Source organism: Mesoplodon mirus (genome assembly GCF_964341445.2).
Source record: "Mesoplodon mirus genome assembly, chromosome: 19".
Classification (NCBI taxonomy): Eukaryota; Metazoa; Chordata; class Mammalia; order Artiodactyla; family Ziphiidae; genus Mesoplodon; species Mesoplodon mirus.
This window is the reverse complement of record NC_138995.1, coordinates 36,198,179-37,351,611: the sequence shown is the minus strand read 5'-3', so window position 1 is coordinate 37,351,611 and position 1,153,433 is coordinate 36,198,179. Positions and strand designations below refer to the sequence as shown.

At 39.5% G+C, this 1,153,433-nt stretch overlaps 10 protein-coding genes and 1 long non-coding RNA gene across 21 annotated transcripts; 3 read left to right on the top strand and 8 right to left on the bottom strand.

The window, feature by feature from the left end:
* Positions 1 to 97,630: 97,630 nt before the first annotated feature.
* Positions 97,631 to 135,672, bottom strand: SHCBP1 (SHC binding and spindle associated 1). The gene is made up of 13 exons (XM_082607027.1): positions 135,533 to 135,672; positions 132,289 to 132,456; positions 131,998 to 132,113; positions 130,037 to 130,245; positions 125,337 to 125,429; positions 121,467 to 121,700; positions 121,207 to 121,375; positions 120,773 to 120,893; positions 116,658 to 116,789; positions 115,866 to 115,984; positions 100,859 to 100,945; positions 100,350 to 100,491; positions 97,631 to 98,807 (listed from the first exon to the last, which is right to left on the bottom strand). The coding sequence occupies exons 1-13, from the start codon at positions 135,639 to 135,641 to the stop codon at positions 98,482 to 98,484; spliced, it is 2,025 nt and encodes a 674-aa protein (XP_082463153.1). The 5' UTR covers positions 135,642 to 135,672; the 3' UTR covers positions 97,631 to 98,481.
* Positions 135,673 to 143,269: 7,597 nt separating this feature from the next.
* On the bottom strand, positions 143,270 to 176,860 carry VPS35 (VPS35 retromer complex component). Of its 2 annotated transcripts, none has more exons than XM_082607750.1 (17): positions 176,781 to 176,860; positions 168,539 to 168,637; positions 167,108 to 167,204; positions 165,870 to 165,993; positions 165,195 to 165,377; positions 163,445 to 163,658; positions 162,143 to 162,226; positions 155,457 to 155,566; positions 153,151 to 153,247; positions 152,896 to 153,044; positions 151,255 to 151,462; positions 150,687 to 150,842; positions 148,690 to 148,812; positions 146,474 to 146,653; positions 145,727 to 145,966; positions 144,876 to 145,019; positions 143,270 to 144,236 (listed from the first exon to the last, which is right to left on the bottom strand). In XM_082607750.1, the coding sequence occupies exons 1-17, from the start codon at positions 176,781 to 176,783 to the stop codon at positions 144,057 to 144,059; spliced, it is 2,391 nt and encodes a 796-aa protein (XP_082463876.1). In that variant the 5' UTR covers positions 176,784 to 176,860; the 3' UTR covers positions 143,270 to 144,056. The 2 variants fall into 2 exon arrangements, with proteins under 2 accessions (XP_082463876.1, XP_082463875.1); XM_082607749.1 differs by lacking the exon at positions 176,781 to 176,860 and adding an exon at positions 173,120 to 173,191.
* A 266-nt stretch (positions 176,861 to 177,126) lies between these two features.
* Positions 177,127 to 184,504, top strand: ORC6 (origin recognition complex subunit 6). Its single transcript, XM_082607748.1, has 7 exons — positions 177,127 to 177,399; positions 179,264 to 179,393; positions 180,638 to 180,801; positions 181,014 to 181,103; positions 182,302 to 182,414; positions 182,853 to 182,921; positions 183,961 to 184,504. The coding sequence occupies exons 1-7, from the start codon at positions 177,335 to 177,337 to the stop codon at positions 184,086 to 184,088; spliced, it is 759 nt and encodes a 252-aa protein (XP_082463874.1). The 5' UTR covers positions 177,127 to 177,334; the 3' UTR covers positions 184,089 to 184,504.
* A 4,515-nt stretch (positions 184,505 to 189,019) lies between these two features.
* MYLK3 (myosin light chain kinase 3) lies at positions 189,020 to 236,901 on the bottom strand. Of its 2 annotated transcripts, XM_082607153.1 has the most exons (14): positions 236,309 to 236,901; positions 230,392 to 230,482; positions 229,201 to 229,585; positions 220,427 to 220,536; positions 220,079 to 220,351; positions 218,557 to 218,662; positions 217,794 to 217,887; positions 217,269 to 217,378; positions 216,200 to 216,341; positions 208,768 to 208,838; positions 195,320 to 195,448; positions 193,986 to 194,138; positions 192,885 to 193,017; positions 189,020 to 191,924 (listed from the first exon to the last, which is right to left on the bottom strand). In XM_082607153.1, the coding sequence occupies exons 1-14, from the start codon at positions 236,777 to 236,779 to the stop codon at positions 191,865 to 191,867; spliced, it is 2,328 nt and encodes a 775-aa protein (XP_082463279.1). In that variant the 5' UTR covers positions 236,780 to 236,901; the 3' UTR covers positions 189,020 to 191,864. The 2 variants fall into 2 exon arrangements, with proteins under 2 accessions (XP_082463279.1, XP_082463278.1); XM_082607152.1 differs by having other exon boundaries at positions 220,079 to 220,536.
* A 47,895-nt stretch (positions 236,902 to 284,796) lies between these two features.
* LOC309795245 (UPF0547 protein C16orf87 homolog) lies at positions 284,797 to 310,406 on the bottom strand. The gene is made up of 4 exons (XM_082607435.1): positions 310,179 to 310,406; positions 303,942 to 304,035; positions 293,146 to 293,328; positions 284,797 to 286,383 (listed from the first exon to the last, which is right to left on the bottom strand). The coding sequence occupies exons 1-4, from the start codon at positions 310,242 to 310,244 to the stop codon at positions 286,265 to 286,267; spliced, it is 462 nt and encodes a 153-aa protein (XP_082463561.1). The 5' UTR covers positions 310,245 to 310,406; the 3' UTR covers positions 284,797 to 286,264.
* Positions 310,407 to 328,185: 17,779 nt separating this feature from the next.
* Positions 328,186 to 358,992, bottom strand: LOC309794868. The gene is made up of 3 exons (XR_014292193.1): positions 358,415 to 358,992; positions 331,181 to 331,277; positions 328,186 to 328,514 (listed from the first exon to the last, which is right to left on the bottom strand). It is a non-coding gene; the product is annotated as an uncharacterized lncRNA (long non-coding RNA).
* A 44,054-nt stretch (positions 358,993 to 403,046) lies between these two features.
* On the top strand, positions 403,047 to 438,263 carry GPT2 (glutamic--pyruvic transaminase 2). 2 transcript variants are annotated; one of them, XM_082607425.1, is made up of 12 exons: positions 403,047 to 403,162; positions 403,397 to 403,658; positions 410,801 to 410,890; positions 412,960 to 413,068; positions 417,386 to 417,519; positions 419,642 to 419,885; positions 423,973 to 424,052; positions 426,736 to 426,872; positions 431,243 to 431,417; positions 432,944 to 433,099; positions 434,135 to 434,247; positions 435,805 to 438,263. In XM_082607425.1, the coding sequence occupies exons 2-12, from the start codon at positions 403,416 to 403,418 to the stop codon at positions 435,893 to 435,895; spliced, it is 1,572 nt and encodes a 523-aa protein (XP_082463551.1). In that variant the 5' UTR covers positions 403,047 to 403,162; positions 403,397 to 403,415; the 3' UTR covers positions 435,896 to 438,263. The 2 variants fall into 2 exon arrangements, with proteins under 2 accessions (XP_082463551.1, XP_082463552.1); XM_082607426.1 differs by having other exon boundaries at positions 403,057 to 403,152.
* A 26,983-nt stretch (positions 438,264 to 465,246) lies between these two features.
* DNAJA2 (DnaJ heat shock protein family (Hsp40) member A2) lies at positions 465,247 to 536,822 on the bottom strand (the record flags this gene model as incomplete). Its single annotated transcript, XM_082606649.1, has 15 exons — positions 465,247 to 467,071; positions 467,641 to 467,768; positions 467,899 to 468,043; positions 471,896 to 472,092; positions 473,662 to 473,795; positions 474,036 to 474,116; positions 476,348 to 476,571; positions 476,884 to 476,943; positions 478,572 to 478,862; positions 479,009 to 479,176; positions 519,532 to 519,793; positions 520,422 to 520,639; positions 533,413 to 533,553; positions 535,936 to 535,995; positions 536,658 to 536,822. 15 exons carry the CDS (start codon positions 536,820 to 536,822, stop codon positions 466,880 to 466,882), a joined length of 2,466 nt encoding a protein of 821 aa, XP_082462775.1. The 3' UTR covers positions 465,247 to 466,879.
* Positions 536,823 to 556,593: 19,771 nt separating this feature from the next.
* On the bottom strand, positions 556,594 to 629,764 carry NETO2 (neuropilin and tolloid like 2; the record flags this gene model as incomplete). Of its 2 annotated transcripts, none has more annotated exons than XM_082606758.1 (9): positions 556,594 to 557,174; positions 558,325 to 558,438; positions 585,494 to 585,722; positions 609,587 to 609,714; positions 609,798 to 609,842; positions 614,705 to 614,953; positions 615,615 to 615,755; positions 618,543 to 618,599; positions 629,731 to 629,764. In XM_082606758.1, the coding sequence occupies 9 exons, from the start codon at positions 629,762 to 629,764 to the stop codon at positions 556,594 to 556,596; spliced, it is 1,578 nt and encodes a 525-aa protein (XP_082462884.1). The 2 variants fall into 2 exon arrangements, with proteins under 2 accessions (XP_082462884.1, XP_082462885.1); XM_082606759.1 differs by having other exon boundaries at positions 609,819 to 609,842.
* Positions 629,765 to 641,745: 11,981 nt separating this feature from the next.
* ITFG1 (integrin alpha FG-GAP repeat containing 1) lies at positions 641,746 to 917,628 on the bottom strand. Of its 2 annotated transcripts, XM_082607434.1 has the most exons (18): positions 917,255 to 917,588; positions 915,479 to 915,551; positions 910,140 to 910,285; positions 908,892 to 908,949; positions 907,603 to 907,677; positions 889,893 to 889,987; positions 848,551 to 848,612; positions 840,936 to 841,017; positions 790,366 to 790,460; positions 787,951 to 788,123; positions 733,707 to 733,857; positions 732,047 to 732,155; positions 712,352 to 712,395; positions 685,408 to 685,486; positions 650,781 to 650,905; positions 650,135 to 650,217; positions 645,793 to 645,910; positions 641,746 to 643,161 (listed from the first exon to the last, which is right to left on the bottom strand). In XM_082607434.1, the coding sequence occupies exons 1-18, from the start codon at positions 917,460 to 917,462 to the stop codon at positions 643,102 to 643,104; spliced, it is 1,836 nt and encodes a 611-aa protein (XP_082463560.1). In that variant the 5' UTR covers positions 917,463 to 917,588; the 3' UTR covers positions 641,746 to 643,101. The 2 variants fall into 2 exon arrangements, with proteins under 2 accessions (XP_082463560.1, XP_082463559.1); XM_082607433.1 differs by lacking the exons at positions 641,746 to 643,161; positions 645,793 to 645,910; positions 650,135 to 650,217; positions 650,781 to 650,905 and adding an exon at positions 651,490 to 651,608 and having other exon boundaries at positions 917,255 to 917,628.
* Positions 917,629 to 917,653: 25 nt separating this feature from the next.
* Positions 917,654 to 1,120,216, top strand: PHKB (phosphorylase kinase regulatory subunit beta). Of its 6 annotated transcripts, XM_082607430.1 has the most exons (33): positions 917,741 to 917,837; positions 919,251 to 919,366; positions 920,060 to 920,154; positions 966,250 to 966,339; positions 968,242 to 968,380; positions 973,664 to 973,763; positions 978,698 to 978,805; positions 981,088 to 981,168; positions 989,863 to 989,978; positions 1,007,294 to 1,007,357; positions 1,018,665 to 1,018,760; positions 1,020,913 to 1,021,110; positions 1,023,564 to 1,023,621; positions 1,024,162 to 1,024,239; positions 1,033,517 to 1,033,675; positions 1,040,106 to 1,040,200; positions 1,070,378 to 1,070,433; positions 1,070,948 to 1,071,041; positions 1,075,924 to 1,076,007; positions 1,076,740 to 1,076,844; positions 1,077,987 to 1,078,069; positions 1,078,276 to 1,078,366; positions 1,085,085 to 1,085,146; positions 1,085,231 to 1,085,393; positions 1,086,504 to 1,086,585; positions 1,088,436 to 1,088,493; positions 1,090,676 to 1,090,766; positions 1,093,593 to 1,093,795; positions 1,105,888 to 1,106,022; positions 1,111,890 to 1,112,019; positions 1,116,544 to 1,116,651; positions 1,118,658 to 1,118,798; positions 1,119,451 to 1,120,216. In XM_082607430.1, exons 3-33 carry the CDS (start codon positions 920,100 to 920,102, stop codon positions 1,119,586 to 1,119,588), a joined length of 3,261 nt encoding a protein of 1,086 aa, XP_082463556.1. In that variant the 5' UTR covers positions 917,741 to 917,837; positions 919,251 to 919,366; positions 920,060 to 920,099; the 3' UTR covers positions 1,119,589 to 1,120,216. The 6 variants fall into 6 exon arrangements, with proteins under 6 accessions (XP_082463557.1, XP_082463558.1, XP_082463553.1 ...); XM_082607431.1 differs by lacking the exon at positions 919,251 to 919,366 and having other exon boundaries at positions 917,654 to 917,837; positions 920,140 to 920,154; XM_082607429.1 differs by lacking the exon at positions 919,251 to 919,366.
* The last annotated feature ends 33,217 nt before the right edge of the window (positions 1,120,217 to 1,153,433 follow it).

The following is a 1,153,433-nucleotide window of genomic DNA, read 5'->3' as shown; positions in this document are numbered from 1 at the left end:
TCAGTCTAACACTGCAGGGCTCTACCTGCTGGCTCCCTGCCTCCTCCTGCCTCCCATGGGGTCCTGGGAGCTGCAGTCCCAGTGTCCCATCATCTTCTCACCATGAGGATAGAGTGACTGGTCCCAGAGTGGACTTGAGACACAAGTACTGCCCTGGATTCATACAAAAACATCTGGGAAGAGCAGTCCCTTTCCCTGCAGGGTTGCCAAACTGGGAGGGTGTGAGCTGAGTGCTAAGAGCAGCTGTCTTTGATGACACACAGGGAAGCCAGTCTATATATGAAGCCAGCACAGGGGAGAGTGGAGGCAAGAGTCAGACAGGGAGGCAGAGTGAGCCAGAGGGCCCCGGAAGTGCTTGGCTCCAGCCCCCAGGAGGTTGCCCAGTTCTGTGAGGCTGCTAATCCCCTTCTTTTGCTTAAACCAGATTGAATTGGGGTTCTGGCTGGCTAACGACAGTATATCACCCTCCCTAGTCCCTTCCCCTGGGAGGAAACTTACTTCACTGGACTTAAATATATGAAGCACTTTCTCTTCCTTATCCCCCTCTCTGTGCAGAGCTGCCCTAAGATGGTGGGTCTCAATCCTGGCCACACATTAAAATCATCTTCTAAAAAGACCTTCTAAAAACTACCAATGCCCAACCCCCTTCCCAGACCAATTAAGTCATAATTGCTGGGGGTGGGACCCGGACATCAGTATTTTTTAAGTCCCCTAGGAGATTTTAATGGGCAGCCAAGTTGAGAGCTGCACAGCCTGAGGAGCAGACACCAGACAGAAGGACAGCCTCATCCCTTGGTCTCCAGTGATGGATGAAAAGAATGTGAAGTCACCATAAAGAGAAAATAAAGGAAGACTGGTGGGGAAACTCCAGGCAACATTGTCTATAAGGGGATTTCTTAGAATAGTCGCAGCAGACAAGCATGCACTAATATGGCAAGGCAATGCAGCATAGCCCCAAACCCTGGTTTTGGCAGCAGACAGACATAGGTCCAAGTTGAAGCTCTCCACTTAATAGAGAAATGACCTTGAGCAAGTCACTTCAGTTCCCTCCATTTCCCTATCTATCACCTGGGGGTAACAAAGTCAACCTCTCATATACCAACATCAGACTAGAGCCACTCCCGTGGTTTGGGGCTGGTGATGGGAGTCTGAACTCTAACTGAGCAAGCTGATGAGGAATCCACCACTTCAAACATTATAATGGTTTGCCCCATTTCTCACATCAATTGTAATGATTCCAGAATGGTCATGATTTCCTTCATCTCCTCCATTACAGGTTGTCTCCAGGCATCAGAAAAGCCCTGCCTCTATCTGCTGTCAGTCCCTCCATCCTCCCATCTTTTCTGAGGCTCTGAAGATCGCCCTGCACGGCCCACCCTAGTCAGACACAGGCCCGTTTTTTGCAGCCGCACCCTTTGCAGTTCAGAGGTTCATTTACAGGCATTACCTGGGAGCTTTCCCTTTAAATACCCATGCATTTCTCTTCTTCGATGCCTAGAGATTTCAGCTTTATGCAGCTTTGTGCTAAAAGCTTCCTTGAATGTAAATGAAGGAGACAGTTTCAGAGTTGGTTGAAAATAGTTTGTTCTAAAGGAGATTATATAAGCTGATATAATGTTTAGTTCTGGTGGTCTGGTAGAGAGATCTGTCTTGATAGTTATGGGAAAAAAAAGGTAGGTACTCAAGGATTTAGAACTTGGGAACAGAGTAGAGATAAATGAGCAACTTTGCTTTGGATAGACCCAAAGTTGACACACTCAACACACACACACACACACACATCCAAGTTATACTGAAGACCATAGATGAAGGCCTAAAACAAGCCTTTTCTAAAGAGGTGTATTAGTTGTATGTAAGTGCTGCAATGAATCTCAAGACTTCAACAATTTAACAAAATAAAAATGAGTATTTGTGCTCAGATAAAAGTTGAACATGCTCCTGGTCAGGCCCCTCTCCTGGCCGGCTTCTTCCACATGGTAACAAGCACCCAAGCTCCTTCCATCTTGAGGTTCCGCCCTGCTCTACGCCATCCAAGCCTAGACCAAGAGCCAGTGGAAGAAGAAAGAGAGGAAGCATGCAGCATGGTGGGAGGTTCCACATGCAGGGTCTGAAGAGGCCCACAGGCTGTTGACACCATGTACGTGCAGGAGGTTGGGCAACGAGCCTGTGCACCTGGACTTGTGACCATATCAGTCCCTGCCACCAGCGCCATCTGAGGTACCAACAATATTTCCTTTTTCATCTTATATCTGACTTTCACTATCATCTTCACAAACATGTTGCACATCTGCTCTGGGCCAGGCGCATTAGGCCAGGGAATCCAGAGAAGCAGGTGTGAAGGAAAGATGTCACAGTGGTTGGGGGCCTAGGCTCTGGAGTTGGAATCCACAGGTTCAAATTCTGCTCCATCCCTTTTTAGCCGAGTAGCACCTTGGGTGATCAGTTTAATCTCTCTGTGCTTCTGTGGTAAGACTCAAACAAGAGAATACAAATAGAACGTAGCCCCACCCAGAGCTCCACTGTTCCTCCTCCTTCTCCTCCAGGGCTAACAGACCTCCACAGGTCACTGAGGTCTTTGCATGTTTATTTCACCTTTAAAGAGGAGGAAGGGATGCTTCCTCCAAGATCCATGCCTAGAGGAAGCCAGGCCAGGTCATCCTAAGGCCAGTATGCAAAGGCCACAGTGGGGGATCTTGCCTGGACCACAAATCCAACCACTTACCTGAGACCAAATCCCAAATTCACAGGTGTAAGAGGCTGACACATCAGGAGTCTTATCACTGTTACCTCAAAAGTCAGACCCTACCCTCTTTCTTGTCACCTGGGTGCCATCCAAGCTGCCCTGCCCCTGCATTTTCTATAGCTTCTCTCCACAAGGCTGGAGTAAGCAGCCCAAGAGTGTTCAGACTCACCTTAGGCTACTTCTGCTCAGACGGTGCAGCCATTGGGCAGGCTTTCTCCTCGAGGACTGAGCCAGCCTGGGAAGACGGGGTTAGAACACTCTCTAGACTGTCAGGCACAGGAAACCCTATGGCAGGAATCTGTTTAGCAGACACAGCTCTCCCGTTTCCTTCCTCTGCTCATCAAGGATCCATGCTATTAACATAAGAAAAGGATACTATCGCCCAAAGTCACAACCACATGGCTGTAGAGTGCTTTATATTTTTCAAAACATGCACACCTGTCTGGTGTCTTCATTCCTTGCAGCGGGGTGCACAAGGCAGGGAGTTTATTCACCATGTGACCACATTTCAGTTTCCTCAACAGCAGGCAGTGACCTGCCCAAGGGCCCTGAGCAGAACTGCACATCAGGGCTGCTGACTCTTCCAACCAAGACCAGAATTAAGGTCAGAAAGGACATTTGTATTATATGTACTACATCTTCTTTATCCACTCTCTCACTCCTCTGTTGATGGACATTTAGGTTGCTTCCATGTCTTGTCTATTGTAAATAGTGCTACAATGAACACTGGGGTGCATGTACCATTTTGAATTATGGTTTTCTCCAGATATATGCCCAGGAGTGGGATTGTTGGATCGTATGGTAGTTCTATGTTTAGTTTTTAAAGGAAACTCTATACTGTTCTCTATAGTGGCTGTACAAATTTACATTCCCACCAACAGTGTAGGAGGGTTCTCTTTTCTCCACACCCTCTCTAGCATTTATTGTTTGTGGATTTATTTTTTTTATTGGAGTATGATTGCTCTTGTTTGTAGATTTTTTTTTTTTTTTTTTTTTTTTTTTTTTTTTTTTTTGCGGTATGCGGGCCTCTCACTGTTGTGGCCTCTCCCGTTGCGGAGCACAGGCTCCGGACGCACAGGCCCAGCGGCCATGGCTCACGGGCCCAGCCGCTCCACGGTATATGGGATCCTCCCAGACCGGGGCACGAACCCGTATCCCCTGCATCGGCAGGCGGACTCTCAACCACTGCGCCACCAGGGAGGCCCATTTGTAGATTTTTTGATGATGGCCATTCTGACCAGTGTGAGGTGATACCTCATTGTAGTTTTGATTTGCATTTCTCTAGTAATTAGTGATGATTCCAAAAAAAGAAGAAAGGACATTTGGACTCAACATGGGCTACTTCACTGACCAAATTCCTTCTAGCACTTATAACCTGTTCCGCTGTCAACATATCTGTCCTCTGGGATCATGTGCTTTTTGAAGGATGAGTGATGCAAGGGGTTACCAATGATGCCATTAGATACATGCAGAGAGGTCAGTGCCAGAAAGCAAAGGATGAGGCACTGGACTCAAAGAAAATCGGGCCAAGGGGGGATAGACATTGAACCTACCATCCTACCCTCTACCCTACCCCAACTGGACAATGAGAAAATTGAATTAAAAAGTCCCTGAGGTCCCAACTCCAGCCACACTTTGATCCTTTAACTGCACTTGGTGCCAGGGACACAGGACACAGAGGAACGGGGCAGGCCCCATTCCTGACCTCATGGGACTTGCAGTCTAACAATTATTTTGTGTTCCCTTTAAACCTCTATCATCAAATTTCCCACAAAATCAAAGTATCATAAGCTACAAGGTCTTAAGTGGAAATTTATTCCTAACAGAGCCTGGAAATTCGAATATTATCATCCAATCAGGCAGGAGCAAGGAGGCTATGAACAGATAAAGGTAAGGCTTGTGAGAGGTAAGCAAAGAGAGGACTTGGCACTTCTCTAGGAAAAAAAAAAAGTCAGGTACCAGGACACTTTTAGATACAAAAGAGAGAAAAATCTAACCGAAGATGGACATTGTTGCTTTACATAACTGAGAAATTGGCCTAATAGGGTCCTGACTACATTTCAGGACATGGGCTCCTGCCCCACACACCCACTTTCCTCCATGTTTGTTCTGCTCTCAGGCTGGCTCTCCTCTGTGCCAGCAGCAACCCCAGAGCACCCAACAGTTACTGTTCAAGGAAAGTTAGTTTTGTTGTTTTGTTTTGTTTTTCATTTTTTAAAAAAGATGTAAGATCACAAATAGGTCATTGTCACACACGTTTCAGAAATGAAAAAAAAAACATTTTCCCTTTATAGGGAAAAGATTCCTGTTTTAAAATCAATTCCCTCATCATTGAAAGGACTAGTACATTTAAAATTTTCCAGTCTCCTAAGGCACCATATTTATTTAAATCAGAATGCCAATATCACCTAATTTCATCACGCTGTAACAGGAATAAGAGGCAAGGTATTAGGAAAAACAGCAAATTTTATGGACAAAACCATTAGTCATTGAAGAAAAAGGAAAAAGAGTCTTTTTCCCAGAATTCCAGGCAAAAGCCTCTCAGCATCTCACGGTTGTGACTGTCATGTTCCCATTCCTGAACCAATCACAGCGGCCAGAGGAACAGTGTTGACATTGACTCAGGTCTACATCCCAATCACCAGCCTGCCGGAACATGAGGTGAGGGCACATGTTCCAAATGTGGGGAAATGCTGGTCCCCCAAGGCCCCCTGGAGGTGTCTGAGCAGAGGCCACATGTCAGATTTGCGGTGTTACACACAAGGGGCAGGATCTGGACCATTCTGATCTGTCATCCTCTGAATCCAGACACTCTCTAAAAGCCTTGACATGTACCCAAAACTTTCCAGGGATTGTTGTAAGGAATAAATTACACTTGCAGAGCACAAATTTCCAAAAGGGCATCCACGGGAGGTTGGCAGCATCTCCTTCTATTCATTTCCAGAGCAAGAACCTCATTTCACCTTCCATCGGAATTGAAGGGCTGCAGGCCACCACCTCCCCTCCTACAACTTTGTTTATCAAACACATAATAGAGCCATCTCTAAAAAGGTCACAAAAAACCCAATAAACATCCAAGAAAATAATAATTAGATATCCGAGCACTGGGCTGAGTCTAAATGACTTATGTGGGTCTCATTCGCATCTCACAAAATGAAGTTAACTGTCTCAAAGAAAAAAAAAAGAAAAAGAAGAAATGGTCTGAGGCATCTTTGTTCTTCTGGCAGCAGTAACATGATGCGCAAGTAATGAAATAATTTAATTCAAATCGCACCTGCTCTCAGAATTCCCTCTTCTTCTGTGCAAAAACAGATTACATTGACTTGTTTTTTTGGTAAATCAATGCACTGGCTGTAATTATGTTATGAAATAATTATTAATGCTGGTGATAGTTGGAAGCCTGACTTCCAGGCTTGGTGGAGTTGGGGAATTTCCTCCTATCAAGAAAGGCAGCTCCTTGCAAGGACCTCAAACCCACTGCAAGGATCCAAATAAATTGTTAAGAAAGCAGCAAAAGGGTGGATCTCACTAACTTCCTTTTCATTGGGGGAAGATTCTGGGGAGAGTTGTTAAAATAGATGAGATGAGCCCCACCCAGGAGACCCCCGACTGACAAACCTTAGTATGCAAGTTTCTTTGAAACTCAGAATAAGCAATCTCTCTCAATAATCCCTTAAGTTACATCTCTGCAAAGCCCTTCAGCAATATATAAAGTGATTTCTCCATTTGTTTTGAAAACTGGGTCCAGGCAAGATAAAACAATATTTTATCCAGACTCAGTGCCTTATAACACAAATGCCAGATCGAATGCCAAGTCAATTTATCCTAAAATGAATGGTTCCTTGATCTATTTCTTTTTATCACTATTTAAAATAATATTTGGAACCACCTTGATGAGTGAGGAAAAGGAGACGTAATAGGTACTAGGCTACCCCTCACAGGCACACGTTAGGTACATAGATGTTCAACCACTTTGCTGGGAGTACCATCTGGAACAACCTCTTTTGCAGGCTATTTGGCAAATACCAAAAATTTTAATGTATTTCTCTTTTGATCTGGTAGTTACATTTCAATAAAATTATATCCCAAATATTCTTGTACATATTCCAAAAAAATTCTGTACAAGGACATTTATTGTAACATCAATGCCTACAGTAGCAAAGGACTGGAAGCATCCTAAATACCTATTATTAGGGGATGTGTTAAATAAATCATGGTGCATCCAAACAATAACATATTTTGCAGTCCTTAAAAACAGTGAGCCTGGGCTTCCCTGGTGGCGCAGTGGTTGAGAGTCCGCCTGCCGATGCAGGGGACACGGGTTCGTGCCCCGGTCCGGGAGGATCCCACACGCCGAGGAGCGGCTGGGCCCGTGAGCCATGGCCGCTGAGCCTGCGCGTCTGGAGCCTGTGCTCCGCAAGGGAAGAGGCCACGACAGTGAGAGGCCCGTGTACCGCAAAAAAAAAAAAAAAAAAAAAAACCAGTGAGCCTGCTTTACATGCATGGATTTAGAACAAACTGCAAGATGTGCAATTAAATAAAAAGGCAAAGTAAAGAACTGTATGTAGGATGCTCTCATTTGTCAGGGAAGGGAAGGAAAGGAGGAGGGACTCATCTGTTTGTAAACAGATGAGACAACCGCTGGAAAGATTCACAACGAAACACTCCCACTGGCTCCCTTTGGAGACACTAGAGAGACTGGGGACTTCATGGAGGAAGACTTGCTTTTCACTATATACTCTAATCAAACAGGTAAAATAAACAGAAGAATTACTATCTATTGGTATTGACAAAATACCAATACAGGTTCTCTACAGAGAATTAATAAAATACAGATAAACAAAAGAAAAGAAAAACTTGGTCAAAGGTAATCCTTTCATATCCTTCCAGGAATTATTTCAACAATTCCAGCAATTGTTTCATAATCTTCCAGACCTATTTCTATACATATTTTAATAAAAAGTGGATTGTGTTAGTAATAACATATATCAAACAACTTTAAATATTAATAAATATTCATCTATAGCATCATTTTTAAACTAATAAACTTTACTTTTTAGAGAGGTTTAGGTTCACAGCAAAATTGTGAGGGAAGTACAAAGAATTCCCATATATCCCCTGTCCTCACACATACACGATCTCCCCCACTATTGACAGCTGCACCAGAGTGGAATATGTGTCCCAATTGCTGAACCTGAAATGACACATCATTATCAGTCAAAGACCATAGTGTACCTCAGTGTTCACTCTTGATGTTGTGCATTCTATGGGTTTGGACAAACGTATAGTGACATGTATCCACTATTATAGTACTATACAGAATAGTTTCACTGCCCTAAGATCCTGTGTGTCCTGCCTATTCATCTCTCTTTCCCCACTAACCCCAGGCAACCACTAATTTTTTTACTGACTCTATAGTTTTGCCTTTTCCTGAAAGTCATATAGTTGGAACCATAGAGTCTGTAGCCTTTTCAGACTGGCTTCTTTTACTTAGTCATATGCATGTGAGTTTCCTCCATGTCTTGTCATGGCTTGATAGCTCATTTCTTTTTAGGACTGAAAAATATTCTCTTGTCTGGATGTACTGGAGTTTATTTATCCATTCACCAACTGAAGGACATATTGATTGCTTCCAAGTTTTGGCAATTATAAATAAAGCTGCTACAAACATCCACATGCAAGTTTTTGTGTGGACATAAGTTTTCAGTGCCTTTAGAGTGCAATCATTGGATCACATGGCAAGTGTAGGCTTAGTTTTGTAAGGAACTGCCAAACTGTCTTCCAAAGTGACCGCAACTATTGCATTCCCACCAGCAGTGAATGAAATTTACTGTTATTTCACATCCTTGCCAGCAACTGGTGTTGTGTTGTCAGTGTTTTGGATTTTGGCCATTCTAATATGTCGGTTGTGGTATTTCATTGTTGTTTTAATTTGTAATTCCTTAATAATATATGGTGTTGAACATCTTTTCATATGATTGCTTACCATCTGAATATCTTCTCAGTGAGAAACCTATTCAGATCTTTGGCCCATTTTTTAATCAGGTTGTTCATTTTCTGATTTTAAGTAAAAGTCCTTTGCATATTTTGGGTAACAGTCCTTTATTAGATGTGCCTTTTGCAAATATTTTCTCCTGGTCTGTGGCTTGCCTTCTCATTCCCTTGACATTGTCTTTCACAGAATTTTTAATTTTAATGTCATCCAGGCTATCAATTATTTCTTTCATGAATCATTACTTTGGTGTTGTATCTAGAAAATTATTGCCATAAAAAATAAAATAAAATAAATAAAAATCATTGCCATACCCAGTCATCTAGATTTTCTCCTATGTTATCTTCTAGGAGTTTTACAGTTTTGCATTTTACCTTTAGATTCATTTTGAGTTAATTTTTATAAAGGGTGTAAGGTCTGTGTCTAGGTTCATTTTGTGTATGTGTGACTGTCCAGTTGTTCCAGCATCATTTGTTAAAAATACTATCTTTACTCCATTGTATTGCCTTTGCTCCTTTGTCAAAGACCACATTATGCTAAGTGAGATAAGTCAGACAGAGAAAGACAAGTACTGTATGATATCATTTACATGTGGAATCTAAAAAGCCTAATTCATAAAAATAGTAAAATCATTGTTACCAAGGAATGGAGGTTGAGGAGAGGGGACAGATGTTGTTTAAGGGTACAAACTTGCAAGTAGTAAACAAACCATAGAGTATATTTTACTGGTCTTTGACTGATTCACTATACATAATGCAATGTATAGTGAATATGATGAATATAATCATCAAATTTGCTAAGAGACTAGAACTTAATTCTTCCAAACACTAAAAAGACAGGATAATTATGTAATGTGATAAAGGTATTAATTATCACTACACTGACAATCATATTACAATATATAAACATTTCAAATTACCATGTTGTACACCTTAAATTTGCATAATATATGTCAAATATATTTCGGTTTTTAATAAATAAATAAATACATAGACAATGTAAGGGGGAAAATAGAATAAAATAAAGGTTTTAATTTTATCTTTACTTATTCATTCTCTGATTCTTTTCCTTGTTTATGCAGATCTAAGTTTCTGACCTCTATCATTTTCCTTCTCTGTGAGCAACGTCATTTAACATTTTTTGAAAGGCAGATTACTGGCAACAAATTCCCTCAATTTTTTTTTTTTTTTTGTCCAAGAAAGCCTTTATTTCTTTTTCACTTTTGAAGAATAATTTTGCAGGGTACAGAATTCTAGGTTGGTGAGATTTTTTTTTCTCTTAGTACTTTATTATACTCCACTCTTTAAAAAAAAAAAAAAAAATATATATATATATATATATATATACTTGTCTGCACTGGATCTTAGTTGAGGCATGCAGGATCTTTAGTTGTGGCATGCGGGATCTAGTTCCCTCACCAGGGATCGAACCCGGACTCCCTGCAGTAGGAACATGGAGTCTTAACTGCTGGACCACCAGGGAAGTTCCTCCACTCTCTTCTTGTTTGCATGGTTTCTGAGTAGAAGTCACATATAACTCTTATCTTTGCTCCTCTATAGGAGTGTTTTTTCCTCTGACTTCTTTCTATATTTTTTCTTTATCTTTGATTTGCTCAAGTTTGGATGTGATAAGCACAGGTGTAGTTGGTTCTTGTTTTTGTTTTTTTGGGGGAAGGGAGAGGTTGGCATTTATCCTGCTTGGTGATCTCCGAGTTCCCTGGATCTGTGGCTTGGGGTCTGACATTAAATTTCGGAAATTCTCAGGCATTACTGCTTCAAATTTGCTTCTGTTTCTTTCTGTCTTTCTTCTCTTTCTGTTATTCCCATTACACGTAGTTTTTGTTGTTGTCCCACAATTCTTGGATAGTCTATTCTGGTTGGTTTGTGTTTTATTCTGCAGTCTTTTTTCTCTTTGCCTTTCAGTTTTAGAAGTTTCTAGTGTAATACCCTAAAGATCAAATATGCTTTCCCCAGCCATGTCCAGTCTACTAATGAGCCCATCAGAGGCATTATTCATTTCTATTATGGTATTTTTTTATCTCTAGTATTTCTTTTTAATTCTTAGAATTTCCTTCTCTCTGCTTACATTATCCATCCGTTCTTCCATGTTGTCTGCTTTTCCAAGTAAAGCCTTTAGCATATTAATCACAGTTGTGGGCGTTTTTTAAAATTCCTGGTCAGATAATTCTAACATTCCTACCATATCCAACTCTGGTTCTGATGCTTGTTTAGTCTCTTCAAACTGTGTTTTTTTTTTTTGCCTTTGTAATTTTTTGTTGAAGGGTGGACACAGTGTACTGAATAAAAGGAGCAGTAAATAGGCCTTTAGTAATGCAGTGATGGGGTTTGGGCGGAGGGGAAGCATTCTATAGTCCTGTGATTAGGTCTCAGTCTTTCAGTGAGACTGCGCCCCTTAACTGCAAACTTCATCAGTGCTTCTCAGTGTTTTCTTCTGCCTTAGGTGGGACAGGATGGTTCAAGGGGCAGAGTTGGGTATTTCCCTTCCCCCAAGTAGGTTAGGCTCTGATAAAATAGTTTTTCCTGAGGGTAAGCCTTATTAAAAAGGAAAGAATGCTCTGGTATATTTTTTTAATGTTTCCTTTTCCCCTCCTCCTGCCAAAAGAGTGAGGGGATTTTTCTCTGATATTCACTGTAAGGACCTGGTGGAGCTCCCTGCAGGTAAAATTCACAAAAGGGTGAGTGAGGTCCCCCCATGACTGAATCTCCCTGGAGTTTTTAACTCTCAGAACTGTCCATAATGAGTCTCCAGCAATTTATCAAATTACAGTTTAGGATTTCCTAACTGGCCCTATATCCCATAGAAGCTTCTGTCATGGGTTTCTGCTCCAATATGTTGTGATTCTCTGTATCTGCCTGTCCATCTCCCCAATTTGGGGGGCAGCAGTTTGCACTGTGACCTCACTTCTCTGATGGATCTAAGAAGAGCTGTTGATTTTTCAGTTTGGTCAGCTTTTTACTTGTTGTAAACACCTACATGGAAACCAGAAGTCTGAAAAGCATCATTTTAAATTTATATATTATATTTTATCCACTTCTCTTGTACCAAATGGAATTCTCTTTTCATTTCAACAAATTCAAAGACCACCTAAAGATTCCAAGCCGACTTAGTTGAATTTGCCTCACTTACTTCTTATTTCCCCTTCTTGTTTCCTCAAGTACAATCTATTTAATTTTGACTCTGAAGACTGACTTTAGGACTGGAGACTCGATTTGGATGCTGGGCAAATAGGTTTCACCAAGGAGTTAGAAGATTTAACTAGCAGCCGTGGAAATCCAATAATCTTGCTTTTCTTAATTCTCATAAAATAGTTTAATGTTCCATTGATTGCCAACTCAACTGTTTTAACCAGTACCTGGGTTCTACTTGGCAGATAGCAAGTTTTGCAAGATATTATGTCATTAATTGCATGATAATATTATATTCATGATGGTAATATAAATGAGGTAGTAAAAAGCAGCTGATTAAATGTCAAGGACTAAGAAAATACATTGGAATGACACCCAAGCATGGTGTAAATTTGGAAAGACACTCTTCCATTTTGGAAATAGTCAGGCAGTGTATTTAATAAGCAACCTATATTCTTAAGTTCCACTGCTGGAACTGAACCTATTTTTTCCCTAAAGTTTCAACAGTTTTTAGATTTTGCTGAAACGCAGCTGGAGGAAGAATTTATTTTCAAAGCTTCCACTACCTAAGGTTTCACACTAAAAGAAAGTAAAAGTTTCTCTTCTCTTAAAGTTTGTAAGTTTTGTATAGAGGAACTTTCTTGCTTTTCTGTTTCTCTACTCTACTGATCACAGAATCCGTCCAGCCACCATGCATCCTTTGGCTTCTAGGCAGAGAAATTCTCAGGAAAGAAGCCTTCCAATCTCTCTCCTTCAGTCCTTCTTGTCAACAAAAGACAAACCCCCTTGGAGAACCATGGCAAAGACACGAGAGAAGCCACAGGAGGAGTGGCCGAGGTCTGTTCCTTTCAATTAGGAATGGAATCCTCAGACTATCTTGGCAGAGACTCCAACAAGAAAAATATCTCATCCGTTCATCCAATCAAGTGGATTTTGAGCACCTACTCGGTATAAGTCAAGAGCCAGCACAGGATTAGAAGTGGAAGTGCAAAGGTAGATAAAGCCCCTCTCTCCTTCCAGGTTAGCAGAGGGAGGAAAAGCAAGGACCTACGGAGAACTCTTATTGCCAGGATTCCTTTTTGTGCAGCCGAGCCCTGTTTTTGTTTGAGGGAATGCTTTGAAGAGCTGCTTGCAATGAAGGTAGGGATGAGGGTGGCCTCTGAGGATCATCTCAAGACAGACTTCCAGAGGGATCAGGGAGAGCAGGATGGGGGCGAAAGATCAGGCCAAGGGAATTGATCTCCACTATAGAAGAGAGAGGAGCCAACAAAGTTGGTACCTACTGGGAAAGGGAAGGGGGGAAACCAAACCGACTAACCCCAGGGAACATGGCCAAGCAGGAATTCAGAGCACAGACTCCCCCAGGTCACGGCTACAGTTGAAGGCTCTGGAGTGTGCGACCCTCCTTTTACTTCCCTACAAAAATGTCTTTGTATAAGTGTTTTCTTTAAAGGAACCATGAAGTAGGGAGAATCAGACATGGACCCAAATAACCAGAATACACAGAAAATTGTAAGATTCACAAGAAACAGGCAGATAAAGAGACAGGCTGTGAGAACTTAGGGAGCACAGTGGTAACTTCCAAATGGAAGTTAAGGGCAGAATTCATGGGGAAGGTGGTGTTGAAGAACAGGACTTTGAGGGTGGGGGGAAGGGGCGTGCAAGCCTGCAATGAGCTGTATACTGGCAAGGAGAGGGCGAGGACAAGGACAGTGAGGGACAGAGGTGGGGGGAAGCACAACACCAGTGTGAGGACCAGCTGTGGGCTCAGGCAGTCCTGCTCCAGCTCTCTCATGCCCTTCCCATGAAAAGATGATCTGTTTGCTTCGCACAGCTCCACAAATTCTGGTGTATTCAGAGATAGCAACTGGAAGGGATGTAATTAGAAGACAGAAGGGCACAGGGTAACTCTGTGCCTTTCTGAAGAGCTGCCCATCTTCCGCAAAGCCAAGGACTCATTTGTATTCCTTGTCTGCTCAGCTCCCAGCACTGTGAGTACTGGCTGTTAGGCAGAAGGCAGTCGTGCATGCCCGCCCAGCGCTGGCCAGCTTGCACCTGCTTATGAAGACTGAACTCACCCCCGTTTACCTCTTCTCGCACTTCACCGAGAAGTTTTCTTCAGTCTCTGCCATGCACACCACTGCTTTCAGGGCTCCATCTTGAGATGAACAAAAGGGGGTTCTCTCTAAGCCTCCACACTGTGATCATCTGCAGAAATTGTTGGAGAGAGGACGTGAGGGCTTCGCTGACGGAGCATCAGCAACGAATGCTCAGTGTGTATAGACACTGGGCGTGGTGTTAGCTCTTTATCAAATGAGACGAGATGCAGACTCCCTGACCTTTGACCTTACACTTCTCTCACTTCCTGAAGCCCACTTTCCCCTTTCCTATCACATGTGCTATGTCTCCCTCTGTACTGGCACCCACTCTATTTTATTTCTGCTTCTTTTTTTTTTTTTTTTGCAGTTCAGATTTTTTAAAATTTATTTTATTGATGCATAGTTGATTTACAATGTTGTGTTAATTTATGGTGTACAGCACAGTGATTCAGTTATACATATATATACATTCTTTTTCATATTCTTTTCCATTATAGTTTATCACAAGATATTGAACATAGTTCCCAGTGTCAGTTACTCCATATTATATAATATATGATCAGTAGCTCTTCTCTCAGTGCCACCTACAACATGGCCATTTATTTCCAGTTAAAGTTGTATCTGTACAGTTTCCTTAATTCATGCTTTCCTCAAATTTTCACCTTGTCTTTAATGCCTATCAAATATGAAGTTCATCTCTGCATCTAAGCTCTTTATTATTTTGTGCTCTGCCTATCCAGGCAACAGACACTTTCATTTTGTTTCATCTCAGGTTAACATCTATTCCATGAAATGGCCCTTACCTACTCCAGAGTTATTGCTCTTCATCAGTAGCCCGGAGAAGCAATATACTTGAGAATAAGGAACAGACCTAAAGAACTATGATGGGGTCCCTACTTTGTCTCTTCCTGTGTGACCTTGGGCAGAGCAGCCAACCTCTCTGAGCCTCCATGTGTTCATCTATAAAGTGCAAACTTGCCTTACAACAGGATTTCCCAACCATGACACTATTGCTATTTGGGACCAGGTAATTCTTCTCTTTGTGGGGCTGTCTTGTGCACTGTTTGTTTAGCAGCATTGTCAGCATCTACCCTCTGGATGCCAAGAGCATCCCCCAAGTTGTAACAACTCAAAATGCTGCCAGGCACTGCTAAATGTCCCCTAGGGAAAAAATCACCCCTAACTGAGAACAACTATCTTAGAGACACCTTGTGGGCTGGGTGGCATAGAGGGGGAAACAATGTCTAGGTTTGGTAGGATAGACATTTGGGGATCAGGGAGGAATGATCTGGAAGTGGTGACATCCTGCTCCAGAGGGCAAGGCAGAGGGTCCCCTTCTAATAAAAGCAGGCCCAGGAAAAAGAGAATGTGGGAGATAAGTGTTTTGACAAGTGTTAAGATTCTTCTTAGCAGAGAAGACAAAAGTTAATTTCTGAAATACCTCAGGGAAATCCTTCGCTATCATGAATATTAACCTTCTTCCAAACACTGTAGTCGAGTCTCACCAGAGAAACAGAAATTCCTTCTGTTAACCAGACTTTGGCCCTGCTTATTGCAAAACAACAACTGTAACACAAAAAAGAAAAAGAGAGTCTTGCCTCAGGTCATCTGCCCGTTAGGTATAAACTATTGAGGAATCAGTGTTTCCATGTAATACCATATTGTTGTGTTAGAATATAAACTTTAAAAAGATAAAATCTTGACTCTCATGCAAACATAAAATAAACATGTGTCAAAGATTTTATTCAACTCGTTAACAAGAGAAAGCCAGTAAAGGCTTCCCTGGTGGCACAGTGGTTAAGAATCTACCTGCCAATGCAGGGGACACAGGTTCGAGCCCTGGTCCAGGAAGATCCCACATGCCGCAGAACAACAAAGCCCTTGTGCCACAACTACCGAGCCTGTGCTCTAGAGCCCGTGAGCCACAACTACTGAGCCCGTGTGCCACAACTACTGAAGCCCACACGCCTAGAGCCTGTGCTCCGCAACAAGAGAAGCCACTACAATGAGAAGCCTGCGCACCACAACGGAGAGTAGCCCTTGCTTGCCGCAACTAGAGAAAGCCACACAGCAACAAAGACCCAATGCAGCCCCCCAAAAATAATTAATTAATTTTTAAAAAAGAGAAAGCCAGTAATCTTAAAACCATATCAAATGAGAATTTGATGACAAGGGTATTTTAGACAACTTAATAAAAGTGCACTAGGATATTAAGGGTTCTGCACCCAATTACAATGTGTGGGGCTTTTCACCCACATCCAAGCAATCCTCCAACACCAGCTGGGTGTCCTATAATTCAACTCAATCCTGACACCACCCACCTGGAGACAGCGTTAGAGCCCACAGGTTAAGGGCTTGCTGGGGCTCAGGGTGGACTGCCCCCAAAATATGCCCAAATGGCACATTCGTTAGCTTAAATTAAAGTTACATAAGATATAGCAGGTGCAAGAAGGACACTGTGACACTTCTCTGTCCTCCTAAAAGCAGGAAATAAATCTCCCATGTGAAAGGTGCCCTCCCTGTACCAGGAGGTAGAGGCAACATCCTTGTCACCAGAGAGGGGATTCAGGGCTGAGAAGGCTGTGCAAACAAATCTTGTTACTTCTTTACTAATTTACTACCCCTAGCCTAAACTTCTTTGTCTTGGTCAGTTCTTCATAAATTTATTGCTTCTTTGTCTACAAAGTGTAAAAACTGCCTGCTTTGATCATTTCTTTAGGTCCCATATCTTTGAGATCTCCATACATACAATTCAGTTTGATTTTCTCCTGTTAATCTGTCTTGTGCCAATTTAATTAGAGCAGCCAAAAGAACCCAGAAGGGTAGGGGGAGATTTTCCCCTCCCAGACAGGCTCAGTCTCACAAGACTATCCCCCATCCCCACACTTCAGATGCCAATCACAAGTCCAGGTTCAGACAAGACCTCTGCTTCTGACAGGCTATAGATTGGAGGTTCCAACAACCACTCCTTGGGTTCAATTATTTTGCTAGAGCTGCTCACAGAACTCAGAGAAACATTTGACTTACTAGATCACTGGTTTATTATAAAAGGATATAACTCAGGAACAGCCAGATGAAAGAGGCATGTAGCGCGAGGTATGGGGAAGGACAAGAAGCTTCCACACTCTCTGAGCACGCCAATCTCACCAAATCTGCACGTGTTCACCAACCCAGAGGCTCTCAGTACCCCATCATTTATGTTTTTATGGAGGCTTCATCACACAGGCATGTTTGACTAAATCATTGGCCATTGGTGATTTAAAAAAATTTTTTTTATTTAAGTATATTTGAATTACAATGTTGTGTTAATTACTGCTGTACAGCAAAGTGACTCAGTTATACATACATATATATTCTTTTTCATATTCTTTTTCATTATGCTATATAGTAGGACCTTCTTGTTTATCCATTCTACATATACCAGTTTGCATCTGCTAATCCCAAACTCCCACTCCTACCCTCTCCTAACCCCTTCCCCCTTGGCAACCACCAGTCTGTTCTCTATGTCCCTGATTTTGTTTCTGTTTCACAGGTAGGTTCTTGTGTCATATTTTAGATTCCACATATAAGTGATATCATATGGTATTTGTCTTTTTCTTTCTGACTTACTTCACTTAGTATGGTAATCTCTAGTTGCATCCATGTTGCTGCAAATGGCATTATTTTGTTCTTTTTTATGGCTGAGTAGTATTCCATTGTATGTATTACCACATCTTCTTTATCCACTCATCTGTCAATGGACATTTAGGTTGTTTCCATGTCTTGGCTATTGTGAATAGTCCTGCTATGAACATAGGAGTGCATGTATCTTTTTTTTTTTATACAGCAAGTTCTTTTTACTTATCTGTTTTATACATATTAGTGTATATATGTCAATTCCAATCTCCCAGTTCATCCCACTGCCACCCCTCCACCCCCGCTTTCCCCCCTTGGTGTCCATACATTTGTTCCCTACTTCTGTGTCTCTATTTCTGCCTTGCAAACCAGTTCATCTATACCATTTTCCTAGATTCCACATATGTATGTTAATATACGATATTTGTTTTTCTCTTTCTGACTTACTTCACTCTGTATGACAGTCTCTAGGTTCATCCAGGTCTCTACAAATGACCCAGTTTCGTTCCTTTTCATGGCTGAGTAATATTCCATTGTATATATGTACCACATCTTCTTTATCCATTCATCTGTCAACGGGTATCTGTCAATGGGTCATCTGTTTCCATAACCTGGTTATTGTAAATAGTGCTGCAATGGACATGGGAATGCATGTGTCTTTTTGAATTATGGGTTTCTCTGGGTATATGCCCAGTAGTGGGATTGCTGGGTCATATGGTAATTCTATTTTTAGTTTTTTAAGGAATCTCCATACTGTTCTCCATAGTGGCTGTATCAATTTACATTCCTACCAACAGTGCAAGAGTGTTCCCTTTTCTCCACACCCACTCCAGCATTTGTTATTTGTAGATTTTCTGACGATGCCCATTCTAACTGGTGTGAGGTGATACCTCATTGTAGTTTTGATTTCCATTTCCCTAATAATTAGTGATGTTGAGCAGCTTTTCATGTGCCTCTTGGCCATCTATATGTCTTCTTTGGAGAAATGTCTATTTAGGTCTTCTGCCCATTTTTTAATTGGGTTGTTGGTTTTTTTAATATTGAGCTGCATGAGCTGTTTATATATTTTGGAGATTAATCCTTTGTCCGTTGATTCATTTGAAAATATTCTCTCCCATTCTAAGGGTTGTCTTTTCATCTTGTTTGTAGTTTCCTTTGCTGTGCAAAAGCTTTTAAGTTTCATTAGGTCCCATTTGTTTATTTTTGTTTTTATTTCCATTACTCTAGGAGGTGGATCAAAAAAGATCTTGCTGTGATTTATGTCAAAGAGTGTTCTTCCTATGTTTTCCTCTAAGAGTTTTATAGTGTCCAGTCCTACATTTAGGTCTTTAACCCATTTTGAGTTTATTTTTGTGTATGGGGTTAGGGAATGTTTTAATTTCATTCTTTTACATGTACCTATCCAGTTTTCCCAGTGAGGGGTACATGTATCTTTTTGAATTATAGTTTTGTCTGGATATATGCCCAGGAGTGGGATTACTAGATCATATGGTAATTCTATTTTTAGTTTTCTGAAGAACCTCCATATTGTTTTCCAGAGTGGCTGCACCAACTTACATTCCCACCAACAGTATAGGAGGGTTCCCTTTTCTCCACACCCTCTCCAGCATTTGTTATCTGTAGACTTTTTAATGATGGCCATTCTGACTGGCATGAGGTGGTACCTCATTGTAATTTTGATTTGCATTTCTCTAATAATAAGTGATGTTGAGCATCTCTTCATGTGCTTTTTGGCCATCTATATTTCTTCTTTGGAGAAATGTCTCTTTAGGTCTTCTGCCCATTTTTTGGTTGGATTGTTTGGTTTTTTGCTGCCAAGTTGTATGAGCTGTTTGTATATTTTGGAAATTGAGCCCTTGTCAGTCTCATTTGCAAATATTTTCTCCCATTCTGTAGGTTGTCTTTTCATTTTGTTTATGGTTTCCTTTGCTGTGCAGAAGCTTGTAAGTTTGATTAGGTCCCATTTGTTTATTTTCATTTTTATTTCTATTGCCTTGGGAGACTGACCCAAGAAAATATTGGTATGATTTATGTCAGAGAATGTTTTGCCTATGTTCTCTTCTAGGAGTTTTATGGTGTCATGTTTTTTGTTTAAGTAAGCCTTTAAGCCATTTTGAGTTTTTTTTGTGTATGGTGAGAGGGCATGTTCTAAATTCATTGATTTACATGCAGCTGTCCAACTTTCCCAGAACCACTTGCTGAAGAGACTTTTTCCCATTTTGTATTCTTGCCTCCTTTGTCAAAGATGAATTGACCATAGGAGTGTGTGTTTATTTCTGGGCTCTCTATTCTGTTCCGTTGATTCATGTGTCTGTTTTTGTGCTAATATCATGCAGTTTGTTTGTTTTTTTAAAATAAATAAATAAATAAATAAATTTGTTTGTTTGTTTACTTATGGGTGCATTGGATCTTCGTTTCTGTGTGCAGGCTTTCTCTAGTTGCAGTGAGTGAGGGTTACTCTTCTTTGCAGTGTGCAGGCTTCTCATTTTGATTGCTTCTCTTTGTTGTGGAGCACGACCTCTAGGCACATGGGCTTCAGTAGTTGTGGCTTGTGGGCTCTAGAGTGCAGGCTCAGTAGTTGTGGCACACGGGCTTAGTTGCTCCATGGCATGTGGGATCTTCCCAGACCAGGGCTCTAACCCGTGGCCCCTGCATTGGCAGGTGGATTCTTAACCACTGTGCCACCAGGGAAGTCCCTACCATGCAGTTTTGATTACTGTAGCTTTGCAGTATTGTCTGAAGTCTGGGATGGTTATGCCTCCTGCTTTGTTCTTTTTCTTTAGGATTGCTTTGGCAATTCTGGGTCTCTTATGGTTCCATATGAATTTTAGGATACTTTGTTATAGTTCTCTGAAAAAGGTCATGGGTAATTTGATAGGGATCGCATTAAATCTGTAGATTGCTTTGGGTAGTATGGCCATTGGTGATTGAACTCACCTGCCAGGCCCTCTCCCCTCTCTGGGGCGTGGTGGGGGAGTGGTTTAAAGTTCCAGCCCTCTCATCACAAGATTGGCTCCACTGGCAACCAGCCTCCATCTTTAGGAGCTTTCCAACTCACTCCATTAACATAACAAAAGAGACCTTTATTACTCTGATTGCTTAGGAACTTCCAAGGGTTTGAGGAGCTCTGTGCCAGAAATGGGGACTAAGACCAAAGATACATTTATTATAAATCACAGTGTCATAGATATGATTACTAAGTTAGATACAAAACAATTTGCTGCCCTCAGGAGCAAAAACCATAACCTTTGGAGTTATCCTTTCCACTGATTAGAAATTATTTGCACCTCAGCCAGACCAAAATCTACAAGCTCACCTCTGACCAATGGGAACTGTAAAATAGCCCCTTCAGGAGATAGTCAAAGGTGCCAACCCAGCACTGCACTGAAAGAGCACTCAAAAATGTCTTGGACCTATTTCTAAGGCTTATTTTTCTAAGAGCTGAATGAATGAATGAATGCTGCCCTCCTAGGCCCTGGGCTGCAGCAATGAACCACCTCTGCCACTGCCTTCAAGGATTAAAGTCTAAGAAGGCAGCAGACACACAAAAGTTAATCACAATCAGGTTATAGGAGAAATAAATGTAAACTATCCCATCTGGAATTTTTACACATTGGTAGTGGGAGTCTACACTGGCACAACTCTTTTAGAGAACAAGGTGTGACACTTAATAGAGAGTAGGGCCCTGACCCTCATCTTATAGTGTGGAGTCAAACCCAAGTCTGTCAAAATTGATGCATCAAGAAATATAGAGATTTACTTATATAAAGGTAATCAAATATAAGAGTTAAACATAATAATATAAATATCAAACATTGAAAGGAGAAGAAAAGTAGTTAAAATGTCATTTTTTCACATTGGGGTAGCGATAGCTGTCTAAAATGAAATAATGATCATGAAATCGAGTATACTATCTTATATTTTGGCGAAGACCATCAGTAATCAAAATAGAAATGGCTAAACAAGGCTGTTTCCAGGGTGACCTTTAGGAAAAGGGGAAGGTGACCTGTGACACCGTGACAGTAGGGAGCACAAGAAAAGCACTCACAGCTGCCTGCATGAGTCTGGGAAGGCTCCAGGGAGCAAGCTGCATTGGAGATAAGGCTCAGTGACAAGTGGGGGATTGCTAATTTGTCAACTGGACAGTTGGGGAAAAGCATTCAAGATAGAAGGAACAGCATGGCAGCTTCTCAGAAGTAAGAAAGAACGGGGTGCATTTATTGGAGCAGGATGTTCAAGGCTGGGATACAAGGCCAGGCAGGCATGGGCTGCCCAGACAGCCCTGTGAGACAGACAACAACGTTTAAATTTAACGTGTAGACACTGAGGACCCAATACAAAACAGTTATTGCTGTCGTTTGTCTCAATCTGCAGGAATGGACCTGACGTCAGAACTACAAGACACAGTGTCATGGAGGAGACAGAACGTAAACATCTTATGAATGCACTCCTTTTCCTCGGTACTGATCACACCCTATGCTAGACTGGGATCAAAAGCTGAATAAAATATAGTCCTTGCTTTTCAGAGACTCACATTCTAGTAAAAAATAATTTTTAATGATAGATTTAATAGCAGTTCTGGACAATGATATAAAAACCTCCACAAGGCAACTCACAATGAGCAGCAGAGACACATGGCAGGTGCCCGAGCCATTGGACCTGAGACTCAGGGTAGGAGTGACACAGGGTGCCTGGATGCAGGGAGGGCTTCCTGGAAGAAGGAAGCCTTACAAGATGGTCAAACATGGCTGAGTTCAGACAGCACCGGTCTTCCTGGCAAAAGCCATGGTAGGAGCGAGGCACAGGTGCACAGGACAAGGATTCTGTCCTCCCTCCCCACTTCTCCTTCCACCTTCTGGATGTGGCTTTTATAAACAGGCACAATGGGGCCAAGTTCTGAGATTTAACCAAGGCTTCTTCCTCCCCGGCCCCCAGCTTCCTTGAACATTCTCTCTGAATCATTTCTACCCTGAGGACTGTACAAAGAATCTGTTCTTAGTTTCTGAGTTTCTAAAACACCTTTTGTGTCTCAATGACATAGGGAAAATCTTTGAGAGAAAGGGTTTCTTGAGACTCCAGGAGTAAGGTATTAGGGAATTCCCTGGCAGTCCAGTGGTTAGGACTCTGTGCTTTCACTGCCGAGGGCACTGTTTTGATCCCTGGTCAGGGAACTAAGATCCCGCGAGCTGCATGGCCAAAAAAAAAAGAAGTAAGTTATCAGAGCAACAATGGATTTGGAAGAACGTATGCCTTGCCAAATTCTCCTGCCACAGAGAAAGGAGATTAAAAATACATACATACATATGTACATACATACATACATACCTTCCTGAAGGCTGAAGAAGGGTAGATATTTTACCCAGAGTTAAAATAGAAGAGCTTTAGGATGAGTTGTCAGCGTGGGTCCCTGAGAATGAGCCAGCTCTCTTCTCCTTATTGAGTTCAAAATTCTGCGTAGATTTGATCTTGAAAAGGAGCAAGCATGGAGACCTCAGAGAAGTTTAGGGGACCTGAGAGCATAACAGACCTGAGCCACTTCTAGGGTAACAGGTGCCAGTGGGAGCAAGGCCCCCCCACCCTTGTAGAGGCTTGTCTTTGAAGTTGGCTGGGCAGGGTTGGGGGGATGTCTAAGCAGGTGTACCTGAGGGCCCCCCAGCTGAAACTTGCTCCCTCCAGCAGGCCCCAGGAGGACACAGAAAAGTGGCAAGCAGGTCAGGGGACCCAGAAAGAGGACACAGGGCCGGTGGACCCAGCAAACCGAGGCCATCGTCAGAGATGTCGCCCATGAGTACCAGAAGCCAGTCACCCCTCAGAGGTGCAGAGTGCCACACAGTCCTTCCCCACCTCACCCCCTCTACATCCCCAACCTGTGCCATGGTGATTCCCTGAAGGGAGGCAAAGAGTTCCAAAAGGAGGAAAGTTTAAACTTCAAGATTCCCTGAGTTCACCTTGAATGCGTACAATTAAATCTTAAGTGGAAATGCGAGGAGGGAAAGCTAATTTTAGTTATAGAGAAAAAGTTACATTTTTTGCACACCCAAGTTCTAAGCACATAGAATCCTCACCAGTTAGGCAAGCAGACATCTTAAATTGTGCCTTCACAGCTCAGCCTTGAGCCCAGGGACAGCAATCAGCTGCACATTCTGATCTCCTGGGTGCTTTTAAAAGATGGACTGATGCTAGGGCGACTCCAGACCAATTATGTCAGAATTTCTGGGAACATGGCTCAGGGAATCTGTACTTTTTTCTTAAAGCCCCCAAGTTGATTATAACGCACAACCAAAATTGAGAACCAGTCTCCCACCCAAATCCAAAACCAACACTCAGCGAAGTCCATAAACCAAGCAGGTCACTCTGTAGGCCCATGGCCTGGCGCCCTCCACTTGTGAGATTTATGGCTCCATCCTCAAGAAACCTTTGGGGCATAAGGTGGCTCTGGAGTTGCCGCTTTTCCACTTTATTTCCATCATTTCTCAGCTCGCTTCCCAGGTGTGCTGATAATTACAGCAGGGCCCTCCCAGCAGGCATCTTCCTCCACACCAATGGCTCTCTTGTGAAACTTTTCAAATTCGTGTACCTTCCTGACCCCCAATTTTACTGTCTATTGATTGCATAAGATTCATTACTTTCTATTGACTGCTCGTACTGCTGGTATTATATAGAAATGCTAATTCCTCAGTAATTTATACCATATGTGGATCAGCCAAGGCAAAAAAAAAAGCTCTTTCTCCCTTTTATAGATTTTGTTCATTTCCTTTTGGGGAACATCATGATCCACATGAAATCCCGAAAATGAATGTGTCAAATTATTTTGATTTGCAGCCAGGCTTACAGCGCGGCCTTGCCTCCCCTCGTTGAGGCTGCTTTCAGATGGTAACTATGGAAGGAAAATGGGGCCTTAGGGAGGTGAGCCAAGACATGGGGGTGCTGCCCTGGGTAGAGGGGTGTCAGGCAGGTTTTAGATAGCCCTCCACAGCTCCTCAAGGTCTGGCCTGAGTCTCCCACAGAGACCCCAGCCCTCTAGGCAGTCTTGCATTCTAGCCCCGCCAGCCCAGTTTTCTCTCTGCCAGAAATTAAAAGAGGAGTGAATCCAGAGAAGGTTCCTCTGCCCTAAGAAAAGATCTCCCTGCCTGTGCCCTCCTGCTTGGAATCCCATTCCACTGACCAAGCCTCAAGAACATATATCTTTTTAAATACAGAATTGAGGTTAGAGTGCAGGCTCTTAAAAAAGGCCTAGGGCTTCCCTGGTGGTGCAGTGGTTGGGAATCTGCCTGACAATGCAGGGGACTCAGGTTCGGGCCCTGCTCTGGGAGGATCCCACACGCCACAGAGCAACTAAGCCCATGTTCCACAACTACCAAGCCTGCATGCCACAACTACTGAAGCCCGTGCGCTTAGAGCCTGTGCTCCTCAACAAGAGAAGCCACCGCAATGAGAAGCCCATGCACCGCAATGAAGAGTGGCCCCCGCTCACCGCTACTAGAGAAAGCCTGTGTGCAGCAACGAAGACCCAATGCAGCTAAAAATAAAATTAAATAAATTTATTTTTAAAAAATTTTTTTAATAATTTTTTTTAAAGCCCTAAAAAAATGTCAGCCTGGGTTCAAATCCTGGCTCCTACGTGACAAGTTACTTGATCTTTCTGGCTCAGTGCCCCCAACTACCAATCAGGGATGATATACATGCAGAAAATGTCCTGCTGAGCACAGCTTGCCTAGGAGTCGGCCAACCTGAACTCTTTTCCTGCCACTTCAGTTGTTTAAGAATGAAGCAGCTGAGGACGCATCACCCCAAGCTATGCCACGTTGGTATACTGATTATTTTGAGCTGAAGGCACATGACAAACAGCATTTGCAGGAAGGAGTTTCTCTGAACTCCCCTTATCTGCCTAAAGACAGACCCTCTGAAAAGAACTCAATGGTCTTCAATCTCCTTTCCCCGAGTTTCATCAACCAGGGAGGTTGACTCATCTCTGCAGAGACTAGAAGTTGACACCACGCCCAAACAAACTTTGTCACAAACTGTCATTTCTCCCACCCATTCTTCTAAGGGCCCATTCATCTTTCCTAAAAATCATTTCCTCTCCTCTAAATAGCCTTTATTTCCCCCTGCCACTTCTCCTATTAAGATGGTATGTAAGCTCTCTAATCTCGCTGAGTTTTTTAGGTACTCTTTTTTTCCCTGTGATGCTGCACTGCACATAATACTAAAAAATAATTTTCTCCTGTTAATCTGCTTATTATCAGTTTATTTCATAGACCCAGTTATCAAACTTTGGAAGGTAGAGGGAAAATCTTTCCTCCCCTACACAGACCATGAACTTTGAGGGTTCAATAGTGCCAGACCTTGTACTGGACCTATCTGAAGTTTCCTTCCTGCATAATAAACATGGGTTTTGTTTAAACCAATCATGCTCAGACATATGGACTTGTTCCATCCTATCCAGAGCACTGGTTTTCAGTCCTTAATGAACATAACCTGTACAAACCATGTGCCCTCTTCTCCAGGCATTTCAAAACCCCTGGCTTTGGTGAATTTTTTCGTTGGTGTGCATTTCCTTCCTAACCCCCAGAGTTCATAAATCAGCTTTATTTTTAAATTTCTGATGGTTTTTGTTTTCATCTTTGACATTAAGTAGCAGTATTTTTGCACAGAGTGCTGAAAGGATTAAATAAAATAATATGTATGAAGCTCTTAGCACAGTGCCTCAAACAAGGTACGTCTTCATAAATGTTAGCAATGAGCCTGGCACAGAGTAGGATCTCAAAAAATATTTATTGAATAATTGAAGGTACCCTTTTTTTTTTTGCGGTACGCGGACCTCTCACTGTTGTGGCCTCTCCCGTTGCGGAGCACAGGCTCCGGATGCGCAGGCTCAGCGGCCGTGGCTCACGGGCCCAGCCGCTCCGCGGCATGTGGGATCTTCCCGGACCGGGGCACGAACCTGCGTCCAATGCATCAGCAGGCGGACTCTCAACCACTGCACCACCAGGGAAGCCCGAAAGTACTCTTTTATGCATTTCACATACATTACCTCATTGAGTCTCCCTCCAAAAATTAATAATATAAACAGGTTTAATAAATAAGAAAACCGAAGTTCAGAGAGCAAAGTGGCTTGCCCATGATTGCACATCTATTAGGGGCTAATCCAGGATTCAAACATACATCTCCAGGCTCCAGTTAATTTTAGAGGTCATCCCAAGAATCACAGTGGAGGAATGGGGAAGTGAGACGGGGAAGGGGGAAAACTACTGAGTGTGTGACAGTGCATGGTTACCACTGTGGTGAAAGGGACTCAGTCCTGCCCAAGGACCCTCTGAAGGGCTCCAAAGAACAAACCTCAGAATTATCCTACTAAGGGTCAAGGAATCTGGGGAATTCATCCTCCCCTTTCCTATCCCTGGATGACTGAAAATTGCTCTGTTAACGTCTCAGCCCTCTTGGCTTCCCTATCCATGGGCTGAGTCCCATGGCCTGAGAAAGTGCGCAGACAGAGTTAAGTGTTCCCAAAAGGAAGCTCTCTGTATGTATGGAAATTGCCCACCAACCTTGCAGATGCCTCTTTCGTGGGCCAAGGGGATATGGGTGGGGCACTGGCAGCATCTGGTAAAATGTGAGCTCCTGAGGGCAGGTCCTATATCCACTCCAGCATCAGCACAGATGTATCACCAAGTTCTGTGTGGATGTTTGGATGGATGGATAGAAGGAGTGTAGTAGAAAACTGGATGAGCAGCAGGTGTCTGGAGTGGAGGAAGTTTAAAATGGAGACTCAGCCCTAAACAGACAAATTTCACTTTCTTTATAATTCTGAGACAACTTTGCTACACACACACACACACACACACACACGCACACACGCACGCACACACACACACACATACATGTATATATACCTCCAAAGGTGAAGGGAAAACTAAGCCTCAAACGGATGACAAAAGCCCCATTGCCAACTCCCAAGGCCATATTTTGGTCAGAACATTTTGTGGAATTGCTTGAATAAATTGTATTAAATATATTCTTTGCTCAATGGCAGGTGTACGCCAGGGCGGCCAGCTGTGCCAAGACAACTGCTAAATTAGAATGGTCTTAAATCAGCCTCAGATGCCTACAGGTTTACAGCCCTGCAATCCTCCAGCCATACCTTTCCTTCCTCCTCCACCGGCCTGATCTTTATCCTGCTTTTCAAACCAGCTTTGGGGCATAGGGACTTTTTGGAATTCAGAGCACAGAGACAGAGGGCAAGGGTGTGCATATAGGGTGGCCGCATGTCCAAAATGAGTCAGGCCCCAGCCTGAGAAGGTGACAGGAAAATGAGCGAAAGGGTTCTTCTCATGGAGTAGACTCATGGAGTGTCACAGCAGCACGGGCCCCGGGGGACCATCCAGACCTGCAGTTTTCCAGTTTCTTCTCACCTCAGGGCCCTGAGTTCAAACACAACTTAGGCAGAACAGAAACAAATGCACCACCATGATGAAATGAAAAAGGTTGTGTTTGTTCTCAAAAGAAGCTGCCAGCCAGCTCTTCTCAGGCTAGGATGAGAGAACCATCTTTCTGTTTCTGAGAAGAGTCACTTGGGTGCCTCTTCTGCTGCATTTGCGGGAAGATGAGGCCCCTGAGGAGAGGGGTGACAGGACATTTGGTGACACATCACCTTCGGGTGAAGGGGGCTGGGGAGGGGGAGGGTAAATCTGCAAAGGGGCCACAGAGAGGAAAAGCAGGAAGACTGACCCTCCATACAGAGCTGGGACAGGCTGAGGACACCCGGGATGGGGGGCGTGGTGGTTAAGATGGCCCTAACTGAGCCTGTGGGTGAGAAAAGGCCCTTAGGACCCCATACAGGAATGTCCCACTAGGTCAGCTGAGTCCAGATTGGTGGCTGGGGAAAGAGGAGAAAGAGGCCAGGGTCAGCTCTGAGGCAGCGGGTAGTGAAGGGTCACCCAGCTCAGGTCTGCTCTGGAGGCAGGAGGCAGTGACCCCTGTCTCCCCAGCCCTTGGACTCCTGAGCCCTGGGCTCTACCTGAGTTAGAATGTAATCAAGCAGAAGAGGGGCGAAAGGGCTGCACCTGTACCTCGGGCTGGTGGGTGAGCTGATGAAACTGGTACAAGGCCGGGGGGTCCAGAAGCAGCAGACTTGCCCAGGTTAGAGTTAATGGTGGACTCCTTGGGTCTAAAGCTCAGTCAGTGGCCGCTCACTGGCACTGTTAGATCCCCCAAAAGTACAGACAGTTTGTAGGAAAAGGCTCTCCCTCTGGATGCCCTCCCCTACGCCCGTGGGGACCGTTCAATGGCTCGTACTTTTCTCCCTTGCCGTGTCTATCTCTGCACTTGGGCAGAAGGTAATTCCCCACCCGGACTCTCGGCCCTGTGACTTGTTTTAGCCAATGAGATGTTGGCAAACATGACCCACAGGAAAAGCACTTGCCAGACAGGGCTTCTCAGTCCTGGGCTTTTACCACCCACTGGGCCAGCCAGGGAGGAAGGAGAGACACGAGGAGGAAACTCTCCAGCCTGAGCACAGACCGGCAGCTAGAGCTACAGTAACAAATGGCTGTTGGTTTAAGCCACTGACTTTGGGGGTGCTTCATTATGTAGTATTTTCCTAGCAATAGTTGAGACAAAAATTCAAGCAAGGATCAGTCAGCGCTCCACAGAGAACCTGCCACCTCTCTCAGGCTGAAATAATGGACCAGCTTTCCAGCAGCTGACAACACAGGGACTAGGTTGAAGGTGCAACCGCTTCCTCAGGGACATCAGAGCGGGGAAAAAATGCAAAAGATCCTGCTCAAGAGTGTGATTCCCTTGATTGTGGGTGTGTTAGTAGTTTTCCTGAAGGCAGAGCTGAGGCAAGGACTGGGTATGGTGGGTTTCTCTAGGATTCGATCTCAAGAAGCTGGAGTGAGAGAGCAGAGAGTGAGGCAGGGAGAATAGCCACCTGTAGGGGTGTCAGGGTGGTTCCCACTTTGGGCAGCTGGGGCTGGATCCTGCTGGGGACTGTCTGGGGAGCTGTAGAGCATGCACCTCAGAGTCGCCCTCCAAAGGTTGGGGGCTGGGATTTATCCACACACCCCATCCCCACAGAGGGCAGGTGTCCCTGGTGCATTAACTCCCTCCCCCCACCCACTTCCACCCTGCAGGGCCCTCAAGGGTTGAGTGAGCCACAGTTCAGAGAAAGCCCTGAGGCAGAGCAGCTGAGACATTAGATGAGGTAAGAAACTTGCAACCTGCAGCAGAAGGCAGAGGCAGGGAAGGACACACAGCCTGGGCACCAACTGCATCTGCTATGCCAAGGCCCTACGAACCAGGTGGATCCTCACAGCAAACCTGAGAGGGGGCAGTGGTCATGAACCCTGGCTTACAGCCAAGCCAGGAAGCAAGTGGCAACTTCAGGATTCAGACTCCAGTTGGCCATATTCTGAATCCGTTGATCTTGCTCTGGTTCCAGAGCAACTTTCCCATTAAGTAGTTAATTCATTCAACAAGTATTTATTATGTCCCAGGCACAGTGGTAGGTGATGGACAGCATTGTCAAGTATAGTTGCAGTTTGTGCACTGTGCAAGAACACCATATCTAAGGGGACGCCAGTCACATCATAAATAGCATAGACTAGTAGATTTACTGTGATAGTTTTCCAGCAGATGGTAACAGTGTGCCTTGTCCTAACAAAATCAGTGCACTAAAACAATTTTCCAGTAGATACATCAAGCATCCTGAATAAAGGGTCCACTTTGCACCATCTGGGCTCCTGGCAGCCCTGGGCTCGGGGGAATAAAGTGAGGAGCAAAACAGACATAGTCTCTGCTCTCCTGGAACTTACAGGTAACCAGAGAGATTGGTGTTAAACAAACAAAGACACTACAATTTGTATCAATATTTATGCGTATATTTGTAAAAGCTGTGAATGAAAAGAGCGTACTGGCTGGCCTTGCTCAGAAAGGCTTTCCCAGAAGTCCGTCTCTGGATAGAAGGAGAATGAGAAGGAACTACCGGGGCACAAAGTGGGGGAAGAGTGTTCCTGGCAGAGGGAACAGCAAGGGCTCAGGCAGGACGGAACTCAGCAGGTCTAAGGGGTTTGGGAAGCAGCCAAGAGGGTAGCAAGTGTGAAGGGGGTTGACAAGAGGGGTGGAGGAGAAACCGCCAGGAGCGGCCGCCAGGAGCGGATCACCAAGGCTGGTGGACCAAGGGAAGTGAATTGGGTTTTATTCTAAGGGCCTGGAAAGCTGCTGGAGGATTACAGGCAGGCACGTGGCACTGGCATCAGTGCTTGCTTATTTTAAGCAGCTTGATTTGCTAATTCGCAGAACTGGGGGAGGCTGGAAAAGGCAAATTAATGAATATCAAGAGGCCCCCCGCCTTCCCTTGGGTGAGATAAGGCCCTGCCTCAGAGTTCCATGCCTTCCACCAGCTCTGCAGACAGAGTGAGCAGTGCTGGACAAAGCGGCAGGGGTCACAGATAAGCAGTCTGGGAGAAGTTTGGAATGAAGGCGTGGGTGGGCTTGGCTAACGTATGGGAGAAGAGACAGAGGAAGCTAACTAGGTGGTGGAAGAACTTGCCAACTGCAATTTCAGCAATTCCAGAGCACCCTGAAGGCTGCAAAGTCCCTGAATTATGACCACTCAACGAAGGGGACCCCAGGGCAGAGCTCACACCCTCAGGTACTAAATCTACTTCCAGCCCTGGATTTTTTAGGTTTTGAGAACCTCCGTATTCAGAGCTGAGTCTGGAAAGCTCACCTTGCAATGCTGAGATGCGCTGCACACCTACGTAATAATAGCAGCCACTCAGCCTTGCTCAATCATTATGGCCAATGCCTCGGCACCTCACCCCATAAAAGTTCAGAACAGAGGAGAGAACAGAGGCTTTGGGAGGTTGGGTAGCTTCTGTGCACCTCGTAGGCTCGGTCACGCAGGTAAACTCTCAGGTAAGCACTGAATTGCCTCCTGCCTCCCCCCAAGTTCAGGAACCGTCGTACCCCAGGCTCCCATCTCTGTGTTCTCTCTGTTGTAGCCTAAGTCCTTTCTAATGTCACCTATGATGGCTTTTTCATCTCATCACATGCACATAAAAATAGCCTCCCCCTCTTCTCGTGCAATTTGTTTTTTTGGCTGTGTCAGGTCTTAGTTGCAGCACGCAGGCTCTTCGTTGTGGCATGCAGGCTTCTCTCTAGTTGTGGCGTGCAGGCTCCATGGCATATAGGCTCTGTAGTTGTGGTGTGTGGGGTGCAGAGTGCATGGGCTCTATAGTTTGTGGCACGTGGGTTCTCTTGTTGAGGCACGCGAGCTCAGTAGTTGTGGCGCACGGGCTTAGTTGCCTGCGGTCATGTGGGATCTTAGTTCCCTGACCAGGGATCAAACCCGCATCCCCTGCATTGGAAGGCGAAATCTTTACCACTGGACCACCAGGGAAGTCCCGAGATTTCCCAGGTTAACAAGAGTAAAGACGCTGGAGCTAGACTGCCTGGGTTTGAACCCTGCTCCACCACAGATGAGCTGTGTGACCTTCAGGAATCACTCAACCTCTCTGTGCCTCAGTTTCCTCATCTCTTAAAATGAGAATAATAATCGTGCCTGCCTTATGGTCTTTATGAGGATTAAATAAGGTAATATATAAAGTACTTAAATAGTCATGAACATAGAAAACGTTCTGTACATGCTTCATGTGCCAATGCATTTCATTTCATTCTTACAACAACCTATGAGGTTGATATTCTTATTATTAGTCTCTCAGTTTCCTCATCTCCAGAATAGGAATAAGAAGGACTTTACAAGCAGTAGAGCTGGGATTTGAACCTAGGTCACATCACACCTGTCCCTAGAGCCAATGTTTGCTGGGCCTTATTGAATTGATAGATTTTTGGCTTGCTTTCCTAAAGTTGACCCTTCACCATCACAGTGTGTGTGTGTGTGTGTGTGCGTGTGTGCACGCTATTCACTTCACTTCCTTCAACAAACATTGGCTGAACACCTACTATTTGCCAACACTGTTCTAGGTGCTTGGGTTATACCAGCGAACAAACTAAACAAAGAATCCTGTCTTCGTGGTGTTTACACTATAGCAGGGGAAACATCAATAAGTATAATAAATTAGTAAGTTAGATAAGTATAGCGTCGGGGAATTGGCAGTGAGGCTCCCCTTCACAAGTTGCCACCTGTCAAGATCAAAGTGACCCCCAACAGTGTGTGCTGGACCTGGGGAGTTGTTTTAAGTCTGTCCATGACAGGGTGGGGAATGTCAACTGAGCCGGCCAAGGGTGACAGCAGATGGTGTATGGGGAGGCAGCTTGGTGACGTGGCAGAAAATCCCCCTTCCCATTCCCTCCCTGCCCTCGTTTCTAAATCAATGCCATTCTGACGCTCCATGAGGCGTTCATCGGGGAAGTACACATTACTCTTCCAGAAGAATAGCGGCTTCTATCTAAGTGCGTTCTGCGCGCAGATGCCGAGCTGAATGCTGTGTGGTGGTGCACACCGCCCTCACCTTAGACCCTAACCCAGTGTAGAAGATGCAATCCCACTGTCTTGTTTGATCTTGTCACCAAGAAACAAGTCTATCTTCAGAAATTAACATTCAGGGCCTTATTATTTAAACTGAATGGGGTAAATAAACCCCGCAAGGGTAAACAGCCATCTCCCGGCCCCCTTCGAGACACCTGACGCCTCACAAAGGGGAGTGGCCACATCTTGGCTTTCCTGGGTTCCTTCAGCACAGCCAGCAGAGGAAGCACCCCACAGTGCTGCGCTCACCAAGCGCCGCCTGCTCTACTGGGTGGGGTTTTAAGGGGTTTTTCAAGGCCAGTTTAACAACAGGCATCATGCCATTGTTTGCACTTCACACTGGATCAGGGTCCGCAAACACCCTCCTGTGCACCCAGGGCATGGCCCAGTGGTCGATCTGGAGAGCACAGCTCTGACCAGACAGGCCAACATGTTGTGCAGCAGGACACCTCTCCCCAGGCCGCACCCTCACGTGCACGTAGGCACACGTGCATGCACACACCTTCCTCAAGAGAAACCATTCTCAGCAGATCCCTACCACCTCCGGCCCTCACAACGAAGAGTTAAGGAATCCCAGCACAGTGTGGGGCGGGTGGCGGGAAAGTGTAGGAATTTAATATTATTGTGGCATGTAATTTAGAATGATCTTATGACTCATTAAGCCTTCAAAACTCAAAGAGATGTTTATTTTAAACCCCATCTAAAAATCAAGTAGGTAACACACCCGTCAACCACCCTTCTTCGTGGGCTGGATGGCACAGCTAATCAGTGCACTTAGCTCTCACCTCTGGGGTGAATTAAATCTGTCATCAGTCATAACAAACCTAAGCTTAATGGCTTCGATCTAGTCGTTGCAGGGAGGGATCTCTGGGGCTGGCCCCGAGCCCTCAGGTGGCCTTGATCTGGACGGGACAGCCACTCTTCCCGGCACCCAGGACGAGAATGTGCAGAAAAGCACAGAAATCAAAGACTCAGTCAAAATGAAACTCAAAAGTTTCAGATTCTGAATGTGAAGAATTTTGAGAAATATTTTAATCAACTTATTTTGCTTGTATTTTTCTATTTATGTGTGTGAAAAAGAATACAGGATGAAAAATAACTATGTCTAAATAAGTCACTTTTCAATAATGTAAGAACTCTTCCAAATACGTGCACAAGAAAACTTCCAAGTGATAGCAAAGCAGGTGTCACAGCTTAAATGTCTCCTTTCTTACACAAAATATTGGTGTCCTACAATCTCTGGGGCCATTTGAGGAGAGCTTTAGGTTCCCACACTCCTAAGCTGCTATGAGGGGAACCGCAGTGAGCACTGGCTCTTCTTCCCATCCCCCACTGCTTCTGGAGACAAAGGAAGCCCCTGAAGTATTTCCTGGAATAAAGCAATGACATTTAATTCCTCCGGGGAGAGGAAGAGGGGAGTTTGGGAGTGATACCTTTGCCAGAGTTTTTCCTTGGGCCTTCCTCCAGGGACAGACTGAGACCGTCTCAGAGAAGAAAAAAGTAAAAAAGTAGAAAATGCACCTGACCCTCTGCTACAGAAAGATCACTGGTGGAGGAGGACCCGTCTGCCCCGATTCTGACAGCCCATTGCTGGGGATGAGCTGGACTCGGCCTGCCATGGAGCCCCGCGCCACAGACGTGTTCAGATGTGTCTCTGGTAATTAGTGTCACAAGGAGGCAGGGATGTGAGCACCCCTGAGGAGGGGAGACTCTGGCGTGATCACACTTTTGTGCCACATGGAGGAGCAGCTGGACTCCAGCTCCAGCGAAATGAACCCAGTGCTCGCGTGTGGGAAGCACCACAGGCCAATTAGACTCGGGACTCTTCCAGCTGGAGAATGTCACCAATTCTGTACCCTAACTTCAGACAAGTAAGGTTCAGGGGGAGGCTTGCTGAGGGGCCTGCAGGGGCGGGGCCAAGATTCATACTCAAGTCTCCCCTGCCCTTTAAATAGCACTTCACCCCAAGCCTTCACCCCCCAGTGTTAGAAAAGCCCAGTGTTGGGAAAGGGGGCCCAGGGGAGACAGCATCCTGGAGCTGGAGCCCCACGTTCATGGGAGGCCACGGGCACATCTCAGGTAACCATACCACGCCCCCCCCACCCCCGCCAGGGAACACAGTTAACTCCATTGCCAGATAAACAGAAACCAGTGTCATTGGGGAGGTACAAGGGGGAAGAAACACCCACTTTCACTTGGGGTGGTCAGGGAAGGCTTCAAGGAGGAATTTCAACATGCAGAGAACAGGATGAAGAGAGAGGGTCTTCCCCGTGGAGCACTGGGCACAGCCAAAGCCCCCCAGTAGACTTGTTCCCAGCTGTTCCCACCACCCCTGTGCCATCTGGGGGATGTCTACAGGTGAGCTAGGTCTTTGGGGAAATGGCAAGATGGGTGACCAAATGGAGACCACTTGCTGGGCAGCTAAAGCCCATCCCAAAGCCTCTGCTGGGACACTGCCCATGACACTCATCAGCCTGCCAGGAAGTTCTCCCTCATGTCCATCAGCAAAAGTATTAAGCTTTGCCCTCAGAGCTTGTCAGGGACGTGCAGCCAACATCCTGTAATAAAAATTGAATAGATACAAAACATAGTGGTATAGTTGTTTATTTTATTTTAATCCTTTACATGAAGTGTTTTCAAAGACACGTAAATATCAAATGGTAAAATGAACCCCTGTGTACCTGTGACTTGGCTTCAAGAATTATCAACGTTCTGCCAACCTTATTTCACTCAGTCTTCCCACTGCACCACCTTGAGGTATATTTAAAATACTTACAGCCAACAAAGAGATTTTTTAGGACCAAAAAAGGTAATATGGCTGGTGCTCACAAGCTAATTACAAAATGTGTTAAAATGTGTACTAATTCACGGTCCGCCAGAGGCAGTACAACCTGAGAATGGGACACAAATTTGAATTGCTGGATAAACATCACACACACATTAGAGTGTGTGGAGCCACAGCTGGAGGGACGTTCACATCTGCATGGGAAGAGCTTCAGGGATGTGGCCCTTCTGGGGCTCAGGACGGCAGCCAGGGCAGCCTCCCAGGCCTGGGAAAGGGCAGCCAGCACAGGGCCAGGGCCCCAAGCACAGCCAGGACAACGCGGGGCAGGAAGGACAGTAATGTGCCCCGATGGCCATGGCAGCATCAGGGGCTGGAGGAGGACAGCGCTTGTCACAACAGGGTGGCGCCTCCTGCACTGGCACTGCAGAGCCTCTCCCCGGTGCCCACCCTCCCCAGCTGCACCGCGTCCCTTAGAAGATACAGCTTGGCTATGAGAATGACTTTTGCAATATATCAGCGGAGCCCTTTCATCCCAGGCCTGCGGACACTGGTGTGGCAACAAAAGGAAGGACTGTAACAACCTCAGTAGATTTGTCTTCCTTCTGTTTTGAAGGGAACTTTTTTCTAGCACTGTTTATTACCACCTTAGTGAAATAGCTTCTTTAATCATAAGATCTGAAAAGCTCCTGCAGGTGGGTATTTTCAACATTCTCTGTCTTTGGCTGGCTGGTTTCTTACCTTTTAAGTCTTGGCTGTCACCCTGTGATACTGTGATTTATAATAAGAAATATATATCTGGTCTTTGTCCCTGTTTCTGGCACAGAGTTCCTAAAACCTTTGGAATTTCCTAAGTGATGAAAGCCACAAAGATCTTCTGTATGTTACTTTTTGTATGAGGTGACTTTTGGAAAGTGCCTAAGGATGGGGGCAGGTTGCCAGGGGACCCAAGATGAGATTAGAGGATTGGAACTTTCAGTCCCACCCCCTGACCTCTGGGGAGGGGAGAGGGGCTGGAGGTTGAATCATTGTCAATGGCCAATGATGTAATCACTTGTGCCTACGTGACGAAGCCTCCACAAAAACCGAAAAGGATGGGTTCAGAGAGCTTCTGGGCTGGTGGACACATAGAGACTTGGGGAGAGTGACATGCTCAGAGAGAGCCTGGAAGCCCCACACTCTTTTCCCACACCTTGTCCTGTGCATCTCTTCTATCTGGCTGTTCCTGGGTCATATCGTCCTATAATAAACTGGTAATCTAATAAGTAAAATGTTTCTCTGAGTTCTGTGAGCCATTCTAGCAAATTAATCAAATCCAAAGAGGGATCCTGGGCACCTCCGAACTGTAGCCAGTCAGTCAGAAGCACAGTGACATCCTGGACTTGTGACTGGCATCTGAAATGAGGGGAGGGGGCAGTCTTGTGGGACTGAGCCCTTAACATGTGGGATCTGTTGCTGTCCCCAGGCAGGTAGCGTCAGAACTGAGTTAGACTGAAGGACATCCAGCTGGTATCAGAGAACAGCTTGGATGTGAGGACCCTCCCAACACACACACACACGTCGGAATTGGGTCCAGAGCATACAGCCCCTCGAGTAGGCCTCCTGCCACATAACCCAGATCCCCTCCCTCTTCCGTCCTGTCTCCCCCATGTTTTCTTCACAGCACTCACCCCCATCTCTGTTTCACCTGTCTGTTCACACCTGTTCTGTGTCTCCCCTGCTAGAAATGGAAGCTCCGTGAGAGAAGGGAGCCTGCCAATCTCATGGTCTGAGCCCCAGCACCTAACCGAGTGCCTGTCCAGAGAAGGCACTCGATGAATGTGTGTTGAGTGACTGAGTGAACGAGAAGAACTAACAGGCACCCACGTCCTGCCCGCTGCTGTGGCCAGCACCTCCCAGGCGCCCCGATTCCTCGTGTTTCTCTCAATACACTGTCCCTTTCGTTGTATCAGCAACCCCTCCAGCTCTAGCTTTAAAAGTTATGCGGTGTGACTCCATTTGTCCCTCCAGAGCTGCCACCCTGGGCCAGGCCCCTGGATGAAATTACGTCTCTCATCGACATAATTTCAACAGCGTCCAACCTGTCTCCGTGCAGCAATTACAGGGCAGCTTCTGGCACACAGAGGCGGTCAGGTCACTCCCTGCTCTCAACCACAGGCTTCCTTTCTCACTTACAAGGAAATCCAAACTCCTTAGCAAGGCCCAAAGGCGCTCTGTGACCTGTCCCCTGCCTGCTGCTTGGACTCACGTCCTCCTTGACTCCCTGGCTCTGCTCTAGCCACGCTAGGGGCCCCCTGCTCCCTCGTGTGCAGCACCTGCCGTTCCTTCTGCCCCTCACAGCCTTTTCCAAGATAGCCACATACCTCGATCCCTTCCTTCCAGCTTCTGCTGCCTTACATAAAAAGCAACCTCCCAAGTACCCATCCTCAGTCAACTCATTCTGCCTCATCTTGCACCATCTGACATATTCTACACTTACCTGTTTATTTGTAGCACCACCCCCAATAGAATGTGAGCTCTGTGAGAGCAGAGACTCTATCTTGGTCACCGCTGAATCCCCAGTGCCTAGACCAGTACACAGTAGGCACTCAATAAACGTGTTGATGACAAGGCCTATTTGCTTTGTATACCTTGATCGACTACAACCTCCACAAGGCCATCAGCTGACACCATCACAGCACACCTCCAGGCTGCCTAAGGGAAGACCCCACCCAGAGGTGCACCATCCTCTCCAGTACCATAGCAATTCTGTCCCCACCTATCCCCATAGGGGTCAGCAAGAGGGAAGACTTCTGGGGTAGTCTTTCTGGAGTCTGATCTATCTTTCTGATCCCCCCACCCCCAATTTATAATACTGTCATTAATTCTGGACATGATCAATTACTCCAGGCTTCCCAGCACTCACCATAATTTATGCCTAACACTGTGCCTTAAAGATCTCAAAGTTCTCCAATTTTACATATCAGGTAGGAGAGACACAGCTTTTCTTTCTTTTTTTTTTTTTTGTGGTACGCAGGCCTCTCACTGTTGTGGCCTCTCCCATTGCGGAGCACAGGCTCCAGATGCGCAGGCTCAGCGGCCGTGGCTCACGGGCCCAGCCGCTCCATGGCATGTGGGATCTTCCCGAACTGGGGCACGAACCCATGTCCCCTGCATCGGCAGGCGGACTCTCAACCACTGCGCCACCAGGGAAGCCCGAGACGCAGCTTTGAGGAAGAGACATAAACCGGCCATAAGCTGTTATCAATAAGAAAATGCTAGATGAGTAGACCAAGGATTTTCAAGCTGCGCTCTGCTCTGTGATAGAGTTCCATGGTCAGGCAAGACTGGGAAGGACTGATACAACAGGCAGACATCCCTAACGCAGGGGTGCTCTGGTACAGGACATGCATACCAGAAACCCACCCAACATGTGTTCATCTCACATCAGTGTCTCTCATGGGCAGGTGGCAGCACGGTGGGAATGGTGTTAACGTGCCCTCCTATTAGGCCTCGGTCTCTTCTTCTGCCATTACTTCATGATCTGATGAACAGATTTGACCCATAAGGGTTTTCAAAAGGCAAGCAGCTCATGGTTGCAAAAGTTGTCAAATACAAGTCTTATAGGCCTTTGGGGGCTTTCAGGAAGTGACCAGTTTAACAGGATAACAATCAGCAGGGACTAGGGACGTGCCAGTCCTTTCATTTCATGGAAGGTCTCAAAATGACACTGCACAGCTTGATAGGAAGGTCAGGACAGAGACTATGGCCAGATCATGTCTACCCTTCAGGGAATTTGGGAAGGAATTTAAAAAGGGAACAGGGCATGAGCCAAGCTCATCTCTTGAGGAACTGAAGTACAATGACCCTTGTAGTGGTTGATTCTTTAGAGTTCACCTTTCAGGGAATCCCTCACCATCTCTATCACCATCACCACCACTAACAGGGGCTCCCTCACATCCCAACTTGCAGATCCACCAAATCCAACCCTCTATCAGTTTCATAAATACAGTTGTACTGGACACAGCCATACACACTCCTTTATGTACCATCCATGGCTGCTTTCACACTACAACAGCAGAGTTGAGTAGCTGCAACAGAGACCATATGCTCCACAAAGCCTAAAATATTTACTATATGGCCCTTTATAGAAAAAATGTGCCAACTCCTATTCTAAAGCAATTAGCTGAGTCAGCAGAGGGATTCAGAATACCACTGTAAAAACACACAGGGCCAAGCAGGGTTCTCATCCTGTCAGGGCCTCCATAGTTGGCATATTGAGAAGAGGGAGAACAAAGGAGTCCCCCGTGGGTGTTGTCACAGATGTTGATGACACCTTAAGGCATCCCCTGGGCACCACCTCTAGATTCTAGAGCTGCATCTTGCAAATACCATGAACTCTGTACCTGAGGGATTTTTATGCCAAATAAGGCAAGCTGAGCACTGCATTCCAAGACAGATCTCAATCTTAGATAGATGGGGAATTAATGGATAAGCACCCCAGTTCCTTGAAGTCTCAGTTGGGCTAACTTGTAGGTACTTCCCCCCAAATCCTCCCTTTTTGTTTAAACTAACTCAAGTTGGGTTCTATTTCTTGCAATTAAGAATCCCAGCTGGGACTTCCCTGGTGGTGCAGTGGTTAAGAATCCGCCTGACAATGCAAGGGACACGGGTTCGAGCCCTGGTCTGGGAAGATCCCACATGCTGCGGAGCAACTAAACCCATGCTCCACAACTACTGAGCCTTCACTCTGGAGCCCAGAGGCCACAATTACTGAAGTCCACTCTCTTAGAGCCCGTGCTCCACAACAAGAGAAGCCACCACAATGAGAAGCCCGCGCACTGCAATGAAGAGCAGCACCCACTCGCTGCAACCAGAGAAAGCCCATGCGCAGCAACAAAGACCCAACACAGCCAAAATTTAATTAATTAATTAAAAATAAAATAAAATAAAAAATAAATTTAAAAAAAGTATCTTAAAAAAAAAGAATCAACTAATCCCAGTCAGCTGCTCCAAGGCATCCTCTCCAGGTAGGGACATGGGGACCACGATGGGCAGGTGCCCAACAGACACTCATGGGGGGCTCAAGGGCTCTGCTGGGACAGAGACCCCTGGAAGGCCCTTTGAGCACTCGGCAGTCAATATGCCATGGCTCAAGAGTAAGCAAAACTGACTTCCCCACTTCCACCACTCAACCAGAAGACTCACACCTGACCACATGTCTCCATGCCCTCTGGGAGCCACCTCATAAATGACTTCTCATGTCCCCCAGGGCCCCACACGAGGCCTCAGCCTCTCTTCAAGCTCGTCTCTTCCCCATCCTCCCACCTTATAACTGTCCGGCCACACTCTCCTTTGTTCATCTCCTTGACCAGCCAAGCTTTCTCACCTAGGGACCTCTGCAGTTGCTCTTCCCTCCTCCTGCAATGTTTCCCTGAGAGTTTTGCATGAGTGGCAGCTTCTGGCTTTTCAGCACTTAGCAAAAATGTTCCTTCCCCAGGAAGTTCTTCTCTGACTACTCCTTCTACAATGGGTCTCTCACTGCCACCCCTTCACATTTGATCACATCATCCTGTTTTATTTCTCACTTTACTTGCTACTATACAATTATCTGCTTGTATGTTTATTTATATTTTCAGTCTCTCTCTCTAACAGAGCTTATGCTCCAGAAGAGAAGGAACTTATCTATTATTTACTATTGTTTCCCCAACATCAAGAAAGCACACTGTAGTTGCTAAATAAATATTTGTTGGATAGATGAATGAATGGATAAATGGATACAAGGATGGAAGGAAGAAAGGGAAGGAAGGAGAAAGGAAATGCGGGGTTTAATTCCTCTCTAGAATTGCCAAGCTCTTGCAGCTTGAGGCTGGGTCACCACTTGAGCCAGATATGTTTTCCCATAGAATAGGTATCTGTTAGAAATATGTTAGGCTACAAAGTCCACTATAATAGCTAAAAGATAGGAGATTATTTTTCTTAATAATGAGAAACAGAAAAATAAGCAGTTGCTAGCACTAGTGACGGCATCAGAGACCCCAGATCCTTTCCACTTCATCATTTTTAGCATGGTGGCTCTTTCTTATGTGTGTCTTGCCTCATGGTCACAGGATGGCTGCTGTAGCACAAACATCACATTCACATCAAGGCAGGAAGGGAGAGAAGGAGTGATGCCACCTTACTGTCTTATTCCTTTCAGGTAAAGCTAAATCTTTTGTGAAACCTCCCCCAGCCACCCCCAGGATTTTCAATAGTATCTTATTAGACAGAACCAGATCACATGACCTAGCTGCTAGGGAGTCTGGGGAAATGACTATATATCCCTCCAGCCTCTGTAGCAGAGAAGCAGACGAGAAGAGATGGGAACAATTTCTAGTTTGGTCACTGAGCACATCCCTAGTAGCCATAACAACCAAAGGAGGGGGGCAGTATGCATCCAGTAGACCAAGAGCTGTTAACAAGGCCGCCAGAGAGAAAAGTTTCCTTCACCTGTTCCAGCCAAATCAACAATTCCCAATGCAATGAGAGTTTGCTTAATAACAGTAATTTGGGAAAACACATCCCAGGAGTACTGAAAGCAAGCTATTCTTATTTTAATAATTTGTGGGCTTTACACTTGAATTAAATGAGATGGAATGAGAATGGTGTGAAAATGTCACTTTAAAAAAGAAGGTTAACTCAGTACATTTAGTCATGAAGTTGTTACAAGCTGTTAAATTATTTTCAGAGTTGGTAAAGGAAACAAGCCTGGGAGATTTGTCTGGTGTGTTAACATGTATTATTTACCCCAAGGTGACATTTTAATAGCAGGGGAAACATGAACAGCCTCCCAGCCCTCGCATGTGTTTTGCCACATGCTGCGCTAAATGCATAAATCCCCGCTTTGTCAGCAGTAATGAGACCCAGAGAGCAGGCACCTGCTGGGGTCCTTAAACTTTTCCTGATAAAAATATACATAATTAAGGTATTGTGAGCACTCACCTCTGATTTATTATTAAAACAACACACCTTGGGCTGCATTTGCACCCTCACTCACTAGAGTGAAACAGACAAGTGACTTAATACCAGCTTTGCAGGGAGTTTCCCAACACGCTCTCCCCAGCTTTCCACATTCAGCCCACCTGTTCTCAGAGAAAAAAAGAAGAAATTGAGTAGCACACCAGTGCAGACAGGGAGTGGAAGCCCTGAGGCTGGGAGCCCTTTCAGCCTTCCACTGTGCCTGCTTTTATGAGTGAAAAGCTCATGGTTAATAGCTCTGCCCTGTGGTTGGCCAGACCTGGATTCAAATGCCATTTCTCGTGTCTAGTAGCTGTGTGCTCTTCTACTATCTGAGCCTCAGTTTCCTCACCTATAAAATGGTGGTTTCAGTGAGGATTAGGTAGAACCCTGGGCACAGTTTCCAGCACACAGTAATTGCTCATGGTCACAGGATAGCTGCCACAACTCAAACATCACATCCACATTCATGGCAGAAAGGGCAGGAAGAGGTGATGCCAGCCACGTCTGTCCTATTGAAACCTTTCCCCAACAGCAATGGAAACTATGATTAGCTTTTCTATATGCCCTGACACGCAGGTGGTTTCTTCTGCATAGTTTCTTCTGTATCCACCACTTTGAGGATTCTGTTCCTCAGCCTGCCGCTTTTGCAGGAAACCTTTCCCGACCAATGAGAACTCAGCACCACATCAACTTCAATGGGAGCCAGTAGAGAGCCTCTTCACGTTGCCACCTCTGTGGACAGAGAGTAGCTAGAAATGGTGAGCAGCACGTTATCCCCATGTGACCTCTTCCTTACATTTTTAAAAGGAAACTTGTTGAGATGATGCCTTTTAGACTTGAAAAGACGCTAGAGGAACAGTGTGAAAGCAAGCATGTGAATCAGGTGGAGAAGGTCATCAAGGAGGCTGCTCTCCATCAGGGAAGGAGGAGGCCCTATTCCTCCCCTGGGGGTGCAGCCAGCCTGCTCCTCTGCATGTGGGGCTGGAAACTGGGGGGCTGGAGAGCTTGGCCAACCATCAGGAAGGCTCTAGACGAGAGCACAGCTTCTGACGGGAACAGCTCCCAGGATACATATCGAGGTAAGGATTCTTGGTCAAGGGCTTCTTGGTCACCTACTAGGTGCTCAGGGGTAGTAAAGGACAAAGAAGAGCTCTGAGGGCTGGGGAAGCTAGGGAGGGCTGTTGGGAACAGGAGGGCCTTGAAGGGACAGCAATATTCCAAAAGGCAAAGGGGAGGGTTCATCACACTCTAATTCCTCAATTCTAAGACAACATTCATTTTTGGATGAGCTTTCTAAACTCATCCATATGTACATTAAGTGTACACAGCTGTAAAGCACATCCTAATCTCAGAAATGCCATGATGTGGGGGAATGTGGGGCATAGAATCATGAGCTGCCACCCTGCTTCAGGTACCTCTTGTCCCCATCACTGTGTGGATGTGCCTTCATTCTGCTTTCACAGACACCTTATGAAGAGGACACCATTGCCAGTTCTGTTCTACAGATGAGGAGGCTGGAGATCAGAGGCTGGCTGGGGTTCCTGGGGGGTCCAGGTGGGTAGAGAAGGAGGGGAGTCACCTGGCCCAGGCTCCCCTCATCGCCCACCTGTCTCTATCCTCTGCTCAGCAACCAGAGTAGTCTGCCTTCCCTTTGCCCTGGAATGAAATCTAAACTCCTTGCATGACCAACAAGGCCTTACCACATGTGATCTGGGCCACCCCTCCGGCCTCTGCTCCCCCCCTCCCCCTCCCTCTCCCCCAGCCACACTAGCCTTGGAACACTGAAACATCTAGCTCATCCTTGCCTGGGGCCTCATTCCCTGCTCTTTCTACTTGAAAAGGCTCTTCCTTCCCAGGTAGCCACATGACTCAGCCCCTCCGGAAGGCCTCTCACCTTCCAGTCATGGTAACACCAATCTGGTTTATTTCCTTCATAGACTCAGATTGTCTCATTTCATTTTTGTCTGCCTTTCATCTCCCTATTAGAAGGTGAGCTCCTCGATAGCAGGACATTAGTCTGTTTTGCTTGCTGTTGCATCACTTGTGTTTTTTGGGGCAAATGAATGAATTCAGAGGCATGCCCTGCCTCTGAGAAAGTTGACCAAAGCAGGGGTCCCAGTGGGACCTAAATGGGAAGCAGAAGGCTGAGTAGTGTCTCGGGGCTCTTCCCAGCCTGGGTGGGTTGCCCACCTCTAAGCCCCTCTTCCATCCAGAAGTGAGACACTGCTTCTAAGTTCTCCTCCCATCCTTAGCTGCGCTATCCTGGGCTTTCTCCTGTGATCCTGGGCTTCTGTGCTCTGGTCCTCTCTGTTCTTCAACTTCAGACCTTGTCATAGCTAATGCTTTTCTCATTCTTGTCTTGTTAAGGGTGAAGTTCAGGTGTGTCTCCATGTCCCTGTTTGTCTCACCTCTGAAGGCAGCTTCTGAACATGCTCAGCCTTCCAGGCACTATTTCTAACAGCAATACTTCCAGAAGCTATTTTTCAGTGGAAATTCATCGGAAGGACTAGACGCCTTTCAAGTCATCAATTAACATGCACTTGGAGAGGCCTGGCCCTGGCTCACAGTAGAGGATACAAGAGAAGACGTGGTCCTGCCCTCAGAGAACACACAGTCTCCTTAAGAAAACCAAGACTCGGGCTTCCCTGGTGGTGCAGTGGTTGAGAGTCCAGTCGATGCAGGGGACACGGGTTCGTGCCCCAGTCCAGGAAGATCCCACATGCCGCGGAGCAGCTGGGCCCGTGAGCCATGGCCACTGAGCCTGCGCGTCTGGAGCCTGTGCTCCACAACGGGAGAGGCCACAACAGTGAGAGGCCCGCGTACTGCAAAAAAAAAAAAAGAACCGAGACTCATGCTTGTGGAACCACCAGGGATTCACTCAGGATCATGTCACCTTCAGGGCTAAATTGTGAAATTTAAACAGCAAGTTGCTAAAGAGTGCAGAGGTCACTGTGGACTGGAATGTCAAGGAGGGCTTCCTAGGAGAGCACTGAGCCTCAGCCCTCACAGGCACAGTGGGATGAAAATGTAGGAGGGCAGGCTCTTCACAGAGCATAGCTGCAATCTTACTGATGTTGAGTTTTTCCAGCTTGCCCAAGGATTTTTTTTTTTTGCAACTTTTACACATGGACAGTATAACGATAAGAACTTACATTTCCCAAATAATTCCGCTAAAAACATGTACCTTTGACAGGGCTATCATGCTTCTATAAACACGTCCCAGCTTTAGAGTGTTGGGAGAGATTGGCAGGAACATACCCCACTTCCATGCCGCACCGGCCCCTAAAGATGGAAGGGTTTGTAAACCAACACTCCAGAGTAAGGAGGAGAAAGCAGTCCTTTCCAGGAGAAGGAAGTAAGATTCCATAGATGGAAATGCATTAGGAATTTACAAGAATCCTAGAGAAAATGCGTGGAAGCAGCAATTCATATCCATTAAGAAACAGGTCAGAGGTGTCAGACAATGGACCCCCACCAGTACAGCTGTATCATTGTACAGCTTCTTTCCTGCTCCTTCTGCACGCTCAGAAATTCCTCCCTAAGACTATTACTCAGCTAGTGTGATTATAGACAAAAACTCTAATATGCATATGATACTTGATACCCTGTATTTCACCAGATCTTCATAACAGCCCCACTCTAAGCTGAAGAAACTGAGGCTTAGAGAAATTAAATCAAATGGTTTGCCTGAGATCACACAGCCAGTGAAAGAAGCAGACTCCACTGGCATTCTTATCTCCCACCCATCTTGCTACTTTCCCTGTGGAGGCCTCATCCATCATTCCGACTTTAGTTATAATGAGTGTACACACTGAATTCAAGTATCAGACTGATAAAATAATCCTCTTATGTAGTGATTTCCCATTATGGAGTGATATTACCTTGCCTTTTCATATTCCATTTTCCCCCAAAGCTGTATCCAATAAAGTGTTTAACCTTTATAATGTTTTATTGATTCTCAAAGCTTTGGTTCCACCAGAAGATCTTGATTGCTACATTAACAACCTCACTGGTATTCTTTTAACAGCCCCTCTGCAATGTGAAGTGCAGTGTGGGAAAGATGGGGCTCCCAACGATCCATTAATCAATGAGCTAATCTTTCGTCCACCTTATGCACGTTGCAGGAAGATGGGTAATGAGAAACAAGGTCCACAGGCAGGACCCACTGGGGGCAGGGACATCCAAGCCCAGACAGCTGGGCTGCAGGGTGTGGAGCAAGGAGAATGTCAGTAGAAGAAGGAAAGATTTTGCTCCAGGCTGCTTCCTCTAACCCCTTGAGGCCAGCAGGATCCTTGTCAAGCCAAATTGGACTCTTAAGGGCAACGGTGCACCAATGGACAGCTTCAAGCGGAATTGAGACAGACAGTCCAATTCTTGAGTGAGGCATGGGGGCCTTCCTGGTCTGGCCTCTTTTCTGCATGCCAGGCTTATCCCTCACCACCTGCTCTTCTCAAAAATCAGTGCTCTAGCCTTGCCCAACTACCAGGACTAGGGTAAGTCAAGTGAGGCACTCGCCTCAGGGGAAAAATTGAAAGGGGCAGCAAAAATCTCAGTAAATAATATAAATAATATTCTAATGTAGTACATTTAAAAATAAAAATTAATGCAAAAAAAAATCCATGATAAACAAAGTATCAAAAGTTTAAATAAACACAGGATCTTCCCTATACTTGCATTACCCTGCTTTACTCACCTCCCCCTAATCCCAGACTCACCTTCTTCTTCTAGTTTTCCAAACACATTGTGCTCTTTCTGGCTTCCCGGCCTTTGCCTGTGTTATTTTCTCTACCCAGGAGACTCTTCCCTGTAAATCATCCTTCAGGTATCAGCTCTGATGTCACCTTTTCCAGGCAAGTCTTCTGTGACCTTTGCAATGACTGCACTACCCACTCACGCACACAAGCCTGGGACTGATGCCCTTGCTCCGTGCCCCAGGCATACCTCCTGTGGTATTTAGCATACGCTACCATAATTGCCCATCTGTCCCCTGAGAAGTTCATAAGCTCCATGAAGGTAGAGGCAGGCTCACCACTGTCCCCTTGGCTGGTGGCTGTGGTTGGGACTGTGGCTGTGGTTATTGCTCCCGTTTAGGCTGCCTGGAGCTGTGTACCACATCAAGCTGAGTCCATGTGAAGGCACGTGCTAGGAAATCCTGATGAAGCAGGAACTAACCCAGGCTGCTTGTTCCCTCCCTTGAAACCCCATCTGCAGATGCTGTGAGGTGGAGGTCAGTGATCAGAAACCCTGAAGGAGACATTGTGAGAAACACCCAGGAAAAGCAGGAGGAATTTGGGTCCCCATTTGAGAGGAAACAGCAGCCCAAAGGGGCAAGCATTATCTTCAGGGGACAGTTTGAAGAAACTTCTATTTCCACCCCAGAAGTTCCCTGGACAGTCGATGACTGCCCCTTTGATCTTGCTGGGATGTTTGTCTTGCAGTAGTAGTGACAAGGCAGGGACATCACCGGATCCTGGCTGGGTAGCTGGAGCTAAAACAAGATGCAGATGGACCCCCAGGCCTGTGCATTCCCCACTTCCCCAGCCCCCGCCCACTCCTCAGGTTTCAGTGGTTACAACCAAGGAAGACACTTCTAGGAACAGAGCAGGGCTCAGGGGAAAAGTACAGGGACTTTTCCCTGGGAAATGGGGTGAGGTTGGGGTCAGAGAGGGAAAGGGGCTGATGAGCTTGGTCTGTTACACCAGAACCTCATCCCCACAGCACTGCCCCTTCCCCCCACAAATCCCCTGCTCCTGGTCCCTTCCTTCCGTCACCACCCTCTTTCCTAAATATACCAGAAGGGACATGAGCTAGGGCTTGGGCTTTAGCCCAGTGTATACTCCATGGTATATATTTAGCAGCCAAAGTAGCTGCTCACCCCAAGAGAAGATGAGCTCTGAGTGGAAAAGTGATGAGACATTTGAGGAGGTGCCACACTGTAAAAGAACGTTACACCCAACAATCTATACTCTACAGAAAGAGAATTTATAACAAGCATAATAACTAAACTCAAAGATACATGAGGGCTTCCCTGGTGGCGCAGTGGTTGAGAGTCCGCCTGCCGATGCAAGGGACACGGGTTCGTGTCCCGGTCCGGGAAGATCCCACATGCCGCAGAGTGGCTGGGCCCGTGAGCCATGGCCGCTAAGCCTGCGCGTCCGGAGCCTGTGCTCCGCAACGGGAGAGGCCACAACAGTGAGAGGCCCGCGTACCGCAAAAAAAAAAAAAAAAAAAAAAAAAAAAGATATGTGAAAGGGTATTGACTAGGCAATTATAAAATCTAATTGAGACAGGAAGGAAGCGGGCAGGGGCACAACCGTTAAAAGAATGACACAGTTGTTGAGAAAAACAGGAATCGACAAAAACTGGTTAGAACCAACTAGGCCCAAGACTGTGGGAGATTCGACTTCCAGTGGACCTTGAGCCTCATTATATGCTCACTGTAACACGTCATCACATGCTAAACACCCACAGGCGCCACGACAGTTCCGAGGCAGACCATAAAAAGCCAAAAGTGGGTGATGGCCCAATTTCTGGAAATCCCCACCCCGGCCACAAAATAATTAGAACATTCCTCCCACTAATTAGCGTATGATATTATCCAGACCATAACAACTAACCACCCCCACAGCCAGGGCCACTCTCACTTTCTGAGATGGACCGCATTCTGCCTAGGGAATGTGTATAAATAAACTCACTTTCCTGTTACTATGGCTTGCTCTTGAATTCTTTCTTGTGAGAAACCAAGGACCCTCCCTTGGCAGCCCGTCCCAGGGACTCGCCTGAGACCTGGGCTGTGACCATTCTCTCACTTCCCCCTTCTCCTGCAACATAATTAAAAATACTGAGAGTGAAAATTATAATAATGGAAACAAGAACTAGAGGACAGACGTCTCAACAGCAACACGCAAATGCAATTCCAGTGTTTTCATGCATCCCAAGTAGTGAAGGACAACATTTTGAACTCAGGCCTCAAGAGGGTTTACCACACAGAAACCATCTTTGAAGCACTCTGTGTCAGTCCCTGGTGGTTGGAAGCACCGCCTGCAGGGAATGCCTGGGAGAGGCGGGAGGGGCTGGAGGAGCAGCCCAGTGCTGCTGCTGTTACTGACTTTATGGGAATGTTTCATATTTTGTTCATCGTGGATTTTTTTCCATTAATTTTGATGTTTTTAACAGCACATTAAAATATTATTTCTCATTGCTGAGTTTTTTGACACCTCTCTAAATTTCACCCCAGGCAGATGCCTCACTCACCTCACCTCACCCGCCCCACCCTACTTACTGCCAGCCCAGCTGCCCCAAACTCCAGGCCTCTAGAGATGGGGTATTTGCAAAACTGCTCATCCATGCGTCCAGCCCAGAGGCGATCCAGGGTCGTGGTGCTTCTCTGTGTGAAGATAAAAAAACCAGGCCTCCAACCACTCTGCAGCCCATCCCCAGCCGGCCAGCAGAGCACCAGAATGTGGGCTCACGTACTAACCACTCTGAAGATTGAAATTCAACTTGAAAACTTTGTGGTTGGAAATGGCTCCTGCTGCGAGAAGGGAATATGACAGATGGCATAAGATATTACAGTAATTTTACTGACAAAGCACTAAGCGTATCACAGAAGTTCAAAATCTATTCATCTGCTTCCCAGCAGAAGTGAGTCTAACAGGCAGTGAAGCATAATCTTGATAATGTGGTTGTTCCGATAGAAGAAGGAATTAACCGGGCTACAGTAAATGTGTCTGTATGACATTCTTTTCTGTTTCTTTTGCCCTGATAAGGACTTAAAATCCCATTTGTATGGAAATAAACCAAGCACCGAAGTTATCTTCTGTTCTGGGGCGTTACCTCAGGAGGTCTGCAGCAAACTCTTCTCCAGCTAAATGGGATCTTAGGCTCAGGCCCTGCAGAGTTGCAGCTTTCGTTGTTAAAGAATAAAACACACTATTATTCCAACCACCACAACGTGGTTGCTTTTTAGGGGCTGCATCCATTAAGGTTCTTTGATGGCAAACAAAGAAAACTGACTCTGAGCAACTCAATATCCTTCCAATATGTTCTTTTTCTATTTAAATTAACAGAAGAATCAACTAAGCAGGAGAACAAGGTTTAATTAGAATGGGGAGCACGCAGTGCATTGGATGGACAGGGAAGGGCTGGTATAGGTGGCAGGCAATAGCTGACAACTTTGTCAGAACTCATTCATTCCAACAACAGGCCCTTAACTGATGTTTTGCACTCTAGCAGTATTTTCCTGAAGATTCACAGTCCCAAGAAAACAAGTCCAATTGCCCGTGTTTGGGTCATGTGCCCACACTAGTTTGACAATCCCAAGAATGGCTTCAATGAGCCAGGAAAGGCTCCCGACAGAGATATGAAGGTGCTGTGACCAAGAGAAGGGGGAGTGGGCGCGGAGTGGGCAATCAGAGACTTCTCAGAAGCCAAGGCCACACTTGTAATCACACTGAAGTTCCGTTTTCCCTAACACATTCCAAAAAATATGAAAGGTTTGGAAAATGTACTTCACACAGTGCCTGATATATAATAGGCAAATCATTATCATTGCCTACATCATCATCGTTATCACCAACTAATGTTGACTATTTGGAATAACTGGCTAAACCTTCGTAAAAGTGGGATGTTTACTGTGGAACACAGAGGGCACCTTGAAATGACTTGGTTTTTTTTCAGTAGAAGAAATAAAGAGGTGGATTAACTGGGTTATTATCGGCACCTGCTTCTGAAGAGCCCTGGCCTCCTGCTACAGCCCCAACTGCCATTATCTTGGCCACACCAGAGACCACGTAGCCATTGGGCACAGCAAGCACAGTGCACAGGGCCCGCGACACTGTTTGAGGCACACAACAATGGTTTTAAAATCAGAAGAAAAAAATAAACTTTTAAGTTTAAGAAAATGTATAGTATTAAGTATTTGTCTTCATATCAATGCAGTTGTTCAATAAAACCATGAAAGTCATAGTGCAGCCCTGAGGGACACCCCACAACCAAGGAAATTTGTATACGCTCTGTGGAGGAGAGCAGGAACAACTTCCTTTCCATTCCTGACCAAGGATCTTCCTCCATCCTACACTAGACCTTGCTAAATCATTCCTAATACTTCAACCAGGATGGGGGCTGAAAATATTCACAAATCCCACATCCGAACATGAAATGTTTACTTAAAAAAGCATTCACTAAGTACTTCAAGCATGCCAGACACTCTGCAAACTTCTTGGGACACAGCCGTGGCAAGACAGTCTCTGTGCTTATGGGGATTAAGGTCTAATTGGAGAAACTTGTAGTCAATGTGCTTCTCTTAGGAGGCTATAATTACCTAGTTAATAAGGGAACATATTTCCATACCTAAGATTTTTCTGTGATGTTGGTGACGGCACATGTAACCTGTCCACCGAACTTCACATGCACACACACACACACACACACACACAGAATTCAGCCAAATATGTTGTCTTCTCTTCTGTATCTTTTTCCCAAATGCCCATCCTAATGCCCCATTAAGCCCTTTTATAAGAATCCTCATTCAAACAGAGAAACACATTATCTCTGTATCCCTAGAATACAGCCTTTCTCAAAGGGACTCCATAAGTATACAGGAAAAGATGGACGGATGGGTGGATGGATGGATGGTCAAATGTATGAATAATGGATAGATGAATAGAGAGAAGGGATAACATAGAGATGAGAGGAGAGATGGATGGATGGAAGAATGTCTGGATAAATAAATGGGCAAAAGAAAGAAGGAAGGCTAGAAAGTGAAAGGGGAAAATAATGGATGGATAGATGAATAGATAAATGTATGGAACTTTGACTGCAGGGATGAATAAATGGGTGGAGAGAGGGAGGAAAGATTGCACCAAAGGAAAGAGGATGTGTGGACAGATATGTTACTAAAGAATTATACAGAAATGTAGGAAAGAATGGATGCAGAGGGTTGACTAGGTGGATGGTGTAAGGATAGATGGATGGATGGATGGATATTGTGATTAGTGACATGCTAATAAATAAATGGATAGTTGAACGGAGGAATAGAATAATTGAGAAAAAGATGGAGGCAGGGAAGGTTGATAGACATTTGTAAGGGAAGATAGATAAATGAATAGATGGAGGAATGCAAGATGGATAAATTGATGATTTGGAGGGTAGATGAGCAGCCAAGTCAAGTCATGGCTAAAGTAATGGAGGTAGGGATGGATGAAGGTTCACTTGGTGAGAGGGAATGTTAGATTTGTGAGCACATGAACTTATGAGTGAATTGCATGAATATCTGGATGGATGGATAGATCAATGGGTAATGAATTGATGAATTAAAATTCAACTAATATATGGGTGAGTGCAAGCCTATATGAGAAGACACTGCATGTAACTTAATATGCGCAAGTGTGGCACACAAAGTGTCATGTTACAGCCTGGCCTGATACTGCCTCCTACTGTTTTGGGATGTTAGTCTCAGAAGGCATCTGAGGTAATGCTGTGCGAAACCTTGAAAGGAGATACCAGTTTGGACTGCAGTCACACACGAAGTCTTTATGGGGAGATTGGCACATTAACTGGAGTGAACGGAACATTGTGCTAAGGTGGGTGTCCCCTCTCTTCCTCCTCAGTGTAAGGAAGCCCCCCTTCCCCTCTGCTTCTCTGAGACAACTTGTCTCTGTCAGAAACTATCCATGATAAATTGTTCATTGGTGTTGTTAATTAAATAACAAAATGTGGGGTGGGAAGGCATTCTGCAAGTTCTCAGATACTCTTTTCAGCTCTGGCAATATTTGCAAATATTCATTCAATTAGATATGTGCTTAGAAGGGCCTGCTTTGTGCCAGGCCCTGGGCAAGCTCCATATGGAAGACAGAAAAGAATTAGACAGTCATTGTGCTGTATTGAGTCTCAGAGACTCTGCCATTCACCAACTGCATGAGCCTGGGCATATTCCTTAGCTCCTTTAATCCCCACAGCAATACAATGAAGTACTATTACTATCCCCATTTTAAAGATGAGGAAGGGATTTCCCTGGTGGCACAGTGGTTAAGAATCCGCCTGCCAATGCAGGGGACATAGGTTCAATCCCTGGTTCAGGAAGATCCCACATGCTGTGGAGCAACTAAGTCCGTGCGCCACAACTACTGAAGCCCAAACACCTAGAGCCCATGCTCCGCAACAAAGACAAGCAATGAGAAGCCTGCACACCACAATGAAGAGTAGTCCCCACTCGCCACAACTGGAGAAAGCCCATGCGCAGCAACAAAAACCCAACACAGCCAAAATTAAATAAATAAATAAATTTATTTATTTATTTAAAAATAAATAAATAAAGATGAGGAAACTGAGGCATGATGAAGTTAATATATATGTCAGGCACTGTGTTAACTGTTCAATAACATCATCCATTTGCAATTACCCTGCTGCGGTAAATTGCAAAAATGGCCACGGTCCTTTACCCCTCCCTGCCCCCGTGCCTTTGCAACGTCCCTTTGCAGCAATACCCATCAAAAGTTGGAGTCTATTCCTCACTTCTTGAAGCTGCGCTGGCTTGTGATTGGCTTCAGCCAGCAGAATGGAGCAGACATGATGCTGTGCCAGTTTCGACCCTAGGCCTCAGAGGACATTGCTGGTTTCCTGTCTTGGCTCCCATGTCAACAAACCTGAGCTAACCTGCTAGAGAATGAGGGGGGCACAGCCAACTTCCAGACATGGGAGTGAAGCCATTCTAGACCACTCAGTCCCTGAATGAACCCCAATTAACCACAGACACTTGAGCGAACCCAGTAGAGATCAGTTATGCTCAGCCCTGAACATCAGAGCTTCCCAGTTGACCCCTAGACTCATAAGCAAGGCTTGTGGTTCTGTTTTAAGCCACTGAGTTTGGGGTGGTTTGGGGGTATAGAAGAGACTCATAAAGGCCATAGATGTTTAAAAGAGACACATACTCAAAGAGGCCAAAATGTGAAGATAAGGCAGTACAAAGAAGAAAGGATTTCTCCTCAAAAGGGGGACCAGCAGGATCCCTGGAATGGGTGGTATTGGGGTCAGGTGTTGAGAATAGTAGAGTCAAGTTCCTGCCAGGCAGGGTGGTGTCTAAAGGGCATCCGGCCCCCAGGGGCACAGTAGCTGAAGCCTAAGCCCCAAAAGTCACCCAAGAGCCTCAGACACAGGGACGAGTCAGGCTGCCTCCCAGCCACCTGTACCAAGAAGACTCAGGAAGGCATCAAGCTGGTCAAGACAAGCAGCGCCACACCTCCACATGTGTGGCGTTGGGGACAGATTGCTGGATACCAAGCCACATACCAAAATGCCCAGCCAGGGGCCAGCTCCCTCCACCCCACTTGCCCCCCTGCACGTCCTACATGCCCCTCCTCCCCCTATACTCCATCAGCATTCCTTACAGCTCCTGTCTAGAGCCATTCAGCTCCAAACTTGGAGAAATGTTCAAAGCCATGTTCAACATCAAAATGAGACAGGAGAAACCATGGGGTTTTTGGTTTTTTTTTTTTCTTTTTTTTTTGCGGTACACAGGCCTCTCACTGTTGTGGCCTCTCCCGTTGTGGAGCACAGGCTCCAGAGGCGCAGGCTCAGCGGCCATGGCTCATGAGCCCAGCCGCTCCGCGGCACGTGAGATCTTCCCCGACCGGGGCACAAACCCGTGTCCCCTGCATCGGCAGGCGGACTCTCAACCACTGCACCACCAGGGAAGCCCGAGAAACCATGTTTAATTCAACAAGGAAGCAACTGGCTTTGGAGATGAGGTGCAGTAGGCAAGAAGACAGGGCTGCCTGTCCACAGCAGTGACTGCGATGAGCAGCTCTGAGCACGGGGCTGCCCACTTAGGGTGGGGGGAGAAGGCAACAACCCAACATCAGACTGGCAACTGCAGAGGGGCCAGGCATGATCTCCAAGCTGGTTTGGGTCAAAAAAGTACACATGCTCATAGTTCAGGAATCAAGTGATTTTACAAAACTTGCTGCAAAAACAGCAGCCCTCTGCCCCACCCACCCCCAAATCCCAGAGGCAACCACTTTCAACTCATTTTGATGATTTGTTTGTTAATACTTTGATATCTCTGAAATATCAAGAAAGGGGAGTTATAAGTGTACCGTTAGGCATTATCTATTTTCTTCCATAGTCAGAACAATCCTCTTTCAGAGCATCCCCACAACCACCCTACCACACTTCCCTGCCTGCCATTTTCCAAGTAGCTCTTCTTGAAGAAATCTCTCCCACGGCCTTTTGACTTACTCCAGGCTGGAGCCCTCATATCCAGTACACAGTTGTCACCACCAAGATTTCCTTTCACCCTCAACCTTAGATCTCCCTTCATAGCTCTCTTGAGTCAGAACCCTTGTTTCTTATATCCTACTATTTCCTCTCTCTCTCTCTCTCTCTCTATTTAAAACCTAGCTTTGGTGGAGCACATCTTCCAATTTGTGACAAGGAGCTCATGGGACTTAAATGTCTCCGAATGTTATTATTCAGCCCTTACACTTACCTGACAGTTTGGCTGGATATAGAATTCTAAACTGGGAATCATGTTCCTCCTAATCTTGATAGACACTGATCCATCATTGGCTTCTATCTTCCAGTATTGCTATTGAAAATTTCAAAGCCACTATGCTTCCTGATATGGTACTTTTTTTTTCCTTTCTGGAAGCTTCTGGGATCTTCTTTTTGTCCCCAGTGTAATAAAATTTTGTTTTTTAAAAAAGAAAGCTGCAAAAAAGAATATTCAGAGAACAAGAAATGTTCTTGAAAATTAAAAGTTGGAGAACATGAACAAACATTCCTATAGAAATGTTAGAAGACAAACATGAAAGAAATCTGCTATAAAATAGAACAATGAGAGGATATTTCTGGTTTTATTTACCTCTTTTATACTAGAGGCACTCCTCACATGTCTGTTGGTCCCCAAGCTCTCGCCTCTACTTAAGTTCAGAACACTCACATGCTGATTGGCAGCTTAATCACATGGAGGGACTTAACCGTGGGCTTTACTGGAAGACACTCATGGAGCCATTCCATTAAAGAATCGCCAATGTCGCTATCTCTGGAAAACTGGACAGGCTGACTGCAGAAGAAAGCTAGTATAGAAACAGTCAAAACAACACATTTTCAGTGCATCACCCCTGTTGGCTGCTGTGCCTATTATCCCCCAGGTCAGAGATCCTGTTGTATGTTCTCTGAGAAGAAACCTTCTCCCTCCTGCCCTGAGTGGGAAAGCCAATGACCACCAGCATGGAGTAGAAGAGAACTGGGGGTTCTAACTGCTTCTAAAAAAGATTTTCTGCTTTCTCAAGCCTTGCCTTTACCTCTACCTCCAGAGGTACCTGAAAGTGGCAATTCCTGAGCCTTTTAGTGGCTCTTCAGTGTAAATCAATCTGCTTCTCAGCAGAGCAGAGAGAGGTGACTCCTAAGCCAGCAGTGAGGAAAACCAAATCAGTTATCACTTGTCCATGAGATTTTCAACTTCCAAATTTTGTGTGTTTTTGTTTTATTTCCCTTTCTCTTTGTTTTCCTGAACTTATATCTTTTTAAAATCTTGTTACTTTTCTTTGGGAGGGGGGGAGATAAACTAAGAGTTTGGGATTAACTTATACACACTACTGTATATAAAGCAGATAAACAACAAAGACCTACTATATACCACAGGGAACTATATTCAATATGTTGTAATAACCTATAATAACTGAATCACTTTGCTGGACACCTGAAACTAACACAACATTGTAAATTAACTATAGGGACTTCCCTGGTGGCTCAGTAGTTAAGAATCCGCCTGCCAATGCAGGGGACATGAGTTCGAGCCCTGGTCCGGGAAGATTCCACATGCCTCAGAGCAACTAAGCCCATGCACCACAACTACTGAGCCTGAGCTCTAGAGCCTGCGAGCCACAACTACTGAGCCTGCGTGCCACAACTACTGAAGCCTGCGTGCCTAGAGCCCATGCTCTGCAACAAGAAAAGCCACCGCAATGAGAAGCCCGAGCACCGCAACGAAGAGTAGCCCCTGCTCACCTCAACTAGAGAAAGCCTGTGTGCAGCAACGAAGACCCGACGCAGCCAAAAATAAATAAATAAATAAATAAATTAATTAACTATAATTCACTTAAAAGAATGGTTCAAAAAAATCTTGTTACTTTTTGTTTACTCTCAAAATTCCACTAACATGCCAGTTAGTGTACATGTTCAGCCATCTCTATTGAGAACTTCAGCTGACTTTCAACCACTGAAGAAATCTCAGCCCTAAGTTAACAAGAAGCACAGAATACCCTACTCCCCTTTTAGTCTCCTGACACTGACTTAATATCCTCCCTGTGGAACTATGAAAGAGAGGAAAGTTCCCAGCCTCCCAATCCCTGCTGCAGTGAGTCATGTTAGCCATTGTTTGGGGCTGCACAGCCCCATCCTCTTTTGTGGGTGGACATACCACCCAGGCCTAACCTGTCACAGTATCACCCAGGGCAGTGATTGGCCCAGGAGTGCACATGTAATTCAACCAGGACCAATCAGAGTCCTTCCCTGGGGTTAATACAAAGTGCTGAGAAGAGAAACTGCAGTAGAAAGAGAACTTCTAAGATGGAAGGATGTTGACTTGGAGCTGCCAGGAGCTATCTTTTCTACCACATAGAAAACACCCGTCTGTAATAATAATAATAATAAAATAAAGCCAAGCAGAGATGTTTGGGAGAGAGGAAGAATGAACACAAGAAAGGTACTGAAAATGCTGATAGCATGCAAAGAGAGCAGAAGGAAAAAGAGAAGGGAATTTCTGGAATAAGATGGAAAGAATTGTGTAACATAGACATGCAGACTAGTAACCAATGTTCATAGGTGGGAAGCAGAGACATGCCAAGTGAGCTGAAGACAGTAGAGCCCCAGAGCCCCAAATACTTGGCGCACCAGGGTGCCAGCTGCCACAAGGGAAGGAGAAACAGGAGGCCCAAGAAGGGGTGGAGTTTTCAGAGGAGCCACAGAACCAAAGAAGAAAAATGAAAAGAAAACTCTGAGCCCCACAGTAGGTGTGTTTTATCCCAGCATCTTTGTCTCCATTACCAAACAACAACAACAAAACTGCCATGTGTCCATTTTGAGACTAATTCAATCTTTCTCAAAAAAAGATATGATCAAGGGATGGCAAATACCTGTACTGGGCTCGACTTTTCTCATGTGATCCCCTGAATAATGGTGACAGTCTCACCTCTTGACTTTTCTGACATTGTGCTGTCTATAAACTATCCCCTCCATGCAGCACCACCCTTCACACACACACAACACACACGCATACATGTGCACACACACACATACACAGAAATGAACTTTACCATGGAATAATACACTAATATTCAAAATTGCCAGCTTTGCCTGTTGCCATAGTAACCAGCAGCATTAAGTCCTGCTGCTAAAATGTCAAGAGCAGGTGACATGAAGTATTTATGTGTAATTGCATTATATAAGGAGAAAGAGCTTTTCTTTCATACAAAACATAAGTGTGTCTTGGATGAGATGGGTGTCTATATCAGGTGAATGTAGCAAGTCTCTCTGTCCCGCTCACTCTCCAGACCAGTGCATGTTACTTCCAGAAGAAACTGGAAAGCAAGGTGGCAAACGGGGGCTGGGGTCATTCCAAAGACCTTCAGGGGCTCAACTCTCTTTACTTCCCAACTTGAGCAGCGGGGGGCGTTACTTTTTATTTCTACTCTTTCAAGCTCATGCACATTAGTTATCATAGTGTGTCAGCATGGAGGGGACCACAGATGGGGTCAGAAATCTTCACTTCACAGGTAGAGACTGAGCAGGGTCATAATTGGATGTTTCAGGAGGAGAAGGGGTCTGGTCAGTGGAGGCTAAGCCACCCTTCTTTTGCCTCAAAATCCTGAGCTAGGTCAGGATTGGGCCACACCGATTTTTCCTCCCCCGGGGGGGCGGGGGGGCTTTCTGCAGAGAGTCTAAGGTCATTTTCACAGACCATCATCCTTCCAGAGCCAAGGCTGTGCAGTTCCATACCTGACAGTGACCCCAGCCTTCAAACACCAATTGCTTCTAACCACTATAGCACAGGGCACCAAGAGTCTTCAAAGAGCTTAGTGAACTCTTAAAAAAAAAAACCCTTCAGTTATTTGGCATTCAAATCTCACATTCAGGACCAGGAGAAAGAACCTTATTCCACAAACAAGAAAAGTTTCATGATTATTTCTTTAATCACATCTTTAACAAGCTTTCTGAGGAAGGTAAAGGTTTTAAATGAGAGTGTACTCATGTAAATAATTCTGAGCTCCTTGAGGGAAGAAATGAATTCAGAGTGTGGGGTAATGTTTTATTTAAGAGGTGGTCCCCATGCTGGGCACAGAGCCGCCTTGAAAGCAGCCCTCCTCCAGTGCTAGTGGGCTGTGGGGAAAATTGGCAGTGGATGGATGAAATCTTCCACCAGTAAAAACTACAGTGAATGAATGAATGAACGAAATAATGGTTTTAGAAAGGAAAGGACTGAGGGATAATCAGAGCTGGAAAGATCCTGAAGGAAACAGGCAGGCTTTGGTAGAGAGGTCTCAGGGTGCAGGGAAAAACCCAGATGGAGCCGGCCTGCCATCTGCGCCCCCGCCCCGCCTCTGCACGCCCTGCGGGAAATCCCTCCTGGGCCACCCGGTACCGCACCGTCTCTTCCTCCCTCCGCTGAGGGGCCTTGATTCAGCCGTGTCCCCTGTTAGAATGCCAGAAAGGACAAAGACAAATGGGAAATAACATCACTTCCGCTGCCTTTCAGTCTGTGAGCCTGAGCAAGGAAGTTACAGTCGCAGCTCGGTGACAAGGCCCTTCCCTGTGCACCTGCGGGGCCCACCTGCCAGGCCGCGCCCACTACGGGGCGTGGCCTCCACGCGGAGCACCCCCTGCCTCTCCCGGCTCAGACCCCACCCCTTCCAGCCCCGACCCCAGCCGTCCTTGCTGTAACCGCATCCTGTGGTTTGCGTGGCATCTGGTCCTCAAACGCTCCTAGGCCGTCTCCCTTCTCCCGCGCACCAGTGCCTTCACGCTCGGCTGGGTTTCTCTGAAGCTGCTCTCCATCCTGGTGACTAAATCATTTCTTACTTCCGCTGATAAGCAAGGCCACAGGGCTTGCTTTAAAGGGGGCAGAGCTGCTGCCTTCCCTTGATTAAAATGTTTGCCAGCTGTTTCCCGTTCTGGTCTCAAGCTGGCTTGAATCTTCAGCAAAGTCAGACACTTGACTCACTGGGTAATTATTTCTCCTTATTAAAAATCTTTTTTTCCCATGTGATCAATATGCAGTTCTCCTTCGTGGCGTGGAGCCAGTCCCACCTCTTCCGTCCATCTCCACTTCCATTTTGGTTTTAGGATCTGATCCCCCAAGCTGAGATGGAGCAACTTAACCCTCAGCCTTTGGAGCTTGAGCCCAACAGGCCTGCCCTGCAGGGTTCCCCCAGTGGCTGCGTGCTCTGGGGAAGGCAAGGCGGGCCTGTGTCAGGGCTCTCCCTCACCCCTTGTGAAGGTCCCTGTCCATGACGGCGGGCTGTGACAGCACTCACGGCACAAAACCCGAGGTCTCGACGCTTGAAGGGCATCGTCGCAGCCCACAGTCCGCCCTTGGAGAGTCTCCTCTTCAGAGATGAAGATCTTGCCATGACAACGCCACGCTCCCCTCCGCTGCTGTGCCCTCAGGTGTCTCCCGGGCGCTGCTGCCCAGGTCCATCCAAAGCCCGGCTTGCTGCTTCCCTGACCTCCCCTCCCCACCCTCTGCCTGGCCTACACAGGTTTTCTGAGATGCTGGGCTTGAGGGAAGATGGAGCAAGAAGGCCTCAGAAAGTCACACCCAGAGGGCAGAGCCCAGACATAAAATATTTAAAAGGAGAGGAAAATATCCATGATCTTGGACATTCCTTCCCACTCCTGTTTTGGAAAAGGACAAGTCCACTCATCCATGTTGGCTTTCCCCAATATATACTCTGCCCTGCTTCAGCCTAGGACATAGAAAGAAAGTCAACAAAGGCCAACGATCCATTTGAAGGGATGGGGTTTTATTCACTCTTTCAACAATTTATTGGTTGATTACTCTGTATCAGGCAAGGTTCTAGGTGCTGGGACTACAACCTCTATCTAACCTGAATTTATGTTTTCAATGGACAAGAGCAGAACTTCTGCTGACCGGGAAGCTCTGAGAAGACAAGTCAGGAGAAGTGTGGCCCAGAGTGACTGGGCAGAAGAGGTGATGGAGGCTCGTCCAGTTTGGGTACAGGCAAGGCTCTCCAGGAGGCTCCTCTCACCTGCCGGGTCTAGCTGCCTCCACCCCATCTCCCCTTGAATAACACTTCCAAGGTCAGAAAGGCTGGTTGTGAACCTTGACACCACTGCCAAAATCTAAGTAAAACCTCTAGTAAAGAGTTTAACACCCAATAAAGCAGATCCTCATTGCTAGCAAGCAAAAGGAAAACTTGTTTTGGTTAAATATCCAACTTTAAGTTGTTTTTATTGCTATGGTTGTGTTTTGTTGGTTTCTGTTGTGCCAGATAAAGGAGAGGAAGGCTACAGTCTCTTGAAGGACATATGAGCAGGAGTTTCCTGGATGACAAGCTCCTGGCATCTTCCTCTGAGGTCATCAGCCACACTGACTCACATACATATTCTGGGGGTGGGGGGTGGGGGGTTGTCAAATAGTTGTCCAGGTAATGTGATATGTATCCAAAGGCTTCAAAACATACCTTTACTTTGCGTATGTCCTTAATTGTTTCCTTAAAATAAATTCCTAAAAATGGAATTTAACCTCAGTGAGGTTCATCATGGCCCGGTTTGCAAAAGTGAGAGGCTGGCAACAACCCAACTGCCCAGTGATGGGAGCCAGGACACACCCACACTAGGGGCTGAGCACCGTCCCACGAGGGGCGGCATGACTTACAAGAAGTCCAGGCAGGGGCTTCCATGGTGGCACTGTGGTTAAGAATCCACCTGCCAATGCAGGAGACACGGGTTCGAGCGCTGGTCCAGGAAGATCCCACATGCCACGCCACAACTACTGAGCCTGTGCTCTAGAGCCCGTGAGCCACAACCACTGAGCCCGCATGCCACAGCTACTGAAGTTCGCATGCCTAGAGCCCATGCTCTGCAACAAGAGAAGCCACCGCAACAAGAAGCCCTTGCACTGCAACGAAGAGTGGCCCCTGCTCACAGCAACCAGAGAAAGCCCACGCACAGTGACGAAGACCCGACACAGCCAAAAATAAATAAATTAATTAAATAAATTAACTAAAAAAAAAAAAAAGAAATCCAAGCAGAACAACATGGACCAGTCTGCACCACTGTTACTGATTTCTAACTGTTCCTATAAGCACAAAGAAGTCCAGATAAATAGACCCAAAAATGTTCAGGGTGATTATCTTTGGAGGAGTGAGAGTGTGGGTAAGTTTTATTTTCTCAGTAGTGTATTGTTATTTTTTAAACAACACATATTTTTAGAAGCAAGACAAAATAGTTGCCCAAAATAACCTCTTTTACAAGCACCTCCCACTCCAAAGTGGTAGGTGGGTGGATGGTAACTGGCTTGCCTGGCAGTCAGTAGGTTATCCACACCATGTCTTGTCCTGCTTGTTGTCCTTTATTCAAGGGTCAGAGGTCACCTGTGGGTTAACTTGAGTCCTCATATCGCACTAAGGTCCTTGGAAGGAGGAGGAGCCATTTCTGGGTGCAGACACGCATGACCATGTGGTCACCATTGCTGGACTCAGGAAACTGGTCATTCCATTCTGCTCCCCCTTAGTTAGGGTCCATCCACACCCAAAGTGTTTGAGACCTCACCCTCCATCCATTCATCAGGAGCACCCTGACCACCCAAACAGCAGACTGTCCATAGCCTACGAGTGGGGAAGGGGTGCTCTCGAGGTCTGGTGGGCCTACTCCCATCCACACCCCATCCTTGGTGTGGGGGCTCCTCCCCGCTATCCCACTCCACCATCCTCCGCTCCCCATAGGAAGGATACTGGTCCCTCCATCCTTCCTCTGTCGGTGAATCACCCCTTCATGTCTTCCTAAGACTTGGCCTAGGGAAGGGGAAGGAAAATTGTTTTTGTTCAAGACTAGCCTAGATGACCAATAGGCACATGAAAAGCTGCTCAACATCACTAATTATTAGAGAAGTGCAAGTCAAAACTACAATGAGGTATCACCTCACACCCATCAGAATGGGCATCATCAAAACATCTACAAACAACAAATGCTGGAGGGTATGGAGAAAAGGGAACCCTCTTGCACTGTGGGTGGGAATGTCAATTGATACAGCCACTATGGAGAACAGTATGGAGGTTCCTTAAAAAACTAAAAAATAGAATTACCATATGACCCAGCAATCCCACTATTGGGCATATACCCAGAGAAAACCATAATTCAAAAAGACATATGCACCCCAATGTTTATTGCAGCACTATTTACAATAACCAGATCATGAAAGCAACCTAAATGCCCATCGACAGACAAATGGATAAAAAAGATGTGGTACATATATACAATGGAATATTACTCAGCCATAAAAAGGAATGAAATTGGGTCATTTGTAGAGATGTGGATGGACCTAGAGTCTGTCATACAGAGTGAAGTAAGTCAGAAAGAGAAAAACAAATATCGTATATTAACGCATATATGTGGAATCTAGAAAAATGGTACAGATGAACCATTCTGTTCTACTAGGCAGAAATAGAGACACAGATGTAGAGAACAATGTATGGACACCAAGGGGGTAAAGCGGGGTCGGGGGTGGTGGTGGGATGAATTGGGAGATTGGGATTGACATATATACACTAATATGTATAAAATAGATAACTAATAAGAACCTGCTGTATTAAAAAAACATAAAATAAAATAAAACAAAAAGAATTTAGTCTCAAAAAAAAAGACTAGTCTTTCACACTTCTGCCAATAGTGTACTTCTGAACAGAAAAACAAGCTTTACAAAATTCAGTATTTACCTACATATTTCCTGTGTGCTTCCCTCTCCCCCTGCCTCATGTCAGTGGCCCCTTGAGTCAACCACATTCACCCCATAGGCTTTTATCAGAATCCCTATTTCTCCCTCAAAAGTGCACAAATGCACACAATTTTATGGGTCAGGTGATATCTTAAAGGGGTCCATAACACATAAAGGTTTGGAATCACTGGCTTAAGGCATGCCTGTAAGAATGGACAAAGGACCTGAACTCTTCTGACTTAGAGAAAAAAGAAAACTGAAAGAAATAAAACTTTCACTAAGTTCAACTTGTGTCCCCATTTTTGGAATCAAGTGCAACCATAATTCAGTTCCCAATGATGAGGTCGCCCAAATGGACGTGTTGTGGGGTCCAGGAAGGGTGTTCCTGAGTTTTGTGAGCCTGGCGTCAGGACAGACACCATACTGTCCCTGAGCACAATGACAGGGGCTGGGCTCTGTCCCAGGGGCTTGATCAAATCTCTATGAAGCCTTTCATCATTGGCAAACATTATCTGTATTTAAGCTCTGATCTTATATTGTGTGTTTCCCTTCCCCTGGCTCTGGATTCCTTGAAAGCAAGGCCTATGTTTCTTCATCTCTATCCCCAGGGCCTGCTTCCAAATGGTGGACACTCCACTGTCTGTACTGGGTGTCTTGGCCCTCAGCATCCCTGGCACGCCACCTTGCACCAGCATCAGCAGCCCAGCTCCCCCCTCAACACTTGCATCTGCCATGGCATCCTGGGGCCCTGGGGCCCTGCACCTAGCAAGCCAGCTTGTGTGGCCCCATCCCCACCCATCTCCCGCCATGATATGGCTCTGAAGCCACCCCAGCCCTTCTTCCCAGTGCAGATTTTGGGGATCCAGGTTGCCATACCTTTCCTGGTATCCAGATGCCCTCCATCCTTCCCTGTAGCCATTTGATCATTTTTCCTGCTGCCTTTGCAGCTCACAGGCCAGCCCTGTGACTAAGGCCTTAATCTTCTCACCATGCCAATGTGGGCGTCAGAACCACAGAGCTCCGTGGCTTTCAGCATTCCATCCACAAATGGTGCTGCTGTACACAGCCACATCCCCTGCCGGAAGTACGTGGGAGGGCCCCTTTCTGTAATTCTCTTTCATCTCTAATTCTTTCATAAGTTTCATTCTTGCCCATGAGAACTTTCTTCTCATCCATGGACATCAAAAGCTGGTTAGAAAGTTCCACTCGGTGCTGCCTGCAATGTTGATGTTTCTAAACAGTCTCATCCTCATTCCTGTTGCTGTGAGACAAATGCCGGCTGTCCCCTGCCCACATTAACTGCTGTAATCTGCCTGGCCGTGCCTCAACCTCCCCCGACGCCAAGCGCCTGTCCTACACAATAATTTAAATGTACTGCATTGGGCTTCCCTGGTGGTGCAGTGGTTGAGAGTTCGCCTGCCGATGCAGGGGACACGGGTTCGTGCTCCGGTCCGGGAAGATCCCACATGCTACAGAGTGGCTAGGCCCGTGAGCCATGGCCGCTGAGCCTGTGCGTCCGGAGCTTGTGCTCCACAACGGGAGAGGCCACAACAGTGAGAGGCCCGTGTACCACACACACACACAAAAAATGTACTGCATTCTCAGCTTTGTCATCTGGACCATTCCATATGATAAGGAGCACACAACTCGGAATTGTTTTCCTTCTAAATTGCTGTAAAGTTGTGAATTATGTCAATTACAGTCAAACTTCAATTATTCTGATGCACTAGGGGAACATGACAACTTTGAATGAGTGAAAAGGCTTTACAAAAAGGCAGCCTGTGTCCAAGGAAAGTGGCTAAATTTCAGAGCATCCCATTTCTGTCACAGGACAATCAACCTTACACTGCAGCAGACAACAAGTAGACCACCTTGTAGAAAATCAGAAGCACGTTTATGGAGAAAGGTGGCAACACTCTGCAGGGTGATGGCCTCTCTGTCTCTGTCTCTCACGGTTATTGCCCATGTGATCTACTGAGTGGAAATGCCATCTGTCAGAGCAATGATTGTCCAGTAAGCAAATTTAAATTCATGTTATCATCTCTCATGTGAAAAAAACAAACTAAAAGTTAACTTTCACTAACCAAAAACTTGCCATATCTTGACCAGAGAATCCACCCTCTTTCTTGCTCAAATCTCTCCTACATTCTAGTCAAGGGTGATTTTAAAAGCTCGGCTAGAGACAAGAAGTGTTAGCATGCACCACGAGCCAACACAAGCCCAAGAAATTATATCCTTTCCAACATCTGTTTTCAGCATGTTTACAAGCCAGGTCCTCTAATTAGAATAAGGGTCTCTGTGGTGCAAGTAGGATGGATTGTGGCTACCAAGAGCCACAGAGCAGAGAGGAAACCAAAGGCCAGGTGACGTGTGACAGGTTACAGGTGAGCAGAGGCCAAGCCAATCCCATCTCTTTTAGTTCTTTAGGTGTTTATCACCTGCAAAAGCTGCTGCTGGCTGCCTCCACTCCCGGTGGTCTCCCTATTATCCCTAAAATAATCGTGACAAATTGGGAAAGGCACAGAGAACAGGCAAATGTGAAGTCAAGTGTTGAAGATGGCAACAGGAGGTGGCAGCCAACAGCCCGCAGGCACCAAGAGGGGCCAGGGTGTCCTTGGAGGCCTCCTCCCCCAGGAGACAAAGCCAGCCACCTGCATTCATCCCTACCAGGAAGTGGGTGAGCCACGGAGGGCTGCAGGAGCCAACCCAAGCTGGATCAGCTGGGACAGATCAGCCTCGCCTCATTTCTGCTTGAGGAAGAACAAAGGCCAAAGCCTGGAATCACAGTGAAAGGATTTCGGGTTAGACTGTGGCAGGGGCTTCACAGGGACAGTCAAGGAGAGGCGCCCTCCACGGCCAGCACAGTATGCTCACTGGTGGAGGTGCCTCTAGCATAAGCACCCACAGCCCAGCCTTCCGAAGCTGGCCACCAGCCCCCTGACGTTGGGCTGCAGATTCTTTCTGGCACCCAAATTCCAGAATCCTCTTTCATCTAATGAGTTCATAGGTTAAGGCAGAGTCTGGTTTATAATCCTGCATGAAATTATCCCCCAAAGTAAAGAAGACAGGCACACCAAGCACCTGGAACTCCCTGAAGCTCCAGCTGCGCAGGTCCTGAATACTTCATACATGCTTTTGTGATTTTATTCATTATTCTCTGAGTTTGCAGTGTTACTAATTCCAGTGTTACTAGAATTCCCCTCCTTACAACTCTTCACCCACGTAACTCCTGCTCATCCTCCATTTCTTCAGAGACCACCCTGCACACCGCCCTCCTCCCCCAATACAGCCGATGCCCCATTGTGCACTCTATTTTACCTACATGACATTTATTCCTTCTTTCAACAAATATTTATTGAGCATCTACTAGGAACAGGCACAAAGCTAGGCACTGAGGCTTCAGCCAGGATCAAGAAAAAAATAGCCCATGCCTTCCTGGAGTTTGTCATCTAGAGGGGGAGATAGCAGTAATTTTATATAACAAATATTTTCTTACAGTATTTGATATTTAAATGCTATGAAGGACAAGAATAGGCATGAAGAAACAATATGCAAAGAACCTGAGGTGAAGCGGCTGGAATTACAGCGCTACAAATAATGACACAAATGCTTCTTTCCCCAGCCCCACCTCCTCCTGACAGCAGACACGTTCATGTGTCAGACCCCGCACACACCCCACAGTGCGGGGCACAAGGCCATGGCGGTGGACCAGCAAGTGGAGGGGGCTCTGCAGCCGCCCACCATCCTTAACCGAGAAGGGGACTCTGGACCCTGCTTTTCTCTTCCCTTCCCCCAACCTGGTCCCACAATTCGTTTCTCATCATTAATCCATTTGTCAAGTGAGAAAACCATTTTCAAAGTAAACAAAATCAATCAAAATGGGCCTAACTTCTCTCACTAATGTCCTCCATCAATCACGGATGACTCGAGCTTTTAAACAGAAAGTTCGGGAACAGAGCAAAAAGCTTTAAACTTAACTGCTCTCCCAAGTCTGTAACATTAAGGTGTTGGAATTGATTTGTCATTAAAAAGGGAGTTACAAGTACTTTATATGCCTAGAAGGAGGGAAAAAGGATCAGTGTTAAACTACATAATTGGGAGAGAGGTGAGACAGTCGAAGGGGATAAATTCCTTACTGATTCAGGGAAAAAAAATGTAGTAAAAAAGAGTCAAACCTTTATTTCATGCCTCACTTAATGCAGTAGGGCAGGGTGACGACACAGGAAAGGTGTACACGGTGGGAGTATTAATTCATCAGATCCTGGGTAAGTGTGGGCAGGGGCCTGCAAGTGACTTCTCACCAGCCTCTAAGGCAGGAGCTGAATTGTTTGCTGCAAACCCAAAACTCACAAAGAGAAAGCGGGAAGTGGAGGAAATAGACAATAGCAAGTGAAGGTTCTCAGGGAAACAAATAAGGCAAAGCAGCCAGAACTTTCCAAATTCGGAGTCAAGTGCTTGCCTTCACATTATCTGTGAATAATGTGAATAAGTTTTACTATTAAGAGCAAATTAAAAGTAAAAGTGGGCTTCCTAGATTGATATAATAATAAAGACAGACAATAACAGGTGTTGGCAAAGATGTGGAGAAATTGGAACCCTCACACATTACTGGCGGGAATGTGAAATGCTGCAACCGCTTTGGAAAACAGTTTGACATTTCCTCAAAAAGCTAAAGAAAGGTTATAACCCAGTATATCCACTCCTAGGTATATATCCAAGGGATTGAAAATAAATGTTTATTTAAAAACTTGTACATGAATGTTCACAGGAACATTATTCATAAAAGCCTTAAAGTGAAAACAACTTAAATATCCATCAACTGATGAATAAATAAAATGTAGTATATCCATATAATGAAATACTATTCAGCCATAAAAATCACTGAAGTACTGACACATGCTGCAACATGGATGACCCTTGAAAACATAAGTGAAAGAAAGCAGATGCAAAAGACCACATATTGTATGATTCCATTTATATGAAAAGTCCAGAACAGGCAAATCCATAGACACAGAAAGATTAGTCATTGCCAGGGCTTGGGGAGGGGTTATGGAGAGTGACTGCTAAGGGGTACAGGTTTCTTTTGGGGATGATGAACATGGTCTGCAATTAAATAGTGCTGATGATTGCACAACTCTGAGAATAATAAAGATCACTGAACTATACACTTTAAACGAGTGAATTTTATAATATGTGAATTGCATCTCAATAAAGAGAAAAAAGGCAGAATATATATGGTAGGGGGGGTTAACCTACCCCTCGGATATATTTTCTCATCATCTCATATATAAACAATGCACTAATCGCAAATAAGATACCTATTTAATAAAGTAAGCCCGATTTAGCAACACTTTGAAGTAAATAGGTTAAAGTTAACAAAATGGACTTGGAAGTGATAAAGATGTATTAGTTTTGGAACATTCCGTAGTACCAACCTTTTATAAATTCTATCTGGCTTCCAATAACTGTCCACATTAGGAAGGCTGTGGGATGAATTGTCTTCCCCCGAATTTCTTATATTGAAGTCTTAACCCCCAGTACCTCGGAATGTGACTGTGTTGGGAGATAGGGTCTTTAATAAAGAGGTAATTAAGATACAATGAGGTCACATGTGTGGGCCCTAATCCAATGCAACTGGCATCCTTGCAAGAAGAGGAGATTAGGACACAGATAGGCAGAGAGGAAAGATCATGTGAAAACACAGAGAGAAGACAGCCATCTGCAAGCCAAAGAGAGAGGCCTCAGAAGAAATTAAGCCTGCCAACACTTTGATCTTGGACTTCTAGCCTGCAGAAATGTGAGAAGCTAAATTGTCTAAGCCACCCATTCTGTGGTACTTTACTATGGCAGCCCTAGCAAACTAATACAGAAGTTGTTAATGTATTAAATTCAGTATCTGACTCTCTCTAAATTATAATTATCAACAACCTGGTTAAAAAGTTAGCAGAAAATCTGAATAGACATTTCCCCAAAGAAGACATACAGATGGCCAAAAGACACATGAAAATATGTTCAACATCACTAATCATCAGGGAAATGCAAATGGAACCCACAATGACATATCACCTCACACCTGTCAGAATGGCTATCATCATAAAGACAACAAATACCAAGTGTTGGTGAGGATGCAGAGAAAAGGGAGCCCTTGTGTACTGTTAGTGGGAATGTAAATTGGTACAGCCACTATGGAGAACAGTATGGCAATTCCTCAAAAAATTAAAAATAGAACCAGCAATTTCACTTCTGGATGTTTTCTGAAGAAGACAAAAACACTAATCAGAAAAGATGTATGCACCCCTATACTTATTGCAGCATTATTGACAATAACCAAGATATGGACTCTACCTAAATGTCCATCAATAGATGAATGGATAGAGAAGATGTGAGATATATATACATATACATACATATATACACACACACACTCACACACACACACAATGGAATATTACTCAGCCATAAAAAATAAAATCAAGCCTTGCCATCTGCAACAACATGGGTGGATCTAGAGGGTATTACGCTAAGTGAAATAAGTCAAACAGAGAAAGAAAAATCTGTATGATCTCACTCATATGTGGGATCTAAAAAACAAAACAAACAAAACAAAACAAAAACAGGCTCATAGTTACAGAGAACAAACTGGTGGTTGCCAGAGGAGAGGAGTGTTGGGGTTTGGGCAAAATGAAGGGGATTAAGAGGAACAAACTTCCAGTTATAAAATAAATAAGCCATGGGAATATAATATACAGCATATGGCATATGGTCAATAATATTTTAATAACTTTGGATGGGGACATATGGTTACTAGATTTATGATGCTAATCATTTCATAATGTGTATAAATGTCAAATCACTATATAGTATACCTGAAACTAACATAATATTGTACATCAACTATATTTCAATTTAAAAAATTATAATTATCACATGATGAAGCATATGACAGTGAACTAGCAAAGAAAGAGCGAACTCACCACTACAAGGTCTTTATCCTATTTTCCTAAATCCTTAACACAGCATTTAACTCTAATAGGGATTTTTCCTCTGCAGCGGTAAAACTGAAGTTCTTTTTTTAAAAAATAAAATATTTTTTAAAAAGCATCTTGCAAATTTCACGGATGCATAAAAGGTAAATATTGGAAAGATGGCTGCCCAGAATTCTGCAAATGTGATGACCACAGGCTATTCTGTGTGGAGACTTTGAGGAAATGAACTTTGTGTAACTTCAAACACTGTGATAATTCATGGGAGGATCATCTGCTTCATGAGAGATGTTTAAAAGTCAAGAGGTACATAATCAATAGCTAATAACAAATCAAACTCAGAATACTTGCCCCCATGCAATCCTGGAGAATAAACCCCTTGGGGGCAGGGGCCGCGGGGGGCAGGGGGGTTGTAAATTAGTAAACAACTCTATGCTTCTTTTGAAAATCCCACCAGCCACCGCACTTAGCACAGGACCAAACAGAAAGTAGCCAGCACATATTTCCAGGTTCACTGATTGATGACAAACATCAAGATGGCTGCTGCTGTCCACATCAAGGAATCTGATTCTCCTTGAACATATTTGTTGGCCACTGGTACAAATAACATTATAACATCAAAGAAATTTAAAATGTCACAATGTTGTTTTTAATCTTTGTCAATCTGATAGGTGGAAATTTTAAAAACTTATACTCCTTATAGGAGCATGATTCATAATAGACAAAAGATGAAAGCAAACCAAATGTTCATCAACAGATAAATGGATAAACAAATTGTGATATATAAACACAATGTAATACTATTCAGCCATAAAAAGAAATAAAGTACTGAAACACACTACAACTTGGAAGAACCTCAAAAACATTATGCTAAATGAAAAAACTTGGACACAAAAGGTCACATATTACATGATTTCATTGATATGCTTTATCCAGAATAGGCAAGTCCAGAGACAGAAAGCAGATGGGGATGGGTGGGGTGGGGCGGGGAATAGGAGTGATTACTTAATGGGTATAGAGTGTTTTTCTGGGGCTAATGAAAAAGTTTGAAACTAGAGAAAACTGGGGTTTGCACACTGTTGTGAATACACTAAATGTCACTGAATTTAAAATGATAATTGTATGTTGTGAGGATTTCACCTCAACTTAAAAATAATTATACTTCAACCAGTGTAGGAGGACACCTACACCAAGAGGTATAATTTCCCACAGCCCTTAATTTGGGACGCATAAGCAAAACCTTAGAGCTGTTCATCCCCTTTGATCCAGAATTCTAGTTATTGGAATTTATTCTAAGGCAGTGGTTGGTTCTCAACCAAAGGCAATTTTCCCCAGGAACATTTGGCAATGTCTGGGGATATTTTGGGCTGTCACACTGGGGAGATGCTACCGGCATTTAGTGGGAAGAGGCCAGGGATGCTGCTAAGCATTCTACCATGCACAGGACAGCCCCCACAAGACGGAATTGTCCAGGCCAGAGTGTCAGTAGTACCAATGTTGAGAAACCCTGTCTTAAGGAAATAATCAGGCAAGTACACTGTGATAGTGAAAATTTGTAAACAGCCCAAAATGTCCATCAAAAAGTAGCTAAATAAACTAGGATTCATCCATCTATTGGAATATACTAAGCAACCATAAAAACAATGATGTAGATCCATGCAGTAAGTCCTTTAACACATTAGACTCCTACCTGTTGTTAATAAATATAATTGGTGACCAGTCAAAATGACAGTACTCACCTGTCAGTAGGGGCAAAGTTGACCTGCATTCTGTCCCAGCTTCGTCCACACATCTGAGCTCCCAGAGTCATGCTCGGCACACAGTAGGTGCTCAATAAGTCTTGGATGGGTGAATATCTATGAACATCCATTAAATTCCAAAAATTTTTAAATGTATTTATTTTGGCTGCACTAGGTCTTCGTTGTGGCACACGGGATCTTCGCTGTGGCAAGTAGGATCTTTTTTTTTTAGTTGCAGCATGCAGGCTCGTAGTTTCAGCATGCAGACTTCTTAGTTGCAGCATGTGGACTTCTTAGTTGTGGCATGCAGACTTTTTTGTTGCAGCATGTGAACTCTTAGTTGAGACATGTGGGATCTAGTTCCCTGACCAGGGATCAAACCTGGGCCCGCTGCATTGGGAGCGTGGAGTCTTACCCACTGGACCACCAGGGAGGTCCCAAATTTCAAGTTTTTTAGGAAAGTTCTGTACAATGAGACTACTTCCATTTTGAAACTTTTTTCATTATGTTCCTTATAATTCAATTCTGAAGAAGGCTAAGTGGACATGTTAGATGCTTTCACTGAACCACTTTAGTTGTTCTAAAGGTCTAAATTCACTTAGCTCTTTGACATAAAGGACTTAATCAAAGATATCCAAACCTAGTTAGGAAACTCAAACATTAGAGACGTTCAACCACAACTGCAGTATCGGTGAGCCACCACTGACCCAGTGATTGAGGGTCTGTCTGCATCTGGGCACAATAAACAAGGCTTTCCAGTATCTAACCAGTAATTCTCCTGCTACTGACATTAACTGGCTAAAGGCCCCGAGTGTGTGTCATTAGGGGAAGAAACAACCCAATCTGTCACTGACAACACGGTTAATGGAAGAACAATCCGCTAGCTTGCTATTCCCAAACTGCTGCTAAGGCACTATTCTCTTAAAGGGCTCTTAAAGACAATAGTAACAACAAAAATCATTTTCTTTGAGTCTCGCCTTGGGAACAAAAGAGTAAACCCCAAAACAATTTTCCATTTGACACGAAAAGAACATCTTGTATGTTGTTTTAGTTTCTCTGTGGCACTTCTGTTCTCCATGTCTCCTGCCTTGGGAATAATTAAACGAGGGATTTCCACCAGAGTTTAGTCCTGATGGGCCACACTTAAAATCTACCCGTCAGGACTCAGATGAGTAGGGAGGCTGTGAAGTGCAGTCTCAGCTCCAGTTCCTACAGGTAGCACATCTCACACCTGACCACCTCCTCAACCTGGAGATGGCGGGGTGAGAGGAACCCGCACCAGACCGAGGGACCCCTGCCTCTCAGCTCCCAACGTGCCAGACTGGGGCCCAGATGCCATGTCCTCCAGGTTTTTAGAAGAAAATGGAAGTTCTGATTTTTATGTAAACTCCTATGACCTTTTTTCTCTTGGTCCTCAATTAGATTTTTTTAAAAAACACTGCAGATCAAACGAAGCACATCTGTGGGCTACCAGTTTGCAGTCTCTGAGCGTCTTACCTTGAGTTTGATGCTGACTTCAATTCTTTCCACTCCTGGGAAGTCACCTGAACAGAAGAACAAATTGCTCTCCTAGGACCCTCTGGGCTAGAATTTGTTTTTATATTTATCTCATGAGTTTCTTAATACAATTCTGGGGAAGAGACCCTTCTTAAGACTAAATAGTTGTCTTCTCTCCAGATCACTTGTTTTTGGAAGTCACATTAATTAAACCCCTGAAATCAATTTTCCCCTCTAGTCAACTGGATAATAGAATTACAGGCCCTATTCCTAGAAAGGGGGCTAAGAAAAATATTACTAGATTATTATGATCTGGATTCCCTTGCCCCACGTTACCCTAGATTCCAACAGAGGAGGGCAGCCAGGGCAGATTTGAAACTAGGCTGGCCGGATCGGGAAATGAATGGCTTCCCCTCAGCAGCCCAAGAGCCTAGCAAAGAGGAAGGGTGTGCTGGTCTAACATCTACCAGCCAGCTGGTAGATGCTGGCTGTTACCCCACAGAAACTCTAGCATCCCTACCCTAAACACCCACCCACCCCTCAGCCTGTGGCCCCTTCCTTTCCCTGCATTCCTCTCTACCCACAAGCTTCCTGTGAAAAACACATAGAGAACATTTCCAGACTCCTTCTCCATCCAGGAGAGGCTTCCAGGGCACTAAGGAGCAAGCACAAACCTCCCTTTAAGCAGAATGGATCTGATATGATGGATACACAAAGCACAGAAGACGGTGGAGCAAGGTGAAAAAAAGACCCTCAACATCTGTCACAAAGAGACTGTTTCTACTTTCTAACTTGAGACATCCAACGATGAAGCTGAATGCTTTGTGAGATGGTGAGCTCCCCACCATAAAAAGTATTCAAGCGTTAACTGTCAGAAGTCCTGACTGAATGCCTGGGTGAGAGATTGGACCTCAGGGCCACCCAACCATTACTTTCAACAACAAAGCCTTACACCTGTACCGTGTTTGATGGGAATAAAGTCCCTGTGCACATGCCACCCTTCTTGTAATGCTCACAAAAACCCTGAGAGAGAAGCTTCACGCCCTTTTTACAGAGGAGGAGATGGAGGCTTAGAGAGGTTAATTTAATAGGAAAGAGAGAAGCCTTCTTAGAGAAGGTCAAGTTCCAGCCGAATCCAAAGTCCAGCACCAGGGCAGGAATGTGAGGGGCACTTTGGGAGAACAGTAAACTGACCCAAGCCTACATTTTCCAAAGCACTCCCATTATTTGATCCCACCAAGTCCCCCACACTCCAGCTGCATGGGTATACAGTAAGAGGCTTTGGGAACCTTCATCCCAGAGAATACATTCCTTATATAGCACCTCAACACTAGAGCAGGACACAAGGCATGATGAGCAGACCTGGACAGCCCTATGGCTAAAGACTGGAGACAGCAGCCTGAAAACTGGAAACAGCCCACAAAACCCTGTCTAAAGATAGCCAGTCAGCACCCCCGTTCCCACCAAGCCCTTTTACTTCACACACATGCATGACCTGCCTGGCCCCTGAAGGCTTTTTGAGTTTGTATGAATTTGCCTTAACAGTGCAGGGACCAGTTAACGGAAGGGTGCAACAGGCAAGAGCTAAAGGAAGCCTGAACCAAGGCAACAGCAGTGGGCCTGGATGGGAGGCCTGCACGAGGCAGCTCAGGACAGAATGGATGGGATTAGGACAGAGGGAGCCAGGAGATGGGAGGCTAGGACAGGAAGATAGGCTCTCAGGGCAGTGGGAATTTGGTTCTTTTGCTAATAACGTCACATCCCTGCAGAGCTATTCTTCCTGCTGTGCTAGGAGAAAGGTCAGAGCTGGAGACACGGCTCCAGGCTTTCTGAATAAAGCTTATATTTGAAGTTGTGTGCATAGATGTAACCAGCAAGAAAGAGGGTATCAAGAGAAAGTGCGCCAGTGACTACATGCAGCAGAAACAGGTTCTGAGTCTTTGGACCTCCTACCACATATCCTTCCAGGAAACTCCTTTCTGTTTGCTGGCTAAGACAGAGCTGTCTGAGGGAGAGAACCAGAGCAGCCCCAGAGATCCAGGAGCAGGGACCTGGATTAAGCACCACCCTTGGAATGAGCAAATTCCCACCATTTTCATTCTTCAGCCACTCTGCTCAGGAACCAAGATCTTGGGAGTTTGGCTGGGTGTGTGTAGCAATCTCTAGGAAGGGCTTCCCGAACTCACAGGAAATAGGCCAATGATATTCCCATTTTATAGAAAAAAGTTAAGTGGTTGGGCCCAGACAACTTGGCAGGACCAGGAATAACTCAAGGTCCCCTACCTCAGAAGCAGGTCGAGAAGTAATGCCGCCTTCCTGGCCTGACTTTGGGGACATTTCCACAGGCCAACAATGGACTCTGTTTTATAGGGCTGAGCCCTCCACAGAGGAAGCACTATGACTTTTTTCTGCATATGTACCTTTTCACACAGTAAAACACTCATTACTTTGCATCTTCATTTCTTTTGTTGCAATTTAATTTTTTGTTTCCGATGCCCTTGTATACGTCAATCTCAGACCACATTTGGTCCTAGAAGTCCAGACACTTTGAATTATGGCCACAACCCATGATCTCATCCAAATTAACAAAGTAAAATCCTTGACATGATTTGGAATGTAGCTACACATTTTGGAATATAGCTTATCTTTAACATGATAATAACAATGTTTGGAAAAACTGTCAGAAAAAAAGTCCAGGTTGTGTTTTATAACCTGAGCTTGCGTCACCAGTCTACCTCTTGGCCAGAAAAGAACAGGAAAGCAGCAATGACCATCCAAGGCCGCATCCAATGTGAGAGGGAGGGATATTTCCCCTTAGCAAAATCAGGGCATTTTACCATGTGATCTTAACACCCATGTGGAGACAACCATGCTGATTCTGGGGGAGGGTACTGCCCAGGAGCTCATGCGTGACCACTCATTCAAGAAAGCAGTCTCAGCAGGTGATGACACAGAGCACAGACTGTCTTCTCCTTCCCATCTTCTTCTCAAATCCACGCAGAGACGATGGGGAGATCAAATGTAGAGAAAACACTTAGAAGATGGGTTTGGAGCCATGCTCAAGGTTCAGTGCAATGTTCAAGCAACTCATTAGTGATGGCCAAGTAAACAAGCAAACAACCAACCTTGAACTCAAAAACACTCTTGGAGAATTTAAAAAACATCCCTTGGGAATGAGGGATTTCAAAAACTCTCTGGAGTCAGAACCCCGCCAGACCCGTGGCACCATAGCCACGGCCCACAGTAATAAAGAATGACCACCACCTCGAGATGGGCTGCCTAATGGGGCCTGGGAGAGTGGCTTTTCAGTCGAGGAGACCAAGACAGGGAGACTTAGTGAGTTAATGTTTTCAAAAGCTTTCTGAGCACTTTGATGGGAGCAGATGTACCAGTACAAAGCAGCCTTTCATCTTCCCAAATAGTCTCTCTCTACCCACTCCACCCTGCTAGTGCTAACCAACCCCACCAAGACCACTGCCTCCAAGAGGAGAGGATCTATGAGCCTCCCAAGGTCTCAGGTCCTTTCTTCCTTTGCCTAATGTACCTTGGCTAATTTTGCCCAAACAGCATCCTCAGCAGCACATGCAGCCCTCCTCTCATGCTCTGTGCCATCTGAGGAAGCAGAGAAGCATTTTCCTTCTGCTGGAAAATGAATGCGAGTAGATTCTAATCAACAGGAAGAGCTCAATTAGAGCCAAGTTCAGCACTCTTCAAAGGTGTTGTTATTTTCCCCCTGGCTTACCCCAAACAGCCCTTGTGAAGTGGGTCTCTGACCTTGGGTGGGGCTTGGCAACAAGAACTCTTCTAGGGAACTCCGTAGCTAGACCAGCAAACTTCCCACCCATCTTGGATGTCTTCTGCAAGCCAGAAAAGGGCTCCTTGTTACTAAAGATGGTTGAATTGAGAGCCATATTGATACCGACCAGGGTTCTTGGCCTTCCCAATCAATAGAAATTGATTAGAGGCCAGATAAGAAATTCAGGCAAGGCTTTATTGAGGCCCCTGCTGCAGCAGCAGGGAGCCAAAACAAATAACAGGTTTCTTTCCTTGCTCCTTGACAGGATGCGAGCTGGTTCCTTATATGGGGTGAGGGTAGGAGCGTGTCCAGGGGTCAGACCCAAGGGGCGGCTTAGGTGTTTTGCCCACCCCTTTGCTGGTGCTGTGTGCAGGGGGCATGCGCAGTACCCTGCTTTTGCTCCTGGCCCAGTTTTTGCTCCCGGCTCTTCAGAAGTGGCAGTTGGATTGGACTTTTTTGTTTTTTGGGTTTTTTTTTTTTTTTTTTGGTATTTTTGTATCTTGGCCAAAATTTGCCCCAACTGTGCATGCATGCATTATTTTTAGTCCTTTATACTTTCTTTGTACTTTTTTGCTCAAGGAGACATTTGTCCAGGGGCAAGCACTGCAGCTGCAGCAAAGGGTCCCAGATCCCAGCCTGTCTCAACATTTCCCCTCTTGCCAACCCACAGCAATGCCACCAGGGCTAGAGTAGAACAGGGCTCGGGCTCAGTGAAGACTTGTGTGTGGCTACTGGTCCCAAGGGCCCTCGGCTATAACATCCCCCCAGGGAATAATGACCACATGCAGAAAGTTAGCTGAAAGTCAGGCTGTAAGGAAGGGACTCTAGCCCAAGTGACCTCAGGAAATGAGGGTTTAGAGTCTGATAGCTGGGGACGTGAGGCACGGCCAAATGCCAGGCACTATTTTCTGAGTTCAGATCTTGGGACATCATCAGCTGTGTAATCTTGGGGAAATTTCTTAACAATCCTGCAGGTAGGTACCATTGTTACCTCTGGTTTGTAAGGAAACAATCCTCACATTATCTCAAAGGCTTAGGGAGAAAAGAGAGGAAAATGCTTAGCACAGTACCAGGCACATAGTAAGTGTTCAGTAAATGCTGGCCAGTGATTTCATGTTTTCTGCTGCTGTTAGTGACACTGATGTGCTGGAACGTGTTGACAGGAATTCTGAAAAAGAGCTAGTGGGAACGCTGCATACATCCTTCTCTGGGAGCTTTACAAGCACTTTTCTGTGGGACCTCTCAGAGTCATTAACATCTGAAAGGCACGTTTAAATTTACTTACCTATTTTTTGCTACAAAGAATACTTGTAAACAGCAAGATAGTGGAATACTATGAAGATCAAACTGAGAAATGCTGAACTAGCACATTCTCAGCTCCTCCTCCTCTCCCCCCATATAAAATACTACCTCACACATTCCCCCAGGCACAAGAGACCTCACACAGCAGGTGGCAGGAGGGGTGAGCCCAGCTCACAATTTGGACACTGACCTCTGTGGCTCACTTCTCCCTCCATCTAGGTGGGATCATTCCAGGCTGGAGGTCATTGTTCATTTATCTTCTATTTTGATTTTAGACTTAGTAAATTTAGGGCTTCAGTTTTGTTTTTGTTTTTGTGTTTTAATATCTAACCACATTTCTCCTCTCTCATTTTTTAATAAAAAACAAAAACTTGGACATCGGACTGAGACAATTGGGCTGTTCATTCCATCAATTTCATCTTTGCAACTTTTTTAAGAAATAAATTGGGTCAGTCTGTTCACTCTCCTAATATCTGCAGCCTCAACTGAGAGCTTTCCTTATTATTACAAAATCTAAATTAGGACGCAAGAGGGAGGGGATATGGGGATATATATATATATATATATATATATATATATATATATATATATACACACACACATATAGATGATTCACTTTGTTTACAGCAGAAACTAACAAAACAATGTAAAGCAATTATACTCCAATAAAGATGTTAAAAAAAAATTAGGAAAATGCTTCTCCCCAAGAAGGAATTTTTTAATATATGGGAGCAAGACAGAGTCACCCCAATACAAGGCCCTAACTGGCAGAGGTAAGCTCCAGGCCCCCTCTGGACTATCTCTTGTACTGTTTCTTGGGCAAAAAGAAGCCTTAGAGCTGCCAGCTGGACTCAGCAACTTCCAATTCTTGGTTCCATTTCTGTCCTTCTAAACCTCCTTGCCAGGTGCAGAGTCCTGCTCCACCTCACCAGGGATTGCAGGGTTTTCCAATGGTTTCAAAAACAGACCCCTAGAAACTTTTCCTAAAGGTGAAAAGCAGCAAAGCAGCATTTTCAGCCCACTATGCCTTGGTCTTCTGAGCTTTCACCCTTAGCAAAAAACTCAGACTTAGGCCGGCCCCATGTGACTTTCCTAAGAATAAGCTGGTGACATGACTTGGAACAGAGAATGGTGTGATAAACAGGAGTCCCAATTGCATAAATCGTAGCAATATTTTAGGGGGATCTGTCTCCTAAGGCAAAGGAAACAAAAGCAAAAATGAACAAATGGGACCTAATTAAACTTAAAAGCTTTTGCACAGCAAAGGAAACCATTAACAAGACAAAAAGACATCCTACTGAGTGGTAGAAAATATTTGCAAATGATGTGACTGATAAGGGATTAATATCGAAAATACATAAACAGCTCAAAAACAAACAACTCGATTAAACAATAGGCAGAAGACCTGAATAGACATTTTACCAAAGAAGACATACAGATGGCCAACGAGCACATGAAAAGATGCTCAACATCGCTAATCATCTGAGAAATGCAAATCAAAATCACAATGAGATGTCACCTCACACCTATCAGACTGGCCATCATCAAAAAGACCACAAATAACAAATGTTGGCGAGGATGTGGAGAAAAGGGAACACTCTTACACTGTTGGTGGGAATGTAAGTTGGTGCAGCCACTGTGGAAAATAGTATGGAGCTTCCTCAAAAAACTAAAAATAGAACTACCATATGATCCAGCAATCTCATGCCAGGGTATATATCTGAGGAAAACGAAAACATTAATTCAAAAAGATATATGTACCCCAATGTCCATAGCAGCACTATTTATAATACCCAAGGTATTGGGACAATGTAAGTGTCCATCAACAAATGAATGGATAAAGAAGATGTGGTATATATATATGCAATGGAAACTACTTAGCCATAAAAAAGAATGAAACCTTGCCATTTGCAAAAACATGGATGGACTTGGAGGATATTATGCTAAGTGAAATAAGTCAGACAGAGAAAGACAAATACTGTATGATATCACTTATATGTGGAATCTAAAAAAGAAAACAAATTAGTGAATATAACAAAAAGAAACAGACTCACAGATATGGAGAACAAATTAGTGGTTACCACTGGGGAGAGGGAAGGGGGAGGGGCAATTTAGGGGCAAGTAATTAGGAGGTTCAAACTATTATGTTTAAATAAAGCTATAAGAATATATTGTACAACACAGAGCATATAGCCAATACTTTATAATAATTATAAATGGAGCATAACCTTTAAAAATTGTGAATCACTATGTTGTACACCTGAAACTTATATAATGTTGTAAATCAACTATACCATAATTTTTTTAAAAAGGAAAAAAATAGAAAAAAAAAAAAACGAGGAGTCCCAATTGGCTTGTCCACTTGGCCCCTAGCGGGGGTATGGGGTCATTGCTTTAGCTCCTTCTCATACCCCAAGTTGCCTTCATACAGTCAGGTCTGGCACAATAAAGACAGTAAAAGGGTTATAAGTTCAGTCTCTGGAGTCAGCCTGCTTTGGGCTTGACTTTCACTTGTGTGACCCATGGCAGGCAGCCTAACATCCCCGAGATTCACTGGTCCAGACTCACAGATGAAGAAACTAACAATTGTCCCACAAGCCAACATGGTAGTTCTTCCCTCAGCTCCTAGAATGTAATTAATGCCAGCCAACATTTATTGAGGACTGGATACCATCATCATTAGTAACTAACTTACGGGCACTTAACTACCCAAAGGAAAAGAGGGAGAAAGAAAAGGTTTAGAATCAATCAAGAGGTTAACTGTAACATGGAAAAGGAGAGAGCCCTGGCACAGATGTTGCCTCATCTTATTCTAGTGAATGTGTAAAAGAGGCAGGACAGGAACCATTATTCCCATTTCACAGGTAGGAGAAACTGGGAAATGTGAAAAGATTTGCCCCAGGCCACATGGCCAGGAAGCAGAAAATCCAGGTCTGAGGTCCAGATCTTCTGCCCCCAAATCTTCCATTCCTCCCACCAGGCTAAATTGTTTCCCACTACAAACCATGAGTTCTAGTCTTCATAACCTCTCCAGAGGGCCAACTTTGTAACCCAGCAGCTCGGAAGGTGAGTTTGCTAATTAAGAGTCACCTCGGGAAAAGCCAAAGGAACCCTGCACAGGTGCCCTTCATCCTGGCCTCCAAACGCCCTTGCTCTTCAGTGTGGGCAATAAGGCAAGATTTGCCCCAAATCCTCCTGACACCTTTTCTATCTGCCCTACTACATTTAAAACCACCATCCCTGCCCAGGGGATGGGAGCTCTGCAGCAAGCTCATGGGCCCATTTCGTAAGAAAACTGGTGACTTTGAGAATAGGTTAAATGGTAATGAAAACAGTCAAGCATCAAAATAAAAAATCACCAACATAGTAACTTAAGATATAACAGGACCTGTGTGACTTTTGAAATTAAAAGTGAAACATTTCTTAGAGAGTGATTATTGACTTGATATCTTAGACTCTCCAGCTCAAATGCTATAGATTATGCCCTCACTACGATATAGTCTCCAGCTTGGGGCCTTTTTCACTCACCCCAAGACCACAGTGAAGCTTCCTAATTAAAGCCCTACCTCTCCCCTCCAAGTCATTGTGTCCATGATAAGTCTCAGAGTACTTTCAACGTCAGTGTCCTGTGTTCATCATCTTTTGCCTTGTGTTCAAAGCCCTCAATAGCCCACCCCCAAATTAACTGTTGGCTTTCTGTCTTACTGCTTCCCTGTATAGCCTAGCACTGCAGCCAGAAAACTGTCCCAGGAAGAGCCCTTGCTTAAATGGCAGAAGGAAAGGTTTCCAAAGCTCCTGTAACATTCTTCTCCTCGCCCCCAAAATATCTGTGATCAAGTAAGTCTGGGAAATTTTGCCTACTCTATCCCCTTCCCTTACTTCCACCGTTTGGGAATTCACAGTGCACACTGGCATACTAATCCTGCAGTAAAGGGATACATGGAACCCCTTTAAACACCCTCCAAACTTACTTCACCACAAGCTCTTTTTGCAGACAACAACTGCAGAACTGCTATTTCTTGAAACACCCTTTGAGAAATATTTTCTTAGTGGTTAAGAGAAATCCCCTTACCATTTCTGGGCCGAATGCTTAAAGGGCCAGTAGTCACACCAGGCAGGATTTCTGTGAGGATTATAATGCTTAACACACTGCAGGGCACATAGGCAGTGCTCAATAAATTGTACTATTAAAAAAATATTTTTCGGAGTTGGTTCAAGAAGGCGTAGTAGAAGGACGTTCACCCACTCCCTCTTGCGAGAGCACCGGAATCACAACTAACCGCTGAACAATCATCGACAGGAAGGCACTGGAACTCACCAAAAAAGATACCCCACATCCAGAGACAAAGGAGAAGCCTCAATGAGACAGTAGGAGGGGCACAATCACAATAAAATCAAATCCCATAACCGCTGGGTGGGTGACTCACAAACTGGAGAACAATTATACCACAGATGTCCACCTACTGGAGTGAAGGTTCTGAGCCCCACGTCAGGCTTCCCAACCTGGGGGTCCAGCAACAGGAGGAGGAATCCCAAGAGAATCAGACTTTGAAGACTCAAGGGATTTGATTGCAGGACTTCAACAGGACTGGGAGAAACAGAGACTCCACTCTTGGAGGGCACACACAAAGTCGTATGCACATCAGAACTCAGGGCGAAGGAGCAGCGATCCCAGAGGGGATTGAACCAGACCTACCTGCTAGTGTTGGAGGGTCTCCTGCAGAGGCAGGGGGCAGCTGTGGTTCACTGCGGGGACAAGGACACTGGCAGCAGAAATTCTAGGAAGTACTCCTTGGTGTGAGCCCTCCCGGAGTCTGCCATTAGCCCCAGCAAGGAGACTGTGGGCTCTGTGCTGGGTCACCGCAGGACAAACAACCAACAGGGAGGGAACTCAGCCCCACCCATCAGCAGACAAGCAGATTAAAGTTTTACAGAGCTCTGCCCACCACCAGTCCCTCCCATCAGGGAACTTGCACAAGCCTCTTCGATAGCCTCATCCACCAGAGGGCAGACAGCAGAAGCAAGAACTACAGTCCTGCAGCCTAGGGAGCAAAAACAACATTCACAGACAGACAAAATCAAAAGGCAGAGGCCTATGTACCAGATGAAGGAACAAGATAAAACCCCAGAAAAACAAATAAATGAAGTGGACATAGGCAACCTTACAGAGAAAGAATTCAGAATAATGAGAGTAAAGATGACCCAGGACCTCGGAAAAAGAATGGAGACAAAGATCGAGAAGATGCAAGAAATGTTTAACAAAGACCTAGAAGAATTAAAGAAAAACACCCAGAAAAATTAAAGAACAAACAAACAGAGATGAACAATACAATAATGCAAATGAAAAATACACTAGAAGGAATCAATAGCAGAATAACTGAGGCAGAACAACAGATAAGTGACCTGGAAGACAGAATGGTGGAATTCATGCTGCAAAAGAGAATAAAGAAAAAAGAATGAAAAGAAATGACAGCCTAAGAGACCTCTGGGACAACATTAAACACACCAACATTCACATTATAGGGGTCGTAGAAGGAGAAGAGAGAGAGAAAGGACCTGAGAAAATATTTGAAGATATTATAGTTGAAAACTTCCTTAACATGGGAAAGGAAATAGCCACCCAAGTTCAGGAAGTGCAGAGAGTCCCAGGCAGGATAAACCCAAGGAGAAACACGCCAAGACACATAGTAATCAAATTGACAAAAAGTGAAGACAAAGAAAAATTATTAAAAGCAACAAGGGAAAAATGACAAATAACATACAAGGGAACTCCCATAAGGTTAAGAGCTGATTTCTCAGCAGAAACTCTACAATCCAGAAGGGAGTGGGATGATATATTTAAAGTGATGAAAGGGAAGAACCTACAACCAAGATTACTCTACCCAGCAAGGATCTCATTCAGATTTGATGGAGAAATCAAAAGCTTTAAAGACAAACAAAAGCTAACAGAATTCAGCACCACCGAACCAGCTCTACAACAAATGCTAAAGGAACTTCTCTAAGTGGGAAACACAAGAGAAGAAAAAGACCTACAAAAACAAACCCAAAACAATTTAGAAAATGGTAATAGGAACATACATATCAATAATTACCTTAAATGTGAATGGATTAAATGCTGCAACCAAAAAGACACAGGCTCGCTGAATGGACACAAAAACAAGACCCATTTATATGCTGTCTAAAAGAGATCCACTTCAGACCTAGGGACACATACAGACTGAAAGTGAGGGGATCGAAAAAGATATTCCATGCAAATGGAAATCAAAAGAAAACTGGAGAAGCAATACTCATATCAGATAAAATAGACATTAAAATAAAGACTATTACAAGAGACAAAGAAGGACACTACATAATGATCAAGGGACCAATCCAAGAAGAAGATATAACAATTATAAATATACATGTACCCAACATAGGAGCACCACAATACATAAAGCAAATGCTAACACCTATAAAAGAGGAAATCTGGGGCTTCCCTGACGGTGCAGTGGTTCACAGTCCGCCTGCTGATGCAGGGGACGCAGGTTCGTGCTGTGGTCTGGGAAGATCCCACATGCCGCGGAGCGGCTGGGCCCGTGAGCCATGGCCGCTGAGCCTGTGCCCCACAACGGGAGAGGCCACAACAGTGAGAGGCCCGCGTACCACAAAAAAAAAAAAAAAAAAAAAAAAAGAGGAAATCAACAGTAGCACAATAATAGTGGGGGAATTTCACACCTGACTTACACCAATGGACAGATCAACCAGGCAGAAAATTAATAAGGAAACACAAGCTTTAAATGACACAATAGACCAGATAGATTTAATTGCTATTTATAGGACATTCCATTCAAAAACAGCAGATTACACTTTCTTCTCAAGTGCACATGGAACATTCTCCAGGAAAGATCACATCTTGGGTCATTAGTCAAGCCTCAGTAAATTTAAGAAAATTGAAATCATATCAAGCATCTTTTCCAACCACAACACTATGAGATTAGAAATCAATTACAGGGGAAAAAAATGTAAAAAAAAAAAAAAAAACACATGGAGGCTAAACAATACATTACTAAATAACCTAGAAAGCACAGGAGAAATCAAAGAGGAAATCAAAAAATACCTAGAGACAAATGACAATGAAAATATGACTACCCAAAACCTATGGGACATGGCAAAAGCAGTTCTAAGAGGGAAGGTTATAGCAATACAATCCTACCTCAAGAAACAAGAAAAATCTCAAATAAACAATTTAAACTTACACCTAAAGGAGCTAGAGAAAGAAGAACAAACAAAACCCAAAGTTAGTAGAAGGAAAGAAACCATAAAGATCAGAGCAGAAATAAATGAAATAGAAACAAAGAAAACAATAGCAAAGATCAATAAAACTAAAAGCTGGTTCTTTTGAGAAGATGAGTCTTCTCATCTTAGCCAGACTCATCAAGAAAAAGAGGGAGAGGACTCAAATCAATAAAATTAGAAATGAAAAAGAAGTTACAACGGACACCACAGAAATACAAAGCATCATAAGAGACTACTACAAGCAACTCTATGCCAATAAAATGGACAACCTGGAAGAAATGGACAAATTCTTAGAAACTTCTAAGACTGAACCAGGAAGAAATAGAAAATATGAACAGACCAATCACAAGTAATGAAATTGAAACTGTGGTTAAAAAACTCCCAACAAACAAAAGTCCAGGACCAGATGGCTTCACAGGTGAATTCTATCAAATATTTAGAGAAGAATTAACACCCATCCTTCTCAAACTCATGCAAAAAATTGCAGAGGAAGGAACACTCCCAAACTCATTCTATGAGGCCACCATCACCCTGATACCAAAACCAGACAAAGATACTACAAAAAAAGAAAATTACAGACCAATATCACTGATGAATATAGATGCAAAAATACTCAACAAAATGCTAGCAAACAGAATCCAGTAACACATTAAAAGGATCATACACCACAATCAAGTGGGATTTATCCCAGGGATGCAAGGATTCTTCAATATACATAAATCAATCAATGTGAAACACCATATTAACAAATTGAAGAATAAAAACCATACGATCATCTCAATAGATACAGAAAAAGCTTTCAACAAAATTCAACACCCATTTATGATAAAAACCCTCAGAAAGTGGGCATAGAGGGAACCTACCTCAACATAATAAAGGCCATATATGACAAACCCACAGCAAACATCATTCTCAAGGGTGAAAAACTGAAAGCATTTCCTCTAAAATCAAGGATGTCCACTCTCACCACTATTATACAACATAGTTTTGGAAGTCCTAGCCATGGCAGTCAGAGAAGAAAAAGAAATAAAAGGAATACAAATTGGAAAAGAAGTAAAACTGTCACTGTTTGCAGACAACATGATACTATACACAGATAATCCTAAAGATGCCACCAGAAAATTTTTTTAAAAAAAGATAATTTTAAAAAAAAGAAATGAGCTTGTCCCCCCTCAGGAGTGAGCAAGGAAACATGTTACTTGTTTTCACTACCCCCTGCTGCAGCAGGGACCCCAGTAAACCCTTGTCTGGTCCCTTATCAATTTCTATTGATTAAGGAAGCCCAAACACCCTGGTTGGTAACACTGCTATGAACCCATTTCTTGTGGTTCTATATATCTGGGGAAAAATTGCTGGATTGTAACAGTGGTGTATGTTGAATAAATTTTAAAAAAAAAAGAAAAAATTTTTTCGAGAAACCATACGTTCAGTAAAGTGCACAAATCCTAGATGAACAGTTTGAATGAACACACACACACACACACACACACACACACATATATCCAATGTAACCACTAACCAGATCAAGAGAAGCAACCTCTCCAGCATACCAGTTCTCCCTCAAATTCCCTTCTAAATAGCCCCCTACCAAAGGTAATCAGTTGCTCTTTCTTCTATCATATAAAATAGATTTGCCTTTTTTTAAGCTTCCTATAAATAGAATCATATAGATTCTGCTATTTTATATGTCTGGCTTCTTTCAGCCAACATTATATCTGAGAAATTCACCCATGTTGTATGTACTAGTCTGGGTTGTGAAAATAACACAATTACATATCCATTCTCCTGTTGGTAGACATTTGGGTTGTCTGCAATTTGGGGCTTAGTATGAGCCATGCTGCTGAAACAGGCTGGGACCTGGGACCCTTTGCTGCAGTGCTTGCACATGGACAAACATCTCCTTGAGCAACAGAATACAAAGAAATTATAAGGGACTAAAAGTAACAGCCTGCATGCCCAGTAGGGGCAAATTATGGACAATAAGATACAAAAAGACCAAAAACCCCAACCACCACTTCTGAAGAGCTAGGAGCAAAAGCAGGGTGCTGGGAGCAAAAGCAGGTTTTAGCATGCCCCTGCACACAACACGGCCAAAGGGGTGGGCAAACCACCTAAGCCATCCCTCTGGCCCACCCCTGGACCTGCCCCTACCCTCGACCCCATGTAAGAAATGAGCTTGCCCCACCTCAGGAGTGAGCAAGGAAACATGTTACTTGTTTTCACTACCCCCTGCTGCAGCAGGGACCCCAGTAAACCCTTGTCTGATCCCTTATCAATTTCTATTGATTAAGGAAGCTCAAGAACCCTGGTTGGTAACACTGCTATGAACCCATTTCTTGTGGTTCTATATAGCTGGGAAAAAATTGCTGGATTGTAACAGGGGTGTATGTTGAGAATTAGTAGAGAGGCAATTATTACTTTTACCACCACCTAAAATGCCCCTCCAAGACACACTCCAATCACTGCTAAGCCTTAAACACTGTAGGATGACAGCAGGCTTTCCCAAGACATGGAACTTACAGTTCCAGAACCAGGAAAGTCGCTGTTAAACCGGATGAGTTGGTCACCCTACCACCCAGTCTACAGCGCTCTCTCCTCTATATACCTTGATTGATCATTTGCCACAGTGCAAGATTCTATGGGACTTCTTTCTAGGTGTTTCCCCACCTACCCAAGTTCCTTGAGTGCAGGAGCTGGATCTTACACATCCTTCACTCTCCCACAATGCCCAGCAGGATGCCTTACATAGAGCACTCTCCAGATAAGTTAATGGATGAATACTCAAGACATTATCATATTAATACTTAGCTAAGAGACTTGGACGTTAAGGAACGTTTCTGAAATTAACTTAAACACGTCAGCAAAGCTGTATTATTCCCATTTCTCAAGTCAGAAAACGTTCAGGTGGGTTATTCACATGTTCAAGGTCACATGGGTAGTTGGTGGCAGAAGTCAAGAAAAAGGAATTTTCACATGACTCTAGACATTTAGAGTTCTGGGCTTTCTTGCATATATGACCACCAGGCAGTAATGTAACAGATGTTTTCCTTTAAATTATCTATGCCGGAACTGATTTAGACCAGTTATTTCAGAATCTTGAGAGGGTGGGGGTGCCTATGCATAAGGTGGTTTTTTTTGTTTGGTTGGTTGGTTTTTTTTGGCTGTGTTGGGTCTCCATTGCTGAACATGGGCTTTCTCTCGTTGCGGCGAGCAGGGTCTACTCTCCGATGCAGTGAGAGGTCTTCTCATTGCGGTGGCTTCTCTTACTGTGGAGCACCGGCTCTAGGCACGTGGGCTTCAGTGGTTGTGGCATGCAGTCTCAGTAGTTGGGGCTCACGGGCTTAGATGCACTGTGGCAGGTGGGATCTTCCTGGACCAGGGATCGAACCCGTGTCCCCTGCATTGGCAGGCAGATTCTTAACCACTGTGCCACCAGGGAAGTCCCCCATAAGCTTTTTTTTTTTTAAGTGCACTAAGTGACTCTAATGTGCAGCTAAGTGCTGAGAATCATCCTCTAGTACTCTAGCCTTGTTATCTTACAAAGCTGGCATGGAAAAAAAGACATAAAGGGGCTGAAATAATGACTCTACATGCTTGGTCTCTAGAAATGGCTGGGCAATACCGGAAGACTCAGACTCACATGCATTCACAACCAACATCATGAGTGCTGAACTTGAAATAATCTCACCTCCATGTCCTGTGGAAATTACCCTTAGACTCTCTAGAAGCAAAAGTGCTGGATAAATATGAGATATTCATACATTTCCATGATCTCTAAAATAGTATCTTCTGAGAGCCTCCTATACTCCTGCCATTTCCTACATCCTTAACATCTTCAAAAATTGGATGCAGAAAAGACCCAATCTCTTTCCTCAAGCACCTAGATGCCCTAACACATGTTACAGAAAAATACCTGTAGACCAACATTTCTGTCTTGGGAAAAATGACTTGGCTTTACTATTGTCAATATTTGCTTTAATATTCTCAGATCTTTCCATGTGACATTATGCAGTTGATTTCATAGTGTAAGCACTTATCTAACATTACTAGTGCATATCAGCCTCCCCTCCAGAAAAGCTTTTAGGTGGTAGTGTTCTGCAGAGCACATTTGCTCTCTCCCCTCATCCCAGCATAATGCCATCAGCAAATTAGGTATTACATTCCACAGAGCCAGAACCCTCCCTTATCAATTGCTGAATAGTCAATTACAGCCTAGACAAATGCGTTTTTCACTGATTAAAAAGAGAATTACAGCCATTGATTCTGCTTTTCAAATTAAGGGACAACATCTACGTAATACAGAATTACAGAGACTTGGCTTAACAAAATGGTTATTTAAAAGAACAGAAAATTGGGTTTAGAGGAAAACTCTGTGACCAAGACAATGTGACTTTCCAAAACCAAGGAGTATGAAATCTGTTAGCCTTTCTAAACCCATAAAATTGAAAGCCTCCAGGGAACTGTAAACTCTAACCTAATCGATAACTATGTTGAAAAGCCAAAATGTTAATTTCCTCTAGCACTGGAGAGGATTTGTCTCACTAGCAAATTTTAGATATAAACACCAAGTCAAAAATAATTCTCCAATGTCTCTGAGCATTTTACCAATGACAACAGATTTGAAATGCATTTTAGAAGCAATGAAAGGGAATTAGATAGATTTCTAGTGCTATAAAGCTTAATATTACTTTAGAAAGTGTTAAATTGTCTGCTCATCTTCCTTATGGCTCATTTGGTACCTTGTAAGCACTGAAGAAAAGCTAAGTGCAGGAGCATTTTATTAATGTACCAAAAGCCACATTAATGTTAATATGACTAACATCTTCAGAAAGTTTTTGAGCAATCTAAAATAAAACAGTATGTGAACTCCTAAAAGTCCTGATGGAAAATATCACCAGCTATCACCTAGGAGAGCTGCCTCTAGCTCAAGGACCAACTATAAATTAGGGATACTTGATTTTGCAAGAACATTCACAAGTAACTGCAATGCATTATGCTTCACATGAAAATAATGCAAAGATTCTAATTAGTTTTTAATTGCTTGCTAAATTGGTCCAATTTTATTCAAAATGGCCTTTAAAGAGCTATACACCAAGATCATTTCAGGGAGAAAGTTGTCAGCCCACCTGGCCTGAAGGCAGTAAAAGCTGAACTCCAAAAGCATGCATGCATGGTAAGCTCACACATGCTTCTTAATAAAACAGGATTTTATTTACCAACCAGCCTTGACCTCACCCACACAAATAAGTCTGAATGCAGAAAACTCCTAATTTTGGATGTGAGCAAACCAAATTAGGGTTGGCTAAGATTCTAGAATGTGAATGTGTTCAACCGAAAAAGTTAATGGCCTGTGACACCACCCCACCCACACTCCCCTTTATTTAAATGAGCCAAAAATGTTTTTATGGTCAAATACCAACCAGTCTAGTAAAGATTTCAACAGAAATAAGCTAGAGAAACTCAGAAATTTGACCTGGTTACCAACTGGTTCTAACATAAAGTCCCCCATTTCCTTTGGAAATGGTCCCAACCTGGAGGATTCAAGAAGAATTTCACTTCTAGTCAAGATTGAGTAACAAGTATCAGATTTACCCTCCTGCCTTAAATAACTAGAAAACTGGACAAAACATATGAGACAATGGTTTTCCTGACATCAGACAACAGGTAACACAGGACTGTGATACCTGAGAAGGGAAACAAAATTATAGCAGCTTACTGCCTGGAGGCAGTTTCCAGGCCTCAGTACAGGGAGGGGGAACAGAGCACAGTTGATTCACTAAGGTAAGGAAACAGAAATTAGAGTTTAGAGGCCAAGGCACCCAGAATTTGCAATGCAGAGTACTAGAGAAGGGAGATGCACAGAAAGAGAGCTTCAGAAACCTGCAGTGGGTCTCCTTGAGTACTGGTTGAGTACCAACATGCATATGTGTGAGAAGAAACTGTGCAAGACTGTGGAAAGGGTCACCAGAAAAGAATGAGCAGGAAAAACTTCACTCCTACCAGCCAGAGTGAAAAGACCTCATAATACATGGGGCACCAGATAGATTTCTAGAAAGGGGAAGGGAGGTGTAAATTAGCCCTAGACTATAGGCTGTTCAAACAGAGCTTGAGAGCAAACGTTGAAAGGATTCAACTGATTCCAAATAACTGCATTCGAGGAAAAAAAAAAAAAAAGCCAACACTTTAAAGGACTAAAACAAATTACAGCAATAACATAAAATTCATGATGACTAGCATCCAATCAGAAATAAGCAGTCAGCAAAGAAACAGGAAAATATGACGCATAACCAAGAGAAAAATCAATCAATAGAAACAGACACAGAAGCAACAGAGATGATAAAGCTATCAAATAAGGATACTACAACAGGTATTATAAATATGTCCTATATGATCAAGGAAGTAGAAGTAAATACAATCATGTTGAAGAGAGAAAGGAAAGATGTTATAAAGAGTCCCCCCAAAAAACCATCTTGGAATTTAAAAAATATAATATCTGAAATGAACAATTCATTGGGTGAGATTAATAGCAGTTTAAACTGTGTGGAAGAAAATTTTAGTAAACTTGAAGACATAGCAATAGAAACTATCCAAAGTGAAACACATAAAAAAAAAACCTGAAAAATGAATAATGCATCAGTGACCTTAGGGACAAAAAAACCCCAGAGTAACATGCATGTAATTAGAGCCAAGGAAAGAGAGATGAGAGAGAGTAGAACAGAAAAATCATCTGAAAAAATAAACTCACACAATGAAGAAGTACAATGAACTCCATGCAGAATAAACAAAGAAATCCACACAAATATACAGGATAATGAAATTGCTGATAACCAGAGATAAAATCTTAAAAACAGTCTGCTTGCCAGAAACCATGTAAGCAAAATGACAGTGGAACAACATCTTTAAATTCTGAGATACACCATCAATTTAGAATTCTCTAAGCAGCAAAAAGTCATCTTTCAAAATTGAAGACAAAATAAAGGCATTTTCAGACTAACGAAATCTAGAAGAATTCATTGTCAGCAGACCTATACCAAAAGAAATGATAAAGAAAGTTATTCAGGTGGAATATGATACCAAATAGAAACTTGGATCTATACAATGAAGAATGAAGAGTACCAGAAATGGTCCAAACGTTAATAAATATAAAAGATACGTTTTAAAATCTTTCTAAAGGCTAAGAGTTTAAGGCAAAAATGACGCAAAATATTGAGGGGCTTATAACATATGTAAGAGTAACATGTTTGACAACAATAACACAAAGGATAGAAGGGAAAATGGACCTTATATATAAGGTGATAAAATATTTGAAGGTAGTTTATGTCTATTGTAAACTCTAGAGCAGGGGTCAGCAAATTCAGGCCATAGGCCAAATCCATCTTGCTACTTATTTTTGTACAGTTCAGAAGCTAAGAATTTTTTTACATTTTGGAATGGGGTGGGTAGAAGGAAATATGAGACCATGTATGTCATAGAAAACATAAAATATTTACTCTCTGATTCTTTACAGAAAAAGTTGCCAAGCCCTGACCTGGAGCAGGAGCCAATCTTGGCACCATTGACATTTTTGGCCAAAATGTCATTCCAGATGTGAGGGTAGTCCTGTGCATTGTAAGATGTTTAGTGGCATCCCTGGCCTCTACCTAATACCATTAGCACCTCACTCCCAGTTGTGACAACCAAAAATGTCTCTAGACTTTGGCAAATGTCCTTTTGGGATGGGGGTAGGGGACCAAACTTGCTTCTGGTTGAGAACTACTGCCCTGAAGCAAAACTATAAAATATATAATATATATAATATATATTCTCTCTATATATGTATATATAATAAGCCAAGTGTAGAGGTAAAATGGATCCATTAAAAAAAAATTAAAAGCCTCAATCCAAAAGAAGGTAGGAAAAGAGAAAACAAGATTTTCAGATAAGTCATAAAAAGCACAAACCATTAAAAAAAATTGATAAACTGAACTTGATCAAAATTTAAACTTCTGCTGCTTAAATGGTACTGTTAAGAAATTAAAACCCAAGCCACAGGCAGAAAGGAAATATTTGCAAAACATATATTTGATTAAAAACTCGCACCCAGAATTTTAAAAAAAATAACACACAAACATTACAACTCAATACAACAACCTGATTTGGGGGGACTAAAATAGGCTAAAGATTTGAATAGACACTTCACCAAAGATATAGGAATGGCAAATAAGCACATGAAAAGATGCTAAACATCATTAATCATATGGGAAATGCAAATTAAAAACACAGTGAGCTATCACTGCACATCCATTAGAATACTTAAAATTTAAAAGAATGACAATATCAAGTGTTACCAAGGATGTAGAGCAACTAGAATTCTCATACACTGCTGGTAGGAAAGCAAAATGGGATAGCCACTTTGGAAAACAATTTGGAACTTTCTAATAAAGTAAAATGTGCACTTACTATACAGCTCAGCAATCCCACTCACAGGTATTTACCACCAGAGAAATAAAAACAGTATGTTCAGACAAAAACCTTTACCCAAATATTCTTAGCAACTTTATTCATAATAATCAAATACTATAAACAACCCATGTGGCCCATCAATGGGTGAATGAATACACAATACTCAATATCCACACAATGGAAAACTACTCAGCAATAAAAACAAACAAACTACTGACACAGGAAACAACATAGATGTATTTTAAGAGCATTATACTAAGCTTAAGAAGATGGACACAAAAGACTATATATAGAGTCATTCTTTTTATATGTAATTCTAGAAAAGGCAAAAACTATGGTGACTGAAAGCAGATCAGAGGTTGCCAGGGTCCAAGGTTGGGGAGGGGGAGATTGACTGCAAAGAAAATGAGAACTTTTAAAGATGACAGATATTTTCAATATTGTGTTGTGGTAGTAGTTACACAACTATATATATTTGTCAAGACTCAGAATTGTAGACTTAAAATTGATGATTTTTTATTATATCAAAAAAGCTGATAAATGCTAATAAAAAAAAAAAAAGCAGCTCAATAGCCAAGAAGGTTTTGAAAAATAAGAATGGAATGGAAGTGAGGCTACATTTTCCCCAAGTCACTAGGAGGAAAAACAACTTGCTACAATGCAGGATGGCTAGAAAACACTTTTTCTAGTCAAATGTGATTGAGTGCTAGTGAGCTGGATCCTAGTAACAGAATATACATTTAGCTGGAGATTATCAGACAGGAGTTTTTAAGCCAGAGGGTCAACTGTAGGCAAACATGGGAATTCAGCATGATTCCATTTAAGTGGGGAAAAAATGAACTATTCAATAGACAATATCAAGAGAACTTGCTAACCATTTAGACAAAAAGAGTTCTACACCATATCACACATAAAACCAAATTACAGATGGATTAGAAATGTGAATTTAAACAAGCCTACTTGTACTAGAAGATAATATAAAATATTTTTATAATCTTGTAATAGACAAGCCCTATGTAAACAAGTCACAGACCCAGAAGAGCAGATTTGACTATACGTTAATACTTAAAACTCAAGTAAATATTTTTTCCATGTCAGTGTTTTCACCTCAACTGTCAAATACACATCCCTCCAGGGCTCTCTCTATACTCCATGGATTAAGTCATCTGAGATGCTCAACTCTCCCCAATAAGCAAAAGTACTCTACGTGACTTAAATAAGAATACACTAGGCCTATTCACTAATAGTTTATAATCTGAATAAAAATTAATGTAAGATTAGATTTAAACTAAGATAGAAATGAAATCTGAAAAACCATCATCCTATAATAAGGAACAATAAGTAACTTACCTAGTTACTTGTCATTCTCTTGATACTCTAGCAAGTTATAAGAGAATATACAAAGTATAAACTCTAAGATAAAAAGGAAATTTAATTGGAAAACCAATTTGATTTTTTAAAGTTGAATAAATGGTTTTTAAATAAGTATTTGGCTCAAGTTGATGCAGAATTAATTAGCATTACTTTTGCAACAGGATTTCAAGAGTAAAAGAAAAATGCCTTTCAATGGTCAAACAAAAAAATCTAACATAAATCCTTCCACATTTAGTAACATCTGAAAAATAAAATTATAATTTATTCAAATTTAAGAAACGATTTGACTGAGGAAAAATTTTAATACTCTCTGAAGCACTAAAAAGGTATCAAAATATTGTATGTATTTCAAAGGATCACACATGCTACACAGGCACTATGGTCCATAATGCAATTGGAAAAATATACCAAGATTCAACTTATTATTTCATCATTATAAGTTTAATCAGTAGGAATTTCAATGTCACATATACTTTTTAAAAATATAAATACTTTTAAAAGCTGTATTTTACAATATGATATCAAGAACACAGAGCTGATACAGGTTGTATAGGTAATCATTTTGACTATGTAAGAAATTTGATCAGAATACTGTTGGTGAAAGAAAAGCACCTTCTTTTTAATCATTCATATTCAGCAGAAGTGAAAATGCTCTATGTATGCATTGGCTCTGAATAACACGTTTCATTTCTGTTTCAAACCTGCTATGCTATTACTGTTTTGATGATTACATAGTTCAACATAAAAAGGCATTCCCACTCAGATTCTCAATAATAAGCCTGATAAGGGAGATAACCTCCCAATCATAAAAGCTTTTAAGACAAGTATTATGCAAATAAAGCATGGATATCAGACTCACTATAATTGGGATTTAAAAGGCAACTATAAGAATACTGCACATTGATGCCTATTGTGTTTTTGTGTGCTCATCTTGCATTCCTTTTGTTCCTCCTCTTTGAAGTGCTAAAGTGTATTTATACTAGAAAGTTAATAATAGACTTAATATGAGAACTATGTGTTTGAAAAAGCAAGACTTTCTAGATAAAAAATCTCCAAATATTTTCTATTTTATGTTTTTATGACCTTCTTTATAAAGAGAGTGTTTTATGTGCAACACCTGCAGACAGAAATAAATCTATGTTTCACTCAAACCAAATCGAATATATCAGATACAAAATATAGACATGAAGCAAAGTTAGATAGCAGCAGTGATTCTTGGGTGCAGCATGTGCAAAATCCTATATTTTGCTATCTATTTACATCACAGTGGTCAGAAGAGAAATGTGCCAAAACTCCCTTTCCCATTCCATTTGAACTGGTTCCCCACAATTGAAACAAACATCTCCTGTGACATTAAGTTGTCATCAGCTTGTGTGATCCCCAGTTCACTCAACCTTTTCTTCTTCAACTGGCCTTTTTGTGTGGAGGCAGCAACTAGTTCATTTACAATTTCACAATTGCCTTCGACTTGCTCAGAAAGGTCAGCTCTCACGTAAAGCTCCATTTTACCAGTTGCACATTCAATCAGCTCTTCTAGATCCACTCTTTCAGCTACATCTGCCTCTCCACTTGTCTGAACTTTAAATGCTTTATTTTCTAAAGAAAAAAAACAAATTACAACAAATAGAGTTAAATATACAAACTAACCCAACTAAAACATGTATTTCTACAGTCTATCAGAGCTTTCAAGTTTTTCCTGTTAAGGATTCCAGCTGTCATCTGACTGGACTTCACAAACTCTCTGCCATAAGTATCTCAACAAGCAGGTGTCTTAGTCTTCAAGGTCTCCTGATCCTAATACAAGATTACCAATTTTGAATTTTCTTTTCTTATCCTAGATCTCATTTACTCAACAGACCCCTCTTGGATATTTACTAAGCCCTGTATTAGAAGCTATATGCAAAGATAAATAAAACTGCTATTTTCCCTAAAGGAACTCCCAATCTAGCAGCTTTATAAGTGACTGCCTGTGATGGCAGAATTCTAGATGGCCCCATGATGCAGGGCCATCTGCCACTTGGTGTTACTTTCATAAGATGAAAGATGTAATTAAGGTTACTAATCAGTCGATAACTCAGGTATATGTAACCTAATCATATGAACCCTTTAACAGCAATGTTTTCCCTGGCTGGATGAAGAAGAGAAAAGCATAAAGAGATTCAGAGAATGAAAAAAAATTTGAAGCATGAGAGATTTGCTTTGAGGGAGGTCTTCTGTTACTGAAATGGAGGGAGTTATGGGGCAAGGACCCAAGAGTGGTCCCTACGAGCTGAGAGCAATCCTCAGCCAACAGCCAGCAAAAAAAGTAGAGACCTCTGTCTTATGACCTCAAGGAAATTGATTCTGCCAACAACATAAAGGAACTTGGAAGCAGATTCTCACCCCAGAGCTTTCAGATAAGGGCCCCGCCCAGCTGATACCTCTTTCACCCTGTGAGACCCTAAGCAGATAACCCAGCCAAGCTCACCATAACTTCTGACCTACAGAACTGTGAGGAGAAAAAGAACTACCAGATAGCTGGAGTGGATCCTGAAGGAAGACAAGGACTACTTCATCATCCTTTAAACGTTCCTCACCTATGCCAATGCACAATCCTTCTCCATGACTGAGATTTCATAGTAATCTGGGTCATGGCTTGAAATTCATGAACTTCCCACTGTGTTAGATTAGCTTTGCTGCCAAGAAAGACAGTTGACAGGGAGGTATTTACTTTTACAAATAAAAACTAGAGGTGAACTCCATGATCCCCTCTAGTCAAATGCAGCCTTCAACCTGGCACATTCATTTTTCTGCCTCCATCCTTAACAAATGCCAGCAGGAGCCACCATTGCTATCATATGCCCAATCTTATTCTATAAATTTTTCGAAAGCCAAGCATGGTAAGAAGGGAAATGCAGGACCACAGAAACCACACATCAAAGGCTTTGACTAGCTGACTAGTTGACCTTGAAAGTTTCTTTCACTCCAAGATTCCATAATGTTATAGCTTTATCAAGCTTCTCTATCTCCATGCCTAAGCATATGCTAGTTAGTTTTTTAAAGGGGAGAAGAAGATTAAGCTCTTTAATCAGAGTTTAATGTTGAAATACAATAAATTAGGTCTGGTTTTTATTTTGAAAATTACTAAATACACCATACCTTCAGTTTCATCTTGGGCATTTTCTTGCAGGTCAGAGAAAATTGTAGGTTTCACCAAGACAACACCATAACCTTCATTATTATGTATGACATTATTCATCATGGTTATTTTGGGAATGTCATAATGTTCATCTAAGAAGTCCTGTGACATTGAAAACAAATATTTTAAGGAAGTGTCACATTCAACACTGCCTGCTTTAAAAATCTCATTTTTTTCGGGCTATTCTAAAAATAAAATAGAAAGCTATGCTTATTAATACGTGGTAGCACAATCTGAGCTCTGAGTGACACAGCATTCCTTTGTCATTTCTGCAGATCTATAGATAACAAAATATTCTCACAAGAGACTTTCAACCACCAACTATTGACATTATTAAAATTTACATACTGTTTATGCTTTTCAAAACCAGAAAACAACAGGAATAGCATGGGAATTTAATAAAACATAATTATTTCTTAGGTAAAACCATTCTAGCCTTTGGAAAGAGGATGTCTCAGCAGGTGCTCACCTTAATGAGGATCCCTTCCTTGCAGTGATGGATCCCATTGTCACTCAGGATGCACTTACTCCCGGGATATATTTCTATACCTGCACCCTACAAGTTACATTTTTAAGGTAATGACAATCAGTTTAAAATAGGCAAGACTATAAAAGAAGGTTTGTCACTTCTTAGACTTTAATGCAGTGCAAATACAAAGTATTTTATAGAAAGTTTTATTAGGTATTTCTAATCAACATTTCCATTTGCTTCATTTCCAGCAAGTTGTCTATCATTTATTACTTTCAAATACCACACACACACACACACACACACACACACACACACACACACACACAAAACAATTGCTAAGAGTTTCAACACTTGATTACTATTTCACTCTCTTTCATCTGGGACAAATCAGTTTTCTGATTCTGCCAAAAAAAAGTCAGTTAACAACTATGTTGAAAGATACACTTATTAAAAATGACCATTCTCTCAGAAATACTCAGTTAATTGGAGAACAGTGTTCAAATCTAGTAAAATATTGTTAAGCTGTACATAGAAATAAGGCCCTATATTTTTAAAAGCACACCAGTTTAAAAATATCCCAACCTAACTTGAAAATCACTTCCATGAATTAAAATAATTAATGGTCCCCACCACTACACACATGTTAAATTAGTAACCAAATCAAGTGTCCTGTTTATACCTACAGAGTAACCAGAACAATCCATGCATTGCCCAATGCTCTCACATTGTCCCTTGGTACCACATGGTACCAACAAAAAAAGTAACAATAATAGGAATGATTTCCTGATGCTATGCTAGGCACTTTAGTAAGTAAAAATGGTTTGGCTGAAACCTCTATGATTATTTAAAAATTCATTTTTGCAATAATTTTATACACAATATCCTAGATGAAGAAGAGTTGCTATTAACCATTTATGACACATCTATTGCATGTATGTTGAGTTGTTTTCCTAGGAATAGGAGTGTGCCATGAGAAAACATTTATTATTACTTTCCCCTTTAGGGATTACTAAAACATATATGTAGTGGGATGGTCACTACACACAAACCTAACTCTCTGTAGAGCGGTCAAAAGATCTGGGAAATGGGCCTTCAGCTAAGATTTTCAGTTTATAGCTATATACAAAAAAAGATTTAGGGGCAATAACATTAAAAATACATACACAACGAAATAGTTAAAATTAAATATCAAATTATCAGGAATCATGTAAAACTTAATGAGAAGAATAACTTAAGCCACAGTCACTTAGTAAATGGGACAATCATGTTCAAAATATGCTAGGAAGCTGAACAGATATTCAGTAACTAAAAAGAAACTGAAGAGGCTGCCACTTCTAAGATAATGGTACAAGTAAAAAGCCATGGACATCATATATAAAACAAACATAAGATGATTGAAAAGGTAGACCAGCTAGACACCTCAACACCTGAGGAATGACACCAACACATTGGTGCATTTCCTGGGTATTCTTTTTGCCTTATATTCCCAGACATGAAGCTAAAGAAGCTGGCAATCCATAAGTGCCAAACAGACCAGAAATGCCTCCCTAAAAGCCTGCTCTCCTTAGCCAAAGGACCAGGCAAGCCTACAAAACTTTGAAACAGTAACAGCTCTATTCTATCCAAACACCACAGGAAAAAAACTGGCCAACGCCCACCAATGCTGGCAAGTGCCAAGGGGAGCCTAGACTTCCACCCTCTTGAGGCTATGACTGGGCACCCCCACACCCACACTGGGATTTTCAGTTAAGGCCAAGGATTTTCATCCCCACCAGCTAGTAACAAGGCCCTCCCACTTGTGGAGACTACATAGGGGACCTGCACTTGTATCCCCAACTGATAATAACAAGATGCCACACCGCTTCCCTACTGGAGTGGTGTCAGAGCAGGCCCAGTGGAGGGTGTAAGACTTTCACCATTGCCAGTAGTAACAAGACCACTGCCATGTGCCAGAGCATCAGTGCAGACACGTTAGAAGCTGGAATTCTCACCCCCACCCAGAAGTAAGAAGGAGCTTCCCCACTCAACTTGGATGTCAATGGAGGCCAAATGGGGAACTTGGACTTCTACTTCCACCTGGCAGTAACAAGGGTAAGAGAAACCCAGCTAAAACAGAAGATGCAGATTCTCATAGTATAATATAAAACATCCAGGTTTCAGTGGAAAATCACTTCTCATACCAAGTGCCAAGAAGATGTCAAACTTAATAAGATAATCAGTAAAAACCAAAACCAAGATGTCAGAGATGATGGAATTTGCTAACAAGGATTTTAAAGCAGCCAATTGCTTTAATGAGCAATTATGAATATACTTAAATGAAAAATATCAATAGCAGGCTGAACAAGAAAATAGAAAGTCTCATCAAAGAAGTAGAAGATAAAAGAACCAAATGGAAATTTCAGAACTGAGAAATACCATAACTGAAATAAAAAGCTCAGTAGTGGGCACAACAGCAGAAAGGTAAGAACAGAGGAAAGAATCAGTGAAACAGAAGACAGAACAGTAGAAATTATCCAGTCTGAACAACAGAGAGAAAACAGTCTGAAAAAGAAAAGTGAACAGAACCTCAGGGACCTATGGGACAATAACAAAAGATCCAAAATTTGTGTCATCAGAGTCCTAGAAGAAGAGAGGATGTGTGAAGCTAAAAAAAATTCAAAGAAGAAATAGCTAAAAATTCCCAAATTTGGCAAGAGACATTAAGCCTACAGACTCAAGAAGCTGAGAAAACCCCAAATGGGATAAGCTCAAAGAAATCCATTTCAAGATACATCATAATTAAACATAACACTGTCTAATGTGGTCTAATGTGTCTAGAAGTTTGAAAAGGAAATATTGAAGATAATTATATTACAGACAGGGTATGGTAAAGAGACGTTAAGGGAGGTAAAGTTCCTAAACTTCACTCAAACTGGTGAGATAACATCAGTAAACTGTGGTAAGTTATGTACATATAATGCAATACCTAGAGCAATCACTTAAAAAACTATACAAAGAGATATACTCAAAAACAAATGGAATTCTAAAAAATGTTCAGGTAACCCACAGGATGGCAAAAAAATTAAAATGAAAAACAGAATAGAAAACAAAAAATAAAATGGCAGAATAAAGACTTAACATCAATAATTACACTAAATGTAAGTGGTCTAAATACACCAATTAAATGACAAAGACTGGCAAAGTGGATTAAAAAACAAGATCCAACTATATGCTATCTACAATTCACTTCAAACAGAACAATAAAGACAGGATGAAAATAAAAGTATGGAAAAAGATATACCATGCAGGGACTTTCCTGCTGGTCCAGTGGGTAAGACGTCACCTTCCAGTGGGTAAGACGTCACCTTCCAGTGCAGGGGGTGCGGGTTCAATCCCTGGCCAGGGAGATAAGATCCCACATGCCTCGCGGCCAAAAAACCAAAACATAAAATAGAAGCAATATTGTAACAAATTCAATAAAGACTTAAAAAATGATCCACGTCAAAAAAATCTTGAAAAAAAAAGAAAGATATACCATGCAAACTTTAATCAAAGGAAAGCAGGTGTGGCTCTGTTAATATTAGATAAAGTAGAATTCAAAGCAAAAAAAATTATCAAAGATAGACAGTAACATTATATAATGATAAATAGGTTGGTTCACAAAAAAAAAAAAAAAAAAAGCAATCCCAAATGGGTATGCACCAAATAACAGAACTACAAAATATGTGTAGCAAAAACTAATAGGACTGAAAGGAGAAAGACAAATCCTCAATTATAGTAAGAGACTTTAACAATCCATCTCTCAAAAATTGAAACAACTAGACAGAAAATCAGAAAGAATATAGAAGAATTCAAAAACATTATCAACCAACCTGATCTAGTTGACATTTATACTCAATAACAGCAAAATACACATTTCCTTTCAAGGGCCTATGGAACATATACCAAGACAGACCATATCCTGTGCCATCAAAACAAACCTCAAAAAAATTTAAAAAATTGAAGTCATACAGTGTGTTTTTTGACCACAATGGAATCAAACTAGAAATCAACAACAAAAGATAATAGTAAAACTCCAAATACTTGGAAACAAAATAGCACACTTCTAAATACTGCATGGGTCAAAAATGAAAATACAACCTATCAAAATTTGCTACATCAGTACCAAGAGGGAAATTTATAGCATTAAAAGCATACATCCAAAAAGAGAAAAGTCTCAAATCAACAATCTAAGCTCTCACCCAAAGAACCTAGAGAAAGAGCAAAATAAACCTAGTGTAAACAGAAGGAAGGAAATAATAAAAACAAGAACAAAAATAAATAAAATTGAAAACAGAATAGTGAAAATCAACGAAACAGAGTTGGCACTTTGAAAAAACTTCAATGAAATTGACAAACCTCCAGCAAGATTCACAAAGAAAAAAGGAAAAAAAAGAGAGAGAGAGACTACACAAACTACTAATATCAAGAATGAGGGGCTTCCCTGGTGGCGCAGTGGTTGAGAGTCCGCCTGCCGATGCAGGGGACACGGGTTCGTGCCCCGGTCCGGGAAGATCCCACATGCCGCAGAGCGGATGGGCCCTTGAGCCATGGCCGCTGGGCCTGCGCGTTCGGAGCCTGTGCTCCGCAACGGGAGAGGCCACAACAGTGAGAGGCCCGCATACCGAAAAACAAAAAAAACAAAAAAAAAAGAATGAAACAGGGGATATCACCACAGGCCCTGCAAACATCTAAAGAATCAGGGAACACCACAAACAACTCTATACATTTGACAACTTAGAAGAAATGGTCCACCTGAATCCCCAGGCTGGTGTGAGGCCTAACAGGATGGGGGGCGGGGTGTGCAAGCAACACCCCTGCATGCAACATGGTGCATGTAGCAGGTGTGCCAGGAGCCTGCTGCCATCACTGTCAAATAGGAAAGCCCTTCACCACCGACTGGGTCCTGGTCACAGGGGCTCTATACCCTATGAGTGCATCCATTAATTCACCCAACATGAAATAAGTCATTGAATAGCCCTATAATTATTAAGGAAATTTAATCCATAATTTTTAAACTCCCAAAAAAGAAATCTCCAGGCCCAGATGATTCCACTGGAGAAATCTACCAAACACTTAAAGAAGAATTAACACCAATTCTATACAATCACTTCCAGAAAACAGAAGAGGGAATACTTCCAAATTCATTTCATGAAGCTAGCATTACTCTGATAACAAAACCAGACAAAAACAGTACAAATAAGGAAAACTTCAGACCAATATCTCTCATGAATATAGACATAAATTCCTAAGAAAATATTAGCAAATACAATTCAGCAATATATAAAGAATTATATACCATGACCAAGTGTGGCTTATTCCAGGGATGCAAGGATGGTTCAAAATTTGAAAATCAATCACTTGTAAGCCACCAAAAATTGATGCAGGAAAAAAGCATCTGACAAAAGCCAAAACAAGTTTATTATAAAAATTCTCAGAAAACAGAAATAAAGGAGAACTTCCTTAATTTGATAAAGAATATTTACAAAAAACCTACAGTTAACCTTATACCAGTGGCAAATATGGCAAAGTAGGAAGACCCTGAGAATCTCCCCCAACAGGCACCCCAAAATTAAACTATTTACCAGAGTGACTATCAATGAGAACAACCTGATGACTAGCAGAAAATATTTCCCACAATTAAAGTTATAAAGAAGGAACTGCAATGAGACAGATAGGAGGGGCAGAGACCCAGTACAGTCAAGACCTACACCCCCAGGGTAGGCAACCCACAAACAGGAATTAGACAAAATGAGGTGACAGAGGATCATGTTCCAATAGAAGGAACAAGATAAAAACCCCACAAGAACTAAGTGAAGTGGAGATAGACAATCCACCTGATAAAGAGTTCAAGGTAATGCTCAAAAGATGATCAAAGAACTCTGGAGAAACCTGGATGAACATAAAGAGAAGTTTAACGAAGACTTAGAAAATATAAAGAAGAACCAAACAGAGATGAAATACAATAACTGAAATGAAAAATACACTAGAAGAAATCATTAGTAGATTAAATGATACAGAGGAACAAATCAGCTAGCTGGAAGACAGAGAGGTAGAAATCACTGAAGCTGAACATAGAAAAAGAATAAAAAGAAATGAGGACAGTTTAAGTGGCCTGTGGGAAAACGTTCACATTATAAGAATCCCAGAAGGAGAACACAGAGAGAAAGGCGTAGAGAACATACTTGAAGACATAAAAGCTGAAAACTTCCCTAACCTGGGAAACAGAAATCCAGGTCCAGGAAGCAGAGAGTCCCAAATAGGATCAAACCAAAGAGGGACCATATCAAGACACATTATAATTAAAATGGCAAAAATTAAAGATAAAGAGAATATTAAAAACAGCAAGGGAAAAGCATCAAGTTATGTACAAGGGAACTCCCATAAGGCTATCAGCTGACTTTTCAGCAGAAACTCTGAAAGCCAAAGGGTACAATATATTTAAAGTGATAAAAGGGAAAAACCTAAAATCAAGAATACGCCACCTGTGCAAAATAATCTGAAAAAATATACAGATATAAAACTGAATCATTTTGCTGTATAGCTGAAACTAGCAAGATATCATATATCAACTATACTTCAATAATCAAAAAATAAGAAATCCTGATATCAGACACCAGCTAATGAAAGGCCAGCATGCTTCATGGTCCACCCAAAAGAAGAGAAAGGCAACAGGGATGGCCAGGGACAGATTAAGACACTCCTGGACTGGAACGTGGTGGGAAGGAAGACACCCTGTAGGGACAGTGAGGATAGAGAGGGTCAAGGAGAAAGCTGGAGCCCAAAGGATGCTTCCCACCATCCTGGCTACATCATTCCCTTCTTACTGAGATACAACTCACATACCATGCAATTCACCCACTTAAGTTTAATGTACCATTCAATGGTTTTTAGTATATTCACAGAGTTGTGTAACCATTACCACAGTCAATGTTAAAACATTTTCATCACCTTAGAAAGAGACCCTGTATCCTTCAGTTATTACCCCAATCCCCTCTTCCCCACCTTACTCCCAGCCCTAGGCAATCACTACTCTACTTTCTATCCATATAGATGTGGCTGTCCTGGACATTTCACATAAAATGAATTATACAATATGTTGGGAAAAAAAAGAATACTTTATCTGGCAAGGCTTTCATTCAGATTTGATGGAGAGATCAAAAGTTTTATAGACAGCAAAAGCTAAAAGCATTCAGCACCACCAAGCCAGCTTTGCAAGAAATGACAAAGGGAATTCTCTAAGCAAAAAGAAAAGGCCACAACTAGAAACATGAAAATTATGAAAGGAAAAAGCTCATTGATAAAGGCAATTATACAGTAAAGGTAGTAAACCAACCATGTACAAAGCTAGTAGGAAGATTAAAAGAAAAAAGTAGTAAAATCATCTATATCTGCAATAAGTAGTTAAGGGATATACAAAACAAAAAGATGTAAAATATGATGTCAAAAAAACAGTAACTGTAGGGGGAGGGGAGTAAAACTGCAGGGTTGTTAAAATGTGCTTGAAATTCGGAGACCAGCAACTTAAAATAATCACATAGCATAAAGATTGCTATATGTAAATCTCATGATAACCACAATTCAAAAATCTATAATAGATACACACACAAAAAAGAGAAAGGAATCCAAACATAACACTAAAGATAGTCATCAAATCACAAGGGAAGAGAACAAAAGAAAAGAAAGGAACAATAAAGAACTGCAAAAACAACCCCCAAACAACTAACAAAATGACAATAAGTACATATCTATCAATAACTACTTTAAATGTAAATGGACTAAACATTCCAATTAAAAGACATAGAGTGGTTGAATGGATACAAAAACAAGACCCGTATATATACTGCCTATAAGAAACTCACTTCAGATCTAAAGACACACAGACTGAAAGTGAGGGAATGAAAAAAGGTACTCCATGTAAATGTAAATGAAAAGAAAGCTGGGATAGCAATACTTATATCAGACAAAATAGACTTTAAAACAAAAACTGTAACAAGAGACAACAAAGGACATTATATAAAGATAAAGGGATAGATCCAACAAGGAGATATTTCAATTGTAAATATGTATGCACTGACACATTTGGAGAATTTAAAGTAAGAAAATGACAGTAACACAATAATAGTAGGGTACTTAACACCCCATCAATGGATACATCATCCAGACAGAAAATCAATAAGGAAACACTGGTCAGATGGACTTAGTAGATACATAGAGAACATTCCATCCAAAAGCAGCAGAAAACACATTCTTTTCAACTGCACATGGACAATTCTACAGGCCACAAAACAAATCTCAAAAATTTAGAACACTGGGCTTCCCTGGTGGCGCAGTGGTTGGGAGTCCGCCTGCCGATGCGGGGGACGCGGGTTCGTGCCCCGGTTCGAGAAGATCCCACATGCCGTGGAGCGGCTGGGCCCGTGAGCCATGGCCGCTGGGCCTGCGCGTCCGGAGCCTGTGCTCCACAACAGGAGAGGCCACAACGGTGAGAGGCCCGCGTACCGCAAAAACAAAAAAAAAGAAAAAAAAATTTAGAAGACTGAAATCCTATCAAGCATCTTCTCTGATCACAATGGTATGAGACTAGAAATCAACTACAAGAAAAAAAATGCAAAAAACACAAACATGTAGAAGCTAAACGATATGCTACCAAACAAACAATGAGTCACTGAAGAAATCAAAGAAATAAAAAAATACCTGGAGACAGATGAAAATAGAAACACAATGATCCAAAGTCTATGGGATGCAGCAAAACAATTCCAAGAGGGAAGTTTATAGTGATACAAACCTACCTCAGAAAACAAGAAAAAAATCTCAAATAAACAATAACCTTAAACCTAAAGGAACTAGAAAAAGAACAAACAAAATTCAAAGTTAGGACAAGGAAATAAATAATAAAGATCAGAGCACAAATAACTGAAATAGAGACTAAAAAGCAATAGAAATAGAAATTAAGAGCTAGTTCATTGAAAAGATAAACAAAATTGATGAACCTTTAGCCAGACACAAAGAAAAAAGAAAGCCCAAATAAAATCAGAAATGAAAGAGGACAAGTTACAACTGACACCACAGAAATACAAAGGACCACATAAGACTACAAGGAACAATTATATGGCAATAAGATAGACAACCTAGAAGAAATGGATAAATCCCTAGAAATGTACAATCTCCCAAGACCAAAACAGGAATAAATAGAAAATACGAATAGATCAATTACCAGTAATGAAATTAAATCAGTAATAAAAGAGCTCCCAACAAACGAAAGTCCAGGACCAGACAGCTTCACAGGTGAATTCGACCAAACATTTAAAGAAGAGTTACACCTATCCTTCCTAAACTATCCCCCAAAATTGAAGAGGCACACTCAGAAACTCATTCTATGAGGCCAGCATCACCTTGATATGAGAATCAGAAAAAGACACCACAAAAAAACAAAAAAAAATTACAGGCCAATATTCTTGACAGTCATAGAGGCAAAAATCCTCAACAAAATATTAGTAAACAGAATCCAATGTTACATTAAAAGGATCATACACCATGATTAAGTGGGATTAATCTCAGGGATACAAGGATGGTTCAATATCCACAAATTAATCAATGTGATACAACACATTAACAAATGAAAGAATAAAAAATCATTTGATCATCTCAGTTGATGCAGAGAAAACTTTGGACAAAATTCAGTATCCATTTATGATAAAAACTCTCAACAAAGTGTCCATTGGTGGAATATACCTTAATATAATGAATGACATATATGGCAAGCCCACAGCTAACACCATACTCAGTGGTGAAAAGCTGAAGGCATTTTCTCTAAGATCAGGAAAACATGACAAGGATGCCCACTCTTGCCATTTTTATTCATCGTAGTATTGAAAGTCTTAGCCCCAGCAATCAGACAAGAAATAAAAGAAATCCAAATTGGAAAAGAAGTAAAACCATCACTGTTTTCAGATGACATGACACTATCCACAGAAAATCCTAAAGATGCCACCGAAAAACTACTAGAACTCATCAATGAATCTGGTAAAATTGCAGGATACAAAATTAACATACAGATATGTTACATTTCCATACATTAACAACTATCAGAAAGAGAAATTAAGAAAACTATCCCATTTACAATCACATCAAAAAGAATACCTAGGAATAAATCTAACTAAGGAGGTAAAAGACCTATATTTATGGGACTTCCCTGGTGGTCCAGTGGTCAAGACCCCATGCTTCCACTGCAGGGGGCATGGATTCAATCCCTGGTCAGGGAACTAAGATCCTGCATGATGCATGGTGCAGCCAAAAAAAAAAGACCTATACTTAGAAAACTTAAAAAACTGATAAAAGAAATTGAAGATGACACAAACAGATGGAAAGATATACTGCGCTCATGGATTGGAAGAATACTGTTAAAATGATCATACTACTCAAGGCACTCTACAGATTCAAAGCAATTCCTATCAAAATACCAATGGCGTTTTCCACAGAACTAGAATAATTCTAAAATTTGTATGGAAAAACAAAGGACCCCAAATAGCCAAAACAATCTTGAGAAAGAACAACAAAACAAGAGGTATCATGCTCCCTGATCTCAAACTACAGTAATCAAAACAGTATGGTACTGGCACAACAGACACATAGATCAATGGTACAAATAGAGAGACCATAAATGAACCCCACCATCTGGATAATTAATCCACAATAAAAAGAGGCAAGAATATACAATGGAGAAAAGACAGCCTATTTAACAGATGGTGTTGGGAAAATTGGACAGCTACACACAAAAGAATCAAACTAGACTACTTCTGGAAGAAAACAATGCCAGTGCCCTCTTTTACATTGGTCTGAGCAATATTTTTTAGATATGTCTCCTAAGGCAAGGGAAACAAAAGCAAAAATAAAGAAATGGGACTACATCAAACTAAAAAGCTTTTGCATAGCAAAGGAAATTATCAAGAAAACAAAAAGGCTGCCTACTGAATGGGAGAAGATATTTGGTAACAATATATCAGATAAGGGGTTAATATCCAAAATATACAAAGAACTCATACAGCTCAACATAAAAACAAAACAAAACAACCGGATTAAAATATGGATCCTAATAGACATTTTACTAAAGAAGACATAGAGGTGGTCAATATGCATATGAAAAGGTGCTCAGCATAACTAATCATCAGGGAAATGCAAATCAAAATCACAATGAGATATCACCTCACACTTGTTAGAAGGGCTATTATCAAAAAGACAATAAGCAGTAAGTGTTGCAAGGATGTGGAGAAAAGGAAATCGTAGTACACTGTTGGTAGGAATGTAAATTGGTACAGCCACTATGGAAAACAGTAAGGAGAGTCCTCTATAAATTAAAAACAGAACTACCATACGATCCAGCAATTCCACACCTGGGTATTTATATAAGAATACGAAAACACTCATTCAAAAAAATATACGTACCTCAAAAAGATGTATGTTCATTGCAGCATTATTTACAATAGCCAAGATATGGAAGCAACCTAAGTCCTTAACAACAGATGAATGGATAAAGAAGATGTAGTGTCACACACACACACACACGCACACACACACACAAATGGAATATTACTCGGCCATAAAAAAGAATGAAATCTTGCCATTTGCAACAACTAAGATGGACCTAGACAGTATTATGCGAAGTGAAATAAGCTGGACAGAGAAAGACAAATAGTGTATGATTTCACTTATATGTGGAATCTAAAAAACAAAACAAATGAACAAACAAAACAGAAACAAAGTCATATATGCAGAGAACAGGTGGTTGCCAGAGGGAAGAGTGGATGGGGAATTTAAAAAAACATAATAATGTGAGGTAATGAATGCCTGACTGTGATGATCATTTCATAATGTATATTTATATGAAAGCATCACATTGGACACCTTAAATATATAAAATTTCTGTCAATTACACCTCAATAAAGCTGAAAAATGATTTTTTTTAATTCTTCTTCTTTTTTTTTTTTTTTGCGGTACACCGGCCTCTCACTGTTGTGGCCTCTCCTGTTGCGGAGCACAGGCTCCAGACGCGCAGGCTCAGCGGCCATGGCTCACGGGCCCAGCCACTCCGCGGCATGTGGGATCTTCCTGGACCGGGGCACGAACCTGCGTCCCCTGCATTAGCAGGCGGACTCTCAACCACTGCGCCACCAGGGAAGCCCTTTTAGTTCTTAAAAAAGCAAAAAACACCTTATACTTAACAGTACAATACTGAATACAGTCCCCCAATTTCAAGACCAAGGTAAGGATATCTACTCTCACCACTCTTATTCAACAAAACGCTGGAAGTTCTAGTCAGTGCCATAAGGCAAGAAAAGGAAACCAAAGGCAAACAGACTGGAAAGGAAGAAATAAACTGTCTCTATTTGTAGATGACATGACTGTCTACATAGAAAAATCCCATGAAACCTATAAAAACACTCCTAGAACTAATAAGAAGGTTCAGCAAGGTCACGGGATATAAACAAACATACGAAAATCAATTGTATCTCAATAAACTAGCAATAAGCACAATAAATTAAAAATATAATATCACTTACAATGAAATGTTTAGGTACAAATCTATAAAAACATACAAGACTTGTATGTTGAAACTACACAATGCTGATGAAAGAAATCAAAGATCTAAATAAATGGAGAGACATACCATGTTCACAGATTGGAAGACTCAACGTAAAAAAAGATGTCCATTCTCCCCAAATTGATATATAGGTTTATAGAAAGTCCTATTAAAATCTTAGCAAGACCTTTTGTTGATACAAACAAGATTTTTCTAGAATTTATACTGAAAGGCAAAGGAACTAGAATAGCTGAAACAGTTAAAAAAAAAAGACAAGTGAGAGTGGGAGGAATTATTCTACCAGAGAACCCAGAAATTGGCCCACAAAAACATACCCAAATTATTTTTGATAAAAATACAAAACCGGGGCTTCCCTGGTGGCACAGTGGTTGAGAGTCCGCCTGCCAATGCAGGGGACACGGGTTCGTGCCCCGGTCTGGGAAGATCCCACATGCCGCGGAGCGGCTGGGCCCGTGAGCCATGGCCGCTGAGCCTGTGCGTCCGGAGCCTGTGCTCCGCAACGGTAGAGGCCACAACAGTGAGAGGCCCGCGTTCCGCAAAAAAAAAAAAAAAAACCAATTTATTTAAGGATAGACTTTTCAAGAAATGGTGCAGTTACCACTGGACATCCATAAGCAAATAAATGAACTTTGACCTAAAACTCACCTTATACCAAAATTAACTCAGAAATGGTTCATGACCTTAAATGTAAAATGTAAACTATAAAATTGAAAAAAAAAAAAAAAGGAGAAAATCTTTGCACCCTAGGGCTAGACAGAGTTCTTACACATGAAAGGAAAAATTGATAAATTGGGCTTCATCAAATTTTAAAATTTTGCTCTGTAAAAGCCCATGTGAAAATGATGAAAAAACAAGCTACAAACTAGCATAAGATATCTGTAAATGACATACCCAATTGGGGATTCACATCTAGAATTTATAAAGAACTCTTAAAACTCTATAGTAAAAAAGAACAAACAATCCAATTAGAAAATGGACAAAAGTTATGAATATACATTTCACTGAAGATAAGGATGGCAAATAAGCATATGAAAAATGTTCAACATCATTAACCACAAGGGAAATGCAAATTAAGACCACACACCTATCAGAATGGCTAAAATTAAAAAGTAGTGAAAATACCAAGTGCTGCTTAGGATATGGAGAAACTGGATCACTCAAACCTTGCTAGTGGGAATGTAAACTGGTGCAACTACTCTGGAAAAGTTTGGCAGTTTCTTAAAGAAAGTAAGCACGCAACTAACCACATGCCCTGCAACTGCACTCCTAGGCATTTACCCCAGAGAAATGAAAACAGTGTTTGCACAAAAACATGTACACCAATGTTTATAGCAGCTTTATTTACTAAAGCCAAAAACTGGAAACGACTCAGATGTCCTTCAACAAGTGAACAGTTAAACTGTGGAACAACCATATATGGAATACTACTTAGCAATAAAAAAGAACAACCTATTGGTACGTGCAACAACCTGGGTGAAGCTCCAGAGAACTGTGCTGAGTGAAAAAAGCCAATTCCAAAAGGTTGTATATTGTATGATTCTATTTATATAACATTCTTGAAATGATGAAATAACAGAAATGGAGAACAGATTAGCGTTTGCCTGTGATTAATGAGAAGGTCAGAAGGAGAGGCACCTAGATATGGCTTTAAAGGGCAACATGGAGGATCCTTGTAGTGATGGAAATATTCAACTTGACTGAATCAATCTTATCCTGGTTGTGATACTGTAATATAGTTTTGGAAGATGTTACAATTAGAGGAAACTGGTAAAGGATACACATACAGACTACCTCTGTATTACTTCTTACAACAGAATGTGAATCTACAATCTCAAAATAAAAATTTAATTAAAAAAAATCAACCCAGCCTCAGTTGCTACAACATAATTTACATACTTACAACTTAAAGGATCTAACCTCTCTTTTTTTTTTTTTTTTTTTTTTTTTTTGCGGTACATGGGCCTCTCACCGCTGTGGCCCCTCCCGCCGCGGAGCACAGGCTCCGGACGCGCAGGCCCAGCAGCCATGGCTCACGGGCCCAAACGCTCCGCGGCATGTGGGATCTTCCCAGACCAGGTCACAAACCCACATCCCCTGCATCGGCAGGCGGACTCTCAACCACTGCGCCACCAGGGAAGCCCTGGGTCTAACCTCTTTTAAAGCTATGACAGAGAAACTGTGAGATTTATTATTTTCTTCCTAATCTCTGTTTTGAAAATGCTAAATAAGAAGAACCTTATACAGTTGAGTCTGGCTGACTTAGTACATGGAAGTATCTGAACTTCTTTGAAGAAAGAGAACAGGAGTATGCATTTACATCTTGTCCCAGGACATTTTATGTACTTATTTAGAACTTAAACTACTTCCCATAAGAGATTATCATACCTTGGCCCCATATAAATCTGAGTTCTTCATTAAAAATTCTGCTGATGTTCGTACTGTGACTCCTGTAGTTTCACACTGCAATACGCAGTTTTCCAATGTAGTCTTGCCATGGTGAATAACTATGATGAAAACATGCAATCAAATACTTTAAGAAGTATGTGTCTTTTCCAATATTAGAAATGGCCTAGAGCTGATATTAGATACAATCTAAATATTTCTCATTTAAACTCTGTTACTGGAATTATGAATTCATAATTTATAAAACAATGACTATTTTGAGTTATTTTCTATTGATAAAATCTAAAAGCAGCATTCTTAAAAAAAAAAATGACTTGCCCTCAGAAAGGCAAAATCAAGTTAAAAAGCACTTCTCATTACAAAAAAAATATCAGAAAGTAACTTTCATGACTATCTTAGAAGAGAGAAGAAAAGGAGGCCCAATTCAAAATAAGGGATACAAATACCAGGAAATAAATACTATCACAATGTGAAGATAGCTGGTTTGAGTCCAGGGCTAAATCAAATACAAAGAACACAGACCACAATACTGGAATGTTTTAAAAGAAAAAAATGATCACACAGAAACAAATATTAAACTAACAACTTTTCAAGAATACATTGAACTATTTTTCACTTTAGAGTAAGCTTCCTCAGTTGTCAAGCTATGTACATAAATACTCAGCCTTGCGTACTACTCAAGAGTGGTATTTTATTAAATTCTATCTTCCAGGGAAAGTACAGTTTTCCTTCAAAGTCTGGAACAAATAATAAATGAAATATTCAGATATTTACTTAAGATTCCTTCCACAGCATCATGCTGAACAAATTTTATGCTTGAGATTTTAATATCTGCACCCGTACAATCCACAAAAGTGTCTCCTTTGCCTCTCTTTTCTATCACAATATCATCTGGTAGACCATATCCTAAGGAAGAGAGCAAGAACATTTAAGATAGGTGAGGGGAAATGTCTAAACACAAAATTTCTATGATAGATTCCTCTATATCAAATGACTCCAAATGATATCTGAGACCAGTTAACCCAGTTATATTTAAATAAAATCTAATTATCTCTCCACATATCTTGCTTAATTTTTACCAAGGTATACAATTTTTAATAATAACAACTCCTCAATTTGCCTGCATATCAGGAAGACTACCCCCTATCAACCATCTCATACCAGTTTCAGCACTAAAGTCACTTACAAAACTGCTATTTAAAAAAATAGTAACAGAATGGCCATCATCAAAAAATCTACAAACAATAAATGCTGGAGAGGGTGTGGAGAAAAGGGAACCCTCTTGCACTGCTGGTGGGAATGTAAGTTGACATAGCCACTATGGAGAACAGTATGGAAGTTCCTTAAAAAACCACAAATAGAACTACCATATGACCCAGCAATCCCACTACTGGGCATATACCCTGAGAAAACCATAATTCAAAAAGAGACATGTACCAAAATGTTCACTGCAGCTCTATTTACAATAGCCAGGACATGGAAGCAACCTAAGTGTTCATCGACAGATGAATGGATAAAGAAGATGTGGCACATATATATATAATGGACTATTACTCAGCCATAAAAAGAAACGAAATTGAGTTATTTGTAGTGAGGTGTATGAACCTAGAGTCTGTCATACAGAGTGAAGTAAGTCAGAAAGAGAAAAACAAATACGGATGCTAACGCATATATATGGAATCTAAAAAAAAAAGCTTCTGAAGAACCCAGGGGCAGGACAGGAATAAAGATGCAGACATAGAGGATGGACTTGAGGACATGGGGAGGGGGAAGGGTAAGCTGGGACAAAGTGAGAGAGTGGCATGGACATATATACACTACCAAATGTAAAATCGATAGCTAGTGGGAAGCAGCCGCATAGCACAGGGAGATCAGCTCGGTGCTTTGTGACCACCTAGAGGGGTGGGATAGGGAGGGTGGGAAGGAGGGAGACGCAAGAGGGAAGAGATATGGGAACATATGTATATGTATAACCGATTCACTTTGTTATAAAGCAGAAACTAACACACCATTGTAGAGCAATTATACTCCAATAAAGATGTTAAAAAATAATAATAAATAAGTTAAAAAAATAGTAATAATCTAAGTACTCATAGCTGGGTAGAGGGCTTTGAAGTGTTTAGCCCTACAAGTTTTTTATTTCCCAACTCTAAGATTCTATTATTCTATCGTAATTAGGTTTGAAAAAGCCTAGGCATTTCTCAAGATTTTCTAAATTTTATATTCTCTTAAATAGATTGACTTAAAATCTGACAAACTGACTTAGAACAGTTTTAGCTATTGGAAAAATAGGTCTATCTTGTTAACCAATAAAAAACATTGTTCTCTACAAATCTTAATCAAACTAATAATACAGGTCAGACCTCTGAATGGGCTTATGAAAAACTGGAGTATCAGAAAACTAGAAAACTTTGCCTGACTTTTATCATAAAACACAATCACATAGACAAAGCTTTAAGAAATAACTCTCACTGTCTAAAGTTGAGTCTTTGCTTGAGTAAATAAAAGCAGTGACAACATTAAATAGGCAAAGTCGCTAAAGTTTTCTACACTTGAAGAGTACAGACAAGCCTTTGGGGACACTAGAGAACGCAAGAGGACTCCACACGCAGGAATGCTACCAGTGGTGGATTCTGGATGATTAGATTGTAAGTAAATTTCTCTCCCGATTTTTTTTTTGGCTGCATTGGGTCTTCGTTGCTGCGCATGGGCCTTCTCTAGTTGCGGCAAGCGGGGTCTACTCTTCGTTGTGGCGCACGGGCTTCTCACTGCGGTGGCCTCTCTTGTTGCAGAGCATGGGCTCTAGGTGCGTGGGCTTCAGTAGTTGCAGCACATGGGCTCAGTAGCTGTGGCTCACAGGCCCTTGAGCGCAGGCTCAGTAGTTGTGGCACGTGGTCTTAGTTGCTCCATGGCATGTGGGATCTTCCCGGACCAGGGATCGAACCCATGTCCCCTGCACTGGCAGGCAGATTCTTAACCACTGCACCACCAGGAAAGTCCTTCCCTGATTCTTTTTATGTGTCTACCTGTACTTTGCACATTTTTATAATAGCTATGGTTTTCTATCATGTGAAAAATTAAAAATATAAAAAGGATGGCCATATTACATTATATAAACAAGTTATTACATAAACAAGTTACATAATCTTAGCAGTTTAAAACACAAAGCCCTCGCCTAACTGAATGGATTCTCTAAACAAGAAAGAAAAATCCTATTATAAGTACTGTTAATACCCTGCAAATAGCAGGTACTCAGTATATATCTCTTGTTGTAAGTGTCAGCTATAGATCAGAAAAGCTATCAGATAAGCTTTAATCTTACTCGTGAACAAGTACTCTATATATTCACACTAGAGATATCACCCGATTCCCCAAATTCTCAGAAATGCCCTCCGTTCATAAATTTACAGTCATTCTTACACTTAACTATCAGAATTCTATATGATTATTTATGACATGTTGGCAATTACATTATAATTTCCTCAACAATCTAGGAAGAAAGCTTATCCACCATACAATGTGTAACAGCAATGCTGTTTGCACTATGCCAAAAAAATAAAGTGTTTTTATTGCAGTGCTTTATCCTGCAGATGTGTTATTTAGAAACACACATCTATTATATGTCAAATATTGGAGAGGAAAAAGAACAAAAATTACACACGTAAAACAGAAAAGGGGATGAGGTGGTGTACTAGTGAACAGCAGGAAATTAAATTCCCAGCCTTGCTTCCATTAAGAACTCTAGACAAGATAAAACTAAAGAACATAGCTTAAGCAGTTTGTGAACAGCTGCACCAGTCCCAAAATGATATATGATTTTTTGCATGACAAGCTTTATTGCTAACTTGAAGCTCTTCTGGTAAATAGTTGAACAGGTGCATCTAAATTTGACACGCTATGCAAATACAAAGGACCAAGGTGAACTACTGTAAAGTAACCTAAATTTAGGAATCACTCTAAATGTACAATAAGATTTCAACTCCTAAAAAGTTATTTTTAGGACTTCCCTGGTGGTGCAGTGGTTAAGAATCCGCCTGCCAACGCAGGGGACATGGGTTTGATCCCTGGTCCGGGAAGATCCAACATGCCACGGAGCAATTAAGCCCGGGCGCCACAACTACTGAGGCTGTGCTCTGGAGTTCGCGAGCCACAACTACTGAGCCCACCTACCACAACTGTTGAAGCCCATACGCCTAGAGTCCATGCTGCACAAGAGAAGCCACTGCAATGAGAAGCCCTCGCACGGCAACGAAGAGTAGCCCCCGCTCACTGCAACTAGAGAAAGCCCGCGCACAACAACGAAGACCCAACACAGCCAAAAATTAAATAAATAAATAAAGTTATTTTTAAAAGACTCTTTCAGCATTGATGTTCTCAAAAGTACACTTTAGAATTTGCGACATTCAACAAGCTTTTAAAGAATTAAGATAAAGATTTTGCATCTAATTTCAAGTTGGACCTATACCTTTCAAAAAGTAAGCTAAATTAAAAAAAAAAAAAAAAGCACCAATATGTCCACAACATATATGAAATAAGAGGAAGCAACAAATTAAAAAATATTGCTTGGAATGTTTTTTTAATTCTAATAATGAATTTCCTTTTCACCAACCACCTATATAATCTGGAATTATACTTCTTCCTAATGGTCTTTTTTTCTCTATGTTTTTGTCTTCCCAACATTTATAATGCCACAAAGAATCACACTTCATGTGGCTCAAACACTGAGTCAATAACCTGTACACTCCAAAAACCCTTAATGTTTCAAGGCAACTCATTTGAAATCAAATGGGTTGAAATCAAATTCTCGGAGCTTCAACAAGATCAGTGATTTACTGTTATCTTAAGCGTATCATGCACGAGAGTTTGGTTGTATGATCTTCCATACTCACCTTCTAATTCAATGGAGTCAGCAATGGAGAATGTACCATGTACCACGTAATGGCCAGGACAAACAATAACAGTGTCGCCCTCATAGCAGGCATTTATAGCAGACAACGGATCACTGTGGAACTAGAAAACAACAACAACATATTGCAAATATATACCCCTCAAATGCAACCTGAGTATTACTCCAGGTGCCTTCATGTTTCATTTTGAAAAGGGAGCCAAAACTGCGTATGTAGGTATCTCCTTTGCTACTGCACTGAGCTCAGTGCATGGTTGATAAGTGACTAATACTGCAGAAAGGCAGTGCTCTCACTGCTTTCCATTTCACAGACAACCAGCTCTGGGAAACTCCTAAAAACTTTTTGTAGAATTCAGGAAAGGCTGGGGTGAATCTGAAGGAAAAAAAGCCACCTGGAGCAAGAAACTCTCCTTTTACCTGAATTTCTATTTCTTCCTTACAAGGATCTGGACAAAGCTTATCCCTGAGCAGGGACTGCAGCAGACCAGTCATTATGGTGGAGGAGACCACATGGGTGACCTTCTGGCCATTTAGACGGATGCCTTTTGCTTGTATATTAGAATTCTTCTGATAACCAAACACATATCTTAAAGAAACCAAACAGACCTGTCAGTTCTCAGTAAGACAGCTGGTTAGAAAAGATGTCAACTAGTTGGGAAGAACAAAGATACACATACCTCAACAAAGGATTCTCAATGAGTTTTAGCTTTTGTTTCAACTGTTCAATCTCTGAATACAATTTTAACCCTTCCACCATGGAGATGTTTTCCTGCTCAGAATCAGAGTTACAATTTGACAAACTGCTTCTCAGATTTAAAAATTTCCTGTAACTTTCCTCACACTGAGTCAACAGATTTTGATAGTCAGCAATAAGTCCTGAAGGAACTCGGTCTTCAAGAATGTCATAATGCCTGAAAGTTTAAAAGCAAATTGAAACCCACTGCCTTTCAGACACATTTTCCCATCATTAAGACACCGATTTAGTCCTCAAAGACCCCATAAGAAAAGTGTTTCATAGTATGTAACTCGGGAACATGTTAAGTCTTACTGAGTAGGTGAAAGCTATTGAAAGCTTTAAGGACCACTTCATTAAGGTCACTAACTTTTCTCTTTTGAGGAGTTGCTATTTTTTTTCCCCTTAGATCCAAGCATTTGTGTTTTTGAAACACTGAGAGTTCATGCTGCACAATTTGTAATCATTACTTAACAAGAAATTATTTTCTCATATATTAGATTCAAAATCTTAATAAGTGGGTGGCAGAGGGCAACCTGGAGGTAGGGGTGGTGAGGATAGTATCTCAAGTAGTTTCATAACAATGTTTAAGATTACCACATTTATAGGATCAAAAATTTTAAATGATTCAAATCATCTAGTCCTTCCCTATATTTATTTATTTATTTTTAATTTAGTTTAGTTTTTTTTTTAAATTTATTTGGCTGCATCAGGTCTTAGTTGAGGCACACGGGATCTTCATTGCGGTATGTGGGATCTTTCGTTGCAGTGCATGGGCCTTTTGTTGCGGTGCGCAGGCTTCTCTCTAGTTGTGGCGCAGGGGCTCTAGAGTGCACGGGCTCAGTAGTTGCAGCACATGGGCTCTCTAGTTGTGGCGCACGGGCTCCAGAGCGCGCGGGCTCAGTAGTTGTGGCACACGGGCTCTCCAGCTGTGGCGCATGGGCGTGGTAGTTGTGGCGCACTGGCTTCATTGTCCCACGGCATGTGGGATCTTAGTTCCCCGACCAGGGATTGAACCCACGTCCCCTGCATTGAAAGGCAGATTCTTAACCACTGGACTACCAGGGAAGTCCCCCTTCCCTGTATTTAAAGCACTATGGAGGGGACTTCCCTGGTGGTCCAGTGGCTAAGACTCCGCACTCCCAACGCAGGGGGCCCGGGTTTGATCCCTGGTCAGGGAACTAGACCCCACATGCCGCAACTAAGAGTTCGCATGCTGCAACTAAAGATCCCACGTGCCGCAACTAAGACCCAGTGCAGCCAAATAAATAAATAAAATATTAAATAAATAAATAAAGCACTACGGAGCAGAATTTGCTGAATATTCCCTCAGGAAGATTAGTAGAGTCTTTCAAAAACATAAGCCTTTGAGATGCTGAGAAAAAAATAAAGCTGTTATTACTAAACTAGAGAGTGATTAAAACAAAATAACCTTGTATTGGACAACTGTGTTGGCACTTAAAGTTTATTATTAATTTATAAACCTTCTCAAATATATAGACAGAACAAAAAGTACTTCTAGATATAATAATTTATGAATGTACAATCAAGTTAATGGATATGAAATTAATGGATTTGAAAGTAAACTGCAGTATTATTGTCATTACCTGTCGTTTTAAAATAATTGCTTTATTTCTCAGTTAAAAGCATACTGACTTAGGCCAGAGCTTCTTAACCTTGGCTGCTTATTAGAATCACTGGGGAACTTTAAAAAATACAGATGATCAGGTCCCCATCCAGACCAATTACATTAGTCTCTAAAAGTAGAGGGGTATTTTTTTAAAGTTCCCTGGGGATTCTAATGTGCAGCCAATGTTGAGTACGATTGCCTTAGATAATGTCTTCTTAACTTCGTCACGCTCTAAATAAGATACAGGTACAAAAAAACAGAACCATATCCTAAACAAATTTACATCAAGTTACAGTGAACATTTAAATAGTATTTAAGATGAATAGAAAATATTTTTTCCACTTTTCAAGTAAATGAATTAGGTGAAGCTTGAAAAGCAAGGATTTTGTCTGCTTTGGTTAATCCATACTCATTTAAAGGTATTCTAGAAATCCACTTTGCAAACAAGAAATTGGGGACCCAACCACTGACTGCTTGATCAGATCTACTAAGTTACAAAGATTAAGACTCAAATTTTAAAATTAGTTTCTTAGCATTTCCAATATCCATGCCAATCAGCTTATTTCTTCTCATTATAGTGATACTTCAGTCTGAAAGTAATGAACCAACATCTGTGTCTCAGGCCCAAAAGCTCTGAAGCAGAGTGTTTTGAATTAGAAAGGAAAAATATTTACTTCACAGTGCAAACTCAAGACAATATGGTTTGATTCCCTTTAACTCTTGCCTGTGAATAGCTCTACACCTGTCTTAGCCTAGGGACCTTTTAAAGAGTCTGCCTATATTTGATAACATTCCAGTTTCCCCATCAAGTACCATAGTTTCTTCTCCATAACGGAAAACAATTCCTCGCTTATGCTTTCCCATCTGCCAGTGATGTATAAGATATGTATGTAAATCCTGTCTTGTTGTTCCAACATGTAAGACTGTCAAATCGGAATACAGTTATTTTCCAAGTAAAGATCAAATTTGCCAGATACATGATATTCATGCACCATTACATTTCCCTTCAATCAAAACCAATCATTGCTCTTTAAAAGCAAGTATATCAAAACTAGAAAATATGCAAGCTTATTGAAATTCTGGCATTTTACTGAATACATTATGAGAAAACAAGAAATGCATAATGGAAAAATTGGAAAGGCTAAATAGAAATCACAGCCAATTTATGAAAAGCTGAAATCAGACATACATAATTCTAAACCAGGTAGAACCAACCTTAGCCAGACTTCTCACGTATTTTTTACTTATGATTTACTGTTTAAATGAAGAGAAACTTACTAAATCAAATTGGTTATACAGAAATGTAAAGGGTTACTGCCTTATCTTATGTAACCAAATCATCTTTCACACAGGGAAAAAAATTACCTTCTACAATTTTTTTTTCTTTTTTTTTTTTGGCCTGCAAGGTCTAATTTTATTCTTATTGCAGCACTGCGTATTAAATTACCATGCACAAGTACCAAAAAGTTACCTGGTCTTATAGCACCATCTAGTGGAAGCCACAGTTAACAAAGTTAGTGCAGGACAACAATTTGGGTTGCATGGTTAATTTGGGGTATTTTTATAATGGAAGGGTTTTTCCCTACCAAAATATGATAAGTCAGTAGAATGTATTTAGGTATTTTGGAAATTTTTATTCACCATCAATATTAAATATTTAGTATTTTCATCTATTTATCAAATAAGATTTAAGGAAAAGAACTTGACAAAACATCCTGAGGTAAGTCTGTTTAGCCTACTATGTTTTACTGTAAGAACTTAAGAGTAAAGCCATGTATTTAAAAGTACTCCAAAAAAAAAAAGTCTTCTATAATTCAGTTAATTTCACTGTTCTTCAATTGTTTTTATTGAGTTTAGTAATGGGTTGTTTCTTTTTAACATATTAGCTCAATTAAGTTTTATTTAAATTTACAAGAGTGAGCTGTTAATTAACATGTTCTTGAATTCTCTGCTTTTAGATTCTAAAAACACTACAAGTAGGTTTATAAACACTAAAAGTAGGTTTCTCTGCACCTGTACAATTTTTATTTAATAACTTGTCAGTGGGTTATACTATTTGTATATGAGTCTGTTTCTATCTGTAGGCCCCTGGAGTATATATACAGTATATACAAAACACAGGTGAAATTAAATCACAAATAGCTATTTTTTCCAACATGTACAAGGCCACTAATAAATACTTACAATCTCAATCGAGGTTCAACACATCTAACAAAATAATCATACTCATCCTCTTCTTCTTCATCCCAACTCCTCCAAATGTTCTGATAGAAAAACCTGAAAAGGAAATTAGTATCACTCAAATTCAATCACTGGCTTAAAATGTTAGGGTTTTGGAGGGATAAGAGTAAATCAAAACAAGTCTATCAAGTATGGTAGAGAAGATTGAATATTTGCTAGATTTGATAGTCATGAGTCACACATGAACTTCTTTGGATTGGCTAAAGAAGTTTTCTACAAAATTGATTCTATTAGGACCTTCTTTTTATCAGAAGAACTATTTATTGACCATCTGTAACTTGGTGGAAAGTAGTGCCATTTGTTAAGGTAGAAAAGGCTGGGAGAGAAACAAGTTTAGGGTTGAAAATAAAGAGTTCTGTTTTCACCATGTTCAGGTTGAGATGCCTATTTGAACTCCAAATGGATGATGTCAAGAGTGCAGATAAATATACCAGACCAGAGCTCAAGGAAAAGGTCAGGGCTAGAAACATAAATCTGGAAGTTTCAGCATATTGATGGCATTAGAGCAATAGATGAGATCATCCGGGGACATAAAATAAAGCAGTAGTTCTCAATCCTGGCTGCCCATTAGAGTCCCCTGGGAAGCTTTTAAAAATTGATTTTCAACCCTATTCCAGACCAATAAACCAGAATCTCTTGGGTGGGGGATGGGGGAGGGAGGGTGCAGGATCCATATTTTTTTAAAGCTCCCCAAAGTGATTTAACAAATTTTTCATCATGGAAAATTTCAAACATATACAAGAGCAAACATGAAAACATGAATACCATGTATCCATCACCAGCTTCAACAATTATCAACTCACAGGCAATCTTATTTCACCTCTAATCCACCCACTTACTTCTCTGCTCTCCTACCCCCACCATCCTGACACTGGATCATTTTAAAGCAAATTTCTGACATATCATATCACTCATAAATTTTTAGTAGGTGCCTCTAAAATAAATCTTTATACAAAACAAGTTTTAATTCCTTAATAACCAAGTATCCAGTCGGTGTTCAGTTCTCCCTAATTATCTCTTTTGTTGTTGCTGTTGTTGTTTTACAGTTGGCTTGCTCATCAGGGTCCAAACAAGGGTCAGTCATTGACTTCAATTAAATCACTTTTACTCTATAGATTATCCATCCCTCTTTTTCACCTTGCAATTTATTTAATAGTTTCCCACACCCTGAATTTTACTGATTGCATCCCCATGGGGTCATTTAAGATGTCCTTCTGTTTCCTTTATTTCTAGTAAACTGATAGTAAGGACTAGAGACTTGATCGTCTTTAGGAAAGACTTTTTGGCAAGAATACTTCAAGGGTGGTATAATGTAGCTTCATCACGAAGCACATGATACCTGGTCATCTCTTTTGATGATGAGCTTAAGAATGATCAATGGATTCAGATCTTGTCAGCCTGATTTATCTGCCACAAAGTTCCCCATCAGGTTTTCACCAATGGCTGTAGCAGCCATTGGTGATCATTGCCTGAAACCTCTATTTTATTATGGGTTGCAAAATACTGATATTCTCATCTTATCATTCCTTCTTCATGTAGTAGTTGGAATACTCCTATAAAGAAAATTTCCAGGAGATTCTAATGTGCTTTCAAAGCTGATTAGAAAGAGAGAAGTGTAGATAGCCTAGGCCTGAGCCCTGGGTAACTTCAACATTCTAAAGTTTGAGCATGAGAGGAAAGAGCTGGCCAAGATTACTAAGAAAGCAAGCCCGTGACACACTATCATAAAGTGGTGTCCCAGAAACTGGGAAGAGAGTAGAGTATGTTAAGAAGATGGGAATGATCAAATAATTAGAATGTGACCAAGAGGTCAAGGTAAGATGAGATCAGAGGAGTGACGACTGGATACGAGAATATGAGTGACCTTAAGCACAATTTCAATGGTACTGTAGGAGTAGAAGCATTAGTGGAATGCCAGGAAGTACAGACGATATAACTCAAAAAGTTGAAAAGGAAGGAGCAGTGAAAATGAAGCCATCTCTTGATTCTTATAGATTAGACTGTCATTCTCTTCACCCTCTAGAGTCCATCTCTTAAAAACAAACAAACAAAAAATAATAATAAAACAAACCTGAGCATGCCTTTACTCAACCAAAAAACTCTGCTGGCTCCTTGCTGTCCTCAGAACAAAGCCCAAATTCCTGAGCTTGGTGATATTACATGGACTCACAGTCCCCCTCCAGAGCACCTCTCTTGCCTCAGAGACCCTGTGTGCAAACTACCAATTTCACAAGCTCTTTCAAAACTGCTGTGACATGCTGGTCAGGCTGCCTTCCACCTTTTCCACCTGGTAAGCTTATATTTACACTTCATGACCCAGCTCAAATATCCTCACCAGTTCAGTACGGGGCATTCACATTTCATTCACATCTGCACCTCCTCCAGTGTTTATTCTCTCAAGACAGAAAATTGGGAGTTAGCCTTGACTTCTCCCATATCCACTCTACCACCAAGTCTTAGCCATCCTACTTTCTCCATAAGCCTAATCTGTACTCTCCATATCTGCACCCTAGTCCACTCTATCTCTTAACTGATCTCTCTACCCCTTCCCGCTCCATTTACTTTCTACACAGCAGCCAGAACAAACCTTTTAAAACACAAAGCTGATCATATTCATCCTTGACTGAAAACCCTTCATGGGTTTCCCACTGCTCTTAAAGACAAAAATCGTTCATTGGCTGACAAATCCCTGCATCTTCTGACCCTTGACAACCTCTAAGCTAGCTTCCTAAGTCTCTTCCATTACTGTCTATGTTCTAACCACATTGGCCCTCTGGCTCCTTAAAGTCACTGAGTTCCTGAACCTGTTCCCTCCCCTAAACTGCCACAACCACTTTCACCTAGCCAACCCTTCAGACCCAAGTTCAAATATCATTTCCTCAGGAAATAACCATATTACAGCAACCTGACCTAGTCTTAGAACACTCTGTAATCCCTCACAGCACTCACTGCAGTTTCCAGTCGTACACATAACTTTATGTGATTATTTCATCAAGGTTCATCTCCCACCTTTAGACTGACATCTCCCTGGTGATGGTGATTGTTTCTGTTTTGTGCACCAGTCAAATCTCACCCTCAACTCAGGACCTGGCACTGAAATACTTACTGAATAAAATGAACAAATGAAAACCCTCATAATTTGACCTTTTCTGGACACTGACCAGAATCTGAGCCCTCACCTCAAAATAAAGAATAATTTAGCCAGGCTCGCCTTCAAATAATACTATTACTAATTCCAGATACTTGTCTTTCTATCAACTTCTATACCCATAAGAGATTAGCTCCCTGATTCCTAATTTCCTAAACTCGTCAATTATCCCTTTACCTTCATATGCCTCAACTGACAGATTTTTTAAGTGAGAGAAACATAAGAGAGTTATTTTGGTTCTAGACATAAGCCAGTTCTTTAGATTTATATTGTTTGGCCTAATATTGAATACCTACAGTCCTCGCATCATATGCAAGTCCAATGTCCTTGCATACAATTAGAAATTTTCTATGAAATGTCAGAAGCAGGGCCCAAAACACCCTGCTTCTTTGTAAAGTATCAAATTAAGCTCAGCAAAACCAGGTTAACTCACTAACGGTATAGAAACTGGAAGATACTTTTTGAACTACAGAACACCAAGCAACATTATTCACATGACCTTTATATTATCCAGTCTTCCAGTTCATGGAGGAATATAAGTCCATTTTTTTTTTTTTTTTTTTTTGCGGTACACGGGCCTCTCACTGTTGTGGCCTCTCCCGTTGCGGAGCACAGGCTCCGGACGCGCAGGCTCAGCGGCCATGGCTCACGGGCCTAGCTGCTCAGCGGCATGTGGGATCCTCCCGGACCGGGGCACGAACCCGTGTCCCCTGCATCAGCAGGCGGACTCTCAACCACTGTGCCACCAGGGAAGCCCCTAAGTCCATTTTTAAATAGCCAAATATAAGCCTTCCTTAGTAAATATACTTATAAAAAGAAGATTCAAAAGAACTATCTGTATTAGGAACTATCCGACAAAAAAGTTATCTGAAAAACAAAAAAGAGCATACCTATTAATGCAGGTATGGGCTTTCCTTCTCACTTAAGGGACAAGGCATGCACCTGTGCAAGTGGAAACCGACTAAGCCAAAAAAGGTTGAAAGGCATGCACATACCCCCTAAGGATCCTGGAAGTGGCCTGACAAAACACCTTCTTTGGCCAGACATATCCTTGAAAACACTGTATGTCAGTCTTATCAGTGCACAAGCGATGGTATACCACCTTCTTTACCTTCTTTCCTTTCCTCTTATGTTCAAGTACATCAACTATAGCCTTAGCATCCAGAACTTTTAAGACAGTTTCTAAATATATACAAACCAAATTTAAAAATTCCATATCTTTTGTTAACATTTGGGGACACTGAGAGAAGGCTATACAGGAATCCCTAGTACTACTTTTCTCAACTTTTCTGTAAGTCTGAAATTACCTCAAAATGAAAATTTTAAACATTGAAAACATTTTTTTAATTTTAAAAAGTTTCCACTATCTTTGAATATTTTAAAATATTGCAGTGACCAAGTTTACAGTTTGAGTTTTAAATCTACAGACCAGAATTACTGCATTTCATCCAAAGTTTTTGGCCACAAGGTTACTTTTATCAACCTCTTTTCCTACCTGATATGCTCAATTGCAAGTGCTGTCTGGTCAAACACTCCAGAATCATCAAATACCACCCACAACTCCTGCAGGGGCAACTGGTGTTCCTTCAAATCAAGGAGCTCTTTCATACACTCCAAAGTAAAAGTGCTGACTTGAGATTCACAGAGGTACGGGTCAGCAAGCCTCACCACTGCCTTCAAGGCTACAAAGTCCACATCTGTGACCTGAAATTTAAAATAATGTGACTTAACATAAGCAAATCAAAATTAAGATACATCTAAAACACTACTTACAGCCTGATTTTTTTAAACCATGAAATGGGAGTGGGGGAGCCTTCTTCCATAACATAAAGGATAAACAAGACAGGCCTGGCTTGTACCCACATGGAGCTGACATCGTAATTGAGAGGACAAATAAACAAACAAGATGGCAACAAGTAAGTGACAGAGAATAAGTAGCAGGGGTGGTGGTCTGGTTTTACTGGGAGGGTAGGGGAAGTCACTTCTGAACTGCGATAAAAAGGATGAAAAGGAAGCAGCTGTGTGAAGAGCAGGAAAGATGCAAAAGGCCCTGGGGCAGAGACAAGCTTGGCAGCTGGCAGAGAAGCAGTGTTTCTTGCTGGAACCGCAGGAAGGAAATGAGGTACGGGCAGCAGGAGGTGAGGTGAGAGAGAGGCAAGAAGATCAGGACAGGAAGGGCATTGGAAGGAGCTTGGCTTTTACATGTTATCTAGCACAATGAGAAGCCATAAAGCCAACACGGGCCTTTGGTGAATGCAATGCATTAGAGGTTTGTAAGCAGAGGAATGGCGCATTTCTCTTTTAAAACAAGACACAGACCTACTAGAGAATGGACTTGAGGACATGGGGAGGGGGAAGGGTAAGCTGTGACAAAGTAAGAGAGCGGCATGGACATATATACACTACCAAACGTAAAATAGATAGCTAGTGGGAAGCAGCCACATAGCACAGGGAGATCAGCTCGGTGCTCTGTGACCACCTAGAGGGGTGGGATAGGGAGGGTGGGAGGGAGGGAGACGCAAGAGGGAAGAGACATGGGAACATACGTATATGTATAACTGATTCACTTTGTTATAAAGCAGAAACTAGCACACCATTGTAAAGCAGGTACACTCCAATAAAGATGAAAAAAAAAAAACAATGACTTTGACTGCTTTTAGAGAATTGAGGTGTTTTGGGGGAAGGGAGCTACTATCATAATCAAATTAATAGGCCTGAACTGCAACCAAAGACATTAGCATAACCCAAAATTTAAAAATCCACGAGGAACAGCTGCTTGCAAACCATTGCCTCATATATAGTCACTGCAGCATGTGATGTCATTTTTTAAAGGGGCTGCAGCCACAACTTGTATTCATTCACACTCCCTGGTTTACCATTTTAGTTTAACTGGGGTGGAGGTTTGTGGTCTGGTTAACACACACTAAGAAAAATTCACAGCTGTAATTAGAGTGCAAATTTAATGTAAAAGGCCCAGTCAGTTGAAAAATAAGATTGTTTTTACTTTCTGCAATGGAACATCAAGAGGTTAACCACATACCTACAAACTTGTCAGGCAAAAAATAGGCTAGTTTTAAAATGCCCGCTTGGTTTGAGCTACTTTAATGGGCTACAACTAAGAAGGTAAAAAATCAATTCAAACCCCACTGACTTTATAATTAGGCCTCTTTGTTTTTTAAACGGTCTCAAATACCTCCCTCACTTCATAGGTTTCTAATCCATTTCCCCTTTTTAAAGGACACTGAAGCTTAAACCACCTCTATTCCCTGGTAGCTCCTCCTCAGTTGCCTTTAAAATTTGTGGAACACTTCATACACCGTGGCAGTTAGATGTGAAAAACATGCTATTTTCAATCAGCTCATAAACCTTAATAAAAAATAAGCACTGTGCTACAACAGTCTGAGGGAAAGTGTTTTTAGCTAGAGATAAATGTCTTAACAACAGAATTAAATTTACCTCAACCAGCACCTTGAACACATTAGTGTGCCAGACTGCCCGCCATCCAGATGGTTCAAGGACCTTCTCTAAGAACTCAGCTGTGAATTCTTTTACCTCAGAGGCCTTACAGTCAGCTACAAACAAATTAAACGCAATAAGAATTGGGGCTGCATAAAGGGGAGAGAAGTTAATAAATCTACTCAAATCTACTTTCTCAGAACCAACAAACAGCAGTCTGAGGAACTGAGACCATCTACTGAATACATACAAATTAAAAGACAAAAGAAGCAAAAAAGAGGACCTACTCACCTAAAATGTAATCTTGATAAGCTCTGAATCGTTCATAGAACAAAAGGTGACTTGTCTGGAACATTTCTGGGAAATGAGTTTTTCCTTCTGGCACAAAACTTTGTAAACTAGTACCTGGTTTATCCTGATTGCTACAATCACTGCATGAATCTTCATCTTCAAACAAAACTAAGAGAACAAAAATAGGTAGGCTCAACTATCCCAGACACTTCCAGTGCTTATAAACTGCTTCTATTTTCATATACTTGCTTAGAAATTCCAAACAAATAAAAACAAGGATTTGGGTATAATGCTTTACTTACCTCTATCATTGTCAGAAAAACAACAGTTTTCTAAATTTAAAAAATCTCAAAATCCAAGTTCTACTTCAAAACAATAAGGACTTAAAATACTTCATGGGTTAGGTTTTTGTTGCTCTGCTGTGAAGAAGAGGGTTGTTTTTAATTAAGTGGGAATCACCCAAGTTCTCCTTCAGAGAACATGGCTATGATTATTACTAGAGCTAGCAAGTTATAATGGTCACATAGCTTACAGTCATTTTTTTCCAAAACAATTCCATAAAGCTGCATTAAATAGGGAGCTGATTTCCTATACCCCATCTCAAACAAATTGAAACCTCCCTCTAATTTCTACAATATCAGCTTGTCAATGCCCCCTCAATAAACAGGGATGAGAGATTCTTAATAATGCATAAGGTTTACTTCACCAAAGTTTCTAGGTTCCTCCTGACTAATTTCAATGCCTGTGTCTAAGGAAAGGATTAGAAAATGCTAATCGCATTAGGTTTGGGCTGTATGTAATCATGTTTCACAAGGCGTGATTGGGCCAGTGACATATCTAATTCTGTGCAATACGATGTTTTTAATAGACAAAACGACTACTAAATAAATGCTGAGGGTAGCATTTAGACTGGCAAAGTTCTTTCCTGTGGTTTCAGGAAGGGTATCTGAGACAACTACTAGCAGCAGTCTTTCTCTTCCCTTACCTCTTATATTCCTCCTTCCTTTTCTCCCTCCTTCCACTTCTCTGCCCCTGTTCAGGCCACCAGAATTATGTGACCCCACAGACTGTAATAGGGAAGAACAAATCTGACTCTATATTGGATCTGTTTCTTGTACTTTACCCTTTGTATCCTATTGCTTTTGATACAAGAATGTTGCCTATAGCCTGAAATACACAGGATAGCCCCTTCTCAAAGCTCTGACCTTTAAAGGTATAACACTTTTCCACTCATATAGAGATAAAAAGTTGCTAAACAGAGAATAACATTTGTCTTGTAGGTTTACAGGAATATCCTGACCTGACCTACCTGGACAGATGCAAGAACAAAGGATTCTGACACCAAGAAGTTTGCAACAACCAGCCACAACCTCTCCCCTTTTAGTATAAAGGAAGCCTGAATTCTAACTTTGGCAAGATGGTTCTTTGGGACTCTATTCCACCAACTTCTCAGTCAGCTGGCTTTCCAAATAGAGTCTCTATTCCTTGCCCCAACAACTCGTCTCTCAATTTATTGTCCTGTCTTGCAGCAAGCAGTACAAGTTTGGACATGGCAACAAGATGACCAAGGTGTACTGAAGGGCTTCCTGCTTACAGATTATCAATGCACCTGAGCCTCAGAGGACATCAATACCTCACCTGCTGTGTAACAATCTCTCTGTACCTAAAGGAAGATGAAAACAGTATGCCAACTTCAATTAAATTAAGAGAATAAACTATATGTTAATCACTTACAACAGTACCCACCACATAACATAGATATAAATGTTTGTTAAAGAAATAATACCGTCATCTCACACACATTAGGTGACTATTATCCAAAAAACAACAAGAAAAACTATCAAGAAAACAAGTGTTGGGCTTCCCTGGTAGCGCAGTGGTTGAGGGTCCGCCTGCCGATGCAGGAGACGCGGGTTCGTGCCCCGGTCCGGGAAGATCCCACATGCCGCGGAGCGGCTGGGGCCGTGAGCCATGGTCGCTGAGCCTGCGCGTCCAGAGCCTGTGCTCCGCAACGGATGAGGCCACAATAGTGAGAGGCCCACGTACCGCAAAAAAACAAAAAACAAAAAAAAACAAAAACAAAAAAAAAACGGAAGGAAATTACGACAAGTGTTGGATGAACATTATGCTGCGTGAAATAAGCCAGTCACAGAAAGACAAATACTGTGCAATTCCACTGATATGAGGTACTTAAGAGTAGTCAAAATCATATCATAAAGACAAAGTATAATGGTGGTTGCCAGGAGCTGGGGGGAGGGGTGATTGGGGGTTTATTATTCAATAGATATAGAGTTTCAGTTTACAAGATGAAAAGAACCGTGGTAACAGAGGGTGGTGATGGCTACACAACAATGTGAATGTGTTTAATACCACTGAACTGTACACTTAAAAATGGTTAAGATGGTAAATTTTGTTATGTGTGTCTTACAATTAAAAAGAATATACCTTACTTCAGCACAATTCTTTAGATCCAATTTGAAAGTATTTCTTTTCACACATTATTTCACTTCATCTTCACCACTCCGTAGCACCACTACCTGTTTTCCAGTTGGGCAAACTGAAGCCAAGTGACTGTTGCCAGTTCACAAGAGTGGCTGGTAGAGGAGTTAAGTCACACCTATGTTCTCTCACTTCTCCAGGACTCTTTCCACTACACAATACAACTGAAAATGTTAAAGTAAAACCACCTTAAAATATCAGGGGGAAAAAACGGAGTCTCCATGAAGAGGTAGAAAGGACTGAGAATTAGACCTGGGGTCTACTTTTAGACTCCGTCCCAAATTGGCTCCCCTACCTTTGGGCATGTCACCTGCCCTCAATGCTCAGTGCAGGCCTAGATGCAGCCAACTAGGCCAAGCGTTCAAGTTTCTTCTCTTTCAGGAAAGGGAAGTGTGGTACGAGATCTCCTTTGAGATGCAAATTTTTAAAATGCGCCCACTCTGGACTCACAAACGCGTGCACAAAGCCCGGGGGGCCCACCCAGACAGCAAAAGTAGGAATTCCCGGCCCGGCCCAGTTCCCTCCAGTCTCGAGGAAGCTGAGGCCAGATTGGGCGGGGGGAGTTGCCCTGGGTACCTCCTGACTTCGACGTCGGGGCATCGCCCAGCCACTGCCGCCACCCAGGCCAGCAAGGTCCGGAAGGCCTGCGCCCCAGGCGCCCTCGGAGAGTCCCGACGTCCCCCGCGCTGCCGACACGGTCTGTCGCAGGCGGCGGCTCCTCCGGCCCGTCACAACGGGTGCTCACCTTTCCCGAGGGGCGACGGCTCCTCTTCCGCAGCCCAGCCGGTGCGCTCGTGGTCCCGCGCCATTGCCTCCGACCCCAACCCACCACCAGCCAGCAACCCGTCAGCCATTTCAAATTTCCGCGGGCGGCCGCCCGGCCCAGTAACGCGATGAAGCAGCCGCTTCTGATTGGATAGTGGGCCGAGGCTCTTCGACCAATTAAAGGAAAGTTTGCGTGGCCGCCGTTTCCACACGAGCCCCGCCCCTTCAGCCTCCACCCACCCCGGTGGTAGTGCCTGGGCGCCATCTACTGGCCGGAAGGACTGATCTTCTCGTCCCAGCTCTTGCTCTTTTTGTTTACTGGGACGAACTTAGACAAAGTTGAATTTTAGGACATAATTTGGGATGAGTTCCGAAAAACTAACAAGCCATACCTGGAAGTGAGGTAGAGCGGAAAAGACACTGGCTTGAGAGTCAAAAAACATAGTATTTAGACTTGTTTCTTCCATTACCGCTGGTATTACCTTGGGCAAGTCACTTCACCTCTTAGAAGAGCATCTTCAGTTCTAATAGTATATTGGCTTAGATGGCTCCAAACTTTTCATCACTAAAAATCAGTTACTCTCTCGCTTTTTCTTTCTCTCCCCCTCTTTCATTCACTACATACACACAGAGGATATTTTCAAAGAATGTCAAATAATATTTAGAATGTAAAAGTATGTTTTACCTACATTTACTAATCAACAACTATAACCTCCAATGATAATAGCTAACATTTGTTGAGTACTGTGTGCAAGACACCCCTGCATATTTTATATGCAGTATCTTTTTTTTTTTTTTTTTAATTTTATTTATTTATTTATTTATTTTTGCTGTGTTGGGTCTTCGCTTCAGCGCGAGGGCCTTCTCTAGCTGCGGCAAGCGGGGGCCACTCTTCATCGCGGTGCGCAGGCCTCTCACTATCGCGGCCTCTCTTGTTGCGGAGCACAGGCTCCAGACACGCAGGCTCAGTAATTGTGGCTCACGGGCCTAGTTGCTCCACGGCATGTGGGATCCTCCCAGACCAGGGCTCGAACCCGTGTCCCCTGCATTGGCAGGCAGACTCTCAACCACTGTGCCACCAGGGAAGCCCTGCAGTATCTTATTCAATCTTCAAAAACCATCCTATGAGACAGGAAATATTATTGTTATTCCCATTTTACAGATGATGACATGGAGTCACCAAGAAATTAAGAAATGCCCAATTTAACCCAGCAGTGCCAGTATTAAAAACCAGCCAAATTTCTGAATCCACGCTTTAATGGCTCTGCCAGGCCATGACTAGTCAGACCTGAGATGGCCGGCAACAGCAGAGGTTACCAGAACACCAGGAAGATGAGTCCCACAGAAAGACAAGAGCCTGGTCATGACAGTGTTATCACAGGGAAGACATTTCCACTTACTGCCTTAAAGGAAAACCTTGGGCTAAAGTCTCTCAGATCCCTCACAGCTGAAATGATATTAAGGACAAATCACTTATTAAACTGGATACATTTCCAAACCTATGCTTGCATGGATTATATGGAAAGTTTTTAGAGTTTTCCCCTAAGTGGAGACCTTTTAGGAGCACACATTTCTTGGGAGTTTGCTTTTCCTGCCCCTCCCCCTTATCCTAAGGAAAGGGTTTTTTAATTCTTCCTTTCCAATCCCTCCATCTGCAGCCCATTGCAGCCTTCCACCTGCCTTAGGTGGGGTGGCACCCACTATTCCCAGCCTTTTTTCTATCTTCACTCTCTTTCTCACCACTAGGTCCTTATACTCTGTCTACACAGGGGCTCAAAACTTACTGCCCTCCCCTAAAAACTTCCCAGAGCCCAACTGCAATCTTGAGATACTGCCTCCGCACTTTCTGGATAGCACCAAATTGCTCTGGGGTAGTGCCTTTCCTCTCCTGCTTTCTCAACGGCCAGTAGCTTCCTCCAGAGGCCTGCCCTCCCTCACTCCCATCACCCTCCGCCCGCTGCAGCAGTGACAGCCCAGCATCCCCTTCCGTAGTCCTTCCTCCCCTGGCCTCCGGGACTTCTCTCTTCTGGTCCTTCACTCTTCTGGTTCTCCTTCCAGCCTTCATTCCTCTTCCTCCTTCTCAGATCCCCTAAACCTAGGGGACTCCCAAGGGCATTATCCTGAGTCCACCTTCCTCAGTAGGTAACAGAAGTGAGTGAAGAAGGCCAAGTGTGGACAGTGGCACTCACTGCGAGCACACAAGAAAGCAGATGTGCTAATTCACTTGAAAAATAATAAACATAGAGAGTATAGACTGTGTGCCAGACATTGTTCTAGGCTCAAGGGAAGCAGGGGCAAACAAGCAGACAAGGTCCTGCCCACATGGAATTCACAGCCTCGTGGAGATGCACAATGAACAAGTAAAAAATCAATTAACAAGCAAGATTCAATTATGAAAAATAATAAGATAAAATAAAATTCAGTGATGTGATAGAGAATGATGAGTGGTGAAGACAGATTCAGACTTTTATGTGAAAATGCCTGATTTTAAGCTGTTAGCAACTTTTTTTTTTAATGTAAATACTATGCAACCCAGAAAAACCTTATTTCCCAGGCCAAATTTGGCCCACAGCCCACTAGGATCGCAACCTCTGTTCTAAGCCCCAGCCGCTAAAAGTACAGTCCAGGGGCCAGGAGCTTGTTAGAAATGCAGAGTCCCTCCCCTACCCCCAGATCTGCTGGACTGGAATCTGCATTTCAACAAGATCCCCAGTCCTCAAGTAACATAATTCATGTTTGATACAAAGGTCTTCAGACCTGAGTTCTCTCCTGCTGCTATTTCAGTTTCATCTCCTGCTGGAAAACTTGACCTGGAGCTCTCATTCATGATTCACGTTCATGAATGCTGCAAAGCCAAGTGCAGCCCATCCTCCAGCTCATAAGGCTCTCATTTCATCCCACCCTCCCTGCCACAGCCCCTGTGGCCACCACCATCTCCCATGCAGGCTGTTGAGATGGCACCTGGGAAGTCACCGCACCTGAGAGGACTCACCCACTCTCTCACCTGCTTCCAGAATTAATTGCTCCCCTCTTGCTATTCCTAGCACAGGGGTCTCAATCAGTGCCCGGAATGGCCAGGTAGGTGACAGAAGGAGAGAAGTGGGCACTGGTGCCAGTCCCGTGAGAAGTGATGGGTATGGACCCCATGTTGCCATGTTGGTTTTCTAATGGAAGCCAGGAGTCTAGATTTTTATAAGAAATTTCCCATATTAAAAGATTGGCAACCGGGTCTTCTCTGGTGGTGCAGTGTTTAAGAATCCGCCTGCCAATGTAGGCACACAGGTTCGAGCCCTGGTCCAGGGGATCCCACATACTGCGGAGCAACTAAGCCTGTGCACCACAACTAGTGAGCCTGTGCTCTAAAGTCTGAGCCACAACTACTGAGCCCACGTGCCACAACTACTGAAGCCCACATGCTTAGAGCTCGTGCCCCGTAACAAGAGAAGCCACGGCAGTGAGAAGCCCACATGCAGCAACGAAAACCTAGTGCAGCCAAAAATAAATTAATTATTTTTTTAAAAAGTTAATTAAGAAAAAAAAAGATTGGCAACCAATTTTTAACAACTTAAACACTGTGCCAGCCAAATAAAACATACCTGTAGACCACCAGTTTGCAACTTCTGAGGCCTAGTCTACTTGTGACATTGCGTCAGAGGCTGTGGTTCTTTGAAGACAAGTACCATGTCATATTCATCTTTGTACTGCTGGTAACTACTACTAAACTTCACTTAGTAAAGGGACAAACTAAATTAACACTGCTCCTTTTATATATAGTGTAATATTATGATGCCATTAGCCAAAGGCTCAGGTTTAGAGTCAAATGGCCAGATCTGGGCAATTTCTGCTGCTGCTGCCCAGAGACCCCCTACCCAGAACCACAGATTCCACATTACTACCATTACCTAAGTCAGGGTCAGGGAACGCGGCCTGTATTGGGGGCCCTCTGCCCCCAAACCAGCCCACCAGCTCCCCAAGGACAGAAGCACTCTCTAAAGTGTGCAGCTCAGGACTTTGACCTGTGGGGGACAGAAGCCCAGCATGGCCCCCACTGCCCTGCTTTAGAATGTGTTCCCACATCCATATGAATGGGTTTCTGAGCACAGACAAGCACAAAGACAGACAGTGCAAATTCTGAACTTCAGAGAAGGGTGGGGAGAGCCCCCAGATCCTGGGAGGGGTCCCACTGGGAGAGGCCTGTCCTTCCATCCGCAGTTGTGGGGAGCCCCACGTGGGCCCAGGGTGGGCAGGTAGCCCACGATATCTACTCCACTGCAGGGAGAGAAGAGATGCTAGGTCTCTGCTTCTCTGGTCTGCGAGTCTGGGTCTCTCATTGACAAAAACAAAGAATAAAAGCTAGGCTCGAATTTTGGCTTGTATTTTCCACTAGAGGGAAGCTTAAACTTTCAAAATAAATCTTTAGCACTTGGTAAAGCATTGAGAAGTCCTTTCAGCCAGTTTCCTCTAGAGCCTCTGGGCCTTGTGCGAGGCTCCAGGGATTAGGAGGGAACAAATAAACCTAACTCTTACCTCACGGAGCTCATGGTCCAGCAGGGGAGAGGCATATTAAACAAGAGAATACCTAGTGAGTGTAGACAGACTTGGGATAAATGCCACCAATTAGAGGGAATCCTAGGCAGGGCCCTCTTTGCAGGGGTATTGGGCTAAAACCTTCAGGATAAGGCAGAACTGAAACATGGGCTCTTCCTTGATCTCAAGCCTGCTGGCCTTTGGGCTGAAACTATACCATCAGCTCTCCTGGTTCTCAGGCCTCTGGAATTGGACTGTGGAACTACCATGAGCTCTCCTAGATCTCCAGCTTGCTGACTCACCCTGCAGATCTTAGGACCTGTGTGTGTGTGTGTGTGTGTGTATATATATATATATATATATATATATATATATATATACACACACACACACATATATATACGTACATACATATATATGTATATATAGACATATGTATGTATATATAGACATACATATGTATGTGTATATATGTATATATATTTCAGTTAATAGAGAACTCTATTACAAGTGGCTATACCATTTTCCATTACTACCAGCAATAAATGAGGGTTCCAGTTGTTCCACAACCTCACCAACATGTTTTTTGTTTTTTGCTTTTTAATTTGGCCACTTTAGTAGGTATATAGTGCTATCTCATTATGCCTTAAATTTGCATTTCCTTGATAAGATCATGTCATCTGCAAATAGAAGTTGTTTTACTTCTTCTTTTTCATTCTGAATGTCTTTCATTTCTTTTTCTTGCCTAACTGCCCCGGCTAGAAGAACCTCCAGTACAATGTTGAATAGAAATGGCAAGAGCTAACATCTAGGTCTTGTTCCTGATCTTAGGGAGAAAGCATCCATTCTTCTACCATTAAGTATAATCTCACCTGTGGATTTTTTCTGACTTTATCAGCCTGAGGAAGTTGCCTTCTATTCCTGTTTTACTGAGTGCTTATCATGAAGGGGTGTTGAACTTTATCAAATGCTTTTCCTATGTCTCTTGAGATGATCATGTGGCTTTTGCCCTTTATTCTATTGAAGTGGTGTATTACATTAATGATTTTTAAATATTAAACCAATCTTGCATCCCTGGGATAAATCTCACTCGGCCATGGTGTTATGCGTGTTATGTATTGCTGGATTCAATTTGCTAGTATTTTGTTGAGGATCTTTGCATCCATATTTATAAGACATTTTCTGTAGGTTTCTTTTCTTGTGATGCCTTTGTCTGGTTTTGATATCAAAGTAATACTGACTTTAGAGTCTCCTGCATTTTTCCTATATAAGATTTATCACAATTTACACTTCTCTGTTATTCCTTTCTCCCTTTTAAACAGTAGTTCCATGAGGGCGAGAAACATGTTTGCTTTCTTATCACTAACTCCTAGTGCCTTGCTCAGTATCTGGCACATAATCAGTGCACAATAAATGTTTGTAGCATTCATCAATAAGCAAATCAGGACATGAGTATTGTGAAATAAAATTCATCTTATAGCGAGACAAGAAAAAATTTACACATAATTTTTCCCTGCCCTTTGGCCTCCTCACTCCCTCCTACTGCGCATTGTGTATCTGCATTATGCATTGACCAAACCTCCCCCCTTGGCAGAAATACCTGCTCAACCATAAAGAGCAACATTCTCCTAGAATCAACAAGACAACTCCTTAAAAGATAACATTCCAGGACTTGCCTGGTGACACAGTGGTTAAGAATCTGCCTGCCAATGCAGGGGACATGGGTTTGATCCCTGGTCTGGGAAAATCCCACATGGGTCCCCTACATTTTGCTCATGATCCTCTGAGCTGCCTGTCATGGGATTGATGTCCACTACTCTATGAGATATCCTTCTGGCTCCTCTAGCTGATTTCAGCTAACTCTATTCTGTACCGACTCGCTCTAACACTTGAGTTTCTGAAAAGCGGTCATCAAATTGCTGTGCCTTGGGAAAGCCTAGATCCACTGTCATATAGTACACATAACAGAAATGCCTCCTGTACTGGATTGCCTAAGCCCCTATACTCCACAAAGGATAGACAGTCACAAACACTTCTCTAGGCCACTGTCACCCCCTTCTTAGTGTTTGCCACAAGCAAACGTGAGAACCATCTAAGAAACAAGTGAAATAAGTTATTCCAAGTACTGTTATAATGTTGTCTATGGGGACTTCCCTGGTAGCATAGTGGTTGGGAATCCGCCTGCCAATGAAGGGGACATAGGTTCAATCCCTGGTCCGGGAAGATTCCCACATGCTGCGGAACAACTAAGCCCGTGTGCCACAACTGAGCCCAAGTGCCGCAAATACTGAGGCCTGTGCACCTGGAGCCCGTGCTCCGCAACAAAGGGAGGCCACCGCAATGAGAAGCCTGCGCACCGCAGCGAGAAACGGCCCCGCTCGCAGCAACTAGGGAGGGCCCATGCGAAGCAGCGAAGACCCAACACAGCCATAAATAAATAAATAAACAAACATATACATTTTATTTAAGAAAAAAATGTCTATGGAATTTCCATCTAGGGCGTTGTTATTCAGAGTGTGGTCCCTGGACTGGCAATATGGTGTGTGTGTGTGGGGGGGGTACCTGGGGGTTTATTTGAAATATACACTCTTGGGCCCCACCCCGGACCTGGTGAATTCCAGAATCTGCATCTTACCAAGATCCCCACGTGATTTGTATGTTTGATAAAGCTTGAAAATCATTGGTCCAGGGGATGTGTAGGAAGGTAAAAATAGTTGACAAAAAGGGTTTTGTGACACCCATCTCCTGTGGATGTATCCTATTTAAGGCTTAAAATCATTGCGGCTCAAGCTTATATAATTTTACCAAATTTGCACACACTATCCTATCAATCCATTTTATTCCCAGCTAAACTCCCAAATTGCTGATCCAGAAAACTGTGAGATAAATGACTGTTTTAAGACACTAAGTTTTGGGATAATTTGTCACACAATAGATAACTAATATGGGTGGAAGCCTTTTGGGAGTTTATGTGGAGGTATCATTACTCGGAAAGCAGAGTAAGGCTGAAGAAAGCAAATGAGTAAACATGACTAAAAGAGTAGATGGTGTCCTGCTCAATAAGTGTTTAAAACAAGTGAACAGTTGAACAAGTGAGTGTTGTGAACGTGAGAATATACAATAAACTCCATACACATTCTACTAGTTCCTTTTATGAATCAAGGGAGTATGAAAGGAAGAAGGACCAAAATTGTTAATAGCAACTTTTATTGTTTCACTGGTGAAAAAAAAATCATAATCGTATGATGCATTTCCCCCTAAATTTACAACAATGAAGGTTATACATAAATTATATAGATCACAAATTTTCTATTTTATACTATTTAGAACAAAATTATTTTGATAAATATGTCCAGAGGACAACCTAAGTTCTTAATGGATGGCTGAGTCCAAATATGCAAAATATAGCTTCTGGTTTGGACCATGGTGCTTTAAAATTCTCAAACATGCATTAATATACTCTAATTTTAGGGAAAATATTACACATGGCCTTATCTTGCATTTCAGAAGAAGCCCAAGCTGTATTTCACAAACAGTATTCCTTTCCTCTAAATTAATCTCAGAACAGAGAGACAGACACTTTCTGGTTAGTACTCCCAAGTAATGAAGGAAATTACACACTCAACAATGAAACAAAACAGAAAAAAAGGAAGGAGAGCTTCATTAGTTACAGAGATAAGTGGGGTTTTTTTGGCTTTTTTTGTTTGCTTTTTTTAAACAGATCGCAGGAATTTAAAATAGCAGATCAATCATGCTACTTAGGGTGATCAGACAGACCTGAACACTTATGAAGTGAATAATTTTATTAAGGTCTTGAAGGTGAGTGTCTGGAGGTACTGGGTAAAACACACCACAGGTAAGAAATGGGAAACCTACCTCAGCATTTCTGAAAGGCACAATCTATGGAAGGGAAGCCTAGTATAATAAAACCCTTACTGGATGTACATGGAAAGGAGGATGGTGAGCCTGGCTCCTTTCTAAAGGATGAGACCCTCATAAATTGGCCCCTCAGATTCCGGTGATTCCCGCCTCAAGCGCAAATGCTCCAGTGTGTTATGAAAATGTTTGTTAATCTGCTCTGTTTCTTCACTGGACTCAAGATTTGGGAGGTCTTCTCGAATCTTTTGGATAAGCTGATTCAAAACCTGAATCGTGACCTACAAAAGAACAATTTTACCATCAAGCATGTACCACACACACACACACACACAAAGTTATTTAATAAAAATGTTTTGAGGAGCTTGTGTTACTCTCAGCAGTTACCAGATTTTGAAAAACAAGAAAAAAAAAAAAAAAAGAGATGAGAACATGATTCCTGGTTTGAGCAACAACTACTGGCCATTCATCCAAAACGACAACCGAAAAAAAAAAAGCTTAATGAAAATACAGAAAATCATAAACCAGTAAAAGAACAAAAGCAAAATTTTATTTAACCTACAAACACTGATCCATCCTTTATTTGGGAATTATTCTACACTTGTATGGGATGACAATCAGCCTACTATTCAGCATTTGTAAATTATTTTTTATTTTTTAAACAGAGTGACTATTTTATAAAATATTCATAAACAAAAGAGATAAGAATTTTCTTGCACATAATGAGCTCTTCTGTAAGATGCATCTATATAGACAGAGAAGAATTTTGGAGAATGAAAGAGACCACTAGGTCGATTCTCCAAACTCTGACCCTTGTAAACAAAAAAGAAAAGTATCAGGATGATAAACTTTTGTATGTATCAAATCTAAGAGTAGGGCAGGAAAATAATTAGTTCACTAACAATTTATTATTCACTTACCGCATCATTTTCCTTTTCATAAAAATAGATATATCTGTTCAGAATTTCTATAAAAAGTTGCACTTGTAAAGAGGGGTCCATGCACTGATTTGCTATTTTTAGAGCTTTCTTTAGGCATTCCATTACCCTCTTGCCTCCGTGAAGCTAGAATAAAGGGAGTGAGAGGAGTATTAAAGAGATTAATGAATCACAAATGTCCCATTTCACACAAAGAAATACACACACTACAGTGGCTCTTTCATATTTTAAAAGGACAAAACCAATTTAAATCCTCTTCATTTTTTAAAGTACACAGCTATATTTTATTTTATTTTATTTATTTATTTTTTTTGGAGTACGCAGGCCTCTCACTGTTGTGGCCTCTCCGGTTGCGCAGCACAGGCTCCGGACGCACAGGCTCAGCGGCCACAGCTCACGGGCCCAGCCGCTCCGCGGCATGTGGGATCTTCCCGGACCGGGGCACGAACCCGCGTCCCCTGCATCAGCAGGCAGACTCTCAACCACTGCGCCACCACGGAAGCCCACACAGCTATATTTTAAAACAAATATATTATTTGTTTTATATATTTATATATAAATATATATATTTATATTTATGTATTTTGTGTATTTTTTAAAGATAGTGGTACAAACTTGCTATGTTACAAAATCCTCAAAGTGGAGGCTTCACCACAAGATGTAACTCTATATGTTACTGTCCATTTCGTTTAACAAAACAAAGCAATATTCTTTGTCAGGTTTCCAAGCACTGCACATGTTTCACCTCCAAGGCAAAAGGCCCCAGCAGCTGTGCCCTATCAATGATCCTCTCTCCTCTAACACTGTTGGTTAGGCATAACCTCCCACCTTACCTCCTCCCCATTTTTGTCTGTGTTTCTGCCAGACCAGAAGAGATGTGCACAGGTGCTCACAGCTCGGCCCTGATCAGGTTTCTTCAGAAGTTTGGATGCAGCAAGAGCACACTGAGTCCTCAAGGGTTCATGATTTTCTTCACTGAAGCACTTCATCCTCTCAAAAGTACCAATGATCAAGGTGATGGCCGCCAGCTGTGCTTTGGAATCGCTGATTTCATCTTCATACAGAGAAAATGCCTGGTACACACAAAGCAGAAGTGACCTTTAGGGACCAACCATCTACTAGAGCATTTTTCAAAGTATTGCCCATCAAAGCCCCATCCTGTGAGTCATTCAGATCAGAATATGGTTCAGATCAGAATATGCAGTGCCCTCGCTTGGAGAGGCACAAGACAAAGATGCTGACAAGTTGCAACAAGAAACTTGTTTTAACTTTTGTTTAATCCAGGGTTCCCAAAATGAATTAACAAAGGAATTTTTTTCCCCCATGAAACAGTTTTTACCATGACCCACTGGAAAATCTTCAATCTCATTAGCACCCAGTAACTGATCAATTTTCCTGCTCCAAACCAGTCAATAAAACTATAGTGTTAAAAAGCATAGTATTTCCCATCAAGATGGTGAGAAAGGGGTAGTTATAAATTCAGTGAAGAGTAAATCCATGTGCACCACCACCATTAACTACAGACAGGTGACTGAACAGAGCAAACGGATTAAACATCCCAGAAAGAGAGCAGATCACACCTGGGACATAAATTCATATGCTACTGTTTCATGATTTTCAAAACCAATTTCTCCAGCAGCTAGAGCGCCCTGAAGAAAAAGTCTTAAGGGTAATTCTGCCAGCTCTGCTTTGATCAAAGCACTGATAGTCTGGTGAGCAAATGAAAAAATCTTCTGGCATTTCTTTTCCCATTTGTCATCCTAGAACAAGAAAAAATAGTTTAAATTACCTTAAGTTCAAGATTAACTTGCTTCAGAATATTCATTTTATATAAAATGTCTATAGAACAAACAGGAAAAGTGTTAAAATTGAGTTCACAGTTTTCCTGCTATCTTCTATCTCATCTGTGGAGTACACAAGGAAATCAAGCAGGACGTCTTCTCAAAACATCCATTTGAGGTCACTGGCTTTGCAATTTTTATATACTTGGTATCTGTTTTTTTGCATCAGAAAAAGCAACATATTCCCAAATTGGACAAAATTAGGAAAATACACAAAAGAATTTTTAAAAACTTAAAACCATCCCTAAACCTACCACCCAGCAATAATCACTGATAACATTCTAATGTTAATGTCTTCCTTTCTTTTTTCTATGCAAATATAATGTAACTGGGATCCTTTGTGTATGGTTTTCTACTTTACTTACTGAAGAGTTAAATTGGGCTCATGCTGCATGTAATTTGTATTCAACTTCTTTTCTTTCACTTATTTTGTCATAATTTTCCTCATGATACTAAAGTTATTTAAAATCATTTTAATCACTAGAAGATGTTCCACAAACTGGATATAGCATAATTTACTTAACTACTTCCTTTTGGAAATAAATGTAATATAACAAATGGTCTGTAAACACAAAGCTTTATTGAATCCCTAATTTTTTCTTTAGTATAAATTCTTAGAAGTGGAAATACTGGATTTTTTAAGGCTCTAGTTACACACTGCCAGAGTTTTCTAGAAAGACTGTAGTAATTCACATTCCCACCATTACTAGATGAGAATGAATTCTCATCACACCACGGCCATTGCTGAACCTTATTTTTCTTTTTTCTTTACCAGTTTGATTTCTAAAAAGATTCACTGTTATAATTAGTAGTGAAGTTAAATATTTTATCCATGTTTGACCATCCAAATTTCTTATTAATGCAATTGATTCTTTTCACTTTTAAGAGAGGATAATAGTCACAGACTTTTACAAGGACTAAATGCAATAATCCCAGTTTATACTCCTTGGCACAATGTACGGCACATAGTAAGTAAATGCTCATTGCTTTTTTTATTGTTACATTCACAAACATCTATCCATAAAATACTGGGAAAAAGGAACTACATGAGAGGCTGGCCTCATAAAAACTGGCCAAAGGCATGCTATGTCATACTGGTAAGTCTAATGAATATACCTTGTTTCTCCATTATTAGAAAATTAAGTTTATGGTGTTTGTTCCTTAATATAAACCTGACTATCCAACTTTCAGGTACATTAGGTTAGGGGTTTTTTTTTTTGGCTGGGCCGTGAGGCTTGTGGGATTTTAGTTCCCCAATCAGGGATGCAACCTGGGCCCTCGGCAGTGAAAGCACAGAGCCCTAACCACTGGATAGCCAGGGAACTCCCAGATCAGGATATTTGCTACAAAAGTACACCACTGAAGACTTAGCCATAATCCTGTTTGTAAAAGGACTAAGCTCATTAAAAAATGTACACAACTCATAAAGTTATTCAATTACAGGCTTTTAGAGAGCAGCAATTATGCAATGCTGGGCCCTTTCATTAGGCAAAGCTAACGTGAATTAGATCTGATTTGTTATGTACTGCAACCTCTGAATAAGATTATTGTATCACTTCAGAATTAGTACTTCATAAAGACTCCCAAGAAAATAAAATCGTTCTTGAGAAACTAAAGCATTCTGAGCCATTTTGTAATAAATTTATAGATGTCTCACAAGTGATCTTTAGACACAGGAAAAACTTCTAACATAAATTTAAACTGTTTTAATCTTTCATTCTAAGTGTTTTTTATGTGATTCCTCAACTAGTATGTAATCTACCAACATCACTATTGTCAATAGTGATACTTAAGTGTAACACAGGATGAGTAATGAATTGAGAGTTATTGAAACTGGGATTTTATTACATCATTATCTATTTGTATATGTTTGAAATTTTCTATAATGATAAACTAAAACACATACACAGAGGAAAAAGGGAAAAAATTAGTGACATACTTAAAAGTAAACCCACCACTTTAGAATTCTCTTTGTAGCGAAAAGCCAGCTGGTAAGCTGCAAATACCAAAGGTGGCAGTGTGAAGCGAATCCGTTGATTTCCACCAGCTCCAAAATGTTTTCGTGCTGTGTTTAAAATCTGCCCAAAACAAACAAAAGCCATTAATCTTTTCTGTAATTATAGAAACTATTATTAATCATTTATAAAATTAAATGGGAGCTCTAATCATCGTGATTACTACCATTTTTTGAATATATATGATATACCAGACTTCATGGTATACTTTTACATTTCTTATCTTGCCGAGTCATCACAATCACCTTAGAGACAAATACTAACCCCATTTCACAAATGGGGAAGACTGAGGTTCAGAGAGGTTGTATAACTTGCCCAAAGTTACGTAGCTAGTCAGGGGCAGATATAAATACATGTTAATATACACATGTAAGAAGTATACTGTGTTGATAAACAGCACAGGCCCTGAAGACAGATACATTTAAAAGTAGATTCTAACACTTACTATCTATGTGACCCTGGGCACATTAATATTTACCTCCTCTTAGCTGTAAGTTTCATTTGAAAAATGGGGTAGTATATTTCTCTTAGGGTTGCTGGGAAGATCAAGTAACAGATGTAAAGTGTTACCAGTACTAACACAAGGCATGTACTCAAAATATTGGCTATTATTATGATACCAAAAAATATGCATATTGCTGGTATATCACACCTCCTACTTCAGAAAAATATTAAGACCATCTAAGTCAAGGGAAATGGTAATACACTTTTAAAAAGAGCCATTAGTAAACAAATGTCTGGTTGTTTCAGAAAAAACCCACAAGAATTCATGAAATAACTTAATATGTGTGTCACAGTGTGTGACATATTCAGGTTTTGTAAATTTCTCTGACAGTCATAGATGGATAGGAAGAGAATGCATTCCCCCTTGGGGAAGTCACAGCTAATGATCCTCACCCTAAAGGTGTTTCTGTACATGGCATAACCAACTGGCCACAGGTGGAAAGCATACTTCCTAACTACTACATTTGGTATACAACAAAAAATGAAAACACACATAGGCCATGTGACACAGAAACATAAGGGAATCAGTTAAAACATCTGAACAATGGAGCCAGCCACTAGGTATAGATCACACACAGTGCACAGATTATCTGACACTAAGCCAAGTCGAAGACTATCGCACTACCAACAGAAATCAGCTTCTTTTTCACAATGGCTATGAAGAAATACGAGAGTGTCAACTATGACAAAGTCAACACAGGAAGACAGGACTCATCCTCAAATAAAGGTGTTCTTCGTTACTAACACTTAGCCTCATGCATCCAACAGTGGTTAAACTACTTTGCCCAAATGATAATTAGGCAGCCATATGTGCTACCTTTCATAAACATAAATTATCCAGTATCAGTCACCAATACTCCTACTCAGGCAAAATGTTTTATTCATTTCACAAAGGTTTATTGAGGACTAAGGATAAAGAAAGGGAGAATCTCATCTGATTGTTTTTTGCCAGGAAAAGGGGGTTAAGAAAAAGGCAATTTTAATTTTAAAGTCTTCACACATTTTCCATGTGGCAAACACAAACAACTTCTATTTTCAAACCTTGGAAACATATACACAGTTGAATATAAGCATTTTACTCATACTTTAAAAGTTTATCATGAAAAACAAATGAACAATTCTAAAAGCAACACACAGTTCAAAAAGAAAATAAACATGGACTGATTATAGGACACCCAACTAAAGGAAGATAGGTTTTTCTACAATTCTTAAGAAGTCTTCAAAAGAAATGACAGCAACAAACTTGTTCTTCATAAGCTCCAGAAGTTTACAAACAATTATGCATTTAATCATAAAGTTCAGTTAATCTCTTATTCAGTTTCAATTCTTTCAAAACCTTTTAATACCACAAGCTGGATTAGACCATTTGAGACACATCTACACATGACTTCACTAGAAGTTGTTGAAGGGGTATAGTAAGAGTTAACTCATACCAAGTACTGCTGATCAGGGTCCTCAGACCGTAGAAGATGAATGAATCTGCCCACAAGGCTCTGCTCATCAGCAAAGTCCTCTGGGTCAGGGTCTTCTACAGGTTGATCTGGCTGATCCTGAATCAACGTGGATACCAAGTTCATTATGGAATCCACCTGTATCATGGGAGACAGAAACCCACTGGGGTGAAACAATCAGCATATAATGCCACTGACAAAAGCGTTTCTAGTTGTGTAAAGTAGTTACAAAATAGTATCAACAACATAATTCCTTCTTCCATATGAAAGTATATGCATGTTGGTACACATATAAACATCCAGAAAGAGACACACCAAATGTTAATCAATAGTTAATCAACGGACCTCTCTTCCTGGTGGGATTACAGTTATTTTATAATTTCTTCTTTATACATCCCCAATTTTCTCATTTATATAATGAATAAGCTACTAGTAACTTTTTTGAGTAGTGAATTACCCTCCCCGTCCATCTCATGTGTTTGTCTCAAGGTCTAAAACCATAACTACATTGTCTCTGTTTTCCTAATAAAGCATGTGGGTATTCTCTTACCTGGTCTTGAGAGACAATTTCTGTGTTATAATCCAGAACGTTACTAAGCACATAACAACTCATGCTTTTTCTGGACTCATAGTCAAAGTACTCAAAGAGTGGGTGAAAATGTTTTAATTTCAAGACTGTTAAAATATTGTTGTAAGTGTCAACAGGTATCTTCAAAAGTCTGGTGAGCTCCTTTGAAACTGCACTACTGGTAGCAATACTGCACAAAGAAAAACAGCAGCTCTTTAGTGAATGAAATTAACTTCTTGTATACACAAACACCACGTGGTGCCCAAAAATGTGACCCTGTTCATTTATAATAGTAAAGGAAATGGGTCAAGTGAATCACACCACCCCAAAACACCCCAATGACTTCCAAGAGAGGTCTATCAGATGTCTGTCTAAACACAGTTATTCATCTATTAATGTCCTATTGATACAGTAAGTTATGCTAGTCTCCAATTCATAAACAGGTTGTATACCTGGAGTTAAAATGCCTGTCTAGAATGTGGTATTTCTAAGGGAAGTATTTTAAGTGGTAGTTAGGTTTCTAGGGCAGCCAATAAGCACCGTATATTCAGGGTGACAAAGCCATGCAAATATAGCAATTCAACAAAATAGAAAAATACATAAAATTATTTCTTCTGCATCAGATGTTGATGATTAAGGAAAAGAAGGATGAAATTAGGAACATTCCGTGGGGGCTGAGGAATATCCAGGCATTTATAAGACCTTTAGAGGCTGCGATTTCTAATTTTTTATTTTGTCTAATTTTACTTTAAAACTCACTTAGTGGGGGAAGATATAGATACATCACTTATTCAAGATCTGGAATGTTTTTCAGTTCACAAAAAATGGGAGTGACAAAAAGAAAAAGGGGGAATAAAAAGAGGTAAAAGAAAAAGAAGAAATCTTCCAGATGTTAACTAAACCACTGGAGGAGAGATGGAAAGCGGAAAGATTACGTGAGTATATCTAGGGGCCTATATATACAGGGCAAGGAGGGGCCTAGATTGGGCAAGGAGGGGTATAGGGCAAGGAGGGGCCTAAATTGACTGCATGTTCAGAAGCAGTGAAGGATGGGACAGTAAGAGGACTGCTGGGAAAACATAACAGGATCAGAGCTGCCCACAGTGGCCACTAGAGGATGCAACAGGTTCAGGACAGCATAGTTGAAGAAGATGCAAGTAGACAACAGATTATACTATCCTTGATGGTATCAAAATCAAAGCTCAAAATAGAGAAAAATTTAAACCAATTAATTTCCACACCTTAAATACATACATGCCTCCCTAATTTTTTCACTACTTACTCATCTGTAGGAAACCACTTCTCATGGAAATACTGCTTGATATAAATAGCTTCCTTACCAGTTTAAAAACTAACTCACCCATATATACAAAGCGGTCTGAATTGGAGACACTGGTTCCTGAAGACTGCTATGGTCTATGAGTGCCACTACTTGATCAATGTACACAGCCAAGCAGTTGGTTGCCACTTTCTGCCCTGATTAGTACCAAGCATGTCGATCTAACAAATACTTAAAACAAGATGAACGCTAACATTTCAAAAAGGAATTGCGAAAGAAAAATAAATCTGGGACAAAAAAGTCCTTTACAAAGGTTTTTACAAAAATGTTTAACTTTGACTTACTGTTCGAGGTTGAGCTTATTAAATATCTCCACTGTTGTTTCTAGAACTTTATCAACATAGTCCACACGATCAGGATAACACTTCATAGCGAGATTAATGAGAGAGACTTGTAAAGATACAACGTCCTCCGAAGGCATGTCTTGTCTAGACTGGAATGTTCAGAAAACCATGGAATTTATTTTAAGCAATTAGAAAAGGAACTACCACCTGAGAAGTTTGAAAGTTTTGAGAACTTAGGAACAAAGCCATACAAACCTGTATTACTGTAGCCACCTGCTGTGAAAATATGTCAAAAAGTTTAATATCTGTTGGAATTCCAGGTCCATCTTCACGGTGAGCAAATAAAGCTAATCTAAAAGAGAAAATAATCTTTATTTAAAAGGATATAGGGATCTGGGTAGTGGGATCATAGATGACATTTTATTGTTTATGCTTTTCTGTATTTTCTCCAAGTGTATTTCCCCTAGAACCTTTCTCCTAAAAAGATTTTTAAAAAGGACATGGAACGTAGCTGACCATTCCCTCAATTCATTTTTAATGGAACAGTTTTACCAATGATGCCTTATTTCACTGCATTCTTACTTTATACCATACACAACAAATTTTCAACAGGCCAATTCTGCCAAATTATTAAGTAGATATGGATAGAAATGTATTAAATGTGACAAACGTATTCAACAGCCATGATTATAAAAAATAATCTTTAAAATATAAAAAGTACCTAGACTCTTTTAAGACACTGCATTTTTACTACTGAAAAGTTTAAAACACAACTAATTCTAAAAGTAGTAAAGTTAACTTCTATTTACCACATCTTAAACTATACAAAATAACATCTGTTCCATTATCACTAAGTGTTTATCATGGTTACAACTAGACGCACATTTTGTTATGCACAGAGGAACCACTACTGACAGAAACGGTTAAGTGACATTACACCCAACATAGGAAAATCCAGTTATTAGCTTCCATTAAGAGTATGCCCAAATAAAGGACTTTACTGGTGGTCCAGTGGTAAAGAATCCACCTACCAGTGCAGGGGACACGGGTGGGATCCCTGGTTGGGGAACTAAGATCCCAAATGCCGCGGGGGAATTAAGCCTCCAGGCCACAACTACTGAACTCGCACACCTCAACTAGAGAGCCTGTGTGCCGCAAACTACAGAGCCCATGAGCCTTGGAGCCCACATGCCACAACAAGAGAGAGAAAACCCGTGTACCACAACTAGAAAGAAGCCCGCGCGCCACAACTACAGAGAGAAAACCCGCATACCACAACTAGAAAGAAGCCCGCGTGCCACAACAAAAGATCCCGCATGCCTCAACGAAAATCCCACATGCCGCAACTAACACATAGTGCAGTCAAAAAATAAAATAATTAAAAAAGAGAAATGCTTTAAAAAAGAAAAAAAAAAAAAAAGAGCATGCCCAAGTAATTTATAATTCTTAATGTCCAGGACTGACAATTGGGAGAATTCTGCTATATAAATTCTCAGACTTTAAAACTAATAACTTAGATATTTAAAATATATTAAAAAGTATTTGCAGAAATAAATCTTCCCTTGGGTTTCTGGTTTCATAATGTCAATGAGTGTATGCTCACAAGCAGGACACATACTATGTACTAGCACCCAGCAGGCACTCATTAAAGCTAACATTGAAGGCCGAGTTTTATACTTTTAACAAAGACCAAGGGCTAAAGAAGTCAAACTTAAAGAGGATTTACTAACGTTTTTAATACTTGAAAATTATTCCTTAAAAACATGTGATGATGCAGTGATTACCTGAACATTCTTAATCATCTATATTTATGGCTACTTGATAAAGAAGACTCCAGATCAAACTGGTTCCCACTGAAAGATAACTTTCTTTTTTTTTTTTAATTAATTAATTTATTTTTGGCTGTGTTGGGTCTTCATAGCTGTGCGTGGGCTTTCTTTAGTTGCGGCGAGCGGGGGCTATTCTTCGTTGTGGTGAGCGGGCTTCTCACTGTGGTGGCTTCTCATTGCGGAGCACGGGCTCTAGGCACACGGGATTCAGTAGTTGTGGCACGTGGGCCCAGTAGTTGTGTCTCACAGGCTCTAGAGCACAGGCTCAGTAGTTGTGGCGCACAGGCTTAGCTGCTCCATGGCATGTGGGATCTTCCTGAACTAGTGATCAGATCTGTGTCCCCTGCATTGGCAGGCAGATTCTTAACCATTGTGCCACCAGGGAAGCCCAAGATACTTTCATCATCGTAAAAAACAAGTTTTGCTCTTCAGTGATCTTTGGATTTATAAAATTTGGATTTATAACATCTTAGGTCTGTATAATGTCTTTAAATGCCAATTAAATGCATAGATTAAAATATATTACCTCCATGACCCCTGTACAATTAAGAGCTAAACTTATTTCATGTGTAAGCTAGACAAGGACTTAGTAAGTACTCAGACTTACAGAACTAGTGTAACTACATCAAAAATATTAATAAAGATAGAAGAGAAAAAAAGAATTCACAAAAATGTTTTAAATTCATTATTCCCAAGTCAGAACATTTGCCCTCCAGTGTCGGAAATTCTTACCTATCAATTAAAGCAATGATTATGTTTTTCACATTTACATTTTGGTGTAACTCAGCACAGGCCCGAAGAAAAGGATTCAAAGTTTGAAGGTGGAATTCATCAGGGAAAACCTGAAAATCAAATAATACTCAATTATTATTAAAACCAAATAGTAAAAATCAATTAGAAAAAGCATTTCACACAATATTCTGGACTTAGTATTTAAAGTTCATATTTGTGGGAAAAAAATCATTTTAATCTTATAAAACCAAATTCAAATACATCACTTTTAAGCCTCTCTAAACATAACCCCAGAAAGAAATATTCTATTAACCAAAGTACATCTACAAGTTTTTTTCCAGGTTTATATATATTTATCTATTTAATGCTCCTGACAATTTTACAAGGATCTCTGTTAGTCCCATTTCACAGGTAAGAAAAATGAGACTCAGTAGTGCCAAAAAATGAAAAACCAAAATATCAAAATTTTAAGTTAAGGAAGATCAGTATTTTTCCTTTGCACCAGCTTCCAATATGGCCCATCTGGCAGTGTTAACAAATCTGTCTTTATTTTATTTCCCTTTTTTCTTTTTTTAATTGGGGTATAGTTGTTTTACAATGTTGTGTTAGTTTCTACTGTACAGCGAACTAGAGCTCCCTGTGCTATACAGCAGGTTCTTATTAGTTATCTATTTTATACACATTACTGTACATATGTCAATCCCAATCTCCCAATTCATCCCACCACCACAACCCCACACCCCCGCTTCCCCCACTTAGTGTCCATATGTTTGTTCTCTACATCTGTGTCTCTGTTTCTGCCTTGCAAACCAGTTCATCTGTACCGTTTTTCTAGATTACACATATATGCATTAATATACGATATTTGTTTTTCTCTGACTTACTTCATTCTGTATGACAGTCTCTAGGTCCATCCACGTCTCTACAAATGACCCAATTTCATTCCTTTTTACAGCTGAGTAATATTCCATTGTATATATGTACCACATCTTCTTTATCCATTCGTCTGTCGATGGGCATTTAGGTTGCTTCCATGACCTGGCTATTGTAAATAGTGTGCAATGAACATTTCGGTGCATGTGTCTTTTTGAATTATGGTTTTCTCTGGGTATATGCCCAGTAGTGGAATTGCTGGGTCACATGGTAATTCTATTTTTAGCTTTTTAAGGAACCTCCATACTGTTCTCCATAGTGGCTGTATCAATTTACATTCCCACCAACAGTGCAAGAGGGTTCCCTTTTCTCCACACCCTCTCCAGCATTTACTGTTTGTAGATTTTCTGATGATGGTCGTTCTAACCAGTGTGAGGTGATACCTCATTGTGGTTTTGATTTGCATTTCTCTAATAATTAGTAATGTTGAGCAGCTTTTCATGTGCCTCTTGGCCATCTGTATGTCTTCTTTGGAGAAATGTCTATTTAGGTCTTCCATCCATTTTTTGATTGGGTTGTGTTTTCGATATTGAGCTGCATGAGCTGTTTATGTATTTGGGAGATTAATCTTTGTTTGCTGATTTCTTTGCAAATATTTTCTCCCATTCTAAAGGCTGTCTTTTTGTCTTGTTTATAGTTTCCTTTGCTGTGCAAAAGCTGCTAAGTTTCATTAGGTCCCATTTGTTTGTTTTTATTTCCATTACTCTAGGAGGTGGGTCAAAAAGGATCTTGGCTGTGATTTATGTCAAAGAGTGTTCTTCTTGTGTTTTCCTCTAAGAGTTTTATAGTGTCCAGTCTTACATTTAGGTCTTTAATCCATTTTGAGTTTATTTTTGTGTATGGTGTTAGGAAGTGTTCTAATTTTATTCTTTTCCATGTAGCTGTCCAGTTTTCCCAGCACCACTTATTGAAGAGACTGTCTTTTCTCCATTGTGTATTTTTGCCTCCTTTATCAAAGATAACGTGACCATATGTGCATGGGTTTATCTCTGGGCTTTCTATCCTGTTCCATTGATATTTTTGTTTTTGTGCCGGTACCAAACTGTCTTGACTACTGTAGCTTTGTAGTATAGTCTGAAGTCAGGGAGTCTGATTCCTTCAGCTCCATTTTTTTTTTCTCAAAATTGTTTTGGCTATTTGGGGTCTTTTGTATATCCATACAAATTTTAAGACTTTTTGTTCTAGTTCTGTAAAAAATGCCATTGGTAATTTGATAGGGATTGCATTGAATCTGTAGATTGCTTTACATAGTACAGTCATTTTCACAATATTGATTCTTCCAATTCAAGAACATGGTATATCTCTCCATCTGTTTGTGTCACCTCTGATTTCTTTCATCAGTGTCTTATAGTCTTTTACCTCCTTAGGTAAGTTTTTCCTAGGTATTTTATTCTTTTCGTTGCAATGGTGAATGGGATTGTTTCCTTAATTTCTTTTTCTGATCTTTTGCTGTTAGTTTATAGGAATGCAAGAGATTTCTGTGTATTAATTTTGTGTCCGGCAACTTTACCAGATTCATTGATTAATTCTAGTAGTTTCCTGGTGGCATCTTTAGGATTTTCTACATACAGTATGTCACCTGCAGAGATGGTGTAACTTTTTCCTTTCCAATTTGTATTCCTTTTATTTATTTTTCTTCTTGGATTGCCATGGCTAGGACTTCCAAAACTATGTTGCATAACAGTGGTGAGAGTGGACATCCTTATCTTGTTCCTGATCTTAGAGGAAATGCTTTCAGTTTTTCACCATTGAGAATGACGTTTGCTGTGGGTTTGTCATATATGGCCTTTATTATGTTGAGATAGGTTCCCTCTATGCCCACTTTCTGGAGAGTTTTTATCATAAATGGGTGTTGACTTGTGTCAAAAGCTTTTGCGGCATCTATTGAGATAATCGTATTGTTTTTATCCTTCAATTTGTTAATATGGTGTGTCACACTGATTGATTTGCATATCTTGTAGAATCCTTGCATCCCAGTTGATCATGGTGTATGAGCCTTTTAATGTGTTACTGGATTCTGTTTGCTAGTATTTTGTTGTGGATTTTTGCATCTATATTCATCAGTGATATTGGTCTGTAATTTTCTTTTTTTGTAGTATCTTTGTCTGGTTTTGGTATCAGGGTGAGGATGGCCTCATAGAATGAGTTTGGAAGTGTCCCCTCCTCTGCAATATTAAGAGTTTGAGAAGACTGGGTGTTAGCTCTTCTCTTAATGTATGACAAAATTCACCTGTGAAGCCATATGGTCCTGGACTTCTGTTTGTTGGAAGATTTTAATCACAGTTTCAATTTCATTACTTGTGATTGGTCTGTTCATAATTTCTATTCCTTCCTGGTTCAGTCTTGGAAGGTTATATCTTTCTAAGAATTTGTCCATTTCTTCCAGGTTGTCTATTTTATTGGCATAGAGTTGCTTGTAGTAGTCTCTTACAATGCTTTGTATTTCTGTGGTGTCCATTGTTAACTTCTCCTTTTCACTTCTAATTCTATTGATTTGAGTCCTCTCCCTCTTTTTCTTGATGAGCCTGGCTAAAGGTTTATCAATTTTGTTTATCTTCTCAAAGAACCAGCTTTTAGTTTTATAGATCTTTGCTATTGTTTTCTTTGTTTCTATTTCATTTATTTCTGCTCTGATCTTTATGATTTCTTTCCTTCTACTAACTTTGGGTTTTGTTTGTTCTTCTTTTTCTAGTTGCTTTAGGTGTAAGATTAGATTGCTTATTTGAGAATTTTCTTGTTTCTTGAGGTGGGCTTGAATTGCTGTAAACTTCCCTCTTAGAACTCCTTTTGCTGTGTCCCATAGGTTTTGGATCATTGTGTTTTCATTGTCAGTTGTTTCTAGGTATTTTTAAATTTCTTCTTTGATTTCTTCAGTGATCTCTTGGTTATTTAGCAGTGCACTATTTAGCCTCCATGTGTTTGTGTGCTTTATAGTTTTTTTTTTCCTGTAATTGATTTTTAATCTCATAGTGTTGTGGTCAGTAAAGATGCTTGATACGATTTCAGTTTTCTTAAATTTTCCAAGGCTTGATTTTTGACCCAAGATGTGATCTATTCTGGAGAACGTTCCGTGTGCACTTGAGAAAAAAGTGTGTTCTTCTACTTTTGGGTAGAATGTCCTATAAAAATCAATTAAGTCTATCTGGTCTATTTTGTCATTTAAAGCTTGTGTTTATTATTTATTTTCTGTCTGGATGATCTCTCTATTGGTGTAAGTGGGCTGTTACAGTCTGCCAGTATTACTGTGTTACTGTTGATTTCCCCTTTTATCACTGTTAGCATTTGCCTTATGTATTGAGGTGCTCCTATGTTGGGTGCATAAATATTTATAATTGTTATGTTTTCTTCTTGGATTGATCCTTTGATCATTAATGTAGGGTCCTTCCTTATCTCTTGTAACAGTCTTTATTTTAAAATCTATCTTATCTGATATGAGTATTGCTACTCCAGCTTCTTTTGATTTCCATTTGCATGGAGTATCTTTTTCCATCCCCTCCTTTCAGTCTGTACGTGTCCCTAGGTCTGAAGTGGGTCTCTTGTAGACAGCATACATATGGTCTTGTTTATGTATCCATTCAGCCAGTCTGTATCTTTTGGTTGGAGCATTTAACCCATTCACATTTAAGGTAATTATCGATATATATGTTCCTATTACCATTTTCTTAAATGTTTGGGGTTTGTTTTTGTAGGTCCTTTTCTACTCTTGTGTTTCCCACTTAGAGAAGTTTCTTTAGCATTTGTTGTAGAGCTGGTTTGGTGGTGCTGAGTTCTCTTAGCTTTTGCTTGTCTGTAAAGCTTTTGATTTCTCCATCAAATCTGAATAAGATCCTTGCTGGGTAGAGTATTCTGTATTGTAGGCTCTTCCCTTTCATCACTTTTAATATATCATGCCACTCCCTTCTGGCTTGCAGAGTTTCTGCTGAGAAATCAGCTGTTAACTTTATGGGAGTTTCCTTGTATGTTGCCATTTTTCCCTTGTTCCTTTTAATAATTTTTCTTTGTCCTTATCTTTGTCAATTTGATTACTATGCGTCTCAGAGTGTTTCTCCTTGGGTTTATCCTATATGGGACTCTCTGCACTTTCTGGACTTGGATGGCTATTTCCTTTCCCATGTTAGGGAAGTTTTCGACTATAATCTCTTCAAATATTTTCTCAGGTCCTTTCTTTCTCTCTTCTCCTTCTGGGACCCCTATAATGCCAATGTTGGTGCGTTTAATGTTGTCCCAGAGGTCTCTTAGGCTGTCTTCATTTCTTTTCATTCTTTTTTCTTTATTCTCTTTCGCCGCAATGATTTCTACCATTGTCTTCAGGTCACTTACCCATTCTTCTCTGCCTCAGTTATTCTGCTATTGATTTCTTCTAATGTATTTTTCATTTCAGTTATTGTATTGTTCATCTGTTTGTTAGTTCGTTAATTCTTCTAGGTCTTTGTTAAACATTTCTTGCATCTTCTCAATCTTTGCCTCCACTCTTTTTCCGAGGTCTTGGATCATCTTCAGTATCATTATCCGGAATTCTTTTTCTGGAAGGTTGCCTATCTCCACTTCATTTAGTTGTTTTTCCAGGGTTTTATCTTGTTCCTTCATCTGGGACACAGTCCTCTGCCTTTTCATTTTGTCTATCTCTCTGTGATTGTAGTTTTCATTCGGCAAGCTGCAAGCCTGTAGTTCTTCTTTCTTCTGCTATCTGCCCTCTGGTGTATGAGGCTCTCTAAGAGGCTTGTGCAACCTCCCTGTTAGGAGGGACTGGTGGTGGGTAGAGCTGGGTGTTGCTCTGGTAGGCAGAGCTCAGGAAAAGTTTAATCTGCTTGTCTGCTAATGGGTGAGGCTGAGTTCCCTCCCTGTTGGTTGTTTTGCCTGAGGCAATCCAACACTGGAGCCTACAAGGCTCTTTGGTGGGGCTAATGATGGAATCTGGGAGGACTCATGCCAAGAAGTACTTCCCAGAACTTCTGCTGCCAGTGTCCTTGTCCCTGCAGTGAGCCACAGCCACCCACTGCCTCTGTAGGAGACCCTCCAACACTATCAGGTAGGTCTGGTTCAGTCTCCTGTGGTGTCACTGCTCCTTCCCCCTTGGTCCTGGTGCACACAGTACTTTGTGTGTGCCCTCTAAGAGTACAGTCTCTGTTCCCCCCATTCCTGTCAAAGTCCTGCAGTCAAACCCCACTGGCCTTCAAAGTCTGATTCTCTGGGGATTTCTCCTCACTTTGCCAGACCCCCAGGTTGGGAAGCCTGAGGTGGGGCTCAAAACCTTCACTCCAGTGGGTGGACTTTTGAGGTATAATTGTTCTCCAGTTTGTGAGTCACCCATCCAGTGGTTACAGGATTGATTTTATCATGATTGTGCCCCTCCTACTGTCTCATTGCGGCAGGAGTCTTTGGAATGTGGGGTATGCTTTTTGGTGAGTTCCGGTGGCTTCCTGTCAATGATCGTTCAGCAGTGAGTTGTGATTCTGGTGCTCTCGCAAAAGGGGGTGAGCGCAAGTACTTCTACTCCACCATCTTGAACCAATTCCAAAGTACACCTACAATTAAACTAAAACTAACGATACCTAGAAAACTTGGAGATTAATCTTTCCTACATTTTGGGGAGAAAAAGACATCAATACAAAGACCAAGTTGTTACATTAATAGGAGAAAGGGATTTATTCAGGAAAGTTTAATTTCTCTTCAATCAAGATTTTTTTCCAAAACAATGAAAATTAATGAAATATATAATGAGTTCTTTAATACCCTGAAATGTTCTCACCTACCTGAATAATACACTCCATGAGATATTCTTGAGCCAAAGCATCTCTGCAATTCACAACTTGCTCCAATATGCCAGTCAAAACAATCTGAAAAGAGAAAAAAAAAATTTTAGGAGTTAAAAAATTATTTTCAAAATCCTAAGTCACTCCTCTAATAACACATTTGAGCTAGTAGTTTAAAAATCATATTTTAGATTTTTCTGACCTATACTTTATCTCTAGACTAAACTTTGAAATTTTACAGAATTTTTAAATAAAAAATTCTGGGTTTCTATTTTATAAAAGCCAAAAGTCCATGTCATCAGTTTTTTTTCTTTTATGGTTTGTCCTTTTTGTGTCCTAGGAAAGCTTTATGTAATTCAAGGTTACAAATATTTCCTTCGTGTTTTCTTCTAAAAGTTTCATAGTTGCAAATTTCACACTTATGACTTTGATCAATTATTTTTAGCTTCTCTACATGAGAATGGGTTGCAGTTCAGAGGCTTTGTTTGCATACAGATGTCCAATTGTTGCAGAATCACTTGTTGAAAAGGTTGCCTTTGCACCCTTATCAACAATAGTTGATTATATATACATGTGGATCTATTCTGGATCATCTCTTCTAGGGGTCAGCAAATCTAGTTTAATGCCCATTTTTGTACATTGTTTCCACATTGTATTTCCCTGCTTTTGCACTACATTGGCAGAATTTAGTAGCTGCAAACTATATGGCTTGCAAAACCAAAAATATGTACTATCTGGTCCTTTATAGAAAAGGTTTGCTAATTCCTGATTTATTCTCCACTGATGTATGTGTTTATCCCTTTCACCAATACCACATTATCTTATTGTAGCTTTAGAGTAAATCTATAGTTAAAATAAACTAAATCTCAATTTAAAGAAAATTGGTATCTTGTTAACATTGAGTCTTCCAAACCACAAGCACAGACTCAAAATATATATCTTTTAGTTTATTTAAGTCTTCTTTGATTGTCAATGGTTTTCAGTGTAATATTATTTTTAAAAATATTTCAATTTTAGGGCTTCCCTGGTGGCGCAGTGGTTGAGAGTCCGCCTGCCGATGCAGGGGATGCAGGTTCGTGTCCTGGTCTGGGAAGATCCCACATACCACGGAGAGGCTAGGCCCGTGAGCCATGGCCGCTGAGCCTGCACATCCGGAGCCTGTGCTCCATGGCAGGAGAGGCCACAGCAGTGAGAGGCCCGTGTACCGCAAAAAAAAAAAAAAAAAAAAAAAAAAATTTAAAAATCAGACTTCAATTTACATCTCACAACATAAGAAAAGATGAGAAGTAAAAAGATATAAACCTGTTTGTAACGTTCCACATTTACACCTTCCAACTGACTGAGGCGCACCAAATTTGTTCCCACTAAAATTCTTAGTTCTTGTCTTTCTCGTTCTCTTTTTTCTCTATCTCGGCTATGTCCCTGATGTTGCATTCGAACCCAGAGCTTGTTCATTTCTGCAAAGTTGAGTAGTACAAAATCCATGGAATCACTGATATCACCAGTTGTTTCTTCACTGCAAAGAAATGGAAAAAATTATAGGAATTTAAATTATAGGAAAATTATGAAAGACACTTTCAAGCTCACTGGCTTAGTGCTCAATTTCAAAGGGAACAGACTCAAGAGAAAAAAATATTAGGGAGAGGACACAGTTCAAGTGTAAAGGGACAAAACGCTTCCCCCCGCCACTCCCTTTCCTGGGCCAACTAAACTTGTTCTTGGAATTGTATTCCATTAATTCAAAAGGCCTAAAAACATTGACACTTACAAGTGTCACTGTTATCTCATCATTTTATTGTTGAATATTTTATGTTTTCAATTGGAGTATAAGCTTTGTAAGCTCTGCAAGGGAAGATACCAAGTATTTCCTCCTTATTTTTACATCTCCTAAGATGGGGAACTTAGTAGTTTTCAAAATTTTTTGCTGATTGCCTAATTAAATGCTCAAAACTGAGTCAAATCATAATAAAGCAAATAACCTCACCATCTTCTCTACACCGTTAAATTTTTATCTTTTCTATACCATTTAAACTTTTTGTCTTGTGCATTAGTTAAATTTTTATTAAAGTTTTTCTTTTGAAAAGGAAATGATGCAGATATACTAAGAACCACTAAAATATACACATTAGAATTAAATGAATAAACTTTAGAAAAAGGGAATTAAGTTCCTCAATCAAGGGAATGTGTCTCATGAATAATACACCCAGTTGGATGAGACCACAGCAGGCTGACCATCTACCCTTTTTGTGGGATAAAAGCACAATGGACTCGGATGCTGGAATACTGCTCACATAAGAGATAGGGCTCTCTCTGAATGGCTTTTTGTTTTCTGTTTTGGAGTTAATATCTAATTTGTGTGCACAGATAATTAAAATCACTAATACTCTGGGGTAACTAGAAGTTGACAAATTATAAAAACTGACAGACATTCAAGAGACAATATGAAAACTGTCTAGCTCATAGAAAAAGTTAAGCATATTTCATTATTTTATCACAAATACCATTTTCAAAATGTAACTCATTTAAAAAGTCACATTTTCAAAGAATATCTGATGGAATGAAAAAATGCTCTCAATTATGTTGCATGAAAAAAGCAGGTATTAATAATCCACACATAATTTTCGTAACAGTACATTTTGTATCACACCACATATATTGAGGAGTTCTGTGTCTCAAAGGAAATCTATACACAAAATGCTACCAGTGGGGCTTCCCTGGTGGCACAGTGGTTGAGAGTCTGCCTGCCGATACAGGGGACACGGGTTCGTGCCCTGGTCCGGGAAGATCCCACATGCCGCGGAGCAGCTGGGCCCGTGAACCATGGCCGCTGAGCCTGCGCATCTGGAGCTTGTGCTACACAACGGGAGAGGCCACAACAGTGAGAGGCCCACGTACCGCAAAAAAAAAAAAAAAAAAAAAAAAATGCTACCAGTGGCTGACTCTGGGCAGGAGAATTATTGATATTTATTTTATTCTATATACTTTTCTATACTTTTTGTATGTTTTACAACAAAAAAATACTACAATTAAATCAAGAAAGAAAAGCACTTACTCTGTTGGCTCTCCTTCATCAGGTAAGATGTTTCTGGTACACTGAAGTAGATAATTTCGAAGAAATAGACCTCTCAAGGGGTGCTGCACACCTCGGCACATTTCTACCAAATCTTTCAAAATATCTTTCCTGGACTGAGGAAATGACTTGACATATACAACTCCAACTGTGATCAACAGATAACTAGAAGAATTATGAGGCAACATTAGATTAGAAATATAAAATACTCAAGTCAAGAATTTGATTATATTCAAACATAGCATATACAAACATTAAAAAAAAACAAGACAGGGAGCAGGTTTTCTCCTGCACAATGAAGAAAATATCATTTGATTTAAAATATAACTGTTTACTGACACCCCTCCATTTTTATATATAAATATCATCACCTTTAAACACATTAGGTCTCTTATAATTGTCATTATATTAATTTTTCTAGTAGTCAAGAAATTAAACAAAATATGTCCATTTTTTCTATTTCCAAAGTTCCTCAATAATCTATAAAAAGTAAAACTAATTATACTCTAAAACCTTAATCACTATCAAAATGTTAACCTCTATTCGTTAAGAAATTAAATAACCTTAAACTTGGTTTAAAAAAGCTGCTGATTTTAAAGGATATAACATAAAGTAGGAAATGTAGATATAAAAGCCCTCAGAGTCTTAATAACTTACAGCCTTGGGATAATGTTTCCAGCATACTGTACAAGTTCATAGAGATCTGCCACTTTTCTTCCTTTAGCAAACTCATCTGTCAGGTAAACTTCCAAGTAGTGTAGTTCATCAGAAATAGCCATATCTTTTAATTATCATTAAGGATTCAAAGCTAAGTCAACCTAAGCAATACTCTTCAACTTGTTGGAGTCATTAAATTATTGGGCAAATTTCTTTTTTTTTCTTTTTTTTCATATTGCCATTTCTTTTTTTATTTATTTTTTATTTTTTGGCCACACCACGCAGCTTGTGGGATCTTAGTTCCCCAACGAGGGACTGAACCTGGGCCACGGCAGTGAAAACCTAGAATCGTAATCACTAGGCCACCAGGGAACTACCATATTGGGCAAATTTCTTAAATGTTAGTCATGTATGAGAGCATTTTTAAATTAAGTAAAGACAGAATTTCTTCTGGGCTTTCCCTACTTTAAAATGAGGGTTTTAAAAGATGTCTGGTAAACCAAGGCAACAAAAACAAGATTGCCTGTCAGACTACTAAAGGGTTTTGAAATGGCAAAGCATTGATTTCCTTTCCATTTCGGAGTCCTGCATGACAAAATTTTAGCATTAAAGAACCAACTGCCTAGGGACTTCTCTGGTGGCGCAGTAGTTAAGAATCCACCTGCCAATGCAGGGGACACGGGTTCGAGCCCTGGTCCAGGAAGATCCCACGTGCCACGGAGGAACTAAGCCCGTGCGCCACAACTACTGAGCCTGTGCTCTGGAGCCTGTGAGCCACAACTACTGAGCCAGCGTGCTACAACTACTGAAGCCTGCAAGCCTAGAGCCTGTGCTCCACAACAAGAGAAGCCACTGCAATGAGAAGCCTGCGCACCGCGATGAAGAGTAGCCCCTGCTCGCCGAAAATAGAGAAAGTCCGTGCACAGCAACGAAGACCCAGCACAGCCCAAAACAAATTAAAAAAAAAAAAAAAGAACCAGTTGTCTAATACTTTCAATAACCTTCATGAGAGTCTGAAAATTGAGATGTAACAACAATCCACTTGAAATTAAGCATAGAAAAAGGGTTTCCGATACTAAGTTTTTCTTTTTCTCACTGAGCACATCTGCATGGAGAAGGAGTACTATTTGGTTAAGAAAATAACACAACTTCAGAAAAACTTAAGGAACAAACAAAATATGGCCTTATCGAGAAAAAAGTATGATCAAAATGTTCATTCTTCAACATTCAAAAGATACAAAGTTCATAGTAGCTCTTTGGTGATAACATAGAAGTCCGGAGTTCACCAAGCATATTAGAAGCATGTTTCAGAGCATCCATAAGCTTGTTTTTGTCCTACAGAAATACCAAGAGAATTGGTGAGAATGCTTAATTTAAATAAACATTTAACTTGGTTATATAAACTCTTTCACCAAGGATCTGTTACACAGTTTTATAAGTATACAGCACCTAAATTATTTTAATCACATAAAAATCAAGCTTAGTTTCACCCTGCCTTCTCTTTACTGTAAAGAATAAGATACATAATTCCTCACCAGGGCTGCAAAGCTTAGCAAATCTAATTTATCGAGGGCTGCAAGCTTCCTGGCAATAACTTGTCTTTACAACCCCTAGCAACTCTGAAACTATAACTCCACCAATTCATATTTTACCTGCAATCAACAAAACTGGCATACTGATTCTTTTGAAGCAAGATACTATTCTGACAATGGTTTGGTCATAGGTTAAATACTCTTCAGAGATGTCTGGAATGACTACTCCTTTAAGCATGCTTTCCTCCTTACAAATGTCCATGTGTCCCACTTAACACATAAATGCAGACAATTCCTTTAGATAGAGGAAACACTATTCATACACAGAAAAAGACAGAAGCAAGCAATAGCAAGCTCCACGCTCACCAATTTTCTCCATTCCAAGAGTTTTGTTTTTACAAATTGGTTTGCGAGAAAAGCAATACAATGATACAACTGGTTAAAAGAGCATATTACTAAGTTTTAGAAACTCTAAGACACTTTACAAAGGCAAGATATTATTATCATCATCAACACAGCAACTTACAACTTGAAGTACTAGCCTATTTGGTTCCATTTCTTAAATTTTAATCCAGAGAATTTATAGTTTCTACACAGATAATCTCCTACCCTTTCAGAGTATGAAAATATATAAATAGGTCTAATTTTTAAGGTAGTTCCTGCAAAAAATGTATCTATTCAGGACAAAAATAAAAGCCTTCAAGATAAGGGGGAAAAGCTGAATAATTCAAATGGAAAGCATTTAAATCCATTTGTTCAACCAATATTTATTAAGCAATGATTATATGTCAAATACTCCTCAGTTCTGAGGTACAGAACTAATGAGCCTAGTAATTCAGGTGAGATAGGGTATGGTGATAATATAGTGACGTGTAAATAGGAGTCAGGGTCTCTCGTCCTCATGGAGCTTACATTCTGGTAGGGAAGACAGACAATCTCAAAACATAAATATAATGGTAAGTCAATATTTCAACAGGGCTATCTGTTGAAACTGCTCCAAGCAGTGCTTGAGGGAAGTGGGACTGAAGATTAGATTTACCAGAAGCAGTAGTGCAGTATACACTTTAGAGTATACAACTTTAGAGAACACTGCATATGCGTTCTTAGGAATACACAGACTGCAACTGTCCTTCTTACCAGGCATCTCTTCATCTGGAATGACTGGACCTTCACAGCCTGTATGGCTTCATCCAAGAGCTTTTCCTGCTCATCCTGAGGTGACTGCTGTGTTGTAGGCTGAAAAAATTTTTTAAAAACCTCCCATTAATGTCTCATTAGCACTCTCTCCTAGTAAATCTGTTCTTTCTATATTTCCCACCATACTTTATATTTCCAAGGCTTTCATATAAGACTCATTCCAGTTCTACATCTCAAACTAATTTATCAACTTTTGACAACTGAACAGAGAGCTGTGCCATCACTGAAGTTAATAGCATAAGATTGCTGAAGGAGAAAAGTAATATGTACAGAGAACTTCTTCTCAGAAACTGACTCGACATTCCTGTAGCAGGTTGGCTTCAAAGAAATATAAGGTGGTAGTTTATGGCTGCCTATGTTCTGCTAATACACTCTGAATTCAACTGGAACATAACCAATCTGTGGTGGTAAGTATAGTCTAACCCAAATCTCTAAAAGCCTCTCATCTGCATCTTGGTCTATTCTTAGGCAGACCAAGGAACTAGTTTATGAGAACACTTATCCCCTTAGGTAATATACAACGAGGGACTAAACAGCTTAGAAATAAAATAGCTAAAATTATTGTCAGTGACCTGTAGTAGAACACCATAAAGAGTACTCTCCTCAAGAACCTACCTTATCATTTCAAATATAGAGATCTACAGTTATAATGAAGGAAATACATCTATATAGTCTTCTCTTTGCCATCAGAAAAATCTGCTTGCAAGATGAATTAGATCCACCTGTCAAGCAGTGTTAACCACTCCACCCCGTATGTTGTATAAACACTGTGTTACACCTCTACTACAGCAGGTATCACATTATAATTATAAATGATGGCCATTTTTACATCCTTGGGACCCAACACATTGCCTGACACATAATGGATGCTTAATAAATGTTCACTGTACGAATGAATAAGCTGGTTTTAGATTATGTTTTTAATAAAAAATGACTAAAGGATCAACAGATGAGTGGATAAACAAATTGTGTTATATACATATAAGGAATGTTACTCAATCATAAGGAGTGAAGTATTGATACATGCTACGTGAACTAACCTAGAAAACATTATGCTAAGTGAAAGAAACCAGACACGGAAGACCACATATTGTAAGACTCCACTGATATGAAATACAGGCATACCTCAGAGATATTGCACATTCAGTTCCAGACCACAGCAATAAAGCAAATATTGCAATAAAGTGAGTCACACAAACTTTTTGGTTTCACAGCGTGTACAAGTTATGTTTACACTGTACTGTAGTCTATTAAGTGTGCGATAGCATTATGTCTAAGTAAACAATGTATATACCTTAATTTAAAAATAACTTATTGCTAAAAACTGCTACCCATTATCTGAGCCTTCGGTCATTCTCTTTATGCTGGTGTAGGGTCTTACATTGATGTTGATGCTGCTGACTGATTAGGGTGAAGGCTAGGGTGGGTGGCGACTTCTTAAAATAAGACAACAATGAAGTCTGCCTCAGCGACTGGCTCTTCCTTTCATGAACGATTTCTCGGTAGCATGTAATGCTGTTTGACACCATTTTACCCATAGTAGAACTTCTTTCAAAATTGGAGTTAGTTCTCTCAAACCCTGCCCTGCTTTATCAACTAAGTTTATGTAATATTCTAAATCCTTTATTGTCATTTCAACAATCTTCACAGTATCTTCACCAGGAGTAGATTCCATCTCCAGAAACCACTTTCTTTATTCATCCATAAGAAGCAACTCCTCATCTGTTAGTTTGATCATGAGATTACAGCAATTCAGTCACATCTTCAGGCTCTACTTCTAATTCTAGTTCTCTTGCTATTTCCACATCTTCAGTTACTTCCTCCACTGAAGTCTTAAACCAATCAAGGTCATCCATGAGGATTAGAATCAGCTTCCTCCAAACTCCTGTGTATGTTGATATTTTGACCTCTTCCCATGAATCACAAATATTCTTAATGGCTTTACTTTATCCAGATCCACCAAAGGAATCACTAACTATGGCAGCTATAGCCTTATGAAATATATTTCTTAAATTAACAAGACTTGAAATTCAAAATAACTCCTTGATCTGTTGGCTACAGAATGGATGTTGTGTTAGCTGGCGTGAAAACAGTATTAATCTCACTGTACATCTTCATCAGAGCTCTTGGGTGACCAGGTGCATTGTCAATGAGCATTAATATTTTGGAAGGAATCCTTTTTTCCTGAGCACTAGGTCTCAACAGTGAGCTTAAAACATTAAGTAAATTATGTTGTAAACTGATGTGCTGTCATCCAAGCTTTGTTTTTCCATTTATGGGCACAGGCCCATAATTCACAAGGACCCTAGGATTTTAGGAATGGTAAATGAGTATCAGCTTCAACTTAAATCCATCAGCTGCATTAGCCCCTAACAAGAGGGTCAGCCTGTTCCTGAAGCCAGACGTTGACTTCTCCTCTCTAGCTGTGAGAGTTTTGTCTACATTGAAAATCTGTTGTTTAGTGTAGCCACCATCATTAATTGTCTTATCTAGACTTTCTGGATAACTTATTACAGCTTCTACATCACCACTTGCAGCTTCACCTTGCATTTTTATGGTATAGAAATGGCTTCTTTCCATAAACCTCATGAACCAACCTCTGCTAGCTTCAAACTTTTCTTCTGCAGCTTCCTTAACCTCTCTCAGCCTTCAAAGAACTGAAGAGAGAGCTTGCTATGGTTTAGGCTTTGGCTTAAGGAAATGTGGTGGCTGGTCTGATCATCTATCCAGACCACTAAAACTTTCTGCGTATCAACCATAAGGCTGTTGTGCCTTCTTATCATTCATGTGTTCACTGGAGTAGGACTTTTAATTTCCTTCAAGAACTTTTCCTTTCCATTCCCAGCTTGGCTAACTGGTGCAAGAGGCTGAGCTTTTGACATGCCTTCCTCACCGAGCTTAATCATTTCTAGCTTTTGATTTACAGTGAGAACGTGCAACCCTTCCTTTCACTTGAACACTTAGAGGCCATTGTAGGGCTATTAATTGGCCTAATTTCAATATTGTTGTATCTCAGGGAATAGGGAGGCTCAAGGAGAGGGAGAGTAACGGGGAACAGCCAGTCGGGGGGCAGTCAGAACACACACATTTATCAATTAAGTTTGCCCACTCATATAGGCACAGTTCGTGTCACCCCACAACAATTACAATTGTAATATCAAAGATCACTAATCACCAGAACAAATATAATAATGAAAAAGTTTGAAATATTGCAAGAATTACTAAAATGTGACACAAAGACACGAAGTAAGCAAATGCTGTTGGAAAAATGGCACCAAAAGACTTTCTAGCTGCAGGGTTCCCACAAACCTTCAATTTGTTAAAAAAAAAAAAATTTATTTAAATGCAGTAAAGCAAAAGCACAATAAAACGAAGTAAGCTTGCATCCAGAACAGGTAAATCATCCATAGAAACAAAAAGCAGACTGGTGGTTACCAGGAGGGAGACTGGATGAGTAACTGCTTAATGAGTACAGGGTTTCCTTTTCGGGTGATAAAAATGTTTTGAAACTAGACAGAGATGCTAGTCATACAGCATTGTTAATGTACGAAATGTCACTGAATTGTTCGCTTTAAAATGGTCAATTTTATGTGAATTCTACCTTAATAAAAAAGAAAAATGACTAGAGGGAGAATGCCTCTTACACAATGAACTAGGAAGATGGAAGAAGGCAAGCACTTACTTATAAACATGAAAGTTAAATCTGGTCTGCTCCATTATCAGAGACAATCAAAACAACACTTAATTTCGAGATTAACAAAAAGCACATAAAACCCACTTCTGAACTAGAATCATTTATAAAAACAGAATATTTTCTTGGTCTAATTTTGGAAAGAGGAAAAAATTAATTGAACAATAAGCAATGCCAAGCATCTCTCTATCTTTTCCTGTGGCAAACTCTAGTAAACTGAGTTTCCCTATGACCATACTTCTTCATAAGCATAAATAAATTTCAGAGAAAAAGTTGTGTATCTTTTAAACTGAACATCAATTTATGCAACAGAACTATTAGTGTAAAATGTTGGCAAGGAGAACATGAGCATTTAAGAATTCTGACTTCATGAAATTCACTGTTCATCACAGTCTAGCCATCTGAAAACTTCAGGGAGACCAAGCTATGGTTTGGGTTTTCTGGCTCTAAACTCTGGATGCAATAGATTTAACAATTATTAGAATCAATGGATTTCACTAGGTTCAGATGGCCAACTTAGAGATAAGTAGTGATACATCAGGAAATTTTTATAATTTTTAGTGTGGTAAAACACATATAACATAAAATTTGCCATTTTAACCATTTTTAAGTGTGCGGTTCGGTAGCATTAAGCACATTTACGTCGTTTTACAGCCATTGCCACCATCTATCTCCAGAACTTTTTCACCTTTCCAAAAGGAAATTCTGTGCCCATTAAGCAGTAACTCCCCATCCCCCGACTTGCACTCCAGGCAACCACCACTTTACTTTTTTTCTCTAGGAGTCTGACTTCTCTCTAGGAGTTTGACCTCATATAAGTGGAATCATACCATATTGCCCTTTTGTATCCAGCTTATTTCACTTGGCATAATATCTTCAAGGCTCATCCATGCTGTAGCATATGTCAAAATTTCCTTCTTTTTAAAGCTAAATAATACTTCATCATGTGTATATACCATTCTGTTTATCCGTTTGTCTGTTGATAGATATTTGGGTTGCTTCTACCTTTTGGCTATTGTGTATAATTATATAGCAAATAAAACTGTGGTTATAAAGAGATTACAAGCAATTCAAAAATACTTGTATAGAAATGACCAGATTCAGTAATCTGTAAACAAATTGGCAAAATTTTTCTATTTTGTATCAATGGGGTTTAAAATTAATAGAAACATATATATACACAATGTAGAAAATTACAGACTTATTATAGGCTACAAATGAAGAGATAAAGCTATATTAACGTATTTTTACATATTACTTGTAAGACAATGTAGTTATTATACAAATGGCTATTCTATTCTACTTATTTATTTATTTGGCTGCATTGGGTCTTCATTGCTGTGCGCGGGCTTTCTCTAGTTGTGACGAGCAGGGGCTACTCTTCGTTGCAGTGCGCGGGCTTCTCATTGCGGTGGTTTCTCTTGTTGCGGAGCACGGGCTCTACGTGCGCGGGTTTCAGTAGTTGTGGCACGTGGGCTCAGCAGTTGTGCCACACGGGCTTAGTTGCTCTGCGGCATGTGGGATCTTCCCGGACCAGGGCTTGAACCCGTGTCCCCTGCATTGGCAGGCGGATTCTTCACCACTGCACCACCAGGGAAGTCCCCAAATGGCTATTCTAAAGGAGCATCTAGATGCCCTTCCTGGGAAGTGTCACACTGAGAGTAGTGTCAGGTATAACGTGAACACGCTCTCATTAAACACAAGCCAGGTAACCAATGATTCCTCACTCATGAAAGTGGTTCTCCGTTTACAAATGACTCTGTACATAGCAGCTACATGCATCAGAGAAAAATGGAAACACTACAGAGTCAAGATCAAATTAACATTTGTGATCAGGCCCATTTGAGCTTGAGACTCAAGCCGAACAGCCCTCCCAAGTCTACACAGTTAAAAGGTGCAGAGAGGTGGCGCAGTGGTTAAGAAGCTGCCTGCCAATGCAGGGGACGGTTCGAGCCCTGGTCCAGGAAGATCCCACGTGCCGCGGAGCAACTAAGCCCATGCGCCACAACTACTGAAGCCCGCGCGCCTAGAGCCCATGCTCTGCAACAAGAGAAGCCACGTAATGAGAAGCCCGTGCACCACAACAAAGAGTAGACCCCGCTCGCCACAACTAGAAAAAGCCCGCTTGCAGCAATGAAGACCCAATGCAGCCAAAAATAAATAAATATATTTATTTTTTTTAAAAGGTGCAGAGAAAACAAAGGTCACTACGAACATATCACTTATAAAACTATGCTCCATTCAAACAATGTGCTTTCACTTCCTCTTGTAGCAAACAAGGTTAATAAGAGTACTTACATCACCGTTATGAGTAATAAGTGAAGTGACACAGATAAAGCTTGAAAAGTGCTTAGCACTTAGTAATAAGCACTTCACATAAGTGTTACCATTATTATTATATCCCCCTCAGATATCAGCAATTATCTCCAACGATCCTAGAAACTTATTTGTCAATCTCTCCACTCATGCTACAGATGTAATCTAAGAACGCGATGCAAAGCAACCGTAAAATGAAAATAACCAGTCTCACAAAGATACAGAATTTCATTATGTTAATGAAAGTACTATTTTAAAAATGATGATAAGGCACAAAATAAGCCATTGAAGTAGGGAGAACTAAGGATGATGAAGGGATGAGAACGTCCAAACATGTATTTTAATACCAAAGTGTCTCCACCTTAAGTTACCAATAAATTTCCCCAGGAATCCTATGATGGCACACACCATGAGCATTCACTTCTCCCAGCTTTATCTACTAGCAATACGCTTTCTTCTCCACCTGGGGAATTTCTGTTCACCTTCCTCAGAATCAAACTTAACATGTTACTTCCTGTAGTCTTTCCCAAGCTCCTCAGGCAGAACTGTCTCTCCCTCCAGGGCCCCACAACACTGAGTTGACAGTGCTAGCAAAGCGATCCTCAGACTGTATTCCATTAAGTGCCACAAGCACGTCTTCCCTGCTAGACCCTTAAGTTCTTTGAAAGCAAGGACTATGTTTCCAGTGCCCAGCACAGTCCATGACATAGCAGGCACACAAGATGCATGATGAATTGAACTGGATCCTAGAATTTTAGGATTGGGAAGGGCCAAAGAGGCAACATTTGCTTTCAGATGCAAAAAGGAGACTCAAAGAAGACTGAGTGACTTGCCAAAGTCACAGAGACAGTGGCTGTGACAAGACTGCTACTCAAGTTTTCTTTCCCAATAAAATTCCTGAGAACAGGACTGTGTGTCTGGCTCACTGCTCCAAACTGGTTCATCAAGCACAGAATCTGGATGTATAGTAGATCCTCAAGTAACTGCTTTGATTACAAAACACTATAAATGTCAATCCATAAATGTTGAGAAACAGAGAAATCCTAGTTTAATTTTTGCACCGTTCTTATATCAATTCTCAACTAAAAATTCTGAGAAATAAGCAAAATCACCTTGTATGGCATCATATTATATGAAAGTAATATATGTCAAACATTCTGCTTTCTGGCATTAACACATTTAAAGCGACCCCTGTTTCCAGGCTTACAGGTTTTCAGAAGCTTGTCTACGTAAAGTGAATAGTGAGATAAAACTGACATACTGTACACCAACAACCAAAAACATTATTCATACAGTGCAGACTATGTCAAACGCTAATAAAATGCAAGTGACAACTTGCCTTTGTGGAAACTAGACACAAGGATTCACATTTTGAGGAAGTTCAAGCTCACCAGCCAACAGCCACACCACGATTTGCTGCCAGCACGGAGAGGCGCTAAGGAGTATGCCTACTTCCAGGAAGTAAAACACTTGGATTTCATCAATGGGGAGGTCAGTAAGAGAGCCAGGACGCCCAACGAACAAGTGTTAAAGGAAACAAGCAGTCTCCTTTCCGTCTCTCAGAATTAGTAGATATCAGAGAGCATGAGTCCTTCCAGGAAATTCACGTAAGCGAGTCCCTAGAATTCTGACACACACTGCAATCGAAGGGGGCTATGAGGCCGAAGAAGGCCCGGACACCATTAAGGCCCCTCCGGAAGGTATTTCTTGCACAAGGAAGGGATAAGAAAGCACTACCAGGCACAAAGGTGGAACCGCCAGCAAGGGAGCAGCCTCTGGGCGGATCCCAACGCCACCTCTGAGCCTCAGGCCCTCCGCACGCTCCCGTTCCAGCCAGACGCCCAGAAGACCTGGCACTCGGGATCCCATCAAGGCGGGCGGTGGCCGACTCCACTCAGAGGGGCCGCAGGCCCTCACGGACCCCCAGAGCTAATGAGCGGAGACACCTCCTCAAAGAGTAACAGCCACGGCCAAGCACCCCCGCCCACCCGAGCCCGGATCGCCCCGCCTGCGGCCTTCCCCAGCCTGTCGCCCACCCCGCAGGCCAAGCCGGGCTGGTATTAGCCCCAACCCGGCTGCGGGGCCCCGACTCCTCCTGCAAGGCTCCAAGGCGGTGGGAGTGAGCAGGTGCTGGGAGAAGGGTCGGCCCGGAGCCCGCGGCCCCTCAGCACTCACCATGGCGACTCCCCTAAGCCTGCAGCAAGCAGCACCCACCCCGCGCGGAGCCTCCCGCGGTCAGGTGACTCTGCGGCCCCTCCAAGCCCCGCCCCCTCTAGCTCCGCCTTCGGACCCTGCAGGCAGCTCATAGATTGGCCCCCCAAGTCTCGCGTATTCATTGGTTCTTGTCACTTCACGCTGGACTGAGGAACCTAGGCGCCAGCCAATCTCTCCACAGTGCGTGGCGGGACAGTGCGGAGTAGGGGGAAATCTCTCGGCGGCAGGAAGGAGACAGCAGGAACCTAAGGCAGCATTTGAGTCTGCCTAAAAGGGAGGAATAAAAGGGATGGGAGCTGCCGGAGCACATTCACTTACTGCCTTGGCGCGTGTACTCGCAGCGCGCACGCTCAAGAGGAAGACCAGGATTGGTTTACGGGGCAGTCGCAACTTCTTGTCCCAACCAATCCAGATGCAGCGGGGGGGTGGGTCCCGGCCCTCACTGGCGGGCGCGACGTCCGCGCGCGGGTTTCGTCGCGTTGCAGCTGTTTGCGGGTGTAGTCTTTGTCCGCGCCATGGAGCCTGGTCTGATCCGGCGTTTAGCCCCGCGCCTGGGCATCGCCGAGCCGGAGGTGCTGAGGTGAGTCCGGTCGGGCGCACCCCAGCGGCCCTGCCCCCACAGAAGGGATTTAGGCCCTACCTTAAGAAAAACTTCCCGACAGTGGGCTTCGTGAGCAGGCCGGAGGGGCGAGTGTAGACGCCCCTGGGAACAGCTACCACTGTGGGATGCACGGTGGTGGGAAAGGGAGAGAGGCGGAGAGCTTGGGTCGTTTTCCTGAAACTTGTTGAGAGTTCGTTTACGGCGGAGGCAGACAGACGGGGTAGAGACCTCATGGAGGGCAGTGTCTGTGGTGGCAACGACTACGCAGGAAGCGGAATGGGGTGGTGTGCGGAGCCGCTGGGGATGGAGCGGAGCGCAGCCTCTCTGCAACCTTTAATTTAAAAAAAACTTGCGAGAAAGCCTCGGAGGGGGGGGGTGCCATTGGCACTGAGACCCGATTTATAGAAGGTGCCAGCCACGGGAAGATGTGCGAAGAGGGCCCAAGCAGGGACAGCAGCCTGTGCAAAAGCCCGGAGATGGGAAGGACTTTTGCATGATCCAGGGTTAGAAATAAAGTATTGGGGCTTCCTTGGTGGTGCAGTGGTGAAGAATCCGCCTGCCAATGCAGGGGACACAGGTCGAGCCCTGGTCCTGGAAGATCCCACATGCCGCGGAGCAGCTAAGCCTGTACACCGCAATTACTGAGCCTGCACTCTAGAGCCCGTGAGCCACAACTACAGAGCCCGCGTGCCACAACTACTGAAGCCCGTGTGCCTGGAGCCTGTGCTCCGCAACAAGAGAAGCCACCGCAATGAGAAGCCTGCGCACTGCAACGAAGAGTAGCCCCCGCTCGCCGCAAGTAGAGAAAGCCCGCGTGCAGCAACGAAGACCCAACACAGCCGATAAGTAAATAAATGAAAAAAGAAAGAAAGAAAGAAAGTATTGTAGTTAAACTGGGAGGTCAGGGCTAGCCTGGGTGCCTGGACTGTCAATTAGGTGAGTGAAGGGAAGGAAAGGAACACCTCCTGGACTCGTAATCATTTAGAACAGTGCTTCTCAAAGTGTGGTGCCTGGACCAGCAGTATCAGTATCTTCTTGGAACTTGGTAGAAATGCACATTTTTAGGCCCCACTATAGGCGTACTGATCAGAAACTCGGGCTGGGACCAGCAATCTTTTCACAAGCCCCAAGGTTACTGTCATGTACACTAAAGTTTGAGAACTACAGATTTATTTTTATTTATTTATATATGTACGTATGTATGTATGTACGTATGGCTGCGTTGGGTCTTCGTTGCTGTGCGCCGACTTTCTCTAGTTTCGGCGAGCGGGGGCTACTCTTAGTTGCGGTGCGCAGGCTTCTCATTGCAGTGGCTTCTCTTGTTGCAGAGCATGGCCTCTCGGCGCGTGGGCTCTGGAGCGCAGGCTCAGTAGCTGTGACGCAGGGGCTTAGTTACTCCGCGGCATGTGGGATATTCCTGGACCAGATATCGGACCCGTGTACCCTGCATTGGCAGGCGGATTCTTAATCACTGCTCTACCAGGGAAGTCCCGAGAACCACAGATTTAGAGGAAGGAGGAACCCTGGTCTCACTTGCCTGCCTCTGTCACAGTTCATGCTTGTTCCAGTAATGGAAGGCTGAAAGAAGGGTTGGCCTTTTGGGGAGGATTTCAGGAACTTAACGTTTGCTTGAAAGTACTTGAGCACAGTGATGTCTGGAGTCAGAGGGTTTGTTCTGTTTTGTAGAACCTGTCCTCCCCCAAAAGTTGTGAGTTTCATTCCCAGCCCCAAATAAACTTGCATAGGAATTAGGGTCGAAGTGAAGTCCGCCAGGCTGAATTCATTGTTTACCAAAGTATTGGGCAAACTTCTGGGAAAGAGTTTTAGTGAATGTGTTGCTCAGGAAAGCAGAGGAGTACTTGCGACTGTCCCACGTGAAGTGTGTTGGCCTGGCTGCACGAACCACAGAAACCAGCAATGCAGTCATGTGCCTGGACCTTGCAGCTTCCTGCATGAAGTGCCCCTTGGACAGGGTAAGTAGGTCCCACTGAATGTCTGAATAATCTGGTGCAACACTGAAGTTTAATCATGTTTTCATCTCTGGTTGGACTAGCCCCCATCAAAACTCCGTGTTTTAGAATTTTCCTGGCTGTTCTCCTATGTTATTCTAGATGAACTTTAGAATCATTTTGTAGAGTTTGAGAAAAAATATTTTTTGCAACATTCTCTTTATTCTTTACTACCTAGTTTTCTTGAGCACCTCTTTCTTTACACAAGGCTGTCTTCCACCCTGCCACTAGCATCATTCTCTTAAATCACATACTTTAAAACCCATGTATCATTTTTCGTCCAGTCTCACAGTGGTTGAGAGCCAAGCTATGGCAAGACTCACATGTTGAGACCACATCTCAACACCACCGGTTACTAACTCTGTGAGTCTCTAGTTTCCTCATCCATTAAATGGGGATAAAGGTATCCATTTCACTGGATAATTGTAAGGAGGAAACAATGTACTATATGTAACACTCTTAACACAGTGCCTGTCACATAATGGTACACTGATAAAAATGGTGGCATTAAAAACCCCATTGGCTCCCCATGGGTTCGCCCCCCATTACCATCAAACTCTCCAGCCCTTCTTGAACCCTACTAACCTCAAGCTACACTATTCACTTAACAGACCATGCACCTTAATGACTGACTTTGTAAATGCAAAGTCTTTTTTTTTTTAACCTGGAATGCTTTTCTAGCAAGCTCCTGTTTGTCTTGAAATGACCCTGCCTTGCTGTTACATCCTTTATTAAGCTTTCCTTTCCCAAGCAGAGTTGGTGTCCCTCAGTTGTTGATCCTCCTGTTTCTCTCCCAGTTTCCCTCTTATCTCCCTTTCACACACATTCACCCTCCCCACCTCACTCCCACTACTTCCCTCCTTTGTTTTTCCAGTGAATTGCACATTGGCACCTTTGTTAAAACAAATAACCATATATGCATCTCCTATGTTTTTTCATTCACAGCTTGGCTGTGGTAACACTATGTTGTATTTTAAATTATCTGCACACATGCATGACTGCCTTTCTATAGTATGAGCTTCTTGCCAGCGGTACTTAACTTGCCTGACATGATTACTGATTTTTGACTAAATGAAGCTAAACCTTTAGGTAGAGTGACTTGCCACAGAATTAATTAATCTTGAAAAGTTGACTTATTAAACAAGTGTTAAAGGCACTAATACACAGTACTTATGATTTTTATGATTCATCTGTTTTTCCTTTCAAAGGCTTATTTAATTAAACTTTCTGGTTTGAACAAGAAGATGTATCAGAGTTGTCTTAAATCTTTTGAGTGTTTACTGGGCCTGAACTCGAATATTGGAATAAGAGACCTAGCTGTACAGTTTAGCTGTACAGAAGCAGTGAACATGGCTTCAAAGATACTGCAAAGGTATGAGGCATATAATTGAAAATCGATACTGATACATAAAGCAGAAGTATCCAATGTCCTGGTAATTTTCTGTCTTAAAAAATAACTAATATGCTGAAGTGACAGAATGCATATCTTATACATTTAAATAGTTTGTAAGTTCGGATTTGCATTTTCAGTTTCTTTGAAATAATATTTTCTAACATAACTCTGCAAACACTGCTTTCACTTAGCTATGAGTCCAGTCTTCCACAAACACAGCAAGTGGATCTTGACTTATCCAGGCCGCTTTTCACCACTGCTGCACTACTTTCAGCATGCAAGTAAGTGTTCCTTTTAACATTCAGCAAAGTCTCTAATTTATAAATAAATTGCTCGTTGCCAAAGAATACTTCTAATTTAGTTGATTTCAACTCAGCATATTTTCCTAAATAACCTTAATAGTGGCCAAGTGACCCGATTCTCAGTTTATCCCATGATGGACCTGACAACGAGGAACTAGTGTTGCCCAAAGTCCACTTGCCAAGTGACAGCCACATATATGTATATGTATGCTAAGTCATGAAACCTAGCATTAAAACAGTGCTTAGTTGTGATTTTCCAGTCACATTTTTGTAAGAACTGATTGCAACTCTTTTTCAAGTAATTTATAAAACTTTTCAATGATAAATTCTTAATTTGAATCTTTGGGGTTATCTGTGTGTATACTGAAATTTTACCCTGGAAATATTAGTAATTGTTATCTTTGTCTAAAGTTGTCTTGTTTTATCTTGCTGGAAAACTCCTTGGAAAACAAATTGTAGCTGGTGCTTAAAGAATAGGTTTCTTACTATTTAACCACTAAATTTTGGTGTGTTTGGCTCCATTAGCTACTATTAGTGAATAGAAATAGTCCCTTTATTTCAACAAAGGTATATGTGTGTGGGGGGGAGTATGGCTGTTATAGTAGAAAGCAGTATTGACAACCTCACTTTTGAAAGCACAGTTCACTGAACAAAGAAAGGTTTGAATGGGTCTGTTATTTTAAATAAGAAGTTTGTTTTGTATTTTGCATTAGTGGTTGTTGTGAAGTGTTATTAGGGAGGGGGTTTTTGGAGGAGAGGGTGGTTTATATTCTTGTAGTCATATAAATATAAGCATCATAAGTGTTTAAGGTGAGTTAAACACTTTAAAATGCTGTAATTGTCATTTAGCAAGTTAGTTAACATCTGGGATGTATAAGAAAGAGTTCTATAAAGCATGAAGTATTATAGCAAATGTCTTTTATGTGCCCCATTTGTTATGTAACAGACCCTGTGTGCATTTTAACTCTCGCAGTACAATAAATAACTAAATAAATAGCTTTAAAAGGTAAGTTTGCATGGTTTTAGCTAATGATATATGTTTGAAATAAAGGGAAAATTAAACAGTTGGAGGCTCTTCATAAAGCCTGAGTGGAAAGGAAATAAGTTGATAACTGGTTGCCCAAAGAAGATAACAATACTGATCTTAAGAACAGTAAGTTATCAAATTCTTTTGTAGGATTCTAAAGCTACAGGTGGACAAAAATAAAATGGCAGCCACATCCGGTGTAAAAAAAGCCATGTTTGATCGACTCTGTAAACAGTTAGAGAAGATTGGGCAGCAGATCGACAGTGAGTATTCATTCCATGTTGCAAGAATGTGTCATTTGAAAATGTAAACCTGCTGGTAAAAGTTAAGTATTTTCAAACTTGCAAACTAGCTGCTCTCTGAATTATACATTCTTGTCTATCTGTAGACAAGATCGGTTTTTACTGAGAAAATTACTGTTCTTTTCTATTTTTCAAATAAAATAGCTTAATAACTAAAAAACAAAAAAAACCAACCCTGTGATTCCGTAAATTCATGCCTAGAAAATAGATTCTCTGTTCTGAAGTCTGACAGGAAAAGCCAAAGAAAAGAGAAGGGCAAGATCATTTGCCTTCTCCTTATCCTAGTATTTGGTCAATCAAGGTATCTGGTTTTTATTTGTGATCCAAAATAAGCCCCAAAACTAAAATTGAAAATAGGAGAAAAATTAACTCTGATAATACTTTTTTTTTCCCCTAAAGGAGAGCCTGGAGCTTCAGCTACTCCACCATGGAAGAAAAAGAAGACAGTGGTTGAACCTTCAGCAACAGGTGAACCATTATTAACACCGGATGAACATTGTAAAATTAGTACAATAGGATTAGTGTACAGTGGGTTTAATGCAGTGAACAGCCCTTTGCTGCTTTAGCAGCTTGCCTTGACAAGAGTCAGATTTTATATTTGCAGCAACATGGATGGATCTAGAGATTATCATACTAAGTGAAATAAGTCAGAAAGAGAAAGACAAATACCATATGATATCACTTGTATGTGGAATCTAAAATATGACACAAATGAACTTACGTACGAAACAGAAACAGACTCACAGACATAGAGAACAGACTTGTTGCCAAGGAGGAGGGTTCAATTGGGAGTTTGGGACTATCAGATACAAACTATTATATATACGAAGGATACACGACAAGGTCCTACTGTGTAGCACAGGGAACTATATTCAGTATCCTGTGATAAACCATAATGGAAAAGAATATGAAAAAGAATATATATATATGTATAACTGAATCGCTTTGCTGTACACCAGAAACACAACATTGTAAATCAACTATACTTCAATTTTAAAAAAAAAAGTCAGATTTTAACTAAATCCTGGAAGTTAATCATTTGATAAGACCAGTTTTCCAAACAGTAGTTTACAGAAGTATCATGTAATTAAGGATACATCTGAAGGCAAACTGCTTAGGTTCATATCCTGCTTTACCACCGGGTGGCTATGTGATTTTAGGAAAGTGACAATTTCTGTGAGCCTCCATTTCCTAATCTATAAAATGTGATTAATATTAGCACCCATTTCACATAATTGTGGTGAGGGTTGAATGAGATAATACAATTAAAAAGTGCTGGATTCAGGGCTTCATAAATGTTAGCTATCATCAAGATGTCTTGGAATGCTTGGAGTATAAGGGAGAGTGAAAAACTGATGTGTTAACTTGTTTCCACTTCACATTTTGGTATCTTATTCCCTATTACCTTAATTAAGATAGACATTTTAAAGTAAACAAGCCTACTTCTTTCTTACTCATTTGTAAACATAAGGATTTTGGAACATTAAAAAAATTTTTTCTCTCATAGAAACAGAGAATGTAGTAGAGATCCCACATAAACTGCAAAAAGATGAAGATCTGACACAGGATTATGAACAGTGGAAAAGGAAAATTTTGGAAAATGCTGCCAAAGCACAAAAGGCTACAACAGAGTGATTTCAGCTTCCAGAACACCTGTACTGCAAACCAGCAGTGCATCTGCCACCTCAAGGAAGATGTGAGGGCTTTGGAAATTTGTTTGAACTTTTATAACAAGGATCCTATCCTTAATAGCAAAGAAACCAGCATTGCGGCTGAGCAGGGTGGCTCTCACATGGGCAGCAAATTCGTTAGATTAGCCCCAGTGCCTGGTTGGCTCAGCCTTGGCTCCCCACAGTTCTGCTCTCTCCTACAAAATGTCATTGAAGCTGTTTTGTTTTAAGCAAAAGACAGTCTCCTGTCCTATCCAGAATATGAAATTCAAGCTGAATGGAGTCTAAAGATTGTACTTAAGTTTTTGTGTTAATCTCTTGGTTTGACTAAATATATAGTACAACCTACGTTAATAAATACTATTTTTATATGCATTCAAGGTGCAGTTATCAGTTTGGGAGAATCTGTGGTATGCAAAAAGCCGTCTACTCTAGCAGGAAAAAAGCCCAGGTTGCTGAACACTGAACCATACTGCTCCCCAGAGCACAAACTCTTGAATCAGACTTTCTGGGTTTAAAACACTGCTCAGCCATTTACCACCTGTGAAACCTTGAGCAAATTAATTAGCTTCTTTATGCCAAATCAATAAGTAGGAATAAAAATAATGTCTACCTCATAGAATAATTTGGAGGAGTATCTGAGCTAATACATGTAAAGCATTTAGTACAGCTCCTGGCATAAGTATTTAGTAAGTATTAAAATACAGAAAGAAACACATATAGAGGTCTCACATAATCATATATTAGCATCATATTAAAAAATTAAGAAACAGACTAAAGTGCAACAACATGGTAGACCTAGAGGGTATTATGCTAAGTGAAATAAGTCAGAAATACAAATACTGTATGATCTCACTTACATGTGGAGTCTAAAAACAAAACATGAATAGACAAAACAGAACAAATTGGTGGTTGCCAGAGGGGAGGTGGGTAGAGGGGATGAGTGAAATAGGTGAGGGAGATTAAGGAGTACAAACTACCAGTTATAAAATAAATGTCATGGGGATGTAATGTACAGCATAGGGAATATCGTCAATAATATGTAATCACTGTATGATGACAGGATAACTAGACTGGTGATCATAATGTGTAGAAATATCAAATCACTATATTGTACACCTGAAACTTATATAATATTGTAAGTCAATTATACTTTAAAAAAGAGACCAAGGTTTATTTTCTTTGATATCCACATACTGAAAAAGGTAACCTTAATAAATACTTACTTTAAAACTATGGAAAAGGGCCTGGAAAGATAAGTTGCTAGGGGCTCTGAGGCATCATGCCAGACATGATTTTAACCAAAATTAAGAATACATGATCTACAACGAAGCAAACTTCAAAACTCCAATAAAATATCAACATATCTAAGGAGAATAAAATGCATGGAGAGATTGCACGTTCATGGACAGAAAGGCTCAATATTGTCAAGATGTTAGTTCTTCCCAACTTGATCAATAGATTCAACACAATTCCAATCAAACTCCCAGCATTTTGTGGACATCAACAGACTAAAGTTTATATGAAAATTAAAAGACCCAGAACAACAATTCAATATTGAAGGAGAAGAACAGTGCTGGCGAGGATGTGGAACAACAGGAACTCTCATTGCTCGTGGGAAGGCATAATGTTACAGCTACTTGGAAGACAGTTTGGGAGCTTCTTACGAAACTAAACATACTCTTACCATGTAATCCAGTAATCATGCTCCTTGGTACTTGCTTAAATGAGTTGAAAACTTACGTCTGCAAAAGCCTACACATTGATATTTATTGCACCTTTATTCATAATTGCCAAAATTTAGAAGCAACCAAGATGTCTTTTGGTAGGAGAATGGATAAACTAGTACATCCAGACCATGGAATATTATTCAGCACCAAAAGGAAATGAGCTATCACATCATGAAAAGACATGGAGGACATTTAAATGCTTACTTCTAAGTGAACGAAGCCAATACGAAAAGGCCTTATGGCTCCAAGTATATGACATTATGAAAAAGGAAAAACCTATGGAGACAGTAAAAAGATCAGTGGTCTCCAGGGGTTGAGGTGGGGGCAGAGATGAATAGGCAGAGCATAAAGGATTTTTAGGGCAGTGAAACTGTTCTGTCTGATATTACAATGGTGGATATATATCATTATACATTCATCAAAACCCACAGAATGTGCAATACCAAGAGTGACCCCTAATGTTAGCAGTGGACTTTGGGTGATAACAATGAGTCATTGCAGGTTCATCAACTGTAGTAAATACACCCACTGTAGCAGGTGATGTCAGTAGTGGAGGAGGTTGTGGATGGGGCAGTACGGGCAGGTACAGAGGGCATAGCGGAAATCTCTGTCCTTCCTGCTCAATTTTGCTATGAACCTAAAAACTGCTCTAAAAAATAAAGTTTATTAACTTTCAAAAAAAAAGAATACATGATCTAATTAAATATATCCATGAAGAATGCAATAAAGTGATTGCATCCAAATTTTTTAAGCCTAATCAGAATGGTATCAATAATAGTGGTTGCCTTCTATCTGCTGTAAATAAGGGATAATACCTGCTGCATAGGACAGGAGTAACTAAGGGAGTGATTTTCTTTCCCTGCCCCTTTTAATTCTAGACACTTAGCAAGCTAAGGTTAGAGAAATGCTGTAATCAAATGATCCCACACAGGCATAATGTCCCACAGCCATGTGGGAGAGGGGAATGAACGTGAGCTTTAGAACCACATGCACTTGCATTTAAATTCTGACTCTGCCACTTATACCCTGAGAAAATATTACGACCTTAATGAGCTTCAGTTTCCTTGTTTTTAAAATGGAAATATTATCTACTTTGTGAGAATTAAAGGTAATATTTGTAAAATGTGTGACACTTAGAAGGCATTCAGTAAATAGTGCTTCTATTATTACTCTGATCTAAAATGGATGTGAGTCTTTTCCTCATTTATTTTAAGAAGGTATATAATTTGATTTTGGTACCAAGATTTAGATTCTAGCTTTGGGTCAAAAGCAATCTATTCATCACCAGGTAAAATTAAAGCACATTCACTTTTTAAAAAAAATTGTGGTAAATATAAAATTTACTATCTTAACAATTTTTAAGAATACAGTTCACTAGTGTTAAGTACATTCACATTGTTATGTGATCTCCAGAACTCTTCATCTCGCAAAGCTGACTCTACCCATGAAACCCATTAAACAACTCCCATTCCTCCCTCCCCCAGCCTCTGGCAACCACCATTCTACCTCTGTCTGAATTTTAACTATTCTAGCTAGATACTTCATCTAAGTGGAATCATATGGTATTTTTTTTTACTTTTTTTCACTTAGCATAATGTCCTTGAGGTTCATCTATATTGTGGCATGTGTCGGAATTTCTTTCCTTTTTAAGTCTGAATAATTTTCCATTGTGTGGATATACTACACTTTATCCATTCATCTGTCAATGAACACTTAGGTTGCTTTTACCTCTTGGCTGTTGTAAATAGTGCTGCTATAGATGTGTATAGTTACGTGTCTCTTGAAGATCCTGCTTTCTGTTCTTTTGGGCATTTACCTGGAAGTGACATTTGATAATTCTGTTTTTAAATTTTGAGGAACCACCATACTGTTTTGCATAATAACTGCATCATATTACATTCCCACCAACAGTGCACAAGGGTTCCAATCTCTCCACATCCTGGCCAACACTTATTTTCTGGTTTTTTTGTTAGTAGCCATCCTAAATGGGTGTGAGGTGGTATCTCATTGTGGTTTTGATTTGCATTCCTCTAATGACTAGTGAGCACTTTTTCATGTGCTTGTTGGCTATTTGGGAAAATGTCTGTTCAAGTCCTTCACCCATTTTTTAAATAGGTTTTCTGTTGTTGAGTTGTTCTTTATATAGTGTAAATATTAACCACCTATTAAAAAATTATTGCAAATATTTTCTCCCATTCTTAAGGTTGCCTTTTCACTGTTGATTTCGTGAGAATAAATATAAGTACTGTTTGTGGCTTTTTCTTCTATGCCCTGAAAGCAGGTGATGGTAATATATTTTGATTATCTGGAATGTAGTAGGTACTTCGTTATTTTTTAAACTAGTTGTGGGGTAGGGGAATTGCCTTAAAGCAATCTTGTCCAAATGCCCTCCTAGGGCAGGAATCCTTCACAATTTTCCAACACATTCATACCCCAGCAATGGAAGCTTACTACTTAGTGGGTCCATATATTTCAGTACTGTTGTAAAGACTTTTTGGAAGCTCATTTCTTTAACAGCTCCTCTTGGCTTATTTAACTGATTAAAAAATGTTTTACAATGAAAGTTTTCAAATGTGTACAACAAATATATACCTCTTTACTAGAGGACAATATTATGCTACCCCATACTGACTACCCAAACCCAACAGTTAAGATTTTGCCACACTTGCTTAACTGTATCTCCCTTTTTCCTGAAGTCATTTAACCCACATTATAGCCACATTACCATTATCATAGTCACAATATTAATAGAAATTCTATCATCAAATATGCAATTAAAAAAAATTTTTTTTTTTTTTTTTTTTTTTTTGGCTGCATCGGGTCTTCATTGCTGCGTGCGGTCTTTCTCTAGTTGAGGCGAGCCGGGGCTACTCGTCATTGCAGTGTGTGGGCTTCTCATTGCGGTGGCTTCTCTTGTTGCGGAGCACAGGCTCTAGGCATATGGACTTTCGTAGTTGTGGCGCACGGGCTTAGCTGCTCCGTGGCATGTGGGATCTTCCCAGACCAGGGCTCAAACCCGTGTCCCCTGCATTGGCAGGCAGATTCTTAACCACTGCACCACCAAGGAAGCCCAAATATGCAATTTAGAATTAAATTTCCCTGGATGTCTCTGAAATATATTTTTATCGTTTATTTGCTCAAATCAGGGTCAAGACAAGGTCCACACTTGACAGTGGGTTGCTAATTTTTAATTTTAAAAGCAATACATGCTCATTGTTAAAAAAAATTCAAATGGTTTAGAAAGTAATAAAGTGAAAAGTAGAATTCCCTCTCTCCCCATCACCCACTTTCTACACCACACTGTTAACTTTCTTGCATAACCTAGAAAATTTTAATGCACATATAAGCATGTCTCTCCATAAATGGGATAATACCATATATATGTTCTATAATTTTTTTCATAATAAAAATCAGTACATTAAGATCTATCTTTACTGGCTACAAGGTGACCTCCCATATGTATGTGGCAAAATTGAAACCCTTGCTGATAGGCACATATAGGTTGTTTTCAACCTATATGGGCCATTTTGCTACAGTAAAGGTCACTTTGCATACATCTCTGCCCGCTTGTTCAAGTATTGCTGAGGGATAAATTTCTAGAAATGGAATTGCCGGGTGAAAGTATAGGCATGACTTTTATTTGGATACATATTCATCAAAAGTGAAAAATTCCATTTTCCCCACACCCTCACCAAATCTGATAGGTGAAAAAAGTGGGTCCTGACTACCTTTCAGAGTTCCTCTGCCCAGCAGTTTTCTTTCATTTTTTTAAATTTAATTTTTATTTTATATTGGAGTATCATTGATTTCCCAGAAGTTTTCAATGACTGTTCATTCAAATTAAAAAGTCCCGTTTGAAATAGTTAATACTAGCAAAGTTACAATCTAAAAAATTTTCAAGTACACACCAGCAGAGAACTACAAATATCCAGAAAATTAAAGTTTCATAAAAGCTCCCTCGCCTTTCAAATAAGGGAGGCTAACTTCTGCAGTACCTCTCATTTGTGTGGGCCTGGCCTAAACAAATCCCTCAAAGGAACTTTGTTGAAAAGTTTCTCTAGGTAGAGAATAACAGCATATAGGGGGAAAAATTAAAATTTGATAGCTATCAGATTTTCTCTGGATCTGCCCTGTCTTATATAGAAGCCACTAACCATATGTGGCTATTAAGCACTTAAAATGTGGCTAATGCAACTGTATTTCTAATTTTATTTCATTTTAATTAAACGTAAAAATACTAGAAAATATTTAAGATGCTTGAACAACTTGAATATGTGACTATATTTTTCCACAGTAAATTTTATGAAATCTAAATACAAAGTGTATGTCTGATAAAAATCTAGAATCTGAACTGGCATGTATTTTAAGTGTAAAATACACACCAGATTTTGGAGACTTAGTATGAAAAAGAATCAATAATTTTTATATTGATTACATATTGCAATAGGTTTTGATATGTTAAATAAATTATTAAAACTAATTTTACCGGGGTCTTTTTAGAGAAGCTATCAGAAAATTTTAAATTATGTATATGGCTCATATTATATTTCTATGAGGGAGTGGTACTCTAGATCAGGATAACTAACTGTACATTTTTCTGGGGAGAAGATTCATAGCATTCCTCCAAGAATGTGAAGTCCCAAGGAAGGGAAGAATCACCATACTATAGATAGAACTATAGATATCCTCTATAGCTCCTTCTGGAGGCTGCCTTCAGAACCCTTAAAAATAAAGCATTTTACCAAATCACTGTTACTGGCCCATGAAAGGGAGGCTTCAGCAGCCATCTCTTCTGATATTCATCCACAAGCCGACAAGCTTGGAGCAGGCCTAGATGTGCTGATACTGAAAATCTTAGCTTCCCAACAGGGGTTAGTGTTCCAGGGGAAAGTTATAACTGAAGAAATGCAGCAGGAGGATTAATATCTCCATCTTCTGCCTCTCTCCCCACAATAAAAAAAGTCTTTATTATGGGACAAAAGTCCTGAAAGGCAGTGAAACTGTTGCATGGCTAATTAAAAATTAAAAGTAACTAAAAACTTCTGACCCAAGAAGGTCATGAGAATAGCACAAAAACTTCCTTACAACTAAGGAAATTTAAAGGATTGTTTCCTTTTGAATAATAAAGTACTCCTTGTTAATCATTTCTTGAAGTTAGTTAAGTGATGGGTATATACCTGATAAAACAGTAGGAGAGCAGTTTTCATTTGTTTTCTCTTGATGCATCATTTCTGTGTTTCTCTCAGAAAAGCTGAACATCATTACATTCTTATCTCTCTTTCACATATTACATACCAGTTCCCAGACTTACTAGACCATAGATTCATAACTGTGGAAGAGAGATCAGGAGGGAGACTGCCAATGTCAGGACAGGGCAGAATTAGGAGAGGGTAGAGGTATGTACAGATTTTAAAAGCATATTCAAAACTATCATTGCTCTGATATAACCATGACAGTCAGTACATTTTGAAATTTCAAAGAATATTAAAGGATGCATGTTTTGTTTCTCCAAAGGGAGCACAAGCTAAAACAAGTTTGAGGATCTCTGCCCTAAATCCACATTGCTTCACACTAGAGCAACAAATGTAGTACAAAATGTTAGCTCACACTTGAGCAAGTCAAAAAGCTAGGAATTCTTTGCACTGGAGGAGGTAACACTGACTAACATGCCCTGCGTGATAGTCCACTGGGTTCTTTAATCAGAGTAAGCTTAGACTTTAAATTTAACATATGCAAAGTAGAAGCTTTCCTACCTACCTAAAGCATGCCTACACTTATCACCAAAAGTAGGTACACTTGAAAAGTAATCACAGCATTTCAACTGATCTTATAAGGCAGAAAAAAGTTCTTAGGTCAGTCTCTCTACAGCCACTTTTCATCCACAAGGAAGGCAACAGCCATAACCTTTTTTTACAAAATAAGTAGAAGGCCAGATTATTAAAAATCTTCAGTCATGACTTCACCACCAGTCTCAGTAATTTCTGGGCCCATGGGAGAAGCAGAGTTGAGGATTAGGGACAAGGTGGAAATTTCCTTAACCTGTTGGCAGCAGTCACCACGTAGAAGTGTTTCTTAAGGTAAGGAGAGAAAAAAGGGAGGGAAAATGGCATATTTTTAGATCAATTACTTTAAGAAGAAACAATAAAAGGACTTGCTTAAGTTTAGCCACTTGGGTTTGTTTAAAATTGATAACTAAAGGGGAAAAGAAGATTCTAGCAAAATTATAGAAAAACAGTCACATGACTTTCAGGGGCATGTTTAGAGCAAGTTTGAAGTGAGAAAATATGTTATCTTACCCTTTTCGTGTGAAAAATGGAGCACCCTAGAATGGTATTTTTCAAATTGTAACTCACAACCCACCAGTGGGTCATGAAATCAAATTGGTGGGGCATGACTAACAACTTTTTTTAAATGAAACTAAATATCATAGAATAGAAAATATCAGAGTGCATCACACTCTGTGGAGCAAATGTCGCAGTATTTTTGTTTCACATGTGTGCGAGTATACGTGTACTTGTATACTGGCTCTCTGGGTAAAGCATTTTGGTTTGTTTTTTATTGAAGATCTAAGCCAATATCAAAATGTTGGAAAGTCACTTCCCTGGAGGACAATTGTTTTTAAGATACATTCTATGTCCATGGTTCCAAAGAGTTCTGTTGTAAACAAAATTATAAAGCTTTTAAAGCCTAATAGGGCTTTCTTAGGCCCTTTTTCTAAAATGTGGAGGAATCATCCTCAAGCTACAGGCAGTTAGTTCTGAGCACTGCACTGCGATGTTCATTGAGAACACATGCTCAAACTTCATTCTGTCACTTCAGGTGTTCACATAGTATGAATTAAATGCTATTTTTATGCCAGTCACTTTTAGTCTGTGGCATTTTTTAATCAAGGTAACAGGTTTTTGACATGAAACTCTTTTCCCCCTAAATAATCTATTTAGAAGCAAAACGTAAGTAAAAACTTAGTACACTTCTTTCAAAGGACATTTTAAGAAAACAAATGCTGCTTTTACTAAATGAAAAACAGATACCTTCCATTTCCTCTGAGCCATGTATTTCTGCAGCAATAGTTGGGATTTGAGACGAACTTTCGATTTAGAAGCTTTGGCAGGCAAGTTATTCAACCACTCATGTTTCAGGCACTGTGTGGCACTCATTCTGCAGCTGTGAAATCAAACAGCAGGTGAGATTTTTAGTTGGGGTTCCATTTTTCTGGCTATCCAAAATCTGTTTAATTGGTAGGAAGCTGAGTCAGTGGAACAGATTAATCATATAAGCAGATTCATGCCACGTACTAAAAAAAGACCTCCTACTACCTAAAATTCCCATCCTTAAAAGTGCAAGACTGTCGTTAGCAAAATGTTCCCTGCCCTCTATTGAGGAGATGTGTCCTAGTGATTAATCACCACCTCCCAGAGAGAGCTGGGGAATCAAGGCAGGACAGTAGGAGGGCCAGCTGTGCCTGGAATTGCTCTTAAGAAGTAAAGAGCATGAGCCTTGAAAGAAGCTCATCTTTCTTCACAGAGAATAATGTCAACTTGTTCATCTGAATTAGAAATATATTTCTTCTCACATAACTTTTCACAATAAGGAAGAAACAAAACAGTCAAGGCCAGGGAACGAGAGCTGTCTCAGAGCCCAGATCTTGGGCCCCATCACTTGTAGTTATTTCCATATGTCTGAGTATCGGAAAACTCAGTGTCCCAACCCATAACCTTGATATAGCTACTGAAAACGAAGTAGGTCTTCATCACCAAGAAATAAGGTTTTCTGTCTTTTATTCTGGGGAATAACAACTGCATATCTCAACTTTTTTTCAACATTAGCCTATGAAAAGCAATAACTTAGAAATAGGCCTAATTTGTAAATATGGTCCTTTTTAAAACTCTTGTCTAGATTTTATGCTCCTAGTTGCTTGTTTCTTAACTGACTTCCTTTGTCCCTTTCCCTGCTACCTTTTCTTTTTTTCCCCCAAAGAAGTAGCAGACTAAGAAATCCTGGACAGAATCGGTCTACAGGGAAAAAGGACCATTTGCTTCAGCAGCCCTGCCCAGCACCAGCCTGATTTCCACAGCACTCAAATGGATGGTCACCATCAGGATGGATCATGGGTGACAAGCAATAAAGGGTACCTCTTCTCTTTGATCAGCAACCGGGAGACAAAGTCCTTGGCCTCCTCTGACAGCCCTTCAAAGGTGTCAGCATCAAAATTCCAGCTACAGTTCACAATGAAATTCATGGTCTCTGCATCTGTTTCCCCTAGAAATGGGGACAAACCACTGAGCCTACAGAGGAGAGAAAGGACTGTCAGTATGTGGAAGCTATACCAACACACATCGACAAGATAGAGAAGCCTCTTACAAGGTCAAGCAGAACTAACCAGAACCAAGAGGGTTCAAAAGAAAAGCACCCCCATTGCCTCTCCACAGGAGAAGTCCAGTGCGCTCAATAAAGGAAGTGGAAGCACTGAAAAATTGACAGCAGGGAGAGTGGTGGAATAAGTCCCCTATCACGCTCACCACATTCCCCCTTACCCTGAAGTAAAGAGTAAATTGGGGTCCAACCCAATATGCCCATTTATCAGGTACATTTGACTGAACATTAAGATAGCTTGGCATGTCTCTGAGACTACCCAGGCCTCAGGGGCCAAAGGAAAACTGGCTTTATTAGACTCCTCTAGAGGAGGGCAGAGAGATGAGACAACTTCACTGGCTGGCCTTGGGCCACAATATTCCCCAACCTGGTGTAGCACACACACAAAGTGTGGGCAAACAGTTAAACTGTAATAATAAGACTGGGAGCAAAGCTTGATTTTGTTGAGCCTCTGAGGAAATAGCTGAGGAATGTCCACAGTTGGAGAGAGAGGAGGACATTTAGTCTGTGCACAGATCTCCTCTCAGCCCATCCTAACTCTGCTTCTTCAGCCCACAGAAAACAGGGAGTGCAGAGCAGAGGGACAAAGATAGAAGATGCAGGAGCTGTGCCCTGCCCTGCCCTCCCCTCTCCTTACCGCTTCAGTGCACTCCAGCCCCACTTGCACCACAGCTCCTGCATTCCTTTGCCAGAGGGCTTTCTCTCCAGTGGAAGCTGATTTATCCACCCAGAAGTTTCGGGGAATTAATAACTCTGGGACCAGCCCACTGGCAACAACTGATTAGAGTCAGTGTATTAATACCGCAACTCCCTCCCCCACTAGCTGGCCTAGCTCTGAGTGGGTGTCCCACAGTGGGCCCCAGTTCCCTGCAGGATTAAACTCCAGGTGCCCGCAGTGGTTACTGACTCCACAACACACACTTTACTGGCTGCCTTCCTTCCCCATTTCACTTCCCCACTTCTCTGTTGGCTTTTCTTAGGGATGCCTCCCCAATAAACTCCTTGCCCTCAAATTTTTGCTGCTTCTAAGGATACCCAAACTAAGACAAATGGCCCCCATTCCCATTGGGGCGTCAGGCCCCTGGGTACTCACAGCATGTAGGTGATGACTCCCACACTCCACATGTCCGTTGGGAACGAGACAAACTCGTAATTGACAACTTCCGGGGCCAGGAACTCCGGAGTGCCAAAGTTCACCTTCAGCTTCTCCCGAGGCTTGTACCTGGGGAGGAGGGGTGCAGAGGACAATGGGAGTGAGCCCTGAGAGATGTGGATGCCCGGCTAATTCCTGGGGGGGGGCGCTAAACACTCCCCAAACCTTGCTGTCAGCCATGTTTTCTGGACATCATATCCCACCACGCGTGGTTTACTGGGAAATCATCACACACCCAGGCCCTAAATGCAGACTTTCCTAAGTCACTGTGGAGAATAAGAAAACCACAGTCCTCCTCCTCCTCCAGGTATTTACAATCTGAAAAGAGGGAAGATCAATATATCTTAATCAAAAAAGGGAAGATCAATATATCTTATGTGACTGGCCTGCAGTCACATGGATGAACACAAACAACCTGTGCAGAAGCTGTGTGGGGAGGACTGCTCTATTGTGCATCATGGTTAAAGGGAAGACGATAGGAGTTATAGAAAGAGGCAAAATGCTCAACATCACTGATCATCAGGGAAATGCAAATCAAAACCACAATGAGATATTACCTCACACCATCAGAAAAAAATAGAAAATTGCAAATGATGGCTAGGATGTGAAGAAATTAGAACCTTGTCAGTAGGAATGTAAAAGGGAGCAGCTGCTATGGAAAACAGTATGGCAGTTCTTCAAAAAAATTTTTAAAGAACTACCATATGATGCAGGAATCCTACTTCTGGGTATATATCCAAAAGAATTAAAAGCAGAGTCTTGAAGAGATATTTATACACCCATGTTCATAGCAGCATTATTCAGAATAGCCAAAAGGAGGAGCAACCCAACTGTCCATCAGCAGATGAATGGATAAAAAAATGTGGTATATACATACAATATGATATTATTCAGCCTTAAAAAGAAAGGAAATTCTGACATATGTTGTAATATGGATGAACTTTGAAGACATTACAATAAGTGAAATAAGCCAGTCACAAAAAGGCAAATACTGTATGATTCCACTTATATGAGGTTCCCAGTGTAGTCAATTCAGAGACAGAAGGTAGGCTGCTGGTTTCCAGGGGCTGAAGGCAGGAGGAAAATGAGGGGTAGTTGTTTACTGGGTACAGAGTTTCAGTATTGCAAGGTAAAAAAAGCTCTGGAGATTGGTTGCACAACAATATGAACATATTTAAAGACTACTGTAACTAATCTTGAAAATTGCTAACATGGTAAATTTTATGTTATGTGTATTTTATACAATTACAAAAAGAAAAAGAACTAGAAAAAGTATTCTGAACATGAAGTTTAAGGAAGGCTAGGAAGAGAATTGATGGCTGTATGGGGAAGGGGTTGGAGAAAGTTGGTTTTTAGAATCAGTCTTGAAAAAGAAGAAAACCTCTAGCTGAAATTTAATGGGCAGCAAAAAAGATGTCCTTCAGTTGGAGAATGGATAATATAAAGTATGGTACATCTAGACAATGGAATAGTATTCAACACTTAAAAAAAATAAAAAAGAGATTCACAGAAAGATAGACAAGATGAAGAGGCAGAGGGCTATGTACCAGATGAAGGAACAAGATAAAACCCCAGAAAAACAACTAAATGAATTGGAGATAGGCAATCTTCCAGAAAAAGAATTCAGAATAATGATAGTGAAGACAATGCAGGACCTCGGAAAAACAATGGAGGCAGAGATTGAGAAGATGCAAGAAATGTTTAATAAAGATCTAGAAGAATTAAAGAACAAACAAACAGAGATGAACCATACAATAACTGAAATGAAAACTACACTAGAAGGAATCAATAGCAGAATAACTGAGGCAGAAGAACGGATAAGGGACCTGGAAGACAGAATGGTGGAATTCACTGCTGTAGAAGAGAATAAAGGAAAAAGAATGAAAAGAAATGAAGATAGCCTAAGAGACATCTGGAACAACATTAAATGCAACAAAAATCACATTATAGGGGTCCCAGAATGAGAAGAGAGAGAGAAAGGACCCTAGAAAACATTTGAAGAGATTATACTCAAAAACTTCCCTAACATGGGAAAGGAAATAGCCACCCAAGACCAGGAAGCTCAGAGAGTCCCATACAGGATAAACCCAAGGAGAAACATGCCAAGACACATAGTAATCAAATTGGCAAAAATTAAAGACAAAGAAAAATTATTGAAAGCAGCAAGGGAAAAACAATAAATAACATACAAGGGAACTGCCATAAGGTTAACAGGTGATTTCTCAGCAGAAACTCTACAAGCCAGAAGGGAGTGACGTGATATACTTAAAGTGATGAAAGGGAAGAACCTACAACCAAGATTACTCTACCCAGCAACAATCGCATTCAGATTTGATGGAGAAATCAAAAGATTTACAGACAAGCAAAAGTTAAGAGAATTCAGCACCACCAAACCAGCTCAACAACAAATGCTAAAGGAGCTTCTCTAAGTGGGAAACACAAGAGAAGAAAAAGACCTACAAAACCAAACCCAAAACAATCAGGAAAATGGTAATAGGAACATACATATCAATAATTACCTTAAACGTGAATGGATTAAATGTTCCAACCAAAAGACACAGGCTCTCTGAATGGATACAAAAACAACACCCATATATATGCTGTCTACAAGAGACCCACTTCAGACCTAGGGACACATACAGACTGAAAGTAAGGGAATGGAAAAAGATATTCCATGCAAATGGAAATCAAAAGAAAGCTGCAGTAGCAATACTCATCAGATAAAATAGACTTTAAAATAAAGAATGTTACAAGACACAAGGAAGGACACTACATAATGATCAAGGGATCAATCCAAGAAGAAGATATAACAATTATAAATATATATGCACCCAACACAGGAGCACCTCAATATATAAGGCAACTGCTAAGAGCTCTAAAAGAGGAAATCGACAGTAACACAATAATAGTGGGCGACTTTAACACCTCACTTACACCAATGGACAGATCATCCAAACAGAAAATTAATAGGAAACACAAGCTTTAAATGTCATAGATTTATTTGATATTTATAGGCCATTCCATCCAAAAACAGCAGATTACATTTTCTTCTCAAGTGTACACAGAACATTAACCAGGATAGATCACATCTTGGGTCACAAATCAAGCCTCAGTAAATTTAAGAAAATTGAAATCATATCAAGCATCTTTTCTGACCACAACACTATGAGATAAGAAATCAATAACAGGGAAAAGAATGTGAAAAACACAAACACATGGAGGCTAAACAATACGTTACTAAATAACGAAGAGATCACTGAAGAAATCAAAGAGGAAATAAAAAATACCTAGAGAAAAATGACAGTGAAAACACGATGATCCAAACCTATGGGATGCAGCAAAAGCAGTTCTAAGAGGGAAGTTTGTAGCTATACAAGCCTACCTCAAGAAACAAGAAATATCTCAAATAAACAATCTAATGTTACACCTAAATGTTACACCTAAACTAGAGAAAGAACAAACAAAACCCAAAGTTAGCAGAAGGAAAGAAATCATAAAGATCAGAGCAGAAATAAATGAAATAGAAACAAAGAAAACAATAGCAAAGATCTATAAAACTAAAAGCTGGTTCTTTGAGAAGATAAACAAAATTGATAAACCATTAGCCAGACTCATCAAGAAAAAGAGGGAGGGGACTCAAATCAATAAAATTAGAAATGAAAAAGGAGAAGTTACAACAGACACCGCCAAAATACAAAGCATCTTAAGAGACTACTACAAGCAACTCTATGCCAATAAAATGGATAACCTGGAAGAAATGGAAAAATTCTTAGAAAGGTATAACCTTCCAAGACTGAACCAGGAAGCAATAGAAAATATGAACAGACCAATCACAAGTAATGAAATTGAAACTGTGATTAAAAATCTTCCAACCAACAAAAGTCCAGGACCAGATGGCTTCACAGGTGAATTCTATCAAACATTTAGAGAAGAGCTAACACCCATCCTTCTCAAACTCTTCCAAAAAATTACAGTGGAAGGAACACTCCCAAACTTATTCTATGAGGCCACAATCACCCTGATACCAAAACCAGACAAAGATACTGCAAAAATAGAAAATTACAGACCAATATCAGTGATGAATATAGATGCAAAAATCCTCATCAAAATACTAGCAAACAGAATCCAACAACACATTAAAAGGATCATATACCATGATCAAGTGGGATTTATCCCAGGGATGCAAGGATTCTTCAATATATGCAAATCAATCAGTGTGATACACCATATCAACAAATTGAAGAATAAAAACCATATGATCATCTCAATAGATGCAGAAATAGCTTTTGACAATATTCAACACCGATTTATGATAAAAACTCTCCAGAAAGTGGGCATAGAGGGAACCTACTTCAACATAATAAAGGCCATATGAGACAAACCCACAGCAAACATCATTCTCAGTAGTGAAAAACTGAAAGCATTTCCTCTAAGATCAGGAACAAGACAAGCATGTCCACTCTCACCACTATTATTCTACATAGTTTTGGAAGTCCTGGGCACAGCAATCAGAGAAGAAAAAGAAATAAAATGACTACAGGGCTTCCCTGGTGGCGCAGTGGTTGAGAGTCCGCCTGCTGATGCAGGGGACATGGGTTCGTGCCCTGGTCTGGGAAGATCCCACATGCTGTGGAGCGGCTGGGCCCATGAGCCATGGCTGCTGAGCTGTGAGTCCGGAGCCTGTGCTCTGCAACGGGAGAGGCCACAACAGTGAGAGGCCCACATACCACACACACACAAAAAAAAGGACTACAGATTGGAAAAAAAGAAGTAAAACTGTCACTGTTTGCAGATGACATGATACTCTACATAGAGAATCCTAAAGATACTACCAGGAAACTACTAGAGCTAATCAGTAAATTTTGTAAAGTTGCCAGATAGAAATTTAATGCACAGAAATCTCTTGCATTCTTATACACTAATGATGAAAAATCTGAAAGAGAAATTAAGGAAACACTTCCATTTACCATTGCAACAAAAAGAATAGGATACCTAGGAATAAACCTACCGAGGGAGACAAAAGACCTGTATGCAGAAAACTATGACACTGATGAAAGAAATTAAAGATAATACTGACAGATGGAGAGATGTTCTTGGATTAGAAGAATCAATATTATGAAAATGACTATACTACCCAAAGCAATCTACAGATTCAATGCAATCCCTATCAACTTACCAATGGCATTTTAATACAGAACTAGAGCAAAAAAATCTTAAAATTTGTATGGAGACACAAAAGACCCCAAATAGCTAAAGCAGTCTTGAGGGAAAAAAACTGGAGCTGAAGAAATCAGGCTCCCTGCCTTCAGACTATACTACAAAGCTACAGTAATCAAGACAATATGCTACTGCCACAAAAACAGAAATATAGATCAATGGAACAAGATAGAAAGCCCAGAGATAAACCCATGCACCTATGGTCAACTAATCTATGACAAAGGAGGCAAGGATATATGATGGAGAAAAGAGAGTCTCTTCAATAACTGGTGCTGGGAAAACTGGACAGCTACATGTAGAAGAATGAAATTAGAACACTCCCTAACACCATACACAAAAATAAACTCAAATGGATTAGAGACCTAAATGTAAGACCGGACACTATAAAACTCTTAGAGGAAAACATAAGAAGAACACTCTGACATAAATCACAGCAAGATCTTTTTTGATCCACCTTCTAGATTAATGGAAATAAAAACAAAAATAAACAAATGGGACCTAATGAAACTTAAAAGCATTTGCACAGCAAAGGAAACCATAAACAAGACAAAAAGACAACCCTCAGAATGGGAGAAAATATTTGCAAATGAATCATCGGACAAAGGATTAATCTCCAAAATATTTAAACAGCTCATGCAGCTCAATATTAAAAAAACAAACAACCCAATCCAAAAATCAGAAGACCGAAATAGACATTTCTCCAAAGAAGACATACAGATGGCCAAGAAGCAAATGAAAAGCTGCTCAACATCACTAATCATTAGAGAAATGCAAATCAAAACTACAATGAGGTATCACCTCACACCAGTTAGAATGGGCATCATCAGAAAATCTACAAACAACAAATGCTGGAGAGGGTATGGAGAAAAGGGAATCCTCTTGCACTGTTGGTGGGAATGTAAATTGATACAGCCACTATGGAGAACAATGTGGAGGTTCCTTAAAAAACTAAAAATAGAGTTACCATATGACCCAGCAATCCCACTGCTAGGCATATACCCAGAGAAAACCATAATTCAAAAAGACACATGCACCCCAATGTTCATTGAAGCACTATTTACAATAGCCAGGTCATGGAAACAATCTAAATGCCCATTGACAGACGAATGGATAAAGAAGATGTGGTACATATATACAATGGAATATTACTCAGCCATAAAAAGTAACGAAAGTGGGTCATTTGTAGAGACGTGGATGCATCTAGAGACTGTCACACGGAGTGAAGTTAAGTCAGAAAGAGAAAAACAAATACCGTATATTAACACATATATGTGGAACCTAGAAAATGGTACAGATATACCGGGTTGCAGGGCAGAAATTGAGACACAGAAGTAGAGAACAAACATATGGACACCAAGGGGGGAAAGCGGCGGGGTGTGTGGGTTGTGGTGTGATGAATTGGGAGATTAAGATTGTCATGTATACACTGACGTGTATAAAATGGATGACTAATAAGAACCTGTTGTACAAAAAAATAAATAAAATAATTTTTTAAATAAATAAATAAATTTAGTGATAAAAAAAGAATCATCAATCCATGAAAAGACATGGAAGAACTTTTACAATCTACAAACAGTAAATGCTGGAGAGGGTGCAGGGAAAAGGGAACCCTCTTGCACTGTTGGTGAGAATGTAAATTGATACAGCCTCTATGGAGAACTGTATGGAGGTTCCTTAAAAAACTAAAACTAGAACTACCATTCGATGCAGCAATATCACTACTGGGCATATACCCTGAGAAAACCATAATTCAAAAAGACACATGTATCCCAATGTTCATTGCAGCACTATTTACAATAGCCAGGACATGGAAACAACCTAAATGTCCATCCACAGAGGAGTGGATAAAGAAGATGTGGAACATATATACAATGGAATATTACTCAGCCACAAAAAGAAATGAAATTGGGTCATTTGTAGAGATGTGGATGGACCTAGAGACTGTCATACAGAGTGAAGTAAGTCAGAAGGAGAAAAACAAGTATCGTATATTAATGCATATATGTGGAATGTAGAAAAATGGTACAGATGAGTCTATTTGCAGGGCAGGAATAGAAAGGCAGACGTAGAGAACGGATGTGTGGACACGGTGGGGAAGGGGAGGGTGGAATGAATTGGGAGATTAGGTTTGACATAAATACACTACCACGTGTAAAATAGATAGCTAGTGGGAACCTGCTGTATAGCATAGGCAGCTCAGCTTGGTACTCTGTGATGTTCTAGATGGGCGGGATGGGGTGGCGGGAGGGAGGTCCAAGAGGGAAGGGATATATGTATACATATAACTGATTCACTGCACTGTACAGCAGAAACTAACGCAGCATTGTAAAGCAATTATACTCCAATAAAAATAAATAAATAAAATGGATAACCAACAAGGACCTGCTGTATAGCACAGGAAACTCTGCCCAATATTATGTAACAACCTAAATGGGAAAAGAATTTGAAAAAGAATAGATACATGTATATGTATAACTGAATCAGTTTGCTGTACACCTAAAACTAACACAACATTGTTAATCAACTATACTCCAATATAAAATAAAAAGTTTAAAAGAAAAGCATATTGCTAAGTGAAAGAAGCCAGTCTGAAAAGGCTACATACTGTATGATTCCAAATATATGACATTCTGGAGAAGGCAAAACTGTGGAGACAGTAAAAAATCCGTGGTTGCCAGGGATTAGGGAGGAGAGAGAGATAAACAGGTGAAGCACAGAGGATTTTTAGAGCAGTGAAAATACTTTGTATGATACTATAATGATGAATACATGTCATCATACATTTGCCCAAACCCATAGAATGTACAACACCAAGAGTGAACCTAAATTTAAACTGTGGACTTTGGGTGATTATGATGTGTCAGTGTAGGCTTATCAATGGTGATGAGGGGAGGACTTGCATGTGTGGGGACAGGGGATAAATGGGAAATCCCTGTTCCTTCCCCCCAATTTTGATGTGTACCTAAAACTCCTCTAAAAAATGAAGTGTTAATTTAAAAAAATTAATGGGCACTTCCTATTCGCCAGATACAATGCTAAAAGTTTTACTTATATAAACTTTTCATCCTCACAACAACCCTATGAAGTAGGTAAGTTTATTGTCCCCATTTTACAGATGAGGCAATTGAGAAACAGAGAAGAATAAAATAAATATCCTGCCAATGTGGCCTGATTCCTTTAAATCAGGGATGTGAGTTTTCAAAATACAGTCTCTTCTCTTCCAAATTTTCTGAGAGTCAGGCAAATGCAGACCCTGAGCCAACACAGACCATACTCATCCAGTGAAAGAGCAACAAAGATCACCTTGGTGGCTGAGTTGTGGCGGAAAGCCAGGGAGGGGAGGAGAGCTAGAGCCTTCCTCTGGCAGCCTGTTCCTCCCCTGCACTGGCACCTGACTGGAGCCTCGGGGCCAAGGAGCCAAACTGAGAGGAACAGGCTTCCCCTTGAGGAGAGAAGGTCCAGGCTCTCAGCCCCTGGACGTCCCTTTCCCAGGATGCATCCTTGTTTCCACTGCTTCATCTGCCCCACAGCCACATCCTGTATTATGTGACTTTGTAGTTCCTTCCACTAGAGATGGCATATATTGCCCCATCCCATTGATGGTGAGCTTGGCCACATGAGCTGCTTTGGCCAGTGGAATGTGGGTGGACATGACGGTGGGCCAATTCCAAGCTAGGCTGTAGGAGCGTACCCTCTTGCTCCTCGGCCATCACCATGAGAAGAGAATGAGACACACCTGGAACAGACCTGTCCTCACTGACCTGCATCCAAGCCCAGTTCAACTCAGCCTAGATCACTGACTCCCAACCAGTGTGGTGTGTGGGTAAAAGTTTAACAACCAGCTATCTGATTTTCTTTTAAGTTTTGGTTTGTAGCATTTGTCAATCATGTAAATACTGATTTCACTGTGTCTGATTTAAAAGTACCATCACCATGTCACTGAATGAAGAGGTGGGAAGAGATCGGCAATAGCACACTATTCTATAGTCTTTCCACCGTATAGATAACAATCTGCGTAAATAAACTCATGAGCATAAATAATTGTGAAATGTAGTGAAATAATTAGGAAGTGTTAACTTTTTAAAATGTAATATCTTTGTTTTTAAATAATTTATTTAATTGTAAGCTTATACAATTTAATTTTTAAAAATGGCTATGTTTATCAACTGACTTACAAGGTTCCTTATCAGGAGCTAGTATAAGTTGGGTCCAGCATACTAATTCCCCAGCTGACTCGAAAATATGTGGAGGAAAATAAACAATTGGTGTCTTAAGTCACTGCATTTGGGGGTGATTTGTTATACATCAGTACTGTAGCAATAGTTAACTGATCCAACCACCCCAAAGCTGTGTCAAAATATCCACTAAGACCCCCCTCTCCAGATTCCCAGCGCGAGGCCCTCTGTGATCATAAGGTCACATATGAGGTTGCAGCCTCATAATGTTTGAGATTGGCACCTCCTCGCCCTGCCAAAGGATCTGATGAAATGGGCTTAGGTTCCAATCTGAGCACTGGACTGGGAGTCAGGAGGCTCATCCCTGCACCCAACATTCTGGAGACCAAGATAATTAAACAAGGTACTTCCCATTCTGTCTCCATTCTCGACCCCTTGACATGTCCCTACTTAGACCCACTGATGACTCTCACCACCCAGCCTGGTGTAAAACTGGTCCCTCTTGGGCTTCCCTGGTGGCACAATGGTTGAGAGTCCGCCTGCCGAGGCAGGGGACATGGGTTCGTGCCCCGGTCCGGGAAGATCCCACATGCCGCGGAGCGTCTGGGCCTGTGAGCCATGGCTGCTGAGCCTGAGCGTCCGGAGCCTGTGCTCCGCAACGGGAGGGGCCACAACAGTGAGAGGCCCGTGTACCGCAAAAAAAAAAAAATACCTGGTCCCTTTTGCTAGATGTCAGAGTCTCTGAAGATTTGTATGGCCCCACTCTACTGGAGGTCATACCTGCACTCACAATCTCAGCGCTTTCTCACAGCCCCACCCAGAAATACAACTGTACTTTCTATAGTTCGTGTTATGGGGAAAATTTGTCATTTCCTCCCTCTTTACAAACATTTAACTATTCTGGAGCATAAAGCATGCTCTCTCAAACTGCACATTCCCCCCACAGATCCCTCCTTTTAGAAGGACACACTTCCCAGGAAGCAGGCCAATTTGTCAAAAACCAATCTGCCATAGAATCTTTTTGCTGAATGACCAGTTTGCCAGACTATTGAGGATGTTTTTGATGTTTTCCTTTCATCTCACAGCCAGAACCTGTGAACCTGTCAGCCCAGTTCCACTAAGTGCAATTTCCTGAGTACCACGTTTTCTGACACCTGCACTTCTCCAGTGCCCAGCAGTTTTTCGTGGGTGGCTTTCTCTTAAATATGGCTCCCTGGGAGTTCCCTTGTGGTCCAGTAGGTAAGACTCCATGCTCCCAATGCAGGGGGTGCAGGTTCGATCCCTGGTCAGGGAACTAAGAGCCCACATGCCGTGCAGCCAAAAAATTAAAATTAAAATTAAAAATATGGCTCCCTGTGTTTATTTTCTTGAACTTGCCCTCTACCTCTGGTCCCACTGGCAAAATTATTGCCATTAATGCCCTTAACCAGATTTAAAAATTTGACTGACAGTTTGGAATACATTTTTTAAAATTTTTATTGAAATATAGATTTACGATGTTGTGTTTGTTTCAGGTGTAAAGCAAAGTGATTCAGTTATATATATATATATATATATATATATATATATATATTCCTTTTTAGATTCTTTTCCATTATAGGCTATTACAAAATATTGACTATAGTTCCCTGTGCTATACAGTTGGCCCTTGTTGGTTACCTATTTTATATATAGTAGTGTGTATTGGGGATAGATTTTGACTAATCGATTTTCGGTAAATTGGCCTACAACCCTTTTCACCCCCCACCATCTGAGACTCAGTAGCCTATTGGATACCATTCCAACCTCTGAGCCTCCCTACTCAGGATGCCTCATTAGTGCCCTCACCTTCTACTGTGTCTTCCTTCCCCAGTCCCACCCACAGCTCCTGCCTTCCCCCAGGCCAGCCTGCTCATGCGCAGTGCGCACCCTATTCTTGGTCCCTAACTGACACTATCCCTCCCGCCCCCCTCCACGCAGAGTCGTGCTGGAGCCGGTTCTCGCGGGTGCACGAGAACTAATGGTGCACGTCTCCTCCCAACTCTGCACTCAGTGACGTCATGTTGGTAGCTTGAAATCAGCCAAAGTTAGCAAAGGTTGCAAATCAACCCCACCTCCTCTCACGCCCCAGCCGTAGCGGGTTGTTAAACATTTACCAGCACACTACTGCCTACAGGTAACAAAACCCTGTCCATTCGTCTCTTCTGGCTGCTCAGAGACGTCCCAGACTCCAGGAACCTCAGGTGGTTACTTCTTGCTCTGAATTCACAGTGTGTCACTGTAAATCCTCATTTGGCAATTGGTCACCTGGCATTTGGTAGGGTCCTGCATACACTAGTGTGTGAGGTCTGGATGAAGAATATATTGCCCCACAGTGAGGGAACAGTGGTTCTTAGGGGGAGGGCAAAAAAATCTTAGCTATTACAACGTCCTGCAGCTCTCCAAAGGGCCACAGTACACAGCAGATACACAATACACCTGTGGCATTACATTTCATAAGGAAGAGACCGAGGGATTAGGAAAGAAATGGTTAAAAACGCTCTTTGTGGGGCAGGTGGAGACATGAAAAATAGGTTGAGAAACACGCCCTGGTGCATAAGGTGTGCAAGTGTATAGGATGCATCCCAATTTTATATAACATTATTTGGGAAAATATTAAGCAATTTTTTTACATTATGGATTGAGTGTGATTTTCAGGCATCTGGGTTGGGGGATTTGGGACTGTTCATGAAATGCAGTACGCTGTGTAGTGCAGACCCTGAAGGTACAGCGCTGTGACAAGAACTTCCCTCTGCTGTTGCTCCAATACCACACTTAGCCTCCCATCCATCATGTGGGGCCCTGAAAATGCACCTTTCACACCTGCAAAAAGGTGACATTACCTCTCCAACCACTGGGGAAGTGACCTAAGAAGACCACCATTGTGGGTTTGAATGCCCCCTCTGGGAGGCCGGTGCTGGACACCGAGGCTGAGCTCAGGCACGGTTCTACCACCATGGGGATGAAGTACTCCTTTCTCCCCTTGTGGATGGAGTGGTAGATGCTGCAAGGCTCAGAAAGTGACAAAAACAACTTCTGTGTGGAAAATGACCATTAGAGTAAGAGAAAGTTTCAAGATTTGAAGCCGTGGTGTGAAGACGTATCTAGAAAGTATGTGATTCTCAGAGAAATGTCATTCTTGGTGTAAATAGAATTCTGGAGGAAGCCTGGAGGATGAACGTACATTTATTGCCATCTTCACAGACTGTGGATGCCCTCCCCAATGCCAAGGGTCTGCTGGGTGTGCACGCCATGGGCAAGAGCCCTGCAGAGACACAGTGTTCATCAAGCATGAGACTGGACAGGACCCAACAGTAAAACTATACGTCACTAGGCTTTAGGCATTTTAAGGGACTTTAAGATGTTTTTTAAATTATATATGATGTTAACTTTATGCACTGAAACTTGAGAACCTAATCACCCTCATAGGATGGGTCTCCACTGCTGATGTATTATCTCATTTAAACTTCATAATTGCCCATATCAGCGGGCACTGCATTGTATCACCATTTTACCAAGATCTAACCCAATTCTGAGTGCCCAGAACCACTTACCCATGGCACCATCCTATTTGACCTAGTCATTTTCTGGAGGGCAGGGTTGGTGATGAATGCATCACACAGTCCAGTACATCTTAGCCCCAGGAGGCCTGGGGAATGAATAGAAGGAGCTGCCCAGCACCCCCATTCAGTGACCCCCCTTTATCACTCCCCTCTCTGTTCACACAGGTGGTTTGAAATACTGTTAATCCCACAGCCTTTTAAGGAGAAGCAGAGCCCGCAGCACAAAGCCGCCCCCTGCAGTAGTTACGAGGCCTCTCTATGCAGTCTTTATGAAGGCCGCCAGCCTCAGTGAAAGAGTTTCTCATATCAGTACCAAAACTCAAAAATTGGCTGAGTTGCGGGTAACCATGTCCAAAGAGAGCCACCAAGAGTTTCCAAGGAGTTCTGTCAAAGTACCGAAATAAAACTCCCTTACCTTCTGGCCAGCCCGAAGTCAATGATCTTAATTTGGTGTCCCGTCTGATTGACACACAGTATGTTCTCAGGCTGGGAAAGAAAGAGAAGTTAGCATAGCTTAATCAACAGCTAAGAAGGTCTGAGTTCCCACACTTATTTGTCAATAGGCCTCAGTTTCCCAGCCTGCAAGGGAAAGCCCTACAGGGCAGCCCTATAGGGATGGATAGATATTGAAAATAAATGATGTGGGCTAGTGTGAGACAATAAGCAGTGGTATGGACAGTGGGGAACTGGAGAACTCCTGCCCTGTGTAAAGGGGCAGCCACTGGTCAGCTCCAGCCACTGGCCACCACACAGGAATGCAGGGCCCAGTCGCCAGAGTTCCTCAGTCCTCAAGGGAAACCAGAAATCCAGGTTTAAGTGAAAATTCCGTGCTTTTAAATTGACAACTTAATCCAATTTAAACATGCATTCATCATGAATAGGAATCAAACACGACATGTCTGGGATGCGGATTTGGCCCACAAGCTGATTGTTTGTGACCATTGGCTTGGGGTGGCAGCTCCAAACCCTGGCTGCACGCTAGAATCATCAGGGAAGTCCTCAAAAGTCCCAACACCCAGGCCCCAACCCTGACCTGATTACATCAGAATCTCAGGGGTGGGACCAAATCTGCAGTAGTTTGGTCAAGGAGATCAGAGCTGCAAAATGTCAACCTGCCATTTTGTGGTGACAGCTGTGACCCACGGGATGGAGGTGCTGGACTTGACGTACTTCTCTTAAGTGTTTCAGATCAGCTTGGAGGCCCTGAGGGAGACTGGAACGATTCTCGTTGCTTGTGCCAGACAAATTTGGATAAGGGTAGGGGTGGAGGGCAGATGGAGGGCTTATGGTATAAAGGATCTAGAGACCTAAGGCCAGTGCCTGAGGTCCAGGAGTCCATTACCAGGGTCCCTAGCCCTAGGTGAGTACTTTCCCATTCCGGAAACTCAGTGTCTCCATCTGTAAAATGGGAATAATAACCTCTTCCTGCCTTCCTCCTGGGAGGGTGTGAAGATCAAATGACATAGTATCCATTAAAAACTTTCCAGCTTATGAAGCAAATGTCAGGTACTATTTCTCCTAACAGAAGTTTTTATTGTTATTTATGTTACAAAGCAGTTGTGACATTCCTCAGATAGGTTCAGGAAATTGATGATTAAAAATCTTCATGTCTTGGGACTTCCCTGGTGGTGCAGTGGTTAAGAATCCGCCTGCCAATGCAGGGGACACGGGCTCGAGCCCTGGTCAGGGAAGATCCCACATGCCGCAGAACAGCTGGGCCTGTGCGCCACAACTACTGAGCCTGTGCTCTAGAGCCTGTGAGCCACAACTACTGAGACCACCTGCCACAACTACTGAAGCCCATGCACCTAGAGCCCATGCTCCGCAGCAAGAGAAGCCACTGCAATGAGAAGCTTGCGCACCACAAGGAAGAGTAGCCCCCACTCGCCACAATCAGAGAAAGCCCGCATGCAGCAATGAAGACCCAATGCAGCCAAAAAAAAATTAATTAATTTAAAAATCCTAATAAATAAATAAAACTAAAAAAAAAACTTCATGTCTTCTTTGTAAGGTCTAGAACAACACTGTCCAATAGGAATATAACATGAGCTACATATATAATTCAAAATTTTCTAATAGCCACATTAAATAAGTAAAAAGAAATAGGTGAACTTAATTTTCCTAAAAGCATTATTGAAATATAAACATAAATAATAAATAAATAATAAAACATGAGATCATTAAAAAATTACCATTTTAAAGTGTACAATTCAATATGGTTTTCAGTAGGTAGTTCACCACTATCTAATTTTAGAACATTTTCATCACTTCAAAAAAAAAAAAACCCATATTCATCAGCAGTCACTCTCCATCCTCCTCACCCACAACTCCTGGCAATCACTAATGTACTTTCTGTCTCTGTAGATTTGCCTGTTCTGGTCATTTCATATAAATGGAATCATATGAATCATAAATATGTGACCTTTTGCATCTGATTTCTTTCAGTCAGCATAATATTTTCAAGGTTAATCCATGTACCAATACTTGATTCCTTTTCATGGCTGAATAATATTCATTGTAAGGACAGTACCTACCACATTTTATTTATCTATTCATCAGTTAGTAAACATTGGGGTTGTTTCTACTTTTTGGCTATTATGCATAATGCTGCTAAGGACATTTGTGTACAAGTTTTTGTGTTGACTTGTGTTTTCAATTCTTGAGTATATGCCTAGAAGTGCAATTGCTGGGTCATATGATAACTCTTTGTTTAACATTATAGGAACTGCCAAATTGTTTTCTAAAGTGGAGGCACAACTTTACAATCCCACCAGCAATGTACGAGAGTTCCAATTTCTCCAAATCCTAGTAACACTTCTTGTCTGCCATTTTTATTTTTTATTTTAGCTAATCCAATGGGTGTGAAATAGTATCTCATTGTAGTTTTGATTTTACATTTCTCTTTTGACTAATGGTGTTAAAAATCTTTTCATGTGCTTATTGGCCATTTTTATATCCTCATTGGATAAATGTCTATTCAAATCCTTTGCCCATTTTCAAATTTGTCTTTCTCAATGAGTTGTAAGAGTTCTTTATATACCCTAGATACAAGTCCTTTATCAGATATATGATTTGAAAATATTTTCTCCCATTCTGTGGGCTGTTATTTCATTTTCATTATGGTGTCCTTCGAAACGTAATGGTTTCTAATTTTGATGAAGTCTAATTTATCAACTTTGCTCTTCTAGCTTGAGCTTTTGATTCATATATAATATACTCCTATGCTTTCTTCTAAGAACTTTATAGTTTTAGCTCTTACATTTAGGTCTATATCCATTTTGAGTTAATTTTTGTATATATTACGAGGTAGGGGTTCAACTTTCATGTGGCTATCAAGCATGGTGTCCTAGCACCATTTGTTGAAAAGACTATTCTTTGCCTATTGAATTGTCATGGCACTTTTTTCAAAAATCTATTGATCACAAATATAAGGGTTTAATTCTGGACTCTCAATTGTATTCCATTGATCTGTCTGTCTGTCCTTACATCATAATACAGTTTTGATTTCTGTAGCTTAGTAGTAAGTTTTGAAGTCGGGAAATGTGAGTCCTCCAAATTTGTCCTTCTTTTTCAAGATTGTTTTTGCTATTCTGGGTCCCATAAATTTCCATCTGAATTTTAGGATTAGATCATTAATTTCTGCAAACAAGCCAGCTGTGATTTTGATAGAATTGCACTGAACATACAGATCATTTTGGAGAGTATTGCCATCTTAACAATATTAAGTTTTCTGATCTATGAATATGGGATGTCTTTCCATTTACTTATGCCATCCTTAATTTCTTTCAACAATGTTTCATAGTTTTCAGAATATAAGGCTTATACATCTTTGGTCAAATTCATTTCTAAGTATTTTATTCTTTCTGATGCTACTGTAAATGAAATAGTTTTCTTAATTTTATTTACAGAATGCCAACTGCTAATGTATGGAAATACAATTGATTTTTACATCTTACATCCTGCAACATTGCTGAACTCATTTATTAGTTCTAATAGTTTCCCTCCACCCTCCTTAGGATTTTCTATATACAAAATCATGTCATCTGTGAATAGAATTTTACATTTTCCTCTCCAGTCTGGATGTCTTTTATTTATTCTCTTGCCTAATTGCCCTGGTTAGAACCACAAGTACAATGTTTAATAGAAACGGCAAGAATATACACCCGTGTCTTGTTCCTGATGTTAAAAGGAAAACATTCAACATTTTACCATTAAGTTTAATATTAGCTGTGTGTTTTTCATAGATGGCCTTTATCAGGTTAAGGAGTTCTCTTCTATACTTAATTTGTTTAGTGTTTTCATCATGAAAAGTTGTTTGATTTTGTCAAGTGATTTTTCTGCAGCTACTAAAATGATCATGTGATGTTGCCCTTTATTCTTTTAATATGGCATATTACATTGATTGATTTTTCATATGTTAAACCAACCTTGCACTCTTGGGACAAATCCCACTTTGTGATGTGTATAATCCTTTTTTTTTTTTTGCGGTACGTAGGCCTATCACTGTTCTGGCCTCTCCCGTTGTGGAGCACAGGCTCCGGATGCGCAGGCTCAGCGGCCATGGCTCACGGGCCCAGCCGCTCTGCGGCATGTGGGATCTTCCCAGACCAGGGCACAAACCCGTGTCCCCTGCATCGGCAGGAGGACTCTCAACCACTGCGCCACCAGGGAAGCCCTGTATAATCCTTTTTAAATGTTGCTGTATTCAGTTTACTAATTTTTTATTGAGAATTTTTACATCTATGTTCACAAGGGATATTTGTCTGTAGTTTCATCACAAGAAGTGATGTCTGCCTGGTTTTGGAATCAGGATAAGTCTGGTCTCATAAAATGAGTGAGGAAGTGCTTTATTCTCTTCTAATTTTTGGAACAGTTTGTGAAGGATTGGTATTAATTCTTTAAACATTTGGTAGAATTCACCAGTGAAGCCATATGGGCCTAGGTTTTTCTTTGTGGGTAGTTTTTTACACCAATTTGATTGTTTTACTTGTTATAAGTATATTCAGATTTTCTATTCCTTTTGAGTGAGTTTTCAGAAGTTTGTGTCTTTTGGGGGAATTCATCCATTTTATCTACATTATCTAATTTACTGGCATACAGTTTTTCATAACATTCCCTTATAATCTTTTTTTATTTCTGTAAGGCTAGTAGTGATGTCCCCTCTTTCATTCCATTCATTTTAGTAATTTGAGTCTTCTCTCTAGTTCAATATAGCTAAAGATTTGTCAATTTATTGATCTTTTCAAAGAACCAACTTTTGGTTTCATTGATTTTCTCTACTGTTTCTCTGTTCTCTGTTTCAATTATTTCTGCTCTAACCTTTCTTATTTGTATCCTCTGCTTGCCTTGAGTTTAGCTTGCTCTTCTTTTTCTAGTTTCTTAAGATGGAATGTTAGATTATTGGTTTGAGATCTTCTTTTTAATATATAAGTGTTTGCAGCTACAAATTTCATTCCTAGTTTAGATGCACCCCCATAAGTCTTGGCATGTTGTGTTCTCATTTTCATTCATCTCAAAGTATTTTCTAAAACTTAATTTTAATAATAATTTTATCTGGCCTGATATATCAAAAACACTACCATTTCAATAGGTTACCAAAATAAAAAATATCGATGAAACATTTTCCATTATTTTTATCATATTGCCTTTGAAGTCCAGTGTGCATTTTACATTTATAGCACATCTCAAATCAGACACTAAATTTTCATCAGAAATACTTTAGATGTATTTCGATCTCATGAATTATTTGTATTTAGATTTGATGAAATTTATAGCTTTTGAAAAGCAAATTAGCATATTGAAATTGTTCCAAATATACTTAATGTTTTTCAATAATTTAATTGTGTCAGTCTTTAGATTTAAATTAATAAACTTTAAAATTCAGTTCCTTGCTCACACTAGTTATATTTCAAGTGCTTAATAGTCAAATGTGGGGCTTCCCTGGCAGTCCAGTGATCAAGACTCCACACTTCCACTTCAGGGGGCACGGGTTTGATTCCTGGTTGGGGAACAAAGATGCCACACGGCACAGTCAAAAAAAAAAAAAAAAGAAAGAAAGAAAAGAAAAGGAAAAAGAAGAAAAAAAGGCAAATGTGGCTAGTGTCTATTATATTGGACAGAGCAGCTCTGAGCTCTTTCTCCATATTTTAAATCAACCAATATTCCTAGGAGGTAGGTATTATCATTCCCCACTTTTCAACTGATGAGCTTATGCAAAATCAATCACTAAGATCAAGAAACTTATGCAAGATTTCATGGCCAGGAAGAGGCTGAAGTAACACAAGCCCTGCTTCTAGATGGGAAACAGACCTTGGCAATAATTGTCTCCTGCTGTAGTGTCACAGGCGTTGCCCCAAAGTCTGTTCATTGACCCTGAATCACAGAGCAGAATCCTAGCTTCTCCTAACTTCTCATCCCACAAGCAGCTGGTCCAGAGGCTCTGGAATTAGCTCTAGTAAGCAGGGAAGCTTGAGGCCAATTCCCCACCATCTCCACCATTTTTCATAGTACCACAACCTTATCAGGAAAGATGGTCAGAAGGAGCAACGTGTACACATGTAGGTCCAGACAACACACTTCCCATCTTCTGTGGAGAGCCACAGAAATTCCTGACAGGGGTAGTAGAGAAATATCTTCCTGTTCTGCCAGTGGAGTAGAAAAACCACAGCAATGGCCACCACGCAAATCAAAACCACAATGAGATATCACTTTAAACCTGTTAGAATGTATGTCATCAAAAAAACAAGAGATAACAAGTGTTGGTGAGGATGTAGAGAAAAGGGAAACATTGTGCACTGTTGGTGGGAATGTATTAATAAATTGGTGTAGCCATTATGGAAACAGTGTGGATGATCCTCAAAAAATTAAGGAATTATATATATATATATTATATATTATATATATAATATATATATATATATACACACACACACACACACATATATATACACATATATATATACATACACACACACACACAGTGGAATATTATTCAGCCATAAAAAAGAAGGAAATTCTGCCATTTGTGACAAGATGGAACTTGACGGCATTATGCAAAGTGAAGTAAGTCAGACAGAGAAAGACACTTACTGTATGATCTCAGTTATAAGTAGAATCTAAAAAATTGGAGGCATCACACTTCCTGATCTCAAACTATAACTAAGCTACACCAATCAAAATAGTATAATATCAGCATAAAAAGGCAGACATGTAGATCAATGGAGCAGAATAGACAACCCAGAAATAAACTCATGTACAAAAAAGAAAGAAAAGAATGGCTACCACGTGCTTACTTTTTGTCAAGTAGACAAAAGAAGCTGTAATGCATTCATTCAATGGACTATACCATGGCCTTTAAAGAGAATCTACAGTGTACTGTTAACTAAAAAGGGCAAGTTTAAAAACGAGATGTATAGTATGATCCCTTTTGTGTGTGTGTGTTTGTCATACCAAATTGCTAATACAGAAGACCTCTCAGCACAGAGACTGAGTGGGAAGAGCTTTCACTGTGCATTTCACACATTTCTATATTGTCTATATTTGTTACCACATGCATATGTTTCTATTTTAGTTTTTAAAAACTAATCTTAGATATTTTTTTATAGAAAAAAGTCACTGTATCATTTGATCTTCAAAGAACACTTAATGAGGTACCTATTTTCCACATGTCATAGATGGAGGAACTGAGGCTCAGAGACTTGGCCTGCCCTAGACTCCAGAAGTAGGCAATGGCAGAGCAAGGAATGGAAGCCAGGATTGGGTGCTGACAGAGCTCTCAGAGATGAGAGAGCAGCAGAGGTTCAGGAACCGGGGCACCCAACCGCCACATGCCCAGGGTGGAGCCTGACCTTGAGGTCCAAGTGCAGGACGTACTGCTGATGGAAGTATTGCACACCCTCGCAGATCTGCTTGGTGAACAACACCACATCCAGTTCGGTCAGGTGGTACTTCTCTTCTGTGATCCGGTCAAAGAGCTCACCCCCATCCACACTGCCAGGGCAAAGGAAGAGGCAGGCACTGACTGAGCAAGGCTCTCAGAAGACTGGTCTACTCGTCACCAGGTGAGCCCAAGGGTGCCACTGCCATCTGGGGTTTTACGGGGACCTTTGCTCTTGTCCATTCCCAGCTCAGAGTATGGGTGGTAAAAAGGAAGTGATAGGCCAAATGGGAGACTGGGGCTTATCTGCAGTGTTGGTCATCCAGGCTCACTCTGGATACTCACTCTTGATACTCTAGGCCAAGGTTGTAAACTCATTGGCCTACAGGGGCCAATTAGTACCTACATGGCAAGAAGCCTAAATCAGACCAGATGTAAGACAAAACTTTTCTTAGAACACATAGCCCTTCTTTTTCCACTTTTTATAGAGAACTGACAAGACAAATATTTCACTATCCTCAGTCCTACCAGAAGGAAAATAGCAACACAAGCACAATAATAAATGTCCCCTGAGCCCCTGGCCTCAACGTCATGGGTAGCTGGAAGTGATAGGGACTGTAGCAAATGGGAGTTTGATTGCCCCGTCTACAAAGGTCAGTTACTATGAGCTCCATCACACCATTTCCAACTGGAAATGTAGATCCAGCATTACTAGATCTTTTATATTTGCAAGAAAAGCTAGACATCTAGGTTTTAATGTGAAATTTCCCAATTTCCAACTAACAACTAAATTTTGTTAACAACTAAATCAAAATTACTAAAAATTGTGTAGGCCAAAACAATATCTGTAGGTCAAATCAGGTTCACTGGCTGCTGGTTTGTGACAAATGGCTTTGTCCTCTGTGCTCTATGTTGGAGGTCAGGCAGAGGAGGTGATGCCTTTCCCTGGGTGTCACTGAGAGGGGGAGGAAAGGGAGAGTTTTGCTGGAATCTCAGCTCCCAGCCCCAACCCGAGCCCTGGCCCCGCCTCCCATGCTCACTACTCCATGACAAGGGTAAAGCTGTTCTTGCTCTCAAAGGCATCGTAGAGCTGGATCAGGTTCACATGGCTGAGCTGGTTCATGATGTTGATCTCGTTCTTCACATCCTCCTTGTGGAGCCGAAGGGGACAGGAGTTTCCAAGAAATGGGTCAGGAAGAGAAGTCAGCTGCCCCTCCCAAGACACACACACCCCCACCCTGCACCCCATTTCCTGTTCTCACACCAGCTTTCCTCAACTCACCACCCACACCAGCTTCTTACAGCAGCAAGGGCCCACCCATTTCACAGATAGGAAACCTGAGGCCCAAAAAGGAACCCTGGAGGTCCAGGAGGACCTGTTGCCCAGGGTTCAAGGTGACCTGCTGACTGGAGTGTGGGAGTCATGGAAAAGAGGCAGGAAAGGTGGCTAGGTTTCCTGCTCAGAGTGGAGGGGCCTGGGGCAGTGTGGGGCCCAGGGTGGCCCAGGGGGAAGTGAAGGAATCCAGGGGCCCAGGACACCCACTGGCCTGGGGCAAAAACCTCACCCGGTCCTTGGCACTCTTCACTTTGATGATCTTGGCCGCCAGCGAGAGGCCCGTGGCCTTCTCCGTGCATCTGTGGACCTGGCCAAACCGGCCCCTGCAGAGATATGATGACAGAGCAGTCTCAGAGCCCCAGAAGCACAACCCACACGTGGTGGGCCAGCCCCATCCTGGACCCTGGGCTTTCTGGTCCTACCTCTTCTCCGCACACACCACAGGGATTACCCTGCACCCCAGAGTTATCAGTCACCTCCCCCACACTACACGGGCTCTGAACCTGGAAAAGAGCTTCTTCACCCATATGTGTGGGCCATTCTGCACCCCAGAGGGTGTCCCCCCAGCCCACAGAACCCAGGTCATCCTGCACCCCAGGTGGTGTCCCCGTCACCCACACCACCTAGGCCACCCTGCACCCCAGGGGGTGTTCTCTCCACCCACACCACCCAGGCCGTCCTGCACCCTAGAGGACATCCCTCTTACCCCACCCCATGTCGGCTCCCGTGCTACCTCCAGTACACGGGTCCCAGGCCCGCACTGTAGGCCCTCCTGCACCCTACACTTCATCTCACTCACACCATGCGGTCCCTCCTGCACTCCGCAGATATCTCCTCACCCACTCTTTGTGAGCTCTCCGTTCACTCTCATGCTGTGCGGGACATCCCACTCCTGGCGGTGGCTCCATCAATCAGTTCCCGAGAACCGTCAGCAGCACCCAGCTGTCCAGTTGCCCCACCCCTCCCCTCATCAAGGCAGAAAGCCAGCTTACCCTCCCAGGACTTCGTGCTGGCACACTGTGTAGCCCGCTGAGGTCGAGGTCTCCCTGACACTCACCACCCGATGCTCGAAGGGGGCTGGCGGGGCTGGACTGTCGTCTGTTCGGGAGACAGCAGCCTGTGAGCCTCCTTCGTGCCGTCCCCACCTCTCAGCTCCCCCCACCCCCAGTCCCAGACCCACTTGGTTCAACAACGGCTTCTGCCAGTTTGTTGGGGGCTTATTGAGGGAACACTCAGACTGTTCCAGGGACAACTCCATGACCTCCGCAACCCTGGACCCAGAGCAGGGGAAATACTTCTATTTTCTCTTAGTTTGTCTCACAAGCAACTTTCTGCTCCCCAAAGTAGAAGACTGAATTTGCTTTGAGAGCATATTGTGTATCTTTTTTGTGTCTGCAAAGGTGAGCCCAAGCCCTAGACTACAAGGGGGTAACATTTGCATGGTTGTGTTGTTTCCTGGGCCCCTGGAAAGCCTGGATTCTGGGTGTGTCGCAGAGAATCCACATCCAGAATTCCAGTCTGAAGCCTCCTTCGCTACAAAGTAACTGCCTTCTGTTCCGGAGCCCAACCGTCGGATCCTGGCTCTGTCAGCACTGACCTTGTGACCTTAAATGTGCTTCTCAACCCCTCCTGTGTTTCACGTGTCTCCACTCCACAGGCCTGTGAGGGTAAATGCCACCGCAAATGCCCAAGGCTAGGCTCACAGGGAGTCCTCAGCTAACATTGGCTTTATCACCATCTCAAGTCTCAGAAAAGACTCTAAAGTCACAGCCTGCTCTCAGCTGTGTTTCAGGGATTAAGGGAGGCCTATGTTCACATCTGGACCGGGTCATACAAGGGGAGAAGAAGCAGCCAGAGAAGTCAGAGCACAGCACTGGACAACCGTGGAGCCCGGAACTGGCAAGGGGCACCAGGATGACCTGCAGAAGGCTCAGCCCTTCCTCAGGGACCTCCAGAAATTCTGGGACAGGGAGTCAGCAAATGGTGGCCTTCCAGCAGCCATATGGGATGAGGGCTCAGACCAACAAGGGTGTGGCCCTAAGGGCTGGAGGACTTGAGGCCCTTTGGGTCACAGGAACACAAGGATGCCTCCCACCACCACTGGGACAGAAAGCAGGTCAGCAGTTCCTTCCCGATCCTGGATGAGAGTCAGCCCCCTGGGTGCAAATGGCTGATAGTGGGTTATATATACCAGTTAATGGATTTGCTTTTTAGCAGGAGCCTTCCCTGTCTCAATCCAGAATGATACCAATAGTATCGGGCAGGCAGGTGGCTTTGAGAAATCCGAGTTGAGCCCCATGGGTTCCCTCCTCTCCAATGGCTAGAGCCAACAAGAGCTCAGCCTGCTGCATCTCCGTGCCTTAGTCTCCAGCCCTGGGATGTGCTGGCAGGCTGTTCCCAGTCTTGGACTCCCCAACACCCACATTCTCTCTCCCTGGGAGCTTCAAGGAGGCCCCCCAGAGTAGGCCTTTCAAACGCACTCACCTCGGGGCACACAGCAATGCCCTCACTTACCCAGAAACAGGCTGCCCGCCTCAGCTCCCGGGGGTGTCCTCCTTCCTGCTTCGGCTCCGCTCGTGCCCCTGGCTGTGCAGTCTTTTCCAGGCTCGGGGTTCCCTGCTCCTGGGCCTGTGTCCTGCTGCGGGCCTGGGGTCCTGGCATCAGCTCCCTTGTCCCTCCAGGCCCTGCTTGGTGCCATGGTGGGCTCGGGCCCAGATCCCTGCTTCTCTTTGTCCTTTGCTCCACAGTCGCTGCTCCGCTTCCACGGTGGGGAAAACACCCCGGCTCCTTTTGGGATATGTTTTCCTGACTCAGTCCCAGGGGCCTGGGGGCAGCACCTGGGCCCAGATGAGTCCTGCTCACCTGGATGGGCAGCTGCTGGAGCCTCTGCAGGGGGCGTGGTTCTGAGGCTGCCGCCTCGTGTCACAAGTAGCTCCCCAGGGGTGTCTGTCTCCTGCACATGGATGGAGATCCTGGGGCAGAGAGAAATGTGGCCCTGAGGTTAAAAGCAAGAACTTGAGTCACAACAGACCTGGGTTCAAATGCCTGCTGCTGCCATTCACTGACCATGGCCTCTTAGCCTCAGTTTTCTCATCTGTTAAAAAGGGCCCTTTCGTGGGCTTCCCTGGTGGCGCAGCGGTTGAGAGTCCGCCTGCCGATGCAGGGGACACGGGTTCGTGACCCGGTCCGGGAAGATCCCACATGCTGCGGAGCGGCTGGGCCCATGAGCCATGGCCGCTGAGCCTGCGCGTCTGGAGCCTGTGCTCCGCAGCGGGAGAGGCCACAACAGTGAGAGGCCTGCGTACCGAAAAAAAAAAAAAAAAAGGGTCCTTTGGGTTGTTATAATAGTAAGAGTTAGCTTGCAGTTGAAACCAGCAGATTCCACTCCCTATCCTTCTCTGCCCAGACAGGACACCAGGGGAGAGGCTGGCTTCAGTGACATACGGTGCCACCAGCTCTCAGGATTCTACTGGATCAGCATCCAGGAAAGACTTGAAGCAACCTGTGTTGGATGGGGATTGGGAGGAGTGGGGAGGTGGGCACCAGCTCTCTCTGTGGCCCCTTGGAAATGTGCTTCTGCCCCAGGAGGAATGTGGCCGGGAGGCAGGAGATCTGGGCTCTTCCCTCCCTTCTTTGGGCCTCAGTTTCCCTTCCATTAAATGAAGAGAAGGGTGAACCAAGTCAAACATCACACTGAAGCTTCAGGTCAGACACACTTTAGTAAAATCAGGGAATTGCTCATAAGAGTCTGGACTTTCTGTTTCTCCTGAATAAAACAGTCCTGGCTGTGCTGGGCCTGCACACTTACACAGCTGAGGAAACTCTCTGCCTCCCTACAGGCCCCCCTGCACCACTGGGCCATGCCACTGAGCCCACTGCATCTATGTGTGCTACCCAGACCAAGCAGCACTGTGGTATGGGAAGACAGCTGGAGGTCAGAAAGGCCTTCTAAGCCCTGACATTCAGAGGGAAGACCCTGATCCTGGGAGCTTCATACCCTCCCTCTCAGAGTTGCCCCCTGATTGCCCTTCACAACCCCACTGCCGAGGTCTATGAGTGTTGGGGCAGGGGTGAGAGGGTGAGTGTCTGGGATGTACTGAGTCTCAGGAGGGAGCCAGGCAGCCTCCATCCTGGCCATAGTTCTGCCACAGGTTGCTGGACAGGGCTGGGTTTGGGCAAGTCTAGCCTCAGCAACCTCTTCTGTCAAACGGGGACAGTAACACCTCAGAGATGTACTGAGAGTTGACTAAGAAATGAAAGTACAAATGCAGGAGGTTCTAACAGTGAAGCCTAAAATGGTGCAACCACTGTGGAAATCAGTATGGCGGTTCCTAAAAAATGTAAAAATAGAACTACCATATGATCCAGCAATCCCACTTCTGGAAATATATCCAAAAGAATTGAAAGCAGAATCTCAAAGAGATTTTCACAGCCATGTTCACAGCAGCATTATTCACAACAGCCAAATGTGGAAGCAACCCAAGAGTCCAGTGATGGATGAATGGATTAAAAAATGTAGCATATACATGCAATGGAATATTATTCATCCTTAAAAAGGAAGGAAGTTCTGACCTGGATGAACCTTGAGGACTTTATGCTAAGTGAAATAAGCCAGTGACAGAAAGACTGATTCCACATATATGAATGAGTGAATTACATGAAGGACCTACAGTAGTCAAATTCATAGCAACAGAAAGTAGAAAGGTGGTTATCATGATCTGGGGTGGAGGTGTTTGATCGTAACAGAGTTTCAGATTTACAAGACAAAAAAGTTCTGGAGATCTGTGTCACAGCAATATGAATATACTTAACACTAGTACACTATACACTTGAAAATGGTTAAGATGGTAAATTTTATGTTATGAGTTTTTAACCATGTTTTTTTTTAAAAATTAAGGCTTTCCCTAGCAGCTGGAGGCCCAGGCCCCTTCTCTGAGCTGCTGCAGGTCCTCTGAGAGCAGTACCTACTTCTGAATGCACCTGGTTCGGCAGCCTGTTCACAGCTAAGCCTTGGGTGGGAGGCAGCAAAAGTCCCCCAACACTCCCTCAGGAGTGAGTACGGGTTGGTGATGACAGGGTAGGACGGGAAGGGTGGCATCCAAGCCCAGCTCAGCCCTTGTCTTAACCAAGGGACATGGGAAACTGCAGGAAGCCAGTTTCTGGAAGAATATCCAGGTAACCAGGTAGCCAGCTAAGAAGGCCAACAGTCATTGAGTTCCTCTTGGTCTTCATACCTGGGGGCATGGGATGACCCCAAGGTACTGCCATGCATTCCCATGCCACTCTGAGTGTCTAAGGCTTCCCCACTTCCTGCACAGCACACCCAGGGCAGGCATTGCTAATTGATTGCAGCACTCTGTTCCACCAAGTCCAGCAAGGGCCCAAGGATCCTCTACACAGGCAGCCACTGCCAATCACAGCCAATCCATTTTCCTCAAGATATACCCATGTGCTAGGTGAGGGAGGGTAGGCAGTGATCGTCCCACTTCCTGAGCCCAGTCTGGTGTCTGAAATTCAACTCAGGGTTGAAACTGACACACAGACCTTTCCCCCTCACCCAGAATACTTTTAGGGCCCCTAACAAGTTCATGGAAAGTTCATCCCCACCCTAGGTTCCACATTTAGAGCCTTGGCCAGGATCCAAGGATGCCTGCCAGGAATCCCTCCCTCCAGCTGTTTAGGTCTCCTGGGGACTCATATTTCCTTCCAAAACAAAGGCAGAAAAAGGACTGGGCTTCCCTGCCAGCCACCACAGCATACACAGACACCAGCTCCTCTCCCTGAGCCAGGCCTTGGGGGACTCAGTTATAGATCAGGACAGTCAAGGGCAGGTGCAGAAGGGCACCGGTCCCCTTAGAGAAAGGCCCAGGAAGCAGAGTGCCCTTCAGTGGGCTGCCTGGGGCCAGGATGCCCTGCCCCTGGAGAACACTGCTGGAAAACACAGGGCTAGGTAGGACCTGACAGTCAGCAGTTCTGGCTGTTCATTTTCCTGCACCATGTCTGCTGAGGGCAGCTCATGAGACTGAGTCTTGAGAGTTAGGACACAGCCCCACCTCCAGAGCTCCAAGCATAATCTTTCTGAAAGCCCCTGGATTGATTCAGCCCATACCAACCTCCCACCTCTGAACACCCATCATTCTCTCCCCATTATAGTATTTAGGACTTAACTAAATGCTGACCTGAAAAAACAGGATGGCGCAGTGGTTAGGGGCACAGATTCTGGAGTCCAAAAACCTAGATCCATCCTCTTAAATTTTTTGAGAATTTCTCTGTGGCCTAGCATGTGATCTATCCTGAAGAACATTCCATGTGTACTTGAAAAGAATGTGTATTTATTTATTTATCTATTTATTTATGGCTGTGTTGGGTCTTTGTTGCTGTGTGCAGGCTTTCTCTAGTTGCAGGGAGTGGGGACTACTCTTCATTGCAGCATGCAAGCTTCTCATTGCGGTGGCTTCTCTTATTGCGGTGGCTTCACTTGTTGCAGAGCACAGGCTCTAGGCACACGGGTTTCAATAGTTGTGGCTCATGGGCTCTAGAGCACAAGCTCAGTAGTTGTGGCACACGGGCTTAGTGGCACGTGGGATCTTCCCAGACCAGGGCTCAAACCCATGTCCCCTGCATAGGCAGGCAGATTCTTAAACATTGCACCACCAGAGAAGTCCTGAATGTGTATTCTTATATCAAGCATTTTTTCCAGCTACAGTGGTATGAAATCAGAAATCAATTACAGAAAGAAAAATGGAACAAGAACAGATATGTGGAGACTAAACGACGTGCTACTAAAAAACCAATGGGTCTGGGCTTCCCTGGTGGCGCAGTGGTTGAGAGTCCACCTGCCGATGCAGGGGACAAGGGTTCGTGCCGCAGTCCGGGAAGATCCCACATGCTGCGGAGCAGCTGGGCCCGTGAGCCATGGCCGCTGAGCCTGCGTGTCCAGAGCCTGTGCTCCGCAACAGGAGAGGCCACAACAGTGAGAGGCCCTCGTACCGCAAAAAAAAAAAAAAAAAAAAACAAAAACCCAATGGGTCAATGATGAAATCAAAGAGGAAATCAGAAAATACCTTGAGACAAATGAAAATGGAAACACAACACTCCAAAACCTGTGGGATGCAGTAAAAGCAGTTCTAAGAGGGAAGTTGATAGCAATACAGGCTTTCCTCAAGAAACAAGAAAAACATCAAGCAACCTAAACTACCACCTAAAGGAATTAGAAAAAGAAGAACAAAGAAGTCCCAAAGTCAGCAGAAGGAAAGAAAAAAATAAACATTAAAGAGAAAATAAATAAAATAGAGATCAAAACACAATAGAAAAGATCAATGAAACCAAGAACTGGTTTTTTGTAAAGACAAACAAAATTGATAAACTTTTAATCACACTAATCAAGAAGAAAGGAGAGAGGACCCAAATAAACAAAATAAGAAATGAAAGAGGACAAGGTCCTACTGTAGAGCACAGAGAACTATATTCACTATCCTATGATAAACCATAGTGGAAAAGAATATTTTTTAAAAGAATGTATATATATGTATAACTGAATCACTTTGCTGTATATATATGCATAACTGAATCACTTTGCTGTACAGCAGAAAGTAACACAACATTGTAAATCAACTATATTTCAATTAAAAAACAAACAAGAAAAGAAATGAAAGAGGGTAAATAACAACCAATACCACAGAACTACAAAAAATCATAAAAGAATACTATGAACAGTTATATGTGAACAAACTGGACAACCTAGAACAAATTTCTAGAAACATACAACCTGCCAAGACTGAATCAAGAACAAACAGACAATTTGAACAGACTGATCACTAGTAGTGAAACTGAATTTGTAATTAAAAAAAAAACTCCCAGCAAACATAAGTCCAGGGTTGGACAGCTTCACAGGGTAATTCTCTTTTGTGTTCTATAAAAAAGAACTAGTGCTTATTCTTTTCAAACTAGTCCAGAAACTTGAAGAGGATGGAACACTCTCAAATGAATTCTATGAGGCCACCATTACCCTGATACCAAAATCAGAAAAAGACACTACAACAAAAGCAAATTATAGGCCAGTATCTTTGATGAAAATAGATGCAAAAATCCTCAACAAAATATTAGCAAACTAAATCCAACAATATATAAAAAGGATTGTAAACAATGATCAAGTGGGATTTATTCCAGGGACCCAAGGATGGTTCAATATTCACAAATCAATCAATGTGATACATCATACTAACAAAGGGAAGGATAAAAATCACATGATCATCTCAATAGATGCCTAAAAAACATTTGACAAACTTCAACACCCACTCATTATAAAAAACTATCATCAAAGTGGGTATAGAGAGAACACATCTCAACATAATAAAGGCCATTTATGACAAACTCAGAGCTAACATCACACTCAGTGGTGAATAGCTAAAAGTCTTTCCTCTGAATTCAGGAACAAGACAAGGATCCCACTCTTTCCACTTGTATTTAACATAATATTGGAAGACCTAGCCACAGCAATCAGACAAGAAAAAGAAATAAAAGGCCCAGATTGGAAGGAAATCCTTCCCAGATTGGAAGGAAAGATGTAAAACTGTCGCTATTTGCAGATGACATGATACTTTAAATAGAAAACCCTAAAGTCTCCATCTGAAAACTATAAAACAAATAAACAAACAATAAAACATATAAAACTATAAAGCAAATAAACTATAAAAACTAATAAACAAATTAAATGAAATTGCCAGACACTAGATTAGTATACAGAAATCTGTTGCTTTTCTATACACTAATGTTGAACTATCAGAAAGAGAAAGTAAAAAACAATCCCTTTTAAAATCACATTTTTAAAATGCCTAGGAAGGAACTTAACAAAGAAGGTGAAAGACCTATATACTGAAAACTATAGAACATTGATGAAGGCAATTGAAGATGATACAAAGAAATGGAAAGATATCCCGTGCTCTTGGATTGGAAGAATTAATATTGTTAAAATGGCCATACTACTCAAAGCAATCTACAGATTTAATGCAATCTTTATAAAAATACCCATGACATTTTTTACAGAATGAGAACAAATAATCCTAAAGTTCATATGGAAACACAAAAGACCTAAAGTGCCAAAGCAATCTTGATAAAAAAGAACAAAGCTGGAGGTATCACCCTCCCAGACTTCAGGCTATATTACAAAGCTACAGTAATCAAAACATCATGGTACTGGCACAAAAACCAGACACATAGGTCAATGGAACAGAACAGAGAGTCCAGAAATAAACGCATGCACCTATGGTCAATTAATCTATGACAAAAGAGGCAAGAATATACAACGGGGAAAAGACAGCCTCTTTGATAAACACTGTTGGGAAAACTGAACAGCTACATGCAAAGAATCAAACTAGACTATTTTCTCACACCATATAATAAAAAAAAACCCAAAATGGATTAAAGACCTAAATATAAGACCCCCAAACCATAAAACTCCTGGAAAAGAATGTTCAGTCAGAACAGCCCATGATGTAAATCATAGTAACTGTTTTTTTTGTATCTGTCTTCTAAGTCAAAAGAAATAAAAGCAAACAAACAGGGCCTAATTAAACTTAAAAGCTTTTTCACAGCAAAAGAAAAATGAAAAAATGAAAAGACATTGAAAAAATAAAAAGACAACCTACTGAATGGGAGAAAATATTTGCAGATGACATGACCAACAAAGGGTTAATATCCAAAATATATAAACAGCCCATATAGTTCAATATGAAAAAAACAAACAAGCCAATGAAAAAATGGGCAGAAGACCTGAACAGACACTTCTCCAAAGAAGACATACAGATGGCCAAAAAGCACATGAAAAGATGCTCAACATTGCTAATTATTAGAGAAATGCAAATCAAAACAGCAATGAGATATCACCTCACACCTGTCAGAACAGCTATCATCAAAAAGACTACAAATAGGGACTTCCCCAGTGGCACAGTGGTTAAGAATCCACCTGCCAATGCCAGGGACACGGGTTCGATCCCTGGTCCGGGAAGATCCCACATGCTGTGGAGCAACTAAGCCTGTGCACCACAACTACTGAGCCTGCACTCTAGAGCCCGCGAGCCACAACTACTGAGCCCATGAGCCGCAACTACCGAAGCCCACACACTCTAGGGCCCGCATGCCGCAACTACTGAGTCCCCATGCTGCAACTACTGAAGCCCACAAGCCTAGCGCCCGTGCTCCACAACAAGAGAAGCCACCACAATGAGAAGCCTGCACACTGCAACAAAGAGTAGCCCTTGCTTGCCACAACTAGAGAAAGCCTGCATGCAGCAACGAAGACCCAACACAGCCAAAAAAAAAGACTACAAATAACAAATGTTGGCAAGGATGTGGAGAAAAAGGAACCTTTGTACACTGTTGGTGGGAATGTAAATTGGTGCAGTGTCTATGAAAAACAGTATTGAGGTGCCTCAAAAAGCTAAAAACAGAACTACCATATGACTCAGCAATTCTAATCTTGGGTATATATCCAGAAAAAAACAAAATCATTTATTTAAAAAGATATATGTGCCCCAATGTTCATGGCAGCACTATTTACAATAGCCAAGATATGGAAGCAAACCAAGTGTCCATCAACAGATGAATGGATAAAGTAGACATGGTATATACAGATAATGGAATATTACTCAGCCATAAAAAAGAATGAAATTCTGCCATTCGCAGCAACATGGATACAACTAGAGAATATTATGCTTAGTGAAATAAGTCAGACAGAGAAAGAATTACTGTATGATATCACTTATATGTGAAATCTAAAAAATAATACAAATGAAGGTATATAGCAAAACAGAAACAGACTCATAGATACAGAGAACAAACTACTGGTTACCAGTGGGGAGAGTGAAGTGGGGAGTTGCTCATTAGGGTACACCTACCATGTATAAACTAGATCAACAACAAGGATATATTGTATAACCCAGGGAATTATAGTCATTATCTTATAATAACTTTTAATGGAGTATAAACTATACAACTTCTGATCCCTATGCTGTATACCTGAAACTAATAAAATATTGTAGATCAACTATACTTCTGTAATAAACGAACAAACACCTGGATTCAGATTCCAGCTCTATGAATCCCTAGCTGTGTGGCCCTGGGCAACCTGACCCTGTGTCATCATGAGTAAACCAGGGACACCAACCACACTTGCCTCCTGGGGAGGTTGTGAGAATAAAACGACATGATGTCTGTGAAATGCTCAGCCAATGACTGGCACCTGGGATGTGTTCAGTGAACACTTTTAAGTATTATTATAGCTACTACTATTACTCTCAGTCTTGTTCCACATGGGACTCACCTGGGGAGCTTTAAAAACAAACAAATAAACAAAAAAACAATGCTTGAGCCTCACTCCAGACTGAATAAATCAAAACCTCTGGGCATTCGTATCTAAAAAATTCCTTCCAGTAATTCTAATGGGTGCCAGGTAAGAACCAGTGCTCTAAGCTCCCGAAAGCAGGGCCTCGGCCTTCTCCTGTCTTCTCGTCTCGAGGCTAGCCAGAGCTGCACACACCGTGGACACTCAAACAGGAGCAGCTGGCCCCTTAGCAGGCCCCAGCCCAGGAGCTGCAGTTAATTCCTTCCCTTGCCCAGCTTGGAGGCACATCCCTTACCTTGGAGGTGTTTCTCCACCACCGTGAGCTGACTTGGCCTGGGCTGGCAGCGCTGGAGTCAGCCTCATGCCCTCCTCCGAGGGCCGAGGGTCAGGCCTACTGGATGATGTTCCTCGTCCTGCACCCGATGCAGTCTCCTGGCCGGTGGGAGCCTCACTGACCCTTTCAGACACCACAGACAATTCCAGGCCCGTTCTGGGGTTCTCGCTGGATGCTACAGGAGCTTTGGCTTCCACCTCTGAGCGTACCTGGGCTGGGCCAGGAACTCCGTCTCCCTGCCCTGGTGAGGCCTCTGCCTGGGTAAGGAGGTCAGCTCCTATCCCCGAAGCACTGATGGGGGGCAACCTCTCCACTGTCCCCTCTGGCAGGTCCACCTTCTGGCTCTCTATAGGAAAATAAGCAGGATAAAAATGCTCTCCTATGTAGAAGAACCTATCCCAAAGGTATCCTGAAAAATATGTAGAAGACCATTCAGTGCACCACGTTTATAATAGGCAGACTGGAAATAACACAAGTGACCATCAGAAGAGGGTTGGTTGACTAAACCAGGGCCGCCCAGGCATAAACAAGGAGAAACGGATATCTCCATATGCGGCTATGGAGTGATCTCAGGATATACAGTGGAGAAAAGCAAGGAGGAGAAGTGTGTGGTATGCTTCTGTTTGTCTAAGAAGGAAGGCTGCGTGTATGTGAGCATGCACATGTGTGTGTATGTGAGCACTCATATGTGTGTGTATAACCACTTATAATGTGGTCTAAAGAGACTGGACCTCAAAGGAAAGATAAGACAAAAACTTTTTTACATAGTTACATATGCAGGGGAGAAAATAGGATGCAGGGAACATGCATAGAAGCTAGACTTCTCTTAATATACCTTGTTTTGTCAATTTGACTTTGGAACCATGTAAATATTATGCAAGATTATAAAAGAAAATTAACTTTAAAAACTTTAAAGTTGGCCAAGTGCTTAAAAAAACTGATCCATAAAAATTTAAAGCAAAGTGAAATAAACAGCAATACAGAATGGAATAAGCATAAAGGACAAAAAGAACTGCAAAAAAAAAAGAGGAAGAAGAATAAGTTTCAGCAGTTTTTCAGTAATCATATTAGGGTGGTGGTGGTGGTGGTGGTGGTAGTTTTATTCTGAAATTAGGTGTGCAGGCGGGATAAAGCCAACGGGGCCCCACTCACCTTCCCAAGGCCCCTTGAGCTCGGCTTGCACGCCTCTGGTGCTCAGCGTGTGCTTTGGTTTTGCTCCTTTCTCTTCTACTCGCTCTTTGTTCTAAAAGAATAACCATAAAAACTAGCGTCATCATCAACATCATCATTCAGGCCACAAACATTTGTTGAGCACCTACCTTGTGCTTGAAATAGAAGAATTTAGGTTATTTCTTAGTCTCAGAGTAATACTAGAGGATACATATTACTATTGTCATTTTAGACATAAGAATCCTGAGGCTTTCCCAAGGTCACCAAGTCCTTTCTAATGGGTCACCATAGTGCAGGTAAGGGGCAGACCTAGCCCCTGACAGGGTGATCTAAACAGACCAGACCTGAAAATACTAGACAAGGCATGGAAAATAAATTTAAGGTGTCAATTTAGATCAATCAGTCATGGCTATTACAGTGTTGGCTTGAGTTGGATACTGAGGTCAGATAAATCTATGCTTGCAGGGGGAGAGTGCCACTATCAATTAATAATGTCTGCTTGGGATCCCAAGGTTGCCTCTTTGCAGTACAGGACCCTTGAACCAGACTTGCTGGGTTTAAACCCCACCTTCACCACTTGGCCAAGATCCTTAACTTCTCTGCATCTCACTTTCCTCATCTGTAAAATGGGGAGAATAATATTATCTACTCGTAGAGCTAGCGGGAGGATTGAGGGAGTTAATTGGTGGAATTTCCTGAGAAGTGCTCCCAGCACGTGGTAAGTGCTCTAAATAGCTCAGATGATTTTGTGTTGTCTGAGACAGAGCAGATCATGTAAGGCCACTCGGAGCCCACCCAGTGAGGCTCTCAGCAGGTCTTCCTGAACTGAATGGTCCACACCAGTCCAGTGCATATGCTCATGCCCCTGAAATCCACCAGAGCACTCGGTATTTCCAAATGCAAATATTTCTAGGTGGCCTGACCCTTGCTGGGCCCCCCTGGTATTTCTGAGCCTTTGACTGATATGGCCCCTAAGATTCCTCCTGGCACTTGTCACAGAAGTGGGTCTGGTCTCAGGCCAGAGACTGAAGGCCCTTTCTCCTGCCTTGGCCACAGAGGCCCCAACTGGGAGGCCAGAGTCCAAAAAGAGCTCGCATTTTTTTTTGGCTTGCATAGAATCTAAAATTTTTAAATTTGTTACCACCATTTTAAATCTAGGAGATTTTTACATCAAAATTCTAAGTTCCATTTGGGGGTTATAGAATTGTTCTACATTTTGATTGTGGTGGTAGTTATTAGGGTGTATACATTTGTTGAACTATATACTTAAATTTTGCGTACTTAGTGTGTGTATGTACAGTTTATTGTATGTAAATTATACTTTAATAAAACTGATTAGAAAAATTCTAGGTTCCCAGCTTCTCTTGAAAAAGAAAATCAGAAGATCTGGGAATTCCAGGCCCATATGGCAAAAATCAGCTGGAGCAATTCCCACCATAGTGCTCACCTCTCTTGCGTGTCTCCCTGACACTAAGGATGGAGGTTACATTTGCTACCAAATCAGGTCCAGCTGCTTTTTCCTCAAAATGCAATACTTGAGAGAGGAAAATGTTGGTAGAAAGGAAAGTTACTTTTAATCAGAATGCTGGCAATCTGGGGGGATGGTGGACTCAGCGTTCCCCAAAAACCGCCTCCAAAGAATCTGCTCAGCCATGACATTTTTTAAAGGGAAAGAGGGAAGTAATCTCAGTTAATCAGAGTTGTCGCCATCCCCCAGGGTATGAAGGCTTGTCATGCAGGCTTGTTGATGCTATCTTGTTCACAGTTTGTTCACACAGTTTGTGAGATTACTGAAGGGGAAGCTAGGGAAGAGATCTGGTCTTTTGTTAGTTACTTATTATTCATTTCTACTTCTTTGATCTACAGAAAGAACTGACATGTTAGGCAAGGTATTGTGTGGTCAAAAGATTTGAAAGTTGTGCTTGGGCCAGAGGTGAGTAGAGCGTGGGGGTGCCTGGTTTAAGGTTAGTGACAAGACAAAAGGGGCCTCCTGCAAAGAGCTCTTTCCTGCCAGAAGCTGCTTACAAATCCCCACTTGTCAGAACATCATTCCATTTCTATGGGATTATGGGCAAAGGTCCATCTTCTGTAACTACTTCGTGCTGACAAGGGCGCCGTATTCTTAGAGTGGAAGATGTCGGCATGGGTCTGCAGCATCTCTTTGCTGTCAAGTGTAGTTGCCCATTTACATATACGGGCAGAAGAAGCTACAATTACGTTGATGCCCACAAAGATATAGATTATTATGAGCAATAGTATCCCATTCTCTTGAGGCCAGTTCTTGAAATTTTGCTAGCCATGGATTCAGTGCTGCTCAAGATGGAGCTTAGGTCATGGCTGCAGTCTGGTCATCATGTAGTTAGCTTTTTCCCTCTGGTGGCAGTTACAGTATCTGTAAAACAGCTCAGGAATGTGCATCAGACACTGAGTCTTTGACTCTGTTGTCCTAATCATTAGCTGCTTGGGCCTGCTCTTTTGTGACTCGGGGAGGCCTGGGAGACTTCAGCTTTTCTACAAACAAGAGGCAGGGGACGTGGAGGGGCCTTTGTACTGGAGTGGGGGTGGGGGGTGGCACATAGGGTTCTGCTTGGTTCCAGGTTGTTTCCACTGTTTTTCCTATGCTGTGCCCACTTCTCTCAGTCCTGTTTCCTGCTCATGTCTTTGGGATTCCAGGACAGTAAGATTTGCCCTCTTAATGGTAACAACATAACACATGGAAACACTTAATAAATAAATGCTAGCTGCTGTCATCATGATTATCACCAGCATCAATGTGACGCGGATGCCGTGCTCTGCAGAGACCTCTCCTTTTGTCTCTTTCTACAGACTCTGTCCTGCCACCCCCATAGTTGGGGGAACTGAAAGCATTATCACGGCTGCCTCCTGTTTCACCCACCAGTAGAGAAAGACTTGAACAGACTGTCCTTTGGTAGACCTTGTGGGGCTCAGACTGTCCTCTCCCTCCCTTTGTCTTTGGTGGAGAGAGGCGTGCGCGTGCGCGTGCACGCACACACACACACACACACACACACACAAACACACACACATGCAGAGCTGGGTTTCGACTTCAAGGCTCAAACTTTTGGTTCCTGCCTTGTCCGATGCATCCAGAAGAAAAAAGATAGATCCCAAACGCCTAGGCACCTGGAGGACTGATGCCTTCTGAGCAGCTTGACTGTGATTCTGTGCATCCTGGCTGAGCCTGACCCTGTCCGTGAGAGAGCACGTGGCTTTCAGTAACAATCTGATTCATCGTTACAACCAAACGAAGTGCCACTGGGCACTCCAGACCTGAGGAGGAGCTTCGCGAAGTCCTGGCAGCCAGTGCTAAGGCTGAATTCAATTCCACAAATTGCTATGCCCCTACTCTCCTAGGAAATACAAAGAGGATCTCCAGAAAGTCTCCACAATGCACTGCTTTCAGCATTACTGTGTGTTAAATAGCTGGGGCTTGGTCACAGCTGTCTAATGGCCAGCCCTGCCAGCACACAGAGGGAAGCAGAGGCCTCACAGTCAGGAAGGAGCTGACAGCCTGACTGGGAGACTAGATCTGGCCCTTTACATAGTTACTGGGATGTGTATTAAACACAAAGACCGGAAGAGAGATCAATCACGTGCCAGATCAATCACAGGCAAGAACTATGGCAAGAACTCAGAAAACAGAAAATTCCAGGACTTCACCCTATCCAGAAATGCCTAAATATCTGCAACACTTATGACAGCTGATTTCACTAATATATGAAGAATTCTTACAAATCAAGAAAAAGGCAAAAAAAAAAAAAAGAAATAGAGGGAAAAGGACAAGAGCAAATTAAAACTACAATGAGATATATCATTCTGTCTACTTTTGTTTATGTTTGAAATTTTTCATAATAAAAAGGTTCTTTTTAATTTTAAGAATTTTTTTTAAAAAGTTAGCTTTAAGAGACATATAACCAATTGCCTTATTTGGATTTTAACTCAAATAAACAAATTATAAAAATAAATAAATAAGGTATAAGCCGGTCAGGGACATTTGAACGCTGACTTGTAATATCAAGTTACCATTCACATTTTAGATCATGATAATCTTTTTTAAAAGAGTCCTTATGTTTTAGATATATGTGCTGAAATGCTTATGGAAGAAATAATCCATTATCTCAGATTTTCCTCAAAATAATCTGGAAAGGGGGAAGTGGGTGGGAAACATCAGCCTCCAGTTATGGGCTCACAGGGTTCATTGTTCTAATCTTTATTTTTATAAATGTTTGACATTTTTTATACTAAAATATTTTTTTAAAAACACATGCTTAATAAGATGTTTTCATCCGCCAGACAGGGAAAGAGTCAAAAACTGGATAATATGCTTTGTTAGCAAAAATGGGGCAACAAGCATTCCCATACGTTATTGAATTAGAATAACTTCTTTGAAGGTTGGTTTGGCTTCATTTATTGTATAAATTTACCCTTTGGTTTAGCATTGCCACTTCTAGGAGTGTGTCATATAGATAAACTCACACTTCCATGGTTAGTCACTGCATCATTATTTATAATAGCTAAAAATGAGAAACAATATAAACAAACAATGATATGGGACTGATTAACAAATTAGACATCCTCAAAAATAGAGCTCTCTGCAATTTAAAGAACAAGAACGAGGAAGCTTTCTAGCTATAAATACGAAACAATGCCCTAAATATATTAAGTTAAAAAAAAATCCAGGCCAGTACAATGTGAGTAATATTTGAGTTAAAACAAAACAAAACAAAGAGGGTGGTGTGTATACCAATGTGCTTGTAGATAAACAGACTCTATCTGGAAGGTTTCACAGGAGACTGGTTCCTATGATTGTCTGGGGAGGAGGGTTGTCCCGGGGCCTGGGGGGATGCAGTAGGAGGGAGAATGTTTTCTTACCATGAGCATAAATTAGATTTATTTTCTGTTTTAAAGCTGAGGTTGGTTATCATTGTCAAGAGCAGAAGGTCACATCTCCCCTGCAGGCCTGACTCTCAGGGGTGGTGCAGAAAGCAGGGAGCTGGGGTGGGAGGGGCCAGCTCTGGAGAAGCAGCCGAGCGGGGAGGGAAGGGATCTGCAGAGCGAGTTCTGGCCTGGCTGGGGAGGGGGAGGGACGGCAAACTCCTGCAGCCTTGCCTCTGAAAGCCTCAGTCTCTGACAGAGTTTAAGCACGGACTCCATGCTGGGGGGAAGCTGCAGAGATCTGAAAGGGTGGCTCCAGGCCATCTGAGTGTTGCTAGGTGGCTTACCCTCCCTGTTCCCAGTGTTGCCTCTACACACACCACACACACACACACCACACACACACACACACACTCACACACACCCCAGCCAAGCTTCTATTAGCCAGTGGGTCTGATTATGCAACCCTTGGGAACAGCCGGTCCCAGAAATGCCACACTCCACCCCCAGGCTCCGGCTCCCGCCTGTGTCCCCCACTGGGTCACTGTCAACACTCATCTCCCCACTGGCAGCTGCACACTCCGCCCACTTGGGGACAGAGCACAGGGCTGGGGACAGGAAGGGAGGGAGGTCTGGGTTTCTGAAGGGGGCTCTGTCAGGGTAAACTGAGCGCTCCCCACCTCTCTCCCACCCCAGGTGTAAGGAGAAAAGAAGTTCCTGGGATGTCAAAGGAGTGTAACTGCCCTCCTCTCCCTAATGGCTCATTTGTCCCCCACTTCTAGGCTCCCTGCACAGCCCAGGGCCCCACAGAGGCACTGCCTCTCCCTTTCCCTGGGAGAAATCCATCTGTCCTTGTTCCCATCAACAGGTCACGCAGGAGGCACAAGAGGGGACAACAGCCCTCCAGCTCTCCTAAGACTAGCTTCCTGTCTGGTCTCCCCACCAGGGACCTGAGCCTCCCTTCCAGCCAGAAGGGCACCGGGGCAGGGCAACAGGAACCAACCTCCGCAGGGCTGTCAGCCAGACTTCCCTTCCGCCAGGGGACACTCCCTTGCATGATAAAATCCACCACCTTCGAGTTCTGGAGCACGGCCCCCAACAAAGCTATGGCCTTGTCCACAGCCACCACCATCCGGAAGAGGGCTTCTAGCCTGGCGCCCTGCTGGGCGACATCCTGCCGCCCGGCCCTCACCAGCTCCAGGACCTCCGGCCACCCAGCCTGCATGTCAGTGGGGGGAGTGCGGTCGGCCCCAGCTGGGCCCAGAGTATGGGATGTCTCCAGCCGGTGCAGGCCTTGCTCCAGGTGGCCCATGCCTCGGTACACGCATTGCAGTTTCTCCATGACGTCTTCTTGGAAATTTAAGAGTTTGTCAACCTTCTCATCCAGCACGTTAAGCTTTTGGTCCATGGTGGTTAAGCAGGCCTTGCCCAGCCCCGGCAGCCCCGGCAAACTCTCCTTGGGGGCTCCTGACATCCTGATGAAGATTGCCAAGGGTGAGGAATCGGAAGAGCCGCAGACCTCTGGCTTTCACTTGGGCAGCAGTGTCTGGAAGTTCATTGTTCTTTAGCTAAGGCTCACCTGGGTTGTTCAGGGTGCCCAGAGGACCAGACTCTCTCCAAGCCGTTGCCTTTGCTTATCTCCCACTCTGCCGTGGCCATGAGTGACAGGCTGGGCTTGGCCCAGGCCCTTCCCCTTGGGGGCCCCTTTGACATCACGGCAGCATTTAACATTCCTCTCTGAGAGGCTGTTGATGGGCAAATATGTTAAGAATCTGCCCAGGGCAGGCCGAGTTCGTGTAGCTGAAACTAAAGGTTAGAAGAAAAGGGATCCTTTAGGTAACGTCCTGATAGCTGGACTCTACGAGGGGGCCTCAGGGATACCAGGGCAGAGTAAGGGCTTCAGGTCCAAAGCACTGAGAAGCAGATGGGTCCCACCCATCACATACACATCCAATTCACAATAAGAAGCTAGACCAAAACAGAAGGAAATGTGAGGCCATTCAACAAAGTTCTGATTTTGCCATGATGAAAAAATGTGATACTTCTGCAAATTAAAAACAAAATTTTGGTGCCCCTACTTAGCTGATGCCCCAAAGGTGTTTAGTCTGCTCTGGGGTGAATCAGCAGGTCCCTCCCCACATGGGGCCCCCAGTCACTAGTCACTTGTACCTAAAAATAGAAGTGAGGAACAGTGGCCTAGGTTACTCACCAAGTATCATCCCGCAGGTCATGTTCCTTGAAGAGTCCTTTGGGGACCACTTGCCAGTGACCCCCTTCTCCCCCAAGGATGACTACACAGGCATCAGGCACCCAGTCTCTAAACTGAAACAGGCACAGTAAGGCCCTAGAGAGCAAGGGGGCCTGCGTTTCCTGTGATTTCCAAATATTTTAGCCTCAGAAACACTTGGTTCAAATGAAACTTTTACAGAAGCCACAATAAATATACCAGACAAAAGGACACGCTCAGGCTGACACTAAGGTGGGGTGTGAGGGGGCACCACAGAGCCCAAGGCTGCCGCGGAACAGTCCACTGACACCACTTGCATCCAGGCCCTCAGAGAGAGAAACCAAGGCCAGAGAGGGACTCTGTCCAAGGTGGCCCCGGCACATGACCTCCTGAGGATAGCGCAGCTCTGGTGAAGGCTGGCACCAGGGAGGTGAGCGCTAGCATCCCCCTAAACTCCCTCCTTCTGAATAAAAGCAATTATGAGAATAAATTTGACCTGGAACTCTGACATCTAAAAACACCTTGGGATTGTTTTGCTGTTTTAAGCTGTAGGTGAGTGGTAAACACAGTGTGCAGCTTGACCACAAACCCCTTGCCACTCACCCTCTGTCAGGACAGCTGCCCTTAGCAGCCCATGTAGAAATCCAGACCCATTTCTGGGAGCACGGACTGGGTGTCATTGATGGAACGGCCCAGAGCATGCTCAAAAGGGCACTGGTCTGTTACATTTACTGTGATTTAAAACACACAGATAAACTCTCCTTGGAAAAAGAAATTTGGGACACACCAGGCTCCAGTCCCTCCTGGGGATTCACCCTCAGCAGGACCTCACCTGCTACAGAAAGAAACCAGCACCTGGGTAGGGACTTACTTCTCCCTCCATAATTCCTGCTTAATACTTCCCTGTGGAACTACTGTTCCCTGGATCAAACTTTGGGAAGTGTCCGCCTAGAGAAATCTCTGGAAGTCTAACACCCAGCACAACGTCTGTCCTACAATAGGTGCCGATAATCTTTGTGAAGGGAAGTCCCCACAGTCTAAAGAGACAGATGCTGTCTCTGGGAGACAGTTCCCACCAATCCTTGGCTTCACTATGACCGCGGCTCTAGAGAGTTTCAGAGCAGCCTGCATCCAGGCAGGTCCTGGGTTAATAAAGCCTGGAAAGATATCCTGAAAGTCTAGATGAACACAAAGGACACAAATAAATGTCCCAGACACCTATTTATATCAAAAGCTAATTATTTAAATTACAAAAGTATTTGCCCCAAGTCTCCCTTAAGCGACAAGTAATTGCAAGGCAGCTGGTTTACTGCAAACATGTCTGCTGCGTCATACACTGTTACAGAACCACCTTGAAGGCCCCTGAGGCCAGAACAATGCCTCTTTGGCTTGCCTTGATCCCCAGCACACCAACGTGCCTGGCACATAGGTATTCAAAGCAACTATATGGAAGGAATGAATAAAGGAGGCTCCAGCAGGAGCCGGAGGCTGGGCTGGCCACTGGGAGAATTGTGGAAGGAGGAGGCTGCAGCCCAGATTTCCCAGAACAATCAAATGAGCAGAGGGCAGGAAGCCCTGACAATTCCCAGAAGGAAGCTCTGGGACCCTCTGGGAGAAAGCTCAGAATATGCCGACAGGACAAGTCCTTAGGCCTCTTTGATGAAAAGAAGCAGCCAGGAAAACTAGCTTTGAACCCCTTTCATTTCTCAGACTCCAGAGGACATGAGTTTATGAGCACAGGGGTTCTCTGAGGGCTGGTGCGTGGCTTCTCTCCAACTCCCTGATTTAGAGGGCACAGCAAGAGCCATGGGAAGTTCCTTTGGGGCAATGCCGCCTGCCCAGAGGATGGGGGAGGCATTCCACCCAGCAAGTCAAGAGAATGCAGACCAGAGAAAAGGCAGCCAAGCTGGATGGACACAGAGTAGCAAGTGCAATGACACCTCATCCTTCCTGGCTGGGGACTGGTAGCTAATCCACTCCCGGAAAAACACAGGCTGACCTCTGTTTGCCGTAGGCTGCGGTCAGTGTGTGCTGAATCCCAAGACTCTTCCCTTGTCTTTCTGGTGAGAGCCAGCTTTCCCTGAAAAACCCCAGAGAGGCCTATGGACCCTGAGACCCTAGGTGGAGGAAGAGGGGAGAAGAAATGCAAGGCTGAGGAGTCCATCCAAAGCTGTGGCTCTCCTCTTTCCCCACCCTCCCTGCAGATCAGAGATCTGTTTCTGGAAAGATGGAGCAGTCCACAATACAACAGTTCTATGCACCGGCTTTGGGGTCCCTTGGGAGCTCCCCATCTGATCCTCAACAAAGCCAAGCAGTCAACAAGCCTCAACCACCCACCCAGGTTTTTGTGACTTATTCTGAAATATGCACAGAAAAAAAGGATCACCAGGTATTCAAAGAAAGCCCCCAAGATGAAAAGGGGAGCTCAGAACAAATGAACAGAAATATAATTGTGGCAGAAACAGAGAAAACAAGAAACAGAGGAAAGTTTTAAATAAAAGTTCTCATTAGTAACCACAGAAAAGTGTGAAAGACTGTTCCATCCATTAAAAAAGAAGAGGGTGTTATGGAAAAAGAACAAACATAGAATAAAAGAGAGGTCTTTTACAAATACAAATGTTTACATTTAAAAATCCAATACAGGGATTAGAAAACAAGGTTAAGATAATATTCCAGAAAACAGAACTGAAAGATGAAGATGTATACATTTGGAGAGAAAAGGTAAGAAAGAGAGACAGTGGATCCAGCTGGTCCTACATCTAATTAACTGGAGTTCAGGAGGAGAAATGAAAGAAAGAGGGAAGGAATTTATCAAAGAAACACTGCAGACATTATGCAATTTTAGAACAGAGGAATAAAGAGAAGATTATAAAAGCTCCCTGAAATTTAAAAGAAAAAAAATCACATATCAGAGAACTGGAATCAGAATGACATCAGACTTCTCATCCTAAAAACAACCGGATGCAGCAAGACAGTTAGGTTGTATGTAAAATTCTAGATGAGAGAGAATTAGAATTTTGAAGACATTGCACCATTGTCAGAAGACAGAATAAAGAGTTTTAAGACTTTCCAAGATGGAAAAAAATGTATGCCCCCTTTCTAAGGAAGCTGCTTGGAGGATAAACACCAGCAAAACCAGGGACTAAGCAAACAAACAAGAAAAAACAGAGCTCCAGGAAACAACAGCTTCAACCTAGGCCCAAAGTTGAAGCAGGAGGATGGAGGGTCCCCAAAAGGGAGGACTTCAGGGGGAAATAAAACAGTATACAATATAATATAATTAAAGACATGTAGTAAAATATTAAGAGCATGGGGCCTAGGGTCAGACCATCTGGATTTAACTCCTGCCTCTGCCAGTTTTCAGGCAGAATCATGAGCCAGTTTATTTAACCTCTCTGAGTCTGTACTTCCTGGGCTGTAACATAATAACAATGCACATACTTCATGGAGTTTTCAGGAGGGTCACTAGAGAATGCTTGCAAGGCACCTGGAACAGAGCTTGGCACACAGTGAGTGCTCAAATGTTAGCCATCAGTATGATGCTGGCAACAGGACAAAAGGGGAACAAAAGGAATCAGAGACTCCGAGAAAATCAGAGTTCAGGAAGGAATGAAATTAAAGTACATGATTGAGTTTTCAGTGAATAATATTTATATAATATAATATCACATTATATATATTATATACCCTTATGCCATAATAAAGTAAATACTTTACTAAGTTAAAACAGTGATATATGTATTACAATAGTTGTGAAGGGAAAATGGGGAGAGCTAAATCTTCATTTCTCTTAAGAGGACGTCCATAGATAATGAACAAAATTGATGAGGAGAGACTTGGAGGCGAACACCAGGAGAAACAGCTCAAAGACTACAGTGTGTTTGTGGCTGGGGAGGAGAGGATGGGAAGCAGGTTTTGCAAAGCTCAAGGGCATGATATCTGAGGGGGAGACTGACATGCGGTAGACTGTGTAGGTTTGTGGATTTATAACAAGTGTGGCAGCACAAGGCAGTGAAAGGTCTTGTTCTAAGAAAATCAAACCTCATGACAATTTTCTGAGAGACAGAGGCCACGTATCTTGAGGAAAGGGGTGCTTACCTACTTTCATACCTAAGTGCCCGTAGGGGCCAGCTGCATACCTGGAACTTAATCTCCCCAAACACAGCTTTCCTCATTTGTAAAAGGGGCTCATAACAGTGCAATAACCTCAGGGCTATTTGAGTTTTCTGATAAGTAAAACACTTAGCACAGCACCTGGCACATGGTAAAGTACATGAAAACGTAGAGATTGGAACTCACCACCCTTCACCACACCCATCCCACCCCAGAAGTTCAGCCAACAAGGATGGCAGTGTACTCAGTCCCCTCATTGTGCGGGGGGTGGGGGGCGCAGGAGGACGAGTGGGTGTCTTCCTAGTCCTAAGTCAGCTCCCCCAGCCACCTGGCCTGGCCCAAGCCACCTCCCCGCATGCACCATTAGCTGATGTGCGCTCAGAAAGGGCAAACGCGTCCTCCACGAAGCTGCGCTTACTCCTGGAAGGGAACCAGAGCTGAAACAGAACCTCAGAAAGTCTTGCAGGCTTCAACGTGGACAACTTCGGGGTTAGCTGCCCCTCAGCCTCCTCTGCCCACTATACGGCATGTTAGTCGGGAAAGGCCTGCGCTGACCGCCCCCGGGCTGCACCCATCAGCCAAAGCTTCCTGCTGATGGAGCTTCTTGGTCCAAGAGGACCCAGATTGGGGGGACAATTGTCACCGAGACTCCCTTAGTCCCATGAACCTAACAATGCTTCCTCGGGCTCCCACTTCAAAGCAGACCAGCCTGCTTACCGCAAATATCTGGGTGTAATCCGACGCCCGCTACTGGCCTCTGGTGCTGGGACTGTGAAGTGCCAGAGTGGGGCACAGTATCCCCGTCCTGGTGCTGCGGCTGTGCCAACCCAGTGTTTACTCTGCCTGGAGATGCCCAACTGCCCGGAGGCCTGGGAAGGAGGTGGGCCGGCCAGGATAACTTCTCCCAGGATAGCTTCTCTAGAACTGGCCCACAGCGATAAGCCTGGCATTTCCACTTATCACTGAGCCTGCCCCAGGCCCCAGAGGCATCCAGAGGTTTCACTTTGTTATCTGCTTTGCTGGGCGGTATCTGCCTCCCTGGGGGCCTACTTCCTGCATCACTTAGCGGAGTGTCCAGTGTGAAACAAACACCACGTGGTCCAAGGAGAGAAGAAAGAAGGGAGGGAGTCCTAGGACAGAGCTGACCTGAGTTCAAAACCCAGGGGCCCAGGAGAAGAGCTGGGGCTCCTTGCCTTCAGGCAGCCCTCCAAGACAGAGCAAAGTCCTGAGCAGCAATAGAACAGGTTGCTTCAGGGGATGCTTGCACCCTGGCTGGGAACCTGGTTAGTTATCTCCAGGCTGGAAGGGGCCAGCTATTGCCTCTTCAAGGAAAACTGCTCAGGAAACAATGAAGATATCTAGAGCCCCAAAGACTGAGGCATGCTGCAGTGAGGGGAAGGCTGGACCTGCCTCTTCTGCTGAATGAGACACCTGCTCCAACTCAGCTGGTGCCCTCAGGGAGGCTCCCTGGACAGATCTTCCCAGAGTGCCCTGGAGAAGGCCAAGCCTTCCACACACACTGGCACATTTCCACAGACAGACAGACGGAAACACGCACCTATCACTCCAGGGCCCCAACTCACCTGGCCTGGCTGACAGGAATCAGAGAAGGGGCTGCAGCCTTTTGATACTGGCTTGCTTGGCTGAACCTGACCATGGGCAGATCCTGCGCTAAGCACTTTAGCCGCACATGTCTTATTTAAACCTTGCTACAACCCTATAGGGTAGATTACTATTTATCATCCCCATTTTACAGAAGGGGATCAATCTAAACAACTTAAGTGGCCTACCCAAGGCCACGAAGTCAGAAAACAGTGGAGCCAGAATTCCAACCCAGGTTGATAACTCACAGCACTCTGCCACTTTCAGAGAGAGTGAGGACTTCAGAGACAGTAAGGGTCAACTCCTTCATTTTGTAGATGGAGAGTCTGAGACCTGGAGAGGGGAAGGGACTTTCTGAAGGTCACATAGTAAGTCAAAGGCAAAGGAGGGACCAAATAACAAAACTGTTGCCCTCAGAGTGGCCATGGATCTCTCCACCTTGCTCTCTGGGTTTCAGAAGCGTGTGTGTGTCATGAAATAGGCCTCTGCCCACAGGCTCAGCTCTGACAGTTGTCTGAGGAGATGAGGAGGGGGCCACAGGGCAGGGACCCCCAGATACTATATTGGTTGCTTATTCTTTCATAGAAAAGCATCTACAGCTTATCTCATCTGACTATCCAGAAAGATAGCCACAGTCCTGCCAGGATGAATCCAGGAAATGTGCTTGGGAATAAAACCAAAGTCAAGTTGGCCTCTCTGAAGAAGCAGAGAGGGAAATGACAGCTGCATGACTGACCTGGGCCTCAGGGAAGTCCCCTGTTAGATCTCAGGTGGCTAGTGGGTTTGCTCCCAGGATCTCACGGTCCTCTGTAGTCAGCATTCCGACCCCTGGTTGAAGCCTTTTTATTTCGTCATTTCCTTTCCCACATACCTAGTCAAAATTGTTCCCAGCCAAGCACGGTCAGTTGGAATCAGGCTGAAAACACCAGAGAAGAACAGAAAGCACCCTCATAAGCCAAATCCACACCAGCAGCTATTCATTCATTAAACATTTACAGAGCAACCCTTATTAGGAAGTAATAAAAGCACTAATATTCATCGAGTGTTTCTATGTGTCAGGCACTGTGCTATATCTTCACATAAATTACTTTTGCCCCTCACAACAATTCTAAGAGGAAGAGACTATTATCCCCATTTCACAGACAAGTCAACTGAGGCTTGGAATGACGAAGCCATTTTCCAAAGTCAGTGTAAGAACCTGTATATCAATGCAGGCAGCCAGACTCCTGAGTCTGCTTACCACTGAAGGAGTCTAACTGAAACATTTTGTCTAGAACCCGACTTTGTCTCTGGGGTGCTGCATTTGCCAACTGCCAATTCAGAGACACAATTATATTTGCAAGTTGGAACTAGGCCAACCAGTTTCTTGCCAACACATTGTATTATTGCCTGTCCTTCTACCGTCTCACACTGGCAGGGTGGACACACCTGCAAAGTGCTTTGATGTGTGCTCCACGCACACTCATCAGAGGTGCATGGATTATGAATCCTATTTTACTCATGAAGAGACTGAGGGTCCCAGGGAGAGGCAGTGCAGAGCTGGTCTTGGCCCCAGGGCCTGTGTTCACTGAAGTAGGTAAGGTTTCTGACCACACACACACACTCACACACAATCACAATCACTTTGGGATCCCCAACACATCTGACTTGATAGGAATCAGAGAAGAGGTTGCAGGCTTTTGCTACTAGCTCTGAGCCTGACCACGGCAGACCTGTGCCAAGCCCTTTAGCTGCAATATCTTACTTAAACCCCTTCATTGTGCTGACTCCTGTGAGCTCAGAACTCTGTTTGTGCCATGACAAACTCAGGAAGTCTGGGTGGGAGCAAAGTTAACACACTGGAATAACAGAGAAGGTGGGACAGCCACTAACTGCTGGGTGCAAAGGATGTGGGTGGGATGGGGCAAAATTATATGATGCACCAGTGTTTCCAGCCCTCTTGTATCTGAGAAAAAGAATTCCATCATCATCTGCTCAAATTCTCTCCCCGCATTTTATCCCTACCCTCTGAGGAGAGCCTGGTCTCAGGATTTTTGGTGTCAGATCTGAAGAAGGGGTGGAATCTGAGGTCTGGAGGAGACAATTTAGTGAGCTGGGTAGCAAAGTACCAGAAGAGGAAGAAAAGACGGGGAGAGATAGACAGGGAGCAGGGCCTGGGGTTGGGGAGCTGCAGACCTGGGGCAGCCCCATGAGGCGAGAGAATGGGTGAGAAAAGAACGGAGCGTTTGGAAAACTGTGTGCTGCCACGTGTGGATGGTCATGGGGAATCATAAGTAGGAATGGCAGAGTGGCCTACCTTCCATGGCCCCAAGTCTTTGCAGAAACTCAGTCACTTGATGTCAACCGGTACAGGGTGTAAGAGGGAGGTAAAGAAATAGGAAAAAATTTTGGCAAAGTGGAAGGACTTCTTGCCAGAAACAGGACTTGGGCTGAGCCTTGAAGGATGGGTGAGGTTCGGGGAGGCCAGGGAAAGGTGAGGGCACAGAGTGAACAAAGCTCCAGGTGGAGCCTGGCAGATGGAAGTGACAGTGCAGAGACTGGCCTCAGGCCAGGAGGTGTCAATGGAGGCCCAAATGATTCAGCAGGCAGGACCCTTAAGAAAGTGGACCTGGAAAGTCAAGCAGAGACACTTAGACCCAATGGAGCAAGGTAAAGGGGCAACAATCCTGTGGAATGTTTTTAGGTGGGAAATAACATGATAAAATTAGTGTCTAAGAATGGACGGAATGATTACCTAGGGGTAGGAGGGATTGACTCAGAGGGGACACAAAGCCACTTCTGGGATGTTGGAGATGTTTTATATCCCGGGTGGTGGTTACATTGGGTCATGCCTATGTGCATACAGGTGCGCAGTATTCAATTCAAAAGGCTGTAAGATTTGTGCATTGTGCTGCATATAAACCATGCCTTAATCAAGTTCTGTTAGTATGAAGAAAAGGGAGGAAGGGGGAACAGATGGATCTGACAGCAGAATGCAAATGGATCAGGAGGGTACGGGATCATCATCTGCACAGACGCTAAAATCAGCAAGTGTTTACCAGCTCTGGGATGTATGCTGTGGCCAAAACACGGGAGCGCTAAGGAAGTGGAGTGACATCTGAGAGAACAAGTCTTTTTTTTTTTTTTCCTCACTGTTGTGGCCTCTCCCGTTGCGGAGCACAGGCTCCGGACGCTCAGGCTCAGTGGCCATGGCTCACGGGCCCAGCCGCTCCGCGGCATGTGGGATCTTCCCTGACCGGGGCACGAACCTGTGTCCCCTGCATCGGCAGGCGGACTCTCAACCACTGTGCCACCAGGGAAGCCCAAGAGAACAAGTCTTTGAAACTCCTTTCGCAAGTGCTGACTGAAGCTCTGAGGCCCTCCTTCCACCACCCCCATGCCCGCAACCGAAGCAGGACCCCTCCCCACTGTAGGCCAGACACTCTAAGGATCTGTGGTGTTCCACCCAGATCCAATAGGTGAAGGCTTCAGCCCAACAGCAGGTTGCAAAACAGCAAGTACATACATTAGAATCCCATATTTGTTTAATATATATATATATGCTAGTATGGTTAATTCTGCATGAGAGAATTGCAGATGATCTTTCTTTTCTATATTGCATTTATATAATTATTCTAATTGTTAAGTGTATTATTTGTGTTATTAAACAAGTTTGTTTTTCTATAATAGTCACCATTCACCTGGACCCACAGGAATTATTCTAGACAGACAATATGCACCAGAGAAAGGGTTAATTAACCAAGAACAGAGTGACAGACTCCCTCGGGAACCCAGCTGACAGAAAGCAGCATTTAATAACCTTATAGGGAGGTCAGAGGTCAATTGCTTAACCTTAAATGAACAGAACAAATGTATATGTAACAGACTCAGGACTCCTCAGAAATAGCAGACCTCCAGGGGATAGAGCAAAAGATTCCTCTTTGCACTTTGTTTTTTAAATAGATTTTTGCCTCCTTCCAACTTGGGAACAAAAGTTCCAGACTCCACATGCAACTCATAAACTATACAGGAGAATTAACTTGGGAATTTTTTAGAGCAAAGTTGGCAAACATTTGGAAACAATCAACAACCACAGCATTCTCAAATGATCTGAGCCATAAGTATTACTAATCACAGCAATGTTTGAAAACAGTCTTGAAGTCTGAATTACACATGCAATTCCCCCAAACCTGCACAAAACCAAAGACAAATCCATGCACTTAAAATTGTTAGTTTTTATTATTGTTTGCTTTTGGTCAGACTCTAAATGTGTTTTCCGGAGGGTCTACATGCCCCTAATGCACCTGCTGAAAAAACACACACACAGTAAGTTTACCATCTGCACTTACATACCATCTTCCATCCATGGATCCTGAGTGGTCTGTCAGAAATGTTGTTTTCATAAGTCCCCAGTGAGATGCGTAAATATTGTTACCCCCATCTTATATGCAGATAAACTTAAACATGGGGGCAGCTAAGTGGCTTGTCAACAGTTATAACCCAAGACAAAATCCATGCAAGCCACTCTCTCGTCTCCCTTCCTCTTCTGACCCTGCCTTTGAGCTTTCTTGTTGGCCCTGGTTTAAATCATGCACGCAGGCCATTGTTTCCCTGGTGATGGAGATGGCATTCTATTTCCTGCCTTGAATCTGGCCCGGGGCCCTGGTGGCACCGCATTTAGCCACAAGTGCATCAGCCATGCGTGAGTGGGGACAGCTTGGCTCCTTGGAAACCTAAGTGGCATGTGTCAGCTGGCACCAGCCTGCTAAGAGCCACTCCAGGCCACCCTGCTAACTCTTCCATCACTAGCCCAGAGCAATCCATAATGAAGGCAATGACGACTCTCCAGGAGCTGGATGAACAAATGGGAACCGCTCAAAAGCAAACTCTCTGGCCTAGCTTCAGTGCAGCCCTCAGGGAGAAATAATCCTTACATGCCTGGGAACCAGGCCCCTAGATAAGTCCAGCCTTCCCTCTTCTCATTTCTAAGGACAAAGTGTGATGGTCACAGATGACATTCCTGATAGGCAACTGAATTTACACTTCCAGTTGCCAGTTGCAGTGTTTATTTTTATGGTTCATTAATTAATGTGTCCTGGAATGACCGTTCAGAATCACCTCCAGAAAAATAAAGTTGCTGGGGCATCCACGAGGTAATGAGTTACCACCTGAAAAGTTTCTCTGGTGGTTGCAGTCACTCTTAGAAATTAAGGATGGAGATTGTTTTGTGAACTCTCTGTCATTTGGTCAATAAATGCCATATACTGTCATTTTTAATTAATTTCAACTTCTTTGTTAACCTTACTGGATGGTCACGTGCATTTATGAACTAGAGGCTGGGTTAATTGTCCTTCCTTCCCATGTGCTCCCAAAGCACCCCATACATATTCCTCTCGGACCCTGCGAGGGATAATACCCCTGTGGAGCATCTACCTTGTGCTAGGTAAATGCTAGCCCTTTTTTTTTTAATTCTAGGTATTACCACTAATATCCTCATTTTACAGATAAGGAAACTGGCCTAGAGAGGTCACAAAGTCACCTGTGACTGCCATAACAAATTACCACAAACTTAGTGGCTTAAAACAACAGAAACACATTCTCTCACAGTTCTGACGGCCAGAAGTCTGAAACCAGTATCACTGGGCCAAACCAGGTGTCAGCAGGGCTGTGCTTTCTCCGGAGGCTCCAGGGGAAAATCATTCCTTGCCTTTTCCAGCTTCTGGTAGCAGCTGGCATTTCTTGGTTTGCGGCCGATCACTGCAGTCTCCTCCTCCACGATCACACTGCCTTACCAACTCTTCTGTGTGTGTACCAGATCCCCTGCCTCCCTTTTATGATGATATATGTGACTGTATTTAGATCCCACCTGGATAGTACAGGATAACCTTCCCATCTCAAGGTTCTTAACTTAATCACATTTGCAAAGTCCTTTTTCACCATATAAAGTAACATTCACAGGTTCCAGGGATGAGGAGGGGAATACCTTTTGGGGGCCATCATCTAGCCTCCCAGCCACTCAAGGGCTTTCAAGTTTCTCTTCTCACGTGCTCATGAGGGTTCATTGGCTGAGTGGTGAATGTGCAGCACAGAGGTCAGAGCTCAAGCTTTGGTGCTAGGCAAGCCCAGGTTTGAAGCCCAGCTCTACCACTTAACTGTGTGACTTTAAGCAAGTACCTTAACCTCTCTAAAGCTAATATGTGGGATTGTTTTGAGGATTAAATGAGATAATGAATGTGAAATGCCTAATACAACAGTGCCTAAACATAGTTTAGTGCTTGGTGAATTTGTTAAAAGCAGAGTGTAAGCTGGAGTTCTGATCCAACCTTACAGAGGGGAGGCCAAAGAGCACCAGATTTCTATAGATGAAGAAATGTGAAAACCTGGGTGAGGGTGGGAGCGGGGGTGTCATTCTGCCACAGAGCCAAGAAAGTCAGTGCTAACCAAGCATAGAACTCTCAAAACCTTTTGGTGTGGAACAACATAAGGACCTGCCAGAACTGGCCATGCAGAAGGATTTCTGCTCTTCAAAAATGGAGAATGTGACCTTTCTCTAGGGCAGGTGTGGATCTGGGTCCCCAAAATGTGTATTTTCATCATAGATATTCTTATCATTGTTAGAAAGAGGATTCATTTGGAAATTAACACTCTGATGATTCTCTTGAGGTTAAACTGATTCCAGTTTCAAGACCTGTAACAAAAAGAATGAGCAATAAATCAAGAGCTTAGAACATGGTGAATAAACTAAGAAAAAAGGCAGGAAATAGTAGGAGAAGAACAGTAGGAAAAAAACAAGAACGTTTTAAACCTGGGCATTTGTTATTAGTATGTTTGAGAGATGACACGCAAGCTGGTTTGCCTCCTTAACTCTGATCAAAATAAATGTGATCTGATTCTGTTCCATTCATTAACTGGGGTAGGATAATATGAATTTTAATAAAGAAGTTTTAGTACTGTACCTCTAAATATTATCATATATTATGATCTGTTCAACTTGCTATATTTCATTCAGTCAGGTTTTTTCAGTTTAATCCACTGGGAATCTTTACAGATATGACAAGGATTTCTCAATTTGAGTGGAAAGCATGCTAAGGGACAATGAAACAGGAAAGTAATAGATTTTGTCTTTCTGAAAAAGAAAAACTACAAACTACTTAGATGTCAACTGGTAGGGGAGGAATGATAGCTCTACATCTACTGCCATGAAAAGCTATCCAAGACATATGGTCGAGTTAAAATTCACAAAACCACATATAAAACTTGATCTATCTAAATAAAAAAGACAAACAGCCTGATAACCAAACAGATACAGATATATAAATACATTAGCAATAGTCAAGGATATATACCTAGTTATTAACATCAGTTACTTCCTGGGAAAAGAGCAGAATTGCGTTGGGGAAAAAAAGAAGGGAACAGCCAATTTCCCTTTATAGTCTACATGATTTTGTATTTATGTTTTTATAAGGAGCATGTTTTTATATATTACTTGTACACTTTTTAAGCAATAAAAAATAATTTATTTATTTTAATGTAACCATTACATTAATTTATAGTTCTTTTGCTAGAAATATTATTTGTGGGATAATAAACAGTAAATGTGTTTTGTTGCTATTTATTAATGAACCAGACATGCTCTCTCTACCTTGACTCTTTGTACTAAAGGAACAGAAGTACACAAAGGAATAAACCCGTACCTGAAGGAGAACAGAGTAAGGAGGTATTACTTGGGGATGAGATAGTTAGCATATATCTGGAAGCCAGCAAGTTAGCAACTTTCTGGAAGCCAGAAAGTTGATGGAAGAGAGTTAACAGGTAAAGGATGCCTTAGACAGCCAGCCCAGGACAATCTATGAGGGCTGCAGAGGAGGGCTGCCAGTTAGCCTGGAAAACCGGGCAAGCTCTGAAGGTGGGTCAACGGTACCCACCTGCTTTTCTCCACCATGGGCTTCCACCCTCCAGTCCCTCCCTCATACCCAGTAAGTACAGGCAGCTGGCATTTATCCTCAGGCAAAAGTAAACAAACAAGTCCCTGATAGCTCTTCTTTAAAGAAATTAAACAATTCTCCATATTGGAGAATCTAAGGTTTTTATTCATCAACTTCATGTCTCACAGTAAAGTTCTCATTCTAGCCATCAGGTGGGCTCAGCCTAAAAATGAGTTCCCACTCACCTCCCCCACCTCATGTCCAGAGCACCCAGTCAGAATTATCACTGGAGAGATGTCACTCCAATTACATGGACCTTCTTTCTTAAATATGACCAGACAAGCAAAGATCACCAAGATACTAGCAGATCCAGCAGCTTGAAAGGGAAAGACCAAGATATATAAACATGAAAAACAAATTCTGGTGAAAACAAAAATAATCAGGGAATAGAAGAAAACTTGACTCAAAGAGATTTAAGAAAGATTTTTATGAAGAAGATGTTGATTTGAAAAAAGAATAATCAGAGAAGTGATTAGAGATTTAAAATATGATAGCAGAAATAAAATGTTCACAAATCATAACATCTCCTAGAGCATAGGATAAAAAGAGAGAAAATGTGAAAGAACAGATAAAATCTGAAAGTCCAAGGTTCAGTAAATGGAGTCCCAGGAAAAAAGTATAGAGGAAAGGCTGGGAGTGGGAGGGGAGGGATGAGTGAACTCCAGCCATTTTCCCATCTTTGCATCACTCATTTCCTGGGGAGCTCTAATGGGATTCCCATCACAACTGCGGGGTAGTATGCTCAGGAAGGGGAGTTGAGGGTGGCCAGAAAATGGCAAATGGCTATCACTTTCTTAATGTGCCCTGATATCACCAAGGAAGCCAGGGCCATATAGCCTCTGTTCTTGTGGGCACTTGCATTCTAGGGATAGCTCATCTGAATCACTGAAAGAAACGTTAAAATCCGGGCAGGGTGAGCAGAGCCTTTCAGCTCATCACTAATGACCTGCCTTCAGGCTAACATCAGTACACCTTCTTTGGATTTGATTGTTCAGTTACTTACAATTGCACCCAATTCCCCAAGATTCAGCTCATGTTTCTCCATCTTGTTTACAAGGATATCATAATTTTTTCCAGTGTCCTGGTCTACAGAGTGAAGGAAGCACCTCTTGGATAAGTACCTGGCTAGTAAACATTCTGCCTTTTCCAGGAAAGCTCCTAACGAAGTCAGTAGACTCCCAGCAGCCATGTCTGTACTATGGGATTCTGGTCCCTACTCAACGGGTCATGACTGACTGATCCAAGAGTAGATTTTTGATCAATTAGAAACAACTGGTTTTTCCATTCTAGAAAGTTGAAAATTGGTCTAGTAAGAGAGATTCTGGAGACAGTCTTTAGGTTTCAACCTACAGAGAAGGGCCATGAATTCCCATAAATTCAAAAAGACAGGGTAGAAAAAAGCCAAAAAAACCCAAAAAAGGCCACAAGTGAGAAAGTATAAGACAAAAGCCTCAAAAGTATGGTTGTCAAGAACCAAGAACTATAATATAGGCAAAGGTAGATTAACTGGAGACTTTCAAACCTCAGATGAAGAAATGGCATCCATTAGACAGGGTTAGGGAAGCAGTCGAGGCTTAGAGTTGAAAGATGGGGGCATGGTAAGAACTCTTAGGAAAGGAAACTTTTGAATTAGCATTTTGTTCAGAAAGAGGTGGTAAGGCCAATGAGGAGAGCATAATAGTCAATATAAAAGCCAATCAAAACGTAAACAAAATATTTTAATCCAAAATTTGAATACGAAAAGAAAAACTGCAACACAAAGAAGATAGCAGCATCAATCAAGAAGGTTAAGATGAGCACTTGGCTTTCTGCATTTTTTATTTTTTATTTATTTTTTGGCTGTGTTGGGTCTTCATTGCTGCGTGCGGGCTCTCTCTAGTTGCGGTGAGCAGGGGCTACTCTTCGTTGCGGTGCGCGACCTTCTCATTGTGGTGGCTTCTCTTGTTGTGGAGCACAGGCTCTAGGCATGCGGGCTCAGTATTTGTGGCTCGCAGACTCTGGAGCACAGGCTCAGTAGTTGTGGTGCATGGGCTTAGTTGCTTCGCGCCATGTGGGATCTTCCTGGATCAGGGCTTGGACCTGTGTCCCCTGCATTGGCAGGCAGATTCTTAACCACTGCGCCACCAGGGAAGCCTGGCTTTCTGTATTTCTATGTAACATTCCCAACACAGTTAAAAAAAAAAAAAAGTTCTGTCTACTTAAATCTCCTACTATTTTCTAGATGATGTCTATGCTGCCTTCAGCCAGTCGCAATAATATTAAGCTATTTGAAATGTATTTCCCTGTTTCTCCTCCATCCAACAAGATGTTGTATTTCTGTTATGAAGTTGGAATCACACTGACCTGGCTTTTTATCCAGTCTCTGCCGCTTCCCAAGTATGTGACCTGAGCGACTTTCTTGAATCTTTGAGCTTCATTTTCCTGATCTGTAATTATTAAACACAATCATACATGGAAAGCATTTGGCATGGTGCCTGGGACATAGTGAGTACTCCATAAATGGTAGTTCTTTTCTATTGTTTCTGCTATTGTTCCTTTTATTTGCACTCAAACGCTGGCACTACCATAAAAGACTAAAACAAATGTACTCAGATGTGTTCAACTGATTCTTTTGTTACAAACATGTTTGACATTTTTAAGTGTGCTTTATATTTCTACAGCCTCAAAATCACACTTAAAACTTTTAACCCTGAGCTCCCTAATGAAGGTCAGAAGTTAGTTACATATATCAATATATTTAGCACCAAATTTATATAGCTCTCAGGTTGTAGCTTTTGAGTTAAAAGAGGTGCCTAGCAAACTTGTGTCAGAGCTGCCTTTGCTGGAGCAGAAGCAGATTCTCTCAATAATGACGTGTGAAATTTAGAAAGTGAATTTCTCAACTGCAAGTCTAATTAGCAACCAAAGTGTTTTTGTTTGTTTTGTTTATGTTTTGTATTTCACTGAGATAAAATTTTCCAACCCAAAGAAAAGTGAAGTTTAACGGGTCTATAACTGGAGCCTTGGGAGTCTCACACACAAATCACTTCCATTAGTCTAGTCAACCATCCTTTTCTGGAAGTTTGCCATATAGAAACAAAAGGAGAACACTGAAAACAGCCCAGATATGTGGGAAGCAACTTGGAATCACTGGTTGCTTCATCTATTACAAAGAAAGATCTGGACATATGTCACACCACTGTGATAGAAACATGGAAAAATTTTCTGTGGAGCATTTTCTAGATATGTTAGATATAAAATACCAAATGAATATCTAAACTCCTAGAAGATCTTTGAAGAACAGATAGATTTGGGCTTACAGCTCTCCTGCAAAAACCAAACAACCCAATTCAAAAATGGGCAAAGGATGTGAATAAATATACAATAGCCAGTAAACACATGAAAAAGTGTTCAATATCACTAGTCATTAGGGAAATAAAAATCAAAACCACAATGAGATACCACTTCACACCCATTAGAATGGGTACTATTTTTTAAAAAATGAAGGAGGAAGGAAGAGAGAAAGAAAAGAAGAAAAACAAGTGTTGGTAAGTGTGTGGAGAAATTGGCACCTTTGTGCATTGCTGGTGGGAATGTAAAATGGTGCAGCCATTATATAAAACAGTTTGGTGATTTCTCAAAAATTAAACATAAAGTTACCATATGATCCAGCAATTCCACTCCTAGGCACATACCCAAAAGAACTGAAAGTAGATACTTGTATACTAATGTTCCCAGCAGTATTTTTCACAATAGCCAAAAGGTAGAAACAACCCAAGTGTCCATCAACAGATGAATAAACAAAATGTCTTATATACATACAAGGGAATATTATTCAGCCTTAAGAAGAAATAAAATTCTCATTCATGTTACAATATGAACCTTAAGTATTATTCTAAGTGAAATAAGCCAGATACTAAAGGACAAATGTATGATTCCACTTATATGAGGTACTTATACTAGGCAAATTCATAAAGACAGAAAGTAGAATAAAGATCACCAGGAGGTGGGGGGAGGAGAGAATGGGGAGTTACTGTTTGATGCGTACAGAGTCTCTTTGGGATGATGAAAGAGTTTCAGAAATAGATAGTGGTGATTGTTATACATCATTGTGAATGTACTTTATGATACTGAATTATACACTTAAAAATGGTTAAAATGGTAAATTTTGTTATGTAGACTTTAACCACAATTTAAAAAAAACATAAATCCACCTCAACCCACATAAAACTAAAATAAGACATCTAAAGTCCTTGGGCCATGTATAATGCCACAAAAATGTTTGATAACTACATCTGGCAAGCAGCTCAGCCCAGGAATGTGATACCATAATAGCATAATAAATACCAAAAAGCTCTGAAGCAGATTTCTCTTACTGGTTAAAACAGATGGAATTTTTTCATTAAAAAAAAGAAGAAAAATATTAGAGCTTTTTGATGGTTATGTTGTTAATAGATTCGGAAAAAAGATTAGTTCAGAGACCAAAGAGATGGCATGTGCTTTATCACACATCAGGAAAACATGTATAATCAGACTCTAAAGTGTTTTCTATTGATAGCAACTGGTTAAAACCAATATGTAGCCTTTTTGTACATTTTAAAACCTGAGAATAATTATGAGGTAAATAATAGAGGCAGAACACTTCTACTTTCAGCCAAGATGGAGTAAGGACTGGATTACCCTACTATCAGTTTTTTTTTTTATTTTAGTTGCGGCACGCGGTATCCTTTAGTTGAGGCATGCAGACTTCTTAGTTGTGGCATGCAGACTTTTAGTTGTGGCATGTGGACTTCTTAGTTGTGGCATGCATGCGGGATCTAGTTCCACAACCAGGGATTGAACCTGGGCCCCCTGCAATGGGAGTACGAAGTCCCACCCACTGGACCACCAGGGAAGTCCCTACCCTACTATCTGAAACAACTAAAAATCTGGACAAAGCATATGAAAGAACAGTTCTCAAGACATTAGCCATCAGGCAATAAAGGACAGTGATGCATGAGAGATGGGGAACAAACAAGGTGAACCCCATGATTGCTTCAGTTTCCAGAAACCTAGAGAAAAAGTAGAATGTATTAAGTAGAGACACGGAAGATATTAAAAAGTCTTAAAATGAAATTCTAGAAATAAAAACTACAACATCTGAGATGATAGATACCCTGGATGGAATTAAAGGCAGGTTAAATGTTGCAGAAGAAAAGATTAGTGAACTTGAAGACAAAGCAATGGAAACTATCCAAAAAGAAATACCAAAAAAAAAAGAGAGAGAGAGAGACTAAAAAAAGCAAAGCAAGAAAGAAAAGATGAGAGCAATAGTGAGACATGGGACTTCAGGAGGCCTAATATGTGTATAATCAGTCTCCAAAAGAGAGGGAAATAAATAATGGCCAAAAAGTTTCCAAATTTGATGAAAACTGTAAATCCACATATATAAGAAGCTCAATGAACACAAAGGATAAGAAAAATCACTCCTTGTCATTCAGGTTTCAGCTAAAATGACACCATCTCAGAGAAACCTTCCCTTACCACCAAATCTTAAGTAGCATTATGGAATTATCTTGTCTTAAAAATTGTTTACATTTTATTGCATATCCCTAACTCCTCCCCTCAGTGTAAGCTCCACAAGGACAGGCCCTTTTCTGCATTCTTTACTAGAACACATAGACACTGTGTTCCCAGGACCTAGCAGAGCACCTAGCATTGAGAAGGTACTCAATACATATTTTATGAGTGAATGAATAATTTTATCCATTCCTAACCTTTAGTAAAGAATTCCTGTTTCAAAATCCTTCTTAAATGATCAAAACCATTCTTTTTGCATTCCCAACATTTCCTTTTGCTCCCACATTAATATAATGTTGCCGTTGAACAATAAGGCATTTATTAGTACTAACTGTCTTTGCCTAAAAGTAAAGTCACCTCACCATTTCTTGAGGAATGACCTATAAGAAAACAGTGCTTCCAGGCCAGATTGACTCCAGGCAAGGCTCTGGCAACACTGATGCCAAGCTTGACATCCAGCTTTCCAGAGAACATATTCTCAGCTCTCCAGTGGTTTACTGGACTGCTATTATAGGCAAACATTTTACACTTTATATACATTATTAATTTAATCTATGATGAGATTACAGATAAGGCAACTGAGGCCTAGGAAGGTGAAGTAATGTACCTAGTCACATGACTATTAAGTAGCAGAATATAAACCTAACTCTGTTTGACTCCAAAACGTTGTTCTTTATACAACACTGAGATGAAATTTAAAGTGTTATGAAATTGCGGCTAAGTATCAAACAGCATACATCTCTGTAGGAGGGATATAATTTTCAGTCTGCTTTCCATCTAATAAAATGAAAAAGACCAAATTAGTAGCTCAATCACAGAGCCTGTACTATTGTCTGAGATGATAATCAACAACAAACACTTGCTTCAGAGATGATAATCAACAACAAACACTTGCCTCAGCCAAGGTATTTTCTCTTAAAGCTAGGAAGATTTAAAGCTAGGAAGATTTAAAGCTAGGAAGACCTGAAGTCTTGAATAGAGGGAAATTATTTTACAAACATTCATGTATCAAAGATATGTGACCATACGAAGAAAATGAAATTTCTACATTCTAGAGGATTGGTTGAAGGGAAACAGAATACCTTTCATTAACTTTAAGATGTACTTTTTCATTTTTCACATTTCAGCATCTCTGAAATTCATGTGCATCTTACAATCAATAGTGTCTGACCATCACCCAGGCAGCAGTTTATGATGTGGCTATCAACTTACATGAGTGAATTCAGCCATAGCCATTCATATTATCATTGCTTCTATGTCTAAATAAGTCCAAAATAACTTTTTTAAAAAGTTGTTCAAGATATATTTTTCCTTTTTTATGGAGATATAATTGACATATAACATTGTACAGTTTAAGTTGTACAATGTGTTGGTTTGATTCATTTATATATTGCCATAGGGTTACTACAGTAGTGCTAGCTAACACCTTTATCATGGCACATATTTATAATTTCTTTTTTTGTAGTGAGAATAGTTAAGATTTAGTCTCTTAGCAATTTTGAAGTTTGTAATACAGTATTGTTGACTATAATCCCTATGTTGTGCATCAGATTTCCAGAACTTATTTATCCACTAGTTGTAAGTTGGTACCCTTAAACAGAATCTTCTCAGTGCCCCCAACCCAGCCCCTGGTGACCACCATCCTAATCTCTGTCAAAATAACTTTTTTTTAACTTCATGCTGTTTTACCTTTATTGGGGTTTTTTTTCCTAATAATAAGAACAATTTATATACTTTGCGAAGAAAAACAAAAACCACTTCAGAATATACAGTAAAGTGCAAAGAAGGAAATTGAGATAGCACTGCTGATAGGTAACATTTTCCACAATTTTTGCACAGGTGCATATATATGTGTGTATATATATATATATATATGTATATATATATGTGTGTGTGTGTGTGTACACATAAAACTGGAAAACACATACATACATACACACTGTAATATTACATCTATATCAATTAACTAATCTATACTTTTCACAATATGATCCTATCAGATGCAGGTTTGCATTATGCATTTCTAACCTGGCAACAAGTTGTGAACATTCTCTGCATCAGTAAGTGGCTTTCCCCAGCGTGGTTTCTAACAATGGCAGATTCACTCAACATGTGCTGCATCCCATTTAAGCAATTCCCAGTTATTGGGCATGTATAGGTTGTTCCATTTCTCTGTCCCTGGCAATGTTGAGATGGGGCATATCTGATGGTCCCATGGTGTCGGATAAGGAAGTAGGGTAGTTGGAACCCTCCTTGCCCATCTGGTCTTGTCTTCTATGTCTGAGGTGGATGGTCATGTAGCCCAATTTGCCCTGGTAGAGTAATGTCTGATCAGGGTATGAATGAGGAATGCACAGAAGAGGACACCGCCCACTGCTGTCACCATGATGAGAAATACCAGCAAGGATCCTGAGATGGTGAAACCTTTGCTAAAAGCAGTCCTGTGCCAGGGCACCTGGAGCTGGACTTCTTGATATCTGTATCTGTCCATCTGGTCCCAGATCAGATTCAGGAGGGTAATTTTTTCTCTGAGAAGTTCAGGAGGAAGCCATTGTGGATCCACTGGTACTTGAATTCTGGTCTGGAACAGGAGATACACTCCATCTCCACCTGGGAACCCATCTCAGCAGGCAGGATGCCATTGAAGTTACGGGGCTTACTCCTGATCAGCACACTGGAGGGACCATAGGTCAATGTCGGAAAGATTACTTCACTTCTCTCAATAATCTGTGGGAGGATTTCTATCCCACACTGAAGTGGTGAGTTGTAGCTGCTGACCCTTTGGATGATGAGTGTCTTGCTGTCTGGGGAGACTGTCATGTGGTCATAGCTGGACACCTGTGTGTAACTCACATACTACTTGACGTTGGTGGCACTGGTGTGGCAGACAGCAGCCACGGAATCCATGTTCTCTGCCCACGGAGCTGATGTTGACTGAGATGACTGGGATTTCCAACTCTCAAATCTCAGACCAGCCAGTTGCTCTCTGGGTCCCATTGCTGGCTTCTACCCACACAGTGTAGCTCCCTGTGTCACTTAATTGAGACCCCCTGATCAGCAGTCACTTGTCATGGACATGCTTTCCCGGCTGCTGAACATGGGCCCATGCCACAAGGACCAGCTCCCCCCAGAGGCTGCATCTATGTCTGGAAAGGTCCATGAGCTGTGTACATCCTCCTGGTGGAGGGGTCTCTCTAGGGACCAGGAAGCCTCTTATGCCCCTTCACAGACCTGCATCAAAATAACTTTTAAATAAGTATAAAATTAAAACTCTAAAGGTTGCTTATTTCTTTCTTAGTATTACATAAAATAAGGGTGTGACTCACAGTTGATGATGTCTTAGATTTAATGACGTTCAATATTTCATTTGGGAAGATACTTTTATTGGTCTTTTGGTTATGAACAGGTTGGCACCCCTATCCTTTCAGGCTCCCACCCCCAATATGGGAGGCACAGCACAATAAAACCACAGGAATTTCCCATTCTTCAACATACATTCAGGCAGCCAAAGGATTGGGGCTCCTGAGAAAGAAAGGTGATGGGACAAAGAGAAAGGGCTCTGTAGGCAAAGGCTTGATGTCAATGAAGAAACAAGCAAGTGCAAGTTTTAAAGCTGAAGTAGTCAGCAGTAGTAGCAACAGCATAATCACACTATCTCTAAGCACCTAAAACAAGTCCGGCACCAAGTGCTTTAAATTAACTCATTTAATCCTGTAACAACTATATGAATTACGTACAATTTTTATGTCCACCTCAGAAGTTCAGAAAGGCTAAGTAACTTGTTCAAGGTCACATGGCCAATAAGAATGACCTTGGTTAATTCCCTAGTCAGTTCCATGCAGTAGTGATGTCTAGAAAGCTTTACAGACCAAGATATATGTGGAGGGCATATTACAGCCAAGTGAAGGGTCTATCAGGTGAACACTCACTGTCAACTGCAAAAAATGTGGAGAGTTGAGTTAGGGATAATCCAGGAGCTTATGTCCCTAGCAGAAGATTTAGAGAGGACTTAGAAAATTGTGGATTACATAAGGAGTACAGTCAATTGATAGAGATAATGCCCAAACAAATGGGATTATCACTAGGGTGGAAGGCTGAATGGAAGTGAAGATATTCAAGCAAAGACCTTACCATCCCTCTAAGGATCTGATAGACTTTTCTCATTGGGACTCAAGCCTGTCCCAATCATCAAACTGTTGTCTTAGGGAGATGAGAAAGGAGGATAAAACTTATATGGAAATAAAAAAGTCCCTGAATGTCCAAATAAGCGCTGAGGAAGAAGAACAAAGCAAGGGGCATCACGTTTCCTGATTTTAAACTATACTATAAAGCTATAGTAATCAAAACAGTATGGTACTGGCAAATGCCAGTGAGCCTATAATTGGCCCCAGCCCTTGCTACCTGCTCTGGCCCCCTCTGCCACTACATAGGCACCTGAAGCTGGCCCCTGCAGCCGAGTATGTGCAAACCACTGGCTCCAACCACCACCACTGCCTGCCCTGCTACCAGTCTTGGAGGTGCCACTTAGGAGCCCAAAAGATCTTGAAGCCACAGAATTCCTGCAGTGCTTGCCAAGGACAACACAGTTGTCAATACCGTGGACCCCAATGTCCTGGAGCCAAAGAGACATCATATACCATTGGACCCAGTGCCACCATGCACCTTTCCACGTGGCACTCTGCATTACTAGACCAGGGTCACAGAATAACCACTATGGGTCCCTATCAGCAGGTAGAGGCTTCCCTTAACAAAATCAGTCAGTAAAGTCTGGAGGATGTGACTGCTTCTTCAAATGTGCAGATACCTATACAACACTACAGGGATCATGGAGAATCAGGGGAAACATGTCTCCACCAGAGGAATACAGTAAAATTCCAGTATCTGACTGCAAATAAATGGACATCCAGGAATTGCCTGACAAAGAATTGAAAATAATTCTTCTATGAATACTCAGAGAGCTACAAGAGAACACAGATGAAAATTTTAATGCTATCAGGAAAACAATTCAAGAACAAAATGAGAACCTCAAAAAAGAGATAGAAAACATAAAAAAAGAACCAAACAGAAAATCTGGAGCTGTAGAATACAATGACTGAAATAAAGAATTGAATAGAAACCTTCAAGAGCAGACTTGAACAAGCAGAAGAGCGAATTGGTGATCCATAGGACAGATTGATTGAAATTTTACAAACAGAAGAGCAAAAAGAAAAAAGAATGAAAAAGAGTGTAGAAAGCCTACAGAAGTTATGGGACACCATCAAAAGAAATAATGTGTACTAGGGGAGAAAGGAATAGACAGCTTATTTCAATAAATAATGGCTGAGAAATTCTGAAATATGGGGAGAGATTAGGCCATCAAAGTTCATGAAGCAAATATGTCACCTCAAACTCTCAATCCAAAACGTTTTTCTCTAAGACACATAGTAATAAAAGTGTCTAGGACTTCCCTGATGGTGCAGTGGTTAAGAATCCACCTGCCAACACAGGGGACATGGGTGTGAGCCCTGGTCCGGGAAGATCTCACATGCTACAGAGCAACTAAGCCCATGTGCCATAGCTACTGAGCCTGATCTCTAAAGCCTGTGAGCCACAACTACTGAGCCCATATGCCACAACTAATGAAGCCCACGTTCCTAGAGCCCTGCTCTGCAATGAGAAGCCACTGCAATGAGAAGCCCATACACCGCAACTAGAGAAAGCCTGTGCACAGCAATGAAGACCCAACACAGCCAAATATTAATTAATTAATTTATTAGGCTTTTTTAAAGTGTCTAAAAAGAAAGGCAAAGAGAGAATTTTAAAAGAAGCAAGAGAGGACTTCCCTGGCAGTCCAGCATTTAAGACTTCCACTCCAGGGGCACAGATTTGATCCTTGGTCAGGGAACTAAGATCTCACATGTTGCATATCATGGCCAAAAAAAAAAGCAAGAGAAAAAAATATCTCTCATACAAAGGAACCCTCATAAGGCTATCAGTGGATGTCTCAGCAGAGACCTTACAGCCCAGGAGAGAATGAGATAATACATTCAAAGTGCTAAAAGAAATAAACTACCGAAGATGGTGGACTAGGAGGACGTGGAATTCGCATCTCCACACAACTAGGGCACCTACCAGGCACAGGTGGGGGACCACAGACACCTAAGGGGATGGGAGGAATCCCCAGTGACTAGGTAGGATGTGGGGTGGGGAGTGAGGGGGGAGAAGTGGAGGCAGGACAGGACCAGTGCCCCTGAGGGGCGGCTTGGGGAGAGGAAGGGATCACACGCCCAGAGGGGGAAAGGGGGGGACCATTGGAAGGTCAGAGGATTAGAAGGGAGTGTAGCCAACGTTTCCCCTGTGCACTTGGGCCCTGGGGAGCCTGCTGAGATCCCGGGCCTGATTCTCTGCCAACCAAGATCCCCTCCAACCACATGGGTCCTGAGAAAGTGGGAGGGAGGGAAGAGGGAGCAAAAGTAAAGGCCAGACCGACAGGACTGGCACCCCTGGGGGGCAGTGGGTGGAGAGTAGAAGTTCCCACACATGGTGGGACCCCATCCATGCTTCAGCAGCGAAGGAGGAGATGCTTGGGAGAGTGGAGGAATGGAAGGGAGCATGGCCAACACTTTCCCTGCTGACTTGGGCACCAGGGAGCCTCTTGGGCTCCTGGGCCTAATACTGTGCCCTCAGAGGCTCCCTCCAGCATTGCAGACCCTAAGCCCTGCCCCTACACCCCCACTCAGAGCCCTAATTCTATAGGCGACACTCAGAGACCACCTCTGAGACCCGCTCCAACACACTGGGCCTAAACCTTGCCCACAAACGCTCACTCACAGCTTACCTCCAAACTCTGGAGCTCCACTCTCCAAGGCCCCCCTCAGAACTGTCTTTCCCCTGCCACCAGGTCCTAAGCCTAGGTCCCACCCCACTCTTGAATGTCGCCCCACCTAGGCCCCATCCCAAAGGCCTTTTCCAGCTGCATGGGTCATGAGCCTAGTCCCCACGCCCACCCTAAACACCGCCCTCACCTAAGCTCCGCCACCCACAGCCAAGGCCTTTTCTGGCATTTTTTTTTCTTTCTTCTTCTTTTAGGTTGTGGTTCTGTTTTAACCCATTGTTGCTGATTCATCTGTATTATAATTTTTCTAATAAATCTTTTATTTTTCTAATTTTATTTTATTATTTATAATTTGTTACTGTTCTGCTCCTTTTGGCATGTTCCCCCGCCATTTTTTTTTTCTTTTTTTTTCTTTCCCTTTTCTGTTGTGGTTCTGTTATACCTTGTTGTAGTTCTTTCAATTATATTTTTATTTTTCCTAATATATTTTTTATCTTTTTAATTCTTAAAATTTTTTTAATGTTTATTTATTTTCTTATTGATCATCCATTTTATACACATCTGTGTATACATGTCAATCCCAACCTGCCAATTCATCACACCACAACCCCAACCCCCCGTCGCTTTTCCACCTTGGTGTCCATACGTTTGTTCTCTACCTCTGTGTCTCAATTTCTGCTCTGCCAACTGGTTCATCTGTACCATTTTCTATGTTCCACATATATGCATTAATATATGATATTTGTTTTTCTCTTTGACTTACTTCACTCTGTACGACAGTCTCTAGATGCATCCACGTCTCTACAAATGACCCAATTTCGTTCCTTTCTATGGCTGAGTAATATTCCATTGTATATATGTACCACATCTTCTTCACCATTCATCTGTCACTTAGGTTGCCTCCATGACCTGGCTATTGTAAATAGTGCTGCAATGAACATTGGGGTGCATATGTCTCTTTGAATTATGGTTTTCTCTGGGTATATGCCCAGTAGTGGGATTGCTGGGTCATATGGTAATTCTATTTTTAGTTCTTTAAGGAATGTCCATACTGTTCTCCACAGTGGCTGTATCAATTTACATTCCCACCAACAGTGCAAGAGGGTTCCCTTTTCTCCACACCCTCTCCAGCATTTGTTGTTTGCAGATTTTCTGATGATGCTCATTCTACCTGGTGTGAGGTGATACCTCATTGTAGTTTTGATTTGCATTTCTCTAGTAATTACTGATGTTGAGCAGCTTTTCATGTGCTTCTTCGCCATCTGTATGTCTTCTCTGGAGAAATGTCTATTTAGGTCTTCTGTCCATTTTTGGATTGTGTTGTTTTTTTTTAATATTGAGCTGCATGAGCTGCTTATATATTTTAGAGATAAATCCTTTGTCCGATGATTCATTTGCAAATACTTTCTCCCATTCTGAGGGTTGTCTTTTCATCTTGTTTATGGTTTCCTTTGCTGTGCAAAAGCTTTTAACTTTCATTAGGTCCCATTTGTTTATTTTTGTTTTTATTTCCATTACTCTAGGAGGTGGATCAAAAAAGATCTTGCTGAGATTTATGTCAAAGAGTGTTCTTCCTAAGTTTTCCTCTAAGAGTTTTATACTGTCCTGTCTTACATTTAGGTTTCTAATCCATTTTGAGTTTATTTTTGTGTATGGTGTTAGGGAGTGTTCTAATTTCATTCTTCTACATGTAGCTGTCCAGTTTTCCCAGCACTACTTATTGAAGAGACTGTCTTTTCTCCATTGTATATCCTTGCCTCCTTTGTCATAGATTGTTGACCATAGGTGAGTGGGTTTATCTCTGGGCTTTCTATCCTGTTCCATTGATCTATATTTCTGTTTTTCTGTCAGTACAATATTGTCTTGATTACTGTAGCTTTGTAGTATAGTCTGAAGTCAGAGAGTCTGATTCCTCCAACTACGTTTTTTTCCCTCAAGTCTGCTTTGGCTATTCAGGGTCCTTTGTGTTTCCATATAAATTTAAAGATTTTTTGCTTTGGTTCTGTAAAAAATGCCATTGGTAATTTGATAGGGATTGCATTGAATCTGTAGATTGCTTTGGGTAGTATAGTCATTTTCACAATATTGATTCTTCCAATCAAAGAACATGGTATATGTCTCCATCTGTTGGTACCATCTTTAATTTCTTTCATCAGTGTCTTCTAGTTTTCTGCATACAGGTCTTTTGTCTCCCTAGGTAGGTTTATTCCTAGGTATTTTATTCTTTTTGTTGTAATGGTAAATGGGAGTGTTTCCCTAATTTCTCTTTCAGATTTTTCATCATTAGTGTATAGGAATATAAGAGATCTCTGTGCATTAATTTTGTATCCTGCAATTTTACCAAATTCATTGATTAGCTCTTATAGTTTTCTAGTGGCATCTTTAGGATTCTCTATGTATAGTATCATGTCATCTGCAAACAGTGACAGTTTTACTTATTTTTTTCCAATCTGTAGTCCTTTTGTTTCTTTTTCTTTTCAGATTGCTCTGCCCAGGACTTCCAAAACTATGTGGAATAACAGTGATGAGAGTGGACATCCTTGTCTTCTTCCTGATCTTAGAGGGAATGCTTTGTTTTTCACTATTGAGAATGATGTTTGCTGTGGGTTTGTCATATATGGCCTTTATTACTGAGGTAGGTTCCCTCTATCCCCACTTTCTGGAGAGTTTTTATCATAAATCGGTGTTGAATATTGTCAAAAGCTATTTCTGCATCTATTGAGATGATCATACGGTTTTTATTCTTCAATCTGTTAATATGGTGTATCACATTGATTGATTTGTGTATATTGAAGAATTCTTGCATCTCTGGGATAAATACCACTTGATCATGGTGTATGATCCTTTTAATGTGTTTTTGGATTCTGTTTGCTAGTATTTTGTTGAGGATTTTTGCATCTATATTCATCAGTGATATTAGTCTGTAATTTTCTTTTTTTGCAGTATCTTTGTCTGGTTTTGGTATCAGGGTGATGGTGGCCTCACAGAAGGGGTTTGGGAGTGTTCCTTCCACTGCAATTTTTTGGAAGAGTTTGAGAAGGATGGGTGTTAGCTCTTCTGTAAATATTTCATAGAATTCACCTGTGAAGCCATCTGGTCCTGGACTTTTTGTTGTTGGAAGATTTTTAATCACAGTTTCAATTTCATTACTTGTGATTGGACTGTTTTATCATATTTTGTATTTCTTCCTGGTTCAGTCTTGGAAGGTTATACCTTTCTAAGAGTTCGTCCATTTCTTCCAGGTTGTCCATTTTACTGGCATAGAGTTGCTTGTAGTAGTCTCTTAGGATGCTTTGTATTTCTGTTGTGTCTCTTGTAACTTCTCATTTTTCATTTCTAATTTTATTGATTTGAGTCCCCTCTCTTTCTTGATGAGTCTGGCTAATGGTTTATCAATTTTGTTTATCTTCTCAAAGAACCAACTTTTAGTTTTATTGATCTTTGCTATGGTTTTCTTTGTTTCTATTTCATTTATTTCTGCCCTGACATTTATGATTTCTTTTCATCTGCTAACTTTGGGTTTTGTTTGTTCTTCTTTCTCTAGTTCCTTTAGGTGTAAGGTTAGATTGTTTATTTGAGACTTTTCTTGTTTCTTGAGGTAGGCTTGTATAGCTATAAACTTCCCTCTTAGCCCTGCTTTTTCTGCATCCCATTGTTTTTGGATCGTGTTTTAATTGTCATTTGTCCCTAGGTGTTTTTTGATTTCCTCTTTGATCTCTTTAGTGATCTCTTGGTTATTTAGTAACGTATTGTTTAGCCTCCATGTGTTTGTGTTTTTTACGTTTTTTCCCCTGTAATTGATTTCTAATCTCATAGTATTGTGGTGAGAAAAGATGCTTGATATGTTTTCAGTTTTCTTAAATTTACTGAGCCTTGATTTGTGACCCAAGGTGTGATCTATCATGGAGAATGTTCCATGCACACTTGAGAAGAAAGTGTAATCTGCTGTTTTTGGATGGAATGTACTATAAATATCACTTAAATCTATCTGGTCTATTGTGTCATTTAAAGCTTGTGTTTCCTTATTATTTTCTGTTTGGATGATCTGTCCATTGGTGTAAGTGAGGAGTTAAAGTCCCCCACTATTATTATGTTATTGTTGATTTCCTCTTTTATAGCTGTTAGCAGTTGCCTTATGTATTGTGGTGCTCCTATGTTGGGTGCATATATACCTATAATTGTTATATCTTCTTCTTGGATTAATCCCTTGATCATTATGTAGTGTCCTTCCTTGGTCTTGTAACATATTTTATTTTAAAGTCTATTTTATCTGATATGAGTATTGCTACTCCAGCTTTCTTTTGATTTCCATTTGCATGGAATATCTTTTTCCATTCCCTCACTTTCAGTCTGTATGTGTCCCTAGGTCTGAAGTGGGTCTCTTGTAGACAGCACATATATGGGTCTTGTTTTTGCATCCATTCAGCAAGTCTGTGTCTTTTGGTTGGAGCATTTAATTCATTCACATTTAAGGTAATTATTGATATGTATGTTCCTATTCCCATTTTCTTAATTTGGGGCGGTTAGTTTTTGTAGGTTCTTTTCTTCTCTTGTGTTTCCCACTTAGAGAAGTTCCTTTAGCATTTGTTGTAGAGCTGGTTTGGTGGTGCTGAGTTCCCTTAGCTTTTGCTTGTCTGTAAAGCTTTTGATTTCTCCATCGAATCTGAATGAGATCCTTGCTGGGTAGAGTAATCTTGGTTGTAGGTTCTTCCCTTTCATCACTTTAAGTATATCATGCCACTCCCTTCTGGCTTGTAGAGATTCTGCTGAGAAATCACCTGTTAACCTTATGGCAGTTCCCTTGTATGTTATTTGTTGTTTTTCCCTTGCTGCTTTTAATAATTTTTCTTTGTCTTTAATTTTTTCCATTTTGATTACTATGTGTCTCGGTGTGTTTCTCCTTGGGTTTATCCTGTATGGGACTCTCTGCACTTCCTGGACTTGGATGGCTATTTCCTTTCCCATGTTAGGGAAGTTTTCAACTATAATCTCTTCAAATATTTTCTCGGGTCCTTTCTCTCTCTCTTCTCATTCTGGGACCCCTATAATGCAAATGCTGTTGTGTTTAATGTTGTCCCAGAGGTCTCTTAGGCTGTCTTCATTTCTTTTCATTCTTTTTTCTTTATTCTGTTCTGCAGCAGTGAATTCCACCTTTCTGTCTTCCAGGTCACTTATCCATTCTTCTGCCTCAGTTATTCTGCTATTGATTCCTTCTAGTGTATTTTTCCTTTCAGTTATTGTATTGTTCATCTCTGTTTATTTGTTATTTAATTCTTCTAGATCTTTTTAAATCATTTCTTGCATCTTCTCGATCTTTGCCTCCATTCTTTTTCCGAGGTCCTGGATCATCTTCACTATCATTATTCTGAATCCTTTTTCTGGAAGATTGCCTATCTACATTTCATTTAGCTATTTTTCTGGGGTTTTATCTTGTTCCTTCATCTGGTACCTAGCCCTCTGCCTTTTCATCTTGTCTATCTTTCTGTGAATGTGGTTTTTGTTTCACAGGCTGCAGGATTGTAGTTCTTCTTGCTTCTCCTCTAATTTTTTAATTTTTTACTCTTTGTTATTGTACACTCCTTTTTTTCCTTTTGTTTTCTATTGCTGTGCTGCATGGCTTGCAGGATCCCTGTTCCCAGGCCAGAGTCAGGCCTGAACTCCTGTGGTGGGAGCGCTGAGTCCAAACCACTTGTCTAACAGAGAATCTCAGACTCCAGGTAATATTAATCGGAGTGAGGCCTCCTGGAGCTCCTCATAGCAGCAGCAAGACCCAGCTCTACCCAACTGCCTGCAAATTCCAGTGCTGGACGCCTCAGCTCAAGCAACCAGTAAGACAGGAATAAAGCCTTGCCCATCAAAAAAAAAAAAAAAAAAAAGGACAAAAAAATATGTTACAGACAAAGGAGTAAGGTAAAAACCTACTGGACCAAATAAATGAAGAGGAAATAGGCAACCTACCTGAAAAAGAATTCAGAGTAATGATAGTATGGATGATCCAAAACACTCTAGAAGGAATCAATAGCAGAATAACTGAGGCAGAAGAACAGATAAGTGAGCTGGAAGATAAAATGGTGGAAATAACTGCCACAGAGCACAATATAGGAAAAAGAATGAAAACAATTGAGGACAGTCTCAGACCTCTGGGACAACATTAAATGCATCAACATTTGAATTACAGCGGTCCCAGAATAAGAAGAGAAAAAGAAAGGGTCTGAGAAAATATTTGAAGAAATTATACTTGAAAACTTACCTAACATGGGAAAGGAAACAGCCATCCAATTGCAGGAAGCTCAGAGAGCCTCATACAGGATAAACCCTGGTAGAAACACACCAAGACACATATTAATCAAACTAACAAAAATTAAATTCAAAGAAAAAATATTAAAAGCAGCAAGGGAAAATCAACAAATAACATACAAGGGAATCCCCATAAGGTTATCAGATGATTTCTCAGCAGAAACTCTACAGGCCAGAAGGGAGTAGCAGGACATGTTTAAAGTGATGAAAGGGAAAAACCTACAACCAGTATTACTCTACCCAGCAAGGATCTCATTCAGATTCAATGGAGAAATCAAAAGCTTTACAGACAAGCAAAAGCTATGCAAATTCAGCACCACCAAACGAGCTTTACAACAAATGCTAAAGGAATTTTTCTAAGCAGGAAACACAACAGAAGGAAAAGATCCACAAAAATAAACCCAAATCAATTAAGAAAATGGTAATAGGAACATATATATCAATAATCACCTTGAATGTAAGTGGATTAAATGCTCCAACCAAAAGACACAGACTGGCTGAATGGATAGAAAAACAAGACCCTTATATATGCTGTCTACAAGATACCCACTTCAGACCTAAGGACACATACAGACTGAAAGTGAGGGGATGGAAAAGATATTCCATGCAAATGGAAATCAAAAGAAAGCTGGAGTAGCAATACTCATACCAGATAAAATAGACTTTAAAATAAAGACTGTTACAAGAGATAAGGAAGGACACTACATAATTATCAAAGTATCAATCCTAGAAGAAAACATAACTATTATAAATATTTATGCACCCAACATAGAAGCACCTCAATACATAAGACAAATGCTAACAGGGATAAAAGGGGAAATCGACAGTAGCACAATAATACTGGGGGACTCTAACCTCCTCTTACACCAATAGAGAGATCATCCAGACAGAAAATTAATAATAAACAGAAGCTTTAAATGACACAGTAGACCAGGTAGGTTTAATTCATTTATATAGGACATTCTACCCAAAAGTGGAAAGATACACTTTTGTCTCAAGTACACACGGAACGTTCTCCAGAACAGATCACATCTTGGGTCAAAAATCAAGCCTTGGAAAATTTAAGAAAACTGAAATTGTATCAAGCATCTTTACTGACCAGAATGCTATGAGATTAGAAATCAATTACAGGGAAAAAAAACTATAAAACACAGAAACATATGGAGGCTAAACAGTGCACTGCTAAATAACCAAGAGGTCACTGAAGAAATCAAAGAAGAAATTTAAAAATACCTAGAAACAGGGCTTCCCTGGTGGCGCAGTGGTTGAGAGTCCGCCTGCCGATGCAGGGGACACGGGTTTGTGCCCCGGTCCAGGAAGATCCCACATGCCGCGGAGCGGCTGGGCCCATGAGCCATGGCTGCTGAGCCTGTGCGTCCGGAGCCTGTGCTCTGCAATGGGAGAAGCCACAACAGTGAGAGGCCCATGCACCACAAAAAAAAAAAAAAAACCCTAGAAACAAATGACAATGAAAATGCAACCATCCAAAACCTATCAGACACTGCAAAAGCAGTTGTAAGAGAGAAGTTTATAGCAATTCAAGCCCACCTCAAGAAACAAGAAAATTCTCAAATAAACAATCTAACTTTATACCTAAAGCGACTAGAAAAAGAAGAACAAACAAAACCTAAAGTTAGTAGAAGGAAAGAAACCATAAAGATCAGAACAGAAATAAATGAAATAGAAACAAAGAAAACAATAGCCAAGATCAATACAACTAAAACTTGGTTCTTTGAGAAGATAAACAAAATTGATAAACCTTAGCCAAGCTCATCAAGAAAAAAAGGGAGAGGACTCAAATCAATAAAATTAGAAATGAAAAAGGAGAGATTACAACTGACACCACAGAAATGCAAAGGATCATAAGAGACTACTACAAGCAACTCTATGCCAATAAAATGGACAACCTGGAAGAAATGGATGAACTCTTAGAAAGGTATAACCTTCCAAGACTGAACCAGGAAGAATTAGAAAATATAAACAGACCAATCACAGGTAATAAAATTGAAACTGTAATTAAAAATCTTCCAACAAACAAAAGTCCAGGACCAGATGGCTTCATAGGCAAATACTATCAAACATTTAGAGAAGAGTTAACACTTATCCTTTTCAAACTCTTCCAAAAAACTGCAGAGGGAGGAACACTCCCAAATTTGTTCTATGAGGCCACAATCACCCTGATACAAAACCTGACAAAGATACTACAAAAAAAGAAAATTACAGACCAATATTACTGATGAATATAGATGCAAAAATCCTCAACAAAATACTAGCAAACAGACTCCAACAACACATTAAGAGGATCATACACTATGATCAAGTGGGATTTATCCCAGGGATGCAAAAATTCTTCAGTATACGCAAAACAATCAATGTGATACACCATATTAACAAATTAAAGAATAAAAATCATACGGTCATCTCAATAGATGCAGGAAAAGCTTTTGACAAAATTCAACACACATTTATGATAAAAACTCTCCAGAAAGTGGGCACAGAGGGAAACTACCTCAGTAATAAAGGCCATATATGACAAATCCACAGCAAACATCATTCTCAATGGTGAAAAATGGATGTCCACACTCGCCACTCTTATTCAACATAGTTTTGGAAGTCCTAGCCATGGAAGTCAGAGAAGAAAAAGCAATAAAGGAATACAAATTGGAAAAGAAGTAGTAAAAGTGTCATTGTTTGCAGATGACATAATACTATACATAGAAAATCCTAAAGGTGCCACCAGAAATCTACTAGAACTAATTAATGAATTTGGTAAGGTTTCAGGATACAAAATTAATGCACAGAAATCTCTTGCATTCCTATACACTAAAAACAAAAGATCAGAAAGGGAAATTAAGAAACAACCAAACCTATTTCCCATTGCAACAAAAAGAATAAAATACCTAGAAATAAACCTACCTAAGGAGGCAAAAAACCTGTACTCAGCAAACTATAAAACACTGATGAAAGAAATCAAAGATGACATAAACAGATGGAGAGATATACCATGCTCCTGGATTGGAAGAATCAATATTGTGAAAATGAGTATACTACCCAAAGCAATCTACAGGTTCAATGCAATCCTTATCAAATTACCAATGGGATTTTTCAGAGAATTAGAACAAAAAATTATACGATTTGTATGGAGACACAAAAGACCCCAAACAGCCAAAGCAATCTTGAGAAAAAAAAACAGAGCTGGAGGAATCAGGCTCCCCAACTTCAAACTATACTACAAAGCTACGGTAATCAAGACAGTATGGTACTGGCACAAAAACAGAAATACAGACCAATGGTACAGGATAGATAGTCCAGAGATAAACCTATGCACCTGTGGTCACCTAAACTATGACAAAGGAGGCAAGAATATACAATGGAGAAAAGACAGTCTCTTCAATAAGTGGTGCTGGGAAAACTGGACCGCTACATGTAAAAGAATGAAATTAGCACACTAACACCATACACAAAAATAATCTCAAAATGGATTAGAGACCTAAATGTAAGTCCAGACACTATAAAACTCTTAGAGGAAAACATAGGAAAAACACTCTTTGATAAAAATCACAGAAAGATCTTTTATGACCACCTCTTAGAATAATGAAAATAAACACAAAAATAAGTGAATGGGACCTAATTAAACTTAAAAGCTTTTGCACAGCAAAGGAAACCATAAATAAGACGAAAAGACAATTCACAGAATGGGAGAAAGTATTTGCAAATGAAACAACAAAGGATTGATTCCCAAAATATACAAACAGCTCATGCAGCTCAATATCAAAAGAACAAACAACCCAATCAAAAGATGAGCAGAAGATCTAAATAGATATTTCTCCAAAGAAGACATACAGATCACTAAGAGGCACATGAAAAGATGCTCAACATCACTAATTTTCAGAGAAATGCAGATCAAAACTAAAATGAGGGGGCCTCCCTGGTGGCGCAGTGGTTGAGAGTCCGCCTGCCGATGCAGGGGATACGGGTTCGTGCCCCGGTCTGGGAGGATCCCATATGCCGTGGAGCGGCTGGGCCCGTGAGCCATGGCCGCTGGGCCTGCGCATCCGGAGCCTGTGCTCCGCAACGGGAGAGGCCACAACAGTGAGAGGCCCGCATACCGCAAAAAGAAAAAAAAAAACAAAAAACTAAAATGAGGTTATCACCTCACAATCAGAATTGCCATCATCAGAAAATCTACAAACAATAAATGCTGGAGAGGGTGCAGAGAAGAGGGAACCCTCTTGCACTGTTGGTGGGAATGTAAATTGATACAGCCACTGTGGAGAACAGTATGGAGGTTCCTTAAGAACCTAAAAATAGAACTACCATATGATCCAGCAATCCTACTACTGGGCATACACCCTGAGAAAACCATAATTCAAAAAGACACAAGTACCCCAGTATTCATTGCAGCACTATTTACAACAGCCAGGACATGGAAACAACCTAAATGTCCATCAAGAGATGAAAGGATAAAGAAGATGTGTTACATATATACAGTGGAATATTACTCAGCCATGAAAATAAATGAAACTGGGTCATTTGTAGAGATGTGAATGGACCTAGGGTGTGTCATACAGTGAAGTAAGTCAGAAAGAGAAAAACAAATATCGTATATTAATGCATATATGTGGAATCTAGAAAAATGGTACAGATGAACCTATTTGCAGGGCAGGAATAGAAAGGCAGACATAGAGAACTGACATGTGGACACGGGGTGGGAAGGGGAGGGTGGGACGAAATGGGAGATTAAGTTTGACATAAATACACTACCATGTGTAAAATAGATAGCTAGTGAGAACCTGCTGTATAGCACAGGGGGCTCAGCTCTGTGGTATATGATGGCCTAGTTGGGTGGGATGGTGAAGGTCCAACAGGGAGGGGATGTGTGTATGCGTATGGCTGATTCACTCTTCTGTGCAGCAGAAACTAACACAAAATTGTAAAGCAATTATACTCCAATAAAAAAAAAAAAGAAAATGCCAACCAAGAATACTTAACCCGGGCTTCCTTGGTGGCGCAGTGGTTGAGAGTCCGCCTGCCGATGCAGGGGACACGGGTTTGTGCCCCAGTCCGGGAAGATCCCACATGCCACGGAGCGGCTGGGCCCGTGAGCCATGGCTGCTGTGCCTGTGCGTCCAGAGCCTGTGCTCCGCAACGGGAGAGGCCACAACAGTGAGAGGCCTGCGTACAGCAAAAAAAAAAAAAAAAAAAAAGAATACTTAACCCAGCAAAGCTGTCCTTCAGAACTGAAGGCAAAATTAAAACTTTCCCTAATAATCAGAAGTAGAGGGAATTCATCACCACTAAATCTGCCTTACAAGAAATGCTAAAAGGAGTTCTTCAAGCTGAAAGAAAAGGATGCTTATTAGTAACATGAAAACATACAACACACTGGTAAAGGTAAACAAATAATCAGATTCAGAATACCCTAATACTGTAAAATGGTGATGTGCTAACTACTTAACTGTAGAATAAATGTTAAAGGACAAAAGCATTAAAAATAACTATAAGTTCAACAATTTGTTAATGGATATACAATTAAAAAATGTAAATGGTGACATCAAAAACATAAAAGGGGGGAGTAAAAGAATATTTTATATATGATATGTTATATGTGATATGAGTTTAACTGTTTTCACCATAAAATAGACTATTAAATCTATTAGATGTTTTATGTAAACCTCATGGTAACCACAAAACAAAAGTCTACAATACATACACAAAAGATAAAGAAAAGGAAACCATACTACCACTACAGAAAAACATCAACTTACAAAAGAAGACAGCAAGAGAGGAAGAAAATATATGAAACTATAAAAGACCCAGAAAACAATAAGATGGTATTAAGCAAGTTCTCACCTATCAACTACTCTAAATGTCAATGGATTGCATTCCCCAATTGAAAGGCATAGAGCAGCTGGATAGATTAAGAAACAAGAGCCAACAATATGCTGCTTACAAAAGACTCAGCTCCAAGAACACACACAGATTCAAAGTAAAGGGACGGCAAAAGGCATTCCATGCAAGTGGAAACCAAAAGAGAAAAGGGGTAGCTATAGTAACATCAGAAAAAATAAGTTTTAGGCCAAAAATAGTAACAAGAGACAAAGAGGGTCATTATATGATGCTAAGAGGGTCAATTCATCAAGAGGATATAACAATTATAAATATATATGCACCCAAAATCAGAGTACCTAAATATATATTAAGCAAATACTATCAGATCTGAAGGGAGAAACAGACAACAATACAGTTTAATAGGGGGACTTCGATACCCCACTTTCAACAGTGGTTAGATCATCTAGACAGAAAAATCAACAAGTAAATGTTGGACTTGATCATACTTTAAACCAACTGGACCTAACAAACATAAAACATTCCATTGAACAGCAGCAGAATACACATAATTCTCAAGCAGAAATTGAACATTCTACAGAGTAGATCACATGATAGGTCACAAAACAACATTTAACAAATTTCAGAAGATTGAAATCATACAAAGTATCTTTTTTTGACCACAATGGTGTAAAAGTGGAAATCATTAACAGAGAAAAGCTGAAAATTCACAAATATGTGGAGATTAAACAACATGCTCCTGAACAACCAATGGATCAAAGAAGAAATAAAAAGGGAAATCAAGTAATATGATGAAAAAAAGTGAAAACTGAAGCACAACATATCAAACCCATGAAATGTTGCAGAAGCAGTTCTAAGGGGGCAGTTTATAGCAATAAAAGCCTGTATTAAGACACAAGGAAGGGCTTCCCTGGTGGCGCAGTGGTTGAGAGTCCGCCTGCCAATGCAGGGGACATGGGTTCGTGCCCCAATCCGGGAAGATCCCATGTGCCGCGGAGCGGCTGGGCCCGTGAGCCATGGCCGCTGAGCCTGTGCGTCCGGAGCCTGTGCTCCGCAACGGGAGAGACCACAACAGTGAGAGGCCCGCATACCGCAAAAAAAAAAAAAAAAAAAAAAAGACACAAGGAAGATCTCAAATAAACAGCCTCACTTTACACCTCAAGTAACTAGAAAAAGAACTAAACCCAAAGTTAGAAGAAGGAAAGAAACAACAAAGATTGAAGTGCAAATAAATGAAAGAGAAGAAAAAACAATAGAAAAGATAAATGAACTAAGCTGGTTTTTTGAAAACATAAACAAAATAGACAAACCTTTAGCTGGACTTACCCAGAAATAAGAGAAAGGACTCATATTTTAAAAAGAAAAAGAAATGATAGAGGAGACGTTACAGCTGATACCACAGAGCTACAGAAGATCATAAGAGACTACTATGAATACTTATACAATCAACAAATTGGACAATATAGAAGAAATATATAAATTCCTAGAAACATACAGCCTAGATGACTGAATATGAAGAAACAGAAAATCTGCACAAACAAGTTACTAGTAGGAAATTGAGTTATTAAAAACCTCTCAGTAAAGTCTAGGACCAGATGGCTTCACTGGTGAATTCTACCAAACATTTAAGAAAGAATTAATACCAATCCTTCTCAAACTCTTCCAAGAAATTGAAGAGGATGGAACACTTCCAAACACATTTTTACGAGGCCAGCATTATCCTGATACTAAAACAAGTTGAGGACGCTGCAAGAAAATCGAAGGCCAATATCCCTGATGAACATAGATGCAAAAATTCTCAACAAAATATTAGCAAACCAAATTCAACTGTACATTAAAAGGTACAGACACCATAATCAAGTGAGATTTACTCCAGGGATGCAGGGATGATTCAACATCTATAATTCAATGTGATACACCACATTAACAAAATGAAAGATAAAAGTCATATGATCATATTTGCTGAGTTTGTCTATTAGCTATAGTGGCTTACTTGTGGATTCTTTTGGATTTCCTATGAATAGGATCATGCTTTATGCACATAGATACAGTTTTGCTTCTTTCCAATTTTCATGTTTCTCTTTCCTGTCTCGTTGCTCTGGCTGAAACCTCCAGTACAATGTTGATTAGCAGCAGTAAAAGTGGGAAATCTTTTCATGTGCTTTTTAACCAATTGTATGTCTTCTTTGGAGAAATGTCTACTTAGATCTTCCACCCATTTCTTGATTGGGTTGCATTTTTGATATTGAGCTGCATGAGCTGTTTGTATATCTTAGAGATTAATCCCTTGTTGGTTGCTTCATTTGCAAATATTTTCTCCCATTCTGAGGGTTGTCTTTTCACATTGTTTATGGTCTCCTTTGCTGTGCAAAGGCTTTTAAGTTTAATTATGTCCCATTTATATATTTTTATTTTCATTACTCTAGGAGGTGGATCAAAAAAGATCTTACTGGGAGCTTCCCTGGTGGCGCAGTGGTTGAGAATCCGCCTGCCAATGCAGGGGACATGGGTTCGTGCCCCGGTCCGGGAAGATCCCACATGCCACGGAGTGGCTGGGCCTGTGAGCCATGGCCGCTGGGCCTGCACGTCCAGAGCCTGTGCTCTGCAACGGGAGAGGCCGCAGCAGTGGGAAGCCCACATACCGCAAAAAAAAAAAAAAAAAAAGATCTTACTGTGATTTATGTCAGAGTGTTCTGCCTGTTTTCCTCTAAGAGTTTTATAGTATCCAGCCTTAAAAAGATGCTCAACATCACTAATTATTAGAGAAATGCAAATCAAAACTACAATAAGGTATCGTCTCACGCCAGTCAGAATGGCCATCATCAAAAAATCTACAAACAACAAATGCTGGAGGGTATGGAGAAAAGGGAACCCTCTTGTACTGTTGGTGGGAATATAAATTGATACAGCCACTATGGAGAACAGTATGGAGGTTCCTTAAAAAACTAAAAATAGGATTACCATATGACCCAGCAATCCCACTCCTGGGCATATACCTGGAGAAAACTATAATTTGAAAAGATGCATGTACCCCAATGTTCATTGCAGCACTATTTACAATAGCCAAGACAGGGAAGCAACTTAAATGTCCATTGACAGATGAATGGATAAAGAAAATGTGGTACATATATACAGTGGAATACTACTCCACCATAAAAAAGAACAAAACAGTGCCATTTTCAGCAACATAGATGGACCTAAAGATTGTCATAATGAGTGAAGTAAGTCAGACAATGACAAATATCATATGATATTGCTTACATGTGAAATCTAAAAAAGGGTACAAATGAACTTATTTACAAAACAGGAACAGTCACAGATGTAGAAAACTTATGGTTGCCAGGGGTAAGGAAGAAGAGGGGTAAATTGGGAGATTCGGACTGACATATACACACTAGTATATATAAAACAGATAACTAATAAGGACCTACTGTATAACACAGGGAACTCTACTCTGTAGTGGCCTATATGGGAAAAGAATCTTTAAAAAGTAGTGGATATATGTATATCTGATTCACTTTGCTGTACACCTGAAACTAACACAACATTGTAAATCAACTAAACTCCAATAAAAATTAAAAATTAAAAAAAAACCTATAAGGGAAAAGAATCTGACAAAGGATATATATATATAATATATATAACTGAATCACTCTGCTGTATAATGGAAACTAATACAACATTGTAAATCAATTATACTTCAATAAAATTAAAATTAAAAAATAAACTAGGCTCATTTCATAGTAAAGTTCAATGTAACTGCAAAATGATGGGAGGAGGAAACATGTCCTTCCCCTTATTTTACATGTAATAAGATTGGGACTCAAATAAAACAGATTAAAGGGCTTCCCTGGTGGCGCAGTGGTTGAGAGTCCGCCTGCCGATGCAGGGGACGCGGGTTCGTGCACCGGTCTGGGAAGATCCCATATGCCGCGGAGCGGCTGGGCCCGTGAGCCATGGCTGCTGAGCCTGCGCGTCCGGAGCCTGTGCTTCGCAATGGGAGAGGCCACAACAGTGAGAGGCCCGCGTACAGCACAAAAAAAAAAAAAAAAAAAGATTAAAAACAAACAAACCTCAGCACACAGTGATAGATGGAATTTCCTCAATTTGATAAGTATTCTGCAACAAAAATCTACAGTTAACATCATACTTAATGCTGTAAGACTGAATTTCATGCCCCACCCTCAATATTGGAATCAAGGCAAGGATTTCTTCTCTCACCGTTCTTTTTCAACACTGTACTGAGTGAAGTCCTTGCTAGTACAATAAGGCAAGGATAAGAAATAAAAGTCATACAGATTGTAAACTAATAAAACATTAAGGAGGTGGTGGTGGGGTGGGGGAGGACCCCTCAACAATAAGAGGATAAAATAGATTCCTTAATAATACAAAAGGAAAATATTTGACTGTGGTAAAAAGAATAATTGTTCCGGGCTTCCCTGGTGGTGCAGTGGTTGAGAGTCCGCCTGCCGATGCAGGGGACACAGGTTCGTGCCCCAGTCCGGGAAGATCCCACATGCCGTGGAGCGGCTAGGCCCGTGAAACATGGCCACTGAGCCTGCGCGTCCGGAGCCTGTGCTCCACAACGGGAGAGGCCACGACAGTGAGAGGCCCGTGTACTGAAAAAAAAAAAAAGAATAATTGTTCCAGTCCAGCCTAGAGCTTCATTATGTTTCTCATACTTTTCATTCCAGAGAGTTTGTTTTGTATGTTAGAATACTCATTATTATAATTGTAATCTTTGAGCAATAAATACTATTAATAACTAAGTGGGTTAAACAGCATAAAAGAATAACTTTAAAAAAGTGTATGCATAGGGAGGGTGGGATGGAGATGCAAGAGGGAAGAGATATGGGGATATATGTATATGTACAGCTGATTCACTTTGTTATAAAGCAGAAACTAACACACCATTGTAGAGCAATTATACTCCAATAAAGATATTAAAATAAATAAATAAAATATACTGTGAATACATTCCAAAAAAAAGTATATGCATATAGATACTATAAATATAACTCCAAATGTAAAAACAAGGCATATAACAGTAGTAAGAGAGAAACAAAACAAACAAAAAAATACCAGCTACACACAAAAAAAGATTAATTAAAATGAGATTAGTTTATAAAAAATGTTTTAAAGACTAAAAAGATAGAAAATGCTAGTGAAACTTCAAGAAAATAAGTCATCAAACCAAAACCAGAAGGCAGAATGGAAATAACTTCTTTTTTTTACATTTTTTTCTTTTCTTCTTTTTCTTTCTTGGCCATGCTGGGTGGCATGTGGGATCTTAGTTCCCTGACCAGGGATCGAACCCATGCCCCCTGCAGTGGAAGCACAGAGTCTTAACCACTGTACCGCTAGGGAATTCCCAAAATAATAACTGTAAAGGAATTTCAAAGAATAATAGACACGTTTTAGGGAAGAACACATTAAATTCGGCAGTGTGAGCGACTACCTGTATCTTGAGCATATTTTGGATGCAGAATCCAACAAATTTGATTAATACTTTTGTATGAAGTTATGTAAAGAGCTTAATTTCTCCAAATTTAAAGGATAAACATGCAGGTTGGGAGGAAAGTAAAAATTAAATATATTGCTGAGACATTTCTACAGTAAGGATTGGAGAATTAAGTGCAATTACCACAGTTTAGAAAGTCAAGTACTTTTCCATTGGAATTCTTATCTCAGGAAAAACATGTCTAATAGTACTTTTAGGAAGAAACACAGATGTCATGCCATACCGACCATTATTTTTTAAAGTATTTCTGAAATTTAAAGACATGAATTTACTTTGGCTAAGTTTCTAAGTCATATGTATTTAAAATTTTTATTTCATCATGATATAAACTGCCTCAAGCTGTGTGATCATTTCCACTGATTGCCACAGAAGTAATCTGCAGTATTTCCCTTACTTTTAGATAATTTTCACCTGCCCATAAAAATATAAGAACTGTTCATACTTAAAAAAAAAAAGCACGCCAAATCAAATCTCAAGCATTTAAGTGCCCCCCAAAACATTTTGGAATAGTATGGGATTGGGTAAGTAAACATACAAATTTGTATAGGTTAGCCTAACAACCCCCAAATAACTTTTATTTAATTTTGCTCACATTTAAGAATGAACATACCTTCAACAGACCTAATCTAATTATGGAATCATTTTAGAACATTTTGAATAACTGTATCACTTATAAATATTAGAGCAGAACAAACTTTGGATTATAATTAAATTACTATAATTATGCTTTTAGGACATCTGCTGACAAGAAAGGTTTCTTCAACACCAGTGACAAAGTACTATTTCCTGAGACCACTACAACATACATAGACAAATTCAGCTTTACAACGAGTTAGCTTATATACATATTTATCAGCAAATATGATTTTTAGAGAAATTGGTTAAATAGGTTACATCACATACAGGGGAAGCCTAGTTTGCCCCTCCGTCAAAGAACTTTTAAAATAAGCCAATGATTTGAACATCTGAAACAATTACATTTCTAAGTGGCAAACTCCAGCCTGGTCACCAGTCTCCTCCCTTATTGTATCCCATGACTATTTTAACGTGACTTTCCTCTAAGGGTGTCTTCAGCTTTAAATGGAATGACTCTGACATCAATAATTCTTAAAGAGATGCCTACTCCATAAGCTGTTCTTGCCTTTCCTGGGGACCTCCATAGGCATAGGCATACTTCATTTTATTGAGCTTCGCAGATACTGCCTTTTTTTTTTTTTTTTTTACAAATTGAAGGCTTGTGGCAACCCTACATCAGGCAAGTCTACAGGCGCAATTTTTACAACATCATTTGCTCACTTTGTGTCTCTGTGTCAATTCTGGTAATTCTCACAATATTTTGAACTTTCCCATTATTTTTATATTTGTTATGGTGAACTGCAATCAGTGAACTTTGCTGTTACTATTATCATTATTTTGGGGTGCCATGAACTGTGCCAACATAACAATGTTAATAAATATGTGTATTCTGACCGCTCCAGCACCAGACATTCCGTGTCTTCCTCCCTCTCCCCTGGCCTCCCTATACTGAGACACAACAATATTGAAATTAGGTCAATTAATACCTCTAAATGGACTCTAAGTGTTCAAGTGAAAGGAAGTCACGTCTCTCACTTTATATCAAAAGCTAGAAATGATTAAGCTTGGTGAGGAAAGCATGTCGAAAATCAAGATAGGCTGAAAGCTAAGCCTCTTGCACCAGTTAGCCAAGTTGTGAATGCAAAGGAAAACTTCTTGAAGGAAATTAAAAGTGCTACTCCAGTGAACACATAAATGATAAGAGAAACAGCTTTATGGAGGCTGATATGAAGATCTTCCATATGGACAGAAGATCAAACCAGCCACAACATTTAGCCAAAACATAATCCATAGCAAGGCTCTAACTCTCTTCAATTCTATGAAGGCCGAGAGGTGAGGGAGCTCCAGAAGAAAGTTTTAAGGTTGAAGTTGTTTCATGAGGTTTATGGAAAGCTGTCTCCATAAAATAAAAATGCAAGGTGAAGCAGCATGTGCTGATGCAGAAGCTGTAACAGGTTATCCAGAAGGTCTAAGTTAATTAATGAAGATGGCTACACTAAACAACAGATTTTCAATGTAGACAAAACAGCCTTATATTGGAAGATGCCATCTAGGACTTCCATGCTAGAGAGAAGTCAATGCCTGCCATCAAAGGTTCAAAGGACAGTCTCTCTTGTTAGGAGTTAATGTAGTAGGTGACTTTAAGTTGAAGCCAATGCTCATTTACCATTCTGAAAACCTTAGGACCCTTTAAAATTATGCTAAATTTACTCTGCCTGTGCTCTATAAATGGAAAAACAAAGCCTGGATGACAGCACATCTGTTTACAACATGGTTTACTATTTAGAGCCCACTTTTGAGAACTACTACTCAGAATAAGATTCCTTTCAAAATATTAATGTTCATTGACAACGCACCTTGGTCACCCAAGAGCTCTGGCGATGTACAAGCAAGATTAATACTGTTTTTGTGCCTGCTAACATAACATCCATTCTGCAGGCCATGGATAAAGGAGTAATTTCAACTTTCAAGCCTTATTATTTAAGAAATACATTTCATAAGGTTATAGCTGCCATAGACAGTTGATTCCTCTGATAGATCTGGGTAAATTGAAAACCTTCTAGAAAGGATTCACCATTCTAGAAGAACATCTGTGATTCATGGAAAGAGGCCAAAATATCAACATACACAGGAGTTTGGAAGAAGTTGATTCCAACCCTCATGGATGACGCTGAGGGGTTCAAGACTTCAGTGGAGGAAGTAACTGAAGATGTGGTGGAACTAGCAAGAGAACTGGAATCAGAAATGGAGGCTAAAGATCTGACTAAATTCCTGCAATCTCATGATCTAACTTTAACAGATGCTTTGTATGAATGAGTAAAGAAAGTGGTTTCTTGAGATGGACTCTACCCCTAGTGAAGATGCTGTGAAGATTGTTGAAATCACAACAGGATTCAGAATATTACATAAAGTTAGTTGATAAAGCAGGGCAGGGTTTGAGAGGACTGACTCCAATTTTGAAAGAAGTCCTACTATGGGTAAAATGGTATCAAACAGCAGCACATGCTACCGAGAAATCATTTATGAAAGCAAGAGCCAGTCGCTGAGGCAGACTTCATTGTTGTCTTATTTTTAGAAATTGCCACAGCCACCCCAGCCTTCACTCTGATCAGTCAGCAGCATCAACATCAATGTAAGACCCTCCACCAGCAAAGATTATGACTCGCTAAAGGCTCAGATGATGGGTAGCAGTTTTTAGCAATTAAGTATTTTTTAAATTAAGGTATATACATTTTTTTAAAGACATACTGCTATTGTACACTGAAAAAACTACAGTACAGTATAACATTTATATGCACTGGGAAACCAAAAAATTCATGTGACTTGCTTTATTGTAATATTTGCTTTATTGCAGGGGTCTGGATCTGAACCCACAATATCTTGGACGTATGCCTGTATTAAGTTCATAAACATTTTTAGATATTAATCTTAAGTTTTTTTCTCAAAATTTAAAGTTTTCTTATATTTCATAGATAAAATCACATTAACATTTCTGGGAATAAACTTTATTACTAGGGCTTTAAAATGCATACAAGATAATTGTAGTAGTACTTGCAGGTAAATATGGGGATTGAGGGAAAAGGAATTCTTACGAAAATCCTACATCCTACCTAGAGAACCTCTTAAGCTCCCTCTGCTGGCTACCATTTAAATAAAGTAGAAAAAAAGGTAAACCTCTTTTCTGGGAGGTAATGGGAGATGCACTCTGAAGCTGACAATGCTGTTGTTGAAATTGAAAGGAAAGTTCTCTTAAGTAAGGGCTAAGTCTAACTGCTGCCTACATTCGCTAATAAGGCTTTAGGACTTCCAAACAGATGGGGGGGCGGTGCGGGGAGGCCACAGTCGACTTAAAATAAGGGAAGTCATTATCAAGTTGAATACAGTAAGCATTAAATCGATATACAAAAATGTAAAAGCATTTAGTATAAAACAAATCAACTATAAACAATTATCATTTAACACTAGAAAATTAATAATTTAAATACAGTTCACAAAACTTCACTAGAACAAAAAGCTTATACCAAACTATTGAATCTATTAGTTTCAATATTAAGGTTTATTTTTTCCTCCAGAGTGAGGTTAAGTAACAATTTAAATAATTTTCAGGATGTATAAATGAACATCCATTCAGAAAGAACATTACTGCTTCAAAGTGGCTATCTAAGAAATATTTTGCATGTAATAAATATATTTTATGTTTAGGTTAACAGGCACCATCTTGAGAGCAAAAAAGTATTTTTTTAATTAATAAATAAATTACATTCAAGAAAACAAGGTGTTTATATCTGAAGTATGATATATCCTTAAATGTTTTTCTTCATATAGCACCCAAACTTCCAAACTAGAAAGTAGCTTCTAAAATATAACTCATACCTTAAGTTATAAAAATAAAGGCCAAGAAAAAAATCAATTTAAGACAAAATTTACAGTTTATATTATTAATTCCCCATTCAATAAAATATCAATTGCCAATTTACTAAATGAACTGCAAATATGCAATGTCAGTGTTGAAAATCTGAAATATATATTTTTAAAAGTCACTCTTTCTCAAAGTATTTAAAATATTGCATCTCTGGTGGCAAACCTGCAAACTATCATTTTATTTCTCTAGTTTTCTTACTTCCACTCCCAACCCTACCCCTTAATCTTGTAAAAGCCATCCAGTTTTTTTTCTTCTTTTCAGCGGGGGGTAGGGGGGTGGGGGGGGTGGGGGGGTTAATACATTATATCCCAAACACAAAACACTGACAATACTCCTTGGTAAACAAGGAAATCCCAGAACAGTCCAAGCCTGCAGCTTTGCTCCCAAAGTGTGCCACAGGCTAAATGATAAAGAAAAAAAAAAACAATCAATGGCCCTTATTGATGCAGTCAGAATGCTCCTGGGAGTTCATAACTGTTTGAGAGTTTGCTGATGTAATCCTGAAGAAAGTTTCAACACATTTTGCAGACAAATATCAGAGAATAAGTCTTTGATTAATAATTTTTCTATTTATTTCTGCCAAGGCGACTGAAAACACGAAAGCCTTTTCATCAGAGAGGTTAGCATAGATGTCAATTTCCTTTTCCTGTTTCTCTGTTAAAAGAAAAAGGGAAAGCTTTTAATATAAAGGCAGTAGATGCAGTTTTTTTTTAATTTAAAGTTTTCAAGTATTCCTTTAAATGACAATAAATATAATACATAATACTACAACATACACTAAATGTTATTAAGTATTATGCTACTGAACTGAAATTTTAAAATTACACAAAGGAGTTACTAAAATGCCATGAACTCAATTCTAAGACTAAATGGAGACTGTATATATTTCTATACACACAGTCTAATATCAATATCATTTCTGTAAGAATCTCAAATATTTCTTTCTCCTCACTAGCATGAGCTGTTTCAATAAAAATGAATTTCCTCACCCTAAATATGGTCCCTTCTGAACATCAATGGTGCCTTTATGAATATATTAAGTTCTTCACCTTAGCCCTGCTATGGAAAATATGAATAACCAACATTTATTTCTACTTTTCCCCACCTGATTACAAATGTAATCCAAGTCTATGGTAGAAACTTTGAAAAATACAGAAAAAGAAAAAAGGAAAATCACTTATTATCTTATGAGCCAGTTAAATTCCATTAACATCTTTTGTGTATATTCTCCCAAATGATTTTTTCAGGCTCTACTATGATTCCACATTTGTATCATTTTTTGTTTTGTACTGACTTTTTAATCAAAGTTAAACACGAATATAGTTTAGAGTCAAATTATTTTTACAAAACATGTTACAAAAAAACAGAAGTCCTCCTCCCCTCACGCACATTTCCTACTCTTCAAATAAAACTACTTTTCCAGGTATTCCTTTTGGTTTTTACCTAAGTAACATATTTATCTGATGCAACATCTTGGATTTTTGGTTTTAAGCATTATTAATTGACTTTCCACCATGAAATGTTAGGATTTATTGTTTTCTGTCTCTTGCCCCCACCATACTCTTCTTATCACATCTTCCTATTATAGTTATATTACCATTTTGATGAGATCAATATTGTGTTTACATTATTCACTGTGTAAATGATTTCACTTTTCCTGTACACTGTTTTCACTGAAGAGATTCTCTTTTTTCACTTGCTTAGTTTTCATTACTAATTGAACCCAAACTCTCTCCTAGTTGGATAAATCTTTCAGAATGTTTATACATATCAATCTTATCTTCTTGAAGAAATTCTATGCTCCAATGTGAAATGGTTGCTTTCTAGGCCTATTGCACAATTATCATCCAGAGATCTCTCGTCGACATCATGCTGGAGATTCTCCTCATCCCTCTCTTGAGTTGGACCCCGTGTCGTAGGTCCAGGATACTTTCTTGGTTTACTTATTCATTGATGCCATATATCTTGCAGTAGCCTCCTGAGAAAGGGAGTATGTGTAGCAAATTTTTTGAGACCCTGAATATCAGAAAGTGTCTTTAGTCTTTCTTCACACTAGTTAATAGTGTGATTGAGTAAAGACTTGAATATTTCCTCTTAGTAATTGTGTTTGTTTGTTTGTTTTTTTAAGAAGATGTTGGGGGTAGGAGTTTATTAATTAATTTATTTATTTTTGCTGTGTTGGGTCTCCGTTTCTGTGCGAGGGCTTTCTCTAGTTGTGGCAAGTGGGGGCCACTCTTCATCGCGGTGCGCAGGCCTCTCACTATCGCGGCCTCTCTTGTTGCGGAGCACAGGCTCCAGACACGCAGGCTCAGTAGTTGTGGCTCACGGGCCTAGTTGCTCCGCGGCATGTGGGATCCTCCCAGACCAGGGCTCGAACCCGTGTCCCCTGCATTAGCAGGCAGATTCTCAACAACTGCGCCACCAGGGAAGCCCTCCTCTTAGTATTTTAAAGGCAAAATACTGTCTTCCAACTACTGGTGTCACTGTTAAGAAAACCCTATACCACTTTTTACAGTTATTTTTTAAGTTATTGCTAAATTTATTACAGTTAAATATACAGATCATGGGCTTCCCTGGTGGTGCAGTGGTTGAGAGTCTGCCTGCCGATGCAGGGAACACGGGTTCGTGCCCTGGTCCGGGAAGATCCCACATGCCGCGGAGTGGCTGGGCCCGTGAGCCATGGCTGCTGAGCCTGCGCGTCTGGAGCCTGTGCTCCGCAACAGGAGAGGCCACAACAGTGAGAGGCCCGCGTACTGCAAAAGAAAAAAATATATATACAGATCATAAGTGTACAACTGGATGACCCATACCACAATCAAGATACAGAAAATCCCTCATGCTCCTCTCCAGTCAATCCCTCCCGACCCCACCAGCAACGATTGTTCTACCACCATAGATTTATTTTGCCTGTTCTTGAACTTCATATAAGTGGCATGGTATAGTACGTACTGTTGTGTGTCTAGCTTCTTTCATTCAACATGTTTTTGAAATTCACTGATGTTGTTCATACATGAGTAGTTTGTTCCTTGCTGGGTAGTATTCCACTGTACCACTTTGATTATTTTCTCTGAACACTTGAAGGACCTTCCCTTTAGCCAGAGAGATATGATTTATGATGATATGCTTTGGCATAATATCTAGTTTTAACCATCCATTGGTCTGGGAATTTGGTGAGGCATTTCAATATAGAAACTCAATGTCCTTCCCGTTTGGGAAAACTACTTGAATTATTTCACTGATGACTTCCCATCTACTTCATCTTCTATGTTCTTCTTCTGCAACATCAATTATTTACAGATGTGGACCTCGAACTAGTCCTTTAAATTTCTTATGTTTCTTATTCATTTTTTTTAATCTCTTTTCCTATTGCTATACATTCTGGTACATTTCTTCAATTTTGTCTATAAGCCTTCTGTTAAAGTTTTACATTTCTGCAAATCATATAGATATATACATACATATATATATATACTTTGAGATTCTCATTTTAAAGTTCATTTTCCAGGTACTTTTTTGACATCTGCAATTCCTTTTAAACATCATCTTGTTTTTCCTTCATGACTACCATATCTTCTCTTACAAAGAATATTAATGGTAGTTTTAATTTTTTTCTTCTCCCTGCAAAAACTTATCATATCCAAGTTATATTTTTATTCCTTTGTGAAAGCCTAACTGGAGAACTCAGTATTTACCATCTCCAATTTTCACCTAATCTTCCTCATATTAATTTGGTACTCCTGCCCTCAGTGATGCCTGGTGTTTCCTAGACCAGAGACTGTGTTTTCCCTTTCAAAGGATAAACTTGCAGGGAGGGGAGGTCAGGGTAAAGAGCCCTAGGAGGCTATTAAAACACAGACTTCAAATAGTCTTGTTTTTAGCCTCACCTTCACCTCTACACTTCCAGACATAACTGAGGTAAAAATTCCTGACCTTAGGCAGATGTGAAACAAAAATCAGTTTCTTTCTCAGCTTTCCTCAAAGGAGTTTACAATTTGGGTTTCTTGGGTCTGCTAAAGAAGTTACCACTTTCCAGAATTTTGCTGCTTCTCCCACTCCTTGTCCTTGTGGGACTTGGCCCTTTAAAAAAAAAATCCCTTTCATCCCTGTCATTTTACTAGGATTTGGGGAGGGTGCAGAGCTAGATGTGTTTATTCAATCCACCATCTTTAACGTGAAGTCTACATTAACTCTCTATGTTCATTAATAAGGTATTAAGAATTGCCCAATATATTTCAATCAGTCAAAATGTCACTCCTGGGGCTTCCCTGGTGGCGCAGTGGTTGAGAGTCCGCCTGCTGCTGCAGGGGACACGGGTTCATGCCCTGGTCCGGGAAGATCCCACATGCCGCGGAGCGGCTGGGCCCGTGAGCCATGGCCGCTGAGCCTGCACGTCCAGAGCCTGTGCTCCGCAACGGGAGAGGCCACAACAGTAAGAGGCCCGCGTACCGCAAAAAAAAGAAAAAAAAAAAAAAAGTCACTCCTACTTTACTAATATCCAGAATAATCATACCCCCCGCATATAAAATGAAGACTTATTTTAAACCATCCAAAACCATTAAGTTTAATGGTTGGCTTTTATGATAATGTTGTTATCTAGATGTCTAAAAAGATTTCCTTTTCATTCCTTCTTCTTCCTATTTTTTTAAAAACAGAAAACAGTAAAGCCAATTAAAAATGTGCTTTTAGACACACTGTCAGGTTTTCCTTATTAGAATAAAGGTAAAGCTTGCTTTAAATTCTTCAAGTGCCCTATGAGCTGAGAATCAATAAATACTGATTTAAGTAGCTACTTAACACTAAGAAGCATATCAAAGAAGTCTATTCTAAAATATACAGACATTTCAAAAGCTCATATTTTCTATCAGTATTATATTTAGACATGGTCTGCTTTAAGGGTTTGTAAAATACAGCCTGCAAAATTGGTAAAATACAATTGGCAAAATCTGGCCTCCCACCTGTTTTTACAAAGTCTTACTGGAACACAGCCATGCCCATTCATTTACGTATTCTCTATGGCTGTTTTCCAGACACAATGACAGAGCAGACTAGCTATGACAGAGACCCTATAGCCCACGAAGCCTAAAATATTTATTATCTAGCTCTTTACAGGAAAAGTTTGCTGACTGCCCTCACCTCTGGCCTATGTTAAAAGATTCTATTTTATTATACAAAAATTCCTTGAGGTCCTCCCTGTTTGTATGAAAAGCATATCTTACTCTAGAAATAGCTTTCTTAAAACTTTTCTATAATAAACTAAAAATACCTGAAACCAATTTATAGCCAAATAAATGCTTTTTTCAAGTTAACATGAAATAAAAGATCCAAACCTGCATATATAGAGTCCTACCACAACTACAGAGCCTTCGTTTCCCCAAATAAAAAACTGTCATTATCTATTCTCTCATCTCCTCTGACCAGAAGCATTCCTTTTCCATTCTTTGGGTTATATTCCCTTTACTTCAACTGTAAAGAATGTTCTGGGGCTTCCCTGGTGGCGCAGTGGTTGAGAGTCCGCCTGCCGATGCAGGGGATATGGGTTCGTGCCCCGGTCCAGGAAGATCCCACACGCTGCGGAGCGGCTAGGCCCGTGAGCCATGGCCGCTGAGCCTGCGCATCTGGAGCCTGTGCTCCGCAATGGGAGAGGCCACAACAGTGAGAGGCCTGCGTACCGAAAAAAAAAAAAAAAAAGTTGTTTTCTGGGCCAAGCAGTATTTCCCTCTTTTCTTTTTTCTCTGTTGACTTTTTTTTTTAATTTATTAATTTTATTTTTTGGCTGCATTGGGTCTTCGTTGCTGTGCTCGCGCTTTCTCTAATTGTGGCGAGTGGGTGCTACTCTTCGTTGCGGTGCGCAGGCTTCTCATTGCGGTGGCTTCTCTTGTTGTAGAGCACGGGCTCTAGGTGCACAGGCTTCAGTAGTTGTGGCACGTGGGGCTCAGTAGATGTGGCTCGCGGGCTCTAGAGCATAGGCTCAGTAGTTGTGGCGCACGGGCTTTGTTGTTCCGTGGCATGTGGGATCTTCCCGGACCAGGGCTTGAATCCGTGTCCCCTGCACCGGCAGGCAGATTCTTAACCACTGTGACACCAGGGAAGCCCCTCTGTTGACTTTTCTTTACCTAGTTTTCATTCTGAAACAGCCTTTAGCATATATTTTCTGATCATCCCAATGTTAAAGAAGCACCCTCAAGTTGAGAAAACAACTCAAACTCTCTGGAAGATCAGCATAATAGAAGGAAAGAGAAAAAGCAGTAAAATTACCAAAGAAATTAAGGAGTATAGAAGCACAGTCTTCACAGAATACAGTCAAAGAATTATAAACCTTAGTCCTTTAGCCATACAATATTAAAAAAATCTTTAACTTTGATAAAAGCTATACCAGTGAAGTTATTTTCCCTAACAGTAATACTTTTATTCAAACAGAAACACACAAAGCAGAGAGAAACGGTGAACACGTAAAAAATTCTCAATGTCTAAAATACATTTATATTTGAATATCTAAGACTGAATACCTGAAAAAGCAAAACATAACTCACAAATAACATAAGAAGTTATAAACACATTTCACTGAAGAAATTATTTTAATAGAGGTTTTTGTGGTGTCTAACAACATTGTTATTTATTTTTAATTGAAGTATAGTTGATTTACTTGAGAGAGATTTTTAAAGAGTTATAAAAAGCAACTATCTCGTTTTTTCATTTAATTACTGGCTTGAAAGTCCCACTTTTAAAAAGATATTCATGGGCATACGGGGTGCATTATACTATTCTTTTTACTTTTGTGTAATCTTTTAAATTTTCCACAATAAAGTGTTTTTTAAAAGATGTACAAATCAAAGAAAATGAGAAGTTTTAGTTGATGGTTACAAACAAGTTATTGGTAGACACACTACTTATCAGAAGAAAAGAGAAAATCTATAAGGAGAATATGAATATGTTTTAGACCAAGAAGAATTCACCTTACTATCCAAAAGCTGCCTCAAAATAGGGAACAGGAGTAATTTAAAAATTCATACTGAAGAACACTTGAGAGTAAATTTTTAAAACTCACAGTATAATAGTTTCAAATAAGTCTTAACAGAATTCAGATTTATCTTTTAAAAAGTATAACTATTTTAACAGACTTATCCAGGATGTCATACACAAATTATCTCTGAACTTTACTATCATCAGTTTATAGCAAGGTGAATTTTACCTAATTTAAGCCTTTAATTTTCCAGTAGGAATTAAATTTATGTGACTTTTTTAAAACAAGCATCTACCTGAGAGGAAATGCTTTTACAAACTAAAATATGAGTTGGAATTTTAAGTCCAGGAGTTCAATGCCTACCAAACACTTTCTTCACTACTATCTAATTTAGATGTTAGAAAACTTTAATACCTGAAAAAAAAAAAAACACAACTGCTTGGATTTACTCATACCTCTTTCTTCCTCATGTTTTTTGGCAGATGCACTTTTAGGTCTTCCTCTTCCTCGTCTGATATGATCTGAATGGCTGTTACTTCGAGACCTCTTTCTGTTTTCTAAATCCTTATTTACTGTAGAATTTATCTTCTCTCGCCTAACTCTCTCTGTTCGCCTCCTCTTGGCCTCATGCTTGTTTTCTGTGTGGATGAATAAAAGTGATATATTTTAGGGCTTAGCAAGAACTGTTTGCCCATGTTCTCATTGCTTTCTTCTTTTTTTTTTTTTCTAAATAGCACTAGAGTTTGCTGCCTGGCATATTTTATAAAACTACAACCATAACATTCATATGTCCCTCATACCCATGCAGGAAAAAAAGAAATTCAAAAGAATTCAGATCCACATTAACACATGAGGTAGTAGGAATCTTATAACAAAAGACAAGTTTCTTTATTTGATACTTTTAATTTCAGCCCCTACAAGTTCACACAATTCCACAGCAACCTTTTTCCTTCTCTCTGTATCCAAGTTAAAAATGGTGAAGTACTACAAAAGGAAAATAAATATTCCATTCCTTTTTTCCCCCTACCCAAATTGCAGATTGAAATATGTCAAATACACAGAAGCAAAACTGACCTTAGCCATAATATTTATATTAAAGTTCCCAATAAAAACCAAACAGAAAGTATCTAGGGAAAACATAAAAACACTAGGGAAGTAAGCAGTTTTCACTTTATCCACAGATTAGGTCATTTCTGACATTCTAAGAGCATGTTTATCCCAAATAAATAGCAATAGGGGAACTTTACTCAACATGGTGATTTAATTAATGCAAGGAGCCACCCCTCTTACTCCAAACAGATCAAAAGTTTGGATAATTCAAACAACAATTTTTTAAAATTGCTTTAATACGTACCTGAATTCAAAAGAAAGAAAGAAAATTCACCAAATGCCTAAAACCATGGTGGTAAAGGGGCAAAACATATTAAAAAATTCATATCCCAAGAACTAAAGAGAACAATTTAAAAGGCTATATAGGGCTTCCCTGGTGGCACAGTGGTTAAGAAGCCACCTGCCAATGCAGGGGACATAGGTTTGAGCCCTGGTCTGGGAAGATCCCACATGCCGTGGAGCAACTAAGCCCGTGCACCACAACTACTGAGCCTGCGCTCTAGAGCCCACAAGCCACAACTACTGAGCCCACCTACCACAACTGTTGAAGCCCACGCGCCTAGAGCCCGTGCTCCACAAGATACGCCACCGCAATGAGAAGCCTGCACACTGCAACTAAGAGTAGCCCCCACTGGCCGCAACTAGAGAAAGACAGCGCGCAGCAGCAAAGATCCAATGCAGCCAAAAATAAATAAATAAAGTAAATAAATTAAAAATAAAATGAAGGGGCTTCCCTGGTGGCACAGTGGTTGGCAGTCCGCCTGCCAATGCAGGGGACACAGGTTCGTGCCCCGGTCCGGGAGGATCCCACATGCCACGAGCGGCTGGGCCCGTGAGCCCTGGCCGCTGAACCTGCGCGTCCGGAGCCTGTGCTCCGCAATGGGAGAGGCCACGGCAGTGAGAGGCCCGCGTACCGCAAAAAAAAAAAAAAAAAAAAAAGAAAGTCAAATTTCCTGACCAAAGACTATATATAAGTCCCCTTATAAACCTGACATTTGCCTCTCACCCATCTAATCTCATACCACGTTGTTCAGTACTCTCCAGACATGCCTTCCTTTTAATAAAACAAGTTCCTTCCTCCCCTCGAGTCTCTGCATTTGTTAATCCTTCTGCCTAGAGCTTTCTTCCCAAGGCTCTTCATGAGACAGGCTTTATTTCCTTCAGATGTCAATTTATAGGTCACCCCTCTGAGTCTCCCAGCCCAAGTTACTTTCTATAATTTTCTTCTACTACTACTTCTACTTCTACTACTACTACTACATTTATTTATATGCTCAATATGTCTCCCCCATCAAAATATAAGCTCTAGGAAAGTTGGGATGCTTTTGTCTGTCTCATTCACAGAACCTAGAACGTTACCTGCACACTTTAAGTGGTGCTGAATAAATAAAACCAGACTGAACACATGATTTATTTCACTGTCTTCTCAAAAATCCTACTGAAATGAGAACATGGGTAAAAAGGTAAAGGGAAAAGGGAAAATAAATCCGCAGTGCTTGAAACAGGAAAGGGTGCTATTAACGATCTGAAATTACAGAATTTCAGCAAACTGGCAAGCTGACAGATTCTAAGTAACCAGAATAGAAGAAACTAAAATTCAAAATAAGAATAAGAGATACCTCCTATAGAAGGGATCGCTGTTCTTCCCAAAGATACTCCCAGGACAGGACAAAAAGTACAGTAAGGAACAGCAGGCCACAGGGTGATCATCAGAGTAACTAGAACTACTGCAGAACAGTTGGGCCTATGTATACAAAGCAACGCAAGGATGTAAAGCTCTTGGGAACCAAGCGATGTTCCAGGGGACTTTGAATCTCCACAACACAGAAAGAAGAAACAAACAAACAAAAAAGGCAGTTCCTCATAAAAATGAAATACTATAAAGGATTTCACATTCTGTCCCAGAATGAAACCTTCCTTATTTTGGCAATCATGGATTTCAACAGCATTCCCCAGCTCACCTAATTTACATCTAAAAGCCTGCCAATAAGCTTCTTCCAATTGTACACTAAAGAGATGTCGAAATAGACTTTCAAAACAGTGTAGGATATTCATGCAAGTTATCTACACTGATAAACCAAGGCCTTCATTTATAAATATCAACAGGCAGTTAAGGATTACCAGCTATTTGAAGAAAATTAAAAGTGTGTGAGAGAGAAGGAGCAAGGTAAAACATGCGGAACAGGGAGTTCCCTAGTGGTCTAGTGGTTAGGATTCTGGGCTTTCACTGCTGTGGCCCGGGTTAAATCGCTGGTCAAGGCCAAAAACAAAACAAAAACAAAAACATGAGGAACAAAGGTAGTTCAGGAAACAAAAACATCTTAAAACATTTCAAAGCATACCTCCAGAAAGTATTATATCATTAAGAGTTTTTTGCAGAAATAGAAAACTCCATCCTAAAATCATATGGAATATCAATGGACCCCAAATAGCTAAAACAATCTTGGAAAAGAACAGAGAATCACACTTCTTGATTTCAAAACTTTTCTAACAAAACTACAGAAATCAGAAAAATGTAGTACTGAGCTTCCCTGGTGGCACAGTGGTTGAGAGTCCGCCTGCCGATGCAGGGGACACGGGTTCATGCCCCGGTCCGGGAAGATCCCACATGCCGCAGAGCGGCTGGGCCCGTGAGCCATGGCCGCTGAGCCTGCACGTCGGGAGCCTGTGCTCCGTAACGGGAGAGGCCACAACAGTGAGAGGCCCACGTACCGCAAAAAAAAAAAAGTGTAGTACTGCCTTACCAGAGACATACAGACCAATAGAATAAAATAGCCCAGAAATAATTCCTCGAATATATGGTCAAATTATTTTCAATAACAGTAGCCATGAAAAAACAGTACTTTCAACAAGTGGTAATTGGGAAAACTGGATATCCACAGGCAAAAAAATGAAACTGGACCCTTATCTTATACCATATACAACAGCGGCCCCCAACCTTTTTGGTACCAGGGACTGGTTTCCTGGAAGCCAATATTTCCCCCCACCCGGGGGAGGGGCGGGGCAGGGGGGACGGTTCAGGAGGTAATGCGAGCGATGGAGAGCAGCAGAAGAAGCTTCGCTTGCTCACCTACCACTCACTTCCTACTTTACGGTCCGGTTCCTAACAGGCCGCGGACTGGTAGCAGTGCGTGGCCCGGGGATTGGGGACCCTAATATAGAAGAATTAACTCAAAATTGATTAAAGATCTAAATATAACAACTAAAACTATAAAATGCTTAGGAAAAAAACAGGGGGAAAACTTCAAGACAGTGGATTTGTCAATGATTTCTTGGATATGACACCAAAAGTACCGGCAACAAAAGAAAAAATAGACAACTTGGATTTCATCAAAATTAAAAACTTCTGTTCAATGCATGAACAAAATGTAGTAAGTACATACCATCGAATATTATTCAGGAAGGAAATTCTGACACGTCACAGCGTGGATGAAGACATTATACTAAGTGAAACCAGACATAAAAGGACAAATATTGCATGACTACACTTATAGAAGGTAACTACAGTAGCGAAATTCAAGTTCACAGGCCCAGAAAGAATAGTAGTGGCCTGGGGCGTGATGCAGGTGGGGAGTGGGAGGAAAATGGGGAGTTACTGTTTTATGTGTATGGAGTTTCAGTTTTGGAAGATGAAAAGAGTTCTGGAAATGGACAGTGGTGATGATTAAGCACATGATATGAATGTACTTAATGCCACTAAACCGTACAACTTAAAACGATTAAAATACTAAATTTGGGGATTTCCCTGGTGGCGCAGTGGTTAAGAATCTGCCTGCCAATGCAGGCAACGTGGGTTTGAGCCCTGGTCTGTGCTCTGAGACACGCCTAGGGCCTGTGCTCTGCAACAAGAGAAGCCACTGCAATGAGAAGCCCACGCACCGCAATGAAGAGTAGCCCCCGCTCACTGCAACTAGAGAAAGCCCATGCACAGCTACGAGGACCCAACACAGCCAAATAAATAAATAAATAAATAAATAAAATTAAAAAGAAAAAGTAGGGGACTTCCCTAGCAGCCCAGTGGTTAAGACTTCACCTTCCAAAGCAGGGGGTGCAGGTTCGATCCCTGGTCAAGGAGCTAAGACCCACATGCCTCGTGGCCAAAAAACCAAAATATAAAACAGAAGCAATATTGTAACAAATTCAATTTTATTTTATTCAATAATAAAAGACTTTAAAAATGGTCCACATTAAAATATCTTTAAAAGAAAAAGTAGGATTATCCTTATAGTACAATGGAAAGAAATTTTAGCATGACAGCTGTGCAGCAGACCTAAAATCAGTCTTTTTTTTTTTTTTTTTTTTCGCAGTGAGGATAATGTTTACTGAGAATGGCTCATTACAAACAAAATATATATATAAAATCTCTGTAATGCAAAAGATCCCTTTTGTCCCCAGGTGGCTGGAGTGAACAGAGCCAACAGTCCAGCGTGGCCCCGTGTGTGACCAGGGGGTTGTGGTGCCACGTGCTGTAGGCAGAGTTCCTGCCGTCTGGGCTCTGTCTCCAGCCCCATTTTCATGATTTGTGCGGGAACACGACACAATGAGGTTTGCGTCCTGCCTCCATGACCCTCCCCAGGCAGGTGGCACCACCCCAGGGGCAGGCGGCACCACCCCAGGGGCAGGCGGCTCTTGTGAATCTTCCAGACAGGTGACCTCTAATCTGCGCTTGCCCTGAGAAGCCCTCCTCCAAGCCCAGGGATTGAGTGTCTCTGATGGACAGAGGTGCCGTGACCTCTCTTTGTGGAGGCTGCTCTCCGTGCCAGCCTCACTCACAGGCAGCCATCCTGAAAGCTTCACTTCCTCTGTTTCCCTTGACACATCTGTCCTCACCAGTGTTACCCGGACCCCTCCTGAGGACACCCAAACCCAAAGCCACCATGCATGGTACTCCTGGGTGTGGGACAGCGCTCCCTGGGATCCTGGGCCACCGAGCACTAAAATCAGTCTTGATTAGAAGAAATCAGAGGATTCTATGAGAAATGTCTTTTAAAGATGAATATAGATATCATTATATAAACTATATGATTAAGAACTTTAAAAAAAGGCACAGAGATGAAGGTATGTATTTTTTCATCAAAAGGCAAAATAAAAACTATGTTCCATATATGAATGTACAGCAATTTTAAGTGATTAGCATGTAAGGAACAATGTTTTCTGAAATAACAAAACCAAATCTTCACTGTCAAGTAATCCAGAGTTGAGGATCACTTACTACTGATTAATGTTCAATCATTTTGGGTTTCTAAAAGGTACTGGTGATAATCATTTCTCCATTTTTCTTCCTTAACTACAAAAGTGAGTATGTCATTTATAGACTTTGCTTATTTATCAGCCTTTCCCTGTTAGAGAATAATTTAAAAATTAGGTTTAATATTTTTATCCCTTTTTCCTTCCTCCAATAAAAAATAGAATTTATTTAATTTTGTTATTTATTTGACTAAGCTTAACCCAAAGCTTATACTCACTGAGAAATTAACAGTTAAATACTAATAAGCTATTCAAAATTCTTACCGTTTTAAATCTTTTTCTTACCTTTAGAGGAAGTCTTTTATAAACTAGTATCTCAGTTAGATTTTCAGTTTACTTTTTCTTTACAGTTTTTATAATGAAAAAAATTTAAAGGTATATCCATTGTTATTAAGTGCAAAATAGCACCCTTGATGTCACTAAACCACCCAGAACACCCATTTGGAAAACTAAATTTAAAGATTTGGAACAAACTGAGTTTGTTCTCACTAAAAACTGCTTCTGTCAGTATTTGGTGACTGACCAAATACCTGAATAGATTACTACTACAGTAGTGAAGGTTTAGGCCACAGTACAGGTACTTTCAATCTTAGGAAATACAGTATTTCCTTTAATTTCTTTTTTTAAAAATTTCTTCAAATTGACAGATGAAGACTCAACCTCAAGGCTACTTTTTAAACTCTCAGTCAACCATTCAATTTAGAAATGAAATCCTCCATGAATAACATAGTCAACTTTAAAAAATTTATCTCCATTTAATATTGACCCCCTAAAAAAGATAAAAGAAACAATATTACATTCCTAACGCATTTAGAAAGGTATCAAAGAATAATTAATTGCCTTGAGGTTCTATGCACTTCTACAAAACACTGAGTATTAATACAGCTTTATTTGTAACACTCATCTTTTCCTCTCACCGAAATTAATATATTTTTACAATTTAAAATTAATTTCCATAATAGATTTTATTTATCTATATTTTCAGCTAGCAAAGTTCTAGATTGTTCTAGCGTCCCACCTCCCTATTTTCATGTATGTTATGAAGATATAAAGATGATTAGTGTATTTGCAAAATGTGAGTTTTCAACATTTCAAATCTAGATAAATCTATGACTTAACAGATTATTTTCCTCCTGCATGTCACACAAAGTTACAATAATTAAATAAGAGGTTTCAACCCACTGAAATTTCAAATAATCTTTTATAGCTATGATTTTAAGATAAGTGCAATCTGAGCTTTAAAGACATTTCTTTTTTGTTTTAAATGTTTAATTATGCAAATAAAAGTCTTCCTTGGGGACTTCCCTGGTGATGCAGTGGTTAAGAATCCACCTGCCAATGCAGGGGACACGGGTTTGAGCCCTGGTCTGGGAAGATCCCACATGCCGTGGAGCAACTAAGCCCATGTGCCACTACTACTGAGCCTGCACTCTAGGGCCCGTGCATGCTGCAACTACTGAGCCTGCATGCCGCAACTACTGAGGCTACATGTCACAACTACTGAAGCCCACGCGCCTAGAGACCACGTTCCGCAACGAGAAGCCACCGCAATGAGAAGTCCGCGCACAGCAACGAAGAGTAGCTCCCGCTCGCTGTAACTAGACAAAGGCCGTGTGCAGCAACGAAGACCCAATGCAGCCAGAAAAAATTTTAAAAAAGAAACTTAATTGTAAAAATTAGTATTTATTGAGTACCTATAACATACCAAGCTTTCTTTATATTAGACATTTTCATATGCACTTCATCTACACTTCAATCCTCTAAGGTTGGTACTACAAATCTACATAAACACAAGTAAACAGCAGCTGCCCCTGGAGGTTAATTAACCTGTTAGAGAGTGTCCAAACTGGAATCTGAATCTGAAGCCAGATCTTCCATATAATATATAACAACATATAGTACATGTCTGTACTATACCAAACTGATTTCCAGGCTTTCAGTACTCTTAATCCTTCTTAAAACTCTTTCCTCCTTTGGTTCTACAGCACAGTCTATCCCTGATATTTCTCTGTCCTTTCTACTCTTTGTTTCTTTTGATGGTTCTTCTTCCTCCTCCCTAGGATTTCTAGGCTTCAATGTTCCATCTTCACTTCAAGGTCGCAAGTCTACTCTTATTAAACAACAGAACCTTAGGAAACTCCAAACGTAAAATAATAATGAACTGCTTCTCACTCATCACACTGACTTATGTAACACCACTCTCTGTTGGCTGTTCTCCTGCGGCTGACATTTCTTCTCAGCTGACATGACCTCCCTACCCACTTCTACCCTTTAAGATTGGAGTCTGCCAGAGTTCAGTCCCTGAACCTGCTTCCTCTTCCTACTCTATAGACTCTATAGAACTAGCTCATCCATTTCCATGATATCAACAACCATGATGATTCAAAACCTTTCTCTCTAGCTGAGGCTATTCCCTGAGCTTCAGACTGCATGTCCAACTGGGAAAAAAAAAAATCCACACGGATGATATTTCACAACTATATCCAAACATAGTTTCTTCATCTTTCCCTCAAAACTTGTCTTCCCTTTTATCTTCCCTTTCTAACCAGTAATCCCAGTCAGAAATCTGGGAGTCATTCTAAAGTCTTCCCTCTCCTTCAAATGATACTAAATTCTTAACACTTGTAGCATCTGTCCCTTTTCTCTGTCCTCATTTACATTTCTTCCTTACCTCATTTCTCACCTGAATTGTTGATATATAGAAGGGTCTCAAAAATATTTGTTGAGTGAAACACTAATAAACACAATTGTCCCACTAATACCATGGACCATGTCTTATTCATTTTGGAGCCTCGGAACTGAGTTGACATGCCACCCCAGCAAATCTACTGAGTGAATCATTCCAAGGTTCCCATACCCAAATCACACTCTTAGGAAACAAGAACCAGGAATTGATTTTTAACAGTTCTCTGGATGACTCTTATATAACCAATCCAGCAACAGCCTTTAAGAACTAATGAATTAATAGTAAGTCCATTACCATGTTGAAAGGGAGCAAACTCAGAGGTAGAAATGGAATTAAAACTGCTTTCCTCCCATCTCTCCACAGACCTAGGATAAACAGACCTCTCACAGACATAAATATAAGTAATTCTTGAATCATCTCCTACTATAACCATTCTTTGCCTAACTCGGCATCCTCACTCAGTTAACATACAGCAAAAGCTCACTTCCACCTTGTAACCCCACAAACTATTCTGTAGACAGAAGTCAGAATGATCTTTCTAAAAGGCAAATCAGAGCATGCCACCCTCCCCTCACCTCATCGCACATCCCAGGGATAGTTTCTCCTCACACTGTAAGAACAAAAACCAAAATCTTACTCTCGTTTACAAAGCCTTATATAAATAATCTGGCCCCTGCTTATCCCTCTGGCCTCATATCGAACACTCTCCTGGTTTTACTGTCTACACTGCAACCATGCTGGCCTTTTTGTTCCTAAAATATACCAAACTTTTAACAACCTTAAAATTTTTGCATTTGCTATTTCATCTGTCAAGAATGGTTTTCTTCCTGATCTTGTTATGGCTACTACCTCCCTGTTCCTATTCAGCTTCAGCCTAAAATGTCACCTCTCAGAGAAGCTTCCAAACCACTCAATCAAAAGTAGCCTTCCAGTCACACACCTCAGCACTCTATTTTAATTTCTTACAATATCACAAGTTGATATTCTCCCTGTTCATCTGTTCTCTATTTCCTGCCCACAAGAATGCATTAAGCTCCATGACAGCAGTGAACCCGCCTTGATAGTAAATTCATTCATTACTTTAGGCCCAAGGCTTAGAACAGTGCCTAGCATACAGCAGCAGGTGCTCATATATACACTTGCAATCAATCTACTCTTATTTGGGGATCATGAACATACAAAGTTCTGACTTTATCAAAGAACAAATAACAAAATTTCATTTTTTAATAAATATATCTGTTGAACAAATCCAATTTGTCTATATTAATGGGAAGGTAAAATTCAAACAAAAAAATTTTTAGATATTCTATATCAGGGAATTACAAAAAATAACCAATGTATCTAAAAATTATATTCACACCAAAATCAGGTTATATTTTTTCAGTCACCAGTTTAAAAAAAAAACAAACCTACTTTAAAGTTGTTACACATGTGCCAGCACTATGAGAGGAAAAACCAAATGTCCATCAAGCAGTAAACAGATAAACAAATTGTGGCATATCCACACAAAGAATACCATTAAGCAATAAAAAGGAATGAATACTTATTGATATACACAACAATATGGCCGAATCTTAAATTATGCTCAGTGAAAGAAGTCAGGCAATAAAGATTACATACTGTATGATTCCATTTATATAATGTAAAGTTCTAAAATTCCATTTATATAATGTAAAGTTCTAAAATAGCAATAAAGATTACATACTGTATGATTCCATTTATATAATGTAAAGTTCTAAAATAGTTACAAAGGGGAACTAGAAAGCTTATGGGAATGATGGACACGTTCATTATCTTGACTGTGGTGACTGGTGTAAACACATGACAAAACTTATCAAACATACACTTTAAATATGTATAATTTATTGGAAGTCAATTATACCTTTAGTAAACATTTAAAATTTTTTAAAAAAAATCAGATTAGGTCACTCCCTTGCTTAAAACCCTTCAATGGCTCTCCATCCTCCAAAAATAAAAAATAGAAAATTTGTTACAAGCTTTATCAGCATTACAAGGGAGTTAACATTTAAATAGAATGAACAGCATACTCATGTCATAAGGTGATTTCCAATAGCTAATAAAAACCAAACACATACTTCAATAGACTTTAATTTTTAACTTCAACAAAAATTGAATAGTAAATTCACAAAAATTAAATTTAAATTTCTACATCAAAAAGCTAAAAATGTGGTAAACTCTCACAATTACCTGTAGAAGATGATTTTTCTGGGTGTTTTGCATTTAAAAGTTTTCTGCTAATAAATATGTAACCACAGGGACATGATTTACATGCAACAGGAACCTGTAGACAAAAAAAAGAAACAATTTATTATTACTATTTTTCTGTTCTTAAACTTCTCAGTGTTTATGTACTCTCCTAAACTGAATGATAAATTACTTGAAGTAGGAATCATGGATTTATTTAAACCCCACCTCCTGACAACAAATTATGAGATGGGTACTGTGTCCTCTAAATCTTCACATTCTACTAACACACTACAATAACTATGAATGCAACAAATGCATGGTAAACATGTGCTGATGTGAGTGAGCAACAGAAAACCACAATAGGGTCAGAGCCAAGGAAAATATATGGGAAAAAAGGTAGCATTTCCTAAAATATTAGTTTGAAAGCAGTTTATATAGAATAAATTGGAAAAGGGGGCATGATTGGGAAATCATTAATGTAATCCCAGCATAACATTATGAGGGCCCCACTGGAATAGTGAGAATGGAAATGGAGAGAAGGTAGATCTACAAGACATTTCAAAAGAGTAAAGAACTGAAAACAACCCAGGTTCCAACATGAGCGGGTAAGATGCCGATTACTACCAAAAAAAAAAAAAAAAAAGTTTACAACAAACAGTTTGAGGAGCAAAAGTGTTGTACAAACAAAAGAGAGTGTGGGACAAAGCAGGAGCTGAGATCTAGTATCTTACAGTCTCAGCTCCAGGAAGGACGTTGGATAAAACACAAGCTCTTCAGGCTTCTGTTTCTAAATCTGTAAATTATTTTTACAAGTGTCTCCTTTCTCCATTTCAAGTCTGTCAATATTTTTCTAAAGCCAAATGTTAGGGACTTCCCTGGTGGTGCAGTGGTTAAGAACCCACCTGCCAATGCAGGGGACATGGGTTTGAGCCCTGGTCTGGGAAGATCCCACAGGCCGTGGAGCAACTAAGCCCATGAGCCACAACTACTGAGCTTGTGCTCTAGAGCCCACAAGACACAACTACTGAACCCGTGTGCCACAACTACTGAAGCCCGAGCACCTAAAGCCCATGCTCTGCAACAAGAGAAGCCACCGCAATGAGAAGCTCGCACACTGCAATGAAAAGTAGCCCCTGCTCACCGCAACTAGAGAAAGCCCGCATGCAGCAACAAAGACCCAACACAGCCAAAAATAATAAATAAATAAATAAATAAATTTATAAAGCCAAATGTTATTGAAAATCATTGAAAAAAGCTTTAGCTTTCCCTCCACAATTGTTTCACTAATATTAACCTTAATGATCCCTGGACTCAGGGCACATTCACTGAAAACCAGAAATTAATCTCAACAAAAAGTACTCACAGAATAGTAATTACAATTCCCTTTGTAAGATAAGTTCCATTTGCCCACTGTTCTGCTTATGTAAAAGTTTAATCACTACTATAAAGCTTTCATCAATTTATGTAGAGAATGCCTCATGTTCTAGAATATAAATATGTGATCTAAATAAGCTAAATCAGAATTTTGGCAGAATTCCTTTTCTTTGCATAAAAATACTGAACAAAGAATTCTAGTTTGTATTTATGAAAAATAACAATGAATCTATAAAAATAATCAAACTCCAGGTATGTCTAACAGCTTGCTTTATCAAGAATGTAACGAGGGCTTCCCTGGTGGCACAGTGGTTGAGAGTCTGCCTGCCGCTGCAGGGAACACGGGTTCGTGCCCCGGTCCGGGAAGATCCCACATGCGGTGGAGCAGCTAGGCCCGTGAGCCATGGCTGCTGAGCCTGTGCGTCCGGAGCCTGTGCTCCGCAATGGGAGAGGCCACAACAGTGAGAGGCCCGCGTACCGCAAAAAAAAAAAAAAAAAAAAAAAAAAAGAATGCAAAAAGATTCTTCCAAACCATGACAGAAAATGTAAAGTTACATTTCTTAATACTGTAAAATATTCCTAAAATAGGCATGTTTTGTCATTTTAAAAATTTCACATCTTCACAGAAACCAAGCTGAAAGGTACTGACTCATTTCCTTTATACTTAAACACATCATTAACGGCATCCACGGCAATATAAATTGTTTTAAGTTAATGCTACCCAAAAAAACACAGAACGTGATGTTCTTATTCAACATACCCTTTGCTACTCAACAACCATTTTCTTTCAGCTATTGAAACTCAACAAATTGAAATTTAATTGTCTTATACACAAAAAAATTATATCAACCCATGTCCAGAATTAACAGAGTACTACAGTTAGATGAGAAATGTACATTCGGCTTTGGGATGACTAATTCAATTGACAAGCTGATTTACATCCCTTAATGAAAGTGTCTTATGCTCAAGGAACATTCATGGACCTGAGCTAAGTCACCCTAAGGTCCTTTTGAAAATGTAAAGTTCCTTCCCCTCACACCAACCCTGAAGAAAACCCAACTAACCACCACCACAATACAGATCCTGTAAAAAGAATTATTAAATGAGGTAGACAACTTCAGTTATATTAATCTCTTTAAATTATTGTATAATTTGGATTTTAAACAAACACCTAAACTTCCATGAAATTTCAGTTGTAATGCCAAAGACAACAGTAATGAAAGTTCTAATGCTATACTTTCAGGATTTTAAAATGCAAGAAAAAAAATTTGAAGTGTTGTTTACTGATGGCTTGTGAATCAATTTATTCCTTGAAGAATAGATATTTAGGTTGTAGGCATGTTTTACAAGTAAGAGGCTTAAAAAACAACTGCAAAAAACAAAATCCTGACCCTATATTGTTTCACTGACTTTAAAAAGCTCAAAAATAACCACAGTACAGAGAATCCATCTATACTCTTTGTTGCTAAGAGCATCAAAGTTATGTACAGCAGACATATTTGCTAAATGTCACATAAAATTTCCTAACATTTTTTCCTAAAAGGGGGAAAAAGCTGATGTAATAAAGAAAAAAAAAAAAAAAGCAAAAACAGAAACATACACCAGAGATCCCAGAAAAATAATAAGAATCCTGACTACTACTACACTCAAAATGGCTCAGTAACTTGAGTTAGTGGATGTGAAACCCGTTGAAAATGAAAAGTATTGTGGTTTAGATATTTCAGAACTATATTTTCAAATGGGGGAATGTAAAAGGGGATGTAATAAAGCAACTGAAAATCTAGGTCTTTCTTGTTTGCTGATCTCTGTACCTGTTTTTAAACTTACACACACATATATAGAACTTATGTAAATATACTCAACTGAGGCAATCTCCTCAAACTTTAAAGAGTTTATATTTATGTTTATAAACTATATCTAAATTCTAATTTGATATTCATCAGGCAACTTAGAATAACAGCAGTATTCTAAAGCTTTTTTTAAAAATGGCTTTCTGGATTATAATTTTTTTCTCATTTATAAGAAACCTGTACTTTCAAATAACTAGAAAACTAAAATTAATCTATTATTTTCTTCAAGTGAGTTACTTTTAGTAAAAGATAAATCGCTTTTAAGAATCACCAAAAGTTTGAATTAGTCACCATGTATGTTATCTTCTCTTAAGTATTTAGAATAAAGAACACTACAAATCAACATTTTAAATTATGTTGTTGTAGCCTGTTATGGAATGAATTGTGTCCCCACCCCCCAAAAACACCCCAGCAACAAATTCGTATGTTGAAGCCCCAACCCCCCAACATGATAGTATTATCTGGAGATGAGATAATTAGATTTAGATGAGGTCATGAGGGTGGAGCCCTCACGAATGCATTAGTGTCCTTGGAAGAGACACCAGAAAGCTCTCCTTTCTGCCAGGATCTTGGGACTTCCAGCCTCCAGAACTGTGACAAAATAAATTACTGTTGTTTGAGCCACCCAATCTATGGTATTTTGTTATGGCAGCTGGAGTGGAGGTTGTGTGTGTAACAACAAAACAGAATGTGATATTTCCAAATAGAATGCTGATCACGTTTTGTTGAATAGTTACAGGGACTCTTACAAGTTTACTATCCTTTCCTCTTTTTTTAACGAGTATATTAAAAACAGGTTATTTTCCCCAAAAGGTTACTGTATGCCAAATACAACAAGGTCAGGATTTGCAATAACTGACGCCCTACAGAAACTGGAATGCATAATGCATACCATGTAAACCTTATACTTCTGCACAATTAAACGGAACAAATGGAAATGATTTAAATATTGAAATAATCTTCGACAAGGAGACTTAAATAGAAAAGTCCAACTTTTTCAGAATTTAACAAATTTAGTTTAATAGTAAGAATGGAAATTTAGGACTTCTTGGGTGGCTCAGTGGTTAAGAATCCGCCTGCCAATTCAGGGGACACAGGTTCGAGCCCTGGTCCGGGAAGATCCCACATGCCGCGGAGCAACTAAGCCCGCGCACCACAACTACTGAGCGTGCGCTCTAGAGCTCGCGAGCCACAACTACTGAAGCCCTCGCGTCTAGAGCCTGTGCTCCACAACAAGAGAAGCCACCGCAATAAGAAGCCCGTGCACCGCAATGAAGAGTAGCCCCCGCTGGCCGCAACTAGGGAAAGCCCCATGCGCAGCAACAAAGACCCAACACAAATCTTTAAAAAAAAAAGAGGGCTTCCCTGGTGGCGCAGTGGTAGAAAGTCCGCCTGCCGCTGCAGAGCACCCAGGTTCGTGCCCCGGTCCGGGAAGATCCCACATGCCGCGGAGCGGCTGGGCCCGTGAGCCATGGCCGCTGAGCCCGCGCGTCCAGAGCCTGTGCTCCGCAACGGGAGAGACCACAACAGTGAGAGGCCCGCATACCGCAAAAAAAAAAAAAAAAAAAAAAAGAAGTAAATAAATAAAAATTAAAAAATAAATTAAAAAGAAAGGAAATTTAACCCTGTTTTGGAAAACATGGCTAAATTGTTTTTAAAATGCATACTCAATAAACTCATACAAGCAAAAAACCGTAATTCTCCTTGCACAGTCTTCCTCTGATCAGCATATCTATCATTGCCCATAAAAGATACTGAATAAAACATGTAACATTTTCTGTTAAAAGATTTGATCAACCTTTAAGCTTGCTCCTTAAAGTATGCACTAAAATCAGCTTATTAAAAAAGTCTTCAGCCATTTCAAATTACTCCTGATTTTTAAAAAAAAATGAAAGAAAGAAAAAGGGAGAAGAGGTAATCATTTTGAAAAAATTCTCTCAGTGGAAAAGAAAAAAACACACCCAGATCCGCATGTTGGCGTGAAATAGGGCCCTTACTAATGCTTCTAACTGAGAGAGTCTTAACTCATTAGATTATAAGGTTTAGAGGAACTTGTATTATTCTAGTAAAAAATGAGGCATCCTTAAACTAAAACGGTTAAGATGAGATTTTTAAAAATTACAGCTATGACACCATTAATTCTGTGTAGAAAGCAGTCATTTAAAATTCATAAAAACACATATATATTTTTTAGAAGACCTGGAAGCAGAAAATGCCAAATTTTTAGCAGTGGATACCGCGGCGGGTAGGGGGAAGTGAGGAGCGCTCAGAAAGGAAGGGCTTCAATGGGGGCGTTATTCAATAACGTTCCATTTAAAACAATGTACAGAAAGGATTCACGATTATTTACGTCAAAAATATAATAAATATATTTAAGAGAAAAAATCTCCATATTTCGCCGAAACTTAAAACTATTACACTGCGGGCCTTTCTGTCACATTTAAGCATCCGCCCAGGTCGCGGGGGGACAGTTTTGGGGGTCCACCGTACACATCTGAAACGGGAACAAAGCAACCCTGCCTGGCAGAAGGCGGATTTCGGAGCCAGGAGCCCGGACTCGGAGTCGGCACATCGGGCATTCTCTTCGGGGCAGGAGGGGGCTGAGGGACCGAACTCGTCCACTTAGGCTGCTGCCCCACACTCCTGCCGCTGTCACCGGAGCCGGACAGGCGATTCGGGAAGGGTCCGGACAGGGCGCCCCGTCAGCTCACGATAAATCCACGCCCCCTCTCACGCGGCTGGCCACAGGGCAAGATACTCGCCCGTCTGACCGCCGCCAGGTGGGCACCGGCCGGGGCGCGGCCACGGGCGCTTCCCCGGCAACCCCTCGGCTCTACCCGTCCGGTTGCGGGCTCCCATCGTGGCCAGAGCTCGAGGGCCGGCCCACACGCTCAGCCGCTGGGACCCCGGCGAGGCGGCCTCTCCACAGCCAGCGGCCGCCGGCAACGGACGCCCGCCCGCGCGCACCCGCCCCACCGGCCCGTGTGCCCGGTGCCCGGCCCCCGGCGCCCACCTGTTGGTCGCACTCGGGGCATGATTTGGTGGCCATCTTCACTTTCTTGGCTCGAGTTGCAGACATGCTCCTCTCTGGCGGCAGCGGCGGCGGAGGCAGTGGCGGCGGCAACGGCGGCGGCGGCGGCGGCGGCAGCCCGGGCTCCGCCCCTCGTACTTCAGCAGCCCAGCCTCCGCCCGTCGGTCCCCGCTGGCCACACTGAGGCTCTGAAGAGCGCGCGCGCGCGCGTGCGCGAGCTCGCGCGGAGCCTGCGTACCGAGGGGGCAGGGCGCGGCGTGCGCGGGCTCCGAGGGACCGCGGAACACGGCCCCACCCACACCGCTCCGGTCCTCTAGGGCGTACCGATTCTCACGAGAGGAGACCGACTGGAGAGTCCGGCGGGACGATAGACACGCCCTCTCTGGGCCAGACGAACGGCGTGGAGGCGTGGTTTGGCCGGGACTCGGCAGTAACGGGCGTCAGGCTCGACCAACGAATGCACAGACAGGGCGGGTCGTGGTGCTGAGCCCGCCCCCTCCCCCGGAGGAAGGAGAACGTGAGTGAAAAAGGCGGTGGGAGGTAAAGCGCTTGGCACAGACCCTGCCGTTTGATAAACTTCAGTAAATGTTAGCGAGTCTAATCATTGAGGAATTGTAATAGACATGTGATGAATCTGCTATATGCCAGCCCTGGACTCGGTTCTGCGAGGTATAAAATTCGTTAAGTCAAATATGTATTGAGGGCCAATTCTGCCAGACAAATGTGAATACTAGGAGGTGCCAGCCCTCAAACACGTAGTCTAGAAGTGTAGACGGCCCAACATTCGAATACAGGGGATTTGGGTTGTTATTGGAAAGAATAAGTCGGTTGACTAGAGTGTTATATCAAAATTTAAAGTTAACCTCGCCTTTGATCTTGCAATCCCATACCTAAGAATTTGGAAAGATACTCTCCATGGGCTCAAATGGATTTGTGCAAAAATGTTGCACTTCGCAGCACTGCTTGTGAAAGCAAAATCAGAAACAGCCCATGTGTCCATCAACAAATTGCTTGAGCAAATTAAGTTATGCATACAACGAAATGTCATTGCAGTTCTTCAACAGAATGATAGTTATGTATGTAAAGTGATATAATGATCTCCAAAATAGTATTAACTGGAAAAACAAAGTATAGTACACCCTGTTTAAGACTGTGCAAAAATAATATGAAAATATATTTATTTATGCTTGCATATACATTAAGAAACTGGCAATAGGAACTGGAGGGCAGGAAGAGGAGGGAGACATATTCCATATCCTATTGTACTATTTGAATTTTCTACTAGGTTAACCTAATATGAGCCCCCCACCTCCGCAAAAGGGAAAGGGATTTGTACACAGCTAATGAGGTCACCTGACCCACTGTTGAGGGTGTTGGTGGTCCTAGAAGGCTTTCTAGAAGAGTCATCTCCAAAACTGAATCCTTAAGTCAGGTGGAGTTGCCCAATCAAAAGTGAGAACTCACCAGGCAGATGAGACAGTGTAAGCAAAGGCAGAGGGGTCAGCAGTTTAGCGTTGTGAGCACACCAAGTGCAAGGCAAACAGTTAAAGCTGGAGATGTGGGTCATATCCAGCTATGCAGGCAGGGTCTTTGCTACCATGGGAACATTGGACTTCATACTGAGTTCAATGGGGCAGTAAGGGTTTTAAGTTGGGGAGTAACAGGATTATATTTGAAGTTGATAATGATTGGGCCAGAAAAATACCTCAGGTTTTAGACCTGAGGCATGGGGAGAGGATGGACAATAAAGAGAGGGGCGGAATTTTTAAAATATGAAGGCCATAATATTAGCAAAACTTAAGGAGCTATTTTGCTGGGGGAGAGTGGTGGTCATGGACATTTTCAGGATGACTCTGAAGTTTCTAATGCAAAGAAATGGAGGAATAGAAGTAGCAGAGGAAGATAGTACCTCAGTTTTCCCTGGAGAATGGTGTAGGGCATGAATCGGGAACCCAGGCCCTGCAGTCCTGGCCCTGAGGAGTTTTCTGAAAATTTCATTTGACTGGGTCCTTTTTATGGAAATCTCCCCAAAAGGGCACTTGGCTGGTGTGGGTGTTAAGGAAGAGGTCTTCATCTCTGTGGGGCTTTTGAAGTGCTTTACCTGGCAGGCACTGACAAGCTGTCTGATGCAAACTCCATCCAGGTCCCCCCTTCTCTCTAGCCATCTTCTAAGTAGGAGTGGGTCATGTGGTGTTATCTCTGGCCAATAAGATGTAAACCAAAGTCTGCTGAGTGAGATTTTTGGAAAGGCTCTGAGTTCCTGATAAAAATGAAGTGATTCATGACCAAAAAAACCTCTTTGTCCTTTGCCTTTCACACTTTTCTTACTGTCTGGAGCATGAATATGAGGCCCTAGAGGTAAAGCAGCCATCTTATGACAGTGAGACAATGAGGTGTTGTATTAGTTATCTATCATTTCATAACAAATTACCCCCAAAATTAGCGGCTTAAAACAGATGTGGTTCTGCAGTCTCATCTGAATGCTCAACTAGGGGGAGATCCACTTCTAAGTTCATTCATTTGATTGTTGGCGGCCAGTCCCTCATCACATGGGCTCTTCACAGATGTGCCTCGAAACATGGCAACTGGCTTCCCCTAGAATGAGTGATCCAAGAAAGAATGACAGAAGCCACATTCTTTTTATAACTTAATCTCAGAAGTGGCATCACATCACTTCTGCTGTATTCTATTAGAAGCAAGTCACTAAGTCCAGCCCACACTCAATGAGACGAAATTACACAGGGGCAAGAACACCAAAAGGCAGAGATCATTGGGAGCCATCTTAGAGGCTGGTTACCCTAGGTGCCATGCATGGAATTATCATCAATCCACTAAGAAGGATGAATAGAAAACTAGAAAGTGCCTGGGTTGCTCATTGTTGAGTAGCACCCCAGTTGTGACCTGCCTCCCTAGATGCCCTATAATGTGAAAGGCAGAAAATAGCTCAAAATAAGATTCAGCTCCACTCCCACTAGAATAGATAAAATTAAAGACTAATAACATCAAATGTTAGTGGAAGGGGGTATAAAATACTGTAATTACTTTCGAAAAAGGTCTAGGAAAACTAAATATACACATAGCCTATGACCCGTATTTCCCATCTTAAGTATTTATTCGGGAGAAATGAAAATATATGTCCACAAAAAGACTTGTGCAAGAATATTCATAACAGCTTTATTCATAATGGACCCAAAATGGGGAAAAAAACACACAAATGTCTATCAATAGGTAAACATAAACAAATTGTAGTATATTCATTTAATGGAATATGAATCAGCTTTTAAAAGGCACAAATTACTGATACATACAACAAAATGGATGAATCTCAAAAACATTATGCTCAGTAAAAGAAGCCTTACACAAAAGAGCACATACTGTAGTTCCATTTATATGCAGTTCTAGAACAAGCAAAACTATTCCATGGTAGAAAAAAATCAGAGCAGTGTTTGCCTCTTGGAGGATAAGGGTGGGGATAAAATGAAAAGGGGTATGAGGGAACTTCCTGGGCTGATAGTAATAGTCTGTATCTTAATAGGGGTTTGTGTTACACAAGTATTGGCATTTGTCAAAATGTATTGAAAAGTACTCTTAAGATTTAGGCGTTTTATTGAATTTAAATTTTATCTCAATAAAAAACTTAAGCAAATATTGAACTCTAAGTAATGGTATGTATGCTGAAGTATTTAGGGGGAAATGTGCTAATGCCTGCAACTTACATTGAAATGCATAAAAAAAAGATGGCTACATGGGTAGATAAGTGATAAAGCAAATACAGTCTAGTAAAATGTCAGTGGTACAATCTAGGCTGTTGGCATGCAGGTGTCCACTGTAAAATTTAAGTATTTTGTATGTCTGAAAATTTTCATAAATTATAGGAAACAAGACCTACTTTTTAAACCACTTTTCATTAGGTTTTCAATTATCTGCTGTCAAACATATTCCTTACTTACACCATTACCAAAACAAGGGTTTTCTACAAAATGGATGATACTGGCCCTGACACTTATTCATTCATTTAATACTTACTAGGTACCTACTATGTGCTGGACCTTGTGCTCTTGATGGGGATACAATCTTGTGAGTAAAATAAAGTCCCTGCTGTTGTGAATCTCATACAAACACATACTATTATACAAATAAATATATAACTACAGTGATCACAATTATGAAGGTACTATTCTGGGGCTCTAAGGCCACTGACAAGGAGATCTGACCTGTGGTAGGGTGGGGCTTCCCTGTGGAAGGGGAGACTTCCTGGAGGAAATATGCATAATGGGTAGAGTTAATGAGGTAAAGAGGAGTAGCAAATATTCAGCCAGAAGGAACAGCATGGGCAAATTAACTGAGGTAGAAGGAAATGAACGGAAGCTATTATGGCTGAAGCACCAAAAGAAAGAGGAAGAGAGAATCTGACATACCGAGGATGGGTGCTGGAAGAGCCCACTTTCCACTGGCTTTCGATGCTACTTCTAACTTTGCTCAAGATCCTTCATGTGTGCTGTTGAAGTGGCTGTAGGTGCTCTAGTCTCATAGTAAGCAATTAGACCAGGCAGGAACTTTTTTTTTTAATTTCCTTTGATTTATTTATTTTGGGCTGCATTGGGTCTTCGTTGCTGTGCGTGGGCTTTCTCTAGTTGCGGCAAGTGGAGGCTACTCTTCCGTTGCAGTGCACTGGCTTCTCATTGCAGTGGCTTCTCGTTGCGGAGCGCGGGCTTCACTAGCTGTGGCTCCCGGGCTCTAGAGTACAGGCTCAATTGTTGTGGCGCAGGGGCTTAGTTGCTCCTTGGCATGTGGGATCTTCCTGGACCAGGGCTCAAACCTGCGTCCCCTGCATTGGCAGGCAGATTCTTAACCGCTGTGCCACCGGGGAAGTCCCCAGGAACTATTTTTTTTTTTTTTTTTTTTTTTTTTTTGCTGTACGCGGGCCTCTCACTGCTGTGGCCTCTCCCGTTGCGGAGCACAGGCTCCGGACACACAGGCTCCGCGGCCATGGCTCGCGGGCCCAGCCGCTCCGCAGCATGTGGGATCCTCCGGGATCGGGGCACGAACCCGTGTCCCCTGCATCGGCAGGCGGACTCCCAACCACTGCGCCACCAGGGAAGCCCCCCAGGAACTATTTTAATACAGGTATTATGTACTTGAGAAACCAAAATGGCCATTCAAAGCCTTTTTCTTGTCTTTTCTTTTTTTTTTTTTTTTTTTTTTTGTGGCTGCGCCGCTCACCTTGTGGGATCTTAGTTCCCCAACGAGGGATCGAACCAAAACCCTTGTCAGTGAAAGTGCAGAGTCTTAACCACTGGACCACCGGGGAATTCCCTCAAAGCCATTTTTTATCCCCTTTTGTAATTACAACCCAAGTTCCTGGGGGATAAGGGGAGGTGAGATGTAACAGCCTCCATCGCAACTCCTTTATTCTGACACTAAAACAAACCAAAGTTACTACCAAGGAACATTTTAAAGCTTTTCTTTCTTTTCTGGGAAAGGATAACAAGAGCAGTGGGCTGCTTGGGAGGTCTTGGTGTGTATAAAATTTCTCATTTTTCTTGAAAACCCAATATAGCTCCTAAATTAAAGAGTTAGAAGTTTAAAGCTGTAGTTTCTATTTTTCCAAAGCAATGGAGAGATGATCATCACAATGAGGAAAATGTAGTCATTTTGTGTTGATTCTGTTCACATTATACTCCATATTTCCAAAAAGGAATGGTCTATTTTTTTTAAAAAAAGATACAAATAACAGACAAAGAAGATGCCATCTTTGTCCTGAAAGAGAGCTTTTCTTTCCTTCCTGCGAGGCCAGTAACACACTGGGTCAGGGAACACTCATTGCAGGAAAGCCACAGGCTCAACTCAAGAAGCCAGCCCTCCTTTACAGCTGGGTACCAGCCTACGAGACAGGTACCAGCCTTCGCTGAGCACTGAACTCAGCCCACTGGCCTGCCCTGAACACAGAGGGGCCTCCAGAGGTGTCCTATGCCTCGCTTTGCCTCCTTTTGCTTTTTCTCTCATAGTATTAAATACTACTTATTGGGCATCTACTCTGTGCCTGTCCTTTACATTAATTGTCCCTCTTCCTCCCCAAGCCCTGCAAAGGTTACAGTTAAATAAAGTAAGGCTCAGAGAGCATTATCAGTCAGGAATTTTTTTTTTCCAAATAGAAAACCCAACTCAAAATGGCTTAAGCAAAAAGGGTTACTGGCTCACATAACCAAAAAACACTAATAAGTAGTACCAGTTTCAGGCACAACTGGATCCATGTCCTCACAAGAACCACAGGGCCCGTTTCTGTCTCTTGGGTCTACACCCCTTGTTGGAGATGGTAGAGAAGATGGCTAAGATAGCTCACCATCCTATATTTGCTCCTTTTCCTGTCTCATCATGTTTCACTGCTCCTATTTGGGTTTCCTACCCATCCCGGAACCACTGATTTGGGCTGGACAAGGATCCACTGATTGTTTTAGACCAAAATTCAGCATCCAGCTCTGGAAGTCTGACAAGGGGTCTGAGAATTGAGGGAAGGATAGATGGGTCATAGAACAACTACCATCCAGAAACACCACTTTCTTTCCCATTGGCCAAGCCACTGCCTCTCACCCTGTTACTTACTATTTAGCCTCAGCCTTGTGCTGCCTTTGAAATAAAGTCCTTCCCACACTTCCGGTCTTAGTCCTCTTACCCTATCAGTCTGAACTAACCAGAAGCTTCAGTATCCTGGGAGTAAGCAAGAGTCCACAGAAACTCTGTAGATTCCTTGATAAACCCAAGGAGTAGTAAATGAACACGTGACTCCCAACCAGGGCATCCAGCCAAGGGAATAAATTAGGACTGAAAGCACCCTATGCTCTGCTCACCAAGCCATGTGTCATAGTGCAGGGTTGCATCTACCCAAAGGAAAGGACAATTTTTTTTTTTCTTTTTTGCAGTAAACCATCCCATGGTCCTTAATCCTTAGGCTCATAGTCAATTCTCTACTTTAGGGAATTTCCATTCCATCTCTCCCTCCATTTCCCTTCTTCCCTCCCTTTCTGTGTTTCTCTCTCCCTCCAGATAAGATCCATTCCAGGATGTCCTCTCACCTCTTAACCTTTCAAGATTCCTTAATTCTCCTCTCCTTCATGGATTAGACATAGCAGGTTGTCATGAGCGCAAGAGGCAGGAAGAGTACCATCCTGGTATCTTTATCCCAACTTAATCCCTAAATGCCACAAAGAGTAACTGCAATCTATTTAAAAAATCATAAAGAGGCCATTAATTATGGTCTCTGACAGGCCACCTACATTTTTAAAAAATATAAAAACAGAATGGAAAACATATGAAAGAAAGGACTGGCTCTGTGTGACAAAGTAAGTATTAACACCCAAAAGCATCACTGAGCCACGTGTGCGTGCCTTCTAGTGTTAGAAACATACTTTCATTTCTTTAGTCAAAAAATATTTTCTGAGAGGACTTACCTGGTGGCGCAGTGGTTAAGAATCTGCTTGCCAATTCAGGGGACACGGGTTCAAGCCCTGGTCCGGGAAGATCCCACATGCCGCAGAGCAACTAAGCCCGTGCGCCACAACTACTGAGCCTGCGCTCTAGAGCCCGCGAGCCACAACTACTGAAGCCTGCGCGCCTAGAGCCCATGCTCCGCAACAAGAGAAGCCACCACGATGAGAAGCCTGTCCTCTGCAACGAAGAGTAGCCTCCACTCGCCGCAACTAGAGAAAGCCCACGTGCAGCAATGAAGACCCAGAGCAGCCAAAAATAAATTAATTAATTAAAAAAAAATTTTTTTCTCTAAGAGCCTCAGAGCCTCTGATGAGGCAGCTCATCTCCCTGGAACCCACTTTACCCAGACCTTTGCATGGCTGACTCCTAAGCATCTTTCACACACAGAAACACTGGGTTGCTCCAAATTCCTCCAGTGAAGAAGCCCAAAACTCATGGGCAGCTTGTAGTTTTCCATACCTTAGGTACCTTTCAGTCTTCACATTCTGCCAGGGTCTGGGAAGGTATCAAGTTGAACCACATGAAATTGCCTTTTTATGGGTCAAATGAAAATGTTAAATATTTTGGAGGAAAAGAAAAGCTTTATTCAACCAAAGTATGCACTGTTAGCATTAACTGCTTTCCCCAAATATTAAATGGTATATACCATATTTATAAAGTTTAGCATTGTTAATGTTTATTCAAATCCTCCAATTACTGCTTCTCAATTGCAGAAAGTTTTGTTTCTCAGAAAAGAGTTCCAAATGACAGAAAAGGTGGTAATTGGTTGAAAAAAAGTCAGGTGAATATGATGAATGTGGGAAAATTTCTTAGTTCAATTCGGTTAACTTCTCTATGATGGTTTGTGATTTCTGTAGTCAAATGTTGTCATGCAACAGTATAGGTCCATGTCTGCTAACCAATACAGAGTGCTTTTAGATCACCTGTTTTGATATATAATTTCAACTTTTTGACAGTTAAGATGCTACTGTTAGTTATACCTGGGTTAAAAAGCGGTAATGAAACACTCTTTGTAGACCACCATACCATTACCAGAACCTTTTTTGGTTGCAGTGATTGTTTGAACACATGTTCGGGAACTTCATCAAAATCCAACCATTGTCCCAACCACTTTCAATTTCATTTTTTATCAGAGCTTATGATCCTCTCCAAAATATGTCCCTGTTCTTTCAAATGTAAAGAGATGAGCATACCTCTAACCATCTGAGTTTATGATCGTCCATTAACTGGTGTGGTACCTACCCACTTGTCCAATTTTTTCACCTTTCCTATTGCAGCCAGGTGTCGAGAAATTGTTGTAGCAGAAACTCCTAAGTCTGCTGCAAGACCTCGAATTGCTGTTTTGGGGTTAGCTTCCACCATGGCTCTCAACTGATCTTCATTTAAAACAGATTTGGGTCTCCCTCGAGGCTCATTTTTCAGACTCAGATCCCCAGAACGAAATTTTTCAAGCCACCATCGGATAGTCCTTTCACTAACAGAGCCTTCTGCAAAGACAGAATTGATGTTTCTACTTGCCGTGGCTGCACTACGTCCTAGTTTAAATTCATATTAAAAAAGTATTCGTAAATCTTTCAAAGACATGGTATTGTTCACTTCTGTAGAGAAAATAAACAATAAAAACTCAATCATCAAAGAAAACTGAATCTATATAAAATACTATACTTAGATTCTATACAAAACTTTTATTTCTCCTCAAATTTTCACTCACTAATTTTACTGTCCATCAGTGCATCTTGTCTGCAACAATAATTACTGTTTAGCTAATGCTAGCTTTCTACTTCCTGCAATTCTTCCACAGTTATTAATTGAAATTTCTAATATAAAGGAAGAACTGTCCCTTTCCCCCCACCATTTTTAAATTTATATCAGTATGGACTCATGGATACTTCCTTTATTAATTCAATGATATCATTATTTCTTTTGCTCAAATTGTTCCAGCTTTGGCCATTAGGAACTCCTTCAGGTTGGCTCCCATGTTCCTTCAACAATATTCCCCCTTTTCTTTCTTTTTTTTTTTTCAAAGCATTTTGTTATTATCTGGCACACCTAAAGATTTTCCAGGCACCTTTACCCCATCTAAGTCCTACAGTCGACCACTTCTCTAAAGAGCCCTGGTTCCTTTTATTGGAGAATCATACTTAGAAATAAAAAATTGGATGCTAAGTTTGTTCATTACTGCTGAGGTGTCATCACTTCTAGTTCCTCACAGTGGACAGAGTTAGGAAATAAATGTATGCATACTAACCCACACATATAGTGATATCGCAGATTCCAATCCAACCCAACAGAGTTCATTTTAGCCTCCTCCTCTCCTTATGAGAAACCCAGTTCTTATTATCTAAAAACGTATTTACCTATTTGTTCAGTTAGTACACACATAAAGCACAGACAGAATTGCTAATCTATACCCCTGTTAGAAATACATTTACTGACTAGATTACAGCATTAATGCACAGTTCTTTTATGTCTTTAACATTACAGTATCCAGTCAAGATGATATTTTTCAAAATTATTTGGGTTAGTTCTTTTCTTCCCCATTCTATTCAATGTCACTCCTTCCTCATTCCTACTACCAAATTCCCGCCTCTCCATTTCCTTGCACCCCTTTCCCACCTGCCCCCTATAGGTTACCAGTCACTTCATTTTCTGGTTTAACCCGCCGGTACTGATTTTGCACAGATGAACATATATATGTGTATTGTCTTATATCTCCTTCTTTCTTACATAAAAGGCAGTATGCTATAAGTACTATTGTGCTTTACTTTTTTCGCTTAACTGTATATTCTCGAAAACACTCCATATCCACATCTCCATTGATAGAGATCATCCTCATTCTTTTTTTATAGCTCCATTATTCCACTGTATGGATACACAACAGTTTAATTACTTTCCTATGTATAGGCATTTAGATTGTGTCCAGTATTTTGTAGTTACATACAATGCTGTAATGAATATCTGCATATTTTCATATTGTTGGAGGTATATCTTCATGGTAGATTCCCAGAAATGGTGTTGCTGGGTAAATAAATACCTATGTAGTATTTTTAGGTATTGCCAAATCTCCCTTCAGAAGGAGAATTATAAAATTTACAACAATTATAACAATTTTATTCTCACCAGCAATGTATGAAAGCACCTGTTTCCCCACAGCTTCAGCAACAAAGAATACTGTCATATTTTTAAATTTTTGCCATTGATAGGTATTGTTTTAATTTGCATTTCTCTAATTATGAGTGAATGTGAACTTTTTTCATATATTTGAGAGTCATGTTTATGGCTTATTTTTTGTGAGTTGTCTGTTCATGGCTAATTCTCACTTTTGTATCTGGTTGTTATAACTTGGTTGTTATAAATTTTTCTCTCAATTTTTAAGACCTCTTTGTACATAAAAAACATTGTTAATAAGGACCTACTGTATAGCACAGGGAACTCTACTCAATACTCTATAATGACCTATATGGGAAAAGAATCTAAAAAAGAGTGGATATATGTATATGTATAACTGATTCACTTTACTGTACAGCAGAAACTAACAATTGTAAATCAACTGTACTCCAATAAAAATTAATTTTAAAAAAAGAATTATAGAAGTATTCTCATATAAAAAATTATCCTTTTTTGTGGCCTAGATTGTGAATATTTTCCCACAAACTTCTTTTATGGGATTTTTTTCATGCAAGAATTTAATTTAGTGAAATTTATCACTTTTCTTTTAATGCTTCTGGATTTTAAGTCAGAGTTAAATACCCTTATTTTCTACACCAAGATTATAGAGGAATTAGTTCATGTTAGCAGTGGATTAAGGTGAACTTTTAAATAATGTTACAGGGACAAATGGGTAGCCATTTGGAAAATGCTAAAAGTAGATCATTCATTATTCCATGATAAAAGTAGATCATTTTCCAAATGGCTACCCATTTGTCCCTGAACTAGTATTAAAAGGTCTATTTTACCCATAGCTAACGTCATACTCACAGATGAACAACTGAAAACTTTCCCCCTAAGATCAGGAACAAGATAAGGATGCTCACTTTCACTGCTGCTATTCAATGTTGTACTTAGAAGTTTTAGCCAGAGCTATTAGACAAGCAAAAGAAGTAAAAGGCATCCAAATTGGAAAGGAAGAGGTAAAACTATCTCTATTCATAAATGACATGATCCTATACATAGATAATTCCAAAGAATCCATAAGAAAGCCACTAGAGCTAATAAACAAGTTTAGCAAAGTTGTAGGGTCCAAGAACAAAAATCAGTTTTGTTTTATACACCAGCAATGAATAATCTGAAGAGAAAATTAAGAAAGCAATTCCATTTATAATAGCATCAAAAATAATAAAACACTTAGGGATAAATCTAACGAAGAAGGTAAAAGACTTATATGCTGAAAACATTGCTGAAAGAAATTAAAGAATGAAAAGACAACTGTGTTCATGGATAGGAAGATTTAACATTGTTAACATGTCAGTATTACCCAAAACAATCTACACATTCAACACAATCCCTATCAAAATTCCAATAGCCTTTTTCACAGAAATGGAAAAGCAGATACTCATTTTCATATGGAATTGCAAGGGACCCTGAATAATCAAAATAATCTTGAAAAAGAAGAAGAAAGCTGGAGGACTCACATTTCCGAACTTTGAAACTTAATACAAAGCTACAGTAATTAAAACTATGGTATAGGCATAAGGACAAACATAAAGACCAGTGGAAAAGGAAGTCTAGAAACAAACCCTCACACATATGGTCAATTGATTTTTTGACAAGGCAGTCCAGTGGTTAAGACTCCATGCTTCCACTTCAGGGGGCACAGGTTCAATCCATCGTGGGGAACTAAGATCCTGCATGCTGCGTGGTGCAGCCAAAATATATATATATATTTGACAAGGTCATGTCAAGACCTTTCAGTGGGAAAGGACAGTTTTTCAACAAATGGTACTGGGAAAACTGTATATCCACATGCAAAAGAATGGAGCTGGACCCTAACCCACACTATATACAAAAATTAACTCAAAATGGATCAGAGACCTAAATGTAAAAACTAAAACTAAACCAGTCTTAGAAGAAAACCTTGGGGAAATTTTTCATGACATTGAATTTGGCAACAATTAAAATAAAAATAGGTAAACTGAATTACATTAAAATTTAAAACTTCCATGCTAAGGACACAATCAACAGAGTGAAAGGCAACCTACAGAATGGAAGAAAATCATATATCTAATAAATGGTTAAATATCCAGAATATATAAAGAACTCTTACAACTCAATAACAACAACAAAAAACAAATAACCTGATTAAAAAATGGGCAAAGGACTTGAATAAATATTTCTCCAACGAACATACACACATGGCCAACAAGCATATGAAAACATGCTCAACATAACTAATCATTAGGGAAACGCAAATCAAAACCACAATGAAATATCACCTCACACCCATCAGGATGGCTGTTAACAATAACAAAACAACAGAAAATAACAAGAGTTGACAAAGATGCGGAGAAATTGGAACCCTTGGGTACTGTTGGTGGGAATGTAAAATGGTGCAGCTGCTATGGAAAACAGTAAGTTGGTTCCTTAAAAAATTAAAAATAGAATTACCGGGACTTCCCTGGTGGCGCAGTGGTTAAGAATATGCCTGCCAATTCAGGGGACACAGGTTTGAGCCCTGGACAGGGAAGATCCCACATGCCGCGGAGCAACTAAGCCCGTGCGCCACAACTACTGAGCCTGTGCTCTAGAGCCCGCGAGCACAACTACTGAGCCTGTGCTCTAGAGCCCGCGAGCCACAACTACTGAGCCCACATGCCACAATTACTGAAGCCTGTGTGCCTAGAGCCTGTGCTCTGCAACAAGTGAAGCCACTGCAATGAGAAGCCTGTGCACCGCCATGAAGAGTGGCCCCCACTCACTGCAACTAGAGAAAGCCGGCACATGGCAACAAAGACCCAACACAGCCAAAAATAAATAAATTTATTAAAAAAAAATTTTTTTAATAAATAAGTAAAACTAGAATTGCCATATGATCTAGTAATTCCACTTCTGGGAATATATCCAAAAGAACTGAAAGCAGAGTCTCAGAGAGCTATCTATAAACCCAAATTCATAGCAGGATTATTCACAATAGCCAAAAGGTAGAAGCAACCCAAATGTCCATCAAACAATGATGACTGGATAAACAAAATATGGTAAATACACAGTTGAATATTATTCAGCCTAAAAATGGAAGTAAATTCTGACACATGCTGCAAAATGAATGAACCCTGAAGATATTATGCTAAGTGAAATAAACCAATCACAAAAAGACAAATACTGTATGATTCCACTTATATGAGGTACCTAAAGTAATCATATTCATAGAGATACAAAGTAAAATAGAGGTTACCAGAGGCTGTGGGGGAGGGGAAAATGGCACGTTTTTTAATGGGTATAGAGTTTTAGATTTGGGAGATAAAATAGTTCTAGAGATCAGTTGCACAAAGATGTGTATATACTTACTACTACTAAACTATACACTTAAAAATGGTTAAGATAGGGACTTCCCTGGTGGTCCAGTGGGTAAGACTCCACACTCCCAATGTGGGGGACGGGGGTTCAACCTTTGGTCGGGGAACTAGATCCCGCAAGCATGCTGCAACTAAGACCCGGCACAGCCGAAATAAAAATAAATAAATAAAAAATTTTTTTAAATGGTTAATGTGGTAAATTTTATATTTTGTGTAAATTTTATATGTTGTATATTCTACCACAATTAACAATAAAAATTAATGAAAATTAGATAAATTGGACTTCATCAAAATTAAGAACTTTGTGCATCAAAGGACACTATCAAGAAAGTGAAAAAACAACCTACAGAATGGGATAAAATATTTGCAGATCATATATCTGACAGGAGATTAATACTGAGAATACAGGGAATTCCCTCGTGGTCCAGTGGTTACGACTCCACGCTTCCACTACAGGGGGCACATGTTCCATCCCTAGTTGGGGAACTAAGATCCCACATGCTGCGGGGCAACTAAGCCCACGGGCCACAACTACTGAGCTCGCATGCCTCAATGAGAGAGCCCACATGCTGCAAACTACAGAGCCCACGCACTCTGGAGCCCACACACCACAACTAAAGAGAGAAAACATGCACGCCACACTAGAGAGAAGTCCACGCGTCACAACGAAGAGCCCGCCACAACGAAAAAGATCCCACACGCCTCAACAAAGACCCTACGTGCTGCAACTAAGACCCGATGCAGACAAAAATTAAAAAAAAAAAAAAAAAAGAATTGTAGACTTTGAGGGGTAAATTAAAAAAAAAGAGAGAGAGATCAGATTTATGGTTACCAGAGGCAGGGGGAAGGGGAATTGGATGAAGTACACAAAAAGTACACATATCCAATTATAAGGTAAATAAGTACTAGGGACGTGATGTACAACATGGTAAATATAATTAACTCTGCTGTATGTTATATATAAAAGTTGTTGAGAGTAAATCTTAAGAATTCTCATCAGAAGGAATTTTCTTTTTCTTTTATTTTGTATCTATATGAGATGATGGATGTTCACCAAACTTATTGTGGTAATCATATCATGATGTATGAAAGTCAAATCATTTTGCTGTACACCTTAAACTTCTACAGTGCTGTATGTAAATTATATCTCAATAAAACTGGAAGAAAAAAAAAAAAAACCCTAGTAGACTTTGCACTAACCTCAGAGGCTGTTTACTTAGGGCAAGATTTAAGAATTACCTTAAAGAAGACTATTTAATCCTGAAGACGACTGGCCAGATCACATGGAATTATTGGGAAGGCTTGAGAAAAAAACAAATGGAACAAAAAATAATAAAGTGTAATTCAATGGTTTTTTGTATATTCCCAGGGCTGTGAATCTAATTTTAGAACATTTCTTGCTCCACCTCCCACAAGAGAAACTCTGTACCCATTAAGTTATTCCCCATTCTCTCTCTATCCCTTTCCCAGCCCTAAAATATTAATCTATTTTCTGTCTATAAATTTGCCTATGTGGATGTTTCCTATAGTTGGAATCGTACAGTATGTGATCTTTTGTGACTAGCTTCTTTCACGTAATAGATTTTCAAGTCATTCACGTTGTAGCATATATCATTACTTCCTTTCTTTTCATTGTCAAATAATATCTCATTATATGGATATACCACATTTGTTTATCATCAAATAGACATCAGGACTCTTTCCATTTTTTAGCTATTATGAATAATGCTGCTAATAACAGCATGTACAAGCATGATTCATGTATAAGTTTTTGTGTAGGCATAGGTTTTCAATTCTCTTAAATATATACCTAAGAGTGGAATTCTGGATCACATTGGATCACTCTGTTTAACCATTTGAGAAACTGGCAGACTGTTTTCAAAGTGGCTGCACCATTTTACATTCCTATCAGCAGTGTATGAGCATTTCAATTTTCTACTTTCTTTACCAATAGTTGTTATTTCCTGTCTTTTTTATTATTGCCATCTTTTTTTGTTATTGCCATCAGTGTGTGAAATAGTATCTCATGATTTTGATTTGCATTTCTCCAATGCTGAATATCTTTTCATGAACTTATTGGCCATTTGTATATCTTCTCTAGACAAATTCTATTCAAATCCTATGCCCATTTTTAAAATTGGGTTATTTCTCTTTTCACTATTTTTTTAACATCTTTATTGGAGTATAATTGCTTTACAATGGTGTGTTAGTTTCTGCTTTATAACAAAGTGAATCAGTTATACATATACATGTCTCCATATCTCTTCCGTCTTGCATCTCCCTCCCTCCCGCCCTCCCTATCCCACCCCTCTAGGTGGTCACAAAGCACGGAGCTGATCTCCCTGTGCCATGTGGTTGCTTCCCACTAGCTATCTATTTTACATTTGGTAGTGTATATATGTCCATGCCACTCTCTCACTTTGTCCCAGCTTACCCTTCCCTCTCCCCGTGTCCTCAAGTCCATTCTCTAGTAGGTCTGCGTCTTTATTCCCATCTTGCCCCTAGGTTCTTCATGACCATTTTTTTTTTTTTTAGATTCCATATATATGTGTTAGCATACGGTATTTGTTTTTCTCTTTCTGACTTACTTCACTCTGTATGACAGTCTCTAGATCCATCCACGTCTCTCAAATGACCCAATTTTGTTCCTTTTTATGGCTGAGTAATATTCCATTGTGTATATGTGCCACATCTTCTTTATCCATTCATCTGTCGATGGACATTTTGGTTGCTTCCATGTCCTGGCTGTCTCTTTTCACTATTGAGGTGTAAGAGGTCTTTATATATTCTGGACACAAGTCCTTCTCAGATATGTGATCTACAAATAGTTTTTCCCATTCTGTGCATTGTCTTTTCACTTTCTTGATGATATCATTTGCAGCAAAAAAAGTTTTAAATTTTTATATAGTCCAATTTATTTTTTGTTTTGTCACTTGTGCTTTGGTGTCATATTTAAGAAACCACGGCCTAACCTAAGGTCACAAGGTCTTACTGCTGTTTTCCTTGAAGAGTTTTATAGTTTGATTAGCTCTTACATTTAGGCTTATGATCTAATTTGAATTAATTTTTGTGTATGCTGTGAGATAGAGGCCCAACTTCATTCTTTCACATGTAGATATCCAGCAGGGTCTACTAACACTATTTGTTGAAAAGATTTTCTTTCCCATTTAATTTCCTTGGGACCCTTACTGAAAGTCAGTTGACAATTTTCCTGGTTATTTTTTGCATGTTTGTTTTTCCGTATGGACTTTAAAATCAGTCTGTCTAACTCAATAAAATAACTTAGATTTTTTATTAAGGTTGCATTGATTTTATAAATTAACTTAGGGAGGATTGACATCTTCATGTTTTGCCATTTGTTTAAATCTGCTTTAGTATCTTTTAGGGGTGTTTGAAAGTTTCGTTTTATAGGTTTTGCACCTTATTAAATTTATTCCTAAGTATTAAATCTTCTATTTTGCTGTTGTAAATGGGCTTTTCTCTGACACTATGTTCTGTTTACTGTAAGTATACAGGCATACCTCGGAAATATTGCAGGTTTGGTTCCAGACCGTGGCAATAATGAATATTGCAATAAAGCAAGTCACACAGATATTCTGGCTGCCCAGTGCATGTTTATAAAATTATGTTTATATTATATTGTAGCTTATTAAGTGTGCAATAGCCTTATGTATAAAAAATGTACATACCTTAATTTAAAAATACGTTATTGCTAGAAAATGCTACCCATCATCTGAGCCTTCAGTCATTCTCTTTTTGCTGGTGGAGGCTCTTGCCTTGATGTTGACAGCTGCTGACTGATCAGGGTGGTGGTTGCTGAAGGCTGGGGGGGCCTGGGGGGCTGTGGCAATTTCTTAAAATAAGACAAAAAGGAAAGAAATTTGCCACATCAACTGACTCTTCCTTTTGTTGCAGGAAGGGGGACCCCTTCCAGGGCCCGAGAGTGGGCTTTTGTCTAACACTTGGAAATGAATTGTCCGAGGAGACACACGTGCTGACAAAGCAAGAGACTTTATTGGGAAGGGGCGCCCGGGTGGAGAGCAGCAGGGTAAGGGAACCCAGGAGAACTGCTCTGCCACATGGCTTGCAGTCTCGGGTTTTATGGTATGGGGTTAGTTTCCCAGTTGTCTCTGGCCAATCACTGTGACTCAGGGTCCTTCCTGGTGGCATGTGCATTGTTCAGCCAAGATGGATTCCAGTGAGAAGGATTCTGGGAGGTTGGCAGGACATATGGACTGGAGTCTCCTCTCTCCTTTTGACCTTTCCCGAATTCTTCCAGTTGGTAGTAGCTTGTTAGTTCCACATTCCTTACCAGGACCTCCTGTTGTAAGATAATTCACACAAATGTCTACTATCTTGCCTGGCCAGGGCCGGCCGTTTCGGTCAGTGGTTCCCCTAGCACTTTCATGAACGATTTCTCTGTAGCATGCAATGCTGTTTGATAGCATTTTACTCATAGTAGAACTTCTTTCAAAATTGGATTCAATCCTTTCAAACCCTGCCTCTGCTTTATCAGCTAAGTTTATATAATATTCTAAATTATTTGTTGTCATTTCAACAATCTTCACAGCATTTTTACCAGGAATAGATTCCATCTCAAGAAACCACTTTCTCTGCTCACCCATAAAATAAACTCCTCATCTGTTAAAAAGTTTTATCGTGAGATTGCAGCAATTCAGTCACATCTTCAAGCACAACTTCTAATTTTGCAAAAATTACCAAAATGTGACACAGAGACACAAAGTAAGCAAATGCTATTGGGAAAATGGCACCTAAAGACATGTTTGATGCAGTGTTGCCACAAACCTTCAATTTACAAAAATGCAGTTATCTGTAAGACTCTATAAAGCAAAGCAAAATAAAATGAGGTATGCCTGCATTATGAAAGCTGATTTTTGTTTGTTAATTTTAAATCCTGCTCCTTCAGTGAATTCTTTCACTGTTTGAGTTAGTTTCATTACTGATTCTCTGGGGTCCATGTACACTATGACCTACAAATAGTTACTGTTTTACTTTTTGTGTGTGTGTGTGTGTGGTATGCGGGCCTCTCACTGCTGTGGCCTCTCCCGTTGCGGAGCACAGGCTCCGGACGCGCAGGCTCAGCGGCCATGGCTCACGGGCCCAGCTGCTTTGCGGCACGTGGGATCTTCCCAGACCGGGCCACGAACCCGCGTCCCCTGCATCGGCAGGCGGGCCCCCAACCACTGCGCCACCAGGTAAGCCCTGTTTTACTTCTTTTATGCCTCTTACTGATTTCTCTTATTTAACTGCCTTGGCGAATTTACTTCTAATATAATACTGAACAGTAGTGGAGACAGTGGGGATGCTTGCCTCGTTCCTGATCTTAATGGATATGTCTGTAGTGTTTTCCCATTTAAGTAAAACACTGACTTTAACACTAAGATATATACTTTATCAAGTTAAAGTATTCTTCAATTCCTACTTTCTTGAGTGTCTGTAAGATGAATGGGTACTGAATCGTGCCAAAGACTTTCTCAGCAACTATAGAGATAACCTGATGAGATTTTTTCCTTATACTTATTAATATGACATATGATATTAATAGATTTCCTTGTATTATACTGATGGGGCCAAGTGTGCCACTCTGACATGTGGATTATTTTGAGCTAAAAACAACCAAAGCACAAAAGACTCAGGAAGAACCTTTGAACTTCCCTCTTAGCTGCCTAAAAGAATTTAAGATATGAAATCTGTCCCAGGAAGAAGCTATCACCATAGATAACTATAGTTAAGTATTAGGTGTGGTAGAGGGAGGAACCTAGCAAAGCGCATTTGATCAAAGTCCTCTCTGTGTCCCACTAGCTTTGGGCAAACATTTGTTAACCAAAAATTAACTCTTTTTATCTTCCTGTGAATTACCTTACTTCCCCTAGAAGCTTCAGACCCCTACCGCCTTCTCCTTAGTCCAAAATATATACATACCTCACCTTGCCTTCTGTGAAATTCTTTATACTTATGTAGATTCCCATGCACATGTAATAAACTTGATTTTCTCCCGTTAATCTGCCTTATATCATTTTAATTGCCAGACAAAAGAACGAAGAGGGGAAGGAGGGGAAATTTCTCCTCCCCCATAGTACCAACTTTGCACTCCTGGAATAAATCTAGCCTTAGAACTTTTACCTTTGCTTTTTCCCTCTGTTTTTCCCTGGTTTTCATGTTTAGCCCCTTCATCTATTTGGATCTTAGCTAAAATATTACTTCCTCAGAGATGCATCCCCTGATTACTCAAGCAAAAGTCACCTTCCAGTCATCCTCCAAAACAGTTCCCTATTTTAATTTCCTACCTAGCACTTATTACTAGCTGCTATTTTTCCTATATATTCCATATGTATATTCCTATATATATTTTCCTCTACTGTGATAGCACTAAACCTGTTTTGGGAGTAGATTTATTGCTGTATGCCCAAGATACACAGTACCTGGCACATGTTAGCCACAATAAATTTTGTGATAAATCTACTCCCATTTGCGGTTCACTGTTAGAAATCTGATCTTATCACAGAAAAAGAAAAGAGTAACGAAAACCCACCTTCTCTGAATACATTTATTGAATAAATCTAGATTTGTCAACTTTAAAGAGAAAGCTATAAACTCAAAATTAAAATCAGCAATTTTTTTAGATAGTCTAAATCAGTAAACGGAACAAAATAACTGGTACTTTAAAAAATTATATTAATAATAAAACCAAAGTTCTCTTTCTTCCAGTTAACATTTTCAATTTAAAATTCTCACTAAAATTTGTTACAAAGTTTATCAGTATTGTGAAGTAGTTAACAGTTAAATTGGATAAAGAACAAATCATCATAAATTGATATACTGTATCAATAAAAGCCAAAGACATACTTCAACAGACTTTAATATTATAACTTAACCAGCAAAAAAAATTTTAACTCACAAAAATTAATTTTAAATTTATATAATAGATACATAAAAGATGAAAAGTTGGTAAACTCTCACGGTTACCTGTAAAAGGTGACGATTTCTCTGAGTGTTTTATTTTTACAGGTTTCCTATTAATAAATACATAACCACAGGGACAAGATTTACATGCAACAGGTACCTGGAGGGGAAAAAAAAAAGGAAAAAAATATTACTATTTTACTATTTATTAAACTTCTCAAGTGTTTATGTGGTCTCTTCAACTAAACAATAGTAACTTGAAGGTAGAAATCACATTTATATTTAAACTCCACCTCCTCAAAAATTATTTGAGATAAGAATCACTTCCTTCCCATTCTCCTTTACAGTTCCACGCATATAGTAAATGTTCAATATGTGAATGGCCAGGGGAAGAATGTGAAGTATAAAATTCATTTCCTAAAATGTCAATCTCAGAATAGTTACAACATGGATTAGATGAGAAGAAAGGGATTCGTTAGAAAAATATTACATTTATCCCAGAATGAGAGGCTCTTGGCCCGTTCTACAATGGCCCGTTCTGCAGTGCTGGCAGAGAGAATGTATTGAAAAAAACACATTTGACAGAGATTTCAAAGGGAGGAAGGAACAAGACTTAGACACGAATAGATTACTGATAATAAAACGGAACTGAAAATAAGTTTAAGAATTCAAACATGAGAGAGGAAGAGGGTCAGCGCCAATTACAGCAAAAGGACCATTCACAATAGCCAGTTTGAGGGAAAGGAACATGGAAGACTACAGAAAAGGTGTTGAGACATAGGTTCTCCTATTCTCTGCTTGAGGAAAGACCTTGAACAAATCCCATAAGCCCTGCAGGTTTCTGTTTCTTTTCTAAATTTCTTTACTACCTGAAGGAGTCCATGATTTTTACATAGTTTTTAAGTGAAAAAACTATTATATCATTTAACAACTTCACTAAGGTATAATATACAATAAACTATATATATTTAAAATGTACGATTTGATATGTTTTGATATGTGTACATGCCCATGAAACTATCACCACAATCAGGATAGTGAATATATCCATAAGACCCAAAAGTTTCCTCATGCCCCTTTGTAATCCCCCCTCCTACCCTTCCCTCTTAGCATCCCCCCTTCAAAATCCCCAGGCAACTACTGATCAGCTTTCTGTTACTATAGATTAGTTTGAATTTTCTAATTATATGTAAGTGGAATCATAAGTACATGCTCTGTTTTTTGTTTAGCCTCTTTCATTCAGCATAATTATTTTGAGATTTGTCCATGTTTTGAGATTTGTTGCATGTAATAAGTTCACTGCTAAATACTATTCCATGTAAGGATATACCACAGTTTGTTTATCCATCAACTTGTTGATGTACATATGGAGTATTTCCAGTTTTTAGCTATTACAAGCAAAGCTGCTAAGTATGTAGCAAATACAAGTCTTTGTATAGACATACACTTTCTTTCCTCTTGGATAAATAGCTACTGGCTGGATTATATAGTAGGTAAGTGTTTAACTTTCTAAGAAAACTGCCAAACTATTTTCCAAGGTGGCTCCAGTACCATTTTACATCCTCACCAGCAGTGTATATGAGAGTTCTAGTTCCTCCACATCCTCAGCAACACTTGGTAGGTTCAGTTTTTAATTTTAGCCATTCTAGCAGGGTAGTGGGATCTCATTGTGGTAATATCCCTCATGACTAATGATGTTGAACATTTTTTCATATGCTTATTGTCATCTATATGTCTACTTTGGTGAAGTGTCTATTCAAATTTTTGCCCATGTTTTAATTAGATTGTTTTCTTGTTATTGAGCATTGAGAGTCCTTTACCTATTCTGGATACGAGTCCTCTTATCAGTGGCTTTCAAAGAGCAGAACTTTTAATTTTGAAGAAGTCAGATTTATCATTTTTTTCTTTTATGGATCATGCTTTTGGTGTGTAATTAACAAACACTTGCCTAACTTATATTCACAAAGATTTTTTACTATTTTCTAGAAGATTCATAGTTTAAAATTTAATTAAATTAAAATGTATACTTAAAAATGGTTAAGATAAATTTTATGTCGTGTATCTTACCACAATAAAAACAAGTGGGAAAAAAGTTTTGTTTTTTGGGTTTTTGCATATGCATATCCAATTGTCGCAGCACCATTTGTTGGAAAAAAATATCCTTTCTCTACCACTGTTCTCACCCTACAGAGACGAATGGACCTCCTATCCAAAATTTGGTTCAGATGTTGACTCTGATGATACCACCCATGCACCTGGAGGGTATGTAAAGGCTTTCATAATGAGGCTTTTTGGGGAGTACAGGGAAGGCTCCCAAGGAGGTCCAAAATGGCTTGAGAGCAGAGAAAGGAGATTGGCTCTGGGGTTTTTTTTGTTTTTTGTTTTTTTTTGCGTACGCGGGCCTCTCACTGTTGTGGCCTCTCCCATTGCGGAGCACAGGCTCCGAACGCGCAGGCTCAGGGTCCATGGCTCACGGGCCTAGCCTCTCCGTGGCATGTGGGATCTTCCCGGACCGGGGCACAAACCTGTGTCCCCTGCATCGGCAGGCGGACTTTCAACCACCGCGCCACCAGGGAAGCCCAGCTCTGTTTTTATTGTAGTTAGGGAAAAGGACTGGGGTGAGGGTTCCTGTATGTGAGAAGCTGTGGCTTACACGGTTTGAACTTTCTGCTGGCATTAAAGAAGAGAGTACCTGAGCTTTCTTATCAATTTCCCCAGATGTGGGACAAAAGGGGAAAGAAGTGCTGGGGCTTCAAAGCTGTTAACAATCAAATATCAAAAATGGAGTTGCGCATTTTATTACAATTCACTACTGATGTTTAACTGATGACATTTTACTTAATTGAATGTGAACTTGTTTAATTAAGCCATTTTGGCACTATATGAGGTTGGTAGCTTGAGACTAGTAAAGAAGGGGAGAGTTCCACTGAATGCCTCGTTCAGCAGCTCAGCATTGTGTATTTTGAGAAGTGAAATGAGTGTCTTGGTCACTATGGATAATGTATGGAACTCCAGAAGGAATAAGGAATGTCTTAGTGAGGCCTTGTATTGTGGCTTTAGCATGTGCAGAGAAATGTTTGGTTAATATTGGGTGTCTTGTGAGGCAGGAGATTCCCAGAAGTCTTTCTACCCCAAGGGGCAACCTGGGGTAAGGAGTTGTTGCTGCCACTGGCAGGACCAGACAGCCAAACTATTGGCCATGGCCCAAGAGTCAGTAAAAATGTGGAGAGAACTGACTGTTGGCCAGAGCATCTAGTGCTAAGATAATTGCGTGAAGTTTGGCCAGTAGTGCTGACCCCTGGATCCTGTCCTTGATCAGGAACATCCTGCTTAAGGAATTAACAGCAACAGCTTTCCCATGCGCTTCGTCAACTGTGATGCCATCCAAAACTGTACAAATTCCCTTTAGTATTCACTCAGTTGATCCCAAGGCGCTCCCCAAGTACCTAAAGGGTCCAGTAGAGGGGTGACATCCTCCAGCATTATGGCATCTGGCAAAGGACTGAGGACAAGGGAGACCAACCCCTCCTATAGGTGGGATATGCCAGAGAGCTCAGGTTTGGCTATACTATAGTATAGGTATTACTTTTGTTTTGGCAAGGAGGTCTTGATGAGGTACTGAGTTTACAGGGTACCGCTTCCATGACCCAAGGCATAATAGGCAGCTAAGAAGGGAGTGTCATGGGCTCAGGGCCTATAAAAGCCTCTAATTTCCAGGAAAATCAGTATGTAACCAGCAATTACTGCTAACGGTGTATAGCATGGGATCAAGGAGAGCAGTTTCTTGCATCAAAAGCTTACAGACAATTTATGGCCATAATGGGTAGCCTAGAGACTTCAGGAGGTATAGAAAGAGGTTGCTAAAGCCTCTACAGTGAAGGTCTTTGGGGCACTAATGTGACTGCCTGTTTTTTGCAATTTGGGCAAATTCTAGAGCATTTTGTTATAGGGTCTCCATTCAAGGTATCTGTAAGTAATAGCATAAATGGGCTTAAGTAAAATTTGTAAATGAGGAATATGTTGTCTTCAAGAGCCCAAAAGATGTTAGGCTTATTTGAACACTGGTGAGAGAGTCAACAGCTTTTTCTTTTTTTTTTTTTTTTTTGTGGTACGCGGGCCTCTCACTGTTGTGGCCTCTCCCATTGCGGAGCACGGGCTCCAGACGCACAGGCTCAGCGGCCATGGCTTACAGGCCTAGCCGCTCCACGGCATATGGGGTCTTCCCGGACTGGGGCACGAACCCGTGTCCCCTGCATCGGCAGGCGGACTCTCAACCACTGTGCCACCAGGGAAGCCCAACAGCTATTTCTTGATAGTATCAGGGACAGAGCTGTCCCAGCCTACCAAATAATTTTTCAAGACTTTAACCAAGATGGCAGGGCCTTGTACTATGGCATTATGTGTGGGGCAATGGCCCATGCCCTTTTTGTGAAATCCTTTGTTATTTGTATATCCTGAATTGAGTGTGTCAAATCAGTCCCCTTGGAGGAGGTTGCCATCACTGTGATGTCACACCTATGTTTCTGGAAGAAGCTGGATACTTTTAAGATCTTGCATATAAAGACTGTGTGTGATGGTAGGGTTGTTGAGGTAGATAGGTAAAGGTGTATTATATTCCTTTGAAGATGAAGGCAAACTATGAATGAGAGATTCTTGAAATAGGCACTAGCCAGAACATATTAGTCAAATCTATGCAAAGTATTTATGAGATATTGATTGGAAAGAGTAAGTAATTTCAATAATAGTGTGTATAGAGGCCTTAACAAGTAGGACCACGGCATTAAGGTTGTAGTGATTCACTGTGAGGCGCCATTCATTCTTTCTAAGTTTAAAAATCAGGTAAAATTGGGCTATTAAATGGAGAAGCAGTGAAGATAACCCCCATTTCTCTAAATAAGTCTTGTATAACAGGTTTCAATTCGTCAAGGCCCTGTTTTAATTTTTATTGAGCCATATTAACTATTTTAACTGGGGGAGATGGGGAAGTCCGTGGGGTCCCATTTGGTCAAGCCGATTGTGCGTGCCATAGACTTACTTTTAATGGATTACTTGATAGGTCAGATCATCCATGCCCACTATGGGATATTTTATGGCAGTAGCCACTATGACTATAGGGAATTTAGGCAAAGCAATAGTTCTGATAGTTCTCTCTGTGTGGTAACTCTACTAAAAGCATAGGGGTATCTTGTTTAAATTTAGTGGGATCCAAGGTAGAACTATAATTGGAGCCCCAGTATTAGTTAAGGCCATGAAGGTTTGCCAACTGGTATACTTCGGTATATATTAAAGTCAACTCAGAACCTATGTCTTAGAGGCACAAAGGGCAATCAGAGACCTTTTATCTTTTCATTGCACAAAACCTATTAGGAAATTTTGGATTTCTGATAGAGTTAAATTGTGGACCTGTTTCAGCTTTTTGTTTCCTTGATCTCTCTGAGCTCTTAGCTCTGTCTCCTCAGCTCCGTCTCCTCAGCTCTTAACTCCGTCTGCCATACTACTGAGGTTTCTTTCCCTGTGCCACAGCCAGGAATTCTCTTAAGGTGGTTAGCTAGGGCAACCATAGGGCTTACCTAATTTGTTTCTCAGTTCTCAGGGTCACTACCCTACATTGCCTAATGTCCAGTGTCTTGAAAACCATTGTCTTAAATGTTTCATCTGCTTTTTATAGTTGCTTCAGGTGGGAAAATAAATCTGGTCTTTCATCATATTGCTTCTTGTTTAAAGGAAATTATAGATTCACATGAAGTTATAGGAAATACTACAGAGAGAGCCCTTATATACTTTGTCTAGTTTCCCCCAACAGTTAGATTCTGTAAAACTAGAGTATAATACCAGGATATTGATATGATACAATCCACCATGATCTTATTCAGGCATTTCATCATATTTTAGCACATCAATCCCCCACAAAAAAAAAAAAAAAAAAAAGCTTTTGAAGAGACACTGCCCCCAAGATTTCACTAATGATTATCCTTGAATTAAGAATTATTCACCAAAAACCAGAAATGATTTTCAAATACCAGCAAGAATAAGTTCAGACAGAAAACTGTAATTCCATATGTAAAGAAGTCTATTCTCCTACCGTTTTTCTTGCATAAAGCTTAGCTGTAGTGCTTTACATTCATGTATTTTTAAGATGCCTCATACTCTAGAATATAAACATTTTGTCTAAACTAATTAACACTAAGCTAACTAAAATTCTGGTAGAATTCTTTTTCTTCAGTAAAAATACTGAAAAAGCAGATCTCTAGCTTGTATTTAAGAGGAAAAAAATTTTGATAACTGACTTCTAAATCACAACTGTTACTCCAGATACATCCAAGTCCATACTTTATTAAGTATATCATGTGGTTCTTTCTAACCACAAATAAAAATGTTAATTTTTGAAAAGAGGAAAATATACTAGAGATAGGTATGTTTGTCATTTTTTCAGTTTACATCTTTGTTCAAATCAAATTCAAAGGTATCAATTCATTTATTCAAAATTAAACATATCACCAAGAAAGTCATATATGCCTTCACTCAGAACTAACAAAAGACTGTATTGGTTAAATGAGAAATGATACACAAACACTCACATTCAATTAATAGGTTGATTTCCATTACTTAATGAAAATGTTTAATGTAACATTCCTGCAACTGAGCTAATTATCATCTTCCAAGACAACAACAACAAGCAACTACTACCTCCACCAAATTCATTTATAAAAAGAGCTTCCTCTAGAAACAACTGTAAAATGGGTGGGACAAGTTGGATACTATTAATCCACGAGTTAATTACAATACAATTTGTACTCTGTATTGAAAATACTAATGACTTGCTGTAACACTGCATTTCCAGGATCTTTTTTTAATTCAAAGTATCACTTGCTAATAATATCATTTGTGGGAACACTACATCAATTGATTCCTTGACTGTAGATGGTTTTCACATTTTTCCAAGTAAAACTGGAAACAAACTATAAGGAAAAAGTCCTTGTTTTATTTTGTTTCCTAGATTCAAAGGAGCTATAAAATAACCACATTATAAATAACTCATTCCAATCCTTTATTACAAAGAGAACTGAAAATCACTGTCAGCAGACATATAATTCATAATGGGATTGCTCTGTGTCAAATAAAACATTCTCCAAATTAAAATTAAAAAATCTGCTTTATAAGAAAACAAAAAACATACAAACACACACCAAAAGACCCTAAGGTAATAATTAAAACAACAAATACACAAAAAATACTAAAAAGAACAAATATTTTATGATTTCCCTTATATGAGGTAACTAGAATAGACAAATTCATAGACAGAAAGTAGAACAGAGGTTACCAGGGGCTGGGGGGAGTGGGGAATGGTGAGTTATTGTTTAAGGGTACAGAGTTTCAGGTTGGAATAATAAGAAAAGTTCTAAGAAAAAAAAAAAAGGTCATGAAGAACCTAGGGGTAAGATGGGAATAAAGACACAGACCTACTAGAAAATGGACTTGAGGATATGGGGAGGGGGAAGGGTAAGCTGTGACAAAGTGAGAGAGTGGCATGGACATATATACACTACCAAATGTAAAATAGATAGCTAGTGGGAAGCAGCTGCATAGCACAGGGAGATCAGCTAGGTGGTTTGTGACCACCTAGAGGGGTGGGATAGGGAGGGTGGGAAGGAGAGAGACGCAAGAGGGAAGAGATATGGGAACATATGTATAACCGATTCACTTCGTTATAAAGCAGAAACTAACACACCATTGTAAAGCAATTATACTCCAACAAAGATGTTAAAAAAAAAAAAGAAAAGTTCTGGAGACGGATGGTGGTGATACTTATACAACACTGTGAATGTACTTACTGCCACTGACCTGTACACTTAAAAATGGTTAAAATGGTAAATTTTATATTATGTAGATTTTATTAAAAATTTTTTAAATGCTAGAAGGCTAACAATAATTTTGAATACTATACACTCATAAGGACTTGGTCAACTCTGAGTTATATGAATAATAGATGTGACACACCTTGGAAATGAAAAGCATAAATGATGTTGATGGATATTTCTCAACTTTGGCACTATTTTGTTTGTGACCAATAACTTGCTGTGATGAGCTGTCCTCTGCATAGTAGGATGTTTATCAGCATCCCTGGCCTCTTCCCAGTAGATGTCAGTAGCACTTCCCATCCAATTGTGACAACCAAAAATGTCTCCAGATTTTGCTGAATGTCCCCAGGGGAACACAATCACTCCTGGTTCAGGACTACTGGTTTAGATTATTTTGAACTACATTTTAAATACAGGTCTGCAGAGAATTTTACAAAGAAACTGAAATATTCTACCTCTTTCCTGTTTATAGTATTTCTATAACTATGTTTCTAAATTTTTTTAAAGGATAATATATTAAAATGGAAAAATTCCTTCAAACTTTAAAGATTTTATATATTATGTATAAAATACATATAAAAACTTAATATGATATACTTCAGGTATTGTGGAATCATCATAGTACTCATATGCAATATTCTAATATTCTTATTTGTTGTGTAGTCAAAAAAAAGTAAGAAACAACACATGGCTTTCTGGTTTCCGATTTTTTTTAGCTTATATCTTAAAGAATTGTTTCTTAATCAAGTTTAGAAAAAAAAAAACTTCACCATTACAAAATTAGAAAACCTCAACTATAACATAATACTACTTTCTTTAGTTTCTTACTAAGAGAAAATAGCACATTTAAGAATCAACAAGTTTGAGGGACTTCCCTGGTGGTCCAGTGGTTAAGACTCTGTGCTCCCAATGCAGGGGACCCGGGTTTGATCCCCGGTCAGGGAACTAGATCCCGCACGGCACAATGAAGATCCCGCACGTGGCAACTAAGACCCGGCGCAGCCAAATAAATAAATAAATTTTTTTAAAAAAAATCAACAAGTTTGATTAAATCCTCATGAATATTCCCTTAAGAATTTACATTAAAAATTGAAACAATGTACTTCAATGTACGTAATATTTGTTATATTCAAAAGAATGTATGTAGCATAATTAGCTCTCTCCAAATGAAACTGAGCTCTTATAATGACAAAAACTTCTAGTTGTCCTTAGGTTTTCTTTTCACCTTTAAGCCAGCATATTAAAAAATAAGCTTTTTTTTTGTCCTGAAAGATTATTTCCTGCCAGGTGAAACAGATCAGGATTTACAATCGTTTCTGACCTGAAGAAACTGGAAGATATTATGCATACAATGTAAACCTAAGCTTTTACTCAATTAATCAGAACAAATGAAAATGTTTTAAATATTGAAATATTTTCTTCCAAAGTAAAGTTACTCAAGTCAGTTATGTCAGAACATAATAAATTCAATTTTAAGCTAAGAATTAGAGTTTAAATAGGTTTTCCTTACTTTGGAAAACCTCACCAAATCCTTTTTATACTATATACTGGCAGTGCTTATTGGCACTGGAACAACATCAACTATATTTCTCTTGTTTAATCTTTCTCTGATCACATTTCCACCACTGTCCATAAACCATATTTGTATAAAACACAATACAGATTTGGTTGGTCCACAAGATTGCTCCCCAAACAATGTACTAAATCTTCTTTAAAAAAAGGGGGGGTGCTGAGCTTCCCTGGTGGCACAGTGGTTGAGAGTCTGCCTGCCGATGCAGGGGACGCGGGTTCGTGCCCTGGTCCGGGAAGATCTCACATGCCGTGGAGCGGCTGGGCCTGTGAACCATGGCCGCTGAGCCTGCGCGTCCGGAGCCTGTGCTCCACAACGGAAGAGGCCACAACAGTGAGAGGCCCGCGTACCGCAAAAAAAAAAAAAAAAAAGGGTGGGGGGGCTCTCCAGTTTTTACAAATTACTCATATTTAAAATAAGTATATGTGTATATATTTTTTTCTATTATTTTCTTTTAAAGACATATATGGTTGGTTAAGGAAGGCATCAGCAGACTTTTTTTGCACAGATTAGTAAATATTTTTGGCTTATGGGTCATATAACTGTTCGTGTCTCATATTCTTCTTTTTCCTTTTTCTTAGTAACTCTTTAAAAATGCAAAATATTTGATCTTAAAAAAAAATGCAAAAAACATTCTTAGCTTGTGGGTCCTACAAAAACAGGCCAGGAGCCAGATTTGGTATGGGAGCCATATTTTGCCTGAGAGCCATATTTTGCCCACCTCTGACTTAAAGCAAAAAGTACATCGCATTGTTGAGTTTATAACATTTATAGATGTAACAAAGATGATAACAATAGCAAAAATGACCAACCTTTCCAATTTGCCCAGGACTGAGGGAGCTGCCCAGACACAGAACTTTCAGTGCTAAAACTAGGAAATAAAACTTATCAGGAGATAAGCTGATCACTCTAATTATAGCACAAAGGCTAGGAGAAGTAAAGGGAACTAGATGGTTGCAAAATTCCTATATTTTTCCTGAACTAATCCAATATTGCCTCTAGACTGTGATAAGTTAGAGCTGCATAACATAATTCCTAGAGCAATCACACACACACACACACACACACACACACACACACACACAAAGCAAACATAAAGGTAAAAGGCCAATAGAGAAATTAAAACATAGTACCAATAACATGTAATTAAGACAAAAGAGGGAGAAAAAGAGAAACAGAAGAATAAAAAGCTGATGAGACAGAAAATAAACAGCAAAAAAAAAATTAAATCCAAACATATAAGTTACATCATATGTGAATGGATTAATTATCCAATCAAAGGGCAGACATTGTCAGATGGATAACAAAGCAAAACCAACACTAAGCTGTTTACTTTAAATACAAAGAAACACACTTTAAATACAAAGACATTAACAGGTTAAAGGGAAAAAGTAAGAAAAAAGATACACCACTGTAAGATAATAGGAAAAATATATTGGTCCACCTCACCCTGCCTTACCAGTTCCTGGCAGGGAGCTTCTAAAACCTTTGTAATTTCCTAAGTGATAAGAACATTAGGAACATGTTTTGTTCTAATATTTGGTCATTGATCCCAGTTCCTAATACAGAGTTCCTAAATCCCTTGGAATTTCCTGGGTGATAGCAGTGTCTTTTGTTCTAATGAGGTTAAAGACCAAGCCATGATTAGAAATTTGGAATTAGAAATTCGGAATTTTCAGCCCAACCCCCAATTCTCCAGATGGAGTCAATGATCCATCATGTCTATGTGATGAAGCCTCCATAAAAATCCCAAAAGTACGGGGTTCAGAGATCTTCCAGTTTGGTCAACATATCTAAGTAGTGGGAGAGTGATACATCCTAACCCTATGGGGATAAAAGTTCCCGTGCTCACGCCTCTCCCAGACCTTGCCCTATGTATCTCTTCATCTGGCTGTTCTTCTGTATCCTTTATCATATCCTTTATTACACAGTGTTTCCCTGAGTTTTGTGATCTGGTCTAGGAAATAATAATCCAACGGGGTGGAGGTCATAGGAACCTCTGATTTGTAGCCAAGTCGGACAGAAGTTGTGGATAACCTGGGGACCTAATACTTGCAACTCCAGGTAGATAGTGTCAGAACTGAGTTAAACTGTAGGACATCCAGCTGGTGTCACAGAGAATTGCTTAGTATAGGAAAACCCCCTACACATCTGATGTCAGAAGTGTTGTGAGTGTGGTAGTAATGGGAGAGTAAAGGAGAGGAAGAAGTGAGTTTTTCCTACTCAACCATGCAAACAACAAGTATAAGAAGGTTAAACCGGCTGCAATAAAATCAGACAAAGCAAATTTCAAGGTAAGCAGCATTTACTGGAGACAAAGAGAGACATTTAATAACAGAAAGGTCAAAACATTAGGAAGATACAAAATTATAAATGTATAAGTGCTTAATGGGAGAGCTTCAAAATATATGAAACAAACATTGGGAGAACTAAAAAGAGAAGCAGTCAAATCCACAATCATAACTGGATATTTCTAGCACACTTCTCTCAGTAATTTATAGAACTAGACAAAAAAAAATTTAGCAAAGATATCTGCATAACAATATCAACCACCTTAACAAAATAGAAATTTATAGAATATTACACCCAACAGCAGAAAGAATGTATACTCCTTTTAAGTACACAAGGAACACTCAAAAAAGTGGACTATATAATGGGCCATAAAACAATTCTTAGAGATTTTAAAAGACTGAAATCTTCAAGAGATGTCATATGACCACAAAAGAATTAAACTGAAAATCAATAAAAATAAGATATCTAGAAAACTCCAAATAACTGGAATTTACTCTTTAACAACAACAACAACAACAACAAAACCCCCCACAGGTCAAAGAAGAAATCAAAAGGGATATTAGAAAATATTATAAGCTAAATGATAATGAAAACCCAACATATCGAAACTTGTGGGATGCGGTTAGCCAGTGTCCAGAGAGAAATTTGTAACTTTAAAAGATTATATTAGAAAAGAAAGGTCTAAAATTAATTTTCTTCATGAAGCTGGAAAAGTAAGAGTAAATTAAAATCAAGTAGAAGGAAGGAAATAATAAAAGAGGAAATCAATGAAAAAGAAAACAAGCCATAGAGAAAAATCAAAATATTAGCAAATGGAATCCAACAACATATAAAAAACGAATCATATACCACAACCAAGAGGGATTTATCTCAGGTATGAAGGCTGGTTCAACACTCAAAAATCAAATAATGTAATCTATCACATCAACAGAGTATAGAAAAATCACACAATCATATCAATATAGGCATACCTCTGAGATAGTGCAGATTTAGTTCTAGATTACTACAATAAAGTGAGTTAAACGAATTTTTTGGTTTCCCAGTGCATATAAAAGTATTGCTTACACTATACTGTAGTTTAGTAAGTGTGTAATACCATTATGTCTACAAAAACAATGTATATACCTTAATTAAAAAATAATGCTGTTGGAAAAATGGCACTGATAGACTTGCTCAACGCAGGGCTGCTACAAACCTTCACTGTGTAAAAAATGCAGTATCTGCAAAGTATTGTACAATAAAGTGCAATAAAACAAGGTATGTCTGTAGATGCAGAAAAAACATTTAACAAAAATCCAACACCCATTCATGATAAATGCTTTCTGTAAACAAGGAATAGAGGGGAACTTCCTCAACTTTATAGTAGATATCTACCAAAAAAACTACAGGTAACATAATACTTAATGGTGGGAACCAAGAAGCATTCTCACTAAGATCAGGAACAAGAAAAGGATGTCCCCTCTCACCACTCCTTTTCAACATCATACTGGAAGTCCCAGCTAATGCAATAAGACAAGAAAAGGAAATAAAGGGCATACTGATAATAAAGGAATAAATAAAATTGTCTTTTTTGCAGATGACACGATTGTCTGTGTAGAAATCCAAATGAAATAACCAAAAATCTCTTGAAATAAACTACTGTAACAAGATTACAGGAAACAAGGTTAATGCAAAAAAGCCAACTGCCTTCCTATATCCCAGGAATAAACAAATGAAATTTGAAATTAAAAGCACAATACCATTTATAATTAGCATGGCAAAAAAATGCAATTCATAAGTATAAACCTAATAAAATATGTACAGTAAGTCCCCTACGTACGAACCTTCAAGTTGCGAACTTTCAAAGATGCGAACGTGCATTCACATGTCCAATCATATAAGTTAGTTCAAGTGTCTGGCGTACATTGTCACGTGCATGCATCCTCTACAAGTGGTTGTGCTTCTGTGTACTTTACAGTCCTGTATAGAGTACAGGAGTACAGGATCTTTATTTCAAGCCCAGGATGTCCAGAAGCAAGTGTAAAAGCAGCAGTGATGTAGCTGGTACTGCTAAGAAGCGCCAAGCAATAATGATGGAAACAAAAGTGAAAATAATTGAGAGAGTGGAGCGAGGCAGTAAGATGGTAGACATTGCTCATTCTTATAACATGAATTGTTCAACCATCAACGATTCTAAAGAACAAGGACAAGATCATGGAACATGTGAAGTCTGCTGTGCCAATGATGTCAACAGTAATATTGAAGAAGCATGGAAAAGTGATAGAGGAGATGGAGAAATTTCTCAGTGTGTGGATGCAGGATCTGCATCAGTGTCAAGTCCCACTCAGCTTAATGTTGATTCAAGAGAAAGCTAAAAGGCTTTATGAAGACTTGAAGAAGAAACATGGTGAAGAATCAAAGGGCACATCTTTTAATGTCAGCCATGACTGATTTCATCAGTTCAAGGCTAGAACCAACCTTCACAACATAAAAGTAAGTGGTGAGGCAGCGAGTGCAGGTACAGTAGTTGCCCAGGAACTTCCTGAAATGCTTTGAGAAATTATGGATGAAGGCGCATATTTACCCGAGCAGCTTTTTAACGTGGATGAGACAGGACTGTACTGGAAGAGGATGCCAGACCAAAGTTACATCAGTAAGAAGGAACAGTTGATGCCAGGCTATAAAGCAGCAAAGGATACACTAATTCTGTTGTTTGGTGGCAATGCTTCCAGCGATATGAAGCTGAAGCCTCTCTTAGTTTATCATTCAGAGAACCCAAGAGCCCTTAAAAACATAGCCAAGGGCCCTCTTCCTGTTGTGTGATAGAGTATCCCCAAAGCCTGGGTTACACAGGCCATTTTCCAGGACTGGTTTTTCCACCACTTTATCCAGGAGGTAATGAAATGTTGCTTGGAGAAGGACATCCCATTCAACATTATTTTGCTGCTTGACAATGTTCCTGGCCAACCCCCATTCGTGGACAACTTTTATCCTAGCGTCGAAGTAATGCATCTGCCACCAAATACTGTGTCGCTCACCCAACCTATGGACCAGGGAGTTATAGCAACTTTCAAGAAATATTATTTAGGTCACACTTTTAGTCAGGCGGTAAAGGCGAGTGACACAAATCAGGAACAACCTTGCAACAACTTTGGAAGGACTATAACATCTACAAGGCCATAAAAAACATTAACTTTGCTTGGCATGAGGTTACGGTTGTCATCATGAATGGGGTTTGGAAGAATCTTTGCCCACAGTTTGTTCACGATTTTCGTGGATTTGAAAAGGTGGATGAGAGTCCAAAGAGGTCGAAGCTGGAGCGAGATCTGCAAGATGATGACTTCATTGAACTCCTTGCTGAGCAACACAAGGAGCTCCCTAATGAAGACCTGATGGAATTGGAGGCCGAGAGAAAGGATGAAGAGAGACAAGAGGAAGAAGAAGTAACTAAAGAACCAAAGAGATTCACAATGCAGGAAACGGCAAGGGGATTTTATTTGAGGAGGCACTGTTAGTTTTTGAGGCACAGGACCCGGATGTAGAATGGTACACGAAGGTTGCAGCAGCCATTCAGAATGCTATCCAGTGCTACCATGTCATCTATGACGAGGAAAAAAGAACTACTACCCAGACATCACCGGATCATTTCTTCAAGAAGGTACATAGAATTGAATCCAGCAAAGAACCAGAACCTGTGCCATCACCGTCAGGCATGAGTGAAATTGCAGCTTGCCCCCCGTCTCCTATTGCTTATGATCCTTCAGCTCTACCATCTCCTCCCTCCTCTCCCTCCTCCAGCCAGTAACTCTTCTCGCCTGTTCACTCAATACAAGCCCCTGTATGCCAGCTGTTGTACTGCACTACTGTACTTTTCAAGGTACTGTACTGTAAGATTTAAAAATGTTTTCTTTATTTTTTGTGTTTGCTTTTTATGTATTATTGTGTGAAAAGTATTATCAACCTATTACAGTACAATACTATATAGCTGACTGTGTTAGTTGGGTACCTAGGCTAACTCTGTTGGACTTAATGAACAAATGAGACTTTCGAACGCACTCTCAGAACAGAACGCACTCTCGGAATGGAACTCGTTCATAGGTAGGGGACTTACTGTACAAGATCCATATTAGGAAAACTACACAACTATAATGAACAAAATCAAAGAACTAAAATATATGGGTATTCCATGTTCATGGATAAAGAGACTCAATATTGTCAAGATGTCAGTTCTTCCCAGTTGATCTAAAGAGTCAATGAAATCCCAATCAAAAGCCCGTCACGTTACTTTGTGGATATCAACAAGCAGATTCTAAACTTTACATGTAGAGACAAAAGACCCAGAATAGCCAACCCAACATGTAAGGAGAAGAACAAAGTTGGAGTCTTACTATAAAGCTAAAGAACAAATAAATCAATGGAACAGAAATAAAGGGCCTAGAAATAGACACACATAAATCAGTCAACTGAACTTTGACAAAGGAGCAAAGGCAATACAATGGAGCAAAGATGGTCTTTTCAACAAATGGTGTTAGAACAACTAGACACCCACATGAAAACAACAACAACAAATGGAATCTAGACACAGATCTTACATCCTTCACAAAAATTAACTCAAAATGGATCACAGACCTAAATGTAAAACACAAAACTATAAACTCCTAAAAGATAACATAAGAGAAAATCTAGATGACTTTGGGTTTGGTGATTACTTTTTACATATGACACCAAAGGCACAATCATGAGAGAAAGAACTGATAAGCTGGGTTTCATTAAAATTAAATTTTTCTGCTCTGCAAAATATACTTTCAAGAAAATGAAAAGACCAAGCCACAGACTGGGAGAAAAGATTTGCAAGAGACATATCTGACAAAGGACTGCTATCCAAAATATACAAAAAACTCTTAAAACTCAACAATAAGAAAAATAACCCAATTTTTTTTAAAGGGCCAAAGACCTTAAAAGACAGTCACCAAGAGAATTTAAGCATATGAAAAGACGCTCCACATCATATGTCATCAGGGAAATGCTAACTAAAACAATGAGATTCCAGTACACACTTATTAGAATGGCCAAAATCTGGAACACTGACAACACCAAAGTCTGACAAGGATGTGAAGCAACAGGAACTCTCATTGCTGGTGGGAATGCAAAATGCCACAGCCACTTTGGAAGACAGTTTGGCAGTTTCTTACATAACTAAACATACTGTTATCTTACAATCCAGCAATCTTGCTCCTTGATACTTACCTGAGTTGAAAACTTATATCCACACAAAAACCTGCACACAATTTTTACAACAGCTTAATTCACAATTGCCAAAACTTGGAAGAAACCAAGATGTCCCTCTGTAGGTAAATGGATAAATAAACTGTGGAACTTCCAGAAAATGCAGTATTATTCAGTGTTTTAAAAAAAAAAAAAAAAAAAAAAAAGGCTATCCAGCCCTGAAAAGACATGGAGGAAGCTTAAATGTGTATTACTAAGTGAAAGAAGCCAATCTGAAAAGGTCACACACTGCATGATTCCAACTATACGACATTCTGGAAAAGGCAAAACTATGGAAATGGTAAAAAGATCAGTGGTTCCCAGGGGTGAGGGGGAGGGAGGGATGAACAGACAAAGCACAGAAGATTTTTAGGGCAGTGAAAATACTCAGTGATACTGTAATTGTGGATACATGTTTTGTCCACACATGTAATGTACAACACCAAGAGTGAACCATAATGTAAACTATAGACTTCAGATGACAATGATGTGTCAATGTAGGGTTATCAGTTTTAACAAATTTACCAGTCTGGTGGAGGATGTTGATATGGGGGAGGCTATGCATGTGTGGGGGCAGAGGGTATATGGGAAATCTCTGTACCCTCTTCTCAATTTTGTTGTGAACCTAAAACTGCTGTAAATAAATAAACAAATAAACAAAGATTTATTGTGTGATCGTTTCACAATATATACAAACATCAATTCATTATATTGTACACCTGAAACTAATATAATGCTATAACTAATACATGTAATATAACATTATATCAATTATACCTTAATTTTTAAAATATTTTATTTAAGTATAGTTGATTTATAATGTTATGTTAATCTGTGCAGTACAGAAAAGTGATTCAGTTATATATATATATATATTCTTTCTCATATTCTCTTCCATTACGGTTTATCACAGGATATTGAATATAGTTCCCTGTGCTACAGGAGGACCTTGTTGTTTATCCATTCTATATATACCAGTTTGCATCTGCTAATCCCAAACTCCCAATCCTTCCCTCCCCCAGGCCCCCTACCCCTTGGCAACTAAAAGTTTGTTCTCTATGTCTGTAAGTCTGTTTTTCTTTCGTAGATATGTATATTTGTGTTGTATTTTAGATTCCACATATAAGTGATATCATATGGTACTTGTATTTCTCTTCTGACTTACTTCACTTAGTATGATAATCTCTAGGTCCATCCATGTTGCTGCAGATGGCATTATTTTATTTTTTTAGAACGAGTAATATTCCATGGTATATATATATACCACATCTTCTTTACCCATTCAGCTGTCGATGGATACTTAGGTTGCTTCTATATCTTGGCTATTGTAAATAGTGCTGCTATAAACGTAGGGGTGCATGTATCTTTTCAACTTATAGTTTTGTCTAGGTATATGCCCAGAAATGGGATTGCTGGATCATATGGTAACTCTATTTTTAGTTTTTGAGGAACCTCCACACTGTTTTCCATAGTGGCTGCACCAATTTACATTCCCAGCAATAGTTAAGAGGGTTTCCTTTTCTTCACACCCTCTCCAGCATTTATTATTTGTATTATTTTTTGAGGTTAATTTGTGCTTTTATTTGCCAGTATAACTTAAATATGGTGGCCTGCAAACTTTTTTGATCTAAAAAAAATGTTTACATCACAATCCAACAAACACACACCATATAATATGTATACATATATAAAAGTGAAACAAAAGTTTTGCCAAAAACTTCTACCCCGAGTGTTAATTCTTTTGAGACTTTTTTTTTAAGCAGTTTTAGGTTTACAACAAAATTGACAGGAAGGTACAGAAATTCCCCCAAATTCCCCCTCCCCTCACACGCATAGCCATTATCAACAGAGTGGCACCCTTTTTTTTTTTTAACACCAAGGATGAACTGCATTGACAGATAATCACCAAAGTCCACAGTTCACCTTAGGGTTCACTTTAATGAAGTGAATGGTGTTGCACATTCTATGGGTTTGGACAAAAGTATGATGACATATGGCCAGCATTATAATGTCATTCAAAGCATTTTCACTGATCGTAAAAACTTCTGTACTCTGTGTATTCATCTCCCTCTCCCCGCAAACTCCAGGCAACCACTGATCTTTTTATTGTTTCCATAGTTTTGCCTTTTCCAGAATGGCATATAGAATCTACTTTTCTTTTTCTTTTCTTTCCTTGAAAAGAGAGGTTCAAAGCCTTTATGTCTATAAGAACACTCATGGCCCGCCCATGTGTGGACCAGATAGGCTCTAGGTGGCAAACTCCTCCAATAAATACTGTAGCTTTCATTCCAGTATCGAGCCCTGCCCAGCAGCCACATGGAGGTGCAGGGGGACACGTGTTGGGTATTTGTTCACAGGAAGGCCACAAGTTTTGTGCCTCTTCTCACAATGAACCCAGATTCCTCTTGGGTTTGTTGTAAACAGAGAAGCCATTTCTTCAGGCCCTGTGCTCTCAGCACACCCCAGGTAGACTTTTTAATGATGGCCATTCGGACCAGTGTGAGGTGGTACACTTCATTATAGTTTTGATTTGCATTTCTCTAATAATTAGCAATGATGAGCACCTTTTCATGTGCCTATTGGCCATCTGTATGTCTTCTTTGGAGAAATGTCTATTTAGGTCTTCTGCCCATTTTTCAACTGCGTTTTTTTGTTGTTGTTATTGAGTTATATGAGCTGTTTGTATGTTTTGGAAATTGAGCCCTTGTCGGTCACATCATTTGCAAATATTTTCTCCTTAGTCATATATTTATAATAATGTATGTAATATATAATTATGCATATAATATATAATTATACCTTAATTTTAAAAATTGATGTGCAATATTATATGCTACAGGTGTATAATACAGTGATACAAAATTTTTAAAGGTTATACTCCATTTATAGTTATTATAAAATATTGGCTATATTCCCTGTGTTGTACAATATATCCTTGTAGCTTATTTATACATGATAGTTTGTACTTCTTAATCCCCTACCCCTGTATCACCCATCCCCCCTTCTTTCTCCCCACTGGTAACCACTCATTTAATTACTCCTCAATTTTTTTAAAGCCTTTAAAATTAATCTTGGACAAAGAAGACAAGAATATACAATGTAGAAAAGACAGTCTCTTCTGCAAGTAGTGTTGGGAAAGCTGGACAGCTGCATGTAAATCAATGAAGTTAGAACGTTCCCTCACACCAAACACAAAAATAAACTCAACATGGCTTAAAGACTTACGTATAAGACATGACACCATAAAACTCCTAGAAGAGAACATAGGCAAAACATTCTCTGACATAAATCATAGCAACACTTTCTTAGATCAGTCTCCCAAGGCAATAGAAATAAAAGCAAAATAAACAAATGGGACCTAATCAAACTTATAAGCTTTTGCACAGAAAACTGTAAACAAAATGAAAAGACGACCTATAGAATGGGAGAAAATATTTGCAAATGATGTGACTGATAAGGGCTTAATTTCCAAAATATATAAACAGCTCCTACAGCTCAATATCAAAAAAAAACAAACAACCCAATCAATAAGTGGGCAGAAGCGCTAACTAGACACTTCTCCAAAGAAGATAAACAGATGGCCAATAGGCACCTGAAGATGCTCAGCATCGCTAATTATTAGAGAAATGCAAATCAAAAGTACGAGATATCACCTCACACAGGTCAGTATAGCCATCATTAAAAAGTCTACAAATAATAAATGCTGGAGGGCTTCCCTGGTGGTGCAGAGGTTAAGAATCTGCCTGCCAATACAGGGGATGCGGGTTCGGGCCCTGGTCCAGGAAAATCCCACATACCACAGAGCGACTAAGCCCATGCACCACAGCTACTGAGCCTGTGCTCTAGAGCCCGCAAGCCACAACTACTGAAGCCCATACACCTAGAGCCCATGCTCCACAACAAGAGAAGCCACTGCAATGAGAAGCCCGCGCACTGCAACAAGGAGTAGCCCCCGCTCGCCACAACTAGAGAAAGCCCGCGCGTAGCAATGAAGACCCAACACAGCCAAAAATAAATAAATATATAAAAATAAAGTTATTGAAAAATAAATAAAAATAACTGCTGGAGAGGGTGTGGAGAAAAGAGACCCCTCTTACACTGTTGATGGGAATGTAAATTAGTGCAGCCACTATGGAAAATAGTGTGGAGGTTCCTCAAAAACTAAAGTAGAGTTACCATATGATCCAGCAATACCACTTACGGGCATATACCTAGACAAAACTATTATTTGAAAAGATACATGCACTCCTATGTTTATAGCAGCACTATTTACAATAGCCAAGACATGGAAGCAACCTAAGTATCCATCAACAAATGAATGGATAAAAAGGATGTGATATATATACACACACACATATACATACACACACACCCTGGAATATTACTCATTCTAAAAAGGAATGAAATAATGCCATTTGCAGCAACATGGAAGGACCTAGAGATTATCATACTAAGTGAAGTAAGTCAGACAGAGAAAGACGAATACTATATGATATCACTTATATCGGAATCTTAAAAAATGATACAAAATGAACTTATTTACAAAACAGAAACAAACTCACAGACATAGAAAACAAACTTATGGTTGCCAAAAGGGGAAGTGGGGGATAAATTAGGAGTTTGGAATTAACAGATACACATTACTATATATAAAACAGATAAACAACAAGGACCTACCGTATAAGACAGGGAACTATATTCAATATCTTTTAATAACATATAATGGAAAAAAATCTGAAAAAGGATATATATATATGTATATGAATCACTTTGCTGTACCCCTGAAACTAACACAACATTGTAAATCAGCTATACTTCAGTTTATTTTTTAAGTCTTTAAAAGAAGCCTGTGTATCCGTGAGAAAAGAAAAACTAAACAAAACAGTGTAGTGCTGGCATAACAGACATATAGATCAATGGAGCAGAACTGAGGGTCCAGAAATACACCCATCAATCTATTGTCAACTGACTTTCAACAATGGTGCCAAGACCACTCAATGAGGAAAAAACAGTCTCTTCAACTAAAGGAGCTGGAACAGTGGGATATCCACATACAAAAGAATGAAGCTGAACCCTTACCTCAAACCATATACAAAAATTAACTCAAAATGAATCAAGGAATATATATAACAACTAAAAGTATACAACTCTTACATGAGAAAATGGGTAAATCATTATAACCTTGGGTCTGGCAATAGTTTCTTAGTTGTGACACCAAAAGCACAAGCAACAAAAGAAAAAAATAGACACATTGGACTACATCAAAATGAAAAACTTTTGTGCATCAAAGGGCACTATCAATGGGTTTTTGCAAATATTTGCAAATCATATATCTGATAAGGGTTTAGTACCCAGGATATACAAAACCTCTTAGAACTCAAACAGTAAAAACAACGTAATTAACAACTCAAAAATAGGCAGCGAGGGACTTCCCTGGTGGTCCAGTGGTTAAGAATCCGCCTTCCAATGCAGGGGACGCAGGTTTGAGGAATTAAGATCCCACATGCTTCGGGGCAACTAAGCCCACGCAGCACAACTACAGTGCCCACGTGTTCTGGAGCCCGCGGGCCACAATTAGAGAGAAGACTGTACCATAACGAAGAGCCCACGTGCAGCAACTAAGACCCAATGCAGCCAATAAATAAAAAAAATATTTTTTTAAAAAATGGGCAACGGGGCTTCCCTGGTGGCGCAGTGGTTGAGAGTCCGCCTGCCGATGCAGGGGGCACGGGTTCGTGCCCCGGTCCGGGAAGATCCCACATGCTGCAGAGCGGCTGGTCCCGTGAGCCATGGCCGATGGGCCTACGCGTCCGGAGCCTGTGCTCCGCAGCGGGAGAGGCCACAACAGTGAGAGGCCCACGTACCACAAAAAAAAAAAAAAAAAAAAAAGGGCAACGAACCTGAATAGATATTTCTCCAAGGAATATATATTAATGACCAAGAAGCATATGAAAAGATGTTTAAAGCCTTTAATTATTAGGGAAATGCAAATCAAAACCACAATGATATCCCACTTCACATGCTCTAGGATGACTATTCTAATCCCCACCCCCCAACAGGCAGAAGGGCTATTTGTCTCCTTTATTCACTGTTTTACTTCCTGAACTAGAACAGTCTCTGACACAGCATGTGCTTAATAAATATTTGTTGAATTAATAACAAGCTCTAGGAAATTACATTCCAGAGGACCCTCCAGAACTAGGAAGATATCATCGTATCCATTTTTCTCCTCCATCCTCCCAGCATGCTCTCCGCTGAGAAATTGACAGGTTTGGTCATGGTTATAAAGAGCCAACAATGCAGCTTAAAGCTTTTCAAACATGAGAATTTTCTTTTCTTTCTTTTCTTTTTTTTTTTTTTTTGGTGTCACACTATACTAATTCTTTTAAAAACAAAAAATAACAAGTGTGGGTGAGGATATGGGAAAATTAGAACCTTCATACAATGTTGGTGGGAATGTAAAATGCAACAACTCCTGTGGACAACAGTTTGACAATCCCTCAATAAGTTAAACACAGAATTACAATATGACCATGCAGTTCCACTCATGGGAGTTGTGGGAGTTCCCTGGTGGCCTACTGGTTAGGAGTCAGCACTTTCACTGCCATGGCCTGGGTTCAGTCCCTGGTTGGGGAACTGAGATCCCGCGAGCCACGTGGTATGGCCAATAAACAAAAATTGAGTAGTAAATAGAATATATTAAACAAACACACACAAAAGAAAAACTTGTACATGAATATTCATAGCAGTACTATTCACGATAACCAGAAGGTGGAAACCACCAAAATGTCCATCAACTAATGAATGGACTAACAAAATGTGATACATCCACACAATGGAATGTCATTTGGGCATAAAAAGGAACGAAGTACTGATATATGATACAACATGGATAATCTAAACAAAAGAAGTCAGATATCAAAGGACACATATTGCATGACTAGTCCATTGAAACAGAAAGCAAATTAGTAGTTACTAGGGGCTAGAGAGAGGGTGAATCAGGGAGTGACTGCTTAATGAAAACAGGTTCTCTTTTTGGAATGATGAAAATGTTCTGGAACTAGATAGTGGTGATGGTTGTACCACATTGTGAATGTATTAATCCCACTGAAGTATATATAAGTATATACTTTAAAATGGTTTACATGGTGAATTTTATGTTTTTACCACAGTAAAAAAACAATTGTATTCCTATATATAATTAATGAACACTGATAAAATGAAAGTTTTAAAACAATTCCAATTACAGTAGCATCCAAAAACATTAAATTCATAGAGATAAATTTAACAAAATATGTACAAAACCTGTACACTGAAAACAATGCTGAAAGTAGAGGCAGTAAATTTCTCTTGCTGAGAGAGGGAAAGTAAAAGGAAAGGTAATTATTTTGAAAAGAAATACACATTAAGGTCTGCATTTTGGCATAAAAGATGTCTTACAAATGGTTTTAATTGAGGGAGCTTTAAATGAACTCCTTTTTCTGGTTAAGAATAATCAAATATTATACATATAGAAGTCAGTAAAAAAATTTTTTTCATTGGGTTATGTATGACACACTAATAAAGGGTTAACAAAACTCCATCATGAGAAAAAACACCTTTGGTCAATCTTCTATCACTCTGACCCTGTCAACTTGATAAAGATGGAATGGCAGCAGTGTTACTGTTACCAAAATGCAAGTCCATGTGCCCGACGCACAGAGGCCAAACAGTACCAAAACACTGGAGTTTGGAACAGAGAAAGGTTTATTGCAGGGCCATGCAAAGAGATGGGTGGCTCATGCCTTAAAACCCCCAAACTCCCTGAAAGCTTTCAGCAAAGCCCTCTTACAGGAAAGGTGAGGGAGGGGTACTGTTAGTTGTTGCAAACTTCTTGGTGTCAGACCCTTTGTCTGAGGTCAGGTCGTGGTCAGGAAACGATGTTCCTATAAATCTCTACCAAACAAATGTTACTCTCTATCCTGACAAGAAAAGGGAAGGTCCCAAGGCACGACTCTCACCCTCCGAGGTCCAGGCCTAGCTAAGAGAAGGGGGTGGCTCCAGGGGCACCGGTTACCCTGCCCCAGAGCATTCGTCCAGCACCCAGTGTGGGTCATCCCACCAGTGCCCAGGCCTGGCTGAAGAGGCAGATCTCACTTGATGGCTCCCTCAGGACCTGGTCCCCAGACGCTGCCCAGCTGTCATCGCTTAAGGAGCCAGGCGACCAGGACCCAACTGGTCCTCAGGCTCCTCAAGGCCACCCAAACAGTGGGGGCCAAGTCCCGAAAACTGCGTCCCATGCAGACTGCTGCTGCCATTAGGTCGCAGAGGCAGGTATGGGTGAGAGGTTCACCGCCACCTCAAGGCCTGCGCCCGGCCAGTGGGCGGTCTTGGCAAGGGCTCTGGAGCCCTGCAGGACACAGCCCCCAACCTGTTCCCTGGGCCCCCCAACTCAGTCACTGGCTCGAGGCGGGGTGAGCTGGAGGGCCCGGTGAGAATGCTGGGATCCGCCTCTTACCTCACTCTCCGCCTGATGACCACGGCACTGCTGACTGTTGGCTGAATGGGCCAACAAGGAGCTCATTGACAGTTGACCGTTTGGGGGAGGGACCCACTGCGACGCAGACCAACGGCTGAATGGGGCCCACTGCAGCACCGACCAATGGCTGAGCAGGACCTCTAACGCTGCTCTAACCAAACAGCATTAATGGTCTCCCAGTAACGTTGCCAGGTAACGGGGTGGGGGGAGTAACAGCGGGCAGCAAGGGCGGAGTTCTAAGAGCTCTGCACTGCCGGCTCTATTACATTACTAAGCAATATTGCCTAGGGTAAAAATGACCCCTTGCTGGCATCTGGACTGGAAGGCACCTGGTGAGAAGCCACAGCTTTGGGCTCCCTAAGTACAGTATAATCATGCCATTCTCTGCAAAACCTTGGAAGCTAAGGCCTTGCTCATGGGCTAAGAAACATGAAATTTCTAAGCCATGGTCGCTCTTGCACCACCTGCATGGTTTTTTTTTCTTTACACCTGAGCTGTCATTTGATGCTGTTCTGATGCTGTGCTGATCACATGCATTGTTTACTGTCATAGCTGAGCTCCCCTTTTTAAAAAACATATTTATTTTATTTATTTATTTTCCTTTTTTTTTTTTTTTTGGCTGCGTCGGGTCTTAGTTGCAGCACATGGGATCTTTGTTGAGGCATGCAGGATCTTTCCATTATGGCGCGCAGTCTCCTCGTGTTTCTCTCTAGTTGCGGCACGCGGGCTTCTCTCTAATTGTGACATGCGGGCTCTCTCGTTGAGGCACCAGAGCTCAACAGTTGTGGCACGCGGGCTTAGTTGCCCCGCGGCATGAGGGATCTTAGTTCCCCGACCAGGGATCGAACCCTCGTCCCCTGAATGGGAAGGCGGATTCTTTACCACTGGACCACCAGGGAAGTCCCCATAGCTGAACCCTTTTAAGTTTGAATGTCTATCTGAACCCCAAGCCACTAGTGGTCATAAAGCCATTGACTGACCTAGTGAATTTAGTTTAGAAAGCAGATATTAAAAGTTCAAGAAAGGTAAATTCATCTTTTAAAAAGTTAACAAGAATATACAGCATATTAAGAGGGGAGCACCTAGAAAAACAGGACTTTAACGGAGACAGTATTTAAAAGTGTTCTACTAAAAATTAGACCAAATTAATGACTATTGGGGTTATGAAAGTTATTAAAAAGCATAAAGATCACCACCAATTTACTTAAGTCTAAGAGGAAAACATCATTACACTGCGGGCCTTTCTGTCACATTTAAGCATCCGCCCAGGTCGCGGGGGGACAGTTTTGGGGGTCCACCGTACACATCTGAAACGGGAACAAAGCAACCCTGCCTGGCAGAAGGCGGATTTCGGAGCCAGGAGCCCGGACTCGGAGTCGGCACATCGGGCATTCTCTTCGGGGCAGGAAGGGGCTGAGGGACCGAACTCGTCCACTTGGGCTGCTGCCCCACACTCCTGCCGCTGTCACCGGAGCCGGACAGGCGATTCGGGAAGGGTCCGGACAGGGCGCCCCGTCAGCTCACGATAAATCCACGCCCTCTCTCACGCGGCTGGCCACAGGGCAAGATACTCGCCCGTCTGACCGCCGCCAGGTGGGCACCGGCCGGGCCGCGGCCCCGGGCGCTTCTCGGCTCTACCCGGCCGGTTTCGGGCTCCCATCGTGGCCAGAGCTCGAGGGCCGGCCCACACGCTCAGCCGCTGGGACCCCCGCGAGGCGGCCTCTCCACAGCCAGCGGCCGCCGGCAACGGACGCCCACCCGCGCGCACCCGCCCCACCGGGCCGTGTGCCCAGTGCCCAGTCCCCGGCGCCCACCTGTTGGTCGCACTCAGAGCATGATTTGGTGGCCATCTTCACTTTCTTGCCTCGAGTTGCAGACATGCTCCTCTCTGGCGGCAGCGGCGGCGGCGGCGGCGGCCCGGGCTCCGCCCCTCGTACTTCAGCAGCCCAGCCTCCGCCCGTCGGTCCCCGCTGGCCACACTGAGACTCTGAAGAGCGCGCGCGCGCGCGTGCGCGAGCTCGCGCGGAGCCTGCGTACCGAGGGGGCAGGGCGCGGCGTGCGCGGGCTCCGAGGGACCGCGGAACACGTCCCCACCCACACCGCTCCGGTCCTCTAGGGCGTACCGATTCTCACGAGAGGAGACCGACTGGAGAGTCCGGCGGGACGATAGACACGCCCTCTCTGGGCCAGACGAACGGCGTGGAGGCGTGGTTTGGCCGGGACTCGGCAGTAACGGGCGTCAGGCTCGACCAACGAATGCACAGACAGGGCGGGTCGTGGTGCTGAGCCCGCCCCCTCCCCCGGAGGAAGGAGAACGTGAGTGAAAAAGGCGGTGGGAGGTAAAGCGCTTGGCACAGACCCTGCCGTTTGATAAACTTCAGTAAATGTTAGCGAGTCTAATCATTGAGGAATTGTAGTAGGGATTTTATACATTAACGCCCTGGACCCAACGTTGGAGATTGAAAATTCATTTATTTAATAAATAGTTGCCTAAGGCCCACTCTCAGGCAAATTAGAATAGAATGCAATGTCTGCCCTCAAGGAACACAGACTAGCTGTTTAGACCAGTGCTACTTACTGTCCATGATGAAAGACCAGTTTTTTTTTAATTCATCATTTACTTTTAAGATAAAATATATTACTCCGGGACTTCCCTGGGCGCAGTGGTTAAGAATCCGCCTGCCAATGCAGGGGACACGGGTGCGATCCCTGGTCCGGGAAGATCCCACATGCCACAGAGCAACTAAGCCCCTGCGCCACAACTACTGAGCCTGCGCTCTAGAGCCCGTGAACCACAGCTACTGAAGCCCGCGAGCCACGACTACTGAAGCCCGTGCACCTAGCGTCCGTGCTCGGCAACAAGAGAAGCCACCGCAATGAGAAGCCCACGCACCACAGCGAAGGGTAGCCCCTGCTCGCTACAACTAGAGAAAGCCCGCGCACAGCAACAAAGACCCAACGCAGCCAAAGATAAATAAATTTATATATTAAAAAAAAATTGGAACAAAGATAACAAAGAAAATAATTTAAGAAATTACACTTTATTCTGACAAAATTTGCCAATATATGTAGCATTTATTACAGACAATGGCTGCTGCACTGGTACCTGTTCTACAGTTTTAAGGAAAGCAAAGGTATTAGTGAAATTTCTATTCTACATATTAAAGCCTGTAAGCACACTTTGAATGAAAACAATGTATATAAATATTTAAAGCTTTCAGTGTGACAAATAAGATTGTTTCTTGTTTAGTCATTTATCTAAATCAGGTTGGATTGATAAAAGCACCACTTGCAGGGAAAAATTTATGTCTAAACCATCTCTAAGTTCTCAAGGCAGGAAAACTATCTTATGGAGGTATGTTAATGGTGATGGAAGAATAGATTTTAAAGCAATTTCAGTAAATTCGTGGTTCATTCTTAAGCTTTATCCAAAATGAACTGATGATGTATTTTCAAAATTCATATTCAATCCTCATAAGTAGGTAGGTCTGACAGTTTATCCCATATAGTAATGGTTAGAATTTAAAATGTCTTTCTTTTTCTTTTTAAATTATTTATTTATTTATTAATTTTTTTGTCTGCATCAGGTCTTAGTTGTGGCACCAAGGCTTCTCTCTAGTTGTGACATGCAGGCTCCACAGTGCGCAGGCTCGGTAGTTGCGGCGTGCAGGCTCTGTAGTTGTGGCACAGAGGCTCCGGAGCGTGTGGGCTCTGTAGTTGCAGCACGCAGGCTCTCTAGTTATGGCATGCAGGCTTAGTTGCCCCGCAGCGTGTGGGATCCTAGTTCCCCCATCAGGATGGAACCTGCGTTCCCTGCATTGGAAGGCAGATTCTTAACCACTGGACCACCAGAGAAGTCCCCTAAAATGTCTTTCAATGAAAGAAATTGATTCCAGATCCATGATTTTCCTATACGAGGATCTTCTTTTGAGGGAAAGTGCAATTCAAACTGTCCTATCACATTTGTAAAATATTTAATTATAATTTTCACAGGTGTGCAATGTCAAGTTCATTGTCTCTTTCATTGATAATTGTCAAAATATGAAATAACAATATGTAAAACTGTTCTTTCAACTTTCTAACTTAAATTTTTGTTCTTCCATCTTAACTGCCATACGTTGCATTCCTTCCTTCCATTGATATATTAAGATCCAAATATCCTTCACAAAATACTAGCAAACCTTTCAATATTGAAAGGTTTATACATCACAACGAAGTGAGATTTATTCTCAGAATTCTGGGATGTTCAACATACAAAACCATTCAGTGGAATAAACCACAGGAGTGACAGCAACAAAATGGTGAAATAGGAGTTTTCTACCATCTTTCCTTCAAAGAACACTGGTTTTGACAACACCCACAAATGAGAGTACCTTTGTGGAATTCCAGGAGTCCAGTGGAGAAGTTCTAGCACATACTTGGAGCAAAAAGTAAATCCAAGATTGGACACATTACAGAGGGCAAAAAAAGCAGTTTCACTTCATTTGTGTCTTCCCTCCCACAAGACACACAGCTCAGTGGCAAAAGAGACCCCCTAGGCCTGGAATTTCTTCCACAGCAGCAAGTGAGTGTCTGAGTGAGTGCCCAGTTTCCCCAGCTGTGCAGGACACTGCCAAAGAGGCCCACTTCTTTCTCACCCCTTCCAGAATACTGAGGTAGGTTGCACAGCTGAGAGTGGGGAGAGGCTGGGAGCACAGGAGGCAGGGCTTGGAATGCATCAAAGAGATACAAATCCTACTAACTGCTTTGCAGACTCCATTAGAGGGACCACCCACAAACTTCTGGAGGGGCCTTGCCAGCAGATCCCCCCAGCTGGCCCACAGGCATTCCCAACACTCCCCACACCTCACCCACATAACCTTCTGCCTTATAACCAGCTCCCTGTGTGTGCCCCTCAGGTGGCAAGTACAAGCATTGGCAGAGAGCTTGTGAGCACACGCAGAAAGCTGGCCCAACTCTGCAAGACTGTGAGAAGGCAAACAAACTTGAACATTCATCACCACCTTAGGAAAAGTAAAGCTGATGCTGTCAGCACGAGGTCTAGTTTGTTGGATTAAAAGAAGGCATACAAATCTTAAGAATCACCCCGCCCCCCCCCCAAAAAAAGGGAACAAGAAGTGTGGAGTGGGTATATCCATAGAAAAGGTCTGAGAAATTCTCAGAATCCCTAGCCAGGATGACAGAAATTGTCTCCCAAAGCCAGACAGTAAAGACCAGAGGTTACTGCTTCTTCAAATGCAAAGATAGCAGTGCAACTCTTCAAGGAACATATGAAAAATCAAAGAAATATGAAACCACCAAAGGAACATAATAATTTCCCAATAACCTACCTCACAAATATAGATCTATGGATTGAATGATAAAGAATTCAAAACAGATGCTTTAAGGAAACTCAGTGAGCTCCATGAAAACAAAGAAAGATAATTCAATGAAATCAGAAAAACAACACACAAACAAAATGAGAGGTTTAACAGAGAGACAGAAATTATTTAAAAAAAAAAAAAAGAACTAAAATTCTGGAACTGAAGAAAACAATGAATGGAATGAAAATTGTATTAGAGAATATTAACAGCTGACTTGAGAAAACAAAAGAATGTATCTCGACTTGAAGACAGGTCACTTGAAATTATCTATTTGGAGGAGAACATAAAATGGGGGGAATAAAGGGTAGTTTTTGTATGCAGTTGAAGTTAAGTTGTTATCAACTTAAAATACACTGTTGTAACTGTATGATGTTTTATATAAGCTTCATGGTAAGAGCAAGCAAAAATCTGTAGTAGATACCAAAAGATATAGAGAAGGGTATCAAAGCATACCACTATGGAAAAAAATCACAAAGTAAGACAGCAAGAGAAGAAAGGGACAAGAAACTGCAAAACAGCCAGAAAAAAAATTAACAAGATGACATTAGTAAGTCCTTACCTATCAATGATTACTTTAAATGTAAATGGATTAAATTATCCAATCCAAAGACATAGAGTGACTGAATGGGTAAAAAACCAAAACAGACAAACAAAAAAAAAGACCCAATTATGCTGCCTACCAGATACATACTTCAGCTTTAAGAACACAAATAGCCTTAAAGTTTTAAGGGAGGAAAAAGATATCCCATGCAAATGATAACCAAGAAATCATGGGTAGCTATACTTATATCAGACAAAATAGATTTCAAGTCAAAAACTGCAACAAAAGACAAAGAGAGTCATTATATAATAATAAAGGGGTCAGTTCATCAAAAGGATATAACAATTATAAATATATATGTACCCAACATCAGACCTCCTAAATATATTAAGCAAATGCTAACAGATCTAAATGGGAAAATAAACAGCACTACAATAGCTGGCATTTTAACAGCCCACTTTCAACAATCGGTAGATCAGCCAGCCAGAAAATCAATGAGAAAACATTGGACTTGAACTCTAGTTTAGACCAAATTGAACTAACACATATATAAAGCATTCCTTCCAACAGCAGCAGAATACACATTCTTCTCAAGTGCACACAGAACATTCTCCAGGATAGATCATATGTTAGGTCATAGCAGTCTTAGCAAATGGAAGAAAATTAAAATCATACCAAATATCTTTTCTAATCACAATAATATAAAATGAAAAATAAATAAAAGTAGGAAAACTGGAAAACTAAAAAATATATAGAAATTAAATAACACCCTCCTGAACAACCAATGGGTCAAAGAAGAAATCAAAAGAAAAATTTGGAGTAACTTCAGACAAATGAAAATAGAAACACAACATACCAAGACTTACAGGATGCTACAAAAGCAGTTCTAAGAAGTAAGTTTAGAGTGATGAATGACTACATGAAGAAAAAATATGTCAAATATACAACCTAAGTCTACATCTCAAAGAACTAGAAAAAGAACAAACTAAGCACAAAGTTAGCAGAAGGAAGGAAATAACAAAGATCAGAGCAGAAGTAAATGAAGTAGAGGAAAGAAGAAAAATAGAAAAGGCCAACAACAATAAAAGCTGGCATTTTGAAAAGATAAACAAAACTGACAAACCTTTAGGTAGACTAAGACAAAATTAGAATGAAAGAGGAGACATTACAACTGATAGCACAGAACTACAAAGGATCATAGAAGACTACTGTGAACAATTATAATCCAGCAAATTGGATAACCTAAAGGGAATGAATAAATTCCTAGGAACATACAGTCAACCAAGACTGAATCATGAACAAATTAAAAATCTGAACAAACCAGTAACAAGCAAGAAGATTTAATTAGTAATTTTTAAATCTCCCCAAATAGAAAAGCGCAGGTTTCAACAGAGAATTCTACCAAACATTTAAAGAATTAATGCCATTCCTTCTCAAATTCTTCCAAAACAATTGAAGAGGGAGGAATACTTCTAAATTTATTTTAGAAGGCCAACATTACCCTGATATCAAAACCAGAAAAGAAAACAACAAGAAAAGAACAGTACACTATCCCTGATGAACATAGATGCAAAAATCCTCAGCCAAGTATTAGCAGGCTGAATACAACAGCATATTAAAAGGATTATACACCATGATCAAGTGGAATTTAACCCTGGTATTCAACATATACAAATCAATAATTGTGATACACCACATTAACAGATTGGAGGATAAAAATCATATGATCCTCTCAATAGATGCAGAAGCAGCATTCGTCAAAATTCAACATCCTTTCATGATAAACTCTCAACAAATTAGGTATAGAAGGAATATAAATCACTTAATAAAGGACATATATGACAAGTATGAGTATGATAGCTAATATCATACTCAACAGTGAAAAGCTGAAAGCTTTTCCTCTAAGATCAGGACAAGACAAGGGTGCCTACTCTCACAACTTCTATTCAACATGGTACTGGAAATCCTAACCAGAGTGATTAATACAAAAAAGAAATGTAGCCTATCTAAACAGTAAAGGAAGAAGAAAATTGTCTCTGTTTGCAGGTGACATAATCTTATACAACTAGAACAGTAACAACAAAAACTATTAGAACTAATAAATGAATTCAATAAAATTGCAGGAAAAAAATTCAATCTGCAAAAATCAGTTGCATTTCTATACACAAATAATGAACTACAAGAAAGAGAAGTTAAGAATGCAATCCCATTAACAATAGCATCAAAAATAATAAAATATTTAAGAATAAATTTAACCAAGGAGGTGAAACATCTCTACATTAAAAATTATTACAAGGTATAAAAAGCAATTGAAGAAGACACAAACAAATGGAAAGAAATTTTGTGTTCAGGGATTCAGAGAATTAATATTGTTAAAATGCCATACCATTCAAAGCAAATCCCTGTAAAAATTCAATGCAATCCCTATAAAAATTCTAATGGCATTCTTTACAAAAATAGAAAACACAGTCCTAAAATTCACATGGAATCACAAAAGATGTTAAATGGCCAAATCAACCCTGAGAAAGAAGACCAAAGCTGGTAACATTGGGGAAAGGGGAGAGGCAGGTGCAGATGAAAGGTGGAGGATGTTGGAGGGCAGCTCCATGGGCCTGTTTCCCAGGGGAGAATGTGGAACCAGAGGGTGGGGGTGGCACGCACATGCCACTGTACTCATCTGCACCCAGGTCCTCCACCACCCCTGGTGCAGGGGCTGGGCTGGGGGACCTGGATTGTCGCTGACCTTGTGTTCTTCCTCTCTGCAGTGCAGGTTGACCAACAGTCCCAGTGGGCTTGGGCTCCATAGACTGGCTGAATGGGTATAAAAACAAGACATGTATATATGCGGTCTACAAGATACCTGCTTCAGGTCTAGCGACACATACAGACTGAAAGTGAGGGGGATGGAAAAAGGTATCCCATGCAAATGGAAATCAAAAGAAAGCTAAAGAAGCAATACTCATATCAGACAAGATAGACTTTAAAATAAAGACTGTTACAAGAGACAAAGAAGGACAATACACAATGATCAAGGAATTAATCCAAGAAGAAGATATAACAATTGTAAATATATATATACCCAGCTTAGGAGCACCTCAATATATAAGGCAAATACTAAGAGCCATAAAGGGAGAAATCAACAGTAACACAATAATTGTAGAGGACTTTAACACCCCACTTACATCAATGAACAGATCATCCAAATAGAAAATCAACAAGGAAACAAAGGCCTTAAATGACACATTAGACCAGATGAACTTACTTGATATTTATAGAGCATTCCATCCCAAAGCAGCAGAATTCACATTCTTCTCAAGAGCACATAGAACATTCTCCAGGATTGATCACATGCTAGGTCACAAAGCAAGCCTTAGTATAATCTAAGAAAATTGAAATCAAATCAAGTATCTTTTCCAACCACAGTGCTATGAGATTATAAGTCAACTATAAGGAAAAAAAAAAACCAAACACAAACACATGGATGCTAAACAATATGCTGCTAAATAACCGAGATCACTGAAGAAATCAAAGAGGAAATCAAAAAATACCTAGAGACAAATGAAAATGAAACACAGTGATCCAAAATCTATGGGATGCAGCAAGAGCAGTTCTATGAGGGAAGTTTATAGCAATACAGTCTTAACTCAGGAAATAAGAAAAATCCCAAATAAACAACCTAACCTTACACCTAAAGCAACTAGAGAAAGAACAAGCAAAAACCAAAGTTAGCAGAAGGAAATAAATCATAAAGATGAAAGCAGAAATAAAACAGAACTGAAGAAAACAATAGAAAATATCAATGAAACTAAAGGCTGGTTCTTTGAAAAGATAAACAAAATTGACAAAACTTTAGCCAGACTCATCAAGAAGAAAGGGGAGAGGGCTCAAATCAATAAAATTAGAAATGAAAAAGTTTCAACAGACACTAAGGAAATACAAAGGATCATAAGAGACTACCACAAACAACTACATGCCAATAAAATGGACGACCTGGAAGAAATGGACAAATTCTTAGAAAGGTACAATCTCCCAAGACTGAACCAGGAAGAAATAGAAAATACGAAGAGACCAATCATAAGTACTGAAATTTAAACTGTGATTTTAAAACTCCCAGCAAACAAAAGTCCAGGACCTGATGGCTTTACAGATGAATTCTATCCTTCTGAAACTATTCCAAAATACTGCAGAGGAAAGAACACCCCCAAACTCATTCTCTGAGTCTAGCATCACCCTGATACCAAAACCAGACAAAGATACCACAAAAAAGAAAATTACAGGCCAATATCACTGGTGAACATAGATGCAAAAAATCCTCAACAAAATACTAGCAATCTGAATCCAACAATACATTAAAAGGATCATAAACCATGATCAAGTGGGGTATATCCCAGGGATGCAAGGATTTTTCAATATCTGCAAATCAATCAGTGTGATACACCACACCAACAAATTGAAGAATAAAAACAATTATGATCATCTCAATAAATACAGAAAAGGCTTTTGACAAAATTCAACACCATTTATGATAAAAACTCTCCAGAAAGTGGGCATAGAGGGAACCTACCTCAACATAATAAAGACCATATAAGACAAACCCACAGCAAACCTGATTCTCAATTTTGAAAAACTGAAAGCATTTCCTCTAAGATCAGTAACAAGACAAGAATGTCCACTCTCACCACTGTTATTCAACATAGTTTTGGAAGTCCTAGCCAAGGCAATCAGAGAAGAAAAAGAAATAAAAGGAATCCAATTGGAAAAGAAGAAATAAAGAAGAAATAAAACTGTCACTATTTGCAGATGACATGGTAACTATACATGGATAATCCTAAAGATGCTAACAGAAAACTACTAGAGTTCATCAATGAATTTGGTAAAGTTGCAGGATACAAAATTAATACAAAAAAAATGTAATACACAGAAATCTGTTGCATTTCTATACACTAACAATGAAAGATGAGAAAGAGAAATGAAAGAAACAATCCCATTTACCACTGCATCAAAAAGAATAAAATACCTAGGAATAAACCTACCTAAGGAGACCTTCCTGGTGGTGCAGTGGTTAAGAATCTGCCTGCCAATGCAGGGGACATGGGTTTGAGCCCTGGTCTGGGAGGATCCCACATTCCACAGAGCAACTAAGCCCGTGCACCACAACTACTGAGCTTGAGTGCCACAACTACTGAAGCCTGCATGCCTAGAGTCCATGCTCCACAACAAGAGAAGCCACTGCAATGAGAAGCCCGTGCACCACAATGAAGAGTAGCCCCCACTCGCCACAACTAGAGAAAGTTCACACGCAGCAATGAAGACCCAATGCAGCCCCCAAAAATAATAAAAATAATAAATAAATAAATAAATTAATTAATTAATTAAAAAAAAAGAAAAACCTACCTAAGGAGGCAAATGCCTGTACCCAGAAAACTATAAGATACTGATTAAAGAAATCAAATATAACACAAACAGATGGAGAGATATACCATGTTCTTGGGTTGGAAAAATCAATATTGTGAAAATGACTATACTACCCAAAGCAATCTACAGATTCAGTGCAATTCCTATCAAATTACCAATGACATTTTTCACAGAAATAGGACAAAAAAAATTTAATTTGTATGGAGACACAAAAGACCCCGAATAGCCAAAACAATCTTGAGAAAGAAAAATGGAGCTGGAGGAATCAGGCTCCCTGACTTTAGAATGTACTACAAAGCTACAATCATCAAAACAGTATGGTACTGGCACAAAAACAGAAATATAGATCAGGAGAACAGGATAGAAAACCCAGAAATAAACCCACACACTTATGGCCAATTAATCTATGACAAAGGTGGCAAGACTATAAAATGGAGGAAGGACAGTCCCTTCAATAAATGGAGCTGAGGAAACGGGACAACTACATGTAAAAAAACTGAAATTAGAGACTTCCCTGGTGCTGCAGTGGTTAATAACCCACCTGCCAATGCAGGGGACATAGGTTCAAGCCCTGGCCCAGGAAGAATCCCACATGCCGCAGAGCAACTAAGCCCATGCACCACAACTACTGAGCCCACGTGCTACAACTACTGAAGCCTGTGCACCTAGAGCCCATGCTCCACAACAAGAGAAGCCACTGCAATGAGAAGCCTGTGCACTGCAACAAAGAGTAACCCCCGCTTGCCCCAACTAGAGAAAACCCACACATAGCAACAAAGACCCAATGCAGACAAAAATAAAAATAAATAAATAAAATAAAGTATCTTTAAAAAAATGAAATTAGAACATTCTTTGACCCCATACACAAAAATAAACTCAAAATGGATTAAAGACCTAAATGTAAGACTGGATACTATAGAACTATAAGAGGAAACATAGGCAGACCACTCTTTGACATAAATTGCAGCAATATGTTTTTCGATTTGTCTCCCAGAGTAACGGAAATAAAAACAAAGATTAACAAATGAGACTTAATTAAACTCAAAAGCTTTTGCACAGCAGAGGAAGCCATTAAAAAAATGAAAAGACAACCCACAGAATGGGAGAAAATATTTGCAAACAATGCGATCAACAAGGGATTAGTCTCCAAAATTTACAAACAGCTTATGCAGCTTAATATCAAAAAACAACAAACAACCCAATCAAAAAATGGGTAGAAGACCCTAAGAAACATTTCTCCAAAGAAGACATACAGATGGCCAAGAGGCACATGAAAATATGCTCAACGTTGCTAATTATTAGAGAAATGCAAATCAAAGCTACAATGAGATATCACCTCACACCAGTCAGAATGGCCATCATCAAAATATCTGCAAACAATAAATGCTGGAGAGGGTGTGGAGAATAGGGAACCCTCCTACACTGTTAGTGGGAATGTAAATTGGTACAGCCACTATGGAGAACAGTATGGAGGTTTCTTAAGAAACTAAAAATAACATTTTATTTTTTAAAAAAGAAACTAAAAATAAAGCTACCATATGACACTACAATCCCACTCTTGGGCATATATCCAGAGAAAAACATGGTTCAAAAGTATACAGGCACCCCAATGTTCATTGCAGCATTGTTTACAATAGCCAAGACTTGGAAGCAACCTAAAAAATTTCCATCAACAGATGAATTGATAAAGGTGATGTGGTACATATATATGATGCAATATTACCCGGCCATTAAAAAGAATGAAATAATGCCATTTGCAGCATTATGGATAGACCTGGAGATTATCATACTACGTTAAATAAGTCAGACAGAGAAAGACATGTATCATATAATATCACTTATATGTTGAATCTAAAAAAAATAAGATGCAAATGAACTTATTTACAGAACAGACACACAGACTTAGAGAACAAACGTATGGTTACCAGGAGGGAAGGGTTGGGGGGAGGGATAAGCTGGGCATTTGGGATTGACATGTACACACTGCTATATTTAATATAAAATGCCAGGACTTCCCTGGTGGTCCAGTGGTTAAGAATCCACCTTCCAATGCAGGGGACATGGGTTCGATCCCTGGTCAGGGAACTAAGATCCCACATGCTGTGGGGAAACTAAGCCCATGTGCTGCAACTACTAAGCCCGTGTGCCACAACTACTGAGCCCACACGCCACAACTAGAGAGCCCATGTGCCGCAATTACAGGACCCACATGCTCTGGAGCCCATGCACCACAACTAGAGAGAAGCCCACACCCCAAAATAGAAAGAAGCCCACATGCCGCAGTGAAGAGCCCATGCACCACAACGAAAAATCCTGTGTACCGCAACTAAGACTTGACCCAGCCATAAATAAATAAATAAATAAATAAATAAATAAAAGTGCCTTTCCATGAAAAAACAATTTTTAAATAAACTATATTACAAAGATATAGTAATCAGAACAGTATGGTACAGGGGGTTTCCCTGGTGGCCTAGGGGTTAGGATTCCAGGCTTTCACTGCCATAGCCCGGGTTCAATCCCTGATCAGGGAACTGAGATCCCACAAGCTACACAGTGCAGCCAAAAACAAAACAAAACAAACAAACAAAAAAAACAGTATGGTATAGGCGTAAAAGTAGGCACTCAATAGGGCTTCCCTGGTGGCGCAGTGGTTGGGAGTCTGCCTGCCGATGCAGGGGACATGGGTTTGTGCCCTGGTCCAGGAAGATCCCACATGCTGCGGAGCAGCTAGGCCTGTGAGCCATGGCAGCTGAGCCTGTGCGTCCGGAGCCTGTGCTCCACAATGGGAGAGACCACAACAGTGAGAGGCCCGCGTACCGCAAAAAAAAAAAAAAAAAAAAAAAGTAGGCACTCAATGGAACAAAATAGAATGCCCAGAAATAAAGCAACACATATACAGTCATCTAATATTTGACAAAGGCACCAAGAACATACAATTGGGAAAGGATTATCTCTTCAGTAAATGGTGTTGGGAAACTGGTTATCCACATGCAAAAGAACAAAGCTAGACCCCTAAACTACACCAAACATCTTGATTGTAAACTATGCTACAAAAATTAACTTGAGATGGATTAAACACTTAAATTTAAGACCTGAAACTGTAAAACTCCTAGAGGAAAACATAGAAGGAAAACTCCTTGACATTGGTGTTGGCAATGATTTTTGGGAGTATCACACCAAAAGCACAGCAACAAAATAAAAAATGAGTAAAACCACATCAAATTAAAAAGCTTCTGCGGGCCTCCCTGGTGGCGCAGTGGTTGAGAGTCCGCCTGCCGATGCAGGGGATACGGGTTCGTGCCCCGGTCTGGGAGGATCCCATGTGCCGCGGAGCGGCTGGGCCCGTGAGCCATGGCCGCTGGGCCTGCGCATCCGGAGCCTGTGCTCCGCAACGGGGGAGGCCACAGCAGTGAGAGGCCCGCATACCGCAAAAAGAAAAAAAAAAAAAAAAAAAGCTTCTGCACAACAAAGGAACAAATCAGCAAAATGAAAAGGCAACCTACAAAATGGGAAAAAAATGTTTGCAAACCATATGTCTGATAAGGGTTAAATATCCAAAATATAAAAGGAACTTATACAACTCAAGAGCAACAAAAAAATGATAATCCAGAGGCTTCCCTGGTGGCGCAGTGGTTGAGAGTCCGCCTGCCAATGCAGGGGACACGGGTTCAAGCCCTGGTCTGGGAGGATCCCACATGCCACGGAGCAGTTAGGCCCGTGCGCCACAACTACTGAGCCTGTGCTCTAGAGCCCGTGAGTCACAACTACTGAGCCCATGTGCTGCAACTACAGAAGCCCACGCGCCTACAGCCCATGCTCCACAACGAGAGAAGCCACTGCAATGAGAAGCCCACACACTGCAACAAAGAGTAGCCCCCACTCTCCGCAACTAGAGAAAGCCCGCACGCTGCAATGAACACCCAACACAGCCAAAAATAAATAAATAAAATAAATTTATAAAAAATTTTTTAAAAAAGAAATACTTAGAAAAAATGATAATCCAGTTTTAAAATGAGCAAAGGAACAGGTGTGGAAAATAAACTTATAGTTACCAGAGGGGAAGCGGGGGAGGGATAAATTAGGAGATTGGGACTGACATATACACACTACTATATGTAAAATAGATAACTAATAAGGACCTACTGTATAGCACAGGGAAATCTTCTCAATACTCTGTAATGAGCTATATGGGAAAAGAATCTAAAAAAGAGTGGATATACGTATATGTATAACTGATTCACTTTGCTGTACAGCAGAAAAAGAAAGAAGATATACATACTCCTAGGCTTTCTGTGTAGACAGTTATGTTCTGAAAATAATGACAATTTTTTAAACTTTTCCTTTTGAAAAAAATAAAATAAAATGAACAAATGACCCAAATAGACATTTTTCCAAAGAAGACATACAGATGTCCAACAGGTACAAGAAAAGGTGCTCAACATCACTAATCATCAGGGAAATGCAATTCAAAACCACAATGAACCATAACCTCACACCTGTTAGGATGGATTTTATCAAAAAGATAAGCAATAAGAAGTGTTGATGAGGGGACTTCCCTGGTGGTGCAGTGATTAAGAATCCACCTGCCAATGCAGGGGACATGGGTCCAAGTCCTGGTCTGGGAAGATCCCACATGCCGTGGAGCAACTAAGCCCGTGCGCCACAACTACTGAGCCTGTGCTCTAGAGCACATGAGCCACAACTACTGAGCCCACGTGCTACAACCACTGAAGCCCGCATGCTCTAGGGCCCGTGCTCTGCAACAAAGAGAAGCCACTGCAATGAGAAGCCCACACACTGCTACAAAGAGTAGCCCCCGCTCGCCACAACTGGAGAATGCCCACGTGCAGCAACGAAGACCCAACGCAGCCAAAAATAAATAAATAAATAAATCAGGGGAAAAAAAAGAAGTGTTGATGAGGATGTGGAGAAAAGGGAACCCTTGTCATTCTTCGTGTGAATGTAATAATATGCATAATGTACAACCATTATGGAAATAGTATGGAGGTTCCTGAGATCATGAAAATTATTATAACTACCATATCATCCAGGAATCCCACTTCACAGTGTATATATGAAGGAAATAAACTCAGTATCTCAAAGAGCTTATCTATTCCCAAGTTTGTTGCAGCATTATTCACAGTAGCTAAGATATGGACGCAACCAACGGGTCTGCCAATGGATGAATGGATAAAGAAGATGTACATATACATATATATGTATATATGTATATATACATATGTATACACACACACACACACATACACACACACTAGAATATTATTCAGCCATGAGAAAGAAGGAAATCTGGACATCTGTGAAAACATGAATGAACCTAAAACACATATTGCTAAGTAAAATAAGCCAGATAGAGAAAGATAAGTATTTATGATCTCACTTATATGTGGGATCTAAAAAACAAAACAAAACCCCTCAGAAAGGTGCGATTCATACAAACAGAGAGTAGAATGGTGGTTACCAGTGTCTGGAAATGGGGGAAACGTAGAGATGCTGGTCAAAGTGTATAAGCCTTCAGTTATAAATAATACCACATTGTTTTCTTGAAATTTGCTAAGAGAGTAAATCCTAAGCATTCTTGCCACAAAAAAGGCAACTATGTAACATGATGGATATGTTAATTAACCTGATTGTGGTAATCATTTCACAAAGTATACATATAGGAAATCATCATGTACACTTTAAATATATAGTTTTATTTGTCAATTATATCTCAATAAAGCTGTAGAAAAAAAGTAATGTACCAGGACTTCCCTGGTGGTCCAGTGGATAAGACTCCACACTCCCAATTCAGGGGGCCCAGGTTCGATCCCTGGTCAGGGAACTAGATCCCTCATGCATTCAGCAACTAAGAGTTCACAGGCTGCAACTAAGAAGTCCACATGCTGCAACTAAGAAGTCTGCATGCCACAACTATGAGACTGTATGCCATAACTAAAAGATCCTACATGACTCAACTAAAGATCCCACATGCCACAGTGAAGATCCTGCATGCTGCAACTAAGACCTGGTGCAGCCTAAATAAATAAAGAAATAAATAAATATTTTTAAAGACATCTTAAAAAAAAGTAATGTACCAGATTAATAGAATGAAGGGGGGAAAATCACATGACCATGTTGATTGAGGAAGAAAAGGCATTTAACAAAATTCAACACTTTATTTTTTAAATTCTTTTCCATTATAGTTTATTACAAGATATTGACTATAGTTCCTTGTGCTATACAGTAGGACTTTGTTATTTATCTATTTTATACATAGTAGCTTGCATCTGCCAATCCCAAATCCTAATTTATTCTTCCCCCCAACACATACACTTTCCCCTTTGGTAACCATAAGTTTGTTTTCTGTCTGTGAGTCTATTTTTGTTTTGTAAATAAGCTCATTTGTATCACATTTTAGATGCCACATATAAGTGATATCATATGATATTTGTCTTTCTATGTCTGACTTACTTCATTTAGTATGGTAATCTCTAGGTCTATCCATGTTGCTGCAAATGGCATTATTTCATTCTTTTTTATCCTGAATAATATTCCATTGTCCATATATACTACATCTTCTTTACTAGCCATCCGTCGATGGACATTTAGGTTGCTTCCATGTCTTCACTGTTGTAAATAACACTGCTATGAACATTAGGGTGCATGTATCTTTTTGAATTAGAGTTTTCTCCAGATATGGTAACTCTATTTTTAGTTTTTTAAGAAACCTCCATACTGCTCTCCATAGTGAATGCACCAATTTACATTCCCACCAGTAGTGTAGGAGGGTTCCCTGTTGTCCACACCCTCTCTAGCATTTATTATTTGCAGACTTTTTAATGATAGCCATTCTGACCAGTGTGAGGTGATACCTCATTGTAGTTTTAATTTGCGTTTCTCTAATAATTAGCAAGGTTGAGCATCTTTTCATTTGCTTATCAGCCATCTGTATGTCTTTTTTGGAGGAATGTCTATTTAGGTCTTCTGTCCATTTTTTGATTGGGCTGTTTGGGGTTTTTTTGTTATTGAGTTGTATGAGCTATTTCTATATTTTGGAAATTAAGCCCTTGTCAGTCTCATTGTTTGCAAATGTTTTTTCCCAGTCCATATGTTGTCTTTTCATTTTGTTTATGATTTCCTTTGGGGCCCCAAAACTTATAACTTTAATTAGGTCCCATTTGTCTATTTTTGCTTTTATTTCTATTGCCTTGGGAGACTGACCTAAGAAAACATTGCTATGATTTATGTCAGAGAATGTTTTGCCTATGTTCTCTTCTAGGAGTTTTATGGTGTCATGTCTTATATTTAAGTCTTTAAGCCATTCTGAGTTTATTTTTGTGTATGGTCAAAACCCTTTCATGATAAAAACAATAACAGAAAACAGCAAGTGTTGGTGTGTTACGGACATGGAGAAATTGGAACCCTTGCAGGAATGTGATGGGAATGTAAAATGGGACAGCTGCTGTGGAAAGCAGTATTGAGGTTCCTAAAAAATTCAACATGGGATTACCATTTGATCCAGCAATTCCACATCTGGGTATATACATAAAATAATTTGAAGAAGGGACTCAAACAGATATTTGCATACCAATTTTCATAGCACCATTCATCACAAACAGCTGAAAGGTGGAAACAACCCAAATGCCCATCCATGGATGGATGGATAAACAAAATGTGGTATATACATACAATGGAATATTATTCACACATAAAAAGGAATGTACCTTTAATATACTCTACGTCATGGATTGAACTTGAAAACATTATGCTTAATGAAATAAGCCAGACAGGACTTCCCTGGTGGTGCAGTGGTTAAGAATCCACCTGCCAATGCAGAGGACACAGGTTCAATCCCTGGTCCGGGAAGATCCCACATGCCACAGAGCAGCTAAGCCCATGTGCCACAACTACTGAACCTGCACTCTAGAGCCCACAAGCCACAACTACTGAGCCTGTGCGCCACAACTACTGAAGCCTGTGAGCTCTAGGGTCCACATGCTGCAGCTACCGAGCCCATATGCTGCAACTACTGAAGCCCGCGTGCCTAGAGCCTGCGCTCCGCAACAAGACGCTACTGCAATGAGAAGCCCACACACCACAAGGAAGAGTAGCCCCTGCTCGCTGCAACTAGAGAAGCCCATGCACAGCAACGAAGACCCAAAGCAGCCAAAGCTAAAGTAAAAAAAAAAAAAAGCCAGACACAAAAAGGAAAATATTGTGTAGTACCACTTGTATGAGGTACCTAATGTAGTCAAATTCATAGACACAAAAAGCAGAGCAGTGGTTACTAGGGACTTGGCGGAGGGAAGAGGGAGAATTTTTTTAGATAGATTTACTTTTTTCAAGTGTTATAGAAATGTAATCGACATATAACATTGTATAAATACGCAAAATGATTACAAGTTTAGTTAGTCTCCATCACCCTGCATATTTACAATTTTTTTTTCTTTTTCTTTTTTTTTTTTTGGCCACACTGTGCAGCATGCGGGATCTTAGTTCCCCAACCAGGGATCAAACCTGTGCGCCCTGCATAGGGAGCATGAAGTCTTAACCACTGGACTGCCAGGGAAGTCCCTACAGTTTTTTCTTGCAATGAGAAATTTTAAGATCTTTTAGCACCTATCAAATATACAATACAGTAATGTTAACTATGGTCACCATGATGTAATTACATCCCCTGAACTTATTTATCTTATAACTAGAATTTTTACCTTTTGACCTCCTTCACCCATTTCCCTCATCCCTCACCCCCACCACTGGTAACCACCAATCTGTTCTCAGTTTCTATGACTTCATTTTTTTTTTAGATTCCACGTATAAGTGATATCAAACAGTATTTGTCTTTCTTTGTCCAGATGCCCTTCTCACTCTACTTGGTCTTTGACCTCTTACACTGGGCATACTCCTCCATCCCCATTGCATTTGTGCAATGGCTCCACCGTTTCACACCAGCTGCCACTGACGTCGCCCCCCAACAGTTGCCCTTCTCACCACTCTTGGACCTAACACCTTGGGCTGGTTGCTGTCACCTCTCCCTATGGATGCCCTCTTTACCCAGCTGGAATTCCAATTCTCCACATTTGCCTTCTTCATCCTACTTGAGTCCAACACCCCATGGTCCCTCCTTTTATTGCCCCCTCCCCAATATGTGGATACATTCTTCATTCTTGCCAGGCTTCAACACCTTGCTTTGGGCCATTACCACCACTGTCCCCCTCCCCCATGCACAGACTCCGACATCCCACACCATACTGCAGGGATATCCTCCTCCCGTAACTTGTGAAACCACACGTTGAGCTGCTTCACACCCACAGAGACTTACCTTGCTTGGAACCACTTGATGGCTTTTGGAATGAATTTTGCAGAAACGAAGGGAGGGAAGGAGGGAGGGAGGGAGGGAGGAAGTGTTACTTTCTGTTCATGGCTAACACTGACTTTTCATTTATGGCATATATAGAATACAATTTTTTTAGTAGTTTATTTTTAGTGCAGTTTCAGGTTCACAAAAAATTAAACAGAAGGTACACAGATTTCTCATATATACCCTGTCTCCACAAACTATCAAAAGATGGCAGCAGAATAGTTTATTTGTCATAATCAAGGAACCTACATTGACATGTCATTATCACCCAAAACCCATAGTTTACATTAGGGTTCATTCTTGGTGTACATTATATGGGTTTTTACAAATGTGTAATGATATGTATCTACCATTATAGTATTGTACAAAATAGTTTCACTGCCCTAAGAATCCTCTGTTCCACCTGTTATCCCTCCCTCCCCCTTAACCTCTGACAACCACTGTCTCCATTGTTTTGCCTTTTCCAGAATTTTGTATAATTGGAATCATACCGTATGTAGCCTTTTCAGATTGGCTTCTTTCACTCAGTAATATGCATTTTAGTTTCCTCCACATCTTTTTAGGGCTTGATAGCTCATTTCATTTTAGCGCTAAATGATATTCTATAGTCTGGATGTACCACAGTTTATTTATCCATTTCACCCGTTGAAGGACGTCTTGGTTGCTTCCAAATTTAGGCAATTGTGAATTAAGCTTCTATAAACATTGTGTGCATGTATTTGTGTGAAGATAAGGTTTCAAGTTATTTTGACAAATACCAAGGGGCACAATACAGCAAGAATATGTTTAATTTTGTAAGAAACTGTCCAGCTGTCTTCCAAAGCATTTTGCATTCCCATCAGCAATGAATAAGAGTTCCTGTTGCTGCACAACTTCACCAGCATTTGTTGTTCTGGATTTTGGCTATTCCAATAGGTATATGGTGGCATTTCATTATTTCAGTTTGTATTTCCCTAATGACATACGATGTAGAACATTTTTCCTTATGCTTATTTGACATCTGTATATCTTCTTTGGCAAGGTGTTTTTTCAGGCCTTTTGCCCATTTTTTAATTGAGTTGTTCATGTTCTTACTTTTGAATTTGACGAGTTCTTTTTTTCCAGTTTTATTGAGATATAAATGACATTTAACACTGTATAAGTTTAAATTGTACAATGTAATGATTTGATATATATATTTATTGTGAAGTTATGACCACAATAAGTTAAAACATCCATCACCTCACATAATTACAAAAGTTTTTTTTCCTTATGATGAGGACTCTCAAAATCTACTCTCTTAGCAACTTGCAAAAATACAAAACAGTATTGTTAGCTATAGTCATCATTTTCTCTTTTTTTTTAGCAGCCCTCATCTTTTTTTAAAATTAATTTATTTAATTTATTTATTTTTGGCTGCATTGGGTCTTTGATGCTGCTTGTGGGTCCTCTCTAGCTTCCGCGAGCATGGGGCCACTCTTTGCTGCAGTGCGCAGGCCTCTCACCACGATGGCCTCTCCTGTGGTGGAGCCCATGCTCCAGGGTGTACAGGCTTCAGTAGTTGTGGCTTGTGGGCTCTAGAGTGCAGGTTCAGTAGTTGTGGCACATGGGCTTAGCTGCTCCATGGCATATGGGATCTTCCCGGACCAGGGCTCGAACCCATGTCCCCTGCATTAGTCTGTGGATTCTTAACCATTGCGCCACCAGGGAAGTCCTATTTTGGAGATTAATCCTTTGTCTGTTGCTTCGTTTGCAGATATTTTCTCCCATTCTGAGGGTTGTCTTTTTGTCTTGTTTATGGTTTCCTTTGCTGTGCAAAAGCTTTTCAGTTTAATTAGGTCCCATTTGCTTATTTTTGTTTTTATTTTCATTACTCTAGAAGGTGGGTCATAAAAGATCTTGCTGTGATTTATGTCAAAGTGTGTTTTTCCTGTGTTTTCCTCCAAGAGTTTTATAGTATCCAGTCTTACATTTAGGTCTCAACGTTTCTGTCAACTGATTAATAACCTATTTTTATGCTTGTTTCCATTTAAAGACACTTTATTTACTATATATTGTTGGCTATAATCTAATAGCCAATGGCACTGTAACTCATGCCAGAACAAAACTTATCTAATAAGCTTATCATATTTTCTCCGTAAGATAATCACAGACTTCTTGTGCTTAGTAACACCAGATAGCACTTCAGCACTCTTCTTGAGGATTACTAAATAGACTAATAAAGGCAATCACTAATCTACTTTTAGTCTCTATTAATTTACCTTTTCTGATGATTTTCTGTAAATGGAATCCTATCATATAGCCTGTAGTGTTTTCCAACACTACACCAAGTATGTGGTGTTTTTTCCCAATATTAACCAATTCTCCACCTCCCTAGACACTAACTGGTTGTCCTACAATTCAATACATTCCTTTTTTTCTTTTTCTTTTTCTTTTTAGCTGCACTGTGCCGCTTGCAGGATCTTAGTTCCCCAACCAGGGATCAAACCCAGGCTCTTGGCAGTGAAAGCGTGGAGTCCTAACCACTGGACCGCCAGGGAATTCCCCAATACATTTCTGACACCAACTGGAGTTAGTACACATTTTAAGGACTTAGTCCCATAAGACTGCCCCTTTAGATACCAGTTGCAAGCCCCAGGTAGCCACCTTACTTCTGACCAACCCACTATAAATCAGGAGTTCCTGTGATCTGCTCCTCAGTTTCAATTATTTTCTAGAACAGCTCACAGGACTCAGGAAAACATATTACTTACTATTACCAGTTTATTATAAGAGGATACAAGTCAGTAACAGCTAAATGGGACAGATGCATAGGAGAAGGTATGGGGCTATGGGTACAGGGCTTCCATTCCCTCTCTGGTCACACCACCTTCCTTGCACTTCGATGTGAAAGCTCTCCAAACCCCATTATTTAGGGTTTTTTTTTGTTTGTTTTTTGTTTTTGTGGTACGCGGGCCTCTCACTGTTGTGGCCTCTCCCATTGCGGAGCACAGGCTCCGGACGCACAGGCTCAGCAGCCATGGCTCATGGGCCCAGCCGCTCCGCGGCATGTGGGATCTTCCCGGACTGGGGCACAAACCCGTGTCCCCTGCATTGGCAGGCGGACTCTCAACCACTGCGCCACCAGGGAAGCCCCTATTTAGGGTTTTTTATGGTGGTTCCACTACACAAGCATGATTGATTAAATCATTGGCCATTGGTGATTGAACTCAATGTTCAGCCCCTCTCCTTTCCCCAGAGATCCAGAGATGGGCTGAAAGTTCCAACCCTCTGATTCACATGGTTGGTTCCTTTCGAAACCACCCCCCATCCTGAAGCTATCTAGGGGCTCACCAAGAGATATTTAATTAGCATAAGCCTTGGTATGGACAAAAAGGGCTTATGAATAACAAAAGCTGCTCCTAACACGCTTATCGCTCAAGAAATTCCAAAGATTTTTGAAGCTCTGTGTCAGGAACTGGGGACAAAGACCAAATATATTTATTATTGTATCACATACAGCATGTTGCATTTTATGTCTGGCTTCTTTCACTTAGCATAATGTTTTCAAGGTTCTTCTATGTTGTAGCAAGTATCCGTACTTTGTTTCTTTTTATAGCTGTATTACATTCCATTGTATGGATATACCACATTTTGTTTATCCATTCACAGTTAATGGACATTTGGATTGTTTCCACTTTTTAGCTGTTATGAAAAATGTTGCTGTAAACATTCGTATAAAAGGTTTTGTGTAGACATGTTTTCCTTTTCTCATAGGTATATACCTAGTTTTGGAATTACAGGATAATATGGTAACTTTATGTTTAACATTTTAAGGAACTGCCAAACTGTTTTCCAAAGCAGTTCCACTATTTTTCTGTTGTCTCTTTAATTCAGTAATCTTTGTTTAAAAAGATTATTTTGACAAGAAAAAAATTTTTGTAACTATGTATGCTGTTGGATGTTAACTAGACTTACTGTGGTGATCATTTAGTAATATATACAAATATTAAATCATTATGTTGTACACCTGAAACAAATATAATGTTATATATCAATTATACATCAATTTAGAAAAGATTATTTTGATTTTTAATTTATTTCTTTGTGTTTTGTTTGTATATGTTTTTAAGTTTTGATAGTTTCATTGTTTCATTTGTCAGTATACTTCCACAAATAATACACCACAATCTTAGCTCTTGACTGTTAATTTTGGCTTTTATTGGCAAAGAAACAGAAACAGTAAAGTTTGTTTTGCCATATTGGGGTGAAAATAAATTTTCCTTCTCTAATTTAGCTAATAATTTTAAGCTAGATATATATTTCTTTTAAGACTTAATTATCTATAAAAATTTAAACGATTATAAATTTGGGAGCAGCTTAACCACATGGTTCTGGCACAGAATCTCTTACAAGGAGGTGGCAATCAAGCTGTCAGCAGGGCTATAGCCATCTGACTGACTAGAGCTGGAGGATATGCTTCCAGGGTGACTCATATGTGGCTGTTGGCAGGAGGCCCCGGTTCCTCACCCCATGGGCTTATCCACAGGAATATTTGAGTGTCCTCATGGCATGTCAGCAGATTCCCTCCAGATCAAGTGACCTAAAAGAAAGAGCTAGGGTAAAGTTGTGATTCCGTTCACGACCAAGTCTCAGAAGTCACAAACCATCCTGTCTACTATATTCTATTTACTAGAAGTGAGTTGAGACTTCCCTGGCGGTCCAGTCATTAAGATTCCATGCTTCCACTGCTGGGGGCACAGGTTCAATCCCTGGTCAGGGAACTAGAATCCCGTGTACTGAGCAGCACGTCCAAAAAAAAAGAGTCATAGTTCTTACCTTCCCTAAACTACTGTAGTGAACATAAAAGTTCCATTTCCATTCATTTAAGATACGAAAAAATATGCTTGAAATGAGCAAAAACAGTACAGGAATGTAAATAATTATAAAAAGAAAAAAAAGAGAAGTGAGTTAACAAGTCCAGCCCATACTCAAGAAGAGAATTAAGCTCTTCCTCTTACGAGAGATGTATCAAAGAATTTGTGGACATCCTTTAAAACCACCACACTGGCTGATGGTAAGAAGCCTCAGGTCCTCACCATGTAGGCTTCTCCATTGGACTGCTTGAGTGTCCTTATTACATGGCAGCAGGCCTTCCACTGTGGAAGTAGGTGACCCAAGAGAGAACAATAAGGAATTCACAATATCTTTTACGGTCTAACTTAAGAAGTTACACTCTGTCATTTCTGCAGTATCCTATTGGTTACACAGGTCAGCCTTATTCAGGGTGGCAAGAGACTAAATGAGGACATGTATCTCAGGAACCAGGAATGACTGGGAGCCATCCTGGATGCTGGCAACCACATGCACCCACAGGAAGTAATAACTAATTCTACCAGGGCATTCTGGGGTGGGGTCCACAAAGGAATGACATAGAGATGGACTTTTTGGATCCCACCTTTGGATCCCACAGACTGAGAAAAATCAGAAGGATCAGTAAAGGTCATCTAGTCTATCCCTGACTTGAAGACAGAAAGTAAGAAAGAACCAGGACAGATGCCAGGGGAGTCTACTTTCCACTGGCTTTTGATGCTATTTCTAACTTTGCTCAAGATCTCTCATGTGTGCTGCTAAAATGCCTGTAGGTACTCTAGTCTCACAATGTGCCATTAGACCAGGCAGGAGCTTCTTTAATAACAGGTATTAAGTACTTGATGAACCAAAATGGCTATTTAAAGCCGCTTTTTGTTCTCTCTTGTAATTCGGATGTGCGCTTCCTCAGGAGGGTTGCGAGAAATGAGGTGTAACAGCCCCCACCTCTACTCCTGTCAGTGTTTTCACATTCAGAACACAAAATCTCTACTGAGGAGCCTTTTAAAGCTTCTATGTTTTTGGTGGGAGAGGAGACGAAGGACAGTGAGAAGCTCAGCAGATTTTTAAAATATAAAATTTCCCATTCCTCTTGGAAAACCAAAAGTAACTCCTGAGTTACAAATTAGAGGTCTCTGTTCTTTCTTGTTTTCCCCCCAAAAGGTTTGGCATCATCACAACACTGCAAAGGTGGTCATTTCATTTTTTAAAATATTTATTTATTTATTTATTTATTTATTTATTTATTTATTTTGGCTGCACCGGGTCTTAGTTGCGGCACACGTGATCTTTGCTGCGGCATGTCTAGCTGCGGCATGCAGGAGCTTTAGTTGTAGCATGTGGACTTCGTAGTTGTGGTATGCGGACTCTTAGTTGCAGCATGCATGTGGGATTTAGTTCCCCGACCAGGGATGGAAACTGTGCCCCCTGCATTGGGAGTGTGGAGTCTTACCCACTGGACCACCAGGGAAGTCCTGGTCATTTCATGTTTACTCTTTTTATTTTGTTATAAACTTTACATATTTCCACAAAAGAATAGTCTACAAACAACAATAATAACAAAAGTAAATACAAAGAACTGTCCATGTAAAGAGAAAGAGGGTGAAGAAGCCTCCCTCATCTTTGTCCTGAAAGAGAGCTTTTCTTTTTTTTTTTTTTTTTTTTTTTTGCGGTACGCGGGCCCCTCACTGCTGTGGCCTCTCCCGTTGCGGAGCACAGGCTCCGGACGCGCAGGCCCAGCGGCCATGGCTCATGGACCCAGCCGCTCCGCGGCATGTGGGATCTTCCCGGACCGGGGTATGAACCCGTGTCCCCTGCATCGGCAGGCGGACTCTCAACCACTGCGCCACCAGGGCAGCCCAGAGCTTTTCTTTTCTTCCTACGAGGCCAATAACACACTGGATCAGGGAGCACTTGTTGCAGGAAAGCCACAGGCTCAAAGCAACTCAAGACGCCAGCCTCCTTTACAGCTGGGTACCTCTGGACAGTGCAAGACATGTACCCCCACTGGCCTGCCCTGGAAACAGAGGGGCCTCCAGAGGTGCCCCATGCCTTGCTTTCCCTACTTTGTTTTTTCCTCTCATAGTATTGAATACTATTTTGGGACATCTACTCTGTGCCTGTGCTTTACATTTATTGACCTTCATCCTTCTGAAACCCTGTCACATTTTACAGTTACAGAAAGTAAAGCTCAGAGATCATATTAATCAAGAAGCTTTCTTTTGCTGAAATAGAAAACTCAAATTCAAAATGGCTTGAGCAGAATGACTGTTCATTGGCTCAGAGAACCAAAAAAGCCAAGCATATGATGGGCTTTAGGCATAGCTGGATCTACGTAGTCGAGTGAGCCACCAATACCGCCACGAAGACCACATTTCTCTCTCGGCCTCTTGTTTCTATACTCCGTGCAGGCAAGCTCTTCCTTCCTGGTATTGGGGAGCTGGCTGAGACAACAAAGACACTACATTTGATTAAGTGTGGCAGCTGAAGGGGTTCTCCATTTGGATCTCCCTTCTTAAAGAACTTGCCATTCAGCTGAAGGAGCACCTTTAGCTAACAGCCTCCAGCTGTACCAGCCTCAGGATCCATGACCTTCCTGGTCCACTACCAGCCAATGCCTGGACATAGCAAGGGCCTGGTCACTTCTGCCCAATGCATGACTCTTCTTATGCGTCAGAGTTCCCGTGGGACTGGCTGAGAAAGTCAGAGCAGATTGTGTTCTGAGGCTCCCCCTTTATCAGACATTACCCTTCCCCTTAAATAAACCTCTTGTGCTCCAAACTCCATCTCAGTGGCTTCCTCCCTCAGGGGTTAACTGAATCATCATGTCTCACTGGCTTACTCCCCACTAGAAGCAGATGTTCTTGCTTCACACAGATGCCTTTGGATAACTTTGTACTTATTTTCAGTGTGCTCTTCTAACACCCAGCACCTTCAGCTGTGCCCTGGAGTTAGCGCTTCACCCTAAATGAACATTCAGATGGTCCAGGACCTACATCATCCCCTGCTTCCTCTCCTCCTTGCCCACCTGACGAATGACTGGCAGGTTAAGAGTCTCAATGCCAAGCCTCTTTGCTTCCAGGCAGACCTTGTAAGAAATAACCTGCCCCCCAAAGTTCCTTGGAGGGGTCAGGGTAAAGCTACCTTCCACAGGACTCTGCCAGAGATCACTTTGCCTGGCCTTCTCGCCTTCTCTGCCCTGCTTCTCCCCCTCCACCTCCCATCTGTCCGGGCATACGTCCTTATTAAATCACTTACATGTGACTCCTTCTCTAAGGGTGTGCTTCTCAGGAACCCAACAAAGAACCACAGCTGGGGCCACAGCACCTGTCAAGTGGCTCTCTCCTATGGAACAGTCCTTCTGGGTCCTCTCCCGCTTTTTGCTCCATCTGGCCTATGGATGCTAGCTGCTTCTTATTGTCACTAACTCTAGAGTGCTTTCCTGGTCCTTGATTGTTTCCCTGGGTCCCTTCCCATCCTTTCTGAGTAGCCCTTTCATTAAACTCTCCCCAGTCACCCCTTTGAAGTGTGCTACCTGTTTCCTGCCAGAACCCTGAATGATAAATGTGATCATTCCAGGATTTTTTTTTTTAATTACCTATCTAGGGACTTTCCTGGTGGTGCAGTGGTTAAGAATCCGCCTGCCAATGCAGGGGACACGGGTTCGAGCCCTGGTCTGGGAAGATCCCACATGCCATGGAGCAACTAAGCCTGTGCTCCACAACTACTGAGCCTGCTCTCCAGAGCCCATGAGCCACAACTACTGAAGCCCTCACTCCTAGAAGCTGTGCTCCGAAACAACAGAAGCCACTGCAATGAGAAGCCCGCGCACCACAACGAAGAGTAACCCCCACCCGACGCAAGTAGAGAAAGCCTGCACGCAGCAGTGAAGACCCAATGCAGCCAAAAATAAATAAATTTATTTTTTTTAATTACCTATCTATCTGTCTATCTATGTATGTATCTATCTATGAAATTCATAGTAACCTAGAGGTTTGGAAAGAGACACAAATTTTACACTGAGGAATGATTGCCCTTTTATCCCATCCAGTCAATTTGGCTGTGGGACTGACTGTATGTAATATAATAAGCTAAATTAGAGATAATATCAAGAGTCTGATTTTAAGGTTCTTCCTGTTGTGAGGGCAGAGGTAATGATCTCCTAACTAACTCCATTCAGCTCTCAAAAGGCCTTCCAGCTGGAAACAGCCAGTAAACAACTTGCAGAAGGTGACATCTGGCACTAGATGGCAGTCATGCCCACTGGTGCTCCTGCTCACAGAAGCCACTGACAGTCCCAGCTTGCCTGGCCCTGCAAAAGCCAGTTCGCCTGCCAGCTCTCTACTCTTAAATCAGGGTTGTTCCACATTCATCCAACATAGAAGCAGCTTGTGGGTTTTCCAGCAGCTTGTGGTTTTCCAGCACCTTGGGCCAGGGCCTGGGAAGGTTCCTATTTGTATCTTCTTCTATTGGCCCTCCCACAATACCTCTGTTGCTAGACACTCAAACACTGATGCAGACCCACAGACCCACTGGGTCTATGGGGAAGAGGCTGTAGAACATAGATGCTTAGTGGGAATCCCTCCTGGTGCAGGAAATATTGGTGTGTTTGGGCTGCCACTCTTCCTTGCTCAGTGACCTCCACAATTGCTTTAGTGGGCCTCCCTTACCACCTTTGAAGTTAGCAAATGAGTGACGTTAGTTAAAATCATTATAGGGACTTCCCTGGTGGTCCAGTGGTTAAGAATCCACCTTCCAATGCAGAGGACGCGGGTTCGGTCCCTGGTCGGGGAGCTAAGATCCCGCAAGCTGCGCAGCACAGCCAAAGAAAAAAAGACACTTTAAGTTGCAAGTAACTGAAGCCCTATGAAAATGAGCTTAAGCCAATAAAAAGATAGAAGAATTGTTTAGTCAATAGCGTTAAGAGCCATACATATGCGAATTTAGTCACAACTGTATCCACATGAGCTTCAGGCATGTCTGGATCCAGGTGCTGGAAAAAAAAATGATCAGTAATCCATTTGTCTCCATCCATCTCTTCTTCCCTCTTGAGCGCAAACTCCCAAGTGCTGAAATAAATAAATGTTTTTCTTCGTAGTTCTGCCAAGATCCCTAGACTAATCACGTGGGAGGGGGCCTGGGAGATGACATACCCAGTTTGGTTAGGTCAAGTGCCCATTGCTAGAAAGAGGCATAGGTCAGGATGAGAATGAGGGAGGCTTGGATTTCCAAGAAAAAAATCAAGGTACTCTCACCTGAACAAGGGGCACAGGACAAGCCAAGTCAGCAGATGCCCATGATGACCAGGCAGCTATGTAGTTCCCTTTCCCCTTATTTCACTCACTTATCTATTGACTCATCCAGTACACCCAGGGGCTCCTGCCAGCTCTCACTCTCCATTCCAGCTGAGGTTAAAAGTCCTGCTTATTCAAGGACTCCTATCACACAGTCTTCTAACATCCTGTTCTTTTCCTTCAAAGCACTGATCAGTTCCGGATTATGTAGTGACATGTGTGATTATTAATCTGATATACATCTTTCCCCTAGATTTTGGTGCCCCTAGAGCCTCGTACAGTGACTGGCACATAGTAGGTACTCAGTAAACATGTGTTCATTCATTGATTTTATACTTATCTATTAGACCCCCAGGTATAGTAAGTCCAACCAGACATGGCCCCCACCTGGCATCTATCCTAGTGATGGAGACAGACAAGTAAAACAATGCTCACAGTCCAAATTCAATGCTTTCTGCAAGAGTGGTGGACTCAAGGGAGCCTGGGAGAGGAATATCTAAATCAGAATGGTCCAGGAAGTTTCCCTTAAGAGTCATGATGTTGGCCTAACTTTAGAAAATTGGGAAGGCATATGCAGCAAGATGAAGGAGAGGAGGATGCCCTCAGAAGCACATTGGAAAACAAGGAAACGGGACATAGCCTGATGTAGTCTCAGTCTCAGTGCATTGACCCTCCGGGACAGGGGGTAACCACATAAGAATTATGTCTTTTAGCTAAACCAATACTTTTTTGAAAAAGAAAATAAAAGGGGACGGCATCAAAAAAAATTTTGCCGGCAAAATCTAGCTTAAAAGGATATAGAGAAGCCCTCTGATTATAGTAGCACCTGGCAGGGCAACTGCCACATAGTAGGCCCTCAATAAATGTGTGAGTGCCTCAATGAAAGTCATTGAATCAATATGTTTTGCTTAAAACAGAAAACAAGCCAGCATGGGATATGGCACATGAAGAATCCAAGCAGACCCCTAAAGTTACACAAAAGAAATAAAAGACAAAAGACATTACCGTAAAATGAGATTTATATAACCCTATTTGCGTGGAATAAAAATGTGCCCAGTTTCACATGCCACTTACTGCCAGAATCTGAGATTGTGCTGAGAAAAGGATGGGAGGAGGCTGTTGGGGGGAATCACGTACCAGGCCAAGACACAGGCACAGAGAATTCAACATTTGAGGGCTTGAAAAGAAGCCCTGGAACACAAGCCTCTTTTGTTTCTCAGTCTTCTCTAAACTGTCGTGTTTGAGACCTGGGATTTATGAAGGAAGTACTATTCATTCAAAATGGCAGTTTCCACTTCATTATAAAGAAAGTTCAGTCACAGTCCCCAATTTCCCCTCAAGTTGTGTTACTCAAAAACTGGTGGGTGTCGAGCCAAAAGACACAACAAAGCCAGAGATCAGGAGAAGGAAGGATTTACTATTACTTGCAGCAAGTAAGGAGAATGCCAGGAATCGGCAAAATTGGGGAAGTTTTAAGCTAAGCGTACATGCATAATCATGAAGGCGCTTGGGCAGTTGACAGAGTCCAAGCTTTAGTTGAGAGCATCTCAGGCTAATCTTTACCATTGAAACAGAACTGGGAGTCTTTGCAACTGATATATTATGTTTGCTATTGTTACTTCTCTTGCCAGATAACAGTTGTTTGTTTCTGCATTCTTTTGTTCCTTTAAGATCATTAATTACTGAGACCTGTTCAAGGGCAAGCATTGTGGCCAGGATTAAATCACAAAATGGCTTAGGCCAAAAATGGCTTCCCTTATGTCAAGAAAGCCATGCCTGGTTCTCTTTCTCCAGGAACCCCCTATCTGCTTACAGTTGCAACCTGAGTCATTTGTGGAACGGCTGTGTTAAGTGGAGAGGAGAGTTATAAATAAAATCAGTGTGTTTTGTCGCAAATTGAAGCAGTTGCTGCTCCCCAGGCTGGCAGCAAAATCATGATTCAGAGTCTAAAGTTCTAGAACAATGTTTGTGAATCAACTCTCACAATGAGTTGTCCCTTGTGGCAATCAGCAGTTATGCCCTCACCCCCAGATCTCCTCTGTGTGAACCACCCCCAAGTATGCAAATTCATTGAACCTGGAAGCTCTTCATTCCAAACTAAGATGGGTGAGCTTTTGAAAGGGGTCTCTTCCAGTCACTGTATCTCACAGCCTTAGGACAAAGGAAACCTGTCTTCTTTATTCAATACTTAATGTACAGAGAATTTTCCTTATTCTCCCCTCCAGATCATTATATCTCTCTCAACAATAGCAAAGGCTTCTCTAGATCTTGTCCCAGGCCAGTCACTGTTTTAAGTGCTATATGCATATTTAATTAATTTGATGTCACAACAATCTTATGGGGGACGTGCTATCATTCTCCACTTTTCAGATGAGAAAGCTGAGGCCAGAGGTTTGTTAACTTGCCCAAGGTCATACAGCCCTTAAATGGTAAAGCCCATATTAGAACCAAAGCCGTTTGGCTCCACAGCCCACATTCTCAACCACTATGATGCCTCATATGAGGGGTGCCACCTAAGCATGGCTGAGCTATCCCTTGTCACAGCCCCACTCTGCTAACCATGCCTGATTCCCTCCTCCTTCCCTCTTCATTCAAGGGATTCAGAAGAAGCTGCTAACCTTGACCAGGCATGAGCCAATCATCCATTTTCCCTGCCTCAGTGATTGGCTCAGAGCTGGGCCTGTGACCCAGTCAGAGCCCGTGAGTCATGACCAGACTTTTCCTGGGGCTTCTGGGAGAAAGAAGTCCTCCGTTCCCTCCTGGTTTTGGTGGATGGGAGGAGGTGGGGAAGAGGCGCTACTACAGCCCTTTTACTGCTTTGAAGGGAGGCCAGCGAGGGGGAGTCAACAAACCGAGACAACAGAACAAAAAGAGGGACCCACAGCATAGGACTCCAAGGGCATTGCCAAGAGTACACAGCGTTGGGCTCATGCCACACAATATAACGAGGCCCCCTGGAGTTGGGCCAGGCATATTGCCACGACCTGATTTTGCGCTCTGAATCCAGTGACTCCTGAAGTGCCAAGGACCTCCACACTCTTTGGTTCCATGAATCAATACATCCCTTTTTAAAAGCCAATATGAGTAGGGTTTTCTGCAACTTGAATCAGAATGCAGCTTAATCAAAACAATCTCAATAAACCTTGTGAAGACTGGGCCAAAAAGCCCATTAGTTACCAATGCTATGATAGAACAGTAGGCTTGCTGATCAGAGATGAATCATGCCTCAAGTTTCTCACCATGCTAAAGAATAGAGAAAGGGCCAAGTTCCTAAAATTCTCAACTGTTCTCAAGTTTTACATTTTTGTACAAATGGAGGACAACAGCAGCTCAGATAATCCTCCAAAATGGCTGTGAATGGATTCACTTTCCTAATTACTTTTAACTCTGGTTAATGTTAAAATGACTTTAAATGCTCTTTCAGCAAGGCAGAGGGTCATGGACCAGAAGTCTGTTGAAGAAGGGGCAAAGTCAGCCAGGTGTCAAAAACTAGCCAGGGAACCTGGGTTGGTGAGGAGTGTCCAAAGAGGACTTTAGCCTTGTGTGTGTGTTGATATCTTATAAAGGAATGTATTTGTAAATTATTTGTTAATAAATAAAAATTAACTTTAAAACAGATAGGGTTAAAGGACAAGTCATGTAATTGCATTATCTTCAATGAATGTTTACTTTTTAAAAAAAATAATGGAACCTGTCAAGTGAAACATTATATGAATCACCATAGTGAACATCTGTTGTGTTTCTCCTTCTTTGGTATAGAATTTTAAAATGTGATAGCTTGCTTTTTGGGAAACACCTTCTCCTATTAACACCTGTGATTCGGGTACACAGTACTTGGTCCTAGTCTGGCCATGGGAGCAAATACAATAATTTGCTTCCTGAGCTCTCCTGGCTCTTTTTTCCTCCCTAACAATACTGGAAAGACAAAGCAGCAGCATAGTTTTTTAATCTCCCTGATCTTCTCTCCATCAAAAGAAAAGAAAAGAAAAGAAAAGCAGACAGAGCAACTAGATAGTAAAACCAAAAACTATGGACAACATCTACAACAAAGCCAGGTGATAAGGTGTCCCTGCCAAAAGTCCAAAATACAGGAGAGGGAGGACAACCACTACCAACACCATAAGATCTGCAGGATATTCACATTTATACAGGAGAAACCATAGGGAAGAAACCAGGGCATCTGATGGGCCAGCAAAAGGGTATTCATAGGAAGGCAGAGTGGGCTGATTTGAGTGAAGTGGTTGAAGTGACAGGAGTTTTGCCTGCTCCAATGTCAGATGAGTACAAGGCGTCTCTGATTTCAAAAGATACAAGATATCAAAGATTAACATAAATCAGAACTAGAAAATTATGGAATTAAGTGATAAATCTCAGGAAAAATTAGGAATAAATAAAAGTTATTTCAGGAATGAAACTAAATCAAAAAGAAAACAAGAGTGAATACACATTATAGATATTGCCTTATGAGAAATAGAAGGTGAAAAAAGTTTTAAAATTAAAAAGAATGAAGAAAGAAAAAGGATTCAAGAGAAAGTGACAAATACTGAAGCCATATAAATAAGATCCAACATATTATAATAGGAGTAACTGAAAGAAAATCAAACCAAAGGAACAATATGACAAGTACTAAAAATTATAATTCCACAAAACTTTCTTGAAATAAGATTTGAGGGGCTTTCCTGGTGGCGCAGTGGTTAAGAATCTGCCCACCAATGCAGGGGACACGGGTTCAAGCCCTGGTCCAGGAAGATCCCAGATGCTGTGAGCAACTAGGCCTGTGCGCCACAACTACTGAGGCTGCGCTCTAGAGCCCGCGAGCTACAACTACTGAAGCCTGTGCGCCTACAGGCTGTGTTCCGCAACAAGAGAAGCCACTGCAATGAGAAGCCGGCGCACTGCAACAAAGAGTAACCCCTGCTCACCGCAACAAGAGAAAGCCCACATGCAGCAATGAAAACCCAACACAGCCAAAAATAAAATAAATTAGAAACAAATAAATAAATTTCTGTTAAAAAAATAAGATTTGAAATTACATATTGAAAAGGCACACCTACACCTGAAAATATTGACCCAGAATGACCAACACCAAGAAATACTCTAGACTTTAAAGGAAAAGAATTAAATTGGCCCTTTTTTGCATCAAGGCAAAAAGGCCAAGTGAATTATGATGGAAAGAAAATTAGATTTTCATTAACCTTTCAACAGCAATGCTTTATGCTGGAAGAAAATAGAGTCATATATAAGATAATCAAGGAGAGAAAATATGAGTCAAGGGTTTTGTAACCAATTGAACTGAGTATCCAACAAGGTAAAAGGGCACAGAAACAAACAACACATTATCAACATGCAAAAACTCAGGGAATCTTTTTTTTTTTTTTTTAAGATTTATTTATTATTTTATTTATTTTTGGCTGAGTCAGGTCTCAGTTGCTGCAGGCAGGATCTTCGTTGAGGCATGCAGGACCTTTTCATTACAGTGCACAGTCTGCTTGGGTTTCTCTCTAGTTGTGGCACGCAGGTTTTCTCTCTCTAGTTGTGGCGTGGACTCCAGAGCGTGTGGGCTCTGTAGTTTGCAGTGTTTGTGGCATGCGGGCTCTAGTTGAGGCGCATGAGTTCAGTAGTTGTGGTGCGCAGGCTTAGTTGCCCCTGTGGCATGTGGGATCTTAGTTCTCTGACCAGGGATCACACCCACGTTTCCAGCATTTAAGGCAGATTCTTTACCACTAGACCACCAGGGAAGTCCCTCGGGGAATCTTGCTTAGATTTGTGCTCACTTTGAAAAAGGAGTGTTTGTGATTGAGATGAGGCATATGGATGGCTTCTGAGATGGCTGGCAAAGTTTTATCTCTTTTCCTGAGTGGTGGTTTTAAGAGTATTCACCTTACAATAATTCACTGATCTATATGTATGTTTGGTATAGTTTTCTGCAAATGTGTTTTATTTTATAATAAGTTTAAAAACAACAAAAATAAAATAGACAATTACACTTAGATTTGAACATAGGCTAAGGATGATATCAGGGAACTATTGTTAAATTTTAGGGATGATATAATTGTGTTGTAGTTATGTAGTAGAATGTTCTTATTATTTTGGAGATGCATGTTGAAAATTTTACTGTAATTTACTTTAAAATGCTCTAGCAAAACAAAATTGATTCTGAGTAACATTTTGTTACTTTAAGTTTTATAAGACATTATGTATTATATAAAGATCTTACGTGGTACAGTTACATGAGTTTTGACAAATGCCATTACTCTATCAAAATACAGAATATTTTCCCCAGAAAATTTTCTCCTGGCTCTTCCCAATGAATCCCCTCTCCTGCCCCCATTGAGGGAACCACTGTTCTGATAATCTCTTTCATCATAGATTAGTTTTACCTGATCTAGAACTTCATCTAATGGAATTATGTAATATATACTCCTTAGACACACTATTTTTTAACATTTTTAATATCCCTGAAATTGGAATGTATCTTAGAAATTGGTGGTGTCTTAACAATTAAATGGCAGTGTTTTCTCATTTTTATTGTTTTATAAAATAATGGAATGTCTTACAGTCAATGTCACCTTCTATTTGATGAAGTGTATTATATATATACAGATGAAGCAAATATGGTGAAAATGTTAACAGGTGTTGAATCTAGTTGGTATTACATGGGTGTCCTACTTTTCTGTGAGTTTGAAAATTTTTATATGAGAAAGTTTACTGAAAACAGAAGTAAATAAAAGGATACCACAATTGTTATACCTTTTTTCCCCATTAATTAAAGTGACACTTAAATAATGGAATTGGCTGGAGCCCTTCTTGTCCTCTGTGAGGCCCTGATTATAGTAGGGACCTGGACACTCTAGACAGAGTAGCACATGATTATCAGTCTTTGTAAGATTTGCTTTTTTCTCACATATATTATTTTTCTTCCCGCTATCTCCCCAAACTTTTCAAAAGCCAAGAGCCTCTGTCCTCTGTGTCCCAAGGCAGTGAGAAAGGGGAGCTCTGCACTTGTGACCAAAGTGTCTAATCAAGCATCTAATCCAAATCTATGGCAAGAAAGAAAAGCTGGAGGCCCAGAACCAGGGCCTTGCAGCTGGAAGGCCAAGGTGCTGGTCCTCTAAGTAAAGAAACACTTCCAGTTGCTCCTTGTGAGTGGTGCTTCTAGTGAGAAAGCTGACACTTTTCTTTGCACTTATAGAGAAGGTGCCAGTGGCCAGCAGGCCCTATCCTCATCATCTGGGACTTGCATCACTGCTGTATCATCCATCAGAAATGGTCCTAAAAGGTCTGAACTCCTTTCCTATCCTGGAATCTGGCTTCCCCAGTCCCTTACCCTGTCACCTTTAGGAAGAGGCAGCCTTCCCTTTGTCCATGGAGGCAGAGAAGGCGACTCCAGACTGCGTATGTCACTTCAGCCACAGGCAGAATTACAGCTGACCACATCATGGCACAGGTGTAGGTTTCCAATGGGAAGTTCAGACTTTGCCATTAGATAACCCATGTGACCCAGAAGAAATCTCGAGCTCTTCCATTCCCAGTTTCCTCATCTGTAGGACAGGCTAATAGCACCCACCTCTCAGGGTGGCTGAAAATTAAGAGGACAAAAGGGAAAGCACTTAGCAAACTGTAAAACTACTTTCAATGTGGGCAGTTAACTTTTGGGGGGGAAGGGTGAGAGAAACATTTGTCAGCTGAAAAAAAAACACAACCTAAAAATTGAGAATTATGTTTTATTTGGGGGACAAAACTGAGGACTTAAGCCTGGAAGACAGACTCTCAGATAGCTCTGAGGGACTGCTCTGAAGAAGTAAGGGAGGAGCCAGGATATATAGGAGTTTTTGCAACAAAAATCAGGTGGTTGGAACATTAAAAAATTACTGGGTTTTTACATTTTATTTATTTTATTTATTTATTTTTGGCTGTGTTAGGTCTTTGTTGCTATGCGTGAGCTTTTCTCTAGCTGCGGTGAGCAGGGGCTACTCTTCATTGCGGTGTGAGGGCTTCTCATTGTGGTGGCTTGTCTTTGTTGCAGAGCACGGGCTCTAGGCGCAGGGAATTCGGTAGTTGTGGCTCATGGGCTCTAGAGCACGGGCTCAGTGGTTGTGGTGCACGGGCTTAGTTGCTCCGTGGCATGTGGGATCTTCCCAGACCAGGGCTCAAACCCGTGTCCCCTGCATTGGCAGGTGGATTCTTAACCGCTGCGCCACCAGGGACGTCCCTTTTTTAAAAAAATTTATTTATTTCAGCTGTGCCAGGTCTTAGTTTCAGCATGCGGGCTTCTTAGTTGCGGCATGCGGACTTCTTAGTTGTGGCATGTGGACTCTTAGTTGCAGCATGCAGGCTTCTTAGTTGCAGCAAGCGGACTCAGTTGTGTGGCATGCAGGCTTCTTAGTTGCGGCATGCATGCGGGATCTAGTTCCCCGACCAGGGATCGAAACTGTGCCCCCTGCATTAGGAGCGCGGAGTCATATGCACTGGACCACCAGGGAAGTCCCAAAAGATTACCGTTAATTAAAGAAAACCAGACATCTCAAGTTAATGAATTTAATGATTTTCTATGTTTGGGAAGATGCGAGAGTCTGGGCTCATTGAAATCATTCCTTTGATGTGCATCTTAACTATCTAGGGCCAGTATCCTGTTTTCTCCATCCTGAGTCCCCTCAGGGTGCACAGTGAGGGTTGGCTACAGTGACTGCGGGCTTGATGGCTGCAACATCCTTTGCTAACTGATCTGGCAGGCAATATTTTTCATCCACACACTTCGTCTCAGATCTCAATTGGCTGATGGTGTGGGCAGCAGTCATAGCCCCCACTGGCCCCTATCCTCATGGAGCAAATGAGGCGCTCAGCATGGAGGAAATAAAGACACCAGCTTCCTGGTGTTTTTACGAAGCCCTGGCTTGTCCCACTTCACCTGTTACCTAGCTGGTGGAGACCACAGGGAATTTACTATGGTCACATATTATTAAAAAGGTGCTTAGAGTGACATCAGCAAGATGGTGGACTAGGAAGCGCTAGGCCCTTGGAATGTTCCCCCATGGAAACATTAAATCAACAACTAGAGATTGTCTAAACTAACTTAAGAGGAGCTCTGCAAATCAGTCAAAGACCTATAGCAACCAAGCAAATGCCCAATTTAAGTAAAAGCCACATTCAAAATGCAAGAAGTTTTAAGGTGTTTTTACTTGCCCCTGTCCCACACTCTCCTCAGCGTGGCACACACTGGTTTAGGGGAAGTGGCGATCCAATCCCCAGTTTTCCTCCGTGAACCAGAGAAGGCAGACTGGACCTAATTTTCAACATTTTAACCTGTGTGGGAGCTGTCTGATTGGTCCCTGTGTCACCTAACTTGGAGCTCAGATGGCCAAACATGGCACAGCTCAGATCTCAGGCTGGGAAAACCTGTGGGCAGCAGTGGGCATGGCTCATGAAAGCCACAGGGGGAATACAGACCCACATAAACCTGGGGCAGAAGATTACTGATTGAGGAATACAGTATACCACCTAGATCCCTTTAAAAAGCAGGGTGAGACACTTAGGGAAATTAAAACCTTTAAAAGGTGCTGTGTATATGGGAGAATTGGGAATCGGAGTTTTTTGCTAACAGGGTGGCTCAAAGTGAGCCCTTAGATATTTTCAAGAGAGGAGTTGGTCATGCACTTGATTAGAGGGTTGGAAATGTCAGCCCCACCTCCCAAACTCCAGAGAGGTGAGTGAGTCTAGAGGTTAAGTTCAATCACCAGTGGTCAATGATGTAATCAATCATGCCTATGTAATGAAGCCTTGATTAAAAACTCTTCAACAGGGAGCCTTGGGGAGCTCATGGGTTGGTGAACGTGAAACCAAGTCCGCCTAAAACTGAGATCCCTTACCGAGTTCATGATTAATCTCTCTATCCAAAACTTGGCAGGTGGATTCCAAAACTTTATTCCTTTTCTTCCCTCTGACCTCAATTCTGTGCTAACTGAACACTAATCAGCCAGAGTCAGATGACTAAAATTGCTGTTGTAGGTAACATCATTAAGATAACATTGTTAATGTACAAAAATCGGTTGTAGATCTTATCATTAACGACAAACTCAGGTTGTTTCTCCAGGGCAGGATGAGCCCCCCCAGGCCATGGACCACCTGACCAGAGACATCCTGACTCCCGAAACTATGATTAAGAAATGTCACAAGACGATGATTAATCCCAGACTATTTTTTCTTCCCCTTTAAAAAAACCCTGAACTCAAAGACCAAGTAGGAATGGGTCTGAGGCTTGTCTCCCCACTCCTTTGCTTTGATGCCCTACAATAAACGCTGTACTTTCCTTCCCACAGCCTGGTGTCAGTAGATTGGCTTTCTGGTGCATCAGCAAGTGGACTCAAGTTTGGTAAGGTAACAAACACACCCATGTGCTGGGAGGATGGTATGCCCTCCTCCACTTCTCGTGCCGCTGCTCCCCTCCCCATACCTACCCTACGCATCTCTTCAATTTGGCTGCTCCTGAGTTATATCCTTTATAATAAAATTATTATAATAAGTATAGAACTTCCCTGAGTTCTGTGAGTCATCCTAGAGAATTACTGAATCTGAGCAAGGGCTTGTGGGATCCCTTGAGTTTGTAGTTGTCTGGGCACAAGGGCAGGTAGCTTGGGGACTCCATTTGTGGCTAGTGTCACAAGTGGGGGCAGTCATGGGACTGAGCCTTTAACCTTTGAGATCCTAAGTTCAGGTCTCAGCTCTGCCACTTATTAGCTGTGTGATCTTGACAAGCAGCCCAATCTCTCTGAACATCAATTTTGCTATCTGTGTAACAGGGATCATAGTAGTAAATATGTTAGGGTTGCTCTGAAGCTTGTATGAAATGATGCAGTAAAGCGCTAAGCACAGTATCTGACACATTAAAAATGCTTAATAACTACTAGCTATAATTTTAATAATATTATTACTAATAAAGAAAGCTTTGGGGCTTCCCTGGTGGCGCAGTGGTTGAGAGTCCGCCTGCCGATGCAAGGGACACGGGTTTGTGCCCCGGTCCGGGAAGATCCCACATGCCGCAGAGTGGCTGGGTCCGTGTGCCATGGCCGCTGAACCTGCGCGTCCGGAGCCTGTGCTCCGCAATGGGAGAGGCCACAGCAGAGAGAGGCCCGCGTACCGCAAAAAAAAAAAAAAAGAAAGCTTTGGGCCAGGCCACCCTGATGTTAAACCTAAATCACAGATAATCTGTGCCTGTTTCCCCAGGCATAAAATAAGAAACAGATTCCCTTTCTTTAAGAACTAGAACCCAGGAGTTCAGGGTTTTTAGAGCACTAGTCACCCATCCTCCTTGTATTGATGCCTTTACAATAAATGCTGCGTTTTCCTTCCCCACAAAAAAATAATAATAATAAAAATTAAAAGAATTAGAATCCAAAACTCCAAAAACTAAAGGAGTAAATGAGAACAACAAATGACAAAGGCTTATGGTATTGCATAAATATTTTTTTCTCTTAAGTTCCTAAGTCCCAAAACTATTTTGCAATCTTCTCTAGGTGAAAGATTCTGTGGCTTCGTGAAGAAAATATCTGGGAAAACTCAGAGGGTAAACCAGTTGGAAGTATTGATTTGAGCCATTGCTTAATATTTTGTCTGTTTGGGGCACTGAATAGCTGAGGTCATTGAGTTTGCTGCTAAGGATTCTCTTTATATGAGTCCCTTGGACAGTTTCTGAAATCTTTCCCAAATGTCCTCCACGGAAGAAGTAAAGTCAAAGAGTCCTCATATCCCGGCAAGACCAGGGAGCAAGAAATCAAGGAATGTGGAACAACAGACACACTCTGAATAAAGGAGGTTGTATTTGCTTCTGAAGCTTATACAACTGTTCTTTCTCTTTCGCTCTTCTACCCTTCCCTCTCCCTGTTCTCCAATACCTGGATTTTGTTGAGTCAGCTGCTAAGACCACAACGTGTCTGCATCTGTTTTGAAATGTTATCAATGCAATACTGAACCGCAAATACAGCTTTTGTGAAACGTCTCTATTCAGCACTCACGTGCTGCCCATCTCCTGCTGGACTGCAAACACCTTGAGAGCATGGACCTTGTAGAATTGACTTCCTCATTCATTCAACAAAAATTTACTGAGAACCTCTGTGTGCCAGGTATCGTTCCAGGTTCTAGGGATGCAGCAGAAGAGCCTGTCCATTTCCCATCACCCCACACCCTAGTCCAGGCCAACCCTGGACCTTATTTGTGCCACGGTTCATCCTCCTGCACCCTCTATTGCCACCCTCCAATCCATCCTCCATACAGCAGAATTTTAAACATAAATATGTCACTCCCTAATTTTTTAGGCCTTCCAGGGGCTTCTAATTGTTCTTAGGATGAAAACCAAAATTCTTACATTCAGGACCTGGCCTGCCTGTCCTACCACTGCTCACCTCTGACCCCTGTCTTTCAGCCCTGCCCCTCCCTCACTGTCTGACCTGCAGTCACCCTAGCCTTCTTGGAGGTCTTCAGACCTCTCGGCCTTCAGTGATCCCTGGCCTGGGATGCTGTCCACCTCACCACTGACACTGAGATGGAGTGTGAGGTACAAGATGGATATTAGGAATCCACTCCTGTAAGAGGAAGTGGGAGGAAGCAGGATCAGGCAGAGAAAGATAAACCATGATGCAGGTCTGCCAAAGCTTTGGCCAACCTCCTGGGGAAGGCCTGGAGCAAATACTGCTCCAGCATGTCCCACAGGTTTCTCCAGTTAGGGTGTGATGGTGATCTCACAAGGTGGTTCTGTGCAGGTGCTGTGCAAGGCTGTCTGCTGACCGCACCCCTTGGTTAAAGGGCACATCTCTGTGTCTACCACACCTGCCAGTACTGCTATCCCTCATCATCCAGCCAGGCTGCCAGGCAGCTCCAGCTTGCGGGCCACTTCCTCTGGGAAAGCTTTGCTCGGACCTTTGGGCTATAAGTGCTCATAAAACTCCTCAGCAGTTATCATAGTTTGTAATCATGTTTGTGTGTGCAATCAATGTCTGCCTTCCCTAAGAAACTATATGTTCTGTGTAGGCAAGGAAGGTCTGTGAGACTCATTATAGACCCAGAGTTCAGCCAGCACCTGGCACCTGGTAGGTGCCCAGTAAAAACCTACTGAGGAAAGAAATAAAGATTGGTACCATGTCTTGCACACGTATGACTTTCACAACAGTGTGGGTCATCAAGAGCTTGCTGTGTGTTTGGATCTCTCAGCTAGCTCACAGGGAGGGCATTTATGATTATTTCAATCAGGTTTTGTCTTTAATATTTAGGAGCCTGCCTCCTGCCCTACCTTGACCTGGTCTAGAGGCAAAATAAAGGCAGAGTTCACACTATTACCACCACCATCATCATCACCACGACTACCACCCAAAAGCCTTTTAAGGGCTCAGTGCATTGCAATGGGCAGCTCCAATTTCCAAACCCAGAGAGCTACACAAGCCTGGTCTCTGCTTGTATGGGCTGCAGCACTGGGTTAGGAATCACACTTCCTGCTCTACACTTAACTGTGCCACCTGAAAAGATTAAGTAACAAGTCAATCTCTCTGAGCTTCAACTGTAAAATAGGGATAATGTCTGCCCTTTCTCTTTCATTGATGTCTATCAGGTTCAAACTCCGTGATAGGCAAGAAAGTGCTTTGCAAACTGTGAAGTGTGGTTCACAGGAAAGTAAGGGAGCTTTCTTCTCATGCAATCATGACAGGTTGGCAAAGGACATATTTGGGACACTAGTTTTCTACAGTGGTGACGTGGGAGCCCACGTAGATGGGCTATGTGCTGGGCGTAGATAGGCTATGTGCTGGGTGTTGTTTTTCTCAGTTGCGCAGATGGATTTGTGCTCACCTAAGCCCGCCCTGCCTCCCAGCCCACTGTCCCTTCTGATCAGGGGTGGAGACAGCAGGAACGGACTGTGTTTACAGCATACGCAGGTCAAGGTTAAGCATGTTTTGGAGGTGGAAAGGAGCACGTGGGTGTGTGGCTCCCCTAGTGGGCAGAGCGAGTAAGAATATGACATTAAAGGCAGTGGAGTCCTTAGAGAAGCTAAGCTCCCCAGGGGAGAATCTTTTACCTGGAGACTGAATACCTAGCCATTGAGACAGAGGCTAGGAAGGAGCTAGTGCAGACACAGGTGCTGGGGGTGGAACCAGTGATGAGAAGCCCAAATAACTTTCCAGGGACCTCGGCAGGCCAAGACAGTTTGCTAACATAGGAATTCTCAGCTCGATCTTTGGTTTCTGTTGCTCTCCCCATCCCCCTTTCCCCTTCATTGGTAATCAATTTATTTAATCAAAGTATATGGCATTCCCTTGATAAGGATGAACAAGAGTGATCCACAGCACTAGGTTCCAAACTCTTGACTTTTACAGTTACCTCACTGAACTTTCCCCACAGTCCCACTAGGTAGGTGTGTTACCCCATTTCACAGATGGGGAAACTAGGCTTACAAAGGCTAAGTAACATGTTCAAAGTCAGCCAAGTGGTAAGTGGCTATATACACCTATATTCAAACCCAGATTTTCTAGTACCTTCTCCCTTACACTGCTGTGTTAAGTTCCTCCTGCCCCCCACTTTCACGAATCTAATGGTGTGTGTAATTGTTGGGGTGAGGGAGCTCTGGACTGTTTATCTGCCCGAAAACACCTAGACACAGAATTTCCAAGCCCAGGAGGGACCTCAGAGGTCATTTAATCCAACTTATTTTGCAGATAGAGAATCTGAGGCCGAGACAGGAAATGACTTCTCCCACATCCTCTCTGTCGATTTTGTTGTCTCAGAACTGTTGTCTTCCATTCCTACTCCTGCCCTGCACTCACTCTGGGTAAGCCAGGATGCCTTTTCCTGCAGGTACCTCTGCCAAAATAATAGTTACCATACGCTGAGCATTCATTCTTCAGCAAACGTTTACTGGGTGCTTACTATGTACTGCGAACACTCAAGAGGTGTTGTGAATATGATGAGCAAGAAAAACGCTGCCCCTGCCTTCTGGAGCTTTCATGGTTAATGGGGGTAGAAAGGAAATTAACACAGGTAACGGAGGTGTGGTAGCGTTTCAAATGGAGTTGTCAGGAAGCCTGACCACCTGGTATATACCAGCTGCTTGGTCCTTTAATTTTCACGACATTCCTTAGAGGCTGTGAGCTGATCTCCGTTTTGACGACAAGGAAACCGACGCTGAGAGGGATAAGAGTGGCAGTCAAGTCCAAAACTCCTAAGCCCCGCTTCTTACCAGCCCCCGTAGAGCGGCCACTGCCACCTTCGGGCCCTGGATGATGAAACCTGGGGCGAGGACTGCACCATCTCTCAGCCTGTGTCCTTGCAGGTGTTGGGGGAAGCGATGTAGGGGGGAATGCAGCATGCGCTTCCAGGGAGAAGCTGCAAATAACTCTAAATTCGCAAAAGTTTGAGAAGGACAGACCCCGCCAGGACCCGTCCCGGCACCGCATCCCCTCTGCCAGACAAAAGAGCCCGCCCAGCCTACGGCAGAGCCAGACCACCGCTCCCGCCTCCTGCCCGGCCCCCGATCAGCCCAGCGCGGGGCGCTATGGGACTTGTAGTTCGACCAGCTCGCCACACCTGCTCTGAAAACAGACTAGGGAACTACAAGGCCCAGGAGCCAGCGGGCAGGCCCGGGCGGACTCGCCGGCTGTGGGTGTGCGAGCGCAGGGGCCGTGTGGTGCGGGAGCTGGGATGCGGCTGCGGGCGCCCGAGCCGAGGAGCAGCTCCAGGCGCGCGCTCTAGCCGGACTAGAAGGGGGGGTGGCCAGGTGGCGACAGGCACGTTGCATGCATGCATTGGGAGCAGACTTTGCAAAACCTCTGTCGTGCGGTGCTTTGGCTCTGCAGCGGCTAGGTGTAGGGTCCGAGTCGACGGGGGATGGGCACCCGTCCCAGAAGCCAGGCTGGCACCGCTAGCTGAAAGAGCCCTTGGCTGGGCTTGGGGACGGGTGTCGGCGTGCCCGCCTTGGGCTGTGCGTGACGTGTGTGTTCTCTTTCCCTTTTTGTCCCAAGGTTTCTCGGCGGGCGCGCGATGCAGCGGGCGGCGGCGCTGGTCCGGCGGGGCTGCTACCCCCGGACCCTCGGCCCCTGGGGCCGTGGTCAGAGCAGCGCGGCTGCCGAGGCCTCGGCGGTGCTCAAGGTGCGGCCCGAGCGGAGCCGGCGCGACCGCATCCTTACGCTCGAGTCTATGAACCCGCAGGTGAAGGCGGTGGAGTACGCGGTGCGGGGACCCATCGTGCTCAAGGCCGGCGAGATCGAGCTCGAGCTGCAGAGGGTGAGCGCTGGCTCCAGGGTCCGTGGGGCGGGAGGGCCCTGGGAGGCTAGGGGGGCACTGGTGGGGGGGGAAGAGTAGCAGCTGTCCCCTGCTGGGGTTCGCCCGCTGGACTTCCTCCCACCCGCGTGGCCACCTCTTTCATTCGACCCACCTTGGCTAAAACGATAGAATGCCCTCCCCCCATCCCTTCACCCGCCAGTGCCTGGCACCTGGCACAAAGAAAGGCCCTCAGATACGGTTCACTTGTTGAATTGAATTCATCAGTTATAATTGAGCTGCCCTTAGTGCCAGGCACTGCCTGCTATGTGGCCATCCTACCCGCGTGGAACCAATATCCATGGGGGGGTGGGGGTGAGGACAACAACAGGCAGTAAAGAAAGAAACCAGAGTTTCAGAGATCACGTTAGGTACCAGGGGAGGGAGGAAGGCTCTGAGGAGACTTAGGTTTGCTCCCGAAGCTTTTTCTCTCTCTGCCTGAGACCTTTTGGGTCATTCTGCCAGTAATGATTCCCTGACAAAAGTGGAGTTGTTGCAGAGTGTCCTGCACAATTCCTTCCCTTAGGCCCCCTTTGGAACCCTGACTGACAGCCATATCTTGTTCTCCCAGTGGGTAGCAGAGGCTTGGGCCTTTTGGGCCTTGGTAGGGTGGCCCTGGGACGTTCTTCCTCCTGGTGGCTGGCTGGCTGGGACCTTAACTTGAGTTCATAGCTGCGTGTAAAGTGACCACACACCCAGTAGTGATTTCTGCCTCCCTGCAACCAGGGCGGCTGGGGTGGGTGTAAGATACCAGAGTTCTAACCCAGGTGGAATTCAGGAGGCGGAGTCAAGAGGGTAATGTAAAAAAAAGTGAACACTCCTAAGATTTGTAAGAACTGATGACAGCAGTCACCCAGCTGCTTGCCTAAGATAGTTCTAACCCAGAAGGGGGGAGGGTTCCTTGATCTCACTCTCACAGGCACCAGAACTGGATGTCTTGGGAGTGAGTTGGCCACTTAATGTTCCTTGAATGCATGGGAGGAAGCCGTGGTGGGGCCGTTACATTAACGTGGGGACTTTGAGGGTTTGATGAGCTCATGGCTTGCTGAGACCTTGTTGGGACACTCAGTTCTGCTGACTCAAAACAGTGAGTTGGACAAGTCAGAGTCCAGTGTCTCCCTCTGACTCCTTGCAGGGCTAAGTTTAAAGCTTGGCCCACAGAAGGCTGGCTCGGTTTCTGTGCCTCCCTGTCCCGAAGGTGGGCCACAGGCAGAGAAAACGGGCTTTTGCTGTTCTGCTCCTTGTTGATACCTGGCAGACTCTAGCTGGCCCTCCTTAAGACAACAGTCTCCCTGTTAAGGCTGAGATTAAATTGTTTCCGGTTTATCACTTTACAACTGATTTTTCTGGTTCCAGAACTTGTAGGGGTTCCAGGGATTATCTCTGCCTTTTGTTAAATAGCAGCTTGCGTGTGGGCTCCATGAAGTACAAGGATGATTAAGGCAGAAGGGGACACTGTCTTTGCCTTCAGGGATCTGATTGCCATATTGTCCTCTGGGCCTGAGCTTCTCTTCCCCCGATTCTTTAAGGATTGGTGGGATGTTTTTAGCAGGCACAGAAAACGTGAGAGCATTCCAGGTGGAAGGAGGGCTGTGAGCAAAGACAGAAGGTTGGGAAGTTCTGGGCATTTGGGGAAGGGAATTGGTGCCATTTGGAGAGCACTGTCTGGCAGAGAGATATGGTAGATGAATAAGATGGAAAAGGGGGACTGGAGTCTTTTGTGCTGGGCTCAGTACTTTATGGTGCAAAGTTTGGTGTGCACTGGGGAACCAGGATGGTGTTCCAACAGGGTATGGCTCCATCACTGAGGTGGAGAAATTTCATGGTCATTTGGGCTGGAAACACCCTGTGATTTCCAGGACAGATGGCCCCACTGCCATGTCCTACCCCTGAGTAAGTTGAGACATTCTTTCTGTCCACCTACGTTCTCCGGTGCTTTCGTTCAAATTCATCCCTTCTTATTCTCTTCTCACTTGGTCGAATCTCAGTTGCCTGATTCTTGGTGCTGGAGATAATAGCCCCAGCCAAGCCAGCATAGCCTTGCTTAAACCTTTCATATTCTAGAGACAGCCTCTCCATTTTACTAGCTTAAACAGTGCCCCTTCTGAGAGAGCCATATTTTCCCAGTCTTTTTTTTTTTTTTTTTTTGGCTTGGCTTGGCTTGCATTGGCTTTGCACAGCTTCGGTTTTTCTACCTCCATTTGGAACTCTAATGATCAAAACTGGACTGATGTTATTTTAAAGGGTTCGATTTGGTTAGAGATGGGATTTGTAGGGAGTTGAGTGACTTGGGGGTGAATCTTCAATCCTCTCTGGGCTTTGGTTTCCCTAGTCTATAAAAGGAAGGTCCGGTGGGCCCAGGGTTTTTCCCCAGGCCCTGACTTCTGTGCCTCTTTGTCCATCTGAAGGCCTTTAAGCTGCCTTATGGAATCATTTCACCAGGTACTCCGTAAATAGTACCGGCTGATTGGCTGGACACGTGGCTCTGGTTTTTGTGTTTTTTTTAACATCTTTATTGGAGTATAATTGCTTTACAATGGTGTGTTAGTTTCTGCTGTATAACAAAGTGAATCAGCTATACATATGCATATATCCCCACATCCCCTCCCTCTTGAATCTCCCTCCCACCCTCCCTATCCCACCCCTCTAGGTGGTCACAAAGCACCGAGCTGATCTCCCTGTGCGATGCGGCTGCTTCCCCCTAGCTATCTATTTTACATTTGGTAGTGTATATATGTCCATGTGGCTCTGGTGTTTGACTGTGGGGTGGCTTGCCAGGCAAGTCTCCTCTGTCTTGCTTGGTGGTAGGAGTGGAGGAGACTGTTCAGGAGAGCCTGAAGGAGGAGGGGCACTTGACTAAGTGGGTGTGTGAAAGGGGCCATTCTCCTCCAGCCTGGGCTGTGTGCTCTCAGGGAGGCCCTGTTTCTCCCTGACAGCAGCTCTAAGTGGGAGAACCTATCAGCTTTTCAGATCCTGGTGTTCATTGGGAGCAGCATTTAAAAATAAGCTGCCATTAGTAGGAGTTCTGAAAAGATCTGTCTGTTCCTCCTCAACCTACTTCTTTTTCCCTTGTTTTATTGGGGGAAGGGAGGAGGTTGGCATAAGTGGAGACAGGAAGGCTTCTGTTTGTCAAAGTACCCAGAGTCAGGGCAAAACATTTATGAAGGGAAAAACTGAATACTGTTAACATCAGTGTGTGCTGCATCTAAACACAGTAAAAGTGCAGAATGCTGTAGCACCTCCTTATTGTTAGCTAAGAACTAAGTCTGGAAACTTCTGGATGTGCCGAGCACAAGAGGTGAAATCTCATCGGTCATTTTCTTTAGAGCTTAGATGCTATCTTAAAATAAAGAAATTTGTAGTGTAGGCTTCCATTTGGGTGAACCCTCCACCCACCCACCCTGCCCAAGTCACCAAGGACCTGCATCCTGGGCTTTGCCTTTATGTGCTGTGGGCCTCAGACAAGTCACTCAGAGCACCTTGGCCTCAGTTACTCCTCTGCAAAATGAGCCCAATTTATTTCTCCTAAAGACTAGTTGGAGATGTTTAGTGATGATGCTTTGAACAGCTAGAAGCCAGTCAGAACTCTTTTTTTTTTTTTTTTTTTTGGCCCACACTAAATGGCTTGTGGGATCTTATTAGTTCCCCGACCAGGGATTGAACTTAGGCCCTCAGCAGTGAAAGTGTGGAGCTCTAACCACTGGACCACCAGGGAATTCCCCAGTCAGAACTCTTAAGAGTCTTCATTTTCAAGATAATGAGAGTTGCTTGGGGAGAGTGCCAAGGGTCACTCTTTCCTTGCCTTCCTCTTGAGTCTCTGGGTCTAGGAATGTGCTCTGTGGGGTTTGCTGTCCTGCCTGGGCCTTAACCTTGCTATCTTGAATTATCCTGTTTGGAGCTCATTCAGCTTTCATCCCTGCAAACCTCAGCTTCTACGGTTGACCCTCCCACAGGCCCCTAGACTTCAGGAACCTACGTCCAGCCTTCCCTGCTTCCATGGTTAGGAAACTCAGCCCTTGGAGCTCCCACCTCATCTCTTAATCACAGGCCTGTATAGGTTTGGCTGTGTTTCTTCCAGCTTTGCTTGTCATAATGGTCGGGGCCAGACCCTGTGCTGAGCCTCGGTTTCCTCAGCTGTGCAACGCACCTGTTTTCAGGGACCCTGGGGACTAGTTGGGTTTGTCTCTGGGGCTTCCGTCTGGAGCTCTCTGTTGGACTTCCTGCCTGCCCAGTCCTGCTCATGTCCCTGGGGTCTTTTCACGTGGCCTTCCTGGCCTGGAGCCAGCTGTGCCCTCTCCCTTCTCTGAGTCCACTTCTTCATCAGCCTGGGCTCTGAAGGTGGTGGCCTCTCCTGTGTTGCCCACTTCTGTCACAGGGCATGATTCATAAGTGTTTGTTGAATGAGAGGGAGGCTTTCTGGGGACTAACCGTCCTACCAAACCTGCCCGCTCGCATGTCACATGAAATGACAGGAGCCACCCCTACCTCGAGGAAACTGCCTTGTGCCTGTTAGAATTGTCCATTGTCCTAATGCTGGGCCTGTGAGCTGGGAAGGACAATGCTAACTCCTTTTTCCTTCTCCCTGCTAACACCCTCTGAAATATGCCATCCCCAGAGCCTGGGGGCCTGCTCCTTAAGCCCTCCTTGAGCTGAACTGCGGGAAGAGAGCCCCCCTGTGTTGACTCTCATCTCAGTGCCCCACAGGGAGGCAGCTCTGGGCAGGATGTGTGCAGGTGAGTTAAACATGTGGGCTCTAGGATGCTGGGAATTGGAACTAGAAAGCTATGTGCTGACCTGGCAGGCTCCCGAGGGCGGGGCTGAGGTGAGGTTGCCATTGGGTGTGCGTGCAGGCCTGGATGAGTCACTGTGGGCAGGAGTCTGCCCCTGACTCCTTGGTATTTCCCAACCCATGTAGATCTCAAGTGCCTAGATACAGGAGTCTCCTTTGTATGGTGGCCTTTGGCTGGGCAGGCTGGTCCCCTGCCCATTCAGAGGAGCCAGTTTCCCACCCTGCAGCTCGTCCATCATAGCGAAGTGTCTGGAGACCATAGGTACCCAGACCCGAGAAAGGAGATGCTCTATGCTCCTAGGCTGCTTGTTGGCAGGCCCCAGATTGGTTGAGCAGTGCAGGGTGAGGGCACAGGAAAGGAACATCCAGGGATCTGTTCCAGGCATTATTCTCTCCCTGCATTGGGCTGGCCGAGGGCCTGCAGCTGTGTGTTGTAGTTCCTGGCCCTCGACTGTGACAGATTTACTCCCTACCGAAGAATGGACTGTGCCCGCACCAAGGAAATCACCTGAGTTCAGCTGGCCAGGCCTGGGGACCGTGGCAATTGAATCAGGCTGACAGAGCGTCCCGTGCCACGAGCCCAGGCCAGTGCCAAGGGGTGGGTCAGGTCTGCCCCTTTGCACACAGTGGCCTGGATTGCTCCACCTGAGGGACGAGCCCTGAGGCCACATGCCTTGCAGCCTGTCTCCAGGGTGCCTGCCCTCACCCCAGCCCAGCCCTGGGCAGTGGGTGGTGCTGTCCTCCTGCCTTGGCCCCCCTGAGACGTCTTTCCATATTGGCCAGCCCTGAAGAACTTGGTAAAAGGGGCAGGAGGGAATTAAAAGGCCTTTCTCCCCGCTACCCGCCACCAAACATAGCTTTTGGAGACTTCTCAGGCCCTGTTTATGACGGTCCAGTGCTGTTTCTGGGGTGCCCTCCTCAGCACCCCATGCCTCCTGGCTCCTGAAGCAGCTGGAGAATTTCTGTATGGGGGGTGCTTAGGAGTGGCAGATGAGGGTCAGGAAGACTTGTTCAGCAGCTGCTTTCATCCCTTAAGCCCACTGGTCTTTACTTAAGAGGTATATTACTGAGTTAAAAAACGGAAAGTTTTCTAAAGTTGCTTTTATGCACACATTGTGTGAAATGGAGAAGGCAAGTGTCAGAACCATAGAATTGTACCTTTAAAATTTGTATTTAGGGTGCCTTTGGGGAAAGGGCAGCTGGAGATGGGAAGGTGGCCAGGCATTCCACCCAGGCCCCCCCTTGGTACTGCCACCCGTTTCCCCACCGCTTTCTTCCTCCACCATGACCCTTGTGACCTTGTTCCTGGTCCAGCTTGTAAGATGATGATGTTTGTACTCTGCCAAGTGCTTTCATACTGTTTGTCTCAGATAATCCTTTCAGCTGCCCTGGGAGGTCCTTGAGCCTGCTGTTGATTCTAACTCTTACAGTGGCTAATTCTGGATTTATCAGTGAGATGCGTGGATTTCCCACATTTCCAGATCCCCACGGTTCTCCATCCAAAACGCATTTTCTCCTTAGCAGCAGCCGGGGTGTCCTGCAGTCACCTCCCCAGTGACATTGTTGCCAGGGTTTCCGAGTTCCTCCTCTCTCTGCCATCTCTGTTCTGTGCTAAACGCATTGCTCAGGCAGTGGCCTCAGTTTTGCTCTTCAGCCAGTCTTTTCATCCCTGATGCTTTTTTTTTTCAATATGAAAATCAGCCCACAATCTTCATCCTGCAAAGACAGGGTTGCAAGAGAATGACCCCCAAGAGGTCCCTGCTGATCGGTGTCTTCTGGAGGGGAGGGTGGCTGCAGTGCCCCAGTCATTCACTTAGGGGTGGAGGTGGAGCTGCGCTTGGGGGGAGGGAGCCGGCAGTTGTGGGATCCTGTCCCTGATGTTTTCTGCTGCTGACCCCTCCCTCCCTCCCACCACATTTGCCCCAGGGTCAACGTGGACCTGCAGCTACCTCGGGTGCTCTGGCAGCCCAGGAAAGCTCTTCTAGCCTTTTCAGAAAGTGGGTAACCTTTTGAAGCCTTAATTTCCTAATCTGTAAAAAGGGATTAATATGGCTTGGCCGAAAAGTTCATTCGGATTTTTCCATAACATCTTATGAAAAACAGAAACCAATTTTTTGGCCAACCCAATACTGGCCCTTCCTCATAGGGGTGGTTGTGAAGGTTAAATGGGACCAAGCATATCAAGGGCACTGTGCCTGACACCTGGCAAGGCTCAGAATAGGGCTGCTTATTAATATCCTGTTGAGCATTGCTTGGCCTCTGGAATCCAGGGTCTGAGAGTCACTAAGTAACCACCTGTTGCTTTCTCTCTACTCAGGGTATCAAAAAACCATTCACTGAGGTCATCCGTGCCAACATCGGGGATGCCCAAGCCATGGGCCAGCAGCCAATCACCTTCCTCCGACAGGTGAGCTGGCCCTCAGGAACAGAGGCCACTGGGACAGCAGGGAAGCAGCCAGCCAGGCCCATTACATTACCTCTGCCTCCTTGCCTGTCCAGCTCCCTCAGGACACAGCAGACACCAGAATCCCACAGGGAGGTGCCATTGAAGTAGCGCCCTCTCCAGAGCCTGATGTCCCCACTGGTTCTCTCCCTCAGTCTCCTCCCCTTCCAAAGCTGTCTAAAATTCCTAAACCCATTTTGAGGATGCTCTAGTATACAAGGCTCCCAGGTGCATGGTCCTGGATGCTGAGTTCGGAGCTGGGTTGGTGAGGGCATCAGAGAGTAGATGGGAGAGGTAGAGGCCCAGTGGGCTGGGAGGTGGTGCGTGGGGGTCCAGGTATGGCTTCCTAAGTGAGAATCCCCAGATTTGAGTGTTGGCTTTGCTGCTTACCAGCTGGGTGGCTTTGGGCAAGTGGAGCTCACCAGACACTGCCTCGGAGGACTGCTGGGGGACTCCGTGAGATGGAGAGTGTGAAGGCCCTCAAGAGGCACATTTCAGTGTTTCAGTTTGAGTGCCAACTGCAAGGATGCTGCATGGGCCAAAACTGAGGGATTGGTGGGCTACAGGGGAAAAGATAAGGTGGGAGAGTACTCCAGGGCCTGCTAGACAGAGATTGGAGACCAGCTACAGGGAAAGCTTTTCCCTGGAGAAGGAATGGGGCAAAATTTGGTCCTTGTGTGGTTAAGGTTGGCAGGCTGGGGCAGGCAGCAAAGCTGAGTGCTGAATGCCCTGGTCTTCTTCTCCTGCCTGTATTTCCTGCTGCAGGGACTGGCACACAGGAGGGGCGATCCTGCCCTGCTCCCTGGGTAGAGGGTTGTTGGGGGCCCCGGGGCCTCAGCCTGCAGCCCCTCAGGGAATTCACACAGGGTATGGGAGAGAAGAACCAAGGCTGGCAACGACCTCAGGAACGTCCACTGCATGGACTCCCGTAGCAACTGCTGCAGACCTCAGGAGCATGCCAGCTGCCCATGAATGTCAGAGGCCCCAAGCTGGGCCCGTGGTGAGGAAGTGGATCAGACCAGACAGAGAGGCTCTGCCAGGGAAGTGGAGCGGGAGGAGGTCAGAGCATCCTGGTTGTCCTGGAAGCTCGTCCTGGAAGCACACAGCTTAGGAGAGGAGAGGCCCAAGGTGGCTTCCCTCTGCAGAGGTTCCCCACACGTGCCTGGGGTGCCTCCTGTTGCCTCAGCCTTTTCTGGCTGGCTGGCATACTCCCGGATCCAGCCCTGCCGCTGGTTGTGGCAGGCCCGGCCTCTCCCACTTGGTGCTGGCCTCCTCCAGCCTTCACAAGCACCGCAGGGAGGAGGGCAGGCTGGGTCACTGCCTATTGCACAAATCTTTTTGAAGAAAAGCCGGGCTCCAAGAAGCCTGCGCCCGCCCGAAGTACCCCAGCCGTGAGCCACAGCCTGCCTCAGTGCTCCTGGCACCACTCTTAAGCTTCCAGCTTAGACTTGCCTGGTGAGCAGGGGTTTGCCAGCACTTTTGCAAACATTTCCTTGCTTAATCCTCTTAATTTGTGAGGTTAGGGTGATCTTCTCTGTTACAGAGATGAAAAAGCTGACTCGGTTTTCAGTTCCGGCCAGGAAAAGGGGTGATGGGGGGTGCTCAGGCTGTAGACAGAGGTCTGCAATCCTGTCATCTGGGGTGCACCTGCCTCCTCAGCCCCAGCCCCCTGCTCTGGAACCCCTGGTTTTTGTGGGCTTGGGTATGTGAGCTGCTGTCCTTTATGGAGGAGGTGGGGCAAAGTAAGCAGCCACCTTGTGTCCCCTGGCTCCTTGGAGGGTGGTGGCCCACCCTCCGCCCAGACCCAGGTCATCATGGACCTTGCCTCTCACCATCTCCCTTCCGCTGCAGAGCGTCCACTGTCCTCCTCCCCGCCTGTCCCCTGGCCCCCACAGGCCGGGGCCCTTGTGGAGAGGCCTGTGAGGGCACTGTCCCTCAGAGTTGTCATCTCACACCGTCGCCTGCCCGGAGTCCTTTGTTCCCCTCCGGGGTGGGAGGTGCTGGGAGCCCAGCCCATGCCTCTGTTCCTCCAGGTGATGGCACTCTGTACCTACCCAAACCTGTTGGACAGCCCCAGCTTCCCAGAAGATGCTAAGAAACGAGCCCGGAGGATCCTACAGGCTTGTGGCGGGAACAGCTTGGGTGAGGCCCCGACTTGCCAGGTCCCAGCGGGCGTGAAAAGAACGTGTGTTCTCAGCGTGGGCCTGGGCCTCGGCCCGGAATGGAGGGTTACACGTTGAGTGAGTGTGTGAATGTGTGTGGTGGTTGACGTGCAGAGTAAATGACAATGTTCTTGTCCGTGCTCTGTCAGCCTCTTGTTTGCTGAGCTTATGGGGTCGATGCCATCTTTTGGTGGATTGGGGCACTTCAGGCGCAAGAGCCTGCATTTGGCTGGATTTGGGGTTTACACTGGGAGCTGGCTTTGATGCTGAGCTCACCCTCAGAGTGGAAGGGTGAGCCTGAGGCAGCCTCCGAAGCCGGAGGCCAGAGGGAGGCACATGCCCCGCTGGCCCGGCTTCTCACTTCCCTGTGGCCACGCTGTGAGGTGCCTGTGGCCCCTTTTTGGTGGCTTCCTCGCTCTGAAGGTGCCACCCATCCCCCCAACTTGTGTGTTATGTTCCCGTCACCAGACTGTGCTCCTTTGTGCTGGGAGCCCAGGCCCAGCCTCGGCGCCCAGCACCAGAGGGCTCCATGGAGGAAGGCCCTGTAGATGTGAAAATGATCTTCTCTGCCTTCCCTGCTGAGATGGATTTCCAGCCTCTGGACCTCTGGCTCTTTGTTCTCATCTCATGTTCTTTTTCCTGTTTATTTTTGCTTCATTCCTTTGCCCAGTGCCTACATAGGGAATCCAGCTTCCTTTGTCCTGAGGAAAATCGTTGTCCTTAGGGCTTTTTTAGGACTTGTGCCTGAATGTTTCAAAACATGGGATGGGGATTCTTGTGGCTTGTTCAGCAGGGGATCAGCCACAATTGGCATCTCTGTCACCTCCCTGCCTCCCCCCCCCCCACCCCCGCCTTTTTCTGCTCTCTTTATGGAGAGCCCTATGCTTACCTTCCTGGCTGTGGCCACCCTACCAGCCCTCTGTCCAAGTTTGTGTCCTTCACAGTGTCCCTCTCAGGAAGGGGCCAGCTTCCCTTTGCTTCCCTGCCCGCCAGCCTGGTTGGGGTGTGGGCCAGCATCTTGTGTGGCAAGGACTGAACCACAAGCTGGCAGAGGCCAGCCCAGAGGCCTGGCCTCCAGGCTCCTTTCCTCCTGCACCCTCTGCCCAGCCCAGAGGACACAGGCACTTCTCGAAGACCCATGGCAGTGGGCCTGAGACTCCAGGAACTGCAGCCCGGAGGTGGGGGGAGGGGGTTTGCTCTTGCATATCTGATGTCAATGTCTGGGGAACGGGGAGGGGATCTTGTTCACGCACTAAGCCTCATCGACAAGTTTTTTTCTGTGTCAGCCAGGGCTGGGAGAATGGCACTGGGAGGCCATGTCCGTGTGAGTCGGGACTGTTGGCCTTTGGGGTTTTGGGAACCTGCACTGAGTTCTGTCTGGGGAGCTCAAGAGGACAGGTGAGGTAGGTGCTCTCTGAGCCTCTTTCCTCATCCTTGAATTAGGAGATACTTTGTACCCACCTCCTGGGCTTGCAGGAAGGTTGGCATTTGTGCCCCTTGTCAGGTGTGGAGAAGCCCCGCCCTGGAGGTCACTACCTGTTCCTGCCCATCGTTGGGGGAGGGGCAGTGTCCTGGCCAAGACTGGGACAATGAGGGGTGGTACTCTGTCAACTAAGGCTTGGGCAGCCTGAGCACCTGCCCACAAAAGTAAAGGAAATGGAAAATGTCAGTATGCCCAGGGCTACCCTGGCCCACGGAGAGATTATAAAATGTGTACACAAGGTCTTAGGGCTCACCTGGATGTGTTTTTATCATGCCCTTTAAAATTATTTCTTACTGGGGCTCTGTTTATTTTTTGTTTGATGAGTAACCCAGTTCTCAGGTTGTGTCCCGGATCTTAAGTAGGATTGAGGTGAAACCTAGACACACCTGCGGGAGGTGGGAGCCGGGAGATAACGCCCTCGTCAAGCTCCTCTCTGAGCCCACGCCGTGTACCAGGCACTGCTCTAGGCCCTGAGGGACACTGGTGAACAAGGCAGGTGGAGTTTCTGTGCTCGTGAAGCTCACTGTCAGATTTGGGAGAAACAAACATTAAAAAGAATTAACACAGAAACATAATCCCCACTTTTCATGAGTTCTTAGAGAAAGAGCAGAGAGCTGTGGGGTTATAACAAGGGATTCTAATGTAGAGGGAGGGTTTAAGGAGAAACTGGCATTCAAATTCATGTGGAAGATGACTAAAGGAGTCTGCTAATGCACACCAGACAGAGGAAATGGTGTGTGCAAAGGCCTTGAGGTTTAACAACTGAGTGTGATCAAGTGAAAGGGTCTGGGTGCGATGGCACTGGGGGTTTGGCAGATGGTGCCAGTTTGTGGGCAGTTGGAGGCAGGTTGCCATGGGTCCCAGGCCAGAGTCCTACACAGGGGTAGGTGCTCCACAGAGATGAACAGAAGAAATTGGTGATGGTCCCTGCCCTCAAGTCAACATGAGGAGGCAGGGGCTCATCTGTATAAAATAAGATAACTGGAGAAATCACAGACTGGGAGAAAGGCTGGGGTGGCCCTATCTCAGGCTTCCTAGAGAGAGACTAGGTCTGAGCTGTGAAGGATCACTGTGGTTCAGAGCATAACAGAAGGTGGAAGTCTGTGGCTGGCAGGAGCAGGGAGCTTGCCCGTGGGGGAAGGTCTGGGAATTCAGGGAAGCAGGTGAACTAAAGGCAGGAAGAAGAGGAGCGGACCTTAGCTGGTGTGGAAATGGCCAGGCCCCATGGAGTGGAGGGGAGGGCACCGAGAGAAGGCAGAGGGAAATAGGGAGCACAGGAAACTTTCTGAGCATGGGAGCTCAAGAAATATCAAATAAGACATCCAGTAGAAGAAGGATTCTCTAACACCGGCACCTGTACCTCCCCACTTCTTTATTTACAAAATATTTCAGATGCACTCGATACCCCAAATAATGTGACAAGACTCTGTACTCACCACCCAGGTTTGGTACGTGTTAATGTTTGCCACTTGATCCTTAGAGAAGTGGTCCAGCCTCCTTCCCCCCTCCCCCTCGCCCACTTACAACTGGTCAGAGGGGAAAGGCCAGCCCAGTGCTGCACAGACCCTGAAACCGAGCGCCTCCTGGGTGCTGGGCCTTGGATGCTGTGCACTGAGACCCAGAGAAGAGCCGGCCACTTTCCAGAGCTCCATCCTGCCTCCTGGTGGTGCTGTTGCAGTAGTCTTAGAAGGAATGAGCTGGTTTTCTTTAAATGTGGTATAAAATTCAAGTGGTATAAAAAGATATAGAGTGAAAGAACTGCCTCCCATCTCTGACCCCAAGCCTCCTGGTTCACTTCCCCAGAGAATTCACCTCACCAGTTTGAGTCTCCTTCCAGAGAGATTTTGTGCATGTGCAGATACCTTCTTCTACTGGAAGAAAGAAATTTTCAGTTTCTTTTTAAAAACATAAGTAGTGGCTTGACATTTTGAAAACGTTTTTATGCAAACAGTAAAAAGCACAAATATTAATGTACAGCACCTATGTGTAACCCCTGCCCAGATCACGACATTGACCATTCCCAGCATCACAAAAGGCTCCTTTGTGCCTTTTGCAGTCAATACCCACAAGCCCAAAGTGGTCGCCACTGTTTTTGAACTTCATGTAAATGGTGGTTTGGATTTTGATCCTAATTGGCAGCCAGAGCATGCTGTTGGCATGGGGTGGGGGTAGGTGGGTCATGCCTCACAGCCCCAGGGGACCTGTGGTTAGTGCTGATCAGGGTTCTGGATTCCTGGGCTGGCAGGTGGTGCCATTTTGGGGTGACCATTCTCTCAAGTTTTGTGGAACCACGTGTAGGCAACTGATGAAAGCATAGCAGTCTCAGCTATAATGGTACATACTGTCATAGAATGTGTAAATCCCAGTAGGGTGGGTAAAGCAGGTATGGGCACCATTTAACTGGTTAGAAGCCAGGGCCTGGAATAATGCTTGATGTGTAAGTAGGTTCTCAGCAAATACTGGGTGGATGAATGGATGAGTGGGTGGGTGGATAGATGAACAGAAGGGCAGTTGGGTGGGCAGGTGAATGGATGGATGGATGAATGGATGGATGGATAGCAGATGGGCAGATGGTTGGGTGAGTGGGCAGATACGTGGGTAGATGGACGGATGACAGGATGGGTGGATGAAGCCCAGCTAGGTAGTTAAGCAGCTTGCCACAGTTCCAGAGCCTAGAGTGGTGAGAATAGGGCCACACTGAGACCTCCCTGACCTCCCCCTCCTTCACACTCCCAGTTAATTATATGGATATCACAGACGCTGTGGAGCCAGACATCCTGCCTCTAGTCACTGTCTTGCTTGCTGTCTTAACAGGATCTTACAGCGCTAGCCAGGGCGTCAACTGCATCCGTGAAGATGTGGCTGCCTATATCACCAGGAGAGATGGTGGTGTACCTGCAGACCCGGATAACATTTACCTGACCACTGGAGCCAGTGACGGCATTTCCGTACGTGTGAGGGTAGCTTGTTGTTGTCCACCACGTGAAGAACAGCCTTGCATGTTAGGGCCGAGTGTGTGAGCCTGTTAGCAGGGGGACAGCCTGGGAGGAGAGGTTGGCCTCCCTCTGGTCGCTGCTGTCTGCCCCACCCTGGTAGCCTGCTGTCCTTACCTTGTTCAGTCTTCATGAACCTGGGTACCCCTGCAGCCTCAGTTTCCCTCCAGAGTGGCACCAGCAGGTCCAGCTGGGAGGAGTCAGGGGTCACTCGAGGGTGCCCGTCTTCCTGGCGACATCAGCCTTTCTCTCACTCAGCACATATGGTGTATCTGCTCTGCGAGGCACTGTGCCAGGTGCTGGGGAGACAAGCACGTTTGGCCTCTGCTTACACATCAGTGCTGGATAAGACTGGCATTAATAGCACATAAATACATGTCAAATCTTAAGCTTTCAGTTTCTCTTCTGGAAGAGGACAAAGTGTTACAGGAGGGAGCAGCAGGGACTCTGACCTGGGGGTGCTGGGGAGGGCAGGAAGGTTTCTCCAAGGAAGGCTGAACAGATAGAGATCTGGAAGCTGCGTACCTGTGAACTCAGGAAGGCAGGGGAGAAAGGTTCCGAGCAGAAGGTCAGCATATGCAGAGGCCTTGAGCTGGAAGGAGGCTGTGTGTCTGGAAACAGAGTGTCAGGGGGACGAGCACACATGGTGAGGGCCAGTTACCAGCAGTGGGCTGGGAGGCAGGTGGGGCCTTCTTGTCCTAAGAGCCTGGGAGCCACTGAAGGATTTGAAGTAGGCGGAGGGACATAATTAGATTTAGGTTCTTAAGCTTTAAGTGTGGCAGGAGGGGGCATAATAGATGTAAGGGCGTGTTGAGGAGGCAAGAGCAGAGGTGGCTTGGGCTGGGGATCAGCCGTGGAAGAGGTGACGAGGGGCTGGTATCAAGTGTTCCATAGCAGAAGGGGCTGAACCCAGGGCCTGAGGAGCCTGCACCCTCCCTTCCCGTCCAGCACCCTGCCCCCGTGCCCAGTCAGTGCTGGGTGCCATCCACTCACTTTGTTCTCCCTGCTCAGGGAGCCTGTCCTGTCTGACCCTTCCTTTAATGGAGTTCTTTGTCTGTGTCTCTTGACTTCCAAGGCTCCTGTTTTTGTTGTTTGTTAAATGCTTTAGTCCTTTTCTAAAGCCTTTCAAATGCATTAAACTCCTCCTGGAGCCCGGGAGGAAACTGAGGCCCAGAGACCTTAGGTGGTCTGCCTGCTCTAAGTCAGCCTCTTGTGGCATTTGAGATTCTAGTGCTGGACTCAGGCTCCCAACCATGGCATCTTCCACTGTGTTCTGCCAAAGCCCGTCTCTATTCTCAGAGAAGCCCAGGTATAGGTAGAGGTTCCAGAGGAGGGTGGGGGGAGGGGTCCTCAAGATTTAGTGAAAGAATCAAGTCATTGCAGTTTTTAATCCAGTGGCATTCCTGCAGCAAGGAGCTGAACCTGAGAAAGGAACTAAGTCTGTGTGTAAGGTGGGGACTCGCCCAGAAGGGTTTGGGCTTATTAATCCAGTGAATTATTGCCACCTCCACCAGTGCCCCACAGGACTCCCCAGGCCTGGTTTCTCAGGAACCCTATGAACCTAGGGCGCACTCAGCTTTGGAAACAGCCGGGTTGAAGCGCCACCTAGTGGCCATAACTGGGTATTTTATCCCATTTCAACAATCCCTTGTTCAGGGGTCTCTCCAGCCTTGGGCACTGATAGCTACCGACCAGACAGATTCCTGGGCTCCACCCCAGACATACAGAATGAGTTTCAGGGGTGAGGTCAGAATAATTCTGAGGGCCAGTTTGTGGGCTACTGCTTTAAAAGACCTTTTTAAAAAATACTAACAAGTATTGCGTGTTAAACTACATACCATGCACTGTACTGAGAACTTTAAAACATTTTGCTTATTTCTCACAGCAGACCTCATTTTACAGATGAGGAAAGTGAGACTCAGGGAAGTTCAGCCACTCCCGTGGGACTGCACTGGAGGCAGGCAGTGGGGTGGCTGGTGAAAGGCGGGGTTGGGGCCTTCCAGCTTGCCTGCTGCTGGTCAGCCCCCGCGGGTGGGAAGTGGCAGTGGCCTTGCAAGATGTGACTTCTTGGTTGCAGACAATCCTGAAGATCCTGGTCTCCGGGGGTGGCAAGTCACGGACGGGTGTGATGATACCCATCCCGCAGTACCCCCTCTACTCGGCGGTCATCTCTGAACTCGATGCCATCCAGGTGAACTATTACCTGGATGAGGACAACTGCTGGGCCCTGAACGTGAATGAGCTCCGGCGGGCCGTGCGGGAAGCCAAAGAGCACTGTGACCCCAAGGTGCTGTGCATCATCAACCCCGGGAACCCCACAGGTCTGTGCTTTACTCCCTTGCCAGTTTCTTGGGGAGCAGGGGCAGGGTGGCTGGAGTACTGGATGTCTGGACACCAAAGATCTAAGAAATAATGAAGTCCTCTTTGCTCCCAGGTTCCCAATCCAACTTCAGATTTGCTAACATAAAGCCATAAAATTTGCCGCAGGCCACCTTAGGAGGTGAGCAAATGCAGGCATTTTCCTGGGCAGGGCTGTATTAAGACCAGTTTTTCTCCTGTTCTTGCATTTGCAAAGAATCTTCTTTTTGAGTTCACCCACAACCATCACCATTAATCATAGGCCTCATTTTACCCTCACTCCTACTTGTTTTTCTGAACCAGTTTTCAGATTGCTGGTGTGTGCGTTGTTTTTCTTTGACACAGCGTTACTGGGTACTTTGAGGCCTGAAAAGGAAATGCCATATTAAAAACAAAAGCGAACAAACCAAAAAAACCTGATTCCAGAAGTTGAAAATCACTCCTAATTTTGTGTATTTTTCTTTTAAAAAAAACGCACAGTTCTGCCTGTTTTGATCTTTCCAGGCTGCTGGCTTCATGTGCCCCCGATGCTATTCGGATGCTGAGAACAAGGGCTCCTCTCTCCTCCTTTGTTGAGATAAACTGGGTCAGGGCCAAAGCGTGGTGGAGTTGATTGTGGAATCTGCTTCTTGGGAACATCAAATGATGCTTCAGTCAGCTGAAAGCGCCACTTGAATTCCTGAGCGCAGAAAATGGGTGCAGCTGCCCTCCACCCTGGTTTATTTACACCAGCTTCTTGGGGGAAGGGATGAAGGGTCTAACCATGGTTCAGTAGGAAAATGACAGAGCTGGGTTCTCAATCCTGTTGCACATTAGAATCACAAAGGGAGCTTTTAAAAATGTCAAAGGCCAGGCTGCACCTCAGAATCTCTGGAGATGGGGCCCAGGCATCAATATTCTATGCAGCTGAGGATGAGAAACACTGCCCTAGGATGATTGTTCTAAAACTTGAGCTTGTTAAGAAAAAAACAGACTGCTGGACCCCACTTCTAGGTATTCTGATGTAATTAGACTGGAGTGGGGCTTGACAATTTGCATTTCTAACAAGCCCCCAGGTGATGCTGATGCTACTGGTCCCAAACTTGGAGTAGTAGGCCCTACATCTTAGGAAATAGTCTGTATACCTAGTTTATATCATAGGGTTGGTGACTTCTTGGCCAGGTGCTTACATAAATCTTCACCTGGCTGTCTTGGGAGAAATAACTGCACTAGAGACTTTCCTGTTTGGGGTCAAAGGTTGGGGGAGTCATGTGAGTATATGTTAATATAAGCAGTTTTGGGGGGTTTTTTTGGCCATGCTGCACAGCTTGTGGGATCTTAGCTCTCCGACCAGGGATTGAACCCGGGCCCTGAGAGTGAAATCACTGAGTCCTAACCATTAGACCTCCAGGGAATTCCCTCTCTGGGGTCTTAATGGGTGAAAATCAGCTATTGGAAGATGGGGGATGGAAAATAGAAACCTACCTATGATAACCATGTATCTTGCCTGAACCACACACTGTGACCACTTTGGCTAAAAGGTATCAAAATGGACTGGGATATAAGTAACTAACAGGGCTCTTTGGGATTCAAGACAGAAACTCATCTTAAGACTTGAAGGGAGTGGATCTGTGAAGTCCAGGGTAAAGCAGCACACTTGAATCAGCGTCATTGTCATAGGAACCCCAGGCCATTTCCCAGCTCTTCTCTGGGCAGGGTTGGAATCCTTCTTAGGAAGCATCTGTCCTGGGAGTGGCCTTCAGCAGTTCCAGTCATTGCCCAGCACCTAAGCGTCCTCCACAGAGAGCCTTGCCCATAGTTTCAGCCAAAGCCGCAGGCCAGACTCTCATTGGCCCACGTTGGCCAACCTGCCCGTGCCTGACCTAGTTAAATCACTGAGGCTGATTGGCTGGGTCTGTATCCCATGTCCCTTGCTGGAGTTTAAAGAGAGGGAGTTCCCCCTAGAACAGCTGAGAAAAGGGCAGGATGCAGGGCTGGTGCAAGCAACAGGTATCCCCATTAGTTTGTGGGAAATTCCTTTGGCCTGGCCTCTGGCAAGGGGCACGTAGACCCCTCCCCAGCTTTGAGGCCTACAGCAGAGCCACCTCTTTTGTGCAGTGGGCTCGTGTCTCCCCCTGCTGGGCACAGCTGTGCCCTGCCCCTCTAGAGCCTATGTGACTCCTCCTGTACCACCATGTGTGTTTGTCCATCCATTGGCTCAGCAGGCATGCTCTGAGTGACTCCTTCGTCCCAGGCGAAGACTGGAGAGAAGTAAGCTCTGTCCTCGTCCTACAGTTTGCATCGCTCATATCATGGGGATTATTTGCGCACAGCAGGTCTCCTTTCCTCTCCTGAGCTGCAGACTTCCAGAGGCCTGGCCCTTGCTCAGTTCTCTTAGCACTCCCCCTGGCATTATGTACACATGGTTTGATGCTCCTGGTGCTTAAACCTTTGGTTGCATTCTAACAGGATACACTTTGTGGGATGGCAGCCCTGGGAGAGAAGACCAGCAGTGTTTGTAGGCAGGCTCAGCCCCCTGGATAGGCAGCTCCCGTCTGTCTGTGGGAACAGCAGCTGGTTCCTTGTAGCATCCAGAGCTCCTACCCTTCCTAATTCCCAGAGCCATGAGCTTGCTTCATAGGAAGCCCAGTTGACCCTTTCTTGGCAGGAGACAGGTTGGTCCCTTAGTAAAGGAATTGGTTCATTGCTTAAACAGTTTAAGTCTGAAATCCTGGCTGAATCATACCATGCTCCTATAAGATACATCTATATATATTTTTTTAAGACTTATTCTTGTTATTCTTTTTTTTTTTTTTTTTTTTTTGCGGTATGCGGGCCTCTCCCGTGTGCTCCGGATGCGCAGGCTCAGCGGCCATGGCTCACGGGCCCAGCCGCTCCGGGGCATGTGGGATCTTCCCAGACCGGGGCACGAACCCGTGTCCCCTGCATCGGCAGGCGGACTCTCAACCACTGCGCCACCAGGGAAGCCCCATTCTTGTTATTCTTACATGGACAAGAATATAGTTATTTTTAACAAGAAGGTAACATCCTCTACATACTGGTTTGCATCAAGATATAGATGCATATATAAATAACACATGTGCACATACACAAATATATACATATATGTAACATCCATAGATGCACATTTATGTATAGTAAAGAAACAGCCTTTTGTGAGAAGTCAGCATGCCTGACTAGTGCTTTCCCAGAGGCTATGTGAGCACGTCAGACAACCCAGTGCCACACTTACAATGGGCCTCAGGAAATACTGGGAAAAGGTTCATTTCTACCTTGTTGCATTTGTTCCTTTCCCCACCTAAACCCACAGTATTTCCTGTGAACTGATGGGTGAATATTTTGCTGCTGGCTGGCACTCATTTCTCTAAGATGGATGAAATGTTGAGTCAAGCCCTGAAGGGAGACCCTGGCAGGGACACTGCGGGTACCCGGAAGCATCCTCAGAGGGCGCAGCTCCCGTGTAGCTGCTGATGGGAGAAGCCAGAGCTGGCAGGCAGGCTCATCTCATTTAGAGCTTATTCCACAGTATTTACTGGGGCCCTGCTGAGTGCTGGCTTTGAGAGTCAGCACTGAGCCCACAGATCTTGTCCCGGCCTCACAGAGCTTGTGTGGGGAGAAGGTGTAGCCAGTGCAGTTCTCCTGGTGTTGCCGCTGTGGGGTGAGGAGGAGCGTGAGGCTGAATGATTAAACTCCTTCAGTTTAACTTTCCTGCTCTTGATGATACTGTCATGCCTTCTTGCCCTCCAGCACAGATTAATACAAATATACCCCCCTCCACACACACACACCTCCAATAAGAATAACAAGAAGGTTGGGTGTGAAACACTGCTTCCTCCACATACCCAGCTTAAGTGAGTCAGAGGGACGGGGCTGACCGTCGGGGCTCCCTGGAGGTTGACTGAACCCCCCGAGTCACAGCAGCTAGGGAGGGTGGTCCCACAGGGTCCCGGGGAACACAGATACCTGAGTGATTCTGGTTGGGGTTCTTACCTGGGGACAATTTAAACAGCATTACAACCTACCTTCTGCTTTTGTTTGGGGACTTTTTAGGTCAGGTGCAGAGCAGAAAGTGCATAGAAGACGTGATTCACTTTGCCTGGGAGGAGAAGCTCTTTCTCCTGGCTGATGAGGTAAGAGCAGCCTTGGCTCTCAGAGGTGAGGGTGTGCTTTCTTTTCTGGGAGAGGGAGCCAGGCCTGGTTGTTCTATAGCCAGAGAGGACTTTCTAGGTGTTGGAAGAGAGATTCTAACAAGGTTGAGGATGTTCAGTGTTACACCCTGTGAGACTGTGACCAAAAATCATCCCAACATTGGTTTGGAATGTTGGTTATAAGTTTCAGAAATCTAACCCAAACTACTTTAGACTTGAAAAGTAAAAAGGTGGTAGGGTCTCAGGAGTGGGGCTGGATCCAGGGACTCAAACCATATCTTCCACCTCCTCTCATTCCATCCTGCTGCCTTGGCCTCACACACGGGCCTGCTATCTTCCCAGTCTAGAAAGAGAGCATTCCTTCCTGGTGGTTCCAGCAAAAGTCTCAGAATTAAGCCTCACTGGTGCAGCTTGGGTCAAACACCCATTGCTGAGCCAATTACTGTGGCTCTGTGGTTGCAATATGCAAACTGACCAGGCCTGGGCACGGGGCAGTGTCTCTGCCCTGTGCCCCCAAACCTGCAGAAAGAGAGTGGGTGGGGGGTGTTCCCTGAGGCAAATTGAGGGCCTCTTTCTCAAGCAGGGAGAGTGGGTGCTAGGTGGGCCTAATGCTGTGTCCTGTGAGGAGGAGAGTCTTAATTAACCCCCCACAGCTGCTGCTTCTTGAACCCCAGTTCTGGAGACAAGGCATGCCCATTCTTTTCCTGCAAGGAAAGAAATGAAAGACCCATCATATCCTGTTTTCATTTCTTCATTGCTGCATGATTTCTAGTTAGTTGTAGCTTCTAACACACAAGGTTCATTTCTTTGCTTCTCAGCACCCCCACCGCCCCGCCCCACACACAGAGCTTACCCACCAAATTGTTGCCGTGATTAATAGCAGATGGACCTAAAATCTTCATTTCTATAGGAGAGAATGGACAGCAGAGTGACCTGGTTTACAAACCTCTTCCCTTGGGGTCTGGGAAGGGAGGGTTGGGGGAGGAGGAGGGGGAGGAGGAAGCTCTGCCTGGCTTGTTGAAGGTGCAGCTGGCCTGACCCTCCTGCTGACCCACAGCGCTCCAGAGAGCCTCAGTTTCCCTGATGTCCAAACTGGGTATGGGAAGCTCATCTCCAAGGGCAGATGGGACGCTTGCCTGCGGCGCGCTAGACTGTGCGGGGACAGGGAGGCGCTGCTCACTCCAGTGTGCAGGCTGCTCTGTCCAGTGTGGGGGCGGCTCGGTCCAGTGTGGGGACGGCTCGGTCCAGTGTGGGGGCGGCTCGGTCCAGTGTGGGGACGGCTCGGTCCAGTGTGGGTGCTGCTCGCTCCAGGGTGGCCACTGTTTAGTCCAGTGTGGGGGCTGCTCGGTCCAGTGTGGGCGCTGCTCAGCCCATTGTGGGTGCTGCTTGGTCCAGTGTGGGCGCTGCTCGGTCTAGTGTGGGTGCTGCTCAGTCCAGTGTGGGTGCTGCTCGGTCCAGTGTGGGGGCTGCTCGGTCCAGTGTCGGTGCTGCTAGGTCCAGTGTGGGGGCTGCTCGGTCCAGTGTGGGCACTGCTCGGTCCAGTGTGGGGGCTGCTCGGTCCAGTGTGGGGGCTGCTCAGTCCAGTGTGGGTGCTGCTCTGTCCAGTGTGGGGGCTGCTCGGTCCAGTGTGGGCGCTGCTCGGTCCAGTGTGGGCGCTGCTCGGTCCAGTGTGGGGGCTGCTCGGTCCAGTGTGGGTGCTGCTAGGTCCAGTGTGGGGGCTGCTCTGTCCAGTGTGGGCGCTGCTCGGTCCAGTGTGGGGGCTGCTCGGTCCAGTGTGGGCGCTGCTCGGTCCAGTGTGGGGGCTGCTCGGTCCAGTGTGGGGGCTGCTCGGTCCAGTGTGGGGGCTGCTCGGTCCGGTGTGGGGGCTGCTCTGTCCAGTGTGGGCGCTGCTCGGTCCGGTGTGGGGGCTGCTCGGTCCGGTGTGGGGGCTGCTCGGTCCGGTGTGGGCGCTGCTCTGTCCAGTGTGGGTGCTGCTGGGTCCAGTGTGGGTGCTGCTCTGTCCAGTGTGGGGGCTGCTCGGTCCAGTGTGGGGGCTGCTCGGTCCAGTGTGGGGGCTGCTCTGTCCAGTGTGGGCGCTGCTCGGTCCAGTGTGGGGGCTGCTCGGTCCAGTGTGGGCGCTGCTCGGTCCAGTGTGGGGGCTGCTCGGTCCAGTGTGGGCGCTGCTCGGTCCAGTGTGGGGGCTGCTCGGTCCAGTGTGGGCGCTGACAGCAGTGGTGGACAGAGAGCTGGGTGAGTGCCGTGAAGTGCGGAGGGTACACAGTTAGCACTTCAGGTGTAGAAGTCAGGACAGGTACATGAACTGCTTTCACCACTCATCTTATTCACAGAAGTGAGCATCACACTTTGGGAAGAAACCTGCTTGGGCAGGTGGGGTACTTGATGTCGTCACTGGCACATGAGGCAGAAAGGAGTTCTGGAGACTGGGTGAGGCTAATGTTGGAGAATCCAGTGGGCATCCATCCCGAGGCCTTCCCTCCTTGCTTGTTCTGTAAGGTTCCCTCAGGCACGTCTGGCTTGGCAGTGGTGTCCGAGGCTGGGCTTCATGGCAGGCTGCCTGGCTGCAGTTTGGCCTGGAGCACCTGTGCCCTCCCTCAGACGCTGCCTGTTTGGCTCAGGCTTCTGGGGGGACTTGCGATGACTGTCTCCATCCCGTCCCCTCCTGCAGGTGTACCAGGACAACGTGTACTCTCCAGACTGCAGATTTCACTCCTTTAAGAAGGTGCTTTCCGAGATGGGGCCCGAGTACTCCAGCAACGTGGAGCTCGCCTCCTTCCACTCCACCTCCAAGGGCTACATGGGCGAGTATGTGGGCCCCCACCTCCCTCCCGCTGCCCCTGGGCCTGCTTGGTCCCTGTGCTTCTCTGCCCTACCCCACCTCAGTCTGCTGGACAGAGACAGCTGCCCTTATCCACCGTCTCTGCTGATCTAAGAAGCAGGAGGAGACAGACCACACCTCCCCAAAGGGAGCACGGTGGTGTGAGGACAGACCTTGTGCAAGGGCTCGTGTAAAATAAGGCTGTGATGAAAATGAAAACAGACCTCACAGCAGCTTCCAGCGCTAGTGTTTTCTGCCAGCCATGTCGCTGTTGCTCTGACATTGACTGAACTCTGAGGGCCAGGGAAGGCAGGTTGAGTGGACAAATGCTGTCAGGCCAGTAGGCCAAGCTCTGTGTGCAGGAGCTCTGTATGCACCCTGCCTTAGCACTGTGTGACCTCTGGGGCCAGAGTCAGCTTCAATCCTGTATTCATTCATTCAGCTAATATTTATTGAGCACCTGCTATGAGTCCAGAACTGATCTCGGCACTGAGGTTACAGCAGTGAGCAAACCACAGCCATACCTGCCCTCACAGAGTTATGCTTTAGTGAGGAGAGAGAGGCAATAGACAAACGAATATCACACGTCAAGTGGGCAGAAAGAATTAGAGAAAAGATGGGAATGCCGAGAGGTGGGGTCTGGTCACTGAGGAGTTGGCTTTTGAGTTAAGACTCAAGGGAGGGGGTGTGGGGAGCTACACAGATGTCTGAGGAAAGAGCATTCCAGACAAAGGGAACAGCACGTGCAAAGGCCCTGAGGAGGAAGGAGCAGCTGTTTGAGGAGTGGCAAGGAGACTAGAAAGGAGTGAGAGAGAAAGTGGCAGAAGTTGCGACCAAAAAAAGTCATAGGAGGCCAGATCACCTGGGCTACTTAGGTTATTTTTTACTTTTACTCAGAGTGAGATGGGAACCCTTGGAGGAGGGTTTACACAGAGGTGTGACTTCTCCTGACTTATGTTTTACCAGATTCTCTGGTTGCTGTGTGATAAGGGTAGGGATAGAAGTGGGCATTCGAAGCAGAAGGCTGTTATGGTCCAGGGGAGACATCGTGGGCCAGGGTGGAGGTGGGGAGAAGATGTTTGATCTTGGATACGTTTGAAGGTGGAGTTGACAGGTGTTGCTTGATGGAAAAGGTGGGTGTGAGAGAGAGAAGTCTAGGATGATTCCCAAGTTTTTTGTTCAACCAGCAGGAAGGATAGAGTTGCCATCAATAGATGAGGATTGCTGTGTGTGAAGCAGGTTTTGGGGTAAAATTAGAAGTTGGTTTTGGATGTGTAGAATTTGCAGATGCCTATTGGATGTCCAGATGGAGATGGATGTGTGAGTCTGCAGCTCAGGACTGATATCCAGCTGGAGATTAAAGTTTGTGAGATGTCAATGTATGAGTTGTTAGACAGATCTCTGAGCCTGGATGTCTCACCAGGGGTGAGTATCAATAGAGAAGAGGTCCAAGGACTGGGCCCAGGCCCTCCCTGCTCAGCAGTTAGGGGAGGAGAGGAGGAACCTACAAACTAGACTGAGATGGAAAGGCCAGTGCATTTACAGCTAAGGACATTGATTCCCCAGCGTTGTGGGAGTTCTGCTTTATGCCAGGTGTCAGGAGGGGGTCTGGAGGCCAGTGTAACTGTGAAGCTTCAAGAAATATTTTGGCCAGGTCAAGGGAGCTGTCCCCTTGGGATGGTCACCCAACTGTTCTTGGCTCTATTTGATGTGGGCAGGGGTTGATTTCTGCTGGTCTTTCTGGTCTACCCCAGGAGTGATGCTGCCTTCTTGCTAGACTTTCATGTGTTGTGTCGCTCTTTTCCTAAACAAATATGTTCTCCATTAACTCATTTTTCAAACTCAAGTGTGTTTGTCACATTCCTACCCATCTTTCCATCTGCGTTACTGATGACTGTTTTAATGGTAATACCTTGGATGTTGGTAACCTGAGGTGGTATCCTGTTGCCCTCAGATCCTGATTACCTAGGATCAGACTGATTTGCCCAGTTTGATATTCTGCTCATCAGCAGAGGATAAAGCAGAAAGTTTCTTCTTTCAACTTTGTTACAGGAAACATTTCCGAGATGCCAGAATTTATCTTCCCACTTTGGAAAAGCAAGTTGAGGGGTCACATGGGGATCTGTCTCTGCCAGTTCATTCTGCAGCCTGATCCCAAAAGTGTTTTATCGAGTGTCTCCTCGTATCAGGTGCTCTGAGGTTGTGTGGGTGTGGTACACATGCAGAGGAAGGCAGGAGCTGGTGCCTGCGTTTCTGTGCTTATTAGTCTGAATGTTATCAATCACAGTCCAGAAAGTGTGGCTGATGGAGCTGATTTCATTCTAAAAGGTTTTTGGGTTTGTTTTTGTTTGTATGATCTCAGCTTATTTTCATGAGATTTGACTGTATATCAGTCAGGATCCTTTTGGAAATACGTAACAGAAACTCAACTTGAACTGGCCTACATCAAAGAGGCTTTTTAAAAAATCCATATCAGGGCACTTCCCTGGTGATCCAGTGGTAAAGAATCTGCCTTACAGGGACTTCCCTGGTGGCACAGTGGTTAAGAATCCACATGCCAGTGCAGGGGACGCGGGTTCGATTCCCTGGTCGGGGAAGATCCCACATGCCGCGGAGCAACTAAGCCCGTGCGCCACGACTGCTGAGCCTGTGCTCTAGAGCCCTCGAGCCACAATACTGAAGCCCGCACACCTAGAGCCCGTGCTCCACAACAAGAGAAGCCACCACAATGAGAAGCCCGCGCACCGCAGTGAAGAGTAGCGCCCCCTCACCGCAACTAAAGAAAGCCCGTGTGCAGCAATGAAGACCCAACACAGCCAAAAATAAAATTAAAAAAATAAAGTAAAATAAAGAATCCGCCTTACAATGCAGGGGACGTGGGTTTGATTCCTAGCCAGGGAACTAAGATCCCACAAGCCATGGGGCAACTAAGCCCACGCGCCACAACTACTGAGTTTGTGCGCCTCAACTAGAGCCCACGTACCACAAACTACAGAGCCCACGCACCACAACTAGAGAGAAAACCCACACGCCACAACTAGAGAGAAGCCCACGCGCCGCAACCAAAGATCCCACACGCCTCAACGAATATCCCACGTGCCGCAACTAAGACCTGATGGAGTCAAAAATAAAGTAAAATAAATAAATAAATAAATAATCTTAAAAAAAATTTTTTTAATCTGTATCAGTAAAAAGTCAAGGAGTGGACTTCCCTGGTGGTGCAGTGGTTAAGAATCCGCCTGCCAATGTAGGTGACACGGGTTTGAGCCCTGGTCTGGGAAGATCCCGCATGCTGCAGAGCAACTAAGCCCACGCGCCACAACTACTGGAGCCCGCGCTCTAGAGCCCACATGCCACAACTACCGAAGCCCACGCGCCTAGAGCCCGTGCTCCACAACAAGAGAAGCCGCCGCAATGAGAAGCTCGCGCACCACAACGAAGAGTAGCCCCTGCTCACCGCAGCTAGAGAAAGCCCGCACACAGCAACAAACACCCAACGCAGCCCAAAAAAATAAAAAATAAATAAAATTTTAAAAGTCAAGGAGTAAAGTTGAATCAGGAGGCTTAAAAGTGTCACCAGATCTCTGTTTCTGCTTTCTGGCCTTGTTTTGTTTTCTTTCTCAGCTCTGCTTTCCTTTTTTTTTTTTTTTTTTTTTTGGCCGCACTGCGTGGCTTGTGGGGCCTTAGTTCCCCTACCAGGAATTGAACCCTGGCCCTCGGCGGTGAAAGTGCCAAGTCCTAACCACTGGACTGCCAGGGAATTCCCTGCTTTGCTCTCCTTTGGGTTGGCTTTGTTTTCAGGCATCAGAAAGTTCTAGCCAAGTCCTCAGGCTACTGCTCACATGCCCACCCCTCAAACCTGTGCAGGGGGTGCCCAGCCTGAATCACATGCCCCTTTGGAGCAGGGCTAGCGTATAAGTTAAGAGTCAGGCTAAGCTGCTCTAACCAAAAGGGCCCAAAATACAGTGGCTCAAACAAGATGGAAGTGTGTCTCTGTGATAACAGCCCGAAGGCAGGGGGAGTCCAGGACTGGCTCTGCCCTATGAGGTCATTCAGAGATGGGCTGGTGGGCTGGCTCTGTCTTCTCAACATGTGGCACTGAGGCTGCTGCTCTGGCGTGTGCATTTCTCAGGAAGTGGGGAAAGGGAGAGAGGAAGGAGAGAGCATGCTTTTAAGGAAGTGATGTGGAATTTACACATATCACTCCCATTCACTTTCCACTGGCAAGAAACTCGGCCACACCTGGAAACTCAGTGTTGGGCATGGTGATGTTTACAGAAGATTCTGGCCGGCTGGATGCACGTAGTAGAGGTCTCTCTGTAACTGGTGGGTCCTCTCTCCGTCTTCAACTTTTTAGGTGTGGCTACAGAGGAGGCTACATGGAGGTGATCAATCTGCACCCTGAGATCAAGGGCCAGCTGGTAAAGCTGCTCTCAGTGCGTCTGTGCCCGCCAGTGTCTGGGCAGGCTGCCATGGACATCGTTGTGAACCCCCCGGTGCCAGGAGAGGAATCCTTCGAGCAGTTCAGCAGGGTGAGTCCGCTCGTCCCATGGCCTGTGTGCATCACTGCTGCAGCCAGTGTTCACCATGTATTGTCTCAATGGCCAGCCTCTGTCTAGATGGCCTCCCGGGGGTGCTCGTGGTTCCACGTGGCACCTGACTCACCCCAATGAGGTTAAGTCTCAGGATGCAGCTGGGCTGTACTTGAAGTGGGAGGACTGTTGCATGTGTGTGTGGGGGGGATGCACCCCTTCCTCTTTCTCGCCTGTGAGCACCACAGATGGGCAGGCGCCCAGAGAGAATGGCCTTGTGTCCTGAGAACACCCTGGGTGGGACTGGGAGGGGAATGATTCTGTTACTAAACTAAAAGGGGGAAATGGATGAGCATGGCATTGATTCTAGGCCACGGGCCTGCCTGTGGCTTAAGACACAGCTGCAGGCTGTCCTTGCAGCTTGAAGTGATGCAGTCAAACCTTTTTAACTGCAAGTGACAAAAACCCAACTGTAAGTAGTTTAAACAAAAATGGAATTTATTGGTCATATAACCAAGAGGTCAGTTCCCAGCTGTTCTAGATTCACAACCTTTTTCAAAAATTGTGGTAAGATACACAGAACATGCAATTTACCATTTTGATCATTTTTAACTGAACAGTTTAATGCATAAAGTACACTCAAATTGTTGTGCAACCATTACCACCATCCATCTCCAGAAACTTTTCATCGTCCCAAACTGAAGCTCTGTACCCATTCAACAACAACTCCTCATTTCCCCCTCCCTCCCAGCCCCATGTAACCTCTATTCTACTCTCTGTGAATATGACTACTCTAGGTACCTCATATACAGCATTTGTCTTCTTGTGACTTTATTTCAATTAGCATGATGTCTTCAGGCTTTATCCCTGTTGTGGCGTGTGTCGGACTGTGCCTCCTGTTTAAGGCTGAGTGACATTGCACTGTGTGTACATGCTACGTTTTGCGGATCCGTTCATCCGCAGGCCACAGCTCTTCACCCACACATTCCAGTAGTACTTGCGGAAGTGCTGGGCTGCTTGCTCCAGCTTTGGAGACATGTCCAGCTCTGAGCCTGTCACTCATGTGCTTTGCCTGGATCACGTGCCCCAAACACACCACATGGATTGGGGGAAGGGTGACTCCCCAAAATGAAGTTGGTGGGGCTGTCTCCTAGAAGCATGTTCTAGGGTGTCCCATCCAGGCCCAAGTTCATTCAGACCAATGGGCAGGGACTGGTTTTTCTCATTTTCAGGAATGACATCCTGGTACAAGAGTAGAACCCATGACACAGGCTACCTAGGACCTACTTGTGGCCCGTGTGCTTCTGCCCCAGGGCACATGGCAGCCTCATGAGCTGAGCGTCTGTGGAAGAAGTTCCTGCAGAGGGACATGTGTTTTGCCCACCTCCCCCATTTGCTGTGCTTATGGATACGCAAGCTCACCATCACCAATCTGCCCCGACGCCCCAGTTTGAAGGGATAGTTTCCAGGGTCTGGAGCCATGATGTCCAGAGATGCTAACTCCTGTGCTTTCTCTGTCTCATCAGGAGAAAGAGTCCGTCTTGGGTAATCTGGCCAGAAAAGCTAAGCTGACAGAAGACCTGTTTAACCAAGTCCCAGGAATTCACTGCAACCCCTTGCAGGGGGCCATGTACGCCTTTCCTCGAATCTTCATCCCTGCCAAAGCCATGGAGGCAGCTCAGGTCAGGGGTGCCAGGTCAGGGCTGGCTCTCTCACTGGGTTCACATGGGACTGCTTCTTGCCATGGGGAGCTAAAGTGTTGGCCCTAGAGGCTCTGAACTTTGTGTATCCGTTGGTCAGATGGTACTTAGTGTGTAAAGATGACAGGCTCTCAGAGACCCAGCCCTGCAGCATGCTGCATTGATGCGGCAGGTGTGAGGCCGGCCCCAGGTGAGCGGTGCGCTGAAGGGAGGTGCCCACATGTGATGTGATGCATTTAAAACTGAACAGATGCTGGGGAAGCATCAAGAGCAATCTCTTCCACCTGGCCACAGTACCCTAGAGCAGCGCTTCTCAAACTTGAGTGTGTACATGGATCACCTGGGGTCCTGTTAAAAATGCCGATACTGGTTCAAGAAATCTTTGGAGGGGCCCAAGATTCTGCGTTTCTAGTAAGTTTTCAGGTGGTGCCACAGACCCTGGTTTGAGGATCAAGGGCCAGAGCTGTATCTCTGAAAGTGTCCTCACACCCCCTTACCTCCTCAATACCTTGTTAAACATTCAAAATCTGGCCCCACCCCTCGGCCGATTGAATCAGAATTTCTGGTGTTGGAGCTTGAGAACCTATTTAACAGGTGGCCTGGTTGTGCAAACCGAAGTGTGAGAAGCACCAACAGTAGGGCCCCTGAGAGGCTTGTTCCTTAAGGCCCCCTGGGCAGAGACCTCAGGGCCCTGGCTTGGTGTATAAGAGGACACGGCCAATGCTTGTGGAGCTGCTCCGTGGGGGTGGTGTACACAGGCAACAGGCTGGCACTCCCCACTGGAGAGCAGAAGCCCCGCAGCCGATGACTGTCCCAGAGTTGCCTTTGGGTTCTTTGTTCCCGGCCCCAGCTGCCTACAGCACCCAGCATCCTGCCTTGGTTCTCGCAGGAAGGGAAGGCAGAAGGGCCCTGCCATGGGAAAGAACCTGCCATCTCAAGTGTATTTGGCTTTGAGGTTGTAATGTTTGTACAGTGCGAAACCAGGAATGAATCCTACGTTCTGACCCACTCCCGCAGGCCCATAAGATGGCCCCCGACATGTTCTACTGCATGAAGCTCCTGGAGGAGACAGGCATCTGTGTCGTGCCCGGCAGCGGCTTTGGGCAGAGGGAAGGCACCTACCACTTCAGGTACCACTTCCTCTGCATCAGCGGGCTGGTCCTAGGTTTGTTTTGGGAAACTTGGGCTTCTTTTTTTTTTTTTTTTTTTCTATGGCTGTGTTGGGCCTTCGTTTCTGTGCGAGGGCTTTCTCTAGTTGTGGCAAGTGGGGGCCACTCCTCATCGTGGTGCGCGGGCCTCTCACCATCGCGGCCTCTCTTGTTGCGGAGCACAGGCTCCAGACGCGCAGGCTCAGCAATTGTGGCTCACGGGGCCAACTGCTCCGTGGCATGTGGGATCTTCCCAGACCAGGGCTCGAACCCGTGTGTCCGGCATTGGCAGGCGGACTCTCAACCACTGCGCCACCAGGGAAGCCCCGAAACTTGGGCTTCTTAACATCAAGGCACCTATGGAGACTGGGATGTATGGAGCCCCTGTCCCCCCATCCCACTCCCATTCTGTCCTGCTGCAGAGATAGCTGAGACCCTGCGCCAGGGACTAAGGAAGACTGTGGGCGACGCCAGGGTCATCTCCTTGACTGCTCTGTCTCCCCTCCACTGCCCCCATCTGTCACATGCCATCTGCAGTGTTCCTGTGCTGTGTTTTCTTTTCCTTCCCCTGTCCCTTTTCAACTCCGTGATGGTATCATACAGCATCCAGAAGCTCAATAGCTTGTCCACTGCACCAAAAGCCTGCTGAGATGTTGCCTCTGAGACATGGTGGAATTGCTGTGCCTCCTTTCACAGGCATGTGACTCTGCTGGGCAAGCCGGAGCAGCTCAGCCAGGTCTTCCACTGAGGCCAGCTCTGTTCCAAACAGCACCCTCTCCATGCACGGCACTCTCAGATGTTTCCTGCAGCAGATGCTAAAAAAACAAATGTCATGGGCTTAGCACCTGAGACTAAGTCTTGAGGCAGTGAAGGTTGTGGGTAGGGCCCCCCCCTAGGCGGACAGACATGTGTGGGTGGTGTGGATGGCCTTTCCACCCTTGTTGGGTTCACCTTGGCAATTCACGGCTCATTCAAGAAGTGGTTACTTCTCGAGGGCTGCCCTTAAGGCTGGGAAGCAGGCTGACAGTATTGGAGGGAGGAGTTAGTTACCATGGCAATGTGGGAATTCCTGTGGAGGAAAGTTACGACTGGAGGTTCTCACTGTGAGACTGATGGTGGAGATGGAAAAGGCCTGTCTAGCAGGAGTGGAGTCTCACTCTGTAGCCATAGGAAATACCAAGAGTCATGTGCTCGAGAAAGTTCTATGCACCTGTCAGAGTGTTGGGCAGACCTTTTGTGATTATGGGTGGATGTGTTAGTGAGCTGAGATGCTGCCACCAGTTTATTGCTTTTGTTCATATATACGAGTTGGGTAAAAAAATATGTGAATGGTGGGAGAAAGTGGTTCAACAAGTGCCAGGTGCTGTCCAGGGCCTGGAGCCATCGCAGTGGACAAGACAGGCCTGTCCCTCCCCATGCAACTTTCCCAGACCTCCTGGTCTCTGCAGCTGCAGGTGGAGGAGTGACCTGCCAGGTTCACTTCTCTCCCCTTTTTCAGAGCCACCCGTCTCCGACTGACGCTGTTCTCTTTCCTGACAGAATGACCATTCTTCCTCCAGTGGAGAAGCTAAAGACGGTTCTACAGAAGGTGAAGGACTTTCACATAAAGTTCCTGGAGAAGTACGCGTGAGGACTCCTCAGCCCCAGAGGGAGACCTGGCCCTCAGCCTTCCTCCTGATGCCCACCCAGCCCAGACTGGATTCGCCCCCCCAGCGACTCCGCCTCAGGCCTTACGAAGGCCACTGGTCGCTTTCATCGTCATTTTGCCCCAGGAGACTTCTTTCTTTGTGCCTTGATGTTGGGAGCACCTCTCTTCTGAGCAAATGTGAATTGGGGTTGTCTCAGAAGCCCTGTTTTCTGATGCAACCAAAGTAGAGGGGACTTGCTCAGCGTATGTGATGGTGTTCTCTGAATCTGTTGTTGTTGCTTTTGGAAAAGTCTTTTGGGGTTGAAACAACCAGGGTGTGTTGGGTGAGCTGTTTCAGATCTGGAGAAACAAGGTGTCGGGAAATGTATAACTTAACCATGATGAGGGATGGAAATCCCAAACTCACCACCATGATCTGTGAAATAAAACCCTTAGCGGAGTGAAAACCTAGTCCTTCAAACAGGAGAGCCTAGAGTCCACTGGAGGCTCAGAGAGGGCCCGCCCTTCTGACCTGGAGGCAGGCAGCCTGCTCTCAGACAAGAATGGTAAGGGCAGCAGTGCATGGGGCTGGACCGCATGCCAGACTAGGTGGTGGCGGGCACTGGGGGCTATGGCCAAGGTCAGAGGGTCCTGTAGGGGAGGAGTGGCCGTGAGCCAGGCTCCGATTTGAACCGGGCCTCCACGTGGGAGCACATAGCAGGTAGTGAGGACTCTGCACACACGAGGGCTTTGGGTGAAGGGTTCTCTTGGGCACGCTTAGGCTGGGACGCCTGTCCAGGGGTCTCCCTGGACTCCAGGGGCACAGGGTTCAGCCCAGCAATATCCCAGTCACGTAGAGGGTTTCTACCTGGTTGTGTGTGGATCCATCCCACTGTTACCCAACAAACAAGCAGTCTCACCCAAGGGCTTGAGTGAGCCTTTAGGTGATAGTAGGGCAAAGAAACACTGAAAATGTCCTAGTGAGGGAGGGGTATCCTTAAGGACATGAAGACAGTTAAACCACACCCCCTTCCCATAGTGTTTGTTGAGTTGTTTCAAGCGGACTTTGGTCCATTTCCTAGCTCTTAATCGGTCAAAGTGCCTGGTAACATGGCTGCTGTGTACATGTGATCCGATTCAAAGTTTATAGAAGTATTTTACCTTATATGCAAAGTGTTTTGCCTCCACATCTGCTTCTGGCTCCCCTCCCAGACTCTGCAGACTGTCCTGTAGCATCAGTCATCTCTCTGGGTGGGTGGGAGTTGGGGGATCATCCACCAAGTGCGCAGTTTCCCTGGTATGAGCAAACCTGGGTGCAGGGCCCAACCTGTGCTCCCAGAAAGTGGGCACTACGGGTGGCATCAGGCTTACGCCCTCTTCTCCTACTGTGGGCCTTCCCTAGTGGGCGGTTAGGGAAGCCAAGGCCAGCTCAAGAGTCTGGGGATCCAGCAAGTCCCAAAGTGGAATTGAAGGGACTGGAGAGAAATCTGGAAGGGCTAAAGGAGTGAGCTTTGAAAGCAGCCTCCTGTGCTATAATTCCCATGCCGGGTCCATGCAGGGGATGCAATAGGAAACTTCAAACTGTCCTTACCCACTAGCATTACAGTCCCTATGAAGAAAGTAGCCACAATCTCAAGTAACAAAGGGAATGTTTTGGGACTTTTTCTTCCTTAAAAATTTGAGAAAATTGCACTTGTGCTTGTTGATGGTATAAAAGCCAGGATGTGTCCCAGAGTTGTGAGATTTCGGTGGAAAGGTTAAATAGTAGAAGCTAGTATATTTTTTATATTTTTGTAACAATTGCTTTTTTCATGGGGGGTGGGGTAGGGTTAGTATTTGTAGTTTTAACAAGTCCAGTAGTTTTTTTATAAATATCTTCAGATTATAAATAACCCCTAAAAACTTTGCAATGTTTACATGATTTTTTAAAAATGATGTCATATACACTTGGTTTGATTTTAAAATAAATGAGTAAAAGCTTAATAAGATCAGCTGGTTTAGGAGGTTAACTTCATTCAGGTAGGAACGCTGATCATGATAGATTTGATTTTCTGCAGATTCTGATGTTTTGTTTGGGCACCACCAGAGTAAGTCGTTTGTCGTTTGAGGTCGCACTTTAAATCCACACCTGTGAAGTTTTCTGCTGTTTATCTAGATCTGCCTGTGGGGATGCTGGGCTATACCTTGTTGGTCCATCACCTTGCACCTTGAGGCCGGACTGGTTGTCCCCATGTTTGTGGATTTGCAGGAAGAGCTGACAGGCCTGCCTGTCCCTGTTTTCCATTCTGGATTCTTGTAGGCATCTCCTGACAAAGGTACTTCATGATAAGCTCTGGTGGAAATTTCTGAACAATAAAATATATGTCCAAAATGGTGACTGTGTTTAACTTGCTTTATAGTTTAAATCTAAATATCAAGTGGACATCACTAATTGTATATCTTCACTCTTATGTTCATTCTTATGTTCCTAAATCACAGCTTTTCAGTTTCCATTTCTTCTTAGGTGTGAACTCCAAGGACCCTGGGCTGCTTTTTATTGCTCGAGGTGGGAAAACTTCACCGATTCTTTAGAATGTTGTTCAAATGAAAACAGACCTTGATTTTCTAGTGGGAGTGAAACAGGAACTAGCAGCTTCTTCACAGGGGGCAGGGGAGGGCAGGCAGGCAGGGAGAGCCAGAGAATCAGTCCTGAGGCCAGTGGGGAAAGGGGAGCTGCCTATACGAGGGATTTCATTCATTTTCCTAGCCTTTCCCAGATCCATGTCCATGTTAAAGTGTGGTTCTGGGATTCAGAACTTTATTTTTCACTTAAAACAGAAACGTCTGTCTTTATTAAAGAAAATTTGGAAAATATATTTTTTAAAAAATAGGATTCTTTCAGAAGAAAGACATGGAAACCTACTCACAGTAGCTTTAGCAGAAGAGAATTTATTTTGTCATGTAAGAGGAATTTATTGAAATCCTGGAGGGACCCTGACTTTAGTTTTGATGTGCACTGTTAAGGGCAAAGCCTGCCTGTCTGTCCAGTTCTGCATCGAAAAATCCCACGGAAGGGCTCTGCCTTGGTCCACATGCCCTTCTCTGAACAGTCACTGTGGCCCTTGAGAATAGAGTCCTTTGGCTGGCCCTGTGCATGAGCGGTGGTAGAGAAGGGTCTAGAATCGCCAGACCCATCAGGACCATTGGAGGAGAAGCTGCTCCCCATAGAAAGGCGGGGCTGGAGGTGGTGCCACACCCACAAACCTCATTTAACCACAGGTGGCTCTTTAGAGAGGGGCTGGGGAAGGAGGTGGTGTGTTCAAGGCAGGTTGAAAGTCATTACTGATTGATAACCAAGGGGACTGGAGGTGCTCCGCACACACACACTGTACACACACACACACACACACCCAGGGACATGTGCATCTCTTTGTCTGGGGAGCAAACGGTGTAGTTTATTCTACAAAGAGTTTATTAAATAGACAACGATGGGGAAATACAGTAATTATTCTAGACTATTTTTGGTATAGTGTTTGCTGTAAACACACCTAGAAAGCTTTCAAATGTTTGATTTGAAAGCAGAAGCCACAGACTTCTAGGGAATGGGGAATCAGAAGCTAATAAGATATGGTCACTGTCCTCAAAAAGCCTACAGATGGAATGGCCACCAGATGGTTCAGTGCTCAAATCCACCCAATAGTGCTGGGCTTAAAAGAAGTATGTGGGTGACGCATAGGAGGGAGGGGCTGATGCTGTTCTCTACCTAGTTGGGGGTGCCTCTACCTACCTCTACTCAATGCCTTCTGAGGTCTTCCAGATATCTTGCTTTTGACCTTCATCCTGCCACCAAGCCAGGAGACCCCTCAAGAAAAAGAAAGATGAAACTTACTGCCAGGCACCCACCCAACTCTCTTCCTTCAGAGGACACGTCAGTTAGAGTTTCCTATTTCATTCTCCCACTTGAAAAAATAAGAGGCACCCACATACCTATGGTCAATCAATCTATGACATAGGGGCAAGAATGTATAATGGAGAAAAGACAGTCACTTCAATAAGTGCTGCAGGGAAAGCTGGACATCTACATGTAAAACAGTGAGATGAGAACATTTCTTCCCTCATGCCATCTACAAAAATAAACCCCAAATGGATTAAAGACCTAAATGGAAGACCCAAAACCATAGAACTCCTAGAAGAGAATGTAGGCAATACATTCTTTGACATAAATCGTAGCAATATTTCTTCAGATCTATCTCTCAAGGCCAAAGATATAAAAGCAAAAATAAACAAATTGGCCTTAATTAAACTTCAAAGTTTTTGCACAGCAAAGGAAACCATTTGCAAAATGAAAAGACGACCTACTGACTGGGAGAAAATATTTGCAAATGACCTGACTGACAAGGGGTTAATATCCAAAGTCAGCTCATACAGTTCAAGGTTAAAAAAAAAAAAAAAGCCAGTCAGAAAATGGGCAGAAAACCTGAATAGACATTTTTCCAAAGAAGACGTAACAGATGACTAACAGGCACATGAAAAGATGCTTGATGTCGCTAATTATTAAAGAAAGAAAAAAAAAAGAAAAAAAAATCACCTCACACTGGTCAGAATGGCTATCATCAAAAAGTCTACAAATAACAAATGCTGGAGAGGGTGCAGGGGAAAGGGAGCCCTGCTACACTGTTGGTGGGAATGTAAATTGATACAGCCACTATGGAGACAGTATGGAGGTTCCTCAAAAAACTAAAAATAGAACTACCGTATGATCCAACAATCCCACTCCTGGATATATATCTGGAGAAAATGAGAACACTAATTCAAAAAGATACATGCATCCCAATGTTCATTGCAGCACTATTTACAATAGCCAAGACATGGAAACAATCCAAGTGCCCATCATCAGAAGATTGGCTTAAGAAGATGTATATATATGTACATACACACAATGGAATACAGCCATAAAAAAGAATGAAATAATGCCATTTGCAGCAATGTGGATGGACCTAGAGAATATCATACTAAGTGAAGTAAGTCAGAGAAAGACAAATTGTGTATTACATCAGTTATACGTGAAATCTAAAAAATGAATGTGTATAGCAAAACAGTATCATATAGAAAACAAACTACTGGTTACTAGTGGGGAGAGGGAAAGGGGAAAGGACATGATAGGAGTATGGGATTTAAAGATACAAACTACTATATATAAAATAGATAAGCAACAGGGATATATTGTACAGCAGAGGGAACTATAGCCATTATTTTGCAATAACTTTTAATGGAGTATAATCTATTAAAATACTGAACGACTATGCTGTACTCTTGAAACTAATATAATATTGTAAATCAACTACAATTTTAAAAAAATCTGTCACTAAAAAAATTAGAAGGTATAGAGTCGTCCCTTGGTATCCATGGGGGATTGGTCCCAGGATCTCCCAGGATACCAAAACCTGAGGATGCTCAAATCCCTTATATAAAATGGTACAGTATTTGCATATAACTTATGCATATTCTCCCATATACTTTAAATATCTCTACATTACTTATAATACCTAATACAATGTAAATGCTACATGAATAGTTGTAAATGCAATGTATATAGTGGCTGGTGTGTGGCTAATTCAACTTTTGCTTTTTGGAATTTTCTGAAAAAAATATTTTTTGATTTGAGGTTGGTTCCATTCACAGATATGAAGGGTTGACTCTCATGTTTTTTTGTGTTTTTTTTAAATCTCCTCCTCAGTTTCGTCTGCTTTGCTCTGAATGCATAACCTTGAAGTCCTTTTGAAGATATTAAATTTCAAAACTGTAAATACATCGAGAATGCTAGTGATGCTTAGGTCAGAGCACAAAAGTGTATATTAAATCACAGTGTAAAACAAAAAGTATTCTGATTATCAAAGTAAAGATGTTCATGTGGAAAAACTAGAAAATAAAAGTCAAGGAAGAAATTTTTAAATTCCCTGTAATTCTCTATCCAGAATTAATCAAGCCTACATTCCTTTTTTGGGGGCACGCCACATGGTGTGCGGGATCCTAGTTCCCCAACCTTGACCAGGGATGGAACACAGGCCCTTGGCAGTGAAAGCGTGGAGTGCTAACCACTAGACCACCAAGGAATTCCCCTAACATTCCTTACTGTCCTTTTCCTGAGAGTATTTTTATATGGTTGAGATGTATGTGTGTGTTAAATCCTAATTTTTCCCCCTTCAACATTAGAACATGCTAATAAAAGTGCCTGATGAGCAGTTTGGTTGGCTACTTCATCAATGCTATGGATAAATAGTCATTTGGCTAACTGCACACTTAAGCATTTAGATTATATACAGTTCCTGGTTTTTAAAAATAATGCCATTTAATCCATCCATACATAGAGAGGGTATTCCCCTCCCTCACTCTTGTGTTTTAAGGCTTGTTGTGGAACATGCTCAGGAGTGGGTGTTTTCCATGAACCTCCAGGTACTTCACCCCTGAGGCAGAGCCAGAGCCAGAACTGGGCAAATCCTTGTGCACACCTTGGCTCTAGCACTGACCAGCTAAGAGATCACTGAGCCTCAGTGTTGTCATTTGCAAAATGGGGCTAATCATACCTATTCATGGGGTAATAGAACAACTGTGAGCACTGAATGGGAAAATGTATGTGCGTTGGGGGGAATTAGCATATCTCATGCAAGTAGCTTCATTTGTTGACCACTTTCTGTGATAATCTGATTAATCTTTAGGTCAGTGCTAATATGATACATGTTCAATAAATGTTTAAATTGAAGGGAAAAATACACCCTTGGAATGCTAGATACAATATGAAAATGACACGTAGAGGAAGTGAGGACTCTTTCCCAACACTTTTGAACATACTCTGCTAGACAAAGTACACAGGTTATTTTTGTTATTTTTTCTGTCAGTGGTAACTTTTTTTTGTCACACAGTTTCTGAAATAAAAATGCATTGGATCCAGTTACGCTAGACTCCTTATGAGGTAGGTCCAATAAAAAAAAACACTTTTACAACTCTAGTGAAACTGGACATTTGTTTTTGGTGCAGGTCTATCTTGACCTGCTGGCACCAGTTAGGAACCGGTATTTGGGGTTGGTATTTATATGGTGTTGTGTCCTCTCCCAAGAGGAACTTTGTGGACCTTTTTCCCTTTATGGTTAAAGTAAGCTGTTATTTGCCATTTCTGCCTTAAAACTTTAAAACAAAATGCTCCTAGTCGTTTGAGTCAGCATCATGATACATTTTGAGTGACAAAGCCCCACTCCAGGAGTTAGAGTGTATATGTTAGGATTCTTTTGGTTGTACATGACAGAAAACCAAATCTGAGAAGTCAAGAAGAACTGCATAAGTCAAACCTACATTCCCCAGGCTCCCTTGCAGCTATATGTGGCCATAAATTTAATGGGACATCATAAATAGTGTCATGTGGCAACTTCTGGGAACTTTCCTTAGGAGAAACCTGCCCTGTGTCCCTTTTCTTCCTTGTCCTGTCCTCTAACTGCTTGGAATGCCTGGGTGACAACTGAGCCATGACAAGTGTTTCTTGTGCAGAAACACTGTGTAAGATTTTGCTATTATTTTTGTTGTTGTTATTACTCCACCCTAATCCTAATGACATAATCTTTTGTGCTTTCAGAATCATTTGCCTGGAATTTAGCTTGATCATCTCATCTTTGTTACCTACGAGGGCAGCCTAATAAGTGTTGGCAACAGTCATAGAAATGCTAACAACTCCTGTCATGCATCTAGCACTGGCTGAGTAGCTGTGTGTCAAGCACAGTGCTTGGTGATGGGAAACCAGCAGTGAGCGAGACGTGGTCTCACGGTTTATAAGGTTGATGATGCTTATGCTGATAAGAGTGGGAGAAGTAACAGTGATACACTGTTGATAGGAGTGTGAGTCTGTACCATTTTCTTGGGAGAGCATTTTGGCATGGTCAACATTAAATATACACATGCCTACTTTAAAACTGCAGTAACTGGGACTTCACTGGTGGCGCAGTGGATAAGACTCCACACTCCCAGTGCAGGGGACCCGGGTTTGATCCCTGGCCAAGGAACTAGATCCCACATGTATGCCGCAACTAAGAGTTCCCATGCCACAACTAAGGAGCCCACGTGCCACAAATAAGGAGCCAGTGAGTCTCACCTAAGGAGCCTGCCCACCACAACTGAGACCTGGTACAACTAAATAAATAAATAAATATTTTTAAAGAAAAAAAAAATTACAGTACTCAAGACAGTATGGTATTACTTTAAGGAGAGACAAAAATAAAGAACAGAATAGAGTCCAGAAATAGAACCACATACATTTATCACTTCGGCGTAAAAGAGACCCCACACACACGTACCTACATATGTATCTTTGACACATCTGTACTGACAAAATAATTTTTGACAAGCATGCTAAAGGAATCCAGCAGGAAAGGAAAGTCTCTTCAACAAATGATGCTGCAACACCTGGGTATCCATATGGGGAAACAAATGAACTTCAACTCCTACCTCACACATATGCAAAATTTGGGGTGGATCATAGACCTAAATTTAAGAGCTAAAATGATAAATCTTCTAGAGGAAAAACATAAGAGAAAAATCTTTGTGACTTATGATGTAAATATTTCTTAGGACAAAAAGGTACAAATCCTAAAACAAAAAAAATATTGATAAATTGAACCACATCAAAATTAAGAGCTTCTGCCTTCTAAAAGGACATGATTAGGAAATTAAAAGACAAGCCACATGTTGGGAGAAAACATTTTCAGAAATAAATCTCATAAAAGTCTTGTAACGAGTATATACAGAACTTCCAAAGTCAATAAGACAAACAACCCAATTAAAAAACAGAGGTGGGATGAATTGGGAGATTGGGATTGACATATATGCACTATTATGTATAAAATAGATAACTAATGAGAACCTATTGTATAGCACAGGGAACTCTGGTGCTCTGTGGTGACATAAATGGGAAGGAAATTCAAAAATGAGGGGATATATGTATACGTATGACGGATTCACTGTGCTGTGCAGCAGAAACTGACACAGCAGTGTAAAGCAACTATACACCAATAAAAAAAAATTTTTGTTTTTAAACGGGAAAGACTTGAACAGACACTTCACAAAAGGAGAAATACAAATGGCCAATGAGCACATGGGACGATGGCCAACATCATCAGTGACTGAAAGGAATGCGAATTAAAAGCACTGAGATGTCACTAGAGTGACTAAACTGAAGAAGATTGACAATACCAAATGCTGAAGGCATGGAACAACCAAAATCTCGGGGGTGATGCAATCACTTTGGAAGACTGGTGACTTCTTACAAAGTCAAACATACATCTACTTAGTGAACCAGTAATTCCACTTCTAGCTAGGTGTTTCCCTAAGAAAAATAAAAACACACGTCCACAGAGGCCTTGTCTGTGAAGGCTCTGTTTGGGAACCCCTCCCTGCACTGTGGCCTGGAATCTCTCATGAGGCAGAAAGCTGGGGCCATCCTAGGGCTCCCTTCATTTGGTCCCCATCTCTCAGGAAACACTGTCTTGTGTTGCCTGTTGTCCATTGTCTGAAAAATATTGTTTCCTGTGTCTTTTCCACTCAGTTTTTAGTTTTTTAAGGTAGTTGGGTAAATCCAGTGCCCGTTACTCCATCATACCCTGGAGCAAAATTTTCCGGTTCCATGTCTTCACAGGACTGTGTGCTACACTGTTATATACATCTGTCAAAAATTATAGAACTGTCCACTTAGGATTTGTGTATTTCACTGTAAGTAAGTTATAACTCAACAGACTTTACTGGGGTTGGGAAGGGAATACATGTATCCCTTGATCCAGGAATTTCACCTCTAAGAATTTATCCTAGAACGTTTTCCCACTTGTGAAAGATGTGTTTGTATATATATATATATATATATATGAAATAAAATTTATATTTTAAGGCAGAACAAGAAAAAATTAAAGATAAAATTCTCTCTCTGTGTTTGTTTGGGCCGCCTTCCCACCTCCCTAATGTGCAGTGTGCATCTACATTACATTCACCAGAGCTCCTCAAAGGTGGGAGTGCCTGCTCAACCATAAAGATCTATTTTTTTTTCTTTCTTCGGACGCTAGCAGTGTAAATTTTTAAAAGAATAATGTTCTTTCCCAGCTCTGTAGGGGTCCTGATGACTTGCTTCTCACTTTGTACGTGCTTACCTGGACTATGTAACCTTGGTGAACTTTATGTAAAGTATCAGTATGTCATTCTCATGTACGATCTTTTGTCTCAAAAATGTATATGACTGTGCCTTCAACTTCTAATAGGCATTCTCAGAGCTTTCTGAGAATCTGCTTCCCGAGTTATAATTCTCAGTTTGGCTTGAATAAAATGCCCTTTGTTTCTTCTTAACTTGACAGTTAATTGAATTTTCGTTGACAGTATTCAAGGATGTTCTTGGCAGCATTGTTGGCCATAGCAAAAGAGGGGGAAAACCTACATATACATTAATGAGGGATTGGTGTATCCCTCCGAACGAATACCATGCAACTGTTAATCCAGATTAGTACATCTATATCTATTGACATGAAAAGTCATCCAAGATCTACTATTAAATTGAAGTTGCAATTGCAATTGCCATACGTAGTGCAGTGGTGGACATCTCAGTATTGTCTGATCAGACTCACCCTCTCCTGGGAATGTTCTCCCTCCACGTCAGGGGCTGCCTCACTCTAAGGTGAGTCTGCACCCCCTGGACTGCGGATGGATCAGTAAGTCCATTCCCAGAATTGTCTAACTTGAAATATAGTCTAATTCTCGAAAGGCTAAATTATTTTTAAAAAATGAAACTCAAGCCCCAGAGAAAAACATGGATCTTGTCTCATGGAGGAAAGCGGTCTTCAATGAGACAACAGAACTGATATTCAGAGAAGATCAGAGATGAGAGTCCACGGCCCAAAGGCCTTCATGGGTTTTGCCTTGAATTTCTTCAGTTGTTTTCAAAGTTCCCAGCCACATCCCTGCCGTTCCTGTGGCTTGGTTATCTGATTTATTGGATCCTAAGTGCCAATAAATTCTCCTTTTGGCCATGTTAGCCAGAGTTAAGTTCCTGTTGCTGCAGACAAAGTGTATGTTAGTATATGCATAAGGAAAATTGGGGGGAAAAAAAGTTATATATATATATATATATATATACACACACATATATATGTATATATATGTATATATGTGTATCTGGTCTATAGATAGATGCCCAAACTGCTCAGCTTGATTTTTTTTTTTTTTTTTTTTTGGCGGTACGCGGGCCTCTCACTACTGTGGCCTCTCATGTTGAGGAGCACAGGCTCCAGACGCGCAGGCTCAGCGGCCATGGCTCACGGGCCCAGCCGCTCTGCGGCATGTGGGATCCTCCCGGACCAGGGCACAAACCCGTGTCCCCTGCATCGGCAGATGGACTCTCAACCACTGCACCACCAGGGAAGCCCTCAGCTTGATTTTTAATATAGGGAACTGGGAGGAGGAAATGGTGTGACCACAGCTATCCACAGCTGTTGCTGGGTTTATCAGAGCAGTAAGTGAGGCTGGGGCTAGTTTCGTTTAAAGGTAGAAATGTGGATTTTGAGCGGGGAGTGTGGGTCTCCTGGGTAATCGTGAGATAGCTCTGTTCCTGACTAGTATTTGATTACGGAAATCAGTCTCTCTCACTTGCTCTGTCTCTGTCTCTTTCAGTCTCTGTGTCTCTGTCTGTCTCTTAAAGACAAAGGATTTTCCCTCATAATGTTGTTCTGCCCTAAAATACTTAAGCTGACAAATCCTTAAGAAGAATTCTTAAGAATCATTAAGCTGCTAAAAAGTTGCAAGCCCTTACTTGTCTTTAGAGCTTTGCTGGATTCATCAGATTTAGTATTTAATCGCTTAATGTAATCTGTGTTCCTGGAAAAAAATATGTAAATCAAAGAATTTTAAATTTCTTTTTGAATTTTATTTTATTTTATTTTTTTATACAGCAAGTTCTTATTAGTTATCTATTTTATACATATTAGTGTTATATATGTCAATCCCAATCTCCCAATTCATACCACCACCACCACCACCACCGCCCCCCCACCGCCCCGCTTTCCCTCCCTTGGTGTTCATACATTTATTCTCTACATCTTTGTCTCTATTTCTGCCTGGTAGACAGAATGGTTCACCTGTACCATTTTTCTAGATTCCACATATATGCGTTAATATACAATATTTGTTTTTCTCCTTCTGACTTACTTCACTCTGTATGACAGTCTCTAGGTCCATCCACATCTCTACAAATGACCCAGTTTCATTCCTTTTATGGCTGAGTAATCCATTGTATATATGTACCACAACTTCTTTATCCATACATCTGTCAATGGGCATTTAGGTTGCTTCCATGACCAGGCAATTGTAAATAGTGCTGCAACGAACATTAGGGTGTATGTCTTTTTGAATTATGGTTTTCTCAGGGTATATGCCCAGTAGTGGGATTGCTGGGTCATATGGTAGTTCTATTTTTAGTTTTTTAAGGAACCTCCATACTGTTCTCCATAGTGGCTGTATCAATTTACATTCCCACCAACAGTGCAAGAGGGTTCCCTTTTCTCCACACCCTCTCCAACGTTTGTTGTTTGTAGGTTTTCTGATGATGCCCATTCTAACCAGTGTGAGGTGATACCTTATTGTAGTTTTGATTTGCATTTCTCTAATAATTAGTGATGTTAAGCAGGTTTTCATGCGCCTCTTGGTCATCTGTATGTCTTCTTTGGAGAAATGTCTATTTAGGTCTTCTGCCCATATTTTGATTGGGTTGTTTGCTTTTTAATATTGAGCTGCATGAGCTGTTTATGTATTTTGGAGATTAATCCTTTGTCCATTGATTCATTTGCAAATATTTTCTCCTATTCTGAGGGTTGTCTTTTTGTCTTGTTTATAGTTTCCTTTGCTGTGCAAAAGCTTTTAAGTTTCATTAGGTCCCATTTGTTTATTTTTGGTTTTATTTCCATTACTCTAAGAGGTGGGTCAAAAAAGATCTTGCTGTGATTTATGTCAAAGAGTGTACTTCCTATGTTCCTCTAAGAGTTTTATAGTGTCTGGTCTCACATTTAGGTCTTTAATCCATTTTGAGTTTATTTTTGTGTATGGTGATGGGGAGTGTTCTAATTTCATTCTTTTACATGTAGCTTTCCAGTTTTCCCAGAATCACTTATTGAAGAGAATGTCTTTTCTCCATTACATATCCTTGACTCCTTTGTCATAGACTAGCTGACCATAGGTGCATGGGTTTATCTCTGGGCTTTCTATCCTGTTCCATTGATCTACATTTCTGTTTTTGTGCCAGTACCATATTGACTTGATTACTGTAGCTTTGTAGTATAGTCTGAAGTCAGGGAGTCCGATTCCTCTAGCTCCGTTTTTTCCCCTCAAGATTGCTTTGGCTATTCAGGGTCGTTTTTGTCTCCATACAAATTTTAAGATTTTTTGTTCTAGTTCTGTAAAAAATGCCATTGGTAAGTTGATAGGGATTGCATTGAATCTGTAGATTGCTTTGGGTAGTACAGTCATTTTCACAATATTGATTCTTCCAATCCAAGAACATGGTACATCTCTCCATCTGTTTGTGTCATCTTTGATATCTTTCATCAGTGTCTTATAGTTTTCTGAGTACAGTGCTTTTACCTCCTTAGGTAGGTTTATTCCTAGGTATTTTATTCTTTTTGTTGCAATGGTGAATGGAATTGTTTCCTTAATTTCTCTTTCTGATCTTTCATTGTTAGTGTATAGGAATGCAAGAGATTTCTGCGCATTAATTTTGTATCCTGCAACTTTACCAAATTCATTAAATTAGCTCTTGTAGTTTTCTGGTGGCATCTTTAGGATTTTCTATGTACAGTATCATGTCATCTGCAAAAAGCAACAGTTTTACTTCTTTTTCAATTTGTATTCCTTTTATTTCTTTTTCTTCTCTGATTGCTGTGGCTAGGACTTCCAAAACTATGTTGAATAATAGTGGTGAGAGTGGACATCCTTGTCTTGTTCCTGATCTTAGAGGAAATTCTTTCAGTTTTTCACCCTTGATAATGATGTTTGCTGTGGGTTTGTCGTATATGGCCTTTATTATGTTGAGGTAGTCTCCCTCTATGCCCACTTTCTGGAAAGTTTTCATCATACATGGGTGTTGAATTTTGTCAAAAGCTTTTTCTATATCTACTGAGATGATCATATGGTTTTTATTCTTCAATTTGTTAATATGGTGTATCATGTTGATTGATTTGCATATATTGAAGAATCCTTGAATCCTTGGGATAAGTTCCACTTGATCATGGTGTATGAGCCTTTTAATGTGTTGTTGGAATCTGTTTGCTAGTATTTTGTTGAGAATTTTTGCATCTATATTCATCAGTGGTATTGGTCTGTAATTTTCTTTTTTTGTAACATCTTTGTCAGGTTTTGGTATCGGGGTGATGGTGGCCTTGTAGGATGAGTTTGGGAGTGTTCCTTCCTCTGCAATTTTTTGGAAGAGTTTGAGAAGGATGGGTGTTAGCTCTTCTGTAAATGTTTGATAGAATTCACCTGTGAAGCCATCAGGGCCTGGACTTTTGTTTGTTGGAAGATTTTTAATCACAGTTTCAATTTTATTACTTGTGATTGGTCTGTTCATATTTTCTATTTCTTTCTGGTTCAGTCTTGGAAGGTTATACCTAAGAATTTGTCCATTTCTTCCAGGTTGCCCATTTTACTGGCATAGAGTTGCTTGTAGTAGTCTCTTATGATGCTGTGTATTTCTGCAGTGTCTGTTGTAACTTCTCCTTTTAATGATTTGAGTCCTCTCCCTCCTTTTCTTGATGAGTCTGGTTAAAGGTTTTGTTTATCTTCTCAAAGAAGCACCTTTTAGTTTTATAGTTTCCTTTGTTTCTATTTCATTTATTTCTGCTCTTATTTTCTTTTTATGAAATTATTTATTTATTTATTTTTGGCTGCATTGGGTCTTCATTACTGCTCACGGGCTTTCTCTAGTTGCAGCAATCAGTGGCTACTCTTTGTTGTAGTGTGCAGGCTTCTCATTGTGGTGGCTTCTCTTGTTTCAGAGTACGGGCTCTAAGCATGTGGGCTTCAGTAGTTGTGGTGTACGGGCTTCAGTAGTTGTGGCTCATGGGCTTAGTTGCTCTGTGGCATGTGGGATCTTCCCGGACCAGCACTTGAACCCATGTCCCCTGCACTGACAGGCGGATTCTTAACCACTGTGCCACCAGGGAAGCCCTCTGCTCTGACTGTTATGATTTCTTTCCTTCTACTAACTTTGGGTTTTGTTTGTTCTTCTTTCTCTAGTTCCCTTAGGTGTAAGGTTAGATTGTTTATTTGAGGTTTTTCTTGTTTCTTGAGGAAGGATTGTATTGCTATAAACTTCCCTCTTATCTTTTGCTGCATCCCATAGGTTTTGGATCATTGTGTTTTCATTGTCATTTTTCTCTAGGTATTTTTTGATTTCCTCTTTGATTTCTTCAGTGATCTCTTGGTTATTTAGTAATGTATTGTTTAGCCTCCATGTGTTTGTGTTTTTTACATTTTTTTTCCCTATAATTGATTTCTAATCTCACAGCGTTGTGGTCGGAAACGATGCTTGATATGATTTCAATTTTCCTAAATTTACCAAGGCTTGATTTGTGACCCAAGATGTGATCTATCCTTGGAAATGTTCCGTGTGCACTTGAGAAGAAAGTGTAATCTGCCGTTTTCGGAAGGAATGTCCTATAAATATCAATTAAACCTATCTGGTCTACTGTGTCATTTAAGGCTTGTGTTTCCTTGTTAATTTTCTGTCTGAATGATCTGTCTATTGCTGTAAGTGTGGTATTAAAGTCCTCCACTATTGTTGTGTTATGGTCGATTTCTTCTTTTATAGCTGTTAGCATTTGCTTTATGTATTAAGGTGTTCCTATGTTGGGTGCATATATATTTACAATTGCTATATCTTCTTCTTGGATTGATCCCTTGATCATTATGTAGTGTCCTTTCTTGTCTCTTGTAACATTCTTTATTTTAAAGTCTATTTTATCTCATATGAGTATTGCTACTCCAGCTGTCTTTTGATTTCCATTTGCATGGAATATCTTTTCCCATCCCCTCACTTTCAGTCTGTATATGTCCCTAGGTCTGAAGTGGGTCTCTTGTAGACAGCATATATATGGGTCTTGTTTTTGTATCCATTCAGCGAGCCTGTGTCTTTTCCTTGGAGTATTTAATCCATTCACATTTAAGGTAATTATCATTATGTGTGTTCCTATTACTATTTTCTTAATTGTTTTGGGTTTTGTTTTCTTTTTAATATTTCAGTATAGTTTAATTTTCTTTTCTCCTTTTATGAGTGACAGAATATCTGCCCAATGTCTGTGGTATAAGTTACAAAAATATTTTTTCCAGTTTGTCATATGCCTGACTTTACATATGTAGTGTTATTACTATACAAAAGTTTTACACCTTTACATAGTCATAATGATCAGTCTTACAGTGTATTACTTAAAATTTTTTTTATTCAAACAGAAAGTCACAAAAATTATAATCATCCTCATCAGTTCACTCAGTCCCATGTAATTAAATTTTTTTCATCTTGATCTTTTGTTAGCACTTTTATGAATTCATCAGTTTTCCATTAGAGTTCTGAAAATGCTTATTCATTCAGTTCAGCAGTATAGTCAGTTACCAGAAACCTGTGCTTGTCAGAGTCTTTTCCATGAGTTCCTTGAAGATGAAACCCTTTTATAGGAACATTTTTGCAAAAGCATCAGAGTATACCCAAACTGTCTGTAAATGACAAAAGACTTAAAAATGACCACAGTTAATGATTTGATGAAAGTTCATAATAATGTAATTGACAAGGAAATTTAGTTATTTCTGAGATATACATTTTAAAATAATAACTAGAATTATGACTTATAACATTATATCGGAACATATAAGATTTTTAGGAATTTCATGTAATGTCTGAAACATTTATATTAACATATTTCTATACAAATAGCCCAAAGAAAATTTAGTATTAGTTGGTTTTTCTGTTTTCTTTTTTAATTTTTTAATTTAATTTTATTTATTTTTTTATACAGCAGGTTCTTATTAGTCATCAATTTTATACCCATTAGTGTATACATGTCAATCCCAATCGCCAATTCATCACACCACCATCCCCACCCCACTGTGGCTTTCTCCCCTTGGTGTCCATACATTTGTTCTCTACATCTGTGTCTCAACTTCTGCCCAACAAACCAGTTCATCAGTACAATTTTTCTAGGTTCCACATACATGCGTTAAAATACAATATTTCTTTTTCTCTTTCTGACTTACTTCACTCTGTATGACAGTCCCTAGATCCATCCACGTCTCAACAAATGACCCAATTTCATTCCTTTTTATGGCTGAGTAATATTCCATTGTATATATGTACCACAACTTCTTTATCCGTTCATCTGTTGATGTGCATTTAGGTTGCTTCCATGACCTGGCTATTGTAAATAGTGCTGCAATGAACATTGGGGTGCATGCGTCTTTTTGAATTATGGTTTTCTCTGGGTATATGCCCAGTAGGAGATTGCTGGGTCATATGGTAATTCTATTTTTGGTTTTTTAAGGAACCTCCATACTGTTCTCCATAGTGGCTGTATCAATTTACATTCCCACCAACAGTGCAAGAGGGTTCCCTTTTCTCCACACCCTCTCTAGCATTTGTTGTTTGTAGATTTTTCTGATGATGCCCATTCTAACTGGTGTGAGGTTGTTTTTGTAGGTCCTTTTCTTCTCTTGTGTTTCCCACTTAGAGACATTCCTTTAGCATTTGTTGTAGAGCTCATTTGGTGATGCTGAATTCTCTTAGATTTGCTTGTCTGTAAAGCTTTTGATTTCTCCATCAAATCTGAATGAGATCCTTGCTTGGTATAGTAATCTTGGTTGCAGGTTCTTCCTTTTCATCACTTTAAATATATTGTGCCACTGCCTTCTGACTTGATTTTCTGCTGAGAAATCAGCTGTTAACCTTATGGGAGTTCCCTTGTATGTTATTTGTCATTTTTCCCTTGTTGCTTTTAATAATTTTTTTTTGCTTTTAATTTTTGTCAGTTTGATTACTATGTGTCTTGGCATGTTTCTCCTTGGGTTTATCCTGCCTGGGACTCTCTCGCTTCCTGGACTTGGGTGGCTCTTTCCTTTCCCATGTTAGGGAAGTTTTCGACTATAATCTCTTCAAGTATTTTCTCAGGTCCTTTCTCCCTCTCTTCTCCTTCTGGGACCTCTATAATGCTAATGTTGGTGCATTTAGTGTTGTCCTAGAGGTCTCTTAGGCTGTTTTCCTTTCTTTTCATTCTTTTTTCTTTATTTTGTTCCATGGCAGTGAATTCCACCGTTCTATCTTCCAGATCACTTAACCATTCTTCTGTCTCAGTTATTCTGCTATTGATTCCTTCTACTGTATTTTTCATTTCAGTTATTGCATTGTTCATCTCTGTTTGTTTGTTCTTTAATTCTTCTAGGTGTTTGTTCTTTAATTCTTCTAGGTCTTTGTTAAACATTTCTTGCATCTTCTCGATCTTTGCCTCCATTCTTTTTCTGAGGTCTTGGATCATCTTCACTCTCACTATTCTGAATTCTTTTTCTGGAAGGTTGCCTATCTCTACTTCATTTAATTGTTTTTCTAGGGTTTTATCTTGTTCCTTCATCTGGTTCATTCCTCTGCCTTTTCATTTTGTCTGTCTTTCTGTGAATGTGGTTTACATTCCATAGGCTGCAGGATTGTAGTTCTTCTTGCTTCTGCTCAAAGGATTTTTAATTGTTTAAATTGTGGCTTTTTAATAATGGCTGTTATGTTTATTTGTAAAAAATTAGAAAACAGAGATGATAAGAAAAAATAAGAGAAAATCACTCATGGAAATGCAAATATAATCTGAGTAGTGCAGAAACTGAAGGGTTTATTGTTAATATGTTAGGTATGATAATGGCATCGTAAACACATAAGAAATGTCCTTTTTAAAGATGCATGTTGAAGTATGTAGGGATAACACTCAGTGATGTCTGATATTTGCTTTAAAATACTTCAGGAGAGAGAGGTCTGTTTTTAAAAATAGGTGTGAAATGTTACTATTCAACGAAGTAGTGTAAGTTTTAAGATTAAACGGATTTCTTTATTGGAAAAAAAAATAGGTGAAGCAAGTGTGGCCAAATATTGATGATAATTAATGAATAGGGGCAATGGATTATAGAGGTTCATTTTATTATTTGACTTTTGTGTATATTTTCATAATAAAAACATTTTAAAAGACATGTAACCTTCAAATGCAGAGAAAAATCATTATTTTCAACTTCACGTACATCCCATCAGAACAGTTATGCAGGTATATATTTTAAAAACACCAACATATTGAATGCATTTTCTAGTATATAACTGACATCATGCCATAAAACATTCTTTACAACATTGTTTTTTAATAACTACATACTATGCATTGAATGGATGTAACAAAGTTTAATGGGGGGATGTTCAGGTAATTTTCAATTCCTTACAATCATAATCTTTCAATAAACATTCTTGTATTGAATCTTGTTGCACTCATAATTTTCCCAAGATAAAGGCCTAGAAAGGGAATTTTCAGGTGAAAAAATGTTTAAACACCAGGGGGAGCTGGTCACCTATCTGAAACCCAGAGGCTGTGTGTGTGTGTGTGTGTGTGTGTGTGTGTGTGTGTGTGTGTGTGTTTAAAAGCAAACCCTCGCCCTTGAACTTAGCAGCTGAGCCCATCTCTTGTGTCATATTTCAGCTTTGTGAGATGAAAGTGCAAAACACCTGGGCACACAACCCCTAAAGAATGCCTGATACTCAGAAACACTTAACAGAGCCCCCAGTCTTTGAAACACTCTTACCAAGACAGACAACAATGGATTAAATAGACATCATGGACATGTGTCAATGTAGAGATTCTGTGCAGTAGCGGGGGGGATGGGTTCTGGGTGGGTGGGTGGATGTGCACACCAGACTCTAGTCAGATGTGAACATCCACTGGGCAGGTTTTAGCCTACAGGTGATTCTCTCTGCTACATTCTCATTTTGTAGGCCGTCTTGTAGTTATTTTGCCCCTTTGACTGGCTTTGAGAGCCAGATCAGACTCTTTCACCAGGTTGCAGGGAAGGAAACCAAGATATTTAACAACTGACTTGCCTCAGAGGTTGTCAGGATACTAATTCAGTTGCTGTCCCACAGGCTCTATTCCCTGGTAGATACACAGCTCTTTGTCAGAAAGGGTCCTTTAGGGATGACCTCCGAACATTCCAGCTGGTCAAAGATGACAAAGGACAGAGCACAACAGCCAGGAGTGGAGGTAACACACCAACTCCCGGCCTCTCTCTGCCCACCCCCCCATAAATGTGGACAATTGATGTTTCTCAAACACACAAAATGCTCTCACCTTCCAGTCCCGAACACTTCTATATGAAAATGCTGGCACTGCCACTGCCCAGGTCATGTCATTTAGGTGAGAATGGCCCCACCTCAGGCTCACAGTTGGACATGGGACCCAGCCTGGTGCCTCTGACCCCAGTGATTGGTTCAAGGATGGCACATGACCAACACCAGGCCAATGGGCACCCCACACGGGATTTGTGCTAGGAGGGTAGAGAAACAGGTGCTGCTTCTATAGGCTTGCTGACTTGGTTGTATAGCACTGTATTAAAGAGCCTGGGCCTTGGAGTTTGGACTTGAATTGGAATCCTCCCTTCATCACTTACTGGTCATGTGACCTTTCCAAAATTTCTTCATATCTCTGAGATTTGGCTTCCTTACCTATAAACTGGAGCAATAGTAATTTCTACCTTACAGCATTGTTGTGGGTTTTGTGTGATGTAACATACATAAAACACTAAGCCCTGAGCCTGGCACATGTCAGTCATTCCATGCTGTTGGATGGCTGTTATGACACTGTCCGCACCCTGAGATATAGAAGAAGGCAGCAAGCTTCCATCCTGCTAAGCCTCTTAGTCCACAACACTACTGCCCTCTCATCAAAGATATATATGTCTTTTTCGACTGTCAACATATATGTATATAAATGAGGCATCATCATATGGTGACCATGCACCTGGGATTTTCTGGGAACTCCCAATTTCAAATATTTGATCCTGTGGACAGAAAACAAGTTGCAGCTTCTGGTCAGAGGAACATACTTCCTGTCCATCTATGATGGGGATGGACCAGCGTCATTGCTCTGGGCATGTGATTTAGGCCATTCTAGGAGGCAGAGTGATTTGGGCTGGGCCACCCTTGTGTCAGGAAGGACTCAGTTGATTGCCAAGTGACAGAAAACCCAACTTTAACTGCCTCTAATTCACAAGAACTGAGAGTGAGGAAGGTACTTGTCCCTTAGAGCGCAAGTAAGCAAATTTTACCTATAAAGGGTAAGACAGTAAATATTTTACACTTTACAGGCCACATGGTCTCTGTTGTAAGTGCTCAACCCTGTTATTGTAGCACAAAAGCAGCATAGAAAATATGTAAAAGAATGAGCATGGCTGTGTTCCAATAAAACTTTTTTTACAAAAATAGGTGGTAGGTGATTTGACCCATGGGCTATAGTTTGCAGACCCCTGACTTTAGAGGAAAACCAGAGAGAGGGGATTGAATGAAGGTAGCTAAAATTTTTTAAAATGCCCTTTATAAGCCCCTAATACTCCTGACATAGTCTGACTTTTTTGTCCTCTTTAAGCAAACAAAGAGAAATAAGGTGACTAGCCTGGGATCCAGTCTATGCGGGTGGAACAAGGAGAGGTTCTTTCTGTTTGTGGATCTACTAAATCAGGAGTTCAAATTCAGGACCTTAAAAAAGTGTAATGGTTCATGCTGGGGAGCTTGTGTGCTGAGGTTTTACTTCTTTATAAGCTGATCTGTTTTGTGTCAACTCTTAACAGACAGACACCTGGACCCATGATTGTCCATGGATCAAGACTCTTGGACTTTCAACAATACAATGTATTATGTATTATGGACTCTTCCTCCTCCAGATGTGCCTCACTGCTTCTTAAGTCTGGTAGGTTTTTGTTCATTGTAGTCACAACATGTCTTAGATGTAAATACGTACTAATCAGTATAAGCAGAAATGTAATCAGCCATTATTTCCTTTGAAATGTCTTGGTCAGATAAAAATGTATACCATTGGCAAAGGCATTCTAAAGATTATATGTAGACCAAACATTAAATAGTTTAAGGAATCTTGTGTTGAAAAAATGTAGTCAATAGGGCTTCCCTGGTGGCACAGTGGTTGAGAGTCCACCTGCCAATGCAGGGGACACGGGTTCGTGCCCCGGTCTGGGAAGATCCCACATGCCGTGGAGCGGCTGGGCCCGTGAGCCATGGCGACTGAGCCTGCGCATCCGGAGCCTGTGCTCCGCAACGGGAGAGGCCACAGCAGTGAGAGGCCCGCGTACCGCAAAAAAAAAAAAAAAAATGTAGTCAATAGTCCTCTGTGAGTAAATACAAAGGACAAGGAAACTCTGGACAAACTCTTTGAAGCCAAAGCCGTTCTAAAAATGAGTCAGAGCGTTTCTAAAAGAGTGATGGCCAGTGGAGCACTGCTTCTTCATCCTTGGTCTTTGAACTTTCCCGCCTCTGAAGGCAAGAGCCTAGCCAATAGTTGAATCTCTCTTTTTTTTGTTGTTTTGTTTTGACAGCAAGAAATGAAGTATTCAAAGCATAAATTCCTATAGTGGGGCCACTATTGTGGGTGTCTCTAGACTGTTGGGATACACAGGGAATATCCAACACTGCCTGTCTTTCCTAGGATGATCATTCTGGTTACCTAGCTACTAACTGATGTCTAGGATCAAACAAGAGAGGACTTAGAACCAAAGGAGCTTTAAATAAGACACTCCTGGATCAACGGGATGAAAGGAGAATGGGCTAGGGTATCACCATGTTTTCCTGTCATACCACTGCCATCCATATTGATAGGTTTCTTTGGAGAGCCTGGTCATCAAGAGCACTGAGAACATAGGATCAGCTATGCCTTCAAGGAAATGGCTCAACCCTCCTGGTGAGCTCTGTAGAATCCACCTTTTAGATGCCTGAGCAAGGCCAGAACCTCAGAGACTTGAGTCCAGCTGAAACCAATTGCCCATACGGGAAGATCAAGAGTCACTTCCTTCATTCAATAAATATTTATTTAGGTTCTACTATGTGCCACTGTTCTTTGCATTAGAAGCTTAACTTTGTAATTTGTGCATTGTGTACAAATGCACAGACATATTTATGAAGATATTATGCATATCATTGTTTGTAATAAGAAATAATTGGAAACGATCCCAATATCTATCAATAGACAAATGAATAATGGTTCATTCAAACAATAGAACTTTGAGATCACTAAAAAGAAGACATAGATCTTTATGTATTAGTATGCAAATATGGCAAAGGAATAATAAGACCAAAGAAAAGTTATAAAGTAAGTTGTATCCCATTTTTATTTATTTATTTATTTATTTATTTATTTATTTATTTATATTTATTTTTGCTGTGTTGGGTCTTCGTTTCTGTGCGAGGGCTTTCTCTAGTTGTGGCGAGCGGGGGCCACTCTTCATCGCGGTGCACGGGCCTCTCACTATTGCGGCCTCTCTCGTTGCGGAGCACAGGCTCCAGACGCGCAGGCTCAGTAGTTGTGGCTCACGGGCTTAGTTGCTCCGCAGCATGTGGGATCCTCCCAGACCGGGGCTCGAACCCGTGTCCCCTGCACTGCCAGGCAGACTCCCAACCACTACGCCACCAGGGAAGCCCTGTATCCCATTTTTACACACACAAGAAATTGATAAAAGTGGTTGCCTGTGGGAGGAGGACTAAAGATGGGAGATTTGGTTCTATATGCATTAAAAAAAATCTTGAAGAATAAAGACCAATCTATTTGTATTGATAGTCTCATGAGCATGGGATTTGATGGGGGCAGTGGATTACTCATATTTCCAAGTACATAGTTCTGTAATGTTTGATTTTTTAATGGCTATGTACTGCATTCCTAACAGAAAAAATAATCTGTGGCTCACAAGAGGGGATTAGCTGTTCACACATAGGCTATTAAAGTACACCAATTGATTGAAAGTTCTCAACCTATCCCTGCTAAAGAGATTTCTCAGGCTCTTTTCTTCCTATAGCTGAGAAGTCAGGTCTTCTAGCATCTTTAGCTTGACTCATTTGGCCCACTTTGACTAGAGATTTAACTGAACTTTCAGAAATTAAAAACAAGAATCATACTAACAATATTCTCTAGAAGTCTGTGCCAGATTACGTGGGCTTCAGAATTTTATCAAATCCCTTGCAACTGGAGATGACTTAATCACAAGACTTTGGGAGTCTTTATTATTATTATTATTATTTTGGCTGAGCCACTCGGCTTGCGGGATGTTAGTTCCCTGACAAGGGATCCAACCGGCGCACTGGCAGTGAAAGCACCGAGTCCTAACCACTGGACTGCTAGGGAATTCCCGGGAGTCTTTATTATTAGATTACATGCATCCTTTTGTAATCAAACTCCAGCTATTTATATTAATATAAAATGTGTTTACTTAATGAAATACTATAAAAACTTCCAAGCTAGTAAGCCAGAAAAGGAAGACTAGGTTTATGGATCTAACTTACTAAGTGTGGCATAAGTAAATGGGTTAGCAAGGAAAAGCAAGAAAATGAGTGGGTGTAGCAGCCACTGTGGAAAACAGTATGAAGAGTTCTCAAAAAAAATAAAACAATAACTACCATACATACGATCTGGCAATTCATTTTCCCAAACAAAACGAAAACACTAATTTGAAAAGATGTATGCACGTCTGTGTTCATTGTAACATTATTTACAATAGCTAAGATATGGAAGCAACCCAAGTGCCCATCAATAGATGAATGGATAAAAATGTATATATATATATTATTATTAGCCACAAGAAAGAATGAAATCTTGCCATTTGCGACAACATGGGTGGACCTAGAGGATATTATGCTAAGTGAAATAAGTCAGACAAAGACAAATAGTGTATGATTCCACTTACATGTGGAATCTAAAAAACAAAACAAATGAACAAACATAACTAAACAGATACAGAGTCATAGATATAGAGAACATACAGGTGGTTGCCAAGGGACGAGGGATGGGGGGATGAGAGAAATACGTGAGGGAGATTAAGAGGTAATGAACTTTCAGTTACAAAATAAATGAGTACAGGTATGAAATGTACAGTGTGGGGAATACAATCAATAATATTATAATATCTTTGTATAATGACACATGACAACTAGATTTATCAAGGGATCATTTTGAAATGTATGGAAATATCAAATCACTATGTTGTGTACCAGGAACTAACATAAAGTTGTAGGTCAATTATAGCTCAAAAACTCATAGCCAAAGAGATCAGATTTGTGGTTACCAGAGGCAGAGGTGTGTGTGTGTGTGTGGGGGGTTGGATGAAGACAGTCAAAAGGCACACACTTCCAGTTATAAGTACTAGGGATGTAATGTACAACATAATAAATGTCATTAACACTGCTATATATTATATAAAAGTTCAGACAGCAAATCCTAAGAGTTCCCATCACACACAAAAAGTATTTTTTTCTATTTCTTTACTGTTGTTATCTATATGAGACGATGGATGTTCACTAAACTTATTGTGATAATCATTTCATGATTATGAAAGTCAAATCATTATGCTGTCACACGTTAAACTTATACAGTGCTGTATGTCAATTGTATTTCAATAAAACTGAAAGAAATATATTTCTTTATAATATAATCAGTACTTGGGGCAAAATACCCAAGACTTAATTGATGTAACTGTTCAACAGTAACTTCATGTAGGCTTCCCAAGTAAATTATCAATAACCAAGTAAGGTCTACAATGTCCTATGTACTCCCAGAGCCAGATGACTGCTGTATGTAAAAAAACCAGCTACTATACCACAATGAACACTGAAGGTCATTTCCAGTATTATACACTTTGGTTAAAAATTTTATATAAGTATCAAAAGAAATAAATTGGACTTAATGAAAATTAAAAACACTTTGTGCTTCAAAGGACACTATCAAGAAAGTGAAGACAACCCATGGAATGGGAAAAAATATTTGCAAATCAAATATCTGATAAGGTGGGACTTCCCTGGTGGTCCAGTGGTTAAGAATCCCCCTTCCAATGCAGGAGAGGTGGGTTCGATCCCTGGTCAGGGAACTAAGATCCCAACTGGTCAGGGAACTAAGATCCCACATGCTGAGGGGCAACTAAGCCTGAGCACCGCAACTACTGAGCCCACGAGCCACAACTAGAGAGAAGCCCACGTGCCGCAACTCAGACCCGACACAGCCAAAAATAAACAAACAAATAAATAAATCTGATAAGGGATAAACTATGGTACAGCCATACAATGGAATCTTTTTCAGCAATAATAAGAAATGAGCTATCAAGCCACAAAAAGACAAGAACGCATCTTTTTTTTAAAGATTTTTTTAAAAATTTGGACCATTTTTTTTAACGTCTTTATTGAATTTTTGTTACAATATTGCTTCTGTTTTATGTTTTGGCTTTTTGGCCATAAGGCATGTGGGATCCCAGCTCCCCAACCAGGGGTTGAACACAGAACCCCTGCATTGGAAGGTGAAGTCTTAACCACTGGACCACCAGGGAAGTCCCCAAGACATGAACACATCTTAAATGCATATTGCTAAGTGAAAGACTGAAAAGGCTACATACTATATTACTCTATATGAAATTTTGGAAAGGCAAAACAGTAAGTGCTTGCCACGGAATCAGGAGGGGGAGAGGAGTTGAATAGGTGAAGTCCAGGGGATTTTTTTATTGTGTATGACATACTAGTAAATACACGACACTATGCATTTGTCAAGACATTTTGAACTTCACAACACAAAAAGTGACCCTCAATGTATGCAGATTTTATTTATTTTCGGCCACGCTGCACAGCTTGTGGGATTTTACTTCCCCAACCAGGGATTGAACCTGCGCCCTCAGCAGTGAAAGCGTGGAGTCCTAACTACTGGACCACCAGGGAATTCCCTGTACACAGATTTCAAAAAATCATTTAGGAGGTGTTGGTGGGGTGGTTCCTAGGATAGAATGTAGAACACAATCACACAATTTAACTATATTACAAGCGTATGAAACAATCTCATGGAAGGGGGTGGGGGGAAAGGTTACTTTCCTAAGTAACTTTGGAAATGGAGTCTGTGAAATTAAAGATAAAAGAAACTATGCTTAGCACTGTACTCTAGTTGATTAGGTTTTTTTCCCATGTGGGTATGGGTTAACAATTCTGATACTACCATACATGTATAATGGAATTGAACTAAGCAAAAAGTTGGCAGATGGTGGGAGCAAGGTTTCCCATGTTTTTCCCAAAGTACACACTGATTCACTCATGCAAGTAAGACTATTAGAAATAACTTTTACACACGTGCCTTGACAGAGTTCATAATATGCAGCTGTTTCACTGAAATATCAATAACACTGTGATACTGTGATAGAATAAGTAAAATAATTTGGTTTTCATCCCTGGTTCCTGGCAGAGAGCTCCCCAAACCCATGGAACTTCCTGATAGGGGTTAGTGGTGTCTTTAAATTTATAACAAGCCCCTTTCAGCTATTCCTGAGTTTATATTAATAACGGGGGCTGCTTACCAGAGGGAACCAACCATATGGTAAGAAGGTTGGAACTTTCGGTCCCACCCCTAGACCACTGGGAAGGGGAGAGGGGCTGACACTGAGTTCAATCATCAATGGTGAATGATCACCCCCTATTCCATTTGGCTGTTTCTGAGTTGTATCTCTTATAATAACCTGGTAATCTAGTAAGAAAAGTGTTCCTGAGTTCTATGAGCCATTCTAGCAAATAACTGAAACCGAGGAGGGGGTTGTGGGTACCCTGCATTTATAACCAGTTGGTCGAAAGTACAGGTGACAATCTGGGACTTGTGATTGGTGTCTGAAGACCTGGCAGTCTTATGGGACTGAGCCCTTAACCTGTGGGGTCTGACTCCAGGTACTATCAAACGTGTTATGAGTAAACACGTTTTTCTTTTTAAACATCATACTGCAACTAATACATTCCTGCAACTAGTACTATCAGAATCAACTTTTACATATGTTAATACTAATATTACATTGTTCATTCTACAAAATACCTGACTACTATTGCTCAAAACTGTCTAGGTCACCAATCAAAAACAAATAAAATCAGAACTGTTACAGCCAAGAGGAGCCTATTCAGATATGACTAAGTGTAATATGGTGTCCTAGAACAGAAAAAGGTTATAAAGTAAGAAAATCTATTGAATAAGGTATGGGAAAAGGATCTGAGATAGACATTTCTCCAAAAACACACAGATGGCCGGTAAGTACATGAAAAGATGCTTAACATCATTAGTCGTAGGCAAATGCAAATCAAAACCACTTCATACCCACTAGGATAGCTATACTAAAAGATAGCAAATATTGGTAGTTCATGGAAAAATTGAAATCCTCATACACTGTTGTATTGTAAAATGGTGCAGCCTTTTTGGAAGTTTGGCAGTTCTTCAAAAGATTAAACAGTTACCATGTGACCCAGCAATTCCACTCCTAGGTTTATCCAAAAGAATTTTAAACACGTCCACACACAAATTTTACATGAATGTTCACAGCAGCATTATTCCAAATGGAAAAAACTCAAATGTCCACCAACTGATGGATGAGTAAACAAACATATGGTATTTCTATACAATGGAGTATTATTTTGCCATAAAAATGAAATACCAATACATGCTATGACAGGTATGAACCTTGAAAACATACTAAATGAACACGTCACAAACGGCCACATACTGTTAGGATTCAATTTTATAGAAAATATCTGAAATAGGCAAATACTTAGAAACTAGAGATTGCAAGTAAATACTAATGGATTTTTCTTTTCTGGCGTGATGAAAATATTCTAGAATCAGTGGTGATGGTTGCAAAACACTGTGAATACACTAAAAACCACTGAATTGCACACTTTTTTTTTTTGGCTGCGCTGCTTGCAGAATCTTAGTTCCCAGACCATAGATAGAACCCAGGGGCCCAGCAGTGGAAGCAAACTCCTAACCACTGGACTACCAGGGAATTCCCTGCACACATTCCTTAAAAAGTAGATTTAATGGTATACGGATTATATTTCAATAAAGCTGTTATAAAAGGTTCTTTGTACGGATGATATATGCTTATTCTCTAGACAGATGCTCTACAACGAAGAGCCAGTAGATTCAGTGAAATAACAGACCGTAACAAGGTTTTATTCCCCTTCCATAGGGTTCTCTATTGTAGTCCAAAAACCTGGGTAGAAGAATTGAAAGAAAGACTACACTGAACAACTCTAATGTTTTATAAACCTTTATTGGAAAGGCTACAAACTTTGTATCGCCACTGCATTTCTTACTTAAAGTGGTTGTGGGGAAGTACCCTTGGATACAAAACGACTATGCTGTTGCATCTTGCCCAGGCTGGTTGTAAAATAGTTCTTGTACAATGGAGGTAGAGTGGATAGGGCAATAATTTAAACCTCAAGGCCTTGATTAATGCCAGGACACCTTTGTTTTTTCATTCAGGTTCTAGTAGACCTAGAAATAAACTACAAGTACTACAATTAGGCTCAGGGATGGCATAATACATTTAAAATTTTTAGTTTTCGGCTTTCTCCCATTTGTCCTTTTACAAATGTAAAATGATGTCTTCTTTCCCTAAAATTAAAGTGTGTTCTAAAAATACCTACTCTGGGAATGAAAAGAAGGTAGTAGAAGATGAAAGAAGAGCAATACAACATCCTTTTCATAGTAGTTTTACCTGATTTTTCTCATACCAGCCTAAGAGTCTTACTTTTCTATAAAACAATAGTAATCAATGCTTCCTCCCCCCAATCTCAAATATTCAACTTAATGGAGACAAGAGAATCTTTAACTTAACATTTAATGAAAACAGAGCATTTTAACAGGTTCTATGCAGACATGGCTCTAATATTGATTTACTGTTACCTTATTTTTTTTAAAAGGGGGTGGGGTGAGGAAATACAGGCCAGGTTAACCTGGCCCCAGTGCTCAGGATCATAACTTAGGATACATAACTCAGATGTCCTTGACTCTACAAAGCATTAATTGAAGCCAATAAAGCCTGTTTCTACCAACATATCAAACTTTGTCTTTTGAAACTATAAAATGGGCATGTGCCTGAGGCATAAGCTTCAGGCCAATGGGTTTTTAAGGGCTGTTTAAGAACCAGAACTAAGGGTATAGTCTCCAGTTTAAGGACAGATTTTACAGTTCAAGATATTTCTTCCTTCTAAAAATGTGAGACAAAGAGTAATTTACACCAACTGCTTTTTATTATTGAGTTTCAGAAACCTTTCACAAGATGGTAAAAAAAAAAAAAAAAAAAAAAAAAACCAGAAAGAAAAGGAAAAAAAGGGGGCGGGGGGAGAAACCCCAAACTTTACAACCACAGCTCAGCTAATGTTATTTTTTCCATTGTTCCCAGTCAGCTCCAAACCCATTGTGTGCAAAGCCCATTTTTCCATGCATCTAAATGATAGATACAGGCTATGAAATTCTTTATTCTATTTGTAGCAGCTTATGCAGGTGCAGCCAAACACAAAGCTTCAGGACAAATTGTACACAAACTTTACAATGTGGGATTTGAATTTAAAATATGAAACATAAAATCTACACAAAACTGGTAAAAATCAAGCACAGATACCAGGACTGAAACTTATAACCCACGTGTGAAAGGGAGTCTTGTTTCCTTTCAAGTGCTTTATTCTGCTACAGAACAGTCGAAATGAAGATGTAAAGCTTTGTGGTTAGTTTAAATTATACACTCTGTAGATACTATACCAATTTTAAAAGTTACACATAGACCAACAGATGTCCATCAGTTCATCTGGGTTGACCAGCTGGATCGCTGAAAACAAACCAGGCAAGTGTGGAAAGGAAATCCACCTGTGCAATTTGTTTGCAGAGTTTACTGATGGGCACATTGCACTCCTGGTCCATGATGGCTACTGCTTTCTTCATCAGAGCTATCGTTATAGGCTTCACGCCTCTGACCACCTCCTGAGCCCCGAGTGCTATCAAACTCTTGAAGCTCTACCTCCTCTGTGTCTCCAATAATGTTCGGAACTTCTGGTCTAGATGGCAGAAGATCTTCTAATTCCTTCATTAAAATAAACAAAAATAAGGTTAGCTGGAAGATTATCTTCATCCACTATCAAGTTCCCTTTTGATACAATCCAAGGTATATGTTTGACAGTTAGTCTTTGCACTTTAAGCCAGAGATCACAAATGGATGACCCACAGACCAAATCTGCAGACATCTTTTGTGCAACCCATCTATTGCTTAGAAAACAAAAAACAAAATTAGTTGCTAACATTTAAACACTGGGAAATTTCACACTAGACATGCCTTCCTGCATGAACAACCAGCAGATGATAGCTGGGGGGTTGCCCTCTTCAGGTGAGAGATCTGCTCTCCAGGGAGCCCCAATCCTCCCCCCACCACCTCACACGCAGTCTGCTTTACTCCTTCACTATTCCCTACTTGGCCCCATAAACTTTTACATCAGGTATCCTCACTTTAAAAGCAACCAGGACAGCCCATCAATCACTCAAATTAATAAACTGTGTAATCTAATCTTAGTACCCAAAACAAACGGAAGGTGACACAGAAACACAACTATTATTAAACTTTAACTCATCTGTTGCCTAAATTTAGAGAACACTTACAGAAAGCTTGTCTGGGTTGATCCAGTTGTTTTCAGGAAACTGCACATCAAATTTTATGTAAAGATCACCTTTTTCAAAGGGATTACGATACTGTGGCATTCCTTCACCTCGAACTACACGGACACATCCTATTATTTGAGTAAATAAAGGGGAAAGTATTAAGAATTTTATCCAAGAAGGTGCTCAATAATATTTTTTTGAGTCACTTGCTGTAGAAGATTACACAGAATCTTGGATCAGACAAAAATCAAGATTTACCTGGCTCAATTACTTTGCCAGGGGGGTATTTCACCACAATCTGACGTCCATCAAGATGCTTAAATGTGAACTGAAATCCACATAGAGCTTCAACAAGTCCTATCTTATATGTCATGTGCAAATCATTTCCGTCTCTCTGGAACACCTACAAATAAAGCACACCAGAAACATTTTTAAAAAAAATTATGGAGGCATACTGTTGTTCTGTGCTCCTTGAATCAATTTCAAAACCTCAGTTCTACCATTTACTGCAAAAGCCAAACTGCCACCATCCCTAGGTTTCCTAAATTTATATAAGGAAACCTAGCTATTCTCAAGTAATATGCTAAAAACTTCTATCACAAAAGAATTGGAATTGGGAAAACAATGGCTTATAAGGTACAATTGAAGCTTCAAAAACAGAACCAGGTATATTTTACAATTATGGACCATTTCCAAACACTGCCTCTGAGTGAAAAGGTGTACAAGGCCCAGTGGGATTCTGGAGAACAAGTTCACTTGGAGTTTCCTCCAGATGTGATACTAACAGGGGAAGGGGAAGGGGAAGGTCCAAGTTCAACTAAAAAAGCTCAACCAGTAATGCTCAGCCAGTAAAGGGGCTCAAACCCCATGCTTCATACAAATACAAACAAATTTTACCTCACCTAAAATTCAAAACTTGCTTAGGTGAATGTAAAACAAATGCTAAAGTTGGCTTATTATTACACCATAAGCCTATGGACTAGGTAATGCAAAGGTTATTCAATAAACATTAAAAAATGAGCGCTCAATGTGTAGGGAAAAATACATCCAATTTCACACATGCCCAACTTAAAACGTTTGCTTATTAGTATCTATAGTTAACTTTTGAAATTTAAGCTGAAATAAAATTAAGTGCAGTGAAAGGTCACCTAGTTTTTTTTTCAATACAATAGTTCTCTCTTCCAAAGACTAATCCTGGCTGGTTCAGTCAGAGAAGAGAGGAAATCTGAAAGATATCCTCTTTTCCTAAATTATCCTCCTAAATTTACCTAAAAGAAAAGTTTATCTCAAACCATTACCTTGACCAGTGGTCCTGGACCAGCAGCCTCAGCAGCACCAGGAAACTGGTTAGGAATGCACATTCTTGGGCCTCATCCCATAACAACTGCATCAGAATCTATGAAGGTGAGGACCTGCAATCTGTAGTTTTAATAAACCCTCCAGGGGATTCTAATGTATGCTAAAGTTTGAGAACCACTGAACGTATATTTCCTATGAGAGTTTACTCAGGTGTTCCTCACAATGGGTGGAAAAATTCATTTCAATACAGTTTCTTTCATGCAGCACTTCTCAATGCTTTTGCAAGTTCATAAAATGAAAGTGTTTCTGAACATATCATTACATTACTGTTCGAAAAACTATCTTTAACCAAATATCCTTTGGTTAAAGCTATATTAGAAGTAGGGAGTGGACTTCCCTGGTGGTCCAGTGGTTAATACTCCGCATTCCCAATGCAGGGGACACGGGTTGGGGAAGTTCCACATGCTGCACAGTGCGACCAAATAAATAAATAAAAAAGAAGTAGGAAGCATGAAGGGATACTATGTTCTTGTATAGGAGAGCTCAACTTAAAGTAATTCCAATAAAAAATGGTATTAGGGTTTTTTTTGGGGGGGGAGGGGACCAGCAGGAAGGGTGGTTATATTAGACAATTTGATGCTAAAATTCAAACAGAGAATAAACAGGCAAGAATGGCCGGAAATTTTTGAAAAACCAGACTAATGAGGAGAAATTACCAAGAACCATGACAGTAAAACACATAAAAGCTGTAATAATTTCTGAAAAATAAAAATATAGAGTATAGAGGAGAGACTAACATCACCAGATCTTACCCACCACTGTGGTTCTTTGCTGTACAAATGCACTATGATAACAAGATTACCAAAATACACACACACCAGTACTGAAAGATGATACACATGCATACACAGCACTCTCAAAATTGAATTATTTTTTGATCAGAAGATTTACACTCTGTTTCAGCTACAGTACCCACCCTGATCTCATGGCCTCACAATTCCTTCAGCACAAGTGTTGAGAGTTCTTTTAAAAAAGGAAGCCCCAAACAAAATACAAGTATGTTCATGAACTAGTCAAACTAATCAATTTTTCTTAAGAAGGTTAAGAATATTCTCAGTGGTATAAATGAAACAAGATACCTAAATCTCATTTTGGGCTCAAATTTACTTTACTGGTCACAATAAAACCAAGAAGGAGCAATCTTTGACCTCTTACTAGATGAACTTCCATTCTAACCTTTATCATCTTCTATTTTCTACTTTAGACAACCAGTAACATCTGCTGTCTGTTAGAAATTCCATGCAATTCCACTGCTGCCAATAATTTTGGAGGTGATTTACTTCTAAATGCCTCCTCCTCACAGCCCCAAGAAGAGCAGCTTATTCATTATCTCATTTGATTCTACACTATCTTTCTGAAGGATGACTTTTTTTTTTTTTTAGTACGCAAAGCCAAGCCCAGGGAAGCTAAAGCTAATAAATGGGAGCCAGAACTTAAGTCCCTTGTCTCCAAGGTCAGTGATTTCTATTTTTTAAAATCCCAAATTCTTACAGAATATTTTAATCCATAACACTCTAAGGCAGAATTCTAGAAATTACTCCTTAAAAAAAAAACAACAAAAGCAATCTAGGGACCCTTGCCACTGGTAGGTTTGGCAATATTCACAAAAGGCCAAGATACACAGCAATTTACAGCTCTGCTGAGGCAATAAATTTGACTAGTATACCTTGAGAAAGGCTTGTCTAGGAGAGCAAGCCACAATCTAATGAGGGAATGAATCAAATCAAATTCCCAGAATCTGCATCTCAATATGGCTTTAATCTCTATTGGATTCTTGAAGTGATTTTTAAAATTTACTTTATTTGTAGAAATCACCATCAAATGGGAGAAAATTTTAGTGTGAACTAAAAAAGGCGGCTGACTTGTAATCTAAATACTTCCAAAGGAACTCAAAATGGCAATGCGATCAAGTACAAAGCCAGAATCCTGTCAAATGCTTCTATATCCAAAAATTTAGGGGACTTCCCTGGTGGCCCAGTGGTTAAGACTTCACCTTCCAAGGCAGGGGTTGCGGGTTCAATCCCTGGTCGGGGAGCTAAGATCCCACATGCCTCGAGGCCAAAGAACGTAAAACAGAAGCAATATTGTAACAAATTCAATAAAGACTTTAAAAATGGTCCAAATCAAAAAACAAACAAACAAAAAAACTTAAAATATACTCCATCGCACATTTAAAAAATACAGCTACAATGGTATAATCAAAATAACATATACCAGGCCACATTATCAGCCCAGTACATTTTGCCATGTACATTAACGGATACAATACAGAGTCCATGAGCAATTTAAAAATAGGGTGTTCCCTGGCAGTCCAGTGCTTAGGACTCGGCGCTTTCACTGCCGTGGGCCTGGGTTCAATCCCTGGCTGGGAAACTAAGATCCCACAAGCTGCACGGCATGGCCAAAAAAAAAAAAAAAAAAGAAATTAAAAAAAAAAAGTTTTTAAAACTGCAGAACCTTTTCTTTCAAGAAAGCTCACACAGATACCCAATATGTAAAACAAGTCAACAGAGCAGTACTGAGGACTGAAGCTCTCACCAACCATCCAAGGAGTTTCACAGTGAAAACTAGGCTGCCTAGATTATCTCGCCCAATGCCCTTATTTTCATAAATAAGGAAACCGGGGTACAGACACAACAGGATTACTTAAGGTTATACTGCCAGTCAGTGGCAGAGCTGGGACCAAGACCAAATCCTTCTACAGTGCTTCTGACAGCACCTGTCTTGTTGGTCTACTAAAGAAGTCAGTTCTTATGAACTCAGCCTAAGGACTTAACAACTTCATCTATGTTCAGTGTTGCTTCAGGAAACTCAAACTGATCTAACCTGTATCTTGCATACAAGACCCATTTCTGGTCTTCTGAGGCAAAAATAAAACAAACAAAAAGGAAATTACCTCATGTTCTTTTTCTTGTAGCAAAAGAACAATGTCTCCTGGTTCCACTCCTGGGGCCTGGTCTGCTTCCCCAGTAAATGTAATTCTCTGCCCATGTTTCATGCCTTTGTCTACGTGGACTTCAAGAATCTTGACTTCTTTAATCACCTTCTTCCCTTCACATTTTTTACAGCGGTCCTTTTCATTAATTACCTCCCCTGGAAAAAGAGGTCATTCAAACTTCCAGCAAGGGTACTATACCGCACTCTTAAGTAAGAAAGGTCTTGATAAAGCCTTTATTCACTAAATAAATTTCCTGAACGTCTTTAAACTGCTACCTGAACTTTTGATTAAAATATCATTCTTAATAACAAAAACTCACATCTTACTGCAGGTTACCTAAAGGACCCAGCTACCTAGTCTCCTCTATTCCAGAGTATAAAGTATCTTAAATAATATTTTCTTAACTCCTGACTCTATTTCCTAAGTTAAAACAAACCCTAAGGATCAAGCAAACAAAATGGGTGGTCGGATGCTGGAACTTCTACAACTCCTTCTTCATTTTTTGTCTTAGTTTCATTTAAATTTAACAATGGAGAGAGACAACCCAAATAAAGATTTAAACATCCTTTATAACTCTAACAGTTTTTTTCTTCTGTGTATTCTTCTGAAATATTTGATCAGTGCCATAATAAAACAAAACCAAAGCTATACATAGTATACTATGAAAAAAAATACCATCAATTTCTAATGGCTGATTAGTGGCACACTTTAATGCTCAGATGACATGTATAAGTGACTTCAGGAACACTGCTTCTGCAAAGTATGTTCTGCAAAGCACCAGTTCCTTAAAATGGTAATGGCACATGGGAAAAGATTTCAGTCAATTCTGATTTCTTGAGAGTGGGAATTGATAGCAACTTTAATAAGGTAAAATGCCCTGAGATGCTCCAGGAGGAGAATATGATATGCAGCTTCTCCAAATTATCTTGTCTCTTCCAGAAGCAATTTGGAAAAGGATGTTCTAGAACTGTCCAATATGGCAGCCACTAGCCAATGTGGCTATTTAATTTAAAAATTAAAATTAGAAGTTCAGTTCCTCAGTCATACACAGGTGGCTAGTGGCTACTATACTAGACATTACATACACAGAACTTTCCCATCATCACAGAAAAATTCTTTTGGATAGCACTGCTCTAGAACAAGGGCTGGCAAACTAAGGCTCACAGGCCAAAATGGGCATGCCCTTGTTTCTATAAGTAATGTTTATCTAGAAGACAGTCATGCCCACTTGTTTACATATTGTCTGTGGCTATAAAAGTGCTAAAAGGGCAGAAGTGAATAGCAGTTTCAGAAAACATTCGCCCACAAAGCCTAAAATATTTACTTCTGTAAAAAGAGCTTCAATTGCAATAATCTATCCTCAAAAGCTAACTAAAGCTTACAGTAAAATTCTCCATTTATCAGAATGAGAACTAAACAGTTTGCTCTCTCGCTTTTACCAAATATAACTTTTTAAAATATAAAAGGACAAAAAACTTTGCCCCATCTTTTTGGAATGAAAAAAGACTAACATTTCACTCAACATGATGTAAGTTTACTGTTTATCTGTGTTCACTGGGCCTATGCATAAGGAAATATTATTTTTGCATTTTTCGTTCAGAACTCTCTGTATCTTTAATAAGATGAATACAAACACACGCTGAAAAAGAAAAACTGTAAGCCTCTCCAACTTCTGCATTCCCAATCCATCCAACATAAAAGCAGAGAAACACTGGCATGCATACCTTCTCCATTACAGTCAGAGCACACAGATTGCATCTGTTGTACCATTCCTGGAGCCAGCTGTCTGATCATGATGCGTACACCTCGACCCCGACAAGCACTACACTTCTGAACAGCTCCAGACTTTCCACCTTGGCTAAAGCAAGCAAAAGTATAAATTAGAGTTTTCCCCCTAGGCCATGACAAATAGGAATTGTACTTTTCACCTTCATCTTCAATGCCCAATGACTGGTATTTAAAGACTTTCAGAGGTATCAGAAAGTGTTCTGGGTTGGGTAGTCAGTTTGAAGTCATGAACAATTTTTATCTGATATAGACTCAATGTGCCACTGAAAGAATGGATGAAATTCATTTCATAACCAGAAAACACACTTACCCACTGCATGCGCTACAGAGTACATTCTTGCTAAGTTGTAGTTTGGTTGTCTTGCCATTATACAGATCTTCTAAAGATACTCTGGGGAGAAAAGAATTAGGTTCAAATTTTGCCAAGTTCTCTTAAATTCAAGATATAAACAATAGCTGATATAGCAAATTCCACTATAACCTTTTGAACAAAGAATTCAAGAACACCTTACATAAATCAACTGAGTGAGATTTTATTTTGTAGCTCAAATTGTTTATGGCTATAAACAATATGGCTATAAACAATATATGTATTGCTCAAAGCCCAAACCTAAAGGATCAGGCCAATAATTTACTGTGCTGCATTTCCTGATAAAGCTGATAACTGCACAAACTCAAAACATCACACCTTCTTCTGGCCCCAAGGAAGACCTCCACCTAATCCAACCCTCTGAATGAGGTAAAATTATTATCCTCATATTACAGGACAAAATTGAGGCACAGAGAAGTAACTTGCCTAAGATCACATAGGCAGTCTGGCTCCAGAGTCCAAGCTCTACTATAAGGCTCTGTCCCCTTCAAGGACAATTCAGAAACGCTACAAAGTTACATTACAAATTACGGGAGGCAATTAGATTGCATGTCTTAAAAAAAAAAATTGGCCTTATCTAGAGTGTGACAGATGAGAAGAATAGGTTTCCAAGAGAGAGCCTACAACAAGTTTTAGATGTCTGAAAAACGCAGTGAATTATAAGCAAAACTTGAGCAACTTTTACAAAAATTTCAAAGCAGCCAAGTTAAAAAGCCTATTAAAAATCCCAACTGATAAAACCCAACTCGTCTTTATTCATACAGCATATCTGAACTGCAGGACCGTTCATTTCCAAATAAACATCAAAAAAAAATCTATATACATCAAAAGTCTCAAAAATATTATTCATTTACAATTTGCAAGCAATGCATTTAATTTGGTTTTACCCTTCTCATGGTGTTTTTAAATCTCCTTTAATAGTAAAGGTTTACTTTAAAATAGAGGAACCAAAGAAGTTAAATGTGCTTTGCAAAGCACCTATACTATTTTGTGGCATTCAAACTTTCTCAAAATTGTTCTTTTATACATTCTAGACAGTATAATAAAACACTTATGGTCAAAACACTACCAGCACTTCCAAACAACGGCATATCTAGACCTTAGACCAAAGCACTTGGTTCCATCAGACTTTTAACCTCCTCCTAAGAACGTTTAACCAACCATTTACATGATAGGTAGGTCTTCTTCCCCTTACATATTAAACTGCAATTAGTATGCAACACCACTGTGTAAGAGGCCAGAAAAATCTTCATTTCAATAAACATGGCAAAAGAAGGAAAAATGTGGGTAATGGTCTAGTGAAGCTGGCACTCTCCACCAGTGGGGCTAAACTGGCACAATCCTCTACAAGGCAATTTAGTTATTTTTATCAGCCTCAAAACACTGATGCCTGCCCAGGAATCTCTGCCAAGGAGAGACAAAGCTGTATATAAAGATACTCACAGCAGCACTATTTATGATAGGAAAAAACTGGTAACATCCTATAGAAAAGGGAATGATTAAATAAATGATGGAATGGAATATTATAAAGCCACCCAAAATGAAATGTTGTAATAACAGGAAAATTTTTAACAAATTACACCTTACTTCCTCTTACCTACTCAAATGTATAAACTAGATACTATGAAATATTTCAAATAAACACTTCAACTTCAGTCTCTGGCATTTTGCTAGTATAACCATTACTGGTCCATGAAAAATTAACGGGACAAAAGATCTCACAAATTTTGCAAAGTAAAATAGTTATTTTCATATTGGGTTCACAGTCTAAGATCAAGGTCAGACACCATTCATATGTTGGCAGGTTAATGTCAGGCTTGAGGCCAGCAAGCTCCGTGGAAATCAATTTAGGAGAGTTCACACTGAGGAACAAGTAATGAGTTACTGTAACATGTTAACAAACTAGCCAATTTTGTAGGTTTTTAAATAAAAAGTTAACTCAGGTTTAAATACTTTAAAGAAAAGAATCTTCATAATTGAAATTTTAAAAACAAGCAGCCTCAGAAGCATATACCAAAACAATCTTCCTACTCTGTAAAAACACCAACCATCCTTTAAGATCTGTTAGCAAAACACCAACATTCAGGTTATTAAATTCAACTTAGTCACCCAATGAGGACAGCATGGCAAATGGAAGATTTTTTTTTCTGATGGACAGAGTATTTTTTGATGCCTCTTCTCTCTTTTACTGAGTACTTCTACTTGAAAAAAGGTATTTAGCATTTTTTTAAAAAAAGAAAAAAGATATTCACTTGAGTGGATGCATCATGTCTTCTCCTCTTCTTCTGCCATTTCGACTTCTGCTCTGATTGCCCATGAAGCCGAATAATCCCCCACCAAAAATGTGAGAGAAAATATCATCCATGCCACCACCTCCGCCGCTACCTTCCCGAAGACCTTGTTCTCCATATCTGTCATATAGTTCGCGCTTCTCAGGATTTGATAGTACTTCATATGCAAAACTTATTTCTTTGAACTATAAAAAAAAAGTAAAACAATTGGATTTTCAAATAAAAGACTACAAATAAAAAGCTATAGGAATCTAGAATTCATTTAATTCTAAGAAAAGTTACAAGTTACCTTTGGTTTGATTCTGGTCCTATTTACCACCACCTACCACTGCCCAGAATGACAGTATTCCCATTATAAAACCAAAATACTCTTAACATAAAACTTTGGCACTATGGGCATAAATGGAGTTTTCTTACAACATTCCCTTTTTTCCCCAAGAAGGGCGATTTAAGTTTAAAACAGAAATCTCAGGGGGAAAAAGTCTCAAATAACTTACTTTGTCACCAGCATTTGGATTCTTATCGGGATGGTATTCCTTGGCTAACTTTCTGTATGCCTTCAATAAAAGATAAAAAAAAAAAAAAGGTTATATATAATGACCAGTTTAAAGATTTGTGAGTACTAACGTAACATCCAATTTTCTGAGAAGCAATGTTCTAAAATCCCAAAATATCCCTTATTCATTGGCATTGTTGGGCATATTCCATCTTAATACTGTTTTCTCACTAATAACAAAGCAGACAGTAGTTATACTTGAAAATAGGTTATACTAAAGCCAGATACAAACAATGAAACAAAGCCACAGAGAAAAACAAAATACTGAAAAATCCCCTATTTTCACTATTGTCAAGTGTCTTTGATGGCCCGTAAGCAGACCAAGACAACTCCAATAAACTCTAAAGAGAAATGACTGTTAAGCCCTACAGCCTGCAAAAACACTGTTATTAAAATTAAGCTAAGCGAAGAGATATGGGAACATATGTATAACTGATTCACTTTGTTATAAAGCAGAAAGTAACACACCATTGTAAAGCAATTATACTCCAATAAAGATGTTAAAAAAAAATTAAGCTAAGGTAAGAATCCGGCTCACGATGGATCCTCTAATTGTAACATCAGGAAAAAGCCAAGACAAGCTCCTAGGTCATGGTTTATTTTCATACGGTGGATTGACTGGGGTCTTAACTGGAGTGACCTCGATCTTAGTGAAGCTGCATACATTTGGGTGGCTGAGATATAAAGCACTTAAGCGTTCATTCACAGACACCTTTATTATGTAACACAGAATAGCATTTCCGGTAAGGTAACAGGAAGTGCTTTTACTCTCAATTGCACCCGTCCCAGTGCCTAAGGAGCATTCTCATTTTTCTAAGCTTACACATCCGGATACTCTAAGCCCCGTGAAGATGCTGTGGGGCTTAATCAAATGCCTCAAATGCTTTGAAATCCTGAGATGAAAGATTCGCAGCAATGCAAACAGCGATAATGAGGCCTTCTATTTATTTTTAGTCAGTGTACACTCAGGTGTTTGGCTGGGACCCACAGCTTTTTCCTGAAACGAGTACATAACATTTGGGTTACCTGCCCACAGAACAATGCACCCAGACACAGACCCACGCCACCTCCGGGTCAATGGGCGAGGGAGGAAGAGGGGGAGAAGCTCCGCTGCCGCGGCTCCCAGGAAACATCCCTAAGTTCCCGCAGGCACCCGGCGGGGGCAGCCTCGACCCTCCGCCAGGCCCCAGACCAACCCCGACGCGGCTCGGGCGCCGACGTCCGCGGCGCGGTCAACTCCTCTCCCGGGGCCGGGATGCGCTGGGCGTCTCGGTCCAACCTGTTTTTCCAGGGTGGTGACCTCGGCGCGGGGAGGACCGGGCAGGCAGCTGCCTCCCGGGAGCGCCCGGCCTCCGGCGCCCGCCGGGGGAGGGAGGAAGGAAGCGTTTTCGTCGTGTTTGCGCAGGGGTGGGTTTTATTTGCTGCATCTGTAGGCGGGCGGGCGGGGCCGGCGGCCCAAGGTCAGCCGAGGCTGGAGTGCGCGACCCGCGGCGGGCCGGTCTCGGCGCCGGCCCCCAGCCTGGGCCCGCCGCCGCCGGCTAGCGGGCCGCCCCGCAGCGCGGCCTGGCAGTCCCAGCCGCGCAGGCCCGCGCCCCTCACACCCTGCCTGGGCGGCCCGCTCCCCAATACCTTCTTCAGCTCGTTCTCGCTGGCGCCGGGCGGGACGCCCAGAATGTCGTACAGCTTCGTGTCGGCCACGTTCGCCATGGCGGCCGGCCGGGCAGCGCTCAGGGAGGAAGGCGGCGAAGCAGGCGGAGCGGAGCCGGGCCCACAGCAGCAGCGGCAGCAGCGGCAGCGCAGGCCAAGCGAGACAGCGAGGGGGACGCGGGGGCGGGGCCGACCTTTGAACCGACGCACGGCGCGCCGTGACGTTACTTCGCGGAGCCCGCCTCGAGCGCTCGCCCGCGGTGGTGGTGGCGTCTCGGGCGGTGAGGCAGAGGGTGAGGTGGTCTACTGCCTTGAGGTTCTGGACCGCTGGGCGAAGTCCAGCGTAGAAACCGGGATAACTAAGTCTGCACGCTACCCTCCGTGACACCAACTCTCTCCAGAGGCGTTTAGGGGGGTGCCGAAAGGATGAAGAGGCCGATGTGGCCCACAGCCGCCCCCTCGGTCAGCTTCGAGTCCGCGGGAGAGAAAGGCGGTCCCAGCTCGAGGAGGTAGTCCTCAGAATCCGAGCTGCCGCCGGTGGACCCTCTGGATCTGGTTCCCTCGGGGTTTACGATGAAAAACAGCACCTGGGTGTGTGTGCTGTGTGTGTTTTATATTAGGGCATTTTCAGACATTGACCTAAAAGTAGTACATTATGCCGAACGGTTAGCTACATTTTGCCCACTTTGTTTCATCTATTCCCCCCATACTCCCTACTTCCAGTGTTTTAAGGGAAATCATTAAGTTTATAAATACTCTATATAAGTCTAACATGACCTTTTAAGGCATAATCACATCACCACATGTAATGAAATGAATTCCTTCACCTAATTCCTAGTCCGTGTTTAGATTTTCACAATTGTCTCATGTCCGTTCACAACTGGTTTGTGGCATCTAGATCCACAAGTTCCACCCGTTACCTCCGGATCATGTGTTTAGGTCTCTTGGTAGCTTTAAAATTAGCCAACACCAGAGGTCTAGATGGTATCAGGCCGCCTGGTTGGGCACACAGTCATCTGGTGATTGTTGCCCATGATCTAGATTTGCTTCAGAAAATGTTTGCTATGCACCTGCCATGTGCTAAGAGGTATGGACGCCTGGACTGGTGGAGGGGAGTGTTAAGAATAAGCCATGGTGCCTACCTTCAACCCACTAACGATTTATGGAGACAGAAAAAATAAGATGTTCTGATCCTCTGGAACCTGAACTGGTAATAAAGATTCCAGCATAGGCATCTCACTTAGGATAATCCCTTCTCCCGGCTTTCCCCCAGACCTAGTTTGGAGGGCATTGAGTGCCATGCCAAAGAGTTGAAATTTATCCTGAAAACCCTGGGGAGTTAATTGATGTGAAGTCATGATGCTCCTTTCACCTAACTCTTCCAGTTTTCTCAAATCCTGTCCAAAATGCTGCTGTTTCAGTGAAGTCTTCCTAGATTCCACAACCTGGTGAACATTGCTATCTCATGTGAGTTCCCACTATCCTTGGCTTGTGCCTTCTGTAAGATAGGTCTGATGTGGGACTTGAGTGGTGTTTTGCTGTGAGCCTGAACTCCATTAATGGGCTGTAAGTTCCTTAGGGGAAATTCACTCCTCTGTTTTTGAATGCAGATGGTCTAGTTTTGAATGCAGTAACGGCCTCAATAATTTCAATTCCCCCACTTCCTTTTCACATTTTGAGTGGTTCATAAGAGGCAATATAAAGTTGTGGTGGAGTTAGAGTGTGTGGGCTGGTAGCCTGACTCCGCCATTTATTAACAATGTGAACTTGAACAAGTTACTTAACTTTTCTGAGGCTGTCGCCTCACGTGTGAAATGGGGTTTAATAGTATTTATAGCATTGGCTTGTTTTGAGGATTAAAAGAGTTAATACAGAGTACTAAAAACGGGAGCTAAAACCAAGTAAGTATTAGCAACTTTTTTTGGCCCATTTGCCTATAAGCTGTCTCCACGTCTCTATTCATTGTCTTTATTTAAGTTCTTGGATTCCCAAGTGGAATTCCCCAACTTCCGCCATTGCCTATGTGGAATACTCCTCAGTCCTTCTTCCTGATCTCAGATATCCAGCTCCCCCTGCTTGCCAATTACCATATTCTCTTCTTCCTCCATCTGTTTGTGCTCCACACGAGAATATAAACTGAAAACTTTGTCTTTATTGCAACCTTCATATAGTTTATTATTTTATTTTCATCTTATTTTCTTTCTGTCCATAAGGAGTCAAAAAGAGCTGAGCTTTTCTATTTGTTTCAGTTTTACTTAATGTTTTTTTAGCAAGGGTTTTCCCTTGGTTCAATTTTAGCTTCTGTTTTCTAGTGAAGAGTAGCTGGGTAAATCCCCCCACCCCACCCCAGGTCTAAGTTATTTTTTTTTAACCTGACTTAAATCAGTCGCCGCAGTTCATATATTTTTAATTTTCATTTATTCACAATATTTTCTCCATTTCTGAGTGTTAATTGTAGTCAGCATTGTTATTTGCTAATGTTACAGGTCAACAAGTTATTTCAGAACGGTTCTGTGTGCTTCAGCTGACACTTGCCGTCCTCCCTGTCATCACGTATTGAGTCAGATCTGCGTAAGGTTGAGCGCTGTAACATTTCAGCCACTGAGTTTGTGTTTTTAAGGTAGCTCATTTATTTCTGCTCCATATTTAAGTAATGCCATGAAGGGAACAAGACCTTTATCTCATTTCATGTCTCAGGCATCATAAAATGCTGAGTCACAGTGCATCTGAGGGCTGCTCTCACTAGGCAAATGATTTAAAGTTTGAAGTTGGAGTGATTTCACATTTCTACTAGGTTTATATTGTTGTTCAATTTCTTTTATCTTTTTTTTTTTTTTAATTTGGTATACTTGTGTAACTTTGTGGTGTTGAGGTGGGGAGTAGGTGGATAAGGACTAGGGAGAGACTGTATGAACCAGAAAGGCCATTCATATTGTTCCCAGCTAACTGAATACAGAACCATGTAACCCATTATTTTAGATAGCCTTGTGTATATGATTCAGGCAGTTCAAACAGTAGTTTTGCTTTCTGCCTTTTATCTAACTAGTTTTGTGTGTGTGTATGTGTGTGTGTGCACTTGAAAAGAATGTTTATTCTGCTGTTGTTGTGTGGAGTGTTCTATAAATCTAACTAGTTTTGAATGTACAGAGCAGGTGACGCCATTTGAAATATTTTTCATGGTATATGGAAGGCAGTACTCTTGTCATGAGGATATTAGTGCCATTAGAATCGATGATTGTTGGTACTCTGAGGAGAAAAAATTGTGGGGTTTGGATCACTGGATAGTCTGCATTCCTTGCAGTTGCTAAACTGGATTGTTTAGTGATAGGACGCATGGTTATATATAGTATATATGTATCTATGTTTACATACATATATACATTTGTATACATACACATGTATGTATAGTGTATATGGCTGTATAGCCCCACTGCCAACCTGTCAAACCCTGTCATGTCAAACCCTTCCAAGTCAATTAGCACATTTAAACTTTCAGTTTGCTTATATCATTGCAATGGTATATTAAGCAGAGAAACTGGAAAGTTTAACCATTTGTGTGGAGAAAAATAGTGGTGAAAATATGTCTATATATTCTTTCATTCATCAAATATGTATTATGGACCCACTGTGTGTCAGGCACTTTTCAGGGCTAAGGATACAATCTTAAACAAAACAAAATCTCTTCCTTCACAGAAATTACATCCTAGTGGTGAAGACAGAAGGTAAACAAACAAGTAAATATACAGTATAACAGATGAGAAAGAAGAGAGATAAGGAAGTATTGAAGTTGGACACTATTTTTATTTATGGTATTTGGGGAAGACTTCATTGATAAGGTGATATTTGAACTTTAAAGGAAGTGAGGGAGTTAGCTATGAGGATATTTGAGAAAACTTCCCAGCAGTGGGCCTGCAAAGGCCCTAAGGCAGAGCATGCCTGGTTTATTAGAGGAAGGAAGCCAGTATGGCTAGGTGACAGCAAGTTAAGGAGTAGGAGTTGAAGTCAGATGTTGTGAAAGACCCAATTAGGTCCATTGTAAAGACTTTGGCTTTTACCCTGAGTGAAATGGGAAGCCATTAAAGGGTTTGAGCAGAAGAGAAACATAAACCAAGTGGTATTTTAAATCCATCTGGTAGCTGTGTTGAGAATCTATTGTAATAAAACCCGGAGAGGGATGATTTGGGCCCAGGTAGAAGAGCTGGAGTTGGTGAGGAATGGTTGGATTCTGGATATATTTTGAACTTGGAGCTGACAGAATTAAATTTGGGGCGGAAATGGGAGTGGGGTAAAAATAAGAGTTCATGTTAAATTAGAGATGCTTATTAGACGTTCAAGGAGCAGTGCTGAGGAAGCAGTGGGTTTATAAGAATAAAGTTGGAAGGGCTGCAGTCCAGGCTGAAGATGTAAATTTAGGACCCTGTCAACACATTGATGGTGTATAGATAAGACTGGGTAATCTCACCTATGATAGTTGACTCAATAACTGCACGTTAGAACCCCTGGAGGAACTTTTTAAAAATTCCAGTGTCCTCCCAGAGCTCCTGACTGAATTGATCAGAAATAGGGCAAGACATTGTAATTTTTAAAATAGTCTATGGTGATTCTATTTTTGAATACTTAGATTGTTCATAGTTTTTTTTTTTAACATTGTAAACAATGCTTCTGTGAACTGCCTTACAGTCTAATTTCTTGTGCATATTCTTAGTTGCTTCCACAGAATATGTTTCTAGAATACTGTTGATATTTTTATTTTGTCAATTCACACATGAAGAACACATGCTTTTGTTCTGGAATACAATTCTTAAAGTTTTCTAAACTTGTGAATCTGCTCAATAAAATTTCCATACCTTAAGTGTTAGAACAATTGTTATTTAACAATGGATAATATAGATTAGGAAAATCATCCAAAATCTATATGACATTTAAGTGTCAAATCTTTTTTCCTAGACATAGTGCTAAGAGATCTTAACATTGCTTAATCAGAAGAAAAGAAATCATAGCTAAGAAAGAGCAAAAAATGAATAGAAAACAGAAAGCTCATTCAATTCTCACTTAGTCATCAAGGTAGTCACAATCTGGGGGTCAGTTTAATATTATGAGATACCTTCTTTCTCTGAATTTCATCAGGTTAAAACAAATCACAGTATCAATGACACACAATGTAAAATGTTGGCAGACAAGGATCAAGCAAACCAATTAGGAAGCTCATTTGCAGGGATTCAGGAGAGAGAGAGAAAGGTAGACAGCGTGGACTAAGATGGTGACAGTAAAAATGGAGAGGAGTGAATGGATTTGGTATATATTTTAGAAGTAAAGCCTGAAGATAATATGGGTGAATCTCATTGCTATTTCCAGATATTTCTTCCTCCCATATTCCTGAAAACGTAAAGCTTTTAGTTTTTAGCCACCAGACAATATCACCTATTACCTGATATTTCATTGTCAATTTATTGACCCCTAGAATCCCTCTTATTTCTCAAAAATTGTAACTCTTGGCTTACTCTCCAACTCCACTACTGTCCTAATTTTTAGCTTGCAAATGATACTTCCAACAGCCTGGCCTCTCACTTCCTTGAACTTACATCCAGTGGTCTTGTCCTCTGTCACCATGGAGCTACTCACTCCTTTGGTTTTATGACTTTGTCATTGCCAAACTCTCTTTAACCTCATTCACTGATTACACCTATTTTTCCACTCCCTCTAATACTCTGACCCCAACAAGCTTTCAACCACACCAAGGTTGGATTTAGCAAAGTGGAGACCATTATGAGAATAGAACAAGGACTTTGAGGGTGTGCAGGAGACAGATGATAATGTTTGATGGTGAATGTCAGTGAGAATGTGGTACTTTCAGTGGATTATGGGTTCTCTTATAGGACTTGCTGATGGATTTGATATAGATATTTGAAAGATGAGAAAAATCAAGATGATTTCAGATTTTTATTTGAGTCATTAAAGTGGTAGTAAAGTCATTTATAGCAATGAAAAAGGCTGAGGAAGAAGAGTTGGTGGTTGTGTGAATCGAGAACTCTATTTTGGCGAGTTAAATTGGAAATTCCAATATCTAGGTAGAGATGTAGACTAAGGAATCAGATTTGATCACTTAGAGCTCAGGGTCAGGATTGGGATAGAAATTTTGCAACAGTTATCCTAGGTGGCATTCAATGTCTGGGAACTGGTTGAAGTCACCCTCCAGGCCCAGGGGAAAGGAGGAAAAACAGCCACAGTTTAAGAGGGCTGCAGTTTCCATTTGAATAAGAAGGCAAAGGGAAAGTTCACAGGAGTTGAGGATATGGGAATTTTGATGGGCAGTGAATTCCAGAGGGCAGAGAGGAAGAATTTCAGACTTCATAATTTTAGACCCAATCAACAGGAATTTAAATTTCTTCTAGTACCAGCCAGTATTGCTTTGAAACAGTTCAAATCTGGTGTGATCTGCCTGCAAAAACCCTAGAATGATTTATTACAGAACTTTAATTATATTAAAAGATATTGGATATTTTTCCAATTCTAGCCTAACCAAGAGCCCTAATGCTTTCTCTCTAAATTTCTGGTCTGAAGGACTGATCAGTTTCTTAAAGGAAAAAGAAAAAAAAAAAAAAAAGAACTTGATTCAATCTACCTTTGAAAAAGTTCATTAAACGATTTTCAGAATCACCTATTTTTCAGTTTCGTCTATCTCAACTTGAATGTTTCTTAGACCTATGACTTTATGAATGTAGACATCTTGCTTACAAGGAAATTAAGGTTTTTTATAAATCCATTTATGTAGTTCAAAATTATACGAAGGAAATCTTACTTCCATCCCTGTCCTCTCCACCCCTGTTTACCTCACCCCAGTTGCCTATATTTCTTACTTATCCTTCCGTTGTTTCTTTATACAAGTCAAGCAATACAAATTTATATTCTTACCTCCACTTTTTTTAAATATAAAAAGTAAAATACTTTATGTACTGCTCTGCACTGGCTTTGATCACCTAATGAATCCTGAAAATCCTTCCACATCAGTATATAGAGATTTTCCTCATTTTTTTTTTCTGATTCTTTTTTGTAACAACGTACATTGTGAGAATGTACTATGATTTATTTAATTAGCTCTTTATTGATGGACAATTGACTTTTTATCTGGTAATTAATATATGTATCTATGCCAGAGATGAAAACACCTTAGAAATTATTCTTTATTTCCCAACTTTTAGAAAATAGGATCTAGTTCTTCAGGAGTATTCTACAAGGCTGAAAGATGTTTTGAATTTATTTTTGATAGCTTAATTTTTAAAGGAAATTGCTTTAATCAAAAGAAAATTTCAAATTTTCTTTAGAACAGGAGGCATTAATTTCAAATATCTTAGAATTCAGGAACTCCCAGGGGACTATCTAAAGCTAACAGCCATCAGCATCAGTGTTTGTCATTTGAGCTCAGTCATTAACTTTCTCCTATGTTTCAGGGAAAGATATCTCGAAATTGTAAGAACAGTAGCTTTGAATTACAGTTTCTAGGTCAACGTAATGGAGACATTACTTTAGATGTGGTTTAGCTGTGAACTTGGCTAGCAGATTTATTCTGCTAAAGAAACAAGCTACTCAGGTCCAACTGGAAAAATACATAGAAGAAATCCAGAAGATTGTTGGCCTTGGCGATGGAAGCCCTCTTTTCCTCTAAAAGAAACCACAGTAGAATACTCTTTAGGGGGATATCCATGAGTGATAAAACTCACTGAAATGATTATAGTTCCAGTCTGTGTCTCCTTGGGAAGAAGCTCCCATTCTGAAGTTTTCTTTCAGAAAACCAAAGATCAGTTATTTAAATATTTTTTTCCAGCCAGGTTAGGGGGCTGGCAGACTAGAAGTTTCATAAATGCATAGCTCTCCTTGTCTAAGGAGCCACCATATCAATGGTGACCTGAAGTGAAGTGCCACACCTCCTGCAAGAATTTCTTATAAGAGTTCTTTTTTCTCTTTCTTAGCAGGATTAATGAAGTTCTAAACCTTAGTTGTGACCACTCCTCTAAAAGTTGCTCTGGGAAAGGCCACAGGTTATGGCTATTCTTTGCTGAGGTGGTCAGTAACAACAATAACTACCATTTACTGAATACTCACTCTTGCCAGGTCCTATAGAATGGGCATGGCCTCTTTCCTCAAAGACTATTCACCATGAAGACAGCTTCAACACTGCCTGTGTTTTCCAGCAATTGGATTCCAGAATTGGATGAACATTGAGACGTGAATGTGGTTTATCACTAATAAGAAGGATTCCATTGCTCTTTGGAGATGGGAGATAAATACTATAATTGTTAGGTTCCAGGATGCTCTAGAAGGGTAAAGGAAATGCCATCTGTAGATTTGTGCACAGCCCGAAGACCACAGTTCTTATGTCCTGTTGTGCAGTAAGTTTTCTGAGGGTGTAAGTAGTTTAAAGATCCCTTCCTACTTTTCTGTAAGTTTCATGGGAGCGGGAATTATATCTCTCTTGCTTGTTTTATTTCCTCTCCTTTAAAAAGTGCTTCGTGGGGCCTCCCTGGTGGCGCAGTGGTTGAGAGTCCGCCTGCCGATGCAGGGGAAACGGGTTCGTGCCCCGGTCTGGGAGGATCCCATATGCCGCGGAGCGGCTGGGCCCGTGAGCCATGGCCGCTGGGCCTGCGCGTCCGGAGCCTGTGCTCCGCAACGGGAGAGGCCACAACAGTGAGAGGCCCGCATACCGCAAAAAAAAAAAAAAAAAGAAAAAAAAAAAAAAAGTGTTCGTACATAGTGGTAAAATATTAAAATGACACTTGTTAAAGCATAGTAAGGAGGACTTTACAGGGGGTGGGAGGGGGAAAAGCACTATAGTGATAGGTATAGTACCTGGGGTGGAATTTTGCATCGAGGGAGAAAGATTGCACGTACCTCTTAGCATGGACAAGAGGGAATTTATAGCCAAGCAGCAGAGTGGGGGTCAGTGGGTGGAAAATTACTAGGAAACAACATCAGAGGTAAGGGGAGATTCTGGCTAAACTGACCTAACAGGATTCTTGCTGAAGGCAGCCCAGGGTGATCAGACATCATCTGGGGGATGGTAGAGGATGAGGAACCTGATTAGATATTGAGGGTGATGAGATATGCAGGATGGGAGATTCTGGCTAAACAGATTTATCAGGATTTTTGTTTAAATTGGACAATGAAGTAGATGAATAAAGAAGTCCAAAAGTCATGCGTAGTTGAAAACAAGTTCAGGGGAATCTGAGTAGAATTTGGTCAATGAGAGAATCTTTTTCAAAAGCAGTCAGGTATCTGTGGAATGAATAATAAATAATAATGAATTCCTTATATAAAATATTCATGTATTCATCTATTTGTTCATTTCACAAATATATAAGTGAAATATTTATAGTATAGGCACTGTTCTAGGCCCTTGGGGGGAAAGTCAGTGGACAATTGCCAGATTCAGTCCCTGCCCTCATGGAACTTATATTTTAGTTGGTAAACGAAATAAGTAAGTAAAATAATATGTTAAGTGTGATTGTGATCAATGCTAAGGAGAAGAAAAAGCAGGAAAAGAGAATAGGAACTGTTAGGGGAAGGATATAGTATTGAAATCTTAGATATGGTGGCCAGAGAAGGCCTACCCTAAGACGGTGATATTTAAGTAAAGCCCAGATGGAAGTGAGGGAAGGAAGGATCTACCAGATACCTGGGGAAAGAACATTCCAATTCAAGCAGAAGGAACAGCAGGTGTACAGATCCTGCAGCAGGAGTGTGCCAAGGAGTGTGACAGGGTCAGAAATGTAAAGTAAGGCAGGACACAGTCTTGTGTTCATTGTATAGACTTTGGCCTTTACCCAGGGTGAGATGGGAAGACATTGAAAGAGCTTGAGCAGGGAAGCAATGTGGTGGGATGGACATTTTCCAAGGGTACTCTGCTGCATTGAGAATGGATTGAAGAGCAGTAAGGGCAGAAGTTAGGAGGTTATTGCAACAATCCAGGCAAGAGATGTCCAGGGTGTTATTGGTGCCACATACTTAGCAGTGGCTGAATTCTGGATTGATTTTCAAAGATGACACAAAGTAATGGCTTATGGATCTGTTGTGAGGTGTGAAAAAAAGTGAAGGGTGAAAACCATGGGGAAATGCTCTTACAATTGGTGTTGAGTTGTGTCTGCAACCACAGTATGTTGCACTGACACAGTGTTCACATGTGTAAAGCAAAAATATAAAGCCCTCTTAAAAAAGGTAATGCTAAGTCCCCAACCAATTTCTTGACTTGTGCATGTGCTTAGCATTTACTGCACTGGATTATGTTTAACTTGAATGTTGAACGCAGTAGAATTTAGGTTCTTAATGGGTAGGGTTTGTGACTTTTGTCTTTCTTTCTCTATTTCCTAGCAAAGTACCTGGCATAGAGTAGACACTGAATACATGTTTGCTGAGTGAATAAATTTTTCTGAATGTGTTATGTTCCCAAGCATTTTCCATATGAATTTATTTTAAAATCTTTTTGTTTAGAAAACGCAAAGGTTTTTTTATATTAAAATATATACACATGTAAATGGTACCAGGGTTCTGCTCAGAAACATCTACTCTTGTGCTTTTTCTGTACATGTTGTAATTCAATTAAAATTTCTTTTTTTTTAATTTTAATTTTATTTTTGGCTGCATTGGGTCTTAGTTGTGGCACACGGGGTCTTCGTTGTGGCACGTGGGCTTGCATGGGCTCTCTAGTTGTGGTGCGCGTGCTCAGTAGTTGCGGTACGTGGGCTTAGTTGCCCCACGGCATGTGGGATCTTAGTTCCCCGACCAGAGATCAAACCCGTGTCCCCTGTGTTGGAAGGTGGATTCTTAACCACTGGACCACCAGGGAAGTCCCTCAGTTAAAATTTCTTTAGACTCCTGTTGAACTTGTACTATTAATATGTCCCTATCAAAAAAAATATGTCCCCTATTAATGCTAAGTTGTGAATTTGAGAATTTGTAATAAGTTTGATGTCTCTTAACTGAGAACTGTTATGTTCTAAGAAGTTTGTAAAGCAGAAAAGTGGCCCTGCATACACTCAAATTTCCACTGACCCATTGCCCCAGCACTTCCACCTTTATACAATGACCTCATCCTTTCAGTTGCTCCCATCACAAACCTCTCTTATTCACCCTGAAATCCACTTTCTCATTTCCATCCACTCATGTCATTTAGCTCCTGTCTACTCTTAAGCTGGCAGATGAAGTGGCTTCTACTTGTTGAATCCAACTTGGTGACTGGTTTTCAGGGTTTATATCAACTTTTTTTTTATATCAACTTTGAAAGAAAATAAAGTTAAGTAAATCTTTTTGGATCTCCTTCATTTCCCACCTCCCCTACAACACCGGACAATGGCAAAGCAGAGGGAACCTTTCCCTCACTTTCTTTCCATCCCCAGCAATTGTTATTCAGATTCTCCTACTGAAAGGACCCAACCCTGCCCAGCAGAAAATTCTCTTCCTAAATATTCTTAAATGTTTTGAACCATTTGTCACCCCGGGAAACATGTGGAGTATTTAAAAAGCAGGTCACTCTGAGCAGACATGTTTATAAATTTTTACATACATTATCTTAATCTTTATAACATTAGCTATGCTGTGAAGATTATCAGCCATCTTTATTTATCTCAGAAGGCTAAATAAGAAACGTGCCCCAGGGACTTCCCTGGTGGTGCAGTGGTTAAGAATCCACCTGCCAACGCAGGGGACACGGGTTTGAGCCCTGGTCCAGGAATATCCCACATGCTGCGGAGCAACTAAGCCCGTGCGTCAGAACAACTGAGCCTGTGCTCTAGAGCCTGTGAGCCACAACTACTGAGCCTGTGTGCCACAATTACTGAAGCCGATGTGCCTAGAGCCCCTGCTCCACAAAAAGAGAAGCCACCACAATTAGAAGCCCGTGCACTGCAACGAAGAGTAGCCCCCACTCACTGCAACTAGAGAAAGCCCACATGTAGCAATGAAAACCCAAACACAGCCAAAAATAAATAAATTTATATATTAAAAAAAAAAAGAAATGTGCCCCAAATCACGCAGCATGTAGAAGTTTCAAATTTGGTCTAAGAACAGAGCACTTGTGGCTTTAACAGTCTCAGTGGGGCCTGTGGATATTGTGTATATAAGGGTAAAATATATGCTCGCCAAGCCTAGTATCCCTCCTAATGTGCAGCCACTTGATTTGTCTTTGTAAGTGTCATCTATATAGTGAAAGGATTTATCTCAGATGCACAAGGGGAGTATGTGTGGAAAATGTCCAGCAATTTTGTAAGATTCATCTGTGTGTCTTCTTTTCAATATACAGATTTCATTCAGTCTTTCCACAAATTTTTGATGAGCACTTACTCTATGCCAGACACTGTGCTAGAGCCTAGAGATAAAATTGTGAATAAAACATCAAATTCCTTGCTCTCATAGAGCTTGCATTTCAGTTAGGAAGGAAAGACAAAAAAACAAATGAAAGATTATCTAATAGTACTAAAAGCTAAGGACAAAATAAAGGAGAGAATGAGGCTACAGAGTGCTGGGAAGGCATGGGACTGGGGGTGGTAGAAGCTATTTTAAATAAGATGGCCAGGGAAGACCTCATTATAAAGAAGACAATTGAGCAGAGAAAGAGGGTGAGGAAACTGGCCATGCTGCTATTTGAGAGAAGAAACTTCAAGGAAGAGGGAACAGCAGGTGCAAAGGCCTTGAAGCTGGAATGTATTTAGTGGGCTTGGTTGGTTAGCTGGGTTTTTGTTTTTGTTTTTTTCAGGAAAGCAGCTTCTTCTGACTCCTATTGAAAGGAAACATTTGATATTTCAGCAGGTCACTCCCATTCAGTTACTGTATACATCCTACCTTCTTTTAATTTCAGAGGGGTTTATGGATCACCAAAATCACAAAATCCACTTTCAACTGAAATATATTAAAAAATAAAATGCATCATCATATTAATAACTATTAAAAAATCTGCCCAAATACCACCTATAAGCTATATGATACAGAATTCAGCCCATCTATCAGAACCATGGCCAAGAGAAGGCAGATGAGAGACAACAAAGTTGCCACAAAGGGTGAAAAAAAAATTGTGAATCAGACTCCTTCCCATTGCTCATGGGGAGAGTACATAAGCTAGGACTGTCTGGTCTAGATATTTTGTCTTCAAATCAGCCTTTCTTCCCAGGAGACTGGTAATTTCAGTAGGACTCTGGGTGGCAGGGAACAGAGATGCTCTTGAGCTTACTCAGGCAAAGAAAGTTTGTTCCCCTCCCACCCTGGGCCACAAGGCTTGTGGGATCTTAGTTCCCCGACCAGGGATTGAACCCGGGCTCTCAGCAGTGAGAGCATGGAGTCCTAACCACTGGACCACCAGGGAATTCCCCAAAGATAGTTTTATTATAAGGATTTTATAAGGTTTGACCCAAACCTTGATCCAATACCAGGAACTACCACAGGAACCTGGACCAGTAACTGTGGGAGCTGTGTGCCCCCAGTTTGGAGGGCCTACTCTGTCCTACTCTCTGCTCACTGGCTTCCTCTGCCTACTCCTCTAATAACTTTGATTTACCAATGGCTTTGGGGTTTTTTTGGTTTTGTTGTTGTTGTCGTCATCGTTTTGGCTAATTGCTGATGTTATTTTTAAAATTAAAATTATACATTCATGAATAAAGAATTATTTCTCTTCCACTCCAGACTCTCAGCCTTTTTCCTCAGAAGATAATTTCTGTTAATAACGGTCTCTTATGTATAATCTCAGGCATTCTCTATGCACATGTAAGCATATATAGATTTTATACACAAATAATTTTATAGAACGCACAGTTTTTCTTTTCCACCAAATTTTAATAAAAATTTTTACCTAGAAACAGATTGGTTTACTAATTTACCTTATTTGGTCAAAGCAGTTCATGTTAGAAAAAAATTCAGTGAAACAGTGTCTGCTTTTTCTGTAGTCTTTTTCACTCGTTAGTTAGCTATTCACTCCTTTTTAATTTTCCAAATCAGATGACCCCTTGGGAGGCATATTAAAGGATTTAAAATTTAGATCATAAAATAAATCACTCATTCCCAATAAGCAATACAACACCATGCATTATTCAGTTCAGATATATTGACCATGGCTGTGTGTGGCTGGAAATGCTGGAAATGTTTTATGATTTCAGCTTCATGGTGCTATCGTCCTTGGCTAAAACCAGTGTAGTTTACATTTTGCAGTGGGCATACAACTGAGGTAGGCAAGAAATAGAACTTTTTCTGTTGTTCTATAACTCAATTTCTATCTAGGACCCCTATTTGACCAAGGCTGTGGAAACTTGGAGCTTCTCCCTTTCCTGTGGTTATGTCTAAGCTCTAGGGGCTTTTGTCATACCAGGAAGTTGAGGTGTGTCCTCTTTGTTGCCTACCAAGTGTCCATGAAGCCGTCCCTCCCTGAATCTGCCTGGACCCTTTAGGTCATGTAGCTGGGTCCACACTTGTGAATGGCATCACTGCTGCTGCTTCCATTGCTGTGGTTAGGTTTTGGGAAGTAATTGTGTCTCTCTGAAGCCACATCTGCCTAGCCTCCTATGCATTCATTTCCTCCCTGGGGTTTTGCAGCTTTCCCCACACAAGGGGACACAAACCTATTTGCTCTCAGACTCTTGGGTTTTAGTGTTTCTTTGTGCGTTGTCCACCGGACAGCATTCACTCCCGTTTACCCAGTTTTCACCTGTGTCTAAACCTTCATCACTTTCTCTCCACCTCTCTTTCCTCCCCACCAGTCTACCAGCCCTCAATCAGGGTGTCTTTGTTTTAGCCTGGAATAGATGAAGATGGGGAAGAGATGAAGAGCAAAGAGCTAGATTTATTCTGCTACAGTAAAATCTCTTAGCATTTCTTTTAGGTTTCTATTCTGGGACAATACCCAGTTGGCCCTCCCCTCCACCTACATCTGGCCCCATCCCATCCAGCCCCAGCATATCAGCCTCCTCCTGTTACATCATGTAAAGGAAAATCCATTAGAAGTGCTCCACCTGGTCAGCATTTAATTTTCCAGAGGGCTCTATGTGTTAAAGTTCGGTCTTCCCCTTTGTATCCCACTTCATAGGGTTAAAAGGGGGCAGGATATTTGGCAAACCTGAACTAGAGGGCAGTAGAATCTGTTCTTTGTCTGCTCCTGAGGAGAGAAGCCCTAAGGGAACAGCTGAGAAGGCCCAGAAAGTGGGCTGGATCAAGTCTTGGTCCCAGGAGATGAATAATTTGGGTGGGGGTGGTGCAGCCACCTATGTCTTCCCAGCTCACATTGGTCCTGTCTACCTTTGGGACAACTGGACTTCATGGTTTCCTGCCTTCAAGCCAACTTTCCAGATGCATCTCTACCAACTCCTGCTTTAGAGAGAGGGAGTCCAATACATTGTGTATATGACTCTTGATTCAGAGCTCTAAGATGTGGCAGAATATTTAGAAATGCTTAAGACAAAATGAATTATAATAAACAGGAAAAGCAGTATATTCTATTAGGCTGAAAAAAAATAAATCAGTTCCTTTTTCCCTTTTTTAATATATAGTATTATCATAGATGAAGCTTTTAGGAAAGAAGTGAAAATATGTATAGTTTTGTTCATGGCATAGACATTAAAAAGTCAATGTCCAACATTATCTGAGAAGTTGGAATGATAGCATGCATCTCTGCTGTGTTTGTGCTGCTCTGCCCTGAGCAGGCTGTGTCAGCAGCAAAGTCTCTAACTGTGCTGTCACTATGGTAGAGGATGCAGAAAAGGCATTCATCTCTTTCCTTCTTTCAACACCATTGATCATGCTTCATCATCTGTGAACTGATGTTTTCCAGTCACAATTACACTTCAAATTTAGAAAAACACTCAGCATGTAATTTAAAGTCATTAGAACTGCATAGAATCCCACAGCAATTGCAAAGGTGGGTACTGGTTGGGAATTGACTTTGCTTCTTGCCTTGTGTACCAAGAACCCCATATTTTGATTGGCAGCTTCAATAATACTACCCCCAAATTAGTACATTTATAATAAATTATTAATTTCTTTATTACTTTATTCTAAAAATGTGTAAGCAGCTGATTTTAAGCTGGTTTTATAGCATTTGTACCAGGTTCATTTTGCTTCATATGTTTAGTTATTTTCTCTCTCTTTATGACACTTAAAATCATTTAGACAAAAAAGGTATTTGATATTCTAGATCAGGGCTTAGAAATTTAATTAGCTGCAGAGGGGCACAAATGGGGTAAACTAAGGGTACTACAGCTTGGATCGATGAGGATTGTGGTGTTCTGAAGGACTCATATGTCAACTAAATGAAGAAGCCCCTTTTCAGGTCCAGCTAATTGTAGCCAGATAGATAGAAATGTGAGTCCTGGGACTTCCCTGGTGGTCCAGTGGTTAAGACTCCATGCTTCCACTGCATGGGACATGGGTTCGATCCCTGGTAGGAGAAGTAAGATCCTGCATGCTGTGCAGAAAAAAAGAAAGGAAGAAAGGAAGGAAGGAAGGAAGGGAGGGAGGAAGGAAGGAAGGAAGAGAGGGAGGAAGGAAGGAAGAGAGGGAGGAAGGAAGAAAGAGAAAGAGAAAGAAAGAAAAAAAAATGTGAGTCCCATGTTGACAGAACTGCTGTTTCAAGACAATGTGAAAATCCAAATTTTCATGGGAAATGGATTGATTTTTTTTGAGCTATATGGGACCTACTAAGACAAACATGCATGCCAGATTTGGTTGCAACTTCTATTTGTGACTTTCTGGTTTATATTACTTCTATTATAAAAGTTAAACTATGAGACTCTATAAGCAAGATCTTGGCAGATTTCTGCCAAATTAATACAGACATTAGAGAAATATTTTTAATTCAGGAGAGTGAGAAATTAAAGCTCCTTCTTTTTTTTTTATATTTATTTATTTATTTATTTATTTATAGCTGTGTTGGGTCTTCGTTTCTGTGCGAGGGCTTTCACCAGTTGCGGCAAGTGAGGGCCACTCTTCATCGCGGTGCACGGGGCCTCTCACTATCGCGGCCTCTCTTGTTGCGGAGCACAGGCTCCAGACACACAGGCTCAGTAATTGTGGCTCACGGGCCTACTTGCTCCGCGGCATGTGGGGTCTTCCCAGACCAGGGCTTGAACCCGTGTCCCCTGCATTGGCAGGCAGATTCTCAACCACTGCGCCACCCGAAGGGAAGCCCGCTCCTTCTAAATAGTGAAAATTTTGACACCTTTCTTCAGAGAATAAGAATAGAGCAAAAATTTGCACTAAAAGAATCTGCACATGGGGGAAAATATCTTTTAGAAAAGGATACAACAGAGGCATCACCAAGATGGCAGAGTAGGAAAGGCCTGAGCTCACCTCCTCCCACAGACACACCAAAATTACAACTATTTACAGAGCAACTCTCTATGAGAACTACCTGAAGACTAGCAAAAAAGATTTTCCATAACTAAAAATATAAAGAAGGAAATGTGAGACAGGTAGAAGGAACAGCGACTCAGCATAGTCAAGACCCAAACCCACAGGTAGGCAACCCACAAATAGGATCATCACAATTGCAGAGGTTCTTCCCAAGAAGTGAGGGGTCCAAGCCTCATATTGGGCTCCCCAGCCTAGGGGTCCTGCAACAGGAAAATAAGCCCCCAGAACATTTGACTTTGAAGGCCAGTGGGAGTGTGTGGGAGAGCAGGAAGGCTGTAGGAAACAGACTGCTCTTGAAGGATACTCACAAAATCTCACACACTTTGAGTCCCAGCACAGAGGCAGTAATTTGAAAGGAGCAGTGGGTCAGACCCACTTGCTGATCTTAGAGAGCCTCCTGGAGAGGCAGGAGGTAACTGGGACTCACCCCAGGGACACAGATGCTGGCAGCAGCCATTTGGGAGAGCTAGTTCTACCATGAGAGCACTGTGCTAGCAAATACCATTTTGGAGTCTTCCCTCTAGCCTATTATCTCCAGGGACTTACACACCTTCAAGTGGGCCTACATGAGCCAGAACCCAGCCCTGCTACCAGTGGGCCAACAGCAGCCCTGGGATCCAGCCCCACCCACTAGTGGGTTAGCACAATCCCTGGACCCCAGCTCTCACAGCCAGCCACCCTGACACTTAGCTCTGCCCACTAGTGGGCTGGCACTAGCCCAAGACTCCTTTGGCCCCCCCACAGCCAGGTGCCGCAGGACCCAGCCCTGCCCATGTGTGAACTGGCACCAGCCCTGGGACCTCACAGGCTTCTCAGCCAGCCACCCTGAAACCTGGTCCCATACACCAGTGGGCCAGCATCAGCCCCAAGACACTGGATTATGCAGTCAGCTGTGCTGGAACATGGTCTTGCCCACTAGCAGGCCAGCAGCCACCACACAAGGCAGGGCCTGGCAGCCAACTGGGCCAGTGGCCAGTCCTGTCTACCAGCACATTCACCGTAGGTAGAGCCACCATAACAGAAGGGCCTATGCAGCCCCCATAGGGGGCACCCCTAGAGCGTATAGCTCTGGTGACTAGAGGGGAGAGTGCTCTTGGGCCCTATAGGATGTCTCCTACTAAGACCACTTCTCCAAGATCAGGAAATGTAACTGACCTACCTAATTCATAGAAGTAAACATAGAGAACCAGGCAAAATGAGGCAACAGAGGAATATTTTAGAAATGAAAGAACAAGACAAAACCCTGGAAGAAGAACTAAGTGAAGTGGAGATAAAAAATCTACCCAGCAAAGAGTTCAAGGTAGTGATCATAAAAATGTTCAATGAACTAAGAGACAAATGGACATAGTGAGAAGTTAAGCAAAGATTTAGAAAATATGAAGAAGAACTAAACAGCAATAAAGAATACAGTAACTGAGGTAAAAATGCACTAGAAGGATCAACAGTAGACTGGGTGATACAGAGGAACAGATGAGCAAACTGGAAGACAGAGTAGTGGAAACCACCCAAGCTGAACAGAAAAAAAAAATAATAATAAAAAAATGAAGATAGTTTAAGAGACCTCTGAGACAACATCAAGCATACTAGCATTCACATGGGGGTCCCAGAAGGAGAAAAAAGAAAGGGGCAGAGAACTTATCTGAAGAAATAATAATTGAAAACTTCCTACCTGGGAAAGTAAACAGACATCTATGTCCAGGAAGAACAGAGAGTCCTAAACGAGATGAACCCAAAGAGGTCCACACCAAGACACATTAAAATTAAAATGGCAAAAATTAAAGATAAGGAATCTTTAAAGCAGGAGAGAAAAGCAACTAATTATGTACAAGGGAACTCCCAAACACTATCCATTGACTTTTCTGTAGAAACTTTGCAGACCAGAAGGGAGTGGTATGATATATTCAAAGTGATGAAAGGAGAAAGCCTAAAACTGAGAATACTCTACCCAGCAAGGCTATCATTCAGATTTGAAGGGAAGATAAATAGTTTTACAGACAAGAAAAAGCTAAAAGTGTTCAGCACCACTAAGTTGGCTTTACAAGAAATGTTAAAGGGACTTCTCTAAGAAGAAAAGAAAAGACCCAACTAGAAATATGAAAATTAAGAAAGGAAAAATCTCATTGGTAAAGAAAAACATACAGTAGAGGTAGTAGATCTATCACTTATAAAGGTAGTAAAAATATTAAACAATAAAATAAGTACAGGGCTTCCCTGGTGGCGCAGTGGTTGAGAGTCCGCCTGCTGATGCAGGGGACATGGGTTTGTGCCCCGGTCCGGGAAGATCCCACATGCCGTGGAGCAGCTGGGCCCGTGAGCCATGGCCGCTGAGCCTGCGCGTCCGGAGCCTGTGTTCTGCAACGGGAGAGGCCACAACAGTGAGAGGCCCACCTACCGCAAAAAAAAAATAATAATAATAATAAGTACAATTATCTATACCCACAGTAAGTTGTTAGGGGATACACAAAACAATTAGATGTAAAATGTGATCTCAAAAACATTAAAAGTTTGAATCGGGAGAAGTACAAATGCAGGGTTGTTAGGATGCATTCAGACTTAAGAGATCAACTTAAAATAATCATATATATTATAAAATTATAATTATATATGTATATTGCTATTTATAAATATCATAGTAACCACAAACCAATAATCTATAATAATTACACACAAAAAGAGAAAGGAATCCAAACATAACACTAAAGATAGTCATCAAATCAGAGGAAGAGAGCAAAAGAAGACAAAAAGAACAAAAAAGAACTACAAAAACAATCCCCAAACAATTAACAAAATGGCAATAAAAACATACATATCAATAATTACTTTAAATATAAATGGACTAAATGCTGCAATCAAAAGACATAGAGTGGCTGAATGGATTAAAAAAAAACAAGACCCATATATATGCAGCCTACAAGAGACTCACTTTAAAGACACATACAGACTGAAGGTGAAGGGGATGGAAAAAGGTATTACATGCAAATGAAAATGAAAAGAAAGCTGGAGGGGGGTGTGGGTGTCAATACTTATATCAGGCAAATAAACAAGAGACAAAGAAGGACATTACATAGTGATATAGAGATCAATTAAATAAGAAGATATAACAATTGTAAATACATATGCACCCAACATAGGAGCACCTAAAATACATAAAGCAAATATTAACAAACATAAAGGGAGATATTGACAACAACACAATAATACTAGGAGACTTTAACACCTCACTTAGACCAACAGACAGAAAATCATAAGGAAACACTGGCCTTAAATGACACATTAGATTGGATGGACTTTATACACATATAGAACATTCCATCCAAAAGCAGCAGAATATATATTCTTTTCAAATACACATGGAACATTCTCCAGTATAGACCACTTGCTATCTCACAAAACAGGACTTGGTAAATTTAAGAAAACTGAAATTGTATCAAGCATATTTTCTGACTACAAAGCTATGAGACTAGAAATCAACTACAGGAAAAAAAAAAAAACTGCAAAAAACAGAAACAGGGGCTTCCCTGGTGGTGCAGTGGATAAAAATCTGCCTGCCAATGCAGGGGACACAGGTTTGATCCCTGGTCCAGGAAGATCCCACATGCCATGGAGCAACTAAGCCCATGTGCCACAACTACTGAAGCCCAGGTGCCTAGAGCCCATGCTCCATGACAAGAGAAGCCACCACAATGAGAAGCCTGCACACTGCAACGAAGAGCAGCCCCCACTTGCTGCAACTAGAGAAAGCCCATGCACAGCAATGAAGACCCAATGCAGCCAAAAATAAATAAATAAATAAAAATTAAAAAAAAAAAACAGAAACAGGTTGAGGTTAACCAATATGCTACTAAACGACCAATGGATCACTGAAGAAATAAAAGAGGGAATAAAAAATATCTGGAGACAAATGAAAATGAAAATACAACAACCCAAAATCTATAGGATGCAACAAAAGCATTTCTAAGAGGGAAGTTTATAGTGACACAGGCTTATCTCAGGAAACAAGAAAAATCTCAAATAGGCAGCCTAAAGAGCCTAAATAAAAATAAAAAATATCAAAGAAAACTAAGAGCTAGTTCCTGAAAAGATAAACCAAACTGATAAACCTTTAGCAACACTCATCAAGAAAATTCAATAAAGTCAGGAATGAAAAATGAGAAGTTACAACTGACACAGAAATACAAAGTATCATAAGAAACTACTATGAACAATTATATTCCAATAAAATGGAAAACCTGGAAGAAATGGATAAGTTCCTAGAAACATACATTCTCCCAAAACTGAATCAGAAGAAATAGAAAATATGAACAAACCAATTACCAATAATGAAGTCGAATCAGTAGAAGAAAACTCCCAACAAACAAAATTCTAGGACAAGATAGCTTCACTGGTGAATTCTACCAAGTATTTAAAGAGTTAATACCTATACTCTCAAACTCTTTTGAAAAATAGAATAGGAAGGAGTGCTTCAAAACTCATTTTATGAGACCATCATCACCTTGATACCAAAACCATACACCTCAAAAAAAAAAGAAAAAAAAAAGAAAAAAAAGAAAATTACAGGCCAGTATCTCTGAACATAGATGCAAAAATCCTCAACCAAATATTAGCAAATGAATTCAACAATACATTAAAAGGATCATACACAATGATCAAGTGGGATTTATCCCAGGGATGCAAGGATGGTTCTACAAATCTACAAATCAATCAACGTGACACACCACATTAACAAATTAAAGAATAAAAATCATATGATCATCTCAATAGACACAGAAAATCTTTTGACAAAATTCTACATCCATTTATGATGAAAACATTCAACAGAGCCAGTGTAGAGGGAACATACCTCAAAATAATAAATGCCATATATACAATGAAACCACAGCTGACATCATATTTGATGATGAAAAGCTGAAAACATTTTCTCTAAGATCAGGAACAGCACAAGGATGTCCTCTCATCACTTTTATTCAACATAGTATTGGAAATCCTAGACACAGTAGTCAGACAAGAAAGAGAAATAAAAAGCATCCAATTTGGAACTGAAGAAGTAAAACTGTTACTGTTTGCAAATGACATGATAATATATATAGAAAATCATAAAGACACCATGAAAAAAGCTATTAGAACTAAAGGAATTCAATAAAGTTGCAGGATACAAAATTAGTATAAAGAAATCTGTTGTGTTTCTGTACACTAACAATGAACTATCAGAAAGAGAAATTAAGAAAATAATCCCATTTATAATCGCATCAAAAAGAATAAAATACCTAGGAATAAATCTAACCAAGTAGGTAAAAGACCTGTACTTGGAAAGCTATACATGATAAAAGAATTGAAGATGACACAAACAAATGGAAAGATATACTGTGTTCATGGATTGGATTAATTAATATTGTTGAAATGACCATACTCCTCAAGGCAATCTACAGATTAAATGCAAGCCCTATCAAAATATCAATGGCTTTTTATTTCACAGAACTAGAACATATAATTGTAAAATTTGTATAGAAACACAAAAGACCCTGAATAGCCAAAACATCTTGAGAAGGAACAAAGTTAGAGTTATCACACTACCAGATTTCAAACTATAGTACAAAGCAAAAATAATCAAAACAGTATGTATGGTACTGACCAACCCCCCCCCAAAAAAAACCCCAAAAAACAAAACCAAAAAACAGAGACATAGATCAATGGTGGGACAGAATAGAGAGCCCAGAAATAAACCCACATTTATATGGTCAATTAATCTATGACAAAGAATATATAATGGGGAAAAGACAGCTTCTTTAGTAAATGGTGTTTGGAAAACTAGACAGCTACATGCAAAAGTATCAAACTGGACTACTTTCTCACACCTATATAAAAAATCAATTCAAACTGGATGAAAGACTTAAATATAAGACCAGAAGCCATAAAACTCCTAGAAGAAAAGATAGGCTGTATGCTCTTTGACATCAGACTTAGCAATATTTTTTTGGAAATGTCTCCTTAGGAAGGGAAATAAAAGCAAAAATGAACAAATGGGACTACCTCAAACTAAAAACTTTTGCACAGCAAAGGAAAGCATTAACAAAACGAAAAGGTAGCCTACTAAATGGGAGAAGATATTTGCAAATGATATATCTGATAAGGGGTTTATATCCAAAATATATAAAGATCTCATACAATTCAACATAAAACAAACAAGCAACTCAATCAAAAAATAGACAGCAGGGCTTCCCTGGTGGCGCAGTGGTTGAGAGTCCGCCTGCCGATGCAGGGGACACGGGTTCGTGCCCCGATCCCGGAAGATCCCACATGCCGCAGAGCGGCTGGGCCCGCGAGCCATGGCCGCGGAGCCTGTGTGTCCGGAGCCTGTGCTCCGCAACGGGAGAGGCCATAGCAGTGAGAGGCCCGCGTACAGCAAAAAAAAAAAAAAATAGACAGCAGATCTGAATAGACATTTTTCCAAAAAAGACATACAGATGGCCAACAAACACACGAAAAGATACTCAACATCGCTAATTATCAGGGAAATGCAAATCATAACAATGAGATACCACCTCACACCTGTCAAAATGGCTATTATCAAAAAGACAATAAATAAATAGTGTTAGCAAGGATGTGGAGAAAAGGGAATCCTAGTTCACCTTTGGTGGGAATGTAAATTGGTGTAGCCTCTATGAAAAACAGTATGGAGATTCCTCAAAAACTAAAAATAGAACTACCGTATATGATCCAGCAATTCCACTTCTGGGTATTTTTTCTGAAGAAAACAAAAACACTAATTCAAAAAGATATATGCATCTCTATGCTTATTACACCTTTATTTACAATAGCCAAGATATGGAAGTGACCTAAATGTCCATCAACAGATGAATGTATAAAGATGTGGTATATATATATATATATATATATATATATATATATATATATATGCAACGGAATATTACTCAACCATAAAAAAATGAAATAATGCCATTTGCAGCAACATGGATGGACCTAGAGATTATTATATTAAGTGAAATAAGTCAGACAGAGGAAGACAAATATCATATGATGTCACTTAGATGTGGAATCTAAAAAAATGATATAAATCAACTTATTTACAAAACAGAAATAGACTCACAGACATAGAAAACAAAATTATGGTTACCAAAGTGGATAGCTGGCTTTGGGGGGGGAGATAAATTATGAGTGTGGGACTAACGTGTATACACTACTATATATAAAATAAACAACAAGGACCTACTGTGTAGCACAGGGAACATTTACTATCTTGTAATAACCTATAATGGAAAATAATCTGAAAAAAATATATGTACAACTGAATCACTTTACACCTGAAATTAACATAACATTGTAAATTAACTATACTTCAATTTTAAAAAAATAATCAAGTCATGGGGATATAATGTACAGCATAGGGAATATATTCAATAATATAACTTTGGTGACAGATAGTAACTAGACTTATCTGATGATCTTTTTGTAATTTATAAAAATATCAAATCACTAGATTCAATTACACTAGAAATGAATATAATATTGTAAGTCAATTATACAATTTAAAAATTTAAAAATAAAATCAACTGTAATATGAAAAAAGAAAAGAATATGACAAAAGCTGCTAAAGGAACCCTTGGAGAATTTGAATGTATTCCAGCCACTAAGAGCAGAGGAAATGCCTCTGTGGCATTTAATGGGATTAAAATTTTTTTCTTTGCAGTTTCCATTTAATTTAAAAAATCCACTTCAAGCTTGGCAAATTAGCAAATATAGTATTGATTTATTATTAGTCTTTCCATCACACCTCAAACTTCATAATCATTTCTATTGTTCTTCTAAACTGATAAATGAGAGATTCTGGATTCTACTTTTGTTGTTTAAAAATAAAGTAATAAATTCAGTGCCAAAGTCTAGAAGACAGTGGGATTGTGAGTAACAAAGGTTAAGACTATATGACCTTGAACCATATTAGAAGAATACTATGGATTTTCCATTGGAATTATAAAATAAACTTATGAAGGAAACAAGGTAGTTGATTATACCTTACGCACTTGAAAGATGCCTCAAAATTATTTAAAATGTTATTTTAATGTAACTTGGATAAAAATGCTTACAGGAACCAAAAAATGCCTGTAAGGGCAAAAATGGTGGGAAATAGGGACACTCAGGATTGATCTACCCAGATGCCCAAATAAGGAGCAGACTCTGCTGAGTCTCTAACTGAGCAGAGACCCAGAAGAAAACAAATATTTGACCCTCCTTTTTTGAGGGGAAGGTGGGGTTCATAAACTATTTCAGAATACTTTTAGATTTACAGAACAGTTGCAAAGATAGTACAGAGAGTTCCCCCAAACCCTCCTATTTTTAATATCTTACATTGCCATGGTAAGTCTGTCACAACGCTAAGATCCAACTTGGTACATTACTGTTAACTAAACTCCAGACTTTATTCTGATTGCACTTGTTTTTCTACTAATGTACTTTTACTGTTCCAGAGTAACATCCTGTGTATCACATTACATTAACTCTACATGATTTCTTATTCTCCTCTGGTCTATGACAGTTTCTCAGTCTTTATTTGTTTTTTCCTGACCGTGACAGTTTTGAGAAGTACTGATTATGTATTTTCTAGACTCTCCCTCAGTTTGGGTTTATCTAAAGTTTTTCTCAGTTATGGAGTTATGGGTTTTAGGAAGATTATCACAAAGGCGAGGTACCCTTTTCATCACATCCTACATGCTCTCAACACGACTTATCATTGGTGATGCTAACCTTGATCACCTGCCTCAGGGAGTGTTTGCCATGTTTTTCTATTGTAAAGTTACTCCCTGCCCCTTCCCCACCATACTCTATTCTTTGGAAGAAAATTGCTAAGTATAGTCCATTTGGGTCTGGGGTGGAAGTTAAGCTCCACTTCCTGGAGGGGAGGGGTATCAATATAAATTCTTTGGCAAAATATTTGTCTTTTTTCCATTATTTATCTATTCAATTGTTTGTTTATATACGTATGGGCTCATGTATATATATTTTATGCTTTGGGTTATAACCCAATAATATTATTTATTTTGTTGCTTAAATTTTTCCAGCCTTGGCCACCGGGAGCTCTTCCAGGTTGGCTCCTGTGTCCCTTTGACATGTCCCCATCCTTTTTTTTTTTTTTTTATGAGTCCTTCCTGGTATTACAAGATGCTCCAGGCTTATCTTATATTTTCCCTACTCCAGACCTAAAATCAGCCATTTCTCTAGGGACACCTAGTTTCTTTTGCTGGAGAATGGTGTTTAGAAAATAAGATTTCAGCACTGGATTTTCTCATTGCTACTGAGTCCCTCTCAATGGGCAAAGTTAGGAGAAATACACATATGTATTTACTAACCCATTTATGTACATAAATCTATTAATTACTTCTGTATCTATCCATCTGTGTCTATATTAAGCTATACATGAGGTCATAGTGATGTTAACCATCCTTTCTAATGTACACCTCTACAACACCAAGTACAATAAATTTCCTGTTATCTGCCATGGTCAAGGAAGGCAGCGCCCTGGTTAATCAACTCTCCTAGATAATTGAGAGTTACCAAATGTGACTTATGCATTATCAACCTTCCAAGAATTGGGTTATAATATTAAATTGATTGCTATAGGTAATAACAAATTTTTGATTTGCACTTACTATGTGCCTGGCACTTTACATTTATTAACTCATTTAGTCTTCATAACCCCTCAAATAGGTCCTGTTGCTATCCCAGTTTACTGAGGAGGGAACTGAGGTGCAGAGAGGTGAATTTGCCTAGTGTTATATAGTAAGTGACAGAGCAGCCACCAGAGTCCGCTATAGTATACCTTCTTAGCAGGTCTTTGTCTTTCTTTGAGGGTTCAGGAGAGAGCACAGAGTCATGATTCTCTGTATCAGTCCTAAGTATTCTGCAGAGACATGGGTATGCCATAAATTAAGGTAAGATTTACTGAGAGTTTGATTTTCTTGCTGGTAATCTGGAGTCACCATATTTTCTACAACAATTATCTATTAATTTTATATTAAATAAAAACTGTAAACATCATACACATACTTAGAATAACAGTAGCTGGCTACACCTTCCCACCAGAGATTCTCCTACCATGACCTATATTGTAAGATCAGAGTTTAATTTTAATATGATAAGTTTTTCTTATATTTGACACTTTTTTTTTTTTTATAAAAAGAACCTTATGTATCTCCCATTACCCTTTGCCTGTCAGGAAGCACAGTATAACAATTGCACAGGTCCTTATGTTCTACTCTAATTTTTAAATCATAATTTATCTTTTTTGTGTGTCCATTTCATCACAAGGCATGTGAAATTCATAACTGATATTTATTATTATTTTTTGACTTGTGATCTTTCACAGAGCCTCTAGTGATACCTTGAAGAACCCTAGAGTTCTTTGAGAAATAGTGTTAGAAGTATTTATCTGCTCTTTGAAGTTGATTTTACAGCAGGTTTCGTGAAGGATTATTGGTTGGTTCCTTCCTTTTGTTGGGGATCCCCATATATCACATCATCTATGTCTCCACTGCTTTCCCTTCCTTCCTTCCTTCCTTCCTTCCTTCCTTCCTTTCCCTCATTCCTTCTTTCCTTCCCTCCCTCCCTCCTCCTTCCTTTCTTTCTTCCTTTTTCTCTTTCTTTCTTTCTTTCTTTCTTTCTCTTCCTTCCTTCCTTTCTTTCTTTCCATCTATTAAAGTATAGCTGATTTATAATGTTGCATTAGTTTCAGGTATACAACATAGTGATTTGATATTATAGATTATACTCCATTTAAAGTTATTATAAGATATTGGTTATATTCCCTGTGCTCTACATTACATCCTGTATCTTATTTATTTCATACATAGTAGTTTGTACCTTAAAATCCCTTTCTCCTATGTTGCCCCTCCACCCAACACTCTCCCCACGGGTAACCACTAATTTATTTTCTGTATCTGTGAGTCTGCTTCTGTTTTATTATATTCATTTGTTTAATTTTTTAGATTCAACATATAAGTGAAAACATACAGACTTTGTCTCTCTTAATTCACTAAGCATAGTATCCTCCAGGTCCATCCTTGTTGTTTCTTTCTTTCTTTTCTTTTTTTTTTTTTTGGCTGTGTTGCTCGGCATGTGGGATGAAGGATCTTAGTTCCCCGACCAGGATCGAACTCGCGCCTCCTGCAGTGGAAGCTCAGAGTCTTAACCACTGGACTGCTGGAGAAGTCTCCATCCATGTTGTTTCAAATGGCAAGATTTCATTCTTTTTTATGGCTGAGTAATATTCCTGTGTGTGTGTGTGTGTGTGTGTGTGTGTGTGTATACCACATCTTCTTTATCTATTCATCTGTTGATGGACACTTATCTTGGCGATTGTAAATAATGCTGCTGTGAACACTGGGGTGCATATATCTTTTCAAATTAGTGGGGTTTTTCTGGATATATATACAAGATTGGAATTTCTGGGTCATATGGTAGTTCTATCTTTAGTTCTTTGAGGAACCTGCATACTATTTTCCATAATGGCTGCACCAACTTACATTCCCACCAACAGTGAACCAGGGTTCCCTTTTCTCCACATCCTCACCAACATTTGTTATTTGTAGACTTATTGATGACAGCCATTCTGACAGGTGTGAAGTGATACCTCATGGTGGTTTCAATTTGCATTTCTTTAAAAATTAGTGATGTTGAGCATCTCTTCACGTGCCTGTTAGCCATCTGTATGTCTTCTTTGGAAAAACGTCTTCTGCCCATTTTTTGACTGCGTTTTTGTTTGTTTGTTTTGATATTGAGTTGTATGAGCTGTTTACATATCTTGGATATTAACCCCTTGTCAGTCATATGATTTGCAAATATTTTCTCCCATTCAGTAGGCTGTTTTTTCGTTTTGTCAGTGGTTTCCTTTGCTGTGAAAAAGGCTTTAAGTTTAATTAGGACCCATTTGTTTATTTTTGCTTCTGTTTCCTTTGCCTTAGGAGACAGATCCAAAAAAATATTGCTATGATTTATGTCAAAGAGTGTTCTGCCCATGTTTTCTTCTAGGAGTTTTATGGTTTATGGTCTTACATTATGTCTTCAATCCATTTTGAGTTTATTTGTGTATATGGTGTTAGAAAATGTTCTAATTTCATTCTTCTCCATCTGGCTGTCAAGTTTTCCCAGCACCACTTATTGAAGAGACTGGTGTATTCTTGCCTCCTTAGCTGTAGATTAATTGACCATAAGAGTGTGGATTTATTTCTGGGCTCTCTATTCTGGTCCTTTGATCTATGTGTCTGTTTTTGTGCCAGTATTATGCTGTTTTGATTACGGTAGCTTTGTACTGTAGTCTGAAGTCAGGGAGTATGATACCGCCAGCTCTGTTTTTCTTTCTCAAGATTGTTTTGGCTATTCAAAGTCTTTTGTGTTTCCATACAAATTTTAAAATTATTTTTTCTAGTTTTGTGAAAAATACCATTGGTATTTTGATAGGGATTGCATTGAATCTGTAGATTGCCTTGGGTAGTGTGGTCATTTTAGCAATATTAATTCTTCCAATCCATGAACACAGTCTATCTTTCCATCTGTTTGTGACACCTTCAGTTTCTTTCATCAGTGTCTTAATATTTTTCAAGTACAGGTCTTTTACCTCCTTAAGTAGGTTTATTCCTAGGTATTTTATTCTTTTTGATATGATTGTAAGTAGGATTGTTTTCTTAAGTTCTCTTTCTGATAGTTTGTTGTAGTGTATAGAAATGCAGCAGATTTCTGTATATTAATTTTGTATTCTGCAAATTTACTGGCTTCACTAGTAGTTTTTGGTGGCATCTTTAGGATTTTCTGTGTATAGTATCATATCATCTGCAAATAGTGACAATTTTACTTCTTCCTTTCCAATGTGTATGCTTCCTATTTCTTTTTCTTTTCTGATTGCTATGGCTAGGGCTTCCAATACTTTGTTGAATAAAAGTGGTGAGAGTGGACATCCTTGTCTTCTTCTTTTTTTTTTTTTTTTTTTTTTTGCAGTACACAGGCCTCTCACTGTTGTGGCCTCTCCCGTTGCGGAGCACAGGCTCCGGATGCGCAGGCTCAGCAGCCATGGCTCACAGGCCCAGCCGCTCCATGGCATGTGGGATCTTCCTGGACCGGGGCACAAACCCATGTCCCCTGCATCAGCAGGTGGACTCTCAACCACTGTGCCACCAGGGAAGCCCCCTTGTCTTATTCTTGATCTTCGAGGAAAAACTTTCAGCTTCTCACCATTGAGTTTGATGTTAGCTGTAGGCTTGTCTTACAAGGCCTTTATCATGTGGCAGTACCTTTTCTCTATACCCACTTGTTCAGAGTTTTTATCATAAATGGATGTTGAATTTTGTCAAAAGCTTTTCCTGCATCTATTAAGATGATTGTATAATTTTTATCCTACATTTTCACAATATGGTGTATCATATTGACTGATTTGCAAATGTTAAACCATCCTTGCATCTCATGAATAAATCCCACGTGATCTTAGTGTATGATCCTTTTAATGTACTGTTGAATTCAGTTTGATAATATTTTGCAGAGGATTTTTGGATCTATGTTCATGAGGGATATTGCCTTTAATTTTTTTTTCCTTGTGAGTACTGCTTTAGGTATCAAAGTGATGCTGGCTTTGTGAAATGAGTTTGGAAGTGTTCCCTCCTCTTCTATTTTTTGGAAGAGTTTGTGAAGGATTAGTATTAATTTTTCTTTGAGTGTTTAGTAGAATTCACCAGTGAAGCTATCTGGTCCTGGTATTTTGTTTGTTGGATTATCTTACTTTTAAAATATTAACTCTACTTTGGGTTTCAGAATATAGTATGATGAACTGATGTGGACCTCCCTCTTGCTTTAAACAGTAGAGTAAAATGTTTTTTGAAAAGTTCAAATTCAATGACAAGCTCAAAATAAACAGATTTCCCCATGTGCCAGCAATGAAGAGGAGTTCACACCACATTGGTGCCCACGAAAGTCAGTGCCATGATGGGCCAGGGACAGCAGACCTTGATACTGACCCAAACAGTTTATTGGCCACAATGGGATAGGACACATGGCCTTTAGCCATGAGTGGTGGGGAGCTGGAATTGACACCTGCATAAACTTGGGTTCTGGAATGGCTGCACCTCTGTGATTAGGTGCACACCTACCCTAGCATGGGAGTTTATCTCATCAGGACTCTGGGTGGGAAAAAAAAGACCTTTTTTTTTTTTTTTTTTTTTGCGGTACGCGGGCCTCTCACTGTTGTGGCCTCTCCCATTGCGGAGCACAGGCTCTGGACCCGCAGGCCCAGCGGCCATGGCTCACGGGCCCAGTTGCTCCACGGCACGTGGGATCTTCCTGGACCGGGGCACGAACCCGCGTCCCCTGCATCGGCAGGCGGACTCTCAACCACTGCGCCACCAGGGAAGCCCAAAAAAGACCTTTTTGAGAACTTGAAACCCCAAACCTATTCCATACAAGGATGTGGAACGCAAATTTACTCTTCCTGTTTGTTGTAGCAATAGAGAGCTGATAAAGTAAGAGGAAAAATAATCACAGGTGAAATACCTGTGTATTCGGCAGAGGGGAACTCAGACCTGCTCTGTGGGGACATTTCCACATTCCAGAGTTCACAGAACACATGTGTGAGGGCATACATACACACACACACGTATGTGCCCCCAGGAAAGATGAGCTCACACGCAAAATTCATAGACCATTAGAGAATATCAGCAGACACAACCACAGAAGAATTAGAGCCCCTGAGAATTTGAGATAGTTAAGCAACATGAGAAATGACCCTACAGAAAAAGAATAGTCAGACTTGAAATACATGAATCTCAGATTGAAGAAGCACCCCGAATGCTGAGTGAAACACATGTGCCCTTGAGGTATTTATTTTGTCAATTTGGGTTTTCATAAATTGAGTGTTCTTAAAGTGGAGCCCATCATGCACAAAGAGTGCCATTTGGGAATGGTTTTGGGCAGGCCTGACCACAAATACTCAGGCCACTGAAACTACTTTTACCCTGAAGGATCCCTCACTGTACCCCCAGAGCCCCAGGCCTTGGTGGCCCACTGGATGTCTTTTCTCCCTGGTCTGTGTAGGACGTTGGATTAAAAGGTTGTAGGTTGATATAGGAAAGATTAGAATAACTGAAAATGAGTGCTGGACAGAAGGACACAGTCAAGCTGACAAGACAGCTGCCTGAGTAGTACTGCACCGACCATGGGCTGATTGTGCTGATGGACCACCATAAGGAGGAGCGGAAGGAAGTGCTCCCTGTCACCACAGCCGCGGATGTGCTGCCCAAGCCAGTCCAGTGGGTTAGCAAAGGAAATCATGGAAACTGAGAAATGGAAAGTTGAGGATGTGTGCCAGCAGTAATCTCCTGCCAGTAACACTTTCTTTAAGAGGAGAGGATGTTTGCAAGGAGAGAGGACTCAGCACTGCACCGGCTCTGCAGCAGGTAATGAAGTGATTATGCAGCAGTTAGCTGGTTATTGGGTCTCCGAGACAATGTGATCTGCTAGTTGTTCTCCTATTCATCCTTCAAGACATGGCTGCAAAGTCCCCATCTCAGGCTCAGTTGTGCCCCTTCCTCAGTGTGCCTTTGGTTTATGTCCATATAGTGTCTGTCTAGTGACCCCAATGAAAAGGTTACAGTGGCTAAATCCTGGGGCTGTCACCTGGCATGTGTTTGGTCCCCAAGTCCAAGTGATGAGATGTCTAGACAAGCAAGGCCACCACACTCCACACAGTATTCGTCTCTGCCATACATGCAGGGACTGAGTTAACTGCCCTAACAGAAGTGAATTGCACATATAGTCTTGATGCCAGTCAGGCAAATTGAATCAGTTTAGTAAGAAGAAACACAGTTCAGTGGGAAAAGATTAAACACATTTCCTGCCATGGTGTACACAAGAGTTAATTGACTAAGTTTTGCTCTTCATTAAAAAGTTTTGTCATCATTTATACTGTCATAATCATTTCTCTGCCTTTCCAGCATTTAAAAAAATTATTTTGGGGGCATTTTTAATATATTTTCTGGCCAACTCTGAAGGGAAGCCAATAATTTGTTTTCTAATGTTTAAGTTTAGCTACATTATTATTTTTTACACAGAAAATTTAAACATTTATTTTAACTATTAAGTTAGTTATTGCTCCCTGAGGCTTTCTGTTGATGGTAGTGGAGCAAGAGTGTTATAGTGTTTGAATAGAGAGAAATACAGTCTGCATGAAATAAGCCATTCTTTAGATAAATTCCTTGACTTATTAAAAGTGGTTGTTATTGTAAGCCTTATTTTTGAATTGGGAAAGGCATTAGAAGCATAATCTAGCATGATCCAGTGCCGAAATCAGAGGCAGGACAAGAAGTTCATTAAAAAATCCATTTATAAGCTCAGCAAATCTGCTTTTCATAAGCAGCAACTTCTCTCCTGAATTGGTTCAGACTCTCAGCTCTGACTGCAGAGATGGTTCTGCTCTAGAAAGCTCCTACATGATTCCAGTTTATTAATGCCTTGGAGGGCATAGAACTGTATCTTTAAAGCAGCTCTTGGTCTAATTTTCCTACCAGAAAGGAGTCTATAGAACTCCAGGAACTAAAACTGGAAGATGACAAGGCGGACATCTTTTCCTATCAAGCCACGTGTGCTGGGCTGAGGCATGTATTATGTGTCTTTCTGTGTAGGATGAAATGATACATACTCAATTTCTGTTTCTAAGAGTTTACAGTACAAGAGAGGGCAGAGGACCAGAGGGGTCTACAGTGCACATAGTCACAGAATAAATGCTGTCTTGGGACAGAGATTTGGTCAATAAATAAAGGCCTTTATATGTTTAGATGTTAAAAGGCTTGATTTGAAATAAGACAGGCATGATGTAAAATAGACTGGTTAACTAATTGTTTAAAGCAAGTGGTGAAATTGGGCCCAGCTCACAAACTGAGCCTCATGGGGCCATTTTGTTTGGATTTGGGGAAATACAGTTGCTCTCTATAAATGGTTCTCAAACCTAGATGATCTTCAGAGTCACTTTTAAAATACAAATTCTCAGGCCTGCCCTTGGATTTACTGAATTAGCAGTGGGAGAATGGGGCCTAGGAATCTTGAGTTTGGGAAATGCTGAAACTTGGAGAAAGAGTTCAGGCTTAGGGCCAGGCAAATCTGGTTTTGAATCTTCCCTGTGTGACTTTTAGCAAGTTTCCAGACTCTTCTGAACCTTAGAACCCCTAAGAAGAGTAATTTTGGGATGAATCAATGAGGAGTCTCAAAAGGTTGCCACAGAGACTGGACATTATTGGGCATTTGGTAACTATCTCAGTCCATTCGGGCTGCTATAACAAAAATACCAGAAACTAGCTGGCTTAAACAATAAACATTTATTTCCCACAGTTCTGGAGGCTGGTAAGTTCAAGATTAAAGTATGGGTAGATTTGGTGTCTGGTGAGGGTTTGCTTCCTGGTTCATGGATAGCAGTCCTCTCAGTATAACCACACATGGCCAAAGGGGCAAGGGAGCTCTCTGGGGTGCTTTTTATAAGGGCACCAGTCTCATTCATGAGGGCTCCATCCTCATGACCTAATCACCTCCCAAATACCATCACATTGGGAATTAGGATCTTAACATGTGAATTTTGTGGGGACACAAACATTCAGTCTACCATAGGAACCGTGGGCTGCTCTCTCCTTCCTAACTCCAGCACCTCATGGCTTTTGGGATTCCTGTGGACATGATGATACCCACTTAAACCATAATCAGATGGCCACATAGCAGGTCAAGAAGCTGGCTGAATCAGAGAGGAAGTGTTTGACATCTGGTTAATTCTGATAACCTCAGGTTGAACTTGATTGAATGTGTGGTTGCCCAATCAAAGGCCAACAGCAGCTAGAAGGAACCAGTTAAGCAGGTTGGCAGAGCCTCAAGGCTTCTGATTCACTGAGCCACATTGCTTCTCTTGGGTCCCCCAAGCATACAATAATCATGCTTCATGCCTGTAGGCCCTCGATATCTTTAAGGTTCATTTGATTCTCACCATAACAAGTGGAGGGTAGACAGCAACTGGCTGGCTTAGGATCTTCTTGAGGTACAGACACCGAGGGAACTCAGAATAAACATGGCCAGGCTTCCTGGATAGTCAATTTTATTCAAATCCTGGAGGAAGCAGTGTTATTATTTTTTTTAAATAAATAATTTATTTATTTTTGGCTGCGTTGGGTCTTTGTTGCTGTGCGCGGGCTTTCTCTAGTTGTAGCGAGCGGGGGCTACTCTTTTTGCCGTGCTTGGGCTTCTCATTGCGGTGGCTTCTCTTGTTGTGGAGCATGAGCTCTAGGTGTGCAGGCTCAGTAGTTGTGGCACACTGGCTTCGTTGCTTTGTGGCATGTGGGATCTTCCCGGACCGGGGATTGAACCCGTGTCCCCTGCATTGGCAGGCGGATTCTTAATCACTGTGCCACCAGGGAAGCCCAGCAGTGTTATATTTACAGTATCAATAGCTGGTGTTCTTTGAGTGTTTGCTTTGTGCCAGGCACTTTTATCCTAATAACAATCCTATGAGAAAACACTGTGTAGTAGGTACTAGTATCATCTTTGTTTTGCAGATGAGGAAAAGCTGAGAAACAGAGAGATTAAGTTGGGAGGGAGTAAGATTATGAGAGAAGGTATTCCTGGCAGAGGGCACATGTGCAGTGGCCCTGAGGCCAAAAGGATCACAGTGCATCTAAGGAAAAGAAAGGCCATTATAGCTAATGTGCAGACAGCAAAAATACAAGGGCCGCCAGCTCCTGTAGGTCTCATGGGCCACCGTGGTTTTGTCTGTTCTCATAATAGCTTTGGGAAGTGATTGAGACTTTGTTTTAATTTAGCTTTTATTATAGAATTTAAAAAATATACGCAGAAGTAGAAAGAAAAAGATCACAGATCCCTACATACCATCACCCAGCTTCAATAATTAACCCTTGAGGGCCTCCCTGGTGGTGCAGTGGTTGAGAGTCCGCCTGCCGATGCAGGGGATACGGGTTCGTGCCCCGGTCTGGGAGGATCCCATATGCCGCGGAGCGGCTGGGCCCGTGAGCCATGGCCGCTGAGCCTGCGCGTCCGGAGCCTGTGCTCCACAACGGGAGAGGCCACAACAGTGAGAGGCCCGCGTACCGCAAAAAAAAAAATAAAAAAAATAATTAACCCTTGAAATGTTTCAAGCGGGAAAGTGACATGATTATCTTTATATTCAAACCAACCAACCCTCTGGCTACTGTGGAGAAGGAATTGGAGGGAACAAAGTGGACATGCAAATAACAGTTGGGAGGCTACTGCAGTGGTCCAGGAGAGAGAGTGTCATGGCGAGATGAGGATAAACCAAGGGCAGTGGACAGATTCTGGAGAAATGGATATGTTGGGGTCATGGGTCAGCTTCCTCCAGAAGCAGACCCTGAGATGAGGATTTGAGTTCAAGTAGTTTATTTGGGGTCAGGAAATACCAGCAGGCGAGTGGAGAAGAGAGACAGGGAAGGAAGGAGGGAAGGCAGCCAGGGTATTCTCAAACCAGCTACCTCTTGGGCAGGGCCAGCTGTGCAATTTGCAGGGTTGGTACAAAATGAAAATGTGAGGCCTTGTGCTTATAAATTATTGAGAAATTCAGGACGACAACAGCAGAGTATTCAGCCAAGCACAGGGCCCTTTAAGCAATGGGGCCTCATGCAGCTGTGCACATCGCAAGCCCATGTAGCCCATCCTGCCTCGGGCAAATGGAGCTTAATTCTGCAGGAAACTTGGTGAAATGAGATAAAACACGCATCTCAGAGGAATGAGGGAGCCATCAGTCACTGGTCAAAGGCTGCTCCTGGAGAATTCTAGCTTCCTGGCATTTCCAGACTGCCTTGCCTAGAAGAATGGCTTCCCCTGACTTCTTCATGCAGATTCTGGAGGTTGGAAGTATGCCAGTGCCACTGACGGACATGGGTGAGACAAGGATAACTCCAAGGGGACATAGGTGCCTTCTAGGTTTCTGGCTTATGCATTGGAAGGTCAGAGTGTCCTTCCTGGAGACAGGGAGCACTGGAATGGGAGTAGGTAGGGGAAGCACCGGGGTTTGGTTTGAATGTGTTGAGCTTGACTCATCCATGTGGAGATGTCAAGAAGGCAGTAGGAGTTTTGGCTCTTAGGCTCAGAGGAAATGTCTGGCTGCGGGTGCGGATGGAAGTACCAGGGAGGGAGAGCAGAGGGCTCTAGGATGCCAGGCACCCACTGCACAGCTGGGGCCAGGGCACAGGCCAGCACAGAGGAGGCTTAGTTAACTAAAGCAGAAAGCTGCTCCCTCAGCCCCTGCTCCTCAGAGCCTGGCCTCTAGACCGGGGCACTCAGGTGGACACCTGCCTCCAGGTTTGTGTTATGTCTCTGGAGGGAAGCTGGAATCATTACCCTCCCCCGGCTACTGTAAATGGCTTCCTGTCCCAGCCTTAGTAGAAGCAGAGAGCGGATGGCCTAAAAACATCAGTGTCTGGTGGTCCCGTGCGCATTCCCCCAGCCAGGGCAGAGGCAGAAAGAGAGGGAGAGGGAAGTTCTAAAGTCACCTGCACAAACGCTGAAGTAGTTTTCCCATCCTTATCTTCAGTTTCTGTTTCATGGGTTTTCTCTGTGCAAATAAAACCCTAAGTTTACCAGTGGATATTAAAACAATGAATTCCACCCCCCCAGCCCCCCACCCCCCACCCCCACCGCCAGATGGAGACAGAAATGACTGGAGTTTTACAGAATCCAATTACCAAGAGCAGTTGAAATGTACAAAACTTGGTCATGGGCATTCAGATGACATAGGTGTTCTTGCATATTTCAATGTCTATCTAAAGAAAGGGTTCCCAGGCTCCATTAGTGTCGAGAGAGCCTCCTGAAAGCTGCTTTATTTCTCATCATTAAAGTCAATCCAAGTTTCCCAACAAAGAGGAGGATAAATGAATCGGACCTGCCAGGCCCAGGCAGCCCTGGGCTCCTCAGCCCAGTAATTGCTCCCTTATTGTTCTTTCTCATTAAAACGATGGTCAGACAAGTCACATGGCACCTGCTGTTCTTGCTTTTAGAGAGAGACATCTTCCCAGGGGGCCCTGGAAACAGTGAGGGAGTCAGGACAGCAGCAGTGGCTGTGGGTCAGTCTTGCACTTTCATGGCCTTACTTCAGTTCTTCCTGGGCAGACTCTACTTTTCCCATGCTTATAAAGATGTACATATATGAAACCATCTCCTAGGTGTTGGTGTGGGCAGGTTGCAGTGATCTGAAAAAAAGCCAGAGTATATATCTACATGAAAACATTTAGATGGAATGTGTTCTATTTGTCATTGTGGAAAATTAAACATCTGGCCTGTTGATGAATTTTCTACTTTTTAATCCAGCTATTTTGGCATGACACAGTCACAGCTTGAGAGATTCTTATTTATTATAATTCCATGACTGTTCTACTCAGGAGTGATACTCAAACCCTGAACATCAGGTCTGGCGTGAATGCCGGCCCCAAACAGCCGGCACTGGTGTGTGCTGGCCTAAGCAGTCCTAGCTAGCCTTTTCACTCTGTGAGTGAAGCGAAGAGGAGGGCCTGCTGAGGCAACACACTAGCCGGTGTTTCCATTTGTCCTAGGATCTTGCTGCAAGCAGGAGGTGGAATGATGCTGGTAAAAAAAACTGAGTGTTAGGTGACCCAGCGTCCCCTGGGAATTCAATTCCTAGGGCTGGTGCCAGCCTGGCTGCCCACTCCCAGGGCAGGCCTGCTGCCGCTGGCTGTCCTCCTGATACCAGAGCAGGAGAACACAGATCCTAAGGACTTGGAATCCGAAGATGGATAATCTGTGATATCAAAAATGACACTCTAAATTGGTTCCAAACACAAGGATGCTTCGTGATGGTGCTGGCACAGATTGCCTCACACAGCTTCACGCTTCAAATGTTTTTCAGCCAAATAAAGAGGCCTAATAGCCATCAAACTCCTGTCCAGTGTAATTACCATAAATCATTATAAATGGGTTCTAATATTGCTAGAAACATAGATGCACAGCTATGGTCACGGGGAAATGAGGCCAAGAGATAGTTTCTCTGAGGGAGTATGATATCACATCGTGCTCTCGACACCCACCTGAACCCTTGTTCAGAAAGCAAAGGAAATCTCCCCAAAATGTCTTGTGATTGTCAAGGGTGCCATCACATGTGGGAAAGAACTGGAATGCAATACCATTCCAGGAGAAAAATCAGTGGTGACACCTCACAGGAAGCAGTGTTTCAGCAGTTGTCACGAAGGAAAGTGCTGACATTTCCAGAGCCCTGACACTGTTGCTAGGCCTCTTTCTAGGGACTTTACACCAATTAACTACCTTATAAGTTAGGCTTGGAGGCAGCCGCTCCCAAGTTAGACTTTTCCTCTTTATTTATTTATTTTTAAAGATTTTTTTTTTTTTTTTTTTTTTTTTGATGTGGACCATCAAAAAGTCTGGGAAGTCCCAGACTTTTCCTCTTTAAATCCATTCATTTCACACCAATTATTGATACCTTCTAGGTGCCTTGGGGGAAACATGGAGGAGGCCAACTCCGCCCTTAAGGGTGTGGTATATGCTGGTATGTCCTGTAGACTCAAGTTTGAAGACATTGGAGGGAGGGCCACTGGTAGGAGGGGACAGGAAGGAGAGGGAAACACTTCTGGAAGAGAGAGGAATGGAGAAAGTGGTGGAGGAATGGTACCACGGCTTTCAACTGTGGTGTGTGACTTTACAGGCGTTTTATAACTTTTTTTTAGGCCTCAGTTTCCACATCTGTAAAATGTATTTGTATTTAGCCTTGTAACAATGCTGCTAATGGATGTATGGGTGCAGCCCTAGGGAAGGGGGGTGGGGGTAGTTGGGTGGGGTGAGATCAGCATTTGAGCAGAGCCCTGAGGACAGGCAAGGTTCTCATTGTTTTCACCCTCATCTCACCACCATGATTTGAATGTAAATTCCAGGTAAAAATGCTTTGAATTTTGCATTACTGTTCTCTTCTCTGTGGCCCCAAGCTGGATTTAGACCCAGACCCCCTGCCTTTCCCAAGCCTCTCTGGGGACCTCCCTGCCCAGCCTCCTTCCGGCCCACCCCCACCTTGTCCAGATGGCCTCCTATGGCCATTACTCCACTCAGTAGGGTTGCCAGATTTAGCAAATGAAATACAGGACATGAGTTAAATTCAAATTTCAGAGAAACAACAAAAACATTTTTTAGCTTAAGTATGTATGCACCCTGCAGTATTTGGGACATACTTATACCAAAAAAAAATGTGTTTTTTCATTTATTGTATATCTGAAATTAAAATTTAACTGGAACATCCTGTGTTTCATGTGACAAACTAAGTAATAACGCAGCCCCTGGGAGACCTCCCTCAGCACCCGCAGGCCTTCGGCACAGGCCCTCCCCGTGACGCCTGATTCTGGGTTTATCTGGAATTCATTGATCCAGGCTTCAGAAATGGCCTGAGCGCCCCCCGTGAAGACAGCCCTGTGCCAGACTCTCCGGGGGTTAGGTGACCTGGCAAGGTGTGCCCCGGAGAACCCCCGGTCCCGGTTCCGTAGCAGAGCAACACTGTTACAAGGAAGGTTCCAGGAGCAGGGGGTCTCGGAGGGGGACTCCGAGGGAGGGTTGCACCAGGTGGCCGGGAGAGCGAGGGGGGAGCGAGGGCCGAGCGATGGCGCAGGGGTCCCAGCCTCCCGAGCACGTCGGGGTAACGCAAACACGGCCGGTCCCCGACGCTGGCCACCAGAGGGCGGACTGGCTTGTGAAATGATTTTCCTCCACCACCAGGAGGAAAACAACCCGCGTTTCCCTCAGGTTGGAGGTTATCTTTCTTTGCTCTGAAAATGAATCAAAGAGGAGAGAAAACCGAGGATACATCCCCTCCTCTGTGACAGCGAGGGTCTTTCTGAAGGCCCCGTGAGAGCAAGGAGGTCAGAGGTGTGTCCCGGGCACCGAGTGGGAGGCCTGCTCAGACGGTGGGCAGGGGGTATGGGGGGAGGGGGGAGGGAGGAAAGCAGGAAGGCAGGGTGGAGGGGAGAGGGGAGGCCGCCATCCTTGCCGGCCCGGGACCCGCAGGACCCACGTGGTGACAGTGCGTCCAGCCCAGGGCTTGACACACAAAAGACCCGACGAAATACTGGTTGAAAGAGAGAATGAACGGCCCCCAGGAAGGGAGGCACTGAGAGACTTTTCCTTCCAGACATTCGGGGTTACTGATGGTTGGTCTAGAGGGAAATCTGGGAAGGAGCACGGGTAGGAGGGCACAGGAAGGAAGGGAAACGCTTCAGGAAGAGAGGCGGTTGGTGCAAGCGGCGGAGGAGTACCACAACTTTCACACTTAGAGAGATGGTGTAACTTCCTTTGTAGGCCTCAGTTGCCACATCATGGATGTACTTGGCACTCCCTACCTTGTAACAGTGTTGCTCTTCTACGGAACCGGAACTGGGGGTTCTCCTGCCAGGTCACCTTACCCCGAGAGAGTCTGGCACAGGACTCTTCACGGGGCCGGGTGGGGGGGGGGGCGGGGGACGGACGCTCAGGCCATTTCTGAAGCCCGGATCAATGAATTCCAGATAAACCAGGAACCAAGAGTCCCTGGGAGGGCCTGGGCAGAGGGCCTGCGGGTGCTGAGGGAGGTCTCCCAGGGGCTGCGTATTAGGTTGCCAGACGAAACACAGGATGGCCTAGTTAAATTTGAATTTCAGTGATCAAAAGAGAAAACAGATGTGATCATGTGACAGTGCTTTGTAAACTGTGAGGTGTGTGCAAAAATGAGGAGCTGCCGAAGAAGACGTACAGATTGTCAACAAACACATGAAAGGATGCTCAACATCATTAATCATTAGAGAAATGCAAATCAAAACTACAATGAGGTATCATCTCACACCGGTCAGAATGGCCATCATCAAAAAATCTACAAACAAATGCTGGAGAGGGTGTGGAGAAAAGGGAACCCTCTTGCGCTGTTGGTGGGAATGTAAATTGATACAGCCACTATGGAGAACAGTATGGAGGTTCCTCAAAAAACTAAAAATAGAATTACCATATGACCCAGCAATCCCAATACTGGGCATATACCCGGAGAAAACCATGATTCAAAAAGAGTCATGCAGGGGCTTCCCTGGTGGCGCAGTGGTTGAGAGTCCACCTGCCGATGCAGGGGACACGGGTTCGTGCCCCGGTCCAGTAAGATCCCACTTGCCGCGCAGCGGCTGGGCCCATGAGCCATGGCCTCTGAGCCTGTGCATCCGGAGCCTGTGCTAGCCAGGACGTGGAAGCAACCTAAATGTCTATCAACAGATGAATGTATAAAGAAGATGTAGCACATATATACAATGGAATATTACTCAGCCATAAAAAGAAATGAAATTGAGTTATTTGTAGTGAGGTGGATGGACCTAGAGTCTGTCATTCAGAGTGAAGTAAGTCAGAAAGAGAAAAACAAATACCTTAGGCTAACACATATATATGGAATCTAAGAAAAAAAAAAGATCATGAAGAACCTAGGGGCAAGACGGGAATAAAGACACAGACCTACTAGAGAATGGACTTGAGGACATGGGGAGGGGGAAGGTTAAGCTGTGACAAAGTGAGAGAGTGGCATGGACATATATACACTACCAAACGTAAAATAGATAGCTAGTGGGAAGCAGCCGCATAGCACGGGGAGATCAGCTCGGTGCTTTGTGACCGCCTAGAGGGGTGGGATAGGGAGGGTGGGAGGGAGGGAGATGCAAGAGGGAAGAGATATGGGAACATATGTATATGTACAGCTGATTCACTTTGTTATAAGGCAGAAACGAACACACCACTGTAAAGCAATTATACTCCAATAAAGACGTTAAAAAAAAAAAAGAAGCGAGGAGCTGTTGTCAGTGTCATTGTTACTCTCTCCTCCCCCTAAAAAGTCAGGAGAGAGAATGTGTATTGAATCAAAGGAAAAGGAAGGGAGGGAAGGAGGGAGAGGAGAGAAGACAGGAGACACACTCTGGGTGTGGTTAGCATTTCCGCTTCCCTCCTGTCCCCTTGCTAAACATTCTAGGGACCCAGGGCTTTAATTTTCTTATTTCAGGTGAAAAGATTCATTCATTATCCAGCAAGCATTTACTGAGCCCATGTTTCCGCCCTCAAAGGAGGGAACCTTCTAGTGGGGCACCACCTGTACCCCACACAATTCCCTTGAGGGTCTACAGCACCTTGGTTTACAAAGCACTTTTACAGGAAGTTTCTAGTTTGTCCTCTAGGCAGCCGAGGGATGGGATTGATTTTTCTCCATTTTAGAGACAGGAGGCAAGGTCCAGAGACCTCCTTTTCTCCACATCCTTGCTAATACATATTATTTCTTACCTTTTTGATAGCCATTCTAATAGATGTGATGTGATATCTCACTGTGGTTTTGATTTGCATCTCCCTGATGATTAGTGATGTAAAGCTCCTTTTCACGTACCTTTTGTCTTTGTGAAAAAGTTTATTCCAATCCCCTGCCTATTTTTAAATTAGATTGTCTGTTTTTGCTATTGAGTTGTGTTTATGTATTTTGGATATTAACCCCTTACCAGATATACTGTTCGCAAATATTTTCTCCCATTTGGTAGGTTGCCTTTTCATTTTGTTGATGGTTTCTTTTGCTTGGCAGAAACTTTTCAGTTTGATGTAGTCTCACTTATTTTTGCTTTTGCTGCCTTTGCTTCTGGTGTCAAATCTAAAAAATCATCTCTAAATCTGAAGTCAGATAAAACTGTGAGTTGCTTAAAGTGTACATCCTGGTGATTTGATATGTATACATTGTGAAAGGATTCCCCCCATCTAGTTCATTAATACATCACCTCCAGGCCAGCCAAACTTCTTGAAGGTGTTGTCCATACTGGCTCTGTACTGATGATCCCACTAACACACACCAGTACTTTTTTCAAGTTTGTGTATTTCTTTGAATAAAAAAAAAAGTATTTCTATTGTTTGCACTAAATTATGACTGGATTGTGTGCGGCCGTGTCAGGGCCCCCAGGGGCTGCTGTGTGAGTGCGTGCACACACACCAGCCATGTTACCTTGCTGCCCAACACACACCCCCTCTAATCTGGCCACTGCTCAGGGCTGGGGGTGCCCAGGTAGTCTCTGCCCCAGGCCCCGTCCCCAAGGACCCTCACTGCCAAGACCTGACTTGCCTGACTTGCCCCCTGCCTCACCCTGCTGACAGGAATGGGCTAGGAGAGGGGACTCAGGATTGTCTGGGTCCTGAAGTTCAAGGCCCTGGGCAGCCAGCAGTGGTCCTGGGCTCCTTCTCGTTCCTTTTCTCAAGGGGAAGAAAGTCTTCCTCCAGACCCCCTCCACAGGCCCCCCGTCTCTGTAGTAGCTGGGAAGCGTGAGCTTTGTCTACGTAAGATCCCAGTTTGGCGAGAAACGTGCTAATATGTGTGGACATGTGTGATATAAAACTCTGGGGATGTTGTTCATGGTGGTTATCTCTGGGTGGGGGATTGTGGGTGGGCCTCACTTGCTTGTTTCCTCACGTTTGTGGTTAGTACTTGTTTAATTTGTTTTTTAAAGTTTGTCCACAGCCCCTGAGATAAAATCATCAAGAGAGGAAGCAAGAGAAGGAAAGTAAGAGAGATACACGAAAGGCGAGAAGGAGAGGAGAAGAAGCAAGGAAGAAAGGATAAAGTACAGGGAGACGGAGAGGGTCCAGGGGAGCGGAGGTGAAGGAGGAAGAGGCAAAGGGCAGAGAGATGGAGCTGAGCCCTGCGGGGCCTGGGCTGAGGCCTTAGTGTGACCCCCAGGGTGGTAGCACCTGGTGTCCTCAGAGCCCGCAGCAAGGCCGGCCCAGACTGGCCTCGCCACTGCTCAGAGGCTGCCACCAGATGGCACCGCAGTCCCCCTTCCAGGCCAGCCTCCCAGGCCCTCTTCAGCCCCCAGCACCTCTGCTGGTGATGGAGGTGAGAGATGCCACAGGTGGCCAGAGCCCAGTCTCCAGGCCGAGCAGCTGGGTGTTAGGGGATGATCCTCTAGGGTCTCTCGCACTTTTGCACCTTTTGTGAACAGAGGCACTGACTGCCTTTATTCCAGATGACCATTTCTAGGATGTTTGAATAGCAAACAACCTTAGAAGTGAGTGATAGTGTTTCCCTCTGGAGTGAAGATATGCCCACTGCACATTATAGAATGTTCTGTTCCCCTAAGTTCCAGGTTTGGAGGTTTACATTGCAAAATACACACAACTTTCTACTGTATACTAGAGTCTTTGTTCTCAGAAACACAGGAAAGCTGTGTTGCCTAGTGGTTAGGAGGTCGGACTCTGAGCGTAGGCTCAGATTCCAGCACTGCTGTGTAGCGTGTTCCATAGGCATGTGACCTGCAGAATGTGACCTGAGAGTAGTAGACACTCAGAAGAGACAGTGGGAAGAAAAATATGTGGCAATTTCTATTTTAAATGAACACATGAATACCTTATGAACCAGTCATTTTATTCCGAGGTAGATACCCAACAGGAATACATCCATATGTGTGCTGAAAACATCTACTAGGATGTCCAAAGAAGTGGAAACTACCCAAATGTTCATCAACAGTAGATACTGCACACGATAGAGTTCTATGCAGCAATGGGGACACGCAATAATATTCATGAATTTCACAGACGTACGTGGGGAAGGAGCCAAAAACATCAGAGTGTACATGGTAAGACTCTGTGCACATAAAGGACAGAAGCAGGCACAGCTGATGTAGCTGGTAGAGGTCAGGATGGCTGGGTCCCCCTTTGGGGGCAGTGACTGAAGGAAACGCAGGGGATGCTTCCGGGAGTTGGTCATGCTCTGTGTCTTGAGCTGAGGGCTGGTGATGCAGGTGTGAAAAATGGTATGTCCTTCCCTATGTAAATTATTTTCCAATAAAAAGTTTAAAAACTGGGAAGGGAAAGTTAGAGATAGATTTGTTTAGTTTCAGGGGACTGAGTTCCTTTTGAGCCTGTAAAGAACTGTTTCAGAAAAATCAATAGAATCTTATACAAGACCAGCAATGGGAAGAGAAGGATGTCAGTAACACGAGCAAAGAGAAGCTTAGATACCTCCAAGGAAGCTTTGTGCACAAGGGGTTACTTGTAGAAACAGGTAAATGACCCTTCATTTGTGGGCTGTATTTTGTGGTTTTCAAAGCACTTTCACATTTACCTGCTCTTCATGCATTGGATATGAAAAAATTATTTTGATGGCTGGGACTGCTAAATAGGGACATTAGGGAATTCCCTGGCAGTCCAGTGGTTAGGACTCCGGCTTCCAATGCAGGGGGCATGGGTTTGATCCCTGGTTGGGGAACTAGGGTCCTGCAAGCAACGTGGCACAGCCAAGAAAGAAAAAAAAAGTTAAAAAAAATTAAGAAAGGACACCAACTATAGGAAATTCTTTGATAAAACAATTCAGAGGTGGAAGGTAATATCCTAGTTTGGAAGATGACAGTGAAGCAAAGAGGTCACCCAATTGCTCCACATAAGAAATGTAAGGAGACTTTGGGCGAGGCTGGGGAAGAGGAGAAGAGAGGAGGGGGGTGGGCAGTGCAGGGCAAGATGGCAGGAGGCTGATTTCTCTTTGTCGGTTTGTTTGTGGTTGGCAGTGCAACCCTCCTCTTCCCCCGCCCCATTTCAATAAAGACTCTTCCACATAAATGTCTCCGGGGAGCCTCTAGGGAGGGCTGCGTTGCATGCTGAGATCAGCACTGAGTAGACGCCACAGCAGTCACGGGGGTGAGACACAGGTGAGCTGGAGACACCAGCAGGGGCAGGAGGTGGCCCTGAGTGCAGCCATCCCCAGGGAGTCACAGAAATCTTGGGGGAAAATGTTGGATTTCCTGTTCACAAGGGATGGAGGTCTCAGCCAATTTAATTTAAATTTCAAAGAAGAGCATGACTGCAGCTGGCATCTAGGTTACACACACAGCAACTGTGAGAGGTGGGGAGAAAGGCTCTGCGAGCCCCATTTCACAGAATAAATTAGCCCCGGAGAGATTCAGAAACTCGTCCAAGATCACACAGTGGGTTGGTACTGAGAGATTTGAACCACCTTGGCTAAGAACACCTGGAGAGGATTTGTGCCCTAAAAATACAGTTCGTGTCACCTGGGTCCCCAGGCTGCCCCAGCTCCTGCCCTTTCCAAGGCTGGAAAAGTTCACTCAAGTCTTTCTCTTCATCTGTGAGCTGCCTACATGCTTCTGGTAAACTACCTTCTTTGGCCTAAATAAGTCCCTTAACTTGCTGTGACTTACCCAATTAACAGATGGATATGAGGCCTGCCCTGTGCCCAGCTTCAGCCTGGCCCTGGGCATGCAGACCCAGCCCCTCTCCTGGAGGAGCTCCTTGTCTGGAGGGAAGCCTCAGCTGAGCTGCCCGAATGACCATCACCCTCAGGGAGCTGGGATGGGAGCGATAGGGGCTGGGGGAGGAGGAAAAGTTCCCTCATTTGCAGTGACGGGACTCAGATCTATAAATAGTCATCAGAAATAGAGCAGAGAAAGAGAAGTCATTTGTGGGCTTACATTTAATTCAAAGGTGTCCTTTTTCTTCCTTCTGAGATAAGCTATTTGATTCTTTTCAAACTGAAAAAATCAAAAACCATCTTGAATTAAGATTAATCAAAACCCAAAGAATCTATTCAGCCCCCTCAAGGCCTCTTGGGATAGAGAGCCACATCTTCGGAGGCCCTCATCTGGGGGCGTGCACAGGCGGATGGCTGCTGGGTATGGAAGAGGGCCAGTGAGTACCGGGCCCCTTCCCCGCTTCTCCCTCCAATAACGCACCCCAAACTAATCAGCACCAGCAGCCAGAGGGGAGAGATTCATTAGCAGATCTGGTTTTGCATAATTTAGTAGTTGGCATTAGCAAATTAAGTCTGCTTGGCTTCCCTCATTGTAATGGCCATTAGAGGAAACGTGAGGAAAACACAGGCTCATAATCCCAGCAGTTTTCTGGAGATGATAATTAATAACAACAGCAATAAAGTGCTAACAAGACTTTGCAGTTCTCTCTTCGCACTTTTTCTTGCATGTTCCTCCCAACTGTAGCAAAGAATTATCATCCATCTGAAACCGAGATGGGGGTGGGGTGGGGTGGGGTGCAGCTAGGGAGGGAGCCCTTCCTCTCTGCTCCTTGGCACGTTCATGGGCCAGTGAGTGACCTTAGAAGGACCAGGGCTCAGGGCCTCCCTGGTGGCGCAGTGGTTGAGAGTCCGCCTGCCGATGCGGGGGATACGGGTTCGTGCCCCGGTCTGGGAGGATCCCATATGCCGCGGAGCGGCTGGGCCCATGAGCCATGGCCGCTGGGCCTGTGCGTCCGGAGCCTGTGCTCCGCAACGGGAGAGGCCACAACAGTGAGAGGCCCGCGTACAGCAAAAAAAAAAAAAAAAAAAGAAGGACCAGGGCTCAGGCAGGACCAATAGCTGAGGCCCTGCCCCAGCCACAGCCTTCTCAGTGGGAACCTCAGTCCTCACTTGGCTAAAGCAAATCCTATTAACAGCAACAGCAACGATAATAAAGCTAATATTTGTGAATTACTTCCAGGCACCAAACAATTTACTTATGCACCGTCTCATCAATAACTCACAGCCACCCATGGAGTGGTCACCAACATCAGCATCAGTTCACTGGTGAGGAAATTGTCTCACAGAGGTGTAACAGACACCAAAAGGATTGGCTTCCTGGCCCACAGTGAGTCTCCCTCTCTGGGAATGATCTGGACACACAGGTGGCCAATGGCTCTGCCTTTGTCATGTTGCCCTGCCCCTTTGGCAAACCTGACTGAGCTAGGAATGGGCTACTGACACAAGCTTGGCCAATCAAAGCCCCTCTCTGGGACTTGACAGGCTGGAAGTAAGGCAAGGGAGCAGTCCCCGTCTGGTGATGGCTGGAGCTGTGGCAGCCCTGTTCTTCCCATGTGGAGGGAGTCAAGAAGGCAGATGTAGTGACAGGGCAGGGAGGGGTGGGCAGCACCCTGTGGTATTTGAGTCCTTTATTCTAGCTGTCCCTGAGGAACATGGGTGGTGAGAAGGCCCAGTATCCTCCTGATAACCCCCTTTTTCCTGGAACTGGTTGGATTCAGGTTTCTGTCTCTTGAAACCACAAGTCCTAAGCTTGCCCAGAGTCCCCCAGGAAGCATATGTGTGGCAGGGACTGAAGTCACGTTCCCTCTGCACCAGAGTGTCCAGGGCCTCCTGGGCCTCTCCTCTCAGGACATGTCTAGGGGGATGGGGACAGCCCGGGCAGGCCACTAGTTCTTGGTGTCCCCTGGCAGTGGGGCCTGCGGGTCCCCTGCCTGTAGAGGCTAGTGAGCTGAGGCTGAGTCCTCGGCTGAAACCCCAAATCACTGCACTAGGGTGGCACAGGGCTCATTCACACCACCCCCATGCTTGGGCAGCTGGCAGAGCTGGCCTTTTGGGGCTCTGAGATTTTCAGAGGGAGGAGGCCACGGCCATCTTGGGATGAGGGGTGCGGGAGGTGAAGTTGTCCATGAAGCAGCCTCTGTCTGGTCCTTGCTCTGGGCCCAGCCTGTGTTGCCTCTGAAAGCCCCTGGGGGCTCTCACTCCACCAATCAGCCTGGAGGGTTCTCTGCCTTCCCCTGCCCACTCCTGGGCCTCCCTGAATGAATCCAGCAAGTGCTTTTCAGGCTCTCTCTTCCCCATCCCCCAAGCGCCTTGTGAAAAGAAGGCCCTGAGCTCCTGCTGGGCTGAAGGATCCCCTTTCTGGCCTCCTGAGTGGGCAGCCCAGGGGTGTGGGAGTTGCACTTAGATTGCTCAAACCTTGACTCTAACACCCGCTGGTCTTGTGCCCTGTAGGGCTGTCCTTTGACCTCTCCATGCCTCAGGTGTCTTAATTTGCAACAAAAAAAAGAGGACAAGGACAAAGTAAGTACCTGCCTTAAGGAATGAGGGTTAGGACTCAAAAACATTACAAATAAAGTGCATTTACAAGTAAAGCCCAGTGAATTCAATCAATGCTGATTAGTAAAGATGGGGAAACTGAGGTAAAGAGAGGGAAAGCAATTTGCCCAAGGTCGCATTGCAGCCAGAACAGGCTGGGACCAGAAGCCAGGCACCTCTGACCAGCAGTTACCTCCTAGAAAGACCCAGAGACAGTGCACTCACCTCCCACCCCCACCGCCATGGCCAGAGCCCTGCCATGCCCCTGAGAAATGGAATATTGCCTGCCATATCAGTAAACAAAGGATGTCACAGCCATCAGCGATTGTAGCCACCACAATCACAGTGGTGAGCTGGTGAGCCCTGACGGAACTCAGGAAGGAAACAAGGAATACCTGCCATTTAGCAGCCATCAGACTGCAGCCACTCCCCACGGTGAGCCCTGAGGAAACTCAGGGTGTGAAAACACAGGATACCGGCCCCAGATAGCCGAGGTGCACGTCAAAGGAATGATTTCAGTGAGCGCAAACTCTTGCATCTTCCCAGACACAGAAAAGCACGAAATTCCTTAACTTGAGATGTCTGGTTTTCTTTAATTAACAGTAATCCTTTAGTTCCTACTACCTGCCCTTTGTTGCAAAACTTCTATAAATCCTAGCGGCCCCCCTCGCCTCCTGGGAGGAGTCCTCTCATGATCACTTGAGATGCTGCCCCCCGGGCTTGAAGTCCTCAGTATGTCCCCCGAATAAAACATAACTCTCAACTTTTAGGTTGTGCATATATGTTTTTAGTCAACACCCCCAACCGAGGTGTTATATTTGTCAACTGCCATGGGAAGATAATGACACTGGGAAGCGGGTGATGCGCTTCTGAGGATTAGAGTTTATAAAGTGATTGAATCTATCCTGGTGAGTCAGACAGAGATTGGTGATTTATTGGCATTTCAGAAAAAGCTGCCAGCGCACCCCAGTCAGCAGCTCCCCCACAGGCACAGCACCAGGAGCCCCCCACCTACATCCCCCGGTGGTGGGGCGTGAGCAGCAGCCTCAGGTGCCCAGCAAATGCTGGTCACCTTGCTGCCCAGAGGTGACCGAGGGGGCTCAGAATTCCATGCTGAGGGGGTTGTGGTATGCACTCCACCCCTCCCTTCCCCACCAGCATCCGCTGAGTGTGTGTGTTCAAGCCGACTTCGGTGAGTGGGGCAGGATGGGGGTTTGGAGCAGAGGGTGATTTATTGCAGGGCCCTGCAAGGAGGCAGCTGGCTCATGCCCTAAAAAGCCCCGACCTCCCTGAAGGGTTGTGGCAAAGTATTTTTAAAAGCCAGGTGTGGGAGGGGGGTTGTAGGGTATGGGATCAGCTCTGCACAAGTCTGTGATTGGCTGTTGGTCAGAGAACAGGGTGGTGTCATAGGGGTTAACATTATCAGTCCTTAAGCTCCAGGAGGCCTGGGGCTATGTGCTCATGGTCATCAAATAGTTAACATCTTCCATTTGGTGAGGGGCTTTCACACCTGTAAAACAACTCAGGAAATATGCGTCAAATACTACTATCTAGTTACTTCAGAGAGGAGCTAAAGCAGAGGACATGGGGGAAGGCCTGTCTCGGGGAAGGCCCCATACGGTCCTGCTCTGTGACACTGGCACACTAGGAGGCCAGGGCAGGGCCACAGGGGAGCCTTGGAGGAGGGCCAACATCTTCATGGTTCACAAAGCACTATTAGGTCCCATGTGTCACTGACCCACGCCTGCCAAGTGGGCAGAACAAGTATCAATCCTACCCCCAATTTACAGGTATGAAAACCAAGGCCTGGAGGAGATGCCATGACTTTTCTAAGCTCACACAGCTGAGTAATGGCAGGGCCTTGACTGGGGCCCCTACTAGCCCATACGGCACTGAAGCTGAAGCCAGCCTCTGTACCCTGACACCAAATTAATTCTCAGAGACAGAGTTTTGGGTGAAGCAGAAAAGAATAACTTAATTGCTTTGCCAGGCAAAGGGGGCCACAGCACACTAATGCTCTCAAAACTGTGTGTCCCAGACTTCCCTGGTGGTCCAGTGGTTAAGACTCCACACTCCCAAGGCCGATGGGCTGGGTTCGATCCCTGGTCAGGGAACTAGATCCCACATGCCACAATGAAAATCCCACATGACATAACTAGGACCCAGTGCAGCCAAATAAATAAATAATTAATTGAAAACAAACAAACAAACTGTGTGTCCCTACTTGGAGGGTGTAGTGAGGGGTTTCATAGTAATGGTTCAAAGAGGGCGTGATCAGCTCGTGGACATTCTTCTGACTCGTTGGTGGTGAGGTGAATGAGAGTCAGCATCATCAACCTTCTTATTCCAGCCGGTCTGCGGTCTACGTGCTTGTGGGCAGCATACCCTTAATTTCTCCCACCTGGTAGAGGTTTCAGTATCTTCAAAACAGCTCAAAGATATTGTTAAGTGTATCCCTTGAGGCGGAACCAGGACCCTGCCCCAAGGCTGCACTATTGTTTCCTTTGACAGCCCCTCCCTTCCCTGATTAACAACTGTTTGAACCTGCTCATTGGAGCCCAGGGAAGGTCCTGGAGGCTGAATGAAGCCTATTTCCTGTAATCAAGAAATGGGAGACACAGAAAGGCTTTTGTGCCCAGGAGTCTCACAGGGCCCTGCTCTGTATCAACACCTCTGGGTGAACTCAGTCCTGTAGGCACACAGCTGGCAGCAGAACTCCATCTACCAGTTATCCAGCCCTGGCTGGACTGGAACCATGGTCTCTGAACTCCAAAAGCTCAGTTCCTTCCACCCCTGGAGCAGCCCAGGAACAATGAAGGGGCAGTGGGGAGGGTCAGAACATCATGCTAAGCATGAAGGTGAACGTGGTTTGAGAAGTTTCATCCTCTGCCCTCTGGTCCTGGGGGTGCCTGGTTCGCTCTGGGGGAGGTGCTGTCAGGTACACACTGAGCACTGCCCTGGGGAGGAAACACTTCTCAGCTGTTTGCCCACCCTGACTGCCCAGCCAATGTCCAGAGCTCGGTGGAGACTTTTTATGCTGTTTACTAAAACAAACAAACTCTAAAACACTCCCATCTCCTGTGTCACAAGCCACAGATGGCCCCAGAAGATGGCTGTCCATGGAATGTGGCACTGTCTTGAGGAACGGGTAATGCATCTCACCCCCTCCTACTTTCTAGAGCTGGCAGGGGTGAGGAAGGGTCCCCCAGTGAGGAGGACAGTAGCCCCTCCTCCACTGCATGAAGCTCACTGGCCCCATCCCTGCTGCTGGACTCCAGATCAAATGGTTAGCGGGAGCTTGGGCCAGGCATGGCTGGGAGAGGAAAGAATAAATATACAGCCAAAGAGATGTCCATCATGGTGAGCAAGGCTCAGCTCTCAAGGCCAGGAGATTAGGGTTAATCTTGCAGTAACTCTCCTGTTACCTGTGTGTCAATCTGTCCCTCTGTAACAGGGAAGAACAAAATCTGACTCCATGTTGGATCTGTTTCTTTTACTTTAACCTTAGCTCTCCATTACTTTGTGTTACTATAATCACTAAAAGGATGTTGTCTATAGCTATGGGCATATATAATGGCCTCCCTTGGGGAACCCTGCCTCTCTGCCTAAATGTTAAAGTGCCTTTGTTCAGCTCACAGGGAAGCATTCTGAACCTGCCCAACTGTGAACGGCTGCAAGAAAAAAGAAATTAACACATCCCTCCCCAAGGCTGGCCAAACCAGGAGATGTTTTGCAGGACTTATGGCCTTTTTAGTTTACTTCCTCACCTCCTCACCCTCTCTGCTCTATAAAATAAACTAGCATCAAGACTCCGATAAGATGGTACGCTAGGACATCTTCTCCAACACCTGGCTTTACGAATAAAGTCGCTATTTCTTGTCTCAACACCTCGTCTCCCGATTTACTGGCCTGTTGAGTGGCGAGCAGAGTGAGTGAGCTTGGACTCGGTCACACCTCATCCATCTAAAACCAAGTACCCACTTTGGGTAGAGAAAGTGCATGCAGATACTGGGGGAGAGGCTGAATCCGTAAGGCAGTTCTTAGTCTGCACCTGGTCAGTATCTTCAAGCCCACGGGACTCAGGGAAGGCAACCCACACCTCCAAAGACATGGAAGACTGAGGCAGAATCATACGTCCATTGATGAATTGCCAGTGAGAATTCTAACTGCTGGGCAGAGGTTTGTGTGGCCTGACCAGTGCCTTCCCTCCTGCTGGCCAGTCATGTGGCAAGCCTGGTTATCAGAAGGGGTCTTGGTGTAACCAAGCAGGACCCTATGGTGCCTTCCTGGGACAAGCCTTCCCCCATATCCTCTGCTTTGGCTCCTCTCTGAAGTACCTAGATAATAGTATTTGATGTGCATTTCCTGAGCTGTTTTGCAGATGTGAAAACCCCCCACCAAATGCAAGATGTTAACTACTTGATGACCATGAGCACATAATCCCAGGTCTCTGGAGCCTAAGGTCTGGAAATGTTAATCACTGTGACACCGCCCTGTTACCTCACCATCAGCCAATCAGAGAACTGTGCATGAGCTGATCACATACCTGCGACCCCCCTCCCTCACCTGGCTTTTTAAAATGCTTTGCCGAAACGCTTCGAGGAGCTCAGGGCATTTTAGGGCATGAGCCACCTCGTCTCCTTGCATGGCCTTGCAATTAACCTTTCTCTGCTCCAAACTCCGACATTTTGGTTTGGCCTCACTATGCTTCAAGCACACGAACTTGCGTTAACAATGGTGGGCACACAGCGATGATTTGTGCATTGGGAAATGGTGGTCTGAGGCAACTTCCATTCCTAATGTGGCCCTGTCTTCCTCCAAAAGGCATTTCTTTCTTTGATCAACTGAAATGGGGCCACCATTTCCCTTGGACACTGCTCAGGAGGGCCTGGTCTGTCGGTGATTCCCCTTTCCTATGCTTTCAGAGCTGGCCAACCCCTGTGACACAGACAGTCTGTCTTTAGACAGGTTATTAGTACTTGTAACCAGGCTATGGTTGGTCTTGTGGACTGAGGGTCCATCTATCTCTCTAGGGTGACAATGCATAGTTCTGCTTTGCTCTGAGCTAATTTCATAGTTTAAGTCTCAGAAAGTGACCTTCCTCCTTGCTTTCAGGTCTTTAGGGGCACACTACTTCACCCACAGTGCACCCCCCTGCCCCACTTGGTGTAGAAATGAATAGCATGTGGTCCCTGCCTTCCTGCAGTTGGGAGGGAATGCGGAACACACTTGTGACTGATGAGGTCTTTCCCTACTCCCTCCCCGTGCACAGCAGGCATATTGCTTGCTTGCAGGGATGCAGACAGCCGCTGGGCCTGGTGGGGGAGACTCGGGCCATGCTGCTGAGAGACAGGTGAGGCCACAGCTATGGCATCCTGGGACGTGGGGGCTTTTGGCTGGTCTTCCTTTTGGGAGCCCCACAGCCCTCCTTGATGTCCCTGTCTCAGACTGCCCTCCTTAGGCAACGTGAAGTCCTGGGATCATGTGGTGTTGAAACAGGGGGGAAGGGGGCAGGGCACAACTTTTGAAAGAATGACATAGCCCGAGGACATGGCATAAACTGATTAGAACCAAATGGGTCCAAGATGGCGGACAACTTCTACTAGACCTTGATCCTCAGTATATGCTTACATCAGCAAGCTAAATGACACACCCACAGGCGCCATGACAGTTCCCAGGCCCACCATAAGGATCAAAAAGTGGGCGGTGGCCCAATTCCTGGAAATCCCCACCCCTTCCCAAAATAGCTGGAATACTCCTCCCACTCATTAGCCTGTGAAATTACCCACCCCAATAAAAATTGACAACCCCATGCCCTGGTGCCTTTCTCACCTTCTGAGATGGCCCACACTCTGTGTTTCTCTCTAAATAAATCCACTTCTTACCTATCACTTTGTCTCTCACTGAATTCTTTCTGCGATGAGACATCAAGAACCTGAGCTTCATAGTCCTGAAACCAGGTGTGTGATCTCAGTTAAAAGACCGTGGGCTCAAGTCCCAATCTGAGTTGCATGGTTTTATCTCTGTCTCTGTCTTTCTGTCCCTCTGTCTGTCTTTCATTCTCTCCCCTCCCTAACCCCGGCCATGGGAGCACAGCTCTCCCTTCCTTCCAGAAAGTAAGTGCCTGCAAAGGGCTCTGGGAATCTCACTGTTGGTGCCACACTGGGTTTGTCTTGAGCTCAGAGAAGGCTCCACTTTATTCTTTTAATTAACTGACACCTCTGCCTCCTGATGAGTTCTTATCAGGAAAATGGCTCTCAATCATTTATAGCTATTTTCTTTTTCAAGGAGTGCCTAATTCCCAGAAGACTGCCCTAATTGTATTGCAGCTGCTGAGAAGTGATTTTGGCAGGGGCTGGTGTGTATACTTGCATGCGTGTGTGTGCGTGTGTGTGTGCTTGCATGCATGCGTGCATGCATGCATGTGTGCGTGTGTGCGTCTTTGCTGACTGGGGTCCCAGGACTGGGAGTGGGGAGCTCTTGGTGACTCCTTCTGGGCCAGGCACAAGGCAGAGGTGGGCCCTTCCTGTACCCTCACTCCACCTCAGCCTCTGTGCTGGGTCTGAAGTGGTGCCTGAGAGACCTGGCTGCCCTCCTGAGCCACATCAGCTGAGCCTTTGAGCTCAGGCCTGCCTGTCACTGAAGGGAGGGCGGGTGGGCTGGGGTGGCAGAAGCAGACTGGTTGTGTGAACTTCTCTGAGAGCTGGCTTAATCTGGGCAGGGCAAGGAGTGTTGTATTTGTGTGTTCGGTAAGAGGAGAGGTCAAGGGGCATTACCTGAAGTCACACAGAAAGGTGAGGACACAGGGTGGGAACACAGGCTCTGCCCCCAGTGCTGGTCTTGCTGCCCTCCTCCCTCATTCCCGCTGTGATGCTCCCTGCTGAGAGCACAGGTGTGACAGAGCACATCCACTTCTATAAATACCTGAAGAAGGACTGGGGGCTGTGAAAACAGGAGAGGGGAGAGTGAGCGTTGGCAACTCGATGAGGGACCCATGTCTCAAGGCTCAGAGTGCCTATTGATCAGCTAATATGCATTCCACAAAGTATACATAACCACCTATGATGAATTATAGCCCAACATGATTACCTGGAAGTCATCAAGCAGAGCATCCACACGAAAGCGGTCAGAGAGCTCAGAGCCCAGGGTCTGCAAGACAAGTGGTCTGGTCCCTCCACCAGGTTTACTCACATGACAAGGATACTGTGTTAGATGGAAAGAGACCTAAGGAACGTAACTACCAGATGCAATTTGTGGTCCAGGATTGGACACTGATTGGATGAAGTGGCTGATCAGTTGGGAAATTTTGATTGTTGTTTGGGTATTACACAACATGAAATTTATTAAAATGGAAGGGAGACTATTGACTGAACAAAGGAGGTTGGGAAACTCTGTATCAGACAAATCCAAATTGAAGGACATTCCACAAAACAACTGACTGGGTCATTCAAAGTGTTAATATCCTAAAGGACAAAATAAAAAGCAGGGGAAATGTTACCATTTGAAGGACACAAGAGACACGACAACTTAGTGCAACAAGTGACCCCTGATTGGATCCAGAATTTGAAGGGCACTACAAGTCCATCTTCGGATGATCAGGAGGCGTGCCTCGCAGACCCCCTAACCCTAAGCCTAAGCCTAACCCCTCATGCTGCCCAACCATAGAGAGTGGCCCGCAGCCAGTGCCTTCAGATCTGCTCCATCGAGAGAGCTGCCTCACCCCAGGTCAGGCCCTTCCCAGGGCCCTTCCCAGGGCAGCCCCGTGGAGTGACTGACCCAGGAGCGGCTGTGGAGCCATGTTGGCTTCGTACATGATACTCTGATGGGCAATTCTCCTTCCAGAGCTTCCCCACTGGGTAGACCAAGACTTTGCCAGGCCTGTGTGGTTCAACTTCTTCCTCTGCCCAATCCTGCTTCCACCTGCTCCCTTTTACAGGCGTAGATGCCTGATAAGCATCTTGCACCCCAAACTCCATGTTGATATATGTTGACTTCCAAAGAACACAACCTGCAACACTAACTATAAAGGTCAGTATTAGGGAACTATGGGCTGTATATTAATTAATAGCATTGTATCAGCATTAAATTTTTTGAGTGTGGTGGTTGTATGGTGGTGGTATAGGTTACTGTCCTTGTTCTTAGGAGAAATGCTAAGGAATTTAGGGGGGAAGGGCCGTGCTATGTGCAACTTATTCCACATGCCTAACATGTATTTATATATCTATATTGCAATACTTATCTATATAGATATCTGGATAGAGATATATACATATCTATATCTGGATAGAGATATATAGAAATTTATGTATTTGGGGACAGAGGGAGACAGAGACAAAACAAATGTGACAAAATGGTACCAACTTATGATTCTAGGGAAAATGTTTATGGATGCTCATTATACTAGTTCTTCAAGTTACTATAGGTTTAAAATTTTTCAAAATAAAAGTTGAGAGAAAAAAATCAATGTGCAATATGACTTCATTTTGGTAACAACAATACATGTACAAATTTGTACATGGAAAAAATCTGGAAGGCTATATACTAAGGAGCTAGAGTGGTAATCTCTGAGTGGTTGGAAATGTGTTCTTTTCATTTTTGCTTGTCAAGATTTTTTCATTTTCTAAAACTCACATGTTTTGCTTCTGTAATAAAAGATTATTAAAAAAATGCATAAAGGCCTATGGTAGAGGTAAAGGTGGGCCTCCCCCTGGTCCAGGAGGGCAGTGGCCTGGAGAAGGGGGCTAACTCCTCCACACGCCACCCCCAGCAAGTGAGATTAAAATCTCAATAGTGTCCCTTCCTCCATTGGCTGTTTCAGCCTCAGGCTGAAATGATATTGGCTTGAGAAATTAGATCATTTGATGGGAGATGACCATTGGGTACCAGATGGGGCTGGCCTACTTGTGGATGTGCTGGCCTGGTTGCTGGTTCAGGGCAGCCAGAGTCTGTCTCTGACCACCAGCCACATGCTATTTTCATTTTCCAGCGCTGTGTTGCCATGGGGGAAACTTATGAGTATTACTCTGAGTTACATCTCAAATTGAAGTTTCCATTCCTCTTGAGTGTCATTGTGCAAATATCAGTTCTGATATTTTTGTAACCTTTAAAAAAAAATACCTTCTTCCTTCTCGTCACATTGCTTTTGGTCTGAACAAGTTTTCTCAGCAGTACAAGTTTACAGGGAAGATGACATTTAAATGCTTCCCGTGGAAGACTTAAGACTTCCTCAGAACCCCCCTCCTTGTGGCCCAAGCCTCTCCTGGAGGGCTCAGGTGAGCATGGAGGTGGCACCACACTTAAGGGAAGGACTCGGGGAGAGCCTAGGGCTGGGTGTCTCTTCTAGGGAGCCAGGAGGATGCAGGATCAGCATCCACATAAAGAGAAAAGACTGGGCCCTGAGGGGAGAGGGGCGGAAAGAAATAGGAGACAAATTGGCTAATGGAAGTTAAAACCATGTCAGGGGAAGAGAGGGAGGTGGATGAACGTCTAAGCAGAGTTCACGTGCCAGGGTGGTCCCTCGAGTTCCACCTTCTCAGTCTGGGCATCTCACCCCTTTCTTTGACCCAGTGCTCCTTGAGGGCTGGCCGGCTCGGGTGAAGCCTGGCATAGTCAAGATACGTTCTATTTTTGTGGCCCAGCTCTGGGAACAGTCATCAATCAACAAACATTTACCACCCACTTCTTGTTTGCTAGGTGCTGGATGAAGCTTTCTTTGACAACTCATCTGACCGTTCTCTAACACCTTGAGGCACCACCAAGTAAAGCACGAGACTATCAGCCCCCAGGAAGCTTCTCTTGTTCCACAGGGGCCACACTCACCTCTCCAACTGGCTTGGGACATCCTGGATGATAGGCCTGAATGTGTCTGTTTCACATTCAAGGGAATGTAATGAGGATGGGCCCCTGGGGCTGGGGTTATGGGATCCTGGGCACTGGGTTGGGTCTGGCTGGGAGGGTGTTTGCACGGAGCAGCAAGAGCTCCCACGACCCAAAGTGCAAGACAGTTCACCTGGATGCCATCCAGGTCCTGCAGCTCAACAGGTCATCCAAACAGAGAAAGAGAGTTGTATCTATTAGGGTTCTCTGGTTACAAGCGAGAGAAACTGACTTTGGTGAACTTAAGCAAACATTTAACTGAAGGAAAAGTGGAAGAAGCAATCTTTGGGGCAGATGGGAATCAGCACAGCTCTGGGGGTGTAACATCAGAAACAGTGAGGTGTCCCCACGAGGAAGCATGTGCTTCATCTGTCCTCAGTCCTTCTAACACTCTGCTCAGGAGGGACAGGTCCCATCGAGACTGCATGCAGTGGGCAAAGGGTGGTTCCCCAGAGGAAAAGGTGCAGATAGAGGGAAGGCAGTGTCCACGGATGTTTGCACTCTCAGCCTCAGCTTGGCTGAGTGGGAGCCTCTCCTGCACCGGCTGGGCTGTCTCACCTGGTCCCTGTCAACCCTTCCTTCACACCAGCTGGTTATCCTTTCCCCGTGCCTTGGAGTCTATGCCTGGAACTTTTTGGTTTCCTGGGCCACCCTGACCTGGTTCCTCTTTGTTTGGCATTTTGCATCCATGGGTCCAGGCTTCTCACCTAACTTAGTTCCAGAAAATGGTCCCCTTGCTTGCCTGGGAGGGGAGACCAGACAAGGATCTCAGGAAATCTGAGCTGTCAGCAGCCATAGATATGATAGAGAACTCAGAGGCCCAGAGTGGGGGGAAAAGAAAGGTTGTTAGGGGTGGGGAGTGAGTTAAGAGCAGATTCACAACTATAGCCCAGGTTTCTCTGTTTTCTGTACAAGGTATTTTTGTTTTTAATTATAGAAGTAATATACATTCATGAAAAGAAATCTAGAAAATGTATGAAAGTAAAAAGCACTCACCTCAATAACCCACCCGTTTATAGTTTAAACCCCCGTCTTTTGACATCTAGTTCACCTGGGGAGGCAATACGGAAAATTGATCGAGAGAATGGGCTCTGGAACTCTTGCATGGCCAGTTAGGAGCTGTGTGACTTTTGAATGTTGATTAACCTCTCTAAGCTTCAGTTATACCACCTGTAAAATAGAGGTGTTGTGAAGAAAAGGCCGAGCAAAGTTTATAACAGAGTAAGTACTTAATAAATCTTAGTAAGTGCTCAATAAATATTAAAATTTGTTAATATCTTATGCCCTTTCCATGCTGCCATCTGTCCGTCCCAACTCTTCCCCTGAATTCCTTAGGCAACTTCTCATCTCAATTCTGGGCTTCTGGGATACCATCCATTTATCTTGGGAATAATTTTTTTACCCACTGCATGCCCTAAAAAGTATATCAAACATCCAGGACGTTATATTGAGCAATTTGGGTGGGAAGTGGGGGGAGGATAAAAGACAAAACGCACGTAAGAGCAGATAGAGTGTCATGTTGGACCACAGCCACTCAGCTCTGTCTGCTCTCCTCTCCCAGTAATAGCACCCTCACCCCCTTTTCCTTTGGGAAAGACTTCTCCTACTCTGGGTGATTTAAATGGGGCTGTCCATCAAAGCCAAGGGGGAGGCAAGTGACCCAGGCCAAGCCCATCATAATATGCCGACCCACTGGCCTCAGGAAGTGGTACGGTAATCAGCTCATGTGATTTCTTCCTTGAATATTTTTGATCTTTGGAACAAAGATGCTTGGAGAATGAAGCATGTACTTGCCATGTGCAAGAAGCCTGCTTGCAGGGAGAGAGAATGAGTTCAACACTGAGAAGCAGATGTGTGCAGAGATGAACCTGGAATTGTCAGGTCCCAAGTTGCAGCCTCTGAAGCCCTGGTTCCTGCAGAACTTCTGTATTATGTGAGTTTTCCCAGTATTCTTCCCATCTATGTGAGCCACATAAATTTCCATTTTTCACTTAACTGAATTGTATTAGGCTGTCGTTGTTTCCAAGTCAGAGTCCTGACTAATACAAACGCTTTGTTGGTAAAGGTGGGAAGGTGGTTGTGTGATCATTTGTAACTTTGTCCACTCTGACTCTGATGAGAAGGCACATTCTCCCCAAGTGGGTAGCATTCCCATCATACTGACCAAGATCATGGGAACCCCAATCTTTTGGGGTTAGGGCTCATTGATTCCTATTCAAAGCTCTCTGGAGATATATTTGGTCTTACTGATTGCTGATGTGATCTGCAGCATTCACTCCATCAAGCAGAATTTGAGTCTCTCAAGGCTTCAGAGTTATTTGAAGAAATAAAGAAATCTCTTCTGGTTTCTTTGGCACTTGTTCTATTCCCTTTCATCTCCAGCTCAGCACTATGAAAAGGTGTGATGTTGTGCAGTCCTGGACTCCGGATGTGTATGAAAGTATACAGGCATATTCTGAGCAATCAGGATTAATAATGTGGCACCCACACTCTACTCCCTTCATCATCATATAATTTTTTTAAAAAGCGTGCCCGGATGGGTGAAACCTTCCAGGGAGGCCCATGCGGTCCTCTCTGCCTGGTGGGGTGCAAGAAGAGAGCTGCTCACGGTTACTCAGACACACAACAGGCTCCCAGTTTATTGCCAGCTTCAGGAGTGCCCCTGCAATCTGAGTCTTCCCTTTGTTTGGGAAGTCTGCCCACCTTCTCATCAGGTTGTCCCTCTCCTCCTTCTGGAAAGTGCCCAGAGCACTTCAGGAGGTCTTCTGGCTTAATTCCTTTCAGTGCCAGTAAATCCAGCATTTGTTGTTTCTTACATGTGCCCTTTTATTTCTTTGAGTTCTCAGTATAGTACTTGGGGACAAGGACAGTGTATGCTGAGATTTCCTTTAAGAACATCATAGAAAAAACAAGGAATAAGGGGCTCAAGGGCAGGTTAAAGATGCTGGGGCATGTCTAGCATTTCATCATCAAGTTGAGGAAATAAACTGGAAGGAATATACTTTGTGGTGTGTACTTTCTACGATAGAAAGACTGAGAGAGGGGTGACCAATTTGAGGTTTTTAGTTTCACAAAATTCATAAGAAGAAATAAAAAAGGATTTTTTCACTACTATTTCATTTACCTTTGCTCTAATCTTCATTATTAACTTCTTTCTGCTACCTTTGGGTTTAGTTTGTTCTTCTTTTTCTAGCTCCTTGAGGTATAAAGTTAGATAGTTGATTTGGGATCTTTTTTAATGTAAGCTTTTATGGCTATATACTTCCCTCTTAGCACCACTTCTGCTGCATCCTATAAGATTTGGTAGGTTATATTCTCATTTTCATTTGTCTCAAGATATTTTATAATTTCTCCTGTGATTTCTTCTTTGACCCATTGGTTGTTTAACAGTGTATTATTTAATTTGCCTATTTCTGTGGATTTCCAGGTTTCCTTCAGCTATTGATTTTTAGTTTCATCCTATTGCAGTTGGAAAAGATTGTTTGTATGATTTCAATCTTCTTAAATTTGTTAAGAATTGTTTTGTGGCCTAGCACATGGTCTATCCTGGAGAAAGTTCTGTGTGCACTTGAGGAGATGTGTATCTGCTCTTGTTGGTGACAGAGGCTCCTTCCTTGACTAAACTTTACTCAGTCTCCTCTAAGATCTCTAGGCCCTGAGCTTGGCATCTGTCCTTTTTGGGCCTGCATCACCCAGTTATAGCAAGAATCACTATCAGCTAGTTTAGAGAGAATTCCTCCATCCTTGATATCTGACCACCCTCAATCTCTGATCAAATTCCTCACATCCCCACCATTCCCCAGGCAATGTCTGATCACCTTGCCCTCCCTTCACCAAGAATACTGTTTAAGTCTGTTGAATAGGACTTCCCCTTACCCTTGGTGTTTCCTTTTAGTAATTTTTCATCTACTGAACCACAACCTGCTCCTTGGTTATAAATCTCCACTATTCCATGCTGTATTTGGAGTTGAGCCCAGTTCTACACTGAAGTCTCTTTTCCTCTATTGCAATAGTCCCTGAATAAAATGTGTGTTTACTGTTTTAACAATTGTCCGACTCTGTTTCTTTAACATTGGGCAGAAGATTTTTTTAATATTCACATAAATAAACAATAATGTACAGGTGCCCACACAGACTTTTGGCTTGATTTGTTGGCATTTGCAAATGTAAATGATACTGTGACAACTTTACTACAGATGAGTCATTAGTCATATTTAAACAGATAAGTAACCAAGACTTCCAACTGATGCTCTGCTGGACCACTCTGGAGCTCCATGGGGTCAGCAGAGGTGGTGGACCCCACCAGAATGCAATGATAAAGTGAAAAAGAGAAAAATCTTAAAAGCAGTCAGAAAAAGAGGCTCATTATATAACAGAAACAATGAATGACCACAGACTTCCTGTCAGAAACAATGCAAGCCAGAAGACAATAATAATCCATCTTTAAAATGCTAAAAGACAAGGAAAATCTGTCAACTTAGAATTATTACACAGCCAGCAAACATGTTTTCCAAAAATACTTTTTTTAGACAAACAAATGCCTAAGACTTGTAGTACAAATGGCACAGAAAATTCTTCAGGCAGAAGGAAAATGATATCAAACAGACATTTGGATCTTTAAAAAGGAAGAAAGAGTTCAGGAAATAGTAAATATGTGGGTAAATATAAGAGATTTCCATTCACTGAAAAAATTTTTAAAAGATAATTGAGGGCTTCCCTGGTGGCGCAGTGGTTGAGAGTCCGCCTGCCGATGCAGGGGACATGGGTTTGTGCCCCGGTCCGGGAAGATCCCACATGCCACAGAGAGGCTGGGCCTGTGAGCCATGACTGCTGAGCCTGTGTGTCCGGAGCCTGTGCTCCGCAACCGGAGAGGCCACAACAGTGAGAGGTCTGCGTACCGCAAAAAACAACAACAAAAATAATAATAATAATTGATTTCTTAAACTGAAAGTGATAACAATGTATTGTGGGCTTTATGGCCTAAGTAGAGTTAAAATGTATAACAATAGGGCTTCCCTGGTGGCGCAGTGGTTGAGAGTCTGCCTGCCAATGCAGGGGACACGGGTTCGAGCCCTGGTCTGGGAAGATCCCACATGCCGTGGAGCAGCTGGGTCCGTGAGCCACAACTACTGAGCCTGCGCATCTGGAGCCTGTGCTCTGCAACAAGAGAGGCTGCGATAGTGAGAGGCCCGCGCACCACAATGAAGAGTGGCCCCCGCTCGCCGCAACTGGAGAAAACCCTCGCACAGAAACGAAGACCCAACACAGCCATAAATAAATAAATAAATAAATAGATAGATAGATAGATAAATAAATAAATAAATAAGATATATAGGACATAGCTGCTTCCTTCAAGGAGCTCAGAATTTAAAAAATGTATAACAATAATAGTAGACAAGATGAAACCTACTGGTGTAAGGTTCTGACATTACATCTGAAGTGAAATAAAATTATATGAAGATAGACTGTATAAGTTAAGGATGTATATTGAAAACCTTAGAGCAAACCACTTAAAAAAGAAGCAAAGTTGTAATAGTTAATAAGCCATTAAGTCAAGATAAAAATGGAATGATGGGGGAAAAAAGCCTAATACAGAAAAGTCAGGAAAAGAGAAAAGTAATAAAGAGCATATGGGACAGATGGGCCACAGAGGAAACTAGCAAGATGGTAAATTAAAACCTAACCACAAAAATAATTATATTAAATGTAAATGGTCTACATTGTCAGGGTTACAATGTAGAGGTCTATCATGGTTATGCTGTTAGGCACAAACTGGGTAGTTTTATAATGATTCAACAAGAAGACAATCTTAAATGAGTATGTTTACAACAGAACTTCAAACTACATGACGCAAAAACCGACAGAAGTAAATGGAGAAATAGGTAAGTCTAAAGTTATAGTTTGAGATTTCAAAACACTTGTTTTAATAATTGACTGAAAAGCAACAGATATGTAGAAGACTTAAATAATGTAATGAAGATTATAACCATTTAATGATATTTGTTTAGAACATTACACATATATGTATAAAATCTGCCTCTTTTTCTGATTGTTTTTAAGATTTAAAATACTACACACAACTTCAGAACATATATTCTTTTAAATATCACATGAAATGTTTACCAAGAGAGACCATATGCTGGGTCATAAAATGAGTTTTAATAAATTAAAATGACAGAGATCATATAGGATGTGTTTTTTAACCACAAAAGAATTAAATTAGAAATCAGTAATAGAAACATTGCTAATAACAGAAAAGTCTAAAGTCAATGATAAATCTTCTACCTTAAGAAGCTATAAAGAACAATAAACCCAAATTAAGTAGAAAGAAGAAAAAAATGACAGAAGTAGAAATCAAAAAAAAAATTTAAATGGACAAATAATAGAGAAAATCAAATAAACCAAAGGCTGGGCCTTGGTAAAGATCAGTAAAGTTGTAAATTTTAGCTGGACTGATTTTTAAAAAAGGAGAAAAGATGCAGATTACTATTATCAAGAATGAAGGCAAAGACATCACAGCAGATTCTACAGATATTTAAAGAATAATAAGAAAATATTATGCCAATAGAATCAACAACCTAGGGCTTCCCTGGTGGTGCAGTGGTTAAGAATCCACCTGCCAACGCAGGGGACATGGGTTCGATCCCTGGTCCAGGAAGATCCCACATGCCACGGAGCAACTAAGCCCGTGTGCCACAACTACTGAGCCCATGTGCCTAGAGCCCGTGTTCAGCAACAAGAGAAGCCACCACAATGAGAAGCCTGTGCACCACAACGAAGAGTAGCCCCCACTCACCGCAACTAGAGAAAGCCTGTGCACAGCCACGAAGACCCAATGCAGCCAAAAATAAAAAAATTAATTAATTAATTAAATTTAAAAAATATTCAACAACCTAAATGAAGTGCCCAAATTCCTTGCATTCCAGAAAGGACTCAAGAAGAAACAAAAAACCAAACAGCCTTATCTCAATTAAAAAAAATAAATTTCCCATTAAAAATCTTCAGACAAATAAGATATCAGGCTTAGATGGCTCCACTGGTGAATTCTATCAAACATTTAAGGATGAAATACCAATTCTATGCAGAATTAGAAAATGCAGGAGAAAGTAAATTACCTCCCAACTCATATCATGAGGCTTACAAACAAATGTTCCTCATAAGTGTAGATGCAAAAGATTCTTAGCAAGTATTAGAAATTAAATCTAGCAGTATATACAAAGTGTAATACATTGCAACCAAGTAAATTTATCCCAGGGATGCAAGGTTGATTTAACATTTGAAAAATCAATCAATGTCATTTATCATATATAAAAGAGGAAAGCCATATGATTACCTCAACAGATGCTGAGAGAGTACTTGATAAAATTCAACACCTATATAAAATAAAATCTCTTAGCAAACTAGGTATAACAGGGAATTTCCTCAACTTGATAAAAAGCATCTATGAAAAATGTGTACCTAGGGCTTCCCTGGTGGCGCAGTGGTTGAGAATCTGCCTGCCAATGCAGGGGACACGGGTTCGAGCCCTGGTCTGGGAAGATCCCACATGCCACGGAGCAACTGCGCCCGTGAGCCACAACTACTGAGCCTGTGCGTCTGGAGCCTGTGCTCCGCAACAAGAGAGGCTGCGACAGTGAGAGGCCTGCGCACCGCGATGAAGAGTGGCCGCTGCTTGCCGCAACTAGAGAGAGCCCTCGTACAGAAACAAAGACCCAACACAGCCAAAAATAAATAAATAAATTAATTAATTAAAAAAAAAAAAAAAAAAAAAAGAAAAATGTGTACCTAAATAATACTAAATGGTGAAAGACTAAATGCTTTCTCCCCTGAGATGAAAAACAATAAAATAACAACAAAAAAAACAATAAAAGGATATCCACTCTCACCATTTCTATTTAACATCATACTGATGGTCCTAGCCAGTGTAACAAGGCAAGAAAAAGAAATAAAATGCATACATAATGTAAAACTGCTTTTATTCACAGATGTTATGTTTGCATATATAAAAAATCTAGGGCTTCCCTGGTGGCGCAGTTGTTGAGGGTCCGCCTGCCGATGCAGGGGACGCGGGTCCGTGCCCCAGTCCCGGAGGATCCCACATGCTGCAGAGCGGCTGGGCCCGTGAGCCATGGCTGCTGAGTCTGCGCGTCCGGAGCCTGTGCTCCACAATGGGAGAGGCCATAGTGCTGAGAGGCCCGCGTACTGCAAAAAAAAAAAAAAAAAAAATCTAGAGGAATCTATAAAATGCCACTAGAATAAGTGAGTTTAGAATGTTTGTGTATAAAGTTAATACACAAAAATCAACTTCATTTACTTAGTTGCAGCAGCCAGGCTCCTTAGTTGTGGCAGGAGGGCTCCTTAGTTGCAGCATGTATGTGGGATCTAGTTCCCTGACCAGGGATCGAACCTGCGCCCCCTGCTTTGGGAGTGCAGAGTCTTCACCACTGTGCAACCAGGGAAGTCCCTCTTTATTTAGAATTGAAGCACAGTGGATTTACAATATTATATTAGTTTCATGTGTACAACATAGTGATCCAAAATTTTTATAGATTATATTCCATTTAAAGTTATTATAAAATATTGGCTATATTCCCTATACTGTACAATATATTCTTGTAGCTTATTTATTTTATACATAGTAGTTTGTACCTCTTAATCCCCTACCCCTATTATGCCTCTCCCTCATCCCTCTTCCCACAGGTAACCACTAGTTTGATCTCTATATCTGTGGGTCTGTTTCTGTTTTGTTATATTCAGTAGTTTTTATTTATTTATTTATTTTTGGCTGCGTTGGGTCTTCACTGCTGTACATGGACTTTCTCTAATTGTGGCGAGCTGGGGTTACTCTTCGTTGGGGTGCACAGGCTTCTCATTGTGGTGGCTTCTCTTGTTGCGGAGCATGAGCTCCAGGTGTGCAGGCTTCAGTAGTCATGGCGCATGGGCTCAGTAGTTGTGGAGCATGGGCTTAGTTGTTCTGCGGCATGTGGGATATTCCCAGACCAGGGATCAAGCCCATGTCCCCTGCATTGGCAGGCGGATTCCTAACCACTGTGCCACTAGGGAAGTCCCTATTCAGTAGCTTTATTTTTTAGATTCCACATATAAGTGATAACACAGAGTATTTGTCTTTCTCTGTATGACTTATTTCACTAATCATAATACCTTCCAGATCCATCCATGTCATTGCAAATGGCAAAATTTCATTCTTTTTTATGGCTGAGTAGCTGAAATATTTCTTTAAAATAGAATTCAACAGCTTTTGGTTGTTTTTTTTTTTTGGAAACCCTTTAATCTCGTTATAGCAGTGGTTCTCACGTGGGCTGATTCTGACCCCTCCCTCCAGAGGACATTTGGCCATATCTGGAGACACCTTTGGTTGTCACAAATGGGGGCAGTGCTACTGGAGTATAGGTCAGGGACACTGCTAAACATCCTACAATACACAAAGTGGTTTCCCTGTAATGAAGTATCATGTGACCCAAAATGTTAACAGTGCTGAGTTCGAGAAATCCCATTCTTTAGGATAAGAAAATTCATTTCTTCAAAATTAGATTTTCTCACTCTCCCCTCTAATTAAAAGGAAATGGAACTCCATTTTGTAAGTCATGAGAAGCAGAAATGATGTTATCACATGGTGATGCCATTCACAATACTTCTGATGTCCATAATTATTTTCAGAAAGTAAAAGTGCTTGAAAACATCTTCAGGAAAAACACAAACTTCATATATAGGCAGTATAATTAACATTGTAAAGTATTAAAAATGAACTTACCTTTGGTTCGTTAATAAAGTTCCCCGAACATAGCAACTACCATGGGTTACTTTTTTTTTTTTTTGCGGTACGCAGGCCTCACACTGTTGTGGCCTCTCCCCTTGCGGAGCACAGGCTCCGGACGCGCAGGCCCAGCGGCCATGGCTCATGGGTCCAGCCGCTCCACGGCATGTGGGATCTTCCCGGACCGGGGCACGAACCCGCGTCCCCTGAATCCGCAGGCGGGCTCTCAACCACTGCGCCACCAGGGAAGCCCCATGGGTTGCTTTTGACTGGAGTTTCTTTATGAGATTGAAGTTTCCCCCAAATTGTTCATTGCTTTCAGTTTCCCCATCTCCAAGAAAGGCAAAAAAGGTACCTGAGAAAGAAGCTGTTTCTGTTCTTGTTTTCTTGCTACTGGCACATTAGTATTCGACAGTGGTACTGTACTGAATTCTGGGGCTGCTACTGAAATGTCATTAAATTCCAACTTTACACATCTGGCATGCCACCAAATGCAGCTCAGTGCGTTAAAGTGTAGATTACGGCCCCAAAAATCAATGCTCTAGAATTGTGCGTTTATGTAAACCTACAATTAAAAAGTGGGCAATCACTTTCTTTGCCTATCTGATGAGGGGAAGAGAAACGAGCTAAACAGTGAGCTAAAAACTTCTAGGGTGGAGAGGTGAAAGTGTCAGCTTAAAACAGAAGCATTCCCTGGCACATCCTTTAAGACATAGCTTTTGATAAAGACAGTTTTTCTGTACACCTCTCAGCCTAGCACTAACCTGCACCGGTCAGGGAAGGTCCCTCATTTTCACAAACTTTGGGAGTTTCTTCAGAGAACCTGGTTTGGTGTTGTAGAATTTCTTTAAAAAATGTGTGAGCATTTGTGGGTAATGGGAAAACAAAACAAAACACTGGATCCTCATGAAAGAAGGTAGTGATAGCACGAGAGGACAGTTTTTGGACAGTGCATGTGTGGGTATGCTTATTTTAAATGACAGAGAAGATATCCACAAGGCTCCTAGTGGAAAGGCAGGCACTTCTCCCAATCCCGCAGGAAAACAACGTAAAGCTTCAAGCAGTATAGTCACTGCCTGCCATCTAGCAATTAAAAATGGCAGGATGGGGCTTCCCAGGTGGTGTAGTGGTTGACAGTCTGCCTGCCGATGCAGGGGACACGGGTTCGTGCCCCGGTCCGGAAGGATCCCACGTGCTGTGGAGCGGCTGGGCCTGTGAGCCATGGCCACTGAGCCTGCGCGTCCGGAGCCTGTGCTTCACAACGGGAGAGGCCACAACAGTGAGAGGCCAGCGTACGGAAAAAAAAAAAAAAAAAAAAAAAAAAAAAGGAAAAAAGAGCATTCTCTTCCAGGAAATCTATTATTTTTCATCACAACAGAAAAATCTCTGTATTTAAATGTTTTGGCTACATTTCTCATTTTGGGGTAGAGTGGCTCTGGACATGAAAGATTTGTATTTCTCAGTGCAGTCCCTTCAACCTTCTTTTTTTTGTGGGTGGGGGTGTGCTCCATTGCTTTCTTAATCAGTTTTCCCAAGAATCACCTTTTTAAGTGGAGTAATGATAGAGGTATAACTAGCTCTGCAGTCTAGGAAACTGAGTGCTAGTGTGATTGGAAATATGAAAGATTTTGACTGAATTATGGGAATACTATATAGAATTTGAATAGAATTTTATCCTTTATTCATTTTAAGATAATTTTATCTTACTCAAAGGAGACTTGATAAGTGATTTAAAAGGGGCACTATTCGAGAGTTAGGATTTAATTGTAATCTTATTTACATTTCAAATGCAGAATCAAATTTCAGTATCTTTTGCCATACTCGAGAGAGAATGGATTTAGTTAAGCGTTTTTATTTGTGGCTGGGGAGGCTAAAATAGCTGACAGGTACTCATGTAAGGGGAAGATTAGCTCTCCTCATTCCATGCTGCCAGGTTCACGATGTGCCCACTGCACTGTTAGTTCTGCAAACATAAAACATCATGTTAGATTCCACCAGGAGTGAAATCGGGACATGCCATTGTCTTTTCTAGCTTCGTATTATCTATGGCTGCATAACAAATTACCCCTAAGTTTAGCAGCTTAATACAACATATACTATCTTGGGCTTCTGAGTCAGTAATCTGGGTGTGGCTCAAGGTCCCTCACAAGCTATAATCAAGGTGCTGTCTGTGGTCATCTCAAGGCTCCAGTAGTGGGAGGAACCTCTTCCAGACCCAGTCACGTGTTGCTGGCAGGATTCAGTGCTTTGCAGGTGGTTGTACTGGGGGCCTCTGTGCTGTTGCCTGGAAACCCTGGTTTCTTGTCACATAGGCCTCTCCATAGGGCATCTCAGAACATGGCAACTGGCTTCCATCAGAGCAGGAAAGCACAAGAGTAATAGTGAGCAAGATAGAAGACAGAGTCTTTCTGTCACCTAATCTCAGGAGAGGCGTGTCCTTTTTGCCGTATTCTGTTCATTAGAAGCAGGTCACTAGGTCCAGCTCACATTCAAGGCCAGGAGATGATAGAACATTGTGAATACTGGGAGGTAGGAATTGCTGGGAGCCATCTTGGAAGACTCCTACCACTTATTTAAAGCTTTATTTCTTTTTTATATTAAAAACTAATGACTGAGAAAGTAAGGTTACCTTCAGACTATGAATGTGAAAGGCAGAGGTCACATATTTGAGTCAGTTGCAGCAAGTTACTTGTGCACATTTTCAGAGCTAAATTGTCTTCTGAGGCGTTACATGTAACAGACTGATAGAGTTACTCAAAGGTAGAGAAAACTCCCCTACGATTCACATGACTATTTTTGGGTTCAAAATTTGTGATTGCTTCTCTGAAACACCACTTAATACAAAGCTTAATACAAATCCTAGACAATGTCATCAATGGAAGATTAGAACAAGATTTGAAAAGCATGTTCAAAACCTAGATTTTTGATGGAAATTCCTTCTAGCAATCAGCAGGTACTCAAAATGTTTCAATAAAGAAGGTACCAGCTCCAGTGGCCTGCTAGCACCAGATGTTACAGAGTATGACAAAACTTGGAGGGTGAGACCACTTTTAGATAAAAGCTATTTCTTGATCCTAAATAACACAAAAAGTAAAATTGCTCTGTAACTATTTGTGGAGCCAGACCAGTGGTAGCTACCTTTCTTTTCTTCTCCTCTTGCTCCTTGATCTGTGTGACTGAAAGACTCAAGAGTTTTTGGCTTCCTTTGCTTTCTCCTCAGGGTACACCTTTCATGAGGTCTACTCACCCACCCTGACTAAGCTTGGCTGTGTACCTCAAAAGGACAACGTGTTCTGACAGCCCACTCTGTGGAAGATCTCAGGGCCACTTCAGTGACCAGAGGCAGCAGCCTGGATCCTGCAGGCAACCTAAGACCATCTTGTTCTTTTTTTTTTTTTAAGTTCCTCACTTGAAGATTTATTTGAAAACTTAAAATAGTTTAATAGCCTGAGGATTGCGACGTCTAGAGACTTTGGAAATTGAGGCAAGCAAGGAAATCAAAACATAAGTTTTATTCCCAGTTCAAGGGTCAAATTCTTTACTGTGATGTATCAAATTAAGCATTAAGCATATGAGAAGTCTTATATGGTCTGGAAGTTCACCTCTAAAAGAAAAATCATTGCTTCAAAAGAATATACTAAAGACAGTACATACTAAACATGCACCCCAGTTATTATCTTCCTGGGCTTTTGTAGTCATTAAACCAATCACAGAAATATATGGAAGAGTTGCTTAAAAAAAAGCAAATTCAGAATTATGAGTTTGCTATTAGTAGAGGTATATAAAACATGGACAACTGATTTTGCAGAAAGCTAAAAAAAAGATATCCGAGGTCAACCTGTCATATTATTTAGCTCAGAACTCAAATCATTCTCCAAACGCAAGAGATACAGCATACACAAGTGTTTTAATTTCTAGAGTATGTTTTTTCCTTTAGATTTAAAACAGATCATGAAAGCAAAACACTGAAAGCTCTTTCTGTCCAGTGTCAAGGATATAAATTGTTAACAAACATTGTTTATTAAGAATTCACAGTAATTGTCTTGTAGAATTTGCAGGTGCCAAGAAATCATGGCAACAAAATTGTAGAATAACAAAGTGTTACATCAGGAAAAAAAAAAGTAAAATATAATGCTTTGAAAGAAATTGTTGTATAATAAATTACATTTTAAATCAGAGTAATTGACAACCTTACATGAAACATCTGGGCTGCTGTTTAGAGTGGCTTTTAAAACATATAGCCAGCTAAAGCAGGGAGAGAGCAGAAAGCAAGGAAAGGACGCTGGACTAGCTCTGAGATGTGGCGCTGCCTTCTCTTCTCTGTGCTTCAGTCTTCTCATTAATAAAGTTGGAGCAGATAATCTTTCTTGGATCTTAAAAAAAACAAAATCTCAAGGTTCCTTCTGATCATGAATACAGCAGACACCATTTTGTAAGAGAGCATACTCTTCTCTGATTGAGAATTATTCCTGTAGCCACAACTAGGCTTTTCCTATCCTGTTCATCAGTTGACAAAATAAAAGGAGTGTTTTTGATCTCTTTTGTGATTTGAAATGCGGAAAATCCTTTGCTTTTTGTTAAACCTTTGGGGTGAACATCTCCCCTCACAAAAGGTACATTATACTTTATTCCTACATACTTCAGATGTTGGGATTAGTAGGTTTCCTGAAATTTGAGGGCACTTGGGGATTGATACCTTGTGTTAAATTTGGGATCAATGGTGTCACAAATGACAGTGCTGTACAAGTACACCTAATGCTGCTTCTGAATTGAAGATATTCTCTCCTCCAGATTTGCCTTTTTTCTTCTATGTTTAACACTGGGTATTATATTCTCTGTGAAGGGTGTAATAACTTCCATAAGATGGCTAAATTTCTTCTTAAATTACTAAAATGTATGGCTTTCACATTAGTAAACAATTTGCAAAGTTTTCTCATTGACCTCAAAGATGAAAGACTACATATACAGCAATTAGCATTATTCTGGTAATAATGCCTAAAATTTATTAGTTTCATTCTCTTCTCTTCATATCATATACTGCCAAATGTTTAACTAAGAAATAAATGAGATCTAATACCCACCCATAGTTCAAAGAATAATAATAATAGGCCAGTCTCACAGATGTAGAGAACATATGGACACCAAAGGGGGAAAGTGGAGGGGGTGGTGGTGGTGGTGTGATGAACTGGGAGATTGGGATTGACATGTATACACTGATGTGCATAACATAGATAACTGATAAGAACCTGCTATATAAAAAAATAAAATAAAATTCAAAATAAAATAAAATAATAAGCCAGTCTCAGGCTAGCTTAGCTATTGATCGTCAGGTTCTTTAGTTCCTAGACCACACTGAGATGTGCCTTCACTGTGTTAAGATTTACCATTATGGCCTCTCTCTGTATTTTGCATTTTCTTTAAATTATGAGGAAATGTCGTTCAATATGAAGACCCTCCTTTCTTTAGTTTAAGAGAAAACTAGCCTCTTGCAGATAAGTTTGAGTTTTCTACCATGAAAAACAAAGATTTCATTTGTTTCAGCAGCAAGAAAATTTAGAATCAAATTTTTTGTCCAAGCTTTGCTGAGTTGCCTGAAATCATGTACTTCTGTGCTTTTTAAATGTTAAATGTCTTCTTTAAAGGCTTTGTATTTTGTAGGCCTCTTCATACCCTTTTAAGAGACAGCAAGATACAAATTTCAAAAATAAAGATACAGGGGCTTCCCTGGTGGCTCAGTGGTTGAGGGTCCACCTGCCGATGCAGGGGACGAGGGTTCGTGCCCCAGTCCGGGAGGATCCCGCATGCCGCGGAACGGCTGGGCCCGTGAGCCGTGGCCGCTGGGCCTGCGTGTCTGGAGCCTATGCTCCGCAGTGGGAGGGGACACAAGAGTGAGAGGCCCGCGTACCACAAAAAAAAAAAAAAAAAAAAAAAAAAAAATACAGTTACAAGTGACTAGTTAAGCATATTGTATTATTTTCTACTATAGATGTTAAAAACGATTTAATAGTTTTTTTAATGGATATAATTTTACATAGAAAATATGATAATTTTCCTTTCATTAAGAATGAGATCACAGTTATTATTTTATTAAGGATTTACTAAATACTGTCTGGTGTGTTACCTACTAAAATGCCTTTTCAGCTACTGAAAGAGTTTAGCTACCTAATCTGGCTCTGGTTCATTAGTTCATTGAATACTACATTCGTTAAGTCTTTTTACCTTCCCAAGTTATATTTTTAAAACAGGAAATTATGCTGACTTTAAAAAAACTTAAATCAAGACAATACTATTTGTAGGCTTTCCTATCTTCTGGATAGTATATACTTTTTAAAAAAATGTGATATAATAAGCATTTTGAAGGAGTATTATATATGTATCATGTTTAAGGTCACAGTTTTCATTAATCTGAGAAAACATGCAGATGTGATATTTTTAAAAAATCAATGAAATCCAGTGAAACTTTAATTTCTCATTTCATTGAGAATTTAACTACAAAAAATATCAAAAATGAGAATTTATCTTTTAGTTATAATTCAATAAATGGATTCCTTTCCATACATATCTTAAGATCGAAAATCTCAGTGCCATAAATAACATGATTGAAGAATCATGTAACAATGTATATTTTAATATCAGATTTGTATAGTGATTTAGAACAATAAATATCACACAGTGAAAAATTTATCATAAACTAAATGCAATTACAAGAGGAAACAAACGCTTATGTACATATTACCAAGGTCTTTGCAATAAATTATAGTGTACAGTTCCATCACAGCATATTTGTATACAAAGTCGCTAATGCAAACACTGAAAGAAATCTGTCATGTAGCTCTTTAATCTTGATTTAATAAAGTTTGTACAGTATCAAATAATATCAAAAGTCTAAAAAAACACAATGAGTTTTTATATCATGTTTATAAATTATTGTTTATATACCATTAAAAAAAAATAAGGTCAAAAGTGCAGTTTAAAAAAAAGTGGAAATTGTTATTCTTGGTAAGAACTAGAAAAACGTATTGTCCCAAGTAAGAAGCAACCTAAAGGCTTATACAGTTTCTTAGGCATTTTCCTTTAACTCTCATACAACCTTGGTTACCATATCCTACAAGATAAACCAATACAAAGGGAGTGAAATAATCTTTTTATAAAAATAATAAAAAACACAGATCTAGTAATGAGAAACGCTGGAAATAAATATAATGATAGGCCTCCCGCAAAATGCATTAAATGACTTTTTGCTCACAGGAATGAATGGGCTATCACTGAATATGATAAAACTTGGGAAATTTCAAAGCATTTCTAAAAATTTTAATCTTTGTCAAGTTTTTAGGTATAACTGGCAATGGTGCACACATCCCAGGATTATGAAACTTTTTCGTATAATATAACTAAGACAAAATATGACTTATTTAAAGGTGCTAAATCATATCACAGAAAATAAAGACTAAGGATCCAGTAATTAAAAGGCAGCAGTATAGAAAGTAGTCAAGAAGAAACAGATGGACAAAACACAACTCTGTGTCTTAATTGGCACTTATCACAGTAACTAGTTATATTTTGACAAATTCTAGAACAAATGCCTATATTGAAATACGTGTGATACATGAACCACTTATATAAGAAACTGAAAGGGTAAAATTACTGGCTTATAAAAGAAATTAAATTTAGAGAAAAGAAAAAAATAAAAGGAATGTGAAGAAAAATCTTACTTTTAAACTTATTGTGGGATCAAAACATTGACAGAGCTGTATCAATCAGGAGCGGTCTTCCTGCTGCTAAGACCCGCAGGCAGCTGAGCCTGGCGCACCACCACCCCTCATCTCTCCAAATGCTATGTAACTGGTGCTTTGTTTGTAGGACACTGAGCAATAGAGGCTTATTTTTTTTTTACTGAATGGAATAAGTTCCCAGGTTGGGTTAACATATATAGACTGCCTGAGATAATAAAAACTTCACCATTACATTAGGTTAATGGGAAATGAAGATCTTCCTGGCTCTGACAGGAGAAAAGGGTTGGCTGCTGAACACAGTATGGGTGCTCTGTAGGCTACATACGTACATACTTAATAATTAATGTCACCTTCAGTAGAAGATTAAAAATCGATGGATATGGATGCTTGTGCAGAATCTTCCCGCCCTCTGACATAAATTTCACAGGGAATCTCTTCCATTACTCTGTCTTCTAGGGCCTGTTCAGGGCACTCATGTGCCTGCTTGAAAGTGTAGCTACTCTTTTTGAAGGTGCTATTAAATGTTTTCATTGGCTGCGGTTGTGCAAAGTCATTTCGGAAGGGAAGTTCCATGGAACTGAGGTTGGTCCTGCTTTGTTTGATGCTGGGTGCCTGCGATCCACAGTGATGGTCGTGGATGCACCGCGATGCCGTGGAGGAGCACCGCGCCTTCTGGTAGCTGTCCAGTTCCTCCGACAGGTCGGCCAGGTCCGCAGACATCTCCTTGTCTCTCAGTGAAAACAGTTCATAATGAGGAGGATCAAACACTTCTTGGAATCCAGTTTTATTAAAGGCAGTTTTGCAAGCCATGACCTTTTTTCGAGGCTGTTTCACTTGTACTAAAATAGAAATAATGAGAAGGACCAAGACAATCCCTGACGTAATGCCAATAATTGTTCCATGAGTTTTAGTGATTTGTTCAAACAGTCCTGCTTTTTTCTTTTCTGCATAAAAGAGAAAGAAAAACGATGAGGCTTTTAAAATTCATTCATGAGTCCTGTCACAAATTGGTAAAGTATTTTTAAGTAAAGCAGAACACTTCTGTATTTTTTTTTCAAATACAACACAGAAAATGCAATTTAAAATTAGGTTTTTAAACAAAATAATCCCATTACAACTTCTGGTTAAACTAACCAATCATAACGCAGCTAGACAGACTACGAAAAAGGAAAAGGACTTGGTTCTTTACTGAGAAGGTAGGGGAATACATAGCTTGCAAATCAAAGTAATATATGAATACAGAAAACGCCAAAACAAAATACCCTTGTTCTATCAAGTTTAGCTTTCTGCTCTATGGTAGTTTTGAGTATACCCATAGTATTTCTACTGATGGCCATAAGCAAGAGAGAACCAAAATGATCTGACTAACCCACTCAGGTATGTTATCATGGTCTACTGTTTTTGAATGATTACCTGAAAATACTTAACCTTCTCTCAAGTACTTAAGATAGCCATATCAGATTACATTAACCTTCCATAGTAAGATATTTATTGAACTCTTGGGAGAATAAAAGGGAGATAAACCTTAGTACTGAAACAGTGATTTGATAACCAGTTTGTAGACATTCAACTAGTATTACCACAAGCCATATTTATCTTCCAGGGAGTATATACTGGAAATATAGCATAGGAAATTCATGGAATAAAAAAAGCAGTCCTTATAATGAGTCTGTTTTTACACTGTAAGACTGAGTCCATCAGTTGATTTTTATTAAATAGTATTTCCATTTAATTTAAAAAATAAGAATACTCTAGGTTACAATCTAAATTATTATGAGAATAAGATATCTTTACAATAGAAATGACCAAGAAAACAAGGGCAGGAAATACCATGATTGACTTTTGAACAACTTTAAGTTAAAAAACATAGTCTATTAAAAAAAATGCTTTTGTTGAGATAAATATTTTTTTTCACTTTTACCACATCCCAGAGGTCTATGATCCATTAAGGAGAACATTTATTTTATATGTGTTTATTCCAGCCAAAGCAGTTATGCCAAGCACAGTTGTAGAAAAAGACATTTTAATTTTTTCTTAATGAAAGGCAATGGACACTCCTCTCTCAAAAAGGCTGGCCTTTGCCAGTAGACTCACCTTTACAATGATTTTCATCCCAAGGGTATGCACAGTTTTGAACCCCATTACAGACTAAAGAATTATTGATGCACATGTTGCTATGGCAAAAGAAAGTGCTGCCTGTGCAGGGAGCTGTAGGAAAAAAGGAAACTTTGTTGCTAAGAACTGAAAGCAAACAGATTACAACTCATCCTGATTTATTTTACATTTACTCTTATAAAGTCAGTATCTTACCTCAAAGGCTTTTTTGTGAACACACTCTGTACTACACAAACAATAAGACAAAGGCCAATATTCTCTGTTGCTGACTCATGTAAACTTGTACTTAGTTTGGGCACCAAAAGACTGTTTTTAGTGTAATGACAATATGAATATACGATCATCCCTTGGTATCTGAGGGGGATTGGTTCCAGGACCCGCTGCAGACACCAAAACGTGCAGATGCTCATGTCCCATAGTAGGCCTCTCCATATCCAGTTCCTCATCTGTGGATTCAACCAACCATGGATCATGTAGTACTGTAGTATTTGCTACTGAAAAAAATCCATGTATAAGTGGACCTGCACAGTTCAAACCTCTGTTACTCAGGGGTCAACTGTATTTCCCATGGTTCTTATGAAACTAGTATATAGCCTGGTATATATATATATATATATATATATATATTTTTTTTTTTTTTTGGCTGCGTTGGGTCTTTTTTGCTGTGCACGGGCTTTCTCTAGTTGCGGTGAGCAGGGGATACTCTTCTTTGCGGTGTGCGGGCTTCTCATTGTGGTGGCTTCTCTTGTGGAGCACGGGCTCTAGGTGCTCAGGCTTCAGTAGTTGCGGCACGTGGGCTCAGTAGTTGTGGCTTGCGGGCTCTAGAGCGCAGGCTCAGTAGTTGTGGGGCACGGGCTTAGTTGCTCCATGGCATGTGGGATCTCCCTGGACCAGGGCTCGAACCCGTGTCCCCTGTACTGGCAGGTGGATTCTCAACCACTACGCCATAGCCTGGTACATTTTTTCAAAATGTTAAAAGAAAATGTTAGCAAAGACGTGGGGACACTGAACCCTTGTGCATTGCTGGTAGAAATGTAAAATGGTGCAGCTGCTGTGGTAAATAGTATGGCAGTTCCTCGAAAATTCATATAGGTTACCATAAGCTCCAGCAATTCTCATTCTAGGTATATACTCTTAAGAATTGAAGGCAGAGACTCAAACAGATACTTGTTGTTCATAGCAGCATTATGCACAAGAGCCAAAAGGTGAAAGCCACCCAAATGTCTGTTGATGGATGAATGGATTACCACAGACAAAAAGGGAAAAAAGCACTCTTCGGAATTTCCAAAAAAATGTTTTAAACAGTAAAGATATATGGAATATATGCCATTGAATTTCATATTTGATATACTTCTTAAAAAAACCTTAATGGTCTCAAAGCTCATCATATGGACAATAAGTATTAGTTACATACATAAGCTGTTAGATTAAGGATAGAAAAGCCAATGAAGATGTATGGTAGTATTTTATTCAAGTACAAAATTAGCTAGTGTACCCACTTCTGTTGTGTCATATATATCATAAAATCATATTACACAAATGTGTGTACTTTAAAATATAACAAGTGTCCTAGAGAACAAATAGCATTTTTGAACTCCTCATTTCTAAAAACTGGAGTTTTCTGTTTTTTGTTTATATATCATACCATAATTCTGTTACATACTATATCATATTACATGTTGAATTCTTATTTTACCTATTTTATCCAGTTCACACATGGGGATATAGGGAAGAGAAGCTATTTTCAAGACAGGGTGAGTGAAGTTATAAACAGCACTGTGGCTTCTAGGTATTCTGATTTTCTGAGTGAAACTATCATCAGCTCTCAAAGTTTATCCACAGAACATTACGTGACTGTACTTTGATGGCTCTTCATAGTTCCAAAAGTGGCAAAAAAGAGGTTTTCTGCAGTGTTTCTTATTGATTGGACAGTGAGTGGAAAATACCCTTAGTTTTTTATCATAGAGTTCTTTATAACTGTTCTCCACATTATTTAAAGCAATTAGAAAGCAGCACTGATATTGTCAGATTTCGTTTTGTAGAAATGTGAAGTATATTTAAAATGACAAATGTATTAAGCTTTATGGACTTTCAAAGGACAAGCATAGCTCTTTATAATGAGAATCAAAGTATCAGTTATTGACATGGGTTGCTAATGACATGCTTCAATTCAAAACTATATAAAATGGCTGAATTATAAGTCTTTATAAATAAGGGACAAAGATAACAGCAAAAATACTGCCAGCTATGAACTACTCTCTACTTACAGCCTGAGGACTTTCTCCTTTCCCCTTTACTCACTATGGGTCATGGTGTGGGAGAGAAGAGGGGGTTAGGATTTTAGCTTCCCTCTACTTCTGATGAGATGTGGCAATGATGGTGAAAGATGGTTCTCTCCTTCAATTAGGCCTGCAGGGGACCCGTAGGGCAGTATGTCACTGAAAATCACACTATGGATTTATTCTAACAAAAATATCTTCTGCTGCTTTCACAGTTCTAGTCCTGGAAATTACTTTCCTAAAACCATTCCCTTTCTTAAAGAGTGAGATATATATTAGTATTCAGTGCTTGGGAAGAAGTCAAACATATCCTGGTTGCTATTCTATATCATTCATTTTAGCCAAGTTATACTATTTTAGTTACATCTGCAATCTACAATGAGTAGAAATGAAGTGAATCTCTCATGCAGAATTAGTCCATTTATATAAACCTCCTCAGAAATATTTTCATGGATGGATTAATAATAATTACAAATCATTAACATTTTAGAGAACAAAAGAGTTTAACAATTTGAATTAATGATAAGCATGTAAAAATGTACTGTTTGGAGCTCTCAAATGTGCTTATCAAATGGACATTCTTAAACTGGGACTTTTGTTTTATAAAAATTCACAAAATCCTTTATTTTGATCACACACTTTTTTTGGAGGGGAGGTTTTCTTTTTCTTCTTGGGTAATAAAGCTACATTTAGAATATGGAGCTAAGTCTACTGCAGCCTTCAATTAGTCTGACCTTTAGTGATTAGTGTAAAGATATCACCTGAAGGAGGCTTGTCACCTATTTAATTATCAGATTTGTATTAAAGAGAAATCATTAGTGTTTATAGAGAAAACAGCTAAAACATGTCAGAGAAGAATTTTACATATAAGTTTAGACCACTGCCAAAATAAATATAATGTGAGTCAAGAATGTGAACAAGTAGCCATATTTAAAAGTCTTTAAAAATAAACTGGTGGAATTAATTCTGATAGTTTATTTAACCTAATATATCTGTGCAAAAAGTTAATGCAGCAGGACCAAGGCTGCTACCTTTAGAAGGGTCTGTGTGCAAGGTTGGCCCTTAGCTGGCATCTGGGAACTTGGCTTTCCTCCATTCCCTGACTGATAAGGTGGTTCACAGTGCCTAGAGTTTTGTTGACAATGTCATCTATGCGAATTACTTGCTTTCCTTCTGTGAATCTAGAATTTCGGTAGACACAAGGCAGACAGTGCCGATGTGAACAGCCCCCAATATAAAACCTTGGGTGCTGAATATCTAAATGGGCTTTTCTGGGCAGAAACATTGTACATATTACTGCATTTTCTGGTTGCTGGAGAAATGAACATACTCAGTGTGCCCCACTTGGGAAGGAGAGAGCATAATGAAGCCTGTGAAAGGACTTCTCCAGATTCAGACAATCTTTTTCCCTTACTGATCCTTTCACTGTAATAATCTTAGCTGTTAGGACGAATGTATGTTGGTCCTAGCAAACCACCCATCATGTGGGTGGTGTTGGGGAGCCCTGAAACAATATCCAAAATGTTATCATTTTAACATGTAATCAATATAAAACATTATTAATGAGATATTTTACATTCTTTATTTCATACTAAGTCTTTGAAATCTGGGATCTATTTTTGTAATTATAGCACATTTCAGTGTAGACTGGCTGCATTGTAAGTGCTCACCAGCTACATGTGGCTGATGGACCCTGTACTGGACAGCATGGGTAGTACAGATGTTGGGAGTAAATGTACAGAGGAAAAAGTAAGAAGGCTAAAAGGCTTTCTTGCTAACTGCATCTTTGCATCAAGTGCTGATTTGAATTATTTGAAACAGTAAAACAGCCTTTGTAGGGTTGTTTTTCATTTTACAAGTTTGAAAAGTTTTCGAAATAAAACAATTTTTAGAAACAAACTGAGGTTATATCTATAGATCCATAAAAAGCAACAGCAGATTCTACTTGTGGCAAATACCACTGCTGAACTCTTGACATTTCCCAATACTTGAGGAATTCACTACACCCAAAATAACTCAACACTTTCTTTTATCCATTCAGTTTTTATTTTCCAAGTCAGTCAGGCCCCAAAAAGTGACTGTCACTTTGCATCCTTGTGGAGTCTGTCTCCACAACTCTTCTTTCTCCTCACTGTCACTTCTTTGGTTCAGACCTTCCTGGTTTCCCACCTCAATCATGGAAGTAACCTCCTAAGTAGCCTCCATGCCCCAATAAAAGTACAGCTCTGATTATATCTTTTTGTAGTAAAACATGCTTCAAAACTCCTCAGTGCCTGTCTAAATGAAGCCTTTAGTTTAAAGGTCTTCAAGTTCTAGCTTTAATCTACCTTTCCTAGTTCATTTCTCTCTGTTCTCCTTTCCACTACTTCTTGTGGGCCAAATTAGCTCTGATTCTATACCTTTTTCATTCTAGTACCTCTGTTCTACCTTCTAAAATCTACCTACCCTCAAGGATAAACCCAAAGGACCTTCCTTCAAGGACTACTTGCTTCCTAAACAATGCTGCCCACTAGAAGTAACTTTGATATTTAATAAGAAAGCACATTGTTTTCTGTCTTAAATGGTCTTTGTCATAGTCAATCCTGTATTTACTTCATTTGCATATATGTCACCTCACTTAAGTGACTGTAAGATCCTTTAGGACAGGGCCTGTATCATCCATTTTTGTATCTTCATAGCAAACACTTCATATTGTAAAAGTTAAATAAATGAATGGAAGGCAGGTAGGAAGACTGGTTGGCTAAAATTAACTTCATAACCCAACTGACCATCTGGCAATTCAAAAATATCTTTAAAATTAAAAATAGAAGAGTTCAGCTACAATAAAGACTGTATATGGTCACATACAACCATGATTTTAATATAGAATCCAAGGAATAATAATATAATACTTTGAAATTGTAAGTAAAGGGTAAAATTAGTAATTCCCAAATTTCTCAAGAAAAATACCTGATAATATCTTACTGTTACACTGAAATATTTACTAACTTCAGATTTGCAAAAATCATATAGCTTACTATTATACCATACTCATCAGTCAGGACATAAAAGCTAAAACATTTGTCTCCTGAGGACAGTAGACAATATATACCACTTATTTTTAAAAATATACATGATGGGAACATACACATGCAAGTGTATCCAGGAAGTCTGGGTGAGTCTTTAAATGGTAGTTTTCTTCATATAGGAGATGACTGTGAGGAAAGGAACCCATTAAACAGGTTAATCAGCCCTACCCAAATGCAGATTAAAGTTAAGGGCCATTCAAAACCAAGTCAAAAACATGATGGTGTAAAAGCAGTTTTTTTGTCAAGCTAATGAAATATGATCTGCACTAACAATAAGCAAAATCAACAAAATATTATTAGGAAATACTGACAAGTCACTTGTACTTTTATAGGAGATACAAAAGCAGCAAACCATTTTTCTTTGTGAGGATCTGTTCACTTGAGTTACCAAGAGGTTAAGGGAAGAATTCTAAAATCTGTTCTCAAAGTTTCTCCACTTATAAGCTGGATCAGTGTGTCTACACATGAGCTACAACAGCCTTTAATATGAAGAAGTTCCCACATGCTCATAAAACAGTTAAAGATACCTTTAAAGACTTAGGCAATCAGAAAAAGACAAAATCCCACTGTAACCACAAGGAAGATGTCTAAAGGATATGCACAGAAGGAAATCTAAATGTGTCACTACAAAAATCAACCAAGAACAAAAGAAGGCTGTGATGAAGGAAATAAGGGATAACAAAGCTGTTAAGACATATAGAAATCAAACAGCAAAATCACAGAAGTCCTTCCTTATTAGTAATTACTTTAAATGTAAATGGATTAAACTCTCTATTCAAAAGGCAGAGGTTAAAAGAAAAGATTATAAAAACCGAGATCCAGGGCTTCCCTGGTGGCACAGTGGTTGGGAGTCCGCCTGCTGATGCAGGGGACACGGGTTCGTGCCCCGGTCCAGGAGGATCCCACATGCCGCAGAGCAGCTGGGCCAGTGTGCCGTGGCTGCTGGGCCTGCGCGTCCAGAGCCTGTGCTCTGCAACGGGAGAGGCCACAGCAGTGAGAGGCCCGTGTACCACAAAAAAACCCAGAAAAAACCAAGATCCAACTATATGATATTCTATAAGAGATTCACTTTAGATCCAGAGACATAATTAAGTTGAAAGTAAAAGGATGGAGAAAGATATTCCATACATATAGTTATGAAAAGAGAGCTGGGCTGGTGATACAAATACAGGCGCATGTTGGAGATATTGCTCGTTTGGCTACAGGCTACTACAATGAAGTGGGTATTCAAGTACTCACATGAATTTTTTGGTTTCCCAGTGCATATAAAAGTTACATTTACATTTTACTGTAGTCTGTTAAGTGTGCAAGTAGCATTATATCTAAAAAACACAATGAACATACCTTAATTAAAAACACTTTATTGCTAAAAAATGCTAACCACCATCTGAGCAAGTCTTTTTGCAATAGTAACATCAAAGATCACTGATGACCATAACAAATGTAATAATAATGAAAATGTTTGAAATATTGTGAGAATTATCAAAACATGACAGAGAGAAACAAAGTGAGCAAATGTTAGAAAAAAGGTGCCAATAGAATTGTTCAACACAGCGTTGACACAAACCTTCGATTTGTGAAAAATGCAGTATCTATAAAGCGCAATAAAGTGCAGTGCAATAAAACAAGGTATGCCTATTATCAGACAAAAACAGACTTTAAGTCAAAACTGTTACAAGTGACAAAAGACACTGTACATTGATAAAAGGGTCAATTCACCAAGAAGATATAATAATTATAAATGTATATGGACCAGAAATCAGAGTCCCCAAATATAAGAAGCAAACATTGTTAGAATTTAAGGGAAAATTAGACAGTTCTATGATAACAGTTGGAGACATCAATACTCCACTTTCAATAATGAATAAAACCACATAGAAGATCAATAAGATGGAATTCCCTGGCTGTCCAGTGGTTAGGACTCTGCACTCTCACTGCCAAGGGCCTGGGTTCAGTCCCTGGTTGGGGAACTAAGATCCCACAAGCCAAGCAGGATGGCAAAAAAGAAAAAGACCAGTAAGGAAATAAAGGACTTGAACAATACTATAAACCAATTGGACCTAACAGACATGTATAGAAAACCCCACCCAACAACAACAGAATATATTTTTCTCAAGTGCGCATCAAACATTCTCCAGGACAGACCATATGTTAGGCCAAAAAAAAAATCTTAATTGTAAAAGGTGGACATAATACAAAATGTCTTTTCCAATAACAATGAAATGAAACTAGAAATCAATAACAAGGAAAACTGGAAAATAAGTGGAAAATAAACGACACACTCTTAACCAACCAATAGGTCAAAGAATATATCACAAGGGAAATTAGAAAACACTTTGAGACAAATGAAAATGAAAACACAACATACCAAAACTTACAGGAAGCAGTGAAAGCAGTGCTAAGAAGGAAATTTATAGCTATAAATGCCTACATTAAAAAAACGAGGCAAAAAAGGGAGAAAGACCTCAAATCAATAACTTAAAGAAGTAGAAAAAGAAGAGCAAACTAAATTAAAAGTTCCATGCCTTTGTCAGAAGCATTAAAATAATAAAGATTAGAGCAGAGATAAATAAAACAGAGGAAAAAGACACTAGAGAAAATAAAAACCACCAAACTTGGTTCTTTGAAAAGATCAACAAAATAGGCAGACTTTTAGATACAATGACTCAAATTACTAAAATCAGATATGTAAGTTGGGACATTAGTGTACATTTTACACATATACAAAGGATTAGAAAAGAATACTAAGAACAATTTGTATACCAAAAAAAAAGGCTAACCTAGATGAAACAAATTCCTAGAAACACACAAACTACCGAAACTGAACAAAAAGAAAAAAATCTCAATAGATCTCTAACTAGCAAGGACACTGAATCAGTAATCAAAAACCTTTCAACAAAGAAAAGCCCTGGACCAGATGGCTTCTCTGGTGAATTCTACCAAACACATAAGAAAAATTAACACCAATCCTCAAACTCTTCCAAAAAGTTGAAGAGGAGAGATCACTTCTTACTCATTTATTGGCCAGCATTACTCTGATATCAAAGCCAGACAAAGATACTAGAAGAAAATAAAAACTATAGACCAAAATCCCTTATGAATATCAATGCAAAAATACCCAACAAAATACTGGCGCTGAATTCAGCAACATTTTAATATGATAACCAAGTGGGACATAAGGATGGCTCAACATACAAAAATCAATCAATGTAATACACCACAATAACAGAATGAAGGGGAAAAATCCACATGATCATCTCAAGTGAATCAGAAAAAGCATTTGACAAAACTGAACACCATTTCATGATAAAAACACTCAATAAAGTAGGAATAGAAGAACACTTCTTCAACATGATAAAGGCTATATATGAAAACCCCACAGCTAGTATCATACTCAATGGTGAAAGGTTGAAAGCTTTCTCCCTAAGATTAGGAACAAGACAAAAATGTCCACTTTCACTTCTATTCAATATAGTGTACTAGAAGTGCTAGCCAGAACAATTAGGCAAGAAAAGGAAATAAAAAGCATCAAAATTGGAAGGGATATGATAAAGTTATCTCCATTTGCAGATGATATGATCTTACAAGTAGAAAACCCTAAAAGACCACACACACACATACACATACACATACACACACACAGATTCAGAGCACATAAACTAATTTAGCAAAGTTGTAGGATACAAAATCAACAAAAATTAGTTATATCTCTACACACTAACAAGGAACAAATGGAACATTTACAACACATTGAAAAGAAAAAAATTCTTAGGAATAAATATAACCAGGGAGATATAAGATGTACAACGAAAAGTACAAAATGTTGCTAAAAGAAATTAAAGAAGACAAATAAATGGGAAGACATCCTGGGTTCATGGATTGAAGACTTAATATTGTTAAGACAACAGTACTACTCAAAGCAATCCACAGATTCATTTTGATTCCCATCAAAATTCCAAAAGTATTTTTTGCAGAATAGAAAAACTTATTCTAAGATTCATGGAATCTCAAGGGACCCTGAATAGTCAAAACAATCTTGAATAAGAAGAACAAATTTGGAAGACTCTTCCTAATTTCAAAACTTACTACAAAGCTACAGTAATCAAAACAGGTGGTATTGGCATTAGAAGAGACAAATAGACCAATGGAATAGAGTAAAGAGCCCCTCAAATAAACCCTCACATATATACGGTCAATTAATTTTTGACAAGGATAACAAGACTATTAAAAGGGGAAAGAACAGTCTTTTCAAGAAATGGTCCTGGGAAAACTGTATATTCACATGCAAAAGAATGAAGCTGGGCCCTTATCTTATACCATATTAAAAAATTAACATGAAATGGATCAAAGTCCTAAACGTAAGAGTGAAAACTATAAAGCTTTTAAAAGAAAACATAGAGAAAAGGAGTGACATCAGCAAGATGATGGTGCATGCTCCCTTTGTCTCTCCCCTTCAGTCTACAACCAGTAAAATATCCATAACTCAACTCTGCCCAATAGACCAGGATGCTGGAGAATTGCAGACATTGTATATCTAAAGGTGGGTGGACTGGAACACAAATAGGAGGCAGCACTCAGGGAACAGCAGAGTCACTGCCTGTGATCTCTGCCACTTTGTTTCTATGGCTGAGCCTGAAACCCCAAAGAACCTGGTAGTGGCAGGGGAGGCGGCCATACAACACCAGCCTCCTGGCTGCAGTGGCACCTGCAGCCACAGGGAAGCAACGTTACTGGGACCTGCAACCCCAGCTCACCTCTTCCCCTCCCCCTACTCCCATGGTAGCAGAGCCTGCAACTCAGTAGACCCTGGACGTGGTGGAGGTGCCCGCAGTCCCAGTGCCCCAGGTGGCGATGTCAACATCAGCAAGGCACCAACAACCCTGGAGGCACAAGCGATGACAATAAAGATGACAACGAACAAAGTGCCGATCCTCAAATGTTGTATAACCAGAGGCAGCTCCAGTAAGAGAAACCAAAAACTTGTGCTATAGTGCCACCTACTGGAAAACTAAAGACAGGCCTCAAATTACTAACCTGTTGAATCCTTAGAATCAAGTGGCGGTGGTGGCGGGGAGCGGGGTCCAGTGGGTAAGGCTCCGCACTCCCAATTCAGGAAGCCCGGGTTTGATCCCTGGTCAGGGAGCTGGATCCTGCATGCACGCTGCAACTAGGAGTCCGCATGCCTCAACTAAGAAGCCCGCAAAAAAGCCTGCATGCTGCAACTAAAAGATCCCACATGCAGCAACGAGGGTCCTGCCTGCTGCAACTAAGACTGGGTGCAGCCTAAATAAAAAAAAAAAAAAAAAAAAAGAATCAAGATGGCGGAAGAGTAAGATGCGGAGATCACCTTCCTCCCCACAGATACACCAGAAATACAGCTACACGTGGAACAACTCCTACTGAACACCTACTGAACGCTGGAAGAAGACCTCAGACCTCCCAAAAGGCAAGAAACTCGCCACGTACCTGGGTAGGGCAAAGCGGAGAGATTCCCGCACAGAGGATCGGTGCCGACCGGCACTCACCAGCCCGAGAGGCTTGTCTGCTCGCCCGCTGGGGCGGGCGGCGCTGGAAGCTGAGGCTCGGGCTTCGGGCAGAGCGCAGGGAGAGGACTGGGGCTGGCGGCGAGAACTAAGCCTGAAGGGGGCTAATGCGCCACAGCTAGCCGGGAGGGAGTCCGGGAAAACTCTGGAGCTGCCGAAGAGGCAAGAGACTTTTCCTTCCCTCTTGGTTTCCTGGTGCGCGAGGAGAGGGGATTAAGAGCGCTGCTTAAAGGAGCTCCAGAGACGGGCGCGAGCCGCGGCTGAAAGTGCGGAGCCCAGAGACGGGCGTGGGATGCTGGGGCTGCTGCTGCCACTGCCAAGAGGCCTGTGTGCGAGCGCAGATCACTGTCCACGCTGCCCTTCCGGGAGCCTGTGCAGCCCGTCACTGCCGGGGTCCCGGGATCCAGGGACGGCTTCCCTGGGAGAACGCACGGCGCGCCTCGGGCTGGTGCAACGTCACGCCGGCCTCTGCCACTGCAGGCTCGCCCCGCACTCTGTGCCCCTCCCTCCCCCCGGCCTGAGTGAGCCAGAGTACCCGAAGCGGCTGCTCCTTTAACCCTGTCCTGTCTGAGTGAAGAACAGACGCCCTCTGGCGACCTACACGCAGAGGCGGGGCCAAATCCAAAGCTGAGACCCGGGAGCTGTGAGAACAAAGAAGAGAAAGGGAAATCTCTCCCAGCAGCCTCAGAAGCAGCGGATTAAAGCTTCACAATCAACTTGATGTACCCTGCATCTGTGGAATACATGAATAGACAACAAATCATCCTAAATTGAGGAGCCAGGAGTCAGTGCTGTGCCTCTGAGGTGGGAGAGCCAACTTCAGGACACTGGTCCACAAGAGACCGCCCAGCTCCACATAATATCAAATGGTGAAAATCTTCCAGAGATCTCCATCTCAACACCAACACCCAGCTTCACTCAACGACCAGCAAACGACAGTGCTGGACACCCTATGCCAAACAACTAGCAAGACAGGAACACAATGCCACCCATTAGCAGAGAGGCGGCCTAAAATCATAAAAAGTCCGCAGACACCCCAAAACACACCACCAGACGTGGACCTGCCTACCAGAAAGACAAGATCCAGCCTCATCCACCAGAACACAGGCACTAGTCCCCTCCACCAGGAAGCCTACACAACCCACTAAACCAACCTTAGCCACTGGGGACAGACACCAAAAACAACGGGAACTACGAACCTGCAGCCTGCAAAAAGGAGACCCCAAACACAGTAACATAAGCAAAATGAGAAGACAGAAAAACACACAGCAGGAGAAGGAGCAAGATAAAAACCCACCAGACCTAACAAATGAAGAGGTAATAGGCAGTCTACCTGAAAAAGAATTCACAATAATGATGGTAAAGATGATCCAAGATTCTATTTCCCAGATCCAAAATCTTGGAAATAGAATAGACAAAATGCAAGAAACAGTTAACAAGGACCTAGAAGAACTAAAGATGAATCAAGCATCGATTAAAAACACAATAAATGAAATGAAAAATACTCTAGATGGGATCAATAGCAGAATAACTGAGGCAGAAGAACGGATAAGTGAGGTGGAAGATAAAATAGTGGAAATAACTGCTGCAGAGCAAAATAAAGAAAAAAGAATGAAAAGAACAGAGGACAGTCTCAGAGACCTCTGGGACAACATTAAATGCACCAACATTCGAATTATAGGGGTTCCAGAAGAAGAAGAGAAAAAGAAAGGGACTGAGAAAATATTTGAAGAGATTCTAGTTGAAAACTTCCCTAATATGGGAAAGGAAATAGTTAATCAAGTCCAGGAGGCACAGAGAGTCCCATACAGAATAAATTCAAGGAGAAATATGCCAAGACACATATTAATCAAACTGTCAAAAATTAAACACAAAGAAATCATATTAAAAGCAGCAAGGCAAAAACAACAAATAACACACAAGGGAATCCCCATCAGGATAACAGCTGATCTCTCAGCAGAAACTCTACAAGCCAGAAGGGAGTGGCAGGACATAATTAAAGTGATGAAGGAGAAAAACTTGCAACCAAGATTACCCAGCAAGGATCTCATTCCGATTTGATGGAGAAATTAAAACGTTTACAGACAAGCAAAAGCTGAGAGAGTTCAGCACCACCAAACCAGCTTTACAACAAATGCTAAAGGAACTTCTCTAGGCAAGAAACACAACAGAAGGAAAAGACCTACAATAACGAACCCAAAACAATTAAGAAAATGGGAATAGGAACATACGTATCGATAACTACCTTAAATGTAAATGGACTAAATGCTCCCACCAAAAGACACAGATTGGCTGAATGGATACAAAAACAAGACCCATATATATGCTGTCTACAAGGGACCCACTTCAGACCTAGAGACACATACAGACTGAAAGTAAGGGGATGGAAAAAGATATTCCATGCAAATGGAAACCAAAAGAAAGCTGGAGTAGCAATTCTCATATCAGACAAAATAGACTTTAAAATAAAGACTATTAGAAGAGACAAAGAAGGACACTACATAATGATCAAGGGATCGATCCAAGAAGAAGATATAACAATTGTAAATATTTATTCACCCAACATAGGAGCACCTCAGTACATAAGGCAAATACTAACAGCCATAAAAGGAGAAATCGACAGTAACACACTCATAGTAGGGGACTTTAACACCCCACTTTCACCAATGGACAGATCATCCAAAATGAAAATAAATAAGGAAACACAAGCTTTAAATGATACATTAAACAAGATGGACTTAATTGATATTTATAGGACATTCCATCCAAAAACAACAGAATACACACTTTTCTCAAGTGCTCATGGAACATTCTCCAGGATAGATCATATCTTGGGTCACAAATCAAGCCTTGGTAAATTTAAGAAAATTGAAATTGTATCAAGTATCTTTTCCGACCACAATGCTATGAGACTAGATATCAATTACAGGAAAAGAGCTGTAAAAAATACAAACACATGGAGGCTAAACAATACACTACTTAATAACGAAGTGATCGCTGAAGAAATCAAAAAGGAAATTTAAAAATACCTAGAAACAAATGACAATGGAGACACGATGACCCAAAACCTATGGGATGCAGCAAAAGCAGTTCTAAGAGGGAAGTTTATAGCAATACAATCCTACCTTAAGAAACAGGAAACATCTCGAATAAACAACCTAACCTTGCACCTAAAGCAATTAGAGAAAGAAGAACAAAAAAACACCCAAAGTTAGCAGAAGGAAAGAAATCATAAAAATCAGATCAGAAATAAATGAAAAAGAAATGAAGGAAACGATAGCAAAGATCAATAAAACTAAAAGCTGGTTCTTTGAGAAGGTAAACAAAATTGATAAACCATTAGCCAGACTCATCAAGAAAAAAAGGGAGAAGACTCAAATCAATAGAATTAGAAATGAAAAAGGAGAAGTAACAACTGACACTGCAGAAATACAAAAGATCATGAGAGATTACTACAAGCAACGATATGCCAATAAAATGGACAACCTGGAAGAAATGGACAAATTCTTAGAAATGCATAACCTGCCAAGACTGAATCAGGAAGAAATAGAAAATATGAACAGACCAATCACAAGCCCTGAAATTGAAACTGTGATAAAAAATCTTCCAACAAACAAAAGCCCAGGACCAGATGGCTTCACAGGCGAATTCTATCAAGCATTTAGAGAAGAGCTAACACCTATCCTTCTCAAACTCTTCCAAAATACAGCAGAGGGAGGAACACTCCCAAACTCATTCTACGAGGCCACCATCACCTTGATACCAAAACCAGACAAGGATGTCACAAAGAAAGAAAACTACAGGCCAATATCACTGATGAACATAGATGCAAAAATCCTCAACAAAACACTAGCAAACAGAATCCAACAGCACATTAAAAGGATCATACACCATGATCAAGTGGGGTTTATTCCAGGAATGCAAGGATTCTTCAATATACGCAAATCAATCAACGTGATACACCATATTAACAAATTGAAGGAGAAAAACCATATGATCATCTCAATAGATGCAGAGAAAGCTTTCGACAAAATTCAACACCCATTTATGATAAAAACCCTGCAGAAAGTAGGCATAGAGGGAACTTTCCTCAACATAATAAAGGCCATATATGACAAACCCACAGCCAGCATCGTCCTCAATGGTGAAAAACTGAAACCATTTCCACTAAGATCAGGAACAAGACAAGGCTGCCCACTCTCACCACTCTTATTCAACATAGTTTTGGAAGTTTTAGCCACAGCAATCAGAGAAGAAAAGGAAATAAAAGGAATCCAAATTGGAAAAGAAGAAGTAAAGGTGTCACTGTTTGCAGATGACATGATACTATACATAGAGAATCCTAAAGATGCTACCAGAAAACTAGTAGAGCTAATCAATGAATGTGGTAAAGTAGAAGGATACAAAATTAATGCACAGAAATCTCTGGCATTCCTATATACTAATGATGAAAAATCTGAAAGTGAAATCAAGGAAACACTCCCATTTACCATTGCAACAAAAAGAATAAAATATCTAGGAATAAACCCACCTAAGGAGACAAAAGACCTGTATGCAGAAAATTATAAGACACTGATGAAAGAAATTAAAGATGATACAAATAGATGGAGAGATGTACCATGTTCTTGGATTGGAAGGATCAACACTGTGAAAATGACTCTACTACCCAAAGCAATCTACAGATTCAATGCAATCCCTATCAAACTACCACTGGCATTTTTCACAGAACTAGAACAAAAAATTTCACAATTTGTATGGAAACACAAAAGACCCCGAATAGCCAAAGCAGTCTTGAGAACGAAAAATGGAGCTGGAGGAATCAGGCTCCCTGACTTCAGACTATACTACAAAGCTACAGTAATCAAGACAGTGTGGTACTGGCACAAAAACAGAAAGATAGATCAATGGAACAGGATAGAAAGCCCAGAGATAAACCCACACACATATGGTCACCTTATCTTTGATAAAGGAGGGAGGAATGTACAGTGGAGAAAGGACAGTCTCTTCAATAAGTGGTTCTGGAAAAACTGGACAGGGACATGTAAAAGTATGAGACTAGATCACTCCCTAACACTATATACAAAAATAAGCTCAAAATGGATTAAAGACCTAAATGTAAGGCCAGACACTATCAAACTCTTAGAGGAAAACATAGGCAGAACACTCTATGACATAAATCACAGCAAGATCCTTTTTGACCCACCTCCTAGAGAAATGGAAATAAAGACAAAAATAAACACATGGGACCTAATGAAACTTCAAAGCTTTGGCACAGCAAAGGAAACCATAAACAAGACCAAAAGACAACCCTCAGAATGGGAGAAAATATTTGCAAATGAAGCAACTGACAAAGGATTAATCTCCAAAATTTATAAGCAGCTCATGCAGCTCAATAACAAAAAAACAAACAACCCAATCCAAAAATGGGCAGAAGACCTAAATAGACATTTCTCCACAGAAGATATACAGACTGCCAACTAACACATGAAAAGATGCTCAACGTCTTTACTCATTAGAGAAATGCAAATCAAAACTACAATGATATATCATCTCACACCAGTCAGAATGGCCATCATCAAAACATCTAGAAACAATAAATGCTGGAGAGGGTGTGGAGAAAAGGGAACACTCTTGCACTGCTGGTGGGAATGTGAATTGGTACAGCCACTATGGAGAATGGTATGGAGGTTCCTTAAAAAACTACAAATAGAACTACCATATGACCCAGCAATCTCACTACTGGGCATATACCCTGAGAAAACCATAATTCAAAAAGAGTCATGTACCAAAATGTTCATAGCAGCCCTATTTACAATAGCCCGGAGCTGGAAACAACCTAAGTGTCCATCATCGGATGAATGGATAAAGAAGATGTGGCACATATATACAATGGAATATTACTCAGCCATAAAAAGAAATGAAATTGAGCTATTTGTAATGAGGTGGATGGACCTAGAGTCTGTCATACAGAGTGAAGTAAGTCAGAAAGAGAAAGACAAATACTGTATGCTGACACATATATATGGAATTTAAGAAAAAAAATGTCATGAAGAACATAGGGGTAAGACAGGAATAAAGACACAGACCTACTAGAGAATGGACTTGAGGATATGGGAGGGGGAAGGGTAAGCTGTGACAAAGCGAAAGAGTGGCATGGACATATATACACTACCAAACGTAAGGTAGATAGCTAGTGGGAAGCAGCCGCATAGCACAGGGAGATCAGCTCGGTGCTCTGTGACCGCCTGGAGGGGTGCGATAGGGAGGGTGGGAGGGAGACGCAAAAGGGAGGGGATATGGGAACATATGTATATGTGTAACTGATTAAATTTGTTATAAAAAAATAAAATAAAATAAAAAATAAAATAAAATAAACCCCCAGAGAACTCCCTCTGTGAGGACACAGGGAGGACATGGAAGAATTTGGCCCTCTATGAACCAGGAAGAGGGCCATCTCCAGACAACAATTCTGCTGGTGCCTTGATCTTGGACTTCCCAGCCTCCAGAACTGTGAGAAATAAATGTCTATTGTTTAAGCCAAAAAAAAAAAAAAAAAAAAGAATCAATTTGGTAACAAACTCACAACATAAAGAGAAATAATTGAATAATTGGGACATCTAAAACACAAAAGGGGAGAAGGAAAAGGTCAGGACTCATATAGGCAAATAAAAACAAGATGTTATCAACAGAAAAAAAGAGTATTTTAACTATGAGATATTTTATACAAACCTTATGGGAACAACAAAACATAAAAACAGAGGAAACTGAGAAAACATACTAGAAAATCACCAAACTAAAATGGCAGACAGAAACACAGGGAAAAAAACCACAATGGAGATATAGACCAACCAGAAAACAAAAAATAAAATGGAAGTACTATGTCCTCATTTATCAATAATCACCCTAAATGTAAATGGACTGAATTCACCAATCAAAAGGCACAGAGTGGCTGGACGAATTAAAAAGCAAGACCCTCCAGGAGACTCACTCAGCTTTAAAGACAAACGTAGGCTCAAAGTGAAGGGATAGAAGATGATACTCCAAGCAAATGACAGCCATGGAAATCAGGTGTAGCCATACTCATATCAGATAAAACAGACTTCAAGCCAAAAAAGGTAACAAGAGACAAAGATGGACATTATATAATGATAAAGGGGACAATTCATCAAGAAGATGTAAGTTATTCATATATATGCTAACATAGGAGCACCAAATTATATAAAGCAATTATTAACAGACCTAAAGGGAGAAATTGACAGCAACACCATAATAGGGGATTTTAACACCCCACATACATCAAAGGATAGGTCATCCAGACAAAAAGTCAACAAGGAAAAGTACACCTAAATGAAAAGTTAGACCAGAGGACTTGACAGATTTGTACAAAACATTCTATCCAAATGCATTCTCCTCAAGTGCACATGAAATATTCTCAAGGATAGACCATATGTTGGGACGCAAACAAATCTCAGCAAATTTAAGAATGAAATCATATCAAGTATCTTTTCTGAGCACAACACTATGAAATTAGATATCAACTACAAGAAGAAAGCTGGAAAAATCATAAATTTGTGAAGACTAAACAAATGCTACTGAACAAGAATTAGATCAGCAAAAAACTCAAAGGAAAAATTTAAAAATACCTGAAAATAAATGAAAATGAAAATATGACATACCAAACCTATAGGGCTGCAGCAAAAGCAATACTAAGAGGGAAGGTTATAGTGATACAGGCCTACCCTGAGAAACATGAAAAATCTCAAATAAATCTAAACTTACATCTAAAGGAACTAGAAAAAGAAGAATGACTGAAGCCCAAAGTCAGTAGAAGGAAAGAACTAATGAAGATCAAAGCAGAAATAAGTGAAACAGAGACCAAAAAGACAATAGAAAAGATCAATGAAACTAACAGCTTGTCCTTTGAAAAGATAAAATTGACAAACTGTTTGCTAGACTATGAAAAAAAGAGAGGAGGCTCTGATAAAAGGAGAAATAACAAGGATACCACAGAAATATAAAGGATTATAAGAGAATATTATGAATAGTTCTATGACAACAAATTGGACAACCTAGAAGAAATGGACAAATTCTTAGAATATCCAACCTTCCAAGACTGAACCATAAAGAAATAGAAAATTTTAATAGACTCATCTCTAGTAAAGTGGTTGAAACAGTAAACAAAAATTCCCCCCAAAACAGAGGTCCAGGACCAGACGGCTTTACAATGTGAATTCTACCAACCATTCAATGATTTAATACCTATCTCTCAATCTCTTCTAACAAATTAAAGAAGAGGGAATACTTCCTACTCATTCTACTAGTTCAGCATTACCCTGATATCAAAACCAGCAAGGACACCACAAAAAAATTATAGGTTCATCTCTGATGAACACAGATGCAAAAATACTCAATAAAATATTAGCAAACCATACATTAAAAGGATCATATACCATGATCAAGTGGGATTTACCCTAGGGATGCAAGGGTGGTTCAACATCCATAAATTAATCAATGTGATACACCTCATGAACAAAATGAAGGATAAAAACCATATGATTATCTCAACAGATGAAGAAGCATCTGGCAAGATTTAATACCCACTTATGACAAAAAACTCTCAATAAAATAGGTATAGAAGGCATGTACCAAAAACATAATAAAGGCTATATATGACAAATGCACATCTAACATCATACTCAACAATGAAAACTTAAAGCTATTCCTCTAATATCAGGAACAAGGCAAGGATACTCAATCTCGCTACTCTTATTCAACATAGTATTGGAAGTCCTAGCCAGAGCAATTAGTCAAGAAAAATAAAAGGTATCCATATTGGAAAAGAAGAGGTAAAACTGTAACTATTTGTGGATGACATGATTTTATATACAGAATACTCTAAAAAATTCAGGGAAGTCCCTGGTGGCAAAGTGGTTAAGAATCCACCTGCCAATGTAGCGGACATGGGTTCAAGCCCTGGTCTGGGAAGATCCTACATGCCGTGGAGCAACTATGCCTGTGCACCACAACTACTGAGCCTGCACTCTAGAGCCCACGAGCCACAACTACTGAGCCCACGTGCCACAACTGCTGAAACCCACATGCCCTAGAGCCCACACGCTGCAACTACTGAGGCCCGTGCACTCTAGAGCCCATGAGTCACAACTACTGAGCCCGTGTGCCACAACTACTGAAGCCCGCAAGCCCTAGAGCCTGCACGCCACAACTAATGAAGCCTGCATGCTCTAGGGCCCATATGCCACAACTACTGAGCCCGCGTGCTGCAACTACTGAAGTCTGAGTGCCTAGAGTCCATGCTCCACAACAAGGGAAGCCGCTGCAATAAGTCCACGCACCTCACCGAAGAGTAGCCGCCGCTCGCCGCAACTAGAGAAAGCCCACATACAGCAACGAAGACCCAATGCAGCCAAATAAATAAATAAAATAAATAAATAAATAAAATTCAGGGACTTCCCTGGTGGCACAGGGGTTAAGACTCCACACTGCCAAGCATGGGGCCTGGGTTCAATCCCTGGTCAGGGAACTAGGTCCCACATGCATGCTGCAACTAAGGAGCTGGCAAGCCACAACTAAGACCCAGTGCAACCAAATAAAAAATGTTAAATATTTTAAAAAAACCTCACCAAAACCTTTTGGAAATAATAAATGAATATAGTAAAGTTGCAGGGTATAAATTCAACAATCTGGTGCATTTCTATACACTAATAACAAACTAACAGAAAGAGCAGTTAAGAAAAGAATCCCATTTACAATCACAACAAAAAGAATATAATACTTTAGCGTAAACTTAACTAAGGAGGTGTAAGACCTCTACACTGAAAACCATAAGACCTGTTAAAAGAAACTGAAGACACAAATTAATGGAAATATATTCTGTGCTCATGGACTGGAAGAATTAATATTGTTAAAATGTCCATACTACATAAAGCAAACTACAGATTCAATGCAATCCCTATCAAATGTCCCAAGGACATTTTCACAGAAACAGAACAAAAAATTGTAAAATTTATATGGAAACATAGAAGACCCCGAATAGTCAAAGCTATGCTGAGAAAAAAGAACAAAGCTGGAGGTATCACACTCCCTGATTTCAAATTATATTACAAAGCTACAGTATTCAAAGTAACATGTTATTTGTAGAAAACAGACACAGAGACTAATGGAACAGAACTGAGAGCCTAGAAATAAACCCACACATATATGAACAAGTAATTTACAACAAAGAAGCAAAGAACACACAATGTAGAAAGAAGTCTCTTCAATAAATGGCACTGGGAAAACTGGGCAGCCACATGAAAAAGAATGAAACTAGACCACTACCTCACAACCCACACCCAAATCAACTCCAAATGGATTAAATACTTGAATGTAAGACCTGAAACCATAAAACTCCTTGATGAAAATAAGCAGTACACTCTTTGATCTTGGTCTTAGCAACGTTTTTCTGGATATGTCTCCTCAGGCAAGGGAAATAAAAGCAAAAATATAAAGTGAGACTAAATCCAACTAAAAAGCTTTTGTACAGGAGAGAAAACCATCAACAACATGAAAATACAACCTACTGAATAGAAGATATTTGCAAATCATATATCCAAGAAGGGGTTAATATCCAAAATAATAGAAATAACTCATACAACAAGAAAAAACAAACAACTGGATTAAAAAAATGGGCAGAGGTATTGAACGGACATTTTCCCAAAGAAGATATACAAATGGCCAACAGGCGCATGCAAAAATGCTCAACATTACTAATTATTAGGGAAATGTAAATCAAAGCAATGAGATATCACTCACACCAATCAAAATGGCTATTATCAAAAAGACAAGAGATAATAAATGTTAGAGAGGATGTGAAGAAAAGGGAACCCTCATACAGTGTTGGAAGAAATGTAAATTGTTGTAGCCATTATGGAAAAAAGTATGGAGATTTGTCAAAAAATTAAGAACCAGAACTACCATATGATCCAGCTATTCCACTTCTGGGTATTTGTCCAAAGAATACAACTAATTTGAAAAGATTTATGCACCTGTGTTCATCACGTCATTATTTACAATAGCCAAGATATGGAAAGAACCAAAGCCCTACTGATGGATGAATGGATAAAGAATATGTGGTATATATATATATATATATATATATATATATATTCAATTGAATACTACTCAACCATAAGAAAAGATGAAATCTTACCATTTGCAACAACATGGATAGACCTTGAGGGTATTACGCTAAGTGAAATAAGTCAGATGAAGAAAGACAAATACCATATGATTTCACTCATATGTGGATTATAAACGAAGAGACAAACAAACAAAGAACAGATCAAACCAATCCAAACCAAAACCACAGATACAGAGAACAGAGTAGTAGTTATGGGGGGTGGGGAGGGCAAATGGGTAAAGGGGGTCAACTGTATGGTGACAGATGGAAACTAAACTTTGGCGGTGAGCATGCTGTAGGGTATACAGAAATCAAAATATAACACTGTACACATGAAACATGTTATAAATTAATAAAAAAACTTGTTACCAAATTTAAAAACATAGAGGAAAAGCTTCATAATGTTGTCTTTGGCAATGATTTCTGGATTATGACACCCGAAGCACAGACAAAAAAAGAAAAAATAGACAAATTGAACTATATCAAACTTTTGTATCTCAAAGTACACAATCAAGACAGTGAAAAGATAATGCACAGAATGTGAAAAAATACTTGCTAATCATGTATTTGATGAGAGATTAATATTCACAATACATAAAGAACTTCTACAACTTAACAAAAAAACAAAAGCCAAGTCAAATGGCTATTATCAAAAAAACAAAAAATAAAGTTTTGGTGAGGATGGGGACCAACCCTGCTGCATTGCTGGAGGGAATGTAAAATGGCACAGCTGTGAAAACAGTTGGTGGTCCTTAAAAATTTAAATATAGAATATCCATATGATCTAGAAATTTTTTTTTTTTTTTTTTTGCAGTACGCAGGCCTCTCACTCTTGTGGCCTCTCCCATTGCGGAGCACAGGCTCCGGACACACAGGCTCAGCGGCCATGGCTCATGGGTCCAGCCGCTCCACTGCATGTGGGATCTTCCCAGACCGGGGCACGAAGCCGTGGTCCCCTGCATCGGCAGGCGGACTCTCAACCACTGCGCCACCAGGGAAGCCCCTGATCTAGCAATTCTACTTCTAGGCATAGTATATACTGCAAAGAACTGAAAGCAGAGACTCAAAGAGATAACTGTATACTAATGTTCATAGCAGCTTTATTCATAATAGCCTACAAGTAGAAACAACTCAATTGTTCATCAACAGATGAAAGGATAAACAAAAATGTGGTATTATACGCATATGGAATATTATTCAGCCTTAAAAAGGACTGAAATTCTTAGAAACGTTATGCTAAGTAAAATAAGTCAGATACAAAAGGACAAATATTCCATTTATATGAGGTAGCCAGAATAGGGAAATTCATGGAGATAGAAAGCAGAATAGAGGTTACCTGGGGGTGGGGGAATAGGGGCATGGGAGTTATTATTAAATGGGTATGGAGTTTCAATTTGGGATGTTACATAAGTTCCAGAAATGGATAGTGGTGATGGTTGTACGATGTTGTGAATGTACTTAGCGCCACTGAATTGTACACTTAAAAATGGCTGAGGGTGCATTTTATTATAATTTAAAAAAATATACAACCATTCTGGAAGGGTATTTGGCAAACTATGAAAGATTTACATCCTTTTACATCAGCAATCCCACTTCTAGGAATCTATCCAGAGGATATACCTCCAAGAATATGAAAATACATATGCATAACATTATTCATTGCAACAGTATGCTTGTAATTGCAAAATACTGTAAATAACCCATACGCCCATAAACTGAATGACTGAATAAAGTATGTACACACAATGTACTACAGGGTTGGCCAAAAGGTTCATTTTTTTCTGTAAGATGGCTCTAGTAGCACTTAGTTGTCTTTAACTTCGTTGAAACAATTTTGTTAGATTGTATGTGACAGCTGTCATATCAGTGTGCATTTAAAAAAAGACTTAACAAAATTGGTGAATTTTTGTGTAGCCATTTTAATATTGAAGATGAAAGAAAAAAAGCAACATTTTCGGCATATTATGCTTTATTATTTCAAGAAAGGTAAAAACGTAACTGAAACGCAAAAAAAGATTTTTGCCAGTATATGGAGAAGGTGCTGTGACTAATCAAACATGTCAAAAGTGGTTTGTGAAGTTTTGTGCTGGAGATTTCTCGCTGGACGATGCTCCACAGTCAGTAGACCAGTTGTAGTGATCAAATTGAGAGATTAGTTGAGAACAATCAATGTTATACAACGCGGGAGATAGCCAACATACTCAAAATATCCAAATCAAGCACTGAAAATCATTTGCACCAGCCTGGTTATGTTAATTGCTTTGACATTTGGGTTCTACATAAGCTGAGCGAAAAAAACCTTCTTGACTGTATTTCCACATGTGATTCTGTACTTGAATGTAATGAAAATGTTCCGTTTTTAAAACAAATTGTAATGGGCGATGAAAAGTGGATACTGTACAATAATGTGGAACAGAAGAGATCGTGGGGCAAGCGAAATGAAACACTACCAACCACAGCAAAGGCTGGTCTTCATCCAAAGAATGTGATGTTGTGTATACGGTAGGATTGGAAGGGAGTCCTCTATTATGAGCTCCTTCCAGAAAACCAAACGATTAATTCCAACAAGTACTGCTCCCAATTAGACCAAATGAAAGCGGCACTCGACAAAAAGCATCCAGAATTAGTCAACAGAAAATGCATAATCTTCCATCAGGATAACGCAAGACCACGTGTTTCTTTGATGACCAGGCAAAAACTGTTACAGCCTGGCTGGGAAGTTCTGATTCATCCACCGCATTCATCAGACATTGCACCTTCAGATTTCCATTTATTTAGGTCTTTACAAAATTCTCTTAATACAAAAACTTTCAATTCCCTGGAAGACTGTAAAAGGCACCAGGAACAGTTCTTTGCTCAAAAAGATAAAAAGTTTTGGGAAGATGGAATTATGAAGTTGCCTGAAAAATGGCAGAAGGTAGTGGAACAAAAGGATGAATATGTTGTTCAATAAAGTTCTTGGTGAAAATGAAAAATATGTCTTTTATTTTTACTTAAAAACCAAAGGCACTTTTTGGCCAACCCAATAACTATGGAGTTGTAAATAATAAAGATGATCTCTATGAACTGATATGGAGTGATTTCCAGGATATCCTGTTAAGTGAAAGAAGCAAAGTGCAAAGAGTATAATATGCTTCTCATGTAAGAAAAAAGAAGCTATGAGAAAATACACGTGTATCAGCTCTTTTGTGTAAAAAGAAATGCATGATGGATACACCAGGGACTAATGTGATTAGTTACCAGCAGAGAGTTGGTAGGAATGGAGTGCAAAGAATTGGGGGGTGGGACTGGCACAGGAGAGGTGAGAAAGGAACAATATTTGAGTGTATCTTTTTGTAGAGCTCTCTTTGAATAATGGCAATATTCCAGGTACTCTAAAAATAAAAATAATTTAAAGTAACCATGATGAGGGCGGGGGGACACAAAACAAAATATAAACAGTCACAACAGTCACAAATGAACCTAAGAGTACTACAGATGAACCACACGCAAAGGAGAGAGGAAGATAACTAACCTAAGTAAATGGAACACCATATTTTGAGAGCATGGCTCAAGATAAAAAGAACTGCACACAAATAGTGTACTCTGTTAGGAAGTTTCTAACAGGGATATGGGTTAGCAATCCAAAAATTACTTTATGTGTATCCTAGGATTGAACAAATAAATATACCATGGATAATTAGAGCCAGATTTCTCACTGGAAGAGAAGGAAAGGGATTTTTGGAAACATGCTTGGTTCTAAGGCTTGGGCAAGGAAAACACAAGTTGAGCCTGGTTCAGCCTATGGAACCAGAAAGTAAGGAAGTGATTAAAAAAAATAATGGGCTTATCCAAAGAGTACAGGAGGCAACCTAAAGGAGCTCCCAATGGCCAAAGCTGGGACTCTGAGCAATAAAGTAACTTTTATTATAGAGTAACGTATATATATATATATATATATATATATTATATATAAAATAATAGAGTCAAATGAGCTCATACTGACACAAGTAACTGAATAAATCAATGAAGGAAAAAGAACAACTCTTCTTCACAGAATTATAATTAAGTGTAGAAGGAATGATGGAAACAGAAAACCACCATTAGGTAAATACTGCAGCAATAACTATTACAGGCCGAAGTCATTAACAGAGGCTAAAACTAGTGAGCAAAAGGATATTTGCATACTCTCAAAGAAACTTATTAGAAAGGAAAAATTATTGTTTATAGCAGAGAAATGTGGCAGACAATACCTTAAGGAAGTGACCCAAGTTAGTGTAAGGCAAACCACATTATGTACCCTACCTCACTGGTATGATGTACTGAGAAAGGTGGAATGTGATTTCTATGGTATTCTCGACAGAAATGCGTAACCTCAATTGAATCCATGAGAGAACATCAGACAAACCTAAATCAATGGGCATTCTACTAAGTAGCTGGCCAGTGCTCTTCACAGCCATCCAGGTCATTAAAGACTGAGGAAGTGTCACAAATGGAAGAGACTAAAGGAGACATGACAATTAAAGGCAGTGTGGGATCCTGGATCAGAAAAGGACATTAATGGGAAAACTATTGACTTCTCAGTAAGATCTCTAAACTGGTTAATAATATTCCATCAGTGTTAATATTCAGTTTTCCTACGGTTTTGTAAGATGTTAACATTAAGGGAATCTGAGCGAAGGGCACAGGAGAACTCTACTATTTTTTACAACTTTCTATAAGCTTAAAATTACTTTAAAAGTTTTAAAAAAAAAGTCAATCTAAATCTTTGGGGAACATGGTTTGATGGATTCACATTATTCAATAAGCTGGAGTCATACTACTGATAATTATTTTTAATTTTGAAAATCTTGAGAGAAGTCTCCACTTTTTGCACTCCCTATCATATGTTTATATCTTTATAATAGGTAGTGTTTCAACTTATGCATTACCATGTCTTTTTTCACACATGACAGTCAGTTCCTTAAGAATACATACTAAGACCTAGTTACTTCTACATTCTGTGACTAGCAGTCTTTGTCTAAAGGAAATGCTCCATAATTGTATTCTGAATAAATGATTAAGTAAAAGATCCCAATGCTATAGGAATTATTTACTTACGCTCCACAAAGGAAGTAAAGAGCATTCTGAACCTGCTAAGCCGACTACCTTCATCAGCCCACATCCGTATCACCCCAACTCCTGTTTTAAGCATTACATCATTGGCCACAGTGCTGCAAAACTTGGCCTTCAGATTTTCAATAGAACTGCTCCCATCGTAGACTGCAACGAAGTTTCTCTTGCATTCATTTGAGTGCTCCATTTGATAATCTAGGAACCTCAAATAAATCTGTAACATGAAAACAAAGAAAAACAGTGCTTTTAAAAAGATACATTAAATTTTCTAGTTCTATTATCAAATCAATATGTAAGTTGACTGCATTGAGTTATAACACCTGGCACAAAAACAATAGCTAAAAGGATGATGCCTAAGTAGGTAAAAGAACTAAGACTAATGGTCTGTTTCTTTGGTTGTCTTAATAATGAAACCAAGCATTAAGGAACCTAAAGTTTGTGCTGTGTCTGTAAAGAGAAATTTTTTGCTCCATGAAAGCATGACTATCTTACATATTTTCCTTGTTATAAAAGCAAACTCTTGGTACTGAGAAACTGGGAAAATGAAAGAAACATAATTCTATTACTCTAACAATTATTGTGATAAACCTTTTTTTCTTCACATTAAAAAAATTATTTTATTTATTTATTTTTGGCTGTGCTGGGTCTTCGTTGCTGCACGCGCTTTCTCTAGTTGTGGCGAGCGGGGGCTACTCTCGTTGCAGGGCCCGTGCTTCTCATTATGGTGGCTTCTCTTGTTGCAGAGCATAGGCTCTAGGCATGTGGGCTTCAGCAGTTGTGGTGCACGGGCTTAGTTGTTCCGCGGCATGTGGGATCTTCCCGCACCAGGGATTGAACCCATGTCCCCTGCATTGGCAGGTGGATTCTTAACCACTGCACCACCAGGGAAGTCGCTCTTCACATTTTCAAAACCTAAGTTTAATTGTAAGATACATACATTCTGCTTTTGCTGTAACACATCAAAACTTATCTATACTCTTCATAACTGTAATCATTCCCATGACGTCTTGTCATTTATTTACCCACTATCTCACTGTTGCACATTTAAGTGGTTTTAAGATTTTACTCCATAAATTAACACTTTCTACATTTTCAGTCAGAAAGATTTAAACTGGAGTTTCAAAATAAGCACTATTATAGTTTTCTATTTTGCTTAGTATCCCCCTTCCTCAAATTTTATAGGCAGCTTGCTACCTGGCACTAAGCTTTTCTTAAAATGTGCCTGACCCATTCTTATTTGAAGAGTTCCATTAGATTGTAGGCTTAGAAAGACCTCGAGCGTAATCTCCGTAAGAACAGAATGAAATAGGTATTATTCTTTATGGGCTGGGAGGAAACTAAGGCTCACAGGGATTAAGGAACTTGCCCAAGGTTACTTAGGGCGAGAATTTGAACCTAGGTTGCTCTGACTCTTAAACTGTACGTTCTTCCCATTCCCTGGGATGCCTTCTATGTGTGCAGGCACACACACACACACACACATACTCTCTCATACACAGTTCACCTTTTGGCTCTACTTGTTCATAGGTAACTCTACAATTAAAACAATATTTTAGTGAATGAAGAATAAAGACTTCTTTGATTGCCACTGGAGACATCTAGTGGGTATTCACCTGCTGGTTGCTATCTTGGAGGTAGCAGTATGATGCCACACCCGTTCTTTATTTTAAAGGGCTTCATAAAACAAAAATGTCAGATATTTTTCCCCCTAAAATACCTTAAGGACATAAAACTAAGAACAAAAACTCAAAACTACAGCTCAGAGTTACATTTTGACTAGTAACTTTGGCTTATTTGGAATGACCAATTAGCCACTTTCAAGAGACTGGTGGAAAATCACCAGTAATGGATTTCCATTTCACACTTGCATAAAACCTCCAAGCATATATTTGAACACAGAAGCGGTATGCTTGCTTAAACTATACTTGTCCTCATTACTTTCTTCATCGTTCATATAACCTAAACAGACTGCCCACGGTTCTCTGGCAGTATCACCACTACCGTCATTATTTCTCTTCTCCATTAGGTTGCATGGTCTTCTAATGAGCGTATCCCATGCTAATTCTAGCCAATACAAGTCTTGCTGAGAGCAATTAAAGAAAAAGTGAGTAGGTTTATAAAACCTAGTTTGGTAGAGCTAGATACCAGGGAAATAATCAAGAAGTCTGAAGTATTTACTTTTTTTTTTTTAAACTGAAGAAACACGGTACTTGCATAAGGCCATAGTAAATGCTCTTTAAATATATAACTTTTAAAAGTCAAGGTTTTAAGGCAAGTCATATGACAAGAATGACATTCTTTTCTATTGTGAATACAGTTAAATACTGGTTAATAGTTTAATTCAACTGATCTTCAGAAAATATTTCTAACAGTATGAGGCTGACAAATTGCAATGGGTAGAGGGGGACACAAACTACTCTTCTCTCACCTACATTGCAGAAGACAAGATCTTTTACTACACATAAACACTCTTGGCCTCTTACCCACTCCTATACCCTCCCCAGGGAAGTGAAGAGAGTCACTTGGATGGGGGGGAATTTGGTCCCTTTTTCCTTCCCTCTTTCCCTGGACCAGCGAGTATGAGAAGCAGTGACCTGGGTAAGTGGGTCTCTTCTGCAGATGCACTTTCCCTGGATGGGACGGTCCAGTCTAGACTGAGGTAGGAGGTGGACCTAGTGGGTAGGGAATTAGCAAGTCTAGTTTGATTCTCTCACTAAGCTGCTTCTCCTAGCCTTTAGTGTAATAAAGGGGCTAGTCTGAATCTCCATGTTCTCAATTGCTTCATAACCCCAGTGGGGAAAAAATGCTTTTTACTAGAGCCCCTAAAGGCCCCAAAAGAAATGCAATGAAATCCTCAGAAAGCTGTTATTTTTATGGAAAGGCCACGGATAAAAATAGACTAAAACACTACTTACATACTCAAACACCAATGACTTCTTTTGTATATATAAGTGAATATTTCTTCAACATCATCCATTAACTAGTTTACCCCATTTTGAGTACTCAAGGGTTATGGTGGTCTTTCATATTTTTTCTTTTAAAGTACTTAAATAAAATCATCTGCTTACTTTCTTATTTAACACAATTTAAAAATTTTGACCCATTTTTTACAAAATAAATTTATTTATTTATTTTTGGCTGTGTTGGGTCTTCGTTGTGGCACGTGGGCATCCTCCAGTTGCAGTGAGCGGGGGCTACTCTTCGTTGCGGTGCGAGGGCTTCTCACTGCAGTGGCTTCTCTTGTTGCGGAGCACAGGCTCTAGGCGTGTGGGCTTCAGTAGTTGTGGCACTCAGGCTCAGCAGTTGTGGCTCACGGGCCCTAGAGCATGTGGGCTCAGTAGTTGTGGCTTGTGGGCTCTAGAGCGCAGGCTCAGTAGTTGTGGCACACGGGCTTAGTTGCTCCATGGCATGTGGGATCTTCCCAGATCAGGGCTCAAACCCGTGTCCCCTGCACTGGCAGGCAGATTCTTAACCACTGCGCCACTGGGGAAGTCCCTTGATCCACTTTCCATGTCAACTGTGAACAGTATTTTTTATGTTAACTTAAAAAATCGACTTTTATTAATAAAAAGTAACATTCTCCACTATTCAACATTCTAGGTCACACTCCTAAAAAACTTACGAATATAGAATCATTTCTTCACAAAGTATTTCAAGAAAGAGCAAGATCTAAAGTATTAATTTCACTTAAGCATTTAAATACTTAACTATTAAATATGGTCAAAAACCCCCACCTCTGTACATTCATCCCTCAGTATCCATGGGGAACTGGTCCTAGAAAGGACCTGATCTGGATACCAAAATCTGCAGATGCTCAAGTCCCATAGTCAGCCCTCTGTATTTGTGCTTCTGTATCTATAGATCCAACCAACTGCAGATTGTGTAGTACTGAAATATTTATTGAAAAAAATCTGTATATAAGTGAACCTGTGCAGTTCAATTCTGTGTACAACTGACCCTCGAACAACGTGGATTTGAACTGTGCAGGTCCACTTATATGGATTTTACTCAATAACTATATACTACAGTACTACAGTCTGTAGTTGGTTGAACCTGAAGATGCGGAACCTCAGATACAGAGGGCTGACTATAAAGTTATACTCAAAATTTCAACTGCAAGCAGGTTGGTAGCCCTATCCCCCGTGTTGTTCAAGTGTCAACCGTACAGCTAAAGCCTTCTATGTCCCCATTATCTTTCCTACACAACCCATCCTAAGTATAATTTTTATAATTCCTATGTACAGCTTTAATCTTGGATCAACTGTAGAAATGAGTCACTACCCATTTTCCTTGTGGACATTTAGCTTGCTTCCACTTTTTAAAATATTAAATACTGCTGTAAACATTCTTGTATTCTCGTTATGCTCTCATACGATGAGTATCTGGGTATTTATCTAGAAGCAGGGTTGCTGTATTGTAGGACATAACAATTTTCAGCTTTACCAGAGCATGCCAAATGACTTTCCAAAGTGGCTGTAGCAATTTATTCTTCCAAAGTAAGTTAAGAGAATTTCAGTTCCTCAATCCTTGCTGACACTTGGTCACAAGACATTCAGTCACGTCTCAAGTAATATATAATAAAATCCTCTGACAAATGCAGAGTCAAGCGACAGCCACCATAATCAAGAAGTTCCATCACCCCCTCCCCCAAATTCCCTCCTGCTGCTCCTCAGCAGTCGAAATCCATCTTCAATCTTGTTTCCTGGCGACCAATGACCTTTTGCTGTCGTTCCACCTTTCCCATATAAATAAAAAAATTTTTTTTTTTTGTGGCTGTGCTGGGTCTTCATTGCTGCACATGGGCTTTTCTCTAGTTGCAGTGAGCAGGGGCTACTCTTCGTTGTGATGCGTGGGCTTCCCATTGTGATGGCTTCTCTTGTGGGCCCCAGAGTGCACAGGCTTCAGTAGTTGTGGTATGTGGGCTCAGTAGTTGTGGCTCGTGGGCTCTAGAGCGCAGGCTCAGTAGTTGTGGCACACAGGCTTAGTTGCCCTGCGGCATGTGGGATCTTCCCGGACGAGGGATCAAACCTGTGTCCCCTGCATTGGCAGGTGGATTCTTAACCACTGGACCACCAGGGAAGTCCTAAGTAAAAATTTTATACAAATAAAATCACAGTATTCTGAGTCTGGATTCTTTGATTAGCACAATGCATTTGAGATTCTTCTATGCTACTGCATCACCAATAGTTAGTCTCTTTATTCCTGAATACATTTCACTACATAGATGTACCAAACTTTATTAACAACTGAGGAACACTTAAAACTGTTCCCAGTTTTTGTTCATTATGGATAAAGCTACCATAAACATTCACATTCATGTTCTGTGTGTAAACATATTTTTCTTTCTCTTGGGTACCCAGCCAGGAGACTGCTGAATCACATGGTAACTTTATAGGAAACCATCAAGCTGTTTTCCAAAATGGCTATATCATTTTGCATTCCTACCAGGAGTGTTATTAGATTCCCAGTTGCTCTACATAGTTCCCAGCACCTGGCATTGTCATTTTTAAAAATTAGTTATTTTAATAGAGGTATAGAGATATCCCATTGTGGTGTTAATTTGCAGTTTTGAAATGTCTAAACCTCCTCTGGTGAGGTGTCTGTTCCAATTTTCTGCCCATTTTTAAATTGGGTACTTTTCTTATTGTTGCGTTTTGAGTTCTGGGTTAAAGAAGTCTTTTGACAAATGATTTACATATATTTTCTCTTAGTGCCTTTTCTTTTCACTCAACAATGTCCTTCACAGAGAAAAAGCTTTAATGTTAATGAAGTCCAATTTATAAGATTTTCTTTTATGGATTCTAATTTGATGTCATATCTAAGAACTCTTTCCCTAACCCAGAGATTTTGCCTATGTTTTCTTCTAAAAGTTTTGCAATATACTTGTTTTTATATAAGATATTAAGATATAGGTATAGGTCAATTTTTTTTTTCTTTTTGAAATATGGGTATCCAATTGTTCTAGCACCATTTGTTAAAGACTAGACTATGCTTTCTCCATTGAACTGACTTTGTATCTCTGTAAAAAAGATCAATTAACTGTATTTGTATGAATCCTTTTCTGGGCTCTATTCTGTTCCACTGATCTATGTGTTTGAGCTTTTGTTAGTACCACACTGTCTTGATTACTGAAGATTTAAACTCCTGAAATCAGGTAGTGAGTCTTCCATCTTTGTACTTTTTCAAAATTGTTTTGGCTCTTATAATTCCTTGCCTTTTCATTATACTCTAGAAACACTCTGTCGACATTTGCAAAAATATAGTGGGAGTTTTAATTTCAACTGTTCATTTATATAGATATATTTTAGAAGAATGGATGTTAACAGTACTGAGTCCATCAACAGTTATACACAGTGTATATCTCCATTTATTTAGGTCTTCTTTGAATTCTTTCATCAGGGTTCTGCAGGTTTTCAGTTTACAGATGTTGCGGTTTTTTTGGGGGGTGGGTGGGGGAAGTGCTACTTTAAATGGTACTGCTGATTTCTTAATTTTGAACTCCAATTGCTCATTCTTCAAATGTTGAACCTTTGAACATTTATAGCTCAAAGTATAGTTGACCCTTCAACAACATGGGAGTTACCAACAACAAAGTATACTTGACCCCGAACAACATGGGAGTTGACCCTTGAACAACATGGGAGTTAAGGGCACTGACCCTCCTTGCAGTCAAAAATCCACGTATAACTTTATAGTCAGTCCACCAGATCCTTGGTTCTGCACCTGTGGATTCAACCGACCGTGGATGGTGTAGTAGTATTTACCCTAAAAAAAAAAAAATCCATGTATAAGTGGAGCTGTGCCCTTCAAACTCGTGTTGTTCAAGGATCAACTGTATATATAAAAAATACAATTGATATTTGTCTTTTGGTCTTTTATCCTACAACCTTGCTAAACTGATTTGTTCCAGGAGTTTTTTGAGGGTATATTTCATGTTAATTTTTTTACGTAATTATGTCATCTGCAAAAATAGTTTTCAATCTGTATGCCACTTTGCACTGTCTACAACTTCCAATATGGTGTTAAATGGGAGTTACCTCGTTGTCGATTTTGAGGGAGAAAGCATTCAGCTTTTCACCATTAAGTATGGTGTCATCTGTAGATTTTGGTAGACACCCTTTATCAGGTTACAGAAGTTCCACTCTATTTTTATTTCTCTGATTTTTTTTTATCATGAATGGGTGTTGATTTTTTTTAACAGATTGAGATAATCATGTAGTTTTCTTTCTTAATTTATATAATGAATTACACTGATTTTTCAAATGTTGAATTGGTCTTGCATTCCTGGGATAAACCACACTTGGCTGTGACTATTTAAGTGTATTATACTTTTTATATATTGCTGGATTAGATTGGCTAATACTTTAAGGATTTTTGCATCTAGTTTCTTTTAATCAAAAAAATTTTTTGACGTGGACCATTTTAAAAGTCTTTATTGAATTTGTTACAATATTGCTTCTGCATTATGTTTTTTTTTGGCTGCAAGACACATGGGATCTTAGCTCCCCGACTAGGGATCAAACCCGCACCCCCTGCATTGGAAGGCAAAGTCTTAACCACTGGACCACCAGGGAAGTCCCCTGCATCTATTTTCTGGAATAACAATTATGATACCAATTCCAACACGTGGGTCTTCCCCACCCACCCCCGCCACCACCAGCAATTCTCAAACATCAGCTGGGTGTCCTACAATTCAACTCAATTATGACACTATCTACCCAGAGACAGCATCCGATTCTGAAGGTTGAGGGCTTACTCCCAGAGGACTGGCCTCCACTTCAGATGCCAGACACGAGTCCAGGTTGTCACATGATTCTGACTGACTGGCTATAAATCTGACGTTCCTAAGATCTCATTCTTGGGTTCCTTTAATTTGCTAGGGTGGCTTACAGGACTCAGAAAACCAGTTTACTTACTAGATTATTTGTTACCCTGGTAATAAGCCTCCATCTCTTGCGGATTTCCGGAAGTCACCTCATTAACATAAACTCACTTGTGGTTGAAAAGGGCTTGTTATGAATAACAAGACACCCATTTCAACTTTATGGCTCTGAAACATTTTTAGGAACTGGGGACAAGAGACCAAATATTGTAACAATAGATGCTCTCATTGCTCTTATCACTCAGGAAATTCCAAGGGTTTTGTGAGCTCTGAGCCAGAAATGTGCATGAAGACCAAATATATATATTTCTTATTACAGAGCAAAACCTCACAGGGGGAATATTGATCAGTAGTTCCCTTATAATGTGTTCGGTGGTATCAGGGTGATGCTTGTCTTGAGTTTAGAAGCATTCCTCCCCTTGTACTTCCTGGAAGAGATTGCAAAGAACTGGCATTATTTCCCCTTTAAATGTGTTATAATTTGTCAGTGTAACCATTTAAGAGCTTTCTTTGTAAGAAGGTTTTGAACTATGAATTCAATTTATTTCATAAATATATGGCCATTCAGGTTACATATTTCTTCTTAGATGTGTTTGGGCAGCTTGTGGTTTTAAGGAATTTGTCCATTTCGTTTGAGTCATCTGATTTTGGGGCACAGAAAGGTCCATTGTTTTACTGGAGGGTCTATAGCAAGGTCCTCTCTTTTGTCTCTGATGTTGGTAAAATGGTTTATATTCATCCAGATATTTACCATTTCTGTACCCTTTCATGAAATTCCAAGATTCTTTCTAGTGCCATTTCTCTGTTATCTAAAGAACTTCCTTTAGCATTTCTTTTATAGCAGGTCTCCAGGCAATGAATTCTTTGTCTTCATTAGGGTATGTACTTACTTTGCCCTCATTCCTGAAAGGATATTTTTGCTGGATATAAAATTCTTAAGTTCACAGTTCCTTTTTTCAGCACTTAAAGGTTTTGATGCTTGGCTTTTATGATTTCTGAAGAGAAATCCATAGTCATTCAAATTGTCATTCCTGGGCTTCCCTGGTGGTGCAGTGGTTGAGAGTCCGCCTGCCGATGCAGGGGACACGGGATCGTGCCTCGGTCCAGGAGGATCCCACATACCACAGAGCTGCTGGGCCCGTGAGCCATGGCCGCTGAGCCTGCGCGTCCGGAGCCTGTGCTCCACAACGGGAGAGGCCACAACAGTGAGAGGCCCGCGTACCGAAAAAAAAATTATCATTCCTTTATACAAAATACATCATTTTTCTGTGTCACAGCTCAAAGCTTTCAATCTTAGGTTTCAAGTAGCTTGATTTGATATGAGTAGGCTTTGTTTTATGTTTGTCTTTATCCCGTTTGGTGTTTGCTATGCTTTTTGAATCTGTAAATTTGTCTTTCAGCAATTTTTTTTGCAGTTATTTCTTCAAATATATTTTCTACAAGAATCTTTTCTCTTTCTGGTACTTAAGTGACATAAATTTTAGGCCTTTAGAAACTGTTCCGCAGGTCCCTGAGGCTTTAGTATAATTTGTTTTCAATCTTTTTTTCTCAGTACTTCAGATTAGGTAGTTTCTACTGAGTCACCTTCAAGTTTACTGACTTTCCTCTATAATCTCCACTCTCCTATTGGCCCATACAGTGAATATCTTTTAGAAGTTTAAGATATATTTTTTCCATTCTAAAATTTTCACTTGGTTCGTTTTTATAGTTTCTACTTCTCCGCTAAGATCTATCTCTTCACTCATTTCAGGAATGTTTATCTTTACCTCAGGGAACATGGTTATATTGTTGCTTTAAAATCTACAATTCATCTGAGTCCTGTTAGGGTTGGGATCTGCTACTTCCTCCTTTCAGAATTAATCACATTTCCCTAGTTCTTTATATTGCGAGTAATTTTAAAATTATATCCTGCACATTTTGGATATAACACTGAAACTCTGGGTCCTCTTAAAAATCTGTGGAAAATGTTGAGTTCTGTTGCTTGTTTTATCAGGCAACCTACCCAGAAACGTTCAGATTGCATGTACTGCCTCTTTTTGTGGGTGTGGGTTCCAGTGTTGGTTCAGTTTTCAAGGCCTTTGCCGTGCTATGTAGACTTGCCTAGGGCATGCCCTACTCAGGCACTTGGACAGTGTTTATAATGTAATTTGGTCCTCAACACCTTTGCCATGTTTCTGTGGGCCTGTTCCATGCGTATGCAGCTCAGGAGTAAGCCAGAATTAGCACCTGTCTCTAGCTCCCTGTTCTCCAAGACTTCTCATTCTCTGGGTAACACGGTTTCCTCTTCTCAGTTCCTCTGGTGGCCAGAAAGATAAGTTTTCCTCAGAGTTTTTAGTCTCCTAACCTGTTATGAGTTTTGAGTGACTAAGAACAAAGAGAAAAAAAACCAATGGGGATTCCCTCCATACTCTCCAGACATCACCATATCCTTTTCCAAGTTCTACTGGTTAAGGAGATGGGGTTTCAGTTGCTGCTGTAGCTGCTGTGACTGGTGCTGACCTTGGGCAGAGCTAGTAAAGGGGAAAAAACAAACCAGGGATGCCCCTCCGCCTTCAGTTTGTAAGGGCCCCTTTCTCAGTCTTCTGGCTAGAGCATTTTCTTCTGTCTGTACCTGCTTTCAGTTCCACAAACCAGCCCAAAAGACAAAGAAGGAAAAAAACCTGTGATTTAAGAATCACAGGTTTGTGGTGATTTGGGGTCATTATTCAAGTTTTGACTTCCTTCCCAAACCCACCTTCTAATGGTTACTTTTCAGAATCCTTATGCACTTGCTTTTTGTGTTCTATCCAGAGTTCTCAGTTATAATAAGTTAAGAGCAATAAGCTGTAGTGGGCTTACTCTATCTTGGCTGGTTCTGGAAGTCATTTATTTTAATGTAGTATAATTGATAAATTTTATCTTTATGGTTTGCACTTTGTGTCTTCTTTGTTTTTAATAAAACGTTTCCTAACCAAAGGTTATATTTAGAACTATACTCCTGTATTTTCTTCTGAAAGTTTTAGTTTTAACATTTAGGAATGAATTTTATGCCAAGTGCAAGACAGGGATCTCACATCAATAGTCAACTGGTTGTAACATCAATTATCAAGTGTCTCCTTTTGATCTGGCATGCTATACATTATATACCAAGCTTCCATACATGTGTAGTCCTACTTTTAGAAACCTTACTCAGTTTTATCAGTTTGCATACCCCAGTGATAAATGCATCTGTCCAACTACCCCAACTTTATCTCGAAGGGTAAGTACTCCACTTTGTTTTTATTCAAAATTGTCATGGTTCTTCTGGATCCTTTCCTCTTCTTTGTGAATTTTAGAATTAGCTTGCCACATTCCCCAGAAAGCCGTGCTGGGATCTGGACTGGAATTTTAAATTGATAGATTAATTAGGGAACAATAAACATTTCCATCTTCCCATCCATGAAAGTGGTGCATGTCTCCCTCTTCCCCCATTTCTGTAGGCCTTCTTTTGTGTATTTCAATATAATTTAAAAATTTACTTCCTGGTACCTTATGATTTGTTCTTTACAACTTTTTTTTTTTTTTTAAGTTTTACTTTCAAACTGCTTTTGGCTATAGTACAAAAAACCAATGTATTTTTATAATTCATGAACATTTTTTCTTTCTCTCATCTTGTTGCATTGACCACCACCAATAAAATACTAGCAATAGACATAAGTTTAAAGAAAATGATTTTAAGGTTTCACCATCAATTATGATGTTTGCTTTAAGGATTTTAGTAGATATTCCTCGTCATGCTGAAGATACATCCTATGTTGGAATTACATATGTGGTAAACTACATCATTTGATTTTCTCATATTAAACTGTCCAAAAATTTCTAAGATAAGCCCATCTTTGGTTATGATTTCTAAAAAAAATTTGTTAGGTTTAGTTTGTTACTGTTTAGTCTTTTGGGTCTTTTTTTTTCCGTCCTTCATTTTATAAATAATTCTCTGGCTTAAAATTCTCTCATGCTATTTATTTAGTTTTGACAAAACAGACTGGGGAAAGTTCTTTCTTCTTCAGTTTTCTAAAACAGTTTATATAACATGTTCCTTGAGTATCTGGTAAAATCTAATTTGGCCAGTTTTTCTGTTAACACACTTTAAGTACAAAATCAATTTCATCAATTTGGTAAGAGTTTATTTAGGTTTTCTATTTCTTTGATTTAATTTTGATAAATTGTATATATGTATATATATACACATACATTATATATTTCAGGAAATTGTCCACTTAGACTGTTTACAAATGTATTAACAAAGAACAGTCTGAAGCACTTTGATTATGAAAAATTTCAAACATGTATAAGCAGAAAAAAGAGTATCATAAACCCATTTCCCATCTCTTAACTTTAGCTTTATCTATACCTCTCCCAACTTCTGCCTCTCATGTATTATTTTGAGACAAATCCCAGAGATATCATTTCACATGTAAATAGTTCCATATGTATTGTTAAAGATGACTTTAAAAAATAACCTCGGGCCTCCCTGGTGGCGCAGTGGTTGAGAGTCCGCCTGCCGATGCAGGGGATACGGGTTCGTGCCCCGGTCTGGGAGGATCCCATGTGCCGCGGAGCGGCTGGGCCCGTGAGCCATGGCCGCTGGGCCTGCGCATCCGGAGCCTGTGCTCCGCAACGGGAGAGGCCACAGCAGTGAGAGGCCCGCATACCGCAAAAAAAAAAAAAAAAAAAAAAAAAAAAAACCTCATATTATCACACCAAACAAATGAATAATTTCCTAATATAAAATACCAGTGTTCAGACTTCTAATTGTCTCTTAATGTTCCCACTCTTTTGTAGTTTGAGTCCAAACTCACTCATTTGACTTACATTTTTTAATCATTTGATTTGCAGGTCTTCTTCATAGTTTGTCTTATAATGGTTTCTAATCTCAGCTGTAGTTGATTTATGACTGTTTCCACTTCTAACATAATTTATGTCTTTTTTTTCTAGGTCGATCTTGCCAGAGGTATGTCTATTGTAATTATTTTTTTTTAAACAAAGGGCCAGCTTTAGCTTTTGTTGACTCTTTCTTTTTTTTTTTTTTTTTTCTTTTTTTTGCGGTATGCGGGCCTCTCACTGTTGTGGCCTCTCCCGTTGCGGAGCACAGGCTCCGGATGCGCAGGCCCAGCGGCCATGGCTCACGGGCCCAGCCGCTCCGCGGCATATGGGATCCTCCCAGACCGGGGCACGAACCCGTATCCCCTGCATCGGCAGGCGGACTCTCAACGACTGCGCCACCAGGGAGGCCCTGTTGACTCTTTCTTTTCGTGAATTTTTAATTTCACTTATTTCTGCTGTTTTATTATTACCTGTTCTTTGGATTTTTTGGTCATTCTTTTAGCTTCTTGAGTTGAATTTTAGCTCATTAAGTTTAAATATTTTTCTTTTCCTAAAAGAAGCATTTATGATCATAAATTCCCTAAAGTACTTTTAGGAGTATCCCACAAGTTTTGATATGTAGTATTTTCACTGTTGCTAAGTTTTTTATAAATGTGTACAAATTTCCACCCTGATTTTTTTATGTGACCTATCAATTACAAGGTGGTATATTACTAAATTTCTAAACATATGGGTTTTTTAAAGTTGAAGTTTAGTTGATTTATAATGTTAATTTCTGCTGTAGAGCAAAGTAATTCAGTTATATGTGTGTGTGTATACACATACACACACACACATTTAAAAATATTCTTTTCCAGTGGTTCTGAAGAACCTAGGAGCAGGACAAGAATAAAGACGTAGAAGTAGAGAACGGATGTGAGGACACGGAATGGGGGAGGGTAAGCTGGGACAAAGTGAGAGAGTGGCATGGACATATATACACTACCAAATGTAAAACAGCTAGCTAGTGGGAAGCAGATGCATAGCACAGGGAGATCACCTCAGTGCTTTGTGTCCACCTAGAGGGGTGGGATAGGGAGGGTGGGAGGGAGATGCAAGAGGGAAGAGATATGGGGATATATGTATATGTACAGCTGATTCACTTTGTTATACAGCAGAAACTAACACACCATTGTAAAGCAATTATAGTCCAAAAAGATGCTAAAAAATTTTTTTTAAATAAAAAATAAAATGTTTAAAACGGTTTTAAATTGTAAAATATTTAGATATCAACAACAATGAAGACACTACATATCAAAACTCATGAAACATATAAGGAAATACTTAGTAGCATACTGATAGCCCTAAATACCTGCTAGAGAAAGAACATTTGAAAATTAATTACCAAAGAATTCAACACAAGAAGCTGCAAAAAGAATCACAAGGTAAATCTGAAGAAAGCAGAAGAAATAAAAGCACAAACTGAGAAAATGGGAAGCAAAGAAACAAGAGTTGATTTTTTTAAAACAACAGTTCTTGAAAACACACTTCTGGCAAACTGATAAAGAAAAAAAGAGCAAAGGCACAAATTTAAAATGGCAAATGGAATTGAGGTTTTAATAATTGTAAAAGAATACCGAGTAAAGTATTATACCAATAAATGTGGAACCAGAAAGCATGAGCAATATTCTAGAAAAATAACTTTAAACTCAAAAAGAGATTGAAAATCTAAATAAACCTAAAATATTAAATAAAGAAAAATATATTCTTTTCCATTATGGGTTACCTCAGGACATTGAATATAGTTCCCTGTGCTATAGAGTAGGACCTTGTTGTTCATCCATTCTATATGTAATAGTTTGCATCTGTTAATCCCAAACACCCAATCCATCCCTCCCCCACCCTACCTCCCCCTTGGCAACCACAAGTCTTTCTCTATGTCTGAGTCTGTTTCTGTTTCGTAGATAGGTTTATTGTGTCTTTTAGATTCCACATAAAAGTGATATCATATGGTACTTGTCTTTTTCTTACTTCCCTTAGTATAATCTCTAGTTCCATTCATGTTGCTGCAAATGGCATTATCCTGTTCTTTATGGCTGAGTAGTAGTCCACTGTATATATGTACCACATATTCTTTAACCATTCATCTGTCGATTGACATTTAGGTTATTTCCATGTCTTCACTATTGTAAATAGTGCTGCTATGAACATAGGAGTGCATGTATCTTTTTGGACTACAGCTTTGCCTGGATATATGCCCAGGAGTGGGGCTGCTGGATCATATGGTAATTCTTAGTTTTTTGAGGAATCTCCATACTGTTCTCCATAGTGGCTGCACCAACTTACATTCCCACCAACAGTGTAAGAGGGTTCCATTTCCTCCACACCGTATTCAGCATTTGTTATTTGTAGACTTTTTGTTGGCCATTCTGACCAGTGTGAGGTGGTACCTCATTGTAGTTTTGATTGGCATTTCTCCAATAATTAGCAATGTTGAGCATCTTTTCATATGCCTATTGGCCATCTGTATTTTTTCTTTGGAGAAATGTCTATTTAGGTGTTCTGCCCATTTTTCAATTGGGTTGTTTTTTTGTGGAGTTGTATGAGCTGTTTGTATATTTTGCAAATTAAGCCCTTGTCAGTTGCTTCGTTTGCATAGATTTTCTCCATTTCTGTAGGTTGTCTTTTCATTTTGTTTATGGTTTCCTTTGCTGTGCAAAAGCTTGTAAGTTTGATTAGGTCCCATTTGTTTATTTTTGTTTTTATTTCTATTGTCTTGGGAGACTGACCTAAGAACACATTCATATGATTTATGTCAGACAACGTTTTGCCTATGATCTCTTCTAGGAGTTTCATGGTGTCATGTCTTATGTTTAAGTCTTTAAGCCATTTTGAGCTTTTTTGTGTGTATGTATGGTGTGAGGGTGTGTTCTAACTTCACTGATTTACAAGCAGCTGTCCAACTTTCCTAGCACCATATGGGGTTTTAAAGTTATTGTTTGGTTGCTGGTTCCTAATTTGATTGCATTTTTGTCAGAGGATGCTCTGCATGATACCAAGCACTGGTATGTATGGCAGACTTCCTTTTTCCATTCAGTGTATGGATCAGTTTCCATAAATGTTTCAGGCATGCTTGTAGGGAATGAAAATTCTCTGGATGTTGCAAGTCAAGATATCATGTTCCATTAGGCAAACTGTGTTGTTCAAATCTTCTAAGCCTTGACATTTTTTTTTTACATGCTTGATTAATTACTGAGAGGCAAAAAAATTACACGCTATAATTGTGGATTGGTCAGTTTTCCTCAGAAACTGTCAATTCATGTTTTGTACATTTTGAGGCTATATTAACACATAAAATTTAAAATATATCTTCCTTGTGAATTCGTGACCATCTTGATTTCAATTCTAATAGCTGTATCAGCTCTTTTAGCATCTATTTCATTCCTGTTTGTGTATTTTCAAAATTTCCTTTACTTAACCTAAAACAGGATATACTTGGATTTTAAATATAGCACTTGGTCCAATTATTATTTTTACCCACAAATACCTTAATTTTGCCCTCATAGTTCTTTTTTTATTCACACACTGTTTCCAGTTTTTATTTCAATTTTACCATTTGAAACATTTATTTTGGAATAAATTATGTTTTATGGCTGTATTAATGCTTTTCTGTGAGGCAACCATAACTCCTCGAATTTTAACATAATTCTGTGATACATATTTGGATATATGTAAATGACCTTTTGAATGTTACACTATCATTGTTGAAGCATTTTAGTTTTGTTTTTTTTAACTTTTGAATTTTATTTTATTCATTTTTTTGAATTTTATTTTTTTATACAGCAGGTTCTTCTTAGTCATCAATTTTACACATATTAGTGTATATATGTCAATCCCAATTCCCAATTCATCACACCACCCCCCTCCACCCCACTTTCCACCATTGGTGTCCATACGTTTGTTCTCTACATCTGTGTCTCAATTTCTGCGCTGCAAACCGGTTCATCTGTACCATTTTTCTAGGTTCCACATAATATGCATTAATATACAATATTTGTTTTTCTCTTTCTGACTTACTTCACTCTGTATGACAGTCTCTAGATACATCCACGTCTCTACAAATGACCCAATTTCATTCCTTTTTATGGCTGAGGAATATTCTGTTGTATATACGTACCACAACTTCTTGATCCATTCGTGTCGATCGGCATTTAGGTTGCTTCCATGACCTGGCTATTGTAAATAGTGCTGCAATGAACATTAGGGTGCATATGTCTTTTTGAATTATGGTTTTCTCTGGGTATATGCCCAGTAGTGGGATTGCTGGGTCATATGGTAATTCTATTTTTAGTTCTTTAAGGAATCTCCAAACTGTTCTCCATAGTGGCTGTATGAATTTATATTCCTACCAACAGTGAAAGAGGGTTCCATTTTCTCCACACCCTCTCCAGCATTTGTTGTTTGTAGATTTTCTGATGATGCCCATTCTAACTGGTGTGAGGTGATACCTCATTATAGTTTTGATTTGCATTTCTCTAATAATTAGTGATGTTGAGCAGCTTTTCATGTGCTTCTTTGCCATCTGTATGTCTTCTTTGGAGAAATGTCTATTTAGGCCTTCTGCCCATTTTTTGATTGCCTTGTTTGCTTTTTAATATTGAGCTGCATGGGCTGTTTACATATTTTGGAGATTAATCCTTTGTCCATTGATTCATTTGCAAATATTTTCTCCCATTCTGAGGGTTGTCTTTTTATCTTGTTTGTAGTTTCCTTTTCTGTGCAAAAGCTTTTAACTTTCATTAGGTTCCATTTGTTTATTTTTGTTTTTATTTCCATTACTCTAAGAGGTGGGTCAAAAAAGATCTTGCAGTGATTTATGTCAAAGAGTGTTCTTCCTATATTTTCTTCTAAGAGTTTTATAGTTTCCAGTCTTACATTTAGTTCTCTAATGCATTTGAGTTTATTTTTGTGTATCGTGTTAGGGAGTGTTCTAATTTCATTCCTTTACATGTAGCTGTCCAGTTCTCCCAGCACCACTTACTGAAGAGACTGTCTTTTCTCCACTGTATATCCTTGCATCCTTTGTCATAGATCAGATGACCATAGGTGTATGGGTTTATCTCTGGGCTTTCTATCCTGTTCCATTGATCTATATTTCTGTTTTTGTGCCAGTACCATACTGTCTTGATTACTATAGCTTTGTAGTATAGTCTGAGGTCAGGGAGTCTGATTTCTTCAGCTCCATTTTTTCCCCTCAAGACTGCTGTGACTATTTGGGGTCTTTTGTGTCTCCATACAAATTTTAAGATTTTTTTGTTCTAGTTCTGTAAAAAATGCCATTGGTAATTTGATAGGGATTGCACTGAATCTGTAGATTGTTTTGGGTAGTAGTCATTTTCACAATACTGATTCTTCCAACCCAAGAACATGGTACATCGCTCCATCTGTTTGTATCATCTTTAATTTCTTTCATCAGTGTATTATAGTTTTCTGCATACTGGTCTTTTGTCTCCCTAGGTAGGTTTATTCCTAGGTATTTTATTCTTTTTGTTGCAATGGTAAATGGGAATATTTCTTTAATTTCTTTCAGATTTTTCATCATTAGTGTATAGGAATGCAAGAGATTTCTGTGTATTAATTTTGTACCTTGCAACTTCACCAAATTCATTGATAAGCTCTAGTACTTTTCTGGTGGCATCTTTAGGATTCTCTATGTATAGTATCATATCATCTGCAAACAGTGACAGTTTTACTTCTTTTTCAATTTGTATTCCTTTTATTTGTTTTTCTTCTCTGATTGCCACAGCTAGGACTTCCAAAACTATGTTGAGTAACAGTGGCGAGAGTGGACAACCTTCTCTTGTTTGTGATCTTAGAGGAAATGCTTTCAGTTTTTCACCATTGAGAATGATGTTTGCTGTAGGTTTGTCATATATGGCCTTTATTATGTTGTGGTAGGTTCCCTCTATGCCCACTTCCAGGAGAGTTTTTATCATAAATGGGTGAATTTTGTCAAAACCTTTTTCTGCATCTATTGAGATGATCATATGGTTCTTATTCTTCAATTTGTTAATATGGTGTATCACACTGATTGATTTGTGTATACTGAAGAATCCTTGAATCCCTGGGATAAATCTCACTTGATCATTGTGTATGATCCTTTTAATGTGTTGTTGGATTCTGTTTGCTAGTATTTTGTTGAACATTTTTGCATCTATGTTCATCAGTGATATTAGCCTGTAGTTTTCTTTCTTTGTGACATCTTTGTCTGGTTTTGGTATCAGGGTGATGGTGGCCTCATGGAATGAGTTTGGGAGTGTTCCTTCCTCTGCAATTTTTTTGGATGAGTTTGAGAAGGATGGGTATTAGCTCTTCTCTAAATGTTTGATAGAATTCACCTCTGAAGCCATCTGGTCCTAGACTTTTGTTTGTTGGGAGATTTTTAATCACAGTTTTAATTTCATTACTTGTGATTGGACTGTTCATATTTTCTATTGCTTCCTGGTTCTGTCTTGGAAGGTTATACATTTCTAAGGATTTTTCCATTTGTTCCAGTTGTCCATTTTATTGGCATAGAGTTGCTTGTATTAGTCTCTTAGGATGCTTTGTATTTTGATGGTGTCTGTTGTAACTTCTCCTTTTTCATTTCTAATTTTATTGATTTGAGTCCTCTCCCTCTTTTTCTTGATGAGTCTGGCTAATGGTTTATCAATTTTGTTTATCTTCTCAAAGAACCAGCTTTTAGTTTTATTGACCTTTTAGTTTGTTTTCTTTTTTTCTATTTCATTTATTTCTACTCTGATCTTTATGACTTCTTTCCTTCTACCAACTTTGGGTTTTGTTTCTTCTTCTTTCTCTAGTTCCTTTAGGTGTAAGGTTAGATTTGCGATTTTTCTTGTTTCTTGAGGTAGGACTGTATTGCTATAAACCTCCCTCTTAGAACTGCTTTTGCTGCATCCCATAGGCACTGGAATCATAGTGTTTTCGTTGTCATTTGTCTCTAGGTATTTTTTGATTTCCTCTTTGATTTCTTCAGTGATCTCTTGCTTATGTAGTAACGTATTGTTTAGCCTCCAAGTGTTTGTGTTTTTTAAGTTTTTTTTCCCTTTAATTGATTTCTAATCTCATAGTGTTGTGGCCAGAAAAGATGATACGATTTCAACTTTCTTACATTTACTGAGGCTTGATTTGATGCAAGATGTGACCTTTCCTGGAGAATGTTCCATCTGCACTTGAGAAGTGTAATCTGCTGTTTTTGGATGGAATGTCCTATAAATATCAATTAAATCTATCTGGTCTATTGTGTCATTTAAAGCTTGGGTTTCCTTATTTTCTGTTTGGCTGATCTGTCCATTGGTGTAAGTGAAGTGTTAAAGTCCTTCACTATTATTGTGTTACTGTCAACTTCCTGTTTTATAGTTGTTAGCATTTGCCTTATGCATTGTGGTGCTCCTATGTTGGGTGCATATATATTTATAATTGTTATATCTTCTTGGATTGATCCCTTGATCATTATGTAGTGTCCTTCCTTGTCTCTTGTAACATTCTTTATTTTTAAGTCTATTTTATCTGATATGAATATTGTTACTCCAGCTTTCTTTTGATTTCCATTTGCATCGAGTATCTTTTTCCATCCAATCACTTTCAGTCTGTATGTGTCCCTAGGTTTGAAGTGGGTCTCTTGTAGACAGCATATACATGGGTGTTGTTTTTGTATCCATTCAGCGAGACTGTCTTTTCGTTGGATCATTTAATCCACTCACGTTTAAGGTAATTATCGATATGTATGTTCTTATTACCATTTTCTTGTTATGGGTTTGTTTTTGTAGGTCCTTTTCTTCTCTTGTGTTTCCCACTTAGAGAAGTTCCTTTAGCATTTGTTGTAGAGCTGGTTTGGTGGTGCTGAATTCTCTTATCTTTTGCTTGTCTGTAAAGCTTCTGATTTCTCCATCGAATCTGAATGATATCCTTGCTGGGTAATCCTGGTTGTAGGTTGTTCCCTTTCATTGCTTTAAATGTCATGCTACTCCCTTCTGGCTTGCAGAGTTTCTGCTGAGAAATCAGCTGTTAACCTTATGGGAGTTCCCTTGTATGTTATTTGTCCTTTTTCCCTTGCTGCTTTCAATAATTTTTCTTTGTCTTTAATTTTTCCCAATTTGATTACTATGTGTCTCAGCATGTTTCTCCTTGGGTTTATCCTGCCTGGGACTCTCTGCACTTTGTGGACTTGGGTGGCTATTTCCTTTCCCATGTTAGGGAAGTTTTCAACTATAATCTCTTCAAATACTTTATCAGGTCCTTTCTCTCTCTCTTCTCTTTCTGGGACCCCTATGATGTGAATGTTGTTGCATTTAATGTTGTCCCAAAGGTCTCTTAGGCTGTCTTCATTTTTTTTTTCATTCTTTTTTATTTTGTTCTGCAGCAGTGAATGCCACCATTCTGTCTTCCAGGTCACTTATCTGTTCTTCTGCCTCAGTTATTCTGGTATTGATTCCTTCTAGTGTATTTTTCATTTCAGTTATTGTATTGTTCATCTCTGTTGGTTTGTTCTTTAATTTTTCTAGGTGCTTGTTCTTTAATTCTTCTAGGTCTTTGTTAAACATTTCTTGCACCTTCTCTATCTTTGCCTCGATTCTTTTTCCGAGGTCCTGGATCATCTTCACTACCATCATTCTGAATTCTTTTTCTGGAAGGTTGCGTACCTCCACTTCATTTAGTTGTTTTTCTAGGGTTTTATTTTGTTCCTTCATCTGGTAAATAGCCCTCTGCGTTGTCATCTTGTCGTCTATTTTTCTGTGAATGTGGTTTCTGTTCCACAAGCTGCAGGATTGTAGTTCTTCTTGCTTCTGCTATCTGCCCTCTGGTGGATGAGGCTATCTAAGAGCCTTGTGCAAGTTTCCTGCTGGGAGGGATTGGTGGTAGGTAGAGCTGGCTGTTGCTCTGGTGGGCAGAACTCAGTAAAACTTTAATCCACTTGTCTGCTGATGGTTTGGTCTGGGCTCCTTCCCTGTTGGTTGTTTTGCCTGAGGCGACCCAACACTGGAGCCTACCTGGGCTCTTTGGTGGGGCTAATGGTGGACTCTGGTGGGCTTACGCCATGGAATACTTCCCAGAACTTCTGCTGCCAGTGTCCTTGTCCTCACGGTGAGACACTGCTACCCCCCGCCTCTGCAGGAGACCCTCCAACACTAGCAGGTAGGTGTGGTTCGGTCTCCTATGGGGTCACTGCTCCTTCCCCTGGGTTCCGACATGTACACTATTTTGTGTGTGCCCTCCAAGAGTGGAGTATCCGTTTCCCCCACTCCTGTCGAAGTACTGCAATCAAATCCTGTGAGCCTTCAAAGTCTGATTCTCTAGGAATTCCTCCTCCCGTTGCCGGACCCCCAGGTTGGGAAGCCTGACCTGGGGCTCAGAACCTTCACTCCAGTGGGTGGACTTCTGTGGTGTAAGTGTTCTCCAGTTTCTGAGTCACCCACCCAGCAGTTATGGGATTTGATTTTATTGTGATTATACCCCTCCTATCATCTCAGCGCAGTTTCTCCTTTGTCTTTGGATGTGGGGTATCTTTTTTGGTGAGTTCCAGTGTCTTCCTGTCGATGAGTGTTCAGCAGTTAGTTGTGATTCTGGTGCTCTCACAAGAGGGAGTGAGAGCACGTCCTTCTACTCCGCCATTTTGAACCCTTGCCCTCATTCTTGAAAGACAGATTAGTTGGACATGGAATTTTCAAATTTTAGATTGCCAGTTAATTTTTTTTCCTAAGCACTTTGAAAACATTATTCTATTGTAATTTCTTCCAAGTTTCTTAATAAATTGCCACTGTCTCCCATCCTCAAGCTACTTTCTGGGTAATTTTCTCAAATCTGTCTTTCAACACTATAATTTTTACTTGAGTAAGTTCCATTTGGTTATTTTTAAAGCATACTTGGTATTTTTCTTTCTCATTCTTTTGATTACTACTTGTAGGATATTTAAGACACTTCAGTTCTTGGGGATCTAAGAAACTTCTTGTTGTTATGCCTGTTAACTCACTCATGGCGGGTTGTTCACCTATGTTTTCTAATTTTGGGTTGTAAGCTTACTTCAGCAGTGTTTTAGCTATAGCAATCCTGTAGCCTACATGGTTATTTTGTATTTATCTTTTCAGGTGCCTCAAAAGGTTTAATAAGCCCAGGACCATTTTGTTCATTTTGGGGCTAAGTGGTTCCTGGGCTGAGCATGGAATGTAAATTCACATCCCAAACTGTAATAAAGATATAGGTATAAACGGTCAGGGGAGACCTCAGCCTCACCCACATCTTAAGACTGAGCCCAGGATAAGCTTCTTTTTTACCAATTTGCACTAGTGGAAGAGTTTTTCTGATCTACCATTTCATGGCAGTCATCTCCCTTTGAGGGTTCCAGCTTTATGTGGCAGTCCTCTATAAGGCCACATGAACCGTAGGCCTTTTATTTGTCTCAGTGTGGGTGAGGCCAAGCTCCTGCAATATCTACCCTTGAGTAGTCATAGGTTACTGAAATCAGCAAGGGGCATTTTACCATCAATTTCAGTTTTCAGTTTACTGCTCTGATTTATAGCTCTTTCATTTCTAGTTCATAAGAATTATCTTTTCTGGAGCTTATCTATGGTTTTAAAAGGATATCTGTTATATTTTATCCAATATTTCTAAGTGTTTTGTAATAGGTAGGTTTTCAGGTTATCTCATCCATCATATTACCAGCAACTTTAAATTTGATTTTCCTAATTCTTTAAATTCTCCTACCCTCTTTCTTTTCTGTTTACACATATAAACAATAAATATAATTTTAACTGTTACTATTCCTAGAAGTACAAATTAAAAGCAAAAAGCAGAAGTAGTTAGCAACCAGTCTCAACCTGTCAGAGTTATTTAAAAACATCCTTCCCTGTGGTACTTTCCAATAAAAACTCTACATGATTAGCAGAGGACAGCATGGTAAGAACACACAACTAAGATGATACATTTGTGTTTTGGTTTTGACACTGTTATAACCAACTCTGAGACCTCTGACAAGATACTTCAACGTCTATGGCCTATTTTACCTCCTCATAGTGGTGTTTATGAATCGATGATCACACTGATCAAGACCTATACTCTCCAATTAGGAACACACAGATTTTAAGAATCTTAAAATAAGAATATTAATGTATGTGTGACATTCCTGAAGTTTATGTTGTAGTTTATTTAACTACAACAATGCTGAGATGCTAGGTGTTCAATAATGTGACTGAAATAAAATTTTTAAAAAGTTGTAATGTCAGTTTAAATAACAAGTATCTGCATGAACCAAAATAATACATTATACAAATCACATCTTATTATGTTCTTCTTAGAAGTGACTGCATACTTAATACTACCTTAGCTTTTGGAGTAGCTTTAATCGTCCAGATGCAATCAACTGCTTGGCCAGGTTTTGTTTTGTCCTCTTGTTCTACCTGACTAGAACGTATTATTCCGTCAGCTCCTGACAGCTCAAACTGGCAATCTAGAAAGAACAGATGAATGATGTTCAAAGGAAAATAAGACTGATCAAAGATGCCATGAGGAAAAAGAGGTAATATACTAAACCTGGGATGGGATTTAAAATACCTCCTAGGTAAGTAAAGTCTGGATCTGTAACAGAGAAAAGAAGAAAGTCATTGGCATTGAGGTAGTTTAGAGCTACTTTAAGGCTTAATGTCTTACGTTATGTCTAATGTTATACTTAATAACAAAGCAAGAGAAAGCTTTCATTTGTGTAAACTACAGACCACTGGTTATTTATGAGCATATTGAGGTGCTCACTTATAGGATCGATATTTTAAAAATAATAACGTTTATACTTTTGATCCAATTACGAACTAAAAACTTACTTATGCTATCTGAAAACTCACAACTCTATGTCAACTGCAGTAGCTAGTCCACTGATGGATGAATGAGTAAACAAAATGTAGTATAAATAATACAATGGAATATTACCCAACCTTAAAAAGGAATAAAATTCTGACACACGCTACAACATGGATGTGTGTGGAAACATTATGCTAAGTAAAATAAGCCAGACAGTTAAGGACACTATATGATTCCCTTTATTGAGGTGCCTAGATTAGTCGAATTCAGAGACATTCACAGGGCTGTAGGGAGGGAGGGATAGGGAGTTAAGTGTTTAATGGGGACAGAGTTTCAGCTTGGGATGACAAAAAAGTTCTGGAAATGCACAGTGTGATGGTTGCACAACATTGTAAGTGTACTTAATGCCACTGACTTGTACACTTAAAAGGTTTAAGATAGTGAATTTTATGTTACATATAATTTATCCCACCACAGTAGCAGCAAGTTGTTTTTTTCACAATGGCAGGAAAAAGAGAGATGACTAGATGATATATAGGATATTCTGCCCTATGAAATAGTTCATAGAAAACTGACAACCAATAGTTTATATCAAAATAACTGATTTAATTAAATTGGCCAGGTATTTGATTTTTATGAACTAAATCAATTAACTGAATTGACACTTTAGGATCAAAAGACATTACAAAGTCCTATATAGAGTCAGATTTTTGCAAATAAGTTTAGACTGCCTGAAAGAAAAAACAAACATCTTAATCATTTGAATAATGCTTTTAAAAATATTAAAAAGCAAAGCCAGGCAACTTTATATGTAAAGATTCTTTGAAGAAATGTAGTTCTTTTTCTTCTATTAGTTTTATGTATCATGAGAGCAACTTCATATGGCTTATGGTTAAAATATAAATTATAATAAAATGCTAAGGATTTCTAGACTATATTACCTTATATTTGCATTTTATAGCACTTCAGAGTTTCTACAGACCTTATGTTTAATATTATGCTAATGACAATAACATCAAGAAGATCATGTACTATTCTGTTTTATAGATGAGGAAATAATCAGAGATTACGACTTTTTTAGACCATATAATGGCAACGTCAGGACTAGATTCTAATTCTCTAGACAGTTTTTCTTACTGTAACATTTTTCTTTCTCTTTCTTGCCTTTATAGTGTGGGTGACGATACCATAATTTTACCACTAAAAGAAAAAAAAACAATGTCAAAATAAATAGACAATTCATAAATAGCTAAATCATGGCTGTCTAGTTACTTAAAGTCATATAAAGTAAATTTTGTCTAGGGATTTGTAAATATGGATGAAACTTACTAACGATGATGAGAAATTAGTATCTTCTAAATAAATGAAATTCTCTCAGCTACTGGTGATATTTGTTGAGGCAGAGGCTCTTAATGGATTGCTACATCCTGGAAGTAACTGGGATAATTCTGGAAATTTTAGTGCAATAATGACAATGTCCTAGAATTCTTTCCTATATGTGAAGAAATTCTGATTCACCTGCCAGATAGTTGCTGTGACTTTCTACTCTAATGCTGTTTAAATTTAGATTTCTCTTTGACATTTCTCTGCAAAATTGCTGAAGTGTCATCACTCCCTTTTATTTAGGGAGGTTAGGTTTAGATTATTAAGTTAAAAAAGAACAGTCTCTGTGATGTATGCTAGATTAAGCTAAAATTTTTCCTCTTACTTTTTTTCAACATGTACTTTGATAACCATGCAGAAAGTCAGTGGTTAAGATTCTGCACTTCCACTGCAGGGGACACAGGTTCGATCCCCGGTTGGGAAGATCCCGCATGCCACATGGCGTGGCCAAAACAACAACAACAACAACAAAAAAACAATTTTAACAAGAATGGAGCAACCCGTTACATACAATAAACTGTGAATTAAAATAGGTTTAAACAGGCTAATTAAAAATTCTGAGATCTTTTAGACTAGCAATTTTTTCATTCTGGTGGGTTGATATATATGTCTTCTATCTGAATTTTCAAATTAAGCTTTTTTTAGACACTTGTTTGTAATTTTTTAAATTTATTTTTACTGTAGTAAAACATATAACATAATATTTATTCTTTTACTCATTTTTAAGTGTACAATTCAGTGGCATTAAGTACATTCACAATGTTGTGCCACCACCACCACAATCCATTTAAGTAAAAACTAAAGACAAATTTTAATATGATCCAGCAATTGCACTCCATGGTACTTAGCCAAATGAGTTAAAAACTTGTCCACACAAATACCTGCATATGGATGTCTACAGCAGGTTTATCTGTGGTTGCTAAAACCTGGAAGCAGCCAAGATATCCTTCAACAGAATGGATAAACAAACTGTAGTACATCCATACAATGAAATATTATTCTGCACTAAAAAGAAACAAGCTACCAAGCCATGAAAAAACATGGGGGAACATTAAGTAAATATTACTAAGTGAAAGAAGCCAATCTGAAAAGCCTACATACTGTATGATTCCAACTGTATGACGTTCTGGAAAGGGCAAAACTATGGTGACAGTAAAAAGATCAGTGGTTGTCAGGGGTTGGGGTGGGAGGGATGAATAGGTGGAGCCCACAGGATTTTTAAAGCAGTGGGAATACTCTGTATAATACTGTAATGGCAGACATATGTCACTATACATCTGTCCAAACCCATAGAATGTACGACACTAAGAGTGAACCCTAGAGAACAGAGGTATGGATACCAAGGGGGGGGGGAGGGTGGTGGGATGAACTGGGAGATGGGGATTGACATATATACATTATTGATACTATGTGTAAAATAGATAACTAATGAGAGCCTGCTGTATAGTACAGGGAACTCTACTCAATGCTCTGTGGTGACCCAAATGCGAAGGAAATCCAAAAAGGAGGGGATATATGTATACGGATGGCTGAAAAAAAAACAGTGAACCCTAATGTAAAATGTGGACTTTGGTGATGATGTGTCAATGTGGGTTCATCAGGTGTAACAAATGTACCCCTGGTGCAGGAGGTTCATTTTAGGTTTTGGAGGTAGCTGTGTGTGTGTGGGGGTGGTTAGAAGGTATATGGTAACTCTGTACTTTCTGCTCAGTTTTGCTGCGAGCCTAAAAACTGCTCTAAAAAAAAAAAAGAATAAATTTTACTTTTTGAAAATGTTATCGTTTTGACATTGAGAACATAAATACTAAAGTGACACTTAAAAATACCATTAACACATTTACTAACAGGGAAAAAAAGTTGACTACATTGTTCAGGCAAAAAAGCTGGTAATCTAGCTGAAAGAATAGCATGATCTCTATTATACAAAATAAACAAAATAAACAGATACAGAAAAACATCTGAAGGAATACACACCATATTGTTAATACTGGTTTTTTATTTATAGGGTGATAAGGTTATAGATATTTTCATTTGAATATGATTTAATTTTTTTAAGTTAGCAAATTTCTTGCATGAAAACATAAATAAAAGCAAAAGATTATATAATTATATAATCTTTACAAAAATAAAAGCAAAAAGATTATACAATTTTATAATTATATAATTGTTACATTAAGTTACTTTTTCATCTTATTAAGTTTGTAAACTCTTGGAAGACAGGAGCAATAACTAGTGTATCTTTGTGCTGCCACATTAGGGATATGCATATCTTTACAGTAGACAGGCTTTGAGGACTATAAAGTGTTCCCACATAACCGTGTGGTAGGTAAGATAGAGTATGCTGATAGGTGGGTTTGCTCTCCCACCACCCAAATATATTTACACATCCTAATCATCATAACCTATGAATACTACCTTATAAGGTTAAAAAAAGTGAATATTACATTTTAAGGCAAAGGATGTGATTAAGCTAAGGATTCTGAGAAGACAGGGGATATGAAGATGGAGGCAGAGATTGGAGTGATGAGGCCACACGTCCAGGAATGCTGGGGCAGACACAAGAAGCTGGAAGAGGCTAGGAATGGATTCTCTCCTGGAGTTTCCACAGGGAACATGACCCTGCTGGATTCTGGCCTCCAGAACTCTGAGAAAATAAACTACTGTTGTCTTCAGCTGCCAAGTTTCTGGGAATTAGTTATGGTGCCCTCAGGAAGACATTCCCATCTTAGCAACAGCAACTCTTAGGCACAGCTCTGTGCTTAATAGTAAATTTTATAGTTAGTAGGTGGCAGAGAAAGGATTCACAACCAGATCTTTTGCCTCCAAGTGCAGAGCGCTATTCTTTCTATTGCTCAGTATTTTCTAGAGACTGTTTATTCAAATGAGTAATTGAGTCATTCCAATGGACAAAACCTGCCAAAATAATTTTTGGTATAGATCATGAAAATAAGACTATTTGTTGAATTACTTTTTAAATGTATTTATTGTGATGTCTTCGGCATTTGATATATGCTATAAAACATACAGAAATCTAAGAAATAATGTGATACCATCTATGATATGCTTCAAAATTCAAGTGACATAGTTTCATTTCTAATTTTTTGTTAAGTTTTTATTTTATTTATTCATGGACTGATTTCCCTTTGACCTTGCTAACTTCTTTAAAGCCTTGATTTGATTATCTTGACTGAATTATCTCTTTTCTAGCCTTAAGATTCTAAAACCAGAGTGAGACCTAGCCACTGAAACAATAACTTCTTTACCTGGAATAAACGAATATTTTGCTCGAAATCCCAGTCCTTCAAGTTCTTCATCAGAACTGAACTTAATCCACATGAATCTCCCTGTTGATCTAATTAATGGAGGGCTTTTCACACCACAGTAACGATCTACAAGTGGAGAGAAACCAAACGGCCCATCTCGAACTTCCAAGTGATCAAACCGACATTCAAATGATGGTTCTATATAATAATGTTCATCAAAGGTCAACTCTATTCTTTGACGTGGAGCAGCTAGAAAATAAGAGTAAGCAAATTAGGGCAACGCAAACAAGAAAAAGTAAAAATGGCCTGACACAAGTGAGAAAAGCACAACAACTGCTCTGTTACTGTTTCATAGATGAGGATCATAATGAGAACCGTTATATATAAAATTCATGATAAATGTTACATTGTATATTAATAATATAATAATAATGCTATTCCGTAGAATGATAGTAATCTTTCCCTTTGGCATATGTTATTTATTAAATTGAATGTACTTAGTTGATTAAAATTAGAGTTGAGAAGCTAATGCTTAGTTCATGAGACACAATGTACCATGATGCATAGAAAAACAGAAGAAATGAAAGAAACATATAATTTAACTATGGACATAAATTTGCAGAAAGCCTAATAAGAGATACCAGTAAGCTTAGGTTTCTTATCAGAGAAGCTTCTCATATATACTGATGCATCTAGTTAAATTATATTTTAGGAGATCCAAAATTCCTATAAAATTTCAACGATTATTTTTTTAATGTCAGTATTAAGAAATATTTATAATGACTACAGTTTAATTAAAATACATATTTAAATTTTGTTCAAACTGGTTTAACCAGGGCATTTAACCAATATATTTAGTTTTACAATAAGTAAAAATTCATCCAATGAAAGACAGAAATTGGTCAAATACCTTCCAAAATGTAGATACATTCCTTGTTTGGTGGATATGAGTCAGGATAATTTGGTGAAGCAAAATGACCTCCATTGCTGGTTCGAACCCAAATGCCACACTGGGTTGCAGGAATGTGCTTGATTCCAACATTTTGTCCATCTTAGGGAAACATGTAAAACATCACTTATAGTTCCCCCCACAACTTCCCCAAACAACTGCCCACTCTGTTACACACACATATATATAATTTTTAAGAACCACTGACAAACTCAGCATAACAAATTGAATATAGCAGAAGTGAAATGAAGGTGAAGATGGTATGCTGTGCTGGCGAGAAGCATTTGCTCTAGAGGACAAGTTTGCCATGTATAAGAACAGGGAAATAAAATGCGTAGATTTTATTTACAAGGGCAAAACCATGTGGGAGAATCTGATAAATCAGTAAAACTCTATAAAATTCAATTCTGACATAAAAATAAAAGGACCCCAGGAATTTACCTCTGGTGTGGTACCTCTGTATTTAGTTTAACGCAAAGTCAAATAAGATTCAAAGATTACCAAGGGGTTTGATTTGAGTTAAAGGTTGCAGATTGAACACATGCATTTAGCTCTGCTCCTTTTTCGAAGTCCACTTAAGCGACAGTAAACACGTTTTTTAAGGGCGTAAGCTCATAAGTACAAAGAGGTGGATGCAATAATAACAACTGGCAGCACTAGGTATCTCTGGCAGTGGGCGAGGAGGTGGTGAAGTTGGGCTTTTTAAAAACATGAGGCTTGGTTAAAAGTCTCTTTGGAATCAATTTGATTTCTAATACCCTCCCCTACTCCACAAATCTAGGTAGCTGCTGCTCTATCACCATATCAAAAAATAAGACTATTTCTTTGGAGAAGGTACAACAGGGTTGCTGGACCAGGGGACACCAGGCACAGCTGAGGGTAAAAATACCAACCTGAAAACAGGGAGATGAGGTGAATGTTAACATGCTGAACCACACCTCCCGTCTCTTCCCCCACTCGACTTCCCAAAGGCCTCTTGATCAGACGTAGAGGCTCTAAGCAGGAAATGGAATCTTAATCTTTTTTGGGGAATCTAATGAGCCCATAGAAAAAGACTCAAGGATGTGGACTTGGTCACTCACCAGGGAGGGTGGCAGTAAAGAAGCCCTGTCTACACCTGCAGACAGCTAATAATGAGCAGATCTGCATGCCCCTCTCATAACTATGAAAGGCATTCAAGGAGCACCAGACATTTGAGGAAAGCCCCTAATAAGAAAAACAGATTAAAAACAAACAAAAAAGCAACTCTGAGGATACAAAGATTATAGAATATTAAAAAAAAAAACACTAAACAAAACGATCATTTAATCTCCTCAGAGAACAAGAGTACAGTTGACCCTTGAACAACATGGGATTGAACCGCGTGGGTGCGCTCACTACTTGGTCTGCAGTCAGCTGAATGTGAGGATGCGGAACCGCAAATACAGAGGCAGGTTTTGACTATGTGGGGATCAACACCGCCCACCCCTGCACTGTTCAAGGGTCAAATGTATATCGATAAGACAAGAACAAGGCATACTCTAAAAAACAGAATATTTAGAAAACAAATGAAAGTTTTTAAAAATAGAAGAAATGAAAAAAAATCAAGTTTGGAGCAGAGGTCCATAAACTATGGCCCTGGACCAAATCTGGCCTGCTGCCTGTTACTGTAAATCAAGTTCACTGGAATATATCCATGCCCATTCATGTGAGTACTGTACTGTCTATGGCTGTTTTCACCCTGCAACTGCAGATCTGAATAGGTGCTCCTTCGACTACAAAGGCCTTCAAAACCTTAAATGATTACTATCTGGCCCTTTACAGAAAAAAGTTTTCCAATTCTTGGTTTAGCAGATAAAGTTGAGGAAGTCTCAGTGTAGACTACTGAGAAGAAAACAGTTAAAAGAGAAATGGAAAACAGAAAAGATTTTTTTAAAAAGTAACTTAATAATAAGAGTTCCTTGAAGACAGAAGAGAGGAAAATGGAGAAAAGGGAATTTTAAAAATTAAACAAGAAAAAAGGGAAAGAAAAATTTCCTACACCCAAAGACAAAATTTTCTTATTGAAAAAGCCCAGTGGGTGACTTGACATAAACCCTGAAGAGATGTAACCAGAATTATAACAATACTGATGTGGCTGCTGTGGTGCAAAGTTAAAAGAACACTTGTATGTGGTAGGTGGTGAAGAGGAGGTGCATGAAACAGCTCAATTCTCATCCTGCATGGTGGGAAAAGTATTTTCTACTACCCGAAACTGAAATAACCAAGGAGAGCTGTATAGTATGTTATTTAGAAATATGCAGGAAAATACCAAAAGAGTGGCTATCTCCATGGAGAAATGGGGTAAGGTAGGCTGGGGTACTGATTTTTCCTAATTAACTTTTTAAAATGCTTTGACTTTCATCATGTGTATGTATAACTTTGATGAAAATAAAAATAAGTCAGGTTATTTAGGAAATGTACTAAACTCTGACATGAATATCTGGCTCAAAACTCACACTAGCTAATCCTCTTTCATAAACAAGGACAATTAGAACAGGTCCCCAGGGCTTTGAATAAGCTATTGATGGAAACGTTTCATTTGTCTACACTGGAAAAAGGGATTTTTATTTTTGCTTAGTGATAAAGCATGAATCTCATTTGATTTCTGGACATAATCCATAGTGTTCTAGGAGTCACTAGTTATGCCAATTTTTAAAATTTATCTGTGCGAGACTTTATGTTAACAATTTACTCTAGTTAACTGCAGCTGAACCTAGCCGAACTGAGGCTGACAGGTTGATAGAAAGCCTTAGGTCACTGGAACGCCCCAGAGGGATTATGGAAATAGTACTCAGAAGTTGAAATCCTTCCAAATAAGCCATCCCACTGTCCTGAACATGCAGTAAATTAGCACTGTACGGTCTTTACCTTGGGTCTTTTGGGCCACAGCAATCCCTTCCACTACAAGTATTGTTATTAACAACACTAGAGAAATAAAAGAGAAGAGAAGTTAAAAAGTTGAACTAGATTTTACCAAGTTTATAAGAAAAATCAGGTGACAAAAAAGGATGAACTAAAACTCCCTATTTCTTACTAACATTCACTCTCAAGATTTTTAAGTGTTAAATGTTATGTTGAGTTACCATTTGACACTTAAGACAACCCAAGAAAAAATGTAATTGATATTATACTCATTTATACAAACACTAATAGTACATTTTCAACTTACGATGGATTAAAAAACACATACTTTTGTTTAAACAACAGACTGAGCTGACCCCAATTATCCTGTATTTCTTTTACTCTGTCTCCTCAAAGACTTTCCATGCATAATGGCTAGCTCTGCGATGTATTATGCCAGTAAAAGTTCAATTAGATTATTTGACTTGTGAGAACACGCATAATAAAGACAGAAGTAAGGGGGCAGCGGTTTTCTAGAAATCGATTTAAGACACTCTATAGCTGTGCGGTACAACGCTGTGTCCTGCATTACGAAAGCTAGCATTATTTAGAAAATGGAGCTTCTCCCCACCCCCCGCCCACAAGTTTAACATTTCTGATACCCAATGAACAATATATTGTTTTGTATATGCTTGTGTTTTGAAGATAACATGTTAGTTTTAAGAATGATGCACTGATATCTTTTACTCTCCTTTTCAATGGAAACCACACTATCAGCCTCCTGTGCAAACTGGAGTTTTTATTATTCATTCGGTCAGCAAGCACATACAGAGTACCTAGTGGATACCAGGCACTGAGGATACACAGATTGAGGCAGGGGAGAAATACAGCAAAACAGTTAAAAGAGGATGGACTTCAGGAGTTGGGTGGATCCAGGTTGGGGTTCAAGTTTTGCTCTGTACCAGCTGTGAGGCCTTTTCAGCTCAGTTTACTTATTTGTAAAACGGGGACGTTGTGCTAATAACACCAACATCACAAGGTTGTTGCGAATATTAAGTGACGTGATGCACGTTGCACAAAGCCCTTTATACGTGCCAGGCATTCTGCTAAACAAATGATAGATTTTAGGACAAACTGCCGTCCTTAAGGAGTCAACCTACTGTCAAAGACAATCTACAATACAAGGTGAAAGGAGTTTAACAGGGGTCATAACAGAAAGCACAATTGAAGCAGAAAAGGGAACCACTCATTCAGCTGGGGGTTAAGAGGAATAGAGGAAAGCTTTAGAAAAAAAAGGTATATTCTAGTGGCACTGGATAGAACTTCTACCCAGGAGAGGGAGAAAGAAACAGCTCAGAGAAAAACATGGAGCCATGAGCACTTATCTCTAGGCGATGTTAGTGAAATTCTGAGTACGATAGTACAGTTAGCATGTGGAGGGGAAAGTGGTACATCAGGTTAGAAATAGTAGGATGAGATCCGACTGTAAAAAGCCTTGAATACCACGCTAAAGAGTTTGGACCTCTGACTACAAGGAGAAATCACTGCGAGTTTTTAAACTAGAGAGTGACATGATCACATCTGTGTTTCAGACCACTAATCTTGATGACTGTGTGGAGTCTAAAGTTTTAAAAAGAGAGGTCATTTAGGAAGCAAAGCTGACATGGTCTTGAGGCAGAGCAGTGGTAGTGCAAATGGGAAGGAGGAGATATTTATAACGTGATTCAGATACAGAGTCAACTGCAGTTGGTGACTTAAAGGAGGTCTAGGGGTGAGGGAGATGGAGGCAATGAAGAGACTGCTAGTTAAGTTTAGACGGTCAAGCCATTGTTCACTCAGCAGCATGTACCCAGCATCTACTACCCAAAGTCACCAACGGACAAAGAGTTTTTGTCATCTTACGCTGTTTACATCTTATAATATAATCATACATCTTCATCTTTGGTTTCCTGTATCCTTGTTGACCTTTGTTTCCTCTGTCTTCTCTCAACAACTTTAATTTCTCCTCCCTTTCTTTGGTTGCTAGCAGTGTTAAAGATCTCATGCTATGTAGGAACAATCCTTCCTTCAAACTCTTAACATCTTGGCATTGGATCAGAGTTAGAGGAATGGATTTTGAACCGTTTTTAAAAAACAAAAAAACCCCAGAAGATTTCTGATCAAAAAGAAAAACTAGGGATTTCTCTGGTGGCGCAGTGGTTGGGAATCCACCTGCCAGTACAGGGGACACGGGTTTGAGCCCTGGTCCAGGAAGATCCCACATGACGTGGAGCAACTAAGCCCGTGTGCCACAACTACTGAGCCTGCGCTCTAGAGCCTGCGAGCCACAACTACTGAAGCCCGCACGCCTAGAGCCCATGCTCCGCAACAAGAGAAGCCACGGCAATGAGAAGCCCGTGCACCACAACAAAGAGTAGCCCCCGTCCATCACAACTAGAGAAAGCCCACCCGCAGCAATGAAGACCAAACACAGCCAAAAATAAAAATAAATAAAATACATTAAAAAAAAAAAAAGAAAAACTAGGGAATTCCCTGGCAGTCCAATGGTTAGGACTCTGTGCTTTCACTGCCAAGGGCCTGGGTTCAATCCCTGGTTGGGGAACTAAGATTCTGCAAGCCACGAGGCACAGCCAAAAAAAAAAGGGCTCCCCTGGTGGCGCAGTAGTTGAGAGTCTGCCTGCTGATGCAGGGGACACGGGTTCGTGCCCCGGTCCGGGAAGATCCCACATGCCGCGGAGTGGCTAGGCCCGTGAGCAATGGCCGCTGAGCCTGCGCGTCCGGAGCCTGTGCTCTGCAACGGGAGAGGCCACAACAGTGAGAGGCCCGCGTACCGCAAAAACAAAACAAAACAAAAAAACTCGGGTAATGTTAGATATCTGACAATTCAGCAAATATAACAACCATCTATACCAATGTTTCTTGATAGAGGACACTATTCCCCAAGGCATATTATCCCAGCCAGATGATACAGAACTGGTCAAAATTTTGTGATTATACCTTTCCTCCTGATTCACAGGCATAACAATTTACCAGTTTTTATATTTATAATTCACAGTATTTAAGCAAGTAATACAAAACCAGGCAGAAAGGGAAAGTAAGAAATCAACAAACTGAAACCAGGAGGGCAACAGTAAAACTATGGTAAAAAGATGAATTGTGCCTAGAAAATTATTCTCCATAATGACTAATAAAAATTTGGCTTTGTAAAACACTTTGATTTATGGAATTTTCACAGAATATACAACTGAGGTAGAAAAATCACATTAAAAATAAAATAACAAGACCAAATAACCCTATTAATCTTTTCTACTTTATTTAGGGTGTTGCTCACAATTTCCCCCTGCCAAATGTTTAAAAAAGCTATTCACAACTCTTATCAACCAAATGAACTGTTGCCACTGAATTTAAAAAATGATATATAAATAAGGCAAATTTGCACAATTAGGGACAGAAATATTTAGTGATAAATGTGGTGGTATAGTGGTGACTGTTAATCATTCTAAATTCGGTATCATAAGAAACAGTTTTCGCTTAGTTGTATAACAGGATCTTTGTAAGTTGCTTGCTATAATCAGGCTGAGACAGTAAAACAAACTCTACTGATGCCAAACATTGGAATTATCTAGCACATGAAGCAGTGCTGTCGTGCTCTGTTCTGTCCTTAATCCCAATCTATGTGCCACTTGTTCCCTTCTTTCTCTTACCAAAAGGGTCAATAATTTCTCAAATCCAGAAATACCTCACAATTTGAATTCAAAGACAATGTACCCAGGAAGGCACTAATTCTTTAAGGCAGAAATCCACGCCAAAATAAAAATTCTAAACTCCACAACCACAGAGTTTGGTTATGCAGAGAACTGCTTGTGATCTGATGCTTGAAAAAGGTACTGTCTACCACTTAGGACCTCACCTCTGGTTCCGGAGTTTAATGTAGTGTAGTTTAATAACCAGTGTACAGATCTGACTTAAAAATGAAGGCTTAAATGATAAAGCAGGTGCTATTCAAGGTATTAAATACAAATCCTCCAAGCTACTCCTTTTAACCCTGAATCACTGTTATCAGAGTTCTCTACCGCAATCCTGTCCCCAGACCTTCCAGTTTAAGGCTGTACTTTCCAATCAACTAAAAATCAAGGTCAGATTTATTCTTTCCAGTGTTACTTAATAGTGGAAACTCTGGCCAATGCAATAAATACTGGAAAGGAGACAGAATTATTATTTACAGACAATGTTATTTTAAAACCTAGAAGTCCCAAGAGAATTACTTGGAAAATGATTACACCTATTAAAGGAAGAGAGTAAGACCAAAATAAATTAAACAAACTAAGTAAATAAATTTAATACAATGGAGAAGTAATATGTTTTGGATAATAAAACAATGTAGAAGTAACATTTCCCAGTAAGTCATACAATATTTAATGATGTTTTAATAAAAATCTTTGTGTGTTTTTTTGGTACTTAAAATGCTTCTGATGGTCATCTTAAATACTTTTTTATATTGGCCAAGGAAAATATAAAAATAAAAGACTAAAATACATAAAAATAATATACTTACTATAAAGCTACAGTAATTATAAAATATAGCCACGGTAGAGGAAGAAATAGATGATCTGTCAACAAACATTACTAGCATCCACTGTATTTCAGGCAGTGAGTCAGTCCCTGGAACTACAATGAACCAAGAAGACATGGTCCTTATTCTCAAGGGGCCTTTAGATAAGAAAAAGCTCAGAAACAGACATACATATCCCAGAATTTATTAAAATATATGTGATATTTGAAACACTTGGTGAGAAGACAGTTTTAATAAATGGTTCTGGGATAACTTGTTAATTATTTAGAAAAAAAAAGTAGGTCCCTACTTCAAGCTATCAATAAGTAGGAAAATAAATAGCAGATTGAAAAAAAGATGAATTATATTTATACTTTTGGGAGAACACCTTCATTTACAAAAGACAGGAACATAAATAAAAACTACAAACAGATGGGATAAAAGATTATGCCACCAGGAAAATGTGCCCAAAAAATGCAGAAATTCTGCCTTACTAATATTAAAAAAAATGTAGATTCTAGTGTTGGTCAGGATATAGGAAACTGACTTATTCTGCCACTGGATTGTAAACTGGCACAGCTTTTGGGAGGTTAATCTGGTAATATATATCAAGGCTTAAAAATGTACAAATCCTACTCAGCAGTTCTTCCAGATTTGAGAAATGAATCATTGGGACAGTAGTTCTCAAACTTTAGTGTGCATCATGTTCATCTGGAGGGCTTATTAAAACAGACTTGGAGCGGGGGGTTGCTTCCAGAGATTTTGATCCAGTAGGTCTGGGGTGGGGCTTGAAAACTTGCATTTTAACAAATTCCCTAGTGATGCTGAAGCTGTTGGCCCTGGCACAACACTCTGAAGACCACTGCCAACAGGAGAGTGACAGTACACTGAAAGAAATAGAAGTTGCCTGTTTTCTCCTTTGGTGACAGTAGGAGCAAGTGTGGGCCAAGATGGATGGGGCGGGGCAGAGGGTGGGCACAAGGAGTTGCTGAGTTGATTTTGGAAATGTTGGTGAATGCTCTACTACATACATGTATGTATATGTGTGTGTATTCTCATAATGTCCCTACAAATACCTCTTGTTTCTGAACATCTGCACTTGCCACGGACCTCCCGCTGCTTCTACAAAATAACGTTCACACTGTTAAAAACCTGCTTTTTCTAGGAACTCTCCCAAGATTAATTTTATTAGCATTCATACTTTTCACTTCTGTAACTATTCACTAGCTCTCTATCTCTGTATGGTTTTCTTTCACTGATTTTGCACACTCCTATTATGTTAGCATAAGGTTTGGCATGAGTAATAAAAAACCCAAACTAGTCGTTTAAACAAGATAGAGTATATTTCTCTGTCAAGTAAACAAACTGTGCAGGTAAGTAGTCAAGGGCTAGAGTGGAGGCTATACCATTACTAGGGACCTAAGCTTCTGTCTTATTGCTCAGTTGTGCATGACTTTCATTTCCAGGGTCATCTTATGGTCCAATATAGATGCTAGAGTGCCAGGTTGCATATCTTCTTTACAGCTACCATGTCTGCATTACAGTCAGCAAGAATGAAGAAATGACACAGGGCATTCCTCCTTCCTTTAAAAACATTTGCCCAGAATCCACAATGATCTCAAAATAAAAATTTTAACTGAACAAACAGATACACCATCACTTCCCCAAAGTTGAACCCACATCTAACTGGTCAGACTTATTTAGTCACATGGCCACACTTAATCCTAAGGAAAGCTGGAAAATCTAGTATTTATTTTGGGTGATTGGTGCTTAGTTAAAATTCAGAGAATCACTGAAAGGTAAAATGGATACTGGAAGGAAACTGGCTATTTCTGCCGCAGTCCCCTATAGCCTACTCTGTCTCCGGCAGCCAGAGATCCTTTCAAAACATAAATCAGATCACATCACAGCCTTTCATAAAATCTTCCAACAGAGTCCCATTACATCTAGAATAAATCCATACTCCTTATTCTGACTTCAGAGTTCCTATGTGATGTGGCACCTGACCATCTACGGCTACACAGGTCTTCTTTCCATTACTTCAACACACCAAGCTAATTCTAGCCGTAGGGACTAGTTATTCCTTCTGCCTAGACTCTCTCTGCATGGCTGGTTCCTTCCTGTTATTCAGGCCTTCTGAGGCCTCTCTGACTGCTAAAGAAGCTCTACATTTTCTTCTTCATCTTGTTTTATTATACAAATAATATTTTAATTATTACTTATATTACCTGCTATTTTCTTGCTTATTATCTGTCTCTTCCTACTAGAAAGAGGGACTTGTCTCTCTGATCCACTGATGCATCTCTAGCGACTAGAAGACTGGCTGGTCCATAATAGCACTCAACAAAAATTAGATGAATACATGAAGTGACTAAGCAAAATCCCGATTATATTTTCTTTGTAACTATAACGTATAGTACAGAGCCCCACTAACAAATTAACAAGCACACATCTTGGTTAACAGCAGGCACAGAGATGACCCAGCTTATCTGAGCATAAATCAGGGGACAGAAAAAGAATTGATTTTTTTTTCCTTTTCAGATATGCTACTACTCTTACTTTTCTCAAGCTGACTCAATTTACCTTTGTTAGTAATTCAATGTACCTCTTTCTAAGCTTTCCTATTTTTAGCATCTAAGCAGTAAACATAAGGTTTGGTAAACCTATCATGAGCCTCCATAATTTAAGAACCTCCTAACTGGTCTCCCTGCTCCTATTTTCTATAATGAAAGCAAGATGGAGTTCAATTAGAGTCCATATACTACTCGAAGTAGTAGTAACTGTTTTCCATTAGCTACGTTCCAAAGAACAGAAAAGTACCCTAACTTAATCAAACTCAATTTTACTTTGTAGTTAAGAAAGGAGATGGATCTTGGTGAACTTTGGGATCACTCCACCCTCCACGTGCTAATCACATTGCCAATCACTTATAAGAAAGAGTAACTGCAGAAGTGCTTTCTCTTTCCTGCAGAATGTGACAACCTTCTTGTTAGTCAAATGCTCTTGAGGTGGCAGTTTTGTATGCTCTAATTATACAGGAATCCTCAGACATCCACAACAACTACCATCAGACTTTAACACAACCAGGTCACATTTTGAAGAGTATTTGATATCTTCTCACCCGCTAAGGCTATAATTTCCAATATATTACTCTAGGCATATTTAAACCAACATGTTTTAATGTCATTTTGACTAGGACGAATTGAACTTTCAGATTAGTACACCCTGTAATTTTGTGAACAAAGATGCTAAAAAGTGTTAGTTCTTTGGGGGCCACTCTGATGAGCAACTGAGAGGGTGAGGACCCTCAGCAATCAGAGCAACCTTGTTCTTATCTGTTCTTTGTTTAGTTTTTAAGTACCCACTCATAAGAGTTCCTCTGAGGGAGTTAAAGGAAGTTTGGAAACCCACTGGATTAGATCACCTTTTAGGATTCCCCTTTCTAGCTCAAACACCACAATAACTAGGATCTCAAAGGGCCCCAGGGACACATTAAAAAAAACCCCCAAACCAACAGGGACTTCCCTGGAGGTCCAGTGGTTAATACTCCACGCTCCCAATGCAGGGGGCATGGGTTCGATCCCTGGTCAGGGAACTAAGATCCCGCATGCCGCAGGCAAAAAAAAAAAAAAATTACTCTGCAGGATCATAAATTTTAAAATGACAGGAGATTGTGCTGAATGTGTAGTAACCAAGAGCAGAACTTGGATTAGTTTTTAGAATTTTAGATATGAACTTTACTTATAGTTTATTTTTTCTATCTTATTCCTAAAAGGACTGAAAATGGCTTTGATTTGAACTTGTTTTGTAATGCACATGTACGTGTATTACAGGGCTGCATGTTTTTCCTAAAACCTGAGTTTAGTTTCAAAACACAGATACCTTTCCAACTGTCAGTATTAAAATATTTTCTCCAACTCGGGGGAAAAAGTCAAAAAGTTAATTTTTCCCAAGGCTATGTTTAAAAACTTCCCTATTAAAGGGATAACTTCTCATTATGGTACTTATTTCTGTATGGTTTAATTTCTTGTAAGAGGCTTAAGGATGAAGGACAGGAGTTAATATTTGTCACAGTCTCAGATAAGATTTTTAAAATATAGTGCCAAAGGATAGTTATGCACTGTAACACCATAAATTTAACCACAGTTTATACAGATTTAAATGTAACTGCGTCTAATAGGATTCTCCTGAAGCAAGTGTGCAGAATGAATACGAACAGTGAAAAACGGGTTTATAAAACTAATGTAATATTTTCATGTGTCTATGATACTTAACTTTGATAGAAGGCAAATCAAATTTTATAAGACCTGGAGTGATCATAAACAGTTAAAAGTGAATTATTCAGATTTAACAATATATGAAAAGTTTAAAAGCCCAGCAGAGTTATCCTTTTGTTCTCACTGCTGGAAGTAAAACAAAGAATCAATGGCATCTTAAAGTTACCTTCTACTTAAAATTTCACACAGTCATTATAGCTGATTTGTTTTAGTAGAAACTGACCATAATATTCCAAAGAAGGCTTTTGGTAGGTAATATCCATAATTATGTAAATGTTAAATAACTGCTTCTGATAAGAACCTCTTCAATGTTGAAACAATTTACACCTTACAGGATATTTAAGGGCTACTTTTTCATGCACTGGTGGACACAATGAATGGTAGCACTGGGAAAAGCCAATATTTTTTAAAAGGTAATTTTAAAAAATTAAAGATACCAATGTTTATATAGGTAACAAATGCATTTGGTTTTAAAAAAAATCAAGTGATACAAATGGGTGTGCAGTGAAACAGAAGTCTTCCCTTTACTCTTGTTTCTCAGTCTCCCAGATCCCTTTCTCAGAATCAACTTTTGTTAATTTCTTGAATCTTTCCAGACCAATTCCCCATATTTATAAGCACATATACATAAACTTTAGAAGACTTAAAAATAGCTGGCTTTCTCTCTAGTAAGCTTAACAGCAACAAGTTCGCTTGAGCTTTAAAAATACATCAGCGTGTAAAAATAGTGTAGGTTGGGTAAAAATTAAAAAAAGAAAAGCCAGATACTACATTGTTTTCACTGTAGCTCTGCCATCAACCACAGAATCCTTTCCTGAAAGGTGCAACAACTAAATGCTTCACCACGGTGGCCAGAGAGGGCAGTGTGTACCAACGACAAAGGCAAAGGCAGAAAGGCTGCAAAACCCTTCACCGTTCCAGGAGTATCAGAGATTCCGTCCTATCCAGCTCAGTTTCAAGTTCTGCAGGTAAAGCTGTATAATAGATCTACGTGATTTCTCCCCAGAGGGGGCTACTCAGATGGAATGTCATTATTATTGAACACCCTGAGGCAAAGAGGACAACGAAGCAATTCAGATAAGGAGCACTATCAGAAACCCTGCTATGCATAGAATTTATTTTGAAAAAGTAAAACAAAATCTTAATTTCCAAGGAATGGCGATATAAATTGAGAATTACAGAAAGGAAAGACTACAGAAATTGATTTCAGAGATATAAAATTTTAATACAATGAGGAAATCATTAATAATTTATGGGGTGACTGCGAAACAATCACCAGATAGAAAGTCTTAGGTTACCTTAGTACAAACTGTACATATAAGTATACAGTGGGTAGTTAAATTGCTGAAATCTCAATTATGAATTTAGGAATATCTGAACAGTAGATAACTTGTGCAATTAAAATTTAAAGCAAAATTATACAGAATTTTCCAGTAAAACAAATTTGAAAAGTGTTAATATGGAGTGGGAAAAAACCCAACATTTTTCACTGTACAAATATCAAGATGCAATGAAAAGCGCTAATCAATGCCTTAACTCCTTACCCAATATTTAAAAACGGGAATATTTCATAACATTACAAATACACAGCTATTCAGTTTTCAATCGAAGTCAGTAGCGGAAAAGGGAAGCCCTTTATTGGTGTGGTGATTTTCCTCCGAGGACCGAAAACAGGATTTATTCAGTCCGATTTTCAGAAACAACTTTGTATCACCATCTTAATTATCTATGTATATAAATTTTAATCTAAAATTAACACCTCCTGGAAAATGCAAAGCAGCTGTAGTATGTTTTGGAGCTTTGTGTACTTGGCAAGCCGACTGTTTTAATTCCCGGTACAACAAATCATAAAGAACCAGACACCGGCGGCAGGGTATCCTGAGGTCCCGGGAAGCGCCAAGGCACAGCCCCGAGCAGCGGAGCCCGCAGTGGTGCCGCAGCCTCCGCGGCCGCAGCAGGTGGGACCCGGCCGGCGGGCCACCGCGGGGCTTTTCAAGAACAGCTCCGCGACGCCTCAGCTGGTGTTTTTATTGTTTGCTCGGAATGACTTTGTTACTAATGCTGAAAAAGAGCGGCCTACGCTTCACTCACACAAACCCCACAACTTTGCAAAGCGATGTGCGGAATTCCGAGGAAGAGGCGCGAGGGCACAGCTCGGAGGGCCGGCCGAGCCGCCGCGTCCCGTTGAGCTCCCCGGTTCCCCCGCCACGGCACGCAGAAGGCTGGGGAGAAGCGCTCGGGGAGCGAGTCGATCCCGGCTGGAGCGGGGGCTCCGCGATCCGCTCGCGCCAGACAAAGGGGCGCGTCGGACGCCCGGCGCCGGGCAGGGACACGAAGACGCCGGCTTCGCCCGCAGGGGGCGCCGTCCGCAGCTCTGGGCGCTTACCTTTGAGGACCGAGCAGAGCTGCTCCAGGGCCATGTTCCCGAGCTGCCCGGCTCTTCGCGAGGGGCCGAGGCGGCGAGGAAGAGGCGGCGGCGGAGGAAGAGCGGCGCTTACGGCTCAGCGCGGCAGCAGCCCCGCTCCGTCCCCATCGCCCGCCACCAGGTTGCTACCCGCAGGGTAGGACTCAGGTCCTGCGGCCCGCCATGCCCGAGCCTCCTGGAGGGCTCTCGCGCTGCCCCAGCCCCCCGACGGGCGCCGCCTCCTGCTCCGCGGCACTCCGTCCCATTGACCGCCTCGCTGCCGGGGAGCGCGGACGCAAGGGACCGGACCTGCGCGGGCCCGTCCGCCTGCGGCCGCGGCGCAGGCCCCGCTGAAGTGGCGGGCGCGGCGAGCCCACGCTCATTTAAGCAGAGAGCGTTAGCGCCGCGTGCCGGCCGCACCGCCGGCGCGTATGTGCCCGCCCCCCGCCCCCCGCCCCCGCCCCCGCCCCCGCCCCCGCCCGAGTGCCCCTCGCAACCCTCCCGGCCAATCGCCTGGCGAGCCCGCCCACGGCCTCGCACCCTGGGTGGGCGGTGCTCCCCGCTGGCGATCGTTGTGTTGGGGGCGGGGCGAGAAGGTTCGGGGCACCACCCTCTCGCCCGCGCTCCGAGAGGCCGGCGCAGAGGGAGGGACCGTTCTACGCCCCGCAGCCCCGGGCCGCGGTGTGAGCGGGTCCGAGCCCTCGAGGCCTGCCGCCTGAGGGAGGGCTGGGGCCCGCCGCCCACCCGGTTCGGCGGCCCTAGTCCGCCTGCCCACCTCCGTCCGCCCTCGCAGACGGAAGGGGGGCACCGATCCCATAGCCTCTTAAGACCTCAATTCAAGGTCAAAACTCTGCTCTGCTCAGCCCTTCTTTACTACCTGCCTCGGCAGGGGGCGCGGATCTGGGCGGGGCTCAGGACAGAGCGGGTCTGTTTAGCGCCAAGGGAGTTAACCTAACGGTAATGATTACTAACATTTACGCCGCTTCCCAGATTGCCAGGCACAGCAACAAACACTTTCCATATCAATTCTGTAATCCTCGATTCACTTCCTGCAGGATAGGTACTGTTGGAGGATGGGAAAAAGGAGGCCAGAAAGGTTAAGTCATTTGTCCAGAGCCACACAGTGAAAGAGGGAGGCACGGCTGTAAACCCAAGAAATCTGCCTCCAGAGACTGCCCTCTTTACCACCAAGCCATGCTGATTGGGTCGCCTGACTCCGCTGATAGCAAATCTCCAAATTTGCAAACAACTGCATAGTATGTGGTATTCTGTTTTATTTTCTCCATAGTGATTATCACGCTCTGAAATCACCTTGCCTATCTACTTGTTTATTTGTTCATCACCTGTATCTCATTTACCCCCAGTCTATTAAAATATAAGTTGCTTGAGGGCAAAGAGGCTACATTCATATATCCCCTCAACACATACTTATTGAGCATTAATTATGTGCAGAAAACAGTGATAGGTGCTGGGGAAATATCCGTGATTAAGGCCCTATCATAACAATATTTATGCCTGTATCTGACACATACTAGGAACTCCATAAATATTTGTCTAAAAAAGTTAAGGACAATTTGCAGCAACTGAAAATATCTCTTTCCTTCTATCCCTCCAAAAGTAAGTATTAACAAGGTTTGCAAGTGAAAACATATTTAACATCAAATAATATTAAGGTATTTAGCCCTTTACCATGTGCTGTGGAAGGTATACGAGATGTGTATGAGGAAAATAACCTACAGTTAAATTGAGATTGCACACGAGAACCAACTAGTAAATAAAACGTTTAAGAGGCTTTTCCACAGATATAATAAAGTGACTTATTGGGAGACCAGGACAGTATTATCATTATTAAATCTAAGTCACAGACAATGGTGGACAAAAAGAATTGGGAGGAAGGAGCCCTCTCAGCTTCTGGAATAATTGTTCTTAATGCATAATTGTTGACTGAAGGAAGAATCCATGTGTATATGATGTCATCGGAGAACGCTTCATGAAGGAGGTGACACACAAAGAATGAAAAGGCTGTGGATGCCAAGTGGAGAGGAGAGAGAGGAGAAGAGCTTTCACATCAGGCAAGGAGCAGGGGTGAGCCTCACATTTGGGGCAAGTGTTGTGACTGGTAGTGAAGATAAAGTTGAATATGGTGGGTTTTGACTATGGAGATTCTTGCTTGCTTGCTAGGCGAAGGAGTTTGTACTTGACTCAGGAGGCTAGAGGCAGTTTTTTTGTTTGTTTTTTTGCGGTACACGGGCCTCTCACTGTCGTGGCCTCTCCCGTTGCGGAGCACAGGCTCCGGACGCGCAGGCTCAGCGGCCATGGCTCACGGGCCCAGCCGCTCCGCAGCATGTGGGATCTTCCCGGACCGGGGCACGAACCCGCGTCCCCTGCATCGGCAGGCGGACTGTCAACCACTGCGCCATCAGGGAAGCCCTAGAGGCAGTTTTTAATAGTGGAGCAATGGAGTTCTGGAAACATTAATCTGGCACTTGAGTTGATACAGTAAAAGGGGAGAGATTAGAGCAACCGTACTGACAAAGTATATACAAAGAACTGTTTCATTTAGCCTAGTACCTCTTACGGTAGTACCATTTTGGTGAAACCTAAGAAGTCTTTTCTCTAGCATGTTGGCTGGGGAGTAGATTCCCAAGGAGTGGATTGGGACTGTTCATTCCGTGGCTCCCTTTTAAGACACCTACCTTTTGGATGTACTAGTGTAATTGTAGTAGATTTTCCAAGGAATGTGGTAAAGCACAGATAATAGCTGAGACTACTGTGTGGCCATATGCTGACTAAATCAAAAGAAAAGCAGTTGGCATCTCTCTCAGCTGGGGAGTTCTGTATTTGAAATATTATTTCCCTGGAAGACCACCCAGTAGTATCCAGTCTGTTCCCAGATTACCTGCCAGTGCCCAGGTGATTGAGGACTGTTTTCATTGTTCCCTGCCTGATCTTCCAGGCATAGGTATAGCCTCTCCAACTCCTCACAGATCATTCCTGTAGTTTACATTTCATTTTCTCTGACCAAGTCTTCTGTAGCACTTGAATGGTGTTGTGGAGCATTGACTTACTTAAAAAATGCTGAATTTTATCTCAGTGTTTATGTACCAAACAGATTTTTGTTGTCTCTCTTTTTTGCTGGAGTTTGGGAGTTCTAACATTTTATTAAATGATAGCCTAGAAAGGCAGGTTATGTTTAGAGATTGTTACGGACTGAATGTTTCCCTCAAAATTCATGTGTTGAAATTTTAACCCCTAGTGTGCCTGTATTGGAGATGAGGCCTCTAAAGTTAAATGAAGTCATAAGGGTGGGACCCTGACCTGATAGGATTAGTTTCTTATGACAAGAGACAGCAGAAAGCACAAGCATGAAGGAAATGCCGTGTGAGGACCTGATGAGAAGGCACCTGCCTGCAAGCTAGGAAGAGTGCTCTCACTAGAAACCACATTGGCTGAAGCCTTAATCAGGGACTTCCAGCCTCCAGAACTGTGAGAAAATAAATGTTGCTTCAGTCACCCAGTCCGTGACATTTTGTTATGGCAGTTTGAGCAGACTAATACAGAGATATAACATAACTAAGGAAAATATAGGAATTGACACATAACCAAACTGATATTAGAAAATCTATTTGTAGTAAAAAAAAATAGGGGTCTCATTCTGCTTTTCTTACAGTGTGCAGATATGGCTACAATGATGGCGAAGTTTAGTGAAAAGCAAAATCATACAGGATCTCAGTGTATGAAGATTTCAGTGTCATACAACTGTGGGGATTTTTTTAGGGAAGGAAAAGAGGAAACTTTAAAATTTTTTATTAGTTCATTGAATTAGTTGGCCTGGGTTCTCATAACTAGATATCACAGACTGGATAGCTTAAACAATAGAAATTTATTTTCTCACAGTTCTGGAGCCTAGAAGTCCAAAATCAGGGTGCCAATAGGATTGGTTTCTGGCGAGACCTCTCTTCCTGGCTTGCAGATGGCAAGCTTCTTGCTGTGTCTTCACATGGCCCTTCCTCTGTGCACCAAAAACTCCTCATGTCTCTTCCTCTTCTTATAAGGACACTAGTCAGATTGTGTTAAGGTCCTACTCTTACAATCTCATTTAACCTTAATTACATCCTTAAAGGCTCTATCTCCAAACACAGTCACATTGTGGGTTAGAGCTTCAACGTATGGATTTGGGGGGGGCACACAAAGTTCAGTCCATACACTCATGAACCAAAATTATCCCTGTGCTAATGATATTGAAGAAGACTTGTCTCCAGGGAGTCAAAACTGGTTCTTTCAGTAACAATGTCACCTAAACTTGTTTCCAAATTTCTGCCTAGTATAATTCCAAAGCAAGAAAAATTTTAAGAAATATTACCTTCTACCAGTACTTAAGTATTTCAACTTTATCAGGAAAATTTCTGGTCATCCAGTTACTTTCATTTCAATGTGAAAAACTGAGAAAGGTCCTAATTATATATTTTAGAATAATGTTGCTAACATATATGGTATCTTTCTCTTAAAAGCCCAAATCCCATTTTGAAGGATCTGTTTATGTTTAAACCTGTTTACTAAAACCGAAACAAATGCAAGTTTATTGGAACAGTAATAGGTGTGTTTTCATGGTTTTAATATTCATTTCCCTAATGGCAAATGATGTTGAGAACTTTTCATGAGCTTAGTTGATATTCATATATCTTCTTTAGTGAAGTGTCCAAGTTCTTGCTCGCTTTTAAATTGGGTTATTGTTTAGTTTTGAGAGTTCTTTATACATTCTGGATATAAGTCCATTGTTGATTTGCAAAGATTTCCATTGCATATGTAGCTTGTCTGTTCATTCTCTTGAAAGTGTTTTTGGCAAAGAAAATGTTTTTAAATTTAGATTTTTTTCTTTTATCTAAAATCTTTTTTAGATTTTTTGATATTATTTCTAAGAACTCTTTGCCTTACCCCAGTTCATGAGTATATTCTCATGTTTCCTTCTAAAAATTTGATAGTTTTATGTTTTACATTTAAGGTTATGATCCATTTTGAATTAATTATTGTATGAGGTGTGAGGTTTAGGTCAAGGTTCATTTTTTTCTTTGCATAGGGATGGCCAAATAGTTTAACACTATTTATCTCAAAGACCACCTTCCACTGAATCACTTTTACACTTTTGTCAAAGATCAAATAGCTATATTTGTGTGGGATAATTTTTGGACTTTCTATTTTGTTCCATTGATCTATGTGTCTATCTTTTTCCAGTACCACATTATCCTGATTATTATAGCTTTATAATAAGTCTTAAGATCAGGTAGTTTGACCTCCAACTTTGCCATCTTTTCCAAAATTATTTTAAGCTATTCTAGTTCCTTTACTCTTTCATATGAATTTTCTAATAATCTTGTCTATGTCCACAAAAAATACTGCTGGGATTTTGATAGGGATGTTATTAAATCTATAGGTCATTTTGGGGAGTGTTGACATCTTTACTAGATTGGATCTTCCAATCCATGAACACAGTGTCTTTACTTTTGAGTCTTCCTTTATTTCTTTCATCACTATTTTATAGTTTTTGGCATACAGATCCTATGCATGCTTTGTTGTATTTATATGTAAGAATTTCATTTTTGGGGTCTATTTTAAGTGGTATTTAAAAAAATTTCAATTTCTAATTGCTCATTGCATTTATATAGAAATATGATTGATTTTTTTGTGTTCACCTTTTATCCTGCTGAACTTGCTGAATTCACTTAGTTCTAGGAAGTTTTGTGTGTGTGTATAGATTTTCTAGACTATTATGTCATGTACTAATAGGGATAGTTTTATTTCTTCCTTTCTAATCTGTATGCCTTTTATTTCCTTTTCTTGGGTTATTACTTTAATTAAGATTTCCAGCACAACATTGTAAATCAACTATATTTCAATAAAAAATTTTTAAAAAGGGATTTCCCTGGTGGCGCAGTGGTTAAGAATCCGCCTGCCAATGCAGGGGACACGGGTTTGATCCCTGGTCCAGGAAGATCCCACATGCTGCAGAGCAACTAAGCCAGTGCACCACAGCTACTGAACCTGTGCTCTAGAGCCCGTGAGCCACAACTACTGAGCCCACGCGCCACAACTACTGAAGCCCATGTGCTCTAGGGCCCGTGTGCCACAACTACTGAGCCCACATGCTGCTACTACTGAAACCCATGTGCCTAGAGCCTGTGCTCTGCCACAAGAGAAACCACCGCAATGAGAAGCCTGTGCACCACAACAAAGAGTAGCCCTTGCTCGCTGCAACTAGAGAAAGCCTGCGTGCAGCAACGAAGACCAACGCAGCCAAAATAAATTTAAAAAAAATTTTTTAATTAAAAAAAGATCCTGTATTAAAACAGATCTAGGGGTTTCCCTGGTGGTGCAGTGGTTAAGAATCCGCCTGTCCTGAATGCAGGGGACACGGGTTGGAGCCTGGGCCCGGGAAGATCCCACATGCCACAGAGCAACAAAGTCCATGCACCACAACTACTGAGCCTGCACTCCAGAGCCCATGAGCCACAACTACTGAAGCCCCTATGCCTAGAGCCCGTGCTCCGCAGGAAGAGAAGCCACCGCAATGAGAAGCCCATGCACCACAATGAAGAGTAGCCCTTGCTCGCCGCAACTATAGAGAAAGCCCGCACGCAGCAACAAAGACCCAATGCAGCCAAAATTAATTAATTAATTTAAAAAAAACAGATCTAAAAAAAATTTTCCAGTACTACGTTGAAAATTATCAGTGGGGGAAATCATTCAGTCTCTCATCATTAAGTATGTATCAATATTAGCTGTAGTTTTTTATTTTTATTAATGCCCTTTATTAGGTTAAGGAAGTTCTATTTATAGTTTGCTTAGTTTTTTTTGGTGTTGTTTTTGTTTTAAAATTAGCAGTGGATGTTAGATTTCGTCAAATTATTTTTCTGTGTCTATTGAAAGGATAAGATGGTTTTTCTGACTTAATAGTATGATAAATTATATTGCTTTTTTCCCCCCTCAAATAGTGAACTAGTTTTGCATTCTGGGATGAAACACACTTGGTATATTATCTTTTTATATATTTTTGCATACAATTTGCTAATGTTTTGTTGAGGATTTTTGTATCTGTGTCATGAGGGATATTGGCCTGTAGTTTTATTTTCTTGCAATGTCTTTGTTTTTGGCATTAGGGAAATATTGACCTTATAAAAGGAGTTGTGAGATATTCCTTCCTCTTCCTTTTCTTCAAGATACTGTGTAGAATAGGTATTATTTCTTAGATATTTGTAAAATTTGCCAGTGAAACCATGTGTTCCACTGAGTTTTCTTTTGTGGAAGGTTTGTTTTTTAATATAAAAATTTAACTTTTAAAAATAGATATGGTGTTTATTGATTTCCGCTTGGGTGTGTTTTGGTAGTTTATATCTTTTAAGGAATTGATCCATTTAATCTACTTTATTGAATTCATGGGCATACTAGTTCCTAGTATTTTTTTTATTATTATGTCTTTAATGTCTGTGGGGTCAGTAGTGATGTCTTCTCTTTCGTTCATTATATTGGTTATTTATGTCTATTCCTTTTTTCTCCTGGTCAGAGGTGTAGCAATATTATTGATCTTTTCAAACAACCACCTTTTTATTTCATTGATTTCTGCTCTAATCATTTCCTTCTATCTTCTGTTTGCTTTATATTTAATTTAATCTTTTTTTTCTAGTTTATTAAGGTGGAAACTTAGGTTACTGATTTTAGATCTTTTTTCTTTGTTAATATATGCATTTAATGCTATACATTTCCCTTTAAGCACTGCTTTCTCTGTCTCCTACAAATTTTATGTTGTATTTTATTTTTATTTGGTTAAAATTTTTTTAAGTTTCCTCTGAGACTTCCTCATTGACTCCACAGTTATTTTAAAGTGAATTAATTTCCAAATATTTTGGTATTTTCCAGGTATGTTTCTAGTTTAGTTCAATCTTAGTCTGAAGACTTATGTTGTATTTTTATTTTTATTTGGTTAAAAGTATTTTAAAATTTCCTTTGAGACTTCCTCGTTAGTCCCATGGTTATTTTAAAGTGCATTAATTTCTAGATATTTGGGTGTTTTCTCAAGTTTAGTTCAGTTTTAGTCTGAGGATCTTTGTATAATTTCTATTCTTTTAAATTTGGTGAGGTTTGTTTTATAGCCCAGATAAATGTCTCTTTTACTGAATGTTCCACGTGCACTTAAGACAACTCTGTGTTTTGCTGTTGTTGGTTGAAGTGTTTTTTAAGTATCCATTAGGTTAAGTTGATTGGTAGTGCTTTTCAGGTCATCTCTAAGTTTTCTGATTTTCTACTTTTTCTATCAATATCACTGTAGAAGAGTGTTGACATTTCCAACCTAAATCATAGTGTGTCTCTTTCTCCTTACAGGTCTGTTTTGCCTTATGTATTTAGTTTATACACATTTAGGATTTTTATGTAGAGGAGTGGAATGAACTTAGTTGAGTCTGCTCTCTTTAGCTGAGGCAGTCCCCAAAGGGGGCTGACAGTCAACTATTGAAGGCACTCCCAGAAATTAGGATAATAAATCCTTTATTTTTGAAGGAGGATCTGGACATTATAGCATCTACCAGAGAAGTAATGAGGTTTTCTGTTTGAATCTGTTTTAGTGATGTCTTCATAGGAATTGGTCTATTTTGTTAAACTTTCAAATTCCTTGGTATAAAATTGTTCTTAACATCTTTTTTTTTTTTTTTTTTTTTTGGTACGCGGGCCTCTCACTGTTGTGGCCTCTCCCGTTGCAGAGCACAGGCTCTGGACGCGCAGGCTCAGCAGCCATGGCTCACGGGCCCAGCCGCTCCGCGGCATATGAGATCTTCCCAGACTGGGGCACGAACCCGTATCCCCTGCATCGGCAGGCGGACTCTCAACCACTGCGCCACCAGGGAAGCCCCCTATTTTTGTTTTAATGTATATTTTATCTGTAGTTATATCTCTTTTTTCACTTCTGATACTGGTTATTTGTGCCTGTTTTGTTTTTCTTGATAGAGGCTCTTGGGGCAGCCTATAGCCGATAACTGATGAAGTGGGGGTGTAAAGGCCCAGCCTTCTTACCCTAACTTAGGACAGGTTAGGAGATAGAAGAGGTCATCCTATCTCAAAACTCACTGTAGGGTTGTAAGAGGCATTCTGTTAAGAATGCATCACAACTTGATTTCTGCCTCTGCCCAGTCTTGCTTCCTTCCTTTCTTCTGTACAGGTGTTGATCAAGAGCACCCCCTAATCTATTATCTATTTTATTAGTCTTTTAAAATAACTGGCTAGGTGATGTAAAGCTAGGCTGCAAGTCATCACAAGGGCTGGTTAACTTTAGTTCACTTTTATACTGAGGAGTTGGCCTTAGGTATCCTAGCTTAATTCTCAGTAAGGTCTCTTGGACACAGTCCAAATTTTTGAGTTTCTTAAGTAGTAGTTCTAGCTATTTGTAAAGATTAATATTTCCTGACTTTTATCCTTTCTTAGAGATTTTCTGAAGAACAAAAGGAAAATTATTTTTTAAAATTAAAAAATGTATTTATTTATTTATTGATGGCTACATTGGGTCTTTGTTGTTATGCACAGGCTTGCTCTAGTTGCAGGAAGTGGGGGCTGCTCTTTGTCGCGGTGCATGGGCTTCTCATTGTGGTGGCTTCTCTTGCTGCGGAGCATGGGCTCTAGGTCCATGGGCTTCAGTAGTTGTGGCGCACAGGCTCAGTAGTTGTGGCTCGTGGGCTCTAGAGCACAGGCTCAGTAGTTGTAGCGCACAGGCTTAGTTGCTCCATGGCATGTGTAATCTTCCCGGACCAGGGCTCGAACCAGTGTTCCCTGCATTGGCAGGTGGATTCTTAACCACTGCACCACCAAGGAAGTTGAGGAAAATTATTTTTTAAAACATGGAATAAAGCTCATTTTTTTGCAATTACCATATGAATTCACTGGACCCTTGTATAAATCTAAGATATCTTAATTTACCTTGGTGATCTTATTTTTAGTAATAACTAAAATTTATTTTAGTTTTTATAAGATTACTTAATCTTAGTAATCTTGGTGATCTTATTTTTCCTATATCTCAAAACATTTTGCAATAGGATTTCTCTGCTTGAAAAGGCTGCATCTATGATGCCAAGATTGTTTTTACCTTTGATGGTTTAGTAACCACCACCTTTAGTAGAGAAGCACTTCACAAATTTATACTGATACTTAATCTGAGGGTGAATCTCTAGGTATAGCTACTTGTAATAGGTCCCTACCTTTCCTTATCAAGGGTGGGAAGGGTATAAAAAGTATGTTTATAAGTTGTTACCTTTGAACCTGAGGCCTTCTAGGAGAAACTATTTTGAGAATTAAGTTTCTGAAAATATATAGTTTTTTGGCTGGTAGATGGAGAAATATAAAGGGCTAGTCTAGGTAATGGTGTGTTAACAACAATGTATTTATTGTGTTTACAAGTATAGGTATATCTTGGAGATATTGTGGGTTTGGCTCCAGACCACCAAAATAAAGCAAATATCATGGTAAAAAGTGAGTCTCACAAACTTTTTTGGTTTCCCACTGTATATAAAAGTTATGTTTATATTGTAGTCTATACAATACAGCATTATGCAATAGCATTATGTCTTTTTAAAGACAATGTACACACATTAAAAAACACAAAACAAAAAACCAATTACAACAGTAATATCAAAAATCACTGATCACAGGTCACTATAACAAATATAATAATAATTTAAAAATTTGAAATATTACAAGAATTACCAAAATGTGACACAGAGACATGAAGTGAGCAAATGCTGTTGGAAAAATGGCACCAATAGACTTACTAGATGCAGGGTTGCCACAAACATTCAATTTGTAAAAAACGCAATATTTGTGAAATGCAGTAAAGCGAAGCACAATAAAACGAGGTTTGCCTGTATGTGATTGTTATCTTCAAAATGGTTACTAATTCTTAATTACTCCTCCTTGTTACCAAAAGGAGGAGGATTATAGAAGTAAAGATCAGTGGAAGAGAGTCAAAATGTTAAGTTGTTTGTCACTGCAATGGGAACGGGAGGGAAGAAAAGAACCAGCATTTATCAAGTACTTTCTATGCACATATTGCTACTTAAGACTCAAAATAGTTTTTTAGGGTATCACTCAGTATCCTTGTTTTACAGATGAAGAAACCAGAGCTCAAAGAGGCAAAGTGACTGACTAAAAAGTCACAAAATGGGAGAGTTAGGCCCTCAATCCTGATTAGTTTGACCTCGAAGTCTTGTGCTTTTTTCCACTACAGTATTCAAAATTAATATAAGGATCTTTGTACAGCTGGCCCTTGAACAATGCGGGTGCTGACCTTCTGAGCAGTCGAAAATCTGAGTATAACTTTCCTGTTGGACCTCTGTATCCGAGATTCTGCATCTGTGGACTCAACCAACCGTGTACTACTATAGTACATATTTATTGAAAAAACCCATTTATAAGTGGACTTGTGCAGTTCAAACCCATTTTGTTCAAGGGTCAACTGTATTTGATTCTCAATGTTGTGACACATTTTTCACCTGCTGCCCCTTAATGAATGACATTCATGTTGCATTGAAGTTTAGTATCAAGATACAGGAACACAGTATAAAGTCACTGATTGTATTGGGTTAGCCAAAAACTTCGTTCAGATTTTTCTGTAACATCTTAAGGGAAAACCGGAACGAACTTTTTGGCTAACCCAATATTTTTGGTTCTCATTAACATTTTATCTGCCTATAACACTATTCCTTGTAGACTCTGACTACAAGCGAGTTTTACAACTCATGCTATTATCAGTTGATCGACACTAAACCTACCTGTCTTTAGGGACAGTGTAGAATAGTGCCTGGCACAGCGTTGTAGGTTGATAAATGAATTTAACTGGATACCATAGTCAGGAGATGCCTATCTTGCCCTGATAGGCAAGTCACTTCTGTCCAAATCTGTGATTTAGACTTCATAACCTCTAAGGTTTATCATGGTCCAAAGTAATTATTTACACACTCACCAAAATTCTTTGTTTCAATACAGAATATTTATTAAGAAGACATATTAACATGCTTAGATACACAAAGTAAACCACTTATACACATGCCATTCTCAGTGAACTGTAAGGAAAAAAACCATGAAGAACAAAATTAGTTGCTTTCAGATAAGTATTTGTGTTTTATAGCTATCATATGTCCATTTGCATATTAGGAAGTTATTAGCACTGATATATAAACTTTTTCCCAATCTTACATGTAACTTTTTGGCAAGGGGAAGTTCACAAAAATTTGCATTGAAGTCTGAATGTAAATTATAGACTCTTACAAGCTTTTGAGAATAGAAATGTGATTGAGATTTGCATTCCCAGATGCTATCTACAGCAGTTTCAAGAAATCAAATGCTTTTCATTACCACATGGTAAGAATCAGTGTTCAAATGAAAATTATTAGGGCATATTAATTCTTGGAGGGTATTATGATATAATTTTCAGTTAATATAAACAAGCAATAAATCTTTATATAGAGTGTCAACACCAGGAATTTAGGTTGTCCAAAGACTATGCTTTCTACATGCCTGGAAATAAAATCCTATCAAGTCTAAATATATTTTGATAATTAGTTGTAGAAGTCTGTAAAAAATTATTTAATAATAATAAATAATGACAACTACCACTTATTGAAAATTTACTCTACGCTAGGCACCAAGCTGGGCACTTTGTGTACATCATTCCATTTAATGTATACAACACCTCAAGTGAGTAGTGTATTAGCTCTGTTTATAAACAAGAAAACTAAGGCTTAAGCAATTAGCCAAGTTCAAACAGCTTGTAAGTCATGTAACCAGGAGTTTAAGGCAAGTCTGACTGCGATTCCAAAGCCAGAGTACCCAATCACTGTATTGTATACCATCAGTGAAAGACCCCCTGACATGCTATAATGAGGGTGAATGGTTAATAACTTTATCTCTGATACATTCACAGAAGTATAATTTGCATCGCTAGAATAAGAAACAAGATGGATTCAAGTGGAAAACAAAAAACCCTGCTCATTTAAATATTTTTATTTACATGTGTCTTTTTCCATTATCATTATTATAATAAGATTATAAATACGTAAACACCTTTGTACATGCAACACATTCCACGAAGGAACAAAAATGTACAGCACAATTGAAAAAAGAACCCAAATTATTGTATACAAAATGCTTTAAAAAAAGACCTTGTAACACATTCGGACCATATTTATTTGAATACTTTCCAATAATTACCAAGGGATGTATCATTTATAAATAATAAAATCGCCTGTTTTTTTCTATAAGCCAAGTTTAGTATTTCAGTTAATCAAGTGAATAGCTGTTCCATTATGCACTACTAAAGGCAAGTCACATAGCATCAAAATGAAACCGATGGGCTTCTTGTCGTTTTTCTCTATCATCTGCTTTCTGAAAAAGAAATTTAGACTAGTTTATAAATGATAGGAAAATGTCAAGAAAAGATTAATTTAAAAAGTGGTTAATTAAAAAAGTAAAAGCCCTGAGCAATTAGTAGGTAAAAGGTGTGATTTTATTATGTAATAATCTTATGAAATATTTTTATAGTTTACAGTAGCTATCTTAACGATCCTCTAAATTGAATTTAAAAAACCAACAAGAAATGTTCCTTAAAAGCTTAGTTTGTTATTTATTATTTACTTGAAAGTAGGAGTAAACATTAGATTTTGTAAGAATGGAATCAACTGTTACATTTTTCCCATTCTTAACACTGCTGAATCTAATTATATTAAAGTACATTAATTATTTTGGGGTTAACCTATTGATTTTGCATATATTTATTGATCCTCTGTTCCCAGCAAAGTACTGTGCTTGGAATTTTTTTCTTTGGCTGTGCTGTGCGGCATGTGGGACCTTAGTTCCCCAACCAGGGATCGAACCTGCGCCCCCTGCAGTGGAAGCGTGGATTCTTAACCACTGGACCACCAGGGAAGTCCCATGTGCTTGGAATTATGAGGGATTAGAAAACCCCTCACTTTTGTATCTTGTTCTCAAGGAACTTATTAAAGCCTAAAAAGAAAAAAGCAAAACATACTAAATAATTATTTCAGTATAAAAAGTGAAAAATGTTACCAATATTCTGAGATTACTTCTGGGTTGGCATGATGAAAGGCAAAGCTTTGAAAAGATAGTATTTATGGAAATGAAGAGGAGGGACATTCACTACAAGATGGGGGAAGAACAGGAACAATCCTGAGAAGTCTGGCAGGAGCATGGGATATGTGAAAGTAACTGATAAGAGAAAGACTGGAAAGGTGTATGGTAGAGTCACATGGAAGTACTATGTAGGCTATAGGCTAAGGGAGTTACACATTTTAGGCAGGGGGTGGTCACCAGAGGTTTTTGAGCAGAGGAGTGACATGATTAAGACTAAACTTAATGATGAGTAATCCAGCAGCAAAGTGCTAAATGGAGTGAGGGGGAGAGAATGGAGTTTGGGAGGACAGAGGGTATTTAACAAGGAGCTGAACTAAAATAAAAGCACTGGTGTAAGGAATTCAGAAGTGGAGTCAGCTGCAGAGATTGCAGGGAGGCACAATGAGGAGGGCAACTGATTAAATCCTGTAGTGAGTAAGAAAGAAGAGAGACAGCTTTAGGAAACTGGTTTTAAGTTGCTTGCAAGCGATCTAGGTAGAGGTGTCACGGTGACAGTTGGAAGTGGGGGAGAGACCTTTAGAGAGAGATGAGGGCTGGGCATCTCTGAGGTAATAGCTCAAGCCATGATTTTAGATAAAACCGGCAGGGAAAGTATATAAACAGGGCCTAGGGCAGACACCGTGGCAGAAAGAGCAGCCAGCGTAGGTGAAAGACAAGTGGTCCAAGAGGTAGGAGACAAACCACAGTATCACAGACGGAGGCAGTATACAGATATGTATTTCAATCCGTATTTGTATTTAAAACTTCAGTTTTTAGCCACTGTATCATTATTGTAAGTCTACAATGTTTATACTGTAATTAGATCTCCTGTGAAATCAATAAAATTAATTTCCTTTCCTTCACAGGTCTAGAGGTGTGTAATATTTCATACTATGTTCTGACATTTCTAGACAAAAGTAAATAGTGTCACCTTTGATATTACCTCTTAAGTTGCAATTTAAAAATCAACTGAATATGTAACTTTATGTTATCATTTTTTGTATGAACGGAGTGTTTTTTTGAGAGACAAACCTATGAACATTAGAACAATTAACATGTTCTCTTTTTCATAAGTTAAAACAGGTAACATAAAACAGATGGTAATTTTAGTTAACAAAAATGATTATCATGAGCATCACAATCTAAAGAGAATATGTACAAAAAGGAAAACACTTTTGTGACACATAGAGCCCTTTTTGGAGAACATTATTGGAACCCACTAGTTATGTACTAAATATATATCCATATACAAGTAGAAATTAGCTTTTTAAATTTATATCTAAACTATGAATAAATTTATGTGATAGCCTTTTTCTCTCCTCATAAACATTATATAAAAACTACATTTTTGGAGTTTTGTTTTTAGTTATTATTTAGGGTGTTATACTAAAGAACAGAAATCAGTTTCGTTTAGTGCAAAGAATACTTGATAGATGGAAAAGATGTTTATCACTTTGTTACTTCCCACGTACTCTCTGCTCTAATTTTTTATAAAGAGATAGCTGTTATTTCCAGAAAAAAATGTCCATGGCCCAATCAGTAAATAATGGACACAGGCTCATTTAAGAAATGATTATTATTTTCCAGGTCATTATGAAATCACTTCTAATTACTTCTAATTTCGATATGCCTGTTGATTTGGGGGTGTTCACTTTATTACTTTTGTACAGTATCAAAGTTTTAAAATACATAGTCTGATTTGTAGGAATTGCTAAGAGACATTAGTAACTCAGGGGGATGAAAGAAATTATCATTAATAAGATGATATTATGGACAGAACTTGAAAAATCAGAAAATCTTAGTCATGTGAAAAAGTTTAAAATATAGTGTTTTTAAAGAGTAACATATTACTATTATAAAGTTAATGTTCCATTTAAATGAACAAACCTTTTCCTGCCAATGTAAAATGCCAATTATTGCCAAGATGAAAACACAGACTCCGATGAGAGCTATAGCAGTAAGTAGAACAATGTTACTTGGTGTAAGATACAGTTTGGCACTCCAGCTGTAGATGAAAAGAGAAGAATTAAAATTATACATTTTAACTTAAAAATAACAAAATACTATTGAGACCAAAAAGCAAAAGAGCTTATTAATTAATGAATCAGTCCATTCATTCATTAATTCATTCACCTATCTACCCATTCATCATAAATAAAACAAAAGCAATTAAAATTAAGATAGGGTTAAGAATACTGATGATCCAGCAGAGTTCAGATTTTTACTCCAAGAACTGAAATAGAGTAGAATTTTTGATGAGATGCTTTGCTATTTTTCTTTGCTCCTGTGAGAATTATTCTTAGGTAAACTTATCAAGGGTACTTTGGGCAATCTTAGACATTGTTTTTATGTCTTGTTTGACTTACTGAATTAGAAACCTTGAACTTTAAGGCTACATATTCACATGATTTTTGATAAGATTTCTATATCTTATTTTTTGACCCCTGTTCACATATGTACTATGACTAAGTAAAAGAACCATATGTCCAAGTAGGTGTAGATAGATGCTTGTACAAAATGTCATGTTGGAGGGTTTACATTATTACAATGACACTGAGACTTCTTACAAAATCACTTTTAGTTCCTCAGTGTTAATGGCAATATACAAACTTTAGCATAAATAGAACTAGCTCTTTCTTCTAAAACAGTCCACATAATACAGCACTTGCAAACACTGAAAAGCCTAAAACTGAGGTCTATATTACCAACACTGTAGGTGGTTATATATAAAGAACTTTTTGTTCTCTCTGAAAATAGATAATGGATATATTTTCATTTTAAAAGTTTAATAAAGGTAAGATTATTCTGATAAATGGCAAGCACGAACTGACTTATTTTGGGATAATCAAAATTTACTGATCCATAAGTTAGCCTCTAGTCAATAAATCTCAAAATACACCTCAAACTAAAATCAATTTGGTTTTTATTATGTACACAAATTTGCAAAGAACATTTTTTTTCCAGAAAGATCAAGAGAAGCGTGAAAAATGTTGAGCTTATGGAAGAAAGGCTATAACAGAATTTCGCAGAAATTCAAGAGTAAGAAAACCTTAAGAAACAAATACTGTTAATTAGTTGAGGTTAGATATTCTCAGCACCTTACCTCATACTTAAGAAAAGGTCCTTTCATGAGATTTTTTGGGTAGTTCCAATTTATCTATCTATCTATCTATAAGTCTTTATTGAATTTGTTACAATATTGCTTCTGTTTTGTGTTTTGGTTTTTTGGCCCCAAGGCATGTGGGATCTTAGCTCCCCAACCAGGGATCAAACCCGCACCCCCTGCATTGGAAGGCGAAGTCTTAACCGCTGGGCCGCCAGGGAAGTCCCGGAAGTTCTAATTTAAAAAACCCATGAATAAAGGAATTTTGGTAAGAAAAACATCGAACAAAAGGCCAATACTCAGTTTCTTACTCAGAAGCAGTCATTCTTCTCAGTTTCTTACATATCCTTCCAGAAGTATTCTATACGTATATAAACATATTCGCATAGATATCTTCTTTATAAATCACAAATCATTGCTTATTATTCATAAATGCATTTTCCTTTTATTATCTTTTGCTTTACCACTCTATTTTAAAAGATTATCATGATATTGCATGATATAGAAGTACTATAATTCATATAGTTTCTTGTGCAGATTCATTTTGTTATAAATTTCAAAATTTTAATAGACTCATTAAAAAAGTCTGAACTCAGACCATAACTGTTTTTATTGATATCTTATTTCAAGCATAATGCTGTAATAAAGTTGTTTTCTTAAGTAGTTTGGTTCTAAAGCCCATAAATCCACCATAAAATACCTCCAGAGGTGTGCTGGTAAACTGGCTCTCTGGGGGGAAAAAAACCCCTGAGTGGCACTTGCCAGTTTTCATGGTGTAAACAGTCCCATCATAGCTGATTTTAACGTGACCTCCCTGAACAGAAGTGGAAAGAGATGCACACAATCAGCTCATGAGGTGGCGTGAGCTGGTTCTAGCAAACCATCTAAAAATTTAATAAAGGACAATACAACCTGCACTTGTTATTTGTTGTCTTTTTGATGATGGCCATTCTGACAGGTGTGAGGTGATATCTTATTGTGGTTTCGATTTGCATTTCCCTGATGATCAGTGATGTTGAGCATCTTTTCATGTGCCTTTTGGCTACCTGTATGTCTTCTTTGGAAAAAATGTCTATTCAGATCCTCTGCCCATTTTTTAATAGATACAGTATGGGGATTCTTCAGAAAATTAAAAATAGAACTACCATATTATCCAGCAATTCTACTCCTGAATATTTGCCCAAAGAAAATGAAAACATCAATTAGAAAAGGTACACGCACCCCTATGTTCACTGTGGCATTATTTACAATAGTCAAGGTAATGGAAGCAACCTAAGTGCCCAGTAATAGATGAAGGGATAAAGAATATGTGAGTGCTCTCCCTCTCTCTCCCCCTCTCTCTCTACACACACACACACACACACACACACACACATTTATACATATACACATACACACAATGGAATATTACTTGGCTATAAAAAAGAATGAAATCTTGCCATTTGCCATTTGCAACAACATGGATGGACCTAGAGGGTATCATGCTAAGTGAAAAAAGTCAAACAGAGAAAGACAAATACTGTATGGTTTCACTTATATGTGGAATCTGGAAAACAAGACAAATGAACAAACATAACAAAACAGAAACAGAGTTATAGATACAGAAAATAAATAGGTGGTTGCCAGGGGGGAGAGGGATGAGGGGAGGAGAGGAATGGGTGAGGGCGATTGAGAGGTACAAACTTCCAGATGTAAAGTAAATGAGTCACGGGTATGAAATGTACCATGTGGGGAATACAGTCAATAATTATGTAATATCTTTGGCGACAGACTGTAACTAGACTTAACCGTGGTGATAATTTTGAAGTGTTTAGAAACATCAAATCACTATGTTGTGTAACAGGAACGAACATAGTATTATAGGGCAGTTATATTTCCAAAAAGAAGTCATAGAAAAAGAGATCAGATTTGTGGTTACCGGAGGTGGGAGGTGGGAGGTGGAGGGGGAATTGGATGAAAACAGTCAAAAGGTACAAACTTCGAATGATAAGATAAATAAGTACTAGGGATGTAATGCACAACATGATAAATAGAATTAACACTGCCATATGTTATATATGAAATTTGTTAAGAGAGTAAATCCTAAGAGTTCTCATCACAAGGAAAAACGTATTTTTTTCTGTTTCTTTAATTTTGTATCTATGTGAGAAAATGGATGTTTACTAAACTTATTGTGATAATCATTTTTTGATGTATGTAAGTTAAATCATTATGCTGTACACCTTAAACTTACACAGTGCTGTATGTCAATTATATCGCAATAAAACTGGAAGAAAAAAAAGAACAGTACAGGCTGTATTTTGAGAAGAAATGTAATAAGCCATTAGTTACATTTTAATAGGTTATTTTTTCATATTGACATCAGAGTAGCCTTAAGAACAAGTTATATTTTTCCCAATGAAATTTAAATGTTAATGAATACCTTCACCACCTACTTTTTGAAATAATGGAATCAACCTAATAATTTAAAGAAAAACAAACAGAGATAAAGATTTAGAATTAAATGCTATATTATACAAGGAACATGTTTTGCTAATAAGGATAAAAATACCTACTGTTCACTGAAAACTTACTATATGCTGGGTACTGCGTTAAGCATATTTCATCCTCATTCTTGTAAGGTAGGTATTTTATCTCCCAATTTCTACAGTGCAGAAATTGACCCTCAGAGAGAACAAAGGACTAGCTTCCAATCTCAGTCAGCTAGCAGTGGATACGAGTTTCTAGCCTGGGTCTGCTGAACTTCAAAATTTGTGCCTAACAACTGTGGGATATATACCACTTCTCAAAGCATTTGCTAAAAAAGATCATTGCTTATAAAGTTCAGCAGCCTTAAATTTTAGAATTTATGGCCAGTAAACTGAAGACCAGCTTATTTAAGCAGAATATGTATAAATCCCTAGTTAGTTAACCTGCTGTTTTTCTAATAAGGTTTACTTTGTTCTTGGTGAAAAATGTCAGGAACCTTTTGTGTAGGTATGTTTAGGCATTTAAAGTTTGCTGTAAGCAAATTAAGTCATGACACTCATGGGAACACAGCAGGAATAGAGAAAGTTTTTAAAAGATGTAACTATGATTCAGAGTTGACAGTATTTTTACCAAATTCAGTTCAAGCAAGGACATTACCTTCGAGGAACATTGTGAGGATATGGAATGACAATTAGCTGAGAATTTGGAATGATTGCGGTCCATTCTTGTTTCCGTATAGACTGGAAAAAGAATTTAAGAACATTTAACATTCAGTACACTTTAAAAACACAATAATTATTCTAAATAAATAAGAAAAAGCTTAAGTACTCTTTGACTAACTGAAATCCTAGGTATGGATTAAGCTGAATTTACATATACTAGGTCCCAAATAGGGCTCCTATCAGCAAAAGTTTCTCCATCTTTTCAGGGAAGGATTAAATTTCTGTCTCATGGATTCATTAATTTATTGAACACACTTATGTAGCAGGCACTGTTCAAAGTGCTATGAACAAATGCTGCTTTGGAGCTAAAATTCAAGTTGAGGTAGAGTCTGACAATAAAGAAAATAAAAATATTTGGTATGTTAGATGGTGAAAATGATAAGGAGAAAAAGCAGGGAAAAGGAGGGGCAGGAAGTCTTAAGCTTTATTTCTTCAAATTATAATGTGCTCTATGTAAGATAAGCTTTGATTGGTCACTACCAATGAATTTTAAAAATTCTTTAAAGGGAATAAAATATTTTAATTTAAATATTTGAATAGTAAATATTAAAAAATAGATTAATTATAAATTTTTTACTCACCTTCTCTCCAGGTGGACGGGGAATACCAACATAAAGATGATCAAGAAAATTTGCACTTCGACCTAAACCAAGTACATTGTATGGCAGTTGGAGAGCTAAATGTGCCGACTGGCTAAGTTGTCCAGCTAAATTTATTAAATAAAAGAAAAAAGAACAATACATCTCTGGAGACACTGCTCTCATCAAACATTAAAATGATAAATGTTACAAGTTTAGGTGCTAAAACTTATCTTTAAGGATAAAAATGTGAAATGAAATGCCCAGTTCATTATATTAATGATTCCTTTTTTAAACAGTAAGAGAGATAATTCACATCTCATAAACATCACCTATTTAAAGTATACAGTTAAGTGGTTTTGAGCATATTCAAAAAGGTGTTGAGCTGTAAGCACTATCAAATTTTAAAACATTTTCATCACCCAAAAAAGAAACTCCATACTCATTAGCAGTTATTCCTATTTCTAAGCCCTACACTTCCAGATATAGGTAACCACTAATCTACTTTCTTTATAGATTTGCCTATCCTGGAGATTCATATAAATGCAATCAAGCAATGTATGCTCTTTTTATGAATAATGCTGCTGTGAACATTCACATACAAGTTTCTGTGTCAACTTATATTTTCCGAAATGGCTGTATCATTCTACATTCCCAACATTAATAGTTGAGGGTTCCAATTTTTCCAAATTCTAACACTTTGTCTATCTTTTTGATCATAGCCATTCTAGTGGTTATGAACTAGATCAAGAAAATTTGCACTTTGACCTAAACCAAGTACATTGTATGGCAGTTGGAGAGCTAAATGTGCCGACTGGCTAAGTTGTCCAGCTAAATTTATTAAAAAAAAGAAAAAAGAACAATACATCTTTGGAGACATTGCTCTCATCAAACATTAAAATGATAAATGTTACAAGTTTGTCATTGTGGCTTTCATTTACATTTACCTAATAACTAATGATGTTGAGCTTTCTTTTCATGTGCTTATTGGCCATTTTTGTAGTTTCCTTTTTAGGTCTTGAGGTTGGTAGTGAGTGGTCTCTTCTTTCATTCTGGATTTTAGTAATTTGAGTCTTCTCTTTTTCTTGATCAGTCTAGCTAAAGGTTTGTAAATTTTGTTAATCTTTAAAAAACCCAACTTTTGGTTCAACTTGTTTTACTCTATGATTTTCTACTCCCTACTTGTTTCCTCTCACTATGTCCTGTCTTCTGCTTGCTTTGGGTTTAGTTTGTTGTTCTTTTTCTAGCTTCTTGAGGTAGAAAGTTAGGTTATTGATTTCAGTTTGTTCTTATTCCTTAATATAGGCATTTACAACAATAAATTTTCCTCTAAGAACTGTTTTTCCCTCTAAGAACTCCATATATTTTGGTAGGTTGTGTTTCTGTTTTCATTCACCTAAAGTATTTTCTAGTTTCTCTTGTGATTTCTTCTTTGACCCATTGGGTTTTTAGGACTGTGTTGTTTCACTTCCAGATATTTTTGAATTTCCAAATTGTTATTGATTTCTAATTATCATCCTGTTGCAGTTGGGGAACATACTTGGGATGATTTCAATATTTTTAATTTATTAAGGCTTGTTTTATGACCTAGCATATGGTCTGTCCTGGAGAATGTTCCATGTGTGCTTGAGAAGAATGCATATTCTGCTGTTGTTGGGTGGAGTGTTCTATACAAGTCTGTTAGGTTTAGTTGGTTTATAGTGTCATTTTCTCTTCTTTATTGATTTTTTTGCCAAGTTGTTTAATACATTACTGAAAGTATTAAAATTGGGGTAATAAAGCCTCCAATTATTTATTGCTGAATTATCAATTTCTCTCTTCATGTATCTTGGGGGCTCTGTTGTTAGGTGTGTATGTCTTTGTAGTTGTTACATCTTCCATATGGATTGACCTTTTTATTATCATTATAAAATGCCCTTCTTTGTAGTTGTTACATCTTCCATATGGATTGACCTTTTTATTATCATTATAAAATGTCCTTCTTTGTCTCTAGTAACAATTTTTGTCCTAAAGCCCTAGTTTTATATGATATTAGAATGGTCACTCCAGCTCTCCTTTGGTTACTCTTTGCATGGTATAATTTACACCCCCCCTTTTTTTACTTTCAACTTATTTGTATCATTGAATCTAAAGTGTTTCTCTTGCAGATAGCACCTAGTTGAGTCATATTATATTAGCCATTCTGCCAATCTCTGCCTTTTGATAGGAGTGTTTACTCCATTTACATTCAATGTAATTACTGATAAGGTAGGACTTTTGCCTGCCATTTGCTATTGGTTTTTCTATATGTCTTTTTAATTGTTCTATTCCTCCATTGCTGCTTTAATTCCATAGTTTCTTTTATTATATATTTTCTGAGCTATTTTCTTAGTGGTTGCCTGGGGATTGCAGTTAGCATATTAACTTAACAAAATAACAATACCTAGCACATACAACAACTTTCCTACAAAATCCTCCCTCCCTTGTAATACTGTTATTATACAAATTATATTTTTATATATCAGCCCATTAACACAAATTTATAAATATTACTTTATGTAGTTGTTCTGTAAATCACCTAGGAAATAAGAGGTTCTATTTGACAGAAATAGATAAACCATATTTTATACCTATCTATAGTTTTACAGGTGTTTTTTACTTGTTTGGGTGGATTCAAGTTATTGTCTAGTTGTCCTCTCAGTTCAGCCTTAAGGGCTCCCTTTAGTATTCTTGAAGTGTGTTCTTTTAGTGATGAATTCTGTTTTTGTTTATCTGGGAATATCTAAAATTCTTCATTTTTGAAGGATAGCATTGCCACATATAGAATTCTTGATTGACAGGTTTTTTTCTTTCAGCACTTAGAATGTATCATCCCTTTCTGGCCTCTGTGGTTTCTGATGAGAAGTCAGCTGTTACTCTTGTTGAGGTTCTCTTATATGTCACAAGTTGCATTCCTCCTGCTGTTGTGAAGAGTCTCACTTTGTCTTTCTTTTTTTGACAGTTTATGTGTCTCAGTGTGGACTCCTTGAGTTACTCTGAGTTTCTATGTGCAGATTAGTGTTTTTCATCATATTTGGATGGTTTCAGCTATTATTTCTTCAGATATACATTCTGCCCCTTTCTTTATCTCTTTTTCTTCTAAGACTCACTTTATGCATATGATGGTATGATTGATGGTGGCTCCACAGGTTCTGAGGCTGTTCATTTTTCTTTCTGTATACTCTCAACTGACCTATATTCAAGTTTGCTGATTCTTTTGCCAGCTCAAATCTGTTGTTGAGCACTCTACAGAATTTTTCATTTCAGTTACTGTACTTTCAACTCTAGAATTTCTATTTGATTTTTAAAATGATCTTTACTTCTTTATTTATATCTTCTATTAGTGGGACATGGTTGTAATACTTACCTTTAGTTTTTTAATCCTAGTTTCCTTTAGGTCTTTGAACATGTTTATAATAGCCAATTTATAGGTTCTGTTAACTAAGTCCAACACCACTGGGCACATTTTCTTTTGTTTGCTTTTTAAAAAAAATGTGTATGTGGCATACTTTCCTGATTCTTTGCATGTTTTATAGTGTTTTTTGGTTGTTGTTGGAAAGTGGACTTTTTAGATAATATAACAGCTATGGTATCTCCCTCTAAGGGTTTGTTGGTTTTTCTTTTTGTTATTGTTGTTGCTCATTTGTTTAGTGACTTTCCTAGATGGATTCTATAGATTCTGTATTCCTCACAGTGCCTGCCACAAAGTTCTTTTATTTTCTTATTTTTAAAGTTCTTGTTCTAAGCCTGGTTTCCCAGGAGGCATATATGACTCAGTATAACTCAGTGGTCAGCTAATGACTGGCCATTAGATTTCCTTAAATATCTTGTCTGTATATCTTCCAACCTTTGTCAGTGGGATTTGTGTGTCAAGATATGCCTTCAAACTTCAGGCAGTTTACAAGATAGCCTTACCTTTCATTTCTTGCTTGAGCAGAGCCTCGAGGTAGCACACCTAAGCTAAGTATTTGAATGAGGTATTTTCCTTTCTACGCATGTTCTTAGACATCTAAGATGTACAAGAATATAATCTAGCCTTTCAAAGTTGCCTGTGGTTGTCTGGTGCCTCAGGGCTTCCTTTTATGTTTTGGCCAGGCTCTTGTTCACTATACCTGGGATTTTTCCAGCAGACTGCTGTTTTGGGTAATGTCTTGGAGGAATAGGGCTTTTTTTTTTCCTGCTGGGTTGAACTCTGAGTCAAATCAAATAGCCTCAACATCCTGAGAAGGGAGTTTCCAAGGAGTTGCTAGTTTAGACGCATATTGACAGTGCTAGAGGGATGGGAATTTTAATGGACTCCAAAGTTCCATCCCGTCCACTGACTGTGAGGCTACTAGCTATCCATGGCCGCTGCACCATTCAGTAGAGAGCGGAGGTGGGATGTAAACAGCCTCAAGTTAAAATGCCACAGACCCTGTTGTCTTAAGTATCAGGAGTTCCTCTTGGATAGACAATGCTCAGAACATTCTGTGGCTTTGGTTAATTTCCAGAGTTCTGAAATGGTTAATGTTAGTTGTTAGGCCAGTACTTTTTGTTTGTTTGTCTGTTTGTTTTATGGGGAGGGAGGGGACAGCAGGTTCATGAAGTCCTCAAACTGGCATTCCAAAAATCAATCTCTCCCTATTATAGTTCAATTTAAAAGACTGTATTTATTTGCTAGGTATTTGCTACATGATTAAACAGAATATTTAAATATTAACAGGGTTAGGGACTTCCCTGGAGGTCCAGTGGCTGGGACTCCGCACTCCCAGGGCGGGGGGCCCAGGTTCAAATCCCTGGTCAGGAAACTAGATCCCACGTGCTGCAACTAAGAGTTCACGTGCTGCAACTAAAGATACTGCATGCCGCAACTAAAAGGTCATGCCCATGGCGACAAGGACCCCACGTGCCGCAACTGAGATCTGGCACAGCCAAATTAAAAAAAAAAATGACAGGGTTAGTTAATATCTACACATTTTAATATTCAGTGGGACTCTGCTAAACATCTACTAATGTTACTCAGATATATGAAATCATTGGAAAGTATACATACCTGATTTTTGATACAATTCTTACATTAGTAAGAGAAAGGTATAATGAAAAGGAACAGTGAATTTAGGGAGAGGCGTTCTTAATAAAGTTAAACTATGTATGTAAAACTGTAAAGCTGCATGGGCTACAGAATTAGTTTGTCTCATAGACTTATGCTGATTGAATGATAATGCTTAAAAGAGTGCCTAAGATACAGTAAATGTTGTTAAACTAAATGTTAAATATGGCAGAAGCAAGAAGGACTACAATCCTGCAGCCTGTGGAACAAAAACCACATTCACAGAAAGATAGACAAGACAAAAAGGCAGAGGGCTATGTACCAGATGAAGGAACAAGATAAAACCCCAGAAAAACAACTAAATGAAGTGGAGATAGGCAACCTTCCAGAAAAAGAATTCAGAAGAATGATAGTGAAGGTGATCCAGGACGTCGGAAAAACAACGGAGGCAAAGATCAAAAAGATGTAAGAAATGTTTAACAAAGACCTAGAAGAATTAAAGAACAAAAAAACAGAGAGGAACAATGCAATAACTGAAATGAAAACTACACTAGAAGGAATCAATAGCAGAATAACTGAGGCAGAAGAATGGATAAGGGACCTGGAAGACAGAATGGTGGAATTCACTGCTGCGGAACAGAGCAAAGAATGAAAAGAAATCAAGACAGTCTAAGAGACCTCTGGGACAACATTAAACACAACAACACTTGCATTATAGGGGTCCCAGAAGGAGAAGAGAGAGAGAAAGGACCCGAGAAAATATCTGAAGAGATTATAGCTGAAAACTTCCCTAACATGGGAAAGGAAAGAGCCACCCAAGTCCCGGAAGCGCAGCGAGTCCCATACAGGATAAACCTAAGGAGAAACACGCCGAGACACATAGTAATCAAATTGGCAAAAATTAAAGACAGAGAAAAATTATTGAAAGCAGCAAGGGAAAAACAACAAATAACATACAAGGGAACTCCCATAAGGTTAACAGCTGATTTCTCAGCAGAAACTCTACAAGCCAGAAGGGAGTGGCATGATATACTTAAAGTGATGAAAGGGAAGAAACTACAATCAAGATTACTCTACCCGGCAAGGATCTCATTCAGATTCGATGGAGAAATCAAAAGATTTACAGACAAGCAAAAGCTAAGAGAATTCAGCACCACCAAACCAGCTCTACAACAAATGCTAAAGGAATGTCTCTAAGTGGGAAACACAAGAGAAGAAAAGGACCTACAAAAACAAAAACCATAACAAGAAAATGGTAATAGGAACATACATATAGATAATTACCTTAAATGTGAATGGATTAAATCATCCAATGAAAAGACACAGGCTCGCTGAATGGATACAAAAACAAGACCCATATATATGCTGTCTACAAGAGACCCACTTCAGACCTAGGGACACATACAGACTGAAAGTGAGTGGATGGAAAAAGATATTCCATGCAAATGGAAATCAAAAGAAAGTTGGAGTAGCAATACTCATATCGGTAAAACAGACTTTAAAATAAAGAATGTTACAACAGACAAGAAAGGACACTACATAATGATCAAGGGATCAATCCAAGAAGAAGATATAACACTTATAAATATATATGCACCCAACATAGGAGCACCTCAATACATAAGGCAACTGCTAACAGCTATAAAAGAGGAAATCGACAGTAACACAATAATAGTGGGGGACTTTAACACCTCACTTTCACCAATGGACAGATCATCCAAAATGAAAATAAATAAGGAAACAGAAGCTTTAAATGACACAACAGACCAGATAGATTTAATTGATATTTATAGGACATTCCATCCAAAAACAGCAGATTACACTTTCTTCTCAAGTGCACACGGAACATTCTCCAGGATAGATCACATCTTGGGTCACAAATCAAGCCTCAGTAAATTTAAGAAAATTGAAATCATATCAAGCATCTTTTCTGACCACAATGCTATCAGATTAGAAATGAATTACAAGGAAAAAAAACGTAAAAAACACAAACACATGGAGGCTAAACAATACGTTACTAAATAACCAAGAGATCACTGCAGAAATCAAAGAGGAAATCAAAAAATACCTAGAGACAAATGACAATGAAAACACGATGATCCAAAATCTATGGGATGCAGCAAAAGGAGTTCTAAGAGGGAAGTTTATAGCTATACAAGCCTACCTCAAGAAACAAGAAAAATCTCAAATAAACAATCTATCCTTACACCTAAAGGAACTAGAGAAAGAAGAACAAACAAAACCCAGAGTTAAGAGAAGAAAAGAAATCATAAAGATCAGAGCAGAAATAAATGAAATAGAAACAAAGAAAACAATAGCAAAGATTAATAAAACTAAAAGCTGGTTCTTTGAGAAGATAAACAAAATTGATAAACCATTAGCCAGACTCATCAAGAAAAAGAGGGAGAGGACTTAAATCAATAAAATTAGAAATGCAAAAGGGGAAGTTACAGCAGACATGGCAGAAATACAAAGCATCCTAAGAGACTACTACAAGCAACTCTATGCCAATAAAATGGATAACCTGGAAGAAATCGACAAATTCTTAGAAAGGTATAATCTTCCAAGACTGAACCAGGAAGAAATAGAAAATATGAACAGAACAATCACAAGTAATGAAATTGAAACTGTGATTAAACTCTTCCAACAAACAAAAGTCCAGGACCAGAAGGCTTCACAGGCAAATTATATCAAACATTTAGAGAAGAGCTAACACCCATCCTTCTCAAACTCTTCCAAAAAATTGCAGAGGAAGGAACACTCCAAAACTCATTCTACAAGGCCACCATCACCCTGATACCAAAACCAGACAAAGATACTACAAAAATAGAAAATTACAGAACAATATCACTGATGAATATAGATGCAAAAATCCTCAACAAAATACTAGCAAACAGAATCCAACAACACATTAAAAGGATCATACACTATGATCAAGTGGGATTTATTCCAGGAATGCAAGGATTCTTCAATATATGCAAATCAATCAACGTGATACACCATATTGACAAATTGAAGGAGAAAAACCATATGATCATCTCAATAGATGCAGAGAAAGCTTTCAACAAAATTCAACAACCATTTATGATAAAAACTCTCCAGAAAGTGGGCATAGAGGGAACCTACCTCAACATAATAAAGGTCATATATGACAAACCCACAGCAAACATCATTCTCAATGGTGAAAAACTGAAAGCATTTCCTCTAAGATCAGGAACAAGACAAGGATGTCCACTCTCACTGCTATTATTCAACATAGTTTTGGAAGTCCTAGACACGGCAATCAGAGAAGAAAAAGAAATAAAAGAATACAAATTGGAAAAGAAGTAAAACCGTCACTGTTTGCAGATGACATGATACTATATATAGAGAATCCTAAAGATGCCACCAGAAAAGTACTAGAGCTAATCAATGAATCTGGTAAAGTTGCAGGATACAAAATTAATGCACAGGAATCTCTTGCATTCCTATACACTAATGATGAAAAGTCTGAAAGAGAAATTAAGGAAATACTCCCATTTACCATTGCAACAAAAAGAATAAAATACCTAGGAATAAACCTACCTAGGGAGACAAAAGACCTGTATTCAGAAAACTATAAGATGCTGATGAAAGAAATTAAAGATGATACCAACAGATGGAGAGATATACCATGTTCTTGGATTGGAAGAATCAATATTATGAAAATAACTATACTACCCAAAGCAATGTACAGATTCAATGCAATCCGTATCAAATTACCAATGGCATTTTTTTTTTTTTTTTTTTTGGCGGTACGTGAGCCTCTCACTGTTGTGGCCTCTCTCGTTGCGGAGCATAGGCTCCTGACATGCAGGCTCAGCAGCCATGGCTCACGGGCCCAGCTGCCCCGCGGCATGTGGGGTCCTCCTGGACTGGGGCATGAACCCGTGTCCCCTGCATCAGCAGGCGGACTCTCAACCACTGCCCCATAAGGGAAGCCCACCAATGGCATTTTTAACAGAACTAGAACAAAAAGTCTTAAAATTTGTATGGAGACACAAAAGACCCCGAATAGCCAAAGCAGTGCTGAGGGAAAAAAACGGAGCTGGAGGAATCAGACTCCCTGACTTCAGACTATACTACAAAGCTACAGTAATCAAGACAGTATCGTACTGGCACAGAAACATAAATATAGATCAATGGAACAGGATAGAAAGCCCAGAGATAAACCCACGCACCTGTGGTCAACTAATCTATGACAAAGGAGGCAAGGATACACAATGGAGAAAAGACAGTCTCTTCAATAAGTGGTGCTGAGAAAACTGGACAGCTTCTTGTAAAAGAATGAAATTAGAACATTCCCTAACACCATGCACAAAAATAAACTCAAAATGGATTAGAGACCTAAATGTAAAACCGGGCACTATAAAACTCTTAGAGGAAAACATAGGAAGAATACTCTTTGGCATAAATCACAGCAAGATATTTTTTGATCCCCCTCCTAGAGTAATGGAAGTAAAACCAAAAATAAACAAATGGGACCTAATGAAACTTAAAAGCTTTTGCACAGCAAAGGAAACCATAAACAAGACAAAAAGACAACCCTCAGAATGGGAGAAAATATTTGCAAATGAATCATTGGACAAAGGATTAATCTCCAAAATATATAAACAGTTCATGCAGCTCAATATTAAAAAAGCAAACAACCCAATCCAAAGATGGGCAGAAGACCTAAATAGACTTTTCTCCGAAGACGACATACAGATGGCCAAGAAGCACATGAAAAGCTGTTCAACATCACTAATTATTAGAGAAATGCAAATCAAAACTACAATGAGGTATCACCTCACACCAGTAAGTATGGGCATCATCAGAAAATCTACAAACAACAAATGCTGGAGAGGGTGTGGAGAAGAGGGAACCCTCTTTCACTGTTGGTGGGAATGTAAATTGATACAGCCACTATGCAGAACAGTATGGAGGTTCCTTAAAGAACTAAAAATAGAATTACCATATGACCCAGCAATCCCACTACTGGGCATACACCCAGAGAAAACCATAATTCAAAAAGACACATGCACCCCAATGTTCATTGCAGCAATGTTTACAATTGCCCGGTCATGGAAGCAACCTAAATGCTCATTGACAGACGAATGGATAAAGAAAATGTGGTACATATGTATGATGGAATATTACTCAGCCATAAAAAGGAATGAAATTGGGTCATTTGTAGAGACGTGGATGGATCTAGAGACTGTCATACAGAGTTAAGTAAGTCAGAAAGAGAAAATCAAATATTGTATATTAACGCATATATGTGGAACCTAGGAAATGGTACAGATGAACTGGTTTGCAGAGCAGAAGTTGAGACACAGGAGTAGAGAACAAACGTATGGACACCAACGGGGGGAAAGTGGCGGGTGGTGGTGGTGGTGGTGTGATGAATTGGGAGATTGGGATTGACATGTATTCACTGATGTGTATAAAATGGATGACTAATGAGAAAAAAGAAAAAAAATAACAACAACAAAATAAACCCAGAGCTCCTGATTTTTCTTCCAATACCTGCTCCATTTCAGTTATGGCAACTCCAACTTTCTACTTGCTCTGGCCAGTAACCCTATATTTACAGTACTTTTTTTTTTCTCACATCCTCTACCCAGTCCGCCAAAAAATCAAATATATATCTACAATCCCAAAATATCCAGAATCCCACCATTTCTACCTGCATGACTGTTACCTTGGTTAAAGCCACCATCATTTCTAGCCAGAATTATTTTACTAGCTCTCTAATTAGTTTCCCTGCTTTAGCTCTTGCTCTTCCTATAGGCTACTGTTTCACTCAGTTTACACTCCATGCCCTCATTTAACTCAGATTTCATCTTCTACTCCTTAACCCCCTTCTTTCATTCTACTCCAAGACATTGGTCTCTCCACTGTTCCTTGGAAATTCCAGGAATGCTTATACCTTAAGGCTTCTGCTCTGGCTTTCTCCTCTACCTGGAGTATTCTTCAGAAGTTAACCATATGTATGACTCCCTTATATCCTTCAAATCTTTGTTCAAATGACATTTTCTCAGAGAGGGCCACTCTGACCACCCTACATAAAACTGATAAGTCCTTCTGTATACTTCTTACCCTGCTTTATTCCCCACCCCCACAGTAGATATCACCTCCTAACCATGACATAGTATTAAACAACTCACTTATTATGTTTATTACCTCTTTTCACCTACTAGAATGTAATCTCTATGAGGGCTGAGAAATTGGTCTGTTTTATTCACCTCTATATCATAAGAGCCTAGAACAGGCCTGTCGTATATTAGGCACTCAGTACATATTTGTCCAATGAATGAATGAATAAATGAAAGAACTTCTATCCTCCAAATGTGTCAGACCTGAGACTTGTAACATATTCCAATTCAAAAATACTATATCAATTTATACCACATAGATACCAGTACAGAAAGACAGTCTACCCAAAGGTAAAGTATCAGTTATATATAAGAATTCTGAACAATTTATAAATACATACATAAAAGGCATTTGTGACATCAATTATCTTCACTTTATTATGAGGAAATCAAGAGGTCAAACAATTTGACCAAAACCACATAGCTACTAAATGGTAGAGCTGGGATTTTCTTTTTTTTTTTTTTTTTGCGGTACGCGGGCCTCTCACTGTCGTGGCCTCTCCCGTTGCGGAGCACAGGCTCCGGACGCGCAGGCTCAGCGGCCATGGCTCACGGGCCCAGCCGCTCCGTGGCATGTGGGATGTTCCCGTACCGGGGCACGAACCTGCGTCCTCTGCGTCGGCAGGCGGACTCTCAACCACTGCACCACCAGGGAAGCCCTGGGATTTTCATTTTGGCAGCTTAATTCCAAATGCCACATCCTTCATCATTACCTGTGATCCTTTTTTCAGCTGAAAAAGAAGTGTGGGGCTTCCCTGGTGGTGCAGTCGTTGAGAGTCTGCCTGCTGATGCAGGGGATGCGGGTTTGTGCCCCGGTACGGGAAGATCCCACATGCCATGGAGCGGCTGGGCCCGTGAGCCATGGCCGCTGAGCCTGCGCGTCCAGAGCCTGTGCTCCACAACGGGAGAGGCCACGACAGTGAGAGGCCCGCGTACCGCCAAAAAAAAAAAAAAAAAAAAACAAAGAAAAAAGAAGTGTGATATTTGTCTTATCACTCTATAAAAAGGACTTCTAATGACAGAATACCATCCCCTCCCCTCCCCACCAATGTCAGTTATTCATTTCCTTTACTGTTTGGATCTCTGTATTTGTGGGGTCCTAGGATATGATATGGTAACCTGAAACATTTTGTACATAGTCATTCCAGTTAACATGGCATTTGTTTATTTTGTAAATCTAGACTGTAGGGCATTTGAGCCCAATGAGCATACCTTAGGCTTTGTGATGTTCCCATTCTATACCTAAAGCCCGAGGTATTTAAGCAATTCTTCTGTGAGATGAGCCTGGTTTATCTTGTTGATCTTCTATTACAGACACCAACTTTAATACTATTATGTTCACAGGGGATACAATTATGAACATGACAATCCTCTGGCTATGGACTAGCCCTTAACTGACACTAGAATAAGCTCAGGTTCTCTGGCTCATTCCAGATAGTTTAAAAAGTTATAATCGGTAGAGTGAAAAATTTAGGACTACTCTCACTGCTTGTAGGGGGGATGTTAAAGAAACATCGTCATGTATTTGTCCCCTGTGGTGTGTGTCTTAAATTATATTTTCCTGTAAGAAAACGGTTAGAATATCAGGTAGGGGAAAATGTTTCTCTATGAGGAGAATTTATAATTGTGAGAATGGCAAGCTGGATAATAACAAATGGTAGACTAAAGTCAAGAAAAAGTAAGCTAAGACTTTGAAAGGAAAATATGTTTTCATATTTTGTTATTGCATTATCAAGAGTGATTAGGATTCTATTAAAATCAATGGATAAAAAAGGTATTGACAAATGATAAAATTAAAAGTTTAAAAGTACTTTCATTTGCTGCTATTCTAATTTAATTGCCAACAGAGTAAGTTTCTGATATAGCTAATAAAAGCTTCCTAGCTATAACAATTATCATGGTTGTTTGCTCTTATTACCACCCTGGGGTAATAATTTGTGTTATCTAATGTGATAAGGCTCATTGTAAATGTTTATCAAATCAGATATCCTAGCCAGAAAAAGTCTAGCAGTGAAATTGGTGTTTATGATCTACCCTGATCATATAATCCTTTTCCTGATATTTTAAAATAATTTTTAAAGTTTCAAAGAACTTACATGTGAACTTATAGAAAAGAATCTCTATGTCAGATGCTACATATATGTATTCTAAGTCTGTGGAAGTTACTTAAAAAAGTCTAAGGTGACCTTTGTGGCTTCTTACTAAAATATTGAGTTGATCTGAGACTACACTGTCCCAAATATTCTAGATAATATAGAATATCATAGCTGTTACAGTAGGATGATCTCTGGTAATATATACCAGTGACCACTTTTTAAACAACAAATTATCAACTAAGATAGAATAGTAGTCAAAGAAAACAAGTGATAAAATGTATTAAAACAGTGATGATTTTCAACATTTAAATTCATTGCTGAAGTGTTTAGCCACTTTTAGGGAGGGACAGCTAATTCCTATATTTAGAACATGGTAATTGCAAAAAGGCTCCTTATTGTCAACAGGCTAAACTTACCTGCACTTCTCAACATCATATTGTAATGTCACACCAGAATTCAGAAGTGGGGAAAAAAAAGAGGACAAAATAGATTTGGAAGGTGAGGAGAAGCCAAAAGAAATTTTGACTGAGTATAATAAAAATATTGGAATTTAATTTTAAAATTTGGCTATAGACACTTGATAGTTAAAACATTTACTAAATCATAGCTTCTTCTTATTTTTGTCTTAAAATTCACTGATTTAAATTAAATGGATGGAGAACTTCTGCTGCCAGTGTCCTTGTCCTCACGGTGAGACACAGCCACCCCCCACCTCTGCAGGAGACCTTCCAACACTAGCAGAAGAGAGAGTTCCGGGTAAGATGGCGGAAGAGTAAGACGCGGAGATCACCTTCCTCCCCACGGATACACCAGAAATACAGCTACACGTGGAACAACTCCTACAGAACACCTACTGAACGCTGACAGAAGACCCCAGACCTCCCAAAAGGCAAGAAACTCCCCACATACCTGGGTAGGGCAAAGCGGAGAGATTCCCGCACAGAGGATCGGTGCCGAGCGGCACTCACCAGCCCGAGAGGCTTGTCTGCTCGCCCACCAGGGCAGGCGGCGCTGGAAGCTGAGGCTCGGGCTTCGGTCAGAGAGCTGGGAGAGGACTGGGGCTGGCGGCGAGAACTCAGCCTGAAGGGGGCTAATGTGCCACAGCTAGCCGGCAGGGAGTCCGGGAAAACTCTGGAGCTGCCGAAGAGGCAAGAGACTTTTTCTTCCCTCTTGGTTTCCTGGTGCGCGAGGAGAGGGGATTAAGAGCGCTGCTTAAAGGGGCTCCACAGACGGGCGCGAGTTGCGACTGAAAGCGCGGAGCCCAGTGACGGGTGTGGGACGCTGGGGCTGCTGCTGCCGCCGCCAAGAAGCCTGTGTGCGAGCGCAGGTCACTGTCCACACCGCCCTTCCGGGAGCCTGTGCAGCCCGCCACTGCCGGGGTCCCGGGATCCAGGGGCGGCTTCCCTGGGAGAACGCATGGCGCGCCTCGGGCTGGTGCAACGTCACGCCGAACTCTGCCGCTGCAGGCTCGCCCCGCACTCCGTGCCCCTCCCTCCCGCCCGGCCTGAGTGAGCCAGAGTCCCCGAAGAGGCTGCTCCTTTAACCCTGTCCTGTCTGAGCGAAGAACAGACGCTCTCCGGCGACCTACACGCAGAGGCGGGGCCAAATCCAAAGCTGAGACCCGGGAGCTGTGAGAACAAAGAAGAGAAAGGGAAACCTCTCCCAGCAGCCTCAGAAGCAGCGGATTAAAGCTCCACAATCAACTTGATGTACCCTGCATCTGTGGAATACATGAATGGACAACAAATCATCCCAAATTGAGGAGCCAGGAGTCAGTGCTGTGCCTCTGAGGTGGGAGAGCCAACTTCAGGACACTGGTCCACAAGAGACTTCCCAGCTCCACATAATATCAAATGGCGAAAATCTTCCAGAGATCTCCATCTCAACAACAGCACCCAGCTTCACTCAACGACCAGCAAGCTACAGTGCTGGACACCCTATGCCAAACAACTAGCAAGACAGGAACACAACGCCACCCATTAGAAGAGAGGTGGCCTAAAATCATAAAAAGTCCGCAGACACCCCAAAACACACCACCAGACGTGGACCTGCCCACCAGAAAGACAAGATCCAGCCTCATCCACCAGAACACAGGCACTAGTCCCCTCCACCAGGAAGCCTACACAACCCACTAAACCAACCTTAGCCACTGGGGACAGACACCAAAAACAACGGGAACTACGAACCTGCAGCCTGCAAAAAGGAGACCCCAAACACAGTAACATAAGCAAAATGAGAAGACAGAAAAACACACAGCAGGAGAAGGAGCAAGATAAAAACCCACCAGACCTAACAAATGAAGAGGTAATAGGCAGTCTACCTGAAAAAGAATTCAGAATAATGATAGTAAAGATGATCCAAGATTCTATTTCCAAGATCCAAAATCTTGGAAATAGAATAGACAAAATGCAAGAAACAGTTAACAAGGACCTAGAAGAACTAAAGAAGAATCAAGCATCGATTAAAAACACAATAAATGAAATGAAAAATACTCTAGATGGGATCAATAGCAGAATAACTGAGGCAGAAGAACGGATAAGTGAGGTGGAAGATAAAATAATGGAAATAACTGCTGCAGAGCAAAATAAAGAAAAAAGAATGAAAAGAACAGAGGACAGTCTCAGAGACCCCTGGGACAACATTAAACGCACCAACATTCGAATTATAGGGGTTCCAGAAGAAGAAGAGAAAAAGAAAGGGACTGAGAAAATATTTGAAGAGATTCTAGTTGAAAACTTCCCTAATATGGGAAAGGAAATAGTTAATCAAGTCCAGGAGGCACAGAGAGTCCCATACAGAATAAATCCAAGGAGAAATACACCAAGACACATATTAATCAAACTGTCAAAAATTAAACACAAAGAAATCATATGAAAAGCAGCAAGGCAAAAACAACAAATAACACACAAGGGAATCCCCATCAGGATAACAGCTGATCTCTCAGCAGAAACTCTACAAGCCAGAAGGGAGTGGCAGGACATAATTAAAGTGATGAAGGAGAAAAACCTGCAACCAAGATTACTCTACCCAGCAAGGATCTCATTCAGATTTGATGGAGAAATTAAAACGTTTACAGACAAGCAAAAGCTGAGAGAGTTCAGCACCACCAAACCAGCTTTACAACAAATGCTAAAGGAACTTCTCTAGGCAAGAAACACAACAGAAGGAAAAGACCTACAATAACGAACCCAAAACAATTAAGGAAATGGGAATAGGAACATACATATCGATAATTACCTTAAATGTAAATGGACTAAATGCTCCCACCAAAAGACACAGATTGGCTGAATGGATACAAAAACAAGACCCATATATATGCTGTCTACAAGAGACCCACTTCAGACCTAGAGACACATACAGACTGAAAGTAAGGGGATGGAAAAAGATATTCCATGCAAATGGAAACCAAAAGAAAGCTGGAGTAGCAATTCTCATATCAGACAAAATAGACTTTAAAATAAAGACTACTAGAAAAGACAAAGAAGGACACTACATAATGATCAAGGGATCGATCCAAGAAGAAAAAATAACAATTGTAAATATTTATGCACCAAACATAGGAGCACCTCAATACATAAGGCAAATACTAACAGCCATAAAAGGAGAAATCGACAGTAACACAATCATAGTAGGGGACTTTAACACCCCACTTTCACCAATGGACAGATCTTCCAAAATGAAAATAAATAAGGAAACACAAGCTTTAAATGATACATTAAACAAGATGGACTTAATTGATATTTATAGCACATTCCATCCAAAAACAACAGAATACACATTTTTCTCAAGTGCTCATGGAACATTCTCCAGGATAGATCATATCTTGGGTCACAAATCAAGCCTTGGTAAATTTAAGAAAGTTGAAATTGTATCAAGTATCTTTTCTGACCACAATGCTATGAGACTAGATATCAATTACAGGAAAAGAGCTGTAAAAAATACAAACACATGGAGGCTAAACAATACACTACTTAATAACGAAGTGATAACTGAAGAAATCAAAGAGGAAATTAAAAAATACCTAGAAACAAATGACAATGGAGACACGACGACCCAAAACCTATGGGATGCAGCAAAAGCAGTTCTAAGAGGGAAGTTTATAGCAATACAATCCCACCTTAAGAAACAGGAAACATCTCGAATAAACAACCTAACCTTGCACCTAAAGCAATTAGAGAAAGAAGAACAAAAACATCCCAAAGTTAGCAGAAGGAAAGAAATCATAAAAATCAGATCAGAAATAAATGAAAAAGAAATGAAGGAAACGATAGCAAAGATCAATAAAACTAAAAGCTGGTTCTTTGAGAAGATAAACAAAATTGATAAACCATTAGCCAGACTCATCAAGAAAAGAAGGGAGAAGACTCAAATCAATAGAATTAGAAATGAAAAAGGAGAAGTAACAACTGACACTGCAGAAATACAAAAGATCATGAGAGATTACTATAAGCAACTCTATGCCCATAAAATGGACAACCTGGAAGAGATGGACAAATTCTTAGAAATGCACAACCTGCCAAGACTGACCCAGGAAGAAATAGAAAATATGAATAGACCAATCACAAGCACTGAAATTGAAACTGTGATTAAAAATCTTCCATCAAACAAAAGCCCAGGACCAGATGGCTTCACAGGCGAATTCTATCAAACATTTAGAGAAGAGCTAACACCCATCCTTCTCAAACTCTTCCAAACAATATCAGAGGAAGGAACACTCCAAAACTCATTCTACAAGGCCACCATCACCTTGATACCAAAACCAGGCAAGGATGTCACAAAGAAAGAAAACTACAGGCCAATATCACTGATGAACATAGATGCAAAAATCCTCAACAAAATACTAGCAAACAGAATCCAACAGCACATTAAAAGGATCATACACCATGATCAAGTGGGGTTTATTCCAGGAATGCAAGGATTCTTCAATATACGCAAATCAATCAATGTGATAGACCATATTAACAAGTTGAAGGAGAAAAACCATATGATCATCTCAATAGATGCAGAGAAAGCTTTTGACAAAATTCAACACCCATTTATGATAAAAACCCTGCAGAAAGTAGGCATAGAGGGAACTTTCCTCAACATAATAAAGGCCATATATGACAAACCCACAGCCAACATTGTCCTCAATGGTGAAAAACTGAAACCATTTCCACTAAGATCAGGAACAAGACAAGGCTGCCCACTCTCACCACTCTTATTCAACCTAGTTTTGGAAGTTTTAGCCACAGCAATCAGAGAAGAAAAGGAAATAAAAGGAATCCAAATTGGAAAAGAAGAAGTAAAGCTGTCACTGTTTGCAGATGACATGATACTATACATAGAGAATCCTAAAGATGCTACCGAAAAACTACTAAAGCTAATCAATGAATGTGGTAAAGTAGCAGGATACAAAATTAATGTACAGAAATCTCTGGCATTCCTGTACACTAATGATGAAAAATCTGAAAGTGAAATCAAGAAAACACTCCCATTTACCATTGCAACAAAAAGAATAAAATATCTAGGAATAAACCTACCTAAAGAGACAAAAGACCTGTATGCAGAAAATTATAAGACACTGATGAAAGAAATTAAAGATGATACAAATAGATGGAGAGATATACCATGCTCCTGGATTGGAAGAATCAGTATTGTGAAAATGACTCTACTACCCAAAGCAATCTACAGATTCAATGCAATCCCTATCAAACTACCACTGCCATTTTTCACAGAACTAGAACAAAAAATTTCAAAATTTGTTTGTAAAAACAAAAGACCCCGAATAGCCAAAGCAATCTTGAGAACGAAAAATGGAGCTGGAGGAATCAGGCCCCCTGACTTCAGACTATACTACAAAGCTACAGTAATCAAGACAGTGTGGTACTGGCATAAAAACAGAAAGATAGATCAGTGGATCAGGATAGAAAGCCCAGAGATAAACCCACGTACATATGGCCAACTTATCTTTGATAAAGGAGGCAGGAATGTACAGTGGAGAAAGGACAGCCTCTTCAATAAGTGGTGCTGGGAAAACTGGACAGGGACATGTAAAAGTTTGAGATTAGATCATTCCCTAACACCATACACAAAAATAAGCTCAAAATGGATTAAAGACTTAAATGTAAGGCCAGAAACTATCAAACTCTTAGAGGAAAACATAGGTAGAACACTCTATGACATAAATCACAGCAAGATCCTTTTGGACCCACCTCCTAGAGAAATGGAAATAAAAACAAAGATAAACAAATGGGACCTAATGAAACTTCAAAGCTTTTGCACAGCAAAGGAAACCATAAACAAGACCAAAAGACAACCCTCAGAATGGGAGAAAATATTTGCAAATGAAGCAACTGACAAAGGATTAATCTCCAAAATTTATAAACAGCTCATGCAGCTCAATAGCAAAAAAACAAACAACCCAATCCAAAAATGGGCAGAAGACTTAAATAGGCATTTCTCCAAAGAAGATATACAGACTGCCAACAAACACATGAAAGAATGCTCAACATCATTAATCACTAGAGAAATGCAAATCAAAACTACAATGAGATATCATCTCACACCAATCAGAATGGCCATCATCAAGAAATCTAGAAACAATAAATGCTGGAGAGGGTGTGGAGAAAAGGGAACACTCTTGCACTGCTGGTGGGAATGTGAATTGGTACAGCCACTATGGAGAACAGTATGGAGGTTCCTTAAAAAACTAAAAATAGAACTACCATATGACCCAGCAATCCCACTACTAGGCATATACCCTGAGAAAACCATAATTCAAAAAGAGACATGTACCAAAATGTTCATTGCAGCTCTATTCACAATAGCCCGGAGCTGGAAACAACCTAAGTGTCCATCATCGGATGAATGGATAAAGAAGATGTGGCACATATATACAATGGAATATTACTCAGCCATAAAAAGAAAAGAAACTGATCTATTTGTAATGAGGTGGATAGACCTAGAGTCTGTCATACAGAGTGAAGTAAGTCAGAAAGAGAAAGACAAATACTGTATGCTAACACATATATACGGAATTAAAAAAAAAATGTCATGAAGAACCTAGGGGTAAAACGGGAATAAAGACACAGACCTACTTGAGAATGGACTTGTGGATATGGGGAGGGGGAAGGGTAAGCTGTGACAAAGCGAAAGAGAGGCATGGACATATATACACTACCAAACGTAAGGTAGATAGATAGTGGGAAGCAGCCGCAGAGCACAGGGAGATCAGCTCGGTGCTTTGTGACCGCCTGGAGGGGTGGGATGGGGAGGGTGGGAGGGAGGGAGATGCATGAGGGAAGGGATGTGGGAACAGATGTATATGTATGACTGATTCACTTTGTTATAAAGCAGAAACTAATAAAAGTAAATAATAATAAAAAAAAAGAGAAAAAAAAAATTAAATGGATGGCAACCCACATAGAAAAAAGAAATGAAGCAGTTATTCTCTGCTTGATGGTAAAATCTTCTACTGGCTTATATGACTAAGGCACATCATTTTTTTTGGACTTTGAGAAAAGCTAGTTTCCAGTGTAAGTGGATTCTCACTAATCACTTACTAAGTCTGTGATTAATTAGTTTGTTTATTCTATAGATATTAAGCACCATGCTATATATCAGGCACCCTGTTGACTGGAGAAGCACCTTAATCTGTGATCAAATTATAAATCCAAGACATGTTAATTCAACGTCGCTATATAAATACACCTTGGTTTTTTTTTAATAACTTTTTTAAATTTTTAAATTTATTTTTGGCTGCATTGGGTCTTCATTGCTGCACATGGGCTTTCTCTAGTTGCGGCAAGTAGGGGCTACTCTTTGCGGTGCGCGGGCTTCTCATTGCAGTGGCTTCTCTTGTCATGGAGCACAGGCTCTAGGCGCGCAGGCTTCAGTAGTTGTGGCTCACAGGCTCTAGAGCGCAGGCTCAGTAGTTGTGGCACACGGGCTTAGTTGCTCCATGGCATGTAGGATCTTCCCAGGCCAGGGACTGAACACACGTACCCCACATTGGCAGGCGGATTCTTAACCACTGCGCCACCAAGGAAGCTCCTACACCTTGGTTTTTAACAGTCCTACTTAGTAATCAGCTTAAGAACAAGAAATAGGCTGTCTTCATAGAAAGGCATAATCCATGTACAGAAAGTATTTAATACCTTTAAAAATATGTGGTGTTACCAGGTGCTATAGAATGTGGATCCAGAAGAAAGAGCCTGTATTACAGTAAGTGAATACTATATAGGGAGTTCATGAAGCTACATGCCTAAATGCTAAATTCCTGTATTTCAGAAGTTAGGATTGTAGCAACTTACGGAAATTTTCTTAAAACAATGGTTGGCTTCTTTTCCTGGTAGTCAATGGTGGCTTATAATGGTGAGTAAAGGAATCCACTGATGTCTGACCTAATCCTTTGGAGTATTCTGACTTATTTCTGAACTCAGCTTCTAGATAACTGACAAGGATAAAGTGATGAAGTATGTGGAAGAACCTCTTACTAGACTGAAAACAGTTCCATAAGAAGAGGTGCTTAGGTGCTTCCAACCTAGTGACTTAATCATTTCTATGCCCCATTTCTAGGGCCCAGCATAGTGGCTGACACATATCAGGCACTTGGTAAATGTCTGCTCTACTAACCTGAAGGTTTGGTAGTAAACAACAAAGTAAAGTTTGTACAGTTGTTTAACTTTAGTTTTCTTTGAGGTCTAATAATATGCCATATCAATGACTGCTGTTGAAGACCTCCATTTTGGCTTTGAATTAAAATAACTTTGATATCAGCTTAAAGGCTGGAACTTGAACAAATGTGTTCCTTAACACAGGAGACCTGTGATGTGATATTATGATGTGATATTATGGGAAGTACACAGGATTTGAATGCCAAAGACAGTATTCCACACTGCTTTGTTTGATCTTTAGAAAGTCCCTTGCCCTCCCTAAGCCTTAATTTGTTTATCCATTCACCTTAACATTTGCTGAATGCATACTGTATGCCTTTTACACAGAGATGCAAGAGACAAATCTTGACCTGGGGATGCTTAAACATACAACAACAGAAAAATACAACTTGAATATTTCCTCATCTATAAAATCAGAATTACAATACCACCTACTGAATGGGTTTTATGAGACAATTACAACAACAGTACTTAACTTTTAATGTATATAAAAGTGCTTTTAAAGCTGCAAAACTGGGGCTTCCCTGGTGGCGCAGTGGTTGGGAGTCCGACCTGCCGATGCAGGGGACGCGGGTTCGTGCCCCAGTCCGGGGGGATCCCACATGCCGCGGAGCGGCTGGGACCGTGAGCCATGGCCGCTGGGCCTGCGCAACCGGAGCCTGTGCTCCGCAACGGGAGAGGCCGCGGTGGTGAGAGGCCCGCGTACCGCAAAAAAACCCACAAAAACAAAAAACAAAAAACTACAAATGTTATTTGTTATTTTTATTATTATATAATCATTCCTCATATTTTCTGTTTTTTTCTTAGGTTGAATTTCAACTTGATATTAGTTCCTGAAAAACAGTATAACATCATTTTTTCATAGACATTTTTCTGATTTCTCTTTTGGAATAAATCAGGAAGCTTAGAACACTGGTTCAAGCTTTACCTGTCAACCTACTTCCCAGCTATAAATTTAGAATGTGAGTAGTTTTCTGCCTTTTGTTAAATTGATATATAATTCACATGCCACAAAGTCCACCAATTTAAAGTGTACAATTCAGTGGTTTTTAGTATAGTCACAAGGTTGTACAACTGTCACCACTAATTCCAGAACATTTTCATTACTGCAAAAAGGAACCCTGGACCCATTAGCAGTCACTTCCCATTTCTTCTCTGGCCCAGTTCCTGGTAACCCTCACCTGCAAGTTCCTTTCTATTTCTATGTATTTGCTTATTCTAGACATTTCATATAAATGGAATCATGTAATATGCAGCCTTTTGTATCTCGTTTCTTTCACTTAGAATAATGTTTTACAAGGTTCATCCATGTTATAGCATATTTCATGTTTTTAATGGGATAATATTCTATTGTATTGATATGCCACAGTTGGTTTATCCATTTATTAGTTGATGGACATTTGGTTTGTTTATTACACTTTTTGGCTATTATGAGTATGAATATTATGCTATGAACATCGATGTACAAGTTTTTGTGTGACATATATTTTAGATTCTCTTGGGAATATATGTAGGAGTAGAATTAATGGTTCATACGGTAACTCTATGCTTAACTTTTTGAGAAACGGAGTAGTTTGATTTTGATAATTGCTTTTCTAGAGCTTAATACACATTGCACCTAATGAAGGAATGATAAAAGCCATTGCCAATGCATGAAAAAATAATGCAAAGGGAAACAATAAAATAAATCTACAACTCTCATAAAGCCAAACTGCATTGGGTGCTATTGCCTGTGGAGGTCTAATTTAATGGTCAGTGCTCCTGTACAGAGTTGTATTAAGGACGTAAACTTTTCTGAAGTTATGTGCAATTATGTTCCAGCTGTCATTCTCTGGATTAAAAAGATAAACTCTGTTTTCCAAAGTGGACAGTGTGGTATAAATTAGCTAAATGGGAAAGCTTGGCTTGTGCTTTAGTGCACTTTATTTTTCAAGTTGGAGATCTATACCTCTTTGAGAGGCAAACCCATAGGCCACAGCATTTTGCTATAAGCTGTGTTTTTTGGTGGTGACAAAAACCACAAGGGGGTAAAACTGTTTAGTTCTGAAATAGGGATAAAAGACACATAGCTACTTTATAAATCGAAGAGGCAGTGTTTTTAGTTACAAATTGCAAGATAGTTTATTTTTAGTGAAACATTAAAAATAAATGTTTATTAGACTAGGTATCTGTCACATGTTAGTCAACTTGGAGAGACCTAGATGCAATTCTTGGCTATCAACAGACGCAAAACATAAATATACCTTGAATTTTTCCTTTACTAAAGTCACTTATTTCACGTGTACCTTTTTCCTAGAGGACGTGATTAAAGTTGTGAAATGTCAGTAAGCACATTCTCTTAAACTCTTAAGCTTTCAACTTCTCCTTCTCCACACTTCTTTCCCTTTACTGTCTACTCAAGTCTGCACTTCTCAAACATACCTTTTAAATACTGTTGACACGTCCATCTCTGTAAATTCTTTCATATTTGGCTCTTAAGCAAACAGAATACATTCCTTCTAGTGATTATTTACTGTTGTATAACAAACCAGCTCAAAGCTTAGTGGCTTACAACCATACCATTTTCTTTCTCATGATTCTGTGGGTTGGCTGGGCTGACTCACATGGCTGCATTCAGCTGGCAGATCAGCTGGGAGGCCTGAGTAGGCATCTGTCCTTACAATCGTTCATTCTTAAGGTGACTAGACTGGGCAGATCTCAGGGCAGCATCCCAAGAGGGTAAGTCTCAAAGTCTAAGAGCCTATCAAGGCTATACTTGTGTCATGTTTGCTGATGTCCCCTTGGTTAGGCAGAGTGAATGTGGAAGGAGACTTTATTATGAGTCATTGGGGCCACTAGTGTAGCAGTTTGCACTTCAATATTCATTAAGATAAACTATATTTTTTTATTCCTTTTTCTCTTTGCTCTTTAGTTTGGGAAGTTTCTATTGACATCTTCGAGCTCACTGATTCTTTCCTCAGCCATGTTCAAGCTGCTGCTGAGCCACTCAAAGGCATTCTTCATTTCTGTTGCAGTGTTTTTGTTTTCTAGCATTTCCTTTTTTTTCTATTTGAGCCCTTAGGATATTAATCATAGTTACCGTAAATTCTTAGTCTTATAATTCCAAAATCTCTGTCATAACTGAGTCTGGTTCTGATGCCTACTTTATCTATTCAAAATGTGGGGGGGGTTTGTCTTGTTTTTTTTGTCTTTTAGCATGCCTTGTAATTTTTTGTTGAAAGCTGGACATGATGTATCAAGCAAGAAGAACTAAGGTAAACAGGTCTTTAGTGTGAGGTTTTATGTTTATCTGGCTATGAATTAGATTGCATTTACTGGTTGCTGTAGCTGTAGGTGTCGGAGGCTAAAATTTCCTGTAGTGTCCTTGTTTTTGTCTCTTCCGTTATCTTTGGGTTTCCTTTTTAAATAGGGTTTGAACCTTGCTCCCCTGTTGTTGTATAGGAGCCTGATTGATGTGGTGGTAAGATGTAGGGGGCAGGTAAGTGTTCTCTAGTCCTGTGATTAGGTCTCAGTTTTTTAGTAAGCCTATGACCCTGGGCTGTGACTTTCATAAGTGCTTCTCAGGTCCTTTCCCCTCTCACCTATGAAGGTGAGACAGGAAGACTAGAGGGGGGTTAGAGCTGGATATTTCATTACCACCATTACCACCAAGTCAGTTAGGCTCTGGTAAAAAAGCAAAGTTGGTTAGGTTTTCATAAAATAATTTCCCTTGAGGGCAGGCCTTTGTTAAGAAGAACTGTAGCTCTGGGAGTATTTGAAAAAGTTTATTTTCCCCCTTTCTCCTGAGAGAAGCACAAGAGGATTTTTCTTAGATCTTGTCCCTGAGAACCTGTGTGGCTCACAGAGGTAAAAATCATGAAAGTTTGGGTCCCCAAAGGTAGGAGTTTTTAATCTCTTAAACCAGTCTCAAACTGAGTCCCCAGAATTACCCTTTAAGTGTTCCTGCCAGTGGCTGGCCCTAGCTGTGGCTTCTGCTCTGGTAAGCTGCCATTTTATACATTTGTCTGTCTTTCCAGTTTGGGGGGCAGCAGTTTGCCCAGTGTCTTCAATTCTCTAATGGATCTAAGAAGAGTTTTTTTTTCTTTTTGCGGTATGCGGGCCTCTCACTGTTGTGGCCTCTCCCGTTGCGGAGCACAGGCTCCGGATGCGCAGGCCCAGCGGCCATGGCTCACTGGCCCAGCCGCTCCGCGGCATATGGGATCCTCCCAGACCGGGGCACGAACCCGTATCCCCTGCATCGGCAGGCGGACTCTCAACCACTGCGCCACCAGGGAGGCCCTAAGAAGAGTTTTTGATTTTCATTTTGGTCATCATTTGGATGGGGCAGGGGTGGGAATGGAAGGGAGGATGGGAGTATGATTTCCAAGCTCTTTACATGTTGGACCGGAAACCAGAAGTCACCAATACTGTACTTGTTAAGCAGAGATTTTTCATTCATTTGTTTTTTCTTTCTTTTCTTTATTTAAAAATATATTTCAAGAAATGGGCAACCAGGCCTATTTTACATTGTTTACTGATTTAAAAAAATATAAAATCTTGAAATAAATTAAGTAGCATTCATATTTTAAATTGTTACTTTTTATAAATGTACACAATTAAGTAAAAATGTATTATAATGATTAGTAAACTGCTCACTGAATTAAATTTTAAAATAAGAAATATTTTGTGTAAAGACCAATCTATACTAAATTCCAGGCCATTTGTCAAGCTATACAAAAACACTAAAGCAACTAAATAAAACCAATGGGGATATCTGTCTAGGATACTAGAGTTTTTCCTCAATGCACTTATGAAAATAAAAAGAAAATATTCAAAGATATTATAGCTTCTGTGTGTTGTTTTTAAAAAACAGAACAAGATTTTCTTTATTGACTGTCAAATTATTTCCTTTTTGTGTTGCTCCTAATAAAGTTACATTTTTCATGTTTTGACTTTGCTAATGCTAAATCTATATTACTTCTTGTTCATTTCTGATCCATATTATACACCAATCCTTCAAAGGAAGACTTCCTTCACAAAAATGTAACATGTCAGTTACATGTAACATGTCAGTCAGGCCTCTTCTTTGAGTTCCTGTTGTACTTATTGTTGCCATTAACTTGATACTTATTGCTTTGTAATTACTATTTAAGAAGACACTTCAATAGACATACCTATGTCTAGTTCCTGAAATATAAAGTTCTTGATATTTGAAATATAAAGTAACAACGTCTTAATATTTTTGCACATTCACAGCACCTGGCAAAGTGTCATGTTCAGTTATCCACGCAAATAAGGAGAAGGGTATCAAATTTTTACGAAGTCTTATAGGTAATGATATGGAATCCTAGTCTTTTCTTAAGATGCCACACTCTAGACACCTAAGTCTTATAGAAGGGACCTGTAAATAGTGAAGTCAGTCACCTTCCAGGAAGTTACTAGTCTTTTAAAAATCTTTCATTAGTGGCTTATCATCTTATTTTTTCTTGTTTTTACTCTCCAAATAAACTACAGACTTTTGAGGATGATGAATATTATTTTATACTTTTTTTTTAATGGTTTTTGGCTGCTATGAGTATTTTTTTTTCCATTTTTTTGGCTGCGTCGGGTAACAGTTACGGCACCTGCGACTTTGTTGAGGCACGTGGGAGCTTTCATTGAGGCGCATGGACCTCTCTCTAGTTGTGGTGTGCAGGTTTTTTCTCTTCTCTTGTTTTGGTGTGCAGGCTCCAGGGCACATGGGCTCTGTAGTTTGTGGCATGTGGGCTTAGCTGCCCCACAGCATGTGGCAACTCGGTTCCACAACCAGGGATCAAACCCACATTCCCTGCATTGGAAGGCAGATTCTTTACCACTGGACCACCAGTGAAAACCCTATTTTATACTTCTTAAAGTACCTAGGATCACAGCTCATACTGGTATGTTCAATAAATATTTTTTGAATAATAATAATAAAAAAATCTTCACAGAGCAAACCACTACACTGTGGAATTTACTGTCTATATGCATAGCCCCCACTCTCAGACAACATACATATTACAAATGACTCTCATGCTCCTGAAGTTTTCACCTGTCAAATACAATCACTCTCTTGTAATTTTTATTCTCTTACTCTTGTGGCTTTTTTACTTGCTCATATTTATCGATTTGTCCTTATAAGTTTCTTTTTGACTTATTCTTACTATTCCTTACGCTTATTTAATCTCATGTCTTCTTTAGTTCTCTATAAATTAGGGGTAAGTGTTGCAAAGTCTCTCATCTTTGAAGATAAAGTGGTTTTATAACCCATTACTGTTTCACTGAAGGAGGTTATCATGCAAAGCTGGTGGTAAGGAATTCCTGATTGTCATTTCCAGTAAAGGACCAATTTAGATAAATAACAGCATAATCCTGGTTCCCCCTCCCATCTCTTATGACATTGCTGTCATTCATGTCACTTATTCATATACTATCATCACCCAGTACACTGTTACTATTATTACTTTAAACAATCTGAAAGTTATTTTTTAGATCAACTAAGAAATAAAAGGTCTTATTTTATCTTCATTTATTTATTCCTTTCTTATATAGGTATGTGTTTCTGACCTATCATACTCCTTATCCCTAAAGAACTTCCTTTAATGTCTTTTGGGGAGTAGATCTGCTGGTGATGCTTCCCTCAGTTTTTGTTGGTCTGATAAAGTCTATTTCTCCTTTGTGTTTAAAAGATAATTCTGCTGTATATAGAATTCTAGGTTGGTGACTTCTTCTTTCAACACTTCAAATATTTCACTCTCTCTCTTTTTAAAAAATTAATTAATTATATTTTTGCCTGTGTTGGGTCTTCACTGCTGTGCATGGGCTTTCTCTAGTTGCGATGAGCAGGCGCTACTCTTTGTTGCAGTGTGTGGGCTTCTCATTGCAGTGGCTTCTCTTGTTGAAGAGCACAGGCTCTAGGCGCACAGGCTTCAGCAGTTGTAGTACGTGGGCTCAATAGTTGTGGCTTATGGGCTCTAGAGTGCAGGCTCAGTAGTTGTGGTGCACGGACTTAGTTGCTCCACGGCATGTGGGATCTTCCCGGACTAGGTCTTGAACCCATGTCCCTTGCATTGGCAGGCGGATTCTTAACCACTGTGCCACCAGGGAAGCCCGGCACTACAGCTTCTTATTTTCTTCCTTTTGGTTTTCCAGAATATGACTGTGACCCACTTGCATCTGTGTAGATGGGATTTCTAATTGCTGAAGAGCTGAATAATTTGTAAACTTCCTTACAGTTTCTCAGACTCTCTGTATTTCTTGTAATTAATTAATTCAATTTACAATTAAATGAAGAGGATGTATCAGTACTGCTTAGAGCTATTCCATATTTTTCCTCCTTCCCTTTCTCTCTTTCATTTCAGTGGGAAAAAAAATCATTATTCACCATGCCCTCATCTTTATCTCTGTGGACTTGACTATTTCTGTGAGGTCTTTACTTGGTGTGAGGTAAGGAAAGGGAATGATTCTTCTTGCAAGAATTCATTCTTTCAGATAAGAAGAATATCATGGATAATCCAGCAGGGCATAACAACTCTTTCCATTATCTTGTTATGAATTATGATTTTTGACACAAAAATATGCCTGATTAAGTACTGCTAAAGCTAAAATTTTTGGGTATGAGAATTTAAAATGTGATGAGTAATTAAAATAAAATGACTCAAGACTAAAAAATTCTTTTATGGATAATTACATGTGGATAAATGGAACATGACTATACTTTGAAGATAATTTCAGAAAATATGCAGGTGAGAAATGAACATAAAGAATAAAATGTGTTTTGACATTGAAAGATGTAATTGACAATTACTGATTAAAATGGAGAAACCTGAAAGGTTAAAACTATAGAAAGACAATGTGCTTATATGTTACAAAAAATCATTTTTTCTCAATAATCTAATGTTTACCATCAATATGAATTTTGTTATACCTAATCCAAATGCTTTTTTGCCCTTTCATATCAGTCTACCATACATTTTAACTGCTCTTAAATTTGAAGCATATGATGAAGAGTGCATAGTAGGTAAAGGTTACTTATGCTTTTCTCAGATATGTTAACAAATAGTAACGTTAGAGGACTAAAGGGAAATGATTTTATAACAGCAGGGCCAAATAAGCAATTTAAGAGGTAGAAAACAATTCTTGGTCTATTAGTGTTATTATTTAGAAATGACCAACAACTCCCCAATCCATACAATTTGGCCTACATGCTCCTATCTACTAAGTTCTTATTAAATATTATTTAGGAAATTCGGGTACTTATTGCAGGTCTCTGGCTAATTTACAAGAGTAGTAAATGGTTATTTAGAAAATTAATGACTCCTCTGTAATATAATTGTCTAATAACATTTGGCTACTCACGCTTTGCTAGGAAGTGGAGTAAGACCACAGAGTATTTGGTAACAATAAGATCTGTCTACAAGCAGAAAGGATAATTAGGCCAGGCCTTTTTTGAATAACACTAAGGCATGTTATTGTGTCTGGCAGTGGCTTTCAAACTTTTTTGATCACAGCCCACAGTAAAAACTACATTTTATGTCACCACCCAGTAAGAACACAGACACACAAACCCTAAAATAAAGCTTTCATGAAACAATACTAAATGTAGGATACACTTGATATTTTCTACCTTTTATTCTTTTAAGTAAAAAGCCCTAACAGAACCCATTAAATTCATTTCATGATCCACTAATGAGCAGTGACCCTTAGCTGCTCTATAAGAAAACCAGGGTTGCAGCTTCTGAAGTATTCATATGTGGTCATTCTCTTCCTAGAGTGGAAAGTTCTCTACTAGTGGGGCTGTATGGGTTGGAAGGTATAGTTTAACCAAGTAATTTTTCTTTAGACTTCAACATGCTTAATTAACATTTAAACTAGAAATTTCATCCTTTAAAATTTGGGGCAGGTTTTCATAATAGCACTTCCTAAATCAATTAAATTAAGTGCCACTTCCCTGTTTAGAACATATATTTATGCATGAAATATAGCATATGCGTGAAATATTTTTTAAATATTTATAATTACTTATTATTAACATAGTTCTCAAATTAAAAGCAATATATGATCAGTGTATAAACTAAAATGCAAAAAATAAAGAACAAAATCCCACAACCAAGAGGTATTCCTGGTAACATTTCTATATGTCATTTTGTTTTTATATTTTTCCTATACATGGGCTCACTTAAAAACTCCACACCCACACCCACACAATTTGGATTATGCACACAGATGTGCCTCCTTCCCAAGTGTTATACCATAAACATCTGTTCATTTCATCAAAAATTATTCTAAAATATTTTGTAGGCTGGAAATTATTATATCATAATTTATTATTTCTCAATTGTTGGACATTTAGATTTTCCCAGTTTGTTATAGTCTTTTATCTTTATGATTTTTTGCAATGAAAATGTATGCATTCATTTGATTTATGCATTTATCTTTTCTATAGATATTTTCTCCTTTGCGTTTATGCTTACAAATTCCTTCCTAATCCAGGGAAGAAGTAAATATATAATTGAGTGAGAATAAACTCAATGTTCCATTATTGTTTTGGAGTAGATTAAAAAGCAATCATGCTAAGGAAATATTTTTCCATTTACTTAAAAAAACAGCAATGTGTAGTGAATATTATTGAATGGGTTTTTAGCATCTAATAAGATATCCTACTAGGTACCAATGCCTAGTTTGTAGTAGAGGTTCAATAAATATATATTGTGAACAACAATCACTGATTAAAAAATATCTTCTATATCTAATTTTTGGTAGGTTTCAATTTGCTGTAAAATTTATCTTTTAAAAATAAAAAGGGGGCTCCCCTGGTGGCGCAGTGGTTGAGAGTCCATCTGCCGATGCAGGGGACACGGGTTCGTGCCCCGGTCCGGGAGGATCCCACATGCCATGGAGCGGCGGGGCCCGTGAGCCATGGCCACTGAGCCTGCACGTCCGGAGCCTGTGCTCCGCAATGGGAGAGGGCACAACAGTGAGACGCCCGCGTACCACAAAAAAAAAAAAAAAAAAAAGGACTAAAAGTAGTAAATAGTTATAGAAATGTACCAAATAGGAAGTGAATCTCTTGAAATCTTGCTCTTCCAAGATACATGTTAACAGTTTGATGAGTATTTTTCTAGATTTTTTTCTATGAAGTGAGAATTATTCATTTAACTTCACAAAAATATATCACATAGATCTTTACTGTTGTATTGTTATATTGAAAAAAAAAAACAAACCAGCAAATTATCCAGTTACTGTATCCACATACAAAACAATTCCAAAAGAAACTAGAACTAAGAAGAATGAAATTTTACCATTTGAAACAACATGGATGGACTTTGAGCATATTATGCTTAGTGAAGTAAGTCAGACAGAGAAAGACAAATACTGTATGTTTTTACATATATGGAGTCTAAAAAATAAAACAAACAAATGAATACAACAAAATAGAAACAGACTCATAGATAGAGAACAAACTAGTGGTTACCAGAGGGAAGAGTGGTGGGGAGAGGGGCAAGATAGGGGATGGGAATTAAGAGTTAAAAACTACTAGGTATAAAATAAATAAGATACAAGAATATAATGTTCAGCACAGGAAATGTAACCAATATTTTTTTTTTTTTTTTTTTGCGGTATGCGGGCCTCTCACTGTTGTGGCCTCCCCCGTTGCGGAGCACAGGCTCCGGATGCGCAGGCCCAGTGGCCATGGCTCACGGGCCCAGCCGCTCCGCGGCATATGGGATCCTCCCAGACCGGGGCACGAACCCGTATCCCCTGCATCGGCAGGCGGACTCTCAACCACTGCGCCACCAGGGAGGCCCTAACCAATATTTTATAATGACTTTAAATGGAATATAATCTATAAAAATATTGACTCATTATGTTGTACACCTGAAATTAATATAACACTATAAGTCAACTATACTTCAATTAAAAAAAATTAGGACTAGCTAGATGAACAGACATGGAAAGACTTACACAATATACATTATATGAAAAAATAAAAGAGGGAGACAAATCTTTAAAAGATTGATTTACTGTTATGGTAATAAAGAAATTTTCCCCATTTTAACCATCAGTGCATTGCTGAGGTAATCACCTACTTGATGGTCTTAAGTAAGTAATTCTTTCAAAATACAGATGAATTTAAATTGTTAGTATTTTAGATAGCATTTTTGATTGATAATTCACCAGTCAGCTAAGTTTTTGCTTTTGGGTATAATGGCTTTGTATACTAGCCATAAAGTTATACTAGCTTTATGAAGTTATACTAGCTTCATAAAATGAAATAAGTAACTTCATCATTTTTTCCCCCTGCATTCTGAAACATCTAATCTAGAACTAAAATTATGTGCATCTTGAAAGTCTCAAAGAGTTAAATGATAAAAAATAAAACCAGCTGGTCCTGGAATCTTTTATATACAGTTTAATATATATATGAATTAAAATGTAAATAAGTAATTTGTTCAAATCAACTATATCCAGATTTATTTTAAGTTTCCTTGACTGACAATGGTACATTAACGTATTTGACTATACAGTTGACCCTTGCATAACACAGGTTTGAACTGCGCAGTTCCACTCATATGCAGATTTTTCTCAATAGTAAATACTACAGTACTATACAATTCACACTTGGTTGAATTGGAGGATACGGAGGAATGAGGGCCAACTATAAGTTATAGGCAGATTTTTAACTGCACAGAGGGTTGGCGCATCTAACCTCCCATGTTGTTCAAGGGTAAACTGTAATTGAGTCTGTAAATTTCTCCTTGAGTTTTTCATACAGTTTTTGTTTCATGGAATGTTTCTGTGCTGATGCAGTAGCATGATGACAGTATTAAATGTGTACAATTAGCTTAAAAGGAAATGCACTCTGGTATATTATGTTATGCCATTATATAAAATGAAACTGGCTATATAATGAGTTCTTCCCTTTTTTTAGTACATTTTAAAATGGAGGAGTAACAGTAACTCTGTTTACATGTACTTCTTCATGGTTAGGACTCTAGCACTCTGAAAGAAGCATATGAATATGTTAGGATTCCTTTTCCTCCTTAGAGAATTGAAATGTTCACAGTTGTATTTATGGTGATTTGGATCGTATCTCAGTCAGCTAGCCATCTGTCAAGATCAGACATCCTTTGCTTAGTCTTATTTCCCTTTTGCCTTGACTGATTGCATTTCCCTTTATTCAAATGTAAAACAAGATTTTTCTTTATAATCATATATCAAAATATATGATTACATAATATTATATAAATTTGTATAATATTCCACATATGAAAAAACTAGGATTTTCTAGTCCACATATGAAAAAACTAGGATTAATCTAGGAGTAGATTGGAGTCCTAATTTTTACTTCTAAGATGAGCTCTGTTAACTAATTTACTATTTCATACTTTGATCAAGATAACTGAAGTAAATGCTCCCAATCTCTCTGTTACTTCAACTGAAAAATAAGGATAATTATGTGGCTCCATACAACAGGGATATATGAAGAATATAATGTTAATATATTTGTCATGAGGACCTTTTGTAATCTACTGATGTAAGTATACAGAAAGACAAAGTATAATATAAAAAGTGAAGATTTTATAAAGAATGTGAAAACATGATGATAATTTTTGTCATCCAGTTTACTTTGTTAATATATTGATTAAAGGTGCTATTATGCATATCAAATCTTACCTGAACCATTTTTCAGATATCCATTTGCATCTACAGTTGTATACATGATATAAGGTCCAGGCTGATTCACTCCAAAGGGCTGCAATAAAAAAGAAATAGTTAAGCCTTGGAAAGTAAGTGCATCATTTGAAGTTTCTGGCAAATCTATTATAAAAAGTAAATACTCCTCCATAAAATTCTTACATAGATGGCAGTTACTTAGAGAACATGTTCATAAATAGATAACCAGTGTTATCTATTAAAAAAACCCTGTATTAGTAGAAAATTCTTAACACTTTAAATGATTTGATAGTTGTATTTATATAGTTCATTAATTTTATTAGATATTTCTAAGATCTAATCATGTCTTTTCTTATTACCTAAAGATGAGTATTTTAGGCAAAATTTTCTTTACTACTTTTGGTCCCACCTGGAATAGTTTTATTATGACATTTCTGTTGAACATAGAGCATTGCTTTTCCCTTCTGGAACAAACTGGGCATAGTTTACATTTTCTCAATAAATAAAATTTCTCAAAAATAAATAAAATCCATCCATAATAATCATAATAGAATAAAAAATATTGCTGAGTAGTTCCAAAACATTTTTATCTCCTGCACTAGACTTAGAGAATACATTATTTTCCACTCAAGGAAAACATCACTGGCAGAGCCTAGTTACAATGGTGAGGTTTATCTCCAACTTGTGTATTGTTCTCTATTTCTGGAACATTCCTCACACCTTGATACAATGATTTATTCCCTTTAGAAATCAAAGTTAATTAAATGGGGTACAAAGAAACCAAAACCAATGTCTGCAATGGGTATCCTAAGAAGAGATGAGAAAATGATCAAGAAATGCTTTGAACACTTCGCAGAATTAAAAATTCTACTGTGCTTCCCAATAAAGTAGGGAAAACTTAATAAAGAAGTTTAGATAGTTTAATTATGCACTACAAATGATTTTCCTTTAAGATGACAGGCAAGAAATTATTAATTTCATTGATGCTACAATAGCCTGATTGATATTTTAAGAACTTTAGAAATTCATTTGTTTCAATGACCATGAGAAAACAGGTTGCTACAAGAATGGAATTACTCATATGACATTACTAATTGAATAAGTTTCATAATAGACTATCACACAAAAAATAAAAACAAACTTGTTAATGAAGTATTTTTATGTAGAAAGAAGAATATTATGCTTTGTACAACATACTACTTCCATGAAAGAATTACCAAAATTCTATACCTATATTGCTGTTTGTAGATAGGCAAAAGAAACCATTTTTCTTTAGATATGCATGTTTTTTAAAAAATTAAAGTACAGTTGAAAAAGTGAAGTATATTGTGTTAGTTTCAGGAGTACAGCATAGTAATTCAGTTATTTTTCCCATATATCCCTTTAAAGGTTATTAAAAACAAGATATTGAATAAAATTCCCAGCTTCCTCTCTCCTCTGGTAACCTTAAGTTTGTTTTCTACATCTATGAATCTGTTTCTGTTTTTTATATAGATTCATTTGTATTATTTTTTAGATTCCACATAGAAATGATATCTTGTCTTTCTCTGTCTGACTTACTTCACTAAGTATAATATTCTCTAGGACCATCCATGTTACCGTAAATGGCAATATTTCATTCTTTCTTATTGCTGAGTAATATTCCATTGTATGTATATACACCACATTTTCTTAAGCCAACTGTCTGTTGATTGGGTTATTTATTGTACATGTTTTGGCTATTGTAAATTGTACTGCTATGAACATTGGGGTGCATGTATCTTTTTGAATTAAAGTTTTCATTTTTTCCAGATATATACCCAGGAGTGGAATTGCTGGATTATATGGTAACTCTATTTTTAGTTTTTTAAGAACCCTCCATATTGTTTTCCACAGTGTCTGCACCAATTTACATTCCCACCAACAGTGTAAGAGAGTTCCCTTTTCTCCACACCCTCTCCAGCATATACTATTTGTAGACTTTTTGATGATGGTCATTTTGACTGGTGTGAGGTGATACCTCATTGTAGTTTTGATTTGTATTTCTCTAATAATTAGTGATGTTGAGCATCTTTTCACGTGCCTGTTGGCCATCTGTAGGTCTTCTTTGGAGAAATGTCTACTTAGGTCTTCTGCCCATTTTTTAATTGGGTTTTTTTTTTTTTTTTTTTTTTTTGCTATTGAGCTGTATGAGCTGTTTGTATATTTTGGAAATTAAGCCCTGGTTGGTCACATCATTTGCAAATATTTTCTCCCATTATATAAGTTGTCTTTTTATTTTGTTGATGTTTCCTTTGCTGTGCAAAAGCTTTTAAGTTTGCTTAGTTTCCATTTATTTTTCCTTTTATTTCTTTTGCTTTGAGAGACTGATCTAAGAAAATGTTGCTATGATTTATGTCAAAGAATGTTTTGCCTATGTTCTCTTCTAGTTTTATGGTGTCATGTCTTATATTTAAGTCTTTAAGCTATTTTGAGTTTATTTTTGTGTATGGTTTGAGGAGTGTTGTAATTGATTTGTATGCAGCTGTTCAGCTTTCTCAACACCACTTGTTGAATAGACCGTCTTTTCTCTACTGTATACATATATATATTTTTTTATGTTGCTTCTGAAATCCCAAGTTGTTTAATTTTTATATAGAATCTAGGTCTCTTAGATCCATAAAATCTATAGGCAAGAAGGCTATAGGGAATTACCATAAATTAGCTGGGCTAATGGAATAAATAAAAGGAAAGTTTTCATCTAATTATCTGGACAACATAGACAGTGTTAAGCTAACTGTCTAATCTTATGGCTCTAACACTTGTTAATTAGCATAACTGCTTGTATTATCTCCCTTAATAAATTTAATTTTTAGTGAGATTGACCCTAAAACACTCCTTTTGGAGGATAAAATAGAGTTGGTGAGGAAGTCTAAACAAATTTTATACTTTTCATTTTTTTATTCAGTTATCCTATTTTACGAGCAAGTGGGATTTCTAAGTCTTTCTGTGAATTTAGTCTCTTCTGATGTCATGATCAAATATCATCAAAATGCAGTGTCCCAGCTAGAGAAGTGAGGATTGTGTTCAGGCACTGAATATTGGTAGAGCTTTAAGTGAAGAATTCACTGTGCATTTATACCATTTACCAGGTCTCACTGAACTGTCTTTAGTATTACCCCGATCTCAGTGAATATGCTGAGAATTTTAGATTCCTAGAAACAATCATAATAATAGCCAAAGTTCATTGAACATCTACAATATGCCAGATACAGTAGTAATAACTTTATATGCATTGGCTCAACAGTCTGTTATATCCATTTTCGAGATGAGAAAAATGAGGGCTTTGCACAGGGCCCCATGTCTAGTAAGTAGCAGTCAGGAATCAAACGTAGGTAGTCTGGCTGCAGGGTCCACACTCTTAAACATCGTGCTGTACTGACAGGCACTGATAATAAAACTGGAACCAAGCACTTTTTGAAATGAATATATGGCATTTTCACAAAAACATGAAGCTCTATTTATAATTCTTCAGGATGCTGGCAGTTCATCCTGTGTAGCATTTAAAAGCCCTTTAAAATAACAACTTTGTAATTTGGTCTTATCCCACAAATTGAACACTATTCTCACTGTCCCCCAAAACACACCTTTCCTGTATTTTTGGTATTCTTTGACCTTCAAAGTAGGACATGCTCTCTTGGTTCCCTTGCATGTGAATAATTGCTGCAGGTGATAGGACAACCCGGGTGGCTTTCAAGCTACATATGAATAAATTTTGAATGGGAAGCTCTCTCAAAGGGATTTTTCTTATAGAATCCAAGGCAATTGGATTGTAGCCCAAGGCAATCCCTGCAGGGGTTGGTTCGAATTTCCCATGCTTGCTGATCCTGCATATACATCTCACAGAAAACTGTGCGATGCTAAATCTTAGCTCCTTCGGCTTCTGTGACTTAAAGTAGTTTTCCATGTTGGTACTTCTTCCTGGGGTAGTGTGTATGTTCAGTAAAGAGTCCTGTTGGAAGAATTTGTGTTGGGCCGTTACTTTCCTTGCTTCAGATGGGATGGAGACCTCCCACAGCACACGCACTCCCTGAAGCCAATGGACTGGTGGGAGCTGCAGGAAGCAAAAAAAAAAGCTCACCCAATTTCTGGGGTGGGGTGGGAGCCTGGATTCATTTATTAATCAGGAGTTTTTTTTTTTTTTCTCCTTTTTTTTTTTTGTGCGGTACGCAGGCCTCTCACTGTTGTGGTCTCTCCCGTTGCGGAGCACAGGCTCTGGACGTGCAGGCTCAGCGGCCATGGCTCACGGGCCCAGCCGCTCCGCGGTATGTGGGATCTTCCTGCACCGGGGCACGAACCCGTGTCCCCTGCATCGGCAGGCGGACTCTCAACCACTGCACCACCAGGGAAGCCCTAATCAGGAGTTCTTGAGACAGGATGCACCGTAACCCATTGTTGTCCCCAGGAACGAGTCTTTAAGAACTGCTCACTTTGGACTGTTCTTTAGAGATACTCAACACAGGTCTTAATTGATATGAAACCTCTCTGTGATTCCTCCTCTGTCCGGTTGTCACTCTGAGATGACAGGACCCGAACATTCTCAAATTTACTAGAACAAACCCACAGCACGCTGTAGAATGAGAGAGAGAGTGGGGGGGGAAGAAGAAGAGGAAGAAGAGGAAAAGGAGGAGGAAGGGGGAGGGGGCGGGGGAGGAGGAGGAGGAGGAAGGGGAAGAGGAAGAAGAAGGGGGGAGGGGAGAGAGAGAGAGGAGTTAATCAGGAGCACACCCATCACACGCAGACAGGATGCAGTGGAGGCAGCAGGCTTGCGGCTGTCAGTGATTGGTCAGGTTCTTGCAGTCCAGGAATATTCTGGTTTTCTTTCCTCCTCTCTTCACCTGCGTCTGATAAGTTTAGAAGTTGAGGAGGGAGGCAAAGGCTATTGTACTAGTTTTTGGTCCCTCCAGCTTCCATTGTATATTCTTGCCTCCTCTGTAGTAGATTAACTGACCATAGGTGGGTGGGTTCATTTCTGGACTCTGTTCCATTCCATGAATCTGTGTGTCTGTTTTTGTGCCAATACCAGGCTGTTATGATTATTTTGGCTTTGTAGTATGGTCTGAAGTCTGGCGGGGGTTATACCTCCAGCTTTATTGTCCTTTCTCAGGATTGCTTTGGCAATTCTGGGTCTTTTGTGCTTCCATATAAATTTTAGGATTATTTGTCCTAGTTCTGTGAAAAATGTCATGGGTATTTTGATAGGGATCACATTAAATCTGCAGATTGCTTTGGACAGTATGGCTGTTTTAACAATATTAATTCTTCCAATCCAAGAGCATGGGATATCTTTCCATTTGTTTGAATCATCTTCAGTTTCTTTATCAGTGTTCTATAGTCTTCAGCATATAGGTTTTTCACCACCTTGGTTAAGTTTATTCCTAAATACTTTACTTTTTTGATGTAATTTTATTTTATTTTTTTTTTGCCATATGCGGGCCTCTCACTGCTGCAGCCTCTCCCGCTGGGGAGCACAGGCTCCGGACGCGCAGGCTCAGTGGCCATGGCTCACAGGCCCAGCCGCTCCGCGGCATGTGGGATCCTCCCGGACCAGGAAACAAACCCACGTCCCCTGCACCGGCAGGCAGACTCCCAACCACTGCACCACCAGGGAAGCCCTTGATGTAATTTTAAATGGGATTTTTTTTTGTGTGTGTGTGGTACGTGGGCCTCTCACTGCTGTGGCCTCTCCCGCTGCGGAGCACAGGCTCCGGACGCACAGGCTCAGCGGCCATGGCTCACGGGCCCAGCCGCTCCGTGGCATGTGGGATCCTCCCAGATCGAGGCACGAACCTGTGTCCCCTGCATCGGCAGGCGGACTCTCAACCACTGCGCCACCAGGGAAGCCTGATTTTTTTTTATTACTTTCTCTTTCTGATATTTCATTATTACTATAAAGAAATGCAACAGATTTCTATATATTAATCCTGTATCCTGCTAACTTGCTGAATTCATTCATTTGTTCTGGTAGTTTTTCTGTGGAGACACTAAGGTTCTCTACATAGAGTATAATGTCCTCTCAAATAGTGACAGTTTTACCTCTTCACTTCTAATGTGGATAGCTTTTATTTCTTTTTCTTGTCTGATTGCTATGGCTTGGACTTCTAATACTATGTTGAATAGAAGTGGTGATAGTGGGCATCCATGTTTTGTTCCTGAATTTAGTGGGAAGGCTTTTAACTTTTCACCACTGAGTATTATGTTGGCTCTGGGTTTGTGATAAATGGCTTTTATTATGTTGAAATGTTCCCTCCCACTTTGGTGAGAGTTTTTTATAATGAATGGATTTTCAATTTTGTCAGATGCTTTTTCTGCCTCTATTGAGATGATCATATATTTCTGTCTTTCCTTTTATTAATGTGGTGGACCATATTGATTGATTTGTGTATGTTGAATCATCCTTGTGACCCTGGAATGAATCCAACTTGATAATGGTGTATGATCCTTTTTCTGTATTGTTGAATTTGGTTTGCTAATATTTTGTTGACGATTTTTGCATATATATTGCATATATATTTTGCATATATATTCATTAAAGATATTGGCCTGTAAATTTCTTTTTTGTAATGTCTTTGTCTGGTTTAGGTATCAGGGTGATGGTGAACTCATAGAATGAATGTCGGAGTGTTCCTTTCTCTTCAGTTTTTGGAATAGTTTGAGGAGGATAGGTGTAATCTCTTTGTATACTTGATAGAATTCCCCAGTGAAGCTGTCTGGTCCCGGACTTTTGTTTGCTGGGAGTTTTTTCTTTTAATTACAGAATCTATTCCACTTCCAGTGATTGGTCTGTTCCAAATTATGTTTCTTCTTGACTCATTTTGGCAGGCTGTATGTTTCTGGAAACTTGTCCATTTTTTGGAAGGTTGTTCAACTTGTTGGCATATAACTGTTCATAGTATTCTTCTATGATTTTTAGTATTTCTGTGCCCCAGTCTGTCTCTGCATAGCTAGACTGAGTCTTTTCTCAGATTTCATGCCAAGCTGTGGTGTGGAGTGAGTGGGGCTGGGGTGTTTGCCCCTTTCAGTTGGAAAGGGCAGCAAGGTGGCAGCCACCAGTGCAAGGTTCTCTCTGCCCTGACAGTTGGCAAGCCAGCACATGTGCACTCCTTGTGATTAGACTCTAGGCTTCTCCAGCCCTTTTGTCCATCTCAGCAGACTTCCCAGCAGGCAAGGGGGTTTGTCTCCTCCATGCAGGATCCCAGGACTGGAATGCCGAGATTGTGGCTCAACTAGCTTGCTCCTCAGGGCAAGGGTTGGCCTGTGTGGACCTTCTCTTCCTTACAGATCCCTCCCAGGGGTGCAGGTCCTAACCCAATGCCTTTTTTTCCCCATCCTACCCGGTTACACGGAGATCTGTCTTGCAGCTTTGGTTTTCTAGGAGTTCTTCTGCTAGTTTCCAGTTAGTTTCCTGTGAGAATTGTTCCACAGGCAGATGTAATTTTGATGTGTTTGTGGGGACAGGTGAGCTCCAAGTTCTACTCTGCCATCTTGATTCCTGCATATATATGCAGTTTTAAAGCAAATCACAGTTAACTTCATAGTTTAACTTCTATTCAACTATCTTCTTCATGCAATTATTCCTTTTTTTCTTTATAAGTTTTATCATATACATAAATGTTAAAATATATTTGGTTATACCCATTTTAAGTTTTTATGTAAATGGAATCATACTGTATGTAACCTTCGGTGACTGTTTAAAAAATACATTAATTTGAGACTCATCCATGATTAAGGATGAGTAGCTGTAGTTCACTTTCATGGCTGTAAAGTATTCCACTGCATGATTATAGCATACACATTTTTCATTCTTTTGTTGATCAATGCTTGTTCCCATTTTTTTTTTTTTGCCATGATAAACATGGCATTCTTATGTATGTCACCTGATGTACAAGTGAAAACATTTATCAGGGGTTATGTACCCAGAGGCAGAACTGTAAAGTCATATGATATATGCATCTTCAACTGTACCAGGTAGTGCCTACTCTTCTTCTTACTGAGGTGGTATTACCAGTTCATACTCCCACCAGCTGTAAGTTGCTTCACATGCTTAGCAACAAACATTGCTAATGTGGTATACACTTCTTAACATAAATTATTTCATCTCTCCAAGGTTTGTTTCTTTGTAATAGGGTATGCTTTTAATACTTTAAACCTGTCTCATTGCAATAAGGCTTGGAGATAATACTTATGAGGCTATATTTATCACAGTGTTATAACCTCAAATTTATTTTATTACCCATAGTCTAGTCTATGTACTGGAAGATTGGTATCTTGGGGTATAAGTATTGTTTTTTGTGAAACTTCCCAATTATATTCTTGAATATTTCTTGCTAATTCACATTTGGAAAATTTCATACTCCTATTCATAGTATCTTACTTTACAGATTTATATAGGCTTTTCTCTTTTGTCCTATAGTCAATTAAAAAAATCAGGTAAGCAAGTGTCTGTTATGAGTCCTAAAGCTGAAATTAACTTCTCACCATCACCAGTCACTCTGATATTGAAAGACAAGGTCCAGAAATCCAGACTTGATTCCTCTACAAAGTGGTTCTCAAAATGTGGTGCAAGGACCCCTGGAGTCCAAAAATCCCATTGGTAAAAGGGTTGGTAATTAGCAGTGGCACTAAACTATGGTTATTCAGACTTGGGTATTAGCCAACATTCTCTTGAAAATGACAAATTGAAAGTCACTTTTGGGATGATAATTGATAGTATTTGTTGCTACTGATAAAATTTGAGCTTATAAATGAAATTTGAGTTTTGGAAGACTTGTATCCACCACCATGAGCCTGACATATTAAAACCTAAAAACTTTACTTATGGGATCAGCAGTGATATTAACAAATGTGATTTTAAAATAGTATGTAATGAAACGTGTTAAAATTGGGAAGATATGCATACCTCAGTAAACCAATATTTTTCAAATGGCCAATGCATGATGTTACAAAACCATGCATACGTGAAAGATCATTCAAAGTACAAGACAGACCAATGGATTTTGAAGTAACAGAGTAGGGGAGAATCACTTCTAGATCTAGTAAGGACCAAAAAAAATCTCCATAAAAGAAATAAGAACACTGTCAAAAATTGTTAAAGTAAATTTTTTTTGCAAGAATCAAGGAGTATCTAAGAAAAATGACTGAATCTCAATAAAAGTGTTTATTGTTTTTTAATCTGCCCTATTCCCATAACCCCTCCCCAGCTCTGAAGTAGTCCTGAAGACCAGTAGCTTTGCTACTAAGGTAGCTTTGAAAATGAACAGCTTAGCAGCAAAGGGAGGGGCGGATCTCCCTAATGTTCCATCCTCAGAGAATTATCACTATTTGACCTGTCTGGCGGTTCCCTGAAAAGCTCCATTCTCAATATTTGTCTTTATTTGGCCAAACTGAGAGCTTGCTCAGTGTGAACAGCTCTATCAAACTGGAAGTTTATTAAAAACAATCATTAGCAATTGTTTTTATTGATGCTGCCTGAGACAGAGATATCAATTTGGGCTAATGAGCGGTTGACCAAATCTTAAAAGGAAAAATGTGAATGAGATGTTCAAAGGGGACTTTGAAAAGCTCTGACATATTCCTGGGAATCTAGAAGTCCACACATATGTGTAACCTGTTTTCAGACAAAAGAACTGAGAAGGCCCTAATCTCTCAATCTTTTATTTAAGAAAAACTGTGCCCATTCGCAGCTGACAATTAAAACTTACTGAATAAGGACTTCATGGTTATATACAATAAAGAATAAAGACTTCCCAGTAATAATCTAGGAAAGTCACTGGACAAACAGCAGCAATAACAACAAACTTAAGGGGGGGATTTTCAGGGTGAACACATTATTTATAATGTCCAGTTTTCAACAACAAAAAATTATGACACACACAAACAGGAAAGTATGTTTCATACAAAGGGAAAAAAAAAGCTGTCAATAGAAATCTCCCCCAAGGAAGCATAGATGTTTGACTTACTAGGTAGAGACTTTAAATCAGCTATTATAAATATGTTCAAAGAAAGTAAAGGAAATGATGTAAAGAATTTAAGGAAATTATGAGAACAATATCTCACCCAAATGGAGTATCAATTAAGAGATATAAGTCATACACACAAAAAATCCCACACTAATTCTAGTGTACAGTAACTGAAATAAAAAATTCACTAGAGAGGCTCAATAGTAGATTTAAATTAGCAGAAGAAGGAATCAATAAAATTGAAGATATGTCAATTCAGATTATCTAGTGTGAGGAACAGAAAGTAAAATGAGAAACATAAAGAAAATGAACAGAGCCTCAGAGACCTGTGGGGCACCATCAAGAATATCAACAATAGGGCCTCCCTGGTGGCGCAGTGGTTGAGAGTCCGCCTGCCGATGCAGGGGATACGGGTTCGTGCCCCGGTCTGGGAGGATCCCATATGCCGCGGAGCGGCTGGGCCCGTGAGCCATGGCCGCTGGGCCTGCGCATCCGGAGCCTGTGCTCCGCAACGGGGGAGGCCACAACAGTGAGAGGCCCGCATACCGCAAAAACAAACAAACAAAAAAAAAAAAAAAAAAAAAAAAAAAGAATATCAACAATAATAGGAGTCCCAGAGGAAAGGAGGGGAGGAGAGGCAGAAAGAATATGTGATGTGAAAATGTCTGGAACTGCCCAAATTTAATTAAATACATGAAACTGCACATCTAAAAGCTCAATGAACACCAAGTAGGATAGACTTGAAGAGATCCACACCAAGGTACATCATAGTCAAACTGTTGAAAGCCAAAGAGAGAATTTTAAATGCAACAAGAGATAAGCAACTTGTTATGTACAAGTGATTCTGAATAAGATTAAAGCTGATTTCTCATCAGAAACCCAGGAGTCCAGAAGACAGTTAAGATGAATATTTAAAGTGTTGAAAGGAAAAGATAGTCAACCAAGAAGTCTAAAATGTAGCAAAATTATCCTTTAAGAATGAAGGGAAAATTAACACATTGTGAGATAAAAACTGAGAAAATTTGTCATTAATACACCTAACTAACAGGAAATACTAAGGGAGTTCTTCTGGCTGAATTGAAAGTACACTAGACAGGAACTCAAATCCACAGAAATAAATAAAAAGTATCAGTAAAGGTAACAATAGGTAAATTTACTAGATGCTATAAATGTATGTTTGTTTGTAGCTCTTTTCTCCTATCTAATTTAAAACACTACTGCATAAAGTAATAATGAAAAAACCATGTTGGGCTCACAATGCATGAAGATGTAATATGTATGAAAATACAAGCACAAAGGAGGGGGGAGTAAACTGAGGCATATTGGAGCAAAGTCTGCTTATGCTACTGAAACTAAGTTGGTATTAATATGAAGTAGATTGTTTTCTAAGTTACAGTGGAAACTGTAATTCTGAGAGGAAACACTAAAAAATAACTTCAAATATAGAGTACAAAAAACAAGGGAATTAAAATCAAATTCTAGAAAATATGTAACACAAAAGAGAGCAGTAATGGTGGAACAGAGAAAGAAATAAGACATAAGATATATAAGGAACAAAATAGCAAAATGGCAGATAAATCTACCTTATTAGTAATTATATTAAATGTAAATGGATTAAACACTGTTACCAAAAGGCAGAGATTAGCAGAATAGATAAAAGAACATGATCCAAGTATATGCTGTCTATAAAAGACACACTTTAAATTCAAAAACAACAAATAGGTTGAAAGTAAGAGCATGGAAAAGATATACCATGGAAATAGTAACCAAATGAGAGCTGGAGTAGCCATACTAATAACAGACACAAACAGACTTTAAGATAAAAATGTTAGTAGAGATAAAAAAGGACAGTTTCATCAATCCATCAAGAAGACATAACAATTATAACCATAAATACACCTAATAACACAGGCCCCAAATACATAAGGAATTGATGGGTGAAACAGGTAATTCAACAATAATGGTTGTTGGATACTATTATAATTATTAATAATACAGCAGTGTCATTAACAGATAGACCAATGAAGCATAAGATCAACAAGGAAAAAGAAGACTTGAACAGCACTAGAAATCAACTAGATCTAGTAGACATGTATAGAACACTGTACCCAACTTTAGCAGAATACATCTTCTCAAGCACACATGAAACATTCTCTAAGGGGAACCATATACGAGACCATAAAACAAGTCCCAATAAATGTAAAAGTACTGAAATTGTACAAAGTATGTTTTCTGATCACAGTGGAATTAAATTAGAAACCAACAACAGAAAGAAATTTGAGAAATTCACAAATGTGTGGAAATTAAACAACAGGCTTCTAAATAACCAATGGGTAATGTGACAGAGTTGGAAATGTTCACTGACATAGTTTCAAATTCCACATTACAACTAACCTTTAAGTAACTGCCACTGTTGAGTTTTGGTATACTATCAGTTATCTGAACAGGATATGAAACATTCTCTTTTTCTACTATACAGCTGTGTAAGGCTAAATTTTTTTTTAATATTTCAACCAAAACAATAATAAACAATGCAAAAGGAGATATGAGAATCTTGTTTTTTTTTTTTTTAAATGACAGGTACTAAGGAGATTTGAAAAAAATACAAAGGAATGTTACTCTTCATTAATTTTGTATTTTGGAAAATAGTTATTTTTCCATAAAAACAACTATTTATTTTAGGTCAACATGTAATGGGTCTATTGTTTTAAAATGATTTAATAAAAACATTTAAAGTTGTTTCAGTTTTAATTTCAAATAGAGTAATATTGATAACAAAACTCACTTAAGAAAAACTATTTGTAGTCTTCAGAACAAGAAGTTTGAGAATTGCTACTCTGTATCATGTACATAATGAGTAATTCAATCCCTACTCTGCCTTTCCCAATGGAAATGATATGACTGATACATGTGCCTATGTGTTTTGGTTTCTTAACCCTTATGTCATAGCATTAAACATGTTTCAGGATTTTTTTCCCCCTTAAATAGTGCCATTTACCTCCATATGAATGTTTAGTACAAAATGTAGTAAATAGAGTTATATCTTCAGCAAGTGCAAAAACTTGGATAACTTTTACTTTGTGTCTCTTCTAATATAGTAGAGATCCTAGGAGTATTGCTGTATCTTTTAATACCTTTTACATACCTAGGTTATATTAGTGGTGGTCCAAAGAATTTCAATTTTTATAAATTTATTATTTGGGAAGTGATTGTATCATTAAGGAATTTTCAATTTAAAAGGATTAGGGATTTCTGAAACAATTAATTCCTCTAGTTTAAGTATTTGTACACGTACCTTGAATTCCTTTATGGAAACCTGAGAAGCTAATATGCTGGGAACGCAAACTATGGGAATATCAATCAGCAATAATGACAACACATCTGTGAAAATTTCACGTAACTTCTTTCTTACTTCTCTGAAATACTTTTCTTAATTCTTATAGATTGAATGTTTGTGCCTCCCCAAAATTAATATGTTGAAGCTCCAATCCCTAATGTGATGATATGTGGAAGGTAGTTAGGGTTAGAGTCATGAGGGCAGGGTCCTCATGATGGCACTACTGTCCTGATAAGAAGAGACACCAGAGGACTTGATCTCTCTCTCTGTCTCCCCCTGCGCACAAAGCTAGGAAAGGCCATGTGAGCACACAGTGAGAAGAAGCAAGTCAGGAAGAGGGCCTTCAACAGAACCTGACCACACTAGCACTCTGATCTCGTGATCTTGGACTTCCAGCTTCCAGAACTGTGAGAAAATAAATTCCGATTGTATTTTGTAAAGGCAGCTTGAGGTGATTAAAACAAAAATTTAAAGGCCTGTGAGTTATTCCAAATATTTCATGTCATGAGAATATTTTAGATATTAGCTTTCCAAATTTTGAAACTAAGAATGTAGTTTTTAGAGTCAGAGAATCTGGGTTCATATTTTTCCTCTTCCCCTTATCTTCTGTATAACCTTGGATAAATTATTTAACTTTCAGTTCCCTCAACTTAAATTAGGGATAATCATAGTACCTATCTCATCGAATTGAAGTAAAGATTAAGTAAGTATGTGTAAAATAATTAGAACAGTGCCTGGCACACAGTAAGTGCTCAATATGCATGCACTATTATCTTTTTACTTTGGCCAAATAAATTAATGTCTTTTTTGGTAGTGATATCTCATTTTCAATTATGTTGAACTACCAAGTGAATAAAATTATTTTGATCAAAACCAGAAACATTTATCAAGTTAACATTCATTTTCTTTAGTGTACTGTAGTATTCTAAAACTACAGGAATAATTTATTTGCAAGAATGTATGTTTGGATGAAATTCCACTTCTGAGTATATATAATTGCTGTGTAAGAAGACAAGGTTGTTAGCTTACAGTAATCCCTTTTCTAAAAGTCCAGTGCTGTGGTTTTCAGACTTTAGCATGTATCAGAATCTCCTGGAGGGGTTATTAAATTATAGATTCACTGGCTGCATCCCAAGGTGTTCCTATTTGGTAGGTCTTGGTGAGGCCTAGGAGTGTGCATTTCTTACAAGTTCCCAGGAGATACACTGATGCTGGTGGTTTGGGGACCCCTCTTTAAGAGCCATTGATCTATTGGGACTACACTTTGTATACATTATAAAAATTAGCAGTTTATGAGAGTATTAAGTGTAACCTACACCTTTGTATACTGATTGGATTTTGACTGAATACAAGACAATAAAACCATTAATATAGTTGAGTGCATAAAAAACAATGTTTGAAACACTTCTCATTCTTTTCAGCTGCTTTTAGTGGTGCAGAAAATTGTTTCTCTAGTAGCAGTGCTCCTTTCTCAACCAGTACAAAGGCAAAGAAATTAAATGAGGGCCCACAGAACTGAAATTTCACAGAACTGAAAGCCAGTTAGAGAAAGATTTGTATTGGGATCATTAAGAAGCTTTCCGAATTGTGTGATATAATCTGCAATGTTTACATTTATTTTAATTTATTTAGCTGTAAAAGGTATGATCTTAAAGTACTTATTGTGTAGCTGTTTACTCATGACCCATACTATTATGACATCAGCATACTCATTTTTCATGCATAACTATAAAATAAAACAGCATGACCTTCTCCTCTTAAAGGCAAACTTTATGCTGTCTATTAGCTAGGTACAGTGAAGTGCAGAATCTTGCTGGAATGTGTGTGGGAGCAGAATTGCCTTGACAAGCAAAGAGGCACATGGAATACAGCAGAAAATATAGATATTTTAGCATTAAGTAACCTTTATTAAAATGTAGAAGCAAATTTTAATTTGCACATGACAAATTCAGAGAGAGAGCATAACCATGGAGAGGAGTAGTCTTACCTTCAACAATAGAGCATTTCAAATAAAAGATTCCTGTATTTTATGCAGTGTCACAAGAGAGTTTAAAATGATTTGGAGGGAACATCTCAGAAAAGGAAAATATCTGATTAAATGGATAATTAGGATGCTGGCTTAAAAAAGTTTAGGTGTACTGGTCAGAACACACAGCAAATCAGAGAAAGATGAGAGTAACTTACTTTCTATTGTAGTTGTTATTCTCGCCCAGGAGTTGGCAAACTTTTTCTTTAAAAAGACAGATAGTAAATATTGTAGGCTTTGTGAGCCATAAGGTCTTGTGTTGCAACTACTTAACTCTGATGTTGTAGCATGAAAGCAGCCATAGACAGTATATAAATAAATGAGTGTGGTTATGTTCCACTAACATTTTATTCACAAAAACAGGCAGCAAGCTGGATTTGGTCCACTGGCTGGAATTTCTCACCCTGTTCCATCCAACAGGAGAAGTAATAATGCAGAAATTACAAACTTCTAAGAAGTAGTTTGCCTGGTATAGACTTATCACTCTAACAGGAGGTTACATGCCAATCTTATGTTTTAAGGTTTATAAATGTTTTCCATATACATGGGGTAAGGAAAATGTACTTAATATACACGGTCATATTTTTAATGATATACAAAATAAGCAATCACTTTTAACTTCCTGTATTGAGTGAATAATTATGGAGTTCTTCAAAATTCCATGAGACAGTTTCTTCCATTATATAGTGAGACATATCAGTTCCTGAGCTGAACAGATAAAGGTTTGTAAATGGTGGGAGCAGGCTATGAGTCAGGGTGTCTAGGAATGGACCTGGTGCTGTTTTTGCACATCCTTAGTTTCATGAGAATTTTCCGGACACATTTTTGAGGATGCAACCTATGGCAAGTGGTATGATAATCTTTGTTGTCTAAGTGCAAAGAGTTCTTGCTTAATGAAAAGAATGCATACCAGGATTTCTATAAAATGAACTGTTTTCTCAAAATTTTTTTTAAAAAAGCAGAAACATATTTTCATTGAAAATATTTAGTAAATTGACTTAATAAATTTTGGTAAGAAAGGATTAAGAATAAGCTATTCCTATGGAATGCTGAGCTCTGTACCCCATCTAGCAAGTTCACTTTCTTTGTGAAAATCTTAGTACAAATCTCCCACAGATTATCCTACCTTTCCTTTAAAATGTCATGTCTGATATTTGAAAGAATTCAGGAAGTTAAATTAAAAAACATTACTGATCTCTCAACTTTTCCATACTATAAGTAAAAAAGAACTGTTTGGTTCCTTTTTTCTTATTCTAGGATGTGTCATACTGATGTAATGTAGTTTAGGTGTTGTATTACATAGCTTTTTTTTTTTTTTTTAATTTTTATTTATTTATTTATTTATTCATTTATTTATAGCTGTTTTGGCTCTTCGTTTCTGTGTGAGGGCTTTCTCCAGTTGCGGCAAGTGGGGGCCACTCCTCATCGCGGTGCGCGGGCCTCTCACCATCGCGGCCTCTCGTTGCGGAGCAGAGGCTCCAGACGCGCAGGCTCAGTATTTGTGGCTCATGGGGCTAGTTGCTCCGCGGCATGTGGGATCTTCCCAGACCAGGGCTTGAACCCGTGTCCCCTGCATTGGCAGGCAGACTCCCAACCACTGCGCCACCAGGGAAGCCCTACATAGCTTTTTTTAAACTAACTGTCCTCTATATGCATGTTGACTTATTATAAAATTAGGGTTGACTTATATTTTAAATATCCTATCTTCACAGCCTAAGGCAGAGCCTAGCACACAAACAATGTATAATAAATATACAACAGTCAACCTGAAACTAAGTTCCTAAATTTTTCAGAAACAATATTCTACAACCTGGATACAGTAGTAACTTCCACATATTGGGAAAAGGGAAGATAAGAAAGGGGAAGCGGGGGGTGGGGGTAGGGCTGGCGGGGAGTCTTTATTTTCTTTTACTGCTGGCTACAATTCAAAAATAAAGGAAAAATGTTAAAAAAAAATTAGGGTTGGAATGCCTCTATTTTATTCAGAAAGCATCTTTTTCAGTAGCCTGGAGAAATCTTGGTGGTTTCTACGTCTGTCTCAAGTACCTGATTATCTAAGGATTTGTTTTAAGGACTTGGGCTCCTACAATGAACACCAAGTATATTCTACATCACTGGCTCTGGAAGGTAAAACAAAACTGGAAGAACTTACAAGACATATTATCTTAATATATCTTACATGATATTATACATATTATATATAAAATCAGTGTCAGGTTGCACCATAAATTTATGATTCTAAAATATTAGAAAAATAGCTTATAGTGTGGGCTTTATTTTTCTCAAAGGTAATCATGTTTTTCATAAACACCCACTGATATTTTTCCTTATCTTCATTAGTGTTAGTTGCATTGCTCAATTTAGTTCAATGTTGAAATATTTATATTGTTTCTTATTCATTTCTTCAAGACATTAAATTCAATATATTATTTTCTTTAATTTTGGTTATTTTCCTGTTAAAACTGTAAGATAATTTTCCTTTGTAAAGGTCTGTAAAAAGACATATCTCAGGGAACATAAATAAGGGATGTTTTCCCTTTATATCAGGGCTTTGCAGAGTGCATTTCTCTTGTGAATAAGTTGTAATTTACTTTGCAAGTGTTCACACTTAACAGTGAATATGTGATTTTGGTAAGAGATGGTATGGTAAATTTATCAATGAAGGACCATTAAAAAAACCCCAAATTTTAGGGAAAGCTCATTTATTAATACATCAAATATTTATTATATTATGTGTAACACACTACGTTAGGGAGTAAGGACAGAATAATAATAAACAAGCACAGCTTCTCCTCTTCAAGGACTTAATACAGATAACTCACCAACTACATAACAGAAGTGGTAAGTAGTAGGACTAACTAAGCACAGAGTGCTAAGAAACAACAGAACATGTGTCTAGTCCTATGTCAAAGGGGAGCCAGGGAATGATTCTCACAGGAAATATCATCTAAAAGCTCACCTGAAGATCACAGGGAAGACTCTGGAGAAGATGAGAAGAAGAGGCTTCAGGGTAGAGAAATAATATGCAAGTGAGAGAGCACACAGAACAAGTAGAGTGCAGTGTGGCTGACAGAGAGCTGGGAGAGGGTGTGAGGAGTAACAGCGAGGGATAAGGCTGAAGAGATAAACAGAGGCTCTAACTCAATAAACTAAATTAGAACCATTTCTTAAGGGCAAAGGGAAGCCACTGAAGGTTTGTATTTTAGAAAGATGACTCTGGTTGCTTTTTTTTTTTTTTTTTTTTAGGTACGCGGGCCTCTCACTGTTGTGGCCTCTCCCATTGCGGAGCACAGGCTCCGGACGCACAGGCTCAGCGGCCATGGCTCACAGGCCCAGCCGCTCTACAGCATGTGGGATCTTCCCGGACTGGGGCACGAACCCGTGTCCCCTGCATCGGCAGGCAGACTCTCAACCACCGCGTCACCAGGGAAGCCCTCTGGTTGCTTTTTGGAGGATTGCTCAGATGACTCCAGTCAAGCCAAAAATGATGATAGCTCAACTAAAGTAACAGGATAGAGAGAAGGGACAGTTAAAGGGAGAGAATAATAATCTAGTAGATTTGAGGGGTGAGGGAAAGGAAAAGGTAACTGAGATAGGGAACATGAGAAGAGGAGTGGGTTTTTGTGGGGACACACTAGATTTCAGTTTTAGAGGTCCCTGTAAGACACTCAGATATAAAGGTCTGAAGCTCAGGAGAGACAGCTGGTAAATAGATTTGGGAGTAATCAGTATTACAACTAGAAAAAAAAAAGTCAGGAGAGAGACTGAAATACTTCAAGAGTACACATAGAGTGAGAAGAGAACTTAGGGTGGAACCCTGAGACACAGCAACATTTAAAGGATGGTCAGAGGAAAAGTCCATAAAGGAACCTGGGAGAATGGTCAGAGAAGTAAAAGGGGATCAAGGGAAGGAGAGCGTAAAGGAAGCCAAGGAAAGGGAGTGTTCCTAAAATTGGTCAGCAGAATCAAGGGCAGTTTTCAGTGGTGTGACGCCGAAGGCTTGATTACAACAGTGGGTTAAGGATATGGAAGTAAACTGGAGAGATCCTACTGTACACAACTCAAGAAGTTTGGCTAGAAGAGCAATCAGGGATTAGGCAGTGGCCAGAGGGGACGTGGGGTTTTGCAAGGTACTTGTATATGCATTTATATATAGGAGAGAGTTGTGTATTCTTGAAGAGAAGGCACCGACAGGGAAGTGGAGTTGAATACACTGGCCAGATAGAATAAGCAATGGAATGAGGTCCCTGAGAGGTATGTAGGACCCACAGCATAACTGGTGCATTAATTTTTAGTCAAGGGAAAAAGGAAAAGAGATGGGTGTGGATGAACAGATTACATTTTAGTGCTACAGAAGGCAACTGACAAACTGCTAAGCACAAGGTCCTGTGCTAGGTTCTATAATACACTGGCAAGCAAAACCGATACTATCTCTGCCCTCATGGAGGTATTTAAAAGGAATGTGCACAGACTCTTTTTGTATATAGAGTATGAGAGGACTACTTCTAAACTCTTCTGGTGTTCAAACGGAAAAGTACTCATCTGCTTGCTTCTAAACTCATAATTTATAAAGTGGGAAAATGCACCAGGCTTTGGTAAAAAGAATTAACAAGTGACAGGGAAAGAAGCTATAGTCTCCACTAACACAGAGGAAGGCCAAAATATGCCTTATGCTGAGGATAAAAAATTCAAAAAATTAGTTGAGTATTTAAAGAAAAAATTAGGAAATAGGAATATATTCTTCTGATTCACAGATGTTTATGGTAGCTTTCACTGAAAATATTGATATCCTCCATATTCAGATTTCATAAATTCTGTGATATGTATTAAAAAAGATTTAATACATATTAGATAAGAAAATAAGACAGGAAAAAAATCAAGAAGTCAAGTAGACCTCTAGTCCTATTCTGAAGGCAGACAGAACACCAACATTTCTCAAATATTTGGAACTCACTATCCTTACTAATAAAGGGATGTTATAGAGGCAGGGAAGAAACATTAACGTTGACAAATAACAGCAGATACACTTTTTGAATATTTATTGTGTATTAGGCCTCCACTGTGATTTACCTACATTAATTCCTCTAATCTTAATAAAAAATTTAGGTGGGAGTGTGGTAAGCAGAAAAATCATGCCCTAAAGAGGTTCACATCCTAATTCCCAGAACCTGCTAAATGTATTTCCTTATGTTACAAATGGACTTTGCAGATGTGATTAAGGATCTTTTTTCTCTTAAGAACATGGAACACTTCATGAATTTACATGTCATCCTTGCACAGAGGCCATGCTAATCTTCTCTGTATCCTTCCAATTTTAGTATATGTGCTGCTGAAGCAAGCATCGTGATTAAGGATCTTGAGATGGGGAGATTATCTTGCATTGTCAGGGTGTGTGGGCTCAAGGTAATCACAAGGGTCCTTATAAGTGAAAGAGGAAGGTGAGATGGGTTAGGGTCAGTGATTGGAAGATGCTGCACTGTTGGGTTTGGAGATGGAGGAAGGGGCCATGAGCCAAGGAATGTAGGTGGCTTTAAGACGTGAAAGGCAAGGGAATGGATTCTCCTCAAAGCCACCAGAAGGAATGGAGCCCTGCAGACACCTTGATTTTAGCTCATGAAGCACATTCAGTGTTCTGACCTCAAATGTGTAAGAATAAATCTGTGTTGTTTTAAGCCACTAATTTTATGGTTACTTTGTTAGCAGCAATAGGAAACTAATATAAGTGGGTACTATGACTTTCCCCATTATATTGATGTGGAGAAAGAGACTTAATAAGGGTTAAATAATTTCCTCAAAGTTACTGCAGATAGTTGAAGAAATTCCCATTTTACATTCTTATTTTCTCTTTGAGGTAGGAGGCAAGGTGAATTTCTAAGAACTGGAAGTTGGGATTGGCTGTAAGGGAAAATTGAGAAGAACATAAAATAGTTCTTATGAAGAATAAGAATTTCCAGCTTCATATGTAAAGTCCTTACCTCACAGTGAGGTATTTACAGAATATAAGATATGATGAATTTGCCTTAAAATAATCTAAGAGGGGCCATAAGGGGGATAAGTAGTAGGTGGGGGCATAGGTGAAATAAGACTGGGTATATGAGGACAGTGTTAAAAGCTGGATGGTAGTAATGGGCACAAGGAGTTTTATTATACTAGTGTATATTTTTATATGTATTCAAAAATTTTCCAAAAAAAGTTAAAAATGAATTCACAGTAAAGAGCAATAAATGTCACAGAGGAAAGTATCTTGAAAATGTCATGAAGTAAGAAAACAAAAACAACTTTTAAAATAAATCTACACTGACAGAGAGCCTATCAGTGGTGCCTGAGGAAGAGTGGGATAGGGAAGAAGGGTCAAGGAAGGTGGGAAGGAGGGATAGCCAAGGGGCACAAAAAAACTTTCAGATATGATATATTCATTATTTTGACATTAATTATCTACCTATCAATCATTTACATATCTCCATTAAGAAGGTATAGTGTATATATACATATACACTATATATATCTTAACATCAAATTGAATATATTAAATATGTGCAGTTTATTGCATGTCAATTATACTGCAATAAAACTGTAAGAAATTAACAAACAAAATAAAGCAATACTGATAAAAATGCAAGGAGAGCTTCTTTCTGGCCCGACATGTAGAGTTTGGAAGTCATCATTGCTGTACTCACACAAAAAAAGCTGAAGAAACTGAAAATCAACTCTGCTTTGATCCATCAGAGAACTAAGGTCATAGAGCAAACTGCTACCTTGAAAACTGGAGAGGTGGATACAGAGGATCACAGCTTACTGGCAGCAGAAGCCCAGAACCGGAAGACTGAAACTAGAGCCAGTACTGGCAGGAACACTTAAACTGTGATTGTGACATTAGTGGAGAACCAGTGTGAACTAGTTTGAGAGTTCAAATCTCTGGGGGAGAAAGCGAGGCAGTCTTAGGGGAGCCACACTTTTGCAAGTTTTACCTCCAGGAGTTCCATCAAATTCTCAAGAGGAAGATTGGGGGAAAAAACCCTCATGCTTCTAGCACAGAGAGTAAAGTAACCAGTTAAAAATATGCCCAGAGCTCTCTGTTCTCCTTCACAACAGCTTGCCCTTAAGGAAAACTCTTTTACTAGAGCTTAAGTAACTTGGGATTTACCAAAAACTAATCAACCTGGGGGAAAGGAAATACCTAACTTCAGCCCCCTCTAGCCTCCTTGTTTAACCTATAGAGGAGGGAAAGCTGAGAAGCACTTGTTCAAGTCACAGCCCACACAGGCTCACTAAAAAACTGAGACACAGGATGATAGGATGCTTCTACTACCACAGTCTTATACCTTACCACCACATCAACTGGGCTCCTGTCTAATAATGAGATTACAGTTAAAAGAACTGCAAACCTCAGACCCATTTAAGAGGAAGTCTGTAGGGTGACACAAAGACAACAGAAGAGACAAAAGAAAGACACTAGAGGAAAATTTTGCCTCTTGACAGCATAGCTACTGCAAACAGTAACACAGTCTAACTCCTAGCAGATAAACATAAATCCTCATAGTGAAGGCTTATCTACCACAGTTCCTTTCACCCAATGCATCACGTCTGGCTCTCAAGAAAAAAATTTTAAGCCATGCTAAAATGCAGAAAACAAATTTTGAATAGAAAAAGCAAGCATCAGAACCAGACTCAGATATGGCAGGGATGTTGGAATTATCAGACCAGAAATTTAATATTTAATATGATAAAGGCTCTAATGGAAAAAAGTAGAGAACATGCAAGAAAAGACTGTTAATGTGGGCAGAGAGATGGAAACTCTAAGAAAGAATCAAAAGGAAATGGTAGAAATAAAAAATACCGCAATAAAAATGAAGAATGCCTTTGATGTGCTCATCAGTAGACTGGACACAGAAGACGAAAGGATCAGTAAACTTGAAGATATATCAATAGAAACCTCCAAAACTGAATTGCAAAGAGAAAAACTCATGAAAATTTGGAAAAGAATATCCGTGAACAATTACACAAAGGTTACATACACAAAGGTGTAACATATGTGTTGTGGGACTACCAAAAGGAAAAGAAGAAGGGACTTCGTTGGTGGTGTGGTGGTTAAGAATCCACCAGCCAATGCAGGGGACATGGGTTCAAGCCCTGGTGCAGGAAGATCCTACATGCTACAGAGCAACTAAGCCTGTGAGCCACAACTACTGAGCCTGTGTTCTACAGCCCATGAGCCGCAACTACTGAAGCCTGCATGCCTAGAGCCCATGCTCCACAACAAGAGAAACCACCATAATGAGAAGCCTGCACACTGCAATGAAGAGTAGCCCCCACTTGCTGCAACTAGAGAAAGCCCACGTGCAGCAACGAAGACCCAACACAGCAAAAAATAAATAAATTTATATAAAAAAAAAGGAAAAGGAGAGAAAAGAACAGAAGAAATATTTGAAGAAATAATATAAGAATTTTCCAAAATTAGTGACAGACATCAAACTACAGATCCAGGAAGCTTAGAGAACACCAAACAGCAAAAATACCTAAAAACCTATAACTATGCATTTCATACTCAATCAGCAGAAAATCTAAGACACAGAGAAAATCCTGAAAGTAACCTGGGAAAATGAATGGCAGAAGAGGGTGCCTAGGGGTCCATATAAGATTATGATACAATTAGGAATGCTCATTTGAGGTTGATGACTATGAATCACTGGTGGTGACAATATTCAGGGCTGTATATTTTTCTTTAGAAATGCCCAGTAGCTTAGATCTAGGAGTGAACAAGAAAGATAGCTGGATTAACAACCCAGGGTTGTAATTTTGCCAGGCAGGTAGAGTAAAAGGAGAGTGCTTTATGGGAGTTAAAGGTAGTGGCAAAAGTGATGATTCATATATGGTAGCTAAATAAGGAGGTAAAGAAAACAGGTTGATACAGGTCAAGAAACTAATAGACTTAAAGTTGAATAGGTATAGATATAATAACAAGAGTGAGAGGGCTGGAAAAATAGTTCTTGATCAGAGAGTTGATGGATGGTACTGAGATTTCAAAAGTAAAACATTTCTGGTAGATAAGGTCCACCGTATGGCCACGGGAGTGAGTAGCCATAGTTGAATGAAAATGAAGACTCTGGGGTTTTCAGCATGGAAATGAAGGAATTTGGGTGAGATTAGTTGCTGATTTGAATATTATTTCCTCTCTCCATATATGAGACAGGTTGCCTGTAGCAGGTGGGAATATATAGGCAACAGAAGAGCATTTATTCAATTCATAATTTAACTCAAGTGATAAAGAATATCATATGGTACACACATTTTTCCTCTTAGTCTCACACTGGGTCATATCTTACATAACAGACTATGATCAAGTGGATCTGATGTCAAAACAATATGAAGAAGGCTCACTTTATCATGAAATAATTTTACAAGTGGGAATACATTTGATATATGGAAAACTGGGGGAGTATAGTGTGCATTTGTTTCTTTTAGGTTGTCATAAAATTGTGATCTATGACATCAGTGGGGAAGAAAAATGATAGATGTGAAGGGCAGTTCGACAGGATCTGAACTTCAAAGAAAGTAATAAATGGATGAATGGAAGGCAGATGTATCAGCTGCAGAAAAGCCCAAAGGTGCTGGACTGTTAGGGTAATCATTGTAAGAATGTGCATGCTGCACTTTACTTACATGACTTTCTAAATGACTCTGTTCTCCATATGATAGAAGTGACTTTTAATTTAAGATAAGGAGAAGGGGAGCATTAGTGATCTTAGAAGTAAAACCTGCCTTAAGCAAACAGCCTTTCCTATCAAATTTTCTGCTAGAGCTTGTGGGTAAAATGAGTGGGTTCAATTTCAACTTTTTAAAAGTTCTTTGCTTGACGAGGTAATGAAAGAGCCACATGATGGGAATATGGTCAATCAGAGAAAAGGAAAGGAACAAAGGGTCTGAATATTTCACAAACTGGGTAGACAATACCTGAATAACCAAGTTAATCTTTGGCCTCCAATTAATCAGACTTGCACTTGATTAAAAAAATAGGCTTTATTTTTATAGCAGTTTTAGATTCAAGCAAAATTAAGCGGAAGGTACAAAGAGTTCTGACATACCCTCTGCATCTCTCCTCCTCAGACCCTCCCCTACTATATCTACATTTTTATAATGATATGAAAGCAGATAGGTTTGACCAGGCACTCATATAGTTCACAGTGGATGTGGTGACACAGTCCAGACCTTCCCTTCAGGACTGAGGCAATATTCCCCGAGCTGCTCCAAGTGTTGGTTGCTGATAGCTCACAGCTAGGTTCTTACCTAAAAACTGTTCTCAGCCAAAGGGAGCTGGCTTGTACACATTATAACCCCTTCCCGGCGACTGCCTGCATGCAGTGTCTAATGCAGAATACAAAGGCATGGCCTTTTTGCTTCAATCTGGGCCATCTTTGAAAAACCAACCTTGCTTCACATTTCACAGACCTGCTTTCCTCACTATTCCAGAAGTCTTGCTCTCAAGAAGAGTCTAGATTAAACCTTTGCGTGCAAATCTCTGGGTCAGGGTCTGCTTCCACATGTCTTAAATATGGGAAGTTTCCCAACCATACATAAAACATTGATAATGAAGCAGTGCTTTAAAGGTGTAGTAAAAATATGACAATATAATCAGAACACCTAGTTCTGTGTTCTAGTTCCACTACTTAATGGCTCTATGACTTTGGATAATTTATTTCTCTGAGCCTCAAGTTTCCTCATCTTTAAATGGGGGATAATTCCTTATGTAACAAGGGTTACTATGAGGGCTCAAATTGGGATACACCAACACAAACACAAACACACACACACACATGCTCATGCTTTTAAATATAATGTAATATTCTTATTATAATTTACATGAACTGGCAATTTCAAAACCTAAGCCTAATTATTTTCACATTCTGTTATTTCATGGAAACATTCCACTAGACAGCTAGCCAATATTAAGATTAAACCAAAAAAATTCATTAATTGTCTACTATATGCTTGACCCTGTGCTATGAACGAGGTATACAAAGATGGCATGGTTCTTGACCTCAAAGGATTACAGCCTGGGGAGAGGCATTCAATATAAACAGATAAAGGGTGATCAAGTATTACATATGCCAAGGGACTTCCCTGGTGGTCCAGTGGTTAAGAATCTGCCTTCCAATGTAGGGGATGTGGGTTCGACCCCTGGTTGGGGAACTAAGATAACACATGCCACGGGGCAACTACGCCTGCATGCTTTAGAAAGATCCTGTGGCCGCAACTAAGACCTGATGCAGCCAAATAATAAATAAATAAATAAATAAATAAATAAATAATTTAAAAAGTATTATATAATGCCAAAATGGCAGCAGTATGCCCAGAAATAGTGGGAGGTGTATTAATTTTTCCAAGAGTATCAGAAAAGACTTCATTAAGGAAGTGAACCTTGAGGTGAGACAGTTTTTAGGAAAGGTACTTTATTCCCAGTAAACTTTACTTGAGCACTGAAGGATACTTTAATCACTTCTAAAAGTAACATCAATTTGATTTAACCTATAACAACTATTTTGTGTGTATCTATCATGCAGAGAACTTTCACAGAAATATTTACAACTGAAAGTTAAGGTTACTTACTGTTATCTTACGAGGACATTCATTAGGACAGAGACCACTAAGAACTGTGGAAAAATTAAAAAAAGCCTATTATTACTGTTATAATATTAATATGCTCTATTGATTCATGGTCAAGCAAAAACCAATTCAATTTCTTTAGATCTGAGTAAATTAAATTTCTTTTGTTCACTTTAGGCCAATATTTCAAAAGCCTTTATTAAGCAGTCAAGCTGCTGCCTTTTTGTGAAATATATAGGTGATATAATTAATTATGGTTATAATATCATACCTACTGTTGGTCCTATTTTCCAATTGGTTAGCTACATTCCAAGGATGACTTAGAATCTGACAGAGAATTGCCAAATGCAAACCAATTAAAATTTATACTGAAAAAATCAAAATAGAACATTTAACACTTCATATCAAACTAGACTATTTCAATTTATCTAGTCAAATTTTCTGGGTAAAAGAGTTTGGGCTCCCTTGATAACTTTTATGGAGAACATAACTAGAAAATAATTGATGGGTCTATAACAAATATACAAAAATAATTTAATGATGTATTTATTCTATAATTACCAAAAAAGAAAAGGTTAGGATATCTGAACATTCTTTCTATAACTAACATGAATTTTGAAACATAACTACACTACTACCACCTCATGTGAACTAATTCCTTTATAAGAAGGCAGACTTTATGTGCTATTAAATATGCTATATGTTATAAATTTAAGGAAGACAGCTGATAATACTGTTCAGTAAGCATGAACTGTACCAATAATAATTGTGATTATTGGTTAGTTCAAATATATCCATAGGAAAATGGTTCCTTATGTTTATTTATATTTTACAAATGTGAAATGATAATCATTCTAATACAAATATTATACTCAGGCAGGGTACATAAACTGCAAAGGCATCAAGAAATGAGCATGACATATTTCATCACAAAAGGAGATACTTGCTTATTTACTATAGTACGTTTATATTAAATTCGACCTGAGGAAACAGTGAAATAAATGTTTCATACTTGCAAACCAGTTTTCAATGTTTAAATTCCTTACCCCAGCATAGTGCCTAGTTATCACTCTTTTATTCTCAAACACTCCATGACCTTACTTCTTCCTCTCCTTTGTTCCTCTTCCCTCAACTCTGGGCAGACACTGGTGCTTCTTTTTCACTTGTCCCCAAATGATTTTCCTAAACCTTCATTAAAACATTATCTTGCTAAACAGTATATTATTTACTCAAAAGTCTGTCTTTGTACCAGTATGTAAGCTCTGCATAGTTTTTATCATTTTTTCAGGGCCTAGCCAAATGTATTTGCTCAATAAATACTTGTTAAAGGAGGGAAAAGATGGATTATTCAATAAATGGTACTGGATAATTGGCTACTTGGAGGAAAATAAAGTTAGATTTTGATTCATAACATGAAAATTACATTTGGCAAAGACACTACTAATATAAAGAACTCTTACACTACAATGATAAAAAGACAACCCAATTAAAAAATGGGCAAAGGACCTGAACAGGCATTTCTCCAAAGATGATGCAGACATACAAAAAGCTCATGAAAAGATGCTCAGCATCGTTAGTTATCATGGAAATGCTAACCAAAACCACAATGAAATGTACACAATTCACAATATCCAAGAGGTGAAAGCAACCCAAATCAATGTCATTGGCAGATGAATGAATAAACAAAATGTGGTACACACTCACAGTGGAATATTATTCAACTTTAAAAAGGGAAGAAATCCTGTCACATGTTACAACATGGATGAACTTTGAGGACATTATGTTAAGCAAGTCAGTAATAAAAAGACAAATACTCTATGATATCACCTATATGAGGTATCTAAACTTGTCAAATTCAGAGAAACAAAGTAGAATGGTGGTTACCAGGGGTTGACGGGAAGGGAAAAAGGACAGTTGTTAAATGGGTACAGACTTTCAGATCTGCAAGATGAAAAAGTTCTGGAGATCTGTTTCACAACAATGTGAATATACTTAACACCACTGAACTGTACACTTAAAAATGGTTAAGATAGTAAATTTTATGTTACAAGTTTTTTTACCACACACACAAAAATGGTTAAGATTGTAAAAAAACAAAACAAACCCACAATGAGACACCATTTCACACCCATTAGGATGGGTATAATCAGAAAGTCAGATAAAAACAAATTTGGGTGAAGATGTGGAGAAACCGGGCCCTCATACATTTCTGGTGGGAATGTAAAATGGTCCAGCTGCTTTGGAAAACAGTCTGGCAATTCCTTAAAAAGATAAACAAAGAGTTCCTATTTAACCCAGCAATTCCATTCTTAGGTATATATCAAGAGGAATTAAAATATATGTCCACACAAAAACTTGTACATGAGTGTTCACCAACAGTATTATTCATGATAGCCAAAAAGTAGAAACCATCCAAATGTCCATCAACTGATGGATAAACAAAATGTGGCAGGTATATTCATATAGTGGGATATATGACAATTAAAAGGAATAAAGTACCGATGCTACAACACAGATGGATCTTGAAAACATTATGCTAAGTGGAAGAAGTCAGTCACAAAACATCACATATTATATGAACCCATTTATATGAAATATTCAGAATAGACAAATCTATGGATTCAGAAAGTAGTGGTTGCCTGGGGATGGGGATTGAGGGTGGTAGCTAAAGGGTACAGGGTTTCAGGATCATTGGTAGCTCTATTTTTACTTTTGTCATACTGAGTGAATTAAGTCAGAGAATTATCGTATGATATTGCTTACATGAGGAATGTAAAAAGAAATGATACAAACGAACTTATTTACAAAACAGAAACAGACTCACAGACTTAGAGAATAACTTAGGGTTATATGGGGTGGGGTGGGGAGGGTGAGGGGAAGGGATAGTTAGGGAGTGTGGGATTGACATGTACACACTGCTATATTTAAAATGGATAGCCAACAAGAACGTACTGTGTAACACAGGGAACTCTGCTTAATATTATGTAACAAACTAAATGGGGAAAGAATTTGAAAAAGAATAGATACATGTATAACTGAGTCACTCTGCTGTACACCTGAAACTATCACAACATTGTTAATCAACTACACTCCAATATAAAATAAAAAGTTAAAAAAATAAAAAAGGGTACAGGGTTTCTTCTGTGGTGATGAAAACGTTCTACAACTGATTGTGGTCATGTTGGTACAATTCTGTAAATATACTAAAAGCCATTGAATTGTATACTTGAAACAGGGAAATGGTATGGTATGTAAATTATATCTCAATAAAGCTGTTATAAAATTTAAAAAAATAACATAAAATTAAAAAAAACTAATGACAAGGGCCTGTGAACTTTAAAAAAATACATTACAAAGAGATATTATTGCCAATATACAAAGAGCTTCCAGATATGGGTTAGAAGATGATAATCCAATAAAAACAAAGGATATCAAGAAGCAATATCCAGAAGAGAAAGTACAAATAATCAAAAAACCAGGAAGAAAGACACTCAACCTCACTAGGCAGGAAAAAAATCAATTTTATACCTAACAGGAAGGCAAAAAATGAAAGACCAATAAAAATGTCTGTAGGAAAAACAGAATCAAAGATAAATGACTATGAAGAATATTTATAACATATATCACAAACGATTAATTTCCCTAATATATACTATGGTACATTTATAAATTAATAAGTAAATGAAAAAGGACAAGGACCATTCATAGAAATAAAAATACAAATGGCTCTTGAACATATGGAAAGATGCTGAACTTTACTCAGTATAAGAAAAATGCAAAATAAGACAATACTTTCACTTTACAACTGGCAAAACTTAAAAAGTTTAATAATCCATTGCGTTGGTGAAGGTGTTAGGAAATGTGCATTCTCCTACACTGTAAGTGGAAGTTTAAACTGATATGATTTCTATGAAGGGACACCTGTTAAAAAGTTCAAAACCAGGCAGAATTAATCTAAGGTGTTGGAAATTAAATTAGTGGTTACCTGTAGGTGAACTGGGTTAGTAATGAAAAGGGTGGGCATGAGGAAGCTTCTGGTTGCTGGTATCATGTTTTTCCTGATCTGGGTGTACTTACATGTGTGCATTTACTTTGTCAAAATTTATACACTTGTGTACTTATGTACAGTTTTCCGTAAGTATATTTCAATAGAGCATATTTAAAAAGTGTACATATATTATTTTTTAGTAATTCCGTTTTTAAGAATTTATTCTATAGGATATTCACTGTGGCGTTAAATATAATAACAAGAGACTGAAAATAAGCTGGTATCTGTCAGTAAGAAACTCATTAAATTATGTTGTATCCATACTACATGATACTATTCAGTAGTTAAAATGAGGTAGCTCTAGATTATATTGTTATGGTATAATCTCCAAGATATATTGTTAAGTGGAGAAAACAACGTCTAGAACTACCATTTATGTAAAATAAAAGCATATAAACATATGTGCTTGTATGTGTTTAAGATATCTTAGACACAAAGAAGAGGTTGCTTTTGGGGAAAAGAATTGGACCACTGGGAAACATGGGTAAAAAAGGGACTTACTTTTCACTATTAGACTCTTCTGTATTTTTTCACCATTTGCATGTACTACTTATTTTAAAAACAAATTTGTTACAGAAATAAAAATTTAGAGCTCTCAGATGAATATGTGGCAAACTGGACAGTGTTATGCTGGTGGGATATAAATGTCTATGACTGTTGGGAAAGGTAATTTGGCATTATCTATTAACACTAAAAACATAGCCCCTCAACTCATCAATTTCATGTCTATGAAATATTGGAAACTATCTATGTGTCCACTAAGAGAGAAAATGCTAAATAAATTATGGAACATCTACAGTACTATGGAATGACATGGAGCTATTAAACAATGAGAGAGACCTGTTAAGTACTGACATGAAAGGGTGTTTATACTCTCTTGCTAAGGTAAAAAAATAAGACAAAGGCAAATATGTTCAGTAAGATTCTATTTACAAATGTATGTGTTAGATGAATTTCATAGACATACTACTGAACAAAGAAGTCAGACACAAAGAGTACATACCATCTGATTACATTTATATGACAGAAAAGGAAAAACTAATCTATGGTGACATAGATCAGAACAGTGGTTATACTTTTGCAGGGGAATATGAAGGACCTTTCTGGGGTACTGGAAATATTTTATCTTGATTGGAGTGTGGCTACAAGGGAGTATACCTATGTAAAATCTCACCAAGCTATACACTTTAACCTTATTTCCTCTGTACACCCATTGCTACAACTTTCTTTCTACTGTCTTATCAGCTCACACCTGGATGACTGGTGTATTCCAGTGGTTACCCTCAGCCTGACCTCTCAGGTCAGAACATCTATTTCTTTTGATGAACGTCTATTTTTTTCTTCTGAACACTGCTGCAAAATCCATCTTCTTAAACTACATATTTGATCATAGACTCTCTTTGATGAAGAGAGTAAACAGTAAGTGTGATGGTAAATTTTATTTGTCAACTTGACTGGGTCATGAGGTGCCCAGATATTTGGTTAAATATTATTCTAGATGTTTCTGTAAGGGTGTTTTTGGATAAGATTAACATTTAATCAGTAAACTGAGTAAAACAGGTTGCTCTTTTTTTTTTTTTTTTTTTTTTTTTTTTTTTCTTTTTGCGGTATGCGGGCCTCTCACTGTTGTGGCCTCCCCCGTTGCGGAGCACAGGCTCCGGATGCGCAGGCCCAGCGGCCATGGCTCACGGGCCCAGCCGCTCCGCGGCATATGGGATCCTCCCAGACCGGGGCACGAACCCGTATCCCCTGCATCGGCAGGCGGACTCTCAACCACTTGCGCCACCAGGGAGGCCCAAACAGGTTGCTCTTCATAATGTGTGTGGGCCTCATCTAACCAGTAGAAGGCCTGAAGAGAACAAAAGCCAGACCCTCTCTTGAGTAAGAATTCTCCTGCCTGATGGCCCTCAAACTAGAACATCAGCTTTTTCTGCCTGATGAACTGGACATCAGTTCTTCCTGGTTCTACAACTGCCTGCTGGCCTTTTGACACAAACTTGGACATTGGCTCTGCAGATTTTGGACTTGCCAGCCTCTGTAACTGCATGAATTAATTCCTTGTAATATATCTCTCTCTCTCTTTTTCTCTGTATTCTATTGGTACTGCTTCTCTGGAGAATCCTGACTAATTCAGTAAGTATCTTCAGTTATTGGGTCACTGACAAAATCTTTTCTTTGCCATAGATGCCCATTTAACAATGGATACTATCAATATTCTCTCTTATTAATCTTCAAAACAGTATCAGAAGATGAGTTAGTTTCTACTTCTTACTATCTGCTCATTCTTTATTACTATGATCATGGCCTCCCCCTCCTGGAATGTTATACCACTATTCATTTTGGTTTGTCCAAATCTTAACCATCTTTTAAGGATCTAGGTTCTCACCCATCATCTTCACAGAAGCCTTCTTTGATCTTAATAATTTTTTTAACACATAAAATTCCATTCAACATTCTAGTATACAGTTCGTTTCACTGTCCTTTAGCTGTTTTACATGCATACATCTTCCTCTTCCAAGTATACAGATTCCTGTTGATAGCAATGCTTACTACATAAATGGATAGATCCTCACTGAGAAAAACTAAGTAGTAGTCAAAAGTGAAGACAATAATGTGAAATGTGGGAGAATATACTGGATGCAGTGACTATAAGTGCTAATGAACAGATCTACAGTATCTCCCAAACTCCCTTCACACACACATTTTTGTAGCAACTCTAGTGAGATGTAATTCACACACCACAGCATTCACCCATTTAAAGTGTCCTATTCAATGGTTTTTAGTAAATTCCCAGAATTGTGCAACCATCAACACAATCAATTTTCATCACCACAATAAAAAAACCCTGGGCCCTTTAGCTATCATGCCCAATTCCCAACCCCGGCCCAAAGCAACCACTAATCTACCAATCACTTACTATATATATTTGTGAATATTCTGAATATATGTTATAGAAAAAACTTAAAAATATAAAGGAATAAAAAGAAGAAAAAAAATCACTTTAACCCAACCATCCAGATACTGTTACCAACTAGTTGTAAGGTATTACACTGTCATGGATTAAATGTTTGCAAGTCCCCCACCCTCTGCCCTCCTCACCCCCAGCCAAAGTTCATATGTTGAAGTTCTAATCCCCAGTGTGACTGTATTTGGAGATGGGGGCCTCTTAGGAAGAAATTAAGGTTAAGTGAGGTCATAAGGGTGGAGTCCTGACCTGGCAGTATTAGTATCCTTAGAAGAAGAGGCATGAGAAGGCTTGCTCTCTTGCTCTCTCCCCGACAGGCACAAAGAAGAGGTCATGTGAGCACACAGCAAGATGGTGGGGGTCTACAAGCCACGAGAAGGGGCCACAGAATGAAACCTGCCTTGTTGGCACCTTGATCTTGGAATTCCCATTCTCCAGAATTGTGAGAAATAAATTTCTGTCATTTAAGCTGCCCAGCCTGTGGTACTTTGTCAGGGCAGTCTGAGTAAACTAACATATAAATACTTTAAAAAAAATTTTTGTTTTTACATAAATGAAATCATGCTAAATACAATTTTGTAATCTTCTTTTTGGTTATTAACACAAACTTTCCCCATGTCATTAAATGTACTTCTACCACATAACTGTATGGTATTCCATTGTATGTGTGGATGGATATATACATATATGTACACACACCATTCTCCTCATTAGGATATTTAGGTTCTCCCCCACCCTATAATCCAAACTTATTTCCTCTTAAAAACATCACTAGGAAGATCACCTTTATACACATGGTGTATCATACACAAATCTTTGGCACATCTCTGATAATTTCCTTGGGATAAATTCACAGAATATAATTATTTCTGGGTTTAATCTTAAAGCTGTTGGCATGTATAGTAAAACTATCCTCCAGAAAGGTTATCAAGTATCCTTTTAGAAAACACTGATGTTTTGATAAGTGCCAAACTCTGAACACGAATTTGCTTTCATATATGATCTTCCTTAATCCTCACAGCAAGGCTGCAAGGTAAGTCTATTTACCCTCCCCCCCCACCACCCTTTTTTTTCAGAAGCAGAAACTGAAGCTTGGGGGACTTCCCTGGTGGAGCAGTGGATGAGACTCCATGCTCCCAATGCAGGGGGCCCAGGTTTGATCCCTGGTCAGGGAACTAGATCCCACATGCATGCCACAACTAAGGAGCTGGCGAGATGCAACTAAGGAGCCCGCCTGCCACAACTAAGGAATCACTGAGCCACAACTAAGGAGTCCATGAGCCACAACTAAGGAGCCCGCCTACCACAACTAAGACCCGGTGCAACCAACCAACCAACCAGATAAATAAATAAATATTAAAAAAAAAAAAAGAACCTGAAGCTTGGGCCAATACATTACTGAAGGTCACAAAGGGAATGGCACTCTTTTGAAAGACCAGGCGGTCACTAGACAGTAATTCATTTAAAAAACACATTATACTACATTTGTAGAAGATGGGAAATCAGTGAAACACTGGATTATTTTATTTTCTTACAAGATTGAATATCTGTATTTTATTTAGCATAGTTGAGAGTATTTACTCAAAATTACATAATAGTCTCTTTCATTCTGTATACAGCAAGCTAAAAATTGGGTTCCTGCATCTATTTTGTTTTTTACGACTTCCTCTATTAAATTTCAAGTTTCACATTACAGTGTATAATAGGATCAAAATGATAAGGTTTAAATGTATCATACATATCATACATATATGTCATACATATATGTCATATGTATTATACAGGTATATATACCTTGTTTTATTGTGCTCTGCATAATTATCCTTCTCAGATACTGGGTTTTTTTTTTTTTTTACAAATTGAAGGTCTGTGGCAAAGAGCACAGCTTTTAAAAAATACTTTTCCAGACTTTCCAAATGTTTTACAATAGGCTGCATTATTTTTGTAATGAGAAAACAAAATACCAAATTAAAAATTTACAAATAAAAAAGGAATAATGCCTTAAAATTCTCTTGCGTAATCAAAAAAGAAATATGCTTTTACAAATGTCACCCTGAAATTACTATTTTAAGACTTCATAATGTCAAGCTTATGAACAAGAAGTATCAGTAGTCTACTAAATCAGTGCAAGAATGTAATTTCCCCAGTGACATCGAAATAAAAATTCCAACCTTTGTGCTTTAGTTAGGAAAAAAAAAAAACCCTAAGTGCTCCAAGGCAGAATTTATTATTACAGCAAAAGCTTACTTCCTAGAAGTGGACAGTTTATTTTTTGCTTAAAAGCATATGGCTATAAGTGCAGTAAAACATTTTTCTTAAGCAACTATAACAAAAACTGGGAAGGGCTAAAACACATAAACAGCCCGTTATGGGAAAGGGAAATTTAACAGGACAGATACTGGTATACATTTTCAGCCTCCTACTATTTGTGTTTTCCGCCATTGTGAGCTTATTGAGGGCAAGAACTGTTTTCCATTGTTTGGTGTTTAAGTATCTCTCTGTTTCTCATTTCAAGTGTCAATAAATGTTTTCCTACTAACTAGGTGATATCGACTGATCCACAGACTAATTTTTAGAGGTTTAAGGATTCTAACCATTTCATAAACTTTTGTAATTAGTATCTGTAACCATATTATAAAGGTCTATATAGACTTATAGCATTTTATAATGTCTTTTAAAATAAACTGCTCTAAAAAGTAATTTCTAATACCCCTAGACTTTAAAAACCAAAGTTGTTTAAAAAAGATTAACGAAATTTAAGACAGCCTATTCGCAGAGTTAAATAAAAAACTGCAATTAAAATACTTAATAAGCTATGTGAACTACTGGTTATTAGACTAATTAGTTTAAAACATGACTCATGGGATGTGCAATTCATAAGTTTTCTTTAAAATGACAATGCTTAGGATCTTAACATTTCATGTGAAAAAAACACTGTACATTATAGCCCATGTATTCTTTTTTTATATTAAGTATATGCTTTATTAATATGCTCTAAATAACTTTTTAATTGATACATTGTCATTGGTTTTTTTTATTCCCCTTTGCAGTACATGAATGTATTATAGTCTTATTTTAAGTGTCTAGAGCTGAGAGGAGTCTTGTAATCAACTGGTATGAATCATTCATTTTAGTGATAAGGATTTCTGGGCCAGAGAGGTAAATGTAATATTAGTGACCATGCTATCCAAATTCTAATCCGGCTCTATTTTGGTGTATCACACTGCACTCCTGTCTTATGTGTCCTGTAGTGAATTTCACACATATGTGCATGCATATATACAAACACACACACAACTTGTGTACATAATACAACTCCATGAAACCACACTAAAAAATAAATCAGTGGTTTAAAAATTTATGCTATAATAATATATTAATTTTTAAAATATTAGCTTTAATTTTTAATATTATCTGATGCTTATCATGTCCAGGTAAAAATCCACAAGAAAGGATGGATGGAATAAATTTGTTATTTTTAATGAGCAATTTTTATTTTATACTTTTTTAACTTTTCATTTTATTTTGGAGTATGACCAATTAAAAATGTTGTGATAGTTTTAGGTGCACAGCAAAGCGACTCAGGCATACATATATATGTATCCATTCTCCCCCCAACTCCCCTCCAGGCTGCCACGTAACATCGAGGAGAGTTCCCTGTGTTATACTGTAGGTCCTTGTCAATTATCCTTTTTAAATATAGCAGTGTGTGCATGTCAAACCCAAACTCACTATCCCTTCCCTCCACCTTTCCCTGCCCCGTAACCAAAAGTTAATTCTCTAAGCCTGTGAGTCCGTTTCTGTTTTGTAAATACGTTCATTTGTAGCATTTCTTTTTAGATTCCGCATATAAGTGATGTTGTATGATATTTCCGTTTCTCTGTCTGACTTACTTCACTCAGTATGACAATCTCTAGGCCTATGCATGTTACTGCAAATGGCATTATTTCATTTTTTATGGCTGAGTAATATTCCATTGTATATTTGTACCATATCTTCTTTATCCACTCCTCTGTCAATGAACATTTAGGTTGCTTCCATATCTTGGCTATTGTAAACAGTGCTGCAATGAACACTGGGGTGCATGTATCCTTTTGGACCATGTTTTTCTCTGGATATATGCCCAGGAGTAGGAATGCAGGGTCATATGGTAGTTCTATTTTTAGTTTTTTAAGGAACCTCCATACTGTTCTCCATAGTGACTGTATCAATTTACATTCCCACCAACAGTGTAGGAGGGTTCCCTTGTCTCCACACCCTCTCCAGCATTGATTGTTTGTGGATTTTTTGATGATAGCCATTTTGACTATGAGGTAATATCTCATTGTAGTTTTGATTTGCATTTCTCTAATCATTAGCGATGTTAAACATCTTTTCATGTGCCTCTTGGCCATCCATATGTCTTCCTTGGAAAAATGTCTATTTATGTCTTCTGCCCTTTTTTTTTTTTTTTTTTTTTTTTGCGGTACACAGGCCTCTCACTGTTGTGGCCTCTCCCGTTGTGGAGCACAGGCTCCAGACGTGCAGGCTCAGCATCCATGGCCCATGGGCCCAGTCGCTCCACGGCATGTGGGATCTTCCCGGACCGGGGCACGAACCCACATCCCCTGCATCGGCAGGTGGACTCTCAACCATTGTGCCACCAGGGAAGCCCTGGGCTGTTTGTTTTGATGATATTAAGCCTCATGAGCTGTTTGTAAGTTTTGGAGACAAATCCCTTGTAGGTCACATCATTTTCAAATATTTTCTCCCAATCTGTGGGTTCCTTTTCATTTTGTTTATGGTTTCCTTTGCTGTGCACAAGCTTTTGAGCTTAATTAGGTCCTATTTGTTTATTTTTGTTTTTATTTCCATACTCTGGGAGATGGATTGGAAAAGATATTGCTGCGATTTATGTCAGAGAGTGTTCTGCCTATGTTTTCCTCTAGGAGTTTTACCTTTAGGTCTTTAATCCATTTTGAGTTTATTTTTGTGTATGGTGTTAAAGAATGATCTAATTTCAGTTTTTTACATGTAGCTGTCCAGTTTTCCCAGCACCATTTGTTGAAGAGACTGTTTTTTCACCACTGTATAGTCTTGCCTCCTTTGTCATAGATTAATTGACCATAGGTGGGTGGGTTTATTTCTGGGCTTTCTATTCTGTTCCATTGATCTACAGTTCTATTTTTGTGCCAGTACCATACTGTTCTGATGACTATAGCTCTGTAGTATAGTCTGAAGCCAGGGAGCCTGATTCCTCCAGCTCCATTTTTCTTTCTCAAGATTGCTTTGGCTATTCGGGGTCTTTTGTGTCTCCATACATATTTTAAGATTACTGTTCTAGTTCTGTGAAAAATACCATTGGTAATTTGATAAGAACTGCACTGAATCTGTAGATTGCCTTGGGTAGTATAGTCATTTTCACAATACTGATTCTTCCAATCCAAGAACATGGTATATCTTTCCATCTGTTTGTTTCTTCTTTGATTTCTTGCATCAGCGTCTTATAGTTTTTGGAGTACAGGTCTTTTGTCCCCTTATGTAGGTCTATTCCTAGGTATTTTATTCTTTTTGATGCAATGGTAAATGGGATTGTTTCTTGAATTTCTCTTTCTGATCTTTCATTGTTAGTGTATAGAAATGCAACAGATTTCTGTTTATTAATTTTGTAGCCTGCAACTTTAGCAAATTCATTGATTAGCTCTGGTAGTTTCCTGGTAGCATTTTTAGGATTTTCTATGTATATAATCACGCCATCTGCAAACAGTGACAGTTTTTTTTTTTTTTGTGGTACGCGGGACTCTCACTGTTGTGGCCTCTCCCGTTGTGGAGCACAGGCTCCGGACGCGCAGGCTCAGTGGCCATGGCTCACGGGCCCAGCCGCTCCGTGGCATGTGGGATCTTCCCAGACCAGGGCACAAACCCATGTCCCCTGCATCGGCAGGCGGACTCGCAACCACTGCGCCACCAGGGAAGCCCAACAGTGACAGTTTAACTTGTTCTTTTCCAACTGGATTCCTTTTATTTGTTTTTGTTCTCTGATTGCCATGGCTAAGACTTCCAAAACTATGTTGAATAAAAGTGGTGAGAGTGGGCATCCCTGTCTTATTCCTGATCTTAGAGGAAATGCTTTCAGCTTTTCACCATTAAGTATGATGCTAGCTGTAGGTTTGTCATATATGGCCTTTATTATTTTGAGGTAGGTTCCCTCTGTGCCCACTTTCTGGAGAGTTTTAAATCATAAATAGGTGTTAAATTTTGTCAAAAGCTTTTCTGCATATATTGAGATGATCATATGATTTTTTTTTTTTTTTTGGTGGTACACGAGCCTCTCACTGTTGTGGCCTCTCCCATTGCAGAGCACAGGCTCTGGACGCACAGGCTCAGTGGCCATGGATCACGGGCCTAGCTGCTCTGCAGCATGTGGGGTCTTCCTGGACTGGGGCACAAACCTGTGTCCCCTGTATCGGCAGGCGGACTCTCAACCACTGCGCCACCAGGGAAGCCCGATCATATGATTTTTATTTTTCCATTTGTTGATGTGGTGTATCATAATGATTGATTTGCAGATACTGAAAAATCCTTGCATCCTTGGGATAAATCCCACTTGATCATGGTGTATGATCCTTTTAATGTATTGTTGGATTCGAATTGCTAGTATTTTGCTGAGGATTTTTGCGTCTATGTTCATCAGTGATATTGGCCTGTAATTATCTTTTTTTAGTGGTATCTTTGTCTGGTTTTGGTATCAGGGTGATGGTGGCCTCATAGAATGAGTTTGGGAGTCTTCCTTCCTCTGCAATTTTTTTAGCCCATGTATTCTTAAAGATATTTAAAGTATAAACCTTGGCTTCTAGCTTTGTGATTCAGTTTACATTAGCTACTTTACACAAATGCCAAAACCAAAAAACTGCGATAATTGTGCATAAATACTGTAACACCAAACCAATGTGCAGGTTGGGACAAGGATGACTAGAATAAAGTCAAAGCTATAAAGGTCAATGTTGTATAATGGTTTTAGTAGCATTTAAAATGAAAAATCCTTGCCTGGATTATGGGTGACTGTTCACATTCAGTCTCTGAAAATGTCTTTAGTTTTTGTTTAAGATACATGAATACTAAGCAAATATCATAATCAAGTATCACATGTGAAATAAAGACCCCCATCCCACCCATTCTTGTCATTTAGACATTATTTTAGACTCTATATGGAAAACTTCTTTTTCCTGTTATTGATTACCTACCTTTCATTCATTATTTTTTAAATTAAAAAATCCTATGCTTAATAAAAGATATTTTAAGACACAACAGTACTCAGAAAATATATTAGCTTATGTACAACTTTCTGAAAATCTCTTGAGGAAGCATTCCATCAAAAGAAACAGGAATTCGAGTGAAGAAAGGTAAAGATGTGGTATATATGTAAATGGTGATGATAAAGCCAATAAAACTTGTTAAGTTTAAACAATCATTGATAACACGGTTGTAACTGTTACCAAATCAGTCATCCAGAAATAAACTTCCACATTATTTCAACAAAATCTGGAAGAAGGCAGGGAAATAAAAGCTTTTGCAAGGTCTCATCTTATTTGGGCAGTGAAAGGTGAAGATACTGTTACAATTTTAAAAATCCAAGGAAATACAGGTCCACATATGCTTGTTAGAAATTTGCGTTAAGTACTAGTAGAATCAGAATGCAGAACCTCTAATGTATCTGACAGGAATAAGAGAAAAAAATTAGAGCTAGGAGCTAGTTCTGATTCAGGGGAGCTAGGGAACCCCTCCAATTCTGCAACATACAGAGTCCCCTGTGTGGAGAGCATTCTGTAGATCTGTGGTGTTGGAATCAGTGAGGGAACAGGCAGAAGGATAGTATTACCTTTCCCTAGCCACATACAGAAGCTTAAGTACCCGAATTTCCTTAACTAAGACAGTGACATTTAACATAGGCTGGTTTGAGCATTAGAGTAACAGTTACTTTAGAGCAAAATCAACTCTGGACATTGTAGATGGCTTTAAAAGGGTAATTATATACTAGTAACTGTCTGCTTAAGGAAAACAAGTAACAAAGGAAAGAGTGGAAGAGCATCTCAAGACAACTAGAAGGTTATTTTTCACAAATGATTGCTCTAAATTATCTCATTACCCATGACCTTTCTATAAAGCATGTTATTAATATTTATGTTAATATCTATAAGTGCAAAGTTATCTTGCTTTCTAAAACTAAAACTTCCTACACCAAATTGGCTATCTCTGGGTCTGAGCTTGGTGATGTTTGGAGAAAACTTTCCTTGTGATACCGTTAAGGTGACGGCAGTGCTACCAGTGATACCCATCCTTGACTTAGGTTAGGAAGTTACAGGCCACAGACTCTCAAGAGACTCTTGGGTTTTTAAAATTTTTACGTGTAATTTTTCAAACATAAACGAAATTAGAAAGAATAGTATCAGGAATCCCACTCATACTTCACACAACTTCAACTGTCAACAACACATGGCCAAAGTCATTTCACCTATACTCCATTTCCCGCTTGCCTGTATTAAAGAAAAACCTCAGATATGTCATTTCATTTTCAAGTAGTTTGTTGTATCATTACTTAATTCTTTAAAGAAGCTTACTTTTTCTTGAGCAGCTCTGAAATAGCCAAATAATACCCCCTTCAAAATCATAAAGAACAGGAGACAGTCATAAGGATAAAAAGTACAGAAATGGTTAGACTCATAATACCAGTATTCTGTGGCTGCAGTAGTAATGAAGATGGGGAGATACTCTTAGTTCATTCAAATAAGAGTGAATTTGCTGGTTAGAAAAGAAAATTACATTTTCTGTCATTTTCATTTCTCAAAATAAATCTCTCAACACTCATTCATTATTCTGTCGCTTTTCTGTGTTCAGCTATTTATGACGGCTTCAAAACTGTAATAAATATTTATACGAAATACTGTGTCATTTCATTCACAAATGAACAGATATGGCTGTCTTGATGTCAACTATAATAACAGTGACACAAAAACAGTTACCTTTCAACACCAATTCATGATAAAACTCTCAGCAAACTAGAAATAGGGGAAACTTCCTTAATACAATACGGATCTAAAAAGCTAATATCATTCTTAATGGTGAAAGATGGAATGCTTTCTCCCTAAAATCAGAAACAAGGCACGGATGTCCACTCTCACCAATCTTATTCAATGTACCAATAGCAATGGAAAGTCTACCTAGAAGAAGAAAAAGAAAAAAAAGGGCACAGATTGGAAAGGAAGAAATAAAACTGTCCCTCTTTGCAAATGACATGATTTTGTATGTAGAAAATCCCATGGAATCTAAAAAAACCCTCCTGGAACTAATAAGTGAGTTGAGCAAGGGTGCAGTATACAAGATCAACAAACAAAAATCAATTGTATTTCAATACACTAAAAACAAACATGCGGAAACTAAACTTAAAAACACAATAACAGGGCCTCCCTGGTGGCGCAGTGGTTGGGAGTCCGCCTGCCGATGCAGGGGATACGGGTTCGTGCCCCGGTCTGGGAGGATCCCATATGCCGCGGAGCGGCTGGGCCCGTGAGCCATGGCCGCTGGGCCTGCGCGTCCGGAGCCTGTGCTCCGCAACGGGAGAGGCCACAACAGTGAGAGGCCCGCATACCGCAAAAAGAAAAAAAAAAAAAAAAAAACACAATAACATTTATAATCACATCAAAGAAAATAAAATACTTAGGCATACACTTAACAAAACATGTACAGGATCTCTATGATGAACATAAGTGTTAGGTGGAGGAGATGGTAGATGGCTTGCATGGTTGGGAACAGGTAACAGTGAACAAATAAGTAACTATACTGAGGAAAATGGGAGTTAGAGAAGATGTCTACAAACAGAAAAGATTAGAAGGAACTCTTGAAATGCTGTGTTGGATTAGAAATGGAAGTAATGGTATGAATTCATTATTATACATATAAAATAGTTTTAGGTATGTATATTTGTATATACAAATATATGTGTTGTATACACATATATGTGTTGTATACAACACATATACACATATGTGTTGTATATAACACATATTTAGGTATGTATATTTGTGTATACAAATACACGTGTTGTATACACATATATAAATATACAAGTATACGTATATATGTGTTGTGTATGTGTGAGACATTACTTGTATTTCTTAGTTCTGTCCATTGAGGAAACCTAGAAGAAATAACAGCCCAGTAGCAATGAGCACACTGAGCACCCAGAACTGTGTTTTAAAATACCATCCTCTACTCAAAGGAACCAGGGCTCCTTGAAGAAAGAGATCAGATTCTAGACTTAGGACAAGGGAGGTAAATGATGCACCTGGAATATCTTGTTTTGCCAGAGCACATGTCAAAAAGATAAAGGAGCCAGTCTGAAGGAGCTCCTACTGCCCTCACCGGGATCAATTTTAACATTAGAAGAAATGATATTATTTATTGAATAAAATACAAATAGACAGATCTATACTGATAAATGAGATAAGTGAAAGATCTTCCTTAGAGTAGAATGCCAACTAAAAAATGCAGGGGTGTTGGAAATAGAATCACTCTTTGATACCTATCAAATAGATGGTTGATTCAGGCAGGAGCTGTCAATGGACTCTAAGGCTGGTAGGTAGAAATTTGATATGGAAAAGTCTATTAAAGTAATATCAGAATACCCCTCCACAAAATACTAATCAATTACAAAGGGGGAAATAGTGAATTTAAGGTGGGGAAACCTAGTAGTAGTGATCAAGATGACCAGATAATCAAGGTTATCACCAGGGTGGTAGGACAGGTCAACATCACATGCTTACTGATTTGATGTACTGAGAGGCCACAGCATTGGTTCCACTAAATTCCATGTAGTGGAGTTTCTGCAAAGAATGTGTATCCCGAGCTGGGTAAAGAAGAAACAGGATTATCCTACAGAATGTAAGGCCTGTATTCTTTAAAACTGATAAGGACATGAAAAGGAACTGTTCCAGATTGGAGAAGATGTGACAGTAGGTATTCCTCGACAGACTTCTGGGTCAGAAAGAAAGAAGCCATTGTTGGGACAGCTGGCAAAATTTGAACAGGGTGGTACTGTTGTACTGAAGCTGATAATCTGCTTTGGAGAGTTGTACATACGTTATGCAGGAGCATGTTTTACTCTTTGGAAAATGTGTGTTGACAGAGAGGATACAAAATTAAATGTTATAAATCACAGAAAGATCCTTTTTGACCCACCTCCCAGAGAAATGGAAATAGAAACAAAAATAAAGAAATGGGAATTAATGAAACTTAAAAGCTTTTGCACAGCAAAGGAAACCATAAACAAGATGCAAAGACAACCCTCAGAAAGGGAGAAAATATTTCCAAATGAAGCACTGACAAAGGATTAATCTCCAAAATTTACAATCAGCTCATGCAGCTCAATATCAAAAAAACAAACAACCCAATCCAAAAATGGGCAGAAGACCTAAATAGACATTTCTCCAGAGAAGATATACAGACTGCCAACAAACACATGAAAGAATGCTCAACATCATTAATAACTACAGAAATGCAAATCAAAACTACAATGAGATATCACCTCATACCAGTCAGAATGGCCATCATCAAAAAATCTACAAACAATAAATGCTGGAGAAAAGGGAACCCTTTTGCACTATTGGTGGGAATGTAAATTGATAAAGCCACTATGGAGAACAGTATGGAGGTTCCTCATAAAACTAAAAATAGAACTACCATATGACCCAGCAATCCCACTACTGGGCATATAACCTGAGAAAATCATAATTCAAAAAGAGTCATGGGGGCTTCCCTGGTGGCGCAGTGGTTGAGAGTCCACCTGCCGATGCAGGGGACACGGGTTCGTGCCCCGGTCCGGGAAGATCCCACATGCCGTGGAGCAGCTGGGCCCATGAGCCATGGCCGCTGAGCCTGCGCGTCCGGAGCCTGTGCTCCGCAACGGGAGAGGCCACAACAGTGAGAGGCCCGCGTACCACAAAAAAAAAAAAAAAAAAAAAAAAAAAGAGTCACGTACCACAATGTTCACTGCATCTCTATTTACAACAGCCAGGACATGGAAGCAACCTAACTGTCCATCAACAGATAAATGGATAAAGAAGATGTGGCATGTATATACAGTGGAATATTACTCAGCCATAAAAAGAAACGAAATTGAGTTATTTGTAGTGAGGTGGATGGACCTAGAGTCTGTCATACAGAGTGAAGTAAGTCAGAAAGAGAAAGACAAATACCGTATGCTAACACATATATATGGAATATAAAATAAAAAAAAAAGGTCATGAAGAACCTAGGGGCAGGATGGGAATAAAGACTCAGACCTACAAGAGAATGGACTAGAGGACATGGGGAGGGGGAAGGTTAAGCTGTGACAAAGTGAGAGAGTGGCATGGACATATATACACTACCAAATGTAAAACCGATAGCTAGTGGGAAGCAGCTGCATAGCACAGGGAGATCAGCTTGGTACTTTGTGACCACCTAGAGGGGTGGGATAGAGAGGGTGGAAGGGAGGGAGACGCAAAAGGGAAGAGATATGGGAACATATGTATATGTATAGCTGATTCACTTTGTTATAAAGCAGAAACTAACACACCATTGTAAAGCAATTATACTCCAATAAGGATGTTAAAAAAATTAAATGTTAATACTTAATAGTAATAATAAAACATACAAAACAAATACTCACCAATGACTTTAACAAAATAAGCATCTGCTTCAAAGTTATTTTTTAGTGTATGGATGGCAAAATCATTCTTTGTATATCCTTTACTTAGTACTACAATGTCCAAGATTCCCTGGAAAAAAGATAAAAATGGTAAGAACAAACTACTAGACTAAATGAAAAAAATGATGAAAATGCATGATATGTTTACCATGTAAATATAAACCTTATTTATTCAACTTGATGTTTAAAATAAAAATAATATTAAAAATAAGAAAACTTGAATATTAAAATATAAATAAAATGAAAAACACCTATAATTTTAATCTCTGAAAATAACTGTTAGCACTTTGTACTTCCTTCCAGTCATATCTGCATGAAGTTTTAAAGGTCTGTGATATGGAGTACCAAAGTGTTTCCAATCATCAGAGAAAGAAGGTACCTTTTCATCTGCCCTGGTCCCCATTATTTTTTTTTCCTAAAAAAGTGGGAAGCTTTGCTAATTTTACTGGGGGTAAAAAAGGTGTGTTCATTTAAATTTCCATTCTGCTGACTCTTAATGAGATTGATCATTTATCATATCTTTTCATATGTTAGCTACTTGTGTTTTTTCTGTAAATTGCCTTAATCATGTTCTGTTTTTCCAGTGGGAGTTTTTGGTGACTTGTAGCAGTTTGAATAAACCCTTTCTATGTTAAGAATATTAATTATTTAATTCTTTCATAGTTAATTTATTTCCCAGATTTAAACACATTTTAAATTTCATTTATGATATTTTTATGTACAGAAATTAATTGATTTGTAGTTAATTCTCTTGATTTTCCCTCTTGTGATATTTTTACCAATTACTTTTATGGTTGGAAATTGCTTATGAAAAGTGAACAAACACAAGATTTGGTAGCAGAGAGACAGAGGAAAATAAGGACTTGGATAATTCATATAATTGAGAATTAGCCTCTTATAAAAAAAAAAAAACCAACCTACCGGGCTTAGGGTTGGACATAATGTCTTGATGGAGATTTAACGTTTTAAAATAATCAAATTGTTTTACAAGGATATACTGTGACATATTAACTCTGGAATTTAACACATTTTTATCAGAATTTATTATTTTTCTGAGTGATAAACTGGCTTTCTTTTAAAGAACAAAACAGCTTGGGAGATTCTATTTTCCCTCAACAATGCCCAGAAGCACTTGATAAACTGGCTTTTGACATTAGAAAGAAGAAAACCAGGGCCCTGAGCGCCTTTCCCAGGCCACCTGGCAACTGAAGACAGTCACAAGAATCTGTGGCAATAGATGCCAACTCTAGTTCACTAGGTTAAGAGAGAGTACACACTGACCCCATTCTTCTGTGATCTTGTGCAGGTTTAAGGGTCTGTTATATGTTGGCTGTTCTTTTCTCTACTCGTGCACATGCACAATTGCTGTGAGCATGATTCTCTAGTGGTTTAATCTAAACAAGCATAAAATTAGATAAAAGCATTTTCATATTTCACTGTACTGATCAGTCAGTGGTATCAATAAATGTGTTCCCTCTGTCATTTAACATTAAAAGGAGCTTTCTTTAATTAACTCATTTGCTTTCATAATCTCATCTACATTTTCTGGTCAAATAGGGTGAAAGTGAGATAAGGTGGATGGCAGTTAGATTCCAAACACACAGAAGAGCTCTGAACTCACATCTTCGTAAATATCAAAGAAGGTGGCAACCACTGCATCTCTGATTTGGTTTAGGTCCATCAGTTCCCAGTAGACTTTAAACATACGACGTGCCCCCTCACAGCTTGCATTATTACAAGGGACATTCTCCAGTAAAAAGGCCTGCTGATTGCTGTGAGACAAAGGTAATGGCATTTAGTTAATATAACATATCAATGCTGAGTAGCATCAGCTATGCTGTATTTACTAGAATCAAAGAGATGGTAAATGGTATACACTGAAGTAATGTGAAAAAAATCCCTACATCTTACTAATTATTGTCCTGAGTCATAAAAAACGTAAATTGTTGGCTATTGTTTTTCAGCCTTTGGCAAAAATCCTGAGGTTAGTCAGTTGTTGGCCTCTCTCTCCTCTTTTGTGATTTCCAAGTCCATCTCTCTGCCCTTCCTTGCTGCTCCACAGCCATCGACCCTGTGTTTCATTACTGAGTTCCTGGACACTGTCATCATCCCTTTAGATTTGTATAACTCCTTAGGTAAAAGTCTGAATTTTAAATAGAGATTCCTGACATCCCCAAGTCTTGTAAACCCAAAGCAGTAAATCTACAATGATACAATTTGAGCTTCCCAAACAGACAGTAGGGCAGATATTGCTGAGCACCTCTCAGATAAAAGATAGAAAAAAAAAAAGTGTTGTACTTTGCATAGCTATGAAGTCCTCCCTTTTGAATCCTACTCTATAGGCAAAGTGGTGATGAGTTTAGATTTTGGAACCAGATTACCTGGATTCAAATTCTGGCTCTGTCATTTAGCAGTTATGTGACCTTAAACAAGTTATTTAACCTCCTGAAGACTCAGATCCTTATTTGTAAACTGAGTAACATGAGTACTTAAAGAATTGTTGTAAAAAAGAAATGAAATACTGCGTGCAAAATACTTAGAACATTCCTGTCATCCACTTAGATCTTAGTAAAAGTGTTTGTATTATCATCACTCTTATGTAGTGCAACACCATGCCACGTAAAAATATTTTCTTTAAATACAGAAGTAACTTTTGTAAATGGTGTGATTTGATGTAATGGCTCCTATTTATAGGCATTTTCTAATATTTGCATTCCTTCAGGTCCCTCTATTTTACATAGAAAAATAATAAGCTAAAAAGCTTAAATTTTATTACTGCTCAGTTTTCTCTAATAATTATTTTAAATAAAACTATAAAGACAGATTTCTTTTTTTCCATATGAAAATATTACTTTGGATATTACTTTAGGTCTGGGCAATTTGGAAAAGAAAAAAAAGTTCTATTATAAGAAAGGTAAATTTTTCAGTGTTCAATAGAGTAAGGAAACATATGCAAAATATTCAATTTCCTTGATGTACTTGATATATGATTAGCTTCACATTATTTTTCTAGATAAAAAATTCTAACACAAATAGTTTAAACTCCCAGATTATAACATTTACATGGAAAACTTTGAGGTGGCTTTGATCAAGGCCTAACATATAATAGTGTTATTCCACTAGAAGGAATAATGATTTCTTCTTTGTCTCCTGTCTAATAACTGATTTTAAAATTCTAATTTGTAATACTTTTTCCAGGTAATTTACCCATCCTACCTTTGTAGCTAAACAATTTTACTAGATATTTCACAGAAATGAAGAACACTCTATTTTGTTGTTAGATTATAGTAAAACATGAGAACCAGTGATAAAGGTGGCCTTTCTTTTTTTTTTTGGCTATGCCATGCAGCTTGTGAGATCTTAGTTCCCTGACCAGGAATCAAACCTGGGCCCACGGCGGTGAAAGCACTGAGTCTTAACCACTGGACCACCAGGGAATTCCCAAGGCAGCTCTCTATAATCTTTTATAACCAATGCATCACACTGGCAACATTTTGAGTGATCATTTGCCACTGGTTTCCCTTTTCACAACAGGGATGAAAGGATTTCATTATTGTATTATAACTCTGGGCACAATTTCAAATACACAACATAAGCTACAACAAAAACTCTAACTGCAGTTGCATAATTTGTCATTTTAATTTTTGATATGAGTTTGTAAAGATTATAAATGCCATGCACCACGGTTTTTGTCTGAATGCTCACGAAACAGGTTGGTCTTATACTCTGGAACATGGGGTCTATAAAATTTCAGTTCTTTTAAACTCCACTGAGCCCTACAGGTAGAGCCCAACATCTTAACTATAGAAAAAAAATTCCATTTAAGCGCAGGGAGAAAGAATTCTGATTTATTTGGTTTGGAAACCCTTGGGGAGAAACAGTCTTGCTTCTTTTGAGTCAACTGCTCTATGTGTTTTTGGCAATTACAACTGATATAACTTAAAAAATTTTTTTTTCAAAACTATTGCAAAAGTTATTATAAAATTCAAGTAATAGAGACATTTAAAAAGTTGAACTACTCCTTTCCAGGGAAAATCACTGTTAACAACTTGGTGTGCATCTTTCCAAACCTTCTTCTGGGAACATACAAATATTTAAGTACACATATCCTTCAAAAAAAAAAAAACAAACCCAGTTGGGTTCTACTATACATATTATTCTGCAACTTTTTTCTTTCCATTCAATAACATAGCATACACATGGGGAAAAGGGATACAACCTGAATGAGGGCTTCTGAAATCTATTTTGAAAACTCCCACCAGAGAAGTTGTACCAATTTATACCCACCAGCAGCAGCCCATCAAACTGCCTGTTTCCCTACATGCTCATTCCTTTCAATGCTTACTCCATTATACAGCTATGCCATCATTCGTTTTAACACCCTGCTATTGATAATCAGGTTGTCTTCAATTGTTCCCTACATACACACACACACACACACACATACACACACACGTTATTTTTCCTTGAGAATTTGTATAAGGATTTCCAAATGAAGTCATCTGGTCAAAGGATATGTGTATTTTAAATGTGGATAGGTAAAGCTAAATGGCCTTCTTAAAAAATGTACCAATTTATACCTCTAGTAGTGTACAAGTATATCCTTCTTCATATCTTGCCAATATTAGTAACACTGCTTCTTATTTTTGCCAATTGGGTAGCTTAAAAATTACCTCATTCTCCTGATTACATGAGAAAAGCTGAGTATTACTTTAATGTTTATTATCTATTGATATTTCTTCTAAGAATTGGCACTTAAATTTTTTAAATTATTGGATTTTAGATCTCTGATTGTTAAGGACATTAGCCCCTGTTATTCTCATATTCTTAGTTGCAAAATGAGTGTTAAAACAGTACAGAAATAGATACATAGATGTAGAGAACAAACTTATGGATACCAAGGTGGGGGGTGGGATGAACTGGGAGATTGGGATTGACATATATACACTACTATGTATAAAACAGATAACTAATGAGAATCTACTATATAGCCCAGGGAACTCTACTCAATGCTCTGTGGTGACCTAAATGGGAAGGAAATCAAAAAAAGAGGGGATATATGTATATGTATAACTGATTCACTTTTGCTGTACAGCAGAAACTGACACAACATTGTAAAGCAACTATACTCCAATAAAAATTTTAAAAAAACCCAACAGTACATTACCTCAAATGGCTGTTGTAAGGATTAAATGAGAAAATACATGGTAAATGGTTTAATATAGTGCCCAGTACATAGCACAACACACTTGCACTATCTGCTGTTATTATTATATGTGCTGTTATTATTACTCTGATATGTTATAAACATTTCACCCCAGCCTTTTATTGTTTTTAAAATGTATGGTTTCTTTCACTAAAAGGTTAATAATACTTATATACTCATTTATGTCAATATTTTTCTCCTGTTCTATAAGAAATGTTAAAGTCCATCAGGCAGATGGAAATAACACCAGATGAGTATCTGCACTTACACAAAGGAATGAAGAGCAGTGAAAATGTGAAATACGTAGGCAAACAGAAAAGATTTTCTTGTTATTTAAATCTTTAAAGATAACTGATAATTAAACAACACAGCATGGTGTTAATGACATAAGCAGATGTAAAATGTAAGGTTTCCTCAAAAAACTAAAATTTGAACTACCATATAATACAGCAATCCCACTTCTGGGTACATACTGAAAAGAAGTGAAACCAACATCTCAAAGAGATATCTGAACTCTCATGTTTGTTGCAGCAATATTCACAATAGTCAAGATACAGAAACAATCTAAGTGTCCATCAATGGGTGAATGAATAAAGAAAATGTGATATATACATACACTGGAATATTCAGCCTTAAATAAAGAAGAAAATCCTACCATTTGTGTCACCATGAATGAACCTAGAGGACATTATGCTAAGTGAAGTAAATCAGAAACAGAAAGACAAATACTGTATGATATCGCTTGTATGTGGAATATAAAAACATTGAACTTATAGAAATTCAGACATGCCGAAGAGGCAAGAGACCATTGTTTCAGGGTGTGTGAGGAGAGGGGATTCCTTCCCTGTGTGCCCACAGAAGGCAGGGCACTGCTTAAGTGAGCTCCAGAGATGGGCACAAGCTGTGGCTATTGGCTCGGACCCCAGAGATGGGCATGAAATGCTAACACTGCTGCTGCCGCCACCAAGTATCCTGTATGCAAGCACAGGTCACTATCCACTGCCCCCCACCAGGAGCCTGTGCAGCCTGCCACTGTCAGGGTCCCGTGATCCAGGGACAACGTCCCCAGGAGAACACAGGTGCATCTCAGGCTGTTACAACATCACGGTGGCCTCTGCAGCCACAGTCTCGCCCTGCATTCCAATTATGACTACTGTACCCTTCCCTCTCCCCGGACTGAGTGAGCAAGAGGGACCTAATCAGCCGCTGCTTTAACTCCCTCCTGTCTGGGTGGGGAACAGATGCCTGAGAGTACCTACACGCAGAGGTGGGGCCCAAATCAAAGCTGAACCCCAGGAGCTGTGCGAACAAAGAAGGGAAAGGGAAATTTCTCCGTGCAGCCTCAGGAGCAGTGGATTACACCTCCACAGTCAACTTGATGTACCCTGCATCGGTGGAATACCTGAATAGACAACGAATCATCCTAAAATTGAGGCGGTGGACTTTGGGAGCAACTGTACACTTGGGGTTTGCTGTCTGAGGCTGATTTGTTTCTGATTTTTATGTTTATCTTAGTTTACTTTTTAGTGCTTGTTATCATTGGTGTATTTGTTTATGGGTTTGGTTGCTCTCTATTTTAGTATTTTTTTATTTTAATAATTTAAAAAAGTTTTAAATTTTTTCTTTTCTTCTCCCCTTTCTTCTCAGCCATGTGGCTGAAAGAGTCTTGGTGCACCGGCCTGGTGTCAGACCTGAGCCTCTGAGGTGGGACAGCCGAGTTCAGGACACTGGACCACTAGAGACCTCCCGGCCCCATGTAATATCAGCAAGAGTTCTCCCAGAGATCTCCATCTCAACGCTAACACCCAGCTCCACCCAACGGCCAGCAAGTTCCAGTGCTGGATGCCCCATGCGAAACGACAAGCAAGACAGGAACACAACCCCACTCATTAGCAGAGAGGCTGCCTAAAATCATACTAAGTTCACAGATATTCCCACACACACCACCAGACATGGCCCTGACCACGAGAAAGACAAGACCCAGCCCCCTCCACCAGGAAGCCTACACAAGCCACTGAACCAAGCTCACCTACTAGGGACAGACATCAAAAACAACGGGAACTACAAACCTGCAGCCTGTGAAAATGAGACCCCAAACACAGTAAGTTAAACAAAATGAGACAACAGAGAAATATGCAGATGAAGAAGGTAAGAATCCACCAGACCAAACAAATGAAGAGGAAATAGGCAGTCTACCTGAAAATGAATTCAGAGTAATGACAGTAAAGATGATCCAAAATCTTGGAAATAGAATGGAGAAAATAAAACAAACATTTAACTAGGACTGAGAAGAACTAAAGAGCAAACAAACAGTGATGAACAACACAATACATGAGATTAGAAACTCTCTAGAAGGAATCAATAGCAGAATAACTGAGGAAGAAGAATGGATAAGTGACCTGGAAGATAAAATAGTGGAAATAACTACCACAGAGCAGAATAAAGAAAAAAGAATGAAAAGAATTGAGGACAGTCTCAGAGACCTTGGGGACAACATTAAACACACCAACATTCTAATGATAGAAGTCCCAGAAGAAGAAAAGAAAAAGGGTCTGAGAAAATAGTTGAAGAGATTATAGTTGAAAACTCCCCTAACATGGGAAAGGGAAGAGTCAAGTCCAGGAAACACAGAGAGTCCCATACAGCATAAATCGAAGGAGAAACATGCCAAGACATATATTAATCAAAGTATCAAATAGTAAATACAAAGAAAAAATATTAAAAGCAGCAAGGGAAAAGCAACACATAACATACAAGGGAATCTCCATAAGGTTAACAGCTGACCATTCAGCAGAAACTCTGCAAGCCAGAAGGGAGTGGCAGGACACATTTAAAGTGATGAAGGAGAAAAACCTACAACCAAGATTACTCTACCCAGCAAGGAACTCATTCAGATTCAATGGAGAAATTAAAATGTTTACAGACAAGAAAAGGTTAAGAGAATTCAGCACCACCAAACCAGCTTTACAACAAATGCTAAAGGAACTGCTCTACGCAAGAAACACAAGAGAAGGAAAAGACCTAAAATAACAAATCCAAAACAAATAAGAAAATGGTAATAGGAACATACATATCAATAACTACCTCAAATATAAATGGATTACATGCTTCAACCAAAAGACACAGACTGGCTGAATGGATACAAAAAGACCTGTATATATGCTGTCTACAAGACACCCACTTCAGACATCGGGACACATACAGACTGAAAGCTAGGGGATGGAAAAAGATATTCCATGCAAATGGAAATCAAAAGAAAGCCGGAGTAGCAATACTCATATCAGATAAAATAGACTTTAAAATAAAGAATGTTACAAGAGACAAGGAAGAACACTACATAATGATCAAGGGATCCATCCAAGAAGAAGATATAACAATTGTAAATATTTCTGCACCCAACACAGGAGCACCTCAATACATAAGGAGCATGCTAACAGCCATAAAAGGGTAAATCGACAGCAACACAATCATAGTAGGGGATTTTAAACCCCACTTTCACCAATGGACAGATCATCCAAAATGAAAGTAAATAAGGAAACACAAGCTTTAAGTGATACATTAAACAAGATGGACTTCATTGATATTTATAGGACATTCCATCCAAAAACAACAGAATATACTTTCTTCTCAAGTGCTCATGGAACATTCTCCAGGACAGATCATATCTTGGGTCACAAATCAAGCCTTGGTAAATTTAAGAAAATTGAAATTGTATCAAGTATCTTTTTCGACCACAATGCTATGAGACTAGATATCAATTACAGGAAAAAAATGTGTAAAAAATACAAACACATCAGGACTTCCGGGTAAGATGGCGGAAGAGTAAGACGCGGAGATCACCTTCCTCCCCACGGATACACCAGAAATACAGCTACACGTGGAACAACTCCTACAGAACACCTACTGAACGCTGGCAGAAGACCCCAGACCTCCCAAAAGGCAAGAAACTCCCCACATACCTGGGTAGGGCAAAGCGGAGAGATCCCCACACAGAGGATCGGTGCCGAGCGGCACTCACCAGCCCGAGAGGCTTGTCTGCTCGCCCGCCGGGGCGCGCAGCGCTGGAAGCTGAGGCTCGGGCTTCGGTCAGAGCGCAGGGAGAGGACTGGGGCTGGCGGCGAGAACTCAGCCTGAAGGGGGCTAATGTGCCACAGCTAGCCGGGAGGGAGTCCGGGAAAACTCTGGAGCTGCCGAAGAGGCAAGAGACTTTTTCTTCCCTCTTGGTTTCCTGCTGCGCGAGGAGAGGGGATTAAGAGCGCTGCTTAAAGGGGCTCCACGGACGGGCGCGAGTCGCGACTGAAAGCGCGGAGCCCAGTGACAGGCGTGGGACGCTGGGGCTGCTGCTGCCGCCGCCAAGAAGCCTGTGTGCGAGCGCAGGTCACTGCCCACACCGCCCTTCCGGGAGCCTGTGCAGCCCGCCACTGCCGGGGTCCCGGGATCCAGGGGCGGCTTCCCTGGGAGAATGCACGGTGCGCCTCGGGCTGGTGCAACGTCACGCCGACCTCTGCCGCTGCAGGCTCGCCCCGCACTCCGTGCCCCTCCCTCCCTCCCGGCCTGAGTGAGCCAGAGTCCCCGAAGAGGCTGCTCCTTTAACCCTGTCCTATCGAGGCGAAGAACAGACGCCCTCCGGTGACCTACACGCAGAGGCGGGGCCAAATCCAAAGCTGAGACCCGGGAGCTGTGAGAACAAAGAAGAGAAAGGGAAACCTCTCCCAGCAGCCTCAGAAGCAGCGGATTAAAGCTCCACAATCAACTTGATGTACCCTGCATCTGTGGAATACATGAATAGACAACACATCATCCCAAATTGAGGAGCCCAGAGTCAGTGCTGTGCCTCTGAGGTGGGAGAGCCAACTTCAGGACACTGGTCCACAAGAGACCTCCCAGCTCCACATAATATCAAACGGCGAAAATCTTCCAGAGATCTCCATCTCAACACCAGCACCCAGCTTCACTCAACGACCAGCAGGCTACAGTGCTGGACACCCTAAGCCAAACAACTAGCAAGACAGGAACACAACGCCACCCATTAGCAGAGAGGTGGCCTAAAATCATAAAAAGTCCACAGACACCCCAAAACACACCACCAGACGTGGACCTGCCCACCAGAAAGACAAGATCCAGCCTCATCCACCAGAACACAGGCACTAGTCCCCTCCACCAGGAGGCCTACACAACCCACTAAACCAACCTTAGCCACTGGGGACAGACACCAAAAACAACAGGAACTACGAACCTGCAGCCTGCAAAAAGGAGACCCCAAACACAGTAACATAACCAAAATGAGAAGACAGAAAAACACACAGCAGGAGAAGGAGCAAGATAAAAACCCACCAGACCTAACAAATGAAGAGGAAATAGGCAGTCTACCTGAAAAAGAATTCAGAATAATGATGGTAAAGATGATCCAAGATTCTATTTCCCAGATCCAAAATCTTGGAAATAGAATAGACAAAATGCAAGAAACAGTTAACAAGGACCTAGAAGAACTAAAGATGAATCAAGCATCGATTAAAAACACAATACATGAAATAAAAAATACTCTAGATGGGATCAATAGCAGAATAACTGAGGCAGAAGAACGGATAAGTGAGGTGGAAGATAAAATAGTGGAAATAACTGCTGCAGAGCAAAATAAAGAAAAAAGAATGAAAAGAACAGAGGACAGTCTCAGAGACCTCTGGGACAACATTAAACGCACCAACATTCGAATTATAGGGGTTCCAGAAGAAGAAGAGAAAAAGAAAGGGACTGAGAAAATATTTGAAGAGATTATAGTTGAAAACTTCCCTAATATGGGAAAGGAAATAGTTAATCAAGTCCAGGAGGCACAGAGAGTCCCATACAGAATAAATCCAAGGAGAAATACCCCAAGACACATATTAATCAAACTGTCAAAAATTAAACACCAAGAAATCATATTAAAAGCAGCAAGGCAAAAACAACAAATAACACACAAGGGAATCCCCATCAGGATAACAGCTGATCTCTCAGCAGAAACTCTACAAGCCAGAAGGGAGTGGCAGGACATAATTAAAGTGATGAAGGAGAAAAACCTGCAACCAAGATTACTCTACCCAGCAAGGATCTCATTCAGATTTGATGGAGAAATTAAAACGTTTACAGACAAGCAAAAGCTGAGAGAGTTCAGCACCACCAAACCAGCTTTACAACAAATGCTAAAGGAACTTCTCTAGGCAAGAAACACAACAGAAGGAAAAGACCTACAATAACGAACCCAAAACAATTAAGAAGATGGGAATAGGAACATACATATCGATAATTACCTTAAATGTAAATGGACTAAATGCTCCCACCAAAAGACACAGAGTGGCTGAATGGATACAAAAACAAGACCCATCTATATGCTGTCTACAAGAGACCCACTTCAGACCTAGAGACACATACAGACTGAAAGTAAGGGGATGGAAAAAGATATTCCATGCAAATGGAAACCAAAAGAAAGCTGGAGTAGCAATTCTCATATCAGACAAAATAGACTTTAAAATAAGGACTACTAGAAGAGACAAAGAAGGACACTACATAATGATCAAGGGATCGATCCAAGAAGAAGATATAACAATTGTAAATATTTATGCACCAAACATAGGAGCACCTCAATACATAAGGCAAATACTAACAGCCATAAAAGGAGAAATCGACAGTAACACACTCATAGTAGGGGACTTTAACACCCCACTTTCACCAATGGACAGATCATCCAAAATGAAAATAAATAAGGAAACACAAGCTTTAAATGATACATTAAACAAGATGGAGTTAATTGATATTTATAGGACATTCCATCCAAAAAGAACAGAATACACATTTTTCTCAAGTGCTCATGGAACATTCTCCAGGATAGATCATATCTTGGGTCACAAATCAAGCCTTGGTAAATTTAAGAAAATTGAAATTGTATCAAGTATCTTTTCCGACCACAATGCTATGAGACTAGATATCAATTACAGGAAAAGATCTGCAAAAAATACAAACACATGGAGGCTAAACAATACACTACTTAATAACGAAGTGATCACTGAAGAAATCAAAGAGGAAATTAAAAAATACCTAGAAACAAATGACAATGGAGACACGACGACCCAAAACCTATGGGATGCAGCAAAAGCAGTTCTAAGAGGGAAGTTTATAGCAATACAATCCCACCTTAAGAAACAGGAAACATCTCGAATAAACAACCTAACCTTGCACCTAAAGCAATTAGAGAAAGAAGAACAAAAACATCCCAAAGTTAGCAGAAGGAAAGAAATCATAAAAATCAGATCAGAAATAAATGAAAAAGAAATGAAGGAAACGATAGCAAAGATCAATAAAACTAAAAGCTGGTTCTTTGAGAAGATAAACAACATTGATAAACCATTAGCCAGACTCATCAAGAAAAAAAGGGAGAAGACTCAGATCAATAGAATTAGAAATGAAAAAGGAGAAGTAACAACTGACACTGCAGAAATACAAAAGATCATGAGAGATTACTACAAGCAACTCTATGCCAATAAAATGGACAACCTGGAAGAAATGGACAAATTCTTAGAAATGCACAACCTGCCAAGACTGAATCAGGAAGAAATAGAAAATATGAACAGACCAATCACAAGCACTGAAATTGAAACTGTGATAAAAAATCTTCCAACAAACAAAAGCCCAGGACCAGATGGCTTCACAGGCGAATTCTATCAAGCATTTAGAGAAGAGCTAACACCTATCCTTCTGAAACTCTTCCAAAATATAGCAGAGGGAGGAACACTCCCAAACTCATTCTACGAGGCCACCATCACCTTGATACCAAAACCAGACAAGGATGTCACAAAGAAAGAAAACTACAGGCCAATATCACTGATGAACATAGATGCAAAAATCCTCAACAAAATACTAGCAAACAGAATCCAACAGCACATTAAAAGGATCATACACCATGATCAAGTGGGGTTTATTCCAGGAATGCAAGGATTCTTCAATATACGCAAATCAATCAACGTGATACACCATATTAACAAATTGAAGGAGAAAAACCATATGATCATCTCAATAGATGCAGAGAAAGCTTTCGACAAAATTCAACACCCATTTATGATAAAAACCCTGCAGAAAGTAGGCATAGAGGGAACTTTCCTCAACATAATAAAGGCCATATATGACAAACCCACAGCCAACATCGTCCTCAATGGTGAAAAACTGAAACCATTTCCACTAAGATCAGGAACTAGACAAGGTTGCCCACTTTCACCACTCTTATTCAACCTAGTTTTGGAAGTTTTAGCCACAGCAATCAGAGAAGAAAAGGAAATAAAAGGAATCCAAATCGGAAAAGAAGAAGTAAAGCTGTCACTGTTTGCAGATGACATGATACTATACATAGAGAATCCTAAAGATGCTACCAGAAAACTACTAGAGTTAATCAATGAATTTGGTCAAGTTGCAGGATACAAAATTAATGCACAGAAATCTCTGGCATTCCTATATACTGATGATGAAAAATCTGAAAGTGAAATCAAGGAAACACTCCCATTTACCATTGCAACAAAAAGAATAAAATATCTAGGAATAAACCTACCTAAGGAGACAAAAGACCTGTATGCAGAAAATTATAAGACACTGATGAAAGAAATTAAAGATGATACAAATAGATGGAGAGATGTACCATGTTCTTGGATTGGAAGAATCAACATTGTGAAAATGACTCTACTACCCAAAGCAATCTACAGGTTCAATGCAATCCCTATCAAACTACCACTGGCATTTTTCACAGAACTAGAACAAAAAATTTCACAATTTGTATGGAAACACAAAAGACCCCGAATAGCCAAAGCAATCTTGAGAACGAAAAATGGAGGTGGAGGAATCAGGCTCCCTGACTTCAGACTATACTACAAAGCTACAGTAACCAAGACAGTATGGTACTAGCACAAAAACAGAAAGATAGATCAATGGAACAGGATAGAAAGCCCAGAGTTAAACCCACGGACATATGGTCACCTTATCTTTGATAAAGGAGGCAGGAATGTACAGTGGAGAAAGGACAGTCTCTTCAATAAGTGGTGCTGGGAAAACTGGATAGGGACATGTAAAAGTATGAGATTAGATCACTCCCTAACACCATACACAAAAATAAGCTCAAAATGGATTAAAGACCTAAATGTAAGGCCAGACACTATCAAACTCTTAGAGGAAAACATAGGCAGAACACTCTATGACATAAATCACAGCAAGATCCTTTTGGACCCACCTCCTAGAGAAATGGAAATAAAGACAAAAATAAACACATGGGACCTAATGAAACTTAAAAGCTTTTGCACAGCAAAGGAAACCATAAACAAGACCAAAAGACAACCCTCAGAATGGGAGAAAATATTTGCAAATGAAGCAACTGACAAAGGATTAGTCTCCAAAATTTATAAGCAGCTCATGCAGCTCAATAACAAAAAAACAAACAACCCAATCCAAAAATGGGCAGAAGACCTAAATAGATATTTCTCCACAGAAGATATACAGACTGCCAACAAACACATGAAAGGATGCTCAACATCTTTACTCATTAGAGAAATGCAAATCAAAACTACAATGAGATATCATCTCACACCAGTCAGAATGGCCATCATCAAAAAATCTAGAAACAATAAATGCTGGAGAGGGTGTGGAAAAAAGGGAACACTCTTGCACTGCTGGTGGGAATGTGAATTGGTACAGCCGCTATGGAGAACGGTATGGAGGTTCCTTAAAAAACTACAAATAGAACTACCATATGACCCAGCAATCCCACTACTGGGCATATACCCTGAGAAAACCATAATTCAAAAAGAGACATGTACCAAAATGTTCATAGCAGCCCTATTTACAATAGCCCGGAGATGGAAACAACCTAAGTGTCCATCATCGGATGAATGGATAAAGAAGATGTGGCACATATATACAATGGAATATTACTCAGCCATAAAAAGAAATGAAATTGAGCTATTTGTAATGAGGTGGATAGACCTAGAGTCTGTCATACAGAGTGAAGTAAGTCAGAAAGAGAAAGACAAATACTGTATGCTAACACATATATATGGAATTTAAGAAAAAAAAATGTCATGAAGAACAGAGGGGTAAGACAGGAATAAAGACACAGACCTACTAGAAAATGGACTTGAGGATATGGGGAGGGGGAAGGGTAAGCTGTGACAAAGTGAAAGAGCGGCATGGACATATATACACTACCAAACGTGAGGTAGATAGCTAGTGGGAAGCAGCCGCATAGCACAGGGAGATCAGCTCGGTACTTTGTGACCGCCTGGAGGGGTGGGATAGGGAGGGTGGGAGGGAGACGCAAAAGGGAGGGGATATGGAAACATATGTATATGTATAACTGATTAAATTTGTTATAAAGCAAAAAAATAAAATTAAAAAAAAAGTGGCAAAAAAAAATCATTAAAAAGGAATAAGTTTAGAATGTGAAAAAAAAAATACAAACACATGGAGCTAAACAATACACTACTAAATGACCAAGAGATCACTGAAACAATCAAAGAGGAAATCAAAAAATACCTAGAAATGAATGACGATGAAAACACGATGACCCAAAACCTATGGGATTCAGCAAAAGAAGTTCTAAGACAGAAGTTTATAGTAATACAATCCTTCCTCAAGAAACAAGAAAAATGTCAAATAAACAACCTAACCTTACACCTAAAGCAATTAGAGAAAGAAGAATAAAAAACCCCCCCAAAGTTAGCAGAAGCAAAGAAATCATAAAGATGAGATTAGAAATAAAGGAAAAAGAAATGAAGAAAACAATAGCAAAGATCAATAAAACTAAAAGCTGGTTCTTTGATTAGATAAATAAAATTGATAAAACATTAGCCAGACTCATTAAGAAAAAAAGGGAGAAGACTGAAATCAACAGAATTAGAAATGAAAAAGAAGTAACAACTGACACTATAGAAATACAAAGGATCATGAGAAATTACTACTAGCAACTATATGCCAATAAAATGGACAACCTGGAAGCAATGGACACATTCTTAGAAAAGCACAACCTTCTGAGACTGAACCAGGAAGAAAAATGTAAACAGACCAATCACAAGCACTGAAATTGAAAATGTGATTAAAAACGTTCCAACAAACAGAAGCCCAGGACCAGATGGCTTCACAGGCGAATTCTATCAAACATTTAGAGAAGAGCTAACACCTCTCCTTTTCAAACTTTTCCAAAATACAAAAGAGGGAGGAACACTCCCAAACTCATTCTATGAGGCCACCATCACCCTGCTACCAAAATCAGATAAAAATGTCACAAAGAAAGAAAACTACAGGCCAATATCACTGATGAATATAGATGCAAAAATCCTCAACACAATACTAGCAAACAGAATCCCACAGCACATTAAAAGGATCATACACCATGATCAATTGGGGTTTATCCCAGGAATGCAAGGATTCTTCAACATATGCAAATCAATCAATGTGATACACCATATTAACAAACTGAAGGATAAAAACCATATGACAATCTCAGTAGATGTAGAAAAAGCTTTTGACAAAATTCAACAACAATTTATGATAAAACCTCTCCAGAAAGTAGGCATAGAGGGAACCTACCTCAACATAATAAAGGCCATATATGACAAACCCAGAGCAAACATCAGTCTTAATGGTGAAAAACTGAAAGTATTTCCTCTAAGATCAGGAACAAGACAAGGTTGCCCACTCTCACCACTATTATTCAACATAGTTTTGGAAGTCTTAGCCATAGCAATCAGCGAAGAAAAAGAAATAAAAGGAATGCAAATCGGAAAAGAAGAAGTAAAACTGTCACTCTTTGCAGATAACATGATACTATACATACAGAATCCTAAAGAAGCTACCAGAAAACTACTAGAGCTAATCAATGAATTTGGTAAAGCAGCAGGATGCAAAATTAATGCACAGATATCTACTGCATTCCTACACAGTAATGACAAAAATTTGAAAGAGAAATTAAGGAAACACTGCAATTTACCATTGCCACAAAAAGAATAAAATATCTAGGAATAAACCTACCTAAGGAGACAAAAGACCTGTGTGCAGAAAACTATAAGACACTGATGAAAGAAATTAAAGATGATACAAACAGCTGGAGAGATATACCATGTTCTTGGATTGGAAGAAACAATATTGTGAAAATGACTATACTACCCAAAGCAATCTACAGATTCAATGCAATCCTTATCAAACTACCAATGGCATTTTCCACAGAACTAGAGCAAAAAATTTCACAATTTGTATGGAAACACAAAAGACCCCCAATAGCCAAAGCAATCTTGAGAAAGAAAAATGGAGTTGGGGGAATCAGGCTCCCTGACTTCTGAGTATACTACAAAGGTAACGTAATCAAGAAAGTATGGTATGGCACAAAAACAGAAATACAGAGCAATGAAACAGGATAGAAAGCCCAGAGATAAACCCACACACATACGGTCACTTTATCTTTGATAAAGGAGGCAAGAATATACAATGGAGAAAAGACAGCCTGTTCAGTAAGTGGTGCTGGGAAAACTCGACAGCTACATGGAAAAGAATGAAATTATAAGACTCCCTAACACCATACACAAAAATAAACTCAAAATGGATTAAAGACCTACATGTAAGGCCAGACACTATAAAACTCTTAGAGGAAAACATAGGCAGAACACTCTATGACATAAATCACAGCAAGATCCTTTTTGACCCACCTCGTAGAGAAATGGAAATAAAAACAAAAATAAACAAATGGGACCTAATGAAACTTGAAAGCTTCTGCACAGCAAAGGAAACCATAAACAAGATGAAAAGACAACCCTCAGAATGGGAGAAAATATTTGCCAACAAACCAACTGACAAAGGATTAGTCTCCAAAATATACAAGGAGCTCATGCAGCTCAGTATCAAAAAAAACAAACAACCCAATTCAAAAATAGGTAGGAGACCTAAACAGACATTTCTCCAAAGAAGATATACAGATTGCCAACAAATGCATGAAAGGATGATCAATATCGTCACTAATCATTAGAGAAATGCAAATCAAAACTACAATGAGGTATCACCTCATACTGGTCAGAATGGCCATCATCAAAAAAATCCACCAAAAAAATCCACAAACAATAAATGCTGGAGAGGGTGTGTAGAAAAGGGAACCCTCTTGCACTGTTGGTGGGAATGTAAATTGATACAGCCACTATGGAGAACAGTATGAAGGTTCCTTAAAAAACTAAAAACAGGACTACCGTATGACTCAGCAATCCCACTACTGGGCATATACCCTGAGAAAACCATAATCCAAAAAGAGACATGTACCACAATGTTCAGTGTAGCACAGGGAAATGACAAAATACTTTGAACTGAATGAAAATAAAGACACAGCATATCAAGATTTGCAGTATGTCACTAAAGCAGTATTTAGATGGAAATTTATAGCACTAAACACTTTATTAGAAAAGAGGAAAGATCTCAAATCAATGATCTCACTTTCTTCCTTAAGAAACTGAAGTATAAGAGGAAATAAAATTTAAAATAAGCAGAAGAAATGAAATAATAACATAGAGGAAAGCAAAGAAGTAGAAAACAGGAAAACAATAGAGAAAAATCAATGAAACCAAAAGCCAGTTCTTCAGGAAGAACAATTTTAAAACTGATAAACTTCCAATGAGAATGGCCATTTAAAAAAACTAAAAAGTGAGAAGATACAAAGTACAACTAACAGGAATGAGACAGGTAACAGCACAACAGATTTTACTGATATTAAAAGGATAATAAAGTAATGTTATAAAAATTTTTGTGCCAATATAATTGACAGGTTAGATGAAACGAACAAAATCCTTGGAAGTCAAAAATGATCAAAGCTCATTCATAAGATAAAGAAAGAAATTCAAATTGCAGTTTTAGGCCTTCTGCAAAACCCCACGTCCAGATGGCTTCACTGATGAATTCTACCAAATTTTTACAGAATATATAATACCCATTCTACAGAAACTCTTTAGAAAATTGTTGAGGGAGACATGCCTCCCAACTCATCTAAGAAGCCACATTACGCATCAAATTAGACAAAGATATTATAAGAAAACTACAGACCAATATTCTTCACGAACACAGATGCGAAAATTTTTAACAACACTCTAGAAAATCAAATCCAACAGTAGAGTCAGATCTTGCTTTGCATGGTACAGTGTTCACTCAAACTCATACATATCTTGCTTCATGATAACCAGAGGACCATGCAAAGATACGACATGATTCTGATATGGACATGTTTCAGTGAACTAAGTACCTTGAAAATTGAAGACTACAGATAGAATAAAAAGATAAAAAATCATGATCAACTTGGGTTTATTACAGGAATGCAAAGTTGCTTTAATATTTTAAAATAAATCAGTTCAATTCACTAGATTAATAAATTCAAAAAGAACACCATATGATCATCTCAATAAAGGCAGAAAAATATTTGACAAAATCCAATATCCATTCCTGATCCAAAATTGTAGCAAACTAGGAATAGAAGGAACTTTCTCAACATGATACAGGGTGTCCACAGAAAACGTACACTGAACATCATACTAATACTGAAAGACTGAATGTTGTCTTCCTAAGATCACTGTTCCTCCAAGATAATGATGTCTGCTCTCACCATATCCATTCAACATTGAATTACAGGTTGTAGCCATTGTAAATGGCAAAAAAAAAAAAAAACCCAAAAACAAAGAAAAGGGAACAAGATTGGAAAGGAAGAAGAAAAACAGTCTTTATTCATAAATTATCTGACCACCTATTTAGAAAATCCTATAATATCTATTAAAAAACCTAGTAGAACTAATAAGTACATAGAGCTAGGTGGCAGAATACAAGATCAATATACAAAAGTCAGTTGTATTTCTGTATGCTAGCAAACAACAATCAGGAGTTTCAATAAAAATGTACAAGTGACAAAAGCAATAAAAAATGCAATACTTGCATATTGACAAAAGATGAACAAGACCAGTACACTGAAAGCTGTAACACACTCCTGAGAAAATTAAAGACCTAAATAAAATAAAAGGACACACACACATCCACACATACAGTGGTCATGGGCAGAAGACTCGATATTGGGCAGAAGATTCGATATTGTTAATACGTCAGTTATCTCCATATTGACTTACAGATTCAATGTAATATCAATCAAAATCTCAGGAGACTTTTTTTTTTTCCAGAAATTGATGAACTGATCCTAAAATTCACAGAAAATGTCAAGGACCTAGAATGGCCAAAATGATGTTGGTAGAGAAGAATAAAGTTTAAGGATTTACATTACCTGAATTCACTATTCATTGTAAACCAACAGTAATTAAAGCATGTGGTACTGCTGCGAAGATGGACAGTAGATCATTGGAACAGAATAGAGAGTGAAGAAATATACTCACCAACACACATATGGTTAATTGATTTTCAGCAAAGATCAAAGGCAATTACGTGGAAAGAAGATGTCTTTTCAACAAATGGTGCTGGAACAATTTACCAAAAAGTGAACTTGGATCCATATCTTGCATCATATAGAATAATTAACTCAAAATGGATCAAAGACCTACAAGTAAAATGTAGAACTATAAAAATTTGAGGGGAAAGCATAGGAGGCAATCTTTGTGACTGAATTAGGTGAAAATTTCTTAGATGTGACACTAAAAATCATAATCCATTAAAGAAAAAATCAATAAATTGGACTTTTTCAAAATTAAGCACTTCTGCCCTTTGAAAGACAGTGTTCACAGAATGAAAAGACAAGCCAGAGATGAGAGGAAATATTTGTAATAAGAGGATTTGTATATAAAGAACTTCCAAAATGCAATCATAAAAAACAAATATCCCAAATAATATGTGGGCAACAGACTTTGACAGGTATATGTATATGTCAAAACTTGTCAATGTACACACTTTAAATATGTGAAGTTTACTGTCTGTCAATCAAGGCTCAATAAAGCCATTAAAAATATATGGTACTCCTTCATGAGAAAACACTAGAAACACAAGCAATAAAAGAAAATATAAGCTTGACATTGTCAAGACGAAAACATTTGTGGTTCAACGGACACCATCAAGAAAATGAAAAGACAACCCACAGAATGGGAGAAAATTTTGTAAATCATGTATCTGACAAGAGCCTTGTATCTAGGATATATAAAGAGTTATTATAACTCAACAATAAGAAGAAAAATAACTCAATTTTAAAAAGGGGGGCTTCCCTGGTGGTGCAGTGGTTGAGAGTCCGCCTGCCGATGCGGGGGACATGGGTTCGTGCCCCGGTCCAGGAGGATCCCACATGCCACGGAACAGCTGGGCCCGTGAGCCATGGCCACTGAGCCTGCACGTCCGGAGCCTGTGCTCCACAGTGGGAGAGGCCACAGCAGTGAGAGGCCCATGTACCGCAAAAAAAAAAAAAAAAAGGGGCAAAGGGGGCTTCCCTGGTGGTCCAGTGGTTAAGATCCCTGGTGGTCCAATGGTTAAGAATCTGTCATGCAATGCAGGGGACGCAGGTTCGATCTCTGGTTGGGGAACTAAGATCCCACATGCCAAGGGGCAACTAAGCCCATGTGCTGCAACTACAGAGCCCACGTGCTACAACTAGAGAGAAGCCTGTGCACTGCAATGAAGTGAAAGGCCCATGTGCTGCAACTAAAACTATTTATAACAATTTATAAATAAATAAATGTTAAAAATAAAATGGGCAAAGGATCAAAATGGACAACTATCCAAGCAAGATACACAAATGGCCATTAAGCACAGAAAAAGCTCAACATCATGAGTCATCAGGAAACTGCAAACCACAATGAGATAACACTTTACACCTATTAGGATGGCAACAATAAAAAAGACAGGTAATAACAAATACTGGTGAGTTTATGCAAAAATTGGAACTCTCATACATAGCTGATGGTAATATAAAATAGTGTAGATGCTTTCACAAATAATCTGGTAGTTCCTCAAATGGTTCAACAAAGAGTTCCATTTCTAAGTATATTCCACTTCTAGGTATATTTCAAGAGAAACGAAAACATGTCCACAGAAAAATCTGTATATGAATGTTCATAGGTCTGTTATTCATAATAGCCGAAAAAGTAGAAACAACCCAAATATATACCAACTGAACTAAATGAAACGTGGTGTATCCATACAATGGAATATTATTCAACAACAAAAAGAAATGAAGTACTGATACATGCTACCACATGGATGAACACTGAAAACATTATGCTAAGTCAAACAAGTCAGTCATAGATTACCATGTATTGTATGATTGCATTAATATGAAATGTTAGGAATAGGCAAAACTGATAGAAAATGAGTCGTTTCTTAGGGATGGTGAGATTGGAGAGTGATGGCTTAAGGCAGGTGTGCTTATTTTTAGGGTAAAGAAATGTTGCAAAGGTGATTGTGGTAATGGATGCACAACTCCGTGAATATACTAAAAGCCACTGAATTGTATATAGTAAGTGGGTGAATTTTATGGCAAGTGAATTATACCTCAGTAAAGCTGTTAAAAAAAATAGGGAATTCCCTGGTGGTCCAGTGATTAGGACTCCACGCTTCCACTGCAGGGAGCACGGGTTCGATCCCTGGTCAGGGAACTAAGATCCCACATGCTGCGCGGCAAGGCCAAAAAAAAAAAAAGTACAATTCTATGGTTTTGACACTTGTCTTCTCCATTTCACACAATGTGTGCAGAAAATTTTAACCCACAGAAAATACCTGTGGGAAATGTTTAAGTGACATAACAGGTAAAACGCATATATCAGATGCCACTTCTCTGAATAGGCCAATATTTACACATCTAGTGTGCAGCCTTTTGAGGCTGGTTTTCATTTCTCTTCAAGGCTATAAAATCGTTGTTATTTCTTGATAAGCTACCACGTGACAAAGTTCGGGGTATTTTAAATTGTTATTGTTAATACTCTATGTGCATCTGTCTTATTTCTCATTAAAAAAGGAAGGTAGCTGATGGATCATTTAACTTTAAGTTTGATTTTCTCCCTGGCTGCTCTTAGAGCTTGTGGGTTCAGTTTAGTCATTTCTATCTAGTGAGTTCTGCTCTTCTAGATTGTCCTTAACTCTCTTCCTCTTAATTCCCCAATTTCATTATCAGCCTAGGCTCACATGGAAGGAAAGGAGCTTCAATTTGGGGATATATCTTTCTGTGTAAACCTTAAGAAAGGCAGTTTTACACACAGAAGAAAAACAAATTAAGAAGAAACACAAATAAGCCCATTAGGAATTCTCTAAAAAAATGAAACAATTGTTTTTGAGTTGTTGCTCTGAAATCCATGCTGCCCAGCTATTGGTAAATGCAGAATTCTCAGCTAAGTTTATATATATAACTTCCACTTTGAAATTAGTAAAATTATTCAAATGTTCCTGTAATACAGACTACTGACAATTAGAAATATTCAAAAGAGATGATAAACTTGATGTCCAGAATAAAGTTCACTTGAGCTCTGGGCAAAAGCAATACCTTTATTCCCCAGATAGCAGCTAGGCTAGGAGAGTCGGTGGGCAGAAGGTAAATGTTTCTTGAATGAAGAGAGGAAACAAGCATCTTTTGTAGAGCAATGCCAATTGAAAGGCAAAACTTAATAGGATGAAAGATTGAATGCTAAGCTCCTGTCAAATAAGTGGTGAGAAGAGATTTCGCAATGTTTTAATTTATCATTATTTGAAGGCATTCCTTATATTAGTTAATTTGGCGGCCACTGCAACATTTTTTCTATGTATTATAATATTTGTTTTAAATTATGTAAAATGAAATATAATGGTCATTTTATTTGTTAGTTGGGTAATGGTATAAACAGAATATTGAGACTTTCAGAGTGAGAAATTCATGGACACACTGCAACTTATGAAGTATACACACAGAGGAAACAAAGATTGGTTAGGAAATTATACTAATTCTTGTTTAGTTGTGAATACTGTAGAATGCAATGACGAGTTGGATGAGGGGAAAGGGAGAGATGAAACGAAAGAGAAAGGGAAATGAAAGATGACTTCCACATTTCTGGTTTGAATGATTAGGTGAATGATAGTACCACCACCTGAGATAAACAGAAAACTAAGGACGGTTTTAGGGGAGAGAAGATAGTTTCAGGTTTGTGGTGCCTTTGGTAGAGAATTCAGGGTAAGATCCATCAGGCAGTTTATACACACAAGTGTGAGGCCCAGATACAGGGATTTAAAAGTCCTAAGCTTCTAAATCGTAATTAAAATTGCCAAAGTAGATGAAGAACATGCAGAGAACCAAGGGCTGAGAATGGAACCCTCAGAAATACCAGTATTTAAGAGGTCAAGGTGAGAAGAGTTTTCTGAAGAGATGGTATAGGAACAATGAGAGAGAATATAGAGAGAACCAGAAAAGTTTACGAGTAAGTTATCAACAGCCCAATGTAGACAAAAATCTGGTGACATAAGGCTGTGAAGAATCCACTGGATTTGTCAATTAGAAGCCACTGGGATTGAATGAGAGGTTTAGTAGAGTGGAATGGCCTGAAGCCAGACTGTGGCAAGGTGAGTTTGAGGTCATAAAGTAGAGAAAGCTGTCTAGAGTCACAAAAACATTTTTAAGTCTGGGGAGACTTGCGCATATTTAAATAAAGGTTGGGAGGAAAAGAGGGTGGAATGAGACGATTCTGAAGGCAAAGGGGGGATAACAGATGCAGTAAGATCCAGAGGATACAGGCAGAATTGAAAGGGAGGGGTTACCAAGTAAAAAAATCAATGAGGAGACTGTTAAAACAATAATTCGGGCTAAGCAGAAAGTGTCTTGCCACTAGGGAGGAGGCAGTGATGACGGAAAAGAAAAGAAGTCTGAAAATCACATTATGAAAGAGGATCGTATCTGCTTTGTGGAGGAGTCAAAGGTAATTTAACTTTTCTAGGCTAAAATGATTGGGGCCATGATGATATCTTTGTAGTAAACAGGGAAATTATGAGGAAGAGTTGGAATTGAAGAGACAGGGAGGTGTGATTGTTTGGTTTTAGACAAGGCACGTTTTAGACAAAGCAAGAGACAGAGAGGTGTGATTGGTTTTAGACAAGGCAAGTTTGGTTTTAGACAAGGTTTTAGACAAGGCAAGTTTGAGGATTGTTTGGTTTTAGACAAGGCAAGATAGTTTGGTTTTAGAAAAGGCAAGTCTTGAGGTTTTAGACAAGACAGGTTTTAAACAAGGCAAGTGGTCGGACAGCCACATGGCAGAGAACACAGGGTTTGAGATAAAGATCTGGGGGTTTTTCACCTAGAAGTTAAGACAATTTGTGTTGTAAATCTGAATGAAATAACTGAGGAAAGAAATACAGGAAAAAGTCAATAGCTGAAGATTCTGCCTTGTGGAATGTCCCCGGGGGGCAGATAGAAGATTTAAAAAAACCCCAGGATTTCCCTGGCGGTCAAATGGTTAAGACTCTGCGCTTCCACTGCATGGGGCAAGAATTTGATCCCTGTTTGGGGAACTAAGATCCCACATGCCTCGTGGTGCAGAAACAAAACCACCCAAAACAACAAGCCAAACCAGAAGAATGAAAAGTATATATCTTACAGTGATGGAGAGAAACTTGTATCATTCAACATTAGAAATGAATAATTTTTTGACCATGTAAATTTAGCTAAATATGACACCCTTTCATGTGATTGTTTTGAGTTATGCAATAGACAGTCCAAGCATCCAATAACTGAAGACTGATTAAATCAACCAAATGGAATATTTTATAATTGTTAAAATGGCATTATAAAAGTAATATTACTGACATATAAAATTGTTCATAATATGTTAAATGAAAAAAGCAGGTCACAACACAGTATTAATAGTATGATCTTATTTTACAATACAAACAAAACATCACACACATGTACACACTCTTGAGCACACAGAGATAGAGCAGGGTTTGGAAGGACATACACCCAAGACTAATGGTGGTTATCTCTTGGTGTGCAGGGTTTTAAGTATGTTTTATTTTATTTCTTTTGATATGTATGTAGTTTTTTGTAGCAGGAAGAAAACACTGCTTCCTTGTAGTCACCAGCCACTCTCACATCACCTATTTTAATTCACTGCATAGCCTTAGCACACTTTATATTTTTCTTACTTATGATTTGCTTGTTTATTGTCTACTTTTCCTAAATTTATCTCTCTTATTCACTCTTGTATCCTCGGCACCCAGAATTTGCTTCAGTAGAACAGGCACTCAGTAAATACTTTTTAAAGTAAAAGATAACAGGTTTTTAATAAGAAAAATAAACACTAAAAGCTTAATTTATTGTTAAGCACTGCCATCTTTCTCCTCAGCTCCTCTATTTTTGAAGTGATCAAATATGTTAGAAGCAAAGGAAAATGGAGATGTAGTCTACTTGTACCCCTGAGGATGGCCAAATACCTCTCTGGGCTGCCCTGTGAGATACCTCACAAGGCCCAGGGTAGCCTGGGATTGCTGCACAAGAAAAACTGAATGTAACAAGTTAATATGACCAATTTTTATAAAAGAATAATCTCACAACACACACAAATCGTGTGTCCTCCAAGCAAGCTCGCTGTGATGCTCTATACTTATTTCAATGTCATTGCTGAGGACATTTTTGTGATTCCTCTTTGAGGATGCCTTTGGAAGATGTTGAGTCTTCTAACGTTCCCAGTGATGGTTAAGTCTTCAGTGTGAGCAGTAAATGTAAACTTAAGTGTTATGGTTAAGGTCAGTAAATAGGTTGGTTAGTACAATATTTATACAAAATCAAAGTATACATAAAGCAGTGAGACTTACGTGAATCTGATTCTTTAACTGACTTACTTTTATTGAGACAACTAATTTACCAAAAAATTCACCATTTTAAAGTGTACAATTTAGCAGTCTTTGGTATATTCACAAGGTTGTACAACCACCAACTCTATTAAATTTCAGATTATTTTCATCACCCACGTGCAGAATCCCATCCCTATTAGCAATCACTCCCCATACAGGCAATTCTTACAGAAGAACTTCTAAAGTGTTTTAAACATTATTAAATAAATGTTTATTCTACCAAGGTGACTCCTCTGGACAACTGATTTATCTGTGTTTTAGATAAATATCAGTCAGATTCATTTAGGGTTGGGGATACCAATGAAATTCAATCAAGAAAACAAATTGTTCTGTCACCAGCCATATTTCGTGTTTACACCATATTCTAAAATCAACTTCTATGAAATATTCATTGGTTCATGGAAGGTAAGAAATCCTCTGTACTTGAATACCAGTGAGTTGAAAGAACTAACCACATTTAACTTCAATTTTACCTTTTGTGGAAAAACTTGACAACATGCTGACTTAAGATAATTACATACCTTAGAAAAAGGGCATTATCCCATCAATGAAAATGCATTAAAATAAGATTAAACCAGGAATGTATATATGATCATCTATTAAATCCTTTATTAAGCAGAGGACAAAAAATTTAGATAATTAACTAAAACTCTGAAAGAAAAAGCAGATATCACAACTGGTGCTTCTATAAAGCTAAAACCCTCTCTCTTGTCAGGTCTTTCTTGGCCTTCAGTGACCTCAAGTGACCCAATTTAAGGTTTAAGCTCATCATTCAAACTTAGTTTTTACCATTACTTGAAGGAGAGACAAAATTCTGTTTTGGGGGTAATGATGGCTTTAAAACTTCTAAGTAATGGCATACTACGATAATGAAAATTTATAGAAAATATCACTAATAAACTGTGATTCTCATGTTCGTGCTAACAAAAAGTAAGTTGTTGAAGATGTAGAGACTGTAAGTCAGTGGGAAAGACCATGAGTTCAACTTTAGTTCTGTGGGAAAAAAACCTGAGTAAGTCTGTTTAAACATCCTAGCTATAATGGCTATAATGCAAAAGGAGTTTGAATTCAGGCAATCCACAATTCTCTTTCACTCTTTAGAACTCTATTTCACATTGTAGAGTATACGAAAAATGATCATTACGTATCACTCTCATTTTGGTATTCTACTTGGTTTCTGATGTTTACTTATGTGGAAAGGAGGGAAGGAGTTTCTAAGACCTATGAACAATAGCTTTTTAAAAGCTTGGCTAACATGGATTTTATATATCCTATTTGTTTCCCTTGACTGGATTCATGTTCATAAGTATTTTGCTAAATTTCCCACAAATATCTGAGCATGTATCAATCTGTTATTCTACTCTTTTTAGTTGACATTGGTTGTCCAACTCCTGAAAGGACAGTATATGAACAATATATTTTCTTGGAATGTGAGAATCCTAGGCCTCTCCCTTACTATTATATTTCTTTAATTGCTATTTTTTGTATTACAAAGGGCAACATTTTTGAAATGCTAAATATGGGCCTGACAAAAATGCTAGCAAGTGAATACACAATAATAGGTATTTAGGGCTTCCCTGGTAGGACAGTGGTTGAGAGTCCGCCTGCCGATGCAGGGGACGCGGGTTCGTGCCCCGGTCCAGGAAGATCCCACATGCCGCGGAGCAACTAAGCACTGGGAAGACAAGCCTCTAGAACATGTGGCACTGAAGGTCAGCAGAGCTTGCATACTGGAGAGCTGGATAGCTCTAGAAAACAGAGATTTCACTCTTGGGTGCACGTAAAATCCCATATGTTCCAAGATCCAGCGCAGGGGCAGTAATTTGAAAAGAGCTTGGGTCAGACACACTTGCTGACCCTAGAGAGCCTCCCAGAGAAGCAGGAGGCAACTGGGACTAGTCCTGGGGATACGGATGCTGGTGGCAGCTATTTTTGGAAGCTTGTACTACCATGATAACACTGGTGCTGACAAGCATCATTTTAGAGTACTCCCTTTAATGTATTAGTGCTGGTGGCTTACATGCATACCAGCTGGTGAGCACCAGTCTCAAGAATGCCCAGGTCAAGCAGCCAGCCATGTGGGGACACAGCCCCACTCACTAGCAGGTTGGCAACAGCTGTAGGTCTCTCTGAGTACCAACAACCCCTCAGCCAGCCACCCCAGAAACAGGCCCCGCCCAACAGCAGGCCAGTAGCAGCCTTGGGACGACCCAGACACAGAAGACAGGCACCAGGGACTTAGCCACACCAACCATCAGATGACTCCAGTCCCAGAACAGCTGCCATGGCACCTGGTCCTGCTCACCAGCAGGCTGGTACCAGATCTGGGAACAGCAGGCCCTGCAGCCAGCTATCCCAGAACCCAGCCCCACCCACCAGTGGGCTGGCACCAACCATGGGAACACAGGCCCTGAAGCCAGCCACCCAGAGACCTGGCCCCACAAACAAGCAGACTGGCACTAGCCCCATGACTCCCCAGGCTGTAGAGCCAGACGTTCTGGAACCTGGACCTGCACACCAATGGATGGCAGCCTCACAATGAGGTGGGGTCTGACAGCTAACTGAGCTAGGGGCCAGCTCTGCCTACCAGTATGCCTATAATAGTCAGCCCAGCCACAACAGAAGGGCCCATGCAGCCCACAAATGGAGCACCCCTAGAGCATATATCTCTGGTGACCAGAGGGATGTGTGCTGCTGGGGCTCCTACACTTCTAGGACAACATCAAGCACATTAAAATTTACATTATAGGGACTGCAGAAAAAGAGAGAAAGGGCTGGAGAACTTATTTGGAGAAATAGTAGCTGAAAACTTCTCTAACCTGGGAAAAAAAACAGACATCAGGTCTAGGAAGCACAGAGAGTCCCGTACAAGATTAACCCAAAGGGATCCACACCAAGGCACACTGTAATTAAAATGACAAAAATTAAAGAGAGAATATTAAAAGCAACAAGGGAAAAACGACTAATTACATATAACAGAACTCCCAAAGAGTATCAACTGACTTTTCAGCAGAAACTTTGAAGGCCAGAGGGAATGGCACGATACACTGAAAGTGATAAAAGGAAAAAACCTAAAACCAAGAATACTCCATAATGCAAGGCTATCATTGACTTGAAGGTAAGATAAAGAGTTTTACAGACAAGCAAAAGCTAAAAGAGTTCGGCACTACTAAACTGACTTCACAAGAAAAGTTAAAGGGATTTCACTAAGTGGAAATAAACGACCACAACTAGAAGTATGAAAAATTATGAAAGGAAAAATCTCATTGGGAAAGGCAAATGTACAGTAAAGGTAGTAAGTCAACCATATATAAGATAGCAGGAAGGTTAAAAGACAAAAGAAGTAAAATCATTTATATATACAATAAATAGTTAAGGGATAGACATACTAAAAGATGTAAAATATGATGTTAAAAACAGTAAACATGGTAGGGGGCAGTAAAAATGTAGGGTTGTTAAAATGTGTTTGAACTTAAGAGATCAGCAATATAAAATAATCACTATTTATAGACTGCTATATATAAACCTCATGGTAACCACAAACTAAAAATCTACAATAGATACACACACACAAAAAGAAAGGAATCCAAACATAACATTAAAGATAGTCACCAAATCTCAAGGGAAGGGAACAAAAGAAGAAGATAGGAACAAAAAGAACTACAACACTCTCCTGCCCCCACCGAAAACAATGAACAGAATGCCAATAAATACACAGCTATCAATAATTACTTGAAATGTAAATGGACTAAGTGCTGCAATCAAAAGACACAGAGTGGCTGAATGGGTTAAAAAAAAAAAAACAAGACCTGCATATATGCTGCCTGTAAGAGACTTACTTTAGATCTAAAGACACAGACAGAAGTTGAGGGGATGGAAAAAGGTATTCTATGGAAATGGAAATGAAAAGAAAGCTGGGTACCAGTGGGTACCAGAACTCGTATCAGACAAAAAAGACTTTTTAAAACAAACACTGTATCAAGAGATAAAGAGGGACATTACATAACGATCTTGGGATCAATCCAACAAGAAGACATAACAATTATAAATATATATGCACCTAACATAGGAGCACCTAAATACATAAAGCAAATACTAACAAACATAAAGGAAGAAGCTGAAAGTAACAATAACAGTAGAGGACATTAACACCCCACTTACATCTGATGACAAACTGAAATAATAATGAAATAATCATAGTTCAAGCTTACAAAAATGAAGTCATGTGGCCATGAAGGATCTGGTCTCAGACAAATCCCTGCACCACTGAGAACTTAAATTTTCTCTGAACTGTATCAAAACCAAGGACACCATGAGCCATATTTGGAACATCCACCAGTGACAACTTTATAGTCTCAAGGTCCCCCCTTGTAACTATGCAATGGTTTCAGACCCCATAAATCCTTGCTTAACAAGCACCCTTACTTCTTGCCACATCACTGTGGCCTTACAATTTCTTCCATTTTGTAGTCTGACAGAATGGAGTTCAAGTGTTTCTTCAATCTGTGTCTCCCAGGTTGCAGTCCTAACAAAACCCCGAAAATGTCCCATTATTCCCATCAGGTCTCTGTTCCTGAAATTTTGGTTGACACATCATCCTGACAGGACAGATCATCATGACAGAAAATCAACAAGGAAACAATGGCCTTAATCAACACATTGGACCATATGGACCTAACAGACATCTACAGAACTTTACAACCCAAAACAGCAGAATACACATTCTTTTTAACTGCATATGGAACATTCTCCAGGGCAGAGCACACACTAGGCCACAAAACAAATCACAATAAATTTAAGAAGACTGAAATCGTATCAAGCATCTTTTGGGACCACAATCTTATGAGACTAGAAAACAACTTCAAGGAAAAAAAAACTGCAAAAAACAAAAACTCATGGAAAATAAACAAAATGCTACTAAACAACCCATGGGTCACTGAAGAAATCAAAGAGGAAACAAAAAATACCTGGAGACAAATTAAAATGAAAATACGATGATCTAAAATCTATGGGATGCAGCAAAAGCAGTTCTAAGAGGGAAGTTTATAGCGATACAAACCTACCTCAGGAAATAAGACAATTTTCAAATAATAAACTTAATCTTATACCTAAAGGAACTGGAAAAGGAAGAACAAACAAAATCCAAAGTTAGGGCTTCCCTGGTGGTGCAGTGGTTGAGAGTCTGCCTGCCGATTCAGGGGACACGGGTTCATGCCCTGGTCTGGGAAGATCACATGTGCCGCGGAGCAGCTAGGCCCGTGAGCCATGGCCACTGAGCCTGCACGTCCAGAGCCTGTGCTCTGCAACGGGAGAGGCCACAACAGTGAGAGGCCCATGTACCGCAAAAAAAAAAAAAAAAAAAAAAAAAAAATCCAAAGTTAGTAGAGAGAAAGAAATAATAAAGATCAGAGCAGAAATAAATGAAGTATAGATAGCCAGATAAACTTTAGCCAGACTCAATATGAAAAAAAGAGAGGGAACACACACAAAAAATAAGAAATGAAAAGGGAGAAGTTACAACTGACACCACAGAAATACAAAGGATCATAAGAGATTGCTATGAACATTATAGAAAAAATGGACAATATGGAAGAAATGGATAAATTCCTAGAAACATACAATCACAAGACTGAATTGGAAGAAACTGAAAATATGAACAGACCAATTACTAGTAATTAAATCAAACCAGTAATTTAAAAAACTCCCAACAAACAAAAGCCAAGGATCAGAAGGCTTCACAGGTGAATTTTACCAAACAATTAAGAGGAGTTAACACCTACTCTTCTCATAATATTCCAAAAAATTGTAGAGGAAGGAACACTTCTGAACTCATTCTATGAGGCCAGCATTACAGTGATACCAAAACCAGACAACTAAAATTACAGGTCAGTATCACTGATGAACACAGATGCAAAAAACCTGAACAAAATATTAGCAAACCAAATTTAACAATAACTAAAAGGATCATACACCATGATTAAGTGGGATTTATCCCAGGGATGTAAGGATGGTTCAATATCCATAAATCAATCAATGTGATATTCCACATCAACAAATTGAAGAATAAAAATCAAATGATCATCTCAGTAGATGCAGAAAAAGCTTTTGACAAATTTCAGAATCCATTTATGATAAAAAATCTCAACAAAGTGGGTACAGAAGGAACGTACCTCAAAACAATAAAGGCTACAAATGAGAAGTCCACAGCTAACATCATACTCAGTTGTGAAAAGCTAAAAGCACTTCCTCTAAGATCAGGACCAAGGATGCCAACTCTTGCCACTTTTATTCAACACAGGATTGGAAGTCCTAGCCACAGGAATCAGAAAAGGGAAAGAAACAAAAGGCACCTAAATTGGAAAGGATGAGGTAAAACTGTCACTATTTGTAGATGAAATGATACTACATATAGAAAATCCTAAAGATGGCACAGAACTATTAGAATTAATGAATTCAGTAGAGGTGCAGGACATAAAATATACAAACATATGTTGTTTCTATACATTAACAACAGACTATCAGAAAGACAAATTAAGAAAACAATCCATTTATAATCACATCAAAAAAGAATAAAATACCTAGGAATAAATCTAACCAAGGTGGTAAAAGACCTGTATTAAGAAAACTATTAGAATCTGTTGTAAGAAACTGAAGATGGCACAATAAATGGAAAGATATACAGTGCTCATGGACTGGAAGAATTAATATTATTAAAAGGACCATACTCCCAAAGGCAACCTAAAGATTGAATGCAATCCTTATCAAAATAGCAATGGCATTTTTCACAAAACTAGAACAAACAATTCTAAAATCTGTCTGGAAACACAAATAACCCTGAATAGCCCAAGCAATCTTGAGAAGGAAGGACAATGATAAAAATATCATACTCTGACTGCAAACTATACTACAAAGCTACAGTAATAAAAACAGTATTGTACTAGTACAAAAACAGATACACAGATCAATGGAACATAACAGAAAGCCCAGAAATGAACCCATATATGTAGTCAATTATATAAGCAAGAACATACAATCATGAAAAGATAACCTCTTCAGTAAGTGGTGCTGGGAAAACTGGACATCTACATGGAAAAGAATCAAACTGGACTACTTTCTAAAAACATATACAAAAATAAACTCAAAATGGATTAAAGACTTAAATGTAAGATGTGAAACCATAAAACTCCTAGAAGAAAATATAGGCAGTATGTTCTTTGACACTGGTCTTAGCAGTAAGTTTTTGGATCTGTCTACTCAGGCGAGGAAACAAACGTCAAAGTAAACAAATGGTACTGCATCAAACTAAAAAGCTTTTGCATAGCAAAGGAAGCTATCAACAAATGAAAATGCAGCATATTGAATGAAAGAAGATACCTGCAAATGATATATCTGATAAGGGGTTAATATCCAAAATAAACAAAAAACTCAACATCAAAAAAACAACCTTATTAAAAAATGGGCAAAGGATCTCAATAGACATTTATCCAAAGAAGACATACAGATGGTAGCAGAAACATGAAAAGATGTGCAAATCATCAGGAAAATGCAAATCTATCCTAAAATGAGACATCACTTCACACCTGTGAGAATGGCTTTTATTATCAAATAGACAGTAAGTAACAAGTGTTGGCAATGATGTGAAGAAAAGGGAACCCACATGCACTGATGGTGGGAATGTAAACTGGTATAGCCACTATGGAAAAAAATATGGAGGTTCTTCAAAAAATTAAAAATAGAACTATCATATGGTCCAGTAATTCCATTTTTGGGTATTTTTCGGAAGAAAACAAAAACATTGATTTGAAAACATAAATGCAACCCTATGCTCATTTCAGCATTACTTACAATAGCCAAGATATGGCAGCAACCTATGTAGCCACAGATAAATAAAAGAATAAAGAAGATATGACATTTACACAATGCAATATTAATCAGATATAGAGGAATGAAATCTTGCTATTTGTCACAACATGAATGGACCTAGAGGGCTTTATGCTAAGTGAAATAAATCAGAGAAAGACAAATATTGTAGATCCAGTTACATTTGGAATCTCAAAAACAAAACAAATGAACAAACATAACAAAACAGAAAAGACTCTCAGATGCAGAGAACAAACAGGTGGTTGCCATAGGGGAAGGGTGTGGGGGTATGAATGAAATAGCTAAGGGTAATTAAGAGGGACAAACTTCCAGTGAGAAAATAAAAGTGTTACGGGGATGAAAAGCACACGATAGGTAATATAGTCAATAATATTGTGATAGCTTTGTACGGTGACAGATGGTACCTTGACTTTTCATGGTAATCATTTTGTAATCACTATGTCAGGTACCCAGAACACAGTGTTGTAGGTCAATTAAACGTATAATGAAAAAGTGTATTTTTCTGTTGTCCCGTGAGTGCTCTGTAAATGTGAATTAGATCTTCTGGTTAATAGTGTTGCTTAGTTTTTCTCTATCTGGCTGTTCTTCTTTTTAGTAGTTCTACTGATTACTGAGAGAGGGGTATGATGTCCCCAGCTATGTTTGTGGATTTACCTGTTTCTATTATTAGTTCTATCAGTTTTTTCCTTCACATACTTGCAGCTTTGTTGTTTGATGCATACACATTTATGATTACTACTTTTCTTGGTGAATTAACCCTTGTATAATCAGGTAACATCACACTTTATCCTGGTAATTTTCTTTGTTCTGAAGTCTACTTTACTGTGTTAAAATAGCTACTCCACTTTTCATTTGATTATTGTTGGCATGGTATGTTTTCCCACACTTTTACTTTTAACTTACTTATATCATTATATTTGGAGTGATTTTCTGGTAGACAGTATAACACAGGGTCATAATTTTTAAATCTATTTTGACATTCTCTGTTTAGTGCGTTTCACACGTTTACATTTTTTTTTTTTTTTTCTTTTTGCGGTATGCGGGCCTCTCACTATTGTGGACTCTCCCGTTGCGGAGCACAGGCTCCGGACGCGCAGGCCCAGCGGCCATGGCTCACGGGCCCAGCCGCTCCGCGGCATATGGGATCCTCCCAGACCGGGGCACGAACCCGTATCCCCTGCATCGGCAGGCGGACTCTCAACCACTGCGCCACCAGGGAGGCCCTCACACGTTTACATTTAATATAAGTATTTTTATTAATCAATTAATTTATTTTTGGCTGCGTTGGGTCTTTGTTGCTGTGCGCGGGTTTTCTCTAGTTGCGGAGAGAGGGGGCTACTCTTTGTTGTGGTGCATGGGCTTCTCATTAGGGTGGCTTCTCTTGTTGCGGAACACAGGCTCTAGGCGTGCAGACTTCAGTAGTTGTGGCACATAGGCTCAGTAGTTATGGATCGTGGGCTTTAGATCGCAAGGTCAGTAGTTGTGGCACATAGGCTCAGTAGTTAGGGATCATGGGCTTTAGAGTGCAGGGTCAGTAGTTGTGGCACACGGGCTTAGTTGCTCTGCGGCACGTGGGATCTTCCTGGACCAGGGCTTGATCTCGAGTCCCCTGCATTGGCAGGCGGATTCTTATCCACCACATCACCAGGTAAGTCCCTACATTTAATATAAGTATTGATAAGGTTTATGTTGGCTATGGTATTAATTCCTCTGTTGTCTTCACTGTTTTCATTCTTATCCCTTTTTCCGACGTACTGTATGGTTTTTTATTAAAAATTTTTTTTAAGGTTGGTTGCTCTAGGGAATACATTTATGTATAACATACATCACTGTTTTACCACTTCAACTGGAATGTAGAAAACTTACCAATTAGCTCTGTTTACACTTCACGACATAATTATCTAGAACATTACCTCTTCATATGTTGAGAGCCATATCAGAAAATGTTAAATTATTTGCTTTCAACCATCAAACATAGTTTAAATAATACCAGAGGAAAAGAATAATCTATTGTATTTACCCAAATATTGTTCTTTCTTCATTATTTATATTCCAAATTTTCTTCTGGTGTCATTTTCTTTCTGTCTGAAAAATTTCTTTTAACAATGATTTTATAGCAGGTGTGCTAACTTTGAATTTTCAGACTTTCTTCCATTGAGAATGTATCTATGTCACCTTGATCCCTGATGGATATTTTTTGCTAGGCACAGAATTCTGGGTTTACTATTCTTTTCTTCAGCCCTTCAAAAATGTTGTGCCAACTACTCCTAGTCTCTATGGTTCCTGATAAGAAACATGTAGTCAGTTGAATTACTATTCCTTTAAGGGCAAGGTTTCCTTTTTCTTTGATCATTTTCATTTTTTCTTCATCTTTGGTTTTCATAAATTTGATTATGATGAGTGGATTTCTTTGGGTGTAATCTGTTTGAAGTTTGCTCACTTTCTTCAATCTGTAGATTTATATCTTGCACTAAATTTGGGTTGTTTTCAGCCATTATTTCTTCAAGTATTTTTCAGTCCTGCATTCTTTTCTGTTGCTTTCTGGATCTTCAGTGACATGAATGCTAGATATTTTATTATTGTCCCACAGAATTCTAAGGCTCTGTTCATCTTGTCTTCAATCCATATTTCCTCGGTTATCAGGCTGGATAATGTCTATTAATAATTATTAACATCTATTAATATTTATGTTGTAATCTCCATTCTGCTATTGAGGCATTCAGTGAGTTTTAAACTTCAGTTATTGTAATTTTTTTTAAAATTATGTATTTATTTATTTATTTATGGCTGTGTTGGGTCTTCATTTCTGTGCGAGGGCTTTCTCTTGTTGTGGCAAGCAGGACCACTCTTCATTGTGGTGCGCGGGCCTCTCAGTATTGCGGCCTCTCTTGTTGCGGAGCACAGGCTCCAGACGCGCAGGCTCAGTAGTTGTGGCTCATGGGCCTAGTTACTTCACAGCACGTGGGATCTTCCCAGACCAGGGCTCAAACCTGTGTCCCCTGCATTGGCAGGCAGATTCTCAACCACTGCACCACTAGGGAAGCCCCAGTTATTGTAATTTTTAATTCTAAAATTTCCATTTTGGTCTACTTTATCACTTCTCTTTCTTTTTTTCCTATTTATTTCAATAGGGTTTGTAATTGCTTGCTGAAGCATTTTTATGGTAATTGGTTAAACTTTTTAGATAATTCCAGTATCTGTGTTATCTCGGTGTTGGCATCTGTCAATTGTTTTATTCTTATTTGAGATTTTCCTCATACAATGGTATAATAACGAGCAACTGTGGAATTGTACCTTTGACATTTTATGTTACTAGGCTCGTTTCTTTTTAAATCTTTTTTTAGAGGAGTCAATCAGAATGCATGTCTCAATTCACTTTTGTGGAATTCAATTTGAATGTCAATTTAGATTTTTGAAGTTACTGCATTGTTCTACTGGTCTGTGTTGCTTGTTTGCTACCAGAGGCCTTTTCTTTTTTTTTTTTTTTTTTTGCGGTACGCGGGCCTCTCACTGCTGTGGCCTCTCCCGTTGTGGAGCACAGGCTCCAGACGCGCAGGCTCAGCAGCCATGGCTCACGGGCCCAGCCGCTCCACGGCATGTGGGATCTTCTCAGACCGGGGCATGAACCTGTGTCCCCTGCACCGGCAGGCGGACTCTCAACCACTGCGCCACCAGGGAAGCCCCCCTCAGAGGCCATTTTGAACCTAGGCAGTGTTCCACACCATAGTTCAATTATCAGAAATTTCCCTGTGTTGACCCTTGTCATTTTCATGCATGGCTACCTACAGGCATACCCAGGACTTCAAACACAGATTTAAAGAATCTCTCTAGCTCTCTCCTCTCCTTAATCCTTTCTGCACTCTATTGTTAGTAGGTAATAAGGCACTGGTTCTTTGATGACATTTGCTTACAGTAGGGTGGGGATGGTCAACAACCCTCCATTCATAGTCTCCAAAGCACTTAAGAGGAAAAGGTTGGTACACCACTTTATTAATGGAGGGTGGGAATGGTCAACAGGGCTTTGCCTCAGTCTGTTTACCAGATGAGGAGAAGCAGAAAATTGCCTCTGTTAATGAACAGTCGATATAGGTGTTCCACTCCCCAGTCTCCATGGCACCCAGTAAGGAGCGTGCTGGCTTCTGTCATGGTGTTCATTTGGAGTACAGCAGGTGCTTTGGACTGAATCATGTCCCCCCCTCCCACTAAATTCGTATGTTGAAGCCCTAATCCCCAATATAACTGAATTTGGAGATTGAGCCTTTAGGGTAATTAAGGTAAAATGAGGTCTTGTGATGGCACCCTAATCCTACAGGAGATTGGTATCCTTATAAGAGGAGAAAGAAACACTAGAAACAGAGGAAAGTTCATGTGAGAGCACAACAGGAAGGTGGCTGTCTGTAAGTAATGAAGAGAGGTCTCACCAGAAACCAACCCAGATGGCACTTTGAATGTTGTACTTCTAGCCTCCTAACCTAACACATTTGGTCAAGAGGGCTTCTACTGTACAAGTCCTCCATCTTCCCAGTCCTCTGGCTTGAGAGTCTTAGGGCTTTTTGTTTTGCCTTTGCTCAATGGCATTTCTGAGCTGTAGGCTACTCTAGTGTCAGGCCAGGATATTTAAGAAACAAAAAACAAGTGAACAAACAACCAGAATCCCCAATTAACTATAAAAATGTTACAAAAACAAAAACTAGAGAATTCATCACTGGATTATCCCTCCAGTCCTGAGGTCCCTAGCCACTTTATGTCCTTTTGTCCACCTTTCAGAGTCTTATAGTAATTGTTTTATGTATTTTATGTATTTTTAGGTATAATTAGTAGGAGGTATAGGTGCATTTTGAATATTCTTACTTCTCTGAAATTGGAAACCCCCATTTACTATTTTTTTTCCCCCCTGCGGTACGTGGGCCTCTCACTGTTGTGGCCTCTCCCATTGTGGAGCACAGGCTCGGGACGCGCAGGCTCAGTGGCCATGGCTCACGGGCCCAGCCGCTCCGCGGCACGTGGGATCTTCCCAGACCGGGGCACGAATCCGTGTCCCCTGCATCGGCAGGTGGACTCTCAACCACTGTGCCACCAGTGAAGCCCCCCCCAATTTACTTTTGAATCCACTTCCACTGGACTTTAATCCTTTAAAAACAATCTTGCCCAAATTACTAAGAGCTTTGCATTGCTAAATCTAACGGTGAATTCTCAAGCTTTAATTTATCCAGACTCTAAGCAACATTTAATGTAGATGATCACTTCCTACTCCTTGACACTCTTTCTTTTGGCAGCCACACTGTGATGGTTTTCCTCACTGGCCACACCTCCTCAGTCTCCTTTGCTGGCTACTTTTTGTTCCTGACTTATAAATGTGGGAGGGCCCTTCTGCTCAGTCATCAGTCTGCTTCTCTATCTATACAAATTCCCTAAATTATCTCATTCAGCATTAAGGTTTTAAACACTATATATAAGCTGACTCTTCCTCAATTTTTTTTCACTTCAACTTTATTTTCTCTTCTGAACTACATATTTACATATTCAACTACCTATGCAAGAACTCCTCTGGGATGAGTAATGAGCATCCCCACCCAAACACAGTCAAAACAGTTTCTACACATTCTTTTCTCCAGTGCCCAAACTGCTTTTTCCTCTGCTGCTCCCCATCTCAGGAAATGGTACTCCCACTCACTCAGCCTGTCAGGAAAAGAACCATGGAGACATCCTTGACTCCTCTCATTCTCTTAGACTCTGCATCGAATTCATAAGGAAAGCCTGTTGGTTCTACCTTTAAATATATAGCAAAACTTATCACTTTCCCACAACTTCAGTATTACCTCCTTAATCCACCATTATCTCTTGCCTAGAATTCTGCAGCAGCTTCCTAATTGGTTTCCCTTATTCAAATCTTCCCCAACTTCACCTCAAATGCATTCTCCAAAGACTAGTAAGAATAATTAGGAACGATTCTTTTAAAATTCAAATTCTGCCTCTGTTCAAACCCTCTAGTGTTTTCCCATGATACCTCAAGTAAAATCCAAAGCCTTTACTATGGCCCATAAAGCTGTAAATGATCTGGCCCCTGGATACTTCTCTGGACTCATTTCCTATTAGCATTTTTTTGGATCACTCACTCCAGCCACAGTCACTTCCTTGGAACACTTGAACATGATCTTTCAGGACCTTTTCCCTCTACTAAGAATGTTCTTTAACAGATATTACCATGGCTTCCTGATCACTGTGAGCAGCTAAATATCATGGCCATATAAAAGTCTCACCTGATTTCTCTATCCAAAATTGTCTACCACCTCTCTCCTGTCCTCTACTCCCATCCTGTTACACAACTGCTTGCTTAATTTTGTTTTCCTGGCACTTATTTCTTATATTTTATAATATATTTACATGTAATTGTCTGTGGTCTATTTTTCTCCCACTACAACATCAGCTCTAGACTGATGTTATTTCCAAATAACATGTTAAGCCAGGAACATGTTATACCCTCAATAAAATTTGTTCAACGAGTAAATTAATGACCAAGTTTTATGAGGCAGTCACTAGTTGTCATGTGGCTACCTCCTTCTCATCATTTTAGCTTAATCTCAAATGTTATTACTTTGGCAATGCTTTATTTGACAAACGTGTTAAAGTAGACATCTTGGTCTCAGCCCTAAACACTGAATATAAAGGTCAATGAGAAGCAAGGGCTTTATCTTTTCTTGCTCCTGTTGTATCTCTAGCATCTGAAAAAAATGCCCAGCACTATTTAGTTTCTGAGTGAATGAATACATGAACAAGTATAATTTGCTTAAGAGAAAAAAAAAATACCTTGACAAACTGAAATAACACGAAGATTAGGATAGAAGGAAAAGAAAACAGATAATCAGTTTAGTTGATTAAAGGAATATTTTAGGTATTTTCAAGGTTATTAAGGTAAGAAAAGATAGTTTTTTTCCTTAGATAACATTATATTGCTTCCATTTTAGCAGATGAAGAAAACACTTTTAACATTCCATATTTTTTTTAATTGCAGAAAATATACCTAATTTATCATTTTAACAATTTAAAAGTATACACTTCAGTGGCATTATGTATATTCACATTGTTGTACAATCATCACCACTATCTAGCTTCAGAACACTTTTCATCTTCAGAAACTAAAACTCTGTACTCATTTAACACTATCTCCTCATTCCCCTCTTCCCCCAGCTCCTGGTAATCACCATTCTAATTTTTGTCTTTATGAATTTGACTACTCTAGGTACTTCATCTAAGTGGAATCATATAGTATTTTTCCTTTTGTGACTGGCTTATTTCACTTAGCATAGTGTCCTCAAGGTTCATTCATATGGTAATGTGTCAAAATTTCCTTCCTTTTTAAGGCTGAATAATATTCCATTGTATGTATAAATCACATTTTAAACTCCTTTCGTCTGTTGATGAGCACATGGGTTGCTTCCTTCTTGGCTACTATGCATAAAGCTGCTATGAACATGGTGAACAAATATCTGTAGGAGTCCCAGCTTTCAATTCTTTTGGTTATATATCCAGAAGTGCAATTACCGGATCATATGGTAACGCTATTTTTTATTTTCTGAGGAACCACCATACTGTTTTCTTTAGCAGTTGCACCATTTTACATTCCCACCAGAAACACACAAGAGTTTCAATTTCTCTGCGTCCTCACCAAAATTTGTTAATTTCTTTTTTTTGTGGTACGTGGGCCTCTCACTGCCGTGGCCTCTCCCATTGCGGAGCACAGGCTCTGGACGCGCAGGCTCAGCGGCCATGGCCCACGGGCCCAGCCACTCCGTGGCATGTGGGACCCTCCCAGACTGGGGCACGAACCTGTGTCCCCCACACCGGCAGGTGGACTCTCAACCACTGCGCCACCAGGGAATCCCTGTTAATTTCTTGTACTAAAAAAAATAGGTGTTCTAACTGGTGAGAAGAGGCATCTTATTATGGTTTTGATTTGCATTCCCTTAATGCACCTTTTCAGGTGCTTATTGGCCATTTGTATATCTTCCTTGGAGGAATGTATATCCAAGTCCTAATTTTTGTTTGTTTTTTTTTTTTGGACGGGTGAGGGTGGTGGCTGTTGCTGACTTGTAGGAATTCTTTATATACTGTGGATATTAACCCCTTAACAGATACATGACTTGCAAATAAATATTTACTCCCGTTCTGTGGGCTGCCTTCTCACTCTGTTGATAGCATCGTTTAAAGCATAAAATTTTTTCATTTTGATGTAGTTTCATTTGTCTATTTTTGCTTTTGTTGCCTGTGCTTTTGGTGTCATAACCAAGAAATCACTGCCAAATCCCATGTTGTGAAAATTTCCCCCTATGTTTTCTTCTAAGTGTTTTATAGTTTTAGATCTTATGTTTAGGTCTTCCATACATTTTGAGTTAATTTTTGTATATAGTGTGAGGCAAAGGGCCAATTTCATTTTTTTTGTATGCTGATATTGTTTTCCCAACACCATTTATTGAAAAAAGGGTCCTTTCCCTATTGAATAGTCTTGGCACCTCTGCCAAAAATCATTTGACCATATATGCCAGGGTTTATTGTTAAGCTTTCTATTCTATTGTACTGTCTGTCTTTATACCAGTACCACACTGTTTTGATTACTATAGTTCTTAGTAAATTTTGAAATCAGGAAGTGTGAGACCTCCAACACTGTTTTTTCAAGATTGTTTTAGCTATTACACTAGGTTATAAAAACACAGCATTTAAAGCTCGTCTATCATCTCTGATATGTTGTCTTTTGTGTTCAGTTCATTCTGTGGCAACCTCAGTTGCTCATCTGTAAAACTGTGTAACAGCTTACTGGGATACTAGTGAGGATTAAATACGAAATATCATATTTAAAACTCTGAGCAAAACACCAGGATACAACAGCAGTGTTCAGTAAATATCAGCAATTATAATGTACCAATACACAACCTGTGACAGACAGAATAATGCCCACAACCTAATCCATAGGACTTACGAATATCTTAGCTTATAAGCAAAAGGAACTTTTCAAAAGTGATCAACTGAAGGATCTTGAGGTATGGAGATTATCCTGTGTTTTATGTGATTATCTGGGTGGGCCCAATGTAATCCACAAGGGTCCTTATGAGAGGGAGGAAGGAGGTCAAAGTTAGTGTCAGAAGGTGATGTGAGGACAGAAGCAGAGGGGAAAAAAGGTGATGGGCGCAGAGCCAGCAGATCTGCTGATGTGGGCCTCAGCAGAGCAAGGATAGCTTCTAGAAGCTGAAAGAGTTAAAGAAATTCTCTACTGGAGCCTCCAGAAGGAACGAACCCTGCCAACAGCTTGGTTTTAGCTTCATAAGACTCATACAGAAATTCTGACATCTAGAACTGTTGCAAAATAAATGTGCATTGTTCAGCCATTAAATTTGTGATAATGTGTTACAGTAGCAATAGGAAACTAATACATATTTTGGTGCAGGAAGTGGTGTAGTGCTTTAACAAATATCTAAGTATATGGAAGTGACTTTGAAGTTAGGTAACCAGTGGAGGCTGGAACAATTTTGAGAAGCATGATAGAGAAAGCCTAAAATGCTTTGAACAGACTGCTGTTTGTAGAAAAATGGATGTTAAAGACTGAAGGCTCAGAAGAATGATCAAAAAAATCTATACCTTCACAGAGTATACCTAAATCATCATAAACAGATTGTTGGTGGAAAACTGGATGTTAAAAGCTCTGCTGGTGGCTTCCCTGGTGGCGCAGTGGTTGAGAGTCCGCCTGCCGATGCAGGGGACACGGATTCGTGCCCCGGTCTGGGAAGATCTCACATGCTGCAGAGCAGCTGGGCCTGTGAGCCATGGCCGCTGAGCCTGCGCGTCCGGAGCCTGTGCTCCGCAACGGGAGAGGCCACAACAGTGAGAGGCCCGTGTACTGAAAAAAAAAAAAAAAAAAAAAAAAAGCTCTGCTGGTAAGGGCTCAAAAAAGGAGGAACTTATTATTGGAAACTGGTGGAAAGAGGATGCTTGTTATAAAGTGGCAGAAAGCTTATGTGACTTGTGTCCAACAATTATATTGAAAACAGAATTGTAAGTGATGAATGTAGACCTTCAACTGAAGAGATTCTTAAGAAAACTTTTGAAGGTAAAACTTGGTTTCACTGTTTATAAAAAGTGTGACAAGTAGGAAATACATTGAGGGAAGGACTGGTAATCAAAAAGAAACCAGAACTTGATGATTTGGGAAATTATCAGCCTATGCAGGTTGAAAAAAGATACAAAAATTAAGAGATTCGGTCAGGAAAACATGTTCAGGAGAAAATGTCAAGGACATGCATGGACAATATTTTGTTAATGTCTTGAAAGGATCAAAAAATCAAAGTACTCCATCACAAATCCCCCTGAGGAGATTAGGTCTGTGACTCATGTATCCCTTTAGCCATCTCAGAAGCCAAAAATGGAGATGGGTTTATCCAAGAAAGATTTGTAGAGAAGCCTCTTGTCTGATGGAGACAATTCCTCAGACACATGCAGGAGACTCACCAAGATTTTCAGAATGCTATATTAGCATAAATACTGCCAGCTTGGATGGAAAGGAACAGAGAGAGAATGAAATGAAAGAAGGCTGTTAGACTCTCAAAATTCTAGAGGCAGGAAAGAGGCTGATGAATTACTCAGTTGCAAACATATACTATCCTTTAGGAAAAAAGGATGAGCCACGGGCCACTGGATGGAGCTGAGGGCCACAGAGAATTAGACTCAGGCCTTGAAACCAGAAGTGGTATGTCTGGTTGGATTCTATAATTGCTTGAGACCAATAACACCTTTTTTCCTTTAGTTTTCTCCCTTTTTGAATGGCAATACCTATAATTATTATCCCATGCTTGTCCCACCACTGTATTCTGGAAGCAAATAACTTTTTTTCTAGTTTCACAGATACATAAACGAAGAGTAATTTTGCCCTAATATCAATTATTCTGATAGCCTTACATGTACCTAATTTAGATAATTTACACGATGAGATTATGGGGCTTTTGAGCTGATGAGACTTAAATGACATTCTGGACTTGAGCTGATGCACTAACAGATTGAGACTTTCAGGGATGTTGAGATGGACTGAGTGTATCTTGCATGCAGTATGAGGCTGAATCTTTAGGAACTCAGAGGGTCTCAGATCATGGTAAGCTTAGTGATCGCCCCACAAAGAAGACCACAATATTCCTTATAAAAGGGAGGTAGAAGAATGGTAGCAAGGGAGAAGATGTAACAATGGAAGCAGAGATCAGAAAAGAGAAAAGATTGTGATGGTTAATTTTATCTGTCAACTTCACTAGGCCATGGGGTGCCCAAACATTTGGTTAAACATTATGCTGGGCGTGTCTTTGAGGGTGTTTCTGGGTGAGAGTAACATTCAAATTGGTAGAATTCCTAAAGCAGATTACCTTTCCTAATGTGGGTGGGTCTCATCCCATCAATTAAAGACATGAATAGAACAAAAAGGCTAAGTAAGAGGGAACTCTGTCATTGAGTTGGGACATGTTCGTTTTTGGCTTTGGAACTCGGACTGAAACACTGACTTTTCTTGGGTTTTGAGCCTGCTAGAATTTGGACTGGAACCTATACTATCGACTTTCCTGGTTCAGACGTGGACTGGAACTACACACTGGCTCTCCTGGGTCTTCAGCCTGCTAACTGCAGATCACAGGACTTCTTAGTCTCCATAATCATGTGAGCAAATTCCTTAAAATAATCCGAATCCCTCCTCCTCCCCTCTCTCAATTTCTATCTGTCTATCTCCTATTGGTTCTGTTTCTCTGGAGAACCCTGAATAATACAGTGATGCTACACTGTTGGCTTTGACACAATGGAGGTTGGCAGCCTTGAGAAGTCGGGAAAGGCAAGGGAAGAGATTTTTAGCTACAGCCTCCAGGAAGAATCAGCACTGCTAGTACTTTGATTTTAGCCCAGTGAAACTGATTTCAGACTTCTGACCTCCAGAACTGTGACAGAATAAATTTGCGTTTTATGAGATACTATGTCTGCGGTAATACACTAATACACAGTCCACTGTCATTCTTGGTACTCTACAAGATTGTGCTAGTCACCACTTGAAGCTTGGATAAATAAATAAAATGTGGTATATCCATACTTGGAGGATTATTTAGTAAAACGAGGTATTTATACATGCTACCTCACAGGTAAACCGTGAAAACACTATGTTAAGTGAAAGAAATCAGTCATTAAGGACCAAAAATTATATAATTCCATTTATCTATAAAAAGATAGATCTTGCTACCACAGACCTATTATATTTTTTGTTTTGTTTTGTTTCTTTTAATTCATGTGTAACGTCATTGAAAATAGTGACCCACTGTAGCATACGATCTCTCAGCTTTAGGGAGAAAAGGCTGCACACTGAGTATCAGGAAAGACTTGGGATATTTTAAGTCACTTCCTGAAATCAACAGAAGAAAACTCTTTGCTGATACCTTTTAATTTTCCTTTTTCCTTTTCCTTTGGAAGCTGTTGTGGTACAAAATTAACAGGAATAAAATAGCCATCAGTCCTTTCTCTGACAATCTGTGTGGTCTATTAGTGGTAGGAGATCACTTAGCTGTCATAGGTCTTTTGGAACTAAAGTTGACATTCATGTTGTTGACAGTGTAGTTTAAATGTTTCTTAATAAGGTAAGCTTTGGAGGGAAGGAGAAGGAACAGTATTTCATTTAATCACACAAGAAACTTGCAGGTAGGTATATTCATCCTTATTTTACAGATTTATAGATATATAGACAGGCTAAATACCTTGCTGAAGGAAACAGAGCTACTAAGTGGCAGCACTGGCTTTTGAACTGAAGACTAAAGTCCATGCTCTCTCTCTCTCGCTCTTTTTTTTTCCCTATCCTAAGCTGCACTTAGAAATAAACTTTTCTTTTAACCTCACGTGATATACAATGTAGTGGAAGAAACATGTGTTTTGCAATGCATCCTAACTCAAATACCTTTTGGGATAAATGCTGTCAAAAATTGAAAAAAATTAAGAAAGAAATAAAAAAGGCCGTCAGCATTATGGTGGATTGAGATGCTCCCTTTGTTCTACCCTTCAACTTAAAACCAGTAAAACATCCACAATTCAACAAAGGTGCCTCTGCCCAACACACCAGGACTCCAGAGAATTCTGCACATCTGTACATCTAAAGGTGGGTGGACTAGGACACAGAGGAGGCAAGACAGGGGGACAGTGAAGGGAGGAGCTACAACCCTAGTGCCCTGGATCCCTGGCCGCAGCAGCTGAGCCCATAGCCCCAGAAAGCTCAGTAGCAGCAGGGGAGGTAGCACATATGACTCTGGCCTGGCATCCTGGCTACTGTGGTGCCAGCACCCAGAGGTGACTGGGCAGCAGTGGCAAAAGGTCTAGGATCCCGTCCTCCCACCTGCAGAAGTGCCCATGACCCTGGCCCCCCCCACCCCCTGCCTGCAGGGCTGGAGCCCATGAACCAGAAAACAATGGACACAGAAGGGATGCCCATGACCCTGGCTCCCTCCTACCTTTTCCCTCTCCCTGTGGTGATGGAGCTCGTGACTCAGGAGATCCCAGACAAGACAGAGGCAAAAAAGCACCCACCACATATGGAATATATAAAAAATAAACAAAAGACCCAAATAAATGGTCAAACCAAACCAAACAAAAATGTAGCTACAAAGAATAGAGTAGTGGTTACCAAAGGGGAAGGAGCGAGGAGGGAGGAAGGTGACATGGGTAAAGGGGATCAAGTGTATGGTGACAAATGGAAACTAAATTTTTGGTAGTGAGTACACTGTAGTATACACAGAAACAGAAATTTAATGTTGTACACAAGAACCTTGTACAATGTTATAAACCAATGGTACCTCAATAAAAAAAATTGAAAAAGAAAACTCACTTGTGTTTTATTTCTCTTTTCATTAATATACCTGATTGCAAGTACATACATAACAGAGAGGTCTGAATCTAAGTTTTACCCTATTCATGGAGGGGCATTTTCAACTCTGTCAGCCTGGGAAATTGATTCCATATTCCCAGTTTCTACCACCAGTAGTTTAATTTATACAGCTGGTAAGAATTACAAAAACTGAAGTTCAAAATCTTCCATGTTACTGCTCTTCTGAAGGAACTCTGTTACTGCTACTTAGAGGTGATAAAACTTTGTGGCTATTATTCTAGGAAGGAAGGATTAAAATGAAATAAAATGGATTAAGTATATATTCCAGAATGCTTTTTCCTGTTCCAGCACCTCCCCACCAATTACAAAAGTTAACTGTATATGCTGATGATGCAAACGTTAAAAAGCTAACTTTGCTTTATATTAGTATAATTTTATGTAAAGTCAAAGTTAGCAAGGTACTCATCAGTTATATAGACAATGCTTATTGGAATTTATCTTGGTAGCCATAGTGTATAAAGTAATGAAATTTATCAACATAGTTTGTCTGGAAAGACTAGCATACACTCTATATATAAACTTAGAATCCTATTCTCTGCAAATTAGCAGGTAGGCTGGAGGAAAATAAAGAAATTTTCAGACCTGCAAGGTATCAGAAAGAGGCTGCAGACTCTCCCTGATAGAATTACTTGACTCTATCCGGAAAAATAATAGATGAATCAAAGAATGAATGGAAGACAGGAGTGTTCAATGGTGATCAAAGCAACTAGTAAACTTTGTAGCCAAGTGCAAATAATTGCCACAACAAAATGTGAAAATAAATTCATAAATAGATAAATCCTAGATGATATCAACATGGTGATGATATCACTGAATGAGGAGGATGGGTAGGGGAAAAAGAATTTTAACGTATGCTAAAAATCTTGTCTTGGGCTTCCCTGGTGGCACAGTGGTTGAGAGTCCACCTGCCGATGCAGGGGACACGAGTTCGTGCCCTGGTCCGGGAAGATCCCACATGCCACAGAGTGGCTGGGCCCATGAGCCGTGGCCGCTGAGCCTGTGCGTCCGTCCAGAGCCTGTGCTCCGCAACGGGAGAGGCCACAACAGTGAGGGGCCCGTGTACTGAAAAAAAAAAAAAAAAAAAAAAAAATCTTGTCTTAAGGACTGTTTTGTCTCTAGTAGTTCACTAAAAGAATGAAGTTTAAATATATGTACTAAACATTTAACTGTAACAACTACAACAGAAATGAAATTTATGATATACAAACCATCTTAGGAACTACAAAAGGAAGAAAAATTTGAATGATCAAACAGAAGGCAGAAAAATGAGAAAAAAATGATGAATACAAACATAAAATGGCAAGAATAAATCAAAGCATGTGTGACCACCTAATAATATTACTAATAATTAAAATAATAGTAGACACTACATAGAACTTATGCTGTGCCATGCAGTGTTGTGAGTCCTTGTCGCATTGCTGTCTTAGGGTTTGAGTCTATAATTTTATTGTTCATTCTTAAGGTTGTTGCATTGCAAATTCCTATCAAAATAAGTACCTATCAAAATGTGTGGTCTGAAGTCAAGTACATAGAAAAGAGTCTTAAAAACACTTATTAGAAACTAAGAAAATGGGAAAATTCTATTAAGTATTCAATGAAATAAAAACAAAAACAAAACTAAAGAAAGCAAAAAAGAGAAGCAGTTAAATACAGAATCAGAAATAAAATATTTGTGAAAAAATCCATCTTACTGAAAATAAAAGTAATTTTTTAAACACATATAACAACAAAAACACAGACATTAATGAAATAATAAAACAGACCAGCCCTAAGGCTGATGAATTAAATACAAAAGGCAAATAACATTACAAACACCTATGGATTCAAAGGAAATGTAAAAATTACAGAAAAATGCAACATCCAATAAACTCAGAGTGCAGGAGTAATTATTAATAGATTGATTAAAATTGATTGCTAATAGAGTAAATAATACTTAATATATATCCTTTTGGAATTAACAGAGACTGCCAGTGTTTTAACTTACCATCTACATAATTTTTTCCCTCACAACTAATTAGTGGATCCTTTTTCATTTTATTATAGGATGAAAAATTTTAATATGGGATTCGTTAGGGCAGAAGAATAGGCAACCATATTGTAGAGAAAACATAAGCTTTACAAATTCCAACTACTGAAGCTGAAGTTGGTTTGTGAGTGAAGGTTAGTCAACATAGCAGTATGAGTTCTTCCATGATGAGTCATCCAGGATAAGATTCAAACACATTTTATCATTTTTTACTCTGTCACATAATACTGGGCTAATTTAGTATTCTCCCTCATTTGAGGTATAGAAGCTACTGAATAAGACAGTACAATCAGAAATAGTTTAAAATGAAAGTAAAGCCTGATTAAGATATTCTATACTGTAAAAACTGATTTTAAAAATCACATATTGAAAGTTTCTGGAGGCTTTATAATAATTTGCTTAGGAGGAAGTAATACATTTTATTAAACCCAGAAGTGATGTGAATATGATTCTTGAATTCAGTACCCTTATTAATTTTGAAAAACAAACATTTTACAAAAACCTTACTCTACCCCTAAGTATAATTCTATAAAATACCCTAAACAAAAATCCTAAAATATTCATCAGTCTTCAATAAGCTGTGAATGCAGATAATTTCCCTACCCAGAGTTACTACCCTTTAACTAAGGATTAGTTAATGATTTAGAGCATAAGACTTAGTGATGTAGGTTGTAATGTCAGAAACAGGCTATTCTCCCTAGTAACATTTGAACAGATGGAAATTATGTGACATAGCCTACCAAGATTTATTTTGCAAACTACCACTAAACATTCCCCAGCAGAATAGGCATGGAATGTTTTCTTTTATTGTAAATTAGGAAGTCTGTTATATTTTCCCATTCATGGAAAAGATGGTGATTAACTTCATTTAAAAAAGATTATGGTGAATTATTTGAAGTATAAAACATAAAATTAGTAAGATATTTGATCTAATTTAAAATGATATGAAACCCTTTGTTACAGTTCATAATAAAAATGAAAAACAACAGCAGCTTGAAATGTACAAGTGGATACAGGCATCTGTACTATCAATCTCCTAGCCCACTAAAGCAGAACATCTGAAACATAATGTAACCCATCCTTGGTGACTCAGGGTATCAGTGTAAACATAAATTATTTTATAAAGCTGAGGGTGAAGATGAAAATGCAAATTATACTGAATGGGTATTAGCTAATAGCTGCAGAAGTCCCCAGTAATTCTTTTTTGACAAAGTTCCAGATCCCGACTTGCTTCTGGTCATCTTCCATCGTTTCATATTGGTAGCCTGAATGTATACCACCAACACATCCAAATTATACCTCTGGTTTCCAAATTACTAACATAAGAGGCCACGTGCTTGCATATAATCAATCTCCTCTGACAGCAAGACTCAGAAAACTTATGGACTTTATTCATTTGTCCTTAGCTTGCTCCTTCTTTCTCTTGTCAGAGAGACTTTTACTATCTGCCCAAATCATCATTTCTAACCTCTGCTAAAAATGTGTTATTTTTGGTTATATACTACTTCCTTCTAAATTTTTTTCTTACAGGGAAAGAAAAAGGATTTAGATTCTGTGAACTTAGAGTGCTGACTGAAACTGTGTGATCCTGGACAAGTAGTCTGACTTATCTGAGACTGTTTCCATATTTACAAAGTAAAGATAATACCACCCCATAGAAATTACTGTGAAGCAATATGCATGATAATCACTTTATAAACTAAAGCCCTTTGCTTCCTGGCATTAACTGACAAGGAATATATTGCATTTGGCCATTTATTGATTTACTTGCCATTTAACAGATTTTGGGAGCTCTCACAGCTGAAACTCAGAATCTGCTCCTTTGCTGCTAAAACCCTTTGTTTAAAAAAATTTTTTTTCTTTTAGTACTTTTAGATTTGGATTCTCTATAAATCCCTGCTGGAAGCTGAGGTTTTGTTTACAATTTCATCCACTTTCAATTTATTAATAACAATACAACTTTTCTTAAATATATTAACATTCTGATTAATATGCAATAGTCAGAACAAAGACTAAAAGTCACTCTCTTATATCTTCAGTTAAATGCTTAAAATAAGGAATAAATATGCACTGTATGTACTTGACAAAATGATAAGTAAATCATTAACACAACTTCTAGGCTACAGTACCAGTGTTAAACAAACATGCATTTATTCTGAGCAAATTACAATCTATGTTAGTTTTGAATTTAAAAAAAATCATAAAATATGGTTTAGAATATTAATTTAAATATGGTTTATCAAATTTTCCTATAGAAACCTAAAAGTCACTCTAAATTAGTATTTAATTTTACCTATGACATTAATATTTCTAGGGGAATATTTAGAGGAATGTTTTTTCTAACATATGCATAAAATAAAATTTCTAATATACCACATATTGGGCAAAAATAAAATTAAACTTTTCATTTTTGTGTACTAGTTTTTCTAGTAACTATGGCTAATTAAGAAATAATAGTGATTAGAAATCCATAAGGACAAGAGTTTAATTATATAAATGGTTCTCAAATATTCTTTGTTATAATTTATCCTCCAGTTCCTTTTAAAAAAGTTTTTCAGTTCTATACTAAAGACTTAGGACATAAAATATCGTTTCAGTGTTATTTTACACATGAAATTAAAAAATTCTAAAAACAGAATTATTATTAGCTTAAGAGCACACTATTGGAATAATGTCATTCTAAGTTTGCCTTTCTTCTTTCAAAAAAATGAAAATTCAGACAATTAAGACAACCTGATTACACACAGAAGATGACAGTAAACATAGGGCAACTGAGTAGTAATGGGACAGCCAAGGGAAAAAAACATGGCTTTCAGTCAGTGGTGGCACAGATGTAAAATAGCTGACCTCAGACCATGTTATTTTGTTTAGAGTCACTCGCTGCCTCTATAAATGTCATTAATAGAGATCTTTTTCATGTAACATGATTTTAAAGGTTAACTTTCAACAATTAGACCTTTAGCATAAAATACAAAACAAACAGAAAGCCAAACAGCAACTCTCCTCTGAAAACAAAAAAACACAAGTTAACAAGCCACGGTTTCAGAACTTCTTTTCATGAAACACACACTATGGATTTTATTCTTAACTGCGTAGTTAATCTCTACCTGATTTTCAAAACCTGAAGAAAAAAAGGAGACAGAATTCTCCAGGTAGCAAGCCTTGAAATTATAAACTGCAACTCTGTACTACTTCTTAGCAATACAGCAGTCTTGAAATCAGTTAAAAATTATAAAATGCTTTTCAACAAAAGTGAACAGTAGAAAAGGATTATAATGTACACGATGTCTTATTTTCCTTCTTCTATGTTTCAAAGAAAATATTATGCTGAATTCTCCTAGACAGACATCTCTCAAGTATAGGGCTATTTCTCATCTAGTGATTTAATGAACACTGCAATGCACTGAAATCTATCCTTCAATTCTCATCTATCCCAAAAGAACAAAAAAGAAACCCTGGGTTTTAAAACAGTTGCTTTTATTAAAGCATCAAGAGTCTATGACTGTCTTTTACCTTATGTTTCCTATAGAGCCATAGTGTTTGTTCACTGCTGAATTAGCTGTTGATATCACTGTTATTACTGAATGGTAAAGGTAAGTTAAATATTTGATGGTTTGAAGAAGAATATGTTGATAAAGAACTTTTATGACAAAATTATAAATTGTTTGTATGTTTTTCTAAGAATAAGTAATCACACTTAAATGAATTTAAGATGTAATTTTGTATTCTTTTGAATAGGGTAAATGTTTAAATTAAAGCAATTTTTATATTTCTTTGTTTTTACGTGACACTTTAAAAGGAATAAAAATCACATTCAACTCAGAGTTTCTTTTGGTTACACAAGATCTGCTTCATACACATAAGTTATGAGTGTAGATACTATTCTGCATTACGGATCATGAGGCTCATATCCCTAGAAAATTTTGTAAACACAACTCAGAGTGATTATAATTTCAAATCAAGGTCCTTAGAAAAGTTTAAGTACAGACATTTTATAATTTCTATAAATATTTAGGGACAGTTACTAATAATGTATGGTTTTCTAAAAATCACATTTCTAGATAACAGTGTTTGATGTTAAAATCAACAATAGTCTGATTTTTTTTCCAGGAAAGTTATATTGCATCATGAGCCTGGTAGTAAATGTGGAGCTGAATCATCACTAATTCCAGAGCCAACAAATGAATTAATGCTCAGAAGAAAAATTATGGATAGATACAATGTAGGAGGCAAGAAAGAATAAGGGGCAAGAAATACAACTAATTGTAATATGAAGAATATAATAAAGCATTAAAATTTGGGAAGAGTCATATTTATGGAATCTGTCAAGATCAGGGTAATTGTGAATTTAACTATATTGGTTTAGCTACTGGTACCTCTACCTAAGGAAAAAAAAGTAGCAACAACATTCAAAATCATTGATAATGCAATAAATATCCTCAAAAATTTTGTATTTACAAATATTATCAATTGTCATGTTGAAATTCTCAACACCATTACAAAACAAGCAACAGTAAGGCAACATTCACTGATAGTAAAGTCAGCATGTGCTAAGTATCTTGCTAATTGCCTCATTTTTTATTTTTACCTCATGTAATTTCCACTACAACTCCATGACAGAGGTGCAGTTACTACTCTCAGTTTACAGATGGGGAGTTGGGGTAATCTGCTCAAGGTCACACAGGTGCTAAGTGGCTGGACTGAGAGCAAAGCCTAGGCTCAACTCTTAACCTCCATGGTCTTCAGACTCAAAATGTAACTGAGTCATTTACTTACAAAAATTTTGACCTTTTAAAGTTCAACTTTTGTTGAATGAAAAATAAGCCTTTTATTGTTCTATACAACAGAAAAAGAACAGGTATTCTAAGCAGTTGGGAGAAGTTCAGAGCTCACAGTGTTCCTTATTTAAGGAACTGTACCATATTTAGGTGTTATTCAGCTACAAAGTATCACAGTGAAAATATTTCACAACTATTTCTCATTTGACTTAATTTCCATACCTTCCAGATGTATTCTTCAGTATGGCAAGAGCATCTGGATAACCATCCATGTTGTAGTCTCCAATATGAAGGGTAATTGGAATTGGTATTTCAGTTGGTCGTTGTTCATGCACAAATGGCACAAAGCCCCACAGTGTGCCCTTATTGCTAAAATCCTGTAGGACAGGAACCCACTGTGGATTAAGAGAAAAAAAAATCAGATTTTATAGTTATTTTAGAAAAAAATTCACCATTTGTAAAACAAATGATCCACGAAAAGTCCTCAAGGTAAGCATCACCTTATTTAAGTTCTTTATCACTACAAAATGCTAGGGTACTATAATTTACTTTGATAAACAGGTAACTTACACTCTGGAAAAAAACCATCTCCCTTAAAATTTATCACTAGTCATCTTTCCTTGAACTAGCTCATAGAGCCTTAGAAGGTTTTTCACAGAACCACAAAATCTTAGGATTGAACTGATGCTGATAATCATATACTTGAATTGCCATTTTAAAATGTGTTGAGTGGAAATACAACCTCAAATGAATATTTAAAAAATTATAATATCATGTAATAACTGATGTCCTTTTGGAGGACCAGCTCAGGAAGAATTAGAACATGACAGTCTCCCTTGTTCTCTTGCTTTGCGTCCTATACATGATGATGACTTTAGTCATCATTCTCAGAGCCAAGCAGCTCTGAGGCTTACCAAACAATACTAGCCCTGACAAGCTCCGCCTGCCCCAGAGAATGAGCTCTGTCACCCAAAGAGCTGGAAGCTACATTTTAAATAAATTCTTTATCTCTATATTGATTAAAATGAGGAGAACACAGAGAATAGGATCATTTCAAAATGAGCTTCTGGAAATCCCTTTTTCTTGTGAATGCCCCAATCTTTACTTTTAATAACCTAATGCAAACTAAAAATCTGAAGAGTGGAAATCATCACATTAAAATTATAGATGTGCCCATAATTAGCTAAGAGCACGGATACTGGCACATAACCTGGAGATGTCCTAACAGAAGCAGGAGCAGCTGGCTTGAAATGACAGGAGGCCAAACATGCCTACAGATGTTTTTTTTCCTTATAAGCAGGTGACTCATATATATAGCTCTAAGCCAGACTACATAAAAAGTGGCCTCTTGAAAAAGGTTTAGGACATAGGATATCCCAAACATTTTCTATGTTATCCAAAGAAAGCATAGTTTGCCAAGGAAAAAGAAAAAAAAAGTGGCTTAACTACAAAGACAAATTTACAGAAAACGAGCTGTTTTAAAAAACTGGTCTGCATCTTTAATAAATTTTTCAATCTTTCTTAAAGCAAAAGAGTATTATATAGCATCAAAATGTTTTAATGTTTCATGTGACTTTGAAAAAAATTGCTGGTCTTGTTTTGGAAGAGGATGAGATATTTCACAAAATGCCAAGTTTTCACAAGTTTCTGAAGAGGTTGATAGTTTATTAATGAGGATAAAGTATTTCTGTTAAGGTAAATGTATTAAGGTCTAAGAAGTAAAAGATTTTTCATTAATGTGATGTTCTTAACAGTCAAAAAAGAACTGTGACATTTATCTGCCCAGAGAGAGCTGACTGTGTAATTTGAAAATATTCTTACAGTAGTCTGTCACTTGAAGACAGGCTAATAATTACTAGGTTTACTTACAGCTATGAACCAACGATGAAGTGTTACTTGACCTAATACTTTCAGTGATTCAAAACTTTAAAAAAGTTCAAGGTAATAAAGGTTATGGGTGTAAGAGTTAAATGCTTTTAGAATGCTGACTGGAGGAAGATTTGTTTTCTTTAGTGTCTTAGTATAAGAAGTGATACTTCCTACCCATAAGGGCTAAAAAAATCAAAATGTAATTCTATCATTTATTACCCCCAAACAGAAAATATAACTCATTAATTCTACTACTATATTACTGGTTTCCATTCAGGTGCTGTCAATATGGAAAAAATCTCAATGTCATAACCTATCATTCCCACATTAATCCTCTGCTATGATTAACACATTCTAAATTATTTACCTACAAGCTACAGGTATAAAGTTGGCATGAGAGAATGAAACAGATTTAGATATCACAAATAAAAACAAGATTAGCCTTGAAAATAGGTATGATGTTCTTCTACATAACCCTTAATTATAGCTATAGTGTGTCTTACCATATTCCCAGCATATAAAAGGCTAACAGATCATTTAATTACAGGACCAAAAGTGGGTTTTCTTAACCAGAAATGATTATGCCACTACTTTTTTCTCTCAATAAACCAATAAAAGTAGATTTAAATGCATTTCATTAAGTTAAAATAAGGAAGTAAATTTATTTTTGGTTTTTCTCTTTTCTTATTCTTCAGATACTTTTTCTAACCTCTGAAATTTTTTTCCAAGAACATAACTCTATTTACACTAAGAAACAAGTAGATATACCTGCTTTCTTCTGGATCTTGCTAAATAAATGGTACTTTTCTGGCAGTTTTTATCTTCACAGCCTGGTAATAAGTGATCCATGTTTCCATCTCCATCTGCCAAAAGAAACAGCCACAAAATAGTGTTCTTATATGGCAGATTACATTTCCTATTTGTTTAAACTCTACATCAATCTAGATAAACTGAGGAATCTGATGCATGGCTTTGGAGTGAATGTGATTCAATTAAAACAATTATTCTGGCCCTTACTGTCTATTACCTGGAGAATGTTTTGTTTTAAATTGCTCACTCTTCTGTGGTTAAATATTTATCCAATGGTGGAAAAACTCCTTGTTTCAGGCTTTGATGTTAAAATCATCAATTAAAAAATGTAGCTTTTGACCTATTTACATAATTATCATCACTGCCACAGGAGAAAAATAAGCATGCAATAGTAACCCATTATTATGTGGTTTATTTTATTTATTTATTTATTTATTTTTATTTTTTGTGGTATGTGGTTTATTTTAAATGTCTTTACAGATAATTTATCTTCACACATACTTTTAAGTCTCTTTTATACAGCATAAACGTCAATTCAAGAGTTATAAAGCTTTCAGCAACTTAGATTCTAAAAAGCACCAATACATTTTTATCAATAAAGAGGCAAATGAAGGGAATACAGATGTCATTTCCAACTGACTGGTTTTTAAACAGCTGCACAATGTTCTGCAAAGACTTCTAGAGATGAGGTTACTGATGAACTTGGAGTCATTTCCTCTAGTGCTCCTTCCTATCTACTGTCCCCTACCTGATGAAGTTTACAGATTTTGATGTCCTAGAGCTAAATCTCTATGGGGACATTCACACAATGGAGTAGTCATGAAGCTTTTAAATTTAGGGCCTAATTTTGTGTTGCTTTAATCACTGATTTATTTGCAATGGCTTAATGTATCATTTAATGTGTGCTTGAGGTAGTACCTTCACTTGGAAGGATATATAAAGTTTAACAGTAAAAAAAGTCCTTCCTTGCATAGGTTTAAATATTAAGAGAGATATATAACTATAACAAGCCTATCAAGTCTCCAATAATGTATGCACAAGGAAAAAAAAATTTCAGGCTGTGTGGGATGAAAATCTAGCCAATGGGAGGTGACCTCAGCATGGAAAAGTAAAAGGCACAGCACAGTGAAAAATGAATTTCTTTCATTTAATTTCATAGTTTAATTACTTATGATCCTCATGGTTAATATTCTTTGTGATGACGAATGCTTAGTTAGAGGAGTATAACATTAAATAAAATAGTTGAATTAATAATGGAGAGTACAGAGAATACATGTAATATGACAATATATACATTTGGACTACTGTAAAAAGTTGAGAGAGAGAAACAGGCAACTCTAGGCAGGAATACTTGGAAAGGAGAAGGCTTTCCAAGGGCATAAACATATATCATAGTTTTAAAAATAAAAAAAAAAGGAGCTAGCCAAGTAAGAATTAAATGCAAAATGTGATTTATAAACAGACTCTAGTAATATCATAGACTTCATTAAAAGCCAAACCATTTTACTGCAGTTAATGTGGGACTAATCAGAAGAGCAATTACTAAGTCTCTGCCCTTCATTTTTACCCCAATGGCAAAATACTCAGATTAGATTTTGATTGATACTTTTCTTTTCTCCTAGTTTATCTTTCTTCCGAGTAGTTTCCTATTTCCCACAATTATTTTGACCATGACTTGGCTGATATTTAATGCTGGCAAATAACCTTCTGTTAAACATATAACTAACTCACCTCACAACATCATAATCATGCCTTTTAGTAGGAATTAACAGTAATATTTTATAGATATGGTCACAGAAATCTAGAACTTTATCAGAGAATGTGCTCCTTGTGCTGACTCTAAGTGCTATTTTTTTGATGTTTAGGGTAAGTGACAGGAAAGCTTTCTGAGAGCCCAACTTCACGTGCAAAGGAAATATTCTCTCTTAAAGGCAACAAACTTTTAAATCTTACATGTTTCACTTTTCTGCATGTTTTTTAAAAAAACTTTTTATTTGTAAATAAACTTAAAATTGCAATAATAAACATAGTAAAAGAATTCCTGTAAACGCTTTAACCAGATTGACCTATTAACATTTTACCCCATTTATTTGATCTGTGAAATCAGTTTTTTTCTGAACCATAATTATATACATTATAGCCCTTTACCCCTAAATACCTGTATTTCCTAGGAATAGAGATATTCTCTTAACCACAGTACAACTATCAATTCACACAGGTACTTTTATCTATTGTACTATATCTATATTCTAATTTTGTCCATTGACGTAATAAAGTCATTTGTAGCATTTTTGCCCCTCTAACATAGGATCCAGTCTAGGAGTAGGAATTACATTTAGTCGTTATTTTTAGACTTCTTTAATCTAGAATATTTTCTTTTTTTAAAAAAAAAATTATAGGTTTTTTTCTTTTAAATAAATAAATAAATTTATTTATTTATTTTTCTTTATTTTTGGCTGCATTGGGTCTTCGTTGCTGTGCGCCGGCTTTCTCTAGTTGCAGTGATTGGGGCTACTCTTAGTAGCGGTGCACGGGCTTCTCATTGCGGTGGCTTCTCTTGTTGTGGAGCACGGGCTCTAGGCGCACGGGCTTCAGTAGTTGTGGCACGCAGGCTCAGTAGTTGTGGCTTGCAGGCCCAGTAGTTGTGGCTCATGGGCTCTAGAGAGCAGGATCAGCAGTTGTGGTGCACAGGCTTAGTTGCTCTGTGGCATGTGGGATCTTCCCGGACCAGGGCTCGAACCGGTGGTCCCCTGCATTGGCAGGTGGAATTTTAACCACCGTGCCACCAGGGAAGTCCCTAGAATATTTTCATAGCCTTTGTCTTTTACAATCTGCATATCTTTTTTTTTTTAACCTCAGACTACAGGAATCTTTTACTTTTCCAATAAGTTATTACACCTAGGGAAGGAAGTAGTTTCAGAAAAATCAGTTTCACATGAGTCAGAGGCACAAGGCTAGGAACTAGTAATAAGCAAATTCTCTGAAAAACAATGTGACTAAGAGAAATGTCACGCTGACAGAGGTACCAGTCTGTGAACTTGGCACACATTCCTTAAAGAAGTCCCAGGAATTATTAACTTCGGACTGCCTTCTCCTCAGGACTTCAGCACATATATCTCGAGTTTTTTTAAAGGCTAAAATTCCTTCTCAAAGGCTCAACAGAAACTGTAACAGAGGAATGGCATTTTGATTAACTCATTTCATATAATTCAGTATAAAATTTGGCCTTTTGAATGGCAGACCAGTAGAGACTAAAGTACACACTAAACACATGTTAATTTCCATCTGATGTTAACCTTAGCCAGATTTCAAAAGAAATTCTCTTCTAAAACAGATAATTTTAATGAGATAGATTTAATGAGTCAAACTGATTTTCTGAAAAATTTTAATTTTTTTTTTTTTTTTTTTTTTTTTTTTTTTTTTTGTGGTACGCGGGCCTCTCACTGCCGTGGCCCCTCCCGTTGCGGAGCACAGGCTCCGGACGCGCAGGCTCAGCGGCCATGGCTCACGGGCCCAGCCGCTCCGCGGCACGTGGGATCCTCCCAGACCGGGGCACGAACCCGTGTCCCCTGCATTGGCAGGCGGACTCCCAACCACTGCGCCACCAGGGAAGCCCGAAAAATTTTAATTTTAAAATCAAGAGAACACTAAAATAAAGTTGTCTTCATAAAAATGGATTATAATGAATTTTGGTATAATAATTTTGTTTTTAATTAAGCAGAGGACAAAGAAGAAGATATACATGAGAAAGGGTCACATTTATATTATGTTTCCTCTTAACTATTCATAACATTTTCAGTCTCATGAAATTAAATGACCTGTGGTATTGTTTAAGCAAATTACAGCTCATTGTTCTGGCCCCAGATTACCCATCAACTTTGTAAACCACAATTTCTCTAATGCAGTGATTCTCAAAGTGTGGTTCCCAGTCCCACAGCCTCAGCATCACCTGGGAACTTGTTAGAAATGTCGATTCTTATGCCTCTGTCCAGATCTAATGAATCAGAACCTCTAAGGGTAGGGCACAGCAATGTATATTTTCATAAGCACTCTGGTTGAAGCCCTCTGGTTGAAACGCTGGTCTTCCACTGACACCAGGGGGTGCTACACGTACCCTATTTCTGTCTTAATCATGCTCCTCCATTAACAACAAACTTCTTTTGCTAATCAAATTCCACTATTCATTTAGGACTCAGTATGTATCTTGCTCCAGCCTCTTGAGACTGAATCCAAGTCACCTTTTGCAAATTTTTGTACCTCTTGGGCAGGTCAACTCATTATGGCAGCAAAACAAGTACTACTACATAAAATAATTGTTTTTGGTGAACGTCTTGCCACTCCATGAAAGTGTATGGAGATTTTAATGTAATGGTAAGAGGTAGGACTAAGATCAGTTAGATTTAGATTTTTAACCTGGTTTAACTCCTAATAAGTAATTAAACATGTACTTTTGGGGAAAAAAGTACTGAAAAATATTTTTAAAATATTAGGATTTGGGGAACAGGTACTTCTGTATTTTTTAGGACTGCTCAAGAAGTATTCAGGTTTTCAGAAATGTTGTTTTCCTACTCTTGTCCCCAGCTCCCCTCCACAGTGGCAACCACCATAGCAGTTTTTCTTGTGTATCCTTCACCACACAGTCTATGCATATACATATACTATACACAATTTTGTACAACTGTAGTTTACACAACACACTTTTTGGTACCTTCAACTTTTGATTTAATATATCTTTGAGAGCATTCCACAGTGATAAATTTATATCTGTCTCATACATAGTATACAGTATTACATTTTATGGGTATATCTCAATATAGCCAATTCTCTATTGATGTACAAACACTGAGTTGTTTCCAATCTTCTGGTAATCAAAACAATCCAACAATGAATAACTTTGCACATATAATATCTCATATTTGAGAGATTATAGTATAAATTCCTAAAATGGAAATTACTGATTCAATGATTATATGAGTTAAAATTTTTATTTTAATCTACATACAGGAGCAGTTTTCAAACTAGTCTCAAGAATCCTTTATACTCTTAAAGACTGAGGACCCCAATAAGCTTTGTTTATGTGGGTAGTATCTATGGGTATTTCTATGGGTATTAACTTGAAATTAAGACTAAGAAATATTTATATATTTAAGTGAAAATACAAACCATAAATATATCACATATAAACATAACTAATATTTTCATGAAAAATAACTTTTCCAAAACAAAGACATTTTGTGAGAAGAATGGGATTATCTGGCCTAGCAGAGAAAAACTGGATTTTCATACTGCTTTTGTATTCAATCTGTTGTTTTGGTTGACAAATATGAAAATATGTAGTTGGAGGAAGTATTTTAACAGCCTTTTCAGATAACTCTAATATTCTTCCATGCTACAATCAAAACTCAACAAGTGACAATTTCTTAAAAATTTCTTGCAATGAAGAATCTAAACCTGTTTCAATGAGCATTTCTTACTCTGTTAATTAAAATCCAGTAGTCCATCTTGCACTTTGAATGGGTGTTTAACCAATGCATAATTTTGTAAAATCACGCATCAAACACTTAGAAGACAGTGTTTCATTGAGTTATGTAGATTTTGCAAATGCTGAAACATTTCATTACACAATATAAAAAATTCAGATTAATTAATATCACCACCAATCTCATCAAAAAAGTCTTTAGGTACTGAAAAGCTGTCAGCTCATGGTAGCAGATAAAAAGTTTTCCCAAATTCCAATTTTTGCTTGAAAGATCAAATTTTATCATTGGCACCTTCCCATCAGTTTTTTCTTGAAGTCTCAAGCTCACGTTGTTCATTGTAGAGAAAATGGCTACCAAATCCCCAAGTCTGAAAACCATAGTTTGTCTGTCAGTTGTTCTTCAAGCAAAAAATGGTGAAAATGGTATTACATTAAAAAAAAAAAGGAGTTAGTTCAGTTTGCAACTCAATCACACCAGTGTTTTTCATTAAGACAACCACCATACTCTGTGCAGAAGTGTTTTATGCATACGTCTTGTTTCCTCACAGAGTATTAAAAAGGTCTGTAGTCAAGGGTTGGGATCTAATAAAATTAATACTTTTTGCTTCATCAATAAACACTCTTAAGAGAAACTATTTTTCTTATTTTCTTTTTCTTTCTCTTTCTTCTTTATTTTAATACTGTGAGTATACAGTGGTGAAGAATACAAAGAATGGTAATAAAGTTTGGTGCCACTGTTTTGATTTGTGCCAAATGGCAGAAGCTTTACACATCACTGCTTTCATATCATCAGAGTCAACAGGGTGAAAAAGGCAAATAATATCTCAGTGTTCTTATGAAGGTAATTTTGATCTTGTGGACCCCCCGAAAGAGTTGCAGGAAAACCTCTCCCCACCCCTTGGGATCCATACTTTGGACCACACTTTGAAAACCTTTGTCAGAAAGGTTTGAACCAATAAGCAAATTATCAAATATTTTGATTTTTGCCACTCTGATCAATGAAAATGGTATTTCATTGTGGTTTTAGTTTTCTTACTAATTATGGTGTTTGTCTTTTTAAAATTGAAGCATGGTGGATTTACAATATTATATTAATTTCAGGTGTACAACAGTGATTGAGTATTTTTATAGATTTTACTCCATTTAAAGTTATTGCCAAAAAAAGGCTCTATTTTCCTGTGCTGTACAATATATCTTTGTTGATTAATTAGTGTCTCTTAATTCCATATCCCTATCATGCCTTGCCTCAAGAACAACAAAGCCCAAAGTCATCAAAAGGAAAATAAAACATCAATGAAATCAAGAGCTGGTTTTTTGAAAGGATATTGTTTATCCTTTAAATTAAAAATCTTTTAGCCAAGCTCATCAAGGAGAAAAGAGAGAGGACCCAAATAAACAAAATAAGAAATGAAAGAGGAGAAATAACAACTGATAACACAGAGATACAAGAATCGTAAGAGAACAGTACGAACAGTTACATGCCAACAAATTGGACAACCTAGAAGAAATGAACAAACTTCTAGAAACATACAACCTTCCAAAACTAAACCAGGAAAAAATATATAATCTGAACAAATCAATCACTAGTACTGAAATATAATTTGTAATTAAAAAGAACTCCCAGCAAACAAAAGTCCAGGACTGGATGGCTTCATGGGAATTCTACAAAACATATAAGGAAGAGCTAATACGTATCCTTCTCAAACTATTCCAAAAAACTGAAGAGAGGGGAACACTCCCAAATTCATTCCATGAGGCCACCATTACCACGATACCAAAACCAAAGACACTACAAAAAAATTATAGGCCAGTATCTCTGATGAATATAGATGTAAAAATCCTCAACAAAAATAAGCAAATAAAACTCAACAATATATAAAAAGAATCACATACCATGATCAAGTGGGACTCATTCCAGGTATGCAAAGATAGTTCATTTTTGCAAATCAATCAATGTGATACACCACATTAAGGAAAGGAAGGATAAAAATCCCATGATCATCTCAACAGATACAGAAAAAAGCATTTGACAGAATTCCATATCCATTCATGATAAAAACTCTTATCAAAGTTGGCATAAAGGGAACATATCTCAACATAATAAAGGTCATTTATGACAAGTACAAAGCTAACATCATACTCAATGTGAAAAGCTGAAAGCTTTCTAAAATCAGGAACAAGACAACGATGCCCACTCTTGCCACTTCTATTTAACATAGTAATGTAAGACCCAGCCACAGCAATCGGATAAGTAAAAGAAATAAAAGGCATCCAAATTGAAAGTGAATAAGTAAAACTGTCACTATTCGCAGGAGACATGATACTATGTATAGAAACCCCTAAAGCCTCCACCAAAGAACTATTAGAATTAAGAAATGAATTCAGTAAAGTTGAAGAATATAGGATTAATATACAGAAATCAGTTGCTTTTCTATACACTAATAATGAGCTATCAGAAAGAGAAGTTAAGGAAACAATCCCATTTACAATCATGTCAAAAAGAATAAAACACCTAGGAATAACTTAACCAAGAAGGTGAGAGACCTATACTCTTAAAACTATAAAACACTGATGAAGGAATCTGAAAATGATGCAAAGAAATGGAAAGATCTCTCATGCACTTGGAGTAGAAGAATTAATATTAAGATGTCCATACTACCCAAAGCAATCTACAGAGTTAACACAATCCCTATCAAAATACCCATGACATTTTTCACAGAGCTAGAACAAATAATCCTAAAATTCATATGGAACCACAAAAGACCCTGAATTACCAAAGCAATCTTGAGAAAAAAGAAGAAAGGTGGAGGCATCATGCTCTCTGACTTCAGACTATACTATAAAGCTACAGTAATCAAAATAGCATGATAGTGCACAATAAAAAGACACACAGATCAATGGAACAGAATAGAGAACCCAGAAATAAACCCACCTATCTATGGTCAATTAATCTATGACAAAGGATGTAAGAATATACAATGGGAAAAAAAAGTCTCTCCAGTAAGTGGTAATGGGAAAACTGGACAGCTACATTTAAAAGAACAAGATTAGAATATTTCCTCACACCATTTATAAAAACAAACTCAAAATGGATTAAAGACCTAAATGTAAGACCTGATACCAAAAAACTCCTGGAAGAGAACATGGGAAGAACACTCTTTGTTTGTCTTTTTTTTTGTCCTGCTGCTAATTTGTAGGAATCCTTTTAACATTAAGAAAATTATTATTTTGTCTGTGATTTACTAACACTCTCCTTTACAGCTTCTAGGTATTGCTAACAACTTAGTAAGGCTTTTCCAATTCACAGTACTTTGGGACATTACTTTTACTTTGAAGTCTTAGATTCACCTGGAATTTATTTTAGCATATGATATAAGTTATGACTTTTTAACAGATGGATATATTCAGTTGTCTCACACCACTTGCTGAATGATCCATCATTTTCAGAAAAGAAACTCAATTTCTCTTATGTTATTTATCTTTATCTGTAAAATGATCAATAGGAACATAATTTGGCCACAGAAAGGGGTCACTGTGAGAATGAAATGTGGGGGAAATAACCTGGGGAAAATGACACAGCAGTAAACAATCATAAAGGAGTATATTATCCCTATATACTCCTTCTATCACTTGTGGTATGCTGTGTGTACTTAGGATAGTGGTATACGCTGTGTAGGTAGGTGGGCAAGAGAGTAAAAAAGCGTTTAACTCCCAGAAGAATAGAGGGCTTTTTCTTCAGAGTGCTCACTTCCAGGACTCACTGTAACGCTTCCAGCAGGAAACACTGAAACATTTGATCATGAAAAATGAAAGCAATAATTTAGGATTTGAGGAATGTTACTCCACAGATGGGGGAAAAAACTGTTAAGTAGATGGCTAAATATTTTGATCTATAACCTGGAACTCTGAGTTCAATAATAAAAATAAATCAGTGATTTCTGAATTATAGAGTAGAACACATCATGACAGCTCAAATGGGGAATAAGTCAAAATGACTCCTTCCACCATCTGGAAAATTTACTCATGCATGGCTATAGCATACACAAGATATAAATATTACAAGTCACACAACTAATTAATGGCAGAAGGTTCTAAACAGAATTCAAGGCTTTCTTTAACTTTTAAAATGTGAGACCCAATGCTGAAAGATTTCTATACAGAGTTTCTAAAACTGCATTTCTTGCCAAAATGGACCCAGAATATAGGTAGAAGTAACAGCTTTTCCATTACATTTGTCAAGAGACATGTGAGACATATCACAGAAAATGTATTCGTATATTCTATATTTTTGTTATTCATTAATACAAACTGGAAATACACATACTAAAAAAAAAAAATTTCCTGTTCACTTCCACTATAATACAGTAAGTCCCCTACACGAACCTTCAAGTTGTGAACTTTCAAAGATGCGAACATGCATTCTATCAATGTCAGGCATGAGTGAAATTGCAGCTTGCCGTCTGTCTCCTTTTGCTGAGGATCCTTCAGCTCTACCATCTCCCACCTCCTCTCCCTCCTCTAGTCGGTAACTCTTCTTGCCTGTTCACTCAATGCCAGCCCCTGTATGCCAGCTGTTGTACTGTACTACTGTACTTTTCAAGGTACTGTAAGATTAAACATGTTTATTTTTTGTTTTTATATAATTATTGGTGTGAAAAGTATTATAAACCTATTATAGTACAGTAGTATATAGCCGATTGTGTTAGTTGGGTACCTAGGCTAACTTTGTTGGACTTACGAACATATTAGACTTATGAATAATGCCTTCTTGGAATGGAACTCGTTCGTATGTAGGGGACTTACTGTATATGAAGTATATCACTTAATGTTTTTCAGAAGAACACATCCTTAATGTAAGAGACATTATTGGCAGAGAAATACATTGAATATGATACAAAAACGATTATATTATAGCAACCAGATTAGATTCTTTGGGGAAATAAAATTCAGACTTTTAAAATAAATGATGAATAGTATAAAAAAATAGAGGGCATGCATGGAAATGTTTGATTTCTTTTTTTTTTAAATGCTCATGAACCAAACTGTGACAATAAGAAACAGGTGCTATAAAACACACATATACACACACAGGAAAAGAAGAACATGTCACCTTATCATCTGGAAAGTACAAATTTACTTTCTTCAAAATATTCATTTTTAAATAACATAAACTGCAGATTTATGAATACATGAATACATACATAAGTTTGCTTATTTTTCTTCAGATTTTAAATAGCATCCAGGTTGACTTTCAAGTTGCACTCATATAAATATATATTAATATACTTAGGTGATTAAAGATGAGTCTACAGAGTGCCAGGGCCTTAACAGAATTCAGTGGTGAGAAACACATATTGTGAAGGAATATGAACATGATCAGAACAGAAATATTATAATTCTTTAATAAGATGCTGCTGGTTCCTAACAGACCTGGTAATGCTGGAAATTCTGAGGTGGGGTCAAGGATATAGAAAGTTAACTGAATTTGCTTTAACATCGGTTTAGGCTTTGTGAGTAACTGGTCATGAAATAGAACTTTCATGATGACTTCTTTTTCTCTTGCAAGTCTAATAACTGTTCTTTTTGAAATGATAAAATATTTTTCCTTGTCATTTTAGCACCTAAATATCCATCAGGTTTCAATAATGTCTCCAGGATACCATCTACTGATGCTTTTCTGCTTTGTTGAATATACTGATTCTTTGACTACTATGTTTTAATAATTCTTTTCCTAATTAAGGATATAAAGCAGACTAATGATGTATTTATTCAACTTCCTGTTCTGAGATCCTCCTGCTCTATCATGTGGATAGAGGTAAAAGTCAACTGTTTTAGTGAGTGAAGAGGTAACAGGTGAAGAGGCCCAAATTAGCCCACTCATCAGTGGGTAAATGATGGTAGAAATGTCTCCTAAATATTCTATATGGCAATGCCTTGTTTATTTTACTTTCGGAAGCTGGGAAGAGGGTGAAGAGAAGGTTGGATTAGATTATTCTCAAGATTCTTATGATTGAATCTAAGCTCTATGAATATTATTATATATTAATTATCAAATGTGCTCTAAAATTATAATTCTTTTAATTTTCCTTACCCAAAACTCCTTCCTTCCTTTTTCCTTTTTTTAAATTGAAGTATAGTGGATCTACAATGTTGTATTAGTTTCTGGTGTACAGCAAAGTGATTCAGATATATATATATATAGACATAAATCTGAACAAGGATATAATATATATATTATATATATATAATATATATATTATATCCTTGTTCAGATTTTTTTCCACTATAGGTTACTACAAGATATTGAATATCTTGTACCTGTGGTACAGTAGGACCTTTCTGTTTATCTTTTTTGTATAAGGTATTTTTATATAAAGTGTGTATCTGTTAATCCCAAGCTCCTAATTTATCCCTCCCTCAACACCCACTCTCTGGTAACTATAAGTTTCTTTTGTATGTCTGTGAGTCTGACACTGTATGGTTATTTAACTATATATGGATATAGTAAAATTTTTCTATTATGTTTATGTATCATATAAAATGAATAAATATTCCTATTAATAATGCTGTAAAACTTTTGACTGTATCTTTAAAAATCAAACCATACATTATTTGACACCATGTTGGTAAAAGAGCAGAAAAAGACAAATTAAATTATTAAGTAAGACAAGTTGCCAGCTAAGTCAAACCTATAATTTGAATTCCAAAAATAAACAAGAAGCTGAAACAAAATCCTTTTTTTTTCTTTATATATTTATTAACGTCCATCCCATACATTAGGGAAGGTAGCTGCTAGTCTCTTTCCATCAATATAATCCTGCCTCTGAAATAAGGCCTTAACATAAAAATACAGAAATGTATTTAAACATGAAAATCCATACTTAAGCAAAAAGTGCAGCAAAATGGCTAAAACTCTAATTTTGATAAGAATAAAGAAGCATAAAATGACAGTACAAATAAAATTACTTTCATTATTTAAGAATGAAATCTTTATACTCAAAAGCTTTATTTAAATGCTAACAATCCAGTATTTTAAATTTGGGCAGATATCAGAATCAAAATGCACATGATGAAATCTGTTCTAAAGAATTCTCAGAATATGTAGATATCAATGAAAAAAAAATATTGCCTGCCGTATCAGTCAACAAAGGATGTTGCAGCCACCAAGCCATCACATTACAGTCGCCTGGATGGTGAGCCCTGAGGGAACTCAGGAAAGAAACAAGATGCCTGCCATCTAGCAGTCAGCAGCTGCAGCTGCCTCCCATGGCTGAGCCCTGAGGAGACTCAGGATGAGAAAGCACAGGATACTGGCCCCAGATAGCTGAGGTGCATAGCAAAGGAACGATTTCGGTGACCCCAGACTCTTGCATCTTCCCATACAGAGAAACGTTCTAAATTCTCTAACTTGGGATATCTGGTTTTCTTTAATTAACAGTGATCTTTTGAAGTTCTGATTACCTGATCTTTGTTGCAAAAACTCCTATATATCCTGGCTCCTCCCTTACCTCTCCAGACCAGTCCCTCAGAGCTATCTGAGACTCTGTGTCCCAGGCTTAAGTCCTTAGTTTTGTCTGCCAAATAAAACATAATTCTCAACTCTTATGTTCTGTATTTTTTTCATTTGACAAAGACATGTCTGGAGGTAGTAGATTAGGAATGGGAAAGATTTTGCTTTTAAGACTGTTCAGTTATTAAGGTGCTTGGCCAATTCAGTTTTTCCATCCATAAACTGAAAAGGCTAGATTCCACATATGACATTCTAAAACGCTAACATGAGATCGCTTCCACTAAGGGCAGAGTATAGTTTTTAAGAGCATGGGCTTAGGTGTTAGAAGGACCTTGGTTCAAATCTCAGCTATCACTTGATAACAGTGTGACCATGGGCAAGTTACCATTTTTTAGCCTTAGTTTCTTTAACTGTAAAATGCACACATTACCCCAACATTTTCTTGTAAATATTAAATGATGAAGATATTAGTAAGAATTGAGTGTTTTTTAAAAAAGATTTTATTTATTTATTTTTAATAGATCTTTATTGGAGTATTATTGCTTCACATACTGTGTTAGTTTCTGTTGTACAACAAAGTGAATCAGCCATATGCATGCATATGTCTCCATATCCCCTCCCTTTTGAGCCTCCCTCCCACTCTCCCTATCCCACCCCTCTAGGTCTTAGCAAAGCACAGAGTTGATCTCCCTGTGCTATGCTGCTGCTTCCCACTAGCTAACTATTTTACATTCGGTAGTGTATATATGTCACTGCTACCCTCACTTTGCCCCAGCCTCCCCCCGCCAACAGCACCCGTGCCCTCAAGTCCATTCTCTATATCTACGTCTTTATTCCTGCCCTGCCATTAGGTTCATCAGTACCTTTTTTTTTTTTTTTTTTTTTTTTAGATTTCATATATATGCGTTAGCATACTGTATCTGTTTTTCTCTTCCTGACTTACTTCACTCTGTATGACAGACTCTAGGTCCATCCACTTCACTACAAGTAACTCAATTTTGTTTCTTTTTATGGTGGAGTAATACTCCACTGTATATATATACCACATCTTCTTTATCCATTCATCTTTCGATGGACACTTAGGTTGCTTCCATGTCCTGGCTATTGTAAATAGAGCTGCAATGACCATTGTGGTACATGTCTCTTTTTGTATTATGATTTTCTTAGGGTATATGCCCAGTAGTGGGATTGCTGGGTCATAGGGTAGTTCTGTTTTTAGTTTTTTAAGGAACCTCCATAATGTTCTCCATAGTGGTTCTATCAGTTTACATTCCCACCAACAGTGCAGGAGGGTTCCCTTTTTACCACACTCTTTCCAGCATTTATTGTTTCTACATTTTTTGATAATGGCCAGTCTGAATGGTAGAACTGAGTGTTTACTATGTTCAAAATATTGTTATAAGTTTTATACTTGTATTATCTCCTTTAAACTTCATAAAACCCCTATTGTGTTATTAACCTATACTATTTCCCCCGTTTAACAGAAGAAAAAACAGGTACCAAGAGGTTAAGTCTTAAAGTCTTTTAAAGTCTTTATTGAATATGTTACAATATTGCTCCTGTTTTATGTTTTTGTTTTTTTGGCTGCAAGGCATGTGGGATCTTAACTCCTTGACCAGGGATCAAACCCACACCCCCTGCTTTGGAAGGCAAAGTCTTAACCAATGGACCTCCAGGGAAGTCTTAGGTTCTTAAATGTAATCCCCATGGTAACACAAACACACAAAATCTACAAAATATATGCAGAAGAATATGAGAAGGGAAGCAAAATAGTTCACTACAAGTCAACTAACAAAAAAGAAAGAAATGAGGACATTTCTTCATGGATTAAACTCTCCAATCAAAAGGCAGAGATTGGCAGAATGGATTAAAAAAAAAGAGGTCTATTTATATGCTATTTACAAGAGACACAATGTAGATCCAAAGCCACAAATAGGTTGAAAGTGAAAGAACTGAAAAAGATATTCCATGCAAATAGTAACCAAAGTGAGCTGGGGAGGCTACCTTAGTATCAGAGAAAATAAACTTTAAGTAAAAAAAACTGGCAAGAGACAAAAAAGGACATTATATATTGACAAAAGGGTCAATTCATCAAGAAGAGAAAACAAATGTAAGCATATATACACCAAAAATCAGAGCCTCAAAGTATATGAATCAATTATTCACAGAACTGAAAGGAGAAACAGAGTTCTACAATAATAGTTGGAGACTTCAATACCCCACTTTCTGCAATGCAGAACATCTAGACAGAAGATTAAAAAGAAAATAGAGTACTTAAACAACACTAAAAAGCCGACTAGACCTAATTGACATGTATAAAACACTGATCAACAACAGCAGAATGTACATTCCCCTCAGGTGCTAAAAAAACTGAAATCAGGGGCTTCCCTGGTGGCACAGTGGTTGAGAGTCCGCCTGCCAATGCAGGGGACACGGGTTTGTGCCCCAGTCCGGGAAGATCCCACATGCCGCGGAGCGGCTGGGCCCGTGAGCCATGGCTGCTGGACCTGCGCGTCTGGAGCCTGTGCTCCGCAACGGGAGAGGCCACAACAGTGAGAGGCCCGCATACCGCAAAAAAAAAAAACCTGAAATCATACATAGTATATTCTCTGACTACAATGAAATGAACCTAGAATTCAATACCAGAATGAAACAGAAATATTCACAAATACATGAAAATTAAATGACATACTTGCAAATAATTAATGGGTCAAAGAAGAACCAAAAGGGAAATTAGAAAACAGTTAATGAGATGAATGAAAAAAAAAGACAACATATTCAAAGTTATGGGATACAGTGAAAGCAGGGCTCAGAGGTAATTATAGCTGTAAATTATTTATTTATTGGTTTGTTTGTTTAAATTGAGACTTTTTAAAAAAGAGTAGTTTCAAGTTCACAGCAAAATTGAGGGGAAGATATAGCTATTATATCTCTTGCCCTCACACGTTCATAGCCCCTCCCATTATCAACATCTCCCTTTACAGTGGTACATTTGTGACACTTGATGATCCTATACATCATAATTACCCAAAGCCCACAGTGTACATTAGGGTTCAGTCTTGGTGTACATTCTATGAGTTTGGACAAATGTATAATGACATGTAGCCATCATTATGATATCATACAGCGTATTTTCACTGTCCTAATAATCCTTGGTGCTCTGCCAATTCATCCCTCCATCCCCCAATCCTGGCAATCACTGATCTTTTTTACTGTCTCCTATAGTTTTGCCTTTTCCAGAATGCCATATAATTGGAACTGTACAATATGTAGCCTTTTCTGATTGGCTTCCTTCACTTAGTAATATGCATTTAAGGTTCCTCCATGGCTTTTAATAGCTTGATATAGCTGTAAATTTAATGCCTACATTAAAAAGTAAGAAAGATCTGAAATCAATGAATTAAGTATATACCTTGAGGAATTAGAAAAAAAGTGAACTAAACCTAAAGCAAGAAAAAGAAAATAGTAATGACTACAGTGTAGATAAAGAAAAGAGAGGATAGAAAAGAGAATCAATAACACTAAAAGTTTCTATTTTGAAAACATCAAAAGAATTTACAAACCTGTAGCTAGACTGACAAAGGAAAAAGAGCAAAGATGCAAATCACTAACATCAGGAATGAAACTGGGTACATAATTGCTTCCTTTAAAGAAATAAAAAGCAGTATAAGAGAATAGTTTAAAAAACTGTAATGCCAAGAAATCAGATAACCTAGATGAAATGGACAAATTCTTAGAAACACACAAATTACCAATCTGACTCAAGAAGAGGTAGAAAATCTCAACAGACCTATAACAAGTAAAAAGACTGAATCATTAATCAAAAATTTCACAACTAAGAAATCCAAGCAGATAGCTTCTCTGGATTTAAATTAGTATTTAAAGAAGAATTAGCACCATATTCTCAAACTCTTTCAAAAAACAGAAGATGAGGGAACACTTTATAATTCATTCTATGAGGCCAAAATTATCCTGATACGAAAGTCAGATAAAGACAAAAAGGGAAAATAATTACACACCAATATTTATTACAGTAAGTGCCCTACATACAAATGAGTTTCATCTGAGAGCACGACTGTAAGTCCAACAAAGTTAGCCTAGGTACCCAACTAACACAATCAGCTAAACAGTACTGTATTGTAATAGGTTTATAGTAATTTTCACACAATAATACATAAAAACAAAGAAACACAGAAAAACAAAGAAAACATTTTTAATCTTATAGTACAGTACCTTGAAAAGTACAGTAGCACAGTACAACAGCTGGCACACAGAGGCTGGCATCGAGTGAACAGGCAAGAAGAGTTACTGACTGGAGGAGGGAGAGGAGGTGGGAGATAGGAGAGCTGAAGGATCGTCAGCAAAAGGAGATGGAGGGCAAGCTGCAATTTCAGTCATACCTGATGTTGATGGCACAGGTTCTGGTTCCATGCTGGATTCAATTTGATCTACCCTCTTGAAAAAACGATCCAGTGATGTCTGAGTAGTAGCTCTTTTTTCTCCTCATAGATGACATGGTAACACTGGATTGCATTCTAAATGGCTGCACAACTATTGTGTACCATTCTGCATTCGGGTCCTGTTCCTCAAAAACTAACAGTGTCTCCTCAAATAAAGAAAATCCCCTTGCTGTTTCCTCCCTCGTGAATCTCGTCAGTTCTTCAGTTACTTCTTCTTCCTCTTGTCTCTCTTTGTCCTTTCTCTGAGCCTCCAATTCTCTCAGGTCTTCATTAGTAAGCTTCTTGTGTTGCACAGCAAGGAGTTCAGGGAAGTTGTCCTCTCGCAGATCTAGCTCCAGCTTCTTGCTGACGTTCACTAAGTTGCTGAAGACCTCTTTGGACTCCTCATCCACCTTCTCAAATGCACAAAAATCGTGAACAAACTGCCGGCAAACGTTCTTCCAAAGCCCATTCATGGTGATGGCCTTAACCTCATGCCAAGAAAAGTCAGTGTTTTTTATGGCCTTGTAGATGTTATAGTCCTTCCAACACTGTCGCAAGGTTGTTCCTGATTCATCACTCGCCTTTACTGCCTGACTAAAAGTGTGACATAAATAGTATTTCTTGAAAGTCACTATTAACTCCCTGGTCCGTAGGCTGGATGAGCAACGTAGTATTCAGTGGCAGATGCACAACTTTGATGTTGGGATGAAAGTAGTCCATGAATGGGGGGTGGCCTGGAGAACTGTTGAGCAGCAAAAGAATGTTGAATGGGACATCCTTCTCTAAGCAATATTTCTCTACCTCCAGGATGAAGTAGTGGAAAAACCAGTCCTGGAAAATGGTCTGTGTAGGCCAGGCTTTGGGGATACTCTTCCACACAACAGGAAGAGAGCCCTTGGCTATGTTTTAAAGGGCTCTTGGGTTCTCCGAATGATAAACTAAGAGAGGCTTCATCTTCATATCACCAGAAGCACTGCCACCAAACAACAGAGTTAGCCTATTCTTTGCTGCTTTATAGCCTTGCATCAACTTTCCCTCCTTACTGATGTACAGTGCTGTCTCATCAACATTAAAAACCTGCTTGGGTAAATACATGCTTTTGCTGCTTCACCACTTACTTTTATGTCGTGAAGGTTGTCTCTAGCTTTGAACCAATGAAACCAGCCATGGCTGGCATTAAAAGATGCGTCCTCTGATTCTTCACTGTGTTTCTTCTTCAAATCTTCATAAAAGCTTTTAGCTTTCTCTTGAATCAGCATTAAGCTGAGCAGGACTCGACACTGATGCTGATCCTGCATCCATATACTGAGAAGTATCTCCATCTCCTCCATCACTTTTCCATGTTTCTTTGATATTACTGTTGACATCATCGGCACAGCAGACGTCACATGTTCTATGATCTTGTTCTTGTTCTTTAGAATCATGCCAATGGTTGAACAATACATGTTATGAGAATGAGTGATGTCTACCATCTTTTTGCCTCGCTCCACTCTCTTAATTATTTCCACTTTTGTTTCCATCATTATCGCTTGGTGCTTCTTAGCAGTACCAGCTACATCACCATTGCTTTTATGCTTGCTTCCAGACATCCTGGGCTTGAAATAAAAGTACTGTACTACTTACTGTACTCTATACAGTACTGTACACTAGAGTACACAAAAGGACAACCACTTGTAGAGGATGCATGCACATGACAATGTATGCCAAACACATGAACCAACTTACATGACTGGACATGCAAACACACGTTCACATCTTTGAAAGTTTGCAACTTGAAGGTTCATATGTAGCGGACTTACTGTATATACAATAAAATACTTTTCACCTATAAAAAGAAGGAATTTCTGCCATTTCCAACAACATGGTTGGACCTGGAAGGCATTATGCTAAGTGAAATAAGTCAGATGGAGAAAGACAAATACCATATGATCTCACTTACATGTGGAATCTAAAAGAAAGCTGAACTCAGAGATACAGAAAACAGTTTGGTGGTTCCAAGAGGTGGGGGATGTGCGAAATGGATGAAGGTGCTCAAAAGGTATAAACTTGCAGTTATGAATAAGTCCTGGGAATGTAATGTGCATCATGGTGACTATAGTTAACAATATTGTATTGTTTACTTGAAAGTTGCTTAGAGAGTAGATATTAAAAGCTCTTGTCACAGGAGGAAAAATTGTAACTGTGTGGTGATAAATGTAAATTAATTTATTGCTGTAATCATTTCACAATGTATATATCTATATATCTATATATATATATATATCAAATCATTATGTTGTACACCTAAAACTAATACAATGTCATATGTCAATTATATATCAATTAAAACAAAAAAAACCACAATATGGTACTGGCATAAGGACAGATACATAGACCAATGGAACAGCATTGAGAGTACAGAAATAAACACAAATATCCATGGACAACTGACAAGGATGCTAAGTCCATTGGATGGGGGAATAATAGTCTCTTCAACAGATGGTGGTGGGGCAACTGGGTTTCCACATGCAAAGAAATCAACTGGATCTCTAACTCACATCATGTACAAAAATTAACTAAAAATGAATTGACCTAGATATAAGGTGCTAATGAAAGGCCTCAGGTGGTGGAGTAGAAGAATGTGAGCTCACCCCTTCTTATGAAAAAACCAAAATCACAAAATCACTGTCACAGAACAGAATAAAGAAAAAAGATGTTATACAGAATGAAGTAAGTCAGAAAGGGAAAAATATTGTAATATTAACACATATATGTGGAATCTAGAAAAATGGTACAGATGAATCAGTTTGCAGGGCAGAAATTGAGACACAGATGTACAGAACTAATGTATGGACACCAAGGGGGGAAAGTGGGGGGTGAGGGGTTTGGGATGGGATGAATTGGGAGATTGGGATTGAAATATATACACTAATATGTATAAAATAGATAACTAATAAGAACCTACTGTAGAGCACAGAGAACTCCACTTCGTTGTACATTAGAAACTAACACAACACTGTAAAACAACTATACCCCAATTAAAAAAAAAAGAATTAAAAGAAATGAAGACAGTCTAAGAGACCTCTGGGACATTAAATGCACCAACATTCGCATTATATGGGTCCCAGAAGGAAAAGAGAGAGAAAAAGAACCTGAGAAAATATTTGAAGACATAATAGCTGAAAACTTCCCTAACATGGGAAAGGAAACAGTCACCCAAGTCCAGGAAGCACAGAAAGTGCCAGGCAGGATAAACCCAAGGAGAAACAAACCGAGACACATAGTAATCAAACTGACAAAAATTAAAGATAGAAAAAATATTAAAAGCAACAAGGGGGCTTCCCTGGTGGCGCAGTGGTTGAGAGTCGACCTGCCGATGCAGGGGACACGGGTTCGTGCCCCGGTCCGGGAAGATCCCACATGCCGCGAAGCGGCTGGGCCCGTGAGCCATGGCCGCTGAGCTTGCGCATCCGGAGCCTGTGCTCTGCAACGGGAGAGGCCACAACAGTGAGAGGCCCGTGTACCGCAAAAAAAAAAAAAAAAAAAAAAAGCAACAAGGGAAAAGTAACAAATAACTTACAAGGAACTCCCATGAGGTTATTGGATGATTTCTCAGCAGAAACTCTGCAGGCCAGAAGGGAGTGTCATGATATATTTAAAGTGATGAAAGGTAAGAACTTACAACCAAGAACACTCTACCCAGCAAGGCTCTCATTTAGATTTGATGGAGAAGTCAAAAGCTTTGCAGACAAGCAAAAGCTAAGAGGATTCAGCACCACCAGACAAGTTTTGCAACAAATGCTGAAGTTAATTCTCTAAGTGGAAACCAAAAGGTTACTACTAGAAACAAGAAAATTAGGAATGGAAAAGAGCACCGGTAAAGGCAAATATAAAGTAAAGGCAGGAATCATCTACATACAAATATGATACCAAAACCAGCAACTATGAGGAGAGCACAAATGCAGGATGTTGGAATTGCACTGGAAATTAAAAGACTAGCAATTTAAAACAATCTTGTTTATATATAGACTGCTAGATCAAAATCTCTTGGTAAATGCAAACTGAAAATCTACAATAGATACACACAACAAAGAAAGGAATCCAAACACAACACTAAATAAAGTTAGTTATCAAATCCCAAGAGAAGAGAACAAAGGAGGAAGGGAAGAAAAAAGACATACAAGAACAAATCCAAAACAATTAAGAAAATGATAACAGGAACATACATATTGATTATTACCTTAAATGTAAATGGGTTAAATTCTCTAAGCAAAAGACATAGACTGGCTGAATGGATACAAAATAAGACCTGGAGACATACTGTCTATAAGAGACCCACATCAGATCTAGGGACAGAGACAGACTAAAATTGAGGGGATGCAAACAAGGTATTCCATTGTAATGGAAATCAAAAGGAAGATGGAGTAGCAATACTCATATCAGACAACATGGATGTTAAAATAAAGACTGCTACAAGAGACAAAGAAGGACACTACATAATGATCAAGGGATCAATCCTAGAAGATATAACAATTGTAAATATTTATGCACCCAACACAGGAACACCTCAATACATAAGGCAAATACTAACAGATAAAGGAGAAATTGACAGTAACACAGTAATAGTAATATAACACCCCACTTTCATCAATGGACAGATAATCCAGACAGAAAATCAATAAGGAAACATGGGCCTTAAATGACACATTAGAGCAGATGGACTTAATAGATATTTATAGAGCATTCCATCCAAAAGTAGCAGAATACACATTCTTCTCAAGTGCACATGGAACGTTCTCCAGGATTTAACACATGCTGGGCCACAAAGTGAGCCTTGGTAAATTTAAGAAACTGAAATCATATCAAGCATCTTTCTTGATCTCAAAGCTATGAGATTAGAAATCAACTACAAGAAAAAAATGGTAAAAAAACACAAACACGTGGAAGTTAAACAATATGCTACTAAACAACCAATGCATCACTCAAGAAATCAGAGAGGAAATTAAAAAAATATCTCGAGACAAGTGAAAACGAAAGCACAACGATACAAAACCTATGGGATGCAGCAAAAGCAGTTCTAAGAGGGAACTTCATAAGAATACAATCTTACCTCAGGAAACAAGACAAATCACAAATTAACAACATAACTTTACACCTAAAGCAACTAGAGAAACAAGAACAAAATCCAAAGCTAGCAAAACGAAAGAAATCATAAAAATCAGAGTGGAAATAAATGAAATAGAAATGAGGAAAACAATAGAAAAGATCAATGAAACTAAAAGCTGGTTCTTTGAGAAGATAAACAAAATTGATAAAACTTTAGCCAGACTCATCAAGAAAAAAAGGGAAAGGACTCAAATCAATAAAATTAGAAATTAATAAGGAGAAGTTACAATGGACACCACAGAAATACAAAGGGGCATAAGAGACTATATGCCAATAAAATGGACAACCTTGAAGAAATGGACAAATTCTTAGAAAGGTACATTCTCCCAAGACCGAACCAGGAAGAAACATAAAACATGAACAGACCAATCACAAGTACTGAAACTGAAACTGTGATTAAAAAACTCCCAACAAGCAAAAGTCCAGGACCAGATGGCTTCACAGACAAATCCTATCAAACATTTAGAGAAGACTTAACACCTATCCTTCTCAAACTCTTCCAAAAAATTGCAGAGGAAGGAACACTCCCAAACTCATTGTATGAGGCCACCATCATCATGATACCAAAACCAGAAAAAGATATCACAAAAAAAGAAAATTACAGGCCATTATCACTGATGAACATTGATGCAAAATCCTCAAAAAAATACTAGCAAACAGAATCCAACAATACATGAAAAGGATCATATACCATGATCAAGTGGGATTTACCTCAGGGATGCAAGGATTATTAAATATAGGCAAATCAATCAATATGATACACCATATTAACAAAGTGAAGAATAAAAATCATAAGATCATCTCAATAGAGGCAGAAAAAGCTTCTGACAAAATTCAACACCCATTTGTGATAAAAACTCTTCACAAAGTGGGCAGAGAGGGAACCTACCTCAACATAATAAAGGCCATATACGACAAACCTACAGCAAACCTCATACTCAACGGTGAAAAGCTGAAAGCATTTCCTCTAAGATCAGGAACAAGACAAAGATGTCCACTGTCACCACTTTTATTCAATATAGTTTTGTAAGGCCTAGCCATGGCAATCAGAGAAAAAAAAGAAATAAAAGGAATCCAAATTGGAAAAGAAGAATAATATAAAACTGTCACTGTTTGCAGATGACATGCTACTATACACAGAAAATCCTAAATATGCTACCAGAAAACTACTAGAGTTCATCAATGAATTTGATAAAGTTGCAGGATATAAAATTAATATACATAAATCTGTTGCATTTCTATATACTAACAATGAAAGGTCAGAAAGAGAAATTAAAGAAACAATCTGATTTCCCATCACATCAAAAAAAAAAAAAAAAGCAACCTAGGAATAAACCCATCTAAGGAGACAAAGGACCTATACTCTGAAAACTATAAGACGCTGATGAAAGAAACTGAACATGACAAACAGATGGAGAGATCCACCATGTTCTTGAATTGGAAGAATCAACATTGTTAAAATGACTATACTACCCAAGGCAATCTATATATTCAATGCAATCTCTATCAAATTACCAATGTCATTTTTCATAGAACTAGAATAAAAAATCTTAAAATATGTGTGGAGACACAAAAGACCCTGAATAGCCAAAGCAATCTTGGGAAAGAAAAATGGAGCTGGAGGAATCAGGCTCCCCGACTTCAGATTATATACTACAAAGCTACAGTCATCAAAACAGTATGGTACTGGCACAAAAACAGAAATGTACATCAGTGGAACAGGAGAGAAACCCCAGAAATAAACCCACACACCTATGGTCAATTGATGTATGATAAAGGAGGCAAAACTATACAGTGGGGGAAAGACAGTCTCTTCAGTAGATGGTTCTGGAAAACTGGACAGCTACATGTGAAAGAATATAATTAGAATATTCTTTAACACCATACACAAAAATAAACTCAAAATGGATTAAAGTCCTAAATTTAAGATCAGATACTATAAAATTCTTAGAGGAAAACATAGGCAGAACCCTCTTTCACAGAAGTTGCAGCAATGTATTTTTTGCTCTGTCTCATAGGGTAATGGAAATAAAAACAAAAATAAACAATTGGGACCTAATTAAACGGAAAAGCTTCAGCACAGCAAAGGAAACCATAAACAAAATGAAAAGACAACCCACAGAATGGCAGAAAATATTTGCAATCAATGCGATCAACACAGGATTAATCTCCAAAATTTACAAACAGCTCACGCGGCTCAATATCAAAAAGCAAACAACCCCATAAAAAATGGGCAGAAGAGTTAAGTAGACATCAAACGACATACAGATGGCCAAGAGGCACATGAAAAGATGCTCAACATCGTTAATTATTAGAGAAATGCAAATCAAAACTACAATGAGATACTACCTCACACCAGTCAGAATGGCCATTAACAAAAAAAATCTACAAACAATAAATGTTGGACAGGGTGTGGAGAAAAGGGAACCCTCCCACACTGTTGGTGGGAATGTAAACTGGTATAGCCACTATGGAGAACAGTATGAATGTTCCTTAAAAAACTAAAATTAGAGCTACCATATGATCCAGCAATCCCACGCCTGGGCATATATCCAGAGAAAAACATGGTTTGAAAGTATACATGCATCCCAAAGTTCACTGCAGCGCTGTTTACAATAGTCAAGACATGGAAGAAACCTAAATGTCCATTGACAGAGGAATGGATAAAAAAGATATGGTACATATATAATGGAATATTACTCAGCCATTAAAAAGAATGAAATAATGCCATTTGTGGCAACATGGATGGACCTGGAGATTATCACACCGAGTGAAGTAAGTCAGACAGAGAAAGACAAATATCATATGATATCATGTATATGCAGAATCTAAAAAAAAAAGATATAAATGAACTTATTTACAAAACAGAAGCAGACTCACAGACATAGAGGATGAACTTATGGTTACCGGAGGGAAGGGTGGGGAGGAGGGACAGATTGGGAGTTTGGGATTGACATGAACACAGTGTTATATTTAAAACAGATAACCAACAAGGACCTGCTCTATAGCACAGGGAACTCTGCTCAATACTCTGTAATAACCTAAATGGGAAAAGAACTTGAAAAAGAATAGATACATGTATATGTATAACTGAAGCAATTTGCTGTACAACTGAAACTAAGAAAACATTGTTAATCAACTATATTATAATATAAAATTAAAATTAAAAAGAAATAAAGTTAGGCTAATAATAGCTACTTAGTAGAGGAAAAAAATCTGATTTATAGAATTTGTGGTAAAGGAATTACGATATGATGTCAAGTTTTTATTACCTTTGTTTCAAATATAATTTATGTGATTATAAGTTATATAACTTAATATTTAATCCTATTAAACTTATTTCTGAAAATTTAGCAATCAGCTCTCAGGAGCTGGGACAGGCTGGCTCTAGAACACCACTGTAGCTACTCCTCAGTTTTAGTTAGAATTGAATAAAGTAATGCATGAGGGAGAGCTTGCATTTGTTAAAAATCTATCCATACAAACCTCAAGGTCATCATTATTTTGAGATTTTTTTTTTTTTTTTTTTTTTGAGGTATGTGGGCCTCTCACTGTTGTGGCCTCTCCCGTTGCGGAGCACAGGCTCCGGACGCGCAGGCTCAGCAGCCATGGCTCATAGGCCCAGCCGCTCTGCCGTATATGGGATCTTCCCGGACCAGGGCACGAACCCGTGTACCCTGCATCGGCAGGTGAACTCTCAACCACTGCACCACCAGGGAAGCCCCTGAGATGTTTTAAAGCAAGTAAGAAAAGTTACAGTTCCTGCCTTATTTGTGTTGGAATTTACAACGTATCCCCAAAGAGAAAATAACAAGTTAATAAACAATGAGTTAAATTTCCCTATGCGATATAGAGAAAAGGCTTTCTGACCATAAAAATGGAAGATTTTAACCTTTTTTTCACTCATGGTCTAAAAAGTTTATCAATTTGGTGCTTCTTTTTTGTAACTTTACTATTTAAAAATGCTTCTCTCTATAGATAGAAGGACCAACTATTCAACTTCTAAAAGATTCCTTTAAGTTATGAGACAGTTTTTTCTGTAATATTGGGTAGCATTCAATTTTAAGACTCCTTTGTATTTGGTAATAAGAGATATGGTGAAAAAGAGTTAGCTACACTAACACTTCAAAAAGTGACATCTTTTTCATGGTCACAGAAGGTATCCCATGTTGTTGAACTCTCTGTATTTGTTAGTTTGTGCCTCACATATTGTTTACCAAAGTGGAAAAATGAATATAAACTAGATGATTATTTAAAAAAAATAAATATAAGAGCTAAAATTATAAAACTCTTAGTAGAAAATATAAGGGAAAATCTTTATGACTTTGGATTTGGTAACAGATTTTTACATATGAAAATAAAAACAGAAGGAAGCAAAGAAAAAACAGGCAAATTGGACTTTATCAAAATTAAAATGTCTTATGCATCAAAAGACATTATCAAGAAGTGAAAAGTCAACCTACAGAATGGGAGAAAATATTTGCAAATCATATATATTTAAATATACATGTTTAAATATCCATGTCAAGGGTTTAACATCCAGAATACATAATGAACCCCAACAATTCAACAATAAAGAGAGAGACAGCCCAATTAAAAAATGAGCAAAGGACTTGAAGAGACATTTCTCCAAAGGAGGTACACAAATGGCCTAAAAGCACATGAAAAAATGCTCAACATCATCAGTCATTAGAGAAATGCCAATGAAAATCACAATGAAATACTACTTCACATAATCTAGGAAGGTAGTAATAGTAATAATAATAATGATTTAAAAAGAAAAATAAAAGTTGGTGATGATGTGGAGAAACTGGAAGCTCTGTGCATTGCTGATAGGAATGTAAAATGGTGCCACTGCTATGGAAAAGTTTATGGTTCCCCAAAAAGTTGACCCAGCAATTTCAGTTTCAGGTATACACTTAAAAGAATGGAAAGCAGGGACTCAAAACAGATACTTGTATGCCAATCTTCATTTTGGCATTATTCAGGATAGCTAAAAGGTGAAAAAAAAACTAGAGTTTATCAACAGATGAATGGATAATCAAAAAGGAAATTAATTTATTTTGATACCTGCTAGAACCTGGATGAACCTTGAAAACATTACACTAAGCAAAATAAATGAGACAAAAAGGGACAAATATTGTATGACTCCACTTACAGGAAGTATCTAGAATATGCAAATTCATTGAGACAGAAATCAGATTAGAGGTTACCAAGGGCTGGGGGGAGGGAGGAATGAGGAATAACTGCTTAATAATTACAGAGTTTCTGTTTGGGGTTATCAAAAGTTTTGCAAATAAATAGTGGAGATGGCACCACAACAGTGTGAATGTAATTTACACGACTGAACTGTACATTTAAAACTGGTTAACGTGGCAAATTGTATGTTTATATAGATTTTACCACAATTAAAAAAAAAAAGCCTATTAGTGGTTGTGTGGTGCAGGGTTGTCTAGGAGAATACACATGGGCATGAGGGAACTTTGTGGGTTAATGAGTATTCTAAAACTGGGACTGTGGCATGGTTACACAACTATCACAGTCTATTAAAGCTTGCACTCTACTCTTAAAATGGGAGCCTTTCATTATGCAAATTATACCTTGATAAAATTGTTAAAAATTTTAAAGTATTTAAGCAGACTCCTTTCAAAGGAATTATTCATTAAACATTTATTAAGCACTTACTATGTGCTAACCAATATTCAAGACACTAAAATATAAATGTGGAACATCATGCTCTCTGTCTCCAAGGAACCCCTAGGTAAGGAGGGAAATAGAAGTAAAAAAATATATAGTTGCACCAGAGTATGGCAAATGCTAAAATACAGTAGGTGCAGCAGGAGCAAGTCACTCTAACTTGACACTTCATCTGACATAATCATCTAATCAATCATATAAACAGTTTATTTATCCATCCGGTAAACACTTTCAGGAAGACTACTATGCATGAAGTACTGTGATTAATGTTTTTAAAAATAACTATTAATTAAAGCCTGAAAGATGATTATGCATTAGGTGGGTGAAAACAGGTGGAAGGGGATTCTAGGCAAAGGGAATCTCACATACTAAGGCCTGGAAGTGAAACAGAAAAAGGAGTATGATATATTTAGAGAACTGTACATAGATCAGTTTGTCTGTGAAGTCTTGTTATAGGTAAGTAAAAAGAGGCCAGATCTAAAAGGGCCTGTGTACCACAGCAAAGACTGGACCTTATCATAAGGACAGCTATTAAAGGATTTTAGTATTGCAGATTCATTTTGTGTAGAAGCAGCACTACGGAGTGAAGAATGGTTTGGAGAGGCATATGAATAGTCAGAAGGTCAGTAATCGCTCAGTAAGCTAGGAAAGAGATGAGTTAAAGAAGCAACCCTGGGAAAGGACAGTTTAAATTTTATTTATTTATTTATTTATGGCTGTGTTGGGTCTTCGTTTCTGTGCAAGGGCTTTCTCTAGTTGTGGCAAGTGGGGGCCACTCTTCATCGCGGTGCGCGGGCCTCTCACTATCGCGGCCTCTCTTGTTGCGGAGCACAGGCTCCAGACGCGCAGGCTCAGTAACTGTGGCTCACGGGCTCAGTTGCTCCGCGGCACGTGGGATCTTCCCAGACGAGGGCTCAAACCCGTGTCCCCTGCATTGGCAGGCAGATTCTCAACCACTGTGCCACCAGGGAAGCCCCTGGGAAAGGACAGTTTAAAGAGATATGAATGAGATTAAGACTCCATAGGTTCTGGTGGTTTGAAGAGTACAAGGCAGTGCAGAGGAAGAAGAATTTTAGGTAGATGTTCTGGGAGCAGCAGAGGGGAAAGAAGAAACTCTAAAGGAGGATTTTGAACTCCTCTCTCTTTTATCTTTTGAAGAATGTATTGAATAAAGAGGATATTAAACTATAAGTAAATGGTCTAAAATATTGTTATTATTATTGCAGCTCACATTTATTCAGCATGTAATGTGAAGGCACTAAAGCACCTACAATACCATTTTATTTTATGTTTACCACAACCTCATTATAACCTCATATTATACATGAGGAAATAGATGGATAAAGAGTTTGAATGACTTACCCAGAACTGAAATTTGAATCTAGGTCTATGTGGATCTAAAGCCTATGACAAATCTTTAATAACAAAACAGTACTAACTGCTATAGGGATTTGTAATAGATTTAAAATAAAAAATATACTTACTCTATAAGCCCTCAACTGTTTTTACTGAGTTGGTGATTGATTTCAAACAGTGTTGTTGTTTTTTAACCATCTATTAAATTCCTTTTCTCTGCTGCCTTAACTTTTCATCATGAAATATTCCACTTTTAAAACTGGCAGCTTATTTTGAAAAGATTATAAGAAATATGAGATGTAGGAGACTTAACTGACATCCTTAACCCATGCCAGATATAAGCAGATCTTTCTACTACTTCAAAGGACACTAGAAATCATTTGTATGAGGCAAAAAAATCTTGATTTAAAAAACATGAACTAGGAGAGGACATAAAGAATTTTTATACATTTATTAATGAATGTTTAATAAAAAATTTGTTTAAATAACTTTAGAGAGATCCTGGTCTCAAATGATGAGTCACAATTTAGAATTAAGTTAGAGTTTTAAAAACTGACTGAAAAATACAGATATGTGGCTGCAAAACGGTAAACATCTGGAGTAAGGGGAAAAATCAAAATCAAAGAGAAATCAAGGAGCTTATTCCTAGGAAATGACCTCCCAAAGTATTCAGAAACTTTACAATAGAATGACTTCATCCTAATAAAAACTATAATTTATTTTTACTTGTTAAAGAGCTTTTCTGAAAAGCTGTCTTAATGCAAGAGATATTATTATATAGTGAATTTTGTATCGAAATGACCAATGCTTGGTTTTGATTTTTTCTGGAATCCATAAGCATTATATATTCTAGAATTATTGATACATATAATCAAATTTTTGACATGGATAATGAATTAGAAAATGGTCAGATAGTATAAAAATTCTAAAAACAATTAGGGAAATGCCATCATAAAATGCAGGGAGCAGAAAGAAAAGATTCACCATCAACATATTATTTGGTTTTAAAAAAACAAAACAATGCTTACCAGGAGGTCACTGCTGGAGACCATTAACAAGGATACTCACACAGTTTAAGAACTACTGCAGAAGGGGTGTCTCACAGCTTGTGAGACAGAGCCAAGGATCACTTCCTAGCTCTATTACTTCTTAGTTTTGTGCCCTTGGGCAAGTTTCTTAACATCTGAACCCCTGTTACCACATCTGTATAACGAGGATAAATAATACTGCTCACCTCAGAGAGGTTTGGGAGGATTAACTGAGATAAATGTAAAACACATTCTGTAAAAGAGTTCCTGCCAAATAGTAAGAACTATCAAGTATTATGAAAAAGAAGTAAACAAATATTTGAAAAATACCAAACTCCTGGACTTCCCTGGTGGTGCAGTGGTTAAGAATCTGCCTGCACGGGTTCGATCCTTGGTCTTCGAAGATCCCACATGCTGTGGAGCAACTAAGCCCATGCACCACAACTACTGAGCTTGTGCTCTAGAGCCCGCAAGCCACAACTACTGAGCCTGTGCACCACAACTACTGCAAGACTGAGCACCCTAGAGCCCACGTGCCACAACTACTGAGCCTGCATGCTGCAACTTACTGAAGCCCGCGTGCCTACAGCCCGTGCAACAAGAGAAGCCACTGCAATGAGAAGCCCGTGTACCGCAACGAAGAGTAGCTCCTGTTTGCCTCAACTAGAGAAAGCCTGCGTGCAGCAACAAAGACCCAACAGAGCCAAAAAGTGATAATAATAATAATAATAAAATAAAATAAAGAAAACAAAAAAAGAAAAATACCAAACTCCTAAATCCTTAAACTCTTAAATCCTTTGTCACTGATTACAAAACTTTGAAACTCTTCTATTGATTAAATTAAGAATATATTAGTTATTTGGGGTATAATGATAGGCAGGGGCAGGTTAGGTACAGATAATGTCCATTTGTCTCGAGGTGTAACAGAGAATAAAAGGGTACTGACTTGCTAATGTGGAACAGAACAGGAAAATGGAATTGCTTTGTGAGAGCCACTAAGGGAATGGATTGCTGTGGACAAGGGATATAGCAAAGGGTACTTTCATCCATCCATCCACTACCTATCTATCCGTCCAACCCATCACTCAACCCTTTAGTGGGTGAAGGATAAGCACAGAGAGCTGTATACATACCTATATCCAGAAGCACACCTCTGCTTTTGCTTAACAATGGATGGGGCATTTAAACTGAATGAAAATGCAGAGTTGCAAAGAAAATGGGGTTGAAATGGAAGACTGAGTTACTTGAAAACGGTGTAGGACATTTAGAAAGGGGATCTTCATAATTTATTCTCAGGCTCTGAGAGTATATTATTCTAATACTGCTCTGACTGATAGCAGGGAATTCCCCTCAGGTCTAATACAGTAGAGAGGAATAAATTTCACTGTCTTTTAGTCTTTCCCAGGCTGCATGTAACTGGAAGGTCTAAGAATAGGCAAGATCCTGCAATAATCACTTTCCTAGTACTGTGGCAATCAACCAACAAAGAGATAAATGTATGGTGAAGTTCACAGGTCAGTTACATGGATTGCTCCAGTTATCATAGATCCATTCTATTAATTAGGGCAGGCTTAGACAGACAAGTGTCCCAATTAGCTGCAGGTTGTATTAGATAAAGTATTAAAAATATCACCTGTTAAATTACAAAACAGTAATGTGATAATGTAAAATATAACATTATCCTATAAACTCTTTAAGTACTTTAAGTTTAATATTCAAAGAAATAATTATATATTCATAATACCATGCACCTTAAAAAAATTAAAAGAACAATGTAGCCTTGAGAATACAGTAAGTCAGAGAGGTAGCTGCACTAAAAAAACTCTCTTACCTAGAAAGGCAAGACTCTACCATATACAAACTTATACATAAAGACTTCATGGATTTAGGATCCTAGTTTTTCCTCATATTTGTAATCTTAAACAAAAGGAGTACAGCCTGATATTCTTTAAATGCTGAGTATGTATAAAATCAAGACTCTGAAGTAGCAATTTTATAATTTGTATACAAATTACCATTTCCCATCAAAAAGCATTCAAAATATTTATCAAAATCACATCTGGCATCTGTGACTCACCAAGAGAGATGCCTCACAGTCTTTGCTAGAAGTAAAACTCAGGGACTAATCATTTTTGCTATGGCAACCGTTGCAGTGTGATCGCCAAAGTGACATGGAATGGAAAGAAAATACTAACAAACTAGACATATATTAGAAGAATATTCTAAGACTGTCTACTTACTTCCCGTGAATTATGGCAATGTGTGCATATAAAATATTTTGGATTTACCCCAAATTTAGAATAGTATGGTCTTTCTTTGGTGGGACAGGGGCAGGGTCAGCCTGCCAGGTTAGAAAGAACTATTTAAATTGGTTGCTGTTTCTTTGATCTTTCAGTACAAACTGACACTAGAAAGATCCAAAAGGATATTCAGAATCTGTGCAAATACAATGGTCTGTTTAAATGTTAAACAATATAAATACTATAGATAACGTATGCTGTCAGAATTCAGGAATTAGAAAAATGGAAATATGAAAACTAACAATTAAAATTTATAAGGACCTAAGATGTCTCCTACTGAAATCAGCAACCATCTATTTTAGAGATTAAGAACAATTTTTAGTTCAATCACTTAACTTTAATCAAAATGGGCAAAAAGTTATGTTAGATCAGTTCTCATCATGTGAATGACACTAAGAAGCTTGGGTTTAGGATAATGGCTGAAGATATTTAAGACGTCCTAAATTTGGGCTCAATTCTTAAAAACCAATTGGTTTAATCAATTAATATATTTTTAAATTAAAGTATTCATTCAAAATTATTCATTATTTACAGTGTGACTGGCACTGCTTCAAGGCATGAGATATAGCAGTGAAGAAAACACACCAATGGAGTACATGAGTAAAAACACAGTATATCAGATAGTGACAAATGTTACGGAGAGAAGTAAAGAGGGAAAGGGGTCAGGAGTGCTGGGGTCAGGGGTTACAATTTTAAAGAGTGGTCAAGGAGGGCCTCTTGGAGAAGGTGACATTTTAGCAAGACTATAAGGTGGTGAGAGAGTGAGCCATGAGAATACCTGGAGTAAGAGCATTCCATGGAGAAGAAAAAGCCCTTAGGGGGACAGTGCCTGGCCTGTTTGAAGAACAGCAAAGAGACCACTGTGGCTGGAATAATTTACATTTGCAGTGTTAGGAAGAAAGGTGGAATACTTTGAGCAGCTACTCCTTTATTTATCCATTATCCATTTTTCTAAAAGGTATTTAAACAAGGATATGCTGATATCCAACTCTATGTCTCTTCAGAGTTTGTATCTTCCATTTGTATAACATTTTAGTGTCCAATAGACATCTCAAACTTAATATGTCCAAAATATTGTGGGATTAATAACATATCCTCTTAAGCCTCCTTGAAGCTCCCAATTATATCTAGAAAAAACCCCAAACTCCTTACCTTGGTTCCCAAGGCCCTGAAGACTTGGCCAAGTGCCATCCTTCTTTTTGTACTTTGAACATTCATTTAGGTGTTATCTCTGCTTGAAACACTCTTCCAAGATCTTCCTGTGACTTTATGCAACTCGAAGGTGAAATATGACCTCCAATCAGCTACAGAAAATAGGCCTTCTCACTTCCTCTTACAGTACTTTTATCTGCTCAAAGCTCTTAACACTTTCTAAAAATACCTCACTAATTTACTTCTTGTTGTTTTCCCTTCCTCAACAGAGTTTAAACTCCAAGAGAGCAAGGTTCTTGTATGCTTCGTTCATGGCTACATGCCAAGCATCCAGAATAGTCTAAATAGTAGGCACTGGAAACAAGTATTTCTTGAATAGGTTAATGAACATCTTGTAGATCTTCCAGTACAACAGAGGAAGAAAACTGAATGGGAGAAAAACTGATCACTCCACAATTTTAAAGAATAGAATAAACTATTTGAACTGATATGTCTGTACCATAAAATTCATGGTATTTTATGAATTATATTTCAAAGTATCATATTTCAAGTTCCTTGAATCCAGCACTTACATCTAGTTGTCCATATTCCATATATTAAAGTATATTGTGTTTATAGTTACTTAATAATTTCTGACTGGTGATGAAGGTGCTATATTAGTACACTTAGGAGAGACTATCTGAAAAATTTTATCTTATTGACTAATGTCAACTGGAATTCAGTGTCCCTTTTAATGAAAAAATAAATAAGGCTACTTAAGAGAACAGCCAATTTTCAACTGTAGGAAACAAATGAACAAACAAAAGTCCACTATTAAGTCTTTGGAATGAAAAGCAGTCTTAAATGACTCAAAAAAATGAGACCAAGCCCAGAAAGCATAATACTTAGAACTCTCCCCTATACAGCCTCTTTTGTAATATAATCAACTGTCTATTTGAAGGCATTTGATCTTTAAAATACTTACATATAAGAGAATGTGAGTAGGGTACTTTCACACCCCATTTACACCAATGGACAGATCATCCAGACAGAAAATTAATAAGGAAACACAAGCCTTAAATGACACATTAGACCAGATAGACTTAATTGATAGTTATAGGACATTCCATCCAAAAGCAGCAGAATACACTTTCTTCTCAAGTGCACACAGAACATTCTTCAGGATAGATCACATCTTGGGTCACAAATGAAGCCTCGGTAAATTTAAGAAAATTGAAATCATATCAAGCATCTTTTCTGACCACACTACTGGATGAGAAATCAATTACAGGAAAAAAACTAAAAATCACAAACACATGGAGGTTAAACAATATAAATAAATAAATAACCAATGGTTCACTGACGAAATCAAAGAAGAAATAAAAAACAAACCTAGAGACAAATGACAACAAAAACACGATGATCCAAAAGCTATGGGATGCAGCAAAAGCAGTTCTAATAGCGAAGTTTAAAGCAATATAATCTTGCCTCAAGAAACAAGAAAATCTCAAATAAACAACCTAAGCTTACACCTAAAGCAACTAGAGAAAGGAGAACAAAACAAACCCAAAGTTAGTAGATGGAAAGAAACCATAAAAATCAGAGCAGAAATAAATGAAATAGAAATGAAGAAAACAAGAGCAAAAATCAATGAAACTAAAAGCTGGTTCTTTAAGAAGAGAAACAAAATTGATAAATCTTTAGCCAGACTCATGAAGAAAAAGAGGGAGAGGATTCAAATCAATAAAATCAGAAATGAAAAAGGGGAAAAAACAATTGACATCGCAGAAGTACAAAGGATCATAAGAGACTACTACAAGCAACTGTATGCCAATAAAATGGACAACCTCCAAGAAATGGACAAATTCTTAAAAGGTATAACCTTCCAAGACTGAACCAGGAAAAAATAGAAAATACAAACAGAGCAATCAGAAGTACTGAAATTGAAACTGCAATTAAAAATCTTCTAACAAACAAAAGTCCAGGACCAGATGGCTTCACAGATGAATTCTATCAAACATTTAGAGAAGAGTTAACACCTATCCTTCTCAAACTCTTCCAGAAAATTGCAGAGGAAGGAATACTCCCAAGCTCATTCTACAAATCCACCATCACCATGATACCAAAACCAGACAAAGATATAACAAAAAAAGAAAATTACAGACCAATATCACTGATGTACACGGACGCAAATATCCTCAACAATATACTAGCAAACAGAATCCAACAACATATTAAAAGGATCATACACCATGATCAAGTGGGATTTTATCCCAGGGATGCAAGGATTCTTCAATATACACAAATCAATCAATGTGATACACCATGTTAACAAATTAAACAATAAGAACCATATGATCATCTCAATAAATGATGAAAAAGCTTCTGACAAAATTCAACACCCATTTATGATAAAACCTCTCCAGAAAGTGGGCACAGAGGGAACCTACCTCAACATAATAAAGGCCATATATGACAAATCAACAGTAAACATCATTCTCAATGGTGAAAAACTGAAAGCACTTCCTCTAAGGCCAGGAAGAAGACAAGGATGTCCACTCTAACCACTATTATTCAACATAATTTTGGAAGTCCTAGCGACAGCAATCAAAGAAAAATAAAAGGAATACAAATTGGAAAAGAAGAAGTAAAACTATTGCTGTTGGCAGATGACATGATACTATGCATAGAGAATCCTAAAGTTGCTACCAGAAAACTGCTAGAGCTAATCAATGAATCTGGTAAAGTTTCAGGATATAAAATTAATACACAGAAATATGTTGCATTCCTATAGACTAACAACAAAAGATCAGAAAGAGAAATTAAGGAAACAATCCCATTTACCATCACATTAAAAAGAATAAAGTACCTAGGAATAAACCTACCTAGGAGGCAAAAGACCTGTACTCAGAAAACTATAAGATACCAATGAAAGAAATAAAAGATGACACAAACAGATGGAGAGATATACCATGTTCTTGGATTGGAGGATTGAATATTGTGAAAATGACTGTACTACCCAAAGCAATCTACAGATTCAATGCAATCCCTATCAAATTACCAATATCACTTTCCACAGAATTAGAACAAAAATTTTTACAACTTGTATGGAAACACAAAAGACACCAAACAGCCACAGCAATCTTGAGAAAGAAAAATGGAGCTGGAGGAATCAGGCTCCCCGACTTCAGATTATATACTACAAAGCTACAGTCATCAAAACAGTATGGTACTGGCACAAAAACAGAAATATAGATCAATGGAACAGGATAGAAACCCCAGAAATAAACCCACGCACCTATGGTCACCTAATCTATGAAAAAAGAGGCAAGAATATACAATGGAGAAAAGACAGTCTCTTCAATAAGTGGTGTTGGGAAATCTGGACATCTACATGTAAAAGAATGAAATTAGAATACTCCCTTACACCATACACAAAAATAAACTCAAAATGGATTAAAGACCTAAATGTAAGGCCAGACACTATGAAACCTTTAAAGGAAAACATAGGCAGAACACTCTTTGACATAAATCACAGAAAGATCTCTATTGATCCACCTTCTAGAGTAATGAAAATAAAAACAAAAATTAAAAAATGGATCTAATTTAAAAAATTAAAAATGGATCTAATTAAAAATTTAAAAATGGATCTAATTTCTTTTTCTACAGCAAAGGAAACCATAAACAAAACAAAAAGACAACCCTCAGAATGAGAGAAAATATTTGCAAACAAAGCAACGAAAAAGGGATTAATCTCCAAAATATACAAAATGCTCGTTCAGCTCAATATCAAAGAAACAAACAACCCAATCCAAAAATGGGCAGAAGATCTAAATAGACATTTCTCCAAAGAAGACATACAGATGGCCAAAAAGCACATGAAAAGATGGTCAACATCACTAATTATTAGAGAAATTCAAATCAAAACTACAGTGAAGTATCACCCCACACTGGTCAGAATGGCCATCATTAAAGAATCTACAAATAATAAATGTTGGAGAGGGTGTGGAGAAAAGGGAACCCTTCTACAGTGTTGGTTGGAATGTAAATTGGTACAGCCACTATGGAGAACAGTATGGAGGTTCCTTAAAAAACTAAAAATAGAGCTACCATATGACCCTGCAATCCTACTCCTGATATATATCTGGAGAAAAACATGGTCCGAAAGGACATGCACCCCAATGTTCACTGCAGCACTGTTTACAATAGTCAAGACATGGAAGCAACCTAAATGTCTGTCGACAGAGGAATGGATAAAGAAGATGTGGTACATATATAAAATGGAATACTACTCAGCCATAAAAAGGAAGGAAATAATGCCATTTGCAGCAACATGGATGGACCTAGAGATTGTCACACTGAGTGGAGAAAGTCAGACACAGAAAGACAAATATCATGTGATATCACTTATATGTGTAATCTAGAAAAACAGTACAAATGAACTTCTTTATGGAACAGAAGTAGAGTCACAGATGTAGAAAACAAACTTATGGTTAGCAGATAAGGGGGGAAGGATAAATTGGGAGACTGGGATTGACATATACACACTACTCTATATAAAATAGATAACTAGGGCTTCCCTGGTGGTGCAGTGGTTGAGAGTCCGCCTGCCGATGCAGGGGACACGGGTTCGTGCCCCGGTCTGGGAAGATCCCACATGCCGCGGAGCGGCTGGGCCCGTGAGCCATGGCCACTGAGCTTGTGCTCCGCAACGGGAGAGACCACAACAGTGAGAGGCCCGTGTACCACAAAAAAAAAAAAAAGATAACTAATAAGAACCTACTGTACAGCACAAGGAACTGTACCCAATACTCTGTAATGGCCTATATGGGAAAAGAATCTAGAAAAAGAGTGGATATATGTATATGTAAAACTGATTCACTTTTCTGTATACCTGAATCTAACACAACATTGTAAATCAACTATACTCCAATAAAAATTTAAAAAAAAAACAATAAAAGAGACTATGAACATTTAATTACCCATTAGCATTTAGGCTAAATATAAGTTTTAAATTTGCATACATGGCTCATGTGATTTTCTTTTATTTCCAGATCAAAACTAACAAGAAACAATTTTAATTCATCAAATTGTTACTGAATACACCCAACTGTAAAACAAGAGGAAGGAAAACTGCTGTTATTTTGAACTATTTCAGCTGTACCATGATTAATTTGGAATTAAAATCTGAATTTTTATCAAGCAGCATAAAAACTTCATAAAATAACTTGATTGTGGGGTTTTTCTCCCTTTAAACATCATTTATTATCTACTGTACTAGGCCACTGGGATACTCAATTGAATAAGATTTGGTTTCAATCATAAATGATACTATTTATGGGGTTCAATATTTACCGATATGTTAGTAACTTTCACGGATGATAAAGTTTTCTATTTTCATTAACTCCTTTATCACTTACAGGATTATTTAGGCCTGATTTACAATTCCCAGGTTTCAGTAACATGCCAGTATTCTTTCTTCACTTGAAGAATAAAGTGTGATCGCTTTATGATGATCTGACACACAAGACTTAGATTTGGATATATAAATTTATGTGTTTTATGAGATTTAAAATATGATTCCATGTATAGAAAATGCTGATATTCTGTTAAGGTTTGTGTTCCCCCTTCAGTTTTGTAGCTTTTTATTAATTTCTATTACATTTAGCATTGCATACAAAATTAATGTTTTCTCTAAGTGTGGTTGTATATAATTTTTTTTGATAGAAAAAATGTACCTTATTTTTCTTGACTTTTATGCCCTATGTAGTTTAACAGATACCTTATTTGCAGAAATTCTAGACACCTTGATATTCTAAGCCTACCTAGAAAAACACTCAACTTTAACATACAGTTTAAAAGGGTGATATAATAGGGTAAGGCACAACATGTTTTCTAGAAGATGACTACTTAAGTATTAGAGGCATTTATGGGTTGCAGATCTCCCAAGTGTGAGGCCAGGGCCCAGCTAATAACCAACAGCAGCTACTACTTATTAGCTGATTTCTAAGGCTCAGGAAATGCTAAAGAGCTCTGTAAATGACACCTTTTGGGGCCACTAGTGCCCTGCTAAACTGTAAATCCAAAGGCCTTTTCATGGTCATCCTCATACATCACATTTTAATATCATCAATATTTTCTGACCACATTTTAGCACTCTTTTTTCTCCCTCCTTATCCCTGTCAAACTCTATTCACACTCTCCTTCTTGGAGGGCTCATCTCTGGAGGGCTTGATCTCTTAGCTCTTGGAGGACTTTCAAACTTGCTTTGGTTTTATTACTAAACTTATGTTTCATAAATGTTCCAGCTTGTTGTCTTACTAGCATTATTAAAGTAATGACTCTAAAGTGTCTTAATATCCAAACCAGCTAACTCTCCTGATTACCTATCTCTATGAAAAACGGTAGAGAAAAGAATGGTTCTTCTAGTTATTCAGAGGCAAGTTTTTTTTTTTTTTAATCCTTCTATTGTCAAACCAACCAGTACATTTACTGATTCTTTTTTTTTTTTTTTTTTAATTTATTTTATTTTTTTGCTTTATAACAAATTTAATCAGTTATACATATACATATGTTTCCATATCCCCTCCCTTTTGCGTCTCCCTCCCACCCTCCCTATCCCACCCCTCCAGGCAGTCACAAAGTACCGAGCTGATCTCCCTGTGCTATGCGGCTGCTTCCCACTAGCTATCTACCTCACGTTTGGTAGTGTATATATGTCCATGCCGCTCTTTCACTTTGTCACAGCTTACCCTTCCCCCTCCCCATATCCTGAAGTCCATTCTCTAGTAGGTCTGTGTCTTTATTCCTGTCTTACCCCTATGTTCTTCATGACATTTTTTTTTCTTAAATTCCATATATATGTGTTAGCATACAGTATTTGTCTTTCTCTTTCTGACTTACTTCACTCTGTATGACAGACTCTAGGTCTATCCACCTCATTACAAATAGCTCAATTTCATTTCTTTTTATGGCTGAGTAATATTCCATTGTATATATGTGCCACATCTTCTTTATCCATTCTTCCGATGATGGACACTTAGGTTGTTTCCATCTCTGGGCTATTGTAAATAGGGCTGCTATGAACATTTTGGTACATGTCTCTTTTTGAATTATGGTTTTCTCAGGGTATATGCCCAGTAGTGGGATTGCTGGGTCATATGGTAGTTCTATTTGTAATTTTTTAAGGAACCTCCATACCGTTCTCCATAGGGGCTGTACCAATTCACATTCCCACCAGCAGTGCAAGAGTGTTCCCTTTTTTCCACACCCTCTCCAGCATTTATTGTTTCTAGATTTTTTGATGATGGCCATTCTGACTGGTGTGAGATGATATCTCATTGTAGTTTTGATTTGCATTTCTCTAATGAGTAAAGATGTTGAGCATCCTTTCATGTGTTTGTTGGCAGTCTGTATATCTTCTGTGGAGAAATGTCTATTTAGGTCTTCTGCCCATTTTTGGATTGGGTTGTTTGTTTTTTTGTTATTGAGCTGCATGAGCTGCTTATAAATTTTGGAGATTAATCCTTTGTCAGTTGCTTCATTTGCAAATATTTTCTCCCATTCTGAGGGTTGTCTTTTGGTCTTGTTTATGGTTTCCTTTGCTGTGCAAAAGCTTTTAAGTTTCATTAGGTCCCATGTGTTTATTTTTGTCTTTATTTCCATTTCTCTAGGAGGTGGGTCAAAAAGGATCTTGCTGTGATTTATGTCATAGAGTGTTCTGCCTATGTTTTCCTCTAAGAGTTTGATAGTGTCTGGCCTTACATTTAGGTCTTTAATCCATTTTGAGCTTATTTTTGTGTATGGTGTTAGGGAGTGATCTAATCTCATACTTTTACATGTCCCTATCCAGTTTTCCCAGCACCACTTATTGAAGAGACTGTCCTTTCTCCACTGTACATTCCTGCCTCCTTTATCAAAGATAAGGTGACCATATGTCCGTGCGTTTAACTCTGGGCTTTCTATCCTGTTCCATTGATCTATATTTCTGTTTTTGTGCCAGTACCATACTGTCTTGATTACTGTAGCTTTGTAGTATAGTCTGAAGTCAGGGAGCCTGATTCCTCCAGCTCCATTTTTCGTTCTCAAGATTGCTTTGGCTATTCGGGGTCTTTTGTGTTTCCATACAAATTGTGAAATTTTTTGTTCTAGTTCTGTGAAAAATGCCAGTGGTAGTTTGATAAGGATTGCATTGAACCTGTAGATTGCTTTGGGTAGTAGAGTCATTTTCACAATGTTGATTCTTCCAATCCAAGAACATGGTACATCTCTCCATCTATTTGTATCATCTTTAATTTCTTTCATCAGTGTCTTATAATTTTCTGCATACAGGTCTTTTGTCTCCTTAGGTAGGTTTATTCCTAGATATTTTATTCTTTTTGTTGCAATGGTAAATGGGAGTGTTTCCTTGATTTCACTTTCAGATTTTTCATCATCAGTATATAGGAATGCCAGAGATTTCTGTGCATTAATTTTGTATCCTGCAACTTGACCAAATTCATTGATTAACTCTAGTAGTTTTCTGGTAGCATCTTTAGGATTCTCTATGTATAGTATCATGTCATCTGCAAAGAGTGACAGCTTTACTTCTTCTTTTCCAATTTGGATTCCTTTTATTTCCTTTTCTTCTCTGATTGCTGTGGCTAAAACTTCCAAAACTAGGTTGAATAAGAGTGGTGAAAGTGGGCAACCTTGTCTAGTTCCTGATCTTAGTGGAAATGGTTTCAGTTTTTCACCATTGAGGACGATGCTGGCTGTGGGTTTGTCATATATGGCCTTTATTATGTTGAGGAAAGTTCCCTCTATGCCTACTTTCTGCAGGGTTTTTATCATAAATGGGTGTTGAATTTTGTCGAAAGCTTTCTCTGCATCTATTGAGATGATCATATGGTTTTTCTCCTTCAGTTTGTTAATATGGTGTATCACGTTGATTGATTTGCGTATATTGAAGAATCCTTGCATTCCTGGAATAAACCCCACTTGATCATGGTGTATGATCCTTTTAATGTGCTGTTGGATTCTGTTTGCTAGTATTTTGTTGAGGATTTTTGCATCTATGTTCATCAGTGATATTGGCCTGTAGTTTTCTTTCTTTGTGACATCCTTGCCTGGTTTTGGTATCAGGGTGATGGTGGCCTCGTAGAATGAGTTTGGGAGTGTTCCTCCCTCTGCTATATTTTGGAAGAGTTTCAGAAGGATAGGTGTTAGCTCTTCTCTAAATGTTTGATAGAATTCGCCTGTGAAGCCATCTGGTCCTGGGCTTTTGTTTGTTGGAAGATTTTTTATCACAGTTTCAATTTCAGTGCTTGTGATTGGTCTGTTCATATTTTCTATTTCTTCCTGATTCAGTCTTGGCAGGTTGTGCATTTCTAAGAATTTGTCCATTTCTTCCAGGTTGTCCATTTTATTGGCATAGAGTTGCTTATAGTAATCTCTCATGATCTTTTGTATTTCTGTAGTGTCAGTTGTTACTTCTCCTTTTTCATTTCTAATTCTATTGATTTGAGTCTTCTCCCTTTTTTTCTTGATGAGTCTGGCTAATGGTTTATCAATTTTGTTTATCTTCTCAAAGAACCAGCTTTTAGTTTTATTGATCTTTGCTATCGTTTCCTTCATTTATTTTTCATTTATTTCTGATCTGATTTTTATGATTTCTTTCCTTCTGCTAACTTTGGGATGTTTTTGTTCTTCTTTCTCTAATTGCTTTAGGTGCAAGGTTAGGTTGTTTATTCGAGATGTTTCCTGTTTCTTAAGGTGGGATTGTATTGCTATAAACTTCCCTCTTAGAACTGCTTTTGCTGCATCCCATAGGTTTTGGGTCGTCGTGTCTCCATTGTCATTTGTTTCTAGGTATTTTTTAATTTCCTCTTTGATTTCTTCAGTGATCACTTCGTTATTAAGTAGTGTATTGTTTAGCCTCCATGTGTTTGTATTTTTTACAGCTCTTTTCCTGTAATTGATATCTAGTCTCATAGCATTGTGGTCGGAAAAGATACTTGATACAATTTCAATTTTCTTAAATTTACCAAGGCTTGATTTGTGACCCAAGATATGATCTATCCTGGAGAATGTTCCATGAGCACTTGAGAAAAATGTGTATTCTGTTGTTTTTGGATGGAATGTCCTATAAATGTCAATTAAGTCCATCTTGTTTAATGTATCATTTAAAGCTTGTGTTTCCTTATTTATTTTCATTTTGGATGATCTGTCCATTGGTGAAAGTGGGGTGTTAAAGTCCCCTACTATGAGTGTGTTACTGTCGATTTCTCCTTTTATGGATGTTAGTATTTGCCTTATGTATTGAGGTGCTCCTATGTTTGGTGCATAAATATTTACAATTGTTATATCTTCTTCTTGGATCGATCCCTTGATCATTATGTAGTGTCCTTCTTTGTCTCTTCTAGTAGTCTTTATTTTAAAGTCTATTTTGTCTGATATGAGAATTGCTACTCCAGCTTTCTTTTGGTTTCCATTTGCATGGAATATCTTTTTCCATCCCCTTACTTTCAGTCTGTATGTGTCTCTAGGTCTGAAGTGGGTCTCTTGTAGACAGCATATAGATGGGTCTTGTTTTTGTATCCATTCAGCCACTCTGTGTCTTTTGGTGGGAGCATTTAGTCCATTTACATTTAAGGTAATTATCGATATGTATGTTCCTATTCCCATTTTCTTAATTGTTTTGGGTTCATTATTGTAGGTCTTTTACTTCTGTTGTGTTTCTTGCCTAGAGAAGTTCCTTTAGCATTTGTTGTAAAGCTGGTTTGGTGGTGCTGAACTCTCTCAGCTTTTGCTTGTCTGTAAACGTTTTCATTTCTCCATCAAATCTGAATGAGATCCTTACTGGGTAGAGTAATCTTGGTTGCAGGTTTTTCTCCTTCATCACTTTAAGTATGTCCTGCCACTCCCTTCTGGCTTGTAGAGTTTCTGCTGAGAGATCAGCTGTTATCCTGATGGGGATTCCCTTGTGTGTTATTTGTTGTTTTTGCCTTGCTGCTTTTAATAGGATTTCTTTGTGTTTAATTTTTGACAGTTTGATTAATATGTGTCTTGGCGTATTTCTCCTTGGATTTATTCTGTATGGGACTCTCTGTGCCTCCTGGACTTGATTAACTATTTCTTTTCCCATATTAGGGAAGTTTTCAACTATAATCTCTTCAAATATTTTCTCAGTCCCTTTCTTTTTCTCTTCTTCTTCTGGAACCCCTATAATTCGAATGTTGGTGCGTTTAATGTTGTCCCAGGGGTCTCTGAGACTGTCCTCTGTTCTTTTCATTCTTTTTTCTTTATTTTGCTCTGCAGCAGTTATTTCCACTATTTTATCTTCCACCTCACTTATCCGTTCTTCTGCCTCAGTTATTCTGCTATTGATCCCATCTAGAGTATTTTTCATTTCATTTATTGTGTTTTTAATCGATGTTTGATTCATCTTTAGTTCTTCTAGGTCCTTGTTAACTGTTTCTTGCATTTTGTCTATTCTATTTCCAAGATTTTGGATCTGGGAAATAGAATCTTGGATCATCTTTACCATCATTATTCTGAATTCTTTTTCAGGTAGAGTGCCTATTACCTCTTCATTTGTTAGGTCTGGTGGGTTTTTATCTTGCTCCTTCTCCTGCTGTGTGTTTTTCTGTCTTCTCATTTTGCTTATGTTACTGTGTTTGGGGTCTCCTTTTTGCAGGCTGCAGGTTCGTAGTTCCTGTTGTTTTTGGTGTCTGTCCCCAGTGGCTAAGGTTGGTTTAGTGGGTTGTGTAGGCTTCCTGGTGGAGGGGACTAGTGCCTGTGTTCTGGTGGATGAGGCTGGATCTTGTCTTTCTGGTGGGCAGGTCCACGTCTGGTGGTGTGTTTTGGGGTGTCTGTGGACTTTTTATGATTTTAGGCCACCTCTCTGCTAATGGGTGGCGTTGTGTTCCTGTCTTGCTAGTTGTTTGGCTCAGGGTGTCCAGCACTGTAGCCTGCTGGTCGTTGAGTGAAGCTGGGTGCTGGTGTTGAGATGGAGATCTCTGGAAGATTTTCGCCGTTTGATATTATGTGGAGCTGGGAGGTCTCTTGTGGACCAGTGTCCTGAAGTTGGCTCTCCCACCTCAGAGGCACAGCACTGACTCTGGGCTCCTCAATTTGGGATGATGTGTTGTCTATTCATGTATTCCGCAGATGCAGGGTACATCAAGTTGATTGTGGAGCTTTAATCCGCTGCTTCTGAGGCTGCTGGGAGAGGTTTCCCTTTCTCCTTTGTTCTCACAGCTCCTGGGTCTCAGCTTTGGATTTGGCCCCGCCTCTGCGTGTAGGTCGCTGGAGGGCGTCTGTTCTTCGCTCAGATAGGACAGGGTTAAAGGAGAAGCCTCTTCGGGGACTCTGGCTCACTCAGGCCGGGCGGGAGGGAGGGGCACGGAGTGCGGGGCAAGCCTGCAGCGGCAGAGGTCGGCGTGACGTTGCACCAGCCCGAGGCGCGCCGTGCGTTCTCCCAGGGAAGCCGCCCCTGGATCCCGGGACCCCGGCAGTGGCGGGCTGCACAGGCTCCCGGAAGGGCGGTGTGGGCAGTGACCTGCGCTCGCACACAGGCTTCTTGGCGGCGGCAGCAGCAGCCCCAGCGTCCCACGCCTGTCACTGGGCTCCGCGCTTTCAGTCGCGACTCGCGCCCGTCCGTGGAGCCCCTTTAAGCAGCGCTCTTAATCCCCTCTCCTAGCGCACCAGGAAACCAAGAGGGGAGAAAAAGTCTCTTGCCTCTTCGGCAGCTCCAGAGTTTTCCCGGACTCCCTCCCGGCTAGCTGTGGCACATTAGCCCCCTTCAGGCTGAGTTCTCGCCGCCAGCCCCAGTCCTCTCCCTGCGCTCTGACCGAAGCCCGAGCCTCAGCTTCCAGCGCTGCGCGCCCCGGCGGGCGAGCAGACAAGCCTTTCGGGCTGGTGAGTGCCGCTCCTACTGATTCTTTCTTTGCAAAGTTTCTCCCAACTGTCCCTGCAATTATTGATGTAGTTAGCTCATGCTCACACCACCTCATGCCCGACCTGTCTCCTGACTGGTTTCCATCCTTAGAAGGTCGAGTATTTCAAAACTGTTTAAATCTACCCTCTGTCTTTTTTTTTTTTTTTTAATTGGGGTATAGTTGCTTTACAATGTTTTGTTAGTTTCTGCTGTACGATGAAGTAAATCAGCTATATGTATACATATATCCCTTCCCTCTTGGACCTCCCTCCCACCACCCCCCATCCCATCCCATCTAGGTCACCACAGAGCACCAAGCTGAGCTCCCTGCGCTATACAGCAGGTTCTCACTAGCTATCTGTTTTACACACGGCAGTGCACATACGTGAATCCCAATTTGCCAATTCATCCCACCCCCGTGTCTACAGGTACGTTCCCTACGTCTGTGTCTCTATTCCTGCCCGGCAAATTGGTTCAGCTGTACCGTTTTTCTAGATTCCACCTACATGTGTTAATATTTTTTTTCTCTTTCTGATTTACTTCACTCTGTATGACAGACTCTGGTCCATCCATCTCTACAAATGACCCAATTTTGTTCCTTTTTATGGCTGAGTGATATTCCATTGTATATATGAACCACATCTTCTGAAATCTACCACTCTTTTGATATGAAAATCTCAGGCATCTCAGAGATTCTAATAAACTTCCCCTGACTTCCTATTCCATGTCCCAGAAGCATTACCTTCTGCATATCCCATCAGACCAGAAGATTTTGTTTTACTTTCTGAAGTTAATTTAAAAAGGTACAGTTGGCCCTACATATCCATGGGTTCTGCATCCATTCAACCAACTGCAGAAGCCACAGAAATGGAGGGCTGACGGTACCATGTAATTTTCTACACTATAAGGGACTTGAATATCCTCGGATTTGGGTATCTGGCAGTAGCTGGTGGGAACTGGTGATGGTGGGGTGGTCCTAGAACCAATCCCCCGTGGATACCTAAGGACTACTACTGTATCTACAAAGCTGTAGGAGTTAAAGACTGTGTGGAAGTACATGACATTCTCTGAAGAAGTTGTTCATGCAACTCAGAGGATAGAATAAATTATATATGAACTCAGAGGTACTATGACAAAAAAATCTAAACACTTTAAGTACATACTTTGGTTTCTTTCTTGCCATAGTTGACTATTATCCTTCTATATTTTCCTTTTCATTACTAAATCAATCTAACCACATAGCAGAAAATTTGGAAAATAGGTAATAAGATAACCTATTTTCTGACTTTAATGCAACCATTATCATCATTTTGATATATTTCGCTCTAGTCTTATTTTTTTTAAATGATCATACTGTACAACATACTGTTCTGCTTTTTTCTCCTAACAGAATCTTCATAACTCCCATTTTTATTGGCTGTGTAACATTTCATAGGGTTTTATTTAGGTGATTTCTGGGAAAGTATTTCTTTGTCTTATAAAGGGAATAAATAATGTTATCATAAGTCTGAGTAATTATTTCCTTGTTTTATTTGCTTTAAGTTCCTGATTTGTTTGATTTCAAACCACCCTACCTCCCTTTCACTATACCAGCACAGCCTTCTTTTAGAATAGGTTTTTTTGGTATCTTTTAAAAAATATTTTACATTAGAAACTAAAAACTTCATCATAGGTAAAAAAAACTTCTGTTCCTAGACAACGTAGGTGAGCTGGGAGCCATTTAAACATTCCTTTTTGGTGCAGGAGTCTTCCTGTGAGCTATATCATTTATTCATGCATGTGCTTCAAGCATGTGCTTTTTTTTTCACCAAACAAATGGTGAATTTCTGATATCACTCTGACTTCCTGGCTGTCAGTCACTTCCCTTGCCTTGGTTCAAAAGGAGTGGGAGGGGTGGCGGATGGAGGGCAGGATGCAATTCACAGACATATTCAAATGTATAGGAAAATGCATATTTTTATATATTAATATTCATAACCTTATTTAATGCCATCTGTTTGGACTCATAAGCAGTCTTGTTTTTTGATAATACCCAGCTAAAAATACATCAAGTTTTAAGAAGACAGTGTGGGCTATTTATTTAAAATTTACTGATCCATTAAAAAAGTTTACTGATATACTCACCTAAAGTTATTAAAAATAGGGGAGAAATAGTCAAGTTTCTGCACATTGAAAAAATACAAACATGTAAATTAAATGTCTATGTTTATGGTTAGCACAATTTAAAAAAATCTTTAAGTAAAGCTACTAATAACTTTGTTACAAGCAAAGCACTTCATCATATAAAACACACAATCATAAAACAAATATCTTCAATTTGGAGGATCCTAACCAGGGGTTAAGGGAGGTCTGTGAGCCTCCTGAGAATTATATATTGCATATATACTTCTTTCCCTAGAAAGAGACTTGCAAAGGGATTTGTCATTAATCCAGCTAATCAAGTCCATAAGCAAATTAAAAGAAAAATTCATGTATCCTAACACTTGACTATTTGCATTAAAGACTATAAATCAGCCCCAGAAATTTGCTCAAAATTAAAGTAATATTCAATGTAATAAAACTAAAATACAGTACAACAGAGATTCATGTTGAAATTTTCATCAAATAACACTATCAAACATCCTGCTTTAGTTGCCATGGGACACGTCTCTACGACACTGAACAATGAGTTGATTTAGTCAGCAGAGCAAAAAGCAACAATAACAAGACCAAATAAGTCCAGTGAAAAGACTGAGATTATACAATTTCCTGTGCACTTACTCTGTGCTTGGCACTGTGCTTTACTCACATTGTGTTATTCACAATAGCCTTGTGAGGTGGTTATAATCATCATCCTCATTTTACAAATGAAGAAACTGGGGCCTCTGGAGGTGGTAATATGTCACCTGCATTTTGAGGAACAGGCTGAGGTGTTTGTTGGTAGAATGAAGGAAAAGCAGGATGGGAGTGAACTTTGGACTCAGGTAGTGGTCATCTAGACCACTTTTCCATCTGACACCTAAATCCTTTTAATAATAACCCTGACAAATGATGAAAGAGCCATATATGCTTTGGAAGTTCTGAACTTGATTTATTGTATAGAATCATATGGAAAACAGAGATTCATAACAGATGCTACTCTTTGGAATTAAGATGTAAACAAAAATGTTTTTTAATATTCAAGTAGTTTGACGAGATCAGGTTAATTTCTTCAATATTTTTGTTCTACTGTGTGGATATACATAAAAATGTCATGATAATTACTATTTGGTATTCTCTAGAAAAGCCTCAGTAGACATCCTTGTGTTGCATGTTACTCCTGCAAACAGGAGTCCCTTAAATTCAAACTATAATTTAAACACACGTCAAAAATTGCTCCTTATTGTATTAAAGAATTGACCACATGCTATGTATAATACTAGAACAGGCATCTTTTAAATCTATAATAGCTCTGAAGACACTAAAGTTACTTTTAGATATGGGGGATTAATATTACTAGGTCAGAGAGATGGGGAGACTTTCAAAGACAAAAACAATCTTACCAAAGTCGGCAAATGCTGACTGTCCAACTACCATCATATTTTGAGGTTTTTCAAATACAGAGCTGAGAGAGAAATTTCCATCCTGTTAAAGGCAGAAAGTTTTGGATTAGACCATCATCATAATCCATTCATTTGTCAAGTGTGAAACAAAGCATTTTAACTAAAGCAGAGAAATAAATAATTTAAGACTTTTGTTGTACTGCAAAAAATTATCCCAATTTTCTGTTCCACTTTTCTCATAAAATGAAAGAAACTGCTGTGAGTTGAAGATGTGCATCTGGAGTGCTTTCCTTGCTGTCAATTCAGTTATGGTATGTTTTACTAAATCATCATCATAATTTCAGACAGAATGAGTGTCTTCTATTTTCAAGTACTGTGGAAGGTTTGGGGAATATAAAGAAGCCCAAAACATAGTTCCTACCTTCAAAGAGCTTACAGTCCAGTTGGGAGATAAAACATAAGTCAGGAAAACAGAATTTCTGAAGGTAACATATAAGTGGTATAAGTAGGAAAGACACTGTGTCTTACAGATTTCAAGGAAGAAGATTCTGTTGGGGGTTAATTTGGAACAGATACTCAAATGAGATGAGAATTACATTCATCCTTAAATGGCCCATTCATTATCAACCCAAGTTTATGTATCAATCAGAAAGGGAGCAAAGGAGTACAACAGCTGCCATGTACTAACCAGAGGTGGATAAGCTAAACAAAAAAGGAGAACCCATTAGAGATCATTTGTTTCAGTTACTCTTACCAAAATGGAATGTCTGGCTTACAAAAATAATATGCATTTCTTTAAATTATTGTCTTTCTTTTCTATAATTTTAGATTACTACACAAGAGAAAAAAAAAAAAAACTCTGCATTTGGGTTTTGAGCTCTCAGCTTTAGAGCTCTCTTCTTATCACTGATTTCTCTATTCACTATTCGACATACTGACCCTGATTCCTACATACTTTATATAGGATACCTATATATTTTAAAATATTATACAATTTTAAAACATTTTTCTTCTTTGTTCCTCTAAGGATACTGCATATCTGCAAGTTAGTTTCTTAAAAATCATTTCTAACATTTACAGAGAAAGGCATTGCTACACTGAAAGCATGAAGATTAAATGCTTGAGGAACATGAATAAGTAAAATTTGCCTTGTGACAGGCAGTTTTCCAACCATTTTAATACACCATCATCCACACGCAGAAACATGTTTCTCCTACCTACCATTATTAAAGTATCTGATATATTTTTGAATGATTTTTCTATGGAAATCTTATTTACTTGTCTTAAAACTTAGGATTCCCCTTCAGTCTTACTTAGTACCTGAAATTACACTAGAGATGCATCAAAATCGCCAAATTTCTGACTGAAGTGTCAAGTGAATTTGCATTCTAGAAAGATTACAGCATCGGGTACAAAGTGGACATAATTATTCTTGAATGAATGGAAAAACCTCTCTTAAAATACATCAGCCTCATCTAACATAAAGCTGAACATCAACCTATTAAATGACTCAAGTGAATGAATTACCCCAGTGAAGTTCTGTTAAACTTAATAAAATATATTTAGAAATGTTTCCAGATACAGGCATACTTTAGAGATATTGCAGTCCAGAACACCACAATAAAGTGAGTATTGCAATAAAGCAAGTCACAGGAATATTCTGGTTTCCCAGTGCATATAAAAAGTTATTTTTATACTATACTGTAGTCTATCAAGTGTGCAAAAGCATCATGCCTAAAAAAATGTACATACCTTAATTAAAAAATACTTTATTGCTGAAAAAAGTGCTGTCATCCTAAACCTTCAGCAAGTTGTAATCTTTTTGCAATAGTAACATCAAAGATCAATAATCACAGATCACCATAATAAATATAATACTATGGAAAAAGTTTGAAATATTGTCAGAATTACGAAAAGTGACACAGAAAAGAAGAAGTGACCAAATACTGCTGGAAAAATGGTGCTGATATACTTGCTTGACACAGGGCCACCACAAACCTTCAATTTGGGGGAAAAAAAAAAAAAAGCTCTATCTGCGAAGTGTAATAAAGTGCAGCACAATAAAAAAGGTATGCCTGTATAACTTCATAATGCATCTCCACCAAGAAACATTGAATACTCCCCAGGTGACAGCCTCCCATTTCTAAGATGCCACATTCACCATGAACCTCAGTATAAGAAGAACAAAACCCTCTTCTAACTGTAAGAAAAAGAGAATCATATATTCTTGCTACAGTGAGAGCATGCAGAATACATTATATATATGAAATAATTGGGGGAAAAGATAACACTTTACTGAATTTATCTTTCCATCATTATCATTGCTTATTCTTTACTCCATTTGGCAGTACAAACCTACAGGACTTAATTTCAGTGTCATGTACATATTTAGGATTTGATTAAAATGATTCAATAAACTTAATCATCACTATGTTATTACTCTTATTAGATGACATATTTTAAAGTGATGCATGCCTACACTTATTTTCAAAGATGAAGCTGCTTTGTACCTATTTAATGTAGGAAAGACAAACGTGATCAATACTCTTTTAAACTGAGAGAGTAGAACAGTCTGGTAGAAAGGGAAGTAGACATGTAGTTAGATGACACGGTTCTAGTCCTCCTTTCACTGATAAGCTGTATCACTTTGGAACAGCCACTTACTGCTCTGGGTCTCCATTCTTCAACTGTTAGAAGGGGATAAATGTACTGTGTACTTGCAGGGTTCTTTCTAGAGAGGATCAATGGAATGAAATATTAGGAAGAGTTCTGCAAAATGTAAAGTTATCAGGCACTTTTAAGGTATTTTTATAATGTCAGTCCTGTGCTTCTGAGCTGCAAGTACTTTTTTCATGGGCTGCTATTTGAGACCACTCCACTCTGTCCCATTCATTACCATGCTGTTCTTACTTGCCTTCATTGTAGTCCTGCAATCCAAAATTGGGCTAACACACTGCTACAATCATAACTATGTCTTTTACCTTTTCTTCCACCTACTTGGTTTCTGGAATGACTATGCAATGACTTGAGGGTCCAAGTTTTAGAGACAGATTTCCTAGTTCAACTGCCAGCTCCATTGTTTCCTAGCTTTGAGGTCTGAACAAGTTAGTTCTAATGTAAGCATCCGTTTACTTATCTCTAAAATGAATTTTTACAAGGTTTTTTTGAGGATTAGTAAGATAATCCATATAAAGTGCTTATTAGCTCAGCATATGCACAAATATGTACGTAGTTAACACTGTAATTGGTAGTAGGAACGCCAGTAGTAATACTATTATTTCTGCTACCCACCACTGAAGCAGCTAACACACTGCCATTGACAAGGGATTTGCCATTTTCTGCTTGAATTCCAGCCACAGGTGCTATGTTGTAACAAGTATCTTTACATGGAAGACCACCTATGCTTTGGCCTGCAGGTTTTAATATTTACTATTAAAACTGCCATATTTATAATGTTAAAAAATGATCAGGAAGCAACATAGGATGACTATCATGTATCTACATCTTTATTCGCATAAAGCAATGGTTCTTGACCGAAGGTGATTTTGTTTGCCAGAGGACACTGGGCAATATATGGAGACATTTTCATTGTTACAACTGAGAGGCGGCTTCTAGCATCTAAGTGAGTAGAGGCCAGGGGGGATACTGCTAAACAACATACAATGCACAGGACGGATCTCCACGTTAAAGAATCATCTGGCCTATGGCCGGTAGACACATGAAAAGATGCTCAACATCACTATTATTAGAGAAATGCAAATCAAAACTACAATGAGGTACCACCTCACACTGGTCAGAATGGCCATCATTAAAAAGTCTACAAATAACAAATGCTGGAGAGGGTGTGGAGAAAAGGGAACCCTCTTGCACTGTTGGTGGGAATGTAAGTTGGTACAGCCGTTATGGAAAACAGTATGGAGGTTCCTCAGAAAACTAAAAATAGAATTACCATATGATCTAGCAATCCCACTCCTGGGCATATACCTGGACAAAACTATAATTCAAAAAGATATATGCAGGGGCTTCCCTGGTGGCGCAGTGGTTGAGAGTCCGCCTGCCGATGCAGGGGACACGGGTTCGTGCCCCGGTTTGGGAAGATCCCACGTGCCGCGGAGCGGCTGGGCCCGTGAGCCATGGCCGCTGAGCCTGCGCGTCCGGAGCCTGTGCTCCGCAACGGGAGAGGCCACGACAGTGGGAGGCCCGCATACCACAAAAAAAAAAAAAAAAAAAGATATATGCACCCCTATATTCATAGCACCACTATTCACAATAGCCAAAACACGGAAACAACCTAAATGTCCATTGATAGATGAATGGATAAAGAAGATGTGGTACATATATACAATGGAATATTACTCAGCCATAAAAAAGAAATAATGCCATTTGCAGCAACATGGATGAAACTAGAGATTCTCATATTAAATGAAGCAGAGTCAAAAAGAGAGACAAATACCATGAGATAGCACTTATGTGTGGAATCTAAAACATGGCACAAATGAACCTAGCTACAAAACAGAAACAGACTCTCAGACATAGAGATCAGACTTGTGGTTGCCAACGGGGAGTGGGGGAGGGAGAGGGATGGACTGGGGGAGTTTGAGGTTGGTAGATGCAAACTATTACATTTAGAAGAGATAAGCAATAAGGTCCTACTGTATAGCACAGGGAACTATATCCAATCTCCTGGGATAAACCATAATGGAAAAGAACATAAAAAAATGTATATATATGTATACTGAGTCACTCTGCTGTACAGCTGAGATTGGCACAACATGGTAAATCAACTATACTTCAAAAAAAACTCCAAAAAACAGAAACAAATAAAAAAAAACAAAGAATCATCTGGCCTAAAATGGCAGTAAGTGCCAAGAGTGAGAGTTTCTAAGGGTGGTGGGTGTTGTCCATGGGTCTGGCTTTGCCATTCCCCTCTTAACTCTTTCCCTTCATGATACTTATCTATTCTCTTCCTTGAGTTTCAGTCCTACATTTCTAACCATTTCATTGATATGTCTCTTATCTAAAATATTTTTTTTTTCCTGTCCCAAATTAGATCTTCCTTTGTCTTTTCTGTTACCCTTGCATTAATGGTCATTCTGTCTTCTCATACCTATCCCTTCTTGTCTATTCCCAACATTCTACTCCTTTAATCATCCACCTCTTTCCCAGGATATAGTAAATTCTACCTAAGTCATCCCCCCACCTCCAGGTTTCCATGCTAACCTACCTGATATGCAATAGCCAGACTAACTGCAATAAAGAAAGCTCTATTTATCTCATGCTCAGTCATAAAACCTTTAGGACTTAAGCTTCTCAATAAATTTTTAAAAGATCAAATTACTTAGTTTAGGGGTCAAGGCCTTTGCCGATCTTATCTAAACCAATTCTTCTAATCTAGCCTTCCAGTATCTTTTCATATTCTGGCCCAAACCAGCCACTTTCTACTCTGACTATGTCCTGTGTTTCCCATGTATGTCCTTGCCCTCTTCCTTTTTCTCACTTTCAACCACTAAAATCCTGCTCATCTGTACCAGCCATTTCAAATACCACATCTTCCTTGAAGCCTTCCCTGATGATCCTGGGTGGACCAAATGGAAGCAACTGCTTTGTCTTTTAACTCCTTGCAGCATGAGGTTTGTACCTCTCATCATACCAGTCAGAGTTACCTACACTCACATCTTAGCCCTCCTCCTCATCTTCTGTCGACTTCTGATCTCCCAGAGCACCTACCATGGGGCTGTGCCCAAACTACCTAAAAAGATTTGTTGCAGTGCATATTCTTCTATTAGCTAATATGGTTTTATAGGGTTTGAGGTTTTTTTTTTTTTTGTCAGTTAGTGTGTTACTGTGAATTGTTTGCCCAACTTCTAATTAAAAATGATCCTCCCATTTTACAAAACCTACACTTTATCTGAACAAGTTTTGAGTCTACATTCGCCTTAATTTGTACTAATGACTTTTATATTATTGTTAACATGAGTACCTTATTGACCTAGCTGTTTTACCACAAGAAAAACCCTTAGTCTCTACTGTCAAATAGATAATTTATTTATTTTCTTTAAAGAAAACAAGAAAGGGAAAAAAGAGCCCAATCAAAATCTAGTCTCTTCATGAAGATTTTTCTCCTATGGAGTTGCTTTATTACCTTTATATCAGCCTAGGTTGAGAGGAAATAATATACTCAAAAGTAGTCTGTAATTATATATATATATATATATTATATTTATTTGTAATGAGGCTTTTCTCTCCCTGATGGATACTAGTTTGTTAATCAAAATGACTGATTTTCTCATTTTCTAATACCTCAAGATTCACTTGAAGTATTGTTTTCAAGGCCACCTGAAAATGAGTATCCCCCACTAGTGGAAATTTTCATTTATGGTAATCATTAAAAATATAACTGTATTTCTATCATCAGAAAAACAAATATAACTACATTAAAAAATATAGTACATTAAACAAAGATAAATCTTTCTGGTTTAGATGTCTTTCTTTTTCCTTGCCTCATAAAAAAAAAGAAAAAAGGATCAAATTGCTTAGTTTGGAAGTAGCTAGTAGTATTTAAAAGCCCTAATCTTGTCTTAACAAAGCTCTTCCCCGATCCTAGTTTCCTTCCTTGAAGAAATCTGAGTCATGACTCTTCTATAAGAGATGGTTGATAATGAGTCTTCTTCCATGAGCCTACACTTTACATTTTTAAAAATCTGTTTATTTTTCACGAGTATTTTAACAAAAACCTATAAAATGTTATGTGTTTAATTTGGATTGAATAAAAGACAATCTGGAGTAAATAGGTGGGAAACCAAGTGATCTCAAACTAAAACTTGGTGTCTATTGTGCGCCAGGTATTTTACACACATTGTTGCATTTAATCTTCACAGTCTATGAAGCCGACATGACACTCTTATACCTGTTTTCCATATGAGGAAAGTGAGGTTTAATACTCGACCATTATTTGACGAATGTCACTCAGTTGGCCAATTTGGCTTGTCCTCAAATCCTATCCTCCATTATGTACCTATAATTCAACTTTAAAAATCTGCGTAGTCTATTCTTCATTAATTAATATTTCATATAATCTACATCAAGCTAAAAATAAAGTAAAACCATGACATCAGTTTGGGAATATCCTACTTGCAATTAAAAAAGTATATTGGGAAAGGTTCCTTAATCCTCATCAACTTGCCAGTAAATTTAGTATCTATTGTTCTTATTTTTGTATATAAGCCTGAAGGCAAGGAGGAAAAATTAGTCTTTTAAAAGGGGTTTTCTTCAACAAATCATCATGATGACAACTTAAATGACAGGCATCTCTCTCAACAGCTGACAGCCTAGCAGGGGCCCTGTTAACATGCGCATTAGGGAAGACTGATTGGTTTAATTGGCGGGTCATGCCTAAAAACCTGCAGAGGGAGGAATGGATGCTGAAAGAAACATTTCCTTCAGCAATATTCAGCAGTTTGAATGCAGCAATGCAACCAAAAGCTCTTAAGGTTGTTCTATTTATTGTTGAAACCAACCGACCAAGTGATTACTTTCATTTTACTTTCTAAGACTGTGTGCTTTTTTTTTGCTGAAAGCCATCATTTAAAAATGCTTCAAAGAAAAGATTTCTTACCAAATTTTCCCATATCTCAAACTGGAAGGTACTAGAGGCAGACAATGTCGTGAGGAATAAATCTAGGAGGAAAATAAGAGATTTGTAAGTTCTGTTACTGATGTGTACATTTGAAAACAGGAAGAAATACAATACATAAAAATAGTTTTAATACAGTTGTACTTAAATGTGTTTTAAATTTTATATATATATATCATATATATATACTTTTTTGTACATCAAATGATGTTTATTGATAGTTTACATGATCCAGATCTAAGCGTCATCAATGGTGGGTCATGTGACCCTCTTACAAGATCAAGGATGAATGCTACTGTTTTTTTTTTTTTTTTTTTGCTGCGCCATGTGGCATGTGGGATCTTAGTTCCCTGACCAGGGATTAAACCTGTGCCCCCTGCAGTGAAAGTGTAGAGTCTTAATTAACCACTGGACCACCAGGGAAGTCCCTAAATTACATTTTAACGAGCTTGATCCATCAAAGAAAAGAAAGCAGATGACCCTGTATTAGTACAATTAAGGAAAATGTATTTAAAGGAAGCATTTAGTCCTTCAAAAGCATTTTTTATTTTTAAGAACAATTATGTGTACTACTTTTTTATCTTACACATTTTAATTCTAAGGTAGGCTACATTTTTAAAAAAGATATTCTAATCATAATCACATTTTGCTTTCTCACCCTAAAAGCAACACTTAACTATATATCATAGTCAGGTTTCAGCATGATTTTAAATAACAGTATTACAGCATCCACAATCTTTGGCACTCATGTTAAGTGAACAATAAATTGTATTTCAAATTTTAATAGAATTGTCTTCATATATTCCAACTAAAAAAGTTTTATTAAAAAGTGCAAGAATTTTAATAAAATTTTTTGAAAAACAGTAGGTTGACAGTCAAATCAAACAACCTATTAATCCAAAAGCCAGGTAATCTGCAAGTCTATTCTAGTAGCAGCATTTACTACGTTTGATAATGGCAATTTTACTTAATAAATAGAGAAGTTTTAAAATGATGAGTTGACTCACAGGAATATTAAAATGACATTACTCTTTTGCGTTTTAAAAAGATGAACGTGGTATAAAGACCACAACTATCTTTAAGAAAAGTTTTTTTTAATCCCATTAAATGTGTTTAGAAAACTATCATTGATATGTTAATGTTTTCTGTAAAGGCTTCATATTAATTTAATGAAGCTAATTTATGTAATAATTACAATAAGAAAGATTTTCATACAATCCTCGGAAAACTAAGTAACCTGTTCGCTTTTATTATTAGTTGAACTCAAAACTGACTAAGTGGAACAATTGTCTCTGTCAATATATCAAATATCTCTGAATTTATTTTCACCACACTAAGGATGCTTTGCCTATGGATATAGAAATGTAGTCTTTTACTAAGATAATTTCTTTATCTGTCAAACATATACTCCCAATGAAGTATTTATTTCCATACTCCTCTAGGAAAACTCCCAAACAATATCTGCGATTTATGTGATGATATACCTACAACCGATCTTCCCTCCTTCGCCCATGTATCCTTCACACTGCCATCAGCATGATTAAAAAACAAAAGTGCAAATTTGATCTCATTTCTTCTCTTCCAGGATATAGGAATAATCTCATCATCTGTCAGGTGAAAGCCTACCTACCTACATTTCCAGGCTCATTTTTTTGCCATTGCCATGATGTTTGTTGATTCTATTTTCACAGCTTCACTGGCTATTTATTAAGACTTTGAAAAACAGTCAAGTGACATGAGGGATTGGAAGTACCTTATAAAACAGATTTAAAAAAATTTCATTTCATCATTCAATTATATAAAGAGGTTATAGAAAAATAAATAATTCATTATGTGGAGAAATAAAAATAGAGACAATTAATTATTAACAATTCAATATGAAGAATCATGCCTCAGACTGAATGAAATGAGAATGAAACAACAGCTAGAAAAAAATTTTAGTCAACAAAGCGATAAAGTTCTTACCCTCCCACATGCCACAGGGCAACTGGGCTCATGTGCCGCAACTATTGAGCATGTGAGCCACAACTAGAGAGCCCGCGTGCCACAACTACAGAGCCTGTGTGCTCTGGAGCCAGCGCATCACAACTACAGAGCCCGCTCGCTCTGGAACCCATGTGTCGCAACTAGAGAGCCCACGTGCTGCAACTACTGAGCCCCTGCACCACAACTAGAGAGAGAAGCCCACATGCCACAACGAAGAGCCCATGCATCACAACGAAAGATCCCACGTGCTGCAACTAAGACCCAACACAGCCAAAAGCAAATAAATATTTTTAAAAAAGAGCAATTTACACAATAAAATGAAAGGAAATGTACTCAATAAAACTAATGGATGCTGTGACATGCCACTGAGATCCCTCATGGAAATGAAGGACTTATTCCCTCAGCTGCTGAAAATGCTGCTGGCAGACAGCCCTAAGAAACCAGCCCTTTGGAGGACAGTTTTGGCTGAAGAGTACTACCTTGCCAAAGGTTGTGACCTTTTCGGTGCTAGCCTGCATTCAATAACTAGTCAGTTCAGAGAAATAAAGACTAGACCCCCTCACCACAACTCAGGACAACTCTGCAGGGCCATTCCACATTCAGAGGTCCCAAGGTCAGCTGAGGTTTCTACTGACACTGAATCATAGTTCAACTTTTCCCTTCCACTCGTACTGACTAGAGCACTCCCTAAAACAAACTTCTTGTACACTAATCTCCACCTCAGAATTTTCTTTGCAGGGAACCCAATCTACAACAGTTAATAACAAAAGTGATCTGAGAAAGCAGACACTAAGATTTTGGAGTTGGATCACCTATCATGGTACTGGCAATAAAGATTCCTTCACTGGGGGTAAGCAGTACACAGACAGCCACACTATCTTTTACTGATGCTGTCTTGGGTAGTATTCTGGTGGAAGGGAATGTACCACTGGTTGTGATACTTGAGGCTTTTTGAGAAATATGAGATAAACACTAACTATAAGGGCAGCAGAGTTTGATGGCTACTGCTAAGCTCAATTGAGGAAATAAAGGAAAGACACAAAGGTTGAGCGTGATTAATGAGAAATTAAAAGCTAAGTGTGAAAGCCAGAGGGCCTCTTGGGGAGCAAAACAAGAGGTTCTCACCTCCAGTAGCAGGAGGCAAGGAAAGCTGACGACTAAGACCAGGACTTCATGGTAAGAGTAGAAGAGCTTCCAAAAAGGTTGAATTCTCAACCTAAGCAGGTCTGCTATGTTAAGGTTAGAGCCCTGGATGGGAAAAAATGATATTTGACCCATGGGATAGGAACACTTAGGTGATAACCTGAAAATCATGAATCCTGAGATTCACTTGAATGGATTTTCAGAGCCTGCAGGAGTGGACTGTTAAAGGTTGACATTCCCTCTTGTTTGAAGATGATGGAGAAGTTTCCCCTAAAGGCTAGAGTTCTCTCTTATTGGAAGATGATGGAGAAGTTTCTAACTCCATTAGGCAACATTCTTCCCACTTCCTACAGTCTGTCCCACCTTCTCTGCTGCCACTAGGCCAAAAAGTGGGGTTAAATTAGAAGATAACCTAACCAGGAATGTGTGCACATTTGAGGGAGAAAGGGACTACAGCCTGAATTAAGTGCAGGACCTAGCTAACATGTACTGGCATTCTGAGAGTACTTGATCAAGGCAGGGGTTAAGGGGTGGGGTAGGGAAGATGGGGTGCAAGATGAGGCACAATAAGGAGTTGGGGGTATGGTGATTACATTGGACCTCATCTACTCTAGAAGTGGCAGCAATTCATTTTATAAGAGTAGATACATATTCTGGATATGCGTTTGCCCTTCTTGTCTTGAAAACTAATTTAAAAATGCTAATAGAAACAATATGATGATAGCTGACATCACTGGTATTCATTTGAAGAAATAATCTTTATCAAAAGAGTGCATTATAAGTTAGTGAAAAATTCAAGATATAAACCCCAAACTCAATTAAATCCTTTTTCATTAGATTCTTTTAACAAGTAAAATAGTGAAAATAGTCTATGTTCATGCAGTCTCTTCTCCTCAAAATATAGACACATAGTCAAGTAAGTGTGTACAAAAACTTTAAACGGTTTATGCTTCAATTATCTCCATTCATAGCTTGAAAGGATTAAACGACTGCATTTTAATCCTTGCCAAGTGCAGCAGAGCCTTCCTTTCAAATGAAAAACCCTTTGGTTAATGTTGGCATCAAAAGGAAGCCGTAGGAGTTTTAGAAACTTAAATTGGAAGTTGGACTATGTGAACTAAACCATGTTAGGAAAAATCAAAACAAAGGTTAATCATTAATAATGGACACCTAACATCCTTTTGATACACTACGGTATAAAGGAAGAGATTAAAAATTGTGATTTCTGGCACTGTATCCCCTCAGTGTGACATCTCAACTTTTTAAGAAAAATATTCCAATGCAAATTTTTAAAAAGTAGTATTCGTAATGTCATTTATAGTTCCTGCATGAAGAAATTCTCCTTGGATATTGACAGTCACTGTATTTCCAAAGGAGTTCATGGTTCATTTGGAAAAAACATAGCTAATAAAACATTCTTGGTATTTTCTAGAAGCATCAGACATTTTCACAAAGAATGGTTCAAAGCAGTATTCTGTACTGTTTCTATGCTTGAGCCAGGAGGATTTGCCAAGTTCATGTTTACAACTGTTCTGTAGTACTGTCCAGTCTTTCTTAGTCCCAGTTAACACTAGTGAAAGGGCAGCATGAGAGTGTAGAATAAAATTATCTTTCTTCTGTTTCCACTTGTTCATAAAACAGTACACTGAAGGCTATATGACTGCTGAAATCATTAAGATAAACCAGCTAATGCCAACAACTCTTCCCTTACGCAGCAGCAGTTTAACTGCATTCTGAAGCTCAGAGGTCATCAACTCAAACGCTGTAAGGCATGAGGCTCTAACTTAAAGAAGTTAAGAGGTCCTGGTACAACCAAGATGATCAAATAGTAAAAAGGCACAGGGCATACAACCTGACTAAAGATCTCAGGATGGGGGAGACAGTAGGAAGTAGGGGACTGAGAGGAACTAAAAAGAGTCCATCACCGACCAAAGAGGATGGCAACTAGTTAGCTCCAGCCAATTGTTGTTGCTACAGAAATATAATTTTTAAATATGGAAAATCATATTTGAAAAATATTGAAATATAATTCAAAATATTTTAAGCAGTATAGGAAAAAATTAAAAACATCTCTGCAAAGTCAATTTGAGGTACTAGGTTAAAACCTGATAGATTATTGCTTTGGTTACATATTTGTTCACAGAGAACCAACCCTACTTTCTATATTCCCTATACCAAACACTGCCAGATAATATTCTGTACAAATGCACTAATTTAGTAGATGGTATGAGGAACCTATTTGAATGGGTCCCCATTCACAAGATACTATTATAAGGAAGAAGTCCAAATTTCTAAGAATCATTTTAAAATTTCAATTTTAAGTTCATAAACTTCTATCTAGACTTCCTTTCCCTTTCTTTCTCTTTCCTATCCTGAAAGGGGCCCAAATGAAGATTCTCTATGCTTAGCAGAGAGCTCTGACTAGACACTTAGACACAATACTCTGGAACACAGGCACACATTATTATAAGACTAAAGGCCCTTAACACTGGGTAAACAATAAACCTACTCCCGCCCTGCCTTCCCTTATCGGTCAAAATCATTATCAGAAGTACTTTTGTTGTAAGAAAAAAAAACAGGTTAGATTGATGGGAGCCTGTTAAGTGTCCTGAAATTGAATGTTTAAGGGGGTTATAATTTTCATTTGAGGAAGATTATTAACAAGTGAGAACTGGATATATTCTAATTACTACATTTTTATTATAGGGAATTTATTTTCTATAACTTGGATGTTAGATTTTTAAGAGAAATGTATCAAGGTAATTATGGTAAATTAGTGATCTTCAAAGACTTATTAATATTTTGAATTCTATAGTGTTAGATGAATCTCAGTTGAAGTCATTTATCTCCTCTACTCTTATGAGGTCAGGGTCTTAAGAAATCTGGGGGAGTTTGCAATTATTTATTTGTTTTTTTTTTGTTTGTTTGTTTAGGCTGTGCTGGGTCTTAGTTGCAGCACGCAGGATCTTCACCATGGCATGTGGATGACTTCTTAGCTGTGGCATGTGGACTCAGCTGCGGCATGTGAACTCTAAGCTGTGGCATGCATGCAGGATCTAGTTCCCCGACCACGAATTGAACCCAGGACCCCTGCATTGGGAGTACAGAGTCTTATCCACTGGACCACAAGGGAAGTCCCCTGAGTCCGCAGTTTTAATTTTTCCAATCTTGTAATGTTTCTATGGGTTAACACATATTAATTTAAAATTCCAATATGAGAACACACTTCATCTCCTAGAAGAATCCTCTATGTTCCAGAAGGTAAAGAATTCATTAGAGATTATAATACTTAATGATGGAAAGAACTGGAGTACAGGAACTTGGCATTAATCATCACTAAGATTTTCAGATTTTCATTAATTCTCATTAAAGTTAATTTTCTTGAATGAAGGTTTTATAATACAAATTTTAGAACTGCATTTGGCCTGATGATTTTTCTTAGGGCAATGAAGTCAGTCTTCATACATTTGGTTTGTACAATAAAGCTACCTACTTCCATTAGTCCCTTTCATTCCTGATGCTTTCTTATCAGGTCCACTCATTCAAAAACAAATGTTAGGTAAAGCTTATCTTATTAATGTAATATACATGCTAAGTGTATATTACAAATTTATACAAACATATAAAGATGTCATACTTACTAATTGTTTAGAAGCCACCTTCACAAGCACGACTATCCAAAACCAGTTCTTCAGGCAGGTGAAACATGGCATCTAGGATTTGAGTACCTATACTGATGTTAAAGGACCTTTCCACCAAATTTATTTTTTATGCATTTCTGTCTAATGAGTTGTTTGATTTTTAACAGAATTCTTAGTTTTCACTACATGATGGGCTCCTACTCAGGGGCTAGGGTTAGAGAAGAAACCTCAACTTTGCACACAAAAAGAGTGGCTAGACATTTAAACCAAATTCAACCTAAAAATAATTTATTTAAGTGGCATGATTCAATCACTGTGATAAATGCTCTAAAATTTATGAGTAGAAGCTGTCGGTCTCTGATAACTGCTATGTCAGACTGAACTGCAAGACACAATACATATGGGTCAGCAGAGTTTAGCAGATTATTCCTCTTATAAATCCAAGAGAAGAAGAGTTAAACATACAAAATGAGTTATTTAAAATGATTCAAACTCATAGTTACTCAAAAGCAAATCTCTGACAGTAGGCAGTTACGTCCCATCCTCTAGAAACTCTTGATTTCTGTACTGTCTTCTATTCTTAACTTGTTTTTCTAAACACCAGAGAGGAACTTTCTGCAGACTAGAATAATAGGGGACTTAATGAGATAATCTATCTATATGATTTCTGTGCATCATTTTTGGAACATACTAGAAGGGAATATTTTTGCTGAATCTAGAGCAGTGTAGTAATAAAATGCTTGATGTGTAATAAATTCCAATAAATTGTTAAAAGTAAAGCAAAGCATTAACCTCCCTGGGCTTCATTTCCCTGCCTTTGAAATGGTGTGATAAGACTAAATGATCTTTAAGATTTCTTTTATATCTATCTACCTACTCATTCAACATCTTTTTTTTTTTTTTTTTTTTTTTTGCGGTACGTGGGCCTCTCACAGTTGTGGCCTCTCCCGTTGCGGAGCACAGGCTCCGGACGCGCAGGCTCAGCAGCCATGGCTCACGGGCCCAGTCGCTCCGTGGCATGTGGGATCTTCCCGGACCGGAGCATGAACCCGTGTCCCCTGCATTGGCAGGCAGACTCTCAACCACTGTGCCACCAGGGGAGCCCCATTCAACATCTTTTAAGCATATCCTATGTGCCTGGCACTCAGTTAGGTATTGGATAAACACAAATGAGGCATGCTCCTTGCCTTTGAGAACATCTGTCTCCTTGGAGGAAACAGATCTGGAAATAGCACATGGCAATGGCTCAGCTAGAATTATGAACATATAAGATGGGGACTGAGTTAACAGAGGTACTGTTGGGGGGAATTTGGGGAGGGCTTTACTTAGAAGGTAACAGTTCTGCTGGTCAGAAACTTAACAGGTAATTAGTTTTAGAAGCAATGATACATCAGTGAAATGCTAATGCTACCAACACATGTCATTTTACAGCATATAAGGCACTTTTTATAGGAATAAGTTAAAACCAAACAATCAGATCATTAAGAAACTTTAAGTTAAAGCAACTTGTTAAAATAATGAGACATACTCATGGCCTCTAACTCATTCAAAAACAAATGTTAGGTAAAGCTTATTAATGTAATATACTAAGTACAATTGACAATTACAAAAATTGCTCATATACCCATTCCAGCCATATGAAATCTGAAGTTAATGATAATTCTGAGAATTAAATAATTTCCTCAAGATTATGGAATTAAAGTAGTCCCTAAACTTCACATGTGAAATTAAAAATATATTTCTATTAAAGCAGAAATAAGAACAGTAAGTACAGTATTGATTAAACATGAAAAGTAAGTGTATATTAAATGCATTAAAACTTCCTTTCAAATAGCTACATAAAATAATTTAAGAAATTTAATGTTAACTCCAAAAGTATATCTTTAACAATATGGAAAACACACAATTGTAATGCAAATAGTAAGGCTTATAGTTACTAATAAAACTCTAATTTTAAAACTGTCTTCTCTGCCTTTTGTAATGTAGTGTAGAATGCTATTTATAGGTCATGTTAAGAGTGCTCACTTCAATAAGAAGAGATTTAACTTTTCTTTTTTAATGTCAAAGGGCTTTATGTAAGAATTGGAACTTCATCATTTAAAACTAAAAACCTAATTAAAACACTGTACCAAAAATAAGAAGGAATGGCTTGTTAAGCCAGATAGGAAAGTTCTATTGATGCTTTGTAAATTTATCATATTTAATTTATACAATCATCTCTAACAGAGCAGAATAATCCCATGTTATAATAATCCCATATCCACTACAAACCTTCATCCTGAAACAGCCCCCCTCCCCAAAAGTATGAGCAACAAAATTCAGTGCCATAGGTTTAGACAAAACCCACCATTTGGCATTATGATGGACTACTTTTAGGTTGGCAGAAATGTGAAATTTCCATCTCTGCAATGGCATTGTGAGGAGCTAGTTCTGCAAACCTGCTCCCTAGCAAAACAAGCATAACTGGGGAAAATCATTTAAAAAACCCAACCTTTTAAAGTCTCTGAAAATTGTTTTAGATGAATAAACAGTCATTCAAGAAAATAAAACTCGGTAAGAATAGTGAGTCTGTGGCATTTGAACCACGACTCGCCTCTCCCTTTCCCTCCTAGCTCAGTGTGATAGAAGCTTTGCTTCAGGCAGGTGCAGAGAAAACCATAGGGCACCCTTTCTCCCCAGGTACCAATCAAACTATTCCTCTATACCGATCTATTCCTCTAGTGTAATCGAGGGTTATGGTATGTTCCTGATGTGCGAGCAGGTACCAGCATTTCTCATCTCTCCCAGCAACATGCTGCAGAGGCTAAATTCCAAGCAAGTGCAGCCAAGATGTCAGAGAATCCCTTCTTCAACTCAGCCCCCACTGATGGGGTGGAGGATCTACCTCAGGCACAGCACATTCAAAACAGCAGGGCTCTGATAACCTACATCCCAGCTCATTGGTAGGCTGTTGGTTCCATGCTGGAGAGACAAACTAAGAAGATCAGAAACTACCACCCTCACCCTGCACTCTGCTCCTAAAGCATGGGTGTCACTGGGAGGGAAGTACATCATTGGCTATACTTCCATCTCTGGAGTCATGGCTCAGAGATTCTGGCCAGGAGGAAAGGCAGGCTGTAACATAGAGAACACCAAGGTTCTTGTCTAAGGAAATGACAACAGAAAGACGGGAAGTTCAAGCCTAAGGGCATACTCAAAACCAATGGCAGGAAATCAATTAAGAGGAGGCTGCTAGCTTCATGAAACAAATAACCTACATCACTAATTATTAGACAAATGCAAATCAAAGCTACCATGAGGTATCACCTCACACTGGTCACAATGGCCATCATCAAAAAGCTACAAACAATAAATGCTGGGGAGGGTGTGGAGAAAAGGGAACCCTCTTGCACTTTTGGTGGGAATGTAAATTGATAAAGCCACTATGGAGAACAGTATGGAAGTTCCTTTAAAAACTAAAAATAGAGCTACCATATGACCCAGCAATCCCACTACTGGGCATATACCCTGAGAAAACCATAATTCAAAAAGACACATATACCCCAATGTTCACTGCAGCACTATTTACAACAGCCAGGACATGGAAGCAACCTAAATGTCCATCAACAGAGGAATGGATAAAAAAGATGTGGTACATACATAGAATGGAATATTACTCAGCCATGAAAAGGAACGAAATTGGGTCATTTGTAGAGGTGGATGAACCCAGTCTGTCATACAGAGTGAAGTAAGTCAGAAAGGGAGAAACAAATATTGTATATTAACACATATATATGGAATCTAGAAAAATGGTATAGATGATGTTATTCACACAGCAGAAATAGAGACACAGACATAGAGAACAAACCTATGGATACCAAGGGGGGAAGAGGGGGGTGGGATGAATTGGGAGATGGGGATTGACATATATACACTACTGATACTATGTGTAAAATAGATAACTAATGGAAGCTTGCTGTGGAGCACAGGGAACTCTACTCAATGCTCTGTGGTGACCTAAATGGGAAGGAAACCAAAAAAAGAGGGGATATATGTATACGTATAGTTGATTCACTTTGCTGTACAGTAGAAACTAACACAACATTGTAAAGCAAGTATACTCCAATAAAAAAAAAAAAATCTAAACCACAGACCAGATAGTTTACCAGAGAGAACTAGGGGAAGAATAAATATGAAGAACCTTCCTGGGGGTCTGAACAACCTAAAACACTGACCTAAAAAACTAACCTGCAAAGCAGTCCAAATTTAACTATACCAGACTACGAAGCAATTTATGCTCCAAGGTGTTGTTAAAAATAATAGAGCAATCAGCTGGCAATTAGTGGAGCCTAACAGGTGAGTATGATCAGGGAAAGAGACAGAGAGCCCTGCTACTACTGTCATCCCAAGGTGACTGTGCACATGTCAAAAGCTGTAGCCTCTGAGGAGCAACATCAATGAAACAGTAGAGGGAAAAGAAGCAAAACAATATAATAAAGAGAAAAAGAGCTAGAAAAGTGGTGGCATTTCCATTTTAGGACGATTGGAGCTTAAATGCTCCAGAAGAAATAAGGAAGGTCACCTGGCCCCCAGAGTTTCCCCAATCTGTAACACCAGCCAAGGACATGTCCACCTAATGTATCTGCTCTTTTTCTGACCCCATCATTCTTGAGGGTGCCTGAGGCTCTATTCCTCTAGCATAATTAGATAACCAGTAGCTTAAGGATATACAGCATGCACAATACACTATACAAAGGGCTGTACTGGTGATGAAGTATTCTGGGAGTTCAAGATAGGATCCTTGGTAGATTGGAGAGATTCTATAAGAACAAGTGGCAAAGAGATAACGGGCAAATTTGGCTTTTCTATAGTGCTTATGGGATTGATCTTCTTGAGTTTTTTTTTCAGAGTTAGGAGTGACATTAGAGAAAAAATTCTGGGGAGATGTAGGAATAGGAAGCACCAAGACTCTGTCTCCTCATCAAGAAAACAACTGCACTTGCAGAATCTATCTGATGTACTCATTTTGGAACACTATAGTCTATGAAAGGCTTCCAACTTCTAGGGGAAAGCCTGCATGATAAATTGCAGTTAATTTTGGTCTATTTCAGCTCCTAGTACAGTATCAGCCACTCATACTGCACCTCCAGCTCCATGGAAGGCAGCTGTGCACATGTTCCTGGAGCAGTTATGGTGGGCAAAAAGGACCCTGACCTCCAAATATCAGAGATCTGTTCTCTGATCACTGATTGCTGCTTCTGATTACAGAGGTGCAGAGAAAAAGGGCAAGGGCGCAGCCATTGTTGTTACACTGTTGCAACCTACCTCCCTTCCAGCTTAAGCGACTACCAGGGGGATTTAAAAGGCTAGGGCCCTTCTCCACTCACCCACCCACCCTACTTCATTTTTCTCTTTTTCCCTGTTCAGAAGCCAGACATTAAATACTTGACATTAAAAAGCAAATGCATATATGGGAAAAATTAGAAAGTAACTGTGCATGTCCAGGGAAAGATGCAGGCCCAGAAAAGACATGAGAAGACCTTACGTTTACCCATCAGGCTGATCCTTGGCACTGAGAGAGCCTACAACAATCAAGAACAATAAACAAAAACCAGCAAGACCTGGGGAAGGGGAGGATATGATTTCAAGAGTTACCACATTATATAAGATTCAAATGTCCAATGTTCAATGAGAAATCACAATGCATACAAAGAAAAAGGAAAGAACAGCCCATTCAAAGGAAAAAAAAATCAACACAAACTATCACTGAAAAAGACCTAATGACAGATCTATTACACAAAGACTTTAAAACAATGCTCTTAAAGAGGCTCAAAGTGTTAAAGGAAGATGTGCAGAAAGTCACAAAAACAGTATATGAATAAAACGGTGTATTTCAAACAGTACATGAAATACCAACAAAGAGACAACCTAAAAAGAAACCACATAGAAATTTCAGAGCTAAAAAGTACAATTACTGAAATGAAAAATTCACTACAGGGATTCAAAGGGAGATTTGAGCAGGCAGAAGAAGAAAAAGCAGTGAACTTGAAGATAGGGCAATGAACATTACTGAATCTGAAGAACAGAGAAAAAAAAGACTGAAGAAAAGTGAACAGAGCCTAAGGGACCTATGGGACACTGTGGGAGTTTCACAAGGAGCAGAGAGAATATCTGAAAAACAAATGGCAAAAACTTCCCAAATTTGATGAAAGACGTGAATATAAACATCCAAGAAGATCAATAAACTCGAAAAAAGATGCATTCAAAAAGACCTATAACAAGACATTATAATCAAAACTTTCAAAAGACTAAGAGAGAATCTTGAAAGTGATTCATCACATATAAAGAATCCTCAGTAATATTATAAATAGTTTTCATCAGAAACATTGGAGGCCAGAATGTAGTGGGCCAATATATTCAAAATGCTAAAAGAGAAAAAAATCAACCAAGAATCTTATATCCAGCAAAACTGTCCTTCAACAGTACGGGAGGAATTAAGACATTCCCAGATAAACAAAAGCTGAGGGAGTCTGTGACCACTAGATCTCCTCTGAGAGAAATGCTCAATGGAATCCTTCAGGGTGGAATGAAGGGGCACTAGACAGTAACCTGAAGTTATATGTTGAAATAAAGATCTCAATAAAGGTAAATACATGGGCAATTATAAAAGCTAGTCTTACTGTAACAATAGTTTATATCTCCACTTTTTGTTTTCTACATAATAATACATAAATTGTTTTAAAAAATCATTACTCTAAAAACCAGCATTATCATAACTTTGGTCTGTGACAACACATTTTGTTTACAACATAATTTAAGAGACTAATGCATTTAAAAGACTTATTAATTTATGTTTTTTGTCACATAATGAATCTTGTGACATCAACAACTTAAAGGACTGGGGATGGAGTAGTAAAGGAGAAGAGTTTATGAAGTCTATGTTTTGAAGTTAAGCTGGTATAAATTCAAATTAGAGTGTCTTAACTTTAGAATATTAAGTGTCATCCCTGTGGTAACCACAAAGAAAATAGATACAGAATATACACAAAAGGAAATGAGAAAGGAATTTAAACATTTCACTACAAAAAAAATCAACTAAACACAAAAGATGACAGTAATTCAGGAAATGACAAAAAAGCTACAGCTCATATAGGAAACAAATAGCAAAATGATAAAATTCCCTCTTTATTAGTAATTAATTTACATGTAAATGGATTAAATTCTCCAATGAAAAGGCAGAAATTGGCTGAAGAGATAGAAACACATGACCCAACTACATGCTGTCTACAAGAGACTCACTTTAAATCCAAAGCTACAACAAGACTGAAAGTAAAAGAATGGAAAAAGATATTCCATGCAAATAGGAATAAAAGATGTTCAACATCACTAAATAATAGGTAAATGCTAATCAAAACTATGAGATACCACATTACACTCATTAGGAAGGCTACTATGAAAAAAACAGAAAATAACAAATATTGGCAAGTATGTGGAGAAATTGGAACGCTTGTGCATTGTTGGTGGGAATAAAACATGGTAAAGCTACTGTGATGGTGGCTCCTCAAAAAATTAAAAATAGAATTATCATATGATCCAGCAATTCCACTTCTGGGTGTATATCCAAAACAATCAAAAGTAGGATCCCTAAGAGATATTTGTACACCCATTTTCATAGCAGCATTATTCACAATAGGTAAAATGCAGAGCAATCAAGTGTCCATCGAGGTATGAGTGGGTAAGCAAAATGCAGTATATACACACAATGGAATATTATTCAGCCTTAAAAAATGAATCTGACATATGCTGTAACATGGATAAACCTTGAGGATATTATAATAAGTGAAATAAGTCAATCACAAAAAAGGTAAATACTTAACGATTCCACTTACATGAGGTATGTAGAGTAGTCAAAATCATAGAGTTGTAAAGTAGAATGGCGGTTGCCAAGGGCTTGGGGGAAGAGGAGATGGGGAAGTTATTGTTTAAGATGGTAGAGTTTCAGTTTTATAAGAGGATAAAAGTTATGGAGAAAGACGGTGGTGACAGTAAGACAACATTATGAATGAATTTAATACAACTGAAGTGTACACTTAAAAATGGTTATGTTGTGTATTTTGCTATATATAGAAATAAAAAATGAATAAATAAAACTTTAAAAATTCTTATTCAGAAAAAGTGACTTTATGTTTACTGTAAATGTAAAGTTAGTCATTAAATATAAGACCATGGAATTATAACAAGCTTCATCAAAAATCTGGCCGTTTTATGTTTGGGGGATTAATAAAGCTAGAGGTAACCATAACACATTAACAGGTCAGTGTCATTTAAAATATATAGCTTTTAATTTAAGTCTCTTAAATTGGCTCCAAGGTAAACTGAGCTCTCTTGCTTATGAAAATTGACTAGGACTCATACTTTGAGATATTAAACATTTTACATATTTCAGTATATAATTAACATTTGGTCCAGGATTAATACTAGAAATGTTTCTGTAAGCAATGGGAAAGGATTTACTGAATAGCACAGGAGGCTTTAAGAACTATTTTACTTTTAGTAGTTCATACTCTAAATGTTTTTGTAAGAGAACCCATTTATTTCTTTCATCAGCATTATATTTTTAATGATCATAAACAATTATCTCTGACCTAAGAGGACAGAAAAACTTAAAATTAGATCTAACAGAGGTAACTTACTGATATATTCTGTGCTGCTTTTTTTTTTTTTTTTTTTTTTTGTGGTACGCGGGCCTCTCGCTGTTGTGGCCTCTCCAGTTGGGGAGCACAGGCTCCAGACGCACAGGCTCAGCGGCCATGGCTCACGGGCCCAGCCGCTCCACGGCACGTGGGATCCTCCCGGATCGGGGCACGAACCCGTGTCCCCTGCATCGGCAGGCGGACTCTCAACCACTGCGCCACCAGGGAAGCCCTGTGCTGCTTTTAAGGAAAAAAAAGGTGTGTTTGTTTGGCATGTATCAGGATGAGAAAGGAGACTAATTTCAAAGTGTGACAAAGTGAAGAAAAAGTTCAGGAACTACGAGACAGAATAAAATAAAATAAAACCCTCTGAAGAGGGTTTGACTTCAGAATGTTGAGAGTGAGATCAGGGACAGTCTCCTGACTCAGTGATTATAATGTGTTTTTCTTGGAGAAAGACTGTAGGTGACTGGGTTTACCTAGGATTACTGTCTGAGTGTGACAGCATGAGAGAAGTGAAGTGTTATTTCCAGGAGACTGTAATGATGTACCATAGATAGGGAGGGAAGCCCATGCTGGAGGGGGGATGGGTGGATATAAAATAGCAGGGTCAGTCAGTGGCCTGGAGGTCTCAGCGAGGTCCAAGAAGTGTTGCAGGGGAGACCCTTGAACAGGCGGCCTAGAAAGATAGGAGGTGTGGTAGGAGAGTGGGATACCTGCTTAGTGATTTGCGGGACAGTTTACTTTCTGGTACCTACAAGGTACAGAGAATGCACTGAGGTGGCTGAGGTGGGGAGGTCATGGTGCTGGGCTAGGTCATCTCTGTGGTCAATGAAATCATCTAAAATGATGGCAGGATTTAGACAACTGCCTGGGAGGCATTATATCTCCAGTAAGCTAGGAGACTGGTACATGTCAGCAAGGAAAAATGGAAGATGGTTGCTGCAGCTAGGTGGCAAAAGCCTCAAAGGAGTAGGAGATTGCAGAAACACAGGGCAGAAATAATTTGTAAGAGTGATTTGCCTCCCAGGGGACATTTGGTGATGTGTGAGACATTTTTGGTTACTACTGGTATTTAGAGGGTAGAGGCTGGGGCTACTGCTAAACATCCTACAAAGCACACGACAACTCCCCACAACAAAGAATTATCCAGCTCAAAATAATACTGCCATGACTGAGAAACTCTCAGATAGAGGAAACAGCATAAGAAAAGGCATTGCAATGAGGAAAACTAGAGCCCATTCAGGAAAAAGCTGACTTTAGTTCAGCTGAAGCATAGGTTACCAGCAGAAGAAGTCAGAAGATAAAGTTGGAAAGGAGGCTAGGGTCACCCTGTATGCAGGCTAAGAAACCAGCAACTAACTTAGAGGATAAACAGAAGAGGATAAAGAGAAGACACTGAAGATCTCTGAGCAAAGAAATGACACATCATTGAGTTGGGAGGCTTTATGTATGATTGCAGTCTTATCAATAATTTGTCTTTTCAGTTTACAAGCACTTTTAAGCAAAAGTTTCATCACTCTTTAATGCTTCATTGATGTCTCATCTCCTTAACAACAGTAAGTCCCTGGGTAAGAGACTTCAGGTCCTATAGTTAACAAAGCACACACAGCTGGCTAGCCTGAAATTCAGACTTTTAGCTACAGTGCTTTTAACAGCATTACCACACACACCCTTCAATTACTAAAAATAGAGAAAACATGAAAAAATTTAATTTCCTCTCTCTTCATTTCCAGTGTCTATCTGGAGGTGCTGAGGAACAAAGAAATGGCAGGAAGCATGAGGCAGGTAAAGAAAAAAAAGCCTGAATCAATAATATAAGAAGTATCTAAATACTTCCCGAAAAAACAGAGTGCAAACTGTACAGCTCAATTTTGGAAATACTCATGAAAGCAAAACATAGGTCACTAAACTTCTTCAATCATTTTAACCCCTCCTCTTCAAGAAGGAAATCATTAATAACTCAAGCTTACAAATTTGTACCACTTTTTTTTTTTTAGCTGTCCTATAAGTTTGTTTGTCTCATTTCAGTTAGCAGCTACTTTCTATAATGATGGTAATTTAATAAAAGCCTGAATATAACCAAGTCAATCTATTTCAAAGAAGAAAATACTATCTTGATTCAGGTTGCCTTTCCTGTTCCTGTCCCTGAAAATAAATTAGACACCAAACAAGGTCACCAAGGCAATAATGCCCCCAAATAAATAGGACTCTGACAGGTAAAGAATTTAATCTGCTGGCAGGCATTCTGTTCAGAATAATAACCATAATACCAAAGTGTCACTTATTCCTTCTCCAGTGTATCAAATGGAGCCCTACTGACATTAAAGAGCTAATATGGTGATTTCATTGGTGCTCTCTCTATACTCATGGAAAGCTTATTTACCAGACAATGTTTTAGTGAACATTAATCAGAGAGAGAAGCTCAATTCTCCAAACCACATGCATGAGAATAAAAAAAAAAAAAAAAGAAAGTCTATACGTGTATAACTGAGTCCCTTTGCTGTACAGCAGAGATTGGCACAGCACTATAAATCAACTCTACTTCAATAAAAAAAATTAAAAAATAAATCAAACCACATGCATGGATCAGACTAGATAAAACCCACAATGGGAAGAACTTTCTACATCAAGAAGAAGAGAGCTTCTCCCCCTGTACTTTTAATCAGCTAAGTGTTTCCCTTGCTTCACAGATCAAATTTTGAGGGCTAGGGCTACTCTGACAGATTACAGAGAGAGTAAGAAATTATACCAAGGTACTAGTAAACTAATTGGTATCATCTATTAATAGATAATAGATTCGGTGAAAATGAGATGAAGGGTAAATGGAGTAATACTATTAAGTGAATTTTAACAGGCGATAAACTTTATTTTCCTTCTTTAAGAAAAAACACTTTGAGACATACCTCCGTAGACATGTTTCCAACAGAAAAAGTTCAGAAACCTCACGTTCTTTCCATCTGTTATCAGCTACAATAAAGTCCCCCTCTATTTCATGAAGCATACACTTATAAAGTACATTTTTAATACACTGTAGTTAGGCTCACAGTTTCTTATAACAAGTACAGATTTTGTTTTACCTCACAACAGTTGTCTTTTTATCCAATTGGCAAGTCAGTAAATTTTTCTAACATTTTCAGGGGTTGAAGGCCACATATAATAGTATGCCTTGCGTCTCTTGATATTAAGTAAGCAATCTGTCAGTGGGTCATGTAGTTCTCTACGTACATATATGTGCTTCTATTGTCAAAAAGAATGCAGTGACAGACAGCTTTCTAGTTCTACCTGTTCATATATTAGAATGGAATGAAATAACCTTATTGTATTATACTACAGGCACTGTGCTGGATACTTTGCATGTGTTCTCTAATTTTATTCCTTACCATACAAGGTAGGAACTATTAACATTCTCATTTTTACAGATGAGTTTGAAAAGTAGGCAAAATAATTTGCTCAGCTGGTCAGTAGTAGAGCCAGACTGGAATCTAGATTCACTGGATACAAACCCTGCATTCTTAACAACAATGGTGCACTGTCTTCCTTAGCAACTGGCTTTCTTTCATTTTCATTCTTCCTTAGTCATTCAAATAGGTATCACAAGGAACCAGGATTGTGTCAGGAGCAGGGGCTTAAGAGCTGACACTCTTTAAGAAGAAAAAGACAAGTGAACAACCAATTATAATAGAGTAGTAGCCATTACACTGGGGGTCAGAGAAAGCTTCCCAGAAAAAACAGAGGTCTCAGTTGAGAGCTAAAGGATATATAAAAGTCAGCTAGGAGAAAGGAGGGTAGGGGGAGTTCAGAGTATTTATTTTGTGCATGAAGCATAAGGAGATGGGGGTTAGTGAGAGCTAAGGCTGGAGCACTGGGCAGAAACCAGACCAGGAAGGTCCTTGTGTGCCATGATAAGGAGCATGGAATTCTTCCTGTGGATAATGAAATGCCACTAAGACATTTCAATAAGCATGTGATAAGATCAAATCTCTACTGGAGATGTTAGAATGCCACCTAAAGACTGGACTTCAAGAGAAGGAAACTGGTGGCTGAGACCAATCAGAAGACTGTCACAGTAATGTAAGCAAGATAAAGTAAGCAAGATAAATCGGTAGCTGAAATAGTGGTTAGTTTGTTAGAAGGTAAAATCATGAAGATCTGGGAACTGACTGGATGTGAGGAGTGAGAAAGAAGGGGAACAAGAATGACTCCTGTAAATGGCTTGACAACTGAGGAGATGCTGCCACCACTGCGATAGAAAGCAAAGCAGGATAAGGAGGTTTTGAGGGAAAGATAACACATTCTCTTTTGGACATGTTGACTTTGAAATGTCTATGGGTTACAGGAGTGGTAAAATCCATAAGAGAGACCTGGGATAGGAGATACATATTTGGGAGTTGGCAGCAAAACTAATGTAACTGATGTAAGCCATGGAAGCGGACAAATTGATGGAAGTGCCCAATGAGAGTGTTTAGTGTTAAAAAAGGAAGAGGGTTGAGGACAAAATTCTGAACTTTACCCACATTTATGGATCAGAGAGAGGAAGAGAAGCCCATGGAAGGTTCTGAGAAGAAAGAAAACCAGGTTTCACCATGGTCAATGAGAGGAAGTATTACAAGGACAAAAAATTTATGTAAGGTGCTGCCTAGAAGTTAAGTAAGAGCAAAAAGGATAGGAGGTTGTGGTCAGGAGTTCTGGGAGATAAGGACTAGGTATGTCCATGGACTGGTGCCTGAAATGAGGTGTGGGTGATGGATCATGAAGATTATTATTAAATGGAGATTTATTTTTTTAAATTTATTTTTAAACATCTTTATTGGAGTATAATTGCTTTACAATGGTGTGTTAGTTTCTGCTTTATAACAGAGTGCATCAGCTATACATATACATATACCCTCATATCTCCTCCATCCCACCCCTCTAGGTGGTCACAAAGCACAAAGCTGATCTCCCTGTGCTATGCTGCTGCTTTCCACTACCTAACTATTTTACATTCGGTAGTATATATATGTCACTGCTACTCTAATTTTGCCCCAGCCTCCCCACAGCCCCCCGCATCCTCAAGATCATTCTCTATGTCTACGTCTTTATTCCTGCCCTGCCATTAGGTTCATCAATACCATTTTTTAAAAATATATTTCATATATATGCGTTAGCATACGGTATTTCTTTTTCTCTTTCTGACTTACTTCACTCTGTATGACAGATTCTAGGTCTATCCACTTCACTACAAATAACTCAATTTTGTTTCTTTTTATGGTGTAGTAATATTCCACTGTATATATTTACCACATCTTCTTTATCCATTCATCTTTCAATGGACACTTAGGTTGCTTCCATGTCCTGGCTATTGTAAATAGTGCTGTAATGACCACTGTGGTACATGACTCTTTTTGAATTATGATTATCGTAGGGTATATGCCCAGTAGTGGGATTGCTGGGTCATACAGTAGTTCTATTTTTAGTTTTTAAAGGAACCTCCATACTGTTCTCCATACTGGCTGTATCAATTTATATTCCCACCAACAGTGCAGGAGGGTTCCCTTTTCTCCACACCCTCCTTCAGCATTTATTATTTGTAGGCTTTTTGATGATGGTCATTCTGACTGGTGTGAGGTGATACCTCATTGTAGTTTTGATTTGCATTTCTCTAATGATTAATGATGTTGAGCATTCTTTCATGTGTTTGTTGGCAGTCTGTATATCTTCTTTGGAGAAATGTCTATATAGGTCTTCTGCCCATTTTTGGATTGGGTTGTTTGGTTTTTTGATACTGAGCTGCATGAGCTACTTGTAAATTTTGGAGATTAGTCCTTTGTGAGTTGCTTCATTTGCAGATATTTTCTCCCATTCTGAGGGATGGCTTTTTGTCTTGTATATGGTTTCCTCTGCTGTGCAAAAGCTTTCAAGTTTCATTAGGTCCCATTTGTTTATTTTTGTTTTTATTTCCATTTCTCTAGGAGGTGGGTGAAAAAGGATCTTGCTGTGATTTATCTCATAGAGTGTTCAGCCTATGTTTTCCTCTAAGAGTTTTATAGTGTCTGGCCTTACATTTAGGTCTTCAATCCATTTTGAGTTTATTTTTGTGTATGGTGTAAGGGAGTGTTCTAATATCATTCTTTTTCATGTAGCTGTCCAGTTTTCCCAGCACCACTTATTGAAGATACTGTCTTTTCTCCATTGTATATTCATGCCTTCTTTTTCAAAGATAAGGTGACCACATGTGGGTGGGTTTATCTCTGGGCATTCTACCCTGTTCCATTGATCTATATTTCTGCTTTTGTGCCAGTACCATACTGTTTTGATTACTGTAGCTTTGTAGTATAGTCTGAAGTCAGGAAGCCTGATTCCCCCAGCTCCATATTTCTTTCTTAAGATTGCTATGGCTATTCGGGGTCTTTTGTGTTTCCATACAAATTGTGAAAATTTTTGTTCTAGTTCTGTGAAAAATACCATTGGTAGTTTGATAGGGATTGCACTGAATCTGTAGATTGCTTTGGGTAGTAGAGTCATTTTCACAATGTTGATTCTTCCAATCCAAGAACATGATATATCTCTCCATCTGTTTGTATCATCTTTAATTTCTTTCATCAGTGTCTTATAGTTTTCTGCATACAGGTCTTTTGTCTCCTTAGGTAGGTTTATTCTTAGGTATTTTATTCTTTTTGTTGCAGCGGTAAATGGCAGTGTTTCCTTAACTTCTCTTTCAAATTTTTCATCATCAGTGTATAGGAATGCAAGAGATTTCTGTGCATTAATTTTGTATCCTGCTACTTTACCAAATTCATTGATTAGCTCTAGTAGTTTTCTGGTAGAGTCTTTAGGATTCTCTGTGTACAGTATCATGTCATCTGCAAACAGTGACAGCTTTACTTCTTCTTTTCTGATTTGGATTCCTTTTATTTCATTTTTCTCTGATTGCTGTGGCTAAAACTTCCAAAACTATGTTGAATGGTGGTGAGAGTGGGCAACCTTGTCTTGTTCCTGATCTTAGTGGAAATGGTTTCAGTTTTTCACTACGGAGGACGATGTTGGCTGTGGGTTTGTCATATATGGCCTCTGTTATGTTGAGGTAAGTGCCCTCTATGACTACTTTCTGGAGGGTTTTCATCATAAATCAGTGTTGAACGTATCTGAAAGCTTTTTCTGCATCTATTGAGATAATCATATGGTTTTAGTACTTAAATTTGTCAATATGGTTTATCACATTGATTAACTTGCATATATTGAAGAATCCTTGCATTCCTGGGATAATCCCCATTTGATTATGCTGTATGATCCTTTTAATGTGCTCTTGGATTCTGTTTGCTAGTATTTTGTTGAGGATTTTTGCATCTATGTTCATCAGTGATACTGGCCTGTAGTTTTCTTTCTTTGTGACATCTTTGTCTGGTTTTGTTATCAGTGTGAGGGTGACCTCATAGAATGAGTTGGGGAGTGTTCCTTCCTCTGCTATATTTTGGAAGAGTTTGAGAAGGATAGGTGTTAGCTCTTCTCTAAATGTTTGATAGAATTCATCTGTGAAGCCATCTGGTCCTGGGCTTTTGTTTGTTGGAAGATTTTTAATCACAGTTTCAATTTCAGTGACTGTGATTGGTCTGTTTATATTTTCTATTTCTTCCTGGTTCAGTCTTGGAAGGTTGGGCTTTTCTAAGAATTTGTCCATTTCTTCCAGGGTGTCAATTTTGTTGGCATATAGCTGTTTGTGGTAATCTCTTATGATCCTTTGTATTTCTGCAGTGTCAGTTATTACTTCTTTTTCATTTCTATTTCTATTGATTTGAGTCTTCTCCCTTTTTTTCTTGATGAGTTTGGCTAAAGATTTACCAATTTTGTTTATCTTCTCAAAGAACCAGCTTTTAGTTTTACTGATCTTTGCTATCGTTTCCTTCATTTCTTTTTCCTTTATTTCTTATCTGATCTTTATGACTTCTTTCCTTCTGCTAACTTTGGGGATTTTTTGTTCTTCTTTCTCTAATTGCTTTAGGTGTAAGGTTAGGTTGTTTATTTGAGATGTTTCTTGTTTCTTGAGATAGGATTGTGCTGCTATAAACTTCCCTCTTAGAACTGCTTTTGCTGCATCCCATAGGTTATGGGTCATCATGTTTTCATTGTCATTTGTTTCTAGGTGTTTTTGATTTCCTCTTTGATTTCTTCAGTGATCTCTTGGTTATTAAGCATTGTATTGCTCAGCCTCCATGTGTTTTTTTTTCCAATTTTTTTCCTGTAATTGATATCTAGTCTCATAGCGTTATGGTCAGAACAGATACTTGTAACGATTTCAATTTTCTTAAATTTACCAAGGCTTGATTTGTGACCCAAGATATGATCTATCCTGGAGAATGTTCCAGGAGCACTTGAGAAGAAAGTGTATTCTGTTTTTGTTTTTGAATGGAATGTCCTATAAATATCTATTAAGTCCATCTTCCTTAATGTATCATTTAAAGGTTGTGTTTCCTTATTTGTTTTCATTTTGGATGACCTGTCCATTGGTGAAAGTGGGGTGTTAAAGTCCCCTACTATGATTGTGTTACTGTCAATTTCCCCTTTTATGGCCGTTACCATTTGCCTTATGTATTGAGGTGCTCCTATGTTGGTTGCCTAAATATTTACAATTGTTATATCGTATTCTTGAATGGATCCCTTTATCATTATGTAGTGTCCTTCTTTGTCTCTTGTAATAGTCTTTGTTTTAAAGTCTATTTTGTCTGATGTGAGAATTGCTACTCCAGGTTTCTTTTGATTTCTATTTGCATGGAATATCCTTTTCCATCCCCTCACTTTCAGTCTGTATGTCTCCATAGGTCTGAAATGGGTATCTTGTAGACAGCATATATACAGGTCCTGTTTTTGTATCCATTCAGCCAGTCTGCGTCTTTTGCTGGGAGCATGTAATCCATTTACAATTAAGGTAATTATTGATATGTATGTTCCTATCACCATTTTCTTAATTGTTTTGGGTTTGTTATTGTAGGTCTTTTCCTTGTCTTGTGTTTCCTGCCTAGAGAAGTTCCTTCAGCATTTGTTGTAAAGCTGGTTTGATGGTGCTGAATTCTTTTAGCTTTTGTTTGTCTGTAAAGGTTTTCATTTCTCCATCAAATCTGAATGAGATCCTTGCTAGGTAGAGTAATCTTGGTTGTAGGTTGTTCCCTTTCATCACTTTAAATATGTCCTGCAACTCCCTTCTGGCTTGCAGAGTTTCTGCTGAATGATCAGCTGTTAACCTTATGGGGATCCCTTGCTGCTTTTAATATTTTTGCTTTTTATTTACTTTTTGATAGTTTGATTAATATGTGTTTCTCCTTGGATTTATCCTCTATGGGACTCTCTGCACTTCCTGGACTTAACTATTTTCTTTCCCATATTAGTGATGTTTTCAACTATAATCTCTTCAAATATTTTCTCAGTCCCTTTCTTTTTCTCTTCTTCTGGGATCCTTATAATCCAAATGTTGGTGCATTTAGTGTTGTCCCAGATGTCTCTCAGAATGTCGTCAATTGTTTTCCTTCTTTTTTCTTTATTCTGCTCTGCAGTAGTTATTTCCACTATTTTATCTTCCAGGTCAGTTATCCATTCTTCTGCCTCAGTTATTCTGCTATTGATTCCTTCTAGAGAATTTTTCATTTCATGTATTGTGTTGTTCATCATTGTTTGTTGCTCTTTAGTTTTTGTAGGTCCTTGTTAAATGTTTCTTGTATTTTCTCCTTTGTATTTCCAATATTTTGGATCATCTTTACTATCATTACTCTGTATTCTTTTTCAGGTAGACTGCCTATTTCCTCTTCATTTGTTTGGCCTGGTGGGTTTCCACCTTGCTCCTTATCTGCTGTGTGTTTGTCTGTCTTCTCATTTTGCTTAACTTACTGTGTTTGGGGTCTCCTTTTCACAGGATGCGAGGTTTGTAGTTCCCATTGTTTTTGGTGTCTGCCCCCAGTGGCTAAGGTTGGTTCAGTGGGTTGTGTAGGCTTCCTGGTGGAGGGGAATGGTGCCTGTGTCCTGGTGGATGAGTCTGGATCTTGTCTTTCTGGTGGGCAGGAGTGCGTCCAGTGGTGTGTTTTGGGGTGTCTGTGACCGTATTATGATTTTAGGCAGCCTCTCTGCTATTGGTGGGGTTATGTTCCTGTCTTGGTAGTTGTTTGCCATAGGGTGTCCAGCACTGTAGCTTGATGGTCATTGAGTGGAGCTGGGTCTTAGCATTGATATGGAGCTCTCTGGGAGAGCTTTTGCTGTTTGATATTATGTGGAGCTGGGAGATCTGTGGTGGACCAATGTCCTGAACTCAGCTCTGTCACCTCAGAGGCACAGGCCTGACACCTGGCCAGAGCACCAAGACCCTGTCAGCCACACGGCTCTCTCTGGGCTTCTATTTCGACAGCAACAAAGTTACTCTGGACAGTTTGGGCCACTTTTTTTGCCAATTGGCCAAGGAGAAGTGTGAGGGTGCCCAGCATCTCTTGAAGATGCAGAACCAGTGCTGCGGCTGCACCCTCTTCCAGGATGCACGGAAGCCTTCTCAAGATGAGTGGGGTAAAACCCAGGACACTGTGGAAGCCGCTATTCTTAGGGAGAAGAACCTGAACCTGGCACTATTGGATCTCCGTGCCCTGGGTTCTGCCCATGCAGACTCCCACCTCTGTGACTTCCTGAGGAGCTGCTTCCTGGAGGAGCAGGTGAAATTAATCAAGAAGATGGCGACCACCTGACCAACCTCCACAGGCTGGCTGGTCCGCAGGCTGTGCTGGGCGAGTATCTCTTTGAAAGGCTCACCCTAGAGCATGAACAGGAGTCTCCAAAGTCCAGCGGCCTTTGAGGAGTCCCTGTGGCATCAGAGCTTCTGCCTGAAGCCCCACTCTGTAGCCACTAGGCAGGTTTTTTTTGAGATTTGTTTTGTTCACATAGGCACATGATAACTGCTCAATAAATGTTTGCTGACTGAATGACCAAAGTGGCAGAATCATTTTGGTAGTAGAATCTGAAACTAACTGAATCGTTTTTTCAAACCAAGGGTTCGAAACTCTTTATGGGTCATGAAATGAATTTCGTCAACAATTTAAAATAAAGTATAACACACATAGTATGGGTGTTGAAATATAAAAGTGTTTATACACGTATAGGTATGTATCTGTAAACATACATGGTATAACTGTGTGTACAGGTTATGAAATAAAACATTTTCTTATTATAGTTCTTGGTAACAAACACACTAAAACTACTGTATCAAGCTATGTTTACAAATGAGGAGACAAAGTCTCAAAGGACAAAAGGGACTTGTGCAAAACCTAGGCTGTGAGGAGACGAACCCAAAGCCCGTCCTGGCTGGATGCCATGGCCACCACTCCCTACAGGAGCTTGGCTCAGGCCACCTGGAGACAGTGTGTGTGGTTGTTAACAAACTGTTCACTTACCGTTCTGTGATAAATATCTGGAATATATTTCCACTTGTTACCAAATGCCCAATTGACTTGAACTATTTTGTTTGATCTCAACAGTTTTTATAGACTGAGTTTATAGGTAAGTGATTTAAATGACCTAATTGATCATGTATATAAGGTGATGATTTTTATTTCTTATTTATAACTATTTTATTTCTTATTTATAATTATTTTGGAACTCAATTCATGCTTGGTTACATATGTTGCAAATATCTTCTCCCAACTTGTGGCTGTCTTCCCAATTTATTTTAATGATATCTTTTGATGAGTAGAAGCTTTACATTTTAATATAGTCCTTAAATCATTAAAAAAACCCAAAATAAAATCACATGCTTAAAAAAAACAATCTGGTAAACACAAATCAAAGCAATAACAACGTTAATATCTAGGGTTTCAGGTAATGTGGGACTTTTGTTTTCTGCATCATATATGTCTGTAATGTTCGAACATTTAAAGTGAGCTGTATTACTTCATTCTTAACGGAATCCTTTGAGAGAATTTATGGATAGTTCTTAGGGTATTCATGAACATAAAATTTTATTTTTATGGGCATTTTTTCTTGGGAGAGGTTCTATAACTTTCCCCAGATTCTCAGAAGGGTTTAGGACCAAAACAATATTAAGAGTACAGCTCTACAGTTATGTAAAATGTATAATAAACTGAAAGTTTAGAGGCAGAAAGGCTTTGGGATTTCATGGTGTGATTTCTGGGGAAATTATTTAACCTCTCTATGTTGGTTTCACAATATACATAATGGGGTTAATAACAGAACTTGTTCCATAATGTTGTCATGATGATTAAATAAGTGAATACATATAGACTGCTTAGAAGAGGGCCAGGCTCATTCTAAGTGCTCAATAAATGGTAGTGGTTATTTTTATTATTAATTCTTGACTCTCAGGTAAAAACTAAAAAAATTATGGCAGATTTGATACTGTGATAAGACTTTTGGGGGAGGGGTGAGGAAGAGGTGGGCATCTCTGGATTAAGACCAGGTACTAATAATAGGTACTAATAGGTATAAGATAAGCAAGTGTAAATTGCTACAAAAGACTAATATCTCTGAAAAGTTTCTCTCAGAAGTGTTTAGGTATAAACGTGTGAAAGTATCAGAGAAGTTATAGGATGCTTACAAAAAGATATTTCCTAATACTTTGTCTCCCTGGTTCCTTATCCTTATCAGATAACATCAAAAACAACTGCAGTTTTTAGTAAACAGGTCTCTTCATCTCTGCTGATAAAGATCAGCTATTACTCAGAAGAGAATCTGAATCAGTTCAAACTGAATCCATTTAGAAGGGATTTATAAGATAACCTTATGTTATCTTAAGGGTTGGAATGGCTTAATTTGTATTTTTAGAAAAATGGATGGAACTCTTGAGAAATGTCTCCATTATTTTCTACATCTGCTTAGATGAAATTCCCACTGCCAAAGTTCTTAAGTTTTGCATATAGTTCTGAGAAATCCCTTGTGGTGTTTTAAAAGAAAACCCATTTAATCATGTGTTTGAACTTCTGGAAAGAAACACCATTTTTATCGAGAGCTTCCTTGGTTAGCTGTTAAATCTTTAGCTGAAAGAGGCCTACCAATTAGGGACAGTTTGAGCACCTAAAAATATGCTAGCTGTCTTCAGATTCTGTTCTGCTGTCAAAATTGTTACTATTCAACAGATATCCATCAAGTCCCTATTCGGTGCCAGGCCCTGTGCTAGGCACTGAAGAAACAACAGTGAACGGAATAGCAAAAAATCCCTGCCCTCATGGAATTTATGATACAGTATGAGAAGACATAATAAAAATAAGTTTATATTATTTCAGCAGGTGAAAGGGCTTTGGAGAAAAATGAAAGCAGAGAAAGAGCACAGGGAAGTGCGTGAAAGTTGCAGTTTCAGATACAGCAGGCCTCACTGACAAATAAGATGACATGTGAGTGAAGATGTGAAGGAAGTAAAGTTTATTTGGAGAAATAACTTGAAAGAGGTTGTTGGGGAAGCTGGTAAAGTAGTCTTGTTCAGGCTTCAGAGGCAGCACTAATGACTCAACAGCTGGCTGCATGCCAAACTGCTGAGCTACACCCAGGCCAGCAGGGGTGGTGCCAGCACACATCGTAATCCATTAGATAAGATAGAGAGTAAGTCATGGGATTTCTTGCACCTTGAGGGTCTGGCCAGCCCCCGGGGATCAAGAACAATCCAAGACTTACGAGTTAAGACCAAGGCATTTATGACAACAACCAGAGCTGCAAACTTGCATGTAGGCTGACTGCTATCAGCCTGCGGCCTGTTGCTAAAAGCTGGGCTCCATCGAGTGGCAAACTAAAGTCTTACCCGTGGGGTGGACGCACCGCCTGGGACCTTCCCAACTGGGACTCCAGAGACTGCTGTTCAAGGGACTTCCCAGCACTGCTTGGATCTGGATGTAGGTGCTTCCCCAATTCGGTGACGTATAAACCTCTGTCTTTTCTTGCTTAGTTACACTAATCTTTTCTTAATCAGTATACTGTAATCTTTGTTAATTCAATAAAGTCTCTCTAAATTCTTGTTTAACTGAGCGAAGAGTGGTTATTTTGCCAGCAAATCCTATGAACCTTGAAACCGAAAGTAAAGCTTTCAGCAAAACAGAGGTGATATGGATATCTGAAGGAATAATATTCCAGGCAGAGAAAATAGCTACTTGACCGAAGCCCTGAGATTGGACCTTGCTTTGCAGTGTTTAAGAAACAGCAAGGAGTTTAGCGTGTTCAGTGCAAGGCATCAAGTGGGAAAATAAAATACAAAGTCAGAGAGGTGACGGCGGGTCAAAGTTATGTGGGGCCTAGTAGGCCATTTTGTGCACTTCGACTAGTTCTCTAAATGTAATAAAGAAATCACTGGAAAACCTTAGGAAGAGTGACATGACCTGATTTTAATTTTTAAAGGATCATAGCAGCTCACATGTTGAAAACAGGCTGGAAGCAGGGGAACAGCAACTGGACTAATTCAGGTGAGAAATGACCTTTTCCAGGACCAGGATGGTTAGAGTGGAGGTGGTGAAAGTTGTCGGTTGTGGATATATTTTGAAAGTAGAATGAACAGTATTTCATAACAGACTCGATACTGTGTGTGCTAGAAAGAGGTGGCAAGGATGATTCCAACATTTCTGACACAAGAACTGGAAGGATGGGACTGCCACTGAGTGAGATGGGAACATTATGGGTTGAGGAGGTTGCAGTTTGGGAAACAAGGTCTGAAATGTCTTATCAGATATAGACCTGGGTGTAGTTATGGCTGGTAAATAATTGGAGCTATAGTTCGGAGCTCGGAGGGAGGTCCAGCCTGGAGATTATATAAATTTGGGAGTCATTAGAATATAGATGATGCTTAAAGCCACAAGATCAGCAGGGGTGTGCAAGGAAAAAAATATAAGAATCTACTGTAGCTCCATCAAATGTACCATGAACAAATGATACTCTTGAGTATTAAAGTGCATCTGGGTCTGAAATTCTGCTGAATTTTAAAACATTTAAGACACAAATTAGTATGCTCAAAAATCAAGTTTAAACTTCTGAATACAGCAGAATAGAGTGATGTCTTGCTATAACGACATCCTTGAGATTCATACCATTGTAGCTCTTGAGTATGGAGATCTTGTTTTTCATCTTTGATCCCTTGGTTTCTAGTATAATGCCTTGCAGAGTACAGGCTCAGTAAATAATTATTGAAATTGATGAATTAGTGAAAAAGGATTTGTGATATTAAAGAAATTTCCAGGTCACATTGAAATGCAAATCAAAATTACGAGATGTCACCTCACACCTGTTAGAATGGGTAGCATCAAAAAGGGACTACCCTGGTGGTGCAGTGGTTAAGAATCTGCCTGCCAATGCAGGGGACACGGGTTCGATACCTGGTGCGGGAAGATCCCACATGTCGTGGAGCAACTAAGCCCGTGTGCCACAACTACTGAGCCTGCACTCTAGAGACCTTGAGCCACAACTACTGAAGCCCAAGTGCCACAACTACTGAAGCCTGCGTGCCTAGAGCCCATGCTCTGCAACAAGAGAAGCCACCATAATAGGAAGTCCGTGCACTGCAACGAAGAGTAGCCCCTGCTCTCTGCAACTAGAGAAAGCCCTCGCGCAGCTATGAAGACCCAACACAGCCAGAAATAAATAAAAAATAAAATAAACTTATATATTAAAAAAAAGACAGATAGCAAATGCTATTGGGGATGTGGAGAAAAGGGAACCCTTGGGCACTCCTGGTAAGATTATAAATTGGTATAGCCACCATGGAAAACAATACGGAGGTTCCTCAAAAATTAAAAATACAACTACCATATGATTCATCAATTCTTCTTCTGAGAACCCATCTAAAGGAACTGAACACCTCACCAACAGATCAGCCTCTAAGTTCCCACATTTGGCTGTGTGTCAGATGCTAGGACTATGATAATTATTTGGCAGGAACAAGAAAGAGGGGGTGGGGGAATGCTTAGAGAAATTGTTATAATCTATCTGAGTTGTCAGAGCCAAGATCTTATCTTTGCTTGATAAATGTATGTATGTATGAAGGATATTACATTACTCTTTCTCATTACTTTGTACAGTGACCCCAGTTAGCTAGAAGCATCCATTTACTTCGGGCAGCAGTTCTCAAGCTTTTTGGTGTCAGGATCTCTTTAAATTCTTAAAAATTACTGAGGACCCCAAAGAGGTTTTGTCTATGTGAGCTATATCTATTGATATAATTTACTGTAAAACTTAAAACTGAAACATTTTTAAAACATAAGGATACATAAGCACACATACAAGACGTCAGAACGATGAGGTCATTATACGTTTTTAAATTTCTGGACAACTCTATTGTACACTTGTGAGAGAATGAGAGCAAGAATGACAGTGAAAAGAGTGAAAAGGCAAATAATGTCTTACGGTTTTTATGAAAATTATTTTGCCCTCATGGACCCTCCAAAGGGGTCTTTGGGATCCTCAGGGATACCCAGATCACACTTAGAGAACTGTTGGCCTAGGAAAAGATTAGGGTTATTACAGCAGGACTGGAAAAAAGAGATAATATTCAGCTTTTGATTTCCAAAAATGGCAGTTTTTGACTCTCTATCCAGAAAAAAGTATTTAAAGTCAGACTTTGTTAAGAATGAAAACAGATATCTAAATCCCCAGAATTCTGTTTACATATCAAAAGAAAAACCTAAGGATCTGAACAAATTTTACTTTAAGTCACAGGTAGAAAGAACTCAAGTCTGGATGTTAGCTACCTAGGGAAGCAATGAGAAGGCTTGGGGTAAAGAGGAGGAGTCAGAGATTGCAGGAAGACAGAGTAGAGTCAAGGCCAGTTTCCCTGACCACCCTCAATGTGAGGGTTCAACCTCGAGGGGGATAACAATGATGAAGTTGAAAGGAAAGCAGAGTACAAAGGAAGACCAGGACCCTGCTACTGGAATTCAGGGAGGAGCCTATCTTTTGATATGATAGCTATATACAGGGGTTATCCTCACAGAACAAAAACAGAGCATGGAGGGTGTAACCTAGTATTCTCAAACTTCCCTTCATTTTCATGTGTGGCAAAGGGACTTAAGACCCCCTGTGGAATATCAACAATAGCCAAGCTGAGGGCCAGTGGATCTTCCAAGGGCTACTACTATGGTAGAAGGCAAATGAATTCCATGGTAGATGATGAACAGTGGACAATCCAAGTCAGAGGGCTGAATGGAAGACGTGGAGCTTCAGAGGAATCCATTAAAAGAGGATCAGATTCAAGGCAGGATCAAGTCAGCCAGGGAAGACTGTGAGGCTCTGACTGAGCAAGGAGTAGAGATCAGGAGGTCTCCAGCTGCCAAATACCGGCAGGGCACTTAATACACAAGGGCCATCAATATGGCTGTGTAAGAACCTCAGAGCAGATACAAAGAAAGACCTCTTCTTCCAATTCCCTGAGGACATATAAGCCTATCCTTAGGCTCACCCAGTTGCCATTTTTGCTAAGAGAAATGGGTTAATATCCAGAAAAACTGAAAATTTAACCAATAAATTAAAACCCTCAAGAGACCAAGATACATAATTTTAATTGAGAAGTTTAAATTCCATTTCTCCAATACCTGCCCAAGGCACAGAGCCCTGATTTTAGAAAACAAAGAGGTTATGTTTCCTGTGTATACCTATGTTATAATTTGTTAAAATTTTAATGCCACTATTTATGATATTCCTTTTAAAGTGAGTCTTCTTTTATTTAAATATAATAAATCTCTTATTTAAATGATCAATGATTCAGACTGTTCCTTTTATTTATGGCAAGCCTATAAGAAGGTTTTGATGACCCACATGCTCTATAAGGCAGGACACAGGTAAACAATAAGTTCAGGAATTAATTCCTCAATAGCAAGGTAGGAATTATAAGGAGGTCTGTGCTGCTGAATTAGGAACCCTCAGAGGCTATCAATACAGAGAGACGTGTATCTAAAGATGTAACAAAAATATCAACAAGAAAATCCAACTGGATCAAAGATTTAAGTGCAAAAACATAAAAGTACAAAAAATATCTTAATGGCATTTTCCATGCTAAGTGAAGTAAGTCAGACAGAGAAAGACAAATACCCATATGATCTCTCTTATATGTACAATCTAAAACAAACAAACCAAAACAAAACAACCCCAGCTCATCTAGGGTATAATCAAACAGGAGACCAGAAAAGCAAGACAGGCCCAGTCCACAGGACATCTAGAAGACAGAAGTTTAGAAATCATCTGGTAAGTAATGGGGACCAGGGAAGGTTTTTGATGGGGTAGTGGCCTGGCCCTTAGTGCTTGAAAGTGGTCACTCAGAATGTGCAGGATGAATGGGCTGAAGAAGCAAGAGATAAGGACAAAGACCCAGTTAGGAGGGCTTTTAAATAGTAGGGTCCATCCTGTCTACCTTAGATCTATGTGGAAACCATGTAGCACTGTAGTCATCTAGGAGGTCTGAGTTAAGGGGCAGTGGAGAAAACTGCCCATCACAAAATATTTTCCCACTGACCCTGATAAAGTGCTGATAATTTTTATATTACTCAGTGCTTATGGGATTGAAGGGCTCTTTTGAAATGCATGTCCTGTTCAGCCAGGGAAAATCTGCAGCAGCGAACCTTTACCTTGTTTTCACTGGTTTATCACTTGGGCTAGGCAGATACACTGCAAAACTTTTGTTGGGATAAATGGTAAGGGAAAAGTTTACTGCAAGGGATGAAATTAACTTTGTGGAAAATTCACGGCAATTGGGGGTCAGTTTGAGAGCATCAGCTGGCTGAAGGAAAGAGAGTAATGTCACCAGAGCCCCAAGAGGGTGAGAGAGACCAAGAACAGTACAGATGAAGGGACCTCAAGATAGGTTTCACCTATTTCACAGCTGTACTTAAGGCCAGCATTTCCACCGGTATTCCCTTTCATTCCTCACTCTTGGATGCTGACTTTAGGATGGGAGAGTAAAACAGAAATGAAAATGTTTTGGTGTCACTTCTTTGAAGAATACATCCTGAAATCACATATCTATGTTCACATCCCCTGTCTAGCCACAGCTTTTTTGAATAAATTAGTGAAGTTCAACAGTACTTCAATAAGTAAAAGTATGCTTTAAAGAATTTATACATATTTACTTTTGGATTTTCCAATTGTTGTAATGGGATGAGTTGTATTCATGTCATTTTTAAATAAAACATAAAATCTACTGAGATATCTCTTTGGATATATTTTCCAACATCTGACAATAATCACTTCCTCTTTCATAAAAAAAAATTCTTTAAAGGCAGAGTTGGTGTTGATTAAGGAAATCTAATATTACTGAACTGAAAGAAATTAAGTTTCTAAAACCTCACATGTAAAATAAACCCTTCTTCAGAAAGGAACTGTAAAAAACAAAAGTCTGTCTGTGATGTGTGTATGTGTGTGAATATAAATGGAATGATGTTCATCGACAGATGAATGGATAAAGAAGATGTGGCACATATATACAATGGAATATTACTCAACCATAAAGAGAAACGAAATTGAGTTATTCGTTGTGAGATGGATGGACATAGAGTCTGTCATTCAGAGTGAAGTAAGTCAAAAAGAGAAAAGCAAATACTGTATGCTAACACATATATATGGAATCTAAGAAAAAAAAAAAAGGTCATGAAGAACCTAAGGGCAGGACGGGAATAAAGACACAGACCTATTAGAGAATGGACTTGAGGATATGGCGAGGGGGAAGGGTAAGCTGGGACAAAGTGAGAAAGTGGCATGGACATACATACACTACCAAATGTAAAATAGATAGCTAGTGGGAAGCAGCTGCATAGCAGAGGGAGATCAGCTGGGTGCTTTGTGACCACCTAGAGGGGTGGGATAGGGAGGGTGGGAGGCAGACACAAGAGGGAGGAGATATGCAGATATATGTATACGTATAGCTGATTCACTTTGTTATAAAGCAGAAACTAACACACCATCATAAAACAATTATAAATAACATTGTAAAGCAAATATAAATAAGCAATTATAAATAACTCCAATAAAGAAGTTAAAGATAAATAAATAAAATAAATGGAATGAAATAACAGAAAATGAGCCTGTAACTACAGACTACCCTTATCTTGAAAAACAAGGTTTTAAGACAACTTCCAGGACAACGTACTAAAAACTTTATTTTTGTGTTTTCACATGATTTACCATACCGGTATGCCACACTAAAAGTAACTGCTCTTTTCTTAAACTCTCCTCTTTCCAATCTGAATCCACACTCAGAAACATAAACTCTCAGAAACATAAAAAACTCACTGGGCAAAAGGCTCAATTTGTGGCCTAGTTTGTTTTAAATCAGTAAAATCCAAAGTAAATTTCAACACTAAAATTTTCTTAACTTTGCAAATTGTATCTTAATAATGAAAATGCTTTAGTAATAAAACTCATAACCATCTAGAATTAATTAAAAGTTTGAAATACAAAATATTATTTGCTACCTGTTTTTCAAAAAAGTTTAGGACTTAAAGCATAAAATACTTTAAAAAATAATTTAATTTAATTTAATTTAATTAATTAATTTTTAACATCTTTATTGGAGTATAATTGCTTTACAATGGTGTGTTAGTTTCTGCTTTATAACAAAGTGAATCAGTTATACATATACATATGTTCCCATATCTCTTCCCTCTTGCGTCTCCCTCCCTCCCACCCTCCATATCCCACCCCTCTAGGTGGTCACAAAGCACCCAGCTGATCTCCCTCTGCTATGCAGCTGCTTCCCACTAGCTAGCTATTTTACATTTGGTAGTGTATGTATGTCCATGCCACTCTCTCACTTTGTCACAGCTTACCCTTCCCCCTCCCCATATCCTCAAGTCCATTCTCTAGTAGGTCTGTGTCTTTATTCCCGTCTTGCCCCTAGGTTCTTCAGGACCTTTTTTTTTGTTGTTGTTCTTAGATTCCATATATATGTGTTAGCATACAGTATTTGTTTTTCTCTTTCTGACTTCTTTCACTCTGTATGACAGGCTCTAGGTCCATCCACCTCATTACAAATAACTCAATTTCGTTTCTTTTTACGGCTGAGTAATATTCCATTGCATATATGTGCCACATCTTCTTTATCCATTCATCTGTTGATGGGCACTTAGGTTGCTTCCATGTCCTGGCTATTGTAAATAAAGCTGCAATGAACATTTTGGTACATGACAATTTTTGAATTATGGTTTTCTCAGGGAATATGCCCAGTAGTGGGATTGCTGGGTCATATGGTAGTTCTATTTTTAGTTTTTTAAGGAACCTCCATACTGTTCTCCATAGCCAAAGCAATCTTGAGAACAAAAAATGGAGCTGGAGGAATCAGGCTCCCTGACTTCACACTACACTACAAAGCTACAGTAATCAAAACAGTATGGTACTGGCACAATAACAGAAATATAGATCAATGGAACATGATAGAAAGCCCAGAGAGAAACCCATGCACATATGGTCACCTTATCTTTGATAAAGAAGGCAAGAATATACAGTGGGGAAAAGACAGCCTCTTCAATAAGTGGTGCTGAGAAAACTGGACAGCTACATGTAAAAGTATAAAATTAGAACACTCCCTAACACCATACACAAAAATAAACTCAAAATGGATTAAAGACCTAAATGTAAGGGCAAAAACTATCAAACTCTTAGAGGAAAACATAGGCAGAACACTCTATGACATAAATCACAGCAAGATCTTTTTTGACCCACCTCCTAGAGAAATGGAAAGCAAAACAAAAATAAACAAATGGGACCTAATGAAACTTCAAAGCTTTTTGCACAGCAAAGGAAACCATAAACAAGACCAAAAGCCATCCCTCAGAATGGGAGAATATATTTGCAAATGAAGCAACTGACAAAAGATTAATCTCCAAAATTTACAAGCAGCTCATGCAGCTCAATAACAAAAAAACAAACAACCCAATCCAAAAATGGGCAGAAGACCTAAACAGACATTTCTCCAAAGAAGATATACAGATTGCCAACAAACACATGAAAGAATGCTCAACATCATTAATCATTAGAGAAATGCAAATCAAAACAACAATGAGATATCATCTCACACTGGTCAGAATGGCCATCATCAAAACATCTACAAACAATAAATGCTGGAGAGGGTGTGTAGAAAAGGGAACCCTCTTGCACATTGGTAAGAATGTAAATTCATAAAATTCTTTTAAAGGAAGGAAGTTTTATTACTTTTAACAACCACCAGGCATGCTTTTCTCATTTGCAATTAGTATATTATATAAAAATGTAATTGCAAAAGCTGATTAGAAGTGTTTGAAAACTGGTTAAAAAAAAAGGGGAGGAATAAGAAAAAGAAATAAAAGGCATCAAAGTTAGAAAGAAAAAAGTAAAATTATCTCTGTTCACAGATGATATGATCTTATATGTAGAAAACCCTAAAGTTTCTACCAAAAAAAAAATCTGTTCAGACTAATAAATGAATTGAGAAAAATAGCAGGATACAAATTAACATGCAAAAATCAGTTGCATTTCTAAACCCTTACAATGAAAAATCCACAAAGGAAATTAAGAAAACATTTCATTTACAATAGAATCAAAATGAACAAAATACTTAGGAATTAACTTAATCAAGGAGGTTAAGGACTTATATAATTAAAAACTGTAAAACATTGTTGAAAGAAATCATTAAGAAGACAAATAAAGGAAAACACATTGCATGTTCATGGACTGAAAGACAATATTGTTAAGATGTCTACACTACCCAAAGTGACCTATAGATTCAGAACAATCCTTACCAAAATCTCAATGGTACTTTTTATAGATACAGAAAAACCTGTCCTAAAATTCATATAGAATCTGAAGGGTCCTCCTAAAATAGTCAAAACAATGTTGAAAAAGAACGAAGTTGGAGGACTCACACTTCCCGATTACTAAACATATCCCAAAGCTATAGTAATCAAACCAGTATCGTACTACAGGGAACTCTCCTCAATGTTATGTGGCAACCTGGATGGGAGGGGAGTCTGGGGGAGAATGGATACATGTGTATGTATGGCTGAGTCGCTTCGCTGTGCACCTGCAACTATCACAACATAATTGGCTATATTCCAATATAAAATAAAAAGTTTAAAAAAACCCCCAAAAAACCCCAGTGAGGTACTAGCATAAAGACAGACATATAGGTCAGTGAAATGACAGAGAACCCAGAAATAAACCCGAGTATACAGTCAAATGAATTTTGACAAGGGTGGTAAGACCATTCAGTGGGGAAGACAAGTCCTTTTAATAAATGGTGCTATGGGACTTCCCTGGTGGTCCAGTGGTAAAGAATCTGCCTTTCAGTGCAGAGGATATGGGTTCAATCCCTGGTCAGGGAACTAAGATCCCACATGCCGCAGGGCAACTAAGCCTGCACGCCACAACTACTGAGCTTGAGCGCCTCAACAAGAGAGCCCAAGTGCCGCAGACTACAGAGCCCACACGCTCTGCAGCCTGCGCACCACAACTACAGAGAGAAAATCCGCATGCCACAACTAGAGAGAAGCCTGCGCGCCGCAACAAAGACCCGACATAGCCAAAAAAGTAAATTAAATAAATAAATATTTTTAAAAAATAAATGGTGCTAGGAAAACTGGATATACATGCAGGTAATGAAGTTGGACCCTTATCTAACACCATATATATAGATTAACTCAAAATGGATCAAAGCTCTAAATGTAAGGGATAAAAGTATAAAACTCTCAAGAGAAAACATAGGGCAAAAGCTTCATGACAGTGTACCTGGCAATGATCTTTTCGGTAGGACACCAAAGGTACAAGGCAACAAAGAAACAACAGAAAAACTGGACTTCATGAAATTAAAAATTTTTTTGCATACAAAGACACTATCAAGAGAGTAAAAAGGTATCTCACAGAATGAGAGAAAATATTTGTAAATCATGTATCTGATGAGGGAGCAATATTCTGAACAGAGACTAACTAAAACTCAACAACACCAAAGAAACAACCCAATTGAAAAATGGGCATAGGACTTAAGTATACACTTCTCCAAAAAAGATATGCAAATAGCCAATAAGGACATGAAAAGGTGCTCGACATCACTAATCACTAGGAAAAATGCAAATCAGAACTACAATGAGGGAATTCCCTGGCAGTCCAGTGGTTAGGACTCAGTGCTTTCACTGCTGGGGCCGGGTTCAATCCCTCAATCCCTGTTTGGGAACTAAGATCCTGCAAGCCACGTGGAGTGGCAAAAAAACAAAGAAACAGAACAAACTCACACTACAATGAGATACCAAATTACACCTATTAGAATGACTACTATGAAAAAAAAAGAAAATAACAAATATTGGCAAGTATGTGGAGAAACTGGAACCCTTGTACACTGTTGGTGGGAATGTAAAATGATAAAGTTTCTGTGATGGCCATTCCTCAAAAAATTAAACACAACATTATCATATGATCCAGCAATTTCACTTCTGGATATATACCCAAAAGACCTGAAAGCAGCATCTCTAAGAGATGTTTGTACATCAAAGTTCACAGCAACATTATTCACAATAGCTAAAATGTGGAAGCTGAGCAAACTGTGGTTATATACAATTCAACTTTAAAAAGGAAGAAAATAATGACATATGCTACAACATGGATGAATTTTAAGGATATTATGCTAAGTGAAATAAGCCAGTTAAAAATAACACACACTGTATGATTTCACTTATTCAAAATACTTTCAGTGGTCAAAAAGCAAAGTAGAACAGTGGTTGTTGCCACAAGCTGGGGGAAAGGGATGAATGAGGAGTTACTGTTTAATGGGTGTAGAGTTTCAGTTTTACAAGATGACAAGAGCTGGATGGTCAATACTATGGATGTATTTAATACTACTGAACCACATACTTAAAAATGGTCACAATGGAAATTTTACAGTACGTATATTTTACCACATTAAAAAAAACTGGAAAAAAATGAGAAGGAAGAAAATTTAAGCATTTAACCTGCCTGTCTCAACTGTACTTTGGGTGACTAAAAAGATAGTAATAGATGTTCCTTTTTTTTGTTTGTTTTAACTAGAAAATTCCAGCTGATAATATATGCTGAGGAGTGATAGATTTAGGGTGCTATGATTTTGTAAATCCTTTTGAAATAGTGGACTTGACAATGATCATCAATAGCTACTTAAATCTAATCACTGGCTTAGAGGAAATACAGGGGACAGAGTCACATATTAACATCATGGGGACACTATCAGCAAAATCCACACTTTGAGAAATTCTGTAAGACAGGTGTTTTTTCTTCATATGTATGTACCTCATTTAGCTCCTAATTTGGTAGAAACACTTAGGAGAGAATTGGGGCATTTTGAATAGTGAATAAGTATTTGCTATTAAGAGAATATTGTTAAATTTTTTAATGTTTGAAAATGATCGTGAGGTTGTTAAAAATAAAAAAGTCTGTATCATTTAGAGATACAGATTGAAATATTTATAAGTGAAATGATACAATGCTTGGGAATTCCTATAAAATTATCAGGGTGGGAGGAGGGCTCATGGGTGGTGATACAGATGAAACAAGATTGGCCATACACTGCTTATTGTTGAAGCTGGGTGATGATTAAATGTGCATATATCATACTATTCTGCCTACTTTTCTATATTTAAAATGTTCCATAATAAAAATTTTTTAAAGTCTTTGAAATTCTTTTATACATAAGCTAAATATTTTTCTTATAATTAAATTTACAGCATTTATTAGTCAATAATCCAAATTTTGATGTGGTTAACAAACAGCAAAAACAATAACTAAAGACTTATTTATTGCATCCAGTACTTTTTACATTTTTCCGGTATCACTAACTTCCTTATAACCTTTAAACATTTTGGTCTTAATGTTCAATTCAATAGCAAATGACTACTAGGAAAACAGTAAAAATCTCATCATTCTTTGGCAGCCTAAAAGAAATACTTTACATTTATGTGCAACTCACCTGCTGTAAAATCTTCAGTTAGATCAATGAATGCATGAGAATGTGGAATTCGCATTTTACTTTTAATGGTCAATGCAGGATGCCATGATAAATTCCTAAAAGAAAAATTTTTTTCTTAAGGCAAACATCAAATGAGCACTGTTTTAAAACAAAAATATCTGCATGCAAGATACTTTAAAAACTCATTTATTCTTAGCTATGTCACATACTCTAAAATTCACTCTTTCACAGTGTACAATTTAGTGGTTTTTGTATCTTCACAGTGTGCAGCCATCACCACTATCTAATTTCACAACATTTTCATCACCTCAAAATGAAACTCTGTATTCATTAGTAACTTCTCATTCTCCCCTCCATCAAGCCTCTGGCAATCACTAATCTGCTTTCTGGCTCTATGGATTTCCCTATTTTGGACATTTCATATATATGGAATCATATAACATGTGGCCTTTTGTGCCTGATTTCTTTCAATTGGAATAATATTTTCAGGTTCATCCATGTTGTAGCATGTGTCACTACTTCAGTCTTTTTTATCCCTGAATAATATTTAATTACATGGCTATATTTTTTGTTAATCTGTTCAACTGTTGATGGACATTTGACTTGTTTCCACTTTTGGCTATTACAATTAAATGCTGTTATGAATATTCATGTACAAGTTTTTATGTGGACATATACATATGTTTTTTGTTTTGTTTTGTTTTTTTTGCAGTATGTGGGCCTCTCACTGTTGTGGCCTCTCCTGTTGTGGAGCACAGGGTCTGGACGCACAGGCTCAGTGGCCATGGCTCACAAGCCAAGCCGCTCTGCGGTATGTGGGATCTTCCCGGACCGGGGCATGAACCCGTGTCCCCTTCATCGGCAGGCGGACTTTCAACCACTGCGCCACCAAGGAAGCCCCTACATATGTTTTTGATTCTTCTGGGTATATACCTAGGAGCAGAATTGCTGGGTCACACGGTAACTCTATACTTGACTTTCTGAAGAACTGTCAAACTGTTTTCCAAAGTGGTTTCATCATCAGACATTCTTACTAGCAATGTATGGGTATTTCAATACCTTAATTCCATTATGAACACTTATTACTGTCCCTTTGTTTTATTATAGCTACTTCCTGAAGGGTTCTTGTGGTTTTGATTTATATTTTCCTGATGTCTAATGATGTTGAGCATGTTTTCACGTGCTTGTTGACTACCTGTATATCTTTGGAGAAATGTCTACTCAAATTCTTTGCTTATTTATTTATTTATTTTTTTGACAGTACACGGGCCTCTCACTGCTGTGGCCTCTCCCGTTGCGGAGCACAGGCTCCGGACGCGCAGGTTCAGCGGCCATGGCTCACGGGCCTAGCCGCTCCGCGGCATGTGGGATCTTCCCTGACCGGGACACGAACCCACGTCCCCTGCATCGGAAGGTGGACTCTCAACGACTGTGCCACCAGGGAAGCCCCCTTTGCCTACTTTTAAATTGGGTTATTTATTGCTTTGAGTAGTAAGAGTTCTTTATATAGACTAGATCCCAGATCTTTAACTGATGCATGATTTACCAATATTTTCTCCCATTCTGTACAGTCTTCTCAGTTTCTGGATAGTGTCCTGTGCTGTGTAGAAGCTTTTAATTTGATAAATCCAGTTCTAATTTTTTTTGTGTTGCTTTTTTCTTTTGGTGTCAGATCTAAGAATCGATTTCCAAATCCAAGGATATGAAAATTTACCCCTATGCTTTCTTCTAAAAGTTTTATGTTTTAGCTCTTATATTTATATCTTTAATTCTTTAAGTATAAGAAAAATAACTTAATATTATCATGGGTGATATTTCCCGAGACTGTGGAGAATGATTATCTTTTATAAATATTAATTCCAAAGTTTTCAGCCATGCAAAAGAATGAATTTAGACCCCTACCTCATACCATATACCAAAAATTAACTCAGATGTCTCAAACTGCTAAAAGAAATAAAACTCTTGTATATTGCTGATGGGAATATAAAATGGTGTATTAGCTATGGAAGACAGTTTGTTAATTCTTCCAAAAGCCGAACAATGAATTGCCATATGACCCTGCATTTCTATACCTAGGTGTATACCAATAAGAATTGAAAAACACACTGTTTGCAGATGACATGATACCATACATAGAGAATCCTAAAAACTACCAGAAAACTACTAGAGCTAATCAATGAATTTGGTAAAGTAGAGGGATATAAAATTAATGCACAGAAGTCTCTTGCATTGATATACACTAATGATGAAAAACCTGAAAGAGAAATTAAGGAAACACTCCCATTTCCCATTACAAAAAAAAGAATAAAATACCTAGGAATAAACCTACCTAAGGAGACAAAAGACCTGTATGCAGAAAACTATGACACTGATGAAAGAACTTAAAGATGATACAAACAGATGGAGAGATATACCATGTTCTTGGATTCGAAGAATCAACATTGTGAAAATGACTATACTACCCAAAACAATCTACAGATTCAGTGCAATCCCTATCAAACTACCAATGGCATTTTTCACAGAACTAGAACAGAAAATTTCACAGGAGATAAACCCACACACATATGGTCACCTTATCTTTGATAAAGGAGGCAAGAATATACAATGGAGAAAAGACAGGCTCTTCAGTAAGTGGTGCTGGGAAAACTGGACAGCTAGATGTAAAAGAATGAAATTAGAACCCTCCCTAACATCATACACAAAAATAAACTCAAAATGGATTAGAGAACTAAATGTAAGACCGGACACTATAAAACTCTTGGAAGGGGGCCTCCCTGGTGGCACAGTGGTTGAGAGCCCGCCTGCCGATGCAGGGGACACAGCTTCATGCCCCGGTCCGGGAAGATCCCACGTGCCGCGGAGCGGTTGGGCCCGTGAGCCATGGCCGCTGAGCCTGCGTGTCCGGAGCCTGTGCTCTGCAACGGGAGGGGCCCGCGTACCACAAAAACAAACAAACAAACAAACACTCTTGTAGGAAAACATAGGAAGAACACTTTTTGGCATAAATCATAGCAAGATTTTTTTTGACCCATCTCTTAGAGTAATGGAAATAAAAACTAAAATAAACAACTGGGACCTAATGAAACTTATAAGCTTTTACACAGCAAAGGAAACCATAAACAAGATGTAAACACAACCCTCAGAATGGCAGAAAATATTTGCAAACGAAGCAACTGACAAAGGATTAATCTCCAAAATATACAAGCAGCTCATGTATCTCAGTATCAAAAAACCAAAGAACCCAATCCAAAAATGGTCAGAAGACCTATATAGACATTTCTCCAAAGAAGATACACAGACTACCAACAAACACATGAAAGGATACTCAACATCACTAATCATTAGAGAAATGGAAATCAAAACTACAATGCAGTACCACCTCACGCCAGTCAGAATAGCCATTATCAAATAATCTACAAACAATAAATCCTGGAGAGGGTGTGGAGAAAAGGGAACCCTCTTGCACTGTTGGTGTGAATGTAAATTGATACAGCCACTATGGAGAACAGTTTGGAGGCTCCTTATAAAACTAAAAATAGAACTACCATATGACCCAGCAATCCCACTACTGGGCATATACCCTGAGAAAAACATAATTCAAAAAGAGACAGGTACCACAACATTCACTGCTGCACTATTTACAATAGCCAGGACATGGAAGCAACCTAAGTGTCCTCTGACAGATGAATGGATAAAGAAGATGTGGCACATATATGCAATGGAATATTACTCAGCCATAAAAAGAAAAGAAATTGAGTTGTTTGTAGTGAGGTGGATGGACCTAGATTCTGTCATACAGAGTGAAGTAAGTCAGAGAAAAACAAATACCATATGCCAATGCATATATATGAAATCTAAAAAAAAAAAAAATGGTTCTAATGAATCCAGGGGCAGGACAGGAATAAAGACACAGACATAGAGAATGGACTTGAGGACATGGGGAGGGGGAAGGGTAAGCTGGGACAAAGTGAGAGAGTGGCATGGACATGTATACACTACCAAACGTAAAACAGATAGCTAGTGGGAAGCAGCTGCATTGCACGGGGAGATCAGCTGGGTGCTTTGTGACCACCTAGAGGGGTGGGATAGGGAGGGTGGGAGGGAGACGCAAAAGGGAGGGGATATGAGGATATATGTATATGTATAGCTGATGCACTTTGTTATACAGCAGAAACTAATACAACATTGTAAAGCAATTATACTCCAACAAAGATCTTAAAAAAAAAAAGAATTGAAAACAGGTATTCAAACAAATACTGGTACATGAATGCTCTTAGCAGCACTATTCACAATAACCCAAATATCTACCAATGGATGAATGAATAAACAAAATGTCATATACCCATACAATGAAAATATTATTCAGTCATAAAAATAACCGGAGTACCGATACATGATACAATACGCATGAATCTTTAAAACATTATGCTATGTGAAAGAAGCCAGACTCAAAAAGTCACATCTTGTATGATTTCATTTGTATGAAATACCCATAATAGGAAAATCCTAGAGACAGAAAGAAGATTAGTGGTTACCAAGTGCAGGGGTAGAGGGGAAAGGGAGAGTGACTGCTTAATGGGTACAGGGTTTCCTTTCGGAGAGATGAAAAGTCATTGGAACTAGGTGATGGTTGCACAATGTTGTAAATGTTCTAAATCTCACTAAAGTGTAGACAATGATGGTTAGTTTTAATAATGTTATGCAAATTTTATCTCATTAAAAAAAACCAATAGTACTAAGTTTTCACATATCTTTCATTTAGTTACTCCTAATGTTAACATCTAATATAACCATAGTGCATTTGTCAAAATCAGGAAGGTCATACTGGTAAACTATTAGGAACTACAGAAAGAAGAGCAAGTTTAAATAAAATCATTTCCCCACAATTCCTCACCAGTGAAGACCACTCCAGTGTCAAAGGCATTCCTATTTATCAAGGCCCTACTTAAATCAGCTTCCTCCAAAAGGCCTTTACTCTTCTCTCACTGTTTCACTATTATACTTTTCTCTACTAATAGCACTTTAGTTTGCATTATAGTTACTTGAGGAACTATTTCTCTGAGAGTGTATCCTAGGTACCCTGACTCATAGATACTTGTATCTACAATGCCTAACCAGGACCTGGCTCCCAAATACTGGCTGCACTGAATTGTAGTCTCAAGTAGCATCTCCTATTCTTCTCTACTTCTAGTTAGAATTTGCTAGTTTTTTCACAGTACTATGTTCCAGTCCAATATGAAAGCATAGATATGTCATCTCCGAAGAGCAATTAAAGGCTAATTAAGTCTAAGTTAATTGTCAACACAGTATCCAATGAGTAGACAGCAAACAAGGTTCATCTGTGAATTTAGTTTTGAAGTGTTTGGAAAGTGTAAAGAAACAATTGACTAATTTGTTATTGGTAGGTGGATTCTGGAAAAAAGAATAAGCATTCAACAGGAGAAAATTTTCTCTATGCAAAGGGTTCTACAAACAGTAACTTCTTCCCAGTAACCTTCTTCTACATTTTTTTTAGCACATACTGGGCCTCATCTATAACCTAAACAAGACACTAAAAACCAAACCAAGCAGTATTCCTACAACTTGATTGTATTACTTTAACTAAAACCCCATAATATAGGGTTATGATAATAAGAAAATATTAATATACATTGAAAAATTATATTTAGCATTTGTTGTATGGTAATTCAATACCAAGCATTCATGTCATGTTTTTCTTTCATACTACGCAAGGTTAGAAATGCTTAAAACAATTTCAATTAAGTCCAATTTAATAATCATTGGTTCACTTCTCTTTAAGATATGCCATTTATCAGTTCTTTAAATTCTAAGCATTAAAGTATTTCTAATTACATACAAAATAATCAGACTCAGGCTAGAGATTCTATGACTAGTTTGACATAAAGTCATTTCAGAAGAGTTTCTCATGTTCCCAACAAATTTGTAATTATATGCTGAAAATGAATTAAAAAAAACACAAACTTTTACACAGTTGAGCTCCCTGAGGTTAATCATGTGGCTGTCTTTAATTACTATGCTAGTAGTTATTGATCTAATTTTCCATAGATTTTTTTACAGGTTTGCTTTGAAACAAGTTATAGCTAGAATTTTGGAAAACCTCAACTAACTTGTGACATTCTGTCTTAGGAACTATTTAACAAAACGTACATTTCAAATGAAGAATCTAGAACAGCGATAAAGCAAAAGTCATAAAGTGGCAGACTATGGGCCAAATTCAGCATAAAATATGTTTTATTTGACCTACACATTGTTTAAAAAAGTTTGAATTCAGAGGTAAAACAAATTAAAAATCAGATTTCAAATAAAAATCAGGATTTCCAACTTCTCTTGAAATATCAGAAGGTCTGGCAAGCAACTGGCCCTTTTCACACAGAGCTAGAGCCTGCAGGCAGGTCAAGTCTGAAGCTTCCCAAACTGTTCACTCACTTTGTTTTCCTTCTGGGCCTCATCAGACACTTGAGTTTGCAACTCCTAACAAAATATTAATTGCAATATTGCTATCTTGAACATTTCAAATCAATATTCAAGCTCTTCACAGTATTTTAAGTTTTACACTTGTTGCATATACTCTGATATTTTACATTAACATCTCTTAAAAGGCAGTTAGTAGATTCTTATAGTTTATTTTACATAGTGTCTAGTTACCATTCTGATGACTACCAAAGGTTGGGGGAGAAAGAGCTTTTGATTCTTTCATGGTGCATGTTAAGATGGCTGAAAACTGAAGTTGCCTAAGATAATCAAATTGTTTAAAAATTTAAATAGGTGAAAATAAAATTCATTTCTCCTTCTGCCTTTAATGTTGCTCTTTATACACAACAGTTTTTCAGTAAGAAGCAGACATCATATTTTTCAAGCAACTATACCCATATAAACTATAATTTCCTTAACTCTATTTGAATGCCAAGGTCACAGATGTAAACTGCTCTGATGACAAAGGAAGAAACAGCAGAGATGAAAAAGTGGGCAGTTCTGAGTCATGCTGAATATATCTGTTGACATTTCTTGACCTCTAGAAAATTCCAATTACTAGTTTGTCCCCAACAGGAAACATAATTATGTCAAGGTGTTGTAATTTGTAGGCATCATCACCTTTAATCTCAAAGAATAGCATTTATTGAAGGATGAATTTAAATGTAATTAATGTCAACTGTAGCTTCTAGTTGCCTATTACGGTAACTGCTCTTAGAAATGACTGCTAATCCACTCACTTTTCAATGATCAGCCTACAATGAGTTGTCATTATTTAAGATACCCAGGTAAGGGACTTCCCTGGTGGCACAGTGGTTAATAATCCACCTGCCAATGCTGGGGACACGGGTTCAATCCCTGGTCTGGGAAGATCCCACATGCCATGGACCAACTAAGCCTGTGCACCACAATCACTGAGCCTGTGTTCTAGAGCCCGTGAGCCACAACTACTGAGCCTGTGTGCCAAAACTACTGAAGCCCAGGTACCTAGAGCCTGTGCTTCGTGATAAGAGAAGCCACCACATTGAGAAGCCTGCACACTGCAATGAAGAGTAGCCCCCGCTCGACACAACTAGAGAAAGCCCGCGCACGACAACGAAGACCCAATGCAGCCAAAAATAAATAAATAATTAATTGATTTAAAAACCAACAACAACATTCATGTAATACAACTGAACTATTAAAAAAAAAAAAGATACCCAGGTAAAAGCAGTTACTAGGAGATGGGTCTAGCATGAAGATGGGTCTAGCATGCTTCTCTAAGCCACCTAGTCCAGTGGTCTTGAAAACTTTTGCTCCAGTAGACTCTTAAAAGAATTCACAGGGCCTCCCTGGTGGCGCAGTGGTTGAGAGTCCGCCTGCCGATGCAGGGGATACGGGTTCGTGCCCCGGTCTGGGGGGATCCCATATGCCGCGGAGCGGCTGGGCCCGTGAGCCATGGCCGCTGGGCCTGCGCGTCCGGAGCCTGTGCTCCGCAGCGGGAGAGGCCACAGCAGTGAGAGGCCCGCATACCGCAAAAAGGAAAAAAAAAAAAAAAAAAAAAAAAAGAATTCACAAAAACTATATCCCTTAATACCTTGAAGTTAATTTCTAAGAAAGTAATATAAATATTTTCAACGTTTTAAATAGCTACAAAAGCATGTAATCTTTAAATCTATTAGAATTACTGATATTTTAAAATAAAATGATTACTCTAATTAATGGAACAGAATAGGGAGCCCAGAAATAAACCCACACACTTATAGTCAATCTATGACAGTGGAGGCAACAATATACAATGGAGAAAAGACAGTCTCCTCAATAAGTGGTGCTGGGAAAACTGGACAGCCTCATGTAAAACAATGAAATCAGAACATACTCTAATACCATATACAAAAATAAACTCTAAATGGATTACAGACCTAAATGTAAGACTAGATACTATAAAACTCCTAGAGGAAAACATAGGCAGAACACTCTTTGACATAAATCACAGCAATATTCTTTTGGATCCATCTCCTAAAGCAAAGGAAATAAAAGCAAAAAATAAACAAATGAGATGTAATTAAAACTTAAGAGCTTTTGCACAGCAAAGGAAACCAATGACAAAATGAAAAGACAACCTACTGAATTGAAGAAAATATCTGCAAATGATATGACTGATAAGGGATTAATATCCAACATATATAAACAGCTCATATAAATAACTCAACATCAAAAAAACAACCAACCCAATTAAAAAATGGGCAGAAGAACTGAATAGACATTTTTCTAAAGAGAAAATGCAGATGGCCAACAGGCACATGGAAAGATGCTCAACCTGGTTAATTATCAGGGAAATGTAAATCAAAACCATAATGAGATATGACCTCATACCTGTCAGAATGGCTATCATCAAAGACAACACAAATAACAAATGTTGGTGAGGATGTAGAGAAAAGGGGACCCTCGTACACTGTTGGTAGGAAAGTAAATTGGTACAGCCACTGTGGAAAACAGTATGGAGGTTTCTCATATAATAAAAACAGAGCTACCATATGATCCAGCAATTGCACTCCTAGGTATATAAATCTAAAACAAAAACGCTAATTCAAAAAGACATGTTCATAGCAGCATTATTTATGAAAGCCAAGATATGCAAGCAACCTAAGTATCTAACAACAGATGAATAAAGAAGACGTGATATATATATGTGTGTGTGTAACATACACACACATACACACACACATATACATACACACAATGGAATGCTACTCGGCCATAAAAAAGAACGAAATTTTGTCATCTGCAGCAACATGGATGGAATTGAAGGGCATTATGCTAGGTGAAATAAGTCAGACAGAGAAAGGTAAAAACTATATGATATCACTTGTATGTGGAATCTAAAAAAAACAACAAACTAGTGAATATAACATAAAGGAAGCAGGCTCAAAGATATAATACAGAACAAATTAGTGGTTACCAGTGGGAGAGGGAAGGAGGAGGGGCAATACAGGGGCAGGGGAGTAAGAGGTACAAACTGTTAAGTATAAAACAAGGATATATTGTACAACACAGGGAATAGAGCCAATATTTTACAATAACTATAAATGGCATATAAACCTTAAAAGCTGTAAATCATTATATTGTACATCTGTCACCTTTATAATATTTTATAGCAACTATACTTCAATAAAAAAATAAAAATGATTACTCTTAAAAATGTATTCAGTAGAATATAGATACCATACTGATTATTATCCACCATCATCCACATACACCCACAAACCACATAAAAAAGCTCTTTTTCTCTTTATCCTTGGACTTGTACTTCTATTCTATTTCTGCTATAGAACTTTATCATGATGTAAAATGTTTTTATATCTGGTCTTTTTAGTGATCACGCTATCATATCTCTCCAAAGAAACGTACATCTTCAAATTGGTATTTAAATTGGCTTTATGCATCCAGGTGTTTTAAAAAGAAATCTATTTGAGGTTGAGTTATTTTAACTATTACTGTACAACTGATGAAAAAGCTTTGATAGCTTATTAAATCAAAGGTAAAATTTCATTGGAAATGCACTTTTTTGAAGAAATGAATGGAGTTTTAAAATATATTGGTTTATTTATCTTTAGACTAGCATGACACTGCTAGAATAAAACAGGATTCAGCATAAAGTCTACTCCTTTTCTTCATCTTTATACATACAGATGATAAGAAATCTTGTTCATATATGTTCATTAAAATCTCCACGGAAATTTAATATTAATATTAAATTAATCTTAATTTTTTAGGTATGATAAATACATTGTAATTATGTATTTTAGAAACATCCTTATTTTTTAGAGACATATACTTAAATATTTATGGATTAAAAATGTCTGGGGAGGGAGTTAGAGAGAGAAATGAAGGAAAAGTTGTGAATGAAATAAGACTGGCCAAGAGTTGCTAACTGTAGCTGAATGACAGGTGTATTATATGCAAATTCACTGTCCTATTTACTCTACCTTTGCATATGTTTAAATTTTTCCATAATGAAAGTAAAAAAAAAAATTTAGAGCTGCTGATTTAGCTCATTCAATTTATGTAAAATGCCTGGTATATAATCCAATTAGCAAAGCCAGTCCTCACTGTCAAACCAATCTCCAAATGAAAGTTATTTTCTGTCAGAAAGAGTTTGACCTCATTTTTTCCATTCAAATAAATGTGTTAACATGTGTTTCAAGGAATATTACAAAAACTACTGAGAAAAGTACAGATTATATATTGTAGGAAAGATTACTAAAAGCAGTCAAAATTAAGGTAATTTTGATAAAATTGATTTATCTATTTTCATAATATAAGTTATAAAAACAAGATAGTAAAGCAACATGCTGTTTATCTTTAGGAACTTAAAGCATTGCAATGTAAATTACAGCTAAAATAATTTATCATACAATAAGTATGATAAAAGACATAATAGTCCATTACAGTCCATTAAATGTATGTGAATACTGACTCTGGTATCTGGCTTTCGGAGTAAATAAAAACAGATTATAAAAATGAGAAATCACACAATTTCTTTCTTATTTCTTTAGACATACCAAATTTTTCCCTATGACTTTAATAAATGAGAAAGGTATATACTACAAAAAATTATTTGGCTCAGGAACCAGCATGTAAATTTATTTCCTATTAATAGGAGAAAGAAAATAGTAAACATTTCATAAGACAAGATAAGATATTTGACTTTAAATGGAATTTTCTTGATATGATTTGATAAAGTAGGTATTAGCTACATTATAGAAAAATGCATACCAAATATGAAAGAAATTATGTAAAAGTTTTATCCATAGGTTTGGTAGTCCTTGAGAACGTTCTGGTCACATCTGAAACAATCACTGGCATGATCCAAAACTACATAGGCATGAATAGTACCTTTCTTCCATTTAATTACGTGTCTTAGGGATACAGTACTAAGAAGAGCTGAAAGGTCTGCTTTGCTGAATTTGGTGTTTCTTACGGATGCTCTCTGCTGTGCTCTCCCAGGACCCTCTCTCAATAATTACAGATTCTTTGACAGTAGTCAGGGAATGCAGGAGGCAAAGTCATTAAACAAAAACTGTCATTACTCCCACAACTCCACTCTAGCACATCTGAATTCAGAACACATCAATGTGAATCAAAATGCTTTTTGCTACCAAGCTTCATCTGAAGAGAAATAGGAAGAAGAAATAGAAGAGGAAGAACTGGAAATTCTATTAGTTTAGTATACCTGTGTTTTGTGCTGTACGGGTTTTTACTCCCCAGGAAATGTATAATTAGTGAGATTTAGGAAGGGTAAAGAATATGGCATTCTTATATGAAGGAGGAGAAAGTTATAGTGAAAATAGGTATGTTTTCAGGCTCATCAATTTTAGATAGGAGAACCTATGAAACCTGAGGATCTGGTTGCTTAAATGATCTGTGTTTGCATATTCCTTTGCAAGTCTTTGCTTATGGTAAAGTAAATAAACACAGCCTACTATGCTGTGTATCCAAAGATGGCCACATTATTTCCCATCCCACATGCTCTTTTACATTTCAGTTAAGCCATGCTTACAACAAGAGGTAGAGTACATAATCCTCAAATTCCCTAGAATATTAGCTAATTCTTTGATTAGAATGCCACAGAAGTGATGCTGTTTAACTGCCAAGACCGAGCCTTAAAGAGATCTCCAGCTTCTGTCTATACTCTTGTATTGCTTCTTCTTGGAAATCAACCACTATGCTATGAGGAAGTCTAAGTTAACCATGTTGGAGCACCACCAAAGGCCCTCTGTGACTATAACAATGGTAATGGCTATACAGAGTTGAAGGCAGGAGCAAAGGCTTTACAATTTGGAAGACCAAGATTCAAATCCCAGATCTACCATTTATTTACATTGCAAGCTTACAGTGGTCACTTAACCTTTGAATTAGCCAGCTCCTTGACAGCACCTCTTGAGCTACACAGCTACCTGTTGTGGGAAAAATATGAGACAAGTGATGGAAACTGCCAACCCCAGAGTTACTAAGTAGATATTTTAAAAAGCAAATAGGCTTGTTTAAGATTCTCTTTGTTCTCATCCTTCCCCATCCAACTCTGAGCCTCACAGAGGACAATAAGCTGTGCAACCCTGAGTTATGCCTCTTCAGGAGGGGCAAGGAGAGGAGTACAACACATGAGAAAAGAGTGGGAAAAGAAGCATGGCTGAAGAACAGAGTTACATTGGTAAATACTTGATGGGCTATTCACTCACTCTTGGGCCTCTATTAGAATTCAAAGGTATGGGTCAGACCAGATAAATCTTAAGGACCTCTTAGAAATAGCACCTTATGTTCATAAGAGAAAATGTGGCGATTTCTTCCAGCCATATCCTTACTTTGTCCAAATGTTCCTACCTCTGCAGGGTATGCAACAGTGATATTACACCTGAGAGACGGCCCTAGCAGCACTGGCTTCTAGGGCAGGCAAACAGAAGAGTAGGCAGTCTGAGGAGAAGCATAGGCCCCCATCTCTACTCAGGACTACTATGGAACTCAGGAACTCACGCAGCTCAGAGCCTAGGCCTCCAGACTGTTAAAAATCAAGTATTTGGGGCTTCCCTGGTGGCACAGTGGTTGAGAGTCCGCCTGCCGATGCACGGGACACGGGTTCGTGCCCCGGTCCGGGAAGATCCCACATGCCGCGGAGCTGCTAGGCCCGTGAGCCATGGCCGCTGAGGCTGCGTGTCCGGAGCCTGTGCTCCACAATGGGAGAGGCCACAACAGTGAGAGGCCCACGTACCGCAAAAAAAAAAAAAAAATCAAGTACTTGTAGGGCATTTTCAACAGCATATACATTTTTAAAACATACAATAGGACTCTAATGAAAGAGAACTTAACCTGTAGTTTCAGGAATTATAAATTATTTTGATTCATTTTACCCTAAATTGAAATGATAATATAGATCAAGCTTACTCAAAGTCTGCTCTATACACATAGCTTCTCTAACTGTGCTTGTTTGTTTTTCTTTTTCTAATTTTTACTGTGGTAAAATATATATAACATAGAAGTTACCATCTTAACCATTTTTAAGTGTACAATTCATTGCTATTCTATGCTTTTTTTTTTTTTTTTTTTGGCAGTACGTGGGCCTCTCACTGTTGTGGCCTCTCCCATTGTGGAGCACAGGCTCCAGACGTGCAGGCTCAGCGGCCATGGCTCACGGGCCTAGCAGCTCCACGGCATGTGGGATCTTCCCTGACCGGGGCACGAACCCGTGTCCCCTGCATCGGCAGGCGGACTCTCAACCACTGTGCCACCAGGGAAGCCCTCTATGCTTGTTTCAAAATGGACTTTTTTCAATACATGCAAATCGTAATAAAATAAAACAAAATGGTTTCCTCTCAAAGAAGGAAACAAAATTTTGATATATGCTAATAGAAATATGTTGAATTCAAAACACCTTTAAATATCATCAATATTAATGATGAATTTACTTGCACAGAAACTCAAAAGAAGCTCTCTTTCTGAATGATTACTACAAAGAAAACATATCTAAAAAATTGTAAGATTTAACTAAAAGCAAAGTGAGTAAATTTTGAGAATAACCTCTTAAATTCACTTAGAAACAATCAAAAGTTCACTTACATACAACACTGCCAACCAGAACAGAAAACAAAGCGGTATGATAAGTCACCAGGGAATCATGGGTCATTTAATTGACTCCCCAAAAGCTTCTGGTGGGACTCCAGGAAATAAAATTATGGATCCTTGAGTAACAAGCCACTTGAAATAATCACAGCATATACAATTCTAAGTTATCTGCTAAAGCTTTCACTATTTCTGTGGCTTAATTTTGAAAAGAAAAAGGTTTAGGCGAGAAACGAGAGAATCAATGAATTTATCTCCAATAGCAAAGTTTCTTTAGGAAAAGAGAAAAGTTATAAAACTGATGCTCTGTTTCTATGGAAATACCAATAAAAAACTTATTTCTTAAGTCCTAATAGATTCCTTTAAACAACAGTGTTCAAAATACAAATGGTGTATAAGGTAAGAAAGGGAGGGGCTTGCTAGGGAAATTGGAAGAAAATATGAATCATCTCAAAGCTACCTTTTTCTGTTAAGACTATGAGTACTAATGCTGATTATAAAGTTAAAAGCTGTCCTGATGATTATTTGGTTTTCTTTTGTGTTATAAATCTCTTAATTTTCATATTTTTTTCCTAAACAAAAGATTTAAATGACAAATATCATTATTTCATTATGATAAATATTTGCAATATTTTCTGTAATGCACCAGCAAACAAACAAATCAGCAGTAAAAATGAAGGGTGATTTAATAAATCAGTCATTGGTTATAATGTAAGAAGATTACATGGAAAAACAGGGATTTATTCCTTCTGAATTGAGATGAAATACCTACATTTAAATAGAAGATAGTTTTTTCTGCTAATGGAGGAAAAATATTCACTCACATAAATAAGTTAAAAATGGCTGCTTTCAGTGCCATTAATATTCCATTCAAAATATTCATGCAAATGCTTGTGAAGTAAATGGAGTATGGCAAAAGTGCTTGTTTGTCACGTACCTGGATTAATATTCCCAGGTATACAACTTGGGGCTGACCCAGTAATGTGTTTGAACTCAGTATATGAGTCACAGAAAATATGAACAGACCAACATTACATTTGGCTTTGATTAAAATTACAGGTACAAGTGTTTTCACGTCAATACTAAAAACAATATCCTGAATGCTTATGCAACATCAGTTTCAAATACCCTTTTACAGAAAATGCTCATTAACAATAACCTCATCACTGCAAAAGCTGCTCTAACACTTAATAGCTAGGTGTTATTTCTAAGTAATGTGGCACATTATTACATTATTTCAAGTCATTATAAAGTGAGCTGGAGGCCCAAACTGAGTCCTCACCTTTGTACATTTAACACGCTTCAATTATCTCTGGCACCTCAGCAGAGGTTTAGCACCCTTCCTGTCCCTATTAGATAACCCCCACAGCACCAATTAAAAGGGATTCTTCTACCTATCACTGTTTCCAGCTTAGGCTGACCATCTGCACCCTTACTCCAGCCGAACTGATCATGCTAGTTTTACCTGTGGGCAATCTCCTGTTTCCATGCCTGTACTGGGCCACTTACAGCCAGGGGCTTTCCAGCATAATCCCATGGGAGCATTTAGCAGTCTAGTTAAAGATCATTGCAAAATTTCCCATAAAATTAAGGTGCTAGCCAAATTTAATTAAATTTAAGATAATCTTGGGTCTGGCATAAATAAGCATAATATTTAAGTTGCAAAAGTTGGTTAGATTCCTTAATAGGTAAGACTGGGCTGTCCAATCAGAAGTCATGCAAATGGTCCAAAATGTCAATACTAATGGCTTTTTCACTTACACATCTAATCATATGTCTGTAACATAAAATTGATATGGCGAAATACATTTTTCTTATTTTAGTAACATATTAATGCTTGCCCCCATAGAGACATATTCAGCTTTCTGTTGTCTGAATAATGATAACGCTAGCAATAGTCATCCTAACAATGCTCTTGACAAAAATTCTTTTCTGTCAATTTTTATAACTTCATTTTAAAAGTTATCAGGACAAAGGTAACAGGACAAATCTTGGATACAAACTTGTTACCTATAATATGGTTAGCCACTATTGTTTAATCTGTAACTGAAGTTTAAATGAGAAATATCATAAAATAGTAGAGAATTACTCCAGTATACTGTAGTATGCCAGAGAATAATGTATAAAAAATAAAAGTGAATATATCTTTAGGCAGAATAAGTTTTTAAAGAAGCAGCAGAGGAAAAAATATCTGACATAGAATTCAGAACAAATAAATAAACTATGACATTATCACACAATATCTAGTACTTTTTACTTTTTCAATTATCTACAATAGCTGTTTCATAAGTTTAAATTTCCAAAAGTCAAACCACATCATATTAAAAATATTCCAAGTATTTCTTTCACTAAAATGGAGATTACCATGAAATAAACCAGGCCAGAAGTCATCATCACATTCTCAATCACATGTCTACCCAAGACAAACAAGCAGGGCTTGCTATGGTAGGAGTCACCTGTGCCTTCCCCTAGCCCACCCACACTCAGTTCCTCCCAGATATGGCCGCAAAGGCAAAGCAAGATCTCCATCCAGCTGGTCTCTAAAGCAGGGTTCTCTTCCAGGTATTTTTTCAAAGTTTGAGGAAAAAACAGGTTTCTCATTAAAGATTCACAGCAAGTCTTTCAAAGGTCACTATGACTAGCATAAAAACACTCATACTCTTTATGGAAAACTTTTAAGAGAAAGTGATAGGAAATGTAACAGTTTCACCTCAGAATAGCTCATATTTTGATAATTTACTTGTCTATGTGCCTGTGCATCACATTTCAGAAACTAATCATAAAAATACATTACTTCTCCAAAACACAGAGGGAAAATTCATTAGATTTATAGTGCCTGGGAAGACAGATTGATAAAGGTGGTTCTCTGTGCTTGCTGGAAAGTCAAAAAGATAAATAAATGTGTTCTGTACTCTTTAAATGTTTGCCTTATCAAATACAGAAAAAATTAACCTAGTTGAAGGTATCTCATGAAAAGTATCTTGCTATCATGAATTCCTGTGTTAGGAAGACAGTTCTATTTAAATCTAGAGGAATTATAATGGAGATCTTTGAATTGCAAGATTCCAGGCAGTTTTCCCTAAGAATGGCATTCTTGGATAATAAGAGAATCCTAGCATACAAACTGGTCAAGGATAGAGTATACGTGGAAAAGTCTCCAGAGCTTAGAGAAGGAATGTTTACATTTTCAGGCAATTATTAATTGCTCATTGAACAAAGAAGGAACAAGGCTTATCAGTGAACATCTGGGAGCTAGCATGACTAAGGTAGAGAATTCAATCAAGACGGCAGCTATCCATACTATTTAAATTAAATCTTTCCATTTCTAAAAACATCCAATGAACCAATATTTAAATGGGGACTTGCAAAGTTTGTATCTCTAATTTCCAGAGGGATAAAAGGATTAAACTGGCTCTACACAGAAACCAGTTGCAGATTAAATCCATAGTGTTTGAGAAAGCTTATATGTTGACCAAATGTTCTTTTAAAAATCTTAAACAAGGATTTCCAATGAGCTGGGGTTTTTCCCCCAATGGTTAAAGCAAACCGTTCACATAGATACACAGTCCCTCCAGCAGCAACATGTACAATTAATTACATGGATATAATAATATTTACTCACCCTCCTAATAGTATTTGTGGCTGGTTGGATTCATTTGTGATACCAAATATATCAGGAATTAAATCGGCATTGAAGCTAAAAAGAAAACATTAAAAACATTAAGCAGCTATTTTATTAAATTCTCACTTCTAATTTAGTTTAAAAAAAACAAAAACTTTGGGGAGGTGTGGTAGACATACAACAGTCAGTATCTGTTGCAATCAATGGAATGTCAGAAGTGACATGTTTCACTCTGAGGCCAAAGTGTTTAATTTTCGTTATTGGACCCTCCAGTCATCTTGGCAATGAGAAGAACATGACGGTACAGCTCCACAGACGATGAGGCCTGTAAGACACTCTGAGAGCTGGCAAAAGAGCCTATCACTGACCCACACTGGACCTGCAGTGTGAGCAAGAAATAAACTTTTGTTGTGAGATTTTGGTGTTGTCTGTAACCTCTACATAGCCTAGCCTGTCTCTGAATGATAAGGAGACCGTTATTTCAGAATCATGATCCTCCTTATTTAGTCAGATGGGCTTAGGAGAAATAACCCAAAAAAGTAATCCCTAGTTGGTATAAAAATTTATACTAGCCACTGAATATTGTAACAACAATGAAAAACACCCAATTATAAAAGAAATCAAGCTGAGCACCTTTAAAAAGATTAATCTGTGAATTAAAGTTCAGACTTCTAATGGTTATTGACCTATTGATGTATGACTATGATTTTAATAACTGTACAAAAGGCAGCACTGGAAACAAGAATGTGGCTATACATTGTTTACTCCCCGAAATGATATCTACATCATTATCAGAATCCTAACAGAAATTTGGATGAACTTTATCCTGGTACATGAGTCTACTTTGAGGAGATAAATGATAATACTAAGGAAGAGTTGTGAAAAGGACAAAGTTTCTCCTTAATATAGAAATCTTTCTAGGTCTCTAGAGGAAATCCTCTACCCTTTGTATCTGTCAATCAAGCACTAACAGTTTTATCCAAAACAGTTATCTTAGTTCTTTGAGTAACGACACGGCTAGGATCAACAAAGATCCATCATGGACACATTCAAAGCTTTTAAAACAAAACCAAAAAGACAAATCTCTCCCTCTTTGCAAAATAATGAATTTCACCTTTCTCTTTCTTCCATCATGGCAAATAAATATATAATTCAAAGGACAGGTCCCTATCAGCTTTAAAGGGAGAATGAATTTAGAGTCAATACAACTTAGCAAAGTAGTTTCCTATGTGAAAGATTTTATGTTTGTAAGTTTAAAATCACTCAAAGGGAAGCAAGCACATACTTACTCCATAATTAATGGTTCATCCTGAAAAGTCCTATTGAGTATGGTCATATTGCAAGGATCTGTTAAAAAATATATATATATATATAAATGAAAAGGCATTTTATCACACATTATTTTTGATATTTGCACTTAGGGAAAAATACTTTCATTCTTTTCAAAGTTCATCTCTAATTAACTCCAACTATTAGCATTAATGAGACACTATAAATCTAACTTAAATGGACATCAAGTTTGTAAAGATAAACTATTGGGAGAGTTTATTCTACAGTGAAGACCAGCATTACAATAACTTCCTTTTGAGTCTTCATTCTGAAAATCTCTTAGATGAGTCTCCTTTATGTACAATTTAGCAGTAGAGCAGTTGACAATTAAGGTTTTGATATAAAGAACCCAATACATGCAAAACTACTAGACTCTAAAACGTCCATACCCTCCTCTCCTCCTCCTTTCTTCAGTCTGGCTCCATGAACAAAGTTGTTTGTTCATGGAGGTATTTCATTTAGGTATTTCATTTAGGTTCCTTTAGGTATAATTAATTGGCTTTTCAGATAAGACTTGAAGATTTGTGGGTAGATATGGTAGACTGACTCTCAACCTTTACTCTAAACTTTTTGTGCTTTCCTGTACTGGGGAGACTAGAAACCAAAAACAGCATTTCTCAGATATCCTTGCATTTAAGATTCTAAATAAAATGTAAGCCTTGCTAATTAGATATGGTGCGTTTTGCAAGGCAGGAATGAGGTAACGGCTGTGTTTCTGCCATTTCTGTCTTCATGTGTGATCACTGAATTGTAAGTACTAAGAGGGAGGGTGCGTGGCGTCCATTCTGCTGGCGCGTGAGTGTCGTCCTAGCACCTGTTGTGCAACTTGCCACCTTCTGATGTTAAAACGGCGGCAGCTTCTTTGAAGGCTTTGAGGACTGTTCCTGAAAGTTCGACCTCGTGTGTGTTCTTTAGCTATCACATTAACTCTGTAAAGCATAAACACCCTTTAATCAATTCTCTCTTCCTTGAGATAACAGAGTAGATTTTGTTCCCTGGAGTTGACTGCAGACCAGTTCTAGGTTGAGAAGGAAGAACCAGAAAACAGACCTTTAAAGAAGTTTTTAGAGACAATTACTGACACTCAAGAACTGCATTTTTGAACTGATTTCTGAACATTATTTTTGTTACATTGACCTAAGAATACCAGGCATATTTCTCCTTTAATATCCAGTGATAAATATTAAAAACTCTTAAAACAAATTCACCTAAGGTTTGATTCTGTCCCCAGAAGATAATAGCTCCTAATTCACCGTTGGCATGATTTTGGGGAAGATATGTCAGAAGAACATCCATTTGTGAATCTCCATCATAATCCCCCGGGACTACACTTGTTATCAATGTACTATGATTCCTAAAAGAAACAAACATTTTAATAAACAAACATTCCAGTAGAGCTATAATAGAAAAGTACACTTCTATATTTACAGCATACAAAAATATTTTCAATGCAAAATTTAAAAATTCACAGAACTGATTAATTACATTCTCTTCTTTAATAGCTTATCATACTTCATGTATGTAGGCCTCTTTGGTCTATGAAAGAATTCAGGATGAATGCAGGGGGTTTTAAGAAACAAGAAAAAGCTGAAATATTTATTAAGAGGAAGCACAGTTTTATGTTCAAGCATTGGCTTAATCCTTTCACCTAGTTCTTTTCTCAAAGATACCAGGACATATAGATGGTGTTTATATGAATGGAGGCTCAAAGGACTTCCCTAGCGGTTTAGTGGTTAAGACTCCGGGCTTCCAATGAGGGGGTGGGGGTTAGGTCCCTGGTCGGGGAACTGTAGTAGCACAGTGTGACCAAAAAAAAAAAAAAAAAACCCAACATAAATGGAGGCTCATTATCAATTGCTAAAGCACTGAGGGTATCACTGTCATTTTATAAAAGATATTATCTATAGATTACTTAATTTTAGATTTTAATGCAGATTTGAAATTTACAGTGAAAACTAGTCATTTTATTTCAAGATTCACAATGAAAAATAAGTTCTTTTTGACCAAACCTGGCAATACACTATCAAAACATACATACCTAATTCTACATTTTTAATAATAAAATATTCTAAAATGGTTTATATTAACCTTGAAAACTTAACAAAACATTCTGGAGTCTTGTCATAATGTTGTCTGAGTGACCCAATCAAAAAATAGGCCTTAAATTCAATTTACATTTAATTCTACTTAAGAACAAACAGCAAGACAGTAAGTTTCCAAACAGCCTATGGATAATTATTTTCTAAACGACATCAAGAATATAAAAATATATATAATAGGTTTTACTTAATTAAAGTGAAAATGAGGAAAATACTGACAAGGGTAAGATTAAGAAAAACAACATAATAATAGCTTTATTTTAATTCAGCTACTTACTATGTCTCAGATATTACATCAAGTACTTAATAGCTATTATCTGATCATCTCCATCACCTGAAATAGGTATCGTAATTCTCACTGAACAGACCAGGAAACTGAGGTTGAAGTAGCTTTCATTGTTAAATAGAATAGCTGGAATTCAAATTCAGTTGTGTTGGCCTCTAAAATTGATCCTCATTATGATAAAATATTTTTTGTAATGCCAGTTTCCTCAAAGAATTCTAACAATGCTTTAACCTTTCCATGAAAAATAGCTGGTCTTTAAAAATGATGATATAGCAACTGCACGTGCTACTATGTAGCAAGCTGCATCTAAGTGTATACCTCTGTATGTGTACCTGTGTATGTATGCATGTGCAGTCATACATATGCTGCACATACCTGGCAGTAATACTTGTTCAAATAAATTAATGATTTGGGGTCAAAAAGTACCCTGAAATAGACAGTAATATATTACAAAGGACTAGATGGGAACTTAACCTGATCAGGTTTTATTCCTAAAATTGCCCTTCTTTATGGTTGTAAAAATAGGAATTAGAACTTTACAAAATAACAGACTGACACACAAATTTATCTCTTCTTCTTTCAAAGAACCTACTAAAATGATATGGAATTTTTTTTTTTTTTTAAGTATAACCCTCAAAGACAAAGAGATCATGAAAGGATCTGCCTTAGCAGGGCAAGGAAACTACAGTTGACCCTTGAAGAACACGTGGTGTTAGGGGCACTGACCACTTGCAGTTGAAAATCCATAGCTGGATTTTCATAACTTTATACTTGGTCCTCCACATCCTTGGTTCTACATTCACAGATTCAACCAACTGGGGACAGTGTAGTACTGAAGTATGTATTTAGTGAAAAAAAATCTGTATGTAAGTGGACCTATGCAGTTCAGACCCATGTCGTTCAATGGTCAACTGTATAAGCTGAAGTGCTTGGAGAAAAGGCTCAAGAAGCTTTTTGCCCTGAAGAACCTCTGAAAGACTCAGAATTTGGAGTCATCCAAAATAGCAGAAGACAAAAATAAGGTGTAAGGCTGAAAACACCTTTTCTGTGATGGTCCCTTCTCCCTCTTGCTCAGCGTGCCAACAACCAAGTAGTTTACTTCTGGGAAGTTTCAGGCATTAGAGATGTAAGTTACAGGAGAGGGTAAGATATTGGCCTTACGCTAAAAACAGGGAGTTAGTGGAAAGTCTACAAAGTAACAGTTTGGCCCTTGCCCCCAATCCTGCCAAATTCCTAGGATGACAGTCAGCCAGGAACATATCCACAGGGAAGGAGACAGGAGGTAAGTCCCATTACACAGAGTTTCCAATTAGCTCTTTAGTACCTTATTTTTAATATAGTATAATAAAGAGTTACCTGCCTTTTAAAGAAAACTATGAGTATTAAAGAGAGCCAAAACAAATACTAATAAGGAATCTGAAAAAAACAGAGATAACAGAGGAAACAAAAGAAAACTTCAAAACCACACTTGAAGACATAAGAAAATACATCCATTAAAAAAAAAAAAAAAGAACAGCATGCTAAGAGAAAAAAACAATAAGAGAACAAAGAAAACTTCTTGAAGATAAAAAGAAAATATGACAGCTAACATAAAAATATTCAATAGAAGGCCAAAGATAAAATTAAGAAAACTTTCCACGGGGAAAAAGACACAAAATGACAAAAACACAAATGAAATAAAGAAATAAAGGATGGAGTTAGGCAGTCCAATAACCAACTAGTAGGAATTCCTGAAAGCAAAAACAAGAAAATAATCAGAGAAATAATATAAGAACATTTCAAAAAGGTCCCAAGTATAGAAGCCTCCAGTTTGAAGGGAGCCTCGAGTAATGAATGAAAAATAGTCTACACTAAGACATATTATGAAATTTCAGAGAAAAGGGATAAAGAAGAGACCCTAATAGCTTCAAAAATTAAAAATAAGCCATATTTGAAGGATTAGGAAAAAGAATAGCAATGGATTTAAAACCAGCAACTGATGAAGCTAGAAGACTACAGGCCAATCAAAGAGTGAGTAGAAAAAGGTTTTAGAAAGGGAGGGACATACCCATGCATCCTTTCTCAGGAATTTCTTGAAGGATACACTCCAGTGAAGTAAATGAAGAAGCAAAGAACAAAATGGCACAGGATCCAAGAGATAGGGATCAAACAAAGAATCACAAAGGGAAAGTCTCCAAATAGTAACTCTGCAGAAGGCCTAGAGAATGAATTCAGATTGGGGAGGAGTGCAGAGGCCTCAATGGGGGAAAAAAAAAAAAGCACAACAGGTATATGGCAGGTATGATGGAACATCTGCAAAGAAATTAAGGATAGGTACGCAGAAAACTGTGCAATTTATTTTTTAAAAAACAATCATTTACTCTTGGAGGGAAAAACCATAGAGAAATGAAATACTGTATACTGCTTGGCTTTGAAGTACACATAATCTACATGGCCAGAATTTATACAAGGATTACTGACCAAGCTAAAATATGATATAACTATATGGAGATGCAGCCAACTTAAAAGATGCTAAATCTTTGTCTATGCTAACAAAAAATCCAAGAGATGAAGATGGTAACTTAAGAAATTACAGTATAAAAACTTATTTTAGAATATGGAAATAAACATCAGAAGAAACAGCTCAAAATTTTAAAAGTGGTTGCATTTGAGAGAGGAACAGGGGAGAGGGGGAAGAAAACAGTGAAGGACAGTTTTTGAAAACTATACTAAATACAAGAGTTTCTAAATTTTATAAGTATATAAAACATTACATTAATCAAAGAAAAATTAATTGGGATTTTTAAAAAACTCAGTGGAACCCAAGTCTTTAATAGCCCACAAATTCCTTAACTTTTAATCTTCCATGAAAAACCACTTCTAGGCAGTTCATTTCTTGGATGTAATATTTATCTTCTGTTCCCTCCCCACTCCAAGCATGTTGACATCCAGTATCAAGGAACATTTCTCAAGAGGGATAATCTCCTGTTTAATAGATGGATAACATCTATAACTTTCCCCTCAACGCCTCAATGTTCTAACTCAAGGCCAATTTTTTTTTTACATATGTCTGAGTTTAAGTTAAATATTGTAGAATCTGAGCACTCATTACCCCATATGGGGACTTCTTAAATTTTTGGAACAGTTTCCAAGTAATCTCTGATCTTTCTACATACCAATTCATCCTGCACATGGTTAACGAGTAAATCAAATCAACTTAAAATACCGTTTTCACCACCTCTCCTTTAAACAAGAACCTGTAATGATTCCCCATTTTTCTCCGGATTGAGGTCAATTCTTTCTGATATTTATGAAGGTTCCTAGTCTGCCCTGATCTCATCTTCCTAGTCCATAACTTTCCAAAGTATACCCTCCACTTCTGTCAGGCAAATCTTTCCACCTCCTCTTCACAACCTGCTGTTTTTACTACCATCTCTTGTTAATTCTGTGTCCTGAAACTTGAAAGCCCTCACCTAAATTTTACTTAAGGTCAAGCACAAGTTCTATAACTTTCTAGAAGCTGCCACTTTAGCCTGCACTGACTCATCTCTTCCTCCAGACAGTGATCAATTCTTGCTTCTTATAGTTTCAAAACTGTGTTGGCTCACTATCAATGAGGGTCACTGCGTTTCATGCAACACCAGTCATATATTAAAAAAAAAAGAACTATTATTTGAACATTTAAAAAATTCAGTTTGATTTGAATTTCCTCAAAATCAACCTATGAGTCACCTAGCAGTCACCACCTATCAGTCAATAAATGAAAAATTAGAACAGAGTTCACTGACCCCAGTGCAAACTCCTCCCTCAGACCACCAAGCACAAAGTTGACCTGATGAGCCTGTGACTGAGCTGCTCCCACAAGCACACTCAGAATGAGGGACAATCCCCAAGACATTCAAGAAAGCATATCAGATTGCAAGGGACTGAAAGGTGTTTATGTAGGAACAGACCTACATAACAGTTCCACTCAAAATTATTTATTTATTTTTTAAAGCAAATCATTTTTAAACTTTGGTATGCTAATTTTCCTAACAAATTACTTGCTTCATACCTCATAACTAGTGGTTTTGTATCACACCATTTCAGAGTAAAATTGATTTCAAAGACAATCCAACTAATTATTGCATATCTATTATTACACTAACGACTGTTTTACAGAAACAAATACATTTGTACTTACTTCAAGGATACCTTTACTTTGGGTTTAAAATAGGGTGCGTTCTGGTCTGCCAAAAAGACGATTAAATCATTTCCTAAAAGAAGCGAGTATACATTAGAAAAATGCTTCCCAGTGAGACGTACAATTAGTGGTTACAAGAAACTTTCTGGGCACTGTTTTCAACAAGAAAACTTTTATTTTACTCCAGTTCGTCTGCCCTCTCAAGGTTGGTCCTATTAGACTAGTGGAATGGAGATTCCTAACAGTATATCACAAATTCAATATTCAAAGCAGCAGGGAAACCAGAAGGATGAACAAGGAAAAATGTAGTTGGTCAAGGCAAATTGAAGCCAATGGCTTCTGCCAGGAGTCAAACTGAGTGACTTAAAGGAAGCATATAAAGAATATGCCTTATAACTATACTATGTGTTAAGTCTTGTCTTCCTCAAACCTAACAACTCAGCCTCTTATAAGGCTGTTTAGTCCATTGCACAGATGCATCACACCAAGGACGCAGAAACTCCTACTGTAGGTATCTGACTAGTAACTAGGACATGATGTCATATTTAAGCAGACAAAGCTGAATCCTCCAAGACTACGCTCTTGTGGCTCCTACAGAACCATCCCCCAGGTTGATGCATTTTTGGAGCTCAGTAAGCACTCACTGGAACAGATTTCTGAAATTGTTTAGTCAAACACAGGGTATCTTTAAAGGGGAGAATCTCTGTCTCCAGTTTGGGTGGAGTGGCTATAGGTTAGGCATTATGCACCCTTCTTGCAGTACATGGAGTCATACAAAGATAGGGGAAATACCCAAGGTCCACAAGAGGCTCTGGAGTCCTGACAAGGACTCCAAGAGATCTGGGCCAAGATCTTGTCAGTCAAACTCTATAAGTGCTTCACTTCCTTCTCTCACAGCCATGACCTTAAACAGTACCTGCTTTGTGGGTACTAGAGGATACTAAGAGCCTCTAATGCCCATTGTCAGCATCAAGATTTACAAAAAAAAAAGTTTGTTTAGTGATGGTTAAAGCAAAGAACTCCCAAGAACCTCAAGCTGGAAAAGAAAACAGAGATTTGGAAGACTAGGGTGGTGGCCAAAGCAAGGAAGTCTTTTGCACACAAAAGACTAGGGCAGCCCAGAAGGGAGAAAAACCTGCAGTTTGAGAATCCTTTTCCAAGGAGACACTGGGTTTATTAGTAGTGCCTGCAAAATACTTGTGAGAACTGTGGAGTGTTTAGGCCCTTGGGAAGGAACAGTAGTTTCTAAGAAAGCTGGGACCCTGACAAAGGGAGGGGAGGGTGAACAGAGTAAATGAAGAGGGAGGAAGAAGTCCTCTACGAGAGGAAATTATCAAGTCGCACCTTTTCCAGTTCATCAAAGGGGAAGGGAGACTGGAGGAAATACAGCAGACAGGAATGAAAGGACCTTGGGAGGGAACGTAAAGGCAAGCTACAAAGACTACTGGGAATCAGGAAGGACTTTGGAAGGTGATTCCATGAGAAGGGCGGGGTGCGTGAGTGACGACCGCGGTCGTCTCAGGAAAAAAAACAAAAAAAACCGGGGTGTTTCCAGTGCTTGCGGGGTGGATCAAACTGTGGAGTGGTCAGGCCAGGACCTGGGTTTGGAAAAGATGGAGAAAACAGGCAAGCTGCAAGGATGCTGGAAGTAAAAGGGGAGAGACCGGGCTGGGAGAGAAGGGCCGGGAAATGCAGGAGGACCGGGCATCCGGACAAGGGGTGTGGGCAACACCGGGAGGGGCACGCGAACAGAGGGAGGGCCGGGCAAGCACTGACTTTCCCGCAGCACGAAGAGGTCCGTCTGCTTGTCAGAGTTGAGGTCTCCGAAGGCCGCCAGGGTGCCCCAGGCCTCGGCCCCAAAGAGCTCGGCCGTGACGTTGTGCAGCGCCCGCGCCGGGACCGGCCCGACTCCCAGCAGCGCGAGGCCCCCAAGCAGCGGCGCCAGCAACACCCAGGAGCCCAGCAGCCGGCCTGCCGCCGCCATAGCAGCCCCTCGCCCCCCGCCCGCCGGCCCACTGCTGCGCTTGACGGCAGCCGGAAAGCACCGTGCGGCCGGCCGAGAGAGAAAGAGCGTAGCCCACACGCCCGCACGACCGCGGTCAGGCCCGTCTCACTCTCCCATAGGGCTGCCCCTCTGACGCTCGGGAGGCCGCGAAGCTAGGTTGAAGCTCGCCCTCGCGCTCACTTCCGGCCGGTGCGCCTCCCGACAGTGTCGCGCGGGGGGGCGGGGCCAGCCGGGAGGAGCTGACAGGCGGCCCCGGGGGCGGTGGCCAAGACGGCGGCCCGAGCGCGATGGCTGGGCTCGTGGCCGAAGTGAGCTGGAAGGTCTTGGAGCGAAGAGCCCGGATAAAGCGCTCAGGTTTGGCTGGCTGGGGCGCCACCCCTTTCCCCCCGCACCGTAGAGGGTACTCCCCTTCAAGAGCCTTGGGCAGGAGGCAGATGGGGGTCCTGGAATGAACCTGTGCCCGCTTGTTTCCCCTTAGAAAGCAGACGGTGGTCCCTGACTTCCTGTTGATGTCTTTCCCCATTAGGTGGTGGTCCCACCTTTGCTCCGTTTTTCTTCCCCAACTATACTTCATGTGTGTTCCCTCTCGAAAAGTAGGTGGTGGTGCCGACTTCTCCTGGAGTCTTCTTAGAAATCACGCGGTGTATTCCCTCCCTGTCTGTATTCCTCCCCGAAAGTCAGATAGCTTCATTTTTACATATGAGTAGGGTCTGGTCCTAGAAAACTGGCGGCTGCTTGTTGCCTTATTTCGTATCTCCTTTTAACATTACAAGTTCTGAGATCTAGCCAGTTATCTATGTGGCAGAAATTGAGGGAGACCGGGCCTCAGGCCACGAAGGGGGTCACGGTGAGCATAGTTAGGACTCAGAAGGAAGTGGGCCCCTTCCCTGGGCAAGTGGCCCCAGGACGCCTAGTTCCCAGTTGTGGCTCCCAAACCCGAGGCCACCTAGGTCAGAACACGCTGCGCAGGCAGTTATAGCAGTTACAGTGTCCTGAACTGACTTGTTCAAATTGCAGAGTCACACTTTGAAGTTAGCACTTGTGGCTGATAACTCATCTGACAACCAGGATTGAAACGTCTCTTATTCCTGGCTGGCTGGATGTAATCTCGAGCTAAAAAGTGTTCCTATAAACAGGAAAGATGGTGGAATGACAAGTATTCATCTAAGAATCTTCCCTTTTGAAGGCTTGTTGTTAAGATATAAATTAGTGTTGGGAGATGATAATGTCAAAGTCGATAATCTGATAACATTGAAAGACATAGCCCTAGGAAAGCTAATTATGCATTTGCATTGGTATTAAGGGTTTTGTTTTTTTTTCCCTACCCCATTATCTTTTGGCTTTTCCCATTCATGAAGTTCTTAGTTGTTGTGCAGACAACGGAGTTCTTAGCTGTCTTTTTTTTTTTTTTTTTTTTTTGAAGAAAGTAATTTCATAAATGGTACAGGAGAAATCCACCCAATCTTTGTTGCTTATTCCATTCTATTTTTAAACCTTAAAAATAGTTGTGCACTTATTTACTTAGGGTTATAGCAAAACTACCATACGTCTGAGAGAATTTTTCAAAAACTAGTCCTTAGTACATTTTAGTGTTAGTACAGTTACTTAGAATAGTCACGTATATTTCTGTTTCACACTTTTTCTCAAACTTTTTGTGTCATACTGAAGTATTGAGTTGACCACTAACAGTGAGTCTATCTGGGCTATAAAAGGGGTTATTGAGTTGATAATTTCCGGTCAAAGAGAGTAACTGGAGTTTTCTTACAGGAAACTGAGCTCTACCCTCAACATATATTTTCCAGCATTTCTCTTTTCCTCTAATAAACGTATAGGGTTTATTTTCTTCTCCAGTCTTAATTTCCTCTGAACTGCATGTCATAACAGTAAGCTTTGAAAACCTACCTTCTCTTTCTTTACTGAGAAAAAAAAATCAAATTTTATTTAACTATTGTTGAATGCAGTCACTTAAATCCAGTTTCATGTGCAATGTAGTTGAGTGTATTGTATAAATGAGGGATGTTCCTATATGTTTACATCATAACAATAAAAGAGATACCATTTGAAGTCATCCCTCCAAATTAGTTGAGGTTTTAGATTCTTCTGATAGCTGTGACGTGTAGACTATAAACTTTCTTCAGTGAATCATTCACTTCCTGTGTCATTAAAAGCAATCACCCTGATTCTGTTTGTTACTTTTAGAGGAGTATATAAAGTGAGTTTTGTTTGAAACTTGGACTAACCTGACTATGATATAGATGCCACTGCAGAGTTCTGAGCATTGTTACATAGTAGCATAATCACTTCACTGCTCAATAGAGCTACTTGATGCTACTCTTATGTAACGTTTAATAAGTGGCCATTATATATTTCCTGCCTCATCCATATAAGCAAATGTAATTTATCAAAGCAAAGAAAATCAAATTTTCAAGTCATAAAAGAGAAAATAAAATTATAATGAACCTCAATTATTGCCTTTGTTGCACACTGCATCATGTTAATAACTGCTTACACTGCTTTCAATTAATCTAATGTTGATTGCTTCTAACCTTCACTAACAGTTTTGAAAATTGCTATAGTTTAGCCTGCGATGCTTATGATTAGAGACAACAATTTGAAATGGCCAGCTCACCTGATGCAGTCGTCTCTTCTCCACCAGCTTTCTTAAGGTCTGGTAAGTGTGTAGACCCCAAAAGGGTCACTTGGTAATTTTAAATATCTTTGTTTCTGAAGGTTGATGTCACCATATGATATTATTTTGGTTTTATTTCCTCTTTGGTGGGCCCAAGCCTGAGCACCATTTCTGTTATTGTTGGGCTCAAGTTTGCACTGTGTGGTGAATGTGGTCTGTGGTGTGAGAAGCATGAGTAGTGCAGAGTGGAGCCCCTGTCTTGACACTAGCTCTGTTTGACCAGGGGCAATTCCTCAGTATCTGGGAGCCTTAATTATCACCTGGGTAGATAAAAAGCTTCTTCAATAATTTTTGTCTTTTTGCATAACAAAGTAACTTTTATAAAGTAGAAAAATTTGGTCAGCGTCCCAATTATTTTCTCTTCATCAACTCCCTGTGAAGTAGGTATTTTTATGTGCATTTTCATAGACAGGAAAGGGAAGCCCACAGAAATGAAGCAAGTTGCCCCAGGTCCTGAGACTGTTATGTTTCAAGGCCATGTGCTTTGCCTTCCATCCCATGGCTTCCTGGTGTAAGGGCTGGAGGAGGTATTGGTGCAGTGGCTCTTAGACTGTCAGGTTGGTGAGACCCTTTGCAAGCTGGATGAAAGCTGTGGAATTGCTCTCCAGATGAGTGCCCTGGGTCTTGAAAACAATTTGGAAGAAGTCTATGTATCCAGGAAAGACCATATATGGATTCCCATTAGGAACACAGGCCTTTGAATGTATCTGGAAGAGAAGGGCTTTGTTAAGTGGCCATAGAGCTGAAATGAAGACTGAAGTCTTTGCGGCTTTTTTCTGTGGGTTATGACCCACCTTGGGCCATTTAAAACCTGTTTTGTGTGTGAACACTGGGAAAAGCCTGTTGGCAAGAGGCTGCTTTGTCTTTAGTGTGCCTTAAGCAGAATATTCAAGCCTCAGGACTCATTAACAGATAAATGTGAGATGACCCAATCAAAACAGTGACGGTGAAAAATTCTTTCTTTTTGGTTTCACCATAGCCTTTCAGAGGTGGTTCCCCCACCGTTTATTTCCATTTGTATTTCAAGCCCTGTTTTGGCAAGATGGAGGGGAAAAATCTTGAAGAAAAGAAATAGGAAATAGCTTACAGAAGAGTCACAAACAGGAGAAAACAAAGCTTATACTTTAAGGAACAATAATGATCCATGTCTTTAGTTGTCATCTGCCAAATGACAAAATAGTATATGTAACATTGCCAATTGATTTTTGATTTAACCTTTGAACTAAGAGAACAAGAGGACATATATCTTTGAACTGTGCTTTCTTTTAAGCATCAGGCTTTCATTTTCATCTTGGCTTTCTTAATAAGGGCTTGATGGGTTTTCAGCACTGACAAAGTCCTTCAGCAGTTACTGGGAAATAGAATGCTAAAGGTATGCTTTTATGCATCAATAGTCCCGAAAATTTCAAAACCTAAGAACTGTGCTTAACATTACACAGAGTGTTTAAAACCATACACAAAAAGTTTTTCCAGTACCATATTATTAAATCAAAATAGAATGCACCAAGAAACTAAATAGGAAAATACCAAACTTAATCGTTATAAGCCATTTAAAAGATGGATTCCTTATAAATTACTTTCAGTATAGACACTTGGGGTTCATCTAACCAAAACTTAGTGATAACTATAAAGAAATAAACCTTATATCTGTTAAATAGAGTGGTTTGCATTTATAGTTTATTTACTAATTTAGAAATACTTCATTTATGTTGGAAATGATTTGTTTTCTGCTATTGTAGTTCCTTGGATGTTATCATTGTGGGACAGTGTATAATGGTGTGATTTCGTTTAGCAATCTTTAAAGAATGTCCTGGGTTTATAGCTGAGCTTTTCCTTGATACCTTTGGCTAGAAACTATTTAATATTGCCAAAAGTGAAAGCCAGTATCTTCATTTTGGAAAATTAGTTTCTAATATACCCAGATTGTTTTATGCATTTTAACCCTCTTTATTCCTCCTGGATTTGTTTCTGCTATGTTTTTCTTTATTTCTACTCTTTATTGAATTTAGTGTGTCCTGCATTTGCGTGCGTGCATGCTTGAGGTGTGCTCTGAATGCTAACGTGTCAGTATGTGCTGTGGTTGAATATACTTTCTTTTGTTTTGACTGCTTAAATCCAAAAAGAGATCTGGATGTCCAGGTTTTTCTTTAAAGAGCCTTGTGGTAAAACATACTGGACAATGAATTTATAGGCCAATTCCACAACTAAAATGAATTAACTAATTATTAGGGAAGGAGTGTAGCATCCAGTATCTTAGATGGCTTCCATTTCTCATTTGACTACTACAGTTATATTTTAGATTAGCAGAGTTGATCAGCTAGAGCACTTACATTGGCATTACAAGTTCAGTTATTTGTAGTAATTGCTATGGCATTTTGTGATGAGGTAAGAAATGTCATGGCATTTTTACTTTTATTCTTAGATGATAAGATAATTTTTAAAATTATTCCTTAAAATGAATCTCTATCTTGGCTTATCTCTATCTTGGCTCTGTAAGTTTATCAGTATCTCAGTGAGTTTATCAGCATGTGACCTGAGTTTTTTTCTTTATTTATTTCTTTTTAGGTTTTTTGATTAATTTGATTTGATTTATTTGATTTGATGGGCATATCAATACCTGGTAAATTTTTATTGTATATTCTGGGCAAAACTCAACTTTTTATTTTGTGTGTCTGACACTCTCTTCTTTTTAGGCACTTATATAGCAGCCTCGTTTCAGCCTAATTTAATAGTCAGCCAATTAATAAAGTTCTTTTGGCTTAAAGAGACCATAGGCCTGAGGCTCCTGGACTGTTATGTGTTGTGGCCCCCATTAAGAGCCTAAGGAAAGCGTACACATTTTGTGTTCAGCAATACCTGAATCTCATCCTCACTCTGTTGTTTATTACTTGTTTGATCTTGAGCAAGTAACTTTACATCTTTGCGACTTGGTTTCCTTCTCTGTAAAAGTAGGAGTAATAAAACCTACCTGAAGGTATTATTCTGAGGATTAAACAAGATGTTATATGCAAAACACTTGATATTTAGTAGTTGCCCAATAAATTTTATTCTTTATCTTTCCTAAAAAATGTCTTTTACAATATTGCTGGTATGTATTTAAGGGTAGGATTTTACAAAAGCAGACATAGTTGCTTATCTCTTTATCTCATTTCGGTATCTACCTGCATGGTAGCCATTTGATTAAGAAAACTAGTCAGGAGGGAATTTGAGAAGATGGCGGAAGAGTAAGACATGGAGATCACCTTCCTCCCCACGGATACATCAGAAATACATTTACACGTGGAACTGCTCCTATAGAACACCCACTGAATGCTGGCAGAAGACCTCAGACCTCCCAAAAGGCAAGAAACTCCCCACGTACCTGGGTAGGGTAAAAGAAAAAAGAAAAAACAGAGATAAAAGAATAGGGATGGGATCTGCACCAGTGGGAGGGAGCTGTGAAGGAAGAAATGCTTCCACACACTAGAAGTCCCATCGCGGGCGGAGACTGTGAGTGGCAGAGGGGGAAGCTTTAGAGCCGTGGAGGAGAGCGCAGCAACGGGTGCGGAGGGCAAAGCGGAGAGATTCCTGCACAGAGGATCAGTGCCGACCAGCACTCACCAGCCTGACAGGCTTGTCTCCTCTCTGGGGTGGGCAGGGGCTGGGAGCTGAGGCTCGGGCTTCGGTCGGATGCAGGGAGAGGACTGGGGTTGGCGGCGTGAACAAAGCCTGAAGGGGTTAGTGTGCCATGTCGAGCCGGGAGGGAGTCCGGGAAAAGTCTGGAGCTGCCGAAGAGACAAGACTTCTTCTTCCCTCTTTGATTCCTGGTGCACAAGGAGAGGGGATTAAGAGCTCTGCTGAAAGGAGCGCCAGAGACAGGTGTGAGCCGCGTCTATCAGCACGGACCCCAGAGACGGGCATGAGACACTAAGGCTGCTGCTGCCACTAGCAAAAAACCTGTGTGCAAGCACAGATCACTCTCCCGCCCCTCCCGGGAGCCTGTGCAGCCCACCACTACCAGGGTCCCGTGACCCAGGGACAGCGTCCTCAGGAGAACGTACGGTGCGCCTCAGGCAGCTGCAACGTCATGCTGGCCTCTGCTGCTGCAGGCTCGCCCCACATCAGTTCCTCTCTCTCCCCCCGGCCTGAGTGAGCCAGAGCGCCCGATTCAGCTGCTCCTTTAACCCTGTCCTGTCTGAGGGAAGAACAGACGCCCTCAGGCAACCTACAGGCAGAGGCAGATCCAAATCCAAAGCTGAAAGCTCGGGGCTGTGTGAACAAAGAAGAGGAAGGGAAATCTCTCCCAGCAGCCTCAGGAGCAGTGGATTAAATCGCCACAATCAACTTGATGTACCCTGGATCTGTGGAATACCTGAATAGACAACGAATCATACCAAATTGAGGAGCTGGACTTGGAGAGCAATATATATTATTTAACCCCCTTTTCCTCTTTTTGTGAGTCTGTATGTTTATGCTTCTGTGTGAGATTTTGTCTGTATAGATTTGCTTTCACTATTTGTCCTAGGGTTCTGTCCGTCCGGGTTTTTTCTCATATTTTTTTTGTTTTTTAACTTAAAAATTTTTTTTCTCAATAATTTTTAAAATTTTTTATTTTAATAACTTTATTTTATTTTATCTTAATTTATTTTATTTTGTCCTCTTTCTTTCTATTTGTTCTTTTAAATTCTGAGCCATGTGGAGGACAGGCTCTTGGTGCTCCAGCCAGGCGTCAGGGCTGTGCCACTGAGGTGGGAGAGCCAACTTCAGGACACTGGTCCACAAGAGACCTCCCAGCTCCATGTAATATCAAACGGCAAAAATCTCCCAGATATCTCCATCTCAACACCAAGACCCAGCTTCACTCAATGACAAGCAAGCTACAGTGCTGGACACCCTATGCCAAACAACTAGCAAGACAGGAACAAAGCCCCATCCATTAGCAGAGAGGCTGCCTAAGATCATAATAAGGCCACAGACACCCCAAAACACACTACCAGATGTGGACCTGCCCACCAGAAAGACAATATCCAGCCTCATCCACCAGAACACAGGCACTAGTCCCCTCCACCAGGAAACCTACACAACCCATTGAACCAACCTTAGCCACGGGGACAGACACCAAAAACAACAGGAACTACGAACCTGCAGCCTGTGAAAATGAGACCCCAAACCCACTAAGATAAACAAAATAAAAAGACAGAAAAACACACAGCAGATGAAGGTAAAAACCCACCAGACCAAACAAATGTAGAGGAAATAGGCAGTCTACCTGAAAAAGAATTCAGAATAATGATAGTAAAGATGATCCAAAACCTTGGAAATAGAATAGACAAAATGCAATAAACATTTAACAAGGACCTAGAAGAACTAAAGAGGAAACAAACAATGATGAACAACACAATAAATGAAATTAAAAATACTCTAGAAGGGATAAATAGCAGAATAACTGAGGCAGAAGGACGAATAAGTGACCTGGAAGATAAAATAGTGGAAATAACTACTGCACAGCAGAATAAAGAAAAAAGAATGGAAAGAAATGACAGTCTCAGAGACTTTTGGGACAGCATTAAATGCAGCAACATTCGAATTATAGGGGTCCCAGAAGACGAAAAGAAAAAGAAAGGGACTGAGAAAATATTTGAAGAGATTATAGTTGAAAACTTCCATAATATGGTAAAGGAAATAGTCAATCAAGTCCAGGAAGCACAGAGAGTCCCATACAAGATAAATCCAAGGAGAAACATGCCAAGACACATATTAAACTGTCAAAAATTAAATGCAAAGAAAACATATTAAATCAGCAAAGAAAAAACAACAAATAACACACAAGGGAATCCCCATAAGGTTAACAGCTGATGTTTCAGCAGAAACTCTGCAAGCCAGAAAGGAGTGGCAGGACATATTTAAAGTGATGAAGGAGCAAAACTTACAACCAAGATTACTCTACCCAGCAAGGATTTCATTCAGATTTCATGGAGAAATAAAAACCTTTACAGACAAACAAAAGCTGAGAGAGTTCAGCACCACCAAACCAGCTTTACAACAAATGCTAAAGGAACTTCTCTAGGCAAGAAACACAAGACTAGGAAAAGACCTACAATAACGAACCCAAAACAATTAAGAAAATGGGAATAGGAACATACATATCGATAATTACCTTAAATGTAAATGGATTAAATGCTCCCACCAAAAGACACAGACTGGCTGAATGGATACAAAAACAAGACCCATATATATGCTGTCTACAAGAGACCCACTTCAGACCTAGGGACACATACAGACTGAAAGTGAGGGGACGGAAAAAGATATTCCATGCAAATGGAAATCAGAAGAAAGGTGGAGTAGCAGTTCTCATATCAGACAAAATAGACTTTAAAATAAAGACTATTACAAGACACAAAGAAGGACACTACATAATGATCAAGGGATCAATCCATAAAGAAGATATAACAATTGTAAATATTTATGTACCCATCATAGGAGCACATAAGGCAAATACTAACAGCCATAAAAGGGGAAATCAACAGTAACACAATCATAGTAGGGGACTTTAACACCCCAACTTCACCAATGAACAGATCATCCAAATGAAAATAAATAAGGAAACACAAGCTTTAAATGATATATTAAACAAGATGGACTTAACTGATATTTATAGGACATTCCATCCAAAAACAACAGAATACACATTTTTCTCAAATGCTCATGGAAGACTCTCCAGGATAGATCATATCTTGGGTCACAAATCAAGCCTTGGTCAATTTAAGAAAATTGAAATCGTACCAAGTATCTCTTCCGACCACAACGCTATGAGACTAGATATCAATTACAGGAAAAGGCCTGTAAAAAATTCAAACACATGGAGGCCAAACAATACACTACTTAATAACAAAGTGATCACTGAAGAAATCAAAGAGGAAATCAAAAAATACCTAGAAACAAATGACAGAGGAGACACGATGACCCAAAACCTATGGGATGCAGCAAAAGCAGTTCTAAGAGGGAAGTTTATAGCAATACAGTCCTACCTTAAGAAACAGGAAACATCTGAAATAAACAACCTACCCTTGCACCTAAAGCAATTAGAGAAAGAAGAACAAAAAACCCCCAAGGTTAGCAGAAGGAAAGAAATCATCAAGATCAGATCAGAAATAAATGAAAAAGAAATGAAGGAAACAATAGCAAAGATCAATAAAACTAAAAGCTGGTTCTTTGAGAAGATAAACAAATTTGAAAAACCATTAGCCACACTCATCAAGAAAAAAAGGGAGAAGACTCAAATCAATAGAATTAGAAATGAAAAAGGAGAAGTAACAACTGACACTGCAGAAATACAAAAGATCATGAGAGATTACTACAAGCAACTCTATGCCAACAAAATGGACAACCTAGAAGAAATGGACAAATTCTTAGAAATGCACAACCTGCTGAGAATGAACGAGGAAGTAAGAGAAAATATGCACAGACCAATCACAGTCACTGAAATTGAAACTGTGATTAAAAGGCTTCCAACAAACAAAACCCCAGGGCCAGATGGCTTCACAGGCGAATTCAATCAGTTAGAGAAGAGCTAATACATATCCTTCTCAAACTCTTCCACAATACAGCAGAGGGAGGAACACTCCCAAACTCATTCTACGAGGCCACCATCACCCTGATACCAAACCAGACAAGGATGTCACAAAGAAAGAAAACTACACACCAATATCACGGATGAACATAGATGCAAAAATCCTCAACAAAATACTAGCAAACAGAATCCAACAGCACATTAAAAGGATCATACACCATGATCAAGTGGGGTTTATTCCAGGAATGCAAGGATTCTTCAATATACGCAAATCAATCAACGTGGTACACCATATTAACAAATTGAAGGAGAAAAACCATACAATCATCTCAATAGATGCAGAGAAAGCTTTCGACAAAGTTCAACACCCGTTTATGATAAAAGTCCTGCAGAAAGTAGGCATAGAGGGAACTTTCCTCAACATAATAAAGGCCATATATGACAAAACCACAGCCAACATCATCCTCAATGGTGAAAAAGTGAAACCATTTCCACAAAGATCAGGAACAAGACAAGGTTGTCCACTCTCACCACTCTTTCTTTTTTTTTTAACATCTTTATTGGAGTATAATTGCTATTGCTTTACAGTGGTGTGTTAGTTTCTGCTTTATACCAAAGTGAATCAGTTATACATATACATATGTTCCCATACCTCTTCCCTCTTGCGTCTCCCTCCCTCTCACCCACCCTACCCCACCCCTCTAGGTGGTCACAGAGCACCGAGCTGATCTCCCTGGGCTATGGGGCTGCTTCTCACTAGCTATCTATTTTATGTTTGGTAGTGTATATATGTCCACGCCACTCTCTCACTTTGTGACACCTTACTCTTCCCCCTCCCTGTATCCTCACGTCCATTCTCTAGTAGGTCTGTGTCTTTATTCCCGTCATACCCCTAGGTTCTTCATGACCTTTTTTTTTTTCTTATATGTGTTAGAATATGGTATTTGTTTTTCTCTTTCTCACTTACTTCACTCTGTATGACAGACTCTAGGTCCATCCACCTCACTACAAATAACTCAATTTCATTTATATTTATGGCTGAGTAATATTTGATTCCATACATGTGTCACATCTTCTTTATCCATTCATCTGTTGATGGACACTTAGGTTGCTTTCATCTCCTGGCTATTGTAAATAGAGCTGCAATGAATATTTTGGTACATGACTCTTTTTGAATTATGGTTTTCTCAGGGTATATGCCCAGTAGTGGATTTGCTGGGTCGTATGGTAGTTCTATTTGTAGTGTTTTTAAGGAACCTACATACTGTTCTGCATAGTGGCTGTATCAGTTTACATTCCCACCAGCAGTGCAAGAGTATTCCCTTTTCTCCACACTCTCTCCAGCATTTATTGTTTCTAGATTTTTTTTTTAAAGGACTGTTATTATTTCCAGTTTTTTTTTTTTATTTTTTTTTAAACCCACATTTGTTTATTTATTTATTTTTGGCTATGTTGGTTCTTCACTTCTGTGCGAGGGCTTTCTCTAGTTGTGGCAAGCGGGGGGTCACTCTTCATCGCGGTGCGCGGGCCTCTCACTATCGAGGCCTCTTTTGTTGCTGGAGCACAGGCTCCAGATGTGCAGGCTCAGTAGCTGTGGCTCACGGGCCCAGTTGTTCCGCGGCATGTGGGATCTTCCCAGACCAGGGCTCGAACCCGTGTCCCCTGCATTAGCAGGCAGATTCTCAACCACTGCGCCACCAGGGAAGCCCTGTTTCTAGATTTTTTGATGATGACCATTCTCACCGGTGTGAGATGATACCTCATTGTAGTTTTGATTTGCATTTCTCTAATGATTAATGATTTTGAGCATCCTTTCATGTGTTTGTTGGCAATCTGTGTATCTTCTTTGGAGAAATGTCTATTTAGGTCTTCTGCCCATTTTTGGATTGGGTTTTTTTTGGTGTTGTTGTTATTCATCTGCATGAGCTGCTTGTAAAGTCTGGAGATTAATCCTTTGTCAGTTGCTTCATTTGCAAATATTTTCTCACATTCAGTGGCTTCACTTGCAAATATTTTCTCCCATTCTGAGGGTTGTCTTTTGGTCTTGTTTATGGTTTCCTTTGCTGGGCAAAAGCTCTGAAGTTTCATTAGGTGACTTTTGTTTATTTTTGTTTTTATTTCCATTTCTCTAGGACGTGGGTCAAAAAGGATCTTGCTGTGATTTATGTCATAGAGTGTTCTGCCTATGTTTTCCTCTAAGAGTTTGAGAGTTTCTGGCCTTACATTTAAGTCTTTAATCCATTTTGAGCTTATTTTTGTGTATGGTGTTAGGGAGTGTTCTAATCTCATACTTTCACATGTACCTGTCCAGTTTTCCCAGCACCACTTATTGAAGAGGCTGTCTTTTTTCCACTGTATATTCTTGCCTCCTTTATCAAAGAAAAGGTGACCATATGTGTATGGGTTTCTCTCTGGGCTTTCCATCCTATTCCATTGATCTATATTTCTGTTTTTGCGCCAGTATCATACTGTCTTAATTACTGTAGCTTTGTAGTATAGTGTGAAGTCAGGGAGCCTGATTCCTCCAGCTCCATTTTTCGTTCTCCAGATTGCTTTGGCTATTCGGGGTCTTTTGTGTTTCCATACAAATTGTGAAATTTTTTGTTCTAGTTCTGTGAAAAATGCCAGTGGTTGTGTGTTAGGGATTGCATTGAATCTGTAGATTGCTTTGGGTAGTAGAGTCATTTTCACAATGTTGATTCTTCAAACCCAAGAACATGGTATATCTCTCCATCTATTTGTATCATCTTTAATTTCTTTCATCAGTGTCTTATAATTTTCTGCATACAGGTCTTTTATCTCCTTAGGTAGGTTTATTCCTAGATATTTTATTCTTTATGTTGCAATGGTAAATGGGAGTGTTTTCTTAATTTTACTTTTGGATTTTTCAACATTAGTGTATAGGAATGCCAGAGATTTCTGTGCATTAATTTTGTATCCTGCTACCTTACCAAATTCGTTGATTACCTCTAGTAGTTTTCTGGTAGCATGTTTAGGATTCTCTATGTATAGTATCATGTCATCTGGCAACAATGACAGCTTTACTTCTTCTTTTCCGATTTGGATTCCTTTTATTTCTTTTTCGTCTCTGATTGCTGTGGCTAAAACTTCCAAAACTATGTTGAATAATAGTCGGAGAGTGGGCAACCTTGTCTTGTTCCTGATCTTAGTGGAGATGGTTTCAGTTTTTCACCATTAAGGACATTGTTGACTGTGGGTTTGTCATATATGGCCTTCATTATGTTGAGGAAAGTTCCTTCTATGCCTACTTTCTGGAGGGTTTTTATCATAAATGGGTGTTGAATTTTGTTGAAAGCTTTCTCTGCATCTATTGAGATGATCATATGGTTTTTCTCCTTCAATTTCTCAATGTGGTGTATCACGTTGTTTGATTTGTGTATATTGAAGAATCCTTGCATTCCTGGAATAAACCCCACTTGATCATGGTGTATGATCCTTTTAATGTGCTGTTGGATTCTGTTTGCTAGTTTTTTGTTGAGGGTTTTTGCATCTATTTTCATCTGTGATATTGGTGTGTAGTTTTCTTTCTTTGTGACATCCTTGTCTGGTTTGGTATCAGGGTGATGGTGGCCTCGTAGAATGAGTTGGGGAGTGTTCCTCCCACTGGTATATTGTGGAAGAGTTTGAGAAGGATAGGTGTTAGCTCTTCTCTAAATGTTTGATATAATTTGCCGGTGAAGCCTTCTGGTCCTGGGCTTTTGTTTGTTGGAAGCCTTTTAATCACAGTTTCAATTTCAGTGACTGTGATTGGTCTGTGCATATTTTCTATTACTTCCTCATTCATTCTCAGCAGGTTGTGCATTTCTAAGAATTTGTCCATTTCTTCCAGGTTGATCATTTTGTTGGCATAGAGTTGCTTGTAGTAATCTCTCGTGATCCTTTGTATTTCTGCAGTGTCAGTTGTTACTTCTCCTTTTGCATTTCTAATTCTATTGATTTGAGTCTTTTCTCTTTTTTCTTGATGAGTGTGGCTAATGGCTTTTCAAATTTGTTTATCTTCTCAAAGAACCAGCTTTTAGTTTTATTGATCTTTGCTATCATTTCCTTCATTTCTTTTTCATTTATTTCTGATCTGATCTTTATGATTTCTTTCCTTCTGCCAACCTTGGGGGGTTTTTGTTCTTCTTTCTCTAATTGCTTTAGGTGCAAGGGTAGGTTGTTTATTTCAGATGTTTCCTGTTTCTTAAGGTAGGATTGTATTGCTATAAACTTCCCTCTTAGAACTGCTTTTGCTGCATCCCGAAGGTTTTGGGTCATCATGTCTCCATTGTCATTTGTTTCTAGGTATTTTTTGATTTCCTCTTTGATTTCTTCAGTGATCACTTTGTTATTAAGTAGTGTATTGTTTGGCCTCCATGTGTTTGTATTTTTTACAGGCCTTTTCCTGTAATTGATATCTAGTCTCATAGCGTTGTGGTCGGAAGAGATACTTGATACTATTTCAATTTTCTTAAATTGACCAAGGCTTGATTTATGACCTAAGATATGATCTATCCTGGAGAGTCTTCTATGAGCATTTGAGAAAAATGTGTATTTTGTTGTTTTTGGATGGAATGTCCTATAAATATCAGTTAAGTCCATCTTGTTTAATATATCATTTAAAGCTTGTGTTTCCTTATTTATTTTCATTTGGATGATCTGTTCATTGGTGAAAGTGGGGTGTTAAAGTCCCCTACTATGATTGTGTTATTGTTGATTTCCCCTTTTATGGCTGTTAGTATTTGCCTTATGTGCTCCTATGATGGGTACATAAATATTTACAATTGTTATATCTTCTTTATGGATTGATCCCTTGATCATTATGTAGTGTCCTTCTTTGTGTCTTGTAATAGTCTTTATTTTAAAGTCTATTTTGTCTGATATGAGAATTGCAACCCCAGCTTTCTTCTGATTTCCATTTGCATGGAATATCTTTTTCCGTCCCCTCACTTTCAGTCTGTATGTGTCCCTAGGTCTGAAGTGCGTCTCTTGTAGACAGCATATATATGGGTCTTGTTTTTGTATCCGTTCAGCCAGTCTGTGTCTTTTGGTGGGAATATTTAACCCATTTACTTTTAAGGTAATGATCGATATGTATGTTCCTATTCCCATTTTCTTAATTGTTTGTTAAATTTGTTATTGTAGGTCTTTTCCTAGTCTTGTGTTTCTTGCCTAGAGAAGTTCCTTTAGCATTTGTTGTAAAACTGGTTTGGTGGTGCTGAATTCTCTCAGCTTTTGCTTGTCTGTAAAGGTTTTTATTTCTCCATGAAATCTGAATGAGATCCTTGCTGGGTAGAGTAATCTTGGTTGTAAGTTTTGCTCCTTCATCACTTTAAATATGTCTTGCCACTCCCTTCTGGCATGCAGAGTTTCTGCTGAAAGATCAGCTGTTAACCTTATGGGGATTCCCTTGTGTGTTATTTGTTCTTTATCCCTTGCTTCTTTTAATATTTTTTCTTTGGATTTAATTTTTGATAGTTTTATTAATATGTATCTTGCCATGTTTCTCCTTGGATTTATCCTATATGGGGCTCTGTGCTTCCTGGCCTTGATTAACTATTTCGTTTACGATATTAAGGAAGTTTTTACTATAATCTCTTCAAATATTTTCTCAGTCCCTTTCTTTTTCTCTTCCTCTTCTAGGACCCCTATAATTCAAATGTTGGTGCATTAAATATTATCCCAGAGGTCTCTGGGACTGTCCTCAGTTCTTCTCATTCTTTTTTCTTTATTCTGCTGTGCAGTAGTTATTTTCACTATTTTATCTTCCAGGTCACTTATTCGTTCTTCTGCATCAATTATTCTGCTATTGTTCCCTTCTAGAGTATTTTTAATTTCATTTATTTTGTTGTTCATTATTGTTTGTTTCCTCTTTAGTTCTTCTACGTCCTTGTTAAATGTTTATTGTATTTTTTCTATTCTATTTCCAAGATTGTGGATCATCTTTACTATCATTATTTTGAATTCTTTTTCAGGTACAGTCCGTATTTCCTCTTCATTTGTTTGCTCTGGTGGGTTTTTACCTTGCTCTTTCATCTGCTGTGTATTTCTCTTTCTCTCATTTTGGCTGACTACTGTGTTTGGCGTCTCCTTTTCACAGGCTGCAGGTTCGTAGTTCCCGTTGTTTTTGGTGTCTGTCCCCAGTGGCTAAGGTTGGCTCGGTGGGTAGTGTAGGTTTCCTGGTGGAGTGGACTAGTGCCTGTGTTCTGGTGGATGAGGCTGGATCTTGTCTTTCTGGTGGCATGTGCACATCTGGTGGTGTGTTTTGGGCTGTCTGTGGCCTTATTATGATTTAGGCAGCATCTCTGCTAATGGATGGGGTTATGTTCCTGTCTTGCTAGTTGTTTGGCATAAGGTGTCCAGCACTGTAGCTTGCTGGTCGTTGAGTGAAACTGGGTCTTGGTGTTGAGATGGAAATATCTGGGAGATTTTTGCCGTGTGATATTACGTGCAGCTGGGAGGTCTCTTGTGGACCAGTGTCCTGAATTTGGTCTCCCACCTAAGAGGTTGAGCCCTGACTCCTGGTTGGAGCACCAAGAGCCTTTCATCCTCACTGCTCCGAATAAAAGTGCAAAAAAGAATAAAGAAAGAGAGAAAGAGAGAGAGTGAGGGAGGGAGTGAGTGAGCGAGGGAGGAAGGAAGAAAGAACAAGTAAAATAAGATAAAATATATTAAGGTTATTAAAATACAAGTAAGCCATAATTATTAAGAAAAAAAATTTTTTTAAGTAAAATAAAACAGGAAAAAAACAAAACATGGATGGACAGAACCCTAGGTCAAATGGTGAAAGCAAAGCTATACAGGCAAAATCTCACATAAAAGTATACACATACACACTCACAAAAAGAGGAACGGGGGGCTTCCCTGGTGGCGCAGTGGTTGAGAGTCCGCCTGCCAATGCAGGGGTACACGGGTTCTTGCTCCGGTCCGGGAAGATCCCACATGCCGCCTAGAGGCTGGGCCACTGAGTCATGGCTGCTGAGCCTGCGCGTCCGGAGCCTGTGCTCTGCAACGGGAGAGGCCACAACAGTGAGAGGCCTGCGTACAGCAAAAAAAAAAAAGGAACAGTGGAAAGAATAATATATCTTGCTCTCAAAGACCACCTCCTCAATTTGGGATGTTTTGTTGTCTATTCAGCTTTTTCACAGATGTAGGGTACATCAAGTTGATTGTGGAGTTTTAATCCTCTGCTTCTGAGGCAGCTGGGAGAGATTTCCCTTTCTTTCCTTTGTTCGCACAGCTCCCGGGGTTCAGCTTTGGATTTGGCCCCGCCTCTGCATGTAGGTTGCCTGAGCGCATCTGTTCTTCGCTCAGACAGGATGGGGTTAAAGGAGGAGCTGATTTGGGGGCTCTGGCTCACTCAGTCCGGGGGGAGGGAGGGGTACCGATGCGGGGCAAGCCTGCGGCGGCAGAGGCCAGCTGACGTTGCACCAGCCTGAGGCGCGCCGTGCGTTCTCCTGGGGAAGTTGTCCCTGGATCACGAGTCCCTGACAGTGGCGGGCTGCACAGGTTCCCAGAAGGGTCGGTGTGGATAGTGACCTCTGCTTGCACACAGACTTCCTGGTGGAGGGAGCAGCAGCTTTAGCATTTCATGCCCGTCTCTGGGGTCCGCAGTGATAGCCGCAGCTCGCACCCGTCTCTGGTGCTCCGTTAAGCAGCGCTCTTAATCCCCTCTCCTCGCGCACCAGGAAAGAAACGGAAGAAAAAGTCTCTTGCCTCTTCAGCCGGTCCAGACTTTTTCCCAGACTCCCTCCCAGCTACCCGTGGTGCACTAACCCCTTCAGGCTGTTTTCACGCCCCCAGTCCCCTCCCTGCAATGCGACCCGACTGAAGCTCGAGCCTCAGCTCCCAGCCCCCACCCACCCTGGCAGGTGAACAGAGAAGCCTCTCAGGCTGCTGAGTTCCAGTCGGCATCGATCCTTGCGTGGGAATCTCTCTGCTTTGTCCTCTGCACCCCTGTTGCTGCATTCTCCTCCGCAGCTCTGAAGCTTCCCCCCTCCACCAACTGCAGTCTTCGCCCGCAAATGGGATTCCTAGTGTGTGGAAACATTTTCTCCTTCACAGCTCCCTCCCACTGGTGCCGATCCCATCCCTATTCTTTTCTCTCTGTTTTTTTTTTTTTTGGCCCTACCCAGGTACGTAGGGAGTTTCTTGCCTTTTGGGAGGTCTGAGGTCTTCTGCCAGCTTTCTGTGGGTGTTCTATAGGAGCAGTTCAACATGTAGATGTATTTCTGATGTCTCTGTGGGGAGGAAGGTGATCTCCACATCTTACTCTGCTGCCATCTTCCTCAACTCCCCTCACCACTCGTATTCAACATAGTTTTGGAAGTTTTAGCCATAGCAATCAGAGAAGGAAAAGAAATGAAAGGAATCGAAATCAGAAAAGAAGAAGTAAAGGTGTCACTCCTTGCAGATGACATGATACTATGCATAGAGAATCCTAAAGATGCTACCAGAAAACTACTAGAGGTAATCAATGAATTTGGTAAAGTAGCAGGATACAAACTTAGTGCACAGAAATCTCTGGCATTCCTATACACTAATGTTGAAAAATCCAAAAGTAAAATTAAGAAAACACTCCCATTTACCATTGCAACATAAAGAATAAAATATCTAGGAATAAACCTACCTAAGGAGATAAAAGACCTGTATGCAGAAAATTATAAGACACTGATGAAAGAAATTAAAGATGATACAAATAGATGGAGAGATATACCATGTTCTTGGGTTTGAAGAATCAACATTGTGAAAATGACTCTACTACCCAAAGCAATCTACAGATTCAATGCAATCCCTAACACACAACCACTGGCATTTTTCACAGAACTAGAACAAAAAATTTCACAATTTGTATGGAAACACAAAAGACCCCGAATAGCCAAAGCAATCTGGAGAACGAAAAATGGAGCTGGAGGAATCAGGCTCCCTGACTTCACACTATACTACAAAGCTACAGTAATTAAGACAGTATGATACTGGCGCAAAAACAGAAATATAGATCAATGGAATAGGATGGAAAGCCCAGAGAGAAACCCATACACATATGGTCACCTTTTCTTTGATAAAGGAGGCAAGAATATACAGTGGAAAAAAGACAGCCTCTTCAATAAGTGGTGCTGGGAAAACTGGACAGGTACATGTGAAAGTATGAGATTAGAACACTCCCTAACACCATACACAAAAATAAGCTCAAAATGGATTAAAGACTTAAATGTAAGGCCAGAAACTCTCAAACTCTTAGAGGAAAACATAGGCAGAACACTCTATGACATAAATCACAGCAAGATCCTTTTTGACCCACGTCCTAGAGAAATGGAAATAAAAACAAAAATAAACAAAAGTCACCTAATGAAACTTCAGAGCTTTTGCCCAGCAAAGGAAACCATAAACAAGACCAAAAGACAGCCCTCAGAATGGGAGAAAATATTTGCAAATGAAGCAAGTGACAGAGCATTAATCTCCAAAATTTTCAAGCAACTCATGCACCTGAATAACACAAAAACAACCCAATCCAAAAATGGGCAGAAGACCTAAATAGACATTTCTCCAAAGAAGATATACAGATTGCCAACAAACACATGAAAGAATGCTCAACATCATTAATCACTAGAGAAATGCAAATCAAACCTGCAATGATGTATCATCTCACACCAGTCAGAATGGCCATCATTAAAAAGTCTAGAAACAATAAATGCTGGAGAGAGTGTGGAGAAAAGGGAACACTCTTGCACTGTTGGTTGGAATGTAAATTGGTACAACCACTATGGAGAACAGTATGGGCGTTCCTTAAAAAAGTACAAATATAACTACCACACGACCCAGCAATCCCACTACTGTACATATCCCTGAGAAAACCATAATTCAAAAAGTGTCATGTACCAAAGTGTTCATTGCAGCTCTATTTACAATAGCCAGGACGTGGAAGTAACCTAAGTGTCCATCAACAGATGAATGGTTAAAGAAGATGTGGCACATATATACAATGGAATATTTCTCAGCCATAAAAAGAATTGAAATTGAGTTATTTGTAGTGAGGTTGATGGACCTAGGTTCTGTCAAACAGAGTGAAGTAAGTCAGAAAGAGAAAAACAAATACCATATGCTAACACGTATATATGGAACCTAAGGGGAAAAAAAAGGTCATGAAGAACCTAGGTGTAAGACAGGAATAAAGACACCGATATACTAGAGAATGGACTTGAGGATATGGGGAGGTGGAAGGGTAAGCTGTGACCATGTGAGAGTGGCATGGACTTATATACACTACCAAACGTAAAATAGATAGCTAGTGGGAAGCAGCCTCATAGCACAGGGAGATCAGCTAGGTGGTTCGTGACCACCTTGAGGGGTGGGTTAGGGAGGATAAGACGGAGGGAGATGCAAGAGGGAAGAGATATTGGAACATATACATATGTATAACTGATTCACTTTGTTATAAAGCAGAAACTAACATACCATTGTAAAGCAATTATACTCCAATAGAGATGTTAAAAAAAAAGAAAATAAAACCAGTCATGCTAAAATACAATCTGATGGAGTCAGACTAACCAGAATCTACCTCTCGTTTTAATCTATATCTTTTTCGTTTTTGTCAGTAATCATTACAAGTCTAAAGAAATGGTTTTTGACAGTTTCCATGGAAACTCTTGTTAGACAAGGAGAGTGGTCATTATTTTGCATATAGTTAGAAGAGTTTTTTGACTTACATTGGGTATGCTATTGGTTCACTTCATGTAGGATGGAATTTTCAGGAGCACTATGTAAATTGTATCCTGCTGGGAGCTCTGATGTCTTCTTACTGTGTCCTGCCCTGAAATCTTATACAATTGAGGAAGTAGAAGCCCTATGATATGGCTTATCTCCCTTGGTATGAATCTTACTGACCTTAAAGTTTACTCTCTTTCTGTCATTCCTCTCAGCAAAGATGATGCTTCAGATTTTATAAGTGAAATGATTTCATGAAGAGTACAATGGCTTGTCTCACTGCTTTAGACTGTTACAGAATACCACATTGTGCATTATAAAAGCTATTTTCTTCTTACTGTTTTCTTGATCTTCGGTCTTCCGTGAAGCCAGAGAAAGGGTAAGAGGAACTTCCCAGTATTCCTGATTCTGATGTAGTTGCCTGCTGAAAATCTTCATATGGGTATATATTTTGAGCATCTCAAATGTAACCTGGCCCAAACAGAACTCTTATTTTCTAATCCTATTCCTACCCTAAATATATGGCTCCGTAAATCTTTTCCATCTCAGTAAACTAAAGCATATTCTTCCAGTTGCTCAAGCTAACAATATGGATGTCATTCCTCATTCCTTTACTCTTTTTATTCAGTTCGTTTGTAAATTTTTTCTATTCCAGTTTCAAAAACATATACAGAAATCTGCCTATTTTTCTCCAGCTGTGCTCCTAGCTCCATAGTCGAAGCCATGTTCATCTCTGTTCTAAGCTACTGAAATAGCCTGGTTACCTGTCTTCATATTCTTGCCTCACTGCAATCTGTTCTCTACCCAGCAGTGAGAAGAATCTTTTAAATATGTAAGTTAGATCACATCACCTTCCTGAAATCCTTCATTACCTTTAGCAGTAAATCCACAGTCCTTCCCTTGGGTGACCCTAATCACCTGCCTCTTGCCTGCTTCTCTAATCTCCTCATGGAATACTCTTCTCTCCCCCACTGCTCTTCAGCCATGCATGCTTTGGTTCCTTAAGACACAATTTGTTTTCACTTAGGCTCTCTGTTATAGCTGTTTCCTCTTCCAGGAATAATCTCTTATCTTGCTGGTTGGGCAGCTTCTTCCTTTTGTTCATCTTTTCGGTTCACATCTTAAACTTAACCTTCTCAGAAAGGCCTTTTTACCTACTCAATCGAAGTGGTGCCCAGACATACCACTCTTAATTTGGTACTCTAGTAAACCTCTCACTATTTGATATTTTTCTCTTAGTTTCTCTTTATTATATGAGAGAAGAGACTTCGTCTGTTTTTTTTCACTCCTTATCCATAGAGCCCAGAAGAGTGCTTGGAGGATAATAAATGCTCAGTAAATCATATTGCTTAGAAAATCATATTACTTATCACATCTTAGTCCCTCCTGCCCCTTTTGAGATATAATGTAATGTGGTTAGTGTATCAACTCATAAAACTAGGCTCACGTCTCAGTATGAAACTTATAAACTGTGTGAACTGCTTTTTCACCTACTTTCCGTAATTATACAGTGAAGATAATAGTATATTCTTCATAAGTTCTTTTGTGAAGATGAAATAATGTTTATGAAGTATCTAGTGGTTGTAAGGGTAGTAATAATAACAACAGTGATTATAATGATGATGACAACAGTGACAATTTCAGTAGCTAATTTTTGTTGGGTACTTAATACGTGACAAATAGCGTTCTAAGTGCTTTACATTTAAATCTCACAACAATCCTGTGCTGTAGGACTGCTAACTATCTCTGTTGAAAAATCAAAACACAGAGAAGCAAAGTAACTTACATAAAGTCAAACAGCTAGGATACAAACTCAGCCAGAGCTCCCAACCATTGTTGCCTTCCCCTTCTTCAACATGCATAGTGCCTAGTATTCCATAAATGAATGCCGATGATTATTGTTTGCATCTTGGCGATATTCACTGCTCTTCTGTCACCCATGTCAAATTAGCTACTGTTTACTGGACCTCTCAGATGTTGTGGGAAGTGTGTAATACAGTTGGCCCTCTGTATCTGAGGGTTCTACAGTTTGAGGTTGCAGAGGGCTGACTGTAGCATGCCATTTTTTTTTTTTTAACATCTTTACTGGAGTATAATTGCTTTACAATGTTGTGTTAGTTTCTGCTGTATAACAAAGTGAATCAGCTGTACGTATACATGTATCCCCATATCCCCACCCTCTTACATCTCCCTCCCACCCTCCCTATCCCACCTCTCTAGGTGGTCACAAAGCACCGAGCTGATCTCCCTGTGCTATGCGGCTGCTTCCCACTAGCTATCTATTTTACATTTGGTAGTATATACATGTCAGTGCCACTCTCTGACTTTGTCCCAGGTTACCCTTCCCCGTCCCTGTGTCCTCAAGTCCATTCTCTACGTCTGCGTCTTTATTCCTGTCCTGCCTCTAGGTTCTTCAGCACCATTTTTTTTTCAGATTCCATATATATGTGTTAGCATACGGTATTTGTTTTTCTCTTTCTGACTTATTTCACTCTGTGTGACAGACTCTAGGTCCATTCACCTCACTACAAATAACTCAGTTTCATTTCTTTTTATGGCTGAGTAATATTCCATTGTATACACGTGCCACATCTTCTTTATCCATTCATCTTTGTCAATGGACACTTAGGTTGCTTCCATGTCCTGGCTATTGTAAATAGTGCTGTGATGAATGTTGTGGTACATGATTCTTTTGGAATTATGGTTTTCTCAGAGTATATGCCCAGTAGTGGGATTGCTGGGTCGTATGGTAGTTCTGTTTTTAATTTTTTAAGGAACCTCCATACTGTTTGCCATAGTGGCTATCAGTTTTACCATGCCATTTTATATAAGGGACTTGAGCACCCACAGATTTTGTTGTTCTTGGCAGGAGTGGTGTGGTCCTGGAACCAACCCCCCATGGATTCCAAGGGGTGACTCTATATGATACTGGTCTTAGAGAGCTCATAGCCTGATGGAACTTTTTGCAAAGCTAAAGATGACTTCAGTGCTTTTGCATACATGCAGTCTCTAACTCTCTCCTGGCCTCTTCTAGTTGTTTCCTACTTAACTTTGCTACCTATAGCCATCACCTCCCATTGTACCACCTCTCTAGCTAGTCTGTTCTACAAGTTCTTATCTGGGTGATTTTTCTAAGATAAAGAATTCATCCTATTATTCCTCTGCTTAGCACCACTTGTGAGCTACGTATTTCCTGCAGGATTAGCATGGCACTTCACAGAAGGCATCTGTGAAAATGACATTTATGCTGAAGGAGGATATAGGAGTCAAATGAGAAGTTGGGTTGAAGAGTGTCCTAGGATAGGATCTTGAGGATAGATAGAGCTGGGTATTTGAGAACAGTAACCTCAAAGGGCAAAGCATTGTGAATGACAATAATAGGAAAGAGAGGATGGCTGGGTGGGGCAGGGTGCTGGGAGGCTTGAAGATACTTGGATTTATTGTAATTGGAAGGGAAAACTATAGAAAATTCGAAATAATAGGGTGATAAGACCTGAGTAATACCTTATGAAGATCCTCTGGCTATTATACAAATAAATTGGAAATTGGTGAGAAGGCAGGGAGCAGCCTAATGGCCGAAGCCATGTGCTAAATGTCTCTATCTCTATGTTTAACAGCTAGCATAATGCACAGTGCTGGGCATATGGGGCATTCAATCCATCTTTGATAATGAAGGGCTGTGAAAGCACAAATATGGACTCTGTCGTCAGTCTAGATTCAGAAACTGTGGCCACTTTGATTATCTACCATTTGTACAGTATCTTTGACTCCACAGAGTAACTTTTGGAATGTGTCCAAATTTAACACAGGAAAATTTTCTGTGTGCATATGTAGCAAATTCTTATAAATCTATATCTTATATTTATATCATTATGATAATTTCTGTCCATATTTTAAAGCAGAGATTAATCATTCTATTTCTGAGGAATAATCTGCAAAACCACACAAGGAGCTGCCATATCTTTTCTTGGTTCAGGCTGAAAGAGACATAGACATTTGATTTACCTATTAAAAGATATGGGGTTTGTGGGAGATGTAAAGGTTTTTTGTTTTGTTTTGTTTTTATTGGTAAACACGCAGTTAGGACATGTCTTTTTTTTTTTTCCTGAGTCATGAAAATAGACCCAAAAGAGATTTGAAAATAATCCCTGACTAGAAAACACATAAAAGAAAATTGTAACTGCACATGTTATATACTTGTTCTTGAAAATTTGATAAATGCTTTGTTATTGTGCATTGTAGTTTTCTATGATGTGTTTTTAATAAATTCATACTTTTTCTCATTTTTGTCACAATAAGCCTTGGCTGCCTTGATTAGAAGTGGTTTTAAAAAGGTGAAAAAATTGTTGCTGTTTTTTATTTTAGTATTTGTTCCTTTTTTCCCTATAGATTTTATTAGTTTCTTTTACCAGCAATGATATGTTAATAGTTCCTTAAAAAGAACTATTCTTTATTTTTAATTTCTTGATTTCATAGCTTCTCTTTCAGTTCATATTTCACAGATTTCTTGAGGAGGTTGCTTTTTATAGGTGAACAGATACTGTACATTAAGTGACTTCTAGAACCAGTGAGAATCTTTTTAAATGTATAATTGAAATTGCCCATTTTTATGGGTTCTGATATATTATGTGTCTCATGTGTTCTTTGTTGTCTTTCAAAATATACATCATTAGTTTTTAATTCATTATATAAAAATTTTTAAAGCTTATTGTTTTAATTGTTATACTCCCTTTATTATCAATAACTTCACACCATTTCCATGGCCTTCCTTTTTAATCATTTAAGATTCAAGTCTTATAGGACTTGAATTTTTGCAAATATATAGGCCCTGGTCATGGAATGAACCGTCATGTTATTATTTGTATGATAGGTGGAGTCTTGTGGCTAAAGCTGTGAATGTAGACTGGCAAGGACAAGCACAGGGTTTAGGATTGGGCAGTTGAGCTTTGGACAGTCCTTTATATATGTGTTTGATCATAAATACCTGATGGTTGATTATAGTTATAAATCATTAGTATGCCAAAAAGATGACCTTGGCTTGCTGCAGCTTCAGTCAGTGGACTCTTCTTTGCATGGAACTTTCAGCCTGTAGGGGAGCTTATTCTTTATTATTATTATTTAAATTTTTAAAAATATAATTTACATCTAAACTTTTAACAGCTTGTGATTTAGGATGACTTCAGTTTCATCTTTTTTTTTTTTCCTGTATTCTGAGTATGTTTCTGTCATGAATTTTTATCTGTAACCAAATGGCAGTTGTGCAAATCTAACGCTTTAAAAGTTAAGGGCAGTGGACCAAACATCTAAACTTACTATGATGTTTGATTTTAAATGTTTTGATAGAAGCATTTACTGATCTATTTCAAGGATGGAAATTTTGGCTCAGGTCTCAAGTAGCCTCCGTGCAGGTATATGTCTGTGTGTGTGTTCATATGTATGTAATTTGACCATAGGCAATGTTATCTTAATGTAGGTGGCCTCTCTCCTTAAGCAAAAACAATATATTAAATAAGTTTTGAACAACAGAGCAGCCTGTGGCTGAGTGATTCCAAAGTGGGCAACACTGTTAGGTTTTAACCAGTTTGGAGCTGTGGATTTGTTAGGTGACTTCACCTGGAAATTTGTAGTAAGAAACCTGGAGCTCTAAAGTACATGCACTCTGCATCATTAATCATTAGGCTTTGCTCATGATGTAGTGTAGTATATAGAGCCATGCTCCGTTGGGTGCCATTTCAAATTTTCATACTTCTAAATACATTTTTAAAATATATCTTATTTAAAAATAAGTTTTTAAAAGTCTTATTTTTTAAACATAATGTCATTTGGTATTATGCTAGGCTTTGGTAGAGAGCATTAATTATTTCTATTGATATTCTTTCTGCTTTGATGGGATTTTTTTCCAGTCAAATTGAGCCTCTTTTAAATGTGGCTCATATAAGCTAGTTGATTTTAGACCTTTACCTTTTGTTTGTGTTAAACATCTTTTAAATGGTCTCCTGATAACAATGAATTGTCCATGTTAAATATCTTTAATAAAGAGGTATTTAAAATACTTGCTTGTTTTCTTAATTTACATATTTCTGACAGTAATTATCTATGTCGAATCTTTTTATGAGTTTTTATCTGTTGTTTCTGTCAGTTCTGAGATCCTTGTGTTTGGATATGTTATCTTGTTTTAATGGAAATATGCAATGAAGCACAATTAATTTGTTATACCCACCTAATCCCAATTCTCTATAGGCTTGTAGCTTTGATAATAATCATTTGCTCAATGACTGCAAGGATAAAAAAAGAAAATGCTAGCAGGATGTAAAGTTAATTATTATTATTTAAAGGAATAAAAAACTATTTGAGGATTAGAAATTATCACTAGACTCTCCTTCTGTATTACTCTACGTGATGCTGATATTTGTACCTAAGACCTGTACCAAATTTAAGCCTTTCCTCAGTCTAATTTTTCTACCTTTTAAATATTTCTTGAATATTTCCTCTCCTCTGTATCCCTGCTGTCACTATCTTAATTCAAGGCCCTAGGATGACTGTTTAACCAAAAGTGGACTCTTGTGCCTAGGGCTCACCACTTTACTGTAATCTTTCACACTGCCAACAGTTATCTTTTTAAAGTTTGGATCATATGATGCCCTTACATAAACCTCCCCAACGGCTCTCCATTATCCAAAGGATAAAATGCAAACCTGGAGTCTGCTGTTCAGCATCTTTTGCTGTTAGTCTTCTGGTTACCTTTCCACCTTCCCTTCCTACTTACATTCTCTGCTACAGTGCTTTATTTTCCATTTGTTTTTAAATAATAACATTTTCATACTAAATATATTTCCCCCACTGTCAAGTCCAAAAAGGTTCAAAGTTCAAATTCAAAAAAGAGGTATAATAAATGAAGCAAAATAGTGATCCTAGTGTGTAATAAGTTTATGACTTGATGAGGGCATTCTTGATTATTTTTTAGCTGTGGACAGCATCTCCAGGGCCAAACTTCATGGCTCTGACTTCCTTTGCCCCTTGCTTAAAAAGCTTGAGCAGTCTCTGTGTACTGATTTTCTCTTCCCTTGCAGGGAAAATGGAGGAAATCACATAGATTATTCACCTACATTTTTATAAAAATGTAAGTCATCAGTAGTGTATTTATTTATTTTTTACACATAGAGAAGATCAACGATATGTAATAGGTCTTGTCTATCACACTTTAGACTTCACATAAGATACCAAGAAATTTGAACTTGGCATTTAAATTTCAGGAATATCGTTATTGAAGGAGAGTGAAATGATATACTTTTAAATGAAGTGAGAAGATACTAACTTCTTAAATCTTTTTTTTTTAACATCCTTATTGGAGTATAATTGCTTTACAATGGTGTGTTAGCTTCTGCTTTATAACAAAGTGAATCAGTTATACATATACATAAGTTCCCATATCTCTTCCCTCTTGCATCTCCCTCCCTCCCACCCTCCCTATCTCACCCCCTAACTTTTTAAATCTTGCCACCTAGAGTAAGTTCAACATTTTTCAGAATAAGAAATGATATAAAATCTTTTTTTTATAAAACTATTAAACACAGGGCTAAATAACACACTAGAGAAAAATCTATGTTTTCATGTTAGACCTCATCAGGTCACAGCATAGCACTTACAAAAGAGAGCTCTTTTTAGTTCTTTCTCATTGCAGTTGCCTTGAACTAATAGAAATAAAAGGAAATGAAGTCTATGTTAAGAACAGGTGCACCAAGTATATAGTGGCTGAAATAGTTCACTTATACAACTAACATGGAGAAAGTGCAGTGATCAATACTAGAATTGCTTGGAAAACAACTAGGATTTGGGGGAAAATTGTTATTAAAGCGCTATTTCTTATTTAAATGTTACTTTGGAAGCAGGTTATATATTGCTGGGAATCTGTATTATTTTCATAATAAATGGAAATTTCAAGAGAACAGCTGAAATAACTATATACTCAACTTCTTTGCTTGTTTTATGTGAAACAAACAAAAAACAAAGCATACTTCAGTGTTTAAGTTTTAGCTCTTCCACTTGATAGCAATGTGACTTTGGATAAGTCACAACCTCATTTTCTTAAATCTGTAAAATGAAAATAATAACAATACCTACATAATAGGGTTGTGAGAAATAAATGAAAGCATGCATATTTGCACATGGTAATGTTAGCTGTTTTTATTATGATGCTGGTAATAAGATTATTATATTATTTTTTACCTTTTTTGATCTCTTTGGTTAAAAGTGAATTTTTGTATTTATATTCAGTCTGGCGTGATGCATATTGACACCTCCCACTAAGTGTAATGTTTTGGGTATATTGGTAAATTATGTTAGAGTTAAGCAGTGTCATCCTCTAAGACATCAGTCCCCAACCTTTTGGGCGCCAGGGGACTGTTTTCGTGGAAGACAATTTTTCCCCGGGGTGGGTGTGGTTCAGGCAGTAATGCTAGCCTGGGGAGTGATGGGGAACGGGAGATGAAGCTTTGCTCACTTGCCTGACACTCACCTCCTGCTGTGTGGCCTGGTTCCTAACAGGCCTCGGACTGGTACCGGTCTGTGGCCCGGGGGTTGGGGACTCCTGCTTTAGGACATAAAGGCCAAAATAATCAATGTAAATTAAAACAAACATGAAAAAAAACAGACCCCCGAAGAGGGAGTCAAGAGATTTTATTTCTGATGTTAGTTCTATTTTTAACTAGTTCTGCCTTTTTGAGCAAATTGTGAAATTTCTTCCATAAAACAAAGGACTTAGACCAGATGCTTGTTCATGTTCCTTTCTACTTCCAAAATGTTATGGCTCTTAATCATTGACTGTCAGGGCAGTCAGGGGAGAATATTTATAGGGTTTTAGAACTTAGATTGGGTGATTTTAAGGCAGATCTTACAAGATGGGGAACTGGTTGGAATTGGGCAAGTTGATGACCTGATAGCTTTGGATTGGTTGTATAGCAATTTGGGGTCTTGAAGCAAGCTTTTATGAACAAATGTTCGTCTTGATATTAAGCTATTTTGGTTAGTTCACAGCCTTATTGTCTAGGGGTTGTGGAGTTGGATTTTCCTAAGATAACAAAGCTGCTATGTGATTTTGATCCCTTCTTCTTCTCGTTTTTCCCCTCCCCTTTCTTGTTTTTTACAAGATGGAATAACTTCCTCTAGAGCCTTGGATCTCGTTAAAATGCAGATTCTGATACAGCAGGTCTGGGATGTGGCCTGTGAGTCTGCAGTTCTAGCAAGCTCCCAGACAAGGCCCTGCTGCTAGTGGATCGCCTACACTTTGGGGATCAAAAGTCTATCCATAGCACCATACTTGCTGAGCAGCAGTCCTGTGTAACATCCTCATGTCTTAGATCTTTGGCTCTGAATTAAGTATTCTCATGTTCCCAATCTTGAACTTAGTCTTCAGATAAATATGTCATTATTGGCGTCGCTGATTCCTGTTAGGCATGACCCCACATTCCTATGTTTGACCATGACTGTTTCTACAGCTTCCTTTTACTAGTGTGGCTTTCTGCTTTTACCAGTTTGCAGGTCTACTCCAGGTTCTGACTTCTGACCTGGATTGACCTGGACTAAATCCTTTTACTCAGCTGACCTAGGGCATTTGGGTTGCTAGTTCAGGACTCTTGTTTGAGCCCACTGCTATACGTTAATAACAAAAGTTAATTTTCCAACAAATGTTATTGGAAATTACTGGGTATTATTTACATTTCCTTCTAATGTCTTTATCGTACATTATTTCTTTAATTATATTTGGTGATCCTTTCTATGTCCAGAAGATCTTGTAGTCTCCACCTCAGTAGGCAGCTCTGCTTCAGGATGTAATGACTGACTCCGTTTTCAAGGAGTTCCCTAGCCAATTAAATGGAAATGAGAGGCATATTTGGTCAGCACTAGAAGTTAAGCTTATTTATCCCCCTTGTCCAGTTTATTTTCCACAAGCATTTTTTCGAGAAACTGAAGTGCTGATTGCTTGAAGATCTTTGTTGGAGGACCCTGATGGTGGTGGTGGTGGTGATGTGAGGAGGATCTGGCCTCTTTCATGTCTCATGTAGCTTATCAGTTCAGGCAGAATGATGCCAGTAGACACTGCCTTTAGAAAAGTATTTTTTTTTCTAGGCATCCTTGTAAGATAGGATTCAACAGTCTTACACAGTGAACATAAAAATGAGGGTAGGTGCTTCAAGTAATAGATATAATTGTTTGAAAAGGAGAGGAAACAGTAAAAGGTCTTTAAATTAACTACAAAAAACTAGCAAGTTCCAGGCTGATTTCTATTATGGTTTCATGTTACAGTATAGTTTAATTTGCAATAGTATAAGCTGAATACCTAATACTTGTTTTTGTATATTCTTTTTTTAAAAATTTATTTATTTTTGACTGTGTTGGGTCCTCACTGCTCCATGTGGGCTTTCTCTAGTTGCGGCGAGCAGGGGCTACTCTTTGTTGCAGTACATGGGCTTCTCATTGCCATGGCTTTTCTTGTTGCAGAGCACCGGCTCTAGGCGCGAGGGCTTTAGTAGTTGTGGTGAGTGGGCTTCAGTAGTTGTGGCTCATGGGTTCTAGAGCACAGGCTCAGTAGTTGTGGCACACGGGCTAAGTTGCTCCACAGCATGTGGAATTCTTCCTGAACCAGGGCTTGAACCCATGTCCCCTGCATTGGCAGGCAGATTCTTAACCACTGCACCACCAGGGAAGTCCCTAAATACCTTAAACTGAATACGTTACCTAAATATCCATTATGATGCCTCCAGTTTTCATTTCGCTTTTTTTACTATAAAATTCTTACAACTAAATTATAATGCAAATTAAAGTACAGCAAAATTTTGATAGTGTTACTGTTCACCCAGAGTTATATTCTTTCCGTTTTGTATTACATAAAAAATTAATAGCCCATAAAAAATATGGCACAGAGTGGGGGGGACCTTCAAGATGGTAGAGGAGTAAGACGTGAAGATCACCTTCCTCCTCACAAATACATCAAAAATACATCTACATGTGGAACAACTCCTACAGAACACCTACTGAATGCTGGCAGAAGACCTCAAACTTCCCAAAAGGCAAGAAACTCCCCCACATACCTGGGTAGGGCAAAAGAAAAAAGGAAAAACAGAAACAAAAGAATAGGGACAGTACCTGCCCCTCTGGGAGGGAGCTATGAAGGAGGAAATGTTTCCACATGCTAGGAAGCCCCATCACTGGTGGAGACAGGAGCGTGGACGGGGGAAGCTTTGGAGCCATGGAGGAGAGTGCAGCAACGGGTGCAGAGGGCAAAGCAGAGAGATTCCCACACAGAGGACCACTGCTGACCAGCACTCACCAGCCTGACCAGCTTGTCTGCTCACCCACTGAGGCAGGTGGGGTCTGGGAGCTGAGGCTCAGGCTTCGGAGTTCAGATCCCAGGGAGAGGACTGGGGTTGGCTGTGTGAACATAGCCTGAAGGGGGTTAGTGTGCCACAGCTAGCTGGGAGGGAGTCCAGGAAAAAGTCTGGAACTGCCTAAGAGGCAAGAGACCATTGTTTTGGGGTGCGCGAGGAGAGGGGATTCAGAGCATCGCCTAAACTAGCTCCAGAGATGGGTGCGAGCCGCGGATATCAGTGCAGACACCAGAGATAGGCATGAAACGTTAAGGCAGCTGTTGCAGCCACCAATAAGCCTGTGGGTAAGCACAGGTTACTGTCCACACCTCCCCTCCCAGGAGGCTGTGCAGCCCGCCACTGCCAGGGTCCTGTCATCTAGGGAAGACTTCCCCAGGAGAACACATGGCACACCTCAGGCTGTTGGCAATGTCATGCTGGCCTCTGCCGCCGCAGGCTCGCCCAGCATTATGTACCCCTCCTTCCTCCTGGCCTGAGTGAGTCAGAGCCCCCAATCAACTGCTACTTTAACCCCGTCCTGTCTGGGTGGGGAACAGACACCCTCAGGCGACCTACACGCAGAGGCGGGGCCAAATCCAAAGCTGAACCTCAGGAGCTGTGCGTACAAAGAAGAGAAAGGGAAGTTTCTCCCAGCAGCCTTAGGAGCAGTGGATTAAATTTCCACAATCAACTTGATGTACCCTGCATCTCTGGAATACCTGAATAGACAACGAATGATCCCAAAATTGAGGCAGTGGATTTTGGGAGCAACTGAAGGCTTGGGGTTTGCTTTCTGCATCTAATTTGTTTCTGGTTTTATGTTTATCTTAGTTTAGTATTTACAGCTTATTATCATTTATAGATTTGTTTTACAGTTTGGTTGCTCTCTTCCTTTTTTTATATATATATAATAGTTTTCTTTTTTCCTTTTTTCTCTTTCTGTGAGTGTGTATGTGTATGCTTCTTTGTGTAATTTTATCTGTATAGCTTTGCTTTTACCATTTTTCCTAGGGTTCTGTCTGTCCGTTATTTTGTGTTTTTTTTTAATTATAGTTTTTAGCACCTTTATTATTGGTGGATTTGTTCTTTGGTTGCTCTGTTCTTTCCTTCTTTTCTTTTTTTGATTACTTTTTAATTTTTTAATTTTTAATTTTTTAATTTTAATAACTTTTATTTTTCTTATTTCTTTCTTTTTTTTTTTCTGCCTTTTCTTCTGAGCGGTGTGGCTGACAGGGTCTTGGTGCTCCGTCTGGGTGTCAGGCCTGAGCCCCTGAGGTGGGAGAGATGAGTTCAGGACATTGGTCCACCAGAGACCTCCCAGCCCCACATAATATCAAATAGCAAAAGCCCTCCCATAGAGCTCCATCTCAATGCTAAGACACAGTTCCACTCAATGAGCAGCAAGCTAGAGTGATGGACACCCTATGCCAAGCAACTACCAAGACAGGAACACAACCCCACCCATTAGTAGAGAAAAAACCTTAAGTCATAATAAGTTCCAAGGTACCCCAAAACACACCACCAGATGCGGTCCTATCCACCAGGAAGAAAGATCCAGCCTCATCCACCAGAACACAGGCACCAGGGCCCTCCACCAGGAAGCCTACATAACCCACTGAACCAAACTTGGCCACTGGGGGCAGACACCAAAAACAACGGGAACTCCGAACCTGCAGCCTGTGAAAATGAGACGCCAAACACAGTAAGTCAGCCAAAATGAGAGACAGAGAAATACACAGCAGATGAAGAAGCAAGGTAAAAACCCACCAGACCAAACGAATGAAGAGAAAATAGGCAGTCTAACTGAAAAAGAATTCAGAGTAATGATAGTAGAGATGATACAAACCTTGGAAATAGAATGGAGAAAATACAAGAAACGTTTAACCAAGGACCTAAAAGAACTAAATAGCAAATGAAGAACAACACAATAAATGAAATTAAACATTCTCTAGTAGGAACCCATAGCAGAATAACTGAGGCAGAAGAATGGATAAGTGACCTGGAAGATAAAATAGTGGAAATAACTACCACAGAGCAGAATAAAGAAAAAAGAATGAGAAGAATTGTGGACAGTATCAGAGACCTCTGGGATAACATTAAACGTGCCAACATTCAACTTATAGGGGTCCCAGAAGAAGAAGAGAAAAAGAAAAGCACTGAGAAAATATTTTAAGAGAATATAGTTGAAAACTTCGCTAATATGGGAGAGGAAATAGTCAAGTCCTGGAAGCTCAGAGAGTCCCATATAGGATAAATCGAAGGAGAAAGACACCAAAGACACATATTAATCAAACTATTAAAAATTGAATACAAAGAAAAAATATTAGAAGTAGCAATGGAAAAGGAACAAATAACATACAAGGGAATCCCCATAAGGTTAACAGCTGATCTTTCAGCAGAAACTCTGCAAGCCAGAAGGGAGTGGCAGGACATAGTTAGAGTGATGAAAGGGAAAAACCTACAACCAAGATTACCCAACAAGGATCTCATTCAGATTTGATGGAGAAATTAAAACCTTTACAGACAAGAAAAACTAAGAGAATTCAGCACCACCCAACCAGCCTTACAACAAATGCTAAAGGAACTTCTCTAGGCAGGGAACACAAGACAAGGAAGAGAACTTCAATAACAAACCCAAAACAGTTAAGAAAATGGGAATAGGAACATACATATCAATAACTACCTTAAATGTAAATGGATTACATTCCCCAACCAAAATACATAGACTGTCTGAATGGAAACAAAAACAAGACCTGTATATATGCTGTCTACAAAAGACCCACTTCAGACCTAGTGACACATGAAGACTGAAAGTAAGAAGATGGAAAAATATATTCCATGCAAATGGAAATCAAAAGAAAGCTGGAGTAGCAATTCTCATTTTAGAAAAAATAGACTTTAAAATAAAGACTATTACAGGAGACAAAGAAGAAGACTATATAAAGATCAAGGGTTCAATCCAAGAAAGAGATATAAAAATTGTAAATACTTATACACCCAACATAGGAGCACCTCAATACATAAGGCAACTGCTAATAACCGTAAAAGGGGAAATCGACAGTAACAATCATAGTAGGAGACTTTAACACCCCACTTTCACCAATGGACATATCATCCAAAATGAAAATAAGTAAGGAAACACAAGCTTTAAATGATATTTTAAGCAAGATGGACTTAATAGATATTTATAGGACATTCCATCTAAAAACAGCAGAATACACTTTCTTCTCAAGTGCTCATGGAACATTCTCCAGGATAGATCATATCTTGGGTCACAAATCAATCCTCGGTAAATTAAAAAAAAATTGAAATCGTATCAGGTATCTTTTCCAACAACAATGCTATGAGACTACATATCAATTACAGGAAGAAATTTGTAAAAATTACAAACACATGCAGGCTAAACAATATGCTACTAAATAACCAAGAGATCACTGAAGAAATCCAAGGGGAAATCAAAAAATACCTAGAAACAAATGACAATGAAAACACTATGACCCAAAACATATGGGATGCAGAAAAAGCAGTTCTAAGAGGGAAGTTTATAGACATACAGTCCTACCTCAAGAAACAAGAAACATCTCAAATAAACAACCTAACCTTACACCTAAAGCAATTAGAGAAAGAAGAACAAACAACCCCCAAAGTTAGCAGAAAGAAAGAAGTCATAAACATCAGATCAGAAATAAAGGAAAAAGAAATGAAGGAAGGAATGGCAAAGATCAATAAAACTAAAAGCTGGTTCTTTGAGACCATAAACAAAATTGATAAACCATTAGCCAGACTCATCAAGAAAAAAGGGAGAAGACTCAAATCAACAGAATTAGAAATGAAAAAGGAGAAGTAACAATTGACACTGCTGAAATGCAAAGGATCTCTCTATGCCAGCAAAATGGACAACCTGGAAGTAATGGACAGATTCTTAGAAAAGCACACCATTCCTAGACTGAACCAGGAAGAAGTAGAAAATATGAACAGACCAATCACAAGCACTGAAATTGAAACTGTGATTAAAAATCTTCCAACAAACAGACGCCCAGGACCAGATGGCTTCACAGGCGAATTCTATCACACATTTATACTAGAGCTAACACCTGTCCTTCTCAGACTCTTCCAAAATATAACAGAGGAACACTGCCAAACTCATTCTACGAGGCCTCCATCTCCCTGATACAAAAAACAGACAAAGATGTCACAAAAAAAGAAAACTACAGGCCAGTATCACTGATAAACATAGATGCAGAAATCCTTAACAAAATACTAGCAAACAGAATCTATCAGCACATTAAAAGGATCATACACCATGATCAAGTGGGGTTTATCCCAGGAACGCAGGGATTCTTCAATATACGCAAGTCAATCAATGTGATAAACCATTAACAAATTGTAGGAGAAAAACCATATGGTCATCTCAATAGATGCAGTAAAAGCTTTTGACAAAATTCAACACCGATTTATGATAAAAACCCTGCAGAAAGTAGGCATAGAGGCAACTTATGTCAACATAATAAAGGCCATATATGATAAACCACAGCCAACATCATTCTCAGTGGTGAAAAACTGAAACCATTTCCACTAAGATCAGGAACAAGACAGGGTTGCCTCCCCTTACCGCTATTATTCAACATAGTTTTGGAAGTTTTAGCCACAGCAATCAGAGCAGAAAAAGAAATAAAAGGAATCCAAATTGGAAAAGAAGAGGTAAAGCTGTCACTGTTTGCAGATGACAAGATACTATACATAGAGAATCCTAAAGACTCTACCAGAAAACTACTAGAGCTAATCAGTGAATTTGGTAACGCAGCAGGATACAAAATTCATGCCCAGAAATTTCCTGCATTCCTATACCCTGATAAAAAAATCTGAAAGAGAAATTAAGGAAACACTCCCATTTACCACTGCAACTAAAAGAATAAAATACGTAGGAATAAACCTACCTAAGGAGACAAAGACCTGTATGCAGAAAACTGTAAGACACTGATGAAAGAAATTAAAGATGATACAAATAGATGGAGAGATGTACCATGTTCTTGGATTGGAAGAATCAACATTGTGAAAATGACTCTACTACCCAAAGCAATCTACAGATTTGGTGCAATCCCTATCAAATTACTAATGGCATATTTCACTGAACTAGAACAAAAAATTTCACACTTTGTATGGAAACACAAAAGACCCCGAATAGCCAAAGCAATCTTGAGAACGAAAAACAGAGCTGGAGGAATCATGCTCCCTGACTTCAGACTATACTACAAAGCTATAGTAATCAAGATAGTATGGTACTGACACAAAATCAGGAATATAGATCAGTGGAACAGAAAGAAAGCCCAGAGATAAACCCACGCACATATGGTCACCTTATCTTTGATAAAGGAGGCAAGAATACACAATGGAGAAAAGACAGCCTCTTCAATAAGTGGTGTTGGGAAACCTGGACAGCTACATGTAAAAGAATGAAAGTAGAACACTCCCTAACACCATAGACGAAAATAAACTCAAAATGGATTGAAGACCTAAATGTAAGACTGGACACTATCAAACTCTTAGAGGAAAACATAGGCAGAACACTCTATGATATAAATCACAGCAAGATCCTTTTTGACCCACCTCCTAGAGAAATGAAAATACAACCAAAAATAAACAAATGGGACCTAATGAAACTTCAAAGCTTTTGCACAGCAAAGGAAATCATAAACAAGACAAAAAGCCAACCTGCAGAATGGGAGAATATATTTGCAAATGAAGCAACTGACAAAGGATTAATCTCCAAAATATACAAGCAGCTCATGCTGCTCAGTATCAAAAATAGAAACAACCTAATCCAAATAAGGGCAGAAATCCTAAATAGACATTTCTCCCAGGAAGATACAGTGTTTTTGCTGTTTCTTAATTACTGATTTTTAAAATTACAGATTTAAAATCACTATGTGGGGTTTATCCATCCTTGCATTGATCAGGAGGATTCTGATTAACAGTTAAACAAAATTCCTTGATTTTTAATTTTCTAACCAGTCTTTGGCTAAGTGCAAGAGGAGATTCAAAAATTTAAGGGTGGAGAAAGGAAGACAGTAAGTAGTTAATATACAGTGTGCCAGTGCTATACTTAAAATATTTCATTTAAGTCTCACTACAATCCTGTGAGGTTAAATTTTCCCCAGCTTTACAGGTTAGAAGTCCTAGCTCAGAGAGAGCCCAAATCCACAATGTTGTGAAGGACATAGCTGTGATTGCAGCCAAGGTCTATCTGTTTTCACAGCCCATGTTCTTTCCACAACCTCCTAGGTATTATGACAGTGTCTATCCAGGAGCTTCCTTACACTCTGGGGGATGAGGAGGAGGGATGATGGAGAGCAGGGAGACCTCTTTTTTTTACTTGATTGAACCTTGGGATTAACCTTATTCACTAGACTAAAAGATGGCTTCTAAAAAATGTGATTGGATTCTATACAAGAAAGTTTTGTCAGTTATGATTTTATTGTATGTAGGTCTTCACAGAAGGCAGTTTACTGACACAGGCTCTCAGGACAGCTTTGAAGCAAATCGCCAAAGTCTGATGGTATAGTGTAGAAAATGGCAAAAACGTCTCTGCCCTGTTTTACTTAGCCAGTGATGTAAACTTCACTGCAATTTGATGAGAAGAAAATTAGCTAGCATTCTTTGTCTACAAACTCTATACTGTCAGATGTACTTCTACTTTTTTTCTGGTTGAGAATAGTTTTATTCTTAGTGTTAGCTTACTTTACTAATTCATAGTTTATTGTGATTTTTTTCGATTAACATTCAAGACTTCCTCTGTTCGAGCTTACCCTATAAAGTGTTATCAGGGCAATTTATAATTAGTAGTATTAACATTCATATTAAATGCATTACTGAACTCTACCAAGACAAGAAATACAGACCAGGATTTATCAAAGTGCAAATGATAAAGGAAAATGGTTTGTTTCCATCTTTCTAAATGCTGAAAGTATTATTTCTGTAGGACTTGTGTTGAATAACGTATGACACAGTAAAATGCCTCATGTCACATGCTTTTAATCGCTATAATAACAAGACATAATAAAATTAAGTATTTCTTGTAAAGATTGGGAATGGTGTATAGTGAAGTTCTTTTTCCCCTCCATGTAATTCAATTAATATTTAACTAAGATGCTATCATTTAAGTCTTAGAAGTTTGGAATTGAAAATTTTTACTTGTAATATAAGTGTGAAATAATGACTGGGTTTCTCTTCAGAAATCTTATATGTTCAGATTAGTATTATCGTTTATAAAGTAGCTCACTTGTAAGCTATATACATTTATTCTAGTGATCAAATCATTTTTAAATCATATCCTTTTATGATTTCATTCAGATCCTCCTTTATGAGCAATAGAAGACGAGAACAGAACAGATTAAAATAGAAGAATAGAACAAGTTGAATTACTACATGGTCACAGCTTAGGATATTGATCAGTGAGTCTTACCTAACTTCATCTGCTCTGATGAATCACCTTATTCATTGCAGCTGGTTTCGAGTAATTGTTGGCAAATTTTAGATATCAGAGGATATTAATTCCATTTGTTGAATAAATATTTATTGAGTGCTCACTGTTTTCCTGGCACTATTGGCACTGGGGTTATAACAGTGAATATAACAACTACTGTTAAGAAATTTAAATAACTGTCATTTCTGAATGCATTTTTTTTCAAAAAGGGAGTTCCAGAAACTTTTTAGAAACACTAGAATTATTAGAATACAGCTCTGACCTCACAGAAATCATATACATTCATGCTATATTATGTCAAGGGACTCTACTAGACTATAAATAAGAAAGGAAAATGAAATAGCTAATTGAGTGATTGGTATTTATAAGGTCAACTCATGAAACATCAACCAGATTTAATATCCTTAAATAGATTTTATTGGCCATGCTCCTTCCTTAAAGGTCACTGGAAGAACTTAATACCTTTTTATTAAAAATAAAATGGGAACAGTTGAGTGGCCTTTTCACATCTTATTTGGATTAGTTGAAGAGGCAAATTTTACTTCATTTTTAAGAAGTTGTGCTATTTTATATTTGCCACTTCATATTTTACATTTAAAATATGTTTCTTACCCAACTTGCCATGGAGAAACATAGACTTAAAAAGTTGAAGGTTCAGATGAACTGTGATAATAAATTGGAGTTAAGTAAGGAAAAGTATACATGTATGTATATATACATGTACATATAATTTTGGAGCAGTCTGTTGTTTAAAGCAGAAAATGAAAACAGGGATTAAGGGCTCTTAACTCTTCTTAGCCAAGCATTTTTATGAGGTTTCATGGTATAGGACAAAGAGCACACATATAGTTTGTCTTTAGAGAACCCCGTGTTCCAATTTAGACTGCCATTTAATAACTTCTTTGTGCTTCAATTTAATGCCAACCTCCTTCCTTTGTCAGGAAGATGAAATGGGACAATGTATTTAAAGTATCTGGTACAATGCAAAGTAGTATGCATGCAAAATTTCCCTTTCTCATTTTAAGAAATTATACAGTAAAGAAAATCATGGTTTAAGTTTTGTTTTTTTGTTTTGGAAGGAGATGTTGGTGATCTTGAAGATGCTCAAAGTGCTGAGTCATATATAGTGTATTTGAACCTTTTAACTATAAAAGTTAATGGGTATCCATTCTAAAGTTAGTAAGGTAAGTTTTTCAACTTGTCTAATCATGAAAGTCTGAAGAGGTGGGACTAGATGATTAAATCAAGTTGGATGGGAGCAGCAGGAGATAGCATAGCCTGTGAAAATATTGTAAACTGGTCATCAGAAGTTTCCTGAAAACAAGCTTTTCAGGAAAACTATTTTTGTCAGCTTCTCTCCATGTTTTCCCTCTTCTTACCAAACTTTCACTGCCATTTACTATGTACTAGATATGGTCCCTGTTGTAGATTGGCTTCCAGTGTAGTATAGCACATTAACCAACTAGTGAAAATAAAATGTATTGTCATGGGGCTTCCCTGGTGGCGCAGTGGTTGAGAGTCCGCCTGCCGATGCAGGGGACACGGGTTCGTGCCCCGATCCCGGAAGATCCCACATGCCGCGGAGCGGCTGGGCCCGCGAGCCATGGCCGCGGAGCCTGTGTGTCCGGAGCCTGTGCTCCGCAACGGGAGAGGCCACAGCAGTGAGAGGCCCGCGTACAGCAAAAAAAAAAAAAAAAAAAAAAAATGTATTGTCATAAGCAAGAACTGTACTTAAGGTACTTACAGAGTGCTGTAAGAATGCAGAATATGGAACAATTAACTCTGCCTGTGGAATTGAAGAAGGCCTCCCCCTAATCATGTGGGTCAGGCAGTTCAATAAACATTTGGATTGTGAACCTCCTAGTACAAGCATTAGGGATACAAAGGTGAGAATGTATTAGAATAATTTGTCCCTTCTATAGTAGTATCCTTCTAGTTTTTATCAGTGAAGGAGTAAAAGGGAATTTTAAGATGAAGAACTTATCATCCCAAGTTAATGATTTAATTTAAATTTCAAAGTTGCTTGAAAATACATTGTATCATATATAGATGATAAACATATAATTATTATACTCTGGGAAACCTTGATATCTTAACTCAGAAATTAATGTTTTAATAATTAACTGATAAACCACAGATGTGGTTTGCATATATTTTGTATGTTCATATACAAGGCTATCTCTTTGCTTTTCCATGCCTTCCTGGTCTGTACCCTTCCTGCCCTCCTCACCTTCTCTATATGCATGTAAGTATAAGGACTATCCAAACCTCATGAAACTGGGGGGCTTTTTGACCCTCTACAATGCAAGGGCTTCAGATTCTTCTTAGTTCCTGATTATTTTGTTGGAGAATATGTTAGCTCAGGGATTTTGGTTATTCAACTGCTTCTTTGTACATACTTTCTTAATAGTTTATTAGCCTCTGCACTTCACTGTTTTCAAAAACTTAGGCTTAAGAGACTAAGGCTTTCAGAGACTTTCCTGACTGAAAAATCACAGTTCTTAATGTCCTATGTCTATAAAATTAGCTGTTTACCATTAGCTCAGGCAGAAGATTCTAAAGTTGCAGTCTTTAGAACTGGTGAATCTCACCCTGCTCCATTCCCAAAGTTAGAGAATCATGAATAAAATGCAGACAGAAGATACTGATTGATTCTTTCCTTGGGCTAAGATTCTACTTTCACATTTTTTGTGTATTTCTCTGATAGAACCCAAGACCTATAGAAAAATGAAAGGGTGCAGCATACTTTATGTTTTAACTTTGTGTCAATATGCATCACTGAGTGCTACGTACAGTACTTAAAAAAATCAATATATGTTGCTCCAAGCAATTGCGATTTTTAGAGACATTAATGTAGCTGCACATGAAGCTGATTATTGTTTAAGCTGTTTGTAAATACCATATGTCCATGATGGGTTTGAAATCTTGCATATAAGTAGATCAAATGCTATATTATTAGATACGAGAGTTTTTATATAGCTTTTCAAAATTAAGTTGTATTATTTCAAGAGGAAATTGTCTATTAGAATCTAATAGTTTGAGATGGTCTCTTTATAATTTAGGACAAATGGATCTTTCTATTGAATATTTTGTAACCTAAAAAAAAAATTTTGATCTTTTTAAAATGAATGGAATTTACTACTTACTTTAAAAACGGTTTAGAAAACAAATTCTCAATGGATAAAATAGCTAAGTGGGAAACTTTATTTTTTTAACATTATAAAAAACTTAGAAGAAAATTGCAGTAACTATATGTATAACCTTGGGGTTGTCAAAAACCTTTTTATTTATTATTTTTAAATAAATTTATTTTTTTATGGCTGCTTTGGGTCTTTTTTGCTGCACTTGGACTTCCTCTAGTTGCAGTGAGCAGGGGCCACTCTTCATTGTGGTGCGTGAGCTTCTCATTGTGGTGGCCTCTCGCTGCAGAGCATGGGCTCTAGGCGCGCGGGCTTCAGTAGTTGTGGCATGTGGGCTCTAGAGCGCAGGCTCAGTAGTTGTGGCACACAGGTTTAGTTGCTCCGCGGCATGTGGGATCTTTCCAGACTAAGTCCCTAATGAAAACCTTTGTAAACAGAAAGGAAGACTAGAACCAAATGAGGAAAGAGATAGATTGACCATTACTTTTTTTTTTTTTTTTAATTTTGACATTGGTATACTAATGAAAGCTCGGGAAAATATTTGAAATGGAAATGTTAAATAGCACACAAAACATACAAAGAGCTCTTAGAAATTGATGACAAAAACACTGATAAAGCAGTAGCAAATGGCAATAAGATGTAGGCAGTTCACAGAAGAGCAAATCCAAATGGCCAGTTTGTAAAGATTCTCAAACTCACTAATAGTCTGGGAAATGAACGTTAAGTAAAAGAGGGCTACTGCTTTACTCCTATCAGATTGAAAAAGCTTTTAGAAGAATGGAGCCCTTATATTACTGGTAGAAATGTGAATTATTTTAGCCTTTTTAAAAAATATAATTTGCCATTTGTTGTAAAAAGTGCATTTATCATTTAATTCAATACTACTTCTTTACGTGACATTACTGAATGCAGAGTTGGGAAGATATGTATTGTAACATGCTATTACATAGTATTTCCAATGTACAGATATATAGGTATAAATAAACTCAAAAGTATATATAATAGTAGAATGTAGGAAAATAATTTGGAAATGATGAGGCTTGATTATTTATTACCATTGTTTTTAATAATTAGTTGTAATTTAATTTGCAGTTATGGCTGTGTTTCACAACCAGTCCCAAAATTCCTGACAATTTAACAGTTGACTCTCTCCAGCCAGTTCTCACTGGTTCTAGCACACTCCTGGTTATATCTATGTATATCTGTGTTTTGCAGTATTGTTTGTGATGGTAAAAATAGGAAGCAAATTATATACCCACTGATGGGGGGCTACTGGAATAAGTTGTAATATAGCAAAAGAAAGAGCCATCACTTTTAGTGATTTCCCTGTGTGTTGTTAAATGAGAGGAGCTAAATGCAAGCACAGGTCTGTGTCATGATCCCATTTTCATAAAACGAGCAAGGGCAGACTCTTCTCTCATTCTTATCTATATGTTTGATTATATAAACATGGAAAATGTGTGGTTATGAGTACAGAATAGGGCAAGAGGATGAGGTAAGGAAAAAAAGGACTTATGTCCATGAGAAAAACAGTATGTATGTTATGATCCTATATGCGGTAAATTTTATGTGTTTATGTGATATATACACACTAAAAAATATATACACATAAGAAGTGTACATTAAAAAATATATACACAGTAAAAAATGCCTGAAAAGAATGCACCAAAATGTTAATGTACCAAATGTACCAAAACGTACCAAAATGTTAATGATACCTTTTTTAGGGTGATAGAATGTTATCTTTTTTTTTTAATATGAAAAGAAATTATTTTAATTGAGGGAGAGAATCAGAATCCTATGGTCCTTTCTAAGGATTTAAATTTATAATAAAATTATCCTGTGAAAGGGCATACTAGGGTCAGTGTGTCAATAAAATTTACCCTTTAGTGATATAATTTCTTCACCTAAACCTTCATGTGTATCACTTCAAAAAAAATCTTAGTATATAGTATCTTGTTTCATGAGACGTGTATAAGTTTTAGAACTGTATTAGGAACTTCCCTGATTACGCAGTGGTTAAGAATCTGCCAGCCAATGCAGGGGGCATGGGTTCGAGCTCTGGTCTGGGAAGGTCCCACATGCTGCAGAACAACGAAGCCCCTGCACCACAACTACTGAGCCTGCGCTCTATAGAGCACACGAGCCACAACTACTGAGCCCGTTTGCCACAACTACTGAAGCCCACGTGCCTAGAGCCTGTGCTTTGCAACAAAAGAAGACACCGCAATGAGAAGTGCGCGCTGCAACAAAGAGTAGTCCCCGCTCGCCACAACTAGAGAAAGCCCGCGCGCATCAACAAAGACCAAATGCAGCCAAAAATAGAATAAAGAAAAAATTTTTTAAAATATCTATATTAAGTATGTGTGCATATGTGTATATATATTTATGACTTAACATCTTCCTGGAGTTCAGTTGTTACCTTCATATTTAGATGGCAATTCATTATTTGAAATTGCTAGTAAGTTTAGAGATTGCAATGCAGGAGTTCCCTGTTCTCTGAGCCCCACAGGGGGATTAAATTTTCCTGTCCTTTGTCTTTTAAGGAACTCACCACTCTACCTTGTTATCCATTTATATATATATATATATATATATATATATATATATATATATATATATATGTACATATATATATATATGTACATATATATATATAAAATATAATCTTATTCAAAACCTTACCTGTCTTCCTAATCTGTAGGCCTTGGTAGCCTGCTAGATGTATGGTCCAGATTCTTATGCATTCACTGTATATATTAACTGAATGAATAAATAATGATATTTATCTTAGTCCACCACCATGCATGGAAAAATGATAAAGCTACTTTAGGGATCATCAAAATCTTGATTAATAATATTTTTGTATGTATTAAAGAGCTTTGAATCATATAAAGTAAGATGCCCAAATAATACACTTCTGATGTTTTGGTTTGCTGATCAGTTTTCCGCCTTGAATTTCCTCTTGGGTCATCTATTTCATGCTTTTAACAGTTACTATTTAACTGTCAGTGCTGTTTTGTGATTTCTTAAGAGCCTCTCCATAACACTCAGAAACCTTCTGGGTTTATAGTGCAAAATTCAGAAAGCTTATACCTTTGTTAAGTTTATCTCTTTCTATAATACTGTTTATGTCTCACAGAGCAGCTCATTCTTTAGTCTCTTTGTTAGTAAATAGCACTTTCTTCCTTCATGATAAAGCTGTAATATTTCTCTTCAAGTAACAACTTCTGCTTCCTCTTCTTTATCGCTGTTACCTGTTTGACATAACGTGTTCTGAAATGAAGATGTAGACTGTATTTTTCTAATACAAAGTGAATTGTCAGGTAAAAAATCAGGTTGACATGTTTAAGCTCATTTTACAAACTTGATAACTGATAAGTTTCATTTTACTTTGTGATGTTTAGATATAGGCAAAATTCAAATGAGAAAGACATGGAAAGGAGAAATTTATATTTTAAAAATTCATTTCATTTTGAACTCTAAACATTATTAGAGTTTTCTGTTATTTTTCATCTTTTTCTTTGTCTTTGGGAACTTGTACTCTATTGTTGATTTCTTTCTCCTCCACCTTTGTATTGGTATTGATGCTTTTCAGATGTTTAATTCTTGTTTAAAATGTTTCCATTATTGCTTTTCCTTTCTAAGTAATTTAATTTTATGCAGTTACTTCAGAAGCAATATAGTGGTGATCACTGAAGTGTTGACATTTATCTAGCCAAGCTGTTCTTAATTTACCATGGGCTTTCTTTGAAGATATAGGAAGGTATAAGAAAACATAGATTCTCAGTGAATTAGCTGATTTTACTTTTACACTTTTCTGCTTTGCTTGAACTCTTCTCTTTTAGCTCTTGCTGAATGGGTCTTTATTTTCTTGAAAAGTCTGGTTTCCCGTTTGTTTATTTATTGTTGCTTCTAAGAAATTCCATGGGTGATTTTATTGAAAAACATTAGATGACAGAATCATTTTAGTCTTTTCGGGGAGGTAAGGGGTACCTTAAATGTAATAGTACTTTTAAAGGAAGTATTTTTTTCACTCTAAAAACCCTGATACAATGTCATTAAAATAATCTTTCAAAATAAATTCACCTACTATTATAATGCAAGTAGATTTCAGTTTTGCACATTCTATTTCAATCTTTATCCATATGCACATGTATTATTTATCTAATTGTAATAAAAATGTATATGCAACATTTGGTGATTTTATTTTTCTCATATAAAGCAAAATCTTAGCTCTACGAATAGTGCTCTAAATAAAAACAAATCATTTCACGACAAAATAAATAAAAACAAATCTAAATAAAATCTAAGTAAAAACAAATCATTCCACAGTCATTCCACCCCAGCAAGCATGTCCCCTTTAGTCTTTGTATATCCATATGCACAATTTAAAACGTGATGATTTGTACCTGATTTTATTTTATTAATTATGGCTGAATTTCACCGAGAGTGTGTAGACCCCCCAGAGCTTATCACCTAACATGCAAGCATTCCTTCCCAGCTGCCAGGCTACCCATATACTGCCAATATACTTAAACCTACCCAGAGCTAATTGAATGCAGAGAGGCAGAGGGCATGTGTGCACCCTTGCCTCCTTTGCAGTCCTGATGCTTTCCTCTCTGTGTTGGTGGTCCTCTCCATACTTCACTATGGGGTCCATTCTCGTTGGTGTCATTGTGAAGACTGTTTTAGAAAAATCTCTTCACTCAGAGTAAGTCATTTCATATTCCCTGTTTTCATCCATAAGTCATCTCTCTTTCTAACAGAAGATAATGGGACTATTGCCTGAATGTGTAGATCTTTACCTTACTTCCCCTAAACATAAAGAGATTTCAAATAACTTGGCTTTAAACTAGCATACTGGCCATAACAATTTTACGAACATAAATGCTTTAATTTTCTTTAAAAACTGATTCTTAATGCCTACCAACACGACCCCCGGCCCTGGTAAGTTATAGGTTCACTCTTGTGCTATGTTGTTAGACTATATGACATGGATTACCTGAGTTCCAGGGTGGATTAATTGTGACTTTGAGATGTTTATAATTTCTGAGTGCTTTTAACAAGAATAAGAGTCAGTACTTATTCTGATGGCTGAAGGGTCAAATGTCTTCCTTTCAGTCAGCAGTTGAGAAAGTGCACTAGTCAAGTGAACAATTTTCTGTATCCATTTTGTGGCAGATTATCATGATTACGTGAATTTTGTAGCTTTTGAGCAGTGTATTCTGCTAACACCTTGCTGCAGTTTCCATGGCTGAGAAGTAGAAATGGTTTCTGCTTATAGTCTAGATAATAAGGCAAGTATTATCTACCTAGGAGAAAGTGGAGGCTTCAGGCTTTCAGTATGAAAACTATCTGAATATTCATGAAGTGGATGACTTTGGAACATGTACAGTATCTTTTTCCTTGAGGTTTTGAGGGTATGATTGTTTGACAGAAAACTGCCTGATAATGCATGAGGATAAGGAATAAGGTTTGGATTTCAGGGCATGTAAGTAGATATATTGATATTTCTCAGAAGGAACTGAAATCATTGAGCTACTGGACTACCACAGGAGTATTAGTGATATTTGAGATGTTAGAACCAGTATACACGAGTTAGTTGGCTTGACTGCTGGGGGTGAGGAGGGCGATAGCTCATAACATTTAGAAATACTACAAGTGCTTTCTTCTTTTTCCTTTTCCCACCCAAAATTTGACAAGTAGTGAAATGTGATAGTTCACTATAAAAATGAAAATTAGATTGCTAAGTAGAGCTTCTTCATTTGTTTAGAAGTTTCTTTGTTTATCTGGATGAAAATGATTGAATTTGATGGGTTTTTATTTTTCTTTCAGGCTCAGTTTATGAACCTCTTAAAAGCATTAATCTTCCGAGACCTGATGATGAAACTCTGTGGGATAAATTGGATCACTATTACAGAATTGGTAAGCAAAACCTGAGGAAAACATGTCCTTAGGTAGCTATGCCTTAGTTATGTTATATATATTATATGGATGATGTTCTCTCATTTAGATGTTGGGGTAGTTTCAGTGCTTAGACAGCTACATATTCCAATTGCATAAGATACGGGGACTATAAAAGGAATCTGACAAGTCATATCTGTCCCGTGAATCATTTTGAAACTGTCACCAGTGTCCTCTATGTCCTCTTAGCCTTCCTAAATATTACCAGAATTGAGAACTAGAGGCTGTCTCTTGAATAATTCTTACACAAAGATTTTGTAGGAGTATTCCTTTCTTATTTACCTATACATGGTTCCTATGTAGTCCTGAACCATTTATATCCATTTCTAATTCATTGAGGTTCAAAAGGTAATCTCAGGTTACTGTTACTGATATCAGGTCCCTGTTTTTTTGGTTGCTGTTTTGTTTTTGTCAGGATCAACCTGACAAATTTTGTTACTTAATGTGAGCAAGCAACTTTGAGATATGTATGTATTTAGGAGGCTCCTCTTTGTTCATCAGACCGTAAGTTGGAAACGCCTATTAATTTTTTTTGTCAGTTTGCTTCTTGTGCCATTTATGTGGCCTAGTATGTCAAATACAAAATTTGATTTATTTGTCTCACTAAGGAGAAGGATTTTTTTGTGTCAGTATCATGTAAACCTTATTTCAACTTATTTTGGTCAAGATTCTGGTATATATTCTTATGTTGCCCACTTATTATCTTTGTAGCCATAACTAGCTAAAGAGATTAAACTGCCTTTTAAAAGAAATGTCTGTTTTTTACTTTGGACTATGAGGACCAGTTTTTTACTCTGCGAAAAATAATAAATACCCTGGTATTCTGAAAGAAATGATAATGTCAGTTTAGTCTGAAAAAAGAAAAAGAAATTTAAGTCTTTAATCTCTGTGATGGACCAGAGTACTTTAGACCTTCAAAAAACTGTCCTAAAGTAGTTGACATATGCCAATCTAGATTAGAGTAACTTAATTTATTTTGGGGAAAAACATTACTCATCCATTTATAGTTAGACAGGAATAAAATAGCTTTTAGGAAATGTAATTTTAGTGTGTTTATTTTTCTATTTTAGGACTGTTTTATAAAAGGTAGTAGAGTTTGCTTTCTGTATCTGCAGATGCAGAACCTGCAGATAAGGAGGGCCTACTGTATTAGCCATTTTAGATAAGGGACTTGAGTGTCTGAGGATTTTCGCATGCATGGTGGGTCCTGGAACCATCCCTGTGCATACTGAGGGACAACTGGAAAACACTGATTTCAGACTTCTTTGACTTAAGTTGAATGTTCACAAAATAATTATTCGCTTGCTGTTTTCATGTCATATAAAGATGGGATTCAGTTTTAAAATGTTAAACATATCGCTAATATAATATGTAAAATGAATACATTGCTCTTCAGGTACAAATTAGTCACCAGTGAAAAACAGGATTCTGGCCTGTTTGGGGTTGAGTTAGCTTTGGATTTAGCAAATGTATACAACTCTTTGTTGTATATTTGCTTTATTTTTCCCTATTGAACTTATTTTTGAAAATATACTTAGTTTTTTGGTTAATCTTTTTTTTCTGTATCTGATGTTGCCTTATAACACTTGCTGACATAAAGAAGGATGTGCTGAAGGCTTTTTAAATACCAGTTAGCTGAGTTCTTTCTTCAAAAGTGGAAAGACCCCTTCATGCAGGGTGGATCCCTACTTAGGCTGCAGTTACTTACCCGGAGTTGTTTCTACATCTTCAAAAGTTTTATACTACAGCTAAGTTTAGAAACAACAAAATTGTAGGATGAGGAAACCAAAGAAGTTTACGACCTTCAGCTCAAGGGAAATGGATGGCTTTACAATTCATTCTTTTTCTTGTTTTCAATTTCAGTCAAGTCAACATTGCTGCTGTATCAAAGTCCAACCACAGGTCTCTTTCCCACAAAAACATGTGGTGATGATCAGAAGGCCAAGATCCATGACAGTCTATACTGCGCTGCTGGGGCCTGGGCTTTGGCTCTTGCATACAGGTAAGCTGGTGTGTCTTTTACTAGTAACTCCAAGTCTAGGTAATAGGGTTTTGTAACCCCAAGACAAATTGGGCAGCTATCTTTTGGCTCTGCTGCTGAGTCACTGTGTTACCTGCAACTGCTCACATCTCCTTTTAGGACTCTAAACCCTTCAATTTTCCTAAGGATTTACATGAGACAAGTTCTAACATTTTATGACTTTGTGACCAAAATTTCTCATCTCTAGGTTTGTAAATCATCATTAGTCTTTGACAGAATGGATTGCCCATTCTCGTTGAGTTGATTGGTTTCAATCACAGAGGAAATTGATGGTGATTGAATTTTACAGATGATAAAACTAGGGCCTAGAGTAGTTAACAGATTTGTTCAAAATTGCACAACTAGTTAATGACAGAGCCAGGGCCGGGACTCTTCTCCTTCCTTCTCCCAGTTTAGTGTTTTTCTTACTATACTTCTTTGGGGTATCACTTAATAATCTGGTTGTAAGTCAAATAATTATTTCATAAAGTAAAAGAAAAATAAATCTTTTCACAATACAAAAGTTCTCCTTACTTCATTTATTTCATTATATATGGAAAGCATCTGTTGTGGGTCCTGACACATTGTCAATAGTGATACATTTTAACCGCTACAAAAATGAGGTTTCTGAATATTAATTTTCTGACGGTGATACATGCATGTACTTCTGATTTGAAAATTGTATCTTTCACATGAACACGATTCCTCTGTCTTAAATCATTGATGTGTTGCACTTGTAAAGAAAATCAAATAGTGAGATAATATAAAGGCAGTCACCTTCAGCACTTGTTTGCTAATGTCACTACCAGCATTTTTTACCATATTCTATGTAAGCACAATGTAACTTCATTAAATGTCTAGCAACTACTAGTCTTAGGACCAGTAGCACCTTAACCAAGTAGTCAAACCAGTAATGCGACAGACTGACATTAGGTGCCTCCTGATGTGGCACATTACCCATATCGACTTCTTACCAAAATGTGTAAATGGCTCTATCTGTAAATAAACAATCAGACAAAGCCAGATTGTGACTACTTGTAAGGCAACTTGCCTGAGCTCTTAAAAAATGTAGTAATCATAGAAGATTAGAAAATAGGTGTGAAGATGGCTAGATTATGAGAACTACATGCAATGCGTGAACCTTGATTGAATCACGCATTAAAAAAGTGTAAAGTGGGCTTCCCTGGTGGCGCAGTGGTTAAGAGCCTGCCTGCTGATGCAGGGGACACGGGTTCGTGCCCCGGTCCGGGAAGATCCCACGTGCCGCGGAGCGGCTGGGCCCGTGAGCCATGGCCGCTGAGCCTGCGCGTCCGGAGCCTGTGCTCCGCAACGGGAGAGGCCACAACAGTGAGAGGCCCGCGTACCGCAAAAAAAAAAAAAAAAAAAAAAAGTGTAAAGTATATTTTGGGGATAATTGGATTATATTTGATATACACTATATATTAGACATTACAGTATCAATTCATTGGGTATGATAATGATATTATGGTTATGTAGGAGAATGTCCTTGTTTTTAGGAGATACTTCTGAAATATGTGTGGGTAATGGTACTTCAAATACTGCAGAAAATAGAGAATGCAAGCTAATTTTAACAACTGGTGAATCCAGGTGAAGAGTAGTTGTAGCATTCTTTTAGCTTTTCTATAGATTTGAAATTTTTGTAAATAAAATGTTGGGGGAAAATCACTTTAAAAAAACAAGAGTACAGGCCTTTTCCCAGGAGGCTTCAAACATCTGATAGAGAATTTAAAATCTTTTCTTTGCTGGCGACACTATCTATGTACTAACTCCCCGGATAATTTATCTTCTTACATAGTTAAAGTAGCAGATTTTTTGTTTTACTAGCAAGCAAAATGTGTTCTATTTGGAGAAATGCAAGGGTCCTTACCACAAAATTACTATGAAGCCCTTTTTACTTTCACAATATTATGTTGTGATAGTTTGTTTAGAGAATCCCCATGTTGTAAAACTAGTAGAATTTTGTTCCCAGTTCTGCTTGTAAATGCTAATGAAATCATATAGATTATATTAGGAAGAATTCCTCAAAAATTAAGCTGTCAGTATTTTCTCTTCAGGAATTTATATCAATCTCTTATTGGTAATGAATGTATAATATAAAGTTATTAATTTTTGAAAATGGAAGTAATTTAATTTTTCTAATTGTATTAGTTTTCAATCAGTCTCGTCAACAATCTCTTGAAACCTCACTTCTGTTTGAATTTGCCTGTGTGTGCATGTGTACTGAGGACTTAAAAGGATTATTTTATGCACATTTATATTTCATATACATTAGGAGTATAATTTGATGCTATTTAATTAAATAATTGGATAAAGTCAAGAGACAATGAAGTAACTTATTTGCAAAAATACACTTTGAAATAGTTTTCCTTAAATGTAATATTACAGTTTCACTTTATAATTTTGTTTTATTTTAGAGGAGGGAAGAAATACTTACTAAAATGTTTGACTTTTTAAAATGCCATTTACATATAAAGTTGTAGTCCTGAATATGCCATTGTTTAAAATTATAATTATATTACACTATATCTATATTACACTATGTATAATTATATTACATTACATTATATTATATTATAATTGTATGTGAATATAATTATAATTAATATAAATAAAATTTTATATTTTATATAATTATAACCATTATAATTATTTTATAAATAATTATATTGATTTACATGGTTTAGGTTAAAACTGTTCCTGAACCTAGTCAATTATACAAAATCTGTTAAAAGAAAGTTGAACCTATACTTTATGCCATACTAAATAGTATCATGTAGGGTTTTCACATTTTTTGTTCTTTCTAATATAACTTCTAGAAAAAAACATGACTTTAAATTAGGGTTTAAATATGGAATTCAGTTTACTTTTTATATTTGAGAAGAGTAAGTAATTTTTTTAAAAAGAGTATTGACTTGAAAAAGTACTTTCAGACTGTTTAAATGTGCATATATTAGAAATACAAAAACTCAAGGCATATGGGGAGGGGGAAGGGTAAGCTGTGACAAAGCGAAAGAGAGGCATGGACATATATACACTACCAAACATAAGGTAGATAGATAGTGGGAAGCAGCCACAGAGCACAGGGAGATCAGCTCGGTGCTTTGTGACCACCTGGAGGGGCGGGATGGGGAGGGTGGGAGGGAGGGAGATGCATGAGGGAAGGGATGTGGGAACAGATGTATATGTATGACTGATTCACTTTGTTATAGAACAGAAACTAATAAAAAAAATAATAAAAAGAAAAAACTCAAGGCAGACAAGATACCTTGCAGTACTTGGGAGCTACTCCCTTGCAGTAAGGGAGAGAGAGGATGCCTTCATGCAAGAAGTTAGCCAGTTCCCTCCCTTGTCAGATTTATTGCTATTTTAGGAACTGAATATAACAGGTGGCCCTAGCTTAGTGCTAGTAAACAGTCAAGTCACATGACCAAACAGTATTCTTATTTTTTTTTCCTTGAAGTTTGGCTCTGTGGAAATAATGCACCAATGATAGGATTCAAGTGTTTAGTTTCTTCACTAGTTATATAAGTATGGAATTCTGGTTCAGATATAAACTCAAGACTTCATATGGTAGAAATATCTGATCAACATCTCCACATAGCTTGTGATCAATATATTGACTAAAGTTAAATTTAAAGTTATTTATCTGTTTTTTAAAATTAAAAGTATTATTGAGGTCATATTAAAACTTGAATGTGCATCCACAGAGCTGGCTAAAGAGAGTAGAATATTGCCAGTTCCTTGTAGAAAATAGAGGAGTTATTTTGGATCACTAGGTTCATTTTACCTCTTAGGAAAGGGAATAGATATATACTAATTGCCTAAATGTTTTTACTCAAATGCAACTGTTCTTTTATTTTCTAAGTCAGAAGAGAAATATTCTTCTGGTTACCACTATTATTTGCAGAACAAAGGAGAAACACGAAAGCTTCATTGAAATAGGATTCCTTATTGCAGCTGAATTATTCTGGAATATTTTAGTCGTGGTTTAATGTATGTGGAAATTAGGGGCAGATAATTATTTTAAAGGCAATTTTAGAAAAGCTTGACTTTTTTTTTTCCTGAATTATTTCTTTGTTTTAAGGTGAGGTAGGAATTATATACAGAACATTTCTTTGAGCTCATTATACTCCAGATGTGCTGTTTCCTTCATTTATCAGTGCCCCGTCCACTGTTATCCGCACCATAATTTGCTTTTATTAACACTTGGCTCTGACATCAGGGGGAAAATAGATCACGAGCAGAATCATACTAGTTTTACTTTATCGCCTGCATATGAAAGGAGGAATGATGTTCTAATGACAAATAACTTACTCTTTACTGACATTCACTGTCCTATGTTAAAATGATCATCCTTGTTTCCATTACTGGTATGTGAGATCTGTAATTGAAAGAGGAGGTAATTATAGTATACTTTAAAATAAGGAGACAAGTGATGTTTTTTATCAAGTGAGGATGATGGCCAGATATTTTAGTTAAGATTTAGTAAAACCATGAATAAACTGCTTCTATTTTTTTCATTGGTGGGTAACTCTCATTCCTCTTTTTTGAAGGCCACTGATCAATAATAAAGGAACTTAAAGACAGAAGGACATCTCAACCTAGTTTAACAGTTAGGTGTTAGCTGTTTTTTTTTTCTTTTTAAAAGCAAGAGATGTAAACTGTGGTCAATTGTTTTTAAACTAAGACCTAAGAATATAAAACTTTATGCCCCAAATGCATCATGTATCATACTGGATGCATGTTTTAGCTGAAGGCATTCCTGACTGAAGTGCCTGGCCTGGCATTATTAAACACATGGCAGAACAAAGAAGACATGTGCCTACCTTAATCTACACGTCCTTGAATCCAAGTGGCCATTGCATAACCTAAAGGGATTGATATTTAAAATTGCCTCTACTATGTAACAGTGAATTTAAAAAATCTTTTGGTGGATTTTTCCAATATAGAAATATCCTTTAAAGTTTCAGCCAAGTCAGTGTTGAAAATATTATATACTATTTTTAAAGCAATTGGCTTACTTCCTTAAAAGAAGGAGAAATTTGCGCGTTTCATCATGGGATTTTTTTTTTCCCAGCATTTCTACATCTGCTGGGAAATTGCAGTTTCACTGTTACAGAATTAGTAGATGTCGCCAGAACATAGGATTAGCTAGCTAGATAGTTAAATACTTAATTATCAAAAGCTCTGCTTCCTTTTCAAATGCATTTTCAATTTGTCTCATGAGTTATCTCTCTCACCCAGGCGCATTGATGATGACAAGGGAAGGACCCATGAGCTGGAGCACTCCGCTATAAAATGTATGAGAGGAATTCTCTACTGCTATATGCGTCAGGCCGATAAGGTAAAAACACTAGAGTGTGCACTGAAATTCTCACATCATTCTGAGACATTAATTTAACCAATATAGCAATAGCATCTTCTGAAGAAGAATGTACTTTCAAAAGGTAAAGCCACGTCCTAGGGCAGTCTAGATGGGTTAAAACAGCTCTGCCTTCCCAGTCCAGCGTTTTGAAATACTGAAATTGAAGAAATACCTTAAGCGAGATTGATTGAGAACTGTTATCTGGGCTTGAATTTGTTTGTATTTTGCATCTGGTGTTTGTTTGATAAATACTCAGTTTCTCAGGAACCTCACGATATCCATAATTCTAACCAATATTGTATTACTTAAGAAAATCCTTATCAAAATTCCTTTTGGACATGTGAGTTCTCTGGCTTAAGTGAGCTTTAGTTTAAGACTATAATAACTTCATTCATTTACATGTAAAGAGGGCAGGAATTATAGGCTTAGAAAACAGCAAACTTTATAGGGTTATTTTGGAAATTAAAGAAATAATATGCATAATAAAACTTTTTAAACTGTAAAGCTCTATACAAATATAATGTGATATTCCCCCTACTTACCTACACCTCTGTGTTTCCAGGTCCTAATATAGTAAGCATCCATATATTGAATATTTACCTCAGTGTGTCATGGTTCCCCAAGACCACTCCCAGGTTTGATGATTCATTAGCAAAGATGCACTTCAGTAATTAATGAAGGCAATTTTGATCACTTCATGTTTTGTATATCTCTATCATATGAATACTATATTGTTTTTGTGATAGCACATTTTTTTAAGCCCTGTATCTGAAGTCAAAGTGAAAAAAAAAAAAAACACTTATATTCTGTCACCAGAAAATGGCAACTAAACAATGTTAGTTTGCAGAGAAAGTAAATTTATCCACAGCTGATAATAAGAGATATATGAAAAACCTGTAATCTGTCTACTGAGATTTGACTTTGCAAATCATTATTATAAAGGTTTTTCAATGCTTGAAATAAAGTATTACGTCATATTGACATATTTGAATTAAACTTGTATGTCATAGATTGAAGTAAGTGTGATTTAAGTTATTTTTTCTTATGTGAGAAGTTTACTGTTTATTTCACATTTATCATTTCGTGAATGCTTTATGTCTATGAATTCAACTTTTCTCTCAAGGAAACATTGTGAGAGCCATGAATTTCGTATGTTTGCTAACCAGGCTGACGCACTTAAATTATAATTGTTTACCAAAAGGAAGAAAATGATGTAATATAAATTTTTTTCTTTGTGACTTGTTTAACCAATTGTTAATGTCCTTTTCTAAATATTATTCAACTTTCCTAACCAGTATTCACAATTATGTTTTCTTTTGAATACACTTGAATGTGACTTCAGCTGTCTTGAATTCCTTAAATTACAAAGGATTATCATTTTTTGCCTTATGTAGGTATGATGGTAGACCATTAAAATAAGTGTGAGTTGTAAGAAGGTGTAGGTCACATTAGGATTAGGTATTTCTGCATACTACAAAATGTAGGGTTTTACAAATTTTAAAACATTTTCATTGTTATAATCTTTCTTGAGTCCCATAACCTTTAGAGTCAGCATGGAGGATATTACTGTAATCCATATACGACTCAGTTGGAATGAACCATGCACCCAGCTCAGTGCGTCCCACCATACCTTCACCTCTTATTGGTGCTCACCATTTCCTTAATGACTCCATAGCAGTAGAGACTGTTACCATATTTTTATTTTTTTAATTGCATTTTATTTATTTATTTTTTGAATTTTATTTTTTTTATGCAGCAGGTGCTTACTAGTTGTCTATTTTATATATATTAGTGTATATATGTCAATCCCAATCTCCCAATTCATCCCACTACCCCCACCCCCAGTTACCATATTTTTAAATATGAAATTATATCTTTTGGCCTTCACTTAAAACTAAAGTAAAACATATTTGTAGTGTTCAAGTGCTCTTTGACCTTAAGGCTCATCTTCTGAAGTAAAATCATGACTTCGAAAGTCTAAGGCTCTCCACTTTTGTTGCTTCTCATTGTAAAGCATGCTTCCTGACATATTTTCTAATAATACTACCTAAAGGAGATATTTTAATTTATTATGAATTTGAGTGAATAGAGTTTTCCTTGATTTGAAGAATGTAGGGCAATCTGATTTCTGTTATTGGCTTGCTGCTTGTATTAATTTCTACTTATTAACATTAGGTTATTTTTTACCTTTAAATGTTCATATACCTATCTTTATTAACACTTCTTAAGGAGAAGCATTCAGATTTCAAAATTGATTCAGTCTGCAGTTAGTAGTTCAGCGGGCAGGGATTTGCTTTATAATAGGCTATGAATGTTGCTGTCTCTACCTCCTTCAAAAATTTATTTGTTTAAAATGCTACCAAGTAGTTTCTAATGCATGAGAAATCATTAAACTTTTATAAAGTTTATTTTTCCAGGATTCCCTTATGAGATGATTTTTCCCACCTAAGTGCATATTTTAAGTCTATAAATTAAGAATGGATGACAGCATACTCAGTACCTTTTCCTGAATGATAAACTGCTTATTCACAATGATTAAAGTTTTCAGGAAAAGTCTAAATAAAATACAAGAAGAAAAAACATTATTCTAGATTTTTTTTAATCTAGAAAATTTTACTTTAATTATTCTTTATTTTTACTTGCCAAATGCCAGATATCATACAATACTAATTGATGTCCTCTTGAGTTTGACTGCTTTCAAGAGTACTTTTTGTCTATATTTTACATACAGTATGCCCCATTAGTTGTCAAAGCTTATAGAGTTTGGGTCTTTTTTTTTTTCTGAAATTTTAAATTATTTGTCTTTAACAGCTTTAAGACTCAAAGCATAATTATATAATTCCCCACTTGAGCATCTTTAGTCATTTAGTAATTGCTTTTCCCCTGACACAGTGATTGAATGAATATAAATTCTCATGCCGGGTACTTGTGTGTCTTGAAGACAAATGACAAACACTGCCTTGTCAACTGCAGCAATCACTTTATTAAACTAAGAAAACCTTATCCATCTAGATCCTTATCAAGTGGGCAAAATGTATTTTGTTTTAATTTAACCACATTTTTGTCTATGAGCCCAGAATAATGTTCAACACTTTGAGATAATAGTCATGGTACTGTGAAAGTAGTGACCACAATGATTTCTATTTGTGTAGTCTAAGACAGGAGTCCCCAGCCCCTGGCCCGTGGATGGGTACTGGTCTGCTGCCTGTTAGGAACTGGGCGGTACAGTAGGAGGTGAGCAGTGGGCGAGCGATTGAAGCTTCATCTGCCGCTCCCCATCAGTCTCATTACCACCTGAACCATCAACCCTCCACCCCCCCACCAGTGGGTCAGTGGAAAAATTGTCTTCCATGAAACCAGTCCCTGGTTGGGGACCGCTGGTCTAAGACTATTGCCAGCAGTTTCAGATACTGAGAAAGGGGTAGCCTTCTCACCTTCTCTGAGTTAACATTGGATAGCTTGGTCACTACATAGATAGAGGGTGTACATCCTTACCTTTACCCTCACTCTCTCATTTCTGATTATCTTTTGATAGGTCCTGACTTTTGTTGATTTCAACCATAGGGAGAGCTTATTTGTTTGTGCAGGGCTCTTGGGGGTGCAAAGGTGTGTTAGCCCTCTAGCACAGTACTGTCAAATAAATTTTCTGTGATGGTCTAAATGTTCTCTGTTACTGTGTTGAACAGTTACAGAAGTCACTAGTCACATGTGGCTGTTGAATACTTGATATGGGGTCAGTGTAACTGAAGAACTGAATTTCTAAATTTTATATAATTGTAATTTAATTTAATTAGTCACATGTAGCTAGTGGCTACCATATTGGATAGTGTGACTTCTAGAAGCTTGTAAGATAGTGGGAGATACAGACAACTAATAAAAATAAAAGACTGGAGAAACAACTGAGGGATAAGCACCCTGATGTAGGAGTCCAGAGGAAGGAATTTTAGTTGGGGTTCAGAAAGGACTTTATAAAAGAAGGTTTTGTGGGGTTTTTTGAGATAAGACTTTAAGGATGGAGAAGAAATTTGAAGGTAGAGAAGAGAATATGGTTCTATGTGGTTCCTTAGCCAAGTGAAACAAGACAAGATCATGAATACCCAGATAACATCAAAGAGAGAAGAAAGTCATTGTCTTACATAGAGCTATGTGTCATTCTATTCATTCTCTGTTCCTATTCATCTCATACTTCCAGGAACTAGTACTTGGCATACTTGGCATATAACTGGTCAGTAAATGTTTGCCAAATTGAATTAATATCTGTTTGTCCTTGGAGTTTGTCTTTTTGTCATTTAGTAATTACTTAGTATTCTAAAATGGTTAAATTTTTTGTTTAGTTAATAAGTAAAGGTGTGGCCTATATTCGCTTGGAATTGGTGCCTTAGTAATGAGAGTATGTGTGGCAAAAGAAATGAAAACACGTTGACAAGAGCATGGGTTACAATTTGTGATCCCTGGAGAAAGAAAATTAGAATGAAAATTAGAATGAATTAGAATGTCGCCTGAAGCACTCTTTCCTTGAGTGTCATGTAAGCATTTCCAAATAGCAGTACAGTGGGATACAATCCCTGAAATCCTGTCCCACAGAGTAAACCGTTATTTGACTCTAAAATAGGATGCAAAACATTACAAAAGCCAATGCTACTACATTAACAAGCTCCCTATTACACTTGAGTTGCTATGTTTGTGATATATCAATTATTTAACAATCGTGTTAACTGTTAAATTACTAGTTATGAGTTGTCTGTGTTTTGCTTCTTTAGAAAAAGTAATAACATTTCTGCTTTTTTCTATCCTCTGTCTATAAGCTGTTGCTTTCCCCATTAAAAAAAAGTCTTGAAAAATGATTTATAATCTCTGATCTTGGATGAGAATGTGAATTAGTAGCATTATTCAAATTTTATATTTGATTCTAGGTCCAGCAGTTTAAGCAGGATCCACGCCCGACAACATGTCTTCACTCTATTTTCAACGTACATACAGGAGATGAGATTCTCTCCTGTGAGGAATATGGTCATCTTCAGGTAAAAAGAGAAGATTACAATTTTCTTCTCCATTTATACTCTACATCATAGAAGATTTGAGGCTATTTACAATTTTTAAAAAGTAGATTTCATAAATTGTTCAAAACAGTAGTAGAAAATCAACCATGAATAAAAAAAAATCAACCATGAAATGAAGAAATCCCACCAGGACTGAATTAGGTATTGTGATTGAATGTTAAATTTGACTGAGTTCTTGGTCCAAAAGCAAAAAGGGTAGGTGGATAGATTATAATATTATTACTATCTAGAAGAAGGAATCCTACAGCTCTTTCAGTGACAAAAGCTTGTTCTTATTACCAAATTTAGAGGAATTTCGATATTTAGGAACTAGGGAATAAAAGACAATTAGCAGTAATATAACAGCAAATCAGAAGTTTTTGTTCCATGACAGTTCATTTTTTAATATATCAACCTTCAATAAAGCTAAAAACATACCACTAAAATGTAATTCCAAAGGCATTTCTGGAGTCTATAATTTTATCTTACATACTGTATTAAATTTTGTATATAAATGTTATATGCTAAGAATACACCATAAGACTTTGTTTTGTTTTCACTTTTTCTCTCACATCTGTGTACTCCTTTTAGCAGGACATCCTATTGCCTTGTTTCTAGGATACACATATTATATATGCTGTTTATCTTTAATGGATTTTCTTCCTGTTCATCATTTGGTTCTGCAGTCTTTAGGATAGAATACTTATTATTCATATATTCCTTACTAAAATAAGAGTATCTCCTTTGTATAGTTCCTCTCTCTAGAGATCTGAAATGTATTACTTTAGTATGACTCCTCCAAACACAGAAAGTTGTGTCCCCATTTCTAGGCAGCAGAAACTCTTACACTTATTTGTAACCTGTTCCTTGGAGATTTAGTGTTACATGAATATGTAGCTGCTCAACCTTCTCCTTGTAATTATCACCTAATTAGGCTTTCTGTACCTTTTGCTTTGACAAATATGTTTACTATTGACATAGGGTTTTCAGAAGATAGTGACTTATTTATTTTTGTAGCTCAGAATTTAAGCTCAGTGCCTGGCACACGGTAGCTTTCAAATAAATGCTGGCCAACCTGTTATTTGGTAGTCCCTGTACAATTTACCACTTACTGTTATTTTCTCACAGAAGCCTCCTGAAAGTCAGAGCAGTGAGCTCTTTGAGGTGTTGTTGTAAGTGGCTGTCAATAGTAATGAAATTTCTTTGAGGTCATTTCTGACAGGCCAGTGTCAGTGCTCTAAGAAAATATCTGGGTGACCTTGGCAATGGGATGAAACTCTTCCCTACTGTGTTCTGAGTATATAACTCAGTGGTTTTTAACATATTCACAAAGTTGTGCAGCCAACATCACAAGTCAGTTTCAGAACATCTCCATCACCCCATAAAGAAATCCTGTACCTATTAGCAGTCACTCTCCACCTCCTTCAAAGACCCCAACCCTAGGCAATTACCAGTCTACTTTCTGTCTCTGTGAATAAGCCTATTTTGTACATTTCATATAAATGGAATCATACAACATACGGTCTTATGTGACTGATTTCTTTCATTTAGCTTAATGTTTTCAAGGTTTGTCCATGTTGTAGTATTTATCTTTCACTGCTTGTTTTCTCTAGAAAATTTACACATCCTATTCAGAATTCTACGAGAATCTTTATTTTTGGTTAAAGTGGACATAATATTGTCTTTTTCTTTGTTTTGTTTAGATCATATAATGTTTATCTTTAATAAACTAATAAACTAAGAGAAAAAACTCATTTGTTCATAAATAGATTTTAAATTATTGATTACTGTGTTCCAGCAGTTGCTTATATAAGTTCTGTATTCTCTGAATACAAGATGCACTGCCTGTTGTTTATGGTGTACTGGCATAGTCCTAATGTCTTAATTGCCAAACAGTTTTTTCATTTACATACATTTGAGTTGGATTGACATTACATAGCTGCCTGTGGGGCAAAACTGTTTCAAAGTAGAAGTACTTAGATCTAGAGTTTAAAAATAAATCTTAGAAAGCAAATGTTGTAAAAATAGTCCCTAATCAGCTGTTAATAGCCACCACAATGAATTTGAGGATTTTAGAGTTTTACATACAAAGCTGAGATTTTATTATGAACTAAATCCACAGCTCCTTTATTTTTCATAGGAAAGGAAATAGTTTTTATATGCCGCTACTAGAGCAAAAGACTTGTAATTTTAGCTTTTACATTTAATTTCATAAGATAATATTTTTGTTGTTTCCTGTAACCTATTATAATGTTTGTTTTCAGATAAATGCAGTGTCACTCTATCTCCTTTACCTTGTGGAAATGATTTCCTCAGGACTCCAGATTATCTATAACACTGATGAGGTATGATTTCCCCAAATTCTCTAGTAGTAAATTTCATCTCTAAGAATATCTTTCTTCTTTTACTTTTTCAAACTTATTTTTAGTTGTATAAAATGGATTACTAAATTCATATAGCCAGATACTAGATTTTTGATACTCAGGCAAAAAGTCTTTATATTTTCAATGCAAAGCACTTTAAAAATGAACAAAATATGTAACAGGTTATAAAACTTTACTCCTCTGAAGGCTATATTTCAAGTGATCTGAAATAAAAACTTGTAACTGAGAAATTTTAGTAACAATGAAAATAAGATAGCATTTGCAGATTTTCTTAGAATTATTATGTCTTCTTTCATATCATTGCTTTTTGTAACCCATCCTTTTAAAAGTAAAAAAATACGTTTACTATATTTTGTTACTTTTATTTGTCCAACCTCAGTAGAGTTCTTGATGCTTTCCAAAAGATAAGTACCATTTTCTTATTCTTATTAGGAAATTTGAAAATAATTTATATGACAAAGTTGAGAAACATTTCTTTCATAGGCAATAATGCTTGAACAAACACACAGACAGACCCATGTGCTAACACATTTTGAAATGTGGCCACAGTTGGAGCAAAAAGCTTTCATTATTGAGATAGTATATACAATGAGAATTCCATCAAAGAGCAGGTATATTATATACTTATTATTTTTATCCTGTGATCCATGCAAGGAGAACAATTGTATCATATACTAAACACCAAAGTCATCACTGAACTGCACTGAGGATGCTGTGAAATTCATACATGTAGTCCTGCCCTCTAGTAGTTCATAATCTTATACATTCATCCAGTTGTGCCTTTTTAATACACGTAAGTAAAACCTATTTAGAAGTGTAGCTAAATAATAAAGAAACAATAATGATAAGAAGAAATTAGGACTTTCCTGCTGGCTCAGTGGTTAAGAATCCGCCTGCCAATGCAGGGGACCTGGGTTCAATCCCTGTCCGGGAAGATCCCATATGCCACAGAGCAACTGAGCCTGTGTGCCACAACTACTGAGCCTGCTCTCTAGAGCCTGTGAGTCGCAACTACTAAAGCACGCGCACCTAGAGCCTGTGCTCCGCAACAAGAGAAGCCACTGCAATGAGAAGCCCACGCACCGCAACAAAAAGTAGCCCCTTCTCGCTGCAAGTAGAGAGAGCCTGTGTGCAGCAATGAAGACCCAACGCAGCCAAAAATAAATAAATTTATTTTTTTAAAAAAAAGAAACCTTTGGGACCAAATAAGTTTTAGATATCAAAATTTTCTGTGTGTTTTGAAAAGGTGATAAGATATCTTATTTATGTTATAACCCCAGCAGGGTTTAGGGCAAAACCACATACATAGCCCCTTAATATTTTTACATTGACATATGCATATTCACATAAAGTGCGATAAGTAAGGCAGATAATCTGATGTCAGTTATGGGTTTTGCTGACAAATGAGTTAAGAAAAAATGAGTTTCAGGGTTATGGGATTTTCATATTGTAAATAAGAGATGGTAGACCTGAATACTAATTAAAGGTGGAGGGGAAAAACACATTAAACAAAGAAAAATTAAGAACTGTGGTCTAGTGCAGTTTGAGTTAGGAGAAAGAAGTCAGAGTTTTCACCAAGTCGGGGAGATTTGAACTGGGTCTAAAGGAAGGTTCATAGAAAAGTGTTTCAGTTGAAGTGAGCAAGACCAAGCCCAATTGGAATCTATGCTTCCTGTTAGACTGTGAAGTACATATAGGCACGCAGGCTTAGGGTGGGAAGATGATGGAGGGTTTGAATGTTAGACATGAGAATTGTGATACTTTGTCAAGATTCACAGAACCTTTCTGACAACAAAAATTATGTGAAAAACAGCAGACCTTGGTGTCAGAATGATATGGGGGATAAAGAAGACACAGTAGCCACAGATGTGTTTCTAGACCTAGAGCATAGAAAACCAGTGGTCTTATGGTGAAAAACAGAATTCAGAAGTACTTACAAATGGTGGAAGAATTTAGAACATGGTGTTTAATGGAAAATCCAAATGGATATATTTCATAATTGGGTATAAAACAAAGGTATGGGTTATAAGTATTCAAGGGCTAGAATACCAGAATCGGAGAATTGTAAATATGCATTGCAAACATAGAATGTTAATTAATTTTTTTAGTCAGATTGTTTTCTTTTGTTGAGCTTTAAGTGTTCTTTGTATATTTTGGATAACAGTGCTTTATCAGGTTTGTCTTTTGTAAACACTTTCTCCCAATCTGTGGCTTGTTTTCTCAATCTCTTGACATTATTTTTCACTGAGCACAAGTTTTAATTGTATTGAAGTCCAGATTATCAATTATTTCTTTCATAAATTGTTTCCTTGACGTTTTATCTAAAAAGGCATCACTATACCCAAGGTCATCTAGATTTTCTCCTGTGTTGTCTTCTAGGAGTTATAGTTTTGCTTTTACATTTAGGTGAATGATCCATTTTGAGTTAATTTTTGTAAAGGATATAAGTTCTGTCTCTATATTCATTTTTTTGTTTTAATGAGGATGTCCATTTTTTCCAGCACCATTTGTTGAAGAGACTGTCTTTTCTCCATTGTTTTACCTTTGTTCCTTTGTTAAAAATCAGTTGACTATACTTATGGGGTTCTATTTCTGGGCTCTCTTTTCTGTTCCTCTGATCTGTTTGTTTATTTTTTTGCCAGTGCCACACTGTGTTGAATACCATAGCTTTATAGTAAATATTGAAATCGGGTAGTGTGATATCTCCAACTTAGTTCTTCTTCAAAATTGGGTTGACTATTCTGGGTCTTTTGCCTCTCTGTAAAAACTTTAGAATCAGTTTGTCAATATCCATAAAATAAATTGCTGGTACTTTGGTTGGGATTGTATTGAATATATAGATCAATTTGGGAAGAACTGATAGCTTGACAACATTGAGTCTTCCTGTTCACGAACATGAAATACCTCTCCATTTATTTAGTCCTTCTTTGATGACATTCATCAGTTTTGTAGTTTTCCTCATATAGATCTTATATATATTTCCTTAGATTTATACCTGTTTCATTTCATTCCACTTGCTCATTGTTGATATATAGGAATGTAATTGACTTTTATATATTAAACTTGTATCCTGCAACTTGTTATATTTGGTTATTAGTTCCAGGGTTTTTTTGTTGATTGTTTTGGACTTTCTGCATAGATGATCATGTCATCTGCCACCAAAGACAGTTTCATGTTTTCCTTCCCAATCTGACTACCTTTTATTTCCTTTCCTTGCCCCATTAAATTAGCAAGGACTTCCAGTATGATCTTGAAAAGGAGTGGCAAGAAGGAACATGCTTGCCTTGTACCTGATCTTAGTGAGAAAGCATTGAGTTTCTCACCATTAAATATGATGTTAGTTGTATATATTTTGTAGATAGTCCATTTCAAGTTGAGAAAGTTCCCCTCTATTCCTAGTTTACCAAGAGTTTTTGATCATGAATCAGTATTGGATTTTGTCAAATATTTTTCTTCATCTGTTGAAATGATCATGTGATTTTTCTTTATTAGTCTTTTGTTGTGATGTATTACAGTAATAGATTTTCTAATGTTGAATCAGCTTGGCATGCCTGAGATAAATTCTACTTGGTGTGGTATAATTCTTTTTTATACTTTTTTGGATTCAATTTGCAAATATATATTTTTATAGATTTATTTATTTTTGGCTGCATAGGGTCTTCGTTGCTGCATGCGGGCTTTCTCTAGTTGTGGTGAGCGGGGGCTACTCTTCATTGCAGTGCACGGGCTTCTTCTTGTGGTGGCTTCTTTTGTTGTGGAGCCTGGGCTCAGTAGTTAGGGCACATAGGCTCAGTAGTTGTGGCTTGCGGGCTCTAGAGCGCAGGCTCAGTAGTTGTGGCACACAGGCTTAGTTGCTCTGCAGCATGTGGGATCTTCCCAGACCCGGGCTTGAACCCGTGTCCCCTGCATTGGCAGGTGGATTCTCAACCACGGTGCCACCAAGGAAGCACAATTTGCAAATATTTTGTTGAGGATTTTTATATCTATGTTCATGAGAGATATTGGTCTGTAGTTTTCTTATAATGTCTTTGTCTGGTTTGGGTGTTAAGGTATTGCTGGCCTCACAGAATGGGTTAGGAAGTATTCCCTCTGCTTTTATCCTTTGAAGGAGATTGTAGAGAATTGATAAAAATTTCTTCCTTAAATGTTTGGTATAATTCACCAGTGAACCCATCTAGAACTGATACTTTCTGTTTTGGAAGGTCATAATTATTGATTCAATTTCTTTAATAGATACAGGTCTATTCAGATTATCTTTCTTTTTTTTGTTGTTGGTTTTGTTTTATTGTGGCTGTCAAGGAATTGGTCTGTTTCATCTGGGTTATCAAATTTATGGACGTAGAGTTACTCTTCGTATTCCTTTATTTACTCTTAATTGCCATGGGAAATGTAGTGATGTCCCCTCTTTTGTTTATGTTAATAGTAATTTGTGTCCTCTCTCTTTTTTCCTTAGTTAGCATAGCTAGAAGCTTATTTATTTTATTTTCAAAGAACCAGCTTTCGCTTTCATTGATTTTTGTTTCTTAATTTCCTTGGTTTTCAATTTCATTGGTTTCTGTACTAATTCTTATTATTTCTTTACTTATTCTTACTTCGGATTTAATTTGCTCTTTCTCTAGTTTTCTAAAGTAGAAACTTAGAATATTGATTTTAGATATCTTCTTTTTTAATATATGCATTCAATGCTATAAATTTCCCTCTCACACTGCTTTCACTGCATCCCTAAAATTTTGAAAAGCTGTTTCATTTCATTTTTTTTTGACCCATATAGTATTAGTATTATGTTGTTTAATCTTCATGTTTGGGGATTTTCCAGTTGTCTTTCTGTTATTGATTTCTAGTTTAATCATTTGTGGACAGAGAGCAGACATTGTATGATTTATATGTTTTTACATTTGTTAAGGTGTGGTTTTGACGCAGAATGTGGTCTGTATTTGTGAGTGTTCCCTGTAAGCTTGAGAAGAACATATATTCTGCTGTTCTGCAGTGAAATAGTCTGTGAATGTCCTTTATATCCAGTTGATTGATGTTGTCATTGAGTTCAACTATATCCTTACTGATTTTCTGCTTGCTGGATCTGTTTCTTATAGAGAGGTGTTGAAGTCTTAAACTCTGATAGAGAATTCATCTGTTTCTCTTTCCAATTCTATTGCTTTTTTCCCTCACAATTTGATGTTGTTAGGCATATACATGTTAAAGATTGTTATGTCTTCTTAGAGAATCAACTCATTTATTATTATATAATGCCCTTCTTTATCCCTAATAACTTTCCTTCCTTTGAAGTCTGCTCTGTTTGAAATTAAATAGCTATTTCAGCTTTCTCATCTGGTGACTAGTGTCTGCATAGTATATTTTTCTCCATTTATTTACTTGAAATCTATATGTGTCTTTATAGTGAAAGTGGGTTTGTTATAGACAACATATAGTTAGGTCATGGTTTTTGATCCACTCTAACAATCTCTGTCTTTTAATAGGTGCATTTGGAATGTTGACATTCAAAGTGATTAGTGATATGGTTGGATTACTATCTGCTGTATTGATTACTGTTTTCTATTTGTTGCCCTTATAGTTTGTCTATTTTTGTCTTCCACTCTTTTTTTCCCTTTGCTCTAATTGAGTTTTTTATATGATTCTGTTTTCTCTCCTTTTTTAGCATATCATTTACATTTCATTTTTTTCCTACTTTTTTTTACTTGTTGCCCTGGAGTTTGCAATATACATTTACAACAAATAAGTCCACTTTCAAATAACACTATACTACTTCACACATAGTGTGAGTACTTTATAATAACAAAATAATCCTAATTCCTTCCTCTTATTCCTTGTATCTTTGCTGTCATTTATTTTATTTATATATAAGCATACATAAACATATACACACATAAGATATAGTCATAAACACACATAATCAGCTATCAATACATTGTTGCTATTATTTTGCTATGATTAGGCAGTATTTACTTATTGGGTGAAGTAGAAAAGAATAGCTTTATTGCTTTGCCAGGCAGAGGGGGCCACAGCGGTCTAATGCCCTCAAAACTGTGTGTACCTACCTGGAGGAGGTAGTGAGGAGTTTTATAGGAAAGGTTCAAAGAGGGCATGATCAGCTCATGGACCCAGGCAGTCTTTTAGATAGACTTCTATAATCCTACGGTTATGTCCCAGTCTGTTAGTTAGCCTGTGCCCCTGGGCTATGAACTTCATAAGTGTTTTCAGTTTTTTTCTCTCCCCTTAGGTAGGACAGGATGACTCTGGTAGGCTGGAATTGAAAATTTCTGTTCCCCTTGTGGAGGTTAGAGCTGGCTGGAATTGGTTATTTCCCTTCCCCAGTCAGTTAGGCTTTGAAAATAGCCCAGCAGGTCTGGCTTTGATTAACTAGTTTCAGCTAAGGGGAGACCCTCTTAAGAAAAACAAAATGTTTCAATGTATTTCAATATGGTTACTTTTCCCTTCTCCTTGCTGGAAGCCACAGGGGGTTTTCCTAGGATATTTTCTGTGGGAACCTGGCAGAGCTCTTGGAGGTAAATCTCACAGTATTGTCGGGACCCCGTTATGACTGGGTCGCCCTGGAGTTTTTAACTTTCAAGAGTTTTTAAGTGAGCCTCTAGCAATTTGTCAGTTACAGTTCAGGTTTTACTACCCCAGCAGTGATTCCCTAGGTGGTTTCTGCTCATGAGTCTATGCACTAGGGAGCTAGAACTGCCTGTTTTTGCCTGTGGGTCTCTCCAGTCTTGGGACAGCAGTTTGCTCTGTGTCCTCCCCTCTCTCGTGGATCCAAGAAGAGTTTAAAAGCTTTTAATTTGTTAGGATGAAGTGGAATGGCAATTTCTAAACTCCTTTTTTGCGGAACTGGAATGTAAGTGGTATTTTAGTTTTACTTATGGGGCTTATTAGCCAAAAATGCCTTCTTGGCCAGCTGTTACACCATTCATGCAGCCTGAGCGGACTGCCTCACTTGGGCCCAGCCCTGGTCCTAAAGTCCTCCTAAGAGGGGGAAGAAGCAAGTATATGGACTATATACTTAAGAAGTCTGTCGTAAGAGGAAGAAGGATTTAGATGGTTTCAAATCTTTTAACTTGGAGACCTGACAAGTATTAAGTATTTCCTGTATGTTTTATAGAATCTAAATAACTCTAAAGACCATGGAAAAGCTGAAGACATCAGGTTTTATGAAATTACACCGGGATTTTTATATGGACAGGTTTTCCTTAGGGAAATAGGTAACAAGAAATTGGGAAAGCTGGGAAGACCGCCCCCAATATTTGAAGTAAAAAAAAGTTTACTGTAGGTGTGTACTGCTCCACTCTTTGGTGGAGAAGTGACAGGATAGGTTTGTGTTTTATGAAAACCTAGAATGCTCTGTTATATTTCTGTGAGGCCCCAACACCCTAATTGCTTTTTCCTTCATTGAAATGTGTGAGCTGTTCTTGGCTCTGAGAGCAGATACCTCTATGTTGGGATTGAGAATGAAAAGGTCACGGATTCAACTGCCTCAGCCATTCATCATTTGTGAGAGAACGTATGTAGACTGCTTCCTGGTCAACTCTTGATCAATGTATTTGTTAACTCTGGGCTTAGAGACTTTCTAGAGACCCTAGAGAACAAGGAAGAATCATTTTAAGAGCCTGTGTTTTCCTCTGCTCTGATTTCTCAACCAATTCTTTCCTACTGCTTTCTCTTTTTCTATAATTTCTCAAAGTTTCTAGTCTACTGGTGGAACTTTACCTTTTTTTTTTAGTGTTATTATGTGTCATTCTTAAGAATATATACATTAAATGAATTAGGTGTGTAGGGTGGAGGTCAGGGAATATGTATTGCCACTTTAGAGGGATAGCGAGACAAAGGGTAGACAAGATGCACATATTCAGTATGCAATATTAACCAAACATGATGACTAAATTAAAAACCCTGTAATTAGGACCAGTAGCCCACATAAGATATTGTTTTTATTAAAATGAATAAACTTTTATTAAGTAAGAACTGACTGTAATCTTTGCTTTCCATAGTTACTATTGAAAGTATAAATTGAATCAAATGTTTGAAATCTTTACATGAAAGCTGTGATTCCTGGCCTATTGGTTGGGCCCATCTCCAACTGTAAGCTTTGAGTGTATAAAAATGGGTACCTATAGCTATAGAAAAGGCAGGAGGAGGATCAGATTCCATGAGTAATAAACTCAAGACTCTAGGTTGATCTACCATGAGACTGACTCATTTTAGAACTGAAAAATACCTTTTTATCTCCAAAGTGTTAGACTTCTTTAACATTTGACATTTTAGATTCCAAATATTATTATCTAGTATAAAACAGTGCTTTATATTTTCTTAATTTTTAAGATGCACAGCCCTCATGAACAATAATGTTGATAGATACATCACTGAAGAATTATAGTTGGAACATTGACAGGATTTAAATTTTATTTCTGTACTGTTTATATTAGGTTCTCACTTTAAGCTTTATATTAGAAAAACCAGATATAAGAGTGTGTTCATAGTAATGTAATAATCACAAAAATTTCAGCATGTTAAAAAAGTGTTGGTAGGCAAATACATTTTGAATTTCAAATCCAAATTTTCAAATATCTGATTGTTCTTATCAATATCTAAAGGTCCTGTTATTTTACGTGTCCTTATGTTTCATCTCTTTTTTTTTAGGTCTCTTTTATTCAGAACCTTGTATTTTGTGTGGAAAGAGTTTACCGTGTGCCTGACTTTGGTGTCTGGGAAAGAGGAAGCAAATATAATAATGGCAGCACAGAGCTGCATTCGAGGTAATTTGCTGATTTCTGAGTGTTTGTTTGTTTGTTTTAATTTAAATGTGTGGAGCATGAACAAAAATCAAAGAACTAGATTAGAACTCTGGTTTCTATGTAATTTTCATTTCCTTTTTTTCTATATATGATTCAGATGAAATTCACTTAAAATTAAAGGAAGAGTCTGCTCTCAGTGCCCATCAACAGATGCAGGAAAAGAGCAGGGTGTCTTTCCCAGCTTCCCAAGGTGTCAGTACATGCATATCAGTATCCAGTCCAAGGCTTGGCCTTTCTGCTCAACCAAGTCATTTTCTTTTTCCTCTTTGAAATAACACTGTTTGAAAGATCAAGTACCTTAAAATTGCCAAACAGCAATTGTGTATGCATTGCATGTAAAATTCCCTTTTGTGTTATAGAGATGATTTTTATTGTAACAAGAGATACTCATACCCTTTATATTTTGTTTAACTAAAAAATGTAACCCAATTAGTCCTATCCATTTCGCAGTAAAAGATTTAAGAACCTAAAGATTATCAGCTATAGGTCAGTTTAGTCTCTTTATTGAGACTTGAAGAAACAGTTTAGGAAACACTGATTAAGAGGAATCTGTGGCTCTCTACTTTTTTGGATAGAAGGACAAATTACGCACAAAAAATTAAGCTGATATAAGATATTTAGTAAGCTAAAAACTGGCTCCAGATCACTAGTGGCTCAGTTTCCTGATTTATAAAATGGAGATAGTAATGTACTCTACTTTATAAAGTTGTTGTAATGATTGAGTTAGTATATATAAAGCATTTGAACACCTGGCATAAGTAAACACTGAAATATAAGTATACTCACATATTTAAGAATATTTTAATAACAAAGATCAAAACAAAAAGGATTTTTCATTTAACTCTGGACAGCTAACATACAAACTTTTCTATAAGTTTTATGATTCGTATGAGGCATTTTTATAATACAGAGTAGAATAATAGCAATATGTAAGGAAGACAGTAAAGGAGAGAAATAGTTTGTGGTAAAGTGCAATTCAGACATTAAACAAATTCTGACAAATACTAAAAATAGGAAGATAACATTATATTTCAGTTATAAATTCTCAACATTCCAGATTATCAGTCAAATTCAAGACAGAAAGTTTATATGATTGGAAAAGGTGATTTTTTAAATATACCTTTTCAGTATTTATGATTTATCAGGCTCCTTTTCTGCTTTTTAGTAAATATTTAATATATGCCAGTGTGGTCCCACTGACATTATTTTCAGTATAAAATATTTGGAGTAGGGTTTTTCCTATTTATAAAAATTGTAGTAAACTCAGAAAGAACCTTGGGTAAAAGTTACCATTAACCCTAGAAAGTGAGGGTATTGAGAGGTCCCTAGTGAAAAAAACAGAGGCTCCAACATGTTTTCCTGTAACTGTGCTATCTTTAAATTGAATCATTAAGGATTTTATTTCAAGGCTCGAAGATTATTAAGTGATGTTCTTTGCTACCTTTTCCATGCAAAATTAATCTCAATTGTAGCAGGCCAGTTTTATTCAAATGGATGGGAAATGAAGTTTGCCATTTAGCTTTGGGTGATGGGTTTTATACATTTAGCATTCATCTTCTAATTTTCCATGGTAGAACACTTAAAAGAACTTCAAACCTTTTTTTTCCCCAAATGCTTCTTAGCTCAGATATCCACAAGCCTATTTTAGATATGTCACCTCTGCTGCCAAAATGGTCTCTTTTGAAACTACAGGAGACCTGAGCCCTAAGACACTCATGGACGCAGTGATGGCAGCAGTGGTGGGAGACCAATATCTTTCTTTTTAAAAAAAATTTTTTAACATCTTTATTGGAGTATAATTGCTTTACATTGTTGTGTTAGTTGCTGCTGTATAACAAAGTGAATCAGCTATACGTATACATATATCTCCATATACCTTCCCTCTTGCATCTCCCTCCCACCCTCCCTATCCCACCCCTCTAGGTGGTCACAAAGCACCTAGCTGATATCCCTGTGCTATGCAGCTGCTTCCCACTATCTATTTTACATTTGGTAGTGTACATATGTCATTGCCACTCTCTGACTTCGTCCCAGCTTACCCTTCCCCCTCCCCGTATCCTCAAGTCCATTTTCTACGTCTGCATCTTTATTCTTGTCCTGCCCCTAGGTTCATCAGAACCATTTTTTTTTTTTAGATCCCATGGTTGAACAACCCTTCCTTTGAATATGATTTGCTGCTTAAGTTTTAGGTTTCTAACTAAAAAAAGGTGGCTTAATTTAAAAAAAACCTCTTGATTAAGAATTCTCATTTTCTTTGTTCAGTAATTTTTCCAAGTCTTTTTTTTTTTTTAGATTCCATATATATGTGCTAGCATATGGTATTTGTTTTTCTCTTTCTGACTTACTTCACTCTGTATGACAGACTCTAGGACCATCCACCTCACTACAAATAATTCAATTTCGTTTCTTTTTATGGCTGAGTAATATTCCATTGTATATACATGCCACATCTTCTTTACCCATTCATCTGTCGATGGACACTTAGGTTGCTTCCATGTCCTGGCTATTGTAAATAGAGCTGCAATGACCATTGTGGTACATGACTCTTTTTGAATTATGGTTTTCTCAGGGTATATGCCCAGTAGTGGGATTGCTGGGTCATATGGTAATTCTCTTTTTAGGTTTTTTTTTTTTTTTTTTTTTGTGGTACGCAGGCCTCTCACTGTTTTGGCCTCTCCTATTTCGGAGCGCAGGCCCAGCGGCCATGGCTCACGGGCCTAGCCGCCCCGCGGCATGTGGGATCCTCCCGGATCGGGGCATGAACCCGTGTCCCCTGCATCGGCAGGTGGACTCTCAACCACTGCACCACCAGGGAAGCCCTCTTTTTAGTTTTTGAAGGAACCTCCATACTGTTCTCCATAGTGGCTGTATCAATTTACATTCCCACCAGCAGTGCAAGAAGGTTCCCTTTTCTCCACACCCACTCCAGCATTTATTGTTTGTAGATTTTTTGATGATGGCCATTCTGACTGATGTGACATGATACCTCATTGTAGTTTTCATTTGCATATTCTAATGATTAGTGATGTTGAGCATCCTTTCTTGTGTTTGTTGGCAATCTGTTCTGTGTTTATGCCCAGGGAGTAGAATGTAGAGCCACTACCAGTAAGGGATTAAGTCACACCTCTTAGTCTGTTGCTGTAAGACATCCCAGAACTATCTGTGCCTAGTTGGATCTGATCCAAGGATTGCTTAATGCAATATCCTTGTTATATCCTTAAGCTGTTTTCATAATTTTAGAAAGCCTGAAATAAAACATAGTAATTCTTGCTGTAAGTACTCATGCTGCCCTTTCCCTCTAACTTTCTTTGCCATTCTCCATCTCTGCCATGCAATCCTCCTTAGCAGGAATCAGAGAGAGCACAATCTGACTATCGCCTTGAGGCTCACAATGGCCTTGTGCTCACTGGCTTGGTAAATGTCCCTTTTTCTTTTGCCACAGTGTGCACATCCCTTCTAAACTGCATGTTGATCAAAGAAGATTACTGCCCCCGGACCCCCAAATCACATACACATCATATTCCTTTTTTTTTTAGTAAATTTATTTATTTTATTTATTTATTTTTGGCTGTTTTGGGTCTTCATTGCTGCGCATGGGCTTTTTCTAGTTGCGGCGAGCAGGGGCTACTCTTTGTTGTGGTGCGTGGGCTTCTCACTGCAGTGGCTTCTCTTGTTGTGGAGCACGGACTCTAGGTGCGCGGGCTTTAGAGTGCAGGCTCTGTAGTTGTGGCGCACGCGCTTAGTTGCTTCGCGACACGTGGGATCTTCCCGGACCAGGTATCAAACCCGTGTCCCCTGTGTTGGCAGGTGGATTCTTAACTACTGTGCCACCAGGGAAGTCCCTACACATAGTATTCTGAGGATAGAGGCTCTCTCTTCAGCATCCATGCTGAGTGGTCCTCTAATAATTGCAATCTGTAGCACTGTACAGTTACAGAATAATTTTTATTTAGGCCAAACAGGAAACATTACTACCTTTTATACAGGAGGAAGCTAAAGTTTAGAAGGTTTTATAATTTCCTCCCCTCCGCTCCTTAAATGATACAGATCAAAAGGGTGTAGAGCTAGAACTGAATTCCAGGTGGTTGGCCTCCAAATCCAATGTGATTTTTAACTGTATCACATTGTAATTTAAAGTCTGAAAAAGTTTTCCTAAAGTTTGAAAGAACAGCAGGGTGTACAATCTTGGTGACATTTTGCTAAGTTTCAAGGATATCTTTGCTTAGCAATCCATAAAGCTTGATTCAGCATAGTGCTTTTGTCAGCCCCTTCCTGATTCTACCCTTTTCAGCCCCAGGTTTGCTGGTATCTCTTTTAGTCCAAATTCTTGAATTATTTAGCATTTCTTAGATAAACTTCAGAATTGTTTTCTAAAAAGTGATCTCATTACATTTAACCAACACTATTCTCGCAGCAGCCTCACCCTTTTCAGGGATTTGGTAAAAGAGTCCATTGCTCTAAGATCAGTATAACTCTAAATGTTTCCTAAGTAACCATTCGCTGCTCTCCCGATTTTTCTGTTGACTTAACTTTCCTCATGCAACATGCTCCTTTTAGTTGCTCCTAGGGTGTTTGGAACTATTTCAAATAATTCTCCTTTTTTCTTCTGTTTATCCTCTAAGTCTTTTAATAAATTCCCTTACATTTAAAAATCTTATATTATTGGATTTAATTGCATTTTCCTTCATATATTCTTTTGGTACCTATTTATTATAACACTGATTCTTAATCCCCAGAGTTACATATCCAGGTAGTCCTCTTAGCTGCTCCAAGTTTAATTCAAGTTTTTAATTTTAATATTTTCCCTTCCTCATTTATGTAAGGATATTTCTACGCCTTGGGGCTATCTTTAAACCCTTTAAACCAAAACTCTGTTTTGGAGAAGAGACGAGTCTTCTATAAAATGTGAATTGAATCCCAAACCTAACTTTGGATTTTTTGGCTATTGGTAAACAAAAAGGAAAGCTGTAATAACTTAGTAGTAATTTAGTAACATATGCCCAGATGGAAAGATTATTGTAGTTATATATCCAAATGGAAAGATTATTGGTTTTCTTGTGTGTGTGGTTGTTGTTTTTTTTTCTGTTTTACGGTTTTATGTTCTGTTCTCTAGGTTTTTCCAATAAAGAAAGCTATCATTAAAATATCAGATAAGTAACCACATAGCTGTACTTTACTCAGTTTAAGATGCTTTTAGTGGCCATTTTATTTCATACAGTGCTTGTTATTTAAAGTAACTACTTAGTCTCTTTAAGTCATTTTTGATGTTCCAGTCATTGAGCTATGATACAAACAGCTATCCATCCATTCTGCTTCATTTTATGTATTTTTTCTGTACTGAGCAATTCATGAACACCCATTAAAACTATAGTACTGTAAAGTCCTTTTTCTTTCAGAGAGTATGATTGGATAGCTTAGGGAGTTAAAGCATAAGGTTAATGAATAGGAGATTGTAAATTTAGTTTCCATGCTTGCAGTTAATTTTTTGGATTCCATGGTGGGTTTTAAATCACCTAGTCCAAACCCATCATCTTTTCTAGGAAAGCTTTCATTTATGCAATAAATAACTTTATTACAAACTATCTCCGAGGTAAATATCACTTTATTTTGGTTCCCGTAAGTAAGTTGAGGTTGAGGTTAACGCCTTGCAAGAATCAAGTTGGTGAACGTTCTGTTGGTTACAGTCACCTAATATTAATATGTGCATTAGCTAATCATGGAATAATTTTCTGATAATGTCTTGTGCCAGTAAAATACTTTTAATTCTTACAGCATACGTATTATATTTGCCAATAAATGTAAGATCACAACAGGAGTGTGTTTCTGTTTCTAAATAGCTTGCTGTTGCCAGAGTTTTAAATAACCAGTAAATAATAAATTAACATATTTGTGAATTTCAATTAAGTCCAATTATTCAACCAATTGCATTGGGAAAGAAAATTAAAATGTTGAGAATTTAACCTTTTCTCTAGTCCAGGTACAGTGTTTCTTTCTTTTGTAATGCTTTATTTAGAAGGCAGTTACCAAATTCATCCCTTAGCTGTCTTTTTGCATCATTTTTAAACATAGAACCTTGGACTGGCTATATTATGTATCTCCTCCAGTACAGAAATTTTTATGTATTTGCCTTTTGAATAAGTTATTTTCTCTCACTTCTCAAGATACTGTGAATAGTTTTAATAACACATATACCTCACACTGTAAGTGGAAGTTTTCTGGTATTACTAGGTTAAATGCCTGTAAGCGTTGGTGCACTGGGGGCTAATAGAGACTCCTAGGGCATTGGGGACACATCCTTAAGCAAAAAAACCAGTCGGCAGTGAATGTTTTTGCATGCATTGTCAGAGCATATGACTCCTATGGGCTCTTCTAACTCTTAGGTTCTGAGAATTTAGAATTCTTATGCAGGTACTGTTTGGTTTCCATTTGAAGTATGCAAGGATAGGTATGATTGTGCTGAGTGCATGTGCAGTTAGGAAGCTGCCTTAGGTTCTTAACTGGTTACCTATTATTTCAAATAAACAGCCCCAAACTTAGAAGCATAAAACAACAACAATCTTTTATTATTGTTAACTCTCATGGTTCAGAGGGTTGACTAGGCTAAGCTAGGGTGCTTAGGGTCTCATGTGTTTGCCATCACTTGTGGCTGGGGCTAGAGTCAACTTTGAAGGCTTCCTCACTCAGGTATCAGAGTGTTGACTGGGACTTTGTCAGGAGCTGTCTGCCAGAAGACCTATATGAAGTTTTTCCGTATAGTTTCCTCACAGCATGGTGGCTAGGTTCCAAGGTTCAGTGTCTCAAAACCCACAGGCCAGGTGGGAGCTGTATTTCTTTTTATGACCTAGCCTCGGAAATCATGCAGCATAACTTTCACTACATCCTGTTTGTTAGAGTCAGTAAGACCAGGCCATATTCTAGTGAGGGGAATTAGGCTCCACCTTGTGATGGGAGAAGTGTCAAAGATTTTGAAGATGTGTTTTGTTTTTTTTTTAAACATCTTTATTGGAGTATAATTGCTTTACAATGTCGTGTTAGTTTCTGCTGTATAACAAAGTGAATCAGCTATACGTATACATATATATCCCCATATCCCCTCCCTCCCACCCTCCCTATCCCACCCCTCTAGGTCGTCACAAAGCACTGAGCTGATCTCCCTGTGCTATGCAGCAGCTTCCCACTAGCCATCCATTTTACATTTGGTAGTGTATATATGTCAATGCTAATCTCTCACTTCGTCCCATCTTACCCTTCCCCCTCCCCGTGTCCTCAATGCAGACGTGTGTTAAACCACCACATGTTCTTCATTTGGACTTTATTCCTTCTTGTCATTTCTCTAAAGTGACTTTGGCTGTGAAAAGAGACTGTGTCCCTTGTCTTACGTATACTAGCAGTACCACATGAATTGTTATGGAATTTGTTTAACCTGTGGAAGCATCAGGTACTTCTTCAGGCAGTGAAAAGCTAGACAGCAGATTTGAGGCAATAGGGCAGTATCTTAATCCCAGATTATTGGCTCAGTTGTTCTTGAGGACCAGGGTAAAATGATCTGCATAGATTCTAGTAGGGAAGAGAGTTTTCACCAAAGAGAGAGTAAGGATGCATTTGAAAGCCACTTACACTTCATCTCTCAGGGCTTAGTTTCCTCATTTTAAAAGTAGAGGGGATAAACAAAAGAAATGCAAGACTTGTACATCAAAAACTATAAAATACTGTTGAAAAAAATTAAAGAAGATATATAAGACTGGAAAGATATCCTGTGTTCAATGTACTCTGTATCAAAAATCTGTCTTTTTTGTAGAAATTGACAAACTGATCCTAAAATTTATATGGAAATGCAAGGGACCCAGAATAGCCAAAACAACCTTGAAGAACAAAGTTGGAGGAGTCACACTTTGCAACTTCAAAATTTACTACAATAATGAGCTTACTGTAGTTACAGTAATCTGCTACAATACTTTAAAAGTGTGGTATTGGTATAACAACAGATATAGAGATCAATGCAGTAGAATTAATGATCTAGAAATAAACCCATCTATGGCCAGTTGATTTTGACAAAGGTACAAAGATAATTGATAGAGAAAGAGTAGTCTTTTCAACAAATGGTGCTGGGACAACTGGATAGCCATTTGTAAAGGAATGAATTTGGATCCCTACTTCATATCATGTACAAAAATTAACTGGAAATGGATCAATGACCGGTAGTAAGAGCTAAAAGTATAAGACTCTTAGAAGAAAACATAGTTGTAGATTATTGTGACCTTGGGTTAGACAAGGTCACACCTTAGCTATGACACCTAAAGCACAAGTAACCAAAAAAAAAAAAATTTTTTTTAATATGTTTTTGTGTGAACAAAAGTTTTCATTTCTCTGGGATAAATGCCCAGTAGTTCATTTGGTGGGTAGTTGCATGCTTAGATTTTTAAAAAACTGCAAGCCTGTTTTTTAGAGTTCCTATATTGCTTTACATTCCTACCAGCAGTGTATGAGTAATGTAATTTCTCTGCATCTTTGCCAGCATTTGATGTTATCACTATTTTTTGTTTTAGTTACTCTGATTGGTTTGCGGTGATATCTTATTGTGGTTTTAATTTGCATTTCCTAATGGATAATGAAGTTGGATCTTTTCACGTGCTTATATACCATCTGCGTATCCTCTTCAGCAAAATGTCTCATGTCTTTTGCTCATTTTCTAGTTGGATTGTTTTTTTTTTTTGTTTTTTTTTTTCTTTTTGCGGTATGCGGGCCTCTCACTGTTGTGGCCTCTCCCGTTGCGGAGCACAGGCTCCGGATGCGCAGGCCCAGCGGCCATGGCTCACGGGCCCAGCCGCTCCGCGGCATATGGGATCCTCCCAGACCGGGGCACGAACCCGTATCCCCTGCATCGGCAGGCGGACTCTCAACCACTGCGCCACCAGGGAGGCCCTGGATTGTTTTTTATTGTTGATTTTTGAGAGTTCTTTATATAATTCTTGATACTAGTCCTTTGTCAGTTCTTTGTTTTGCAAATATATCCTCCCAGTCTGTAGCTTGTTTTTTTGTTAGCGCAAAACTTTTATGAAATCCATTTTATCAATTTTTCCCTTCATGGATTGGGCTTTTGGTGTAGAGTCTGACAACTCTTTGCCTAACCCTTGATTCTGATGATTTTCTCTGATGGTTGGTTTTGCAAAAGTTATATAGTGTTATGTCTTATACTTAAGTTCATGATCTATTTTGAGTTAACTTTGTATAAGGTGTGATGAGACTTAGGTTGAAGTTCTTTATTTTTTTTTTCATATGAATGTCCAATTGCTTCAGCATTATTTGCATTTGTTGAAAAGCCCATCTTTCCTCCATTGAAATGCCTTTGTGCCGTGTTAAAAATAAAGTGGACATATTTGTATTGGTCTATTTCTGGGTTCTATGTATCTATTCCTCTGCTAATACCACTGATATGATCATGTCAATTTTCTTCTTTAGCCTACTAATATGGTGGATTATACTGATTGATTTTTGATTATCAAACTAGCCTTGCATCCCTAAAATAAACCTCACTTGGTCAGTTATGGTGATAATTCATTTCACATATTGCTAAATTCCGTTTGCTAATTTTTTGAAAAAGGATTTTCATATCTATATTCATGAGAGATACTGGTCCATAGTTTTCTTTTTGTGTATTGTCTTTGGTTTGTTTTGGTATCAGCTCAATGCTAGCTTCATAAAATGAACTCTGAAGTGTTTTTTTCCCTCTATTTTCTGTAAGAGATTGTGTAGAATTGGTGTCAATTTTTCTTTAAATGTTTGGTAGATTTCTTCAAAGAAATCATCCAGGTATGGAGATTTCTTTTTTGACCATTTGAAAATTATGGATTCAATTTCCTTAATAGTTGCAGGGCTATTCAAATTATTTCATATCAGGTGAGTAGTGATAGTTTGTGCTTTTCCAGGAATTGATTCATTCCTTCTAAGCTATGTGCATCAAATTGTTCAGAGTATTTTCTCATTATCCTTTTGATGTCTGCAGTGTCTATAGTGATACTCCTGTTTTATGCCTAATATTGGTCACGTGTGTTTTGTCTTATTTCTTTGTTAGTCTTTCTAGAGGTTTGTCAATTTTCTTTTGCTCTTTAAAGAATCAGGTGTTTGTTTCATTCATTTTTTTCTGTTTTCTGTGTTGAATGTCATTGATTTCTGCTGTTATCTATGTTATTTCCTTCTGTTTGCTTCAGGTTTATTTTGCTCTTTTTCTAGTTTCATTACATTGGCCTTAGATAATTGATTTGAGGCTTTTCTCTTTGCTAATATATACATTTAGTGCTGTTAATTTCCCTCTCAGCACTTTAGTTATACTACATAAATTTTGATGTTATATTTTCATTTTCATTCAGTTCAGTCTATTTTTTTATTTCACTTGAAACTTCCTCTTTGGTTCATGTGGATTATGTAGACAGGTGTGTATTGTTTTCTTTACAAGTGTTGGGAGATATTCCTGTTGTTGTCCTATTATTGGTTCTAGTTTGATGCCATTATGGTTAGAGAACACAGTATGATTTCAGTTCTATTATAGTCTTGAGATTCTGTTTATGGCCAAGGTATGATCTCTTGGTATATGTTGGTGGGCACTGGAAAAAATATATATACTCTTGTTATATAGAATTGTATTAGTTGATTTGTACTGCTATAACAAAGTACCATAGACTGGGTAGCTTAAACAACAGGAATTTATTTATTATAGTTCTGGAGGCTAGAGTATCCAGTATCAACTTGCCAGCCATTTCTGTTCTCTGGTGAGGACTTTCTTCTGATTTGCAGATGGTCACCTTCTTGCCATGTCCTCTCATGGCAGAGAGGGAGAGAGAAAGCAAGCTTTCTGGCATCTCTTCTTAAAGGGATACTAATCCCGGGACTTCCCTGGTGGTCCAGTGGTTAAGACTCCATGCTTTCACTGCAAGCGGTGTGGGTTTGATCCCTGGTCAGAAAACTAAGATCCCACATGCTGTGTGGCATGGACATAACTAATCCCATCATTCATTGGGGCCCCACCTTCATGACCTAATCTAAACCAAATTACCTCCCAAAGGCCCATCTCCAAATACTTGGGCTTGGGACTTCAGTTATATGCTTTCTTTTGCTTTTTTGCATGATATTTTTTAATAAAATCCTTTTACTTTCAACCTGCCTATATTGTTGTATTTGAAATGGTTTCTTGTAGACAGTATATAGTTGGGTTATGTTTTTAAATCAACTCTGCCGATCTTTCTTTTAATTGCCATATTTAGACCTTTTAAATTTAATGTAATTATTGATATGTTTGAGCCTAAGTTTGCCATTTTATTTTTGTTTTGTGTTTATTCTCTCTGTTTTTCATTTCTCTGTTTTCTTTTTCCTACCTTCCTGTGGATTCTTAAACATTTTTTAGAATTACGTTTTGATTTCTCTATAGTGGTTTTGAATGTATCTTTTTTATAGCTTTTTAGTGGTTGCTCTATATTATTATGTATACATATGTACTCAGTGTATTGATGTCATCATTTTACCAGTTAGAGGGATTATAGAAACCTTACCTTCGTTTGTGTCATGTTACCCTCCCCCATTTATTATAATATAATTATCTTAAATATTTCCTCCATATACATTTAGAACCACAGTGTTATAACTTTCGGTGTAACTGTCAAACATAATTTATAAAACTCAAGAGGAGAAGAGAAGCCTATTGTATTTATCAGTATTTTTGTTTACCATATTCTTTCTATCTATCTATCTAGCATTTCCTTTCTGTTTTGAGAACTTACTTTAGTCATACTTTTAGGGTAGATCTGCTTGTGACAGATCTCTTGTTTTTCCTTCATCTGAGAATGCCTTGCTTAAATAAATAAATAAATAGAATATATTTATTGGTATAAGTTTCTAGGTTGACAATTCTTTTCTTTCAGTGCTTAAAAACTCTTGGGTCACATCCTTTTAGCTTTCATTGTTTCCTGTAAGCAAGTCACTGTTATTTAATTGCTTTTCCCCTGTAGGTAAATTGTTTTCTCTGGCTACTTTCAAGATTTTTCTTTGTCTTTAGTTTTCAGAGGTTATGATGTGTTCTAGAATGGATATTTTTATTTTATTCTGTTTGAGTTTCACTCAGCTTTTTGTCTCTTGCTAATTGGGAACATTTCTGCCATTGTTTCAAGTGCTTTTTTTTTTTTTTTAACTCTGTCCTTTCTCTCCTCTCCTTCAGGAAGTCCAATGACATGAATGTTAAATCTTTGTTAAAGTCCCACAGGGTCCCTGAGGTTCTCTTCGTTTGTTTTTTTAAGTCTATTTTCTCTCTTTTGTTCAGATTTGATCATTTCTATTGTTTTATCTTCCAGTTTAGCTATTCTTTCTTCTGTCTCCTTCATCCTGTTCACTGAGCTTTTGATTATTGTATTTTTCAGTTTAAAAACTTTGCTGAGACTTTCTGTTTCTTAGCTGAGACTTTCTCTTTTCATTTGTTTCTGTCATATTCACAATTGCTCACTGAAGCCTTTTTGTCATGGCTGCTTTAAAATCTTAGATAATTCTCACATCTCTTTTGTCTCAGTGTTACTATCTATTGATTGCCCTTTTTTATTCAGTTTGAGATAGTCCTGTTTCTAGATATGATGAGTGGTTTTTTAAATTATTATTATTGAGACATGGACTTTTGGGGTATTATAAGACCCTGGGGACTTTAATTTTTTATTTCAGCTGTATTTTTTGCCACCACTCTGACAGGGGAAGGGGGTAGGCACATCACCCCATTACTGCCAGGTGAGAATGTAAGGCCAGGGTTTTTTTTGTTGGCACCCAAGATGGAGACTCTTCATTACTGCTGGGTCTGGGTTGTTATGTCTAGTTCCCCAGTAGGCTTCCATTAATACCTACCTGGCTGGGAAAGATGGAAGTACCTCATTACTGATTTCCAGTTGACCTCCACTTACATGACAGGGAAAGGGTGTGGCCGCTTTACAGCTGGGCATTAGTGAAAGTTTTAATTCTCCACTGGACGTCCTCTGGTGCCATCCCAAGAGGAAGGGGAGATTCACCTAATTACTGATGGGTGGGAATGAAAGTTTAGGCAGCCTATGTGATCTCCACTGACACTGAGGTGTGAGAGGGGAAACTTTTGTCATCCATGAGGAATGAAAGTCTTGACTTCCTCCTTGGATTTTTCTGACACCACCACAACTGAGGTGGTTGGATGTTGGATGCAGTTCCTCATTATAGACTCAGGAGCGTAGAAGTCTAAATTTCCCACTCAGCATTTACAGGGGTGGGTGGGGTTAGGGTCACAGTTTTTTTGAGTGGTTATTGTCTAAAAGTTTTCTATTTCACTAGGCTGCCCTTTTCCTGGTCCATTGGCTTTTGTTGGGGATTTTTTGTATGCACCTACCTGCATTTCCTAGTTGTTGGTTTCTTCAGCTCTAAGTCTGGTATATATGAGGCAAAAAGGAGCAAAAAGGATACTCAGGAGACTCACCATAGTGCTGTTCCTAGAATCCTGAGGTTCCGAGGCAGTCTGCCTTCTTTCCATTTTTCTGAGCCTTTTTATCTTTGTTTATGCAACGTCCAGGGTTTTTCATGGTACTTAGATGAATAAGGAAAATTATGTCAACTCCACCTTCCCGTTCATGTATTTCATTTAATTTTTTTCAGTCTTTTGTTCCTTTTTATTGACAAGTAGTATCCCATTGTACAGATAAATCACAGTTTGGTTTATCCATTTTCTGTTGATAGGAATTTGGGTTGTTGACAGTTTGGGGCTATTAAAAATAAAACTGTCATGAATATTTGGATCCAGATCTTTTTGTTAACATATACTTTTATATCTCTTGGAAATACCTAAGAGTAGAATTCCTGAGTTATATAATGTGTTTTAACTTTTTAAGAAACTGCCAAACTGTTTTTTGAAAGGAATTTACCATTTTTCATTCCTACCAATAATGTATGGTAGGAATTTCAGTTGCTCCACATCTTTGTCTACACTTGGTATTGTTAGTATTTTTATTTTTAATCATTCTTACGAGTATGTGGTAATTTTAATTTGTATTTTCCTATTGACTAATTTTATTGAGCATCTTTTCATGTGGCATTTATGTATCTTCATATATCTTCATTCTGAAGTGCCTGTTCAAATCTTTTTCTCACTTTGAAAATGGGTTGTTTGTATTCTTACTGAGGTTTAAGGGCTCTTTGTGTATTCTGGATACAAGTCTTTTGTGAGATATGTGTTTTACAAATATTTTCTTCTAGAGCGTAACTTGCCTTTTCATTTTATTAATGGTATCTTTTGAATATCAGAGATATTAATTCTGATGGAGTCTGATTTATCAGAAATTTTTATGGTTAGTGTTTTATGTGTCTAAGAAATTTTTGCCACTTCAAAATTGTGAAGATTTTTTCCTAGGTTTTGTTCTAAAAGATTTATAGTTTTAGCTTTTAAATTTAAGTCTATGATCTATTTCGAATTAGCTTTAGTGTACAGTGTGAGGCAAAGATTGAGGTTCATTTTTTTTTCTATATGGATATTTCATTATTCCAACACCATTAAAGACTATTCTTTCCCCATTGAATTACCTGGCTCTTTGATCATATACATATGGGTTTATTTCTAGACTATTTTATTGATTTATATGTCTGCCCTGACCCATACTGTACTGCACTGATAATCGTTGCTTTATGGTAAGTCATGAAATCAAGTAGTCCTTCAGCTTTTTTTTTTTTAAGGAATAAATAGCTTTATTTAAAACCAAGAAGAACTATTCTACTCTACCACAGATTCTTCTCATCTTTTCAGAAATTTCTTCTTTTGCCTTCATAGTCATGGAGCTCTTCTGCCTCCGAAGTAGTCCTTCAACTTTGCTCTCCTTTAAAAAAAACTTTTTTACTATCCCAGGGCTTTACATTTTCACATACATTTTAGAATTAGCTAGTCAATTTCTACAAAAATGCCTGTTGATATTTTGATTGGGATTGCATTGAATCTATAGATCATTTTGGAGAGAACTGACATCTTAATGATCTTCAGTTTTCCAGTCTGTGAACATGGGATAGCTCTTTATTTATTTAGGTCTTCTTTAATATTTTCAGAAATGTTTTTCAGTGTTCAGGTCTTGCATATATTTTGTTAAGTTTATGCTAAAATATTTCATGTTATTTTATGTGATAGTAAGTGGTATTTATTTTTAACTTTAAATTTCCAGATGTCCATGGCTAGTTTGTAGAAATAAAATTGATTTTGAAAGTGATCTTGTCTCCTGGGACCTTGCCAGATGTCCTTAATAGCTCCAGTAGCACATTTTTTTTTTTAAACATTTATTTATTTATTTGGTTGCACCAGGTCTCAGTTGCGGCAGGTGGGCTCCTTAGTTGTGGCATGCGAACTCCCAGCCGCAGCATGTGGGATCTAGTTCCCCGACCAGTGATCGAACCCCGGCCCCCTGCATTGGGAGCGTGGAATCCTATCCACTGCACCACCAGGGAAGTCCCCCTAGTAGCACATTTTTGTAGATTCTTTAGGATTTTCTATATCTGTGATCATATTGGCTATGAGTAAAATCTTATAGTATGAGTCACTCACCTTTGTGCTTTTACTTTTGTAATAAAAACAAAAAAATCTGTTCCTTCTCTTAGCTCATGTTTGAGGTCCTGGATTTCACTTTATTCCTATAAACTGCATCGCTTTATCAATTCCAAGGTATTTTAAAACTTAAAATAGGCATCTGAGAGTTAATGTGTCAAAAATTTCTCAGGTATGCCAATTAGGACATTGAATTATAAGTTTTTGTTTTCCTCTCTTTAACTTCCACCTGATCACTATCTCCATACATTAATTATCCTTTTTTAAAATTGAAGTATAGTTGATGTACAACATTATATAAGTTGCAGGTGTACAACATACTGATTCACAGTTTTTAAAGGTTCTGTTTCATTTAAAGTTATAAAATAATGGGTATATTCCTTCCCATTCATGTATTTTAAAATGTTTCCCACCTATTTACTATCCTATAGTAAAATTACTGCTTACTTGCCTCAACATTTCATGTAAAACAACCCATAGAAAATATAGATCGTGATGACATGAATAGCTTAGAACAGTGGTTCTCAAATTTAAAGTCCATTCAAGCATGTGGAGGGCTTGTTAACACCCCAGTCCCAGAGAGCAGTGAGAACTGGCAAGTTTCCAGGTAATGCTGCTGCTCTGGGAACCACACTTTGATAATCACTGCCATAGAGAAATGATGACAGGTCATTAATTTTAAATGATTAATGGAATATGCAGTTTCTTTGAGAAAAAACAAAAAAATTGCAATGAGTAAAATAAACTAGATATTAGATCTAAAATATTTAAAGGTTGATATTTATAAGATGACAGTGTCATATATTTTTATTTTTATTTATTTACTTACTTTTTTTTTTTTTTTTTTTGCTGTACGCGGGCCTCTCACTGTGGTGGGCTCTCCCGTTGCGGAGCACAGGCTCTGGACACACAGGCTCAGCGGCCATGGCTCACGGGCCCAGCCGCTCCACAGCATGTGGGATCTTCCCGGACCGGGGCACAAACCGGTGTCCCTTGCATTGGCAGGCGGACTCTCAACCACTGCGCCACCAGGGAAGCCCAGTGTCATATATTTTTAATGAAATTTGGGTGTTCCCATTTTCCAGCACTATTGTATGAGGCATTTGAGAGGCCAAAGTGGTACACATTTTATTTCAAAGAGAAGTATATAGCAAAAAATGAGAGGTATGATGATCATTTGCTCTGTGAGCATAAAATAACGCCTATTTTATTGGACCCTAAGCAAAGAGTATTTGAATGGGTATATTAAACTACACTCTGTGGTAAGTGTATGGCATGCAAAATCTTTTCTAGGGCTCAGAATTGACGTCAGAAAAGCTCTGTTAGTGGATCTGAACTAATGACGCCCAACCTGGTGTTGCTGTGCACATGTCATCATAGTACACCTTCCTCTAAACTTAATCTTTTTTTTTTCCTTGAGTTAGTGAATATAAATGATACTGGAGTTAAGATTACTCCCATCAATAGTATGACCATTTGTCTAGATCAAAGTGAACTTAGAAATATTTTTCCCTGAAGGTCACTAACTATAAGAAAGGAAAACTAAAACAGTGAAATGTCAGACTAAAGTTTCCTAGACATCATTCTTCTTAGGGAAGATGTTATAAGTGTTAATAAAGAAACTTGCCTGTGAATATTCACCAGATAATGGTTCTTATTTTGTAGCCAGATGCATCAGAGTTATAAAGTATTTCCTTTTCTCTTGTAGCTCTGTTGGCTTAGCAAAAGCAGCTCTAGAAGCAATTAATGGATTCAACCTCTTTGGCAACCAGGTAAAAAAACAGCAATACCAACAGACTTTGATTATTTTTTTGAATTGCATGTTTAATTAATTTAGCCCTTTGATTATTTTTTTGAATTGCATGTTTAATTAATTTAGCCATTTATTAACCAAGTCATTCGTTATGATCAGAGAATGTCTGTAATTTATGTAGCAGCCCATGGTTGAACAACCTTTCCTTTGAATATGATTTGCTGCTTAAATTTTAGGTTTCTAACTAAAAAAAGATTGCTTAATTTAAAAAACCCTCTTGATTAAGAATTCTCATTTTCTTTCTTCAGTAACTTTTCCCTCTAGTCTTTTTTTTTTGTTTGTTAGATTCCATATATATGTGCTAACGTATGGTATTTGTTTTTCTCTTTCTGACTTACGTCACTCTGGTGTCACATGATACCTCATTGTAGCTTTGATTTACATTTCTCTAATGACTACTGATGCTGAGCATTCTTTCATGTGTTTGTTGGCAATTTGTATATCTTCTTTGGAGAAATGTCTATTTAGGTCTTCTGCCCATTTTTGGATTGAGCTGTTTGTATTTTTGATATTAAGCTGCATGAGCTGCTTGTAAATTTTGTAGATTAATCCTTTGTGAGTTGCTTCATTTGCAAATATTTTCTCCCATTCTGAGGGTTGTCTTTTCGTCTTGTTTATGGTTTCCTTTGCTATGGAAAAGCTTTTAAGTTTCATTAGGTCCCATTTGTTTATTTTTTTTTAATGTGCGTTTCTCTAGGAGGTGGGTCAAAAAGGATCTTGCTGTGATTTATGTCAGAGTGTTCTGCCTATGTTTTCCTCTAAGTTTTATAGTGCCTGGCCTTACATTTAGGTCTTTAATCCATTTTGAGCTTATTTTTGTGTATGGTGTTAGGGAGAGTTCTAATTGCATTCTTTTACATGTACCTGTCCAGTTTTCCCAGCACCACTTATTGAAGAAGCTATCTTTTCTCCCTGTATATTCTTGCCTCCTTTATCAAAGATAAGGTGACCATATGTGCGTGGGTTTATCTCTGGGCTTTTTGTCCTGTTCCATTGATCTATATTTCCGTTTTTGTGCCAGTACCATGCTGTCTTGATTACTGTAGCTTTGTAGTATAGTGTGAAGTCAGGGAGCCTGATTCCTCCAGCTCCATTTTTCTTTCCCAAGATTGCTCTGGCTATTTGGGGTCTGTTCTGTTTCCATACAAATTGTGAATTTTTTTGTTCTAGTTCTGTGAAAAATGCCAGTGGTAGTTTGATAGGGATTGCATTGAATCTGTAGATTGCTTTGGGTAGTAGAGTCATTTTCACAATGTTGATTCTTCCAATGCAAGAACATGGTATATCTCTCCATCTGCTTTTTATCATCTTTAATTTCTATAATCAGTGTCTTATAGTTTTCTGCATACAGGTCTTTTGACTCTTTAGGTAGGTTTATTCCTAGGTATTTTATTCTTTTAGTTGCAGTGGTAAATGGGAGTGTTTCCTTAATTTCACTTTCAGATTTTTCATCATTAGTGTATAGGAATGCAAGAGATTTCTGTGCATTAATTTCATATCCTGCTACTTTACCAAACTCATTGATTAGCTCTAGTAGTTTTCTGATAGCATCTTTAGGATTCTCTATGTATAGTATTATGTCATCTGCAAAGAGTGACAGCTTTACTTCTTCTTTTCCGATTTGGATTCCTTTTATTTCTTTTTCTTCTCTGATTGCTGTGGCTAAAACTTCCAAAACTATGTGGAATAATATTGGTGAGAGTGGGCAACCTTGTCTTGTTCCTGATCTTAGTGGAGATGGTTTCAGTTTTTCACCATTGAGAGCGATGTTGGCTATGGGTTTGTCATATATAGCTTTTATTATGTCGAGGTAAGTTCTCTCTATGCCTACTTTCTTTTAAAGGAGGGTTTTTCTCTTAAATGGGTGTTGAATTTTGTCAAAAGCTTTTTCTGCATCTATTGAGATGATCATATGGTTTCTATCCTTCAGTTTGTTAATATCGTGTATCACATTGATTGATTTGCATACACTGAAGAATCCTTGCATTCCATTCAAGTGGACAAAATCCACTTGATCATGGTGTGTAATCCTTTTAATGTGCTGTTGGATTCTGTTTGCTAGTATTTTGTTGAGGATTTTTGCATCTGTGTTCATCAGTGATATTGGCCTGTAGTTTTCTTTCTTTGTGACATCTTTGTCTGGTCTTGGTATCAGGGTGATGGTGGCCTCGTAGAATGAGTTTGGGAGTGTTCCTCCCTCTGCTATACTCTGGAAGAGTTTGGAAGGATTCCCTCTGGTCTTTTGTTCAGCTTTCACATTTTAAAATACTCCTGGCATTATATACTATATATTTTCCATGTCAGTTCCCTCTTTGGTTTCAATTTAATGTATATCGATGCATATGTCATGCAGAGGGGAACTTGCTTAACATGTGAAGCCAAAGAATTGGAAATTGTCATCCTAGCTTAACCCTCAACTGGTTGTAATCATATGTCTAAATCTCATTTTCTTTGGGATAAAAGGGAAACCCTTAGGGTTGCCTTAAATTTTTAAAAGATCTTTGACCAATTTGTGCCCCTAATCAGGTGACCATGGATTGAGTTGTCAATGGAAGGCATAATATGCAGCAATACAGGTTACCTCTCTGGATCAAGAAGTAGACTAATTTTCTTAGCAATTTTTGTAAAGATTCCAAAGATGAGAGGGCAAAGGAAGTGTTCAACTAATACTATAATTAACCTTAAGCTATTAAAATGCTAATTAAGTCAGTGAAGATACATTTTAGGAACTTATGCAGACATGTAAAATGTGACATGGATTTTGTTATGGCAATTATAATATTGATTCTATGTACCTCAAGTCTTGCATGTAAGAAAGTTTCAAGTGGGGGCATGGTGACACAACTGCGTCTCTTCCTCTCCCTACATACGTAAACTCTCTTCTCACTTCACCTTCCTCTGGAGGAAAGATTCTGGTTAAATCCAGGAGATGAAGGATGAAGAATGACCACAGACATGAAAGGATTGGGAAGAGGGGAGTAGCACCTCATTCTGGGTGCCCAAGAGGAGAGTCTAAATCACCCACTTCCCACAGTCTTTTTCTCTCAAGACCTCTGACTGGAGAAATTGAGGAATCGGAGCTCATGGGGGCTCAGGGGTATATGAGCTTGTTGAAAATCATGAGAATTAATATTATGCTTCTCCTGGAGATTCTTGGTGTCTCTGGCTCTGATCCCTTGGCTTGTATCAACATTTCTCTCTCTCTGAAGAGTCAACATACTCATGGAAATCCTACGTGTATCCTTCAATACTTTTCATTTCCTTTTCCCCCCTGCCTCACTCTCAATACATTCATTTAAATATGTGTGTATGTATGAATATGTATGTGTATGAGTACATAAATATTTACAGAATATATGTATATATATATTAGATAAGGAAGGAAGAAAGGAGTGTGTGAGTAGGAGTGTAATCTGCCATAAAAGAATGCCATTGTATTCAGGGTCAGGAGGTAGAATCACTGTGTGCTCTGTACTGCTACCAGTGAATTTGTGACTTTGCCTAGGTATTTACCTAAGTCTCAGCTTCCTCATTTAAACAAATACAGATATTGACACTAGGACCTAACTCGGAAGGTAGTCATGCAAATAAAAATCTTAGCATAGTGCTTGGCAAAGATTAAACCCTCAATAAGTGATACCTCATGTTATTACTAGTGAAGTGCTGGTAATACTAAAGAAGGGTAATGAAGCCATTGGACTCCAAAACTTCTCGGGGGTATATGAAGGAGACTGAGAAGAGTCACAGACTAAGCTAGTAGTGTTACGACAGCAGTGTGGAAAGATGCAGGTCTTGCTCTTCTGCCTTCCATGGTAACCAAGTAGTGAGTTGAATGGCATTGCATGTCTAGGTCAGCTATTATAAAGTAGTGGTCAGCTCTTTTTTTTTTTTTTTTTCCAATCATGCCATCTCCTTTGATGTACCTGAGTCTTAGTGTATACTGTTTATATATCTAGCATGCATCCTCTCTACCTACATGTATACCCACAAACATATATGGTACCTTTCTTAACTACCTATATTTCAGGGCTCTGCCTTCAGCCTACTTTTCCCAGGAAGCTTCTGTAGATTTGTTAGCCATAATTCTAAAAGTACTGAATTGCTTTACTATGCATTCTGATTCTGAGTTGTAAATATACTGCTGGTATTGTTCCCCAGCCATAAATTCTCAATCTTGGCTGCACGGTAGATTTGAGGAATTTAAAAAACAGTACTGATGCCTGGGCTCTACCCCTAGAGATTGTGACTTAATTGTCCAGAGGGAGGCTGTGGTGTTGAGATTTTTCTAAACTACCTGGGAATTCTAATGTGCAGCCAAGGATGAGAACAACTGCTCTCAGCAGAGTTAACATTTGACCTTGTTTAGTTCATGTCTGTTTCCAGCAGAGCTGTGCACCAAATGTTTGCTGACTTGACTATTTCTTGATTATTTCAGGTAGAAATATAGACAAATAAGGTCTTATTCCTTTAGCCACACAGATGTCACATTTGGCAAGTAGGGCCCCTCCATCTTCCAATTTTTTTGATATCAGAGTATCCTAGTTTTACAAATTCCCTTTTATCTTTGTTTCTGATGTGGAGAATTACAGAAACCTGACTTTGAAAATGTTAAAATTCCCACCTCTACAGCAGTTAACTTAAAAATGCACTTGCTAAACGATAGCACATTTAAAAGTGCATGTGATGTTTTTAGTGTTTAATCATTTTATAATATCACTCCATGTACTTAAAAGATCTGTGGTCTAATTAAAAGTCAGTGGCCGGGGACTTCCTGGTGGCGCAGTGGTTAAGAATCCGCCTGCCAATGCAGGGGACACGGGTTCGAGCCCTGGTCTGGGAAGATTCCACATGCCGCGGAGCAACTAAGCCCAAACGCCACAACTACTGAGCCTGCGCTCTAGAGCTTGTGAGCCACAACTACTGAAGCCAGCACACTAGAGCCCGTGCTCCACAACAAGAGAAGCCACCACAATGAGAAGCCCGTGCACTGCAACGAAAAGTAGCCCCCACTCACCGCAACTAGAGAAAGCCTGAGCGCAGCAACGAAGAGCCAACACGGCCAAAAAAAAAAAAAAAAAAGAATAAAAAGTCAGTGGCCGGAAAAAGAACTGAGATAAAGAAAGGTTTTTTTTTTCAAGTGAAAACCTAAAGAAACATCCTCAAGACTTAAGGGATTTCAGGTCTAATGAGTATTCTCAATTATTTCTGAAGAGTATTGATACAGTGTTTTGGAAGACCTGATCATGTATCTTTAACTTAATTAATTTAGAGCTTCGAAAAAAAGTGCATCCCTGGTTGGTGGCAACTCAGAGAGTCATAGATCTTTAGGGCTGGAAGGGCCCTTCTCTCAAAATGAATAGAGTTGAGGTGGATTCCCATAGGTCACATAACAGAGAGGCAGAACCAGGAATTAAGCCAAAGGCCCTTGGTAATGAATCTGGAATATAAGGTATTAGTACAGGAAATCTTGGATCTTAAATGCTTTCTACCTTTAGTGGTAAAAGCTGTGTATTATCTTTGAAAACTCTTAAGCCACTTTCTTCTTTTTTAAATTAAATTTAATTTAGTTTAATTTTTTATTGAGATGTCGTTGACATATAACATTATATTAGTTTCACTAATATAATGCCCACTCTTGCCACTTTTATTTAACATAGTATTAGCCGGTCTTAGCCAGGTAGGAAGTCTTAGCCAGATAAATTAGGTAAGAAAAAGAAACAAAAGGCATCCAAAATTAGAAAGGAAGAAGTAAAACTGTCATGATTTGCATATGTCATGAATATACATATTATATATAGAAAACCCTAAAGACTCCATCAGAAAACTGTTAAAGAACTAATAAGCAAATTCAGTAAAGTTGCAGGACACAAATCAATATACAAAAATCTGTTGCATTTCTGTACACTAATAATGACCTATCAAAGAGAAATTAAGAATACAATCCCACTTACAATTACATCAAAAAGAACAAGATACCTAGGAATAAATTTAATCAAAGAGGTGAAAGACCTGCACACTAAAAACTAAAAGAAACTGATGAGAGAAATTGAAGACACAAATAAATGGAAAAATGTTTCATGCTCATGAGTTGGAAGAATTAATGTTGTTGAAATGTCCATAATACCGAAAAAAATATACAGATTCATTGCTGCATTATTTATAATAGCCACAATATGGAAAAAACCTAAGTATCCATTAATGGAGGAATGGATAAAGAAATTGTGGTATATGCATACATACAATGGAATATTATTCAGTCATAAAAAGGAGTGAAATCTTACCATTTATGACAACAGGTGGACCTTAAGGGCATTATGCTAGGTGCTAAGTAAAATATGCTAAGTGAAATAAGACAGACAGAGAAAGACAAATACTGTACTATCTCTCTTATATGTGGAATCTTTAAAAAAAAATCAAAACCTCAGATACAGGGAACAGATTGGTGGTTGCCTGAGGCAGGATGTGGGAGTTAGGAGAAATGGGTGAATTGATCTGTTCTGTTTTAAAAAAGAAACATTGTATATAATTCTCTTCAGTGAATATCACAAGTTAAAAATTTGTCTTAGTTTGAGTGATCCATTCATATTAAGGCTAAAATTTATAGACATGTTTTTGTTATTTTTACTTAAAAGAAACAACATTGTATTAGTTTTAGGTATACAACATAATGATTTGATATTTGTATATATTATGAAATGATCACCAGAGTAAGTCTAGTTAACATCTATTACCACACATAGTTACAACTTTTTTTTCTTAAGACCTACTCTCTTAGCAACTTTTCAAACGTATGCTCTACATTACATCCCTGGGACTTACTGGAAGTTTGTACCTTTTGACCACGCCATTTTCTTCTTAATTATTGATCTTTCTGAAAGAGGTTTCCACTTGTTGAACTTTTGCCCTTTTTGTGCTTTGGTGTATAAGACAAAAGTTAATCTTTATTTTTATGGGAAATTGTTGGGTGGAATAAGCCTTTAGCTTTGGTTATTATGTGTTCCTGCACTTCCTTTCTTATTTTTTTAAATTGTTAGACTTGCCTTATTATTAAAGAAAAAGGACTCATGATTTAAATCTTCACTCCGAAACTATTTTCAAAACATATTTTTGTTTGGGAGAAAATATCTAAGAAGAAAATTTGATCAAGTGGCTTAATTTTTTAAATAAATTTATAATAAAGGCTAATTTGGAGCATTTAGAAACATACTCATATAATCCTTAATATGCGAATCACTTATTTCATCATGGTTTCAAATATTTTCTCTGTGTGTGTGTATATATATATATATATATATATATCTGTGTGTGTGTGTGTGTGTGTGTATGGCAATACTCGACAATATATGTAGTGATTCATAAATATATATAGTGATATATAAATATTTGATAATACTTAAATCATAATTTATAGTTAGCACATGTCACAGACATCAGCAACAGTTTTGTGATTCCTGGGTCTGAGTCTCAGCTCTATTCTTCTAAAACCCTGAGAATTAACACTCAGGTTCATCTCTCTCTGTAGGTTGAAACCCCTTTAACAATATGTGAGTAGGATTTCCTCTAGTGAGGGCTACTGGAAGCTGCTGTTGGGTCAGTAAGTAAAAGTTGGCTATTTACAGGCCACCACCTCTACAGCCATGGTGTAGAGGGGTAATTCCCACCAGCAAGTATCATTTCTGCAGAATACGTCTCTAGGCTTGCTCACAGAGCTATAGGACAGCCTAATGCTTGACTAGGTAAGAAAGTGTCCTGATCATGGTGCTGTTTTTTTGTTTCCAGAAGAACAGAAAAGGTCATGTATAGTACTGACACAATAGATACACTGATCAGTTTCATCTTGTTTTATTCTTTGATGCTAGATGAGGGTAGTAAGCCCATTAGCTCAGGTTCAGAGAAAAGTCTAAAGAGGAAAAGAAAGGCCTGGGCAATCCTTCAAATCATTTCACTTTTAATTGAGACTAAAGAGATCGTCTTACTGTCATGTTACCTACCAGAGTTCTTGGCTTCCTTAATCAATAGGAATTGATCAGAGGCCAGACAAGAAATTCAGGCAAGGTTTTATTGGAGCCCCTGCTGCAGCAGGGGGGGAGAGAGAACAAGTAACAGGTTCCCTTGCTCACTTGCTTGCTTGCTGGGTGGGGGGCGAACTGGTTCTTCATATGGGGTGAGGATAGGGGTGCGTCCAGGGGTCAGGCTGGAGAGGTGTCTTAGGCGGTTTGCCCACCCCTTAGGTGGTGGTGTGTGCAGGGGGCATGCGCAGTACCTTGCTTTTGCTTCCGGCTCTTCAGAAGTGGCTGTTGGGTTTTTGGTCTCTTTGTATCTTGTCCATAATTTGCCCAACTGACCATGCACACAGTTATTTTTAGTCCTTTATAGTTTCTTTGTATTTTATTGCTGGAGGAGACATTTGTCCAGGTGCAAGCACTGCAGCTAAGGGTCCCAGGTCCCAGGTGCCAGCCTGTCTGAGTCATAGATGTTACCCTTGGCCATAGATACCATCTCAAAAGTGTTTGTTATGGTCATGGAGGCCTGGGTAGATGGTTCAGTGCAGCTCTTTCCCTTCATTGGAACTCAAGTCAGTTTGAATCATCTTGTAATGTGTATACTAGAAAACAATTACAGAAACTCAGTTTGGGAGTAAAGTTTGAACTGTCCATCTTATCTATGCTCTTTAGATGGAGTCAGGATATTATGGCAGAGTTATGATAATTTCAGGAAGTGAAAGATGAAAATAAAATATCCAAAGTTAATAAGATACTCTGGAGTGACATATACATATAAAACATCTTTCCATATTCCTGCCTTTAATTGGAGAAATCAAGATACTGACAAATGAGCTGAGGCCAGAATCTAAAAGGTGATGACTTAGAAAGATTTCTCATATTACGCAGTGTTCAAAGCGATGCAGACATGTCTAGCTTCCTTTGAAATTTGCAGGCCTAAAATTAACGTGTCTGATAATTTAAAGTAGGTGATAATTAATTCCATATGTAGGTCTCCTTGATGACGTTTTAAAAAATTTGCTTCTGAATAGGAATAGCTGCCCATGGCCTTGGGTGAATTTTATTCTTCTGTAAGTCCAGGCCATATACCTAAAGCATGGTATATTTTTTTAAGATGACAGTCAGACAATATAGTTTATTAGCCTTTGATCTTAGTGTTAAAATATGATAGTATTATGAGATTAATTTTTCCTTTTGTGCCTATTTCTTAGAGGCTGACAGAGGAGGGGACCTCAACAAATGCTTTGGTGAATCTAGATAAACGATTTATTTGTGGGTAGAAAATAGAAGTTGGCTGTTTATATGAATCAAATAATGGCAAGAATTACCAAATTTGCCATTTCACTTCATTATTTATAAATTATCCTACTTAGATTGTCGTATCTTTTAAAAAATTAAATTCAAGGCAGACTGATTTGACATGTAATTAACTTTATTAATTTTCAGCCTAAGGGTAAATTATAAGTCCTGTTATTTTGTGTATTCATTGGCTCCCAACATCGCATACACATTCATTTCTTTGCTCTCTTGTTCCAACCACTCTACTTGCTCCCCCTTCCCCCAAAATTCAGATCCTAGTTCTGGTCCTCACCTTCTCCATGAAGTACCACAAGGTCCCTATTTTGTTTTCCTCCTGTTAACTTTAGAGGCTTATTATTATTCTTTCATCTAAACCACTCACCTGGTACATAGTCCTGTATTGCCACGTGCAGTCTTTTTGTTTTGTTTAATATTTATCTGATTTAGGACTGTATATCACCTGGGTCAGCTCCTTGAGAGGAGAGGTCTTGTTCTGTCTTGTTTTACTCAAAGCAGAGGGCACATTACCCTGACATTGGCAGCTACTGCGTGAAGGTTTGTTGGGCTCAATTTTGTGAGTACAGATGAGAAGTAGGGACTTTCAAATAATAGAAAGACTGTTTAGAATTGATGTGGTTGAGAGACCGCCTCACTCATTCCTTGTTCACTTATTGTCAGAGTTAAAAGAAATTTAAGAAATAATATTATGAATGAGAAGTTCTATTTTACAAGCTAATATTCATGTATGAACATGGGTTAACAGGAAAAATATACAGAGTGAGTATGATGTTTGGATCTAGGGCCTAGTACTACTAGCTTTTGAGTTTCAGTCAATGTATTTTATCTTCAGGGCAAATGCATCTTTGAAGTTGGTGAGAATTGGTATGAGATTTAGAAGGTAATGAAGCAACATGAAATTTGTGATGGTGTTCTTCCTTTCCCCATGCGTTTTTCTGAGTATTCTCTTGTAATGGAAGCAGTCATATTCCAATTTCATTCTCTGTGTTTTCAAAATATCTAGCTCCCCAATAAAAGAACAAAGCCATGTTTATTTTAAAAGTATGCTATTGAAAATGGAAAGCACTAATGGCTAAATAGTATTGATAAATTTTTTTAACTTGGTTAGCAGACCAATTATTTTTTGTTAACACTTTTTTTTAATTCAAGTTTTTGGTTCTTACTTGAAAGATAATTTTTAGTGTGGGAAATTGTATAATATAGTGTTCAAGGTGTGGTCTTCTGTGTCAGACTTGATTTTGAACCCTTGCCTCTGTTATACTAAGATTTAGCATCCTTTTCTGTAAAATGGGTATAATAATATCTACATAAGGGGATTAAATGAGATAATCCATGTGAAGCATAAAACAGTGCCTGACACATAATGAATATTAGCAAGTATTTATGTACATTACTATTATTTGAGATTCTCCTGTCTTCATATTTTAATCAAGTAGTTTTTATATCTGTAATTCTAGATATCTAAATTCATTTAATTTCATCATTCTTTATTAGGACTGTACAATTCAGATTTTGTGAATCCAAATTAGTTCTTATTTCCTTGTCAGAAGTATTAGCTAAATGATTTTTTACTTTTATTAATATATCCTTTATTAGTTATCTTGTAATCTATACATTTTGATTTTTAAGCAAACTAAGGAGAAATTGGAAAAATTGAAAAATAACATTTATTTTTTATGATTATAAAATTAATATGTTTATTGCAAGAAATTTGAGAAATACTGAAAATATTTTAAAAATTGAAATCTTCTGTAATGCCCCTCTCAAATGCAACCAATGTTAATATTTTTGTGAAATTTTTTTTGCTTGTCTTTTTTTAATTTTTATTATTTTTCTAAATTGAGGTAACTGATTTATAATGTGAAATTTATTTCAGTCAAATTGCCCAATATTCTACAAGTTATTTTATGTTAATCTAGGAAATTTTTCTTTCTCTCTCATTCCAGGGCTGTTCTTGGTCAGTTATATTTGTGGATCTCGATGCCCACAATCGCAACCGGCAAACTTTGTGCTCACTGTTACCCAGAGAATCAAGATCTCATGTGAGATATTTTTATAATAAATTAATATGAACTGTTGTTTATGATTGTTACATAGTTTTGTTTCTTTTTCCAAGAAAGTACTCTAAAGTGTTAAAAGTTGGCAGAAGAGATAAGAAGAGAGAATGTTGCCGCTTACTCCTCTGGCCTGGGGAGGTCAATGTTTAGGAAGTGAGCAGAGCTGTGGAGAAAGCTGCTTTGTCCTTTGAGTTTTCATAGAGCAATAGAGAACTAGATATATTTTTTTCTCTTTGGGGGAGTAGCAACATTATGCCAAAATTAATTTTTTTTGGTCATGGGATATTATATACCAGGAGGTCCCCTACACATGAACCTTCAAGTTGCGAACTTTCAAAGATGTGAATGTGCGTTCCCAGGTCCAATCACATAATTTAGTTCACGTGTCTGGCGTACATTGTCACGTGCATGCATCCTCTACAAGTGGTTGTGCTTTTGTGTACTTTACTGTACAGTACTGTATAGAGTACAGTAGTACAGTATCTTTATTTCAAGCCCAGGATGTCTGGAAGCAAGCTTAAAAGCAGCAATGATGTAGTTGGTACTGCTAAAAAGCGCCAGGCGATAATGATGGAAACAAAAGTGAAAATAACTGAGAGGGTGGAGTGACAAGAGGAAGAAGAAGTAACTGAAGAACCAAAGAGATTCATGACACAGGAAATGGCAAGGGGATTTTCTTTGTTTGAGGAGGCACTGTTAGTTTTTGAGGCACAGGACCCAAATGTAGCATGGTTCACAAAGGTTGCAGCAGCCTTTCAGAATGCAGTCCCTTGCTACCGTGTCATCTATGACAAGAAAAAAAGAGCTACTACCCAGATATCACTGGACCATTTTTTCAAGAGGGTAGATAGAATTTAATCCAGCAAAGAACCAGAACCTGTGAGTGCAATTGCAGCTTGCCCTCTGTCTCCTATTGCTGAGGATCTGTTAGCTCTACCATCTCCCACCTCCTCTCCCTCCTCTAGTCAGTAACTCTTCTTGCTTGTTCACTTGATGCCAACCCCTGTATGCCAGCTGTTGTACTGTACTATTTTACTTTTCAAGGTACTATACTGTAAGATTAAAAATGTTTTCTTTATTTTTCGTGTTCATTTGTTTTTTATGTATTATTTGTGTGAAAAGTATTATCAACCTATTACAGTACAGTACTATATAGCGGATTGTGTTAGTTAGGTACCTAGGCTAACTTTGTTGGACTTACAGACAAATTGGACTTAACAAACATGCTCACAGAACAGAATTCGTTCATATGTAGGGGACTTACTGTATTAGAAATGTAGAAGAATATTTTTCATAATTTAAATTTCTTTTGAATAAAACTGCTTTCCTTATTTCTTTTCTCTCATTTGATTCACCTTTTTCTTTTGTCTGATAATCTCTTAAATGACTATGTAATACCTGATTGCAGATTTTTCTAGGGGTTATTTGTGGCTCTATTCTTAGAAAACACCCAAAATGGACAATTTAATTATTTTAAAATAACTATTTTATAGAAGTAATACAAGATTATGATAAAAGACAAACAGAATCCACAAATAAGCAAATAATAAAAATATATCCACTCATTATTCCACCATTCAGTTATAATCTTAGGGTGACATCATTTGGGTTTGTATGTTTCCATGTATTTTTATGTACACATATAACATTTTTATTTTACAAAACTGGAGGAATATTGTTCATAATGCTTGATAACCTGTTTCTTTGAATGAACATGTTTCCATATTAGTAAACATTTCTATAATATAAATTTTAATGGCTGCTGATTTACTCAGCTAATTGTTGGACCTTTAGGTTGTTTTCTGGTTTTCACTATTATAAACAAATTGTTATGACAGATTCGTTGTAATGACTAATTAGTGGTGTCAAATTTTTACACAATGACTGAAATAATGTACTAAAGTTTGAGTCCAGTGTTGAACCTTGAAAATACTCCTTATCATTGAATGAAGTTTTATCTCCTCTGTAAGGTTCACTAAACCATGCCATATAAATATCTGTCTGTCCCTTGGAGCACAGCAGTGTCACTGTCAGTTAAATAACCTTAGTGGCTTTTCATCTCTGTGATTCTCTTTGGGCTGTGTTGATCATATGATTACAGACACTTACTTTCCCTTCTTTTTCTTATTGCCCCCAGAACACAGATGCTGCCCTGCTCCCCTGCATCAGTTATCCTGCATTTGCCTTGGATGATGAAGTTCTGTTTAGCCAGACACTTGATAAAGTGGTTAGAAAATTAAAAGGAAAATATGGATTTAAGCGTTTCTTGAGAGATGGGTATAGAACATCATTGGAAGATCCTAAAAGACGCTACTACAGACCAGCTGAAATTAAGGTATCAAAAAATATCCCATGTCAGATAGCATAATAGAATGTTCAAAAGTACTGATTCAGGAGGCAGACTTCTTGGGTTTGAATTCTGGCTCTGCCACTTATTAGCTGTCAGACCTTGGGCAAGTTAATTAAGCTCTCTGTGTTTAATATTCTTCATTGATAAAATAATGTTAGTACCTACTATTAGTGAGGTTTTTTTGAGAATTAAATCAGTTAATATATATAAAAGTGCTTAGAACGGTGCTTGGCACATAGTAAGCACTCGGTAAGTGTTAGCTGTTGAGGCCTATTTGCTCACATTGGGCCATGTTGAGTCATTGGGTGAGTAATTTTTCTATTGCACTTTCAGTATTTTGCCTGCCTACTATATACTATTTGTCTAATATAATAGAAAATATCTATTTGTGATTGAATTTTCAATCTTTAAGCAAATGCTCTTTTTTCTGTTTCACTTAGACACTTCCCTCTGAAATATACTCCTCTAAATATTTGGTTTTAAAGATTTTATATTTCAAATATACATACATATCCTATATCTAGGTTTATTCTAGCTGTTTCTAAGCTGCCCAGAAAACTGTAACACCCCCCAAAAAAGTAAGCATCCATCCACATTGCTGAAGACTTTGCTTCAATGGGATAGGTTGAAAATTATTTTTAAAAACCCCAAACCCCTCCCTATCTGCCTCCCATTGCCTCTCTCTTTGTTGTCACACTTCTGAAGGACATGGTGTGTTCTAGTTGTGGCTCCTTGTTTGCCTCCTACTTACTCCTTTACCTTATAATCTGGCTCCTGTCCCCAACACTTCCCAGTACCTGTGTTGGCTTCAGTCAGTTTATGTCAATGCATCATTGTGGATGCCATCCTAACTTTATTTCACTGAACCTGCCATTGGCATTTGAGTGTCTTAAGTAAGTCCTCTCTCGGGAGGTTCTCCTCCATTTTCTGTGACTTCATTCTCTTCCTAAGTCTCTGCTTAGTTCTCTCACTATCTTTCTTAGTCTCCTTTGCAGATTCCTCTTCTTCTGCCTCCCTTTATCCTTTGCTTGTCTCCTGGAATCCATCTTCAGTCCTATTCTCTTTTCATGCTATTCATGCAGTCATAGCTCTAGCAATCACTGTTAATCCCACGTCTCTATCCCTAACTCATACTTCCACCCCTGAGTGCCCTACCACGTATCCAGCTGCCTGTTGGACATCCTCACTAGAATGCGCTGCGGTCTGCCTATGATCACCTTCCACCCTTCTGCCCAAGCCCCAAACCTGAGATTCATCCTAGACTCTTCCCTCTCACTCAGCCTTCTTTGTCACTCACCAAGTCTGGCAAATTTAACTACCTTTAAGTCTTAAAAACTGTCCCTTCGTCTCTATTAACTGCTTCGTTTAGGCGAGTGATCCACAGCTGGGAATGATTTTGCTCCCCAGGGGACATTTGACAATATTTGAAGAAATTTTTTGTTGTTACACCTCGATGGGTGCTACTGGCATCTGGAAGGTAGAATCCAGGGATGCTACTAACTGTCCCACAGTGCACAGGACAACTCCCACAACAAAGAACTATTTGGCCCAAGATGTCAATAGTGCTGAAGTTGAGAAACATCGATTTAGGGTAACATCCTTTCTCTTTGGATTGTTCCCAGCAGCCTTCCAGTTGGTCTCCTTATTTCTTATCCTAAAACCCTCTTCAGTACTGCCAGCTGTTCATCTAGCAAGTAAATTTGATCCTCTTCAGTGGTACCCTGTCACTTTCAGATCAAAGTTTTTGTCTGTCAGCCTGACTTCTCAGGCCCTCCCTGATCTGGCTGTCCTGACCCACCTGTTAGACTTCACCTTTCACTGCTTCTTCCTTGCTTGTGCCAGGAATACTGAATTGCTGTGAGTTTCTTTAACGTACTTCGTTCGTTAATGCATTTCTAGTTTGTACTGTTGTCTTCTCTGTATGGAGTTCCCTTAGCTTATCTCTCCAGAGAAATCCATCAAGCATTAGTTGAAGCATCTCCTTTCCTATAAACCCTTTCCTGACGCCCTGGGCAGGCTCAGATGCTTCATGCCCTTGGTTCTTGATATATATACAATGTATAGACATTTTGTAACATACTGCAATTGTTTATTTACATGCCTGTCTCCCCACTACAGCAGGTTTTCTATCTTTTTGTCTTCATAGCCCTCTGTCTAGCTGATGCCAGGCATTACTAAATACTTAGGAAATATTTATTGAATGAATGACTACTCTGTGATGGATTAAATGAATGAGCTTTTGAATAATAAGAATGCTGAGAAAATTTTTTTTAAAGAACAACGAAACTACTTATAAAATCAGTCCAGTTTTGTTATTACAATAAATAAATTTTTATGTATGTATATTCTAATGATATAAGTGTTCTAATTAATATAATTAATATACATGTTCTAAATTATTGTTGGTGAAATTTTTAATATTTTATTTTCTGTTTTAGCTATTTGATGGCATTGAATGTGAATTTCCTATATTTTTCATTTACATGATGATTGATGGTGAGTGAACTTTTCTCCTGAAATTTAAACTGTAGGATATAACTAGTTTAAAGAAGAAAAGAAATAAAATGTGACTCTTTTCAGCTAGCAAAATAGACTGCACTTATTGATGTTAACTACTCTGTATTTTTATATGCTACTTTTCTGCTTTCTGAGTTAATGTTACATCATTTAAAGAATTTTAAAAATACTTTGAAGTATTTTTAAAAGGATACAAATATATTTTCATATTTACAAAGAAGAATTTTTTATGAATACTGTAATTTGTGACATTGTGAATGTCTATAATATTTATACTTAAGCATAGAGAAATTTCAATTAAAGTTCAGTTTTCAATTCTAAATGCTAACATTTCTCAAATCAGTTTCCTGGAAAACTATCATATGCATTTATTTGCATAACCTTTTTCCATTTTATGTTTATTATTTATATAGAAAAATGCAAGAATAATTACAATTGGGTAAATTTTTTTTCTAAGGTAAAATTTCCATGGTGCTTTTTGAGCTCAAATGCTATTGGATTTTATATTTTACATTGTAGGTGTTTTTAGAGGCAATCCCAAGCAAGTAAAAGAATATCAGGATCTTCTGACTCCAGTACTTCATCAGACAACAGAAGGTGTAGTTGGAATGCTTTTCCTTTCTTTTGTTTTTTTTTTTTTTACATCTTTATTGGAATGTAATTGCTTTACAACATTGTGTTAATTTCTGCTATATAACAAACTGAATCAGCTATACGTATACATATATCCCCATATCCCCTCCCTCTTGCATCTCCCTCCCACCCTCCCTATCCCACCCCTCTAGGTGGTCACAAAGCACCTAGCTGATCTCCCTGTGCTATGCAGCTGCTTCCCACTAGCTATCTATTTTACATTTGGTAGTGTATATATGTAAATGCAAGTCTCTCACTTCGTCCCATCTTACCATTCCCCCTCCCCATGTCCTCAAGTCCATTCTCTACATCTGCATCTTTATTCCTGTCCTGTGCCTAGGTTCATAAGAACCTTTTTTTTTACACTCCATATATATGTGTTAGCATACCATATTTGTTTATCTTTTTCTCACTTACTTCACTCTGTATGACAGACTCTAGGTCCTTCCACCTCACTACAAATAACTCAATTTCATTTCTTTTTGTGGCTGAGTAATATTCCATTGTATATACGTGCCACATCTTCTTTATCCATTCATCTGTCGATGGACACTTAGGTTGCTTCCATGTCCTGGCTATTGTAAACAATGCTTCAGTGAAAATTGTGGTACATGATTCTTTTTGAACTATAGTTTTCTCAGGGTATATGCCCAGTAATGGGATTGCTCGTTCATAGGGCAGTTCTATTTTTAGTTTTTTTAAGGAACCTCCATACTGTTTTCCGTAGTGACTGTATCAATTTATACTCCCACCAACAGTGCAAGAAAATTCCTGTTTCTCCACACCCTCTCCAGCATTTATTATTTGTAGATTTTTTGATGATGGCCATTCTGACTGGTGTGAGGTAGTAACTCATTGTAGTTTTGATTTGCATTTCTCTAATGACTGCTGATGCTGAACATTCATGTGTTTGTTGGCAATCTGTATATCTTCTTTGGAGAAATGTCTATTTAGGTCTTCAGCCCATTTTTGATTTAGGTTGTTTGTTTTTTTGATAGTAAGCTGCATGAGCTACTTGTATATTTTGGAGATTAATCCTTTGTCAGTTGCTTAGTTTGCAAATATTTTCTCCCATTCTGAGGGTTCTCTTTTTGTCTTGTTTATGGTTTCCTTTGCTGTGCCAAAGATTTTAAGTTTCATTAGGTCCCATTTGTTTATTTTTGTTTATATTTCCATTTTCTAGGAGGTGGGTCAAAAAGGATCTTGCTGTGATTTATGTCAAAGAGTGTTCTGCCTACGTTTTCCTCTAAGAGTTTTCCTCTAAGTGTTTGGCCTTACATTTAGATCTTTGATCCATTTTGAGCTTATTTTTGTGTATGGTGTTAGGGAGTGTTCTAATTTCATTCTTTTACATGTAGCTGTCCTGTTTCCCCAGCACCACTCATTGAAGAGGCTATCTTTTCTCCATTGTATATTCTTGCCTCCTTTATCAAAGATAAGGTGACCATATGTGCGTGGATTTATCTCTGGGCTTTCTTTTCTGTTCCATTGATCTATGTTTCTGTTTTTGTGCCAGTACTATACTGTCTTGATTACTGTAGCTTTGTAGTATAGTCTGAGGTCAAGGAGCCTGATTCCTCCAGCTCGGTTTTTCTTTCTCAGGATAGCTCTGGCTATTTGGGGTCTTTTGTGTTTCCATACAAATTGTGAAATTTTTTGTTCTAGTTCTGTGAAAAATGCCAGTGGTAGTTTGATAGGGATTGCATTGAATCTGTAGATTGCTTTGGGTAGTAGAGTCATTTTCACAATGTTGATTCTTCCAATCCAAGAACCTGGTATATCTCTCCATCTATTTGTATCATCTTTAATTTCTATAATCAGTGTCTTCTAGTTTTCTGCATACAGGTGTTTTGTCTCCTTAGGTAGGTTTATTCCTAGGTATTTTATTCTTTTAGTTGCAGTGGTAAATGGGAATGTTTCCTTAATTTCTCTTTCAGATTATTCATCACTTTCATAGGAATGCAAGAGATTTCTGTGCATTAATTTTGTATCCTGCTACTTTACCAAATTCATTGATTGGCTCTAGTAGCTTTCTGGTAGCATCTTTAGGATTCTCTCTGTATAGTATCGTGTCATCTGCAGACAGTGACAGCTTTACTTCTTCTTTTCTGATTTGGATTCCTTTTTTTCTTTTTCTTCTCTGGAAGTTGTGCTGTGGCTAAAACTTCCGAAACTATTTTGAATAACAGTGGTGAGAGTGGGCAACCTTGTCTTGTTCCTGATCTTAGAGGCAATGGTTTCAGTTTTTCACCACTGAGAATGATGCAGGCTGTATGTTTGTCGTATATGGCCTTTATTATGTTGAGGTAGGTTCCCTCTGTGCCCACTTTCTGGAGGGTTTTTCTTGTAAATGGGTGTTGAATTTTGTCAAAAGCTTTTTCTGCATCTATTGAGATGATCATATGGTTTTTCTCCTTCAGTTTGTTAATATGGTGAATCACATTGATTGATTTGCGTATATTGAAGAATCCTTGCATTCCTGGGATAAACCCCACTTGATCATGGTATATGATCTTTTAATGTGCTGTTGGATTCTGTTTGCTAGTATTTTGTTGAGGATTTTTGTGTCTATGTTCATCAGTGATATTGGCCTGTAGTTTTCTTTTTTTGTGACAGCTTTGTCTCACTTTGGTATCAGGGTGATGGTGGCCTTGTAGAATGAGTTTCAGAGTGTCCTCCCTCTGCTATATTTTGGAAGAGTTTGAGAAGGAAAGGTGTTAGCTCTTTTCTAAATATTTGATAGAATTCGCCTGTGAAGCCATCTAGTCCTGGGCTTTTGTTTGTTGGAAGATTTTTTTTTTTTTTTTTTTTTTTTTTTTGCGGTATGTGGGCCTCTCGCTGTTGTGGCCTCTCCTGTTGCGGATCACAGGCTCCAGGCATGCAGGCTCAGCGGCCACGGCTCACAGGCCCAGCCTCTCCGTGGCATGTGGGATCCTACCGGACCGGGAAACGAACCCGTGTCTCCTGCATCGGGAGGCGGACTCTCAACCACTGCGCCACCAGGGAAGCCCTGTTGGAAGATTTTTAATCACAGTCTCACTTTCAGTGCTTGTGATTGGTCTGTTTATATTTTCTATTTCTTCCTGGTTCAGTCTTGGAAGGTTGTGCTTTTCTAAAATTTGTCCATTTCTTCCAAGTTGTCCATTTTATTGGCATATAGTTGGGTGTAGTAATCTCTCATGATCCTTTGTTTTTCTGCAGTGTCTGTTGTTACTTCTCCTTTTTCATTTCTAATTCTGTTGATTTGAGTCTTCTCCCTTTTTTTCTTGATGAGTCTAGCTAATGGTTTATCAGTTTTGTTTATCGTCAAAAAGAACCAGCTTTTAGTTTTATTGATCTTTGCTATCGTTCCTTCATTTGTTTTGCATTTATTTCTGATCTGATCTTCATGATTTCTTTCTTTCTGCTAACTTTGGGGTTTTTTGTTCTTCTTTCTGTAATTGCTTTGGTGTAAGGTTAGGTTGTTTATTTGAGATATTTCTTGTTTCTTGAGGTAGTATTGTATTTCTATAAACTTCCCTCTTAGAACTGCTTTTGCTGCATCCCATGTGTTTTGGTTCATAGTGTTTTCACTGTCATTTGTTTACAGGTATTTTTTGATTTCCTCTTTGATTTCTTCACTGATCTCATGATTATTTACTAGCGTATTGTTTAGCCTCCATGTGTTTGTATTTTTTACAATTTTTTTCCTTTAATTGATATCTAGTCTCATAACGTTGTGGTCGGAAAAGATTGCTGATATGATTTCAATTTTTTAACATCTACCAAGGCTTGATTTGTGACCCAAGATATGATGTATCCTGGAGAGTGTTCCATGAACACTTGAGAAGAAAGTGTATTCTGTTGTTTTTGGATGGAATGTCCTATAAATATCTATTAAGTCCATCTTGCTTAATGTATCATTTAAGGCTTGTGTTTCCTTATTTATTTGCATTTTGGATGATCTGTCCATTGGTAAAAGTGGGGTGTTAAAGTCCCCTATAATGATTGTGTTACTGTCTATTTCCCCTTTTATGGCTGTTAGCATTTGCCTTATGTATTGAGGTGCTCCTATGTTGGTTGCCTAAATATTTCCAATTGTTGTATCTTCTTCTTAGATTGATCCCTTCATCATTATGTAGTGTCCTTCTTTGTCTCTTGTAATAGTCTTTATTTTAAAGTCTATTTTGTCTGATATGAGAATTGCTACTCCACCTTTCTTTTGATTTCCATCTGCATGGAATATCTTTTTCCATCCCTCACTTTCAGTCTGTATGTGTCTCTAGGTCTGAAGTGCGTCTCTTGTAGACAGCATATATATGGGCCTTGTTTTTGTATCCATTCAGCCAGTCTGTGTCTTTTGGTGGGAGCATTTAATCCATTTACATTTAAGGTAATTATCGATATGTATGTTCCTATTCCCATTTTCTTAATTGTTTTGGGTGTGTTACTGTAGGTCTTTTCCTTCTCTTTTGTTTCCTGCCTACAGAAGTTCCTTTAGCCTTTGTTGTAAAGCTGGTTAGGTGGTGCTGAATTCTCTTAGCTTTTGCTTGTCTGTAAAGGTTTTAATTTCTGCATCGAATCTGAATGAGATCCTTGTTGGGTAGAGTAATCTTGGTTGTAGGTTTTTCCCTTTCATCACTTTAAGTATGTCCTGCTACTCCTTTCTGGCTTGCAGAGGTTCTGCTGAAAGATCAGCTGTTAACCTTATGTGGATTCCCTTGTATGTTATTTGTTGCTTTTAATATTTTTTCTTTGTATTTAATTTTTGATAGTTTGATTAATATGTGTTGGCATGTTTCTCCTTGGATTTATCCTGTTTGGGACTCTGCGCTTCCTGGACTTGATTGACTATTTCCTTTCCCATATTAGGGAAGTTTTCAACTATAATCTCTTCAAATATTTTCTCAGTCCCTTTCTTTTTCTCTTCTTCTTCTGGGACCCCTATAATTTGAATGTTGGTGCATTTAATGTTGTCCCAGAGGTCTCTGAGACTGTCCTCAATTCTTTTCATTGCTTTTTCTTTATTCTTGTCTAGTAGTTATTTCCACTATTTTATCTTCCCAGGTCTCTTATCCATTCTTCCTCAGTTTTTCTGCTATGGATTCCTTCTAGAGAATTTTAATTTCATTTATTGTGTTGTTCATCATTGTTTGTTTGCTCTTTACTTCTTGTAGGTCCTTGTTAAACGTTTCTTGTATTTTCTCCATTCTATTTCCAAGATTTGGGATCATCTTTACTATCATTACTCTGAATTCTTTTTCAGTTAGACTGTGTATTTCCTCTTCATTTGTTTGGTCTGGTGGGGTTTTGCCTTGCTCCTTCATCTGCTGCATATTTCTGTCTTCTCATTTTGTTTAACTTACTGTGTTTGGGGTCTCCTTTTTGCAGGCTGCAGGTTTTTAGTTCCCTTTGTTTTTGGTGTCTGCCCCCAGTGGGTAAGGTTGGTTCAGGGGCTTGTGTAGGCTTCCTGGTGAAGGAGACTGGTTCCTGTGTTCTGGTGGGTGGTGCTGGATCTTGTGTTTCTGGTGGGCAGGGCCACATTCGGTGGTGTGTTTTGGGGTGTCTGTGAACTTAGTATGGTTTTAGGCAGCCTCTCTGCTAGTGGGTGGGGTTGTGTTCCTGTCTTGCTAGTTTGGCATGGGGTGTCCAGCACTGGAGCTTTCTGGCTGTTAGTGGAGCTGGGTCTTAGCATTTGAGATGGAGATCTCTGGGAGAGCTCTTTCTTATTGATATTATGTGGGGTCAGGCGGTCTCTGCTGGTCCAATGTCCTGAACTCAGTTCTCCCACCTCAGAGGCTCAGGCCTGACACCAGGCCGGAGCACCAACATCCTGTCAGCCGCACGGCTCAGAAGAAGAGAGAAAAAAAAGAAAGAAAATTAAAATAAATAAATAAATAAATAAATAAATAAAATTTTAAAAATATTAAAATAAAAAACATTTTTAAGTAATTTAAAAGAAAAAGGAAGAGAGTGACCAAACCAATAAACAAATCCACCCATGATATGAAGCACTAAAAACTATACTGAGGTAAACATAAAAATCAGAAACAAGTCAGTTGCAGACAGCAAACCCTAATTGTACAGTTGCTCCCAAAGTGCACCACCTGAATTTTGGGATGATTCGTTGTCTGTTCAGGTATTCCACAGATGCAGGGTTCATCAAGTTGACTGTGGGCATTTAATCCATTGCTCCTGAGGCTGCAGGGAGAAATTTCCCTTTTTCTTCTTTGTTCGCACAGCTCCTGGGGCTCAACTTTGGTTTTGGTCCCACCTCTGCATGTAGGTTGCCTGAGGGCATCTTTTCCCCTCCCAGACAGGAGGGGGTTAATGTAGCAGCTGATTAGGGGGCCATGGCTCACTTAGGCTGAGGAGAGGGAGGGGTACGGAGGGCGGGGTGAGCCTGCGGCGGCAGAGGCCAGCGGGATGCTGCAGCAGCCTGGGGTGTACCATATGTTCTCCCAGGGAAGTTGTCCCTGGATCATGGGACCCTGGCTGTGGCAGGCTGCACAGGCTCCCGGTGGGGGGAGGTGTGGATAGTGACCTGTGCTTGCACACAGGCTTCTTGGTGGCTGCAGTAGCAGTGTTAGCATTTCAGGCCCATCTCTGGTGTCTGCGCTGATAGTCATGGCTCTCACCCATCTCTGAAGCTTGTTTAGGTGGTGCTCTGAATCCCCTCTCCTCATGCACTCTTAGGCAGTTCCAGACTTTTTCCCAGACTCCTTCTCATCTAGCTGCAGTGCACTAGCCCCCTCAGTCTGTGTTCACGCAGCCAACCCCAGTCCTTTACCTGGGGTCTGACCTCTGAAGCCCGAGCCTCAGCTCCCAACCCCCACCATCCCTGGGGGGTGAGCAGACAAGCCTCTCAGGTTGGTGAGTGCTGGTCGGCACCGATCCTCTGTGCGGGAATCTCTCTGCTTTGCCCTCTGCGCCCCTGTTGCTGCACTCTCCTCCGTGGCTCCGAAGCTTCCCCACCCCCACCACCTCTGTCTCCACCAGTGAAGGGGCTTCCTAGTGTATGGAAACTTCCTCCTTCACAGCTCCCTACCTGAGGTGCAGGTTCCATCCCTATTCTTTTGTCTCTGTTTTTTCTTTTTTCTTTTGCCCTACCCAGGTACATGGGGAGTTTCTTGCCTTTTGGGAGGTCTGAGGTCTTCTGCCAGCATTCAGTAGGTGTTCTGTAGGGGTTGTTCCACATGTAGATGTATTTTTGATGTATTTGTGGGGAGGAAGGTGATCTCCATATCTTAGTCCTGCGCCATCTTGAAGCACCCCCAGGAATGCTTTTTCAAGAAATTCTTTCTACCAGTATTCCCTTAATGTTCCTTTGAAATATATAAATAATTCCTTTCTAAACAGAACAATTTATATTGAAATGAAAAAATGAACGGGACTGCAAACGAATTAGAAAGAATAATCTCTTAATTTCTTATAATAAACTTGTTTTTATGAAAGGAGTTCATTAGGCAAGGTGATAGAGAGGGAGATGAATTTTAAGTGGTCATGGCTATAGTTAACTACACAGTAGTTTGCCAGGTGGGCAGAGGTTCTTCATCTATTACCTACTGTAATACTCTTTCACTGGATGTAATGTGACAATAATATAAATTGACTAATTTTTATCCATGTCACCAGAAATGCTTTGTTCAGGTGCTTTGTTCAGCTGCCCCCTTCAGAGGGCCACTTAGGGAGGCTCTGCCCTAGCCTAAGGGTACTACCATTGCCAAGAATATTTTGACCTCCTCTTTGGAGATGTTTTCAGGGCTTTTTGCACATTAATTTGAATGTCTGCCATGGTTCTAAAATGTCATCCTTTGAGGATGGATTTAGTATTTTAGAAGTGGTCAAAAGGTCCAGACTTATAAATAATATATTGGTTTCAGTTTAACACCAGCAAGGGCCATAAAGGAACATAACTGAGTTTTTTCGTATGACTAGAAAACTAATTCTTGAAAGAATTCCAGAGGAGAAGTTTCAGATATCTTTGGTGTTTGGAAGTATTAGTGAAATAACAAAATATTCTCATGAGTGAACAGCTTTGACAACCTATTTATCTGAAAGTTAAAAATTATGGTGTGTTGATTAAAAAAAAAAAGAAAAAAAAGGTGGTCTTACAGGCGTGATGCACAAACTGGCAATCACAACAGTGGGCCCTATTCCTGTCTCACACGAAGTTTATGATATTCTTTAGGGTTTTCCACAGTATCTTAGAGTAAATACTTTATACTATATGCTCACCCTTTAAAATCCGTGTAATGGTAAAGTAGCAAAATGTTTATGGATAAACATTGAATTTCAAATAAATATTAATGTTTAAAACCAGTTTTTTGTCTTTATGCTCCAAATAACCACTTGTCCAATGTAAGAAACAATGTAATGAATGTTGTAATGAATATATTTAAAATCCCTTCAATCAGATCTTTTAGTATTCAGTGGTAGATCATTGATGCATTGAGGTGGTAGTCTGTGTATCACACTTTAGGCTTCATTATGTTGAAAGAGTGATGTTCAGACTATTCTCTATGTATCATAGACCTTTTCACTGGTTTTAGACACAAATATCACTATTTATTGATGCGTGAAGAAAGAAGCAAATTTTAGGGAAATCTGTGTAGTATTATTAGAAAAATTAAGTTCAGTGTGGGATGATATTACAAGAAGTCTTCTGTAGCACTGTATTAGAATGTTGGTTTTTCTTCCTTTACATCATCCACAAATATTATAGTCTTAAAATAATTTTTAGTTTCTACCAAGAAATATTTTTAAATGAGTTGGTCACAGGGAGAAGATGGATTTTTTTTTCTCTTCAGTGATATTGAATAGTAGATAATGGGCTTAATGTTTAAAATGGGGATTTCTTTGCTGTAAGCAATTGCTCAGGGTTATAATTCTTGATTTAAGATTACACAGTATCTCATTTGTAAAGCTTCCACAGACTAATCCTATTAAAAATAGCTTCTTCTATGGCTCTACATATTTGCATACTGTATATTTATTGATTCATTTAAAGGTGTTAAATGTTGTTAAAAGAGATTATGTACACATTGTTGGCTAACGTATAACGTATCCTGTCAAATTAGTTTTAAAGTAAAGAAGCTTTTCCCACATTTTTCACTGGGAATTTCTGAAAAGAGTCATATTTTCCTATCCTGTTGGGCAACTTTCTCTCTTTCTGCTTTGTAATCATTGTAGTTTTTGAAGGGGAAATTTGAGGAGGATACTGATTTGTTATATTTTAAATATTTATTTTTAAACTCCATAGGTTATCCTGTCATACCAAAGTACTACTCCGTGCCAGCTGATTTTGTAGAAGATGAAAAAAGAAAACCTGGCAGCCAGAAGCGATTTCCTAGCAACTGTGGCCGTGATGGAAAACTGTTTCTTTGGGGACAAGCCCTTTATGTCATCGCAAAACTCCTGGGTAAGTGAAGAAGATCGGGAACAGTTTTTTTTCTTATTATCAAGTCTTTAGAAATAAGTATGTCTTTGTTGACATTGACATTCTTTTTGGATTTGGGTGGTGTTTCATGCTGTTAAGAGGTCTTGGGGGAGTTTCTTAGCATGGAAAAGTACATTAATATGTCTATTGCACTGAACGATGATGGATGTTTCTGGGAAGAAAGTCAAATAGGTGTGGGTACCACTATGATCATTTTGGGCTGCATTCAGCTTAGTAGATAGGGTGCTAGCAGAAGGCTATGGAAACTTTGAGTCTCTTTTATAAATGGAATACAGTTGTGATTTAGTATAACAGTCATGCTTGGTCATACCTGTAGTAAACCACTTGCCAAAAGGAATCAGGTGTCTCAAAGTTCTCTTCTTTCCAATAAATACATGTTGGCAGTTTACTCAGTGAGGTGGAGGCATAATGGAGCCATTATTCATAATTCTTTGAAGAATTGTTTTTCAGCTTCTCCTAAAACTTCAGCTGAAGTATCTTTGGATACATTGAAATGAATATTAATTTAATGCACACAAAACAGCATTATGCATCTTGCTGTACCATTCCTTGCTAAAATGTTTAATATTATTAGCATTTCCATCAAAAAGGTTATCATAATAGTCAGAATTCTTTTATGACAAACAGATTATGAAACAAGCTGACTGTAAATTCTGTACCTGCACTAAAAGAACTGCTTACTGTGTGAAATACTGTTATTGTCTTTGTTGTTCTTAGTATTACTGCATAAAAGCTAAATTTGTTTGTGCTGTAAGAATAATCATCTTTGGTTCCTTTTTACATTCCATTAGGGAAGAATATTTCAAAGTCCAGATTTCCAATTCAAGCTTTACACAAATGATATATAAGAGCAGACAGAAGCTATTCAAAGAAGAGAAAATTAAGTTAATGCTGTCTTCAGTTTGCTCATTTCCTGACTATATTTTCTGCATCTCCATATATACTTAATGCTAATTTAAGAACCTGTAGAAAATTTTCTTCTTTAAAGGGACAGCTCTTTGATAAGGAGTTGATATTATTTATGCAGGTTTTGCTTTAAGATTTTCCAAAAGAAAAAAAGAACATACATAAGCTAGTTTTCTTAGAATCAAGCCAAGTTGGTAAGATTATCTCTGGTTAGAATTTTATTTCCATCTTATTAGCATGAATACAAAGAAGCCTTGTTGATAACCAGCTAAATAAAATATATTTTGGCGGAGGAGTGGTTAACCTATCTAAGGACAAGAATTTTAACATCAGAATCTTACGTTTCTGTATACTACACTTGGAAACAAATGAGCATGATGAAATTTTTCTGTGAGTCTGAGACTGAAAACTGGTACCTGGGATATGGGATTTGAGATCTAAACCTTCTTCATCTTGCTTTTTGCTGTATATCCAGCTTGGGGTTGATACAGCTAGAAAGATTGCTATTTGAATAAAGCCTCTGGATAAAATCAAGGCTAATGAATTGGGAATGCAGAATTGACCATATTCTATATAAGCAGATTGAGCTTTAAAACACAAAGATTGAAAACAATATCAGTCAGTAACAAAACATTGGACCTTCCTTACTCCAAAATAAATGTATTGAATGTAGACAAATTTTGAGTGTAGATAGCATTTTCTTATGTTAAGACCAGAGTGAACAGAAATAATCCAGGTCATGCCTTCATCTCTGTTTTATGACCATTTTGAATAAGAAAGAGCCTTCAAAGAAACAGTTTCTCTTTTGCCTGCTGCAGTTCTAAAAAGGCAGTAGAGGACATGAGTAGGTGTATTGCAGACTACGAAACCACATACTTATCTCCTGCTAGAAAAAGAAATGCTACATATTAATTAGCACTGTGACCTAGCTGTGTGTCATCTGGTTAACAACTCACTGGTTAAAATGAATAAGGTCTCAGAAGATTGAATCATTTAGTTGCTCTTGACTATTGTATAACTGTCCCCCCCCACCCCAAGAACCATCAAACTTCTATGGATGTTATTAAGATTCCACACACGACGTTTACTAACAAAGTCTTATTTATTCATTAAAGGAGCCTCAGTTGGATATCTGCTTAACAACATTTTGTGGGCAGTTAATTGGAATTACATGAGCATAATAGAACAGTAAATCTTTAAAAAAATATGTAATATATGGCTTTCACTAATTCAGTCCAGTTTTTAATTGGTGAAATTTAATAATATTTTGCTCTATGTATGCCTTAGTTAATAATTACACAACAAAACTATGTGACTTTTATGTTAGAGCAAAAAGACTCAATATGCTGTTTTCTGGCCCAAGGCCTGAACTACCCATTGTGTTCTTAGAAAATAGTTAATTATTACAGTAATTTTTTTTCTTTAGAAAATTTAGACTTTTAGAAAATCAGTGTTTGCTATAAAATATGTAAATAAATCATAAACAAGGAACTACCATGTGAAAAGGGCTTCCTTGCTTATAGTACAACAGCAGTTGAAGACATTGCCCTCATTCTGGTCAGTGCCCCATAAAAAATGCTCCATCTCAGAAATCTCTTTTAGAATTTAGTGTTAGGAAACACTGTCTTCCCTCACTGAACTAGTTTTCTTCCTTGAAACTGCAAATACATTATTTTTATTGTAGAACAACTTTATTGAGGTAAAATTACATACATTTCACCTACTTAAAGTTTACAGTTCAATATTTTTTAGCATATTCACAGAGTTGTGCAACTATAACCACAATCAATTTTAGAATATTGTCATCAATCCCCCCCCAGAAAAAAACCCTATACTCTTTAACAGTCACTCCCCACATACCCCTAATCACTTCATCCTTCCCCCTAGCACTAGACAATCATTAATCTACTTTCTATTTCTATAGATTTACCTATTCTGGACATTTTATATACCTCAAATCATATAATGTATGGCCTTTATGACTCACTTTTTTCACTTAGCCTGTCTTCAAGTTTCATCCATGCATTAGCACTTTGTTCCCTTTTTTTTTTTTTTTTTGTCTGCACCGTGCAGCATGTGGAGTCTTAGTTCCCCTACCAGGATCGAACCTGTGCCCCCTGCAGTGGAAGCGTGAAGTCCTAACCACTGGGCAGCCGGGGAATTCCTGCACTTCGTTCCTTTTTATGGCAAAATAACATTCCATTGTATGGATATACCACTTTTGATTTATCCATTCATCAGGTGATGGACATTTGGGTTGTTTCCACTTTTTGGCTGTTATGAATAATGCTGCTCTAAACTTTCATGAACAAGTTATCGTTTGACATATGTTTTCATTTCCCTTGGGTATATACCTAGGGGTGAAATTGCTGAGTCATATGGTAACTCTGTGTTTAACATTTGGAGCGCTTCTAGACTATTTTCCAAAGTAGCTGTGCCATTTTACCTTCCAACCAGGAGTGTATGAGGGTTCTAATTTCTCTACATTCTCTCCAACCCTTATTCTTTTCTTTTTTGATATTAACCATCCTAATGGGTATGAGGTGTTATCTCATTGTGGTTTTGATAAGCATTCCCCAAATGACTAATGTTGTTGAGCATCTTTTCATGTGCTTATTGGTATATCTTCTTTGGAGAAATGTCTATTCAGATACTGTGGCCTTTTTTTTTTTTTTTTTTTTTTTTTGCATCTTTTCATGTGCTTATTGGTATATCTTCTTTGGAGAAATGTCTATTCAGATACTGTGGCCTTTTTTTTTTTTTTTTTTTTTTTTTGCGGTACGCGGACCTCTCACTGTTGTGGCCTCTCCCGTTGCCGAGCACAGGCTCCGGATGTGCAGGCTCAGCAGCCATGGCTCACGGGCCAAGCCGCTCCGCGGCATGTGGCATCTTCCCGGACCAGGGCACAAACCCTTGTCCCCTGTATCTGCAGGCGAACTCTCAACCACTGTGCCACCAGGGAAGCCCTGTGGCCATTTTTAAATTGGGTTATTTTTATTGGGTCTTTTTGTTGTAAAGTTGCAGGAGTTCTTTATATATTCAAGATACAGGTCCCCTACAAGATATGTGATTTGCAAATATTTTCTCCCATTCTGTGGGCTGTCATTTTGCTTTCTTGATGGTGTCCTTTAAGACACAAAAGCTTATCGCTTTGGCAAAGTCCAATTTATCTCATTTTTTCTTTTGTTACTTATGTTTTGATGTAATTTCGTCTAATACAAAGTCAACAAAGATTTACTCTTATATTTTCTTCTAACAGTTTTATATTTTTAACTATTACATTTAACTTTTTAAATCTATTTTGCATTTATTTTTGTAGGTGGTGTGAAGAAGAGGTCCAGCTTCATTCTTTTGCCTCTGTATATTCACTTATCTCAGAAACTATTCTTTTCCCTGTTGAATTGTTTTGGCACCCTTGTCAAAAATCAGTTGACCATAATGTAACAGTTTATTTCTGGACTGATCAGTGGATCAGTCTGTTCCACTGATCTCTGTCTTTGTGCCAGCACCACATTGTCTTAATTACTGTAGCTTCTTCCTTTCAATCTGGATGCCTTTTATTACTTTTTCTTGCCAAATTTCTCTGACTGGAACCTCCAGTACAATGTTGAATAGAAGTGGCAAGAGTAGACATCATTGTCTTGACTCCTGATCTTTGGAGCAAAGCATCCCATCTTTTACCACTGAGTGTGACATTAGCCATGGGTTTTTCATAGATGTCCTTTTTCAGGATGAGGAAGTTCCTGTCTATCCCTAATTTGTTGACTGCCTTTTATCATGAAAGGATGCTGAATTTTGTCAAGTGTTTTCTGTGTCTACTGAGATGGTCACGTAGTTTTTATGTCCTTTGTCCAACTGATATGGTGTATTGCAGTAACTGATTTGGGGAGGTTAAACCATTCTTGCATTTGTGGGGTAAGTCCCATTTGGTCATGGTATGTAATCATTTTTATATGTTACTGGATTTGGTTTGCTAGTATTTTTGTTGAGTAGTTTTGTGTCTATATTCAGAAAAGATTTTGATTTGTGATTTTCTTCCCTTGTGGTGTCTTTGATTTTGGTATTAAGGTAATACTGGCCTGTTAGAATGAGTTGAGAAGTGTACCTCTATTATTTTTTGGAAAATTTTGTGAAAGATTGGTTTTAATTCTTCTTTAACCATTTGGTAGAATTCATCAATGAAGTCCCATGGTCCTGAACATTTTTTGTGTGGAAAGTTTCAGTCACTACTTGTTACACATCTGTTCATATTTTCTATTCCTTTTTGAGTCAGTTTTGGTAATGTATGTATTTATAGGAATTTGCCCATATCATCTAGGTTATCTAAATTGTTGGCATACATTTTTTCAGAGTATTCTCTTTTAACCTTAAGGTTGGTAGTAATATTCCTAGTTTCATTCCTGATTTAGTAATTTGAGCCTTCTTTCTTTATTTCTTTGTCAGGCTAGCTAAAGGTTTGTCAACTTCTGAGTTTTTCAAGAATCTACTTGGTTTCATTTATATTCTGTATTATTTTTCTATACTCTATTTCATAAATTTCCACTCTTAATTTCCTTCCTCTTGCTTGCTTTTGATTTAGTTAGCTCTTTTTCATCTGCTCTTTTAATGTAGAATATAGATTATAGACTTGAGAATTTTCTGTTTTATTTATTTTTAAATTTATTTATTTATTTATTTATTTATTTATTTATTTATGGCTTCATTGCAGTGCGCGGGCTTCTCATTGCAGTGGCTTCTCTTGTTGCAGAGCGTGGGCTCTAGGCACTCAGGCTTCAGTAGTTATGGCACATGGGCTCAGTAGTTGTGGTTCCCGGGCTCTAGAGCACAGGCTCAGTAGTTGTGGTGCATGAGCTTAGTTGCTCAGTGTCATGTAGTATCTTCCCGGACCGGGGATCAAACCCATGTCCCCTGCATTGTCAGGCAGATTCTTAACCACTGCACCACCAGGGAAGTCCCAAGAATTTTCTGTTTTAATATAAGCAATTACAGTTGTCAGTTTCCCTCTGAACATTGCTTTACCTAAATCCCCTAAGTTTTGGTATGTTGTGTCTTCTTTTTCAATCATCTCATTAGAAAGTATTTTCTAATTTCCCTTTTCATTTATTTTCTGACCCATTGGTTATTTAGGAGTGTGTTGTTAATTTTAGTATGTTTGTGAATTTCTAAAACTTCTCTCTGTTAATTGATTTCTATTGTGGTTGAAATCAATTTCAGTTGATTCTATTTGAATAGAATTCTGTTTGAAATTCTGGTATTTCATTCTATTGTGGTTGAAGTATATACTTTGTATGATTTAAATCCTTTTAAATTTACTGACGCTTATTTTATGGCCTAGCATATGAAAGATATTACATGTGCATTGAGAAGGATGTATATTCTGCTCTTGTTGGATGGAGTGTTCTATAAACATCTATTAGGTCTAGTTGGTTTACAATGTTTATAGATACATTTTTGATCATGTCATTTCCCTTTTTTTTTTTTTCAGCTGATGAATTAATTAGTCCTAAAGACATTGATCCTGTTCAGCGTTATGTCCCACTACAGAATCAACGTAATGTGAGCATGAGGTTTTCCAATCAGGTAAAGAGATATATAAAGATATTTTATTTCATAACTTAGACTCATCCAGACATTTAACACTTAATTGAAGAAGAAATTTTATTCTGAATGGGTTTTTATTGTTTCTTCTGAGGGCAAAGCTTTTCTGTATTCTGGTTACTTAAGATTTACCTGTGGTAAAGGGCTATTTGTTAATGAGGAAGTATGAGTGAGATGTGTCCCACGAGATGTCTCACAGGTAAACATTTTCACCTTCACAGCGGTTGCGTTTAAGGTGTCAAATGTCTTTGAGAAGATGCAGTAAGTATGGGTGGCATGGGGACAGATGAGATGGCTCTATTACTGAAGAGAGTAGGGTTCCATGAAAGGCCCCTCGCTTGATATCTCTCCAGTGCTATGTCTCTGTGACAGGACTGAGTGACAGACAGAGCTGTTCTTAGTACTTGGTAACATGTCAGGTGAATAAATAGTTTAAAAATTTTTTTTTACATTTAGTAGCTATGGATTCAGACTGTGTTGTGTCAACAAAATAAGTGTTTGCAAGATCAGCAAGATTGATGTTGACTTGAGCAAACCCTCATGTATTAAATGATACCAGTAATGAGTATTGTTAAAATGTAGTGTGGATTGTTGAAATTGCCTGAGGAGAAAGGGAATGAACCTGAGTGTGTGCCTGGGATTCCAAGCACACACTTATTAAATTTATTTAAGGGGCTTCCCTGGTGGCGCAGTGGTTGAGAGTCCGCCTGCCGATGCAGGGGACGCGGGTTCGTGCCCCTGTCCGGGAGGATCCCACATGCCGCGGAGCGGCTGGGCCCGTGAGCCATGGCCGCTGGGCCTGCGCGTCCGGAGCCTGTGCTCCGCAACGGGAGAGGCCACAACAGTGAGAGGCCCGCGTAATGCAAAAAAAAAAAAAAATTTATTTAATAAGAATAGCATCAGCACTTACAGAAAATATGCTTACGAAATTGAAATGCTCCTTTTACTTTAAAAATATAACACATACACACACACACACAAACACACACATAAATGCTTGTTTTAATGAGAGAAAGTGAGAGCCAAACAGCCTCATTAGTATCTTTAGTATCAATAGGTTCTCTCACACTGGTTCTCTGCTTCTTTTGCTGGTCCTCAAACAAAACATCTAGTTACTCTGAGTGGTTCATAGATGAGAAGCTTTTGGGAGATTTGTAAATAAATGTTAAGATTTTCTCAAGAACATAAGATGCCTATGTTAATATGTGATAGAAATTTTACACTGGCCTATTAGTTCCCATATAAGGCAGGGATTTGGCCTTTATCTTTATTTACCACTCATCTCAGTGGAATATATTTACCAGTCGGTAAAGTGGAATATATTTAACTTCATGTTACCTAGTGCTGTGAGTCTGAGCCATTTTAAGACTAGTGTGTATCACTTACATAGCATGTGTGATGCACTTCCAGGGTGATGAAATCTCAAAGCCTTTTCTTAGAATGTAAAGTGACCTATTTGTCGCAGGTTTGAGGTGTGGGGGCAGGAACCAGAGAACATCAAAGCACACAGCTAACAAAATCAACCATTTAAACATTTCTTCCTTGACCCATATAAGGAGGGCTGTGGGTTATATGTAATTTTTGAAATACAGTATTCTTGCAACTCCTTCTCTCCCACTCAAGAAGGCAGAGTACAAGTGACTGAGAGTGAATTTTATAGAGAATTTACTCTAGGTATATTTTTTATATTGAAATTGTTTTCTTTTTTTTTTTTCTTTTTTTTTTTTTCGGTACGCGGGCCTCTCACTGTTGTGGCCTCTCCCATTGCGGAGCACAGGCTCCGGACGCGCAGGCTCAGCGGCCATGGCTCACGGGCCCAGCTGCTCCGCGGCATGTGGGATCTTCCCAGACCGGGGCACGAACCCGTGTCCCCTGCATCAGCAGGCAGACTCTCAAGCACTGAGCCACCAGGGAAGCCCTGAAATTGTCTTCTAATGTTGCTACTAAATTATGTGATGTACCTCCCAGGTAGAGTCATATCCTATCTAAGAGCCTTGCTCTAGGGTCAGGACAGGGGCTTCTCTCCTGCAGCCATGTTGGGATTATATCCATGCATTGTATATAGTTTCTGAGAAGGAAATGATAGGAAAGACTGGCAGCAGAAAATTGCCGGGAGGTGTTATTGCCCCACCCTACTGGCAGTTTGGTTGTGGTGGTATATAAAATGGTGAGGTGCCTTTTCCACTTTCTCAGCCATTTAAGCAGTAGCTAAGACCTGGCATGCCCGTATCCATTGTTGGGGCTAGATGGCTTGGCCTGGTGAAATACGGAAGTCAGACAGGGCCCTCTGCCTGAAATGCTGGTGTCAGTGCCCTCTCAATCATGATTGACCAGGTCAGATCTTGAAATTAACTGATCTGTGGGGATTGACCCTGTCAAATGTCAGAAAAGGTAAGTAGAATAGTAAAGTTCAGACATTTCCTGGAAACAAGAGAAATCCCTGTCTTCGAAGGAAGTTGTGTCCGAGGTCCCCAGGACTCACAGGACTCAGAAGCTGTTATACTCAACACTTACAGTTTATTACAAAAAAAGGAGAGAGGATAAAATTAGTGAAGGCACACGGGTCAAGTCCTGAGGAAACCAGGCACAAGCTTCCAAATATTCTCACCCAGTGGAGTCATGTGAGACACAGTTATTCAGGAATGATGTATGACTACATATGCAAAGTGCTGCCAGCTAGGGAAGCTTGCTCAGGCTTGAGCATCAAGGGTTTTTATTGGGGGTCAGTTGTGTAAGCGTGTAGCATGATTGACTGCAGTTACTGAAGCTCTAACCCCCCCAGAGAAAAAGCAGATGTTCACCATAAATCACATTGTTAGCATAAACCATCTAGACAAACTGAAACAGTATGGCCCAGCACCTTAGGCATGCAAAAACACTCCTATCTGACAGAACATTCCAAGAAGCCGGAAAGCCCATCCTGAAAGCATGCCTTTCTTGGGAATTTTCAAGATTTAAACAACCCAGGCCTGCTGGGCCAGCTTATTCCTTCACAGAAGGGTTATGGCAGGAAGTCTTCCAGAATCCAGAGAGCTGTGAGTGTGCCAGAACTGTAGGAAGGTCCACTCCTTCAAGTGTGCATGGGGCTATTGGCACATTGCAAATCCAAAACATTGAGGACTGAATTGGCAGCTGTTGATTTTCTTAACATTACCCTTAGCAAATTTATTTTTGTAAAAGGGAAGTACTTTTGTATCCGGGGTTAAGGCTGATGTTGGAAAAGGGTATCAGCTGGGATGACCCTCCTCAATACTCTCTCACTAGTCAGGAGTTGCTGTTTTCTCTTGATGTTACTTGGAGAATAAAATTCCCTTTTATAAATAAAGTTTAGAGGAGTAGAAAGAAATGCATTATTAGCAGTAGCAGATATACTTTATAGTATTGTGAGATTTTGACCAAAAGAAAACAAGAAAACTTTTGCAGACCTTAGAATGTATGTTCCTAGAGACCAGAGACCATGTTTTATTCACTTTTGTAGCTTCAGGATCTGTCATAGTACTGTAACACCTGTCATATAGGAGGTTCCCAGGGTTTAACTTGAATGTTTGAGTGTGCTTGATGGTATATGTGGGAAGAAGGTATGTCATGGAAAATCGTGGACTTATGCAAATATCTCTATATCTATTTCTCTAATTCTGACCTCTTTCCTAATATTTAAACTTGAATTTCCAACTACCTAGTGATCGTCTCTCCACAAATCTAGTCTTTAAAACCCAACATTTCTGGATGTATATGTAACTCTGTCTCATTGAGTTGTATACATTATATATGTACAGCTTTTTATATGTAAATTATATCTCAATAAAGTGGTTTAAAAAAATTTTTTAATGAAACCCAACATTTCTAATGCCAAATTTATCTTCTCGCTTCAAAGTAGCTCTTTTCTCCATAGTCCCTACCTTGGATAAAGACCATCTTCAATACTCCTTTCTCATGCCAGTAGCTCTTACATTCAGGTGGTTATCATATTGGCTCTGCCTTCAAAGTAGCATCTACATTTGTCTCTTCATATTTATCCCCACTGCCATGTACCACTCAGACTTCATTACTACTCAATGGCATGGTTTTAATAATCTCTCTCTGTCTTCAGTCTCTCCTCCTGTTTATTCTCTGTGCTTGAGAACACATGATCTTATAAAGTATGGATTCATTTATGTTGTTTCCTGAAAACCTTCCATGACACTCTATACTGCCTACAGGGTAGAGTCTAAATTCCATATCCTCATACAGTCACCTCATTTCTGTGTTTTTCACTTATATCTTGCAATTTCTCTAAATTTCTCGCAACCATCCCCGTACTATATGATCTCAGCCAATTTGCTCATCTAATATCACAACTCACCCTCACCCACTCCCAGGCCTCCACTCTTAGTACAACCTTCATCCTGAAACCCTGGCCTCTTTTTCAGACAGGATCCTTTAAAAGCCTATACAGTTCCTCTTCCTTTAACTACATATAAAAGTTACATAGATGCATTTTGTAAAAAGTGAAATAATATAGAGGAGATTACAATGCAATTACATTTGGTAGTATTAACTATGTAATTTCCCCATTTCCAGAAAAGCCTTTCTTTTTTTTTTTAAACCAGATCTGTCTTCTAAATTTTTGAATAATGTAAATGTAACCCTTAAAGAAAGTCATGAGGTAAAAGTCAATTGTGCTTAAAACTCCTTTAAATATTAAAAACAATATTAATATCAAGAAGTGGGAGACAGATCTAATAAATTATTATAAATCTATGCAGGGATTAAAAAGAATGTGGTAAATTGACATGAAATGGCACAAGAAGTGGATTATAATAAATGCTCAGTAAACATAAAGTAAAGGGTAGATCACAGAATGGTGGGTTAAGAATAATCATATTGTATAAAATAGGCTATTTATGAGTACATGTTTTATCATACAAAACTGGCTAGTTCTGGGAAAGGGAGGAGGTGATCATAAAGACTGACTTTTTCAACTTTTATTCATATAATATACACTTGTATCTTTTGTGCATGCTGTTGATTTGTCATATACTGGTTTGCATTACTACTTTTTTAATAGACCATTTAAAATTATTGCAAAATATTCAGATATAAAATGCCAAGCAGTATAGTAAAAAAAAAAAAAAAAAAAGTCTATTGTGTTTATCCCAACTTCTACCATTTCATCATTCTTTCCTTTCTGAATGTCCCTGCCTTCTTCTGTTGTCATTTTCTTTCTGTTCGCATAGCTTTCTTTAGACATTATTTATGAGTAGGTCTTCTAGCAACAAATTTCTTAGTTTTCCTTTGTCTAATAATGTCTATTTCCTTTTCATTCCTGAAGGCTACTTTCATTAGATGCAGGATTCCTGATTGACAGTTGTTTTCTTTCAGCACTAAGAATGATTGTGTACTTCTGGCCTCCATAGTTTCAGATGAGAAATCCCTTGCCAATTCAAATTTGTGTTCTTCTACAGGTAATATGCCATTTCTCTTGGCCTAAGTCTCCTTATGCCACTGGGTGGACGGCCAGGAGATAACAAACTCAGCTGATGCAGGTGTATCGGCCCGCTTGCTGGTTTCCCAAGGGTTAGGTAGTCTTGGCACTGCTGAGAAGCTGCTGCTGTAGACTGCTCAGAATTCCATGCTGGTGCACTGGTTGTGGAGTGGAGGTTGGGATGGCCCTTGGAGCTTTACTGCTGCTATCCTAGATGAATTGGACCACCCACTAAAGCCTGATTTGTGGAGCAGGGGTCAAGACAGCTCACTGGGGCTTCTTTGATGATGCTACAGTTGTGTTGGCCCATCAAGTGCCCTGGTTGTAAAACAGAGGTTGGGTGGGCCCACTAGGGCTTTGAAGGTGCTGCTGAAGGCAGATTGGCCAACTAGTACCTCAAGTAGAGGAACTAGGGTTGAATCTCCCCACTTGGTCACTGTTGTGGTTCTTGTTTCCCAGTCCTTTGGCCAGAGAGAACAGACTATTATTGCTTTTGTGTTTATTTTTTTGTCTACGCCTGATGGTTGTTTCAGGCTACAGGCCTCTACAGTGCTCAGCCCAGTGTGTATGGGATCTTAGGAATCTCACCACATTGCCATTCTTCAAGTCCTGGGGTTGGTTCTTAGCCAGCCAAGTCTACTGCCCTCTTTCCAGTTCTCAGAGCCCTTGACTCATTATCCACTGAATTATTTCCAGGGTAAATAATTGTATTTAGAGGAGGAGGGAAAACTGAGTCCGGGCTATCTTGTTCTTTCTTGCCCCTTTTTTTAATGGATAATTTATCTTCATAAGTCTTTCTATGAATAAAAATTAAGAGTTAAGATCTCTTCTGTTCCTTGAATAGTCTTTTTTTCTGTAATTTAAAAAAATAATACTTGCTATAATTTATTGAACATTTATTTTTTAATAAAAGCTTTATTGAAATATAATTTACATCTGATACAATTCACTAATTTAAAGTGTACAATTCAATGGTTTTTAGTATATTCATCACAATAAATTTTAGAATATTTTCATGACCCCAGTCACTCTCCACTTTCTTCAACCTTTCTCTCTCTCCCTACCCCAGCCCTCGGCAACTACTAATCTACTTTCTGTCTATATGGATTTTCCTATTCTGGGTATATCATATAATGTGTGGTACTTTGTGACTAGATTTTTTTCACTCCACATAATGTTTTCAAAGTTCATCAGTGTTGTAGTATGTATCCGTATTTCAGTCCTTTTATGGCGAAATAACATTTCATTGTGTGTGTATACCACTTTATTTATCCATCCATCTGGTGATGGACATTTGGGTTGTTTCCACTTTTTGGCTATTGTGTCTAGTGCTGCCATGAAGTTTTGTGTACAAGTTTTTGTGTGACATGTTTTCATTTTTCTTGGATATAATGGAATTGCTGAGTCATATGCTAATTTTATGTTTAATATTTTGAAGGACTGCAGGCTGTTTTTCAAAGCGGTTGCACCATTTTGCACTCCTACCAGCAATGTATGAGGGTTCCAATTTCTCTACATTCTTGTCAACACTTGTTATTATCTGTCTTTTTTTTTTTTTTTCGGTATGTGGGCCTCTCACTGTTGTGGCCTCTCCCGTTGCGGAGCACAGGCTCCGGACGTGCAGGCCCAGCAGCCATGGCTCACGGGCCCAGCCACTCCGCGGCATGTGGGATCTTCCCAGACCGGGACACGAACCCGTGTCCCCTGCATTGGCAGGCGGACTCCCAACCACTGCGCCACCAGGAAAGCCCTTATCTGTCTTTTTGATTATAGCCTTTTAGTGTATAAGAAGTGATATATCATTGTGGTTTTGACTTGCATTGCCCTAGTTACTCTAATTACTAAAGGCATTGAGCATCTATTCATATATTTTTGGGGGATATGTATATGTATCTCTTTGGGCAAATGTCTTTTAAGATATTGTGGTCATTTTAAAATTGGGTTCTTTGTCTTTTTTATTATTGTGTTGTAATTGTTCTTTATGTGTTCTACATATGAATTCCTTCTATTATTTTGAAATATTTCCCCCCATTTGGTGAACTATTATTCCAATTTCTTGATGGTGTCATTTGAAGCACAGACAATTTGCATTTTGATGAAGTCTGATTTATCTTTATTTATTTATTTTTTTTGCTGTGCTTTTGGTATCATATCTAAGAAACCATTGTCTAATCCAGGGTCACAAAGATTTCTGCCTGTGTTTTCTTCTAATAATTTTATAGGTTTAGCTCTTACATTTAGGCCTCTGATCCATTTTGAGTTAATTTTTGTACATGGTATGTGGTAGGCATTCAGCTCCATTCTTTGTATGGAGATATCCAGTTGTCAGAGCACCATTTGTTGAATTTCCTGAGTGATCTTTTTCTTTTTTATTATTGTGGTAATATATGTATTACATGATATTTATCATTTTAACCATTCATAAGTGCACAATTCAGTGGCATTAAATACATTTGCAATGTTGCATAACCATCACTGCTATCTATACCCAAAATGTTTTCATCATCCCCAACAAAAACTCTGTACCCATTAAACAGTGACTCCCTCCACTCCCCTCCCTCCAGCTCCCGGTAACCTCTATTCTACTTTCTGTCTTTATGAATTTGTCTATTCAGGGTACCTCATATAAGTGGAATCATGCAATATTTGCCTTTCTATGTCTGGCTTATTTCAGTAAGTGTAATACCCAAGGTAATTTTTGTGTTTTACTAATGTGGTGTTTCTCTTTCTTCCTGTTGGTTATTTTTCACATACCTGGTGATCCTCACTTGTTCAATTGTGTATTAGGTGATAGATGATGGTCTGATTATTCTCAGTGTATTAAGTGGTCCCCTCCCCCTGTCCCCCAGCCCCAACAGGGAGTGAGGAAGACGTGATTGGGAGTTTGGTCTCTTGAGGATCCAGTGGGGAACAAACAAGACCCTCATTACCCTTGCCAAATGCCAGGATGTGAAGGGCTTTACTTTGAGGAAGTTATTGCCAACACTAAAAGCATTAACTCACCCCAGCCAGTTTGTTCAGTATGTTAAGAGAAAAACCCCGTTTTATTGTTTTATTGCTGACTGTGGCTCCTTGTGTGGGGCCTCAGGCCAGCCACTATGGCCTTTATCAGTTCTGTGTCACGTCCCACTTCTCCTGTCCAGTGTTTCTGCAAACCAAGTACCCTCTGGGGCCCCTCTATTTGGTGGATCAACTCCCATAGCTGTGGCAGCATTATGGTAACGCTCTAAGTGGTATAGTTTGGTTATATAGGCTTCCTCTGCTCTGCTTTCTTCATTAATGCACTTCTATTTGCCATCTTTTACACTAGAAATGTGCTGAAATATCTGATTTGATGCCCCTTTTTTCTTTTTCTCTTTTTTGTTATGGCTTTAGTCTTTTTTGTTTATTTTTAGCATCTATATGGTCATTTCTGTGGGGTCTGGAGAGGAATGAGAATTGAGTGTATGTGCTAACGCCACTCTCTAGAACTAGAAGCCCAGGCCTCACTTACCATGCTTGAGTCTTCTCTAATTGTTTCTGTTAAATATCTTGTTCTCCAGACAATATCTTGTTCTCCAGCCACACTCTGTGCTTCTTCAGATCTTGGTTGATGAACCTAACACTGGGATTTGAGCAGGGTAGATGTTCACTGAACAGTTGTGATAGCTCCAAGTAGATGCAAACCAAGTAAATTAAATGCCAGAATTATTAAAATTGGTAAAGAAACATGTGAAGGAGAATAATTTATACCAAACTGTTATTTAATCTGTTCTTTAGTCTTGTAGATAGGGTAACAATGCCTGCTCCGCTTACCCCTACTTTCCTATGTCACGTTTGATTTGGAAAAGATAAATTATACAAAAGATCATATTATCTAATCATCCTATAAATTACTCCCTGAAAACAAGTCTTATGGGTTTAGAAGGCTGCTTTCCTATAACCCTTGGCATACACCATGTTATAACACTTGTCATGCTATTGTAGTTGTGGGTTTACATGCCTGCCTCTCTGGCAGGGGTATTCAGAGTAGGGAATGTGTCTTATTCTTTTTTGCCTTCTATCAGTCTAGTTTGTATTTGACAGGGCTAGAGAAAGGAAGTGAGAAAAATAGAAAACCACTATTGATTGTGCTTCTGATGATTATAGGCATTGTACGAACTATTTTATATGTATTATGTCTGATTTTAACACTTTTCTGAAATAAATATTATTATACCCACTTTACAGATAGATAATGCAAGTCTCAGAGAGGTTTGATAATTTTTCCAAGGTCACACAGTTGTCAAGTGGCAGAACCAATATGAAGGTGTTAACTGAAGAAGAAAAGGAGGAAGGGATGTCAAGCATGGAAGCAATGATTTTCATAATGGTATGAAGGAGTTAACAGAGGAAATATTTTGCTTCCTGGACAGGCTGGCTCAATATCGCATCACAGAAAAATAGTTTCACCTGTGCCTTAGGAGACTGAGGGGCCTGTGGAAATGATCTGAAAAATTAAGTGGAAAGATGTTACATCAGTACAAAATGTATGCTGGGATACATTATATATAACATTTGTAATGTTAAAAGGATCTAATTGTTATTTTCTTCTTCCCTGTTAGCACTGGGATGAGACCAAGTCCACAAGTCTAACAGTTAGTAATTTTATTAGGGAGTTCCTTCTTCCTTATCCAAAGGAAGATACTTTCCAGAGGCTAGCAAGATTCTTTGAGTGTTTACTCCCCTTCTTCTTTCACCCTAACTTGTTCCTGTTAGGGGGTCCCTCATTTTCTGTTGCCTAGGTAATTCTGGTGCTGACTACCTGCTGGTTATCTGTGGATGAGACTTAGACTGTTCACACTGCAGAGCCTCTGCCATGTTAATGTGAGATAGGTCACTTGGAGACTGTTTGTTTTGAGCCTTTGCTACCATTCATATTTGGAAGAACCTGTAAGCAGCTTACTATGTCCATTTCACAGATTCATTGTGTTCTGCATTATGGTTTTCCACTGGGGATAAGTTGACCCTAAAAACGACATCCTTTGTAGCAACTGGGGGCTTTTTGGAGTTCTGTAACAAATGGACTTTATTCTGAAATGTGTGTTATAGAAGATTCCTGGTTTCATAGGAAAACAAACTTAATATCTTTTTAAATGTTTCAGGATTCTATCTGAAACTAACACATTTAACAGGCAATAGAATAAGACCAGCCAGGAATTGGATTTCTTTTCTTCATTTTTAAATCAATATGCAAAAAATTGAACTTGTTTCTTGAAACAGATATTGAATGCAACAGAATTTTTACATAAATAAGCCATTCTAATATCAACGGAAAAGTCACAGGTAAAAACACTCTGATATGAAAATGCTATTTTAGCATTCAAGAATATAAATAGTAGAGATTTTATATAGACATTCTGCCTAGCAAAACAATTAAGAGCACAGCCTCTGGAGGCACATTGCATGGGTTTGAATCCAAGTTTGGGCAAGTTGATTAAACTCTCTGTGCCTTAGTTTCCTCACATGTGAAATCAGAATAATACCTCATAGATTTGTTAAAGATTTAAATGAGTTAATATAGGTAAAGAGCTTAGAGCAGCCCCTAGTTTATAGTTAAGCACTCAATAAATGTTAGCTATTATTATTTGCATTTTGATAGTTTCAATGCAGACATGGTAGTTAATTGAGGTACCCAGCAGTTAATGAAAAGAAAAGTTACAAAGTCGTGTTGCTATTGTACATGGCTCATGATGGGAATTGAAACTATGAGAGCAGACAATTTTGGAAAGCTAGGCTTAAGGCTTAGTTCTTTGTAAGGGTAAAGGTGGAGTAAAGGGATGTTCAAGGAAGGGCAGGACAGAAGAATCCAGCAAGAAGGTAAAACAGTGTCATTGGATTGAAAGTGTGAAAAATGTTAACTGTGAGACAGCCGTTCAAGAAAGCTGACTACCTAATTGGCAGGGGAGAACAGCACAGCACTGGCAGAAACTCAAGTGCTGGTGTTTTGATCTTGCTTTGTTCACCCCTCGTGTAATCTGGGGAAGATCTAACATTTATAGACCGTAGTTTTCTAATCTATAAAATTATTTGGCTGGGTTTGATTCGTGAATCTCCTTCTAGCACTTTTGTTACTGGCTTCCATTATCTGGGTTACAGGTAACCTTTGAGTGATTTTAGTACATAGTGTGCCCAAAAGCCAGATTGTAGGGAGTTAAAGAGTGATTAAATGGTGGGAGACCATCTGTTCAGGAAGTGAGTTTGCTGCAGTCCAAGACAGGTTATAAACCTCTCCTAATTTAGTAGATTTGTTATATAGCACTCCTAGAATATGGATTTATACCTGCTTCCCTTTTTTATATTCTTGTTTCAGATCTGTTCACAGTTTTTAAAGGTTTAGCCTTAGGTGATTTAGGGAAACTTTGCATGAAGCTCAGTTTTATTTGTTCATTCTAATGCTCTGAAATAGTATAACCAGTTTGAGACATAATTTCTACTTAAAGGATTAAAAAAACTCTACTTCATTAGCTTGACAAAGAAAGAAAGTGCTTGTGTGGGACCAAAAAGCCAAATTTATCTACAAGCATGGGAATGAATTTGAGTGCTGAACAGAAGTTCTTATGATTATCATAATGAAACAGAATAAAATAGTCAAGGCATCAGAAATGCTTTTGAAAGTCTAGCCTGCCTATGCCACAGTGCACAAAGGTTCTCTTCAGGAATACTGTCTGCAGTCTTTAAGGGAAATGAAAGTCTCCTATCAACTAGTATTTATACCAGAGCCAATGAAAATTAAATACTTGGTCAAAAACATCCAGAACTTAGAAAAGTTAAATTTGAAGTAAAAAGAAAAAAGAAAAAAGAAAAAATGAGTTTAAACAAATAAAATAGCATCATTCTTTTTTTTTTTTAATTTTTGGCTGCATTGGGTCTTCGTTGCTGTGCGCGGGCAGTGAGCAGGGGCTACTCTTCATTGCGGTGCGTGGACTTCTCATTGCAGTGGCTTCTCTTGTTGCAGAGCACGGGCTCTAAATGCACGGGCTTCAGTAGCTGTGGCTCACGGGCTCTAGAGCACAGGCTCAGTAGTTGTGGCTCGCGGGCTTAGTTGCTCCACAGCATGTGGGATCTTCCCAGACCAGGGATCGAACCCGTGTCCCCAGCATTAGCAGGCAGATTCCTAACCACTGTGCCACCAGAGACATGTCATGCTGATTAACCCACTGAACTTGCCAAAATTAAAATTCCAATAATAGGCATGAGATATAATGAAATATTTCATCTACAAGATGAAGACTTCTTATATTCATGGCTGAAATGTAAAAGAGGAAAAATAGACCCAAGCAAGAAAACAAGGTTTATTATCCAAAATAAAGATGTACAAGGAATATTATGATCTAGTATTGTTTTAATGAATCTACTGCAAGTCTCAATTTGTGCCCCTGTTCTGATTCAACACACTGAGCCCACTTATATTCCTGGCATTTTACTCTGAGAACAGAATCCTGTTTATTCATAAATATAAATTATGAATTTACCTGGGACTTCCCTATTTCACTTTTTTTTCTTATTTTTGAATCTATGAAAAGTTTTTAAAGGTCTATTGATCTTTGAAGAGAAACCTATCCTTTATTTCTATTCTAACTCTCTCTTATTTAATGTTCCATATTATGAGGCGCTGTCAACCAGAGGACTGGGCTTTGGGAGCCCTACTCCCTGACAGTGAGGAGCAGTATTCTCTCACAAGGTCCTTAGAGAGTTCCAGGTGTTTTTGCTATTGTACTAATAAAAAATGCGTATTTTTGGTCAGCTACTTGAAGCAATATTTTACATTTATGGCATAATCATCATGATAGAGCAGATCATGTGTGTTGAAGCACTCTTGAGAGAATTCAGTTTCACATTTATCATTTTCAGCGATACCCAAGCTTTGAATCTGAGAAGTAGACTAGCACATTTAATATGCCAATTAAAATGGATTGATCTACTTTGACAGTCTTTGGAGAAAAGGTCAATATGAAAGGAATGCTTTTTAGTCATAAAAGCTTATTTTCCAAGCTGCAAAGTTTCTAAATTTAGGATGAAAGTCAGTACGTATTTACTAAATCATGTGCATATTTATACAGATCTGAGCTAAAAACATATACACTTGTTGGTCTCTCATTTTTCAAATTAATGAAGAAAAGGGGGTTTCATACTTTGTTTTCTGAAAATACAGTTGCATAAAATTTTGTACAAATTATTTTCCTGAAGATTAAAGAATATGAGATATATATGTAATTTTTATTTTTAAGAAGGTGGCTTTGCATCATACTGGCCTAGCTTATATAAAACCCATTTCTTCTACTTACTAACTCAGTGACCTTGGACAGTTTAATTAATGTCTTTACGCCTCACTTTCTTCATCTATTAAATAGGGGTAATACTTCATAACTCATTGTGGTTGTATGTAATTAAGTGGTAATATTGTATGTAAAGCTCTTAACAAAATGTCTGACACTATAAGACCTAAATAAATATTATTGCTATTTTTATTTTATTCCACATAACTTATTTTATAAATAATATTACTTTCTCATTAATGAGAATGAGAAAAATCCTAAACAGTCTGGAGAAAAACATACATTTTCAACATTTTGGCTATTACTATGCGTAGGCTTTCTTATTATGCATAGTCTTACTGGATATTCAGTTTTGCACTCGCTAACACTTATTTATACTATCATAGTTATTTTTCATATTATTTCTATAAAATGTTGTTTTAAATGTCTATATGATGTTTCTTTATTTGGCTATGTCAAATTTCCTGTATCATATAATGTAATATATGGCTATATCGAGTTTCCTGTACCATATAATGTAATACCCTTTAATGTAATAATTTCTATTCTAGAAGTTTATCCTAATAAGAGCTGATTAAGATTTAATGTATACTGCATTATAGTGTTTTTAAGACTGCTGTTGTGGCTAAATAGCTTTTCATTAAAAGGTCTCTATTTACTTATCTGTTCCTAAATGAAATATTTTATATTCCATAGTGTTCATTAGCCAAAGAAAATAAAGCAAGAGTTAAGATAAAACAATTTTTCACACTTACACAAAAATAGAAATCACTTTCTAGAAACTTTCCTTCCCTAAGACACACCTGATCCAAATGTATTGTTATAGACCTTAGCCTAGATTTGGGAATGTTTTATTTTTTAATCAAATGTGTCTATATAAACCATAAAACTGCCCATAGCTCTGTAGAGAGGAGTTGATTCCTTCTTGTTTCACCAATAAAGTCCAAAATTATTTGCCATGCCATTATGTTTATTACCTGTACCTTACATACATGGTAGAATATTAAAAGTATATTAAGAGACTGTTAAGATTATCAAGAGCATCTTGTTTAATTCCCTCATTTTTTAGAGCAGGAAACTGAGATTCAAAGAGAAGTGACATGTCCGAGGTCACACAGGTACATATCCAATGCTGGAACCCAGGTGTCCTGGAGTGTGGCCTGGTGAGCCATATACACCATGGTGAAAATGCACATTTACTGCATGGTATTAAAGAAAATACTATTCAGTGACACTTATTAAAAATGATAAGGCAGACTATTCAGGACCATCACAATAGGTATACAGACCACTGCAGTGGGATTTTACAGTGGGAAAGAGAGATTGGACTCAACTCCAAATATAGCATGGGCAAGAGTGAATTTATAGCCAAGGAGCAGGGTGGTGGTCAGTGGATGAAAAATTACTAAGAGGAAATATCACAGGTAAGGGGGATTCTGGCTAAACCAACCAGCAGGATTCTTTGCTTAAGACAGGCCAGGGTGATCAGATATCACTTGGGGGATGGTAGAGGATGAGGAATCTGAACAGATACAGACGCTGAACAAATAGATATTGATGGTAAGGGTTCTGGTTAAACTGACTAAGCAGGATTCTTGCTAAAACTGAATTTTACAAGAAAGCACACAGATGAGCCTACAAGGAGGTTCAGGAGCCTGACTAAAGTTTGCTTAAGTGAAGAATCATTGCCAGTGGGGCTTATAATATTAATGTCATTTTCCTGTGTCCTCACTGTCCCTTAATTATGACTAAGGTAGATAGTCTTAAGCAGCATATCTTTCATTATTGCAGCTTCCACACAGCAACTAGCATAGTGCTTCTATAGCTAGGCCAACAAATAATCATTTATCAACCAGTCACTTACCAGTAGGAATGTGAAACCACTATTTAGTTTCTGTCATTCTTTTGTTTTCTCCTACATTGGAAAGTTTTTCATTTATTTTTGTTTTTTTAGTACTCAGAGAGTTTGACCTTATTAATAATCATTATATATTAAAATACTTGTATAAACTTCTGTAATGTCTATTGATTAAACATTATAGTTGGGCTGTTTTGCAGAAGGTAAGTTAAGATTTGAATTTTGAAGAATTGGAAAGAATGTAAAGGAAGGATTAGCCTCATTAAGTAAGGAGTCATTTGAATATATTTTTTAGATTATATTCAATTTAGAAAAAATTAAATTTTGAGTATTTGACCTGTTAAATTTCTCTTATCTCTTTGTATGTCTTTGATTAAGACTGTCCCTATACACATGCAAGCCACTGTTTTAATTTGGACAAGTGTTTTTCTTTTAATTTGGAAGATATCAATAGTTGCACTTTAAAAATTAGCCCTGTATTGATAGTTTTGATTTGGCATAGATACAACTTAACTGTCTGTTGCGTTTTCTCAGATTACATTATCCTGTTGTATCCCATACTTCTTAAGAATATTAAATTAGAAATGTCAGAATATAATGCCTAAGAAATATATCTTTTGTAAATCACTTTCAGTGGCTTAGGAGAAGGCCATATTCATATAATGCATACAATTTTATATAATTTCATAAATTTTATGAATTTTCATAAGGAAATCTTCATATTTTATTCTTAATTATTTTTGTGAGCACCTTATTATTTCCTCAATCTTATTTAAAACGTCTTCCGTTGGGGGAGTGTGTGGTTTGGAGAGCAAAAGGGACACTGTGGCATGGTCAGATAACTGAACACCGATTATGACTCTTCTATCATTAATCAGAGAGTGAAGAAACTAATAAAGTTAGCCCAAGAATACGAGTTAAAGGTGGCAGTGAATAATAAATAATCGTATGTAGCAGAGCATGAGCCCTTCCTTGCACTGGGTCAAAATTGTTGAAAGTGGGAGATAGAGTTTTAAGTTCTCAGAAGTGTCTGTAAAAATAAAGGTTAAAACTAGGCTAATGGAGGTTAGGGGATTAAGAGGTACAAACTACTATGTATAAAATAAATAAGTTATAAGGATATATTGTACAGCACAGGGAATATAGCCAATATTTTGTAATAACTTTAAATGCAGTATAATCTATTAAAATTTTGAATCACTGTGTTATAAACCTGAAACTAATATAATATTGTAAATCAGCTATACTTGAATAAGAAAAAACTAGACTAATGTATTCTAGTACATGCTGAGATACCTCTAATAATGAATGGATCTTTTCTTTTGAATCCCAGGCATTAACTCACCCAACTTTTTTCCCTCCACCTTTATCCTGTTCTATTTTGTTGTACATTCTTTCTTCTATATATCAACCTCTTTCCCTCTACATACTTCTTCTCCTCAATCTATAGAGATGTTTAATTGTCCCTGACCTTAAAAAAAAAAAGAAAAAAATTCCTCAAGTGTGCCCCTCTGTCACGTTCCCTTCTTTCCTTCCCTTTCAAACATCTTAGAAAAATACTTGCACCATCTTCATTTCTTCAGCTTCCAGTCACCCTTTACCCTATGCAGTCTGACTGCTTATACCACCAACCTATAAAACACATGCAAAAGGTTACTCCTGACCTCCTAATTGATAAATCCATTGATCTTTTTTCAGATTTTAGTCTGTTTGTCCTCAAAGATATTCAGCACCATTGAATACTCCCTTCTCCTTTAAACTTTGTAAAAGCATAGAAATAATCTTTGATTCCTCCACACCTAGGTCACTACTTCTCCCCTTCCCAATCCAGTCATGTCACTTCTATTTCCTAAATATTCCTGAGATCTTTTCACTTGCTCCTTCTTCATTCCAGCCACTATCATCTCTCAACTGCAGCGCTCAATGAATCTCCTTGTGTCCACTCTGCCTTCTGCAAACCATGTCTATATAGCAGCCATTACAAGTTAATATATATAAAATGCCTGGGCAGAACCTGGCCTATAGTAGGTACTATATATGTATTTATTACTATTGTTCTAAAAATGTAAATTACATTGAGTCTTTCCTTGTTTGAAACCCTTTTAAAAAGTAGCTTTTCGTTCCACTTAGATGAAAGCCAAATGCCTTGTTACCTTAGAAGGCCCTTTTGGGCCTTAACTCCACCCTCACCTCTTATGCTTTTGCTTTCCGGTTACACTTCACATACACTGGTCTCCTCTTAGTTCCTCAAACCCTTCAAGCCTTTTCTTCTCAGGGCCTTTGCTATTCCTTCTGCCTGAGTGTTTGCTACCAGATCTTGTTCCTTCTTGATACTGAATTCAGTCTCAGATTTAATGACACCCCCCAGGAGAATTATTTTCTGACCATTAATCTAAAGTAGCCCTATCTCCAGTTACTCTATTATATCATCCTTTACGTTTATCCCTTTTATTCTTACAGCTCATATACCTTTTTCTGTAAAGTCCTCCTCAATCCTCTGAGACTAAATTAGATGCTCCCTCCCTTGCCCTCAAAGCACCCACCAGTTAATAGCATTGTATTTACTATCCTACTGAACTCCATATATAGTTTGTCTTCTCCGTTCTATGGTGAGTTCCTGAAGAATAGGAATAACATTTCATCCATCTTTCTGCCATCCCTGGTGCCTACCATGATGTTTGGATGAATGAACAGGTGAACAAACCCTGAGCATTTCTAGTACACAGATTTGTTGAATTGTGATCTCATCAATATGGAAGACATTTAGGTTTACTCTGCTAAGAGCGATGCTAGCGTGTGTCCTCCGCAGTCAGGTCCCCAGTGAGAATCTACACTAGAAACAGTTTGGCCTCAACCAGTGAACATGGCTCTATATAGTTAAAAGCTCGTTGGATTCTAGAGCTTGCTGGGTTCCTCTGTAACTGTTCAGTCTCTAACCCAGCAGCTATAAATCTTACCACAGGTTCTCCCTTTCATTAGCCCAGTCTTTTTGTTCTTGAGAAGAGCATCTAGTGCTGAAAGAGAAAGTAGCACAGGTTTTTATACTTTTCCCCCTTCAAAGCCTCTCTTCTTAGGTGGCTTTCACATTGTAATAACTGTACATGTGGCCTGTCCATTCATTTCCACTCATACATGGAGTCGTGCACTTGGCAATTCTCTAGTGTACTGAAAAGTTTACTGTCTAGCTGGTAAGATGAGGCAGTCTGATTTGGTAGAGAGAACACTAGACCAAGTTAGTCCAGAGACCTGGATTCTGTTTCTGGGTCTGCCACTAACTTGCTCATGACCTGGACCATTTCCCTTGCCTGTACCTCAGTCTCCTCATCCATCAAGTGGGTTACTGATTTTTATCAAGGAAACACATTTTTCAGACAAAATCTTAGGCAGAATTTCAGCATAAAAAGTAGTTTAAAAGTTGTGGTGCTCTGGCTGAAGTGGAGTCCTCTCATGGACTCCCTCACACCTTTTTTTATTACCTACTCCCAGATGATAAAAATGGCCCCTTCTACATCTGGCATTTCAACTCAGACACCAGAGAAATGATCTAGTCAGTGCAGGCATCCAAAGGAGAAAAACCAAAAGCAAGTTGCCTTGCTATAACTTGCTTCCTTTTCCCCCATGATTCTAAATAGCTGGTTTCCATTTGTCTACCACTGGAGACCTTTCATTGGTGGTAACCCAACACCTGAGGTCCTTTGAAATGACATGGAAACCCTGAGAGGGAAATGGCTAGATTTTTGGAACCTATACTCCCCTTCTTCTGCCTCTACCTCCCCTATCTGACCCTCATTTTACCAGTCTTTCTCTATGTTGACCACTCTGTTGTGTTTTTATAAGTTTCTCATCATTTGTTCTTCCTGCTGGTTATGATTAAATCTGTGTGAACACCATGAGTCAGGATTTCTCCACCTGGGCCCATATAGTCATTTTAGCATTGTTTCCAGGAAATAAACAAGACCTTTAGCACAGTCATTTCTTTAAGATAAAAATATGGAAACATTCAGTTACAGCATGTGCTTAGACAGGAGTAAAAACAGTTTAACAAATCAATTTGTTGTGACAAAAAGATGATTAGTATTCTCTTCCAAGATAATTGCAGTCATTGAAAGGACTGCTCTCAAAAACCATTGCCCAATTTATTCATTCAGGCATTTGAAACTGTGTGTCTGAGGTCTGGGAATACTTTTTAAAATTCATTTGTTTTCCTCTTAAAGAGAAAGCTTGTATAATCACTAATGCAATGTATAAATACAGGGATCCTAAAGGGCCATTTTCTCCCTGGCCTTCTCTACTCTTAAGCCAAGTTTAGCTTTTTAACCATGCTGTTGGTATTTCCACTTACCTTTCCTCTGCATCCCTATTCATTTTCTCCAAGTAGCTGATTTGGCTTGGTTGGAAATGTCAGAATAAGATGCCAGTGTGTTCCAGTCAGGATGTGCCTGTGTTCAAACTGCTGTAGCCTGTTACTTGGCTCTTGCAGGAAAAATACTGTGGATATGGTGTCTCCAGTTGGAATTGAGATGTATAAAGCATCTGCCTGGTTTCTTCAGCTAATGAGGTTTTGCTGAAAAAAGAGTGTAATGAAAAAATGCTGGATGTTGGCAGGACCTACTGATGAAGGCTAATGAGCATAAATGAGTTTCTGTAAGGCCCCAGAAGCAGAGGCAGAGAATGTTTCAATGCATTGCCCTTGAGGCAAGACCAGCCTTGGGTGGGGTGTGACCTGTTTATTTATTGGCTTCTTTTTTTCTTTCCTTCTCTCCCTCCTCCTGTGTCCTTCTTTCAGTAAAAGACCTATTCAAGCCAGCCACAGTAGATTATTTTATGCAGCATAGGGCATATTAAAAATAAAGCTACTTAGACCAGAGCTTAATACAATGTTGCAAAAATAAGAATTATGAGTTTTACATACTGTATTCATTATTTAATAGAAGAGGTAATTTTTAAATTTAATTGCCAAGAATTTAAGAAATATATTCTATCAAAAAGGAGATAAGAAAATAGGTGTTTTGTAGACACCACTTGGAGTTGAGTTTTCTTCAGACCTGATGTCAAGTGAATGAAGAGTGACTGTTGGTAGAACACAAAGGCTTTTGCTCACCACTCTGCTCCCTGTGACTGTAACACATCCCTACAACTGTGTGTTGGTTAATTTTGTGTCAACCTGGCTGGGACATGGAGTGCCCAAATATGTGGTCAAACATTATTCTGGATGAGGGTTAAGATGTTTCTGGATGACATTAACATTCAGATCAGTAGAGTGAGCAGGTCAGATTGCCCTCCCCAATGTGGGTGGGCCTCATCCCAGGAGGCCTGAGTAGAACAAAGAGGCTGACCCTCCCCCAAGTAAGAGAGGATTCTCCCTGCCTGATGGCTTTCAAACTGGGATATTGGCTTTTTTCCTGCCTTTGGACTAGAACTGGGTCTTGAGCCTCCTGGCCTTTGGACTAGAACTACACCATCAGCTCTCCTGGGTCTCCAGCTTGCCTACTCACCCTGCAGATTGTGGGACTTGCCAGACTTCGTAATTGCCTGAGTCAGTTCTTTATAGTAAATCTCTTTCTTCCCTTTATACATTCACAAACACATATGTGTGTGCATGCGTGCGTGGACACACACAAGCACACACACACACACACACACACACACGCACCCTGTTGGCTCTCTTGCTCTGGAGAACCTGAACTAATACAAACCACAGCAGCAAGCAGCACATAATTCATGCAATATATACCATGACAGGCACCATATTGACTTTAGACTTAGGCATATCTGCAGTCAGGTTTAAGTTCTACCACCGACCTTTGACAAATTATTTCACCACTCTTCACTTCAGTTTTCTGATCTTTAAAAATGGGAGTTTTTGTGACAGTACATATGGCAGACTCTTGAGATATATTAATTCCTTGACATTCTAAACTGGACAACAAAACCAATGTAATCAATAAAATAATAATATAAATCTTATTACTAGTCTGTCATGTTATTTCTATGAATAAGTTATAAATGAACAGAATCTATACATCTTACTGTGCGCCATTCTCCTAGAAAAGACTCACATGCTTCCCACTGCCCCCTCCCAAAATCCCATCTTACTGATCTTTTCTAGTGCCCCCACATAAGCCAGTGGTAGTAATGCCTCTGAGTGTTTTCAGTTGAGTGGTTGTTCTACTCTTATAAGCAAAATTAAAACCCGATGTTTAATGGTTCCACGATTTAACTATAACCATGTTCAGAGATTTCAGTTGCAAAAGGTTGACTAGCCTTAAATGATAAAAGATGTGAAAAGATGACATTAATAAGTATGGTACATATTCAAAATAAGGGCATGTTCTGTGTACTAATATATGATTAAGTGGGAAAAAGTGCTGATAGTATGCTACCTTTTGTCTAAAATACGAGAAAGTAAGATTATAGATTCTTGTTTGCTTTTATAGGCAAAAGGAAACTCTGGAAAGGGGCATAAGTAATCATAGTAATTGCCTGGTTGGTAGGTGGTGGGGTGGATGCATGGGCCACAGGTAGGAGAGAAACTTCACTGAAAACTTTTTCATAATTTAAAAATTTTTGAACCCTATGAATTAATTGTCTATTAAACTTAAATTGAAAAAAGAACAAGGGGAAGGAAAACCACTAGGGTACATTCACATTTACATTTCTCTGTATACCCTTTGAAAGTTGTACTATACTGTTTTATTTATAGCTCCCAACTGAAAATCTAGCCTTGTTACTTTGACCTGATTTGGGTAATTTGAAAACTAGAATCTAGACAGATGTACATGCAGTGTTTTAATTACCATAGTTTTAAATTTTGAGCAAGATGGGTTGCAATATTAATACAGGTAGTGCCCAGCTCACCAGCAAGTTACGCTGTAAAAGTTTCTCTTCCACTGTTCACTTAAAAATGATTAAGATAGTAAGTTTTATGTTATGTGGTTTTTTATTTCAATTTTAAAAACTGTTAAAAAACCCAATCTGACTTTATTCATTTATAGAAATGAAAGTTTTAAATCAGAATATTTTCAACTACACGTTGTTGGTTCTGAATCGTGTAGTTAAAATGACTTGTACAACCCTTAATAGCTTATAAAAATATGTATACATTTAGTTATGATTCTTTCCCTTTGTTAAAAATATCTTGTTTATATTTGCAAATATTTGTCCTTTATGCTCAAGGGAAGATTTGTATATTGCTAATAAAAATGTAACAATACTTTAAAAAAATATTTTTCTTCCAGACCACTGAATGAGTGCCAACTGCCTTTTTTTGGTATAATGTGCTGTGTACGTGCTAAGTGAGAAAAGAGCATGAGGCATCCGTCAAGGGTGCACTCTGTAATTATACAGACCACTCATAAGCATGAAAAAAGCCCTGGCAGAGAGATGGCAAGTGACTCATGCAGACAGCACCTGCTCTTGCTGAAGGAGACAGAGACGTCTTGGCATCCTGATATTTGGGGGACTTTATGGAGGAGACTAGGTTGAAAGAGTGGGCCAGGAACTGGATAAGCAGAAAGAAACAGAAGGAACAGTCCAAGTGTAGGACAGAGGACAGAAACTTGAGATGGACATGATGAACTGCTTTTTTTTTTTTTTAGTGGAGTGTTCTAAGACAAACGGAACTGCAGGTAGAAGTGAAGTTGTAAAGGTCCTCAGGAAGTTGGGGCTTTATTTGGGAAACACTGGTTTTGGAGTATAAAAGTGATGTCCTAAACATGACAGAAATATGCCTGTTACTCACCTGCCCACCGTTCCTCCCACTTCTTCATTCATTCAACAAATATTTTTTCACCACCTCCTTTGTGAAAAATCACTGATACAAGAAAATTTCCCTAACCATAAAGTACAGAAGATGAGCAAAGGCAAGTGTGAAGCAGAAAGTCCAGAAAGCCTGTAACAGTGACCCAGGATTGTAGTCATGTTACTGGATTGATAAAAGGGCTAATGTTTTTTAAACACTTAAGAGTATTTGCCAGATATTTTATCATTACTCTAAATGGAGTATAACCGTTAAAAATTGTGAAACACTATATTGTACACCTGTAATTTATATAATATTATACATCAACTATACTTCAATAAAAAAGCATGTATATTACATTGAAAAAAAAGAGTATATGCCAGACACTGTTAAATGCTTATATATGTTATGTATTATCCTCATAACCCTATAAAGTAGATACTTTTATTATCCCAATTTACCAATGAAGAAACTGAGGCTTAGAGAGGTTAATTAATATAGTCACACAACAAAGAATAGTATAAATATCATTTGTTTAGCAGATCAAAGTTTGTAAATATTTTTATAGGCCCTCTTTTGTTTGATCCTCTGCCTATGTGTTAGGCCTCCTAAATAGCATTATTCTCATTTTATAGATAAGCGCAGAAGAACATAGAGAAACTTGCCTAGGCAGTCATTCATCAGACAGTAGCACATAGTGTGTGCCAGTCATTCTTCTAGGCAATAGACAAGATAGAGCAAGTGCTTGTCCTCAGGGAATTGTTTTCTGGTGGGGATGAATAACAGTGAATATATAAGTAAATAATACCAAATAATTTCTGGAGATGACAAGTACTGTGTAGTAGACAAAATAAGGTAAAGTAATAGAGGGGGGCTGGCCACGGTAGAAAATGAAGGCCTTTCTAAGGAAGTGATGATGGTTGAGACCTGTATAACAAGAGGGCCTCATGCAACAATCTTAAGGGAAAACATTCCAAGCAAGAGTGCAGTAAGTACAGAGGCCCTGAGATAGGAACACAGTTGTCATTTTCAGTGGAGAGAACCCAGTGTGGCTAAAACATGGTGAAGGAGAGGAGGGAGAATGAGAAAAAGAAGAGGTAGGCTGGAGCTTGATTATGTAGGTACTTGCAGGCTGTGGTAAACAGTTTGGTTCTTATTCTGTGGGCAATAGGAAGACAGTGGAGAGTTTTAAACAGGGTGTTTGTGTGTATGCATGTTGGGGGGGGGTGACATGGTCTGATTTACACTTTTTTAAAAAACCATCTTTGTTGCTGTATGCAGGATAGACTGTGTGAATGGTGAGGTAAGACTGAGATAGGTAGAACAGTTAGTTGACCAAGTGAAAGATCATGGTGACTTTGAGTGGGGTGGTAGTAGCAGTGGAGTTGGAGAAAAGTGGTGTGTTTGAGATGTGCTTTGGAGGTAGAGCCAGTAAGACTTATTGGTGAGTTAGCAGTGCATTAGAGAGGCAGACAGTACACTGTAATGTTTAAGAGATAGATGAGATTGCCCAGATTTGGATCCCTACTTTGCCACTACTAGCTATATGATGTTTAGATAAGTTTTTTAACCACTCTGCACCTCAGTTTTCTCCTTAGTAAATGAGGATAATTGTAGTAACCTACCTAATAGGGGTGTTTTGATCAGTAAATAATATGGCTACACAGTGTTCAATAAGTGTTGTCTTTTTTGTTTGTTTTAGCTGTTACTGGTTATGAGGTTTGAAGGAGAAAGAGGAATCAAGGATAACTTACACATTTTTGGCCAGATCAAATGAGTGCACAGTATGGCGTCTTAAAGAGATAAGAAATAGTGGTGTTGGGAAAACTGGACAGCCTCATGTAAATCAATGAAATTAGAACACTCCCTCACACCAAATACAAAAAATAAACTCAAAATGTTTTAAAGACGTAAATATAAAACATTACACCATAAAACTCCTAGAAGAGAACATAGGCAAAACATTCTCTGACATAAATCATAGCAATATTTTCTTAAATCAGTCTCACAAAACAAAAGAAATAAAAGCAAAAATAAACAAATGGGACCTGATCAAACTTGAAAGCTTTTGCACAGCAAAGGAAAGCACAAACAAAACAAAAAGACAACCTATGGAATGCAAGAAAATATTTGCAAACAATGCAACCAACAAGGGGCTAATTTCCAAAATATACAAACAGCTGATACAACTCAATAACAAAAAAATACAAACAGCCCAACCAAAAAATGGGCAAAAGACTAAATAGACATTTCTCCAAAGGAGATATACAGGTGGCCAACAGGCACATGAAAATATGCTCAACTTTGCTAATTATTAGAGAATAACCATCATCAAAAAGTCTACAAATAATAAATGCTGGAGAGGGTGTGGAGAAAAGGGAACCCTCCTACGCTCTTGGTGGGAATGTAAACTGATACAGCCACTATGGAGAACACTATGGAGGTTCGTTAAAACACTAAAAATAGAGTTACCATATGATCCAGCCAGTCCCACTCCTGGGTATATATTTTGGAAAAGACAAGAATTCTAATTAGAAAAGATGCATGTGCCCCAGTGTTCACTGCAGCACTATTTACAGTAGCCAAGACATGGATGCAACCTAAATGTCCATTGACAGATAAATGGATAAAGAAGATGTGGTACATATATACAATGGAATATTACTCAGCCATAAAAAGATTGAAATATTGCAATTTGCAGCAACATGGATAGACCTAGAGAATATCATACTAAGTGACATACGTCAGACAGAGAAAGAGAAATATTATATGATATCACTTATATGTGGAATCTAAAAAATTATACAAATGACTCTATATACAAAACAGAAGTAGACTCACAGACAGAAAACAAACTTATGGTTACCAAAGGGGGAAGAGGGAGTGGAGTGATAAATTAGGAGTATGGGATTAACAGATACAAACTACTATACATAAAATAGATAAGCAAAAAGATTTACTGTATAGCACAGGGAACTATATTCAATATCTTGTAAAGACCTATAATGGAAAATAATCAAAATATATATATATATATATATGTATAACTGAATCACTTTGTGGTACACCTGAAACTAACACAATATCATAAATCAACTATACTTCAATTAAAAAATAAAATTTAGGGCTTCCCTGGTGGCGCAGTGGTTGAGAGTCCGCCTGCTGATGCAGGGGACACAGGTTTGTGCCTCGGTCCGGGAGGATCCCACATGCCGCGGAGCGGCTGGGCCCGTGAGCCATGGCCGCTGAGCCTGCGCGTCCGGAGCCTGTGCTCTGCAACGGGAGAGGCCACAACAGTGACAGGCCAGCGTACCGCAAAAAAAAAAAAAAAAAAGAAAGAAAGAAAATTTTAAAAAGAGAGATAAGACATACTTTAAGGGTGAGTGAATTTAAGGATGGAAATCAGTAGTTCAGTTTTGTCCATGATAAGTTTAAGGCTCGTATTAGATAACCAGGATCATGGGAGAGGAAGTGACAAGAATGGAACTTGTTTTGTGGGTATTTCACTTCTAAAACTTGCCCTCTTTCCACTCTTTGAGAGGCAGAGTAAGTGAGTGATTATGAGCACAGACTCTGCAGTCAGACTGCCTGGATCTGAATTCTAGCTCTGCTATTTACTAGCTTTATGACCTTGGGTTAGTTACTTTCTGTGCCTCATTTTTGTTACCTGTAAAATGGGGATGATGGTTTGTTAAAGCACTTAGATCAGTGCCTCCTCACACACAGAATGTACGATGTTCTGTAAAGTGATTGTTGCTATTGTTACTTTTCAATCCTGAATGTTGCTATAGAAATGAAATGAGAAGAAGATTCAAGCAGCGTATTTTATGAAGGAAGGATTAACAGGATTTTGGTGACAAATTGGATATTGAGGGTAAAAGAGAGGAGTCAAAGATGGTTCAGAGGTTCTGAGCTAGAGTGAGTCTATTTGAGGTAGAGGTAAGGTTGATAAGGAGTTGAGTTTTAGACCTATTAACTTTGAAAATAGCCAAAAGAAAATGTCCAGAAAGCAGTTAAAAATGTGGGAACTAGATAGAACTCAAGAGAAAGTTCAAGACTAGAAATATAGATATGGAATCACCTGCTTAGAAGTGATAATGAAAGATACCAGAGTGTATGAGTTTGGTGAGAGAGAAAGAAAGAAGTGGGATGAATAGAACAAGGACTTAAAGGGTAAGGATTTCCATCTCAAAGGCAAAGCAGGATAGATGACAGAGTACAGAGCTAACAGAGACAAGGAAGGTAAGGAAATAGTGGTAGTCTATGTTTGGGAAATAAAGGGAGAGAAAACTGGGAAGGTGGTAAGTCATCTGAGGATTTCTTTGAAAAGATGTTTGGAATTATTTGGAGAAGAACTAGTCATAAAAATGGGATAGTGCATGGTCCTAATGTCTTAGAATGGTGGAAGCCATTCTAGTGCAACATAGATGTTACAGCAAATCTCAACAAGGAAGAGAAAGCAGCTGCCCTAGGATAGGTGTGAAAACTGTAAGTACAGCTGCAGGAAATATTAGTGTCCTTCATTGTTACTATGTTTCAAATACTGTACTTGGCACTTTGTTCTCTGAATCCTCAGGATTCTCTGAAATATTGTAAACCACCTAAATGTTAATAAAATAAACATGGCTTGAATAAATTATGGCACATCCATATAATGTAATGTCTTTCAGCCATTTTTTTTAAACTAGGTAGATCTGTACTGGCAACGGAAGATATCAGTGGGATACTTTTCTGTGATAATAAACACGTTTGAAAACTTATCTATCTATTGCAATAGACTAAACTCAAGGACAGGCACTGGGTTGTATTCATCTTGTAATATCAGGGTCTAGCGTGGATTCTTGTATGTCTTAACTATTGGTCAAATGAATAAGTGCATACATGCTTATAAAATGGAGAGCACTAGTACCACACTGGGCTTGAGTGTGTGTGTGTGTGTGTGTGTGTGCGCGCGCGCGTGTGTACTTTGTGAACCTAAAAGCAGAAAATATTGTAATATTATTAAGGAAAATACCATTCAGAAATAGAAGGTATTCATTATTATTAGGCAGTTTTCAGAGAGACTTCATTGGTTTAGACAGTAATTTTGGTGATTTGAAAAAAAATATGAAAATAGAGAAAAGATAGTTCCAACTTTGTCTGTGAAAGGAAGAAAATTGTTGGGGTGGGACTGGCCACGCACAATTCTTTCTGTGGGTGGAAATGGGGTGAAGCGTCCCGCTTGGGCTGGGGTTAAAGGCCTGAGCTCATTATGGTAGATAGTTTGTGAACTGGACCTTTCCTAAATGCTGACTTTTCAAATGAAAGAGTTCTTCAACCATCGAATAGTCCCCTAATCAGATGCTCACTATGATTCAACATGTGTAGTGGGCATTTTAGATCTGAGCGCCCTGTCATACAAATAGAAACAACATTGTCTTAAACAGGACTGTGATTCAAAAAGAAGAAACCAGTTTACCAATTAGGATCTGTAAGCTGCCTTATTTATTGTTAGTGGAATAACATCTGCATTCTAATGTATGTATTCACTTGCTTTTTAGTTAAAAACTCTAATTGCCCTGAAGATTATAGATAATGGCCCACTCTAGGGTTACTTCTTTTGATGAATGGGAGATTTCATCCAAGAAAAATAAAGCTTAATGTTTTCATTTGTTAGAAATCTTGACAAGATTCTGAATAATTACTTTTTCTCATCCTTTTGAGTAACATCAACTTTTAAAGTCTTTATCAAATAAAAATAGAATTTATAGCATTTTTAATGTCTGTTTATTTCTGTGAGGTTGTTCCATCATATTTTTCCTTATATATTCATTTAAATCACATTGAAGACTGCCTGAAATGGCATTTTCACGATAATTCTGGGAACCATCCTTTGTATGTTATTTACTGCTGATATATGTATTCTGGTATTTCTTGCCTTCTATCATACATAAATTCTACTGACATATTGAATACCATAGAGAGGAACTGACTGATAGTAAATCAAATGTTTTACAGCATACTATTGGGAATGTTGGATTCATTACTATGAAGAAATTATATTTGATCACAATTTTCAGAGCTTCCTAATACTGTAATTTATTGGTGCTTCTTAATGTTCTGTGTTAGTTCTATAGAAGCTCAAAATTGGATTCATTTTAGCTATGCACAACATATGCTATAGTGAATCTTTTCCACACACACAAAAAGTAGCAAATATCCAACACTATGTTTGATTAGAACTATTAAGCCCAACAGCTTGTATTTAACTAACACGGTGGTAATTATATAGTCAACTGGGTAGTTCATTCTCTACCGTAGAAGCTATATATTAGAATAAAGCTATTTTGATGTATCAGGTGCCAAAGGAAAACTGGCTAACAAGAAAGGGAATAACTTTATGTGGTGAAGGTGTCAAATGAACGGTTTTAACTCACAGTCATTTTTTTAGAGAATACGTAAGTTAGGTTTTTATTTTTAGTTCCCACTCTTCCCTTCATAGTTAAATGACGGAAAATGACTCTCGGTCCCCAAACTACTCTTATGCATCGTTCAAAATAGCCCTGACAGGCTAGCCCCTCCAGTAGTGGTGAGATTTATGGCTTTCCATTCCCTGGTGTTCCATTACTCTGTCTATACCATCAAATTGATTAGTAGGCAGTGGAGAGCAAGGAAAGAGAGGCAACGGCTTAGAGCCAGCTGGTGTCCATCATCTTAATGAACTGCTTAGAGATGGTTAATATTGTCCTTGATTCTCATGATAGTTGATGATGACCAGATCTTTTAAAATGTTTCCCCCCTCCCTTATTCTGTATTACAGGGCCCACTGGAAAATGATTTGGTTGTTTATGTAGCGCTCGTAGCAGAAAGCCAACGGTATGAAATCCAGATGGGTGGCGTGTTCTTTTGAGGGGGAGGGAAGGGGATTGATTGCTTTAGGCTTATAATATCGAGTGTGGTGGTAGAAATTAACTTCATAGACCCCTTCACAGGGTTTCAAGGATGTCACTAATGTCACTTTAAGTGTCAGAATAACATCCTTTTCATGTTTAAAAATAATTTTGTTTTAGTTGGTGTTAATATTAATTAAAGTCTATGACCAGTGCCAGTGTTGCCTGGTGTGTAGTTTTGAGAAATTAATGCAAACAGATTATGGGGATCCCCCAAGTTAGTGCTTACCTCTCTGCCAGCCCCCAAAGCTCACAGCTGATGCTTTGTGAAGAACCCAAGAGGGCTCTGGATTCCAGTGCAGATGACATATTGCTGACATTAACAAATGAATAATGTGCTCCAAACTAGCATAGTCTTTCCCCTTTTCTCCTCCTCCTTCACCATTGTCCATATAAATGCATTACTGAAATATGTCTCTTTTTTTCCCTGTGTTTTTTAGCCTTCAAGTTTTCCTCAACACATATGGTATTCAGACTCAAACTCCTCAACAGGTAGAACCCATTCAGATCTGGGCCCAGCAGGAGCTTGTGAAAGTAAGTGATTCTGCTTCTTTACCGTCTCCTTTGCGTAGGTACTAGAGCATGATGATTAGACTTAGTTTATAGTCAAGAAGCATATTTAAAAATCCAATTCTGAGATAGGGTTATTGATCCAAAGTCTTTCTGATTAAGCTGAGAGACCCACTTTATCAGACACTGTTACTGAAACACAACTGCATTGTGTGTGTGCATTATATTCATAGGTCTTGTTGATTTCTGCTCCTTGCGAAAGTCTATTACAAACCTGGACTGACCACTTAAATAACAAATCAGCCTTAATTTTAGTAGTGGTGTATAAAATTAACCTTTACATTTGATTTATTTTCCCTTTTATTAACTATTAAAGAAATCTTCTCACCTAAATATTATTGGTAATAACTACTTCCCTTTTTCTCTTGCCTTACTATTTGGAGTCTGAAGTAATTCCTGCCCTCTTTGGTTTGCTGGGTCTCAAAATGATTATAAAGTGACATCTGAATTTATCTTTGATGCAGTTACATACATATTGGATTGGATTAAAAGATGACTTCTGAGGCCTTTTGTATGCACTGCCCTGCAGCATATGCCTGAGTTTAGGAATATTACTGCTCATTAGGGATGGGAAATTGTTGATCTCCACTAATTATTTTTAAACCACTGTTTTTATTTGGTAATCATTAAAAACAGTACAGGAACGGGACTTCCCTGGTGGTCCAGTGGTTGGGACTCTGCACTTCCAATGCAGGGGGCGCAGGTTTGATCCCTGGTCCGGGAACTAAGATCCCGTATGCCGCCTGGCCAAAAAAACAAAACAAAACAAAAAACAGTACAGGAACAAAGTCCGCAGGGTTTGGTGGAAATGTTTAGAATAGTCTCTCTCAAGTGATCAAGATTAAGTCAGTTAAGTTGGTAAAAATGTTTTTGATTAAAACCTTGATGTTACAACAAAGAATAAAAGCTCAGAGAAGTGAGGTGCACATCGCAGTGAAAATGCAAGGCCCCAGAGTTGTTGCTAATCAGACTAGACTTCATGCATTGGCAACAAAACCAGAACCTGGGTGTTAGGTCACCCAGAGCACCAGCTCTTCAAAAGTCCTTAACAAATTAGAGCTCTTTTCTCCCCCTCGATTAAAGAGACATGGCTAAAAATGCAAGGAACCCTGGAGTAGGTAACACTTTAAAATCACATTAAGAAGTAAACGATGGAAAGCTAGGTTTCATTGTAGAAGAGGCTAAATGAGGCCAAGAGGGAAGTAAGGATCCACAAGGCAAGGAGAGGAGGCTATATGGAAGGGCAGAAAATCTAAGGTTGTAACACTGTGCACTTAACATTCAGGTGCAGGCTGTATTTGCTGATACACTTTTATGGTCTCTCACTGAAAGCTCCAGAGAATGGTGACAACTGTTATTATTCTTTGATAAATATGCTCTCAAAACAAATTAACCTGAATCTGTTTCTTCAGGCCTAATGTATATTAGCACCTCTTTCTGGTAGCATCTGTACTCTACCAGACAACATGCAATCAAGATTTAAGAGACCAACATGGCTCCAAATAACTTGAATGTGGCATTTTATTCATTCATTTATCAGTAACACCTGTTCTGTGCAGAGTACTGCGTGGGGCACACAGATAAAATGACTCTGTCCCTGTTCTCAGTCGGTGACCTCTGGGTCTGTTGGGATGACAGAAAAAATAGTTAATGACAATCCACTTTGATCGGTGCTATGATAGATGTTAGTACAAGGTGCTGAGGAGTCACAGAGGTGATAGGAAGCATTCTGTTACAAAGTGAAGACTTATAACAGGTCCTGACTTATTTTATACTTTGTTGTTTTAAAGATGGCATTAACGCATGATTTACAATTTGGGTGTGTGTTGTGGCTAAAAAGACAGATTTGTGACCAGGAGCCCAGCTTCTCTGTGCACGTGTCAGGATGGAAAATTCTCTGTGGCTACAGCCTCTGTGTTTCAAGCTAGCTGCATTTTGGGATTCACCCTCTAAGATATACTGCCGACTACATTGCTTCTTATAGTCTACCTTTTAAAAGTGAAAATGTTCCCTCAAATCTTAGTTAATACACATATTCTTATGCCAATGGCTGCTTATTCTCTTCTGAGAAGTTGCACCCTCCTTCAGCCCACTGAAGAGGGTGTGAGGGCAGACAGCTGAGGGTAAGGCTTTCACTGTGTGTGGTTAATGTTTCATAATGTGGTAACTGTGGTTTGATTTGCCTCATGGGAGATCTGACAACAGTGCAGATCTAGAATGAAGTATTTCTGTACTTCCAGGAGGTTTGGTCCCTGCTATTTGTTTCAGTGCATTAAATGGTGTGAATGTGTACAATGTAGGGACGGTATTATCTGTACCCTAGAATTCAGGGAGCATTCTGCATCTGATTACTTAATTGTCATAGACCTTCTCTACCATGGTTCAGAAAGTTAAGGAAAATGCTTTTACTGTAATAGAGTAGTATTTAAAGATTTCCGTTAAGTCTACCTAGATCAGTACATTTTAACTTGTGCATGGTTGATTAATATAATCATTTGCCTAAAAGAAGAAATCTAAAGTAGTTTAGACATAAATATTAATTTAAGGGAAAGTGGTCTCCATCTAGTGCTGTGCACTGTAGTTTCAGTGTAGCTATACAATGCTATGTAATGCTTACAGAGTACTTTTTCTAGCCAGTGGACTTTGTCTAAAACCACTGCTGTTCCAGAATTAATATGCATGCACATGTGGCTCAGGAGGACATTCACTTGCTCCCTCATTCATCCATCAAGTATTTCCTGAGCACCAGCTGTATGCCAGGCACAGTGCCAACTCAGGGGGCGCTATTTTCTAGGAACATTCAATGCAGAAGGAGAAGGAGACAGAGCTAACTCTGACACACATGTGTGCACCATGGCAGAATGAACAGAGAGCTCTGGTGATGACATTAATTTTGTATACGTTGAGGCTGATATTTGAAATCAGTTCAAATGATAATCAGTAGATTGTGTAGAGACAGTTGGTTTGATTTTCCATTAGGTTAGATTTCTACCTCTCATCAGATACAAAAATAAATTCCAGACAGGTTAAAGATTTAAATATCTTTTGAATGATTTAGATATAAAATCACTAAAAAAAACCCCAGGAGAACAGTTTACAACTGTTGTGAGGAGAAGTCCATTCGTAGAGTAACACTAGTGGCAAAAAGAGATTAAGAAAGTGATTGACATGGGCTTCCCTTCCCTGGTGGTGCAGTGGTTGAGAGTCCGCCTGCCGATGCAGGGGACACGGGTTCATGCCCCGGTCCGGGAAGATCCCACATGCCGCGAAGCGGCTGGGCTCGTGAGCCATGGCTGCTGAGCCTGTGCGTCCGGAGCCTGTGCTCCACAACAGGAGAGGCCACAACAGTGAGAGGCCCGCGTACCACAAAAAAAAAAAAAAAGAAAATGATTGACAGATTTAACTAAATATAATTGAAGGTAGCATAAACAACCTGGCACATCAAAGGTGCTTGTGAAATTTCCTAGTAGAAAAATGTTTAGATTGAAATACCAAATGCTGAAGTGATGTTTGAACTGCTATGCAGTCATCCTCACATTTCGTAACAACATTGAAGATGAGCAAATTGAGTAAAATATTTGATAAAACGGCAATATTCTTAACATACCAAGATCTTTTACAAATGAAAAAGAATGACAAATGCCCAGTAGACAGGGGAAAAAAGGAAAAAGTGCATAGAACATACAAATAGCTATTAAATATATGGGAAAGTGGTCCACCACAAAATATTTGAATACAGTTGTTTAAAACTAAAATGAAATGTCATTGTGACTCAAGAGAATGACAAAAATGGCCTATGCACATTTAATGTCGAAGTAATTGGTCCATTATTTCTGGAGGGTGACCAACCTGGCAGTATGTTTGAAAGAGAATGTATATTCTCTTTGATCCATCAAGTCTAAGAAATTATCCTGCAGAAGTAATAGTATACTGTCCAAAGTTGGTTACAGAATTAGTTTTGAAATAACAAAAAATTGGGAGCTGCCTTCATCAGGGGATCCATGTTAAATAGGGTAAGGAGACTTCTTGATTGGATTAAGAGCTTGGCTCTAGCACTGATTAACCCCTAGTTCATTCCAAGTTATCTGTTTTTACTTTGTAGAAAAACAATATTAAATTTTAAAAAATGGAACACCAGATTACATAGTATATGAACCCATTTATGTAAATATATATACATATATTTGTGTATGTGATATGGGTATTTATCTATGCACTGTTAAAAATCTATAACCCTGTCTTATGCTTCTGGTGTTTCTTAGGGATCACACAATAAATTACACTCCTTTTAACACATACCAAAGTGAAATAGTTGTTGCCTAAGGGGTTACGAGAGTAACAGGACCATTCACTTGTAGCATATGTATTAAATTTTTCATAAAATTCATATAATTGGAAAAATCAGTAAAGACATTTCCATGTTGGTGGGAAATACTTGAAGGTGGGAATCTGGTAGAAGTTATGTGGCCCTGTTTTTTAAAACTTTAAAGAGCCAAAATTTTTATCACAGAGGAAGCATCTGTTTCTGTGTGCTTGTATGAATCAGATCGAACCATGCAAGATATAAATTCATGACATGACAGTGTAAGAACAATGTCAAATTTTAGAATGTTGCTAAATGGATCTGCAAAACTTTTGCTCTCAAATCTCCCAGTGCCCCAAAATCTAAGTTGATGTCATTAGCTGGCTTGTTTTCCTACAAGTCCATTGAATAAAGTTTCCCTGGCCTCTTTTTCTCTGGAGAAATCAGAAATTAGCAAGGCATTGGTCGAGGGGGGAAAAGGGGGCAAAAAAGGAAAAGCATGAATTTTTGTCTGGCTCTGATTTACACATTTGTGTCTTACAGGCTTATTTCCATCTGGGAATCAATGAAAAATTAGGACTCTGCGGAAGGCCAGATAGGCCCATTGGCTGCCTCGGTACATCAAAGGTACTCATGAAATTTCCTTGTAGAGCAGTGTTCAGATTGTAATACCACAGACGGGAATGATGTTTGACCTGCTATGCATCCATTCTCACATTTCATCATATACTTGGGCTAATTATCTGAATTATTATTTTCTACAAGTAAATATCAGTAATCAGTTTTGGGGCTTTCCTGGTGGCACAGTGGTTGAGAGTCCGCCTGCTGATGCAGGGGACATGAGTTCGTGTCCTGGTCCGGGAAGATCCCACATGCCGTGGAGTGGCTAGACCCGTGAGCCATGGCCGCTGAGCCTGCGCATCCGGAGCCTGTGCTCCGCAATGGCAGAGGCCACAACAGTGAGAGGCCCGCGTACCGCAAAATAAAAAAAAAATAATAATAATAATTAGTTTTGTGTGATACCACAAACTCTTCTAAAAATAGATAAGCGTCTCACTGCTCTATTGTTTCTGAGCCTTCTAAGATACCTGATTAGTAAGATACCTGATACCTGATAGTAGTATTTGCTCAAACGGAGGCTTTTTCCCTTATAGTAGAGGTGGACTACTTTATTAGCATACTGAGTCAGTCAAGAAGCTGTACCTTCTTAATATTATGTAGATTTTATAAGATTATTTTGTTTGCTTATTCAGAATTAAACATCAGTTTTAATTTTTATTAGGACTTATAGTACTGTACGTTTGCCTTTGGTCTGTTTTATTTATTTTTTTTATTATTTTTTTAATTTATCCCTTACAGATTTATCGCATTCTAGGAAAGACTGTGGTTTGTTACCCTATCATCTTTGACCTAAGTGATTTCTACATGTCTCAAGATGTTTTACTGCTGATAGATGACATAAAGGTAGCTTCAGAACACCTTTTAATTGAAATGGGATGACTTTGTTTCTAGTTATTTCTATCATATGTTGTTAAATTAAGTGCTCCTGGGTCTATGATACTGGGTTAATACAGTATCAAATATGAAAGTAAAACAACATCTGCATAGCTTTGGGGAGTTAAATTACTTGCAGCATTAGAATAATAGATGTATTCTGTTTTATATAAAGTTGTATGACTTGTCTACCTTCTACAAATGGAATGAAAGGATATATACTGTAGTTGTAAACGCAGAGGGGGAACTGTTTTGGAAACCATGTTCATACGACAGTAAGTTTATCCCTTTTTGAACAAAAGTTGAGTTACCAAAATGATTTTATTTATGAAGAATTTCAAGTAAAACCTCAGCTAACTCATTATACCCACTCAGTTAAAATCTCCTCCACTCCCTTTTTCATTTGCAGAGTAGAAAAGCTTAGGGTCATGGCCCAGAGCATGAAGTCTGGAGCCAGATTTCATTTGTTAAAATCTTGACTCTACTGTTTACCAGCTCTGTGATCTTGGGCAACTTAGTTAACTTCTCTGTGTCCCTGTTTTCTCATCTGTATAACTGAATAGGGCTGCCCTGAGGATTAGGAGTTCATATATGCAAAGCCCTCAGCATAGTGCCTGGCACATAGTGAAGTGTTATGTATGTCTTTGATGGGATGATGATGATGATGATGATGATGATAATAGAAATTGAGTCAAGTAAGGAACTCTTCATGTTTCCAATGGTCTGTATAGATTCACCCCAATCTCTTCTACCGGCTGTAATATAAATCTACAGTAACGTGGAGTGAGAATTAATCTTCTGGGTTGATTTTCCTTTCCTGGGACCATTCTCGAACTGTATTTATTAGGCCTCAAAAAAAGGGGGGGTGCAGCCTTAAAACATGTGTGATCTGACTATTTTTAAGAACGAAATTTAAAATCAAAATGGTTTCTAGCTTAACTTGTATGTATTAGAACATTTCTACCCCTAAGTAGTCTATCTTATCCAGGGTTTGATTGTGAATTATCTTGATATAGAAGAGTTTTGTTGGTTCTTTGCCACTAATGGTTAAGCATCCTGATCAGCTCAGATACTGCGCCATTACATCCTGCCTCATTCTTATGTTTTAATAGAATGCACTACAGTTTATTAAGCAATACTGGAAAATGCATGGACATCCACTTTTCCTTGTTCTCATCCGGGAAGACAATATAAGGTAGGTGGATGAAAGAGTTGAGGTGCATGCATCTCATCACCATTAACACTGTGAATCCTTTGGAAGCAGGGCCTCCTTGTATTTTTATATCCATCTCAGCGTGTGACAGAGTGTTTTGCGTATGTAAAGGGTACTTAGTACTAGATTATTAATTTCTCATTCTGTTGTTCATATGCACATTTTGTTTATCTGTTTATATTTTTCAGAGGTAGCCGATTCAATCCCATATTAGATATGCTGGCAGCTTTTAAGAACGGAGTGGTTGGAGGAGTCAAAGTTCATGTTGATCGTCTACAGGTAGTCTTCTGAATTTCAGTGTTTCTGTTTCCAGCACAATTAATCCACAGATACAGCTATGTTTCTTAATTATATTCTGTGGAAGGTTTTTGTCTGAAGGTTTTTTCTGTTTGTTTGTTTGTTTGTTTGCGGTACGCGGGCCTCTCACTGTTGTGGCCCCTCCCGTTGCGGAGCACAGGCTCCGGACGTGCAGGCTCAGCGGCCGTGGCTCACGGGCCCAGCCGCTCCGCGGCATGTGGGATCCTCCCGGACCGGGGCACGAACCCGCGTCCCCTGCATCGGCAGGCGGACTCTCAACCACTGCGCCACCAGGGAAGCCCTGTCTGAAGGTTTTATTCCCTGTCTACCTTCCCGTTCCTATTGTCATCACCCCATTTATCTGATCCCTCCAATCTGACGCTTGAGCGATTGCAGTGGTTTCCCACCAGAATTTCAGACTTTCAGAGATCATCTCTGACCTCAGTTTTGCATCTGAGGAACCTGGGGTCCAGAGTGGCGAAGTGACCTGCTGTATGACCTCAGGTTCTTTGACTCTCTGGTCCAGTGCTCTGTTCCCTACCACACAGTGACGTCCAACCTGGAGATAATCCTTGTTCCGTTCAGAAGTTTACAGCATTATTTTCATAGCGCCTAAATAACAGAAGCCCTTTGTGGTTCCCTATAACCATAGCAGCCTCTCTGTCCACAGTTATCTCCTACTAAACATTCTTTCTGCTTCAGCCAATACAGATTACTTACTGTGTTCTCAACCTTGTGAGGTTCTGCCCCTTTCTGCTCACTCCATTTCCTCTGCCTGGAGTAGCTTCCCTTCTTTCAACATCACTGGGCTTTGAAGTCTTACCAAACTTTAAAGACCAGTTCTGCAGAATCACTCAGACCAGAAATGATACTTTTCTTTTTTAATATCCTTTTATGACCTTTAACATAAACTATTCAAATTGTAGTCCATTATCGACTTATTTCCTTTAAAAAGTTGTGATCATTCCATACTCTTTTATGTAGTAGATACTCAATATTGAGTAAGAAAGAGGAAAATTTATAAACAGGGACCTGTGTATGTAATGTGGTAAATGGCATGTTTACATAATCATTCACTGGTGCTTGTATTGGCTTGGCCAAAAAGTTCATTCGGGTTTTTCCACAAGATATTACAGAAACGAATTTTTTGGCCAACCTAATATTTTGCATACTTGATTGATTTTTACCTAAGTTTTTATCTTTTCCCCTTATTTTTTATTGTTTTGTCTTTTTGTAATGCTTCGTGGGGCAATTTCTTTGTTATTTATCATGTAGCTCCTCTGTTGAGTTTTGTGTTTTGGCTATCATGTTTTTAATTTTCCCAGTCATAGTATCTTGTCCTTTTTTTCCTGGGTATTATATTTTGTCTTATCCTTCTGAGAACATTAACTAGAGAGCTTTGGAAATTTTCCCTTACTACATTATCTCTTTCAGGTTTTTTTTCTCTGTTTTGGGGGGCTCAGTCTTTCATGTTGGAGACATTTGTCAGATGTCTGGTAATCTTTAGCTATCCTTTCATTTTTAAGAGTGAAAGAATAAATGTTCGTTGGAAGGTGTGTGTTTGGGAACAAGGATCGTTGTCATGATGAATTTACTTGTAAAGTAGTCTGGTGGCAAAGGCCCTTTTTTTTTTTTTTTTTTGCGGTACGCGGGCCTCTCACTGTTGTGGCCTCTCCCATTGCGGAGCACAGGCTCCGGACGCGCAGGCTCCAGCGGCCATGGCTTACGGGCCCAGACGCTCCGCGGCATGTGGGATCCTCCCGGACCGGGGCACGAACCCGCGTCCCCTGCATCGGCAGGCGGACGCTCAGCCACTGCGCCACCAGGGAAGCCCCAAAGGCCCTTTTTGCTGGGGAAAATACAGGTGCCAATATCTGGATATCTTTTTCTCCTCTGCTCTTCAGTTTCCCCAGAAAATAAACATCTAGCCTTCTGCTTGAAGGGCATACATTTTGCTTCCATGTCCTGAGAGCAGGGTTGGGGAGGTGAGCCAGGGATTTTGCACTGTGCTGTATATTATCAGAAACATCTCTCATTGGGACAGCTGTTTCACAAGTTGTCTCCCTCTACCGATGCAGATTCAGAAGACAATAAAATAGTACATTATCATATTGTCCAGGATACTTACAACAGCACAGATTATTTTCACATAGACAGCACAAGTGGCTTAATTCTGACAGCACAGATGCTGCACCACGAGTTCGTGCAACACTGCACTTTGAAAGTCAGAGCAATGAATAATGGCTTCCCATCACTAAGCAGTGAAGTCTTTGTTTATATCTACATCTTGAACATAAATGACAGCTCTCCAATTTTTAATCGGCTCATTTATGAGTCTTTCACTTAATCCATTGTTTAATCTTTTTTTTTACATTTTTATTGGAGTATAATTGCTTTACAATGGTGTGTTAGTTTCTGCTTTATAACAAAGTGAATCAGTTATACATATACCTATGTTCCCATATCTCTTCCCTCTTGCATCTCCCTCCCTCGCACCCTCCCTATCCCACCCCTCTAGGTGGTCACAAAGCACCAAGCTGATCTCCCTGTGCCATGCAGCTGCTTCCCACTAGCTATCTATTTTACGTTTGGTAGTATATATATGTCCATGCCATGCTCTCACTTTGTCACAGCTTACCCTTCCCCCTCCCCATATCCTCAAGTCCATTCTCTAGTAGGTCTGTATTTTATTCCTGTCTTACCCCTAGGTTCTTCATGATATTTTTTTTCTTAGATTCCATATATATGTGTTAGCATATGGTATTTGTCTTTCTCTTTCTGACTTACTTCACTCTGTATGACAGACTCTAGGTCCATCCACCTCACTATGAATAACTCAATTTCTTTTATTTTTATGGCGGAGTAATATTCCATTGTATATATGTGCCACATCTTCTTTATCCAGTCATCTGATGATGGACACTTAGGTTGTTTCCATCTCCTGGCTATTGTAAGTAGAGCTGCAATGAACATTTTGGTACATGTCTCTTTCTGAATTATGGTTTTCTCAGGGTATATGCCTAGTAGTGGGATTGCTGGGTCATATGGTAGTTCTATTTGTAGTTTTATAAGGAACCTCCATACTGTTCTGCATAGTGGCTGTACCAATTCACATTCCCACCAGCAGTGCAAGAAGGTTCCCTTTTCTCCACACCCTCTCCAGCATTTATTGTTTCTAGATTTTTTGATGATGGCCATTCTGACCGGTGTGAGATGATATCTCATTGTAGTTTTGATTTGCATTTCTCTAATGATTAATGATGTTGAGCATTTTTTCATGTGTTTATTGGCAGTCTGTATATCTTCTTTGGAGAAATGTCTGTTTAGGTCTTCTGCTCATTTTTGGATTGGGTTGTTTGTTTTTTCATTATTGAGCTGCATGAGCTGCTTATAAATGTTGGAGATTAATCCTTTGTCAGTTGCTTCATTTGCAAATATTTTCTCCCAATCTGAGGGTTGTCTTTTCGTCTTGTTTTTGGTTTCCTTTGCTGTGCAAAAGCTTTGATATTTCATTAGGTCCCATCTGTTTATTTTTCTTTTTCTTTCCATTTCTCTAGGAGGTGGGTCAAAAGGATCTTGCTGTGATTTATGTCACAGAGTGTTCTGCCTATGTTTTCCTCTAAAAGTTTGATAGTGTCTGGCCTTACATTTAGGTCTTTAATCCATTTTGAGTTTATTTTTGTGTATGGTGTTAGGGAATGTTCTAATCTCATACTTTTACATGTAGCTGTCCAGTTTTCCCAGAACCACTTATTGAAGAGACAGTCTTTTCTCCACTGTATATTCTTGCCTCCTTTATCAAAGATAAGGTGATCATATGTGCGTGGGTTTATCTCTGGGCTTTCTATCCTGTTCCATTGATCTATATTTCTGTTTTTGTGCCAGTACCATACTGTCTTGATTACTGTAGCTTTGTAGTATAGTCTGAAGTCAGGGAGCCTGATTCCTCCAGCTCCGTTTTTCTTTCCCAAGATTGCTTTGGCTATTCGGGGTCTTTGGTGTTTCCATACAAATTGTGAAATTTTTTGTTCTAGTTCTGTGAAAAGTGCCAGTGGTAGTTTGATAGGGATTGCATTGAATCTGTAGATTGCTTTGGGTAGTAGAGTCATTTTCACAATGTTGATTCTTCCAATCCAAGAACATGGTACATCTCTCCATCTATTTGTATCATCTTTAATTTCTTTCATCAGTGTCTTATAATTTTCTGCATACAGGTCTTTTGTCTCCTTAGGTAGGTTTATTCCTAGATATTTTTTTCTTTTTGTTGCAATGGTAAATGGGGGTGTTTCCTTGATTTCACTTTCAGATTTTTCATCATTAGTATATAGGAATGCCAGAGATATCTGTGCATTAATTTTGTATCCTGCAACTTTACCAAATTCATTGATGAGCTCTAGTAGTTTTCTGGTAGCATCTTTAGGATTCTCTATGTATAGTATCATGTCATCTGCAAACAGTGACAGCTTTACTTCTTCTTTTCCAATTTGGATTCCCTTTATTTCTTTTTCTTCTCTGATTGCTGTGGCTAAAACTCCAAAACTGTGTTGAATAAGAGTGGTGAGAGTGGGCAACCTTGTCTTCTTCCTGATCTTAGAGGAAATGGTTTCAGTTTTTCACCATTGAGGATGATGTTGGCTGTGGGTTTGTCATATATGGCCTTTATTATGTTGAGGAAAGTTCCCTCTGTGCCTACTTTCTGTAGGGTTTTTATCATAAATGGGTGTTGAATTTTGTCAAAAACTTTCTCTGCATCTATTGAGATGATCATATGGTTTTTCTCCTTCAATTTTTTAATAAGGTGTATCCCATTGATTGATTTGCCTATATTGAATAATCCTTGCATTCCTGGGATAAATCCCACTTGATTATGATGTATGATCCTTTTAATGTGCTTTGGGATTCTGTTTGCTAGTATTTTGTTGAGGATTTTTGCATCTATGTTCATCAGTGATATTGGCCTGTAGTTTTCTTTCTTTGTGACATCTTTGTCTGGTTTTGGTATCAGGGTGATGGTGGCCTCATAGAATGAGTTTGGGAGTATTCCTCCCTCTGCTATATTTTGGAAGAGTTTGAGAGGGGTAGGTGTTAGCTCTTCTCTAAATGTTTGATAGAATTTGCTTATGGAACCATCTGGTCCTGGGCTTTTGTTTGTTGGAAGATTTTTTTTTTTTTTTTTTTTTTTTGTGGTACGTGGGCCTCTCACTGTTGTGGCCTCTCCCGTCGTGGAGCACAGGCTCTGCACGCGCAGGCCCAGCAGCCATGGCTCACAGACCCAGCCACTCTGCGGGGTGTGGGATCCTCCTGGACCGGGGCACGAACCCGTGTCCCCTGCATCGGCAGGCCGCTCTCAACCACTGCGCCACCAGGGAAGCCCTGTTGGAAGATTTTTAATTACAGTTTCAATATCAGTGCTTGTGATTGGTCTGTTCATATTTTCTACATACTTAGGTTTTTGTTTGTTTATTGTCTACTTAATTTTGTTCATGCTATATCCTCAATACCTAGCGTAGTGCTTGGCATATATCGGTGTCCAGTAAATATTCGTCTAACAGATTAGTTAATTAGAGAGCAGTATGTGTAGGTGTAAGCCTGCATCCTAGGAAATATCACTCTATAGACTTCCATTGTGCTTGGCACTGCTCTCTGCCCAGGCACAGACTGCTCTCAGACCCTGACTGTGGCTGGGCCACATAAAAATGTGCATATCAGTTGCATGTTTGGCCTTTCTCACTCAAACTCTGCATGGAGGCTTTAGTACGATTGCTGGTAACATGTCCATCCTGCGATTTGTAGTGGCTATTTGTTGATGAGCTACTTTATGAGTTTTCACTAGAAGAGAAGGCAGCACAACTCTGGGTGGTTAGCCAACAAGAGCAACATTCCCTATATCCTGTTGCTTCACATTTGAAATGAACAGTGAGAAAATAGAGAAAGAAATATATTTAAGACTGAAAAATTAACTTTTTTTTAAAATAATAATTTATGGCTTATTTTCTGGGCAGTACATTTCTCACTTTTATTTGACAGTTCATCAGATAATTAGAAGTGACACATAGTGCTAAAAATCATTGTGGGTTATCATTCATTTATACATTCACCATGAACCACTGACAGAAAACAACTGTGTTCAACTTTGGCCTCATTTAGTTTGCTCAAGCTATAATCAGGAACTAAGGGAATATAAAATGACCAAATATTGGTTTCCAGAATGTAAATAATCAACACCTTCATGAAAAATGGAGGGTTGGCAGTGTCTCATCATTGGATAGCCCTGAAATATATTACTGTAGCAAAATCCAAGCATAATTATCTTTTCTGAAGACAACATTGGTATTTCATGAGTTTTTTTATTTCAAAATTTTATTTTCTAACATTTTAATAAATACTGAATTTTAATTGAGCTTAAAAATAAATAAGAGGATGGGAAGAAAAACAATTCATCTCATGTTGATTCTGCTATTTATTATGACTCATGAACTTGTAGCTTGATGTGTATGTTCTATTTCAGGGGGTTTTGTTGTCTGTGAAAATCTGTCTGATTATAGAATGCTCATTTAAGAAGTTACTTAAAAATCATGTATATTTTTTCAGTAAACTTTTTAAAAAGTATTACGTATTTACAGAAAAGTATGTACGTAGATCATAAGGTTGCAGCTTGCTGAATTTAAGAGCTGTGACCCTTTTCTCAATCACGTTTCAGACACTAATATCTGGAGCTGTGGTAGAACAACTTGACTTCTTACGAATCAGTGGCATAGAAGAGTAAGTTCTTTTAGGTTATTATTGTGTTTCTTGAGATTACATTAGGAATGCAGGGAATCTGAAACTTTTTCTTTTAAATTCTAGGCTTCCAGAATTTAAGAGTTTTGAGGAACTAGAAGTTCCCAAACATTCAAAAGTCAAACGACAAAGCAGCACCTCCAATGCTCCTGAACAAGAACAGCAGCCAGATGTCTCCATTACTGAATGGAAAAACAAACCCACCCATGAAATTCTTCAAAAACTGAATGTGAGGAAGATGCAATTCCCACATGGCCCTGAGTGAGACTGGCAGAGCAGGAACTCCCGGAGGCAAACCATATTTCTTCTTGTCCTCCCAGAGAAGGTTGTAGTTAACCTGGAGGTAGATGCCTGTCTGTACCTGAGGCAGTAATGAGAGGTAGTTCTCATGGTCTGATATTAGTGTGGATGTCTTAAAGATGCTTAAGGAGTGTGTTGTCTTGAGTAACCCATTAAAGAAGTATAGTTGCCTTTGGGATCTCCAGATTTCTCTTTCAGTGCCCTTTGTTGCCTTTTCCCAACCCAGGTCTTCTCTCCTGTCTCAGTTTTTAGGTCTAATGCTTTGAGTCTCTCCAGTTACCGAGGAAAGGAATCCTATAACTACATCCATATGAATATTATGTTAGCAACCTAGTATTATACCTTCCTTGAGGTTATTTTCATTTTAAAGGAGGAGGGGTGGGGGGTATAAGGTATAGTACCTATCAAAGGAAATGAAATTCTAATGGTAGAGCTATAAACACAGTGACATTTTATTAGACCATACAAATTTGAGCATGTAGGCTAAATATATAACCTGTCAGATACCAGTTCTTGTGATTGACCGATACTATCTATAGATCGACATAAGCATGAATATGATATAGTAGGCATAAAACATAATGCATATAATAAGTGGTCTACATACATCCCCTCCTTTCATCCTTCTCTCCACAGTGGGTTGACAGCAACGTGGTCTCCCATTTATGAACAAGTAAAGTCAAAAAGGGAGTGGTTAAATGACTTGGCCAAATCTCTCAGAGAGTGGCAGAATCAGTATTAATGCTTGTCGACAACATATTTTCTATTCATTACTTATCTTGTTTCCTGGAAAATTTGATTATTAAATCCTACTACCCCAGGAAGCTAGCTTGCCTACCCACTGTTTCCAAGATAGCTAAAATAAATAGTTGTATAATGTCATCTTACGTTTGGTAGTATATCAATGACATTTTATCTTTTCTCAATTGCATAACAGAATATTTCCTCTTTGCATCATGTGGTTTCATGATTAGTTACCTACTGTGGTAATTCTTGTACCCATTTCATTACAGTTACTCATAGTGATTTATATTTTCAGGACTGTAGTTGTCTGGCTAGCCAAGCCATCCTGCTGGGTATACTGCTCAAAAGAGAAGGGCCCAACTTCATCACAAAGGAAGGTAAGAGTACATGTCTAAGAGAACATCTTTAAATAAAAAGACCTCTCTATTTTTGAACTTATATCAAATATGCATAATGAATATCCACTAAAATGTTACAAGTTATTTTCTCCTCTATTAAACCTTTTTTTAAAAAAAACTTTTGAAAGGAAAATTCATACCCCCTTCTCTGATTGTCTGAATGCTGTTGGAACCTGGATTCTGCCTGTGACTGTTAACCTCTGATAACTCCATAGTTGTTTATTGACAGTTTCTGTTTCCAGTTTTACTTTCTGTATGTTTTCAAGAACAATATTCAATCATTATAGCTATAAAAATTAGCTCCTTGATGGTCTGCAGCAGCCATTTGAAATGGAACATGGCATTTAGTAGAATTGTACTCTCAAGACTGTTTACAAAAATAAATCATTCTAATAGTGTTCATGTCCACTCTGCATTAAGGATGAAGCCCAATTATCCCTGAAATCTGCACTTGTATGTTGAGTCACTACTCTAAGGAATCTTTGAATTCTACATCATGGTCTACTCCTGGCATTTTATAATGCAGAATAATGTAGGATACATTTCAAGTATTTAATGTCTAGCTACTCAAAATTTTTAGCTCATCTGGAAGTTCTCTGTCCAGAGATGCATATTGTTTGGTTAGAATTAGAAATTGAGTTGATATTCTAAACAGCAAAGTAATTAATAAAACTTATAGTTCTGGTAGTGAACTAAACATAATTGTTTATTCAAATAAGGTCTACTTAGTTTTTGCATTATTGTAGCTAAGACATAACTGTCTTGAGTATTATACAGTGAATTGAATAGTCTTAATTTTTTAACTTAATATTATTAAGGCAGAAGAACTCTAAGCAAATTTCAAACAGAATCCTTCATGTTTCTAATTAATCTTGAAACTCAAAGTGTAAACAGGATCCTAGTTATATTGAGGACATTTATCATAATTTATACTTTAAAACAATAGGATAATTAAAAAGCAGACATTTCATTAGGAACCTAGAATTCAGAATGGTTATTTTAATAGTGCTTTAAAATGAAACAAAATTTATATAAAATAGTTTATAATGAAAGTGTTGAAAGAATTATTTTTTAAACCATTTTTATAAACTTGGGAATAATCATCTGTTTCTTAGATATTTAAAAGACTTTAAATGTTTTAAATCTGAGAAACCTTATATATTGAAAATCATACGCATCTACAGAATCTGAATATAATTTTATCCAATTTGTTATAAAGCTATAAAAATAAGTTCAGGGTAAAATGATAAAGATCTTGTTCTTTACCCTTGTTTACCCTTTTTTGTGCTCTGTCCTGTCACATGGTTAATTTACTGACAAACCAGTCATGAGGCCAGACCGCATGTAAATTGCTCCCAAAGAATGAAACCCAGTGGTATTTTTTTGAGCACTGGTATATGATCATGCATATAACGGAATCACCATAAAGTTTTTTTGAACAAATAAATGAAGAATTATGTATAGTCAGTCTATAGTATTTGTTCAATTTGCTATTTTCTGTTTTTTATTTTCTATAGTAAATTAAAATAACTTATTTTTATTTATCAAAAACATAGATTGTGTATTAAGAAAACAATGAATTTCAAGAAATAAAGTACTTATTCCAAATCATATACTCAAACTAAGTAGTAACAAGGGCTGGAGACATTCACACTATATATTTGGGTTACATATTTAAATATGTCAGGTAGTTCAGAACATTAATGGATGGATGTATTGACTCTAATGGAACAAAATGAAAATTCAGGAGTTTTTTTTTTAAGGAGAATAAATGTTATGCATTTAATTAAAAGCATTTTTCAACAAAGACCCTATTATCTGATGTCTAGGTACCGTTTCTGATCACATTGAGAGAGTCTATAGAAGAGCTGGCAGCAAAAAATGTTGGTTCGTATTAGCGTCCTTGTCATTATGTTTTATTTTTATGTTTTCATATTCAGTATCCTAAAGATAATGGACCAGTCTTTAAGGTGGTTATTCATCCTAATTTTTACTTTTAAACTCCAAGGTTACAGCACTGTGACTCAGCCTACTTTCTAAGGATCTGCCTACATTGCATTTTATCATGGCTCTCCCAAGTTATTAAAAACATATCTGGGAGTAAAGACACCCATAGGAATAGAACCTGGAGAGGATGCACTGGAATGATGTTCCAACGACTCTTTCCTACCCTGTACCTCCTCTGTCCCAGCAAGATGCTTTAGGTTCTAATTTGTATTTGGGAAACTTGTTCTGTTATAGAAGGTCATGAAGAGACCAGTGTTTCATTTAATCACAAGCAAAAAATAATATACTTAGGAAATAGTTCTCTCATGACTTAAGTTGAATGAATCCCAGTGATTGTAGTTGCTTCATAACAAGTAACTGATACGTTCTGCAGAGGTAGTCTCTTCCCAGAGACTGAAGAAAAATTAGGTAAGTTGAGATAAGATTGTTTAATTTCACAATGGGGTAGGTATGTCTAAATGCATGCCGTCTACATTTTTGAAGCAATTCTAACAGTTTTACTAGGAAAATCTAACATTTTGAAATTAAGAGTATATAAATATATATATATATATTTTAATAACCCATTATTATCTAATTTTGAAAAAAAAGTTTCAAGCAGTGTCATAAGAAACTCCCTTAACCTTAATGAGCCTCAGTTTTCTAATCTCTAAAATAAGGGGATTAGACAAAACAGTCTCTTAGCAGTATTTTAACTCTATGATTTATAATAAATATACCATTCCGACCCAGAAGAAATCATGTAATAATCCTGTGGTTAAGTCTCAGATTTTCGCTGTAAATTCTCAGCACAGTAAGGCATGCAAACCAATAGATGTTGCTTTTTAGTCAGTAAATTTCAAATGTGGTCTATAATCTTATCTTCAGTTAAGCAAACCGGTATTTGCTTTATGTTTAATACTTAATATTTTAATACTTTAATATTTTAGATAAATCATTAGCAAACATTTAGAGTCCTGACTGTTATGTTTAAAAGAACAAACTCCTGGAAGTTTTATTTACTGTATTTTCCCTTTTATGGCTTTCTACTGACATACCCAGGTTGGCGGTACGCTACGGGGCTGCATTTACCCAGAAATTTTCTTCCTCTATAGCCCCACACATTACCACTTTTCTGGTACATGGGAAACAGGTAACATGCACAGAATGTGGAAACTCCAGCTGCTTGAAATGTGTGGGCTTATTTGTGTTCTGAGGGTTAAATATGTCTTTTGGTCTTACAATGTGTGAGTGAAAGCTTCTCCAAAAGTAGGAAGTGTTTGTTTCACTAACTTTATCAGATATGACTTAATTTTCTACTAGTTCATCTATGTTGAGATAAAGCAATGTAAATGTTTTTTATAGGTCAGCTCCCATAGATATCCTGAAATACAAGAAAACAGTTTTAAACCTACATTTTTATTTTATTTTCTCCATCTAAAAGTCCCACGTGAATTTTTACTTTTGAGGGGGCAAAAATGTCTTATGTATTGCAGGTGCTGTGCTTAAAAATCTGTTCTCCTTACAGTCTAAGACTTCTTCAGAAATGTAAAAATAGCAGTGTGAATTCCTTCCTCCAACATTCTGGCAAGAAAAAAAATGCTGGTATTTCATTGTATCACTTCCTAAAATTGAGTACTAAGTGAGTCCCCTGATCCAGGGATTTGGTTATCTAGGCACCGAAAGAAACTTGATTTAAAGCGGTTATAGGAATAGAGGGCATGTACCAGTGACGGTCTTAATAATGAATTTTTTAATGCAAAATCAGAATAATCAATTCTTCCTCCTATGCCACTCCCTGCCAAAGGGATAGTTAGGCTCCCTTTTCTTTCTTTTTAAATTGTTAATGGCACAAATAATGCTGGTGGCAGAGGTGAGGATGAGGTTATCCCTCCCTAATTCTGGTTGGTCCTACAATCTGGGAGATTTCAGCTGTTAGGTCCAGTGTCTTGGGGTCAGTGTTTCCTCCACATTATTACATGAGGGCCTAATTGTGCATATTTTTAAGTCTCCCTGTTCAGACTCCCACTCATTCATCATTTAGATTTGTCAACCTCTGGCCTGCTCTCTTCTTCGCCCCCAGGTCGGTGGTGCGCCATACAGCAAGTCTTTTAAGTAAACTAGTGGACAGCCTGGCCCCATCCATTACTAATGTTTTAGTGCAGGGCAAACAGGTAAGTATCTGATTTTCAGACTCTTCATCACAGTCACAAAGGTTTCTGGGCAGGACCCTGGCTTTTAAATCTGGCAAGCCTCAGTGTCATAGGTCTCTCACAACCACGACTCAGGCATTTCTACAAAAGGCTCCTTCCCCAAGCAAAATCTAGTCTTAAAGATGCACAGATACTAAGTATTTGTGCTGCACCTCAGAGCTTTGATTTTCAACTTCTGTGTTAACTTGAGATCAGTGAAGATACTGACAAAGAAAATGGTGTGACACCTACTAAAGCACTCCAGACAGGCTTAGGATAGGGAATATCCTAAGACAGGGAGCAGTGAAGGGCGCATTTTCCCTTCTACTCCACTTAAGATTCTTCTCCCCCTTAGAAATGCATTGACTCCCCAGATCCTTAACCCTCTGGGCCACCTCTCCTTCCAGCTCCTCCCCTCCCACCAAGACCAGCTCTTGTCATCTTCTCCTCACAGAGCCATCTCCAGTTAGCAGTCCCTTTCTCTGGGTTCTCACAATAGGCCTGTGACACTCCTCACAACCTGCCCTGGATCCCAGTTCATTTGAATGTGTGTCTCTCACCCCAGGGTAGGCCGTGAACCCCCAGAAGTCATGGTCCATGTCTTGTCCAGCACCTGTCCCAGTGTGCCCAGCATGGCCTTGGAGAGGCACTTGGTGAATGTGGGTTGAATTGAGCCTGTGCACGTGGTTATGTGGAGTGGAATATGGCTGCTCATTTTTTGTTTTATTTTCTATAAGCTCTAATTACCTGGCTGAATAATCATTTGATTGGAATGAAAACCTGTTTGCTTTCTATCTCTTCTTTGGGAGTATGTGTGCTTTGTCATGTCTTCCTGATAGTTAACCTAGGGATATAATAATACAAAAAACTTTAACCTTCTTTGATGGAATCAACCCATTGTTCATATCTCAGGGCTCTTAACTCATTAAAACTGAAATTATTTCATCTTGACATCTAGCTTTTGAAAAGTTGAAAGAATATTTTATTTTGTAATATTTAATAACAATAAAAAAGTATTGTACTAATAAAAAAACTCCTGAGAAAAATTTAAATCACTTTTCACATACATTATTTTCTATTTTCTCCAAATTATTAAGAGGTAGAATTTTGATCCTCATTCATCAGCTAAATAGACCAAGACACAGGTAGTAATTTATGGGGTTCCTTTCCTCACTGTAATCCTCAAATCCAGCCACAGAGTCCTGTATTGTTGCCTTGGACTGAGCCACCCCTTAAAGAAAGTAAACAGGCTTTGGGAAGCTATTTTTCCTTGGATTTTAGGCCCCTGTAGTATATCTGAAAATATAGTTAATTCTACAATGTATGAGAAGGTTTTGGCGATCTCTGAGGTCACTGGCACCTGACAGTTGGAGAGGAGGAGGGGTAGGTTAGGGTTGGTCATGTCCATTCTATACACTATCTAGAGGGGGATTACAGCCTGTGATTCTGAGATTCTCTTCACAGAGCAGAATCCTGGAGGCCTTGGAGCCTGTCCTGAGCCTGTGGCTGGACCATTGCCCACCAGACCAGCACATCTCCCAGGGAAATAGTCACTTACAGAGCTGGGTACCTGGGAGGCTGACAGCTCTGCTTCAGATGTATGAAGTCCATTCATTCACTGCATCTTACACTTTTACAAAAAAGAAATGAGAATGGAGCATTCCAAGTTTGCAATTGCTTATTTATGAAATTCCACCCTGAAAACTGAAGTAATATTGTTTCTACAGAGCAGTTTCAGATCACCTCAAGCTCCCTGGAATGAAATAGTGATTTAGTCATCATTGCTTCCAGAGGCAATGATGTGCCTTCTGTTTGCTTTCTTCTTTACAAGATGACATTTTAATAAAAGTAATCGCACGTGGACTAACTGGTTGGTACCACTTGTGTTACAATAAACTAGCAGTTCTCCGTTTTCACTCCATCCCAAAGTTGGGGCAGAAGACCCCTGTTCTGCTTTCTCCCCTCATCTCAGAAAACACAGGGCCCTTTGATGTCCTCTTCTTTTTCCTGCATCTTATAATCGTGCACTGTACAAGGAAGAGAGTGGGAGAGGGGTAATGAGGAGGAAGGAGGGGCTGAAGACTTTTCTGGGAGGCAGAATGCTAAGGCGAGAGGAGAAAGGGGCAGCAGAGTATTAATTTCTCTTGCCCAGGCTCAACAGCATTCTTGGCTTTGAATTTTCATTGCCATTTCCCTCTGTGCTTTCTCATTTCGCAGGCTTGTGGGCAGTCTTGTTTATTCCCCTCCACAGGCCAGAGATATATCAACAAGTATTTCAGCACTCACTGGGTGCCTAGAACTACGCCAGGAAAAGTGGGGCTACACTACAACTCTTATGTCCTTACACCTGCCTTTGAAAAGATTACAGTGTTGTTAAAGCGTAAACACGTCCACATGAGAAACTGTAAAAGAGGTGAAGGATATACTCTCAAACATAGACTGTGCACTAAAACAAAACTAGTCAGTGTATTCTGGTTTCTCTGGGGAGTTTCTAGTACTAAAGTCATTCAGGATAATTTTATCTCATTAGTTATTTATATTCCTTTCCTGATTTTATCCACTCACCTCCACTGTCCTAACCAGGACCCTCACCTGCCCTTGTATTTCAGACCAGACTGAACCATCATGAACTCCAGTGGGAGTCATCCTTTGAAAGCCATTTCAATAAATAGCAGGAACAGTTATTCTACCTAATTCCCTAGCTTGCATAGAGTAATTTCATCCTGCCAGTCATCCTGAGCCTTGAATTTTTTTCTTTTATCTGTTAGTAGCTAGGAAATTTTTACAATAAAATTCTGCCACCTATAGGTAACTCTGGGTGCCTTTGGACATGAAGAAGAGGTTATCTCTAATCCTTTGTCTCCAAGAGTGATTAAGAACATCATCTATTACAAGTGTAATACCCATGATGAGAGGGAGGCGGTCATTCAGCAAGAATTGGTCATTCATATTGGCTGGATCATCTCCAATAACCCGGAGTTATTCCGTGGCATGCTGAAAATACGAATTGGGTGAGTAAAGTACTTTGCATTTGCATAAAGAGAATTGTTCAAGTGGTCCTCGGCCTCTCTGAGTGAAGTGCTGCCCCAGATCTGGTGGGTATTTAGGAAAGTGCATCTTGCCCTAAGTCATAGAGACAACATCTGGTGGTATGAAGAAATAAATACTAGTGGCCTGAAAAAAACCTTCCTGGTAAACATATTTAACTCCCAATGTGAGATGTAGGGGAATAACTCTGTTCTCTGGTAAAATCAAACTCCAGGGGTTTAAACAGGTGTATCATGTTAAAAAACAAAACAAACAAACAAAAACCCCATTATGCACAATACTTGTAAAAAATCCTATAAATAAGTGGATAAGACTTAAGAGAAAGTGGGGGTTTTTTAGTAAAATTAGGTGTCAGGAGGACACACTCAAATAAAAACTTGGTCCTTTTAAGAATATTCTATCTATAAGAATATTCTTCTATTATAGAATTTTCTACCAAAATCTAAATTTTAGTCATTAAAATCGTAAGTGTTCTGTTTGGAGAAGCTGAAAGTAAGGCTCTGGTGATCTTGAATCTTCTTAGTCAAACACTGTGTGAGGCAGTGCAGTAAGCACGTGACCAGGCTCTGGCATCCAGCGGAACTGAGTGCAAGTCCAGACCGCCACTCATCATCTCAGTGGCCTGAGGCCAGTGGCTGAACCTCCCTCCTGCTTTCATACCAGCCTCATTGTTTTGTGTGAGATGAAACAAAATAATATGTTTAAAAGGCCTGCCACAACCAAGTAAAGTACAAATGCTTCTTTTCATTTTTTAAACATATTTTTGATTGTATTGAATGCAGCTATCATGTGAATATGTTCTAATTGTAAAAAAGTCAACAGAAAACAATACTTGAGCATATAGAGTAACCTAATATGTGGCCAATTTGGGGGATGTTCAAGTGTTTGAAAAGACTATGTAGCCTGTCAGGCGCAAATACCTGCGAATGTGTGTGAGTGTGAGTAAGTGTTTAGCTTGCTAGTTGTATAATTAGATCATCAATATCTTTACTACTTCTGTCCTACTTGACTTTCGATTGCTGATAAATTGTAAAACGTTCTCCTGATTATGAATTTGTCCATTTCTCCTTGCATTTTTATCCGTTTTGCTTTATATATTTTAAAACTTTGTTTTTGTCCATGTTGCCATGTTTTAACAATGTATCTTGTGTCATTTATTTTGTAATTGAATTATTTTTTAAAAATTATTTTAATTTCAAACATCTACAGAAGTATAGAAAATAGTATAATAAAGCCCATAGTATTACTCAGCTTCAACAATATCATCATATGGCCAATCTTATTTCACTCATACCCCCCCCCACTACCTGCCTCACCCACACTCCCGTATAGATTTAAATCAAATCCATCATATCATTTAATCTGTAAATACTTCAGTGTGTATCTCTAAGACATAAGGACTTTTTAAAAGCATAACCATGATCCCATTACAATGCATGAAATATAACAAATGAATTCTTTGTGTCTAATATTACTGCCATGCCTGCTTTCTTTTTTTGTTTTTATTAGCTTGGTATACTGTCTTCCATTCCTTTACCTTCAATGTTCTTTTTTCATTTTATATAGATATGTCTTTTATATTTAACATTCATGCCATATTTACATTTAATCCAGTCTGATTATCTTTTAATAGAAATATATGTGATATTTGTGCCATTTCATTTATATTTTGACTAATTTCTACCATTATGTTTTGTTTTCTAGTTACCATGCTTTCTTATTGTTTCTTTTTTTTTTTCTTCTATTGCTGGATTGATTTTATTTTCCCTTTCATTTCTTAGTTTTAATTTTGCATGTGAGTATGAAGCACTTTATGTAAAATGAGTACCCATTTTTTCCTTCAAAAAATTACATTAAAAACTAGTTGCTTATTGGAAGTATCTGCACGCCTCTCATTTCAACAATTCTCATTCTAGGAATTTAGACATACTTTAACAGCAGTCTTCATTTCATGCTTGTTTGAAATAGTGAGCCATACAATAAAATGCTGTGCAGCCATTACAAGTAACAAGATAAAGTCAATATACTGACATTTATAAATGTCCAAGATAAATTAAGTGAAAAAAAAAGTTGCAAATATATTGTTCTATTTTTTATAAAAGAACAATAATACTGTATATATATATGTGTGTGTGTGTATAATGTATATGTGGAAAAATATACATAAAATCAGTGTCAATTATTTTCTCTGGGAGATTTCTACTTTGTAAGTTATGTTTTTCAGTTTTATTTAAATTTTTTTAGTTGAGGTTATTAGTTTTTAAACTGTTTACCTGATTTTAGTTAGAGTATATTTCAGGTGCGCTTCCCATTCTTTATCTCCTCTTTCTTTTGATTGAGAAATGAACTCACTCTGCATAGAACTTGACCTTCATTTTTATCCCTTAAAATAGTTCCTTTCAAATATTAGGATGTATTCTAAATCAATTATAAGAACTTTGAATCATATCCTGATTTTTTGGTCTCTGTTAGCTCTAAAATTTTCAGCTCTAATTCTTGACTATATATGAGGATGCAGAAATGGGTCTTTCATGTGAGTTGTCTCTACATGAAAAGAGGTGTGATTCTTCGTATCCATACAGGTATTAAAAGTACTCTGTTGTCACAGATTCAGGCATTTCTCTGAGGCTGACTAAGAAGTATAGGTTATAACTCTTCCAAAGCACATTATTTGTAGTAAACGTTCTATTCAGGGGACTCTTTAAGTGATAGTCATCCTTACCGTGACTTAAGCAAAGGCTTAAAGTAAAAGTTAACTGTTCCCCAGGATTTTATAATGCTGTGTTTTTCAGCCTCTAAGTAGTTTTTCCTTTACTGCTTATTCAGCATTTTAGGCTAATTTATGTTCTCTCAAAAATCCAATGTAATTTTCTTCCTTGAATCCATCTGACCTGAAGCTTCTTTCTCTGCATGGGAATGAAGTATGTTTAGTTTATTCTAAAAATAGTTTTCTTCCTGTTTCTGTATCTGCTATTCTATATGTTCAGTGCCTTCTGTGAGAAGTAAAATACTCTTTTTTTCTCAAACTGTCACCCGAAATAAAAATGTCAGGACAGAGCATCTGACTTAGTATGTAATGATAGAAAAAATCTAATGATAGAAAAAAGCCTCCGGAAGAAATTTGCCGGGAAACGTTATTCACTGTCCTGAAACTCATCCTGGAATTAATCGAGGCATTATATTCCCATTCTGGGTATTAACAGTGTCCCTGCCCAACTTATTATGTGTATTTCCCCCATATGCTGGACTCACAGGGTCAGCTCTAAACACTGGGACATTGTCAGTTGGGAAGGAGTCTAATTTTTTTTAATTTATTTATTTTTTTTAATTTATTTATTTTTTTTAAATTTATTTTTGGCTGCGTTGGGTCTTTGTTGCTGTGCGCAGGCTTTCTCTACTTGTGGCGAGCAGGGGCTACTCTTCGTTGCAGTGCGCGGGCTCTAGGCGCACGGGCTTCCGTAGCTTGACTTGTGGGCTCTAGAGTGCAGGCTCAGTATTTGTGGCGCATGGGCATAGTTGCTCTGTGGCATGTGGGATCTTCCCAGACCAGGGATCAAACCCGTGTCCCCTGCATTGGCAGGCGGATTCTTAACCACTGTGCCACTGGGGAAGTCCCGGAGTCGTCTTCTTTTTTTTTTTTTTTTTTAAATAAGAAGTAATTTATTTAAGAAATTTACTTCTGCCAAGGATAGAAACCAGATCTTCTCCTCCTATCTGTGTTGTGGTCTAGCCCACAAGAGATGTTCAATAAAATTTGGCAGATTGTTTATTATATAGGTTATAAGTAGATTCAGGTAGTTTGCCTTGAGCTAGTGATGGGGAATTTAGGAAAAACAAAAGCATGGCTCTCTACTCAGAGACATAAAGGACTCTTTTAATTTTGATAAGTGCACTTGGTTTGTACAAGTCATGTCCTTCAGGCAATGACAAAGTTAAACAGGGCCTTGTTTATATGAAAATCTAGTCATACATATAGAGAATAGAAGAATGTAGAACTTTCTCCACTTATTAATGGAATGGTGCAGTTAATCATATCAGAGTAGGGTACAAATTACCTGATAATGGTACTTCTCTAAGCAGCATTCCCTGTAAGGATCTAAGGGGATATATATGTGAGTAACATGTTGTTCCTGCACTCAAAGGTTTACTCTGGTGAACGGTTCCATCCTCCTTTCCTCCCCCATCTCCATAACCACATGTTATTTATTGCACACCTATCATATGCTAGACAATATGCTAAAAATACTTCAAATATATTATCTGATTTAATCCATACAACTTTGAGGTAGTCACTAGGACCCCCATTTTAAAGTAAACAACCTGAGATTCAGAGAGCTTAGATGACTTAAATCAGTAAGTGAAAGAACTGGGATTTATACCCAGGACTGCCTGACTCCAAAGTTCTTGTTCTTCAATCTTAAATACTTTGTGCATGTTTTCACTTATGTATAGTGTTGCTCTCTTTTAAGGGAAACAGGCCTTACTGTTTGTTTCTAAAACCTTATGCCCTTTATGGTCCCTTCTACATGATTTCTACCTATGACCCATTTTACATTCAAGTATTCATGTAGCAGCTATGATGTGCATTGCCTCCTGATGGTTTTTGTCTTTAGTTTGTCAGTCCTCCAATCTAGGATCAGTACTATTTAGCATTGTACAGTACAAGACACACCAAGGAGGCTGAACAGTTACAAATTAACAAACATAAAAAATAAGATCTTGCCCCCTTTATTCATCATGAGACCAAGAAAATAGGGATGATTTGGAACTGATTCTAGGTTAGCCCCTTGTACAGTGCAAGAGATATATTAAGATAGTATGAAAATTCAGTGAAGTTAAGTAACTTGCACTTGGTCACAAGACTAAGAACCATGATTTGGACCTAGGGTGAATGACTCCAGAGTTCATGCTTCCCCATCCCTCTTCCAGCTCTCATGTATATAAAATAGGGAGGCTGTCCCTGCTCTGGCTTCTTCATTGGTTTGTGGCGGTTCTGGGTAAGGAATGTGAAGGTCTTTTGCAGAGGATAAAACTTAAACAGTATTGCTGTGACATTTGGTAATTTGAGGTCCTCTATCTTGTGGCATTTGGAGAGCAAGTACCTCTGGGGATTTCTTTCTGCAGACTACAAATCCCAAGGAGGAGTATCCCAGGCCCCACCCACCCCCTCCAACAAACACACACATGCTCACTCTTGTCTTCCAGTCCTAGGTTTGCAAAGACCCTCTGCTCCCACAAGAGATGTTCACCCTAGAGGTATCCCTTTCCACCATATTTGATTCTCCTTCAAGGCCCAGTGGAATGATCCCAAGCATTTCATAAAGAAACCTTAACTCAAAATCCCTTTTGGATCCTCTGCTGCCATCTGACATGGTCTTACCCCACCATCATCTGGTGGGACCTCATGAAGCATGGCAGACACTGAAAAATTCTCCCGTGGGGACTCCCCTGGTGGCGCAGTGGTTAAGAATCCACCTGCCAATGCAGGGGACACAGGTTTGAGCCCTGGTCCGGGAGGATCCCACATGCCACGGAGCAACTGAGCCCGTGTGCCACAACTACTCAGCCTGTGCTCTAGAGCCTGTGCTCCACAAGAGAAGCCACCGCAATGAGAAGGCTGCGCACCACAACGAAGAGTAGCGCCCACTCACTGCTACTAGAGAAAGCCCACATGCAGCAACAAAGACCCAACATGGCCAAATAAATTAATTAATTAAATAAAAATTAAAAAAAAAAATTATCCTGTGCCTGCAACGGTGCTCCTCCACCATATTAACAGAAAGGTTTTGGAACCCTGTCTCTACTCAAGGGATATCTAACAACCTCAGAGAATTGCAGTTATCCTGTCTGTGAGGCTTGTGATAGTGCCCTTCTGAAAAGAAAAAAGATATTTTTGTATCTTTTTAATATATTTTTATTGCACTTTATTCTAAATAAATTTTACTCAGACCTCAGCTCCTTAAATGAACAGCTTCCTTGCATTTACTGCTAGCAGCAAACACAAACACATACTCTATTTATATGTTTCTTTACAAAATTTACCTTGAATTAGTCCCTGGAAGGTTTTGCTTAAAACCTTGCTTAAGAACAAATAATTCATTTATAGAGTCCTTGAGTGTCAAATTTCTTATAAATTGTTGAATTTCTTGCTCTTCTAAGTCACCCGTTTGTGTCTGTCGCATGATTTTAAAAGAAAGAAGGGAAGGGATTTATAGAAAACATTCTTTTTTTAAATTTCCTTATAGGTTAATTGCAGCATTTCAGACTCATTCATATCTGACTTTTTACTGTTGTTTCTATCTTTTAAATGTCGATTATGATTTAAGAGATTGATAGTTTAGCCATCTTTTAACACCATATTCCTCCTGAAATGCTAACATTCATGAGGCTGAATGGACATAAAAAATAAGAACATTTGTCTTAGTCATGGTACATCTTACACATAATTCTCCTGCACTATGTATGTTTGTATCTCTCTGTTTTAAACTCTCCCTCTGAGGTTTTTGGATTTTTAAATTTTATTTATTTACATCACCCACTGCCTCAATTGCTTTAAGCCAATACCACCATGTTTCTTTTCTCTTTTTCCCAAGGTTAATCCTGCCAATGCAATTTCTTCAACATTACTGCTATCAGGCACTCCAGTGAACAAAATTAACCTGCTCACAGGAATGGTATTCTAGTGTGATAATGATTTGATTTGCTGTCTCATTATTGATTTGTGCTCCAGCTTTCATGTTGAAATAGATCAAGTTCCTGACAGGCCCATTACTGTAAAGACCTCCAATCAACTGCTTTCTGCTCTAGGTCTGTCATTCAGGAGACAACCCCTGAGGATATATGTTATCAAGTCTTTTTCATCCCTGCTTTTCATACTGCCAGGACATCCTCTGTAAGCCATTATGATCCATGCATGTCTTGTCTTCTAATGCCCACAGCTGCATCTGTGGATCACACATCCAGTGCTTAAGAGAAGTCCTTTGGTGTCATAGGTACCAGACTATAACATTGCTTGTGCAGTAAAGGAAAAAGGAGATAATTGCAGCTCTGAGTTCATTAGCATGGTCTGATACTCATTCATAGTACTTTGCTTTTGACATTTGATACGAGGTAAAGAAGTGAGATGATGGAGTTCTACCTCTATTCTGTTATGATTAGATCAGAGGTAGAGTGGGTGAGTGATTGTTCTCCAGTTACCAAACAGGAAGCTCACTTTGCCTCATCAAATTGTCACCCTCTTTGTATTAATAGGAATCAAGCAGAACAGTCCCTTCTTGCAACTTTTCATCTCCTGTCATATAGCTTAGTAAAATGTTTGCACAGACAGTTATTTGTTCACTTGTTTAACAGTAAACTTGGCAAATACTTCTTAGTATCTTGGAATTACCTCACAATGATTATTTTTAAAATTGTTTCTTACTATGGATCAGTGCTATTCTTTATAACATTTTTTTCAGAAAACGTCAGCTGTTCTGATTTACCAGTGATGTCAGATTTCCATGTACCTTATTTTATATTTCACTCCTTAATTGGGGCAAGTTGGAAAGGAAAATGCCAATACATACACAACATGCTAACCAACCTCACACTAAAAGAGTTTTTAGAAGGATAAACTTATTCCCAGGACTGTATAGGAATACTAGGCCGCCTCTTCACAATTTTCCAGCATTGTGGAGGAATTCATTGTCAAGTCAGACCATGCTACATTTGAAGGTTGATCTGGTCAGTAGTGTGCATCTGCCTCTCTCTCATTTGCTTATTGTCAAATAGAGCATGTCCCTGGTTCTTTAGACAGACTGAATTTATAAGGATCTGGTCCAAGAATAACCTTCATTCTTTTGACCTTCCACAGTTGCTTGCTTGCTTGCTTTCCCCATTTTGCATTAAGTGCTTTTACATTGGAATTGTCAAATCAGGTTTGGTGACTTTGTCAGCAGGAATGAGGGTAAGAAGCCAGATTTTCCCATGCAAAGGAATTAATGCTGTTTTGTATTTGTAGTTCTAAAAATGGATTAAAATGTCTTTGATTTCCTAAACTGTGTGACTCACTTGGTTATTTACTTTCTCTAAGTTTCTGTTCACATATAAGGCTCTTTGGCTGTTTTTGTTTTAGTCTTTTGAAGAATTCCAAGCTAAACAGATTAACTTGGCCAATATTTTTGAACGAATAATGTATTTTTAACAATCTGGCAAATAAGTTAGATTCATTTGTGCTCAAATGAACCTTCTGGGACTTCCTTGGTGGCTCTGTGGTTAAGAATCCTCCTGCCAGTGCAGGGGACACAGGTTCGATCCCTGGTCCGGGAAGATCCCACATGCCGCGAAGCAACTAAGCCCATGCGCCACAACTGCTGAGCCTGCACTCTAGCCCGCCAGCCACAACTGCTGAGCCCATGTGCCACAACTACTGAAGCCTGTGCGCCTAGAGCCCATGCTCTGCAACAAAGAGTAGCCCCCACTCGCCTCAACTAGAGAAAGCCCACATGCAGCAACGAAGACCCAACACAGCCATAAATAAATAAGTAAATTTATTTTTTTTAAAAAAGTCTTCTTCTTTCTTTGGTGGCTGCTGAGTACAATGTTTTCTATAATTTGCTCACAGAACTGCTGAGATTTTGTAAATAGAAGCCTGAGGGGAAATTTTTAGATCTCCAGCTATCTTTGTTTATGATACTGAAGGTTTTAAAATGTAAATGTGATAGATAATGTTTAGTTTTAATAACTCAAGTTTTGGGAGGACCTTAAAAAGTAAGTGTTTTAAAAAATTTAGTTACTTATTTTAGAAGCGGATACCTCCTGAAGTGAAATCAATGAGGCACTTCTTCCAACCTGAGTTTGAGAAGTCAAATATAAGGAGTTTGCTAACATAATTTGAACATAACAATTGAACATAAAAATTGAACTCTATAATTTCAAAATCATTTTAACAGTTTTAACATAACATTGTCTTACTTATTCCTCAAAATAATTTCATAAAATGAGCTGAACGAGTAATAGTAATACAGTATTCCCATTTGAAAAATAACTTGGAAATGGGGTTCAGTTGGTAATTGACAGAATTGGTATTCAAGTCTGTCTTCATTGTTTTTTCTTTTCATTATGAAAATATTTAAATGTGTAATAAACAGAATAGTTTCGTAAATTCCTATATACCCGTTATTTAAATGGGTATAAGCAATTGTTAGTAATTTATATTTACTATACTTGCTTTATTTTTTTTTTGGCTATAAATTATAAAGGAAATTTACAGCCAAATGACATTTTGATGTTTACCCCTCAATATTTTAGTAAGTATATATCTAAAGTAAGAAAAAGGACATTTTCTTAATAACCACAGTACCATTATCAAACCCAACAAAATTAGCAGTAATTCCTTAATATTACCTGGTACACTGTTTTTATTCATATTTCTCTAGTTGTCTCCAAAATGACTTTGTTTTAAAAATACCAGGGTCCCAAAGAAGGCCCACACATGGCATTAGTTGCTACATCTCTTAAGTCACTTTTAATCTAGAACAGTACCCCTTACCCCATTTTTCTTTTCATGACATTAAGTTGTTTGGGGACACCAAAAGGCTGGTCTTTAGATTTTCAATTTGATGTTCCTTCTATTATACTAAGTAGTATACTTAGTATAGTAGTATACTAAGTAGTATAATATATAGTATACTATTATACTATATATTATACTAAGCTGCCTCAAATGTAAATTTTAAATGTTAAATAAAGAAATAAAATAATAAATAGAAAACAATTTTGTCCAACCTGTAAAATTAAAAATAAAATTTTTATGTTTTAAAGAGAGTCCATGGAGCAGTTTATTGTAACTGAAATGTTGCTGTAACAACTAATTAGGTTTGACATAAATACACTACCATGTGTAAAATAGATATCTAGTGGGAACCTGCTGTATAGCACAGGGAGCTCAGCTCAGTGCTCTGTGACAACCTAGATGGGTGGGATGGGGTGGGGGAGGGAGGCCCGAGAGGGAGGAGATATAGGTACACATATAGCTGATTCACGTATCATTGTACAGGAGAAATGAAAACAACATTGTAAAGCAATTATACTCCAATAAAATAAATTTGTAAAAGAACTAATTTCATAAGCAACTTTAACATCAAAACATCCAAGGTAACAAGTAACTATATCCTTGTGACTTTTATACTTGTATAACATTTTGATTAAAGGTAGTTCATAATAATGAAGATGAACAAGTAAATAAATTCTAGTCTTTGGCAATAATACAGGTTTAGTCCAGTTTTGCTTTTCAGCTGATTAGAGAAGTGCAAATTGTACATCTTAACTCCGTTACATATTCTGTTGCACATACCAGAAAACTCACAAACATGTATTTTGTTGTTTGTAGACACCTTGTCATCTTTAGTGTTCTTACCAAAGAGCAAGTATTAAATATTTGTCATGTACTATCAGTGGTAATAGTAATGTTAAATATTTTTTAAATTATTATGTTCTATCCTTGTGTATCTCTCATGCCTTTATAATCTATCTCAGTGTCATGCAACATAGTCTGCATTTGACTGGCAGACTAGTTAAATCCCTAACTTCCAGAAATGGCAACAAAAAAGAATAGTGAAGAGGATAGGAAAAAGAGCTGAGAGTTGCCTTATCCAGAGGGATTGGAGCAGTCACAGGAGACACACTGCCTTGTGGCTTATGGCCTGGCCCAGTGGTCAAGGTGATATGCTTGGTTGATATTACTTCCTGCTTAACTGGAAACGATTACCATTTTTCTTACCATTTTTTCCATTGAGAGACAGTAAAGTCATTCCATGAGGATGCATCACTGTTGTTTTGCAAACCAACCTTGGCAGAAGGAAGGACTTGAATCTTTTGATTATTTCCACCCAACTTTTTCATCTCTGTACCTGCAATAACCTGTAGGCAATCTTTCAAAGAAGTGTATAAGAGAAAGATACTGAAATATTTGGGCACAGTAACTTCGCCACTTTAAACCTTTGTTGCTGTAACTCGACGTTTCTACCTGTGGGCTGGCTACACAGTACCCCCTTTGAGAGACAAAGCCTGGGTGAATGAAGACGCGGTTCTTTGCAGTTCTCTGTCTCTGTTTGTTATTCAGTGTTCACCAAAGAATTTAAGGATAAAGCACAGGAATCTGCTGTGTAAAACTAATTCCCTAGCTTTTCCTAATGGTCTGTAGAGTTCTGGTTCCCTAAGGCATAGTATTATTTCCTGAGTTTTCTTTGGTTTGCATAACTAGTTTATCCGAGTTCTTTCCTCAGAATACAATAAATGAAATGAGATGAAACTGTAAAAATACTTACTAAAAGCTTCTCAAGTTAAATAATAAAATTATTTACACATAAAATAATGAAATATTTTAGGCATTTCTAGGCACATAACTACCAGGCATACAAATAGTGCTCAATAAATGCTTTTCTAAATAATCACGTTAAAGCTCTTTCTGTAATACAAATGTGTTTTATGAACAGCATTTAAATATCTATTAAAGAATAGATTCTTCTGAAATCCACTGATTAAAGTCTGTTCTCTGATGTACTAGTATAATTAAGTTATAACTAACTGTGTGCCTGTATTTCAACGGCAGGTATTTCTCCTCTGTCCCTTCCAATTAATGACTACAAAATAAATGAAGTAGGTAAAAAATACTTGTCCTTCCTGAGAAAGGAATGTTTAGATAATAGCATATCTCAGCCCATTTCTTAAAATGATTTATTTTTATCCTATTTGTTTTTTTCATATATCTAGTATTAAGAAAATAGTAGTGTGGCAGCCACTACTCATCAGTCTCATTTGGTAAGAACCTAAGTACCTGTCTATTTTCATGTTTTACTACCTAACCACATATGCACGAGCAGGGCTCATTTTTAAGAGTCTGATCATGTCACATAATCTTGATGGAAGTAATTATATCAGCAGCTCAGGAAATTCAAATGGCCTTTTCTTCATTCCTCTTTGGATGGGTCAGTGCTGTTAAGGGCATTGCCAAAAGAAGCACAAGGTGATTTTATTTCAAGAGTTATTGATTCATGCTTTCCCTGTTTTGTTTCAGGTGGATCATCCATGCTATGGAGTATGAACTACACATCCGTGGCGGAAACAAGCCAGCCAGAGACTTATATCAGTTGTCACCTAGTGAAGTGAAACAGCTTCTGTTGGATATTCTGCAGCCTCAACGGAATGGAAGGTAATGAGGGTCCTTTATCAAAGACCAATAGATGGGCAGCATACCTAGAGATACTAATTAAAATTGTCCTCAGTTGTGATTTTATATTGATTTGAATTTTATATTTTTTTCAGGTATAGATTGTAAATGTTTCTTAATCTTCATTATTCTATGCAGAATGTAACACTTGATTCCACTTTGGTCAATTCCTCCCAACATTTTGGCATAAAAGTTTGGATTTGGTAATGTTACTTAAATATCTTGCCTGTAACTCTGTTTCTCTAAGTAGACTGTAAACTTATTCAGGTAAAACTTGTCTTAGACTTAACTTGTGCTAACCTTAGAATAAAAGCAAAACAAATACTTTGGATTGCATTGAATTAAAGAGTTATTTTTATTACAGAAAGTGCTTTAATAAAATTATTTAAGCAAGCATTTATTGAGCACTATCTGTGTGCCTGGTACTTTCCAAGGTATGCCTAGAAATACCTAGAAAAGAAGTCTTCTGCAAAAGTATATTTGAACAAATGGAAGAGCATCCTTGTTCTTAGACAGGAAAACTCAACATTTTAAAGATGTCTGTTACAAGTTTAATGAAATTCCAATAAAATGTCAACAAGCTGTTTTATGGAGTTAGACCAGTTAATACTAAACTTCCTGTGGAAAAACAAACATGCAAGACTAACCAGAAAAACATAAAACAAAGACTTGCCCTAAGAGAGACAGTAAAAATACTTAAAAGCCTTTATAATTAAAATAACGTGATTCTGGTACATGAACAGAAAAATAGAACAGTTGAACAGAATAAAAAGTCCAGAAATAGACCCCCCAAGAACATATGGAAATTTCATGTATGATAATTTCATGTATGACATCTCAAAATCATTGAGTCAAGGATGGACTTTTTAAATAAATAGTGATAGGACAACTGGATAGCCATTTGGAAAAGATAAAATAAAATTCATACTTTATACTGTACTTGAGAATAAACTCCAAACAGATTAGTGATCTAAACGTTAAAAAAAAAAAAGAAAAAGAAACCATACTAGTGCTAAAAAAGAAGACATGAGTTGGGACTTCCCTGGTGGCACAGTGGTTAAAAATCTGTCTCCCAATGCAGGAGACACAGGTTCAAGCCCTGGTCCGGGAAGATCCCTCATGCCGTAGAGCAACTAAGCCCGTGTGCCACAACTACTGAGCCTGCACTCTAGAGCCTGCAAGCCACAACTACTGAGCATGTGTGCCGCAACTACTGAAGCCCACATGCCTAGAGCCTGTGCTCCGCAACAAGAGAAGCCACTGCAATGAGAGAGCCCGTGCATAGCAACAAAGACCCAACGCAGCCAAAAAAAAAATAAGATAGAATAAATATAAAAAAATAAATTAAAAAAAAAAAGGAGACATGGGTAAATTCCTTTGTAACCTTGGTATGGGAAAGACTTTCTAACTATGATTCAAACCCAGGGGCAATAAAAGATTATTAAGACTATATAAAAACTAAAAGCAACATTTTGCATGGTGAAAAAATAGACAATGCCAAAAGACAACTGAGAAGCTGGAACAAAACATTTGTTACAAAGAGCTAATATCCAAGAATCTTAAAAATTAAAGGACAAAGAACCAAAAACCTAAGAGAAAAATGGGGGAAAATATGATTGATCAGTTCATTTAAAAAATTTAAAAATGGACCTTAAATATTTGGAAAGATGTTCAAACTAACTCATAATTAGAGAAATGTAAATTAAAACACATTGATATACCATTTCTCATCTATCAGACTAGCAAAGTTAAACAGTATGGCAAACATTTGCTGAGGCTGTGGAGAAACAGACACTCCCATATATAGCTGGTGACTACAACTCTTCTATATGGGAATTGGACAACATCTAAAAAAAAGTCTACGTTTGCACTTACCCTTTGACCCAGCAGTCTTACTTTTAGGGACCCACCCTGGAGGTTGCCTCCAACAGCATGAATAGATATTATATGTATGCACAAGGTTGTTCATTGCATCACTGTTTATAATTGCAAATTTTGGAATGCCTATGACCTTAGTCCCCATGCATGAGGGATTATTTGAATAAACTGTGGTATGTCTACACAGTGGAGTACTATGAAGTTGTGAAAAAAGAATGAGTGTGGTCTCTATGAACTGATATGGAATAATTTCTAGGCTATATTGTTACATAAAAACAGCATAAAAGGCAAAAGATGTATACACTCTGAAGAGAAACCAGAGAACTTCCCTGGTGGCACAGTGGTTGAGAATCTGCCTTCCAGTGTGGGGAAATGCGGGTTCAATCCCTGGTCAGGGAAATGGATCCCGCATGCATGCTGTGGCTGGGAGTTCACATGCCACAACCAGGGAGCCCGTGAACTGCAACTAGGGAGCCCGCCAGCCACAACTAAGGAGCACATGTGCCACAACTAAGGAGCATATGTGCTGCAGCTAAGGAGCTGCTGAACTGCAACTAAAGAGGCTGTGAGCTGCAACTGAGGAACCCACCTGCCACAACTAAGACCAGGAGCAACCAAAATAAATAAGTAAAATAAATAAAATAAAAATTTAAAGAAAAAACAGCAAAGTACAAAAGAGTATGTATTGTACGCTACTCTTCATGTAAGAAGGAAGGGGATATCTGCTCATTTTTACAGAAGAAATACAGGAAGGATAAATCAGAAACTAATGAAATTGGTTACCTTCAGGGAGTGGGGAGGAACAGGGTGGGAAGAATGAAAAAAATAGGTACAGTGCATTAGGGTTGAGGGTTGAGCAATACTTCCATTTGAATATACCTTCCATTTGAGTATACCATTTGAATAGCTCTGACTCTTAAACTATGGTAATGTTTTATATTCCCCAAATATAAATAATTAATTAAAATTAATCCATGTGTGCAAGGTACCCAAAATAGAATACAAACAGTAACAACTGACCCTAACCATATTACAAATGAATAATATTACCACACTGAAGGGGGAGGGGACGACAAGAATTAACCAAAGTACCTTTGGAAAATATTGACTAGACACTGTAAAGCTGAACAAAAAAGAACTGCACACAAATCCTGTACTCTGTATAATAAATTTTTTTCTCACAGAGGTAGGAATTAGCAATTCTGGAATTTATATATAGATACAGATATAGATATGCACACATACTTACACACATAGTGTTATATATATGGTGTGTATACATACACACACTGATACTGAATAAATAAGTAAATGTGGCTAATTTGAGCCAGATTTTTTTTTCACTTTTGGAAAATGTAGTTACAAATAAGGAAAGAGGAGTGTCTAGAATATATCCTGTGGTTTTGGGCTGGAATTGGGAGTATCAGTATGAATTCATGATTTTTACACAGATGTATAGATACAGAAATAGATACGGCAATAAATGTGGATGTGTATATGCAAACATACATCCATATCTTTCCTAATTGTCCACTGAGAGAACCTAGAAGCAATGAAACCCCAATAGCAATGAGCAAATCTATTGCCCAGATATTGATTTCCAAATACCACTTTCTAATAAAGGAACCAGAGTTCCTTGGAGAAATGGTTGATTCCAGGGCTGGGGCAAGAAAAATACAAGACGAACGTGGAGCATCTTGTGGTACCAGAAAGTAAGAAAATGCTCCAAAAAATTATAGAGGTATGTTAGAAGGATGCTGGAGACAACATGAAGAAGGCTCAATGGCCAAAGCTGGAACAATTTGAGCAAGAAAATAAATAATGGTACTATTGGATTACATCTGGTAGAATAAATATCCATGAGTCCATGCTGATATAAATAGATAAATGGGAGAGAAGGGATTTGTATTACAATGGAATTCCAATTGATAAGTATAGATGGAATGATGGAAATAAAAAAAATCACCATTAGGCAAATACAAGAATAATAACGATTGCAGGCAAGAACCACTAAATTTAGTGGGTAGAAGTATGATGAGAAATGGAAAATTGGCATAATTTCAAAGTATTTCCATTCAAGATACTTTTTAATTGTAAAAGGAAAAATTGTAACTTGACAGTGCAGAAACCCAGCAGACTCCACCTTAACCAAATGATCCAGGTTAACCTCACCAGTAATAAGATACATCAACATCACATACCCCCTGATATGATGTGCTGAGAAGGTTACAGCCATTTCTGGGTATTCCTGTGAAAATGCATAACCTAAGTCTAATCATGAGAAAACGTCAGACGAACCTAAATTGAGGTACATTCTACAAAATAACTGACATTTCTCAAATGTCAAAGTCGTGAAAGATGAAGATTGAGGAACTGTCACAGAGTCGAGGAGCCTAAGGAGACCTGGAAACTAAACGCAGTGTGGGGTCCTGGCTGGGATCCAGGACCCAAACAAGGATATTTGTGGTGAAATTGGCAAAATTTTAATAAGGTCATTAGATTAGTAGTTTATTTCCTGGTTTCGAATAGTTGTGCTCTTGGTTATGTAAGATGACAGAAGTAGAGGAAGCTGAGTAAAGAGGAACTTCATTAATTTTTTTTTTTACTTTTCTGTAAGTCTAATTTTTTTCAAAATAAAAAGCCAAAAATGTAAAAATAAGAGAATTCTTCTAAAATAATTCCTCCTCTGTGAGTATTCACACATTTCTACCTTTTATGTTGTTCTAAGCAAACATCTCCTTTTTTATAGTATTAACCATGACTTCATAGAACTCGGAAAACATCTCTTTTGTTGTTGCCAAACAAAGGAAATAGGGGGAAAAAATCAAATGCAGACTATAGGGTATTCAGTTTGCACACCCATTATCCAAAATAAAACGTCATGAAGGAACTCCTTTGGCTTTTTCTCTTTAATATAGCACTGAACCCAGCCACACAAGTGTGGGTCTACCAAAAGAAGCTGTATGTCCAAAAAAGTGCCTCCTCACTTATGTAGTGATGTAATTTCATTGGTCCTCTTTCACCAGAACAAAAATGTCTTTTTCTGTTTACTGTATCATGCATAGCTATTTTCACACCTAGAAATACTGTTGGTCATTACATTCCCACCTTGTGGTTGATGACACATTTTACTCTCCAGCCTGTTTTAATACCAAGTATAAAAAGTTTATATTTGTTACTATCTTCAGCTTCTGTAAGAATATACTACTATGTCATTTGTGTGTTCTTTTCAGATTATGCAAATTCTGCATCTTTAGCAGTTTGTGATTGAAGTAACTATTATATCTTTAAGATTTAATACTTAATCCATGAAAATAATAGATCTAGAATTTTGACTCTTACATGTCGATTATTATGACATGTAAAATTTGGTAACTGATTCTTCAGCACTGGTACTTTGACCATATTTAAATTAAGGTTTAAAACTAAATATAAGGTTTAAATTGACACATAAGGTTTAAAATAAGGTAATTTCATTAGATACATCATGCCCTTTTGAGCATTTCCCCACTTATCAGGTGTTTATTAAGCACCTTTCTTGGAGAAGTGTATAGGAATGATCAAGCTATGTATATCAATACAATGCCCATGACTTCATGGAGCTTACATTTTATTGTATGTGAGGACCACGTGAACTAATTTTGAAAATGACTGCTGCTCTGTTTTTACATTGAGCTGCTTTACATGTTAGAAAGTCATTTAATCACATAGTGTGTTGTAAGTAACTTACTAGAGAATAACATTTTGCTTGTTAAATTTCTTTAAATCTTGGGGGTTTTCTCCTTTCCGGCAAGCTCTGTTTTCACTTTGAAATATTTAGTAACCTCTGTAACACATGGTAGATAAGCATCATTGATGGAATTTGGCTTTTATTGCTCACTCTATTGGAACAATTAATCCATATAAAAGCCCTGCTTTCTGCCAGAACAAGCTTGTTTTTCAACACTGAGGCATTTTCTTTTGGTCTACAGATGTTGGCTGAACAGGCGTCAGATCGATGGGTCTTTGAATAGAACTCCCCCTGAGTTCTATGACCGAGTGTGGCAGATCCTGGAGCGCACACCCAATGGAATCATTGTAGCCGGAAGGCATTTGCCCCAGGTACAGCCCCACTGTGTTTGTGTCAGTAAAGGGACTTCTAAAGGGACCTCAAGGAGCAGAGAGTTCTTTCCTTCTCTGCATTGAAAATAACTTCTCTACTTATTCCATTTTCTAAGAGTATTTAAAGTAGGGGTATCCAGATACCTGAAGGGAGAAAATAAGTCTGGTCAATTGGATTGGAAATATTTTTTCCCAGTCTGAGTTCCTTTTATTTTTCAATTTTAGTGTTCCTCTATATAAAAAAAAAAGCCTTGTTTTACAAATGGATATTTTGCTTGAAAGTTGTATTCAATAAAAAAAAATTTTGTTTTATCATATTTCAGATGTTTCAAGGAAGTTCTCAGTTTAAAGACACCATATGATCAAACCTTTTGCCAAGCAATCTGTCCTTCCTTTGTTTGCTTATTAGTGAATTTAGGGTTTCTTATATTGACATTACTGAGTGGTGGTATTCCTTCACCACCAACTGTAATGGGCCAGTGTTGGGGGACCTCACAAACAGGAAAACATACATTCAAAAGACAGAACCAAATCAGTCTTAAGAAACAAGGTGACTTAGTAATGCTGTGGATAAGGAAATTACTAGTTAAGAACTACACTGAATATGAAAACTACAGTAACTTTTTAGGTCATTAGACAATCATTTAATTGAGATGTAACTTACTGTTGGTCCAAATGAATTAGTGTTCCCTCCTTTAGATGGTTCCCCAAGTTATATAAACTGGCCTGCCTCTTTGATTTAATTATTTTATTTAATCCTGACACTTAAATCATTGTGCTTATGCACAATGATTTAGGTGTCAGGGAATAATTAGGCCTTCAAGAAATGGAGTACTGTATCTGTTTATAGTGTTGAAACATCAAACAAATTATTCTTGATGAAGGTCTTTATACAAAGTATTCTTTTTTTATTGAAGTATACTTGATTTACAATATTAGTTTCAGGTGTACAACATGGTAATTCAATATTTTTATAAATTATACTCTATTTAAAGTTATTATAAAATATTAGCTGTATTCCCTGTGCTGTATAGCAGGGGTCCCCAACCCCTGGGCCACAGACCAGTACTGGTCCATGGCCTGTTAGGAAGTGGGCTTCACAGCAGGAGGTGAGCGGTGGGCGAGTGAGCAAGTGAAGCTTCATCTGTATTTACAGCCGCTCCCCATCGCTCACGTTACGTCTCCTGAGCTGCACCTCTTGTCAGATCAGCGGCAGCATTAGATTCTTATAGGAGCGCGAACCCTGCTGTGAACTGTGCATGCGAGGGATCTAGGTTGTGTGCCCCCTATGAGAATCTAGTGCCTGATGATCTGAGGTGGAGCTGAGGCAGTGATGCTAGCGCTGGGGAGTGGCTCTAAATACAGATTATCATTAGCAGAGAGGTTTGACTGCACAGAGACCATAATAAATCAGTTGCTTGCAGACTCATATCAAAACCCTACAGGGAGTGGCAAGTGAAAACGAGCTCAGGGCTCCCACTGATTCTGCATTATGGTGAGTTGTGTAATTATTTCATTATATATTACAATGGAATAATAATAGCAATAAAGTTCACAATAAATGTAATGCGCTTGCATCATCCCGAAACCATCCCCTCCCACCCCCACCCCGCTCCGTAGAAAAATTGTCTTCCATGAAACCGGTCCCTGGTGCCAAAAAGGTTGGGGGCCACTGCTATATAGTATATACTTGTAGCTTATTTATTTTATACATAGTTTGTACCTCATAGTCCCTTACCCCTATCTTGCCCCTCTCCTCTTCCCTCACCCCATTGGCAACTACTAGTTTGATCTCTATATCTGTGAAAATAAAATATTCTTAAATACACACACCCATATTCATTTTGTTTATATGTACATAGGGTATTTCTGAAAGGATCCACAAGAAATTGGTAGCGTTCTAGTCTTTGCCTTTGGGAAAAGGAACTGTGGTCTGGGGGGACAGAGCAGCTTTTCACTGAAAACCCTTTTTAACCTTTCAGAATTTGAACTTTGTGAATCTATTATTTATTTTCAAAAATGAATAAGAACTTTTTAAAAGGATTCTTTATGCTATTAACAAACTGTTGAGTTGTTCTTGTCGGCTGCCAGTATAGGTGCTCCAGCCCTTTCCCAGATGCTCTGTGACCGTTGTATGGAGCAGCTCTGTCTCTTGTGGGTGGGGAACTGGCCTCTACTGTTCGTGTCCTGCTTCTTCTGCTAGGCCTTGTGTCCCTGTACAGTGGACTCTGGCAATGTTTCGTTAGCTTCTTTCCCAACGCCCGCTAATACCTACCAGATATTCTTTTAATTGTCTAATTCCCTGGGCCACTTACATTTAGTACTTTCTCCTTGCTAACAACAACTACATGTTAAGGATTTTTATGTGCCAGACACTTTTCTAAGTGCTCCTTTAATCCTCACAACAGTCTTTTGAGGTAGGTACTTTATTGTTACTGTTTGACAGATGAGGAAACTAAAGCACAGCTAAGTGGTTTTTCCAAGGTCACACATCTAGGAAGTAGCTGACCCAGAGTGCAACCCCTTTCCCCGGCAATTTGACTTCTGAGCCTTTTCTCTTAACTTCTCTGCTACAGTTGCCACTTCTTTCAGAGATTGGAAAATAAGGCAGCCTTGATGTCTCTTCTCTAGGTTTAACTATTGTATTGCATACTAGCTAGGTTGACTTTTCAAATGAGATATATTAAAAGGAAATTGAGGGCTTCCCTGGTGGCGCAGTGGTTGAGAGTCTGCCTGCCGATGCAGGGGAAATGGGTTCGTGCCCCGGTCTGGGAGGATCCCACATGCCGCGGAGCGGCTGGGCCCATGAGCCATGGCTGCTGGGCCTGTGCGTCCGGAGCCTGTGCTCCGCAGCGGGAGAGGCCGCGACAGTGAGAGGCCCACATACCGCAAAAAAAAAAAAAAAAAAAAAAAGGAAATTGATGTGAACCCATGAAAAGTTCTTCCTTTTCTTCTGTAACCCCATTAGTCTCATTGCTAGACATCTAAACAGTTATAATTACAGGCATATCTCAAATATTGCAGGTTTGGTTCCAGACGATTGCAATAAAGCAAATTACATAAAATTTTCTGGTTTTCCAGTGCATATAAAAATTATGTTTACACTATACTGTAGTCTACTAAGTGTGCAATAGCATTATGTCTAAAAAAACAATGTATGTACCTTAATTAAAAAGTACTTTATTGGGCTTCCTTGGTGGCGCAGTGGTTGAGAGTCCGCCTGCTGATGCAGGGGACACGGGTTTGTGCCCCGGTCCGGGAAGATCCCACGTGCCGCGGAGTGGCTGGGCCCGTGAGCCATGGCCACTGAGCCTGCGCGTCCGGAGCCTGTGCCCCGCAGGGGGAGAGGACACAACAGTGAGAGGCCTGCGTACCGAAAAAAAAAAAAAAAAAAAGTACTTTATTGCTAAAAATTGGTAACCGTCATATAACAACACAGGGTTGCCACAAACCTTCAATTTGTAAAAAAAAAAAAACTGCAAAGTGCAGTAAAGTGAAGCACAATAAAACAAGGTACGCCTGTACCCTGTTGAACAACCAGCTTCATTTTCCCCAAATTAGGTACTACCTGTAAACATTAACATTATGTTGGATTGTATTGAATATAGAATACAATAGATGGACCATACTGAATATAGGACTGAGGCATTATTATACCAAGCAGGATAACACTGCTGTCATTTGATTGAAAGGAAACATTTCTGCTGGGTCCCATTTTGAGTAATACGTAGGTAGACATTGTTCTGAGGCTGTGATTAAGTTCACTGTAAATCATCACTGAGGTAAAAGCAAATAAGTATGACTCATCATCTCTGCATCTCTGGTAATAATTCTGGGGACTCCATCTGCTTTCCACCATATAAGCCTAACATTTAGAGCCTTTCCTTCCATCCTTTGAAGATTATCTACCATGTCCAGATATGGTTCAGATTTGAGTTTATTTTCTGCTTTCATTTGGTTTGTGGAATGTGAATGGAAGATTTTGCAATACCCTTGTCTTAAATGAAATAGAAAGAGTAGAGTAGAGAACAATTTTTTTTGTTTTGCTTTTCTCTGCACATAATATTGTTTCACTTATTTGTATGCATTTGCATGCTGCCAGCTCAGAAAGGACCTGCCACAGAAATGATATTAATTTAATAGCAGGTGACTTACATGCTGAAGTCTGACAGCAAGCATAACTTCTTGTGTTAATTCTGAAAACAATATGTACTCTTATTTGTTGTCTCAATTTTTGGCTGTTCCATTTGTGTATTGAAGTGGTTTTCTAATATAGTCCCTTTTCCCTAAGAACATTAATATAGTGAAGATAACTACTAAAAACAGGAGGTTTAATTTATCACAATAGTCAGCTGGTTGGCTTCAGTAATTTGACATATATAAAATCCAGTCATATAGCTGAAAATGCTCTCTAAGGCTTTGTAGAAGTTGAAAAAGATTATTGACTAGAAAATGAAATTTTCCTATTAAGTGGGAACCAGGATATAACAATGCAGCATATTAATATTGAGTTATTTCTTTCAGCAACCAACCCTGTCAGATATGACCATGTATGAAATGAATTTCTCTCTCCTTGTTGAAGACATGTTGGGAAATATTGACCAGCCAAAATACAGACAGATAGTTGTGGAGGTTTGTATTTTAAAATGTAGATTGCTGAAGAAGTACTTTCTATCTGTTCCCTGAAAACTAGTATAAGGAAACTGCCCAAGAGACCAGGAATTCCACTCCTCACCTAACCCAAATCTCCAGTTGAGTCCTGGAGAAGATGGCCATCCTTGACCCAAGCTGAAGCACATGAACAATTCAAACATCTTAAATCCATCAGGGTGGAAAGGCTAACTGCCCAACTTTCTCAGCTATACACTCACCCCCACAGTAAGTGCATCAACAATACCATGAAAGAGAGGAAGTGTGACCTTTTTCTATTTGTCTTTTTTTTCCTGTTTACAGAAATAACTCATGACTATTGTAGAAAATTTCAATAGTTCAGAAAATTATAGAAAAGAAAGCCAAAAATGTCTCTATATCCACTAACAATAGATTGCCACTATTATTTTGAGGGACACCTTTCTAGACATCTCTCTGTGAACAGAGAAGGCGTGTAATTTTGTGTATCATCATTGCTCCCTATAAAGTTAAATGCTAATGTACACACATGCATGCGCATGTGTACACATGCTTTTTTGCCATTTTAAAACATTATATCAAATACATAGAAAATAAATAAATAAGTAAAGAAAAAGGGAAAAAAATACATAGAGAGTCCCTCAAATGAATGATATAATGTATAGCTCATCCTCACTTTGTCTGTTTCTCTGGGAATGTCTCCATCAGACTTTGTGTTTCTTGAGGGTGGGTAATATGTCTTATTGATACAGAAGCTCTCAGTGAGTGCTGAACTGGATGTGGCACCTCCTAAAATCCAGCATATCTGGAGCTACGGTCAGCTAAGTGAGATTCAGCCTTATCTCTGATGTGCCAGGATTTGGGAAAGAATATCAGCCAGTCAGTGTCATAGCATGTGGGAGTGAGGCAGAGACTGGGTCAAGAAAGGATGGGGTTTTTAGAAAGGTGAATGCCTTCCTTGTGCTGTTAACCTTTTGGTATCTTGAGCCCATAGTTGTCTTTAAATAAAGTCATTCTCTTTGCAGAAGAAATCTACATTTAGTACTTGAGCAAAACTTCAAATTCTTTTGACTAAAGCCCTGCCCCAAGGTCTCCCACATTGTGACCCCTGGATTTTTCTGTTTCCTTTGGTTCTTTCCGGTTCTGTTTGGGAAGCATTTCAATAAAATACATTCAGAAAGATTCCCAAGTTGGGAATTATGAGCCCTTTTTCCTGTTCCATGTCCAACTTAGGAGCCATAATCATCATGAGAAAGTCTTTACCAAGCATTGTATACTCAGATACAATCTTTGCATATTACAGTTTGTCATATAAAATGAACATTACTACTTAGATAAATGTATAGGGTAGCCAAACAATAGGATGATGCCTTAAACTAAGATAGCTTATACAAACCAAATAATACTCATGTCATAAAGAGTCAAAGTATATTGTTTAAAACGTAACTGTCCCCTGAAAAATACTATGATGTCACAGAATTATACTCATTTTGGGGTGCTAGACTCCCAAGTCATTTGATCCTGAGCCTAGATCCAGAATCTCCACTGAACTCATCTGCGTTCTCTGGCTTTGTTGCCTACCACCTCTTCCGAGGCAGCCTGTGCTCTACTGGACACTGTTTTGGTGTCTTGCCACCAAGGATTAAGGCCTGAAGATCAGAAAGAGTTCAGACACTTTGGGTGAATAGGGCACTATGTACTGTTGACAGGATTAGAAAAGTCATTTTTCTAAGTTATTAGTTTTATTTAAGTAGCTAAAAAACATTTCCATACAGCTACAGGGATACATAAAATGAAAAAAAAAGTGAGGTTTCCAAACAGAACTCATGCTACTAATTTGCAAGATTAGGAAGATTCCATCCTGGATGATCCTAAAGCCTATCATTGTACAGAACACACTGTGGAATATGAGGACCGTACGTCAGTCTGAGTAAAGAATGAAAACATATCCAGACTGTGTTGCTTTTATGGTTCATATCATTGGCTTTCAATGTGTCTGTCTTTTCTAGTTACTAATGGTTGTATCCATTGTACTGGAAAGAAACCCTGAGCTAGAATTTCAAGACAAAGTAGATCTAGACAAACTGGTGAAAGAAGCATTTCATGAATTTCAAAAAGATGAGAGTCGACTAAAAGAAGTTGAAAAACAAGTAAGTAGACAAAATAGCTTTTTGTAGAATTGCTTTTTTGTCTCAATTCTTCAAAATATCCCTAATCTCTTATCACTTAACTTATGAAACAGATTTACGGAGTACTAAATAGAGTACTTGAGAGGCAGAGGGAGGTCTGATTTATTTAAGGAATTAATGTTACTTTTTAGTTAATTACTAGTCAATTCAGCTATGAAGTTCTAACTAAAAAGAAATCTAAGAAGAGATCAATTTTCCTTTTTATAGTTAGCAGTTAAAATGTGTTTTACCAGAAAAGAGCCATAGGTTCCAGAAGGCTATAAAATTAAATTCTGGGGAGGATGGGAATGAGTAATAGACTACACTGGTGCTGTGTACTACCTAATATAGTCCCTTACATGCTCTCTGTTTAATATTTTATGCTTGTCAGTAAAAGGGCTCCCTAAGTAAATAAAAATTATCAGCAAAGAGGAGAATACTAAAAATGTCTGTCTTTGTTTTATATGCTGAGAAGACACCTCAGGAAAATAAAAGAAAAACTCAAGAAGCTCATCTTTTCCATGAGGAAATATTTCTGTGAATTTATTTTTCCCTCTAGGCTGACACTGACTTTGCCTGTCAACTCTTTACCAACAAAAAAATCAAACAACTTGCTTATTGTTTTCCTTTGTAGGATGACATGACTTCCTTTTACAATACTCCCCCGCTGGGAAAAAGAGGAACATGCAGCTATCTGACAAAGGTCGTGATGAATTTGCTGCTGGAAGGAGAAGTCAAGCCAAGCAATGATGACCCATGTCGGGTTAGCTAGTGAGGAAGGTGTTAGAGACTCTGTTGAGGCAGGTTTTCCAGAAGTGTGTTAAGTTTTTGTTGAAGCTTAATCAAGGCAACCATTAATGTGTGGGCTGATCGTGCTGATGAGTGGTTGCCACACCCTTGGCAGAGTTATTGGACCTCTTGCATGCCATAAGCAATCTGATGGTAAGAACTTCTTATAATCAAGTGAAAATAAGTTCCATGATTATGCCCACTACAATAATAATCTTTACTGAACAATAGTAATTGTTTATGAATTGAAAGTTCACTGCATGTTTTATGATTACACAGCTCATCAAAATGAGTCTTTGCACTTTGGACTAAATTCCCACCTTACTGCCAATTAAATGAATTTTCAAACTAATTATGTGTACTAGGAATGAAAATATATTGAAAGAATGGTAAATTTTTTTAAGTGGCATTATAATGCTAGAAAAAGATACCAGTATGCATCATAAAAGCAAAATCAGCCAGCTGATATTTTGATTCTCAAACTGCATTATTGATAATATTTTAGTATACAGAGCTATTATACAATTTTTGCCTTGTAAACATGATTGTGGTTTTGTATTTGTGCTAACTGTAGTGGTTGAACTAAAATAATAAATCTATGCCTGATTAAATATTTTCTTTGTGCTCTTACTAAAAACAGAATTTAAGTAAGATTATTCAGAAGTGTGGACTGTTAACCTAGTTTGTACTCATAAAAAACAAAATTAAAAATTATTAAATTTTATTTCTGAGTTAATGAATATATCTGGACACATTCTTTGTTCCCATTACTCACAGTATCAAGTTTATTACTCCTGAATATTTTCATTTAATTGATAAGGAGATGAAATGGAAGAGAATCTATGGTACCTACAATTACACATATTTTGTTACCAAATTTACTTAAGCAAATATTAATAAAAATATAAAGTAGATTAAACATTTAAATTTTATGAATTTATTTCCTTACTGAATATTACAGTGAAGCCCATTAATTTGAGCCTTGGCCCCAAAGAGAGTCATTTTTCTGACCAGTCTTATTATTGAGTTTCACCTGAGAAGTCAAACTTGTCACAGAAAATGCAGCCCATTTGTAGAGTCTTGAAAGGATCTAAGAAAGAAGGGACAAAGTAGCTTCAGTGACAAGTCAAACTGATATCAAATAAATGGATGCAGGAGCACGTGAAAAAATCTGCAGAGTCAGGCACATTCCTCATAACTTTGAGGTACACTGCCTAGATCCTGCATAAGAAATCATATGTGTGCAGTTGGCAAAACTGAGAAAAATGAGGTAAAAATCTGACCAAATAGAACTTTTTTTTTTTTCGGAAATCAAGGAGAAAAATAACATCTATTCAGAACCTGTTATGTATTAAGTGTTTCACATGAATTATAATATCAAATTTGCATACTGATCATATGAAATAGAAATTGTTATCCCAGTTTTACAGGTAAGAATACTATGGTCCAGATTATGTAATGAATTCCTCCACTTGTAATATGAAAAGAATTCAGATTTCTGTATGTCATTACAGAATCTGTGTACTTCTCACTAGTCTACCCCAGACTGATTTTTCTTCCCTCTAATGTGATTGTAGTCTCAGATTGCCACATTTCCTGGTAAAACCCACTGGGGAGAAGCCGGTAACAGTTGATTCAGGCTATGGTGGATGATTTAGTTTAGGAGTTCTCCTTGCTTCTTCAGGAGTTCTGGCCTAATGCTATCTTATCTGATTGCACTATCTTTGATTCCAAACCAATCACTGGCTTCTGTCCAGAACCATGATCTTACTGGATTACAAACCACTTTTGCAAGCCTTCAGATAAATGCTGTAAGCGCTCATTGCCCACTGAGAATTCCTCACTAGTCAGTCAATTTGAGTTTTCCCTTTGACTCAGAGCATGAATCTGGCTCTGAAGAAAATTCCAGTAGTAACATAAATAATAGGAAATAAAAGTGGTATCACTGAAGTAATTTTTTTGTCTCTAATGATCAATAATTTGAAAGAGCTAGAACAATTTATATTTGGCAATGTGGATGCATTTGAGTACTAAAGTCAGTCAAACTGTACAGTCTTTTCTCAGTGCCCACAGGAAATTGGTTCCGGGACTCCCCATGGATATCAAAATCCATGGATGCTCAAGGTCTTTATATAAAATGGCATAGTATTTACATGACCTACATACGTCCTCCTGTACACGTTAAATCATCTCTAGATTACTTACAATTCCTAATACAATGTAAACGCTGTGTAAATTGTTGACAATGCGCTGCAAATTCAAGCTTTGCTTTTTGGAACTCTCTGAAATTTATTTTCCTGAATATTTTCGATCCATGATTGGTTGAAATTGTGGATGCAGAACCCATGAATACAGAGAGCCAATTACACGTACACACACATGCAACAAATGTATCTATCACATTGTATTATTTGTGAACTCTGTATGTTTGCTATATAAAAATGCATCTTTTTTGAGTGACAGGAAAAGAGCTTGTTCTGTTGTTATATTTGATTCTCTTTATCCTTAACATAAAAAAAAAATGCAGCTAATGGTGCTTTATTATTCACCTTGAAAAAGTACTGAAGATTAATTAGATTTGCATGAAATAATCTGAACTCCTTAAAAAAAAGCAATAATAAATAATATTTCAGTGGGGAAAATTAATATGCACATAACGTGCATATATTAAATGTATTTACATAGATTCAATTCCTATTTATATGTGTATGTATGTTGAATTTGTATTTATACATATATTTAATTTTTTCTTCAAAAACACACACACACATATATAGATTTGCCTTTCTTTGTTTGCTTATTTACAATAGTGAAAATACTTCAAGGAACTCCTTTGTGAATTTTGCAGCTCTTTGAGGAAATATCCATTTAAAATATCTGGAATGTGTGTTAAGAAAAAGAAATGACTTTACATTTTCTTGGGAAGAAAAAACAATTTCACTATGCACAAAATGGCTTAGAGTAATATAGATGGTTTTTTCACTGTATTCTTTTCTTTTCTTCCCACCCCCATATGCAAATTCAGAGAACAGGTAAAATATGAGCATGGACATTACTTAAAATATGGCTTATATTTCAGTGTAAGTTTTCTTGTAATATTATGGTTAAAGAGGAAAGTAACTTGAATTGAAATTGATAATTTGGTTACTTCCATCCTGCTTTTAGGTTTGTGCGTCCAGAAAAAAAACAAATGCTGCTTCTCTTTTCTTCTTTTTTTGTTGTTGTTGTTGTTGCTCAGTAATGCATCATATTTGTTTATTTTTTTCTTTTTACCTTTTGACCCCTTCACCCATTTCTCTCACCCCCAGCCCCTTACCTCTGGCAACCATCAATCTGTTCTCTGTATTTATGATCTTGCTTATTTTTAGATTCCACGTGTAAGAGAGGTCATACGGTATTTGTCTTTTTCTTTCTCTGTCCGACTTTTTTCACTTAACATAATGCCCTCGAGTTCCATCCATGTTGTTGCAAATGGCAAGATTTCATTCTTTTATGGCTAATATATAGTGGAATATTTCTTTATCCATTCATCCATCAATAGACACTTAAGTTGTTTGCATATCTTGGCTACTGAAAATAATGCTGCAGTGAATATGAGGGTGCAGATATTTTTTCAAGTTAGTATTTTCATTTTCTTTGGGTAAATACACGGAAGTGGAATTGCTGAATTGTATGATGGTTCTATTTTTAATTTTTTGAGAAACTTCCATTCTGTTTTCCACAGTGGCTGCACCAATTTACATTCCCACCAGCAGTGCATTAGGGTCCCTTTTTCTCCACACACTCACCAGTACTTGTTATTTCTTTTTTTATATAATAGTCATTCTGACAAGTGTGAGATAATTTCTCATAGTGGTTTTGATTTGCATTTTCCTGATGATTGGTGATGTTCAGCATCTTTCCATGTACCTGTTGGTCATCTTTATGTCTTCCTTGGGAAAATATCTATTCAGATCTTCTGCCCATTTTTTAATTGAATTTTGTTTTGTATGAGTTTTTATATATTTTGGGTATTAGTCCCTTATCAGATATATGGTTTGAAAATACTTTTCTCCCATTCAGTAAGTTGTCTTTTCATTTTGTTGATGGTCAAGAACATCTTAAGGAGAGGGATATGACAAAGGAGATAATACTTGACTTGATATATTAAGAGAGTTTATGAAAAGATAATGAAGCAGCTAGTTTATAAAACAAGCATGAAAAAAACTTAAACATGAGACCCATGGAGAGAATTGAGGACTGACAGTTCATAGCTAGGGCAACTGGAAATAAAGAAAAAAAAAACTTGAAATATTTAATATTTGCTGAAATATGGGGGAAAAGGAACTATGTTATATTTTTAAGAATTAAAAAGTCCGATTAGCTGAGCAGAGTTGCCAGGAATCAGCCACTGTCTTAGCTGAAATCAAACATCATTTGCAAATGCATATATGAGTTTTAGCTTCCTGCTTAAATGTTACATATGTAGAATTCTGAAGTTTTCCACTACTGAAGGCATTCAGAATCTGTGATGTATGTATCGAGTTTGTGTTTTGATGAAATTCAAAATTTGTTGTTCTGAAAGGTATTTTGGGATCAATAAATCTTGATATTCCCTCTACAGAAGCCAATGTCTGTTTTCTAATTAGGAAAGAAAAAAATAAGAAGAATTAGAACACAGAACTCATGAAGTTTAGAAGCCCCATTTGGCCTACAGAGCCAAAATGTTTTAACAGCTGTACTAGAGACTGACTGAAAATATTAGCACATTTATCCAGGCATGACAAGACTTAAATCTAATTTAAAGCTTCCTATATCACAACAGCAGATTCACTGTGTAAGTTTATTGTACAAGCAATGTCTAGGAAACTCCGCACTGAATGTCCAATTCAGCTACATTTCCAGAACATCATTTTAAGAAGCATGGTGTTTTCCAGATTTCCTTCAATTTTATTTAAGTCTGAAAAAGTCATACTTCAGTTTTAAAAAAATCAGAGTGTGGGATCATCTTTATGTCATCTCCAATATGTGATAAGCTTGCAGTGCCTTACGGATACCAAACAACATTTATAGAATACCTGAATAAATTTAACTTTTCACCAGAACTCTAAAGATAAAGGTTCAGATAAAAGTACTTCATGAGCATGCATATTAAATACATGGTATGTAAAAGTAGAAGAATCTACACAATGTGAAAACATAGTTATAACAGCACAGAGAGACTCCCCTTAAATCAAGGGGAGTCTGGAAGTATGGTAGTATGCAGCCGGATTCATAAAAGTACTATATCTCAGAAACTAAAAACATGAATGGAAAACGAGGGAGAAAGGATCGGCAAAACAACGTCAGCAGCATTCAAACTAGGGAAGCAGTACAACCTCATACCGTAAACTCTGAATAGCAGCAGGAAGACAAAAGACCCATAGGAATTTGTATTTGGCTCCTATCCTCTGGCCTCCCAGAAGCTGTACAGGGTGAAGACAAGGTCAGTAGATAAATTATGAAAAACCTAATGCGTTTGGAGGGAATCAGATGTGAGTTGAATCAGCATCTATGGGAAAAGAAACAGAAAATGTCCTTCCAGGATGGAAGTTCTTCCCCCACCACACATGACACTGTCCCACATTATTCTCCAGCAGGACTATTGCCAGCCCACTTGACAGCTGTGTGAATTAGAAGAAGGCACCCTTTCTGAGCACACTCAGCCCTGTGGGCACAAGGTTTAGTACCTTTGTGCAAAGAAAAAGATCCTTTCTCTGAGTAGATACAGACCCATACTAGCGTAGGATACGTAGCTCAGAGAGCCTAGCATAAACTGGATTTCAGCCCCCTGTTACGCTCTCAACTGGGCACCTCTGTGCAGTGTGCAAACCACATGACTGCCACAGTCATGCTCCCCAAGGAAGGGAATAGCTACTAGGAGTGGGCATTTTGATTTTTTCATCTGAGAGATTGGCAAATCAGAGAGATAACCACAGTGAATGCAAATGGAAAAGAAAAGAAACAGACAAGATTGATCCAACCTAGAATTAGTATCTGTAGGTAGAGAAGGCTATGATTGGCACAGGAAAAAAAAAATTCAAAGATATGATAAAGTTTTCCCTAAATAAGGAAGAACTAAAAGATAAAGAGGACACATCTTGTTTCAGAAAAAAATTGATACAGAATGAGCAACACTGAAACATCTTGGAGAAGTTCAGATCAAAAAAATCCCATCAGGTAGGGCTGAATTTCTCCACATCAGTTCAATGTTACACAAAAAGTGTGACATAGGGGCTTCCCTGGTGGCGCAGTGGTTGAGAGTCCGCCTGCCGATGCAGGGGACACGGGTTCATGCCCCGGCCTGGGAGGATCCCACATGCCGCGGAGCGGCTGGGCCCGTGAGCCATGGCTGCTGAGCCTGCGCGTCCGGAGCCTGTGCTCCGCAACGGGAGAGGCCACAACAGTGAGAGGCCCGCGTACAGCAAAAAAAAAAAAAAAGTGTGACATAAGTTTTTTCCCAGCCAATTATAAAGGCAAATGAAGAATTCTTAAATAGGCAGTAACTCAGGAATCGTAACAACCATGAACCTTTCTTGAAAATAATATTTGACTAAATCCAGTCAATCAAGGGGATCAATGTGAAGAGTACAGTAATGGAGAAAACTTGATACATTAAAAACATAAGAATTAATCCATTAAAATATAAAATTAACAATGCAATTTGTATTTACAGAGGAGAATGTAAAGATGACTTGAAAGAAAAACTTCACAATTTAAAATAATATAACTTATGGACTGGGACAAAAATCCTAGAGCTTGCTGACAAAACTCAGTGGGGGCTGAGAAGGAAGTATGAGTGAGCTAATTCCCTTGTCTTTCACAGTAAGGTGTCAATATTCACTTCATTTTTTTTAAAGTTAATAAATCAAGAAATAAAGTTTTTAAAGTTTACCATTTGAAATACAAAAGTAATTTTAAATTACCAGAAGGTGGGGGTGGGGGGTGTTTAGAAAATTGACCATATAGCACAAGATAGAAAACAAAAGAATAATGATAGATCCACTATGACTGCAACTATCTTCTTTACTATCAGACAGCATTGAATTAAAATTTTACAAAAGCATTAAATTCTTAACTAGAATACAGTGGCCTAATTCAATGTACAAAACAAAACACAGCATCATGGTAGAAGTTGCTAGCTGTCCATCAAAATCTATTCTTCACTTGCATAGTAACAATTATAGCTTGGCATATGGCTGCTCAGATTTGCCATACAGTCTATTCTCTCTCACAGTTGAGTGTGGCCTTGTGACTTCACGGGAATGTTCTCCAATGGGATGTGAGCAAAACTAATGAGTGCCATTTATAGGCCTGACCCATAAACCTCCCTGCTTGCCCCTCCGTGCTCCTTCCCCATTCCTGTGGGCTGGGATGACAATGACTACAGCGAATGTGGCAGCCAAACTGCTTCAGTCTCTTTCTAACTGTGCAGCAGTCTCTGCCCGTCCCCACCTCCCCAACACACTCTGCTTACTACAACAGCCGTCGCTGACTACTGAGCCAGTGTTCTGTCCAGAGATAGAAACTATCCCAGTTATTTGGACAGAAAGAATGTAACACAAAGAATTGTTTAACCAGTGTAAGTATCAAGATACATAAAGCAAGTGTCTGAAAATGCAAGGAGAAACAAAAACGTAGACAAATTAAATCTACAGACAAATAATGATAACATGAGAATAGTATAATCACTAATACATAAATATTTAATTCCATATCCAAACAACTGAGATTACACCTTCTAGTTCCCCTAAAACATTTTGAAGTTGACCAAATTTGGGTTGCCAAAGATAGCCTCCAAGCAGTTCAAAATTAGAAATAGCAATGACTGCATTCTTTTATGTAAAGCAAAAGGGAAAAAACCAACCAAACAAACAAAAACCCTAGTTTCATAACCGAAATAGAAAAGAAAAAAGCCAGGCCCTTGGAAATTTTGAAATTCCTTTCTAAATTGAAACCAAAATTGAAATTTCAGAATATCTATACTAGAATCAAATTACTACATATAAGAAGGCTAAAACCACATTCAGACAAAAATTCATATTTTTAAACATAGTACTAGACAAGATAGAATGGAAATAAATGAATTAAATATTCATTGCCATAAATTTTTAAATAAAGCATAAGGAAAGCACAAGAAAGAAAATGATAAAGTGAAACAAATTAATTCAAAAACAAAAACAATAAATCGAAAAGGTGGTTTTTTGAAGAAAACATTACATAGCTATACTACTTGTTAGCTTAATGGAGTAATAAAGGAGTCTAATAATAGCTTACATTTACTGAGCACTTATCCTAGGCACTGGGCTTAGTGCTTTATGTATATTAGCTCTACCTTACGAGGTAGGAACTATTGGTATCCTCCTTTTACATTATGAGGAAACTGAGGAACAGAGTTTAAGTGTCTTATCCAAGGCCCCACAAATAGTGTCTGAACAGTCAGATTCCAGTTCACAATATTAGCACTCAGAACAATGAAATAATTATTTCACATATGCAGAAGAAGTTTAAATGGAAAATTTAAATTTTTGATACATATTAACATTGTTACATGACTGGTTTAAAGATACTTCATGAAGAAACAAGCTCATCTATTTTTGAAGATTTGAGAAGTCTGGGGTACGGTTAGGGACTCTCCTGCTGTCCCATAGCCCATATGCCTACTTTGCAACAGCATCGGTTCCTCTGTGATGCACCTTAGGAACAGCACAGTGGGAACCCAAGGGAACAGTTTCCCTAAATGAGGGAGCTGGAACCCCTGCTGCTCCAAGAGAAACATTTACTCTGCAACCTGGCTAATCCTCCTTCTTGCTTCAAAAAGATTACCTGAGGCATATCCATCTGATAGAAAAGCAGGTCCCAGTTCCATCTTGTAGAACGCACTGAAGGGTACCAAATAAGCACGAAAGTTCACAGCGTGAGTGCATCTTACTCTTCTTTTGAGCCCACGGTAGAATGAGAATGAAGAAACTCAATAACATCAGTCACTCACCATCAAGTGCCATCTTCCTGCATTTGGTAGAGAAGTACAATGCGAGGTGGATAATTAACTCTCCCATCTTGTGCTGTCAGTATAGTGAACTACAGAGGTAGGTTTAAGTGACAATTTTGGTTCAAATACCAGCTGAACCACCAGTAGAGATGATCGGTTCAGAAGGGGTTTGGATCATTTAGAGAAGTGTTTGTTTTCTGAGCCTGAAAGTGGGTGCTATAATCAGAAATCCTTCATGCAACATGGATTTCTAGCTCTTCAGATTCAATTGTTTGTTGATGGAGATATTTCAAATTATGAAAGTACAGCTTATGACCTAGAAGTTTGGCAGTGCAATCAAGTTTTTCTTCTTGTCAACTTCATGCACGACTCTGGGCTGAAAAGAAGCAGGATGAATTCAAGCAGAAATGAAATCGTTTGAATCCAATGTTTTCTGCCACTTCCTTATCCTGAAAAAAGTAGGGGAATGATTCTCCAGCCCTTGAAATCATTAATCAGCCCTCAGTTAAGGATTCCATTTCATTTTAAGGTATTTTTCTGGGTTTGCTTTTTTGTTGTTGTTGTTTCTCATTGATCTATGTTAAAGGACAAAGGGCATTCACTTTTTTAACATTCTTAATTCCTTGACTCATAAGTCTATTTTACCCCAATTTAGAAGCTCATGCTTGCCAATTTCTTTTTGGTGGTCAGTATTAATAAACATTCACCTTGCACACAGCCATTTCCCGGTCTCCTGCCTAGAACTGTGGGAAAGGACAAAAACTAGGAGTCTGAGAACTTAGTCTCAGGCCCCTGATCTCCCATTTTTCTGGATGTTGTGGACCACTTGATGAATCACTGATGCTCTCTGAACCTCAGTTTCTTTATCCTTAAAGTGATTTACTTGAGCTACATTTTTGCAAAGGTCCCTTCAACTCTGCCATTTTATCAATCCATCTTCCGTTTATGTAACTGTGTGCATCAACCCCTTTGCTTTAAACTTTCACTCCCTGTGTTGCTAAGTGCTGTCTTTCAAAGAGTGCCTCCATTCTCTTGCCTTAAATATCACCTGTATCCTCAAAACGTATATATGTGTGTGTATACATATACACACTGTATCTCTTATTTGTCCACTAGAAATTTACATTCATCTGTCCTACCATCTTTCATTAAACCCTTTCTTATCCAAATTTTATAGAACTTGTTTTTCCTCCCCAGTATAAACACTTCCCATTTCTGGCTTCAAGGTCTCTTCACTATGGCATCCCCGTTATCACCAAGCCTGTGGTCATATTTAAAGCCCTCATCCTCAATTGCCAAGTCCCATTGTCTTCTTACTTCTGTCTTCAGAATCTGACATCTTCCTATTTCCACTGCCAGGATGCTGATGGCCTTGTTTCTCTGTAATTGCCCACTTGACATCTGGCTTGAACCAGGAGAAAGTTCCTCAGCAGGGAGTGGGACTGCTTGCCTGCCTGTCTCACTGTCTGTAATCACAAAATCATAAATGGGACAAAGAGAAAACATGGTTTAAGACTCAGATCTCAGCCCGGAAAAAGGATGCCTGCTGCCCCAGGAGATGACTGAAAAGCCAGGGAGCCATGCACCCAGAGACTTCCTTTGGGATCCTGCCCAGACCCTCCCTATAGATTTACCTGGGACACCTCCCCATGATGCCCATCAGGAGTTTTGGCTCCACCTCTGCTAAGCTTTTGGAATGATTTATCACATTTAACCCTAACACTATTAGGGTTAGGGTTAACTGAGGAAGGCACTGTTAGTACTCCCATTTCACAGATGAGGAAACTGAGTAACTGAAAGGTTAAACAGTCTGGGCAAACTCAGTGGCACAGCTAGGATCAGAACAGAGATTGACATGGTTTCAGATCTGGCCTCTTACATCACTGCTAATTCACTCACCTTCTGAAAAAGCTGATTTGGGTTAATTTTATTTTTTAACCATCTATCTATCTATCTATCTATCTACCATCTATCTTCCTTTAATGACAACAATGGCTAAGAAAAAGCAAGTGTGAAATAGTGTCCTCAGGGGAGGGAGAATCCTCCTTGTTGTAAACACGAAAGAATGGAAACTTTCTTCCATTTCTGCTGCATTGCATCCTCCCTCCCCCACCCTTAATGGAGTCCCCAACCCAACTAAGGATAGCTCTCCTTAGAACCCATCACACTTGGTGGGTTGTCTTTTGGACAGGTACTTCCCTAGGCCAAAACTCCCACGGACATGGTATATTTGATTGACAGGGACAGTAGGGCTTATAACCATCTCTTCCCACCCAAAACGTAACCATTTTTAAGATCCATCCAAAACAGACCCTGGATTTGGTTTAAACTATAGCATGTATATGCCAGAGCAGGTGATGAGACAGAAGCTTTTCTACCTGTGCCCCTACCTCAGTCCTGGTGAGGCCCCACCTGGAGCTGAAATTCTTTATGGACACTGCAGTGGGGTCAGGGGAGGTGGGCAGCAGAGACTGTAGCCAGGCACTGAAAGGATCCCAGAGCAAGCCTCTCCCAGTCTCTAGCCCACCTCCTGAGGTTATAGGAGAGGCTGGCTAGAGTGGTGGTTTTTGAAACAGGGTGGGTTGTCCTCAAGGGGAATGGTTTTTTTTAAACCCAGAGGTCCAGTGTCTAACTCAGGAAGTGTACATCTTCCATGAGGAAGGGCGCCTTTTATTTTCAAATTACAGTCCATGACACACCTCCCCCCAGCCCTGGGCCCCCATTGAAAAGAATAGTGACCTAGATGGGGTTGTAAGGTATGTGTCTTTGTCTTGCTGCCTTAGGAGAGAAAGGATGCTATCCTGGGGAGTCAAGAATCCCTGAAGGAAATCCCGAACAAACTGCAGGATGGCTTCCACATTTACAATGCTCTGAATCAATGTTTTTCCCCTCCCTATTATACCCCAAATGTCCTTTTGTGTTCTTTTGTTCTTCCTGGGTTCCCCCACTGGCAGCAGATGAAAGAGTCGCTTTCTGTTTCTAGAATTATCCACTGCCAAATACTTTTTCTTGCTTTTAACATCTTTATTGGAGTATAATTGCTTTACAATGGTGTGTCAGTTTCTGCTTTATAACAAAGTGAATCAGCTATACATATACATATGTTCCCATATCTCTTCCCTCTTGTATCTCCCTCCCTCCCACCCTCCCTATCCCACCCCTCTAGGTGCTCACAAAGCACTGAGTTGATCTCCCTGTGGTATGCAGCTGCTTCCCACTAGCTATCTATTTTACGTTTGGTAGTGTATATATGTCCATGCCACCCACTACTCATTACAGTGCTAAACTTATAACAGAAGTTGAATAAATGCTTCTTGATGGACAGAAAAGAGAGTGGATAATAAATATTTAATATGAATGGGGATTTCCCTAAAGGGAGAGGTAATTGTCTGAAAATAGGAAAGGGATTAAGAGCTGTTTTGGTACTTCTGTGTATGACTGTGCAGTGAGAGAGTTCGAGAATTCAGTAAACCTATACATGTTTATCTCATCTAGAAAATGAAAGGTAAAAAATGTAAGCTTGACGTTTATGAGAACCACTGACGAATGACTATAGTCATTTGAAAGCAAGAAGCTGAGAATTCCAATGTTGCTTTGTAAAAACAGCTTTCGAGTCACATTCTGAAACTGGAATATATCACACAAATTAATAATACAAGTGATTTTTCAACTTCTATTGAACAGCGGAGTAAATAACTAGAAATAGCAGAATCAGCAGTTAGTTAAGTGGTTTTCTCAAATGTATCTAGGGCAGTGCCATTAATTTTCTCTGTGGTGGAGGTAGAGGTAGGGGCAGGGGTTGATCCCAACACAATTCCTTCTACTTTTAACCCAGGGCCCCATATCCTTGACAGGAGTTTAGTTGGAGACTGTTTGATTAAAATACATTATGCCAGTGAAATTTTCCTTTGATTCTTTAACTTACGGACCACGGCAACAGTACATAGTATTAACTAAAGGAAACATGTGCTCACCTGTAGGTCGCTAATGGCTCCCTCTCCCCAACAGACTATGAGGGAAACCAGTAATCACCCTCCACATCACAGAGGGTCATTATGAAGAGAAACGGGTGATCAATGAGAAAGGGCACTGACAAGGATAACACTTTAGCATCTAATTATTGAAGGTTGCTTGGTGTAATACCATCAGTCTGCATAGTAGTTATCTGAGTACACAATGTATAAAATGAAGTTTTAACTGTATTCAGGCATTGGATTATTGTACAGAGAGGAGCCTGATTTTTACTATGTCTGCGCTGGTGTTAGAACGGTGACCACAGAGCCTTTGGCCCAAAGCTCCCATACAGGCTAGAGCAGGGGGTCCGCAACCCCCTGCCCGTGGACTGGTACCAGTCCACGTCCTGTTAGGAGGCGGGCTGCACAGCAACAGGGGAGCGGCGGGCGAGCCAGGGAAGCTTCATCTGCCGCTCCCCGTCGCCGGCATTAATGTCTGAACCGTCCCCCCATTCCCCTCCCCCCCCCGCCCCCCGTCCATGGAAAAATTGTCTTCCACGAAACCGGTCCCTGGTGCCAAAAAGGTTGGGGACTGCTGGGCTAGAGGGCTCCATGAATCTTCACCAAATCCTTCCAACGGTTAATGATTCAGGACAACATTAGTCACCTGTTCAAGGACACTTCCCAGCCATCATCCCATTTTACCCTCACAGCCTGCTCTGGGATGGTTCCTCTCCCCCTAGCGTAGTGGCCCAGTTCAGTCCTCATCCCCACTACCACTCTGGGGCTGCACCAAAGGCCATTCCAGCTGAATTCTGACTAAAGAGGGGCAGTGCACACCACCCCCCAGCTCAGGCCAGAGGCTCCGTGAATTCTCCAGACCAGAGGGGCAGGGAGTTGGGCAGCGGCTGCTCTCTTCTGTTGCTGCTGTTCTTTTAGTGTCTGTCTTGCTGCCTTTGGGAAAATGTTGTCTTGCAGTGACCCAAGCACCACCTCTCTGGAGTGCTGTTGTATTTCTGACCTTCCTTTTGCTGCTTATTATGCCCCAGTTGGCCTGTCCATGGGACTTGGCCATTTATTATCATCCTGAGAAGGTCTGAACTCTGAGAGCAGGAGGAATGGACAAAGGGTGTTTTGATGTGTGAGGCATAAACTGAGGTCTCAGCTGTGAAAGGAAAAGCCTTTAAGGCAGGAAGTAGAGGAAGGGTCTCCTATGGGGTTCCTGTTTCCAAAACACGTGTTTAATGAGTGAGCGTGTGTGTGTATGTGTGTGTGTGCGTGCGTGCGTGTGTTTGGCATGGGGGCAAGAAGCACTCTCATCCCACACCCAGTGAGTAGTCAAGAGCAAACAAAGCCCAGCAGGCTTTTTGAGAACATCATCCCTGCTTCCAGTGGAGTGTGGGTTCATTCCTGGATGTAGATGAAACCAAGGTTTGCTTTGGGCTCCTCGGGGCAGAAGCAGGTTGCCCTGCCAGGTAAGGCCAACACCTGCAGCTGTGCTGGGATCTCACCTTCTCCTGTCTTCTCAAGCACCTTACCCATCAGTCAATCTCCTTCTTTTCTACTTTTCACCAACTCCTTCCTATTAGCATTAACTTTTGCTCACATCACTCCCATCTTAAAATAAACCTTCCTTCCTCACCCCACATGACCCTTTATCCACACCATCCTTCTGCTTCCATTTGAGCCAAATTTCTCAAAACAGTCTGCACATGTTCTTTTTTCTTCACCTCCCTGTCACTGAAATTACTAAGGTCACCAATAATTTTCCTGTCACCAAGTCCAAAGGACACTTTTTTAATCTCTCAGCACTGTTTAAACAAAGAGACTCTTCCACCCCAAAGTACTATCTTCCCTTAGTTTCCAGATCACCACACTCTCCTGGTTTACCTCCTCCTCCCTGGAAGCTCTTTCTCAGCCTCTCTTACCAGCTCATCCTCTTCTACCCACCATTAAAATGTTGGCATCCTCCCCCCACACTGTTAGTGGGAATGTTAATTGGTGCAGCCACTATGGAAAACAGTGTGGAGCTTCCTTAAAAAAACTAAAAATAGAGTTACCATATGATCCGGCAATCCCCCTCCTGGGCATATATCTGGACAAAACTATAATGTGAAAAGATACATGCACCCCTATGTTCATAGCAGCACGATTTACAATAGCCAAGACGTGGAAGCAACGTAAATGTCTATTGACAATTGAATGGATAAAGAAGCTGTGGTATATATGCACAATGGAATACTACTCAGCCATAAAAAATGAAATAATGCCATTTGCAGCAACAGGGATGGACCTAGAGATTATCATACTGAGTGAAGTAAGTCAGACAGAGAAAGACAAGCATACAATATCACTTATATGTGGAATCTTAAAAAATGATACAAACGGACTTATTTACAAAACAGAAGCAGACTCACAGACATGGAAAACAAACTTATGGTTACTAAAGGGAAAAGAGGGGGAGGGGTAAATTAGGAGTTTGGGATTAGCAGGTACAAACTACTATGTTTAAAATAGATAAACAACAAGGTCCTACTGCATAGCACAGGGAACTATATTTGATATCTTGTAATAAACCATAATGGAAAAGAATATGAAAAATAATATATATGAAAAATATATATGCATATATATGTATAACTGGATCACTTTGCTGTACACCAGAAACTAACACAACATTGTAAATCAACTATACTTCAATTAAAAAAATATTGGTGTTCCCCTTGGCTTTGTCTAAGGCCCCCTTCTCTACTCTGTGGTCTCTCCTGCTTTCAAGACATCAATGATCAACAGCCGGTGTTTGTAACTTTAGCCCAGATCTCACCTCTGACATCAGATTCATATTCAACTACCTATTTGACAGCTCACTCTGTGGACACGTCACTGTCACTATATCCAATATTGAACCTGTAATGATCTCTCTCCCAACTCCTAAAATCCTGGCTTTCTTCCAGTTTTCCGTCCATGACCCATATTCCCAGCTGTGCAGGCATACTTGGGATTCATCACTCCCACAGTCACTCAATATCAAAGTCTTTCAGCTCAGGTCCTGAAAGATTTTGCATCAGCTCACTGCTCTCACGTCTACGGCCAACACCTCAATTTGGGCCACCATCATCTTGTGGCTGGACTTCTGTGCTAGGCTCCTAACTGCCTGCCTGCTTCACTCTTGCCTCCCTCCCATCCATTCTCCAGCCATCAGCAGGAGATATACTTTGAAATGAAAATCTGACCGTGGCAGGGTGAGGTGGGGGGTAAGGGGAGAGCAGGGAGACTTAAAACTCTTTAAAATTAGAGAACCAATTGTTCTAAGATAAAATTCAAAATTCCTGTCTCAGTTCCTCAGATTCACCACAAAACCTTTGCTCTTGTTTTCTCCGCACCCTCCTCACTTCACTCCTTTTGCCTGGCTGTCTCCTACTCATCCATCGGTTCCCAATTCAAATGTCACTTTGCCGGGAGCCACTGTGGAGATCAGAAACCAGAGACCTCCTCCTGTTACTCACTTTATTCTCCAAAAGAAGCCTATAGGAGCAATGACCATAATTGCAACTCATAACTAAGTGATTAACTCCTTTAAAACTTACACTATCTTTTAAAGTAATGAAAAGGCTCTAAAATAGATTGTGGTGATGGTTAAATAACCCCATGAATATATAAAAAGCCATTGAATTGTATACCCGAAATGGGCAAATTGTATGGTAAGTGAATTATATCGCTATAAAGCTGTCTTTTTAAAAAAAAAAAAAAAGACAAACTTACACTAGAACAAAAGCTCTAGGGGAGGCAGGAAACTTTTTTATCTCATCACTGAGTACGTAGCACCCAACAGGGTGCCTTGCACGTGGCATGTGCTTAAATATTGGTTGAATGGTGGCAAAGAGGGTGAGTAAATGGCAGGGCTGACCTTCTGAGTAAGTCTGGACTTGCAGTTTTTTTTTCTTTTTTTTCTTTTCTTTTCTTTTTTTTTTTTTTGCGGTACGCGGGCCTCTCACTGTTGTGGTCTCTCCCCTTGCGGAGCGCAGGCTCCCGACGCGCAGGCTCAGCGACCATAGCTCACGGGCCCAGGAGCTCCGCGGCACGTGGGATCTTCCCGGACCAGGGCACGAACCCACGTCCCCTGCATCGGCAGGCAGACTCTCAACCACTGCGCCACCAGGGAAGCCCTAAATGTTTTTTTCGTATATTTGGGAAAGAAAGCTTGGCCACCCTGATTAGTTGAATGCTTTTTATATAAACGCCCTTAGGCCTCTGTCACACTGCAGCGGGAAGCAGTGACCCTGAATTTGGAGGTTCCCAGTCCATCAGACCCTGAGTTTTCTAGCTTCCCCTCTGGAAGTCCTTCTCCTGCAGCCCCAGTCTGGCTCTATACCTGCAGAAGCAGCCAAGCAATATCTAGGGTCCCGGTCCCCACACTGGGGTGTGTGCTCAGCTCCGTCTCCCAGCGTGATCGCTAGGGAAATGCAGCTGAGTTATTACTGTCTTTATCACTGTTACTGTACATCTCCTGAATAGTTCCCTTGTTGTTTGCTATGGCCCCACAGAGGTACCACACACAGCTATGTCACCACTGAGGAAATTCTGTAACCAGTAGAAACCGGTTAGTCAGGGAGGGAGCCGTAGGAGAGAATTCAGACTGACCACACACCCTTCTTTCTACCAACCATTAACCTTTTTAAATTTTTGAATTACTCTGACGGGAAGCAAGCACAGTTGACGAGTTTGGCCCCGTATGGCTCATCTCTCTCTACTTTTTTTTCTGGATCAACGACTCAAGATGAAACACGCTCACAATTTGCATCCTAACTGGACAAACCGCCTTCTTTGTGTCCCCTGGGTGTGCATGTGACAGCCTAGACCACATCTAAATATGGGGCTTCCCTGGTGGCGCAGTGGTTGAGAGTCTGCCTGCCGATGCAGGGGACACGGGTTCGTGCCCCGGTCCGGGAGGATCCCATATGCCGCGGAGCGGCTGGGCCCGTGAGCCATGGCTGCTGGGCCTGTGCGTCCGGAGCCTGTGCTCCGCAACGGGAGAGGCCACAACAGTGAGAGGCCCGCGTACCGCAAAAATAAATAAATAAATAAATAAATAAATAGAAGTGTAAGAAGAACAGGGTAGGTAAGTGGACTTCAGAAGAAGAGTCCAATTCCAATTTCTCCTTTCCATCCCAGGCTACTCTTTCCCAAGCAGCAGCGTGACTCTGACTTTGAAATAACTGCCTGTGCTTGAGACATTATTTTAAAGACTTTCCAGCTGATGCCTCTTGTGGCTTGTATATGTAAGATATTCACAGGGCTGACTGCAGGATGCATCTCTGGGTAAAAATACTTTGGAATGAATGTAAGTGGCTCTGGGGAGTGAAAACTAGAGCCTCTGGGTTTTGTTATAAAGTGACTTCCTACAAATTCCTTCTGTCTTCTGTCAGGTGCCAGCTGCGAGCAGAGGGGAGCTGCAGTGGTGGAGTGCAGAATTCTCTGTGAAGATTGCCAGACTGACGTATTTCCACATGGACTCGCCTGATTGCTGAGCTTTAAAAGAATTATTTCTGGATTTTTTTTTATTATTGTGAGCCTCCTAAGAGATTTATTCATTCACTCATTTAAAAATAGCAATTGAGCACTGTTATAGGCGCTAGGGATCTAATGGTCAACTAGACAAGTGAGATCTCTGTTCTCCAGGACCTTATACTCCAGTGTGGAGAGACAGAATAAACAAGTAAAGAAATACAGTAATGTCAGAGCTAGATAACAAAGACAAAAACAAAAACAGGATAGTGATTAGAGAGTAATGGAGGGAGGAAGGGGTATTTTATATAGGGAATGTCAGAAAGGCTTCTTGGAGCAGGTAACACGTGAACTGAAGGATGGGAAGGGACCAGCCACGCTGAGGCAGGAGCAAATTAGTTGTGTTCTCAGAGCAGAAAGAAGTCCAGAGGTGCTGGACTGGAGTGAACAAAGGGGGACGGGAAGCTGTGAGTTTGGAGGGTGGGGCTGGAGCTAAATCATGTGGGAGCCCTGCAGGCCTTGGCTGGGGTTTGGCTTTCAGTCTAAGTGCCATGGGAAGACATTGGAGGGTTTTAGGCAGGGGGCTGACATGAATGCCTTGGAATAGGAAGAATTTGGGGCACTCTTTGCAGGGTTGGAAACAAAGAAAGACAGGCCCTGGTAAGGCCAAGGCCATTGAGGGTTTGTGCAGCATCTGAGCTGAGTGCCAGAGTCCCTGGCTCTCACTCAACCACTTCCCCCGGCCCTGGTTAGCCGCTTGGCCTTTCATTTGAGACCAGCTTTAAGAAAAGGCAACTAAAATTCATATGTGCCTTTAGCTTCATAGTTAGCCAGTGCCCTCCATCCTTTTTAATGAACTCAAGTGCTGTTTCTTTTTAATGAAGAGGCTCTGGCCTTAATTAAGATGACTTGGCTACATTTGCAGAGTTTGCTTTCTATCTTCAAAACTGCTAACACCAAAATGCTAGGTGCCTAAAGCCAGCCAGCCACCTCCAAAAGCTTCCCTCCTCCACATCTCCCTGTCAGCACAGGCAGGTGCCCAAGGGCTTCCAGGGGACCTCTTGTTGAAGTGCTGACCAAGGCTCTTCTGTGACATTTGTCACGGTTCTTAGAGACAGAGAATTGCCAATTATCCACGTCATCTGCTTTTGGAGTCCAGTCTAAACATCATTTCCTTAAAGTGAGCTAAATTATAAATTTTTTCTGCTGATTGCAGATAAGAGATCAGAGCATTTCTAAATATACTGCTCTTTTCCAGGAGAGGAATGAACATCCTGACACTTAAAAAATAGCATCAACAACTATCATGATGTTTTTCCTGTGATATGCAGGAGCAAATCTTTATGTTCTTCACAAATAAGGGTTCTTGTCTGGGTCATAGGGGAGTGCGGGAGGAGAAGATGACTTCATATGGGATTCTGGTTCTACTTCATTCTCTGCCTACTTGTGATTTCAACTCCCACTAGTGTTTTCTGGTGAGCTAATGCTGAATTAAATCATTCTTTCCTTTAGCAATGTCTCTTGACAGCTAGAACTTAGGTAACAATAATGGGGGTGTGGTGGGAGGAAGAAATGGATCTTTAACCAGCTTTTTTATTTGTCATAGGTGGAGAAAGTAGGGCATGGGGTTAGCTCTGAGTGAAGCCCAGGGATAGAGGTGGGTAACAGGACTGACAATTTCAAAATCTATTCTTGCACATTGAAAATGTTAATCATCCAAGTGCTTTCTTAATAGTCCCTCAGAAACAAGACATGATGCTGCCTGTTTTTCAGGGACCCAGCAAAGGAGATTTTGGTGGCTCACCTCTACCACTGGATTAGAAGCTGGGCACGAGGGGAAGGATGGACTCAAATAATGGAACAGCAAAATACACTTCTCTCTTCATTTCCCAGAGTCTTCTGTTGATGTGGCTGGAAGAAGTACTCTCTGGTGATGGGCCTCTCCCAGCTAAGAAAAGCAGGAGACACTTTTCCAGGGCTCGAGAGCCTCCAGCACCTCCGTTCCCAGAAACATTTCCTTACCAGCTGCCCACGGGGGTGAAGCCAGTTTCAGTAGTCCTTTAGCTCAAAGCCATTATTTCTAGGAGATTCTTGCTAAATGCATGCTCTAGGCTAATGGGTCCATATCATATAACCACATTTATGTGCATCAATCATACAGGCCATCTACAGCTAGAGCCCTAAGGTAATTCCATTCATTTTCTCTTTCCACTTTCATCATCTCTTCATGACCTCTCACCTTGATGCTCCAAGTACCTCTTCCTACCAGCTTTTCAAACCTGAGTTGGGACCAGCTCCCCTGTAAGCATTGTGTCCAATCCAGTTCCTCTTCTTCCCAGAAGCCCTTTTTTGACTTCCCAGACTTCTTAAACTGTGTCTTGGGAAAGGTCCCAAATCTGTACTCTACAACACACTAGCCCTCTGCTAATGGGAGAGTCCAGCATCCCCTTTGGTCCAGAAGCACAGCGAAGGAGCTGTCAAGATCATACCTCATGCCCATCCCTGTGCTACACAATGTGTGCAGACACCAGAGAATGTTTATTTCCTCTTCCCACGTTACAGTCTTTAGTTTGTTGAGATGTCAGCTTCATGAGCACACCTGAGTTTCTCTATGCATGTACCCTTTTCCTGCTGAATTCTGAGGAGGCTGAGGAGATGCACACACACATTACACTGATTCCTTCCCTGCCACTGTTGGAAGCCCCTCTCTGTAAAATAGGGAGAGCAATACTTAGCTCAGTGGCTTGCTGTGATGTAATGTACATGAAAGTGACACTCCATGGGATCTGTTCCCAGCATTGTAGCATCATTCCCCTCCACGCACTTTCTTACATCTCTGTGAGCTCAGCATGCCTAGAAGGGTGCCTTGCATATTGGAAGTTCTTATTCCTCTACTTGCGGCAACCCCAGCTGGTGTCCTCTGAGGACTTGCCCTGCCACCTTAACAGTCACCCAGCTGTATCTGCTGCCTCAGGTCCACCCTGTTCTGCAAACCCGACTGGCTTTGTCCCTGAGTTGTTTTATTGTTTTGTTTGTTTTTCTGTGTCTGTAGACTCTTAGACATGGGAAGGACTTTGATTCTTGTGAGCTGTCACGACTGTAAAACAAATCAATCCTGATTTTCATGCCTTCAATAAAGGCATGAAATTTGCTCACACTTCAGTGTTGCTCACACTTCAGTGAAATTTGCTCCCCATTAATTTGCTCACACTTCAGTGTTGAAATTCCTAAATTGTGGCTCTAAAGCTTCATAGATTCTATGGATAAAGAAGATGTGGCACATGTATACAATGGAATATTACTCAGCCATTAAAAGAAACGGAATTGAGTTATTTGTAGTGAGATGGATGGACCTAGAGTCTGTCATACAGAGTGAAGTAAGTCAGAAAGAGAAAAACAGATACCGTATGCTAACACATACATATGGAATCTAAGGGGAAAAAAAGGTCATGAAGAACCTAGGGGCAGGACAGGAATAAAGACACAGACGTCGAGAATGGACATGAGGACACAGGGAGGGGGAAGGGTAAGCTGGGACGAAGTGCGAGAGTGGCATGGACATATATACACTACCAAATGTAAAATAGATAGCTAGTGGGAAGCAGCCGCATAGCACAGGGAGATCAGCTCGGTGCTCTGTGACCACCTAGAGGGGTGGGATAGGGAGGGTGGGAGGGAGACACAAGAGAGTGGGGTTATGGGGATATATGTATACGTATAGCTGATTCACTTTGTTATATAGCAGAAACTAACACACCATTGTAAAGCAATTATAATCTAATAAAGATGTTAAAAAATAAATAAATAAAGTTTTGTAGATTCTAGTCCTTGATTTACCTCTGAACAGGGTGTGTGACCTTAGAGAAATCAGTCAGCCTTCCTGAGCCATGGCTGGCTCACTCATAAGATGCTGGAGGAAGGGTTTGAGGTGGTCCCCAATCTCCATTTCCCAAGCCTGGGTTTATTTACTCTCTTGTTTGTGCCTCACTGGAGAGAAACAGCACACAGACAGCATCATTTCTGTAAAAGCCCTAAATGAATCCACCTCGTAACATTTCAGAGGCAAAACAAGCAGCAGCAACCCCAGCTGGCAGGTGAAAATGAATCTCTGAGTTCCATAGTTGGTTAACAGCCAGCAATAACATCCGGGGAGCTGTCTGGGGAGAGGGGCTACAGCAAGCACATGCCAACTTTGGACAGTTTTCTCTGCTTTTCGTGGTCTTGCTTTCACACATACACCTTCTAATGTCTCTCATCTATGTCAACAGAGAATGTGAAAAAAACTGCTGAAAGAGCACCCCCTCCACCTCCCCCATTATGCTTCTGGGAGGGACTAGAACTAAGGTCCCTTTGATCCTGGTCCAGCTGTGCCTTCTGTCTCTGTGAAGGCTTTCATCTCCATGCTGTGGGTGAATCGCGCTCCTTTTACGTTTTGGCAGTGATCTCATGCATAAATCTTTTTTCTGGTTTCTGGCTGCCCTTCTCCTAACTCTTTTCAAAGTTATCCTTGCTCCTCTGGTCTGGGAAACCTTGAACTGATAGAGATGTCACCATACTAACATGGTTCTGATTTCTTCTACTCACGTCGCTATGGGATGTTGTCTTTCCCTGAGGTCCCTCCATAAAACAAGAAAAACATAAAATGCATCTCTCCCGGTTTTCCTGTCCTGCTTGTTTCTGCTCTGTTAACACAGAATGGTCTGCCCTGTAAGCGGCCACAGGCAGCCAGCCTGCCATCCTCCACTGAGTTTCTTAGGAAGTGGGGAAGTGATGCCGCAGCAATTTAATTTCATCTCTGCTCCCCAGTCAGATGTGGCAGATGGCTGGCCCTGGGAGCCAGCGGATGGAAATCGGGTCTCTTGCAGCACAGCCTGTGTTGAAGGTTCATCTTGTTGAAGGGTGTGGTGCAAAGTATGGAGTCTTAATCAAGTGAAAGCCATAGGTGATGAGGCTCCCATTTCCTCTCAACTCCACACTCTTCCACCTCCGGCTCCAGCATTACCACAGGCACAGTCCTTCCTCTGATAAAAAAAAACGCAGTAGAGCAGATTTCCTACTCCATCCCTCCTGCCCAGCTGAGTTTGGGTGGTAATTCCTATTTAATTACTGTTTTATCACCATATGGCAAATGAACTCCAGTTATTTCTTACTTCCTTCTGCTGGAAGTTGCTTTAGCTAAAGCTCTCAGTCTACTCCAGTAAGGGACTGAAAGGAGAATAAACCAAGGAAAATAGCAAAATAAATAATGGTAGCCAGCACTGACTGAATACTCTCTGTGTGTCAGATACTGTGCTAGGCACGTTGCATGAATTATGACTTCATCTAGTCCTCACGGCTACTTTAAAAGGTAGAAGGGAGTACCTCTATCTCAAGTCTCAGGGTGGGGGGGGTGGATCAAGAGCTTTGTCAAGGTCATAAGGTGGTAAAATTACAATTCAAACGCAAGTTGGTCTACTTCCGGAGTCCATGCTCCCAACCATGTCTCCCTGTCCTCTGGGAAGAACTGGAAGCTGGACTTGTTTTGTCAAATTGTCTGGCAGCATTTCTTACTCTGTGTCACCTCTCTTACCTATCCATAAGCAAAGGACAGACCCACCTGAACTTCAAGATCTTACTAGAGTGGTTGAGAGTAAATATAACACGAGCATCCAGTGCTTTGTGTTGTGTCAGCCAGAGGGCAGGGATTCAGAAAGTGCTAGTTACATTTCTCAAGAGGAGTCCTTTCGTGGACACTTGGTTTTTATTCGTAAAGAGACATTTGGGTGTAGACTTTCTGCAAAAGATCTATTTTGCAGGTCACTTTACCAAATGTAAAGAATGGCCTTGCTAGTTAATGATGCAGTCGGTGAAGTGAGCTGCTTCCTCTCGAAGATTTATGTGTTAATAGCCAAGGTGAAGGCACCCAGCTTGGTCAGCTTAGAGGGAAGGAAAGAATGATAGGCCAGAGGAGACTTCACACTGAGGCACGTTTACCTTCTTCCGCAGATCCGCGTCCCTGCCTCTGGAAGACCAGGCAGGAGATGAAGAGCCTTGTTTCGCTTCTACCCTTTGCACACCTAGAGGCAAATTGAAGCTTTTGTGGTTAAAGCCTATTGAAATCCTGGGGCTTCCTTCTTCAGTTTGATTGTTCCTCTTGGTTTTCTAGGGGCTTGTTTCAAGAGAGGCTTAGAAATCACCCAGTGTAATTGGATGATTGGTGCACTTTAATCAAGGCAGCGAGATACAACGTGCTGCACATTTCAGGTAGTGACTATAGGGAGGCGAGGCATTGTCTGCTGGTTAAAGCTCCAAGAACAGCCTCGTTTTAGAGACCCACAAGGTAAAATTGCCATCTGTAGGCTGGTCTGCGCTGTTAAGACCATGGGGTCTCATTTGTATGTAAAAACTAGTGAGTCCTCTGAATGATCACTCCTTAATATAGCTCCATGAGGGTTGTGTCTTCATGAATAATGATGATCGGTTCCCTGGCAGTGCAGGAAATGCTCATTGCATGGAATTAAATGATCTCTTGATAAATTTTAAATCAGTCTGGTTTCCTTCCAGCTCTCACAGCTATTCTCTTTAATCATGCAGTTTGTGCCTAGTTGAATATTTAACTAATTTTACTACTAGATTAGTCAGAGCACAATTCAGGATGTAAGAAGGAAAATATCCTAAAAATTCGACATACTCCTAGCTCAGATGTAAATTACTTTTAGATTACTTGGCATTTTGGAAAATGTGATACAATTGTATTGAAAATCAAATGTGAAAAAATAAAGTTTCCCTTAATTTAAAAAAAAAAAAGCTCAGAAAACTTGAGAGTATAGCGTATGAGGCACGTACATGGCTAGAGTAGAAGCCAGTGCTGTTTTATCCGGTGATAGTTATGCATCCAGATGGCATCCCATAGAAAGCTTTCTAAGAATTGCTATTCACAGGAACTTATCGAAAAATACTTTCCTTGCACGTTCCTGATTCATATGTCTGGGCTGCTCTTGGTTCATTGCTAACACTTGGGACACCATTTCTTTCTCTGGAGGTCACCTGTCCTTGGTGGTGTCCAGCTCAAGATGATGTAAAGAAATGACAACAGTGACCTACTACATAGCTCTCTCTCCTGAGACTCTCAGGAGATGGGGATGATTTGATGAGACAAGTATAACATTGTCACTTTGTGTGTATGTGTGTATGTGTGAGAACAAAGAGAAAGATATCCAGAGCATACTTCTAAAGAAGCGTTTAATAAACAGGATGCTTCACACAAATGGCCAACAAATACATAAAAAGATGCTCAGCAACACTAATCATCAGGGAAATGCAAATCAAACCACAATAAGCTATCACCTCACACTTGTCAGGATGCTTATTATCAAAAAGACAAAAGGTAACAAGTGTTGGTGAGGATGTGGAGAAAGGAACCCTTGTGCACTCCTGGTGGACAAGGATAGGGAAGCCATCTCCCATGTAGTTGGCCTTGTCACCTTCCTTAGTCTTTTCTAGTTTAGCTTAACTATTTTCTAGTTATTTCTTTAGAACTTTAATGTCTAGTTGAAATTCTCTAGGGTGGGTATGTCATTTAGCTATTGCTGTGTAACGGATCACTCCAAAACAAATCAAGCTTTTGTGTAACTCATGATTCTGTGGGCTGGTTAGGTGAAGTTTTTGGTCTTGACTAGGCTTGCTCATGCATCTTTGTTCAGCTGTGGGTCAGGTAGGTGACTCTGTTGCTGTTGGCTGGGCTTTCTCAAATGTTGAGTGTCAGCTGGCTGTCAGCTGGTTTAGGAAGGCCTTGGGTCTTCTCCAAGTTCAGCTAATCCAGCTTGCTCACATTGCAGAAGCAGGGGCCCAAACTCAGAACTGAACAACATCCGTCTGCCCATTCTACTGGCCAAAGGAATTTACCAGGCCAGCCCAGATTCAAAGGGTGGCAATAGACTCTCCCTCTTAAGGGGAGAAACCACATCACATTGCAAAGAGCAAGGACACAGGGAGGGTAAAAAATTATGGGCTTTTTTTTTTTTTTTAAGCTAATTGGGCCTCTCACTGTTGTGGCCTCTCCCGTTGCGGAGCACAGGTTCCGGACGCGCAGGCTCAGTGGCCATGGCTCATGGGCCCAGCCGCTCCGCGGCATGTGGGATCTTCCCGGACCAGGGCACGAACCTGCGTCCCCTGCATCGGCAGGCGGACTCTCGAGCACTGCGCCACCAGGGAAGCCCGGCTTTTTTTTTGTTTGTTTGCAGTTTATCACACTGGGAGAACTTTATACACAGACACAGATACAAACAAAAAAGCTTGCTTTAGTTGCTGCAATGTAAGAGCAATGATCAGAGTGCGTGATTAGGTCTCAGAATTTAAAAGAACACATGTTTCCTGTACTCTAATTTTAGGTGTCCATTTTCTCAGGGTTCAACCTTGGTTATTTTGCTATTGTTGCTCATTTGACAACATTTTCGAAGGACTAGCATTTTCAAGTGGCTGAGATCATTTAAGATGCAGGTCTTGGCTTAGCCCTGTGTATTTGGAAACTTTGTAGTGTGTAACTGAATACTTTTGGCTATAATAGTTTTTTTTTTTTTTCCCTAAGATGTTCATACTCAATGTTTCTTGGCAGCATTTAAGAAAGTCCTGTCTTCTAATTTAGGACTAACAAATTAAACATTTTTTTGAAACACTGTTCTGGACCAAAAAAGAAAAAGTCTTTTGTCTTCTGGCAATATTTGTGGACCTTTGATTTGCAACACCTGTGAAGTCTTAAGACTCCAGACCAGGGGTCGCCAACTCACAGGCCAAGGTAGATAAGGTCTGAGTGTAGTGCTGGGTGTGTTATCTGGGAGGCGATAGGAAATGGGGGGTCTTGTGGTAGACCAACAGTTCTTGACGTTTGCAGCATGCTAAAATCAAATGGGGAGCTGAAAAAAAATGCCCAGGCTGCATTCCAAACTAATTAAAACAGAAGATCTGAGAGTGGGACCCAGATATATGTATTTTTTAAAGCTGCTCAGGTAATTTCAAAATGAAGCTCAGTTTATGAACAAGAGAATTAAGCCAGGATTTCTTAGTCTTTAATGTGCAGACAGATGACCTGGGGACCTTGTTAAGATGCAGATTCTGATTCATCAGGCCTGGGGTGGGCCTGGGATTCTGCATTCTGAGTAAGTTCCTAAGGGATGCCAGTGCTGCTGGTTTTCAGACCACTCGGAATAGCAAGGATCTGTTGTAGAGATCTCAAGCAGCCCAGAGACTGTTTTGTGGGGCTTCTTTTGGTTGGTCTATTGCATATTTAAACACATATTGAGTCAACATTTCAAAACCAAGAGATTTCACCTAAACATTCAGACTTCTTATTTATTGTGAAAAACATTAAAGATTCCTTGACACCTGCTCTGCATTTCCACATAGACTGGTGCTGAAGAGTGACTGCCCCTGGTAAGGGGGCGCGGGTGGCTCACCAAGGTGACACCGCGCACCTCAGACGAGATCTGAACCGGTCAAAACCCAGATTGGGACTTGAACCCGCGGTCTGGGACTCGAGCCCACTGTCTTTTAATTGAGATTGCACACCTGGTCTGAGGACTTAATGAAGCTCAGGTTCTTTATGTCTCAGCACAGAAGGAATTCAGTAAGAGGCAAATTGATAGGTAAGAAGTGGATTTACTTAGAGAGACACACATTCCATAGACAGAATATGGTCTGTCTCAAAAGGCGAGAGAGGTCCTTGGAGAAACACACTCCACAGACAGAGTGTGGGCCATCTCAGAAGGCGAGAGACCCCAAAATAGGGAGTGGTTAGTTTTTATAGGGGTGAGTAATTTCCTAGGCTAATGAGTGGGAAGGTTATTCCAACTATTTTGGGGAAGGGGTGGGGATTTCCAGGAATTGGGCCAATGCCCACTTTTGGGCTTCAGAACTGTCATGGTGCTGGTGGGTGTGTCATTTAGCATATGCTAATGTATTACAATAAGCGTACAATGTGGCTTAAGGTCTACTGGAAGTTGAATCTTCCACCATCTTGGACCTGAACGGGTCCAACCAGTATTTGTCATTTCCTCAACAGCTATGTCGTTCTTTTAAAGGTTGTGCCCTGCCCTCTTCCCTCCTGTTTCAAAGGGAGGTTCTGAAATACCTTTTGCTGCACTTATTCATGAATAGGATAAATGTGTCTTTTGTCCACAAGGACACAGATCCACACACAACACACAAGTGTACAAGTACATACTCAACAAAACCATGAAGGCAAAAGCCAGCAGTTACATGGGAAAATGTAAAAGGAGAGGAGAAGAAGAAGAATTCTTTCAAAAGAGAAGAAGAAGGATTCTTTAACACTTAGATATGTTTATTAGTAAGGACCCGACTGGTTGGATCAGAAGCCTACTGGAGCTGTTCAAGGGGAAAAAGCAGATTTCTGAGGGGAATTGATTATAAGGATATCAGGGTAGCTCAGAGATACATGATGCAGCTGGGTTTCAGAAAAGAATGGAACCAAGGACATGGATGCCACCAAGGAGGATCCTCTCTTTGCCTTCATTGTGGCTCCTCTCTGCACATCTTCTGCATTCCAGGTCTTTGCTTCCTCTGTTCTCCAGGTCACCTGGTGGAAGATGGGGCCACCAGCAAAGCGTGATTTTACATGCTAGGGATCTTGCTACACAATCCCAATTCATATTCCTGAGGATGGGATTAGGATTGGCTCAGCCTGGAGGCTAAAGGATGACCTGAGAGACTTCTGCTACACTAAAGAAACTTACTCAACTGAGCATGAAGTTGAAGTCTCCCATGTAGAGAGGGAGAACTAATGCTCTGGATCTAGAATGACCCCAGTCCATCCCAGAGGTGGAGAGGATAGACGGGAAGTGCTATGGACTCCTTCACTCATGAGGCATCATTGCCTGTTAAAGGAGAAGAGGCTGTCCAATTGCAGACTCAGCTATTTCTCAATAACAATAATAATACCTGAAGGTAAAGCAAGGGCAACAGTGACTAGCTTCATTGATTTTTTCCCTCTCCAAAAACACAATGCAAAGCATGAAAGTTACATAATGACATCAACTGCTGACAGCCCATTACAGGCAAACTTTTGTGTTTTGAGTGTGACTGTGTGGGTGGGTTAAGTGCATTAAGTAAATAACCCACACTTCTGGAAGCAAAGTCAGGGGAACACAGCCAAGGGTACACAAGACAGAGTTGTTCCACCTGAATTTCAAAAGGTGAGGAAATTAGGGGAAATGTGAAAATGGGAAAAGAGAAGAGGGAAATGTTAATAAACTAGGTTATTGAGGAATCTGAAAAGTGTTCGTAAGAGTGAGCATTTACTCCCCTTTAATGAGACCTGGGATTATCTGTAAAAACATTTAGCTCTGATTGTTTCAAAGAGAAGAGATAAAATGTTTAATATATGGCACCCTGGAGTGAGCCCTTTTTCCTTATTTTAAATGATAATCCTAATGAAACACCTATAATGTGTAAGATATCAGGTCATACAGCTTCCCATCAGAGAGTGCAATTGAGAACAATGACACAGATGTTGTGTATTCAGATGACAAGGTGAGAGCAGATTTGAGGATAAGAAGAAGTGCCTCATGTCAGACTATATGAATACTCCCACTTGGTCCTAGGACTCACCCATCTGACTTTGGCCAAGATGTTTCATATACATAGGGTCAAATGCTGAGTTTACCTTATAATTAAAAATGTACAATAGGGTTCTTCCTTGAGATCTGAAAAAATGTAATTGTATTAATAATTACCATGAGGCATTGTGCCCAGACCAGTGGTCCTAGAATGTTGTCTCAAAAAGCTGAGAGAATGCACATCAATATGTAGAGAGGAAATATGGAAGTAACTCACCCACTTTCTCCTGGGGCAAAATCTTCAGTTAAGCTTGTTAGGGGTCCAAAGTTGGTCTATTTATCTTTCTCTGGCTATATTAAATCTAGGTACTGGTCATTCTCTCTGGAAAACTGAAAGTGGTACCTTCTCCCAAATAATCTCAGGTAACATGGAGACAGACATGAAAACGTCTCCCTGATTCCTTTTTACCCCTTCCCCTGCCTTTCCCATCTTTACTTGGAATCAGCCCTTGGAACAACACATTTATTTATCAAAATAAATCTGACTGGTACCAGAAAAAGAATTCATTTTTATTGAGTCCTGGCTTCTTTCTACAAAGAAGGCTATTTGGAAAACCAAATCTTGCTTGGTGAGGTCTCCAAAATGAGAGCAGAAAAAGAACTACCTACTCTTGTCACCTGGGTGGGCTTGCCTCCCTTCTCCTAGGCAGCAAGGTGTGTGTGGGGGCAACTCTACTCTATTTGTCTTAAACACTCCCTCTACAGTAAGCCAAGCTGCCCTTCCAGTTGTGCTGATTGCACTAACAACTGTATCAAATACTCTCCGGCTGCTCCAGGAAGGTGAATTCCAGCAGTCTCCAATTTCAGACCCCACATGTGTTGACTTCTAAGTCTTTCATGGAAGAGAAGACTGCCTTTCCCAGATAGGAAATAGGTCTTCCTACCCTTCTGCAGAAACCAAGAGATAGAGAGACAGTTTGAATCATTATCTCTCCATTAATAACTTCTTAAATTGTTCATAAACCTCAAGATTCCTGTGACTTCTGAAGTAGTGAATACTTAAAAATGGATCTAAAAATATTTCTTCATATGCAAGAAGTTGGAGTTTATAACCCACATGCTCCAGCCAAAAATATACTAAGGAAATGACTGACCATGAAAAAAGAATAGAGAACTTCAGTTGGGGAAAACCAGAAAATGAGGTGAACAAAAGAATACCTGTAAATGGATATGGATAGACTGACATTATTATATAAGAGAGAACAAAAGCAAACATTCTTCAAACAGGAGTATTGTAGGGGAAATTCTAATAAATACTCAGCAAATTTATGAGCTGGGAGATGGAGATGCAGATAACGCAAAAAGGAGGCAGGTGAAGGAGGTGATTATGAAACAGACGGTGAAGAGGGAGTATAGGTGATAAGTGAGAGTATATCAGAGGTCCCACTTACTGTGGTCACGTAGAAACTACATGTGTCATGGGCCCACAAAAAAGGTCCTGTTGAAAGTAAAGTGGGATTGAAGGGTAAAAGCACTAAACAGGATAAATAGGGAATATTATGCAATGATGAATCAAGTATGTGTGTGCCAAAAATAATAGCAACTAAATATGTCAAGTAAGGGAGAATCAGTAAAAATTTAATTAAAGTGGGCACCTCAATCACCTGTCTCAGAGTTGCACAGACGATTTTTAAAATAAGATATAACTGGGCAGGAGATAAAGATGGCAGAGTAGGAGGATGTGGAGCTCGCCTCTCTCCACAAACACATCAAAAATATATCTACAAGTGGAACAATTCTCACAGGAAACTAACTGAAAACTGGCAGAAGATCTCTTATATAACCAAAGCTGCAAGAAAGTTTCCCACATAACTGGGTAGGAGGAAGGGGAAAAAAGGCATCAGAATGGGACTGGCACCCCTGGGAGGGACCTGTGAAAGAGGAAATGTCGACATGGGTGGCCCCTTGCCCTGGAGCCCTCCTTGCCTTCTGGGAGGTCCACTGGGACAGATAGAGGGACTGGAGGGGCCTGAACTCTGCTCATGAGGAGTCCGTGCATGCTGGCTTGCTAGCAATCAAGGCAGAGAGAGACCTGCTCTGACAGCTACCACCTCCTGCACTTCCCAGTCTGAAATGCACTCCCAGTGGGGCTGCTAGTACCAGCAGCAGCTAGGCATTGAAACTCGGGCGGACCCTGGGAGAGGACTCAGTCTAGCTGTGCAGAGACAGCCTAGAGCATAGTCCAGGCCTGAGAATTTTTCACGCATGCAGGGCTGGGTATGAGTCCATCATAGGAACCCAATGGTCAGCGTGCTTGTGGTGGTGAGTGGCTCTAGCAGTGGTGGGCTTTCTGAGATGCACATTGTGGAGGTGGGGCTGACATTGGAGCCCATTATCAATGCTCCCATAATGGGGGCGGGGTTGGGGGTGTGTCCAGCAGCAGAGGACTTTGTTGGTGTGCACATCAGATGGCGGGCAGCATCACAGAATCCCGTGTCTCCAGTGGATAGCCCCTGGGTAGGAGTATGCAGTGGTTCTTTCCCAGAGGGAGTGGTCCAGTTCTGCCCTTCTTACACCGCAGCCTGTAGCTGGATCTGGGGCCAACAGGTCCTGGCAGAGACCTACCATAGAGGCAGCATATGTTCCAGGCTGCAGCACGACCACCTCAGTTCCTGCAGCCACAACACCCTGGCCCCCAGTGACAGCCTAACACTAGATCTGGGATGAACACAAAGGAGAAAGGCATGCAAACTTGGGCTGCTTCTGTGAAGAACCGCAGACGCCTGCATGGGTGGCACGTAGGTTTGCTGTAACTACACAGGTCTCGCTTGCTTCAGCGCTCACCTCCTTGGTGAGAGAGCACACACTTAAGGGCAACAGAACCTTATTGAACCCAACCCTCAGGGCTTGTACTCCAACAAATGGGGAGCAGACCCTGCCCCCAACAGGGTTGTGACAGCCACAGAACAAAGGGGAGACCCTGCCCAACATCCAGTGCAGGCTCTGGTCACAACACTTATCACACCCCCTATCAAGGGGATAATGGCCAGCACAATACATGGCAGGCATCCATACTAAACTCAGCCCTCACACCAAAAATATTGGACTCTTATAGTCTACACAGTGATGCTCTTACATAAAAACAGCCTTTTAAGACCACAGTAGAGGGACTTCCCTGGCAGTGCCATGGTTAAGAATCCACCTCTCAATGCAGGGGACACGCATTCGAGCCCTTGCCCGGAAAGATCCTACATGATGTGGAGCAACTAAGCCCATGTGCTACAACTACTGAACCTGTGCTCTAGAGCCTGCAAGCCACAATTACTTAGCCCACGAGCCACAACTACTGAAGCCTGCATGCCTAGAGCCCATGCTCTGCAACAAAGAGAAACCACTGCAATGAGAAGCCCACTTGCTGCAACTAGAGAAAGCCCACAAGCAGCAATGAAGACCCAACGCGGCCAAAAATTTTAAAAAAGAGACCACAGTAGATAATTGTTTCTCCTAAATTCATGAAGACAGAGAAATTTAAGTAAAATGAAAAAGCAGAGGAACTACTCCCAATTGATAGAAATGCAGATCACTGTAACAAGGAACTAGAAACTATAAAGAGGAATCAATCAAAATTAGACAACTCAGTTGCTGAGATAAAAACTGATCTACGGCTTCCCTGGTGGTGCAGTGGTTAAGAATCTGCCTGTCAATGCAGGAGACACTGGTTTGATCCCTGGCCCAGGAAGATTCCACATGCCGTGGAGCAACTAAGCCTGTGCACCACAACTACTGGGCCTGCTCTCTAGAGCCCGCATGC

Excerpts from the sequence above, each read along its gene's own strand:
- SHCBP1 (XM_082607027.1), bottom strand. The coding sequence starts at position 135,641 with ATGGCTGACGGGTTGCTGGCTGGTGGTGGGTTGGGGTCGGAGGCAATG. Across the intron at positions 121,701-125,336 it reads GTTGAACCTCGATTGAGATT|GCATTATGACATTCTTGAAG; the intron begins GTAAGTATTTAT and ends TTAAACTTTCAG. Across the intron at positions 121,376-121,466 it reads ATTGAGAATCCTTTGTTGAG|ATATGTGTTTGGTTATCAGA; the intron begins GTATGTGTATCT and ends GGTTTCTTTAAG.
- VPS35 (XM_082607749.1), bottom strand. The coding sequence starts at position 173,176 with ATGAGCCTTGAAGATATTATGCCAAGTGAAATAAGCTGGATACAAAAG. Across the intron at positions 153,045-153,150 it reads AGGTGGCTACAGTAATACAG|TCTAGACAAGACATGCCTTC; the intron begins GTTTGTATGGCT and ends TGAACATTCCAG. Across the intron at positions 151,463-152,895 it reads AATAAGCTCAACCTCGAACA|TATTGCTACCAGTAGTGCAG; the intron begins GTAAGTCAAAGT and ends TTCTTTGTGCAG.
- ORC6 (XM_082607748.1), top strand. The coding sequence starts at position 177,335 with ATGGAGCCTGGTCTGATCCGGCGTTTAGCCCCGCGCCTGGGCATCGCC. Across the intron at positions 182,415-182,852 it reads GATTGGGCAGCAGATCGACA|GAGAGCCTGGAGCTTCAGCT; the intron begins GTGAGTATTCAT and ends TTTCCCCTAAAG. Across the intron at positions 182,922-183,960 it reads GGTTGAACCTTCAGCAACAG|AAACAGAGAATGTAGTAGAG; the intron begins GTGAACCATTAT and ends TTTCTCTCATAG.
- MYLK3 (XM_082607152.1), bottom strand. The coding sequence starts at position 236,779 with ATGTCAGGAGCCCCCAAGGAGAGTTTGCCGGGGCTGCCGGGGCTGGGC. Across the intron at positions 230,483-236,308 it reads TGGCTGACAGCCCTGCGGAG|AACAAAGAGCGAGTAGAAGA; the intron begins GTTGGTTCCTGT and ends TTATTCTTTTAG. Across the intron at positions 193,018-193,985 it reads TTGCTGATCAAAGAGAAGAG|CTGCAGAATGAGTGCCACAC; the intron begins GTACCCTTTATT and ends TTGATTTCACAG.
- LOC309795245 (XM_082607435.1), bottom strand. The coding sequence starts at position 310,244 with ATGTCTGCAACTCGAGCCAAGAAAGTGAAGATGGCCACCAAATCATGC. Across the intron at positions 293,329-303,941 it reads AGAAAAATCATCTTCTACAG|AAAACAAGCATGAGGCCAAG; the intron begins GTAATTGTGAGA and ends TCATCCACACAG. Across the intron at positions 286,384-293,145 it reads AAAACATGAGGAAGAAAGAG|AGAAACAGGAAAAGGAAATT; the intron begins GTATGAGTAAAT and ends TTCTTTTAACAG.
- GPT2 (XM_082607425.1), top strand. The coding sequence starts at position 403,416 with ATGCAGCGGGCGGCGGCGCTGGTCCGGCGGGGCTGCTACCCCCGGACC. Across the intron at positions 417,520-419,641 it reads GAGCCAGTGACGGCATTTCC|ACAATCCTGAAGATCCTGGT; the intron begins GTACGTGTGAGG and ends TCTTGGTTGCAG. Across the intron at positions 424,053-426,735 it reads TCTTTCTCCTGGCTGATGAG|GTGTACCAGGACAACGTGTA; the intron begins GTAAGAGCAGCC and ends CCCCTCCTGCAG.
- ITFG1 (XM_082607434.1), bottom strand. The coding sequence starts at position 917,462 with ATGGCGGCGGCAGGCCGGCTGCTGGGCTCCTGGGTGTTGCTGGCGCCG. Across the intron at positions 910,286-915,478 it reads AAAGTAAAGGTATCCTTGAA|GAATCATAGTACATTGATAA; the intron begins GTAAGTACAAAT and ends TGTTTCTTTTAG. Across the intron at positions 790,461-840,935 it reads GTCAGCATTTGCCGACTTTG|ATGGAGATGGAAACATGGAT; the intron begins GTAAGATTGTTT and ends TTCTTTTGGCAG.
- PHKB (XM_082607431.1), top strand. The coding sequence starts at position 917,771 with ATGGCTGGGCTCGTGGCCGAAGTGAGCTGGAAGGTCTTGGAGCGAAGA. Across the intron at positions 968,381-973,663 it reads GCTTTGGCTCTTGCATACAG|GCGCATTGATGATGACAAGG; the intron begins GTAAGCTGGTGT and ends TCTCTCACCCAG. Across the intron at positions 1,033,676-1,040,105 it reads TGTCATCGCAAAACTCCTGG|CTGATGAATTAATTAGTCCT; the intron begins GTAAGTGAAGAA and ends TTTTTTTTTCAG.